General features: G+C 43.3%; 7 protein-coding genes and 3 non-coding genes across 14 annotated transcripts; 7 read left to right on the top strand and 3 right to left on the bottom strand.

Annotated features, from left to right (window-relative positions):
* The first annotated feature begins 6824 nt into the window (after positions 1-6824).
* On the top strand, positions 6825-38960 carry SPDYA (speedy/RINGO cell cycle regulator family member A). 2 transcript variants are annotated; one of them, XM_003262678.3, is made up of 8 exons: positions 6825-6938; positions 10633-10706; positions 12003-12252; positions 14985-15043; positions 18199-18284; positions 24523-24694; positions 33588-33885; positions 38213-38960. In XM_003262678.3, the coding sequence occupies exons 3-8, from the start codon at positions 12021-12023 to the stop codon at positions 38245-38247; spliced, it is 882 nt and encodes a 293-aa protein (XP_003262726.1). In that variant the 5' UTR covers positions 6825-6938; positions 10633-10706; positions 12003-12020; the 3' UTR covers positions 38248-38960. The 2 variants fall into 2 exon arrangements, with proteins under 2 accessions (XP_003262726.1, XP_012356931.1); XM_012501477.2 differs by lacking the exon at positions 10633-10706.
* On the bottom strand, positions 38184-58838 carry TRMT61B (tRNA methyltransferase 61B). The gene is made up of 7 exons (XM_003262674.4): positions 58113-58838; positions 53296-53398; positions 49436-49626; positions 41044-41135; positions 39724-39950; positions 38680-38757; positions 38184-38594 (listed from the first exon to the last, which is right to left on the bottom strand). Exons 1-7 carry the CDS (start codon positions 58803-58805, stop codon positions 38551-38553), a joined length of 1428 nt encoding a protein of 475 aa, XP_003262722.2. The 5' UTR covers positions 58806-58838; the 3' UTR covers positions 38184-38550.
* A 24858-nt stretch (positions 58839-83696) lies between these two features.
* Positions 83697-138175, top strand: WDR43 (WD repeat domain 43). Its single transcript, XM_003262679.3, has 18 exons — positions 83697-83971; positions 91259-91396; positions 95702-95823; positions 102171-102291; positions 103647-103786; positions 107466-107568; positions 112875-112939; positions 114935-115106; positions 116410-116496; positions 117518-117649; positions 119516-119647; positions 125725-125811; positions 127116-127147; positions 128142-128205; positions 131421-131534; positions 132269-132338; positions 136399-136448; positions 136549-138175. Exons 1-18 carry the CDS (start codon positions 83747-83749, stop codon positions 136729-136731), a joined length of 2037 nt encoding a protein of 678 aa, XP_003262727.1. The 5' UTR covers positions 83697-83746; the 3' UTR covers positions 136732-138175.
* LOC115831627 lies at positions 103239-103323 on the top strand. Its single transcript, XR_004027151.1, has one exon. It is a non-coding gene; the product is annotated as a small nucleolar RNA SNORD53/SNORD92 (small nucleolar RNA).
* LOC115831625 lies at positions 117016-117093 on the top strand. Its single transcript, XR_004027149.1, has one exon. It is a non-coding gene; the product is annotated as a small nucleolar RNA SNORD53/SNORD92 (small nucleolar RNA).
* On the top strand, positions 117932-118009 carry LOC115831626. The gene has a single exon (XR_004027150.1). It is a non-coding gene; the product is annotated as a small nucleolar RNA SNORD53/SNORD92 (small nucleolar RNA).
* A 33506-nt stretch (positions 138176-171681) lies between the features above and the next one.
* TOGARAM2 (TOG array regulator of axonemal microtubules 2) lies at positions 171682-242744 on the top strand. 3 transcript variants are annotated; one of them, XM_030799900.1, is made up of 19 exons: positions 171682-171922; positions 185067-185204; positions 188448-188558; positions 189561-189848; positions 192943-193154; positions 193900-194090; positions 201908-201954; positions 204853-205019; positions 207603-207753; positions 212594-212744; positions 213551-213656; positions 214605-214840; positions 217321-217479; positions 223368-223485; positions 223902-223996; positions 225891-226083; positions 226975-227191; positions 235847-235933; positions 242278-242744. In XM_030799900.1, the coding sequence occupies exons 2-19, from the start codon at positions 185177-185179 to the stop codon at positions 242607-242609; spliced, it is 2889 nt and encodes a 962-aa protein (XP_030655760.1). In that variant the 5' UTR covers positions 171682-171922; positions 185067-185176; the 3' UTR covers positions 242610-242744. The 3 variants fall into 3 exon arrangements, with proteins under 3 accessions (XP_030655760.1, XP_030655759.1, XP_030655761.1); XM_030799899.1 differs by lacking the exon at positions 171682-171922 and adding an exon at positions 208241-208405 and having other exon boundaries at positions 185177-185204; positions 242278-242622; XM_030799901.1 differs by lacking the exons at positions 171682-171922; positions 207603-207753; positions 212594-212744; positions 213551-213656 and having other exon boundaries at positions 185177-185204; positions 242278-242622.
* Positions 242745-252329: 9585 nt separating this feature from the next.
* Positions 252330-264881, bottom strand: PCARE (photoreceptor cilium actin regulator). Its single transcript, XM_030800081.1, has 2 exons — positions 261190-264881; positions 252330-255715 (listed from the first exon to the last, which is right to left on the bottom strand). Exons 1-2 carry the CDS (start codon positions 264879-264881, stop codon positions 255517-255519), a joined length of 3891 nt encoding a protein of 1296 aa, XP_030655941.1. The 3' UTR covers positions 252330-255516.
* A 41807-nt stretch (positions 264882-306688) lies between these two features.
* Positions 306689-375361, top strand: CLIP4 (CAP-Gly domain containing linker protein family member 4). 2 transcript variants are annotated; one of them, XM_003262681.3, is made up of 16 exons: positions 306689-306939; positions 312664-312811; positions 323447-323586; positions 324341-324434; positions 325835-325996; positions 327740-327858; positions 335740-335976; positions 337346-337481; positions 344668-344811; positions 348369-348458; positions 349227-349370; positions 351920-352054; positions 355410-355533; positions 359040-359104; positions 365854-365926; positions 373111-375361. In XM_003262681.3, exons 2-16 carry the CDS (start codon positions 312679-312681, stop codon positions 373430-373432), a joined length of 2118 nt encoding a protein of 705 aa, XP_003262729.2. In that variant the 5' UTR covers positions 306689-306939; positions 312664-312678; the 3' UTR covers positions 373433-375361. The 2 variants fall into 2 exon arrangements, with proteins under 2 accessions (XP_003262729.2, XP_030655579.1); XM_030799719.1 differs by lacking the exon at positions 348369-348458 and having other exon boundaries at positions 306700-306939.
* A 12855-nt stretch (positions 375362-388216) lies between these two features.
* On the bottom strand, positions 388217-913643 carry ALK (ALK receptor tyrosine kinase). The gene is made up of 29 exons (XM_030799790.1): positions 913574-913643; positions 912068-912184; positions 889163-889327; positions 733329-733530; positions 585502-585629; positions 528353-528484; positions 520420-520551; positions 517985-518085; positions 496031-496200; positions 474900-474994; positions 474597-474725; positions 449292-449454; positions 438088-438238; positions 431965-432096; positions 430712-430856; positions 427292-427474; positions 425977-426075; positions 425329-425481; positions 423871-423975; positions 421749-421935; positions 420920-421010; positions 420747-420811; positions 419081-419210; positions 411014-411111; positions 406794-406886; positions 404156-404257; positions 394721-394855; positions 393954-394044; positions 388217-391120 (listed from the first exon to the last, which is right to left on the bottom strand). The coding sequence occupies exons 1-29, from the start codon at positions 913641-913643 to the stop codon at positions 390440-390442; spliced, it is 4245 nt and encodes a 1414-aa protein (XP_030655650.1). The 3' UTR covers positions 388217-390439.
* Positions 913644-1091968: the final 178325 nt, after the last annotated feature.

Genomic DNA, 1091968 nt, shown 5'->3' with positions numbered 1-1091968 from the left:
ACCTCATGATCTGCCTGCCTCGGCCTCCCAAAGTGCTGGGATTACAGGCGTGAGCCACCTCACCCGGCCAGGAGTGTTTTCTTAATGTAACAAGTTTAATCTGAAGTAAGTCTTAAATCTCCTAGTATATTTTTTCGGAAAAAAAAAAGCCAAGGAAACAAAACCAGAGTGTTGAAATGCTACCTCCAATATATGTATAACTCAAACTGATAACTGGCATAGTTTCTGACAGTGCTGCTGCTTACCAGCAGGTTATTGACAGACTGACACCTGTTCCATTCTTGAATAAATATACACTTTGTCTCTCTAGCTTAGTTTAATAAAAATCCCTGAGAAGGAGGATGTGCAGGGTGGAGTTGCTGGAGAAAACTTATGTCTTGTAGAACTCATAACTACTCAATTTACCAACTTAAAAATTAAGCTACATATTAGGAAATGTAGCTTATCACATGTAATAAGGAATTGAGATTATCAGGAAATCTTGTGTGAGGCTCAGGATCCAACATATAACTGGGCCCAGCACATACAACTGTTACCTGACTTCAATAAGAAATTTTAGAAACACAGGTCTCTGCCTCCCAGTGTAATTGCCTCAGGTTTTGTAGCACATCTCTTAACTGGAGCTTGATAATTCCACTGAAATTAATTCTATTGGTCGTATTAAAGAACTAGGTTAAAAAGTCTTTATTGCTGTACTGTAAAGCCTGTTTTGAGTGGAAGACCCTAATCTTTTAGTGAATTCCCCAAACTTTGGGTATGCTCACTGACAACACAAGTTGTAGTCTTTTTTTTTTTTTTTTTTTTTTTTTTTTTTTTTTTTTTTTGGGAGACAGGGTCTCACAGGCTGGAGTGCAGTAGCCTGATCACAGCTCACTGAAGCCTCAGCCTCCCAGGCTCAAGTGATCCTGCCCCCTTGGCCTCCCAAAGTGCTGGGAGAATTATAGGCATGAGCCACCATGCCCAGCCCATTTTAATTTTAATATATCATCAGTTGTTTCTTATACAGATCCATTAGGATGTTGAATGCCCCTTTAAAACTTTGTTGTATTTGTCGGCCAGGCACGGTGGCTCACGCCTGTGATCACAGCATTTTGGGAGGCCAAGGCAGGCCGATCACGAGGTTAAGGGATCAAGACCATTCTGGCCAACATGGTGAAGCCCCGTCTCTACTAAAAAAAAAAAATACAAAAATTAGTGGACGTGGTGGTGCGCACCTGTAGTCCCAGCTCCTCGGAGGGCTGAGGCAGGAGAATCACTTGAACCTGGGAGGTGGAGATTGCAGTGATTCAAGATGGCACCACTGCACTCCAGCCTGGGCAACAAGAGGGAAACTCCGTCTCAAAAAAAAAAAAAAAACTTCATTACATTTGTCTTTAAAAGACATAAGGCCTAGATCAGTCTTGTATGTGACTAGAATGTAGCTCTTATGGGCAGGGTTTTTTGTTTTTTGTGGTTTTTTTTTGAGACAGGGTCTTGCTGTGGTCCCCAGGCTGGAGCACAGTGGCACAATCTCAGCTCACTGCAACCTCCGGGGCTCAAGCCATCCTTCCACCTTAGCTTGCATAGTAGGTGGGACTACAGGCATGCGCCACCACACCTGTTAATTTTTGTAGAGTGGGGGGTTTTACCATGTTGCTTGGGCTAGTCTCCAACTCCTGAACTCAAGTGATCCGCCTACCTCAGCCTCGCAAGGTGTTGGGATTACAGGCATGAGCCATTGCGCCCATGCAGGTATTTTTTTTTCTCTTTTGTTCACTGATTTGTATCTCCTCATCGTAGAGTGGCGCCTGCCACATAGGAGGCATGCAGATATTTGCTTAATGAATGGCAAGTGGGTGTCAAAAATCTCTACTTGTATTACTGTTTTGACACCTTGACCTGAAGAAGTTAACCACAAATAATAAAATTCCAGTTTTTCTTTATCCTCATGTAACTGCTTTTGTCTCATAACAAGAATGCTGAAGTCTCAAGGAGAAAATTGAGTCTGTACTGCCAAAATAAATGGTTTGTCAAAATTCCGGCCCCTACTTTGTGAAACATTGGTAAGTATAAGAAGTCGGCCAGGCACGGTGGCTCACACCTGTAATCCCAGCACTTTGGGAGGCCAAGGCAGGCAGATCACTTGAGATCAGGAGTTTGAGACCAGCCTGGCCAACATGGGGAAACCCTGTCTCTACTAAAAGTACTAAAATTAGCCAGGTGTGGTGGCACACACCTGTAATCCCAGCTACTCGGAGGCTGAGTTTCTTGAAGGAGCATTTTGCAGCTAGCACCTGAAAGGCATAGTGGAGAAGTTGCCTGTTAGAACAAACATCGCAAGATCCTTAGGATTACTTTCTTGCCTCCCATTTCTGTAGTCTCTATTCTGTTTTCTTGATCTTAATGTCACCTTTGTAGTGAGCCACCTCACATATTTTAGGAAAGTTGTATAATTTGTGTAATATTTTGTCTTTCAGAATTCACCCAGTAAGTATGAGCACTTAAAACTAGGAATCAAACTTGGAGAGGCTGTTGCCTCATCTAGCACAAGTATTATGTCATAGGCAGTATGGAGAAAGATCAACTATCTTTTCTGTAAGGAACAAAAAAGTCTGATACAGTGGAGAAAACTATTCTAGACAGAAATTTAATAGTTATCTTGTTAGAATGATTGTTCTATTTCTTTTGTTGTTGCTTTTGTTTTGTTTTCTGAGATGGGGTCTCACTCTGTCACCCAGGCTGGAGTGCAGTGGTGCCATCTTGGCTCACTGCAGCCTCCGCCTCCTGGGTCCAAGCAGGTCTCCCACCTCAGCCTCCTGAGTAGCTGGGATAACAGGAGCACGCCACTGCGCCTGGCTAATTTTTGCATTTTTAGTAGAGACGGGGTTTCACCTGATCTCAGGTGATCCACCCACTTCGGCCTCCCAAAGTGTGCTGAGATTACAGGCATGAACCACCATGCCCGGCCAATTGTTCTATTTTTGATACTTCTCAGAGCTTTTAATCTCTTTAACTTAAAAGAACAGTCACCCAGGCTGAATACATGGTCTCACTGCAGAATTACACAAAAGAAATTTGGCCCAGTTTGTCTCAAAGACCCTTACAACTCCATCAGGTAAGAGAGGGAAGGGATATTGCATGAACATAGCAACTATCCCTGCTTTCAAGTGGTTTAGCAGGTTGGGTAGAACCATTTACTAGAAAAGGGTGCTGAAAAGAAAATCCGGAGCTGTCTTCTGTGTTACACTTTAAAAGATCATCTAGTCAGCCAGGCACGGTGGCTCACGCCTGTAATCCCAACACTTTGGGAGGCCAAGGCGAGCGGATCACAAGGTCAGGGGATGGAGACCATCCTAACAACAGTGAAACCCCGTTTCTACTAAAAATACAAAAAATTAGCCAGGCGTGGTGGCGGGCGCCTGTAGTCCCAGCTACTCGGAAGGCTGAGGCAGGAGAATGGCGTGAACCCGGGAGGCGGAGCTTGCAGTGAGCCGAGATCGCACCACTGCACTCCAGCCTGGGCGACAGAGCGAGACTCCGTCTGAAAAAAAAGATCATCTAGTCACAGAAAGCCTGAAAATAAGTTGGCAAGATGTAAACTAATGGGAACTCTTAAAATTGGTAACACTGCTTGGAAAATGAATTTAGCATTTATAACCTTTTAAAGTTGAACATGTGCATGCCGTACAACCCATCAATTTCACTTTAAAGCATTTATAGAAAAAGTGCACCATGGTGCATAAACAAGCAAAGTAGTCAGAATATTTGATTTTAAGTCATAGACATTCACCAATCAGACCACCAGTTAATCAGAACTTGAACCAGCTGTAAACAATATGGCCTTGCAGAGGCGTTGCTCATGGCATTCACAGTAGCAAAAGGATCCAAATGCCCAAAAAAATGACCCAAATGCCCATTGACAGGAGCATTGGTATATTATGGTATATTTCTAGAACAGAAAGCAACAATGAAAATGATTCGCAGTGTTATGCATTAGCATGGCTAAATCTATGGGGAATACTGAGGTTGAATAGTTCACAAATAAAACTTGTGTTTTAGGATACGCAAAGAAAAGAGAATGGGAAACAGTCGCCTCCTGGGGATCATAATGGGAGGAGGAGGAGCATACAGAATCTCAACAGTATTGTTGATATCCTGTCTCTTGGATGTTAGGTTCATGTGTTTTGGTAGGTGGTGGCTTCACAAGTTTTTATTATGTCTCAGCCTCCACATATGCTACATGTATTGTTTTGTACATTTTTAAAGTGTGTATACTATCCGATTTATATATAATTGTATACACAAACATTTTTATTTTAAAAAGCTGGTTAATAAGATTACATAAATGAGATTTTCAGAAAATGCTACAGGAATTCAAGCGTGGCACACAGCCTGCACCTACTAAGCACTCAAATGATGATGGGCTGATTAATTTAAGCTGGGTCTCAAAGGATGGATACCAGACAGAAATTTTAAATGAGAGTGATGGAGAGAGCACACTACAGTATATGCAAGGTCAAAGAAGTGGGAAAGATCAAAACAAGTGTGAGTGTTTCTCTCATTCTTACTGGATAATAGGAGATACATTTAGGAAAGGAGAGTTAGGAAATTAGAATGGGGACAGCCTGGAGGCACTGCAGGACACAGTGCAGGAGATGATCAAGTTATGGACAATCAATGCTTTTTTAGTGGGGGAAAAGCCATGCTTAGAGACAAAGAAATAAATAGTTCAGTTAAATGTTCTGAGTTCTCATCCAATCCCAGGTCAAATGAAAAGAGGCAAGAAGGAAGCTAACAACACCTACTGTGGACCAGTGCACTGCTAGTTTGCTCACTATCAAATTTGCCCCAAACGCTTTTACAGAGTAGGTGGTATCACCCTACTTTTATATTTAATGAGAGGTGCCGGGGTTAAATGATTTGACCACGTTCATACAGCTAGTAAAATGGTAGTACCTGAATTCAAGCCAAGTGTATATGACTCTAAAGTATATTCACTTTTCTCCACACACCAACATAGTTTAAAAAAACAAAACAAAACAAAAAAAAAAAAACTCAGGAATGAGAACACTCAAGAAGGCTTAGTTGGTAGTAACCCTTTACTTGAAGTCAAAACTTAAGCAATAAGCTGCTTCCCTGATAGCTTAATGAACATTTATGTGTATTTGCTGTTGGCTTTTATATGCAATTTTTACATGTTTCCTTTGTGAAGATTTTGGGATCCTAAAGAACCTTCTCATAACTGTACTTTGTGCATTATACAGCCACATGCATTTCCCTCATGACACAACTCACTGTGCCTTGTATTTTAGTTGTGTCCATATCTGTCTAGCTTGGAAGCTCTGGAAAGGTAAGGCCATGTTGTCTTCATCATTGTGGTACTTGCCATGCCTCTTTGTGTTTTTCATGTAGTGGACATTCATTGTTCAGTAAATATTTTATAATCGAGGCTGGAAATTAATTATCACAGCACCGGTACCTTGCAAAAACAAGGGGAAGAGCAGGGAGAAGTCAGGAAGGATTCTTAGGGAAAAGCCAGAGGAATGAAGCTTGAAGCAGCCATTTTCCTCAAGATTTTTACAACCAGTTGATGCTTCTTGGCCCATTCTCCCATTTATAGGTCAGGGAGAAAGAGTCAAGGGCATGTGTAAGGAAAAAGTTCCCAGCTGGCCCCCTCCTCGTACTTGGAGGTGAATTTGTCATTATTGTGCTGTGTGTGGAAGCGCAAGAAGGAAGGAATTAACGCGTTCTTCAGAACTGCTGATTGAGGAGCTATTTGCTGGAAGTACCACAAGTAGGCAGAGCCAGGTTGCCTTTTAAGAGTAATCGTTGTATTAGCCCAAAAATCTGGAAGCAATCCAAATATTGAAATGACTTAAATGGTCCATCCACTCTGGAATATTATGCAGTCTTTGAAAACGTTTAGAAACACTAGCAACATGAAAAAAGCCGTGATAAGGAGACAAAAAAAAAAAAAAAGTTACACTGGGTGTGGTGGTTTAGGATTGTAATCCCAGTGGGAGGATCGCCTGAGTCCAGGAGTTCAAGGCCAGCCTGGGCCACGTAGGACTCTACAAGGCATGTTTAAAAATTAGGCGGGCGTGGCGGCACCTGTGGTCCCAGCTACGCAAGAGGCTGAGGCGGGAGAACTGCTTGAACCCGGGAAGCAGAGGTTGCAGTGAGCCGAGATCGTGCCACTGCTCCAGCCTGGGCGACAGAGCGAGACTCCGTCTCAAAAATAAAGAAAAAGCCGGTTATACCTTAGGAGGGACATAAGGATGGGGGGATCAAAAAGCTGTGAAGAATTATTTTTATTCATTCAACATGCATGTATTAAGCACCCACGTAATCAAAGGCTAGGACAAAGCCAAAAAGATTCCTGCTGCAGATTCACAGTTACAATAGAATGGCCCCTTCTCACAAGAGCCACCGTATTCACACGTTGTGCTTTTCTCAGTTCAAGCGGCCTCTTCCTTTTGAGTAACCAGGGTAACCACGCTGTGCCCGCGTATGCCAGGCGGGGAGGGGAGGCCGCAGCCCCAGCCCCGCGGGGCCTGGTTGTCTAATCGAAGGGAAGTAAACGGCCCCAACGCATGCCTGACTGAGAGACGTGCCCAAGGGAGGTAGGTCGAATGAAGAGGGTTGTGTGAGTTTTGCGTGGGCAGGCGGGGTAACGGAGGAGGGAGGCCCGAGCCCCAGGCTCGGGCGGGCTGGGGGCAGGGAGGGGCGGGGTTCGCCGGCGCGCACTCCCAGGTAGGCCCCGCCCCCTCGGCCGGCTCTGCGCGCTGATTGGCCCCTGCCAGCCTCGCGCTCCCTCGCTCCGGGTTGGCGGGAGACCTTCGAGCGGGTACTGCTGCTGGCGAGCGACCGGCGAGCAACCGTCTGAGGCCAGGAGCGCTGCGGCGGAGGCTTGACCGCCGCTGCCCGGCCCTCTCCCGCGCAGCCCCGGGCTTCCGCAGGTACCTGTGCTCGCCCCCGGGAAGGGCCTCAAAGGCGAATCTCCAGTTTCGAGTGTGCCTGGTCCCTGCGTTCGCTCGCCGGCGACCCCACCGCCCGCCTTAGATGAGAAGGCAGTGCTCCAGCCTCGTCCTCACGCCGCCTCCCGTGGGCGCCCTCAGCTGCCTTCGCGGCGACGACGACACACGCGCTCCCCGCAGCGGGCTCTGGGCTGAGGGGCCTGGCGAGGGAGGCAGTGGCCGCGCAGGTTGGGGCGTTGGCCGCCCTCCGTCCGGCGGCGTAGCGGGTGAAGGTTCTCGGGGGAGGACGGGCAGGGCCGAGACCGGAGGCTGCTCCGGAAGCTCGGCCGTCTGCTCGGAGGGAGGGCCCTGGGCAGGCGCTCCCGTCTCCACGTGTGCCCGCCGCCTTTATTGTGGGGGGGAATGGAGATTTGGGGGGTCTTTTTAATAAATCCTACCTCCTTATGTCCCATTAAACACCTCTTTTTGACCCCGAGATCGTCTGCCCCAGAATTTTGAGATCTGAGCTGCTGTGTCTCAGTACCAGGCCCTTAGCCCATTTCTCAGAATTCACCAAGATTCTCTTACATGACATCCAGTAGGACTGGAGGCCCCCTAGCCTCAACCTTTTAAAAAGCCTTATGCCGAGTTGGGCGAATCCTTGAGGCCAGGATTCGAGAGCAGCCCACAGCAAAAACCCCGTTTCTACAAAAAAAAAAAAAAAAGGAAAAAAAAATTAATCGAGCATGGTGGTGCGCACCTGTAATCCCAGCTACTTGGGAGGCTGAGGCGGGAGAATCGCTTGAACCCGGGAGGCGGAGGTTGCAGTGAGCTAAAACCCGTCTCTACAAAAAATAATTTAAAAAAAAATTATCCTGGCATGGTGGCGGGCGCCTGTAATCCCAGCTCCTCGGGAGGCTGAGGCGGGAACATCGCTTGAGCCCGGGGCGGGGGGGGGGCGGGGCGCGGGCGCAGAGGTGGCAGTGAGCCGAGATCGCCTTATAGCTGGGGTCAGCTGGTTTCGTTTTCTTGGCAAGGTGATAATAAGTAATACTGGAGTGCTTACTATATGTCAAGTGTTTTACACATGATTTTATTTAATATTTTAAACAGTGATTTACTGGTTAAAGAATGTGGGACTTTGATGTCAGTTCTGCATTCAAATTCTAGCTTTATCACTTACTATGAGCCTTTGGGAAATTTCTTAACTTCTTTAAGCCTCAAATTTCTTATCTAGAAAATAAGGATAAAATAATACCTACCACATAGAGATGTTTTGAGAATTAAATGAGATAATGCATGTAACACATTCATCAGTGTCTGGCACATACTCTCTGTGTGTGACTGCACTCATAAGGAAGTTAAGGCTTACTTGCCTGTCCTGACTGAGTTGCCAATGGATATTGCTATTAGGTTTTTCATATAGGCAAATGAATCCCCAAACAACTTCCGCTTGTTTCATATTATGGCTATGAACCACCACCCTTTATATTACTCCCCAGAGAAGAGGTTATTTCAGATGCCTCTAGAATTTTTGTGATTTACTTACCAAAAAAAAAAAAAAAAAAAGAAAGAAAGAAAATCCCAGACATCCTATTCAAGTATGAATTCTGGCATGATTTTTTAATGTTCATGGAGGCCATATAAAAATTCATTGAAGGAGACCGAGCATGGTGGCTCACGCCTGTAATCCCAGCGCTTTGGGAGGCCGACGCGGGCCGATCACCTCAGGTCAGGAGTTGGAGACCAGCCTGGCCAACATGGCGAAACCCCATCTCTACTAAAAATACGAAAATCAGCGGCGCGTGGTGGCAGGCGCCTGTAATCCCAACTACTCAGGAGGCTGAGGCTGGAGAATCGCTTGAACCCAGGAGGCGGAGGTTGCAGTGAGCCGAGATCGAGCCATTGCACTCCAGCCTGGGCGACGAGCGAAACTCCGTCTCAAAAAAAAAAAAAATCATTAAAGGATTTTACCTGATGAGCATAGTTTCTCCTACTTCTCCTTCTTTCCCTATCTCTTGACCTTACTAAAATGGCTCATATTTTTAATTTGGTTTTCGTTCTTTTCCTCTGGCTTGCTCTATCAGAACTCTCATTCTCTTAGTATATCTAAATGAAGATCAAAATTAAAAGATACCCTTAGGTAGAAATTGACCAAGACTAGCATTGATAGCTTCTCTCTTTCAGCTTGTTGTATGTACCTTTCCTGCCAGTGTTTGCTTATTAAAGACAATGAAGCTCCACTTGGGGAATTTCAGACATTTTCTTCTCATTCAGTTTTCTGAAATTGTATATGAAATATCCCAACACATACATAAGGGTTTAGAGGAATAGTGTAAAGACGCCTACTGTGGACATATTTTACCTTTTTGATTGATAGAAAATTTGCATTATATTTTATGATATATCCATGATTGTTTTAATATAAAAGCACTATTTTAGGTTACGTAGCATGGAGTAAAACTTATCTTCTGGAATATGTGCCACAGTTATTTTATGTTCTGGTACATTCCACCCAAGTCTAGCCCCAACACTCAAATTTGAAGCAGAATTCTTAGCCATGGTACTATACCACTGATAACGCCATACTAGAATTTGAGAAGCCTGACTACTCTTTAGTTTCTTCTATCTAGATTTTTTTTTTTTTTTTGAGACGGAGTCTTGCTCTGTCACCCAGGCTGGAGTGCAGTGGCATGATCTTGGCTCACCGCAACCTCCGCCTCCCGGGTTCAAGCAATTCTCCTGTCTCAGCCTCCCCAGTAGCTGGGACTACAGGCACCTGCCACCATGCCCGGCTAATTTTTGTATTTTTAGTAGAGACGGGGTTTCACCAGATCGGTCAGGCTGGTCTCAAACTCCTGACCTCAGGTGATCCGCCCACCTCAGCCTCCCAAAGTGCTGGGATTACAGGCGTGAGCCACCGCGCCCAGCTTTTCTATCTAGATTTAAGGCTGCTCTTACTTTGAAAAAAATATGCAGACGAGGCCTCCAGCTGTCTCCCAGATGAGGTGGGCAGGAAAGAGCAGAAAGTTCTTACTCAAGTCTCAAGGCTCAATTTTATCACCTATTCCTCTTTCTATGGAGTTTATAACCCGTACCCCAAGTACATAATTGCCTTCAATTTGGCAGGACTTTAGGATCTAGGAAGAAAGATGGCATGAGAGGAGCAATTAGATAAGTATAATTTCCTCTGCCTAGTTCTTCAAAATGTAGCCCTGTACTATCTAATGTGGTAGCCACTGGCCACTTGTGGCTGTTAAACACTTGAAAGTGAATAATTTAATTTTTACTTTAAAAACTGAAAGAGCATATTTTTCTCTTACAAATTACTTCATTTTTAAAAATAGGACTGCATTTCACTTTCACTGTTGAAAAATTAGTATCAGAACAAATTTGTATGTAAGCATATTCATCTAAAGTCACAAAAAAAAGAAAAAAAGAATTGAGATATGCTGTAAGAGGAAAATACGCAGCAGATTTCAAAGACTTAGAATGTGAACTATCTCACTGATTTTTATATTGATTACATGTTAAAATGGTATTTTGGACATATTGGGTTACATAAACTTTATTATTAAAAGTGATTTTATCTGTTTTGTTTTGTAAGGTGGCTCTAAAAATACAAAATTACATATGTGGCTTACATTATATTTTTCAGTGCTGCTCTAACCTCACTAAATCCAATCTTATTTTCCAGTCCTTCCTTCAAAAGGGAAATTTCTGAGGGTCAGGAAGGGGAATCTGTACCTCACTCCTTGAACACCAAGGAAGGTATGGCTGCCTGAGTCACTGTGAGGTTGCATTCAGAGGTTCTCAGTAGGGTCCTAGAGTAGTTTCCTGTGTTGCCTATTCATACCTCCATTTCCCATTACCCTAGAAGTATTTGACCACAAAAATAATACTAAGTGTAGTAATTATGTGAACTAATCACCACCAAAGAAGGTGATGATTATGTATATTGTTAAACATTGATAGATTAACTTTGTCTTAGATTTTATTAGATTATAACAACATATATTCATATACACTTATAATCAGTCACTCAAATAGCTTTGTCATACACTTACAACTTTAAAAATTAGAACAGGCCAGGCATGGTGGCTCAAGCCCGTAATTCCCACACTTTGGGAGGCTGAGGCGAGAGGATGGCTTGAGCTCAGCAGTTTGAGACCAGCCTGGGCAACATAGTGAGACCTCATCTCTACAAAAATTTAAAGAACTAGCCAGATGTGGTGGCATACCCCTGTGGTCCCAGCTACAAAGCTAAGGAGGAAGGATCACTTGAGTCCAGGAGGTCGAGGCTGCAGTGAGCCGTAATCATGCCAACGTACTCCAGTCTGGGTGACAGAGCAAGACCCTGTCTCAAACACACACACACACACACACACACACACACGAGAAAAAAAAGGAAAACAGAAAAGTAAGTAAAATAAAAATTAGACCAATTTATGAAAAGCCTTCAAAGCACATCTACATTTTTTGCTAGAATTGCTTTCAACTTTTCAATAAATACCAATAAATGTTTATTGAATAAGTGAATTTTATAATATATCAAGGAATTTACCAATAAAGAGATATGGGGTTTTGTGGCGGGGGGGGGTGCTTTGTAATATAATACTTGATAATAAGTTCTGGAAATAGTTGTCCTTGTTTATAAAAAATTTGAGGTGGCATATAACAACAATATAATAAAATTATGTCAATTCAAGCAGAATAGAAAAAATTAGAAAATTAGCAGGAAAAAAGAAGACTACAAATAAATTATGAAGTCAGCATCATTTCTATAATTAACTTTCAAATTTGGTCGAGTTCTGCAGCCAAAGCAAAATGGCATACAGTATCTTATTATTTGGGAAGAGGATGTCTATTTGTTACCCAAAAGAAGCATAGCTTTTCCTAGCACTGAATTTCAGAAGCAATTTTTAATGGGAGTCACTGTCACAAATAACATTTTAATGGCAAGTTTAGTAACATTTTATATGACTGCATATGGTAGTATCATCCAGTTAGTTGTTTGTATATGAAATGAATGTGTGTGATGAATAATTGTATGTTTTATTTTTACAGGAATATTGGGAAACCAAAATGCACAATCAGATGTGTTGTGAGACACCACCTACTGTCACTGTTTATGTAAAATCAGGGTCAAATAGATCACATCAGCCTAAAAAGCCCATTACTCTGAAGTGTCCTATTTTTAAAGATAATTGGCAAGCATTTGAAAAAAATACACATAATAACAACAAATCTAAACGCCCCAAAGGACCTTGTCTGGTTATACAGCGTCAGGATATGACTGCTTTCTTTAAATTATTTGGTAGGTTTAAAATATTGTAATAGTGGTAATTATGAAGTACTAAAAACCTAGAATGTAAACATCTAATTGTTTTCATTCTGAACAAAGAGGATATCATTATTTTTGTATTAAATTTCTCATCTCCAACCAAATTTGTTTTTGTTTTACTTAGTCTTTTTTTTTTTTAATGTTGGGTTTTTGTTTGTTTTGTTTCCTTATGGATTAAAAATTCATACTCATCTAGCTTCTAGACTACTTAAGATGTCAAATTTAAATTCTGGGCAATTCAACTTCATAGTCCATGGCATGAGTTTTATTTGACCTAAAGTAAAATACTACATAAAGACTCAGGTGAGCTAACTGACCCAGTTTGACTGGGCCTAAGGGGTTTCCCAGGACTTTCTCTGCTAAACCCAAGAAAACTAGGAAGCTTGGTCACACTAGAGAAGTTTCAGGATAACAGTTTGGGAACATTGTTAAAAATTAACCATGCTTTATCATGTCCATATAATGAAACTGAGTTTGAATTTGTTTAGGTTATGAGACAGTGCTACTTTGCTGATAACATTTCTTAACATTGGCAAAAAGAAACTTCTTTGTAGTACTGTACTCCTAACCAGGAAAGAGAGGGAACTTTTTTTTTTTTGAGGTAGGGTAATAAGGTAAACAGATTAGAAAAAGGGGTGGGATAGATGAGTTCTGAAAAATATTTAGAGTAATGAATCAAGTCAAGTAGATGCTACAGTCTGGTAGATTGTAGCTTCCTTGTTTCTAGAGGAAGGTCAGGCGCATTAAAGCAAGCTAGTTACGATTTAAAGAAAAGCAAAATGAAAAGATGAAAAAGGAAAAAAATGTAAGGAATATAAGTAGAAAAAGATATAAAGATGCTTCCCCATCAGATTTAGAATATTAATAAAAGTTCCCCTTCTTTTCATTAAGAGCAGAACAAAATTATTACCTGCAAACTTTTTTAGTACCCAAAACTCATCATGAGAAACGAGGGAAAATACCTGGCTGTACCATTTTAGTAACTTAAGAAATATAAATAGAGGCTGGGTGCGGTGGCTCACGCCTGTAATCCCAGCACTTTGAGAGGCCGAGGCAGGCAGATCAGCTGAGGTCAGGAGTTCAAGACCAGCCTGACCAACATGGAGAAACCCTGTCTCTACTAAAAATATAAAATTAGCCGGGTGTGGTGGCACATGCCTGTAATCCCAGCTATTTGAGAGGCTGAGGCAGGAGAATCGCTTGAACCCGGGAGGCGGAGGTTGCGGTGAGCCGAGATCGCACCATTGCACTCCAGCCTGGGCAACAAGAGTGAAACCGTCTCAAAAAAAAAAAAAAAAAGAAATATAAATAGAATTAATGGGCCAGGCACAGTGGCTCATGCCTGTAATCCCAGCACTTTAGGCGGCTGAAGGGGGCGGATCACTTGAGGCCAGGAGTTCGAGACCAGCCTGGCCAACATGGTGAAACCCCATCGGGCATGGTGGCACATGCCTGTAATCCCAGTTACTTGGGAGGCGGAGGCAGGAGAATCACTTGAACCTGGGAGGTGGAGGCTACAGTTGAGCCGCGATCATGCCACTGCACTCCAGCCTGGGTGACAGAGCAAGACTCTGTCTCAAAAAAAAAAAAAAAAAAAAAAGCTGGATATGGTGGCTCATGCCTGTAATCCTAGCACTTTGGGAGGCCAAGGCAAGTGGATCGCTTGAGCTCAAGAGTTCAAGACCAGCCTGGGGCAACGTGGTGAAACCCCCTCTCTACAATACAAAAAAAAAAAAGTTACCGGGGCATGGTGGTGCATACCTGTAGTCCCAGCTATTTGGGGGGCTGAGGTGGGAGGATCTCAAACCCAGGAGGTTGAGGCTACAGTTGAGCCAAGATCATGCCACTGCACTCCAGCCTGGGTGACAAAGTGAGACCCTGTTTAAAAAAGGAAGAAAAATTAGCAAGGCAGAAATTATTATTCTCAGGAAATCAGTAGTTATTCTTGGAACTTTCCATGTGACTACATTGATGATATTTTAGTATACACAAATGAATATAAAGAAGTTATGCCTTTTTACTTAAAATGAAGAAGAGGAGCCTGGTGTGGTGGCATGCACCTGTAGTTCCAGCTACTCAGGAGTCTGAAGCCAGAGGATCACTTGAGCCCAGGAGTTCAAGGCCCACCTGGGCAACATAGTGAGACCCTGTCTCTTTAAAAAAAAAAAGCGGGGGAATGGAAAAAAAGTAGATTTTTCTAGATTACATTCTGACAACTATTAATGTATTTTAAGATTATATATTTTAGCCCTTTAGAATTGAAATATTTTACCTACTTTCTAGATGTTATTTTTAACAATGTGTTTGTTTGTTGATCTTTCTATCCTAATAGTTTTTTCAAAATGTTAATTATAAATGAATTATGAATCCTTTTTATATAGACATTTTCATATGTATTTGAGTAATAGAAAGTGGAATAGAGATAGAGAAGAATGCAAAACTAAAAATACTATTGGATATTCAGTAAACCAAACACTTCTACCATTCTCCAATCTGAGCCATATATTAAGGCAAATCAGATGGGATGATGAAGGATAAAGCTGTACAGTCTTTGCAATGGTAGATACACCAAAGAACTGAAAACTCCACCTTAGGCAACACTGGTTCATTCATCTTTGTTTTATTTCTAAGCACCATGTATAATCTCTTGACATAGAAATTAATTATGTTTTTAAAAGACAAGTTATAGCTATCTTTTGTTGTAGATGATGATTTAATTCAAGATTTCTTGTGGATGGACTGCTGCTGTAAAATTGCAGACAAGGTAAATTTGGTAACAGTATAACCATTAACCAGCATTATAATGTAACTGAACCATTAGAGCTTTAATAAGACCTTATAAGAATTTTCTATCTTATTAGTTATGATTAAGAAAAGAGCTAGTGGCCTGGTGCAGTGGCTCACACCTGTAATACCAAAACTTTGGGAGGCTGAGGTGGGTGGATCACCTGAAGCCAGGAGTTGGAGACCAGCCTGGGCAACATAGTGAGACCCCCATCTCTAAAAAATTTAAAAATTAGCCAGGTGTGGTGGCATGCACCTGTAGTTCCAGCCACCCAGCTGAGGTGGGAGGATCACTTGAACCCAGAAGTTGGAGGATACAGTCTATAATCAATTGTGCCACTGCATTCCAGCCTGGACAATAGAGCAAGACTCTGTCTCTAAATAAATCAATTAAATTTAAAAATTAAAAAAATAAGAGCTAGCCTGCACTGCTCCTTCAAAGCAGAAGCTTTACACGTTAATTTCTGGAATTAGCATATAGCATAGATTCAGTCTATACTTGAGGAATTGTAGAATATTATTGATTACATTTAAATGACCTTAAATTTGTATTTGATTGAAAACAAATCAAAACAGGTGTGGCAGTTCATGCCTGTAATCCCAACACTGTGGAAGGCCAAGGCGAGAGGATCACTTAAGCCCAGGAGTTCCAAGACCAGCCTTGGCAACATAGGGAGATCTGGTCTCTAAAAAAAAATAATATATATATATATATATTATCTGGACATGGTGACTCATACCTGTTGTCATAGCTACTTAGAAGGCTGAGGCAGGAGGATTGCTTGAGCCAGGGAGGTCAAGGCTGCAGTGAGCTGTGATACCACCACTGCACTCCAGCCTGGGTGACAGAGCAAGACCCTGTCTCAAAAACGAACAAAAACCAAAAAACCACAAACAGAAAATCAGTATAGACTTAATACATTTTGATCAGTTATTACCTTTTATCAGGCTGTGGAGAAAAAGTATTCTGAGATTTACTTTACTAAGGTAGTCTGCATTTTAGTATTTTGTAAGTCAGAGAAAACAAATCTCAGTGATTTGTAGGGTAAAATTAGTTTAACATGTTTAGGAATCAGTGTTTCATAAAAGAATGTCTAACTTACACACTGGGAGCAGCGATGTTTCTATGTTCTTTAGATTTTGTTGAATGGTTAAAATTTCAGCTTTGTCGCTCATACCTGTGATCCTAGCGCTTTGGGATGCTGAGGCAGGCAGATCACCTGAGGTCAGGAGTTCAAGACCAGCCTGGCCAACATAGAGAAACCCCGTCTCTACTAAAAATACAAAAATTAGCCGGGTGTGGTGGTGCCCACCCATAGTCCCAGCTACTCGGGAGGCTGAGACAGGAGAATTGTTTGATCCCAGGAGGCAGAGGTTGCAGTGAGCCGAGACCGAGCCACTGCACTCCAGCCTGGGTGACAGATCGAGACTCTGTCTCAAAAAAATAATAATAAAATAAAATTTCAGCTTTGTATTTTTCAATTTTTTCTTTTAGAAAAAAATTTCTCATGCTAAGAATTTTCAGCTTTGTAAATGCCATTTTGTACCAAGCAGTCATATTTGAAAATTAAGCGTGACTTTACATCACTACTAGCCAACAGTAAAGGGAATGAATGGAAGGTTAGCTTGTGATTAAATACAAAGTACTGGGGTGAAGATTTTTATTTAAGCTTAAGATGACAAGGATACACTAGAAGAAGGTTTATAAAATTTTTTAAATTTCATTTTGGAAAATTTAAAACATACACAATTTGAAGTAAATAGAATAGAACAAAGAGCCTCCATATGCATCTCATCTAGCTACAATAGATCAACTGTGGCCGTTCTTGTTTCTTCTAATGCCTCCCACCAAAAACGATTATTTTGAAGCTGATCCCAGACATCCTAACATTTTATCCATAAATATTTCACAGTATATCACTAAAAGTTAAGGGCTGTTTTAAAACAATTACAATGTCATAGTACTTTTAAAAATTAACAGTAATGCTGTAATATCAAATATACAATTCATGTGGAGTTATGATGTGGTTTTCTTTTTTTTTTTTTTTTGCGATGGAGTCTCACTCTGTCATCCAGGCTGGAGTGCAGTGGCGCGATCTCAGCTCACTGCAACCTCTGCCTCCCGGGTTCAAGCAATTCTCCTGCCTCAGCCTCCCGAATACCTGGGATTACAGGCATGTGCCACCACGCCTGGCTAATTTTTCTGTATTTTTAGTAGAGATAGGGTTTCACCATATTGGCCAGGCTGGTCTCGAACTCCTGACCTTGTGATCCACCCGACTCGACCTCCCGAAGTGCTGGGATTACAGGCATGAGCCACTGCGCCCGTCAGGAAGTTTTAAACTTTATGGTTTTAAGGTGCAGTAAAGTTGTTGCGCAGAAGGGGGCAGTGTTTGGAAAGTAACTACCTGGAGTACTGTCTTAACACTCTCAAGAGTACTTTACTGGAAGTTACCGTGAAAACTTGGTATCACCTTTGTGGCAAATCCTGTTACAATAGGATGAATAAATGTCTTATGAGAGATAATCTGATACATTATTATAACTTGTTTTTAATTTGAACAGACAGAACCTGGCATATGTGCTAATAATCAGGCTAGAGATGTATCTTTCTAATAATATATTTAAAACACATTCTCCCCATGAAAATAGAGCCATGTTATTCTAATTTCTGCAGTCATTTGGAAATCATTTTAAAAAGTTATTTTAAAAAGTGAGTATGGATTTCTGCAACTAAAAGGGTTTAGAAAAATTATATATACACATACATACACACAAATAGAGATAGCAAACATGGCAAATTTGGTGCATCTAAGTGAGGATGCATGGCTGTTCATTTTGCTGCTACTTCAATTTCTGTATAGGTTTGAAATTTGAATTAGATAAAAGTGGGATTTTAGCTCAAACTATTGAGTCCATTCTAGTTTATAATGATATAATAAATAGTCAAGAATTACTTTTCACTGTTCACATGGTGGATTACAGGAAGCCAAAAATTAAGTACACAATTATATAATAAGTAACACTTTATTGTTTTAGCTTATTCATCAGAAAATTTTAAAGTTAACTATTTTAAAGCAGTTTTATTTATGAAAGCAAAACATTAATATTAATTTTTAACTTTTTTCCTTATAGTATCTTTTGGCTATGACCTTTGTTTATTTCAAGAGGGCTAAATTTACTATAAGTGAGCATACCAGGATAAATTTCTTTATTGCTCTGTAAGTATACTTTCTACTAAGTGATTTTTGTGTTATCTATTATATATATTACACCTTATTTAAAACAGAGGCTGTTTAAAACCTTATGTATATCTTTGAATAGGCCTTCCTGTATAAATGCTATACATTTTTTACTTTAATAGGATATTTTTATGTTTTTTTCCACATCATGCTATATGCCTACGATTTCCTTTTTTTTTAAAACTTATTTATTTTTGAGAAGGAATCTTGCTCTATTGCCAGGCTGTAGTGCGGTGGCACGATCCTGACTCACTGCAACCTCTGACTCCCTGGTTCAAGTGATTATCCTGCCTCAGCCTCCCAAGTAGCTGAGATTACAGGCACGTGCCACCACGCTCAGCTAATTTTTGTATTTTTAGTAAGAGACGGGGTTTCACCATGTTGGCCAGGATGGTCTTGATCTCCTGACCTCGTGATCTGCCCGCCTCGGCCTTCCAAAGTGCTGGGATTACAGGTGTGAGCCACTGCGCCTGGCCAAGATTTCTTGGAGTATTCCACTTCAGTTTGTATTGCATGTTTTACATTTTTCAGAATGCTTCCATATAAATTATTCCAAATTCTCCTCTTTGTGACTTAGATATTTTTTAAAACCAGAATATTCTCTGAAATTTTCAATTAATATATAGTAAAAATCACCATAATCGTTGCCCTTTTACATTGAACAACCTGTGGAAAATGTTCTAAACATAGTCTTTGTGGACCTATATCTATAACATAGGCATTATTCATATTTGATCCCATTGGTATTCACTGGCTCTTTTACTAAACACACCGAGCTGTGACAAAGGAATACAGTCTATCTTCCAATTCTTCCATTGACTTTATATTAGTTTATATTCATTGCAATCTGTGAAATGGTTTTCCAATCTATAGGTCAGAATTCATTTAGAATTTGTATTATTTAAGAATATGTTTCTGGCCAGGCACGGTGGCTCACGCCTGTAATCCCAACACTTTGGGAGGCCGAGGCGGGTGGATCATCTGAGGTCAGGAGTTCGATACCAGCCTGGCCAACATGGTTGAAACCCTGTCTCTACTAAAAATACAAAAGTTAGCTGGGCGTGGTGGCAGGCACCTATAATCCCAGCTACTCGGTAGGCTGGGGCAGGAGAATCGCCTGAACCCGGGAGGTGGAGGTTGCAGTGAGCCGAAATCACACCACTGCACTCCAGCCTGGGAGACAGAGCAAGACTCCGTCTCAGGAAACAAACCAAAAAAAGAATATATTTCCTTTTCTACCCTATAGCTGCATATAATGCTGCAGTTGGGAATGCATGAATATATATATGAATATATATATATACATGAATATATATATATGCATTCTTTTCCTTTACATACAGTCTTATAATGTTTAGAATGCATATATATATGCATTCTTTTCCTTTCTATACAGTCTTATAATGTTTCCTTTCTGTGTATTCTTATAAGACTCTGAACTTCTATTATCATTCTTCCACATTACCTTTCACAATTATTTGTTTCATACTTACTTGCCTTCTCTACTTAATTGTAGGCTCCTTATGGGCAAGGAACATATAACATTTTATTTCATCTTCCAATTACTAACATATAGGAGGTTCTTAATTTTTTTTTTTTTTTTGAGACAGGGTCTCACTCTGTCACCCAGGCTGGAGTGCAGCAGCATGATCTTGGCTCACTGCAACCTCTACCTCTAGGATTAAAGTGATCTTCTTGCCTCAGCCTCCTGAGTAGCTGGGACCACAGGCACATAGCACCACACCTGGCTAATTTTTTATTTTTTATTTTTTTTAAAGATGGAGTTTTGCCATGTTGCCCAGGTTGGTCTCAAACTCCTGACTTCAAGCCATCCTTCCCAAAGTGCTGGAATTACAGGCGTGAGCCACACACCTGGCCTTCTGGCTGCTTTTAAGACCTCTTTTTCTTTGGTGTTTGGCACTGGTTTCTGTTTAATAACTTACTTGGGATTTGGTAAGCTTTCTGGATTTGAAAATTAAGGATTCATGTTTTTTGTTTTTGTTTTTTTGTTTTTTGAGATGGAGTCTTGCTCTGTCACCCAGGCTGGAGTGCACTGGCACAATCTTGGCTCACTGCAATCTCCGCCACCCAGGTTTAAGTGATCCTTCCACCTCAATCTCCCAAGTAGCTGGGACTACAGGCACAGACCACCATGCCTGGTTAACTTTTGTATTTTTAGTAGAGACAGGGTTCCACCTTATTGGCCAAGCTGGCCTCACACTCCTGTCCTCAGGTAATCCACCTGCCTCAGCCTCCCAAAGTACTGGGATTACAGACGTGAGCCACTGAGCCTGGCCTGAAGATTGATGCCTTTCAACAGACAATTCAGAAAATTCTATCCACTGTCTCTTCAAATATTCCTCTTCCTCTGCTATCTCCTTTTTCTCCTTTTGAAACCAATTAAACTTGTTATGGCTCCCTCGGTCTTCCACATCACTTATCTTTGAAATTTCCTTTTTCTTTCTCTCTCTCTCTCTTTTTTTTTTTTTTTTTTTTTTTTTTGAGACAGTCTCACTGTTGCCCAGGCTGGAGTGCAGTGGTGCGATCTCAGCTCATTGCGATCTCCACCTCCCTGGATCAAGGGATCCTCCCACCTCAATCTTCCGAATAGCTGGGACCACAGGCATTCACCACAACACCCAGCTAAATTTTGGATTTTTTTGTAGAGACGGGGTTTCTCCATGTTGCCCAGGCTGGGCTTCGAACTCCTCAGCTCAAGCAATCCACCTGCCTCAGCCTTCTAAAGTGTTGAGATTACAGGCGTGAGCCACTGGACCCATCCCCATCTTTGCTATTTTCTTTTTTTCTTTTTTTGAGACGGAGTCTCGCTCTGTCGCCTAAGCTGGAGTGCTCAGCTCACTGCAAGCTCCGCCTCCGGGTTCACGCCATTCTCCTGCCTCAGCCTCCTGAGTAGCTGGGACTACTGGCGCCCTCCACGACGCCTGGCTAATTTTTTTGTATTTTTTAGTAGAGACGGGGTTTCACCGTGTTAGCCAGGATGGTCTCAATCTCCTGACCTCGTGATCCACCTGCCTCGGCCTCCCAAAGTGCTGGGATTACAGGCGTGAGCCACCCAGCTGGGCCAATCTTTGCTGTTTTCTATGTATGTTTCTTTGGGCTGCATTTTAGATCATTTATTTAGATTTATCTCTCAGTTCACTGATTTTATCTTCAGCTTATGTCTAATATGCTAATTAATTTCATTATAAAATTTTCCATTTATAAAAGTTGTATTTTCTTATTTTTCAAATATACTTTTGCATTTGTTGTATTATCAAGGTACTTTTAATTTTACTGGAAATAGTTATTCTTACGTTTTGTGTCTATTCCATTACTTTCAGATTTCAGGGTCTGTTTCTGTTCTTGGTACCTTGTTCCCTTATGTGTTTTGTAATATTTTTATTGTAAGTTGCCTGTTTTTCTTGGAAAGTCATCTGTGAGACTTGTATTATTTCCAATGAGAAATCTACCCCATCCTAATCATGGTGCCTGTGTTATCTAATGTTTTTTTTTTCTCTGAGTACTTTTTTTTTTTTTTTTTTTGAGATGGAGTCTTGCTCTGTCGCCCAGGCCGGACTGCAGTGGCGCTATCTTGGCTCACTGCAAGCTCTGCCTCCCGGGTTCACGCCACTCTCCTGCCTCAGCCTCCTGAGTAGCTGGGACTACAGGCACCCGCTACCGTGTCCAGCTAATTTTTTTGTATTATTAGTAGAGACAGGGTTTCACCGCGTTAGGCAGGATGGTCTCGATCTCCTGACCTCGTGATCCGCCCGCCTCGGCCTCCCAAAGTGCTGGGATTATAGGCGTGAGCCACCGCGCTCAGCCTCTCTGAGTACTTTTAAGATTTACTCTTTTTTTTTTTTTTTTTTTTTAAATTCATAATTCTTCTTTATTTATTTTTTTTTTCTTTTCTTTTTTTTTTTTATTATACTTTAGGGTTTTAGGGTACATGTGCACAATGTGCAGGTTTGTTACATATGTATCCATGTGCCATGTTGATTTCCTGCACCCATTAACTCGTCATTTAGCATTAGGTGTATCTCCTAATGCTGTCCCTCCCCCCTCCCCCCACCGCACAACAGTCCCCGGAGTGTGATGTTCCCCTTCCTGTGTCCATGAGTTCTCATTGTTCAATTCCCACCTATGAGTGAGAACATGCGGTGTTTGGTTTTTTGTCCTTGCGATAGTTTACTGAGAATGATGTTTTCCAGTTTCATCCATGTCCCTACAAAGGACACGAACTCATCATTTTTTATGGCTGCATAGTATTCCATGGTGTATATGTGCCACATTTTCTTAATCCAGTCTATCGTTGTTGGACATTTGGGTTGGTTCCAACTCTTTGCTATTGTGAATAGTGCGGCCATAAACATACGTGTGCATGTGTCTTTATAGCAGCATGATTTATAGTCCTTTGGGTATATACCCAGTAATGGGATGGCTGAGTCAAATGGTATTTCTAGTTCGAGATCCCTGAGGAATCGCCACACTGACTTCCACAATGGTTGAACTAGTTTACAGTCCCACCAACAGTGTAAAAGTGTTCCTATTTCTCCACATCCTCTCCAGCACCTGTTGTTTCCTGATTTTTTAATGATGGCCATTCTAACTGGTGTGAGATGGTATCTCACTGTGGTTTTGATTTGCATTTCTCTGATGGCCAGTGATGATGAGCATTTCTTCATGTGTTTTCTGGCTGCATAAATGTCTTCTTTTGAGAAGTGTCTGTTCATTATCACTGGTTTTGAGCAATTTGATTATGGTGTTCACTGGTTTAATTTTATTCATGTTTCATGTGCTTTGAGGTTCGTTGAACTTCTTTGTAGGTTTATAGTTTTTATTAAATTTCAAAAACTTTCAGCTGTTACTCCTTCAAATGTCTTCTGTCCACCTGATTTTCTGTCTGCCCTATTCAGATTACAGGGCATTGAAGGAATCCTTCATTGTTATTGATACTGGCCTTCAGAGTCTCCAATTCCGCCTATTTCTTGAAGTCCCATATCAAACTGATGCTCTGTTTATTTTTTCTTAATTTCTTTTCTTTTTTTTTTTTTTTTTTTTTTTTGAGATAGAGTCTCCCCTTGTCACCCAGGCTGGAGTGCAGTGTTGCAATCTCAGTGGCTCACTGTAACCTCTGCCTTCCGGGTTCAAACGATTCTCCTGCCTCAGCCTCCCAAGTAGCTGGGATTACAGGCGCAGGCCACCACGCCCAGCTAATGTTTGTGTTTTTAGTAGAGATGGGGTTTCACTGTGTTGGCCAGGCAGGTCTTGAACTTCTGGGCTCAAGCAGTCCGCCTACCTTGGCCTCCCAAAGTTCTGAGATTACAGGCGTGAGCCACCACGCCCGGCCCTCATCCTGTGTTTATGATTTTTGTTTCTTTTTTCTCTGTGTATTTCATCTTGAATACTTTCTATTGTGTCTTCAATTCGCAGATGTTTTCTTTGTGGTATTTAATCTGCCATTAATCCCAATCAGTGTATTTTTCATTGTACACATTGTAGTTTTCATCTCTAAAAGCATATTTTCAATATGTCTACTTGACTTTTTGAACATACAGAATAGTTATAACTGTTTCAGTGTCCTTATCTTTTATGTCAACCATGGGTATCAGTTTGGGGTTGATTTTGATTGATTATTCTCCTTATGATGAGTCATGTTTTCCTGCTTCTGTGCATGCCTGGTCCCCGTCAAGTATTTAGCAGAATGCTGAGTTTCATATATGTATAAGAAAATTACCTGAATCTGGGGAAAGATGTTAAGAAAAGATTAGGAGGAATACTGCCTAACATTCACATAGGGCTGCAAATAGTGGCTGTTCCCACCAGCCAGGCTGAAAAGATTCCTTAATTCATGGAGCATTGAGAAGAGTACTCAGGAAGGTCTTGCCTCAGTAGTGAGGAATAACTAGCCCCAGACTGAACATTGTTCCAGATCCACCTAAAAAATCATAAAAGCAACATCTGAAAGAATCAGACTATTTCAAAGTAACTAACTGCATCCCAGAACAAAGCTCAAGATTTGTAGGAATAAGAAATACCTAGAACCCAACAAGGTAAAATTAACTACATGTATCTCTATTTTTGAACTGCATTTCTTTAAGTAACGTTGAACACCTTTCATGTGTTTATAAACCACTTTTATGTCTTTTGGTGTGTGTGAACTACCTGTTTCTGTCCTTTACCCATTTCTTTTTTGGGTTGTGATCTTCTTTGTTAGGTATCTGGCTAACACAGTTGAAGAAGATGAAGAAGAAACCAAGTATGAAATTTTTCCATGGGCTTTAGGGAAAAACTGGAGAAAATTGTTCCCTAATTTCTTAAAGTTAAGGGACCAGCTCTGGGATAGAATTGACTATAGGGCTATTGTAAGCAGGCGATGTTGTGAGGAGGTAAGAATTTTAAAATGCTTTATATATGTAATCTTTGTTTTCTGTTTATCTAATTATCCTTGTTTTTTAACGTGCTTCTAATGTTTTGGTATTCTGGGTTTTTTTTCTTTTAATATGTAGAGTAGACCATTGATCATTACCATGAATACAACTTGTGTATTACAATGTTGCTGTCTTATTATCACCATAACTAAAAACTGTCAGCCGGGCAAGCCCTGCTCACGCCTGTAATCCCAGCACTTTGGGAGGCTGAGGTGGGTGGATCTCCTGAGGTCAGGAGTTCGAGACCAGCCTGGCCAACACGGTGAAACCCCATCTCTACTAAAAATACAAAAATTAGGCTGGGTGCAGTGGCTCACACCTGTAACCCCAGCACTTTGGGAGGCCGAGGTGGGCAGATCACATGGTCAGGAGATCAAGACCATCCTGGCTAACATGGTGAAACTCATCTCTACTAAAAATACAAAAAAATTAGCTGGGCGTGGTGGCAGTCGCCTGTAGTCCCAGCTACTCGGGAGGCTGAGGCAGGAGAATGGTGTGAACCCAGGAGGCGGAGCTTGCAGTGAGCAGAGATCGCGCCACTGCACTCCAGCCTGTGTGACAGAGCGAGACTCCATCTCAAAAAAAAAAAAAAAAAGAAAAAGAAAAATACAAAAATTAGCCAAATGTGGTGGCTAGTGCCTGTAATCCCAGCTACTTGGGAGGCTGAGGCAGGAGAATCACTTAAACCCAGGTGGCGGAGGTTGCGGTGAACTGAGATGGTGTCACTGTACTCCAGCCTGGGCAACATAGCGAGACTCCATCTCAAAAACAAACAAACAAAAAAATTGTCATTTCTATTTTTCAGAGCAGCCTACTTCTATAGTAAGTACTTTTTTTGAGACAGAGTCTTGCTCTGTCACCCAGGCTGGAGTGCAGTGGCATGATCTCTGCTCACTACAAGCTCCGCCTCCTGGGTCCACGCCATTCTCTTGCCTCAGCCTCCCAATTAGCTGGGAATACAGGCGCCCGCCACCATGCCTGGCTAACGTTTTGTATTTTTAGTAGAGACGGGGTTTCGCCGTGTTAGCCAGTATGGTCTCAATCTCCTGACCTCATGATCCGCCTGCCTCAGCCTCCCAAAGTGCTGGGATTACAGGCGTGAGCCACTGCACCCGGCTTATAGTAAGTACTTTTATTTTAGTGTATTTCTTCTGTCTAAAGGATCATCAATATATTGAAAAAGGGTGATATAGCCAGGTGCGGTGGCTCATGCCTGTAATCCCAGCACTTTGGGAGGCTAAAGCGGGCGGATCACCTGAGGTCAGGAGTTCGAGACCAGCCTGAACAACATGGGGAAACCCCGTCTCTACTAAAAATACAGAATTAGCCAGGCGTGGCGGCACATGCCTGTAATCCCAGCTACTAGGGAGGCTGAGGCAGGAGAATCGCTTGAACCTGGGAGGCAGAGGTTGCGGTGAGCCGAGATCGTGCCATTGCACCCCAGCCTGGGCAACAAGAGTGAAACTCCTTCTCAAAAAAAAAAAAAAAAAAAAAAAGAAAGAAAAAGGGTGATATGAACAAACCAAAATATCTTATTTAGGATTACAATAACACTGGAGTTGAATAATAATTTCTGCTCAGTAAAGTATGTGAAATTTCAGGTTCCCAAAATTGAAACACTATTTAACACATATATTAAATGGTGTACAATTTAAATATTCTTTAAAATCATAACGCTTTTCACATAGAATATATTGTTTCCTTGATGCCAAACCTTATTAGGATAACTCAGCAAGACACTAAAAATTTAATAATCAGTTATTTTACCAAATGTTCTGGTTTTTAATAAAGTCAGTATTTCAAACTACAGAAAAATTCTAGAGTAGAAAATTAAATGGAAAGCAGTGGTCACTGTAAGCTCTAGTATTAGTTCAGAAAAATTTGATAAATGTTGATATACTTACAAATCTTAAGATTTGATAGAATTAACTTATTCATTAATATACATTGATTTAGTGAGCACTTAGTAAATATCTACCAGAAACTATATTATTTCTTTTAATTTAAAAGGGCAGGCAGGCATGGTAGCTTACAGGTGTAATCCCAGCACTTTTGGAGGCTAAGGTGGCCTGGATAGCTTGAGTCCAAGAGTTCAAGACTAGCCTGGGTAACATGGCAAAACACTGTCTCCACAAAAAATACAAAAAATTAGGTAGGTGTGGTGGTGCACACCTGTAGTCCCAGCTACTTGAGAGGCTGTGGTGTGAGAATCACCTGAGCCCAGGAGATTCAGGCTGCAGTGAGCCATGATTATGCCACTGCCCTCCAGCCTCAGCAACAGAGCAAGACCCTGTCCCAAAAAATAAAAATAAAAAAGGCTTGAAGCAAAAAAAGCAGTATTACATCTATTAATTCTAGGCAGTAGGGATATGGATGTTTGTTATATTATTCCTAATGCTTTTTCATAATTTTAAAATTTAGCAACATGAAAAAAAATTAATGGAACTTGTTTTTCCTTTTCAAAAAGGTCACCTTATTTAAATGAATTTAATTCCATTATCCTTATCACAATACTTTGTTTTCTTCTGTAGCACTGAATACAATTTGTAATTATTTATTTGCTTATCTATTGTCTAAACAATAAACTGTAAATGTAATGAAGTAAAAAATCTAGTACACTTCTAATATCTCCCATCTCTGTCCACACACTTCAGTTACAACAATCATGCATTACTCTCTTTTACTGAGAAAACAGAAGCAGTAGAACAGACTGTCCACATGCTCACATCTTATCGTCCATCCTACCTACAGCCTTAACCTCCTAGACTCAAGCGATCTCCTGCCTTAGCCTCCCAAGTAGCTGGGACTACAGGCGTGTGCCACCATGCCCAACTAATTTATTTTCTGTAGAGATAGGGTCTCGCTATGTTGCCTAGGCTGGTCTCAAACTCCTGTGCCCAAGCAATCCTCCCACCTTGGCCTCCCAAAGTGCTGGGATTGCAGGTGTGAGCCACCATACGCAGCTATAATCTATTCTTCATACAGCTGCCAGAGTAATTTTTTTTTTAGGTAAGTCAGATCATGACTTCTCTACTCAAAAGCCTCCAGTGTCTTCCAGCCTTACATAGGGTAAAAGAGAAAGTCCCTGTCATGGTCCTACATGGTCTATCAGCCCTCCTCCCTTATCTCTTTGATTTCATCTCATATCTTTGCTCTTCCACTCAAGCCACACTGGCCTCCTTACCTCAAAGATACCAGTTACACTCCCATCTCATGGTCTTTGCACTTACTATTCCCATAACCTGGAATGTTGTTCCCCAAATATCAGTATGCTTCACTTCCTAACTATGTTCAAGATTCTGTTTAAACGTCACCTCAGAGGGACCTTTCCTTATCACCTTATATAGAGTAGTATCTCCCTCCATGGAATAGAAGTATCCAGAAATATACTATCACAATTATGTTCAATTGAATTTTGACAAGGGTACCAAGAAAATTCAATGGGGAAAGTGTAGTCTTTTCAACAAATGGTGCTGGGACAACTAGATATAAACCAGCCGAACCTCTGGTTTATACCATATATAAAAATTAACTCAAAATGGATCAAAGACCTAAATGTAAAACCTAAAGCCATAAAACTCTTAGAAGAAAACATAGGGGTAAGTCTTCATGACCTTGAATTATGTTTCTTAGATATGATACCAAAAGTAACAAGTAACAAAACAAAATATAAAATAGACATCATCAAAATTAAAATCTTTTGTCCTTCAAAGGATACCAAGTGAAGAGATGACCTACAAAATGAAAAAAATTTTTTTGCAAGTCATCTATTTGATAAGGGTCTTGTATCTAGAAATATAAAGAGCTTTACAACTTAATAATAAAAAGACAATTTAAAAAATTGGCAAAGAATCCAAATAGACATTTCTCCAAAGAAGGTATGCAAATTGCTAAAACACACACACACACACACACACACTTGAAAAGATGTTCAACATCATTAGCTGTCAGGGATTGCAAATCAAAAGCACGATGAGATATTACTTCACACCCACTATGATGGCTATAAACAAAAATAAAAGTATTGGAGAGGATGTGGAGATATTGGAACCTTCACACACTGCTTCCAGAAATGTAAAATGGGGAAGTTGCTTTGCATAACAGTCTGGCAATTCCTCACAAGGTTAACAGAGTTACCATATGACCCGGCAAGTCTAGTCCTAGCTATGTATGCCAAAGGATAAAAACAAAACTATGTCCACACAAAAAACTTTAACATGAATGTTCATAGCATTATTCATAATAGCCAAAGTAGAAACAACCTAAATGTCCATCAGCTGATAGAATGGATAAACAAAATAAGGTATATCCCTACAATGAAATATTACTTGGCAATTAAAAGGAAAGAAGTACCTGGTTCAAGCTACAACGCAGATAACCTTGAAAAGATTATGCTACATAAAAGAAGCCTGTCACAAAGGATGACATATTGTATGATTCCATTTATATGAAAGGTCCAGAATAGACAAATTCAAAGACAGAAAGTAGATTAGTATTTACCATGGGCTGAGAGAAGGGAGAAAATGGAGTGTGATTGCTTTATTTATAGAGTGATGAAAATGTTTCAAAATTGACCGTGGTTAGGGTTGCTCAACTCTGAATATATTGAATATCATTGAATTGTACATTTCAATTGGGTGATTGTAAGGTATTTTAATTACATTTCAAAGCTGTTAAAATTAAAAGTAGTTCCTCCCACTATTACTCTGTATTCCCTTTCTCAGTTCCAATTTTCCTCATAGCACTCAACCATCATGTAACAGACTCCTTTTTACTTATTTATCTTGTTAATAAATTTCCTCCCACTAAAATACAGATTCCAAGAGAGCAGGGTCTTTATTTTGGATTTGTTTGTTTTGTTTTGTTTTTGTTTTTGAGACAGGGTCTCATTCCGTTACCCAGGCTGCTGGCTGCAGTGTGCAATCATAGCTCACTGCAACCTTGAACTCCTGGGCTCAAGCAATCCTCCCACCTTGGCCTCCCAAAGTTCTGGGATTACAGATGTGAGCGATAGTGCCTGACCCTATTTTTTTTTTTTTTAAGACAGAGTTTCATTCTGTTGTCCAGGCTGGAGTGCAGTGGCTTGATCTCGGCTCACTGCAACCTCCACCTCCTGGGTTCAAGCGATTCTCCTGCCTCAGCCTCCCAAGTAGCTAGGATTATAGCTGGGATTACAGGCATGCGCCACCATGCCCGGCTATTTTGTATTTTTAGTAGAGACAGGGTTTTCACCATGGTGGCCAGGCTGGTCTCAAACTCCTGATCTCAAGTGATCCACCTGCCTCAGCCTCCCAAAGTGCTGGGATTACAGGCGTGAGCACCCAGCCTTATTTTGTTCTTAGTCTAGCTCCAGAGCCTAGAATAGTGCCTGGCACATAGTGGGTAGTCAATAAATATTTGTTGACTGATCAAATGAATGGAACTTCCAATTCTTTTTCATACCTTCTTATCCATTAAATAGGGAAACAATAAACTATAAAATAATTATTCACTGAGCTCACTTTGCACTGCTGCTTACTCCAGTGGCAGATAGAGAAGCTGTTTTTTGGCTGTTCCAACAAGGTATGTTTGAATCATGTTGGCGTATAGAAAAGGTAACTGCCTAGTAGATTTTATCCTGTTCTGTTAAGTGTTCACTGGACAACTACTTTATGAATAACACACCAAGTTCAGTGCCCTGGGAGTTTATTGTAAAGAAGTATTATATCACCCCATTCTCATTCCTGAAGTAGCAAGACATACTGTTGAAAATTTAACTGTTCTATACATTTGTTACTGAAAGCCTGGCATACTGCCAAATGAAACATTTCTTTAGTCCCATATCCTAAAATAACCTCAAGTTAAGATAGTAGCTACAAACTAGCTTACAATAATAATACTTTACATTTGCACAGTGCTTTACAAATTATGACTTTTACAGAAATTATCACACAAATAGCTGTGAGGGTGGTGGCATCCTCATTTCACAGCTAATGAAACTGAGCACCAAGGAGGCTGGCATTTACTCAAAATCATAGAAGTGGCAGAGCCAGAACATCTAATGACTTCCTAGTGTTCCCTTTTTTCTGTGACATCTAGCCTCCATATAAACCTCTCATATTGGTTAGTTTAGAAAATGCATTTATTTCTTGTCTTGGGAATTAAATAGCCGCAGTATTCTCTCCATTTCACAGATGCAAAAACTGTGGCTTAGTAAGATTGTGATTTGTCCATGGCCATGAAGTTAATAAGTAGCAGACACTAATAACTTAGTGCAGTTTGCATTATACACCACTGACATAAGAAAGAACATGTGCTGTCTTTTCAAATAATGAGTTTTTTAATTGTCTCTTTTTTTAATCTTGGCTGCAAAGAAGCTAAGAGCCAGGTATTATCCTTGACCACAACGACTCTATTACATTTTATTACTGGCATGTCTGCTTTCCCCTTTTAGTCGAGATTTCCCTTTTGGGTCTAAGCTCAATGAAATTTTTTTCCCCTTTTTTCTCAGCTGCATCATTCTTTTTTGGAAAGAGATGGGGTGTGATTAAATTGGAAAATATATGTAGGGCTTCTCCAAAAAAGAGTGGACCATTTCTTTGTTTATTCTGATTTTATCTTCTTACCTGATGATCTTATCAACAACTCCTTTAAGGTGGTATTTATTTACATTCGTGATGGTTTAATTTCTAAACTGGTTCACACATTAGGGAGGATGCCTATCTAATGAGAGAGTTAGACTACACTTCCAGCCCCTTTCATGCATCATGGAGGGTAGCAATTTAATCAAGAAGTTTTTCTCTATTCCAGTTAATACTCTGGCGAAGATGCCACAATATCATCATAGCTGAGTTCTTCACTATCTATTACTTGATTCCAGATGAGGAATTTAGAAAGCAATGAGATAAGTAGTGTGTTTTGACAGAATAATCCAATGACAGTATGCAAAAGAGATCCAATATAGGGAATGTATTGGAAACTGCTAAACTTGCTATAACTGGAAACAAGGGTGTGAAGAAAATTGATAGCAGTGCTAAAGAAAATGAAACAGATGTCAGAAATGTTAAAAAATTGTAATTATCATTACCTGGTAACCAGATGGATATAGGGTACATGGGAGAGGGAACTGTCAGTTTCAAATCTATATAACAGGAAGAGTAATGGGCTCCATAATGGAAACAGGGAAGGCTAGAGAAGCAAACTGGATTCTTTGGGGAGATAAGGAATTTGGTATATAGATATGAATGTAACAGAATTAAGATGAAAATCTAGCTCTCTTGACTCTGGTACAGTTTTATTTTTAATTCACTTATCACAGTGAAATTCTAATTATATGATTATGTGTGTATAAAATATATGTAGACATATTTAAAAATAAGCATGATTGTGTATTTTTCTAGGTGGGTTAGTATGTGGAGAGACTATGATGAACTTATTGCAAAAATAACAGTTTTTGGCCAAGCAAGGTGGCTCACGCCTGTAATCCCAGCACTTTGGGAGGGCGAGGAGGGTGGATCACTTGAGGTCAGGCATTCAAGACCAGCCTGGCCAACATGGTGAAACCCCGTCTCTACTAAAAATACAAAAATTAGCTGGGCATGCTGGCAATTACAGGAGTGGGCCATTGCACCCGGACTTTCTAAATGTTTTGAAAATCACTGCTCTAGGCAATTAATAAGGCTCTGTCTAGCTCTCAAATGTTACAGTTCTCATTTACTTTGAGTCGTTGATGACTGTAACTAAAGACTTTTGCTTAGAATGCTTAGAAGTTTTAGATTTCATGAGGTTAGCACATATGTACAGTTCCCCAGCTTGACTTGTTAAATAATTGTCATTTGCCAGATCCTCACTATGTGATGATTTTACACATCATTAAGTCCTCAGAATAATCCTGTGAAGTAGATGATATGCCCATTTTAGAGATGAAGAAATTGAGTCCCAGGAAAGTTAAATAACTTGCCCAGTATTATACAGCTAGCATGTGGCAGTGCCAGGGTAAGAAACTAAGTGTACCCTGACTCTAAAGCCCATGTTTTATTTAACAAACCTTATAGAACAATGCCTGGCAGATAGTGAGGCTTTATAAATAATGCCTCATCTGATCTTCCCAGCAACCCTCTAAAATAGACATTTATTATCTCCATGCTGACAAAACTGAGGAACAGCGAGGTTAAATAACTTACCTATGTTCTTATTCACCATATATCTTGTCATAATTGCAGACATTTTAAGATTAGCATAACACACATAGCTGGGAAACTTAATTATTTTTATTTTTACTTTTATTTTTTGAGACGGAGTCTCGCTCTGTGGCCCAGGCTGGAGTGCAGTGCAGTAGGACTACAGGCGCCCACAACCATGCCCGGCTAATTTTTTTGTATTTTTAGTAGAGATGGAGTTTCACCGTTTTAGACAGGATGGTCTTGATCTCCTGAGTTTGTGATCCACCCGCATCGGCCTCCCAAAATGCTGGGATTACAGGGGTGAGCCACCGCGCCCAGCCAATTAACTTTTTTTAAACCAATACATTCCAAAGTTAAGAATTACATATTGTTTTGGAGTAACTGTATTCTCTTCCCAAATTTAGAATATTCAGAATTAAAAAATAAATACCCTGACAACCTGGAAGGTTGCTTCAGCCCTATTTCCTGTTTAAAATAATTTACTTTGTCAATTATTGTCTTAAAGATCCAAGCAATGAGTCACTTTTTAGTAATATTGCCTTATCTGGAAGTGTTTTGTTTTTTAAATCAGCAATCTGGATTTTTATCTTCACTTTAGAGACAGTTGTTCTTGAGTTATACGTTTTGAACTCAATTTTAGTAAATTTTGAAATATTACTAACATTCTAAAAGTTAGCTTTCTATTATAGGTTATGGCCATTGCACCAACCCATTATATCTGGCAAAGAGAACGTTCTGTTCATCACAGTGGAGCTGTCAGAAACTACAAGAGAGATGAAGTTCAGCTGCCCCGGGGACCTAGTGCCACACCAGTAGATTGTTCACTCTGTGGTAAAAAAAGAAGATATGTTAGACTGGGATTGTCTTCATCATCATCTTTATCCAGTCATACAGCAGGGGTGACAGAAAAACATTCTCAGGACTCATACAACTCACTGTCAATGGACATAATAGGTGATCCTTCTCAAGCTTATACCTGTTCTGAAGGTATGATTTAGCAATATGCCGGAATTAGATTTATGCATGTTGTTTACTGAGCTCTAGTCAGTCCTTGCTGGCAGGGATACATAATAATTTATATACTCCAACAATATGAGTTAAATTAATCTTGAAACTTTCTCCCCTTTCAGTTACTTTTTGTCTTGTGTCCATATCTGTTTTGTGGTGACCCACCTAAACAGATTTTTAATGTGACCTATGTTAAGTTGAAAACTAATGCACCATAAGCCTCAGTATTTTAAGAGCCTGAATCATTTTTTTGAAATGTTTATTTTATTCAAAAGGGTTTCAAGAAGAAAATATACTTGTAATCTCACCTTCCAACTATTGGTTTCCTTCTGTATGCTTTTCTAACAAAATTAGAACCATACTATATATCTAGGCCTGCTTTTTTCATTTATCACAAAGTATTTTCCCATGTCATTATTGAGTCCTCCAAAACCAGTTTTTTTTTTTTTTTTTGAAACAGAGTCTCACTTTGTCGCCCAGGCTGGAGTGCAGCGGGACAATCTCGGCTTACTGCAGCCTCCGCCTCCCAGGTTCAGGTGATTCTTATGCCTCAGCCTCCTAAGTATCTGGGATTACAGACATGTGCCACCATGGCCAGATAGTTTTTGTGTTTTTAGTAGTGAGGGATTTCACCACGTTGGCCAGGCTGGTCTGGAACTCCTGGCCTCAGCTGTAATCCCAGCACTTTGGGAGGCTGAAGCGGGCAGATCACTTGAGGTCAGGAGCTCGAAACCAGCCTGGCCAACATGGTGAAACCCCGTATCTACTAAAAATAGAAAAATTAGCCAGGCATGGTGGTGGTGCATGCCTGTAATTCCAGTTACTCCAGAGGCTGAGGCAGGAGAATTGCTTGAACCTGGGAAGTGGAGGTTGCAGTGAGCTGAGACTGCACCACTGCACTCCAGCCTGGGTGACAGAGCTAGATGCCGTCTCAAAAAACAAAAACAAAAACATGATCCAGTGTAGGTTTAAAGATAGGAGGAAAGTTTTAGTGACTATTTACTGGGTATAAAGGTAGGGCCTCTGGAAGGCATTGGGATGACAGTTTTCAGTCAGTCTCAAATCCTTAGTTTACAGGACAGCCAGACATAGAAAGCTAACATTAGAAGGTATCTGTCCCATAAACCAGACTGTAATACTTATTGTTTGGAGGAGGGCTGAAGAAAGGGCTTAAGCTGGGCCTTGATTGACTAGAATGGACAACTACCAAAGAAAAAGAAGAGAAATAGAAGAAAACTACACACACACACACACACACAAAAGGGAAGTGAGGGGAAATGAATGGATACTGTTAAAAAGGTCTTGTTCAATTCAACATCTACTGAGCACCATGTGCCAAACAGAAACTAAGTATTCTCCGTGAAACAGGAGTGAAGGGCAGAACTTTTCTTGGCTCTTATGCCAGCCCCTTCTCAAAGTAGACAATTGGGGATTGACACATAATAGGCATTCAAAGCATTAAATGAATGACATAATTTCATTACTAGCTAAATAGAAGGGTAGAAGGAAAGGGAGTATTCCATGATGGAATTAAAGAATGGACTTCAGGCCAGGTGCGGTGGCTCATTGCTGTCATCCCAGCAGTTTAGGTGGCTGAGTCGGGCGGATCACCTGAGGTCAGGAGTTTGAGATCAGCCTGGCCAACATGGTGAAACCCTATCTCTACTAAAAATACAAGAATTAGCCAGGTGTGGGAGCGTGTGCCTGTAATCCCAGCTACTTGGGAGGCAAAGGCAGGAGAATTGCTTGAACCTAGGAGGCGGAGGTTGCAGTGAGCCAAGACCATGCCATTGCACTCCAGTCTGGGCAACAGAGTGAGACTCTGTCTCAAAAAACAAAAACAAAAACAAAAACACTTCAGAACTTCTATATAGTCATGCACCACATAATGACATTTCACTCAAGGTGGGACTGCATACAGAATGGTGTTCACCTAAGATTATAATGGCTGGGCATGGTGGCTCACACCTGTAATCCTAGAACTGTGGGAGGCCAAGGCAGGTGGATGGATCACTTAAGGTCAGGAGTTTGAGACCAGCCTGGCTAACATGGTGAAACCCTGTCTCCTAAAAAAAATACAAAAATTAGCTGGGCATGATGGCACATACCTGTAGTCCCAGATACTCGGGAGGCTGAGACAGGATAATTGCTTGAACCCGGGAGTCGGAGGTTAGAGTGAGCCAAGATCGTGTCACTGCACTCCAGCCTGGGCAACAGAGCAAGACTCTGTCTCAAAAAAAAAAAAGGAAGGATTATAATGGAGCTGAAAAATTCCTATCACCTACTGACATCATAGCCCTGTAGTGCAACACAATACCTTTTCTATGTTTAGATACACACATACTTACCATTGTCTTATAAATGCCTATGGTACTTAGTCCAGTAACATGCTATCCAGGTTTGCAGTCTAGGAGCAGTAGGCTATACCATATAACCTAGGTGTGTAGTAGGCTATACCACCTAGGTTTGTGTAAGTACACTATGTAATGTTCACACAATGATGAAACTGCCCAACTACGTGTTTATCAGAATGTACTGCCACTGTTAAGCAATGTATAACTGTATCTGGAAATGTTATAAAAGCTATAAAGGCATCATTATTGTATAAATGTTCAGCTAGTTATCATACAGAAATATAACACCAGAATACTCTGCTCCTGATTCAATCACTTGTCTAAATGCAGCCAGAGTGATTTTCAAAACACAGATCTAAACATGTCACCCCTTACTTAAATTCTTCAGTAGCATCCCATTTTTCTTAGGATAGACCAATTCCTTCATGGGCATATAAGAACTTGCATGGCCTCATCCCCATCTATCCAGTCTTTTCCACTCTGCCCCAGCATCACTTTTTATTCCCATTCTCCCTGCTGTAGTTAATTCCTACATTCAGGTCTCAGCTCAGTTGTCACTTGCTAGGGCAAAGTCCCCCATTATGGTTACTCATAGTACCTTGTACTTCTTTGGGGGGAATTTATAACAGTTTTAGTTTTACATCTGTGTGATTAATGTCAAGCTCTATCATAGACTGTAAACTCTAAAAAGGCAGAGATTTTACTTTAAAATGTTCTACGTTCTGTAATATGTTATTTAATAAAAAATTTACACACATGTATAATTTTAAATACTTCTAGCCTAAGAGATAAATCTAGGAATGGTAGCATTTACCCTCCAAGGCATTACTATTTTACAGCCCATAAAACAGGCCAGGCATGGTGGCTCCACACCTATAATCCCAGCACTTTGGGAGGTCAAGGCAGAAGGATTGCTTGAGCCTAGGAGTTTGAGACCAGCCTGGGCAACATGACAAAACCCCGTCTCTACCAAAAAACCCACAAAAATTAGCTGGACGTGGTGCCATGTGCCTGTAGTCCAACTACATGGGAAGCTGAGGTGGGAGGCTTGTTTGATCCTGGGAGATTGAGGCTGCAATGAGCCATGATCACGCCACTCCACTCCAGCCTGGATGACAGAATGAGAACCTGTCTCAAAAAAAAAAAAAACAAAACACACACACGACTAAAAACCTATAAAACATCTATATTTAAACAGCGACCTAATCACTCTAAGTCACTGTTTATCTGTAAAATATGGATAACCTGAAAGATAAGTTGTCCATAGTAAGTGAAAAACATATATAAAGTTTTCAAAACAATGTATGGTATGTGGTAAATGCTAAATAACTGGTGCCTATGAATAATAAGTCCCATTTGTAATTAATTCATGTTTCCAAAATGTATTCCCCAAACATTTTTTTTTTTTTTTTGAGATGGAGTCTCGCCCTGTCACCCAGGCTGGAGTGCAGTGGCACAATCCTAGCTCACTGCAACCTTTGCCTCCCAGGTTCAAGTGATTCTTCTGCCTCAGCTTCCCAAGTAGCTGGGATTACAGGTGCCCGCCACCACAACTGGCTAATTTTCGTATTTTTAGTAGAGACAGGGTTTTGCCATGTTGGCCAGGCTAGTCTCGAACTCCTGACCTCAGATAATCTGCCTGCCTTGGCCTCCCAAAGGCGTGAACCACTGTGCCTGGCCCCCAAACATTTAATTTGTGTAGTAACACCGAAGAATTCTAATGTTATTTCAAGCTGGTTAAAAAGATTCTGAGGGGGATAAAAGAGATTCAACAGCTGTTACATCTTTTGTTACAATTTTTAAGGTGATTATATCATCCTTAAGTTTCCCCCCATTATTTACTATAACCCAGATTTTCTTATTATTTTTTAAGACATATACAAGCCATTATAAGATGTATTTAAAATGGACAGATACATAAAATTTATCTTAAAATGCATATTTTATTTCAGTAGTCAATGACCATCAATCAAATAAAGGAAACTAATTTCTTGAAGAAAGACAATTCTATGGAGTGGTTTACAGGAAGTGAAGAATGAGATGGCCAAACTAAACCAATTTGGAATCATTAACTACAAAATGTCAAACTAACTGCAAGACAAGTGTCAAAATGGGATGTTTAAGCAGTTTTGCCATGTTATACATCTTTTAGTTGTTATTTTCAAAATTATAAGTTATATAAGTCATAGTAATAGCTAAAAATGCCAATCTATGAAAGTAGCAATTTTCAATATAAAGTTCTATTTTGATATTTCTCCATCTTCAAGTCAGTTGCTGTCGTCTGGAGTACTCAGTTAAGTTGTGGTTTGACCTTTCTCAACTTGACAAGAAAAGCTAATTTAAGAGAAGAAAAACATAAAGTCATTATATTAATTAAAAGAAAAAACACCATTTAATATGTTCTGAAAACATTACTCACCTGTATGACCAGGTTGCCAGTGTACTGGTCTAGCAACATAGGGAAATGATCCATATGGAAAATCAGAATGTGATTCTTCTGTTGTAAAAAATATATGTACTATAAGCTACATAAAATATTTTCTATTTTTTTCACAAAACTGTTAAAATATGAGTTACTCTCTTTATTGTAAGTTTTTTCTCTTTTTATTCCTTGCATTTGTTTTAGAGCTACTCTGCCAGTTATTATACAGAATCGATTTGTCAATGATTATACAATAAACATATGATTTTATAACCAAATGGATAAGCCCATATCATAAATCAACGGATACTTGAAAACTTGTTCATGGCCTAAATAATATGTATATACAACAAAGACCTAAACTCAGTTCTTTCAAGAATTCCAGCAGCATCTTAGAAGTTGCTTTTTGGAATATTAGCTATTTGCCTATCAGGTCCCATTAATAATCAGTGACCTAAACATAAAACATCCTTGGCCGGGCGCGGTGGCTCATGCCTGTAATCCCAGCACTTTGGAAGGCTGAGGCGGGTGGATCACGAGGTCAGGAGATCGAGACCATCCTGGCTAACATGGTGAAACCCCGCCTCTACTAAAAATATAAAAAATTAGCCGGGCATGGTGGCGGGTGCCTGTAGTCCCAGCAACTCAGGAGGCTAAGGCAGGAGAATGGCGTGAACCCGGGAGGCGGAGCTTGCAGTGAGCCGAGATTGTGCCACTACACTCCAGCCTGGGTGACAGAGCAAGACTCCAGTCTCAAAAAAAAAAATCCTTAATATATTTAAATTATTTCACAAACCAAGCTCCTTGTGACAAGTAAAATATGAATATTATAAAAAGCTCAATTCTTCAAAGGTATCAGAGTTTTATGTAAAAGGCAGGAAAAGTCATTATTCTGTGCCTTATACATCTTAGCAGAATAAATATCACACTTCAATTTCTATAGAAAATTGCTGAGGAATATTTTTATAATCTATTGGTCGGTATGCTCAGGAACTCATTCTCCATTCATTACTGCATGCATAAAGTAAAACTGAAGCTCACCATGGTCATCCTCTTGAAACAGCTCACCTTTAACTCCAATTTCCTCTTGAGAATCTAGTTGTACATCTGTGTTGATTTTAGGTTCTACTTTTTGAGCTAAAATTCCATTTTTCTGTTTTGCAAGGCAAACCAACCAATCTCTGACAATGACCTCACTTATCTTTTCACATGAAAGAGCAAGTTCACAGATGCGAATTCCATCTAAAAGTTCAATAACCTGTGTGATGCTTTCAGAAAAGTGAAAAATTTACATTTCTACTAAAATAATAAGATTATATTTATTTAAGTTCCCTACACCTCTTGCCCACATTTAAATACTATAGTTAAATTAAGGCAGGAGAGGGTTTAAATATGCAAGTTAGGAGGCATAAAAAGTACTTTCACAAAATTCTAAGTAAACAAACACAGAGACCATAATTTAACATTACTGTTCACATTATACTTTTAAAACGTTTCTTCCAGATTGTCAGAAGAAAATATGCATCTTATATTACTATTTATGTAAAAAATGATTTCAACAGTAATATAGGGTTGGGCATGGGTCATGCCTGTAATCCCAGCACTTTGGGAGGCTAAGGCAGGCGGATCACTTGAGGTCAGGAGTTCCAGACCAGCGTGACCAACATGGTGAAATCCTGTCTCTACTAAAAATACAAAAATTAGCCGGGTGTGGTGGCGCATACCTGTAATCCCAGCTACTCAGGAGGCTGACGCAGGAGAATCACTTGAACCCAGGAGCCGGAGGTTACAGTGAGCCAAGATCATGACACTGCACCCCAGCCTGGGTGACAAAGTGAGACTGTCTCAAAAAAAAAAAAAAAACCGAGAAAAGGTTTAAAAGAAAAAACTAAATAAATATACAGTAATATAAATGAACTTGGGACTTGTCATTTTAAAACAGTTGTATAAGATGCCGTATACACTTTATTCAGTTACAAAATGAGTACTTTGGCTGGGCGTGGTGGCTCAAGCCTATAATCCCAGCACTTTGGGAGACCAGGCGAGCAGATCACCTGAGGTCAGGAATTCAAGACCAGGCCTGGCCAACATGGTGAAACCCCTTCTCTACTAAAAATAGAAAAAATTGGCTGGGCATGGTGGCGGGCGCCTGTAATCCCAGCTACTTGGGAGGCTGAGGCAGGATAACTGCTTGAACAGGGGAGGTGGAGGTTGCAGTGAGCTGAGATCATACCACTGCACTCTAACCTGGGTGACAGAGTGAGACTCTGTCTCAAAAAAAAAAAAAAAAAATTAGTTTGGTACTTAAGCAAAAGTGCACTTAAAAGTCACATTACAAAGAAAAACAGTTCTATTACTCACTTTACTATATATACAGCACATACACCACCATGCTTAAGATGTGGGTAAAAAACAGGCAAAGTAACATGAGGATTTAACATATCCAAAGCTACCTGTGTGGGGGAAAAAGAGAACTGGATCAGTCTGATTCTATTTAAATAAAGCATAAGTTTTATTATTGTGGCGAAATGACACACTTTTGGACAGCAATCAAAGTATTTCATTTTTTAGAAGGCAGTATTATTAACTATCATTTTACCACTCCCAAAAGGGTATGTTAATTATTATACAGTTGGGCAAGGTGGCTCCTGCCTGTAATCCCAACACTTTGGGAGGCTGAGGCAAGAGGATCCATTTGAGGCCGAGTTTGAGAACAGCCCAGGCAACATAGCGAGACTCTGACTCTATTGAAAAAAAAAAAAAAAGTAGCTGGATGCAGTGGCACAAGCCCGTAGTACCAGCTACTCAGGAAGCTGAGGTGGGAGGGTCATTGGAGCCTAGGAGTTCGAGGCTGTAGTGACCTATGACTGTGCCATCATACTCCACCCTGGGCAAGAGTGAGATCCTGTCTCAGGAAGAAAAAACAATTTGTCATAGTACTTGATGATACTGAAAAATCATAATGATATGTCTTGTACTTTGCATATTAATATGGAAATATTGATTTGATTTGGCTATGTATGTATATATGAATATAACCAAAGAAAGATTCCTGGATGCCTGTATTATCAATATTGCCAAGTGTAAAACACGCCATTACAACATAAAAAATTTAAACATTTGAGACAATGTGAATTTCTTTTTTTTTTTTTGAGACAGGGTCTTGCTGTGTTGACCAGGCTGGAGTACAGTGGCACGATGTTACCTCGCTGCAACTTCCACCTCCTGAACTCAAGCAACCCTCCCACCTCAGCCTCCCAAGTAGCTGAGACTACAGGCAGGCGCCACCATTCTCAGCTAATTTTTTTGTACATTATGTAGATACAGGTTTTGCCATGTTGCCCAGGCTGGTCTTGAACTCCTGGATTCAAGAGATCTGCCCGCCTTGGCCTCCCAAAATGCTGGGATTACAGATGTGAACCACTGTACCTGGCTGACAATGTGAATTTCTATTGCCAAAACTTATAAATTTAGATGCTTTATTTCAGCTTTGGCAACAGAAATTCACGTTGTTGGTCAGAGGCAGTGGCTCATGCCTATAATCCCAGCACTTTGGGAGGCCGAGGCGGGGGGGATCACCTGAGGTCAGGAGTTTGAGACCAGCCTGGCCAACATGGCGAAACCCTGTCTCTACTAAAAATACAAAAATTAGCCAGGTGTGGTGGTGCACACCTATAGTCCCAGCTACTGGGAAGGCTGAGGCAGGACAATTACTTGAACCCCGGAGGCGGACGTTGCAGTGAGCCAAGATTAAACCACTGCACTCCAGCCTGGGTGACAGAGTGAGATTCTGTCTCAAAAAAAAAAAAGAATCATATCCCTTATTTCCTCTTTATTCTTGTTTCAATTGCAGTATACATGGCTATAGTCACAGAAGATGCCAATAAGTACAAAGATAAGTGAAAATTTTTCAAATTAAAAATTAATTGAAAACAAAAAATAAATCTGGTCAAAATTGAAAATAAACTAACATTTACTGTTGTATTAACTCCAGAAAGCTTAGAGATATGCTGGCATATCTATTTACTAAATGATAAAATATTAGATTATGTGCTTTTTAAAAACAGTACTAATCGGTCAAGGGACATCTTATTAATTTATTCACCAAATATTTATTAAGCACTCTTTACATGGCAAATATTTTTCTAAGTGATAAGGACATAGTTGGAGCTTATAGTCTGTTTCATGGGATCTAATGAAGGGGTAGATATTAAACAAAAATAAAAAACTATATAAATAAATAGGACAGAGGGTCGTGAGTGACATGAAGAAAAACAGTTATAAAGCAGAATAGGCATGGCAACTCATGCCTGTAATGCCAGCACTTTGGGAAGCCAAGGCAGAAGGATTGCTTGAGCCCAGGAGTTCCAGACCAGCGTGGGCAACACAGTGAGACCCCGCATTTATAAAAATTAAAAAAATGCAGGGTGCAGTGGCTCACGCCTGTAATCCCAGCACTTTGGGAGGCCGAGGTGGGTGGATCACCTGAGGTCAAGAGTTCAAGACCAGCCTGGCCAACATGGCGAAACCCTATTTCTACTAAAAATACAAAAATTAGCCGGGTACAATGGCACACACCTGTAATCCCAACTACTCAGGAGGCTGAGGCAGGAGAATAGCTTGAACCCGGGAGGCGGAGTTGCAGTGAGCAGAGATCAGGCCACTGCACTCCAGCCTGGGCAACCGAGTGAGACTCCGTCTCAAGAAAAAAAACTGCCAGGCATGGTGGCGTGCTCCTGTGGTTCCAGCCCCTTGGGAGGCTGAGGAGGGAGGATCACTTGGGCTTGGGAAATCAAGGCTGCAGAGCTATGACTGTGTCACTGCACTGCAGCCTGGGTGACAGGATGAGACCCTATCTCAAAACAAACAAAATAAGCAGAGAAAGAGGGAAAGAAAGTGACAGGTCAGGGAAAGGAGGTGTCATTTTATATACAGGCTGGTCAGTGAAGAGACCTGAATAAAATTAAGTTTAACCCATGGAAATGTAGGGGAGAAGTGAGCTCCTGGTGGAGGGAACAGCAAATATTTAATACAAACACTCTGAGGTAGTAGGCTACTTGGGGAGTCTGTTGAGGCCACTGTCACTGCAGTGGAGATAAAAGGGGGGAAGTGGTAAGAGACGACATCGAAGGTGGTAGACACAGATTACATAGAATCATGCACGCTTTAGCTTTACTCAATTGAGAAGCCACTGAAGAATTTTAAAGAATGACATGATCTGAACTTTTTTAAAAAACTATTTTTGTGTGTGGTAAAATATACATTGCCATTTTAAGTGTACAATTCACTGTCATTAAGTATACTCTGACTCATTTTGAAATCTACATGCAAAAAACACTGAGAATGCAAGGAAGGATGACAGTGGCTTATAATACCAAAGAGCAGTGGGTGTGGTAAGAAGTGGTATATATTTTGAAGACAGAGCCAATTAGAATTAGGATTGGCTGTAGGATGTGAGAAAAAGAAGACTGAATCCAAAGTTTTTAGCCTAAGCCACTGAAAGAATGGAGATGTCATTTACTAATGAGGAAAATGATGAAGATTATGGGAGGAGCAAGCTTGGGGGAAATAAGAGTTCAGGTTTGGACATGTATTTAAGATGCCTATTAAATATCCAAGTCAAAGCCAGGCATGGTGGCTCACACCTGTAATCCAAGCAGTTTGGGAGGCCGAGGTGGGTGGATCACCTGAGGTGAGGAGTTCGAAGCCAACCTGGCCTGTTAACATGGTGAAACCGTCTCTACTAAAGATACAAAAAAATTAGCTGGGATTACTACAGGCGGGTGCCTGTAGTCCCAGCTACAAGGGAGGCTGAGACACGAGAAATGCTTGAACCTGGGAGGCAGAGATTGTAGTGAGCCGAGATCGCACCATTGCACTCCAGCCTGGGCAACAGAGTGAGACTCCATCTCAAATAAATAAATAAATATCCAAGTCAAGATTTCAGTGACAATCCAGGGTCAACATTTATGATGACATAAATGGGTTCTCAGAATGTAGTTTTACTCTATTATTGACAAGGACCAAAGTCAGATAACCCAAAAAACTGCAAATCCTCTTGAATGCTCAATTCTCAGTTAACAGCATTTATCCAGTTACTCAAACCAGAAACTTAAGAGTCATCATTTTCTTTTTTCAAAGCCTAATCAAGAAGCCATCATTTTCTTTACCTTGAATTCTCTTTTGAGACTCTGAATTAAAGTCTCACAAATCTACCTCCAGTGTTTCTCAAATTAATCCCACCGACACTGACTTAGGTCAACACCTCACCGTATCTTGTTGAAATATTATAATACCTTTCTGCATAGACTCCCAGCCTCCATTCTTTCTCCAGAATTATTCTAAAACAGAAATCTAGACAGTCTACTCTCCTACTTACAAGATAATGTCCTTACTATCCAGCTTGATACATACACAACTTTCTTTATTATCTAGCCCCTCATGACTGCATTTACAGCCTCTACTCCTCATACCGAGTTCTATAGCCATGGTGTTTTATACTTCTGAGTCTTTTTAGTAATTGCTTATATGTCTATTTCATTTTATCTTAATTAATTTTTTTTTTTTTTTGAGATGGAGTCTTGTCCTGTCGCCCAGGTTGGAGTGCAATGGTGCAATCTTAGCTCACTGCAACCTCCGCCTCCCGGTTTCCAGAGATTCTCTTGCCTCAGCCTCCCGAGTAGCTGGGATTACAGGCATGTGCCACCACACCCAGCTATTTTTTTTTATCTTTAGTAGAGACAGGGTTTCACCATGTTGGCTAGGCTGGTCTCGAACTCCTGACCTCATGATCTGCCCTCCTCGGCCTCCCAAAGTAGTGGGATTACAGGCGTGAACCACTGCGCCCGGCCAATTTAATTTAATTTTTGAGACACAGTCTTGCTCTGTCACCCAGGCTAGAGTGCAGTGGCGCAATCTCAGCTCACTGCAGCCTCTGCCTCCTGGGTTCCAGCGATCCTCCCACCTCAGCCTCCCAAGTAGCTGGGATTACTGGCTTGCACCACCACACCCAGCTAATTTTTATACTTTTAGTAGAGACAGAGTTTCACCATGTTAGCCAGGCTGGTCTCAAACTCCTGACCTCAAGTGATTCAACCATCTCAGCCTCCCAAAGTGCTGGGATTATGGCCATGAGCCATCATACCTGGCCAACAGCTAATTTTTAAAAATTTTTTAATATTTCTTATCCATTTTTTGTTTTTGAAAGCTCTTTTGAATGTGTAATTTTTGTCTTAGCACAGCACATGGCACATGGCAGGTTCTTAATAAATGCTTGTTGACTTCAGAAACAAAGTGGGTCAGAAATTCAGAGGAAGGTAACAATCCTCTGGCTAGATGATGAAGGGATATTTCACACAGGAGATGACCTTTAAGCTTTGAAGGGAGAATAGAGTTTAAACAGGCAGAGAAAAGGGGAAAGGAAGAAAATCAAAATGATGAAAATCGTAACTAACATTTATTCAGTGCTTACTATGTACCAGGTACTTTACATGAATTCTCTTATTTAATTCTCAACAACTCTATGAAATAGGTACTATTATCATTCCTGTTTAATACATGAGGTGACTGAGGCATGGAAAGATTAAGTGACTTACCCAAGGTTACACTGGTTATTATGGAGCCTGGCGGTGGACCAATCTGAATGGACCCCAAACTTATTTCCCTCTATTCCTTTCCCTTCCTTTTCTCTCCTCAGAAACAGTCATTGTCCTGAAGTTGGTAACATTCCCAAATTTTATACTTCCACAACATATGTATATAGCTACAAACAATACAAGTTGTGTAGTTTTAAATTTTACATGTAGGTGGTCACTTCACATATTCTCTTATAATGCTTTTTCCACCAAACACCAAGTCTTTCAGATTTATTGATGTAGCTAGAGTACATTTATTGTTAGTATTCCATTGTGTCTATTCTCTTTTGATGGTTAAGCTGTTTCCAAAATTTGTCTTTTATTAGTCATGCTCTCTCTTTTTTCTATTTTTTTAATGGTTTAACACCTTTTTGATTCATTTAGCATCATTTTGGTTGGCATGTATGGAGTCAGGTTACATAAAGGACTAGAGAAAGGAAGGTTTAGATCAGATTCTGGACACCAGAAGTCTTTGAATGAAAAGCTCCGGGCCAGGTGCAGTGGCTCATGCCTGTAATCCCAGCACTTTGGGAGGCCAAAGCGGGTGGATCGCTTGAGCCCTGGAGTTCCAGACCAGCCTGGGCAACATGATGAAACCCCATCTCTACTAAAAACACAAAAACTAGCCAGCCGTGGTGGCGGGCACCTGTAATCCCAGCTACTCAGGAGGCTGAGGCAGGAGAATCGCTTGAACCCGGGAGGCGGAGGTTGCAGTGAGCCGAGATCATACCACTGTACTCCAGCCTGGGCGAAAAAGCAAGACTCCATCTCAAAAAAAAAAAAAAAAAAGAAAGAAAAGCTCCAGATTGTTTTTTCAGCAGGAGAATGACAGTATCAGAAATACATACATACATATATATATATATATATATATATATATATACACACACATACATATTTATTTCTTTTTTGCTTTTTTAAGATAGAGTCTTGCTCTGTCTCCCAGGCTGGAGTGCAGTGGCGCAAATCTTGGCTCACTGGAACCTCCACCTCCCAGGTTCAAGTGATTCTCCTGACTCGGCCTCCCAAGTAGCTGGGATTGTAGGCGTCCACCACCATGCCTGGCTCATTTTTGTATTTTTCTTTCTTTCTTTCTTTTTTTTTTTTTTTTTTTTTGAGATGGAGTCTCGCTCTGTCACCTAGGCTGGAGTGCAGTGGCGCGATCTCGGCTCACTGCAAGCTCCGCCTCCCGGGTTCACGCCATTCTCCTGCCTCAGCCTCCTGAGTAGCTGAGACCACAGGCGCCCACCACCACGCTCGGCTAATTTTTTGTATTTTTAGTAGAGACGGGGTTTCACCGTGTTAGCCAGGATGGTCTCGAACTCCTGACCTCAGGAGATCCACCTGCCTCGGCCTCCCAAAATGCTGGGATTACAGGCATGAGCCACTGCGCCCAGCCAGAAATTTATGTTTAACATATGCCTTTTGATCTTTGATCAAACACCAACCCTCAAGCAGTACTCTTACCAATGTACAATTTTTAGAAACGTTCTTAAGAAAGGGAAATTATTCATGATCTAGCTTCTACTTAACAGTTCTGTATTATAATTATTTATGAACACCAACTATAATTCTTTGGCCCTAATGGTATATAACTCTCCCCCAGCAGCTGACACCCCCCCTTCTCTATTCCCTCATATTGAGTAATCATCTGGCACTATTATTCAAGAGAGATTCAGCTGAATAAATCTAAAAAAGAGTATTCTTTTTAGATCAGGAATGGTTCAGCAGGTTTCTACAAAGCTTCAATGATATCATTAAAATCCTTTGTTGTGTTTCATGCTCATCAGGCAAAATTCTGATGACGAATTTAATCTCCCAGGTATTTTTGACATTCCTATGGATGACCTAAACAGAGCCCTTTCCCCCTTATTGAGCTGTAACATGCAAGCCATAGATGAGAAAAAATAACTGAGGTCTTTCTGTACAGGAAGCTGTGCCACTAAAACTATAGGCTTTAGTTATATCAGTGCTAGAAGCCAGTGCTGATAAAAATCATTTTCATGGCCGGGCACGGTGGCTCATGCCTGTAATCCCAGCACTTTGGGAGACTGAGGTGGGCAGATCACCTAAGGGTAGGAGTTCCAGACCAGCCTGGTCAACATGGTGAAACCCCATCTCTACTAAAAATACAAAAATTGGCTGGGCATGGTGGCATATGCCTGTAATCCCAGGTACTTACGAGGCTGAGGCAGGAAAATCACTTGAACCCAGGAGGCAGAGGTTGCAGTGAGCTGAGACTGTGCCACTGCACTCCACCCTAAGCAACAGAATGAGACTCTGTCTCCAAAAAAAAAAAAAAAAAAAAGATTTTCTCTCCTCTTTGAACTTTGCTTCATTTCTCACCAAAATAGTCCATCCTTCCAGCAGCCACTTAAGGAAAGGAAGGAAGACTCCTAACCAAGGCCTCAGTCCATAGTGTGAAGCTACGAACTGTGAAGTGGCATCACCAAGGAATTCTGAAACTCTTCAGCCAGCAAATACTTCCATGTCCCAGATCTCCACCATGTTTGATCACAGCTTAATGTATCCTCTCTTGTCATCTATCTTTTTACTTTCATCTTCTCTGCTTCTTTTCCCTAAGTCAACCTCCCATTGTTTCTCTTCCTCACAATGTCTCTGCTCCACTTTCTGGAGCTTTGTTCATGATAAACACCTCTGTCCTCGATATCTTCAATGAACACACTCCTCTTGATATCCTGACTTTAACTGTCTAAAGATGCCTTCTGCCTATTTCCTGTCAAATGGAAGCTACTTATTCCCCCAAATCTCACAGTTCAGGTTAGGTGCTGGGTTCAATATGCTTCCAATGCTGCTTCCAAAGTACGATTTATCCTGGAAATACTGAGGTTCATGATGCTCAACTAGTCTTTGGTCCTAGCTTTCAGTCATTATCCCACATTCAATGACAACTTCAGCACCCAACTCGGTAACTCAGTATGTCTCTCTGTCCCAAATCCCACCATGAGATTAAAAGGCATGAAACGAAAATATTCTTTCAATGCCTAGAGATAGACATGAAGCAAATGAAGGAAGACCCTTGCCCATACAAAAGAAGCCTGACCCCTATCTTCTTTGTAGTCAAAGTAATAACACAGGACCCACATTAGAAAACTTACTGCGTCAAATGTTAAAGATTTTATGTCTTCGGTTGCTCCTGAAATGTCCTTATGAATAAAATCCACATTGTCTGGCCACTCTTCTACATGGCTTAATTTCCATGAATCACGCCAGTGTTTGTAATTCTTCTTAGCCAGATCATGGTGGTCTTTTCGTACCTCAAAACTTATGACTCGTCCTTGTGATCCAACTTAAGTAAAAAATAATTTGATATTTCATAATATTAATCAGTTTATTAAAAAGTGTCAAAAACATATTTTGCAAAGGTACTACATGTATGTGAAAAAAATAATTCAAATAGTTCAATGTTACAAGTCTTCCTCCCATCCCTGATCTCCAATTAATCTCCCTCCCTCTTCAGAGGCAACTACATTACCAGCTATTTACCTTTCCCATGATAGTCACTGCCTATACAAGCATGCCAAGTATCTCTCTCTGTTTTTAATACACATTGTGGTGTATTACACACACTGTCCTCTACCTTCCTTATTTACCAATGTCATTTCAGTGATTCTAGATGTACTGCATTCCTTTTAACAGGCATTATATTCCAGTCATGTATGGCTACGATGAACATTTAGCTTGTTTCTAGTCATATGCTAATATAAACAATACTGCAATGAAAATTCTTATACCTAAGTCTTTGTATCAAGCCAGTATATCTCTACAGGATAAAGTCCTAAAAATGGAATTGCTGGCTCAAGGGGTATGTGAATTTATTCACATAATATTACATTGTCCTCCACATAAGTGGTGTCAACTTATATGCCAACAAGCAATGCATTAGAATACCTATATCTCAGGCCAGGCGCAGTGGCTCCCACCTGTAATCCCAGCACTTTGGGAGGCAGAGGTGGGCAGATCATGAGGTCAAGTGATCGAGACCATCCTGGCTAACATGGTGAAACCCCATCTCTACTAAAAAAAAATACAAAAAATTAGCCGGGCGTGGTGGCACATGCCTGTAGTCCCAGCTACTCGGGAGACTGAGGCAGGAGAATGGCATGAACCCAGGAGGGAGAGCTTGCAGTGAGCCAGGATGCGCCACTGCACTCCAGCCTGGGCGACAGTGCAAGACTCTGGCTCAAAAAAAAAATACCTGTATCTCCATACTCTCTCTAAGTTATTGAACTTTTTATCTGTGTCAATCTAAAAAGTGAATAAAGTTTATCATTTTTAATGTAGATTTTTTAGTTTTTTTTTTTTTTTTTGAGACAGGCTCTCACTCTGTCATACAGGTTGGAGTGTGGTGGTGCAATCACAGCTCACTGCAACCCCCACCTCCCAGGCTCAAGCGATCTTCCCACCTCAGCCTCCTGAACAGCTGGGACGACAGGTGTGCACCACCACACCCAGCTAATTTTTTGTATTTTTGGTAGAGACAGGGTTTCGCCACGTTGCCCGGGCTGGTCTCAAACTCGTGAGCTCAAGCAATCTGCCTGCCTTGGCCTCCCAAAGTGCTGGGATTACAGATGTGAGCCACCATGCTCAGCCTTTTAATGTAATTTTAACGTGCATTTCTTTTATTATGGATGAGGTTGAGTCTTTCATATATTTAAAAGGTATTTGTGGCCAGATACAGTGGCTCGCCACGGTAATCCCAGCACTTTGGGAGGGCAAGGCACACAGATCACTTGAGGTCAGGAGTTCAAGACCAGCCTGGCCAACATGGTGAAATCCTGTCTCTACCAAAAAATACAAAAAAAAGTATTTGTATTTGTGTGTGTGTTTGTGTGTGTGTGTGTGTGTGTGTGAAGAACTTTTAAACTAATTAGCACAGTAATACTGCAATTCCAGAGAGGAGTACTACATTTTAACTTAAGGCAATTAACTTTCCACCCACCTCTATCTGAAGTGATTTGATACCATTTGGAGATTATCCCAGATCAATCAGTTTACAGTTTACTAATGAAGTTTAAATTCCAAGGTATCTTTTGAAATGTAACTCCAACTGCAAGTTATCAGGTTCTCAGGAGATAAAAATTAATGTTAATAGTAACATAAGCTGGGTGTGGTGCCCCATGCCTGTAATCCCAGCACTTTGGGAGGCAAGATTGCTTGAGGCCAGGAGTTCAAGACCAACCTGGGCAACGGTGAGACCCAGTCTCTACAAAAAACTTTAAAAATCAGCCAGCTTTGGTGGTATGTGCCTATTGTCCCAGCTACTTGGGAGGCTGGGATAGGAGGATCACTTGAGTTCCGAGGGTCAAGGCTGTAGTGAGCCACGATCATACCACTGCATTCCAGCCTGGGGAACAGAGTGAGACCCTGCCTCAAAAAAAAAAAAAAAAAAAAAGTAACGTAAACAACTGGAAAAGAAAATATGGAGAAAAATATCCATCACATAGGTAAATAGCAATAATTTCTTGCACATTTATAGTTTAGGATTATTCAAGCCATGACACTCCTCTGATACTACATACTTTAGAAATATAGGCACTTATCTGTTCTCACCAATTTTTATAAATCCACTTTGTCAAATGAAACCATGCAGTTAGGAATTTGTCATAGATTATGAGAAAATGACTGCCTTTAACTATGTACAGAAAAGTCAAACAAAAGATTGAGGAGCCCAGAATGAATTTGCTGGCTTAGTATAATCTAGATAATATTCATATGTGAAGACATTAGGTCAAAGAACAAAAGGTGTGAGTTTAATTTCAGTATATTTCTATCTGTAATCTTTATAAAATCTACTCAAAGAAAGTACTGTGACTATTCAGCAGTCTAGTATTACATAGGGAAGAGAACACTGCACAGACAGACCACCCAAAGCAACCCTGACACTCAGAGAAATTAGGTAGGCAAAGGGGTACTAATCAACTAGCATAAAAGTAACCAGAAATTAAGTGGTAGGAACATGAAAAAATATATATGTTTAATATACACCTCTTGATTTTTGATCAGACACCCACCTTCAAGCAGTACTTTTACCAACTGACAATTTTTAGAGACTTTCTGGAAAAAAAAGATAATTCTTCATGATCTAGCTTTTTACTTAATATCTCTGTACTATGATTAATTTCTTTATGAACACCTACGATAATTCTTTGGCCCTAACGATATATAACTCTCCCCCCAACAGCTGACAACCTCCTTCCATATTCCCTCAGGCTAAGTATTCATCTGGCACTAGCATTCAACAATAACATGACAAGTACACAAGGAGGTTCCGAGCAGCACTATTTGTAATATCCAACTCAAATGTCTATCAACAGTAAAATGGGTAAATTGTGATTTAAATAGAGTACTACACAGCAACTAAAATGAAAGAACTACTGCTGTATGCAATGAGTGAATCTCACAAACATAATGATGAATGAGAGTGGCCAGATACAAAGGAGCACATACTGTATGATTCCATTTTATATAAGTTCGAAGGAGGCAAAACTAATCAGTGGTGATAAAAGTCACAATAGTGGTTTCCTTTGGTGATGATAAGGACTGGGAGGGGACATGAGGAGGCATCTGTGGGGCAGGGACACTCCCTACCTTGATCTCAGTCATAAGTACATGAGTGGTCACTATACAAAGATTCATTGAGGTATCCACTTATGATCTGCACGCTTTTCTGTAGTCATATTGTATTCCAATAAAAAGTATACTTAAGAAAAAAGAAGCAGCATTAGAGAGCATGGAGAAAGTAAGACAAAGCAAAGAAAATGGAGGGAGGATTAGAAAGAGACTGACTGGAATAAGTGTACAAAATGGAAAGAAAAATAGTTGCTTACATTCAGATTCTAGGAGAATGCTACCTCAATGTTAGGTATTTTCCCAAATATCTTTATAACTTTCTGTTACTATGAACAAATTGAATGTTTTCTTTGTTACTGAGATGTAGCTTAGTCCAATCTCTTACCTGCTTTGGATAAAAATAAGCTCATTCCACCAGAGCCTGAGCCAGCTTCCAAAACAGTATCACCTGGGTTGATATCCATCATTGAGAGAATCATATTAATATCCTATGATTGAAAACAGTATGGGTGACTCAGTGACCAATAAATATGTACTAAGCACCTAGTCTTATCTTACATTGTTGGGTGTGGAGAAGGGAGTGAAAAAATGAATCAGACTCTGGACCTGCCTACAGAGTTTATATTTCACTTGATGAAATAAGAGAGATCCAAGAATCAATTAACAAATAAGGCAAGACTTCAGAATAATACCAAAATTATAGACAATAAGTTCATAGAGCAGCAGGATGGCCTAGTTTAAAGACAAAGAGTAGACAATTTATGGGAACAATCACAAGGTAAAAACAGCTTTAAACAAAGCAGAGGTAGAATAAATCCAGTTTATCTCAGGAGAGACAGGCAGAGAATTAAATGCCAGTATGAGGCATTAGAACTCAGCCTGATAAGCAACTAGGGTGTGTCACTGAGGTGATATAAATGGCATTTTATGAGAATTAATCTGGCAGAAGAATACAGGATCTATTGGAGAAAAATCAAGAGGCAGGAAGACCAGTTAGGAATTTACTATATAATCTCTGCATAAAATGATGAATTTCCTTTTTTTTTTTTTTGGGAGACGAAGTCTCGCTCTTGTCCCCCAGGCTGGAGTGCGATGGCACAATCTTGGCTCACTGCAACCTCTGCCTCCCGGGTTCAAGTGATTATCTTGCCTCAGCCTCCCGAATAGCTGGGATTACAGGTGACTGCCACCACGCCCGGCTAATTTTTGTATTTTTAGTAGAGATGGGGTTTCACCATGTTGGCCAGGCTGGTCTCAAACTCCTGACCTCAGGTGATCCGCTCGCCTCGGCCTCCCAAAGTGCTGGGATTACAAGTGTGAGCCAGTTCCCAGCCCAAAATTATGAACTTCTTATTTATTTTTGGGGGGATAGAGTCTCGCTCTGTCACCCAGGCTGGAGTGCAGTGGTACAATCTTGGCTCACTGCAAGCTCCGCCTCCTGGGTTCAAACGATTCTCCTTCCTCAGCCTCCCAAGTAGCTGGGATTACAGGCACCCGCCACCATGGCCTGCTAATTTTTTGTATTTTTCGTAGAGATGAGGTTTCACCATGTTGACCAGGCTGGTCTCACCTCGGCCTCCTAAAGTGCTGGGATTACAGGCATGAGCCAACGTGCCTGGCCAAATGATGAACTTCTAATTTAGAATTAAGAGACTATATAACAGCGGTCCCCAACCTTTTGGGCACCAGGGACCTGTTTTGTGGAAGACAATTTTTCCACAGATTGGGGAGAGGGGGATGGTTTTGGGATGAAATTGTTCCACCTCAGATCATCAGGCATTAGTTAGTTTCTTATAAGGAGCATGCAACCTAGATCCGGCGCATGCGCAGTTCGCTAGAGTTTGCACTCCTATGAGAATCTAATGCCATGGCTGATCTGACAAGAGGTGGAGCTCAGGCAGTAATGCTCACTACCCACTGCTAACCTGCTGTGTGGCCCAGTTCCCTGTTACAGGCCACACACTGGTACCCGTCCTCAGCCTGGGGGTAGAGGAGCCCTGTTATATAAGAAAAAAAATAGACTATGCTATTACTAGATTGGAGGACCCACTTGCCAAACATATAATTGGAATTGTTTTTGTTAACACAACACAAATATTATGGATGACATTAATAAAAAACTTTTTTTAAATTTATTAAACAAATTTTCTTGGTGACAGGGTCTCTTTTGCTCAGACTGGAGTGTAGCAGTGCAATAGTAGCTCACTGCAGCCTCCAACTTCTGGGCTCAAGCAATCCTCCCACCTCAGCCTCCAAAGTAGCTGGGACCACAGGCATGTACTACCATGCCAACTAATTTTTTTTAAATTTTTTATAAAGATGGGGGTCCTGCTATGTTGGCCAGGTTAGTCTTGAACTCCTAGCCTCCAGCAATCCTCCTGCCTCGGCCTCACAAAGCACTGAGATTACAGGTGTGAGTGATTGCACTTGCCCCCTCACCTTTTTTTTTTTTTTTTTTTTGAGACAGAGTCTAGCTCTGTCGCCCAGGCTGGAGTGCAGTGGCGCAATCTCGGCTCACTGCAAGCTCCTCCTCCCGGGTTCACGCCATTCTCCTGCCTCAGCTTCTTCGAGTAGCTGGGACTACAGGCGCCACCACGCCCGGCTAATTTTTTTGTATTTTTAGTAGAGACAGGGTTTCACCGTGGTCTCGATCTCCTGACCTCGTGATCCGCCCACCTCGGCCTCCCAAAGTGCTGGGATTACAAGCGTGAGCCACTGCGCCCGGCCCCTCACTCAGCTGGAGTGCAGTGGCAAGATCATGGCTCACTGCAGCCTCAAACTCCTGGGCTCAAACAATCCTCCCATCTCAGCCTCCTGTGTAGTTGGGACCACAAGTGTGTGCCACCATACCTGGCTAATTTTTTATTTTTTGTAAAGACAAGGTCTCCGTATGTTGCCACGGCTGGTCTCAAACTTCTGAGCTCAAATGATCCTCCTGCCTCAGCCTCCCAAAATATTGAGATTACAAGTGTGAACCACTGCACTCAGCCTCTGGTCATATTTTTAATACTAAGATGGAATTATGTAATTCTAACAGGGAGACCAGTTTTTAAACATCAGTGGAGGTATTCCCTCAAGCATTTCAAAGTTGTAGAAGTTGAAGTTAAACTATCTCCAGCCACTACTTGGAAGCTATAAAGAGAAGTCAACACCTAACAAATTTAGTACTTAAATTCCTCCTTAGAGTGGAACAATGTAACTTTTATCTGTAACAAATGGAAAGGCAGAAAGTACACTAAAGATGCATATGTATAACTTCATGAAGTGTAACTAATCTCTCTTGATTTTGTCTAATGGGGAGAAAGCAGACATGGGGAAGCAAGATAAAATTACAAGTCTTTTAGTTTTCTTCAAGAGCTTATGAAACCATGGCCAGGAGCGGTTGTTCTGTAATCCCAGCACCCTCAAGGGAGGATCCCTTGAGCCTAGAGAAGTTTGAGACCAGTCTGGGCAAGTTAGGGTGACCCCAACTCTACAAAAAAAATTTTTTTGATTAGCTAGGCATAGTGGCATGCACCTGTGGTCCCAGCTACTCAGGAGGTTGAGGTTCGAGGATTGTTGGAGCCTGGGAGGTTGAGGCTACAGTAAGAAGTGATTGAGCCACTGCACTCTAGCCTGGGTGACACAGCAATACCCTGTCTTTAAAAAAAAAAAAAAGCTTATTAGACCTCAGTAGCCTAAGCTTCTGAGGAAAGTTTTCTTAGTCCCTGGGTAGACCGTTTAAAATACAGACTGGATTCCTACTCAGAACCTTCTAATGGTCCTTCACTACAAATGGAATAAAATACTCAAACCACACCTCATACGGGGTCCCTCATCTGACCCACTGAGGCCACAACAGAAACTCTGCAGTATTCCTCCCTTTGCAAGAACAATTATCTTCCTAGATCTGTTTACAAGGCAAGCTCTTCCTTATTTAGGTTTCTTATCAAGTGTACCTCCTTGGAGACCATCTCTACTCACCTGACATACAGTATGCTCATACCCCAGGTCACCCAAAACAATGTCATTGTTAATATATTTGTCTTCATGACACTTAATACTACTGGAAATGACCTTATTCTTTCATTTACTTGTTTGTTCTTTGTCACCCCTTCTAGAATGTAAGGTCTGTGTTGAGAGTGAGGACTGCAGTTCAACACTATACTTCCCTAAATAGTGCCTTGAGTATGGAAGGCAGTCAATTTGCTGAATAAATAACGAATGAATCCTGATCTGGAGAAAGGAGGAGGAGTTGTGTTACACAGGAACATTCTACTCAAGGACTGTGACTGTGACTAAGGATTGAAATAATCTGCTACCAATAGATGATTAGCATAAACTTCAAACTAGGGCTGGGCGCGGTGGCTCCCGCCTGTAATCCCAGCACCGGGAGGCCGAGGTGGGCGGATCACTTGAGGCCAGGAGTTGAAGACCAGCCTAAGCAACAAGACGAAACCCCGTCTCTACAAAAATTAGCCCGGGGTGGTGGTGCATGCCTGTAGTCCCAGGTACTCAGGAGGCTGTGGTGGGAGAATCGCTTGAACCTGGGAGGCAAAGGTTGCAGTGAGCCAAGATCGCAACACTGTACTCCAGCCTGGATGGCAGAGTGAGAACCTGTCTCAAAAAAAAAAAAAAAAAAAAAAAAGACTGAAACTAGGCTTTAGGCAGTTAACTTTTTAATAAAGAATAGTCATTTTATGTTTGGTGTTGAATGTTAGCTATTTTAATATAAAACTCTATTTCTTCCCTAAAAAGGGAAAAGCACCGTAATGTATCTATTGCTGATAAAAAATACTCTTGTAACATGATTATTAAATATTATTAAAATATCATCATAGTAGTACTAAAAAATTGTTGCCTAGGAGTTCAACATTCTCTTGACTCCTGAAGTTGTAAACTTAAGAGTAATGGGGAACAAAATTAGTACTTATTATGTACGTAGTGAGTTCACATCACCCTAACAAAAGTTGAGCTATTATCCACATTTTACGAATAAGGGAATCGAGACTCCCAAGTTAAAATTAAAATCTAGCCGTTTCCTAATGCTAATTTTCATCAAGATATGTAAAAGTTATAGCCATTGGTTTATTTTAAAAGCCTGAGTAAAATAAAAAATCCAAACGTTCTGAGATGTGCTTTGAGTACATTAATCAGGACTGAGTACTACATCTGTCTTTGCTCCTCCTGGAACCAATACACACCTTATCTCCATCGCATTACCTTTGGGAATGTTATGGCAGTCCCTCTTTTCATTAATACTACATAGTCTTCCAATGCTGGCCTCCTCAGTATGTACTGCTTACCGAAGGAACTCCTCAGTATCTGGCCGGGGAACTTCCCCACGATCTTGCCGAACGGGACTGCCCCCCAGTTACTATTTAAGAGTCCAACGTTGTGCAACCTAAATAATTTCTTAAATTTTGTTTCTCCCTCCCCAGTCTCAGCTAAGATCAGTTCCCCAGCCTGAAAGGGTCTCTCTCTGGAAGTTGAACAAGAAGGGGGGACGTGACGCTCTTCGACCTCGGTAGCGGACTGGGCCTGCGAGAGCATCGAAGGATCCTCGGATCCCTGGTGTGTGGGACAGCACCGGCCCTGGTCTCCGCTCGAGTCCTCGCGCTCTCGAAGGGATGACTCTTCCCGCGGCAGTCTGAGGTTTTCCAGTGACGAAAGACATCCAGTCCCAATGTCAGAGATGCTCAGAGGGAGAGATGGGCAAGACTCTGCTCCTGGGGCTTTCCTTTGTGCCGCCTCGTGCTGTCTTCCTCCATCTCGCAGGTCTCTAGGCGAGGACCTGCAACACAGTGACCGAGGTCCCTCGTAGGGCTCCTGCCCCAGGCCGCTCAGGAATGAATTGGTTCCGAGCCCCTGCCGCAGGCACAGCAAGATAGGACCGCGGCACCCTGCCGTCAGCATGGTGTTTCACGCAGGCGCCGTCGCAGACGAGTGACGCAAGCATAGCGCGACCCCTTCTTTCCCCGTCGCGCGCAAGGCGCAGCAGCCCGGTGGCTCTGCAGCTGCGTGGGGCTCTACAGTTCCGCGACTGCGCCTGCGTCGGGGAGGGGGCGGTGCGCTAGGTCAAGCGGGGGCTCGGGAGCGGTGGAGTCCTGGTTGAGTGACCATCCAAGGAATATGTCCTCGCGCGCGGCCGCCCATTTTCCTTTTCGGAATGTGGGTAAAGAATTTACCGCTAACAGACATCCTCCAGGTTCGCTAGTGGACAGCAAGATTGAGAGACAAAACTTAACAAAGCGCTGTGCAAACTGAAATCCCAGGCTTAGCTCGCTAGTGTCTTGAACACGGAAGTCACCTAGTCACTCCCAAGATGTATGAGTACAGCTAACCCCCAGATGCATTTGACAGACGGCGTGGGACGCGCCACTTGCTGACTGGCTCTCCTTTCCCAGTTGACCGCGACATCCCCCAGCCCCAAGTCCCTTTTGATGGGGCTGTGACCACCTGCCGGTCCCCTCACCCACCCCTCACTCCCGGAGAGTCCGAGGTTGATTTGAGTACTCACTAGGTGCTTATGTAACACATGTTTTCATTATTAAAATATAACTAGTTTACCCTCCCAAAACGAAATAGAAGTGTCTTAAAATGGAAACAGGTATATTTGGAGGCCAAAGTTATTTAACGTTAAATATCACTAACCTCCCAGCATTTTGGGAAGCCGAGGCGAGCGGCCCATTTGAGGTCAGGAGTTTGGGACCAGCCTGGCCAACGTGGTGAAACCCCGTCTCTACTAAAAGTACAAACATTAGCTGGGCGTGGAGGCACGCACCTGTAATCCCAGCTACTCGGGAGGCTGAGGCAAGAGAAGCGCTTGAACCGGGGAGGCAGAGGTTGCAGTGAGCTGAGATCTCGGCAATGCACTCCAGCCTGGGCGACTGAGCAAAACTCCTCTCGGGAGAAAAAAATTAGTCGGGCGTGATGGTGCACGCCTGTAATACCAGCTACAAGGGAGGCTGAGGCATGAGAATATCTTGAACCCGGGAGGCGGAGGTTGCAGTGGGCCAAGATCGAGCTACCACTGCACTCCAGCCTGCGCGACACAGTAAAACTCTGTCTCAAAAAAAAAAAAAAAAAAAAAAAAGAAAAGAAAAATCACTAGCCTCTTTGCTGGACATTAGTTGACTGGGCAAAAGTTTATTGAGAGTCTGGCAATACGAGGCACGTTACACACTCATATAAGTTTACAACAATTCTGTGTTAGAAACAAATCCGTTTTATGAGTAAAAGAACTGGCCCAGGGAGATTAAATAATTTGGGGAAACCAGGAGTGGTGGCTCACACCTGTAACCCCAACACTTTGGGAGACCGAGGCCAGAGGATTGCTTGGTCAAGATGCATAGCTGACAAGTGGCATGGCAGAGTTTCCTATTTGGTCAGTCTGGTTCAGCAGCCCATGCTCTGTACTGTAACACCATTTGGAAAGACTGGTCAACAGTACAGTTGAACTTAAAGTCCAAGTATATTCAAAGGGCTGTGAAGTCAATGTGAATTCTGTTTAAATTTGATGAAATCAATCTTGCTATTCTTTTTTTTTTTTTTTTTTTTTTGAGACAGAGTCTTGTTCTTGTTGCCCAGGCTGGAGTGCAATGACACGATCTTGGCTCACTGCAACCTCTGCCTCCCGGGTTCAAGCGATTCTCCTGCCTCAGCCTCCCGAGTAGATGGGGTTACAGGCACCTGCCACCATGCCAGGCTAATTTTTGTATTTTTAGTAGAGACTCGGTTTCACCATGTTGGCCGGGCTGGTCTTGAACTCCTGACCTCATGATCCACCCGCCTTGGCCTCCCAAAATACTGGGATTACAGGCATGAGCCACTGCACCTGGCTGTTATTACTTTCTAAGACATAAATTGATACTTTCTAACCAGTACTTTCTAGGACATCAGCCATCATAAACTCCATCAACAGGATTTCTCCCTTCTTTTTTTCCTTTTTTTTTTTCTTTTTGAGACAGAGTCTCACTCTTGCCCAGGCTGGAGTGCAGTTGCATGATCTTGGCTCACTGCAATGTCTGCCTCCTAGGTTCAAGCAATTCTCCTGCCTCAGCCTCCCAGATAGCTGGGATTACAGGCGTGCACCACCATACCCAGCTAATTTTTGTATTTTTAGTAGAGACGGGGTTTCACCATGTTGGCCAGGCTGGTCTCGAACTCTTGACCTCAGGTGATCCACCCACCTCAGCCTCCCAAAGAGCTGGAATTACAGCCATGAGCCACTGCACCCGGCCAAATTTCTCCCTTCTAATTCTAAAAATGAATAAAGAAACTGCTGTCTCCACACCCCAACTGCCTGTCTCACTTTGTGTAGTTTGCTTTTTAGGAAAAGTTCTTATGACCAATAGTTTCTGGAGTCGTAGGCTTTTCTCACTACTTTTTCTTGTGATAGGCTTTCTAAGACAAAAACTCATTTTTGGTTATAAAATTCTTGAAATTAAGGAGATTATCATTGCCAAACATAGGTCTGAGCCGGAACCTCCTGAACTCTAAGCCCTATGGTGGTTTTAAAAGTTATCATACCTACTTTATTATTTCTTGAGTATTGTCAAATGATACTTGGCTGTTATTTCAGAATGAGCAGGAATTGGAAAAAAAGAAAATACACTAACAAAATATGGGAAGTAAATTTACATATCTTTGATTTTTAAAACAAATTGTAAATGGAAAATGGCATCACTTTCCTTCCATTGTTTGAATAACAGCCACAATGTTATATGTATTTTGTCTTATACACATCTAATGAAATACATTAGTACATTTTGGAAAATAATATTATTTATTCATGATCTTTCAGAGCATTGAAATTCTCAAAAAAGAAGTCACTATGTGTGCCTTTCTATTTCTGGCTATCCTTTACTTCTGTTTTCCCTATGAAGTTGTCAACCTGCACTCTGAAACTATTATCTTGATGATGAATTTGTGATACATCATCAACTTATCATGTTTACTTACTTTATTTATTTACTGAGACGGAGCTTTGCTCTTGTCACCGAGTCTGGGTACAATAGTGCGATCTCAGCTCACTACAACCTCTGCCTCCTGGGTTCAGGCAATTCTCCTGCCTCAGCCTCCCGAGTAGCTAGGATCACAGGCCTGTGCCACCACGCCTGGCTAATTTTTTTATTTTTAGTAGGGACTGTGTTTCACCATGTTGGCCAGGCTGGTCTTGAACTCTTGACCTCAGGTGATCTGCCCACCTCAGCCTCCCAAAATGCTGGGATTACAGGCGTAATCTACTGCGCCCAGCCCATGTTTACATTATAAGGCTAAGGAAAATACTGTTTCCTAGTGACATTTAGTCAAGCAATTACTTTAAAATCTGAATAGCTCTCAATAAATACCATGGCTGATGGCTGGGTTTTAAAATCTCCAAACAGGCCACCAGTTCTAGTTCCACAGGTGATCTCCTCTAGCTCTTTGCACATGCTTCTTCCCTCTATTTTGTGTAGTTTTCCCTTGTCCTCCAGCTATCAACCTCACATTACCACTGGAATGGTGGCTTTGTACCAATCCCAAAAGACCTAGAGTAATGCCTTTCACTTGTGCTCCCAGTGAGTCCTGCCTGTTTTTGTTTTTATTTTAGAAATAGGGTCTTGCTCTGTCACCCAGGGTGGAGTGCAGTGGTGCCATCATAGCTTACTGCAGCCTCGAACTCCTGGGCTCAAGCAATTGTCCTGCTTCAGCTTCCAGCGTAGCTGGGACTACAGGCGTGTGCCACGAATGCCTGGCTAATTTTCTTTTCTTTTTTTTTTTTTTAAAGACAGAGTCTCGCTCTTGTCGCCCAGGCTGGAGTGCAATGGCGCAGTCTCAGCTCACTGCAACCTCCCCATCCTGGGTTCAAGTGATTCTCCTGCCTCAGCCTCCCAAGTAGATGGGATTATAGGCACCCACCACCATGCCCAGCTAATTTTTGTATTTTTAGTAGAGATGGGGTTTCACCATGTTGGCCAGGCTGGTCTCGAACTCCTGACTTCAGGTGATCCACCTGCCTCAGCCTCCCAAAGTGCTGGGAATACATGTGTGAGGCAATGTTTTTTGTTTTTGTTTTTATTTTTGTTTGTTTGTTTTGTTTTGTTTTGTTTACAGGGTTTCACTCCCATCACCCAGGCTGGAGTGCAGTAGCATTCTCGTGACTCACTAGAAGATCTGCCTCCCGAGCTCAAGTGATCCTCCTGCCTCAGCCTCCCGAGTAACTGGGATTACAGGCTCATGCCACCACCCCCGGCTAATTTTTGTATTTTTAGTAGAGACGGGGTTTCACCATGTTGGCAGGCTGGTCTTAAACTCCTGACCTGAAGTGATCCACCTGCCTTGGCCTCCCAAAGTGCTGGGATTACAGGTGTGAGCCACCGCGGTTGGCCATAATTTAAAAAAATTTTTTTTAGATGCAGTGTCTTACTATGTTGACCAGGGCAGTCTCAATTCCTGGCCTCAAGCAATCCTCCCTCCTCAGCCTCCCAAAGTGCTGGAATTATGGCAAGAGTCACCACATCCAGCCAGAGTCCTGTCTTTAGATCTATCATGGTACATGTCATACTATATGGAAATTGCTATTTATCATTTCCCAGGATAGAGGATATAATTGTTGGGGAGAAGACTGTGTCCTGTTCATCATTACAATTCTAGTGCCTGGCACAAAACATCCCTCAATAAACATTTATTGGATAAATGAATGAAGAAAGTAGAAAATGAGAAAATTAACCGCACTGATACCTAGACTACTATACTAAATAACTCAATGTATAAACATGGGGCAATTATATTTAATAGTTATCATGTATTTTGTTCTGTGACTGTACATTCAGTTTTTATTAGAACTGTTGAAGTTCACAGATTTTTTTCTTACTGTATTTTAGCAAAATAGAAAATACCTATGTCTAAGACTATACCTGCTTTTCTCCTGCTTTTTAACTTTATCCCCAGTTGCTGCTAAACTTGAATCTGGATCCTGTAGAACTTCTCCTCTAGGATTTACTGTTGTGTTACTAGAAACTGCAAATCCAAATTCAGAGAAGTTTAAAACCTTCTCAAGCATGTGTGCAGGCATCAAAGAAAAATTGATGGTATTGAGAATTGGAGGGTCTTCTTACTTATCACCACCCACCACCACCACTCACTAAACCCCTTTTCTGTTCCTAAATTAGAGGATATTATACAGGATGAACCAAAACCAGTTTGTTAGCACATTGTAAGCCATCAGTTTAGAGTTTCAAGAATTGATCCTTCCTCCTCCTGGAGAAGATATTAGATCCTCTTTCTTTCTCATCAGGGTCCTTCTTTTGGAGAATGGACTGACTCCTCACCTCCATCCACCCCACCCCTACCTAGTCAGGGTCCTGCTTCTGTCTGGGCTTCAGAGAACCTCCACACTGAGTTTCTCCTTTCCACCCTCCATCTCTTTCTCAGGTGCACCAACTTACCCTCAATAAGTCCTCTGGATTTTAAAGTTAGTTGTGAGACATTTAAGCTTTGTGTTTATGTTCGCTCTCTTTGTTTACCAAGCTTGTAATGAATGCACATAAAATAATCAACTCCACTGCCAGTTGTGGTGGCTCACACCTGTAATCCCAGCACTTTGGGAGGCCAAGGCGGGCAAATCACGAGGTCAATAGATCGAGCCCATCCTGGCCAACATGATGAAACGCTATCTCTACTGAAAATACAAAAATTAGCTGGGCGTGGTGGCGTGCACCTTTAGTCCCAGCTACTCGGGAGGCTGAGGCAGGAGAATTGCTTGAACCTGGGAGGTGCAGCTTGCAGTGAGCCGAGATTGCACCACTGCACTCAAGCCTGGCGACAGAGTGAGACTCCAACAACAACAACAAAAAAAATCAACTCATCTAAACTTTAAGTCTTAAAACCTTGGCAGATTCATTCTTCATTCATTCACTCACTTTGCATAATTGACTCCTAATCATGCATATCTTACGACCAGAGGACTTATCTGGACACCCAGGAAAATTCTGTTCTAATCTTCCTTCTGTGTATTGCTGTTTTTTGTTTTGTTTAGTTTTGCAAAATTGTAGTCATGCCCTTTTTCTCTTCTTCTCATTCTTTACTCTTTTCTTGTTCTCATTCTTTGTATTATAGATTATGAATGAGCATAAACAACAGTACATGCTTTGGCTCACACCTTAGCAAGACCATGTACAAGTGTCACCATGATGAGCTCTCCTACTACGAGAAGTCTTGCCTAAATAAGTGGCTCTTGTTTGTGCTCTGTAAAGTCAAGCAGTTTGGTAAGATTGTGTATTAGTTAAGATATAGTTTAGCTGTAAGTGAAGTAGGAAATTCTGGGCTAAAGCGACACTCTGAAGTATCATTCTACACTTTATCCTATGCTATGGTCATTCTGTAGTGATCCTATACTCATGCTATACTACTTCCCAGTCAGTAAGAAGGGGAAAAGGAATAAAGTCATACTGCCTTTAAAAATGTCTCTAAAAATGCTCATATTATTTCTGCTTACATTTCATTGACCAGAACTTAATCACATGGCCACATCCAGCTGCAAGGGAAGCTGAGAAATTTTATTACAGCTGGACATAAGCCAGCTAAAACTGAAATTCTATTATTATTGAAGAAGGGGGGAATGGATTTGGGGCAATTCACATTTTATCTTATGGGTGCATGCTAGCTAGTTTAGGTAATCCCCCATTGAACAAATATGTTGTATTCCTAAAACTTAGTTATAAATAGGATCTTTGCAATCTGGTGTAAATAGTGGTTACATTCCCAGGTCTGTTCAAAAACCTATTTAGGGATAAAGTAGCTGAAACAGTGTTCATTTTTGAAAAAGCCAATAGGAAACTATTAAAAAGACACTTGAATCTCTTAAGCAAAAATTAAATATAAAATCCATATTTTCGAGTCTGGGCACAATGGCTCACGCTTGTAATTCCAGCCCTTTGGGAGGCCGAGGTGGGAGGATTACTTGAGGCCAGGCATCCAAGACTAGCCTAAGCAACATACCAAGACCTCATCTCTATAAGAAATAAAAAAATTCCATTTTTTCAACTGTCTGATAAACACAACCACCACCATCATTCAGCATGGGTCAAACTGGACTAACTCATCATTTTTACCACTCCTTCGTTTTTCCCTTCTTCCAGTTCTCTGGAACCGTTGTCCCCAGATAGCCCCTATATCAGTAAAAATCATATGATTTTCTATCATTTCCAGGCTAAAAAGTTTCAAATCACCTGTGATTCTTTTCTTTCCACCTCTCTTCCAACCCAGACAGATGGACATACACTCATACCCTCTGATCGGTGGCCAGCTCCTGTGGATTTCCTTCCCAGGTCCTCTGTAGGCACAATCATCTTCCTCATAGACTACAAAGTTTGACTACCTTGGAACATGTGCTGAGAATCTACTGTGTACTATGCATTGTGCAAGGCTGGGGATACAGAGATTGGAGAGAGGGGCAGGGATTAGGTCTTTCCCTCAAAGAACTCACAATCTGTTAGGGAAGATACAATGGTATACCAAGGTCAGAGTGGTGGGAGCTGCCTGCCCAGCATTCAGGCCATAAAGACGTTCACTGTCTGTGAAGAATTCGAAAACAACACTATAGGCAACTACAAGTCAGTCTGCTTCTTATAATCACTGTGTGCCACCAGTTGTCAACAATGTCAATGGTAAAATACTCTCCTCCAAAACTTTTAGTATTGGCTTAAGTTCTAAACACTGCACTTTGCTTACTACTATAGAGTTTGAAGTACGTATGTATGTATGTGCATATGTAACCTATGCTTCAAATGAGCACATCTTAATTACCTATCCTTTGGTAAATATTGTATTCTATAAGAAAGTTAATTCCGGCTGGGCGCAGTGGCTCACACCTGTAATCCCGGCACTTTGGGAGGCCGAGGCAGGCGGATCACAAGGTCAGGGGATTGAGACCATCCAGGCCAACATGGTCCAACTAAAACACAAAAAATTAGCCTGGCGTGGTGGCACGTGCCTATAGTCCCAGCTACTCGGTAGGCTGAGGCAGAGGAATCGCTTGAACCCAAGAGGCGGAGGTTGCAGTGAGCCAAGATCGCGCCACTGCACTCCAGCCTGGTGACAGAGCAAGACTTCAGAAAAAAAAAAAAAAAGAAAGAAAAGAAAGTTAATTCCAAGAATTTTTAATTATATAATTGGCCCTGACACTGTGGATGCAGTTCCAAGAGTTCTTTTTAAGTTCTTAAAGTTTCAGAATCATTTGAGCTTGCTACGGGCATACTTCATAGTACCCCCGTGGTACTATATATGCCTGTGTTACAAAAGGCGATTTCAAATAAGCAATAACAACACATCAATTATAAAGAAGAAGCAGCAGAATCTGAAGTACTTTCATCTTGTCATACTGTGACAGTTTGATGTTTTTATTTGTGTTTAAAATATTTTAACCATAGAGACATCTGAAAGTTACCTAGACATCTGAAAGTTACTCAAAGAAACAAAGGCGTGGACAGTATTACAATTACTAAAATTTATTGAGAAATGGGATTTGTATGACTCTGACAAATTTATCTTTAAAACTTTTCTTAACTATTTGTATATATGTTGTTTAATGTAAAAGAAATTGTTGGCCGGGCGCGGTGGTCCATGCCTGTAATCCCAGCACTTCAGGAGGCTGAGGCAGGCAGATCACCTGAGGTCGGGAGTTCAAGGTCAGCCTAACCAACATGGAGAAATTTCTTCCCTACTAAAAATACAAAATTAGCTGGATGTGGTGGTACATGCGTGTAATCCCAGCTACTCAGGAGGCTGAGGCAGGAGAATTTCTTGAATCCAGGAGGCAGAGGTTGCAGTGAGCCAAGATTGCGCCATTGCACTCCAGCCTGGGCAACAAGAGTGAAATTCCGTCTCAAAAAAAAAGAAAAAAGAAAAAAGAAAAAAAAAGAATAAGAAATTGTTCAAAAATGCCAGGTGCAATGGCTCACGCCAGTAATCACAGCACTTTGGGAAGCCGAGGCATGCAGATCACTTGAGGCCAGGAGTTCATGGCCAGCCTGGCCAATATGGTAAAACCCATCTTTACTAAAAAAAAAAAAAATTACAAAAATAGCCGGGCATGGTAGTGGGCGCCTGTAATCCCAGTTACTCGGGAGGCCAAGGCAGGAGAATCGCTTGAACCCGGGAGGCAGAGATTGCAGTGAGCCAAGATCGGGCCACTGCACTCCAGCCTGGGTGACAGAGTGAGACTCTCTCTCAACAAATAAAACAAAACAAAACGAAATTAAAGTGAATAAAATGAATACAAAGTGCTGTCTATCAACTGTGAGAAAATACAGATTAAGAAATCTAGCAGCACTGACTATTGAATGGGAATATGTGAAGATCAATTTTGCTGAAATCACAAATCTGCAGAAGTTAGAGGTTTGAAAACAAAACTAACGTTATTATTCATCACTGCAACAGACCAAATATGTAGATACAATCTCTCCCTCTTTTAAAAAAATTTGTTTTTAATTTTATGATTTAAACTCTGTGTCTCCCTCCATTGCCCAGGCTGAATTGTAGAGAGGTGATCCTAGCTCACTGTAGCCTCGAACTCTTGGACTCGAGCAATTCTCCCACCTCAGCCTCACCAGTAGCTGGGACTACAGGTACACACCACTATGCCCAGCAAATTAAAAAAATTATTATTATTATTATTATTATTTTTCCTGAGACAGAGTTTCACTGTGTCACCCAGGCTGGAGTGCAATGGCACGACCTCGGCACACTCCAACCTCTGCCTCTCAGGTTCAAGCGATTCTCCAGCCTTGGCCACCCGAATAGCTGGGATTACAGGCACCCACCATCACACCCAGTTAATTTTTGTATTTTCAGTGGAGATGGGATTTCACTATGTTGGCCAGGCTAGTCTCGAACTCCTGACCTCAAGTGATCCACCCGCCTCCGCCTCCCAAAGTGCTGGGATTACAGGTGTGAGCCACCAAGCCTGGCCTAAAAAAATTTTTTTTTTAGAGATGGGGTCTCACTATGTCACTCAGACTGGTCCTGAACTCCTGGGATCAAGTGATTCTCTTGCCTCCGTCTCCCAAAGTGCTGGGATTACTCCCATAAGCCACCGCACCTAGCCCTGGCTAACTTTATTTATTTTTCTTGTAGAGACAAGGTCTTACTATGTTGTAAAAATGTTTTAATGTAATTAACAATATTAACCCACTTTTTTTTCCTTTTTTTGTGCTATGGTATCTATTATTAATTTATTTATCTATTTTAACTGGCAGGGCTTCATATGTGAAATTCAACAACAGAAAATCACCAGCGTATTTTTTTCATGATCTTTATTATTATTTGTTTCATGTTATGATTATTACTAAAATATTTTTATTTTATAGAGAAGGAGGTGTTGGGTGTGCTAGCTACCACTGGAATGATGGGCTCTGGAACAGGCTCTTTTAATGCAGTGTGGGGAATGAAATGACAGCAGTCTACATAGTGCAGACTCAGACAAGGATTCCCTAAGCAGGTGGGGCTTGAGTGGGGGATCAAGAAAGACTTTCTTGTAATTTTTATGTTGATATAATTTCTAAAGGTGCACAAAGGTCTCCCATACCTGTTTTCCACATTCACCAACTTTTTACATTTTCATCCCTTTGCTCTTTCTTTCCTTTTCCTTTTTCTTTTCTTTTCTTTTTCCTTTCCTTTCCTTTCCTTCCTTTCTTTCTTTCCCTTTCTCCCTCCCTCCCTCCCTCCTTGCTTCCTTCCTTCCTTCCTTCCTTCCTTCCTTCCTTCCTTCCTTCCTCATTCCCTCACTCCCTTTCTTCCTTTCTTTCTTTTTTTTTTTTGACAGAGTTTCGCTCTTGTTGCCCAGGCTGGAGTGCAATGGCGCGATCTTGACTCACCACAACCTCCGCCTCCCGGGTTCAAGAGATTCTCCTGCCTCAGCCTCCTGAGTAGCTGGGATTACAGGCATGCGGCACCACACCTGGCTAATTTTTTGTATTTTTAGTAGAGATGGGGTTTCTCTATGTTGATCAGGCTGATCTTGAACTCTCGATCTCAGGTGACCCACCCACCTCAGCCTCCCAAAGTGCTGGGATTACAGGTGTGAGCCACCGCACCTGACCCCGTTTGCTTTTTCATGCTTTCTTTCTCCCTCTCCCTCTCCCACTCTGTCCTCCTTTCCTCCCCATCTTTCTCTATGCACACAACACACGCATGAACATTTTCTTTTTCTGAACCATTTGAAAGTAGATTAGAGATATGGCATCCCTTTATCCCTAAATACTTCAGTGGGTATATCCTAAGAACAAGAACATGTTCCCACCTAACCACAGTACAGATTATCACATTAAGGACATTTAACGTTGTTATCATACTATTATCTGATGCAGACCACATTCAAATTTTGTCATTTTGCCCAATAATATCTTCCACAGTTTTTTCCAGCCCAGAATCCAATCCAGATTCACACATTTCATTTAGTTGTCATGTCTCTTTAGTCTTCTTTTATCTGGAAAAAAAAACAGCTCCTCAGCCTTGCTTTATTTCCTGACCTTGACAGTTTTGAAGAGTACAGGTCAGTTGTTCCATAGAATTCTCCTTGCTTTGGGTTGACTGATGTTTCTTCCTGATTAGATGTGGATTACACATTTTTAGTAGAAATATCACTGCAGCCTCTGTGTGGTGGCTCACGCCTATAATCCCAGGACTTTGGGAGGCTAAGGTGGGTGGATCACTTGAGCTCAGGAGTTTGAGACCAGCCTGAGCAACATGGTGAAACCCTGTCTCTACTAGAAATACAAAAATTAGCCAGGTTTGGTGGTGCGTGCCTATAGTTCCAGCTACTTGGGGAGCTGAAGTGGGAGGACCACTTGAGCCCGGGAGTTTGAGGCTACGCTCCAGCCTGGGTGACAGAGTGAGACCCTGTCTTAATAAACAAATAAATAAACAAAAAATTACTACTGAATTGAAGTTTTCCTTCATAAGACATCGTATCAGGAGTCATATGTTGCCGGTTTGTACCAATATAGGTGATGTTAACTTTGATTGCTTAGTTAAGTCAGATTAATTATAATATCTCCACTGTAAAGTTACTATTTTAACTTTGTAAATTAATAAATAATTTATGGGAAGCTACATTGAGACTAGTTTTATAGTCACTGATCACTTTTTCTGTATTTATTATTAGCACTCCACTATTAAAAAAACTATCTTAGGAAAGGTTTTCCTTTTTTTGGTAAACTTCATTGAGGTTAATTTACGTACAATAAAATTTAACAATTGTAAGCTAAATTTTAATAAAATTTGGAAATAGCAAACAATCCAGTGATTTTTAGTAATTTAATAAAATTGTGCAGTCATTACCACAAACCAACTTTATGTTACTATTTTTAATTTTTTTGGGGACAGAGTCTCTCTCTGTCCCCCAGGCTGCAGTGCATGGCATGATCATAACTCGCTGCAGCCTTCAGCTCCTGGGCTCAAGGGATCCTTCTGCCTCAGCCCCTTGAGCAGCTTGGACTACAGGAGTGTGCCACCACACATGGCTAATTTTTTATTTTTTGTAGAGATAGGGTCTCACTACATTACCCAGGCTGGTCTCAAATTCCTGGCCTCAAGTGATCCTCCTGCCTTGGCCTCTTAAAGTATTGGGATTACAGGCCTGAGCCACCCCAGCTGGCCACAGTCCAGTTTTAGAACATTTCTATCGGCTGCGCACAGTGGCTTAGGCCTGTAATCCCGGCACTTTGGGAGGCCGAGGCGGGTGGATCACCTGAGGTCAAGAGTTCAAGACCAGCCTGGACAACACAGTGAAACCCTGTCTCTACTAAAAATACAAAAATTCGCCAGGTGTGGTGGTGGGCGCCTGTAATCCCAGCTACTCAGGAGGCTGAGGCAGGCGAATCGCTTAAACCTGGGAGGCGGAGGTTGCAGTGAGCCGAGATCACTGCACTCCAGCCTGGGCGACAGAGCAAGACTCCGTCTCAAACCAACCAACCAAACAAACAAACAAACACCTTTCTATCATCCTAAAAAGCGCCCTCATGCCTGTTTACACTTCATCTCCATTCCCACCCAGCCCCAGGCAATTACTCACCTGTTTTCTACCTCTAGAAATATGCCCTTTCTGAACACTTCATATAAATAGCATTGTACAATATGTAGTTGTTTTGTATCTAACTTCTTTTACTTAGCATAAGATTCTTGAGCTATATCCATGTTGTAGCATATATCAATACTTCATTTTTATTGCTGAATAATTTTTTTTTGAGACAGTCTTGCTCTGTTGCCTAGGCTGGAGTGCAGTGGCACCATCTCGGCTCAGTGTAGCCTCCGCCTCTTGGGTTCAAGCTTTTCACATGCCTCAGTCTCCCTAGCAGCTGGGATTACAGGCGTGCACCACCACACCCAGCTAATTTTTATATTTTTAGTAGAAATGGGTTTTCACCATGTTGGCCAGGCTGGTCTTGAACCCCGAACTCAGGTGATCTGCACGCCTTGGCTTCCCAAAGTGCTGGGATTACAGGCTTGAGCCACTGCGCCTGGCCTATTGCTGAATAATATTTTATTGTTTGGATATATCATATTTTGTTTATCCATTCACTAGTTGATAGACATTTGGTTTGTTGACGGTTTTTTACTACAAAAATAATCCTCCTGGGAACATTTATATACAAGTTTTTGTATGGACATATGTTTTCATTTCCCTCGGGTAGATACTTAGAAGCAGAATTGCTGGGTTGTATGGGAAGTTCATGTTACATTTTTAAAAAGAAACTACCAAAGTATTCTCCAAAGAGGCTGTACCTTTTCACATTTCCCCAAGCAATAGACAATGGTTCCAGTTTCTTTACATCCTCAACAACACTTGTTGTTGTCATTTGTCTTTTTTATAGCCATATTAGTGGGCATGAAATTGTATCTCATTAATGTTTTCACTTGCATTTCCTCAATGGCTAATTATGTTGAGCATTTTTTCATGTGCTTATTAACTATTCATATATCTTTGGTGAAATGTCTATTCGAGTCTTTTGCTGATTTTTTTTTTTTTTTGAGACGGAGTCTCGCTTTGTCGCCCAGGCTGGAGTGCAGTGGCGCGATCTCGGCTCACTGCAAGCTCCACCTCCCGGGTTCACGCCATTCTCCTGCCTCAGCCTCTCCGAGTAGCTGGGACTACAGGCGCCCGCCACCACGCCCGGCTAATTTTTTGTATTTTTAGTAGAGACGGGGTTTCACCGTGGTCTCGATCTCCTGACCTCGTGATCCGCCCGCCTCGGCCTCCCAAAGTGCTGGGATTACAAGCGTGAGCCACCGCGCCCAGCATACTGATTTTTAAACTGGTTGTTTACTTTCTTGTTTATTTATATATTCTTTGCATGTGGATATCAATTAGCCCAGTACCATTTATTAAAAAGACTATTCTTGGCTGGGCGTGGTGGCTCACGCCCGTAATCCCAGCACTTTGGGAGGCCGAGGCGGGTGGATCACCTGAAGTCAGGAGTTCGAGACCAGCCTGGCCAACATGGTGAAACCCCATCTCTACTAAAAATACAAAAATTTAGCTGGATGTGGTGGGGCATGCCTGTAATCCCAGCTGCTTGGGAGGCTGAGGCAGGAGAATCACTTGAACCCAGGAGGCAGAGGTTGCAGTGAGCTGAGATTGCACTCCAGCCTGGGTGACTGAGACTCTGTTAAAAAAAAAAAAAAAAAAAAAAAGCAGGTCAGGATCTGGAATATGATGTTTGAGGCAATCCATAATGAGTGATGCTGGGGAGGTTGGCAGGGACCAGATTATAGTTTTATAATCTGTATGTATTAAGCGGTGTAGATTTTTTCCTGTACATGCCAGCAAGGTTGGGAAGGAAGGGCTCAAAGTAGAGAGAGATGGTATGGTTACATTTATGATTTTCAAAGATCATACCTAGGTACCAGCCTGGAGGAAGAGAGTCCAATTAAAAGCAGTAGTGGCAGCTTAGGTTTGAGATGTAAAGGCTCAAATAAGAACAGAGGTGATAGAATTGGATGGAGGTAAGGAGATTGTATGAGGAATTATTTAAAAGATAAAATAGAATCTGATGATTTATCCAATGTGTGTATGTGTTTGGGTAGAAGTGAGATGTGGGGCTGGGGAATAAACAGGACTGACTCCTGGCTTTCTACATTGCTAACTGGACAGATGGTGGTAGCACCAACTGACTCAAAGAATACAAAAGAATGAGCAGAATTAGGTTCAGCTGTACAACCTAATCTATCGTACTTGGAGAAGAAAGTTCATTTTCTCTCATCTAAAAGAAGTGCAGGCACGGTGGCTCACACCTGTAATTCCAGCATGTTGGGAGGCCGAAGCAGAGGATTGCTTGAGCCCAGGATTTCGAGACCAGCCTGGGCATAATAGTGAGACCCACCCCCAACACACACACACACAACATCCCTACAAAAAATAAAATATTAGCCAGGTGTGGTGGTACACACCTGTAGTTTCAGCTACTCAGAAGGTTGAGGTGGGTGGATTGCTTGAGTCAAGAAGGTTGAGAATGCAGTGAGCCATGATCACGCCACTACACTACAGCCTGGGCAACAGAGTGAGACCCTATCTCAAAAAACAAAAAACAAAAACAAAAACAAAAAAGTCCACAAGGACTTGGTCCAGGGCACATGTAATGCTTCTGGGTTTCTAGGTCCTTCAGTCTTGTGGCTCTGCCATTCTCAGCGTGTTATTTTCTCCTCAAAGCCCAATATGGATGTTCCAGTCCTGGCTATCACATTTGAGTTCCAGGGATTAATAATGAAAAAGCAGTGAAGAAAAGCATACGGTCTCATTTTAAGAATATCGTTCTACAGGCCCATCTCACATGGGCTCACCTTATTTCAAAGAAGGCTGGACAGGCTGGGTGCGGTAGCTCACACCTGCAAACCCAGCACATTCGGAGGCCGAGGAGGGCAGATGACTTGAGGTCAGGAGTTCGAGACCAGCCTGGCCAACATGGTGAAACCCCATCTATACAAAAAATACAAACATTAGCTGGGCGTGGTGGCACGCACCTGTAATTCCAGCTACTTGGGAGGCTGAGGCAGGAGAATTGCTTGAACCCAGGAAGCAGAGGTTGCAGTGAGCCGAGATTGCGCCATTGCACTCCAGCCTGGGCAACAAGAGCAAAACTCTGTCTCAGAAAAAAAGAAAGAAAAAAGAATGCTGGACAATGTAGTCTTTGTTATGGAAAGGTTTATGTCCAGGTAAAAATGGAAGGTTCCTTAATGTAGTAGAGAAATTTAGGGATAAATGGAATTTAGGGTACAATTAGTAGCCTCTGCAACAAGATATTTTAGAGGGAATTATGGGGACTTCCATTGGGACTTGAGCTTAAGCTGCTCATGGTGAATTGTCCATGTGCAAATGCCTTGCAGATAGTTGGATATGTGACTCCTTTTCCTAAAGTGCAATTCTCATAAATTCACTTGTCTGCCCCAAACTTTCAATGACTTTTTACTCCTTACACTGGCATTGAGCACCAGGTTACACTTCCTTTCAAGGTACTAGCTGACAAAACCACCCCCTATTCTTTGAATGTGCCCCATACTTTTCTGTTTGCATGCCTTTGCTCTTCTAGTTATCTTCTGCCTGGAATGCCCTTTCGAGAACTCTTGTTCATACCTTATAAGTCTATCTCATTGGATCCTCAAAAACTGAATCAGTTGTTACCATCTTCTAAATTCCTCTAAAAATTTGCATACACTTCTGTGCTTATCATCTTCTGCTTTGTACCTAAAAAGCACTCAACAGGGCCTGGTGCAGTGGCTCACACCTGTAATCCTAGTGCTTTGGGAGGCTGAGGCAGGTGGATCACCTGAGGTCAGGAATTCAAGACCAGCCTGGCCAACATGGTGAAAAGCCCCATCTATCCTAAAAATACAAAAATTAGCCAGGAGTGGTGGTGCACGTCTTGTAGCCCTAGTTACTCAGGAGGCTGAGGCAGGAGAATTGCTTGAACCAGGAGGCGGAGGTTGCAGTGAGCTAAGATCGCACCACTGTACACAGTCTGGGTGATAGAGTGAGACGCTGTCTCAAAATAAATACATAAATAAATAAAATAAAAGCACTCAACAAACATTGGTGAATTGCATTGCCTTTGGCTTTGTTATTTGTCCTTGAAAGTGGCTGAAAGATCTATACGAGATTTTCTATGTGAGGCAACAATGCGCTTTGGACAAGGGTGAAATACTGCCTTTCTAAATGTCTTCCATGTGTTTCCTTAGAGAGCTCTTCCCTGACCCCGTCCCTCCATGCCAGCCTACTTTCTCTTATACCTTGTACTTTCCTTTGTTAGCACTTACCACAATTACTCTTTTTTCTGAGACAGAGTCTCGCTCTGTTGCCCAGGCTGGAGTGCAGTGGCACCATCTTGGCTCACTGCAACCTCTGCTTCCTGGGTTCAAGCAATTCTCCTGCCTCAGCCTCCCAAATAGCTGGGATTGTAGGTGCCTACCACCACGCCCAGCTAATGTTTGTATTTTTAGTAGAGATGGGGGTTTCACCATGTTGGTCAGGCTAGTCTTGAACTCTTGACCTCAGGTGATATTCCCGCCTTGGTGTCCCAAAGTGCTGGGATTACAGGCATGAGCCACCGTGCCTGGCCTCAGTTTCATTTTAACGGAAAGATTGGGACAGTAACTGGAGGGGGAAGTGGAGTCAAAGGATTTTTTTTTTTTTTTAGAAAGGATAAATAATAGCATGTTGATATCTTGTTAAGAAAGATGAAGTTGAGAAGTAAAAATGGATGCTAGCATCCATCAGCAGAGAGGGAAGGCTTTTTTTTTTTTTTTTTTTTTTTTTTTTGGAGACGGAGTCTCGCTCTGTCGCCCAGGCTGGAGTGCAGTGGCGCAATCTCGGCTCACTGCAAGCTCCGCCTCCCGGGTTCACGCCATTCTCCTGCCTCAGCCTCTCCGAGTAGCTGGGACTACAGGCGCCCGCCACCACGCCCGGCTAATTTTTTGTATTTTTAGTAGAGACGGGGTTTCACCGTGGTCTCGATCTCCTGACCTCGTGATCCGCCCGCCTCGGCCTCCCAAAGTGCTGGGATTACAAGCGTGAGCCACCGCGCCCGGCGGGAAGGCTTTTTAGAGTCACATTCTTGACTAGGCAAGAGGGGATGGAACCTAGAACTGAAGTGGGGGACAGCCTTTGCCAGGAGCTTAGGCTGTTCACCCAGAGTAGCAGGAGAGATGGGGCACAGGTGGGTGGAGTCTGAAGGACTGGGAGCTTGTCGAAGTTCTCTTGTGATTGCCTCTATTTTCTCAGGAAATAAGAAGCAAAGTCATTTGCTGGGAGTGAGGACAGAGGAGTAGGTTTGAATGATAGATGATATGAACTAGTGGAAATGAATGGACTAGAGTAACAGTTGTTTGATACCTTGGCAGCATTGACTTCCCACGGGAATTTCAAGTGGATAAGAGTCAGAATTCCAGCACTTTGGGAGGCCAAGATGGGAGCTCAGGAGTTTGAAACCAGCTCAGGCAACATGGCAAAACCCTGTCTTTTTAAAAAAAAAAAAAAAAACAAAAAATGTAGCCGGGTGCGGTGGTGCGTGCCTGTAGTCCCAACACTTGGGAGGCCAAGGCAGAAGAGTAGCTTGAGCCTGGGAGGCAGAGGTTGCAGTGAGCCAAGGTCACACCATTTGCACTCCAGCATGGGTGACAGAGCAAGACCCTATATCAAAACAGAAACAAGCCGGGCGCGGTGGCTCACGCCTGTAATCCCAGCACTTTGGGAGGCCAAGGCGGGCAGATCATCTGAGGTCAGGAGATCGAGACCATCCTGGCTAACACGGTGAAACCCCATCTCTACTAAAAATACACACACACAAAAAACTTAGCCAGGTGTGGTGGCATGCGCCTGCAGTCCCAGCTACTCAGGAGGCTGAGGCAGGAGAATCGCTTGAACCTGAGAGGCGGAGGTCTGGCGGGCCGAGATCGTGCCCCACTGAACTCCAGCCTGGGTGACAGAGAGAGACTCTGTCTCAGAAAAAACAACAACAAAACAGAAACAAAAGAAAACAAAACGAGTCATAATAGAGTGGCTATGGCTTCTCTTTAGTGACCTTCAGGTGTCTGCAGTTGGAGAGTTATACTTTCCCAGGCTTGTGGTTTTACCAGGGCAGGAACATGATATGAGAAAGAGGCGGCCGGGCGCGGTGGCTCACGCTTGTAATCCCAGCACTTTGGGAGGCCGAGGCGGGCGGATCACGAGGTCAGGAGATCGAGACCACGGTGAAACCCCGTCTCTACTAAAAATACAAAAAATTAGCCGGGCGTGGTGGCGAGCGCCTGTAGTCCCAGCTACTCAGAGAGGCTGAGGCAGGAGAATGGCGTGAACCCGGGAGGTGGAGCTTGCAGTGAGCCGAGATTGCGCCACTGCACTCCAGCCTGGGTGAAAAAGCGAGACTCCGTCTCAGAAAAAAAAAAAAAAAAAAAAAAAAAAGAGAAAGAGGCAGGGGGATTGAGGGTTATAATTATATAGTTTAAGTTACATAGAGAGGGAAGTGCAGCCATCAGAGAGAAGAAATGAAAGATGGTGAAAAGAATGTGGACTCAATGGTAGAAAGATGGGCTGGAGACTGAGAACTAGAGGGAGCGAGCTGGAAAGAGAAGAGTTGGTGGTAAGAGAGGGGGTGTGGAAATTGAAATTATGGAGTAGGTGCCGTTATTATAATGACAAGGTATGGGACATGACCATGGGAGGGAGTGGCTGATGTAGGATAGAGGCCAAGATTATTGAAGAGGAGCAAGTCAAGGAATTGATATGCTTGGGTATGGGAGGGTCATATATGTGAACCCTACATGTACTCACTGGGTAAAGTTGTCAGAACCCAAAGATAATTTGGGTTAGAAATCTAGCTCCTCTTCTACTTCCCATTTTCTTATGTGAAAAATGAAGATATTAATAGTTTCTACATTGCAGGGCTATTGTGAGGATTAAATGAATTAATACACATAAAACACTTAGAATAGAGAGTGACATAGAGTGAATGCACAATAAGCTTTTATTTTTGTTTGCATATTTATGACTAACAAATCTGATAATTTTAGCTCAGAACTTTCTTCATGCAAACTCTTATCTGCTCTTTTATAACAAAAATCCTTGAAATAGTTGTCTACACTTGTCTTCACTTTTTCACCTCCCCTTTTCTCCTCCACCCTTCACAATAAAAACTTCCCCCTACCTCTCTACTAAGAATGTTTTGTTGTTGTTGTTGTTTTGAGACAAGACCTCGCTTGGTTGCCCAGGCTGGAGTGCAGTAGCAAGATCACTGCGGACTGCAGCCGTTTACCTCTCTGGCTCAGGCGATCCTCCCACCTCAGCCTCCCAAGCAGCTGGGACCACAGGCACACTCCATCACACCTGGCTAATTTTTAATTTTTTTGTAGAGATGGGGTTTCTCCATGTTGCTTGGGCTGGTCTCAAACTCCTGGGCTTAAGTGATCCTCTTGCCTTGGCCTCCCAGAGTGCTAGGATTACAGGAGTGAGCTGCTGGGCCTGGCCTAAAAATGCTTTTGAAGGCACCAACGACCCTGATCTTCCCAAGTCTACTAGTTAATTCTTAGTTTTCATCTTTGCTGCATTTGACATGGCTTTATCATGTCTTGCTTCTGAAATTATAAAAATTTGGTTTCTGGGTCACCTTCTTCTCCTGGGTTTTCATCCTGCCTTGCTGTTACCTCTTCTCAATCTCCTCTGCAAGATCCTCTTCCTCTCCCTGACCTCTAAAGATTGGCACAGCTTGGGACTAAATTCTTTTCTATCTATACTAACACGCAACATGATCTTTCCAGCCCCGTGGTTTCATATAGCAGCCTTATGCTAATGCATCCCAAATTCATATCTCTAACTGTGATGTTTTCTCCAAGTCCCAACTCATATATCTAACTTCTTATTGAACAACCCTACTTGAATGTATAGTAGGTATCTCAAACTTAACTGTCCAAAACTGATTACATTCTAGTCAGGTAAGTAGATAATAAACACATTTAAAAATGAATCTCTAGGCTGGGTGCAGTGGCTCACGCCTGTAATCGTAGCACTTTGGGAGGCTGAGGCAGGCGGATCACCTGAGGTCAGGAGTTCGAGAACAGCCTGGCCAACACGGTGAAACGCTGTCTCTACTAAAATGCAAAAATTAGCTGGGCATGATGGCGGGTGCCTGTAATCCCAGCTACTCGGGAGACTGAGACGGGAGAATCACTTGAACCCAGGAGACGGTGGTTGCAGTGAGCAGAGATCGCTCACTGCCTGGGTGGCTGAGTGAGACTCCATCTCAGAAAAAGAAAAAAAAAAATCTTTATTTCAGCTAGTGCAAACTGCTACAAGGAAAAACAAAGCCAGAGAAGGGAAATGAGAGCTTAAGTATTCGAAGGAATTAGGCAAAGCCTCACTCTGGCCCTGCAAGGTCAGAAGGAAGGGCAGTCAGTGGGCAGAGAACAGCAAGTGCAAAGATTGATCTCCATTCCACCCAAAACTCTTTCCCCAATTTAGCTAATGGTGTCACTATTCACTTATTTGCCCAGGCATTGGAGTCACTCTTCATTCATCTGTTTTCCTCACCCTTCACAATCAATTCATTTAGCAATTCCTGTTGGCTCTAAATTCAGATTATATCTGGAATCTAATCTTTTTTCGCTACCTTCATTGCTTTCTTCAGAGTCCTACCAATCATTGTCCTTGTCCCGACTACTACTTCACAGCCTTCTACCTTGTCTTTCTGCTTTCATTCTTGCCTACAGACTTCATCTAGCAGCCAGGAGGTCTTTCAATATTATAAATCAGATCATGTTATTTCATTGCTCAAAACTGCAGGGGGCCGGATGAGGTGGCTCACACCTGTAATCCCAGCACTTTGGGAGGCCAAGGCAGGAGGATTCCTTGAGCGCAGGAGTTCGAGATCAGCCTGGGCAACATAGAAAGACCCCATCTCTTAAAAAAAATTAAAACTCTCCAGTGGCTTATTTCTATCATACCTATAATAAAATCCAAATACTTTGCTCTGATTTACAAGGTACTAAATAATCTGGCTCCCTCTGAACTCAGCTACTACCTTTGATTTTTCTAGTTGTCACTATCTACCCTAAGTTTCTCCAAAGCTTTTTCTTTCAATTAGTCAAGCTCTTTGTCGCCTCAGTCTTTGCACTTGCTATTCTCTCCACATTGACTGCTCTTCCTTCTGATATTGCATGGTCTGAGTGAGGCTGTCCCTAATTCCTTCCAATACTTAAACTCCTTTCCCTCCTCCAGCTTTATTTCTCTTTATAGCAGCTCGCACTAGCTGAAATAGAGTTTTCTTTGTTTGTTTATTATGTGCTTCCCTGATTACAATGTAAGCTTCATGAAAGCAGGAATCTTGTCTCTCATAATCACTGGTGGATTCCTGGTACCCTAAAACAGTGCCTGGCACATAGCAGGCATTCAGTTTGTTTGAGTGACTGAATGAATCCAAGTGCCAAATTAGATGTCTCAAATTTAGCATTCCCAGACTAACGACACTATCATCTTCTTGCACAAAAATCTTCCAGGATTCACTATCCTAAGTGAATTGGGTCACCAACCAGTCTCTCCCTGTAAAAGCTCAACGAGTAATCCTTGGCCCTTTCTCTATCTCTCCCTTGGCCACTTGAAATCCGGCTCATTGTACATAATAAACATCTCTTGAAACTTCCTTGCATCATCGCCATTGCTCCAAGCCACTCACCATCATCTCCACCTGGGGTTTCGAGCCTCCAACCTAGCTTCCTTCTAATACATTCATTACACTGTCTCCATGTAATCTTTCTAAAATGCAAATCTTGGCCAGGCACAGTGGCTCACGCCTATAATCCCAGAACTTTGGGAAGCTGAGGCGGGCGGATTACTTGAGGTCAGGAGTTCGAGACCAGCCTGGCCAACATGGTGAAACCCTGTCTCTAATAAAAATACAAAAACTAGCCAGGCGTGATGGCACATGCCTGTAATCCCAGCTACTCAGGAGGATGAGGCAGGAGGATCACTTGAACCAGAAGGTGCAGGTTGCAGTGAGCTGAGATTGTGCCACTGCACTCCAGTCTGGGCAGAGTGAGACTCTGTCTCAAAACACAAAAACAAACAAGAAAACAATAAAATGCAAATCTTACCATGCTGTTCCATAGCTGTAAAAGCTTGAGCCTTCCCATGGCCATGAGAGTGGTTTTTATCTTTCCTGGCAGGCAATAAGCTCTGTGTGGGCTGAACAGTACCTGGCATTCCTTGAATTAGAATGCATTGATTTGGTGAAATATTTAGGAGAAATATAAAAATCTACCCTTTTTTTTGGATACAGGATCTCACTATGTCACCCAGGGTAGAGTGCAGTGGAGCAGTCATAACTCACTGTAGCCTCGACCTCCTGGGCTCAAGCCATCCTCCTCCCTCAGCCTCCAGACTATGGGCATGTGCCTAAAAATGTCTATTTGATGTAGCAACATGAGATAAATCTGGAGAAACAGGAGGGAATAGCCGTTCCGATCATTACTTTTACATTATTATACTTGAATAAATTGTTATGTTGTAAATGATTACAGCCTGGAATTGAATAGGGGGGAACGGAAACAGTTGTTACAATCATAATCAATTTGAAAGTGAAGACTACTTTTCTCTCTCTTTTTTTTTTTGAGACAGAGTCTTGCTCTGTCACCTAGACTGGAGTGCAGTGGCGTGGCGATTTTGGCTCACTGCAACCTCCACCTCCCGGGTTCAAGGATTCTCCTGCCTCAGTCTCCCGAGTAGCTGGGACTACAGGCACGCACCATCACACCCGGCTAATTTTTGTATTTTTAGTAGAGACAACGTTTCGCCACTTCGCCTAGCTTGGTCTCTAACTCTGACCTCGGGCAATCTGCCTGCCTCGGCCTCCCAAAGTGCTGGGATTATAGGTGTAAGCCACCGTGCTCGGCTGAAGATTTCCTTTAAACCTTTCGTTCTACCTTATCATTTTCTTTAAAGTTTTAAAAAATTATTATTTATTTATTATTTTAAGACGGAGTTTCGCTCTTGTTGCCCAGAGCTGGAGTGCAATGGCGCGATCTCGGCTCACAGCAACCTCCATCTCCCGAGTTCAAGCGATTCTCCTGCCTCAGCCTCTCGAGTAGCTGGGATTACAGGCATGCGCCACCACGCCTGGCTAATTTTTTTCTTTTTTTGGAGACGAGTCTCGCTCGGTCGCCCAGGCTGGAGTGCAGTGGCGCGATCTCAGCTCACTGCAACCTCTGCCTCCCGGGTTCAAGCAATTCTCTGCCTCAGCCTCCGGAGTGGCTGGGATTACAGGGGCCCACCACCAAGCCCGGCTTATTTTTTTGCATTTTTAGTAGAGACGAGGTTTCACCATTTTGGCCAGGCTGGTCTTGAACTCCTGACCTTGTGATCCACCCGCCTCAGCCTCCCAAAGTGCTGGGATTACAGGCGTGAGCCACCGCACCCAGCCCACGGCTAATTTTTTTATTTTTAGTAGAGACGGGGGTTTCTCCATGTTGGTCAGGCTGGTCTCCAACTCCTGACCTCAGGGGATCCGCCCGCCTCGGCCTCCCAAAGTGCTGTGATTACAGGCGTGAGCCACCGCGCCCGGCCCCCCCTTTTTTTTTTTTTTAAAGGAACGGGACTTGATATTGATTCTGCAATTACTTTCTCCCACACTCCCACTCCCGCCCCAGAACAAGATAGCGGCAGGCCCTAGCGGGCCACCGTCCACAGGGTGGATCCGCCAGAAGCTTCCCTGCGACGCAAAGATCCACCCCCTGAGCCCCCGGCGCTCCCTCCGCCTCACTTCCTCCTCCAGGCTCCGCCCCGCGCCGGTGCGCCTGCGCACGGGCGAACACGTGGCTGCAGCGGGGCCAGAGCAGCAATGGCGGCGGGCGGCGGCGGTAGCTGCGACCCCCTGGCGTCGGCTGGGGTCCCTTGCGCCTTCTCCCCGCACAGCCAAGCCTACTTCGCTTTGGCCTCTACCGACGGTCACCTACGAGTATGGGAGACGGCCAACAACCGGTTGCACCAGGAGTACGTGCCTTCCGCACACCTCAGTGGTACCTGCACCTGTCTGGCCTGGGCGCCAGCGCGGCTGCAGGCCAAGGTAAAGCGAGCGGGACTGCGCGGGGCGGGCGCCTTCCCGGGCTCGGCTTCGGGCCTCTGGGCCGGGTGGCGCGTGGCCCGGCATCGCGCGTGGCTCTCGGCGGCCCGGGGCGAAAAGGCACGGAGCGCGGCGTCGGCGCGCACAGGGCCCAAGCCGCCAGCCCCGCGTGCGGCCTGCCGCGAGGGCAGTGAGGGAGGGCGCAGCTCGACCCTGCCGGCCGCGTATCCGAGCCCTGCCGGCTGGCCCCATGAGGCCTGGGCCCCACTCTTGACGGGCAGCCATGTTCCCTAAGTCCCCCGGTCCCCCTGGGGCGGCTTCCTTCTCCCGGGCCTTGCTCTTCAGAGTCCTGGTTTTTGACAGAGTCCCATCTTGGAACTATCTAACTTTCCTCTGTCTCTGATCCGGCTCATCGGTTTTGCCCCGGTCGGTTGGTATGGACTAGTCTGTACTTGCTTCCGGACCTTCCCCCTCCGGCCCCCCCTTTGGGTGCCGGCTCACCACGTGTTCTCGTCCACGTCCAGGTCGTGGGACTCTCAACTCTTAACTTTTGCCTTACCCAGGCACCTCTGCATTCTTAGCTTTTTGAACTCACTGCTTTTTGATTTTAACATCTGCTCGCCCCTCCCGCCCCGCTTTCAAGCCCATCACACCACTCCCCACCCACCATTAGGATGTGGAGGTAAAGTGAAGTAGTAGCTTGATTTAGTGAATGTTTTATGAGTCTAGATGAAGTTACCCTTAGATGGAAAACTGCCGAGTTAGGCAAAGCTTTTCATTGTTAGGGACCCGTGTCAGGTAAATGCCATTCACTGTTGAGTCACTCAGCTATATCTAACTCAGCATGCACGTGGTTATTGCATTTATAGAGTAGCCAAACCGAATCACTGCAAAGTGATTTGGAAGCATCAGGTATCCTGAGGTGTGTGATGTGAGCTGTTTCAGTATGGAGAACTGTAAAAGCTCCTATTTAGCATAGATCTTACTCTCTCTGACGACCTGGGAAACCTGCTAAATTTTTGGGTTGGGAGAAGGAATACATCTAAGTTGCTATATTTTGGGTATGTTTAGCTATTTTTCAAATTTTAAGCTACATTTTCATAGTTTATCCTGTTGATTCATAAAATAAACCTATCAGGGCTTATAAGTCAGACATAAAACAAAAAAAAAATCAGTTTTTATTGTTAAAATTACAGCGCTCTGCTTATCTTTTATTTTCAAAGTTTTTTATGATTGTATTTTAACAGTCTTATAAAGTGATAGTAATACTAATGCTGAGACAAATACGGAGCAGTGGTTAGGTAGGTGCGTGGACCCAAGGTGGCTATATTGTCTACATTTGATTCTAGCCTCTGTTTCATAGTGGTAATTGCCCCTCTGGTTCCTCATTTATAAAATGAGGATAATAATACCTTCTTCATAGAGTGGTTGTGAAGATTAATATGTTTAATAATGCAGAGAACACTTAGAATAGTTCTTGACAGGTAAGTGCTTTAAGTGTTAAGTATTATTAATATCTGATATTTGTGTGGTTAGTCCTGAAATGTCGATAAGGAACTTTCTGCCTTGTTTGGGGGGAAGAAACAGAAACTGGGAAACTAAGCAACTTGAATAAAGTAAAAAATGGAACCAGGATTAGAACTCAGGTCCTTAAGAGCTCAGTTCTTGGTTATCTGCAACAGATAGTTAATACTAGGTTGGAAAAAATGTCACCCACTTTGCTTTTCTGTTTACTTTCAATTGCATTGTATGCCCAAGAGAAATTTCCTAATCTCATATTAAAAGTCATAGTTTTGGATTATGTGCAACACTATGGTAAACTAGAAAAATAACTGGATTTGGTTTCATAGCCAAGACTCAAAACTTGCTTTGTCATATTGAGCAAGTTGTTTTAATTTTGAGGACCTCGTTGATAAACGAGAGTTGAGCTACATTAAACAAAAATTTTTTTTCTAGGTTTCAGCATCGTTTTACCTGCACTCTCTCCTTTTAACCACATACTGTGGAATCTCCTGAAATTAATTGCATTTTAAAAAAACTGATTGAAAATCAGAGCTAAGAAAGTTTAGTAAATGACTTGACCCAAGCCTTAATAACCAATAAAGGAGTGTGGCCTCTAGAGTCAGGGTGCCCCGAACTCCTGGTCCAGTGCCCCGATTTTGTTACTCTCAATCTTGAGTCACAGAACTGAGAGAGCTGGAAGGAATGTAGAGACATCCCCTACTTTGAGGGTGTGTCCTCTTGGAACATCAGTTTGACTTAAAAACTAGGGAGAGACAGTTTTCTTGTATTAAAACACGCTTGCACATATATTATGGTATAAAATTAAAAAGTCATATGTGCTGTAGCAAGATATCTTAGAAAAAAAGGCACATGTTAAGGTGCTCTCATCTTATTAAACCCTTCCTTTTATTTTACATCTTTGAGGCTTAGTGTATGAGGCATGAAAAGGATGTTACTCTGAACCCACTTTCTGGCATTTTGCTAAGGTCCTGGTATATGATAACATATAGTGCTCTCAAATTTGAAATAGCAGTAACATCACCCACCTTTTAGGATCCTCAGGATCAAATTAGGCAATGTGTGTGACTGGTGTAGCGTGGCCTAGTATGTAATAAGTGGCTAAATAAATGTTATTATTGAGTGACTCTGGACTCATTTTACCATTTAATATGGCATTTAATATGGTAAATCAGTTTGTAAGAAAAGGATTCTACATTTGGTTTAGTAATTGTCAGTTTGCTACCCAAGGACAAAGTGTGGTGATGATAACTCATCAATTGAGAAAGATTAGTTAGTGCTGGGTTTCTTGGGTAACGGGTTAAGTTTGTGGTTCACAAGTGTTTAGAAAAATTAGATTGTCGCCTCTTGTTGGTCACAGAATGATTACAATACTTTGCATTCATGCCACAATAGTTTTTGGAGGGTTTTTGTATGTTATGTAGCTGAGCATTCCATTTGGTCTTTGGAGCCTGGGGGAAGAGGACCTTTAATGAGGACAAGAAAATAGGAAAGTGCAAAAATACAAATGGATGGACTCTATCTAGATGGATGCTGTTTTTTTTTTTTTTTTTTTTTTTGGAGACGGAGTCTCACTCAGTCGCCCAGGCTGGAGTGCAGTGGCGCAATCTCGGCTCACTGCAAGCTCCGCCTCCCGGGTTCACGCCATTCTCCTGCCTCAGCCTCTCCGAGCAGCTGGGACTACAGGCGCCCGCCACCACGCCCGGCTAATTTTTTGTATTTTTAGTAGAGACGGGGTTTCACAGTGGTCTCGATCTCCTGGGATGCTGTTTTTAAGAGTTCCTCAAGTTTATGTGTGTAAACTGAGGCAGAAATATTAATTATATTTTCTACCAAAGCCACATAGTAAAGTGGCTGAGCCACCTAGGAACTGATGCTGCTATTTGATTGTCTTCCAACTTTTGAAAGTCTTCCAACTTTTCTGCTTTTCCTTCTCTAACAAACCTTGTCTGCTATTGGCTGTCACAGTAAATGTGTTTATACTGCTTTGCTGTCACTGCAATTAAGATTACCCTATACAGCTTAGTACTTGTTGAATGAAGCACATGGCTTTCAGACATTGGACAGGGTGTCTGAGTTGGGTATCTGCATTACCATCCCTTAGAGATGTAGGGCAATTCACATGTGCTGTGCAATGGTCTGTCTTGAGGTCTTGGTAACAGTTAAACTTCCTAAGAAGTAAAGGTTGCAGATAGATCTGATTGGCAGAAATAGAAGTTTCTGTGTATTAGGACTTAATTGATTTGTTATAAATACTGTATGTGATTTTTTGCAAAATGAATACATTTTGTTCACTGTTACCTGTGAAACTTAAACACATGCAGTGGCAGTGAGATAGACGAAGAAATGGAATAGGAGACTAATTGCAGAATGAAACTTGAAACTTGGCATACTTTTTGGTGTCTAGAGTTCAGTGTTTTTCAGAGCAGATTTTGATCCGTTAGTGGATTATGTAATAAACTTAGTGGATTGTAACACTAAAAAAAAAAACAAAATAGAATGGAAAGTATCAGAGTACTACTAGCCGTGGGAAGTTTTCTCTGTGAAGCTTGTTTCTGTACATGTATTTTTATGAGAGTGTAGTGACTGCATGTAAAACTCCTCTTTCTCTGGGATCTCAGTCTAAAAAGTCATTACTTTAATTGCTGTACAAATTCAGACTTCTCATCACCTGAATGTGCTTTTTTCTGTCTTCATCCCATCTGTACAACTCCTTGCTTTTATAAATCATGCACATGTGCCATTCAGATTCTTCCTCAGCCTTCTGATTGTTTCTGGATCAAATGCTGATAATGGATCAAATGCTGATAAGCTTTTCTTATAAGACAGGTTTCAGTATTCCTTGCTTAACTCAGTCTGCCCTTCATAGTGGAAAAGACTCCTTAGTCCGAGAAATCACCTCCTTGGGGTATTCACTTCTGATGCCTTCAGGAATTGAGATTTTCCAGTTACAAATATATGAACTAAATTTTTTAGCCTACCTTTTTATTACTTAATATATTTATCTGTATAATCTGTGCTGGGCACTTAAGAGGAAACACAACTGACTGTGACTAAGGTGTAAAAGAAGAAAGACATTTCATATTTGCCGTATCTAATGCACGGTATGCCATGTGTCTTAAGGGAAAGAAGTTTCCGTGGAGGAGGTGGTATTTGAGGTGGGCCTTAAAGCATGGGTAGGATTTTTAACCAATGAAAATTGAGGTGAGTAGGAAAGGTCCCCTTCCAAGTGAAAGAAAAGCAAAAGCAAAATAGGAAAATGTGTGTATAGGAAGTGTTAACGTAAGGATGGAATTGGAGATAAGACTGGAGAAAGTGGGTTGAAGGCAAATTGTAGATGCTTTTAAATGCCATAGAACTGTTTATATTGATTTATTCTCTGGAGAGTCACTGAAGTTTTTTGATCACAGAAATAACATGTTTAGATAGTAAATGCCAACAGAAGTTTGTCATCTATAATCAGTAGCACTAAACTCTTGGTTTCAAAAATATTTAGTATGGGTAATACTTGGAATATTAGTTTTCATTAAAATGTGCATTGGTTATATACACTTCTGGTCTGATGTGTTACCTTTTTAAATATGCTCATCCTGCTGAATAAAGACCATCCAACCTGAAAAATAAATGAGTCATGAGTTCTTTGAGTTTAATAAATTGGAGTATTATTTAGGTTTAGACCAGTGATCCTTAAAGTTGGTCATAAATCCTGTAGATATTCCTTCCGCCTGCCCCTGCTTGCTTCTACCAAAAAACACAGAGATTTGCAGCTGCAGAAATTAAGGCTTTGACTATGTTATGCTTGACATAGGCTATGTAAATTTCTAAAATTTCTTTGTGCTTTTTAATGGAAATTCAAATTGGCAATAAAGCATATGCATATTTGGATCTGTCTTTGTTTCACACATCGAGAAACTTCCATTTAGATAGTTTTGATCTGGGAAAACCAAGAGTAGAAGAAAGATTTCCTGGAATCTTTTTTTGTTTTGTTTTGTTTGAGACGAGTCTCTGTCGCCCAGGCTGGAGTGCAGTGGCAGGATCTCGGCTTGCTGTAACCTCTGCCTCCCGGGTTCAAGCAATTCTCTGCCACCTGAGTAGTTGGGATTACTGGTGCCTACCACCAGGCCCGGCTAATTTTTTTTGTATCTTTAGTAGAGACGGGGTTTCACCATGTTGGCCAGGCTGGTCTTGAACTCCTGACCTCGTGATCCACCTGCCTCAGCCTCCCAAAGTGCTGGGATTGCAGGCGTGAGCCACCGCACTCAGCCTTCTTGGAATCTTTTTAAAAAGATGAATCTTTTCCTGCTGAGATGGTACTAGGTTAATGTACTTCCCCGCACTCTCCTTGCCTGAAATAGGTGTTTGTATTTATAACCTTATACAGAAATTATTTTTGCCCCTGGAATCATTCAGAGGTAGCTTTAGAAATTCATGTAACTGAAACGGGGACCTAGAACACTCCTAACGTTGAGTTTTCAATGTTTCAACAAATTAAATGAGACCATCAGACTTTGTACTTTGGCTTTTAATTGTAACTTCTCTTTTGTGTTTATTAATACATTTCTAAGGACTTGCAAGATATATTTCTAAGGACTTGCAAGATGTGTATTATTTTTTTCTGTAAGTAGGTTACCTTTTTTTGTTAGGCTGCATTTTGTTCATCTGTGTCCAATGAATCAAATTCTTTAAATGTAGCATCCCCCTAGGATAACTAAAAGAAAAAAATGGAAAGTGCTTTTTAAGTCTACTCCCTGATACTCTTTATGCACTGGTAACGTTATGGTTGTCATTGGTTTTTCTTGAATTAAGACAGATTTTTGGGTGTCTTGGGCTGTGTGCGTGCCCATGAGCGCTGTAGAGCTAAGATCCTGCACTATTAAGAAGATATTCTCTTTTCTATGGTATTGGCTTGTTTTATAGTGAAACAATGGATTTCTCAGAACTTTATGCTAAAAACATATAGGCTGGTGAGCCGTAATTAAAAAAACACGGAAGAGAAGTTCTGAAATCATAATAAATATTCAGCATTATAAACTGATGTAGCGCTTTTAAGTTAGGGTCATTGTCTTTTTGTTGGATAGACATGATCTGTTAGCATCACTTTTGAAATGAAAGAAGTCTTGTGGCATTTGCCACTTGAATGAGACTTGTCTCTGAAGTCACTGAATCACGGAGCCAGCCCTTGACCAGTCATTGGGGCAACTTCTTTCTTGTGTGCTCTGAGCTGCTCTACTAGTTAAAGCTATTTGTTGACTCAGATTGAAGTTAATGCATGTTTATAAAGGTAAAAACTTTTGAGTCTCTTTTCTTGACAACTAAGCTAGAATTTGAGGAAAAACTAGGAGAGGAAAAGGAGAGTTGGCTGCTTAGATATGGACTTATGGATTCATAGATTTTTGGGTATGCATCTCTTTGGTTGGGGAGTGAAGGCTTCACTTAGGTTGGACCTGTCAGGAGGGGCGGTCTGTTTCTGAGAAGTGGAAGCAGCATTGAGGCTTCTTGGACCTGTTAGGAGAGTACCAAGAACATACCAGCTTTTCCTATTTGCTGCCTTTTTTCCGTAGGGGTGGGAGACGGGACATAGAATTAGGAGTTTCTCTTCCCATTGGAGGGATTTCTTTTTAAAGTAGTGAGAAGTAAATCACCCAATAGCTTGTATCTTCACCCCTTTTAAAATGTCTTTTGTGGGCTGGTGGGCATTTGTATTTGTTCATTAACGATGTTTTAGTATTTGCAGTACTAAATAAAAACATTGTTTTTCTTTTTTTCCAGGAAAGTCCCCAGAGGAAAAAAAGGAAATCAGAAGCTGTAGGAACGAGTAACCAGACTGACTTATTGGCTCTTGGCACAGCAGTTGGTAGCATATTATTATACAGCACAGTAAAAGGAGAATTACACAGTAAATTAATAGTAAGTGTGTGTGTATTTTGTTTAAAAGTGATGTGACAGGGAAGCTGATTATTAGAGATTATTAAAAAAACACTTCAAGGTATGTGATGGGATCTGTGCTGTAGGGACAGTTTTCAGTCTCATCTACGTTTAAATAACTGAATAGTAATATTTGATAAAAGCTATAATAGTTAACAGCAGTCCTTATTATGGGTCAGAGTATGAAGACTTATTGACTAGGTTTAAAATAAGGAAGGGTTACAGGAACTCTAAGGAATCATAGATAGCAGCTGTGGGAAGCAGCTCCCCACCTCTTGACCTAGGGGAATAAAGGAGGCAGTTGGAGTTACTGCTAACACTGAGATCTTTTAGGGGCTAGTGTTGTGCTGCTGCTGCTGTCTCTTGAGGAGTGGTTCCATGGGCATGGGATCGAGACCTCAAACTGAGAAGGAGGCTCCAGCTGCCTGGTGCTAGTGTCTCTGACGGAGATAATGAGACTTGTTCTCCTAGGATTGGAAAAATTGGATATTGGGTTCAGCTGCTGCTGTTGGGCATTACCACTGTTGGGGTGATGCAAATAAAGAGACAGGGAGGAACAAGTCCCTTCTCTCTCCATCCTTGTCTCCCTCTAGCAATTCCTATTGGCAGAACCTATGGATCGAGCTGGGAAATCAGAAATCAGGTTTGCCGAGTCCCAGCATCACAGCAGAATATAAAGGGCGGGTTTGGCATTGGAAGACAGTAACCGAACTGACCTAGTTGGTTCAGACAATATCTATTGCAGTGTGTTTTTGTTCGCTGGACTTCTGTATATAGGAGTGTTTTAAGTTTTTTGTTTTAAATAACATTTGTCTATAGGAAATTTGTAACTACATAAAGTTGAAAAGGAAAAAAATTTATACCTAAGTCTGTTGCTGAGAGATCCTCTTAATAATTTGTATATTTCTTTGCTTTACACATACATTAAAAAAGTGTAGTTGGCTTTCTGTTCATCTGGTTTGTATCCTGATTTTTTTTCATTAGATTACAACATAACTATCTTATATTTGTCAAGAACTGGTTATAGAGATTTTTAATGACTGCTTAAAATCCCAACAAGTGGAATAGTCCATTATGTTACTTGTTGACCATTTAGGGATTTCCAGATTTTTAAATTGTTGTAAAACAATTTCTTTTTCTTACATGGATTCACAGAATTACTAACGTAAAATTAGTGAGCCAAAGGGTTGCTATATATGTAGTATAAAAATACTTTCCGGAATAATTTTTACTAATTTATGCTTAATATCACTGATAGGAGATAAGTACTTTATCTCAGCAGTATCATTACCACTGCTGAATAGCCCATTAAAACAGCAACAACGACAACAAAGAAACAGATAATTTGTTAGAGGAACATTTTAATCTGATTTTAAGTTTGCATTTAGGAATGTATTACTTGTTTTTATATTAAAGATTACAAAAATAATACTCAACTATGAATTTTAAAATGAATTTTAAAGCATTCAGAGGTCCATCTCAAGAAAGCATTCTTCCCTATATTCTTCCCCCCTCCTCCAAGTCGAATGTGGTCCTCAGGTGAGCTCTTACACCTGCTATAGGTAGGAGCCTATCGTTTAATTGGATAGGTTTTTTGTGGTCAGCAGGTACCTAGCATCTTGTGCAGTGTGATAGCTGCTCAGCTGCTGTGTCTGCTGGAGCCTAGAAGACTTATTTTTTTTTAAAGACAGAGTCTCACTCTGTCGCCCAGGCTAGAGTGCAGTGGCGCGGTCTCAGCTCACTGCAACCTCTGCCTCCTGGGTTCAAGCAATTTTCTTGCCTCAGCCTCCTGAGTAGCTGGGATTACAGACATGCACCACCATAGCTGGCTAATTTTTGTATTTTTAGTAGAGATGGGGTTTTGTCATGTTGGCCATGCTGGTGTCGAACTCCTGGCCTCGTGTGATCTGCCTGCTTGGCCTCCCAAAGTGCTGGGGTTACAGGCATGAGCCACCGTACCCAGCCTAGAACTCCTTTTTATATCCTTACAAGATTGTAAATACATCTTCGACAGGGATGAATTTATCAAAAAGGAGTCAAGAGGGTCAGGGTGAGGAGTACTGGGATGGTTTGGTAAGGTGGAAAAGGACCAGGCTTTGGAGCTAGTCTGTCCTGAGGTTGAATCCTACTAGTTGTATGATCGTGTGTGAATAATTTAAGTTCTCATCCCTTAAGTGGGTATTAACAACCTACCTTGCATGATTTTATTAAGATTTAGATGTAATAATGTATGGAAAGTGCCTTGCTTGTAAGTGGTATTTAGTAAATATTTGTTGAATGAGTAAGTGAACAAGTGAGTGAACACATTGCTAAATTGCTTTCCAAAAGGGTATGCTAGTTTACACTGCCGCTGGCAATAGTATTATGTAACCTCACCAGCATGGGTTTCATAAGGCTAAACACATTGCTACAGGAACAGACTAAAAATGCCACTTTGTTTTGGTTTGTATTTCTTTGATTACTAACAAGGTTGAATATTTTGGTATATTTTCTAACTGAATTCTTTCTATGGAATGTATCTGTTCATATCCTTTAGTTACTTGCGTGTATATAAGACTTAGTTCTTTGAGTACACAACTGATAGGAAGGAAGGAAAGTAACTGAATGTAACATTTTAAAATATTTTTCTTTTGAAGTGGTAACAAGGTTATTTCGAAGTAGCTTTAGTAATTTCGAGTAATCACTTTTATTCTTAGCTTAGGTATGTACATAGTGGTGTTTCATTGTATATGTATTTACTTTATTCCTGCAAGATTTTAATACATAAAGCTAAAAATGGTACAAAAGTAAAGTAACTGTAGGAGAGATATCACAAGATAGCATGTGACTAGTTGTCAGACGAGTTACAGCAGTGTTGGGAAGGCCTGGAGGAGGAGAAGTGATTTCATTTGGACCTTCTGGGATAGGTAAGATTTGGATAGAGGAGGGTGGAGAATCCTTTCAAGGGTGGAGAGAGGAAGTTGGGGAGATGGCAAGAGCAAATGCGGAGAGACAGGAATGTAAAAGATTGACTTGGCACTGAGCAAACTAATTCAGAGGAGGGGCATACTAGGGGATAATGGATAATGGATAAATGTGACTTCAAGTAGAAAGAATGAAATGCTTGCGAAGTGGGTGATTTAGCACCTCATCCTGCTAAGTGAGTTAGTCCTGGAATGTTTGTGAGATGGGAAACATGAATGAGCTCTTCTGTTTCTGTTCCTACGTGCCTCTTAGTGAGTGAGCATCTTGCTATGCTGTAAATGTGTAAGTATTGTGTATATGCTATGGCCCTATAGTACAAGGAAGCATTTAGTGTTTACCTGAAGTAACAGTGATTTTTATTTTGAGACATGGCTTTGGTACTTTTTTTATAAGAGATTTTTCGAGGATATTTTTGACTACACTTGATTTTTACCTTAAATGTTGACTTGGGATGTGGAAGTAGTTTATTTATTTATTTTTAAACAGGAGAAAGAAAGTTATCATTTTGAAGTTCTAGCTGTTTATCTCTCTTTTTTTTTTTTTTTGGGGATATGGAGTTTCACTGTTGTTGCCCAGGCTGGAGGCAATGTCGCGATCTTGGCTCACTGCAACCTCTGCCTCCCAGGTTCACATGATTCTCCTGCCTCAGCCTCTCAGATAGCTGGGATTACAGGCATGTGCTACCACGCCCAGCTAATTTTGTATTTTTTTAGTAGAGATGGGAGTTTCGCCATGTTGGTCAGGCTGGTCCTGACCTCAGGTGATCCGCCTGCCGCAGCCTCCCAAAGTGCTGGGATTACAGGCGTGAGCCACCACGCCTGCCCTGTTTATCTCATTTTTGATGTTGGAAAACTAAAATGGATAGGTAAAGGTTAAAGCTTTTAGTTAGGTTAAGGCCTAACATTTTAGTTAATTATTTGGTAATGACTCTAGGGTTCATATTATCATAATATATAAGACAAGTTTTATTTTCTTCTTAAATTTTTTTTTTGTACACCGTAAATGTATTCCTTTTCATTTGTCATTGTTAAAAAAAAGAAGAGTTGACTCCTACCTCTACAGATTATTAACTACATCTCTAACACGGTCACCTCTATTTGCCTTTCACTTCCTCTGCCAATGACTGGCCTCAGATCACCAGTGGAACCTTTTCAAAAAATACACCGTTGGCTCTATCTAGTTCTACTGATCTAAAATATCCACGTGTGGGCCAGGAGCACTGGCTCATGCCTGTAATCCCAGCATCTTGGGAGAGCGAGGAAGGAGGATCAGTTGAGCCCAGGAGTTTCAGACCAGCCTTAAATTTTTTTTTTTAATCTACAGAGTGGTGGACATGACAACAGAGTCAACTGCATACAGTGGCATCAAGACAGTGGCTGTTTATATAGTTGTTCAGATGATAAACATATTGTGGAATGGAACGTACAGACATGCAAAGTAAAGTGGTGAGTAACATTCATGATATCAGGAAATGCAGTAGACGTGGATAAATGCTGGACTTGTGGGGAATGCAGACATTAATAAGGTTATAGGTTCCATTTTCAAAGAACTTTTAATCAAATTGAGCATGCAAGATTTTAACACATAAAATACTAAAGCACATAAAATACATAAAATTACATAAAAGCTAAAAATGGTAAAAAATAAAGCAACTGTATGAGAGATGTCACAAGGTAGCATGTGACTATTTGTCAGCTGAGTACAGTAGTGTTGGGAAGGCCTGGAGGAGGAGAAGGGATTTCAGTTGGATCTTCTAGGATAGGTAAGATTTGGATAGAGGAGGGTGGGAGAATCCTTTCAAGGGTGGAGAAAAGAAGTTGGGGAGCTGGCAGGAGCAAATGCAGGGAGACAGGAATGTAAAAGATTGACTTGGCACAGAGCAAACTAATTCAGAGGAGGGACATACTAGGGGATAATGGATGGCAGATGATACGGGTCAAAGGATCCTAAGAGCCTGGCCTTGTGTCATAGATAAAGATCATAGACCATTGATTATAGTTCAACCACCTGATCCTGAGGTTGGCCGTATAGGAGATGCTTAGTAAATGTGGGCTGTTGAATATAGTTCCACCTGCTGTGTAGTTGAGGACCCTCATGAGGAAAATGATGCCCATGGTCCTGCAGCTGCCAGAGAAGGGATTCTAATCCTGCTCTTTTGAGTTCTGGAACAGTTGGGATTTTAGATTCTGTCTGGTATGCAAGAGAGAGCCATTGGCCAAGTGCAGTGGCTCACACCTGTAATCCCAGCACTTTGGGAGGCCAAGGTGGGAGGATTGCTTGAGACCAGACTGAACAACATAGTGAGAACCACCTCTCTACAAAAAAAAAAAAGTGGGTGTGGTGGCATGCATGGCCTGTGGCCCCAGATACGAGTCTGAAGTGGGAGGATTGCTTGAGCCTGGGAGGTTGAGGCTGTAGTGAGCAATGATTGTGCCACTGCACTTCAGCCTGGGTGATAGAGCAAGACGCAGTCTCAAAAAAAAAAAAAAAAAAAAAAAGTCTGGGCTCAGTGGCTCACGCCTGTAATCCCAGCACTTTGGGAGACCAAGGCGGGAGGATCACGAGGTCAGGAGATAGAGACCATCCTGGCTAACACGGGGTACCGTCTCTACTAAAAAGACAAAAATTAGCCGGGTGTGGCGGCGGGCGTCTGTAGTCCCAGCTACTCGGGAGGCTGAGGCAGGAGAATGGCGTGAACCCAGGAGGTGGAGCTTGTAGTGAGCCGAGATCACGCCACTGCACTCCAGCCTGGGCGACAGAGTGAGACTCCGTCTCAAAAAAAAAAGCCACTGCAGGTCAGTGTCTCTGGGATAGAGTATTCAGAGTAATGCTTTAGGAAAAAGTAATCTGTCAGCAATGTGTAGAATTTAGGGGAAGGAGCTAGTTAAAGGCAGAGAAGGCAGATAGATTGTTACTGTAATCTGGTTGTAGGATGGTAAGTGTGGGAAGTTAAAATGGGAGTGATCGCAATCATTGAGTTGGAATATTGAGTTTAGTTTTCAGCTTTGCTAACTAGGCGAGTAAACCAATTTAGAGGGAGGACATACTAGAGGGATAATGCATGGTAGAGGATAGAAATTATGGTCAGAAGAGATACATGGTTTTGGGGTTTTTAGACAAGTTGGCTTTGAAATAACATTATGTGAAAGATAAGACCCAGCAGACAGGGTGGTGCTAGAGGCTTAGAATTTTTTTTTTTTTTTTTTTTTTTTTTTTTGAGACAGAGTCTCGCTCTGTCGCCCAGGCTGGAGTGCAGTGGCGCAATCTCGGCTCACTGCAAGCTCTGCCTCCCGGGTTCACGCCATTCTCCTGCCTCAGCCTCTCCCAGTAGCTGGGACTACAGGCGCCCGCCACCACGCCCGGCTAATTTTTTGTATTTTTAGTAGAGACGGGGTTTCAACGTGGTCTCGATCTCCTGACCTTGTGATCTGCCCGCCTCGGCCTCCCTAAGTGCTGGGATTACAAGCGTGAGCCACCGCGCCCGGCCGAGGCTTAGAATTTAAGTGGGGGTTTGGGGTTGGAGATGCAGGTAAGTAAATCATCTCTCTCATGGCTCAGTGAGTATCTGTGCTCCATTTACTTGTAGCAGACATATTAGTTTCTATGTTAGTAACCTGTTAGAAATGGCTGCAGAGATTCTGATCCAGTAGGTCTGGGGTAGGGCCTGTGTTACTGTATTCTGGATGAGAGGTCACAAAGATAGGTCCTTCACATAGGGACTAGTAATGTTCAAAGAGCCATTCAACACATTGTGCGCTTTACTGTATGTAATCATAAGCCTGTGAGGTGAACTTTAGCCCCACTTTGCTGTTTTGAAGTAGATTAAACAAGAGCCTGACCTCTCATACACTAAACTGTTGTCTCATAACTTCATTATGTTTCCAGCTTCATTGTTAGCATTCTTATGCTGCCGTTACTTGATTTTGTTTTCTGTTCTAGACGCTATGTATTGATTTTCTGTTGTGGAAGATGAGGATTTAGCTCTTACCTTCTTTTCCCCCTTCCAGTTCTCTCAATATTGTTGTATCAGTGTTTGATAAGCAGTATTTGTTTACATTATGACTAGTTAATTATTGTTACAGCTGAGCCTTAGACTTTCCTATGTTTAATATATTTTTTTGTACAAAATTTTGCTTTCTTGGGCTTTATAATTGCTTTGGTTTTTATTTCATTTTATTAGTTACTAGGTCATTCTCTATTAGTGGTATAAATCTTCTCAGTTGTTTCTGGACACATCAGTCAGTCAATTTTATTCATTTCTTGGAAAACTTGTCTGTCTTGTAAGTTCTGCTGAATGATGATTATCCCGAGATTTTCTTTTTTCTTTTCTTTCTTTTTCTTGAGACGGAGTTTCGCTCTTGTTGCCCAGCCTGGATTGCAATGGCACGATCTCAGCTCACTGCAACCTCTGCCTCCCAGACTCAAGCGATTCTTCTGCCTCAGCCTCCCGAGTAGCTGGGATTACAGGCACCTGCCACCACGCCTGGCTAATTTTTTATTTTTAGTACAGACGAGGTTTCAGCATATTGGTCAGGCTGGTCTCGAACTCCTGACCTCAGATGATCCACCCGCCTCGGCCTCCCAAAGTGCTGGGATTACAGGTGTGAGCTACCATGCCTGGCCATGAATTATCTTCTTTTGTTCCTTACATCCTGTCTATTGTGGGTGTGTTTTCATTTGTTTGATTTGGCCTCTTTTATGTTTAAGGCATCCTTCAAATCACTGGAGATCCTGGGCTGCCTGTTGCTATTTGGAAACAAAGCATTAGAAACCTGATTGGTGGCTGGGCATGGTGGCTTATGCCTAAAATCTCAGCACTTTGGAAGGCTGAAGTGGAAGGATTGCTTGAGCTTAGGAGTTCGAGACTGTCCTGGGAAACAGTGAGAACCCCCTCTCTACAAAAATGAAAAAAATTAGCCAGGCATGGTGGTGTGTACCTGTAGTCCTAGCCACCTAAGAGGCTGGGGCAGGAGGGTCACTTGAGCTCAGGAGATCAAGGCTGCAGCGAGCTCTTATCTTGCTACTGCACTCTTCCTGGGCAACACAGTGAGACCCTGTTTGGGGGAAAAAATATTGGAAGCCTTAGTTGTAAGTGTGTGACTTTTCAATTGTTGTGCTTCATTTATAGAGTGACTGGGAAGCCGTCAAATATCAATATGTGTAGGTCATTCCACTGGAACCAGTTACATTTCCCAGACAGGAATTTTTTCATCTAGTGCTTCTTAAGACTTAAATGTACATAACATCTTACTTGTGCATACAGATCTGATTTAGTAGGTGTAGCTAGGTTAGAGCTTGAGAGTGCATAATTCTCACAAGTTCCCAGATCATGCTGATTTATGCTTTGAGTTGCAAATCTCCTGAGGGATTAGGGTGTGGGGAGGATAGAAGGTATTATTAGCCTAACTAGCATTTTCAATACTGAGTGGGGAGGTAGATTAAGGAAGCTTATCAGCCTTGTCTAGGCAGGATGGCAACTGTGTCTTTTATATATGTATCAACATAGTGAATATATGTTGAATATTGAATGTAAATGAGAATTGAAGCTGTAGGAATCGATGATAAATTGGCAAAAATTTTAGAAGCCGATAAGGGTAAGGGAAAAGTTCTCTTGTACATTATAGCTGCATTTGTTTGATTATCAGTGAGGTTGAATGTTTCGTGTTTATCAACAATTTGTATTTTTCCTATGAATTGCCTGTTTGCCTGTTTATATCCTTTGTCTATTTTTATTTTGAGCTCTTTTTCTTATTGATATGAAGGAGCTATTTGTGTATTGTGAGTATTAATCCTTTGTAATATATATTTTTGATACTTTTTTCTAGCTTTTTACATATATATACACATACTTGTGTGTGTATGTATATATATATTATTATAATTTTTTATTTTTTTATTTTTTTTGAGACAGGGTCTCACTCTGTCATCCAGGTGGAGTACAGCAGTGGTGTCTCAGCTCACTGTAAACTCTGCCTCCGGGGTTCAAGCGATCCTCCCGTCTCAGCCTCTGGAGTACCTGGGATTGCAAGTGTTTGCCACCAGCCCTGGCTAATTTTTGTATTTTTAGTAGAGACAAGGTTTCACCATGTTGTTCAGGCTGGTCTTGAACTCTTGGCCTCAAGTGATGCACCTGCCTTGGCCTCCCAAAGTGCTGGGATTACAGATGTGAGCCACTGCGCCTGGCCACTTTTTACTTATATTTTAATTTTATGACTTACTTGTGGAGCAGAAGTTTTATGTAATTAAATCAGGTCTTTTTTTTTTTTCTTTATAATTTCTGCTTTGTAATTGCTGTGGAAGACCTTTCTTAACCCCAGGATTATAAAAACATTCTCATACCCTGTTTAAACACTTTTAAATTTAATCAGTTAATTTTTTGCATGTGTGGCATAATGTAGGAATCTAATTTTGTTTTTCTAATGACTGATTTGACTTCCTCCATTGTTGACTGGCAGAACCATACATTTTCTTCCACTTAATAACCTCTTTTTTTTTTTTCTTTGAGACGGAGTCTTGCTCTGTTGCCCAGGCTGGTGTGCAGTGGCGCAATCTCGAGCTCCGCCTCCCGGGTTCATGCCATTCTCCTGCCTCAGCCTCCTGAGTAGCTGGGACTATAGGTGTCCTCCACCACGCTTGGCTAATTTTATTGTATTTTTAGTAGAGACAGGGTTTCACCATGTTAGCCAGGATGGTCTCGATCTCCTGACATTGTGATCTGCCCACCTCGGCCTCCCAAAGTGCTGGGATTACAGGCGTGAGCCACCGTGCCCAGCCTCTTAATAACCTCTTTTGTTATTAAGGTTCCTGCTGTTACTTCCTTTTTTTTTTTTTTTTTTTTTTTTGGAGACAGAGTCTTGCTCTGTCACCCAGGCTGGAGTGCAGTGGTGTGATCTCGGCCCATTGCAGTCTCTGCCTCCCGGGCTCAAGCGATCCTACCATCTCAGCCTCCTGAGTAGCTAGGACTACTACACCATGCCTGGCTAATTTTTGTAGTTTTTATAGAGTCAGGGTCACGCTATATTGCCCAGGCTGGTCTCGAACTCCTGGACTCAGGCGATCTGCCCACCTCGATCTCCCAAAGTGCTGGGATTACAGGCATGAGCCACCATGCCCAGCCCCTGCTGTTAACTTCTTGATTTTATAAGTGAATAGCCAAGTTCCCTGTTGCCTATGACAGCATTAATATGTGTAACAAACAGCAAAGACTCAAGCTTCTAATCATATTTGAGGTAATGAAAAGGAATCATTTGTACCTAATTAATTTTTACCTGTCAGATTGGGGTGCATTCATGTGGATTTGGGGTAGAAATAACCTTTTTGGGTTGCAACTTTTGAGAAATCATTTGTGTTATTAAGGGAATTAATTAAAGGCCAGCCTTCCAGAGAAAGCAAGAGTTGAGGTAGGGTTAGGATGGGCTTGGGGAGGTCTAGCCAATATGGAACTTTCCTGGACATGCACAAAGTTCATCTCCTGGGTCACAGGATGTACAGCTACCCATTTTACATTCTTATCACTCTCACTCACCCATTTTCTGATACTTGTTGAGAATCTTTATCCCATGCCTGCCAAAGGGAGATTGTGCTGTGTTAAGGAACCCAATCAGTGAAGCTTTTACCACACTGGTATGTCCAGGGTTAGTTACCTGACACAAGCTTTTAGGGAATGTAATTGTCATAGGACCTGAGGCAATATTTTTAATGGTTGTTCAGTTTGTTTTTTTTGTTATTTTCTGCTCTGAGTAAAGTTTTCTGTCATATATTGAGATGCTTTTTTTTTCTCTTCACAATATAGCAAATGGAAAGGCGACAATAGCAGTGTCAGTTCCCTATGTATCAGCCCAGATGGAAAGATGTTGCTTTCAGCTGGTCGAACAATCAAACTATGGGTTTTGGAGACCAAAGAAGTCTACAGGGTGAGCGAATCAAATTATTTGTAAGCATAAAAATTATAGAGTAAACACAGAGAAAGGCAGAAGTTTGAACCGGAAGATATTATTTTAAGAATACAAATTCTTCATTGTCAGGTACATCAAATAGTTTAGTGGATAAAAGTTAGCCTCCTAATCTGATTAGTTGATGTTAAAAAGAGTAGACATGTCTACTTCAAATGTGTTGGAAAAATGAATAGAACCAATATTCAAGAAACAAGATTTTTTTTTTTTTTTTTGAGATGGAGTCTCGCTCTGTCACCCAGGCTGGAGTGCAGTGGCGCGATCTCGGCTCACTGCAGGCTCCGCTTCCCGGGTTCATGCCATTCTCCTGCCTCAGCCTCCCGAGTAGCTGGGACTACAGGTGCCCGCCACCACACCTGGCTAATTTTTTGTATTTTTTAGTAGAGACAGGGTTTCACCATGTTAGCCAGGATGGTCTCGATCTCCTGGCCTTGTGATCTGCCTGCCTCAGCCTCCCAAAGTGTTGGGATTACAGGCGTGAGCCACCGCGCCCAGCCGAAACAAGATTTTTTTAAAATTTAAATTTTATTATATACACCAATTATGTATCCACAAAAAAGAAAAAGTTACCTTATAAAAAACAAAACATTTTGAGACAGGGTCTCTCTCTGTCGCCCAGGCTGGAGTGCAGTGACGCCATCATAGCTCACTGCAGCTTTGACCTCCCAGGCTCAAGCGATCATCTCACCTCAGCCTCCTGAGTAGCTGGGAATATAGGCGCTCACCACCAGGCCTAGCTCAAAAAAGATTTTCTTAATAAAAAAGTTTTTACTATGTGATGATTATGGTAATTTTGATTTCTAGCCTACATCCAGCATTTAGTCCACTTACTGTATTTGACTGTGGAGATTTAGTATTATATTTTTGGAAGAGGAAAAAGCTTTCACTCAGGGCTTACTGAACATTTGGTGCTGTGATGATGCCTTAATATTGTGGTTTCGACTCACTGAGAGTAAAATGAGGACCTACAATTCCTTGGCTGTGTCTGAGCACCCAAGAGTATGCCTTTTAAAATGGATAGAATTAAGTGAATCTTTAATTCAAGAATGTAAGAAATAAAGGTGCAGAGTGGTAGGGTCATAGGAGTTAAAAGGAACATCTAAATTTTCAGTATTTTCAGATGGATTTTTTTAGAAAGTGGGAGAATTATAGCACAAATAACCTTATTTGCTTTAGAATTGAATTGAACAGTTACTTCATCGTGGAGCTGTCCTTTCCGATATGTATCACATATGGCTTGTTTTGATACATATATACTATTAATTTTTGTCCCTGCTTTGAATCGGCTCTCCTAACTGAGATTTAACTTTCTCTAGCATTTCACAGGACATGCAACGCCAGTTTCGTCACTGATGTTCACTACCATCAGACCTCCTAATGAGAGCCAACCCTTTGATGGAATTACAGGTCTTTATTTCTTATCTGGAGCAGTACATGACCGGTTACTTAATGTCTGGTATGTAGTTCTTTTGGATTTGGGAGGTAGCATTGAAAGAATCTGTCAGAGCTTATGTAGTTAATGTAAATTATGAATATGGGACTTTATTTGTTGTATGTAATGTTGGATTTACATTGAGTCATAATAAAGAATTGAGCCTGCCTACAAAACAGATCTTTCTGAGAAAAAATTAAGTGCATTATGTAATAAAGCCTCCTGTGCTTGTTTAGTGATACAGTGGACTGAATATTTTTGTGGTTGGGCAATTTAGAAATAACTTAAAAAGTTTAGAAAGACCTTTGATTTTGGAATGTATGGCACCACTGGGTTAATGCACTAATGCCTGTTTATGGAGGGCATAAAATTGCTTGGCTGTCTCAGAATTTCCAGTAACTCCTTTTTGCAGTAGCTGCTATTAACTAGTTCCCTTTGAAACCTCTTTTAAAAGTGAAAATCAGGCTGGGCGCCGTGGCTCATGCCTGTCATCCCAGCACTTTGGGAGGCTGAGGCAGGTGGATCACGAGGTCGAGATCGAGATCATCCTGGCCAACATGGTGAAACCCTGTTACTACTAAAAATACAAAAATTAGCTGGGTGTGGTGGCGCGGGCCTGTAGTCCCAGCTACTCGGGAGGCTGAGGCAGGAGAATTGCTTGGACTCGGGAGGCGGAGGTTGCAGTGAGCCGAGATTGTGTCACTGAACTCTAGCCTGGCGACAGAGCGAGACTCCGTCTCAAAAAAAAAAAAAAAAATTGTTGATACAAAGTCATCAAAAAGTTTTTAAATAAATTTCCTGGATTTGATTGCAGCATCTGATGGTGAAGTTGGCTTGAAAAAAAAAAAAAAACCACCCTGCTGTTCATGGTCAATTCTCATCTTAGTAATAATCAGTTGAGCATGCTCTTCACCATATAAAGTTACTGTGAATTTATATAAGATAATACTCATTTAGAAGTGGTACTCATCCAATATGTATTCCTCAAAGAGGTAGTTGTGTGGGGGTCATAAGTCAAAATGTGGGCCCCTGTTTACCTTCAAAACCACCAGCAAAACCATAATTCCTAATTATGACTCTTGTAATTAAACAGATTTGGTTTTGTTTCGTGTTTGATTTTTGAGAAGAGCCAATGGAGATAAATTCTTTTAGTTTTAGATGGTCTAACAATTACATAAGAAATTAGTAGTGCTAAAAAATTAAAATCTACTACCAGGGTCCCCTGGCATAACTGAGTTGCTTCAACCTCAAATGTTTTACCACTTAGGCTCCCTTGTACCTAGGAGTCTCCAGCTACAAAATTTCATAAGATAAAATAAAAGTTGCTTTATGTTAATCTTAAGAACCTGAATAGTGTCTATTATATGTGGGGGCTTCCTGGAATAAAGGAAGTAAACTTAAAATTAACACACACAAAAGAAAAATATTAAAACCCATATTGAAAAGCTGCCCAATGAGCTCTGTAAATTTGCATGGGGATAGGTAGAGCAGGCCTAAAGTTCCCTGATAATTTCCTTTGAAAGACACATTTCTGAGAGGATATAACATATGAAGGCTTCTTGCTGAATGAAGATTAAAAGATAAACCCCAGTACTATCTTCTGTTGATTAGTTAAGATACTGTGCATAGTGGTCTGATGGCACAGATTTTGAACATACATGAATGACTTCATGTTAGAATGAATCTTACTAAGAATTTTTGCATGAAAACATTTAGAATTTATCAAATCAACTCTTAATTTTCTTCTGAACTCCAAAGAAGCTGATTTGAATCATGTTTGTAAATCGTATTTGTTATATATTATTTTTTAAAATTTGTACCTAAATTTTGAAAACAGCTATATTGAAGTATAGTTGACATGTAATGAACTGCACATACCAGAGTGTACAAACTGATGAGTTGTAACTTACATATACATTGTGAAACCCTCACCACAAATAAGATAATGAATGTGTTTCCTCATGTCTTCTTGTAATCTCTCAGAGACTTGTTGACAGGTTTTGGGCCATTACAAATAAAATTGCTATGGACATTTTTTGTGTACAAGTCTTTATATGGACATGTGATTTCATTTCTTTTGGGTAAATACCTAGGAGTGTAATGGCTGGATCATATGATAGGTGTACATTTAGCTTTTCAAGACATTGCCAGATTTTTTTTTCAAAGTGGTTGTGGCATTTTGCATTTTTACCAGCAGCGTATGAAAATGGGAATTCCTTCACATTCTCATCAACACTTGGTATAGCATTTAATTTTAGCCATTTTAATAGGTGGGTAGTGGTATTTTGTGGTGTTAAATTGGCTTTCTCTAATGGCTGGGATGTTAAGATTCATGTTTTTGCATTATGGATATCCAGGGATCCCAGTATCATTTGTTGAAAAGATTATCTCTGCTGACTTGGTTTTGCATATACCCCTCCCCCTATAACCCCGAACACCTACACACACCCACACATCCCTGCACCCACACGCTTATCCCTATATCGGTTCTCATTATTTATAGTTGTTAAGTCATATAAAGTCCCCATGAACACTGATTTAGTCAATAACATTACTCCTTGGAGAAATAGATTAGGTTCCCATGAGCCTCCAGTTGTAACATTTTTGTCATCTATTTATTTTTTTGTTTATATTATTTATATTGTAAAGGTAGCCAGCTTGTAACATTTTTGTCATTAATATATAAAACCTTGTTTTACGTTTGTTTCTAAAGATATTTAATGCATATGTTTTTGATTAACTTTGAATTCAGAGCACTACAACTCATGTCTGAGTGACGCTTATTTAACACACATTTTCACTGTAAGGCACATCCCAGCCTTCTTGTGCTTAGGAACACCATAGAGCACTTCAGAATTATGCTTGGGGGCCGTTTTAATTAGTGAAATCTCCAAGAAAGCACAAAAATGCAAAAAACATGGTACTAGGTGAACTACTTGTTGATAGTATGAGAACCGCAGTGGGAAGGCAGAATATAGCTACCTTAGCTGAAGACGTTGAATGTGTTAGGCAACTCAGATTTTTCACTAGTCTGCATGACTGAAGGAGCATAAAATTGTTACAGTGATTTTGAGGTTACAAATAAAATTTTGCAAAAGATGACTTTGCAATAAGGAATCCATGAATAATGACAATCAACTGCATATGTGTGTGTATATATAGGTCTGTTTCTGTGCTCTTTACTCAATACCGTTATAATGTTAATTCTCCCCAAATTGACCTACAGATTCAATGCAGACCCAATCAAAATCTTAGCAGGCTTTTTTTGAGAAATTGACAAACTGATTCTGAAATTCAAATGGAAATACAAATGACAATAGGCAAAATCATTTTGAAAAAGAAGAAAAACGTTGGAGGACTAAGATTGATTTCAAGACCTATCATCAAGCGGCACTAATCATGACAGTGTGGTATTAGTATCAAGGTTGACAAACAGATCAATAGAAAAAAACAGAGAATGTTACTCATTGTTTAAATCTGCCACAAATGCATTATTGCTTTCTCTTTTCTCAAGCAACCATGTTATATGGTAGTGACATGGATGCTTCTGTTGTTTTGATCTTTAGTCACTTTACTAGTTTTCAAAAGATGACAAAGCTATTGGGAATCTCATGTACTGATCTCCGTGCCTCCTTAGGTGTTTGCCTTTTTAGGAAATAAATTAAATCTGTCTTGCTATCTAATTGCTGGTTTTGTTATCTAGGCAGGTCCGATCAGAAAACAAAGAAAAGAGTGCAGTGATGTCATTTACAGTTACCGATGAACCTGTCTATATTGACTTAACTTTGTCAGAAAACAAAGAAGAGGTAAATGGCTCGATTTTTGAGAATTTGTTTTTGGGTTTCACAGATGTTATTTTTACAGTCAAGGTTTGGATGATTTAATGACTCGAGAAGTAGAGAGGACCTGAGGGAGTAACAACAAACTGTAACAAATTTTAGACTGTTCAAAAGAACTTAAATCACCGTAATAATCTCTTATGAGGGAAGGGAAAAGTTTGTACAGGACGGTAGTAAATTCAGGAATTCATTATGTGAATTAAGAAAAGTTGTTCAGATGGATTTTGTTACTAGGAGTATGTATATATGATTCTTTAATCAGATGAAATTGTTGGCGATAGCTCCTAACTAAGGTGTGTGTGTGTGTGTGTGTGTGTGTGTGTATATATATATATATATTTTAATCTCTTTGAGATGGAGTTTTGCTCTTGTTGCCCAGGCTGGAGTGCAATGGCGCGGTCGTGGCTAACCACGACCTCCGCCTCCCGGGTTCAAGCAACTCTCCTGCCTCAGCCTCCCGAGTAGCTGGGATTACAGGCGTGTGCCACCATGCCCAGCTAATTTTGTATTTTTTAGTAGACATGGGGTTTCTCCATGTTGGTCAGGCTGGTCTCGAACTCCAACCTCAGGTGATCTGCCTGCCTCAGCCTCCCAAAGTGCTGGGATTACAGGTGTGAGCCACCATGCCCAGCCTATATATGTATATATTTTATAAGAGTGACGTCCTCTTGTTTGCTGCCTATAAAAAAAGAATTTTTCATGTAAAAATTAAAAGGATTAAACCTGTTGTCATTGAAGTACTTGCTGTTTCTGTTTGACTAAAGCTTTGCAGGATTTTGATTTGCACAGAATCCCATGTTTCTAATGCAAGTTAAGGATATTTCACTTTTAACTCAATTTAGTTTTGAAATGCATATTTTGCATTAACCTCTAGGATTTAGAGATGATCATCATGTTTTAATACTTTAAAAAAGTGTTTCAGGGGAAAAAGCATTGGTTTAAAACTAAAAAAATTTTGGTTTAATGTTTCTGGCTGGGTGTGGTGGATAACTTGAGCCCAGGAGTTCAGGACCAGCCTGGGCAACATTGCGAGACCCTGTCTCTACAAAAAATAAAAAAATTAGCTGGGCATGGTGACATGCACCGGTGGTCCCACATACTTGGGAGGCTGTGGTGGGAAGATTAACTGAGCCTGGGAGGTTGAAGCTGTAGTGAGCTATGATCCTTCCACTGCATTCCAGCCTGGGTGACAGTGAGACCCCGTCTCAGTAAATAAGTAAATAAATACATATAGCTTCTGTTGCTAATAAACTTGGCTTTCTAATATGAAGTGGGGGCCCTTGATGATCAGATCAGTGATTCCCTATAAAGATTTTTGTCTTTAAGAAAACTAGTAGTTGGGCGCTGTGGCTCACGCCTGTAATCCCAGCACTTTGGGAGGCCGAGGTGGGTGGATCACGAGGTCAGGAGATCGAGACCACGGTGAAACCCTGTCTCTACTAAAAACACAAAAAATTAGCCGGGCCTGGTGGTGGGCGCCTGTAGTCCCAGCTACTTGGGAGGCTGAGGCAGGAGAATGCCGTGAACCTGGGAGGCGGAGCTTGCAGTGAGCTGAGATTGCAACACTGCGCTCCAGCCTGGGCGACAGAGCAAGACTCCGTCTAAAAAAAAAAAAAAAAAAAAAAAAAGAAAACTAGTAGGAATCCTACACTTAATTACAATAATGATTTAATGTTATTATAAAGTTGGACACGCTTGTGTACATTCAGTGTGATCAGTGCCCTCACTATTCTGATGATTGGACATTCTGATCATAGGGAACTGATGAGAAACATTTATTTTGGTATTTTCCCCTATAACTTTTTTTTTTTTTTTTTTTTTTTGAGACAGAGTCTCTCTCTGTCGCCCAGGCTGGAGTGCAGCGGTGCAGTCTTGGCTCACTGCAACTTCCGCCCCCTGGGTTCAAGCAGTTCTCTTGCCTCAGCCTCCCTAGTAGCTGAAATTGTAGACTGCACTACCACGCCTGGCTAATTTTTGTACTTTAGTAGAGACAGGGTTTTGCCACGTTGGCCAGCCTGGTTTTGAACTCCTGGCCTTGAGTCTTGAGTGATCCGCCTGTCTCGGCCTCCCAAAGTGCTGTAATTACAGGTGTGAGTCACCGTGCCTGGCCCCCTATGACTATAAAATAAAGAGGTTGATTTAACTTGAAATGACTTTCTAAAAAAAAAAAAAAAATTTTTTTTCCTTTTTTTTTTTTTTTTTTTTGGAGACAGGGTCTTTCTCTGTCACCCAGCCTGGAGTGTAGTGGTGTGATCTTGGCTCACTGCAACCTCTGCTTCCCAGGTTCAAGTGATCCTTCTGCCTCCGTATCCCAAGTAGCTGGGACTACAGGTGCATATCACCACGCCTGGCTAATTTTTATATTTTTCTAGTAGAGATGGGGTTTTGCCACGTTGGGAAGGCTGGTTTTGAACTCCTGACCTCAAGCGATCTGCCCACCTTGGCCTCCCAAAGTGCTAGGATTACAGGCATAAGCCACCCCACTCGACTAAAAGTTTTAAACCTTTATTTGTGTGTGTGTGATTTTTAGAGGTAGGTTCTTTAAGTCTAAATACGAGTAATTTATGGAAGAAAGATCACTTTGCTTGGAGTAGCAAAACTTGCCACTAGTCTATGTAGAGAATAGACTGAGGGATTTTGTTTGTTTGTTTGTTTTTTGTTTTTGAGACAGAGTCTCCCTCTGTCAGCCAGGCTGGAGTGTAGTGGTATGATCTCAGCTCACTGCACCCTCTGCCTCACAGGTTCGAACAGTTGTCCTGCCTCAGCCTCCTGGGTAGCTGGTACTACAGGTGCGCACCATCACGCCCGGCTAATTTTTGTATTTTTAGCAGAGATGGGGTTTCACCATGTTGGCCAGGCTGGTCTTGAACTGACCTCAGGTGTTCTGCCCGCCTTGGCCTCACAAAGTGCTGGGATTACAGGTGTGAGCCATTGCACCCGGGCAAGACTGAGTTTTTACTTTCTCTTTTTCTGACTGAATTCTGTTGCTACTTTTAGATTTAACTTTAGGTTTGATTCAGAGTTTATCTTGGAATACTATTGGCATTATATTTAAAATTATCAATAATAAAGGAGGGAGCAGAACTTTAAAAAAAATTTTTTTTTTTTCCCCCGAGACGGAGTCTTGCTTTGTCACCAGGCTGGAGTGCAGTGGCACAATCTCAGCTCACTGCAACCTCTGCCTCCCGGGTTCAAGCGATTGTCCTGCCTCAGCCTCCTGAGTAGCTGGGACTACAGGTGCATGCCACCATGCCCAGCTAATTTTTGTATTTTTAGTAGAGATGGGGTTTCACCATGTTGGCCAGGATGGTCTTGATCTCTTGACCTTGTGATTAGCCTGCCTCGGCCTCCCAAAGTGCTGGGTTTACAGGCGTGAGCCACTGTGCCCAGCCTTTTAAATGATTTTTTTAAGATATTAAACTAGGAATGATGGATCAGGAAGCCAAGTTCTTTTTTTTTTTTTTTTTTTTTTTTGAGACGGAGTCTCGCTTTGTCACCCAGGCTGGAGTGCAGTGGCGCAATCTCGGCTCTCTGCAAGCTCCACCTCCCGGGTTCACGCCATTCTCCTGCCTCAGCCTCTCCGAGTAGCTGGGACTACAGGCGCCCGCCACCACGCCCGGCTAATTTTTTTTTGTATTTTTAGTAGAGACGGGGTTTCACCCCAAGTTCTAATTCTGGCACTTCATATAAGATTGTACTTAACAGCAGTAAGTTAGAATTAAAATTCCAAAACAAAACTTTGATTATGATATTGCAGAATAATCTGCTTATTTTATCTTCAAAAGTTACCAACCTCGCTATAGACAGTTAGAGATTAGATTTGGATGCCTGTCAGTTGGAGTTGCAGAACGGGGAATAGAAAATTTGATGGCAGGGAAATGATCTCTTCCCCTAAACTTTGTTTTTCTTTTTCTTTTTTGAGATGGGGTTTCACCCTGTTGCCCAGGCTGGAGTGCAGTGGTGCCATCAAGGCTCACTCTTGCCTTGATCTCCCTGGGCTCAAGTGATCCCACCCCAGTCTTGTGAGTAGCTGGGACCACAGGCATGTGCCCACCATACCCTGCTAATTTTTATTGTATTTTTTGTGCAAATGCGGTTTCACTATATTTCCTAGTCTGGTCTCGAACTTCTAGGCTCGAACTTCTAGGCTTCTATCTCCTGCCTCGGCCAAAGTGCTGGGATTACGGGCCTGAGCCATTGTGTCTGGCCCTCCCCTGACAACTGCCATGTACACTAAACCTCAGAAAGAATGAAATTTTCTTTAATAAAATCTCTCCTTTCTGAGACTTCTTACTTTTAAATACACCAGTAAAGAATTTTAAACATTTTCAAAGTTGTTTTCACAATGAAAGTTAGTCTCTTTTTTCTAGTTTTTAATTGATATATTACAGTTGTGCAAAGTTAGTCTTAAAACACTTCATATATTTCATTTTCTCTCAATGTATTGGCTACTCCCTGAATTCTCTCATTACCTTTATAGCTAGAGTAGGAATAGCAGTGTTTTGGAAGTGCTTTCATTTAAGCTTTCTTTAAGAAAGTTCCAGAACTTTAAAAAATGAGCTTTAGAGAGGCTGACAGCAAGAGTCTGGTAGGTAGGAGCATGCAGAGAGCCTAGGCCACTCACATTGATAGTGGATGGAGGGAGAGAGGCGGTGAGGACTTACAACATCCCTTTCTAGGTGGATAGGGGCGTCTCCAGACAGCTTAGGCCACTTACATTGACAGGGGATGGAGGAAGAGAGGTGATGAGGTCTTACAACACCCCGTCCTAGCCATACAGGCAAATTGGCTTTTTCTCTATTCCCGGCATGAGGGGCATGTCAGCTCCATGTTGCCAGCCTTTGCACTTGGTAGTAACTTTGTTCATCTAACTTCGAGGGCTCATTCTCCTTGACTGTTATCTTCTTGGCTGAAACATTTATCTAGAATCTTTTTTTTTTTTATACTTTAAGCTTTAGGGTACATGTGCACAATGTGCAGGTTTGTTACCTATATATACATGTGCCATGTTGGAGTGCTGCACCCATTAACTCGTCATTTAGCATTAGGTATATCTCCTAATGCTATCCCTCCCCCCTCCCCCCTATCTAGAATCTTGACACCACCACCACTAATGGTTATTTTGACAGAGGTAATTATTTTTAAATGGATTCTTGCTTTTTTTTTTTCCTGGTTATGTGATGGGGTGGGAAGTAGAGCTGAGTTTTCGTAAGTTAGATTGGGGACTGGAGTATGTTATCCATTGTAATACGTTGGTTACATTTTTCTTTTAGCCTGTCAAGTTGGCTGTTGTTTGCAGAGATGGTCAAGTTCATCTTTTTGAACACATATTAAATGGGTAAGTAAGAAATTTTCCAAGTAAGAAATTTGTTTCTTTCTCTGACTTGTTACTTGGTCATACTCCTACCTGGTTATTCTTTGCATCATATTACTATTCAGCTAGATTATTTTGAAAGCATTTTTCTTTATCCACATGACTATATACATTGCCAGTTAAAACTGGGTGTCAAATTTATATATTTGTGATTAGGAGAGTGGCTTTTTATGATGTATCCTTAGTACATGTTGGATAATTCTAATGATATATTTCAGAAGAAAGTGGCTCAGTTGGAGAGATTCACTTGTGAACCTTGATGATGTTTTATTTATCTTTGAGCGTGCTTTACTTCCCCTTGCCAGTGCTGCTGTTTTGATAGACAGAGGGGAGTATTGTTGTTAGGTTGTGTAGCAGTCATAGACCAGGAGTCAGCAAACTGGCTTGCAGGCCACATTCAATGGAGACCATTTGTGGTCTGGAGAACCTGAAATTTTTATTATTTTGCCCTTTTCAGAAAACTTGCCAAACCTTGTCGTTACACTGTAAACATGGTCTGAGACTCAGTTTTGCACACAAATTTTGTTAAGCTTTAAAATGGTTTTAACCTGTTGTTGTCAGTTGGCACCCTTTTTTAAAAATACCAGTATAGGAATTTTTTTAAATATAAACAGATTATGAAAAAAGTGTATGCTCATTTCAAAACACCCAGGATGCCCAAACACTTGATTTTAAAACCTGAGTCTCCCTCCATTGAGTTCTGCTCCTATAGGTAACTATTAACATTTTTGTGTAACTCTTGAAGCTTTTATTTATAGAAGGATGTGTGTACCTGGAATGTATAATTGAGACTTAGAAGAAGTGGGACCCAAAGGTAGCTGGCCACAGTGAGGACTCCCTGGGCAGTGGCAAGCCATTGAAGGATTTCAAGCAGAGGATTCAATGAGCTTTGGCCTGAGTTTTAAGACAGTCGTTCATTGAGAGTAGACTATAGAGAGCGAAAGGCTAAAGCAGAGACCCCAAATCCTGGGTCTAGACATAATTGTGGAGTCAGGATGATAGGAGGAGTAAGTTGGAAAGATAGGGATCATGAGATGCTTACACCTGGGATATTATGCAGGGTGTACACTTGTGGAGAATAAGTGGTAATATGTGTAGGGTGTGAGGAGTTTGTGGCTGAAATACAGTGAGGGGCATGTTCATTTGAGAAAGGAGTTGACAGATCAGAGTGTCTGAAGTGTCCACCAATCTGGACACTGGGTGTGGAAACCACTAAGAAAGGAATTCATTTAGAGTAATGTTAGAAGTAATGACCTCAAGCCACTGAAATCTTTAAGAAATGTGGATAGTGGCAGAGATCATTGAATGACGGCAGGAGGGAGCAGTAGCTGGTATCTGGTGACAACAATTGAAAAGATTTTAGGGATGAAAAAGGGATAGACTGTTGTCTTGAAATGTCAGTGAAGAACAGGGAACTCATTTATATCATGTCCAAGGCCCCTGACACAAATGATATGGGAGAGAAAACAGGTACAAGTTGGGAGTGCTGCAGGGACAAGCCAGGGTAGAGGAAGAATGTGAAGAGAGCCCCTAGAGAAGCCATTGAGGACATAATTTTGCTGCTGGAACTACACTCCAGAGGCTTGCTGAGGCTTTTGGGGGTTGGGAGAAACTGGAGACGGGACTGACTGGAACAGGGCATGGACAGAACCATACAGGACCTGAAGTACAGGGTGGCAAGAGAACGTTTGGCAGCTTGGGGCTTCTTGGCGGGGCCTGAGAAAATGGGACAGAGGGGGAAGTAGGTCTCCAGGCTGATTTTGGTGGTGAGGTTTTGAGCATAGGTAGAGGTAGGTGAGGTCTTGAAAGGAGCACTCATGCTCCAGAGATCCAGGTGACTCTTGATGGCAGTATAGAGGCTAGAGGAGGGTCACATTTCATGACTTGACGTCAGTTCCAGAGAGTTAGTATGAGACGTTTTTTCAAATTCTTTAATCTCATTTCCCCCTCCATTTCTAGGTACTGCAAAAAGCCTTTGACTTCAAACTGCACAATTCAGATAGCAACACCTGGGAAAGGCAAGAAATCAACACCAAAACCCATCCCTATTCTAGCTGCTGGTTTTTGCTCAGACAAAATGTCATTGTTGCTTGTATATGGCAGTTGGTTTCAGCCTACTATTGAGCGAGTGGTACGTAGCTGCTACTCTGGAGTAAAGCAATATAGCATCCCTATGTCCATGGAAGAGAGTGATTTTAAAAATAACAACATTGGTCTTTAGGATAAATAATATATTCTTTTTTAATTAAAGGATTTCTTCATGGAGTGGTTTATTTTAATTTTGAGAGCTCTATATCCAACATAATTTAACACCTGGTCAGTTATTGTTTGAGTTATTTATATCAGCCCTCTCCCTTGGTACTATGTTTTAAAAATCTGGTGTGTATTTTGCACTTCTAGCACATCTCATTTTGGACATTTCAAGTGCTCAGTGCCACATGTTCCTAGTGTCTTACTAGTTGGTCAGTACAGGTATGACTTATGTTGAATTTTGCCTAGTTACGAAGATACAGATCTTAATAATAGGATCTCTTAGTATTAGCACTCATTGGATTTTCTAAGTGGAAATGTAATGGGCAGTGCAATGATTTAATATTGTTTACTACAGACATTTCTGTGAAGACTTGTGAGTTATCGTAAGCATGTACAATAGGTTATTTCTTAAGCTTGCATTTAAAATACTTTTACTTAGTATGATCCTCAGCAAGACTATGAGTGGAATATTACATGCCCACACAAGCATACATGCATATGGTTTAATAAAAAAAAAAAATAAAGGAGAAAAGTGTTAAGCTGTAAACATGGCTCCTTGCCATATGTGAATTCCATCCCTCTCTGGTTGCAGCCATTGTTGACTATTTTTTTGCATCTTTCCCAATATTGATTAATTACATGGGGATATAGAATTATGTATCACTTTAAATCTTTATTGGTTTGCTGCATCTGACTCCCCTGATCCTACTTAATAGCGTGTCAGGAGATACAGATGCATTTTGCTAATCATCAGTGCTACCTTTGACTTGCTTATGGAAAGGACAATAGGAGAGTTAAGAGTAGAACCATTTACTATTTTGAGCACAGACTCTTTCTTAAAAGGATGATGAACTGATATGTTTTCTTTAAAACCTGTTACGTTTAAAAATTCTGTTGACCTTTAAAAAATAAATGTGAAAAATTCAAGCAGTTCATAGCTGAGGGAAGTAAACCTTGGTACCCAATGTCTTCAGAGTTATACCATTTTTCTTAACTGCCATCAGTCTGAGTGGTGATTGTGGTTAACAATTGAGTGTGGAAGCCTTCCATACTTTTTAATATTTTATAAAAATGCACAAGTAGTCATTTATTTTTCATTTTGTTCTTATTCCCAGTTGCTTTGTTTGACACTGTCTTTTTTTTTCTTTCATCTTCCCCTTTAAAAAAAATAACATTTTCAGGCTTTAAACTCCAGAGAACCTCATATGTGTTTAGTAAGAGATATTTCAAACTGCTGGGCCCCCAAAGTAGAAACAGCTATAACAAAGGTGAGTACATTACACATTTGAAGTTTTAAGAAAAAGGATATATCTTTGGGTGAATTTGGGTGAATGGAACTGTTACTTAGTATTATGGTTAAACTGAGTATCTTTTTATTCTTTAATATCTTTATTCTCTTATAAATTTTGTAGGATTATGGTTTTAGATGTCAAGATTGTACTCTTGATTTGTTGAGTGAGTGAGTGAATAGAAGACTAGCAGTTGAAGACCTTGGATGTGGTTCTTCCCTGCCCACCATGCATGATCATGTGGGCCAGGAAGAATGTAGGGATAAATATCAATGTCATATTTATCAATAGATAGTTTTTATCAATCTCAGTACTTAAAGGAGCATTACTTTGCTGAGAGGAATGCTGTATTTCAGGGTGTCATAAAACTGTCATGGGGCTAGAATTTAATACCACAAAAGCATAGGAGCATCATCATGGTGCTCCATTTTGCACCATTTTGGTCTCTACATGTAGGGGACGTGTTTCGTGGTTTAGTGAGAAAGGGAAAGCCAAGACATGCTATGATGACATCCATATGGTTTCGCTGCTGGCTGAGTTTCAGAGATGACACCTTTCTCTTGGCTGTCTGAGCATTTCTGGCAGAGATTGAATTCTGGAGGTAGTTGTAAAATGTGTAACTTCACTTTTTAAATTTTTAAAAATCATTGTGTCCTTATGTAATCTGTAGTTTTTTAAAGCCAGTTGAATTTAGTAGTGGGGGCTTGCATACCAACGTTAGTGACACTAAATATTTAATAAGTTCTGATAACCAACTACTGTCAGGCCAGTCGGATTTTACTCTTATGTGGTATTGTAAGCTTTAAATTCACAGTCTTTCTGATTGTCACTTAAAAAGTTTGTCAACATTCAATTTAAAATATATTTTAAATTGATGTCAAATTAATTATATTGCATTTTTCCAATAGAGGAGTCCTTTAAAAGCTGTTTTCTCATTGAGGATACATAAGGACTAAGGTATGATTTCCTTTTTCACACTTTGGCTATTCCTGTTGAACAGGTGAGGACACCAGTGATGAATTCTGAAGCAAAAGTTCTGGTGCCTGGGATTCCTGGTCATCATGCAGCTATCAAACCCGCTCCTCCACAAACCGAGCAAGTAGAGAGCAAGAGGAAATCAGGGGGAAATGAGGTAATGCAACCACTTTGACCATATATTTGAGTTTGTGATTTAAAATTACTGGGAAATTCTAACAAGTGTGTTGGATAGAGCCAAAGTTAAATCTTTAGAAATTTACTGAGATTTCTCCTGTTATGCTCTCTTTTATCTTCACCATCATAGGTTTCATAATTCTAGATTGTCATCTTTGTTTAACAGAGAAGATGGAACCTTCAGTAACTAAAGAGGGTGCTGTTTTGGCCATTAGTTAGTAGTTAGCTGGGTAACATAAAATGGAGTAAGTCAAGCCAGGACTTGCTGTGATGACTATCGTTGGGTTTCGCATGTTGCTGAGTTCCAGTGATGCCTCTTTTCTCTTGGCTGTCTGAGCAGTCCTGGCTAACTAAGTGCCAGTTGGTCTCTAAAAGTGATAGTCATTATAACTGTGTAAGTGTTTATGATTTTCATTTTTTTCTCAGTTCCCAAAATCCTTTGTGGTTACTGTACATGTCTGTGCAGAGTTGTTTTTTATCTTCCATTCACATTCTTCCCTCTTACATAAGGAATCTGGAATTTTAACTGTTTCATTCTTACAGAAATACTATGTTTCTTTAGCTGATTTTACTTTAATTTGTATTCTTTTTTTTTCTTTGTCCAATTTTTGAAGGATAATTTAGCTGATTTTAAATGTGTTTATTGGGTGGTGGGCTGGGGATAACATAGCTTCATAAAACATGCTCATAACATGTTCATAAAAATTATTCCTCCGTTACATGATAGCTGACTTTAAAAATAAAGTGCCAACTTTCTTTGGCCTGGTTTCAACTTTTTAATTTCCCCATGTCCTTTTTAATCTTTTTTTGTGTTAGGATAAACCAAGCACATCTGTTTGCTATGTTAGTCATAGAACAAATTTCTTTTTGATAACCAAGAGGCTGACAGAACATGTTAGACTTGATTTAATCAGGAATCAGTTCTATACAATTGAGGGTGTTTGTTGTTGTTGTTTTTGTTCGTTTGTTTTTTTGGAGATAGGGTCTCATTCTGTCACCCAGACTGGGGTGCAGTGGTTTGATCTCGGCTCACTGCAACCTCCACCTCCTGGGCTCAAGTGATCCTCCCACCTCAGCCTCTCGAGTAGCTGGGACCATAGATGCATGCCACTATGCCCGGCTAATTTTTTTGTAGAGACAGGGTTTTGCCATGTTGCCCAGGCTGGTCTCGAACACCTAGGCTCAAGTGATCTGCCTGCCTCAGCCTCCCAGAGTGCTGGGATTACAGGTGAGAGCCACCACACCCAGACCACAGTTGAGTTTTTGTATAGCAAATTGCATCATGTTTATTTACACATAAATGTGAAGTATTTATCAAGGAAGGACAGTTGGTTATAGTGTAGCATATTCTAGTTAATAAATCATTTGGCGCTCACTGTTAAAAATAGGAAGACTTTTTTTACAAATTGTTTTGGGAACATAACATTTCTTTATGCCCTTTTAATAATATTTTGTTTCCTCCTGCAGATCTGAGAGTGACACCAAGGGATAGTTATAGTGGGGCAAGCTTCTGTGAGAATAGGTCTTACGTCTTGTGTTTTAGAATCAGATGCCAGGTCCTTGCCTTTTCTGAATCTTCATTTAGAAGGATTTTTATGAATGAACGTTTTCAAACCTTGTGCTTCTTGGGCAGTTGTTATTTTCACTAGAATCTGGAAGCTTGGATTGCAGATGTTTGTCTCCAACATCGGCATTATGGTAATGAGGTTCTCTTGGAATAAGAATGAGCATATTAGTGTTTTCCAGGGTTGAGGTGTAAATCCTATTTTATTTTATTTTATTTTATTTTTTGTCTCCAAACTACTTTAAGTCTTGTAACACATTAACAATCCTTTCTGTTCTGTAGGTTAGCATTGAAGAACGTCTGGGAGCAATGGATATAGACACTCACAAAAAAGGAAAGGAAGACCTCCAGACGAATAGCTTTCCAGTTCTTCTTACCCAGGGCTTAGAAAGTAACGATTTTGAAATGCTAAATGTAAGTATATAGCAATTTTTAACTAAATTAACATGGTTAATATTTCTTAGAAAATGATTGACATAGCACATTCACAGCTGTGAGCCATCATGTTACAGAGCCATTTGGAATGTAATGTTTTATGAGTTTAGTCAGACATGTATCACTTGGTGGCATTATACAGACAGTCACCAACCTATACGGGATTGCATTGAGTTATTTTGAACCTGGAATGCATTTTCTCATAGAAATACTGTTCTGAATTATTAGGTTATTAGGCTTTAGTTCATAAAAGCCTTTATAAACATAGTGTAGCTGAATGATAATACTCAGCATTCTAGATCACAATTTATATTTTTTTCTGTAGGAAAATGCGTTCCTGAGTTTTTACTCTGGATTCCAGAAACTTATTTCCCCCTGGCCGTGAGAGGGGGCAGTGAGGTGGAACCTTGGCAATGGGTAGGAGGTTTGGGGGAAAATTCACGAGGGTTGGGGGTTATGTTGTAAAATATGTAGAGGTAAAAGTACTAGAAACTTTGTATAAAGGGAGGCATTTATGATTTCTGTGTAAGTTGGTGACTGCTTGTATGAAGTTACTCGGTTTGATTCTCTTGAATTCTACAGATTGACAGCATTCTATCTAGAACATTTAAGTGAAAAACAGTTCGATTCAAGTACTGCCTGATCAGATTAAAGCAGTTTACATTTGCTAATGCATTTATTTGTAATGACTCATAGCAGTGTTGTGATTTCAGTGAGTGTCAATGTGACTTTAATCCATAACCTATGAATAGTGTGTCTCATTTTATTTGATCCATTTTTTTAGGGTACATTGATCCTAAAATTACTTTTAAAATAGTTTGTGAATGTGTGTATTGTGGAGGTAGATTTTAGTTTACCATGGCTTGGAAACCTGGGTGAAGATTTGGTGAAAAATCTGTAGAAAACAATTAACAGTGTTTTTGAAATGGAATATAACTTAACTGCCCTCATTGCCTACTAATTATGGTTTGAAACCTTCCTCAGTAGGTACAAATGAATCAAGTACAGATTTTTTCTTTTTCTTAATTAAGAAACAGTTCAAAACATTTAGAATAGTACAGTGGACCATCACAAACTCATTACCTAGTTTAAAAAATTATCAATACTAGCCAATCAACTGTTGATTTGTTGATAGTCTCACTTGTCTCCCCAAGTTATGGTGAAGCAAATCTCAGATGATCACATATAATTTTATCCATAAATGTGCCCCATTCAACTTAAAACATCCTTTAAAGAAATAACCATAATCCATTGTTGTACCTCAAAAAAGTAATTCTTTAAAAATTATCAAATATCGTTAGTGTTTATGTTTCCCTGATTGTCTCAAACTTTTTTTTATTTCTGCTTTTTTTTTTTTTTTTTTTTTGAGACAGAGTCTTGCTTTGTAGCTCAGGCTGGAGTGCAGTGGCGCAATCTCGGCTCACTATCTCTGCCTCCCAGGTCCTGGTTCAAACAATTCTCCTGCCTCAGCCTCCCGAGTTGCTGGGATTACAGGCGCGTGCCAACATGCCCAGCTAAGTTTTGTATTTTTAGTAGAGACGGGGTTTCACCATGTTGGCCAGGCTGGTCTTGAACTCCTGAGCTTGTGATCCACCTGCCTTGGCCTCCCAAGGTCCTGGGATTACAGGCATGAGCCACTGTGCCGGCCTATTTTTGCTTTCTTTAAAACAAGATTCCAACAGAGTCTACACTGTATTTAGTTGGTATGCCCCTTCTGTCTGTTGCAATTTAGTTTTTTGGAGAAGTTAGGTTATTTGCTCAGTAGAGAGTTCCATGTTCAAGATTTTGCATACTGCATCACTGTGGTATCATTTAACATATTGCTCTGTTTATCTTGTTCTTTATATAGGTTAGATCTAGAAGCTTGAAGATCTAGATCTAGATCTGGTTAGATCTATAAGCTAGAAGAGATTCAGTTTAAAATCTTTTTTTTTGCGAGAACATTTCAAAGATGTTAATATGTAACTTTCATCAAGTGTCATAGGTTGTTGAAAGGGAAAATAAAATGCTGTTTATGAAAACACTTCTTAAATTGTGTAGGTTACTTAGAAATAATAGAGAAGTGGTTGAATGATGAAAAATTGTGTGCTTGAAAAGTTAGTAAAGAGCATAAAATACACATGCCCTTCCCCCCGCCTTTTTTTTTTTTTTTAAATGAGACAGGGTCTCACTTTGTCACCCAGGCTGGAAGGGCAATGTTGCAATTGTAGCTCACTACATGAACTCCTAGGCTCAAGTGATCCTCCCACCTCAGCCTCCTGAGTATCACCATAGCCAGCTAATTTTTAAAATATTTTTGGTAGGGACAGGGTCTGCTGTGTTGCTCAGATTGGTTTCAAAGTCTTGTTCTCAAGTAATCCTCCTGCCTCAGCCTCACAAAGTGCTGGCATAGAATAACCCTTTCAGAAAATTTTTATTCTATTGATTGATTGATTGTCGCCCAGGCTGGAGTGCAGTGGCACGGTCTCAGCTCACTGCAACCTCTGCCTCCCAGGTTCAAGCGATTCTCCTGCCTCAGCCTCCTAAGTAGCTGAGATTATGGGTGTGCACCACCACATAATATTGTATTTTTAGTAGAGACAGGGCCTCACTGAGTTTGCCAGGATGGTCTCAGACTCCTGATCTCCGGTCACCTGCCCCTCTTGGCCTCCCAGAATGCTGGGATTATAGGCGTGAGCCACCACTCTCAGCCAAATAAACCCTTTTTTAAAAAAGAAAAGAATGGATGTTCTTATAATGTATTACCTAGGAGATTATGCATTTATATATTCTGTACTCTAAAAAGAAAGAGGTTAGTAACATTTTTCCTTCTAAAAACGTTTTCCCCCGTCCCAAAAGCTGCCTTATGAGGACACATGGTTATGAGGATATTAAAAATAGGAACAAAAGAAGAATGTTAGCAGTGACAGGGATACAACATGGGAGCTTCCAAGAGGTTAATACTCTCTTTCATGGAAAACCTGACATTAAGATTAATGGCATTTGGAAGGTGGAAATGTAACTCAATGAATTAGTGTGTAGCTTATGCAAAAAGAGAAGCGTATTTGTGTAATTCATGGCACCCATAGGAGATACTTTTAAATATTTTAAAAACCATTTAAGTTAAATATTTTTAACAGTTCCATTTATAGTAGTACCGAAAAATACCTAGGGCATATCTAAAACAGATAACTGTCTCTACACTGAAAATTGTGACAGTTGAGAGAGGTTAACGAAGACCTAAGTAAATAGAGATCTAAGCCCTGTTCGTGGGTTAGAATATTCTGTATTTTGGGGTGAAGAATTCTCCCCAAATAATCTATATATTTAATCCATTCTCAATTAAAATTCCAGCAGTCCTTGTCAGCCACCTTCGTAGAAACTGACAAACCTATCCTAAAATTTATGTGGAAATGCAAAGGACGTGGAATAACCAAAGAAATGGTAAAATAAAGAGCAAGTTGGAGGAATCACCCAGTTGATTTCAAAATAAAGCTATAGTAGTCAAGATAGTTTGATATTGGTGAAAAAATAAATATAGATTAAGGGGCCAAAACAGAGTCCAGAAATAGACCACATGCAATTGGAAAAAAATGGATCTCAGTTTTATCTCACCTTACACAAAAATCAATGCAAAATAGACCATAGACTTGACTGTAAAACCTAAAACTACAAAACTTCTAGGAAAAAACAGGAGAACATCTATGTGAACAAGAGTGGGGAAAGATTTCTTAGATATAGCACAAAATGCACGAAATGTTAAAGAAAAAATTGGTCATTTGAACCTTATCAAAATTACAAACTTTTGTTCTTGGAAGAACAGTGTTAGGAGTATAACAAAACAAGGTGAGGGCTGGGAACAAAATATTAGCAACTCACGTTGGACAAAGGATTTGTATCTGGACTCAAAAGCAATTGGTAAAGGTTTGAACAGACACTTCACAATAGAATTCAAATGGCCAGTAAGCACATGTAAAGGTATTATGCATTATTAATTATCACAGAAAGGCAAATTAAAACCACAATGAAATAAAGCTTGCATACACCCCTTATAGGTTGATAAAAATGAGAAAGACACACAATAATATCATCTGTTGGTGAGGATGTAGAACAGCTGAAATTCAAGTATGTTGCTGGTGGGAATGTAAATGGTATAACTACTTTGGAAAACAATTAGTTTATTAAAAATTGAGGATGTATCCACCATATGATGGAGCCATTCTGCTGCTAGATATTTACCAGGAGAATAACACACATACGTTCATACAAAGACTTGCTCATGAATGTTCTTTGTAATGGCCCCAAACTGGAAAGAACACATATGTCCTTTAACAGGTGAATGGGGAAACAAATTGTTTATCTAGCAATATAAGTAATGTGTTATTAATAGACCAATAGTATTCACGAATCTCAAACTAAGGCTGTGAGAAAGAAGCCATGCAAAAAGTAATATAAATTCCTGTTTATATAAAAATTCTGGAAAAGCAGACCAATATATAGTTCAGTAGCTGCCTGGGAATTGGGGTGGCAGGAGGGATACATTTAAAGGGAACCAAGGAGACCCGAGGGTGATACAGTGTTTATTTTTGTCATATCATAGTATTTGTTTCATGGGTAAAGAGTATGTCAAACTGATCAAGCAGTACACTTTAAATATATGGTGTTTATTATGCTTCATTTGTACTGCAGTAAAGTTGTAAAAGAAAAATCTTGTCTTCAACACCACCTTCTTAGTAGTTATAACTATGGCTTATAGGTTTGTTTCTTTACATACATGCTTGACAGAAATTAATGAGGCTGACTCCTCTGTTTATTATCATTTCACTTAGCTTGGGATAACGTATTTTTATTTGCTTATTTTAAATTAGAAAATCATTACTAATTACTGAGACCGGGAGGGCAAAGCTGCAGTGAGCTGTGATCATGGCACTGCACTCCAGCCCAGGCAGCAGAATGAGGCCCCCGTTTCAAATAAATACATTAATAGGTTGGAAACTAACTTTCTCTGTTTTTGCCTTTTGGTGCCACTGCTGTTTCTATTCTGAGCATATTTATAGCAACAACCATCACCAAAAAATACATACACCATTAGGAAGACTCTCTGGGACTAAACCCTTTCAAAAGGACCCTAATTTTCACCTTCTACTTCTGTAAAACATGTGGGGCTTGAAGAAGTTGAACAACCTGTCCCAGAAGATGTGCTTCTAAGGGGCAGGACCAGAACTGATCTGCTCTGTGTCCTTTGCTGTAACCCAGTGTGGAGACTGGGTCTTTACCATAGATGTGCCCTTAAAGAGTTTTGATTCAAGCTCTCATTATGTCATCTTTTGATTGGCGTAAAATTTTACCAAAATGTTGACACCTAATTTAAAAGGATTTCTTGCTAAGTAATTTTACTGTTTTGCTCACTCTAGGGTGGATACAGCCCAAATTTCATAAAATGGAGGTTTGGGAACATCTCTAAAGTGGCATATGTCTGTATTCAAATGTCTAGAGATGTTTTAATAAAACACAAAGAAGTAAAATTACTTCAGTAATGAAGTAAATTTACTGATACCCAAAGACTGTGCTTGTCTGTTAAGCACAAAACGTAATATAACATACTCCATTCAGTCCCTCCAACCTTTTTTTTTTTTTTTTTTTTTTGAGACGGAGTCTTGCTCTGTCCCCCAGGCTAGAGTGCAGTGGCGCAATCTCGGCTCACTGCAAGCTCCGCCTCCCGGGTTCACGCCCTTCTCCTGCCTCAGCCTCTCCGAGTAGCTGGGACTACAGGCGCCCGCCAACACGCCCGGCTAATTTTTTTGTATTTTTAGTAGAGACGGGGTTCCACCGTGTTAGCCAGGATGGTCTCGATCTCCTGACCTCGTGATCTGCCCGCCTCGGCCTCCCAAAGTGCTGGGATTACAGGCTTGAGCCACTGCGCCCGGCCTTCCAACCTTTATTTTTGCTAAGTTCAGTTTGTAGTTTATTGCCTTGGTCTTAAATGATTTAAAGAATTCATTTTTACAGACTTTTTTTTTTCTGTGATGTCCTTGGTTTGTGAGTATGCTCATCTTAATCTTTTTATTTTCTCACAGAAAGTACTTCAAACTAGGAATGTAAACCTTATAAAGAAGACTGTATTAAGGATGCCCCTGCATACTGTTATTCCGTTGTTACAAGAGGTAACTGACTGCTTTTTTCATTTTAGCGTCCTAATGCCATGAGTTAAATGGAAAATTCAGTAGTTAGAGAAATGGATTTGTAATACGTGAGGACACATGGCATTTAGAGTGAGTAATGGATGGAGGAAAGTACTTTAGACAAAAAAAAAAAAAAAGTGAAATTAATTCCTGGGGCAATGAAAGGAAATGTCATTGGCAGTTTTACCTTTATTCTGCTAATGGCTATTGTGTGTCTGTTTACCTGGAGGCACTTGGAACTTGTGGCACAGAATGCTGTATGCACAGGATGTCATCTACATGGGAATAATTGTTGTAAACACCTCAACATAAAGCTCCCAAATTCTCATTTTCGTTTTTCCCATTATGTCCTGTGAGGTACCTTAACCTAACACTGAAACCATTTTTATATGTATTGATTTTCTTAATCACAGATTGGTTGTTAATCTCTGTGACTGGCAATGTGGAATTGGAGGTGGGAGGACTGCTTGAGCCCAGGAGTTAAGACTGTAATGCGCTATGATTGTACCTTTAAATAGCCACTACACTCTAGCCTGGGCAACATAGCAAGACCCCATCTTAAAAAAACAAGTATACGTAATTTCACTGAAACTTGCCCTACAAGAGTGGGTATAAATTTTTAAAAATTAGGCCTAAAAATAGACTGTATTCTTTGTAATTAGAAATTATACCTGGATTCCATTTGTCTAACATGCTGCTGAAGTATTTTGCAAGTATAGTTACGGTATTAACAGTGTGGGCTGGTGTACCGTTATTGGTAAGGGAAAACTCTGTACTTAAAAAAGCAGTGTCTTATATAGAAAAGGGTGGTCATATGTTTTTGTAATACTGCCTACTATAAAAATTTGCCTAACCTTGATTTTTTTCTTTGTATTTTAAAAATTGAGATACAGTTCACATAGCATAAAATTTAACTCTTTTAAAGTATACATTTTAGTGTTTTTCAGTATGTTTGCAAGTTGTGCAATTGTCACCCCAAAAAGAAATCCTGTATCTGTTAGCAGTCACTCTCCATTCTTCCTTCTCCCTAGTTGCTGGCAATCACTAAGCTATTTTCTGTCTATGGATTTGCCAGTTCTGGACATTCCTTCATATAAGTCCTATCCTAGACTTTTATCAGCTGATTACTCTGATTATGGGAATATATTCATAGACTGTATGATGCTGGTTTAAAATGGACTACTTATTAGAATAATAATTTCTCAATATTGTCATCGTATCATAGGAATTGCCAGCATTGGTTGCCTCTGAAGTGCTGTTGTTAATTGTGTGTTTCTCTCCCTTAGCTTACAAAGAGGTTACAAGGACATCCTAATAGGTAAGATTAAACAGGTAACTTAAAAACAGTGTTGTCTGACAGCATGAAATTAAATATTAGGTGGTTCTGATTTCTAACTAATAGAACTCTTTAAGTGTCAAATATTAGCCCCTCGCCACCTCCCTTATTTTAAGTTGAATGATTCTTATTCTTAGCGTTTTTTTGTAGTTTTCTTTTGGAAAACTCCTAAATTGGTACTTTAGCTTTATTAGCAGGTCATTTAAATTATTAGTCTTATTTTATTTAATAACTTAGTGTTGATATCATAGAATTGCTGCTTATAGTACCTGCCGAACCTCTGATAGGTGCTTAAGACTCTGTAAAAATAATGTTTTAGCTAAAAGACTAAAATATGTCTTTTTTCTTGATAATCTGATCAAACATTTAAATAAGATGACATATTAAAGATCCCAAGCTTATAGTATATTATCATCAGTATCTAGATAGTAAAATACGTAGTTTTTCTTTAAAAAATTTTTTTTCTCTTGGGGTGCATTAGCCTTCTGAGCTCACAAAAGAGGAAAGCTAAATAATTCATTAATTATGACTGTTTTTTGCACATTTTTGGTCTATATTTGCCTTTTAATGTTAATGGAGGACTTTGCTATTCTTGACAGAATAGGTTTTTATGTTTATCGTTAACATAAAATGCAAAACCAGTCGAACTCAATTTGGATGAAGATTACGGCCCTCGTATCAGTTAATTATGAAGTAAAGCATGGGTTTTATTCTTGAACTGTTTTAGAGGAAGGGGTTTTTGTCCTGTTTTCTGATGTGGCCCCCAATCCCTGCCCAAGATCTATGACACAGATCTCAGATAATCTGAAAGAAAAAACGGAAAGTGATATATACACAGTGATATATTTATTATAGTCATTTTCACAGAGCAACATTTATAGATCTTCACTTGTCTGTCTGGGTTTTTCTCATAGCTCAGTTGAATTTACTTTTGAGTTTGTGAACATTAGTTTACTTGGATTTTTTTTTTTTCCAGTGCTGTGCTAATGGTTCAGTGGCTAAAATGTGTGTTAACAGTTCATGCATCATACCTGTCCACGGTGAGTCTTTTCAGCTTCTGTTGCCGAGTATGAATAGTTTGGCTTTGATAAGGATTGTAAACTTGACAAGTATGGCTGAACAAAACCATCTTTTCCCCATCTATCCTTCAGCTGTTAGATGCTTCCTTTAGAGATTTTGTGTTACCCCAGATGCAATGACATGAGCCCTTTCATGATGTCACTGCTGTGGCTTTTTATAAATTGGCCTTTCCCACTCCGTCCGCCAGATGTAAGAATTAACATGTATTCTATAGAGATCTTTACAAATACAGAAAGGAGAAAAGTTATATAATGAGATACTAGGATTTAGATGTTATACACACACACACACACACACACACACACACACACACACGCACACGGCAGGTTTTAAATGTTTTTACATACGCTAATGCGTCTGTCCTGCCTTGCCGCAGGAGGATAAAATGTAGTTAATGGTAACAGTAACATAAATAAATATTTACTACCTGACAATTTGCTGGTGCTGCTGTCAGCTCTGGATTAGCTATGCAAATAGGAGAGGGAAAGCAACACCAGAAAAAAAAATTGTATTCATAATATGAGTTGGGTTCTTTGCCACATCATTACATCCATTATATTTTAAGCTGGAAATAAAAGTATTCAATTTTTTTTCTTTATCTAGTGCTTTACATTAAGTTTTAAGTTTTTAGTGCACAGTTGAAAAAAATCCTGAATTGTTCTTTAAACTGTAGCTCTTCTTAACACAGTCTCACCCAACTCCTGCCTTGTCACAGTCCCTTGTTCTCTGTCACTGACTCCTTTGCCTTTAGTGGCTTGAATTAGGGAAAACTTGGTTAATCTGCTTTGAGGTCAGCAGTTTGTTCTTTGTGTGTTTGGGGATAACTCGCTAAGATGCTGGAATGGGGTCAAGACAAACAACAGTAGGGATGGATCCTGGGTGTCCCAGCCTGCAGGAGGCTTGGGAGGTGGCCTGGGATCACTGGTGAGAGGGTGGCTGAGGGGCATTGCAATTGCATGAATGATCCCAGCAGATGTCAGATCTTAGGAATCTGGATGGCAAATGGGGCAACACTAATGTGGCCTCAGTTACTTGCTTAGAAGTGAGGAGAGACCCAGGAGACCTTGTAGTGAAATCTTTTCTGGAATCAACTCCTGAGGTATAACCAGAATAGTCGTGGTGTAACATTCAAGGTCATGGCAGAACAGACCAAAGAATGGTATAGGGAGGGCCCCTCAGCCCGTAGCAGTTATCGAGGAAACCATGGTTTTCCTCGCTTTTCTTTCATTTCTTCCTTCCTTTGCAGATATTTTTAAGTGCCTTCTCTAAGCCAAGGGCTATGCCAGGCATGGGGATTCAGCAATGTACAAAACACTCTGGTCCCCATCTTCTTGGAGCTCATAGTCTGAACAGGGACACAAAAGGGAGGTGATAAATTGGAATGCAGTGACCTTAAACCTTGCTTTACTAATTTTTGTGTCTGTCCGCTGTTTAAAGTTAACATTTGAATGAAACACTTTTTTACTAAAGTATCAGAAATAGGAGTGCAGGTAAAGGCTAATCAGAGGTAAAGAGTGGAGTCCCGGCAGGGCGTGGTGGCTCACGCCTGTAATCCCAGCACTTCGGAAGGCCGAGGTGGGTGGATCACGAGGTCAGGAGATCGAGACCATCCTGGCCAACATGGTGAAACCCCGTCTGTACTAAAAATACAAAAAATTAGCCGGGTGTGGTGGCAGGTGCCTGTAGTCCCAGCTACTCAGGAGGCTGAGGTAGGAGAATGGCGTGAACCCGGGGGACGGAGCTTGCAGTGAGCAGAGTTCGTGGCACTGCACTCCAGCCTGGGGGATGGAGCGAGACTCCGACTCAAAAAAAAAAAAAAAAAGTGGAGTCCCTTTTTCTGTAGTGCTACAGGGACACATAGAATATCCTGGGGGTTGGGGGTGAAGTGGGGAAGCCAGTGTTGTTCTTTTTTTTTTTTTTTTTTTTTTTCTTGAGACGGAGTTTCGCTCTTGTTGCCCAGGCTGGAGTGCAATGGCATGATCTTGGCTCACTGCAACCTCCGCCTCCTGGGTTCAAATGATTCTCCTGCCTCAGCCTCCCGAGTAGCTGGGATTACAGGCATGTGCCACCATGCCTGGCTAATTTTTGTATTTTTAGTAGAGATGGGGTTTCTCCATGTTGGTCAGGCTGGTCTCGAACCCCCGACCTCAGGTGATCTGCCCGCCTCAGCCTCCCAAAGTGCTGGGATTACAGGCATGAGCCACCGTGCCCAGCTGCCAGCATTGTTCTTAGAGCCCAGAGATGGGAGGAAAATTAACCAGAGGCAGGTATTTGAAGGCAGTGGGACAGGTCTTCTAGAGCCTTGTTCTGGACTTCCAAATGGCTTCCTTTAAAAAGAGGCATTTAAATTTTTCCAGTTGCTTTTTATAGGTGATCTAGGATAGAAGAATTATGGCCATCATGGTTTCCTTTCATAATGTTAAAAATGATCATCTATGTGAAAGCAGAGAGAGCAAGGGGACTTTAAGATTTTATGAGAAAGGCAAATTACCATTGTTTTATTCCTTAACGAACCTGGAGGAGCCGGACCTTTATCAGTCGTGTTGTGTTCCAGATATAACAGCTATATTCTCAATACAAAGACTCCAATGAGAGCAACATGGGAGCAAAAAAGAGAATGTCCTACTTTCATTTTTTAAATATGCTTCAGAGGACTTATTAACAGGAAGTATATTTAAAATGCAAAAGGTCAACTTTGTACTTTGTTCTACTGGTCTCTGGGAGCTGGGAAAAGGCTTCTCTACCTCTTTGGGGCCTTACAGTAAGGGTAGATAATATGCTAGCATCAGAGGATAAGATTCAGAGGAAAGCCTCTTTAGCCTGGAGATAATGTGGTAGAGGCATTTTTAATTTCCTGTCTACTTTATATTGGATATTGGCCTTATCTGAAATAATTTGATCAATACAGAAAAGTGCCACCTTGCAGTTTCACTCTGTTGCCCTTGTATCATTTTTTTTTTAATAAGTATTATTTTTTCCTCTTAGGACATTGAGGGTCTTCTGTGAAAATTCATGATGTTGTTAGCCTGTGTTGCAAGTAGCCAGTGCCACTGGAAGTACTTGTAAGCAGATGTGTGTGGTGCAGTGGCTAAATACTGAGGCATAGCTGAGCATGATTTGCATGTTTGTCATCTCTAATATGTTAATAGTGCCAAATGATAATTTTTTTCTCTAGCTGCCTGACCTGGTACCCCAGCTGGGGACACTCTACCAGTTAATGGAAAGCAGAGTCAAAACTTTTCAGAAACTTTCACACCTTCATGGAAAGCTTATTCTTCTAATTACACAAGTGAGTAAATCATATTGTTCTGGGCTAAAACTTTTGGATATGGTAGGAATGGAGAGAGGAATAAGGATCATTTTGAGACAGGGTCTTGCTCTGTCGCTCAGGCTGCACTGTGGTAGTGTGATCATAGCTCACTGCAGCCTCGCTCAAGTGCCTCCTGAGTAGCTGGGACTACATGGATGCACCACCATGCCTGGCTAATTTTTAAAATTTTTGTAGAGATGGCATTGCCCAGGCTGGTTTTGAACTCCTAGGCTCAAGGGATCCTACCACCTTGACCTCCCAAAATGCTGGAATTACAGGCGTGACCCACCACGCCTGGCTGAGAGCTCCGTATTCCAGTAAGAAATTAATCAGGATCTAGTCTTTAACTTGGAAAGCTTATCAATTTGACAGTAAGAAAGTTTAGTTGTGCCTATTTCAACTTTTACCCAAATCTTTTTCTCACCATTGTGTTTGAATTGTTATACAGTTAGTAAGTTATAGGATATTTATACAGTTAAAATTTTGGCACAGAAAGATATTCTAATCACCTCAGAGTTTTTCAGCTTTACAGAGTAATTCTTTCCCTCTTGTATTTGATGGATTTTTTTGCTCTGTATTGTATGAAGGTCCTCCATTATGGTGGTGGAGGGTGAGTTAGCAGCAAGCAGTGGGGAAGGTTGGGTATGCTGGTGGTTGTGATACTTGGGATATGTGTACACTCTACTTCAGAACAGTACTTTATCTTCTTCCAGGTAACAGCATCAGAGAAAACAATGGGAGCAACTTCCCCTGGACAGAAGGCAAAGTTGGTGTATGAAGAAGGTAAAGACTGGGGGCATGGGATGGAGTCTAGAGTTATAACATTCAGTTTTCAGTGACTGAGTTCTGTTATCTTTTTGAAAACATCAGCGTAAGATCTTCTTTGGCAAGCTTCTTCTAATTAAAATAGGCAAGTCTGTGGCAAAAATCTGTGATTCATCAGATAAGAAAAGAAAAGGCACAAGTATAATACAGTGACAAAGGGCATTAGTTATGGAAGACATTTTTTTCTTTTCTTTCTTTTTTTTTTTTTTTAAGACAGTCTCAGTCTGTCGCCTAGTTGTAGTGCAGTGCCGTGATCGCAGCTTGCTGCATCCTCGACCTCCTGGGCTCAATGCAATCTTCCTGTCTCAGCCTCCTGAGTAGCTGGGACTACAGGCGTGCACCACCATGCCCGGCCAACTTTGGTATTTTTTTTGTAAAGACAGAGCTTCACTATGTTGCCCAGGACGGTCTCAAACTCCTGGGCTCAAGTGATCCCAACATGCTTGGATTACAGGTGTGAGCCACCATGCCTGGCCAGCTATGGAAAAGATTTAAATAGAAGAACATTATATGAACAAACTTAGTGTAAATACATTAAACAATCTAGGTGGTATAGTTAATTTTTAAGGAAACATTAATGACCAAAATTGACTTTAAAAGAAATAAAAAGTTTGAAAAAGCCAGTAGCTCTAAAATTGACTTTATAAAACTTCTCACAAGATATGCCCAGATATTTTGAAGGTTATTTGATCAGGGCTTCAAATAACAAATCTTTTCTTTTTTTTTTTTTTTTTTGCAGAGTCTCTCTGTTGCTCAGGCTGGAGTGCAGTGGCTCGAGGTCGATCATAGCTCACTGCAGCCTCAAACTCTTACACTCAAGCAAGCCTCCTGCTTCAGCCTCTAGAGTAGCTGGGACTGTTGAGCCACCATGCCTGGCTAATTTTTTTTTTTAAAGGTAGAGATGAGGTCTCTTTGTTGCCCAAGCTGATCTGTGGCCTCAAAAACGGTCTTCTCGCGTCAGCTTCCCAAAGTGCTGGGAATAGAAGCATGACCCACAACACTGGGCTGTCCTTTTTGTCATGTACTAGCAATTTAGTCATTTTATGAGCCAAGTATAATCTTGATAACAAAACCTGGAAATGTCAAAAAGGGAACATTTTAGATCATCCTCAAATATCCTGAGTAGCAAATTGATTATAGAAGTGTAGGGTTACAGAGTTAATGTGCAATAATAGACAGCCAGACCAGTAGATTGGCATAGCTACCGGTGAAAAACCCGTAGCTCTGTGGACTCTTGGTGTGTTTATTGATGGTATGTATTGTATCATTGTGGAGAAGATAGCCTGCTCAGTAAGTTGTTAGAAACACTGATAATTTATATGGAACAAAAAATTTTACCATTATCACATCACACATCACATTGCATATTGTGAGAAATGGATAAATTTGAAAGAGTGAAAATGGTCAGGTGTTGGTCATGATTTGGGAAATGGGAACTCATGCTGTGGTGGGAGTATGTGTGCATTCTTTTTAGAGAGCAACTTTATAATCTCAAAGTTGACAATTTGCATATCCTTCCATTCATCAAGGGCAGTCCCAAAGTGATGCCAGAGTGCTTGTGTGTATCCCAATGACCAATACTTCTCCAAGTATGAACAGAGGACCTGTGGGGATGCCCAGAACTCTTTGAGTGGCTCATGATGTCCTCAACTTTTCAGTCAGTCATCTGTGGGAGGCTAGATTTCCTTCATATAGTTCAAGTAAAACAACATATCCAAAAAATAGAATGGAGAAGCAAATATGAGAAGTTTATAACAGTGCCACTCTACTTAGAATTTGTTATTGTTTTGGAAATTCCATTTTTCAATTTTAGTGTATGTGCTGCCGAAGAGAGCACAGAAATACCATTTTTCATTAAAACATGATTTGTGTTAACATGTAATGGATGGGCATTTGTAAACAGATTAAATATTCTTAAATTTAAAAATTGAATTTGAATGTGATAAATATAGGTAGACTTTTCCCACATAAAAACTTTTTGGAGCCCTCAGTTTTTTAAGAATATGAAAGCATTTTAAGGCTAAAAGGCTTGACAACATAGTTTTAAAACATATATGTAAAGAGATTATGTAAGTGTGTTCATTGCAGCCTTTATAATTAAGAAAAAGACTTGTAAACAACATAATTCTTCATTAGTGGGAGCATGTTTAAAATGATTTATTCCTTTAGCATACCACTACATTAGTGAGAGTGCCTGGAGTTGAGGTCGAGTTAACATGCATAAGTTTGATTACGAAACCAAGTCAAAAAATGATACCTTCTGTGTAGCATCGTGTAATTGTATTAGTAAGCAAAATAAGGGTGGCCTGAACATAATCTCCGCGATACTGCAACATTCGATTTGGTAACTGAGGTGGCTACTAAACGACTAACGGGTGGTTAGTGTAGACAGCGAAGCTGGACAAAGGGATGGTTTACCTCTCCGGCCAGGCGGAGCCAGATAGCACGGCACTTCATCACGCTGCACGTAACAAGGCGCAATTTAAAACTTAGGGATCCTTGATTTGTTACGTTTTCCATTTAATATTTTTGGACCGCAGTTGCCAGGGGAAACTGAAACTGGGGAAAAGGAACGCATATTGGGGGAGCTGCTGCATATGTCTTTCGTGAATATGTACCTGTGTAATTCATGGGTAGTATGATGTATATGTTATAACAACATACTGGGGGATGAGAAGCTCACAGTGGTGATTTCTTTTGGGGAATGGGCTTAGGGAGATGGGCATGTAAGGGAACATCTGGAGATAATGACTTATTTTCTTAAGAAAAAGTAGATAGAAGAAGAAGAATGTTAGAGTATCTTAAAAAAATAGGAATCTCATTCTGTATTATTGGATAACATTAGCACACCTAATGAAATCAATTCCTTAGTTTTATCCAATGCCCACTTTATCTTCGTCTTTCTCCAGTTATCCATAAAATATCCTTTAAAGCTGTTTTTCCCAAACTAGACTCGAGTTTTGCATCATGGGGTTGAATCTGGCTACTGTGTTGCTGAAGTCTCTTTTTAGTCTTTAAGAACTCCCTTTTTCATGACATGGCCTTGGTGAAGAGACTGGGAAGTGTATTTCACAGAATGCCCCACCTTATGGTTGTGGATTTGCTTCCTTTGGTTTCTTTTAATTTGCTCCTCTAAGCTACAGTTCCTTTAAACTGGATGTGAGGTCTAAAGGTTTGATTAGATTTTATTTTTGGAGGGGTTGCATCAATGCTGATCATTCATACTGCGTCACACCAAGAACCACATTGTGCATGTTCACAGTTTTTTCCTCTCCATTGTGAGATGTCTTCCTTAGTGCTTAGAAAATAATCTAGCTGTGTTAATTTTTGTTTTAACGTTTGCGTGTTTTCCCCCCACCAATCATACATCTAATATATCAGTTGCTAATATTTCATCATTAATACTTTATGGGTTAAAAAATAATGCTAATTCTTCCATTTCATTTATAAGCCAGCTTTTCTGTGTTGAATTTTTCCTCATCCACTGGGGCTATTTGGTGGCCCTGATATGGCTTAGTATTTAAAGATGAGATTTTTGTAAGGCTTTGGCTAGTTGGTTTGGACTGGTGAGATCTTGAAGGAACAATATAGTGAATATACTTTTATACATGTAAGAATAAATTAGCCAGGTGTGGTGGCTCATGTCTGTAATCCCAGCACTTTGGGAGGCAGACATGAGTGGATCCTTTGAGTCCAGGAGTTCGAGATCAGCCTGGGCAACATGGCGAAACCCCGTCTCTACCAAAAATTAGCTGGGTGTGGTGGCTATTCAGGAGGCTGAGGCAGGAGCCTGAGGCTTGAACCCGGGAGGCAGAGGCTGCAGTGAGCCAAGGTTGCTCCACTGCACTCCAGCCTGCAAAAAAAAAAAAAAAAAATTAATGTTATTTCTTAGTTGTATGATTGCTAAATATAAATAATATTTCTAAAAGTAAATTCAGGAATCTGGTTCTGTTTAATTTCCAGGCTATACCCTCTGTTTTGTTCTAAAATTAAGGCTGGGTTCTTTCTCCCCTTACAGAATCTTCTGAAGAGGAGTCTGACGATGAAATAGCAGATAAGGATTCTGAAGTGAGTGATTTCTTCCCTGTATATACATCGGCCTTTATATCCTCATACTCTGTAAGAATGAGGCCTTCATGAATGCTTTCCTTGTTGGTATTTCGACTAGGATAATTGGGATGAAGATGAGGAGGAGAGTGAAAGTGAAAAAGATGAGGATGTTGATGAAGAGGAAGATGAGGATGCCGAAGGAAAAGATGAAGAAAATGGTGAGGACAGAGATACAGCAAGTGAAAAAGAATTAAATGGAGATTCTGACTTAGATCCTGAAAATGAAAGTGAAGAAGAATGAAGACAGCAAAGCAAGCCGGTCAAACTATATAAACTGGCTCACCTTGCCCAGTGGTGAGGGCTGCCTCTGTGCCAGGATGCCAAGGACCGCTGCACATTTCCAAATTCACAGCAGTGGATCCCATGCCACTTTGCTGTCCTGAGCACACCAGACTTGACTGTGTAAATAAGAGTGTTTCATTCAAATGTTAATAAACTTTACACAGTATATAGACACATTTTCTGCAATGTACTGACATCAGTGTCCAATATATGGTATATTTTTATAATATAATATCCTAGTATGATTGGTTATATCAAGAATTGACAAGTGCAGATAAAGACCTTTCCCATAGGAGTTCAAGAACTGGACTGTTGTGAAGAAGTCAGCTCTTATCTCAGGTTGGTATCTTTCATCAAATCCAGATGCAAAGCAGCACTAGTGAAAAATTTTTTAATTTAGTACATTTAATTTGGTACATTTTCATAAAATATGAAGGGATAACTACAAACTGGAGTAAAAATGATGGTAATTAAAAAAAATTATCAGTATCCCTAGCTTGTCTATTAGCTGTGATAATCTGACTTGAGTCAGATTGAATATTTGGAGTGCTTCCCCAGAATAACCACTTATTTTTTAAGCTGTCATGTGAAGTATTTTTTTAAAACAAAACAAAAATTATGATCATTAAAAATCATGTTAAGGATTAGCCATGTTAAGGATTTTTCTTGACTGCAAATTACTTGTAAAGAATCATCAGTATATAGGTTAGAAGTGCTCATTACCTGAAACTTTTAAAAAAATTCAGTTATAGCTGCTTTTGAAGAGGTTTCCATTTTTATTTAAATTACTAATGGATGAAAGAACAATTGTTTATTTTTTCTCTTTGGTTTTAGATATTAATGATAACCTTGTTGGAATTTTTTTCCAAAGAAAATATTTTTATAATTAAATAATTTAATGTTTTTCTTCCTTTTCATTACCTACTCTTGGCAGTGTTAGGGTATCTGTTTACCTTTAAAATGGTAAATCTCACTCAAGATTTTTTATGTATGTATAAATATTTTGGTGTGCTACAAAAGCCTTTGCAAATTATCAGTAGTTTTTTTTTTTTTTTTTTTTTTTTTTTTTTTAAAGAATGAGCCGATATTGGCTTAGTGCTCACTAGGGGACATGCAGATGGAAGCTCACCTCTTAAGAAAGGGCTGGGCAGATGGATTTATTTTTTCCCACCTGTGAATATGTAAAACAAAACCATTATCTTTGAGGGACTTTTTAATACCAGTGACAGAACAGAGATTCGTGTGCTCAACTTAAGAGCCAGAGCCATATAAGCATCTTGGGAAAGCAAGTTTGAACCAGCTGCTGGTGTAATGTACAGTTATATTTGTCTATAAATGGAGCTGTTTATGGCAATTTAATACCATTCTCTTTGTAAAGTGAATAAATATTCATCTTTACCCAGTGCTTGTCTTGTGGTATATGTAGAGGAATACAGCCACATGTTTGGGCTTGTGGTGTGAAGGTTTTTAAAAAGCAATTTTGCTCCCCTGGCATTAAATAGGTAAATGCTTTCAAAGCTTGTGGATAACCTAGAATTTGCAACGAAGTGAAAGAACCAAGACATTTGTGTTAGTCTAGTGTCAGCTATAGCTGGTTGATTCTTCATGCATTCCCACTTGGCTGGGTTGTGACTTCACAACCCAGGGCTGTAGTGACAATAAAGAAAGAGGCCTGTGCTGATAAATTCATTCCTTTATTGGTAACCAACACTTGGCTTATGAGTCCGATTTCCCTTATACCTGACTCTGCCTAAAGAAGTAAATGATGACAACCATATGGTAATTTCTAATTATTTTTTTGGTTTAGAAAAATCCAGAGTTAAATTAGTGTCGTTACAAAAAGAATCTTCTATTTTTAGAGTATTTCATTGTCTTTTTCCACTCCTAAACCAGGCAACAAAGTTTGTGTGTGTGTTTTCTTTTTTGAGAATAATTTTTCTTCCCAACTTTTTATTCTGAAAAATTTCAGCCCTCCAATCACTATCAAGTTAGTAATCATATATTGTAATTACTTGTCATATTGCTCTAATAATTCAGAATAGTCACCCTCATGCTGTGCGTGTGTGGATTTTAATATTTAAATGAGTTCACATAAATTAAGTCATGTTGTAGAATGTCCTACATTGTGGATTTGTCCAGTTGTTTCCTTATGATTAGATTCTGGTTTAAATACTCTATGGCAGCAATCCTAAAAAGGTGGTGGTATTTGAGATGAATTTTTAAAAGTGAATTATTTGGGTATAAATGAATATGAGTATGTTTTAATGTGAGTAGATGTCAGGGCCTCAGGTTTGGGGCTTTTGAAGCCATAGTGCGATGGTTAATGCTTCAAGTGAGGCTCAGAAATTGGAACTTCATAATGGAAACATCAGGTGCATTGATATATCTGGGGTTGTTATAATTCCATTGGAGGTTAATGCCCAAAATGCTACATTCATTGATTCAGCAAGTGCTTCTTGATTGCCTACTCTGTGTCAGGGATTATTTAGTAGCTTGATACATAACCATTGAACAGCAGCAATGGAGGATATCTGCCTTTGAGAAGCTGACATTCTACCAGGGAGACGATGGCCATAAACAATGTATGAATGAGTAAATGCCAACCTTTTTGGCATCAGGGACTGGTTTGGTGGAAGGTAGTTTTTCCATGGACCGGGTAGGGGAGGGGATGGTTTCAGGATGATTCAAGCACATTACATTTATTGTGTACTTTATTTCTATTATTATATTGTAATATATAATGAAGTAATTATACAGCTTACCGTAATGTAGAATCAGTGGGAGCCCTGAGCTTGTTTTCCTGCAACTGCACATTTCCATCTGGGGGTGATAGAAGACAGTGACACGTCATCAGGCATTAGATTTTCAGAAGGAGCATGCAACCTAGATCCCTCACAGTAGGGTCCTCCTATGAGAATCAAATGCCGCTGCTGATCTGACAGGAGGTGGAGCTCTGGCAGTGATGTGAGTGATGGGGAGTGGCTGTAAATACAGATGAAGATTTGCTGGCTGACCATCCACTCACCTGTTGTGCAACCCAGCTCCTAACAGGCCATGGACCTATGTTAGAAGGTGGCAACCTACAGGTGGAATAGATTAAGGAGGCTGGGAGTTAGGGTGGGGGAGTGCTGGTTGCAGAATTAAATATGTCATCAGGATAGGGCTTATTGAGAGGGAGAGATTTGAATATAGACTGGGAAGAGGTGAGACTCAGCGAAGTGGGTATCTGGGGAAGAGAAGAGAGCTTGAGTCTAGTCTAAGGTCCGCTTGAGCCTGATGTATGAAAGAGGCGGTCCATGTGGTGCATAGTGAGAAAAGGAGATTAAGCAGAAGGTAGTGAGCAGTCAGGTTGCGCAGGGCCTTGAGGCCATTGTAGGGACATGCTGACTGACAAGAGAGTTTGAGCGGAAGAGTGACACGGTCTGCCTTCTGTGTTAAGAATTCAGTATCACCCTTGAGAAAGCACTGAAGGGCAGTTTCTTGTAAGGCAGAAACCGGTAGGGTGCTTTTAGAGCAATTCAGGGAAGAGATATGGTAACTTGGGTCAGGGTGGTATTACTGGAGTTGGAAAGAATTGGTTGGCTTCTGATATTTGGAAGTTAGAGCTGATGGGATTTCTTATGAGATGTGCAAGGAAGCCAGAAGGCAGGTATGATTCACAGGTGCTTTTTGCTAGCACCTGGATGCTGCTGTGGGTAGAGTGGGTTTGTGAGGGGAGATCAGGAACTGAGTTCTGGACATGTTGAGTTATAGATACTTATTACGCATGCAGGTACATACCCACGTAATTTGGGGGAGAGGTTGGGATGGAGGTAGTAATTTGGTGTTGGCATGGATGTGACATTAAAGCCATCCAAGACCGGGTGAGCTTCCCAAGGGCATGGTCTGAATAGAGAAAGAGCCCCCAGGCCTGGCCCTGGGCAGGAGCAGGGACCCCAGGGATCCCAAGAAAGAGTGACAGTGAAGTAGGAGGAACTGCTGTTTGTTCTATTCTCTTCAAATTTGAATTATCTCTCTTTTTTTTTTTTTTTTTTTTTTGTGGAGACAGGGTCTCGTTCTCACCCAGGCTGGAGTGCAGTGACATGATCATGCTTCCCAGGCTCAAGTGATCCTTCCGCCTCTCATCCTCTTGAGTAGCTGGAACTAGAGGTGCACACCACCTGCCTGGATAATTTTGATACTTATTTTGTAGAGATTGGGTTTCACCGTGTTGGTGGTCCTAAACTCCTAGGCTCAAGTGATCCTCCTGCCTTGGCCTCCCAGAGTGCTGGCTGGGCGTGGTGCTTAGGTGCAAGCCACCACGCCTGACCAGATTTGAATTCTTGCCATCCCTTAGCTGTAGTTTCTTTCAGTTGTAATTGGTAAGATAACTGGTGAACCTACCCAAGCGGCAGTGGCTTTTCCAGTGTTCCTCCTGTGACCATTTGTGATCATGTCTTTGAAGACAACTCAGGCATAAAATTAGATTTTCTTTTAATCAAATGTAGTTAGCCTTTGACTTTTGTGGCACCTCAGCACTGTCCTTATGCTGACAAAATTGCGCGGTGGATCACAAAGCAGTGGCAGAATGAGAAGCTGTAGCAGTGTAACAGGATTAGCAGGCGTCATTCAGACTGAGGACGCCTGGTGTGGACAAAGTATGGGGTGGGTAGTGCTTCGTCTTTGCATGGTGCCGGCTGACTCTGTGTGAGAACACTGGGTTGGCTGTACCCATCCATACTATAACTTGTGTTCATATGTGTGTGGGTAATTTTTAATATGAAAATATTTCTGAGAAAAATAAATAGCTGGGCATGGTGGCACACGCCTGTTGTCCCAGAACAATTACAAGTCATTGTGTAGAAAGCAGTGCAAAATGAAGTTTGCTTGGATGTCATATGAAAAATCCAAAGGTTGAAAATTACCACTTTAAAATGGCCTGGCATATCCTAGGTAATAATGGCTCAAAGGGAGAGGAAATACATCTTTCGGGTGCTAAAGTTAGAAAGGGCTTTTAAAGGGAAATAAAAACGAGGTAATGAAGACATTTTGCCCCAGGCTTGCCCATGGCCCTGTTGTAGTTTAATTTGTTAGAGATTCCTCCCTGACCTGGAGCTGTCCAGAAAGTTCACAGAGAGACTGGAAGCAGCACTGAAGTCGAGCGAGGACTCAGCAGCTCCCTTAGTTGGTCCTGTGTGGTCATGATGTTCCAAAGCTGGGCCAAAGCTTTGCAGGTTCAGAAACTTCAAATTTTGTTCTTGTCTCTAGATTTGATGCAATTTCACAGAGTCGAATCGCTAACCAGGCTTCCAAGAGAAATTGTGTTTGCATGTTGTATTTGTTTGCGACAAGTAACATTCCTCTCAGTGGAGCAGGATGTTCTCGTTGGGTGGTGACCCTTTTTTGTACTCAGGGGAGTTGCATAATAAACCAGTTTCATCATTGAAAGATTGTGTTTGGACCAGAGTGTGGAACTCTGGGGTAAGAGAAATGAACCGGATGGCCTTCGTAGCTGGTGGTGTGGACAAAGCCTGGCCTGTCTGTACTGATGGGGTTGGAGTTCTTGGCTCTGTTGTGTGCTGTGCTAGGTCCTCTTACTGCCTGCTGACCACTCTCCTTTTGTTAACAGGAATTGTTAACAAACAGTTGACTGGCTGGAATTTGGATGTTTTGAGTCTCCTCAGGCACCCACTTAGAGTTGCTGGTCAGGGTGCCTTCTCATAGTTTAGGGATAGCTTGCTGGTGAGCATGGGTTCCCTAGGAATATGGTTATACCTAAAAAACAAGCTGGATAGATTCAGCCAGACTTTGACCTTGTTAATTCATGACTCAACCTCGACAAAGCCCTCTCCCCTTTTTTTTTTTGTGGCAAAATATACATAACATTTACCATGTTAATCATTTTTAAGTGTACAGTTCTGTCATGAAGTATAGTCACATTGTTGTGCAACTAGCAGTCTTTCAGTTGGGGACTTTTGTGGTTTGATGAGGTACAAGAAATAAAAGGAGGGCAGACAGGAAAGCAAGTCGGTCTGTTGTGAGAAGAGACTACATTGGGGTCCAGAAGCCGACTGCTAGTTCTGGGTCCACACTACAGCGTGGCAGTTATAACTCGACTTCTTTTTTCTGGAGTGTGACGGAAGAGTAACAGCAGTGCCACCTGTCTCGTGGATGCTGTAAGAACCTCATGGAGCAGCGTCTGTGGGTACACGTTGAACATCAGAGTGCAGCGTCTGGCTAAGGGATTATTTTCAGAGCACTTAATTGTTAACATGATGGGGGAATAAGTTCTAACGGAAATTCTTTTTTGTCTTTGGCGTTATCAAGAAATCCAGACACAGCCTTAAGGGTGGACACAGTTCCCCTTTCCAAAGGTGAAAAAGGGAACTTAATACAATGTTTTTTAAAAATAAGATTGTAACAATCTATTGTTTTGAAAGCCAGTGACATGTTCATTCAGCAAATTTGGCAAATAAGGAAAATAAAATCATATAACAGAGATAACTATAATGTTTTGGTGTATCTCCTTTTAATTTTTCTCTCTGCATGAATACACATGCTTTTCTTAGGAAACTGGAATCAATATATATTCATTTTATCATCTTTCACACAATATCATTGTCAATTATCCTTTGAAATCATGTCTGTGGTTCTCACTATTCCACCCATGTTATACTTTCACTGTTCTCATGTTTTAATTTGCTGTAGGTAATGCTAGAGGGAACATTCTCAGACACATTCTGTATTTTTCTTAAAATGTATCCTTATGAGATATTTCTAGGAGTAGTGTTACTGAGAAAAACGACATACATACTCCCTTAAGACTTAAGAAATATACCAAAATCCCTTTCCAGAAACGTTCCATCAATTTTAGGCTCCTATCATAAGCAGTGTTTTTATTTCCATTTCATCATGACTCAGTTTAACTAGTTTTTTTAATGTTCATTGCCATTTGTGTTTCTTTATTGTGGGTTTAGATCTTTGTCCATGTTTAAAAAGGCATTGTCTTTTTTATCTATAAAATCTTTTTATAAAAGGGAATCATTCCTTTCCAAACATGTGCCGCAAATATTTTCCACGGTTTGCCTTTTCGTTTTTTTGACACTACTTTTCTTTTTCTTTGAGACAGAGTCTCACTATGTCACCCAGGCTGGAGTGTAGTGGCGTGATCCCGGCTCACTGCAGCCTCTGCCTCCCGAATTGCAAGCAATTCTCCTGCCTCAGTTTCCCGAGTAGTTGGGATTATAGTTGCGTGCCACCATGCCTGGCTAATGTTTGTATTTTTAGTAGAGATGGGTTTTCACTGTATTGGTTAGGCTGGTCTCAAACTCCTGACCTCAAGTGATCTGCCTGCCTCAGCCTCCCAAAGTGCTGGGATTACATGTGTGAACCACTGCACCCGGCCGATACTATTTTTCTTTAAACTTTATTTTTAAGCTTAAAAAAAAGTTCATTTTCTGAAACCAGGCAGGTATTTCTTGCATTTTGTTCTCGTCTCTCTCGTCTCTGTGTGTGTGTGTTTATATTTTTTACACTTTAGTAAATTGTGACTTTTCAGTGCATTATGAAATAATTAAAGTGGGTTGCAGCCACCACTTTTTAAAGAAGAAAATGTAATTAAAATAGAACATACCAGTGCATTGCATGTACTTAAGAGTAACTTGTTTTAGGGGGTATGCAACATAAAATGTATTCTTGTGCTAAAGCAGCTGAAAGCTGCCTCTCTGATCTATATGGAGTTCTTGGTGGTGTGTCTTGTGAGATGAGGCTCTAACTTGGGATTCCCACACACACAGCCCGTTTTCCGCACACTGTGGATTATTCTTTCCATCCTATACACTTGTGCTTGCTTTATTACGGTAGGATCCTAGTCTGTTTCAGCACTATCCATTCTATGCCATTGCTGTCTCTCGACAGTACATTATTTTTAACTTTGGGGGCTTTTAGAATTCATTTTTATTGTTGTTGTCTTTATACCTCTTTGAAATATTTTCCTAAATATCTTTTGCCTTTTCATTCTCCCACTTTGCTAAGTAAAGATTATTTGGTTGTAAGAAACAAAAATTGGGGCAGTTTAAGCAAAACAAGTGTAATTACAATTTCAAAGAATTGTCAGGGTACACAGACAGCTTGTCTGCAGGGAGGGATTACAGGAGACAGAATCATTAGGGCTTTTGTGTAGTCCCTTTTTTCTTGAGTCTTGCACTGTTGCCCAGGCTGGAGTGCAATGGCACGATCTCGGCTCACTGCAACCTCCACCTCCCAGGTTCAAGCGATTCTCCTGCCTCAGCCTCCTGAGTAGCTGGGATTACAGGCGCCCACCACCACACTGGGCTAATTGTTTGTATTTTTAGTAGAGACGGGGTTTCACTATGTTGGCTAGGCTGGTCTCGAACTCTTGACCTTGTGATCCATCGCATCTGCCTCCCAAAGTGCTGTGTGGTCTCTTAACCTTAGAGTTCGTGCTGTTGTTTGGCTGCCTGACTGTTCCTGAGGTTATGATGTTATCATCCAGCCACTTGCTGATTCTTAGGAGAGCTGGGCATTCTCTGCTCCCTTAGATCCAGCCCTCTCCCCACACCTTTCTCCATCTGCTCTATGCCCTTGGAGTCTGAGTTCCACCGATGGCATCATCTCAACTCCCTTGCTGGAGATTGGAGGGTGGGAGGCCACGCGGTCAGAGTCTATATTCCCCTGCTGAGCTCTGCAGGGCTGTGGTTTGGTGGGGACCGCCCTGGTCCTCTGGCTGTGCCCTTCAGTCTGGCTGGAAGTCCAGTGACAATTTCCTCCTGTTGGTCACTTTCTGCCTGTCCCAGAATGCCTCACTCTTACTTGTAGGCTCCCTTAACTCCACTCACACCGTTTTAAGTACTGTAGTCCCTTTATAAAAAATCTCTTAGCCCTGCTGGGAACCTGAGCCAGTCCATACTCCCACTTGCTGGGAGGAACATCTGACTGGCTGCATTTTGGTTCAGGTGTTCATCCTAGCCCAATCACCCCTGCCCGGGCTGGAGTCACACTGCCAGGAGCCTTGTGAAGAGGGCAGTTTTTATGCTAGAAGTCTGGTTCATTGGGAACTGAGCCGGACAGATAGCTGTTAACATTTAAAAAGCACATTTATTTTTATTTTTTAAAGTTGTAGAATATAAAATCTACCATTTTAACCATTTAAAAAAAGTGGCAGTGGCAGTGAGCACATTCACGCTGTGTTATCACCACCATCCATTTCCAGAACTTTCTCATCCTGCCACACTGAAACTCCATATCCATTAAACAAACTCTCCCTCCAGCCCCTGGTAACCACCATTCTTCTTTCTTGCTCTACGACTTATTATTCTAGGAAGCTTATTTAAAAATGCATATTAATTAGACAAGTAATATAGAAATACATTCTTGTAAAAAAGATGTAAATGTGACACCTAAGGATAGGCTAAATTTGCCCATCACCCAGGCTCCTTCTGGCTTAGTGATTACGTGCAGAGGCTACAGAGTTTTGGACTCCAAATCGTTTCTGTGAATCTGTATACATACAGATGTGCTCTTAGAAAATAAGTGATTTCTTTTCCCCCACATAAATGGTATACTGTATGTAGCATTCTGCAACTTGAGCTTGCTTTTTTTTTTTTTTTAGACCCAATATATTTTGGAGGACTTTCCAAATTAATAACATAGGACTATGTTCATTTTAACTGCAGCAGGATCAGCGGGAGGGCTGGTTAAAACAGACTGCTTTGCCCTACCCTGGAGTTTCTCATTCAGCCGGATGGGGGCCAAAGAATGTGTCCCACGTGATGCTGCTGCTGCTGTGTTATGGCTGCACTTCGGAGAACCACTGCCACAGCTTAGGCTGTTGAACCATTCCCTGATTGATAAATGCTTGGGGTGCTTCCAGTTTCTCAGTAAAGTGAAGTTGCGGCGACCTCGTGCCTGCCTTCTGTGCACCTGTGCCAGCATCTTTCTCAGGTGGGTAAGGGGAGGTGGAATTCTGGTCACAGGCTACATGTACCTTAAATTTCAATAGATTCCGTCAAATTGCCTCTCAGTATGGCTGTAACAATTTATAGACGAGCTTTCACACAATATTTTACCCAAGTTAAAAATAAATCCTGGCCGGGTGCGGTGGCTCATGCCTGTAATCCAACACTTTGGGAGGCCGAGGCGGGCGGATCACCTGAGGTCAGGAGTGAGACCAGCCTAGCCAACATGGTGAACCCCTGTCTCTACTAAAAGTACAAAAATTGGCCGGGAATGGTGGTGGGCATCTGTAATCCCAGCTACTGGGGAGGCTGAGGCAGGAGAATTGCTTGAATCCGGGAGAAGGTTGCAGTGAGCCGAGATCGCGCTACTACACTCCAGCCTGGGCCACAAGAGGGAGACTTTGTCTCAAAAAAAAAAAAGAAACCAAAAAAACAAAAAAATAAAAACCCTATGGGAATTTTGATTGGGCTTGTGATAAGCCAATAGGTTAATTTACAATTGATTTCTTTTTGTTTGTTTGTTTGAGATGGAGTTTTGCTCTTGTCGCCCAGTCTGGAGTGTAGTGTCACGATCTCGGCTCACTGCAACCTTCTCCCGGATTCAAGCAATTCTCCTGTAGCTGGGATTACAGGCGCCCGCCACCACGCCTGGCTCATTTTTGTATTTTTAGTAGAGACGGGGTTTCGCCATGTTGGCCAGGCTGGTCTCGAACTCTTGACCTCACGTGATCCGCCTGCCTAGACCTCCCAAAGTGCTGGGATTACAGGCATGAGCCACCGCACCCGGCCAAGAATTGATTTCATCACGGAATATTATAACATTAAAATTTACTTTTCTCATATGATAGTAATACGACGATGATGATTTTTTAAAATTGGGAAATTGTGGCTCTTCTGCTTCCGGCTGGAGTCATGACACTGGAAGAAATGATCTTATTGCTCCTTTAGGAGTGTGTATATCTGAACATTCCAGTTTGGGCAACGTTGATAAGGTTTGTTCACATGATACTTACCACACTCTTACCTCATGAATGAATGATTTTGTGTGTTTATTTCGAACTTGAGTTTCATAGGATAGGGAAGAAGTGGGTGGGGAGGGTATCTTCAATAGGAGAGGTGTTTTTGTTTTTTTGTTTTTTGTTTTTGCCACTCTCACAGCTGGGTGCTCAGGGCCCTGCATTTGACACAGGGTTGAATGTCCCTAGGAGGGGGATTATGGCATAGGGAAGAGTAGGGAGACACAGTTGAGCAACTAATTAGGATGTGAGGTAAAATGAGTCATTAACTTTCACCAGTGAAGCCGTTATAGTCGTGACAAAAAAGAAATTGATCTATTAAGAGCCAGGGATCTAAATGATTTTGGGATTTGAGGGAGGGCCTTCTAGGAAGCAAGAGTGATGAAAGTGAAAGACAAATAGGTCCGTTCTAGAAATTTGCAACTCGAGCATTTTAGAACTGAGGTCCTTGATTTGGCTGGAAATCAGGTGTAAGAGATTATCTAGTGGTAAGCAACCAAAATGAGTTTTAATGAGCGCCTATGGCAAATTCTTTTCAGGTGTCTCCAAGTGTTCCTTTCTCCCTCACTAGACCTTGTTTTTTTTTTTTTCCTTTTCTTTTGAGACAGGGTCTCGCCCTGTTTTCCAGGCCGGAGTGCAGTGGCATGATCATGGCTCACTGCAGCCTCGGACTCCCAGGCTCAAGTGATCTTCCTGCTTCAGCCTCCCGAGTAGCTGGGACTATGGGCATGCACCACCATGCCTGGCTAGTTTTTAAATTTTTTGTAGAGATGAGGTCTTGCTAAGTTGCCCAGATTTTGAACTCCTGGGCTTAAGCGATCCTCCCTCCTTGGCCTCCCCAAATGCTGGGATTACAGGCGTGAGCCACTACACCGGGCTGACATTCCATTTTTGGATTTTGGAGTGCACACGTGTGTATTGGCTTTTTGCTGTTCCTTGGATTTGGTGAATTTAAGGGAAACACGACCAGGTCGCTACAATTGTATTTTTTCTCATCTTCTCCAGGCCTGTTGGGATTGTCCAGGTTACTTTCTCTGGTTAGAAGTATCATACAAACGTCAATATAAAAAGCATCCACTAGGTGCCAGTCTTGCTTCGTGCAGATTTCTTTTTATCCCAGCCTTCTGGGAGAGCAGTTGGTTCCGGCCTCCTCCTGTCTAAACTCCCATGGAGGGTGGGGATGTGAGCTTTCTGCGCACCAGCCCTCTGGGATTGGCTGAGAGAATCCCCAAAGTGCTTCCAGCTCTTTTCCGGTGTCCAAGTCCTGAAGCGGAACCTGAATGACTGTAGCCCAGCAGCAGGCATGATGAGAGGGACCTAGAGGGAATCCTGATGGGAGGAGATCGAGTCTTCAGGTGGTGGCTGCACCTCCAGTTTCCCTGGCCTGGCTGTACCCTCCCTGGACCTGACCAAACTCCCCACCGGGCTAGAGATGTTAACCCGAAAGAGTGCCCAGCTGTCAAGAGAAGCTGCAGCAGCTATTTAGTCTGACACAGTTGCTGAGCATAGGAAGCTTGAATTGATGTTCCCCCTCCTTATGTCCTTAAAAAGTGAAGTAATAGTAAGCCAAAATAAGAAAGAAATTAACCACATCATACACCAACTGCATCAATTTCCCCATAGACTTTGTCCATGAAATCCAGGAGTTTACATATGTCAATGATAGTAGGGGAGAGGGAGAAGAATATGGTTTTTCACTTCTTTTCCCAACTTAGGAAAATTTCAAATAAGCAGAAAAGTTAAAAGAATATTATAGGCCGGGCGCGGTGGCTCACGCCTGTAATCCCAGCACTTTGGAAGGCCAAGGGGGGCGGATCACAAGATCAGGAAATCATGACCATCCTGGCTAACATGGTGAAACCCCATCTCTACTAAAAATACAAAAAATTAGCCAGGCGTGGTGGCGGGCGCCTGTAGTCCCAGCTACTCAGGAGGCTGAGGCAGGAGAATCCCTTTAACCCGGGGGGCGGAGCTTGCAGTGAGCTGAGATAGCTTCACTGCACTCCAGCCTGGACGAGAGTGCGAGACTCCGTCTCAAAAAAAAAAAAAAAAAAAGTATAATGATCTGTATACACACCACTTAAAGTAAAACACTGTTGATATAGTCATACGACCCTTAACAACGGGGATATGTTCTGAATGATACTGTTAGGTGAAATTGTGTCATGGTGAGAACATCATAGAGTGTACTGACATAAACCTGGACGGCACAGCCCGCCACACTTGTGGGCTATATTGTGTAGCCTACATTGTTTCTAGGCTACAAACCTGGACGGCATGTTCCTGTGCTGAGTGCTGCAGGCAGTTGGAACACAGAGAGATGTGTGTACCTAAACACAGAAAAAGCCAAGTAATACGCTATTGTATTATATTCTTATGGGACCACTGTCGTATATGTGGTCCAACCTTGACCAAAATGTCATTATGCAGTCCATGACTATATTTTGCTGTATTTTTCTTCATCTATATTTGTGTGCATATATTTATTTTTGCTGATCTACTAGAAAGTAAACTGAAGGCATCATAACACTTTACTCTTAACTACTTCAGGGTGATGTGCCTAAAAATTATGACTCCTGCATAACTACAATACCATTCTTATATCTCCGAAGCTCCACACCGTAATTCCCTAATACCATCCTCCTGTCTAATTATTTAATATCATTTAATTTTTAATTTTTTTTGAGGCAGAATCTTGCTCACTCTGTCACCCAGGCTGGAGTGTAGTAGCGTGTTTATATTCAGTTTCTTTTCAAATCAGGATCCAGTCCACACTCACTCACTGGATTTGTTTGTCAAGTCTCCTTTAGTTACGTTTGCTCTAAAACAGTCTCTTACCCTCTTGCCCCCTTAGTTTTATCTGCAACAATGACACACTGAGGAGACCAGGCCAGTTGTCTTGCAGAATGAGCCACATGCTGGATTAGATCATTTCCCTAAGTGAGTTTAACTCATGCCTGTACCCTCTGTATTTTCTATAATCTGGACGTTGTACCACGGAACTACCCAGTACAACTTTCTGTGATGACAGAAATGTTCTCTGTGCTGTCCAAAATGGAAGTCATTCACCACAGGTGGCCAGTGAGCACCTAAAATGTATCTAGTGTGGCTGAGTGACAGAATTTTTAATTTTATGTCCTTTTCACTAATTTACATTTAAATAGCCACATGTAGCTAGTGGCTATGGTCTGAAACAGCACAGGTCTTAAGCTTGATTAGATTTGACAAGATATCAAAGGTGATGCTGTATTTACTTCATACCGGAACACAGCAAGAGGCAAGATAATGACAAAGTCTTTCTTTTTTTTTTTTTTTTGTTTGTTTGAGTATGATGTTTAGTATAAATAGAGTGGCTTGGCAGAATTGGTGCAAAACTAAAGAGTACCAGATTCAGTTCTAGTCAGTGAGTTAGCAGCCTAGGGTCAAAAAAATTGACTCTGCTGTCCCGAGTCCTCTGAGGCCCTCTGCACATCACCAGCTAGGAGCTCCGAGACTGATATGCCACTACTTGGAGGCTCGGGTAGAATCCAAGTGTCCTCAGTTTCCAGAGTGACAAGAGACTGGCCCCAGCCATCAGAGCAGTAGACAAAGGCTTTTTTTTTTTTTTTTTTTAAAGCTTTGAGGTATAATTTATTATTTAATTTTTAATTTTTTTTGAGGCAGAATCTTTCTCACTCTGTCACCTAGGCTGGAGTGTAGTAGAGCGATCTCAGCCCACAGCAACCTCTGCCTCCTAGGTTCAAGTGATTCTCCCACCTCAGCCTCCCAAGTAGATGGGATTATAGGCGCCCGCCACCACGCCTGGCTAATTTTTGTATTTTAGTAGAGATGGGGTTTCACCATGTTGGCCAGGCTGGTCTCGAACTCCTGATCTCAAGTGATCTGCCCACCTTGGCCTCCCAAAGTGCTGGGATTACAGGCATGAGCCACTGCACCCGGCATGAGGTATAATTTATAATCAATAAAAATATTTTAAGTGTAAAGGTCAATGAGTTTCAACAAATGTCTACACCTGTATAGTCACAACACAATCCAGATACAGAAAATTCCTATTATCCCAAAGAGTTCCCTTGTGCACCTTCCCAGTTAATCCCAAATGTCCCTCTTTTCCACAAGTCTGAGGAAACCAATGGTATACTTTCTATCACGATGGAATAAGTGTCTTTGCTCGAGCTTCATGTAAATAACATTGTACAAAGAAACTCTTTGTTTTTCCTCCAACTACAATTATTTTAAGTCTCTGAAACAGTATTTCCTTACAACTTAAGTAGTTTTTACAGTAGTGACCTTTATCATTGATGGGATCTGCTTGTTTAATATGACTATAGTCAGAAGGGAAGTTGGGCCTATTATTCTTCCAGAAATTAAAAAAAATCATCATTAAGGAAGAGAAGGATTTCTATCATGTTTTTGGGACCTGTAAGTCTCACAGTTGGAGAATTTATGGATATTGCTATATATACTACATATACATACATAGTTTTTTTTTTTTTGAGACAGAGTCTCGCTCTGTCACCCAGGCTAGAGTGCACTGCCATGATCTCGGCTCACTGTAACCTCCATCTCCCAGGTTCAAGCAATTCTCCTGCCTCAGCCTCCCAAGTAGCTCGGATTACAGGCATGTGCCACGCCCAGCTAATTTTTGTATGTTTAGTAGAGACGGGGTTTCGGCATGTTGGCCAGGCTGGTCTCGAACTCCTGCCCTCATGATGCACCCACTTCAGCCTCCCAAAGTTCTGGGATTACAGGCGTGAACCACTGTGCCCAGCCTACGTGTGTACTCTTGATTCTGGTTTTCCAATGACGGATCCTCCATGTTTTTGAGATTGACTGATGTTGCATGTATCTGTAGTTTGTTCTTATTGCCAAGTGGTATGTCTTGGTATGGATATGCCACAAGTTTATCCCTTCTGCTGGTGGAGATCTGCATTGTTTCCAGTTTAGCACTGAAAGGTAGACTTTCCCTCAATGCACCACTTTAGTTGCACCCCATAAATTTTGATTCCTTCTCCCTGTCCCTCTCCGTCTCCGTCTCCGTCTCCCTTTCCCTTTCCTTCCCTCCCCTTTCCTCCCCTTCCCTTTCCTTCCCTCCCCTTCCCTTTCCTTCCCTCCCCTTCCCTCTCCTTCTGTCTCCTTCCCTCTGCTTCCCTCCTTCCCTCCTTTCCTCCCTCCCATCCTCCCTCCCTTCCTTTTCTGTCTCTCCAGGGTCTCACTCCATTGCCCAGGCAGCTTTCTGCAGCCCTGACCTCCTGGGCTCAAGTGATCCTCCCACCTCAGCCTCCTGAGTAGCTGTGACTACAGGTGTAAGCCATCACGCCTGGCTAATTTTTAAATTTTGTTTTTCGTAAAGTTGGGGTCTCCCTATGTTGCCCAGGCTAGTCTTGAACTCCTGGGCTCAAGTGATCTTCCCACCTCAGCCTCCGAAAATGCTGAGTTACGGGCACGAGCCCCTGTGCCCAGCCTGTGGTGTTTTCATTTTAAGAATTCAGTTCTTAGTATTGTCTAATTTTTCCTTCTCTTGTTTTTCTCCTTTGACTCCTGGATTATTTCAAAGTGTGATTTTAAATTTCCAAATATATGAGGATTTTCCAAAGATCTTTTTGACATTTCTGATTAATTTTGTTATAAGAGGACATATTTTATAGGATTTAATCCTTTATATTTATTGAGATTTGTTTTATGACTCAGTGTATGATCTATCTTGGCAAATGTTTCTTTTTTTTTTTTTTCTTTTGTTTTAGAGATGAGGTCTTGCTCTGTCACCCAGGCTAGAGTGCAGTGGTGCCATCAAAGTTCACTGCAGCCTCCAACTTCTAGCCTCAAGTGATCCTCCTGCCTCAGCTTCCCAAGTAGCTAGGACTACAGGCATATGACACCACACCTGGCTAACTTTTAATGTTTTTTTTGTAGAGATGAGGTCTTGCTTATTTGCCCAGGCTGGTCTTGAACTACCGGCCTCAAGTGATCCTCCTGTCCTCCTGCCTTGGCTTCCCAACGTCCTGGGATGACAGCCAAGGCATGCAGTGCACCCAGCTGGTGAAGGTTTCTTATGTACTTGAAAAGAATGTGTATCTGGCTGAATGCAGTGGCTCATGCCTGTAATCCCAGCCCTTTGGGAGGCCAAGATGGGCGGATCACCTGAGGTCAAGAGTTCAAGACCAGCCTGGCCAAAATGGTGAAAACTTGTCTCTACTAAAAATACAAAAATTAGCTGGGCATGGTAGTGTGCGCCTGTAGTCCCAGCTGCTTGGAGGTTGAGAAAGGAGAATCGCTTGAACCCAGGAGGTGGAGGTTGCAGTAAGCCAAGATCCTGCCACTGCACTCCAGCCTGGGTGACAGAGCAAAAACTCCGTCTAAAAAGAGAAGAATGTGTATCTGCTATTGTTGGGTGGAATGGTCTGTAAATATTAATGGAATCAAATTGCTTGATAGTGTTGTGTAGGTTTTCTACTTTTTGTGTCTACTTCTCCCATTAATTATTGAAATAGGTCTATTAAAGTATTCAAATATCAATGTACATTTGTCTGTTTTTCCTTCAATCTGTCAGTTCTTGCTGCATGTATATTATGCTTTGTTATTGGGTATATTCACATTTAAGACTGTTACATCTTCTTGATGAATTGACCCTTTTGACATTATGAAATGTCCATCTTTATACCAGGGAGCACTTCTTGTTCTAATGTCTACTTTGTCTAATGTAGCCACTCTGGTTTTTCGAGTGGCTTCTTATTTGTATGATGTATCTCTTTTTTTCCCTCTTTATCTGTGTTTTTAATTTCAAAGTGTTTTTCTTGTAAACAGCACCTAATTGGGTCTTGGTTTTTTTAATTTTAATTTTAATTTTTAGTTCTGGGTTACATCTGGAGGATGTGTAGGTTTGTTACATAGGTAAATGTGTGCCACGGTGGTTTGCTGCACAGATCAACCCATCACCTAGGTATTAAGCCCAGAATGCATTAGCTATTTTTCCTAATGCTCTCCCTCTCCCCACCCAACCCCCCAGCAGGCCCCTTCCATGTGTTGTTCCCTTCCCTGTGTCCATGCGTTCTCATTGTTCAGCTCCCGCTTATAAGTGAGAACATGTGATGGTTGGTTTTCTGTTCCTGCATTGGTTTGCTGAGGATAATGGCTTCTGGCTTCATCCATTTCCCTGCAAAGAACATTATCTCATTCCTTTTAATGGCTGCATAGTATTCCATGGTGTATGTGTACCACCTTTTCTTTATCCAGTCTGTCACGGATGGGCGTTTGGGTTGATTCCACGTCTTTGCTATTGTGAATAGTGCTGCAGTGAACATACGTGTGTATGTATCTTTATAATAGAATGATTTATATTCCTTTGGGTATATACCCAGTAATGGGATTGCTGGGTCAAATGGTATTTCTGGTTCTAGATCTTTGAGGAATCCCCACACCCTCTATGGTTGAACTAATTTACATTCCCACCAACAGTGTAAAAGCATTCCTATTTCTCCACAACCTCACCAGCGTCTGTTGTTTCTTGACTTTTTAATAATTGCTGTTCTGACTGGTGGGTTTTTTTTTTTTTTTATCCAATTGAACTCTTCCTTTTAATTGGAAGGTTTAGACTATTTTCATTTAGTTTAGTTACCGGTTTGATTGGGATTAAGTGTGCCACTTTGCTATTTCTTTTCTATTCGTCTCATCTGTTTTTATTGCCCTTTCCCCCCTTCTTCTCATGACATTTGGATTGAATAATTTTAAAATTTCACTGCATCTCCACTGTTGGCGTGTTAGCCCTGCTCGTTTGTGTTGCTGTTTTAGTGATGGCTCTGGGGTTTATCATGTGCGTTGCAATATGCATGGCCTCTCCCGTTCCCTAGTGAAGGCCCCAAGTTATCAACAGGGATCCCTCTTTCTGAATAGTTGGAACTCAGATGCCATGTAAGCCCTGGGAACCCTTCAGCTCACTGTTTCTCAGCAGCTCTTTGCCTGGCTTCCTGGAATTGCACCCTCTTGTGTACACCTTAGTGTGGAGTAAAGACTCAAGCGGACTCCCACGCAGACTTTCGGTGTTTTTTTGGAAAAGGCTTTCTGCCTACCTCCCTCTTCTCTAAGAGCTCTGCCATATGACTTCCAGCTGCCTCAACTGTTCTGGATTCCAATTTCTGTCTCCTCAGTACCACTAGATTGGGATGCCTCTTCCTTGCTTCATGGTCTAGAATGCCTGATTCCTGGAGGCCTCGCTTCCTCTGTTATCCTTCTCTCAGGAATCGCAGGGCTGCCTGTAGTCCAGTGTCTAAAAATAATTGTTTCACACTTTATCCAGTTTTCTCATTGTTTCTTCTGAGAGGGTATTTGGTCTATGTTATTCCATCATGTCAGAAACAGACAGCTCACTTAGCCTTTTTTTTTTGAGACAGAGTCTCCCTCTGCCTCCCATGCTGGAGTGCAGTGGCACGATTTTTGGCTCGATGCAACCTCTGCCTTGCAGGTTCAAGCAATTCTCCTGCCTCAGCCTCCCGAGTAGCTGGGATTACAGGCGTGCGCCACCACACCTGGCTAGTTTTTGTATTTTTATTAGAGACGGGGTTTCACCATGTTGGCCAGGCTGGTCTCAAACTCCTGACCTCAGGTGATCCACCTGCCTTGGCGTCCCAAAGTGCTGGGATTACAGGCATGAGCTTACTTAATTTTTTTCTTTTTATTTATTTATTTTTTTGAGATGGAGTCTCGCTCTGTCACCAGGCTGGAGTGCAGTGGCGTAATCTCAGCTCACTGCAATCTCCACCTCTGGGGTTTAAGTGATTCTCCTGCCTCAGCCTCCTGAGTAGCTGGGACTGCAGGCATGCACCACCACGGCCAGCTAATTTTTGTATTTTTAGTAGAGATGGGGTTTCACCATGTTGGCCAGGATGGTCTCGATCTCCTGACCTCATGATCCACCCACCTCAGCCTCCCAAAGTGCTGGGATTACAGGTGCGAGCCACCGTGCCTGGCCAAATTATTGTAATAATTTAAGAATGTATATAAATAATCCATGTTTACAGTAGAAAATCTTGAAATAACAATTGCAGCAAGAATTACCCACAATCCCCTGCGTCCTGATGTAGGCAAAATTAGTGTTTTAGCATATATCCTTCCAGACCTTTTTGTGTGTATATGTATCTGTAAATATAAAAATAAGACCGTATCATCCGCACCACATGATGGTTTATAATGGCTGCCTACTCCCCAAGAGCACAGGAGAAATGGCACCCATTTTTCATGTGTATTATGACAGCTCATGAGTTTCACAGGATAGCCTACTGCATTTATTTCAGAGAGGTTTGTAAGACTCTGGACTTGAGAAATTTCATGTGTAAATGAAAGCCATATATGTTTTATTTTTTAAAGTCTGCAAGTCTGCAAATGTAAAAAGTTTCAAGAGGAAGAATTTTATTTCATTAAAAAAAAAGGAAAGTGGCAGCTTTTACATTACATTTTTAGGCTCCCAAGGTGCCCAACATCAAATGCATTGTTCAAGTGAATGGGCATAAACAGATAACATTTCCAAAATAGATGATCAGATTTCAAGAAATTTGCCAAAGTCTAGACTTTATTAATTTGGATCTTGTAAAAATTAAAAAACCCCTGCACTTTGGGAGGCCAAAACAGGAGGATTTCTTGAGCCCAGGAGTTTGAGACCAACCTGGGCAACATAGTGAGACCTTGTCTCTACGAATAATAAAAAAAATAGCCAGGCATGGTGGAGTGCACCTGTGGTCCCAGCTACTCAGGAAGATGAGGTGGAAGGATCCCTTGAGCCCAGGCACTTGAGGCTGTAGTGAGCTGTGATGGCACCACTGCACTCCTGCCTAGGCGACAGAGTGAGATCCTGTCTCAAAAAAACAAAACAATAACAAGAACAAAACAAAATCAAACAGGCCACTCTGCTTAAAAAATGTAGAAATTAAAGCTCTGGAACTCTTATCATGAAATGTCCTCCACTGGCCCTAGCTGAGGTGGCCATGGGCTGACCTAGCGTGCCTTTTCCTATAAAGAAATTAAGTATTGAAAAAGCACTGATTAGAGGGGTGAGGATCCAGTCTCCAGCGCTTACTCCGTGAGCTTTGGCAAATTGCTTACCTTCCACGAGTGTCAATTTCCTCATCTACAAAGCAAAGATAAGAGCAATTCAAAGGGTGAACGTGAAGATGAAATAAGATGGTTTTTTGTTGTTGTTGTTGTTGTTTTTTTTTTTTTAAGATGGAGTCTTGCTCTGTCGCTCTGTTGCCCAGGCTGGAGTGCAGTGGCTCAATCTCGGCTCACTGACACTGCAACCTCCCCCTCCTGAATTCAAGCGATTCTCCTGTCTCAGCCTGCTGAGTAGCTGGGATTACAGGCATATGCCACCACACCCGGCTACTTTTTGTGTTTTTAGTAGAGACAGGGTTTTGTCATGTTGGCCAGGCTGGTCTTGAACTCCTGACGTCAGGTGATCCGCCCGCCTTGGCCTCCCAAAGTGTTGGGATTATAGGCATGAGCCACCATGCTGGGCCAGTAAGATGGTCTTTAATGTGTCTGGGGACAAGGACCCTCAGGTGTTCAGTAAAAAATCTCAGCAATGTTACAAAACTAGCTTAAATAGAGTCAATAGAGCAATAGGTATAAAATCACATTTTATAGAGCAATCGGTATAAAGTCCATTTGTTTCCATTATCTTCATCTCTTTTCCAGCTAGGTCTTCTCTTTTTAATGGTTAAATTATTACTGTTTTTATAACACAGCAAATTCTACATTTGGCTACCTTGGTTTCTAGACTCATGGGTATGTTCTGCTCTCATATTCTCTCTCTCCCGTCTTCCCTCCTCTCTCCCTCTCTCCCTGCCCTTCCCCACTCTCCCCAGTGGAGGTTATCCATTTCCTCAGTGTGTCTGTTGGTTGCAATGAGGCCATCTTGGTCCTTTACACCTTTGGCCTTTTCCTCACACCCATATGCACCCTAGGAAAAGTGTGCATGACTTTGGGAGGCCAAGGTGGGTGGATTGCATGAGTCCAGGAGATCGAGACCAGCCTGGGCAACATGGCAAAACTCCATCTCTACTGAAAATACAAAAAATACAAAAAATATTAGCTGAGCATGGTGGCGTGTGCCTGTAGTCCCAGCTACTTAGGAGGCTGAGGTAGGAGGATCACTGAGCCCAGCGGGTGGAGGTTACAGTGATTGGAGATTGTGTCACTGCACTCCAGCCAGGGTGACAGAGTGAGACTCTCTCTCAAAAAAAAAAAAAAAAAGGAAAAAGAAAAAAGTGCACGCTGAACGTGCTTCTGAGTGAAGTACTCCCCTGTATTACCCTTAAAGGCTCCTTAAAGAGCCATTGCCTCTGCTGTGATCGCTGTTAGTATTTCGGAAGCTGGCTCTCTCTGCATCTAGGATGAATGAGGCCATTGGTGCAGGCAGTCTGAGTGCCAGGAAGATCAGCATGAGAGGAAGACAGGATATTTCTCTTTGGTCTCACCAGAAGAATATACCATCCATTATTCACAGAGAGAAGGACAAAGGTCCACATGTATTTTAGGATGGAGCACTGTGATAGGCCGTGCAGGGAGGTTTCGGGAGGATTCTAGCTGGGCGTCAGGAGATTTGCAAGGTTTGCACTGCCAGCCATCTCTAGGGGACTGAAATTTGCCGTGGAGGTTTTCAGTTCTGGTTTTAGCTCCATTGAAATGTGAGATTATTAGGATCTGAGAGGTCAAGGGCTTTGCCCAAGGCCACACAGCATCTGTAGTTGCGTGGCAGAATGTGGGGCAGCAGTCGTGAGTGCTACAGTGGCGTCAGAGGCAGGGGGCTTTGGTCCTGGGTGGGCACCTTTCCCAAATGGAGAAGTTGGAAGCTACATTGGCAGAACAAATGAGGATTCCAGAAGACAGGAGGCCCAACGGGGCTTGGGTCATTCACACCAATGGGTCATTAACTTTTGTACCTATGACATCTCGGAGTACAAAAAGAAAAACAAAAACATCCAAACAAAAGTTTGCCACCAGACAGACCTCTGTTGGAATCGATACTCCAGCTTCCTGACTACAAGGCCTCTGACAAGGTCTTTGACCTTGGAATGAGAGAGAAGTTTCAGAAAGCCACCTTGGAATGAGATAACTCTTATAAGTAACAATGTAACTGCTCTGACACACAATAGATGCCTAATGAATGTTAATTTTCTTTCTTTTTATCTTCCCTTCCCTAAATTTCGGTTGTCTTCTATGCAATTCTTACAAAAGTCCCAGGACATAGGCAAGGAACAATATTTTTCCCCTAGTTTTGAGATGAGAAAATGGGGTTCAGAGAAGTTTAATGATTTGCATGAGGCCCCAGGGACAGAGCTGGGTCTGGATCCCAGAAGTCTTGACAATGCAGTAGAGCTGCTACAGAATTAGATAAGCTGGGTTTTAATCCTTTTGTGACCACTGCTAGTTGAGTGACCTCTCTGAGCCTCAGTTTCCTCATCTATAAAGTGGGGATAATAAGAGTACCTATCCAAAGGGTTGTTTTGAAGATAAATGAGCTAATATGTAAAGCGCTTAGACTGGCAAATGATAAGTGGTAGCTCTGATTGTTAAACGAGCCATTAGGACCCTGGCCCGCTCTCTGGGGCTTGTTTTTGAACATTTTCGTTGGGCATTCTAGGGAATGTCTCTCAGAGCTGTGGGTGTCCTGCCTATTAATGTGGGGAAATCACTATCCACCTATATCAAGTTGCTTCTCCCTGGTGGTGGGTGCCATGGGGCCGCGTGTGCACCCTGTTAGAAGCCCAGGGTGGACTCCCAGGAGCCATGCACCCACCTGCGCCCACTCTATTGGCTGACCTGAGCTTGCTGTCAAACTCTGTCCCCATGCATGTCTCTGTCTGACTGTGGCTCTGAGAGAGTGCACTCTTTCTATTCATTTGGCTACTGACAGATGCTAAAAATTGATTTATATCCATGGTAACTGTCACCCAGGGGAACTGTGAAAAACAAGAATCTTTTCTTCCATTCACATCAAACAGAGCCAGGGCCCAGATACCTCTGGGCCTGGCTGTCACTCTGGCCGGCCCTGGCCCATCTCCTGGAGGAGGAAGGGTGTGTCCTCTCCCGCTCGCCTCTCCCTCCTGGGGGGCCCTGGCTCACAGCTCGAGCCGGCAGGCCTGGAGGCTGCAGACCCCGGACTGGGACTTCTTGCTTTTGAGAGCTCCCCTGAAGCCTGGCTCCTCAGGTACGGAATGGGAATTCTGGAAAGTATTTGTCAATCACATTCCAGAGGGGGGTTGAAATTGCTCACAAAGGCTTGTGTTTGGTGGGAGTTTAGTTTCTTTTCTTTTTTTTTGTGAGTCAGGGTCTTGCTCTGTTGCCCAGGCTGGAGTGCAGTGGTATGATCACAGCTCACTGCAGCCTCAACCTCCCAGGCTCAAGCCATCCTCCCACCTCAGCTTTCCGAGTAGCTGGGTCTACAGGTGTGTGCCATCATGCCTGACTAATTTTTAGATTTTTTGTAGAGATGGGGTCTCCCTATGTTGCCCAGGCTGTTCTCGAACTCCCCAGCTCAAGCAATCCTCCTGCCTCGGCCTCCCGAAGTGCTGGGATTATGGGCGTGGGTCACCACGCCTGGCCGGCAGTGTATAGTCTCTAGAGAAAGGACTGGTGGGGGTGTGGGGGGGATCCTCAATCAGGTTTTTTGAGGTGGGAAGACACGTTCTCTTGCTTCTGACCCCTGAGGCTGGTTTTGTGTCTTCTCTGAGGTATTTTTTCCTGACTGGTTTTTCTTCCTTTTTTGTTCCGATGGCTTTTCTGAAGGGCAGTGATGAGGATGTGCCTGTGCCAGCTGGGGAGAGAGATCTACACCTTACCTGGCTTGGACACCTTTCTTGAGGTCTGATTTTTCTTGATGGTTCTAAGGAGTAAAATATTATTTGAATTGAATTGAATGATAAATTTGTTATTTGACTGTGCTGAAGTTCTGGGCTAGTTGCTTTGGAAACTTTGAAACAGATTAGAGCAGAGTTTTGCAATGTCTGTTCTTGAAAACTCTGATCTTAAGAGATATTTTATGAACAAACAGGTCTATATGGTCATATAGATTTGGAAATTGCTTCATACTCTATCCCTTATTGGAACGTCATCATACACAGTGTATATTAAAGGCCCTGAGATGTGGGATAGGTAAGAAATGAGTTCAGTATTATTTATTTATTTATTCACATTTTCTTTTTTGAGACAGGGTCTTGCTCTGTCGCCCAAGCTGGAGTGCAGTGGTGCAATCTCAGCTCACTGCAACCTCTGCCTCCTGGGCTCAAGTGATTCTCCTGCCTCAGCCTCCCGAGTAACTGGGATTACAGGCACATGCCAGCATGCCCGGCTAATTTTTTTGTATTTTAGTAGAGATGGGGTTTCACCATGTTGCCTAGGGTGGTTTTGCTCTTTTGTCACTGAACTCCTGAGCTCAGGCAATCTGCCCACCTCGGCCTCCCAAAGTGCTGGGATTACAGGTGTGAGCCACTGCCCCTGGTCAGTATTATTTATTTAGACTAGTCAAGTGGAGTAGTGAGAAGAGGGGAAAGAGGAGAACGAGTTTTATGTGTAACTGACTCTGTTATAACAGAGATAACTCATCACCTTCAGATGCAGCCTCAGCATTATTTAAGTTCATGTTTCCCAAACTTCCCTTACCATAGAACATTTTTTTCTTCTTTGTCCTGTATTTCTTTCCACAATCTTCATTTGTTCCACAAAACACACTTGGAGAATGGCTGGGCTGGAGATTCCCACTGGCCCTGGGGCAGGTCTGGCCAAAGGCATGATTCCAGACCATAGCTGGAATAGAACATAGGCTCCACCTGGCATGCAGGGGAATGTGTCTTACATGTCCTCCATATTCCAGGGTCCCTGAGCTAGAAAGGTTCTTGGTAGGGCTGGGGGCTGGGAGATTGGGGTGGAAAGAACCTGCTTCCTATGAAACATCCTGGAAGGTTGCTGTCTGGCTTTTTGAACACCTCTAAGAATGGAAAGCCTTTTGTTAGAGCCATTTGTTAAGAAGTCTGTCCTCCTACACTCCTATTAATTAGTGTCCGAGCCACATGGCCAAGCCCAATCCCTCGTGGCTGGTTATCCCACCACTGGCAGAATGGAGCCCTCTTGTTTGCCTCCGAGTCCTCTTTATGTCTTCGCTGTTGCTCATGTGATGTGGTCTAGAGTCCTGCACCTTCACATCCTCTTTCCTCTGCGTGGGGTGTGATTGGCTGACATCCTTCCCACAGGGTGATGAGGAGAAGCAGATTTCAACACAGATTTGGCATTTCCCTGCCAGGCCTGGAGCAGCACCTCCCCCAAGCTCTGATCCAGATGGCTCAAGCCTGTCCTCACCTGCTTGCCTTCTTCCTTGGACAGCAACTCTATGGTTCCCTTCCTTTATGATTGCCCCCTTTCTGTTTGAAGAACTTCCCTTAGCCCCTCCCATCCTTCCCTTCTTTCCCTTCCTTCCTTCTTTTCTTTTTTTTTTTTTTGAGATGGAGTCTCGCTCTGTCGCCCAGGCTGGAGTGCAGTGGTGCAATCTCGGCTCACTGCAAGCTCCGCCTCCCGGGTTCACGCCATTATCCTGCCTCAGCCTCTCCGAGTAGCTGGGACTACAGGCGCCCGCCACCACGCCCGGCTAATTTTTTGTATTTTTTAGTAGAGACGGGGTTTCGCTGTGGTCTCGATCTCCTGACCTCGTGATCCACCTGCCTCGGCCTCCCAAAGTGCTGGGATTACAAGCGTGAGCCACCACGCCCAGCCCCCTTCCTTCCTTCTTTCCTCCCTTCCTTCCCTTCCTCCCTTCCTCATTTCCTCCCTTCCTCCCTTCCTTCCCTTCCTTCCCTTCCTTCCTTCCTCCCTTCCTTCCTTCCTTCCTCCCTCCCTCCTTTTTTCCTCTCCCTCTCTCTTCTCCTCCTTCCCTCCCTCCTTCCTGCCTTCCTGCCTTCTTTCCTTTGTCACAGTCTTACTTTGTTACCCAGGCTGGAGTGCAGTGGTGTGATCATGGCTCATTGAAGCCTCAAACTCCTGGGCTCAAGCAATCCTCCTACCTCAGCCTCCCAAGTAGCTGGGACCAAAGGCATGCATCACCACATCCAGCTAATTAAAAAAAAAATGTTTTTTGTAGAGCTCAGGGTCTTGCTGTGTTGCCCAGGCTGGTCTCAAACTCCTGGCCTCAAGATATCATCCTGCCTCAGCCTCCCTAAGTGCTAGGATTACAGGAATGAACCACTTTGAATGACCTGCCCTCAGCCATTCTTTTCGGGTAGGTCTGATTGTGACAAATTGTCTTAGTTTTCTTTAACAATGTCTTGATTTCATCTTTATTTTTGAAAAATGTAGAATCCTAGGTTAATAGATTTTTTCTTTCAATATTTGAAAAATCTGCCATTCTCTTGGTTGTCCATGCTTTCTGATGAGAAATCCACTCTCATTTGTATTGTGTTTCTCTATAGACAATGGGACGTTTATCTCTAGCTGCTTTCAAGACTTTGTCTTTAGTTTTCTAAACTTTGATTATAATATACCTTTTTTTTTTTTCTGTGACAAAGTCTCTCTCTGTCACCCAGGCTGGAGTGCAGTGGCACAGTCTCAGCTCACTGCAACCTCTACCTCCTGAGTTCAAGCGATTCTCCTGCCTCAGCTTCCTGAGTAGCTGGGATTATAGGCGTGCACCACCACGCCCAGCTAATTTTTTTATTTTCAGTAGAAACAGGGTTTCACCATGTTGGCCAGGCTGGTCTCGAACCCCTGACCTCAAGTGATCCACATGCCTCAGCCTCTTAATGATGTGTCTTGATGTGGATTTCTTTGGATTCATCCTATGTGGGGGTTGCTCGGCCTCTTGGATCTGTAGATTAGTATCTTTTACCATATTTGAAGAGTTTCCAGCCATTATTTCTTTGAATTCTTTTTCAGACCCACACCTTTCTTCTCTCCTTGAACTCCAATAATACAAATGTTAGATATTTTGTAGTAGTCCCACGGTCCCTGGGGCTCTGTTAATTTCTTTTTTATTTTTAGTTTTTGAGACAGGGTCTTGCTGTGTCACCTAGGCTGGGGTGCAGTGGCGTGATCTTGGCTCACTAAAGCCTCTGCCTCCCTGGTTCAAGTGATTCTCCTGCCTCAGCCTCTTGAGTAGGTGGGATTATAGGCATGCACCACTATGCTTGGCTAACTTTGTATTATTATTATTATTTTTAATAGAGACAAAGTTTCACTATATTGGCCAGTCTTGTCTTGAGTTTCTGACCTCAAGTGATCTGCCTACCTCGGCCTCCCAAATTGTTGGGATTACAGCCATGAGCCACTGCGCCCAGCCTTGTTCATTTCTTTTCAGTCTATATTTTTTCTGTTGTTCCTATCGAGTAATTTCTATGGTTTTATGTTCAAGTTCACTGATTTTTTTCCTCTATCATTGTCATATTCATGCTGTTATTTATATTGTATTTTTCTTTCTTAAATTTTTTTCTTTTCTCCCTACACTCCTGTGACAGATTATGTATTTTTTAGTTCTAAAACTTCCAGTTGTTTTTCTTTTTGTCTTGTGTTTCTTTGCTGAGATGTTTTATTTTATTTTTTTAATTTTTATTATTATTATTTTTTTGAGACAGAGTCTCAGTCTGTCACCCAGGCTGGAGTGCAGTGGTGCAATCTCGGCTCACTGCAAGCTCTGCCTCCTGGGTTCATGCCATTCTCCTGCCTCAGCCTCCCAAGTAGCTGGGACTACAGGTGCCTGTCACCACGCCCAGCTATGTTTTTGTATTTTTAGTAGAGATGGGGTTTCACTGTGTTAGCCAGGACGGTCTCGATCTCCTGACCTCGTGATCTGCCCACCTCAGCCTCCCAAAGTGCTGGGATTACAGGCGTGAGCCACTGCACCAGGCCCAGACGCTTTATTTTTTAATGTGTTTTAAGCACGTTCATAATTGCAAATTGAAGCATTTTTATGATGACTGTTTAAAAATCCTTGTTAGAGAATCCTCAAATCTGTGTCATCTGGGTGTTGCATCATTGATTGCCTCTTCTCATTCAAGTTATTTTACCTGTTCTTGGTATGATGAGTGGTTTTCAGTTGTCTCCTAGACATCTTGGGTATTGTGTTGGAGATTCTAGGTCCTCTTCTGTCTTCTTTTTTTTGCAGGGCATTTATCCTGTTTAGGTCTAGCACACAGATCTAGGTGGGACTGGATGTTCAGTTCACCATTGGGCCTTGCTGATACCATCTCAGCAAAAGCAGGATACAGCCTCACACCCCTATGCCTTTCCTCATTGCTGATGATGGGATGGAATTTCAGGTCTCCACTGGGCCCTGCTGGTGGAGGCTTTTTAAAAAAAATTATAATATACATACCGGAATATGTACATATTGTAAGTATGTGAAACATATGCTTAATTTTTACAAACTGGAAGTTTAGGAGCATTTTACACATTTTCCTATTTCTTTGCATGTTCTTATAAAAACATATAAAATTCTGGGCTGGACGCGGTGGCTCATGCCTGTAATCCCAACACTTTGGGAGGCCGAGGTGGACGGATCACGAGGTCAAGAGATTGAGACCATCCTGGCTAACACGGTGAAACCCTGTCTCTATTAAAAATACAAAATAATTAGCCAGATGTGGTGGCGGGCACCTGTAGTCCCAGCTACTCAGGAGGCTGAGGCAGGAGAATGGCGTGAACCCGGGAGGCAGAGCTTGCAGTGAGTGGAGATCATACCACTGCACTCCAGCCTGGGCAACAGAGCGAGACTCCGCCTCAAAAAAAAAAAAAAACAAAAAAACCACCAAATTCTTTTTTGCCATTAGCTTCTGGAGTTACTCACTCACCTGTTAACTCCTCCCCTCCCCCTGCCCTCCATCTCTCGAGCTTTCCTGTGACTGTGGGGCAGGGAGCTGCTCTTCTCTGACACGTCCTTTTGTGGAATGGGGAGAAAGGAGGGAGAGGCACACCGCATGTGAGGTGAGGGGTTGGCTTCTGTTGGGAGAAGCCCTGAAGGGCAGCTGGGGCCAGAAGCAGCATAACCAGAAGGCCTTAGTCCCCATCCTGTCATTACCACTGAATTCCCGTGTGACTCCATCATCTGTGATAGGAGGGGCTTGGCCTAGTCCTCTCTCTGATCCTGTGCTTAGGTTGCATACATTATTCTAGAGTTTCCCAGGAACTTCCCAGGGAACACGTCAGCCCAGTGGCAGGTGCTGGTGGGGAGGGGCCTGTTCTGTGTCCTTGGCAGTGTCTGAGCACCCCCACCCAGCCTGTGGTACCGACAGGGCCTTCCAGGCTCTCCGGGCTGGGGCTGGCCTTGGAGGGGCTGGGGCAGTGGTATTTTGGGAGATAAGCCAGTGCAGTGTCAGTCTGGAGGCAGTGCCAGCTTGTCTCCATTGTCCGCTTTCCTACCTGGGGGCATGTGGCCTGTGAAGGGAGGGGGGCTTCCAGGCCTTCTCCTCAGCCTGGGCCAGGGCCCAGGACACAGGGCCTCAGGGCTCTAAGGGACCAGGAGGTCACCCAGTGTCTGATCACAAATGACAGTTTGGAAGCCCAAGGAGGGCAGGGACTTGTTGGAGGGCACGCAGTAATGGTGACAAAGTCAGGACTGGAACCAACCCTCTGTCCACTTGCCTGGAACCCTTGGCCATGCCATATGCTAGCCATCTTTAGCCTGGGGGCACCTTATCCTGAGGGATGGGTACCTGAGACAGAGATGGGGGAGGCGCCTGAGCATTCTACCTCCTAGGGTCCCTACCAGGAGCCCTCGCTCCCCATGCTCCCTGGGATCTGACCTCCAGCTGGGCCTGGGATGGTCCTGGTTTATAAGGGGGCAACGACAGCCCAGGGGGTCAGAACTCCCCCTACCTGTTCCCTGCCATACAATGTATGGGGCTGAGACTCTGGTCTGCAGCTTGGATCTCAGGTCTGGTCCTGGAAGAAGCGGTGAATGTTGCAGGGGCAGAGGGTTCTCATGCCGCCAGCCACCTCCTCTTCCCACGTGCAGTCAGGTTGGTGTCGCTGCATGTGGAATGTCTATTGCGGGCCGTGGCTGGCACTGGTTCTAGAGATATAAGGCATGAATCCTGCCCCCAAGGAACTCACAGTTTAGGTCTGTGTGGCTGGCTGGTGGGCCAGGATAGGGGCGGGGAGTTACAGTCAGCGGATGAGTGGTGCTGTGGTGGGGAAGTGCTGGCCCTAGAAAGGCAGATGAGAGGCACCTCTTTTCTTTTTTTTTTTTTTTTTTTGAGACGGAGTCTCGCTCTGTCGCCCAGGCTGGAGTGCAGTGGCGCAATCTCGGCTCACTGCAAGCTCCGCCTCCCGGGTTCACGCCATTCTCCTGCCTCAGCCTCTCCGAGTAGCTGGGACTACAGGTGCCCGCCACCACGCCCGGCTAATTTTTTTTTTTTTGTATTTTTAGTAGAGACGGGGTTTCACCGTGGTCTCGATCTCCTGACCTCGTGATCCGCCCGCCTCGGCCTCCCAAAGTGCTGGGATTACAAGCGTGAGCCACCGAGGCACCTCTTTTCTAGAGAGTCAGTAAGTGTTCCCCTTGGGAGCAAGCGGATGGGAACTGGCCAAGGGAGATAGGTGTAAGGTTTTTTTTTTTTGGTTGTTTTTGTTTTGAAATGGAGTCTCATTTTGTCATCCAGGCTGGAGTGCAGTGGCACAATCTCGACTCACTGCAACTTCTGCCTCCTGGGCTCAAGCAATTCTCCTGTCTCAGCCTCCTGAGTAGCTGAGATTACAGGCATGCACCACCATGCCCAGCTAATTTTTGTATTTTTGGTAGAGATGGGGTTTTACCATGTTGGCCAGGCTGGTCTCGAACCCCTGTCCTCAGGTGATCTGCCTGCCTTGGCCTCCCAAAGTGCTGGGATGACGGGCATGAGCCACCGTGCCCGGCTGGAGATAGGTATAAGTAAGGGGCAGGAAGGGATATGGGAAAGGCTTTTGGGGTGGAGGGAACAGCATGAGCAAAGGCCAGGAGAGGAGAGGAGCATGACAGCTACATCCCAGAGCAGGGAGAGGAGAAGACCCCTCAGTGAAGCCCCTGCTAATAGCCCAGCTACGTGTTCAGGAGACTATTTGGATATAGGATGTTCAGGTCATTTGCAACGGGAAGTGTGTTCAGGGTATCTAGTCCTTCTTGTTGCTAGACATAGAAACGGCTTTGTTCACTTTACAAATCAACAAGGGCCAAGAGGACTCTTGGTGACATTTTTACTGAGGGAGCAGGATCAGAATTTAGTAGTCTTCCACTGACCAAATCCATCAGCACGGAAAGTTATAGAATGTTAGTTCCTGAAATCTTGAGTGGCTTTCTGGGGTAGATGGGGGCTATCCCCTGTGGATGTTGGTGCTTTCAAGAGCCCTCTTCCCAGCTTGTGATTCTGTATCGTGAGTCAGTTTAATTCATTCACATCAAGTATTTGTTCATCGGTTCTGGGGGTGGGAGCAGGCCAGTGTGAGCACACCCAGGAGAGTCGGGGCGATGACTGGGAACACTGGGCACTGGAGGAGACAGGTGACATCTGGCTTCCTTCGTAGCTGTTGAACCTCTTCCAAGGGTCTGGCCGCCCTTCCACCAGGGGTCGATACAGGTTTTGCGAGCCTCGAGGCTCAAACAATTTGGGGGCTTCTTTAAGAAAGAAAACAAAATTAAGTATGAAATTTTTTTTTAGAATGAGAAAAGAAGTCACAACAAATGACTGAGGGCTGGATTCGTGTCCCTTTCTTTCTGAGATCTCTTCAGGGGAGTTCCAGAGGGCTTCCAGGTGGCAGCCTGGCTGCCCTCCCCACCTGGAGTGCCCCAATCCTTCCGGGCAGCTCCTGGCTCCCCCAGAGGCCCGGGGCTCAGGTTGTGTTTGCCTCAGCGGTTTCCACCCACGCTCCTCGCCTGACCTGCTCCTTACCTTGGGGATTTCATGTGGATGTCACACCTCACTGCCCCTGGGATTCACTCTCTGTCCATGGTCACAGTGGTGAGTGCGTGCTCCGTGCCTGGCGGGCACACTGAGGGTCACTGGAGCCACCCCAGGGAGGGAGGATCTGCAGCCTCCCTGCTAGGCATGTGAAAGAACCAAGACTCAGAGAGTTTGTTTCTTGCCTAAGATGTCATTGCTGGGATCAGAATCCAGTCTGGAATCCAGGGGCTTCAGAGCCCTGGTTCTTAAGGGCTGTGCTGTGCTATCGATCCTCCCTTATTGCAGGTAACACAGGAACGAGCAGGGGGTTACCTGCTGGGGCCTCTCTCCATCACTCAGCTCCTGAGGGCAGGCTGTGCTGCCTCTTGTGTCTCTAGCACTTGGCACAGAGCGTGGCCAGCCCACCTTGGGAACACATAATGCTCGGCCATCCAGTGGAGGCAGAGTGTGGAGAGCCCGGGAGCCGAAGGAGGATGCAGTGGGGACTGATTAGAGGGGCTTGCCAGCCATGGTGCTAAGTCTGGCCCTTACCCCAAGGACAGCAGGGGCCACGAGGGGTGTCCAGCAGGGCACGGCCATCGGATCTGTGTTCTAGAAGCTCCGACTCAAGCAGCGGGCTTTGGGGGAGCTACACATACACGGTCTCCCTGCCAGAGCTGAGGGACACCAAAACCTGCCTTGTCACATCCTTGCCCTGGGTTCCCATGGTTGACTCGCCCTCACAAGCTGTGTGGCTTGGGGCAAGGGCTTAACTTGCCAGGCCTCTCTTTCCCCACCTGGGCATCTTCATACCTGTCTCCCAAGGGGAATCGGCATAGCCACTGTTCCTAGTTTGGAGGAAGTGCCTCCTTTCTGGGCCTCTGCCAGAGGGAGTTCGGGAGTTCCGTTAGCCTTGTCAGCTGTGACCTCTGGCTTGAGGCCAGCACCTGCCCCAGGGGGACCTTGTTCTCAGTCATAATTGGCTGGCCCTCCTTGCTCCCTCCTGGATCTTGGTAAATGACAGCAGCTACTCCCAAGGCCTGCCCTTCCTGGCCATCTCAGGGAAGAGGAGAGAGTCCCAGGAAGGAGCTACCCATGTGCAAGGATTTCAGCGGCCCAGGCCTTGTGGGGTGTAGTTGGCCTCCCACCAGCCCTCCCTGTGTGTTCCACACACCTGCTGATTCCTTTGTACAGAATATGGGGAGGAGCTGCCTGGGAAACTTCATAGTATCTTTGGGCGAGTGGCTGTTTGCAAGCCTGCATACAAATTGAGTCCTTGGCTTCCACCGTGTGTCCCCTGGATAGTGAGGGCTAGAAGGGGGTAGCATGAGGAATGGGATTGGCTGTCATTCCAGGGAGAGGATGCTAGCCTGGGATTTCTGCCCAAGAGCCTGGGTTCAGTGAAGAAGCACACATGGGCTGCTAGGATTCACATTTTCCAAAAGTTAAGGTGGAGAAATCTGGTTGGGACGAAGGCCACAGGCTTCCTGCTCTGCAAGGATTTCTGGGGAAGTGATGGAGAGCCTACCAAGTGCTAGACAAAATTACAAGCTGTTACATGCACCTTTGAAATCCTTACAGCAACCCTATCAAGTCAGTACTATTGTTGTACCCATTTTATAGATGAGGAAACTGAGGTCAAGAAAGGTAAAGTTCTGACCAGAGGGCACACAGCTGGAAGTAGCAGGATCAGGATTCAAACCTAGCTGCTTGCTGCCAAGGCCTGGATGCTCACTCTGTCTTTCTGCCTCTAGAAGAGTTAGTAAGCAGAAGCAGATTGAGCCCAGAGGCCATGTGAGCAAAACCAAGGGTTCTACCAACAACATCCCTGCACCAAGCCAGCTATGCACTTCCTGGCTGCAGTCACCAGGCAGGGGGGCCCAGTGCTCTCTCTTTCTGTGGTGTCCATGACCCCAGAGGACAGGTCGGCCACTTGGGAGTGCCTGTGCTCCGGTGAGCCACAGAGGCAATGAGACCAAGGGGAAAAGTCTCTCGGCTTGGTCTCTCCCCGCCGCAGGGAGCTATGGGCTCCTTCAGCGAGTGGTTGCTATGCAGCCTTGTTTATTCAAGGAGAGCTTTGCTGAGAGCTGGAGCACGCCAGCAGTGGGGCTCGTGGCCACCCAGCACCTGCTCAGACAGGAGGCTGCGGCCCAGGACTGCGTGGCTGGTGGGGGCCAGGGTGGGCCAGGCCTGGGGCTGCCCCGTCCTTGCCTCCCTGGGCCCATGAGCATCAACGTCTCTATAGAGGCCAAGGACCCTGGATTCCTCCAGTGACAGGGGTTTGGCCTCTGGACAGAGAGGTGAGAGGCGATAGGTCCACCAAGCCGTCTGTTGTAGGGAGGTGAATGGGAGGGTGGGTCAGGACCCCTGAAGTCCTTGGAGGGAGGGATAAGGACCCGAACTGGAGCAAGCACAAATGCACAGTGAAAGAAAAAGCATCCTGCCGTGACATGGAGGCTGTGTGACCGTGGGGATGTCCCTGACCCTCTCTGGGCCTTCATGTGGCAGCTCTGGGGGAGGAGGTTGGACTCACTGCTCTCTGAGCACTGCAAGCCAAGGAAGGAGGGGCTGGCCTGGGCTGGCCCCTTCCCCGAGTCATGGCCTCTGTGGGCAGTGCTCTCTGCCTCAGGGTGAACCCTTCACAGGGCAATGGCTCCCTGGGGTGCTGTGGGCAATGGTGCCAGGAGGGGTGGGGGCATGCTGTGGGGATGGCACCTGTGCTTAGGGGTGCTGGGGCACCCCGTGAGAGCATAGGTCTTGGAGGGGCTCTGCTCTGGGTTTGAATTCTAACCCCACCTCTTTCTGGCTGTGTGGACTTGAGCTCTTTGCTTCTCTGAGCCTCAGGTCTCTCATCTGTGAAGAAGGGTTTTAAAAAAGCCTCTCTTGGTGCTGTCTGTGAGCATGGAGACAGTCAGGAGGGCAGCTGGCACGTTAGCCCATGTGCAGAACGGAAGTTACTGTTGTTGATGCTGTTTTCACGGTGGAGATTGGCGTGTTCCTTTCTGGAGCACATTTCAGTCTCCTGAAACTAAGATTATACCAGTCACTTCTCCAGGACAAGGGCTGGTGCTGGCGGGGGACCTCAGAAGGCTGCCATTTCCTCAGGAGTGCTGGGAGGGGAGGGACTGAGGCCCGTGCTCTGTTGGAGCATCACTGAGGCAGGCCACAGGGCACTGGTGCCTGGCCCCAGGAAGTGGTATGTGGGGCCCATAATCGCTTCTATCCTGAACTGGGCAGTCCCTCGCCCTTCTCACCAATGCCCTGCAAGAGACGGCCCTGCAGCCTTCTAGCCACAGGCTGGCTCCCAGGACTGGCTCAGTTTCAGCCCATGGAGCCTGAGACTAACAGATTTGAAGAAAGGGGGAGGTAGTTGGGGGCAAGGGATAGAGAGATGTCAACCTGAGCTCTGGAGAGACCTGCCTCTGAGGGCAGCGCATCCTCCCATTGACCCCACGGCCACCTCAGAGGCACCAGACTCTGCTCACCAGCACAGAGGCTGGAAGTTTATTATTGCAGACAGAAGAATGCATAAAATGCATGCACAGTGTGAGGAATAATTATAAAGTGAATGTCCATGTAGCCACCTCCCAGGCCAAGAAATAGAAAAACTGGCTGCCTCCCAGAACGCACCCCCATGGGCCCTGTCCTTATCACAGCTGCCTCCCTTCCCCTTAGGGTTAATCATGCTACTAATTTTTCCTTGATTTTCTATCAAGTTTTCCATCTATGTCTGCATTTTTATTTTAATTTAATTTCGCTTCATTTTTTGAGACAAGGTTTCACTCTGTCCCCCAGGTGGGAGTGCAGTGGCGTGATCTCAGTTCACTGCAACCTCCGCCTCCTAGGCTCAAGTGTTCCTCCCACCTCAGCTTCCCAAGTAGCTGGGTGTACAGGTGCACACCACCATGCCCGGCTAATCTTTGTGTGTGTGTGTGTGTGTATATATATATATATATATATATATATATTTGTTTTGTTTTTGGTTTGTTTTTGTAGAGATGGGTTTTTTCCATGTTGCTCAGCCTGGTCTCGAATTCCTGGCTCAGGTGATCTGCCTGCCTTGGCCTCCCAAAGTGCTGGGATCACAGGTGTGAGCCACCACGCCAGGCCTATGTATGAATTTCTAAACACTCGATGTAATTTTGTCTTCCTTTGAACTTTACAGAAGTAGGGTCATACCCTGTGTAGTCTTTTGGGTCTGGCTGCTTTCACTAAACATTACGCTGTGGCATCATCCATAGTGTTGAGTGGGGCAGTCGTTTGTTTCATTGCCCTGTCATATTCTGTGTTGTGAGTGCACCATGATTTATTCGTTCATTTTCCTGTTGGACATTTAGATTTTTTCCAGATTTTGGCCATTATCCATGGCACTGCTCTGGACACTCTTGAGCTCCTTTCCTGGATCACCTGTGCAAGATTTTCTCAAGGGTGGGTTCCTAGGAGTGGAATTGCTGAACATTAGGTTTGTGCATTTTTAGCTTTATCAGGTAAAGCCAGACCACTTTCCCAAGGGGTTGTGCCCATTTGCATCTCACCTGCCAGCTGTTGTGAGTGCTCCCATTGCTCTGTGCTCTCACTAGCACGTGGCATTGCTGCCCATCTCAATTTTTGCCCATCTTTGTGGGATGGTGGTAGCATCTCGTGTGTATTTTCTTGATTACCAGGGGGTTGGGCATCTGCCCCCAGCCCTTCTTCCTCACCTCTTTCCTCCTCTGTTGGGTGCCTCCCTTCCTCCGCTCTCTGTGATCTCAGCCCCTCATGGTGCTCAGGCTTTTGAGCCCCATTTTTCTCTCTGCCCTCCCATTCCTCCATCTTTCTTCTTGGAGGACCAATCACTCTTCCACGTACTTCTTAGCGTTTGAGTTACAGACCCAGGCTCCAGAGCCACTGTCTGGAAGTCTGAGTTTCCCATTTTGTGTTTTAAAACCTCTGGTTCTTGGCCCAACTCACATCCCTTCCTGGGTCTTGGATTTCTCTTCAATAAAACAAAGACAGAAAAAAAAAATGTCCCTCCACAGAAGCCATTTACATTTCCCAGGCAAAACCTGGTGTATGTCCTGAAGAGGCACATGCAAAACTCTGGCTCCTATTCAAGAAAGTCGACTTTCTCCTGGGCCATTGGGAAGGGACAGGGCCGGGGATCTGAAGTCTTCTGAGCTTCCTGCAGGGAGGCCTTTGCCAAGAGCCCTTTCCTGGGGTGTGACAGACATTCAGATGCTAGAGTCATGCCAATACATCTTTGCTGAGACTTTGGACAAGATGCTTTCTTGCTTCCTAGTCCCTTCTGATCCTCCGAGTACATGTGTTTTTTCACAGTCTATAGTTTGAAGATTCAAGCTCCCACTATTGGGCAGGAATCCTCAACTGATCAGCCAAACCCTGCAGAAGGCATTCCTGGGGCAGTGGACCAAGCCATTTTTCATTCGAGACTCCAGGACTATGATCAAGTGCTAGGATAACTCTTACCTCGATGGTGGAAATCTCATGGCCAGCAGAAGACTTCCAAGCCCCAGCCAATGGCTGTGTGATTTCGGGCAGGATTGATGCAGTGGTATCCAACCCCTCCAAAAACCTTAATCCTTGGGAGCACACTACACGGGCTCTGACCAGGCACTGCAGTGGCAAGGTGACCATTTTGGGGAGGCCTTGATGGGAAGCTGGAAAAGGAAGCTTTCCTTCCAGTCCTGCTGAAGGCCTTGCCAGCTGGCAGCCAGTGTGATGCCTATAGGGGTATGGGCCATGGAATGGGTATTGGCTCCTGATGGCCTTATGTAGGTGTTGTAGACTGAATGCATGTATCCCACAAATGCAGATGTTAAAGCCTAACCCCCCATGTGTTGGTATTAGGAGGTGGAGCCTTTGGGAGGTAATTAGATTCAGATGAGATTGTGAGGGTGTTTCTCTCATGATGGGTTAGTGTCCTTAGAAGAAGAGACCAGAGAGCTTGCTCTCTCTCTCTCTCTCTCTGCCATATGAGGACAAAGGGAAGACAGCTACCTGCAATCCAGGAAGTGAGTCCTCACCAGGAGCCGAATCAGCTGGCACCTTGATCTTGGACTTCCCAGCCTCCAGAACTAAATTGCTGGGGTTTTTTTTTTGTTTTGTTTTTCATTTTTTTGTTTTGAGTTGGAGTTTTGCTCTTGTTGCCCAGGCTGGAGTGCAATGGTGTGATCTTGGCTCATTAACTCCTCATTTACAAGGGAGGAAACTAGCTGACCTCCAAGTCCCCTTATAGCTTGAAATTTAGTGACCAGAGAAAGGCACGGGAAATTCTGTTAAATTACTAGACCAAGTTCTGATTAATCTCTAATTTATATCTGCACCAACACGATACACAAAGGTGGGGGCAGGTTCAGAAGATTTTGAATTTTGTAAATTTGTGTATAAGTTACATATGCTTTGTTACTAGGACCACAGCCCACTCATATGGTTCCTTTGTAAATTAGAAAAAGATGTCTCTTTCTCAAGACACTTTTCTTCTATTCATCAGAAAAAGACTGAAATGAATGTACAAATATGTACAGTCATTGTCTAAAACAACATTGCCAGGACTTTGGAGAAGATGTAGTGTGAGGCTTATGCCTGTAATCCCAGCATTTTGGGAGGCTGAGGTGGGTGGATCACTTGAGGTCAGGAGTTCGAGACCAGCCTGGCCAACATGGCAAAACTCCGTCACTACTAATAATACACACAAAAAAATAACTAGCTGGGAGTGGTGGCACATGCCTGTAATCCCAGCTACTTGCGAGGCTGAGGCAGGAGAACTGCTTGAACCTGGGAGGTGGAGGATGCAGTGAGCTGAGATCATGGCACTGCCCTCCAGCCTGGCCGACAGAGTGAAACTGTGTCTCCAAAAAAAAAAAATGTAGTGTGAGAGATGTCTCCTTAATTAGGATGCCCTTGTGCAGTGCCCAACCTAGACAATCAAACATGGCAGCCCTGCTTGTCACCTATCTCATTGTTTTTCAAAAACAGCCTAAATAAAACTTTCTGTCACCCTAGGCTTTCCTATATCTTTTAGACCATTAATTCTCACATCAGAATTTCCTGGGGTTGGTGGGGGGCTGTTTTAAATGCTGTGGCCCATCTATCCCCAACCCGAGACACCCACACTGAGCTGCTGTTATAAATGGATGGCCACATTCCTCAGCTGCATTGGGCATAAAACAATTGGGAAGTGCTGCTTTGGGTTTCTGACCACTTCCTCTGCCCTCTCCTGGGAGGTCATTAGATTCATGTGTGAACTGCCTCCTGAACAGACTGTTCTGTTAAGAAAGGTTCTTCCCAGCAACGTGGTACTTGACCCCTGTTGGAAGTGTCCCGCCCCAGCCTGCCCACTGCTTCCTGCTCACCCTCGACAGCTCAGGAAGTGGAAGGACCTCCTGCTGCACAAGGTGGCACCTCGGTGTTGCTGTCCAGCCTCAGCCAGGCCTCTGTCGCTTCTTGGCCCAAAGACTTTCAAAAGGGACATTTCCCCTCTTCCTGAACATCTGAACACAGCAAAACAGTTACTAAACAACCAATACTATTAATAGCCACTGTAGATTGAGCTCTTGGGCCCAATCGGCCTATTAAATGTTTCTCATATTTTTTGGAATATTCTCAATAACCTTGGAGTTAGATATTATTATTTCCATCTCACAGTTAAATGCAGACTCAGAGAACTTTAATCATGTGCCTGAAGTCACCCAGCTAGTAGGTGATGGAATTTAACCCTGTTGACTCCTGAATGAATGCCCTGAAATACTGCCACCTCCATGAGCAGAAACCATCAGCCCTGACTCTTCTACTTAGTAGCTCTGTGGCCTCAACCTAGTTACTTAACCTCTCTGAGCCTCAATCGTCTTGTCTATAAAATGAAGATGAAAATATATACTTTCTTTCTCTATTTCCAAAGCTCAGTGGCATAGTATTTGGAAGCACATTGTAGTACATTGCCCCGGGCACAAAGCAAAATGGAACTAAGAAATGTTAATTCCTTCACTTAGCTTCTTCTCAGTAAGACTGTCTGGAAGATGTGCTTTAGTGTTTTTTTTTGAGATGGAGTCTTGCTCTGTCACCCAGGCTGGAGTGCAGTGGCGTGATCTCGGCTCACTGCAAACTCTGCCTCCCAGATTCACGCCATTCTCCTGCCTCAGCCTCCCAAGTAGCTGAGACTGCAGTCTTCTGCCACCATGCCCAGCTAATTTTTTGTATTTTTAGTAGACTTGGGGTTTCACCATGTTAGCCAGGACAGTCTCGAGATCAGCCCGCCTCGGCCTCCCAAAGTGCTGGGATTACAGGCGTGAGCCACCACACCCGGCCAATGTGCTTTAGTTTTGAATTCATTCATTCAGTCACACTACAGTTACTGCATTATTGCCATGAGCCTGGCACTGTTTGTCCCTTTGTCTGCATTCTGTGGAATTGCTGGCTGGCTGCACCTCATATTGTCTGAGAACAGAGTGGTTGCAGGAGTATTAACCCCACCTGATCTCACGATGGGAGGGGAGACGCCATCTGCAGCAGTGGTGGTAGCCCCAGAGCTGGTAAAGGGGCCCAGTTGTGGTGGGGGGCTTCTCATCTGTGAACGGCCTTCCTGCTGGCCCCCACATGCCAGTCACAGCTGGAGTCAGGGGCCTGAGTGGCAGGGGGCTTGGATGCCCCCACAGGGGGTCTGGTGGTTGTGGACATCAGTCTCCTAGTTGGGGGTGAAGTGGCTCTTGGGACTGCCAGCTCTAGGAGTGGCCGAGTTGAGGGTCAGTGTGGAAACCAGCCCTGCCCCAAACTAATAAAGATGGACATGCAGGTGGAGCCATCCAGGCCTCCTCGCAGCTTGTCTGCAGCTCGCAGCTTGTCTGCAGCTCCAGAGAGAGAGGTCTGGGCTCCACTGTAGCCTTGGAAGTCCCGATAATCAGATGGCAATTGAAATCACAAGGGTAGGTGCTGCCTGTAAGAAGCCCTCCTAATAAAGATGGAAGCATCTGGGAGAGGAAAGGAAAGGAATGGTTTGGTTCTTCTAAAGCCAGAATATGTCCCTGCGACTGTTCAGAACTTCACACTCTCGAGTTCAGTTCTCACGTGCAGCAGACTCACCTCCCTCTTCACCGCCAATATCAAGGCCGTTCTACATGCCCTTTCTCTCTTCCTGACCTCTCCCTCTGTAGGACCCTTGGCTCTTCCTCCAGGGTCCAAGGACTGGCGCTCCCATCTGGCCCAGCCTGTGCCCTTCTCCCTCAGCTGTTAACACTGGGCTCCTGCTCCATCAGCTCCCTTCCTTCCCCTTGTCTTCAGCCTTTTCCATCTGACTCTTTCTCCTCCTCCTGTGAACACGCTCTAGAATCTCCTACCCTGAAAAATACAGAGAACAAACAAGCAAACAACACAGCTTCATTCACCCTTCATTCCCCTCCAGCTACTCTCCAATCTCTCTCCTGCCTTTCTCATCCAAATTCTCCAGCATTGTTTGGTCTCACTGTCTCTATTTAACCTTCCACTCAAGCCTGAGACCTCAGCGATTTTCTGCAACCCCCATGCCTCCACAGGCACAGACATTGCTCTCACTAAGCTCCCAGTCATTCCATAATGGTCACATCCAATTGGCTGAGCTGACACCTCTAACCACTCTCTGCTCATCTGGCTCTCCTGGTGCCAACTCCCCTGGCCTCCCTGGCTGTCCTTGCTCACACTCCCTTAGGGCCTCCCCTTCTCTACCCATCTCTGCTCGGTGCTGCTGCTCCCTGGGATATTCCTTAGCTCTGGGCACTCTCTTGTGGCCAGATTTTTTTTTTTTTTTTTTTGAGATAGAGTCTTGCTCTGTTGTCCAGGCTGGAGTGCAGTGGTGTGATCTCAGCTCACTGCAACCTCTGCCTCCCAGGTTCAAGTGATTCTCCTGCCTCAGCCTCTTGAGTGGGTAGGATTATAGACCTGTGCTACTACACCTAGCTAATTTTTGTATTTTTTGGTACAGACGGAGTTTTGCCATGTTGGTCAGGCTGGTCTCTAACTCCTGACCTCAAGTGATCTGCCCACCTCAGCCTCCCAAAGTGCTGGGATTACAGGCATGAGCCGCCATACCGGGCCCAATTTTCATATTTTATTGAATGCAATATTGAAGTGAGATAAGCATTATCTCCTTTTTTTTTTTTCTTTTTTGAGACAGGGTCTCTGTCGCCCAGACTGGAGTACAGTGGCACAATCTTGGCTCACTGCAGCCTCAACCTCCTGCGCTCAAGTGATCCTCCTGCCTCAGCACCCCCAAGTAACTGAGGCTACAGGCACAAGCCACCACGCTCGGCTAATTTTTGTATTTTTGTAGAGACGAGGTTTTGCTGTGTTGCCCAGGCTGGTCTCGAACTCAAGCGATCTGCCAGCCTTGGCCTCCCAAAGTGCTGGGATTACAGGCGTGAGCCACCGTGCCCAGCCAATTTTTGTATTTTTTAGAGACGAGGTTTTACTATGTTGGCCAGGCTGGTCTTGAACTCAAGCGATCCGCTAGCCTTGGCCTCCCAAAGTGCCAGGATTACAGCATTATTTCCACTTTGCAGTTAAAAGAGCTGTGGCCCAGAGAAGTTTAGCAACGTGCCTTCAGTCACACAGCTTGCAGGTGCTGGATTTTAGTCTTATTCCCTTTCATATCTTAGTACCTATGGCATGTTTGAATGAGTGAGTGAATCTCACATTTTCAGTGGCAGGCCGAACTCTGGAGGTCAGAGTCCCATAAATTGGTCACCTGACAACATCCAGGGTCCTCCCTGCAGGGCTACGGCCTGGGCTGCCTTCCACGAGGGGAGCAGAGGTGGGTGGAGGGGTGACATGTATGTGTATGGTGATTGGAGGCATGGGTAGCTGTTTCTTATCCTCAGGGAGACAGCATGAGATACAGGAAGGCATGTTCTGTCCGGTCTAAACCCTGCGTATAATCAGTGTCGAATCCTGGTTAAGTTGTTTATTTTCTGTGCCTGGTCCAGAGGCTGGGCTAACATCTCTACATTTCAGTACTGTAATTCTGTCAGAGGCTCCCCTTCCTTAGGAAGTCCTTCCAAGGCCCCCCTCGAGGGGTCTGCATGAAACTGCAGGTCAGATAATGCCCTTCCTCTCCTTGAACAGTCTTCAGAGTTCCCCTGGGCTGCAGAGCAAGCCCCGACCCTCTCACAGAGCATTCTGGGTCTCCCCCGATGGCCCTCATCCCGCTCCCCAGGCCTGGGTCCTCTTGCCAGACCCCAGACTCACAGGCGCATCTCCTCCACGCTTTCCTCAGGCTGCCTCCTCAGCCTGGACCGCCATTCCTCCTTCCTACCCATTTAGACCCCATTTCCTACCCATTTTGATCCCACTTCCAGGCCCAGCACGGATGCTGCTTTTCCATGGAGCCTCTCCGGTGCCCTAGTCAGACAGTATGGAGGGTATCCCTGAGTGCTCATGTCTGCAGCAGGGTTACTTCGTCCTGTCGGGCATGACAGTGAACGTCCACCTTCTCTGCTTGGCATTAGAGAGAGCATTCGCTTAGAAGTGTGGGCTCATGGGTGAGAGCTGGAGGGGGTCAAAGGCAACATCTAGTTTGAGCCTCTTATTTTATAGACACATCTGTCTCCTCCGCATGAGAGGGTCTCTGTCACCTGGTTCTGTCTTATAGGAATGGAGGGCTGGCCTGTCATAACTTTAAAGACAGTGTGGGTATATGGACATGCGAGTGTGTGTGTGTGTGTGTGTGTGTGTGTATGTGTGTGTGTGTGTGTGTGTATGTGTGTGTGTGAAGGGTGGGGGTGGGGGGGGTGGTGTGTTGCTTTTCCCCAGGGAAGGAGAAGGAAGATTCACACCTGACGTTATTGAGCAATTACTATGTGCCGGCAATAGGCCAGTTATTTCTAACATTACTTCATTTATTCCTAACCAAACCCCTTGTTAGGACTTTTTTTTCAGATGAAGAAACTGAAGCTCAGAGGAATTAAATCAGCTTCCCAAGTTTATACAAGAGGGCCCGGGGCAGGATTCCAGCCCCACTGTGTCTGAGCCCACAGCTGGCGTTCTGGGAGTTCTGAGTTGGGCACTCGGGTGCATACTGGCTCGTGGGGTGTGAGACGGGAGGGGAGCCTAGATCTGAGGCCTGTCTTCCTAGAGTGTGTCAGTGGGGGCCATGTTTTTGGTTCCAGAATGAGGGTTTGTAAACACCGCCACCTTTCCCCTCCGCCTGGCTCACCCCTCCTTCCTTTCCCTGTCACCTTGGCGTGGGCTCTACTGTTCCCACGAGCTTTGTCTGAGGAGATGAGAACTCTGGCTGGAGATGTCACAGAGGTCTCTGAAAGTCGGAGCGGGTGGTGTCATGACAGCAAGAGAAGCTGTGGGAGCGGCAGCCCCAGGGCTGTGGTGGGTGGGAATTGTCTGCCCAGCTCCTTGGGAGCAGGGTGGGCGTGGAGCTGCGCGCTCCCTGCGGGCTGTGCGAGGCCTGGGCGGTTGGGGTTTTGTGTTTGGGACTGAACTTCTTTACTGGGCCAGCCCTAGCTAGCTTTTGTTCCCTTTCCACTTGACACTTGGGTCCCCTCTGTCACCTTTCTTCATTCCTGTGGCGCCGGTCACTATGGAACCTCTGTAGCCATAGCGTTAATGGGAGGAGGGGACAACGGTCACTTACCTTGGGTCGCCCCATTCCCTGGGCTGAGAAACGGAGCCTGAGAGGGGAGGAGCCAGCCAGGCAGAGCAATTCAGAGCATCAGAAAGTGAGGACAAGATCCTGGTCACCACAATCCACCGGCTCATTTAGCCCTTTGGTCAGGGGCTGGCTGTTCTAACAGGGGAGAGTAGCGCCTTAGCATCTAGAGCAGTGCCGGGTGCGATGGGGCCTCGGTGAATTGCACCTTGGGGGTCAGGTGCTCAGTGGTGTCTGTGCCCTGTCCACATGTGTGCTGGACTTCCTGATTCTGACTTTTATAGTTTGGATATGGATCATTTAGTTCCCACAGGCCCCTGGGCCAAAGTGATTTTCTGGGGTGGTGCCTCTCACTGCACTCACGTTAGTCAGGCCTGTTTGTCCATAGTAGCTTTGGCCACCTCCTCTTGGGCGGGCACCTAGGAGATCCTGCACTAGACCCTGGGGCCTGAAGGGTGGAAGGTGTAGACCCTGAGAGGGTCTCAAAGGGGCTCTGCTAGAGGGGATGCTTTGGCGAGCCATGGAATGGCTCCCAGTTTCCTTTCCGTACTGCTGGTGTCCTGGGGCCAGGGGGAACCTGGGCTGCCTTGGCCTGTTGACCTCTGACCACTGAGGAGGCTACGGTAGGAAAGCTGTCTTGTTCAGAAGGCCCATTGCAGTAGGGGTGGCTGTTGAAACTTAAGCATCCTGTACCCTCAGGCAGCTTGAGTCTTCTTTTTAGCCTCCTAGAGAGTGATCACTTTGGGGAAACTGAAGCGGCAATGACCACTCTGACAGTCTAGGGTAAGAAATAGGGCCGAGATCTTATTATAAAGTGAATCTGAACTACAGGCCAGTGATTTTTTGATCCTGTTTGAACATCAAAATCAGAAGTTAAGGCCGGGTGTGGTGGCTCAGGCCTATAATCCCAGCACTTTGGGAGGCCAAGGCAGGCAGATTACTTGAGGTCAGAAGTTTGAGACCAGCCTGGCCAACATGGTGAAACCCCATCTCTGCTAAAAATACAAAAATTAGCTGGCCATGGTGATACATGCCTGTAATCCCAGCTTCTTGGGAGGCTGAGGCAGAAGAATGGCTTGAACCTGGGAGGTGGAGGTTGCAGTGAGCCAAGATCATGCCACTGCACTCCAGCCTGGGTGGCAGATAGAGATTCTCTCTCAAAAAAAAAAAAAAAAAAAAAAAATCAGAAGTTAAAGAAAAAAAAATCCCTGTGGTCTATTTCCTAGACCTAATTCAGCAGGGGCTGGAGGTGGGGCCTGGAAATCTGTAATTTTAATTGGTTTCCAGGCTATTCCAATCTGCAGTTAAGGAGAACAAGGACTGTAGTTAAATATTGCTTTTCTGCGTATAATTTTCATAGAAAGTATATCCTCTGGTTAGAGATAAGGGGAACAGGTGGGGCTTGCAACTGTCACAGCCCCCAAATCCCAGGACCCCAGCTTGTTTGCTATTAATTCAGCCATGGAAGATCTGTGCCAGTCTGCCACATTCCTGCTGTGCTTTGTCTGGAAACCAGCTGCCTGGCCAAGCTCTTGAGCCTCTTCCCTACCTCAGGGGGTGAAGTTTGGAGTGTTGGTGCCTGTGGAATAGAATCTTCCCTCGCCTTGTCTAGGAGAGGCGCCGTGTCTCACAGGGGTTCAGGACTGCTTTTCACCACCATGTGGCCACATCCTTACCCCAGTAGATATTAAACAGAGAGTTCCCCTCTCCCTGGTTGTGAGGAAAATTCTCCTTAGACAGGGAACTCATGTCTTGAGGTTCCAAGCAGTGAGACCAGGCTGGGGCCAAGCTGGGCTGGGTGCTGCGCTGGGCCGGGCGCTGGGCTGGACACCTGTGTTTGGGTTGAGGGTTGCTAGGAGCTACTCTGCCTTCTGGGGCCTGGGTGGGGCAGTGGCTGGCTGGCTTCCAGACAGAAGGCAAGTTTCTCAGTTCCTGAGTTGGGATTTGTTGCTCAGAAAAGAGAGTTGGCACAGGTTCCTGCCCTGTCCCCAGATGCTTTGTGGATGAGAGCTCCTCTCTGGGGTAGAAATTGGGTGCTGTGGGCTTCACCCCTGGTCTTACCACAGATCAGCTCTGGAGGCACCTCCATTACCTGTCAGTGGAAAACGGGTCACCATGATCTCAGCAAAGGATTCACAGAATTGTGTGAAGCTGCAGAGTGTGCAGTGAGACCCTGTCACATGGAAAGAAAATGAAGTTAGGTCAAGGGCAAGGGCTGAGGGCTGACCCAGAGGCTGAAGGGAGGGCTGGAGGCATCAAGGCGTGCGCAATGCAGTGGCTGGCTGAGGGGGTCACAGGTGTGGCTTGTTCGGTCAGGTGAGAAGGAGCACCAAGGACGTCATGGAGGTCGTGACCGCGCATCCTGAGAGAGACTGGAGAGCGGCTGTCCGAGAGGCCCCGCCAACACCTGTGTGATGAGTGGTCGCAGAGGCCAACACTGCCTGGGCTTTCAGGGCAGCTGGCGGACTGAGGGGCATCTGAAGCAAATAGAAACTGAGGAGAAACAAAGTGTCAGACACTACCTTGAAAAAAATCATCTTTCCCTGCGACCCTAAAGGTGTCCATGTCTCAGTGACAAGGGATGGCAGGTTGATGGGTGTCGTTGACACTCTTCATAAGGAACTCTTCCCAAAACCATGTGGCCTCGCACTTGGGAACTGAAACATTTGTGAGTCCAGTGTCAGAAAAATGGCATCCTTCGGTTTAGTGGCCGATTTCTTCGTGACAATAATGCCTCAGCCCTTGACGGGCTTTCTGTGAAGTAGTTTAAAACTGTTAATTTGCTTTTACTGACTTCTCCTTTCTCCTCTCACCCTTAGGTCCCAGATGTTACAGGTCGGAGCCCTCCAGACCCCCAAGGACTGTACTCACTGCCCGGAAATAGCTGCTGCCTCTGGGCAACCTTGCAGGCACCTTCTCCACCCAGGACATGGGCACCCGTGACGATGTCCCCGAAGGTAAGGGGCACCATGGGAGGCCTGCTGCTGGTGTTTTCCAGGCTAGGGAACCTGCCTCAGACACTCCCAGGGGCCAGAAAAAGGGAGATGTGGGGATAAAGGGCTGCTGGGAGATGCAGCCAGGTGGCCGTGCCTTTCCAGCCCTGCCCAGCTCCCCACATGCTGCTGCTCAGGTGGCTGTCTGGGTGGCTCCCTGGCCTAAGGAGGTGCTTGGTGTTCTAGGGCCTTTGCCTCCACTCTCTGCAGCAGGGTGGCTGGTTCCTTAAGGGGCTAATTCTGTTCTGTGGTCAAGGGTATGTGGATGGGCAGGGGATGTGGGCTGGGGCCTCAGGGAGGGTGAACAACTCTATTTCCTTAGCCAACCGGGTGGGGTAGTAGGAGCAGTGTGTGGCCAGTTAGCATCAGGAGATGGGCCTTGAGGCCTGGCTCTGCTTTTGGGAGCCAGCTGGGTGAGCCTCAGCTTCCCCTGGAAAGTGAGAGGATTGGTCCTGCCCCAGATGAAATGGGTGCTAGCAAGGTGCAGAGCTGCTTCATCCTGCAGGGGCTGGAGCAGGGGCCAGATGGCATTTGGAAGGAAGGCAGAGAAGCAGGATGGCCAGAGCAGCAGTTCAGGAGACAGCGCATGATGCACCCGGCAGAACTCCCAGGGGCTTCGACATATGAATCAGAAAACACCTGCTTACTTTAGTGCTAAAGCAGATCCCACTTGAAGGTAGATTCCAGTGGGGAAGTGGGAGGTGCTGAGGTCTTAGAAAGAACAATCTACAAATCTAGAAATAGGATAAATATGTTGTATGAACCATTAGTGCTGTCGACTCCTTTGCTTTACTGATGTGGGAGCTGAGACTCAGAGAAGTTAGCTTATTTCCTCAAGGTCACACAGGTGGAAAACGTGGGAGCCCAGGCTCCTGAGTCCCAGACTAGGAGTCTTTCAGCCTGGGGGTGGATGAGCTGGGTTTCCACCTGCATGGTGGCTTCTCCAGGTGGTGGGTTAGGACCTCATGGGTGGTCCTGAGGTGGGCTCAGGAAGGGCTGAGCCAGGAGGGTGTGGGACCCACGTTTGTGAAGTGCCTACTTAGCGGCAGGTACAGTACTAGAGAGATGAGTAAGACACAGTGCCTGTTCCTAGGGACGCTGCAGGGCAGGAGCAGAGAGAGGCATGGGGAAGAGAGAGTAACACGGGGCTGTGCCTGGCGCTGTGGGAACACAGGAGAGGGAGGGCTTCTCTCTCTCTTTTAAAAATATTGACACATAATAGTTGTACATATTTTCTGGGTGTACATGTGATATTTGGATACAGGCATTCAATGTGTAATGATCAAATTAGGGTAATTGGGATTTGCATCACCTCAACCACTGGCCATTTCTTGAGGTTGGGAACATTCCAATTCTAGCTATTTTGAATTATACAATACATTATTATGAGCTATAGTCACCCTACTGTACTATCAAACAATAGCTCTCATTCCTTCTATCTAACTGTATTTTTGTACCCATTAACCAACCTCTCTTCATTCCACCCCCTTCTCTTCCCAGTCTGTGGTAACCACCATTCTCTTCTTTGCCTCTGTGAGATTGACTTTTTTAGCTGCCATGTATGAGTGAAAACAAGTAGAATTTGTCTCTCTGTGCCTGGCCTACTTCACTTAAGATAATGACCGCCAGGCTGGGTGTGGTGGCTCACATCTGTAATCTAGCACTTTGGGAGGCAGAAGTGGGCAGACTGCAGGAGCTCAGGAGTTCGAGACCAGCCTGGGCAACATGGTGAAACCCTGTCTCTACAAAAATACAAAAAAATTAGCCAGGCGTGGTGGCAGGCACCTGTAATCCCAGTTACTTGGGGGAGCTGAGGTAGGAGAATCACTTGAACCCAGGAGGTGGAGGTTGTGGTGAGCCGAGATGGCACCACTGAGACTCCATCTCAAAAAAAAAAAGATAATGACCTCCAGTTCCATCCATGTTGCGCAAGTGACAGGATTTTATTCTTTTTTATGGCCTAATAGTATCCCATTGTATATATGTGCCACATTTTCTTTATCCATTCATCTGTTGATGGACACTTAGGCTGATTCCATATCTTGGCTATTGTGAATAATGCTGCAATAAACATGAGAGTGCAGATAGCTCTTCAATGTACTGATTTACTTTCTGTTGGATATTTACCCAGAAGTGACCTCAAAAGCACAGGCAACAAAAGCAAAAATAGATAAACGGGATTCCATCAAGCTAAAAAGCTTCTGTACATCCAAGGAAACAGTCAATAGAGTGAAGAATAGGAGAAAATATTTGCAAACTATCCATCCGACAAAGGATTAATAACCAGAATATATAAGGAACTCAAACAACTCAGTAACAAAAACAGAGAATCTGCTTTAAAAACTGGCAAAAGATGGAAGGCCTCTTAAAGGAGCGCATGCCTTAGCTGAGCTTCCCCTCCTCTTTCCTGACTCCTGCTCCCTGTATGCTCTCAGCTCAGTGGTCCCTCCCTCTGGGAAGCTTTTTCTGTCCCCATCTCTGGCCGGGCTGCCAGGCCCCACACTGTCATTGCTTGTTAATCATTGTCTTCTTTGCCAGACTTCAAGTCTCACTGACGACTGAGTCGGCCTTGCCCACTACTGTCTCACTGCACAGAGAGCGTTCACAAATCCCTGCGTTGGGGATAGAGGGTGCCTTTTGCTGAGCTGAGGGAGGTTAGGAGGGAAGAGGGAAGATCAGTGTAGGACATGCTGATGAGGTGCCTGGGGACTTCCAAAAAGGGATTGTCAAGGTCATTGGATGCTCTGCAACGGGTGGGATTGGTCAGGGCGGAAGATGTAGGGTAGGGGATTATCTGCAGGGTGCGGCAGTGAGGAAGTGTCCTGGGGAGAGCAGCTGGTGGACAGAAGTTGGGGATGGGCACTCCATGGGTCAGTGATGTTGGGTGATGGAAGAGGGGTGCCCATGAAGGAGATGAAAAGGCATGGAGGGGAGTTTGGAGCAAAGCCAGGATGCGAGGAGGGAGGAGGCAGCCAGCCTGAGAGGCTGGGGCAAGCGGGCTTGGAGGCATTTGGTGGAGATCACAGGGACGTTGCCTGACCCTGCCAGGCTCTGGTGTTGGGGGTGGGGCCACGACATGCCTTGGTTTTTTGGGCAGGAACGCTGAGGGGTGGAGTGCTCAGGGTTACGGCCGGGTGTTCTTGGTTTGCTCCCAGTCTTGGCCTTGGAGGACCCTCAGGTGCTGCTCTCCTGTGCTTCTGTCTCCAGCCAAGGTCCTGGTCCCCGTGGCCGTGTACTGTGGGAGCATCCCTCGGACCAGTGCTGGGCCCCGGGTGCTCCCGCCTGGAAGCATCAACTCCAGTCTGCCTCATGGAGAAGGTGAGATGGGAAGACCCCACCTGGTCAGGACCCCTGGCCTCATCCTGGAGCGGGGAGTGAGTGTGGTAGATGCTGGCTGTGTTCTCAAGCTACCAGCAGGTGTCATTTTTCCTGTGGCTCCTGCTGAAAATGCCCTTTGATTCTTTCAAAGGCAGGTTCTTTTAACCCTGTGCCTCAGAGGTTGGAGGTATGCAGAGGGGGACCCACAGGAATAGGGAGCAGGGCTCTCTGCATGCGCCTGGACCTGGGAGTGCACTCAGCACCCAGGGTGGCAATGGGGAGGGGGCCCCTCTCAAGATGTCCACTCAGCGTCTCTGCCACTTGTCCAGCATCTGTGGCCTGGGTCTCTGGAGGAGCTGGGATGTGGCCAAGCTTCCCAGAGCCTGCCTGTCTCAATGCTTTCCTTGCCCCTTTCTACACCAGGGCTCTCCCAGGACCCAGGTGAAGAGCACCACTTCCCGAAGGTCTTCTAGAGCCTCTTTCCTCCTCTAAATGTGCAGAGTGTTTTGTTTCTCTCCCATCTGGTGTGTCTGCTGGGGGTGGGGGTGATTTGCTCTGAGACGCCTGAGCTCCTCCTTGCAGTCTGTGCTTGGCATAGGTCAGTGCTCGGGGATCTGATGACCTTGTTAGACCCTGGAGATTGGTGGATGGTGGTCCCTGGAGATTGGTGGATGGTGGACCCTGGAGATTGGTGGATGGTGGTCCCTGGGCAGATGACCTTCCCTATGATTCATGGCCTCTTGTCTGTGCTGCGATAGGACTGTATGTGGATTCCCCATTTTGTCCTGAGCACCTCGTGGCACGGGTCTTGTGAAAATTAGGTGCTTCAGAGACACTGTCGAATGAATGACTCGCCCCCAAGAGTGACTGAAACATTAAATGACTGGGTCTCACCAGGCAAGTGGCTGCCTGTTCGAAGGAAGCAATGTCAAGGAGCTTGCTGGTGCCTGGTGCCACCTTGGGTACTGCGTGCCAAGCCATTCACACCTCTGTCCCCCTCAGGTTCCCTCCAGCCTGAGCCAAGAGCCCTGCTGAGCAATGAGGAAACGTCACAGCTCCTGAGTGGACTTGGACAGCTGGGTGGCCTCAAGCTGGACACCCCTTCCAAGGGCTGGCAGGCAAGGAATGGTCACCCCAGGAACCTCAGAGCCTTGTCTTTGGGGGCCCAGCCTCTGGTGCTCCTCCCTTCTCCGGAGTCAGGGGCCAACAGCGTGGCCAGGGACACCACCCAGATTAAGGACAAACTCAAGAAAAGGAGGCTCTCAGAGGGCTTGGCAGCGTCTTCCCGAGGTGAGCACTGGCCCCTGCTCACCCCTCACCCACCCACTTCCAGGTCAAGGGCCCCAGGCCACCAGGGCTGTGAGGGTCAGCAGGCTTCCAGGTGGCATGCTGGGATCCCCTGGGGGTGATTGGTGGACACACGCCAGGTACCTTCTCTATGGCTTCAGCAACCTCCTTGGAGCTGAGCCTCCCTCCCGGGCTCTGCAGTGCTTCCCGACTGGCCTCTTCATTCCCACCCTTGTGCCTTCTAGTCTTGCTCCAGAAGGATCCTTTTAAACAAATGTTCTTCCCATTTCCACCAACTATGCTCAAAACCAGCCAGTGGGTTTTGGATGTGCTTAGACTAAGACCCCAAACGTTCCCTTATGCACAAGACCTTCTGGCCCTGGCCTCACCACAACTGTGTCACTCTCTGTCTTTGGTCTCTGCTGTCCGGGGCCGGGGGCTTGTTGGCTCTTTCCTGCCTGAGGTTTAGAGCCACTGCTCCTCCCCCACCCCTCCTCCGTTTCCCACTTTGAAAATCCCCACCCAGCCTCCCTTCTTGGCTTCAAAGCCCTCCTCAGAGAGCCTCCTTGACTCCCCAACATGAATTTGCCCCTTAGGATGCTCTCCAATAATGCCCTATCATTTTTTTCCTTCAGTTCTTTTCATGGTTTGCATTTATATCTTTACTTTTGTGACTATTTAAAACCTGAATCTTGCATGTAATTGTCAGCTCCAAGAGGGCAGTGACTGAGATCTCGGTGTGAGGCACAGTCGCTTGGCACCTAGGAGGCTCTCAAGAAACGTTTGTTGAGCAGATGAACAAGGGATTCAACAGCAGGCACTTTATACTGTCTCTCATTTGTGTGGTGGACAAGCCAAGGTCAAATCTTAGCCCCGATACTCACTGGCTCTGGGGCCTTGGGCAAGTTTGTAACCTTTCAGGCCTCAATTTCCTCCTCTGTGGAACGGAGACACTATTAATAATACTTCTGTGTTACTGTGGGGGTTTAATGAAAACTTGTACAAAGAATTCTCAACACCTGGCAGATGGGAAGAACTTAATAAATTGTTACTATTTTCCTTCTTTCTCTCCTCTTCTGGGCGAATCATATGGGCTCTTTTTAGCGGAATGAACTCTTGGGTAACAAGAGCAATACGAAGTCTTGAGGTCTTAGGAAGAAGGCGGAAGTGCTCTCAAGAGGCACGTGGTTGCTGCCGTCAAGCCTGGGGTTGTGGTTGGCTGTTCTTTCCCTCCCCTGTGCAGACTGCTCCCCGTGCTGAGCCTCTCCCTGGAGCCGTGGGGTGTCTCCAGCTCCCGGGGAGCCCAGGAGGATGCCAGGGAACCCCTGGGAGGAATCGTCCTGGCTGCACATTATAGAGGCAGAAGGTGGGGTTGGAATGCCAGAGAAGCTTCCTTAGAACTTCCAGGAGGTACAACTTCTAGAGCTACCAGACCAACAACTCTCTCCCTTAGGGGTTTGAAGCCTTTTTCTCGACATTTCATTTCTTTTTTACAAAGTTCCAGCATAGAGAAAAAAAGAATGGAGTTGTTCTACCTAATGTTCTGATGGGCAGGGACCTGTAGACTTATCAGGCCCCTCAGCAAGCATGGAGGGCCGGGGATCTCTGGCCCCCGGGCAGGGCTGGGGCTGCTCTGGCCCCTGCATTGAGGCTGAGTTGACTCCTCTATGCCCTGACCTAGCTGGGGCCCAAGGTGGCCCGGCAAGTGGCACAGTCGCCACTTGACCACACCCCTTCTTCTCCATCCTTTCAGCACCCCACAGGCTAACCACAACACAACAGTGCTCCAAGACAGAACAGAACCAGCACCGGAAGCCAGGAGGGGAGTGGGTGTGCAGGAACAGAGATGATATTTTGACTTGGCTGGTTTATTTATTTTTATTTTTTTTTCTGGGACAGAGTCTTGCTCTGTCGCCCAGGCTGGAGTGCAGTGGTGTGATTTTGGCTCACTGCAACCTCTGGGTTCAAGCGATTCTCCTGCCTCAGTCTCCTGAGTTGCTGGGATTACAGACAACCACCACCAGGCCCAGCTAATCTTTTTTTTTTTTTGAGACTGAGTCTCACTCTGTTGCCCAGTCTGGAGTGCAGTGGTGCGATCTTGGCTCGCTGCAACCTCCACCTCCCAGGTTCAAGCGATTCTCCTGCCTCAGCCTTCCAAGTAGCTGGGACTACAGGCATGTGCCACCATGCCCGGCTAATTTTTATATTTTTAGTAGAGACGGGGTTTCATCATGTTGGCCAGGTTGGTCTTGAACTTCTGACCTCAAGTCATCCTCCCGTCTTCGGCCTCCCAAAGTGTGTGGGATTACAGGCATGAGCCACTGTGCCTGGCCTGACTTGGCTATTTTGATGCAGTGGTTTTGATGAGGTCAGAAAGAAAGTTAAAATGCTAGTCTTTTTTTTTTTATTCCTCATCACCAATATTTGCAAAGATAACCCTGAGCTCTTGGCCCATCCCAGTGCTTCTTGCCCTGTGCCTTTGCCTGAGGCATGGCTGCTGGGTGAGGTGGGGTGGGGCACAGGGCGCTGAAGATGTCTTTTGCGCACCTGAAGCATTCAGAAGGGAGCTGGAAGTGTGGCGGTCTGTCTTAGACTACGTTAGCTGTGTCAAAACAGCTATGCCCCCACATCACTAGCCGAAAAGGAAGGGGGAACAGAAGTAATTTATCAGCCCCTGTCATGTGCCAGGTACTTGCCTGGCATCTTATACAAGTGATGTCATTGAATCACCCCATTTCACAGAAGCGTAATGGGGTTCAGTGAGACAGTGGCTTGCCCGAGGTCACATAGCTTCTACCCACGGCCAGGACCTGCCATGCTTCCTCCTGATCTGGCACTGCTTTTATTTCCCTTCCTTCCCATGCTGCCTCTGAATTCTAAACAGGTAGCTTGGATTGGCACTTTCTGGAATGGCACAGACACTCAGAAGCGGCTGCTTGCTCAGTCTACCAGTGGTGGGGTTGGGGGCAGATCTGATCTCTCTCCTCGCCATCCCAGTCCTTCCCAGGGCAGAAGGCCCCATTGCTGGGGTCTGAATCCCCCTTCCACTCCCTGTTCTTCTGGGACTAACTGATTTCCCATCCCCATCCCTGTACAGCCTCTCTGGATCCAGGGGGAGGCCCCCAAGGAGCTCCCCTGCGCAGCACCATCCCCCGAACCACCTCTCAGAGGCTGCTGAAGGTGCCCAGGCCGATGCCTCCCATCCAGAGCATCCCTACCACCCCCGAGGCCAGTGGAGTCAAAGAGAAGGGCCTGGACCCACCGGGGAGCATTCTGGGTCCTCATGAGTTGAGACCCCGTGCTCAGGAGGTAAGGCGGTTCAACTGTTGTGAGTCTGGTCCTCAGCTTCTTACCCTCCCTTCCTCCTGCCTTTCCTTCTAGCCTCCACCAACCCCTGACTCCATGCCCTGAGCATCCCTGGAGGTGTCTCAAGGTCTGCAGTGAGGATAGGGACAGCACTGGGAGAGGCTGAAGGCGCTCATTTCACCACCTCCCCCAGCGTCCCAAACCTCCATAGCTGGCCTGGGTGCTCTGGGTGGCTGTGCCAGAGGATGCATGACCTTTGTCCTAGAACTGGTGGTCCCCTAGGCCTTCTCTGGTCTAAATGTTCTAGAATTCCTCCTGCTTTCTGGCCCTCTCCATTTTAAGCAAGAGTGTGGCAAAGAATGCTGAGCTAGGACTCAGATTTGGGCCTTGGTTTCTGCTTGCCCCTCACTGGCTGTGTGACCTTGGGCAAGTCACACCCCTCTTTGGGCCCCAGTTTGCACATCTATGAAAATAGAGGTTTGGACCAGATGTGTTTGAAGGTCCTTCCAGCTCTGATGTTCTAGGATTTTTCTGAAATGAGAACAGAAAAACAAATAATAATAGTCATAAAAGGGCTTGCCAGTGTCCTCACCAGGAGTGGTAAGGAAGCAGTCAGCCTTCTGGGGGTCCCAGGGTGGTGTGGCTGAAAAGAGACAGCAGGCCCCACACTGTGTGAGGTGCCTGGGAGATGAGCGTTCACCGTGGGATGTTTCCATAGGCCAGACCCCTGTCCCGCCTCTGCTCTCAGGCGCAGATCTCCCGGCAATACCTGCACTGCAATGATGAGAAGATGCGGAAGTCCCTGGGCGCCATCATGATCCCACCCATCCCAAAGGCCAGGACGGTTGCAGCGACCCCCTCCCGTGTGCCTGGCTCCCTTCCCAGCCCATTACCTCCAGGCCAGGGAGTCCTCACAGGCCTGAGAGCTCCACGCATGCGGTAAGAGCTCTAAGTCAAACCTTCCTGGCTGACTTCTCTCCCTCTGTCCCCCTGAGATCCAATGGGGCTCCTCGTGGCCAACCCTCCATGCTGGGGCAGAGTTCTTGGGACACCAGGCAGGGAAAGGGCCAGGGGCTCCACCCACGAGCCACAGACCTAGGGAGGTCCCAGCATGGTTGCCAGGGCTTCTCTGCCTCTTGGCTCCGGCAGGCTGGGTCAATGGCATCACGAACAATGTCTCCAGCCTCTGTCTTCTCCCAGTGCCTTAGTGGACGAGGTTGCTGGAGTAATGAATAAAACACTAATTATTTTAGCTCGTATATATAATTTTGAGATGGAGTCTCACTCTGTCGCCCAGGCTGGAGTGCAGTGGCGTGATCTCAGCTCACTGCAACCTCCGCCTCCCGGGTTCAAGCGATTCTCCTGAGTAACTGGGATTACAGGCACCCACAACCATGCCCTGCTAATTTTTGTATTTTTAGTAGAGACAGATTTCAGCATGTTGGCCAGGCTGGTCTCAAAACACCTGACCTCAGGTGATCTGCCCTCCTTGGCCTCCCAAAGTGCTGGGATTACAGGTGTGAGCCACCGCGCCCGGCCTATGAATAAAACACTATTTTAAAGCATGATTTAGTTCATGGCAGCTCTTTGTAATTAAATATTTTCTTAATTGATGGATACTAAAAATACAACCAGTATCATGTGTATGGGGGACAGTCCACAAACTTTTGGACTTGAAGAGGGGTCTTCATATCCCACAAACAAGTGGGGAAGAGGGTCTTTGTGTTGGCATAAATCGGGTTATGGCTTATAAGGAAGACAGTGCTCTCAATGGCCAGCAACATCCCTGTGGTCAGTCCAGAGTGATGTCAGAGCACGTGTGTGTGAGAGTGAGAGTGTGTGTCTGAGTGTGTCTTCGTGTGTGCACACATGTATGAGTGCTTGCATGTATGTATGTGTGAGTGTATGTGTATGAGTGTGTATGTGTGCATGTATGTGTGAGTGCATGCATGTATGTGAGTACAAGAGTATGTGTGTGTGTCTGAGTATGTGTGTATGTGTGTGAGTGCATGCATGTGTGTGAGTGTACGTGTCTGAGGGTGTTTGTGTGTGCATGAGTGCAAGAGTATGTGTCTGTGTCTGAGTGCATGTGTGGAGTATGTGTGTGCATGTATGTGCATGTGTGTGAGTGCATCTGTGTGGAGTGTGTGTGCATGTGTGTGGAGTGTATGTGTGCGTGTGAGTGCATGTGTGAGTGCATGTGTGTGCGAGTGCATGTGAGTGCATGTTGTGCGTGTATGTGTGTGAGTGCATGTTGTGAGTGCATGTGTGTGCATGTGTATGGGTGTGTGTGCATGTGTATGTGTGTGAGTGCATGTTGTGTGTGTACATGTGTGTGAGTGCATGTGTAAGGGCATGTGTGTGGAGCGTGTGTGCATGTGTGTGGGGTATGTGTGCATGTGTGTATATGTGTGAGACCATGTGAGTGCATGTGTGTGGTGTGTGTGCATATGTGTGTGTGCATGTGTGTGTGGGGTGTGTATGTGTGCATGTGTGTGAGACCGTGTGAGTGTGTGGGGTGTGTGTGCATGTGTGTGTATGAGACTGTGCATGTGTGCACACATGTGTGTATGTGTGTGAGAGCATGCATGCGCATGAGTGCATGTGTGTGAGAGCATGTATGTGTGTGACTGCATGCGTGTGCATGTGTGTGAGTGTATGTGTTTGTGTGTGGCTGCGTGTGAAGCCGTGTGGAGTGTGTGTGTGCATGTGTGCAGTGTATGTGCATGTGTGTGTATGTGTGTGAGAGCATGCGTGCGTGTGCATGTTGTGAGTGCATGTGTGTGTGAGTGCATCTGTGGAGTGTGTGCATGTGTGTGTATGTGTGAGTGCATGTGCGTGAGTGCATGTGTGTGCATATGTATGTGTGAGTGCACGTGTGTGCATGTGTATGTGTCAGTGCATGTTGTGAGTGCATGTGTGCATGTGTATGTGTGTGAGTGCATGTGTGTGTAAGTGCATGTGTGTGGAGTATGTGTGCGTACATGTGTGCATGTGTGTGGGGTATGTGTGCATGTGTGTATATGTGTGTGAGACCGTGTGAGTACGTGTGTGGTGTGTGGCATATGTGTGTGCATGTGTGGGGTGTGCATGTGTGCGTGTGTTTGAGACCATATGTGATGCGTGTGTGGAGTCTGTGTATGTGTGAGAGCATGTGTGTGTGTGTGTGGGGGGTGCATGTGTGTGGAGTGCATATGTGTGTGCATGTGTGTGAGAGCATGCATGTGCGAGTATGTGTGTGTGACTGCACACCACGTGTGCATGTGTGTGAGTGCATGTGTTTGTGTGTGTGACTACGTGTGTGAAGCCATATGTGGTGTGTGTGCATGTGTGTGGAGTGTGTGTGTGCATGTGTGTGCATGTATGTATGTGTGAGTGCATATGTGTGTGGAGTGCCTGTGTGTGCATGTGTGTGAGTGCATGTGTGTGGAGTGTGTGTGCATGTGTGTATGTGTGAGTGCATGCATGTGAGTGCATGTGTGTGCGTGTATGTGTGTGAGTGCATGTGTGTGCATGTGTATGTGTGTGAATGCATGTGTGAGTGCATGTGTGTGCATGTGTGTGAATGCACGTGTGTGAGTGCTGTGTGTGAGTGCATGTGTTGCCTGTGTATCTGTGTGTGAGTGCGTGTGTGCATGTGTATCTGTGTGTGAGTGCATGTGTGTGCATGTGTATCTGTGTGCGAGTGCATGTGTATGTGTGAGTGCATGTGTGTGGAGTGTGTGTGCATGTGCTTGGGGCCTATGGGCCTGGCTCCTTCAGTACAGTCACAATCCAGTTCCTGCTGTGACTGCTTCCCTCCTGTTTCTTGGGGCCTGATGACTTGGATTCTTCCATTTTTCTCACACTTCCTCATTCCCTCCATCTCCCTTGTGCTTTCCCTCTGTGCACACACATGTTCATGTCTTTCTCTGACCCTGTGGGGTATGGAGACCCGTCCATGTACTTGCTCCTGGATTCGAGTTCTCTATTCAGTTTTCACCGTCGGCCTCCTCAGACAGCGGCTTGCTCCGCTGACCTCCGCCTCCTCACCCTTGGACATGTCCTCCCCTTTCCCACTCAGACGCTGGCCTCTTCCTCCCCTCGGAGCAGCCTTATCTGTGCCTCTCATGTGTCGCTGGCCCCACACCTATGGCCTTTCCTCTTATCTCCTTACTCTTGAACTTTTTGCATCATTTGAACCATGGACAGCACTTAAATTTTTCTTTTTCTGCATCCTGACTTTATACCTGCTTCTCGACCTTCCAGGCAGCTTCCTGTGTGCCCTCTTCCATTTCTAAGTTCTGCCATTCCCACAATTGTTCCAGGGCTCTTTGCCCCATCTCCTGTTTTCTCCTGGGGCCCTTATGTGTGCCCAAGTCTTCCAGATGGTGGAATGTGGGTAAGTTCACATCTCCTGCTCTAGCCCTGGAACCATCCACAGGGCAGGCTCCGTGTTTCCATCTTTCTGTTGGGCATCTCCAGTTTCTCCTGGCTGATGTGATCCAGCACCAGAGGGAGAGACAGGGAGGCTGTGCTGCCATCATGGCAACAAGGACCACCTCGTGTTTTCCCAAACCACCGCCTCCCAAGACCTTCGCATTGCTGTCAAGGTGCAGACCTTCTCCTTGGCCTTCAAGTCTCAGTGTCATCTTTGACCCTTGCTCCTAGTGCCTCCTGCTTCAACACATTTCCATAGCCCCCCAAGTCTTTCTTAACAGCCATGAAAGCTCCACCCCTTTCTAGCCCCTGACTTTCCCTCTTGGCTTGCACTTCCGCTTCCTTCTTGACCTCCCCTAATATTGCCTAGCCAGTCTCCTTGCAACCCTGTGCGCTCAATCCCCATCTTTCATTTTCCTGCTTCCCCCACCACCTTGCACACCTCTTGCATGCACTTTGCCTGTATTGACATTCCTGATTGAATGAATGGAGGGTCCTTTGTGTCAAGGACCCAGGCGCATAATGCTGAGCCTCCTTGGCCTGACATTCAGGGTCCATCCAGCCCATGACCCCACAGTTCCTCCCCGCTGTCCCCCAGTGCTGCTCTGCAGGGCCTTCTTACCCCTCCAGACCCTGAGAACCTATTACCATTTCACTCATCCATCCGTCCATTTACGAGGGGACATGGTGCTTCCCCTCGTCCATCTCTGCAACCCCAACAGCCTCTCACCCCTTTCCCCACCCATTCATTCCATCTCCACTGTTCCACGTCTACGTACTCTCCCTTTAAAGGGTGGCAAGGACAGGAAGTGGCCTTCTCTGCATTGTCCACAGGCATCCAGCCCAGGGACTGCCTCAGCCCCTCCCTTCCATTAAACAAAATAAGCAAATCTTGATTATTTAAATTTATTTTGTTTATTTATTTTGTTTTATTTATTTGTTTTTTATTTTTTATTATTATTATGTTTTGAGATGGAGTCTCACCTGTCGCCCAGGCTGAAGTGCAGGCACGATCTTGGCTCACTGTAACCTCCGCCTCCTGGGTTCAGGCAATTCTTCTGTCTCAGCCTCCCAAGTAGCTGAGACTACAGCAGCATGCCACCATGCCCAGCTAAATTTTGTTATTTTAGTAGAGATGTGGTTTCATCATATTGGCCAGGCTAGTCTTAAACTCCTGACCTTAGGTGATCTGCCCACCTTGGCTTCCCAAAGTGCTGGGATTACAGTTGTGAGCCACTGCACCCAGCTAATTAAAAAAAAGAAATTTTTTTTTGAGATGGAGTCTTGCTCTGTTACCCAGGCTGGAGTGCAGTGGCATGATCTCTGCTCATTGTAACCTCCACCTCCCTGGTTCTAGTGATTCTTCTGCCTCAGCCTCCCTAGTAGCTGGGATTACAGGCATGCACCACCAGGCCCAGCTAATTTTTGTATTTTTAGTAGAGATGGGGTTTCACCATGTTGGCTAGGCTCATCCTGAACTCAGGTGATCTGCCCACCTCGGCCTCCCAAAGTGCTGGGATTACAGGTATAAGCCACTGCACCTGGCCCAGACTGTTTTATTTAAACCTCATTCTGTTGTTTAACTTGGAGCACCACAGGGCAGGGGCCATATGTCAAAAACCTCTGTGGCTTCCGTGGGGCCAGGATTGGTACCTGGCATGGATTAGTTCCATAATAAATATCTGTCCTTTCCTGTCTGGTTGTGACATGGATTTCTCCTTGCTGACAATGTGGGGTTCTCCAGCCAATGGAGGGGATGGAGGCTCTGTTACCATTTCACTCATCCATCTGTCCGTTTACTCACCTAAAAACTGTTAAGCACCTGCTATGGGCCAGGTGCATAGGTCACAATCTGTGTGCTCCAGGAGCTCACGAGAGATACCTCCCAGGAAGTCATCAAGGTGAAGTTCAGAGAGGTGGGCACATAGGCGAAGGCTGCCTGTCATGTTGGTGACCCAGGAGAAAGAGATCTGAATCACGCCAGGCAGACTTCTCAGGGAAGGGTGAGGGCACACTTGCGAGATGGAGATGGAGGTGGAAGAGGGAGAGACGGAAGGAGGAGTGAGCCCCTGCATCCTTGCATGACAGCCTGTGGGGTGGGGGTGAAGGGCCCATGTGCCAACTGAGAAGTGGGAGCTTCATCCTCCTGTGAGGAGGTGCCACCAAAGGCTTTCGGGTGTGAAAGGGGCATCTGCTGTGACTTAGAAAGGCCACGCTGGCAACCTCAGAGAGGCATGGACCGTGTAGATGGAGGTGGGGCTGCTGCAGGAATCCGGGGAGAAGGCAAAGGGTGCCTGAACAGGGCAGAGGCAGGGAGTCTGCGGGCTGAGGATGCAGAGGTGGGGGTAGGGCGGGATGAATGGCAGGGCTAAGCCACGGGCTGGATGTGGGCTGAAGATGGGGGAGCTGAGACCATGCTTGGGTTCCTGGCTTCAGCCACTGGACAGATACTGGCACCCTTCCTGGAGACAGGGCATAGGAGAAGAGGCAGGTGCTGGGGACATTGCTGAGGCCACTCTTGGACACGCTTAGGCGTTTGGGTTGGAGCAGGGAGGGGCTTTTGCTGGAAACAAGGCTTTGCTGCCCCTGCTCCACCCACCGCCTTGGGGCCTGGGGAGGAGCCTGAGCGCTGGTGGGTTTTCTGTGAGGTTCGCAGAGGGTGGGCCGGGGCTGCCACGTGCAGGAAGGCAGGGGCCCTGATCAGCGTGGCCTGCCTTGGCCTCAGTCCTTTCTGCTGTGGGGTCTCTAGAGAAGGGGAGGGCAAGAGGCTTCCCAAGGTCCACAGCTTAAGAGAAGCTGAGCCAAGTCCTCTGAGGCCAAATCCCTTGCTCAGAGCGGGTGTGTGTGTGTGTGTGTGTGTGTGTTGGGGGGGTGGGGGGGGAGGCTGCAGCTCAGGGCCCCAGAAGCAGAGCCGAGGCATGAGCAGGATGAGGCCGGGCCTTGGAGAAGGGGGCAGCATCGGGGTTTTTGGCATCCTGTGCTCACCTCAGGCAGCCTGGGACCTCCATGAGCTCGTAGAAGCCAAGGGCAACTGTGTGGACTTTGATACTCCACTTCCCTTCCCTGCCCACCTCCAATCCTGTTAGTGCCGTTGGGCAGAGGTTGGGCAGTGGTAGGTTACAATGGCAAAGGCCTAGGGGGCGAGCTCCCCAGGTCAGGGGTGTCCTGGGGCATTCGCTTACTGTCTCCAGCCCACACAATCCCTCCCTGTGGGTCCAGACCCAGGAGGCTGGGCCTGGCCCTGGGAGCAATGGCGAATCCCGGCTGATCTAGGCCCAGGTTGAAGATCCGCTCCTCCCGTGGACCCCGGGTCCCCTGACCTACACAGTCCCCAAGGATCAGGGTTCCCCTGGATCCAGGCAGGCACTGAGGTGGGCTGTCCTACCGCTCCTCCTCCAGCCCGGCCTGGACTGTGATCCTCTGAGGCCAGAGCATGGGATATTGTGTTCCTGTCCTGTTGCTGTGGCTTGTTACTCTGTCAGCCCCCACAGTGGGTGATGTCAGCCCCCCAGTGGTCCTGATGTCCACCAAGAAGGGAAAGCCATGTGGGACACTGCAGGGCTGGTCTCCATGGGAACCTGAGCTCCTGGAAGGCAGGGAGTGTCATGTCTTATTGATGCCCCATTCCCAGTGTCTAGAATAGTGCTTGACACATAGTAAGTCTTCAGTAAATATCTGTTGAATAAGTAAATGGTGCTTCCAACTTAAGAAATTACAATTAAAACCAGTGCCAGGGATGCCACTGTCTTCCCTTCCTGTGGGTAATTGGGATTGAGCTTCTGGTATAAAACAGTGGTGACTTCCTGTCACAGCAAAGGGGATCAACCCCGCCCCCCAGGCCCTGGGGGATGGGAGATGGGGGGATGAGGATTACAATCATGAGGAGTGGGACTATTTAGGGGTCACTGAGCTCTCACGGGGTTGGCTCAGCTTGGAGAACTTGAGCTTGGTGCTGTCTGAGCTGGGAGGCAGTTTACCCTTGTCTGCTGCAGCTGCTCTCAGCTCCACAGGCCCAAGCAGTGCAGCGGGAGGGTGGGGGCTTCCTTTAAGCCAGCAGTTTCTGTGTGGGTGTCGGCCTCTTGGGAAATGGGTGAGCTGCACTGCCAGGAAATGGGGCTGAACCTGGCCTGGTGGTCAGCCTGCCCTTGTGTTTGCAGAGGGAGCTGTGTCTCTTGCAGCTTGAATCCTGGGCCAAGAGCCTCTGCAGGGATAACAGTGCCCTCCTCTTTGTCCCCCATCTCGGCCATTGCCCCATCCTGGAGCCACCCTGGGTTCCCCCAGCAGTGTCTCTGGCTGGCCGTCCCTCGTGATGCTTTTCTCTCTCCCATTCTTTTAAGATTGGCTCGGGAGAGTGGGCCTCAGGAGAAGACCCCTGCATCTCTGGGTACGTATCTTCCATGCACACCTCCCTTTGTTATTTGACTCTCTGCATTCCTGGGCTGGGTCATGGAAACAGAATTAGGGCCAGAGGAGATCTGAGAGCTCTTGTGTCTGGGCCCTTCATTTCACAGCAGGAAGCTGAAGTCACCGGAGGTCTAACTGGAGGGTGGCAGCGGGCCCGGGCAAGGTGTGGAAGAGAAGTGACATTTATTGGCACCTGCTCTGGTACGTCAGGTGTGTTAACGTACACCAGCTTGTGCGGCTTGCCACGGCCTGGATAAGAGAGACGAGGCTGGCCCCGTGTGACGGACGAGCTGGCACATGAAGGCTCTGTGAGCAGGATGTTCTCCCTGGTCGCTGAGCCCAGTCAGGCTTGCACTCAAGTTTCCATGGCTCCAAAGCTGGGGTCTTGACGCATCAAGCAGCTGCCCCTTGCAATGTGTTAAGCAAGTAGAGAGAGTATTCCTCATCTAGAGAATGAGAGGGTAAACCAGAGCCCACAAACCTCAGCCAGCCGGCCCCAGGAGCTTTAGCTATCAGGGAATAGGGCCAGCAGAGGATTGAGGTGAGGAGAGGGGACAGGGCAGGGTAGGAGGCCTTTAAAGAGGGAGGAGGGATCACTCCTGGATTGAACTCTATGGGGAGGTGGGACAGGTGGATGGAAGCTGAGCCTCTGCTGCAGGGCTGGGGAGCAGAACACCCGGAGCCCAGGCCATGGTGGGGAGGAGTTGGAGGCAGCCGCTCTGCTGCCCGGCAGGAGGGATGGCCTCCCCAGGACCAGCTTCGTGGCAGGTCACTCTGCTAATCAGCTCAGCTGGTGGGGCAGTTGGCGAAGGGGGGGCGGCTGTTGCCCAAGAGGCCCTGGGATCAAGACACAAAGCTGGGCCTGGCACAGAAACCTCTGTGGCAGCTGCTTCTCCCCTGCTCCTGGGCCAGGCTACAGCAGGGTGAGCCCAGGCAGTCTGTGGCGAAATGCACTGGCACCCTGAGTGACCTTAAGAGCTAACCTGGAGGATGCTGGTGTGGGGGTTGGGCCAGGAGACCCCAGTCAGTAACCACTTCCTCCCCTGGCTCTCCAGCTTGCTGCTTGAGAACCAGGTCACCAGGGGCCTGTGGCAGGGGCAGGCTGCTCAGACAAGGCTTTCCAGGGCATCCCTTTGGGGTGCAGGTGAAGAAGTGACATACAAAATAGTTAAGTCCTCAAAGGGCTCTCTGCCCTCCAGCTGGCAGCTGGCCTGACACTGCCCTCTGTGTGCAACATGCCTAGCACGTGGTAGGGGCTCAGGGGGTCTTGTCTGAAGCTGGGGGCTTCCCCGCATCTGTGGCATTCCTGCAGTCCTTGCCCTGGCCAGGTGGTGCCTACCACATGTGCCCTCTGCCCTGCCTCTTACCTCTGGGCAGATGAGGCTTCAAAGCCCCTCTTCCCCCTTGGCTCTTGATCCTTCTCCCTGCACCAAGCAGAGGAATCCTTTGCAGAAGACATGGGCTGGGCAGAGGACCTGGATGACCTGGGAGCTCTGCATGGGCCCCAGACGTAAGATGCCTTTTCCAGCCTCAGGCAGCCTCAGCTGGTGGCCCCATCTCAGCAGACCCCTGACTTGCAGGTTCACCCAAGGACGGTGAGCTCCAAACCCTGTGGGTGGCAGAAAATGAATGAACCTGTTTGAGCCCTGCCTTCATAATGAGAAATATACCTTTAAAATCTGCTGATGGAGAAAATACGAATGACAAAGCAATACTGTGGATTTGATGCCATCAAGTGGAAGTGAATGGGTATTTTATCCATCCCAAGATCATTCGAAGGTTACTGGCTGTATTAGTCAGGGTTCTCCAGAGGGACGGAACTAGTAGGATATATGTCTGTATATAAAGGAGTTTATTAGGGAGAATTGGCTCACACGATTACAAGGTGAAGCCCCACGAGAGGCAATCTGCAAGCTGGGGGAGAGAGAGGCTGGTAGTGGCTCAGTCCAAGTTCGAAAGCCTCAAACCAGGGATGCCGACAGTGCAGCCTTCAGTCTGTGACCAAAAGTCTGAGAGCCCCTGGCGAGCCACTGGTGCAAGTCCCAGAGTCCAAAGGCCAAAGAACCTGGAGTCTGATGTTCAAGGGCAGGAGGAGTAGCAGGAAGCATCTAGCAGGGGAGAAAGCAGGCAGCCAGAAGACCCGGCAAGCATAGTGACCCCACCTTCTTCCACGTGCTTTGTTCTAGCTGTGATGGCAGCTAGCAGCTGATTTGATGGTGCCCACCCACACTGAGGGTGGGTCTTCCTCTCCCGGTCCACTGACTCAAAGGTCAATCTCCTCTGGCAACACCTTCACAGACACACCCAGAAACAATACTTGACCAGCTATGTAGGCATCCAATCCAGATGGCACCTAATATTAACCATCACACTGGCTCTCAGCTTTTCCATCTGTGAAATGAGACTGGACTAGTGTTAGATCTCTGGTCCTGGCAACTCTGTCCTTTCCTGCTGCGTCATGCTTTCAGGCAAGCCCATGGTCATATGAAAGCATGGGTGGGCCTATTCTGCTTTTTCTTTTCCTGCCGTACATACCTCCCAGGACAGATACACTTACTTATATTCTCAGGAAATGTCTTACATCTCCTGGATAACACATCTGACCTTGTTTCCCGCCCAGCCTCCCCACTCCCGCACCTATCTTGGAATAAAGTGTGCAGTGAATGAACGAATGAAGGGTGATGCTGGTCCACAGGTAGTCATGCCTGCCTCATGCCTGCCAGTGCTGCCCTGTACAGTAAACCTAACTCAGGTCTTGCTCCATTGAGGAAGAATTGAGGGTGTGGGGCTTAGCAGTAGAGTTGAGCCAGCCGCAGGGTCAGTGAGCTCAGGAGTGACCTGGGTGTCTTCAGCTCCACCCCTGTTCTCAACCCCTCAGAGCCAAAACCTTTGGCCTCACCCATCAGAGACAGGCCTGCCACTGCCAAGAAGCCTACCCTGCCTTTTTCTCAGTCTGCTCCCACGCTGACAGCCTTCTCCTTCGACCATGCCAAAGAAGCCTGCCCTCCGCTGAAAGAAGAGGACCAGAAGGAGATCGGCACCAAGGTACCTGGGGAGCGGGAGGAGGAGGAAGTGGGGCTGGAGTGGACCGCAGGCTGCATGAAGGCCAGCAAGCATCTGAAGTATTCAAGAGTGGGACCAGCCACAGAGCAGAGCAAGGAGAGCCCGAGGCAGCCACCCAAGTACTAAAGGCCAGAACCTGCAGACGGGGTTGGGGTGAGGGCTGAAGAAAGGAAGAGAAAGGATGGGGGTCAGAAGTGGGGTGGGGAACTAGGCGCAGGGAAGACTACAGAGGGTTGCTGAGGGGTAGGAGAGAGGAAGGAAGGAGGACGGGGAGGTTGCACAGGGCTCAGGAGGAAGCTGGATGTGGGGGAGAGAGCAGGAAGCCTTAGGTGAACTGGGCTGCGTGGTTTGAACTAACACCCAAGATAGCAAATGAGAGGCAGCTGACTTAGGGCTGATCAGCCACGGGCTGTGCTCCACGGACTGGCGAATACCTCACGCTTCTCAGGTGATCTTGGAAGGTGGTCTCTTCCCTGGTTGGAAGGAATTTAGTGAAGCTTGGGGAGTCACTGTAGTGAGGAGCCTGTGCTCATTCTTTGAAACAGAACATTCCAGGTCAAGAAGCATATCTTGAAGGCCTCCCGGGTGCATATTCTCTGTTAGAGACTGGGTGACCGTATTAAATCAGCACCACAGCCCTCCCATTGTAGAGAGGGCCACAGAACGTGAAACACAAACAATGATTCAATGCAGCGAAACAAGCTCATCCTCCACCCCACTTCTGCGCTCCCTCCCGTGGCCACATCGTAGGCCTTGGCATTCTAAAGTGTGTCCCCCCACCATGGTCTCAATTTCAAGCATCCCATTGGCTCACCACCCTCTCCTGCTGTTCTGCTCAATCCAGCTAATCCTTCAGTCCCCACACTTGTTCCCTCTCTGGCATCAACAATATTCTCCTTGAAACGGGATCATTGCTATCAGCATGTTAGCTCTCTGTTACCGCTTTCATTTTAAGAAAGCAGAACAAAACCAAGACCAAGTGATTGCTGCGTCTCTCTTCTCTCCTGAGTCCACTCCTGACAGGCGTTAGTCCACACTCCCCACTGAAACTGCCCACATTGGAGTCGCCAATGACCTTCATCTTCCCAAATGCAGCCACGGTTAGTCCTCGTCTACCTTGACCCCATCCGTCATAGCTTTTGACACGACTTGTGTCTCATCCTTGAATTCTCCAGCCAGGGATAAGGGCGAGGGGTGGCTCTTTTTTGGTCCTGCCTACGTGAAAGGCAGCTCCTTCCCAGCCCTTCTTGGCTGCCTCCTCCTCATCTCCCCTGCCTCTGGATGCTGGAACTCCCCCAGCGCTCAGCCCTCTGGCCTCTCGTCTATTTATACTGACCTGCTAGGTCCTCATCCAGTCCAGACATTAAGTACCATCTCTATGCTGAGGATTCCCACACCTCCCTCGCCAGCCTAGACCTTCCCTTGACCTCCAGACTAACATATTTAGCTGCTACTCAATATCTCTGCTTAAGTGCCTAATTATACTTCCAACTGACTGTGTCTAAAACTCAACCCTTGAACACTCACCTCACAAAACCTCCTCTCTCCCCAGGGACCCACTCAGCTCCAGCCTTCCAGTGGCTCAGGTCAACCACCTCGGGCATCCTTAGCTCCTCTCTTCGTCTCTCGCCCTGCACCTCATGTATCAGTGAAGAGAGTGAGCTCCAACTTAGAAGCATGTCCAGAATCTGCCCACCCCACCATCCCCATCGCCGTCCAAGCCCCACCACCTCTTGATTGGATGTTCAGCTGCCTCCAAAACACTTCCTGCTTCCAGTGTGAGGCTAGCTCCAGACCCTTCCCGTGCAGCAGCTGGCATGAGCCTTAGAGAAATGGAAGTTAGAATGTTCTGTGGATGTGGAGGATATTATCATTGGGGAAGGGTGAAGGGAACACAGGAAGTCTTGGTTCTATTTTGACAACTTACGAGTTGTTCTTGCGTCTTAAACTATTTCAAAATAAAAAGTTATAAAAAACAACACTTAGAGACAGCCCCCACCAGTGGAAGTCAGATCATGTCACTCCTCTGCTCAAAACCTTAAACGGCTTCCTGTGTCCTTCAGAGAAGCCCAGTCCTTTCCTTGGCCCACGTGATGTGGATCCTGCCCCCTGCCTGATCTTGTGTCCTGTCACTTCTCTGACTCAGAGAGCTCAGCCAGTGTCCACCCCCTGACTGTCCCCAACCAGCCAAGCACACCCGGCCTCAGAGCTTTTGCACTCCCTCCCTCTGCTTCAAACACTTCTCTCCTAGAAATCTGTGGGGCTGGTCTCCTTCCTTTATTTCTGTCTCCACTTAAGCTTCACCTCCTCAGGGACCTTCTAGGCTAAAAGCCACTATCATCTCTCTCTCCTTACTGTTTTTTTTTAGCACATACTGCCTGATATCAGCATTCGGTCTGTTTATTGTCTCTCCCCCACACCTCGAAGCTCTTAAGGTGCAAGGAGTTTGTCTTTTTTGTTCACTTCCAGGACAGCAATTGGCACACAGGAGAAACATTTCTGATGATTGAATGTTGATGATTGAATGAATGGAGGTTAATAGAGTTTGCCTTGACCTTGTGCCAGATCCAAGTCACCATCTCCAAGTCTGCCCGGGAGAAGATGCGGCTGAAGCAGATGAAGGAGATGGAGCTGCTCCGGAGGCCGGAGGAGCCCAGGACAGGGCAGGAGCTCACTCCCCAGGGCCTGGGCTCCCGGAGAGCCTTCATGAAGGAAGGTACTAGGTGCCTGGTGTGGGATTTGCTCAGGCTTGGGGAGCGGAGTCCACTCTCTCATAGCCTGCTGATGAGCCCATTTTCTTTTTTAAAGTTTTTATTATTATTTATGTATTTATTTAGAGATGGGGCCTTGCTCTGTGGCCCAGGCTAAAGGGCAGTGACACAGTCACAGCTCACCCCAGCCTCAAACTCTTGGGCTCAAGGGATCCTCCTGCCTCAGCCTGCCAAGTAGTGGGAAATACAGACGTGTGCTACCATGCCTGGCTAATTTCTTTTAAATTTTCTGTAGAGATGGGCGTCTCTCTATGTTGCCCAGGCTGGTCTTGAACTCCTGTCCTCAAGCCATCCTCCTACCTCGGCCTCCCAATATGTTGGGGGTACTGGCATGGGATACTGTGGCCAGCCATGGGCCCATTTTCAAAGGAGGACGTTGAGGCCAGGGGAAAACAGGCCTGCCTAGTCCTAGGACTTTCTCTGTGTCCACAGGCCTCCTTCCCCTCCGGGGCAGCAGGACCCTGTCTGTTCCCACTAGGCTGAGCGGCCCACGCAGAAACGATGTCGGCGTCATCCTGAGGAAGTGGGCCAGCCGGGCCTCCCTGCCCAGCATCCCCGTCAGCCAGCAGGAGACCCGCTTTGCTCGCCACGCCTCGGGTAGGCAGGCCCGACTGGCAGGCACACGTGTCCCTCTGCCCATGCTGCCTCGGGATGCCCTGAGGCATGGCAAAGATGACCTCGGTGGCTTTGCTTCCGCCCCTCGTCCATGTTAGACCAGGAGGCAGCCTGGGGTGGTGGTTGCCTTGCCAGAGAGAGAAACAGTGTCAGGGACTCATCATTGTCTACGGGCTGGGCTTGGGACCTAGGATGTCACAACTGGAGTTGTGATGTGCCCAGCCTGTGTGACATGTCCTAGAGGAGTGACCAGTGCACCAGGGCCAAAGACACTAGACAACAGCACCCAAGCAAGCAGCTGCGAACAGCAGAAAGAGGATGAGAGAATTGGGGAAGACCTCGCTTTCTTTCCTGTTGCTTCATAAAATGTCAGGGCTGGACAGCACTGACTACAGACGGGAATCAGAGGGTCCAGAGCTTCTACCAGGGCACCTCAGGAATCGTGCCTGGGACATAGGGACGCTCTGTCCCCATTCTACCAGAGGGGCCTCTATTTTGCCTCTTTTTTTTGTATACTGGGCATTCATGTGAGATTTCATTTGGAAAGATTTTGCTACTGAAAAAAACTTAAAAACAGTCAGCTTGGTTCAGAGTTTCTTTATGTGTGGGATGTGATGGTAAATGATCATAGACTAGAGCATAATTTCCATGCTATAAATAATGCCAACTCATCTCCCTTTGCAATTCTCTTTCTATCCTTTCAATTGTCTTGAGCAGAAAGTCTGAATTTGGTGCTAGTCTTGAGCATCTCTCTTTTTATTTTTATTTTATTATTTTTTATAAAGAAAAGAGGTTTAATTGGTTCATAGTTCCACAGGCTGTACAGGAACCATAGTTGCTTCTGCTGCTGGGGAGGCCTCAGGAAACTTACAATCATGGTGGTACCTCTCTTTTTAAACAAGGAGATCCTCTTTCAGGCTCAAAGACAGAAGCTGCCTACAAATTTTTTAGCTAGAGTTTTTAACGTTGTTTTACTTTCATTGTAAATATTTATCATATTCTATGACAAACAATGTTAGTTTATGGTAGTGACAGAAAGTTCCCTTTAAAGTTAAATTCTTTAGGATTTGAAATTCTTTTGTGATTTGAAGAAAAGTACAATGAAAATGAGAGGACAGGCTATTGAGAGATATGGCAAAAATCATGAAAGTGGTAATTGAATGATGTGATTGATACTGAGAACTGTTGATGTATATAACCCAACCCACTCTTTTTTTTTTTTTTTTTTTTTTTTTTTTTTTTTTTTAAGGCAGAGTCTCACTCTGTTGCCCAGGCTGGAGTGCAGTAGTGCGATTTCTGCTCACTGCAACCTCTGCCTCCTGGGTTCAAGTGATCTTGCCTCAGCCTCCTGAGTAGCTGGGTGCATGCCACCGTGGCCCGATTAATTTTTGTATTTTAGTAGAGATGGGGTTTCACCATATTGGCCAGGCTGGTCTCGAACTCTCGACCTCAAGTGATTCGCCCACCTCAGCCTCCCAAAGTGCTGGGATTACAGGTGTGAGCCACCATGCCTGGCCAACCCACTCATTTTATAGCAGCAGAACTGAGACCTAGTGATGTAAAGGCCACCCAAGGTCACTCAAGGTCATGGTGCCCCATAGTACCACCATCTAAAGATCGCTAGACTGAGACTGGCTAGTGATGCTTGACCCAGGATAGTCTGTTGTCCCTCTTTATTTGAACTGTTTATGTTTGGCGGGTGAGCGGGTAGGTAGAAATAAAATCAAGTAGGTTAGGTTGTTGGAGTTAGGAAAAAAAGCCAACATTCTACTCTTACAACCATCCTGGAAGCTGCATTTGAATGCTCCTCTTCTTCCTCTCTCCTCACCGTGAACAAAGAATCCCTTAATTTGCTTTATAGTTTGGGTTTTTAGTCTGGCTGGAAATGATAGTATTTCAGGATTATAAACCTGCTTGTCCTCCTGATTCTCCTAATATGTCCTGTGAGGGTGTTGGAAATAAGAGCTAGGAGTCACAAAGAGAGTGAGCACTCAAATAAAGGAGTTCTCAGTGAGGCAAATTTACTTCTGCAGAAGGCTGCTGCTCATTCTTCTGGTCACTGTGAGAGCATACCCAACAAAGGAGGGAAGGGGTTTTTATCCCTAACGCAGTCAGGCCCTACTACTGTGTCCGGTCCCCATTGCCTGGGGTTGGACAGCACAATCTAAGCTGATCCGACTGGCTACTTCAAATGGAGCAGGGGTAGGGGCTCCAGCAGCGGGAAGAGCAGTTTTGGAACTAAGGGCGTCAAATAAGGAACAGATGTGGGTTGTTACAGATTGGGAACTGATGTGAGTTACAGATTGGGAGCAGCTGGGAAGTTGTTTACTGTAACTAGGGGCAAGGAGGCAAGGAAGTTAAGCTTTGAAAATAGAGGACAAGCGGGACCTTTGAAGAGGAACTCACTGTTCCCAACAAGGAGCTGGCCTTTCTTGGGAGACTGGGTTGGTTTAGGTGAGCTCAGCTCAGGATCTGTTCAACTTCTTCTGTTGTGTGTGTGAAAAATAGAAATGACTGAACCAGAAGGCACAAATATGAACATGACTGGAAAGCTGTCAGAGGTAGGGCAAAGGGGGAGGCCACACAAGCCCTCAAGACACTGGAGGCTGGAATCCCCCTGCCAGTGCCTTTTGTGGGTTTGTTTTTAAATCCAGTGGATGCTAAATGCCCCTGCAGGGTGCGGTGAAGGCGAGGAAGGGGGGCAGCAGGGCAGGAGGCTGTATTGCTCACTCCAGAAGACTGAGCCTCTTTTTGAGAGCGTTGCAGACGGCATGTCATTCACGTCCGTGCTGCCCAGGGAAGGACGGAGAGGTTGGATGTTACCTCCTGCCTTTCAGAGAGTGACTGAAATAACTGATTAAGAGACTGTTCCACATGCCAAGGGCAGTGCTGAAAAGAGAGTCCAAGAGTGGGGGCTTTGTGTCTCTGCTTTTTTTTTTTTTTTTTTTAAATCCCCGAGACTGAGTCTCACTCTGTCGCCCAGGCTGGAGTGCAGTGACATGATCTCGGCTCACTGCAACCTACACTTCCCGAGTTCAAGCGATTATCCTGCCTCAGCCTCCCGAGTATCTGGGATTACAGGCATGTACCACTATGTCCAGCTAATTTTTTTATTTTTAGTAGAGACAGGGTTTCACCATGTTGGGCAGGTGAACTTGAACTCCTGACCTCAGGTGATCCGCCCGCCTTGGCATCCCAAAGTGCTGGGATTACAGGTGTGAGCCACTATGCCCGACTGTGCCTCCACTTTCAGTAAAGGGCTTCCTCTCCACTCAGACTTGCCTAGGACCTCCAGATGTACTGTGATGAAAATCATCCCGGTGGAGGTGAAGCTTGGGAGAAAACTCGCCAGGAAGGAAGATATGGTAGTGAGAGCTCTGGACTGGGAGGGGGACCTTCTTGTCCTGGCTGTGCTGACAGAGGAGCTGAGGGGCTGTGGAGGGTCCCCCACCCTCTCTGGGCCTCTGAGACCTCAACCGTGTGATCAGGGCATTTGGCTAGACAGAGGCCCTGTAAGATTCCTTCCTGTCCTAGGAGTTTATGATTTCAGCATCTGTCACCTGGGAAAGAGAGCCTAGAAAAACACGACAACCTGTTTGTTGTGGGTCCCTGCGTGTGTGGCTGTGTCTAGACCGTGTGGGTGCCAGTTAGCTACATTGCCTTCCTCCAGCCATCTGCTCTTGGAGCCTTCCCTGCTCGTGGGCAACCTCACAAAAGGCTGGATAGCAGGAGGGAAGGAGGAGGCACTGACCACATGGGCCTCTGGTTGGGAATGAGGTTAGACCGCCACCAAAGTGAGTAGGTTGATGACTCAGGGGGCCCCACCCCACCACAGATGGGGCAGGTTTGGAGGTGTCCCCCTGACTGGGGGTTTTGTCCCATGACATCATGTGGCTTATCACAAGTCTGTTTATAAGAATCGCATTGGCAAGGGCAGGAAGGGGAAAAGTCAACCAAAGGCAGAGTTAGGAGGTCTTCATGGCTCCTGGGGAGGGAGGCCCAGGCGCTGGGTTCTTAGCCTCACCAGGCACTTCCCCTTGTACACCCTCCCTGTTAGGTGGGCTCAGGGTGGTGGCACGGCCTCCCATGGTGAGCGGTGGCAGGAGCGGCCACTTGGGCTCTTGCCTGTCCTGCTGCGTGAAGCCTGCTGTTTCCTTCTTGTGAATGCAGCTAACTCATTACCTGCGGTGCTCACGGTGGGGTCTCCTGAATGGGAAGAAGAGGAGGAGATGGATCTTAGAGCCTGTAAGGAGTTGAGGCCTTTCTCGAATCCGGAGCTGGGGCTGAGGGATGCACTCCAGTGCCTCAACAGCAGTGACTGGTGAGGAGATGCCTCCCCCATGTGCTGTGTTCTGGCCAGAAGCAGGGGCTGTTGCAGAATAGCTTCTGCCCCTCAACTTCCCTCCTCTCCCACTCTGGGGTTCCAGCACCATGGAGCGTAAAAGCCAGTTTGGAGGGAGGACTGTGTGCGTGCATATAGATATGTGTGTGTGTTTATGTGCATGTGTGCATGAGTGTGTAGTGTTCCTGGCTTTATGTGTGTGCCCTGGGACCCTCCAAGCAGCCTATGCATGGCTCTATGGTGTACCAAAGCCAGGCATGGCAAGGATGCATTTGATTCCACACCATGGGGCCCAGGAAAGGCCGCAGCCCTTTATTTCTCTGAATGAAATTGAATCTGCTCCGAGTGCTCTGCTCCTCCCACTGTGGGGACGCAGGACCGTGCAGGACCGTGGTCATGAGCAAAGCAATGCCTCGGGCTCTAGAACATTTGTGAGAAGCCCTCCCTGCCTTCAGTCCTCCCTGTTCAAGTGCCTTTTATTGAAGGTGTTGGCTTTGTGTCAAGGACCCAGACAGGTCCTGGGGTGGGGGTGGGGGGTGGGCTTCCATACAGCACTGTCAGAGCTGAGGGCCAGCCAGAGGCCACATAAAACTGGACTTACTGAGTGGTTAGGATTCCAGGCCAGGGTGTTACCCCAGGAAACCCTGCTCTGAGGCCATGGAATGGCACCCTGCTGTGGGTGAGGGTGGACCGTGATGGTGTGTGATGTGGGGCCCCTAGTCTGCAGAGGGGTGGGGCTCCTCCCTCTCCACCCGCCTGCAACAGGGCCTGGCCTTGCTTCTCAGGCAGATGAAGGAGAAGGGTCTGGTGAGCATCCAGCGCTTGGCAGCCTGTCACTCGGAGGTCCTTACTGGGAGGCTGCACGACGTGTGCTTGGCGGTGACTGGGGAGGTGAGGCCCCCCAGCCTGTGTGCTGTGCATTTGGCCCCACTTCGGCTGCTCAATGCATCCGCTAGCAGCTGTGGAGGGGCCGTGGCTGCAGGAACATGGGGATCCCTGCTTATTTCTCAGCCTTCAGCCACTGAGGTAGGAGGTAGCCACCCATTTCTCAGATTGGAAAACTGAGGTCTAGGGTTTCCTTATTTGTAATCTTTGGGAATGGAAACAATTAGAATCCCACGTGCCCATGTGTTGGCCTGCATGGTCCTCTGTACTCAAAATGCCTAAGGAGGGATGGAGCGTCCAGGGCCAGATCCCCACCTCCAGGGCAGTGGTAATATTTCCCAAAGCGTTTCTTTCATGGCTCTGGGGCTTGGTCTAGCTGGGTCCAGAGAGGCAGGAGGCTGCATTTGGTCTCATGCGGAGGCTGTGCCCTGCCCTTGGGAGTGGGCGGCTCCAGTGTGGGTGGGGTGGGGATGAATACGGAGGACGCTGTTTTGTTAACACACAGGGGCCTGGGTTGTGTTGGGAACACCTGCCTTCCTGCATGTGGCCTGGGGTCTCTGTTTCCTCTGCAAAGTGAGGCATCCAGAAAAAATACAGTTACATTCTCCCAGGTTAATTAGAGCCTCAGTCAGCACTACTGTGCTTCTCATGGTACCTACTTCCCACTTGGTAGTTGCAAAGATCAAATCAGACATTCTTTGTAAAAGTGCTTTGAAGACAGAGTGTACACATTTCCTATGGTCATGATAATGATGGGATTAATAATTGAGATGATAACGAAATGCGACAGTTTTGCTCATAGTGGCTGCAGGGTTTTCGTTTCCAGCGTGGCAAGGCCTAGGTCAGGGGAAGGGTGGGGGTGGAGGAAGAGGGTGGTGCAGGGCCCATTCTCCATGCGTCCCAGAGCCCTTGGCAGGGTCCAGCACCCTGGAGGGCCCCTCTCCTCTCTCCAAGGTCACCAACCTGCGGTCCAAGGTGTCTCGCCTGGCCATCAGCACCTTGGGAGACCTCTTCCAGGCCTTGAAGAAGAATATGGACCAGGAGGCTGAGGAGATTGCCCGCTGCTTGCTGCAGAAGATGGGGGACACCAGCGACTTCATCCAGAGAGCAGCCGGCCAGTCTCTGAGGGCTATGGTGGAGAATGTGACCCTTGCCCGCTCCCTGGTGGTCCTCACCTCGGCGGGTGTCTAGTATGTGGCTGCCTGTTGTCTGAGGGGCAGGGGAGATCAGGGAGGGTAAGGCAAGGGGAGAGGCTCTGGGATGTGAAAGAAGGAGGGAAGGGTGCAGGGAGGGAGGGAAGCAGGCAAGTGAGGCTGCAGGGGGTCCCTCGGGATACTAGAGGCCAGTGTGATGGGTCAGAGGTTCAGAGTGAAGAAGGGGCCCACCTCAGACTTCACAGCAGGTGCCTCCCACTTAGCCGGGGGAGGAAGACCCCTTCTTCCCTGTGCCAGGCACCGGGCTTCTCTCCCACCTTTCATTGGCCAGGCCGGGGTAATGCAGGGAGCTCTGGCTGAAAGAGGAGGGGGCTGTTGCACTCCAAGGCTGGGGAGCACACTGTGGCTGTGGGAGCGCCCCGGGAGACAGGGCTGCAGAGGCAACCTGAGCGTGGGCCCTGCAGCTCCTGCCACCCCCAGGAGCAGTGTTGCTTTCTGATGAAATGTGGGCCAGTGAGAAGAGAAAGTCGCAAAATTTCATTCTCCAGCTTGCCCCACTGGACCTGCTCCTGGGGAGGGGAAGGTATTGGGCTCCTGTTGGAGCCTTTCTGCAGATTTGTTTTCCCTGTCATTAAAAACCCACACTAAAAGCAAAACCAAAAGCATTTCCCAAGCCACTTCTCCCACAGAGCAAAAGGCCTCTCCACCCCATAAGTGGATCATTACACTGATGCGTGAGGTTTCTCAGTAGCCCCAGGGGCCTGTTGGACCAGCTGGGAGACCTTTAGTAATTGCACCATAGCATACTGCAAAGGGTGAGATCCTGCCCAGCCACATCGCCTGGGTTCACATCCTGATTGTCACTTCACTTCTCTGTGTCTCAGTTGACTCATCTGTAAAATGGGGATAATAATGGTGTCTATCTCATGAGGTTGTTATAAGAGGTAATTGAATTGACTCATGAAAGCGCACTTAGAACGGTGCCTGCCCGTTCCTGACATTCACTGAGTGTTTACTGTGTCTGTAATTAACTTAGGAGAAATGAATTGTATTTTTTTTTTCTGGATGCCTCCCTTTGGCTCAGCTTCCTCACCTACAGAATGATGATGATAATAGTAGCTAATGAGGTAGATGTGAGGTAATGGATAAAAGGTGCTGGCATGGAGGGACAGGCAATTGATCACTGTCAACAAGAACCAGGGTCATGGCTTGTGCATCTGAGTCTGCTGGGATCTTGCTGAAATGCAGATTCTGGTTCAGATGCCAGTGCTGCTGGTCCATGGACCATGCTGAGTAGGGAGAGTTCTGATGTCCCCCACTGTGTTCCACTGGGGTGGGACTCTAGGGGACAAAAGGGTCAGTGTTTTCTGATGGAGTGTGGACACAGAGGCCCTTTGAAAGAGGTGCCATTCTGACAGGTTTCTCTTATAGAGCTCAGGTTCCACTTGTTATGGTCACCAACTCACCCATGAATCCCTCTTCTCCCTCCTATCTCAGTTCAGTTCAGCAAACACGCGTTAAGCTCCTGCTAAGCACCAGGGATATGTCAGGCACCAGCAGGGCAGTGGGGTTGCCACAGAGGGGGAATCAGGACTCCAGCCAGGACACTAGGTGGGGAAGCACCAGGGGCCTGGGGGCAGAGAAGGCAACCAGCCAGCCCTAAGGGGCCTGGAGCACGCAGCTCAGCTTCCGTGGGATCCTGCAAAGGGACAGGCAGGTGGATGGAAGCTATGTCCTTCAGCTCTTGTCTCATCCCGTCCATCAAGCTAAGCCCGTTCAGCAAGGAGTCCTTACTCCTTGCCTCCACTTTCTTGCCTTCCATTTCCCCTCTGCCCATCGAGTGTTGCTCTTGTTTCTGCCTCACCCCAGTACTGTTCTCTGTAAGACCATTCAGGCCTTTTTTTTCTGGAGATACTTAATGATCACTCTTTTCGTCATTATGGATACAGCAGTGAAAAAGAAAAATGAAGCCCCTGTTGTTTTGGAGTTACTTCCTAGTCAAGGGAGACAGATAACCTGGTCCCCGCCCACAGGGAGCTGGCAGCCTGATGGGGGCCCTAAGGGTGCAACTGTACTTCCCCAGGGACAAAGACAGCGCTACCTTGGGCGGTGGGTGGGACGTCTAATTCTGCCTGTGGGGCTGGGGAAGGAAGGAAGAGGAGACATTGGTTAGGTGGGACTTTTCTAGGTGGAGGGAAGATGGAGAAGAGTATTTAGACAAAAGGAAGGATATGTGTGCAGGAAGCTTCCAAGAACGGTATGCATACGGTGTATTGGGGAATGTCGCGTAGCTTCATGTCACTTTCCTTCCCTCTCCCATTGTTGCTGTCACCCTATTAGTAGAAAGTGAGTGCTCTTTCCTCAAAGACTCCCCTCGGCTCACATGGGTACAGGTATTTTTGGAGCCCCTGGCTGGCATGAAGCACGGGTCTGCAATGGTAGATCCATGTTTGCCAGCCTGGGGCCTCCCACACCACTATCCTGAGACTGACCCCTGGGCCATGATTTCCTTTCAGCCACCGGAACCCCTTGGTCCGGAGATACGCGGCTGAGCACCTCTCAGCCGTACTGGAGCAGATCGGCGCTGAGAAGCTTCTCTCGGGCACCAGAGACAGCACAGACACGTTGGTGCACAACCTGGTGAGGCTGGCCCAGGACTCCAACAAAGACACCAGGTAGGGCAGGGCCAGGGGCCTGGGGGCAGAGAAGGCAACCAACCAGCCAGCCCTGAGGGGCCTGGAGCACACAGCTCAGCTTCCCTGGGATCCTGCAGAGGGACAGGCAGGTGGGCGGAAGCTATGTCCTTTCCTTTCAACTCTTGTCCCATCCCTTCCATCAAGCCAAGCCCATTCAGGGAGGGGGTCCTTACTCCCTGCCTCCACTTTCTGGTCTTCCATTTCCCCTTTACCCATTGAGTGTTGCTCTTGTTTCTACCTCACCCCAGCACCGTTCTCTGTAAGACCATTCAGGCCTTTTTTTCTGGAGATATTTAATGATCACTCTTTTGTTATTATGAACACAGCAGTGAATAAGAAAAATGAAGCCCCTGTTGTCTTGGAGCTTACTTCCTAGTCGAGGGAGACAGATAATAAATAATTATGGTAATTTTAGATACATATCAGGGATATAAAGAAAAAATAGGCCAGATGTGGTTGTTCATACCTGTAATCCCAGCACTTTGGGAGGCCAAGGCAGGAGGATTGCTTGAGGCCAGGAGTTTGAGACCAGTCTGGGCAACATAGTGAGATCCTGTCTCTACTTAAAAAAAAAAAGTGCTAGGGGTGGTGTTGCACACTTGTCGTCCCAGCTACTGAGGGGCTGAGATGGGAGGATCTCTTGAGCCCAGGAGGTAGAGGCTGCAATGCAATGGAGTTAGGGTGGGGGCTGCTTTAGATTGAGGGTTCAGAGAGCCTTTTGTAAGAGTGACATCTGAGTTGAGAGCTGAACGGCTACACGGAGCCAGCTCTTTGAGGATCAGGCAAAGGAAATGTCACAGAGGCCACTGGATGGGAACAAGCTTGGTGTCTAAGGCTGGGAACGCCAGCCTGGTGGAGCACAGTGAGTGAGGGGTGGGGGTGAGGGTGGGCAGCAGGCCCAGGTCAGGGACGTTCTCTTAGGTCAAGGTCAGGAGCTGGGATTTTGGGTGGTGTGTGATTAGAAGTCATTGGAGGGTTTTCTTAGTAGGAGTATGAGAGGTGTCAGAGGATTTTAAGCAGGAGAGTGAGAGGATCTGGTTGACTGTCTTCAAAAGCTAGGCCTGGGGCCCAGTTCCTTACACCCCTCAGTTCAGGGCTTGTTACTACCACATCCGTTTGGATGAGTGTGTAGGTCTCCACCCCTCACTCCATCCTCGCCCCAACTGGAGACCGTGTGGCACCTGTCAGGGCTCCAGAGGCCATGCCCACCCTGGATGGGTGAGCTCCAGGCCAGTCATTCTCGTAGGGTACCCACGTCTGAGGGTGCTCCCTGAGGGAGGTAGTGCCTGCGGTTCCTCCCGTTCTCCCCTGCTGCAAACCGTGCTGCATGGCTCCTCCTTGGAGGTGCCCAGGAGCAGGACCGTGGGTCAGATGCATGTGTGCGCTCCAGCAGCCCCGCCCTGCCTGGCATCCGCATCTGCCTCCCTCCTGCCCAGCCTCTCAACATGTGGCAATTTCTGGATTTCTAATTTTTATCCATCTAATGGGTAAAAATGATAGCTCATCATTGTTTTACAGTGCTTTGACCCCCTGCTTGTTAATAATGAGTTTGAGTGTTTCTTTACACGCGTGTTAGCCTTTATAATTAAAAACAAAGCCTCTCTGGCTGCCGCAGGACTGGTAGTGAGAGAGAAAGGCAGGAGGAACAGCAGATGATGGCTGCCCCACAGTCCAGGCAAGAGGGGCTGGAGGCTCAGACTGGAGAGTGGTGGGTGGCTTCGGGTGTGTTTTGAAGTCAGAGCCAACAGGATGCAGGTGGTAAGGGTTTCAAAGGCGAACTGAAGATGCTCTTAAGTTTTTACCCTGAACAATGGCGAATAATAGTGCCATTTGCTGAAATGAGGAATATCAGTGGAGAAGTGGAAGGTTTTGCTTACTCCTGCAAGAATGGCCATAATCAAAAAACCAAAAAATAATAGATGTTGGCATGGATGTGGTGAAAGGGAACACTTCTACACTGCTGGTGGGAATGCAAACTAGCACAGCCACTATGGAAAACAGTGTGGAGATTCCTTAAAGAAGTGAAGGTAGAACTACCATTCGATCGTGCAGTCCCACTACTGGGTATCTATTGGGTATCATCATACGAAAAAGATACTTGTACACGCATGTTTATAGCAGCACAATTCTCAGTTGCAAAAATGCAAAAACAGCCCAAATGCTGCATCATCAATCAACGAGTGGATAAAGAAACTGTGATATGTATGTATGTATGTGTGTATACACACACACACACACACACACACACACAATGGAATACTACTCAGCCATAAATAGGAATGAATTAATGACATTTGCAGTGACCTGGATGAGATTGGAGACTATTACTCTAAGTGAAATAACTCGGGAATGGAAAACCAAACATCGTATATTGTCACTCATAAGTGGGAGCTGAGCTATGAGGATGCAAAGGCATAAGAATGACATAATGGGCCGGGCGCGGTGGCTCACACCTGTAATCCCAGCACTTCGGGAGGCCGAGGCGGGTGGATCATGAGGTCAGGAGATCGAGACCATCCTGGCTAACACAGTGAAACTCCGTCTCTACTAAAAATACAAAAAATTAGCCGGGCGTGGTGGCGGGTGCCTGTAGTCCCAGCTACTTGGGAGGCTGAGACAGGAGAATGGCGTGAACCCAGCAAACCGAGATCATGCCACTGCACTCCAGCCTGGGCGACAGAGCAAGACTCTTAAAAAAAAAAAAAAAGAATGACATAATGGACTTTAGGGACTCAGGAGGAACTAGCGGGAAGGGGGTGAGGGATGAAAGACTGCAAATAGGGTTCAGTATATACTGCTCGGGTGATGGGTGCACCAAAATCTCACAAATCACCACTAAAGAACTTACTCATGGAACCAACCACCATCTGTTCCCCAATAACCTATGGAAATAAAAAATTAAAACAAAAACAAGCAAACAAAACATTGCCTGGCTGGGTGCAGTGGCTCACATCTGTAATTCCAGCACTTTGGGAACCCAAGGCAGGTGGACCTCTCTTAAGCCCAAGAGTTTGAGATCAGCCTGGGCAACACAGTGAAATCCTGTCTCTACAAAAAATACCAAAATATTAGCCGGGCATGGTAGCCTGTGCCTGTGGTCCCAGCTACTTGAGAGGCTGAGATAAGAGGATCACTTGAGGCCAGGAGGCACTGGTTGCGGTGAGCTGAAATACGGCCATTACATTCCCGCCTGGGCAACAGAGTGAGACCCTGTCTGAAAAAAAAAAAATCACAAATCACATTGCCATTAAACTTGGGGCAAATACTTTGAAGAGTGAGTTTAGGGGGACTGGAGGAATGGGATGAAATGTCTATAAACAGCTATTCTTTGTGTGGCATCTACTAGAGCATCTAGTATATAATAAAGTGTTGTGTAACTCTGCCATGCAACAACAACAAAAAAAGGATGTAGAAGGTTTTGGTTTGTTTGTTGGTTTTAAATGGTTGTTAGAGGGATGGAAATCAAGGTCTAAAGTCTCTCCAGATCTGCTACTCCTCTCTATTCTGACCCGTCCCTTACGCTAGATGATGGTGACTATATTTCCTTTTCCTTCCTAGAACTCTCCTTCCTGGTTTCCATGGCACTGTACTCCAGGGATTCTCCTTGTCCCTCTCTGACCATTCTGCTCCTGACTGCCACCTGAGTGTAGGTGCTGCCAATGTGTCTTTAGTCCTCATCTCCCTCTCCTGGCTTTTACTTCTGGTGGCTCCAGCCACCAGCAAAGTTGGAGGCGTCTCAATTCTTGCCCTCCAGTCCAGACCCTTCTTCGAGCATCAGTCCCCTACTTCTAAAGCCTCCATGGGACCCATCATCTGATGTCCTACTGCCATCTGCAGTGCTGAGAGTCCCTAAATGAACTCATTGCCTCCTTTCCAAGTCTGTCTCTCTGTGTTCTATCATTAAAAGTGACTGTTATTTACTGAGCCACCCAAGAGGCACAATGGGGACTCCCATACTTCATTGATTTCAAGACACACATCCTTCCCTGGTTTTAATATCTTTAAAATTGACATGTATCTTACAATGACAGGCATTTCACAGTTGCTGTTGGGTTTCAGTTGGGCTAGGCAGTGATTATGACATAGGTATTTTTGTTGTTTTAAGAGATGGGGTCTTGCTTTGTTGCCACACCACACTATGGAGTGTGGTGGCTATTCACAGGTGTGATCATTGCACACTACAGCCTTGAACTCCTGGGCTCATGTAATCCTCCTGACTCAGCCTCCCGAGTAGCTGAGACAACCATTGTGCACCACTGTGCCCAGTTTATGATGTAGTTATACTATCTGCACCTTCACAAACTTAGTCATTGTCGCTCAGAGTATTATTTTCTGAATTAAATTTTCCATTGTAGGAACTACATTATGAGCCTTTCTTTGTAAACTTTTAGATTTATTTTCAGAAGAGATTTTTGGATGCTCTCTGGAGAATCATTGAGTTTAATCTGTTTAAAGTTTCTTAGAAATATTACACTATTATTTGCAATTGAAATGAATCATTATTGTGTATGAGAAAGGGCATGGCAACATCAGTGGATATCCATTAGATGTCAATGAAGCAAACTCTCACTGTGGAAGGAATGACCAAGTCCCATATTTTTTGCAAAGCAATCACTAAGAACTTTATCTGACCTAAGGAAGAAAAATACCGACAAGCAATGCTATCTTCTGTTTCTGAGACAGCACATAGAAAGATTGCCTTCACACATGGGGCAGTGTCATTGGAGGCTATGGAAATCACCAGTTTTTATTTTTCTGATTTTCCTTAGTGGAAAATAAAGTAAGGGCACCTTTTACAATTAATGGAGTCTTAGGTTTGAATGAAATATGATTTAAGATTTTAGATGCTTCCTGCTTCACTTCCAACCAGCTACTAAATCCTGTGGTTTCCATCTTCTCAGCAGCTCTTGGATCTGACTGTGCTTCCTTATCCTCACTGTACTGCCTGATTTCAGGCCTGCACCATCTTTTTCCTGGACTATTATGGTGGCCTCCTAATAAGTCTCCTGGCCCCTAGCCTTGTCTCCACCGATCCATCCTCTGCACTGCTGTTAGAGACGTTTTGACTAATGTACAAATTGAATCATTCTTCAGCTTCCTATTGCCTGCAAACTGAAGTCTAACTCCTTCATGTCTCCCTAAACAGGGTCCTGTGTTCTCCTTTGGCCTGTCTGCTTCCTGTGTCCAACCCCTGCTCACTATTCTCCAACATATCCCCCTGCTGACATGTCACACTGTGTTATAGACCTAAATAACTCTTTTCCTCCGACGTATCCCAAATCCCACCCCACTTGTGAACTCCTACTTATCTGTTGAGCCCCAACACAAAGGTCACCTCTTCCATGAAGCCCTCCTTGATTCCCTCACCTGCCACCACTGTTCATCAGGTAGATTGACTACACCCTCCTATACTGTCCCGCTTTACCCTTTCTTGGACTTTTAAATGTTCCATATTAGAACAAAATTGGGTACACTTTGGTATAGCCATTCAACGGAATATTTTGTAGCCATTAAAAAGGATGTTTATGGAGAGTTTTAAGGGACTTGGGAAGATGATTAATGAATGATAAAGTGAAAAAGCTGAATACAACTTGTATATACATTCTGATATCAACTAGAAAGTAAATGCCACAGAAAAAAGACTATAGGAAAATATGTAAAAATTTAATAGGGATTTTCTCTTGGTAATGGGATTATGGATTATGTTTATTTTATTAATCTATTTTTTAACTGGGTAGGGATTGCTTTTGTAATTAGAAAAAGTATTAAAAACTCACTTTAATTAGGAAGATTATGTAAAGCTGTAAAGCAAATTTATTTTGCATTTTGGAGGCTGTTTCTTTATCTTGCTCTCTCTCCTGTGGCAGATTTTATGGCCGGAAGATGGTGAATATCTTGATGGCGAACACTAAGTTTGATGCATTTCTGAAGCAATCTCTCCCATCTTACGACTTGCAGAAGGTCATGGCGGTCATTAAACAGCAGGTGAGTTGTGGGGCATGAGTGGGTCATGGCCTTTTGGGGGTGGGGGTGACAGTGCTGAGCCTGGCAGCCTTCAAGTGGGTCAGGGGAGTGGGGAGTGGATTCCAGAGGTGTTGATTTCATCCACTACTCCTGATAGGTGAGATAGATGTGATTTCTGTCCTCTGTACTCACACCTGGTTCTGCCCCCACACTACCTATGTTCCTTGAGCCTCCCTGGGCCTCCACGCCTTCATCTGTTAACTGGGGATCTTGATCTCTGCCCCAGCTACTTTCAGGGCTCTGGAAGGCTCAACTGTGGCATCTGAAGCTCTCATAGGTGGAAGAGATTATTGCCATTGTTATGTCTCCACTGGAATGTCTGGCAGTTCCCTGGAGGGCCATTCCTTTTGGCTCATTCTCTGTGTGTATTTTTGAAGGGAATAGAAGATAATGATGAACTTCCCTCTGCCAAAGGCCGCAAGGTGTTGAAGAGTCTGGTGGTGTGTGAGAACGGGCTGCCCATCAAGGAGGGGTATGGCTGCTCCTGTATCTCTGGGCTCCACATCTAAGACTTCTGACAGAGGCATCCTGCTTGTGCATGGCCGGGGTGGCTCTGGGGTGGACATATGGATCTAGGGTACCGCTGAGACCTAGCTGGGGCTGCAATACTAATAGATGAATTTGCAGGATGTGTTCTCCCCAACCCAAATCCCAGGGAGACAAATCCTGGGCTTGGGAGCATCTGCCAGTAGAAGTTGGCCCCTGCAGTCCCAGCTGAATGGGTGGGGTTCCACTAGCATCGGTGGTTGGGCTCTCTGTGTGTGAGCTCAGTGTTTCCTCGCTCGCTTAGACCAGCAGATCCTTTAACCACCAGAGTGGCCAGCCTGGGACTAGTTCAGAGGCCCAGCCTGAACTAAGGCAGATGAGAAGACATGGACTGAGAGACTAGGAAGAGGGGGTGTGGGGGTGCTGGGAGCAGTTAGAAACCAAGCAGGAGTCCGATGGTCATGCCTGTACATAAAACTGAAGCCCTTCTGCAATGTCCTGGGCTGATCCCATCTGAACTCCTTAGCAGGGCACCAGGGAAGCCCCATGCCCACTTCTTCAAAGGTAACTTCCTGCCTCCTCTCCCACTCTTCCTCTCTCAGCCTGACCAGAGCAGCACCTGGGATAAGCAAAACATGAGAGCAGCTGGTATTCATGCCCCTCCACATCCTCTCTCCCTGCTGTGACTTTGCTTATCCTAGGCGCCATCTACACCTAGAACATGTCTATTGGTTCTGCAAGATTCAGCTCACCTGTCACTTTCTCCAGGAAGCTCTACCACTCTGTGTCCTCATGTCCTCAGGGTGACAGGCTGGCCTGTTTGTCATACCTCTGTCAGCCCCGTTGATGTATCTATCTTCCATTGGTCTGTGAGCTCCTAACGGCAAAGGCTGTGCTCTCATCTCATGGTTCTCAGTGCCCAGCACAGCTCTTGGCTCTCAGTAGACAGTGAGTGTGGAATGCAGGAGTGAATCACAGAATGAGGGACAGTGGGCTCCGCTGGATGGGACCTGGGTGTAGGGCATGAGCCAATGACCCAGGCTTGGAGCTGAAGGTGGGAGACAGTAGTTCTGCACAGAGCTGTTCTCATGCTGGCTGGAAGGGGCTAGGGGGCTGTGATGGACATGTGATCCCAGCGTAAGAAAATGGGGCTTTTTATAATGTCCCCAGTCGCTGGGGGAGTGTGAGCAGAGCCTAGCCAGCCAGGGCTCAGGATATAGGAGCCAGGCAGAAGGTTGGCCGTGATGACCTCCAAGGTCTTTCCCCACTCTTACATTAAATGTGCACCAGTTGGCCAGGTGCAGTGGCTCACACTTGTAATTCCAGCACTTTGGGAGGCCAAGGTGGGTGGATCATGAGGTCAAGAGTTTGAGACCAGCCTGGCCAACATACTGAAACCTTGTCTCTACTAAACATACAAAAATTAGCCGGGCATGGTGACACATGCCTGTAATCTGAGCTACTTGGGAGGCTGAGGCAGGAGAATCATTTGAACCCAGGAGGTGGAGGTTGCAGTGAGCTGAGGTTGTGCCATTAAACTCTAGTCTGGGCAACAAGAGTGAGACACTGTCTCAAAAAAAAAAAAAAAAAAGTGTACCAGTCATTCTTTTGTGGATAGCCACTCCCTCACTCTGACTTCCCCCATTGCTTACATATTTTCTGAAAAGAGAAAAAGGCAGGAACAGAGAGCCCTGACCCCTGACAAGGGGATGGGGCCCTGGGCAACAAACTGTAGGTGGAGGGGAAGCTCGGGGTGGACTAAGCTGCAGGTGACACTCTTGTCTCTGCCCCACCTGCCTGTAGGAGGTGGCATGGGACCAGAAGTGGGTTCTTTCCCCGGGGCTCTTCCCTGGGGGTCAGATGCCATGCTCCTTATCTAGGCTCAGCTGCAATGGTCCAAGGCTGGTGGGGCTGCGCTCCACACTGCAGGGCCACCGGGAGATGGTGGAGCAGCTACGGGAGGTGACGCGGCTGCTGGAGGCCAAGGACTTCCGGTCCCGGATGGAAGGTGTGGGGCGGCTCCTAGAGATCTGCAAGGCCAAGCCAGAGCTCGTCGCTGCCCACCTGGTCCAGGTGAGCACCGCTTGCTTTTATTCTCCCACCTGTCTCTCCTCTGGGGGGTACAACTTGAAGTTTGAAAACTCTGAATGGCGTTGGACATTGTGTCAGACCCCTTGCTATGCAATTGGCCTTTGTAACATGGAGACTACCTGGAAATGGCTGAGTGGGCAAGGGCACCGCCTCCTGCTGGCAGCTTGGAAATATTCATAGATGTCTCTTGTCCTTCTAGCAGATTTACAGTGAGGAGGGTAGGAGGTAGAGGTGGAGGATACTGTGGTGAGGCCTTGGGTTGCTTCTGGGGAGCTAGGTGCATCATGTTTGGGGGCAGAGCATGTGGCTGGACAGGTGACTTGGCTGTGATGGCTGGACAGGTGTGTTAGGAGTAGGTACAAGCCCTTCACAGGCTGAACACTTGGGTAGGTGCCTGCTTCTTGGTGGAGTGAGGCTGCTGACAGTCAGTTACACAGCTGAGCAAAGACACAGCTCAGAGTCAGCAGACCTGGGTTTCCATCCAAGTTTCTTACTAGCTGTGTGATCTCAGGCAAATCATTGAACCTCTTGGAGCCCCAGTTGTTGTTGTTTATGGGAAAGTGGGAGTGAAAATGTGCTCCATGGGTTGTTAAGATCATTCAGTAAAAAGGAGATTGCAGAGCAACTAACAAGACGCCCTGGATGCTTGGCATGCAATGAGTGCTCAATACCTGTTGGTTCCTCCCCTCTCGCTCACCCTTTTGAGGAGGTGAGCTCTTCGTTTTTGAGAGTGCTGTGGCTTAGGTCAGGGATGCATGAGGAGTCTCTGCTGAGGTCGCTCAGTTGGGCCGGGTGAGCTCCAAGCTGCCTGCACTGTGGGAGTGCCGCCCAGCCTGGGTTCCCATGGGCTCTTGGTTTCTGTTTCTTCAATAGGTCTTTGATGCTTTCACCCCAAGGCTTCACGATTCCAACAAGAAAGTGAACCAGTGGGCGCTGGAGTCCCTCGCCAAGATGATTCCCCTCCTCAAAGAGAGCTTACACCCCATGCTGCTCTCCATCATCATTGCTGTTGCAGACAACCTCAACTCCAAGAACGTGGGGATTTACGCTGCTGCCATGGCTGTGCTGGATGTGATGGTTGAGAGCCTGGGTGAGTGTCCCACCTGGGCCTGTGTGGCTCTGGTCAGCATGTCCACCTTCCTGCTTGGAAATCTGCAAGGTGGATAAGGCCTTGGTTGGTTCCCAGGCCAGGTGTTTCACCAGAGGCTGTGTAGGGCAGAGGTGGAGCCCAGGGCCTCCAAGGCTCTTGGCCGGTGGGCTTTTCCATGTCACAGCCACCCACACCTCTGGATGGCTGGAAGTGGAGGTGATGTGGAGATGATCCAGTCCAGCCTCCTCATAGACACACGAGGGAAATGAACCCCCAGGGTCACAAGGCACCACAGTGGGTGAGTCAGGAGTGCTGGGAAGGCTTAAGCTGGGCCGGGGCTTGGGGTGGGGTTTGTGGTGATGGGCAGGGAGGGAAAGTGGAGGGAGGGGAAAAAGGATAGAAGAAAAAAAGGTGGGAGCTATGGAAGAGATATCAGGAAAGGTAAGAGCTTCTCGGTATGACACCTTGCTTCTGGAACATTAGGGGAAATGTTGGTGCATCTGCTTGTGTTTTCTTATTCCTTTCATGGATGATAGAAAGTGATGTTTGGTGTACCCAGTACATGGATCAAAGTGTAAATTCCAAACTTTAGGTGTGTGGAGAAAGTAGCACATGAGTAGCCTTATGGCCAGCCCAGTACAAGGACAAGCTTTCCCAAACAAGCCTTGCTTCAGAGCGAGGAAGCCATGGTCTGAAAACTGCCTCTGTTTGCCTTGTTGCTGTGTGTCCTGATGAGCATAGAGCAACGTCTTGCCTTTAGCATCCAAAGACCATCCTTTAGAGAGGCTGGACACACCTCCTGACACACTTGCTGTCCCCCTCCCCCCGACCCCACCCCGCTACCTGGCCTGAGCCCAGCTCCCTGGGGCTGGGACAGGCACCGTGTCCTTGGCTGGAGGCTCCAGGAAAAGTTTCAGTTACAAATCAAAGGCCTGGTCAGGTCCCTCTCTGCCTCTTGAGTTCATAAATATTGTCAATTTCCGCTCTTCATCTCAGAGGGAATTTATGATTTGCTGAGTTTGTTGCTATAGAACAAACAATATAAATCCAGCTCTAAATTACGGCTTGTTCTCAGCGTTGCTCTGGGTAAGTGAGATTGCTCTTGCCAATAACCAAGGCTCTTGGTAAATCGCCATGGGCCTTGGATTTATTGGGAAAACCTGAACCAAGCAAAATAAGCTTTAGCTGTTTGAAGAGGATAAGCATCCTTGTCTAGGGAGAGGAATTTTTAACTCTTCCCCCTCCAGGTGTTTTAGTTTCCACTTTTTGCCATCAGGCCAGCCTCCTTGAGCTCTGGAATTGTGGCGCTTTGGGCAAAAAATCTAGTGTCTCATACTGTCACAAGATTCAGGTCCCTTTTGTTTGGGGCCCTGTTGTACCCCTATTAGACTGGGCATCCTGGAAAGGAGAGCCTAGGGGTGGCCTGCTTTTGTGATCTGAACTCACCTGGTAGCAGGACTGTAGCTACTAGGAAGATGCCTATGTTCTCCCTTCTGGGACAGGGCCTCCTTGGGTACGGCTGATGATGTACCCTCTGGTTCATCATCCAGAGGCTTTGGTGCAATGGAAAGGGTTGGCTCTCTTCCTCTCTAATCCATAGGTCAGTGCTTAGGCTGGAATGGAATGGTGTGGCCCTCAAAGGGATGAATGGGGTCCAGTAAATCCCTGGCAAAAGGCTCTGGTGGAGCCCAAAGGGTAAAATATACTGTTTGTTTTTTTGAGATGGAATTTTTGCTGTTGTTACCCAGGGTGGAATGCAATGGCATGATCTCAGCTCGTTGCAACCTCTGCCTCCTGAGTAGCTGGGATTACAGGTGTGTGCCACCACGCCTGGCTAATTTTTTGTATTTTTAGTAGAGATGGGGTTTCAGTATGTTGGCCAGGCTGGTCTTGAACTCCTGACCTCAGGCGATCCACCCGCCTCGGCCTCCCAAAGTGCTGGATTACAGGTGTGAGCCACCGTGTCAGGCCAAATATGCTGTTTTGGGTCCAGGTAATTTTTGAGCAGGTGAGGCATGGGCTATCTGGGCCTGATGGCTTTGCTGTAAGCCATACCCTCTCAGCCCAGCCAGCAAAACGGGTTTTGAAAGTGTTCCTAACTTTGAAGTGACCAGCTGATTTCCACATCCATGTAGGTCAGAACTGGAGGGAGTAGGTTACCAACAAGGGGAACTCATTGCCAGGTAGTACCTAGGGTAGAATCTATCTCTGGGAATGGTTCTTATCTGCCTGTCATGGTCTGAGCCTGGCCTGCAGATGGAAGTAACTAAATTTCCCTCTGTCCCAGGGGATTGGATGATAGCGGCAGAGAGTGCATCAAATCGGATGGAAGAGAAGGGGTATGAAGTCCTCCCAAATCACCCAAGCTGAGCCTGGTGGTTCTAGTGGTTTCTTGGGGGACCTTTAACACCTGAGGCCCCTCTTGGAAGTGGCTTGGATTAGATATGATCCAGTTTCTTTGATGGGAAGGAGCTTTTCCCCAAACCTCCTTCTTCATGCTGCATAACAGATTCTGGGCTCCAGGCTGGAGATGACTGTTGAATGCTGTGAAATATTTAAATATGGAAAGTCACAAAGCAATAGCTCAGCAGGTTACTGTTTATTTCCTGCTAAACTGGAGGTCAAGGGGATCAAGAATAATGCCAAGCTAGGATGCCTTCTGGCATAAAGTCCAGATGGCACAGCCAAGCTGGGAGGATGGCCTTCTTGGGGGACCTTCCAGAACTCACTAATTCTAGAATTCAGTGATAAAGAAGCCAGCGTCATCGCTTCTGCTCCCTTGGTTTTCCAGGCTGGGTGGGGTTGAATGGAGTATGGGGATCTTCTAGAACTCACTAATTCTAGAAGTCAGTGATAAAGAAGCCAACATCATCTGTTCTAATCCCTTGGTTTCTCAGGCTGGGTGGGGTTGAATGGAGTATTGGTTGGCAGAGCAGGTGGGGATTTCTGCCCATGTCCTTTTCATGGGAGGTAGTAAGGAATGAGACATGTTGGCAGCTTGCTCCCTGACCTCTGCCATCTCTCACTGCCAGCCTTGAGGCCTCTCTGGGATAGGGGCTCAAGTGGCATTCTTCCTACTCAGCACCAAGACCTTCTGATTTCAGGGGAATTATTCTGGGATCAAGGAAGTTCCTGAGTAGAACTGGTTGGCTCTGTTTTTGGGCTTTTACTGGGTTAGTTACAGAAGAAACTTTGCTAATGAAAACATCAGGCTGCTGACAGCTCATCTTCTCCTGATCAGACTTCAGCATTCAGACTTCTCTGTGCCAAAAGGAACTTTCTTAATTTACTCCAGCCCCTGGTCAGTACTGGAGAGAGCAGATAAGCTTGGAATGCGGGTGGCTTCAGGTCTACTTTTGCTATTTTGCTCTCTGACTTTAAATTTATTACCTTATATAAATCATATGAACATTATAATGTTAATGGAATTTAAAAATGCATCCACGATGTTCCTCCAATATACCAACTGCTTAAAAACATCTCTTCTATTTTTGTCTATTTGTTAAAAATCATAATGTAAATATAGTTTTGGTTTTGCTTCTTTCATTTAACACTACCCAGTTTCCCATGCTACTGGGCAGTCTTTCTAGTTAATTAAAAAACCGAAAGTTCACTTCTACCACTGTAAAGAAGTCATATTTATTTTGAGAAAATGAAGATACAAAGCATTTGAAAGGGGAAAAAAATCCCTCACTCATAGTTCCAACTCTTAAGAGAAACGATTATTAACATTTGGCACTTTTTTGAGTTTTTTCCTGTGCACATTTGTGTACATGGTTGTTGTAGGGTAAATCCACCTGATAGCAATAACTTTAGCATCCCCTTAGAATGACCCTGAATGGCAGACACAATGAGTGTGTGTTCTGAGCTAGGGAATCTGGGAGTGGCCAACTTGGAGATTCGTTCCTTGTTTATGAGGCACATCTGAGCCCCCTGCCTGTCCCTTGGAACATGAGCCATACAGGGGATTGAGGCCCTGAGTTTTGGGGTAAATGAAGGTTGCCAGGTGGAGGGGGTTAAGTGAAAGTGCTATGTAAATTGCATGCTGTTTGCAGGCGGTTGCGATTTTCCTGTCCAGCCACTGGGCCATGAGGCTCTCCCATTCGGCCTGCCGCCACTAGACTATCTCCCCTGTACTTAAGCCCCTAATAAAACCCCATGTCTTGTTTGTTGGCTCTGGGTCTCTTCTTTGGCCTCTTGAACTGGATGCCCTTCCTATTGATAGGGGTTAATAGGGGTTCAGCACAGCAGTTGTGGTGTCATACATCTGGATTTCCATCCTGCTTTTAAAAAAATCAAAGCATAAGCATTTGCAGATGATTATACTCTTGAGTCACTTTTTTTTTTTGAGATGGAGTCTGGCTCTGTCACCCAGGCTGGAGTGCAGTGGCGCAATCTGGGCGCACTGCAACCTCCGCCTCCTGGGCTCAAGCTATGCTTCTGCCTCAGCCTCCCGAGTAGCTGGGATTACAGGTGCACGTCACCATCCCCGGCTAATTTTTGTCTTTTAGTAGAGATGGGGTTTCACCATGTTGGCCAGGCCAGTCTCAACTCCTGACCTCAGGTGATCTGCCCACCTCGGCCTCCCAAAGTGCTGGGATTACAGGTGTGAGCCATTGCGCCCAGCCTTGAGTCACTTTTAACAGCTCCATCACATGGCTGCACCATAGCTTGCATGTTTCTGTGCAAGTCAATCAGTCCCAGTTTTTTCTTTAGATAAACACACCTAGTGTTGGCAGCCATGGTGAATCCGGTAAAACCAGCACATCATAACTTACCAAGTCTTGTGCTTATCTGGGGGACTCCAGTCTAACTCCAGTTTCCTTGCTGCCACTGTCCTTGCTACCATGTTTTCTACACTTTCTTAAAAGCTCTTATCTGGCTTCCCAGTAGCTGGAGGATGATGTGGCCTGGTAGCCTCAGGGCTTGGCTGAATGGGACAGGTGTATGGCCCCTTAGACCTCCACCCCATTGTAGACAGGGGAGTCTGAGCCCTGGAAGGACAGTCTCTGGGCTGCGGCTAGTGGCTGTTTTCTCTCCATTGTAAGGCCAGTCTTTGCTTCCTTGTGATGCAGAAGAGGAGCCTAGGAAAGCCCCAGGTTAGGCTAATGGAGTGTAGATTTTCAGCTTTTAAAAATTAGATTCTAGCCTCTTCATTGGTCTCTCTACCATGGTGGTTGCTGGGCTCTCAGAGTTTTAAGGTAATAATAGGAACAATAATAGCTGATACTTGCATAGTAATTATATGCTGTAGGCACTATCCTAAGCACTGTTTGTTCATTGAACCCTTACAGCAGCTTTATGAGAAAGCTATTAGTATCATCCCCATTTTATAGATGGGTAAACTGAGTCATAGAGCAGATAAGTGGCTTGTCCAGTGTTCCACAGTAAACTATGGAAGAACACAGGATTCAAACCCAGGCAATCTGTATTCAGAGCTCTTATAACTGCTGTGCTTTAGTGTGTCTTATTGAACCTGGAGGTAACTTGAAAGGTGAGCCTTCACTTTAAAAGTGGCCAGTGGAAAGACAGGCCAATTGCCTGGGCATAGTGCTCTGGGGTTCATAAACCAGCCTAGGCACACTGTGTCCTGTTTCGACATTGCCCTGCACGCTACAAGCATTTATTCAGCACCTGCAGTGTGCTGTGCCCCGTGGGAGCATGGTCTGGCACGGGTCTCTGCTGGATATGCATTTTTAAGTGTTCCCTAAGTTCACTTATTTCTGGCTCTGGGGAGAGGGGATGTTTGGGGCCAGAAGTGGGAGCCCCTGCTGTGTCTAGATGTCAGGTCTAGATGTGTCTAGGGGCAGGTTCCAGCTCACGGTGAGGTCTGAAGGGAATGGTTGGATGAGCAGAAAGAACACTCGGGGGGGGGGGCTACAGGCAGGTGAGAGATGATTTTATTCAGCAGCACCTCTCAGCAGCAGCTTACTCTCACACCATCTGCCCTGTCTCAGCTGCTTAGTCTGTTGGCTCCCACACACAGCTGTGCTGGCTCTCCCTTGCCTTCAGGGTCAGCAGCTTAACTCTTTCCCTCTGGGCACAAGCCGCTTCCTGGCTCCATGTCCGTCTGCCAGACGGGCATTCTCTCTTACAGGGGGCAGTAGCTTCACTCTCTCTTTGGGCACACACAAGCCTGCACAGTGTCAGCAAGGCAATTATGCCTTTTACAGACCATAGTGGCACAGGGCCAAGGCATGGCCTTCCCATGTTACGACTCTGATAACAAGTGGAGTTATATGTCTGTGCTCTAAACTTGCTGAGTCACTCTGGATGTTTACCTTGGCCTGTCCTTGACCAAAGCACAGCCATGTTCCTTACATTACAGAATGTTCTAGGCTGAGCATTGTGGGAAGTGACCACGGAGGAAGAAATCCTTGTCTTCAAATCTGAGCCCAGGTAAATGATGGGGTGGGACAAATAGAAACACCTGGAAACAAACAGGTGCCATTCATATGAAAACCTATTCTTACTCAATTGACAGCTTTACCAATGCAGCCCGAGACCTTATCTTGCTAATTACAATATTCTAGAAGCTGGCATCTCATTTACCTCCCAGGACAAATTATTTTAAAGCCTCTTGATTTGTGGATGGAGCTTTTGCAAAGAGATGTACCTGGGTACATTTTCTCCTCTGTGTCCCTCAGGACAGCAAGGGAAGCAGGGATAAGCTCTTAGATAAACTTGTGCCTCATGAGAAAAACAAAGCACTGAGTGCCCCTCTCCAGGAATGCAGGGGCTCTGTGCTGAGGTATTGAAGGAACTTGGAAAAGGTGAGACTGGAAAGACTTCCTCGTGCAGAGCTCTAAAATCTCTGTCCCCTGTAAAGAGAAGTCTGGCCTGGAGATGGTCAGCTCCTGGGTCCCAGGATACACATGCTGGGGCTGCTGTGGTAACACCACATAGGCCACCCGCCTTCACCTGCCTGACAGGTGCAGGCAAGCCACAAAGCCACATCTCTGACAAGTGCATTTTGTTACTTGCCCCACCTCCTACTGAATTAAGCTGTGACTAGTGTGGTTGCAAAATGCTGGGAGCTTGGCATGCTGGTTTCTCTGCAGTCCACAAGGAGAAGGTTCTGAGGATGGTGTGTATTTCTCAGCTTAGCACACCTTACTAGGACAGGCCCATTTTTCTCACACTGTGTGTCTTTGTGAGAAGTGCAGCTCTTCAAGTTTAATAGTTTGAGAAACCAGGAGGTGTCAGCTAGAATGGAGAGGAATAAGCAGCTTCTAAATTCCGTAGATATGGGGTCCTGCTGCAGTCGACTTCAGGAATATGAAGGAGCCAGAGAGCCTCTTTATTCCAGGAATGTCCCCACCCATTTGCTTGTGTTTTCACCGCTAGTGGCTCATCTCTGTAATAAACACTCATACTATTTCAGTTCTTTCAAGATACAGATGAGGTGGTGCTCAGTCCCCAGAGCTTTACCCATGGGCATGGCTGGGCAGCCAGGGAGCTGCACCTCGCAGCTGGGTGTGGCTGGATGGTTGGTGGAGCTGGGATTGGGGGCGGCGGCACTGGGACAATTTTTTCAAAAAGGTTTAAAATATCTCTTTTTCAAACCCCCTGAAAGGCATATTGGGGCATATAGACGATAAACTTACCCATCTTTGCAAGTACATTCATGCTGGGTCTGAGACTCAGACCACCTGGAGTTTACAAGTAAGGAGAAAATCAGGCCTGGGCAGTGAGGTCATATATAAACCATTGATGATAATATGTGCTCCTTAACCCACAAACTCCCTCCTCTGACCCTGCTAGAGCCAACCAGGTGCTTCTGCTCTGGATAGGATGAGCAAGTATCCTGGGTTTCCAGGACTCGGGACTGACAGTGCTGAAATGGGGAGAGCCTGGGCCCACCAGGACCAGTCGGTCACCCTGGCTTCAGACCCCCAGGCTCTCGGTTACAAGAGCACAGTGCCTCCCACCTGGTGTCAGGGTTCATGTCTAAGCGTCTGTCTGCTCGTCAGAGGAGCCTCTTGAGGGGGATGGGAGTACTGGGTTTTACCTGGCTCCTAGCTCCATGCCTATTACATAGATGATATCAGTATGTGTTCAGTGTAGAAATGAACATCTTTTGTGGGTACAAGATGTGGGTGCATCTTGGTGGGTAGAGCACAAATTCAGGCTTTGAGAAGAGCTATACTTTCTGAATTTCAATCTTAACCCTTTACTGACCTTTGTGTAATCATGGCTCAGTGATTCTGTTTCCCCTAAAACATATCTGTATATCCATCCATCCATCTCTATTATCTATCTTCTATCTATCCATCCTCCAACATCTTCTCTCCATCATCCATCCATCCATCCATCTTCTATCATCTATCTACCTACCTACCTACCTACCTATCTACTTTGTTTTGCCCCAAAACTCATGTCAATTTTGAGACGCGCAGGCAACATGAAGTAGGTCTGTGGGAATAAATGAGGCCTGTTTGGGAGCCAGTTTAACTATTTCAGGCCACCGATTCTTTCCCAAACACGCTACATATGTTCACTTTAAGTGGCCCCTTTGTGACCTGGAAAAATTAATTCAGCTCCCCCAGAGGCCTCATCCCCTTGCGGGCACTGTGGGTATGTGGCCCTGCAAACCCCTAGTGCTGTCAGCCAGCCCCCAGAAGTGTGGCCACTGACATCCCCCTTCTCTTTCAGACAACCTTTGCCTTCTACCAGCGTTTGCTGGGCGAGTGTGTTTCCTGAGTGGCCGTGCGGTGCTGGATGTCACAGATCGCCTGGCAGGTGAGTACCCCCAGCCCCACCCCACCCCACCCTGCCTCCCGGTAGATTTCTGTTCTCTCCTGGTCTGTGGTTGAACCATTCACCCAGTTATCTTAGACCTGAAATAATCCCCCCCCATCATTTAAAATTTTGATAATCTGCTTTTTTTGTATGTGACAATCTCTATATTGCCAGAAGACAATCTTTGTTTTTGATCAAAATGAAGTAGGTTTGTACAAAAGCAAAAGTGTTTTTAAAAAACTGTTACAGGTTGAATCTCCCTAATCAGAAAATTAGAAATGCTCCAAAATCTGAAAGTTTTTGAGTGCTGACATGACATTAAAAGAAAATGTACACTGGGGCATTTCCGATTTCAGATTTTTGGATTAGGGATGCAGAACTGGTAAGTATCATGAAAATATTCCAAAATCAGAAAAAAAGCCGAAATACTTCTGGTACCAAACATTTTAGATAAGGGACACTCAACCTGTGTGCGTTTCTTCCTCCTTGCAAACAAGGCTGCTTCTAGCCTATAGAGTCCCTTTGTGTGAGTCAGAAAAAGCCTCCCTTTTCAGATAGACACTGCCTAGTGGGTGCATATGGCTTGGTCAGTTGACAGCACTGTCAAGAGAATTAGAAAAAGTTGCCATGTACAGCTTTAGCATGTGCAGCCTGGCAAGCAGGCACCAGCTGGGTTTCAACCCCTCAGGACCCCTTGGCCGGTGCTGGGACTGTATTATGTGGAGATGGGGCCTTGGCCTGAATCTACTCAGCCTTGCTCAAGCTTCAGCTGGCGAAGGCTTGCTCCAATCCTGTTTCTGCTTTCAGTCTGCAGGAGAAGTCCAAGTGACTTCATTCCAGGGCTGAAATCTGTTCTTGTGGTCCTTGAGGTGGCAACACAGAAAGGACACAGGCTTTGGTGTCCACACACCCATCTGCCACCACCAGCCCTGACCTTGGGCAGGTTACTTATCTTGGTTTCATGATCATTTTTGCTTGCACAAAGCCTCCTCCCTTGCCTTGGGAAGGTCCCATCTAGGGAGAGGGGCAGAGGGACTCTGTTCCCTGAACTCCTGATAGTCCCTCTGAAACGCAGACAGATCATGCACCAGCCCTGCTTTAATCTTTGTGAGACTCCTGAGCTGTCTTCAGGATAGTGTCCAGGCCCCCTGGAGTGGCCCACAGCTGTCATTGCTGCTCTAGGATGTGCCCCCTTCCTCCCACCCCCAGCTCTATGCACTGGATCATTGAATCCTCATGACCACCCCACAGGAGGATGTAGATTCCACTTGGTGGAGAAAAGGAGAATGGAGCTCAGAAAACTGAAATGCACAAGGTCCCTTGGTGAGGAACCCAGGATGTGTCCTGGGAGCCTGGCTGCAGAGCCAAGCCCCAACCCTGTGCTGCGCTGCTTCCCCCTGACACTCTGCCTCCTGGGTGCCTGCATGTACCCTCCATGCAGTGGCTGGTCTCTCAACCTCTTGCTCTGCCTACATGTGGCTGCCTTGCCCGGAAAGCCTTCTCCATTCTTCTTCCTCTACCTGGGGTATACCTGCTTGGCTCTGGCGTTACCTTCTTCCTGTGTACTTCTCAAGACTGCATCCCACATGGTATCACTGGTCTGTCTACTGCCCTCCCCTCCTAGCCCAGCTGTGAGCATTCAGAGAGGGGCCCGGCACATGCTGCATGGCTGAGGACCTCGACACCAGCTGCCCTTTCAGCTTCTCCCCTGCTCCATCTCTTGCTCCTGGCCTTGCCTCTGTGCAGGGTCTGTCCTTCCAGCATTCCTGGAGTGGCCTCTTACCTTACGGGAAGGCAGGTGCGAATGAGGCAGGGCTGGCTGCAGGTGAGCTGGGGGAGAACAGGGTATGTAAGTAAGATGGTCCTAGACACCAGACAAGGAGCCCTTTGCCATTGCTCAAAATCAGCATTTTCTGCATGAAAGGTTTACCTGTCCTTGTCTGGGTAATTTATGGGGCCCAGAGGTGGGCAAGTATCTTCACCTTATCCACTTACTGTAATTTTTTCTTGTCTATTTCCAAGAGACCTCAAAAGCAGGAGCTTCTCCATAGGTCTTCTGTTAACTCCGTGTCCACCAGGAACAGAGAAGAATATTTTTATTGACACAGGCGAGGACTAATAATAGCACAGCTTAATAAGAGTAAATCTTCTGCTAATTACTTCAGCTGCTTCTAAGCTTGAGTTTAATGGGGTTTGCCCCCTCATGCTGGCCCCCAGAAGGGCCTCGCCATCTTTGCCAGCTTAAGAGTCAACACCTGGCAGCCAGGTGACTGCCACATCCTTGCACCTGGGGAATGTGGCTCTGAAGCAGCCTGAGTTCCATTAGCCAAGACATGAGCGGAGAGGGTGGTGTGGGCTGTGGAACTGAGTTTGGGTGGGGACTGCTACTCTTCCTGTGGAACGAGCTTCCTGGGGGCTGAAGTGTAAACATGCCTCACTCTATGGAAGAGAATTCAAGAAGCAAGAGTGGATAAAATGTAGCAGGATGGGGAAGGGGGCTCTGTTGGGGGCATGTGGAGCCTCCCAGCCTTTGGTGGGGGTGGGGGTAGAGGGTGCGTGCCTGGGTTTGGTTCTTGAGATAGTTCTCACTTTTCCCTGCTGTATTAGCCTGTTCTCATGCTGCTGATAAAGACATACCCAAGACTGGGTAATTTATAAAGAAAAAGAGGTTTAATGGACGAACAGTTCCATGTTGCTGGGGAGGCCTCACCATCATGCCACTCATCTTACATGGTAGCAAGGAAGACAGAATTTGTGCAGGAAAATTCCCCCTTATGACCTTATAAAACCATCAGATCTCATGAGACTTACTATCACGAGAACTGCACTGGAAAGACCTGCCCCCATGATTCAATTACTTCCTACCAGCTCCCTCCCATGACATGTAGGCATTGTGGGAGCTACAAGTCAAGATGAGATTTGGGTGGGGACACAGCCAAACTACATCACCTCTCATTAAAAGAATTGTGTTAAAATACACAACATAAAATGTACCACCTTAACCATTTTTAGGTGTACAGTTCAGTGGTAGTGTCCATGATTTTTGCAGTCATCTTCAGAACTCTCACCTTGCAAAACAGAAACTACGTCCCTGTTAGGCACTAGCTCCCCATTCCTCCCTTCCCCAGTCCCTGGCAACCACCATCTACTTTCTGTCTCTATGATTTTGGCTATTCTAGGTATGTCATATAAATGGAATTATACAGTTTGTCTTTTTGTGCCTGGCTTAATTCACACAGCAGAATGTCCTCAAGATTTATCCGTGTTGTAGCGGGTGTCAGAATTTCCTTCCTTTTTTTTTTGAGAGAGATTCTCGTTCTGTCACCCAGGCTGGAGTGCAGTGACGAGATCTCATCTCATTGCAACCTCTGTCTTCCAGGTTCAAGCCATTCTCATGCTTCAGGCTCCCGAGTAGCTGGGATTACAGGTGCCCACCACAACACCTAGCTAATTTTTTTTTTTTTTTTTAGACAGAGTCTTGCTCTGTTGCCCAGGCTGGAGTGCAGTGGCATGATCTTGGCTCACTGCTACCCCTGCCTCCTGGGTCCCGGTTCAAGCAATTCTCCTTCCTCAGCCTCCCAAGTAGCTGGGATTACAGGCACGCACCACCATGCCCAGCTAATTTTTGTATTTTTTTTTTTTTTTTTTTTTTTTTAGTAGAGATGGGGTTTCTCCATGTTGGCCAGGCTGCTCTTGAACTCCTGACCTCATGATCCACCCGCCTTGGCTTCCCAAAGTGTTGGGATTACAGGCGTGAGCCACCACACCCGGCCCAATTTTTGTATTTTTCTTAGAGACAGGATTTTGCCATGTTGGCCAGGCTGGTCTTGAACTCTTGGCCTCAAGTGATCCACCCACCTAGGCCCCCCAAAGTGCTGGGATTATAATCATGAGCCACAGCACCTGGCCAGAATTCCCTTCCTTTTGAAGGCTGAATAACATTCCATTAAATGTACATACCACATTTTGTTTATCCATTCCTCAATGGCACTGGGCTACTTCTGTCTTTTGGCGATTGTGAAAAAGGTTGGTATAAACACGAGCAACAAATCTCTGTGTTCTCACCTATTTTTGCATTCCACAGGGATTCGGGACACTTTTGAGTTATCGTTATTCAGTGTAGGTGGCTACTCAGGGTCATTCGTTTTCTTTTGATTCCCTCTCACTGTCCCCCTTCTAGTTTCCCTTCAGCTCCCACCCTGGGGCTGACAGGAACTGCTTTCCTGTCACCTGTTCTCTTCCTACTCAGCCTGTTTCAAGCACAGGGAACAGAACTCTCAACTCTTTCCAACCAGTCTACCTCTTCGCTCCACTTGATAAAGCTCCTCCAAGCTCTTTCCTCCAGGATCCTTTCCTGGGGAATGCTGGGGTGACCCACAGGGTGCAGTCCTGCCCTTCCAGTTATCAGGACCACCTTCACTTCTGAGGGTCCTGCAAGAGCACCGAGGGTGCAGCCTCAAAGCCAACATTCCTTGAGAAATGTCACCAAGAGAGTGTCAGGCTGACCAGAGGGTGGCCCAGGGCATCTTCCCTGGTTCCTCCTTATTCCAGGCTGGCTTTGAAATCAGAGGGACCCGTGGGGCTCTCAGGGGAGGATATCCTAGGGGATTAGATGATGTGGTCCTGATGAGGGAAGGACAAATTGCAGTTTCATGAAAAATAAAACATGGTGGTTAACACCTATAATCCCAGCACTTTGGGAGGTCAAGATGGGCAGATTGAGACCAGGAGTTCAAGACCAGCCTGGGTAACATAATGAGACCCCATCTCTTCAAAAACATATTTTAAAAAATTAACTGAGCGTGGAGGCGCATGCCTGTGGTCCCAGCTACTGGGGAGGCTGAGGCAGGAGAATCACTTGAGCCCAGGAGGTCGAGGCTGCAGTGAACCGTGATCGTGCCACTCTACTCCAGCCTGGGTGACAGAGCGAGACACTGTCTCAATAAATAAATGAAACAAAAAATAAAGCTCCAGATCAGCCTCTGAAATACGGAATCCCTAGAGATTTGGGGACAGCGTGCGGTAGAAAGAGTGTGGACTTTGGAGTCCAGGCAGATTTGGCCTTTGTCCTCTGCTTTGCCCTTTGCCTTGGTTTGAGTCTTGCTTTCCTCCTCTGGAAAACGGACAAGCATCCTGCCTCTCGGGGGTGCTGTGAGCATGAAATGGAGCTGTGATGTGACGCTCTGAGCCCTGGGCTCAGGCAGTTTCCAGGATATGGAAACTGTTTTCCACAGAATTCCCGGCCCACAGAATCAATAAAGCACTGCTGTTAGTGTTGTTTGCCTGCCCCAGCACTTATCCTTCGGCAGGATGACAGGCAGAGCATGTGAATCGCAAAGCCTTCTTGGTTAGTGCTAATGCGCTTAGGATAATGCGGCCACAGCTGAAGGCCTGAGCAGCCCCTCTGGGGACCCAGGAGAGCCCTTGACGTGGTTTTGATGTGGCCACAGCCCTGGCATTTACTCAGGTGATGAAGAGCTGGTTGGCAGATTCAGCTGGCTTCTGGGTTTTCCGGGGTTTAGAGAGGGTTGGGGGCCTTGGGAAACCAGATCTGGGGGCTCATCACTGGAATGGCCTGTGCAGGGCTTGCTGGTTCACAAGCATGTTCATGCCTCTGCTGCTGGTCTTGCCCCGAGGTTTGGCATCTGGGCACCGGGGAGGCTGTGCTAGGCTTCTCCCCTGCCAGCTGTCTTGTCTGCCAGCATGCTTCATGTGAGAGGGTCTTGATTTCCCTCCCCAGTAGTTTTTCTCTGTATTTGTGTGGACTTCCATAGGTGGTGATGTGGATAAATGCACTATTACTATAGTTACTATTTGTCACCTGCCTGCCTACAGGTAGGCACTTTATGTATATTTATTATCGAATTTCTAACAATCTTGAGAGGTTGGTTCAGCATTTTTATCCTTACTTTATGGGTTTGGAAAAGGTTCAGAAAGGTGGGGTGGCTTCCTCAGGCTGACACAGTTGATGGGGGCAGGATTGTAACCAGGTGTGCCTGCCTCTTTCCTGTTCCCTGGGCTGGAGGAACCATTATGATTGTCAGAGATTCTGCATATTTCTGCCTTTGCGTGCCCCTTTCTCCATAAAAAAAATTTAAAAATTATAGTTTCTGACTGGTTGGTATAAGCACAGATATAAACCAGGTTGGAGATATTCATATATTTTCTACTAATGTTAAAAGACGCTAACACATTTTCATAGGCTCCTAAATATGTCATGATCCTTAGATACTGCATCTGCTGGGCTGCCAGCCCTTTGGGGGACAAAGTCGGTGCCCTAAGAGAGGGAAGTGGGAGAGGGAGAGAGTGCCTGGCTCAAGTGACTCTCCTTTTCTGCCTGACAGTGCTGGTGGCCTCAGTTTACCCCCGGAAGCCTCAAGCTGTAGAGCGGCATGTCCTTCCCATCCTCTGGCACTTCCTGAACACCACTACCGGGAATGGCACCCTGCCTGGACCCAGCGGGAGCATCCGCGGGGTGGTGTGCCGGCTGTCCAGGAGCCTCCAGGAGCACATGGGCTCCCGCCTGCTGGACTTTGCCGCCAGCCAGCCAAAGCACGTCCTCAAGACGCTCCAGGAACTCTTAGAGTCCTTGGCAGGCAGCCGCAAGGCCACTGACAGAGGGGTGGCCCCTGACAGCAAGACAACTGGCAGCTCACACCCTTTTCAGCTGGATTAAAGATGGATCTGAAATGGGCAATTATTATTTATCTTATTTTTATGATGGAATATTCTCCTGGTTACTTTCCCCCTTAGAGTTCCAGATGTACATGGTATATATTGAAGTAGAAATAAAAGAATTACTTATTTTTCTAAGGTTTTACTATCTTGTACCTTTTTAATCACAGAGAATTTTCCAGTAACTAGGTTTGTGATGAATGAAATGAAATGTGACAGTAGCAAAACCAGTTGCAGACAATGTTGAGACAAAGAGTTAGGAAGAAAAAGGGTAGCACAGCCCTGCAAGCTGCAGCCCGCTCGAGACGATAGTCACCCATCTGTGAGCTGCTGGGCAAGCCCTCCCGAAACCCACAGCCCGAGTTGGTCATTGAATCCAGTCCATTTGTTATGGGCCTGATTGGAGGTGAGTGTAACAAACGTGTTCAGGGACATCGTGCTTCCGCCCTGCAAAAGCTACAGCGCGCGTCTGTTGGTCCTGTGGGAACCTTCTGATGGGATCTGCCCAGCTTATCAAAAGACAAGGGGAATTTGAGATTTGCATCACTAAAAGCCTTCTCTAGAAGTTGGAGTTCTGGCTCATTCTGGAGAGGACTAGACAATGCTTTGCCATTGAAACACCCTAAATGGAGATGCATGCGGAGCGTAAAGTGCTGCCAGTGTGCAGATGCTGCCGAGTCTCTGAAACTGCACAGGCTGCGATTGTGGGCCACATCACAAGGCTGGAGGGGCGTGTGGGCACAGCACAGGCCAGGACTTGTGGAAGCAGGGAAGGTGTTGGCCCCTGGGGGAGCAGCCAGTGAAATGAGGTCCCGGCAGTGGAGAGGGAAGTCTAGGGCTCAGGCTCTGGACACTTTAGGTAGGAGTGGCTCTGCCTTGGCTGGGGACAGTGGCAGGTTAACAACTGTGTGACCGGAAAGAGTTAGAGCTAAGGCCATGACCTCAAATGCACAGGCAAGGCAGGCCTGGTAAGGCAAAGGCTGAAGGGGCAGCACCCCAGCTCTCGCAGGGGAGCCCAGCCTGCAGCCACGTGCTGGGGCGGATCCAGATGACTGAGGCCCTGAGGGCCCAGGCTCATGCCAGCAAGTTTTCTGGCAGACACCCCTCTCCCCTGCCCTTCCTCAGTGGAACCTCTTTCCACTGTCATCTGCCCCCCAGGCCCAACATCCATTCCACATCCCTGTTCTGAGCCTCTCCTGGGGAGTCTGGCTCTGAAAAGCCCCGAATCTACTCACTTACGTATTTCCAGACCCTGCCAGGCTGGAAAGAGGAAGCCACCTTCCCATCTTGCCTGTGTGGCAGGTGTAGTTAGGCCGGCCCCTCCTTATGCCCTGGGGTGAGGTTGGGCCTGCAAGTCATCCCGGGCCTTGGGCTTGTCATAGGCGGCTTAAGAGTGACTTTGGGTAATTCTAGCCCAGTGAGCTGCTTCTCACCTGATTGTGACCCCAGCAGGGGCTTCCCTGTGACCATCTAGCTCTTTGTTGATTCTGATCGAACCGGGTTAAAGGCCTGCTAGACAGGCAGCCATCCACAAATGCCCAAGAGGCTGACAGTAAATGTTTTAAGTGTTGAACAATTTAATGAATTGCATTTGCCTGTCATCTGAGCAAATGTTTTTGGTTTGGTGAGGAGACTTGCATTTTCTGCTTTTATCCTAGAATGTGTCAGAACATTTCAGGGTTTTTTAGATCCCTAGGAGGCCAAGGATGTAGAGTTTGGCAAGGATTTTGACGGCAGAAATGAAGCTCAGCAGCACTGTCCTGTCTTCCTGCCTTCCACGTCTGTTCTCACACAGGAAGCTTCCCATCCCATGGGCCTCCACCCACTCTCAGGGGTGGAGGCGTTGAAAACAGCTGAAAACAGTGGAAAAGTGCAGAATACATCTTTGCACTGTTCTCTTTTTCCCTCATTATTTCAGGTTTTATTAACCACACCTGTGGCGTGACACTGCTGGGAGGCACTGGGTGGCTCTGGTGTACCTTGAGAAATTTCTGTCTCCAAAGATTTCCTTACCTCATTACTTTTAAAATGAAGGGAAGACAGCATGTTGGTAACCTGGCCCTGGGCCTGTTGGGAATACCTGTGGGAATCTAATGGGACGACCTGTCATGGGAAATGAAGATTGTCCTAAGAGCTGAGGCTGGAGCTGAGCCCACACATCCTTTGCTTGGCTCTGTGTGTGGCCAGGAACTCCACTTACATGCGATGCTCTTGGGGGTGGGAATACAGCCTCTAATGATGGAAGATTCTCTCTCTCTCTCAATCTCTCTCTCCATGTAACAAAAATGCAAGTTCAGTCACTCACTGCTTGCAGACTCCAGTGAACAAAAGGGAGGCCTGGTATAAAGAAACTGACTTTTTTTTCCAAAGCTAGTTTAGGGGAAGAAGTTGCCTTGAAGGGTACTGCGTCGTTTTTGGAGCAGAAAGCAGGCACTTTTAAAGGGGCGGTGGGGCGTGCTGGCACAAATGGCATGCAGGAGAGGAAGCGGGCAGGTGGGGGAGTCCACATACTCGCTTTGATGACTTATGTAACGTGTGGTCAAGTTGGCATCCTTGTGGGCAGAATTAGGTTGTAAAGTGGCTGAAGCTCTCCGGGTGGGAGGGAGTTTCATAGTGGGCATATTTTGGGTTATTAATTGACTGTTGTGTCTCCAGGCAGTTTCCTGGTGGGTGCAAGTTCTGCTCTGGAGCTTCTAAGCACACAGTTAGATGAGCCTGCCCTGTAGGGAGTGTCTGGTGAAGGGGAGGTAAAAGGTTATAGTTGCATTTCTTTTTTTTTATATATATATTTATTATATTTTAAGTTCTGGGGTACATGTGCACAACGTGCAGGTTTGTTACATATGTATACATGTGCCATGTTGGTGTGCTGCACCCATTAACTCGTCATTTACATTAGGTATATCTTCTAATGCTGTCCCTCCCCCCTCCCCCCACCCCATGACAGGCCCCGGTGTGTGATGTTCCCCTTCCTGTGTCCAAGTGTTCTCATTGTTCAATTCCCACCTATGAGTGAGAACATGAGATGTTTAGTTTTTTGTCCTTGCGATAGTTTGCTGAGAATGATGGTTTCCAGCTTCATCCATGTCCCTACAAAGGACATGAACTCATCATTTTTTATGGCTGCATAGTATTCCATGGTGTATATGTGCCACATTTTCTTAATCCAGTCTATCATTGTTGGACATTTGGGTTGGTTCCAAGTCTTTGCTATTGTGAGTAGTGCCGTATAGTTGCATTTCTAAAGAGCTAAGTAGGAAGTGGGGAACAAGGGGAAATGGGGAAAAGAGAAGAGAAATAATTTTAAAAACTCGTTTTCTTAGAAAAATGGGTGTACTCGGTTCAGAGTGAGACTCATAGACAGAAGACTTGTCTGAGAGCTGTAACTGCCAGGACTCCCTTCTACATCAAGGAGAATTTTTTTGAGATTTTAGGAAACTTTTCCTATAGGTCCTATTGTGGCAGGCCAGGTATCACTAATGCAGGCATCCACAACAACTGTTTCAATACTGACTGAGTGGTTAAGTTAAACATTGAAAGCTGAGAGAGCTGGTGGCCTTGTACAAAGGCTGGAATGTAACAAAAGCCCACCAAGAGTTTGCCTAGGCCTTTCCTGGGCCTTGAAGGATGACGAGATAATGAAGGAATTCTTAGTGGGACCTGTTTAAGATTAAATAAGCTTTACTGGGTGTCTGAAGAAACTCCTCAGGCCTCCACAAACAAGTTTATTGGGGGGCTGAAGGAACTCCCCAAACCTTCAGGATTTAGCAGGAGACAAGATAAGGGTAATCACCCCAGCACCTGGACCCATTTAGATTAAGTAAATCTATTGAGGCTCCAGAGGAAGGTCTTCAGGACTTAGATGTAAGCTACAGATTAAAAGAAATGAATCACTTATGTCTTTAGATGAATGCACACTTACACATAGACATGTAGCTTAGAAGGTATGTGAGCTCTGGAAAACTTTGTAATTTGAGTTGGTCTGGCTATATTTTCCAGGCCTTCTCCCTGTAACCGGTTGTGGAAATAAAAAACGCTCTTCCTCCCCAGTTCATCTGCATCTTGTTATCGGGCCACGAGAAATAGCAACCTGACCCTCAGTTTGGTCCAGGAACAAAATCTCTCATCTTGTTTTCTCCTCCCTTTATTATCTCCTACCTTCTGAGATAAATGTTTCTACCCTCTCACTGTGCTTCAGAATCATCTGGCAAGACTTAAAAAATACTGAGGTCTACCCCCACCCCACAGGGATTTTGATTCACTTGGTCTGAGGTGAAGCCTAGGCAGCTGTATTTTTTTTTTCTTTTAACTCCAGGTGATTCTAATGGCTGGGCGAATTCAAAAACCACAGTAAAAAATCCGATAAAAAAGGAAACTGGCCATGGCTTAGGCCCTGTGGGCTCCTGGTCTGCCAGCTCCCCTTACCTCACAGCCCTAGAGTATTCTGGGGTTGATGGCAGAAACTGAGTCCAGGCCCTTGAGTCAGGCCTGTGGCCTGCTGGCCTGTGGCTTGGGACCCATCTGTCAACCTCTCTGATCTTTCCATATCAATCTAGTGTGTGGATGACATCAATGGCCACCTACACCTGGCTGTGGTGAAGATGACTGAGAACATTCTCATAAGGTACTTAGCATAAGGCCACGAAAACAGGGAGCTGGTCTCTGTTTGGGGCCTGCCATTTCTCCAGCTGTCTTACCCTTTCTCCAGATGCCCTCACAACCATCCCTCCCCCCAGAGAAGAAAACCCAGAAGCTCTTCTCTCCTTGTGGCTGTTCCCTCCCCTCCACTCTTCTGACTCTTGAGACTGGAGAGGGTATGATTTGCAGGGGAGCAGAGCGCTTTCTTGCCTAAAGCATTTTCCTTTTATTATAACTTAGTTCTGCCATTAGGAAACGAGAGGCGGAAATGACCATAAGTCTTCTGTTCTCCTTGTGATGGAGGGAGGAAGATGGGGGCCCAGAAAGGGAAGCTGAGAAGAGCCAACCTCCTCATTAAATTCTGCAGTGTTCCAGGTCTGCCATTCTTGACATCTTATAAGGAAGATATTATTTCTTCCATTTCCTGATGAGGAAACTGGGCCTCAGCGATGCTTAATGAATAACCTCAGCCAGTGCACAGGAATCACCTGGGAATCTTGGTAAAGTTCAGATTCTGCTTCAGCAGGTCTGGGTGGGGCCTGAGATTCTTTATTGTTCAATTTCCAGGTGATGTCAATCCTGTGAGTCTGGCAGGGACCACACTTTGCGGGGTCAGGCCCTAAGACAGCAAGAAAGTGGCTGAAACTTGGGTATGTGTCCGGGCCTGTTTGACTCCAAAGCCCCTGACTTTCTGTTCCAGGATGTTTTATGGCTCCAAGACATTTACCTCCCCTTGGGTCAGTTTGAGCCCTTTGAAATAAGCCACTGAAACCCCATGGATTTCTGGAGTTAGTCTGGTCCTAGAGTTTTGCTCCCAAAAGCTTCAGAGCAGAGAGGGTCTACTTGGTCAGCTCTGATCAGGTCTACTTGGACATGCTGTGAACACTTGGCCTCTGGTGGGGATAGGATTCGTGGACACAAATGAAGCCTACATGAGAAAAGTGTAGCCTATTCAGAGCTTGCTATAGCAAGGGAGTCTGCCATGACAACCTGAGTTTTGGCAGAGACTCATATGCAAGCAGAGGTAATGCCGCAGCTTCCTAGTGGAAAAAGGGGAGACTTCAGGTATGCCCTGATTGGAAGCTGTTGGCCTGGGGATGCTGCAGGCACCAAGTGTGGACTGTGGCTTACTTGTTACAGTATCACCCACAGCGCTTGTTAAAGTACAGATCCCTGGGTTGTACTTCAGACCTACTGAATCAGAGCCTCGATCACTCACTCTCAAGGTTGAGAACCTCTGTCACAATCTCAAAGCTTTCAGTGGTTATTAGGTTCCCGGGCTAGCCCACACCTGGGAGTCAGCATCCCTAAATCAGTCTTTACCAAATGTGGTTGATGAAAAGAATTGCTTGGGGGACGAGAACGGGGAGAGAGAGAGACAGGAACAAGTGCTTTTTAAAAACTCAGACTCTTAGTCTCAGCTGTAGAGCTGTTACTAGGGGGAAGGCCTGGGAATCTGCAAATTATCAAGCAGCTGATTCTGAGGATCAGGAAGCCTGGGAAGCAGCGTCCTAACTGCCTGCTCCCAGCCGGGTTCCAGACAGCACGGCAGCATCACTGTGTACACTGGTGCTCCCTGGTGGGTGTTTCTGAGTCAGGGACCTCTTGGGGGCTCAAGTTTGGTCCTTATCATTACTGGGGTTTATTCAGGGGGCGTGCTGGTTTCACCATATCCCGTCCCCTGGTGTTTCAGTGAAGCTGGCTGTAACATTTGAAGGCTTTGCTTTGTTTTAATCACATCTTTATAATTACCTCTCTGTGGGTTGACAGCTGTTATTAGCATCACCTTGGGTTCTCCTTGAGAATTTTTACATCCTTAAAGTGATCCGGCACTTCTGCAGCTGATGTCAGAAGCCGTTAACTAAATAATCACTTTAAAATGTCACCAGGTTTTGTAAACATAGCCAATCCTGTCCCCTTCCAAAGGAGGAAAAAAAATAGCTAGATAAATAATTTTCATGAAGGCAATTTGTTTCCCAGGGTCTATATTCTTTTCTGTCTCATCCACTGGTTTTTACCGCTGTAGGGCACTGGCAATAAAGAGCTATCTCCAGAAGGAGGCCACGTCTGCTCCTGCCAATTTTCATCTGGAAGCCCACTTCAGGGTTCATGGCGATGAGAAGCAAAGATTTTTGGAAAATACTTTTCTTTTTTTCTTAATACTAGCAGCAGTTGTGTGTGTGTGTGTGTGTGTGTGTGTGTGTGTGTGGTGGTTGGAAAATGATGGGAGTGGTTGAGATTTATAGAGGGAATTATTTTAAAAACTCTTGGGAATGGCAGGAACCCGGGAGGCGGAGCTTGCAGTGAGCTGAGATCGTGCCACTGCACTCCAGCCTGGGCGACAGAGCGAGACTCCGTCTCAAAAACAAACAAACAAACAAACAAACAAAAAAACTCTTGGAAACTTTGTTTTGAGTTTTCATCCAAGCTAGTTTGAGGAATGGCTAGAATTTCAGCTGAACTTTGGTTAGATATGAAAAGTAATGTCCTGGGCTAGGTGTGGCAGCTCACACCTGTAATCCCAGCACTTTGGGAGGCTGAGGTGGGAGGATTACTTGAGTCTAGGAGTTTGAGACCAGCCTGGGCAACAGAGCAAGACCCCATCTCTACAAAAAATAAAAAATCGTAGCTGGGAATGGTGATGCATACCTGTAGTCCCAGTTAATCAGGAGGCTGAGGTGGGAGGATCACTTGAGCTTAGGAGTTCGAGGCTGCAGTGAGCTACAGTGAGCTATGATTGTGTCACTTCACTCCAGCCTGGGCAACATTGAGTGAGACCCTATATCTTTAAAAAGAAAAATGATTTCTTATTTGTAAGTGTTGGAGAAAATGGAGAATTTCTTCCATAGAAAGGTATGCTGTCTCCTTCCAGTACTGCCTCTATGGAATAATCTAGATCCTGCTTTTGGCAGGTATCAGGAGGAAGGCTGGCCAGGGTAAGAGGCCTGCTCTGCACTCACTGGCAATGTATCTTTGGAGTGAGATGTTTTTTTCATGTGTAAAAGGTATTGAAAGAACACTTGCTTTGTCCATCTCATAGAGTCTTTTTTCCTCTAAAGATTTAATGAAACAATGTACATAATTGCATCTTGAAAAAGTAGAGTGTTACATACAAAGAAAGGTAGAATTATTAACTGGAGCCTCATCCCACACTGTGTGCAAAGCCTGCTGTTTAGCAGTGTTCAGAGTAATTGCCAGTCATCTATCTGACTGACAGCCTCATGACTCAACATGGGAAAGACGAGAGATTCAGAGGCTTAATTTGTTTTTTTTTCCATGTGGTATATTTGACATATGTACTTGCAATTGCAAGCAAATGTCGTAAAGTCTTTTTTCTTCACTTTGAAAGACATGAAAACCTTCAAAGAAGGAAGTCAATGCTTGCTGAGTTTGACAGCTGTTTTTAAGTTTCCCCAAAGATCAAAGCGCAGCCCAGGAATGAGGGGAAATGATATTGGCTTCTTTTCTCAATCGGGCTCTTATAGTGCGGAGGCAGCAGAGATGAACATTAAGGACCAAAATGGCCAGGATTATGAGTTCCGTTCCCCAAGATGGCTCAAAAAGATGCCTTAGAAAAGACAGGTTTGCCCCTGTCATGCTGATGGCGGGATAAGTAGGCTGACATTATTATCACTGCTTTGCAGATGAAGACATGGGCCCAGAGATGCCAGGTCACAGAGCCAGGGAATGGAGGTGTCATGACTCAGGCTCTGGTGTTCTAATTCCAACCCTCAGGAGCGTGATACCCTGTGGCTCCTGAGAATGCATGGCCCATTTACCATACCCCTTGTTTCTTTCCCCTCCTGCTCTCTTCCTCCTCTTTTTCTTTTTCCTCCAATTTAGGCCAATCAGCTTTATCTATGGGCATTAACTGAGCCCTGCCAGTGCTATCACTCCAGCTAAAACCGATTGCTGCCTCGTGTGCTAGACTTCAAGGGTGTATGGAATGACAGCGTTCAGAAGCGGGTGACTAGATCGGTGGAATCCTAGAGCCACCTGATGCAGGGCCCACCGACCATTCACAAAGTTACTTTCTGAAGTCCAAGAGTGCAATCAAGCCTGCAGTGTCCAGGGTCCTCCATAAAATTGAATTAGAGTGCTGAGTGAGTTAACTGTTTGCTCCTCTTCTTGTGCGATGCATTTTTAATTACAATTTCATAAAAACGTCTGGATGGATTGATGGAGCTTTATTTAAACTTCAGGTAGGCACGGGGAGTAGACGATGGTGCAGTATAACATGTTCTGTTAATACAGGCTCAGAACACATGTACTTTATGGCAGTTCAACTGAATCTTTGATGTGGGGCTACTTAAAAATATATTACCTTTGAAAAGATTTCCTTTGAAAGATAGAGTGGGTGCTTTAACAGCCTGTAAGCCATCAACCAGATGATCAATTGACAAACACATCAGCACTTACAATTCACCGCAGCGGCTCCCCTGATACATGCAAAACACTGGTTTATTTCAGAAAAAGAATATATTTCTCAAAATCCCTTTCATTCATATTGTAAGGTTTATGAGGCAAGTCTTGTCAATCCTAGGCCCTTCACAATGAAAGAAAATCTCTTTGGTCTGTCTGCCCTGTGTTTCCTATCAACATGGATTATTTTAGGCTCTGAACTGGGCATACGATGTGAGGAAGGAAAATAGATATTGCTTAGAGTAAACGACAGCTCAGACTCCAGCCGTGGAGGGAGGTTATATTTCATCTTGAAGACTGTATTTATACTTGCAAAAAGCTATCACTGTTCTGCCAGAATATGATGCTTTCTTTTTTTTTTCTCCATGAATCCTTTTGATGGGAGCCGAAGATTGTGTTTTTTCCCTGGGGTGGAACTGTTTATAGTGTCACTCAAGTGTTGGGTAAAGGGCTGGGCTCAGTACCTCCCTCTCCACAGTTCTGGGGCCTCCATGGTCGGGAATATGAAAGCTGTGCTCCTCCAGAGTGGAGCTGGCCCGAGTAAGAAGATGGGTATGACATGTACCCCTTAAATTGATCTGTGGTGGGTTCCTCCTTCTCTGCATCCCGGACAGTCCTTGGTTTCTAACTCCATGAAGAAGTATAAACTCATGGGTCTTCAATGAGTTGGGTTCATTGGCTTAATAATTTTTATTAAAACAAAAAGCAGAACAAAGAAAAACTGTCCTCCCTTCTCCCTTGGGCAAAGGAAGTGGATTTGGTGCAGCAAGGATACCATTCTTGGGTGGAAGGGAGATGGTGGGCGTGAGCAGCCCTTGTCTGAGAAGCTGTACAGCTGGGTTTGCCCCTCCTGCCACCAGCAATGCGTGCTCCAAGGCAGACTCCAGTTTGTGGAAGACCTGGTCTCTAGTGGGGCAAAACTGAGCAGATGCCACAAAACTGTTCCATTGTGGATTTAATTCGTTTTGTACAAAGTCTAATGCACATGTAATTTGAGCTAAGTCTGGTAGTTGGTATAGTAGCCAAAAACACATCTTTGACCCGCCTGCTCCTATGTCGGCTCAGCACTGCTTCACCTTTGACCTAATTGACCCCCAGCCCCCAGCCCCTTGGCAACGCCTCCCCATCTTCCCTGGAGTGGGGGAAGCTGACTTGGAATTCCAAAGCTAGTTGGGGGAAGTAGCCTTGGGTTACTGGGCAACACAATGGCGTCACCAGCTCACTGTCCCTGCTGCCTGGGTCTGGTGGCAGCTGGGGGCTCTTATGACATCGCATGTGGGGACCTATGGCAGGAGCCTTGCCCTGTCCTGGCACATGTTGGCACCGGGCAAATGTGGAGGTCCTCCAGAGGGACAAGGAGGCATCATGGGCATCTCCTCAGCTGGTGGCAGGAACCCAGGCACCCCGTACCCTTCGTCTGCCTGCAACATGGTGGGTGGGCACTTCCTGCTGCTTACCAGCCTAGCCTGGCGAGGGGCAACCTCTAGTCTCAGACAGCCTCCTGCCATGCACGCTCACGGAAAGCACAGTTGTTCATTCTGGACCCTTCCTGCGTGTTCTCCATGACACTGACCCCTTCTGTGGTGGAATACTCTGCCTGGCTCCCTGCTGCTGCCACTAGCTTGCATGGCCACAGCAGGGGGCACTCAGCCACTCTTTCCACTTTCTACCCAGCCCTGGACTTTTAAGATGATGCCCTTTATGGAAGGAGGCCTGGGCTGGAGACTCAGCTTTGCTTCCCCTCACTGCTGGTGTGGCTCCACTTCATATCCTGGTTCCAGTAACTAAAATGTTTATAATTCCTGTGGTTACACCCCCTCATTGTACCCCAGTTTCACCCGCTGTGTCCCACTCCAGTCTCCCTGCAGCTGGGGAACAGCTTTGTTTCCTTGGACCTCCAGGAATCCTGCCCCTAAATCCTAGCCCAGCAGGGCCCACTTTCTGAGCTGTCCCACCTGAAGCCACTTACTTGTGAGCTAGACCTCAAAGGCCGCCCACCCTGTGTGTCTCCTGCTCACTCAGTGCCCAGCTTACCTAAGGCTCACCCCATGGTGACCCGATGGTTGGTCTGCCCAACCATTTAGGGAGAATGCCCAGATCTCTGTTGGGCAAGTTTGCTGAACCTGGTCCATTCTCACGTGCTTACCTCGGCCCCTGCCCTGCCTGGGCGGCTGGACTTCCCTGCGTTGCCTGCAGCCCGGGCAGCAACTAAGTGTCCACCCAGCAGTGGGTGTGGCTTGGCTCTAGAATCAGCTGGCCTGGGCACTGCCTGAGCACTTCTCTGAGATGAGGGCGGCAACAGGAGCAAACGTGAGCAGACGGCTTGGGTGTGTCCTTTTCCAGCGGAGGGCTGGGTTGTGGCCGCTCTTGGTAGTTTAATCAGCTGTTCTTTGGGTGCCTTTGAATAATAACTGGACAAGTCGAGGTAGGATTCATTTACTCAGAGTCATAGCCTCTCTCTGGGGGAGGTAGCTGTAGTCCCTAGGGACCCAGTTTAACAAGTTTTTGAGCCCACAATCTCAGCAAGAATGGGTTTGAGGTCTATAATTACCCCAAACTTTAAAAATCAGCTTTGCAGCAGATCTGGAGGATGGTCCCTTAGCTGTACCCCGGTGGGAAAGAATTCTTGTCTTTTGCCAACCCATTGAGCCGGCATTGAATTACTCAATTACTGCAAAATCTTTTCTAAATAGAACGCACACCACAGCCTCCAATGGAAACATTCCAAGATCTGCAGCAAATATCTAGCTCATTGGCAGCAGCAGGTTTTTGGCATGAACGACTGTTTTTCACTTTGATTTCGACTCCAGCAGAAGTTCTGCAAGATGACCTGGGAATAAAGTTGGCTAAGAAGCCTCCGAGGGGAGATCGGCGTGTGAGTACGTATGCCTTACCCACACTATCTTCTGAGCTCTAGCGCCCACGGCATGTGGAGAATGGGCTGCCTTGTTTGGGAGGCTTGGTTTACCCTACTCACTTGAGAAGCATGTAATGCGTAGGGCAGTGAGAGCATTTGCTACACGCTTAGGCCGAGAAGCAGCGTGGCTGGTATTGTGAGCTGTCAGCTTTAAGTTTACAGCATTGAAACTGAGCTTGGGAAGGAGGAGAGGACAGAGGACGGGTGGGGCTGTGTGTTTTAATCCCAGCTCACTCAGCCTTCTCATTTTGGGAGCCATGTGCTTCTAAACAAAGCTCTCAATAGGGACTTCAATGCTGTGCCACTACTTAACCTTACAACAAAGAAGCTTTGCGACCATTTGCGCACCCATGTCTGCTTTAGGCAGGTGGAGTGACGCAATATTTATGGACAATGGAATGTAATAAGAAGAGCAGAGAGATTCTAGCACCAGACGCATCTGTGCAAAATTTTGCTCTATTCTCTTCTTAGCTGTATGACCTTCAGCCAGACACTTGAGGGGGCCTCTCCCCACACCTTCAGTTTTCATATGCGCAAAACCAGAGAATGCTATCTGCTTCATTCACTGTTGTGAGGCTTAAGTGATCTCAAGGAACGAACCCAGTTAAAACCCTATCAAGCATGCAACAAATACATTCTCCACCCTCTACCCCACCCCAAATAAGGCCATCACTTGAAGCATTAAATACTGTCATTGTGGGGTCTAAAGTTCTGGTTAACCTTTGAACCCCAAGGCAGAGCAGGATCTGGGACTGAAAATGGCGATTGTTTAAAATTCAGCAGACCCGCTGGGCAGTGCACCTTCCAGGCCTTTCCGGGACACCTCAGTAGGAGTTTGGTTTGCCCACCATCTCTGGGTCAGGCTGGACACTTGGCTGTCACACTTGACCTTCTGGGGTGACTGCGTGAGTGTGGTCCCCTCGTCAGCCTGTCAGGACACCTCCTCTTGCTGGGGCTGCGCCTCTGGCTGGGATTTGTCCTGGATGTGGCCGGTGCGAGGCTCCGGTTGCAGCCCGTGGCCCAGCACACAGAACTCTGGGGGAGATGCACGCCTGGTGCCGCCCTGCAGTTCAGGGGAGCAGGGGCTGCTCCCCGGCTCTGTGTCCTTCTTAGGGCTCTCCTCGCTGCTGCTGCCGAGAGAAAGGACAAGTGCAGGTCAGACACTCCTACTCTGCTGCTCCTTCCTGCCCCACCCCTGTCCTCCATTCTCCCTTTCTGTCCCTCCCCAGCCCTCTCCCACAAGCCCGTTCACCCTGGGTGCCAGGCCTCCGCCCTCTGTACCAGGCTTGCCAGGCTGGTGCCGCCCTTGCCGTGTGCCTGCAGGGGTGGGCGCTGCGGGAGCTGGGGTGACAGGCTGAGTCCTTTTCTTTCCCTTGAAGCCCTGGATCCTGCTGCTGTGAACAAAGCAACTCCCTCAGAAGCTCTGGGAGCTGGGCCTTTATTTTGTTTTTGTTTTTAAAGCACTTCTTGTTTAATAAGGGTTAGGCTTAGCCAGTTGAATTAAAGACAACAACAACAAGGAAAAAACTGGCTTCGTGCAGCTGCCACCCTTTTCCTAAATAGAGAAAAATGCAAACAGCTTGGCCTAGCCCAGGCCCCGCATTTGGCTGGAACAGAGATTCCCAGCTGCCAAGTGACACAGCTAAGAGGGGCTTTGCATGGCGAGGGGACCCCCACAGGAGCCTGAGTGGGATTTGGCATGCCTTGGGAGTGCAGAATGGAGGGTGGCCCTGAGCATGGAGCAAGCTTTGGCTAGCAGGGGACCCGCCCAGGAAACCACACTGGCCGTCTGCTGGCAGGACAGCCTGAGGCTCCCCAGGGTGGGAATTAGAGGCTGGCTGCCTGGTTTCAAGTTCTGACTCTCCTGCTTATTAGTTCACCCCTCTGAATCTTTGTTTCCTTCCTTATAAAATGGAAGTAATAGGCCGGGCGTGTTGGCTCACACCTGTAATCCTAGCACTTTGGGAGGCCAAGGAGGGCGGATCACCTGGGGTCAGGAGTTCGAGACCAGCCTGGCTAACATGGTGAAACCCCCATCTCTACTAAAAATACCAAAAATTAGCCGAGCATAGTGGCGGATACCTGTAATCCCAGCTACTCAGGAGGCTGAGACAGGAGAATCGCTTGAACCCAGGAGGTTGCAGTGAGCCAAGATTGCGCCATAGCACTCCGGTCTGGGCAACAAGAATAAAATTCCATCTTAAAATAAAAAAAAAAAAAGGAAGCAATAATAGTACCCAGCTCATCAGGCACTCATAGGTATCAATACTGGGTGAAGCATGGAAGACCCTTGGCGTACTATTGTATTAATAGCATAAGTGCCCCATAGGTGGGTAGTGACACTATGGAGCTGCATCGTTGAATGAATAGGAAGTTACACTAGGAAAGGACTCCAGGGACCACACTATCCCACCACAGGGACTACGAGGCCTTGGTCAGAGCTCTCAATCAGTTGCCTCAGGGCCAGGACAGGACCCTAGTTCCCCACATGCACAGGCAAGAAGGCCCTTCTCTCTGCCTGCGACAGCACATTCTTGCCTGATCTGTGAGCTTTATTGCACAATGTGCTCAGCTCTGCGAGGTTAGGCTTACATGAGATGCCAAACCAGTGGAGAATATGTTTGCATTTGGATCTGAACAAGATCAAGGTGGGTGGTAGGAGTCGTGGGTAAGTGGGGTGGGCGCTAAGATCAGCACACAGCTATGGTTGTCAGACAGGAAGAAACCCAACTCACTGTGCCATGGAGCCAATCTCATCTGTGTTGGCCTCTGGCCCCATCACAGGTCCCTACAGGAGTTCAGAGCCCAGGGCCCACTGGATATCTGATCCAGGAGACTGAGTAAAGGCGGCAGAGCGTGCATGCTTGGGCAGGCCAGGACAGGCAAACACTGAAAACACCACATTGAGGGGAGAAAGTCTGGAGCCTTCTCGAATGCACACAGTGCCCCAGCATCCTGAGACCTAGAGGCTGTTACCCCCGCTAGGGGATTTGGCACAGAAATAACAGTTGAAGCTCAGTAATTGAGCTTCCGGGGTAAGCCTCCAATGGCTGTTCCCAATCCCCAGGGTAAATAAACATCATCCATTTTTCAAAAAAGGGGGCTCATGCCTCACACGGAGTGACTGGAAGGGCAGGCTGGTTCAGCTTGCAGGCCTGCCTCAGCTGCAAGACATCATGGGTGTGGTCGTGTCCCTGCGTGTCCCTGCTTGGGGAAACAGCCCGTTCTGAGCAGCCTCTGGCTCCCTGGCACTGGCTTGTTGCATGATCTTGGGGAAATCTTGCCTAGTCCTTGGTGGTGTTTCCCCATATGCAGGATGGCAGAAAAAAAATGCTTGCCATTCACAGGGTGGCAAAGGCTTGATGTGCTTACAGCAGGTGCACTTCTGCTCCCAGATGCCAACTTTATACCTGGGGGCAGGGGTGCTGGGGAATGAGCACTTTCCCATCACATGCTCACAGTGTGGGAAGGCTTAGAGCTGTGTGGTGTCATAAGAGGTGGGGGAATGGTTGCGAGTCATTATACAACCTTCCACGTGACCTAGGGAAGCGTCCTGTTTATGAACCCTCCTCTCTCTCTCTTTTTTAAAATTTTTCTCTAGATGAGGTCTCACTCTGTCACTCAAGCTGGAGTGCAATGGCACGATCTTGGCTCACTGTAACTGCCACTTCCCAGGTTCAAGCAATTCTTGTGCCTCAGCCTCCCAAGTAGCTGGGACTACAGGTGTGTGCCACCATGCCCTGCTAATTTTTGTATTTTTAGTAGAGACGGGGTTTTACCATGGTGGCCAGGCTGGTCTCAAACTCCTGACCTCAGGTGATCCACCCACCTCAGCCTCCCAAAGTGCTGAGATTACAGGCATGAGCCACTGCACCCGACCGTCCTCTCTCTTTTAAGCCACTGTTACCTCCCTGCCGCCCCTGCCCCAAGTATTGAGATTCAGGACATAAAACAACCTTTTAGGCTGCCCTATTCTGAGGAGAAGGCTGAGAGAAGGGCATTATTTTCTTCTTGAACAATTTTATGTTACTTTATTATTGCTCCTGCTGTTTTAAAATATTAGTGTTTTTAATTAATGCCATTTTATTGTCCCTGTTCTCTCAAGCTCTTCTGCTGAAGGGCACAGTTTTAGAAATCTAATAACTGAATAAGTGGCTGGAGTGAGGAATAATGCATTAACATTTATAGAGGTTCTTAGATGAAAACCACTGTACTGTAGGAAGCTCATTTTAGATTTAAGAAAAGAGCAATGTTACATTAAGATTCTCGCAAAAATAATCAATATTTCATTTCTTTCAAGTGGCTGGGGAAGTTTATCTAACTGTAATAATGCACAACTTTCCCAAGATAATATCTTTATTTTAAATTGACGGCCGAGTACTTTGTAAAAAATTACCATTTGTGCCTGGACAGACTGTGAAGTCTGCAAAACGTATCACTCTGGCAGAAATTAACTGCTGATTTACACAATCGTGGGCTATGCAAAGATAGCAAGGGCCGATGTTAGTTGAGCTTTGTCTGATCTTGATAGACACATTAATAAGAGTTCTTCTCTAATAGACCTCAGACATTTTTTTTGTTTGTTTCTATGCCAGGGTGGGAAAAGGCACATTTCCCCGTGTATTCTGTAAAATAACCACTTGAGCATATGAGTTCTTCTTTCAGTGTCCAGCAATGGCTACACTTTGACTCATGCCCCATTGCAGCTGCATGCCTGGGCCTGTCTGCACAGCTGGGCCAATGACATGCACGTCTGTTGCCCTGATGAGAAAGGCACACTTGGAACTCAGCCTGCCCCGGGGAGAGGTAGCAGCCCCACCCCTGGATTCTGGCGCTCAGCACTCATGAAGAGACTCTTGTTCTCACTCTACAAACTTTTGAAGTTAGAGGAGAAGTGAATCTAGGTCCTTCGGGATATGGGAAGCCACACATTTATATTCTATGCCTCCAGGACTGGCCATTCTCAAAGTGTAGTCTGGGGGCCCCTGGTTATTCCCGAGACACTTTATAGGGGCCCATGACATCAAAACTATTTTCATCATAATACCAAGATGTCACTTCTCCTTTTCACTCATTCTTTTGTGAATGCAGGGTGGAGATCCCAGCGTCTACAGGAGGTGTGAGATCCCAACAGGTTGACAATGGAAGCAGAGCTGAGAATCCAATCATCTTATATTAAGCCAGATGCTAAAAAGATTCTAAAAAATGTAAGACAGTGCTACTCTTTTCCCTAATTTTTTTGTTGTTGTAGAAGATACTCTTTTCATAAAGACACATGCATGCACATGTTCACAATAGCAAAAACATGGAATCAACCCAAATGCCCATCAATGACAGATTGGATAAAGAAAATGTAATACATATATATACCATGGAGTACTATGCAGCCATAACAAAGAACAAGATGGAGCGAGAGGCCATTAATTATCCTTAGCAAACTAACCAAATACTGCATGTTCTTACTTATAAGTGGAAGCTGAATTATGAGAACTCATGGGCACAAAGAGGGGAACAATAGACACTGGGGCCTACTTGAGGGTGGAAGGTGGGAGGAGGGAAAGGAGCAGAAAAAATAACTATTGGGTATTAGTAGCTGGGTGATGAAATTATCTGTACAATAAACCCCTTGTGACACAAGTTAGCCTACATCACAAACCTGCACATGTACCCATGAACCTAAAATAAAAGCTTTAAAAAAATAGACACAAGAAAATACACACTTTTTCTAAGAGTATATTATTTGTGTTATATAATTTTTTAAAAAAATAATAAATATTTTACATATTTCTCAGTTTTAACTTCCAATATACAGTAAACATTGGTAGATATAGCCTCCACACACAAAGGCTCTTTTGGGCTCTTAAAAACTTTAAAGGGTTAAAAGGTGTCCTGGGACCAAATAGTTTGAGAACCTCCCAACTAGATGCTAGTCTCCTGCAGGGAACCAGAAACATGGGGAGCCAGGCTGCTGGTTTGAGACATAGTGCCAGTGAGCCAGCCACAGGGCAAGCCTTTTCATCTCAGTTTCCCCAGCTGTAAAATACGGGGTGTGTGGGGTTGAACTAACTTGAGTGTTTTGAACTTTATTATTTTATTTTATTTTTTGATATTTTATTTATGTTTTTTTTTTAAGTTCTGGGATACACGTGCAGAACGTGCAGGTTTGTTACATAGATATACATGTTTCATGGTGGTTTGCTGCACCTATCAACCCATCATCTAGGTTTTAAGCCCCACAGGTGTTAGATATTTGTCCTAAGGCTCTCCCTCCCCTTGCTCCCTACCCTCCTGACAGGCCCCGGTGTGTGTGCCCTTCCTGTGTCCATGTGTTCTCATTTGAACTTGATTTTTTTTAAATACAGCAGGGCCTCTTTTCAATTAAAATCTTTCTTAGGCAGCTGGAATGTGTAACAGATAAGAGCACAGTAACTCGAGGTTGGAGAGTTGGGGAGCTGGAACTGCCCCCTACACCTTTTTCCCAACTGCCTCTTCTCTTGGAGCACAGTTTGAAAACTACTGAGACCCAGAAGATCCTGAGGCCCATTCGCTCTGTTCCTCTCTAGTCCAAGCCGCTGAAGGTCAGTGACCCCAGGACACTCCTTACCTGCTTTGGCCGAGCTGGGATTCACAAGAGGTGCCGGTGGGGTCCAAGGCGGGAGGCTGCGGTCGGCCACCCGGCTGGCGGTCAGAAGCTGTCCTCCTGAGGAAAGGCAGAGGGTTGAGGGCACACAGAGCTGCTCTCCGCTGTGAGTCTGCTCTCAGCCAAGGCCCTGAGCTGTTCCTCCAGCATCCTGCTGCGTTCCCGAGAGGGCCCCCAGCCTCTGGCGGCAGCGATGGTGCGGTCAGTGAGTGGGCTGTTGAGAGTGGCGGTTTAGCTTCAAACAGAGAGGAGGTAACTGGGCAGAATATGGAATGTGTGTTCCCAGACACTTTGGCTATGACTGCTTGGCTGTCTTCAGAGTCTCTTGTTGCCTTGTGCCCCTGAGAAGGGGACATTGGGGGTGATGGGGAGGGAGTCGAGGAAGCGGGGCTTGCTTCTGGGTACTGGGTCGGAGGGCTGGGGACCTTGCACTGAGTGGGTGCACTCTCGGGGGGAGGGCTGGGCAACTTAGGCTGGTGCGGTGGGGAAGTTCGCCGCTTTGTGGTGGGTGGGCTTAGCACCCTGGGGCTCACAGGTGGGCTGGGAGCTCCAGGGCTGAGTGGTGGGCTGGGGGGCGTCTGCACAGCAGAGGGGCTTGGCTGGGCAGGTCTGTAAGAGGAGGGCAGGCTCCGGCGCCTCTTGTCTGCTTGAGGCACCCAGTGTATCCTCGTGGGAGAGGCCTTTCTGCCCACAGGGGGGCTTCTCTCTCGGCTCTGCCTCGGTCTGGCCAGGCTGGACTCTGAGGTCCTGTTTTGCCCAGATGGAGGGCCGGAGTGGTGCCAGGCGATGGCCTTCCGGGGCTGCCTGTAGAGGCTGGTGGCCTTCTCTCCCTGACTCCAAGCCCCACCCTTCACCTCGGGGCTTTGGCTGGTGGCTGGTGGGCGGCTCAGGTCGAGGGCTGGCTTCCTGGGCTGGCAGCTGCTCCTGCCACTCCCTGGCCCTGTGCTGTGAGGCTTGGTCGGGCTGGCGGTGCTCTTGCTGGGCAGCAAGTCCAGGGGGCTCACAGAGGCCCTCAGCTTTGGGGAAGCCCATGTTCTCCTGGTGGGGCCAGCCTCTTCCGGCCCTGGATCCTGGGTTTCCTTGGGGGAGCTCTCTGTGGACTTGCTGCTTTCTGGGGACTCCAGAGAAGCGAATGATTTGTCCATCAGAACTTCCAGGGGCGGTGGAGGGAGGTGCTCGAGGTTCCCCTCCATTTCACAGCTGAGCTCCTCACTCTTGGCTGCTTCTGCTTTAGTCAGAGGGGGAAAGATAGGTGCTAAGGGCTTCCAGCCTATGCCCATTTTGAGAGATTCTCTGCCTGATGCTGGAGAAATCTGGGGCTTCGGATACAAAGGGGCTAGCCCCCTGTACATGGGAAATCTGGGGGGCATGATGCAATTCCTGAGGCAGGGACTTGCCCCTGAGTCCTTAGAGTCCCTCAGCGTCCTCAGACTCTCCGTGGGACTGAAAGTTTCAATAAGCTTCTTGACGGATGTTCTGGTGGGACAGCCCCTGACATTCCAGTCCGTGGCCTTGGCAGCCTCACTGACCTCTCCTGATGGGATGGCATTTGGAAGCTTCTCAGCTTTGCCTTGTTCGTCCTCAGGATGGGGATTGCATTTCTGCAAGATGCTCTTGTCCTGACTAGGCAAAATACTGAAGTTCTTGGTGAGGGATGCCTTGAGCCTGCTGGTGGTGTTGCTTGGACTGACCCTGCAGGTGCCATTGGGCCACACGGCTGCTGCTCTGGGCTGCAGATTCTGCTCCTGGCTCTGCCCCTGCCCTTTGGCACCCAGGGCATAAAATGCCTCCAGCTTCTGACTGAGGTCCCTCTGGGCCCTTCGCAGCTCCTGAAAGGTGGCGTCCTCCACGTGACTCTGGAGACATGACTCTGACTGGGATCTTCTCTGCCTCTCAGGGGCCCTCCTGCTGCCACTCACCGTGCTGGGTCTCGGGGGGACCACTGTCCTCCCCTCCTCCTCCTCAGACCAGTCCTGGTGCCCACAGGGCACAGGGACAAACTTGATCCTTTCGCTGATTGCCTCCTTCATCTTCAGAATCATTTCCTGGGCTTGGAGGCTCCTAAGCCTCCTGGTGCGGGCCTGAAATGGGCTTTCCCGATCAGCAGGTGAAGATCGTGGCCTTGAATGTGGAGCTTTTTCTTGCCAGGCGCACAGACTCGTCCTGCTCATTTCGTCTTCCTCCTCCTCTGGGCTGCTGTCCTCGCTGTCACTGAGAGATGAAGCGTCCATCAGCCTGGAGGTTTTGGAAAGGTGTGGTTCCACAGAGACCCCAATCCCAAAGGAATCACATGGGGTGCTTGTCCCCAGCTTCAAAGGTGGGGAGGTGATATTTTCTGGGGTTGTACTGGAGAGGCATGGGCCCCTTGCTTCATCCTGTGCTCGTGGCTGAACCTTTGCCATAGGAGCCCCTGAGAGCAGGCAGTCCTGGGGTCTGTCTGACTCCATACAGAATGGACTTTGCTGCCAGGCGTGTCCTGACTGCCTGGCCTCTGTGTGGGGTGAAGTCACCGACTTCCATTCTTCGGGCTCTGGTGCAAGGTCCCAGCTGGTTTGCTTGCCCAGCTTGTCCACTGACTGCACAGACTCATTGTCAGCACCAATGCCACTGTCCTCAGAGCATAAGGGGAGACCCTGCACCCCAGGGTCACCACAGCCACTCGCCAGGCTCTCTAGCTGCCCCAGAGCCCTCAGGAGGCGTTCATCCACATTCCTTTTTGCACTCAGCTTATTTTCCAAGTGGGTTGCAGTGGAGTGGAGGTAGCTGCTGGAGCCCTCCAGGAAGCTGCCGGTGAGCGAGGCCACCGTGCCATTGAGCACCTGCAGCTTGCTGACTGTGTACTGCAGCAGCTGTTGCAGGAGATCTGGCTGCTCCTGGGGCTCTCTTTTCTTCAAAGGCCAAGCCAGATCCTCCCTGACTTCCTGCAGGAGCACTTCTCCATCCTTGGAGATCTCGCCCAGCAGCTGGCTGATCTCCTCAAAGCACAGCAGCAGGAAGCTGACCGTGGGCTGCAGCAGCTCCCGGGTCTGGGTGGCCTGATGGATGATGCACAGAATTGCTTCATATTTGGAGAGGCTGGAGTGTAGATAGGCATAAGCGTGCTGGTGGGCCTTTACCAGGGGCTCCGGGAAGTCCACTTTGCCTTCAGACTCATGAGCAGGGTGGATGGTTTGGTAGCAGTGGCTCTGTGTGCTTGACGTGTGACATTTTGGTGTCCTTTTCCATTTGGAAGTATCTTGGGTACTACTTTCCTCACTCTCATCTCCAGAAAAGTCTGCCCCTTGTGATCCATGGGAACCCTGTGTCTTGAACGGAATATCCTTAGCCATGTGGCTTTGTGATTTGTTCAGCTGGGATGAAGAGGTTTTGGTTCCTGGGATCAGTCCTTCCATATCTTTCCTTTTGCCTGAAGCAGGATCTCCCATGAGCTGACAAAAACCTTTAGCTGTGGTTTGGTTCCTCCTGGAATTTGGCTGCTCCTCTGCCAGGCCCTCCCCAGCGTCATAGCAGGTGGAGTTTTTAACCAGCAAAGGGATGGAACCCCTTTCACTTCCGCCCTGACATCCTGGCCGAATTGCTTTGGGCTTTTTCAAGAACTGAATGCCACTCTTTGCAACGCTGTTTACAATGTCACTGTGTGAAGGTGTACACCCCATGATTTCAGCTTGTAGTCATCTTCCACCCACAACCTTCACAATTTTCCAAGAATCATATTTGAAATAGGAACAAAAGGCAATCTTACTAGTCCATCCAGGCAATTTTCAGGCCAGAATCCTTTGAAGTCCATGGTACAATATCCTAAACTTGGAACTAGCTTTCTTTATTTTCTTGGTCCCAATGTGAAGACGGAGTGGTGCCTGTCGTCCTGTTGTTGTTGTGAGTTTGGAAGCCTCTGCTGTTAGTGAGCAGTAGGACAATTCTGAAGGCCCCCAGCATGGTGGATTACGGGCCTGTGTTTTGCTCGCGTCCTGACAGATGTGGATAGCAAGTGCAGCTTAAGCCTATTAGGTTAATCATGCCCTAGCCAGTCAGCACTCACAGTGTGTTCTAATATAGAACTTCTCAGCATTTACTATCTTGGGAAGCGGATTATTTTTGCACGTGCTCATGCTTTTAATTCTGTTCAGACGCCTGCCATATGAAACCTAGAGAAATGAGCCATAATTGCAAAGGCTCTGGAAGAGATGCATTTGTGGAAGAGAAGAGGGGGCTCGTTGATTACAGGCTCTGGAAGAGAAGTGACCTTCATGGTTTAATAAGGGCAAACTAGCCAAGTGTGCTCCAATCTGCTGTTATCAAGAAGCCCCCAAAACACACAATAGATAATAATTGAAGTAATGCATTATTGTTTGTGTGGCTTATAAAAACCCCGGGACTCTAGTGATAGAGAATGTCTCTAAATAAGATAGTGAATGAAGAAGAGGCAGGTTGCTTTCCTTTGCTTTAGAAAATTGAGTTAGGTAGCAGGAAAGCTATCCCCCCAGTTTGGATGGGGACAGCAGGAAAAGTCACTGCCACGTAAAGCTCAAGGCTGGTCACTACGCTCAGGAGGGCAATGCTTTCATGAGAAGAGGCTTTTTATTCAACCTTCTTCATAGGAAAACAAGCTAAAACTGGGCGGTGGAGAGCCATTTCGTTATTAAGAGGAGAACTCAAGGGGAAGCCCATTTCTCTGCTCAAACTGAGCATGGGGCTCCTGCCTGTGGCTAAGGGTAGCAGCTGCCCATTTAAAACCTCCTTTTAAACTTTATTTGCTGTCAGTAAAATCTAGAACAACGGCTTGGCCTAGAAAGACTGGAGTTTGAATCCTGACTCTTTCTCCTGTTAGTTGAGGAAACTTCTGAAAGTTTTTAAACTTCCCTGAGGCAGAGCTCATCTTTGAAATGAGGACCACGGTACTTACTTCACAGAGCCATTGTGGAGCTTGTCAATTACTACTTGCTAAGTGCTTGACCCAAGGTAGGTACTCAAAAACATGCAGTTTCAACCAGGTGTGGTGACTCAATGCCTATAAATCTCAGCACTTTGGAAGGTTGAGGCAGGCTGATCATTTGAGCTCAGGAGTTTGAGACCAGCCTAGCAACATGGTGAGACTGTCTCTACTAAAAATACAAAAATTTAGCTGGGGATGTTGGCATGCACCTGTAATCCCAGCTACTCGGGAGGCTGAGGTGGAGAATCACCTGAGCCCAGGAAGTTGAGGCTGCAGTGAGCTGTAATAGTGCCACTGCAAGCCGGCCCGGACTTTGGAAGTGAGACCCTGTCTTCTAAAAAAAAAAAAAAAAAAAAAAGTTTCTTATTCATTTCCCCCTGGAAGCTAGGGTGCTTATAATAATGAAAGTCATAAGAATTTCATTGGTTTGCATTGGTTTATTCCTGAATGGTCTGGAAATAATTGCCTATGATGCGTTTACAGCCCTCTGAATCTGGTGTTCTTTCTGCCCCCCACCCCCACCCTGTGCTCAATCTACTGCTGCCTCAGGATTTTTCTAAGGCCTCATTGTTTAATTTCTCTGCTCTCAAACACAATGATTCCCACTGTCTGCCAGAGGAAGAGGGGCTTTTATTTAACCATTTCCTATTTTTGGGCATCTAGGTTGTTGCCAATTTTGAAATTTTCCAAATAGAAAAACATTGCATTGAGCATCTCTGAGCATCCCCCTGAAGTTGCTGAGATTGGAGTTGCTATTCTGACTTTCCAGTCTTCATTTTTTCCCCACTTCATACAATCAATGAAAACAACACCGTGGGTGTCAGGATGTCTCCAAAACAGGCAGGACTTAGAGCTGCCTCTTGTGCTAACTGGAGACTGGCCACTGGGGCTGTGTGCAGCGCCTGCTGCCTATCACAGCCCGATGCCCCAGAGTGCATCGTTAATAAACTTCCCTGAACTGTTTATTTGAAGCAGAACTCAGGGGAAATACAAAGCTGAATCAGTGCCTGCAGGCGAGCTGCGTTAGGCATCAAGATGTTGCTTCATTTGTCACGGTGCTGGGCTGGCCCAGTAAACAAGGGTGCCACCTGGGAAGGCTTTCTTTTCCCTTCGGGTCATCCATTTAACAGAGTGAAAAGCTCATCTGAAGGACGCTTTATGTAAATTCTTCTTCTCTTGGGATTTGGGCCCCTGCTTGACTCATCTTTGTGAAAAACTTTGATCTAAGTGACTAAAATGATTTCCAAACCAATGATCAAAATCAAAGTGTTTGCCTGGAGGATTTGCTGTCAGATAGCTCCGTACCTTACACATGAGTTTCCTTGACTATTCCAAATAATTTAGGAAGCTCTTTATTCATTGCCATTCATTTTTCATTAAGACCAACTTTTGTTTTGCTTTATTTTAAGTTGGATTTGCTTCAAACGAAAAAAGTTATTTTGAGTGGGCGTATAAAAGTACAACTATTTTGGAAAACTGATATTTAAAAATATACCCGGTGACCCGTCAATTCCACTCCTAAGAATTTACCTAAGAATATTGAACATAAAGATCTGCAGAGACTAGTATAAAATTTATAGTTCTGCTCATAATCGCCTCAAATTGGAAACAACCCAAATGTTTATCAACAGGGAAATAGATAAATTTGATATAATTGTACATGGAATACTACCTAGCAATGAAATGAACAAACTAATGAAACATGTAACAATAGGATAAATTTTAAAATCATTATGATGAGTGAAAGAAGCTAGGCATTAAAGAGTGCAGGGTGAAACATTCCATTATTATGGAGTTCGGGAACAGGCAAGTAATCCATAGTTATATTAAATAATTAGAAAAGTGGTGATCTCTGAGAAGAGCTATCAACTGGTTGTGGACATGAAGGAATTTTTTTAGGGTATTGGAAATGTTCCACATCCTGACCTAGGTGGTAGTTATATGGGTGTATACTGTATAGGCAAAAATTCCTTGAGTTGTACAATGAAGTTGCACACTCTACGTATGTTGCACTTGCGGGTACACACACACACACACATACACACACACACACCTCTAACTAAAATGTGGTATTGCATGCTTTGCTTGGTGCCTAAGAGGGTCCTAGCTATAATGCTCTTGGTCTTGGAAAAGGGTCCCTCTATTAGTTGTCTGTTTTTGTATAACTACTCCAAAAATTAGCAGCTTGAGATAACAAACATCTCACAGTTTGTGTGGGTCAGGAATTTGGGGGCAATTCAAAAGGATCTCTCATGAGTTTGCAGTCAAGATGTCAGCCAGGATTGCAGTCATCTGAAGGCTTGACTGGGGTTGGATGATTCTCTTCAAGATAGCTCATCTACATGGCTGCGATAGCTCACTCACATGAAGGCCTTCATTCCTTGCTGGCTGTTTGCAGGAGGCCTCAGTTACATGTCATATGGACTCCTCTGTAGGGCTGCTTGAGTGTTCTTACAACAGAGCAGCTGGCTTCCCCCACAGCAAGTCCTAATCTCAAAGGTCACCTTCACTTCCTCCATATTCTATTCTGTAGAAGCTGGTCACTGTGTAGAGTCTACATTCAAGGAGAGAAAAATTAGGCTCCACCTTCAAAAGGTCACTTGAAAAAAAAAAAAAAAGATCAGGCCATATCATAGCTCAGACCAATGCATCTAAAGTATAACTATACTAAACATTAGTTTACAAGGTACTAGTCTTTCCCCTTTAGCATGTTAAATAAACTCCATGCCATTTTGTTTGATGTGGCCCTGAACTAATTGATCAGCAAAAGATGGTTCTAGTGTGACATCAATTTTGAGCCAAGACTGAAAGTCATTTAAACAATCTAAGAAATGTTTTACCTCTCAAATTCTATCAGTCTCACCAAAGGGGCTCTCCTGTACCTTAAAAGCCAAAAAAATTTCCCACTAGCCAAGGCCTACCTAGGACATACCTGGTCCTCCCTATCCGAAGGAGTGCTTTTTGCAACACAGTTCCCTGGTCTAGGTGTGAGATGAACAGGTAACAGAGAGATAAGCACGCATCTATTGTGGTGAGCTGGTGGGGAAGGAGGTCATGTTTGTGTTCCAGGCACTTCATTAGGCACTCACTTTACATTTATCTTTTCAGAAGCTGGCCTGGCTTGCTTTGCTTTGGAGGATCTTTAAAAGAACCAGTCTGGCTACTGTTATATACCTTAGAGCAATCCATCCAGAGCTGCTCGTGGGATACACAATTCTGTCAGAAACCAACATGTGATATCCAGGTGTCTGCCCTAAGTAGCTTTTGATTCGGTGATCATAGTAGAAACATCTGCCTGTTTTTCTTGAATCTTAGTGTGCATGGTTTATGGTCTGGATCAGTCATCACATAGCTACATTGTACCTCTGGAGGTTGACTGCTCAACCCTTTAAGGTGCCTCTAAAGATCCTCCAAAGCAAATTTCATGTACACAAGGTAGTGTATATTTAGAATCAAAATATCCTAAATGTACCACAAGCTTGAAAAACATTTGTCTAGTTTTTTTGTATAATAAGAGAAAGTGTGTTATTGAAATAGGTTCAATTCTTACATATAAATTAGGGTTTTTTTTTTAAAGGGTACGCTAACTTTTGTAACTAACAATCCCCAAATTTCAGTGACTTAGCACAGTAAGAGTTATTGTTTATACAATGCCAGTGGAGACGTTGGGACATTCTCTTTTTTTTTTTTTTTTTTTTTTGAGACAGAGTCTTGCTCTGTCACCCAGGCTAGAGTGCAGTGGTGCGATTTTGGCTCACTGCAAACTCCGCCTCCTGGGTTCATGCCATTCTCCTGCCTCAGCCTCCCAATTAGCTGGGACTACAGGCACCCACCACCACGCCTGGCTAATTTTTTGTATTTTTAGTAGAAGCGGGGTTGCACCGTGTTAGCCAGGATTGTCTCGATCTCCTGACCTTGTGATCTGCCTGCCTCGGCCTCCCAAAGTGCTGGGATTACAGGTGTGAGCCACCGCGCCTGGCCGGGACATTCTCTTAAACAGCCCTACTCCACATGGTGACTCAGGGATTTAAGCCCTTCCATCTTGCAACATGAACATCTTCAATACATGACTTATAGGGTGGAAAGGGAAGTGAGTATGGGGAAGGTAGGCCAGATCCTCGACTGTCTTTGCCCAGAGTTGACACCCATCATTTGTGCTTACATTCTGATTGCCAGGACTTATCACATGGCCCTACTTAGATGCAAAAAGGGCTGGGAAATGTAGTCAAGAAGAAAGCTGTTTACCAGCAACATTTCTATACCATGGAACAAGAGTCCCAGTTTAGGGGGTCAAGTAGTCTCCTCTGTCATACCCATGTTTCCAGATGTGGCTGAAAAAGTTTAGATAATTTTCTCAAGTCATATAACTTGCGTGTAGTGGATCTGGAATTTGAACCCTGGTCTATCTGATTCCTAAGTCTGTGTTATTCCTACCGCATTTTAAAAATGAGATCTCTACATTTTAAACTTTACTTGGGCTTGGAAGTTCAACCACATTGAGCTTTTCAGATTCTGAAAGTCTCATCAGATTCTGGCCTCGACAGGAGGAAGGCTACAGGAGTCTATGGCAAGCAACTTCAGTTTTGCCCTACAGCCCAAAGAAGTCTTCCAGGTTGTCCTTCCAAACCTTCTTTGTCTCTGACAAATCACTTTCGATTGATGGCTTTGCTGGATGGTCACTGGTTTTAATTTTGTTTCTGGATGGGGACTTTCAGATACCCTTAGCTCTGAGTTCTAGATCCCAGAAGGAGTCCCATGCCCAGCCATCTCTGACCTCAGCCCAGTCTCCTAGTCTCTGGTCCTCAGCCAGCCCACCTCCCAGCATGCTACCTTGCCAGAGAGGTAGTGGGGCCAGAGAATTGGACTTGTAAAGTGGCTTCCTGTTAACTACTGATTAAAGTCTCTATTACAAGAAAACAATAAATGTTTTTCTATTCCCAGAGACATTTTAAAGTAAGAAATGTTGATTTTAGCAAAGATGTTTATGTTTCATTAAAATATTTGAATTTTACAAGCATTATCATTTTTAGTTTTGCTTATTAACTTCCACTCTTTTCTTCTACTTGTATATGTAGCACATAGTTGCTAGTCATAATTTACATACCATTGTATTATTATTGTTCATTTAACACATCGTAAACATTTTCCAAATTAAATTGTTTTATAGTACTTAAGAAAACACGATGTGTATAATAAAGGCAATGATCTCTTACTTTATCAAAAAGATTAATAGCAAAGAGTTTATAGGTGCAAATTGAAGTGCAGTACATGAGTTTGCTAACTCTTTTTCCCCATGCAGATATTTCTCAGGAAGAAGTCATTCACGGAATTGCATATGGACATCACCATACACACCTACCCGGTGACATCAGCGAATGGAGGAGGGGATGACCAAACATTAAGGTCACATTGAAAAGCCAATGTCTGTGGCATAGACCAACATTTTGAAAGTGGTTGAACTAGAAATGAAACCTCAGGTGTGGCTAACTCCAAGGATCTAGCACCTTCTGCTGTATCTGGCTGTCTACCACGACAACTTCAAAATGAGGAAGTTGAAATATGTTAATGATTTTCAGACTCTGCTCTAAGGAGTTCTAGGTAAGTCCATGACCAATCACCTCTACCTTTTTTTTTTTTTTTTTTTTTTTTTTTTTGAGTCAGGGGTCTGCCTCTGTTACACAGGCTGGTGTGCAGCAGTGCCATGATCCACCCTCAGAATCCTGGGATCGAGCAATCCTCTGACCTTAGCCTCCCAAATAGCTGGGACTACAGGCATGTGCCACCATGTCCGGCTAATTTTTATTTTTATTTTTTTGTAGAGAATGGGGTCTTGCTATGTTGTCCAGGCTGGTCTCAAACTCCTGGCTCAAGCAATCCTCCTGCCTGAATCTCCAAAAGTGCTGGAATTACAGAAATAAGCCACTGCTCCTGGCCCTCCACTTTTATCTGTTTCATATATTGGGCTTTCCTGTAAAATATATCTTCCAAGAGATTTAGCAGGTATCTATTGGGGCCTACTCAGGGCTTTCACAATCCCTGTGGCTGTTAATTGATGACTCCCAAGGTCCCTTCTGACACTAACATTCTCATCGTTAAAAATATGGTTCTGCAATAGTTTGGCCTTTCAGAGCAGCAGAGAAAAAGTGTGGTGTCCTAAGGTCTGATTGCCATCTCTACTTTGCTAGTGATTTTTAGAGGAACCCAAATCCTCAAACCCTGTAACAAATGTAGAATTCTTTTTTCTCCCTCCTTGTTGGTCCAGATTTATTGATCTGGTTTCAAATAAAATAATATAGATGCTAATCAGAGGAAACAATACCTTTGTGCTCTTCCAACTTTCTTAATGCAGCTTAATGCAGCTTTTCATCAGAATATTTTTAAAATTTAAAAACATGTTTACCATCTTTCTTCAATGTAAAGATCATTCATGCACATATGAAGGTCAGAACATTTTTAAAAATAAAATGTGAATAATCTCATTGACTCAGAGTTGATGATGATGATATTCACATTTATTGAATGTGCCAGGTTGTGCTGTGACTACTTTATATGTCTTATTTAATTACACTATATGTAGCCCATTGCTGCATGATGAGCAGGCTGTGAAATCAAATGCCCATAAATGGAATTTAGCATTATTAGACAAGATCCCACACTAGGAGGAAAGGAAAGGTGAAACTCAGCTGAGTTTTCCTGGGAGCTGGTTGCTGAGGTGGTTGTAAGGAAGACTCTGGCCTGAAAAGCTTGAGTCCACAGGTCGAGTGCGGGCCCTTTCTTCATTCCTGCCGTTTGTTCTACTCCCCAAGCCTATGAAATATCCTCAGATCTTTGCCTTTGTCCCCTAGGTATGAGTCTCTCCACCTGTAACAGAGGATTGTCCCCGTCCTCTGGAACTTAGCTCTGGTGTGAAGACAAGATAGCTTGGGGAAAGAAATGCTGGGCTTTGAGTCAGAACACAGCGCACAGGGAAGGAATTAATTGAGAATTCTTCCCAAACTGTAGGACCACTGCTCAGCCATGTTATCAGGAGAACCTATGGGAAAACTGTGTCAATGTCCTTATGAACTGTGGGATGGTTTGCTAATTCCCTGTAGGGAAATAACAGCAGACTCGAATTTCTTGACTTTTGACTGGTTGTTTATTTGTGTATTTACTTTTACATGTACGTACTGTCATGGGATTCTTAGGGTGTTGCTTTGCCAGCTGGAAACCTCTGTGGCTAGCAGTGCCTCTGCTTTGGTTTTGCTCACACCCTCTGGGCTCCTTCTGCTCACTTGGCCCATCAGGCTGCGCTTGGCTCCTGCTTCCAGCCCAGATCCCACACCTGCCAGGGTGTGTGAATGAGCAAGTACAGGGTCCAGCCACTGCACATAGCCAGGTGTGCCGGCTGTGGTGGGGCAGGCAGCTCCAGGCACCGGCACAGGCGCCAGCTCTGTGCAAGGCTGCAGCTGCACCAGACGTACTGCAAGCAGCTTCCGCTGTGGGCACCAGCATGTGGACAAGGGGAAAGCAATAACACCAGAAAGCTCAGAGACACCAGGAACCACAAAGCCCCAAAGAGGGAGTTACAGCATGTCACAGCCGTGACTCGGGGAGCCCTGAGGTCTGGGATCCCAGAAGGGCTGCAGCTCTTCTCTCCTTCTTGTCACCCACAATGTGGTGAGTGGGGGGCAAGTTTCAGTCCTGTTTGTGTTACAGCTCTTTCAGTGCCACCATTCAGTGGGTCCTGTGTTCTTGTCCCATGTCCAGGAAGAATGAGGCACGTGGATAACTGGAGAGTGAGCAAGATGGAAAGGAGCTTCACTGAATGACAGAATAACTCTGAGGAGACCCAAAGTGAGTAGTTCGTTTCCACAGGCAGGCCATGCTGATGAGTGTCCAGCTCTCAGTGGAGAGGAGAACTATAGTGGGTAGCTCCTTTCCACAGGCAGGTCATCCTGACCAGTATGCAAGTGTGGCTGAATCAGGGATTTTATGGGCTCAGAAAAGAGGAACTGCGTGATGATTGGTCCATGGGTGGCCATGGGCGTGCCTGGAAAAAACACCAGAAATTTTCACTCTGGGTCATGGACACCACCTGGGATTGGCAGCCTGGCCCCCAGGCTTCAGGCTGTCCCTGGTTTGAAAGTGGGGCTTCACTGGGGACCCGCCCCTTCCCTCCTAGGAACCTGTCTGCCTCCTGCCACCATCAACATGCCCTCCACGGCACCCAGGCTGTTCACACCAAGGGGCACCTGCAGGCCTGTGTTAAGCCTCCCTCAGCCCTCCTGGCCTCCCTTCCTGAGCTCGTTGGTGCTCAAAATTTCAGAAGGTGCTAAGGCAGCGGGGGATGTCTGGCATGTCAGTGCTGCCCTGAGTGTGTACACACCTAGCCGGGCCATGACAGCACCCAGGCTCAGGCTCTGAAATTGGAGCAGGTGCCAGGATTTGGGAGAGGCCAGGGAGTGGGAGCAGGCACTTCCAAGCCTGTGGGGGCAGGGGGCTTCCCATGCCCCTGAGAGTACAGGGATGCCCGGGTTTGGAACTGCGTTGATGTGGCTGCTGCTGTACTGGGGAGTGAGGTGCTCTTGACCAGACAACTCAGTAGGGGGTGGGACTCCCACCTATTCCCGCCCTGCTCTGGCTCCATGAAACACACAGCCCCAGCTGCACCTTCCTCACTGCAGCTGGCATCCTCACAGCGGCTGCTCCAAATAGGCCACCACCACCATCAGTACCCTGGGCTTTGGAAAGATAATGGCTGCTAGTTGTACAAACTTCTCAAAATAGACTCTTCACTCTAGTTATTGTTTATGAATTTGTGAGTATGCATTTGTGCGTGTGGCAAATTTGGGGAAAGACATTGGGTCATATGAATTCATCATAGGGGAACGTAAGTCAGAACTGAGTTTCACAATTTCCCAGGGTTATGCAACAAGAGTCAGACTAGCTCAGAGCCTTTGAAATATTGTAGACAACTCAAATATTGTGTGCATTTTTCTCAGAAAAAGTTACAGTATTTAAATTGTTATTTAATTGTATTGTAACTTCGTCTAAAGTCTGCTCTTAGACTGAAGAGCAGATATCAGATTCAGTTCCCCTTTACATTTATCCATAAGGATGGTTTGTCTGTGCTGAATGGGGGAAGGGGACATCAACCACCGCTTATAACCCTGCTTATAACTTTTTAATGTTTTTGCTGGGAAATTTCATTCCTGCTTGCTCATGACTTAAAAAAAAAAATCGTATTTATACATTTAGAATTACCATGACAAAAATAGGCCCCCTCCCCTAAAAAAAAAGAACCATAAGTATTCGTAATATTTAAAGGAGATAAATTACCCAACACTAACTCTGAAGAATAACCCAGGGAGGTGATGATTAAAATACTTCGGCCTTATGAAAGGAGCATATCTTTGGACCAGATTAATATACTTTTGGCATTTATGCAGAACAGGGAGTTGATCTCTGTAGATTCTAATTTACAACAATGTCAACATTTAAAATAGACTACTAATAAAGACACCAAGAACAAACATGCCTCTAACCTGAGGTACATCAAATAACCCTTCCCTTGTTTGTTGTTTTGACATTAAATGCGAATAAATAGTAAAAGGGGACCAATATTAGGAACACATTTAAACTGTTTAATAATAATTGTATGAGCAGCTCACATCATTAGTTTTTTTTTCTTTGTGCTGTTAGGTGTAACTGACATATGTATTTAAAATATACAGTTTGATGAGTTTACACACATACATGCATCCATGAAACTTTTGCAGGAGTTTTCCTTAGTTCAGTTAAAGACAGGGTTCTTTGTCCTAGGGCCTTGAAAATTCAGGCTTGCAGACCATTGAGTAAGATGGGGTTTTATTGGGTAAAAAGAGAGAAAGGGGGGAAGCAGAGACTCTCGCTAGGCCAGAGTCCCTGCTAGAGCAGTTCCCGCCCACCATTCGAATCCCAGGTTCCATACAGGAAGAGGAGGGACTGGGCTCCTCCCCGCTGCAAAGGGCATGAACTTCCCGAGGCTCCACCTCAGCGGGTAGGCTGGTTGGAGTTTCTCCAGGGACCGCCACCCACCTGGCTGTCTCAAAACCATCACCAGAATCAAGATAATAAACATATCCATCAGTCCCAGAAGTTTCCTCATGGCCCTTTGTAATTCTTCCCTATATACCCCTTCTCATCCATCTAGGCAATTGTTGATCTTCTTTCTGTCACTATGGACTAGTTGGCATTGTTTGAGATTTAAAAATTTTATTTTATTTTTGTAGAGAAAGGGTTTCACTTTGTCACCCAAGCTGGAGTGCAGTGGTGCCATCACAACTCACTGCAGTGTTGACTTCCTGGGCTCAAGTGACCCTCCCGCCTCAGCTCCTTGAGTAGCTGGGACCACAGGCATGCACCACCATGCCTGGCTAATTTTTAAAGAGACAGGGTCTTGCTATGTTGTTCAGGCTAGTCTCAAACTCCTGGCCTCTAGTGATCCTCCCACCTTGGCCTCCCAAATTGTTGGGAATATAGACATGAGCCACTGTGCCCAGCCTTGAATTTCATACAGATTTATTTTTTTGGTTTAGTTTCTTTTTCTCAGCATAGTTATACTGAGGGTCATTCATGTTACTGTATGCATCATTAGTTCAGACCTTTTCATTGCTGAGAGGATTCATTCACACATGGTTAGCTTTTTTTTTTTTTTTTTTTTTTTTTTTTTGGAGACAGGGCCTCACTCTCACCCAGCCTGGAGTGCAGTTGCCCAATCTTGGCTCACCACAACCTCTGCCTGCTAGGCTCAAGCAATTCTCCTGCCTTAGCCTCCCGAGTAGCTGGGATTACAGGTGTGCACCACTACCGCCCAGCTAATTTTTGCATTTTTAGTAGAGGTAGGGTTTCACCATGTTGGCCAGGCTGGTCTTGAACTCCTGACCTCAAATGATCCACTTGCCTTGGCCTCCCAAAGTGTTGGGATTACAGGCGTGAGCCTCCATGCCCCCCGCCCCCCCGACATGATTAACTTTTGACAGCTTGAAACTTCTAGGAGAATTTGCCCAGCTCCAGGCAATCAAAAGTAATGAACCAGTCTACCTCTAGTGTTGACCATCAACTTGGACATAGTGCACCGTTAACATGTTAACATGAGACTTAAATGCAAATTGTTTTCCTTATTGTTCATTGCCTCTAGGATGCAAAATATTAACTAGAATTACAGGAATAATGTAAAAATGGTAAAAATCACCTTTGCCTTCCAAACTAGCCAAAGGGAAATGAAAACACGAGCTAATCTCAAATATTATATCAATTCTTACAAAATCCTATTTAATTCAATTTGTGTGTTGCGAATTGAAAAGATTCTTGAGAAAAATATTGTTCAACTTTTAAAGGATAATTTGGGGCCAGGCACGGGTGGCTCATGCCTGTAATCCCAGCACTTTGGGAGGCCGAGGTGGGTGGATCTCGAGATCAGGAAATTGAGACCATCCTGGCTAACATGGTGAAACCCCATCTCCACTAAAAATACAAAATATCAGCGGGGTGTGGTGGTAGGCGCCTGTAGTTCCAGCCACTGGGGAGGTTGAGGCAGGAGAATGGCGTGAACCCCGGAGGCGGAGCTTGTAGTGAGCCGAGATCGTGCCACTGCACTCCAGCCTGGGCGACAGAGTGAGACTCTGTCTCAAAAAACAAAAACAACAAAACAAAAGATAATTTGGGGCTAGAGACTTCACAAATGTAATGAAAGGAAGATTGGATCCTTGTACACAAGTAAACTTAGGAAATTTCTTAGGGAATCAGCACTGATACAGACTGGGGGATTTGGTGAGTATAATTTATTTAGATGTTACCTTTTAAGAACAGCATTTTTACATTATGGAAGCAATAATGTTCAAACAGAAACTTAAATATGAATGTTCATAGCAGCACTATTTACAATAGATATAAATGGAAACAGCCCATATGTTCACCAGCTGATAAATGGATAAAATTTTTATACCCATACAATGTACTATTATTCAATCATAAAAAGGAATGAAGTATTGGCCAGATGCTACAACATGAGTGAACCTTGAAAACGTTATGCTAAGTGAGAAGCTGGACACAACAGGTCACATGTTATTTCATTTATACAAAATACCCAGAATAGGCAAATCCATAGAGACAGAAACCAAATTAGTGGTTGCCAGGGACTGGATAGGATAATGGGAGTGACTGTTTGATGGATACAGGGTTCCCTTTTGTTGCAATGAAAATGTTGTGGAACTAGATGGTTGTGATGATGGCACATTGTGAATGTACTAAATGCCATGAAATTTTACACTTTAAAATGCTGAAAATGGTAAATTTTATGTTATGTGTACTTTACCACAATAAAAAGCAATCTATACCATGTAAAAATTTAGAAGGTATAGATAAGCTCAAAGGAAAATAAATGTGCCTATCTATCAATCATCTGTCCTATATCTAGTTATGTCTCAGTAAAGAGAATGTTGCTGTATGTATAATCTGTAGCCTAGTTTTTCTCTTAATATATCATAAATTCACATCATCTAATATTCTTTACAGTATTTTTAATGACGACAATATGCCATTGAATTAAGGAAAAATAATTTCTTAGGCCAGTCTCCTATTATTGAGCATTTAGTTTATATATGTTATGAATAATAGTAAAATATTCTTGTAGGTAAGTATTTGCCCAGATTTGTGATTATTTTCTCAGAACAAACTCTGGGATGTTGAATTGCCCAGATAAAGAATGTAAACATTTAAAAAATTGATAGATTCTTTAAAAATAGTTCTAGATTTACAGAAGAATTGAATAGAAGGTTTCTGTATACCATCCCCACCTTCAGTTGCCCCTATTATTAACACCTTACATTACTATGGTACATTTGTTACCATATGTAACAAATTAATAAATTGATATTGATTCATAATTTTTAACTAAAGTTCACACTTATTCAAATTACCTTATGTATTAGGGTTCTCTAGAGGAACAGAATTAATGGAATATATATATGAAATATATATTATATATAAATGTATATTATATATATATATATAAAATATATATTAAATAACTTGGAGTCCAATATTTGAGGGCAGGAAGCATCCAGCATGGGAGAAAGATGTAGGCTGGGAGGCTAGGTCAGTTTCTCTTGTCACATTTTTCTGCCTGCTTATATTCTAGCCAGGATGGCAGCTGATTAGGTGGTGCCCACTCAGATTAAGGGTAGGTCTACCTTTCCCAGCTCAGGGACTCAAAGTTAATCTCCTTGGCAACATCCTCACAGACACACCCAGGATTAATAATTTGTGCACTTCAATCCAGTCAAGTTGACACTCAGTATTAACCATCACAACTTAGTTTTTATCTAATGTCCATTTTTTGTAGTTGTTCAAGGATCCCATCGAGGATACCACATTATATATATATATAGATGAAGTAATGGATACATTAGCTAACATGTATATACTTTAGCTAATTATAATATATATAATTAGTAATTATATATTATACATACATGCATATATATAATACAATATACACATATACATATCTATCTATATTTTTTGAGACAGGGTCTCACTCTGTCGCCCAGGCTGGAGTGCAGTGGTGCCATCTCGGCTCACTACAGCCTCCACCTCCTGGGCTCAGATAATCCTCCTGCCTCAGCCTTTTAAATAGCTGGGACTACAGGTGTGCACCACCATGCCTGGTTAATTTTTGTACTTTTTGTAGAGACAGGGTTTTGCCATGTTTCCCAGGCTGGTCTCAAACTCCTGGGCTCAGGCCATCCTCCTGCCTCAGCCTCCCAAAGTACTGGGACTATAGGCATGCACCACCATGCCTGGCCCCACATTATATTTAGCTGTCATGTCTCAGCCTCCCCTTGGCTGTGACAGTTTGTAGAATTTCTTTGTTTTTGGTACCTTGACAGTTTTGAGGAATACTGGTTTAGATATTTCATAGAATGTTCTTCAGTTAGAATTTGTCTGATATCTCATGACTAGATTGGGATTCTGGGTTTTAGGGGAAGATCACAGAGGTAGTATGCCATTTTCATCACATCATATCAAGGGTACATACCATCAATGTGATCTGTGACTGTTGATGTTGACCTTGATCCCTGGCTGTGCAGCATTTGTCCCGGTGCTCCCCTGTGAACTTCCTCCTCCCTCCCTCCATACTGTACCCTTTGGAAATAAGTAGCTACTTCTGATACGTGCATAATTGTGAAATGGTTAAATCAAGCTAATTAACATATTCATTACTTCACATATTTCTTGTGGTGAGAACATTTAAGATCTACCCTCTTAGCAATTTTGAACTATACAGTACATTATTATTAACTATAGTCAGCAGATTGTACAATAGATCTACTGAACTTATTCATCCTAAGTGAAACTTTGGACCCTTTGACCAATATCTCCCCCTGGCAACCACCATTCTACTCCCTGTTTCTAGGAGTTTGACTTTTTTTTTTTTTTTTTTTTTTTGAGATGGAGTTTCACTCTAGCTCTGTCGCCTAGGCTGGAGTGCAGCAATGTGATCTTGGCTGACTGCAACCTCCACCTCACAGGTTCAAGTGATTCTTCTGCCTCAGCCTCCCGAGTCTGGGATTACAGGCATGCACCACTGTGATCAGCTAATTTTTGTATTTTTAGTAGAGGCAGGGTTTCACCGTGTTGGCCAGGCTGGTCTCGAACTCCTGACCTTAGGTGATCCACCGGCCTCAGCCTCCCAGAGAGATCGGATTACAGGAGTGAGCCACCACACCTGGTCTATGAGTTTGAGACACTTTAGATTCCACATATAAGTGAGATCACTCAGTATGTGTCTTTCTGTGCCTGGCTTGTTTTACTTAGGTTGATGTCTTCCAGTTTCATCCATGTTGTCGTAAATTACAGGATTTCCTTTTTTTTTTTAAAGGTGAAAATAATATTTCAGTGTGCATATTTACCACATTTTCTATTCATCTATTGTTGGACAGTTAGGTTGATTCTGTATCTTGGCTATTGTGAAGAATTCTGCAATGAATAGGCATACTGATTTCTTTCTTTCTTTTTTTTTTTCTTTTAGCGATGGGCTCAGCCTGGTCTCCAACTCCTGACCTTAAGTGATCCGCAGCAGCCTCCCAAAGTTCTTGGATAACAGGTGTGAGCCACCGCACCTGGCCAGGCAGGCTGATTTCAATTCTTTTGGATATATACCCAGTAGAGAGATGGCGGGATCACATGGTAGTCCTCTTTTTAATTTTTTTGAGAAAACTTCATACTGTTTTCTATAATGGCTGTACTAATTTACATTTCCATTAGCAGTGTGCCAGGGTTCCCCTTTCTCCACATCCTCACCAACACTTGTTATCTTTTGTCTTAATAATAGCCATTCTGACAGGTGGGCGGTGATACCTCATTGTGGTTTTGATTTGCAGTTCCTTGATGATTAGTGATATTGAACATCTTTTCATTTACCTGCTGGCCATTTGTCTGTCTTCCTTTGAGAAATGTCTATTCCTGAATAGACTTTTGCCCATTTTTTAACAGAGTCTTTTAAAATATTGAGTTGTTTTAGGTCCTTATATATTTTAGGTATTCCTTATCAGACGTATGGTTTGCAAATACAGTATTTCCTCTCATTCTGTAGGTTGTCTTTTTACTCTGTTAATTTTTCCCTTTGCTGGACAAAAGCTTAGTTTGGTGCAACCCATTTGTCTATTTTTGCTTTGGTCACTTGTGGTTTTTGAGTCATATTTAAGAAATCATTGCCCAGGCCAATGTTATGAAGCTTTCTCCTATTTCCTTCTACTAGTTTTACAGCTTCAGGCCTTATGTTTAAGTCTTTAATCCATTTTGAGTTGATTTTTATCTATGATGTGAGATAAAGGTCCAATTTCATCCTTCTGCATGTGGACATCCGGCTTTCCCAATATCATCTATCGAAGAAACTGTCTTTTCCACAAGTATGTTCTTAGCCCCTCTGCTGAAAATCAATTGATGTTAATTAATAAATTCAGTCAAATTGCAGGATGCAAAATCAACATACAAAAATGAATAGGATTTCTTTTTTGTTTGTTTTTTTTTTTTTTTTTCGAGATGGAGTCTCGCCACGTCGGCGCAATCTCAGCTCACTGCAAGCTCCGCCTCCCGGGTTCACGCCATTCTCCTGCCTCAGCCTCTCTGAGTAGCTGGGACTACAGGTGCCCGCCACCATGCCTGGCTAATTTCTTTTTTTGTATTTTTAGTAGAGACGGGGTTTCACCGTGGTCTCGATCTCCTGACCTTGTGATCCACCCGCCTCGGCCTCCCAAAGTGCTGGGATTACAAGTGTGAGCCACCGCGCCCGGGCCAATGAATAGGATTTCTATATACTAACAATGAGCTATCAGAAAAAGAAATAAAACAATTCTACTTACAATGGCTTCAAAAAAAGTAAAATACTTTGGAATAAATTTAACCAAGGAGATGAAAGATCTGTACACTGAAAACTATAAAACATGGATGAAAGAAATTGAAGACACAAATAAATGGAAAGATATTCTGTGTTCATGGATTGGAACAATTAATATTGTTAAAATGTCCATACTACCCAAAGTCATCTACAGATTCAATGCAGTATCTATCAAAATTCTAATGTTATTCTGCACAGAAATAGAAAAAATAGTCCTAAAATTCATATGGATCCACCAAAAGCCCTGAATACCTAAGGCAATTGAGTAAAAGGAGCAAAGCTGGAGGTATCACACACTATCTGATTTCAAAATGTACTGTAAAGCTAAAGTAATTAAAACAGCAAGGTCCTGGCATAAAAATACACAGACTAATGGAACAGAATAGAGAGCTCAGAAATAAATACCCTGATAAATTTATCTTCAGAAAGTTATTTTCTAAAGTTGAGTACCCATAATATGAGAGAACATAACTTGACTAGATTGAGTTTTATCTCTGAACCAGGAAACAGTGGACACATTTCAAGATGGGTAGCTGTAAATTATGGCCTCTCTTAAGGATTTCTGGAGCTGGTTTTAATGTTTCAAAGAATCTCAAAATGGGCTGAGAGCAGAGGGTAAAGTGTGTAATCCCAGCCTTTTGGGAGGCTGAGGTGGGAGGATCACCTGAGCCCAGGAGTTCGAGACCAGCCTGGGCAACATGGCAAGAGCCCATCTCTACAAAAATTTAAAAAATTAGCTGAATGTGGTGGTGCCCACCTGTAGACCCAGCTACTTAAAAGGCTGAGGTGGGAGGGAGGATCATGTGAGGCTGGGAAGTTGAGGCTGCAGTGAGTCATGATTACACCACTGTACTTCAGCCTTGGTGACATAGTGAGACCCTGTCTCAAAAATAAAACAAAAGGTGTGATTGTTAAGTAAAAAGACTAATTTTCTCACAATCTGTGTTAGTGTACTAGGGATGCCATAACAAAGTACTACAAACTGGGTAGCGTATGCAACAGAAATTTATTTCTTCCCAGTTCTGGAAGCTGGAAGTCCAAGGTGTCAGCAGAGTTGATTTCTTCTGAGGGCCTTTTTCCTTCCTTCCTTCCTTCCTTTTTCCCTCCCTTCCTCCCTTCCTTCCTTCCTTCCTTGACAGAGTCTCACTTTGTCACCCAGACTGGAGTACAATGGTGCAATCTTGGCTCACTGCAACCTCTGCCTCCCAAGTTCAAGGAATTCTCCAGCCTCAACCTCCCGAGTGGCTGGGATTACAGGTGCCCGCCACCACGCCAGGCTAATTTTTTGTATTTTTAGTAGAGATGAGGATTCACCATATTGGCCAGGCTGGTCTCTAACTCCTGACCTCAAGTGATCCGTCCACCACGGTCTCCCAAAGTGCTGGGATTACAGGCAAGAGTCACCACATCTGGCCTCATGTCATCTTGATATAGCAAAGGAGGACTGGTGTTCAGATGCAAGAGGACTAGAGCCTGCTGACTGCTGCCCATAGGTCTGAGTGGCACAGGAGGGCACCCACGGTGTCCCAAAGCCTTCCTTGTGGAACGCGATTTAGCACAGAAAGAAAGAGAGCCACTGGGAACCCAGGATAAGATGAGAACTGGGCCGGGACTGAGCTGCACTCTCAATGGAGAGAACAAATGAGAGCCCCTTTTTGTTCTGTGGACCACCCAGGTCCTCTTTCAAGGGAGCGCCTAACCTCTGTGATGCCCAGAGGCACACAGGACACATTAAGACCAAGAAGTGGACTTTTTGGATAAGCCATTGAGAGCTTAAATTCAATTCCAGAGTGGAGAGAGGGAGGGGGGAAGAAAAGGGAGAGAAAGAGTTTTAAACTGAACTGTGACTGCATTATAAACTGGAATTGACTAAGAAATGACTGAATTTGAATGAGTTTATCTGAAAGTGACTAGATTAAATTTTCTCTGAGGCAGAATGGAGGCTGAAGGCAGAAATTACACTCAATTATAAAAGAATAGAGAAAATTATATTTTTACACACTCAAGTCAGTGACTGTGAAATTTGTACTGGCTCCAATAATTACAGGCGGCCAGGTGTAAGTCAAATCTCAAGAACAGACCAAGGGATCATTATGTGCTGTTCTTCCAAGTTATTACCTGATCTGTGGCTGTACCTCAAAAGGTCAACACAATGTCTTATCATCAGAAATCATGATGAAACCCATTCACATTTTTCTTTGCAATGTTCTCTTGCTGTCAGAAAGCAGAACCAAGCCTTGTGAGGTGGAAAAGATACATTTTTCAGAGTTTTAAGGAGGCCTAGGCCAGGTTATAAACCTATGACCAAAAGAGGGAAGAAATTGCAAGTAGTGCTGGATATCTTCTGCCTGCCCCTGCAGACCACTGTCCCCACCTCTCCACACTTCTTCTGGGAGGCATATCCCTGTTCATGGCATCGCTGGGGCTCCTGCCCTTGAGAGGCATTGGCAAGAAATCAGAGGAAGAGAGAGAGTGAGTTTGTTGGCAGTAGAAGGTATCCAAGTTACCGGTGGTGAATCTGTATGGGTCTGCAGCAACCTTAGTTCTTGCCTCCTTGGAAAAAAGAATTTGACTGAGGGGCATAAGGTAGAAAAAGACACCAAAGCAAGTTTTAGGGCAGAGTGCAAGTTTATTAAAAAGCTTTAGAGCGGGCCGGGTGTGGTGGCTCACACCTGTAATCCCAGCCATTTGGGAGGCTGAGGCGGGAAGATCACGAGGTCAGGAGATCAAAACCATCCTGGCTAACATGGTGAAACTTCGTCTCTACTAAAACTACAAAAAATTAGCCGGGCGTGGTGGTAGGCGCCTATTCCCAGCTACTTGGGAGGCTGAGGCAGGAGAATCGCTTAAACCTGGGAGGTGGAGGCTGCAGTGAGCTGAGATCGCGCCACTGCACTCCAGCTTGGGCGACAGAGTGAGACTCCATCTCAAAAACAAAAAGCTTTAGAGCAGGAATGAGAAGAAAGTATTCTTGGAAGAGGGCCAAGTGGGCATCTTGGAGGACAGTGTCTCCTTTGACCTTGGACTAAGGGTTTTGTATGTTGGCATACTTCCAGCATCTTGCATCCCTTTTCCCTTGACTCTTCCCTTGGGGTAAGCTGCCTGTATGCGTGGTGTCCTGCTAGCACTTGGGAGGTGAGCATGTGCAGTGTTTACCGGAGTTGTATGCATGCTCACTTGAGGCATTCTTCCCTCTACCTGTGGGATGTCCCTGGAAAGTCTTATATCAGTTAAACGCTGCCCTTTTGCCTCTTATTGCATGTGCTGGAGCCCACTCGCCCATCTCCTGAGATCTTATCAGGAAGCAGCTGATCACCAGTTTCAGGTTTTCTCTATCTGTAGGGAGACTTCCCTTCCCTGGTGCTGGCTGCAGCTAATTATTATTTTAGACAGTTAACAACTGCCTGACCATCACCTGATGGTTGCCTGACATTCTTGGTCAGGTGGAGGCCTCTTCTGCCCTGCTCATGCCTGACCAGCTACCTGCTGTAACAAGCCAGGATACTGATTCCTCTGTCCTCCCTGCCAGTCCCCACAGGCTGGCTGCAGCCCTCTCCAGAGGACCACAGCCCTATCAGGCAACCCCATTCCATCCAGTCACCCTCTCTGGGCTCCAAAAAATCACTCTCTCTCCTTGCTTTCAGGCTAGGGTAGTAACATACTTTTAATACTGCCCCAAAGTACTGCCCTTTTTCTGAGGGTTTCCCTAAATTTTGCCCATAGCCTTGAAAATCATACTTTCATTAAACACTTTACTAATAAACTGCTGCATCTCCTACAGTGTTCTTGGCTGATGCTTTGGAGATGGTTACATGCTGTATAGCAAAGCTCTATGCCATCTGCATGAACACAGGGAGTGGGTCATGTGAACATGTGTGCTCCAAACAGCACGTTTTCTTCACACAGCTGAGTCAAGAGCCCTGAGTGAGCAAGACTAATGATTTCTCAGGTGACATGCCTGCTTACTGCAGTACAGGTTCCAGAGTCTTTTGTACATGATTCTGGTTGTACTTTGAGATCTTTCAGCTCTTTAGGATCTTCAGTATAAACAGTAATTATTGCTATAGATGTGAAAAAAAAAATGATAGCCTGTAGAAAATTCTGGGTACTAAGGGGTTGGCTATTCCTTTTAAAGCCAGGAGTGAACACTTCTAGGTTAAGGATTTCTATTAGGAAGACAATGACTGAGAATTCACATTCATATTGAAAGAGGGCAGGGAGAAGTCACTCATCATAGGCAGCTTCTATTCTGTCAGCAGTGGTCTTTCAATAGAGACTGTGATCTCCCCAGCTCCTAGCCAATGGTTTCCTGTTTGAAGAAAGTCCCAGAGACTCCAAGGCTCCCCTCGCCTGGATATGCTCCACAGAGTGATACCTCCTCAATTTCTTAAATGTTCTTTATGCCATTAATACAATACTTTTTATTTTTAAATAGATATATGACCCTGTCAGGAGTTCAAGACCAGCCTGGCCAACATGGTGAAACCCCATCTCTACTAAAAATACAAAAAATTAGCCAGGCATGGTGGTGCATGCCTGTAGTCCCAGCTACTCAGGAGGCTGAGGCAGGAGAATTGCTTTAACCAGGCAGGTGGAGGTTGCAGTGAGCTGAGATCATGCCACTGCATTCCAGCCTGGGTAACTGAGCAAGACTCCGTCTCAAAAAAAAAAAAAAAAAGAGAGAGAAACAAAAAACAGATCTATGACCCTAATACCTAATAACTGGAATTTTCTTTCTTTCTTTCTTTTTTTTTTTTTTTAGTGGGAGCAGCTTCCTCCTAGAAATTACATAGTAATGGTTTGGTCAAAAGGGCTTGGAATTTATTAAGAGCTAGAGCCATGCACCATGTTTTGTGTGTCATGCTCACATTTTTAGTAGGGAGACCAGAAAAATGCCACCACGGGGTATTTTCAGCTAAAATGAATGAAGTTAGATTTTATCTTTCCAAAGACTTGCCACAAACCAAGAAGCTCTGGGCCTGGCATCGGACAGCAGTTCTTTCCTTGGGTGTGAAGCGATGGCTGATGTGTTTGCAGAAGAGAAAATCAACGAAGACCAGCAATTTGTACTGACCTCCTCTGTTCCTTAGAGTACGTTAGAGAGCACAATTTCAAAACACACTGGGGCCGCAGGTCTCTCATTAGTCAAAGAAACCCCTGCAGCCTTGTCCTGGGTGATGTGGCAGTTTGGGCAAAGATGGGAAGTGTTTTGCCCTCCTAAGCTGAGCCTCTGGTAGTGACCACTCCCAGCACCCAAAGATGCTTTGTGACCTCCGATGGGCTGCTTGCTCCCTCCCTCTGTTCCTACCATTCCGGATTCCACCATACGAGATAAAGTTTGTGTCTCATAGACTCCACGACATCAGTGAAGCTTGTGTTTTAGAGATGCAATATCCAATTCTGGAAACAGCCTTTTCTCGGCCCACTTCAAGAAGTTGGACTAAGCTTCAGAAAAACTGACATAAAAGGAGCCCCAGATGGGGATGCAGGGTGACCCAGGTCCTTAATGACTTGATAGTGACTCTGAGAGAGTCTCCTCAAACTTCCTGGGCTACTTTGCTGTGAAGTGAAAGTCCAGGCCCCATTTATGTTTCTTCTTCCTCTGCTATTGCTGCTGGCAGCCTATGAGGTAGGTGAAGGGGCATAATTAATAGCGTCCGGCCCTTTAAATCTGGTCTCCATAGCACCTCCACAATGCCATTATTGTGTATGTGCTGCCTGTGGGGACGCTGGCTGGTGCTCTCAAAGGAGGACTCTAAGGGAGGCCTGCTGAAGCCTGCCACCACCACCAGGCTTTCTGTAATTGGATCTGCATAGGGGCCTCAGGAAGTGCAGTATAAAAACACCCATTTCCATGCACTCCCAACCAACACGCTGAACAATCTGTACTCTCACTGAGAAAGACCCATAAGGGACTGAAAATTCTTTTTCTACGTGACACTGAGAAGACAGTTACATGGTTTGGGTAAGTCTCAGTAGAAAACCAATCTCCTGTCCACCCAGCCCTCTGATGAAACTAATTTCTGCTAAGGCAGAGGTGAGTATCCTGAACACAGTGTAGCATTATTTTAGACAGATGAGTGTGGGTTTCAGTAACCGGATATATAATGAGGCAACTTTGACATATTTTACAGGAATGCAACCTTTTTTACATAATAGAATGATCAGAAAGTCAGTTCAGCACTCCAAACCTAAAAGGAGTATTAAAAATGCTTCATAATTGACTTTTTTTTTCTTCTTACAATCAATGAATAGCTATTGCTACATTATTATGAACAAAAGCCATGGTTTACATTAGGATTCACTTTTGTGTTTTACATTCGATGAGTTTTGACGAATGCATAATGTCATGCCCACCCTTACAGTATCATACAGAATAGTTTCACTGCCCTTAAAAGTCTCTTGTGCTCCATCTGGTCATCCTTCCTGCTCTCTTTCCCAGCCCTGACAACCACTGATCATTTTACGGTCTCCATAGTTTCACGCAGCTTTTTCAGACTAGCTTCTTCACTTAACAATATGCGCTTAAGTTTTCTCCGTTTGTTCGTGGCCTGATAGCTCATTACTTTTTATCGCTGAATAATATTCCCTTGTATAGAGGTACTATGGTTTGTTTATCCATTCACCTATTGAAGAATGTCTTGGTTGTTTCCAATTTTGGCAATTATGAAAAAAGCTCCGACTAACATTCATGTATAGGTTCTCATGTGGACATAAGTTTTCATATCACTTGGGTAAATGCCTAGGAGCATGATTGTTAGATCATATGGTAAGACTATGTTTAGCTTTGTAAGAACTGCCAAGTGATGTTCCGAAGTGGCCTTATAATTTTGCATTCCCACCAGCAATGAATGAAAGTTCCTGTGCTCCACATCCTCACCAGCATTTGGTGGTGTTGGTGTTTAGGATTTTAGCCATTCTAATAGGTGTGTAGTGGCATCTCATGGTTGTTTTAATCTGCAGCTCCCTAATGACATATGATGTTAGCATCTTTTCACATGCTTATTTGCTATCTGTATATCTTTGGTGAGGTGTCTGTTCAGATCTTTTGCCCATTTAAAAAATCGAATTTTCTTTTTATTAAATTTTAAGCCTTGTATATTTTGGATAACAGTCTTTACCAGATATGTGTTATGCAAAGATTTTCTCCTAGTCTGTGGCTTGTCTTTTCATTGTCTTAACAGGATTTTTCACAGAACAGAATTGAAAAAATATAATGAAGTTCAACTTGTCAATTTTTTCTTTCATGAATTATGCCTTTGGTATTATATCTAAAAAGTCATCAGCAAACCCAAGGTCACTTAGATTTTCTCCTACGTTATCTTCTAGATGTTTTATAGTTTTGAATTTTATGTTTATGTTCATGATCCATTTTGAGTTAATTTTTGTAAAAGGTGTAAGATCTGTGTCTGGATTCATTTATTCGTATGTGGTTGTCCAGTTGTTCTAGGGCCGTTTATTTAAAAGACTATCCTTTTTTCCCATTGAATTGTCTTTGCTCCTGTGTTATCAGTGGACTATATTTGAGTGAGTATATTTCTGAGCCCTCTATTAGATTCCATTGATTTATTTGTGTATTCTTCTGCCAATTCCACAGTCTTGATGGCTGTAGCTTTGTAGTATATTTTTAAGCCTGTAGTGTCAATCCTCTGACTTTGTTCTTTAAGATTGTGTTAGCTACTTGGGGTCTTTTGCCTTTCCACAGAAACTTCAGAATCAGTTTGTCAACATGTATAAAATAATTTGCTGGAATTTTGACTGGGATTGTGCTGAATCTACAGATCACGCTGGGAAGAACTGTCATTTTAACATTATTGAGTCTTCTGATCCACAAACATGAAATATCTCTCCATTTATTTAGATTTTTTTATGTATTTTATCAGAATTTTATTTTCCTTATATACATTTTGTACATATTTTGTTAGATTTATACATAACTCTTTCTCTCTCTCTTTTTGATGCTAATGTAAATGGTATTGTGTTTTAAATTTCAAATTCCCATTGTTAACTGCTGGCATATAGGAAAGCAATTGACTTAAAATTTTATTTTATTTTATTTCAAATTTTAATCTATTTATTTATTTATTTTGAGACAAGTTATGATACTGGCTAATTTTTCTATTTTTTGTAGAGACAGGGTTTTTGCCTTGTTGCCCAGGCTGGTCTTGAACTCCTGAGCTCAAGTGATCCGCCCACCCTGGCCTCCCAGAATTCTGGGATTATAGGCATGAGCCACCATGCCTGGCCACAACTGACTTTTGTATGTCAGCCTACCTTTTAAATCCCCTCTTTGCCTTTTTCTTTCATTGATTTCTTCTGTCTCTTGAAGGAGAAAATACTCAGGGTTTGGAAAAAAATATGAAATTAAATATTTTAAAAATTAATAGACTTTATTTTTAAGTTTATAGAAAATCGAGCCGACAGTATGGAGAATCCCTATGTGCCCCCCAACAGTTTCCTCTACTGTTAATATCTTCCATTAGTGTGATACATTTGTTGCAAATTTAAAATTTAAGTTTAATGCAGTAAGTAGGTATTGAGTGCTTTTAGACATGAACAAGAAATGTTCCCTACCCCCATGAAGTTCACAATCCCACTGAGAAGGCAGGAAAAAAATACTGTCATATGAGCCATTACTACAAAATAGTGCACAATTTGGTTTTAAGGTGTGTCCTCCTGAGAAGGAGGAAGGATCTGGAAGAGAGGTAAGAATGGGATAGGTGCAGGTAGATTACAGGCAAAGTCCAAGCAGAAGGAAAGGCCTATGCAAGGTTACAGAGGCAGGAATGTTAGAGGGAGGGGCTTTAGCACATATCACATTGGGCAGAGGTGGGAAGTGAGTTTGAAAAGCAAACAGGACAGGGTCATTGTATTAGGGTGCTTTAGAGGGACAGAACTAATAGGGTAGATGTATAAATGAAGGGGAGTTTATTAGGAGAGTTGACTCACATGATCACAATAGACAGTCTGCATGCTGAGGAGCAAGGAAGCCAGTCTGAGTCCCAAAACCTCAAAAGTAGGGAAGCCGCCCAGGTGCAGTGGTTCACACCTGTAATTCCAGCACTTTGGGAGGCTGAGGCAGGCGGATCACCTGAAGTAGGAGTTTGAGACCAGCATGGCCAACATGGTGAAACCCTGTCTCTACTAAAAATACAAAAATTAGCCAGGCGTGGCGGTGCGTGCCTGTAATCCCAGCTACCTGGGAGGCTGAGGCAAGAGAATCGCTTGAACCTGAGAGGCAGAGGTTGCAGTGAGCCGAGATTGTGCCACTGCACTCCAGCCTGGGCAACAGGCGTTTTCTCTTTCCCAAAAAAAGAAAAGAAAAAAAAAGTAGGGAAGCCGATAGTACAGTCTTCAGTCTGTAGCTGAAGGCCCAAGAGCCCCTGGCAAATCACTGCTGTAAGTCCGAGAATCCAAAAGCTGAAGAACCTGGAGTCTAATGTTCAAGGGCAGGAAGCATCCAGCATGGGGGGAATGATGGAGCCCAGAAAACTTAGCCAGTCTAGTCTTTCCATGTTCTTCTGCCTGCTTTTATCCTGGCCATGCTGGCAGGTGATTTGATGGTGCCCACCTGGATTGAGGGTGGGTCTGCCTCTCCCAGCCCACGGACTCAAATGTTAATCTCCTTTGACAACACCCTCACCGACACACCCAGGAACAATACTTTGCATCCTTTAATCCAATCAAGTTGACACTCAGTATTAACCATCGCAGTCCTTCATGTTGCTGTGAGGAATCAAAACTTGATAAGGGGCTTAGAGTTGAGTTTCTGAGCAGATCTTTAGGATCTGGTTTTCCCAGGACCATTGGTTTTTGGCTTCACATATATCTCAAGGCAGATACTCTGCACCATTTGCTTCTTTGAATCAAAATTAAAGGCTCATGCCAAGGAGACGCGCTGCTTCTGGGGGAGATCTACCAAATGGGACCACGGCTTTTTCATTTGCCACAAGGGTAGAATTTTGTGTGTGCACATAGGAGGAAAGCAAACAGCTTAGGAGGTCACAAATAGCAATACGGACCCTATAGGGAAATTGCCCTGAGTTCTCCAGGCCCCTTACCTGGGTTGAACTCACTCTCCTTGAAGGCCTTTGTCATTTCTGGTGGTCAGGAAAACCCTGTGGGGTCTCTAAGAAGGGAGGAAAGCAATGAGGGAACTGAATGAACCCTGTTGCTTTAATCTCTTCTCACTACTAGGGGAAGAGCAAGGAGGGCATAAAATACCCTATTTTTCTTTCTTGGTCTTAGTTAACTTATCTCAACAGGCCTCTCTAGATTTACATGGAATTGCTTATTCAGGTCATCAATGAGACTGCAGGGACACAAGAAAGTTTTGTTAGTGAAAGGACATATACACAATTTTGGTCACACCTGCCCCACAAACATCACCTGCCTTCACAATCTCTCTAGGCATCCGCCCCTTCTCTGTTGTGTTTTTGCCACCACTCCTACTGTTGCCACCTGAGTTCAGGTTGCCCACTTGACTGCAAGAGCACAAGAGCAGCCACAAACTCCCTGGCTCTCATCCCTCTCACAGTCACTGCGTTCAAAACATCAGAGGCAGCTTAGATCCATTCTTTTCCCACACAAAGTGTCTCATCCCTTCTCTGAAGCACCGCGCCACTTCCTTTTCTTTTTTTTTGAGATAGAGTCTCACTTTGTCGCCCAGGCTGGAGTGCAGTGGTGCCATCTCGGCTTACTGCAACCTCCGCCTCCCAGGTTCAAGTGATTCTCCTGCCTTAGCCTCCTGAGTAGCTGGGATTACAGGTGCCCACCACCACGCCCAGCTAATTTTTGTATTTTTAGTAGAGACAGGGTTTCGCCATGTTGGCCAGGCTGGTCATGAGCTCAAGTGATCTGCCCACGGCCTCCCAAAGTGCTGGGATTACAGGTGTGAGCCACTGCGCCCGGTGCACCACTTCCTTTTGGTTCCCACCCTGCCCCAGGACCTCAGCACCTTCCCTAAAACTCCCCCATATATTCTGCATCAAGTCTGGACTCTTGGGCCTGGATTTCAAGATGTTCCCTCTCAAAACCTACCAGCCTGTCCCATGCCTTAGTCCACTGTTGCTCATTTTACCCCTGGGCCTGACATTTTTTTCCTCCTTCTCCCTCCAAAGAACAATTTAAGTTCTACCTTCTCTATACAGGGTTGCCACTTCGAGCATATAAAATATCAGATAGTTGGTTAAATTTTAATTTCAGATAGATAAAAAATGTTTAAAAATATGGGACATATACTAAAAATTTCTTATTATTTATATAAAATTTAAACTTAATTAGACAACCTATATTTTACCTGTCAACCTTATGGCTACAAAGCCTGTTCTTAATGACCCAATTTTCTCTGATCTCCTTTTTTTAGTTTCTAAAACACCCAATTTAGTCTTTAATTCAGTATTTCATTCTATGCTATCTTATACTTATTAATTATATGTACAATATTAACACTTATTGAGCAATTATTCAACATCAGGCACTGGGCTAAATTCTTTTCATACCATAACTTACATTCTTATAAGATTCATGACAAAGTAGGTACTACTATAATACCCATTTCATAAATGAGGGATCTGAGTCTTTGAGAGGTTATTTTATTTATTTAAGGTTCCAAAGCTAATTAAGGACTTGAATGTTGATCTGTCTGTAGGGTGACCAACTTGTTTCAATTTTCGTGGCACTGCTCTGTTATTTTTTTGTTGTTGTTGTTCTTGTTTTTGTTTATTTTTTGAGAAGGAGTTTTGCTCCTGTCGCCCAGGCTGGAGTGCAATGGCATGGTCTCAGCTCACTGCAACCTCTGCCTCCTGGGTTCAAGCTATTCTCCTGCGTCAGACTCCAGAGTAGCTGAGATTACAGGTGCCTGCCACCATGCCCAGCTAATTTTTTTTTTTTTATTTTTAGTAGACACAGGGTTTCACTATGTTGGCCAGGCTGGTCTCAAACTCCTGATCCACCCGCCTCGGCCTCCCAAAGTGCTGGGATTACAGGTGTGAGCCACCACACACCGCCAGCACTGCTCTGTTTTTAAACTGAGGCCCACATCCCAGGAACCTCCTCAGTCCTGGGCAAGCCCTAAACATCTGACTTTAATATTGGGATTCTATCTTACTTCTCATTTTTCATGGGTTTTAATTGTGTTCTCTTAGCTAGACTATGGACTCCCTAAGGAAAGGGACACGTCTTATGGTATTTACTCATACTAAGAATTACTTAGTAAGTGCTTGACAAGTCAGGAGTAGGAAGTTCCTTCACAGACCAAATCTCTTTTCTAGGGTCTCTTTGTTTTTGTTTGTTTGTTTTTGCTTTTGTTTTGAGACAGTGTCTCTGTCACCTAGGCTGGAGTGCAGTGGTGAGATACTGCCTTACAGCAACCTCCACCTCCTGGGCTCAAGTGATCTTCCAGCCTCAACCTCCTGAGTAGCTGGGACTACAGACACATGCCACCATGCCCAGCTAATTTTTTTTTTTTTGTATTTTTTGTAGCAACAGCGTTTTGCTATGTGGCCCAGGCTGGTCTCGAACTCCTGTGCTCAAGTGATCCACCTGCCTTGGCCTCCCAAAGTGCTGGTATTACAGGCGTGAGCCACTGTGCCCAGCCTCTGGGGTCTCTTTGGATTGTAGCTGCTGAGGACTGTGTGGAGCTCATGCTTGGGAGTGGCCAGTCTCAGATTCAGCTGAGACCTGAGTACGACTGGAAGCTTTTGCAATAGAGGCACACATGTTTTCATGATGCCATTGGATTCTGCTTGCAAAGATGCTAGGTGATTGCTATGAGCAACAATGCCTCTAAATTGCTGAAAATGCAGCTCACTGGTAGGTAGGTGTGTGGTGTATCACTTGACAAGCTGAGCCTTGAGAGGCATCCTGCTGTGAAGTCTGAGTTAGGGTATGGGTGAGGCTGGAGAAACAGAAGCCAGGGTGCTAAGAGGAGGGGGGTGCAAGTGGGCGGCAAGCCAGTCAGCACCTTGCTGGGATGGGACAGCACCCTAGGAAGCTGTGTGGCTGTTGTTTCTTTGCTGGGATTCTGCTTTTGTCCAATGGGCACATATCCAAAAGATTATATATTATTACATTATTATATAATAACCAAGTGGTTAAAATGATGATTTGTGGGTGTTATTGTTAGGCTGCAATGTGTTTAATGAGGTGTGATAGGAAAGGCAGAAATGACAGATTTCCATCCTCCAAGGGTGTGTGGCTAACTTGTCTCAACTTCATTTTAAATGCAGGTTGGTATTGAGCACACATTAAATATAAGAACTAAGCTGTATGTGCAGAAGTCATCTGTAAACAATCATTTGCTATTTTAAAGAAATCTAAGTTGAATTGGTAAAAGAATCTCAAGGTAACTGTCTTTTCTGTTGCTACATATTACTTGAAAGTGCTTGAAGTTTTTTATATGCCTTTAATGTTCAGGTTTTTTCTTTAAGAGAATGTAACAGACATGGGTTACAAAGGTTAGGCAGGAGTTTCCATTTTGAACCATGCTGACAGACTCCTCAGTCTTTCTCTCTTTAGAAACTCATGCTGGCTTTTCCTTGTCTCCAGAGGACAGCCTCTCCACCTCAGTGTAACATTCAAGGCCATTCCTGGCCTAATCTGGCTCCAACCTGCCTTTGCAACTCATCTCCTACCAGCATCTTACCACGGGTCTGCTCCAGCTAGACTGCCAGGGACTAAATGTTTGTGTACCCCCAAATCATGTTGAAACCTAGTCCCCATTGTGAGGGGTTTTTGGAGGTGAGGCCTTTGGAATTAACTGTCTTTATAAAAGAGACCTCAGAGAGCTCCTTTTTCCTTCCCCTATGTGAGGCTACACTGAAAAACGGCTGTCTATGAACCAGGCAGAGGGCCCCTGCCAGCCGCTGAATCTGCCAGTGCCTTGATCTTGGGCTTCCCAGAGTCTAGAACCATGAGAAATAAATCTCTGTTGTTTATAAACCACTTTGTCTATGGTATTCCATGACAGCAGCCTGAAAGGACTGACACAGGCTCTTCGATTACCATCATCTAAATACACACTGAACTTTTCTGCCTCTTAAGACTTTTCTCTTGCAAGGTATCATGGTTTAGCATTTAATCTTTTTTGAGACAGAGCATTTAATCTTTGGATCTAGACTGCATGGGCTGAAATTTTGGTTCTTCTATTTACTATGTGATCTTGGATAAGTCACTTAAAACTGCTCTATGACCTGATTTCTCCAACTGGAAAAAAATGAAACCAAAATGATATTTATCTTATAGGAGTCAAAGAATGAAAGTACTTAGAACAACGCACATCACATAGTAAGTACTCAGTAAATGCTAGCTCTTTATTTCCATAACTAGATCTCATTACCCTCCTCACTTAGCTCAAAATATGTCTCTCTCTTGAAGACTTCCCTGACCACCCCATCCTGCAATGTGCTTTCCGTCTTGAGAAATCCCAAGTTCTGGCACTGTTCTTTGATGGGTGGGTGGTTTCTGTTCTCATGCTTGTGTCTTATGATCACGGCTTATTCATTGAGAACTCACTTTGAGTCAGGCTTGTATGACACTTGGAGGCAGGTATTCTTTATCTCATTTTACAGAGGAACCAACTGAGGCTCAGGGAGGTTAAGTGACTTGCTAGCGTTGCAGAGAGAGGTGATTCTGGGGTTCCAATTCAGGTTCCCCACACTTGCAACCATGACACTCTCTATTTTACTAGGAAACAGGGAGTGAATCTTGCACTTGATTCCAGCTTCCATACTGCTTTTCAAGTAGAAGGCACTTAACATATTGCTGATGATTTGATGGGTCATTATGCAAACTGTTGCCCTTGTAAGTGCCACCCAGTGCCTTCTGGTTGTGATGATCTTGATGATGATAAAGATATTGCATGATATATTTTGATGGGCCTTAAAAAGTTAGACAATAGCTTATTCTTGTGTTGAACTCTATGTGAATTAAAAAAGCAATTCTCATTTATTTTTTACCTTAACTATCCCCTGCTGTTTCAAATATGGTTAGGTGGGGAATGTCAGGAACAATCTTATTATGAATGCTGCTTTTGTCACAAAGGAGACTTTCTCATGACTCAGTACCAGCTAATTAGTCTGTCAGTGGCTTTCTTTGGCGAGGAGTGTCATTTGATCCATTGTTGACAAGGTGCAAGCTGCTTTCTACCTACTCTGTGGCAGCTCCACTGGGTCTCGCATTTTCTCAACCCCTAATCAAGATGTTATTAAAGCTTCTGATGGTTTAAAGCCAACTGGGATGAGAGTGGATTGGTTTTGTAAACAGCTGCCGGAAAGACAACTCAGTGGTACTTTAGTAATATGTAAACGCCTCAGATATTCCTGTGTGTGTGTGCATGTGATACAAAGGCAGCTTCTGTGATTTCTAAATTCCTGGGACATGATAGTCTCCTTTTTTTTTTTTTTTTTTTTTTTTTGAGACAGAGTCTCACTCTGTCGCCCAGGCTGGAGTGCAGTGGCGTGATCTTGGCTCACTGCAAGCTCCTCCTCCCGAGTTCATGTCATTTTCCTGCCTCAGCCTCCCAAGTAGCTGGGGCTACAGGTGCCCACTACCACGCCTGGCTAATTTTTTTGATTTTTTAGTAGAGACGGGGTTTCATCATGTTGGTCAGGCTGGTCTCAAACTCCTGACCTCGTGATCCACCTGCCTCAGCCTCCCAAAGTGCTGGGATTATAGGCATGAGCCACCACGCCTGGCTGAGACTGAAATTGTTTTTTAGAGATGGGGTCTCACTGTGCTGCCCAGGCTGGAGTGCAGTTGCTATTCACAGGCACAGTCACAGCTCACTGCATCCTCTATCTCCTGGGCTCAAGCGAGCCTCCTGTCTCAGCCTCCCAAGTAGCTGAGACTATAAGCACATGCTGCTGCACCTGACTCTGAGACTGAAATCTTGAAAAACCCTGGCCCATTTAATCAACACACATTTATTGAATTAGTACTATGTGCCAGATACTATTCTAGGTACTTAGGATATAGCAGTGATAGAAATAGACTACAACTCCTGCCCTCTTGGAGTTTTTTTTTTTTTAAAGCTTTATATTATGGAAAACATTTCAAATTGCTATAAAAGAAGAAAGAATAATATACAGTAGTCCCCCACCTCTTTATCCACAGGGGATATGTTCTAAGATTCCCAGCGGATGCCTGAATGAAATCCTATATGTACTGTGTATTTTCCTAAACTTGCATACCTATGATAAAGTTTAATTTGTAAATTAGGCACAGAAAGAGATTAACAATAACAACTAATGATGAAATATAACAATTATACCAGCATCACTACTTTTGTGCTTTGTGGCCATCATTAAGCGAAACAGGGGTTACTTGAACACAAGCACTGGATGGCTTGACAGTCGATCTGATCACTGGGCTGGCTACTAAGTGACTAATGGATAAGGAGCATGTACAGTGTGGAGGCCCTGGACAAAGGGATGATTCAGATCCCAGGCGGGATGGGGCAGGATGGCGTGAGATTTCGTCATGCTACTCAGAATGGTGTGCAATTTAAAACTTATGAATTGTTTACTTCTGGAATTTTCCACTTAATATTTTCAGACCATGGTTGATGGCAGCTAACTAAAACCACAGAAAGTGAAACTGCCCATAAGAGAAGACTACCGTACCCACCATTCAGCTTTAATAATTGTCAATATTTTATTCTTTTTACATCTATCCCTCCACCACACACTTATTTTTAAGGGAGCACTTTAAAGCAAATCCCAGACCTCAAACATTTTTCATACATACTTCAGTATAGATGTCTAACAGGCAAGAATTTTTAATAGAAACATGACCATCATGTCATGATCATCATACCTCCCAAAATTAACACAATTGTAAAATATAATTTAATATCCTGTCCAGGCTAAATTTCCCCCATTTGTCTCAGGAATATTTTCACATTTGTTTGTCTGAATCCAGATCCAAAGAAAGTCTGGACGTTGCAGGCTGTGGATGGAGCTCTTATGTCTCTTCCGGTCTATAACCATTCCCCTCAGCCATTTTTTGATTGTCAGAATTGGGTTATTTGTTCTGCAGAAATTCCCACATTTTGGCGTTGGATGATTGCATCCTCGTGGTGTTTTTAAAAAATGATTTTTATTATGCCTTACATTTTCTATAAAATAATAGTTATTTCTAGAGGCTTGGTCAGAGTCAGTTTCAGTGGCATGTGCTGGGGAGATTGTTGGACTGACATCCTTATGGAAACTGGCTTGTGCTATTTTTGTGTGCCAAAGATGCTTCTGGAGGTGTCTTACTGGCCAAAAATTTGGGGGGTGGCTGGTATCCAAAACTTAGCTCTTGTGCCGCAGTTGCAGTTTTCATCCTAATGCCATGTAACATTCCTTTTGTTCCATCTTCCTTTATGTAGGCTTTAAGAAGACTTAAATTAAAAATAAAAATAAAAATACATAATAATTGCATATATTCATGAGGTACACAGTGATGTTGCAACACATATAATGTATAGTGATCAGATCACAGTCATCAGCATATCCGTCGTCTCAAACATTTGTTTCTTTGTGTTGAGAACATTCAACATCCTCTTTCTAGCTATTTGAAACCATATAATATATTATTGTTAACTATAGTTATCCTACAGAGTTATAGAGCACTAGAACATATGCCTCCAATCTAGCTGTAATTATAAAGAAGACTTTGCATCATGTGGTGTCTGACAGTGGCAGCAACTGAAGGGTCTGGGGAGCAGTGCCCCATGTAGGAACATGCAAATTCCTTTGTTAGTGTCTTCTCAGGAACTAGGGCTAAGAAAAGGGAAAATAAATTTATAGTATAGGGCCAAGTATGATAGCTCATGCCTGTAATCCAGCACTTTGGGAGGCCGAGGTGGGCGGATCACTTGGGGTCAGGAGTTCAAGACTAGCCTGGCCATCATGGCGAAACCCCGTCTCTACTAAAAATACAAAAATTAGCCAGCCATGGTGGTGTGCATCTGTAATCCCAGCTACTCAGGAGGCTGAGGCAGGAGAATCCCTTGAACCGAGGAGGGAGAGGTTGCAGTGAGCTGAGATCAAGCCACTGCATTCTAGCCTGGGTGACAAAATAAGATTCTGTCTCAAAAAAATATATATATATAGCATGAAACTAAACTAGATCAATTGAATTGGAATATCTGAGGGGGGTCTTTAGGGTTTATTTTGCAAAAGATATCTCAGTGATTCTAATGTACAACCAGGAATGAGAAGCCCCATTCAGATAATAAGGCTCGTGTGGCTCAATGGAATCCTCTTCAGTTTGTGGTCTACTTCAGCAGGCAGTCCCCACCTGCAATCTTGACAAAGGAGACGGATTGGAGGAGGGCAAGTACAGGTAGAAGCAGTAGGAGGTTCCTGGGGTCTCCAGTGGCTACTGATTTGTAAGGATTTCTATGGTACGTGAATTTACTCAATAAATGATATCATAAACTTTTTGAAGAATGAAGACAGGGAGTTTGGTTTGGAGAATCCAGAAATATGATAGGAAGAAAGGATGACTCCAGTGAGCAAAAAGAAGAATAGAGTTGCCATTTACTGACACAGGGAAGGTTATGGGGAAGTGTTCCATTTTGAACATGTTCTATTTGTGATATATAATATATGCTGTAGAATGGATGTTGAGTAGGCAGTTGGATATACATCTGAGGTTCAGGGCTGGAGATAGAAATTTGGGAATCATGAAAACAGAGATGATATTTGTTTGTTTATTATTATTGAGATGGAGTCTCACTCTGTCCCCTAGGCTGGAGTGCAGTGGCATGATCTTAGCTCACTGCAACCCCCACCTCCCGGGTTCCAGCAATTCTCCTGCCTCAGCCTCCCAAGTAGCTGGGACCACAGGTGCATGCCACCATGCCTGGCTAATTTTTGTATTTTTAGTAGAGACAGAGTTTCACCATGTTGGCCAGGTTGGTCTTGAACCCCTGGCCTCAAGTGATCCTGACTCGGCCACTGAAAGTGCTGGGATTACAGGCATGAGCCACCATGCCCGGCCAATATTTAAAGCCATAGACTGAATAAGGTCACCTAGTGAAGGAGAAATTGACTTTCTGGAAACCGAATGAAGAAGGTGCTTATAGAACCATTGTAAGGGTTTCTCAGAGGCATATCCAGGAGGGTGATTGCTGAGTCATAAAGCATACTGCTAATTTTTTTCACTAAACACTGCCAGGTTGATCTGCAGAATATATTTACCAGTTTAAATTTCCATCAGCAGTGCATGATTACTATTTTCCCACATCTTTGCCAATATTTGGGATTATCTTTCTGATTTTTGCCATGCTGGTGGGTAAAGCAGTGGTGTGTTTAAAACAGTTCATGAGAGCTGATAAAGCACATTTCTTCCCAACTTCTTGTTCAGTGACCTCAAGCTACACTGGTAGCTGGAAACTGGCAGTGCCCAGAGTATTTGTACCATGGAAATTGGCAAACACTGTATATTAGGATTCTTCCTTCCCTGGGGAGCTGGTTTTAAAACATAGACCAGCATATTGGTGGCTATGGGGTGTGTCACACTCTTTATATTCCCACTCTCTGATTATGAGTGGGGTTGAGCATCTCTTTAATGCTTCCTTGTCATTCTGGCTTTTCCTTCTGTGAATTGCCTATTCTTATACTTTTCTCATTTTTATATTGGCCTTTAAAAATATTTTATATTGACTTCTTTTTGATTTGTGAAAAGTTCCTCATGCATTTCAGATATTAATCTCTAGTTGCTTTTGAACATACCACATGTCTTCTTCCAATTCGTCAACCATCTGTTAATTTTTTCTATGGTATTCTTAACTGAACAGAACCCTTAATTGTGATGCAGTCAAGTCATACAATTTTTTTTTTGATTCAAGGATTGTGCTTTTGCAAACCTGTTTTGTGAAGTAAATTCCTAACCCACATTATAGAGATAGTAGTCTCCTGCATTTTCTTATCATATGTAGGTCTGCCATTTATCTGGAGTTCACCTTTGTACATGGTAGAACATGGGGCTCCCAACTTTATTTTTTCTTGACAAATTAAAGCCAGTTTCCCCAATGCCGTCTTCTAAATAATTTATATTTTTCTCATTGATCTGTGGTACCACCTTTGTGTAAATGGAGGTCCCATTTATACATGGGTCTGCTCCTGAGTTCTTCATTCTGTTTCCTATTTGCTCTATGTGTTCCTTTACCAGTACCATAATATTTTTATTACTATGTGGCAATGACATAATATCTGGCATGGCAGGTCTCCTCTGGTTTTTCAAAATTGACTTAACTGTTTAAAATTTATTTCTCCTTATATATTTTATAAGTTTGTTGAGTTCCCTAAAAATTTAGTTTCTGCTGGAATTTTGGTTGTGATAACATTTACTTTGGAGACTAAATGGATATTTTTACAATGTAAAGTCATCCTATCCATGCTATATCTCTTCACTTACTCAATTTTTTATGTCCTTAAATAGAGTTTTAAAATTTTCTCCTTAAAGTTCTTGCAAGTTGTTGGGTTAATTCCTGGATATTATGCTTTAGAGTTGGTTAAACTTTATTGTTATTGTGAATGGTTTCTTATTGTCTGTTACATTTCCCTGTTGCTTACTGCTGATGTAGACAAAACAATTGATTTTTAGAAACTGATCTTGTACTTGGCAACTTTGCTGAGCTAACATTACTTCTAATACTTTGTTGATTCTGTTGGGCTTTTGATGCTGATGATCATATCTGTAAACATCGCAGACAGGAAGACTTTAGGGGCTTTGCCCAGTGCTCTGATCTTTTGCATTTAAGGACTTCTGCTAGTTGAACTCCAATCTGGTGCCCCAATTCTGACAGTTGGGTATCTCTCATGGTCCTAAGGGCCTAGGCCCCCTATACACTCACAAATTAGAAACTGATGATATTCCATCCCATATCCAGTCCATGTAAAATCAGTGACCTTGTCTTCTTTTGCTATTTCCTCTAACCGTTTTATCATGGTCGAGGTCCTGAGAGCTGCTGACAGATCTTCCTGCTGCTGAGTGTCTGAACTTCTGAATGCTGCTCTACGCAGCCATTCTAGGTCTTTAATGCCCCCAAAGACAGCCTGTGTAGGTTAGCAAAGTAGTGAGTTAACATAGGCCTTCAGATCAGACAGACTTAGGTTTGAATCTTATTTCTGCCCCTGGCTACATGGAGCAAGTCACGCAGCCTCCCAGAGTCTGTTTCTTCATTTGTAAAGTGAAGACAAGATCTCCATAGGTCAAGTGCCTTACAGTGGTCAGTGAGTAATGCCCCTTCTCCATACTGTGATGTTGACCAGTAAGTCGATCACCTCCTGACACTGTGGATTATTGCTATACTTTTCAGGAACTTTGTGTCTCCAGATAGAATTGAATCTCAGCAGCTACAGTTGGTCCACATCCCCATGTGCCTTCCCACCCCAGTGAATAGTTCAAGTTCCAAGTTCTGGCCACATATCATTGTCCAGTCTCACTCTGGTTAACTAGGCAATACCTGGTTCTAAAGCTTGTATGTCACGAGGTATTCTAGGAAGCATGACTCCAACGAGCACTTGCATTCTTGATGGTGTAAGGGAGTAACGTCAGATTTTTGAACAAAGGCAACTAAGTAAGTAGGAGACTCTGGTGGCTTGGTATCCTGGGAATTTGCCTATGTATCATACAGTGTTTGGGTGTAGCAGATAAAGCCAGTGGCCTGGCTGGTTCTAACAGAGATCTTTATTATAGCTAAGAACAACTCAGCTAGCCATGCCTTGTCACCTACTAATAGTGGTATTTCAGAGGGATAATTTAAATCAGCAATAAAAGTGAACTGTATACGTTTGGAAACTTCACCAATAGCTCCTCTGTTACACACAGATCTTTATGACTTTCTGTGGTTCAATGACAATTGGCCTCATTTATAGGTGCTTGAAGCCAACCAAGGGCAGATTACCTTCCTTCTTTTAACCAGCTAGAGATGGGTGGGTCAGACAAGAAGAGGGTATGATGAAAGCAGGGAAAGGGAGGTGGACTCTTCAGAGGGAGGAGGAAGTATCCGTGTCACATTATCTCTGAGAGCACTCGCAGATGCTGAGCCTGCAGAGACAGAGAAACTGGCAGCTAACCAGGGTCAGGGATGGTCATGTATTCAAATATTGTGGGTTTTAGTCAACAGTGTGCTCCACCCGATTCAACAATGTGATGTGACTGCTCCTAGCAACTATTTTGATGTGGTGAATTTTGTTAACACAAGTATAGGACCTAAGAACAGGTGGCAATCTCTTTCCTGTCCGCACTTGGCAGGCCACCCACTCATTCCTGATAATCACATTTAAGAGAGCTCTGGACAAGCTGGAATGCATCCAAGAGATTCCCTCAACATGCTGGTGAGTGGGATTGTGACCAGGTCATATCAGGAGTAGCCTAAGGGACAGGTAATGCGTGTCTTGGATGAACTGGAGTGAGACTTAAGAGTCCCCAGGGCAGAAACAAAATCCAGTGAGGGGGAGATGCAGGGAGCTGGATTTTAGCTCCTAAGGTGTAGAAAGAAATTTTCCAAAAGGCTGATCAAAGATTAAATGGCTGCCTTAAAAGGTAATGAGTTCCTTGTTACTGCAGGTATTCAACTACAGCTTGGTGGGAAGACACTGTAAGGAGGATTCAGGCAAGTGGGAAGGGGACTTTTCCCAGTCCCTGAAATCAATGATTCTAACAGGAAAAGATGCTCTGGGGTGCGGTGAGCGCTTACCTCTGCTCTTGCAGAGACACTGACAGACGTTCATTCAACATCTCTTCCTGCCAGGCACTGTGCGCGCTGAACACAGAAGTATAGCCTCTATGGAGCAGCCGCTGTAGGCCTCAGAGACAGCTGATAGATGTAACACTGTTGTCTCCATGTTTCAAACCTCGGTCATGGTCTTACTAGGTCTCCTCATTAAGGGGACTCACTATGTGTCCAGTAACGCTTTCTTTTTTTTTTTTTTTTTTTTTTTTTTTTTTTATTATTATTATTTTTTTATTATACTTTAGGGTTTTAGGGTACATGTGCACAATGTGCAGGTTTGTTACATATGTATCCATGTGCCATGTTGATTTCCTGCACCCATTAACTCGTCATTTAGCATTAGGTGTATCTCCTAATGCTGTCCCGCCCCCCTCCCCCCACCACACAACAGTCCCCGGAGTGTGATGTTCCCCTTCCTGTGTCCATGAGTTCTCATTGTTCAATTCCCACCTATGAGAGAGAACATGCGGTGTTTGGTTTTTTGTCCTTGCGATAGTTTACTGAGAATAATGTTTTCCAGTTTCATCCATGTCCCTACAAAGGACACGAACTCATCATTTTTTATGGCTGCATAGTATTCCATGGTGTATATGTGCCACATTTTCTTAATCCAGTCTATCGTTGTTGGACATTTGGGTTGGTTCCAACTCTTTGCTATTGTGAATAGTGCCGCAATAAACATACGTGTGCATGTGTCTTTATAGCAGCATGATTTACTGCCTCGTCACCCACCTTTTCTCCTGACCCCCTTTTCCGTCTCGCAAGGACCAGATAGGGTGAAACTGTGCACCTAAAGTCGTGAACTCTGACAGCCTGACTCTCTGTCATCTGGTAACAACAAGAAAGCTCTTGTTACCAGATGACAGAGAGTCAGGCTGTCAGAGTTCACGACTTTAGGTGCACAGTTTCACCCTATCTGGTCCTTGCGAGACGGAAAAGGGGGTCAGGAGAAAAGGTGGGTGACGAGGCAGCAAAGCCGTAGGAGATATGAACTAATTGCTCAACGTGGTTGTAGCATGGATTAGGCCTTTTACAGCAAGCCCTGCCAGCAGGGAACTGGGGGATATACCCTTGGCCACGCTCAGCTGGACTCTGGGGAGCCCAAGACGGGTAAGACGAGGTCCCCGGCCCGAGCAGCTGGTGGGGGCGCCGCAGGCTAGAGACGTGAGGCCGCAAGGCTGAGGGCTGTGAAGGCGGTGGGCATGCACGGCGTGCCGGGGCTGCCTGGCCTCGCGGCAGGGGAGGTAACACTGCGACACCCCGCAGACGCTGTCAGCCGGGGTCGCGGCCCCGCGTGCGCCGGATCTTCTGACTGTTGGGGAGTGCGGGGGCGTGGGAGCAAGGCGAGCTAGCGCAGGCGCACGCTGCCTCCTCCGTCCCCACCGAGTCCCCGGCGCGTGCGCGGGGCCGTGGCTGAGGCCTGCGCGCCGCCCGGCCGCCCGCACTGCGCGCGCGCCCACCGCGCGTGGGAGGCAGCGGGAGGGGCCAGAAGAGGTCCGGAGCGGCGCGGCGGGAGGCTCCGTGGGCGGCCACGGGAGACAGCGCCGGCGGGAGCGCGCCTCTCAGCCTTTCCTCCGCGCCCCCGCGTCCCCAGCCGGCCGCTCCGAGAGGACCCGGAGGAGGCAGGTGGGCCGGGGGCGCGCGGGGCCCCCAGGGCCGCGGGCTGGCCGGCGGCGGGGTCGGGGCCAGGGTGGGCGGCCCTGGGGGCCCGCGGGGAGGTCGGTGGCCCCGGGAGGGTCGCACAGAGGCACTGGGGGCTGTGGAAGCCCCGCGGCCGCCTCCGTGGGCACCGGTGTCGCCGGCTGCGGGGAGGCCTTCTTGGGGCGGTGCGGCCCACACGGCGGGGATGAGGACTCCTCGTGGCAGCCGCTGACCGACGGCCCAACTTTAGGTTGAGGGGCGCGGGGTGTGCGGCACCCGGCGGCGGAGCTGGGCTCTGGCCCATGACCGACCGCCGCGGCTGCCCGGAGAGTCCCCGCACGCGCAGTGGCTTTCCAACGCGGCCTCTTCCCATTTCTCACTTGACTCCCCTTGCGCATTAAATTGTCGAGAAACCTTTGGCCAGTGGGTCTTCAAAGCTAAACCAAATGGCTGTCCTTGCAGTCCTTGGCTACCTGAGATCCCTTAATTCTGAACCATCCGCACCTGGGAGGGGAAGTTTGGAAGGAGCGCTGGAGCTGAGCCCGCATCCTTAAGGATTCCATTCACTGCTTATGATGGTAGCGCTTTGAATTAGATGTCAGGCTGTTCACGTCATCCAGACACTGGTTTTCAGCTCTGTTCTGAGACAGTGTTTTGATACGTATCAGGATGATGTTCCTATGGGACAATAACTTGCTGTATGTTCTGAGATACTAGACTGTTCGTATTGTGGCACCATCATCGTATAAAACGGCGCCTTTGAAAGATTTCAGTAAACACCTTCCTCCTTAGGAACATCCGCCAGCACTTGAGTTGTACTTCACTTTCACTTTGACGTTTGTTGTTTGTGAATCTTGTGCACAGTTTAAAGTGAGTTGTCTAAACAGCACCGGATCGGGTGGTGCGGGGCATGGAGCAACTAGGGAGGAAAGCAGAGACTTGAACCTGCTGGAGTCTAGTTGGTCTGCATTTTTATGTTGGAGAACCGTCCTGGTTCCAGCTTATTGTGCTATCTTAAATGTGATGCATTTTTTAAATGCTTTCATTTGATACGGACTATCTGGACTGTAAGATTGAGTCTTGCCATGCATGGAATGTGTTTACTTCTGTTTTGTAGAAGATTTAGCCCATGGTATACTATTTGTAGGATTCATTGCAGACATTTTGTGTTTACCACATACAGTCCCACCAGCAAGGGCTTTTAAAAAAGTGACCTATGTTGTCTTTTATTGCTTATGACAACTCCAATTTTGACACATGTGTTTGAAACTAGTGATCTTTAGATTATATAAAATCAACTTCATTCTTTCTCCCTGTTCAAACCTACAAACTCTGGTTACTTTTAGGCGTACTGCTCCCTTGTTAATTATTTATAATGAACTGTGGGACTATAGGCTTGCTTTAGTGTGTTAACCTTTATTTGTGTCTTGTTTCAGGCATTTGTATGTTGTTTTCTCATCTGGAGAGTGAGCTGCACTGTTTTCCTTCAGTGCTGTTTAGAAGAACTTTTGGAGACCAGAAACATGTTCTTTTTGCATTACCCAATATGGTAGCACTAGCCACATATAGCTTTTGAGCACTTGAATGGGGCTAGAGCAGTGGAAGAACTGAAATTTTAATCTTTTTTTTCTTTTATTTTCCTTTTCTCTCTCTCTCTCTCTCTCTTTTTTTTTTTTTTTTTTTTTTTTTTGAGACGGAGTCTCACTCTGCTCTGTCACCCAGGCTGCAGTGCAGTGGCCTGATCTCTGCTCATTGCAACCTCTGCCTCCCAGGTTCAAGCGATTCTCCTGCCTGAGCCTCCCGAGCAGCTGGGATTATAGGTGCCTGCCACCACACCCTGTTAATTTTTGCTGTGGGCTTTCACCATATTGGCCAGGGTGGTCTCGAAGTCCTGACCTGAAGTGATCTGCCCATCTCAGCCTCCCGAAGTGTTGGGATTACAGGCGTGAGCTACTGCACCTGGCCAATTTTTAAATTAATTTAAATAGTCACATGTGGCTAGTAGTTATCTGGTCAGACGCCACAGTTTTAACTTACTAGTCTCCACGAAGCCTTCATTGACCCTCTTGAATCTGTGCTTTCATAGGACTCAGCTCTCCTTGGTCATAGCACTTACTACTTTCAGCTTTCTGGTAGGAATCAACACTAGGCTGTAATCTACATGAGGGCAAGGACAGATCTGGTTTCTTTACCTTTGCATAGCTTAGAACTTAGTAAGAAAAACTGAATAAATATTTGTTAAATGCATAAATAGCTTTTTCAGGGCAGGTATTTCAATTTTGAGTTCTCTCTAGGGCCAACTAAGTGTCCAATACTGTAAATACCTGTTTAGTAGATTGTACAGATGTTATGTAGGTAGCAAATAAAAGGATCATTGTGGAGTTATGCTTTAAATACTTACGTGGTGAGATTGGAATCTCAGGGGAGTGATGACTCATAACAAAGTATTACAGGAAATTGAATGAAAGGGCCTCATGATTCCAGCTAATGTAGACACAGCTTCGGTCTCCTATTAGTTGAATAACTCAAGGATGTTCTTGAACCATCTCTCAAATCTGAAGTCTCCTGGCTTCAGTAAGGCTCTTTTATGGGGTCCAGACAGTCCCGAACCAGCCTGAAGATGCTAGTGGACATCCCCATTTATTACTGCTCTGTGTTAAAGCATGGACCAAGGAGTCTCGGGAAAAAAATCACAAGGTATTTGAGCCATGTTATATAAGATGCTTTTGCTAACAGCTAACTTGGAGTGATGAGTAGGATGAAATTCCTATAGAAATCAGAGTTTGGGGAATTTGATTCTAGATATTGTTAGTATCAGAGGAACCTGTTCTGTAGACAGTTGATTAGGGCCAATTTTTTTTTTTTTTTTTTTTTTGAGACGGAGTTTTGATCTTCTTGCCCAGGCTGGACTGCAGTGGTGCTATCTCGGCTTACTGCAATCTCTGCCTCCCAGGTTCAAGCAATTCTTCTGCCTCAGCCTCCTGAGTAGCTGGGATTACAGGTGCCCACCACCATGCCTGGCTAATTTTTTGTATCTTTAGTAGAGATGGGGTTTTGCCATGTTGGTCAGGCTGGTCTCGAACTCTTGACCTTGGGTGATCCACCTGCCCTGGCCTCCCAAAGTGCTGGGATTACAGGTGTGAGCCGCCGTGCCTGGCAGGGCCAATTTTTTTTTTTTTTAAACCTTAGGCTTACTTTATAATCAGTTGTCACCAGTTAACCATAGTCGGATTTGGAATGAAAGTGTGTACTCTTTCCAGATCAGTATACTTAGACATTTGACCAAGAGTCCAGGTGTCATAAGTCTTCAGATCCAGGAATTGCTTTTAGAAAATGAATCAGACTATAAGGAAGTTTATAGGGGTACATAGTTTCCTTTGATAAGACAAAAGGTAGAATGTTAAGTTTTTAATGAAGATAAGGAAATGTAACTAGAGAAAAACGCAACAAAGACAAAATACAAAGAATGTTCACTGCATTGGTCAGGTAATATTGTAGCTTCTCTGGACTTGAAGTATCTAATATGTAAAAGAATGAAGCTGGTTACATCTGATTGCGTGAATCCTCTTTCCACTTTGAATCTAAGCTTTGAATATTAGTTAAATATGTGTAACACACTGTTCTAGCTCCTGTGGTAACTGATAGTTGTGTAAGATACAGTTCATATCTTTGAGGATCCCAACAGTTTACAAGGAAATGAAAGGTGCTCTGGGGATCGCTTAAAAAAATTTTTTTTGAATGAGAAACTCCACCCTTTGAAAGGGAAGTCATGTGGTGACTCCTCTTCACCGACTCAGACAGATATCCACTGAATCACTTTGCTGAAGAATTAAGAGTATAAAAACATGTCTGAGTCCCAAACCGTGATTATAGTCAGATTAATTTTCCTAAAACAGCTTTAATCATGCTACTCTCTTTAAAAAAATCGGTAGTTTCCCAGTGCTCATGAAAGTAAGTGGTTTGGTCTTTGATCAGGTATTTGCTCCTCAGTACAGCCCTAAAAAGCCCTTACAGCCTCACCTCTGACTGTTTTTCCTAGCCATATCCCAAGTTCCAGCCTACTGTTCCTTTAATGGGATCCCCTTTTACATTTATACCTATTCATCATTCAAGACTCATCGCAGATGATACCTTCCTCACCATTTATGATTCTTAGAAGCTCCCACTGCAAATGTTCCTGGTACTTATGTGATGGAGCGGATCCCATTCTGCCTCATAATCTATGGTTATTAGTGGTATTTTGTTCACCTTAATAGATTGTAAACTACCTAACAAGCATAGACCATCTGTTAACTCATTTTTGTATTCGCTGAAACATCTAGAATAGTGTCTTGTATGTAGCGGTTCCTTAATAAATACTCAGTACTGTTTGGAATTGATAGTATTTGAGGAAGATCACCACTGCTCTATAACACTAAGTCCATGAACTTGTCATTTTCCTATTTATGTGGCAAGGTTAATGTCAAAATGCTTCTAAGTATTTGGTGGTAAGTAATTTTAGCATCCAAGAAAATACGAATACCTTAAAATAGTAACAACTGGATTAGGTTACCCAATATATAACATCTATATCCATATAAGCATTCAATTTTTGAGGAAAAAGAAAGCCTCCTCCTTTTTACCAGTTCCTGCCAGTATTAAGAAAACATGAATCAAGTTGGGAAGACAACAGTGAGCTCAATGAAATGACCGTTTTATTGTAGTGGGGCACTGATGGTAAGGATAATTAAGTTAGATATAGGGTTGGTTAAGTAGAACAGAGCACACATTAAGTAATAGCTAGTATGGTGTTATCTACTACCAGATCAAGCCATCGATCACCTATTTTTATTCTATGCTTTCTACTGAAATAATCTAAACTCATTTTTCATTTAGTTTTGTAATGTTTTGCTTACATTTTAAAAACAGGAATTCATGATACTTCAGATTGTAAAGATCTGATACAAAAGAAACTGGTGGAAGGCTTTTAGCTTCACAAGTTTGGTTTTATTAGCAGTTTCTCTGCTTTCTACATCATTTCTGAGATGTAGGCTAGGGTGTAGTACAAAGTCTCATTTAGAGCAAATTTATTCTAAGCACTCATGTTTTCTGGGAAAAAGAGGTAATATAAGCCACGTGCTTTAAAAGGCATGGCTTCCGTCTTCGGCCAGGATAGAACTCACAGACCCTTGGACCTTGTTAAGTTGAACAATCTTAGTAAACTCTTAGATTTTTAAGAGTGACATGATTAATTTTCAGTAAAGTTTTCTGGGATAGAAAATAATGGAAACATTTTAAGGTAGATTATCTTCATGTGATGAGCACATTGCATGTCATTTGGATGACAAATGATGTAACTTGTGCCAGCGTTATGGGAAGTTAAAGATCCATCTACAAGGGTTAATGTGCCCTGTTTGCTACATGAGTAGGAGGATTTCACCCATTTAGATTAGCTCAGCATTTAAAAAGTGTTTTCACCTATTATATATTCTTCTTGAGCTTTGTCTAGAAAGATTACATGTGCCACCGACTGTGTAAGAGGTGGTGTGAAGCAATTTTTGCCTTTTAACAACAGTTTTGCCAAAAGGAATTTTTTCCCTTTCATAAAAGATCCTTGCTGAAAATGTCAGCAGATTTGACATCAAATAACTTTTAGGCAGTGATTGAAGGCAGTCATTCTAAGTTGCATACAAATAAAGCAGAAACACTTTTTTTTCTTTCTTATTATAGGTGGCTTTCTAGAAGATGACCATAGAGGACCTTCCAGATTTTCCATTAGAAGGAAATCCTTTGTTTGGAAGATACCCATTTATATTTTCTGCTTCTGATACCCCAGTTATCTTTTCCATTTCTGCAGCACCAATGCCTTCAGACTGTGGTATGTGAAGTAGCTGTGCTTATTTTCTGTGAACTGGTAACTTGACTTCTCTGTTATGCCTTTTTTGCACTCATAGTTTTTCTTAGAACCATTTTTATGGTTTTCATAAAATTGCTAAAGTTTTCCTTTTTCAAAAATACAATTGCTTATTGCTTTTTCTGCTTCTTAAGCTAAATGCTTTATTTCTGCTGTCAGCATTTATATTATGTTAAAATGTTCATTTTAAGCATCATGATGGATTTAGAGGACTTTATTTTTAGAAAGCAATGGTGCTTAGACATCTAGCATTCTTCTGCTATTGATGTATTTATTTTGGTTAAATATACTGACTTGCTAAAAAAGCCATGTAGTTAGGCAAAGAGGGTAGGAGACCCTTCCCTGGAATGTGAAATGAGATTGGTTAATGTTTAAATTGGTCCATTTACATCTCCTCTGTAAAATGTTAATTTAGAAGCATTCCATTTCTCATCTATCTAGGCTTATTTCTCTAGAACCATAATAAAAGAGAACCAGGAGATAAATTTGATAGAATTGTTATATTTCCAATTTAGAGTTTTTCAAGTAAAATGTTGGTTCACCATTTCAAATTGTCTTTGGAGGTAGAGGTCATACAGTTTTTAAATATTAGTAGATATGAAGTTATTGGATTGAGAATTTGTCTTTTTAGTCATATTCATTGTAGTATAGTAATTCCTCATCTCCAAGTATCTTTTTTTTTTAATATTCAGATTCTGTAGTGGCTTACCTAGATCAGTCATCAGAAGTATTATATAAAACCTGTACCTTGATCTTGGGAGTTATCTGCAGGTTTTGCAATAATCGACTGGGCTTATTTTCGGATATAACAGAATCACTTATGCAGGGGAAACCTTGAACCTTGTGCATTGTACCTTATGTATGATACTTGTCTCACTCCATCTCGACTTCTAATTGTCATATTTTCTTTCCTATATTGTAGCGCTTTGGGATGGAGAACAATCATATTTTATTTTTGTTTATCCCAAAAAGGCTAATATAGTCATTTGTTATTAGTTGCTCAATGATTGTTGAATAAATACATTGAATAAAAGGTGATAATGGATATTGACATTTTGTGTAACTGGAATTAAACGTTGAAACCCCATCTCTACTAAAAATACAAAAATTAGCCAGGCATGGTGGTGCGCGCCTATATTTATTGTCAGCTACTCAGGAGGCTGAGGCAGGAGAATTGCTTGAACCAGGAGGCAGAGGTTGCAGTGAGCTGAGATCGCACCTGAGATCCAGCCTGGGCCACAGAGTGAGACTTTGTCTCAAAAAAAAAAAAAGCGTTGTAGTCTTAGAATTATAGATTTGTAGATTCTTAAGAACCTTTCCCCACTCACCTCCCTGTGTAGAAATCATATTTTCAGGATCTCTGTCAGATAACCATTTAACCTCTTGCATGTCTTCAATAGTGGGAAACTAACAAAATAGTTAATTTTACTGTTAAAAAGCTTTAGTTGTAATAAAATTGTTTTTGTATGTTGACTCAAAATTGGTCTCCCTGAAATTTTGGCCAAGTGATTCTAGTTTGATACATGGCACAAATTCCTTTATAGGATAGCCTTTAAGTATCTGCAGATAATTTGAACATTTTAACTTAGTCTGAACCTCCTTAGGCTACACATTTCTGGTTCCTTCACCAGTTTCTCATTGTCAGGACTTTTAGACCCTTTTAATCGTAGTTACTTTCTTGGTACATTGTGGTCAGTGTCCCCTTGAAAAGTGGCGTATATAATTGCATTTATTGAGCAAGTATTTATTGAGGGCCTCTTGTGTGCTAGGGACTCTCCTGGATACTGGAGATATCAGTGACCAAGACACGTCTTCTATAGGGAAGACCAGTAAACAAACAAATGAATAGACAAAGCAAAAATAGGTCGTAATGAATTCTGTGGAAGAAAGAAACAGGGTGCTGTGATAGAGAACAATGGGGGCAAGGCAGCTGCTTTAGATGGGGTGGTCATTCGGAGAATCAGAAGAGGTTGGCTGTGAGAAGAGCCTGGGAAGAAGTGTTCCAGGAAGAAAAACAGAAAACTAAAGGCACAGTGTTGAGGGAAGACCTTGGTATATGCTAAGAATTGAAGGAAGGCCTTTGTGGCTGAGAAGCAAAGTGATTGATATCAGAGTGGGAGGAGATGGAATTGGAGAGTAAGACACTGGCCAGGTCATGCGGGGTTATGCAGGCCCCCATAGGGAATTTTTATGTAATGCCACCTAATGAGTGTAAAACCAAGAAACAAAAATAAACCAGTCCACAGAAACCAGAGTTGAGGCATGTGACTCAGTGTTGACTCTCAAGGTGATTACCCTGTAAAACTATGTACTGTTCTTGCATAACAATTTTTGGAATCTTTTGCTTTGAAATGCCTTCAGAATCAGTTTACACAGAATACACATTATATACATTATAAATACCAAGATACCTTATTATATATTTTGCTTAAACATTGAATTATCTGTTAAATTTAAAAAATATAAAAAAATCTCATTTACCCATGTAGTTACCATTTCTAGTGCTCTTCATTCCTTTGTGAGTGTAGGTCCAGATTTCCATCTGATACCATTTCCTTCTGCCCAAAGCACTTCCTGTAATGTTTCTTATGGTACTGGTCTGCCAGTGATGAATTCTTTCAGCTGTTTTATGTCTGAAAACATCTTTACCTTATTTTTTTGAAAAATGTGTTTGCTGGGTTTAGAATTATAGGTTGGTAGTTTTCTTTCAGTACTTGAAAGATCTTGTTCTGCTGTCTTCCCATTTGCATTGTTTCTGCTGTCATTTTTGTTTCTCTAGATGTAACGTCTTTTTTTGGTTGCTTTAAAGAGTTTCTCTTTATTTTGAGCAATTTTACTATTATGTGCTTAGGTATTGTTTTCTGTATGTTCTTGTGCTTGGGTTTGGTTGAACTGCTTGGATCTGTGGGTTTCAGTTTTCATTAAGTTTGGGAAATCATTTAAAATTTTTTTTCTGCTTCTCCCCATTTTCAGATACTGTAATTGCATGTGTGTTATAGACTGCTTGAAGTTGTCCCACAACTCACTGATTTATATTTAAACATTTTTTTCTCTTTATTTTGGATAGTTTCTATTACTGCATCAAGTTCATTAATCTTTCCTTCTGCAGTGTCTAATTAATTAGCTGCTGATTTTATCCAGTGCAGGTTTTCATTTCAGATGAAGTTTTCATCTCTAAAGTTTGCTTTGTCTCTTTTTTATGCCCAGGTCTCTTCTCCACCTTTGAACATTTGGAATAGAGTTATAATGACTGTTTTAATGTCCTTCTCTATTAATTATAATATCCATATCAACTCTAGGTCTGTTATTCCCCTGATGATGGGTCATGTTTTCCTCTTTCTTTGCATGCCTGATAATCTTTAATTTGGATGCCAGACATTGTGAATTTTACCTTGTTGGATGCTGGATATTTTTGTATTCCTGTAAGTATTCTTGAACTTTGTTCCAGGATATAGTTTAGTTACTTGGAAATAGTTGGACCCTTTGAGGTCCTGCTTTTCTGATTTGTTAGGTGGGTCTGGAGCCATTCTTGGCCTGGGGCTAATTATTCCCTACTACTGAGAATTCTACTCCAGGGGCCCCCAACCCCCTGGCTACAGACTGGTACTGGTCCCCGTACCCCGGGGTGCCCCTGATCCCAGAAAGATTGGGGATTGCTGTTCTACTCAATGCTGTGTGAATTATGAGGATTCTTTTTCAGTCTTCTGGTGAGAATAGGCACTAATCCCTGTAGTCCTTATGGATGGTTCTTTCCCTAACCTCAAGTATTTCCTCACAAGCATATGAGGAATAGTTGAGGAGGACCCTCCACAGGTCTCTGGGTTTCTCTTGCAGTGTGTGCATCTGTCTCTGCTGTATTCTGCCCTATGACCTCTGGCCACCTCAAGTTCCCCAGACTCTTAGCTCTGTCTCCTCAACTCAGCGAGTCTGCTGGGCTTTTTCTTGGTCCCCCCTGCCCCACCCCTGAACTATGCTCCTGGAGACTCCCTCAAGGCAGTTAACTGGGGCATGTGTGGGACTTTGCTCGTTTGTATTCCATTCCTCAGGGATCACTGTCTTTCCTTGTCTAACGTCCAGTGTCTTGAAAACCATTGTTCTTTCCCTTTGGTGTTGTGGTTGTTTCAGATGGAAGGGCGAATTTGGCCCTCATTATTCCATCTTGACTTAAAGTAGACATCACCTCCATTTTCTCCCCTCACCCCACTTTCTTTTGATTAAAAGATATTTTTTAGGCTGTTCGTGGTGGCTCACACCTGTAATCCCAGCACTTTGGGAGGCTGAGGTGGGTGGATCACCTGAAGTTAGGAGTTCAAGACCAGCCTGACCAACATGGTGAAACCCCGTCTCTACTAAAAATACAAAAATTAGCCATGTGTGGTGGCGTGCACCTGTGGCCCCAGCTACTTGGGAGGCTGAGGCAGGAGAATCGCTTGAGGGAGGCAGAGGTTGCAGTGAGCTGAGATCACTGAGATCGGCCACTGCACTCCAGCCTGGGTGAGAGAGTGAGACTCTGTCCCCCCAAAAAATAAAAAAAAAAACAAACTATTTTTCTTTTAATCTCAAAAGCTTGCAACAGCATAAAAATACTTTATTTTCCTTTATGGAAGTTGAAATTTTTTTTTTTTTTTTTTTTTTTTTTTTTTTTTTTTTTTTTTTTTTTTTTTTTTTTTATTTTTTTTTTTTTTTTTTTTTTACATGTGATTTTTAATATTTCATGTCATTTTTTCTACCATTAATCTCATTTAGCATTGTTATCTCTAATGCTGTCCCCCCCCCCCCCCCACAACAGTCCAGTTATTTTCCTTGTCGTATTCTATTGTTCAATTCCACTATGAAGAAATGCGGTTTGTTTTTTCCTTGCGATAGTTTACTGAGAATGATGTTTTCCAGTTTCATCCATGTCCCTACAAAGGACACGAACTCATCATTTTTTATGGCTGCATAGTATTCCATGGTGTATATGTGCCACATTTTCTTAATCCAGTCTATCGTTGTTGGACATTTGGGTTGGTTCCAACTCTTTGCTATTGTGAATAGTGCCGCAATAAACATACGTGTGCATGTGTCTTTATAGCAGCATGATTTATAGTCCTTCGGGTATATACCCAGTAATGGGATGGCTGGGTCAAATGGTATTTCTAGTTTGAGATCCCTGAGGAATCGCCACACTGACTTCCACAATGGTTGAACTAGTTTACAGTCCCACCAACAGTGTAAAAGTGTTCCTATTTCTCCACATCCTCTCCAGCACCTGTTGTTTCCTGATTTTTTAATGATGGCCATTCTAACTGGTGTGAGATGGTATCTCACTGTGGTTTTGATTTGCATTTCTCTGATGGCCAGTGATGATGAGCATTTCTTAATGTGTTTTCTGGCTGCATAAATGTGGAAGTTGAAAATTCAAATGTAGTTAGATATGTTAACATATTATTGCATTGTAGCTTAGAGGTTATGTTCTCATTCTGGGTTATTCTGGCATTAATCCTGACTCATTCACTTTCCAGTTGTGTGATTTTGGGCAAATTGTTTATATTCTCTATCCCTTTGTTTCTTCTTCTATAAAATGAGAATAACAATAGTGTCTACCTCATATGGTAGTTATGAGGATTAAATAAATTAATATACACAAAGTTCATAGAGAACAGTCCCTGGTATCTATAAGGTACTTAATAAGTCTAACTTATTGTTATTTAAATGAGCCCTCTGGAAGGCAGTGCATTAACAAGGTTTCCAGATTTGCTCTTGGAGCATCTTGAGATGCTGAAATGAGGATGGCAGTTTCTACCGATGGACTTTCTTGGTTTGCAGTTTGAATGTCTTGGTTGATGTCATCAGATGTTTCGGTGAATTCAGGCACAAAGCTTCCTTACATGAGCCATGGTGGCGATTTGTCTAAAGTTTACATCAAATCATCCAGTAGGGGTTGGGGAAAAGGACAGTTTTAAGAAATTGGAGGCCGGGCGCAGTGGCTCACGCCTGTAATCCCAGCACTTTGGGAGGCCGACGCGGGCGGATCACGAGGTCAGGAGATTGAGACCATTCTGGCTAACACGGTGAAACCCCGTCTCTACTAAAAATACAAAAAATTAGCCGGGCGAGGTGGTGGGTGCCTGTAGTCCCAGCTACTCAGGAGGCTGAGGCAGGAGAATGGCGTGAACCTCAGGGGCGGAGCCTGCAGTGAGCTGAGATCACGCCACTGCACTCCAGCCTGGGTGACAGAGCGAGACTCTGTCTCAAAAAAAAAAAAAAAAAAAAAAAAAGAAATTGGAAACATTAGTTTGGAGGGTTGTAACCAGATATTGGAGAAAACTAGAGGAATTCAGGATCCAGTGCAGTTTATAGGTGGACAATGCCCCAAAGACAATAAACAGGACTAGAATCTGATAATGGACGTACTTAGAGTTTTCCATGGAAACACAATGTTTCTCTCTACAGTTCCCCATTTCTACCAAAGATAATCACAGGCTAATTTGTTTGCAAAATAAGTTTTGTCTCATTAAGCTGGCCTGATTATATACGTAAGTGCAGCAAGAATAGTGAATATGTGCACATTCTCAAGTATGCCATTCCAGTCAGAGGTTTGATAATATCTAAGGGGCTTTATTGGTTTTGTAAAGTCAATCTGAATTCCTTAAAACTGTCTGGTAATAAGGAATCTGAAATTAGACTTTAAAAAGCCTCTTCAGTCTAAGAAGCCAAGCAGAAGATTTGCCCAATTCTGTCCTGTTACAGGGAAAACAAACTTTCATTTCACTTATGTAAATACTTATATTGTGATGAAAATAAAGAATACTCAATAAGAGTTTCTGAATTTTGGAGGGGTTGGGGTAGGGAGAAAAGAAAATGTGTTTCATTTTTGTTTACAAAGTATTCTTCACCAAATTGCTGTAAGTTGTAGGTCTTAAGGGAAAAGAGAAAAGGCATTCTTTAAATCTAGAAAACAAACATGAAAGAACACTCAATATTTCAAAGACATAAAAATTATAATCACCCTCATCAGTTCATTCAGTCCCCTGTAATTCTTGTTCTGCTTGATTTTGGGTTATCAGCCCCCTGAATCCATTGGTTTTCCATTAGAGTTCTGGAAATTCTTACACAGTCCAATGCTGTGATCTTAAAGTTATCAGAAACCCGTACTTGTCAGAGTCTTTTCCATAAATCTTCCTGCAATTTTGTATCACAGATGCTTGCAAAAGCTTTCAGGAAAATATCAGAGTAAAAAATCACTGTCTGTAGATGGCAAAAGATTTAAAATGTTCATAGTTACAGATTTGATGAGAGTTCATTTTAATGCAATTGACAAGGAAATTTGGTTATTTTATAACATTTGAAGATAATAACTGGAATTATGACTGATAAAATTATACCAGAACATATCCAATTTCTAGGAATTTCATACAGTTTCTGGAACACTTAATTAGTAATATAGTCATACAAAAATAACATAAGGAAGGTTAAGCATCACCTTTGACAGTGCTTCTCATGCAATGTAATATATCAAATAAGCCTAGTTTCACATTTATTTGACAAAGCTTCCTATGCAAAGATGCTTAATTAGTTTAATGTCTGTGTTTTTTTTTTTAATAAGGAAATAGAACAAGATTTTCTAGGGGCTGCTGAAAAATCCCAGAGTTAGTCTAAGGTCAGAAAAGACTTCATTCGGAATTTGATTTTTGGGAAGTTTATGAAAAGAATACCCAAAAGATTAAAAACACTTGATTAAATAGGGTTACAGGTTATCCATTTAACCAAAGTGACAAAGATTTCAAAGGCAAATACAGAAAGCCATGTAGTTGTTAAAAAAAAAAAAAAAAAAAAGACCAAAACCCCTTGACTTTTTGAGAGAGAAACTTAAATAATCAAAGACAACATGAAGCACAGGAAATTATCTTGACAAAATACAGAATCTTTGTTTTCTAGGCAGACCATTCAAAAGTTGAAGAAAAACCTTTCACAGTCTCCCATCAAGAGCAGGCCCATACTCCAAGAAAGTTTAGTCATTTTAACAGGAGCTCAAATGCTAGTTCTGTATTATTTTGATATGAATGATAATAGATTCATTCAATTTTAGCCAGCTTAATCACACAAGATTCTCTCTCTCCCTCTTCTCAACTTCCTATAGCCATTTTGTTTTTTTCCTTCATTTTCTTTTTTGACAAAAAACGTATCTTCCTACCTCACATCTTTTCTTGACTGTCACGCTAGCATTCTGTAGATTGAGAAATCTATGAATACACCATCATTTCTAGAAGCACGTGTTTCCTTATAATTTTTCAGTGTAGCACAGGAGATGTTTACTAACATACCGAGGTATCGTTAGTTTCTCTGTCTAAAAGTAGATAAACTTATGTTCAGCAATTAATGTTTCAGTATTTATCGTATGTGGACTTAAATTGATTTAATTCACTTGTTTTGAACAATTATGCTTGGAGTACTTACGAAAATTTCATGAGACATTAAATAGCTAAGCATCATCTTGTTTTTCTTGCTGAGAAATTTTGTAACATAGAGATAGCAGAAGCTTATTTGTAATTCACTTGTCTAACATGAGCTTATTTGACTAGTAGACCTACATAGAATCAAAGTTGTACGTCTGCCTTATGTCTAATGCTGGCAACTCTCAAGGCATATTGGTTTTTTAAACTAAACCACCAATGTTTTTGTTTATTGAAAATTACCCAAGTCACATGAGCTTGAAAAGCATTTGGATTAGTTCCTATTTTTCTGAGAGTTTTCAGGAATACTTAATTTATATAAGCACTTGTTTTTACTTATGTCTATTGAACATACATAGCTATAAGATCTCTGTGTCTGTATGTTTATGTATACAGACAGACACAGAGATCTTATAGGTTTCATTTCCAAATTTTAGCCATGTGTCAATTAAAATAATACAAAGCTTATTAGTTTATAAAAGAAGCTGGATCCAAATTGTACCTCTGAGAGATGGAACAAGTCAAGGTTACCTGCTCAGGTGGCTACAGCTTTTTACTGAAGATTTTTTTTTTATTTGAATGCTGTAGGGATGCGTTTAGAGAAGCTATTTTTGAGTCATTTTGTGTTCAGAAGCTTCTGCATACAAATCAAAGAATGCATTCCATTGTCTCTGAAAGGTTTAGGGCACTCCCAAAGCCAGACTGAATATCTTATCTAAATTAAAGGTTCTCCGAAGTGGTCACTGAAATTCCAAATTATTCTTTGTAAAGTTCACCCATTTTTCCAAAAAGGTACAAGATTCTGATTCACAGTTGTTTTTGGATCCCATCTTTGCATTAGATTCTCTGAAAGGTCTTAACTATTAAGGATTCCTTTTTCAGCAGCTGCTCTGGAACGCAGGGAATCATGTGTTTCCCCCTGCCCCCTTTTGAACAGAATAGGGTGGCTTCCTGAGAAGTTTCAGCAAAGGTTGCTCAGCATAATTGGAGAGTTCTACACAGAAGGAGGAGGGGTCAGATTCAAAGGAGACTTACTCTAGAACTGCATGGCTGGGTGAGAGAGCAGCCAGTGCCGCGGCCCTGGGTACCAGCACCTAGTTACTCACTGGCCTTGGGACTTCACAGGGGTCTTCTTCTGATCCTGCTTCTGACACCAAAAACTGTCAAAAGAAAATTCAGGGCGCTTTTCTTAATATAAATATTAAGTGAGTAAAAAAACTGCAGACTTCCAAACCAAAAGTGGTAAAAAGCTTGTCTCACGAAGGTCATAGTAAGGTTTAGAAAGCCTAGAAAAGGAAATTTATATAGCTTAATTCTCACTGGTTAGAATGAGTAGGTTAGTTTAGTCATTACTGATTTGCTGCAACATGCTGAGTCATGCTGACCAAGAAGTGAAGCTCAAGCTTCACGTGCAGTTTAAGTAGGTCTTTTGGAGAATAGGTCCTCATAGGTTTTCCTGAGCTGGATGTGGGACTTTGGCTCAGAGGCCAAGGTTTGTCTTGGCTTCTATTTTGATTTTTGCCTAACAGGACCATTTTGTTGTCTAAGATTATGAATGTTATCTCATTTCGGTTCAATCTTTCTGATTCTCTTCTGATGGACTGCTGCTCTGCTTGTATACGTGTCTTTAGTTTGGTGCCTCTCATCTTTTAGTTATGCTGACTCTAGAAGTAAGAACTATGTGTATGTAGTATAATTTTGGAAAATATATAAATGCAAAGAAGAAAGGAAAAACAAAAAAACCCCATGAGTCCCACTACTTATGCAAGCTGTTACGATCCAAGCTCAATGGTGAGTTACCTCAGCAAGTAGAATAATAGAGGAAAGAAGATAGACTTTGGAGACAAACCTGGTTTTCTACCCCAGATTTGCCACTTACTAGCTGTGCGACGTTGAGCTGGTATTATTTAATCTGAGCTTCGCTTTCCTCATGTGCAAAATGAGAATAATACCTGCCAGGTAAGGTGTTGGTGAGGATTTTTAAAGTGTTTAGTAAGTGCTCAGCAAATGTTCATAATATTTTCCTTATTTAGATACTTCTGCTTTTTTTTAAGCATCTAAAATATTTGTATCATTTGAACCTTGGTTTTATTGTTTATTATTTTCAATATATTTATTTGAAACTTTTAGTAAATTTAATTTACATCTTTTTTTTTAATTTCAGAATTTTCTTTCTTTGATCCCAATGATGCATCATGCCAGGAAATTCTTTTTGATCCCAAAACTTCAGTTTCAGAATTATTTGCCATTTTGAGACAGTGGGTTCCTCAGGTCCAACAAAACATTGACGTTATTGGAAATGAGGTAAGGAATTCTTACATTTCAAGTTTTGCATTGTTAGGATTGTTAATGGTATAGATTTTTTCCCCATCTGAAAGGAAGACGGTAATAAAGGAGAAACCCTTTAAAAGTTCTGATATTTATTTGTATTTCCAGGATTTTCATGGGGCAGTGAGTTAATACTATATATTCTTCTGATTATTTCTTCATGCTCTGTACTTCTGACATTTGTAGACTCCCGGTGGGTGCAGGGAGGGGCATTTTTCATATTTCCTTCTTTGTAAAAATTGATTTTGCAAACTTTTTATGCATTTCATGAAGGGATTTGATTACCATCATGTTCTATTTACACTTTTGGGTGGTTTGGTAAAGATACAGCCTTGAATGTAGTCTTTAAGAATAGTAGACTTTTTGAGGGAGGATTCCTTGACCAGTATGTTGCTGTGTTGTAGGAAGAGAGTGCTTATACTTTTTTCAAATATCATTACACCCATAGAAATAAAATTTTGCTCATTTTTGAGAGGAACATATTTGGAGTGCCAGATTACCTTTGGAATAATCTTCAAGAATTTCCTTCAGCCTGCTGACAAGTTCAGTTTTCATTATTGTTGTTGAGTGCAGATTTAAAATTTACCCTTAAGAGATGCCCATACTGTCTATACATTTTACTGAGAAGTAATTCAGATATGATGGACTAACTTGGTTCCTCAGCATTGGTTTGAAAGCAATAGGTACCTCAGTAGTTAGGTTGTAACCTTATTTTCCTTGACTGCTTCAGATTCTTAAGAGAGGTTGCAATGTGAATGATAGAGATGGATTGACAGATATGACTCTTTTACATTATACCTGCAAATCTGGAGCTCATGGTATTGGTAAGTGTGTGATAAATCTATCAATTGCTTATATCATCTGCATTTGTGCTTAGATAATTTATATTTATGCCCATATATTGTCTGGGGGAAGGCACCCAGCTGATGATGATAATATTGCCTGAAGAGTTGAGGATTCAGTTAGGTCCTTCCAAAAACCATATTCCCTTTTCTCAAGGAGGTCTTTATACCCTCCTGATACCTTTTTCTGGATCAGGCCTCATGCCTGATTGCGTATTAGATGAGAGTAACTACTAACACTCTAAAATCTTTCTGAGGGTTTATAACAAGGTTTGACAGTCCAAGGTCAGTCTTTGCATACTGATCCCAAATCTCAAGACCCCAGTCTTGAGACCTAAGGTCTGTTCTTACATATGTAACATATGTGCATATTTTCCAAAATTGTTTTTCTCTTGTGCTTTGTCATTTTATAAACCTGCATCTCTTACTTAACTATATATTGTGATTGTCTCTCCTTGTTTCAGTAGTCTGATGTGGTGGTGCTGAAACTACTGGTGATGATGGACTCCTTTTTCCTCTCACAACCCATCCTGAACTGATACTTTCACAAAATAAAAATGAATTTTATAATACAAAATAAAATAAAGCCATAAAATATAAGCCCAAATACTTTTCAAATGGCATAAAACTGGCCAGGCATGATGATTTACACCTGTAATCCCAACACTTTGGGAGGCCAAGGCAGGAGGATTGCTTGAGGCCAAGAGTTCGAGACCAGCCTGGTGGTCTCAACATAGTGAGATCTTGTCTCTACAAAAAAAATGAAAAAATTAGCCAACCATGGTGGTGCATGCCTAGAGTTTCAGCTACTTGCGAGGCCGAGGCAGGAGGATCGTGTGAGCCCAGTAGGTTAGGGTTGGCATGAGCTGTGATTACATCACTATGCTCCAATCTGGGTGACAGAGCCAGACTCTGTCTTTAAAAAAGAAGAAAGAATAAAAGGCGTAAGACTACATTTTAGTTAACGTAATGAGAAGACATATTAAATGGGGAAAAGCTGTAAAAAGTACACACACATTGCAATTTGGGACTACCAGTGGTCCACAGAACACGTTTGGAGTAGCACTGATCATCAGTGTTGTTGTTGATGGCTTCATAGCATTCTATGTGTGTCTCAATTTAACCAATTTCTTACACTTTTTGGATTTTTTAGAATTATATTAATAATAACAGTGCAGTGATGAGCATCTTTGCAGCCAAGTGTTTATCTGCAATCCCTGAGTATGATTATTTTCTTAGGATCAATTCTTGCAAGTGAAATTTTCGAAGTGTGTCTATACAGTGCACTGTTTGCTTTGGCTTTTTAAATGGGGCAATTGGTAGCCATCCGTTGGAACTTAAAATTTGTACTAAAGGAAAGTAATTTAGAAAATCTTCTTTAGGTGATGTGGAAACAGCTGTAAAATTTGCAACTCAGCTTATTGACCTGGGAGCAGACATTAGTTTGCGGAGTCGCTGGACAAACATGAATGCTTTGCATTATGCTGCTTATTTTGATGTCCCAGAACTTATAAGAGTGATTTTGAAAACATCGAAACCAAAAGGCAAGTATTATAAGATCACCTTTAGATATTATTAACTGAACACTTCAGTGGTGGCATAAAAATTATAATTCAAGGATATTTTTTACTTCTAATCCATCTTGTTTCATGTGCCTTTCTAATTCATTTTATTTCCGAGATAGTGTAAAATTTCTTTATTGAGTATTAATTACTATCTTTTCTACAAAAGGATTAGTACAGAGAGATACAAAATGAAAGAGTGTTCTCTGGGTTTTCATATCTCTATAAGTTCTCCAGTATAACACGGATGTTTTATATAATTGATTCTACATGCTTTATGATTCTTTTGCCTTGCTTGGGTAGCCAGAAATAGAACAATAAGGTCTTCAGAGATTGGCATTGGAATAATAAATAATATTTATTTTAGATGGCATTTGGTTCTGAAATTATATAATTCAACTTAAGGGATAATATTTCATTTTTTTTCCCCTGTTTTGATGGTGATATCCTGAAATTGAAGATCTGAATGTCTAAGTCACAGTCCTGGTATTTTGATTTTTCTGCCTGGTTCTCTTGGGGGCCAATTTTCTTTTCTTTCTTTTTTAGAAAAATGTGAGAGTAAGCGAATAGTATTAACATTAAGTTAAAGAAAGTGTACAATATTTTCCCCATTGTGGGAACGTACTTTAGAGATTCAATAGATAAATTTCCCAGAATGTTCATTTCTAACCTCCAATCTGCATAATTGTCCATTTTCTCTTTAAAATTCTACCTTTTTAATTGCTAAATGATGTTGGGAAGAAAGCCTCTGTCGACACTACTGTGTCTTTAATAATTCAAGAGAGTTTGTCTTGAGTATATCTGGGTAGTTTGCAGTTGTAGGAAGGGTATGTGGGTGCGGTGTTGTTTAGTTGAGGGTAGGATTTGCAGAACCAGAGGTATATTTAAACGCTTGTTATCGAAAATACTCAAGATGGGATTCCCAAATCTGGAGGATTTCCTGTATTTAAGTATAACATATGATGCTATGTTAAAAGTTATTAAAATGTCCTTAGAGTTGCAAGATTACTTTTCTCATTATGAAATTCAAATTCATTTGTTCAGTAGAGTATTATGAATCAATTTATAGGTAAGCATTTCTATGCTTAATTAGACTTTAACTACTTTGAAAATTCTGCTTTGTTTTACCTACCAGTTATTGGCCATTTTTTTTCTGTAAAGGGCCAGCTAGTAAATACTTTAGACTTTTTGGACCATATGGTCTCTGATGAAACTACTCAGTTCCATAGTTGTAGCATGGAAGTAGCCACAGAGGATATGTAAATGAATGAGTGTGCCTGTGTTCTAATAAAACTTTATAAAAACAGGTGGGCTGGATTTGGCCTCTGAGTCATAGGTTGCTGACCCCTGACCTAAACTCTACTACTCTACCTCACTGTAGTTGTCGTGCCAAATATGCAACAGACTTAATGGGAGATTGTGATAAGCTGTTACTTTTACAAATATGAATTATTGCCATTAATTGTTTTAAAATATGTTTTAGTTCGAAAATCCAGGATAATATCACTCCATCTTATAATGAATTTTATTGTACTAATAATCAACTGCTTATTTTAACTAGATTGTAATATAAAGATTTTGTTCTATTGTGAAATCATGCCTCTAGTGGGTTGATTTAAGTCTTATAAGTGATAAAAGTCCCTCCTCCCAAAGCCTTGTCTTCTTTTAAATTATGATAGCTAAGTTTAAACTTTTAGTTAATATACTTGTGATGTTTAATTGCAGATGTGGATGCCACTTGCAGTGATTTTAATTTTGGAACAGCTTTGCATATTGCAGCATACAACTTGTGTGCAGGTGCTGTGAAGTGCCTCTTGGAGCAGGGAGCAAATCCTGCATTTAGGGTAAGAGGTTAAATTAAAAGTGAAAAATATTAAAAGAATTAAGAAGTCTTATCCTGCTTTCTGGTAAAGTGTTGAATCTGAATGTTGTTATTAATAGAAGAACTCTTACATGAGCAAGTAATTTATATCTTTGTGCCACATGTAAAGAGTGATGATGATCTTTATTGTAAATAAATTTAAGGCATAATGATAAATTTCCTTTTATATTGATAAGTCTCATTCAGGAAAGTAAAGTCTTCCTTTAAGTGTCATAATCTTTAAGTATCTTTCATTTAGGAGTTTGATGCATTTATGAAAATTCAGCTGTTAAGTACAAATACATGTATTACAGTTATATTTTTCTGTTAAATCATTCTAAATTTTTTTGGAAAGAAAATTCATTTCAGAAATTTAAATACCCATTTAAGGATGAAGTAAGCCTTTGAAAATGAAATGTTTAAAGGAAAAGTGTATTTTTTAATAGTAAAATGTCACTAATTTACAGAGTTACACAGGATTGAATTTCATAGTCTTCAGATCATTTGTTGTTTTTTTTTCTTTTTTCAGAAAGTGTTCTGTTTTCACTTTCTTTATATTAATAACAATAACTCACTCTGGCAGGTATTCTTAATCATGTTATAGTTTCCCTTGAAGGGGTGTGTGTGAGCGGCAGATAGTGTGCAGTATTCGAAAACACCTGTCTTCCCTTCCCTTTCCTATTTTTCCCATTTTCCCTACTACTTTGCCAATTTTCTTTCTGTTTAACTCCCTTGATTACTCCCCAACTTTTAATTTCTTCTCTTCCTCCTTCCCTCCCTTCTGACTATATTTGTTATTGGGCACTGGGAGAATACTACAATAATGTAGATGAAGCCCTTGCCCTCAAAAAGAATGTCTTGCAGAGGGGAGGTGGGACAGGGAAGCAGTCAGTTTTACTGTAGTGTGCTAATTCAGTGTGACACGATGGGGCGGGGGTGGCAGAGGGCCATGGGGTCATCTTCCCAAGGCTTCAACAGGGGATGACATCTAAATCAAGTGCTTACAAAGGCAGAAATTAACCAGATACTGAAGGGAGGTGAGGAAAGCATTTTAGGCAGAGAGAGTGGCATGCAAGAAGCCTAGGAGATGATCATTCAGTCCAGCTGGAATGTGAAGAGGATGCGTTTGCTTTTGTTGGTACAGCTGTTGACAAAGCGCCATTAGTGGGGACAATGTTCTGAATTTGTTAGGATGTCATGAGATATGTTATTGAGCTAAATTACCAATTTAGGCCAGAAACAGATTAATAGGTTGCCATATTTTGAAAATAACTACTTAAAAAAAAAGTAAACGTGGGTCAGCAGTAGCTCTCAGACCGTACTTTGACAGCCACCATCTTGTTTTTTAATTTTTATTTTAAATATTAGATTCAGGGAATATATGTACAGGTTTGTGAAATAGGTTGTATTGCCTGGTGCTGAGGTTTGGGCTTCTGTTGATGCCGTCACCCAAACAGTGAACATAGTACCCAATAGGTAGTTTTTCAACCCTTGCCCTGGCCCTTCCCCACCTCCTTCTCTCCCACACTCCCTCCCGTCTTTAGGGATCCCAGTGTCTGTTGTTCCCATCTTTATGTCTGTGTGTACCCAGTGTTCAGCTCCCACTAATAAGTGAGAACATGCATTATTTGGTTTTCTGTTTCTGCATTAATTTTCTTAGGATAGTGGCCTCTAGTTGCATCCATGTTGTTGCAAAGGGCACGATTTCATTTTTTAAATGACTGTAGTATGCTGTATATGTACTGCATTTTCTTTATCCAGTCCACTATTGATGAGCACCTAGGTTGATTCCACGTCTTTGCTATTATGAATCATGCTGTGAAAAACATGAGTGCAGTGTTTTTTTGGTAAAATAATTTATTTTCCTTTGGGTGTGTACAGTAATGAGATTGCTAGGTCAAATGGTAATTCTGTTTTTAGTTTTTTGAGAAATCTCCACATTGCTTTCCACAGGGGCTGAACCAATTTACATTCCCACTAATAGTGTATAAATGTTCCTTTTCTCCACAACCTCACCAACATGCTATTTTTTGACTTTTTAATAATGGCCATTCTGACTGGTGTGAGGTAGTCTCTCATTGTGGTGTTGATTAGCATTTCTCTGATGATTAGTGATGTTGAGCATTTTTTATATTTGTTGGTTGCTTGTATGTCTTCTTTTGAGAAGTGCCTGTTCATGTTCTTTGCCACTTTTTAATGGGATTTTTTTCTTGTTGATTTGTTTACATTCCTTATAGATTCTGCATATTAGTCCTTTGTTGGATGCATAGTTTGTATTTTTACCCATTCTGTAGGTTGTCTGTTTACTCTGTTGATAGTTTCTTTTGCTGTGCAGAAGCTCTTTAGTTTAATGAGGTCCTGTTTGACAATTTTTGGTTTTGTTGCCTTTGCTTTTGAGGACTTAGTCGCAAATTCTTTGCCTAAGCCAATGCCTTAGAAGAGTATTTCCTAGATTTTCGTCTAGGATTTTTGTAGTTCGAGGTCTTACATTTAAGTTTTAAATCCATCTTGAGTTAATTTTTGTATATAGTGAGTAGTGGGGGTCCAGTTTCATTGTTCTGCATCTGGTTAGCCAGTTTTCCCAGCACCATTTATCAGTAGAGTGTCCTTTCCCTACTGTTTATTTTTGTCAGCTTTGTCAAAGATCAGTTGGTTGTGTGTGGCTTTATTTCAGGGGTCTCTATTCTGTTTCATTGGTCTATATGTCTATTTTTGTAGCAATATCATGCTGTTTTGATTACTGTAGTCTTGTAGTATAATTTTAAGTCAGGTAATGTGATGCCTCTGGCTTTTGTTCTTTCTGCTCAGGATTGCTTTGGCTATTTGGGCTCTTTTTTTTTTTGGCTCCATATGAATTTTAGAACAGTTTTTTCTAATCCTGTGAAAAACGATGTTGGAAATTTGATAGGAAGAGTGTTGAAACTGTCAATTGCTTTGGGCAATGTGGACATTTTAATGATACTGATTCCTCCAGTCCATGAGCATGGAGTGTTTTTCCATTTGTTTGTGTTCTCTCAGCAGTGTTTCATAGTTATTGTAGAGATCTTCCATCTCCTTGGTTAGAGTTATTCCTTGGTATTTTTATTATTATTTTGTGGCTATTGTAAATGGAATTATGTTCTTGATTTTGTTCTCAGCCTGAGTGTTATTGGTGTATAGAAATGCTACTGACTTTTGTATATTGATTTTGTGTCCTGAAACTTTACTGAAGTTGTTTATCAGGTCTAGGAGATTTTTTTTGGCAGAACCTTTAGAATTTTCTACATATAGAACCATATTGTTGGTGAAGAGAGATAATTTGACTTCCTCTTTTCCTATTTGGATGCTTTATATTTCTTTTTCTTGCCTGATTACTCTGGCTAGGACTTCCAGTACTATGTTGAACAGGCGTAGTGAGAGTGGACATTCTTGTTTTGTTCCAATTCTCAGGAGGAATGTTTCCAACTTGCCCATTCAGTATGATGTTGGCTGTGGGTTTTTCATAGATGGCTCTTATTATTTTGAGATACGTTCCTTCAATCCCTAATTTCTTGAAGGTTTTTTTTATCATGAAGGGGTATTGGAATTTGCTGAATGCTTTTTCTATGTGTATTGAGATGATCATACAGTTTTTAATTTTGTTTATGTGGTGAATCACGTTTATTGACTTGCATATGTTGAACCTCCTTGCATGACTTGATCATGGTGAATTATCTTTTTGGTATGCTGCTGAATTTGGTTTGCTAGTAACTTGAGGATTTCCATGTCTGTGTTTATCAGGGATATTGGCCTGTAGTTTTCTTTTTTGTTGTGTCTTTGCCAGATTTTGGTATCAAGATGATACTGCTTTCATAGAATTAATTAGGAAGAAATCCCTCCTCCTTGGTTTTTTCATATCATTTTGGTAGGATTGTTATCAGCTCCTCCTCGTACATTTGGTAGAATTTGGCTGTGAATCCATTTGGTCCAGGGCTTTTTCTGGATGGTAGGTTTTTTATTACTGATTCAATTTTTTAACTAATTATTGGTATGTTCAGGATTTCACTTTCTTCCTGGTTCTTGGAAGGTTGTGTGTTTCTAGGAGTTTAGATTCCTAGATTTTCTAGATTTCCTCTAGATTTTCTAGTTTGTGTGAATAGAGGTATTCACAGTAGTTGCTGAGGATCTTTTGCATTTCTGTGGGATTGTTGTAATGTCATATTTATCATTTCCAGTTGTGCTTATTTGGATCTTCTCTTTTTTCTTTGTTAATCTAGCTAGCAGTCTTGTCAATCTTATTGTTTCAAAGAACCACCTTTTCATTTTGCTGATCCTTTGAATGCCTTTTTTGGTTTCAGTTTCATTTAGTTGTACTCCAATTTTAGTCATTTCTTCAACTAGCTTTGGGTTTAGTTTGTTCTTATTTTTCTAGTTCCCTTAGGTGCAGTGTTAGGTTGTTGAGACCTCCCTGTCTTCTTGATACAGGCATTTTGTACTTTCCTCTTAACACTGCTTTTGCTACATCCCAGAGGTTTTGGTATATTGTGTCTCTATTTTCATTTGTTTCAAAGAATTTTTTTTGAATTCTGCCTTAATTTCATTCTTTGCCCAAAAGTCATTCTGGAGCAAGTTTTCTAGTTTGCATGTATTTGTGTGGTTTTGAGAGCTCTTCTTGGTATTGATTTCTATTTTTATTCCACTGTGGTCCAAGAGATTCTTGGTGTGATTTTGATTTTTTGAATTTGTTGAGACTTGCTTTATGACCATGGTCCATCTTTGAGTATGTTCCATGTGCAAATGAGAATAGCATTTATATTCTGTGGTTGTTGGGTGGAGTATTCTTTAGATGCCTATTAAGTCTAATTGGTCAAGTGCTGTATTAAGTCCAAAATTTCTTTGTTAGTTTTCTGCCTTGATGATCTATCTAATGCTTTCAGTGGGGTGTTGAAGTCACCCACTATTATTGTGTGACTATCTACATCTTTTTGTAAGTCTAGTAGTAATTGTTTTATAAATTTGGGTGCTCCAATGTTGGGTGTGTGTATATTTAGGATAGTTAAGTCTTCTTGTTGAATTGAACCCTTTATCATTACGTAATGCCCTACTTTGTCCTTCTTGACTGTTGTTGGCTTAAAGTATGTTTAATAGTGATCATCTGCTCCTTTTTTTCCATTTGCATGATAGGTCTTTCTCCAGCCTTTTACTTTGAGCCTATGGATGTCATTACATGTGCAATAGGCATGTTGAAGACAGCAGAAGGACGAGTCTTTTTTTTTTTTTTTAATCCAATTTGCCACTCTATGTCTTTTGAGTGCTGTGTTTAGGCTGTTTATGTTCAGGGTTAATATTGATATGTGAAGTTGAGCTCCTGTTGTCGTGTTGTTAGCTAGTTGCTTTGTAGTCTTGATTGCGTGGTTGCTTTTATGGAGTCTATAGACTATGTGCTTATGTATTGTTTTGTGACAGCAAGTATTATTTTTTTGTTTCCATGTTTAGAACTCTCTTAATCATCTTCTATTAACCTTTTCTCAGGGTTAATATTGATATGTGAAGTTTTGTTCCTGTTGTGTTGTTAGCTAGTTGCTTCCTAGTCTCAATCGTATAGTTGCTTTATGAAGAACATAGACTATGTGCTTATGTATGCTTTTGTGGTAGCAAGTTTTATTCCTTTGTTTCCATGTGTAGAACTCCCTTAATCATCTTTTATAGGCCCAGTCTGGTGGTATGCCACCACTTTAGAAGAAAGTGGAATTCCACAATTGATCATGAATAAGCCTTCTTGGGTTAGGAAGATATCATCATTGTTATTTTATTATTCTTACTATTATTTAGTTTTTTTTTTTTTTTTTTTACAGAAGTTTTGATTGTTGAATTGTATGGGAATTAACAGAAGTGTGTGACAGGCTCCAAAAAGAGAGGATATAACAAAAGTCCAAAGTAAAATATTCACTGTAAGCATAGCTTACAACTTATCAGCCTGGGTGTATTTTTAAAATTTTTATGTTTCCCTATTTTTCTCTCTCTGTTTTTAGAGTATACATTAGTGTAACACATATCTTTATTGTATTTTGTGTGTTTTCTTGAAATTTGGGGTTAAAAGAGTCCATTACCATCCCAGAAATCTAATAACATATCTTCTTGCCATGCTTTTACTAAGGACCAACCTGACTTGAATTTTAAAGCAAAAAAATGCGAAGCAATTGCAAACTAAGTGTGTTCTAAAAGCCTCATTAATTTTTCTGTGTGGATCATTTGAAGAAGATTGTATCAATGAAGAAAGGGAAAAAAGTTTCTCAGTTAACAAAAGTATCTTTATTCTTTATATTAAAAGAAGATTACAATCTAGATTATTTCTCATGAAGTTTAAGGTTTTTGGTTAGGGAATGTAAGATGACAGATAATTCATATGATAGGGCTTTGATGATACATACACCGTGCAAATGACTGTGGGGTTGTCACTGGCCATTTTATCTTGTCACAGGATAAATCCCAGGTTACAGTCTTTCCGTCGTAGTGAAAACAGAGCTTTTTTCTTGATTATAGCCCAGGTTTTAGAAGTATCAAAACCATAGTTTCTAGTTTTGAAATCTGAGTTACCCCATGAATGGGCAGGGGGCTGAGGTCACAGAGCCAAGAAGGCAGCTCTGGAACCATGGATCTGGGGCTGGGAAGCCAGTCAGTCCTGTGACTTTTGTTTTCAACCTTGCTTTCTCATGCCTGTATGGGCAGGATGCTCTCTCCGCTTAGGACCTGAGCACCACTCCCTACATGGATGCAAGTGCTTTTCCCTGCCAGAGAACCTGCACAGCTCCTCCCTGGTCTGCTTTGGATCTCTGTGGAGATGCATCTCATTAGTGAGGTCTCCCTGACCACTTAATCTGAAGAGTTTCCCCTACAACCATCTCTGTCTCCACATTTCCTATTCCCCTTCCCTGCTTTTTTTTTTTTCTCCTCTGGGCCACTTATGACTGTCTATTATGCTACATATAATTTACTTGTTTAATGTTGTGCGGTCTGTCTCTCCCACCAGAATGTAATGTTCCTTGAGGGCAGGGCTTGTGTTTTTTTCACTGCAGGATCTTTAGCACCTAGAATGGTGCCTGCATATTGTAGGTGCTCAGGAAATGTTTTTGAATAAACAAATGATGAATGAATTTAACGTAAAATTCCTCCAACAGAATTTTTTTTTTTTTTTTTTTTTTTTTTTTTTTTTTTTTTTTTTTTTTTGCTTTAAGTATTTCTTTGCGGGAGAGGACACCACACTTCTACTCAATGAAGAGAAACTTTCACAGCCCAGAGGTCTTTTATTTATTTATTTATTTTTTAACACCTATTATGCCATGAATTCGTAGGGAATAGGTTCCAGCAGCTCAGGCTCCTTCCCATTGGTTCTCACAAAGTGTGCTTCTCTGGGTGGAGCAGGCTGGTGCTTCAGTTGAACCCAGGTACCTTTCTCTTTGGCTTCTTTCTTTTTCTGGTCATTTTCCTTCATACGTTTCAAGAAGCTATCTCGGCTCTTAGAGTGCTTAATGTGCCCAGTATGCACATTAATTCTCTTGGCAAGAATCTTGCCCTTAACTTGTTTGTTTACAACAATGCCAACAGCATGCTGGGGAACACTTGTGGGGCATTCCTTTTTGAACAGTACCCATTCCCTTGATGTCTACAATATCACCTTTCTTATAGATTCGTGTATACGTGGCCAAAGGAACAACTCCATGTTTTCTAAAAGGCCTAGAGAACATATATCGGGTGCCTCTCCTCTTTCCCTTTGTGATCGTCATTTTGGCGAATTACTGGAAGATGGTGGTTCCGGCCAAGAGGCCCTCCAACAGAAATTTTATATGACTTTCTAGTACTTTAAGTAAATAAGAGTTGAACATTTTTCTCTTATCTTTATTTGTAGAATGACAAAGGGCAGATCCCTGCTGATGTTGTTCCAGACCCAGTAGATATGCCATTAGAGATGGCTGATGCTGCAGCCACTGCTAAGGAAATCAAGCAGATGCTTCTAGATGCGGTGCCTCTGTCCTGTAACATCTCAAAGGCCATGCTCCCAAATTATGATCATGTCACTGGCAAGGCAATGCTTACGTCACTTGGCCTGAAGTTGGGGGATCGTGTTGTTATTGCAGGACAGAAGGTACAGTAAGTAACTGCAGTCTCTGAAGCCAAGGTCGTTATGTCCATGACCTGTGTTCAAGGACACAGACAGTATGGTCAGAGTTTTGAGTTTTTAAAAAAGGTTCAACATGTAGGTAGAAAGATGCTTAATGGAAAATGTAAAACTTAGATACGAATTTACTGTTAAGTTATGCTTTAAGAATATAAACTACTTGAACTTAATAAAGAAGACATCTTTATTTGAATAAAGAGTGGAGTGGAGTAGAACTCTTGAGTGAATGTAGAGGCATGAGCTGAGGGATGATGTAGGGTGGAGGATTTTCTTTGCAGTCCCCTCTTTCCCCAGTGGTGCTTCTGTGATTGCTGCTTCTCCATAGAAATGGAGCACAGGAGACCCTTGCTGTTCGTAGGTGTTTGTCCCCCGTGGTACATCTCCGACCGCTGCTCCTCCATAGAAATGGAGCACAGGAAACCCTTGCTGTTCGTGGGTGTTTGTCTTTGGGTTCCCACAAATAGGGCAGTCTGAGATATGATGTAACCTGGTGATAAGGATTTATGCGGAAAAGAGGACTCCTCCTACTCCCATCATCCAGACACCTTTTTTCCTCCCAAGCTTTTGTTTCCATATTGCATTCATTTATTGCCAGTTGCTTTTTAAAAATATATGGGAGGTTTTCTTGTTTTTTTCTTTTTTAAACAAATTAATTGTTTTATTATACTTTTAAGTTCTGGGATACCTATGCAGAACATGCAGGTTTATTACATAGGCATACACGTGCCATGCTGGTTTGCTGCACCCATCAACCCATTGTCTACATTAGGTATTTCTCCTAGTGCTATCCCTCCCCTAGCCCCCCACCCCCAGTTTTTTCTTAATATTGAGGTTAATAGGGAGCTTGGTATAGAGAATGGAACAGGAATTCCTGCTTGGGTATTGAATTTCCCAACATAGTTACATCCCAATTTTTTTATTTTTTTATTTTTTTTTGAGAAGAGTCTCACTTTGCTGCCCAGGCTGGAGTGCAGTGGCACAGTCATAGGTCACTGTAGCCCCAAACTCCTGGGCTCAAGCGACCCTCCTGCCTCAGCCCCTGGAGTAGCTGGAACTACAGGCATGTGCTACTATACAGCTAATTAGGATTCTTACGTCTTCTTGGAAATTGACTCCCTTATTATTATCTAATGTTCCTTTTTATCCTTGGTAATGTTCCTTGCTGCAAGGAACATTACCAAGGATAAAAACATAATGTTGAGAGAGCGAATTTTTTAAAATTCACTTTGAGAGAGTGAATTTTTAAAAACTTCCATGGTGAAGTAAAGTTGCAAGAGTAGGACCCTTGGAATTACTAATAATTCCCCAAAGTTATTCTGATTTATATTTTCTTTAGGTTGGTACATTAAGATTTTGTGGAACAACTGAATTTGCAAGTGGACAGTGGGCTGGCATTGAACTGGATGAACCAGAAGGAAAAAATAATGGAAGTGTTGGAAAAGTCCAGTACTTTAAATGTGCCCCCAAGTATGGTAAGGTTGATATTATTTAACTCAGTAAGAATTAATTAAAAATAATCAAGTTTTACTCTTTGACAGTTGTTAAATAAAACTTTTTCTCCTGATTATGTGATAAATGAGGGGCATGTGGATGTAGGGAGGACTTTTTAAAGATAGGAGATAGTTATATGTATTTACACTGATGAGAGGTGATGTCACGTGAGAGGGAGAAATGGTGGTTGCAGGAGAGAAAGGGGACACTTACAGGAGGAAAGTCCTGAAAAACTTGAAAGGGAAATGGATTTCAGTATGAGTTAGCCTTGCATTAGATCAGGCGTAGCTTTCCACTATGTTATTTTATTTATTTTTTTGAGACGGCGTCTCGCTCTGTTGCCCAGGCTAGAGTGCAGTGGCTCGATCTTGGCTCACTGCAACCTCTGCCTCCCAGGTTCAAGCAATTCTCCTGCCTCAGCCTCATGAGTAGCTGGGATTATAGGCATTTGCCACCATGCTGGATAATTGTTGTATTTTCAGTAGAGACGGGGTTTCACCATGTTGGCCAGGCTGGTCTCGACCTCCTGACCTCAGGTGATCTGCCCACCTTGGCCTCCCAAAGTGCTGGGATTACAGGCATGAGCCACCGTGCCTGGCCAACCATGAATTTCAGAGGCCATGATGGAAAGGTTTAGGAGGGTGTCTGGTAGTGACTGGTGAAGAGGGCGTCTGATGGGATTGTCTCAATGATGTTTTTGGGAAAGTGTCTTTCTTGGGACTGGTCTCTTGGGTGGCTTTTAGTGGGGAGACGGTGATGAGAGGGGTATTTTCATTAGTAGGCTGTGAGCTGTTGGGCTGCCCTTGATTCTTGCTGCCAGCAGTATACTGATTGGGAGAAGGCCTCTGACCAGGGGCATGCCCAAGACCTCCCTCAAATCCTGACCCAGTAGTGTCGTGGCCAAGGGAGGGAGTTGGTTATCAAGGAAGTACAGAGCTCTGGAGGTCATGAAGAACTTGGAAAACTGGAAAAATCAAGCAAGGCCAACTTTATGACCGCATTCCTGAGGTTTCTTTGAATCTCTGCGAGGTTTCTTTCCGACAAATGTTTAAGTAAATTCTGACAAATGTTTAAGTAAATTCTTTCTGACATGTTTAGGTAAATTTATTCTTTCTCTCACACACACCTATCCTGTCTATTGATTTCAATTTGATTTTGTAGTCACTTGCTATGTTGTGAATATTTTTCCTTGAAATGAAATATTCTTCTAAAACATTATTTTCCACGATTGTGTATATTCATCTTGTGGCCTGATGGTGAGGTGATGTGGTATGATGATGATGAAGGAGATGGACTTTGGAGTCTGACTGCTTGTGTGTGAATCGATTTCTTTACTTACCAGCTATGTGACTCTCTTTCTCTTCTTGTACCTCAGTTTGTCTTCTGTGAAATAGGGATGACACTATCATAAGGACTAGTGCAAGAATTAAATGTGTTGGTAAAAGTATAAAGCACCTAGAACAGTGCGTGATTCCCTGTAAGCACTCAACAGATGAGAGCTGCTGGCTATCATGCATTTATCAAAATTACTAGTTTCCTTTCATCACACACTTAGGATGGAATCTCATTTTTTTGGTCTATTAAAACTTTTTTTGTTTGTTTATAAAAATGCTCATTGTATAAGATTTGAAAATGAGGAAAATAAAAATTCTGCATTTTTATTTAATATCCTAGTATAATTTCTCCAAATCTTTACATGTTGTTTGAAAATGTGATTTTGAATAGCTCCATTTCCTTTAATTTTTCCAATTTGATGGATGAAAATTTCTATATTTTAATTGGTATTTCTCTTATTGCGGTGAAATAGAACACTTGTTAAAGTGTTTTGTTGTAGTGTAGGTATTTTTTATGTTTCTTGGCAATTGCCTGTTTGTATTATTTTCCCAGTAAAAATTGGGATATTAGTGTGTCTTTTTTAAAAAAAAGGATGAGTTTTAAAATACATACTTACGATATTAAGCTTTATTTATTATGGATATTTTGTCCAGCTTGTCATTTGCCTTTGAACCTCATTTGCAATGCTTTTTGGACATGTAGTTTTATGGCTTTAAGACTTTTCTTTTATAAATTCTTATATTGCTTTTATGCTTTGATAATTCTTCTTAATCTAAGGATTAGTTATACATTTTATATTTCTTTAAATATTTATATTTTTCCTTTTATTTTTAGTTGACACGTAATAATTGTACCTATTTATGGGGTACAGAGTGGTATTTCTGTGTAATGTAAGCTGTAATGATTAAATCAGGTTAATTAGGATATCCATCACCTCAAATATTTATCATTTGTGTTGAGAACATTGAAAATCCTCTCTTTTAGCTTTCTGAACATATACAATAAATTGTTGTTAACCATCTTCACCCCGCAGTGCTGCAGAACACTAGAACTTATTCCTCCTGTCTAGCTGTAATGTAAATGTTTTAATTTTTATACTTAATTATGTAATCCATTTGGAATTTATTTGGCTAGTAGTTTGAGGTTAAGAATTTAATTTTAATTTTCCTCCGATAGATTACTTTGCCACCTGTCAAGCAGACTAAGGGCAGGATCAGAAGCCTTTAGCAATACATAGGGCAGAGGTAAATCAGAATTATGGGAATCATTTAGATTGCCAGAAGAACGCATGGGGACTCTCAAACTCCCATTGTCCCAAGGAGAGGCGTGCTTGATTGGCACAAGGCTGGATACCCCCAGGACCCTGCCTCTGTCCCCTTATATGTGCTTAAAGGCAAGTTGTGGGGCAGGGGTCATGTGTTGGATTGTGTGAAAATGGGCATAGCCCTTGACAGTCCTGGGAGCCCCAGGTCATGGCTAAGCTACATAAGGTGGAGGGGAGGGGAGTTGGGGAATCCCCTGGCTAATCGGAAGCCAAGGAATTTCTCAACGATGGTTTTCTCTCTTTCTAAATCTATCATCTTTTCCCTTTGGCTTGTTGTGCTGCTTTTATTATAGATTAAGTTCTTATCAATGCTATGGTATATTTCAGGCTTGTTTTGTTCTATTGATCTGTTAATTCTCATACATATTCGATTTTTTAACTGTAGAAAATGATAAGTTTTAATACTTGGTGGTATTACTGTTTTTATGTCTTTTAATAATTACCAAAGTGAATACATATACTTAGTTTACTAAAGTCAGATTGTATGGTTAGGCTTATTACAAAACTCGCTCTTAGCTTGTTTTTCTCTGCCCTCGAATCCTGCTCCTTAGAAGGAAGAACTTTTTCAACTCTTTTAGCTGTACCATCTGATATTAATGTCTGTATTCATAACTAATATATTTACGTGAATCTCCCTTGATTTTTCCAGTTCGAGACATCTAGTGAGTTCGTACCATGAAGAGAAAGATTTAGTGCTCTTCGTGAGACAATAGAGTATTACCTTAAATATACTGAGAGAATATGAAACCCAATGTAGCAGTTTCTTGGTTGACTTGTTTTTGGTATAGGCTGTCCTTCAGTAGCTTTCTGACAAAGGACTCATGAGAAGTAAACGTGTTGAGACCTTCTATTCTAAATACATGTTGATTTGTCCCCTCAGACTTTATGTGATAATTTGGGATAAGGAATGTTAGGTTGAATTTCATATTCTCTCGGTATATTTAAGGAGATACTCTATTGTCTCAGGTAGAGTTGGACAGACTTTTTCTGTAAGGGGCCACATGGTAAATGTTTTAGGCTTTGTGGGCTATGCATTCTCTGTTGTACCTGCTACTCAGCTTTGCTGTTGTAGTAAACAGGCAGCCACAGGCAATGTGTAAGCAAATGGATGTGGCTACGTTTCAATAAAACTTGACCAATAAACAGGCAGTAGCCAGGATATGGCTGTTGGGCCACAGTTTACCAACTACCATCCTGAGTTCCAGTGTTGCTGTTCAGAAGTTTCGAAGTATTGTTGTACAGATTATTTAGTATAAAATGAAAAACGAAAAACAAAAAGTAGGTAGAGGTTTTTCCATCTTCTGTTTTTGACCCTTTCCTCCTTCTTGGAAGTGTTTAGTATTTTTTCTCCTTTTTTTTTTTTCTTTAGAGTTCATACCATGTTTTTTCCTTACCGATATTTTAGTGGGGGTTGGGGAAGAAGAATTAGAGTTAAACTTATGTTCAGTGGGCCATGTTTATCTGGAAATTTGTTATTTTTGTCTTTCCAAATAATTCTTCATCATGTGTTTATTTTTAGTTAAGCCTTACAGTTACATGTCGAGATTTGAGAAAAATCCTATCAGTACTTCGATTAGCCTGAGTAACTGAGTAATAGAGGCCACCCATATTCTATGCATCCAGTCATTGCTTTACATTTCGTTTTGGTTCTCTGAAATGCTTTGGTTAATAAAAAAAAAAATAAGAAGAATGAAAACTATATGGATAAGGTTTTATATACTATGGAAATCTTTTCAAGCCATAGAATTAAATATTTAATTTAATACACAAATATACTTTAGCTTACAGAAATTTCCTGGTGAGATTTTTTTGATAGAAAATATATTTATTATTTATAGTGAAGTAAAGGTGTCAGTAGTCATGATAGAGGTTATATCAGCCAGGGTTGCCTTCATATTGATAAAAATACCTTATTCACTTGTACTCATAAACATTATTCCAGTAAAAGAGGTACATTTTCTCTCATTTTTGTCTTTTTGCCTGTGTGATCACTGTAATAAGTTGAAATAGCTCTTATATAATCAAAGGAGAAAAGAAAGAAAGAGAAAGCCAACATGCCACAGCCTAGGCAATTCCACCCAGCACTGCTGCCTCCAGTGGTCTCTCCTCTCCCCACTCCAGTGAATTTAGCCTTCTACCCCATCCCGCTTTGTTGGGGGGAGGTTCACCAAATGATGGGGCTTACTCAGAAGAGAAACATTTTATGGCCAGTGGAAGAGAAAGTACAAAAAGGTGGAGAGGGCTGCCCTTCTCTTTTAATCATCGTAAGGGGGTTTACTAACACTGAGAAGTGTCCTTCAATGACTGATCCCTGATCTAGGTTTTGGCCCTGCCACTTTCTGCTGTTCAGAAAACCACACGTTTTCCCCGAGATGAAGAAAAACATAATTTATTGAACATTATTATGACATTAATTATACAAATCAAATTAGAAAAATACTGCATAGCTTGACTTCTCTTATAAATGTTTATTTTAGGTTTCTTCCAATCCTTCTTGTTGCCTGTATTCACACATATAATTTTTCACAAATGTTATACTGTGATCAAATATATAACTTAATTTATTTATTTATTTATTTTTTTTGAGACAGTCTCTTACTCTGTCGCCCAGGCTGGAGTTCAGTGGCCTCCCAGGTTCAAGTGATTCTCCTGCCTCAGTCTCCTGATTGGGATTACAGGCATGCACCACTGTGCCTGGCTAAGTTTTGTATTTTTAGTAGAGATGGGGTTTCACCATGTTGGCCAGGCTGGTCTTGAACTCCTGATCTCAGGTGATCCGCTTGCCTCTGCCTCCTAAAGGCCTGGGATTACAGGTGTGAGCCACAGCGCCTGGCCTGATTTACTTTTCATATTTTTCTATATTTCTACATTATCTTTATTGTCTTATAATGTTATAATGATATAGTGGTTTATGGATATAGTGAATTCATTCATCATATTGGCAGGCAATTATGTTTTCTCCTACTTATGAATAATATTACAGTGATGACATATTCAGATATACAACCTTTTCCTCCTATTTAGAGTATTTTCTCATGATTCATTTCCAGAAGTGTGATTGGGTCATTGTAGTAAACTAGAAATTGTGTCAGCTCTTGAAATGTATTTTTTTTCTTTTGGTATACAGATAAAACCTTGTAACCTTTGTCATACCGTTACATGTAATTATTTCTTTAAAATTAATTCTATAAAGTGGATTAGGTCAAGATTTTTGTTTTCTAAAAAGATCATACAAATTTACAATCCCAGAGTATAAAATAATTTCTTTCGTCAAACCCTTGCCAACGCTGGTTGTAATCATCATCATCATCATCATTATCACCAAGCTTGAGAGAGAGAGAGTGTGCGTGTGTGTGTGTGTGTGTGTGTGTGTGTGTTAGGGAAGGAAAATAATTCAGAGAAAGAATAGAAAGTCATGGAAAATCTCATAGGTAGGAGACAGAAGAGAGAACATTGTAAATAAGTTTTAAAAAAGATAGGAAAATCAGGATAAAGTAGTACGGACTCTGAGGTGGGAGATAATTTTAAGATTAGTAGAAAAGTAGTGTAGTTGGTACTTTTTAGTTATTAATAAAGCACTCACTTCTTATAGAGTCTCGAGCATTTCTACCCTGCTTTAAAACAAGTTGCTTTTAATATATTCCATTTTAGTCATAATGTATATTTGCTAGATTGTAAACACTCAATGAAAGAGTGTAATATACATATTATGGCTTTATTTTCACTTTTTAAATATCTTAGCCAGATTATTTTGGTATTTATAGTCTATATTCACTATCTCTAATGTCGGTGCATACTTCTTATACTGGTTATTTTATTGTGTGGATAAACTCCTTTTTGGTGGAATTTTGTACTCCCAGCAGCTGCAGATAGGCAACCCCCCTGCCCCTGCCGCTCCCCTCCCCAAAGCACACTGTATTGTTTCTGATTGTCAGGACCTGAGGGCCAGGCCTTTTAGGAAGATTATATTTTATGGCCAGAAAGATTTATTTTATCCCTGCTATGTGTAACACACTGTAATTAGGTACAGTGGGGGAATGCAGTGTTAAGTAACATTTACATTTTGTCTTTAAAAGGTGTTAGTCTGGAAGAGAGATAAGACAGGGACATAAAAAGCTACAATGTGGGATAAATATAACTTTCAAAGGAGATGCAAGTTGGCATGGAAGAACAGATTTTTATGCTATGTGGCTCACTATTATTTGCCAGTTGCTTAGAAATGATAGAAAACTATTAATATTACCTTTACTCATTTCTCTTTCTCCTGAATTTCACTTAACACCTGAAATGTGGTTCTTACATTATTGATGTGTTGTTAGTCTTGAAAACTAGATTGTAAGCTCTTTGAGGGTAAGTACTGTGTCTTACATTTTTTTTCCTCTCATCATAGGACATACAGTGGGCACTAAAGGTTTATATTAAAGATTTATGTTACTAATTAGTTGTACTTGTTCCTTTATTTGAAATGTTTTAATTGTTTAACACTAAAATTCTGCATTCTCCTTTAGGTATTTTTGCACCTCTTTCAAAGATAAGTAAAGCAAAAGGTCGAAGGAAGAATATAGCACACACTCCTTCTACAAAAGCTGCTGTACCTCTCATCAGGTCCCAGAAAATTGACGTAGCTCATGTAACGTCAAAAGTAAATACTGGTAGGTCAAACCAGAAAGCTAACCATCTGCTTCAGTATTTTAATTTTATTTGTAGAATTTCTAATATTTAGATGGCTTTACTTTTTTTTTGTTAGCCAACTCTGAAACCTGAATTTAATAAAACCTGCATCTTATGTGTTTTTAAACCTCAATTTTAATGACTTGAGTTCCTAACAAATGTATTTCAGATTTGTTCCTTCCTTTTTTCCCCTTACTGTCTCCATACCTTTATCACACATAATCTGTCCCCAAAGCTAGATTTCATACTTTCATCAAATTTTTATGGAACAAAACTAGCTTTAGGCTCCTCGTCTATTGAAGGATGTTTAGTGACTTCTTTTTTTACCAGGAAAAAGTCCTGACTCCTGAAACTAGCAGTTGCGACTCTCTTTCTTTATTGATAGAGTCTCGCACGGCTTCCATAGGTGAACTGTGGAAGTTCTGTGGAAGAACTAGGGAAGAGTTCTATGGAAGAGAATGGTTTATCATATCTCTTCCCTGTCTTTTACGTACATTTTCTCACTCCTCCCTTCATACTTGTCTCATGCTATTTATCTGTGTGCAGTGATTTGACTTCTGCCTTTTGAGGTCCTCACCATTTTTTCGACTTCTTTTTCATATCCTGTTTCTAGTTCACTTTAATCTCCTTATTCCCTAACTTTGTATGTACATTTTTTTTATCCATACCACCCAATTGTTATATGTTATCTTGGGTTTTGTCCTCTGATTGCTTTATTTGTGCAAGTGTCCTATTCTCTCATCAAAATTTTAAACTTTAACTGAACCATGAGAGTAAATTGTAGTGTTGTTTTCACTGTAGCAATGCACAAAATAGGTGCTCAATAAACACTTGCTAATTTGTAAATAGTTGAGGTAGAAAGCTCTCTACCAGGGTGAAAGGAATTTGTCCAAGAATTCGGCTGGCCTTTATATTCTGTTCCACTGGGCTATTTGAATATCCCTGTGTCAATACTGCACTCCATAATAAGTAGTTTTTAAAAATAAATCTTGATGCCCAGTAGTGGAAAACCTCCTATCTCATTCTTGATCATTGTCTTGCCAATTTGGGGCTTTTATAAATCGCCCTTCCGTATACATTTTACAATAAACTGTTAAGTTTCCTTTTAAAAATTCTGTTGAGGTTTCAACTGATGTTTTAGTTAAAGCTTAAATCAATGGGAAAGAACTGACATCTTTACAGTAGTCAGTTTTTAAATTATGAGTTTAGAATATCTATTTAATTAGGCCCTTTGAAAATATCCCAACAAAATTATGTAATTTTTTTCTACAGATATTTTATATCTGCCTTGTTAGGTCTATTGGTAGGTACTCCATACTTTTTGATGTTGTTATAAGTAGCATCCTTTTAACCTGAAGCCCGGAAGTATACAGTAAATATAGACAGAAAGCTCCAAGAGAAGCCCCCACTATTTCTGGTCTGACGAGCAGAAAAGGGGTCTCCTATTAGATAGAATGTGGATGAAATCGCCTGTTATCTTTCTTGCTTGCCTTTTCTTTCCCTTGTTTCTCTCCCATCCAGTCCCCAGGCAGTCCTACATGGTATGGATGGGCAGCTGTAGATGGGCAGGCACCTGAAACCCCAAGGAAGGGAAATCCATGTCTCTGACCAGAGAAACTTTGGTCCAAGGACATAGATGGAATCCCCATTGGTTTTTCTTCTGTTTTCTCACTGCTTGGCCCCAGAGGCACAATCTGTCTCAGGATTGTGTGACAGAGCAAGGAAACTAAAGCTTAGACATTCTACTCAGAATACCAGGAAGGGGGATGCCCAGGAGCAGGAAGTGTCAGGGAAATCATGGAGAGGAGGGGGTTCAAGAGAGAGGCCTCACAATTTTGGCTGTGAACTCCTAGGTCTTCTTGCAAGTGGTGTATGCATGGATCTGACCGAAGCCTTTGATCTCCTTGGTAGACCACTGCTTGGGTCCCAGCCTGACTACTGGGCTGCCCAGCACATGAGACAAATTCAAACAGCACTGCAGAGGCTGCAGAAACAGAACCCACATCAGAACCACAGTGCACAGAGGGTGGTCAGGAACTTCTGCCCGGAGCCTACATGGGTCGACTGCCTGCTAAAACGAAACAGTCAACATCCTCCATAGGATTTAAACAAGACCTATTCCAGTGTCCATACATAATATTCAAAAGACACAAGATACAATTTAAAATTACCCAAAATATGAAAAACCAGGGAAGTCAACATCTCTTGCAAGGAAAAAGATAGTCCAAGCATAGGAGCTTTGAGATGACACGGACATTGCAATGAACACATAAAGATTTTAGGTAATGTAACCACACTCCAAGAATTAAGGGTGTAGTTGGGCATTGTGGTGCACACCTGTAGTCCCAGCTACTCCAGAGGCTGAGGCAGGAGGATCACTTGAGTCCAGGAGTTTAGGCTGAAATGGGCTATGATTGTGCCACTGCACTACAGCCTGGCTAACAGAACAAGACCCTGTTTCTTTAAAAAAAAAAAAAAATCAAATGTGAACACTCTTGAAACAAATGAAAAGAAAGTTTCAGCCAAGAAATAGAAGATATGAAAAAGAACCAAATGATACACCCAGGTGTACACACACACACACACACACACACACACACACACACACACAAATGAGTGCAATCAGAACTGTGGAAATCTAAGACTGGTGAACTGTATCACTGCCAACATCCTGGTTGACATATTATACCATAATTTTGCAAAATATTACCTCTGGAAGAAACCTAGTCAAAGTGTACAAGGAATCTCCTTGTATTATTTTTTATAAAAACTTTAAAGAAAATATTTTATAACTGAAAAATATAATGGAAAAATAAAAATTTACTCTTCGGTTGCCTTCATAAAATGTCTCCTCTCCACCCTCTTCATTCAGTTTCTGCTGTTGGAGTTCAGGCTCTCATGCTTGGACTATGCTAATAACGTCTGACTGGTCCCTGCTTCCAACCTCTCCTGCTGTGGTTTCGTTGCAACCCTGCTGTCAGGAGAGTGTTTTATTTAACTAGACTCTGTTCATGCCAGTGTTCCTTTTCAAAGCCCAGCAGAGGCTCCTTCTTTACAGCAGAGTTCTCAGTCCTTAGCTGGGTACTGGCATCCCTGTCTGAGGAGTTACTGTGACCTGTCTGTCCAGTCTTGCTTTTCCTACATTTCATAAGTACTCTATTCCAGCCAAGCTACTCACCATTTTCTGTGTCTTTCCTTAAGATTTTCTTTTTGTCCATCCAGAATGCCTGCCCTCAGCTCTTTCTGACCATATGGCCAGTATTCTCAGGAAGAAATATGACCTGTCCCCTCAGGACCCATCTCAGAATGTGATCATCTTGATGAGACATTAATTTATCTTTGTAGCCACTGTTACTGTCTCCTTCTTGTATGCTAGTGCTTATACCAACACATGTCCTCATATGTCTGTGCAGTTGTTATCCAATGTGTTTTTCAGAAGTGAGTAAGATTTCGATAATGAGGGATGCGTGTACTTTAAAAAATACATTTTATGTTTAATGTTAAAATTCTTGCTGAAAGTTTTATTTTTGCATCCAAGGATTAATGACATCAAAAAAAGATAGTGCTTCTGAGTCAACACTTTCATTGCCTCCTGGTGAAGAACTGAAAACAGTGACAGAGAAAGATGGTAATATACCTTGTAACCTCTGTTTCTCAAAATTTAACTTTTGATGGAACTTTAAAATAATAGTAGGAAAATAGTTTATATGGAGGTTAAGTTTTAATTGGTAAGGGAAAAATTATAGTAAAAATTAAACTTGGAAATCACTGAAGCAGCTCATACCAAGCTATATACATTATATTTTTTGTGTGTAAAGTACTGCATTATGATTCTTTTACTTAAATTAGATAACTACTGGACTAGATGTAAGACAATAAAAGGAAATTCCATAATATAGATCACTCTACACAAATGTTTCATTTGCCTTTAGCTATCAAATCATTAGATGAACTGAGCATGAGTATTCCTGCTTGCCTTCTGGTTTAACTCAAAATGTCTTAATATTAAACTTTTGTTGACTTAAAACATATTAATATCATGTTTAATTTTTGTATAAATAAGATGGGACTCTACTATGTCATCTAAGGTGAGAGGTGAGTGATGGTCTTTAGATTAGATAGTCAGTTTACATCAATTGATCTGTGACACCTCTTATATAAGATTGTGATCTTACCGTGGGAATCCTTAAAATACTATTGCTTGTGTTATAAAATCTTTTATATATAAACTACAGTTGCTATTTGGATGAAATCAGGCATTTAATTTGACACTAGATAATCCATAATTGAGGACTTTAAATGAAGAGTTTCAGAAAGATTTGCCTTGATGAGCTGCTTCGTGGTCCACATCTTATTTTCCACGGTTTGACACGTTCTTTTTCTTTATCCGTTACAGTTGCCCTGCTTGGATCTGTCAGCAGCTGCTCCTCTACATCTTCTTTGGAACACAGACAGAGCTACCCCAAGAAACAGAATGCAATCAGCAGTAACAAGAAGACAATGAGCAAAAGCCCTTCCCTTTCATCCAGAGCCAGTGCTGGTATCTATGGCTTTTTCAACCAGGCTTTCTTGGTGTTTTTTATCTTGGTTTGTTTGTAAGTAGATTTGCTCTTTTTAAATGTGTAGAAGGAACCCTTTACTTCAATCAGATTGAACTACTTTTACTCTTCCCCGCCTCCCCCTGAGCCTTAAGCCTTAAGGTCTCTTCGTCTTGCTGTCAGATATAAGACTTTGCATTTATTTTCATGTAATTCATTCTTAGTGGTTTCACCTCATCTGAATTTAGCTTCTTCACAGGACTTTGTGTCATCTTCATATTTAAAAAGCATGCTTTCTCTGTTTTTATTCAAGTGATTGTTTTAAAACTATGTTTGCTTAAAACCTAGGAGAAGGTCAGAGGGTCCTCTCCCAGCTGGCAATACCAGCCAGTTTTGATACGGCTTTTTAACTAGCCGTGAACCTGCATAATCTCACTCAGTCCACATTTCTTCAGTTATTTGTAAAGATACATAAGACACTTTATCAGACTTCTTTTTGAAATGACATAGATTTTGTCTGTTGCAATTCACTTATTTGTCTATACAGTGAACTTGCCCAGAAAGGCAAAAGCCATCTTGGCAAAATACGTTTTTCATGAACCTCTTTATTACTAGATTCTTTTTTTAGTACTTCTATTAATAGTTCTTGTACTGAACCAACATTTTATTATGGAAAATGTTCATGACAGATTTTTTTAAAAAATACTTGATGGGAAAAAACCTCCAAAACTCTCAACAGTAACATTGACATGATAAGCCTAAAAATTGGGACCTAAAAGTAGAGAACCTGAAAGTTTTCCCTGAAATTGTTTGCCTGGAATATTTATTCTCTGAGTGGCTTCCTCTCTCCATACCCCAACCAGTTTTTCTTTATATTGTGAGGAGCAGAGGTGAGAAGGTACAGTGCTGACACAGCCATCCTGTTTGTCCAAATTTTATTCACATTTTAAGGCCCCCTTCATTTGGTATTTGCACTTTTGACATTTACTTGATTTTAAAATATATATGTGGGTATGGAATTACTTTTTTTTAACCTTTTAAACAAAGTAGTCTAGTATATCTATATATTTACCTTTTAAAAAATAAATTTGAGGGTTATGTCGACTTAAACAACAGTGAAGATGAAGAGAGTTACCAGAGTGAGAAAGAGGACCTTTCAAAGAGGGAGATGGGCAGAGAATGGGAGATATGGGAAAGTCTGTGTTGGGAACCCCAGAGACATTTACTTAAAACATATTTCTCTAGTGAGTAGCTATTCCACTTTTTCTATAGATTTGCATTTGAGGGAGATGTAGACTGCAGAGAATGAACAATAATGGAAAGTTAGGTTAAAAAATTAGAGAAAGAAGAATGGAAATAAAGGATTCGGCAAATGGGAAAGGTAGGGACCTCGGCCTCATCATATCCCATTGTTATTTACTTTTATTTTATTTTATTAAAGACAAGGTCTTGCTGTGTCTCCCAGGCTGGAGTGCAGTGTTGTAAACATAGCTACTGCAGCCTTCAACTCCTGGACCCAAGTGATCCTCCCACCTTGGCCTCCCAAAGTGCTGGGTTTTACAGGCGTGAGCCATCATGCCCAGCCCGTGTCCCACTGTTGAACTTGCCATCTTTGGTTTATTGTCTACAGGCAACAAGGGGACGGGCCTGAGGATTTCTGATCACAGAGTCTTGGTTTTAATCTAGGTGTACCACTTACTGGCTGTTAACAGAGTGTCTTACTTAATTCCTGAATTTGTATCTTATTTTTCAGTATAGTTTTTAGGAAAAGCACTTTGTAAACTATGAAGTGCTATAGAATATTGGTTATGATGAGGGCCTTACTGGTATAATCCAGACCTTCTCCATGGGTTTATTTTCCTTGTTTAGTTGCTGTGTTTTTGGTTTCTTCTTTTTTCACAGTATGACTTATCCTCCATCCCATGCCCTCCTCCAGAGTTCCCTACTCCCTCTTAGATGGCAGCTCTTCAAATCTTTGTTTATGTATGGATGGGCAAGGCTCAAGCACCCACCTCTTCTCTTGGCCCACCCATGGGCCAAATCTGACCTACCACTTGTTTTTGTAAATAAAGTTCTTTGGAATGCAGCCATGCACATTTAAAAAAATACATTGTCTGTATCTACTGTCATGCTGCAATGGCAGAGTTCAATAGTTGTGGCAGAGGTGGTATAGCTACCAAATCCTAACATATTTACCGTCCAGCTCTTTGCAGAAACAGTTTGCTGTGACCCCTGTTCTAGTAGAGATGCTGCAGGCAATCTTGGAAGAGTTGGTACTTTACCAGGGATCAGGTTTTGTGAATTTCCCATGGCAATAATTTTCCCAGGAAACTCTTCACATTTCCTTTGAGTAACTTGACCTCACATGTGAGAAACACAACTGTAGATGACTTATGTGATGAAAGGCATCAGATATCAAAATCACCAGCTAACTAGACTAGTTAGAATACCTAGTGTGATTTTTTGGCTAATGTGCTTTTTGAGTTTTTCTCCCTTTGTTTTTTCTCCTCTTTTCCTGCCCTGCCCCCGTATCCCTCCCCGACTTTAACAGGTTTGAATTCCTCAGCAACATCTACAGCAAATAATAGCCGTTGCGAGGGGGAACTCCGCCTCGGAGAGAGAGTGTTAGTGGTAGGACAGAGACTGGGCACCATTAGGTTCTTTGGGACAACAAACTTCGCTCCAGGTAACTCATCTGCATATTTTCTTAACTTGAATTCTTTAGAATACAAAAAGTTTAAAATTTTACATGTAAATAGAATGTAATTGTAGAGAAATCTTGATGAACAGTTTTTGTGGATGGCAGCTATAGTACAGAAAATGTGAAACGATGATGAAAACTCAGACTCTGTTTACTCAGGTGGATGGTTACCCATACATTTTTTTTCTTGCCATTTGTGTTTTAAATGGTCAGTGTTAAAAATTAGTTGTCATTCTCCAATTTTACTACTACTGATTGCTGGTGTGCTGAGTGACAGACAAACATTTTAGGATTAGATTTTTGCTACGGATAATCTTTAAAATAAGTAGTAAATAATGAGTTAACTATACCTTTTTTAAAGAGTGGCTTGCAGAGAAAAGCACACAAAAGAGCTCAAAATACATGTTTTTGGGGCCCTTAAAAATATGTGTTTGTGTATTTATATGTTCATTCCAATCTATACTTAACATTGTTTCCAAAAGGAAAGATTACTTTCTTTTTTTTTTTTTTTGAGATGGAGCTTAGCTCTTGTTGCCCAGGCTGGAGTGCAATGGCATGATCTCAGCTCACCGCAACCTCTGCCTCCTGGGTTCAAGCGATTCTCCTGCCTCAGCCCCCTGAGTAGGTGGCATTACATGCATGCACCACCACACCCAGCTAATTTTGTGTTTTTAGTAGAGACAGTATTTCTCCATGTGGGCCAGGCTGGTCTCAAACTCCCAAACTCAGGCGATCTGCCCGTCTCGGCCTCCCAAAGTGCTGGGATTACAGGTGTGAGCCACCGTGCCCAGCCAGATTGTTTTCTTTTATATTGTCAATGATTATAATTTTAAGCAGAAGTCAGTTGAACGAAACCAAGTTTGTATGTTTTAAATAGCAATATGCTATTTTAACACATGGTGGCATTGCAGCATTTTAGGAAAAGGTTATCTAGAACATTGATTTAAAAGAAAAAAGTTTGTAGCATTTAGCCAAGAACTATGAGGGATCTGGTATTTTACCCTATTTGCAAGCTAACAAATTCGCCTGCCACAGTTTTGTAGATGTTGGTGGAAGATATTTTGAGTACTAGAGTCATCACAAGTTTGAAACAAAGCACCCTAGTACTCACAGTCATAGCAGTAGCCAGAGTATCAGCATTTTCTTGAACTATTAGTCCCTTAGTGCCAATTTCCACAGGGTGAGAGCGAGCGAGCCGGGTGTCACCTGCATAGCCAGTGTTTTTTGTTCCAGGAGAGGACCCCAGGGCTTAGGGAATCTGAATCTTTAAAGTGAATTTATTGTACACATGCCTGCCATTTGCTCTGGTGGGAGATGCTATCTCTATCCTCCAAGGCTGTCCCCTGTACAGACATTTATGAAAAGGTAGTCTAGAACAAAAGTAGTCCCATAAGACATGCGGAAACATGACAGGACCATAGGCCACTGTCTCCCAACACAGTCTTGTTTCACTAATACCACTTATAATTGCAAGCCAACTGCTTGATTTGAGTTAGGTGTTTTATAATTCATGAGTTTCTTAGGTCTCCAGGTAGTAATTGAGATTAGTTAGGATATACTTAATATAGGATTCAAATAAAAAAATCCCACAGGTAGGTTATTTTTTTTACAATTACCATTTGTCTTTTGAGTTCCCTTTCTCTGATGATATTAAACCAAGATAGAATGGTTTGATTCTTTGGATATAATTCTTCATTTTAGGTTGATTTCAGTTTTTAAATTCCTAATGTAAAGCATTTAGAAATTCGGGAAGTAGTAAGCAAATATAATAAAAAGTGGAAACTTTTTTGTTAAAAACATTCTGTCCTGTAAGGAAGTAGTAGCATCAAAAATTAATCACTGCTACAGAACAGTGGTAATATCTTAAGTATTTGGAGGTTATAAGATCTAGATTTGAGAGAGGTCATATTTAGTCTCATCAGCATTTTTTATCAGTGCCACCTTGGAAAGAAAATTAATATTTAAATGGGAAGATATCCATACCACACCACTGCCAATGTGTAGTCTTTATTGTTAACACTTGTCATATGTATTTCTGCTGTATGCTACATGTTTCCAAGAGTTATATGGTTAACATTAGCAATTATATGGTAAATTAAAATGGGAAAATGCAAAAATGATGTAGGAAAGCATAAAAGGCAGAAGCAAGTAAAACTTGGAAAATTGTGACTGTAGCACTGAGAAATAACAGTGGCAACCAGACTAACCTGGTTTAGGACATTTGGAAATGTGACGACCTATTTTTAGAGCGTTAGTGCAGCTTAACAATAGTTTTGTAGACATTACTTGTATTACATAGTAGGAAATGGACTCAGGTATCATCTTTTATACATAGAGGAAAAAAAATTAAGAACTTGTGAGTTGGTTTTTTAGAAGGCATATAATTAACTCTTTGAACTAGTAATCTGGAAAAAACACTATTTTTGTAATTTGTAGTAAGTTTCGTGATATCTATGTCCTATTTTTTACTTGATACTGACTATAAGAGACCAAATACAATTACTACTGTACACTCCTTTTAAATCACAAATAAATGGACTATTAGATACTTCTAACTGGTCTTGAGGCACCCTCAATTCGAAAATCCTTATTTTAGGATTATGTGTCCATTTACCTTATATTGGGTAAAACCACATTTAAAGCAACCTTGCTACTTTAATTTTAGGCTCTCTAGAAAAGGAAATCCTGTTATTTCCTTCAGAGTAGGTCCTTTTAAATACAAAAAGTCTTAAAATAATTCTCCCTATTAGTTAACCTAAACCTTTTCCTTTAGGTAAAAAAAGATTTTTCTTTTTACCTTGGGTGGAAAAAAGAAAAGAAAAAGCACTCATCATGATGTCTAGTGGTATTTTCTATAATATTTTTGTCCTTCTTTAATTATTTGAGCGCTGTTTGTGGTGTTCTAATGTTAGGTGAGTAAGATGAAAAGATTGCATGTTCATTTTATGATCTTTAAATCTCAATATTATGTTTCACTTCTTTCACTGAAACACACTATATTACCGAGTCAAGAACAGTTTTTCTTTGCAGCTTTTAGATATATTTTGGTCATGTACTGTTTGCACAATTGCCAATTCTTGCCAAATTTGTGTTTGTGCATTTTATTTTCCTCTTTTAATGTACCACTCTGCAATTATACTTGTAAAATGTTTTTCCTGTTCACTTTTTGAATTTTCAAAGTTTACAATTTTATCATTTGAAATCTTAATGAGTATCATGATCTTCCCTCATTTTGGTCATTTATGGAAATGTTAAAACACCTAGACTTTGGTTTTGTATAGTAGCATAACAGTTTTGGATAAAGTACAGATGCTTTTAAAATGCAATATTCATGTTCTAGGATATTGGTATGGTATAGAGCTTGAAAAACCCCATGGCAAGAATGATGGTTCAGTTGGAGGTGTGCAGTATTTTAGTTGTTCTCCAAGATATGGCATATTTGCTCCCCCATCCAGGGTGCAAAGGTGAGAGAATGAAATTTATGTTTATTTACAGAAACTTTTTGTAATTTGCAGTGGTTAATAGGGACATTAATTTTATATTAAAGATACGCTCTGATTGTAGCTCATGTCTTCTTTCAAGGGGTTAACCAACCACCTTCTTCAGAGAGAAGGCTCATGGAAAGCTAAATTTGCTTTGCTGAGGATTTGCAATTTTAAAAACCTCCTTTATTCCTCATTTGCAAACCCTATGAGTATGTTTAGGCTATTAGAAGTGGCGTTTGCAGCTAAGAACAGTGAGAGCAGCAAGCTTAATCTGTCATGCAAACAAAAGTAAAAATGCTCTCTGATTGCTTCAGTCACATCCTAACTACATTAAATTTCCTGCCAGCAGGCACCCCATTCATTCTCCTACAAACCTAATGGAACCAAAATGGCTTTTTCCTCTGATTTCTTTAGTTTTCAAAAATAGATAGGCAGTAGATCTTTGGGGGAAGTGAAGCTTCAAGGATTTTTATATAATATACCTCCTTGGTGTTTCTTCTTAAGATAGTATCTTTCATACCACCTCGTCTGGTTTTAAAAAATAAGTTGAGCAGAAACAAAGTCCTCATAAAATTCCAGGTATCATTATGTGAAATGGCTTCTCTTATGCGCTGGAAGAAGTTGCTTGGTGTGCCTTTTAGTGGATGGGAAATGGGATACTAATCTTTAAATGAGAGATAACATATATGGCATAATCACATCCATGAGACTAGAACTACGATCGCAATCTGGGAGTCTTGTCTAGTTTTCCCTTACAACTAGACTGTTGTGACTATCTCCTGGCAAATTGAAGTTTTTACATCCATTTCTCCCTCAGTTTCTTTTTCTTAGTGAGTCATTTATTTGTTTAGTATTAATTTCCTTCTGTGATATACTTAACATAATTTTCTTCGTATTTATGGTGATACAGAATTTAACATACAATACTTTGTAGATTATAAAGTATCTTCACTTAAGTGTTGTTTCATTTGATCCTAATAAATATTGATCAGGTAAGCTGGAAAATAACAACTATTACAAACATTTTTTGAGCATTTAGTAAGTGGGTAGGCTCTGTACAGTGTACTTTAGATGCATACCTCATTAATTCCCCCAGACCTTGTGAGCTGTGAGTTATTAGGATCATTCCCATTTTGCAGATGAAGAAACAGGTTTCGAAGAGATAAGTGATTTAGCTAAAGTCATACAGCTAATTAGCCAAGGAGCTGGACTCAGCCCAGGTGTGTTATTTTGTAATTTTTTTTTTGTAAGCCCTTGCTTTTAGGTGGTTTGTTCTTTTTTTTTTTTGTATTTATTTTATAAATGAAGAAAAGGAAGTAGTAACTACGAATAGTGCTTATACATGCTGGGGTCTGTTTGCAGGGCTCTTCATGTATTAACCTGTTTACTGCTCTCCAGTAACCCTGTGGTGCAGGCACCATGTCCCATAGATGAGGAAAGTCAGTCACAAGGGGTGACATGTGCTGTGCTCCCAGCTGGGGATTTGAACCCAGGTAGTCTAGTATCAGCATGCGTGCCCTTAACCATAACCCTATAATGGTTAGAAGAGCTTCAGGGACCTTCTTCAGGACATATATCTTGTAAATAATTGGTTTGGGAGTAAAATGCATGCTGAGTCACCAGTCAGTCTTCTGTGTTCTCATGTTACTTTGGGCATATCTTCATCAAAACATTGCAGCAGTCTCTTATAAGTTTTGTTTGTTTCCTAGTCATGAGGACTGGGATTCTGCTTTTCATGTTTGATTACCCAGAGTACATAGTTTGGCATATTTTAGGCACAGTAAATATTGATCCAATCTGATTCCTAGTTCAGTGGTTTTATGCTGTAACAGCTTTTTCCTCCTCCTTTACGTTGTAAAGCCACTTTCTCAGGGTTTCATCTTTTCTTTCTTGCTTTGTTTCTGGAGCACACGTTTTTTACTTTTTTTTTTTTTGATTGCCTTCTATTTGGTTTTCTTTAAGGTGGTGCATTTAAAAAGCAGCCCCCTCTTCTTAAAAAAAAATAGGGCTGTGTCTAAATGAACTGCTATCTCAATCCAGCTGTCTTCCTGTCATCTTCTGATTGTCTCATTCATCATCATCAAATACTATTAAGTGTCTTTTAGCACTTATGCTGTGCTAGGCATTCTATAAGCAAATAAAACAGACATGGTCCCTGATTTTGAGGAGTTTCTAATCTGAACCAGCTTTGAAACTCTTGAAAGATACCACTGATCTTCAAGATGGAAGAATTTTAAACTAGGGACTGCTTGAAGACAGTCTTAATAAGGTAGTGGCCAGTCACAATCACACCTTACATCTTCTTCCTTCTCAGGACTATAGCTGGCTTTTCCCCCCACCCCTTTCTGTTTGTAAAATGTGCTTTCTATCCCAGAATCTTTGCACGTTATTTTTTCTGCTTGGATGGCTTTCTACACCCACCTACTATTGCCTAACTTTCACTTAGTTAATACCTTTTCTTCTACTAATATATGAATCAGTCAAAACTTCTTTAGAGAAACTCTAAGAAAACTCACTGACTAGGTTAATCACATACACACACACACATACACACACACACATACACATTGCTCAAGTGATCTTCATTAGCGTAGTATTCACTTTCTTAGTTCTTACTATTATTAGGCACTTACTACTAATGAACTGGTTACTTCTCGAATTCACTCCCTCTCAACTGTCTGTTACTGCTTCATTCAGATATCCGTTCTCTTCATAAAATCATATTCTTTGTGTCCATCAGTCTCTCATTGCAGTATGTTGTATGTCATGTAAAAATGATGCCTATGAATTGTAATGTGAAATTGCAAATATTGCAAGAGTTGAAGGATTTCTTGATGGTAATAAGATATGCTGGAGGAAGTGATTGACAAATGAAGGCTTTCCAGATTTAGGTCACTAAACAGTTGAAAGAAAATGAGCCTGTCAGGATTGACTTTTTAAAAATAAAGAATGATTTGAATATCAAAAAATGCAGGAAAATCCATTGGGAAAGTGACCTTTATGATTGTGGCTTAGAGTCAAATATAAAGTAAAAGATGTTGAATTGTATTAGCCATATAGTTTTACCAGAAAAATCACTCACACAAACTCAGCCAATATCTTTTTCTTTCAACTTAAGAATTGGTGCCTTTTTCACAATATTAATCTAACATTTGTTAAGTTTAATATAAAATAAACTTATTTTCATATTTTTTAGTTTCACCTTTGAAGATGAAGTTACGAAGAAATAAATTCAGGTCCATATTTTAGGTGAATTCACTTGAATTTTTTCTACACTAATTATCTTTAGATAGTGAGAACCTCTTCTATTTAGTTATTGTTTTTCTTCCATGCCAGGTGGAAGCTCATTCCTGGCTTATAATGAACCCTCAATAAATATTTGTCTAATGAATGGCTACAATTGGTATGAAAAACTTAGTTGATAACCAGTCTTAAACCCTGAAGACCAGCTACTTCTAACGAGATGTCCTTTGTTTTATTCATAGAGTAACAGATTCCCTGGATACCCTTTCAGAAATTTCTTCAAATAAACAGAACCATTCTTATCCTGGTAAGACTACACAGTTTTGTGTTCCTAATCATTATTTCTTTGCTTTCATTTATTGAAAAATTTTTATTGTGAGGTATCTATGTATACAAAAGGGTCTATAAACTGTATAGTTTGTGTAATAATAGAGCAAGCATCTGTTACCTGTCCCCTGGCTGAAGAAGATGATGCCCTGACCTGTAGAAACCCCTGAGTACCCCATCCCATCTCATCTGCCTTCCTCTTCATATACCCCATCCTCAGGTGGAGGAGTCTTGAATTGTACGTTAATTATTCCCTTGATTCTCTTTATTTTTATCACCCATATATAGATATATCAGTAATATGTGTTCAGTTTTGATTGTTTGCTGTTTTGTTATTTAGCATTCCATTGAAATATTCATTCCATAATTGATGGTTATTTGGGTTATATCCTGTGTCTTTTCTATTACAAACTATGTTCTTGTGCACACTTGAAGTTTCTCTAGGATTGCCAGGTGTGGGATACCTGTGTCCTCCACCTTCCTAGGTAATGCCTGTCTGTCTGTATTGCATACTCTATCTGCGATGGACCAGAGCCTCTGCTTCTCCTCACCTCATTAGTACTTACCTTGTTTGATTTAGAAGTCTTTGCTTATCTGAAGGGCTTAAATGGTATTTCATTATGGTTTTAATTTGCATTTTCTAGATTACAAATGAGGATGAGCCTGTTTTCATGCTTATGGGCCATATGCATTTCCTCTATTATGAAGTACCTGTTCAAGTTTCTTGCCCATTTTCAGGGGGTAGTTTGTCTTTATCTTATTAATTTGTAGGCTTCTTTATGTATTTTGGGGACAAACATTTTGTAAATTTCGTGTGTGGCAAATATCTTGCCCAGGTCGTTACTTGTCTTTTAATCTTTTAATGTATTATTTTTGGTGTCTTTAGATTAGCAGAACTCCTTAATTTTTTTGTAGTCAAAATAGCAAAACATGTTATGGTTTGCACTTTTTTTTTTGAGATGGAGTCTTGCTCTGTTGCCCAGGCTGGAGTGCAGTGGCGCGATCTCGTCTCACTGCAAGCTCCGCCTTCCGGGTTCACACCATTCTGCCTCAGCCTCCCGAGTAGCTGGGACTACAGGCGCCTGCCACCGTGCCTGGCTAAGTTTTTGTATTTTTAGTAGAGACGGGGTTTCACCATGTTAGCCAGGATGGTCTCGATCTCCTGACCTCATGATCTGCCCTCCTCGGCCTCCCAAAGTGCTGGGATTACAGGTGTGAGCCACTGCGCCCAGCCTGCACTTTTTATTTTAAGAAATCTTTTCTTAAAATTGAAATTATGAAGATATTTTCTTATATTGTTTTCTAAAAGATTTATATTTTTGTGTTTCCCATTTGTCAGTTTACTCAGAATTGATTTTGTGTATGGTAAAGATCTAATTTCTTTTTTTTTTTTTTGCATGGATAACCATCTATGAAAGAATGATGTGTATGATACCAATCCTTAAATTGTTGAGATTAATTTTATGGCCCACTCTAATAGGTATGTTGTTTTAATTTGAAATTCCCTAGTGTTTTAATTTGGAATTTTCTAAAGATGTTTGATGATGTATTAGTTGCTAGGGATGCTGTGACAAAGTACCACAGACTGGGTGGTTGAAACACAGAAATTTATTTTCTCACAATTCCGAAGGCTCCAGAAGTCTGAGATCAAGGTGTTGGCAGGTTTGGTTTATTCTAAGGCCTTTCTCTATGGCTTGTAGATGGCCTTCTATCTCTGGTGTCTTCATGTGGTCTTTTTCATTGTGTGTGTGTGTGTGTGTGTCCCACTCTCCTCATAAAGACACTAGTCATGTTGGATTAGAGCCCATCCATATGACCCCATTTAACTTAATTACTTCCAACTACATATGACCTCATTTTACCGTAATTATCTCCAAATATAGTCACATTCTGAAATGCCAGGAGGTTAGCACTTCAGCATATGAGTTTTTGGGGGACACAATTCAGCCTGTAACAGATGCTGACTATCTTTTCATCTGTTTATTTGCCATCTCTTTTTTGTATTTTTTATTGACATATCATAGTTGTACATATTTTTGGGGTACATGTGATAATTTGATGCACGTATACAGTATATAATCATTAAGTCAGGGTAATTGGGATAGCTATCACCTCAAACATCGATCTTTTCTTTGTGTTGGGAATGTTATAATTCTTCTCTCCTAGCTATTTTAAAATATACAATAAGTTATTAACTATAATTTTCCCCCTGTGCTATTGAATACTAGAACTTATCCCTTCTTTTTAACTGCATGTTTGTGCCCATTAGCCAACCTCTCTTTATCCGCCTTCCCACCCACACACCCCTCCCAGCCTTTGAGGTTAAACATTCTACTCTCTACCTTCACAAGATCCACTGTTTTAGCTCCTGCACGTGAGTGAGAACATGTGATATTTGTCTTTCTGTGCCTGGCTTATTTCACTTAACCTCCAGTTCCATCCATGTTGCTGCAAACAGGATTTCCTTCTTTTTATGGTGGAATAATATTCCACTGTGTATATATACCATATTTTCTTTCTCCATTCTGCCATTGGTGGACACTTAGGTTGATTCCATATCTTGGCTGTTGGGAATCATGCTGCAGTAAACATGAGAGTGCAGCTATCTCTTCAATGTACTGATTTCCTTTCTTTTGGATATAGACCAGCAGTGGAATTGCTGGATTATATGATAGTTTTATTTTTAGTTTTTTGAAGAACCTCCATCCTGTTTTTCCATGATGGATGTAACTGCTGCCTATTTCCAACAGCATACAACAATGTCCCAATAACAGTGTGCTATATCTTCTTTGATGATGTGCCTGTTCACATCTTTTGCTCATTTTTAAATTCTGTTTGCTATTTTCTTGTTGTTCTTTGTATATTTTGAATACCAAACATGTATCAGACATGTGTTTTGCAAATATTTTCCCCCAGTCTGTGGCTTGTCTTTTCATTCTCTTAACAGTGTATTTCACAGAGCAGAAGCTTTTAGTTTTAATGAAGTCCGAGTTATCAGTTTTTTATCTCATGAACTGTGCTTTGGTGTTTTATCTAAAAGTCATCATCAAACCCAAGATCACCCTGATTTTTGTCCTGTGTTATCTTCTAGGAGTTTTATAGTTTTGTGTCTTATACTTAGATCTATGATCCATTTTGAGTTAATTTTTGGGTAAGATGTGAGGTCTGTATCTAGATTTTTTTTTTCACATGTGTGTCCAGTTGTTCGAGTATTATGTGTTGAAAAGATGGTCTTTTTTCCATTGAATTGCCTTTGCTCCCTTTTCAAAGATCAGTTGACTAATTTATATGGGGCTATTTCTGGGCTGTCTCTTCTGTTTCATTGATCTATTTGTCTAATCTTTTGCCAGTACCACACTGTTTTGATTACTGTAGCTTTATAGTAATTCTTCAGGTTGAGTAGTGTCAGTCCTCTGGTTTTGATCTGCTTCTTCAGTGTTGTGTTGGGTATTCTGGGCCTTTCACCTGTGTATATAAACTTCATAATCAGTTTGTTAATATCCATAAAATAACTTGCTGGGATTTTAATTGGGATTGCATTGACCATATAGATCAAGTTGGGAAGAACTGACAAGTTAATATTTGGTCTTTTTACCTATGAACATGGACTATCTCTCCATTTATTTATATCTTCTTTGATTTCTTCCATCAGAGTTTTCTAGTTTTCCTCATATACACTTTGTACATGTTTTGTTAGATTTATACCTATGTATTTAATTGTTTGGCATTAATGTAAATGGTGTTGCTTTCATAATAATATATTTTTTTACCTTATACCATCTTTCTTTTGGTTAAGTATTTGCCTAATAGATCTTTTTCTGTCCATTGACTTGTAACGTTTCTATGTTCTAATGTCTTTAGAATATTTCTAAATGGCATATAGTTAGGTTTTACTTTTTAAAAAATCTGACAATCTTTTATTGCATTTACTGTAATTACTGATATACACTGATATTTTTGTTATTTGTTTTCTGTACACTTTTTTGTACTTAATAAGTGATTTTTATTTCTTGACTTTATTCTGGCTATATTCCCACCCCGTTTTTTTTTTTTTCATTCTGTTTACTGTCTCTACTTGTGTAGAAGTTATAGTCTATGAATATGCTTCATAGTAATCACTGTAGATAATTTAACATTGATACTTGGCAAAGTCTAAAGTTAATGATTTTTATCCTTTCTCAAATAATAGAAAATAATTAGAAACTGAGTTGTCCAGTTTACATTTTATTTCTCCTATAAATTTGACATTATTGTAATAGTTTTACATTGTAATGCTACTCTCATATTTCCCAGTATTTTTACTCATTAACCCTCAGAACTTCTACTTGGGATCACTTTTTAAATTTCACGTATACAAAATTTCTTTGAGGAAGGGTCTGTTGGGTGATAAACTCTTGGTTTTTGTCTTTTCCAATGATAATTTTACTGGGTGTAGAATTTTAGGTTGAAAGATATTTTCCCCCTGCCTATTGACAGTATTGTTGTGCTGTTTTTGGCTTCTGTCATTGTTAATGAGACGTCGTCTTTGAGTCTAATTCATATTGTTGTTTCACTATGATATGTCTAGGTAGAGATTTCTTTATCCTGTTTATCCTGTTTGTTTGGCATTACGGATTTTTCTGTATCTGGGAGTTGATCAATTCTTTACAATTCTTATATGTTTTAATTAAAATAGTTTCTCCTGTATTATCTTTCTTAGCTCCTTCTGAAACTCTGTTTAGTAGCATGTTGGACCTTCTCGTTTTCTTTCCCATGCTCTCTCCTATTTCTCACAACTTGTCACTCTAGACTATATTTTGGATATCTTCAGACCCATCATTCTGTTTCTTGATTCTCTCTTCAGCTATGTTTATTCTGCTGCTTAATCCCGCCATAAAGTTTTAAAATTATAAAAGTTGTCTTTTTTTTCTTTTTTCAAATCTGCTTGCGACTTACCATTGCAATTCTTTCCCCATATTTTCAAATTTTTCTTTTATGTCTTTAAATATTTAAAGTATTATCTTTTATTTTGTGTTAAATAATTCAGTATATAAAGTCTTTGTGAGTCTGATTCTGCCATCTGTTTCTGTTGAGACTAACTTATGGTTTGCCTTCTTTCCTTGTGAGTTTTGTAATTTATTCTTGTGAGATGCTTATTTTACTCAGAATTTTATATATAAAAATTCTTTGAGGCCTGGGTTGATGCTTCCAGAGAAGATTGTATCTACCTGTGCCAGTTGCCTGGAGGCACTGCCAACCTGGGACACTTTAATTTATAGTCTCTGCAGCATTTTTTTGTATTACAAGATAACATGAATTTCATTCATGGTAACAAATTCTGAGGGGAGAAAATTTTGTCTCCTGCTGAGGATTAAGGTTGACATAAGTGACTTTCCTTCTGAACCTTCCATCTGAATGGTGTTTCTTTTTTTTTTTTTTTTTGAAACGGAGTCTCGCTCTGTCACCCAGGCTGGAGTGCAGTGGCGCCATCTCGGCTCACTGCAAGCTCCGCCTCCCGGGTTCATGCCATTCTCCTGCCTCAACCTCCCGCATAGCTGGGACTACAGGCACCCGCCATCATGCCTGGCTAATTTTTTTGTATTTTTAGTAGAGACGGGGTTTCACCGTGTTAGCCAGGATGGTCTCGATCTCCTGACCTCGTGATCCGCCCACCTAGGCCTCCCAAAGTGCTGGGATTACAGGCGTGGGCCACCGCGCCCGGCCTGGTGTTTCGTTTTATTTCCCATTTCACCTTGCACTGAGAGTGAGCTGTTTGGGATCCTCACTTTAACCAAGAATCTTTTGTGAGAACCTCCATTTGGAGGCCCTGGGCTTTATTTTCTTCCCTGTCTCCTGTGCAGCCAGTAAGGTGAAAGCCCAGGTTCTCTGGAATTCAGTGGAAAGCCTGCTGTTATAAGATGGCCAATTACTTTGGTGCTTGGGGGCCTCTGATGGTTTCCCTTTCTTGTTTTTAGCCTCTTTGAAATTGTGTGTTTTGTGTCAGCTCAATAGTATTTTTTAAAAAGTATAGTTTTAAACTAAAATTGTGTCAATCAAAAGATTCATTCTGCACATCTGGTCTGCCATAACTGGCCAGCCTGGAAATCTTGTTTCTTTTTAAAAACATCTTTTTAAAAATTTACCTCTTGTGAAGTGTTTTTGTTATTTGTTATTTGGAGAGGCCAACAATCAAAAGCTCTGAAGTTAATTGTTCAATGTTTTATAAATGATTGTATCTTTAAACCATTTTATCTTTTTCTTTTTTATATGATTATCAAGATTATCCTATTTGGTAGTAAAAATAATCAGCTTTATAAATGTGTAATTCAATTTGATTTGATTTTTAAGAAATCTTATAATGAAATTCTCCAAAAGTAATGTCATGCTCTTCACTTATTCATCTATGTGTATAGTTTGATCATGAAAGTAAAGATGAAAATTTGTTAAGAAATCTAAACTACCATTATATTCTGTATACTTACCTTCTCTGCTTTCTTTTCTTTTTTTAATGAGATAGGATCTCACTCTATTGCCCAGGCTGGTCTTGAACTCCTAAGTTCAAGCAGTCTTCCCACTTGGCCTCCCAAAGTGCTGAGATTACAGGTGTGAGCCACCATGCCGGCCTGCTTTCTGTTTTGAAAGAAACATTTAATATAATAGAACATCTATAGAAGAAGTGATAAAATATCATTTTAAATAAGAACTGAAAGCTTTTATTTTTCCTCTTCTAACCCCGACTTTCATATTTAGGTTTTAGGAGAAGTTTTAGCACAACTTCTGCTTCTTCCCAAAAGGAGATTAACAGAAGAAATGCTTTTGCCAAGTGAGTATTAAGAAGATTTAGAAAAACACCTTTCAAGATGAACATGATGGGATTCTGTGAAGAAAGAAAAGTGGAGTGCTGTATCTTTTGCATTGCTTGGTAGAGTTTTAACACGTAGGAGAAAAGGTGTGATAAATGTATTGAGAAGAGTTCTTCCTCCCTCCTTTGCAAGCACAAATAAAAATGTCACCAGTGACTAAAACTAGTGCACTGCATATATTTTATCTTCATAGAGGTTAGAACTGTTAATAAAAGTTAGAGGAATTTACATACTGTCTTTTCATTAAGTAGGGTGGATTGCTTTTAAACTCTCCTTAAGTAATCAGAGATTTGACTGAATATTGTCAGTGATACATGAAAGAAATGTAAGGCATAATCTTACAGTTGTTTTGAAAAATGCTCCCAATTCCTTTTAAGAGTATAATGCTCAAAAAAGCCTTTTTTTTGTTTTGTTGTAGAGAGAATGCCCTTTTCTCTTTTTCATTTTTGTTTATCTCCCCGAGACCCACTTCACTACCCCCCAGTGGTTTTCTGAAGCTTTTTCACTTTAGAGCAATATGAGGCTCTTCCAGACTGATTGAGTTTAGAGGTTCTTTTTTAAAAAATGCTGCCAATTAATCTATGAATAATACCCTGGGGGAAAAGGCTTAGCTGCTTAGGGAAGTACACATGCTTGCTTAAGTACTGGGACCCTAGGAGACACCAGAAATTAGAGCCCAGAGGCTAGAACTTGATGTCCCACTGGGGATAGGCAGGTCATTTGTTTACCTTCTGGCATGAAGGTATTGGCAAGCTTCACAGAGATCTGAAATTTCATGGGAGAAACCTGGCTCATCCTGAGGACTGTTAGGTACTATTGAGAGGGTTTGGTGGGGCTATATTTCTCCCTTCCTCATAAACCATCACCAATTTTGAGAATTTTGAAGGTCTTCTTGCTTGAGTAGCTTGAAGGAGTTTAAGGGCAGTCAGTTTATGCTCCAGTTTATTGAAGATATTCAAGAGTTCTTAGGCAGAATGGAAGAAGCTGCTAAGAAGAAATACCCAGGAAATAAAGGATTCTGAAGGGGGAGAGGTATCCAAATCAGTATCGAGATGTTGGTGAGTGGAAGAACATGATACAGAGGAGCAAGGGAAGGAGAAAACAATCTGAGCCCTGGGAATTATACAGCAGGTACGGTTATACACAAGACGCTCTGCAGACGTGAGGTGGAAATATCAGTACTTCCCTGTTTTCTCTAAAAATAAAAAAGCTTTAGTAATATTTATACAGGTTAACACTAGTCCCTTAAACATATACTTTTATTGAGGATAGAGAATAAACTTTTTTTTCTTTTTTTTTTTTCTCTTTTTGAGACGGAGTCTCGCTCTGTCACCCAGGCTGGAGTGCAGTGGCATGATCTCGGCTCACTGCAAGCTCCGCCTCCTGGGTTCACACCATTCTCCTGCCTCAGCCTCCCGAGCAGCTGGGACTACAGGTGCCCACCACCACACCTGGCTAATTTTTTGTATTTTTAGTAGAGACGGGGTTTCACCGTGTTAGCCAGGATGGTCTCGATCTCCTTACCTCGTGATCCGCCCACCTTGGCCTCCCAAAGTGTTGGGATTACAGGCGTGAGCCACCACGCCCGGCCGAGAATAAACTTTTTAAATTATTTATCTGTTTTTACTCGTAAAGTGTGTGACCAGAATGTTTGGTGATCATTGTTCTCAGAAACAAAAGAAAGGGTTTCAGGTCCTGGCAGGCACTAGGACATTTGTCCCTGCTCTTAGGGGTGAGGGAGACAGGGCAGTGCTCGATGGCCTTCTGCCAAGGGGCCAGAGTTGATTGCATGTTGTGCTGTTGCTAACCTGGAGACGTGGTGTGTTCTGAGGCACATGTGTTGAGAAAGTGTGTTTCTTGAGATTCATCAAACTCTGCTCCATGTCTTTGCTTATTCGTATGGAAATAAATGATACTTTGAGAAGAAATGTGGATAATCTAGTCAGAGATGATGGACATTCTTGGGTAGAAACTTGAAGGCCTTGGAGGACACGTTTGGCCCCTGTGAGTGAAAGCGAGCTGGGAGAGGAGAAGGAACAGATTTTTCTAGATCACGTATAGAAATGGTAGTGAGGAATGCATTTCATCCCGAGGAAGACATGGCAGAAAGGGGGAGGGAAGCAGCTCTGTCTTCAGAACACTGTATGTCCAGTGCCAAGAATGAGCTTGAGGTTTTACCATGGTCGTCACAGGGACCTGATAGGCATGAGGCGTCGATTCTCCTTCACTCTGCGGATGTCTACATCCTGCCTGGGATCTGTCTCCTGTCCTGTTGTTACCAACTCACTTCAGCTCTTCTCCACGTTATCACCAGGGCCTGCTAAAAAATCCTCACTGGGTCCTGTCTGTGAACCTGGCTCATTGGCATGGTTTGGTCAGCCCAAATTTGATTGTCTTTAGGCAGAACTGATACCATCCAGTTGGCCACAGGTCTGTCCTCTCACATCATGTGCTTGGGTTTGTTTTCTGCCTGTCCCTTAAAGCTTTCGAATTCTCAAACACAGAATGAAGTCCAGATTCATTGGCCCAGCATATGAAGACGTACGCGATTGGCTCCTGTGTTTCCCTGACTTTTTTTTTCATGGTAATATCCTCATAGGTGATTGCAGTTCTCTAAAGTGTATGCTTTTCAGGAATATAAAAAGTAATACATAGTTTGGCCAGGCACAGTGGCTCATGCCTATAATCTCAACACTTTGGGAGGCTGAGGCAGGAGGATCACTTGAGGTCAGGAGATCGAGATCATCTTGGCCAACATGGTGAAAGCCCGTGTCTATTAAACTACAAAAAATTAGCCAGGTGTGGTGGCTTGCACCTGTAGTCCCAGCTACTCAGGAGGCTGAGGCAGGGGAATCACTTGAACCTGGGAGGCAGGGTTTTCACTGAGCCAAGATCATGCCACTGCACTCTATCCTGGCAATAGAGCAAGACTCTGTCTCAAAAAAGAAAAGAAAAATACAAAAATTAGCTGGGCATGGTGGCAGGCACTTGTAATCCCAGCTACTTGGGATGCTGAGGCAGGAAGATCACTTGAACCTGAGGGGCAGAGGTTGCAGTGAGCCTAGATTGCTCCACTGCACTCTCCAGCCTGGGTGACAGAGCAAGACTCTGTTTCAAAAAAAAAAAAAGTAATATATGTATTTTTCTCAGACGACTATCTCTGCATTTCCTTTTCTGTATGCTAATCTTTCAAGCTGGCAGGAATATCACTTCCCCACTAACGTGTCTTTCCTGAGGCTTTAAGGGAGAAGAGACATCTTCCTCTTCTGTGCTCATTCTGCACTGTATACAGTCTTTATTAATGTATTTATAACATTTTACTGATTATTATGTACAAATACCTAGAACGTAGCCCCATGCCTGCCATTTCATAGGTGGCCAATAAATATTTTTGAATGAGTAAACAGAGCTCTCAAACATACCATAATTCTAAGTGTCTCAATTCTCTCGCTTTTGAGCTTTGACATACCTTGAATCAAATCATTCTTATTAGAATGTTAAGTGTTTATCCAAGCCATTAATTTTTGGTTTAGATGTTGAATCCATTATTTGTTTCTTTAAAAGCTTTTTTGATTATGAAAGTTGTACAATATTTGAAAAATGAAGAAAAACTAAATGTAAAAAGTCATCTGTAATTTTGTTACGTAGATGAGATTATCACTGTTAGCATTTGGTATATACTTTTCCAGTTGTTTTCCTAATGCATGTGTCTGAATTTTTTTTTTTTTTTTTTTTTTTGAGACAGAGTTTCGCTCCTGTTGCCCAAGCTGGAGTGCAATGGTGTGATCTTGGTCACTGCAAACTCTGCCTCCTGGGTTCAAGTGATTCTCCTGCCTCAGCCTCCTGAGTAGCTGGGATTACAGGCCCGTGCCACCATGCCCAGCTAATTTTTTGTATTTTTAGTGGAAACGGGGTTTCACCATGTTAGCCAGGCTGGTCTCGAATTCCTGACCTCAGGTGATCCACCTGCGTCAGCCTCCCAAAATTCAAGGATTACAGGTGTGCACCACTGTGCCTGGCCATGTGTCTGAATTTTTAAGCAAAGGGAGATGAATCATATTCCATATACCCATTTCAAAGCTTTCCCCCGTATATCGTCGTCATATTCCCATACTCTTTAATAGCTTCCTTCAGCGTGACTTTTGCAATGTTTTTAAAGACTGTGCTGTGATATGAAAACATTTTTATGGCACAATAATAAAAAAAAATCAGAATTTAACTAGTAATAGATGCCAGACTTCTAAAACATGTATTGAACTCTCCCCTTCCTTACTCCCTTCCCAATACTTCCTATCTCTTTCTCTACATATATGTGTGTGTGTGAGTGTTTTTCAATATTTATTTATTTATTTGAAGAGTCTTGCTCTGTCGCCCAGGCTGGAAAGCAGTGGCACTATCTCAACTCACTTAAACCTCCACCTCCTGAGTTCAAGCGATTCTCGTGCCTCAGCCTCTTGAGTAGCTGGGATTACAGGCACCTGCCACTGTGCCCTTCTAAGTTTTGTGTTTTTTGTACAGCCAGGGTTTCACCATGCTGGCCAGGCTGGTCTGAAACTCCTGGCCTTAAGTGATCTGCCTGCCTCAGCCTCCCAAAGTGCTGGGATTATAGGCATGAGCCACTGCACCCAGCCTCTTTTTTTCAGTTTATGCATTAAAGGTCTTTATTTGCAGTTTATTTTAATATAGAGGAGTGGTGAGAATCATATCCTTTATCTCAGCTAATTTTTACAGCACTCCTAATTCAATGTTCACTCCTTTTTCACTGCTTTGAAGTTTTACTTTTTAATCACATGTAAAATAATTATGTGTATTTTTCATTTTTCTAAAATATGTTTTCTGTGTCATTTAAAACTACATTCTTATGCCAGAGCCACGTTGTTTTAACTATTTTAACTTAATAATTTAACCTAATGGCAGCGTAAACCTTGCCTCATTATTTTTCGAGCTTTTCTTAATTACCAGTGCCCATTCTGTCTGTGAAGAGAGCCTGCCCTTTGTGCTTTACAGCCATGGATCTGGGCCTTGTCGTTGCTCTTTTCACCTCTCTGACCCCAGGCACATAGCTTAGTTTTTCTGAGTCTCACATTCTTCTTCCATTATAAGGAGGTAATAATCCCATCTTCACTGGTTTGGGTGAGATCGAAGGAGATAACGTATGTGAAGCGTTAGGTACCTAGTAAGTGTTCAGGAAATGATAGCTATTGTCATTATTCATGTGAAAATTACAGTAGTTTTGTCAGGTTACAAAAAACATCAATTTGGGGAGAATTAAGCTATATACATTTCTATTTAGTAACAGAGCTCTTCCATGTATGTTCTTCAGTAAAGATGTATGCTTTTTCTTATAGGTATTACATGTTTCTTTATTAAATTTATTATTGTACTTGTGCATTTGACATGTAAATAATTTAAGACTATTTTCTAATTAGAATTCTATCACTTACTGGCAGATGTGGCTTAGAATAAATCTCTGAGCCTCAGTTTTCCTATCCATTAAAATTAGTCATCTTCCTTTCTTACAGGGTGGTTAATAGGAGCAAATGAGACATTGTGCATGATAGTGTATTAAAAATATAGAAAGTGAAATGAAATATGAAATAAGTAAGACCCAGATTCTGTTCACAACAAGATCCTGGGTAGTATTAGTAACAGGTTCTGTGTTGAATCTCCTGTGTGGTAGGGAGAGGGGTTTCTTTTGGAGGAGAGGTGGCATGGGATAGAGGATGGAAGGTTCCAGGTAGTTTTGATGGTTCTTTCTGGCCGTTTTGGAAGGTCTCAGCTCAGGGAGCAACAAGACCCTGGTCATGTTTCTATTGTGGGTGAATATCAGGGTCAGCTACTTCCAGTGGACAGTGCAGGCAGCTCTGGGTCAGTATAGCCTTGAGGCCTTGAATGAATGCACTGGGGAGTCCCATGCCTCATTATCAGGTTGTGGTGGTGGTGAGTGCTAGGAGACGTTCTAGCACATTGTAAGGAATGTTATGTTGTAGGGAGAAGGAGAGGCAGCTGCTCAAGGCACCTCAGACCCTCGTTAGTGTTAGTGGCTGGGAGGGTACAAAACTTTTAACCGTAACTGGAGTTCACACATAGAACATATATACATATATGTGTAGATATTTCCGAAGTCGTAGATTTATAGTTTTTTAAAATTCATTTGCATATGAAAAAAATATTTTTTAAAGTGAACAAAAAATAATTTAAATTTACTACACTGTCAAAATACTAGATTCTTTTCTTTTTGCTTTATTTGATAATATTGATAGCAATTAAAACAGCCAAAATACTAGATTCTTTCTTTTTGCTTTATTTGATGATACTGGTAGAAATTAATTAGGTATAAGTGTATTTTTTCCAATTGCTATTTTACTGAAAGCATATATATGTATAGGTGTGTGTGTACATACACATATATATGTGTACACACACCATATATATATATATATATATATATATGGCAAATGAAATCTTAAATCCAGAATAGGGTAGTCTTAAAATAGCACAAAAGACAAAAACTGTTAAAATGTTAAACAGAAGTACAGTTGAACTTTGAGTAATCAGTGTGGGGGTTAGGAGTGCCATCCCCTGCTTGCCTGCAACAGTTGAAAATCAGTGTATAACTTTGGACTCCCCCAAAACTTAACTACTGATAGCCTACTGTTGACTGGAAGCCTTACCTATAACATAAACAGCTGATTAATACATATTTTGTATGTTACATATAGTATGTACTGTATTTTTACTATAAAGAAAGAGAAAAAAATGTTAAAGTCATAAGGAAAATATATTTACTATTCCTTAAGTAGAAGCGGATCATCATAAAGATCTTCATCTTCATTGTCCTCACTTTGTGCAGGCTGAGGAGAAGGAGGAAGAGAAGGGGTTGGTCTTGCTGTCCCGGGTGGCAGGGGCGGAAGAAACTCCGTGTGTATGTGGACCCACATACTTCAAACCTGTGTAGTTCATGGGTCAACTGTATATTCTAAAACTGCTATTTAAAATTTAAGAATCAAGTTGTGACCTTAAAGTATTCTGTTTTGGGAACTGAATGAATGAATTCTGAATCTGGCAGTGGAAATGAATATGATACATTGCATTACGTGGCTTCAGCACTAAAGAATTTTTCCCACTTTTCCCTTCTGCACAGATCAAAAGCTGCTTTGCGTCGCAGCTGGAGCAGCACCCCCACTGCAGGTGGCATTGAAGGGAGCGTGAAGCTGCACGAGGGGTCTCAGGTGCTGCTCACGAGCTCCAATGAGATGGGTACTGTTAGGTACGTGGGCCCCACTGACTTTGCTTCAGGTATCTGGCTTGGACTTGAGCTCCGAAGCGCCAAGGGAAAAAATGATGGGTCAGTGGGTGACAAGCGCTATTTCACCTGTAAGCCGAACCATGGAGTCTTAGTTCGACCAAGCAGAGTGACCTATCGGGGAATTAATGGGTCAAAACTTGTGGATGAGAATTGTTGAGTTAAGCTTCTAAAATATTAAATAAGCTCGAATATATATATTTGGTGTAAATAAAGAGTCCATGGTAAATGGTTTACTTTATTTAGCCATATTAAAATTTTGAAAATATAGTTATCTTCTTGAAAACCATTATAACAATTTAGAGAGAGTTCTTTACAAAGCCATGAATATGAGCTCTGGGGAATCATGGTTCTTTTAAAGCAATTTTCAAAATAAGTACCGATTAAAGCTTTAGGTCCCAAGAAAATTCTGGGACTCAGGAAGAAAAAGTGACATCAGGTGACCAGCTGTTGCATTTCTTGCTTATTCTGTTTTGTTCTTGCACATCATATTGGATTTTTCTTAGTGCCCTAATTGTGAAGGGTTTCTCTAGCTTTGGTTATGTATAATGTTCACGTGACCTTTTTTTGTCAAGCATTTTTGGAATTTTTCTTTCTGTGCTTTATTACAAATAAGTCCAATGAATGAATAGCAGCTAGATGACTAGTATGTATTTTTATATTTTGGTAAAATTATTTGCCCTTTCAGAAATGCCTCATCTAAAGATACATGATAATTTTGGAGTTGGAAGGGGCCTTAGAGGCTCTCCAGCTCTGCTTCTTGCCCATTGCCAAATACTGAAATGGAAGCCCGTCTTACCTGGGGTCACTAACTGGTTGGTTGACTGAGCTAAGAATAGACTGTGGGTCTCCTCACTTGTGGCCCAGTGCTCTTTCTGCTATACAAAATGTCTAATCTCAGATTTTTCTTCTGCTGCTTGACTGCTTCATCTGGATGAACTACAAAAAACCCACGATTAAGGTTTATGAATTCAAGTGATTATTAGATTTTTTTTTGCACAGACTTACTTAAAACTTCCTTATTGGATATGTTTGTAACTCATAAACACGAAGCACTTTTAAAACATGATGCACTTTTATCTTTGTGAAGAATTTACTGTCCTTTCCTCCTGGGGTATGAGAAACATTTTAAAAAACGTATTTAACAGAAGAGAGCAAATAAAGATATATTAGGAAGGATGTATTAGTTATTTACTTAAATGTTTATAATATCTGGATTTTTTTGTTTTATTACTCATAGAACTGGTGTTGTGTTTGCTGTTTTTATTTCTCTAATTGTTGCAGAGTTCAGCCTGTTACAAAGCTACAGAACTGTATTGTTTTTATTTTCCTTCTTGAGCACGTTAATCTTCATATTAGACTAAGCTTCATATTAGAGTGATGTCATAATGTAAAGTGTTTGCATTGTGGTTACGTATTGAAGTTTATGTCCTGTCTGTGTAAAGATTCATCTTTTATTGTAAATATTTAGACTTTACCCCGGAAATATTGGAAGAGTTTGCTTTATAAGATTAAAAAGTATCCTTCAGAATGGAGCTCGCCTTGTGCTTAGAAATAATATGTTGAACTATTTTGCAATATACTATTTTAGATCTAAATTCTGTCACTTCGCTGCCTTTTTAAAATAGTATGGTGTTTCAAATATTGCTAGAGCTATTTTCCTGAAATACGTTTGCAAAATAAGGCTGCTTTGTAATCAAGGAATATTTTTATTGATAGAAGGAAATGACTGTACTGTGATTCAAAAGTAAACTTATTTTATTATATACAGATTATTTCTTAAAAACTCTATTTATACCTTAACATGAAATCCATGACCACACCAAACTTGGTTATTCATAGTTTTTCCTGTTAAATATAAAACACTGTAAGTTAAAAACAATAATGCCAACATTGAATTTATTTTTGAGGTCAAAGAACCGGTTGTTCTCTTTATATTTAAATGAGGATTATTAAGTCCATATAACATGTATGTTTGCATATGCTATACATGCAAATTAGGTGTTTTCATTTGTGTTTTGCTTATGAAATGTCATTTAAAGTTCACTTCTTGAGCATCAATAAAAAGGGAAGCTGTGTGGTTTTGGAATGGTATCTTGTTATTTACCCTATTTGCAACTCTCCTTTTCTCAGTAACTCAGGGTACATATGCTTTGAACTTTTTCCTCATGGTAATGGCTTGGATTTGTCTTATCCCTATAAAAGAGTATTAAAAAGTATCATACTTCCTACTCAACAATGTATGTTCATAGCCACCATCCTATTAGTATTGTTTTGGTGAATAGTGAGTCATTTAAGAAAAGAATGTATTTCTACAGTTGGGATTTCACTTGTTTGTTTAGGGTAGGATGGAACACTTCGAATTTAGATTAAAAAAGAAATAATTAACTGCCTTTTACTAAAAAACTTTGTTTTTATATTTAGGGTGATTTGGGGGGAATATTTTTAAGTATGTAAGAATGTTGAGTACTGCTGTTTGCTAACTGTGAACCGTGGTGTTGTAATCTTGGTGTGAGTCTCTGGCACCTCCTCCCAAGAGCTCCTTGTTCCCCTCTCATGTTTTATTTTTCTCTTTAGCATTTGGTCATGCTTATTAGTGATTACAACTTCTTGCTTATTATTTCTTTTTTCCTTCACTAGATTGAGGAGTGGATTTTTGACTGTTTTGTTCACCACTTTATCCCCAATACCTAGAATAATACTTGGCACCTAGTAGATGCTCGGTTTTGTTGAGTGAACAAAGACAGTAAAGGCCATTGATTGTTGGAAATAGAGATACTATCTAGCTAGCTTCAGACAAGGGGCCTTGTGAGACTAGGCCACAGAACAGGTAACTTTTCTTAGACACGGAAGGAAGGAGGACAAGAAAAGTTTGAATCCAGGAGCCCAACTTAACCCTGAAGAGTGCCGTGTAAGAGACAACAGATGCTGAGTGGCGCAGCAGCGGGGAATGGGGAGGAAAGACGCAGCAGGACCACCTGGAGCAGCTCCCTTTCCCTTCTGCCTGGGGCTAACTTTGAATTCCTATTTTAATATGATGATAATTTAGAGAACATGGTAATACATGTGGTCTAATATGGAGAGAATGAACTGGATCATACTCAAGTGGGGATAACGTTGATCTCCAGTGTTAAATATATATCTATATCTATAATTTTTTTTTTTTTTTTGAGACAGGGCCTCGCACTGTCACCCAGGCTGGAATGCAATAGTGCAATCTCGGCTTACCACAGCCTCTGCCTCTGCCTCCCGGGTTCAAGTGATTCTCCTGCCTCAGCCTCCCGAGTAGCTGGGATTACAGGCACCTACCACGATGCCCAGCTAATTTTTTGTATTTTTAGTAGAGACGGGGTTTCACCATGTTGGCCAGGCTGGTCAGGAACTCCAGACCTCAGGTGATCCACCTGCCTTGGCCTCCCAAAGTGCTGGGATTACAGGCGTGATCCACCGTGCCTGGCTGTGTTAGATATTTTTATTTCAGAGTTTTATTTTGAGGCTACCTATTTAGAATGTGTGATAATGTTATTTAAACCACATCAACCAATGGCTAGAAGCCTATTGTGTTAAAATCATTCTTAATTGAGAAACAGTTCTAGTAATTTTAACTACTTACCAGATGGATATTTGTTAGCTAAATAACAAATGACTAAATGACTCAGAGACATATAATATCCATTGCCACATTGCAAGCCGATAGAAGGATTAATTTTTTATTTTTTTCATGCCCTTTGCTTCACTACACTTATTTATAATACAAATACAGTGGTTAATACAAAACTCACGTTATCATGTATATTTTTAGTAATTGTTTAGTATCCTTTGGTACACAGGCCTTTTTTACAAACGGTGTCACATATACTGTTTGAATATAAAATGAACATTCCTAATGAAATTTGTGTATAGGCTGAACAAGTTAAGCCTGCAGGACATGTTAATATTGTATTATAAGCAGAATATGATACCTTTGCATAGGCAAAAAGATTTTGTTCTACCATTTTTTTTTGCTAATTCTCCTTTTTTTAAATTATTATTATACTTTAAGTTTTAGGGTACATGTGCACAATGTGCAGGTTTGTTACATATGTATCCATGTGCCATGTTGGTGTGCTGCACCCATTAACTCGTCATTTACATTAGGTATATCTCCTAATGCTGTCCCTCCTCCCACCCCCCACCCCACAACAGTCCCCGGACTGTGATGTTCCCCTTCCTGTGTCCGTGTGTTCTCATTGTTCAATTCCCACCTATGAGTGAGAACATGCGGTGTTTGGTTTTTTGTCCTTGTGATAGTTTACTGAGAATGATGGTTTCTAGTTTCATCCATGTCTCTACAAAGGACATGAACTCATCCTTTTTTATGGCTGCATAGTATTCCATGGTGTATATGTGCCACATTTTCTTAATCCAGTCTATCGTTGTTGGACATTTGGGTTGGTTCCAACTCTTTGCTATTGTGAATAGTGCCGCAATAAACATGCGTGTGCATGTGTCTTTATAGCAGCATGATTTATAATCCTTTGGGTATATACCCAGTAATGGGATGGCTGGGTCAAATGGTATTTCTAGTTCTAGATCCCTGAGAAATTGCCACACTGACTTCCACAATGGTTGAACTAGTTTACAGTCTCACCAACAGTGTAAAAGTGTTCCTATTTCTCCACATCCTCTCCAGCACCTGTTGTTTCCTGACTTTTTAATGATAGCCATTCTAACTGGTGTGAGATGGTATCTCATTGTGGTTTTGATTTGCATTTCTCTGATGGCCAGTGATGGTGAGAATTTTTTCATGTGTTTTTTGGCTGCATAAATGTCTTCTTTTGAGAAGTGTCTGTTCATGTCCTTCGCCCACTTTTTGATGGGGTTGTTTGTTTTTTTCTTGTAAATTTGTTTGAGTTCATTGTAGATTCTGGATATTAGCCCTTTGTCAGATGAGTAGGTTGCAAAAATTTTCTCCCATTTTGTAGGTTGCCTGTTCACTCTGATGGTAGTTTCTTTTGTTGTGCAGAGGCTCTTTAGTTTAATTAGATCCCATTTGTCAATTTTGGCTTTTGTTGCCATTGCTTTTGGTGTTTTAGACATGAATTCCTTGCCCACGCCTATGTCCTGAATGGTATTGCCTAGGTTTTCTTCTAGGGTTTTTATGATTTTAGGTCTAACATGTAAGTCTTAAATCCATCTTGAATTAATTTTTGTATAAGGTGTAAGGAAGGGATCCAGTTTCAGCTTTCTACATATGGCTAGCCAGTTTTCCCAGCACCATTTATTAAATAGGGAATCCTTTTCCCATTGCTTGTTTTTGTCAGGTTTGTCAAAGATCAGATAGTTGTAGATATGCAGCATTATTTCTGAGGGCTCTGTTCTGTTCCATTGATCTATGTCTCTGTTGTGGTACCAGTACCATGCTGTTTTGGTTTTTTAAAAGAGAATTTCAGACCAATATCCTTGATGAACATTGATGCAAAAATCCTCAATAAAATACTGGCAAACCAAATCCAGCAGCACATCAAAAAGCTTATACACCAAGTGTATAAGTGGGCTTCATCCCTGGGATGCAAGGCTGGTTCAACATACAAAAATCAATAAATGTAATCCAGCATGTAAACAGAACCAAAGACAAAAACCAGATGATTATCTCAATAGATGCAGAAAAGGCCTTTGACAAAATTCAGCCCTTCATGCTAAAAACTCTCAATAAATTAGGTATTGATGGGACATATCTCAAAATAATAAGAGCTATCTATGACAAACCCACAGCCAATATCATACTGAATGGGCAAAAACTGGAAGCATTCCCTTTGAAAACTGGCACAAGACAGGGATGCCCTCTCACACCACTCCTATTCAACATAGTGCTGGAAGTTCTGGCCAGGGCAATCAGGCAGGAGAAGGAAATAAAGGGTATTCAATTAGGAAAAGAGGAAGCCAATTTGTCCCTGTTTGCAGATGACATGATTGCATATCTAGAAAACCCCATTGTCTCAGCCCCAAATCTTCTTAAGCTGATAAGCAACTTCAGCAAAGTCTCAGGATACAAAATCAATGTACAAATATCACAAGCATTCTTGTACACCAGTCACAGACAAACAGAGCCAAATCATGAGTGAACTCCCATTCACAATTGCTTCAAAGAGAATAAAATACCTAGGAATCCAACTTACAAGGGATGTGAAGGACCTCTTCAAGGAGAACTACAAACCACTGCTCAATGAAATAAAAGAGGATACAAACAAATGGAAGAACATTCCATGCTCATGGGTTGGAAGAATCAGTATCGTGAAAATGGCCATACTGCCCAAGGTAATTTATAGATTCAATGCCATCCCCATCAAGCTACCAGTGACTTTCTTCACAGAATTGGAAAAAACTACTTTAAAGTTCATATGGAACCGAAAAAGAGCCCACATCGCCAAGTCAATCCTAAGCCAAAAGAACAAAGCTGGAGGCATCACGCTACCTGACTTCAAACTATACTACAAGGCTACAGTAGCTAATTCTCCTTTTTATGAGAGGAAAAGAAGTATACGTGGTGGAATTTGAGTAGACGGGCACATATTACTGAGATTAATATCATTTCATTATGTGTGGTCAGATGAAACCTTTTGTTTTATAGCTGTCCTTTGAGAGCAGCATCAAGGTGTAGGAGAAGCTTTTTCCGTTTATCTTTTTAGAATGTCTTCCAGTGAATAGAATGTTCATGACAATAAATCAGCAGCAAATTTCATAATTTACTATACCTTTCAAATAGGGCAAGCGTAGTGGTCATGGTGGTGCTGAGAAAGGGGCAGGGCATTCTGAATTATTAAAGATATTTCAGGTGTTTAAATTGAGGCTGTTAGCTGAAAACATAATCTGTTCCCAAGGATCACTGGTGTCATTTTTTAAATGCTCATAAATCTGGTTTAAGTTCGGCTCTGAAATCCCAGATGAACCCAGATATGTGAGTTTGTTGCTACCGTAGCCCCAATAGACTCCTGTGTCAGGAGGAATTTGGTCTCAGGATTAGATACTTAGTCAGAGTTGTTTCAACTGGCTACATAAAATCCAATTGGGATCAATTGAACTGTGCAAGCTAACTATCCTGTACTGAATTTGAATTTTAGGCATTTCTAAAGCATGGAAAGTTTAACCATCCAAGTGCTTTGATCTTGGCCTGTGTCCGTCTGGTGGAGGTTAAGTTCTTTCAGTTCCAGCCCTTCATGACTTTATTCCATGTAGACAGACTTACCTTCTTGAAGACTGAACTAATTATTATTTGTCACATAAATCAGACTGACATGGAGATGAATCAGGTTAAGATTATATGCACAGCTTCAAGCCATGTGTTTTGTTCTTTTCTCTAGTATGACTTCTGAGATGCAGCTTGAAACTCAGTCAACGGTGTTAATGACATTGGCTGCCCCTGACAGTTCTTGTCGTGAAGGGTGGGTGTTACTATCCAGTATCTTTGGGGGGAAAAAAACCGTATAATGGATTTTTAAATGAATTTTAATAGTCATAAAAAGTCTCGTATTGATGGCAAGGGGAAGTGGATTTTGCATTACAGACAATATGGAGCATTACAGAGCAGAAGAATAAAGTGAAAAATTATAGTCACCTTTGTTGAACCTGCTAATACAAATGGATTTCTAATAAGAATTCCAATACATTACACATATTAGCGAAAATACTGTAATTTTTCAGATGATATTTTCTCTTTCTTGAAGGGAATAGAGCTTAGGGAATTAAGAAAATAGCATGAGATTCTTGAGGCCTCACTTTACACCCCCTGGTGTGTGACAAAGGAAAATCCAATGTAATTTTCTGCTTTAGTTTCTTATCCTTTATAAAGCATCACCAGCTGTTTCCTGGTACATACTTGAGGAAAAAGGATTTCTATCTTGAAAATTACTTTATTTCTTCTGAGAACTGTAAAATACTATATAAATATTACTTTGAGAATAATGCAAAAGGATTTAAATTGTTTCTTTTCTCAACTGTTAGATGCAGTAAAATATAGGAAGTTTGCCCACAGTCTTCACAATCTTGGTGGGATGTTTGAATTGGCTATCTTTTTGGATTCCCTCTTTCTAGGGATCCATTATAAAGCCATATGGTTCACAACAGATTTCCAAAATTTGCCATCCAGTGGCAGTGAATATCTCTATAAACCTGAAAAGAGGGGTTCTATCCAATTCTATGGTGATGGTGAGAGAGGACTCCTGTTCTTAATGAATTGCCCATCATAATGGCACTTGGATGCGCTTGTTGAGGAGCGTCAGAATCCACAGGCACCTCCTGCTCCCAAACACCTGGCTTGCTCTAGGCTTTGCCACCTCCCTTTGGGAATGGGCACCAAACCATTTTGGCTGTGTCCCCACCCAAATCTCATCTTGAATTGTAGCTTCTATCATCCCTGTGTGTCATGGGAGGGACCTGGTGGGAGGTAACTGAATCATGGGGGTGGGTTTTCCCATGGTGTTCTCATGATAGTAAGTCTCATGAGATCTCATAGTTTCATAAAGGGCAGTTCCCCTGCGCATACACTCTTGCCTGCCGCCATGTAAGACGTGCCTTTGCTCCTCCTTTGCCTTCCACCATGATTGTGAGGCCTCCCCAACCATGTGGAACTGTGAGTCCATTAAACCTCTTTTTCTTTATAAATTACCCAGTCTCAGGTATGTCTTTATCAGCAGTGTGAGAACAGACTAATACAGGCACTAAGAGGTGCAAATTGTCAACTGACAAAAAGAAAGTACATCAGATATGCCATCAAATATTAGGTGTGATAAAAGATAAGTTTTATGGTTTTACTTTGCTAATAAGGTTCCCATTATAGCAAATGTAATGAAAGAGAAATAAGTGATGTGGCACTGAAAGCATGAAAGTCATTAAAGGAACATGACTCATAGTTCTGCCGGCTTTTCTACTTTCTGGAAATCATCCCTGATTAATCTCGTTTTGCTATGGTAAGGATTTGATGATTTGTTAAAGAGATCTTTGAATAGAAAGATCTTTGAATAAACAGAGGACTGATACTAAACTCTGTGGTCTACTTCTACATAAAGATTCCATACAATTTGTTTCACTGGGATAAGAGTCAAGGTCGAGGACACATGCACACACCAGTGATGCTCCACTGATAATGACTGGGTGTTGGAATTTGCCTTACACAGGTGAAGTCCTACAGAATCATGACCTCACAGTTAGAAGGGGCCTTTGAGACCAAAGCCTTCTACATAGGTCTCAAAGCCTATATAATATATATAATATTTGAATAAACAGAGGAATGATAATAAACTCTGTGGTCTACTTCTACATAAAGATTCCACATGATTTGTTTTACTGGGATAAGACTCAAGGTTTTATATTTATATTATTTATTATATAATATATATAATATATTATATAATATATAATATTATAATTATAATATTAATATAATAACAGTGGTTTAGTTCTCACAAGGAGGCAATAAGTCTTAGGAAATTGATGGGATGGGGAGACAGCCTGAGGATGTCAAGAAGAGGGATATAAGAAATGGACATGTGAAGGCACTAAAGACTAATCCTGGTACTTGTGCTTTTTCTGAGGTTAGACTTGTAGTGCCATCTTTCCATGTGAAGGGTAACATACCTGTTTTACACTTACTGCATGCTGAAGAGAGGAAGGTGGTTCCTGTAGTTTTGTGGTCATAGTTCATGTATATATAATATATAATCTATAATGTATTATAAAATATGTATAATATATAATATATGTTATGTGTTATATAATATATATAATATATAATATATATTATGGGATATATAATATATATTATGTGTTATATAACATATCTAATATATAATATATATTATGTGTTATATATATTATATAATATATATTTTGTGTTATATATATAATTTATAATATATATTATGTGTTATATAACATATATAATATATAATATATTTTATGTGTTATATAACATATATAATATATAATATATTTTATGTGTTATATAACATATATAATATATATTGTGTTATATAATATATGTAATATATAATATGTATAATATATAATACATATTATATATGTATAATAATGATTGAGTCTCGCACTGTCACCCAGGCTGGAGTGCAGTGGGGTGATCTCCGCTCACTGCAACCTCCGCCTCCTGGGTTCACGCGATTCTCCTGTGTCACCCTCCCGAGTAGGTGGGATTACAGGCGCCTGCCACCATGCCTGCCTAATTTTTTGTATTTTTAGTACAGACGGGGTTTCACTGTGTTGGCCAGGCTGGTCTTCAACTCCTTACCTCATTTTTTAAATGAGAGTTTCAGTAACTGGTTTGAGTCAGGGAGGTAGGTAATTGTAGTCTAGTAGTGGTAGGTCTCTTTAACTCCTGCCTGGTCTGCTTGCTGTTTTCTCAAGTAATTGATGAAGGCTAAACCATCCAAGATGATATAATCATCTGAAGTTTTATCAGTTTGATATTCATCTATGTTAGCAAATAACATCTTCTAATATGTAAATATTCTAGGGAGAAATACTACCGTAGCTGCTAACGTTTCAATGTGAGTTCATTTAATAAGACTTTCACCTAACACCAGCTGAAATGAACATTGAGTGATGGAGGAAAAATAACTGTGGGTTAGTTCTCACAAGGAGGCAATAAGTCTGAGGAAATTGATGGGATGGGGAGACAGCCTGAGGATGTCAAGGAGAGGGATATAAGTAATGGTTATGTGAAGGCACTGAAGACTAATCCTGGTACTTGTGCTTTTTCTGAGGTTAGACTTTTAGTGCCATCTTTCCATGTGAAGGGTAACACACCTGTTTTACAATTACTGCATGCTGAAGAGAGGAAGGTGGTTCCTGTAGTTTTGTGGTCATAGTTCATGTATATATAATATATAATATATAATGTATTATATAATACATAATATATAATATATAATATATAATATATAATATATATAATGCATTATATAATATATATAATATATAATGTATTATATAATATATATAATATATAATGTATTATATAATACATATAATATATATTATGTATTATATAATATATAATATATAATGTATTATAGAATATATATAATATATAATATAGAATGTATTATATAATACATATAACACATAATATATATTATGTGTTATATAATATATAACACATAATATGTATTATGAGTTATATAATATATAATACATAATATATATTATGTGTTATATATTATATATTATGTGTTATATAATATATAATATATAATATATAATATATAATATATAATATATAATATATAATGTGTTATATAATATATATACTATATAATATACATTATGTGTTATATAATATATAGTATATAAGATATAATGTGTTATATATACTATATAATGTATATTATGTGTTATATATACTATATAGTATATATTTTGTGTTATATTATATATACTATATAATATATTATGTGTTATATAATATATATACTATATAATATATAATGTTTATATAATATATATACTATAGAATATATAATGTTTATATAATATATATACTATAGAATATATATTATGTGTTATATATATACCATAGAATATATATTATGTGTTATATAATATATATACCATAGAATATATATTATGTGTTATATAATATATATACCATAGAATATATATTGTGTGTTATATAATATATATACTATAGAATATATATTATGTGTTATATAATATATATACTATAGAATATATAGTGTTATATAATATATATTATAGAATATATATTATGTGTTATATAATATATATTATAGAATATATGTTATGTGTTATATATATTATAGAATATATGTTATGTGTTATATAATATATACTACAGAATATATATTATGTGTTATATAATATATAATATGTAATGTATATAATATATAATTTTATATATATTATATATTATATATATAATAATGATGGAGTCTCGCACTGTCACCCAGGCTGGAGTGCAGTGGCGTGATCTCCGCTCACTGCAACCTCCGCCTCCTGGGTTCACGCGATTCTCCTGTGTCACCCTCCCGAGTAGCTGGGATTACAGGCGCCTACCACCATGCCTGCCTAATTTTTTGTATTTTTAGTACAGACGGGGTTTCACTGTGTTGGCCAGGCTGGTCTTGAACTCCTGACCTCATTATTTAAATGAGAGTTTCAGTAACTTGTTTGAGTCAAGGAGGTAGGTAATTGCAGTCTAGTAGTGGTAGGTCTCTTAACTCCTGCCTGGTCTGCTTGCTGTTTTCTCAAGTAATTGATGAATGCTAAACCATCGAAGATGATATAATCATCTGAAGTTTTATCAGTTTGATATTCATCTATGTTAGCAAATAACGTCTTCTAATATGTAAATATTCTAGGTAGAAATACTACCGTAGCTGCCAAGGTTTCAATGTGAGTTCGTTTAATAAGACTTTCACCTAATACCAGCTGAAATGAACATTGAGTGATGGAGGGAAAATAACTGTGGATTCGTTTTCACAAGGAGGCAATAAGTCTTAGGAAATTGATGGGATGGGGAGGCAGCCCGAGGATGTCAAGAAGAGCGACATAAGAAATGGACATGTGAAGGCACTAAAGACTAATCCTGGTACTTGTGCTTTTTCTGAGGTTAGACTTGTAATGCCGTCTTTCCATGTGAATGGTAACACACCTGTTTTACACTTACTGCATGCTGAAGAGAGGAAAATGATTCCTGTAGTTTTGTGGTCATAGTTCATGTAACTTCCCATCCCCCACACACCCCATATAATAGTTTGTTCTTACCAAGTTTTTCAAATGTTTTACAGTTGTTGAGCTACAGCTAAAAAATATTTTGCACCTGAGTAGTGCATCAATATGTAAATATTCTAGGGAGAAATACTACCCTAGCTGCTAAGGTTTCAATGTAAGTTCGGTTAATAAGACTTTCACCTAACGCCAGCTGAAATGAACATTGAGTGATGGAGGAAAAATAACTGTGGGTTAGTTCTCACAAGGAGTCAATAAGTCTTAGGAAATTGATGGGATGGGGAGACAGCCCAAGTATGTCAAGAAGAGGGATATAAGAAATGGACATGTGAAGGCACTAAAGACTAATCCTGGTACTTGTGCTTTTTCTGAGGTTAGACTTGTAGTGCCATCTTTCCATGTGAAGGGTAACACACCTGTTTTACACTTACTGCATGCTGAAGAGAGGAAGGTGGTTCCTGTAGTTTTGTGGTCATAGTTCATGTAACTTCCCATCCCCCACACCCCCCATATAATAGTTTGTTCTTACCAAGTTTTTCAAATGTGTTACTGTTGTTAGGCTACAGCTTAAAAATGTTTTGCACCTGAGTAGTGCATCAAAAATTAAACCCCCGCACTCAGGACACCAAATGAAAGTAGAATCTTAATAGAAGCCTTACTATTTGTTCTCAGTAATGATCTTGTATTTTACAGCAGCATGTTTAGGATTACGGGAATGCTGGTTTTGCTTTTCATGTTCACGCAACAACACAGCCATCTGCTGCAATGAAATTAGCAAAGTCAAATTGTGTGTTCTTTAGGGACTCATTTTAAAAACCATTAAAGACAGATTGACAACACATTTCATACAATTTTGTGAATCTTGTCATGGGTAGTCTGTTATTTAGAGTAACCTGAATTCAAAAGCATCTCCTTTTAGGTCTGTAAAGCTCATATGGATTTTAGTCCTGCTATTACTACTGAAAACCTATTAAAATGGCTTGATCATTAGAATTTCTTAGTGGTGTGCCATGGGAATTTGGATATAAAGGCCCATGTTTTACAGAATAAACTTAACTGTAGTTACATAATAACTTACAGCTATAGGGTTTACTAAGTACTATGTGGAGATGCTAATTTTTTTTTTTTAAAGAATTACTGAAATTGTGGTAAAAACTTTACGTTCTTCTTTTGAGCTGAAAAGGAGTTGGGTTCTGGCAGGGTTCCTGCTGCTGTCATTAGAGTTAGGAGGAGGAATAAGTGCTGGTGTTCAATTGCACAGTAGGGCGACTGTGGTTAACAATAGTGTATATTTCCAAATAGCTAGAAGAGAGGATTTTGAATGTTCTTACTACAAAGAAATGATAACTGTGGGAGGTGATGGATATGCTAAATGCATTGATTTGATTTTTATAGTATATGCTGTATTGAAGCATCACATGATACCCCATAAATATGCATGATTATTATATGTCAGTTAAAACAACAAAACCAAATGACAGATGAAGAAAACATGGCACAAATGGGAAAGCCAAGAGGGCTGGATGTGAGTGGGGACAGGAACCACTGCTGAGCATGAGGGCAGGGAGGCATAGACATCCCTGCCCCCACCCCCAGCCCCACCTCACCTGGGGGGCTGCTAAGGTGTAAGAGGGGGTGCTTGTGCTTTCACACAGTGTATGATCTCCCTGAGGAGCTGTGAGGAAGGGAGGTGATTGTCCTCCTTTTATGTATGGAGACATTGAGGTACCAACGGGCCAGATAACCCAAGGGGAGTCAGAACTCAGACCCTAACTGGTGGAAAGAGAATCCAGCCTTTTAACTACTGAGTAGAGCATACTCTTTTTAAAAAGTTTATTCCTGCCAGTCTGAATTGCTATAATCCTGAGGTACAACATATTAACAAACTGGTCATTGCTCACAAATTGCCGGTTTCCCAGTGGAACAGTTGTGAACTTCCGATGGGCTTTATAGACATAGGATATAAATAATTATGCTAGATTACAGTTTAATTAGCATAGCTTCTGCAAACTTTAACTGTGCCCGTTCATATTCTGGGTGGAACTTTCTATCATGGTTAATAACCTTATTAAAGCCCTTAGTGTCTGTATGAATTGTAGCCATATGGCTGGAGCAATATTCGAGTGGACAATAGTCCAGATTAATATCATGCTGATACCCATGGGTTACACCAAGTTAAATGAAACATCTTGAGGTCATCGCATCTCAGTGTGGAGTTGTTTATTTACTTGTCCATGTATATAAGCTTTTAAGACTTGACTATTATTTACATGAAAGTTGATACCAATAAGGACGATTAGAGAGATCAACAAATCAATCTTAGTGGTAGAAAGGCACAACCTTAAAATGTAATGGATTTGTAGTTCTTAAAAGTGGAAAGAAGTAATATTTTCCCCATGAATAACAATAAAGAGATGGCTATTTAACCAGATAGCTTACTCCCAGCTTAATTGGTAACTGATGTTACACATCTAAAACGGAGGTGTTTTTCTCAGTTATTGACAACTCCTCTTTCAGTATCCTTTAGGAAGTGTTTCTCAAAGTGATATTCTTGAGCCCCTTCAGGTGGTCTGTGAGTTAAATAATGTGTATATGATTAGGCTACTTTTGTGCCTGGCATGAACCAGAATTTTACTGATACATTTATTTAGAGATGAGTTCATTGATGTTTCATCTTCGTGCATCTCTGATGAAAATATTTTTGGCAGTTAAGCAGATAAGGAAAGTAGCCTCTAGCCCATCATCAGATGTACACTCCTAACTCCAGGGAAAGGCAACTGCCTTCAGAGAAAGGAAGAGTTGTCTGGTTGTTGGCTTTCAACATAATGGCTTTCCCATGCTGAAAGTGATGCTTTTGATGCAGGTGAAACTGAGAGAGTCGGAAAAAGGTATGTATATATATACCTTTTATAATACACACACACGTAGTCCTTTTGTTTGGTAATGTTTAGTAACTAGCAAGTAATAAGAGAATGCTTCCCTCTTGAATGCTTTGGCGTAGCTACCAACAGGAAAGAAAGCGGGCATGAGGATAGAGGAGAAGCAGAAAGAGGATGAGATGAGGACTTACTGATAAAGCATTCTAAGCATTACACACATAAGTATGTGTGTAAAATTGAACAGATTCCCAATGCGTTTTCATGGAAGTAAAATTCATCTGTGAAAACCAAGTTCAGAACTCCCACTCTAACATGTCAATGTCAACCTCAACTCTCCAAGGGTTCCACAATTCCTTTCCTCATTGACTCCTAGGGAAAAAAATTCTTTGTTTTAATCTGCCTTTGACAGCTATACAAATTATGCTATGTGTATTTCAGCACATTTGCGTTCCCAGTGTACTTGGATCACATGATGAAGGGAGAGAAAACGCAAGTTAACCGTGGAAGGAAAGAGACTGGATCAGTGCCCCTCCTTAGGACCACCAGCGGCCTGTTCCTCCTGGGGCCCTGTCCATCTCTACAGGTAGAAACTTGAGTTTGGTAGTCATTCCATGACTGAAACGAATAGAAGGTTTTGGCCTAAAATGTATTGACACTTATGCCCACAAATGGATATGTTTCTATGCTTCCATGTATCACTGCTGCTTAAAATTTTTGCTTTTAAGTGGAAAAATTTAATTAGTGGAAATTTTTTAAATAAGTAGTTTAAATCTTGAGTTTTAAATCCAGTAGGAAACCTCACACTCAGTTTTTTACTTCTAGTAGGAGGATTTTCTTAAGGCATGAGGTATATTAATAGGATGTTTGAATCTCTGGATCTGTACTGGTGCTTTATCCTACTGAAAGCACTTGGAATGTATGCATTTCATTTAGATGAGTATATACACACTTCTGCTATACTACTGGAACTACTCACGACATTTTTTACAATTGGTGATGAATCAGCACAATTAAAAGCATCTAACCGTCACCTAAAGTGACATTTCAGTTGTCTTACGATTTTTTCTTTTTCAAGTAAAGAACATCTTTCCCCATGCTGAGTCATTACAAGTAACTCCTTTATTTCTGTTCCCTCTCCCCTCAAATGGCTCATGTCTACATCAACAAGGCAAGGAAACATCTATGACCCCGACTATGAAACATAGAAGCAGCTAATTCTGACTACATTGAAGCAGAGCACACACAATTTAAAAGAAGCATAAGGAAGTATACAACAAACATGCATAAAAACCTTATGCAACCACATCTGGGCCTTGTATTTATCACTCATTTTTATGACATTTTCTTCTTTCGAAAGAATAGGATGAATCCATGCTCAAAACCTTTCTAAAGCATTTTGAAAATACAGCTTTTTTGGTGGTACTTCAAAATAGGTTGGCACAAAACAAAAAGTGACATTTGGTCTCTGGTTTGTGAAGGAGCCATTGCCTCTCTCTCCTCCACGGTCTTAGGGATCCCAAGGAAGAGAAGTGAGTGTGCGACCGAGCTCAGGGCCCAGGCTGGTTCATGCTATTCTTGCTTTTCAGAATGGTGTCCTCGTAATGACCAGCTCCAGGGGCAGTAGCGGCTTCTAAGGGCAAGCCCTGTTGCTGGTAGCCGTAATTGACATTCCCACAAGGGAAGTGACGTAGCCTGAACAGAGGTACCTCCTTCATATTGGCAGTCAGCGAAGAGGGCTCTAGGAGCAGTGAGGCTCCCGGAAGTCTCCCAGTTGCAACATTAGGTGGGACAGTACAGCTTCCCTCCAGCCCCAGGTTACCCCTCTCATGTGGCTCCTTCTTTTTGGTGGGTTTCTCTGTAAACCAGGAGCCGTACGTTGGGTTCCACAAGCTGGTGGGCTTGTTTCTGGATCCCTGGACCTTGGGCAACTCCGAAGGGGGGTTGGACTGAGAGAATGCCATATTCACGTGTCCCCCTTCCATGGCCGGCCCTCTAGGGACTCGAACAGAGACCCCTGCAGCTGTGGGTTTCTTTGCAGCCTTGCCAGAGGAGGTGGTAGGCAGAGGTGGTGGGGCTGCTGGGCTGCGCTCCTCCTCCCGTTTCGCCTGTTGAGAGACCAGGAGAGGAGGAACCCCCTCAGGGTCCTTGGGCCTCACAGGCACTTTCTCTTCCTCTTCCACAAGTGGACCGTATTCTATCGGCAAAGCAGTGTTGATTACATCTGGGTCCTGCCGTAGGAGAAATTATTAAAACTTTGAATCAGAGACAAAAATATTGGATCTAGAAGATACCTTAGAGATGATGTTATTTAAACATATTCTACAGATGTGGAAACCAGTATTTATTGAGAATATAGGACCTTATAGGCACTGGGGCATACGAAATGAATGGGAAGTCACCTTATCCTAAAGACCTTAGAGGATAAGCGCTATAATGGAAGTGTGTATGGGTGCCTGGGACAGAGTGGAGCAGGAAAAGCTTTGCAGAGGAGGAGATCTTTGGCCAATTTTTAAAGATTAGTGGATTTTTTTTTTTAAAAAATTAAGATTATTATTTGTATTATTCCAGTCTAGTTCCACTAAAATCGTTCCAACTGAAAAAAAAAAAAAGCCTATGTGTTTGACTTCAAGAGTGATGGTGGGGGGCTGGGGGGAGGAGGAGAGGAGACACGTGCCATGTTGGCCTACAGGGTTTATTTTTTGATCTCTTCCCAGCTGCTTTCCATTTCCATTTGGGTACTTTACACTTGATTATAAGTTTTCCTGTGCCACATATCACACGTGCAGGTACCACAATGCGTGTTTTTGTGTTCTGTTTGTTTTGTTTTTTAGAGACAGTCTTGCTCAGTCGCCCAGGCTGGGGTGCCATGGCTCAATCTTGGCTCACTGCAACCTCTGCCTTGTGGGTTCAAGCCATTCTCCTGCCTCAGCCTCCTGAGTAGCTGGGATTACAGGCATGCATCCCACCCCCTGGCTAATTTTTGTATTTTTAGTAGAGACAAGGTTTCATTCACCATGTTGGCCAGGCTGGTGTCAAACTCCTGACCTCAGGTGAAGCACCTGCCTCGGCCTCCCAGAGTGCTGGGATTACAGGCATTCTTTAACTAGTCTGGATGTGAGGGACCCTTTGCACAACCCAGGAAATGCTGAAGTGCTGTGAGGAAAACCATTTACAAAAACAACTGTGTGCTAGATCATTTTCACAGTAATAGATTGTAACATAGAAGAACAGAAGCAGCTGCCAGAAGTTTAGGGAAAATTTGTGGAAGAAAAATTAAATTTGGAGAAATTAATATTTTATGCAAATTGAGAAAAGACCCTCATTACCTGAGTAACAGAAAAACACGAGTGTTCATCATTGAGTTTAAAAAATAACTACCTTTGACTCATTAAAACATTCTTTAGTTCCTTCTGTTTTTTAGTAATTTCTATAGTGAATCATTTTAAATATGCTTGTGTAAAACTGCCTGCTTTTAAGAGGGATATTACAGACTATTGAGAAAAATACTCCTAAGAAGGTATATATGTTTAAGTGGGTGTATTCCATTCAGATTACAACAAAATAACCTAATGTCATTAAACAAAGTTCTCTGAAAGAACCTCCAATAACGTGATATAGGAAGTCTGTATAGATAAAAATGTCAGTTCACTTACCTGAGCTGAAAGGAATAAGAGGATGGAGTAGTGAGGCTGGAAAATGACTACAGTTTGAAAAATGTGTCTGTCTTTAGTCACAATGAAGAGGAGGGGATTTAAAGAAATAGTAGGTAGGCCAGGCGCGGCAGCACTTTGGGAGGCCGAGGCGGGTGGATCACTTGAGGTCAGGAGTTCGAGATCAGCCTGCCAACATGGTGAAACACCATCTCTACTAAAAATACAAAAAAATTTAGCCGGATGTGGTGACACATGCCTGTAATCCTGGTTACTCAGGAGGCTGAGGCAGGAGAATTGCTTGAACCTGGGAGGTGGAGGCTGCAGTGAGCCAAGATGGCGCCACTGCGCTCCAGCCCGGGCAACAGAGCGAGACTGCCCCCAAAATTAAATAAATCAATAGTGGTTTATTGACTCTTCTAAAATATTCTCAGAATTAGATATCCTGGCAGAATGAGAACCAAGAGAGAGGGAAAGAAAGTGAATACAGGGAAGAGGAGATCATCGGACAGAACAAAGCCCTGAGCAGGCGATTGGTGATACTGGCAGCAAGGCTGGCCTTGACGGGGAGCAGAGACGGGAAGGCAGGTGATGAGAAATGGTGGCAGAGGCAGAGAAGTTTGTATCAGAGACAGGGAGGAAATGAGGGCATTCTCTTCTGATAATCTGCACCCTCTTGATGAGGGAGGAAGCATAGCTGTCTGCTGAAAATGAGGGAGAGAAGCAAAAATTTCGAGTCATTAATGAAGGAATGGGAGAGGGATCTGTAGAGGAACTCACAGGATTGCTAGAAAAATGTCTGACTTGGACAGACTCTTCAGGCCTTAACTCCTCATTTATAAGGTAGGGATATTTTACATTCCTCACTAAGGATAAAATGAAATACGCAAAAAGTGATTTGTGCAGTATGAATGATATGCAGGTATTATTGATGATGTTAAAATTTCTCCAGATTACTTTGAAATTTCATTCCCTTAATCCTCCTGACATATAGTTGGATATATAATCTATCAATTATATGCAGTTAATTATTTCACATGTTGTTATTTCTCCAGCCAGGCTCTAAACTATTTGAGAGCAGATGTGTTCCATACGTCTGTGAAACTTCAGTTTTGGCTACTAAAACATTAGGTCCCCAGTAGGGACTTGGTAAATTCTTGTGGACTGGATTGATTCCCCAGTCTTACTGTGCGTCTGGCACTGTGCTGTGTGCTGGTGAATTTACTAGTATTTAATTTACAAAATGGGCAAATGGAGACACCAGTCATTTCATTTTAGAGAAAATTAATTTTCACTATTGTGATCATAAATCTTGTACTCTGACTTGACCTATTTCATATTTCAGTATTTGCCATCTTTAAGACTTTTTCGTATAGAGTAAATGTTGATCAAGGGGAGAAAATGTTTCTACCTGGGTGCAGTATTCAATCCTCTCCAAAATGATGGCAAAGTTGGGCCTGTCTTCAGGCTGATGTTGCCAGCACTGAGTCATTATCCGGTATCTAAAAGAAGCACATTAATTAAAATAAGGAGAAGCACAATGATGAAAAATATCTTTTCTTCCAGCCCCAGGGTTGCAACGAATATGTTGAGGGTGGGGACTCGTCTAGGCCCCGTGTACTTGGCCTATGCTGCCCCCTGCTGATTGGTCAAGGAAGAGTGCGCAGGTGTAAAGGTATCTAACACAGACATCCTGATGTTTATGTTAACTATGGCTGCTGTCATTCCATTCCTGAATTAAAGCCACTTCGGGGACAGAATATTCCAATTATATTTCCCATCCACGTTGCTTGTGGGAAGGAAGCGAGGGGTGCCAGGCAGGGCAGCAGACATTGCAGGGAATGGAAATCTTTAAAGTAGACACAGACATACGGAGTAGGGCAGCAGGGACTGGGCCTGGGACACGCATTCCCAGCAGGAGCTTGCGGAATGTAGACCTGGTGAGTCCACAGCCTGTAGCCAGAAAATGGCTACTTTTTCTGGGATGGCGTCATTGTTTTGAGGGCCTGGGAGACCCACCCATCTCATTGAAGTCTCAGTCACTTCACATCTTGGGCCATATTAAAGGGAGGGCAGCCATCTGCCCCTTCATCTTAAAGAAGCATGTGTGGCTCTGGATATTTTTTGAAAAGAAAAACTGCTTAGTAACTAGTAGAAATGTTCCTAAAAGAGTCATACACAGGCCCAGGGCAGTTCTTGGGTGGGTCCATCCGGCCTCCACTGGTGACGAACTCCAGAACTTCCTGGTTGCTTTTGCTGGGGTATGGCATATATCCAAGAGAAAAGATTTCCCACAGCAGCACTCCAAAGGACCTGGGCATGGGACAGAGGACATGGAGATGGATATAGACACACCTGCCCACATTCACACACACACTCACACAGGCACACAGACATACAATTTCAACCTTTTTTTTTCATTATACCCTTTTCCGTAACATAGAACTCTTAACATGTAGAAAAATTTTAAAAATAAGAAAATACTACACGTGATGCTCCCTTAAAAGACAACCACTGTTGGTTTTTAAGTCGTTTCTGTGCTGAGATTTTTTTTCACTTAGTTACAGTTATATTCAATATGCAATTTTGAACCTTGATTTTTCTGCACATTTCATTATAGCGTAAACATTTTCCATGCCAGTGCATTTTATAAATACCATTTGGAATGGCTAATGGCTGTAAAACATTCCATTGAGTAGTTGGTTTGCCTTATCATTTCCACATTGTTTTCAGTTTACAAAATATTTAAAATACTATGATGAACATCTTTGTGCATTTTTTAAAAGGAAAATTTCCTTAAGATAAAGTCTCTGAATTACTAGATTAGGATATCCAGCCAGCTGATTCCATAGTCTCTTGCAGTTCTCTGAGCTTCAGTTTCATCTATCAGATGCCCACTCATCAACTTCACTGGCCTGTTTTAATAGGCAACTCATATTTAACATGCCCAAGTGGAACTCTTTCTGTACAAACACCATCTCCTCCTTTATTTTCCAACTCAGCAGCACCTCTGGTTATACGTTTGTTCAAGCCCAAAACCTAGGAGTCGTCCTTGATTCCATTCTCCCACACCCCTCCACTTCCCATCCAACAGTCAGCAGTCATATAACTTTCAAGATAGATCTCGAATCCAGATAGGATAATCTAGTAATTCAGGGTAATTACTGAATTAAAATGTAGGATGATTCTAGTAAAATAACTAGATCAAAAGAATATGAATATTGACAAATTCTTGGTACATACTATTTGGTTTCCAAATGTGTTACTCTATTCATCTACCAGCACCATGTAAAAGCGTGGTAGACACACTCACCAGCATTGAGTATTATTAATAATAATGACAACGTTTGCTGATTTTAAGGCAAAAAATGGTAGAATATTTTAAATTATGTTTACTGACTTGATAATTCACATGGATGTTTTCCCAAGTGTTTATTAATTCATTTCACTTTTTATTCCTATGAATTGCCCATTTTTATCTGCTGGGACAAATTGGTATCTATCAATTTTCTTTTTGATTTGTAGGCACTCTATATGTCAGAGATGTTAATCTTTTATAAAAAATTCAAATACTTTTATTAGTTTTCTTTTTTTTTGTGTGTAGTCTTGCTCTGTTACTCAGGCTGGAGTGCAGTGGTGCCATCTCGGCTCACTGCAACCTCCACCTTCCAGGTTCAAGTGATTCGCCTGCCTCAGCCTCCCAAGTAGCTGGGATTACAGGCGCCCACCACAACGCCTGGCTAATTTTTGTATTTTTAGTAGAGACAGGGTTTCGTCATGTTGGCCAGGCTGGTCTCGAACTCCTGATCTCAGGTGGTCCACCCACCTCGGCCTCCCAAAGTGCTGGGATTACAGGTGTAAAACACTGCACCTGGCCTTAGTGGCTTTCTAATGCTAGTTTTTAGCATACCAAAGATTTTTATTTTTAGATAGTCAAACCTATTTTTTTAATGTCATGATTTCCTTTATTTTATTTTATAGTTATACAATCTTCCCTTCACCAAAGATTAGATAAATATTTGCTATCTTCTTCTAGTTGTGTTTGTTTTTGCTCTCTTCTTAAATCTAGTTGGAATTTAATTTGGTGTCTAGTGTGAGGTAAGGACCTAAATTGATTTGCTTTTCAAATAACTACTCTTCCAACACTATGCATAAGATAATTTCCTCCTTACCCACTGACTCACGATTAAAAACAGGTCTGTTTGTTTCTGGCTATATTTTCACTTCATCTATTTGTCTGCTTCTTGGATTGATACCATTCTGTTTTACTTTTTGTATATTTGTCTTAAATCTGATAAGGCATTTTTCTCTATTTCTCTTTAAAAAATATTTGATTTCTCATTTGTTTTTTTAAAAGCTTTATGAGATGAATTCTTCGTGTTCTAAAAGAATCACCATTGATATTCTGATTAAAACTTTAAACCACTACCTAATGATCAGCTTTTTGACAATGACTATCTTTTAGTGTCTGACTGTAGTTTTCTGAGGTTAGCAAATATTACCGCAAAAATTGTAGAGAACAATAGTTCTTCCATCTTCTAAGAAACATGGGGTGCTTTTATTGTTATCATCTGTGTGAAATTTCAAAGACTCTTGTGAGAAGGATTGGGTAAAGATATTTTCCCTATTTTTCAGGTGAGAAGGTTGAAGCAGAGGTTATTATACAACTAGTCCGAGACAGACTGGAATACATTATTAGATCTCTTGATTTTGCTACTTACAAATTGCCTGGCACATATATTATTCCTTTCTGTTTGGTGATCTTACTTCCCTTCAAGGCAAAACTAACTAGGCAAAATCAAATGAACAAGAAACTGGCAATAAGGCCTAAAGAATTACAGCTATATGTTTTCTGCTTTTCTAGATAGATATAGGTTATAGCATCCTTTGAGAGCACTAATAGAACTGCACATGGATATTTATTAGTTTAGAGTTCAAGGGAGCAAGAAGTAGTTTTGGTCATAGAACTTTGATAATTTTGAATAAGTAGGATTTTCATATTTGCAAATAACAATGCCAGATACCTAGCTAAATTTGAGTTCCAGATAAGCAACACATAGTTTTCTTAGTATATGTGTGCTGCAGTATTTATACTGAAAAACTATTTGCTGTGCATCTGAAATTCAATTTCACTGACCATTTTGTATTTTATCTAGAAACCCTACAGATAAGGCAAATCTATATTTTGTATGCCAGATGATTCTTTCATCACCTATAAGCCTGCCCTAAATAGGAGCAACAAAAGCCCAAAGCTTTGCACCAGAGCATTTAAAATCAAATAAAGATATATATATATAATTATTATATATTTATTTATAAATATATATTTAATATATATATATATTAAACTTCACTTTCTTTTGGTATTAAACTTGCTCTGCCTGGAATGACAAAAATAGCAAACATTATTGCTGATTAAACTGTTAAACATTTGAATCAATGAAGATAATCTGATAAAAGATTTTAAAATACCAAGCTGCTCTATATCAGCTTTTAAAAGCTACATTTTTCTCCTTAATCATAACCTGAAAGGAGGTTATGATTAAAGAAAAAAAAACATTGTGGAAGATGGTCTCCAGGTGTGATAGAGGGTATGCTCTTAAGAAAAATGAGAGCCAAAAGTTAATATCTTTAAATTATCCATCCAGTGGATTCCAAGATCTCATACAGTTCTCTGATCTTTAGTTTCATCTATCAGATGCCCACTCATTAGCTTCACTGGCCTATTTTAATAGGCAACTCAAATTTAACATGCCCAAACATAACTCCTTCTGAACCCACACCATCTCCTCCTCCATTCTTTCCCAACTCAGCAGCACCTCTGGTTATGCATTTGTTCAAGCCCAAAACCCAGGAGTCATCCTTGACTCCATTATCCCATACTCCTCCACTTCCCATCCAACAGTCAGCAGTCCTATTAACTCTACATTCAGGATAGATCTTGAGGCTGGGCGCTGTGGCTCATGCCTGTAATCTCAGCATTTTGGGGGGCTGAGGTGGGCGGATCACTTGAGGTCAGGAGTTCGAGACCAGCCTGGCCAACATGGTGAAATCCCATCTCTACTAAAAATACAAAAATTAGCTGAGTGTGGTAGCACGCATCTGTAATCCCAGCTACTTGGGAGGCTGAAGCGAGAGGATTGTTTGTTTCAACCCAGGAGGCAGAGGTTGCAGTGAGCTGAGATGGCGCCACTGTACTCCATCCTGGGCGATAGAATGACAGTCTGTCTAAAAAAAAAAAAAAAAAAATCTTGAATGTGACTACTTTGCACTACCTCCACTGCCACCACCAAGCCACACCGTTCTCCTGTTTCTCTCAGCTAGCAATGTGCAGGATTTTCTTAACTGGTTTCCTTCTTCACTTACCCACCTCTAGTATAAATTCAATGGCAGAGAGATTTTTTTTTTAAAAAGCAAAGATCATATTACACTCCTGCTTACAACCCTTCAACTGGCATCCTATGGTGTTTAAAATAAAATCCACATCCCCTCATCTGAGTTCCAAGGCTGTCTGTGTTCTGACCCATCCCTTCCACCCCTACTGGCCCTGGGCTCCCTTAGCTCCGACCATCAGGACTTGATTTCATTCCCCAGCAAGCAAGCTAGGCTCCTTCCTGCCTCTGGCTGTTCACACTGGCTTTTCCTGCAGTCTGGAAAGCCTTTCTCTCAGATCTTTCCAAGGCCTGCCCTTTCTGTCTTTCGGGTATTGAAGTTACCTCTTGTAAGGCGCTTCCCCCCGCCCACCTTTGCCGAAAAAAACCCAGCTCCTCCTCTTTCTGCCTGATTGTCTTAGAGCACTTCCTAATCCTTGCAGCTATATAATTTGTTTAAGCATTCCAATTGTGAAGCAGTCAAAACTTTAAAAAGGAACAGAGTTATCTATATATCTAGATGTTAATCTTTTGCCTTATAGGTGTCAGCTCTCCCTTTCTTTATGAAGACTTAGAGACAGGAAGACCCCACCTCCCTCTCTCCACTCCCCTGAAGTTAGACTGTATCCTACACTTGCATGTTTCACATTTTTAAACACTGCGTGAAAGCGCAAACAATAAAGACTCTGTGTTATAGACATTTTTTATATCGTAAAGTTATAAATGATATCCTACTCCTTTTTGTAATTTGCTTTTTCCCCACTGAACACTGTTTCTGAGATCTATGTTGCTATATGTAGGTGTAGTGTCTTCTTTTATACTGCGGAATAGTTTTCCATGATGTAAGTAAACCACAGTTAATTTTTCCATCTCTTAGTTGAGGGGTAGTTGGGTTGGGTTTTGTTTTTATTTTTGTTTTTGTTTTGCTTTTTCTCTATTGTAAACAATGTTGCAAGTGAACATCCAGCACCCAAGTCTATTTGTGTCATCTTCTCTCTAATGTATTTACTTAAAAATAGGAGTGTTCGGTCACAGGATGTGCGTGTGTTCGGGACAATTACTTAATTGCTTAAGTTATTCTCTGTCTCTGGATCCCTTGGGTTGCTGGTGCTCTAACTTCCCTGCATATCAGAATCATCTGTTAAAACACAGATTGCAGAGTCCCACCCCTAGAGTTTCTGTTGTATTAGGCCTGAGGTGGGGGCTGAGGATTCGCAGTTCCCAGGTGGTGCTGATATACCACACTTAGAGATCCACTGGGTTAGGTTAAAACCAAATCTCACTGGTGTAAAAACAACAAAGGCTCTTGCTCTCCTTATCTAATGCTGGTCAGAAAGGCAGCTCTGGCCATTCGTGGCCGCACCATCTTATGACATGATCTCAGTGTCAGGCTTTCAAAATGTGGAGGTTGTTCATTCATGCATTGTCTTCTTACGTTTCCTGTGGTGCTGTTAAGTGATTTGATGCCATTTGGATTCCTTATCTTTTATCTCTATTATTTTTTACTATTAATTTTTAAATTTGTCTTCGTGGAAGTTTGCAGGATCTTCATCACCATTGGCCTGAGGATGTGCCTTTTTTTTTTTTTTTTTTTTTTTTTTTTGAGACAGAGTCTTGCTCGGTCGCCCAGGCTAAGGTAATCTCGACTCACTGCAACCTCCGCCTCCCAGGTTCAAGCAATTCTCCTGCCTCAGCCTTCCAAGTAGCTGGAATTACAGGCACCTGCCACCACGCCCAGCTAATTTTTGTATTTTTAGTAGAGACGGGTTTCACCATCTTGGCCAGGCTGGTCTCGAACTCCTGACCTCATGATCCACCTGCCTTGGTCTCCCAAAGTGCTGGGATTTCAGGCGTGAGCCACTGTGCCTGGCCGAGGATGTGCCCTTTTTATCCATGGTGATTGGCACTTGGTGAATTCTTTCATTCTGGAAATTTATGTCCTGTGCTGGGAAATCTTGAATGATTTCTCTGCTGTCTGTCTTTATTCTCTTCATTTCCTCTGTTCCTTCTCTCTGGGACTCCTATTTTGTCAGCTAATTGGACCTTTTGCTCTACACCCCTTAATTTTTTGAATAAAAAATTATTATATTTTGCTGTATTTCCCATCTCTTTTTAGGTTTATTTTCTGGAAGGTTTATTCAGCTTCACATTCCATCCTTTTCATTACATTTCTGTCATCAAATTTTTAAAAAGTTTTTCTTAGAACAGTTCAAACTTGGAAGAAACTGTGAATACAGAGAGTTCTCCTATACTTCACACTTGATTCCTGCTACTTTTAGCACCACATTAGTACGATACACTTGTTATTTACAATTAATGAACCACAATTAAGGCATTATTGACTAAAGCCCATACTTCAGATTTCCTTATTTTTCACTGAATCTCCTTTTTCTATTCCAGAATCCCACTAGAATATCGCATTACATTTAATTGTCCTGTTTCTTTGGGCTTCTCTTGACTATGACAACACCTCTGACTTTCCTTGTTTTTTATGACCTTGACAGGTTTGAGGATCTGGTCAGGGATTTTGTAGAATATTCCTCAATTGGGATCTGTCTGTTTTTCTCATGATTAGACTGCAGTTATGGGATGTGGGGAGGAAGAAGACCACAGAGGTAAAGTACCATTTTCATCACATCAGGGGTACATACCGGCAACATGACCCAGCCATGTTGTTAGTATTATTATTATTCGAGATGGAGTTTCGCTTGTGTTGCCCAGGCTGGAGCACAGTTGCACAATCTCAGCTCACTACAACCTCCACCTCCCAGGTTCAAGCATTTCTCCTGCCTCAGCCTCCTGAGTAGCTGAGTTTACAGGGGCCCACCACCATGCACAGCTAATTTTTTTTTGTATTTTTAATAGAGATGGGTTTCACCATGTTGGCAAGGCTGGTCTCAAACTCCTGACCTCAGGCGATCTGCCCACCTTGGCCTCCCAAAGAGCTGGTATTATAGGCATGCGCCACCGTGCTTGGCCCCTAGACTTATCACTGTTGAGGATGACCTTGAGCACCTGGCTGAGGTCGTTATTTGTCAGGTCTCTCCACTGTGAAGTTTCTCTTTTCCCCTCTGCCCCAGCCCTGTACTCTTTGGAAGACAGTGAGAACACACAGCCCACACAGGCTTCAGGGTAGCCATGCCCATCTCCTAGACGCCACCTCTTTATCACACTTGGATTCCTTATCCTCCTGAAAGTATTGTTTAAAATAACCTTTTGTCTTCCATTTATTTATGGTTGCAATAGTTTTTCTGATCTTTTGGAGGATATTATAGTTTTAAAAAAAGTTTTCCTAAACTTTCTACATGTTTCTTCTTTCAAGTTCCTTTTTATATGTTTGTTTTCTTCAGATTAGAATATTTTCTCAAATGTTTGTTTCTTGATTCTTGGCTGTCTGTTCATATTTTAAGACTAGGACATTAAGAAGCCAGTGGAAAGTTCTGTGTAAGACATTGGCTGGTGGGCAGCTTGCTTGTTTCACTGGGTGTAATTTTCTGTGACTGCTGTGAAAAACAAAACCAACTAACCAACCAAACATAAAACCACATGCTTGGTGGCTTAAAATAACATAAGTTCATTCTCTGACAGTTCTGAAGGCTGGACATCTGAAACTGGTATCACAGGACTGAAATCAAGGCATCAGCAGGGCTGTGTCCCCTCTGGAGGCTCTAGGGGATAATCTGTTCCCTGCTGCTTCTGGTGGCTGCGTGACCTCCTTGACTTGGGGCCGCATCTCCAGTCTCAGCCTCTGTGCTCACACTGCCTCTTCTTTTGTGTGTGTGAAATCTCCTGGTCCTTCTCTCTTGTAAGGATACTTGCGATGGCATTTAGGGCCCACCTAGATAATCCAGGACGGCTGCCCCACTCTAGGATCCTCAACTTCATCACATCAGCAAAGACCCATTTTTCTTATAAGGCAACAATTCTGGGCTTCTGGGATTAGGACCTGATACCTTCGGGTGGCCATTATTCAGCCCAGTGCACCTGTGCCCCACTTGGCAGTACTGTATCTGTAATTTTCTCTTCATCAGTCCTCCAAAGAGAAATTCTCTGATCTCCTGCCCAGTTGCCAGTGTTCTTGGTGCTGAGGGGCCAGCAGGGGCTGGGACCAGGGAGACTTCAGTTCAGTCTCTTCAGAGAGAGAGAGCCCCTGTCTTGTGCTGATGGTAGATAAGGGACAGCCAGCAAGCTTCAGGGGTGAGGGGCTCAGCCACAGGATTTAGTTATTCCTTAAACAGACCTTTCATGAATTTTCCTGTTTGCTGTACCTACCCTTCTTTTCTTCCTCCCTCCCTCCCTTTCTTCTGTCTCCTCTCCCCGTCCCTTCTACCTCCTCTCCCCACCCCACCTCTCTCTCTCTCTCTCTTTCCCTCCCTCTCTCTCTCCCTCTCTTGCTTGCCCAGGCTGGAGTGCAGTGGCATGATCATAGCTCACTGCAGCCTTGACTTCCTGGGCTCAAGTGAACCTCCCATCCAAGCTTCCAGAGTAGCTGGGACCACATGGGTGCACCACCACACCTGGCTAATTTTTAAATTTATGGTAGAGATGGGACCTTGCTATGCTACCCAGGCTGGTCTTGAACTCCTGGGCTCGAGCAGTCCTCCAGCTTCAGCCTCCCAAAGTATTGGGATTACAGGCATGAGCAACTGTGCCTGGCCTATACCCCTACTTTCAATTTCGGACCTTTCTGGGGCTCTCAGGCAGAGGGAACCAGCCCTGTTTCTGGATCTGGACTGTTGGTTTAGAGATCCATTTTCTAGTCTTCTCAGTAAGGTACCACTTGTTCATGACTTCCCAGTTTCTAAAATTTTGTCATTGTTGTGTCCTTGCAGGGTTTAATGCAATGAAAAGACTCCCTTTATTGGCGTGTGTGTATGCGTACTTTGTGAGGGGCATGCGTTCAATCTGCCATTTAAAATTACATGTGGCTGTTAACGTGTGGTCCTCCAGGCAGCAATGGCAGCATCACTCCGGGACTTGTTAGAAATGCAAATTCTCAGCTAGATCCCAGACCTTCTGAATCATAAATTCCCAGGGTAGGGTCCAATAATCTGAATTTTAACAAGTCTTTATGAATTCTGATACATGCTCGCATTTGAGAACCACTGTTGTCGGGTGTATTGATTCTTCTCTTTTCCCTCTCTACTAACACAGGGGCTCCTGGCTTAGAGTATAGAATCATTTGGCCCAGGAGCACCACCTTATGGCTACAGGGATACCTGGAGGATGATAGCAGACTTACCATGTGTCTGTTTTAGAAGTGAATATTCCTTCCATGAAGGCCTCTGGGGGCATCCACTTAACTGGCAGCATAGCACAGCCTCCCTTTCTATAGTAGCTCGCCCTGTGGGGAAGGAGAGGAAAACCACACTAAACTAGAATCTGGAGATGGCACTAAGCATTTGCCCTGCCGGAAAGTTGAGAAAGTGGCAACAATATAGTCTACCCATTAAAGGTCTGAAATTAACCAAGAGTCCTTGGTGGTTCAAGAGGAGAGCAGGGGCACACAGATCATTTAGTTAAGAACTTTGGTATCATTTAATAGAAGACAAAACAACCCATGAGAGGCATGAGAGGAATGATCCATGCAATGACTAAGATACCTGCTAGCAGATGTTTAGCTTTCTCTGTTGGGTTTTGTTTATTATAGCTCACAATGAATAACATTACTCCAACCTTATAAGTATAGTGTGTTTCTGATGATCTGCAGTAATGCAAGATCCAAAATGGGAGAACTGAGAGCAGGGCTTGTGTCTTAATCATTTTGGATCCTTTGACACTCACACAGCATTTAGTTCAGTATAGGCAATCAACCAATAATCTAGACAGCTGTGTGGACGCTGCCTCCCATGACACACCCAGACAAAAGAACACAGGGCTAGGCTGGAGTTGGCTTACAAGGTAGATGAGTTAATTTATTAGTTTTCATCAGTAATGTCATTAATGCAACTCACTGATAAAAACCAATAAATTAACTCATCTGCCTGTTAGGCCAACTGCATGTCTAGCCTGGTGTTTTCCTGTGTGTGTGAGTGTGTTACAGGAGGCAGCTTCCTGCCAGCTGTTGACATTAATTAATTACCTCAATAAATATGTACTGAATATTTAGTATGTATCAGATACTCTGCCATGTGCTGAGGACATAAATAGGTCAGTCTCTCTCTCCCAAGGATATTGTTTAGTGGAAGAAATGGATATATATGCATTGCAATATAGAAAACACATACAGTAATGCAGGTATGTGCAAGGCTCAGTGACACAAATGAAGAATTGATTCATTCTACTTGAGGCAGGGGTCAGGGACAGGGAAAGCTTCACAGAAGGGCACTGATGGAGCTGAGTAGAAAAGACGCTCTCCCAGAAGACCATTCCTGACCCGTGCCATTGCACAAAGTACAGAGTAGGTGGGGTATGAAGGACTGTAGGCAACTCAGGGTGGTTGAAACCTCGAGCTGGGAGCTGTCAGAGCTGAGCCTGGGAAGGAAAAGTCAGATAACAGAGGGCTCGAGGAGTCATGCTGCAACATTTGTATTTGAAATGAGAGGCAGTCCCAGGGTATTCTGAGGAAGAAGAGGAAGGAACGCTGAGCTTGTGGGTAGTGTTTGTTAGAAGGTGAAGTGGAGCAGAGGGGAGGAGTGCGATGGATAGCAGTGGTAGATGCTCCAGAGATGTCCTTACTACATCTTCCACGTGCTGCTGCCTCGTGGTAACGTGATGGCCTCAGCATGCTCACCCCTGTGGGGAATGTTACCATGTTTGATGGAGGCCTTCAGGGGTGGTGTCTAGATCAGTCTCACTTATTCCCCAAAGAGTTAAAGCTCCATATAACGATTGCTCCTCTCTCTACCCCTGTGAGTTAGGGAAGGGGTCATCCCATGCAAGGAGGGGCTCAGCTCACATAGCAAGTGTTGTAAATAATCAGGGAAAACAAGGAACTAGAGGCTGGGAAGAGAAGAGTGAGAAAAAGTACAATTAAAGTAGTATTAGCTTTTAAAATTGAAAAAAAAATAATTTTTAAAATGTAGCCTTGAAAATGTGACAGGGAAAAAAAAAATAAGGCTGCACTAAGTACTGATGGGTTCTGCACTATACTCCATATCTCCTGGGGTGGCTAAAGCTGAGCAATGAGCCAGGCCCCGCATCCTGCCTGATCTGAGATACAGGTGCCTGCAGTGACAGAAGCCATAGCCACTTAGAATTCCTGAGTACTGAGAAGAGGAGTTGAGAAAGTTCAGTAAAGCTCACTTTGAAGGTCTTTCCACATCAAGTATCCAAGTTATCCCATGTCTCAGAGCATGGCCAGATTAGAGTTGGAACCGATGGACAACCTAATTAAGAACTTGGTGTTGGCTGGGCATGGTGGCTCACACCTGTAATCCCAGCACTTTGGGAAGCTGAGGTGGGCAGATCACCTGAGGTTGGGAGTTTGAGACCAGCCTGACCAACATGGAGAAACCTCATCTCTACTAAAAATACAAAAAATTAGCCAGGCATGGTGGTGCATGCCTGTAATCCCAGCTACTTGGGAGGCTGAGGCAGAAAATCGCTTGAACCCGGGAGGCAGAGGTTGCGGTGAGCCGAGATCGCGCCATGGCACTCCAGCCTAGGCAACAAGAGCGAAACTCCGTCTCAAAAAAAAAAAAAAAAAAAAACAAAACTTGGTGTCAATTATTGCAGTAAGTGTGATCCTAGATTTAAGCCTTTGGGCTTGGTCACTAACTAAGGTTTCCCATATCCTGAAAAGGAACTTAGTGAAATTTTAGGTGGAAAGTTGACAGGGTACCAGGAGATGATATAAGGGACAAGCAGCCACACCCCATTAGCTTGAGGGGCTGAGGTGGAAGAAACAGGCCTCGAGGGGTGAGGCAGTCTTTACTCACCTGTAGATGTCTCGGGCCATCCCGAAGTCTCCAATCTTGGCCACTCTTCCAGGGCCTGGACAGGTCAAGAGGCAGTTTCTGGCAGCAATGTCTCTGGGAAGAAAGGAAATGCATTTCCTAATTTTATCCCTAGGAAGATGCGTGTACAATGGCCATCACTAGGATTTTATCTCCAAGCTGAAGTTTAAATAGTTCCTTCCCTTCCCTATATTTCCTTTAGTATAGTATACTTCAGTGTGAGAGAAACAGCCTTAACAATTCTAGGCCTCACAACTAAGAGAGAAATGGAAAAGGATTAGGGGAAATGATTAAAAATGTTTAATGGGGCAATCATAATGAAATGCATCACACTAGGAACTAGGATTTATTGGCCTTTTACTATGTGCTAAGTGTTGTTGTAAGTGCTTCATGTCTAACTCTCACAACAACCCTATAAGACACAAGGTGCTATTACTGTCCTCATTTTATTTTTTAAAAAGTAAGCTAAAAGTAGATAACATAGGGCCATAAGGAATGCTATCTGGCCTTAGGCAGATTTGGTACAAACCACGGGTTGGTTTCTGCCAGTTGTTTGAAAAAGTGTTTTGGAACAGCATGACTTCCCTGAAATCAAATTCAAGTAGATTAAGATATTCACAAACATTTCTAGTTTTTTTGTTTTGTTTTGAGATGGAGTCTTGCTTTGTCGCCCAGGCTGGAGTGCAGTGGTGCGATTTTGGCTCACTGCAACCTCTGCCTCCCGGGTTCAAGCAATTCTCCTACTTCAGCCTCCCAAGTAGCTGGGGTTACAGGCATGCAGCACCACACCTGGCTAAATTTTTGTATTTTTAGTAGAGACAGGGTTTCACCAAGTTGGCCAGGCTGGTCTTGAACTCCTGACCCCAGGTGATCCACCTGCCTCGGCCTCCCAAAGTTATTATTATTATATATTTTTTTAAAAATAAGCCATTACGGTTCTCTTGTCCCTGATTTGATCTAAAGCCCTTGCTAAGCTACATGGCTGAAGAATTGCTTCTTTCAGGTGATAAAGTTGTCATCTCTGCTGTTGACTCTAGATGACCTGCTTTCCTGTAGCCTGCCTCTGAGGCATGGTCAACTGCTCTCCAAGACTCATCAGCTTCTACTCTCTGACTGCTTACATTCTGGTCATGCATGTAGGAATGAAGGAGACAGCCAGAAGAAGTCTAGGATGGGTCTCTAATAATATTAAGGTCCTGTGCAGAAAAAAACAAGATGTACTTAGGGAGCACAGCTGCTGTTTTCATGTTCAACTGGTTTCATGATGGTTCTGATCCTAGGTTGAGAAAGGACTTAGAAAATCAACTGGCTACTAGGATAGTATTTAAAAAATAGGATCTTGATTGGGGATCATGGCTGAGGGTACAAGAATAATGGGTTCAGGTAGGAGATTCATGTTGTTAATGCTGCTGACCTGATCCAGAAGGTTTAAGTTGAATTTTGAGGTGGTGTATAAAATGCTCCCATAAAACCATAAAAGCATAACACATATGACATCAAAAAGGAAGAAAAATAGTTGGCTGTATAGCCATTAATTCTCAAGAGAAATACAGCAAGGTAGACCAGGAACAATATTTATGGCTCCAGAAAAGTCTTTACACTGATGTGTATGGAATGGTTGTTTTAAAAAGTGATCGTGAATTTAATGGCAAGAAGGTAAATGCAATATACAGAACACACCAAGAGCTGGGAGAATGACACATCATTTATGAATGGCAATAAACCATGTTCAAGGGAAAAAGATCTAATTTTTTTTTTTTTTAAATGGAAGCATGTGGATCTGGTGAGGAAGTTCCACTCTGAATTCCAAAAGCGTAAAAGTATACATGTGTGGAAGTCCATGAATCTTAAGAGCAGATAAAGGGTGGAGGGAGAGAGAGTTCGAGGCAACTCTGTTGTGGGTATGTACCATAGATCGCTTAGCTAGTTAGAACACGTAAAAGACGTTTTTTCCATACAAATGACCAAATTATCCCAGAAGAAAAGATTTGATTGAGATGGACAATTTCTGCCAGAAGTTTTCTTTTGCGTAAAACAGATCATCTGATACCTTCTTGATTTGGTGTTTGACAATTTAATTTCTTAAAAAGGAGAAAAGAGCAATAAATGATTACTCTGGGATCTAATTCTAACCTTCAGTAACTATTTCCAGATATGGAAGTGACAGGAGTCTTGAGGGAATGTAATCCTGTTAACATCATAACAACAGCATTGGGTATCATCAAAATGTCTTGTGGCTGTAGGAAAAGAGATGTCAAAAGGTCAGAGGACAAATGGAAATGATCCCTCAGCCAGAGAATTTGTATGCTATTGTGACCAACGTGGGCAGAGATAAAAAACAAAAAACAAGTAGAAAAGATCCCAATGCTAAGTGAAGGAAAACATCTGGCCACCAAGATGACACAGGTTGCTCTCGCAGGAGTCCAGACTTAAAGCACATGGACAAAGATGGAAAGATGACTCTAACCAAGGACGACTTCAAAAAGAGCACAGCTTTGTCTTGACTGAGCAACGGAATGGCAAAGCCCAGAGCTGAGATTTATGGAAAGTTCTGGGTACAACGCAAAGGACAAGAACAGGACTGGGTAGCGGGGTAAAGGGCTGAAAAACTACCTTAAAAAAAGAACAGAACTGATAGACTCTTAGAAGGAGCAGATGGTGAAGCTAGGCCCGGCTCCTTTTTGGCTTCCATTATTTCTGTGAAGCAGCACGACCTGCAAGTTGGAAAGGGTTAGAAGCTAGAGGGAGAACTGAAGGCCAAAAGGATGAAGTGACAGTAAGAGGATAAGCTCTTCTGAGAGTTGATTGCCTTGTGTTAGGAGTGACTTTGGAACTTAGGCAAGTGTACCTCCTGACCTCTCGTTTCCCTATTTTTATTAGGGAGAAAGCATAACTTGTTATGTATTTGCATGATTTTCTATTTCTTTCTTTCTTTCTTTTTTCTTTGAGATGCAGTTTCGCTCTTGTTGTCCAGGCTGGAGTGCAATGGCATGATCTCAGCTTACTGCAACCTCCGCCTCCTGGGTTCAAGTGATTCTCCTGCCTCAGCCTCCCGAGTAGCTGGGATTATAGGCGTCCCCCACCACGCCTGGCTAATTTTGTATTTTTAGTAGAGTTGGGGTTGCTCCATGTTGGTCAGGCTGGTCTCGAACTCCCAACCTCACGTGATTCTCCCGCCTCAGCCTCCCAAAGTGCTGGGATTACAGGCATGATAATTTTCTATCTCTAAGCTCTTACAACATCTCTCATCTCCTATTTTGTACTTACATATTTTAATTATTATGAACATGCTTTAAACTCTTTGAAGACATGTGTTAATAAATTATTGTGAGTTCACTAGGTTATTATTTACTACTTTAGAGGCAAATCATTAAGAGCTTTGCAAAGAGCCTGATGATCTGTTTTACTTTTCTGATTTCAAGCTGTCAGCTGAGAAAGTCATCAGCTTTCACAAGGAAAGACATACATGATATATGATGTTCATAGCATGATATCCCAGTCTATACAGCTTTTAAACACAAGAATGATTATAATAGAAGAAACGAAGTATAGAAGTAATGAAAATCATCATTATGCTTCATTTCAGAGTATTTTAGAAAAAATTAATGTATCCAACAAACATTGTGTCCATGCCAGGTATACAAAGATGAATAAAACAGCATCCTTGCCAATAAGCCACCCACTGTCAAAAATGCAATTCCTTAACTTCCCCATAAGGAGCCCAGTTTTCTATGGGTGGGGGGAAGCCTTAAAGTGATAAAGGACTTGAACATTCAAGATACAGGCAGGGGTCCTCACAGGAGGTTAAGAATAACTTATAGGTCTCCAGCCCTGGCAAGGATATTTTATGACACTTGTTTTATGTAAGGGGCAAGTGAAACCCTGATAGAATAAGTTACCATCTCAAAGACAAAGCTGAAGGGGCCAGGAGCCATGGCTCATGCCTGAAATCCTAGCACTTCAGGAGGCCGAGGTGGGAGGATTACTTGAGCCCAGAAATTCGAGACCAGCCTGGGCAACAAAGTGAGACCCTGTCTCTCACAAAAAACAACAAAACAAAGCCGAATCATCCTACATCCAAACGGCTCTGGAGGGAGACCTAGTATTCTGCTCTGAAGGGGGAGATGCGAGCCCTTGAGATCTGCAGGGAAGCACACAGACAGCGACAGGATGACAGGAAGAGCACAGTCACTTTGACTCACCGGTGGATGAAGTGGTTTTCCTCCAAATACTGACAGCCACAGGCAATGTCCCGAGCCACGTGCAGAAGGTCCAGCATGGCCAGGGAGGAGGGCTGGCTCTGTGGGGAGACAGAAGTGGGCCACTGACGAGGAGCTTGTCAGTGAGAGGAGGGAAATCTGAAATGCTGGCTTCCAGTGCTCACAGGGAGGCAGACCGTGAACATGCAGCTACACCAGGGGCATCGGCCCTGGCTGCACATTAGAAGTCACCTGGAGGCATTTGAAAGAATTTGGATGCCTGGGCCCCAACCCAGACCTCTCTGGGTGGGCATAGCATTTGTACATTTGAAGTCTTCCCAGGTAATATGATGCCAGCGTGCAGCGAAGGCTCGGAACACCCAGACTCCGGGAAGCTAGGTTGGAGCAGGTGTTCTTTCCCTTTAAATTTATTGTGCACATTCTCTCACCCCCATCTTCATAAGCATTTGAATACCCCCAATTTATAAACAAGTTTGTGAGGAAACCACAGGGGAGTAGGGGAGTTTTAAAAATCCTCGATTTAAATGTCTTAAAATATTTCTTAAAACTAATTTTCTTCAAGCAGATCCAGTGCTAAAACTGATTGAAAAATAAAGTTTTGGGAAATGCTGGGGAATTATGAGCTATTTCAAGCTTTTCTGCATGAGGTCTCTTTCATTCAAAAGGAGATGTCACCTCCCTACCCCTCTGGGGACCTCCCATCTTGGCTTCCCAGACAGCCTTGCTGAGCACAATGAAGCCTTTTCAGAAGGCGACATCCTATCTTGGTCTCTCTTTTAATTCCTAAATCCCTGACGTGTGCAGCAGTTCAGCCTCATGCAGTGTCTGAGTCACTGTGTTGTTCCATGTTGATTTCACCATTTCCCCAAGTCACGTTGTTGAAGTTCCAGAGACAGGGATCTCACCCTCCCACAGCACCCAGCACAATGCTGGACACACTCTGGGGGTTCAGTGAGTGTTGGGTGGCTGATTGATTGGTTGATTGGTTGATTATAGCCGCAGGCCAGGATTTACCTGGAGGAGTATGATTCACATACCTCCCCAAGAAAGTGCATGCAGGTAGGGTGTCAAATCCATCCGCTTTCGGGCTGCCCCAAGAAAGGTGTTTAAGCTCGTGACTCTTGAGCACCTGGGCAAACTCCCTGCAGGAAATTCATGCTTGTAGCTCTCCTATTTTGCTCTTCTTTCGAAGGGTGGGCTGAGGACTGGGCTCTTTAGTCCTGAGGTGCCCACAGGGAAGTTACCCAGCCAGGCGGCAGCGGTGGAACCAGGTGGGGTCTGGGTGCAGGCTTAGCCTGCTGGGGGTTTTCTCTGCCATAGATCGGGGCCTCCCCAGGACTCCTTGGAGCAATGGCCTGGGTCTGGAGGAGGCAGAACAGAATCTTGCTTCTCTAGGCCATGCTTCAGTTCTGGGGGAAGACAACTGAGAGTGGATAGTTCCCCTACCAGTGCCTTACATTCCCTAGAGCACACACATGATCTGCTGTGTGGTAGGTAGGGAAAAGAAGGTGATCTCCATATTAAAGATGAGAAGGCTGAGGGCTCAGAGAGGCTAAATGACTCACCCCAGGTCACATAGCTAGTAAGGGTGGAGCCAAAGCTGCCCTGAGATGGGCTTTAAGGATCTAGGTTGGAGAGGCATCCTCCCTCTTCCTTGGGAGAGGATCCAAGGAGTTAAAATGGAAGAGAGAGTGCCTGAAGGGGGTTGGAGTATATGTGACTACGGTGCCCAACGCACACCAAATGCGGAATACAGCACCCACAAATGGCAAACACCACACTTCAGTGGCCCATCGAGCTGACCCGGGCTCCACCCTGCTGGCCCCTTCCAGGCCATGTGGTCTGGGGCTGGCTGTTCAGCCTCTCAGAGCCACAGTTTCATCTGTGACAGTGGCATGGGACTGTCGGCCTCCCTGGGTTGTCAGGAGCACCCACACCAGCAGCCTCGGGCAGTGCCTCATCAGGGGACCTGAGGTATTGAGGGGTTGCCACATGGGAGGCCAGGGGGACTCAGAAAACGGTTTCTTGTGTTTGGCTTATCCAGAGGGGGTACCTCTGCCCTAACGAGAAATAAATAAATACCTTTTCGCTCTTCAGGAACATGCCCTCTGTCCCTACCAGAGGAGGCCCTGGTCCTAGCTGCGCTAGAGCCTTGAGGAAGATACTCTTCCTGCCAGTCTCTTTGTGTCTTAGCACCCATCACTCAGGATGTGAGGGCCATAGATGTCTCGGAAGCCCCAGGAGCCTGGAGCGCTGTGGGGACTAAATCTCTCTGGGCATTAATTCACGGGCCAGGCTGATACGGCCCCATGTCCTTGGCTGCTCAGAGCAGATTAACTGCTCCACTAATCAGTGTGCACAGGGCAAACGGTCAGCAAGCGTGAGTTATGGGGGGTGTGTGGTGTGTACGTGGCTGTGGTGTGCGTGTGTATGCATGTGGTGTGTGCTGTGTATATGTGCGTGTAGTGTGTGTTTTATGTATGGGGTGTGTGGTGTGTACGTGTGTGGTATGTATATGTGTCTGCGTTTTGTGTATGTGTGGTATGTGTAGGGTGTGTGAGGTGTGTATGTGTGTGTGGGGTGTGTGTGTGTGTGTGGGGGTGTGTGTGTGTGGCATATATGTGTGTGGTGTGTCTGTGTGTGTAGTGTGTGTGGTGTGTATATGTCTGTGCAGTGTGTATGGTGTGTGTTGTATATGTGTGCGTGGTGTGCGCATGGCATGTGTGATTGTGTGGTGTGTGCGTGTGTGAGTATATGTATGTGGCATATGTCTGTGGGGGGCGGTGTGTGGTGTGTGTTGTGTATATGTGTGCGCATGGCATGTGTGATTGTGTGCTGTGTGCATGTGTGAGTATATGTATGTGGCATATGTCTGTGTGGTGTGTCTCGGGGGGGCATGTGTGTGGTGTGTTGTGTGTGTGTGTGAGGTGTGTGTATGTATGTAGTATATGTCTATGTGGTATGTCTGTGTGTGGGGTGTGTGTGTTGTGTGTTATGTCTGTACATGTTGTGTACGTGTGTGGTGTGTTTTGTGTGTGTGTTGTGTAGATGTGTGTATATGTTTTGTGTGTGTAGTGTGTGTGTTATGTACGTGTGTGGTGTGTTTTTGTGTGTTGTGCATGTCTGTGGTGCGTGTGATGTGTGTTGTATATATGCATGTGGTGTGTATGTGTGTGTTTTTTTTGTGTGTAGCATGTGTTGTGTGTGTATATGCACTGGTGTTCCCTTCAGGGACGCCCTTTAGGTCAACATCCTATTTTTACTGGTGAGAAAACAGGAATGATTTGTTTGGTGTCACAGCTCCTGAGGGGCTATTCCCAAAGGATAATATATTCTACAAACAGAATAATGTTGAGATTGCTGCCTTTCTTAATAGCTTCTCCGTAACTATTCAGAGCTGAACCATCACAGGACAATGGGTAGGAACCCTTTCGCCAAGTGAAAAACAGAATAGGATGTTTTTGTTTTGTTTTTCGTTTTTGTTTTTTTTTTTGAGATGGAGTCTCGCTCTGTTGCCCGGGCTGGAGTGCAGTGGTGTGGCTCAGTGCAACCTCCGCGTCTCAGGTTCAAGCGATTCTCCTGCCTCAGCCCCCCGAGTAGCTGGGATTACAGGCGCCTGCTACCAGGCCTGGCTAATGTTTGTATTTTTTAAGTAGAGATGGGGTTTCACCACGTTGGCCAGGCGGGTCTCGAACTCCTGACCTCAGGTGATCCGCCCACCTCGGCCTCCCAAAGTGCTGGGATTACAGGTGTGAGACACTGTGCCCAGCAGAGGTTTTAAAATTGATGCATATAAAAATGAGAGGGAACGATGAAAAAGAGGCAAAGAATGCAGATGAGGAACATAAAAAACGCAGCAGAAGCCCACTTTGAAAAGCGGTGAGGAATGTGTGTGGTGTGTGTTGTGTATATGTGTTGTGTAGGGTGTGTGAGGTGTGTGTGGTGTGTATGTGTGTGTGGGGTATGTGTATGTGGCATACATGTCTGTGTGTGGTGTGTCTGTGTGTGTAGTGTGTGTGGTGTAATGGTTCATGTCTGTAATCCCAGCACTTTAGGAGCGATGGTTCATGTCTGTAATCCCAGTACTTTAGGAGGCCAAGGCGGGCAGATCACCTGCAGTCAGGCATGTGAGACCAGCCTTGCCAATATGGTGAAACCCTATCTTTACTAAAGATACAAAAATTAGCTGGGCATGGTGACACATGCCTGTAATCCCAGCCACTCAGGAGGCCGAGGCGGGAGAATCACTTGAACCAGGGAGGCGGAGGTTGCAGTGAAGCGAGATTGGGCCACAGCCTGGGCAACAGAGCCAGACTCCGTCTCAAAAAAAAAAAAAAAAAAAAAGTGGCGAGAAGGCCCCACTTTTCCTTGGTGCCAGATGCCCCTTATGCGTTTGGAGCCAGCATTGTCATCGTTGGTCTCTCGCCTGTGGACTGTGGACCTCTGGAATCCAAGAAGCCAACTGTATTCTGAATGTCTTCCATACAGCCCCTACCCGCAGGCACTACCATGTCCCAAATAGTCATAGACACTGTTGTGATTAATGACCTACACCTTTTAAAGAGATTACTGACTTCTCAATGGCTTTTGTCATTATTGACTGAATTCATGGATACTAAAGTACAGCTCTTACCTATCCCTGGCATATAGGAAGCCCTGCATAAATATTTACTGAATAAATATTGGGTCTGTAGAATTTTTTTGACATTAAAAAGGGATCTTCATTCTTGAAGAGGTGGAGTCCTGGGACCAAGTGATGTTTTCATCTGTACCCATGCATTTCATTTCCATGACAGGCACGGCTGACCTGGGCATCCACTCTGTCTACCGAGTCTGCACATCTGTTCTGTCATTTCATGTTTGCACAGATGTTTTCTGAGGCCAGAGCCTTTTATCCCATCTCAAAGGGCCTTTGATCCTGATTTAAGGTCTGTGGAGCCACTGAGCTCCAGAGCTGGCAGAAAGTGAGGACACAGACCTTGTCTGATTCTGCGCCCCAAGCCTGGTTCCTGTACACAGTAGGTCATCAGGGAACCCCTGGGAGTATCAGGGTGATTCCAACAAGTGAATCAGGTGGAATTCAGGCCTCTGAAGTCTGAGTTTCAGAATCTAGAGGCACACATCTGCCCACTTTCTCTTCACGGCACATGTTTCTCCATCCCTCATGTCCCTTGGCCGATTCACCCTCCTTCATCCTGTGTAGGATTTACTGATATTAGTCCCATCTGTCTGCTGGAAATCACATTCCTTTCTCACAGTCCACTGAATCCTCATCTTACAAAGTTGGATTTTGTGGCCCTGAGAATCCATGCAGGAAGCCCACCTAAGCCCCAGGGAAGCTGCTGCCACAGACACATCTGCATTGGTGGCTCTGGAGGGCCACAACTGGACATTTGAAATCAGCCAAGGATCCCAGGAAGGACAGCTCACCTGGGCCTGGTGGGTGTATGGGAGGGGGGGAGGACTATGACTGGGGTGCTGCCTGGGTGTGCCTGGTTGGCAACGAGAGCCACAAAGAGGAAAAGCGGGGCCAGGGGTTGAAAGAGCAGATTGGGTGAGGGTGGGACTCTGGCCCTGAGAAGTGGCTCTTCCAAGGACAGGCCCCCTCCCCGTTGTGGGGGTCCCTCAGGTAGTGCCTGCTGTTAGAGGGTAGAACTTGGGGACAGGCTCCTGTTCTGACTCTCCGAGGGTGGCACTCTGGGGTGGGGGTGGTGAGAGAGAGAATGATCTGTCTTTCCTTGCTGGACTTTGTTCTTTGTAATAATATTGGAATCATCTTTCATCATGAAAGGAGAGAGATGCCTTTGTCTTTGAGAGAGGGAGAGAGAAAGGGGGAGAGAGAGAGGGAGAAAGGGGGAGAGGGAGAGAGAGAGAGAGAGAAAGGGGGAGAGAGAGAGAGAAAGGGGGAGAAATGGGGGAGAGAGAGAGAGAGAGACACCACTCCTCACTCCTGCCCTCTCCTGCCCCTGAAGTCCTTGAACTTGCCAAGTGCTGGGCTCCGAGACTCCCTTTGCAAAGTCCCTCTCCTTTGCATGCATACGACTTTCTCTCCTTAAGCCTCAGGAAGGTCCAGTGGGAGAACCAGGGCTGTGCCTCTTCCCAAAGTGTGATGCCACATGTCCCCCACTGACAGCAGCACTGCTGAGAATCTCAGGGCATGAGGGTCAAAGGCTCTGCCCTTCTAGGTGGTGGTGGGAAAGCCAGTGAATCTGATGCCTGTACCATTGCGGAGATGCCTGGATGCCTGGCAGTGTTGGCTTTAAGGACCCAACTTCATCTTGATAGTTTACAGCTTCCCAGAGGGGACCACTGGATAAGCAGTAAGTTGGAGAGAGCACTGAATCAGGAGTCACAAGGCCTGAGTTCTAGTCTCAGCTCTTCCACTTCCTGTGAGGCCATGGCAAGTCCCATAATCTCTCTGGGCCACCGTTTTCTCATCCATAGAACTGGGGAGAGATCTGCATTGTCTGTTCCTAGGGCGGTGTTGAGAAATGTGAAAGGTCTAAGGAGGATGCCAGCTGATGAGGGCTCTTATGAGAGAGGCGTAGTCTTTATCTCCCTACTCCCTGCCCAGTCCTCCTTCCAGGTATGCTCAGGTGCACACACATCCCTCTTCTCAAGGGGTAAGACAGTATTCTTCTTAGAAACCGAGAAGGGTCACCCAGTGGCTAAGGTGAAGGTATTTTACATGGATCCTGACTGAAGGTGGAAATCAGAATAGCCATGACCTTGCAGGGCTTCCATCACCACTTTGCGTCCCTGTGAGCAGTGTGGTCAGGTTGGGCTTTCTGGAACCACTGGCTGTCAGTCCTTCCCTGCTTTCCTGGGGGCAGCGGGGAGGGTGGCCGCTGCTTTTACTGTGCAAGTCTTCCTTGTGATCCCCATAGTACAGTGGCTTCTTGAGGAAGCCTAGATCCTAACCCTGGGGCCTGCTCAGCTCCAGTTCCTGGCACCCGGGGCCTGCTGAAGACCTGCAGACCCAAGCATGGGCAGCTGGGCTCTGGGTCTGCCCAGGGTGCTATGTTTAATAATTTGGAACCACCTTTGAGATGTTCTAGTCCGATCCTCAGATCTCACCTGTGAGGATACCCAGGTTAAAGGTTTAAGACTGCCCTAAACCACATGGGTGTCTAATGGCCAAGTTGGAGCTGGAGCTTCGGATTCTTGGGTCCACCCTGGGTATCTTCACTTCCCTAGCTCTGTTAACCATCAGATGTGTGTAGCACCTTCCTAAATACAAGGTTGGAATGTCCAGGTATTATTATCCCTACTTGAGACATGAGGACTGCGGGCTCTGAATGAGTAGCTGCAGAGTGACCTGCCCAGGTCAGTTGCTTGAGTAGCGACATGGCTAGCATGAAAGTTCCCCTCTGTGTTTGTCTCTAGTTTGGTTTTCCAGAGTCAGCAGGCCATGAGAATGGATCCAGGCTATAGAATGTGGATATGGTTTGGATCTGTGTCCCTGCCCAAATCTTACACTGAATTGTAATCCCTAGTGTTGGAGGAGGGGCCTGGTGGGAGGTGACTGGATCATGGGTGGATTTCCCCCTTGCTATTCTCATGATAGTGAGTGAGTTCTCATGAGACCTGGTTGTTTAAAAGTGTATAGCACTTCCCCCTTCATTGCCTTCTTTCTGCTCCAGCCATGTAAGACATGCCTCCTTCCCCTTCGCCTTCTGCCATGATTGTAAGTTTCCTGAGGCCTCCCCAGCCATACTTCCTGTACAGCCTGCAGAACTATGAGCCACTTAAACCTCTTTTCTTTATAAATTACTCAGTGTCAGGTAGTTCTTATATAAATGCAAGAATGGACTAATACAAATGCATTGCTAGAGCCTTGCACAAGCTCCTTGGGGCTGGGGCTCAGCCATCATCTACCTCGGTCTTCTGTCCAGTCTCTTCCAGCCAGTCACCCCCACTATCCAAGCCTAAAGTTGACTCCCTGGGTTCCACCGAGGAACTTGCTACCCAGGCTGCCCACTCTTGCTCCTTCCATCCTTGCTCCTGTCCTTGGCACAATAACTGCAGCAAAGACTGGTTCTCACTCACCGGGCGAGGGCGGGTCTCTCGGAGGAAGGACTTGAGGTCTCCTCCGGCCATGAGCTCCAGCAGGATGAACCGGGGCAGGGCTTGCAGGCTCACCCCGATGCAGCGAACGATGTTCTGGTGGTTGAATTTGCTGCAGAGCAGAGAGGGATGTAACCAAAATTAACTGAGCTGAGTCTGGGCAAATCTTAAACTGGGAGGAACAGGATACAAAGTTACATTTTCAGCAGCTGCAATGTATAAAGGCATTCTCTAAACACGGGCCGCAGGGGTCCCGGGCTGAGCCTGAACCCAGAATCTTGCTGGTGAGCAGGTGGCAAGAACCACAGCAGGCTCCACGGGAGTTCTGTTTGCAGGAGAGTGGCTGGAGCTGTAAGGATGTTGCTCAGGCACTTGGGTGAGAAAGTGTCTCGGGGGCAGGAGAGTGTCTTTCTCAGATACTGGTGCATGGACTGGGTGCTAGAATTCATGGTTGATTTCTCCCAGGTAGGCCTCAGGCAGAAGGTGAAGCAAAACAACTGCTTCTAAGAGAGACTGGGTGAGACTTGCCAAGTGACAGCGTGTGAAATAGAGCCAGCAAAAGGGGATGGCCTCACGAGTCCATCAGTTTCCTGTGGATTCCTCATGGGAGGGACCAAGACTTGGGTTTTCTTGTTAACATGATCCCTTTAGGACACACAGGGCAGTGGGGCCTAGGAATTCCACATGGGCCAACATGTGCATGCATGTGTGTACATACACACATGTACACATGCACACATGCACACCCCCCCCCCCCCCCCCCCCCCCCCGCCAAGTGTTGAAAGACTGGTGGTTAGACACCAACATATAATGGTTAGTTACCACCAAGTAGTGAGATTGATTTGGGTCTTCTTCAATATAATCTCATACTTGCCAAGTTTTATTCATAATCAGGAATTACATGTATCAACAGAAAATAAATGTTATTTTGTGTGTCCTCCTGTGGCTCCAGACCTCACAGCCGTATCACTCACACTGCCTGGCCTTGTTACCCCTGCCACTTCCACCAAGGGGACATCCCAGTCTGCCCCCACCTGTCAGGACGTTCAGAGTCTTCCCAGTGTGACAGGGGGCCATGAGCCCCCACCTGATCTTGAGTTCAGACATCTGCCCCCTCCTTGAGGGGATCTGCTGTCACAGTGGATGCCCTCAGGAGCCGCAGGCACTGAGACTCTCAGCTTAAATCCAGATCTTGGAGCCTCAAGTCGAAAGGTGCAGCCAGCTGAGACAGCCCCGCTGATGGGAGCCTACGATGGGGTGGCCTCCCATCATATTAGCAGCACATTTACTGGGATTGGTGAAGGGTCTTGGAGGGAGATTATATCTTGTACTGTCAAAGTCTAGCATGCTCCATTTCTTAAGAAAAAGTGAGGGAAGAAGAACCAGTGGATAACAGCAGGGATACTGGTTGCAGACAGTGACATTGGTGGGGTTATTAGGCCACACAGACTTTGTTTCTGAAACAACCATCGGGGTTGTTCCAGTCTGGTAAGAAGTGTCTAGAATGTTTGGGAGTCTCCTACTGGAGAAAACGGGACATGCTGGCGACAACACCATTTCCCTTGGAGACATCGATCTGTTAGAAACCTCTCCAGGTTCTCTGGGGGCAGTGGGGAGTTGGGGTGAGGGTGTCTCTCTGTGGCTTTACCTGATGATCAGGGCTTCCATGAGGAAATCCAGTTCGTCCTGTTCTGAGCATACTTCAGGCAGCGTCTGGGCAGAGAAGGGGAGGGTGGGGAGGAGGAGGAGGCTGTGAGCTGAGAACTGCAGCCTACAGAGTCAGCAAGCCAAGGGCAGGCTCAAGAGCGAGCCACTTCTTACCTTCACAGCCACTTGCAGGGGGCTTGGGTCGTTGGGCATTCCGGACACCTGGCCTTCATACACCTCCCCAAAGGCGCCATGGCCCAGACCCCTGTGCAAAGGAGAAGACAAGAGGAGACAGAGTCAAACAGGCCACAATAATGCGGCAGCTGGGGGTCCTGAGCCCGGGCGTCACATTTAGTGCACAAACATGAGAGGCATGGGGTAACATACACACTCAGGAGTAACACCCTCAACATAGCTTTGCTATGCAATCTCGGGCTTCCAGTTCTTCATCTGAAAACTGGTAAGAAGGATTCCAACCAGGGACTCATGACAATGGTCAAATGTTTATTCATTCAATCAGTAGGTATTGAGTCTTTGATATTTGCCAGGGACACAGGGGTGCATAAGCCATGGCTTTTCCCCGGGGGAGGCTCATGCTCCTTGGGGAGAGACAGATCACTGGTGGGTACTGGCTGGAGAGTGTTGCCAGTAAGTGACAGAAGAAGGCACAGTTGCTCTCGATGCTCAGAGGAGGGGCCCTTTGCTCCCCTGCTCCCCTGGAGGGAAGGGGGGCCAGGAAGGCTTGGAGAGGGCACACCTGAATGAATTTTGAGGAAAGCCCTGGTTCTCCTCTCATTGTATAAACTCCATAAACATATGGGAGTTAATGTAAGCCAACATACATGGCCCTGAATGTCAAGGCTTGTCCTCCTAGGAGGGCTGGGGGTGCCCATAGGGAGGGCTCCGCTGGCCTTTTGTGGCTAGAGGAGTCTGTGGTGCTGTGATAACATGCAGCCCCTAGACTGCACCCCCTCTCCTCCCAGGACGGCAGCAGGGCACTCACCGAATGAGGGTGATGTTTTTCCGCGGTACCTCCTTCAGGTCACTGATGGAGGAGGTCTTGCCAGCAAAGCAGTAGTTGGGGTTGTAGTCGGTCATGATGGTCGAGGTGCGGAGCTTGCTCAGCTTGTACTCAGGGCTCTGCAGCTCCATCTGCATGGCTTGCAGCTCCTGGTGCTTCCGGCGGTACACTGCAGATGGGTGGTCAGCTGCAACATGGCCTGGCAGCCTGGCCCTTGAAGCACTACACAGGCCACTTCCTACAGGAAGCCTCCCTGGATCGCCATATCCTCCCCGAGCTCTGAACCTTTCCATACTTACAAATACTAACAAAATGATTGTAGATGTGAAGGTGTGTCTTTAATTGAAGCATGATTTAAAGTAAATGTAAAGCTAAAAATCACAGATATGGAAAAGAATTATTTGTATTATACAGGGCACAGTCATGTTAGTCTGGGTCCTCCAAGAAGCAGACTGGAGATGGGATTAGACCCAGGATGGTCTGCAGATTTTATTAGAAGAAATGCCCATGAGAGGAAATGGGGAGGGAGCCAGGGCAGCCTGGGTGAACCAGCAGACTGTGTTGCAAGTCTGACCCCATGTGAACGAGGGAGGGAGGGAAGGTTGGGTGGAAGCACCCTGGGTGCCATGCAGCCTAAGAAAGTTTCAGCAAGGCCCTAAGGGGTTCTGGAGCCAAAGTCAGTTATCAGAGGAGTCCCATGACTCCCAGGAATTGGCCTGCCGTAGTATTTCTGCTGAGCTCAGCCATCGGGTAGGGCAGCTTCAGTGCAATCACAGCAGTGGATTTGAGGGTGCAGCTGGGATCTTGGTGAATTGTGTTTCCTACAGTTGGAGAACTGCCAAGCCACAGAGCTGGAGAAGAGCCACATCATGAAAAGATCTCTAAATTGGTGTCTGGGGATCTGTGCTCTAATTCCACCTCTTGTTACTTACAAGCTGAGCCATGAGGACCAGGTCACAGGACCTCTTTGGACTGCAGTTTCCCTCTCTGTAAGCAGGGATGGTAACTCCTGCCCTCCTGTTTCCCTAACCACTCCCACTCGCCCCCCTCCAGGGTTGTCAATGAAATGAATTCACCAACATAAAATGGTTTGGAAAAATTCTAAAGAGCTCTACCAATGTGAGTGACCATTATCACTCCTACATGTGAGGATGTTCTGGAAGGCAAACTCCATGGACGCCAGAACAAAATTGCGACTCAGTGGGTAGATTCTGCGTGTAAAGCCCAGCCCCCCCAAAACGGGCCAGGGCAAATGAGTCACCCGTTATGTGCTCAGTTCACTCCTCTATGCAATGAACCGACCATGATCAGGTTAGGGTTACCTGAGGATCGAATGAATTGAAATGTGTAAATTGCTGAACACGTAGTAACCATGCAACAAGTATTAGCTCCTATTATCCTGTCCCTTTGAGGGATGGCACCATATGGGGACACAGTGTATGCTGCCATCTCCCTTCTACCGGCAGATCCCTTCGCCTGCAGGGGCCTGGCCTGCGAGGGCTCCCAGGAGCCTTTCCCTCTTCCCTTTTCAAGCCTCTGCCTATCTGTCCTGGGCATGTCTCTACCAGCAGTAAGAGCCGGTTGGGACCACACTGAGCTCTCTGTGACCTGTAGGTCAGCTCACCTTGGCTCACAGGCTGAACAGAAATATACTCAGAAACCGATTTTCCCATCTCTCTGCCTGGAGGGTGGTGGAGGGCTGGTTTGGAGAATAGTGGGCTAGTGCATTACATAGGGTGGGAGCCAAACAGGAGCTGCGCCCATGGAAGCACATGGGAGCTAGAAGTGACGTCTGGGGGTGGGGGCGAGCTTTTGCCATCGTGATGGACACTGAAGAGAGCTCCCCACCCCCGATCAGCCAGGAGGATACACATGGGGCTGAGGTGCAGAATCAGGGGCTCCTCAGGGAACTGCAGCTGCTCTGGTTGGGGGAAGGTTGGGAGCTTCCGTTTTGGCTTGGCCTGGGCTGCCCTAATCACCACCCCACCCAATTCCAGGGACTAGCATGACGAAGTGTCACCTTGACACCTGTGGCACAGCCTGAGACACTATTCAGTCCTGCCTTCCCGCCCCCTTGGGAGTCCCTGGGGCTCTGTGCACTCACCAATCATGATGCCAGAGAAAGCCAGGACCAGGGCGGCCACGAGGGCAGAGGTCACCACAGAGAGGATCAGCGAGAGTGGCAGGTGTGGCTCCGGGGTGGGTGACACTGGAAGACAGGTCCCAGTGGGGTATTGACAACCACACCAGGTCTCCTTTGAGTTGGTCCCAAGTCAGAAATAACCTCCCCCACTGCGACAAAAACTACTTGCTCCTTTCCATCGCTGGCGACCTTGTCACACTTTTCTTTTCAGGGGACCATGAGCAGGACCAGACTCATCCTGATTTTACAGGCTTTTAGCAGTAGCTTTTGGGTGGAGGGAAATTTAACAGGAATGAATATCAGTGGCGGGACGTTGGTTCAAAACATGAGCTGCACAACTATAGGGTGAGGATGGAAGGTGAAACGAAAGTGGATCTGGAAGAGATGTGGGGGCCACAGGTGACCAAACAACAGGGTGCGCTGTAAGTAACACCCTCTGAGGCTAGGTTACTTCCCTGTGGCCCTGAGGCCCTGGGCTCAGAGTGGGGAGGGGTCCTGTGCCCTCTGCTGGCCAGACCACACGGAGGTATCGTGCTTGGTACTGGACACTACATTTCGAAAGGGACATCGACAGTGGAACACATGCAGAAGAGGGACACCGGTGGGGCAGGGAGAGGAGACATAAAACTGCATCTTGTATGAACTGCTGCAAACAAATGGGTTATTTAATCTGAAGAAGAGTTAAAGGAGGAGGATGGGGCCGGGTGCAGTGGCTCACACCTGTAATCCCAGCACTTTGGGAGGCCGAGGCGGGTAAATCACCTGAGGTCAGGAGTTCGAGACCAGCCTGGCCAAAAGGTGAAACCCTGTCTCTACTGAAAATATGAAAATTAGCCTGGCATGGTGGTGGGCGCCTGTAGTCCCAGCTACTCAGGAGGCTGAGGCAGAAGAATTGTTTGACCTGGGAAGTGGAGGTTGCAGTGAGCCGAGACCATGCCATTGCACTCCAGCCTGGGCAAAAAGAGTGAAACTCCGCACAGCCCCCCCCCCCCCAAAAAAAAAGGAAGAGAATGGGAGCACTGTCTTCAAACACTGCACGTGCAAAGCTGCTGCTGTAAGGAAACCTAGGAAAGGAAGGTTAAGGCAACAGGTCCCCAGCTCTGAAACTGCCCAAGGGAACAGAGCACCTTAGGAGCAGTGAGATCCCTGTCACCGGGCATGTTGAAGTGGAGGCAGGATGGCCCCTCAGTGGGGATGGTAGAGGGCTTATTCTATAGTAGAGGACTTTTAAGACTCCTTTAGGAGCCATGACCCACCTTTCACACAGTGGTCAGAGCACTCGAGCTGTGGCAGGTATGGGAGGGACAGAAAGTTTACAAAACCCAATACAGGGTGTCCTGGAACCCAGAAACCATTTGTGGTCATGGGCCAAATCTCAGGCTGTGGGCCCCTCTGCCTCCCCTGGCCCTGTCCCCTTACCAATGCAGGAGACGCCATCCTCAGCCAGCACCGTCCCGTGGTCACAGAAGCAGATGACCTGGTGGCTTTCAGGGTCCATGTGACATTCGTCTACCTCACAGTGACTGCAGTTTAGATAATGCTTAATATTCACTTCCCCGTGGCCTTCCATCACTAGTGACAAGGAGGGAGGGTCAGTCTTGGGCCGAGCCTGCCTCCCCACTCCCAGCCTCAGTACTATGTCTCCAGGTGGTCACTGTGGGTGCTCTGGTCCCTGTTCCTAGGTCCCATAGCCACTGGAAGCACAACTGTGTAGAAGAGTCTTCCTGTGCATATGGAGAGTGCAGCGGAGGCAGCGGGCATGGGTGCCTTTGGATGTTTGCATTTGTGTTGGTGGTGGGGGGAAGCCCACACATGTGATCTTTAGGTTGACTGATGCAGGTATTGGGCTATTATTGTTACATTTCCTAGGATTCTGCCTCTGCATTCATATTAAAGCACACATCCTGATTTCTGGAAACGTGGTGACCTGCGCCATAGGAAGCTTGCCTGCCAGGGACCCATAATTGTGCCTCTGTATCCTGGATACAGGTCAGAGACTCTGAGGTTTTAGCTTGGTGGGAGGACTGACCTAAGCAAGTTTGTTCTGCTGCCTGGCAGAGAGGCTACCTTTTAAAGCTGGGGTGTACAGGATGCCCAGTGGACTGATGAAGGAAACCCCATCTTCCCCATCCATTTCGGGGTCATTGTTTGAGGCTGCATTGCCGCCTGAGTAGCAAACCAGAGCAGAGTTTAACATGGGGGGTGGGTGCCAAAATCTTAACACACATACATGTCAGTGGGGCATGCAGCTCTGGCCAAAGTTAGGGGGTCACTGGGGACCTCAGGGGCAGGGATGCCGGGAGGGAAGGGAGGCTCAGGGCATAGAGGCTGCACGTGGGATTTGGCTCAGTAGATGCTGGGTGTGTGGTTACTTTCCCCTCAGGTCCAGGCCAGCTCCCACTCTGCCGGGGGCCCACTAAGAAGTGGTTAATGTGAGCAAGAGTCCAAAAAGTTCTAGTCTTTCCGGGCTGGGATATGCCCGTGGTGCCTCTCCCAGGACTGGTCAGGATGGTAGCACTGAAGAGTTGCTCTCCAGCCCCACTGGGTCAGGGTTGGGGTGTGGCGGGGCGTGCGGATTGCAGGAGATGAGCCCCTGTGCCCTGAGGCTCCCGTCCCTCCTTTCACCTGGGGCTGGGCTATCTTTGGGCTCCCCCCTCGGGCTCCTCCCACCCATCCAGCTTGGAAAAGAAGAGCATGTGGTTAACACAAGCATCTTACACACAGCGTCAAAGCAAAACACAGACACGAACACCACAGAGCATGCATGCATTCGTCCTAATCTGTGGGGAGCGGGGAGCCATAGTCTCCCAGCCTCTCAGCTTCAGAAGGCTCTGCTGACTGTGCTCTGAAGCCCAGATGAGGCAGCTGGGGTCAATGGCCGGCTGCTTGCTGAAGGGCTGGGCTAAGCCTGCCTGCAGTTGCCCTCGGGAATAGCTCCCATCAGCAGGCACGGCGGCGCCTTTCAGGAAGCTGGTGGGCTGGGGTAGGGAGCAGGAGTGAGGAGTCCATGAAACCACAAACCAGCCCCTTCAGGAGCTGGCTTGGCCAGGCCGTCCAAGGGAGGCTGGAGGAGTCCTTATGGGTGACTCACAGACTAGTCTGGAAAGCCAAAGCCTCTTTATCATTGACTTCGGGGGAGATCAAGAATCACATGGGATCTTGATGCTGTTGCTGAGGAAGCCTGGAGGCAGGATGCTGGCTCGAAAGCCAACACCCTGCCTCTGGCTGGTCCAGCCAGGTCGAGAGGGAGGCGTGCAGTCACATCACAGTCCACACTTGGGCAGGCCAGGGGAGAGCAGGGGAGGGTGGGGCAGGGCAGAGAGGTGAGGAGCCTAGGACTAAGCGGGGAGGGAGTGACACCTTGAACACGAATCATCTTTACCTATATATCCTCCGCCTCCTCCACCTGAGGAGCACCCCCCTCCACCCCCTCCGAAACCCCCTCTTGTCTCCCACCCCCACTTCTTCATGGCCTGGGGGCAGGAATGTCCTCCGGTGGCACCCTCCTGCAAAGATTTTCCGGCCCAGAGCAAGGAAGTGTTATCATTCCAGCCACCTCCACCACCTGCGGGAAGAGATAGGGAACCTGCGTGAGGATGCTGGCAAGGTTCGATTAGCCATGCTGGCCAGAGAAGCAGGATGCAGGACGCCTTGGAGGGCGCCCGCACCAGCTCCAGCTCCTGGGGCCCATCTTCAGTGGGGCCTGGGGGCTTCAGATCCACACTAGGAAAACCAGGAGGCTGCTTGCCCTAGGAGACCTGTTTGGCCACAGCTGAGTACACCCGAATGAGAGCGTGGCTTGTACCCCTGCTTCCTGCCAGTACTCTCTGGCTCAAAAGCAGGGGCTGTGCTTGGTTAAGGATTGGGGGAGGTGGGCAGACAGGCAGCATGGCGACTAAACTCGTTCCTCTATCTTCTCTTCATGTCAGCCAAGCCCCGTAGCGCTGGACCTTCATTTCATTAACTGCCTCCCGTCCTAACAAGAAAAGGGACTCACCAGTCTTTGAGCAGCCACATGTCAAAACCTTGCACTAAAGTTCCTTGCAGGAATCCTGGACTAGGCTGACCAGAGAGCCCACTGCTGTCTGTGAAACCCTGGATAAGAACGCCCCATTCTGAGCCTGTTTCCTCACCTGTAGCTTGTGGATAATAAGACCCACCTGATGGGGTTGATGTTAAGATCAAAGGAGACAGTGAGTGTATGAAATGCTCCACAAACTGCCAGGGGTGGGGAGTGTCAGGGGCTGAAGAGGCCGAACACACGCGTTCAGACAGCCTCACACCTCGGCTCAGCCTGCTTAGAGCTTCTCCAGGGCCAGGCGCTCAGGAACCGCTCCAAGGTCAGGAGCAGAAGCCCTGGTCAGTGGATGATACCCTGGCAACAAAGGCAGCCTCAGGGCTGTGCTTCCCAATGCCTGGGGCTGCTTTGGGCTTTTGCAAAGGAAGCTATCTACAGAGCCGAGGTTGAATGTAGCCACAGGTTGACCACAAGAAATCTCTTCTGCTAACCTTTGAGATTCCAGGATATCCCCTATGCCTACTGTTCCATAGGACACTTGAACAGACATCTACAGTTGTCCCTCAGTATCTGTGGAGGTTCCAGGATCCCTCCATCACACCAAAATAAATGTCCCCTTATATAAAGTGGCATAGTATTTGCACATTCTCCTGTAAAAAAATCATCTCTAGATTACATATAATACCCAATACAGGGTAAATCCTATGTAATAGTTATTGTATCGTTTAGGGAATAAGTCTGTACATGTTCAGTAAAGACACAATCATCTTTTTTTTTTTTGAGTATTTTTGATCTGTGGTTGGTTGAATCCCACGAACGCAGAACTGATGAGTAGGAAAGGGTTGGCTGTATTCTAAAAACCCTAAAACCCTTTCTGCTGCAGATGATGCATGGTGGGGACCTGGAAATTGATGGTGGAAGGCAGAAACAGCAGTGTGTGTCTGCCGGAACCCTACGGGTGAACCGGCCTGGCAGGGTTTCTGGAAGCACTTGTGGCCGAGATTCCTTGGGACCCAGAGGGACCTGTAGGTGGGATGACTGTCTTGCTAGAAAGAGGAAGCCAGGTTTTGAAAATGAAGCTGAGGTCAGGAACAAGCTTGAATCTAGAATGGGAAAAAGCAGAGCTGAGGCGAGGCCATCAGGCAAGCTGGGGGGACTTTGTCAGCCATGAAACCTGCAGGGGTGGGGGTTGAGCTTGGGTTTGTTTCGCTGTCTTCCCTTCTGCTCTCAGGGGAGGGTGTGGGCCTGTCAGGGCTGTTGTCATGTGGCAGAGAGAGGCCCCTTAGGCGCATTAGGGGCCAGAAGTTGGCGCTGGTGTTTGTGCACAGCTGTGAGCAAGTGCGTAATAAATAAATCAGAACGAGATGGGCGGAGACCACGCGCTGTGCTTTCATCCTGCTCAGCCCCCAGCTGAGGAGGTTTCTCACCCCATACCCATTCTGCAGCCTTCGAGCAAATGTGTGGATAGGAAAATAACCCATATCAAAATCAGAACAACGGTGTTTTAAAAATACGAATTGAGTCTGGCTGGGCGCAGTGGCTCACGCCTGTAATCCCAGCACTTTGGGAGGCTGAGGCAGTGGATCACCTGAGGTCAGGAGATTGAGACCAGCCTGGCCAACATGGAGAAACCCTGTCTCTACTAACAATACAAAAATTAGCTGGGTGTGGTGGCGTGTGCCTGTAATCCCAGCTACTTAGGAGGCTGAGGCAGGAGAATGGCTTGAACCTGTGAGTCAGAGGTGGCAGTGAGCCGAGACCGTGCCACTGTACTCCAGCCTGGCGACACAGCGAGACTCCGTCTCAAAAAAAAAAAAAAAAAAAAAATGTCTCCGTCACTAAACAGCTCAGCCATGTTGAGAAAAAAAAAGTCATCAGGCCTTGGTGAGCCCATTGGCTCTCCTGTAAAACAGGAACGGTATCTGCCTGGAAACCTGCAGGTTGTTTTGACAGCACATACGCAACAGAGGCGGAGGTGCTTCAGGGTTTCTCAGGTGCTGGGCCTCGGTGCTGCAAACGTCCCTGGAGAACCTCATGGTGGACCCATGACTGTTTTTTCTCTTCTATTTCTAGCCGTCTCTCAATTGAGAGACAGTTTGCACATTTGTTTTAATTAATCCCAAATCTTAAATGCCTTCTAAGATCCTCCCACAGTCTGATTGTGTGGAAAAGAAAATACAAAAATGAATTGCATTTTCTGTCTTTGGGGGTGGCTGACTTTAGAGGAATCAGGGAATTGACGCTTCTTCCCTGCCTGTCTCGCATTTCTGTGCTTCTGGCTCCCACTAATGAGGGAAGAGAGCTCAGCCGTGGAGAGTCAAGAAGGAGATTTGCCAGTGGGGATATGCTTGGGTCTGGCAGCCCAGGGCCTGGAGGTCTGTATCATAGGGGTCTAGGAGGCCTGACATTGCCCAGATTTTTTTCATCTGCTCACATCCTAACTGGTGGGCCCATCTGCCCCTGGAGGAAGAAGGAATCTCAGGGGGAGGCTCTAACAATTGCACGTTGGTAAAACCCAGGGAGGGCCAGCTGGCTGATTGATGGCTACTCCCTGCCTCACTTTCTCAGTGACCTTCTACAAGTCCAAGCTCCAGGTCAGCAAGACGGCCTGCAGGGCCCCCAGGGTGCTGTCTGCCCCCGCTCCCTGGATATCGGTACCAATATTCAGAGCTCCTAGCATCCCAGGTGCCAGTGACTAAGATGCCCTCAGGCATGCAATGGTATCAGGGCCCAGCTGAAGGCCTGGGAGAGGTTCTGGGAGAGGGCACACTTGCGGCGCTTTACCTGCGGCTCCGGAATTGCCATTTAGCCCTAGAACCGAGGAGTTATTCTCCAGTCTCTCTGGGTGGAACGTGTCTGTCTTGGCCCCGTAGGCCCTGCCGCCACCTCCGGCTGCAATGATCAGGGGCACCGGCACTCCATCCTTCATCTGACCAGGGGAGACATTCAGACATTGAGAAACCGAGCTGTGCTTCCCCCCGGAGCCCCCAAGCTCTGGTAAATTCAACCTGACTGAAGGTTTGCTGGGCAGTGGGGTGACCTGGACCTCTCAGTGGTCTGAGGTGGTTTGTGGGCTCTCAACCCTTGTTACAATAGCCCATCGGCTCCACCAGCTTCTCTATCAGTCAGGGTTCAACCAGAGAAGCAAAACCTATATACCAAGAGCAATATATATATACCAGGAGGTGGGGGTTGATCTTAGAGGCTGCTTCTTCTACTTCCTCCAGCCCCGTTCCTGAAGCTCCTCAGAATGGCCTCAGAGGTCTGGATGCTGGTGATTAGAAGCAGGTCTCTCTATGCTCTCTCTCCCTCATTCTTAGGGGTCTCTGACTCTGACCCCCAAAGATTCAAGCCCTCAGCATCACAGTCCTGTGGGAGGACCTAGCAGGTGGCCTCTGTCTTCAGTTTCTGGCCTGGCTGTGATGATGTCAGAAAAGTCCACCTTAGGACAGAAAGCTGGTCCAGGAGGGCAGAGTGGGACCCTCTGAAAGTAGGATGGCAAAGGCTGTGCATGGTGAAATTGGGCTGCTGTATCAGTAAGAGAAGAGTCTACCCTTTCTGGACAGACAGACTCTATATCTCTCTGGATCTCAGTCTGCTCATTTTTATTTTTTAATTCTTTTATTGGTTTTAGAGACAGGGTCTTGCTCTGTTGCTCAGGCTGGAGTACAATGGCGTGATCACAGCTCATTGTAGCCTTGAACTCCTGGGCTCAAGCGATCCTCCTGCTTCAGCCTCCCAAGTAGCTAGGACTACAGGTGCAAGCCACCACAAGTGGCTAATTTAAAAAATTTTTTTGGTAGACACAAGGTTTTGCTATGTTGCCCAAGCTGATCGCGAATTCCTGACCTCAAGCGATCCTCCTGCCTTGGCCTCCCAAAATGCTAGGATTACAGGGATGAGCCACTGCACCTGGCCCTGCTCATCTTTAGATGGGGATAAGAGCATCTGAGGTTTTTCTATCCCAGGGCTGTCATGAGGCTCTAACATCGCAGATGCACAGGAACCTGGTGGAAATCTGGCAGCACAGACCATACCTTAAATACGTAGGTGGCTCCACCCCCTCCTCCTCCTCCTCCTGCCCACTCATGCACACTTCTGTTCACACGGATTTCTTCTTCTATCACATTGTTCTCTCCAATGCAGACTTTCTGGATTAACTGGTTTGTCTGTAGAAACAAAAAGCACGTTAGGTTTGTGGCCAAACCAGAGTTCTCCACTTTGCAGCAGACAGAACTTCTATGCTTAAAAACAGGATCTGACTGTCTCTCAAAAAACTTACAGTTGAGTTGAGGAGGCAGAAAAATACACGAATAACTGTCACTCTGGGCAGTGTTAGGGAAGGACTACAAGGATAGCTTAGACAGAAAATGCTAGGAGAAACTGGGAGAGAGAGAGCAAGGTTTTATTGCTATGAGGACTGCCTGTAGGAGGCAGCTTTTAGTTGAGCCTTGAAGGATAGGGAGTTTTTTTTTTTCTTTTTTTCTTTTTTTCACAGAGAGTGGGGCAAAGTTATGTCATTCCAAGAGCAGAGAGCGGCATGAGCCTGGAGGGAAGTGGGTGAGTTGGGTGCGTGGGGGAAAAGCACAAGGGTCTCTTTGGCCCAGAAGTCTATCAGGACAGAGAGATTGTCCAGGACAACCTGTTTCGATCCTGTGGGATGAAGAGATCCAAGAAAGAATGGGAAAGGTCCTATGTGGTGAGATGGGGCTGGAGGGAGCGTAAATTAGGTGGATAGAGAGAATTAAACTGAACAGTCTGATCATGGCTAGAGGCCTTGAAGGCACTGCGAGGAGTGGACTTCATTCTCTATGAGAGCCATTCTCTCCCTGAGAGCCATCGAGGTTTTCTGAGAAGTCACAGTTCTGAAGCATCAGGAGGAGAGAGAAAAACCAGCAAGAGGCCAGACTCAAGTTTTATTCCCAGTTCTTCTCTGGGAAAATCAGTTCTCCCTTTTGGACATCTCATTCCTCCTAGCTAATGTTCCACTTCTTCCCTCCAGAATCCCTGGCACAGCCCTCTGCTTGCCTTGTAGAGTGAGCCCTGCAATCAGGTAGTCTGGATTCTCCACCCACCCCGGGAAACTGTGGCAGGGGCCCTCGATGTCTGATCCTCCAGTGTGGCTGGGAGTAAAGACAACACAGGTCATTGTGGCATTTACTGAGGGTAGTACAAGTAAGGCATCTAGTGGAGCGCCACACGCATGGTGGGAACTGAGTAAATGGCTGCTGTTCTTATCTGTTTGTTTTTTTTGAGACAGAGTCTTACTCCGTGCAATGGCACGATCTTGGCCCACTGCAACTTCCGCCTCCTGGGTTCAAACAATTCTGGTGTCTCAGCCTCCCGAGCAGCTGGGACTACAGGTGCACACCACCATGCCCCGCTAATTTTTGTATTTTTAGTAGAGGAGGGGTTTTGCCATGTTGGCCAGGCTGGTCTTGAATGCCTGACCTCAGGTGATCCGCCCGCCTCGGCCTCCCAAAGTGCTGGGTTTACAGGCGTGAGCCACTGTGCCCAGCCAGCTGCTGTTCTAATTTAGATTCACTTCTGGGCCCACATATGCTCCTGGTTGGGGCTCAGGTATTAGGGAGCCCCCAGGATTGTGCTGGAGATTTCTGTAACAGAATCCTGGAATCCCTGAAGAAGGAGGATGGTGCTTCAAAAACAGCCACGCCTGCTTGTCGGCCACCACAGCTCAGACGAATTCTTCAAACATCAGCCTGACCTCGGAGGAAAGTGACTTTTCTTTCACTTAATAGAAAAAAAGCCAGTAAAACATCACATTTCCATCGATGCTGCTTCGTAACCAGCCGGTGGATGCAGCCATTCTTCTTGAGCCACTTCTTATGCTAAAGCACTCAGGGGTGCCGGCAATGAGTACTACAGAAATTTCCAGATAAATAGCCGAGATGCAATTTGTTTAATGGCATTTTGGATTTAATGATGGAAATAATTTGATATTTCTTAGAGTGGATTTAGTGTGGGTGGAAGGCTCTGAATTGCTATTGTTGAGAGCTGGCATTTCCCATATGTACGTGCAGCTATGTCCTGGCCTGGGGGGAGACTCCTGGGAGGAGACCCTGCTCACTGCCACCTGGCACAGGCATGAGTTGCAAGGAATGTGCCCTGAGGGTTGGCCCTGGGGATGGGTCTGGGGGATGTGAGCTGTCAGCTGGGCAGAGCACAGGATTCAAGGTCCAGTCTGGGTTCTTTGTTTTTGAGACAGGGTCTCACTCTGTCACTCAGGCTGGAGTGCAGTGGCATGATCATAGCTCACTGGGCTCAAGTAATCATCCTGCCTTAGTCTCCGGAGTAGCTGGGACTACGGGCACAAGCTACCAGGCTCGACTTTTTTTGTTTTGTTTTGTTTTTGAGACAGGGTCTTGCTATGTTGCCCAGACTGGTCTCTGACCCCTGGCTTTAAGTAGTTCTCTTGCCTCAGCCTCCTGAGTAGCTGGGAGTACAGGTACGAAATACCACGCTCGACTAATTTTTGTATTTTTTTTTTTTTTTTTTAGAGACAGGGTCTTGCTATGTTGCCCAGGCTAGTCACTAACTAAGCGATTCTCCTGACTCAGCCTTCTCAAAGTGCTGGGATTACAGGCGTGAGCCATCATACCCTGCTCAGTCTGGGTTCTTGACGGCTCTGCCAGAGATTTGCTGGGCTATACTTGGTGAGGCACCCCGCCTCCCTGGACTTGCCTCTTCATCTGGAGATGGAGGGGCTGCTCAGTCTGAACCAGTGGTGCTGAGAAGGTCCACCCCCTCGGCCTCTGCTCCATCTCCCCTCTTGGCTTGTGGGCAGCAGTGGGACCTCCACCCCTAGGGAATGCCCTCCCCTCGTGAACAGATCTGGAGATTGCTGGGATGGGGAGGAGATAGCAGTGGGGCTTGAGGATGGGCTTTCCTGTAGTTGGAGCCAATTTATTTAACCAATATTTATTGAGTACCTACTTTGTGCCATCCCTGTTACAGGAACTTGGGAGATATTGGTGAACAAAAGAAAGATCTTTTGTGACCCACGCTCATACCCCGCACCCCTGCTTCTGGTGTCTCCTTTAGATCAGGTGGGGGTGGGGAGCGGTCAAGGCTCTTGCTGGACCAGTAGCAGCATTCGGAGGAGCTGCTGCCCTTTCCTCACCTGACTTCCAGGACTCCCCATCCTCTTGCATCCTCTCCTACCTCCCTGGTTCCTCTTTTTCGTCCCCCTTTTCTGGTTCCTCTTCTTTTCCTGACCTCTAAATGTTGAGGTCCCTTAAGCTTGGTCTTCGGTTTCTTCTCTATCTGTATTGCATCCTAGGCAATCTCATCCTGTCTCAACTTTATGCTGATTTCTCCCATATTTATATCCCCAGCCTGGACCTCTCTCCTGAACTCCAGCGGCCTGTCTCCGATCATCCACCTGTCTGCCTGTGGCTGTCTACCAGGCCTCTGCAACTCAGCATGTCTGATATTGAACTCCTGATCTTGCCCCCAAATTTGCTCCTTCTACAGCGTTCCCTAACTCAGGTGATGGCAGCTCCCTTCTTCCAGTGGCTCAGGCACAATTTTTGGAGTCATCCTTGACTCTTTTCTTTCTCTTAATTTCTCATTCATTCTGGCAGAAAATCCTTTTGGATTTGACTTTCAAATTATGCCCAGGATTCAACCACTTTTCATCCCCTCCACTGTTACAATCCTAGTATAAGCCATCATCATCTCTTGCCAGGATTAATGCCATAGTCCTTGAATTCGTTGTCTTGACCCTTCCCTTGTGTCCATAGATTCTTCTATGGTAGATTCTTCACATTGCAGCCCTAGTGAGATTTTTAATACACATACCACATTATGTCACCATTTGCCTCAAAACCCTCCTATGGCTCCAACATGCCTTAAAGTGGCCTGATCCAGCCCTATTACCTCTGCCTTATCTCTTACCTACCCTTCCTTTTGCTCCTTCTCCTCCAGCCTGAGTGTTCCTTGAGCATCGACGAACCTCTGGGACATGGCCTTTGCTGGGATCAGTTTCCCCAGATATTTCCCCCTCCCTCTCCTCAGATGTAAGTTCCTTGAGAGCAAAGAGCTTTCTTTTGTTCACCAATATATCCCAAGTTCCTGTAACAGGGATGGCATTAAGTAGGTACTCAATAAATATTGGTTAACTAAATTTGAATGAATTGAGTGCTGTCTGGATTGTGAGCTGGCTCTTCACAATATTTGCCTTGCAGGGGATGGTAATGGTGTGATTTAACATTTAGAACAGACTTGGCTGCCTAGGGGACATTTGGAAATGTCTGGAGGCTTTTGTGATTGTCATTTCTGGGGGTTGTTACTGGCACCAAGTGAGTAGAGGATAAGGATGCTGCTAAACATCCTGTAATACACAGGACAGACCCCCGCCCCTAGCCACGAAGAATTACCTGCTCCAAAATGCCAATAATGCCACTGTTGCGAAAGCCTGATTTAGACTCATGCCACCAGGCGAGGTTTGGAAGGCACTGGAGAAACAAAGGCTGAGGGCTGTGTGTGTGCGCGCATGTGTTGCGGTTGGGCGTGGGGAGGATTCTAGCAGCTGGAGCCCATTTCCAGCACAGGAGCTCCAGTGTGGCCAGGTACATAGAAGGGCAACTCCCCGCCGCCCCCATAGATGTGCAGTTGAACCAGCAAAGCTGCCACATCCGGCAGTTTAATTATTTTTTATTTTTATTTATTTATTTTTTTGCGACAGAGTGTTGCTGTGTTGCCCAGGCTGGAGTGCAGTGGTGCGATCTTGGCTCACTGCAAACTCTGCCTCCCGGGTTCAAGTGATTCTTGTGCCTCAGCCTCCCGAGTAGCTGGGACTACAGGTGTGTGCCACCACGCCCGGCTAATTTTTGTATTTTTAGTATATACATGGTTTCACTGTGTTGGCCAGGCTGGTCTCAAACTGCTGACCTCAAGTGATCCTCTGGCTTTGGCCTTCCAAAGTGCTGGGATTACAGGCATGAGCCACCGCACCTGGACCCTGCAGTTTAATTCTTAGAGTCCACTTCATTCTCTTGAGAATTGTGTCTAGACACCATTTTTTTCTGCCTAGTGAGAACTGGAGATGGAGGTAGTGCCTGGCAACGGCCATTTTTCCCCCTTTCCAAATGCCTCCTCAGGGGTGGAGGTGTGAAGCCACAGGGAAGACCAGTTACTCTCCCCACATGCCCCTGCTATGCCTCGCCCGACCAGCAGAGGGAGCTGCCCTCTGTCCCTGGCCCAGAATCGCCTCCTCCCGCCTGCTTGGGAACTTCCTGTGCGCCCACAAAATTTGAGAGCTAGTAGGTTGATTAATAAAAATGATAAAGTGCAGCAACCCCGAGGAACAACTAGGTTTCAATTGAATTTTAAAAAAAGACGCGGTCCTGTGAAAAGTCATAACTGATTACAGTCCAATCAAGTGAAAGTCCCTTGCAGAAGATAATGCAATCTTTCTGCTTAGATGAAGGAATTACATTAGCACTCAATAAATTCCTGTGAAAATTACAGCAGCCTGTAATTTAATGGCTTAATATATTAGGTTGGAAAGTACTGATTATAGTTGCTAAATAAAAGTTGGAGTTGAGACATTTTTTATGCAAAAGGTTGCACTTGCTAAGCTTACTCCTGTCGTTTCACCTTAACCCCGAAGGAGCAGAAGGGAAAACCTGAACTTTACTTTTCATGCTTCCTCAGCTCCTAGCCCAGGGCCTGGCTCTTAGGAGCCCTGAATTTATTTTGTGGAAGTAAACTGCTTTCTCGGTAGCCCCTCTTTCCATATCTCTCTGCCAAGGATGCTCTCAAGTAAGTTTCTGGAGAAGGAGCCAGGGGTCCTGGGTGCTAGAACAAAGCTGCTTGCTTTGGCCCCTTTTCCCGAGCAAAAGCTGTGCTTCAGGTGAGGGAGGGTGGGGCCTGGCCCAACCAGGAGATTCACCCTGCAGGGTGCTGAGTTCCCGCTAGGATGGCCAACCCTGCCAGGTCCTGCCTCCCCCCAGCACAGGCAAGAGGTGAACCACTGGGTTGCTGGGAGTTTGCACGGCTGCTGTTTAATTACTCTTTGCTGTCTCATTCCCCTGGTATGAACTTCCAGGAGGAGGGTGTTGAGTGCTGGTGCCTCCAAGAGGCCTCCCCGGGGCCTGAGAGAGTGCAGACGAGAAACCCCTGCTCTGGGCACTTACACTGGGGCAGGCGTCCTCTCCCTGCTGCCCGACCAGGATGTACAGTGTGTCGTCCTTCTCCAGGTTGAAGATGCCCAGCACAGACACGCCGTGGGACCGCATCATGGTGTTCTTCCCGCCTTTCCCGCCAGCAGCTCCGTAGCCTGAGATGCTGCAATGGGACAAAGAACATTGGCTCCCGCTGTGGTATGAAGACTGTCCCACTTCCTGCCAACCCAGCAGCTTCCAGTGGGCTGAGCACATCGCCGTCGTGGTCTGAGGGTTCTCCCCCATATCAGTCCCTGCAGAAAGGGATTCTTCTCCCCCACTTCAGGAGAGGATGGTCAAGTTTAGAGAGGGACAGGCAGTTGCCTCAGTCAGAGAACTAGGAAGGTGAAAGACTAGTAAAGGGTGCAAGAAAGAAAGAGAGGAAAAGGGCAGGGAGGAGGGAGGGAAGAAGGGAGAGAGGGAGGGGAGAGAGAGGGAAACAGCAGAGAGAGAGAGAGAGAGGAGACCATATGAATGTGGCATATTGGGGTGATGGCTTTCTGAATACCTAGGATTACCTCATTATGGTTTTCTCTCCTTGTCCTAGATCAATGGACTCACGTGACCTAGACAAGTAACTTCCCGATTCCTCATCTATGCTATGGGGATAATAAGTGAACTTGCCTCCTAGCCTACATGTGTTATGAGGATTAAAGAAATTATGACATGTGGTCTTAGAATTGTGGCTGACATGTAATAAGCACTCAATAAGTATTAGTTAATTATTATTATTATTATTATTAATGATGGTAGTAGCCATAATCGACTTGGTACAAAGTTGTAAAGTCTCCCCATGGGGTCTGGAAACAAGGAGGTTCCTCACAGAATGGCTGAGGAGAGCAGTGTGTATGAGCCGACTGTCTATTCCCACCCCACCGGTAACTCCTTCTGGAGCAATACATGTACAGACAACAAACAACCCATCATTATGAAAATAAAAACAGAATGTGGGGATGGGAGATGATTTCTGCTGCCTCTTAGGTTGCTGCAATGAAGTCAAGCAGGGATGGGGAAAAAAGAACTCTCTTCTGAACCATATCAGAAGAGCGGCATGTCTTGAAGACAGCTAGTGTACCAGCTAACAAATGTGTCCAAAGAGACCAGCTGCCAGGGTACAGGACTCGGCAGACTTTCACATCCGTGTGTATTCAGATCCAAGGTCTTTTATGAAAAACCAGGAAGAGATGCCAGGCAGTTTTGCCCATGTGCACATAGTAGCTCCTTTATCTACAGTTCCGGGAACTGTCCCTTCTTCCCAGTGTGTGAGGGGCCTCCCGGAGCTCTCAGAAGGCAGAGCCCACGGCCCTTCTGCAGAGGCTGTTTGCAAACATGGCAGGCAAGGAACTGAGGTCTTCATGAAATGCAAATGGAGAATCTAGTGCCCACTGCCCTGGTGAGTGCCTGGGCATTGATGGGAGTTTATCGAATGTTGGGAGGAGTGTAAGGCTTTGTGGACCTGAGACAGCTCCAGGCTCTTAACAGCTCACAAAGAAACTGGGGAGATGATCTTCCTGATGAAAAGAGAAGTCTCACCATAGGGTGGCTACATTGAGGAGGCAAAGTGGAGTGCTCCCGGGCTCCCTGATCAGGTGGGGCCATTTCCTGCCCCTGTGCCCTCTCTGAGCCCCAGCCCCTTCCCTAGTAAGAGAAGAATCATTTTCATTCCAAAAAAATACGATAGTCCAACAAAAGGAGCTCATGGGTGAAAGCCCTGGGGAAGCTGCAAATCTCTGGCCAAAATAAGGGTTGTCAGGTGCTTAGGGCCAGGAGGGAGATGGGGGACTGTGACAGGTGGTTGTGGGGTGTGGGGATGGGGTGAGGAAGGCTAATGTTGGCTTCACGTGGAGCTTGCAGATAGGTAGGGCTCTGAGACAAACAGAAAGAGGTAGTGGGAATTGGGGCTTGTGTGAACGGAAGTGAAGAAGCAGGGAGCCTCTGGTATGTCCGGCTGCAGCAGGTGGATGGAGTGGGAAGCTGAGGGCTCTAGGTTTGGAGAGGGCTGTGGGCTGATTACCAGCATCCTCCAATGTGCCAAGCATGATGCATGCTCACAGGCACACGGCATCACCCAATAGCCATAAACAGCAAATGTTATTAATCTCATTTGACAAATGAGGAAACTGAGGCTCAGAGGGACTAAGTAACTCATCTGAGGCCACACAGCCAGTCAGTGGCTGGCTATGGTCCAAACCCTCGCACATCCTCTCTTAGAGGTCATTTCCTCCCCAATATGCTGCTGGGATGCACAAAGAGAGGGGTCTGAGAAGCCATTTGCCCGTTCTAATTCCCAGACACTCAGCCACACACTCCCTCCTGATCCATGAGAAATGGACAAGGTGATAACAATAATTAAAAGGCTGAGAAAAAGGAAGGCTTATTGGTGAAAGGTAAGAGGAAGCAGCATTATTTAGCTCAGTGAACCTGGGCAGGGGACGACGTGGTGGCTTCCTGTAGTCTAGGGACGGCAGTGTGGATGGGCCCCAAATCTGTCCTGCTCACTGCCCCAGGTTTCTGGGGCCTGGTCAGGCTGCATAAAAAAGTCATCTCCACCTGAAGATGTGGTTTGCTTGGAAAACTTCAGCCCAAAACAAAGTGCTCATCCTACCCACTCCTGCTGTGGTTGAGAGGTAATCGTCACGCTGCCCATTCCTTTTGGCATCATTTGCATAGTCATTTGCATCAACCATGCATTATGAATCAGTCTGAACTCTTTCGTATGTTTAAATTTAGCCAAATTATTATATTTTAGACGTTGTTTGTTCCTGACTCCTTTTACCCTTCCTAAGCCTTCTTTGCTATTTTTCCCACCCCGTTCTCCTCAACCACATCTGAAAGCCAGCCCCATCTACGTCTTGACCTAGTTCTTGATGGTGAGGTGGGATGGAAAAAGCCCCGGGCTCCAAGTCATTTGCTGGTTCTTGTCTCCGTTCTTCTGGCTGTGTGACCTGAGGCAACATGGTCAATGTCTCAGAGCCTCAACTTCCACTACTGAGGAAGAAAATGAAGACAAGAACCCCTGCTCTCATGGGCATACAAAGCGAATTTGAGAAGACTGCAAACCCATGCAAAGCACAAGGCGAGACCCGGGGCTGGGGTCAGCTCTCTAGATTCCAAAGTAGACAGTAGAGCTTGGCGAGCAGGTGTCTGTGGCTGGGTTGTACTTTCCTGGGTGGTGGCCTCAGCCCTACATTTCCAACCCAGATGAGGGGCTGGCTTAAAGTCACAGGGAGCAGGCAGCTGCCTGCCTGAATTAATTGCGGGGGTCCTAGAAGGAGTAGCTCCCTCATCAGTCCCCTGAAGCCTGAAATTCCACCATTAGAGCTTCACTCCTCTGGAAGCTTCTAGTTGCTACTACAGGGCTGATTGCCTTCGGAGTGGGATGTGCCACAGGTGGAAAAGCAAGGGCTTGAATGCAGACAGACCTGGATCCAAATCCCAGCTCTGCCACTCAGGGCCAGGAGTAGGTTGAGCCCGGCGAGGTGCCTCCCTCCCAGGGAGGACCTTGCACTCGACTGACCCCAAGAAGAAGCACCTCCTTAAATTTTCTGTCCAAGGTGCTTTGCTTACCTCTCCCCGGTCCTGGCCCTGCCAGCATTACTCACTAGCTGTGAGACCTTGGGTAGATTATTTCCCCCCACTCTGAGCCCAGATTCCTCATGTATAAAAGGGATAATAATACCTACCTTGTAAGGCTGTTATGATAATTAAATGAGATGATGCTTATAAGGGACCTACTTCAGAGCCCAGAGGGCAGCCAGTGAGTGACAAATGGCAGCTGCTGTCATCATATGCCCCCATGGGTGAGCCTGTCCACTCCTTTTCTGGGGGTGACTTCTGGGAGGCAGAAGGGGACCAAGTAGGTGAACCAGGGCATGGCCAAGAGGGCTTGGGGTCAAGGCTGTTCAGTTTCACCCAGGGCCCACCTCTGTGTAAAGCACAGGGCAGCCTTAGCTCTTCTGAAGACCCCTGCACCCTGTGAATCACGTTACACAAACTCATGCTACGATAATAGCCTCAGCCTGCCTCTCCGAAGCTTTCTCCCTATCCCTTGTAAACAATTTATTTCTGATGGTTGAGAAACAACAAGAAATTAATGTACCTGCCACTCAAGTGGGGAAAATGACTCACAGTGATTCCAATTTACTGGAAATTACAAGATATTGCTTTGAACGAGCTGATGCTGTAATTTTTTGGTTTTTCCTCATCTAAATCCATGTCCCCTGGTCAGAAGAGATGTTTATTGGGTTTGTGTTTTGTATTATAAACTGTGAACCATTGTTACCTGATGTAATCGAGTTGTGAATCTTTTTTAAATAAAGAATTAGCAGCAAATCAAAGTGGCTGCCTGCCGGATCCTGAAATGAGAGCACAGCTGGTGTGTAGCACATCCACAGTGTCCACACACACATTGGGGGATCTTGGGGGAGAGAGCGGACCCCCACTCAGAAAAACAGAAGCACCCCATTCCTTTCTGGCACACCTTCCGGAGGAGCGGGAGGGCGGCATCCTGCTCTGGGCTCTGCCTTTAACTCCTCGTGGGATCCTGGGCAAGGCCCTTTTCTCCCCTGTTTCTCAGCTTCCTCATCTGTGAAATCAGGTTGGTGAGGTCTGTCCTACCCACCCTGCAGGGTTATTGTGATGACACACGACGCGTGTGAGTGTGGATGGAGCTTGGTCAGCGGGAGATTTCTGATCAGGTATATAGTTGCATTATCCAGATAGGGGTCAGGGTTGAAGGGCCCAATTGTGGAGGCAGGTGCTTCTCAGTGGGGCCGGCCCAGGTTCCACTCCTGTTGCGTCAGTGAGCAAGGTTCATGGTCTGTTTCTCCCTCAGCACCTTCCTGGCCAGTGTAGCCCTAAGTGCCTCAAAACACCTGAGCTTGCAGGGACCTCAGTGACCTCTCTCTACAGCCCCTCGCTCTGCAGATGGAGCCTCTGGAGAGGAGGGAGAACAACTTTCTAAGTCACATGGAGCATTGGTGGTGGAGGTTGAACTCAAACTTAATTCTGCCTGCAGCTCATCCATCTTTTCCTAATTCCTCCATCTCTGACATTCCCTGGTCTGTGCCCTTTATAGCGATGGCTATCCATACAATTACTTTGGCAATGAATCATGCCTGTGATATCTCTCCTACTATTGTCTAGAACTTGATTGGCTTTGTGGACTGTTATTAAACTTTTCTGTCCTATGGTCTTTCTAGAGACTGTGAGGTTCCAGAGTCTCAGGCCTTTCTACCAGTCTAGTCAGTGCCTGGAACACAGTAGGGCTCCATGGCTCACTGCCTGGCACACAGTAGGAGTGTTATGGCTCAGTGCCTGACACATGGTAGGACTCCATGGCACAGTGCCCTGCACACAGTTGGGGCTGTATGGCTCACTGCCCTACACACAGTAGGGGCGCCATGGCTCAGTGCCCTGCACACAGTGGGGCTATGGCTCGTGCCCTGCACACAGTAGGGGCTATGGCTCGTGCCCTGCACACAGCAGGGCTCCATGGCTCAGTGCCCTACACACAGTAGGGGCTTTATGGCTCGTGCCCTGCACACAGAGGGCTCCATGGCTCAGTGCCCTGCACACAGTAGGGCTTTATGGCTCAGTGCCCTGCACACAGTTGGGCTTTATGGCTCTGCTACACATGGCTCCATGCAGTGCCCTGCACACAGTAGGGGCTCCATGGCTCAGTGCCCTGCACACAGTGGGCGTATGGCTCAGTGCCCTGCACACAGTAGGGGCTTTATGGCTCAGTGCCCTGCACACAGTAGGGCTTTATGGCTCAGTGCCCTGCACACAGTAGGGGCTCCATGGCTCGGTGCCCTGCACACAGTAGGGGCTTTATGGCTCGTGCCTGCACACAGTAGGGCTTATGGCTCGTGCCCTGCACACAGTAGGGGCTTTATGGCTCGGTGCCCTGCACACAGTAGGAGCTCCATGGCTCAGTGCCCTGCACACAGTAGGAGCTTTATGGCTCATGCCTGCACACAGCAGGGCTCCATGGCTCAGTGCCCTGCACACAGTGGGCTCCATGGCTATTTGTGGAGTTGAACGATGGTGTTGTCTGGCTGCACACGCTGGTGCCCCAGGTGAGGAAATGAGTGTCATTGATAGAGACCATCAGGAACGGCTGTGGCCCAGGTCAGCTGGCTCCAGCTGGGACCTGGGGCCTCTTGTCCATTATGTTTGAAGAGCAGGTGAGCTGTGCGAGGACTGCCATTGGGAGCTATGGGCCATGCTTGACAAATGGTGTTATATAGGATCTGTGTGTGTATAGTAGTGGGTGGGGAGGAGGTGGGGGCAGGACTGTGGGCTGAGAAGGATGCTGGTCCTAGACAGGTAGGAAGGCAGGCAGGCTGGAGGGGGAGAGAGGGATGAAAGAGGAAAGAAGTCAGGGAGAGAGAGGGGGCAGGCTGGGCTGAGTGCTGGCGCCTCTGCCTGTGGCAGGCCACCCGTGGGCTCTCACCGAATCCCCCAACAGCCCTCTCAGAGCTGGGCTGTGCCATCATCTGTCTCCATTTTATGACAACACGAGGATGCTGTCCCCCTCCCCAGCACAAACCCCATAATCCACGTTCTTCTCATGGCACTGCAGTGGCCTCCCACTCTCCCATCAGCTCCAGCCACCCACCCTCTAGACACTATGGTCACTCAGCACCACAGCCCAGAGGCCTCCCGATCAGGGCCTCTCTTGCTGCTGCCCTGGCCTTGCCTGTTCTCAGCCAAGCTCGTGGGAGAGTGGCTGCGCCCCTTGTCCTCGCTTCCTCAGTCCATGCCAGAGTGTGGATGTAGTCCCGGCGTTGCCCCCGACCCCACATTCACTCAGTCCTCAATGCTGATTCCACCTCCTGAACACCTCTGGGCCTGTCTCCTGCACCTGACCCTCCCCTGCCATCTTTCCCCTGTCCTGGCTTAGTCCTTTTGACCCTGGCCTGAGTGACAGTGACTCTCTTCCATCTGCTCTCCCCACCTCCAGGCCGTTTTTCTCACTTCCACCCTCATGCTGTCACCAGGGGGAGCGAGAGGCATTTGGGGGTAACACTGCAGCCCCAGGACCTGGCCCTGCTGCCTCCAGCCTCGGCTCCCCGAGGCCAGCCTTGCCCAACTTCTCATCAGCAGTACTGACTTCTTGTGCTCACCGCAGGCTGTGGCCACCCGCTTCTTTGTAGACAATGCTTAGGGCCTTTGAACTTAACCCAGGTGCCCATCTGCTGGCAGGAGCCATTCACAAGCTGAGCTGAGTGCAGCGCCTTTCCCCTGGCCTCCGCAGCAGCGCCTTGCGTAAACCTCCACTGTAGTTCTCTCTACACCTCACGGAGATGCCTCTGCACACAACACCACCACCATTGGCAGCAGCGCCTCTGGGGCAGGGCTGGATCTTAATCACCTTTGCACACTTGGTGTCAGGCACAGCATCCTAATTGGTGCTTCCTATGGGTCACTGAGATCTGCAGAGCAGGGGGAAAATGAAGCCCAGGAACCTGGGACACACAGACTGCATCACCTGTCAGAGGAAGTGGTAAGTCCAGGGCAGGGAAAGCAGGACATGGTGGGTGGAGGAGATGGGGGTTCCAGGGTTGCACCCAAGCCCCCATGCCAGCCTGCTGTCTCCTCCTGCCTGCCCCGCACCCCCTTCCTCTCCCTCTTTCTGGGCCTCTTCCTTTGTGGAAGTGGGCAAAGCTGTAGAGGGTGGGGGGTGGGAGGTGGGCCCAGGATAAGTTACCAGCTAAGAGTGGGGGTGTTTCCAACTGTGTACATCCTGGAGGAGGCCCCAGGCGATGGTGGCCCCCCCTTGGCATGAAGTTGGGGCTTGGTAGCATTCGCTGCCTTCCCTTCACCTCCCCAGCAGCGGGCAGAGAAGTCAGTGGAGCCGTCCCAGTGCCAGGCCTCGGTGGCAGCCACGCCTCCAGGATGGGTGGGTTCGTTAGGGTTCTGCTCCCACCTTTCTGTTTCCAAGCACCTTTTTCTCACGTCCTCTGGTGCATCTTGTGTTTTTTTCAACAGATGAACTGCACTTATTAAATAGTAATAATTACTATGGAGAAAAAGTCTTTCAGAGAAAGGGTGCTGACTTCTCAGTCATATTCTGACTTGGGGACATTTTGAAGTGGTCTAAAAATCAAATCATTAACTGCCTGCTTCTCAGATTACTAAGTTATGTGACCAATAGACTCAGGTCATCTAAGACCTGAGTCTTTTCCAAGGCCCAAGAGGAGGTGAGGGTCAGGAATATCTGTTAGAGCCTTTGTTTGGTTAAAATACAAGTATTCAAAAACAACAATGACTGGCCGGGTGTGGTGGCTCACATCTATAATCCCAGCACTTTGGGAGGTCAAGGCGGGAGGATCAGTTTAGGCCAAGAGTTCGAGACCAGCCTGGCCAACACGGTGAAACCCCGTCTCTACTAAAAATACAAAAATTAGCTCATGCCTGTAATTGCAGCTACTCGAGAGGCTGAGGCAGGAGAATTGCTTGAACCTGGGAGGCGGAAGTTGCAGTGAGCTGAGGTGGCACCACTGCACTCCAGCCTGGGCAACAGAGCGCGACTCTGTCTCAAAAACAGCAGTGACGAAAACCCCAACTGAGTGGCTTTTGGTTTTGGTTCTTCCATTTTGATATGGTCCTATCTTAGGCCAGACCAAAATGTCTCCTTTACTAATTTGGACACTTCGAAATGTCCTGCTTCAACAGAGGCAAAATCGCCAGACAGTGCTGGGGCCCAGAGCTGGCCTCAGTCTCAATATTTCAAAGAGATGAGTGGAGACAGCTTTCTGATTTTGGCTGGGATTCTATCAATGCACTGTGGAAATAATGTGGCATTTCATGCAGCTCAGAAACCTGACTCGACTTAGATATGGCTGTGATTAATAATAAATGGGAAAATGAATCAATGATTATTTAATAAGTGTAGTTCATCTGGCAGTCCAAAGTTTTCAGAACACAGGGCTCATCTGAGGAAGTCAGAGAAATGTCTTTGGAGACAGGAAAAGTCAGAAACTACCGCGTATGGGGTCGGTGTGTCCTTGGAAACACTGCCTGCCTGCTGCCTGCTGCTGCATAGCAGCGTTGCTTCAGCTGATTTCTCCGCCCATCGGCCAGGGAGCACCCACCACGTGTAAGCATTGTGCCAGGCACTATATGTCACCTTTACAGCCCCTGCCGCTTACAGATGGGAAAACGGAGTCTCAAGAAATTAGCTGACCTGTGCAAGTTTGGAAGTGAGCTTGATTCACACTGTCTCGGGGGAGCACAGCCCAAGAGAATCTCCACGCAAGGGATCTCCTGACAGTTTGTCCCCCTCTGTGGGACAGGGAGCAGGGGAATTCTGGCCAAGCTGGCATTGGAGTTGCCCTGGGCAGGGGTAGGACAATGGGCTCTGCTGGGGGCTTACTGTTAGGGTTCCTGTGCGCCTCCCAGCGCCTCTGCTTTCTCCTTCATATTGCTTTTTGTATATGGGGTGTGTTACCCAATATCCCTTCAGGAGTCTGGGCCCCTCTCATAGCCTCTCATTTCCAGAGGCTTCCAGGGGGTGGGTGCTGGGTGATTCCTATGCCCTCTTTCCTTTCCTGTCCCTTCTGCCGTCTGCATGCCTCCCAGAGTCCAGGCGTGAGCTTCAGTGGAAACAACACAGACTTTGAGCCAGAGCACCCTGGGTTCGAATCCCAGCTCCATCACTGATGGTGCAGCCTTACACGTGTTGCTAAGCTCCTCCGACCCCATGGAAACATGGGAACACCAATAATAATGCCACCCACCCTATGCTAACACAGGGGCAATGCCTGTGGGTCCTTAGCAAGCTTTCCTCTCCTCCTCTCCAGGAGTCCTTTCATCCCTGCCCTGGGCCCCACGGAGGCTTGGTTCAGCAGGAAGGGGAGGTCTGGCTTGCTTGGTGTAGCAGGGCCAGGGGTGGTCCCGTGTCTTCCGGGATATTTACTGGGGGTGTGTGGGCAGTGTAGCAGCTAATCTGATTATAGCCAAATCTTGTTATAGCATTTCTGCCCGGAGTGCCATTTAAAAAGCACTTAGGGCTGTCCCCGTAACACATTTACCCTGAGGCCCCAGGGATGGGGCTGCCACAGGAAATGTTAACCTGGAGAGAGAAAACAGGGCAACTTGAGAAGCCCCTCTCCTTCCCAGGAGGCCCAGGATGTGGTGGATTTTGGAGGCTGCGGGAAGGGGAGGCGAGCTCATTTCCTATTGTTTCAGCCCTAGGGGACGTTGCTCCCACAAGGCAGAGTGGTTTTGTTTCCTTTTAACCTGCCCTGCCATGCTCCGTGGAGGAGCCGCATGAGGCCCTGCCCCAGAACTCTGGAGGTGGAGGCTGTTTCTGGATGTGCAACTGTGCGGAGGCTCCTGACTCTCTGAGCCTCAGTGTCCTCATTTGTAAAACGAGGATGGCAGCACTGGCCTTGCCTAGTCATAGAGCTCGTTTGGGGGCCACCCAGGTTTATTTAAGTCCAAGACTTGATCAAGCTCAGAGGTTCTAAAAGGCTGCATTGACATCACCTGAGAACTTGTTAGAAATGTCAGTTCTCAGCCCCCACTCCAGAGCTGCAGAACCAGATGCTCCAGGAGGGGGTCTTGCAGTCAGGGTCTCCACCAGCCCTCCAATCTTACCATTAGCTTCATTCAATGCCATGGCCTCAAAGTGGCCGAGTGGAGCTGGATCTCCTTCCAGCCTGGCTCTGCTCTAAGGGAATACTGGGGGCTGGGGTAGGGTTGGGGCTGGGAGGAGCGTTCCAGAACAGTTTGCTTCTCCTACCAACAGTGAAGGCCCAGGAAAGGAGGGGCAAGGATAAGAGCATCAGCTTTCAGGTGCATTGTGCTTCTGTTTCCCAAACATTTTACATGCATGCCTCATTTGAAGAGCATTAAGCAATATTCAATGAACAGGCCACCATAATTATCCTTATTAGCAATAATTCTGAAACTAGCTCACGCATGCATATCACCTCCACAAACAGCCTGTGAGTTTCTTGAGGACAAAGGACACATCTTCTTTTGTTGCTATATTTCACATCCCAAATCTCCCCATCTCCAACCTTTATACCCCACTATGGGCCTGAGTCTGTGGCCTTTGAACCTTGGCATGCCTGGGCACCCCAGGAGCATGCACCCATAGGCGAGACTCCAGGCTTCTTCAGGAGGGGTGGTCTACCCCTCCCCTCCCCCTCTTCCATACGCACCTGTAGGTGTCAGTGGCTGGCACCTTCCAGATCTGGATGCCCTTCAGGGGGCCCTCGCTCCCCACCTCCACGCTCAGGTTGGAGTTCTGGTAGGCGTTGTTGCACTGCGCCTGGGTGGGGCCATGGGGCCCACTGGCCCCACATGTGGTGAACAGCCAATGAACTGTGGCACAAGAGGAGATAAGAGGAGAGGCAGTCACTCGTGTGGCCAGGCCCTCCCTCCTCCAGGGGCCTCCCTGGGTGGCCTCTGAGATATCTGCTCCATGGCCCCAAACCCTCCATCCAAGATGGCACCAAGGTCAGGGCAAGAAACACCAATCAGCCATCAAACTGAAAACTTCCGTAGAAAGCCTACTATGTGCCAGACCCTGAGTCAGAGACAAAGATGGGGCAGACTTAAGATGGACCCTGGCCTTAAGAAGCTTACAGGCTACTATGAAAGACCCAAAGGGATGTCAGGACAGCAAGAATAGCAAGCTACAGGAGGGCCCAGCCAACACTGCGCTAGGGGAGTTCCAGGAAGGGGAGAAGGCCCCTGCAGGTGGGACAGGCGTGGGCAGTAGCTGGGTCTTCTCCCAGTCTCTCACTGAGCCTAGCATAGTGCTGGGCAAACAACAGGTGCTCAATCTGTGCTATTGTTGACTGCAACTAACCTGCTCCCAAAGGCTTAGCATTACATATAGGAGCCTCTTAGCTTGGAGACAATTGAAAAAGAGAATTGAAAGCTCTGTGATGCTACATTGGCCCAGGGACCCAGGCCGGTGGTGGGAGCAGGAAGCCCTGCACTCCCTGGCCATGGCTTGGCCTGCCTGTCGGGTGCTCCCTAACAGACCTGCAGCATGGCGGGGCTCAGCCTCCTTATTAAAACCAGCTTGCATTTGCAAATGCAACGAAAGCAGCTTTCAGGCTCTCTATGCAACAGAGTATAAAAAATGGAAAAACAGGTCAAATTTGTCTTTGGTGCATGCTCCTCCTTTTCCCAGCCCCCCTCCCCCACTTCCTGGTGTTCTGTGTCCCATGCAATGTCCCTGGGTGGCCTTCTGGGGGCAACACAGGGACACTCAGCACAAACTGCCCCCCCACCCCCCGTGGGCCATTTCCTTTCAGACTTTCTGTCTTTGAGCCAGATCAAACCTTGGGGAGTTGTCAGATCTCATGTTGGCCAGAATTCTAACATTTTTACAACCTATAAAAACTTTTAAAAAGGTGTTGTTGATAAACTACTTTTACTTAAAATACAAAAATCTCATAAGATTGCAGAAATTCCCTTAAAAGAGAGATTAAGTTCAAGTCTAAGGAAAATGATAGAAACATTAATTTGGGCATGCATAATTTTGCTAAGACATTAAAGTGAAAACATTTTGAAGACTGCACTAATTTAATTATGTAAATGTGAAAGGTTAACTTGGGTTGCCGATGATAAGCAATAGATTGAGACTGCCGTGGGCAGAGTTGCTAATCTGAAAACTGGGCCAGTTTTGGTGGGTGTTTGTCATGCTGCCCTGGTCCAGAGGCTGGGAGATGGAAGTTCTGGGTGGGGTTCTAATGCATATGCTACTCAACACGGAGTCCTCAACACTTTTCTGGGCTTCATTGTTTGTTTTTTGGGTTTTTTTTTTTTGCAAAGGAAGATGTTTATTTCTATTTGGTTTCTGAATGGTCATTTCAAGGGCTAGAAGGTAATGGAGCCATTCACTTTGGGTGTGAATGGCTGTTAGTTTTCTGATTTTTTTTTTTTTTTTTTTTTTTTAGACACAGGGTCTCATTGTAGTGGTGCAATCATGGCTCCCTGCAGCCTCAAATTTCTGGGCTGAAACAATCTTCCTGCCTCAGCCTCCTGAGTAGCTGGGACTACAGACCTACCCCACCAAGCCCAGCTAATTTTTAAAACTTTTTGTTGAGATGGGGGTCTCACTCTGTCACCCAGGCTGGAGTGCAGAGACACAATCAAAGCTCACTGCAGCCTTGAAATCCTGGGCTCAAGCGATCCTCCTGCCTCGGCCTCCCAAAATACTGGGATTATGGGCATGAATCACCATGCCCATCCTCTATTTTTATTATAAAGAGGGCAAACCTGCTAATTCAGACTCTTTATAGAATGCATTTTTGGCAGAGCTAGTTTGACCAGTTGCCCTTTTACCCACTCCTGTGCCCAAAATATATATGTGGGCTGTGCTACATCACCACGTGAGGGGTGATGTGGAAAGAACACAGGCTTTGAAATCAGCATGAACACCAGGGTTTGGGGGCAGCTTCATCATTTATTGATTAGGGGATCTTGATCTAGTTCCTTTGTCTGTAAAAGAGGCTGGATTGGCATATTAAAAGAAGGGGGCAGGAAATTTTGCTGCTAAGTCCCAAACTCTAAACATGTGAGTGTGTCCTTGACTCGTTTCTGTGAATATGGATCCTGTGCCAACAGCACCTGGGAATTTAAAGTCAGTGGGTTGGGGAGGAGGGATGGGGGCAGGGAGAAAAATAAAACCTCAGAAAAGAAGTTGTGAAATCCACTCCTCTCCTTATCTATAGTTCCTTGAAACCTGTTCTGCAGACCCAGGCTTTCCTTACAGCAAGCAGCCTGGGTGTGGGGGTGGCCTTATCAATCACAGGGCAGAAGCGTGGCAGCCTATTTAGTTAATTCAACCCTGAAAATGAAAGAATACATATATCTATATTAGATAGATAGATAGATAGATAGATAGATAGATAGATAGATAGATAGATAGATGGATAGATAGATAGATAGATAGAAAATAGAAAATAGATAGAAGATAGATAGATAGATGGATAGATAGATAGATAGATAGATAGATAGATAGATATGATAGATAGATAGATGGATAGATAGATAGATAGATAGATAGATAAGATAGATAGATAGATAGATAGATAGATAGAAATAGATAGATAGATGATAGATAGATGGATAATAAAAAAAAAAAAAAAAAAAAAAAAAAAAAAAAAAAAAAAAAAAAAAAAAAAAAAAAAAAAAAAAAAAAAAAAAAAAAATAGATGATAGATAGATAGATGGATAGATAGATAATAGATAGGATAGATAGATAGATAGATAGATAGATAGATAGATAGATAGATAGATGGATAGATAGATAGGATAGATAGATAGATAGATAGATAGATAGATAGATAGATAGATGGATAGATAGATGGATAGATAGATAGATAGATAGATAGATAGATAGATAGAAAAAAAAAAAAAAAAAAAAAAAAAAAAAAAAAAAAAAAAAAAAAAAAAAAAAAAAAAAAAAAAAAGATAGATAGATAGATAGATAGAGATAGATAGATAGATGGATAGATAGATGGATAGATAGATAGATAGATAGATAGATAGATAGATAGATAGATAAAGATAGATAGATAGATAAAAAAAAAAAAAAATAGATAGATAGATAGGATGGATAGATAGATAGATAGATAGATAGATAGATAGATAGTAGATGGAATGGATAGATAGATAGATGGATGGATAGATAGATAGATAGGTAGATAGATAGATAGATAGATAGATAGATAGATGGATAGATAGATGGATAGATAGATAGATAGATAGATAGATAGATAGATGGATAGATAGATAGATGGATAGATAGATGATAGATAGATAGATGGATGGATAGATAGATAGATAGATAGATAGATAGATAGATGGATAGATAGATAGATAGATGATGATGGATAGATAGATAGATAGATAGATAGATAGATAGATGGATAGATAGATAGATAGGTAGATGGATAGATAGATAGATAGATGGATGGATAGATAGATAGATAGATAGATAGATAGATAGATAGATAGATAGATGGATACATAGATAGATGGATAGATAGATAGATAGATAGATAGATAGATAGATAGATAGATAGATAGATAGATAGATAGCTATGGTTTGGCTGTGTCCCCACCGAAATCTCATCTTGAACTGTAGTTCCCATAATTCCCATGTGTCATGGGAGAGACCAGATGGAGATAATTGAATCATGGGGAAGTTTTCTCCATCCTGTTCTCATGATAGTGAGTTAGTTCTCACAAGATCTGATGGCTTTATAAGGGGCTTCCCCCTTCACTGGGCACTCATTCTTCTCTTTCCTGCCATCATGTGAAGAACACATTTGCTTCCCCTTCTGCCATAATTGTCAGTTTCCTGAGGCCTCTCCAGCCATGCTGAACTGTGAGTCAATTAAACCTCTTTCCTTTATAAATTAGCCAGTCTCAGGCATGTCTTTATTAGAAGCATGAGAATGGACTAATACATATATGAATACATATTCTATATATATATACATGAATACGTATATATATATGTGTGTGTGTGTGTATAGATATATTTTTTTTCTTCTCAATAGAGTGCTAGGGAAGAGATCTAAAGGTATGGGCTTGGCACACTACCTGAGCATCTCACCTTCAGTGGGAACCACTTCAGCCTAGGTTAGATTATTCCGAGGGTTCTGAAATATTCCCAGAGATGCTGGGCTTCTACTTCTGGCAAGGTGAGACATCTGGTGAGGGAGGAAGAAGGGCTTAGGCTTTGGATTCAGATAGGCTGTGTTCTCGTTCTGGATTTTGCTGCTGGCCAGCTGTGAGACATAAGGTAGATTGTACAACCTCTCTAAGTCTCAGTTTTTTAAATCTGAACAATTGGAGACTGTAAGATATACCACCTAGACTTTCTGTGAGAATTAGATGATGACCTAGGCAAAGTGCTTAGCACAATATTCAGCATTAGAGATGCACGATGACTACAGTTTAAAACGTGTGTAACTTTGCATTCACGTTTTCACTGTGGGAAGGAGATATCCAATCTCAAAATTAATGTCCTCCATTTCATAAAGGAGGGACTCCAGGGTCATTTCTCAATAAAAGGGACCTGTACTTTCCCAATTCAGTGGACATACATTAGTCTCCAGTGGTTTCCATACACAAAATTTTGTTTTGATTTTCAGTGATTTCAGATGGATGGGCCTAGAGAGGAAACGCTTTCTAAAGTGGATTCCGTAGGAAGAGAGGATTTGCCATCCTGTGTCAGACCCATGATTTATCTTGCCAGAATTCTATTGCTCCCAGTAGCCTTCAAGGCATGGTGGTCCTCCCTGCCTCGGATGGCTCTGATCCTCATAAATCTGCCCAGAGTTGCTTGGGATCAATTTATGATTCCTACCAGCACCGCCTCTGGGGGTGCGGAGTTTCTGAGTGTATTGCTCATTGTGTGAGGGCTGTCCTGCTTCTCATGTGTAGGCTGCTCCAGCTTCATTCTGCTGGTTCCCTTTGTTCATACTGTCTGCAATCCTGTAGTCATCAGAGAATGTCACAGCACAGTGGGACCTTGGTGATCTCTGAATTCAGTGTTTTCCAAACCACCGGAGGACCTTTCACATACAGATTCTAGGGACCTGGAGATTCAAATTCAGTAGATCCTGGGTGGGGATGAGAAGGCAATACTTGAAATATGTAAAAAGCATTCTCCAGAGAATCTAATACTCGATGAGACTGGTACATTAGTCTTCTGTACCTCATTGTCCAGGTGGAGAAACAGCATTTTAGGGAGAAGTGACTTTTCTGAGCCTATCAGTATTGGAGAAGGAACCAAAATTGAGGGTTCCTCCTTCTTGGACCAAGGGTCCTTTGGGGGTGATTAAACCCTTCCAAGATTTCTGCCTTGAAGACTTCCAAGCCTTGTCAGATTGTCCCCACATGAGTCCCTGATCCACCTTGTCTTTCTCAGAACCTTACTTAACACCAGAATCTGATTTTCATGATTGACCCACCAGAGCTGTGGGTACCTGTGACTTTGCATAAGGGGACTCTTTTTATTCTGTTTTATCTATAGTGTCTCTCTGAAGCTGCTCCATACACTATTGACCTCTCTTAGCTGTGCACTGGACTGAGGCTTGCTGGGGACAGACTCTAATTATTTCCACATCCTTGCCCAAGGGGTAGGCTCTTGCTTCAAGCAGGAAGAATCTGGCAGGTACTTCAGGTAGGGTAGACATGAGATCAGCTCTACGCTAAGACAGGTTGAGTCAGAACCATGAGAAGACAGGCAGATGCTAGGCTGATTTTCAAAAGTGTTGCTGAAGTGGAAGGCAATGGGCACAACTCTGTGGATCAAAGTGAGCAGGTCTAAAACCAGAGAGGCAAGAGAGTTAGCAAGAGTGGTTCCAGGGGACAGGAGGAGTCAAGGTGAGCCTTGATCCCCAGGTAGAAGCTGTGTGCTTCCTGACTTGTTTTGTCCTTCTTCCTGGGTAAGGAGTTGGGGTGGGAGGCTGCACCTCAGGCACCTGAGAGGTAATCTCCACTCACGAAAGGAGTGAAAACCTCTCAGTGTTTACTGTGCACCTAATATAGGCCAGTCACTGCGCTTTCACACATGCATGAAATGCCGTTATGCCTGCTGCAACTTTGTAGTGCTGCAAGTGGAGTTACAGTGTTCCCTCTAAAAATCAGGAAATTAAGTTCAGAGGAATTGGGTGGCTGGTCTGCAGCATACGAAGTAGATAACTGGTCTAGCCAGGAACTAAATGTAGATCTTCTGAGTCCAAGTTCAAGGCTTGAAAAGGGGTTCAGCTCCCCAGGAAATCCCTAGGGAACACTTTTGAGTGTTTTTTTTTTTTTTTTTCCTTTTGAAATCCCTGAGCCTGGGGCTCAGTTCTAGCCAGGACAGACCATATGAAGGTTGCTCAGGCCCAGAGAGTAGGCAGGCCACTATGAGGGGACAGGTGAGAGTGTGGTCAGTGTAGTGAGGTGAGTGGACCCTCCATCCCAGAAAGTCCCGCAATGGCCCCTGCAGTCGCTTAGCCTAGCAGAGTGTGGGCTGTGCAGGGTCAAAGGCGTCAGCCAAGGAGAGAAGGTGCTCAGGGTGAGGCTCTGGTCCCAGAGAGGACATGGGAGCAAGACAGTGTCATAAGGGAAACCTAGTAACTGGAGTGTTTACAAGGTCAGGAAGCAGAGACATTAGAGAGAGAGACTGTGTCATAAGCAACAGGACAAAAATCCCAGTTTTTGGAGAGAAGATCAAGGTCATAGTGAGACTAGCAGTGAGGCTGGCTTGATGCCGAGCAGACAATCTAAGGGTCCCCATATCTCCCCTGCTGAGGGTCTGCCTTGGTCCCTGAAGCCCTATGGAGCTGTAGGAGGATCAAATGGTCCCCAGGGAGGATCTGGGATGGGGGGCAGAGGAGGGAGGTCACCTGCCTCTTTCCTCTTCTCTCAAACAAACAAACCTATTTTATTAATACTCATTTATGAAAGAAAAAAAAAAGAACTGCCTTATCTCATTCTTACACATACCACATACTGGAAACATAGTTTAATACTCATTCATATCTAGACTGTATAAAGAACCCACACATATCAAAATACCGATTGGTTATAGACAGTTGAGTACAGAAAAGTCTATTAAGCACTGGGTTTCATTTTAAGTACATTGCAGCACCCTCCAAGAAGAAACAAATCAATTAGTAATAAACAGTACATCGCTAAAAAAATAGGCTAGACAGTGATTGTCCTGGTTTTACTACTGTTGCTAAGCCATCTCATCTGTTCAATTCAATGCAAAGAAATAAAGCATAATACAAAGGAAAGTAAGTTCTCGATCATCACTATTAATCACAACAGCAAGGATCTGCCTCAGTTTGGAGGCCTGTGTGTATTGTACCACGGAAGAGCACTCAATGCTTCATATGGATCATTTGTACAAGTTTTGTTCAGATCCATGGCATTGAATTTCATCCACATCCATTGACTGAACTAAATGCCATGGATGCTGTGGATACAGAGCCATTTTGATGGGCACCCTAGGTCCCAGTAAATAAAAATCATGACCAAAATCCAGGCAAATATAATAATTCACCCATTTCTTTTTTTGAGATGAAGTCTTGCTCTATCACCGAGGCTGGAGTACAGTAGCACGATCTTGGCTCACTGCAACCTCCACCTCCTGGGCTCAAGCGATCCTACCACCTCAGACTCCAGGGTAGCTGGGACCACAGGCACATGCCACCATGCTCAGCTAAATTTTAAATTTTCTGTACAGATGAGGTTTCACTATATTACCTAGGCTGGTCTTGAACTCATGGGCTCAAGTGATCCGTGGCCTCCCAAAGTGCTGGCATTACAGGCATGAGCCACCATGCCTGGCCTCCATATTTTCTCTTTTTGAAGAAACTGGGCTATTTGACCTGCAGCATTTCCATGAGTCTGAATTTTGCTGATTCCTTCTCCATGGTCCAGTTCAACATGTTCTCTGTCCTGCAAATTGCCAACTAGATCCTTTTGCAAGACTACAGGTCATGTTCTTTCATCAGGAGATACTTTGTGTCTGATTATTGCTCTCTTTTTTCATGTTAGCACTTATCAAACAAAGCTCAATGCTTAGAACCATTTATTTATTGCAAGTTGCAAAATAATGTTATTCTACTTATTTACCTCTTTCCTCATACATTAGTTGGAATATATTTATAAAAAGATGCTCCCCCTAATCTACTATTTGGGTTACTGAGTAATATGGTTCATGTAGAAAATGCAGAATAAATGCTGAATTATTTCTCCTTATGTATACATTTCAAGATACTGAATTGGTCCTCTATCATCCTCTGAAGCTGGCCAATTAACTGTTTGTACATCATTATGAATCCATGAATTTAAACATATTTTTGAATTTTAATTAATCACAATTACTATCCTCTGAAAGCTCAAATGATCACATCTTCGGTCAGTGGTTGCCTCCCGGGTCCTTTTGACATGACCCTAGTAGACTTTCAAGGCTTCTTTGCTATATGGTATGACAAAATATTTCTTCTCCAGACCTGGAATCAACCATTTCCTCAAAAGCCCTGATTTCTTTTAGTGGGAAAAAGTATTTTAAGTACATATTCTGGGTGCTATGGAAGCTTTTTGCTACTGGGTTGGTGATTGTCTATTTTTTTGAGTGAACAGAGCCAGGAAATACATATGTGCATGCATATATGTATATCAGTATAAACATACATCTATATGAAATACACATACATATGTATATGACAAGGTACATCATGAGTTCATATTGATATTTCCAACTCAAATTCAGATGACAAGACTTTTTATTTAACCTCGTCTATATCATATCTGCATTTCTTTTTTCACACTGAGAACCATGTCTCTCAGGAACACATGTGATAGTTGAATTAGAATATATTGTAATTATTCACTTACTTTACCTCTCCTTACACACAGTATTAGAGTCACAATGCTTTACTACTACCACCATTATTAATATAAAAATCGAGAGCATTCAACTTTTTTTTTTATATGTTCTTTCCATTCTCCTGTGATTTTGTGTGGCATACTATACACAGCTGCCCTGGGCAGATAGCCATTACATATGGTGCTCTTTCCTCTTTATCCCTTACTTAGTCATAGTTCTGTAAGTATTTATATTTATTGCTCACATCAGCTGTTATGTTGCTATTTCTGTAGTCATTTTTGTTGTCCGAAGCTTGTTTTAAAGTAAATTCCTTAGAAAGGGGTCACTGGAGAAATATTCCTTGAATTATTTGAGTGTTGATAATATATTTTTCCCTAGAGTATATTAAAGATGCTATTCATTTTCTTGTTATATAAGGTGTTGCTGTCAAAAACTGATAATTTTAAATTTCCTTCTCTAATAAGTCACTTGCTATTTTGCTTAGGTGTCCAAAGTATTTTTTTTCTTTCTCTTTAAAGTCCAGCATTTTACTAGAATACACATTGGTACTGCTCATTCTGGGTCAATATTCTTAAGTATACAGTGTGCTCTTTTAATAAGTAGCTTCAATAAGGATATTTTCCTGGAGTTATACTTTTAAGTATTTTGTTTTGTTCTAGTTATTCGGTTTTCTTCTTCAGGTCTATTATTTGTATGTTGGATCTTCATGTATATTCTAGTAAAATTGCTGGACTTTAAATAAAAAGAAAAAAAATACTTTGGGCACCTAAACAAAATAGCAAGTGACTTATTAGAGAAGGAAATTTAAAATTATCAGAGTTTTTGACAGCAACACTTTATATAACAAGAAAATAGAGTCTTTGATGTGTGTCATCTTTTTCGTTTTTAAAAATTTCCTCTTTTTAACTTCTATTTCTTTCTTATAAGGCATAAACTGTTGTGTTTATTGGCTTTTTGTTCCTTCCCTTAATAGGTTAGCCTTCATTTTTGAAAATAGTTTTTCTTTTATTGCAAATTCTTTGCTGAACTCTAGCACCACATTTCTGAGTTCTTCTTACACTGACTTACGTTATTTTTCATGTCTTGTATTATTGTTTTAGTGTCTTTTAGCTCATTTTAAAACAAAGTTAGATTCTGACTCATTCAATAAGCACGTCTTTCTGGCATGATTTTATTTTCTGTAGGTGTGTTATTCTGCCCTCTGTGTCCTGTTTTCGTTTTCTTATTTTAATTTTGAATGATATTTGATCTTGATGCTCTTCTGTTATGTATTTTTATGTGAGATTAGTTTTCCTGGATTTTTAGGGTTCAGGAGCTTTTTTATTTCACAGAACTCCCTCTACTCCTTTTTTTAATACAGTGTTCAAAAATATGGCAGTTTGGCCAGGTGTGGTGACTCATGCCTGTAATCCCAGCACTTTGGGAGTCTGAGGCAGGTGGATCACCTTAGGTCAGGAGTTCGAGACCAGACTGGCCAACATAGTAAAACCGTCTCTACTAAAAAATACAAATATTAGCCAGGTGTGGTGGTGGGTGCCTATATCCCAGCTACTCGGGAGGCCGAGGCAGGTGAATCACCTGAAGCCAGGAGGCTGAGGTTGCAGCGAGCTCAGATCATGCCACTGCACTCCAGCTTGGGTGACAGAGGGGGACTCTGCCTAAAAAAAAAAAAAAAAAAAGGCAGTTTGCTTTCTGAGGTTTCTGACTGTTTCTTTCCTTCACTTTTATCTGCACATTCTCCTATTTATTTATTCTCTATTATCCCTTTCCTACCCAATATTGATTTTACCCCCAGAACTTTCTTCTGCAAGTGGGCCCTTTCCTGGAATGAGGTTTGCTGGCCAGGCTGCTCCAGCCCCTTCAGATCTGACTGTGGTACTCATGGTCCCCTGCACTGGGCAAAGCTGCTCCCACTTTTGGAAGCTGCTCTCAGACTGGCTTTCTGTAATTTCTAGCAACTAGCTCTTGGCTATTTGGGGGTTCTCCTGTTCTCAGGCCTGTTTCTTTCCTGTCTTATATCTTGTATAGATGCTGATACCATGCAGGTCTTATGGTTGTTGGTGCTTTGACCTATCTCACTTGCATTTTGAAGTTTTAGAGAAGTGCCTTATCTTCAAATTTTGCTGTCAGTGTTGTTCATGGGTTTTCAGTTTTGATATATGGTTGTTCTGTGTTTATGTAGGGATTCGGAAAGATTAAAAAAAATACTATGCTGTTACCACGATCACTGCCCTCTTCCCAGAATCCTTGAAACATTTTTTAAATGTAGAAATCCTTTGAGCTCATTTGCTATGGTGAGCCCCTGTATGCCATCTATCTGGTCAGAGCCCTCACCTGCGTTTCTATTCCTGGGCTGCAGGTTTGTTTTTTCAGATTTCACCTCAGGGACATCTCCAATGACCATGGTCTAGAACCTGCCATTACTATGCTCTGCCTATTTTCGATACAGCTCACTAAGTATAATTTAACCTTTTCTTGATAGTGCTACCCAGACTTAATGAGTTGTTTAGGGCTATTTGACTCTTCACTAAATGGCTTCAGGCATAAATATAGTGACTCTGTCTCTGCTGGCAGGTGTCTCTTGGTACTGCAGTGTGTCCACCCATGTTTAATCTTACTTTACCTCCAAGATCAGGTGAGGGCATGAGAGTGGCCCTACCCCTCTTCATGTATCCGGCTAAGGGGCAGTTAACTGCAGGAAATCTTTATGTCACAGTTTTGCAACATATTTATATTTTGGCATTTATATTTGGTGGATGGTGGAAGGTACTGGAAGTCTAACTTCAGACAAAAGGATGTTATCATGATTCTGAATGAACAGGGTTGAGAATGTTGAGGCCTTCAATTTCAATGGACACTTTATGGTACATTTCTCCTCCAGTAAGCCTAGCTCCTTACAACCACGATAGGTCAGTAGATAAGGAAGGGGGAAGAACTGTGACTTTTGTCTCATAAGTCATGCAATCATATACAAAAGTTAAGCAATTGGCCAGTGATTGCAAAGTAAACCTGGGGCTAGGTGAGGAGGGGCACATCACCTTTCCTCTTCCTACAACACAAACTGTTTTCAGTTGATGAATTTTCCATGCTGTTCTTCCAGCTTGTTTCTCAGACTGAATTAATTAATTAATTAATTAATTTATTTATTTTTTTGAGACGGAGTCTCGCTGTGTCACCCAGGCTGGAGTGCAGTGGCGCGATCTCTGCTCACTGCAAGCTCCGCCTCCCGGGTTCACGCCATTCTCCTGCCTCAGCCTCTCCGAGTAGCTGGGACTACAGGCGCCCGCCACCACGCCCGGCTAATTTTTTGTATTTTTAGTAGAGACGAGGTTTCACCATGGTCTTGATCTCCTGACCTCGTGATCCGCCCGCCTCGGCCTCCCACAGTGCTGGGATTACAAGCGTGAGCCACCGCGCCCGGCCTCTCAGACTGAATTTATTTGCGTGTATGTGCATGCACATGTACACACACGTGTGTGCTTGTACACATACTCGTACGTATGCTTGCATGTGCATCTGTGAGCGCCTGCCCATGTGTGCCTGTGTATACACACCCACCCCGTTCATTCAGGCAAAGCTTTCTCTCTGGTTCTTTGTGGATGATGAGAAGTCAGGGGTGGTAACAACAACAAGGATCACACCAGCCCTGTCTTTTACTGGAAATGCTCACTCACATGATCTCATTTTTACTTTTATATTATTGTTTCCTTTGCTCCAGACCCAGTTCCTCTAGACAGGCGGAGTGCCTGATGATGCTGAAGTATCTCATGGAACAATGACCAGAGGCCCGTCTCCCTCCCTACTGGCAGGCAGACACCCCTTCTTGGAGAGGGACTTCCCAGTGAGCTTGACCCCATCAATAGGGCAGCAAGCTGGGGTTGTCTAGATAAAAGCTGCTTTCAGGGCTGAATTGCCCTAAGCAGCTCTGACACCCAGCGATCTGCAGGAGATTTTAATGGCTTCTGTGATGGCTGCTGTATTGTGTTCGCAGCCACCCCCTGCTCCCCAAGGGAAAGTCAGGAACACAAGGGAGAAGAGAAAGGTCACGGGAAAAACACTACCCTGAAAGCAGAGCTGTAAAAATTAAGTTAAGGGAGGCCTCAGGGCTAATTTGGTTATTTCTAACTTGGCTTCAGGCCAGAGTGGGGCCAATAAAGTGTTTGATATCAGATGGGTGCTGTGGACTCAGCCATCTGCAGGTTACACATAATGGATTTGGTTTTGAGGCTTAAGTGGGAAGTGGTTGGTGGTTTAAATATCAGCTCTGCCACACTCAAGCCCAAAGGGTCATGGACTTCTGCCTTGTCCATTCCTGTCTGCAGATGGGAGGGATTTAATCTAGTGCACCACCATAGGGGTTATGTGATTAGGACTTGAGGCCTCCTGCTGTAAGGTTCACTAGCACCTAAGAGAGAGGCAAACGTGTGGGAAGCCCCAGCTCCTCACTCTATTCTAAGTCATTCCTGCTCATTGTTTGGTTCTAACTCATGATGATTGAAATCTCTACAAGGCCCTTGGGATTGTAACACTTCTGACAGATGAGCAGACGGAGGTGCAGGCAGCCCAACTGGCTAGGGGATTTGGAGCTAGAAAGATGTCCCGACTTCTGGGTCTAGGTACCAGATCCTCTAAAATGAATTGGAGGACTGAGACGCATATGAGAAGATATGAGATCCAAATTTCAAGAGTAGAAAAGAAAGCAGTGGGGAAGCATTAGGACCAAATACTAGACCAAGAAGAGAAGGCAAAGTGTGTAAGACTAGAGGACTAGAGAAAAGAAGGGAAGAGATGCTTCCCTCCTATTTTTGTCTGTAATGCAGTCATGGTGGCTGGAGTTGCAGCAGCCATTTTGTAACCATGAGGCAACAAGCATGAGGAAAAGGCCAAGAGGATCTCAGAGATGTGAGTCTTGACATTATCAGGCACTGGATAATGACAGTAGTCACTTCTAGGGCCACTGAATTAACATCAGCAGTCATCTATAAAATAATTTTTGTTGTAGGACTGGACTAATCCTTGGGCTCCCAGCCATTGGCTGGATCCTACTTCAACCTCAATGGAGCCTCCTAGAATCAAGATCTCCCAGCTACTTGCAATGAAACACCACTGACCAGAGAATCCTGCTGCTGTCTCTCAAAGAGCAGTGCCAACCTGGATTGGAACCAACTTTCTCGTGCTTCTTCTGACACTGCATGTGGCCTTCTGCCTGACTTCTTTGGTGAACAGCCAGGCACCCTGGTCATTTCCCCGGCCCAGTCTGGTCAGCCAAGGCATGCTCCCCTACTCCACCCACCCTCTGCTGTGTCTCAGTGCACTTCACCGTCAAGGCCTTCAGAGCTCTGGGTGTTGCACGGATGTTGCGGAAGGCCTGGAAGATTTCCGTAGGCCACACCAGTCTAGAGTAAGAAGTAGCATCTTAATATTAGTAGCCAGTAGCATTTTCCTGATTCTGCTCCTACGTCCTTGAAGGAAGCTGAAGTTTTTTTCCCTCGATACTTCATTGTTAGGGCCCACATTCACACACATGTGTGCTCGGCCACCGCCACCCCTGTCCCCTTGACCTGCTTTATTATTTTCACGGCACATCACTTTGAAATGATGCCGTCTATACACTAGTTTGCTTTCTGCACTAGCACATATACTCCATAAGAGTAGGGCTTGTCTGTTTTGTTCACTGCTTTGTGTCCAGGGCCTAAAGCAGTGCTAGTCACAGAGAGGGTGGTTAATAAATCTTTGTTACATGAAAAACAAAACCAAAGCAAAATGAAATAGAAAGAACAGAGTAGCCCAAATGCCATCTCCAAACCCACCTGAGTGGTCAGAAGGAGGTGGTCATGCATGCCGGGGGTACAGTGAGTGGGTGCTGGGACACTTTTGGCCCTTTGGGGCCCCTGTTTTCGTGTTAGAATGTTTAAGATGGACAAACCAGAGTGGTTTTGTTAGTGTAAGCGGACGTTTGCTGAAAGGCCTTTTGTCTCTTACGCATGATTGGATGGGGGTGGGCTTCTGAGGAGCTGGTGCACACTCTCATACTCACTCGAACACACACAATTGTGCACACCAGCCCACACCCATACATGCATGCATACACATATCCAAAATGCAGGGTGCCCTGTTTTTCTTTTTTGTTGTTGTTGTTGTTTCTTTTTTGAGACAGAGTCTTGCCCTGTCACCCAGGCTGGAGTACAGTGGTGAGATCTTAGCTCACTGCAACCTCTGCTTCCTGGGTTCAAGTGATTCTTATGCCTCGGCCTCTCAAGTAGCTGAGATTACAGGCACATACCACCACATCGGCTAATTTTTGTATTTTCTGTAGAGACAGGGTTTCACCATGTTGACCAGGCTGGTCTTGAACTCCCGACCTCAAGTGATCTGCCCACCTTGGCTTCCCAAAGTGCTGGGATTACAGGCATGAACCACTGTGCCTGGCCGAGCTCTGTGTTTTTAAGACAACACGTGAGTCCTACTCCTTAGCAGCGTGGCCACTCCCCTAATCCCATGTCTGATGAAACAGATTGGCTGATAGACTGAATGGTCTAGTTAGTAGGATCACAATCATAAAGCCAGTTGAAGGGAAAGAAATAGTCTTCTTTTCCAGGAAACTGTTTTGAGGCCCAGAAAGTTTTTCTGATTCTCAGTTAGGTTGCTGGACAACCACACACTAAGCCTTGTTTTCTTACTTTTTAACATTTTTCCTAGAATATGATCATTGTTAGATCTGCCAATCACTTACTAAAAAAAAATAAAAATTAGAGGACTACAATTTGCTCTTATCTTATTATGAAGACACTGTTAATATTCACCATAAAAACAAATCAGGGCTGGGCGTGGCGGCTCATGCCTGTAATCTCAGCACTTTGGGAGGCCTAGGCGAGTGGATCACCTGAGGTCAGAAGTTCAAGACCAGCCTGGCCAACATGGTGAAACCCCGTCTCTACTAAAAATGCAAAGATTAGCTGGGTGTGGTGGTGGGCACCTGTAATCCCAGCTACTCGGGAGGCCGAGGCAGGAGAATTGCTTGAACCCAGGAGGTGGAGGTTGCAGCGAGCCAAGATCGCAGCATTGCACTCCAGCCTGGGTGACAAGAGCGAAACTCCATCTCAAAAAACAAAACAAGACAAAAACCCCCAAACAAACAAAAAAACGAAGCATCTCCAATTCAGTCACTTCAAATTTGTTTAAAAGAATTTTCGTGAACAAGGTTTTGACGCATCCATTATTTTCAAGATCTTGATAAGCTTTAGAAGACTAAAGATCCTCTTTTAAATTATATGGATGAGAGGATTTTTGGGGCAATCCTCTATACCCCACAGAAATCATTTATTTCCCCCAAGGGGAGATTGAGGGCTTTACCTGAAAACTGATGAGCAATTGGGTTGGAGGAATTGACTGAATGAGAGGACACAAAATTCAAAATATTAACCTCCCCCCAGATACATATTTATGTGTATACATAAGAGTGTGCAGCTCATAGAATTTCGTGTATACACAAAAATGGGCACAACTCATCGAAGGAGGTGGATTGTAAATGCACTGAATATTTATAGAAGGCAACACATGAGGGGTGAGTGAATTGGCCCAATCTTTTTGCTTACATATATATTTAATAATAATGTTAATTACAATGTCACAACAGCATTTTATATTAGCATATTGTTTTGTACCTTTGAAAGCCTGATAGAAATGATCTTATTTGCTCAGTACAATAGCCAGCTCTGAGAAAGAACTGTGGCAGGTAATTAATATCCCTACTTGATGGATGAGGAAACGGGGCCCAGAATCTTTGACTCTCCTGAAGTTGCATGGCCAGAACCTTGGTCTCTGGGATTCTTTGCCAATTCACTTACTGTCTTGCTATTGCCTGGCACTCAGTAGGTGCTTCATGACTATTTAAGCATCTGTAGAATATTGAATACATAGTCTTGAGATTGATCCTAGGAATTCTGCCCATCAGAATCCCTACTGGGCTCCCAGAGCTTCCTGGAGAATTTTGGTCTCCAGCATGGAGAAGCCACTACAGGCAGGCTCTAAAATGGCCTCAGTGGTCTCCAACTTCCGATAATCACACCCTTGTGTAACCCCCTCCCTTTGAGTATAGGTGAGATCCGTGAATTGCTTCTAACCAACAGAACATGGCACAGATGGTGAGATGTCGTTTTCTTGCTTATGTTATAAAATTATAATTTCTGTATTACTAGAAGACTCTCTTTCTCTCTCTCTCTCTCTCCCCACCCCACTCCCCTGCCCCCACACTAGCTTTAAAAAAGTAAGCTGCCATACTGGGGAGAAACCGAGGTTGGCCTCCAGCCAGTTAGGAACTGAGGCCCTCAGTCCAGTAACCTCCGAGAACTGCCAACGACCATATGAACTTGGCAGTGAACCCTTCCCCAGTAGAGCTTTCAGATGAGACCCCAGCCCTGGGTGACACCCTAACTGCAACCTTATGAGAGACTATGAAGTGGAGGACCCAGTTGAGCTGTGTCTGATTTCCTGACCTGCAGAAACTCATACAGTAAATGTGTGCTGTTATAGCCACTGCATTTATGGCCATTTGTTACAACACAATAGATAACTATCCAGGCACCCCAAAGCCCCTGCTGCACAGCTGGTACATTCTTTGGCCTCCTCATCTTTTGTGTAAGCACCCAGCAGGGAGGGCACTGGCTGGGCTGAGTTCTGCCCTGTGCCCTCTCTCTCCTCCCTGACTCCATGATAGCTAAGGCAATTCCACCTCTTGTTTCTTTTCCTCTCCATAGGAGAGGGGCAAGCTGGGAAGACCACCTTTTGTGATCAAGAGTTAGCATTTTAACCTTTTTACTCCTAGATTCACTGTCCACCTCCAGGCCCAGACGAATTAAAAAAATTTTTTTTCTTTGTCCAAAACCACTGAAGCTTTGCTGCAACAAGCAGAGAGCTGAATAGGCTCTGAGAAGATGCAGAGCTGTTTTACAGGCAGAAGCAGCAAGTCCGAGAGAAGAATGATAAAAAAGCGGTCTTCCCAAACAAGTACTTAATGCACTTGCCCTGATGGAGGGGCCTTTGTGTTCTGCTAGTCTTCAAGCTAAATGATCTTAGTCAAGGCATACTGAGCCCAGAGTTCCTGGATCATTTATTGTCTCCCACTTATGTAACCTTTCGCTGAAACAAATGAGAAAAAACAACATGTTTTCTCAGGCCAGCCAGGAGAGAGAAAGGCAATGGTTCCTGTCTGCTGCTTAGAAGGGCAACAGTATCGACTTTATGTTGAAGCATTTTGTCAGCAGCTTTGCCATAATTCCAACCCCCATCTAGCATTAGACTGGAGGTTCATGAGGCGTCGTTGAGTCTGTCAGAGCTGGGTGAGTCTGTGCTATTTCTTAAGGAAGGCCTGAGTTTGGGAACTTCTGAAGTAATAGTGTTGATGGCTTTCTATCTCACAGGACACATTTTGAAAATGATGATTAGTTCAGAATAATTTGCAATGCACCATCTAGGGCAGGGTCAAGTGAGGGCATCTGTCCTGGTTCTAGATGTGATCAGAATCAGAAGTCTCTCTTGTGCTGGGATAATAGTGGCTTCATACTGGGCTTATGCAGACGAAGCTTTGGGTGATCATTTTTCGAGAGAACGCTTTGGCTCGTTCATAGCCTCAGAGCCCCAGGCCCCTGCATAGGGTGTGGCACACAGTAGGCACCCAGTACATGCTTGTTAAATTGAACTATATGAGTTGTTATTCCCTAGGCTTGGGTTCAGGGAAAGCAATGATGTTGTCTGCATTGGGCGCTGAGTTGAATCTCCTGAGTGGAAAGAAAATAGCTGATTTGGATGCATCAAGAGCTTCTCCCTTATGCCAGTCAGCAATTGGGCAGTATTTAGTATTGTTCGTAACAGGCATGTGCTTAGAGTTGGAAAGACTTTGGAGTGAGCCAGCTTGACTTTGAATCCTGGCTCTGCATTTGATTAGTAGGTCAAGTCACATAATCTTTCTGATCCTCTGTTTCCTCAATTGTAAAATGGGAAGAAAATGACAGCTCAGGTAGCTCCTTATGTGTCAGGCACCTCTCTAAGCCCTGGATACATATTAACATATGTGATCCTTGCATCAAACCTAAGTGATATAAGCATTGATAATCTAAGCACCATTTTTTGATGCAAGGAAACAAAGGCACAGACAGCAGAAGGGAGGTGCTTAGAGTGAGTGGCGTAGCTGGGGTTTGGACACCGGTAGTCTGTGCTCTTAAAAAAGATGCTATATTGCTTCCTCATAGTGATGTCTCCCTCAGGGAGTCTGTGAGAATCAAATGAAAGGGACACTGAATGAGCTTAGTGACTGTCACCCCGTGGACAGACGGAAGGAGGTGGCTGACAAACGGCAGAACACACGCTGGGAAGCTCTATTGCTGATGGGCGCTTGGCCTTCAGCCCAGCCTCCAGTTCCACCCTGTCACCGTCACCAGGTCCCTGGAGAAGTGCTTTCTCACCATCAAGCTAACCCTGGTGTTCACTGATGTCCACCTCTTGGGGATGCTGACTGGCTCTCCAGCATGAAAGCCTCTTCCACTGGAAGAGACTCATTAGCATTGGTAATGGGATCATGAATCACAAATTAGTTCTTTGCCACCTCTCTTCCTGGAGCAGAGCCGTGCTTGCTCCGGGGAAGGGAGACACACCCAAATGAATAGTGACATTCTAATTGGGAGGGCGCCGAACGTGCTGTGATGACTGGGGTCCCAAGAGCCTTGTTAAGGCTAGTACTTCTTGCATCATCACTAGTGTGCTTGCTATAAATAGGTGATAATCTAAAATTAGCGAGATAATCTAAAATAAGCCAGAACACAGAGCATGAGGTTAATCAGCAGGGCAGCTGAGCAGGGAAATGACCAGTGTCTGAAGGGGCTCCAAGGGTTCTAACTACGGTCCCATGCCTGCCACCCCTTAATGAACGGTCCCCCCCTAGCTGAATGGGTGCTAACAGAAGTGCCTTCCAAGTGCACCAGTGAAGGCTGGGGTGCACGGAGGAATGCCAATTAGCTGCAATTATCAGCTTTCTTACATGTGCGTGGGAACACTGCCTGCCTAGGGCACCGTCTTGAATGTTAGTGAAGATGCAGATGTGCTCTGTTTAAATGAAAACTGACGTAAGAAGCCAGATCCCTCTGGAAGACCTATTCAATAATGAAAGAGAGATCCCTCTCGAAGACCTATTCAATAATGGGATTCCTAAAAGATTTCTTTATCACAACTTTGACCTTCTAAATGTTATCTGGCCTAGAAATTTTCACTTTCTGTATGATTTTTAAGAAACATGATCATTTGCCTTTTACACAGGTTGTCTAACTTAGTGCAAGTTAGTTCACCTCTCTGGACCTCATCTGTTAAAGGCGGATACTATGATAGCACCAAGAGCTCAGCACAGTCCTGGCACACAGCAGTGCTTGGTGAGTTGCAGTTATGATTGCTGCGTGAAGAGGGAACATGACGCAAAGCCTTTGCTTTGGGCCAGGCTCCTTGTCTGTAGGTCAGGATGCATTCCTGGGTTCCTAAACTTTTTTGCTAACCAAACTTTCCTTGAGGGATGGTTAAAGATGTGGATTTTGACTTCCTGCTCCCAGACATTCAGATTCCACAGGTTGACAGGGGCCCAAGAATCTGCATTTTTAACAAGCAGCACTTGCAGACACCAGGGGACCCAGAAGCTGATGATTTGAGGACACACTTGGAGAAACCTGGGGCTGAATCTAGTTCCTTGGCTGGCCAGCTCACTGCTGCACTTGTGAGTCCTGGATTGTGTCCGTAACTGGGGATTTCTGGGGAAAGCTGTTAATGATGCCATTAATGCAAGAGTCTGAGTTCCCTCCAGAGGGAACTTCCTGCTTCCTGCTCTGACTTGTGTCTGGACTTGTCACATCTTGGACCTCCCACCTTCAAGGCTGGGATGCAATGATGAGCTGTGACTAAAGAGAGGGACTTGGCTTCCTCCCTGTCCCCAGCATGGGATTATCTGCAAGGCTAGCAAGGAAGAGGCCAGGATTTTTTGGAACTGGATTAGAATACATTATTAATTCAGGAACGGAGTGACTCCGAAGGGAAAAGGCCCCCTCTATTGGGGTGTGCTACTAAAGTAGGCTTGGCCGGACCTGCTGGGCCTGAGTGCAGCAGGCTCTGAGGGGAACAAAGACCCCCATCGAGTGGAAAGACAGGGTCTGAGGGAGGATGCAGGCCTGCGGAGCCTGCCTTCCAATGATGCCGTCATCCCCAGAAGGACATACTTGGAACATAATGGCTCTAGCTACAAATTCTATTAACTCTAATAGTTGTTCTGTGGTGAATGGATAATGCATTTAGCAGAAATAGACCCAATCAATTTATATGAAACACATAAAACTTTCTCATTGGAATTGGCATCTGTTCTTGAATCAGGAGCGTGTGTGGAAGTGGACAGCCTGTCACCCTCACTTCTGGGCACATTAGCAGTGCCATGGGTTAATTGGAGATATGGGCCAAATAAAGCCATGGCTCCCTGATGGTATCGCCCTTCAACCCTTGGAATCTTGGAGCTGGGAACGGGAAGGGACTTGGACACTGTCTACTTCTAACCTTGATTTTTTAAAAAATTGCAGTCTCTCTGCCCCTGTCTGTGTTCACATTAACCCCCCTCATCTGCTGACTTGCCCCGATGGGAGGCCCTGCAGAGGCAGAATGGCCCCAGGCCCACGGCTTGCTAGTTCAACCAGCCAGGGCCCAGCGGGGGTGTTCTCTCTTTTAGTCCAGCGCTCTTCCCATGACTCTATATAGTTTTAATTGCTTTTATCCCCCCTTTGGCGAGAGATGTATACTCAGAAAATGGCAGATCAACCTGTCACCAAATAGCTAGAGGCAAGGCTGTGGTTTTGATGCCAAGGCTCCACAGTTAGGGTTGTGGAGTTGGGCCCAAAGTTTGGGCGGGTTCTCCTGTCAGCTGAGCTGATTCCCTTAGACTCGCCCTACACAGACAGCCTCTGAGCTCCAAGGAGAAGGATGGAGGGGTAGGGAGGTTGAGGAAGGGTCCTTGGGCCCTGGGGGGCTGCTTGTCCCCATCTGGGCTTTTTAGGGAAAGAGTGTGGTAGAGCCTGCCCGTTCCTCCTCACTGCTAACATTCATTACTGCCAGAGAGAGACAGTCACAGGGAGGGGAAAGAGAAAGAGAGAGAGAGAGAGAAGGAGGGAGCGGGGTGAGGGAGAGAGAGAGAGAGAGAGAAGAATCTGGCTCTGCAGCCCCGTGATCACATTACCCCAATCATTTGGTTAGTGTAATTGTATGTGCAAAGCTGACAAATGTAATTTCCCTGGACTTAATACTTGCCCCATTTTCTCTTTCAGCATCTTCATCTGATTAGCTAAAGTGACTCAGAGTCTTCCGAGAATGCCGCATGAAGCACCTGGACAGGATTTTCCCAGCCTGGAAACTTGAGTGGCTCAGCTCTGCTCCATGGGCCTGGAGGTGAAGAACCTCCCAGATCCAGGGAGTCAGGCTGAGTCCCTCATCAGAAAGGAGGGCTGCTGTGGGGAGTGAGGAATGTTTAGGGAAGCTTAGAAGTGTTGTCAGTAACTGTTTCAAAAGACCCCAAAGGGCCTTTGCATTTCTAGTTCTCTAACGCCTGCCTGGAGGAGAGTTGAAATGCCACCAGCCATCTTGTTCCAGCCCAGCAGAAACTGACAGCTTTGAACTTTGGAAAGAAAAATCTTATTATCTTGTCTCCTCGATTGTTTTTCAGAAGGTTGGGGGCTGATTTGTTTACTGTTCATGCAGGGCCTCTTGGCTGGAACTCTTCCCTGCTCTTTTCCATTTTTAGTATTTATCTCCGATTGGAGACTTTGATACCTAGAAGTAGCTTAGTTGGGTGAAAAAATGTGGACTCCAGGTTGACTTCCTGGCCCCACTCCCTTCCAGCCTTGGGGCCCTTAAATTCTTCCATACCATTTTCCTCATCCCTACAATGTTTTTAAAAACAGCAACTGGCCCGGGGCCCGTGTGAGGACAAGCTGTTGTGTGAAATAACCTAGGCTATGGGACCATGCTCAGTGATCTTTCCTTTCCTTTCCTTCCCCTTCCGGCCTATCTGTCTGTTCTTTTTCAGGGGGCCTCCCAGGTAGAAGCTGTGAGCTTGGGCTTTGCAAACATGCCCTGCTACCTCATAGGCCACTGTCCTCCCGTGGCCCAGAAGCTCCAGAACGGCGAGTACTGGCTCAGCCTGTCCCTGTTGTAACCATGCACCATGCTGGGCACGTGTCTGCTGGGTGATTATTACTGAGTGGGTGTGGCCTTCGCCTCTGCTTCCATGAGTCTGCCTGAACCCGTAGGTACTACCTCGGTATTGCTCTGAGACTGGGGTTGAGAATAAGGGGTCAGGTTTCTCAGTGGGGAGACTTGTGTTCCAGCTGCTATCTCCTCCAGCCTTTAATTTTATTTAGAGGTGGTGGGGGAGTCATCACCATGTGTGAGCCATTGGTGATTTCATTAGTCTGAGTGGCCATTGGGCAGGCCCTTATCCATTAACCTTTTAGGGACAGTGGGAGTTATGTGGCAATAAACTCAGGAGTTGAGCAGGGTGGATGGCTGTTTCCTAAATGCTGGCTGCAGGGGGCTGGCTGCTGACACCTGAGATCCAAGCTCAGTCATCCAGCCACCCACTAGTCAATAGATGTTTCTGGAGTCTCTGCTGTGTAATCAGTGCTGTTGATTAGGCTGGGCAGGAGGCTATGGCTATGTTTACTTAGCACACTAAAAGAGGAAGTCTGGCTTCTTCCCTCAATTTATAAATTTATACATTTCCTGAATTTATCACAGGGAGGTGGTAGTTGACCAAGAGCCAAGGAGTGAGTGGAGGTGAATCACTGGGGCTGGGGGGTAGGGCACTGAATGGAGAAGTTAGAAGGCTGCCTCCATCAGGTGAGATGTTGGCATGAACTGGGAGGCGAGGGGGAAATTGGAGAGAGCTGCAGTTTTGTGGGACGGGCTCCCCTCTGTAGGAATATGCAAAAGTCTTTTGTGGTTCTAGTTAAAGGGGAAGGGAGGGATGATGGGAAAAGTAACTAACCCTTTCTCCTGGGTCTGGCAGCTGGATTAGATCAGGCAGGAATCAGGAAGGGGTGACAGTTAGCCCTGGGGCAGCTTTTCATGGGACAGAAAGGAAAGGACTCCTTCAAAGACAAAGCCATGCTAACGTCTAGTTCACATGTTGAGAGCTGATGTGGCAAAGGTATGAACCTCATTTTTTGTACTTTGTGCCAAAAAAGGATTTCACATTATAAGTTGAAATTAGAGATTTATCATTGATCTGTTATTATTTTGATAAAGACTTACCTTTTATAGGAAAAAGAGTGTGGGTAGACTGTGTGTTGTACACTTGTTTCTCCAGGCTATACACAGCAGAAGAAACCTCACAGGCCCAGGCACCAGTGCCTGCCTGAGAAAATCCCTTGGCTGGCTGGCATGGGGCTGGGGCAGCCTTAGTCAGCTTCTGCGGGGCTAGGCTCACAGCCTCTGGTCTAATAGAAGAGTGGCGGAGAAGTCACACCTGTGGTTTATAACCAGAGGCTGAAGAGTTCTGCTGAAGTGGCAAGGGGCCATGAGAAGTCTTGGCTTGGGGTATGCCGAATAGAACAGCTTTGGAGAGGATCGAGCTCTGGGGGAACTGTGTTGAAAGGAAGCTTTGCGGGCTTTACCCATGATGGGGTAGCCCACCTTTGTGCAACAGATAACCTTGGCCAGGCCCAGCCCTCTTTATAAGGAGGAGAAATCTGACAGTAAGGTTTGCTTTGTTCAGTAAGGCGGCAGTGAATTCAAAGCAGAGTTGGGGAAAAAAATGCCACCTTGTTTCTCTCCTTTGGGTGGGGCCTAGGTATTCCCTAGGCATAGGGGAAGCTGCTCCTTTGTACAACTTCCAGAGGTTTCCTTTGCTCAGGCAATATGAGAACCAGACAGCTTCCTCTTGGACCCCATAGTCAGAGTGTAGGTGATGCTCCTTCTAAAGACTGACTGTTTCATTCTTTCAGCACAGCTTCCCACCCTAAAGACAGCACCAATCTTTCTTCTGCCTTTTGCAACAAGAAGTTACTGTGCTCACATTTGTGAGCTGAGCCCTTACCTGTAGGGTCAAAGATGGGGGTCTGTCTTGGTGAAGTTTCCCCGGGTTTCAGCTCCTTGTTTGGGTTTCTCTCAAACAGGTTTCTTGATTTGGGTGCTGTATTCTGCAGGATCTTGTCCTCTCCACTAACTGGAATACAGAAGAGCCCATGGGCTGAGTTAGGTGAGGGTCGATTTCAGGGTGAGAGATGATTTCACACTGAGGGAGGTGGGAAAGACAGTCAGGCTTAGGCTGAGGAGGGGACAGTGAGGCCATGGGCCATCGGGGTTGGGGGACAGAGTCCTGGGGTCAGAGTGAACTCACTGGTGAGGTAGCAGTCCAGGCTGATGGAGATATTGTCAAAAGCCACGATAGCTCTGGATCCTTGTCCCCACCATGCGACCATCTGCAGCCAGAACCTGTACACATCAAGAGGAATGTGTGTGAGGAGCAAACTGGGGTCCTTGTCTTAGGATTCAGCATCCAGCAGGTGTGTGCTGATCACCTGGCTCAGAATGTGAGTCTGAAAAAGGATTACTAATCCCAGAGCAGTGGCGAGAGAAGAGCAGTCAGCTCCCCCTACTTCTGCAATGCAGAGCACTTACCCTTCCGAACTCTCGCACCATAATGTTAATAGCTGACACACTGGTCCTTAAATCCAGCCTGGAGTTTGGGGCCTGGGACCAGGATTCCCTGATAATCTGAGGAGAAATCTTTTACTTTCTGGGTGTGCAGGATGCTTGGAAATGGGAAGAAATCTGACAGTAACTGCTTTGTTCAGTAAATGGGGAGTGATTTCAAGGCACTGAGTTGGGGAAAAAAATACCAGCTCGGGTCTCCTGTTTGGGTGAACTAAACAGGAGAAATAGGTAGGTCTGACATTCAGCCAGTGGGGCTGAAGTCATGATTAAAATATTAAAATGCTTCTGTACCAGCCAATGAAGAACCACATTTCCACGAGTGCCCCTTGCTTATTACTTCAGGCAACTGGCTCCTTCCCTGGTGCCCCTGCCCGCTGAATTTCCCAATTAACCAGCACCCATAGGGTTTATCCATCGGTTAGCCCAGCAGGGGTCTCAAGCATCCTGGGTTTCATCCAGCATCACTGGAGGTTGCCTGCCAGGTGGTTAAATATTAAGCGACTTGACTATTACCCCTGGAAGTGTTTATAACCAACGCAGAGGGGTCATAAAAGTGTTAACAATAAACCCATTAAGATATTGTTTCTTTCCCCCACCCTTTCATATCCTTGGAGGGCCAGGTTCTCAGACTGTGGCCAGGGAAGGCCTTACAGTGACCTAAACAGGAAAGTACCTTTGGTTTGTTTGTTTCCTGAGAAGTCATTCCCTGGAAGGCTAGCAGAGTCAGCCAGCCCTTTCCTGCTCTAAGTGAAGGTTTCCTGAGAACCTTAAAATCCTTTCCCACCCTCCAGAACGTCAATCCAGAATGACCTGCAGAACAGGGTGCGGTCTCTGGCTTGGGTAGGAAAACACCAAGAGAAGGAAGTCATACCCATCCACTGGTGACACTGGGCACACTCCATACAGTACAGCCATATGATGGGATGCCAGTCTACGGTCAAGAACGGACCTGGAGACGTGCTATAAAATGGATGGACCTCAAAGACGTAATGCTAAGTTAAAGAAGCCAGACAGTAGGTGAAAGACCTCCTATTGAATGATTCCGTTGATAGAAAACGTCTAGAAAAGGTAAACCTATGGGGCCAGAAAGCAGATTAGTGGTTGCCTGGGGCTGGGAGTGGGCACAGGATTGACCGCAGACTAGCACATAGGCTTTTTTGGGGTGATGAAAATGCTCAGAAACGGGATTGTGGTGCTCTCTCCACAGCTCTATAACTGTTGGAAGTCACTGACTTGTACACTTAAAGTGGGTGCATTTTATGATATATAAATTACAGTTTGATAAAGCTGTTAGAAAAAAAGAAGAGAGAGGAAGAGAGAGGGAACCCAGGCTACAGGGCATTGGCCACATAGGGCGTCAAGAGCAGAAAACCGGAGCAGGGCAGCACTGGCAACATGGAGAGAACAGGGCCTGCAGGGTACAACAAGGACAAGAAATGGGATGTCAACAGTGGGAGGAAAGACGCAGAGGAAGAGATATGGAGAGAAACGGCATTTGCTCATATGGATTTGCAGTGAGGCAGCAAAGCTTTAGCCAGTGGGTAAACTACAGCAGGGGTTGGAAGCTCCTGTTGTGCCTGTGTGCAGATGATCTCTGATCAACATGTAGAAGATGCTGGCTTGGTTATTCCTGGCCAGAGAACAATTACTGTTTCCGTGGAGCAAAGCCTTGAATCCCAAAACTTTTATCTGAATAACTGTGATCGATTATGCTTAACTGAACTACCCCATATATTTGTCTGTGCTTTCAACCATCTTGTGGGATCTGGTCATCCAGAAACAATCCTTTCTGTCTGAAAGTCACAATTATAGGACCCAAATCTGGTTTGATTCTAAAGAAGAAATGCCCAAATCTCTTGTAGCCATGGCCAACACCACTGGGGTTGGCCCTTCAGGCCATATTCCCCATGAAGAAGTCTCCATGCTACCCTCAGTCAGGATAGTGTGTGCTGGTGGTTGGGTGTGGAAGGAGAAGTGCCTGACGGAGAACCTTCAAATCCTGTTCTGGGCGGCTTGGGCATGCCAGATGAGTGTGCAAGAGGGGATGGACAGCACAAGGACCCTCGGCCCCTGCCACCCCGGCACTGGGGTGTATGCCTCTGAGAGGCATCTCTCATTCCAACCTTGATACACACCGATTTTTGTTTCCTGTATAGCTATTACATATAGGTCTATGGGCATTCTAAGAGAAATCAGACATGAACGCCGCATTCAAGTTACTTATTGTCCAGTGTGAAGATGAAGTGTGTGTACCTCGGTGTGGAATAAAGTAGAAGGAGGTCAATGCTTCATGGAGGTGCAGATACAGCACTGTGCGAGCTCAGAGGAAGGGGGAATTACACCAGGGTGGGGAGATCAGTAGGGCTTCACAGAGAAGGCAGTATTTAAGTTGGTTTTGAATGCAGGGAAGGGCTTGAGGATGTGTGTGTGGGAGTGCAGTGCAGGGAGGAGAAGATGTCTGGAGCAGAGGAACTGGTGTGAGGCCATGTGGGCAGGGATAGGACCTGTCCTGCTGGGGAGCAAGGAGTGAGGAAGGAGGTAAAGATGGTGTGGACCTCTGAACAGAGATCAGGCAAGGAGGTTCTGCCATTATTTCAGGGAAAATGGAGAGCCACTGAAGGTTTCTAACAGGACAGTGGCAAGATCAAAGACCTCTTAGAGGATAATTGTGATGGGATTAGTAAGCAGGATGGGGACTAGGAGAAGAGGCGGGGGAAGGGGAGACAGCGTGAGAGGCATTTCTGCCAGCATCTCACAGCCTTCATCATGTTTCTCTATGAATCTTGGCAAGGTTATAGCCACGATTTCCGTGGGGTCCCCCCGTGGGAAACAGTCCATAGATGAGTTTCTGGCTTGAGCCTCTGTAACCCCGGACAAAGCCCAGGCCTGGGATCTCAACTGGAAAACCAGGGCCCTAATACTGCTGTCTTGTTAAAGCAGGTGCAACCCTTAGGAAAATGCTGCTTCCAGGTAGCAAGAAAACAGGCACTTAGAGTGAAAGAGAGGGTGAATAGAAGGACTCAGTTTCCCTGTGGGAGCATCAGGAAGGCACAGCTGCCTGGCTCGCCTGCACATCAGGGGGTGAGTCCCCCCACAGGGCACATTTCTCCACCAGGTCATCTCTAACCTGTCATTCACAGGACCAGGGGCCAAGCCAGGCCCTGATTTCAATGCTGAGCTATATGAGCGGTGTACCTTCCAGGAGGCCAGAGGGGCTTGAGCGAGTAAATGACATGTGTGTGCCTGGGGAGGGGGGACAGAATCGCGACTGTCCTCTAAATGGGTGCTCCCTGGGAAGCTGCATGTCTCCCCACCCCTATCTCTGCCTTCCTTCCTTATTACTAAGAGATTAGATCTGCGAAGTCTCTCACAGCCACTGGGCCTCTTAGCATGGATGGGATGATGCCGGCTGAGGCTGGAATGGTTTCTAAATAGAAGAGTTTCTAAAGTGCTCTGTGCGGCGACAGCAGTGGCAGCTGCTGCTTAAAAGAGTTTGATTGACACTGGGAATTGCACATATTTTGAGTCAGGAACACGCACAACCATCAGGAAGATTCAATCAGATGGCAATATGGAACAAGGCAGTGCTGCCTCTGTCCACCGGGGGCCACCCACACATGGGTGCCTCTGTCCACCCATGGGCCAACCCTCCCCCATGGCTCCAGCCCCCAGAGGCTGCAGGGAAGGGACAGTGGGACAAAGCTGGGACAAAGGTGAGCCGCTGAAGGATGGGTGGAGGGTGGGGCAGAAGCAAAGGCCGTCTAGGAATGGGGTCTGTGGGTGGTAGGTGATGGGCAGTCAGGGGGTAGAGCAACACCAATCTAGGAGGCTCTTTTCTGTGGATGTGCTGGCCCAGAGACAGAGTGGGCATCAGGACCACCCAGATTCAGGTTTCCCTACTTTGGAAGGTGCCTGGTTGTGTGTCTTTACCTGATAGGTGAAGAAGAGGTTGCTTCTGGCACCGCTCACTGTCTCCTTGCTGGAGATGGGAAAGGCTTCCTCAAGGCTCTCGCAGTCTGCTGGTTCTACCCACTCCTTCCTGTGAGTCCCCCAGAAGTACAGCTACCATGTCACTCTCCAGAGTCAGCTATGGCCTCAGGTCTGGAGTTCTGCCACTTACTAGCTTGGCCACTTTGGGATCGAGGGAAAGTTCTGGCATGTACCAGGTGGACCACCATGGGACTGAGGGAAACTTCTGGTATGTGCCAGGTAGACTACCAAGGGACTGAGGGAAAATTCTGTTATATACCAGGTAGACCTGACACTTAGGTGGGACCTGACACACTCTGGGACTGAGGGAGAGTCCTGGCATGTACCAGGTGGACTGCTGTGGGGCTGTGGGAAAGTTCTATCATGTATGAGGTGGCCCACTCTGGGACTGAGGGAAAGTTCTAGTATGTACCAGGTAGACCACTCTGGGACTGAGGGGAGGTTGTGATATATACAGATGGACTACTCTGGGACTGAGGGAACGTTCTAGTATCTACCAGGTGGTCCATTCTGGGATTGAGTGAAAGTTTTAGTATGTACCATGTAGACCACTCTGGGACTGAGGGGAGGTTATGGTATATGCCAGGTAGACCACTCTGGGACTGAGGGAAGGTTCTGGTATGTCCCAGGTGGACCACTCTGGGACAGGAGGAAAGTTCTAGAACGTACCAGCTGGACCACTCTGGGACCGGGGGTTAGTTCTAGTATGTACCAGGTGGTCCATTCTGGGACTGAGGGAAAGTTCTAGTATGTACCAGGTAGACCACTGTGGGACTGAGGGGAGGTTGTGGTATATACAGATGGACCACTCTGGGATTCAGGGAAAGTTCTAGTATGTACCAGGTAGACCACTCTGGGACTGAGGGAAGGTTCTAGTATGTACCAGGTGGACCACTCTGGGGCTGAGGGAAAGTTCTAGAATGTACCAGGTGGACCACTCTGGGACTGAGGGAAAGTTCTAGAATGTACCAGGTGGCCCATTCTGGGACCAAGGGAAAGTTCTAATATGTACCAGGTGGTCCATTCTGGGATTGAGGGAAAGTTCTGGCATGTACCAGGTGGACCCTCTGGGACTGAGGGAGAAAATTCTAGTGTTTACCAAGTAGACCACTCTGGGACTGAGGGGACGTTATGGTATATGCCAGGTATACCACTCTGGGACGGAGGGAAGGTTCTGGTATGTACCAGGTGGACCACTCTTGGACCGAGGGAAAGTTCTAGTATGTACCAGGTGGTCCATTCTGGGATTGAAGGAAAGCTCTGGCATGTACCAGGTAGACCACTGTGGGACTGAGGAAAAGTTCCAGTATGTACCAGGTGGTCCATTCTGGGACTGAAGGAAAGTTCTGTCATGTAGACCACTCTGGGACTGTGGGAAGGTTCTGACATGTAACAGGTGAGCCACCCTGGGTTTGGCTGAAAGAAAGCAAGGACCCTGACACATCACTGCCAAGACTGCGAGGGACAGGCCGTCCTAGTGAACATACAAGTACTCCTCTGCCCCACTTTGAAACCTCAGCTCTGGATGGGGAAAGGAGTCTGGGTTCCCCAGGATAGAAGAGCCTTCCCCTTCCTCTCTGTGGGCAGCCTGGTCAAGGAGAAGGGAAGCGTTAGCCCTTTGGGGTTCCTTCCACTCTCTCACCAATCTGTGTTGCCTAAGAACGTGGCAGGGGAGCCTCCTCTCTTTCCCAGTGCTTAGCAGCAGAGATTTTATTCCTGACCCTCCATAGTTCATACCTGCTCAGCTCTTTCTGTTTCTTCAAACAGGACACTTTCGATTGCATGGGTTGTTGTTGCTTTTTCTTTTCTTTTTTCCAGCCGGTGGAGTTTGGAACTTGTTATTAAAACAGACTTGGCTAGAGATCTTGGTTGGAGGCTGGCTTTGCATAAAGAATGCATTCGCCCTGACTCTTCTCGTTCAGCTCTACAGAGACGCCTTTTGAAAACAGACTCAGGGGGGATCTGGGAGGTGGCCATCTGGGCAGTGGGCCAAGTCTGGAAGGGCAGCTTCAGAATTGGGCGCCTCAGAGACTCATCGGGCAGATCTCTGCCTGAGAAATGCCGATGCTGCTCACGTACGGCTCAGAAAATGTACCATCTCATTCAGGCAACAGACTGTTAATGGACAGCGAATATAATGCCTTATTTGCCACCCTGACAGCCTTAGGGATTGACAAACCTAATTAAGTTCACTTAATGATTTTAAGTAGCTGACAGAAAGGTTTGTGTCTGATGTGGATGGAGGGAATGGCAATGCTTTGGAGGGCAGAGCAGGATGGAGTGGCTGGACTGGGTAGAAGGCATTTGCCAGCTGGGCACCATGTCTCAGATTCCTCCCTCGGCCATTTAGTGGGCTCGGAAGGAGGGAGTGTTCTGCATCCCTTTTTGCTGCTGGGGCTTGTCTGGGCCCTGGCTGCTTAGGATAGAGCTGGCAGGTACTGTAGAGGAAAAACACTTTCTCCAATTTCTCACTGCGCAGTTAATTTGCTCTGCAAAAGTCTTCTAAAATGGGCTGTCAGGAAGCTTGGGTCGCAGTAGGCATATCTATTAGAATAATATATGTGAAGAAAAAGCCCTGCCACATCCCTCCTATTATCTGTGTAATGGACTTCAGCTCTAAGATGAAGATGGGAGCTGATGGACCGCTTTGGATTCCTGGGACAATCCTTGGCCATGTCAAACGCAATCATGGCTGGGAATGTGTGTCTTGGCTCTAGGAGTCTTTAACTTCTGCACAGTAAACTGGAGATGAGCTGGACATTCAAGGCCACACTCAGGAGTTGGGAAAATACCCCTCCTGGCTCCATCCCACTCTCAGAAGTAATTTACCACCTCTTGCCTTGGTTTCCCCTCTAGGCATAATGACACCAGGAGCACGAGTAAAAGTCAACACAGAGCTTCCAGGGCTTTCAAGGGCCATAGAGATCTTTCACAATGAGTCTGGCTTGGTGAGGAAGCCCTTCTAGAAATAAGAGAGAAAATGAATTTTCAGCCAGGCTGAGCAAGCATGGAGAATCACTCAGACCCTTCTATATTCTCAGTTCGAGGCTTCCAGGCATTCTGTGCTCACTTTCGGGGGCTCAGCCTAAAGGCTCCTGGCTCCCTCCTGTGCTCTGGTGTGTCACCAATTGGAAAGGCCTGCTGCAAGATGTTCCACCACAGCAGATGGAGGCCCATCTCTGGCAAGTTCCTGTTTTGCTTTCGTTCTCAAAATCTGTGTGGTGTATGTTGAATCCTGCTGGGCCCTGGGCTTTGATGGGGAAAGACATTGCTTCCTGGAGCCATGGCCCAGCAAGGGAGGTGCCTGTGCACAAAAATACTTGACCTACAGTCAAATGCCAAGTGCCCTGGGGAAGGAGTCAAGTGCCTCTTGGGCCCCTGCCATTCTTTTGACTTGCGTGGTCACGTATGGAGACAGTAACGGATGTGGGATGAGAGCTCAGGCCTCTTGCTTCCTTGGCCACTTTTCCCATCGTCTCTTGCAGAACCATCCAACTTCTTGAATCTCATTTAGTCTCATATGTACTCCGTACCATCGGAAAAGTAGAGCAAGCTCCTTGGGATGACTGGGGGCATGAGGGCTGTCTGGAGGTAGAAAGGCCCGCCATCCATTCTTCTTGGAGGGACAGGGATGTCTGCTCCCTGTTTCTCGGAACACACAAACATTTCCTCTGTCCTCTGTTGCTGTGTTGGCTTGTGGCTTGGGGAGCTGACATGGTACCAGAGACGGCAGCACTGCCAATGGTGAGAAGACCCAGAAAAAGGGTGGTTTCTACCTTTCTTCTCGCCTGACCAAAAACATCTTTATGAGAGTAAATTAGCAGTCTTTTCTGCTTGGTGAGGACTAGTTTCAAAAAGTAGAGTGGAGTGAAGACTGGGTTATATAGTTGGTGGGGCCCTGGGCAAGTTGCCAAAACTTTTAAGGTGCCATCTTGGTTTTTAAAAGAATCTATGTAAGATGTGTTTTTCTTTTCCCCCAACAGTGGAACCCTTTGTTTAGCATGAGATGCTAATTTTTTGCTCCTGTTTTATATTACACATTTACTAGTAACATGTGCTTCCTCAGGCAGTGTCACAAATGACATATCTCCCCCTCTTTCTTTGAGCAGAGATTATTTGAGCATGTACTGTAAATCAGACACTTGTGCCTATAGCTAGGAGTGTAGAGATGTGTAAGGTGTTGACCTTGCTCCCAAGGATTTCAGTCAGTGATGTGATTCACATTATTTACTGACCAGGGAATTGCTGAAATCTCTTTTAGTTGTGCCCCCTATAGAGCTAGAAGCTACTCAAGCTGGAAAAATATTGCATCTGGACAATGAGAGAGAAGTCAAGAAAGACTTAAAATAACGAAAAGTCTTGGAGAATGGTAGAACTATGGGTGAAACTCTCACTAGGCAGTGGGGTGTGCTGGTGGGAGCAATGTGGAAGGTGTGGGTGGGACACCAGTCAGGCAGCTGGAAACCCACGTGTGGAACCCAGGTGGACATAAAGATATTTGAGTCATCTGCATAGAGGTAAGAGTGGAAGTTATGAGCATTGATGAGGTTCCTGGCGTGGGGGTGGGGGCAGCATATATAGAACTGGATTCTTTGCTTCAAATATTGGAAGCTCAATTATCTCCTAAATTGCAGGCTTTGTGTTTAGGGAAAGAAGGGGCTGAAAACACAGGGCTACATTTTCCGAGACATTAAGTATTATGAAAAACATATGCATCTGTTGACTTGTAAGCCAAGCTGTGGATGTTACCAAGAAAATCTTGAGCAGATTCGAACATCCTGTTATTTTAGAGAGGTTCACTTAGTGCCATTTTGAGCAACTGCCTCCTAAACCAAGCTCATGGGCCGGATCTGTCTCACTGCTTTGCACTCCTGATTGTGGAAACTTAGCAATCAAAAGCAACAACTTGTCCCAAACGTCACAGTAAATCAGTGTTAGAAATAAGATTTAAAGCTCAGAATTGCTAATCTACTCCTTGCTCCAATGATCTGGGATATTTTCTGAGAAAGAAACAGGGCCAGATCCTTCCAGAATTATGAATGTTTGATTTGTATATATCAATGCCTGGTTGCACATTGCATGCTGAGCCACTGGCCGCATCTCTTCTCCTCTTCTTGAAGGGCTGAGGCTGCTCACATACAGCTCAGAAAATGCACAGTCTCGTTCAGGAAACAGGCTGTCGATGGACAGTGAATATATTGCCTTATTTGCCACCCTGCCAGCCTTAGGGTTTGACAAACCTAATTAAGCTCACTTAATAATTTTAAGTAGCCCATGTCTACTTAAGTTCGCCCGAGGCTGTCCTGAGCCAGTGGTGCCATTTGGAAGACAGCAGAGGAAGAAGGTTCTTCTCCTTCAGCTTCTTTCTTCACGCTTTCTGAGCTTCACACTGAGGCTCCAATCACTTCCCATTGGGCCCCTCACGAGACCTTCCAATATCCCCCATGCTCTGTGCTTCCCACCCTCCAGCCTATCTCTGTGCTCAGAGGCTCTTTTATTTTTTCTTCTTTTTTGAGACAGAGTCTAGCTGTGCCACCCAGGCTGGAGTGCAGTGGTGTGATCTTGGCTTACTGCAACCTCCACTTTTCAGGTTCAATTCTTGTGCCTCAGCTTCCCAAGTAGCTGGGATTACAGGTGCGCCACCTTGCCCAGCTAATTTTTTATATTTTTAGTAGAGATGGGGTTTCACTATATTGGCCAGGCTGGTCTTGAGCTTCTGGCCTCAAGTGAGCTGCCCACTTTGGCCTCCCAAAGTGCTGGGATTACAGTTACGAGCCACCGCGCCTGGTCTTCAGTGGCTGTTTATTACCTGTCTTCCTAAATCCAAAACACCTGGCCTAATATTCACACTCACTCTCTCCCAAAAAGATTTCTCAGGATTCTCTGACACAACCAGGTTGGCTGTTCTTGAACCCACAGAAAACATTTCTGCATCTCCAAGCCTCTGCTTTCCCTGAAGGCCTTCTCTGGAATGCCTTGTCCCTTTACCATTTCTCTAAGACCTAAAATTTCCTCAAGCACCAGTTTATAAAAAGCTCATTTTCTCCGTGATGGTTCATCTGACTGCTCTTGTATCTGGAGGTCACTGCACCTGCTGAACCCTGGTCATGATCTGTTGGAACCTGCAGGGTGCCTGTGTGCTACTGTTTGCCTGTGGAGGTCCTGTGATCTGGCAAGAGCTGATCAAACATCCTTTTCCATCCTCTGTGCTTGATGGAGGCTTAATATATGTTTGCCGACAACGTGTTAGCCAATGACACTTCTCCAGTCACTTCTTGATTCCCTGTCTTGCCCAGATCCAGACACCTGGATCTGCCATTATATACCAGTGACTTCCAAATGTGGTTACACATGAAAGTCAACTGGGGAATTTTAAAAAATACAGATTCCTGGTCCCAATATGTCATCTATGAATCAGAATCTTTGTGTATGAGATCTGGGGCTCTGAAAGAAAAAAATAAGTTTTCCAGGTGATCATAATGTTCATCCAAGTTTGGAAACCATCGTCCTACACTGTCCTGCTAGTTTTAAGCCTTTCCAAAAGTACTTTCTCCTGTTTATTTATTTTTTTGTTTTTAAAAATGAAAAATTCAGGGAGGGAAATTCTGAGGTGGTTTCTGCTAGAAAGTAAGATTTTGCTGCATCATAAAAATTTGGGAATGAAACATTCATACCTTAGAATAGACCCTGGAATTGATTTCAGCCTTGAATTATTATGCTTTGTGGAGAAGAAGCGTGATCAATGCTCAGCGTAGCTAAATGAGGAAGAGACATTCTCAAGTGACACTCTGATAGATGGCCAGATATGAGAGCTATATTCCTTGGCTTATTTTGTGACACACCATCTCAATTTTTTTTTTTTTTTTTCAAATCTAACTCACTTCTCTTATTTGGGCATGCAGCTAGACTACATTCCCCAGCACCCTTTGCAGTAGGTGTGGCCATGTGACTTTTTTTGCATTATAAAATGTTTTATTAATGAAAACAAGCTTTGAGAAACATGGTGCATTGCAAAAGCTAAGAAACTCATCCACAGAACCTTGAACACTTCTTGTGTGCACCATGTATTCTAGACTTTTTCCAAGTCACATTTAATGTTACCAGTTTTGAGCTACTAAATTCAGAGGAGTCTTATCTCTCACTGCTTGAATTTTTAAGAAATATGACGAAAGCACATTGTAAAACGCTAATATTTACAATAGTCAAAAATGAGCTCATAATAAAATACATTTAGGCCATGTTTCAAAGAATACTTAATAGGTCAACATCATTCTGCATTACTGTTGGCCTTGTGTCTTACGCACAACAGATGCCTAACATCTAATGACCAAGACCTTCAACTGAATTATGTAACCATTTTCTTTGATTCTTACATGTGCCAATTTTAGACATAAACCTTAAATGATGATACAGAAGCCACAGTATGATATTACAGGTAGTGTGGTAATTCTAACCCTGAAAAAAATCCCAATGACTGAAAATTTTTGTTTTCTAGGTACGAAGCATAAAAACCAGCCCAGATAAGGCAAAAAGTCAGTAAGGAAATCCAAAGAGAGCAGATGGGAAAGGAGGCAATGTGAGGGGAGCAGAAGTGATGATTCATAAAAATCTTCCTGTTCAAGGCTTCCTAAGCTCTTTGCCCACTGACTGGCTGAATGGAAAGGATTCCAAAGCCAGAGGAAAGGCCCACCCTTTTCTCTGGCTTTGGAATCCTTTCCATTCAGGGAAGGAAAAGGGTAGAAGGGGCCTGGATCCCTGAATGATGAGGTGGAAGGCCACCCACCAACCAGCATGCTTATTTTTTATTTCATACGAGCAGGAAATAACATTTCTTTTGTGTACAGCCCCTGGCGTGGAGATGTAATGTTACTTCAGCTAGTGTCACCCCCTCTCACATACATGTGGCACATACCTAGGTACTCAGGTGTGTTCAGTGCACTTGGCATTGTTGGGTTGATGACTAACACACTCATGGGGGTGGGAGGGATGGGTGAACTTGGTCCTTGACTGGCTGCAGGAATCTGCAGTATTCTTCCTTCACAGCTATAGCCTTCCCCCCGCAGCACACTCCTGCACTACTCCAGGACTAGGGACAGGTCTGAGTAAGGCAGGGGGCATAAAGGAGCTTGGCCCAGGGCTCGGGATGCAGATGCAGCTTTCTTGTGCTGATGTGCTATTTGTATAGGCTTTAGGCTCATTGACCCGGTTTCTGTCATGTTCTGGAGGCCTGGGGCCTCGTCTTGTCCTGGTTTTTCACCTGGGTCCTGACCACATATCCCTCTCTGGATGACTGATCTGGCACTCTAGTCTGTGCCTGGTGTGCTCCTACAGGTCAGAGTCCTTTCTTTGGCTCTTAACTGCATGGCTGGACCCTGCAGGTACAGGCTGACCTCCTCATGGCTGACAGGGTCTTCAGGTGGCTGAGGCCTAGGCACCATCGCACCATTCTTTCATATCAGCTGCTGATGTGTGATAACACCTGCTGCCTGTTGTCACTGAGATTCATGGAAAAAATTTTTTGACCATGACAGCATGGTGTTTGGAAAAGGGTGAGAGTCTGAGCTAGAAAATTGTGCCTTGAACCGGGTGCGGTGGCCCATGCCTGTAATCCCAGCACTTTGGGAGGCTGAGGCGGGCAGATCACTTGAGCTCAGGAGTTCAAGACAAGCCTGGCCAACTTGGTGAAATCCCGTCTCTACTAAAAAATACAAAAATTAGCCAAGTGTGATGGTGGAAGCCTGTAAGCCCGGCTACTCGGGAGGCCGAGACAGGAGAATCGCTTGAACCCGGGAGGTGGAGGTTGCAATGAGCTGAGATGGTGCCACTGCACTCCAGCCTGGGTGACAGAGGGAGACTCCCTCTCAAAAAATAAATAAATAAATAAATAAAAATAAATCAAAGAAAATTGTGTTTTGAATCCTGACTCTTCTGCTTCTTAGTTGTGTGCCTCTGGACAGATTATTAAACTACTCTGAGTCATAGTTTCTCACTGATAAACTGAGGACATTAAAATCTGACTTACAATGATGAAGACAAACGGGCACAGATGCTTGGTTCAGTGAGAACGCCATCCCTCTTCTCTTGTCCTCGATCATTATGGCCCCAAGAGGCACAGGCCATGGGCTCCAGGTGGGACCCCAGCCCTGCCAAAGTCCCCTCAGCCTTGCAGGCTGCTGATGAAGCCAGGGACTCTGTTCCCACCTCCCTTTTCATCAAGGTAAGGAGAATAAAGCATAGTGTGCACTTGAAGTGTTTTGAACCCCCTGGGGAAAGACTTGATGGGTTTAGTCAATGTAATTTACCCTGCATGGCTTATAATTGCCTCTGAGACCACCATTTTCTCCCAGTTCAAAGAACTGACTCAGCCTAATGCCAATAAGCATGTCAATGTCCCTAGCCCCTGCAGCTCCAGGAAGGGACACTTGTGCTGCCACAGCAGGTCATGAGTGGAGAGCACCATTTGTTTTCTTCATTCACCATGTGAACGAATTGGTTTTGCCTGAGTGTATATATATATGGCATCAGGACAATTCAACTCCCCTCGTGAGAGGCAGTTGAGACATTCCTCTCCCTTCTGCCCCATTTCCAACTTTGGAGCCTGCAGGTCTACTCTGGGGTAAGTTCCTGGCATGTGTCTGCTGAGAGTGGATGAACAAATGCACGTCTACCTGGGGTGGTAGTCATTACTCTCTGCTTCTGTTCGTGTGGGAATGCCCAGAAGAGGGAGGACTCACCACTGGCAACCAGACAGGTGCCTGTTGGGAAGCAAGGAGCTCCAACAGCTGGGGCTTTACTGGGCTCCTTCTGCTCCAGCTCCCAGGACTCGTGTTCTGTGATGCCTTGGTCTTGTCTTCCCGCCAGCCTCCCTAATTAGATGGAGATTGAGAGCTGGGGCTGTATTGCTTGTCTGGGTGTGCCCATCGCCTGGCACCCAACACTGCAGTAAATGTTGGTTGACATAATGCCTCAGGGGATTTTGGAGGTTTGTACATTTCATGCTTGGAAACCTTCACAGGATGCTGTCTGGTGAAGTGAAACGAGGGGAGGAAGGACCTCCACAGAGGGGCCTCTATGTTTGATGGCAAGTTCTTAAACCCCTCTGGGCCTCTGTCTTTTCAGCTGAAAATAGGGAATGACATCTACCCTAGCTGCTCAGATGTGGGCCTGAGTGAGAACCTCGTGTTGTGAAGGAGCCAAGCACCCTGGAAGGGGGCACAGGGCTGCCGTGGATGGGGAGACGTGGGCAGAGTGAGGAGGCGCAGGAGCTGCTGGGACTGTCAGCCAGTTTGTTCAGCAGAGGGTCAGTAGGCAAGTGATGTCTTCTCCTCCTCATAGGCATCCCTTTTTCCTGAGGTGGAGTTAGAGGCAGAGCAGTTACAGATGAAAATGCTCCTAGGAGGGGCAGACAGGCAGGAGGACAAGAGCAGACGTGGGGGGCACCCCTGGGCCATGTGCTCCTAAAGATGAAGCAGGGCTCTATTTAGCGCAGTGTACCAACCTTGTGGCTAGTGTCTCCTGTTGATCCTTACAGCAGTGAACTTTATTCTTAATGAAAGGGTGATTTGTTAAATGTACAGTATAACTGAAGGTTATTTTTATGCCTTGGTTAGACTTGGTACATGAATAGATTTGCAAATTAAAAATGCCTATCAGAGACTGTGCTCTAGTGTTGGGGAGGAAACACATGGTGTGGGGATAGTCAAAGGCATGCCGGAGTGGGAGGCACCTGGAGAGGGGACACAATGGCCTGGAAGGATAAGGGGAGACTCCAGCTGTGAGCCTGAGAGGAGAGGCAGGCAGGGAGGGGCTGTGCGGGGAATGGTCTGCAGTAGGAGGTGGTGGTGGGAATTGCTATGATGAATTTCAGGAGCTGGTTGAAGCAAAGGGAAAGCAGTAAGCTAACGTGAAATGAATAAGAGATGTGGCCTAAAAATAACTGAGAACCTAAATATTTTGTTAATAACAATGGCTATCGACCAGGTGCGATGGCTCCTGCCTGTTATCCCAGCAGTTTGGGAGGCCCAGGCAAGAGGATCACTTGAGGCCAGGAGTTTAAGATCAGCCTAGGCAACATAGCAAGACCCTGTCTCTACAATTTTGTTTTTTTTAAATTAGCTGGACATGGTGGTGCAAGCCTGTAGTTCTAGCTACCAGGGAGGCTGTGGCAGGAGGATTGCTTGAGCTCAGGAGTTTGACGCTGCAGTGAGCTGTGATCATGCCACTCCACTCCAGCCTGGGTGAGAGAGTGAGGCCTTGTCTCTAAAAATTAAATTAAAAAACTAAAAACAACAACAATGGTTACTGTTTTTCAAGTTTCTGCTACATGCCAAGCCCCATGCATCATTTCCTCAGGCAGTATATAGGAGGCAGACCAACCTAAGGGTTAAGGGAAAATTATTTAACCTCCATAGCCCTCAGATTTCTCATATTAAAAAGGAGATTAATTATAATATCTACCCCAAGGGGTTGTTTTAAGGATGAAATTAGATAATGCATGTTAAGTACTTGTTACATGACTGGCAGGCAGTAAGCACTCAATAAATGCTAGCTCTAATCATCATTTATAACTCTTGAATGGCTTTATCAGGATGCTGTGATTCAATTTACAGAAATGTGAATTAAACAGAACTTTTTTAGGGGTGTGTCTAGACCTGCAAACTGAGGCTTACTGGAAATCTCTGGATTTCCACTTACTGAAATCTACTACTTCTCTACACAGATAAGAACAAGTAATAAAAAATACTCTTCTAATGCCTTTCTCATCACAGACAGATGCCACACAAAGGGAGAGTGTTGTTATTGACAGCATCCCATATAAAATGAGAATTCTGTCAGTGATAAAAATTGAATAGGAAAAAAATCTTGGTTCTATGGAGTTTCTGGTCTAAATGCATGAAGACATAACTCTCAGTTTAACCCATCTCATTTGAAAGATGCATTGGTGAAACACACCACTTGTTGTTTAGGACAAAGGATGCAAAGGGAACAGGAAATCTAAATATCTCCAGAAGGAACAATTTTTCTTGTTAGACTATGTATATAGTGTACGGCTAAAAGCCTTTATAATGATAGTGCTGAGGAATGGAGCCTGCATAGGTGTGATAAGTTATGTACTTTATATTTGACTGTACTGTACAATTGCAGTGATTTGTGGGACATGATTTGAACCATGGTGTTTCCAAATCCATCTCATAATGATTTGAACTTAGCATGGCTTCTGCTCTGTAAGTGTGTCAAAGCTTAGGATGGCGTGGGAACATTGTGTTTAATTTAGTAAGATATATATAGAGAGGAAAAACTAGGGGAATATCTCTGCAAGAGATTGACAATTAGAATCAGGAGAGGGAACTTGCCTTTATTCTATTTTGAGAAAAGGTAGAATTAATTCCAGCAGAAAGAGCAGCAATTGAATGAGGGAGGTGGGGCTGATAAAGTGGGGAGAGGATGAGGAAAAGTAGCTATGTGAGGTGGATGTAAAGTAATGAGATAACTTTTAAGCACACATCAAGCCGATATTTGAATTGGTGTTGTCCTTCAAAATTACCCTGAGAGCATTTATCTGTATTCGGAGGACGTTGCCACTGCTCAAAACATCTTAGGCATTGCTCTTAGAGATTTTTCTTGTTACTCGTTATACTATGGTTGTACAGTTAACATAATTCTGTAATGATGACAGACTATTACATTCCTTCTATCACTTTACATGTTTGCAAGTGGACAGAAGAAATATCATTCCATGGATCAATGCTTCCCTGTCACCAGGCTTTATGTACCTATGACATATTCACCGAGCCTTCCCGAGGGCTACTGTGTGGTGGGGGCAATCTGACTAGAGCTCTTTTCTCTCAAGTGCACAACTCTAGTTCTCTCTATCACAAGGACCAGGGCACCCAATTAGGATCAAAGTCTTTCTTATGAAGTGATTCCAACAGGAATGTGACCAGAGACAAAGAAAGCACAGGTACCAGGCAAGTCCCTAAAGATAATTCCTTGTCACAGAGTAACAAACGCTGTTTTGGTTCATCTGATGGGACACAGGTGTTGCTCTGATATACAGAACACTTTGCAGTAGTATTTATTATAAAGCAATCATATCTGTTTTGTCGGACACAGATTGAAGAGAGGAGGAATGTTAGATAGATTCCATCAAGTGAAATTCTCAGTTTATTCAACTGGAATTTGAAAGTATATGCAATTTCCCTCAATACATCATTCTGTCAATGCATATTTATTGGGCATACTACGTGTTAAGTATGGTGCTAAAGATTCAGGAAGCAGTGACTTATAAGACACACACAATCCCTGCCTTGTTAGTTTGTATATTCAGAAATAAAGAAGATAGTAAAGAGTGATAAATTATTATAGGGATGTTTCAAGAGCCATGAGAATATATTGTGGGTACATATAGAGTATAGGTGCCTGGGGATAATTTTTTTTAAGTGAAGGAAGAGTAGTATTTAGAGAGATGGAAGGTAAAGGCAGAACATTAAGGTCTTCCTTTAACTTTAACACGCCTTTAACATGGCAACTACAAAAGCCTAGAAGTAAGAATGTATCATGGTACAACAGAGTGGAAGGAAGGGGAGACTGAGAGAGAAAGAATGGTTTAAGAAGCAGCTGGTGAAATTAGAGCTGCACAGATCACACATGGGCTTAACAAAGGTCTTATTAGGGAGTTTGAAAGGTATCCCGAAAGCCACAGGAAGCCACAGAAGGATTACCAAAATAGGAAAATGGTCAGTTTTATATTTCATGTAACAGCCAGGGACAATACCAGTGACTACAGCCCAGAGTCTCTTAAGTGCTAACCTCTAAGCCCTAATAAAGTTGCTTTAAAAATTTTGTAATGTATGAAGGTTGAGGAACCTGGGAGCAGAGGTGATTTGGGACAGCATAGGGAATAAAATTATTGCCGCTTCCAAGGGTCAGGGTTGGGGAGCTGTCCACAAGGCAGGTGCTGAATAGCTGAAGCCAGGAGCTGCCTAAGGAAGCTTCATGGGATGTGGGGCGGGTGGCGCCAGGTGTTACTGCCTACCTCAGAGGTGGGAGGAAGAGAGTTGGTTTTTCTTTGTCTTTTATCCATTCTATTTTTCTATTTTTCTTGCTTATGTCTTCCTCTACCTTCTCCTTTCTCCCATTTTCATCTTCTAGCAATCTGGGCAGCTATAGCTGACTCTCCCTGAAGGAAGAGGGAAGAGTATGCTTCTTGCTCCTCCATCAGTGACTTCTCCTTATAAAGAGTCAACAGAGCATTGTGAAAACAAATTCATAAGAAGCCCACCTTTATCTAAGGGTTGGATGACTGGTTATATTGCTAAATTGGCCATCCCAGACCCTTCTGAGGCATTAGGTGGGGAGATATTGTCATTATTATATTATAGTTATTAGTAGTTGAGCATTTAGTGTGGATCAGGCCTTTAACCAAGCACTTTACTTCTTCAACACTAAGAGGAGACTGTGTTGTCTGTTTTATAGAACATGGCTTGACCTGGAAGATCAGTGGTTGTGATTTGTGCTATGTGTTTAATAAATTATTACTGAGGCCAAATAACTGAAAGATGCAGAAAATAAAATCTATTAATGCTTACTCTGTGTAGACTCTTTCAATAGTCATTTCATTTAGTCTCATAACAATCTTGTGAAATTATACTGTTATTATCCTCATTTTACTGATGAGGACACTGAGGCTCAGCGAGCTTAAGTAATTGGCTGAGGTCACACAACTAGTAAGTGACCATGTCAGTTTTCAAACTTGGCACTATTTGATTCCAAAGCCTCTGCCCTTTCATCCAGAGTGCTTCTTTAGTTTTTTGGGGGCCAGTCACATCTACAGTCTAGTTTGATTTTAGCGAATGAAAACTGCTGCACCTCATTTTCCTTCAGTACCTTTTGCCTCTGGGTCTTGATGCTTCCCATATCATCTGTACCTCTGGGAGGGCATCTTCCAACCTCAGAGCATGTCAGTGGTATGCAGGCTCCCAGCGAATGGAAGCACTCTTGTTTTCTGTAACTGTACACTTATTAGGTCACAAGGCATCATCAAACCAAGCTGTCTTTTGTCTGAATCCCCACTGGACAGTTTGGTCTCAGTATCAACATTGGAAATGTCAGTCTGGTAAACAGCCTTTAACAGGGAAGAAGGAGGCTGAGAATAAAGTCTCTTTCAAATGAAACTCTAGAGGATGAGAGTGAACAGAGTCAACATCTTACTTGCTTTAAATCCCCTGGAGTAGTTATGAAAGAGAGAAGACTTGCTGGATTGAGGAGAAAAAAGATTCTTTGATTCATCTGAATTAATTTCACCTCTCCCAGGAGGGAGGAATCTTTCACCACCCTCCTGTTCTCCACCAACTGCATGCAGCTCCACAATCCCCAAAGACAAAAGACTAAACTATAGTGGGCAGAGCTCACACTTCCTCTTTTCTCCACTTAAACCCATTTGTCCTGGGGTCACTGATCCTTGGAATGTCCTTGGGCTTTGATCTTTAACCCACACACTTCTGAAGGAGTGGGTAGCTAGTGCTCAGAGTGAGGACAACGCCTTCATCCTTTGACAGCACTGATGCAGTTATGAGCTCTTGGACATAGCAGACTGTGGGGTTTGGGCAAAAAATGTGAAACCAGCTTTACACTTACAAAGCTGCATGCCAACCAGCATCACCCTCCACCTTGCCTTGAGCCCTCTGCCCTCATTTTTTGAAGGAGGATCCATGAGGATGGTAATTTGAATGTGTTTTAGGAGTCTCAGGCAGAGGCTGCTCTGGGTTGTAAGGGTTGACTTTTAGCCCATAAAAGATCGCTCTCCCCCATCCAGATCCATTTATCTGTCCCCTTTATAGAAATGGCCCCTCACCCCTCTTTTGTCTGGAACAGATCAGCACCCACCATGAGGGTTCAGGATGATATGGCAGGGTCATATGAGTGCTGCCATGCAGGGCCATCTTTATTCAAGTACGGCTTGCTCCAGGCTGACTGCAGGTGGCAGAATAGTGCCATCCTGGGAGACACGTGGCAATGAACACTCCATGGTTCCTGCTCCATTGCAGAGCCACGTGGAGTTAATGATTTTCTAGTTCAAATCTCTCAGCTTAAAGGTGAGAAAACTGAGGCCCAAAGAAGTCAAGGATGTTGCTCAAAGTCACAGAGGCCATTAGTGATAGAGCCCAAATAGGAACCAAGACCCCAAGTAGAAGCATTCCTCTGTTTACTGAAGAATTTGCCATCCTCCTTATCAATCTGCCTCAGGACCTGACTCAACAGAGAGCACTGGACTCGGAGTCGGGCCTGGGCACAAGTCCCAATTCTGATTCCAAATTGCTGGCACTTCACCATTTTGATTCTGTTTCTCCCCTTATAACAGGACAGGAGTGGTAAATGATGATAAGGCCTGTCCTACCTACCTTGCAGGTTTTCTTGTTAATAAGGATAAAATAAAAGTTAAATGGGAAAGTAAGGCAAAGTCCATCATATAAGAGAACATGCTATATACATGTAAAACCAAGCTGTTATTTGGGAGTAATGTGAGTTGTTCAATTTTATTTTTCCTACAGACACTGGGGGTAGCCAACCAGGCCATACCAGTGGTCCTGAGACAAGTGTTCAGTAGCTTCTTCATCCCTTGGAGAAGCTTGTAAACTGCAGAAAGTGTGTAACCTGCAGAGAGAGTGTGTGTGTTGTGTGTGTGAGCATGTGCACACATATCAGTGCATGGGCACATCTGCATGTGCGTCTTTGGTAAAAGGCACGGGGAAAGAGAAGGCATGATTTCCTTTGCATTTTAGCTGATAGAGGAGAAGGGTATTGGGGGAGATGCATAGAGCCTACCTCTCAGACACATCGAGGAGAGGTAACACCGTCCACTGCCACAGGTTCAAGCCTTCATATGCGGCGACATGCCAGACCATCCTGCCTTGCTCCTTCCCGGTTTTGTTCTCCACTAGCACCAAGGACACGTTTCCCCTCAAGACTCCACGAATGAGCCAGGACATTCGGAGCTGTGAGGACAAGAAGAGTCAGAGGACAAGGTATGATTGCTGAAAGGTCCCCTTTCTGGAATTCTCCACTGAAGCTTCAAGGACCTTGTCAGAGACTCAGCTGAGTTCAGCCTGGTGAGAAGAGCTGGATGCCCACCACCTGTCTCACCAAGAGGCTTTCAATGAAGTTCAAGTATCCTATTTCCTAGGATAACTGAATGAATCTGTTAATTTTTTTCTTAGGCAGGGACAACTGATGGGCAGTTTTGGAACTTTGTTCAGGTTGATGTTATCATCCTACCTTTCACAAGTTTCTACCCGTGAGGTGATATCAAGATCAATGGGGTAGTAAATGAACTTCCTAAAGAGTAGCCAAAGATTCTTGCCTGTGGCCCCAATTTATTTTGTGACCTTGGACAAATGATTTTGTGACTCAGTTTCTTTTAGTGATTTAGGTATCATAGATTTTTATCTCTTCCCCAAAGACTCTAACAATCTCATTTGAATGGTGTCATGTCACATGTCAGCTAACTAAAGACCCAATGACTTGATACCTGTGGCCATTGGCAGGCAAAGGCCAGACAAAAATCTACATACCAAGATCTTTTAATATGGGCGTCTTTCAAAGAGGATGCCCACTTTGCCAAAAGGAAGTTACAATTGTCTGTTTTTCATTGTGTCTTTATTAAAAGTTTCTGTGCGGTGGCTCACACCTGAAATCCCAGCACTTTGGGAGGCCGAGGCGGGTGGATCATGAGGTCAAGAGATTGAGACCACGGTGAAACCCCGTCTCTACTAAAAATTAGCCGGGCGCAGTGGCGGGCGCCTATAGTTCCAGCTACTCGGGAGGCTGAGGCAGGAGAATGGCGTGAACCCGGGAGGTGGAGCTTGCAGTGAGCTGAGATCGACCCACTGCACTCCAGCCTGGGTGACAGAGAGACTCAGTCTCAAAAAAAAAAAAAAAGAAAAAAAAAGAAAAAAAAAGTTTCTGTGGCATTGTTCCTAAACATTTGAAAGGGAATTGTAACTAATAGCCTTTCTAAGAAGGTTTAAGTACAGTCATATTCAGAGGTAGGATATACTATAAACAAGGTTTCTGGTCTTTGTGTTTAAAATGTCTTTGTGTTTAAAAACCTAGGACAACTACATCATATCATTGCCCAAAATAATCCTGTGAGAAAAAATGGTGGCTATTGTAGAAAGAAAGGTAAAATATGTCTTATGGCAAACTGGCAGTTTCATCAGAGTAAAGGTACCCCCTTTTCACTGATTCTCTCTGAATACCTGCTTCTTTGTAAATTACCACTCCTTTGTCTTCCAGTCCTTGATACATGGTTGCCTCACAATTTGATTGAAGAGGTTAAGAACCATGACTCACCGCAGCCCCAAACTTCCCACTTTCTTGCATACAAACCCTTCACTAATAAGGTCACACCAGGGCACTGGGGCCCCCAGGTACTGATCTACTTCTGAGACCCTGGACCTCGTAAGCCTGGTCTATAACCACAGACTCTTCACTTATACCTTTCCCATTTCTCCATATCCTGGGTAGCGAATATGCATCTCCACTGAGACCTCCTAGGATAAATGAATGAATCTGTTAATTTTTTTTCTGGCCTCACTTAGCTTTGTTGTACAAGCTGGATGCCATGATTGGAAATTTCAGCTCCACCCCTGCTAACTGTAAACCCTTTTGGCTCTCACCCCATGCCATGCAATGCCTAGCTTGGGATCATGCTTGACACATGCTTTCTCCTTTTGATCCTTGGCTGCAGAATATTGCTAATTTGAACTTCCATGAATTCAGACTGTTGAGTCTCAATGCCCTGGATGTGAGGTGGTACTTGTTCATTCTCTCTTGATTTCCACAGTTGATTTCTGGACACACATACTACAATGGGTGTTTCAAACTCTCCCTCTCATACTGACATTCTCACCCCCTGGTGCCCACCTCCTAATCCACTGATTTGATTTCTACTTTACTGAGAAAGATCTGCTATGTCAGGTACAATCTCCTTCAGCCTCCTTCTCACTTTTTTTGTGGGCCAAGTGTTTATTTATCCCCCTTTCTTTTCCTTTTCTCTCTTAGAGGAAGCTGCATCCTTCACTATCTTCCACGTTAGCCCTGCTCATTTTCTCTCCCCCAGTCCTTGCTTTTAGTTACTGCCCTCCTTTCCCTCCTTTCCCCAGCATCTCAGAGTCAATCTTTTGGCTCCTTTGTCTACAAATAAGATCAAGATTCACCCATTCTGGAGAAATATCCATTATTTGATCCTCGGGGCTCCTCTGGCTTGTAACCATTTCTTTGCCCCATTCAGATGCTTCCATCTTGAACGGCTGGGATGTAACTGCTGCCTCTAGTTCCTTGTTGCTCATTCTCTCTTTAAATTCTTTCAACCTGGTTGCTAGATAATTTCCTCATTACTCTAGCAAAATAGAGTGCCCATGTCCTTTATAACTCTTTGAACTCTTCAGAGTCTCCAAAAGTGCCTCTCCCTCTCCACTCTTTCTCTCTTCCGAATTCTCTTGTATATTTCTATCACATTCTCCTGTTGATCGTGCTCATCTGTGACTTGGGCTCAACAACTGTCAATGGTTTCTCGTGCCCTATCAAAAATTATGGCATTTACATTCCTCTATTATCTGAGGAAATTAACTTTTTCATCATTCAACAAATATTTGTTAAGCACTTATGCTGGGTCACATGAATTCTCCATTTCAGAATGGTCTAAGACCTCTAGAATCAGAGAGCTCTGAATTCACAACGTGTTTTTGCCACGTTGGCCTAGTTATTTAATCATTTTGAAGCTCAGTTTCCTATTCTCTGAGATGAGAATAGTTTTATCTCTTATAGGGTTATAGGGACTGTTAACTGAAATAATAATTGATGTAACAAAGTATTAAAAAGGCATTTTGGCTGAAGCATGGAGGAAGTGGGTGCCGCATTTCAAAGGGAAGTGTAAGAACACAAGGTTGCAGAACTTTCAAGAGAGGTGGATAAAAATGAATGACATAATTCTTAACCCCTCACTCATACTTTGCATATTACAAAATGCTAGAGGTTGACTATTAGGAGAGAGTTTTTGGAAGGTGCTTTTGGCATACCACGAGTTCCACTTCACTCTCCTGCTAAGAAGAAGGTGGGAAGGGGGTTCCATCTTTATCTCAAGTCAAGAGAGAATGGTTTTATGATACCACATCAAGGACTTGATACTTATCCCCTGCAGTTTTGGAAACACAGTGGATTAGTGTCTGTCTCCTACCTGGAAGGTCTAAAGTTTGAACCTAGGGGCTGGCTAGCTGTTCTGATGGCAGAACAAGGCAAGGTGGCAGCACTGGGTGGCCTGCACTCCCAGAGTTTCCTGGGGCAGAAATGCATGAGCGTTGCATATGGGTGGGAGGAGAACCATGTGTAGGGGAGCCCATGCAGGGTCACTGTAGATCTTGCCTAAGAGGAAGGTAAATAGACAATAGTAGGAAGAAGCTGCCGATATCTTGAGATGCCTAAGAGTGGGGGAAGGTGGAAGTGACCACCTATAATAGAAATGCACATACCTGGCCGGGCATGGTGGCTCACGCCTGCAATCCCACCACTTTGGGAGGCCGAGGCGGGTCGATCACTTGAGGTCAGGAGTTTGAGACCAGCCTGGCAAACATGGTGAAACCCCGTCTCTACTAAAAATACAAAAATTAGCCAGGCATGGTGGTGGGCGCCTGTAGTCCCAGCTACTCAGGAGGCTGAGGCAGGAGAACCCCTTGAACCCGGGAGCCAGAGGTTGCAGTGAGCCGAGATTTTGCCATTGCACTCCAGCCTGGGTGACAGAGCAAGACTCTATCTCAAAAACAAAAAACAAAAAAACAAAAAAACAAAAGAAACCATGCATGTGCCCTAAGTCAAGGTGAAAAATTCTAAGCCATGGTGGAGGGGATGAGAAGAAAGGTGGATCTACAAGGGAACCCCAAAAGCCCCTGTGTGAGAAATAGTAACCCTTGCACATTTGTCACATCCAGAGAACACCAATGCAAGATTACCCAACAGTCTCCAATAAGAACTTTCTTGCTCCTGTGAAATCCTCTCTCTGTCTATGCTTACAACCCCAACAAGTCAGAAGTCAACAAAATGACAGAAGAGGAGGAGAGATTGGGTGGAGAACTAGAGAGGCCACTGACCACACCCTTTCTCTCATTTCAGGCTTTCCATCTGCAATAGGACCAAGTGTGGAGGTGGCAGGAGAGGGCAAGAAGTGATGACTTTAAAGCGAGATTGAAGTTGTGATTGGATGAGCATGCTGATTACTAAAAAGCCTGTGTTTTGCATTTTTAAGTGACTGAAGAACTGTCTGCATTACCTTCGAGTGACCAGAGAAGTAGTCTGTCAGTTTTCACCTAGCAACCCATACAGGGAAGCTGAATGAATGTGGGTTCCAGACTCCCCTACAGCAGTCTACTTGCCAGATTTGCACCTGCCTTGCATTGCTCTGCTTCTGTACTTTTTATTCTTTCATTTTCTCTACCTGTTTTTTCCTTCTGTCCCCTTAAAAAATGAGATCTCTTTCCTTTTCAGGAAGCCTTTTTCTTTTCATCCATCTCAGAAATGACTTCTTCCTCCTCTTAAGTCTTCTAACTAAGGTTATTGTGACCTGCTGCCTTGTCTTCTCTCTCTACCCTTGGTCATGAATTCCTTCAAGGCAGGGACTATCTTATTCATCTTATGTTCACAATGGCTGTCAAGCAAGGGAACATGGCAGGAACCAACCAATGTCAGCATGAATAAAACTGCATATCTATACAGGGAGACACTCTCATCTTTGCCAGGCTTTCCTCTTACGGGTAGTCAATCAACTTTCCATCCTAGGAAGCTCCTTGGCACTTTCTTACATTCTGTGGGCCAGGGACCAGGGAAAGGGAGAGGTTCCTCACTTTCCAGCCACTTGGCTATATTCTAAACTGCCCCCTCCTCAGCTGCCCCCTGGAACTTTTCAGTTTAAAGTAGAGTCTGCTGATGGTATGAGCATGTCAGCAAGATGCAGCCCTGTCTTGTCTGTGCTGGGACCAGGGGTCAGCCAGCAGCTGAGCTCTCTCCATCTTCCTGTTCTGTGTTTTAGGCCAACCAGGCTGGGCAAAAGAGAGAGAATTGGACTGGCCACCCAGGGATGGTGTGAAGGCTATGGCATCCTTAGCCTTCTGAGGCAATCCACCAGGATCCTTCCTCGGATTAGTTTTTAAGGGAGATCATCATCTGCTCACTCACAGATAGTTACTGCACTTCTACTCTGTGCTGCATACTCTGCTCTTGAAGATGAGCTCCTGCCCTCATGGAGCTTACCATCTAGCCAGGAAGACAGAATTTAAATGAATGATTACAAATGTTCTGATTGTAGCAAAAGGTGAAGTAATTGGAGCCACTTGACAGTCAGGACATACAACACAAGATAATCGAGGCAAGACACACGACATCACACAGTAAAGACTTAGGTCCAGACAGGCACTGGACCCAACTGTTTAGAGCTAGGAACAAATAGGAGAATTAAAGAATTAACTTCCGGCCGGGTGCGGTGGCTCACGCCTGTAATCCCAGCACTTTGGGACGCTGAGGCAGGTGGATCACCTGAGGTCAGTAGTTCAAGACCAGCCTGGCCAATATGGTGAAACCTGCCTCTACTGAAAATATGAAAATTAGCTGGGGGTGGTGGCAGGCACCTGTAATCCCAGCTATCTGGGAGGCCGAGGCAGGAGAATTGCTTGAACTCGGGAGGCGGAGGTTGCAGTGAGCTGAGATTGCACCATTGCACTCCAACCTGGGGGACAAGAGCAAGACTTCGTCTCAAAGAGAAAAAAAAAGAAAAGAATTAACCTTCTTTCATCTTATAATAATACCTCCTATGTTTATAGCAGAAGACACTCAACTACAGCCACAACTCAAGCCAAGGCATGCACTGTCTGAGTTTCAACAATGTCTCATTCTAGAAATAGATGCAAAAGGCCTAGAATAAGATTGCAAACTGGCAGCCAGTGAATGGCTAGCAAATGTGTATTTTTTGGCCATTTTTTTCATCCACTGAGTGTTCAGTAAGGGAGTATATCCAGGCAGATGTTCTTCCTCAGGATATAAGCAGTCCACTGGCTAGCCTTAGGCAGAAGAATGAAACTGGATCCCACCTCTCACCATATACAAAAATTAACTCCAGATGTATTAAAGACTGAAATGTAAGACATCAAACTATAAAAATCCTAGAAGAAAACCTAGGAATAACTCTTTTGGACATTGGCCTGGGCAAAGAATTTATGACTAAGACCATAAAAGCAAATGCAACAAAAACAAAAATTGACAATTGGGACCTAACTAAACAGCTTCTGCACAACAAAAGAAACTATAAACAGAATAAACGGACAGCCTACAGAATGGGAGACAATATTTGCAAACTATGCATCCAAGAAGGGATTAATATCCAGAACCTATAAGGAACTTAAACAAGTAAAGAAAAAACCAAATAACTTCATTAAAAATAACACCTTTGCCCTTTGTCTGTGCAAAGGACATTAATAGACACTTCTCAAAAGAAGACATACAAGCGGCCAATACACATAAGAAAAACTGCTCAACAACACTAACCATCAGAGAAATGCAAATCAAAACCAATGAGATACCATCTCACACCAGTCAGAATGGCTATTATTAAAAGGTAAAAAAAGAAAAGATATTGGTGAAGATGCATAGAAAAGGGAATGCTTATATACTGTTGGTTGCAATGTAAATTAGTTCAGTTGCTGTGGAAAATAGTATGGAGATTTCTCAAAGAACTAAAAACAGAACTACCATTCAACTCAGAAATCTCACCACTGGGTATATACCCAAAGGAAAATAAATCATTTTACCATAAAGACACCTGCAGTCACATGTTTACTGCAGCACTATTCACAATAGCAAAGTCATAGAATCAACCTAAGTGTCCCTCAATGGTGCATCGGATAAAGAAAATGTGGTACATATATATCATGGAATACTACACAGCCATAAAAAAGAATGAAGTCACGTTCTTTGCAGCAACATGGATGCAGCTGGAGGCCATTATCTTAAGTGAGTTAATGTAGAAACAGAAAATTGAATACTGTATGTGCTCACTTATGAGTGGGGGCTAAAGAATGAGTCCACATGGACTTAAAGAAGAAAACAATAGATACTGGGGACTCCAAAAGGTGGGAGAGAAGAAGGGGGAAAAGGATTGAAAAACTACCTACCGGGTAGTAAACTCACTATTTGGGTGATGGGTGCAATAGATGCCCAAACCCCAGCATTATGCTATTGCATAATGTAACAAACCTGCGTGTGTACCCCCTGAATCTAGGAAAAAATATGATACAAGCAGTCCAGAGCCTATGTCTTTCCCTTGGCCTACTTCTCACCTGTAGTCATAATCCTAGTTTCTTCCACATTGTGCCTCTAAGAGCCAGTCAGTGGTTTCCTGCTTAGAGTGTGGTCCTCAGACTGGTAGCATCAGTGTTACCTGGGACCTTGTTAGAAATGCAGAATCTGGCCAGGCGCAGTGGCTCGCACCTGTAATTCCATCACTTTGGGAGGCTGAGGTGGGCGGATCACAAGGTCAGGAGTTTGAGACCAGGCTGGCCAATATGGTGAAACCCTGTTTCTACTAAAAATATAAAAATTAGCTGGGTGTGGTGGCAGGTGCCTGTAGTCCCAGCTACTCAGGAGGCTGAGGCAGGAAATCACTTGAACCTGGGAGGCGGAGGTTGCAGTGAGCTGAGATGGTGCCACTGCACTCCAGCCTGGGCAATAGAGCGAGATTGCGTCTAAAAAGAAAAAGAAAAAGAAAAAAGAAATGCAGAATCTCTGGCCTGATGTCAAATCCCTGTCCCTGTGCTCCTGTGACTCATCCCATGACCTTTCCAGAATGCACTGGAACCACCTGCCCTTTGCATCAACATTCATTCTTCAGTGGCTTGTCAAACCATCCTCTTTTCTTGTCTGCTGACTATGGCATAACTTGGAGTCTGTGCTTCAAGGCCAATGTGTATTAACTGTGTGACCTTAAGCCAACCACTTACCTCCTCTGAACCTGTATTTTGTTATAGACAAACTTGTGATAATAACCACCACACCTTCCCTGCCTGCCTCAAAAGGGGATTATGAAGTATGAGATGAAGAACGTGGAAGTAGAGCTCCTGTGATATTGTGAATGACATGGTGAAACCAGTGGTTTTCAACCTGGGGTGCAAATTAGAATCAGCTTTCCAGACAACCAATGTCTGGGCACCACTCCGGCGACTCTGATTTAAGTAGATGTGGGTAGGTCCTGGGCATCGGCAGATTTTAAAATTTCTCCGCATGATTCTAAAGTGCAGCCTGGGTAGAGATTTCTGGGGAGCTGGGCTACTTAGTGCAGGAAGTGCCTGGCCCTCTCAGTGAGGGGTCCATTTTCATCTTGGACTCTGAGTAAGAGGCAATTCTTAATAACTTACAAATGGCTTAAAAGGTGCCCACCATCACCAAGGTGTAGAGGGGGCTATTTTCCTGCAGCCAGGAGTCTGCTGCCATCAGCTAAGGGCCTTCTTGGGGCTGTAACATCGCCTGCAGAAAAAGACTGAGAATAACCGAGAGAGAGAGAGACAGAGAGAGAGAGACAGAGAGAGAGAGAGAGAGAGACCCCTTGAGCAGGAATCACCCGAGGATATATATGGGGCTAGAAGTACCCTCTTGGATCTGCAAGATAAGGTTTTTACCAGTTTCTTAATTAGAAGACCCGGAGGCCTGGTATCAGTTTTTACTGAGTATTCCTTGTTGATCACATGTGGCTAATATTAGACAGCACTCACTGTATGTGGTTCCTAGAGCAGACTGCAGGCTCAAGTCCCTCTCAAAGACCTTCATTTCCCTTACGCAGTCCTTCGTTAAAGAGGTCCCTTGATATCATTTTATGTAAATACCCATGCCAAGTATACCCAGCTTGATCTTGGCAGTCGAAATTCCGGTCCAAAAACACCCTTAGAATTCCATCTTAAGACCTATTTCTATCTGGGTGGCCTATAGCAGAGGTCCTCAACCTTTTTGACACCAGAGACCAGTTTCGTGGAAGAGGACTTTTCCACAGACCAGGGACTGGGGTTGGGGAGTGGTTTCAGGATGATTCAAGCACATTACATTTATCGTGCACTTTATTTCTATTATTATCACATTGTAATATATAATGGAATAATTATACAACTCACCATAATGTCAGATCAGTGGGAGCCTTGAGCTTATTTCCTGCAGCTAGACAGTCCCATCTGAGGGTGATGGGAGACAGCGACAGATCATCAGGCATTAGATTCTCATAAGGAGCACAAAACCTCGATCCCTCGCATGCACAGTTCACAATAGGGCTCGCACTCCTATGAGAATCTAGTGCCGCCGCTGATCTGACAGGAGGCAGAGCTCAGGCAGTAATGCGAGGGAGGGATGGGGAGTGGGTGTAAATACAGATGAAGTTTTGCTCACTTGCCTGCCACTCACCTCCTGCTGTGTGGCCTGGTTCCTAACAGGCCACAGAGCAGTACTGGTCCGTGGCCTGGGGGTTGGGGACCCCTGGCCTACAGGATATGAAGTCATTGGTTAATTGACTCTTTACTGAATGCCAGGAAGCTGAACTAGGCACTTGCACGTAGGCTTATCTCACTGTATACTGACAACATCTGTTCATGTAGATATTATTCCATCCATTTTTCAGATGCAGAATTGAAGGCTTAGAGAGGTTAAGTCAGTCACCCCTGAGCACTAAGCCCACAGGCTGCAGACCCGGAGTCCACAATATGCTCTGTGTTCTTTCTACCATACATGGAGTGCAATGCCCGTGTGATATATTATGGTACTCCTTAAAGCTTTGGGGACATATTGCGGAGATTTTCCAGATCTTTGTTGCTCAACGTGTGGTCTTTGGATCAGCAACGTGGGCGCTACCTGGGAGCTTATTAGAAATTCAGGGTCTCAGGGCCTGCCCCAGCTCTTCTGAATCAGAATTTATATTTTAACAAGATCTTATCCTAGAAATACTTTCGTGCTGGAGAAATTAGGGAGCTAGTGAATTTGAGTGCATTTACAACCATTGTCCTTACCAGACAATTAACAGTCGTGTGTGTGTGTGTGTGTGTGTGTGTGTGTGTATTCACACAAATATGGGAAATCTGATACAAATCCTAAATTATATTTATGGGAAATAACACTTGCTGATGCCAGTAACAATAAAATGTTTGATCCTTCTAGACACATCCTAGTAGATATAGGTTATAAATGGCAGTGTTTGACTAATAAACTCTTTTATATGCAGACAGCAAATGAGACAAGTGAGTAGAGACAACACCAGGAGCACGCCACCAGCAATTATATCTTCTGGTTCCAGCCAGCGCTTTCACAAGGGCCATTTTTTCCTGCCTCTCGGAAGGGACTGATAGACTTTCCAATTATGTGGTACCAGTGTTTGTCATTTGATTAATTAAAGTCCTGTATGTAAAGCCGTAACGGCATTGTGGCTAGGCCTAATGCTATTATTTCTCTCATGGCCCATTCCTCCACCAGAGGTAATTATTGCAATTTTATGTCTTGAATATGCCCCATGTTTGCTATGCATACCTCGTGGCAGCTTCAGGACAATCCCTTCAACCCATAGAAAATACTGTAATGATACTTAGCCTGCAGTGTTCAAAAGAGACTCAGTGACATCAAATAATATCTATTCTGCATGCAACACCCCTAAATGTAGGAAATGCTCTGAGGGGGGAGGTGCTATCTTTCTTCAAATTTCTGAAGACCTGCATGAATTCCAATAGTAGAGACAAAACCAAGGCTAGATGCTGTAGTATGTATTTCACTTCAAGAGAAGGAAACACGTTTTTAACAGAGATGCTCAAAGATGAGCTTGCATGGTGGGGGTACTCCCTGGGTATTCCCCATCCAGTCTCTGTTGAGTGACTGGGATTGGAATTGTCATCAGGAACATCTCTGTATGGGGGTTAAGGCTCTCCCTCAATATAGGGTGCCAGAGGGTTGTAATTCTCAGTGTGAACTGGTAATTCTGACTTCCCTGGTTTCAATGTGGTATCTTCTTAACTTCAGCTGAGAATACTGACTCACTGCAAAATCCAGTGTTTTTGTTCACCATCTTCTAGTTCACCTGGAAAAATGAAACGCCAACTCTCTAGCTATAAATAGCCTAATGACAAATCAACCCAGCACAGCAAGAAGCTGGCCAGATGCAGATTTTTGATAACAAGCAAATAAAACATGTTTCTGGCAAATGCTTGCATCTATGGAGGCTTAAGAAATGCTGGATTTCTGGTCTTGCAGGATACTTAAAAGATCAGGATCCTTCTTGAAAATACCCCTTAATGTCACCTTTCTGAGGGATTATGTAGAAGCCAGGGAACACCAGGGGACATCCATATGCCCTCTTTCTAAAAACATGAAGGCTACATACAAAAATAATCACCTTGGGATCTCTGGCTGGTGAGGTTATAAAGTTACAAGTTTTTGTTTTTCTTCTGTGGTCTTTTCTTTCTTTTCCAATTTTTTTTACAATGAATATCTGACTTTTGATAACTAGAACAAAAAGAATAAAATTAATTTAGAGTATGCAGCTTTTAAAAGCATGTTTATGAAGACTAATATTGATATGGGAAAATGTAATGTTAAATAAGAAATAAGACACAGAATGTTTATATTATATAAACCCTTTCTCTATAGCAAAGCTCAAGTCTAAATCTATCTGTCTAGAAGGAAATGTACCAATATCTTTGGGGGGTAAGATTTTGGGCAATTTCAATTTTCTTCTTCATACTTTCCTGCATTTTCCCAATGTTCTACAATGAACATAAAGTTCTTTTATAATCAGAGAAAATAATAAATGCTATATTAAAAAGTGGTGAGAGAGGATTCTGATGTTGGAAAATAGTAAAAGCTAGGACTACGTTTTTACCCACTTCAGGGAGAATCAAGTTATTGTGCCTGTACTCTAGGCTTTGTAAGGGAGATCAAGGGAAGGTGGGAGCTTCTGTGGAATGCGGTGGGACCGTGCTGTGAACGGAACGCAAGCTTTGGTATCAGACAGAATGGTCTATTTTTTTTATGTATCACGTAATATCTCAGAGCTTCAGCATCTTCTTCCATAAAGTGGGGTCAACACTACCCTGCTTAGATATTTATTATGAGGCTTTAATAAGATTATATGAGACCAGTGCCCAGCTTAGCGAAGACATTTGATAAATGTTAGTTCCTTTCTCCTGCATGGGAAAGAGCAGGCAGGGGACACTTTGTTAGAGATAAACAGTTCACAAAAAACAGAATAGGACAGGGTGAAAATGCTGTGTTAAAGTTTCTGTCTGGTTTTTGTCTATTGTTGTTTTTTAAACTTCTGGGTTCCCTAGAGAATTATCTTTCCAGGCATATGGGAAGAAAAAGACGGTATTTTCTTCAGTCACGCTGTCATGGTGTGATCCTGGGCAAATGGCCTCCTCTGTGCCTCAGTTTCTCTGTATGTGATGGAGATGACATGGAGGAGTAGCTTTGTAAACTGACTGCTGGGGAACAGGATGATTCTGGCAATGAAATTCCCACAGCCTTCATGGACACCACTGGAAAAAGTAGATGTGGGGCACAGGAGCATCTGCAGGGGGCCCAGAGCCCTCTGGGGAGTATTTTTCCCTGATAGCTGGAGAGAGGGTGTGCTCTCAATGGGGTGTTCCCCCGTACATGGGCGACATGAATGTGTTGCAATGACCACTAGTGGGAGCCAGAGAGGTCTGTGATTAACATACAGCTTTTGAATGGGAACCAAGTCTGTGCCAAGTGCCAAGGAAGATCGTATTCACACCCTGGGGCTGAGACAGTGATTCTTCCTAGACCTCAGCTTCATCATGCAATGGGAGAGGTATTAGTTGTGAATGGCTCAAAGGTATTACATTAATTATGTCTGACTGCATTTACAATTGCTGTTGATTACTGTAGCCATTAGCAAGTGCTCCGGCAGAGTGGACAACTTAACAGGCAGTGGTGATAGAATGCCGGGCTCCAGTGGCTTCCTAGCTCTAGGTGCTGGGGTAAGAATGACTCTGGCTCAGAAAGCTCAGGAAGATGTCATTCGTTGGGTCCTCGAGACTCACTGAGGAGTCTTCTTGTTCGCTCTCATCCTGGACGAGGGTTATGCTTGCAACCACGGGGGGTGGGGGTGGGGCTGCACAATTAATTAATTAATTATCAACGAAGTGGGTTTATTGGGCATGTCCTGCTGGTGCTAATATGGACACTGTGTGAAATAACGCTGCCGACCTGCCCACGGGTTGCTGATCGACTGAGAGGAGAAATCAGAACACAAGTAGTGGCTGAATTTATGCAGCAGCAACTTCCTCATGCCTGAGTAACGAGGAACATAAGATGAGGGATCATAATAATAATAATTGCTGCCATTCATCAAGCTTTGCACAGAAGACAAAGGCTTTTCACATTTTCCTCTGATCCTGGTAACAACCTTATGCAGCAACTAAAAAGGTTTTTTGTTGTTGTTGTTGTTTTCTCAAATTAAAGGAAATCACTTGCTTGAGGTCATAGGGCTCCTCAGTGGGGCAGAGCTGGGATCTAAACTCAGGCCATCTAAGTCAAATCCAGTATTTACAGATTCGGTTGGGGAGTTGGGCAGACTTGGTTTGAATCATGACTCTGCCTCTAGCAGGGTGACCTTGGGCAAGTCACTTAAACTCTTTAAGCTCCAGTTTCTGTATCAGTAAATGGGGATAACAATTTATTATAATGAGATAATGTAGGTGAAATGCTTAGCACAGTGCCAGCCTTATACTAGGGAATCAATATTTGAAAACTACATCCTTAGTTGGCTTTACCGATACTAAGGGTCCATTTCTCCAGCTCTGGACTAAGTGAAGGCTTCTTTCTACTAGGGTGCAAAGAGCTAGGGCGTTTGAGGACCCTCATTAAGAATAATGGCTTGCTTTTTAGCATAATACAGCCAAGTGATTTGTAAGTGACCTGAAGACCAGAAGTTTTCACACTCAATGTAAGTGTTCTTAACTTTTCTGTAGAATAAACACCCCAAAGAGATCCCAGATTCCCGTGGGCTGTCTCCCCACATGGCTGGCCACACGGCAGGTTTGAAATCAATACTTGCTAGTTTACCACCTGACTGTGGACCCTCAGTGCCCCTCCCTCGCTCATCCCTCCTGCTTGGGGTCTGTGTGTGCATCCAGCCAGTCAAGTGCCTTGTTGCCATGGCTCAGGGGCTCATCAGAACAGGGAAGATTTTATCTACTCACAGGGTAGCCATGGGAGGTGGAGAGGCGCTGTAAGCTTTGACACACAGGGGATTCTCATTACAGTGATGTTACTACAGGTGTCTGGATGGTTGTCATTAGAGACTGGAAGTGGGGCCCAAATCTCTTACTCACGTAGAGAGCCTTTGGAAAAAGCCATTTGGAAAATGCCTCAAGAACCACTGCAGCTTCCTCCTTTGTATTAGAGGTCCTTGTCCTCTAATAACAAAGCTGCGGATGCCTAGACCCCAGCTAAAGGCTTTCTGAGGTTACTGTCTCTATCACTGGCAGTGTTAGCAGCTGCCAGGGCTCAGCCCTCCTGAGGTTTCAACACCAGGGTCAGGGTGACTAATGGGGTAGATGAGGGGCAACCAGAGTTGAAGCTGACTTCAGGGCCAACCAAGGCAGAGCAGGTGCTGTTCAAAATGCACCATCTATGAGCCTAATTGCGACCTAGGGGATGGAATGAGATCATAAAGGTGGGGAGGCCTTGGGGCTTCCGAAAAAGGCAGTGAAGGTGGGAGCTCTTCCTCTGTGCTTCTTAGAGTGGGGGCACATATGTTGCTCAGCTCTTCCTGGGGGTACCCAAAGCCACAGGGCAAACAGGGTGTACCTTCCTGGAGCATTAGCCACTCAATAGTAAATAATGAGGCAAGTTTGTGTGTCCAAACAAATAGGTATGTTAAGGAATAAAATACAGAATTGACATTTATTTTTAAGTTAAAAAAAGGGGTTTGTAAAAGAAAAGTCAGGCTTATGATGTTCTGCTCTGGGCCGTGTCACCAGACTTCCTCCCTGCCTTGGGTGACCTTGTTGACGGCAGCTGTCCCACTCTCAGGAGCTCCCCTGGGGAAAGTGGTGATGCTCTTGCCTCTGGAGGACACTGTGGGCCTTGCTGGCCAGCTGCGTGTGGCCTAGGGTCCTTTCCTGAGACTTCTCTCCCCATTTGTAAAAGGGTGACAGTATCATCTTCCCTGGGGGATGGGGACGATGTGGGGGAAGGCCCCTGTGTAAATATGTTGGGACTATATCAAGGTATGGGGTTAGTGTTCTGTGTAGGTGTCTGCTGGTGGGGCAGTGGAGCAAAGGGACTTTTGGCAGATCGGAGGAGGGAGCTCCCACTGGCTGGGGAGAGGAGCTGGTGGAGATGGCGGACGGGGCGGCAGGGGCCCCTTTGCTGCTGTTAAAGCATAAACTTCCTCTGAATCCAGCCACTGAACTGGGCAACACCCCTCTCCGCTGGCAATAGTGGGGAGAGGGGTGTTGCCATATTGCCAGGCTACCCAGGGCAGGGCAGAGGCCAAACCCTCCAGATTCAGGCTCCTTGGAGAAGGCAGGCTCCAGCCTTGGTCTCAGAATCATCACTAAAGTCAGATAAGAAAATAATAATAGTAATGGCTACAACAGAGTAGCAGAAACCACATGTTCCATTTTTAAGCACATAATTTTGTCTAGATTCAGGCTAGGCATTTTTCATATCTCCCCTCACTTGTTTCTTCTGACAGCCCTGGAGAGGATACCGAAGCTGAGAAGAGTGGGGTGCTGTGCTCAAGGTCTCCAGGCTAGAAAGTGGGGGGCTTCCTCTAAGGGCTAAGGGACTTCAAGCCCCGTCCTTCCCACTGCACCACACTGCCTTGGTGATGCTCCTTTTGCACTGGCCCCACATAGCCAGCTGGATTCTTCTGGTCACAGGAGATGGTGTGGCTGTTGGGCTATGGGGCAGGAGGGAGGCAGCTCTACCTGGAGCCACCACCCTGCTCCGACTTGCTCTAGGTATCAGTGTTACCCTGTGGGAGCCAGAGGAGACCTGTGCTTTCTGCTGGGCCCAACATTATGTCCTCCTGGGCAGAGAGTGGACAACTTAGAGGGATCATATGCTAGCTTGGGGTCCTGACCGTGGTGTCCAATGCAGGAAGAGGAGTGTGCAGAGAACAGCATGTGTGAAAACAATCCCCAGCCAGACTAGCTGGATTTGCTCTCAATTTAGGCAAGCACTGACACCTAGAGCTGGACTTGCCTTCTCCCAATTCAGGCACATTCTGTCACTGCAGAGATGTCGCAGCATCAGATGAGTTGGGGGCTGGACATCCACAGCAACTCTGCCTGACGAGTATCTTGGTCCCCAAATACCTGACCAAAGGGACTTGGGCTTAGTGAGGGCAGTAGAGATAACATTACCCTGGAATCCTCTCTAGCTTGGTACTGGTCCCCAACTATTTACGAAAAGGGTTTTACAAACACCGCAAAGTGTAGCATTGCTTGGCCATGCACGGGCAGAGAGGCTGGTCCCAGGTGGGCTCTGATAGGGGCTTGCTTGTTCTTCCACCAGTCAGCCCAGAGAGGGGAAGCATGCAACATTCTTCTCCCTAGATGGTCATCCGTTCTATGCAGAAGGTAAACTGGCTCCAGGAAATAACAACTTTATTTGCAATCAAGCCCATGAGGCCTCCTGGAATGGCTTCTCCTTCCTGATTTGCTAAAGTAAGTTGGATCACATGGGGCCGAGAATGAGGCCCACCCAATGAACAAACTCCATTTGAGTCCTGTAGGTGAGTGGCAGTGTCCCCTTGGTGGCTCAGGAGTTAGACCCAGTGACTACTCCCAGCCTGTGGAGAGACAAAGTGGAGAACTCTTTGTTTACACAATGGAGTGGGATTCTGCCTCTGCCTGCAGAGACGAGGTGGTGGGGCTCTGAGTTAGGTGAGAGTAATGCCAGTTCTGATGCTTTTGAGGCTCTCATCAACTCTCCCCAAGCTGAGAAGGTTATATCTGTCCCCAGCAGGGCAGTGTGACAGGAAGAGCATGAAGCTCAGAATCCTAAGATCTGGGTTTGTGTTTATTAATCCTAAGATTTGTGTTTATTAGCTGTGGGTCTTGGGGTAAATTTCATGATCTGGATGGGGAGCCCTTGATGCCTAGGATCGGCTCTGGGAAATGAGCTGAATTCAATAGTTCTGCTCATCCTCCTTGACTCCTGTCGAGAGTTTGGTGGGGGCTGATAAAGGAAGGTCCCCTTCTGCTTTTGTTTTTCCTCGATCTCATGCCATCTGATACTAAGTTTTCTTACTCTTATCCTCCTTTTCTTGACTTTCCACAGAAGATTTTGTCACTGAGTTTAATAAACTTTAAAAACACAGCAGTCAGAAAAGTTCCTCTCTTTTTCCCATCTTGAGAGTCCTATTTGCCTGCTGCTGAGGTCAGGGGCAAGCTTCAGTAAGCCCAATCAACACAGCCTGCCTCTTGGCTTCCCTGCTTCTGCATCACACTGAGAGGCTGGAGGGAAGGATGAGCCCGTTTCCAGGGATGATCACCAGCACCCTGAAAAGTCTTACAAAATCAACCAGAGAGCAATTTACAGAAAAATTCCCTGCCTTCAGGTGCCTTCCTTTGAGAAAGGCTTCAGGGACGGATGGCCAAGGGCAACTCCAGGGGCCATGGCGTCTTCTCCCTCACATCCCTCTGGGCTACATTTGCTGGTTTTAATGACACAAAGGATGGGTCCCCTTTTCTCCAGGCCCATGTAGATGTGGAAGGGGCCCGCTGGTCACCTTCTGCCTAGATCACAGCAGCTCCCCACAGCTAATCCAACCTGATTCTTTTTATTGCTAGAGGTGATGTCAGAGGTGGAAAGGTTCGGCTGTGTCCCAAGATCCCAAAGGGTGTGTGCACGCATGTGCGTATGTGTGTGTGTGTTTGCATGTACATATGTATGTGTGAGAAGAGGGGAAAGGCAACTGCAGCTCTGGCCAGGTAGGAAAACCATCATTGAGGAACTGACCACCACAAATTGGGGGGATCCCATCTCACTTTTGGATCAAATTGCACTTCTGCAGCTCACACAAGAAAAACTGCTTCCATGCCTTGGAGGGGGAGGAAAATGAGGAAAGTCCACTTTTTCTCCCTGTAAGCCCAGAAGGCCTGAGAACATGGTTTAAATTATTCTAGTCACAGGCAGGCTATTCAAATAAAATAGAATTTCAAACCACACGGGGCTTGTTGAGACATTCAGGCTGCTCGGGTGTGAGAAAGGCAGGGGGCTGGGGTGGTGTCAGCCGCCACTCTGCCGTGCTCTTTATTACCAGTGGCTGCAATGCCAGACACATCCGCGGGTGTCTCAAAGCCGAGGCGGATTCGAGCAGGTCTGACAGCAAGTGAGCACATGAAAGCCACTGCAAGCCTTCCCTCCCCGGTGGCAACTTTAATTATTTGAACTGGAGCTCAGAAAAATAAAAATAAAAATAAAATCAGAATATATTGTAAGTGGCTCCCCAGTCTCCTGCAGAGAAGAGCTTGTGGTGGAGAGGAGGAACACAAAAAGAAAACCAAAACCACAACGTTCTCTCTTGTTTGTGGCTGGGCGAGGCAGAGGTCTTTAAGTATTCATGCCCCATGTGTAACTGTGCAGAGAGATAGGAGGCAGCCGTGGTAGTCAGCAAGAGCAGGCTGCAGGAGCCTGGAGGGAGGAGGTGGGAGTGGAGCAGGCTTCTGGAATGCCCTGGAAGTTAGATTGGCACAAAGGCACACTGTGGCTATGACTCCATTATGGGGGGCTCCTGACCTGGTTTCATATGCTCTCCCACCCGCTTCTCTTCGCCCCCACCTCCATCATTTCTCATCCCTTTTCTGACTCATCCTTCTAAAAGACAAGTGATATCACGCTATTTGGGGCCACAGACAGGGGAGGAAAACTCTCTGCATGGGCTCAGAATGAATTTCAGTCACAAGTGGCAAGCACACCTACGGCCAATAGCTCTGAAGTTTCAGTGCACCTCCAAATCACCAAGGACAGGGTTTAAAAATGCAGAGCCCTGGGCCCCACTCTTAGCGATGGCATTCAGCAGGTCCAGGGTGGGGCATTTGTTACATTTTCCAGGTGAATGTGATTGGTGAAACACAGAACTATTGGTTAACTCACTTCTAGATTTTGCAGGAAATTCTCAAAGATGACACCAGTTCTTCTCTGGGAATCCATTGATGATTGTGGTTTCTTGAGATAGTGTACAGTGACTTTAACTTCCCGGAGACCAGGACTGAGCTGGGTTTGGAGAAGGTCCTTTGTGATAGGCATCAGCCTCAGGGATCAGCTGGACCAGTCGCCATTCCCTGTGGGCCTGATGCTCATCAGAGTCCTGTCCCCAAAACTCTATCTAGTGTCCACCTTTCTGCACTTGGGCCCCATAGGCAACAGAGACCCCTGTAGGGTTGGTGGGGTTTGAAAGCCCTGAGTGAACCTCACATAGTCCCCCAGAGAAATGCAATATCCATTTTTTCTGGCACTGGGGTTTATCCTGCCTGGGAGGAAGAAATGAACTTCCTGCATTCTGCATTTAGGATTCACATAAAATAAATGGTAGGGCTTACAAATCTAGAAATGCATATTTCTATTTTGGTTATTTATTTTCCTGATAAAAACATTTCTCCCAACATTGGGAATTCAAAGACCCATCAGCATTAGACAAATGGTCTGAAAACATGAATGTGAAATCATATGAATATATATATAAATATAAATAATGTGAGTGTGGAATGGACTTATTCTCTTCCCTTCATTATGCCTGCTGAGCCAAGTTCTGGAAAAGGGCAGGAAATAGCAGAAACAGCCCAGAGCAAATTAGACTGCAGGAAAAATAAAACAGGCCAGTAAAACAAAACACCTGTTTAAGCTATTGATCAACTCAAAGGTTATTAGAGAAATGATGAAGTACTAGAATAATATCATTTGTACCTTGACATTTCTTTTTCTGAAATTTGGCTCTTATTAAACCCAGCGAAGAGTAAATTTAAAGACCAAATGCTCTTAAGGATCCTCCTGTCCTCTCCGGTGGGCCAACCATCTGTCCTCATTTATATGTTCTCTTAAAAAGCATTCCTTTCTAGGTACCTGCTTTCAGACACCTGAGAAATATCAGCAACGACTGTGTAATTCCACCATCTGCACGAGATAGCATGGTTTCTCAAATACAATTTAATTTAATGAATCTATTTATTTGTGCTCAGAATTCTTCCAAAAAGGATTTAAGGTGGTTCACAGAGATACATAAAATCTAGCAGGATAGCATAGCCTAGAAGAGGGTGAGAAGGAAGTGGAGAATGTTGAGTTGTAAAATCAAACCAGGAGTAAGCTGCTACAAATTGCATATCATGAAGTCCCATTTGCTTGCCAAGTGGAGCCTTGGTTTTAATTTAACCACTCCTCGGATTAAAAAATCATTTCTACATCTTTTCCATTCTTATTTGTTTTCTGTCTGTGAGTTTTTATTTTATGAGAAACTCGAGGGGCTTGAATCTGCCTGCGTCCCCTAGCAGGGGCAATCCTGTTGTCTGTCCCTCTGCTGGCCACAGAACCACCTCCCTGGGATTTCTGTTAGCCACAGAAGGAGAAGTGAATCTGGTCAGTTTCACAGTGTCCACAACTTGACAGGAAACAAATTGCTCAGAGGGTACATAGCTGTTCCTGAAACTGAGCCAGACAGGAATTTCTCCTGTGAGTGTCCAGAACGAGATGACTGGCCAAATCTAAACTACATGTAGATTTTCTACTACGTGCAAGATGTTGATGCAGGTGCAGTGAGGGAGTACGAAGAAGTACAAGACATGGCCTGCTGTCTTGGAGCTTACAGTCTGATTTCTGGCTCAAGTTCTCTTCCTCTTCCCCCAGTGTCCTTCTGAATGTTTATACAGGGTGCCAGGCACCCTGTGGGCTAAATACTGCAGTGCTTACTTTGTGCCTGATGCTCTCTTCCAAGCCCTTTGGACATTATCTATTTAATCTTCACTCTTCGGGGTAGGCACTATGAGTGTGTTCACTTACCCAGTGAGGAAACTGAAGCCCCAAGAGGTTAATTAACTGCCCAAAGAAACTGTACAATCAATCAGTGGTGGAACCTGACTTGCACTCAGAAACCTGATTCTAGAGTCCGTGAGCTTAATTACTGTACCATGTTGGGGTCTTAAGTACATTTCTTGGCCCCTTAAGAATATGACTGTATGCTAAGGAACAGGGCGCCAGTGCCTCCACCCACACACCAATGAGATAACAGCATCAGGAACCATTTGAGACAGTGGCTTTGGAGGTACCTCACTGAATGCCATTGATGTCTTAGTGAAATTTATGTAAATCAAATTTTTGAGGATGTATAGTATTTACAATGTATTACAAGAGCTCAATATTTTTAAAAAGGATTCTGTAGAAAGTCTTTGGTAATCCTTGTCACTCTCCCTTATGCTGCGGAAAATCTCTTCTGGGTTTGATTAAATCATGGTTCTACTGCAAATAGTTCAGTGCAGCTGGGTATGGCTGTTTAAGGCATGATTCTCTGTAGATAGGGCTTTACCATGTTGATGGACATGCTCTACCTTGAAGATGGCAGAGGTGGCCCTCTTGTTCTCTCCCCAGGAGAATGACCAGCCCAGCCAGCTATGCTACTTTCTTAATCTGGGTTCCGGAAGTGACAAGAGGTAGGAGGAGAAATTAGAGAACTAGAGAAACATTGAGACTTGCCTCACATGGAGAGCTCTTGATCGGTGCGGGAAATGTAGCACTGGTCACTGTAGCACTTTCAGAAGTGGGGACATCAGTGGTACTGAGCAATAGAGCATGGTCTAGGAGAGAGGAAAAGAATCACAAGCACACCATTATCAGGAAATGGGGGACCAGGGGTGCAGGGTTAATGGACTGGGCACAGTTCTTATCTAGCCTAGGGATATCTTTGAGGAAACAGATTTCTGGCCTACAATGGAGAAGAAAGCCCACCTGTCAATAATTTCTTTTTTTTTTTTTTGAGACAGAGTCTCGCTCTGTCGCCCAGGCTGGAGTGCAGTGGCATGATCTCGGCTCACTGCAAGCTCCACCTCCAGGGTTCACACCATTCTCCTGCCTCAGCCTCCCAAGTAGCGGACTACAGGCACCCGCCACCATGCCCGGCTAATTTTTTGTATTTTTAGTAGAGATGGGGTTTCACTGTGTTAGCCAGGATAGTCTCGATCTCCTGACCTTGTGATCCGCCTGTCTTGGCCTCCCAAAGTGCTGAGATTATAGGCATGAGCCACCGCACCTGGCTAACAATTTCATTCTAAACTACCTGTGAGGTCCCAGCACCATCATCTGGGCTACCACATCCCTGATCTTCCAAGGTTACCAGCTTTAGCCCATGGCCCAGGACTAGCCTGAAGCACACTGGCCTCCCCAGCTCCACCCTCCCCATTTTCAGTCATGCGTGGCCTTCCAGTGGTTTCTGCGACCTTCACTCTCTTCTCCCCTGTCCAGAACCCAGGTCATCCTGTGCCCCTGCCCATGAAGATTCACTTCTTGTATTTTCTAAGCACGGCTCTGCCTGAAAATCCGGGAGGACAGGGGCTCCCAACCCCACGTGGTGGTGGGAAGAAGCATCTGCAAACTTCCAGGGTCTGCAGAGCATTTTGTAGGTGGTCAGTGCTGTGGTATGAGTGCCATTGTGAGGTCACAACATTTTAGGGGGCCACAGAACCCCAAGCATTACTTTAGTCTTTCCTTTCTACCTTTCTGCCTCTCTCAGTAAAGGCTGTTATTAAGTAACAAATTCAGGTGGGTCAAGGGCAGAGTAACCAAGAGATCTCAGCAAGCATGAGGTGAGATTCAAGGAGCTGGCATTGTGTGACTGGGGACAGAAAAGCCCTCATGCAGGCAGGCGGATCACAATTGTTGCCTTGAGATTTCTGAAGGGCTGCCTTGGTGGGAGAGGGGATAGTTCATTTCTGTGGGGCTCCAGGGGGCAAAAGTCATGATAGATGAGTAGAAGTCACAGAGAGGTGGAGCTTGCAAGCTAATCTGTGACTGAGAACAACAGCATGGGCTGCTCTAGGAGGCAGTGGGAGCCCTGTCACTGGAGGTATTCCGCAGGGCTGGATGTTTGTTTGCTATGGGTGCTGTAGTGGAAATTATCAAACTGGGAACAGAGACATTAAGGGCACATCCAGCTTGGAACTCCATTTCTCTCCTCTGTGTCTTTTACAGACAGAATGCTAAGAATGATGCCGCTGCACGGTAAGGACTGAGCCAACTCTTACTTTGTTCAACAAATAAGCATTGGAGGGTCTCTATTTCCACAGAAAGAAGGCAAATGAAGAGGACAGAAGAAGGAGAGAGACCTTCCTACCCCATCAGCCCTATGCTGCAGAGAGGTGGGCACCAGGGCCTGCCCGGGCCCCACCACTAGGGACAGCCCCCAAAGCTGGCTAGCCTGGCCTCTCCAGCAGCCTAATGTTGGGAGCTGTGCTGGCCTTATAGACCCTCTGTGATGCCACATCCTGCCCAGCCTGGTGTCTCTGAGTCTGGAGTCAGCTTACCCAGGAGCGGCTGGCTATCTCTTGGCTGCACGGAGGCCCTTTGCTTTCTGCCAGACATGCAGGGTTTGTGGGGAGGATGGGCCCCGGAGAGGGGGGGACAGGTATTACTAGCTTAAATCAGGGTTGAGGTGGGAGGATGGCTGGAGGGGCTGTGCTGCAGGGAATGGACCATGGACCAGGTGTAGGGTGAGGTTCCCTGGGCACAACCCCGGGGCAAATGACACAAGGCCTTGCTGTGCCTCAGTCTCCCCAGTCATAAAGAGGGCTATGGCTTTCCCTACCTCTCAATGAATTATGTGCCTGACACATAGGACACCCTCAACACATACTTGTTGATGGAAAGGATTATTATCGTTGTTGCTGTTATCTTTTTGTTAATCCCTCCTCATGGTTCTTATTTTAAGTAACCAAAGGTGACATCTATCTTGGCCAGATTTAATCACTCGAAAGCCCAAGGTGTGAAGAGGGAATTGTGTGTGAGCGCTCTAGGCAAGCTTTGGTCAGACACCCGAGCTTGCCCTGCAGGTGGGGTGAAGCCCAGCCCTGAGTCTCCCATCTGTCTATGTGGGCATGAAGATGGGCACCAGGGAGAAGGGAGGAGAGCAGAAGTACCTCGGTGGTCCTGGAACCGGGCATCCTTCAGGGTCCTGACCTGCCACTGAGGAGTGTGGGGTGAGAGTGTGCCTTGGGTCCAGCCACAGAAACCATCTTCAAAGTTGCAGTAAAAACCCACAGGGAGTTTCCCTATGGAGAGAGCAGAGAGGCACAGTCATTTCCAGGACCACTAAAGGCAAAATATGCCAACGCCAAGTCAAATTAGCCAGGCATGACCAAATTATCTTCATTAGTAATATAGCTCCCCAGCCAGAATGCTGGATGACTAATGACACCGATTATAATGCAAAGAAGCCCCCAAGCCCTAACTGATGCCCGTGCTGGTTTACAGTTTTCTTATCTTCAGAAAACAAAATAGGAAAAATAACTCCTCAGCATGGGTGTTAGTCCAGTTGTATATCTGACAAAGCAGAGGCTCAGAAATGTGAAGCAACCTGACCAAGGTCACACAGCTAGCATGTAACCCAGTTAGGCTCGAACCCAGGTCTTCTGCTTCTAAATTCTGCACTCTTGATACTGATCACCATGATTGGACCCCAGGAGAAGCCGCTGTAGAGCTCACTACATTTCTAATGGTTGACACAGTGTCCAGACTGTGGTGGTGGTTGTGGCAGTGTTGGCTGGGGGTTTGTCTGGGTCCATCAAATTACCTGTCTGCAGAGACACATATTGCTCAAAACTTTCCATTTGCTTTCCCTTATCTCCCAGCCCCCTTGCAGTTAAATGAAGACATATGATGTGCTCTGGCCAATGAAACATGAGTGGAAGTGATGTGTCTCCTCTGAATTAAGGCTGTGAAAAGCCCTTTTGTAAATCTTTGGTCTCTCTCTTCCTTTGCTGAAACAACCAATGAGAGTTCTTGTTCCTAAGGGTGACACTATATTGATGGAGGGGCCTCTGCCAGCCTGGGTCCCTGAGTGATCCTGTGGAGCAGAGGCCCCTCCCACCCACACCCTCATTGGACGGGTACTGTAAATGTTATCCCAAGTCACTGAGATATGGGGTTTATTACTGCAGCATAATCTAGCCTGTCCTGATCAAACAATCCCAGTCATTGGGGCCTCTTTATATCATCAGTGGGCTCAGCACAAAGGGCACGTCATCTTTTTCTCTACATCAGACTGATCTCAGGTCCCATTGAAGAGGCGACAGTCAGCTTTCTAGACTGTGTATTTCCCAATATACAGTCCACAGAAGGAAGAGGAAAGGATAAGAGGGTGAGAGAGAGAGAGCTCACTTTCTCCAGCTCACTCTGAGCATGGCTCCAGGAAAGGCACTCAGCCCTGAGGAGCTAGTGGGCTATTCCAGGCAATTTTGATGGCTCCCAACACCTCCCAGCCTAGCTGCGGAGAAGCCTGTGTCTCCACGTGGGAGGAAAGAAGCTCTCTAGCTGAGACCCACAGCACTGCATGTCCTTCCTCTGTCTCAGCCTTCTTGGCAGCAGCAGGCTGACAAAGAGGGCCCTAACGCTTCCTGGCTGTGACAGCACCTTAGTGAATTATTATTCATTTCCCCCCGATTCTCTGTGCATTTCACACAGAGGCAGAATTATAAATTAAAACAGGCTGTCACTGACTTTGAACATCTCTTCCCATTTACACCCCCCTGAAGAAATCATTTCCCCCTAAGCCCCACATGTTTCTCTGATTAAAAATCCCAAAGCTAAGAAGAACTTTCTGTTTTATCTTTTATTCCCCCCTCAAGGGATCCCGCATCTACTTCTTTTGCAGAAACCAACTGGTGGAAGTGACCTTCTCATGGAATGTCCTTCACAAGTGAGTTTTAAAAACCAAGGCCCGACAGGGTGCGGTGGCTCATGCCTGTAATCCCAGCACTTTGGGAGGCTGAGGCAGGCGGATCACCTGAGGTCAGGAGTTCGAGAACAGCCTGGCCAACATGGGGAAACCCCATCTCGACTAAAAATACAGAAATTAGCCGGGCCTGGGGGTGGGCGCCTGTAATTCCAGCTACTCGGTAGGCTGAGGCAGGAGAATCACTTGAACCCAGGAGGTGGAGGTTGGCAGTGAGCCAAGATTGCGCCACTGCACTCTAGCCTGGGCGACAAGAGCAAAACTCCGTCTCAAACAAATAAGCAAAAACAAACAAACAAAATACCCCAAGGCCCATGATGGAAGATTCCAGTGGGTGATGGATTCCTGGAGGAAGGAGGAGACCGGCCTGAGGTGGGAGACGCACAGTACGTCACTCCCTCCTTACCCTTTTAGGAGGCAGAGGGAGAGAACTGAGCCTGGATCATGGGTATTGGTACCACAACAGCACTGGAATCCAGACATATGGGCTCTAGTTCTAGCCTCACCACTTCCTGCTTTGTGATCTTACAAAAGTCACTTCTTCCTCAGAGCCTCAGGTTCCTTATCTGTAAAATGGGGCAATATTAATGTCTAAATTTTACCGAGCTGGTTTGAGGATAAAGTAGGGGAGAGAGTGTGGAAACACTTTGTAAACAGCCAGAGAGGTACAAATGTAAAGTGGTGGTAGTGTTATTAATTGCCATTCATACCTAACTTGGAGCTAGCTCGTCAGAGGATGGCTGAAACTGACAGCAAGTCCCTGCCTGGCTCTCTGGAAATGCCTGTTGGAGGCTGCATATGTGATAGCTCTGCCTATGCCTTTCGGCCGGACAGGATTGAAGAAAGCCATCAGCATTCTCTGTCTTTGGAATCCCATTCTTGTTTCAGCTTGGCATAGAATCCAGGGTGAGCTGGGAGCGGAAACCCCTTTTCTTTCTGGCTGATTCAATAAAGGGAGAGGAGGTAGGCAAAAGAGCAAGACAGGCCAGTGGACAATTGATGTGGCAATTAAAACCCCTAAGGGAGGAAGGAGAGCTGAGGATTTCCATGATTGTAAACTCATCAGGGCAGCGTACTCAGCCAGAAGCCACTCCTGAGGAAGCTGGTGGGGTTAAGGTTAAGAGTCAGAACAGGCCGGGCGTAGTGGCTCACGCCTGTAATCCCACCACTTTGGGAGGCCGAGGCAGGCAGATCACGAGGTCAGGAGATTGAGACCATCCTGGCTAACACAGTGAAACCCCATCTGTACTAAAAATACAAAAAAATTAGCTGGCCATGGTGGTGGGTGCCTGTAGTCCCAGCTACCCAGGAGCCTGAGGCAGGAGAATGGTGTGAACCTGGGAGGCAGAGCTTGTAGTGAGCTGAGATCGCACCACTGCACTCCAGCCTGGGTGATAAAGCGAGACAGTGTCTCAAAAAAAAAAAAAAAAAAAAAAAAAAAATGTAGAGTCAGAACAAAGACCCCTGTGGATTAGTCTGCAACTGGGAAATCACCACTAAGGCCAATTACTGAGCAAAAGGTTGGTCTGTAGGGTTGGGTCTAATGGTATCAACTCATCCTCTGAGCATCCTTTTCTCTTCTCATTTGCCCCAAGCTCCTACTCAGTCAGCACACTGGAGGACTTCAAAACTTATTTGCTGAACAAAATGGGAGTGGGCTCAATCCTCTAACTCTTTACCACTCAAAATGTGGTCCAGGGACCAGCTGCAGCCTCATCACCTATGAATCTGTAAAATGTATGGAATCTCAGGCCTTGCCCCAACACACTGAATCAGAATCTGCGTTTTTAAGAGGCTCCCCTAGAGACTCCTGTGCACCTTAAATTTGGAGAAGCACTGTTCTAACCAACCCCCTTCTTGGGCTGTAGCCAGTTATTTCATTGGCTGGATGGCCAAATCGCGCTGTGGGTAGGTCAATCAATCCTGCAACATTTGGCAATTATGACACCTGATTCCACTCTAAGAGAGACAAATTGGTAGAGTCATGGAGCTGTGACCTCAGCAGCAGCTGTGGGAGCTGCCAAGTATAAACTCCAGGCCAAATGACACTACTTCTTTTCCTTCTTGCGTGACAACTCTGTTAACATTTTTGATAAATATGTGCTATACATTTTCTTGAAAATACAGAGTCATGGGAAAAAATGCTAGAAGAAATACATCAAAATATTATAGTTATCTCTGAATGTTTGAGAGGGAGGATTATGGGTGATAGTTATTTTCTCTTGTGTACATTTCCAGATTTTTTGTATTTTACAACCAGTATGTTTTATCTTACAATAAAGAAATACACTTTTAAAACACTGTTTTTGCCTGGCAGGAAGAGTATCCCCAGCACATAGATGAGATTATCGAGTCCATGGGGGAAAAGTGATCTGTCTGCAATACCCAGTGATTCATAGACCCATCCAGCGAATGAAGTGGGGACATCTGGCCCCTTTCTAGGGAGCCACATGCCATCGAGGCCATTGGTCAGAACGCACAGAGAGTCATGAAGACCCCCTTCAGTGCATTACAGCATCCGGGATGTCTCACTTGGATTTGGCAATGTTTAATTAGAAATGCAGGAGTGGCTGTATTGGAAAGGGGACCGAGAGTAGTGTGTTGGGTTGTGGGTTTGGAGGAGAGAGTATGATGGACAGATGAGTATCATGATTGGCTAGAAAAGGGCAGGGGAATGTCACCTCCATCTCAGGCCCTCCACTCACCCTGGACAACTCTTAGAATTTTTAAGGGCTCCAAACAGATCCAGTTACGTTGCCCAGAGTGAGTCTGATAATCTGTTTGCAGCCCCGGTGTGTGCAGGGAACTCCCTCTGGGAAGGTGTGGGGAGTTGAGGCTGGCCCGTTGGTAGGGGGAGTTGATTAAATGCAGCCTACTTTCCCCTTCCAAATTCCAACCATGGCAGGGTTTGGTCAACTACCCTGGCCCAAGATGAAAGACCCTCAGTAAGGTTCTTCAGAGGACCTGGCCATTCCTAACAGAGCTGCAGTGTGAACACCTGCTCAGAGGAAACATTTTAACAGGTTCCAGACCACCTGGGAAAGAGCTGGTATAGTCAAGAGTATTTTCCTATGATATTGGTGTTGATTCTGGAAACCATCCCCATGAAGAAAACAATAACATGAATAATACTGGCTAACATTTGCTGAGCACTTACTTGGTGCCAGGAGCTGCTCCAAACACTTCCTGCTTGTTTCTCAGACATCAGAGTGTCAGTAGGCATCACATTACAGATGAGGAACCCGAGACCCAGAGGGGGAAGCCCAAGATCTGAATCCTCCTACCCCCAGAGAAAGGAAGTAGCAGAGCCCTGGACCTCCCTGTCTCTTCCTGGCCCCTTCATCCTGGGTGTGTCTGTGGCTAGGTTCAGTGCTTAGCATAGCTAAGTGCTGGAAGCTCGTGAAACAGAGTTTACCCTGCAGTGGTTCGAGTGTGGCTCTGAAGTCAGACTGAGCCTGAATCACTGCTCAGCTGCTGGCTATCAGTTTGATCATGGACGACCACTTAAATTCCACGAGCTTCAGCTTCCTTGTCTCTAACAAAGATGGGTACAATAGCATCACACAGGATGTTGTGAGGATGAGGCAAGTTCATACATGAAAAGCGTTGAGAACAGCTCCTGACTCATAAAGGCTCAACAGCTAAGCTGGTGTTGTTGCTGTTGTTACCTTCATGGGAATGGTTTTCAGTCACCATTGGTGTGACGGGGAACACAGCAAAAATGCCGGAGAGGATTAGGCACACAAATAAGAAAAAGGATATTTTCTAAGAGTTCTGCCAAGATCTGAGTGGGAATAACTCTCCTGAATTGAACTTCCCTCCCAGCAACTGCTTTCTGTAGCCAGGAACACAGTGGGGGTGTTCTCCAGGGTGGAGGGGTTACTCTGACAGCTTGTCAGAGCCGCTTTTCAAATGTGGCTGAAAAAGCCTCTGGGCCCCAGGTTCTTGTCCTCAGTGCCTGAAGTAGACTGCCCTGAAGCTTGGAGCTGGCCAGGAAACCAATAGTGGTAAGCTTTGGAGTGGTGGGAAATGCCCTGAGCCCATAGTAATGGGTTGGATCCTGAAGGCTCAGGGCTCTAATCTGTCCCTGACATGCTGTGTGACCCTGAACAAGTCAATTGCCTTATCTGTGCCTTGATTTTCCCAATTGTCAGTCAGGTCGTGGCCTGCCCGACCTGTGTCCCAGCTGGGAAGTGGGTATCAAAAAACTTGAAAAAGCCAATCGTGAAATCACACAGTTCAAAGGCACTGCTGGAAACACTGCAGACACAAATAAATAGAGACACACACAGGCCCCTGAACAGGGCATTGTGGGCAAGACTGGCTTCACTTTGGGCCATGTGTGTAATGAGAACTGTATGAGAAAGGCCAGGAGTGGAACAGAACAGGGCAAGCAAAGCCCTTCCCTGTAACTCTTTGCTGAGTTTTATCTAAAAACATACAACTATTCCATTATCATTGAAAAACTTCACTTGAAAGTTTCGTATAGAAATGAAGTTTTAAAAATGGGAAAATGGATGTCTTTATTGCTTAAATTAGAATAAATGAAACCTTCTCCACCCCCCACAAAGGGTCCAGATGACTGGGGGGCAGAGGGCCCTGTTTGGAAACGTATTTTGGAAACTTTCTTGCAGGCCAGTGGGGTCTGCATATCTGGGAGGTGAGGCATTTGCTCCGGGTCTGGGCCGCACCCCAGTTACCATTGTGCCTCATCCTTCCCCAGTCCAGGCTCCATTTCACTCCCGCCCCTGTGTGGAGCTTTCAGTGCTTTGAGGGAAGATGCCAAGTTATTCATCTCTGCTCCAGGATCTGGCACGTTTTCCAGCTGCCTGTAGGTATTCTGGAAGCGTTGGTGGTTTCCGTGGCAAAAACATCAAGGGCTCTGGAGTGATTACTTCTGGAGAGGCAGCTGCAGGGAGCACCATGTTCAAGTGCAGGAGCACCAGCTGGGAGTCTACTCCGCCCCGACTGTCAGTGGGTCCTCGGCAATTTGTTTTCCCCTATGGAGCCCAAGTTTCCCAACTCATTCTTTCCTCTCATAAACGAAGAGTCAGTAAGCATAGATGCTGTGCCAGGAATCATGAGAGGTATTGCTATGGGAAAGATGACCAGACTCAAACCACCCACAGAGAGGAAGAGAGACATGGAAATCACCTCCATTAAACATAATGGATGCATGCCCACTAGGATGGCTAAAATTAAAAAGACAGATAATATGACGTGTTGGCAAAGATATGGAGAAAGTGGGCCCCTCATAGGGTGCTAAATGCCCAGAATAGGCAAATCTATAGAAACAAAGATTAGTGATTGGTTCAGGCTAATGGCAGGGGTTTGGAGCAAACTGGGGAGAGATACTACAGGTTCCTTTTTGGGGTGATAAAAATGTTCTAAAATAAAATTGTGATGATGGTTGAACAACCCTGTAACTATATGGAAAACAGGGAATTATACACTTGAAGTGGGTGAATTGTATATGAATTGTATCTCAAAGCTATTCATAAAAAGTAATGGCAATGATGATATTTGGATGGATCCACTGGATTGTGGGGGAAGGATCCAGAGGGAGAAGAACCAGTGGTACTTGTGGGGGACAGTCAGGGTGGCTTTCTGAAAGAATCGACTCAGGGCGAGTCTTGAAGTAGATGTGACTCGAGAAAGGAAAGGGGAGACCATGTGAGCAAAGCCATGGAGGCATGAAGGATCTGTAAGGTGGTTCCATACGGCCGGAGCTGGGGTGCATGGAGGAGGGAGACGATGAGGGGCAGGTGGGGAATGAGACTTGGAAGGCGAGGGAAGTCTGGGCATGGAGGACTTCCAATGTCACATTAGAGCTGGGCTTTTACCCTGCACATTTTCTCTGTGCCTTGAGGATGCTGACAGCATAACTTATAAGATCTTGTTTGGTTCTTGACTTATATGACTACGGACCAGGCTATTTCTAGACCACAAATCTTAGCTCTGCCTCTTGAAGACTGTGTGGCTTTGCCATGAGAGGAGTCACAATTGTCATTGGATATCGGGAAGGCTGTCCATGCTCTCATGCCTGGGATAATGGGGACAACAGGGGGTTATGAGCATGGGCTGGGCTCTGGCAGGGTGGGGTAGCCCCATCTACTCACGGCACATCTGGCTCTCATCTTCTCCCTGGGCGCAGTCCTGGTGGAAGTCACAGGCCTGCCCAAGCTGGAGGACTGTCCCATTCCAACAAGTGAAGGAGCTCTGCAGGGCCATCTTGGAGCCTGGGGATGTTCCTGGAAAGCACACAGACACACAACCATGGTGAGTTTGCATGGCCCCAGGCACCAGCTGGCCTGATGGGTTGATCCCATGGGCAGGCTGCAGGGACAGCATTATCCCCCCTGCCATTCACATCCCAAGGCCTGACTGAGACATCTGCATCTCCATCTGGCCACACCCAGGGCCAACACCAGCAGGTGAGAGGGGTCAAAACCCCTCACGCTCATCCATGGCCTGCTAGGGTATCTCACTTTCTAGGAAGGTGAGCAGCAGAGTGGTCCATGTTCCCTCCACGACATTCCTCCTCGGGGGTCCTCAAACCCATGACTTTAGTGTGCCAAGTGGATGGCCTCCAGGTGGAGTCTCACCTGCACAGACAGCTCCACCCTCAAGGTCAAATTTGGGGTACCAAGAGGTGGATCTGGTCTAGTGCATATCCCCCATGTTCTTGACCCCAGGTTCTACCACTGGAGTGACTTATTGAGAAGATATTAGAAAGATGCAGCACTTTCTGTTCTGGAATGCAAAGAACACCATCGTGCAAGCCTGGGCCTCAGATCTGGACTTGGATCCTCCTGCCTGGCTGTATGAGGCTGACCATGTCCCTTCTCTGTGTGGCCCCTGTCCCCTCCTCTATCAAAGGAGGGATTTCTATTAGATTGCTAAGGTTTGCTCTAGTCTGAAATTCTTAGATAATTAATTTTATCCAGAGGGGGAAGGGATGGGGCAGTTTATAATGGACATACACAGTTATCAGTTTCTGGATTAAGAACAATGCATTTTGATAATGAATTAACCTGTGACTACTCACATCTTTGCAGGCCCCAGAGATTCAGACCACAGGAAGGAGAAGGCTGGTCTGGCTTAGCCTCCCTGACCAAATGGAGGGCTTTGCCTGGGGACCACCTCACAAGGCCTGGCTGGTGCCTCCTGCTACTCAGCTCTTGCCTGGTGTCAGATGGGGAGCCTCTGGCCCCTGTGGAGATGAGCAGGTAGGGCTCACCTGGGTCAATACCCCAAGTGAGCCTGCCTTACCCTCTGCCTTGTTTTCTAGCTCTATCCTGGTCATAGCTGGTGCTAAACCCATCTCATTGCTCAGGGCAGTGGGGGAAGATGAACTAGGACCCCACTTGGCTAAGTCCCCCAGCCTCTCTGAGCCTCACATGGGGGTGGGGCTTTTCCAACTCTGGCTGCAAATCAAACTCAACTGATTCTGATGCAGTACTCTCCAGGTTAGGTGATCTTTAATATCTAAAATTCCATGATTTCCTGGTTCAAAGGACTCTTCCCAATAGCACTGAAACTAACATGAAGCCCAGCTTGTTTACTTCTGGAATTCCTCCATCTACTTTAGCACGTCCGGCCCTGTGAGGAAACTAGACAGGTCTTAATGATGTCCATTTCCTAAGTGGGAAAACTGAGGTCAGAGAGGTTCAGTGACTTAGGTCACACAGCTGGTATGTGGGATTCACACCCAGCCTCTCTAACTGTAAAGGTGCCCTCTCCATCTCACAGAAGGAGATGCCGGGGGTGGCCTTGTGCCCTCTTTTCTAGGGTAGTCCAGATAAGGCAAAGTTTGTCAGATGACAGCAGATGGCCACCCAGCATTATCCACCCTGCCTCCTGCAGGGCATTCTCTGCAAATACTAGTCATGGAAAAACAGATCCCACCTCCTTCCAGGGAATCATATCTGAGCCCTTTCACCTGCTCTTCAAGGTCCCTGTGATCTGGGCCTAACTTGCCTTTGCCTCTCCCACTGCCTCTCCTCATGGACTCTGTGCTGCAGGCTCCCAGGGGGTGATGAACGTGGTAGTGTGATGGTTGTGTGATGATGCACCCCATACTCTGCTGATTGAAATCCTACTGTCCGTCCAGGTCCAGCTCACAGACACTGCCTGCAACAATCCTCACACCTTCCTCCCCATCTCCATTTGGGAGCTGCTGGTTCCATGCAACCTGCCTCCAGAATGCTTGTGCATGATCCCATCATCTCCATCAAGTTGTTTGAGCTTGGCGTTCCCCCAGCCTTAGCAAGTGCCTGGCCCCTAGGAGGGTTCATGAATAGCCTGCATGTTAGGTTACCTATCTTAAGTAGGCTGAATAGCAGACCTCCAAATAGACACATCTGAATCCCTGGGGCCTGTGAAAATGTTACCTGTGTGGTAAAAGAAGCTTTGCTGGTGTGATTAAGAATCTCTAGCTGGAGATATTAACCTGGAATATCTAGGGTTGGGGGGCATGGGCAATGTGATCACCAGACAAGAGAGTCAAAGTAAGAAGTAGGGACTGTGAGGGTGGAAGCAAGCGTTTGGAGTAGTGGGAGGAAGGGGCCACAAGCCAAAGGGTGCTGGCAGCCTCTGAAAGCTGGAAAAGTCAAGGAAGCGATTCTCTTAAAGCCTCTAGGAGGAACCCGGCCTGCCTGACATGACTTTAGTCCAGTGAAACTAATTTCATACTTCTGCCCTCCAGAACTGTAAAAGAACAAATTCATGTTGCTTTATTACATTTGTGGTAGTTTTTACAGCAGCAATAGAGAATGAACACTCCATCGAAACCTGACTCCCGCTGAAATCCCAGATAGCTGAGGCTCCCATCATCGGGATCCCAGAGTAGATTTAGATCCACTTCTCAGTGCTCTAACTTGTTTTTGTGACTAGATCTTTGCGGTCCCCTGAACTGTTCACCTCTACCTTTTTCTTACTCACACAGAAGGAAAAACACCACCCCATTCATCCCTGGGCCTCAAGATAGCCTAAGCAAGGTTACCCCAAATAACTTATAGATTCTAAGTGCAGGAAAATGCACAACAAAAAATTACCCTTGAACAATACAGGTTTGGACCCACTTGTACATGGATCTCACCCAACGCGGATGGAAAATACAGTATTTTTGGGTTTGGCAGGGCTGACTGAGCCTGTGCAGATTTGGGGGTCCTGGAACCAATCCCCCACTGTATGGAGGCCATATTCTCAGACAAACACACAGGATCAAAGTACAGAGGGAACAGCAGAATGAGACACAATGCTCATTTTAGGATGTAAAATGTCAAATTCATTTTGCAGCTTTAATTTTGGGCATCAATTCTTCACCGGTCATTCATGTCCTCTTGGAAGCTGGAAGGTAAAATGCTTTCTGCACACACTGGTGCTGGTCCCACGGAAGGTGTGTTCTCCCTAAAACAGTGGGAGGAGATGCCCCCTTGCCTGGGGAGCTGACGGGGCTGTGTCCCAGGAGTCGAGAGCACCCCAGAAGCAGCACCTGCTTGCCTGCTAAACTTGTAACAACCAGGACAGGGCAGTTCTATTCTTTCTACTTAGTAGGAGAAAATGGGGAAGGCCAGTGTCCTCTCTGCCCCTCTTTCAAGGCACAGGTATTTAGGATAACAAGAAAAGTTCTCACATTTGCTTGGTGATTTTGTTTCCAAATCACTCTTACCACAGGAGACCATTAAATATAGTTAAGACCTTATTACCCTTGCTCCCAGCCCTGCCACAGAAAACATAAGTGAACTTAAAAATCAGCCAGGCACAGTAGCTCACACCTGTAATCCCAGCACTTTGGGAGGCCAAGGTGGGCAGGTCACGAGGTCAGGAGATCAAGACCATCCAGGCTAACATGGTGAAACCCTGTCTCTACTAAAAATACAAAAAATTAGCCGGGTGTGGTGGTACGTGCCTGTAGTCCCAGCTACTTGGGAGGCTGAGGCAGGAGAACCACTTGAACCAGGGAGCCAAGACCGTGCCATTGTACTCCAGCCTAGGAGACAGAGTGAGACTCCATCTCAAAAAAAAAAAAAAAAAAAAAAAAAAAAAAAAAAAAAAAAATCTATGAGGTCTCCTTCAACCTCCGGGACAAATCTAGGCTGTGTCTGTTTCATCCACACCTTATGTCCCAATGTGCATGAGTGTTTCACACACCAATCACCTGTCATTCCTCAAAGAGGTCTTACAGCTTCTTTTACTTTCCTTCATTCTAAAAACGGAATCCAATTATCTGAAGTTCAAAAGCAGTGTCAAAAGAAACAAAGAAAATGCCCAGAATCCCACCACCCAGGGGCCACCATTTTTAACATCTTGGTAGATTTCTCTTTGGTTTAGTTTCTTCTGCCCATGCTTTATAAGTATGTATAGTTGTGTCATACATATAGGCCTTAAAATAATTTAGGTTGTATCACAAACTTTTCCAAAGGTTTTAAAATTTTCCCATAAAAATCCTTTTTAATCGCTACAATATTGTGCAATATGTCCCATCATTTATTTAAACATTATTCAATGATTGGGCTGCTAGTCTGTTTATGATAACGCTTTGAAGAATATCTTTGAGCGTAAACCTTTGCCTGCACTGCAGATTATTTTCATAGGATAGATTCCCAGAAGTGGAATTACTGAATCAAAAGGTATAAACATTTTAAAGGCTCTTAATACAGATTGCCAAATTGCCTTCTAGAAGTTAATCCAAAATTTACACTCTTCACCAGCTGTGTTCATACATGCATATCCCTCATACTACATCCTGGCCAACCCTGAGTTTTACCAGAATTTTTATTTTTAACTAAAGGTATCCCTCTGCTGTTTTATTTTGGATTTCTTTGATAGCCAGTGAAGTTAGATTTTTTTTTTTTTTTTTTTTTTTTTTTTTTTTTTTTTTAGGCAGAGTCTCACTCTGTGGCCTAGGCTGGAGTGCCGTGGCGCAATCTCAGCTCACTGCAACTTCTGCCTCCTGGGTTGAAGTGATTCTCCTGCCTCAGCCTCCCAAGCAGCTGGGATTACAGATGTCTGTCACCATGCCTGGCTAATTTTTGTATTTTTAGTAGAGATGGGGTTTCGCCGTGTTGGCTAGGCTGGTCTTGCACTCCTGGCCTCAAGTGATCCGCCCACCTTGGCCTCCCAAAGTGCTGGGATTACAGGCATGAGCCATTGTGCCCAGCCTTGAGGTTGAATTTTTTCTCACATTACTAGCCTTTTTTTTCCTTTCCAAATTCATTTTTTAGGGAATTGCCAATGTATTGATTAGGTTCTTCCTGTTTTCATACTGAGTTGTATGAGGTCATTAATAAGGATGTGAAACTATTTATTATATGCGTGACAATTTTTCCCAGTATTTTATGTATATTTTCATTCTGTTTATAATGTATTTTGATAAATAGGCATTTTAAATTTTCTGAGACAGGGTCTCTGTCACCTAGGTTGGAGTGTCATGGCGCAACCTTGGCTCATCCTAGCCTTGACCTTCCCGACCTCGGGTGATTCTTCCACCTCAGCCTTTTAAATAGCTGGGAATAGAGGTGTGCAGCACCATATCTGGCTACTTTTTTTTTTTGTAGAGATGGGGTTTCACCATGTTGCTCAGGCTGGTCTCGAATTCCTGATCTCAAGCGATCCTCCTGCCTCAGCCTCCTGAAGTGCTGGGATTACAGGTGTGAGCCACTGCACCCAGCCTGAAATTTTCATACGATGCCACCCTATTCATATTTTCCTTGGTGACTTCCTCTTCGATATGGATGCTTACAGAGTTTGTTCCATGTGGGATCAGTAGGTCATATGTGGTTTACCCTTTGGAATCTTTGGCTTCCCCTCTCCTCTGGGGACACCTTCCACCAACTCTTCCTTTTTCGGCACTGGGGATCTAGATCTCACCACCTCATCTGTGCCATTCTCATGGATTCTCCCCTCCATGAATGGCCCTTTTCCTCGGGTACATTACTTCTTCTTACAATTAATGTGGTAGACACTCCGCTGCATATCATTACTATGGCTTGTATGCCTGACTTCCTCATCCACTGCAAGTGACTTGAAGGGAGGTGTCAAGTCTCACCTTCAAGAGCCTCAGACAGTGTCTGGTATAAAGATCTAAATTCTCCCTATTTGGGAATTGAACTGATCCTGTGTATTAGCTGGGGAAGGTCTCATTATGCCCATTTGATAGTTGAGAATACCAAAACTCTGAGTGGTTACTGGCTGGCTGAGGGATTGGTGGAAACCCATGGATTTGGATCCCTTGTTCTCTATTCTTTATGCTGCCTCCAAGGAGTGGTAATGGTGGGCATGGAAGGTCAGGCTGTCAGCATCTCTGCCCTTCACCCACACACCTCGACAAAAGAGGAGGCCCAGGAGCAGAAGCCAGTGTGGCTTCCACTCTCTGGGGCCTTGGATTTTGTCCCCTGGACCTGTCTTCCTGGGTGGAAGCACAGCAGCAGCCCAGAGGTGCCTACGTTTTCAGCACTGCTACCAACTCTGCCCAGTCTCCCTCCCCGAATGGAGACTTCCAGGCTCCCTGGCACAGCCTCCTCCATCCCACAGGGAGCTTTACACTTGCGGGAGAGTCAATTAGATGGATGCCTGGTACTGTGATCTCTACTGCCAGCCCAAACCCCAAACTAATGAGGCACAACAAAAAACAATGCTCTGTCTTCTCAAGTTCTGTTTTTTTATGGGGCCCATAAATTCCAAGAAGGAATGTATCCTTGGTGAATGATTTTAATCAAGGGCCTGAGTTCCCAAACAGCATCTTCTCTGTGGTTATAAAATGATTGTTCTGGCCTGCGGTGTAGAGTACCCTGAGGCCCTGGCTGGCCACAGCCTGCAGAGCAGCGAGGAAGGGCAGTGGCTTGGACACGAAAAGCCAGCTCCTGTTTCCCGTCGACACTTCTGATGCCTTCTGCCCATGTGGTTCCTGGTAACCACTGAAACACCTAAATGCCCTAACAGGCAAAAGTAAGGGAGATCTGAGATCAAGCCACTCTGGGAAGAGTCGGTGTTTGGGGATCTTTTATTAGTAAGGGTCCTTTCTATGGGAATTTACATACTAGCCTTTGAAATGGCACTTACCCCAGATTAACAATGTAAATCACAGGGGGTTACCTTTATATAGCATTTTAATAGCTTTCAATGTATTTTCTTTACCCTTCGTTTGAATCTCATAAAAAACTGGAAGGACTGTTAGTAATATGCTCATTTGATTAATCAGAAGACTGAGGATGTGAGAGCCTACACAATGCACAGAGAAATGATTTTTAGACAATAAAGCACTACAAAAGGTAGCCAGCGACTTACTGGGTACTTTGCAAGTGGTCTCACAGCTAGTAAGCCACAGATAGGGGCCCAAGGCCTGGTCAGATGATCCCAGCTCGAGTTCCTCTCCCATGACTCAGATTAAATTGTCTTCTAGGAGAGGCTCCCTGACTGCCCATGGGAGTCACTTGGGAAGTGAGGAATATTTTTGATGTTCAGGCCAATGAAATCAGTATCTCTGGAGGACAGATGCTTGGCACTGGTGGTTTTAAAAGTTCAGGGTGCCGTGGCTTACACCTGTAATCCTAGCACTTTGGTGGGCTGAGGCAGGGGGATTGCTTGTGGTCAGGAGTTCAAGACCAGCCTGACCAACATAGTGAAACCCCATCTCTACTAAAAATACAAAAATTAGCCAGGCGTGGTGGTGGGCACCTGTAATCACAGCTACTTGGGAGGCTGAGGCAGGAGATCCCTTGAACCTGGGGGGCAGAGGTTGCAGTGAGCCGAGATCATGCCACTGCACTCAAGTCTGGTGACAAAGTGAGACTGTCTCAAAAAACAAACAAACAACAACAAACTGTTCCTCGGGCGATTCTCAGGGGCATATGGTTGAATATTATCTCCTTGGAGGCCTGGAGATCTTGGGCTGAGATGCCTCTGTATCAGGGATGGGTTCTTCACCTTTACTATCTTCACTGTTGATCTCAAATCCTGTCTCCAAGGCCCCTTCCATCTCTGATGTCCTGTTCTGGGCAGTAGCTGTTGGTGGCTACATGTCTGTGAGGTTGATTGGATTAGTGTCGACTTTATTAATGCTGGGTGTTGTTAATGACCCTCCCCTGAAGCCTTCTCCCCTCCAGGGCATCTTTCCAAAGCCACACACCCAGCAAACTTGCCTCTCGATGGGATTTCCTGTCTGAGTCATCTGTCACTTGCATCCTGGAACATCTCTCCTGGAGCAGCATGCCACATTTGTTTGCCCATTTATCTCCTCTCTGGTTATAGTAGAAATTAGTTCAGATTTGCACTGGAGACACAAGTGGCCCAGGTCAGGTTACGTGAATTGCTGTTCTACACCACAGGTGATTTATTGGGTTCACTCACTGAGAATGATGCCTCTTCCCTAATTGTGCATTCAAAACAGAAACCCACGCATCCTCTGCTCCTTCAATCGTGTTTTAGAGATTTGATGCTACAAAACCTACACAACTCTCCTAACTCAAATTTCTTTTTTTAAATGAATGTCAAATTTTCGGGTGCTTAATTTTTAATTAGGGTGATTTATGTGTCATTTTAAAAAGGCACATTTCTATCAGCTTTCTGGCCATCTCCCACCTGCTTGCTCTTGCCTAACTAATGACACTCGTTAAAGGAGGAAATTTGAGTGCTGCTTCAGTGAGAAGGGGGTCTTGCTCTTCAATTAAATGAGGGGAGATGACACGCGGGGGAACCTGGTGTCTAGGGCACTCAGGTCAAACCTGGGGCTGGAGCTGGAGTCCAGGGAACTGGATCATGATCTGGACTAGGAAAATCAGGCTCTCAACAGCCTCAAGACATGAAAATGGATGGTGACATGATGAGAATGTAGTCGAGTGCACAGACTAACAGCTACAGATCCCTTTCTGACGTTAATGGGAGTATTGGAAGGCCTGAGAACTGTGTAAATTAAGCCTGGCAGAGACCAGTCCTGCTGAGGGCTTTGAGCCTCATCAATTGTAGTGTGGACAACCTCATTAAAGAGCTGGCATCTTGGGTTTCTATGACTCAAAATGTAAATCAGCGAGGAGCAGGTCTTACTGTGGATGGCTGCTGGTGGGCTGGGTAAGAAATCACGATTCTGGGAAGTGAGAGAGTTAGCTTGAGGCCTAGCCTTGCCATCAGCCCTCTGGGACCATGAGCAAGTCTCTTTCTTTCTGGGCCTCAGTTTCCTTGTTTGTAAACCCTCTAAAGCCAGCCATTCATAGTTGCCATGGGCTCAGGCTGTTGCGTTAATGGTGTGTCCACACACACCTATATGAGAACCATGCAGGAGCTTCCTGGGCCTGACTTCAGTCCTATAGAATCAGAGGATCTGGGTGGGGGGCCTGGAAAAAGCAGGTGCCACAGGCTCTCTGGGTGATAATTGAATACAGCCAAGTCTGAGAACCTCTGGTGCCTGAGAAATGGATCCTTAGTCCCTTCTCCTCGCAGAGGAATTCCAAGAGCTCCAGCACCTCTCACCGCCCCCACCGTCTCGTTGCAAGGATTTCCTCCTTGGTCCAGGATTCTCAACAGCACCTTTCACCCCTAGTTTCCATGTCTGTGAATACTCTTGCAGGCCCAAGGACCCACTTTGTTCAGTTTGTGTTGATGAGCCCCCTAAGGTGTAGAGAAAATAATACTAGGCTCCAGCCCCCATCTTCTACTAGCTAGTGGGGTGAATGCTGACATAGCTTGCAGTTTTCTATAAATTGGGGATGCTGCCTAATTTACAAGATTTATGTGAGGATGAAATGAAATCATGTGTACATAAAAGAATACATGGGTTCTTATTATGGGCTCATTTCAGAGACTATCCTAAGGACTTTGAGAGGACCAGCTATGGAGGGTGGATGGGAAGGGGGTCAGTGAGGGGGTTACAGAGGCCAGATTTTGGGACAGAGAGAACCTTTGGGTGTCCTCATGTCACATAGTAGAGATGAGGCTCTGCCAGATCCTTTCAGCAAAACAGTAACTGAAACAAATGCAAGAGTCATTTCCAACATAAATAATAGCTATGAAAAATTATACTTGCAATGATGGGTTTTCAGCATTAGTTGTCTCTGGAGTCACCTCACCACCGGAGTCAGCTTTCTGAGGTCAGCTCCTTTTTGGTCCTAATCCTACCACAAACCTTTGCTGGTTTCTGCAGCATTCAGTCCAAATCCCAGCTCTGCCATGTCCCTTCACATCTTTAGCTAAACATCGGGACGTGCAGTTCCTTACAGCCTTTGTGTAACTTTGTTCCGTTGTCTAGAATCATCTTGATCTCAACAATTCCTGCTAATTCGGATGCCACTTTCCCCAACTGCTTGCTCTTCTCTTTTGAAGAAAGACACGCATCTCCCTCTGGGGTGCTGATGCATACCTTTGGCTGTGCCCTGCCTCACTTTATTGTGTGTTTATATCTGCATTGCCAGCTTCTCCCACTAAATTCTAAATTCCTTGAGGCAGGGAGTCCATGTCACTTATTCAATCTCCTCAAGAGTGCCTGTCACATAGCAAGTGCTAATGTATGTAGTCAAATAATACAAACCAGATCACCGAGTTTAAGTAGAAGAATGTCGCAAGGTGGGGTTTCCTTGCATTCTGCTAGGAATTACTAATTCCTTTGGGTTGCACTGCAGAAATCGCACCCATCTTCCCCAGTCTCCATTTCAATCTTTGAGCTTCTACAATGTGCCCAGCACTGGGGTGACAGTAGTGAAGAAAGAGCAACATGGCAGGTGCGGTGGCTCATGCCTGTAATCCCAGCACTTTGGGAGGCTGAGGTGGGCGGATCACCTGAGGTGGGGAGTTCAAGACCAGCCTGGCCAACATGGCAAAACCCCGTCTCTACTAAAAATACAATAATTAGCCAGGTGTGGTGGCATGTACCTGTAGTCCTAGCTACTTGTGAGGCTGAGGCAGGAGAATAGCTTGATCCCAGGAGGTGGAGTTTGCAGTGAACTCAGATCTCGCCACTGCACTCCAGCCTGGGTGACACAGCGAGACTCTATCTCAAAAAAAAAAAAAAAAAAATGATGTGCCATCTCTGTGGAGGTGATATGTGAGCTGATAGTGAAGGATGAGAGAGAATCAGCCATGAAAAAGGCTGTGGAGGAGAAGAAACTGCAAGGCTGGGGGTGTGAAAAGATGTTCCTGATCTAGAAGCAGAGCTGAGGCCAGTACGGCTCAAGAGGGTCACAGATGGTCACAGAGGGTTATGAGAGGTGGCTGCGCAGGGAGGCCAAGGCCCAACCAGGCAGGACCCTGTGGGCTGTGGCAAGGAGCATGGACCTTATTTAAGAAGTTTAGACAAGAAACTGAAAAAAATCTAAGTCTTTAGAAAGATCATTCTGAGTGATTCGGGAAGAATGGATGGAGAGAAAATGGAAGTGGGCAAACCACTTGGGAGGCTGCTGTTGTAACTGACCAAGAAAGTCACAAAGGCAGCTTGAATGAGGCTGGTGACATGGAGATGGAGGGAGGTGAGTGGATACGAAGGCGACCCTGATAGGACTGGCCGAGGGCGCAAGGTGATGGTGAGAGAGGACAACATAAAGGATGGCACTAGGGTGGGACCAGGGCTGCCCGACATGACAGAGCCTGTGAGGGCTGGTTTCCAACTTCCAATTCCTAGGACAAAGTCAGTCTCCGTATAGATTTACTGAGAACCGCCAAGATTCCTGTAGGCCACCCGCAGGAAGGCAGAGTGCGTTTCATTTTTGTGGTCGAGTTCTCCAAAGGAATTAAAAATTTTCTTATTCTTTTGTAGTCTCCATAGCCCCTTTATTTTGTTGTGTGATCCTTTCCTAAGGTTTTCCTATTCAACATTTATCTTCATTGCTTTGTTGAAAACACACACCAATAATTTCATTTGTAATATTATAAATGACCTCTGTGTACATTTTGCCATTAATCTCCCTGCAAAGTGGTTGCATTTAACCATTCTGCACCATACCTCCCCGTAAAATATGTCATTTTCTCCTCTTGTTTGTTCAGTAAACAATGCAATTTCAACTGTACCTTGGAGAATTAGTACTAATCACAAACAAATTATAGCTACTACTGAGACTACTGCAGGGACCAGGCTTTAGATTCTGCAGCAGAGAAAGCTGCTTGGAATGAGAGCAAAGGCAAGGAGGGCTCATTCAGGCTGGAGGAATAAAGACAGGAGCACCTGATCATGGGTAGTGGCCCCTTGAGGCACCTCCAATTAAGGAAGCCAGGTGGATTCAGCCCTCTTAAAGATACACAGGAGGTCATCCTGCCCCCATTAGATCCACGGTAGCCACAGTAGAAGGGCTGGCTAGTTGCTAAAGAGACAAGACAGCCACCGGGTGCTGATGCCACTGTCAATGATCATAGCAATAGCTTCCACCCTCACCATTGATTGAGTGCTTACAATGTTCTAGGTCCTGTACTCAAGGCTTTATCAGCATTATTTTATTTGGCTCTTACAGTAACTCTATAAAGTAATTGCTCCCTCATTTTACTGAGAAGGAAACTGGAATCCAAATATTTGTAAGATCATTCCTGAGGTCATAAGCATTGGCAGAGCCAGAGTTTTATGTCTGTCTGGCTCCCTGAAGCCCACGCTCTTAATCAATATGCTAGCCCCACCAGGGTGGAAAAGGCCATTTTAGAAGCCCCAGAAATGAGCAAGAGGGAGGATTGTGGAGTGCAAGCCAGTGGAGCGCCAGAGAAGAATGTGTACAACAGGCAGGAGGCAGGGCCTGAGCAAGCAAGCCTGTGTCTTGGGGACCCATGGAGGGTGGCTAGGATTTGGGAATAGGATTCCAGTCTCTCAAAAGGCTAGAACATTCAGTGTTTTCAGAGGAATAATGGACCAAGTAGGCACTAAGATAAGGTCCAGGAACCTGAATATCGGCATTCGGGGTTTGTCCCCATGAGCCAGGCAAAAATGCCTCCTCCATCGGGGTTGTTGGGGCCAAATGAGATAATTATGGAAAGCACTTTGTAAACCACCTAGTGCTAGAAAATGATGAAGATTTTATTTTTAATATCAACCATCTGACATTTACACACGATATCACTAAACCCATAAGAGGCTTCCACACCTCCATCTTTACTGAAATGTTACCTTCTCAGCAAGGCCTTCCCTGGTGGCTTTATCTAAAATCTCTCCCGTGGCCTCTAATCCAAATCACAGATACTTCGTCTCTCCTTTCCTTGCTACCTGTATAACTGAGCAATATACGCCTTCCTTATTAGTGTTGTTGGTAGTCTGTCTCCCTGACTAGCACTCGGGATGGAGAACTTAGTGTGTGTTTCACTGCTGAATCCCCACTGCCTAGAACAACGCCTAGCACCTGGGAATCTCAATAAAAGTTTCTTGAAAGAATAAGTGAATAATGCTTTTTAATAAATAGTTTTGGGTAATGGATTCAGAAGCAGGGTTTATGCTTGTTCATAATATAAAATTGGTATTTCAGAGGACTTCCACATAGCCCCAACTCCTGTGGCTATGTGTGTACAAGGCTGGCATTTGTTCATATAAAAAGCAAATCATGTAGAAGGCTCCTTGTAGTGATGGTGGCCTTCTCTGTATCTAAAGACCTTGCTCAGTGCTGCCAACTCCATTCAGGACGATGGCTGCCCACTCATACCTGCAATGGGGCATGGACTGGGAAGCTGATGAAATCGCAACTGGCGAGCATTACTCGCCACCATACATGGAGAAGAGTAATGGCTGATTCACAGTGAGTAGCGAGAGGCTGGGAGACAGTCAGCAAGGGCTTCCCAGCTGGGCCCAGTGGCATGTGCCTGTAGTATTAGCTACTTGGAAGGCTAAGGAGGGAGGATCGCTTTAGCCCAGGAGGTTGAGTCTGCAGTGAGCTATGATTGTGCTTTTGCGTTCCAGCCTGTACAACAGAGCAAGACTCCATCTCTTAAAAAAAAGTGCTTCCCATTCTAGGCACAAAGCCAAGTGCAAAACAGACTCCAAGCTAGCAGTGTGCAGTGGATGGGCCATTCTTCCAGCTAGGGGTGAGAGGAAGCAGGGTTTCCTTGGAGGAAATGTAAGAAGCTTTGGTGTTATCAAATTTGACAGGCACAGTTCAGGCAAAGAAACCTGGAAATGGGTAGAGTCCCCTATGAAAAGATCAAGATCGCTTTCTATGGCTAGGAGTCAAGAACCTCTTTGTATTTTTTAGTTTTTAGTTCTTTTCTAAGCCTCTCATGTGAGGGTCTGAACTTCTCAGAACCACAAGATTGGGAGAAACCTAATGAAGAAGGAAAACTGGATGATAGGCAGTCAGGAAGGATAAAAAACAACAACGAAAATAATATTCAGCATACTATGTATGGGGCATTTTTTGTATGTGTTATCTTTCACTTGATTCCTTCAACGAATATGACTGAAATATACAAGAAGATGACGGATTTAGTATGGTTACTATCAAAAAAATAGAAAATAACAAGTGTTGGCAAAGATATAGAGAAATTTGAACCCTTGTGTGTTGTTGGTGGGAATGTAAAATGGTGTGGCTACTATGGAAAACAATCTAGTGGTTCCTCAATATAGCTTTGAAAAGGAAATAAATTCTGACACATGCTTCGACATGGATGAACTTTGAAGACACTATGCTAAGTGAAATAAGCCAGTTTCAAAAAGACAAATATGCCATTTCACTTATATGAGGTACCCTTTGTAGTGAAATCCATAGAGACAGCAGGTAGAATGGTGGTTACAGCGGCTGGGGAGAGGGAGGAATAGGGAGCTGTTTAATGGGTATGAAATTTCAGTTTAGGAAGTTGAAAAAGTTCTGAAAATTGGTTGCACAGCAGTGTTGAATATACTTAAACATTACTGAACTGTACACATAGATATGGTTAAGATGGTAAATTTTATGTTATATTTTAGAGCAATTTGAAAGACGACTGATTACCCTGGCCTTGAAAATAAGCCCTAATGAAGACTGCAGGACGGGGGAAGTCAGTGTGGCCTACTGAGAAAAGCCTGTGGCTGAGGCCCCATGCGGAGTTCAGGCTCTTCTCTTTCTTCTTTTAAATCCCCCTTCTGTTTAGTTTCCAGTGGAATCTACCGGTGTGTGAGACACTGGATATAGCTGGAACTACAGTGGCCTGGCAGTGACGAAGCCTCTGAGCTAAGCTGACACTGCTGTGTGCTGAGTGATCTTTTTTTTTTTTTTTGAGACTGAGTCTCACTCTGTCGTCCAGGCTAGAGTGCAGTGGCGGGATCTCGGCCCACTGCAAGCTCCGCCTCCTGGGTTCATGCCATTCTCCTGCCTCAGCCTCCCAAGTATCTGGGACTATAGGCTCCCACCACCACGCCCAGCTAATTTTTGTTATTTTTTTTTTAGTAGAGACGGGGTTTCACCGTGTTAGCCAGGATGGTCTCAATCTCATGACCTCGTGATCCACCCACCTTGGCCTCCCAAAGGGCTGAGATTACAGGCATGAGCCACTGTGCCCGGCCGATCTTTTTTCTTTAATTTTTAAATTTTTTTTTTTTTTTTTGAGACAGGGTCTCATTCTGTTATCCAGGCTGGAGTGCAGTGGCACGATCATGGCTCACAGCAGCTTCAACCTCCTGGGCTCAAGGTATCCTCCCATCTCAGTCTCCCAAGTAGCCTGGATCACAGGTGTGTGCCACTGCATCTGGCTAAGTAAAAAAAAAAAAAAAAAATTGTAGAGATACGGTTTCCCTATTTTGCCCAGTCTGGTCTTGAACTCCTGGGCTCAAGCAATCCTCCTGCTTTAGCCTCCCAAAGTGTTGAGATGATAGGCATGAGCCACTGCACCAGGCCACCTGAGTGATCTTAAACCTGGCATTAGCCTCTCTCGGCCTCAGTCTGCTTATTTGTGAAATGATGGGGTTGAACCGGGTGAGCTCTGAGGGCTGCTTCTCCCTGCGCTGTGGTTCAAGATCTCAGCCAGCAGCAGGGAACGATGGAGATGAGTTTCCATGTGGAGGAAGAAGGTGTTGGGGGAGGGTCTGGCAATGGTGATACATGTGGATGACGATTCGGAAAGCATATGGGGAGACTCCCAGCTCAGCTAGAATCCTCTCAGCCCTCAATCTTGCTACGAAGTATAGGCAGATGGCACAAAGCGCTGCTTCAGACTGGGCAGGTCCCAGGGAGCACAGGACTCCGTTTCCACTTTTACAAGTCTTTCTCAAACACCCAGGGGGGTTCTGCCAGGTACTATATTCTCTAGAGTGAAGAGCTACTGAACAGAGTCTACAATTTCATTTAGGGAAAATAGGTGAGAAAACAGACAAGACTTGATGGGAAAAATCTCAGAGGACACCTAGGGGAAATATTCATGCCCACAGGTCTTGGAATGCTGGCCAAGTGACAGGGGCACAGACACAGGTGTCCTCTCTCAGTTCACAAAGGGTCCAGAGATGGAAGCAGTTTTGCTATGGAACCCCTGGTAGTATAAGGAAGATGCATTTTCAATGGACCTGATATAAAGTTTTAAAATTGTGTGCTGTCCTGAATTTCCACTGATCTTCAATTTACTGAGCATGTACTACAGGTGAGGAAAACAAGATTGGATTTGGAGACCGTTTTGGACCAAATTTGAATGCTGACTCAACCGTGCTTGGTCTTGTACAAGGCACTCAATTGCCTTGAATGTCAGCATCTATCTCACAAGGTTGTCTTGAGGTTTAGAAAAACTGCAGGTGAGCCTCAGTGTCTGGTACATAGTAGGTATTCAATAAATAGTAGACAATGAAGAAAACATGGTTTACAATCTTGAGGCCACCCTGTATACTAGGACAGCTATTTTGGCAATTAATAGTAAAAATACAATAAGTGCTAAAATAGGTGTGTGTTTTGGCTGTTTCAAAACTTATCTGCAAATTCTTTAAAAATCCTCTTGAGAGGATTACTGAGAAATGGAGATTTTGGTATCTTTCTCATGAGTCCTACAGGCTCATGACTGCTTGGACTAACAGCATATGATGGAAGCCACCATGTAACTTTTGAGGCTATATCATAAAAACTGTGCAGCACCCTCCTTGGTCATGGATACATTTGGCCTTGGAGCCTGGAGCATGCATGTAAGAAGTTTGACTCCCTCAAGGCTATCATGCTAGAGAGGTCAGGTGTAGGCACTCTGGTGATAGTCCCAGTTGATCTCAGCCCTCCTGCCATCTTTTTCAAGGCAGCAGACATGCAAGCAAAGCCATCCTGGAGCCCACACACCATTTGATCTGCCAGCTGAATCCAATACATGACTTGTCAATGCCATGTGGTGTGAAGAAGTTACTATCTGCTCAAATTCTTGTCCCACACAATTGTGAAAAATGATAAAATGGTAGTTGTTTTAAGCTACTATGCTCTGGAGTATTTGTTGCTCAGAAATAGATAACTGGGATGTCTGAATGATAGGCACACAGAGAAGGAGTGTCCAGCCAGGGGGCAAAAGAAGGCTCTAGGAAAGAGACAACACTTGAGTTATCCTCAAAGACTGGGTAAGAATTCTCAGCAAAAGAGAAAAGATAAGGGAGCTCCAGGGACAGAGGATGGCATGCTCAGGGAATAGTGACTTGTCTGTGTGACTTTAGTATGAGCTGTATCAAGTGATGTTCAGATTCAAACATTTTATTAGGTTGGTGCAAAAGCTGTTTTGGTTTTTGCCATTATTTTTACTTTTAATGGCAGAAACTGAAATAGCTTTTGCACAAAATACCTTCATCAAATTAGCAAAGATTTGAAAATAATACCCAGGCTGGGCGCAGTGGCTCACACCTGTAATCCCAGCACTTTGGAAGTCCTAGGTGGGCAGATCGCTTGTGCCTAGGAGTTTGAGACCAACCTGGGCAACATGGTAAAACCTTGTCTCTATTAAAAATACAAAAAAATTAGCTGGGCATGGTGGCACACGCCTGTAGTCCCAGCTACCTGGGAGGCTGAGGTGGGAGGATCACCTGAGCCTGGGAGGTCTCCTCAGAAGGTCGAGGCTGTAGTGAGTTGTGATCTCAGCACTGCAATCCAGCCTGGGTGACTGAGTGTGAGACCCTGTGTTACTTTAAATAAATAAATAAATAAATAAATAAATAAATAAATAAATAAAATATTACTCAGTCCTAGCAAGGACGTAGTGAGTTAGGGACTCTTACATACTGCTGGTGAGGTGAACTGGGAGAACTTTTCTAGAAAAGCTTGGCAGTATGCTTTAAGAACCTTAAAAACTTTGTATTTAAGACCTTTGAACCCCAAAGTTCCACTTTTAGGAAACTTCCTTGAGGAAATAGAGTTATCAGACACTTAGATCTAAAAAAACTCATAGTAGATTATAATACCATGAAAGTGAAAACAAGGAAACAAGATCCTTACAGACAGGGAAATAGTAATAAAAGCTTGTACCCCTGTATCACACAAGGTGAAGAACTTTTATTAACATGAGAAAATTTTCATAATAAATTAACTAAAAAGAAAAGCAACCAACCAACCAAACAAAAACGCCCAATGCACCTGTATCTAAGACTGTTGGAACCGCATAGCAAAATCCATTTATACACACAGAAAGGAAAACGAGAAGGAATATATGTCAAATTGTTAACCATAGTTACCTCTAAGGGAGAGGATTATGAATGCTTTGAGCTCTCTTTTCTAAACCTTTTTGAATTTCTGTGTCCTATAATGGACATACATAACTTTTACAATCAAAAAAAGGAAGTAAATTTCTCTAAAAGAAGCATGAGTGAGTCAGTCCTTCTCTTTCCTTCCTAGGCTGATGCTTACATTCTGAGGACCCCAATTCACCCTGTTTCTATTCCAATACATGACCTGTATTTCTCGTCACAAAACTCTTTCAAGCCCTTTCATGTCCACTATCTCATTAGTTTCTTTCAATCAATCCAGGAGGCAGGCAGGGTGAGGATTGCATCTATTTTCAGAGGGGGAAAAAAAGATCCACAGGAAGGTACCGATTGAATGCAGTCTGCTTTATTTTCAGGGATCCACAGCTCATTCACACCCCTGACCCACTCCCTAGAGCATCCTGCAGAATCAGGGCTGGTCCAAGTGTGGACAGCCATGGGGATGGGGAGACGGACCTTACCCAGGCCTGGGCCACCAAGTTGTTGGCATCTCTCAGGGCCACCAGCATCCCCGAAATGCCCACCGTGTTGGGGCGAGGTTTCTGAATCACTGTAGACCCGTATTTCTGACAGAGGCACAAATTGCTACTTCATTTCACAGAGAATCTCAACATCTGATTTCCATTGACAGTTACATTAGCAAATCAACTAAACACCGATATGTTTTATGTCCCATCTTATGCCAGATTTATTGTGATCCCGGCACGACACAATGCAGAAGAGTTTGGATTTACTGGCTCAGGGGTAAACTGTAGACTATTCACTGTGTCCATTTCACTGGCTGAACCAGGAAGCAATTCCTGGGTCCATCTGTCAGAGGCTCTGAACTGCGAGGAGGAGACGAATGAAGCACAGACAGCTGACCAGCCAGGCAGTCCCCAGAGCTGCCATGTACTCTGCAGCACGCTTCCTGGGTCTTCATTCCAATCAGTGGGACAGTTTCACTCATAAATCCTTACCCGATGGTCAGATGTGGTCTCCATCTGCTTTCCTGACCTCATTTGTCTTCTTTAAAGAGCACCGACTCAGAATAATAAAGATCTTTATTTGCATAGCAGTCTCCATTTTTTGAAGTTCAAGGTACATGATTTCAGTTAATCCTGAAAACAACTCTATGACATGGAACTGTCACCCCCATTTACAGATGAGGAAACTGGCTCAAGATCACATGGGTGGTAAGAGGTAGAGAGGAATTGGAACCATGGTCTCATGGCTGCCAGTCCAGGGCTCCTCCTAGAACATTCTAAGAGTGGGGTCTCTGGCCCTGCCTGAGGAGAGAGATCCTGGCCATTCCTCTGAAACTCTAACACCCTCTTTCTGCCTAGAATCTGGTTTTCCAGGTGGGCTACTGGGCTGATGGAGGAGGTCAACCAACTCATTTGCATGAGCACTTGGAGGAACAATGCACAGGACCACTAAATGCTGTCCTTTGGTTTGGATGGGGTGGGGTGTGAATGGTCAGGGAGTGGCAGGGCTCTTGCTCTGAGCTGCTGGGGGCAGTCTGCAGTTGAGACCTTGGTCTCTTTCATAGAGGACATAGGGGAGATTTAGCTCCAACTTTATGTCCTCAAGCAAAGAATTTGGGAAGTCTGTCTCCTTTCACTTCTTTTTAATTATAAAATAACTGGCCGTATAGTCCCATCCACTCCTAAGATGCAGGGGCTACTTGGGCAGTAAAATGAAATGATAGAGACATATTAGGTGGGGACTCTCCAGCCTGGGAATAATGACTGCTCAGTAAATAAGCAGCTGCCGATCTAGCTCTTTCCATCTGAAGAAAGTGCCTTTCAGGAGGCACAGATAACCTTTGCAACTATAACAGGGATTCACTCTAAGGAAGTAGTTCTCAAACTTTAGCATGCATCAAAGTCATGCTTCTTAACACCCCCGGAGTTTCCGATTCAGTAGATCTAGGATAGAGCTTGATAATTTGCATTTTTAATTATGCAAATTACATTGGTGCTGGTTCTGGGACTGCACCTTAAGAATCTCTGCCATAAGGGTTTTGCTGCAAGGGACAGCTGTAAGGGTTTGCTGTGTCTTATTAAACCCTTTCCCATCAACTTGATATAGGCTGCGAACTGGTCTTCAAGGACGACAGGGCTGAAAGAGTTGCTTCTTCTCAGAGACAACATGATCTGTGTCAGGCTGGGCAGGGGTGGAATGCATGAGTAGAAGGATTCTGACCCCACCCCAGTGAGCCCAAGTTGCCCCATCTCTCCTAGGCTGACTTGGCACCCTCAGCCCAGCCAGATGGTCCCCCAGGGTGGTCCATCTGGGTCCGCTTATGAGAATGAATGAACTGTGTCTGTAAAGTGCTGGCAGCTCTCTGGAGAGGGTATCTTAGCACAATTACCATAATAATAAATGCTTTCTGTTCATTTGGTATGTGTGCATCCTCGGGGCACCCAGGGGCTCAGCTCATTAAGGCTCTACAACTTGGACAATCAGGTTGGTAGGAAGCAAGGTGAGAAGCTGGCCTTGTATAAATAGTGTCATTCCATGTTTAAAAAGCCAAAGGTTAGAAATACCAATTCACAAGGTCAGTTGGGCCATTTCAGTTAGCTAGTGAGTAGCAGGACCAGGGCAGGACACTGATTCTTTATAGGAAAGCAACAAACGCTCACAGCTCATATGGTAAGCATCATAGTTTATGAAACACTTTGACACATGTTATGAAATTCAATCTTTGTAATAGTCCTGTGTGTGAGGTAGAGATGAAGTCAGTTGGGTTCTTGTGCAGATCACATAGAAGGAATGAGGCAGAACTGAAGGCAGCTCACATTCTGCTATTTACAGCTCCTATTGTAAGGATGGACTCCTAATTCAATGCTCTATTATGTTATCAGTGTTCACTGAGTACTCTCCATTAAAAGGACCCAGATTCAATCAGGACCTTTCAGTGGCTCTGAAGACAGGCTGTCTGAGTTTAACTCTTGGCTCCATCACCTACTTGCTCTGTAAGATTGGGAAGTGATTTATCCTAAGACTCAGTTTCTCGAATGTACAATGGGGATAATAAGAGTACCTTCTTCATGTGGCCTTTGTGAAGAGCAAATGAATTAGTGTCCATCAAGTTCTTAGTGGTGCCTAACACAGAGTAAGGCTTGATGAATGTTGGCTGCATTACTATCTCAGTCCCCACTCCAGCTGAAAGGGGTTGCAGGGCTGCCCTCTCCATCAGCTCAGGGAAGACAGTAGAGTCTGCCTTATTCTATGGGCTCACTGGGTCCTAATTACCGGGAAGCAGTGGTTTCCCTGGACTATATTGCAGCCTGCCACTTTGTTCTTGACCCTGCTCTGGCTGGTATTCTTGACAATAGGCCACAGGCTGGGTTTTGGCCTCTGTTTGTAGCCTCATCAGGGGAAAGTCATTTCAAACTGCTTGTTTGTGACTGCCGCCTCATAGGCTGAGATTCATGGGGCAACACTGGCTTAATAGTCCATTACTAGTCACAGTAGGGAAATCAGAGTGCATTATGCTAAGGCAGTTGGCATGGCGTCTACCAGGGTAGGGGGCAATGGCTGAAGAGAGACGTTCATCTAGACACAAAACAACTCTGCTTCCAGGAAGCAGGGATCCTCTGCACCTGGGCTATTTTAAATACTCTAGTGCAAAAATCAGGGCAACCTGGTCTGGCCAAAGGCCTCCCCTTTCATTATTTCCAGCTCTGGAGGAGCACCCTGCAGGTGGTATGAAGGATGCGCAGAGTGCTCAAGTGACAGCTCATAGGAAGGAGCTATGTCTGTCAGCTGGAAGAAGGATGGAGATGTGGTTTACACATGAAAGCTAGGATGTGCCCTGCTCAGGGAAGAGCAGCCTGCAATGTACAGTGCGACTGTGGGGAATACTCCAAGCTGGATGAGTAGAACCAGCACCTGCTGGGTCCTGTCACCATGGCTACAGTGAGGGCTGGTCAGAAGACACCTGGCTGGGAAGTTCAGCCTGTGCAAGGCAGGAATCACCGAAACAGGAATGTAACCCACCTAAGATAGAGGGAGGCAGCTCAGAGCCGGGAGAGCAATGGATAATCAGCAAGAACCATCTCTAGCAAGCAGGGCTGATAAACTGCTGCTCTCAGGGTGAAGGTTTGGGCAACTGGCTTAGTCTTTCCAAATCTTACTTTTTGTATCTGTAAAATGGGCATAAATAATCCCTGTCCTGTCTATCCTACAGGGTTTCTGGGATTAGAACTATTCTGATACATAACTCCAGAGCATTCTAGGTGAGGTCTATTGGGCCTGGTTGAAGTGATAAGATGGAATCCACAAAGAAAGTCTTGTGGATGTGAAGGAACTGGGCAATTGCAAGTGACTGTATTATTTTATTCTGCATGCTGGCTGAGAATGGCCTTGGGCCACCAGACATTTGTTGTGGCCAGTGAAAGGCTAGTGGCCCCTTGGTGATCCCTATGGCCATTGGTTCTGGAGAGGGGACTGGCAGATGTGGAGATCCTGGGAAGATCTTTCCATTGACCTGAGCACCTGAGTCAGCCTGCCCCACCTCTGTGGGACAGAGACAGCTGCCACTGGCTCTGGTCTTGCTCAGTTTCTGTTGGCTCTCAGGGACCTTCTAGGCTTCTCAGTGGTGCTGTGCTTCTGAACCAGAACCTCCTGAGTACCTGCTGCAGAGTAGACTCAGTAATGACAGAGTCCCAAGAAACCAGCAGCGACCATTTATGGAGCACCTGCTCACAGGCAGTCACTGAGCAAGTCACACTGGACCCACTGTATGTCATTTTATCCTCCTACCAACCCTGCGAGTAGGTATTATCATCTTTGTTTAACAGATAAAGAAATTCAGGCCCAGAGAGGTTAACTGACTTGTCCAAGGTTGCAGAGCCAAATTTGAACTATAGCTTGCCCGCACCAGAGTCTAAGGAATTTCTGCTACATGTGTATCTCCCAAACTGTTTTCTGCAAAAACACTGGTTCTGGGAACTGTTTTTGATGCTTCATTGAAAAGATTATTTTGTGGGAATAAGTTCGGGAAGGCTGCATATTCTGTTTTACTCTTGGAGATTCATATTGTACATTAGCAAATTAAAGGCTCTGAGAAACCCTGGGCTGGAGAAATTTGGGCAACATTTAAAAACCCAACATTCATTGCTCATGTTTGAACATGGGACACGTTTTCACCACAACAGTGTTGGGAAATACTGAATTATATTTTGGCTTCTATTTTGAACTAACATAGAGAGTTATTAAAGATACATGAAAAATACTTCTGTTGTTTTGGGATCTTATATTTTTGTGGGGGTGAAGACATATGTGAAACTGAGGAGAGACGTATGGAAGCTTAGAGAGAGGACTGGCTCATTCTCCCTGAAGGCTTCACAAAGCAGTGAAGCCTTTGTGCTTCACTTGGGCTGGGCCATGACAGGTCAGGGATCACCCGATAATGACACACGGGAGGCATCCCAGACAAAAGCGTTAACCGCATGCTCAGTCCTCCTCCCTTCACCCTCCAAGGACCAGTCCTCTGCTCAGAGTTCCTGCATCCTGGGGGCCACTTCTGAACCAGACCATGCCCACTCCAGCCACCACAGATCGAGCCATGGGCAACCAGTTACTAGACTAGCCACACCTGTGACTTGTGTGGTTCTGCCTTAAGAGATAGACTGGAGCAATCAGATTCTCAGCTTGAGAAATCTGATCAAACACATGGAAAGACTTGCTGATTTATGCTGATGATTGCAGCTGCAAAGTCTTGGAGTAAGGCTGGAGAGGCTAATGTGGGCCAGGTGTAATTCCGTTAACCCCGTGGGAGGCTGGTGGTAGGGTGGGAGAGGCAGACCCAGACTCCTAAGCAGAGTACCCTAGTTGGAAGAGAAGCACCAGAGAGAAGTGGCACTCAACTGGGGCTGAGCCGGGTGAAGAGCAGAATGTTGGCTTTAAGATCCCAGGACTCTCCTGTTTGGGGGTCCCTGCAGCTCCAGGTATGCAGAACCTTCTCAGCTCTGGCCACAGTGACGCCAATCCTATCATCAGCCCTAGCCCTGGCAGCCACTCTCTCTTCTTCCAGCTGCCCCATCATAAGGAGTAGGAGATGATGACCATCTTGGAGGAGGGAGATGCTGTATCCTGGAGAGGCCACTGGGGTAGGAATCGGCCATCTGGGCTCTGCTTCAAGTTGTGCTACCGATTAGTCACATCACTTCGCATCTGTGCTGCACCCTCACCCTCACTGCTAAACTGGTGACAATAAAGATTGTGGGGAAGAGCACATGAGATGTATGCGTGAAAGCCCTTTGCAAACTGTCAGGAGTGGCATCGATTTATTACTGTTACTGGTTGTGGAAATGTATGTAGAGACGACAGGCAGAGACGGCTTTAAAAGCTGTGTGGGGCTTGTAATACTTGCGGGAGCCAAGCAGGCTGGTCTCCAGCTACTAGGGCCACGTGGTCACGAAAGAAGTGCCCTGTGTAGGCCATGGCTTGAGGCCCTCCCCAACCTTGCTCTCCTACATCACGCCCAGAATGTTCCATGCCTGCATGGTGGCCGTGGTGAGTATGCTAAAACAAAGATACAGAGGACAGAATCTCAGGGCTCAGAGGACTTTTAGACAGGCAACATCCAATTATCTGGGAAAATAGAGGTCCAGAGAGGGTTATGTGATATTGTGATGTTGATTGATTAATCAGTGGTCAGTGAGCAGGCACTTCCAGATCGATCTGCAGAGGAGTTGTCCCAAGACACCTAGGCTGTAGTGGGAGAGAGGCAGGAGAGGCCAGAAGATAGAGGCTGTGGGGTAGTGAGGAATAAGAGGGTTTGTGGGAAGTGGGCAGAGTCCAGAAAGGGTTGGGGGACAGGAGTGAAACTGCCTTTGCAAAAATCATAATTGATAAAATTATGACAGTGAAAGAGATCTGACCTAACTGACTCCATTTTGCTTCTAACCTACAAGCTGTCATCGTTCATTCCTGGGTGCAGGAGGAACTAACTTCAGGAAGAACTCGGTTTGTAGTTTAACTTTGAAACAAAGACGGTAACAGCCCTTTCCCAAAACAAACCTCCTTCTTGCCTGGGGACCAGACTGCCTTTGTAGGACTAACAGACTAGCCACAGGATTAGAAATTATTGTTTAGGAGTCACGCAGCTGGAGGCTGCAAGATTCTGAACCTGCTCAAATTGCTCCTGGGGATAACATCACTATTGTAAAACCTAAAATCAATGCTTGAGATACTTGCAGACCCTCTACTCAATGGATCATCTGGCACCACCCAGATCAGTAAACTGGCCCATCTGTTCTTGTGGCCCCCATTCAGGAACTTACTCAGCACAAGAGGACAGCTTTGATTCCGTATATGATTTCATCTCCTACCCAGCCAATCAGCACTCCCAACTCACTGGCCCCTACTCACCAAATTATCCTTAAAAACTCCAGTCCCTGAATTCTTGGGGAGACTGATTTGTGTAATAATAAAACTTGGGTTTTACACACAGCTGGCTCTGCATGAATTAAACTCTCTATTGCAATTCTCCTGTCTTGATAAATTGGCTCTGTCTAGGCAGCGGTCAAGGAGAACTCGTTGGGTGGTTACAGGAGTGAATGGGCAGGGACCTCTCATTTGCCATCCCGGTTGGCTTGGGTCTCACCCTTGCTTCCTGATATGGTATGGCTGTGTCCCCACCCAAATCTCATCTTGAATTGTAGGTCCCATAATCCCCACATGTCGTGGGAGGGACCCTGCGGGAGGTAACTGAATCACGTGGTTACCCCCATGCTGTTCTTGTAATAGTGAGTTCTCACAAGACCTGATGGTTTTATAGGGGATTTTCCCCCTTTTCTCTGCAATTCTCTCTCCTGCCGCCGTGTGAAGGACATGTTTGCTTCACCTTCCGCCATGATTGTAAGTTTCCTGAGGCCTCTCCAGCTATGCAGAAATGTGAGTCAATTAAACCTCTTTACTTTATAAATTACCCAGTCTTGGGCAGTTCTTTATAGTATTCTGAGAACAGACTAATACACTGCCCCTTTCATGCTAAGGTTATCTGGAGTACTGTGTACACTCCTGTCTCAGAGGCTGTGGATGCTAAGTGGGAATGAACCTGACCCATTCTTCATTTTGTAGATGAAGAATCTGAGGTCCAGTGAGAAAACGGGACCAGTCCAGAGTCCCCTGATGCTAGTGGCTGCCTTGGCCCTCAGGCCAATGTCCTCTGAGTTCTACCTGGCTCATTCCCTTTCTTCCATCCCCATGTCCTCCATCAGGCCCTGCCTGTGCTTAGAAGAGCTTCAGGTCTGGCTGTGTGCTACTCCAAGGGAAGATAATGAGCTTGAGGCATTATTCCTTCCTATCAATCAATCACCAATATTTTTCACTTTTTGTTTATTTACATTTGCAATTACTCCAATTTTCAGGGAAGAGAGCAAAAAAATGACATGATTAAACAGAAGACTCATCTCTGGAATTTTCCAACTTGAGAACACAGAGCGTTCATTGCTTTGCCGAGTCTGGGTCTGGCTCCATGCACAGCAAACCTCCATCTCTAGAGGGCAGAGGGCAGGGAATTTACAAGGTGGTGTTGGAGCTAAAGCCTGCTCCTGTCCATACACCAGGGAGAGGTGTTTTGTTCATTACACACTTGTATTGAACTGTAAATGACCCGAAGGCAGTGTGTTGAGGTTTCAATATTTTCTGGTGGAGAAGGTCATGACAAAGTGAGGATCTAAAAAAAAAGCATTTATTGAAGGCTTCCTATTAGGTTGAACCAGATGAAACTGGTGATGTTGTACTGTTCTGGGCACATAAAAATGGCAATTTCACATGATTCAACCTAATGCATTCAGACTCTGCTGAATTCCTCATGGACATCCCATAAGGAAAACCTTGGTACTTCGTTTAGCCTGATTAGGACGTTGAGACTCAAAGGTAGGAAGATAAATGGACGCAGCTGACACTTTTAACAAAGGACAGCCTTTGGTCCCTATGCACAAGACAGCCTGAGGCTGGGGCATTTCTATCACTTGGCAGCTCAAACACCCCAGACCAGCCTTTCACTGACCTTTATAGCTTTTGTATGACCTTCAGTGTAGTCTCATGTGCTGGCCATAAGGTCCTTCAGAATTTCATTTGTCTTTAAGGGGCTACAAAAAGACTGTAGACGTGTCTGAGGAACACAGGGTGTTCCAGAGAGGCCAACTGTGGCTGTTTCCTGTCCTGACTTCTCACAGAGTCTTCCCTGTCTTAGGTGGCCCTGTGGTCTCTGTGCTGCGTGACTCCTTCCTGGCTATGATAGAAGGGAAGCCCTTTCACAAGCTGGCCAACAACCCAAGACACATGTGGCCTCATTCAAAAGCCAGATCTGGGCCCATCAGATTCCTTTCTTCAGAATTCAAGACTGGGATAGTGCTGGGTGTCTGTGAGGGTTGAGCTGAATGGTCTCAGGGTGGATTTGGGGCCAAGGCATCCCTTCTGGGCCATGCTCATCAGAGAAGGCAGGAGAGCAGAGCAGCACCCAATGGGAGCCATGGCATCGTGCACCGGAGACCATCCTTCTTCATCCTTCTTTTCAATGTCCCAGTTTTAGAGAGAGAGAGAGAAGCTAAAACCCAGAGGCTCTGGTATGATACCTAAGAGATGCTCTCACCTCTTTTGAGGAGTAAGATGAAGAGCTGCTTTCCTGGTACATGTAGCTTTCTGGTTTCAGTTCCAGGCCATGACTACTCTTACCACATGCCCACTTTTCTTTTTCTTTCTTTTTTTTTTTGAGATGGAGTCTCACTCTGTCACCCAGGCTGGAGTGCAGTGGCGCAATCTTGGCTCACTGCAAGCTCCGCCTCCCAGGTTCACGCCATTCTCCTGCCTCAGCCTCCTGAGTAGCTAGGACTACAGGTGCCTGCCACCACGCCCGGCTAATTTTTTTGTATTTGTTTTAGTAGAGATGGGGTTTCACTGTGTTAGCCAGGATGGTCTCAATCTCCTGACCTTGTGATCCACCTGTTTCAGCCTCCCAAAGTGCTGGGATTATAGGCGTGAGCCACCGTGCCCGGCCAGCCCACTTTTCTTTGTGACAAGAATGGATACCTGATACCTTCCCTAGCAACTGATTGGTTTCCAAGGTGTTTGGCCGACTCATGAGCATTTAGCTACTTCACAGCTGAGTAGAGATTAACCTCTTCCATTTGTATGGTGCATTCACAGATGAGATGTCTCTTGATTGTACAACACCCCTGTGAAGAAGGCATGGTGGGCATCCTGATTCTCCTATTTTCAGCTGGGAAAACAAAGTCATGCAGCACTGGGCCTAAAACCCAGGTCCCCACATTCCCACTCCAGTGCTGTTTTTATGTAATTTCTCTGGTTTTCAGGTCACTTTCTACTAGGGTAATTCCTGAGTTTCTAAGCCCAAGACTTTCAGTCCATCCTGGCCTGTGCTCCCTGCTAACACACCACATACACACCCACCACACACAGACACACACAAACACCCCACTTGTCCTTGAAGGTCTCTGCAATGCATGTCCTTATGCCACTATCCCATCCCTCGGCTGAGGCGTGTTGCCCAATGGGCCCTGGCAGTAATTGAATGGCTGCACTGGAAGGGAAAGACTTTTAGCTACAGGAAGCAGTTCTGCTGATTCAGTCTCATCTAATTAAAAGTCACTGAACTGTCAGATGTGCTGCCTTTTAGATCAAGCATTAAAACCTAACACCCTGAACTCTCCAGACTCTTTTCTGCTTGCTCCATACTCTGTCTATTTCCTAACATTTGCCAAACATTGGTGGGGAGATTAACTCCAATGTTTAGGCTACCCTGAGTTAGGATATACAAAGCCAGAGCTGACAGGGACACCTAAGACTCTCTGGCTTCCACCTAGGCTCCCAGAGTAGCACGTTGGAGCCAATTGTGTGCATCTCTTCCCAATTCCACATCTGGAGACCTCACAGTGGTATCTTGTAATCAGCCATCATGGGAATATTTACACTACAGAAATTAGCAAACGGTAAAATAAAGGCTCCCTCCTGAAGAGGCACTTGTTAGACACCTGCCCAAGGCCCCTGGAGGTCCAAGGAGCCTGCATGGGAGTGTGGGTGGAATCTGAAGGCTCCTCTGTCCTGATGCAGCCTGGGCCCTTCTGATTGTGTCTGTTCTGCAGAGCAATAACAGCTGACCTTTCCTGAGGACTATGTATGTGCCAGGTTGTGTACTGACATTTTGCAAGTATTAACTTGTTTTATGTCCTTAAAATCCTATTATCCTATTTAAAATCCTTAAATAGTATTATTAACTTCTTTTTTTGTAGATCAGGAAAATGAGGCTCAGAGAGGTTACATAACTTACCCTATAGCTTACACAGCTAGTGAGGGTGGTACCTGGATTTGAATTCAGGCTGTCTGACTCTTAACCCACATTCTTAACCTCTATGCTATACTCCTTCTCCACATCAGATTTAATTTGGAAAAAAAAAATCCCAGGGAAGAAACTGTTAGAAAATTAAGTAATATTCTCACTACACTACAATGGAGTGCCCTGAGTGTACCCTTTTCCGCACTTTGCTGCCTCTGGTTCTAGATTTTAGTAGAAGCTGCTTAGTCAGAGTCAGGCCAATTAATAAATAAGTATCTTTCAGAAACCTCAAACTTGTTCCACTCCTGCTTGAGTTTGGATGGGAGACTGAGCAGACCCACTGGGGTGGTGGAATCACTCAATCACACTGAAAATGACATCCAAATAAATAAAGAAAATCAAGTGTGCCATCTGGGCCCTGCACACAGCAGGGCTCTCACGCAGCTGCGGGGTGCTGTTTATTCCGAGCTGTCTTGGACAGAGAAGGAGACACCTGAGTTCAGCCAGGGTTAAAGAATTCTCCAGGCTCCTGGGCATGAGCTAAACCACCAGCAAATGAAGCTTCCCCATCCAGCCCGGGACTGCTCCACATCTTCAAAGACCCACAAGTCCCACCCTCTGGAGCTTCAGCCACAACAAACTACTCACAGGTAGTTTGTGGGTAAACCACAGGCTTTTTCCCATCAAATTGAGTGCGAAGATTCAACCAGGCCATGATACTCACTTCTGCTCTTATATATCAGCTATAATGAACACCTCTGAGTTTTGGGTTCTCTGCCTCCAAAATTGGGATGAGCAACCACATGGGTTATAGTGAGGAATATGAGCTAACCCATTTAAATGCTCAGTGCAAAGCTTGGTCCTTCACTAGGACTAAATATGAGTCAGCAATGATTAGTGGTGACAATGCAGACACTAGTTAGTTCTTTGCCCTCATCTCCTTCTCATGACCACTATCACTGTCCCTGGCATCTGGAGTACCCTGCACGTCTCTCTGTCCCAATTTTCTCCCCCGCTGGCAGGGCCCAGCTCACGCTGTTCTTTGAAAACATCTGTGACTCTTCCAGGGAGAAGTGTGCTCTTTATTCCTTGACACGGCACATCACACTACTTCCTCTGGCTTCTAGAAAGGCCAGTTATATTATTCCTGAAATCTCAGCAGTCATGGCAAACTTTCACGGCAGATGCCTTTGTTATTTAGGGTGAAACCACAGCCAGAGTTAACTCTCGTTCTGTCCTCCTGGTCATAGTGGGGGTGCTGTGGCAAACCAGAAGTCCCATCTCCCCCACCAGTCTGTCCATTGGAATATCCCTGGTCTCCCATGTCAAATGCCAAGCTCCAGGTGGGATTTGAGCTAGCATCTCTTTCATGTCAGTTCTCCCCCTGAAGAATCTGCAGGCTGACTTTGCAGGAGGTAGGGGCGCTGAACTAAGCTATGATCTTCCTGGAGGGGTAGGAGGAAAGGGTTATTTCCTTGCATATGGTAGATGAGGGTGTATCTCAGAAACTATACTCTCAATTTCAGAGATTCTTAATCATATCTCACTGGCTTGGCCCTTTCCTGGGTCAAAAGTAAAATCTCCCTGTGTACTAATCACTGTGATAAACAGAATATGCAATATCCCATTTGGTCCACTATTTTACAGATTAACAAGAGGCTAAGAGAAGAAGCAAAAGACTTAACCAAGTTTTCACAGCTGGTAAACAGCAGAAAGGAGACTTGAGCCCAGAACGTCAGCTTGCAGAGCCAGAGTCCATAATCAATATGGTACTGAGTTTGTCAGGAGTACCTATAAAGTTGCTTTGTGTGTCATGCACATTTCATGCAAGAAAATCTGCAAATGTATTAAAACAATAACTGAACCAAGACAGGACTTCCATTCTTTGGAAAAGGCAATGCTGTCCTCGTAAGATATTTTATCTTCTTTATTTGGAAATTTAAATCTCTGAAAGATGACTGAAAAAGGTGATCAAATTGTGTAATTTTTAATAAATGTTCTGGCCTTAGCTGAAAAGTAAAGATGGAGAAAACATCAGGTAGAAGTAAATAAGGAGAAAATCTCACATAAATATTTAAGCCTCACACAGAGTGTTAGTGATTGGGCTTATGGTTCAGTCTAAGGCTCTCCATCTTGTTTGTCTCCAAATAAGAACAAAAGTTTCCCAGCATGTGGCCCCCAGGAAGCAGACTGATTGACGCAAGTTCTCCCAAGTGCTGTAGAGGAGACTTGTCAATCTTAAGTTTGCTCCAGTGTCAGGGAATTTGATTGTTTGCCAGTTCTACTTGGACATGGATTTACTCTGCCTGCAGATGCTCACCTTTCTGTATAGCGTCTCATCTGCACCTCCAGAAAATAAACTGTGGTCTCAGTGAGGGGCAGGCACTGGTATACTTTCTCCCATTTGGAATCACATGCTCACTTCTCTGCTTCCACAGCTTCCCCCATTGTACTTAATTTCCTTATAATGAGTTGTCATAGATCCTTCCTCCTTACTACCTTACCAGCTCTGTGAGGACCAACAATTTCCTATTATGTACATTTGTAAATGATTAATAAATGTTTAGGGGATTAGTAAATGGTTCAGCACAGGAGTTTTCAACTAAGAGGTGCACAATTAAGAATATTCTAGGTATATCTAGAGATCAGCTGTACAACATTATGCTTATAGTTAACAATACTGTGTTGTGCATTACAAAAATTGTTAAGAAGGTAGATCTCATGTTAAGTGTTCTTGCTACAGTAATAAAAAAAAAACTAAAAAAGAGAATATTCTAGGTATATCTAAAAGGATGACCCAAACCAGAATGTAAAGGAGCCTTTAGAAAAAACTAACACTGCAGCATCCGCACACAAACCAGCTGGGACTAGTGTCGTTCCTGGATGGAGTCAAGGTTTGCATTGCGGCCAGTGCCCCTCCCTTGAAGAGGGGTTATTCAGGGTGGCCCAGGTCTCCTCCACATTCTTGGGTCCACACCTCCACCCACTTTAAGTTCCGTCAGATCTGTGTGATTTGGCTTCCAGATTGTCTCCCACACAGAGGAGGGCTCCTGGCAGGGTTGGTGTCCAGGACTTCTCAGTGAGGACTTGAGTCAATTAGCTCAGAAATCCTGTTCCTTCTTCACTGGGTGCTTTCTTGAGACTGGGCCAAGTCATGGTATTTCATTAGGATAATAAAAAAGGAGAAAGTCAAGCTTAGAATTTGAAAGTCTCTCAATAATAAAAGCTGACTGGTAATTTATGGCTGTTCCACTTGAAGGTGACTTTGGGATCAATAGACACACTGTAGCTGGACTTCCAGAGATTCGATTCATAAAGGCTCCCAAAGCCTTTGAATGGGCTGCTTCAGCCACTCATCTCCCAGAAGGCGGCCAGCACCATGCAGCTTGTTCCCGGGCTGGCAGTCTTGTTAGCTGGTTTGCTGGTCTGCTGCCTGCTTCCCTCCTGTCTCTGTCTTGAAGATAATTCTACCTAACACAGTTAAGCAGCATGGCCCTTTGGTGGTGTCTAAGACTTTTTAGGCTTTGTCCAGATGCTTCCTCATCACTGAGAAGAAGAAGACCTGACCTGCATTCCAATTTCCTTCTCACATCCAGACCATGACGTTTCCATGGTCTGAAAGCGGTTCCTCTCTCCAGGGGTCCTCAGTAGAAGTAGGCAGGCCTCAGTTTCCCTCTCACAATGGCTATCTAGAACCTTTTTCTAAGAATGTGGGTCTCAGGGATCTCTCTTCTTCTCAGGCAGAGCCTGAGGTGTGCACTAAAATAAATCAGTGGCTCTGGGAATGTCTCTTCTCTGGGACCACAGAACCCACTTTGGTTTCCTTCTTCCTAAGGACCAAGATTGCAAGCCATGATTCATGGATTTTTTGGCATAGTTGGCCTTCCTGGTCCTGGCCCTTCCCTCTCTGGGCAGAGTCTTCACAGCCATGAGTGAGGCTTCTGGGTCCCAGGTCTTATTTAGTCTGAGTGGGCTCCATTTCCTTTCTTTTTGGATAATGCACTGCTGTCCTGCCCCTGGTCAGCTAATCCTCTCCTGTCCCTGATCTAGCCTCTGTGTAGCCTTTTGGCCTCTGGAGACAGGAAGTGCAGACAGAGCACGTTGCCCAGAGCTCCTGACACAAGGCTCGTCCTGCCCACGATGGATTCCTTCCTCTGAAGCCATGTGTTTGTCAATGACTTCATGTTGAGGTTTGATTTACTGGGCATCTTTCCCATGTACAGCTCTGTGGTAGGTGTTAGGTGCTGTGAGAATACAGAAATGATTCATGGACTCTTATCCTCAAAGAGTTGCAGTCTTAGGGCACATATGACAGGAGCACAAATAACTAGGAATTGTGGTGAAGCATAAGTACCATAATGGTGGTAAAAAATAAAAGCCCACAGACATTTAGAAGAGAAGTTATTTCTAGGTTGACGAGATGAATTAATTATACTTAATTTATGTGCTTTCTAGTTGATATTTATCTGTGTGGTTTGTGCAAAGATGAGTGGTCAGAAGCTCACTTGTTCTGGGTTCTCCTAAGAATGGGGTATTTCTCTAAATCATCACTTTGGCTTGGACTCTCCCACCACCCCGGTCACGGGCCTGAAACCACATAAACTGCTAGGGCTCAGCGAGAGATGCAGAGATGCAGAGAAGCATGGCCATATTTGAGGGAAGCCCCGAGGCCATGCTGTCAGAAGCCCAGCAGCAAAGTCCCCCTGGATCTTCCTTTTTGGGGAGTCTCTCTCAGGAAGCTGATGAATCCATGAGCAGATCTCCGTCACAGTCTCAAATCAATACCCCTGATTGGTAGGACAGGTCCCTGTGCTATTAGGAGTGGTGACAGCTTTCAGATGGGGGCATAAACCAATTGTTAAAGACCCTCTGCATTATTCACCAGGGTGGGAGAATTCATTTTGGTATCCGGGAAAAACAGCCGTTTGGGTAATTACATTCTGTTTCCCCTTGTCTCTGCTAATGCATTAATGGGAGATAATATTCCACATTCCAAGTCCAGAACCATCCCACAGAGCTGCTATTAAACAGCTGTCACCTTCCTCCCCATAACTGGATGCATTTCTCAGCAGGAAGAATGACTCCCTGTATGCTGGCTGCATCAATCCTGGCACGTAGGAAATGCATTTGCTGGAGCTAGAGGCAATGCGTTATAGTGGGAAAACACTGGGCCAGGAGTGGAGAAGCTGGGCTGTGGTTCTGACTCAGCCGTGACTTGCTATGTAACCTTGGGTAAGTCACTTAATCTCTCTGGTGCTAGGGCTTCCCATGTTGTAAGGCTGGGACAGGCGATCCCTGTGAGGTCTGCAATTTGGGGTCATCATGTAGGGTCTTTTTCAGCGGGGCACAGGCTCTCCCAGGACTTCTGCTTTGGGCTGGAAACGCTCAAAACTGGTTGGCCACATGATCCTTGTATATTGTGACCTATGCCTGCAACCACTATCTGGTTGGAGGTCCTGGTTCTTTGTTTATTGACTGAAGGCCTACCTTGGTTTATGCCCCGTTTGAAAGCTGTCACCATTCCTTCAATTGACTGTCTTTGAAACAAATAATCTTTAGCCCATCCTTTTTCATCACTTCATTGTTCCTTACGAGCCATAGCAGACCTCTGACCCTGCCCTAAGTAATGGGAAATTAGGGAGAGAAGGATGGAGAAAGGACACAAAGGCTTAGGGGGTCAGACAGGAAGTGGAAAAAGGGAAGAACCTGGAGGAGAAACAGAGAAAGGAAGACAAAGGATGGAAGGTGAAAGGGAGGGCTCAGGAATGGATTGGTGGGTGGTGGGGAAGAAGAATTGAAGAGAACAGGGGGAAAGAAGGAGTTACTGGAGGGAATAAAAAGGGAGCCAAATACAGGAGAAGGATGGGAGGTAATGGGAAGAAGTTCTGGAAGTTGGAGAAATTCATTTCCTTCCTTCTCTTGTTCCTTCCTTCTTTCTTTCCTGCCAACAAACACTAGCAACTCACAATCTGGCACATAGTATTCGGCTTCAATATTCTAGGTGCTAAAGAGGCAAACATGAAGAAAACATGGTTCTTTCACACAAGAAGCTGACAGTATATTAGAAGGAGGCAGAGTGTTAAATGTGTGACAAGGTGTGGAAAGACCCTCCTAAGAGGGGTGTGTCTACAGTTAAGGGAATGGATCAGTGCTCCTGGGAAGAGGGAAGGAGAGTTTGGAGAGGCTTCATGGAGCTGGATGGATCCCAGGAGATGAGTAGAATGTCTGTGCTCTTCTGTGCTGCATTCACTCTGTGGCTTTGTTGTATTATCATCCTTCACACAGTCACTGCATCCTCCCCCATTTCCACAACACTGTGTCTCATTCACCTCACTATATTGTAGTCCCTTCTTTATCGTCTTATCCACTGCACTGAGCTCTTTAAGGCCAGAAAACTTGGTTTAATTGCCTTCATATTTATATTGCCCGGGACCTAGTTTGATGCCAGCAAATAGCAGGTACAATCCCCACCCGGAAACAAACAAACAAACAGAAAAAACATTGAATGAAGTGCAAGGCATATATAATTTCTCTTCCATTGGTTCCCATTTACATGGGTTGCTACAACAGTAACTCCTCATCTAGTATTTCCATCACATCACCACCATTGTGTGTGGAAAGAAGGGAAAGATGTTTCTGGGAATGCTTTCATCAACATCCATGCCTTGCCTGGCTGCTTTTCCCTTTCCATTTTCCTTCCCTTCCCTTCCCTTTGTACTTGCCTCTTCCTCTCTCCAGGAGTCCTCAGTAAAAGTGGGCAAGCCCCAGTTTCCCTCTCATAATGGCTATCTAGAACCTTTTTCTAAGAATGTGGGTCTCAGGGATCTCTTCTCAGGCAGAGCCTGGGGTGTGCACTAACATAAATCAATGGCTCTGGGGATGTCTCTTCTCTGGAACCACAGAACCCACTTTGGCTTCCTTCTTCCTAGAAGGAAGGGGCCTTCACCGATGACAGCTGTGCTATTTCTTGGATAACAGCATATCTAGGGAACTGGAGGCATAGCCTTCCCCATGGAGTGGTGCCTTTCTGAGCTCACATACCTCAGCCCCAGAAAGGTCTGTCTCCTGACTTGAAAGTGTAGGTAGAAATCACCTGGCCTCATCTCTCACACCCTCATGAGAGCTCTGCTTCTACTGAGACATGTCTTCTAGCTGGGTGAGCTTGCTGGAGTACCACTTCTGGATCTGTAGGGCAGGACTGCATGGCTACCTAGACTGTAGTTGTCTTGGCCTGTATACAGGTTATTAAGTCTATTTTCCTGGGGGAATAGTACCTTTTAATCTTTGTACACAAGCCCAGGGGCCTCAGTGATGGACACATTTTAAAAATCCAAGTAAATAACTCTTTAATTCATCATTCTCACCTCTGAAAGCAAGATTCTTGGAAAGCTGATACAATTTGAGTCAACGATTCAGACTCGGCCATCTCTTCAGAAAAGTTATTGAAAATACATCGAGGAACCCAGATTTCATTCTGTTTGAGAGCATTGAGAGAATATATAATAATACTGTAGCTGGAAACTGAAGTAACATGGGCATGAGGTGGCATCCCCCTTTCTAGGAGACTTCTTTCTTCTTCCCGTTTGGGAGTGAGATCACAAAACCCTTCAATGCTCTCACCAAACAAAATCTAAGTCCTTAAAATGTCACCCAACCTCACAGTTCCTTATTATTATGGGCTATAAACACAGATTCAAAATGGGAAAAATCTGAATATTACTGTACTGATATTCTACATTGAATTAGAGTCCTTCATGGTTAGAGATTAACAAAAGGGAGGCTATTCAGATACATGTGTCTAAGACAGCCACCCAAGCTCTATGGCAGATACCTGGTGTTTTCACACCCAGAAAAGAAATGCCCAGCTTAGGTCATGATAACACCTGGAATGGCTGAGAGGCTTTGGTTGCTGTTGTTTACCTGTCCCCTCCTGGAAGGGGAAATGGAGTATGATGAGTTGCTACGGTGATTTCTCTCCATCATGGGTTGGAGGTGGAGCTGGGGAAGGACCAGCTAACCAAGTCAGCTCACCATGGACTTCATGTCACTGCTTAGAAAGGCCAGAAGCCCCTGGCACACTTGCAGCAGAAGGGAATGGGGTTCTGATAGAAATCCTGCCAGTTCCTTCTGAAGGACACACAATCCTTGAGCATGGAGCCAACTATCATTCCTTACATACATCCTGGATTTCACTATCAAGAAAACTGAAGCCCAGTGCAAGGTCCTTGCTAAGCATTTCTTAGCAAAATGGCCAAAGAAGAGTCAGGGCTCCAGACAGTAGTCAGGAGGCTTCCCAAGGGTGGGTGAGGCCATCCTTATAGAGACCAAATGTGGAACAGGGAGCAGGCGTGGGTGATGGAGCAATCCTTACATTACATTTAGTCTTATTAATTAGTTCATCCATTCATCATCCAACATTGAGCCCATCTTTATGAGGCATATATTATTTTGAGCATTGTACCATCATGTGAGTTAGCAGGACCCATTTTGGCGAATGAAGGCTGAGAAGAGGAAGAGGAGGAAATAGAGAACTTGATGAGAAAGAAGGAAGATAATTGGCTTGTTTTGAACATTTCTTGTACCAGTGTGTTATATAGGTTGTCTCACTGAGTCTAAACCCATCCCTATAAGGTTGGCGTTATAATGATTCCTATTTTACAATGAGAAATACCAGTGCTCAGAGAGGTTGAGTTCGGTGGATGCTGTTTGTGGCTCCAAAATTTTTTTCACTGAGGTGTGCTGTCCTCAGGGAATTTACCATCTAGATTAGCAGGAACACATTCTCATGTGTGTTGGCTGAAGCAAGAGTTGCTAGACTCCGCCCAAAACATAGACTTTTACTTAAAACAGAATTGTTTTACATGAGAAGTCATGAGCAGCAGGTAATTTAAGGCCAGTTAGTGCCAAATGTGCAGTTTAAACATAGGAAGCACTCACAGATGCCTCAGGGAGATGAAATGAGATTTGTGATGGTCCTTGATGAACAGATGGGATTAGGGCAGGGTGGTGGCCATCTCTGGCCCATTTAGAGGACAGATGGTAGATCTGGTTGAGCCCAGTGGTTGGACTTAGAGGCTGGGCAGGCAGGTTGGGGCCAGAGAAAGAGCGTCCAGCTCCAAGGTCTCCAAACTTTATTCTACAGACGATGGGCCCTTGTGCAGGAAAAAGACGCAAGTGGTGCTTTCCAAAAATGAATCAGAACACACCCTGCACCCTGTCTTCAGTCATCATCTTTTGCCAGGAGATAATTTGGTGTAAACCAAAGGGTTTACCTAGAGTTCTACAAGCTCTAAATCTGACTCAGGACTACAATCGATACCAAAAAGGGTTGGGTATTTAATGGAACATCAGAATTTTAAAATATTTTGAGTGCTTTATCTCCCATCATAACTGTCATGGAAACTTTCTCCATAAAGACCTTTATAAAAGGGTACTGATACCTCTCTCTGGTGATTATTTTAGCTAGAGACCGCTGGACAACTAGAGTCTGGGGATGTGGCACTACAATGAGGTCATGATTATGACAATTACGATTCAAAATATGGTGATGCTTTGAAACATCGCCTGAGGTTTCTTTTTCCTGAGCTTTGCAGACCCATTCCTTCATTTCCCTCCATTTAGAGAGCTGCTTTTGCTTTCTCTGCACACTACTTTGGGTTGGGGAGGGCAGATACACTTGAAAATACAGATTTTTAGCAGTAAGATATGGACTATTTGAGAGTGAAATTACATCCTTGAGTCTGAAAAGCTAAACTTTGAATATCTGGAACCAAGAATTGATAGGTTCCAAAACCTAGATTTGTAGTCAAAAGTCACAGAGTGGGGCAGAATGTGCAGTGATGTGGAACAGACCCTGTGGGCTGGGAGCAGAGAGAAATAGACAAGGAGAGCATGAGAGGGGCCCTGCAGGAGCAATAAGGTGGGTGCATTCCCTACCTAAGACTTTACCAGAAAGGTTGAGGGAGCTTGGGAACCAGACGACCTGTGTGCCCCAAGTTAGCACTGGACTGCTTTGGTAGTCAGGGGAGTTGAGTAGGGCTGTGGGAAGCCCTTGGCAGATAGGGCCTGGGAACCCAGAGCAGCATAGGAGAGCTTTGAGGGTCTCAGTGTCTCCCTGAGAGGGGCCCAGAGGTGGTCGAGAGGGTGTGGGCAGACCTGGAGGTCCTGTGGATGGAGACAGAGTGATCTGTGTGGACCTAATGACCTGCCAGCAAGGACTCCTTCAGTCAAGAACTGACCAACTGGAAAGGACCTTCAGGAGCATATAGAGAATATAACTCAGGCTGGGCCCGTGACCAAAGACCAGCATGGAGTGAGTCTCTCAGTGGAGAAGGGAGTAGATGGCTCTTCCAATACTAGGATGATACAGAAGCCTTCCCATGTTTACTTACACTTCAGAGGAATGATATGGAGAATAAAAAGAGCACAATTCTGAATTATCTGATTATCTATCCAAAAGGGAGGAAAAAATTCCCAAGTGTCAGAGTTTACTCTAAATTAGATTAAGCTGTTTGCCATTGATGGAAATGGGTTTTCCAAAGAGCTAAGTTTAATTTTTAATTTTTGCATATAGAATGTAAGATTTATATTCTCTATATGCTCCTGAAGGTCCTTTCCAGTTGGTCAGTTCTTTCATATTCCAGCTGGTCTGGCTTTTCTTCCTCCCGTCATTACTCTCTTTTCAAACACGCCCCTTCTCTGGGCTGGGCTGTCCTCTTTTTGAAAATACAAGCCGAGATATAAGGTTCTAGTGTGCTTATTATGCATTTAATAATTTATCTGGATGCTGTGTATTCCATTTATTTCAGTGTGTGCATCCAGTGTGTGCCAGGCTCTGTGCTGGAAGGTGACTGAGCATCCAGTGTGTGCCAGGCTCCGTGCTGGAGGGTGAGGATTTGGAACAAAGGTTCCAGTGTATTGGGGAACATAAACTCAGAGACTTTAAAGTCATTTTCTAATATTTTCAAGATTAAGAAGGGGCAGGGATCAGTCAAAGAAACAATAGAATAGGAGGTTAAAAACTCATGACTTGGCCACTTGGTAGCTATAGAATCATAATGTCTTTGGGATTCAATCTGCTAATCTGTAAAATGAGGGAGGAAGGAAGACAAAGAAATCCTTTAGATCCTTTCCAGATGTTAAATTATATGACTCTTGTGAGTTTCAACAGTACAAAATTGTATAGTCAACTGAAACCCCAGGGGGCAAGAGAGGTGACAAGATACAGCAAATTCTTCTGTTCCATTGTAAGATCCTCAGAGCAGTGGCAAAGCTACACCTTAAGCAATTTACGCTGGGGTGTGTACATAATTGATCAGCTCCCTGAGTAATGCTGGCAGTGCTTGGGACCTAGGGAGGGAGTTTCTAGATGTTGTGTATTGAAGGGCCCATTCTTGCAATTTATTATTATTGTTATTATTGTCATTGTTGTTATTATATTGGCAGGGGAGAATCTAGAATCTTAGCTTATGCTACTTGGCTTGTTTGTCTTTGCCTATAATTACAAAGTTGAATGCCCATGTAGTGATTAAAGGAATCTCTGAAATCATCTGAAATATTAATATATTTGCCTTATTTACATTTTCTAGCTACTGATCTCAATCTCCTACTCTGCTTTGTGTTTATAGTATCCCATGCCACACCATTTTGACTCATTTTTTCATTCTTTCAACATTTTACAAAAATTCATGGCGCCTCCATTTTGTCCCAGGCTTGGAGCCAAACACTGGGGATGTGGAGATAAAGGGGATGGCTTACTGTTTAGCAGGAGGAAAAAATAACAGACGCTAAAGTCAAATAGGCTGTGGCACTTGGATGACCCACCTGGGTAATGGGAAGCCCTGCTTGAGCTTGCCAGAGCTTTGCAGACAGAACACTGGGCTACTCCTCATACTGTATGGAATGAGATTGTCTGTGTGCTGGAACCAAGGTCTGGGATGGGGATACAGTGGGAGGAATTCTACACCCCACAAAAGAACTTGTCAAATGGTGGCTGTGTGACTTCCTTTCTAATTTTTTTCATCTCTGAAAAGCAACACCCAGTGATGAGAGACAGTGGCCCCTCATATGTCAGTGGAATTTCTGGTGAAGTTGCACCAGGTAATATAATAACATGAGTATGCAAATAAAATTTTCAAAAATCCAAAGAATTTGAATTCTCTAGTAAAGTCTCCTGCCTTGGTTCTCAAAGTAGGGCTTCTTGTTGTAAAATCAAATTACCAGGTGGTGGGGAAATGGACAGACCAGTTTATATGTCTGGTAGGGAATATATCAGGTAGGGAAATTTTACTTTCCTTAATACAAGCTCAGAACTTCCAGGTTGGGCACAAAAGGAGAACTTCATAGAGTGGGAAGTGGTAAGACCTCATAGCCTTTTTCTCCCTTTCTCCCTCTTTTCTTCCCTCTCTTCCTCCTCCTTTTTCTGAGTCTTGGCATTTGTTTGGAATATCCCATGGATCACTACTGCCATCATCCATCTGTTCTCAGGGGTGATATTTAAACCCTTTAAAACCCTGGCAAAAGTCTAGTCAAAACTCTGGGAGTACAACCAAGATAAGCTGGAATGTTCAATATGATTTTACTAAAGACTAGGAACAGACAAGGGCAAAACAAACAAACAAACAAACAAACAAGAAACCTCCAACACTCACCATGAATTTAAGGCTCTGTGCTTTGCTGACCCCAGAAGAGAAAAGACTCTTCTCAAGACCCTGCTTTCCAGTGTCTTCCCATGCAGAGACTGCAATCTTAGCTCCAATTTAATTTCTTGACACTCACAGGAAAATGCTGGACCTTCTTATCTACCTAGAGCCTTGCTTCTGCCATGTGACTGGCACTAGGGAAGACCTCAGCCTTGGATAAGACCTCAATCTCTGATTAAAGACCTCAGCCTTGCCCCTGAGGTCCTCTTTAGGATCACCACGTTCAAATGCCTCCTCGCTGGTTGTGTGTGTGTGCACACGTGCATATTTGTGTGTGTGTGTGTGTGTGTTGGTCTCCTAATGAGAAAATGACAGGTACTTGAAGGAAAAGGAGGAGAAATAGCAGAAGGGGAAAGGGAGGAGAGATCATCAGAGGATCTTTGCTTAGAGTAAGGATGAAAAGAGAAGAATATTCCATCAGTGTATGCCCTGGAGCTGGGGCCCAGTGTAGCCAATCCAACCATTTCAGCCACCTTGTGGATATACAGCCTCAGGCCTGTGCCTGGAGCAAGAGCACAGCAGGTTTCACTGATAATGGAGCTGGGCACAGGGATCAGACGGGCAATTCCACGGCCCAGATTTCTTCCCTTCACAAAAGGAAAGGAAGAAAGTTGAGAAGTGAGAATGAATTAATAGACAAGCAAAAAGACAAAGATATCTGGAGTGTGGAGAGGCACACAGAAGAGGCTGAGGCTGCGGAGATGCAGGGAAAGGCTGTCCATGAGATGCCAAACAGTTGAGATGGAAAATGATCTGTCTGCATTTATTTATTTATGATCACACGGAATAAATAAATGATGTGATTCTGAATTGAGCACCTGCTTTTGCATTACATACAGCCACAGAATAAGGAACAGGAAGAAAGGAATGGAGAAAAAGGCCACATCAGTGGAAGAATGGCAGGGGGTGGACAAGAGGACAGCCCTCGTGCATTAGTTGACACACGTGCACAGTGGATCTCTTGGGGAGAGAGAGTGTGCAGGGAGCAAGCATGAGTCTGTGTTTGTGCTCTAACAAGAAAGAAAGACATCGATCCTGTGATGGTAAGACAAGGAGGAAAACAGAGACCACCTCTTCCTGTCACTTTCTGCTTTCTCTTCTAATTCAAATCACGTAGTTCAAGAAATTTTGCACCCCGCCTTCATACACTCATAAGCCCAAGTCCTCAGGACAGAGGCTTTGAGCTATTCACTTGTTCTCCTGGATCTCTGGGTAGTGGTGTGCAGAGGGCTTGTTCCCTGTCTAGTCCTCCCCGAGACAAACTGGCCCCCTCCAAGGGAGAGTTCTGTGGTTGGTCCCAGCCATGGCAGCTTATTTACACACCTGTGGTGTGTTTCTGAATCATAAATCTATAGACAGCCTAGGATGGGAAGAAGACAGGCTGCCTTCCTGACCTTACACTTGGGCTGCCCGTCCCTGTAGCAAGGGGGAGATAATCAGGGCCCTTGTCCGGAGCCAATGTTTTCATTATATTTAAATTTCACAAACAATTGAAAGGATCAGCTCATAAAAGCAAAAGAGAGTTGAGGCATTCAATCTCTCTGGGCCTTTTAAGACCACAGACTTATGACCATGTAAGTTTCCAGGAAGAAGCTTCTAATTAAAGCTTATTGCCTCTTAGCTACCATTGGCCGGCCATGTGGCTGGCCCTTCCTGTTAATTAGAGCAGAAAGGCATCCTAGTGGGGTTGTAGCCTCATAGAGTCAGTGCCCACCTTCCGGCCCACTTCCCCCGTGAACTCAGGAGGATGCAAGGCTGCCATGTTGGCCCATCATCCCCTAGACGTGAGACTTGGGATCCAGACAGGATATTGCACCTGTGTTCTTGAAGGAAATGATAAGACCCTGAGCTACCAGTGGTATAAATGATTAATGGGGGGTAATTAGTTAATGTTTGTTAATCGTTTTGTAGATACGAAATGCTGGCTAAGAGCTAAAGGAAGAAGCAGAAGCAGCAGAAGCTGAAAGACTTTATATCCACCCAAATGCTGATCATAGAACTCCATAATGTTGGAGCTGAGGGAAGGAGGCATCTCCGAGACCGTTTGCTCTATGGTTTGCAAATTGTGCATTGAGGGGCCTTCTGGGCCGCTGTCCAGCAACTGTCTGCCAACGTTTCCTCCCCAAACAAATCTCAATGAGAAGGGCAAAATAAAGTTCCATGAAAACCATGCTCTCAGCATAACTTGAAGACAGAAAATGCCAGAACTTTAAAATAACCAGAATAAAAAGAGAACCATCATCAAATCCCAGCAGTGCACTTTCTGATACTCCTAGGCTATGCCCCTTGGCTAGCAAAAGGCTCCCTCACTCCCTGCACAAAGCCCTTCACTCTGGAAGACTTCAGCGTGAGGTTCCCACAGATCCTGGTGTGAGGAGCTCTGTCCAGGGGTCTGGGTAGGGAGGAAGTGAAATGTCTCCAGGATCTTCAGCTAAAGGTTCAGTCCTTGCTTACCTCTCCCCACCTCACCCTACCCCACCCTACCCCACCAAACAAACAAAACAAATCAACAAGATCAATTCTGTCCTTGGGGACATTTATGAAACTTTAGGCCAATGCACAAGAGACTTTTACATCTAATGTTTGGTGGGTTTGGTTCTGACATGGTATGTCAGTTTAGAAACTGAGCCCTTCTCTGCCTGATTTGGGAGATTGGACCCCCTGCTAGTCTCTGGTGTTACCTCAGGATCCTGCCCACTGTTGCACCTGCCAATGGCTTGCACTGAGAAGACACACTACCCCCTGGCTCTCCTCTCCAGCTGGTGATCCCAGGCCTGGCTGCACCTCCTCCTCATGTTCCTCTGTCCCCCCTGGAGTGATGACTTACCATTGTCCCCTCTGATGTGTCCCAAATGGCAGAGAAGAGTAAAGCAACCACTCAGAGTATGGGGAATCACTATGAGCAGGGAAGGTCTTCGATGTTTTATCTTAACATTTGCGTGCAGTTTGCTTTGGAACTCAATACATAGCCATGCTAGTTTAAATTAAGAAATATTCCTCCACTCCAATCTTTTGGTAAAACTGAAGCTCTTGAAAGATGAGCCACGCTGATTCTTTGGGTTTGCATGCTTTGGGAGCATTGCTACACATCTTGCAGGTGCAAACATATAAGTGTGAGTGCTGGCCCCAGTTTACCCCAACCCACCTGTTGGTACCTCTCAACCTGTCCATAGCCAAATGCCTTCAGTCTCCTGTATGGAGAGGCTCTGGAAGTACTACAGTGAGCTGAATCTCAGACCTACAGGGTAAGGTGCTGCGAGCTGAGTCATCTAGTCCCTCTTCCAGAGGATACCATTTCACTTCACTGATCCTGAATTGTACTAATTCACTGTTGGTCCAGTTTTTCTTGATGACTCATATCAACTGTTTGTATCAATTGTTAGTTAATGAAGAGCTGCCAAGGCCATTGGGACAATAATACCATGATCTGCAATTTGGACACACGGAATGGTAGAGCTAACCCAGTTTGATTTTCCACTAGGTTCCAGGCACTGTGTCAGGTGAGGCACACAGTATCCTATTTAATCCTCACATGGACCCAGGGATAGGTGTCACTGTCTTCCTTTCACACATGAATTATCTGGTACCACAGGATGTAATGGACACGTAGCACCCAAGTGACTCAGGATTCAAGTCCACGTTTTTCTTCTCCAAGTCCTGTATCTTCTTTCCACTGTCCATGCTCCTGTATCCCTTGCTTTTCTTTCTGTTGCATCTTTTTGGCCATTCTACTCCTTATGGCCTCTAATGTTGGAGAATAAAACAGAGAGAGGAGGTGAAGTTGGAAAGTTTGAATCCTGCTGCCACTTGTTTCAGGAAAGCAGAGACAGTGTGGGAGAGGTGGTGGACTGGAACCAATGTCTAAAGTGACATTTCTCTGATCACATCTGGAATTAATTTATCTGGGTCCACCCTGTTTGCTTCACAGCCACATTTTTTTTTAAGGAACGATTCCAGAGAGCTCTTAGCGACCTAAAGAGAAAACATCTTCCCAAGCCCCTTCCCCATCACCAGCTGGAGCATCCGTCTCGTTAATAACTGGAGCCTAATCCTTCACATTCAAAGGGAGTCCCATTACCCAAAACAATAATATTTTTAATTACCCAGGCAGAGTGGCAATTGCACATTGAATACCAAGGATGATGTAAAACTAATAAATACTTCTGGAAATTCGCTGAACATTTTAATGAATTAAAAATTATGAAATATTTATAAGCAGTAACAACACCATTTATTACCATTAATAAAATAAATACATTAGTCAGAGAATGAAATTCATTACTATTTTACTACTAGACATTGATGTCAATGACTGAGTATTGCTCCAAATTACTTGTAAAACAGACCAATTATTTTAGTGTGATTAATCTTTTCAATTACTTCCTTTATGTAGTTGTAATTTGAAAGCAATTTTCTTCTGGGAGTACAATGACCTCGGCACACTCATTCTTTATTTATTTATATTTAAAAACCTTTGTGTCTGCCCCCATTCCTGGGCAAGTTCCAATGATCGAATATTTAAAATAGTTGCCCAAGTAGGCATTGTTTCTAAGCACTTTATGGGGCATTTTAAAATTGGCTTTATTAATAATTATGGATAAGCCATTCCAAAGTAAGAACTTCTTTGCCAACAGTAGCTAGGCACTGGTAGAGAAAGGAAAGACCGGCGAATTTCCTTCCTGGTTCCACCTGCTTTGGCCTGACTGTTTTGGATTCCAGTCTTCCTCAAGGGAGGCAGTGTGACAGGCATTTGAAAAGACCTCTCTCCTGCCTCCAACTACCTCTACAGAATTAAGCAGGATTACTCCTTTGTGTGGCACAAAGGACTCTGTGCACCCAGTCACCAAGGTAAAAAAAATGACTTTATCAGGCATAAGAGCATAGGTCTTAGGAGGCAAGAGAAGCAGCTGCCTTTGCAGTCAGAAAGCAAGTCTGGGCTATCAGAATCTCTGCTGCAAAAGAGATAAATTTTCCCTTTGCATAATGGCTCAGGCAAGGCGCAGATGGAAAGGCAAAAGGCGGATGTGAACCTGTAAACATACCCCAGGATAGTTGTGCAGAATTATTCAGCTCTGGTTCCAGAATTAGGAGATTCAGCTTAGTCAAGGGATGCCAGAGAGAGGATGAGAACATGTATTGTGCCAAGCATTGTGCTAGGAGCGCTGCACGCAACATCTGTTTTAATTTCCCAAAAAACCTATAATTATGTATTTCCTGATGAGAAAATGAAAACTCATAGATTTAGGAAACTTTTCCAAGCTCAAAAAGGTGGTGAGTGATGGAGCTGGCATTCTAAATTCATTCAGTCTGATTCTAAAGCCTCTAATCTTTCTCCCACATTGGAATAAGCAAACTTTTATTGAGTGATTGCCATGAAAAAAAAAGCACTTCACTGCTAATTGGGATAGAGAGATTTTTAAAAAAGACAGTCTTTGATTTTAGGAACTTAGCATCTATTGAGTGAGACACATAAATAACTGTGGAGAGAAGTAGACGGTTCTAAAATAGATATACATGGAAACAATTCTGAGTGGAGACTTAAAGGAAATACTAATTGAGCTGGGATTTGAAAGATGTGCAGGTCTTTGAAAGATGGAGAGTGCACTGCAGGGGGCACAGATGGAACCAAAGCTTGAGCTGGGGAGGGACATTTGAGAAATGCAGGCAGATCTCAGTGGCTGATGAAATCATAATTTTCATGCTTATCTTTTAAATGGTTCAGTCCACAGTAAGTTAAGGGCAAGAGATTTTGGAAATAGGGAGTTAAGAAGGAGAGCGTTTTGAAAATGGAGTTGAACATTCACCTGGAGTTAGGCACAAGAACTAAGTGAGGATACTAAGGTCGTGACTGCGATTTCTCCCTGGCGATCACTTCCAAGCAATAGAGCCCACCATTGCATGGCTGATTGAGTGCCCTGAAGTGACTGATCCAGGTGGTGGCACCTCCCCAGTTTGGCAGTGTGTGGCTCTCATCACCCTCTTGGCATTAGGTCCATAATTAACATCACAAAGCTCTGCAGGAGGCCTCAGAGGAGCCAGTTTGTTTCTGTGAATGGTAATTTCTTCATGAGAAACATCAGCAGCAACGAAGCAGGTTAGTTCTCAAACGCTTCAGGTGAGGTGAGGCCCAGAGAGGTTAAGTAGCTCATGGCATCATTTACAAGGCACCTCCACAGCCACCTTATCACCGACCCTCAGCATGAGGTCAATTTTGAGACAACTACTGACATGTTGTTATCCTCATTTTATTTTATTTTTATTTTTATTTATTTATTTTTTTGAGACGGAGTCTCGCTGTCTCCCAGGCTGGAGTGCAGTGGCACCATCTCAGCTCACTGCAAGCTCCGCCTCCCGGGTTCACGCCATTCTCCTGCCTCAGCCCCCCAAGTAGCTGGGACTACAGGCGCCCGCCACCACGCTTAGCTAATTTTTTGTATTTCAGTAGAGATGGGGTTTCACCATGTTGGTCAGGATGGTCTTGATCTCTTGACCTCATGATCTGCCTGCCTCAGCCTCCCAAGGTGCTGGGATTACAGGTGTGAGCCACCGCACCTGGCCTATCTCTATTTTAAATGACAACAAAACAAAACAAAACAAAAAAAACCCAACCTATGTTCCAGTTATGAGGGAAATCTTTAATGATCTGAAGTGTGATGGCCAGTCTATGGCAAGTAAGAGGTAGGAAGGAGACTTAAATCTAGGTTTTCTGATTCTGGTTCAGTGCTCATTCTGTGGTCTTTCTGAGAAAGGAATGTTGGAACTACTTTGGAGGAAGACATCTCCAGGAATGGAACACCTATTCAATACTGACAGAGGAGGAGCACTGCCATCTTGGACAAGCACCTCATCCTGAAGTTCACCTTAATCAAAAACCACCTAAATCCAAAGGACATCAGCCTAATGGCCAAGGTCAGCATGACCATAAACCACAAATAACATCTCTGACCAGAAACATTCCAAACTCCTCCCCAACCAGACGCATGCTAGCCCCGAGATAGTCTCCCTCTGGCTGGAAAGATGTCAGCCCCAAGATAACCTCCCCTCCATCCAGAGAAATTCCAACCCCCCATAAACTTCTCCCCCACACAGAAACATTCCAAGCTTGTGATAGGCCCACTCACCCTAAAACCAATATATACTCTTAGTCTGTAAGAGAAAGCTCTCCTGACCAAAATCGGCCAGAAGCCCCTCTCAGGTTTATTTTCTTTAAAATAAATCTGTTTTTAACCATTGAGCCGCATTTTGTGCTTCTTTCCTCTTTCTTTAACTCTTACAAACTCTTTGTAAGATTTGCACTTACTTTGCACAAACTCTTACAACTCTTAGGGTTAGGGTGCAAATTAAATATAACTCAAAGATGCCCTTTAAGAAATAGTTCTATGCAAAGTAGAATGGAAATGTTAAAGCAACCACACCAAAATTCAGTCCTAAGACAGAAACAACTATTTTATATTAATGTCAGCATGCACCCAGTTTAGTACTTGCTCAGAAAATGTCTGTGGCATGGATGAGTGGATGCATGGATGGATGGATAGCTGAGCCCGCTACATACAGAGTTTTCTGCTGGCAGCCCCAAGACAGGGTGCCACTGTGATCCACATTTTACAAGCACAGACTGAGGATCCTGCTGAGGCATTGCTTGCTGTTGGAAGAGAAAATGCCCAGTTTGGGCCAGGCTGCTAGGAGCCCATGAAGTAATCCCTCATTTACCCAGCTGGATTTTGGAGCCTACTCTAGATGTTGATTGGTTCCACATGGCTGGCCAAAGATTTGAATCTATTTGTTCAGCTTCTCTCGTTTCCTCTTGTCCCCTTTCAGGCTAAGAAAGATATCCTCCATTGCCCAACATTGTCTTTGGTGGAGAAGAAGGAGAGAGAGGGGGACAAGGTTACAGGATGCTACCCATTTTTTCCTGGAAATATTTATACTAGCTACATACCCAGTACCTCAAAGCCAGAACCCACCTGGACAAGAACTTGCCTTGTGAAAATGGCCCGTATTCAAAGTCTAATAGCCTTGTGCTAAGCCCTAATTTTTTAAAGAAGATACTGTTAATATACCTATTTTTGCTTTTCATATTTTAAATAAGTGTAACATCTAGGACTAGACCATAAAAACTGGAGTTAATAGGAGAGCTGAGGCTGGGCACGGTGGCTTACACCTGTAATCCCAGCACTTTGGGAGGCCAAGGCGGGCGGATCACGAGGTCAGGAGTTCGAGACTAGCCTGACCAACATGGTGAAACCCCGTCTCTACTAAAAATACAAAAATTAGCCAGGCATGGTGGCACGCGCCTGTAATCCCAGCTACTCAGGAGGTTGAGGTAGGAGAATTCCTTGAACCCAGGAGGCGCAGGTTGCAGTGAGCTGAGATGGCGTCACTGTACTCCAGCCTGGGTGACAGAGTGACACTAAATCTCAAAAAAAAAAAAAAGAGAGAGAGAGCTTGGAATCAGACCGTCCAGTGGTTCTTAAAATGTATTTCATGAAGCCCCAATGAGGGGGAATGTCAAGGATTGTGGAACAGGTGGGTTCTGGGTGCCCCCCAAAGACAGCTATACTTGTATCATTTTATATACTGGGCTTCCATATAAGACTTTGTTTTAATTAAGGCTTCAGGCTCTAGAAAAGGTTTGAAGACCACGGGTCGAGTTCAAACACCTCATTTTAGCCCCAGAGAAGTTAAAAAACGGTATTTGTGCATCTCAGACTCTTTGGGGACATGTGCTTCAAGGTATCCATAATAACGGGACTGCATTTGACACTTTGGATTCCTTCACCTTCCTGAGCCAGAGAAGTTAGAGAAATAACTTCTCACGGGTAAGGTGAAGGTTATGACATCCTCTCTAATGAATGAATCAGAAGCAATGTGTATGAAATTATCTCAGTAGAGTAAGGAATCAAGAAGATTACTTCTTTTGAGAAATTTGTTAGTGAGCTGAATGTGGCTGTAGCCTGGGAAACCTCAGATGTGTTTCTTGTAGGTTCATGAAAGAGAAGAGGAGTTATAGTGGCCTGCTCTAAAATGTATGTAGGCTCACACAGGAGCTATCTACATCTCCTTGTTTTTCACGGGGGGAGCTCCTTTGCAGCTCTTTGTCTTGGTGTTGACTAGTGGCAGTGGTCCATCTCAACTGCCTCTGACCAATCTGAGCTGGGAAAGGGACATACTGAATTGATTTCTTAGAAAAATTGAGAACTTGACAACCCTAAGGAGGAGGCAGAAAGCACCTTGGGCTGGTCAGTAATTTAGTGTATCACATTTCAAGGAAAATCATTGGGTCTTTGTTCATTCAATTTCCACATGGCAAGGGAGACAGATTAGATGTTTCTGGTGTCCCTTCCAGCAGAGATCTTCTGTGCACACAGCAAGGTGTGGTAGCTAAGAACATGGATTTTGGAGCCAGACGGCCTCCATTTCAATACTAGCTGTGTGACTTTGAGGAAATTACTTAGGTCTCTGTGACTTGATTTCTCTATCCATATAATGGGAATAATAATGATAAGAATAATATTACATACTTCATAGCATTGTTGTAAGGATTGAACGAGTTAATATATGTACCATGCTTAGAACAGGGCCTAGTGCGTGGAAGAGCTAGAGGAGGGTTTGCAATGCTGTGCATTTTTAGGAGCTGTTCAGGGCCACGCTGATCCTCCCCTCCCCTCCCCTCCCTCCCTCTCTTTCTTTTCTTTCTTTCTTTTTCTTTTTTTTTTTTTGACAGAGTCTTACTCTGTCGCCCAGGCTGGAGTGCAGTGGTGCCATCTCAACTCACTGCAACCTCTGCCTCCTTGGTTCAAGCTTCTGCCTCAGCCTCCCGAGTAGCTGAGACCACAGGTGTGTGCCACCATGCCTGGCTACTTTTTTTGTATTTTTAGTAAAGATGGGGTTTCACCATGTTGGCCAGGCTGGTCTCGAACTCCTGACCTCAGGTGATCCACCCACCTTGGCCTCCCAAAGTGCTGGAATTACAGGCATGAGCCACCATGCCTGGCACACTGGTCCTTTTCAAATCCCTTTCAAGAAGCTAGTCTTTCCCATTCTGATGTATGTGTTTCTGTAGGCACCTCTGAACCTGAGGGGTCCTGGTGTGTGTCCTGCGTGATCCTATTGCTCTGGGTTGTCTGCTCGAGGAAGGTTTTTGTGAATGGGCTAAGGGTTCCCTGGGAGCCCAGGCATGGGTGTCTCTGGGGGCTAATGTCTCTCTTGTCTGTGCTGATTGTGTAAGCTGCTCTTTCACTGGCCTTTCAGTGAAAAATCTCTTCCAAGCCATTTCTACTCACAGCTACTTTCTTTTGGAAGTAGTAGGGTAATAGCCCAAAGCTATAAAAGAAGGTGCAGCATTTATCAATTGATTGATTAACCAATCAGTCAACGTGTATTTGTGTGGTGTTTTCTATGTGTTTAACACCATGCTAACTGCTCCCTGGAGAAATAAAAGAAATGTAAGACAAGGTCTTGAACTTCAAGTTAGGATCCCAAAATGATTAAATGGGAAATGATTATAAAACACCTACTAAATTTAGATGTAGAGAATAAAGTCTTCCAAGGAGAATTTCTGTAGCTGCAAATGACATTTCCTGGCCCCAGGAAATGAGTGAGGTGGTCCAGTCTAGGCCCCTTATTCTATTATTTTCTGATGTGGGAGGCAATAAGAAATGACCTATGTCACATGAAAGTGCCACAAGGGAAGGAGTAATATTGAGGAGATTTATCTGGCAACGTGTGTGGAAGATGGAATGGTATCAGGGAGACCAGTTGGCTGCTGCCAAAGTTCAAGTCTGCATATATGAAGAATATAGAAAGAAAAAGACACACAGCTGTGAATATGAAGTCAGAAGGGTATATCCAAGAGACAGCAACAGCAGTATTGTATTAGTCCATTCTCACACTGCTGTAAAGAAATACCTGAGACCGGGTAATTTATAAAGAAAAGAGGATTAATTGGCTCATGGTTCCACAGGCTGTACAGGAAGCATGGCTGGGGAGGCCTTAGGAAACTTGCAATCATGGTGGAAGGCAAAAGGGAAGCAGGCACATCCTACACGGCTAAAGCAGGAGGAAAAGAGCAATGAAGAAGGTGCTGCACACTTTTTTTTTTTTAAGACAGAGTCTCGCTCTGTCACCAGGCTGGAGTGCAGTGGCAAGATCTCGGCTTACTGTAATCTCTGCCTCCTGGGTTCAAGTGATTCTCCTGCCTCAGCCTCCTGGGGAGCTGGGACTACAGGCGCCCACAACCATGCCCAGCTAATTTTTGTATTTTTAGTAGAGACAGGGTTTCACCATGTTGGCTAGGATGGTCTCGATCTCTTGACCTCGTGATCCACCTGCCTCAGCCTCCCAAAGTGCTGGGATTACAGGCGTGAGCCACCTCGCCTGGCTGCTGCACACTTTTGTTTTTGTTTTTGTCTTTTGAGACCGAGTTTCACTCTTGTTGCCCAGGCTGGAAGGCAATGGCGCCATCTCGGCTCACCACAACCTCTGCCTCCCAGATTCAAGTGATTCTCCTGCCTCAGCCTCCTGAGTAGCTGGGATTACAGGTATGTGCCACCACGCCTGGCGAATTTTTGTTTGTTTGTTTGTTTGTTTTTTGTTTTTTCAGTAGAGATGGAGTTTCTCCACGTTGGTCAGGCTGGTCTCGAACTCCCGACCTCAGGTAACCCACCCACCTCAGGCTCACAAAGTGTTGGGATTACAGGCATGAGTCACTGTGCCCAGCCCACTGCACACTTTTAAACATCCAGATCTCATGAGAACTCACTCACTATCACGAGAGTAGCAAGGGGGAGATCCTCCTCCATGGTCCAATTACTCACCAGCCCCCTCCTCCAACACTGAGGATTATAATTCAACATGAAATTTGGTGGGGAGGGGAGGACACAAATCCAAACCATATCAAGTAGCTAGACAGAGACAGATAGAATACAGGCAAAAGCAAGTCTAGAGGTGAAGGTTCTGGCAGTTTGGGTGTAGTGGTAAGAGGAACAGGAAGAGTCAAAGATGATGCTAAGGTTTTCAGGAAATAAATGAAACCTCAGCCTCTTCCACAAAGACAGTAGAGTGTAGTGGACAGAGACACTGGCTTTGTCATCCGATCAACTTGGGATTGAGTTTGACTCTACCTTTGACTAACTGAATGACCTTGTCAAGTTTTGAAACTTCTGTGAGCTTCAGTTTCCCCATCTGTAAAATGAGGATACTAGTCCCTGCTTTACAGCATTATTGTAAAGCTAGAATGAGGTAACACATAAAGGCATTGACACTAGCCTTTGCGCATGGCGAGTGCTCTGTCAATGTTAGCTTTTTTATTAGTCCATATCAACTGAGATGAACTGAGCCCCTACCTAGTGTCACACACTATGATAAGTGTAAGGATTTAGAGAGGATACAGGAAGGGGCTCTGTCTTGATGACACCCACAGATAGATATTATGTCCTATGCAGGGAGAATTGTCCCATGTCTCCTTGAGGCTTCTCCAGATGAACTAAAATGGCATGTCTCTGCAGTGGGCCAAGGAAGAGCTGTGGAGTTATACATTTGTGTTTCCCCTTGTGCTCTATTTGTGCCTCATCATGAAGGGACCAAGTTCTTATCAGAAATATAGACCAGGCATCCTGCAGACCTACCTACAGTCCTGGCCAGTAATGTCGCCAGCCCTATTCACCGCCTTCAAAGACACCATTTTTCTCCTTTTATCCCCTCTTCTTCCGGCTTAACCAAAGCAATGACCCCAGAAACAATAGACATTTGTCTACATTGAATAGACATTGAGTATGCCTTTAAAGTAACCCCTTCCCTTTAAATATGAGTGTAATTTTAGGATGATTCTTATGTCTGCAATTTGTCTATGCCTACTGATGTGCACCTGAATTTGTCTTCTATGGGAAGGAAATTTAGAAGTTCTAAGCAAACACTGAGATCACCTTGTTCTTCACTATTCTCTGCCTTACACATCCATATCAATCCCTCCACATCCCTTGTTGATCACAGGTGGTCTGACCCAGAGAAGAAACACAGAGAACATTTGCTTCCTCATGGAGACCATCTGTTCTTGGACCTAGAGCCACTGAAAGAAGGAAGCTGGACCATGAGAACTTCCCCAGGTATCTGGGCCAAGCCACTTTCTCTAGGGAATCAGAGGAAGACTCACCTTCTCCCTCCTCTAAGAGGGTGCCCTGCCAGCGGAAATTTTCTGGATCATTAGAGAGATTTTAGGTAGGTCAACTCTATTGGTTTTGTAAAGATAGAAAAGCAGACAAGGAATGGGTCTCTGGAACAGACTCACCGCGAATGCAACACAGGCTATGGGGAATGAATGTTTTTAGGTGACAGGGAGTTGCAGGGCAAGGGAGAAAACATCTATAGGTTGAGATCCTTGATTTTAACATGCAAAGAATTTTTTTCAGGTCAAGAAATTGTTGCAGGAGTATTTGTAGTGGGCCTAATATCTGGACTTTGGTAGTTTCTTATTCCTTTTTCCTAATGATGATCAAATGAGAACATTCTGGGAATTGATACTTTCTCCCCATCACATTCTTGTTAATTGGTTCCATTTCAACTGATAGCCTCTTTTGTATGGTACATAGATCCTTGACATCTGTGAGGACTGATGATGTCCAGAGACATTCACAAGTCTTCAAGTTCATGAGTGCAGAAACATTTGTACAAGTTCCTGGCTTGCTCCCAAACCACATGTTTCTTATACATTGCCTCATACCATAGGTTACCCACCTTTTCAACTTGAACTGTGGTTCAATCTATCACATTATGGTGATTTTTCTTTTCCCCACACATAAACCAGTTTTGATTAAACAACGAAAACAAAATACGCTATAAAAGTTCCTGCAAAGCCAGCAATAAATGAAGAGCCACAGCGGCAAAAGAAGCTGGGTTGGTGCGGGGTCAGTAGGGCTTCCTCCCTAAGAGAATCTCTTTCACACACCACTTCCCAGAGGCGCAAAGTTCAAATCCAGGCCTGTACATGGGACAGATGACTGTGGGACATGGGCCTTCAAAGTTATTCAGGAATAGCCTAAATTGTGAATTTAGGTCTGGGAGTGCCTCAGGCTTCCTCTGGGTCCAAACTTCATTCTTGGGCCCCTGATCCTCTCCCTCCTCCCACCCTTCCCTCTCCACCCTCTGTTAGGCCCCAATGTCTGCTGTTCCCTTCTATGTGCCTATGTGTTCTCAAGGTAGATATAATTTTATACTAGCTCTTTGAAATTGATTATCTGGGATATGGATCACCTGGCATCATTCAGAACTAGCCCCTAAAACACTCTAGACTGTTTTTTTTTTTTTTTGAGACAGGGTTTCACTCTGTTGCCCAGGCTGGAGTGCAATGGCACAATCTTGGCTCACTGCAACCTGTATCTCCCGGGTTCAAGCAATTCTCCTGCCTCAGCCTCCCAAGTAGTTGGGATTACAGGTGCACATCACCACGCCAGGCTAATTTTTGTAATTTTAGTAGAGACAGGGTTTTGCCATGTTGGCCAGGCTGGTCTTGAACTCCTGACCTCAAGTGATCCGCCCGCCTCGGCCTCCCAAAGCGCTGGGATTACAGGTGTGAGCCACAGCACCTAGCCCACTCTAGACTTTTCTTCCTAAGTGTGCACATTCCCAGCTAAACGTGATTGCAGGTTATTGACACATCTAACACAATAGGCTACCAAGGAGTGTGGGAAAGCCAGATTCAGATACCTTCACTGCAGTTCTTCAGGGCAAAGAAGTCCACTGCAGACAAGCTGCGGTTTCCACTGGAGATGTATTCCAGGGCCACTCGAAATGGGTTGTCTGGGCGCCCGATTCTTCCCTGTAGCACTGTCCAACTGGTTGCATTGGAAAGCAGGGGAGAAAAGCATAGAGAAACAGTTATGAAAATTAGGCCTAACATGTGGACAGGGTCGTGTCCTTGCAGGGACTTCAGGGCTCACATTCTTCATGGGCACCAAGAGATGGGACTCTAAGTGGCACTGAGGACAGTGATTCTGACAGCAACATGCAAATACTTATTTTCTTTTAGTCCAGCAAACTTAAGAGATCCAATTCGCAAACCCAGTCTCACCACTGGCATTTCTTTTGTCATATTCTGTTTAAGGCAAATGCAGCTCTTTGGACTATTTCAGTAGCGAGTATCACAAGAAAGAATACATATACTTGAGAAAACCTGCCAGCAGACTCAAGGAAATGTCTTCAAAACACGTATCACTCTATTCAAAATTATCTCTAGAAAGAATGATTGGTTTTCAGAATTTTATCTGATAGAAAGTTTCGGAACCCTCAGGTTTGTTCTACAGTTGCTTAAGATGGAAGCTAGTAAGAGCTGTTTATTTACTGCAGGAAAATTAAAGTGCACCGAAGCATGTATTTTGGGGTAAAAGGTACCTAAGATTGACGGGGACTTTGCAAAAGGTGCAAACAGAAAAAGACGGAAGCAGGTGAAATGGTGAGCTCCGCACCCACCTATAATCAAGGATACTGACACTGTCAGAGAATAGAGAATAAATTAAATGAACACTTTTACACCTTGCTCATGCTAGTAACCTCTTGAAATAGCCTCCTGTCACTGATTGGACCATCAAATTTACTTTCCAGCATTGATTCATAAATGTCTGCGAGTGTGTGTGTGTGTGTGTGTGTGTGTGTGTGTGTGTATTTATTTACCTACTTATTTTGAGTGGTTTGTGTGGAAAATAAAAATTACCTAGATTATTTCATATTTTCTTTCCTTAAAAACAATTTTATTGAGGTATAATTGATGTATAATAAATTACACGTACAAAAACTGTCACTTTGGGAGGCCAAGGTGGGCGGATCACGAGGTCAAGAGATTGAGACCATCCTGCCCAACATGGTGAAACCCTGTTTCTACTAAAAATACAAAAATTAGCTGGGTGTGGTGGCGCGCACCTGCAGTCCCAGCTACTAGGGAGGCTGAGGCAGGAGAATCACTTGAACCAGGGAGGTGGAAGTTGCAGTGAGCAGGGATCGCCACTGCATTCTAGCCTGGCGATACAGACTCTGTCTCAAAAAAAAAAAAAAAAAAGTGTATGATTTGATGGTGGGTTTTGGCTTATTTATACATCTATGAAATCATCACAATATTTCACATTTTTTTTTTACCAGTAGGTTGGGCTTTGGTATGGCAGTACAAATGGTAAAGGATTAAGGGAAAAACTAGCTTTCCAATAAATAAATTTTTTAAACATTTCCACCCCCTAAATATAAAGTGATGCTCACTGTAAAAAATAAAAAGCATTGAAAATCCAACGATTCAGAAAGGCTGATAATGGAAAGTAAAAGTCACCTAGAATACCATTGTCCAGCAATAACCATAGTCACCACCTAAGGGAACAACATATCAGGTTTTTTTTTTTGTCTGTCTTGAGACAGGGTCTTGCCGTATTGTCCAGGCTGGAGTGCAGTGGTGTGATCACAGCTCACTGTAGGCTTGACCTCCCCAGGCTTAGGTGATCCTCCTACCTCAGCCTCCTGAGTAGTTGGGACTACAGCTGTGAGCCACCACACCTGGATAATTTTTGTATTTTTTTTGTAGAGACAGGGTCTCACTGTGTTACCCAGGCTGGTCTCCAATTCCTGGATTCAAGCCATCCACCTGCCTCAGCCTCCCAAAGTGCTGAGATTGCAGGTGTGAGCCACTGCATCAAGCCCAACCTGTCCATTTTAATCCATTTTAATTTTTCATGAATGAGACCATAGTACATGTACTCTGTGATTGCACTTGCTCACTTGATGGTATGTCACAAGACAATATAGATTACATTATCATTTTAATGATTGCATTTTTAATGACTTGTGCATTGCTTCTGATTTTTTCTTGATCACGATTATGCCAAAGCTAACTCTGTGTACTTATCTAAATACGGCCTAAGGACAAATTCCTAGAATCAGAGTCGAAGTGTGTGCACATTTAGGCATATTGTCAATCCTCCCACAGTGAATCAGGGGCCCATTTCTGCACGCGCTTGCTAACACTAATTCCCACCAAATCTTTTCTGCCTTTGCTAACTTTTGGTGATGAAGGCATTGCCTAAGACAATCCACCATCTCTTTCAGTGCAGTGCTCCTGGCTGGTAGCTTTATGTCTCTGGTCTCTGGCATGCAGTGGGTGTCTGCTGAATGAAAGAGGTAGTCTTCTTCCCTATCTTTGCTCTCTGTGGTTAATTCAGATCACTGAAGCCAATTCTTCAACCGTTTAATAAAAGTGTATTGAGTTTCCCCACAATAGATGCTGTAGAAGGGATTATTGCTACTGTAAAGTTTGTTCTCTGTTACTGTACCCAGCAGGATTTCTATCCACAATAAAACTGGTGTAATTGAAGGAAAAGGAGGCCTTTCGGTTTAAATGAGGGACTGTCAAAGAAAGCAATATTTGAAAAGAACATGTAAACAAGGGGTTCTTAAGGAGACAAACAAAAAGACAAAAAGAGCAGAATTTGTCTTGTTCTTCTGAAAAATAAAGGACCTATTTTTGAGGAAAGATAGTGGTGAAAGGCAGGAGTATTCATATTCTGCCAAAATCATAGCTCTCTGCTCTGAGGAATGATGGATTTTAATTCCAGGTACACAGTGGCCCTTGACAACGATTTCCATTTCTATATTGGCACTAGCCCTCTGGATAAATGTGTCAAGAGTTTTAGGAATTAGTTTCTGAGTTACCGATGTAATAACTTTTGTCTGAAATTCTCTGGCCTCCCATAGTTTACTGCTGCAACTTTAATAACTTTCAGAGCAGTTGCAAAACATGTATTTTATATCCAGGGAAGTTGGGACTAGAAAAGGGCAAGCTTATACCTAGGGTCAGATTTGTTTAAGAGACCGCCAAAAACCCAGTGAAAAACAAATCTAAACTCTCTTCTTGGTCTACCTCCATTTTCTTTGCTTACACCCAAGTGGTCACAGATGAGCCTATTAGGGTCTTGCTTTTGTCCCTTCGGCTGGTGGCAATTCTACTTAGGCTTGCAGAAGGGAAGGTTATGTTCTGATCTAGAGCCTCCTGGAGACAAACGTACAGCTGATTCCATGTGTTGGGGATTTGTGACTGTCTTATCACTGGTGCTTCCATCAATCAATGTGACAGTGTGGGGTGTCCATCTGGACTTTAGGAAGCCAGAGGACTGTATGGACAGCTTGTCACAATCCATTATCTTCCCCGTGTCTCTCTGGAGCTCTCCGGTTCCAGTTCTGGCTCTGCCCCTCATTTGCCTGATGACTTTGAATAAGGAACTTCTCTCCAAAAATGCCTGAAATGTTGGATGTTTTCTGATCAATTGTATTCTGCCTCCAACTTTGCATGAATTTTTTCAGAAAAACATGGACCACCCATTTTTGCAGAGTGCCTATATTATAATGAGTACGTTAGAGTCCATCAAAAAAGGCAGGAGGGTTGGCTTGTGAATATCAAGGTCCATTTCTGACCTACAGGCTAGAAGGGATATACAGAAAGGCCACTGAATTGGGAGCTGAGTCCTGGATTCCGGTCGTGGATTTGCGTGGGCTTGGGCAAGTTCCTGCACCTCTTTGGATTTTAGTTTCCTCATTAGCAAAATGCAGGCATTGAATTAAAAGTTCCCTAAGGGCCCTTATTGATCTGATGTCTGTACTTCCCTAGCTGATTGCAGAAGTCCTAGTAACAAAACATTTTATGAAAGCCCTGGAATCTCCAATGGACAAATAATATCCCACAGAGGTGGTAGGAAAATGATTAATCACAGAATCACAGATTTATTTCTGCAGAAAGACTCAGTTTCACCCTCCTTGGAGAAGTGAAGACTTGCTCAAGGTCACACATTGAGTTACCTGCAGACTTAAGATTAAAATAAAGCATATTATTGCTCCAAGACTGCAAGCACAAGAGACAATGCAACCTATAGATCAGTCTATACAATCAATTGCATTTCATTTCCCTAAAATCTCAGAGACAGAGAAGAATATTTCTACTTGGCATTGCTGGAGGGATCATCAATTTGGGTTTTCAGGATAGACACACCAGCCAGATAGTGAAATACATTGTCAGAAAAATCTACAAAAAAACCATAAGAAGCTCTGACATGGAAACAAAAAGAATTTCTAAGGCTCCCACGGCTCCTTACCAGCTTAGCTCTATATGTTTAAAGAAAACTGTCTGGCACATCTGATACAAGGCAAGCCGCTGATGAGATTGAAAGGTTGGCAGCTGTGACTCAAGAGGGCAAAGGCACCAAGTTATTTTAAGCCCAGAATGAAGGGACACTTTATGACAACATGTGAGGACCATTAGTGGCAGTTGACAAGACAGGGAACATGTCATACTTTGCTTCTGTGCAATATCCCGATGGGCATCATGTTGACATAGGGCTGGCTCCCTTAAGTGAGCCCTCAAACCCTCCACACTTTTCAAAGGAATGCCTTTCTGAGATGGTTTTAGCTGCTGCAGTGTAGCAAGGCAAGGCCTAGATTCAGCTCTCAGCTCCACCATCCACCACCCTAAGCCACGACCTTAGGCAAATGATTTAACTCCTCTGAGCTCCAGTTTCCCTATTTTTAAGATGGAGGTCATAATGCCTAACTTGCTGGATTGTTGTAAGGATTTTTGAGAAGGATGTATGCAGAGTAATAATTCTTAGCACACAGTAGGAGCTCCATAAGTGGAGCTATTCCTATGGAAACCACTGCTTTCTTCATAGGATGACACTGGTCCTTGCAAATATCTGCATCTCAATTCATTTATGAGAGTCAAAGGAGAAAGGAATATAGTAAAAGAGGGTGAGAAAGGTATTGCAATTTATGAATAGCAGCCATCACATTTGTTTAAATAAAGAAAAACTTGGTTAAATGCATCTTTATATGTTAAATACAACCCCAAGAAGTTATGTTAGAACATCCCTGCAACAAGATGTATTAGGATTTGACTATGATAGCAGATCACCACTCCTCTCAGAATCCTCCAAAGGCCTCCACCTCACTTAGAGTAAAACCTTCTTCTTTACCTTTGCATCTTCCTGTAGGACATGAAAAGATGTTTTGTGTGTAGTTCTTGGTTAGCATTTGTTGAGTCGCATTCCATTTCTCAGATATTTACTGGTGCATTGTTGCACACCAGCTAAAGTATTGGATGCTCTAGGGATGCGAAGTGTTTAGGATTTAGCCTTGTTCTCAAGGAGCTTACAGACTGGTGAGAAAGAATAAACATATGTACCAAGATTTTTAGTGAATGGTAGCATACAAGAGGCGAGTGAGAGGTATAGGCACCGTATGCTATTGAAGCAGAGGCCAAAGTGATGTCTCCAAATGGGTGGTCAGGATAGGAGTATCTTGAGGATGGGTTGTGAAGAGGGGTCAGGAATTAGGAAAAGGGCAACGCAGAAATGCAGCAAGAGAGACTGGCATGAGCACATGAGCAGAGGCCACATAGACAGTGTGTGTTTGGAGAACAGGTGGTCCAATCTTGAGGGTGCCAATGTTTTTCACTGGCCTCTACAGGAAGGATGACTTCTGTGTCTTGCCTTCCCACCTCCTTAATGCCAGAATGGTGGATCATTCATCACATGTCTCCAATGCCTTATACATCGTAGACACTCAAAAAATATTTGTTGGCTGAGAGGACAAATGAACATATTTCTGTTAAATCAGACAAGTTTCTGACACTCTTGGTCAAAATTTATATTGCAGTGGAGCTGAGTTAATCCAAACATTCGTGTCAATTCATGAACACTAGCTGTCATCTATTCACATGATAATGATGCCTTCCCTGTTAGGAGAAATGCAAAGACCGGGGAACTTTGGTGGTTGCATTATTACTGCATAGCTCATCACATAACTCTTGGCCTCCATTTGCCAAGAGTGAATCAGAAGGAACCAGAGAATTATGTAATTGAGACCTGGAGGATACCTGAGTTCTCAACTATGACAGTTACCATCTGTTGCATAAATGTTCTCTCTAATGCAGGTCGGGCTTGGACCAAGTCAATATGAATACTACCTACAGCAGCATTAATAATATGACCGACAAGAGTTAAAACTTATTAAAGGCCTACTATATGCACTGCTTATAACTGAGTTTTAAATGCAGGTTGGCATGCCTCTATAATCTTTAGAACACCATTTTTTTCTGCCATTTAAGCTCCTTGAGGTTAGAAACTGTTTTTCCGAGGCTTTATTTCTTTTTCTGGCTCTGATGAACATGGCTGGGGACCAGAAGCTATAAGATGTGGCCATCCTCATGTCCTGTGCTGGTCATGAGCGCCAAGTCATTCAGATGGTGACTGAGCTCCTAGCTGGGATGGCCAAACTCACGGGTGAGATCAACAATGACAAAAGCCACATAAATTAGATAACCAGCCAAGTTCCTGTCACATAGAACACAGCCACGTGATGATGATTATTATCAAGCATAACCCTGTCAAGACTCAGGCCACACTGCTGGCATTCCTCCACATGTGTCTTTGCTAAGAATCTCTCTTGACAAGTGTCTGGACAAGGTGTGAAGGTGTGAAGATTTGTTAGAAACAAAGAACTGAGCCTGTGGGAGTTTGTCTGGATCAATACAGAAAGAAAGGAAAAAAAAAAATAATTGAACCTCTTTCTCTAATCTTATCCTACAGGAAAAAAAACACATAACTTTCAAGTTTTTCTTAAAATATACTTTGTAGTAACTCTGTAGCAAATATAAACCATTCAGCACAATTTTTTACTGTTTCCATTAAATCAGGCTGCATTTAAAGCATTTTTATGGGAGAGAGCAGGGAAAAAATGCTAGATCAATGTAAATTTTAGTGTGAAGTCCTTTGCTGCTTATTAATTTTCTGTAATAATAATTACACATGGCGTATGGCATGGAGTCTTTTATCCAAGTAGCCTTGGCTTTGTTATTCACTTGCCCTTCATACTTTCCCACAAGTTAGATGAATGTGCTCTGAAGAGGATCAGCTGTGATAGGAAGAGGTTTCAGGTTGAGAGAGGATCTGGCTCCCAGTGGCACAGCGTGGAGAAGAGCTGCTCTGAGGCTAAGGGGGCTCAAGGCTCTGTAGGAGGGGCCAAGGCAGGGATGGGTTCCCTGGGGCTGCAGGTCTGCTTGTTGAGACCTTAACATTGTAAGCTGTAAAGCAGTTTTCATTTCATCAGAGATGTTATGTGGGTGACTGGGGTAGAGGCATAGAAGATGTTCCAAATTGCATTTCCTTAATTATTTTCTCATGTTTTGGAACAAAGACAACATAAATGGTCCTGAGCTCCTTTTCCTAGCCTCTTTTTTTTTGGGGGGGGGTGGGGCAGGGTGTGGAATGTCACTCTATCACCCAGGCTGGAGTGCAGTGGCACCATCTTGGCTCACTGCAACCTCTGCCTCCTGGCTCAAGGGATTCTCATGCCTCAACCTCCCAAGTAGCTGAGATTACAGGTGTGCGCCATCATGCCCAGCTAATTTTTGTATTTTTAGTCAAGATGGGGTTTCCCCATGTTGGCCAGGTTGGTCTTGAACTTCTGACCTCAGGTGATCCGCCCACCTTGGCCTCCCAAAGTGCCTCCTTTGGGGTTACAAGCATGAGCCACCGCACTCGGCCTCCTAGCTTCTTTTGAGGTTCTTCTAACTTCCCCTTTTTTTCTCTCCTCCCTCGTTCCCTCCCTCCCTGTCTCCCTCCTCTCTTTCTTGCTTCTATTCCTCCCTCCCTTTTCCTTTCCTTCTTTCAAGAGAAATATAATAATTAAGCAGCCAGACTTTTATTGGCTGTGTGACCTCAGGCCCCTGGACCTCCTGCTCTCATCACTTGAGTTCCACGGCTACTGAGAGTTTTATAGTCTCAATTCTGCCTTTTATTGGCTGTGTGACCTTGGGCCAGCTACCTAACCTAAACTCTCTGTGCCTGAATTTTGTGATTAAGAAGTGGGAATAATAATTGACTCATAAAGGGGTGTTGTGAAGATCACATGGGTTGAGACATGTGGGCATGTAGTTAGCACTCAATAAGCATTAGCGGATACTGTTGTTATTATTATGCTAGTGTTTCCTTTCTTTCCTAAATCCAGTGTGGCTGATGATCTTATAAGAAGGTGAAATAAGAGATTGACTGTGTGGTGGGATTTGGGGGTTTTGGAGAAGAGCCTCCCATTCCAGACGTAAAGGTTTCAGGACTCCTTCCATTAAATATGAAAATCTTACTTAATTTTCCTAACAAATGCATGAAACATATCATCATCCCGATTTTATAAGAGAGAAAATGGAGGCTCAGAGAGCTGACACAGCTGGTTCATGTAGTAAGTACCAGGAGGCAATGTGAACCCAAGGCTATCTTCAAAACTCTGGCACTTCCTACTATAATGCACATAGGTTTAGATGTATGCCAAATGCAAGTAACTCATTTTTTAGAAGAGCTTTTGGTGGGTCAGAGGTGGGTTGTGCTTGAAGAACAGCATACTAGTAAACGGTGCATCCTGCAGATATTTTGGACCCTTTCAGTGTTGCCTCAGGCTACCCTATTCCTTATCTACTCGACCTCTGCATCTTCAGAATATGGATTGGAATATGCAGGCTTGTGGGGGGCTGATGTCCACCCTGGCCCTGGCTGAGCATTTTTTCTCATTCTGTATACCAGGCGAGAAAGTAGGAGATGAAGAGTCTACCTCTACAGACTTAGCCTTGAAATCACTGCAATCGGGATGGGGAGGAGTAGACTGATCATAGCCACAGTTGTAAGAAAAACATAGTAGTAGAAGTGTTCTTAACTGGCCTTCGTGTGACTAATTTGCTTGCTAGATTAGCACAAGCTCTACATTTTACATGCTGTGAAATACGCTGTGCCCTCTGAATGTTCAAGGTTGCTGAGTGGTCAAGGTTACTGAGTGTTAAAGGTCACTGAATGTTCAAAGTTACTGAGGTTCAATGTTCAAGGTTACTGAGTATTTAAGGTTACTGTGCTTAAAGTCACTCAAAGTTCAAGGTTACTGAATGTTCAAGGTCACTGAATGCTCAAGGTCACTGAGTGTCCAAGATTACTGAATGTTCAGGGTCATTGCATGCTCAAGGTCACTGGTGTTCAAGGTCACTGAATGTTCAAGGTCACTGAATGCCTAAGGTTACTGAGTGTTCAAGGTTATTCTTTAGTAACCCCTAGACCCCCTACTCCCATCATTTGATTTCCGTACCCACTGAGAGTCAGTTATGCTTATTCTATCAGACTCAGAACATAATACCCAAAAGTATGGCCCCTTGGCATGCTAAGTCCTTTGAAATGAAGGACATTGAAAGGGCCTCAGAAGCAAGTTCTCTCTGACCTTCTCCTCTCCTGTCTCTCGCCCCTCTTTCTCCCTTGAAGTGAGTTGTAGAAACCAGAATTCCTCTTCCCCAAAATCAGTCAGAGGAACTAGCACCCCTTTCCCCTGGAGCAAGCCATAAAACTAGTATGGTTATTCTCTCCCTGCTACTTTGAAGACCTTCATTCCATAGGGATCCTGTTCCACACCCAGGAGGAAGAAATGCTAGACAAGAGGCCAAGGAGAATCTGGACCCACAGGCTTGCTAGGTTTCCCCCTCAGTCTGTCACCACTAGATCATCCCCTATCTGTCCCATCCGCTTCTGCAATGGCTCACTCTTCATCAAACCAAACAAAGACATTCGGTCTTCATTTCTGAAGGCTCTCAAGCAATGTAAAACTTTGATTAAACAAATTTGTTTTGCTTTCCTCTTGCCTTCCTGTCTTTTGTCCTAGGATTGTCCAGAGTGACCCTTGTGATGGGTAAGGAAAAGTGACACACCTTTGTGCCCCTACAGTTTCTAAAACTGTTTATGCCAGCTGTACTCATCAAGTAGATGAAAGAGGCAGGAGAACATCTGAATACTTTGGAAAGACTGGTAGCTGGTGAGTCACTAGAAATAATTACTGTTGAATTAGGTATGAATGGGGCAACAGAAAGATCAGGAAACAAATTTTAAAAATCCGGAAAGCCTCCAGAGAGCTTTCAGATTACTTCAGGAGTATTTTAAAATTATTTTCATTTTAAGGAAACAGAGACTGAACATCATGGATGAGGTGTTATGAATGTGATTTATGAGAAAGACAATGAGGAACTCTAATCAATGGACCACACCACACTAATTTGGCCCTACATCAAGCATTGGTGAATTAACATGCATTTAGAAGGTGCAAATTAAAATAAAACGTTTAAGGATCTAAGTTGATTCCCAAACAACAATTGGTCCCAGTAGTATTGTCTAAGATTGCTCTGGTTTGTATAAAAAATACCTATAAGATGCATCAGTGGTTTTTTCTTCTTTTCAAAGGAAAAAACACTGATTATCCAGACCACAAAAAAAAAAAAAAGAAAGAAAGAAAAAATCAAGTGAGAGAAAACTTCTAATCAAGAGTAGCGACCCTGAGAATCCTGAATTTCCTCTTTCTGTTTCTCTGAATTTTGGATTAGGTCCCATGCAAGCCACCTCCTCCTCTAGCATCTGCTGAGCATCCCTCACCAGGGAGCTGTGCGGAGGGACCCAGCTGAATTCTGAGCAGGGGAAGTGAGAGGAGAGAGAGTGTGGTTGGTGCCGGCATTCCAGGAATCACTTAGAATTAGAGAAGAGACCACAGGAGGGGATCCCAGTGGGGTTTTTCCACTCCACAAACTTGCCAGACAATCTTTCTGGCAGGGTGGGTGGTGAATTTTCTGTGATTAGAGTCCCAGGTGATCATTTTGCCTTGCTAACTCTTTCTGTAAGGAGATGTGGGCACATCACCCACCAGCAGCCAGTGGGAACCTGGAATTTGGTTTCCTAACTCTCTCTTCCTTCCAATAACTTTTTAGCACCATCTGTTCTTTTCAAATACAATCTTTTCTTTCAAGCCAAGTCAATGCAGTAAGTTTTTTTTTTTTTCTTCAATACATCATCCCCGTGGAGAAGGATAAAGACAACATTGAAACTTAAATATGGCCGTTTCTGTGGGATCCCTCCTTCAGTATAGTCTGCCTCCAGCTTGAGGCCTGAGTCTTGAGCGGGGCTGGAGTTGGGGCATTGATCCAGGGCCCTCACTTCAGAGCTCCTGGGATTTCCCAGTCCTAGAAGCATCCTCCCTGCTCATGCTCAAATGATTCCAGCAGCCTGTCCTGTTCCCTAGAGAGGCAGCCTAAATACCACTTAATGCCTGCATGTATTGATTGGTTCAAATGCGAATGCAAGCCTCTGAGCCAAGCAAAATGCTGACACCCAAGCCCAGAGGCTTCATTTCAGCCATAAATCTCTGGCCAAGTCAAGCCACTGTGCTGAAACTTGAAATAAACTGTGGTCCTGTAAGCAAATTCTGGGGCTGGGATAAGTAGTCAGCCAGAAAAGGCTGGAGGGGCCTGGTGAGGTGGGGTAAGAATAGCTCACAGACTTGTATCTGCTGAAGAGGGTCCCCCACCCACACCTTGCTATGCCCTGCCCCTTCACTGGGGTGGTCATGGTTGGGACTCAGAACATGACCCCAAGGTATGGCACCTTAGCATGATGGGGACTTTAAACTGAAGGACACTGGAGGGGCTTCAGAAGCAAGTTCTCTCTGACCCTCTCCTGCCTTTCTATCCCCTGCTCCCCTTTCTCCCCCAAGGCAAGCCATAGAAATGAGAATTGTTGCTCCAACCTTCACCCTGCCTTTCTATATAGAGCTGTCCATAAAGGAATTCTCTGAACTACCTTGTTGGATAGCAGGTCTTAAGACCCTAGTTCCAGAGGGTCCTGCCCTGTACCAGGGAGGAGTGAGGAAGGAGTGCTACACAAGAGACCAAGAAGAATCCAACAGCCAGGCCTTTTTGGGGTCCCTCCTCAGTCTATTAGCCTTAGCTCATACCCTTTTGCACAATCATATTTCTATACAGCTATCTGTTCTTCATTGAACCTAAGCATAAAAACATAAAATTTCCCCTGGGTCTTTGGGTTTTCATTTCTGAAGGCTCCCATGTCATGGAAAACTTTGATTAAATATGTTTGTTTTGCTTTTTCTCTTGTTAACCTGTCTTTTGTTACAGGTGTGTCAGCTGTGGTTGTTGTGATGAGTGAGGAGAGGGATCACACCTTTCCACCTCCACGCTAGAAATGGGAAGGTAATTGTCAGAGGCTTTGATGGATGGTGCTCTGAGCCCTCTTGGTACAAAAAAGGCTCACAAGCCCTCCCACGCTGCTTATACTCCATGGTGGCAAGTATCCTGGATAATAATGTTGTTGCAGACTTGATAGATGTTAAGACTGGTATGAACCTTGGAAATCACTGTGTCTAATCCTCTAATGTGGCAGAAAAGAACTGAGACCCAAGGACACATCCACCTTCAGCCAGAGGAGGGGTCCATTCTACACCCCGTGTCAGGAATAATCTCTTTAAAACTCAGACATGGCTGGGTGCGGTGACTCACGCCTGTAATCCCAGCACTTTAGGAGGCCGAGATAGGTGGATCACGAGGTCAGGAGTTCGAGACCAGCCTGACCAACATGGTGAAACCCTGTCTCTACTAAAAATACAAAAATCAGCTGGACGTGGTGGTGCGTGCCTGTAATCCCAGCTACTCAGGAGGTTGAGGCAGGAGGATCACTTGAACCGGGGAGGCTGAGAGTTACAGTGAGCTGAGATTGTGCCACTGCACTCTAGCCTAGGTGACAGAGCGAGACTCCATCTCAAAAACAAAAACAAAAACAAAAAACAAAAACCTCAAACAATGACCACAGTTCTCCAATAGCCTCAGGACCTGCTTCTGGCTCCCTGCACCTACCAGGGCTCCTTCATCCTCCACATTTTGCTCATGATGTTCCCTGTACCCAGAGGCCCTTTGTTACTATTTTTTTTTTTTTTTTGCTAGTTGGCTACTCCTCATTGATCAAGGCTCATCTTGATGTTTTTCAGGAATACACCTCCCAGGTTGGACCAGGCAACTGGTATAGGGGACAAGGACAATGAGTGCTAAACCCTGTGTGAGAAGTTTTTGCAAAAGCTTTTTGGAGAAGGTAGCATGTGCTACTATTGGCTGGCTTCCTTTGGTCCTAGTAGGGTGGGCAGGAAAGGCAGTATCATTGTTTGAATTGTGACTCACTCAAAAAGATATGTTTAATTCTTAACCCCCCATGCCTCAGAATGTGACTTTTTGTGATAACAGGATCTTTATAAAGGTAATCAAGTTACAATTAGATCATTAGGGTGGGCACTCATCCAATATGACTATATTCTTATAAAACAGAGGGAATTTGGACACAGAGACAGATACACACACAGGGAGAATGCCGTGTGAATATGAAGGCAGGGATTAGGGTGATGTATACCAAGGAATGCCAAAGATTGCCAGAAAACCACTAGAAGCACAGTGGCATGGAAGAGATTCTTCCTCACAGGCCTCAGAAGCAACCAACCCTGCTGACACCTTGATCTTGGACTTCTAGCCTCCAGAACTGTGAGACAATGAAGTTCTGTTATTTAAGCCACCAGTTTCTAGTACTTTGTTATGGCAGTCCTTGCAAACTAATACAGGTCGATCATTCAAAACCATCCCCACTAACTGGAGAAACAAACTTTAAAAGTATTTTTGCAGATTGGGGATGAATGATATCATTTTTCTATGTGATGACCAGCCTGGTGGACAGACGGTCCACAGGCTGCTGAGAAAACAACTAATTTTTTGCAAAGCAGCCCTATTTTCCTTGCGGCCAGAAATTGCACAGAACATTTTTCTACACGTTTACCTCTGCCTCCCAGATGAATACCATCACCATACCCTTCAGGGAGGCCCCTCTGTAGAACGATACTAGGAAGTGCTTGCTAATAATGCAGGAATCAAGGGCCCATTCGATTTGCCCAGGATCGTGCTCACACCTTTAAGCCATGCTTGAAGAAACTAATGGAATTTGGAATTCGGAATTCAGGCCTCTACTGTATCAGCCATATGGGAGCTTTCCAGAACATAGCAAACAGAACTGCTTGAGAGGCCCTGAGATTGTGCCAATGATATGTTCACTTGGGAGTCAATTTCTGGGCTGGGACTGCCACTGCCAATTTTCATGACTTTCGAGGGTCAGCTCAAAATTTTGACCTGGAACTTTTAAGGGATGCTGAGCCTGCATGAGAGGCAGGGGCACATGGAGGAGCCAGAAAGATGGGGGCTAGGGCTAGAGGGGGCAGGAATCCCTGGGCACAGGCTAGCGTTTCCTCCTGTCTTCTCATTTCTCTCAGACTTTGAATCAATACAGTAAGAAAAGCCCCAAACCCTCAGGATCATTTGACATGGTCCCTGGCCTATACATTGGAAGCTGTAATTTTCTGGAAAGGACAGGCTGCTCCCAGTTTGGGGCTGGTTCAGTCCTTCGGTGATATATTTAATTGAAAAGGGCTTGGCCATCTCCAAAACAGGAATAGCCCACTTCCTTTACCTGTCTCCCAAGAGATGTATGCAAAGTGTCTTAATACAGAGCTTCCTGGACACCCACTGTTTTATAAGTGTCACTATAGCCACTGGTGAGCTTGCAATGCAGTTTTCTTAAAAGCAAACCAAGCAGAAACCTCCAAAGAGTCCATAAAAACTGGCTTCTGGGGATGAGGCTGTAAAACCCATGTCTTCACCCAGGCCTTTTTGTGATAGGTCACAGAAGCTGGCATCTTTTCAGTTGCTCGGCATGTTTCTTATGGAGCTGGGCAGGAGAGCAGGACCCCCCTCCTCCTTCCCAGTTTCCAGCATCCTCTGAGGTCAGAGGACTCTGGAATAGACCGTGACAAAGGCTGGAAAGATGGAATCTGGCATGTGAGCTCCCACCTCCTGTGAATTCTGTGGGTGGTTGCAAAGCTCTGCTGACAGCTCAGAGCAGGTTCAGAGACAGCATTCGAAACAGCTCTGAGCCTCTGATTCAAAGGGCTGGTGGCCTCTGCTCCAAGGCAGGTAATGGACACTCAGGCTCTTCATGGCTACAGGGTGGGGCTTGTGTGGCAGGAGCTGCTGCAGGGGTATCTGAAAGCGGTCGAGACTGTGGTCTGCAAGAGTCTCTGGCTTTGGAAACCTGCCAATGATGTCATCCAAGTAGTGATGGTGGTGAATGTTACACTGATATTAGATAATAGTTACATTAGCGCCTGCCATCCTTGGACACTAACTCTGTTGTCAGACGCTGGGCAGGAATTCTGCACAGTTATCTCATTTAATCTCTTAGGAGCTCTAAGAGGTAGGAATTGTTGTTCCCATTGTACAGATTAAAAAACTGAGATTCTAGCAAGTGAATTATCTTGTTCTAGGTTTGGTAAATAACAGAGATGAGATTCCAACCTAGATTTGTCAAATTCCAAGTCCACAGCAGGGTGAGTCCTTGGGACAGCCAGGGGACCCTCAGCTCAGTACTCTCTCTCCCATCTAAGAGGGCTCCATGTTTCCACACATACACCGCCCCCCACCGCCCAACTAATCTGATTCTTACGGCCACCCTGGGCAAAAGGCACGAGGGTGCCCGTGTCCCCTTTGTCACATAGCCAGGCACCGTGGAATGAAGGGTTACAGGGCGTGCTCAGAAGATGAGCTAGTGTGTGCCTGAGCTGGGGCTTGGGATTGGGATTTCTAGGCTGGCACTCTCTTATCCACCCCTTGAAGACTCCTGCAAGCGGGAAGTGCCACAGAGCATGGGGCTTGGCCACCATGGTGTCTGCCTGCTGTGTGTGCCTGTGGAGCCTGACCGGTGATGTCTCTTCTGTTTATGAAGCCTTCCTTTGGTAGGGGCATGAGAGGGGCTTATATGTGTGGAGGAGCCTGGGACAAACTGGACCTGGGAGTCTCCTTCTTCCTTGCATTTTCACATGGGTGAAAATGAACGTTGGTTCTTGTGGGACTGGGATAATGCTAGACTCTTCCCATTTTACAGATGAGAAAACAGGCATGGAAAGCAGAAGGAAATAAAAGCCCATTTTTTCGATAGGAAAAGACACAGACACTAGGATCCTAGAGCAAGTGTCTGGTACTGATCCTCACGGCATCTTACGAACTGAGTTAGGATAACTGGGACCTTGAGGCCTCGTCCATGATGACTTGGCTCCGTGTATGTTTGTGGGCATGGGCTTGGTGACAGGCCAGGGGCGGGAGCCCCATGTTGAGTTAAATCATATGCCACTGAGTCTTCTGGTGTCAAGTACATCATCTCATTTAAAAGATTTTTTTCGTTCATTTTCCTGTATTATAAAAATCTTTTGAGCTTGCACATATACTCCTGTCACTCTGATATTAAATATTAGTAAAATTCAGTATCTTATTTTAAAATTAGTGATAAATATAAGAAGCCATGTTACTAGTACCCTAGGTAATCATTTTGAAGATCCTGGGGTGACAGCACTCTGTTTTTGGACACAATAGCTTAGCCCATTGCTGTACTGGGAGATCCATGCTCTTGAGTGACCCTTCTCGCTTTGGTCCAACCCATTAACAGCCTCCAGTGCAGACATCCCTTATGTTACTGTGCAAGGCTGCTGACCGAGGTCCCAGGGGACCCCTCCTTACCAAGGCTGTGGAGTCTCATTCCCTCTTGGCTGCCGCCACCCAAGAACAAGACTTTGATCACAATGTGTGAGACCCTGAATCCTAGATTTTCTTTGTCTCCCTTGCCTCATTTATGAAGTCCCCTTTTCCCAGCCTGAGTGCTGCCTCTCATTCAGCCCACTATCTCCCAATAAAAGCAGATGTTCGCTGGGTGTGGTGGCTCATGCCTGTGGTCCCGGTACCTTGGGAGGCTGAGATGGGCAGATCATCTGAGGTTGGGAGTTCAAGACCAGCCTGACCAACATGGAGAAACCCTGTCTCTACTAAAAATACAAAGATTAGTCGGGCATGGTGGCACATTGCCTGTAGTCCCAGCCACTTGGGAGGCTAAGGCAGGAGAATCACTTAAACCTGGGAGGCGGAGGTTGCGGTGAGCTGAAGTCACACCATTGCACTCCAGCCTGGGCAACGAGAGTGAGACTCTGTCTCAAAAAAAACAAAAGCAGATGTTTTTGGCCCACAATGAAACCTTCTTTCAGCACTTAGTGGCTCTGGATACACAGTTATGCATTTATCCCTTACAAATTGCTGTCATCAGATACAAAGCACTAAATGGCATCCTGGAGGTGGCTCCTTTAGCTACTCCCACCCTCAGCTCCTGTCTCAGCCCCCTTCACTACACCTGATCAAGTTGGGTCTTTGAGGAGCAAGCTGCTCTTCTCATCTCTCCTGACATGGCTGCCCTTTGCAGGCTGTGGCTGATCCTGTGTCCTCTTTCTGTCCTTGGTGGAGGTGGTGGTGAGGGTCTCTTTCTAGTACTCCACAACCCCCTCAGGTAGTATCTGCTCTTACTTTCCCAAAAGCACCACAGGACTCTCGAGAGCTCAGCTGAAGGATCTCTATCTGCCTTGACCCTCCCAGCCAACCCCCTGTATCATATTCCTTTAAGCAATTTCCCATGGAAGGATTCCCAGTATATGCATTTGCCTGTTCATAGAATTGCACAGCTTTCAGAACAAGCCTCAGTGAGCATATACATCCTAACACATCTGGTTCTTGCTTCCAGTTGGGGAGGGGAAGAACAGAGGTGGGTAGGGTATGATCCCTGAACTCACGACTCCTGGAGAGAGGAGACTCCTTTCCCAAAAATCCCAAGGCCCCCTGGGACAGCACATCAGACCTAGTACCTTCAGACCAGGTTCCTGTCTAGCACCTCCTAAGCAGGCCTCCATAATAAGGAGGTGACATGGGTTGGGTATTCAAATTGGCTGCCTCATGGGCCACAGTGTGGAAATAATTGAAGTCTTTTAACAGAGGTGTCTAAGAGGGCGATTAAAAGGGAATTGCAATTATCGAGCCCAGAGGTAAAATTTCAGAACTGGCCTATAAATCCTGGTCTGACACGAAATTTAAAACTCCCCAATGGTCTTCAATGCCATATTAAAAGGATTTTAATACTAAGAAGTAGAAATAATGAATGATAATCAGGGTATTGTTTCTGGGAGCAGGGGAAGCTCTGAGGGCTGGGCTGGCGGGAACCGCAGGTTAGAGTTGGGCTGTGTTTTACATCCCTCCCTTCACAAGAGATCAGTGGAGGAAGGGAAGGCAGACTTGGCAGCAAGTGTTGAGTAAAAGGCTGGCAGAGCCATTCCCAGGTGAACTCCAGCCCAAGCTCTGCTGAAAGCCAGAGGCATGAACAGCCCGTGCCTGTTACACAGCTGCTCTGGGTCAGACTGTGTGGGGGGCCGGGGGCTGGCTAAGGGCTGGGAGTTTATGGGCTGTGGGAACCTCTGGCCTCCCGTGAGCCTTGCAGAACAACTTCCCCACAGGCCTGTGCCTACTCGGCGTCTGGCCCAGTGTGAGCAGATGCTTGTGCATAGAGACACAGCATCGTCCAGAGAAAGAACACCCAAGTGATGGTCCGGAGATCCTGACTCAAGAGCCAGACTCTTCACTGGCTGGCTGTGGGCGAGCCACTCCACTTCTTTCCTTGTGGTTCCTTTATTTTATTAACCCTTTCACAGGACTGTTGAAGGATTAAACGGTAGAATGAATAGAAGAGTGCTTTGAAGATACACCATATAACAGGTTTCTATTGTATTGGTTTCTAGTGCCCATTTTGATATGGTCATTCTCTTCTGGATTTAAGTCTGTTCCCTTCAAATCTGATGACCAAAATACAGCTAGATGACTCTTGAAGCTTCATTCAGCTACAGAATTCTAGGACAATGGTGGTACCTTGTACTGGTCTGGCGGGTGCAGGGAATCCTAGGGCCAGTTCTCCCTGAGGTCTAGGCTATGCATCTGCAGCCTCTTGGAGGGTTCTCTCACCAAGCAGCTCCAGCACACCATCGCTTTCTGTTCACATGTGATCACCGCAAATCCCTCCTCCTCCCCACTCCCTCTTTGTTACCCCCAGTTCTTTTCCCACAAATGATTACCAAACCAGATCTCCTAGATTCTTAGGTGTGGCTCAAAGTAGCTGGTTGTTGTGAACCTGAGTGTGGGGGCATGGTGCTTTCAGCAGCAAATTTAACTACTTAGTTGCCAGAATTTAGTCTGTCATCTGTGAAGTTGGCTTTGCTCCTGAGCTTTGAATCATCAGCAGACCAGGCCACTCATGAAATGAGATGATGACCACACAGCTTCTAGCACCGTACCTAGAAGGTGGTAGGTGCTGAACAAATGTTAAATTCTGTTTCTGCCAACCTCTCAATCATGCATCAAAAACACAGAAAAGCCAAAGGCCAAAGCAGAATCCTTTGGCATTTTTATCTGAGATGCCTTCCAGATGGGCAGGACTTACTCACTATGCCTCTTTGGATAAAAGTGTTCAATTTGCCACAGATTCACCTACCAGAATATCGGGAAAGCATTGTCCAGTGGGTTGCCTAGATCAAGTTATTCTGTGTCTGTTCCATTCCTCTACCCTACTAAGCTCATGACGCTCCTGAAGAGGGTCTTTTTATTCTAAGTGAGCCTGTGTTGACTCTTGGAATTACCGTATTCTCCTCCAAAGGTTCCAAAATCACTTCTTCAGCAACTGTTTAGAATATTACTGGCGTTAATCTTTTTAAATTAAAACAATTTGCGGGGGGCGCTGGCATGGTGTTCACACCTATAATCCCAGCACTTTGGGAGGCTGAGTCAGGAGGATCGTTTGAACCCAGGAGTTTGAGACAAACCCAGGCAACAGTGAGACAGGTCTCTACAAAAAAAAAAGGAAGAAAAGAAAAGGAAAGAAAATTAGCCAGGCATGGTGGTGTATGCTTGTAATACCAGCTACTGGGGAGGCTGAGGTAGGAGGATCATTTGAGCCAGGGAAGTTGAGGCTGTAGTGAGCAATCATCATGCCACTGCACCCCAACTTGGGCAACAGGGAGAGACCCTGTCTCAAAAAAATCTTTTTTATTGACTCCTGAAGTAAACACAATCTTAAAAATACAGCACTGACATCCTTGCATTTAAATCTAACATGAAAATTGTCTATAAAAGGAGCTCTAGGCCGGGCATGGTAGCTCATGCCTATAATCCCAGCACTTTGGGAGGCCGAGGTGGGTGGATCATCTGAGGTCAAGAGTTTGAGACCAGCCTGGCCAACATGGTGAAACCCCATCTCTACTAAAAATACAAAAATCAGCCAGGCGTGGTGGCACATGCCTGAAATCCCAGCTACTTGGGAGGTGGAAGTGGGAGAATCACTTGAATCCAGGAGGCAGAGGTTACAGTGAGCCCAGATCATGCCACTGAACTCCAGCCTGGGTGACCCACAGAGCAAGACTCCATCTCAAAAAAAAAAAAAAAAAAAAAAAAAGAGCTCTAATCAAACTTGCCTAGTTTCCTCTTAAATAAATAACATACAAATATTTACTCAAACAGAACACCTTACAGTGCATGCAGAGTTGATATACAAGATGACTTTAAACAACAATTAACAAGGCCATCCAGCATGTGGAGAACCTGTTACATCAATGTGTAGCAACTGTTCTAGAGGTAGGGCAAAAAAAGAATAAGACAAGAATTCTACCTTCAAGGAATCTTTAGTGGTGAAAACTGCAGAGTAGTATGAAATAAAAAGCAAATAAGCCCAAGGCACCTATAAGCAATTTCATTGAATTCAACAAACATTTATTGAGTATAGTGTGTGCCAGGCATTGTAGTAAGTACTGGACAGAGATGATGAGACAGTCTCTGCCCTGGAGGAACCTGTAATCAAAAGTTTCCATACTAAAACTGTCTAAATGCTGAGAAAATTCAAAGACAGAGCCCAGTACAGCATGGGACAGGATGAATGAATTAACTGGGGAAAGAGAAAACTGAAGAAAGACGTTCCAGGTAGGTATCATGCCGTGAGGAAAAGCAGCACTCAAGTCTTCCCACCCAGCCCCAAGGAGGAGGACTGAAAATTTCTTGTAGGGGACGATTATGGGATTCTATCACCTGATTGCTCTAGACTTTTAAAGCTCAAATGCCCTAGACAGAGACAATAAAAAAAATGTTGAGAGAAAAGTTGTTCAAGTTTAAAAGAATAGATAATGCTGCAGGTCAGGGAAGCCATTTCAAAATAAGACTCTCTTTTTGACAATGTCTCTTTAAATGACATGACTCTGGGGACTTTTCCTCGGTAAGCATCTGCCGCCCTACACAATAATTAGCCAGCTACACATTTTCTTTGTTGTTCATTAAAGATTAATGAGAGGCAGAGCTTAAGGCCTAGTTAGATGGAGAAACCCTGAAGGGGTCATTTGAACCTTTCATATCTGTTCCTTTCGAAACTCTGATGAGCAGGTTTTCAATACAACAGCAGCTGTCTGTGTCTTCTAACCTACAATATGTCTTTGGTGGAAACTCAGACGTTTCTGGCATGCTGTCTCCCACCATCAGCTAAAAAGCACATGCATGAAAGGAGGCAGAACAGCTGTTTGGAGCTCTGCAGTGGGTGGAACATGTTTCGTGCTGGGGTGACGGGGCATTTTCAGCAAAGCGTGTCTCCCCACTTTGTGTTGAGTTCCTACGGCACCATCAAAGAGAAATGCCAGGTATCCAGGTGCCACTGTGCAAACACAGCAAGGTCTGGCCAATCTGGAAGCCAGCCCTCCTTTACCTATTTATTTTGTTCTAACTGTTAGAGTTTTTCTAATTCTGCACTCTGCAGACAGCCACCACACTGGGAGAGGCAGAGAGGTGATAAAGAGAGGGTTTACTTAACAAAAGGGATAAAAGGAAAACTAATGGAAATTTAAATACTTCTAGTTAAAAATAGGCAGCTGAAATAATGAAGATAGGAATGATAGAAGACCATGGAATAATTAATGCCCTTCTGGTACTTAGCAGGCCCTGGCCCTTTAAGATTAGCTCACATGAATGGATTTAGAAGGGTTTAGATCTTTCTACTCAGAATGATGCCTGGGTTGGTCCACTTTCTGCTCTTTTTCCTCTTTCAGTTTCTGAGTCTGTATTTGGCATCTTTTAGCATCTTGAACAATGCCATGTACCCAGAGGAGCTCAAAGGCCATTAATAGATGATGTTGATGATGCCATAATCAGAGCTAGGAGCTGTGATTGTATTATAAGCAAAGCATTTGAATAATTGCAGAGCCAACAAGGCCCAGAGTGACATTTCTCCACCACTATCACTGATGAGCATGACCTTGGGACAAGTCAACACCTATGTTTCCCCAGGATGGAATGCAGGGAAGTCTGGGGTGGCCTCTATAGCAAAGGCTGAAGGAATGCGTCATTCCACCAAATCAGCCTCCCTGGATCATCTCTAGTCCTCCCTGGGAACTCTGATCTCCCAAATCCCTCCCTCACCTCTCGTTTCCATTTCTTCCTCAAGGATCCCTTTTGCATAAGGACTTGTTAGGATTTGAGGTGGAATGAGAATCTATGAGCCTATGAGCTGAGATATTCCCAGCCTGTCTCCAAGTTTGCCTTCAGTAAACAGGTTCCTCTTAGGCTCAGAAGCCTCATTCTGAGATGCCTCACAGAAATGAATAGAAGCTGACCGATTGCTGATTGTACCTGTATTCCTTTGCAGAGCCTGCATGGAGCTGGGAGGGTGCCCAATTCAAGGATTTTCTGTATTAGAAAGTTAAAACAAGGCCAGGCGCAGTGGATCACACCTGTAATCCCAGCACTTTGGGAGGCCGAGGTGGGCCAATCATGACATCAGGAGATCGAGACCATCCTGGCCAACATGGTGAAACCTCATCTCTACTGAAAATACAAAAATCAGCCAGGTGTGGTGGTGCACTCCTGTAATCCCAGCTACTCTGGAGGTTGAGGCAGGAGAATGGCTTGAACCCGGGAGGTGGAGGTTGCAATGAGCCAAGATCACACCACTGCACTCCAGCCTGTGAGACAGAGCGAGACTCCATCTCAAAGAAAGAAAGAAAAAAAGTTACAACAGAATTTTCATGAAAGATCTGGCCTGTATAATGATCCTGCTTCCCATCCTGGCACAGTCTGTTTTTCTTTTCTTCTTCTGCACATTCTGGTTTTGTCCATGTATCAGCTGTCCTGATTAGCAGCACATCTTATTTTGTGCATGAAGTCCGCATGCATCACTTGTGTTTCATCCTCCGTCCTGGACAGGTAAAACTGTCCTTCAACTCCCCAGCAAACGTGTCTAACTACCTATGATTCAACCTTCTGATCTGAAGCAGCTCTTTATCTTCTTAGAAGCGCATGTTTTCTGCCAGGTTCAACCATAAATAAACCTATGAATCAAATTTGTCTGCTTTGGCTAAGATACACAATATCCAGATGAAGGATCCAGAGGACCTGACTTTCTAATTCTACCTTTGTCATTATTCACAGTTAACATTTACTGAACTCTTATTAAGTGGCAGACATTGTGTTAAGCACTTCTAAGCCATTATCTCATTTAACATTCACCCCTACCATATGAAGTAGGTCTATTATGATGAGGAAACAGAAATTCAGGGAAGTCAGATGACTTGCTCAAGATCACACAGCTCGTAACAGAGGCTGAGTTTAACTTCAGGACCCAGGCCTGTCCAACTTCAAAACCACTGCTCTTGACTGCTACCTTTTATGGTCTCCTAACCCACAAGGAACCAAGCAAGCTTCTTTGGATCTCTGGGACTGTCTTTATGTGCAAAGTAAGGGAGTAGGTCTAGGGCTTTCCTTGGTCCATTCAGTTCTCACATGCTGTGGATCAATTCCCTACAAACACTTTGACCCCTGCAGCCTTTTCTACCCTACCTTCCATTCAGAGCTTCCCAGGGCTATGCCCTCTTCCTATGGACCCCTAACATTTCACCCATATGTCATGACATGGTGGACTAGCTGCTCATCGCATCACCTGGTAGACTCCTCCACCTTTTTCTATCTCATCTCTGGGTGAGTGTGGAGCTGAAAAAGGAATTAAGCCAAATAAAGACCAATTTCTAGGAGAGTAGCTTTGGAAACCAAGAAGTCCCAGAGACTGTATAACTAGAGGCAGATCCTGCCATGATCAAAGGAGAAAGAGTGAGTAGGCTACAGGTGGGCCTGGGAAGATTCCTGTAGGCAAAGGTGCTCAGGGAAAGTTTTTTTTTTTTTTTTTTTTTTGAGACAGAGTCTTGCTCTGTCACCCAGGCTGAAGTGCAATGGTGCCATCTTGGCTCACTGCAAACTCTGCCTCCTAGGTTCAAGCGATTCTCCTGCCTCAGCCTCTCGAGTACCTGGGACTCCACACCCGGCTATTTTTTTGTATTTTTAGTAGAGACAGGGTTTCACCATGTTAGCCAGGATAGTCTCGATCTCCTGACCTCATGATCTGCCTGCCTCGGCCTCCCCACAAAGTGCTGGGATCACAGGTGTGAGCCACCGCACCTGGTCGGAAAGCTCTTTTTATAGGGCCTGCCAGGAGCTCAGGATGGAGTGAACCATGAGGGGCAACAAGCCCGATGGAGCTCAGGATATGAGTCAGTGGGCGGGGAGCACATGACACATCTCAGCCACCCTGAACCAATCTGCGGATTGTTAACCTGAAGTCAGAGTTCAATCGAGGTATATGCATATATTACAGGGACTTATAAAATATTTTTATTTTTCTTTTAAAAGAGGCTTATGTAGTACTCTGATTTGAGAAATACTATCTAATCCATGATATGCACTGATGATGATCTTGATCAAAATATTTTTTCTCTCTGGACTTATTCTTTACATTTTTAGAAAAGTGGGAAATGGGCAGATGAGAATTTTTAGTTCTATGAGTTTCAGGCTGAGAAGGGAGGCATTCTGGAGGCGGGCAGACCTTTCTGAGATTGCTGCCCCAGCTGACAGCCTCAAGGTCACCAGGCTTGAAAATGCTCAGATAGAAAACCAGATCAAGAAAAGAACAGAACTTGCTGATTTTTCCTTGGAATGCAATTTCCCAGGGAGAAAGGAACATACAAGCTTTGTTTCTAGGGGCTGATTTATTTCCGTGGCTTTCATATCTCAATCCACACCTATCTCTGAAGGCAAAGAACACCAGGGACTTGTTTTGTTGTAGTTTGCATTCTGGAGACAATGGAGATGCCATCTTATCAGTGAACAATAATGTAAGCAAAGGAGAGACACAGATGGGCGAATCTGATAACATGCAACCCAAGGAGTGAGCCATATTTATTCTTGTCACCTCTAAAATGCCACTCGTCTTGTTTCCCACCTGTCCTCAATATATGCTTCACTACTAGCCTCTAGTAAGGGAAGAGAATAGGTCACTTTTTAGTGTATTTACCCAGCCAGAAGAGAGTGTTCTCTAAGATCATCTTTGACCTTCCTTTTTCTCCTTCTACTGTCTCTGCAGAGAGCTTGTTCATTCTCACAGTCTCAAAGCTGCTTTCTGTGGGGAGGACTCTCAAATCTTCAGCTCCTGCTCTGGTCAGGCTCATGGGGGCGATTGGCACTGTTTCCTGCCACTCGGAACCATTTTCACAAGATGCCAACCATTACAGGGAGCCCCCTTCAATCCATCAGCCCATCCCTCTATCCATTATTCTTTCCTCCAGAGGAGAGGACACAATTCACAAGCCCAGAGCTTTCTTAATCTCCTTTAATCAGAGAAGATGCCATTGGACCTCCAGCCTTATAATGATCACCACTGGCTGAGCCAGTGGCTCCTGTCAAGCCTCATCCTCTTCCTCAATGAACTGGGACTGTGGTGCAATATTTTTGCTGAGTTTTGCTTTTCTTTGCTAAGACTCTTATCTGTGTCCTTGATTCCTAGTGGGCTTCCCACCTGCCTTCTTGCTCCCTTGGTGACCCCAGACTTATTCTGCTCCCTGAGCTCAGGGTTCAAGGGTTCATTTCTCTATCCCATTACCCATTTCTGTCTTCTCTGATTGCCTGCACTCTGTGTGCCCGGTTGGCTGTTCATCTTTTCTCTGCTTGGACCTTGAGCTGGGTCAAGTACTTCCAGTTTCTCTCTTTCTTGAGCCTTTATCTTAATCATATACCTCATTAAACATATGTTCAACCTTCATAATTTATAGCTTATGAACCCTTAGAGGGTTCAGTCACGCATTGCTTAACAACAAGGATACATCCAAGAGCTGCATCTTTAGGTGATTTTGTCATCATGGGAATCTCATAGAGTGTACTTACACAGACCTAGATGGTGTGAAAGGAGGACCCCCAAATCACTAAGGAAAGCACAAGCTGGAAGCTGCTTAGGACAACCCTGCCTCCCATTCTATTCAAAGTCACTCCTCTGCTCGCTGAGATAGATGCATATGTGATTTGCCTCCTTTGGAAAGGCTAATCAGAAACTCAAAAGAATATAACCCTTAGTGTATCACCTAATTGTGACCTGGAAGCTCCTGCCCACCTTCTGCCTTTGCTTCAAGTTGTTCCGCCTTTCTAGACTGAACCTATGTACTTTTTACATATATTGATTGATGTGTCATGTCTCCCTAAATGTATAAAATGGAGCTGTGCCCTGACCACCTTGGACATATGTCATCAGGACTTCCTGAGGCTGTGTCATGGGCACGTCCTCAACCTTGGCAAAATAAACTTTCTACTACACACCTAGGCTATAGTGTGGCCTATTGCTCCTAGGTGGCAAACATGTACAGCATGTTACTATACTGAATACTGTAGGCAATGGCAACACATGGTATTTGTGTATCTAAACATATCTAAACATAGAAAAAGTATGGTAAAAATATAGCTTAAAAGATTTAAAATGGTACACCTATGTAAGGCACTTGCCATGAATGAACCTTGGAGGAGTGGAAGTTGGTGAGTGAGTGAGGAGTGGTGAGTGAGGGTGAAGGCCTAGGACATCACTGTACGCTCCTGTAGACTTTTGCAACATTGGACACTTAGGCTACGCTGAATTAATAAAAAATATTTTTCTTCAATAATAAATTAGCCTTAGCTTACTGTAACTTTGTTACTTTATAAACTTTTAATTTTTTGACTTTTTGACTCTTGTAGTAACACTTAGCTTAAAACACAAATACGCTGTTCAGGTGTACAGAAATATTTTCTTCTTTATATCCTCATTCTGTATGCTTTTTTCTATTTTTTATAAATTTTAATTATTTTTTATTACTTTTTAAACTTTTTTGTTAAAAACTAAGACACGAACATGCACATTAGCCTAGGCCTACACATGGTCAGGGTCATCAATATCACGGTTTTCCACCTCCACATCTTGTCCCACTGGAAGGTCTTCAGGGGCAATAACATGAATGGAACTGTCATCTCCTGTGATAACAATGCCTTCTTCTGGATATCTCCTGAGGGCCCCGCCTGAGGCTGTTCTAGAGGAGCTGTCACTCTTTTTAGAAATATGTCGAGGGTGGATTTCTTGCTTTGTTTCCTCTCTTCATCACACAGTTGCTTGTAAGCAGATAATGCACGATGAACATTCCTCTCTATTAAAAAAAAAACAAAAACCTTTTGGTATCGGAATCCATGTTTTCAAACCTTTTTCTTTTTTAAGAAAAAAAGAGATGGGGGTCTTGCTATGTTGCTCAGGCTGGCCTCTAACTCCTAGCCTCAAGTGATCCTCCTGCCTCAGTCTCCCAAGTAGCTGGGAGATGTCTTCAAACTTTTTGAGGACTTTGTTGAGGTCTGGAAAAGCTTCTGCTAAACACTTCACTGTGAATTTTCTTGGGAGTTCTTCTTTTCCTTCTCATGCAGTTTCCTTTTCTCTTGCCTCTTCTTCAGCTATGCATTCCTGTTCCAGTTCCAACAACTCATTAGTCAATTCCTCAGGAACCACCTCTAGGAGCTCCTCAATGTCATTCTCATCCACACCCACATTAAACTTATTTGCCATCTCAGCTACAGCCTCGTTGATTTGTGCAACCTCCTCATCCTTGGCAAATCCTTTGAAGTAATGGATGAGCCTCTTGAGTGTCTTTTAGATGTCACTCATACACTCTTTGGTGACACCAGCCCAAGCACAAGCAAGGTTCTTGATGCAGTCATACATGTTGTAATCCTTCCAGAATTGCAACAGTGTCATCTCCGTGTCTTCCTCAGCTTCAGCAATAGCCTGTCCAGGTAGTAGATACAAATGTTCTGTCCAGGCAGTAGGCCTTAAGAGCTGCTATAACTCTTTGACCCATTTGTTGGACCAAAAAGGTGCTATTTGAAGGGAGAGACACCACTTTGATATTGGGATGAAAATCACCAATAAAAGGAGGATGTGTGGGAGCATTATCAATAGTGAACAAAATCTTGAAAGGTATGTTACTCTCCAAATAGCACTTCTCCATTTCACTGAGACAGCAATTCAGGAGGGCATCTTGGAGGAGAAGCTGGGTCATCCATGACTTCTAATTGCTCCCGTAGTACACTGGCACTGTGTGCTTACAGATATGCCTGAAAGCCCTGGGGTTTTCACTGTGCCAGATCACGAAGGGTTTCCAGCTCTAGCCTGCACCATTGCTTCCAAGCAAAACTGTTGTTCTGTCCTTAAAAACCTTGAAACCCAACATTGACTTAGTCACCTTATGGATGGAGGTCCTTTCAGGCATCCATTTCCAGAATAGGGAGGTTTCAACCATACTGAAGATTTTCTCTGGCAAGTAATTTTTCCCCACAATCAGCTTATCTAGTTTGAAAATTTTTTTCAGCTGCCTTCACATCAGCATATGCAGACTCACCACTCACTTTCACATTATGTGATGAATAATGATTCTTGAATAATTTAAACCATCTAGAGCTAGCAGTAAATTCAACATCACAGTCAGGTCCAGCCTTGTTTCTTCAACATTGCAAATAAGCTTTTTGCCTTGGCCATGGTTGCCATGCTGCTGAGAGGGATACACTTCTGTATCTGGTCTTTAATCCAAGTTGTGAGGTTTCTCCATAACTGCTGTAGACCCTTCTAGAATTTTTGTTTGTCTCCTTGTCTTCAATGAAGCAGATCCTTTAATAGCTTCCATCACTTTGTTCTTGTTCTTCAAGATCGTAGCTATGGTGGCATGTGACATGCTTGACGGGCAAGCAATAACCATCACTGATCTCTACCTTCGTAGTCCTTAATCACTTTTAATTTTGTTTCCAGGTCAATCACTTGATGTGGCCTGTTACTGGCAACATCAGCAGTGGATTCTGTATGCTTAGGGGCCATGATGAACAAAACAACATGAGACTAAATCAAGCACAAGAGAAAACGACACTGTCAAGAGACATGGTAAACACAAGATGGATGAGGCTGCTGTTGGGGTAACATGGCTTACATTTTACAGTAAACTCTTTTCTTTATAAGTAGAAAGAGCACAATCTAAAATAATAATAAAAGTATAGTATAGTAAATACATAGTTGTTATCTTTTTTTGTTTTTTTTTTTTGAGATGGAGCCTCACTCTGTTGCCCAGGCTGAAGTGCAGTGGCACGATCTTGACTCACTGCAACCTCCACCTCCCAGGTTCAATTGATTCTCCTTCCTCAGCTTCCCAAGTAACTGGGACTACAGGTGCACACCACCACATCTGGCTGATTTTTATTTATTTATTATTTATTTTTTTATTTTTTTTAAGACAGAGCCTCGCTCTTTCGCCCAGGCTAGAGTGCAGTGGTGCAATCTCGGCTCACTGCAACCTCCGCCTCCCAGGTTCAAGCAATTCTCCTGCCTCAGCCTCCCAAGTAGCTGGGGCTACAGGCACCCTCCACCATGCCCGGCTAATTTTTTGTATATTTAGTAGAGACAGGGTTTCACCATGTTGGCCAGGCTGGTCTTGAACTCCTGACCTCAGGTGACCCACCTGCCTCAGCCTCCTATAGTGCTAGGATTACAAGCTTGAGGCACCGCACCCGGCCTAATTTTTATATTTTAGTCTAGACGGGGTTTCGCCATGTTGGCCACTCTGCCGAACTCCTGACCTCAGGTGACCCACCCACTTCGACCTCCCAAAGTGCTGGGATTACAGGTGTGAGCCATTGTGCCCAGGCCTGTTTATTATCATTATCAAGTATTATGTACTGAACATAATTGTATATGCTATACTTTTATCCAACTGGCAGTGAAATAGGTTTATTTACACCAGCATTATCACATACACATGAGCAATGCATTGAATTATGAGGTTAGGATGGCTACACGGCACTAGGTGATTGATAGTAAATTTTTAGTTTCATTATATTCTTATGGGACAATGGTTGATATGTGGTCTGTTGTTGACCAAAATTTTATGTGGCACATGACTATATTGGAAGAACCCTTTACTATCTTCACATTTTAATGAAAGGAGTTAAATTGGATGATCTCTAGGATCTCTTACAGTTCCGAAATACCGTAACTTAAAAACACTAGAAGACCACTTAGCTAAACTCTTTCATTTACAGGCAAAACAGACCCAGAAATTGAACATAACCTGACAGCCTGGAGACTGAACCGGGATTAGAACTTTGGTCTTTTGAGTCCCGATTCTTGCCAAAACCCTCTGCTTTGCCTTCATTGTTCCTTCTCTCCCTGCGAGTAGGTCATAGTAGGCCCCTGGCCATCTGTCAGATGGTTGTGTTATTTGGAAATAAGAAAGAAAATAAAAGACCCCTTGGCTCCCAGCCCATTCCTTGCATTAGCGGCTTCAAGATGACATTGGGAATGTGCAACCAACTTACGAGAACAAACTATTTTTAAGTACTTGAGCACATTGATTGTTTGTGTGTGAGTGGCACCACTAATTACAAGTAAGTCCTGTCTATTTATTAAAGCAGGTCCCTGTCAGACAGTTTCCGCATGCAAACGATCCTTCCCCACAATTAGGATAAATTAGCAAGGTTTTACTGAACTAATGAGACAATGTTTGTGAGACTTCTCTTTATGTCTTCCAGGCTGTTTTGAGACAAGAGTCTATAATTGGGATCCTCAAACTGCCATATTTAAGGAAGCCTGCACAAGAAGGGAGGTTATCAAATCTAGTCATTCCAGAGGATGTCACATGGAGGTGTGGTTCCAGGCCCAGGAGCACGCAAATGCATGCACGGATACATAGGACATGCGTGCGCACACATGCACAGATATGCTGACACCCCACACACATATACACACACATCAAATATAGTCACAGGGTCTAGTTTGCAATTAAGCTTCTTCTTCCCTCACATAAGTGACCATCCAGAATGCCATGGTCTGAAATCTTACATGATTCATGAGGGATAATATATTAATAAATAAAGCAAAAATAACAGCAGGTACTCATTATTGCAAAACAGGTTTTTGCTTTGTGTTAGCAACTATCTTCACGATCTTCCAAAAGAATTATTATTATCCGCATTCAATAGAGGAAGATACTGATGCTAGAGTCCCAGGTACACAGCTAGTAGGCTGGGTTGGCATTCAAACTCATTATTTTTCTACTGTACCCCCAAAGCACATTCTTTATCTCTAATCCACTGTCTTCTGCTGAAGCTCTATTTGGTCACCTAGCCTGGTATGCTCTCCTTAAGAACACTTTCTATCCTTCTAGCATAAGATGGAGACAGTGAGCAAGGAGTTACCTTAGGATCATACAGTGCTGCTTCAATCCATTAGGTTTGGGAAACACAGGCTCCCCAATCAGAACTACCCAGTTAAAGGCTATGATGATTAATTTTATGTGCCAACATGACTGGGCTAAGGGACACCCAGATAGCTGGTATAAATATTATTTCTGGATATGTCTATGAGGGTGTTTCACAAGAGATTAGCATTTGAATCAGTAGACAGAGTGAAGAAGTCCTGCTCTCACCAATGTGGGCGGGCATCTCCTAATGGTTGAGTGCCTGAATAAAACAAAAAGGTGGAGGAAGGTCACATTCTCCTTCTTTCTTCTTGTACTAAAACATCCACCTTTTCTTGCCATTAGACATCAGAGCTTTTGGTTTTCGGGCCTTTTGGGTTCTGAGACTTACACCAGCAGCAACTCCCACCCCTACCCCAGCTGTATTTCTCAGGCCTTCGGCCTTGCACTGGGAGTCACCAACAGCTCCCCTGGATCTCTGGCCTTCAGACCCCGACTACATTAAACCACCAGCCTTCCTGCTTCTCCAGTTTTCAGGCAACATACTGTGGGACTTATCAGCCTCTATAATCATGTGAGCCAATTTCCATAATAGATATGCTTTCTTATGTCTATATATACCCTACTGGTTCTGTTTCTCTGGAGAACCCTGAGTGAATACAAGGACACAGGCCCGAAGGCTGCATGTCGGGAGTGGCTGGAGGGTTGGATGGGCACAGAGTCACCTCTCTGGGTCTTCCCAGACTCTGCAAGGTCTATGAATACTTGTATGCAAATCCAACAAGAAGCCAGGGGCCTTGGGGAACAAGATTAGGGAAAGAAACTCCAATTTGCAGGAGAACCATCTTTTAGCTATTTCTTCAAGTACCTCATTCATGATTTCAGATATCATGAAGCCCCCTTCTTGTTTCTAGAAATATCAAATGTGGCATCCAAGGGCCAGGCTTCAGGGATCTAGTTCTGAGGTTTTCAAAGGCAGTTCTCTAAGAGTTTAGCATGATTAACAGAAGATGTTTCCATAAAAATCATTAAGGAAAGCGAGAATTTTCAGATACCATCAGACTTTGGGGATAGTGTCAGGAAGCACAAAAATCTCATTTTGTTGGCTCTTGTAGAAAGAATACCCAGGATATTAGATCAAGGCTCGGGCCCCAGACACTACTCCTTTTGGCTCTGTAGACTCATTTCGTAGGATGCAACATGAGGTACTACAGTAGTCAGAGGGATATGGGTTCAAATCCAGACTCCCTAATCAATAGCTACATGACCTTGTGCTGATTCCTTAACCAAGCTCTTTGAACTTCAACTTTTCCATCTGTAAAATGGGATTAGACAAAAGCTTCTTATTGTATCTCCAGCATCTGGCTCAATGCCTGCCTCATATATGGCATGTAGTCAATAAATATTTGCTCATTAAAAAAAATGAGTGAACTTTTGTTTTATAGATGTTTGATGCTTTTTTTTTTTTTTTTTTTTTTTTTTTTTGAGATGGAATCTTGCTCTGTCAGCCAGGCTGGAGTGCAGTGGTGGGATCTCAGCTCACTGCAAGCTCTGCCTCCCGGGTTCACGCCATTCTCCTGCCTCAGCCTCCTGGGTAGCTGGGACTACAGGTGCCCACCACCATGCCTGGCTAATTTTTTTGTAGTTTTAGTAGAAACGGGATTTCACCATGTCAGCCAGGATGGTCTCGATCTCCTGACCTTGTGATCCACCCGCCTCAGCCTCCCGAAGTGCTGGGATTACAGGCATGAGCATTTGAAGCATTTTAAACATTCAAGCAGGTCAAAAAATGTGAGTATCCTTTCTTTGCTTTGCTAATCAACTTTTGAAACATTTTCTCCTTCTTTTCCTCAACATGAACGAATCTGTTCTTGAACTATCCTGAGAACCAAACTTGTATTGTAAAATTAGTTCTGTAGAAGCTACAAAGAACAAAGATTCATAGACCCACAGAATTTCATCCATAAGAGAAAGCCCTAGTGTGGAAAGGAGACCCAGAGATCCTCTGTTCTAATCACTTAGTTCACCAGATAAAGAGACTGGTGGAGAGGAAAATGACTTGCTCAAGATCACATGGCTAGTGAGTGAAAGGATATGTTTATTCCAAGGCAAGCCTATTTTTACTGATAAAATAGCTTCTAACCTACATCCTGTGATCACCAAGTGAACGATTTCCTACCGAAATAAAAAACCCAGATATGACATCAGGAAGAGAGACTTCCTCAGGGCTATCCCATCCTTTGTGCCTTACGTACATAAGGAGGAGTGGACTAGCTGTGCTCTATTCTTGCATCTGCTAGGTATAATATGACTGTCCCAAGTACTGTATTGTAGCATAACAGCATGCTTTAGACCCAAACGTATTTACCCTACTGGCTGAGCTTGTAAATTGTATGCTACAGGACATGTTTATTATCATAGTTATTTTTTTGCGAAGACAGTTATAATTCTATTTGTGCAAATTGACATAAGAGGCCTCTAAGCTTCACACCCCTGGGACATGGCACCCCTTTAAGTTCATGCTTCCTGGCTTGCTTCCCTTATGCTTTACTTACAGCCCATAAGAAGTTTGCTTTTACTGATTGGATTCGATTAGTCCTTTAACATTTTGATTTGAGTAAAACCAACAAGAGCTAGATTTCCCAGTCCATGACCTTTGAGGGCTAACTCTGCAGTTAAAACATATTCACCCAGACCAGAAAGCAGTCAACCTCTTACATGCCCTGTCTGGTCTAACTTCTGATGTTTTCCCATCCCTGCTCCCCAGCACTCCTTGGGGATCCTGGGACTAGAAAACCTAGCCCTGAGGTCCAAGTTTTTATGCTCTCTACTCTCTTGTTTTTACAATTAAAGAGTCCAGAGGAAAACACAGACTTTATAATGGATATGTATAATCTTTCTTTTTCTCCTATATATTTATTTTTTAAACATTTTTAAAGATGTAGGGGGTACCAGTGCAGATTTCTTACATGCATATATATTAAGACTGTACCCACGATGTAATTTTTCAGTCCTTACCCCTCTCTTACCCTCCCACCTTTTGGGGTCTCCAATGTTTATTATTCTACTCTGTGTATCTATGTGTACCCACTGTTTAGCTCCCACATATAAGTGACAACATGTGGTATGTGACTTTCTGTTTCTGAGTTATTTCACTTAGCATAATGGCCTCCAGTTCCATCCATCTTGCCACAAAAGACATGATTTCATTTTTCTTATGGCTGAATAGTAGATATTTTATAGTCTTTCTTTTTAAATTATGCTATTAAGAGGTGAGTTTCTTTGCATTGGGTGGTATAGGAAAATAGAGATAAAGGCTAAGAAAATGTACATCTAGAATTAATACATTTATTTGTTGATCACTCATTCACTTATATGTTCATTCATCATTGAAAAATTATTTTTAAAGTGTGCATAATATACAAAGCAGTGGGCTTTATAGGTGAGAGGGTACGGTAGAAATATTAAAAATACATAGTCTGTGCTCTCCATAACCCTACATTCTTGTGCAGAAGACAAGGTATTTTATTTTATTTTTTATTTTATTTTATTTTGAGATGGGGTCTCACTCTGTCACCCAGGCTGGGGTGCAATAGTGCAATCTCAGCTCACTGCAACCTCCACCTCCTGGGTTCAAGTGATTCTCCTGACTCAGCCTCCCAAGTAGCTGGGATTACAGGTGCATGCCACCACGCCCGGCTAATTTTTGTATTTTTAGTAGAGACAGGGTTTCACCATGTTGGCCAGTCTGGTCTCGAAATCCTGACCTCAAGTAACCACACACCTCGGCCTCCCAAAGTGCTGGGATTACAGGCATGAGCCACTGCAACTGGCCAAGATGTTTATTTCCCCATGTGCTTATAATACAAGGAGTTCCCAAACAAGAGTTATCAGTAAAGCCTTCATGACCTTGCAGCATGACGTGGAACGTGTTAAACAGAGATGGGAGGTGAGGGCCTTCCGGGTGGAGGAACAAGCATATAGAAAGGTTACAGAATTGGGGAGGCCTGAAGATTGGCTAAAAATGTGGAGTGAACCTGCCTGGCTGGAATGGAGATTGGAGGTAGAGGATTAGTATGATACAAAGTGAGAATGGTCATTTGTAAGGACCTTAACTGCTCTATGAAGAAGTTTGGTTTTCATAAGGGAATGAATGAGAAGCTTATAAGGTTTATCATCGGGAAAGTTATATAAACAAAATTGTCCACAGGAAAAATATTTTGGCATTAGAATATTTAGGGGTGAGAGGACTGTGAAGAATGGAGACACCTTGGGAAGCTACTGCAAGAATCAAACTTTGAGAGGAGAAAGTTTGAACCAACATGCATGCTGACAGTTTCTCTAGAAAGGCAGGGGCTGGCTGGGTGAGGTGGCTCATGCCTGCAAACCTAGCACTTTGGGAGGCCAAGGTAGGCAAATCACTTGAGCTCAGGAGTTTGAGACCAGCCTGGGCAACATGGCAAAACCCTGTCTCTACTAAAAATACAAAAATTAGCTGGGCATGATGGCCCACCTGTAGTCCCAGCTACTCAGGAGGCTGAGGCAGGAGGATTGCTTGAACTTGGGAGGTTGAGGCTGCTGTGATTTGGGGTGGTGCCACTGCACTCCAGCCTGGGTGACAAAGTGAGACCCTGTCTCAAAAAAAAAAAAAAAAATAGGGACCACAACTGCAAGCTCCAATGCATCATACAAATCCAACTTTTGATTTTTAACGAACAATTAGGTTCAGATCTTCTCCAACTCCTGTAATGTAGGGACTAAAGCTAGTCAGTAGACAGAAGTGAAGCTGTCTTAAATAGAACAAACTTTTACAGATATTTGAAGGTTTTAAATGCTACTTAGAATTGGTCGGAGAAATACCTGAGCACCCTGAGGCATCAGTTTCACGCTGAGGAGCCTCTTCCAAGTTTATTACCATCTTTATTCAGTGGTTATTCACATTTGAGGAATGCATTCTGGCTGAGGACTGATTTTTCCTTCCAGCCTCCCCCACACTGAGTTTGTGAAACTGGAGCCTCCTAACATAGCTGGTCCAAAGGAGGGAAAAATCCTTTCCTGCTTAACATTCTGCAAACGGCATGGGCAAATCTCCAAAGTCAATCATCACGAATGAAGCCATTTAAGAGTGGGGCCTGCGACTCCCGTGCGGATGAATAAGCAGGCGGAGTGGATCCTAGGCAGAGGAGACTGCAGGCAACTCTCTTTCTGCTTTGTCACCCTTTATGACCTGCCTTGCAGTCCCAGCGCCCTTCACGGAATGTCTCGCTTTGCAAAAAGAAACAGATAATAACCACAGGGAGGAGAAATGCTAGCCCTGCAGCCTGTTATTTAAAAAGTCAGGAGAAAGAGAATGCTAGCCAGACCTTACTTTTGCTCGACATAGCTTGCTCTCTCCGCTTTGTGATTACATGCTTGGGGAGGTCACATGCTCTCCCCATCACAGAACTTGTCAGGAAAAGCAATGGCCAGGAGCTACCGGTGGCTCTCGACCTCTCTGTCTCCATGCCATCATTCGATGTTCATCCCAGGGCAGCTGTGGCGAAACAGCGTCATTGGTTCTATACGTCCTAGCTTCCAAAGGGCAGATTGGCTCCAATCTGTTCTCTAAGACAATGGACATCCTCTACTGGTACTGGAAGCTGCAGCCCCTTCAATCCACAAGGCCAACATAGCAGTGGGTGGCAAGTCTGTCCAGATTGAGTGCAGGCAGGAGGCCACCTTTGGTGAACCTCAGTTTAGCTCCAAGTGCCAATGCTTGACTGTGCAGAGAAAGTAATACTGAGTATTGACTTGAGCAATAGGGGTAGAAAAGAGAGTCTTGGTACTCATTTCAGCTCCGTTATTGAGTCACCAGCACAATGCATACTCATTCATTCCACATTTTTTGAGCACCTACCATGTGTCAGGAAGCATGCTGACAGCTGAGAACATTGAGAGGAATGAGACTCCTGAAGGACGTGCTAGTAGAGGAAGCATTTGGAAAGCCATTTGATCTCTCTGAGCCTGTTTCCTTTAAAAGCACAGGCACGGACAATATTTCTAAGGCCTCTTTCCACTCTAACAGTCTGCAATTGCAATTCTATGATTGACCTCTGACTCCCTACTCCCACCAGATAAACACCAGATTAGAGATGTGACTCCCAGCTCACTGTTTCACGTTCAGCCTGTCTGCATCCTGTATCTCAGAGAGACCAGAGTGTCTGCTTCAGGCATGAGACTCCTAGTGTCAGCCACTGGTCAGGCATCCTGTGTACCTCTGCCCAGATCACAGCCGCAGTGGAGATAAAGAAGAACCCTTGAATTTAAACCTTCCTCCAGAGCCGCATTCTGCAAATCAGAAACTCTACAGAACACCCCACTGTAATGTCTTGAGGAAGAACTTTTGTTTGCTAGAAATTCTAGAAAAGCAATTCATTTTACAGCTAACCTCGCTTTTTCTTAACCTCCAAGAGTGCTTGGAAGTAGCAGTTAGGTTGTTTCCATTCTGGAATTCGCCCAGACAACTCCATTTTGATAAAGCCTCTCCAGTGAGGCTCCCTGGGCCTTTTCCATGAGGAGAGGCGAAGAAATCAGAGTCTGAAGACCAAAGCCAGGTAGTCTTTTTGGAGCTTGTAGGTAAGGTAGGTGTGACTCCACCTTTCTAAGTCAGAATGACAGAATTAAAAGTCTTCAAAGAACTTTAATGATATCGAAGTCATTTTTGGAAGAACCTAATAGTTCCCAGCAAAATCAAGTGAGTTCTAGGAGGGTTTCTTTGGTCTCCTGACTTTCTTACTAGTAGAAAAGACAGTCTCCTTGGCCAGGGAAAGAGCCTTGTGAATGACTGACTACATGCACCCAATTGGTGGGGTTCTACTCACTCAGAGGAAACCTCATCCCTGATCCTATGGGGGAGCATCTCTAGTCCAGGCTTCTTTAATTAGGTTGGTGCAAAATAATGGCAAAAACCACAATTACTTTTGCACCAACCTAATACCAACAATGAGGACTGCCTTGGCCTTAGTAAGTTGGGTGCTTCCTGAGGTGCTAGTCTGACTCTCTATTTTCTGTCTTCTCTAACACTTTCTGAAGAAATGCTTAAGAATTTTTGTTTAGTTTTTTTTTTCTTTTTGAGACTAGTTAGGCACCTTTACACTAAGCTTATCATATGGAAATGAGAAATGCCGGTGACATCTCTTGCCAGCTGCTATTTCTTCATGAGAGTCCTCATCTAAAGAAAGGAAGCATTTGGCATGGCTTAGGGTTATTGTTCCTTAAGGGGTCCAGGTTTTACTCTTCCTACAGATATTAGAAATCTTTCATCTTAAAAGCTTTTTCAGGAACTGCTTGAGGAACAGTGCCTGAGTCTATGAAAACTTCAATCCTCAATCCTAATAACATTTGATATGTTTTTTTATTTTTCCAGCATCAATTCTTTGTTCAGCCTAAGAGATCTTACCACGAAATGTCATCAACAATGCCAGGGGAGATGAGCATGGGTAAGGACTGCTCTCCATAGCTTTAAGAAAGAGAAATAGAGGGCATATTCATGCCAGAAGAAGGAGAAAGAATTATTTTTTTCTCTCTTAGCAGAAAGAAAGAAAAGTGGCAGTCAATCATAAAACACCTCTTATGTGCCTCAGCTATAATGGAACTAGGTTCTTTCATATCTTCCATATGTCATTTCATTTAATTCTAAAAGAAAAAGGAGGAAGAGAAGGAGAAACAAGGGGGAGGAGGAGGAACCTGAGACTTGAAAGAAACTGGAACTTGCCTGTGAGCCCTTTGACTGGCAAGAGATAAAACTAGAATTTGCACCAAGATTGAAACCCCAAAGCCCTTGCTCTTTCCACCACATTGCACTGACCTAGCCAACAATGTGGGCCCTTCGGTGACTAATCCCATTGCAGCAGACAGTGTCCAGTGGGGGGCTGGTCAGCCGAGTGAAGGCTTAGATCATGCCACAGGTGGCCTTAGCTTGAATCACTAATTGAGGAGGCAACTTGCTATTGGCAACAGGATGTGTCTTTAGAATTACCTCTTCAATCTTCTCTGCTTCTTCATGATCAAGCTGGTGTTTACTGGGCAAATAATCTGAGCAATAAAGCTGCCATAAACTGCAGCAGCACAAGCTAATAGAAAAATGTACATTGCAGAGGAAAAAGGCACAGGCAAGAATAATGATACCCCTTTTCTCCTACTCAAGAGAGGAAAATTAGGAAGGGGTGAACGACTCCTTAGGACACTGGGGGACCCTCCTAGGAGGAGGTTTTGGCTGCATTTACCTTATATACATGGGCATATAAACACATTCTCATATGTTTGCACTAAGAATGACAAGCAAACAAAGGGAACACAGAAAGGAGGAGGCTATGTTCTCCTTATAAAATATTAAAACAATACAGATAAGCCTAGCATTTTCTTTGACCAGCAGACTCCCTCCTTTCCCTTTCCCTTTCTATCCCTAGAGGTAGCCATAGTATAAAGTTTGGAATACATCTTTTCAGGCCTTTTTCTCATGTATCACACATAAATATGTACTCACAGAAATGTTCACAAGGAGAATAAATTCACGTGTTACATGGGTAATGAAAAAGTAATTCTAAGCAAGAAAGAGAAAGAGAGAAAGGTAAAGTGGAACTTAAAAGACAAAGCTCAGTTTTGGAATGAAGTTATTGATTCCAAACTTTTAGGGTGTCCAATACATCAATGTATGTGTCAAAAACAGACTCAGATACAATCATGCTATGAATGGCTTATCTAACCTGACTTTCTTAACAATACAATATCAAAGATGACCAACCTGAAAATAGCCAAACTGACAAATTATGCAAAAATCAAGTAGCACAGAAGAATACTACTATAAGCTGGCACTAAAATAAACTCAAAGGGAAGACTTTTTGCAAATTCCAGAGACCTTAGCACTACCCTTTCTGAATATTGTGGTTACATAATAGCCACTGATCTAATTTAATGAATTTAGGATTAAAGTTGTTCTTGTATATTATGATTATCATTAAGGCAGAAGAACTAATGAGCAAAATCAAGAAGGTTGCCATGAAGGTACATCAATCAGCCTGAAAGCAAAATGCAAAAGGGGTGAGAGTAGCAGTATGCTTATATTCTTAAGCTTCTGATCCCTAAGAGCTTAATTATTTGTACATTCCATTATAATTCATTCATTCAGCCAGAACCTGTATCCTAAGCACTATGCTAGGTGCTAGAGACAAAACGGCAGCATGATGGAGTGGGAAGACCATGGACTTGAAAGAAAGACTCTTGGTTTGTGTTCTTGGAACCAACATTTACTAATGATAAGATTTTAGGCAAATCACTTAACCTCGTAAGCCTTGGTTTTCTCACCAGTGGAATGGTGATAATAATTAACTTTCTATTGAGGGCACCATAAATAAAATTCACAGATCTCCAGGCATAGAGTAAATGTAGGCAGAAATTATTATTTGAATACAGACCCTATTCTAAAGGCATTCACTGTCTGGTATGGGAGAGAGAAAAATAAAGAATTGCAGAGGGATTCTACTTTTGAATGATGGAATGAGGAGCCCTGCAGATCTGCTCTCCAGTGAAACAAGCATAACTGGTAAAAATTATTTTTTAGAAACACAATCACTTAAAGTCTTTGGAAATTGTCCTAAGGGAATATAGCAAATGAAAAAAAAATTAAGAGAAGCTACTAAAACTCATTAAGAACAGTGAGAATTTGTAACATTGGGACCATGACCTGCTCTCTCTTTTCCCCTCCCGGCTCAATATAACGGAAATTCCATTCCAGGAAGGTTTAGCCAAGAGAGGCTTTCTCCCTGGCCCGCAATTCCCTTTCTAGTGTCTGGTACCTCCTGGTACCCAGGAGGGATAGGCTATGAGCATTTCCAATTTTCCCCAGCTACACATGGCAGAGGCTAAACTCCAGTTAAGTGTGGCCAAGAAGTTGGGGATCCCTTACTCTATCCAGTTCTCCCTCATAGAGTGGAGTCTCTACCTCAGGCATGTCATGCTGATAATGCTGGGGCTCCAGTTGCCCTCACCACAGCTCATGTGTAGGATGGATGTTCTAAGCTGCAAGAGACATGTTGAGAAGAAGAGAGGCTAATTACCCTGCTCAGCACCCTGACCATAATGTAGGGTGTCACTCTAAGAAAAGTGGGCCACAATCTCTTGCTTCCTCACTCTGACCTGTAGCTCAGAGATTTTGCCCAGGGAGGGAAGAAGGCCATAGGAATAGAGATCTTCAAAGTTCTCCCCAAAGCAACAGAATTTATTTATATCAGAGCGTGAGGGAGTTCAAGCCTAAGAATGCTCTTACAAACAATTGTGATTTTGGTGGCAAACAACTGAGAGGAAACTGGCAGTTTCATGACTATCTACAACAAGCTAAACAGTTGGTTAGCTATTTCTCCTGAGAGAACCATGGAAATAGATAGCTAAGAAGAACCTGCTGGAGTGAGAAAAAACCTTCAAAGAGTGGCCTCAAAAATTATGTCTGTAAAGGGACTCATATTTAATTGGATCAGACTGTGGTGCAACATTTACCCCAGAGCTTCGCCAAAAACAATAGAATAATCAGCTGACAATTAGTGAGTGCCAACAGCTGGATGTGATGCCAGCAGAAGCAGTTGGTTTAACAGAGATCAGGGAAATAAACAGTCAAAGAGAAACTTGTTAAAAGCAGTGTCATCCTAGGATGATCACACACACCATGCCCTCTGGAGAATGACATGAAAGACTTCCCACTGCAGGGAAACAGACTACACTAAAGCCAAATAAGGCCACATTTACAGGTAGGAGGGGGTCAGGAATTCAACGTCTTTTTGGGAGACAAAATTCAACCCATACATCCACACATAGACTCATGGTAAAAAAGCTGAAAGACAAAGAGAAAATCTTGAAAGCAGCAAGAGAAAAATGACTTATCACTTACAAAGCAACCTCAAAAAGATTAATAGCTGTCTTCTTATCAGAAACAATGGAGGTCAGAAGGCAGTGGGGTGGCATGTTCAAAGTGCTGAAAGAAAAAACTCTGTCAATATAAAAAATTCCCAGATCAGCAAAAACTGAGATTTGTTACTGACAGGACACACTAAAGGAATTTCTTCAGGCTGAAAGTAACACCAGACAATAATTGGACACCCCCTACCCACACACACACCAAAGAACATCAAGAAAGGTAACTATGTAATTATAAAAGACATTTTTAATACATAGTTCTTGTCCTTCTTTCTCTTAACGGATTTAAAAAGCAGTTATAGGCTGGGCGCAGTGGCTCACGTCTGTAATCCCAGCACTTTGGGAGGCTGAGGTGGGTAGATCACAAGTTCAAGAGATCGAGACCATCCTGGCCAACATGGTAAAACCCATCTCTATTAAAAAAAAATACAAAACTTAGCTGAGCATAGTGGTGTGCACCTGTAGTCCCAGCTACTCAGAAGGCTGAGGCAGGAGAATCGCTTAAACTCGGGGAGCCAGAGGTTTCAGTGAGCCAAGATCATGCCACTGCACTCCAGCCTGGCAAAAGAGCAAGACTCCATCTCAAAAAAAACAAAAAGCTGTTACATAAAAAATAGATATATAATTGTATTGTTGGGCCTAAAATAATTAGAAATGTATTATATAATATATTTGATAATAACAGCACAAAGGATTGGTGGGGGCAGAAAAGACATACTTGAGTAAGGAAAGGACACCGGATAGTAATTTTAACATACAAAAAAATTTAAGGGAAATGGTAAATACGAAGGTTAGTATCACTAACACTATAAATACATACTTGCTCTCCTTTTTTTCCTGCAAGCTTATTTAAAGGACATAAAATTATATAAAGTAGCAATTATAACAATGTATTTGTTGTAAAGTTTATAACATGTATAGTTGTAATACGTATGAGAATAAACGCATTAAAAAGTGGAGGAGAATAGAGCTATATGAGAGTAATGTTTTTGTATCTCACTGGAATTAAGTTAATATAAATCTAAAATCAATTCTAATAAGTTAAGATGTATATGGTAAGCCCTAGAGAAACTACTAAGAAAATAACTCAATAGAATGTAGAGAAAAAAATCATTAAGCAAATTAAAATGTTACTCTAGAAGATATTCACTTAATAAAAAAGAAAACAGCATGAGATAAAAAGAAGAACAAAAGACATGGGACATATACAAAAAATGAGATAAAATGGCAGATAAAAATCCATGCATGTCAATAATAATATTAAATGCAAATGGACTAAACAATCCAATAAAAAGGTAGAGATTGTCATAATGGGGGAAAGAGAAACCCAAAATCTGTCTATATGCTTTCTACGGCAGGTGTGAATACAAAATCTTCTCAAATGCGTATGAAACTTTCTCTGGGATAGACCATATGCTAGGTCACAAAACAAGGCTTGATACATTTAAAAGAATTAAAATCATACAAATTATTTTCTCTGACCATAACAGAATAAAATTAGAAATCAATGCAGAAAGGCATTTGGGAAATTCACAAATAAGTGAAAATTAAACAACACTCTTCTAAATAACCAATGGGTCGAAGGAGAAATGATAAGAAAACTTAGAGCATACTTTGAGATAAGTGAAAATAAAGATGCAACATACCAAAACATATGGTAAGCAGCTAAAATACTGCTTAAAGGGAAATTTATAGCTGTAAATGTCTATGTTAGAAAAGAAGATAGTTGTCAAGTGAATAACCTCACCACCCACCTTAAGATACCAGAAAAAGAAGAGCAAACTAAAACATGCAAAGACTGCAAATAACAAAGAGCAGAAATTAATAAAACAGAGAATAGAAAAAATAGAGAAAAATCAATAAAACTTAAATTTGTTCTTTGAAAAATCAACAAAACTCATAAATCTTCACCTAGGGTGACCAAGAATAAAAGAGAAAATACTTGAATCATTAATATCAGAAATGGAAGAGGGGACATTACTATCAAACTTACAAAAATAAAAAGGACTATAAAGGAATACTGTTTAAAAAAAGCTATGTGCCAATAAAGTAGATGACTTAGATGAAATAGATACATTCCTAGATAGACACAAACTACTGAAACTGACTCAAGAAGAAACAGAAAATCCAAATTGATACATAACAAGTAAAAAGATTAAATTAGTAATTAAAGAAATTACCTACAAAGAAAATCCTAGGCCCAGATATCTTCACTGCTGAATTATGTCATTTAAAAAATAATACCAATCATTACAAACTCTTTCAAACAATAGAAGAGGAGGAAACACTTCCCAACTCATTCTATGATGTCAATATTATTCTGATACCAGAACCAGACAAAGTTATTACAGGAAAAGAAATCTACAGACCAATATGTCTCTTATGGATATAAACACACATATCCTCAACAAAATACTAGCAAACTCAATCCAGCAATGTATAAAGACTTGTACTCCATGACCAATTGGGCTTTATTACAAGATTGACTTAATATGCAAAAATCAATGAATGTAATAAACCACATCAGTAGAGTAGAAAACAAAACCACAGCATCATTTCAACAGACGCAGAAAGAAGATTCGACAAAATTGAACACGGTATCGTGACAGAACAGTCAACAAGCAAGTAATAGTAAGAAACGTTCCTAAGCTAATAAAAGGCATCTACAAAAAATCCCACAGCTAACTTTATACTTTAATTATTAAAGACTGAATGCTTTCCTTTAAGATCAGGAATAAGACAAGAATATCAGCTCATGCCACTTCTGTTGAACATTATACTGGAGATTGCCAGGGAAATTAGGCAAAAATATAAATAAATAAAAAGCAACCAGATTGAAAAGAAAGAAGGATAACTATCTCTATTTGCAAATGACAATCTTCTGTATAGAAAATTCTAAGAAATCACTAAAAAAAAATTAGAACTAATAAGTTCAGCAAGGTTGCACTATACAAAAAATCAATTATAATGTGGCATTGTACAATTCAAAAATGATATTACAAATTCTTTTTAGAATAGTAGCATAAAGAATAAAATGGAAATAAATTTTACAAAAGAAGTACAAAACTTACACTCTGAAAAACTACAAAACATTGCTGAAAGAAATCAAATAAGATTTAAATAAATGAAAAAACATCCCAGATTCATGGAGCAGAAGACTTAATATTGTTAGGACGATGATAATCCCTAAATAGATCAATACATTAAATGTAATCCCTATCAGAATCCCAGGTAACTTTCTGGTAGAAATTGACAAACTGATCCTAAAATTCATATAAAATTTTCAAGGGACCCCAAATTGCCAAAATAGTTTTTAATAGGAAGAACCAAGTAGGAGATTTTCTGATTTCAAAACTTACTGCAGTGTAATTGCATCCACAGCAATGTTATACTGGCATAATGATAGACACACAGATTCATGAAATAGAATTGAAATAAACCCTCAAATTTGCGGTTAATTGAGTTTTGAGCGGCTACCAAGACAATTTGATGGGAGAAGAATAGTCTTTAAAAAAATTTTTCTGGGAAATTGGATATCCAATGCAAAATGAAGTTGAACCCCTACCTCATACAAGATATAAAACTTAAAGTAGTCAAAGACTTCAATATAAAGGCTAAACCTATAAAACTCTTAGAAGGAAACATAGGAGTAAATCTTTACGACCTCAAATTTGGCAATGGATTCTTAGATATAACACAAAAAAGCATAAGCAGCAACAAACAAATAGAAAAATTGGAATTTATCAAAATTTTAAACTTTGTTGCTTCAAAGCATACCATCAGGAAACTGAAAAGATAATTCACAGATGAGGAGAAAATATTTGCAAGTCATATATCTGATGAGACTTTCATCTAGAATATATAAATAATTCTTATAACTCAATAATAAAAAAGACAACCAATTAAAAATATACAAAGGATGCTGTAAACCAATGATTGGGAAACTTTTTCTGTAAAAGGCCACATAGTAAATGTTTTAGGCTTGAGGGCCATACAGTCTTTAATACAACTACTCAACTTTGCCATGGTAGCATAAAAACCACCATAGAAAATATGTAACAACAGATAAGCATGGCTGTGCTCCAATAAAATTTTATTTACAAAACCAGGTGGCTGGCCTGAGAGTCAGTTTGCCCACTCATGCCCTAGAGCAACTGTTAAAAAATAGAACAATGAGATATAGCTAATAAGTCAATTCTGGAGATAAAATGGAATCTATGGGCATACCCAGACTGTGATAGGTGCTTATTGCCTGGTATAAAGATAGCAATTAATGAATACTGTTTAATGAATGAACAAAGAAATGAATGGGGCAGGCAGAGGCCACATACTGTGTATGCTTTCCTATGTACTCACTTTGATTTGAACAAATTTCCTAACACCCTGTGTTTTTGGACACCTTGATCGGGAACTTCAGAAGGAAAACAGCCCAGCCAGAGCAATCCTGGTACAGTATGTCAGCATTCCAGATTGACTGCAGCTGGGCTGAAATGCAAGGTGAGGACAAGGAGGCTGCACTAGAAGGCAAGGTGAGGCTTTTTTTTTTTTCTTCTGTATCTCAGGGATAAGAGTAAGAGTTCTTAGAAACATAATCACTTCCACCAAAGACAGACCTGGAGATGCCAGACACAAGAGAATCAGTATAAACTAAGAGCTACAAAGGACAACAGTAAGCTAGCTGAAAGTAAAGGAAAATTGATTTAGGTGATTCAATCAAATGATTTCTGATATAAGATACAAAGGGACCTAGGAGGTTGGAAAATCTAACCAAATGATAAATATGGGAAGATAACATGCTCTCAGGTTGTATCTCCCAAGTCATTAATGTTAATGTGTATTTAAGGCTGTGTCTACAAGACAGAGGACCACTGTGCAAGACAGAACATTCAAGCTAATGGGTTAAGGAGGAGATGGGAATCAATCCTCTTGACTCCTGTAGCCAACTGATTCTGAATTTTAGCTAAAATTAAGTCCCAAATAAAAATCACTGAAGTGATTTATTTTTTTCCATTTATAATGACTTATTCTAGGCACATAGAGACTGACAAATCAATGTAGTCAAACCTTTCTTTTTGCCCAGGCTTCTGTGCAAACCACCTGCTTGTCCCTTGACTCAGCAGAGGTCAGGATATGAAATATGTATACCATTGCCACTGCAAGCAAGAACAGCAACAGGGACTGTGTAAGTGTTCATGTAGGTCTGTCTATAACCTCAGATTTGTATGATAACCAGGTCATGGTGATGGTGCTGGCAGATATGGGGTTCCACAAAGCTCCTGCAGTCATTGTGATGGAAGCTGAGTCAATCTGTGAACTGTGAAAGCTTCTCCCAAAAGGTTCCACAAAACAAATAGGATTGAGGGCCTACTAGGTACTAGGCATTTCGGAGACCCAGATACAAGTCAGATGTGTACTCTATCTTTAGGAGCTCCCAGGCCAGTAGAGGAGAGAATATTCCATCCCATCCCGTCCCATCCCATTCCAGTATTTCAGCTGACCCTTGAAGGATAGGGCTTGAGGAAGTGTATCCTAGCACAGAAGAAACTTTGAGGAGAATGCCCCTGCCCTGCTACCACCTCAACCCCCGAAGCCTAGGTTACAGGTAGGCCTCTGTCTGATACCTATTTCTTGGATATCAGAAAAGATTAAACTTTGGATGTTTTGTCCCCTCCAAATGTCATGTTGAAATGTGGCCTCCAATGTTGGAGGTGGTCGTAGTGGAAGGTGTTTGGGTCATGAGGGTAGATCCCTTATGAATGGTTTTGTGCTGTCCTTGTGATAATAACTGAGTTCTCACTTTATTAGCTCCCATGAGATCTGGTTGTTTAAAAGAGCCTGTCACCATCTTCCCATTGCTCTCTCCCTTGCCATGTGATATGCCTGCTCCCCCGCCCCTTCTCCTATGACTGTGAGCTTCCTGACGCCTCATCAGAAGCCGAACAAATGCTGGTTCCATGTTCGTACAGCCTGCGGACCCTTAAGCCAAATAAAGCCCTTTATAAATTACCCAGTCTTAGGTATCATTTATAGCAATGCAAATGGACAATCAACCTCAGATTTGTATGATAACAAGGTCATTTACTTAATGATTAAATTTGGTCAGTCTCCACATTGTCCCTGACTCATGCTATGGCACTAATTGTGGTACAAACTGGCCATATTCTTATAATTCCATTTTCTCCCCTTGACAACTTGACTGTAAGCAATGGATAACCCAACGGTAAACTAGAGGTAGCCTTTTTTTTTTTTTAAACCAACAGATCCATTGCACATCAATTGATCTGGAGTGATTCATCTAAACATGTGTCTAAACATGTGCTTCACCCCCTGTCTTCACTGCTCAGTGAAGTAGAGGTGAGTAAACACTACATAATACATTCAGAAACCTTAGTTCTAGCTCCAGCTCTCATACTTACTAGCTATGAGCCATTGATCATTTCCCTGCTCTGGGTTTGCTTATCTGTATGAGCAGGAAATAGATAGTCAATAAGATCCTTCCCAGCTGTATCATCTATGATTTCAAACAATTAACAAAAAAGTCCTCTTTATAGGACCCTTAGAGATAATCCCTATTTATTTCCAAAGTGACCAGGCAATGTTTAACAACCACTAGGGGCTGTTATGACACGATTGAACCCATAGTCGGGACTTCAGGATGCCCCCTGTGAAGGCTCTTTGATCAGCCAAGTGATTGCTTCTCACGGCCTTTTGGTCTGCAGCAGTGCTTCTCAAACTTTAGCATGCATAGGAGTGGACAGGAGAATTTTGTTAAAATGCAGATTCTGATTCAGTCAGTGTAGGGTGGGGCTGGAGAGTCTGTATTTCTAACAAGCTCCCAGACAGGACGGATGTTGACCACACTTTGGGTGGCAAGTTTCTAGAGGGTTTTGAGGAGGAAACATGAGGCCATTAGGAGGCTTGATACTATATCTGAGAGAATACCAAATTGCTCCCCCCAAGTGCTTACCTCGAGGCCTTGCTCAAGTGCCTCATAAGCGTTTGCTCACTGATTGATAAACTTTGCTCTTTTGCTAAAGGCTGGAAGAAAATGTATCTCTTTCCTCTTTAACCACTGAGGGCAATATAGACCAAATAGCATCCCTTACTAGACTTTGCCATTGCAGCATGAAAATAACTAGAAAATATGTAACAGGTAAGCACGGCTGTGTTCCAATAAAATTTTATTTACAAAACCAGGTGGCTGGCCTGGGAGCCATAGTTTGTCAACTTAAAAAAAAAATAAAATGATGAGGTACAGCTAATAAGTCAATTCTGGAAGGAAAATGGAATCTATGGGTATACCCAGACTATAATAGGTACTTATTTCCTGGCATAAAAAGGCAATTAATGGATACTGTTTAATGAATGAACAAATAAATGAAAAAAGAAATATCACATCCATCCTGTCTGCAATTAAGACTTTCTGGATCTCTTAGGCCCGGCTAAATAGAATATCTACAAGATATTTTAAAACTCAGAGCTTTTTTTGCACCCAACCTCCCAAGAATTGGAACAAGTCAATGTGCTTTGTAAAGTGCTGAAAAGGCAAAGCATGGAGAAGGGGATGCTTGCTTGTGCCTGGAGTTTTATACGGGATGCTTTCCATATCACTTCACCACTTGCACCTGTACAAGAATACTTACGGTATTATCCTTGGTTGGAAAGGGAATGCATAAAATTTTTAACTGAATATTTTCAGAAACTAACTCCTAATCTTATATGTCTATATGATACACTCCAAGTGAACACATTGTCCTTTGGATGGAAGAGCATAATGACGTAATGCAAATGAGATGGAGGCTAGGGTAGCATGTTGAGGATAGCTCATTCCTTTTCTGAAAGATGCGAAAGTAGAATTAGTCCTGGGACCCACTCCCATGCCTGCTTTGTCTCCTGGGAATATCAAATTCATATTGATTGTTCTCTGGTGCATAATTTGCATGGCTAAAATGGAAACACGTTCATCAATTTAAGCCCTGGCTTGCCATAATGTGTTCCTTTTTGAATACAGTGTACATTACTTGGAAGCAACACTAGTTGCATCATAAATATTTCAGCTGCCAATGTTTGGGACTTGTTTCTTTGACCTGGCTGTAAGTCAGTCAATAAGTAATAACAATGGTTTGGTCTTTAGAGTTTGAGGAGTGCTGACAACCTACATGATTAAAATTCATAAGATGAGTTTTTATCAAAATAACACTTCACCCCAAAGGAAAGGCATTGATCAGCCCCCGACATGTATAATAACTACTTTCAATGGAGGCTTGCCTTCCAATTCTAATGGACATTGCTGAGCTCAGGGTTGAATGATGAGGCCATTGTGCCTTTTTCCATTAGGTCCATGGGGAATCCATTTGCAAGAGAATAGTCAATTTTGGATCACAGATCATTAGAACTGGAAGGAATAATAGAAATCTTCTAGCTCAAAGCTGTCATTTCATAGATAAGGAAACTGAAATTCAGAGAATTGAACTGATTTGCCCAAGGTTGCACAATTATTTAAAGCACTCAGATCTCCTGGTTGTTAGGTCAGGGCCGTTCATGAATGCAGCTGACCCATATCAAGCAAAGCCCTTGGGACCTCTCAGTTTAGCAGTCCATTACCCCTCCTATCAGTATATTTTTGGGTCTTTACCCAAAACACAGTGGAAATGAGCTAACCAAATGAAGGAAGCAAAGAGTCTCTACTACTTGTCATTCATTCATTAAACAAAATAGATATTGAGCCTACTATGTGGCAAGTATTTAAATAATTAAATTCCCCAGGAACCATGAACCCTCCTACTGGAACTTCAAAACTCATCTCTCAACAGACTCCTAGGAGTCTTCAGCACCATCCAGGTGTTCTCTGCTGAGTCTACCTCAAGAGTAATGCCTATATGCCTCTGTCAGGGGCAGCCCTGCCAGATGCCACCAATAAAAGGATAAAACTGAGCACTTTGTAAGATTAAAAAAAAAGTTTGAACATGCAGGTGCAATGCCAGGTGCTTTCATATCCAAGTTCTCATCTAGTTTTGGCATCAACACAGTCAAATATTACCCCCTCTCCCAATCTTTTTCCTGAAAACATAAAAATACAGAAGTCTGAAAAAGTTTTATGGAGTCAGTTCAAGGTCACAGTGGTTAAAAAAAAAAAAAAGCTAGAGCTAAGATTTGAATACAGGTACATTTAACACCAAAGGCAACACAAGCTTCTCCCTTATGCCAATATGACTGAGGAATTGTTTTGAGAGCAGCCAGCTAGACAGACCTGGGTAACTCTGACCCTGAAAGAAGTAAAAGTGGAGTCCATTTGGCCACCTTACCTCCCACTTGTTAACTATGCAATTTTCCACCTTTGTCTTAAGGATTTTTATTTTTCTGTATAAGACATGGCTTTCATAATGCTAAGATTTGGTTTGAGTGTAACTTTTGTCCAAAGAATGATAGGAAGAAGCAAAGAAGGCCTCGTAAGCACATCTGGAGAACTTTTCCTAGAAATGAAAGAAAAAGGCAAGATACAAATATTATAAAACCATTGGGAAGACTGGAACTTCTTAGAAATTCCAGTATCAAGCAAATGATACTGGAATTTAAGTATCATTCCAGTATCATTTTAAGATTTGGGTCTTCACCCAAAACACAGTAGAAATGAGCTAACCAATAAAGGAAACAAAGAGTCTCTACTACTTGGCATTCATTCATTAAATAAAATAGATATTGAGCCTACCGTGTGCCATGTATTCAAATACTTAAATTCCCCAGGAAACTTACTGATAAAATCCTTACTGATAAATGTCAGCTGATGTTGCCACACGCTCCTGTCTGAGAAAGGCACTGTGGACTGGCCCAGGGGAGGCAAGAACCCTTGAGAGCGGGAACCCCCTGCTTCCTAATCACTTCCCAGTGCTCTCTGCCTATTCCCCAGGGGACTGGTTTTATAATGTCATCATCTTTAAGCCAATACCTTGGCATCAAATTATTACCTCCAAACTCTTCTCCTACATCATTTTCATTAGCCCCTTTAAATTAATCTGATTCAACTGAAGCTATTAATGGAGAGATGGCAGGTATCAAGAGTTCATCTTCTACTGGGTATCATGAGGCCTTTGAGAAAAGCCCCTTTCAACAGAGGCCAATTTTTTTGCTATCATATTGATGTTCCCTCATCAGCTGATAACTCACTCTTAGCCCATCAAGTTTGGCTTTTAATGGCCCAACCATATCTGTGACCGCAATTCAATTTCCACTCTGCACTTGTGGTTCCTTGATACCTTGGAATTCTTTAAATCTGCTTGATTAGCCACCTGAGGTAAATGGCTTAGTCATTTTAAAGTTTTATGAAACATCTGTGCACTGTGATCACAGACCAGCCAGAGGAGAAAATGGCTCTGGAATCCTTCCCCTCAAACCACTTAGAGAGCACAGACCTGAAGATCTGTATGACATGGAACTCAGTAGGAGTGACAGAGGTAGTGAGGGGTGCCAAAAAAGGTCAAATCTACAACCAGTCCCAGGATTTGATTCAAGTGGTGCCCTTTAAGGGAATCAAATGGTGTTGGTGTTTTCTTGGCCAACCATGTGATGCTGCCTCCTAACGGTGGCCTCTTAGGAAGTGGAAATCACTCGATCCATTTTAGTTCTTCCAGGGCTCTTGGGGAGTCTTGGAGGACATGTGAACACTCTACAGCTCCCAACTTCTTTCCCCCTTTAATGTTTCTTCTTCCTTCCTCATTTTTCTCCCTCCCTTCTTTCTTCTGTCTCTTAGATATGCTGAGTACATCTATTTTTGAACCCCCATGCAGGCCCATGGTTCTCCAGAGAATCTGTTGGTTTGAACATGCGTAATGTGAGAAATAAAAGAGCAGCTTCTGACATTCAAAAGCTGGCCTGACTCACAGGTAGGCCATGTGATTCTCCCATTAGGCACAGAATGCAGAATACCAAGTTCAGACAACGCTATTCTGAGAGCTTGATAAAATGAGACAAAGCGAGGCCACTTCTAAGTACAGACAAAGATAAGATCACTGTGTTACCTCCAAAATGCCAAACACCTTCTCTTGACCAAAATGAGTTACTCCTGCTTTTTTACCAAATACAGCTTTATGCTCATTCTAGTCTTTCTTCTCAATGGAGGTTTATTGAGATACCCAATTATAGAATTGCTGCCACCTAATGACAGCATCCAATTTAGAGCAAAGTCCTGCTTCCCTAAGCCCCACCTCAAATTACCCAATAAAGCCCAAATTCTATAATAGGTTCCTTCTAACACCCTCTTACTGAGACACTCTACATGTTTATTCTTCATGCTACAATTAGTAATAAACCAAATTTGTTTAACTATAGGTTATCTTTGGTGGTCTCTGGCTGAAGGGCATAGGCAAGCGGCAAAAATAACTCAGATTCAAACAGTCATTTACGTTTTGAAAAGCTTTTATACCCATTATTTAATTCAATCTTCATAACACCACCAATGAAGAAGACCTGCAGGTATTATTATATTAATACTCATTTTCCAGATTAGGAAACTGAGGCTCAGTGTGGTTAGATGTAAGTTCAAAGTTCAAACATCTCAAAAGTATTAGAATCAGAGTTTGAACCAGGTCATCTTGTTCCATATACAGTGTTTTGTTCACATGAGCTGGTCATAGAAGAAAGATGTCTCATAGCTATTTGTTACTTAGTGCTGCACTAACTGGAGATTGCAGGTGAGAAGGGAATAAGACTGGTTGTAGGCACCATGACATATGAAAAACCTGGAATATCTTTCAGAAGCATTAATTTTAATCAAATTATTTTGAGAAAACAAGTTTAATATTTTTTTAAAGCATGAGATTCAAACATTTTAAAATTGAAACAAAACTCAAAGGAATGTTAAAATAGAAAGCAAAGAGATTTGCAGTAATTTGCTGCAAATGGTTGAAGTCTACTCTCCCAGATCCCACCTGACCTTCAGAGGGCTGCCTTTAGGAATACGCAGGTGGAGCTAAGAAGTTCCACTAGTGTCCCTCCATCCATTTCTGATCAAAGAACGCAAAGCAAACACCTTAGACTGACATTGTGGCTTTCTTGCTGGGGTGCTGAGGGCAAACCTGTCCTCAGGGCCATGAGGGTCAATGGAGTAGGTTACAATGTCCCCTACGGCTCCCATTGATTTGGGGAGGAGAGAACTGTGGGCTTGTTCTATTATAGATGCCAGTTCTTCCCTAGGGTTCCAGGGGCCACCCAGCTTTCTGGAGCTTGGCTATCTCCAGAATAGGCTTGGCTATCAGCCCTGCCTGTGGGACTCCAAGCCAGAATCTGACCCCTCTCTGGCCCAGATATTGTTGCTGAGAAAACTGGTGTTGGCTCCAGGTCATTTCAAAACTCAACATTTACCTCGAGGATATTTGCAAATCCTGAGAGTACACAGGTCCTTAGGAACTTGAAATCTGACCACCTATCAAGCTTAGAAAAGGCACAATCTCCTCTCACATCTGGAATTCATCTGGACTCCAGGGTTTCTAGTACTGAAACAACATGCAGCTGCTTTAAATAGAACAGGTGACAATTGTCAAGACTGCCTGAACTGACAAATTATGTATTCTAATATTATTTTAAAATGTAAAGCACAAACGTGGGTATAAACTCCTTATGCTTATAGCTCTTACCTGACTATTAAAACGAAACAAAAATAATTCAATAATTAATAAAAAATAAATATAAATGTATAAAACCATACTGTTTAAATTAACACATCAATTCAATGCGATGGAAGGTGCTATTTGCTGAAACAATATCACTGCTCACAGGACAGACAGAGCATAGACGGCTCCTACTCAGGTTCTGTAATGGATTATATTATGTCCTCCAAAAAGATGTGTTGAAATCCTAACTCCTGGCACCTGTGAATGTGACCACATATAGGGTCTCTGCGGATGTAATTAAGTTAAGGTGAGGTCACTAGGGTGGGCCCTGATCCAACATGACTGGTGTTCTTGTAAAAAAATAAAAAATAAAAAAAGGGTGGGAGAGACGTGCAGAGAGAAGGCCATGTGAGGCCAGAGGCAGAAGTGGGAGGGACGTGGCTGCAAGGAATGCCAAAGACTGACAGCTACCACCAGAAGCTAGGAAGTGGTAAGGATTCTACCCAGAGTCTCAGAGAGAGCATGGCCTGGCTGACACCTTGATTTTGAATGTCTGGCCTCCAGAACTTTGAGTGAATAAGCCATCCATTCTAGCAATCATGGAAAACTAATACACATCTTTGGCCGGGCATGGTGGCTCATGCCTGTAATCCCAGCACTTTGGGAGGCCGAGGCAGGAGGATCACCTGAGGTCAGGAGTTCGAGACCAGCCTGGCCAAAATGGTGAAACCCTGTCTCTACTAAAAAAACAAAAACAAAAAAAACAAAAATTAGCCTGACGTGGTGGTGGGTGCCTGTAATCCCAGCTACTCAGGAGGCTGAGGCAGGAGAATCACTGGAACCTGGGAGGCAGAGGTTTCAGTGAGCCAAGATCGTGCCATTGCACTCCAGCCTGGGTGACTGATCAAGACTCTGTCTCAAAAACAAAAACAAAAAAAAACACTAATACACATCCTTTCAGATGACTGATATGCCCATGTTACATAGGTTACGTGATGAATCAATTCCTTTTCTTTTTTTTTGAGACGGAGTCTGTGTCGCCAAGTGGCTGGAGTGTAGTGGTGTGATCTCCGCTCACCATAATCTCTGCCTCCCGGGTTCAAGCAATTCTCCTGCCTCAGCCTCCTGAGTAGCTGGGATTACAGGCGTCTGCCACCACACCCAGCTAATTTTTGTATTTTTAGTAGAGACAGGGTTTCACCATGTTGGCCAGGCTGGTCTCAAATACCCAACCTCAGGTGATCCGCCTGCCTCGGCCTCCCAAAGTGCTGGGATTACAGGCGTAAGCCACAGTGCCTGGCCAATGAATCAGTTCTTCTAAGAGTTTTTGGTATGCAACTGCTGCAAACCCTTCTCTTGTCAGGGTCCCCTGCAATCATTTGGCCTTCAAGGACGTGAACCCTCGACAAGTCTACCTTGCTTCTGTCTTCAAGTCTGATAACTATTAAAGCACCACTCTTTGATGCCAAAGTGATCCAGAACACAAGCCCAAAGGTAGAGGCAAAAATGACTTTCTTTTAGATTATCATCAACATGAGAACATATCAATTAAATTATCATACAGAACCCACAGATCCTTGTGTATGAACTCTGATTTGAGGGGCAAAAACATCAGATTTCGTCCATTTCTTGCTCCCTCTGCCTTTCCTGACTCCTGTGTGGCTCCAGGCTCTGTCTGGTCAACAGTCTCTGGCTTCAATAGCCGACTTGGACTTGGATTTCCCATCACACTCAACCCAGGTTGGCCCTGTAGGCAGGGTCTGGCCATCAGGCTCCAGCATCGCTCACCTGAATACTTTAAGAGGTAGTGCTGGCATGCCCTGCTCAGGGGCAGAGCCTACTCTGGATCTGTCTATGTCAACTTCAGAGCCAACAAGAGTACAGTACGTCTGCTTGGGCCCCTAAGAAGAGCACAGAGCAGGGGTCTCCCTGTGTACCTCACAAAGGAACTCAAAGGCAGAGTGCCATTAAAACCATTTGGTAATCAATCACTTTAGGTGCCTCTGGGGGAATCACAGAGTGGGCATTAGCCTACTGGGGCTTGGTGTCACTGTAAGGGATGCTGTCTCCCTTAGCAGGGCAGGGCCTGCCCCGGCTGGGGGACATGTAGGAATGGGGCAGGCATGCAGGGGCCCTGGAGGCCTGACTGGAAGGTTGGTGGGTGCCTGGGTACCAGGGAAGCTCCTGATCAGTGCTCATCTGGGATCCCTAAGTCTGGGGAAGCTGAAGAGGTGATGGAGCACTTGTATGACTTGGAGAAATGGTTATTTTTCAATTGATCTGGAAATATGTCAATGTTTTAATAACCAGCATGATTGTAGCTGTGTGTACCACCTTAACATCCACCCTGGGGTAACCACCATAAAAGGGCCAATTACCTACTTCCAAGAAGTGCCTTGGAAGGGGCTGGACATTTCTCAAGACCTTGATTTGGGCATTACAGTTGCATTGAGACAAAGGAGCAACAATGTCTTTCAAAATTGGCAGGAACAGGACTATCCATCATTCCTCTGCAGCCCAGGAATGTTCCTCTGCAGCCCAGGAATGTTCCTCTGCAGCCCAGTAATGCCCCTCTGCTGCATTCATCTGGCCCATTGTGAGAAGAGTAAAAAGTTATGATCATAGGAGAGAAAACAACTTTCAGTTATGTTGTCTTGTAGAGGCACAAATCATTTCCAAACAAGCTAAATTAACACTAATTGAGAAGCAGATGTCCAACTCCTTCTCTAGAGCTCACCGGTTTCATCATTAAAATCTTCACAGGAAGCAGGCTCATAGGTGCACTGAAGTGCACCCAAGACCACTAATGACAAACCCATATCCCGCCTACCCTCTGGTCTCTTCTGGCAGCCATTCTCTTACACTCCATTATAATCGTCGTGATAATGACACTTGACCAGTAAAAAGAGCATCTGTTGGGAGAATGCACTGAATCCAAAAACCTTATAGTACTAGGAGCTTTGGGGTGTTAATTACACAAATTGCCCATCAACTGTATTGTTACTTTCTTTCCTCTGATAAATAAAAAAAAAATGTTGAGACTTCTAAGCATGAATGCAGTTGGGCCAGAAGTTTTCCTATAAATATGGATGGGAATCCTTGCTCCTTCACAATATCCATGACCACAGAGCTCTGGATAGTCGGCTTTCAGGCAGTGTGGGATGGAGGGAAGTGCACTGTCTGAGAGTATTGGTCAGTGAGACTGGGTTTGATTCCAGCTCTGCCACAATGACCTGGCGATCTTCAATATTCTCCCTTGAGTCTTGGGTACTCTCCCTTAGCCTCTCTGAGCCTCTGCTTTTTCACTGGTAAAAATGGGGATACAGTACATGTTTTCCAGGCCTGGTTGGTGTCAGGATGCATAACAGTAAAAGCACACCTAGATCCTAAGCATGTGGGAAGGGTACGCACCTAAAAACCTTATGCATAACAGTGAAATGAACTTTGGACTGGGCACTAGAAGATCTGGGATTTTAGTCCTGATTTCTTTGTTGTGAGAACTTGGACAAGCCCCTTAAGTTTCTGGGTTTCAATTTTTTAATTTGTAAAAATACAGTGTTAGACAAATGATTCTCAATGTCCCTTCCAGGTCGAAGATCTGATTCTAACTTGAAACCTGAAAGGGACAAAGCATGACTCTGCCACTGGGTAAGGTGAATTGCCACATGGTGGCTACAGTGTGATGAAGTTGCAGCGGGTCTGGGAGCACGTCCTGTGTGTCCTCCTCAAAGGATGACTGTGGAACAGAGAATGAAGGCATCAGCCTTGGGTGACACTAGACATTTGAGGGCGTCCTTTCCCATCCCTGTGGCATTTTTAACCATCTTTTCGCTTCTTGCACTTCTCCTCTTTCTCCTTGTTTGCCTCTGTAGTGTGACAGGTTACTTAAGGGTGTATGCATGCTGCCTGAACCCTGAAGGCCAGGCTGTGAGCCAAGGCCATGGTGCCTGCCAGGGAGCAGGTGTCCCTGAGAATGCAAACCTCCCAGAGAGTATCTGAGAACCAATGAGGAAAACAGTTCCATTGCATACATACAGTAGGCAAGAGCCAGAAAATTAGCTTAAAAGCAGCTTAGAGATGGGAGGCGGGCTGGATCTTTAGAGCTGTCCTGCTGCCGCCCAGGAGTGCCCCATATGTAAGGCCAGATAAACTCATCTACTTGCCACGGAGTCTTTCTTTGGTCTCTTGGCTCCCTTCCAGTTTGGGGGAAGGGTTTGTTTGTTTAATACAATTCTGGGTTTTTCTCTCAAAGGAGAGCCTCTGCCCTCCTTTGACCGCTGGCTTTGCTTCTTGCTCCCAGTTTCTCACCCCTTAGGGTGCAGACCTCCTGGGAGACTGACTGAGGCCCTCAGGATGGTTGGAAAGGGGCTAGTCTCTGGAAATTAACCCACCACTGGCTCACTCACCCTTTCGCAGGTTGTGGGCATAAACTGAGAATAACTGGAGCTCAGGGCCCATTTAGTAGTGGTGAAAGCAATTGATGGTGAATCAGGAAGGAAGAGAAGGCGGACGTGTAGCCTTATAAATACAGGAAGTCCTTATGCCCCGGGCACTCTGAGAGGCTTGAGCTCATTGATAGTCATGCTAATAATAACTTCAAACGTACCTAGGATGTTTCTTCTGAAGGGCATTCTGCATTCTCCCAGTGTAATTTTATTTCTTTTCCTATTGCTTCTACCACATTGCTCTTGTTATGCCCAATTTGCAAAAGGAGAAACTGAGTCACAGAAAGTCATATCATGAATTGGCATTGGTTCTACTGGTTTCTCAAGTGTTCACATAAAATAAACTACAGTAGAGAGCAATGAGATTGCCATTGGAATGTTTCCTTAGTCTGCCAGAACAGTCCTACGTGGGGAGGCTCTTGGGGGTAGGACAGAGAGTGAATCGGGAGCTCCATTTATGAACTCTCCCCTCCTCTCTTTTATTGCTTGGCTTGAGGTGATTGAGGGTTATAGGCAGGAACATGAAGGGAACTGAAGAATGTGGAATGATACTGGCTGGTGCAAGATGCAGGGCAGGCAGGTGGCCAAGTCTGGGCAAACCAAAGGTCACCTTGATGTAAAGGACTTGCCCTGTGGGTGCTCACTGGGCATCATGAAATGTTGGGAGCTAGGTCAGCCCAAGGCTGCCTGATTTGGAAGCTCTTCTGTAAATGAGCAGATGAAGATTGAACAAAGGAGAAGTGGGTGCCCAGGAGACAATAGAGGACTGGGCAAGAACTCCCAGGGCTGCGTTATGACTTTTGGGGGCCCTGGATGCTTTTGCCATTATGGGATCCTTTATACAAAAACAATTAAAAATTCTGTTTTACAATTGCATTAGTAATTGAGATAAATACATTAATAGCATATATTAATGTATATAAGTTATATTAATATCATATATTTAAATCATTTTATTAAACTCAAAAGTTCATTTTTTCTTCTGATTTTTCAAGAAATTAAAAAGTTTCCTTGGGCTCCTAAAAGTACTGTGGCCTCAGGCACTGTGCATTCCTCTTTCCCATGAATAAGTTGGCCCTAGAAGTCTCCTCTGCATCCTAGGGCTACCGGCTGTAGTAGCTGACTCCTTGGTCCTGCCCATGCCTGTCCACATACAGGCTGACCCAAATTTACAGGATTAGTCTTAGAGCATCAGTTTGGGCATCTAGGAGTTACAGGTGCATGACTGAAGACACTGAATATCAGAGAGGCCAAGGCCAAGTTATCAAAGATACAGGAGCCAGGATTTGAACTCAGCTCTGACTGCCTCCAAAGCCCATTTGGATTTGACTCCTACTTCCCACTGTGTGTCTCCCCTGAGCCTCTGCTGAAAAGGTCCTTGGTCCTTGGTCCAAAATCTGGCCTGACCTGCACTAGAACCCTTTCTATATACCTTAGCAAATATGGAAATTAATAATTAGGCAGAGGTGGGCCAGTGATAGTAGATCACAGGGAGAAAAGTCTAAAAATAAATTTCACACAATGCAATGAAAAAGGTCCCTTGGAGATGCACAGAGGAGAAAAGAAATCATCCCCAGAGGATTAATGTTCTAGTAAACCATAAGCTGCTTATATTTTCACCCCATTACCATAACTTTCAAATAACTGTCTCAAACTATAAAAAGACAATTACTTAGGGCCAGATGCATCACAGGCTGGGTAACGCTGTTCCAGAGCCAATAGGTGGTTCCCTCACATCGCTTCCCAGTGGCAGTGTGGTGTCTAAAGAGGAGATGCTGGATTAATAGTAAATAAGGGCTGGGCATGGTGTCTCACGCTTATAATCCCAGCACTTTGGAGGGCTGGGGTGGGTGGATCACCTGAGGACCTGAGGTCAGGAGTTTGAGACCAGCCTGACCAACACGGTGAAACTCTGTCTCTACTAAAAATACAAAAAATTAGCTGGGTGTGGTGGCAGATGCCTGTAATCCCAGTTATTTGGGAGGCTGAGGCAGGAGAATCGCTTGAGACTGGGAGGTGGAAGTTGCAGTGAGCAGAGACTGCACCATTGCACTCTAGCCTGGGCAACAAGAGTGAAGCGCTGTCTCAAAAAAACAAACAACAAAATAAAACAAAACAAACAACAAAAAATGAACAAAACACAACAACCAGTAAATAGGGACATTTCACCTCTTCTCAAGGCAACTCTGGATTAATTCTCAGAGCAACAAGGCTCTGAGGCCCATGATGCCTGGATTTGGAATTGTCTTAGGTTTGCATGTTGGCATGACCATTTACCAGGATATAACCTCGCAATCCACTTGACCCCTCCGATCCCCTTGCAGAAAAGTTCTTAACAATCCTAGCCCTACCAAGTACACAGGTTTCTGTGAGACTTAAATAAGAGGTATAACTGGGATTTGTCAACTACTAGCACTATCCAGACACTTGAAACTTGACCCTGCCCCCAAAGAGTTCCCTGTTCTCAGACTTTACTGTATCTGTTGACCCCTGGATACACTAAATCTGGGTTGTTGGAGCTTCTTAAAAACTGGTTCTGGGCTCTTCCAGCCACCACTGCCAAGATCTCCAAGCTGAGCTGCTATACAATGGCAGTAGATTACACTAATTTGTTTTATTTTATTTGACATACTTAGAATTAAGGCTTTTTGAAAGCACTATGCAAATGTATGTAAATGACCACATTTCATGAAAAATAATGTGCAAATAGTGTCCCTGTGTTGGCTTAGAAAAATCTGGTGGCCAAAGGCTGTCTGTTTCTTCACAAGAATCAGGAAGAAGAGTTTAAACTTTAGTTACCCTTCCAGCTGTTTTATAAAATACGGATGCTGGGGAAGCTAGAGTTTAGTGTGTGGTTTATAAGCTGTGTGCTTAATATTCTTTTCCAGTCATCATCAGGGCATTTGATATCATTTAAGCAAAGTCTTTCATTCATTAATCACTTAAAAATGATGGTGCCAGGCACTTACTCACTGGAAGAGGAGTAAGGAACCAACCCTCCCCTAAGGACCTCCTTGGCAATGTGGCCACCAGAGTCAGCTGTAAACGCAGCTGGGGCCTCGTCTCCTGGCAAACACGTGGGTGGAGCTGGATGCCATTTTGAATTAAGTCCAGATACCTGATGGAGGCACTCAAGACCCTCCACAATCTACCCCCAGCTGACCTTCCGGCCAGAGTCTCTTCCCCTACCCCTCTCCATTATTCATTAGCACTGCCCATTATGATTTCTTGCAGAAATCTCTCTGGCAGGTACGACAGCACCTGGGCAGGGAGCGTTGAGACTAAACCATCACAGTATCTGGGTAAGACGGGGACAGAGAGTACACGCAGAACAGGCCTACTGGCATGTGGTGCTTTTGTCAGATGGGGAAATTATTTTGAGCAGCACAGCAAGGAGTGGCTTTAGGAGGGAAAAAAAATCTCGTGTTTATTATAACGCAGTCCAAGATGATTGCCCCAAATGTGCAAAATCGAATAGAAGTGGTCCTGGACTTCTGAGCACGCATAAAAGATAAGAACATGGAGTCAGGCCCCATCCTTCTCTCCACAGTCTGCTTCTATTAGGAGATGACATGATTCAATAGCACCTTTCGTAGAAAGAGAGTGGCTGGGGGAGAGGTGGAGCGGTTTCACCTTGAGCTCAGATGGCCGCTTCACATCTCAGGTTCAATGGCACAGGCCCTCCAGGTAGCTCCTGGCTTTGTTTCCTAACCAGAAACCCACCCACACATCTTGTCTTTGGCATGGGGTGGGGTCCTTACTACTCTCAACTTTTCCCAATCTCTTTGCTGCTCAAATATGTGTGAGTTTTTCGGCAAAATTTATTGCTTAATGGGGGTGTGGTGGTGAGAAAGGGATGTTGTTTTTGTTGCAGTTTCACTATTGGTGTATGAAAGGGTGAGCAAAAACTGATGAGAAGTCGAAACTATCTTTTTAAATGACAAAGGAGAGTAACATTTTTGGTTTTTTGCATTATTGTTTTCTTCCTAAATTTAAGGCCAGATGCAGCAATTTATGGTCTATTATTCTTTCCTGTGGCGCTTGCTAAAATATTTCAAAGCTATACCATACTGACTTTTTTTCCTTTAGTATTTCACTGCTAATGGACACAGTTTGAATCAAATCTCTAACAAAGAGAGAAGTCTCAGAGCCTGCTTGTGTGCTGAAACTGCTGGAAACCTTTTTGATTTTCCAGGGAGCCACAGACGGTGCAGGAGTTTCTGTAGCCCACAGACTTAATATACGCAGTAATTTAGGAGGGAGGCTGGCTTGGTTTGGCCAGTAATGTGAGTTCATTTGCAATTCTCTTCTCTTCTCTTCTTAATAGACTTGAACCTGAGTGTTGAAATTCAGGAAAGGGGGTGTGTGCCTCATGGGCGTGTTAAACCAGAGGGTGTGTGCTCTCTCTCTACACTCTGGGGAAGGGAAGCCTGGCCATGCAACATTTTTTACAGCTGTATTTGCACAGGTGGGGAAATAAGTGTCATCCTGGAACAGCAGACACAATGATATATGTGTTTGGGGGCATCTATAGAGCACAGTGAATCATGCAACATACGAGTCAGCCCCACTATAAGTCAATCCACGGTTCCCACCAAAAGCTCCGTGGGTAAATGGAGAGGCTGCCTTCAGATTACTTTGGAAGATGAAAAATATCCCCATATATATTCAGACCAATAAAGCAGCCATGCAGGTGAATAAAAACAAATCTTGAAAGTAGAGAGTCTCAAGGTTGGAAGAAACCTTAAAAGTGTCCAGACCGGTCACCCCTCCAAATGTCTGCACCTGAATCCTCTTAGAAAATCTTTATTTATTCTCCTCCAGTTTCTGGTTTAAACCCTGTCCATGAAGGGGATCTCACTGCTTCCCCCAAGGCAGCTGACTCTTCTCAACCTCTCAGTGACTGTGCTGCTAAAACAAAAACAAAACCCCTCTACTTTACGTTATTAAAATCATGACATCCACTGCTTGATTCTCATTTTATCCAGTATTGCACAAAGGGCATAAACAATCTTTTTTTGCATGACAATCTTCCAATAGCTGCAGATAGCTGTCTTGCCATGCCATATCACGATTCATTTATTTGTTCATTCATTAGGTGAACATATATTAAGCAGCTACTAAGTCTCAGAAACCAGAGACTAGGGATATAAGATGGATAAGATATGGAAGGTGCTTTCACAATATAGTGTGGTACGGGACACAAGTCAACTAATCTGAATTTTCTATGGTGAGTGAAAGCCTAAACAATGTCCTCTGGGGGTCTACAGGAAAGCATGTTCATTGCCTAGTGGGTGGGTAAGTGAGTAGAAGCAGAGAAGGCTTCCCAAGGTGGTGGCATTGATCTTGGACCTTGAGGGCTGCATATTTCCTAACTTGTCTTCAAACTGCTTGGCAAATTCATCACTAGGAGACTTGCATGTTGGTGTCTGCCCAGCTGCTGTGTTGGGGCCTCCATTAATGTGGGCTCTGACAGTCACAACAGTTTGGTGCATTTCCATTCACAGTTCAGATCCATCTTACTTCACCTGGGCATGCAACTTGCAGCAGGAACGCCCCTGGGAGGGGCCAGGGCCCCCAAGGGTCTGGCTGTAGAAGCTGAGGGCTTACGGACGTTCGTTCCATCCCCCAGCACTTCCCTATAGGAACTGTGCAGAGGAGGCTCTTATCTCACAACCCCCATCTGTTCTGTAGAGGCATGGATTGCCAAAGGAAATGTTGAGGCTCAAGCATTTTGTCTGAAATGTGACATAATGGGAGAAAGGGGCTGTGTTAAATTGTAAAAGCTCCTTACTTATGTGAAATTGGAGGAAAGGTCTGTAATTATCACTCTCTGGACTCCCCAGTTACCTGTGAATTGGGAACGCTGGTCTTGAAGATTGGCTAATGGAATGGCTGCCTGTTCGTGCTGATCACGTGTGGGCACATGACATTAGAGGAATAGGAAGAGAAAGTGCCAAAGTTGGAAGTAGATAATAGCAAGCAAAACACAAAGGGCAAAGGGGAAAATGCTGTCCCCCTCCTACTCCCTCCTTGACAGTAGGGCTCCTGTGACCGCAGGGAAAGAACATCAGTATCACCAAACCTTCCTTCACCTACCTTTACCTACCTTCTCTGAGCCCATGCAGTGAACAATAAAAACACATGGGATGCCAGGTTCAGAGACCAAGATTCAAAAGCGCTCAGATATTCACTGCATGCTTCTGAGGATTCCACATAAATACTCTGAGACTTGCTCATCTCGTCTGTCAAGTGGCTTTGGTAATGATGCCAATTCAGAGGGTTTTTAGAACATTTGTGGTCCCAATTGGGCCAGAGCTCTAATTGTACCAGGGCTAAATAGGACAATTCCAGGGCACAGGGCTGAGCCCTGTAGGGTTCAGGGAAGTGACTACAACAAGGTCTTTGCCCTCAGAGTTTTTGGTTGTGTGGGGCAGACAGGGCAAAGAAAAACAGATGCCAATATAAGGGATACATAGACAGAGGGTAGATAGATTAAGCTCTGGAAATCAGCACTTGGGGAAAAAGAAAAAATGAAGGGATAATTCTTTAAGCCTATTTTAAGTGGATAAAATAAAAAATTATAAATGGAAAAAATATGTTACACTTCTCTTAAGTCTACTAATTCATGGAGGTGAGAGAAAAAAGCATAATGAGAGAGGAACAATTTTCATATTTGCAGGACTATGGTCTATAAATAATGAGACGAGGAACCTGTTAGCTTGAGGTTAGAAAGCTTAAAAGGAAAAAAGGTTGGGCAGTGTTTCTCAGGCATCTTTCCTCAGATCACTGACTGCCCTAATCATAGTGCATTCCTTTTAAAAAACAGATTCCTAGGCCCCATCTCTGACATATGAAGTAAGAGTCCGTGGGGGCGGGGCTCAGGACTCCACATTTTAATAAGCTGCTTGAGGTGACTTTTATGAGCCCTAAAGTTTACAAAACCCTGATTTGTGTAAACAAACACGTACAAAGAGTGCCTGTGTTTCAACGAGCTTAATTACATCCTGTGGGTCTGATGTTTGCTTGCTGTAAAGAGTAAGTGGTGTGTTTTCTAATCTCAGGTTTATTTCTGAATGTTATATTTCAAGCAGCCTGTCTTCTTGTGCTTGAGAATGCTTTTAGGTTTCAGAAAAATAGACGCTGGAACAGGAATGACCTCACACCTGCTCTACTGCAAATAGATTTCCCACCCTCTCTCTGCAGTCCATCTCCCCAGCCATCGTCCACTTCATATGCTGCACACTGACCAATCTTTCTTAAGCACAACTTCAATAATGTTACTTCTTTGGTAAGAGCCATCCACAGCTCCCCCACTGCCTCTGGGATAAAGATAAAACTCTTTAGCTTGGCTCCAAGGCCCTTCACACTCTATCGCCCTCCTTCCTGCTAATCTCCCTTTCACATTCTCCTACACACCCACAACCAAACTGCAGCCAACCTACACTACTTGCTATCCTCATCTTATACTTGCTGTCTTCAAAAACCTCAGCTAATATCAAACTTCCATTGGACATAACTTCCTCCTCTCAACCCAAAAGAATCTTACCTAGACATTTAACTGCTGCTTCTCCAGGAAGCCTCTTTTGATCTCCTGTCAGTGCTGCATCCAAATCTGACAGCAATTTTTCTGTGCCTGCCCATGATTCTTAATACGAGCTATCTGGTACTATGTTTATTTGCATATTTGTCTCCTAAACTTGAAGTTCCTGGAGAATAAGGGCCATAACTCATTCAACTTTGCGTATCCCCTAGAAACTAACATAATGAATGACCTCCAGAAAACACGTGCAGCCGTGCTGTCCAGTGGACGTTATTGCCATGATGAATTTGTTCTATAGCTGTGTTGTCGAATAGGGCAGCCACTAACCTCAGAGTGACTACTGGACCCTCACAGTGTGGCTACTGTGACTGAGGAACTGAATTTTAAAATGTTTATTTGATTTCAATCAATAACAATTTAAATATAAGTAGGTGACGTGGCTAGTGACTACCCTATTGGACAGCACAGATGAGAATATATTTAACGAAGGAGGTTGCACTGTGCTTAGAAAACACTCTCTACCCCACTTACAGACGTCACTTGATTTGGTTCTTCCTATTTCCACCTCCTTGTCTTCTACACTTGGCCCCTTACTCCCTGCGCTCCAGCCATGCCTGGCTGACTTCCTTTTCTCCAACAGGCCTGGCTTGTTCTGGCTTCAAGGCTTTTGCTGTTGCATGCTTTGCCTAGAGTGTTTTTCTCTTAGATCTCACTCAAGTTTGTTTTTTTTTTTTTCTTCATTCAGGACTCAGCTTAAATGTCCCATCTTTAGAGAGGACTTCCCTGATGTGCCCTCTAAAGTAGACCTCTTTGCTCTCACTCTACCCTCTTCCACTTTCTTTATAACACTTTCACTAAAGTCATCTCATTTATTTCATTACTTCTTCATTGTCTAACTCCTAATAAAAGGTAAGCTTCTTGAGTAAGGAAGTGCTCAAAAACAATGCATAACAAAATCAATGGAGGAAAGCATGATGAGAAACAGGATATTTATATAGTCTCGAAGTATCTTCCCATAAGATACTAATTAATTATAATGGAGAAAACAGAAACTTTAGTACAGAAGAGAAAACCATCAGGTGCCACCTCCCCACATGTTAACTTCAAGTGTAACCCAGGACTAACATCACCAGTTACAAGATATTTTGACATGAGATGCCCACTTGATATGATGCACTGAGAAGGATCCATCACTTCTGGGGTCTCCTATCCATAATGTAGAACCTCAGTCTACTCAGAAGAAAACGTTAGACAAATCCAGATTGAGCGACGTTGTACCACATACCCGGCAATTCTGTTCAGAAGTGTCAAGGTCATGAAAGACGCATTCAGATTGAAGAACTGTCAAACATGGGAGGAAAATAAGCAGATATGATAATTAAATGCAATGCAGGAAACTGGATTGGTTCCTGAACTGGAAAAATGAGTAGGAAAACTGGCAACAATCTAATAAGATCTGTAGGATAGCTAAGAGAATCGTATCAATGTTGATTTTCTGTTTTCAGTAATTACGTTTTAGTTAGGTAAGATGTTGGCATAAGGTAAAGTTAGGTGATGGGTTTATAGAAACTCTCTGTACTATTTTTGCAACTTTTATTTAAATATCAAACTATCTCAAAACAATTTTTTTTTTCTGAGACAGAGTCTCAGTCTGTTGCCCAGGTTAGAGTGCAATGGCATGATCATAGGTCACTGCAGCCTCAACCTCCCAGGCTCAAGCCATCCTCCCACTTCACCTTCTGAGTAGCTGGGACTACAAGTGTGCACCAACATGCCTGGCTATTTATTTTTTTTAATTTTTGGTAGAAACGAGGTCTCACTATGTTGCTCAGGCTGGTCTTGAACTCCTAAACTCAAGCAATCCTCCTGTCTTGGCCTCCTAAAGTGCTGGAATTTTAGGCATGAGCCACCGGACCTGGCCTAAAATAAAAAGTTTCTTTTTTTAAAAAAAAAATACAAGTTTCTTGAGGACAAGGGCTTATCTGTCTTGTGCTAGAACAGTACCTACTACATAGTAGGTATTAAACATTTATTTGTGAATGAGAGGAAGACTGAGAATGAAGAAGGAAAGATGGAATAGGAGAAAAGAGGAGCTGATAAAGGAAAAGAGAAAGAAAAAGAGGAAGGGAAGAAGATATGGAGCAAGTGTGAGGAGAAGGACTGCACAGTTTTGGGAAAATTTGAGGTATCCCTTGAAGATGATGTGAAACAGAACAGGCCTGTTAAGGACCTCAGAGAAAAGGCTCACTCACAGCATCCAGCACACCCCAGGGACACACAAAAGCATGGAGATCTCACATTCTAGATGTTTGATTCAGTTCAATTTGACTCAAATAGTTAATAACTTGGATTAAATGCAATAGTTGGATTAACACATGCAACGCTCTCCCAAAAGAGTTCTCCAGCTTTTGGTGGGCAGGTTAATAACTTTGGCTACTGGATGGAACTGTCATAGTCTAAGGCCTGGGTCCTGAGGGCTTGCATACGTAAGTCTCTAAAGACTGCTAGAAATTGGAGCAAGACTAATTAAGTAAAACAGGGCCCATTCTTGGATGACCTATAGAACTGAGTTTATTTTCAACTGTGGGATATAGAAAATTATACACATCCCTCAGTACTTGTGGGGGATTGGTTCCAGGACCCCCCTGTGGATACCAAAATTCAAGAATGCTCAAGGCTTTTATATGAAGTAGTATAATATTTGCATATAACCTATGCATATCTTTCCATATACTTTAAATCATCTCTAGATTACTTACAATACCTAATACAATGTAAGTGCTAGGTAAATAGCTGTGATACTATATTTTAATTTGCATTATTTTCTATGTTGCATTGTTACTTTTTATTTTTTTCCTAATAGTTTTGATCCTCAGTTGGTTGAATCTACAAATGCAGAACCCACAGACACAAAGATCTGATTGTATATGCTGTGCTGTCTTCCAAATCTAAGGAGACAAGAAGGGCTCAAAATTTGGGGTGTCTTTCCAGTAGAAAGAATGAAATTGCATTGATGAATATTATTTTAATTCTATATATAAATTGCTAATCATATGCCTATATAATAGACACAAACCAAAACAAAAAACCAAAAAACCTTAATTTTGAGATAGTTTTATATTTAAATAAAACCTGCAAAAATAGTACAGAGAGTTCCTATAAACCCATCACCTAGTACATAAGTGCCTATATACTGGGCACATAATTGGCAATTGATACATATAATTAAAATTATATACTATTAAAGTTATATACTATTAAAATTAAAGTTCTATACTCCCTTAGTTGTTCAAATAAAAGTCCTATGCGGTTAGTTTAATGTACCTGCTTCACAGATGAGGAAACGGGCTCAGAGAAGAAAATCACTGGCCCTAATTTACACAATAGGGCCATGAAGCCAGAAACTCAAACCTAGCTCTCTCTCATTCCGAGCTCTTGAAAAGGGCCCTAGACGTCATCTAATCCAACTCTTCACTTCTTTGCCCCATCTTTCATATCTATTTCATAATAGACATTTGCAGATGAGAGAGACAAGACTTTAAGAGGAAGGGGTCCTGGTCCTGGTCTCTTTCACAAGGTGTGGCAGCAGGAGGTGGCGGGAACAGTGTGAAGAGAGCCCAGAGGGACTGTCAGCAGACTGGAGTCCTGCCTTTGTCTCATATTATTTCAGTGGAATCAGTGAAGGCATTTGCCTTTTCTGAGCCTTAGCTGTGTCATCTGTCAGATGACGAAGACATGAAAACCCTCTCCGACCCTGGGAGAGCAGCAAGGTGGGGCCTCTGGTCTGATCCGCTTGGAGACTTCTGCTGTCCTGTGTGCGGGGGGACAGAAATGGATGTTGTTTAACTGACTGAAACGCTGTGCCATGCTAATTACATCAGCCTCACAATCCTCTCTTTTTTCCCTCCGTCTTCTTTTCACTGCTTCTATTTCTGTCTCTTTTTCTCTCTTTCACTGTCAGTTTTCAAATAAGGACTGTTTTGTTAGCTCCACAATCAAAATGATCTAATTGGCTGCAGAAGGGAACAAGCACAATATCCCCAGGGGGAACCTTCGTCCGGATGCAAGAAAGAAAAGGTCAAAAACCACTTGATTGACTAAGAGAAGTAAGAGAAATGGGAATTCAAAAGCTTCTATTTATAACTGCACAGGCTGAAGTTCTGGGCTGTGCTCTTGACTGGGCAATTATGTTGCAGAGACTGCCTTTCCATCTTTGGGTGGCTCTTGAAAAAGAGAACTGACACAACCAGGCTCTTCTCTTACACAGATTCTCTACTCTGTGGTTTTCCCGAGGTCCCTGCACTCCTAGCATTGTGCTGGTGCAAGGAACACAGCCATAAGTTTGAGGTCAAAGAGCTCTAGATTAAAACTGAGCCTGGTGGGAATACCACTTTATATCCATTAGGATGCCTATTATCAATAACCAACAACAACAATGTCCAGAAAGTAATGAGAGTAGTGGGTAAGGTGGAAGAGAAATTGGAACCCTCGTTCATTGCTGGTGGGAATGTAAAATGGTGCAGGGGCTCTGGAAAACAGTTTGATGGTTCCTCAAAAAGTTAAACATAGAATTGTCGTATGCTCCAGCAATTCTACTCCTGGGCATATACTGGAGAGAATTGAAAGCAGGCAGTCAAATAGATATTTGTACACCCATGCGCATGGCAGCCAAAGTAGCCAAAAGGTAGAAACAACTTGTGTCCACTGACAGATGAATGATTACACAAAATGTGGTGCGCACACACACAATGTAATATTATTCAGCCTTAAAGAGGAAAAAAAAATTTGACACACACTCCAAGATGGATAAACCTTGAAGACATGAGAAGTGAAATAAGCCAGTCACAAAAAGATAAATACTGTATGATACCACTTATATGAGGTATGTAGAGTAGTCAGATTCATAGAGATAGAAAGTAGAATGCTGGTTGCTGGGGGCTAGAGGGAGAATGAGGACTTATTGCTCAACTGGTACAGAGTTTTAGTTTTCAAGATGAAAAACGTTCTGGAGATGGATGGCAGTAATGATTGCACAATAGTATGAATATACTTAATGCCCTTGAACTGTATCCTTAAAATCGTTAAATGGTAAATTTTATGTTATATGTATTTTACCATAATAAAAAATGGGAATATTGCCACCTAGATTGTGGGGTTATTTTGAGGATTAAATTAGATGTCACATGTGAAATATCTAGAATAATGCTCCATCTCCTAATAGTTGCTCAACAGGTACTGGTTTCTTTCTTTACAGAGAATATACAATTTATACAGAGTGTGCCCTTGCCTTCTCAGGGGAGAATAACTGAAAAGTGGCCACGCACATAAAGACAAAATAGAATGACATTTCTACTGCAAGATGACCACACTCAAAGAAGAAAGAAAGTAATCACGAGCCAGTCTGGAGACCCTGCTTTCTCCATTGTATGCCTTAAAAACAAACAGCTTCTTGCAGCACACTGAAAGCAGAAAGACACTGTGGTAACTCTCTCTTGAGTTTAAAACAGAAGGGGAGATGTACCTCTCTGGGTCTGAAAAGTGAAGGGAGTATCCTTCCTTACCTACTTAGTCCACTAGGCCAGCTAACACTTCAGCACTGGCTCGACTGAAATGTAGGAACTGGAATCTTACCCACCTGGCTGAATGGTGTTTCTGGGTGGTGAGTCACTGCATCTGCCCATCTATGCTCAGGTGAACTTCAGAAATAAGGTGAAGAAGTAAACCAGAAGGGGTGAGCCTCGGTTAGGAGGAGGGAGAGTTTCAGCTGCTGCTGGGAAATGGGCTTTCAGGGGATAATTCCAAACAGTACTTCTCTAAGGCTTCTTCCAGATCATTTTCAGTGCATCTATGGCCTCTGTGTATGGACAGGTTTCCACCTGCAGGTCTCAGGGGAACTCTTCCTGCAGGAACCCAGGCGAGGCCCTGAACCCTGTTGCATACTTGTCTAAGGTCTGGGCATGACTCTTTGTCTTCTTACATTGCTCCTTCTCAGATGGTGCCTTCAAACAACACTATGAATCAGGGAGCTTGGGTTCAGATCACGTTTTCAAACCTGTCACATCTACATATAGAGATAAATAAAACCAATAACAGTGGTTTATCAAGAGTCTACTATTTGTCAGACTGTACTGGGTGCTTTATGTACATTATTTCATTCACTCCCCACAATAATCCTTTGATGTCGGTATTATGATTTCCTTCTCATGGATGAGGAAGCTGATGTTTAGAGAGGTTAGGTGCCTTGTACAAGGTACTAAAACAAAAAAAATCCTTCACATACTTTTCTCCTGTCCAGTCACAATCTTTCAGCATCTTGAAAGTACTATTATCAATACTTTAGGAAGTTTAGGAAGGTCTCAGATGCTACCCTCACCAATAGCCTTTGTGAAAGCTTACTGGTGTGCTTAGCTTATAGGAAAAAAAAACTCTAAGAATGACAAATGGAGACATGTAATCTACTTTTTAAACCTATAATCATGTTTAACATGTGACTCCCACAGTGTTCTACAATGTGTATACATATACATACATGCACACATACATGTACACACATATCTATGTAAACTTAAATGTATATGCTTGGGTATACATTTGTTTACATTTGAGAATCATTTCAGGTCCAGTTATGTAACTTGGGACACACAGCCTGGAATAATCATCCATAACTTGATTAATTTGCTTCAAAATCAACCAGGAAAACATCTGCTCAGTCACACCCAGGGACTTAGCTTCAGAGACGCTATGTTGTAATGTTACACAGAACTTTGAAGCATTCTGTTAAGCGTTTATAGTAATTTATCATCTGCACTTTCCAATGCTCTGGGCTAAGGCGATGTCGCTAATCATTACACCTTGATTGGGCTGTCTTTCATTTGAGGGACTCTATACCCTTTATAGATAGTGCATCAATCTCGCAAACGTCTTCAACACAATCTTGAGGCTTAACATTTCTTATTGACCTACAGAATGCATTGGGAATTTCCTATTGTTCCCTGTGGATCAAATTAGGAGTTTCAATGGTGTCTATCACAAGCAGACCTGGGTGATAGTGGCTTCATTTCACAGACAGTGACTGAACAACTGAACCATAGCTGAAGCCTCCATTAAAATTGAATTCTCCTGGTGCTGGAGAAAATTGTCAATAAGAATAAAAGTTGCCGCCATGATTGAGTGCTTACACTGTGGAGGGGCTGTGCTAAACAGAAGGTACAGCTACCAGTCAGCAACCTGCTCTTTTGTTTGGTGTTCCCCTTTCTGATACTCCCAGATGCCCATTGTATGTGCACATCTACCCAAGAACACCTGCTTTTGCCTCACTGAGTGGTTCCCAGTCATACAGGACCACAGTTTTCCATTTTAATAGGCATACAGGTCACTTGGGAAATGTTTCAAAATATAAGTTCCTGGGACTCACCTAGAGGTCCACCTTCAGTAGGACTGAATTTATATTTTAAATTAACAATCCTTCTGATGCCATCTAACATAGGCATTATGGGGTTATACTTTGATAATTGCTGACTTAGGACATTCAAGGTCATTCTTATTCTCCACTGAAATTTTCCCCTTTGTTCACTCCTTAAATATTCACTGAGAGGTTAACATAATGAACGATCTCATTTCATTGGTGCTTTTATAGGTTGAAAGTCACTTTCTCCAACATCCACATTTGAAGCGCACGGCAGCCATCTAAACTTCAGGCAGGAATAGGGACAGACATGGCAGACACCATAGGACACTCCTCTGCTGCTCCCTCTCTTCTGTCAGCAGGACCCTGATGTGTTCAGAGGTTGGGCTGGAGATTCCTTAAAACTTGGGAACATAAGTCCCTATCTAATCCTCAGGGAGAGATCTTTGATTGGTGCAAACTCATTATTTTTGGCAACTGATTGGCTAAGGATGGGCATGTTCTAGCTAATGATTTTTTGTTTTTTTAAGTGTGCTGGGGGAGAATTTTTCTTCCTGAATTTAAAACAAACAACTTCCAGAGGTGGAGGACTTTGCTCCTTCTTTCTTTCTGGAACTTATAAATGAATAGCCATCTTGTGACATTGAAGTAACAAGCATACAAATAAAAGCCAAAATGCTAAGTATGATGGGACAGAAAGATAAAAACAGCTGAGGTCTCCAACAATATCACTGAATGTCTAAAAAACACTTAGTAACTGCATACCTCTGAACTTATTTTTAAGTAAGAAAAGCGAATCTCTGTTTAGATCACCATAAACTGAATTTTATGTTACTTTCAGCTAAAAGCATTCCTGACTGATATAGAAGTATTATAATGATTAAAATCCATGTTTTGTAAAAAGCAGCCTCAGAAAGGTTATGTGACTCGCTCAAAATCTCTAAGCAAGTACACAGTGGATCCTCAGCGGGAACTCAGCTTGACTGATGGCAAATCTTGACCCATCCACCCTGGAGCCTTGCTCCACAGTGAAGGGGTTTTAGTGACTACCTTGCAGTAGGAGTGGAAGGAACACAGCAAGCTGTGGGGGCTGGGCTCCTGATCTCACTTCAGCCAGAAGAATTCTTGTTAATATATTTTCTAAATTGGGCTTCCATGTAAAATACAATTTAAAGAAAGAGTTTTGATGAATAAAAAAATAGTTTGAAATACAATAGCATTATGCCATGCTGCGTTCTTCTTAAATGTAAGGCATTGTAGGTACAAAGAATGCAATACTTGATCATTGTTCTCAGCACATTTGTTACCCAGTGGAGGACATAAGTCATATACACATGCAGGGACACCTTGTTTTATTGCATTTTCACAGATATTACATTTTTTACAAACTGAAGATTTGTGGCAGCCCTGCATAGAGTAAGTCTATTGGCACCACTTTTTCCAACAGTGTGTGCTCACCTGTCTCTGTGCCACATTTTGATACTTCTTATAATATTTCAAATTTTTTCATTGTTATTATATCTGTTCCAGTGATCTGGGACCAGTGATCTTTGATGTTAATATTGTAATTGGTTTGGGATGCCACAAACCATGCCAAAATAAAACAGTGAACTTAATCAATAAATGTTGTCTGACTGCTCCAGCGACATGCCATTCTCCATTTTTCTCCCTATCTTCAGGCCTTTCTATTCCTTGAGACACACCATATTTAAATGAGGCCAATTAGTAGCCCTACAATGGCCTCTAAGTGTTCAAGTGAAAGGAAGTGTCATATGTCTTTAACTTTAAATCAAAAGCTGGAAATGATTAAGCTTGGTAAGGAAGGCATGTCGAAAGCCGAGACAGGCCAAAAGCTAGGCCTCTTGCACCAAACAGCCAAGTTGTGAATGCAAAGGAAAAGTTCTTGGAGGACTTTTAATAAAAAGTGTTACTCGAGGGAGCACACAAATGATAAGAAAAGTGAAACAGACTTATTGCTGCTATGGAGAAAACTTTCAGTGTTCTGAATAGGAGATCAAATCAGCCAAAATATTCTCTTCGGGCAAAGCCTAACCAAGAACAAGGCTCTAACTCTCTTCAGTTCCAGGAAGGCTGAGAGAGGTGAGGAAGCTGCAGAAGAAAAGTTTGAAGCTAGCAGAGGTTGGTTTATGAGGTTTAAGGAAACAAGCCATGTCCATAACATAAAAGTACAAAGTGAAGTAGCAAGTGCTGATGGAGAAGCTGCAGCAAGTTATCTAGAGATCTAGGTAAGATCATTGATGAAAGTGGCTACACTACACAACAGATTTTCAATATAGATTAAAACTTCCTTCTATTGAAAGATACCATCTAGGACTTTCATAGCTAGAGAAGTCAATACCTGGCTTCAAAACTTAAAAGGACAGTCTGACTCTTTTGTTAAGGGCAAATGCAGCTGGTGACTTGTAAGTTACAAACAATATTCATTTACCATTCTGAAAATTGTGGGGCCCTAAAGAATTATGCTAAATCTACTCTGCCTGTGCCCTGTAAATGTAACAACAAAGCCTGGATCACAATACATGGTTTACTGAATATTTTAAGTCCACTGTTCAGATCTATTGCTTGGAGAAAAAGATTCCTTTAAAAATATGCTTGTTGACAATGTACCTGGTTACACAAGGGCTCTGATGGAGATGTATAAGGAAGTCAATGTTGTATTCATTCCTGCTAACACAACATCCATTTTGCAGCCCATTGATCACGAAGTAATTTCAACTTTCAGTCTTATTATTTAATAAATGCATTTGTTAGGCTATAAGTGCCATAGATAGTGATTCCTCTGATGGATCTGGGCAAAGTAAATGGAAACTCTTCTGGAAAAAAAAATGACCATTCTAGGTGTCATTAAGAATATTTTTGATTTGTAGAATAGGTCAAAATATCAACATGAACAAGAGTTTGGAAGAAGTTGATTCCATCCCTCATGGATGACTCTGAGGGGTTTAAGACTTCATTGGAGAAAGCAACTGCAGGTGTGGTAGAAACAGCAAGAGAAGTAGAATTAGAAGGAGACTCCAAAGATGTGTCTGAATTGCTGCAATCTCATGATAAAATTTGAATGGAAGAGGAGTTGCTTCTTGTGGAAGAACAAAGAAAGTAGTATCTTGAAATAGAACCTATTCTTGGTGAAGATATTGTTAATATTGTTGATATGACAAAAAGGATTTAAAATATTTCATAAACTTAGTTGATAAAGCAGTAGCAGGGTTTGAGAGGATTAACTCTAAATTTGAAAGAAGTTCTACTGTGGGTAAAACGCTATCAAACAACAGCACATGCTACAGAGAACTCTTTCATAAAAGGAAGAGTTTGTTGGTGCAGCAAACTTCACTGCTGTCATTTTTAAAATTGCCACAGCCATCCCACCCTTCAGCACCCTCTACCCTGATTAGTCAACAGCCACCAACATTGAGGTCAGACCTGCCACGAGCTAAGAGATTCTGACTCACTGAAGGCTCAAATGATTTTTTTTTTTTTTTTTTTTTGAGACGGAGTCTCGCTCTGTCTCCCAGGCTGGAGTGCAGTGGCGCAATCTCGGCTCACTGCAAGCTCCGCCTCCCGGGTTCACGCCATTCTCCTGCCTCAGCCTCTCCGAGTAGCTGGGACTACAGGCACCCGCCACCACGCCCGGCTAATTTTTTTGTATTTTTAGTAGAGACGGGGTTTCACCGTGGTCTCGATCTCCTGACCTCATGATCCGCCTGCCTCGGCCTCCCAAAGTGCTGGGATTACAAGTGTGAGCCACCACGCCCGGCCGGCTCAAATGATTGTTAGCATATTTTAGCAATAAAACATTTTCATATTAAGGTATGTACATTTTTTAGACATAATGCTATTGCACACTTAGTAAACAAAACTCATACGCACTGGAAAAGCCAAACAACTTGTGTTTCTTGCTTTACTGAGATACTTGCTTTACTGTGGTGGTCTGGAATACCTTATTGAGGTGTGCCTGTACCATATTGAGAAGAAATGCGAGAGTTAAACTAGAGTCCTTTTAAAGTAATGGCTTCTTTTTTGCTACATTGTGTCCTTGAAAACAGTGTTATAAAGCAAATCATTATGAAATGATTCCTATCTTCCCCATAGGAATTATGTCATATAAAGGGTTATGCTGTTAACCAACGACTTAGGATCCAATTAATTATAAATATAGCCAATAACAAGGCACAAGAGCAAAATGTAACATCATTTGAAATAATAAAATGATGATCCAAATCCTATAAAATGGGAATAAATATATAGAACATATTACAGCACATTTGGGCTGACTGTATAATCAAAGTAGTCATATAACATATAATTATAAAAACCTACACCATATATCTGACCTAAGACTAACATGCTGACAATAATAAACCAAAAACATGTGATGAAGGATAATTTTATTTCCTTCTTTTAGACTTTAGATGGATTTTTACAGGATGGTTTAGATGCCCACTTCTCTTAATATGTGAAATACCCAAGGAAATTAGTGCTTATGCACTCCCTTGTTTTGGATTGACTGTTGCAGCAAGAAGAAGGATTCCAGACATTCCATTCACTTGAAATACCACAGAAAATGATGACTGCTGTTCAGAATAGATATGATATGTTTCACACTGAAAATATGTTTTAATATGAAAGTCTGCTCTTTGGTTTATTCAAAGCTCCTCAAACATTTCTACTTTGGCTCATGAGGATTAACTGCTACAGGGATTGCTCTCATGTTATAAAGAAATAGAAAGCTGGAAATCTAGAAAAAATGGTGGGTTTCAGCCACTGAACAGCAGACAGCACAAGACTTGAGAGAAGGGAAACAAGTGATCCTTGAGAGAAAGGAAACAAATGAAGTGACACTTATAATTTTTCCAGATTATTGCCTGGAGGCAGTTTCCAGGTTGCCATGCAGAGAGAATAAAACCAAACACAGCTTGGTGACTAAGTCAAGTTTGGGATGGGAGATGTAGGGGAGAGAGAGAATATGAGTGTTCTGGAAATCTGTAAAGGCATCCCCCTTGAGTCTTTGGCTGAGTACTAATTCATGCATGCATGAAGGAAAACTACCCCCGGACAAGGAAAGCAGTACCAGAAAGCATCAGGCTGAACAATTCCTAGATCCAAGGCTATGAATAATCTGTGTCCCAACCAGCCAAAGTAGGTAGATCTAGTTATTCATGAGTCATTCAGTAGAGCCCTCAGAAAAGTTACACTTTCCCAGTATTAGGATTAAATTAGTCCCAGAATAAAGGCTACTCTGAGTCTGACACAGCAAAACTTAACAGCAATCTTTGAAACTATCAAACTGATTTACAAATTACTTAACTGCATGCCAGATCAAAATCCAACACTCTTTAAAGGAATATTAGCAAAATTCAACCTTGATAATATAAAATCACAATGTCTAGTATCTAACCAAAAGTGACCAGGCATTCAAAAAAGAAGAAAATTGGACCTATAATTAAGAAGATAATCAGTGAGTGGAAACAGAGATAGAAGTCAAAGCAATAATAGAATTTGATGATCTTAGAACAGCTTATTATAAACCTTATAAATATACTCACTAATATAAAGCAGGGGGCCAAAAACCTTTTCCATAAAGAACTGGAGTATAAATATGTACATATTTTAGGCTTTGCAGGTCATCAACTATTCAACTCTCCTGTTGAGTCATGAAAACAGCCATCATAATATATTGGCAAATGGGCATTATTGTGTTCAAATACAAATTTATTTATAAAAGCAAGTGGTAGAACAGAAGCCTGTGTGTGCCTTCATGTAAAGGAGACATGGGCAAATCAGGGGAAAAATGAAAGACTGAAACAGTCCCAGATGGAAATTTTTGAGATAAAAAATATACTAGATGGGACTAAAAGCAGATTAGAGAGTGTAGGGCAGTGGTTCTCAACAGGGGCCCATTTTTTACTAGGGAATATTTGGTAATGTGAGGACATGATTTTCGTTGTCAGAAATGAGGGGAGGGTGCTATTGGCATCCAGTGGGTACAGACAAAGGATATTGCTAAGCATCCTATAATTCACAGGACAGCACCCCCAACAAAGTATTAACTAGCCCCAAGTGTTAATAGTGACAAAGTTGAGAAACCTTGTTGTAGAGGAAAAGATCACTAGACTTGAAGACAAAGCAATAGAAACCATCCAAAATGAAGCTCAGAAAAAAAGACTGGAAAAAATTAACAGAACATCAGTGACAATGTCAGTCAAATATATGTATAACTGGAATCCCAGAAGGGAGGATAACTGTTTGAAGAAATAATAGCACAAAGATTTCCAAATGTGTTGAAAACTTTAAGTTCACAGATCCAAGATGCTTAACAAACCCCAATCTGAAGAAATGTAAAGAAAATTACTTCAAGATCCATCATAATCTAAATGCTTAATATGAGTGATAAAAAGAAAATCTTAAGGTACCTAAACAAAAAGAGATACAATATATGCAGAGACCAAATATAAGAATGGCAGCAGACTCATTGTCAGAAATCACACAGGCCAAAAGACAACAGAGCAATATCTTTAAAGTGTTAAAAGAAAAAAAAATTGTCAACTTAGAATTCTATATTCAACAGAAACATCCTTTCAAAATGAAGAAAAATAGTTTTTTAGACAAAATTCTATAGGGACTTTCACTATAAGAAATGTTAAAAGTAGGCCAGGTGCAGTGGTTCACGCTTATAATCCCAACACTTTGGGAGGCTGAGACAGGTGGATCACTTGAGGTCAGGAGTTCGAGACCAGCCTGGCCAACATGGTGAAACTCTGTCTCTAATAAAAATACGAAAATTAGCTGGGCGTGGTGGTGTGTGCCTGTAATCCCAGCTGCTCAGGAAGCTGAGGCATGAAAATCACTTGAACCTGGGAGGTGGAGGTTGCAGTGAGCTGAGATTGTGCCACTACACTCCAGCCTGGGCGACGGAGCAAGGCTTCATCTCAAAAAAAAAAAAACACAAAAGTTAAAAGTAGTTCTTCAGGCAGAAGGCAAATGATATCAGATGAAAAATTGGATCTACATAAAGAAATGAAGAATGTCAGAAATGGCAAATATTTAGGCAAATTAAAAAACATTTTGTCTCACTTTTAATCCCTTTAAAAGATTTGAATGCTTAATGAAAAAATAATGGCAATATATTATGAGTTTATAACATATGTAGAATTAAAATGTATTACAATAATAGCACAAAGGCTGGGGGCGGAGATTGGAAATATAAGAATGTAAAAATCTTATACTATACATACAGTCATATTATTTGAAGGCAGCTTGTGAGAAGTTTAAGATGAACATGAAAAACCCTAGAACACCCACCAAAATATATATTAAAAAAGAAAGATATAGTTAATAAACCATAGGTAAACTAAAATGGAATCACAAACAAATACTTGAGTAAACTGAAGCTCTTCATGGTTCCAGGGCTTCTGGACACCATGTGGCCCGTTTTCTTCCTTCTTTAAAAAGCCATGAAAACACTAGTACAGACCTCAGAAAAGAATCTCCCAAGCCTCTGTGTTGACATCTTAGTTCCCGTCATCTATTGTTTCTATGTCCAGGGTCATGGAAACCACACACACACACACACACACACACACACACACACACACACACTAACTCACACACATAGACACACACACACCCTCACACACTCACACTCACCAAGCTTTATCTGGAGAATACATTTCAAATATGCCTCATAAATATATGCACAATAATTTTCAAACACATATGGGTGCTATCACATGGAAATCTATATTCTAAAGTGTCATTATGTTTTTTAATCAATCAATATTTACGACTAACAATTAGGTTCTAATTCATGGAAGTCATTAAAAAGGGCTCCTCAATTTTAAGAGGCTGGGAACAATGGAACCATTGTGATGAATTAAAGGGCTTGGCCTTGAGGGTTTGAGACTGTTTCTTATAAGTAACAGGCAATTGCTGATGGCTTCTCAACGGTGTGTCATATGATAGCAGTGCTCTCACAAGTTTTACATTTGATGAAAATGAGGTAGAAAAAAGCTGAAGAGTTTGTTTCAAGGCTGACTAAAACTAATAAAATAATCATAAATCAATCACTCAGTTGTTAACTCGTCTGGAAGACGGTTCTCTGGATCATTGAAGTGATTAGAGCACATATTTTACATCTGATAATTTGTGTTTACACTTGATTGGATAAGCCACTTGTTGATGGGTTATTATGATATCTTTAGTGGACATCTGTAATTTTGTGTGACGTGTGATCAGTATTTCTTCTCTTTTGGGAACTGCCGCATCTCCAGTTGTTTCTGGTAAGGCTGTTAATAATTTCACCCTCCTCCCCTTCTAAGCTGGCAATACCCATTCACCTCACATGCAACAGTTGATACGGCTTGGACACATGACCCAAGAAGGGCTGATACTGATATGCTGTGTGAAGGAAGGGATGACTTTTGTTTTGGGATCATGAGGACCAACAGCCTTGTTTGACCAGGGCTTCCAAGGAGCAATCTTAAGGAAGAGTCTTATTGATAACAGAAAAAAAAAAACAAATGGCAAGCCAAGTTGAGGATAAAGAGTCCTGATAACAGTAACTAATTTATTGTTTAATTAATTAAAAGATACATATTGAATATTTGCTATGTTTTTAGTACTGTTGTTGGCCTTGGGAATATGGCAGTGAACAAGCCCTCAGAGCCTGAAGCCTAGTTTCACTATTTTAGATTTTTCAGTTACATAAGCCAATTAGTCTTCCTTTTTCACTTAGTTTATCATTTTCTGCCATCTGATGGAGTCCAAGTACATTCTCTATTAATTCTGGTTTTAAAAGGTACAAGGATGATTTTAAGAAATGAGCCTGCTCTAAGACCAGAGCTTGGAATCTGCTCATTCTTTCTGGTATAAAAGCCTATCCACTAGACCAGTTCCTCTCAAAGTGTGGCTCGGGGCCCTGAGATCTTTTCAGGGAACCCTCAAGATTAAAGCTCTTTTCATAATAATACTAAAATATCATTTTTCTTTTCTACACATACTCTCTCATGAGTATATCACGGAGTTTTCCAGAGGCTACGTGACTTCTATTAAGTTAGACATTAGAGAGATTTGCAAAAATGTACAACAACTCTTCTCACTAAATTTATTTTAGTTTTGGTAAATATGGTTACTGTTTATTAAAAGTATACCAATATTGTTATGTAACATATTTATTATTTGTAAATGAATTAATAGGTAAATATTTTTTAAATTTCTCTGTTTAATATCCAACATGATAAGAATCAATATATATAACCCACATGAACAAAATTCTTTGGGGTCCTCAATAATTTTTTTTTTTTTGAGATAGAGTCTTCCTCTGTTGCCCAGGCTGGAGTGCAGTGGCGCGATCTCAGCTCACTGCAACCTGCGCCTACCGGGTTCAAGTGATTCTCCTGCTTCAGCCTTCCAAGTAGCTGGGACTACAAGCGTGTGCCACCACACCCAGCTAATTTTTGTATTTTCAGTAGAGACGGGGTTTCACCATGTTGGTCAGGCTGGTCTTGAACTCCTGACATAGTGATCCACCCACCTCGGCCTCCCAAAGTGCTGGGATTACAGGCGTGAGCCAATGCACCTGGCCAATAATTTTTAATAGTGTAAAGGAGTCCTGAGATAAAAATTATGAGAACTACTGACTTAGACCAATGCTGAGCACTTGGGAGATCAATAAATATATTTTAGGGTGAAGTTGAGGAGCCATGGAGATACAGATTTGAAGAATATTGGTTGCTAGCAATGTGAGCCCATAATAAGTTCATGAACATACATTTCTCTTTTCACTCCTTCTAAATGAAAAGTTCATGGTTCAGAATGAATATCCAGCTCAGCTCAGTGGCTCATGCCTGTAATCCCAGCACTCTGGGAGGCCAATAATGGTGTATTGTTTGAGCCCAGGGGTTCAGGACCAGCCTGGGCAAAATAGTGAGACCCTTCCTCTACAAAAAATTTGAAAAAAAATGTGGCTGGGTATGGCGGCATGTGCCTGTGGTCCCAGCCACTCAGGAGGCTGAAGTGGGAAGTTTGCTTGAGCCTGGGAGGTTGAGGCTGCAGTAAGCCATGATCACACCACTGCACTCCAGCCTGGGCAGTAGAGTGAGACCCTGTCTCAAAAAAAAAAAAAAAGAACTAGCACACAAAAGAACTACAGTAACTGCCTTACCAATAACCCATTTATGCCTGAGGTTGCAATTTTTTGAACTTTTGCAATCAGACTTTGGCAATGACCTTCAGCAGTAAGATATAAATAACTCTCACACTCTCACATGCTTGGTGTTCCAATAATGGAACACTAGGCATAAATGAGCTAATGGCACAGGCTGAAGGCTGATATGTCTTGGAAACAGCCAGCCCTAATGAGGTCTGAGAGGGTAAAGATCATGCTATGAAGCTTTCCTAAAGGAAGCTGCTCTTACTTGCTGTCTGAGTGGAGGAGTAGGCACCTGGTCAATGAGATAATGAAAAGATGAGTTTCCAGATCCATTCCACATCTGTGGACATGTTGGGCCAATGTAAGGAATTAGCCAAATCAGTGATCACCAGCCACTATCTTGTGCCAAATTGCCTTCTCAATACCCAGAGCCCCTGATTTGACGATTGCTGAGAACCAGTGACATCAACAGTAATATCTAATAGGAAAGTGGCAGGTGGTCTTCAGATATTAGTTTTGATAAGGGCCCACTTGCATTTATTTTTAGGTCCATCTTTCAATGTGTTCTCTCTCAGAAAGATAAAAATCCCATTCACTCCCAGCATCTTTTCACAGGCATGCTGCACCTCTGTGGTCATGAAATCTCTCCTTACTCTTTCCTAACTTCGGCCCTTTCTGCAGCTCTCTTAATGGCACCATCCCCCTCCCTGACATTGAAGCTCCCAGCCACAAAGGGTTTGACTTCTTCTTTCTTGAAAATTCCCACTCATCATCCCCCAGCCTCCCAACGAGTTTTTAATAAGTTGTGGATTTCTGCCAATTCTATGCAGTCATTTAGTCATTCATTGAGACTTCACAGCCCTAAATCATCAAATCCTGATTGGATCAAGGTATCTGCCTGCCAAAAGAAAATGAAACTTCTCTGAAGAACAACATCATTTAGAGCTTCTGGAATTCAATAAAATATTACCAGAAACGACAAGAAACAGAGCCAAATGACCCAAAGCCAATATAAAAAGCAATGGAAAAAAATAAAAACAGACCTTGAAGTCTGGTATTGGAGTTATCAAATATAGACTTTAGAATAATTATATGTTCAAGAAAACAGATGAGCAATAAAGAACTTCATTAGAAAACAGGAATTTATAAGAATCAAATGGAAATTCTAGAAGTGAAAAATACAATAATGAATTAATAATTCAATAGATGAGTTTAACAGTAGATTAGATACAAGAGAACAGAAAATTAGGATACTGGAAGAGAGACTCACAGAAAATGCCCTGATTGAACAATAGGAAGAAGAAAAAAAAGATGGAATATACAGAAAAGAATTCAAGAGACACATGAGTCACAATGAAAAGGTCTAAAATACATATAACTTGAAGTCCCAGACAAGAGGAAAGAGGGAAAGGACAGAGGCAATATTTGAAGAAATACTGGCTGAGAATTTTTCAAAATTGACAAAACTTCAAACTTCTCTGTGAGTCCCACATAGAATAAATGTAAAGAAAACTATGCCTACTCACATCATAATACAGCTGCTGAAAATCAAAGACAAAAAGGAAATCTTTAAAATAGCCAGAGGGGAAAAAACACATTACCTCCAAAGAAGCATCGATAAAACTGACAACTGACTTCAACAGAGGCAAGGAAGGCCGAAAGAGAACAGAGTGATGTCTTTAAAGTGCTAGAAGAAAATGACTACCAGCCAAGAATTATTTACCCAGTGAAAATATTCTTCAAAAATCAAAGTGAAATAAGACATTTCAGACAAAACAGCTGAAATTTTTTTTGCCAGCAGACCCTTACTAAAAGAAATATTAAAGCAAGCTCTTGAAGCAAGAGGAAATTTTTCCCAAATGGAGGCACAGTCATAGAAGAAGGAATAAAGAGCAATGGCAAGGGAAAACATGTGGAAATATTTAAATGAATTTTGGGTAATTAATATAAAAATGTCTTCAGATATGTAAAATATATGTAGCTGTAAAATACATGACAACAAAAGGATAAAAGAAAGGATGGTGGCTAATGGAGTTTAATCAGGTTCTTGCCTTGTTCAGGAGTGGCAAGCATACTAATTTAAGATATACTCTAATGGTCTCTAGGGTAACCATGAACAGCATAGCAAAATAATATGTAACTATATTTTAATGGAATACATAATTAAGTAGGATACACAGTTAATAGGATGCAAAATTAAATACTTTTAATTATGTGAATAGGATATATAATTAAATACTTTTCTACAGAGAATATTCCAGGCCAAGTTGGCTTTATCAATGAGTTCTTCCAAATTTTTAAAGATGCAGTAAAACCAATTTCACACAAACTCTTAGCAGAAGATAGAAAAACAAAGATTTTCTGTTTTGTTTTATAAAGTTAGCATAACTTTGATAACAAAATCTAAGAAGGCTACAAGAAGGAAAAATTACAGGTCAATCTCTCTCAGTAGCATAGATGCAAAAGTTCTAAACAAAGTATTAACAGATTAGTATGAATTATATATCAAATAGATAATACATCACAAAAAGTTGAGCTTATTCCAGTATATAAGGTTGGTTTAATTCCCAAAATTCAATCCGTATAACCCACTATATTAATAGAAAAAAGAATAAGCAGTATACTGTTGTCTTGATAAATACAGAAAAAGCATTTGATATAATTGATTACCTATTCATGATTAAAAACCTTAGCACACTAGGAATAGCAGTTGTGGCAGACTGTATTTTCCAAATACGGTCACAGCAATATTTCCATTCCCACATGCTCTCACAGAACTTGCAGAGTAGAATGCAGTGGCAATGATGCTAAATAACTTTCTTTTCTTTTCTTTTTTTTTTTTGAGACAGAGTTTCACTCTTGTTGCCCAGACTGAAGTGGAATGGCACAATCTTGGCTCACTGCAACCTCCACCTCCTGGGTTTAAGTGATTCTCCTGCCTCAGCTTCCTGAGTAGCTGGGATTACAGGTGGTCCTCACCACATCCAGGTAATTTTTTGTATTTTTAGTAGAGATGGGGTTTTACCATGTTGGCCAGGCTGGCCTCAAACTCCTGACCTCAGGTGATCCACCCACCGTGGCCTCCCAAAGTGCAGAGATTACAGGTGATCCACCCACCGTGGACTCCCAAAGTAATTACATTACTGCACCCGGCTGATGTTGATGACTTTCAAGGCTAGATCACAGGTGGCACCTGGCTGTCTTGCAGGACGGTCACCCTGGGAACCCACTCACCATGGTATGAGAAAGCCTGAATTAGCCTCTATGGAGAGACTATATGAGAGGCCCAAGTAGTGACGCCACCAGTCTACTGTTGGCATCAACCACCAGAAGTGTGAGTAAACAAGCTTTCAAATGATTCCATGTCCTCAACTTCAAGTCTTCCAGCTCCCCAGTCATTGTGAAGCAGGGACAAGCCTTGCTTACTGTACCCTGTCTAAATTCCCAATCCACAAAATCTGTGAGTGTAGCAAATGGTTGTTCTTTGCCACTGAGTTTTGGGATAATTTTTTATGCCACTGTAGGAACTGGAACGGAAGGAAACTTCCTCAATCTGACAAATGGTATCTCTGAATATCCTACAGCTAACTTCATACTTAATGATGAAATATTGAAAGCTTTCCCCTTTGAATTAAAGAAGAAGACAATGAGGCTCCCTGTTACCACTTCTAATATACATTTTACTAGTTCTCTTAGCCAATACAATAAAGCAAGAAAAAGAAATAAAAGGCACATTTGGAAAAAAAAATAAAATTATCAACTAGAATCAATAGGTGAATTTAACATGGTTTTTGAATACACAGTCAATACTGTATACAACAAAAATTACATTTTTAAATACTAGTCACAAAAGAAAAAAATGAATCTTTAAAAATAACTTTTATAAAAACACTTAAAAGTCACATAAGAGTAAGTTTAAAGAAATATTGGCAAGAACACTAAGAAAACTAAAAACAATTACCTGGAGAAATTAAAGAAGATCTGAATAAATGAAAGACTACAATGTGTTAAGGACTGGAAGACTCACTATAGTGAGAATGTCAGGTCTCCTCAAATCTGTAGATTAAACTTAACCCCAATCAAAATGTCAGCAGAATTGTGTGTATTTGTACTGTGTGACAATTTATGAGATGATTCTAAAATACACGTAGAAATGCAAAAGGCAAAGCATGGCAAAGATGATCTTGAAGAACAAAGTTGGAGCACTTACAGTACCAGATATCAAGACGTATTATAAAGCTCCTGTATTTAAAACAGTGTGGTACTTGTGCAAATATAGACAAACAGAGATGCACTGAATGAAGTCCAGGAACAAACCTATTCTTAAAACCACCTGATTCACAGCAAAGATGCCATTGCAATGCAGTGGAGAAAGGAGAATCTTTTCAACATAAATGAGCCTATACCTCTACTTAATGCTAAATGAATTACAGACCTAAATGTGAAAGGAAAAACAATAAAGTTTCTAGAAGATGACATAGAAGAATATATTTATGATATCAAGGTAAGTAAAGATTTCTTGAATAGGATATAAAAAGTAGTAATGATAAAAACAAAAATTGGTAAGTTGGAGAAACTTCTCATCAAAAGCCAAAAAACAAAAACCAAAAAACAAAAAATGAAAGGCAAGCCACAGATTTGGAGAAAATATCTGCAATATTCATGATGTATACATCTTAAGGACTGTTGTCTATAATATATAAAGTCCTAAAATCATTAAGAAAAATACAAACTATACAACAAAAAGGGTAAAAGGACTTGCACAGGACCTTCACAAAAGAAATATTCAATAAGCATATGAAAGGTGTTCAAAATCATTACTCATCAGGGAAATGCAGGAGTTCGAGACCAGCCTGGCCAACATGGCAAAGCCCCATCCCTACTGAAAAAAATACAAAAGTTAGCCTGTAATCTCAGCTACTCAGGAGGCTGAGGCAGGAGAATCGCTTGAATCTGGGAGGCAGAAGTTGCAGTGATCCGAAATTGCACCATTGCACTCCAGCCTGGGGGACAGAGTGAGACTTTGTCAAAACAAAAACAAAAACAAAAACAACACTTCCCATCCACCAGAATGGCTAAAAACAAATAAAAAATGGACCATACCAAGTTGTTGAGACTATGGAGCACATTCTCAATACATTGCTGGGAGGAGTTAAGTTGGTACAATTACTTTGGCAAACTGTTCCAGAATATCTTCTAAAGCTGAATAGACACACATTTTTACCGTCCTAAGTAAACATCCAAAAGAAATGTATATATATGCTCCAAAAGACAAGTATAAGGATAACCTAATTCACTGGATATATTGTGGTATGTTTATACAATGAAATAGTCTACAACAAAATTGAATTACTGCTACATACAACTAAACATGAATATCTCACAGACACAAAATAGTTAATACTATCAAATAAAGTTACACAAAATTTAAAAACAGGACAATCTAATCTATAGTGAAAGAAGTCAAATAGTAATGATCTCTAAGGGACTGTAATGACTGGGAGGGGGCATAAGGTGGCTTCTTACCTGCTGGTAATTGTTTCACATCTTGGTCTGAGTGGTAATTCCATGAATGATTTTCTTTTGTAAAAATGCATCCACTGATGTGTGGTTTTAGTGTATGTATGCTCTATAACATAAAGATAGCTTAAAAAAAGGAAAAATAGCAATGACAGCTGGTTGTGCTGATGGTGACAAGGATGACTTCCTAATTCTGAGGTTTGATTTTTTTCCAAACGCCAAAGTTGTATGCTCTATTTAAAATCAAGTGTAGATTTCCAGTTACCTTGCATAACTAACTCTACAGAAATAATATCTGAATTTTTTGCCTCTAGGAAAAAATTGTGGATTCAGGAATATGCTGTGTTTCACCAGACAGAACTGCAACACAGAAACTTATTCGTGAATTCATTTTTCATTCTGTTGGATTTGGGGAGGTTTAGTTCAGGCTGATTTTCTAGTGCGATATAAGTGGGGGAGAGGTGGAGCAAGGGGTGGTTCATCAGATCACGCTGAAAAGCCAAGATAGAAGCACAAAAGCCTGAACAAATTATCTACTGCAAGGTCTTTGCTGGTCGGGGCCTGGCTGCCACACCTGCTGCTGGTCAGGGCCCAGGCTCTGATATTCACTTTGAAGAGAGGCGTTAGGGAACCCCTTGAAGTTTCTGCAGAAGAAACAGCCTGGCTCCTCTGTCCCCTCTGCTCCTGCATTCCCTCCTCTTATCTCCTCCACTCACTCATCTTCCCTATGAGTCTCTGAGCCCTTCTGCTGACTTCCTGCAGAAGCATCAGACAACCCGAGAGGGCGGAAAATGGAGAAGACAGGCCAGGCAAGGCAGTGGGCGAGGTCAGAGACCCTGCAACCTGTCCTGGAGAAACCCCTTCCTTGCTGAACCAGAGCCACATCTCTGGAAGACCTCAGGCCTCAGGGAGCTCAAGGGGGCAGCAAAAGAGGAAGACTGCCCTTTACTCAATGTCTCCTCCCAACTCCACATCCCCTCAGGTAACATAGTTATCACCTGACTGTGGAAGAAATAGGCCCCAAGAGGTGAACACTCCTGCCCAAGGCCACACAGTGTAGGTGGCAGAATCCGCCTCTCCCCCGATCTTTTCCCAGAGTCCCTCCCTCCATGAAAGGAATCCTTCAATCTCCAAGTCCACACACTGGAGAACATTCCTGAACAGTCTCGGGCCGGCTGGAAGAGGCTGCATCTCCAGGCCCTCCCAGACCACACTAGATAAAGGGAGGCAGCTGTTGCCATCCTCATTGTTCCCCTAAAGCGAGTGGCTAAGCCCCTGCCAGCTCTATGTAGAGATCGGCAACCCGCTGGGTCCAATCTCCCTTTGGTCCCGGCCTCTCGGTCAAAGGTTTGGAAAATGTGGCTGGAAATTTAAGACAGCCTAGAGCACAGCTGGCTCCCACTGAGTGAAGAGCGCAGAGGCCCCGATAAAGGTTCATTCATCTCTGGGAGCTTCATGCTTGGAAGACTCTGAGTGCCTGAAGAGGAATTGTGCAAACTGCCATCACAATAAACAGAGAGAGAGAGAGAGCGTGTCTATAAAATCCCAGACAGGCGGCAAATGAGAACGGTGACATAGAGTCTCACAACTGCAATGAAGTGAAAGTCTCTTGGTCCTCCCGTGGGGCTGCTTCAGACAGATTGGGCAGGGACAGCGGGGCAGAGACTCAGGCCAGGGAGCAGTGTGCTCCTCCAGCGCTGCCTACAGGCGGAAGTGGTCAGGAGACTCTCTCCAGAACAACTTAGGATGCTGCGACCACCAGGGTTTGTTGCTCACTTTACAGATGAGGAGACACAAGCTGCGGCTCAGACCCAGCCTTTAGCTGCCAACCCAAATGCTGCCTTCTGCCCATGCCTGCAGGCATGCATCTAGTCCTTCATGCATCTGACATACAATGAACGCATTCCAGGTTCTAGGCACCGCACTAAGCTCTGAAGATCAAACCAAGGCCTAGTTTCTGGCCTGGATGATCCGACAGTACAGTAGGGACATAAAATTACCGCAATCATTTTAAACACCAACATTCTTTCCACTTGTAAATTGTAGGAAAGGCACATTATAGAAAAATATAGAAAATGAATCAAAATATCAAAAAGGAAATAAAAAACACACAGAATCCCACTCTCCAGAGACAATCATGGTATGTGTTTAGGTATATGGAAAAAAACTCCGTGTACCCACAGGCCCGTGCCTGGAAGAGACAGGGTGTGGGCGGCAGAAGCACAGAAGAGGGAGTGAGTGGCCCTGAGACGTGGAGGAGTTTCCCGGTGGAGAAAGAGGGCTGTACTTACCCGAGAAGTCACAGGAGGCTGCGGGGAAGTGTGCTGCATGGGCTGAGACTCAGAGCATGTGAGGCTGCCCGGGGAAGACAGGGAGAAGAGACCAGGGAGACAGATTAGGTGTGTAAAAGAGCCCTGGGCTTTGTGAAAAGCTCGATTCCATCCTGGAGCATTTCTTGCTGTGATGTCACACTGCAGAAATTAGTTGTGAGGTGTATAGCTAGTAATTTGTTACTAATGACTCTCTGGGTATTGATCACCTTGCCTTTTTATCGTTGGTTGACACTGGAGCAGATTCAAGGAGATCACCATGCACCTCGCCTCACCCTCATTCATGTATGTCCTGATAGACTACACAGAGTTGATGCGAAGGGGTGGAGCAGCAGGGTCTAGGTGGAGATGTAGGCTAGGGACACCCAGACTAGAAAGGCTGTGGTGTGCACAGGAAGCAGTGAACCATGAGGGAGAGTTGAGCTGAGTAGTGCAGGCTGGGTAAGACTTGGGTATGTGAATCGGAGCCAAGAGATACTTCCTGGGGTGGAAGCTCTGAGTGGGTCCTAGAGCCTGGAAAGGACGTCATCATCACTAACATGGCCAGTACCCCCTCATCCCACTACCCAGAGGCAGCATCATGCTAAAGAGAAAGGGGCTATGCTACATACCAGCTGTGTGGTCTGGGGCACATTTACTTAAGCTTTCTGAGATTCCACATTACAAAATAAATGGCAACACTTGGCTCTCTAGTTGTGGTGAGGATTTACTGAGATTGAAACCATGAAATTGCTTAGTGGAGTTCTTGGCACACATGTGTATTCAAGTGATGTTGATTTCCTTTCCTTCCCAGCTAAGCAAGTCAGGAAGTCCCCACCCTCAGGTTCAGACTGTTTTATCAGAGGTGCTATATGATTCTTTATAACCCAGAGTTGGTCCCAGATTTTAAAGGGCATGGACTAAACAGATGGCTTCTCAGTGGTCCCAGATCTTCTTGTCCTGGGACACAGTGGTTCCCAAGCTGATAGATCCTAACCAGCTGCTGGTTTCAGAGGTACAGTGACAGCAGGCAGAGGGATGGAGAGGGATGCGAGGGAACTGGAGGCTCTGTGTGGGCAGGGGCAACAAGAAATGTGGGGACTTCAGATATGGCTAAAAGACTTAGGGGAAATTGCTTCCCTGGCCAGCGCCAGGTGGCAGTCAGGAAATCAGAGCTGAATGTGAATGTGATTTAGAATCCGAAATCTTGGATTCTAGCTCGAGGTGCTGTGTGGGAGCATATAGGCGAAGCAAGGAAGGCAGTTCTGCCAGCAGATAACACATTGATTTTAAGCAAAAAAGAAAAAGACTATTTTCCTGAGTCTGAGTTCAGTATTGATAAGCTGTGCAAAGCACTGTCCTTCTTGATGTATGCTCCTCCATCCATAAAAAATGAAGAGACTGTCTCACTCTCAGCTTCTCAAAGCTCCCCAGGTTTGCTGCCTGTGGCTCCAGACCCAACAGATAGAAATATGAGGATTGATATAAACACACATATGAACAGGAATACAAACACACATGTGAATGGAAACATACATATGAACATGGCCCATGTTGCCCTCCTCTCATCTCTAGGGGGAGGACAACTCTCACTCCATGTTCCAGTTAGAGTCAATCAGCAAACCATGTTTTACCATACACAGCACTGTAATGATCCTGCTTTCATATAAAGGGCTTTGTGGCCCCAGAACAGCCTTCACATCTATTGTCTGCCATGAGCCACACAAGCCCCTTCCAGGAAAGGTAGGGTGAGTGCTCCCATCACTGGGTGTATATGGAAAGAGAGCCTTGGACAGGTGGAGGACTTGCCTCCCTGGTGGCCTTCTTTCCATGACTCCTCCTTCTTTCCATGACTCCCTTACCCTGTACTTAACTTGAGAAGAGCTTTGAAGTAATGAGCTCATGCTGTGCTCTCAAGGCTCCTACAGACTGACGAGGAATGAGTCATACGCATACGCAAGTCAGTTTACACTGCCAGGGGATTGAGGATTGATGCCTGATCTGTATCAACGATGAACATGGACATATTCAAAGAAAGGAGTCACTCAAAGGCCGGGTGGCCTGAGAAGAGGCTTCAAAGAGGACCTCAGTGTTTAAGCTGTGCTTTGAAGGGCAGGCAGGATGTGGAAAGGTCAGGGAGAACAAGTGTGTCCCAGCTTGTGGGAATGGTAGGGGCAGGTGCAGAGGGTGGGAGCATACCTGGCTTGTGAATTCAGTTACTGTTAAGACATGTCCCCAGAGACTGACTAGGTTCAGGAACACAGAAATAAATCTAGTTTCCGGCCCTGCAAAGAACAGGACCCTAGACTTAAGTGAATGCCATCTAATGAAGCCTTGCCATGACATCCTATGTCCTCGTAAAAGGGTCCTAGACTGGTATGAAAGAAAGGATGGCTTGGCTATTGTGAGACTGGGCAGCCTGATCATCTTGGAGAGAAAGGGGGTGTGTTAGAGAGAGCTCTAGAGCCTGGGACCACCCAGGGGTCCCTGAATATCTCCCATCTCCTGTGATGTCCCCAAAATGATGGCTCACTCTGAAGCAGGCAGATCTACACTGTCCTGGGGAAAGACCCTATCCTGAGCTTTCTGGGATGGCAGCAGGAGATAGTAGCAGGTTCTGAGACCTCAACCACAAGTAGTAGGTTCTGAGACCTCAACCACAGCCTCAGTCTTTCTTCATACACAGATCTGTTGCCAAGACCTAGGAGGTAGCTAACAAGCAGGCCCAGGGGACGCTTGAACACACAGGCCTGAAACTCATTCTTCACCCACTTGGTGATTTTGGAATTAATTAAATATCCTATCTTACCAAAGCTTTAGGGTGTTTTGCTCTAGAAAGCTCCTTTTCTCTTAACTAAATTGAAGCCCATAAATGAGAAATACAGTGCATGAAATCTCTGGATGTCACACCATAAATCTCAGGCATGCAGCTTTGCAAATCTCCTTTAGGATAAATTGTAGCAATAAAGTGTTTGCATTTTCTTCGTGTATTGCTGGGTTCAGGGAGTTGAGCCTTCTCTAGTCATAGGCAATTTGACTGAAGACCACAGGGTCACACAGGGGCACATGGGACAGCTTGGCTGTGGGTCTGGGGATGGCTGGTCCTTTGCCCTCCTACCACCCCCCCTAGATGAGTGGGTGCCCTCTGCTCTGGCAATGACCTTGGGAAAAGTTAGGAAGATCTGGAAGATAACATTCATCTCAGGGGTGGAAAGGATAGGTTCAGACCAGGAAAAGGACATGAGAGTCTTGAAATCTGGCACAGGAAATCTTTGACCTAAAATATACCAGACACATAACTCAAAGTTGTTTGTTTTTCCTAAATAGCCCTTCTCACTCCCTTCAACTAACCATCCCTGGGCGTTTTGTTCTTTCAGCTAAATACTAAACAGCAGCTTTAAAAATACGTGTGACTTCGTATATTTCAGCACAGAAAAATCCCCAAAACATAATGTGGAGTGAAAAACACAAGTTGCAAAAGAGACACACAGTGCGATAAAAACAGGAATATGCACTGACTATGGTATATACAGGAAAAGTACAAAGTCTCATGTGGAATAACACCAGCAACCTCGGCAGAGTGACGTGAGGCTGACGGAGGATGAGGTGAGGCTTTAGATTTATTTATTTAAAAAAAGGACAGAAAAACAAAGCAAATAGGGTGAAATATTAATATCTGCTAATTCTAAGTGGTGGGGATGGAGCTGTTTGTAATATTTGTGATATTATTTTCTATGTGTCTAAAATATTTCATAACTGAAAGTAAAATATTACTTTAAAAACAATGAAAATTATAATTTCTTCTGGCATTTGGAGAGGTGTGAATCTTTTCGGAGTTTGCTGAGTTAAATGGGACTGTTTATCTCTAAGCTGTATGGTCCTAGGTGATTGTCTGTTATATTTCTTGTCTCTGCTTTTTATTGCCCCGTTGCCCCAGGGATAAGTTGACATTTCTTGCTGTTGTCAGTCAACCTACCCACTCACTTCACACAGCAGTTAAGAGGGGAGGCCAGTCAGATGCAGGGAGGAAAGCAGAAGTGGGACTGGCTGGCTCAGGCCGGGGGCTACAGGCACTCTCCAGCAACACGCAGGCAGATGCAAAAATGGGAACTCAGAAAGCTCAGGGAACAGACATCTTAAAAAAAAAAAAGCCATCATTTAAGCCAGCACTTCTCAATGCTTAAATGTGCGCAGGAATCTCCTAGAGACCTTGCAGATTCTGATTCAGCAGGTCTGGGCAAGGCCAAAGATTCTGCATTTCCAGTGAGCTCCCAGGCAATGCCGAGGTTGCTGGTCCAGGGACCACGCTTTCAGGAGCAAAGTCCCTAACAAGGAAAAGAGATCCGGCATGATTCTTTGAACCATCTCATATATCACGTGGGTGCATTCCTGTCATGGGTGCCCATGCTCCTGTGTTTGAGGACCAGCTTCAGGTTTAGTGAATGGGAGACCTGAGCGATTATTCTCGAATAGCAACAGAAGAAGCAGATGCCCATGGAGTTTCAATCATTCACCCAAGCCATGCAGCTGGTAATGGCAGATCTGTACTAGCACTTGGAATCCTGGTTTGTAGTTCAGTGCTTTAACTATTTTATCATTTCATCATTTTCCTCTTAGTAAGAAAACAAACTTGACGGTAAGAATTCATTAAATTGCCAATATATTTGGCTTTAAGCAAGTCCCCTGTAGACAAACTTAGATTTAAAAGAGAAGAGCAATGTGGAAGGGAAGATGATTATTTTTCAGTCTTTATCATAGGATTCCTGGAAACTACAAGCTCCCATAAAACACTTCGCATTTGATTTTACCAAAACTCAATTTATACGTATTATTTTTTCAGCACACATTGCATAAATAAAGGCCTACCTTAACTGATTAATGTGCTTCTGTCAGACTCTACATCTCTGTCTTCCTTGAGGTTTCTAGAATCTCTGACTTTGGCAAAGCTTCTTCTCTAGGCCTCAAGTTTTTCATCTACAAACTGGTGTTGAACACATCATCACTAAGGTCTTTTCAGTTTTAATAGTTTTTGAGTTTAAAGTTTTCCTCTTTGTATACCTTAAATATGGCTTTCTGGGACTTCTCTCTCCAGCTGTCATTTTTCTCTTTGCATGGTTCACAGCTTTCCTGCTCAGAAAAGTGATAAGTGACAGGAAGGACTATTGATACAGTGGTTACTTTACATTCAGGAAAGAGGGTCAAGGTACTATTTAAAACTCAGCAACAGAATGACTTTCTGTTGATTTTCAAAGGCTCTTAAGCCTCAATTCTTCCCACAAAGAAAGAAGATGATTAATTGGCTGATGTCCTGCCTTCCTTAAAAGAAAGAATATGGTCAGTGCAGTGGACCTACGAGGAAACCTAATAAAACCAATTGTGGCTGTCTCTTCTTGCCTTGTGACCACAGATCTCAAATGGGAAAAGTGCAAGCCTGTAGTACATCCCTCTGGATAAATTCTGCCTCTTCCCTCAAGAAAGGCCTGGTTTGAGACCAGTACTGGGAATGAAAACCCTAGTAGCATTGGAGCCATCAAGGCTCTCTCTGGGCTTGCAGAGATACTGCTAGGGGTAGGATCCAGCTGGTCAGGATGGGATACACCAGTGGACAGTATACCATGAGCAGGGAAGTTATTTTACTGTTTAGAGCCATAATTTCATAAAATAGAGGGTTGGCCTGCAAGAATTTCTGATGTCTAGTTCTAGGATTCTGTGTATGAAAGTGGACTTGGAGTGAGGGCATAAATCCCACTTCTTCAAGGTGAAGGAGAACTAAGGGGGAAAGACGCCTGTGCCTACATCTGAGGGAGGAGGTATCAAATTAGGTGGCTTAGTATGCAAGAACAGAGGTTGAGGTTAGCAGAGAAGTGTGACAGCTGGCACCACCTGGGAAAAGTGACCTGATGCTTTAAATAGGCACCAAGCTAATGGTGTGAGGTGAGGTCAGGTAGGTAGGCTTTCCTCAGTTATTTACGGCATGCACCGTATGGGTCCTCTGCACAGAAGTGAGTATTGTTGGTACAATGGAATGAACTATAAGTGTCTTGTATTTTAGCTGATGACAGAGCAGGAGAGTGCTGTAGGAGAGCAAAAACAACAACAATAACAACAACAACAAAAACTGAGAAACTCTGAGACCTAGTCTTTGGATAAGAAAGTTCTTTAGTCTTCCACGACGACTACATGGATTATTAAAATCCACAGTAGGAAGCTCCCCAAGAGATTGTGTGCATGAAGGGGCAATGGGAGGCAAGGAGATAATGGAGAGTGCCAATGGCAGCATGCTTTGATTTACAGCCCTGCCTTGGATCTGCCTGCTTTTCTTCTACTAGGCTATGCCTACACAGTTATTGGGCTGAGAAGAGTGAATGAGCAACATGTGTTCTAGAATAGGAAACCCAAAGGGCAGGAACTTGGAAAAGACTGTGGTAAATATTTGCACTTGAAAAGAGAGCAGGAATAGGAGTTACAAGATTAGGTTCTGGTCCCCAGCAAGCTGTATGACCTGGGTAAGCATCTCCCTCTCCCAGAGACTTAGTTCTCTTAGGTACGAAATGAGAAAATATATTATCTCAATGGTGTGAAACCCTGTCTGTCTACTGGTATTGCTTGAGGAGCTTTCAAAAAACACCAATGTCTAGGCACTGCCTCAGGTCAATTGAACCAGAATCTCTGGGGATAGGACACAGGCATCAGGGCCTTTTTAAAGCCCTGCCAGCTAATTCCAGTGTATGTCTAAGTTTGAGAACCACTCTTGCTATTCAAAGTGTAGTCTGTGCACCAGTAGGCGGTATCTCCTGGGAGCTTTTTAGAAATGCAGAATCTCTAGCTTAAGCTTAGAGAATCCACATTTTAACAGGATTCTCAAATGATTCATGTGCACATCCAAGTTTGAAAAGCCCCAAGACAGTTCATCTCTAAATAACATTTTACTTTTAATTGTGAATTATTTTTAACATACAGAAATGCATAGAGAATAATTTAATTAGTACCCACATACACAACCTGGCTTTATCAAGTCATTAGGTTTTACTATTTTTCATTTAGGTTTTGTTTAATGTAATGACACATATTTTAAGTTGAAACCTCCCTGTGTATTCCTCTTGGATCTTATGCCTATTGCTTTCTTCATAGATAGAGTCACTATCCTGACTTTGGTGATTCTCCATCTCATTAATGTTTTCATATGGTATTAGTCCGTTCTCAAACTGCTAATAAAGACATACCCAAGACTGGCTAATTTATAAAGAAAAACAGGTTTAATGGATTCACAGTTCCACATGGCTGGGGAGGCCTCACAATCATGGCGGAAGGCGAAGGAGGAGCAAAGGCATGTCTTACATGGTGGCAGGAAAGAGAGCATGTGCAGGGGGAACTGCACTTTACAAAACCATCAGATCTCGTGAGACTTATTCACTATCACGAGAACAGCATGAAAAAACCCACCCCCATGATTCAATTACCTCCCACTGGATGCTTCCCACGGGATTGTGGGAGCTGCAATTCAAGATGAGATTTGGGTGGGGACACAGCCAAACCATATCACATACTATTATTATATAAGTAGGTAATTAGATTGATTGATTGATTGATTGAATGACTTTGCCTTCTTAACATGTTTTCTGTTGATCCATTCTTGCATTCCTGAGACAAATCCTAATGGGTCATTACACACACACACACACACACACACACACACGTTTTTATATGTGTGTGTATATCTATAGACACAAGCACACACACATATATATGTGTGTTTTTATATGTGTGTGTATATCTAGATACACAAGCACATACACTGCTGGATCTGGGTCCTAGCATTTTATTTAGAGACTTATGGTATTAAATCAGATCAGTTTAAAGTGTTCCTCTATTGTCAGGTTTTTGGTATAAAGATTATACTGGCATATTAAATGAGTTAGGTGGTTTTACCCTTTTTAAATTTAATTTAATTTAATTTTTTTTGAGATGAAGTCTTGCTCTGTTTCCCAGGCTGGAGTGCAGTGGCACGATCTCGGCTCACTGTAACCTCCACCTCCTGGGTTCAAGTGATTCTCCTGCCTCAGCCTCCCAAGTAGCTGGGATTACAGTCACCTGCCACCATGCCTGGCTAATTTTTGTATTTTTAGTAGAGACGAGGTTTCACCATGTTGGCCAGGCTGGTCTCAAACTCCTGACCCCAGGTGATTCACTTGCCTCGGCCTCCCAAAGTGCTGGGATTACAGGTGTGAGCCACCACCCCCAGCCATTTTTCCCTTTTTGTTTTTTTTTCCTATTCTTTGAATTAGTTTGCAAATATGATTGGTATGTTTCTTGGAGGGATGGAAAAAGTTGCTTATAAAAGCATCTGTGTCTTGTCTCTTGTGGATTATTGTAGGGGGCTCATTATTGATTCCTTTTCATTAATGGCTATCAGCTTATTCTGAGTTTTTATTTCTTTTAGAGTCAGTGTTGGCAACTTATCTCTTTTTCTTTTCTTTTCTTTTTTTTGAGATGGAGTTTCACTCTTGTTGCCCAGGCTGGAGTGCAATGGCCCAATTTCGGCTCACTGCAACCTCTGCCTCCCAGGTTCAAGCGATTCTTCTGCCTCAGCCTCCCAAGTGGCTGGGATTACAGGCGCCTGCCACCACTCCTGGCTAATTTTGTATTTTTAGTAGAGATGGGATTTCTCCATGTTGGTCAAGCTGGCCTCAAACTCCTGACCTCAGGTGATTCACCTGCCTCCACCTCCCAAAGGGCTAGAATTACAGGTGTGAGCCACCGTGCCCAGCCTCTTTCTAGAAATTTATGTATTTCATCTAAGTTTTCAAATTTATTGACATAAAAATTCTTTATTTAACTTAGTAACTTAAAAGTATTCTACTGTATCTGTAGTTATTGTCTGATTTTCCTTTTGTCTCATTTATTGTTTTGTTTTCAAAGAGCCAGTTTTGTAAACCACTCTTTATTACTTTTCCCTTTTAGTTAGATTTTACATTTGTAGCTTGCTGAACTGAATCTTATAATTTAAAAAAAGTACATAAAGCTTATAAACTTTACCTCAAAATTCACTATAGCTGCATACTGTAAATTTTGATTAGTGCCTTTATTGTCTCTCTGTTTTAAATATCTGGTAATTTCCATTGTGATTGTCTCTTTAATCCATTAGTTATTCAGGGGGACATTTTTATGTTTCCAAACATATGTTGTTATTGTTTTTAACGCTCTTTTGTTACTCTTATTACTTTTAATTTAATGGCACTGTGGACAGAGAACATGATTTCTATGGCATCAACTCTGTGAAGTATGACTTCCTTTGGATATAGAATGTGACCCATTTTTAGAATTTTTTCATGTGTCTATGGATTTACTGGGTTTATAATAAGATGTTGCATGTTAATTTTGTTGTTCAAATCTTCTCTATGTTTACTAAGTATTTTTCTGTTTGATCTTCAAATTTTGAGAGAGTAGCCTTGTCAGCAACTCTTTATTCTCTGTCAGCTTTTAGTTTACATATAACAAGGCCATATCATTAAGCACATCAAAGTTTGCTATTGCTAGATCTTCTTGCCAGATTATTTTCTTATGATTTTGTTAGCCTTTTCATGAATTTTTTGCTGCTAAGTTCTATTTTGATAACAATCATTTCTTTTAGTCAAATGGTAAATCTTTTTCCATCTCCTTATTTTCAACTTTGCTGAATGGTTTCATTTTAGATATGCTTTTTAATTCAGTATGATAATTTATCTTTTTCATAGGTGAATTTAGTCAATTTACCTTTTTGTGTTATTACTAATCTATTTGACTGATTTCTACCAACTGCCATAATAATTTATTTTTTACATTTTTCCTTCTTTTACTTTTCCCCTTTGCCTTCTATTAGATCAACATGTTTTTATATCCTGTTTCCTCAGCTAGTTTGAAAGTTATAGATTATCTCTCTATTCTCTGAAACAATCTTAAATTTTACATATATACTTAACTATAGTTAGTTTCTAAGAAAAGCTAAATTTACTTTTTTAAAAAAGTATTTCTATTCTTCTTCCCCTCAAAACATGGAACTTAGCAAGCTTTAAGTACAGACTGAACACCACTTCCAATTTTGTTTTTTTTCTAGCGTTTTAGTTTCATAATTTTTAGATACCCTAAATCATTTCTTGTAATTAATGCTTAATTGTAATGTTTAAACATTTACCAACCAAATTTATTCATTTTAGTGCTACCTATTGTAACTTGTTTTATATACCTTCCCTTTAAATTTGTTTTCTTTCTTCAAGAAATACATCTTGAATAGTCTTTTCATGAGATCTATAAATTTTAAACTCTCTTAGTCCTGATAAGTCTGAAAACATCTTTATTTGTACGTTATTCCTTAACGCTACTTTAAGTGACTGCAAAATTCTATGTTGACAACGCCTCTTTGTCAGCACTTTGAAAGTACTGATCTACTGTTTTCTGTTGTTTTTGTTGTTGCTAATGACAGGTTGGATGTCTTTCTGATTATAGGTAATCCCTTTAAAAAGTATTCTACTAGCTTTTAGTGTTTTTTTTCTTTACTTTTGATAATGTAAAGTTTCACGATAATTTGTCTAAGAGTAGATGTATCTTAATCCTGCTGCCTACTTGGAGTGAACCTTTTATCTAAATAATTCTGTCCTTCTTCAGTTCTAGAAAATACTCAAATTATTTTCCCGAGTATTGATTCTCCTCCATCTCTTCCAATCTCCTCTTCTGATGCCCTGTTAGACTATATCTAAGCACCTATCTTCCATGTCTCTAAACCACTTTTTCAAATATTTAGACAATCTCTCTGCTGCATTCTGAGTAACCACCAATGGATATTCTAATCCTCTAATTTTTCATTTGAACAAGACCATCCCAGAGTTCATCTTACCTGCTGAGCTGACACTTTAAGACTTATTTTTAATTCATTTTGATTTTATTTTTAGTGACCATCTTTTGTATTTCTAATATGTATAATTGGTTCTTTTCCATATCTACCCGTTCTCATTTCATTTCAGCCTGATTCTGTTTCATAACTTCTGGCTCTTTTAAACAAAAGATTTCCTTCCTGTATCTATTCAAGTATATCTTAAATGTATTCATTTGAAAGTTTATTCAGGCTGGTATAAAAATTTCTATTAATCTGAAGAGGATTCATATGTGAATGATTGGTTTTTGGCTTGCTTTCTTGGCCGAGTTTTACATTTTAGAATTTTGTACTTGAAGGCTAGGCTCCTTTTGCTTGATGGGTGTTTGTTTACAGGTCCTCCCCTTCCCCAGCCAGGCTCACCCCTTCCTGTCTGGCTGTTTATGTTGCCTCTGTTTGGTCCCCCCTCAAGGTCAGAACCAGATTCAATCTCTGGGCAGTTTGGCTCAGGTCCGAGTCATAAGACATTGCTCCTAGGACTGCAGCTTGCGAAAAACAGTGGCCTCAGTGGCATTTTTTTAGGATCCTTTTTTATGGTTGTGGGAGCTGATCTCATGTGAACCCTGGCTGCAAGCACTGATCCTGGCCCTGGTCTTTCAGCTTGGCTGGTCATCCTTAGAAGTATGTACCACACAGAGGCCAAATTCCTGGCTCTATGGACTGCTTCCTGCCGCAGAGCTCAGCTGGCCTGCAGCTTGATCTGCTTACTAGTTTCCATTTCTGTTCTGGGTCTGAGAGATGGAAACACAGTGTCTCTATTGTTCAGGACAGTTATGTCATTCCCATGTTACCTCTCCTTGTGCTGTATTTAGAGCAGAGTAGTGCAAAATACACCATCTTCCTCAAAGTCTAGATTTGCAAAATAATGGCCTAGGTACAGTCACCAAATTAATAATGGAGAATCTTGTTTTCTTGGTGGATGAGGAAAGGTATATAGTATATTATCTCTTACCCTTTAGAATACAAGCAGCAGAAGGATGGAGACTGTAGTTCTCTATCATTCCTGCATTTCCAGTACCCCAGAGACTGTTTGGTATGAAATGAGTGCTTCATAAATGTTAAAGAGAAAACGAAATAAGCTTCTCTGGGCATTTCTCTGAACCTTTCTGATAATGTTCTTAGACTTAAATTCAAACACCTATCCCCTGGACCATAACTTCAGTGTTGCACATAAAGTCAGCACATTTTTAAGATCAATGACGTCTTGAAGTCAGCCATTAACTGCGAAAGTCAGAGCTGCTTAAGAGAGATACGGGCATGCCTTGTTTTATAACAAAGGAGCAACATGGAAAAATATTCACTGATAAATATCCTACCAGTAAATTAAAAACAAGAAGCAAATACCTTCAAATTGCTTTCACAGTGTGTTTTGTCTTTCTCTTTGAATATTATTTATGAGGGATAATTTACTGATATTGTGGTTACCCCAAATTATATACCAAAGAAAATTAAAAGCACTACAGAGGAGGAAATAATGAATAGTAGCATTTAATTAAAACCAAAGTGGGCACAATCAATGCTTGTCTAATACAATAATGAGCTTAATTTAATTTTCATTTAATGGAAAAAAATAAAGCTTAAGTCAACTGCCTATGTAATTAAATGATAGCAATTTTAAAAAATGTAAGCTTTTCTAAAGTGGAGTCCTAAAAGGGTAACAATGGCGAATACAATGCCAACTAACTGACCTATATCAATGTTTCCAGAAGAGTTAGAGGGGATCGTTTTCTTCAGGACGCAGGACTATGCATTTTGAGCTTCTGGAAAGTAGAATTAATTAAAAAGCAATACTCTAACTTTCTGCACTTTAGAGTCATCAAAAAAGTAGACAAAATTGGATTTCTAAGAATTGCCAGTTTGGGAGCATGGTCCAAAAGGGACTGAAATAAACAGATGACCATGTAGGGGAGCTTGAATGGATGCTTCCTACGAGAGCTGGGCTGCAGAGAGGACAGCGATTGAGCCTGTGGTGGGAGAGCAGTGTGAAAGGGAACCCCCACACCCCCAGACAGCTGTCTGTGGCCACAGAGCTGAGGAGATAGGATTCACTTTAGACAATAAGGAGGGACTGTTTTTCCAAGTGCTAGCTTAGAGTTTGTGGAAAGGTGGTCCAACTTTGATATCAAAAAAGGATTCTTTTTGAGTTGGTTAATCTGTCAAAATGTGAAATGAGAAGCAACGTGGGGTAGTACACAAAGCATCAGATTCAAGGTTGAAGTCCTATCTCTGTAGCTTAACAACTGTGTGACTTTGAGCAACTCAGCTGCTTTAAGGCTGTTTCCTAACAGAAATATAGGGTTACTTGTATCCATCTTGCCCTAGCTCACATGATTTTTAGATGATGGGGAGAAGACATTTATTCAATGCCTGCTATCTATCAGTCACCTTACTAAGTATTAAACATTATTTCATTTAATTTACCACCGATTTACTGAGCTAGTTGTCATTTTACCAAGACAGAACCAAGGCCATAGATGGCACCAGATTGAGAACTCACAGCTTATGCATCTCCCTCTCTCCAAAGCCTGCCTGCTATCTTGTGCTTGTTCCTGGAGCTCAGCTCAAACCCAAAGAAAGAGGGGCCCAGTGTGTGGTTGGAGTTACTTTGGGTTTCTCTGCTCAGTTTATTTTCTTGGGTTGTTATTTTTTTTTTCTGTTGGACTCTTTTATACTAGTTATACACATATGTATGTGTACACAGAAAAGCACTAACATCCCTTTACATTCTGTCTGCCTTATCTGACTTAACTTCATAGCAGCTGGGTTCATCTCATATGCAGTTCCAGGTAACCCCAGAACAGTTCTCTGGACAAAGCATGTGCTATTTATATATGCCTATGTGGATGATTAAATTATTTGCATTCATTTAGTTTCACAGCCTGCTTTTCAGGCAACTGACAAGTTCTTGCTATTTACTTCTTAATAATCTGTCACCATGTTCCACCAGGTGCTTACTTCTTATTACATAAGCAGTGTTTCATCACACTGTTGTATGCAGCAGAATGGTGGGGTCATTCCCTAACCCCCAAACTGAGACTCAAACACCGGTGACTCACCAGCTCTCCTAAACGTCTAATTAATTACAGCAGCACTGGAGTAGAACAGCGCTAGTTCAGGGTATATCAAGCAGTTTCCCAGGCATGACTGATGGTATTGGAGTGTTAGGATTGACATGGACCAGATAATATTGGTAAGAATCCAGATAGCTTTCATGGTCATATTTCATAAATTTCACTGAAGTTGGTTGAAAAAAATCAAAGAATGGAAAAATGATGTGTAACATTATTTTCCTTCACCATGTACTCATGATCTTCATCTCTTATTTAGTATGGGGAGAACTTCAAATTACTCAGTCCTAGTGGAACTCCATAACCACGGTGTATGTTCAACGGGAGATGAGGGGATGGGAAGTGGGAATACCAGGTAGGCTTAGCAGAAAATAAAGTTAGTCAAACACTTGTGATCACAGCCTGGTCTTCCTCCACCTAGGAAGGCTGTTGTCTTTGTCTAAGTTTGTTACTTTGGTTTTGTAGAGCAAAGAAGTGGTTTATCACTTTATTAGCCAACTCAGCACCAGTAATCACTGGGGGAGTGAATGGGGCCACAAGCTCTGAAAAGAAAGCAAAAGAACTAAAAGATTCTGCCAAAGGAGAACCCCAAACTGATCATTGTCAGGCTCTAAAAATAATCCACTTAAATCAGAATTAGTGATGAATGACTAACTAGAGCAGAACTATGCAAATGAATACACAGAGGAGATGAAAAGAACCCTCACTTACTTATATGTTACGTCTCATATTAGCCTATGCATTTCTTAAAACAAGGTCTGTATCTTAGTTTTCTGACTTTCTATCCCTAAGGCATGGCATTATGCTTAGTACTTAATAGATGCTCAATAAATGATTAATCGAATTCAATATACTACAAGTATAAGCTCATCCTAGGATGTTATATTATTATTATTACCATTATTTTAGAGACAAGGTCTTGCTCTGTTGCCCAGGCTGGAGTTCAGTGATGTGATCACAGTGAGCCTCGACTTCCTGGGCTCAAGCGATCTGCCCACCTCAAACTTCTGAGTAGCTGGGACTACAGGTGCACACCACCTTGCTCAACTAAGTTTTAATTTTTTTGTAGAGCCAGCATCTCCCAATGTTGCCCAGGCTGGTCTCAAACTCCTGGGCTCAAGTGATTCTCCCATCTTGGCCTCCCAAAGTATTGGGATTACAGGTGTGAACCACTGTGCCTGGCCCTCCAAAGATGTTCTATTAATCTGATGCTCAATACTGCCCCAAATAGCAAAGCATGAAAAATGTGTTATTTAAGGCATGAAGCAGTGTTTTACAGTGAATTCCATGAGGATGAGACATCCTGGAGCCTGGACCCAAGAAGCCTATTCTAGGGATGAAGAGCTGTCTCAGGTGCTGAGCCCTGGAAAGGCCTAGGATCTGGTGTCTGAAGGACATGGCCCTAGACAGCTGGTTAGGCAGGTGTTATGAAGGGAAAGTGGCCCTGCAAAAGAAAGAAGCATGTCAACAAGAAAGCCAACAGCAGGCAATGCTCACAAATGCAGGAAGGTGGAAAATCTTTAGGTAGCAGAAACATGGTTGTTGCACCACATGCTGGCAGGGACTCCAAACCTGGAACATGGGGACAGGCTCTTGACTTATAGGAACTAGGGCATGGGCCAGGGATTCATGTGCCGTGGAATAAAGCAGAAGCTAGGTATCATCCCTGGGGACAAGGGACAAAGGGTTAGAGCTGGCTAGGCAATGAGTATGCCTTGATGCTAAATCCCAGAATATTCAGTACTTCTGAAATTGTCCGTGCCAAGTCAGAGCTGGAGCTAGAGATAGGGAAGAGCTGAGGCTGCAAGCAGCCCAGCAGGGTCATATGACCTTGGCCTTGGGCGGAGGAGGGGCTAACACTCAGTGTGGCCTGGCTAGCAGAGTCAGATGGTGTGTTAATATGCTGTACTGGATCATTTAGTGGCATTCCAATAATCGGAAAGTGTTCATGTGCCAGGTCAATGTTGGGGAAAAATGGGTTTAAATACTTGTTATATACTTAGGCCACTGGTTCTCAAAGTGTGGTCCCTAGATCAGCGGCATCAGCATCATTTGGGGACTTGTTAGAAATGCAAATTATTAGGTCTCGTTCTAGCCTAGAGTCAGAGACTTGGGAGGTGATGGTGGGTGTGGGGAGGGGGAAATGCAATTTATGTTTTAACAGACCCCTCAGGGGATTCCAACACATACTCAACTTTGAGAACCACTGTGTTCGACAACATCTAAATCAGGCCCTTGGATTTTATGGATGCCACGGGCCTTTTTGGCAGACTGGTGAAGCACATAGATTCCCCAGAGTAATGTTTTCAAACATGTAAAACTACAAAGGAAACCAGTTATACTGAAATATAGTTATTAAAAAGTTATGCTGCAATAATGTATGTGTTTGTTTATAAACACATGAAATAACCATCTCATGGCAGGTCTAATAACATCTGTAATTTTGATGTAGTGATGAGCTTCAGCAGTATTTCAAGATGTCTGCAACAGCTGTCATGCGATCTCTATTACTAACAAAATCACATAGACTCCTATTACTATAGTAGTAGTAAATTTTTACCTGCATTTACAATGGAAGAAATGCTACATTTCAGTTAGAAGTAATCAAAATAAAACTGTCATTATTTCCATCCACGTTCACAGGCCCCTCAATTCTTTCCAGGGTCCTCTAAGGATCCATGGTCCCCAAATTAAGAACTATGCTATAAGTCCTTAATAAGCATAATCTTATTTTATTCTTTTAAAAGTTTTACTCCTTGTATTCCCATTTTATGGATCAGGAAACTGAGGCTCAGAGAACTGAAGAAACATGTCTAATGTCTTATGTGGTTAGTCAGATATGGAGTGTGGGCTCAAAGCCCCTGTAGAGTCAGGTTTCCGTGGCTGATCTATTAGTGTCTCTCAGAGTGCCTAGAACAGGACCGAGTTCATAATATGTACTCAGTAAGTATGTGTTGATTGCATGAATGAATGAATTGAATTGAAAGTCAAGCCTGTGTACCTCAAAATTCCATGCTGTCTCTACTCTCCATCTATCCCATGCAACTATGTATGAAAAGGAGACTTTTCTCCTTATTCATCCAGCAGGCAGGGAAGGGTAAGTTCAGTTCCCTGATCTACTAGACCTGACAACTGAGCTTTGATTCTAAAATTGATGTTGAATACACATACCACGAGCAACATTATTCGGACAAAACTGGAAAACAATTCAACAAATTGAGGAGAGGAGTGTCTCAGCAAGGAATGCCAGTCCCTCTGGCTTCTCTTGGAAGCAGCTGAAGTTGTTAATGAAACAGGTTGTTACTTTCACTCAATGTGTGTCCTTCTTTAACTGACAAATTAGTTAGTGCCAGCAGGAGAGGCAAGAAGGCAGTGACTAAAGGGGCAGGGAGTGCTGAGAACCCAGGCTCAGAGAGAAGCACAAAATAAGAGAAGAGAAACCTACCAGGCCTTCTCCTCTTCTAAGCAAAACAAATTTTTCTCAGGCACTTTTCACAGATATCTAATGTTCTTAACTAACCACACTTAATTTAATTACCTTAAAGGTGAATTGGATGCTGAAAATTCATTTACATAACAGCAATTCTAATACTTACAAATTGCACAATCAATTAAATCCTTAAGAACAAATGTATAGACTGTAAATGAAGTATCTATCTAGTAGGATTAATCAAAAGCTAATCATGAAAAATATCACCCTGGGCCTGGTTCAAAGAATATGCCATGGTTACCATTACCAATTACAGTACTCTAGGGCCTGCTTTAATACGTAATCATATTAATTGACAACACTATATTTAATGTGTTTCCATAACCCTTTCTTTCTGAATCAGAGATTCATTTATCTTTAGGCTGTGTCTTGCTGCAACCCATCATCAACATTGTCATCATTGTTACAAGTGTGTATTTGAGTGTGTTTTCCATGGAAGACATGGAGCTAGCCACTGGGGATGCACTGAGAAATAAAATATAGTGCCTGACCTTATAAGAAGAGAGACAAGGATGAAGGCCCTTGATGGCTTGGGTGAGGATTGCTTAAAAAGAGTGAGAGAAAGTCATTAGGACTGGGAAGAGGGAATCAGGGCCTAAAGCGTAGACTCCATATTGTCCCGCATTGGACCGTATTCAGTGTTGGATATCTCCAGGGCCTAGCTGTTTCTGCACACAGTCAGTAGGTGCTTAGTCCAAGTTTGATGACTTCAGTTTGGTCCAGTAGTTCTGCCTGATAAGAAAAAAGCCAAGAATATGGATGAGGAACTTCCTCCTGCTGTTCGTAAGGATTCTTAAAGATGATTTTTGAGAGCAGATGTAAATAACATCAAGGGTTTGGTTGTCTAAGCTAGGGATGGAACCCATGGCTTTCCAGCTATGCAGATGCTGGTTGCAGATTAGATGTAGGTAACTGTTCTGATTCAAAAAATCAACTTCATAGTGGTAATATTGGCATAGATCCTCGAACAAATTTAAAAACAGATTTCTAACCAGATGGTATGGGAGTATTTAGAAAAGAATGCAGGAATCATTGAAAAGCCACTGTGGGTAAACTCAGAATCAAGCAGACAAACCAATCTCGTTTTCTCTTCTGATAGGCTTGGCACTTGGCAGGTCGAGGAATGCAGTGGAGAGCATGCATCTCATTTCAGCTTTTGATGAAATCTCTCCTGCTGTCCTTTTGAGTAATATGATAGATGTGGATTAGTTGATAACAGTATTAAGTGGATTTACAGTTACTTGAGCATCAATAGCAAGGAGTGTGGATTGGTGTCTCTCTGTCCTCTGCCCTGTCCTGTCTCACATTTTTTTCCGACACTGGGATGAAGACTGGATGGCTATAGCCCATTGGATTTTCAAATGGCTCCACCTGGGTAACTCATTCTTGTGATTTGGGCATCTCCAGTTGCCTTAACTACTCTGCTGTTTCGGGTCCTAATTTCGCCTCATCCCCAAACTCTGCCCCACAACTCAGCCAAGGCCAAAGGCGTATACATCAGAGAGTCATGTATTGTGTTTTCTCCAGATGTCCCATAACAGAATGAGCTGTCTGTTCCATAACAAAACGAGTCCTTGTTAGGATGTTTCTAGGAGGTCCCTGCATCACTGAGAGGTTGACTAGGATGCTCTGTCTAGCCTTCCTGTTTTCTCTTTTATTCTCTGAGGGAGTGGCATGCAGTGAAAAGAACATTAGCTTTCAAAACAAAACTGACTTCACTCTTTACTCTTTGGGTAGGTCTCAGTTTCCTCATCTGTATAATGGGGATAATAATTCCTACTTCCAGAGGTTGTGGGAGGATTAAGTGATGAGGCCTGTCTAGTGCAGCAAGCACACAGGTGTGCCCTCGGTCAATGTTAGTTCCTTTCTGTCTTCTAGAGAGCACTTTGGAAGCAGGTGAATAGGCTCCCTGGGAGGTCCCATGCGAAGCCCTTAGGTCTTGGTTGGTGAGGCAGCCCAGTGAGGCCTTCTTTGCAAGGCCAGGACTGTCAGGATGAAATGGCCCCAAGCACGATGAAGGAGAAGGCTCTTTCACCCTTCCATGTCTAATTCTGACAGAGAGGAGGAGACACAGTGGGGTGGATGCAGAAAGATATACTGGCTCTCCACTAACTTGTCTTGGGCCCTCAGGCAGTTTGCTCAGTGTCTGAGGACCTGTCTAAGGGTCCTCCTACATGCAATAAGAAGCAGAATCCACCAATGTGATGGGAGGCTTAGATGTGTGGCTTAGATCCACCAATGTGATTGGGAGGCTTAGATGAGATTAGGTATTTGGATTTCCTGGCTCAGAGCCTGGCACCCAGAAGGTGCAGTATATAAATGGTAGTTTTGTTTCTATTATGATTTGTGATAATAATAGTATCAAGAGAACAGCCTCAAGCTTTGAGGCCTCCAGACCTGGTACTGGTCTGCTCTGGGTCTCTGTTCATGGTGAGGGAGAGCAGAATTTTTAAAAATGAGACAGGAGACGCGGGAGAAATCTGGGATGACAGGCAGATGCTAACACTACAGAGAGCTTGGTGAATGAGGGTCTTTAGAAAGCCCACTCAGTTTGGGGCTCTGAGATCTTTAAAACAGCAAACTTTCCCACACTCATGAGGGCCATGATCCTATGAGTGAGACAGTGAGTCTTAAGGGGTGGGTGGGGGAGTGACAGCTGTAGACGGCTTCAACATAGGTGCTGCCCCCTCTGCGTGGGTGCCTGGCAGGTCCAGCCCCTCTGCAGTTTGAGGTAACCCAGCCTGGAACATAAAGGGGTGCATTGTGCTAGCTGCTCCCTCAAGTCGTTCCCAGGCCTAGTATCCTTGGATTCCAGGTCTGCCTGGCCTTTGAGGTGGCATTACAATAGGACACTTTCGATGCCTTGATGTGTTTTGTCTCAAGGCTGGAGTCCCAGGATTGACTTCCTGCCTAGTAAATTCCATGCTATTGTGAGAAGCTCAAAGCTCTTTAGAGACTCGTGTGTGTGTGTGTGTGTGTGTGTGTGTGTGTGTGTGTGTATGCATGCATCTGTATGTTGCACATAGAGTCTCTTAGTTCCTCACTATTAGACCTCAGAAGAGACTATTTTGTTTGTTTCATGTCTTTATTCATTCAAAACATAGATATCGCTCACCTGCGATAGCAGACTGTGCTTTATGATGCTTTGACCCAAGATGCTAGCATGTTCTCTACTCAAAAAAAAAATAATAATAATAATTCTTCTAAGACATCTAACATTTGGCATCTTGAAGAGAACAGGATGCTTAATGTGCATGAAGTATGTTCACAGAGCTGGGGTGGACTTAGGAAGTGTGCCAGCTCCCTCCTGCCTACCCCAGCTCTGCTCCCTGCTCCTTCCCTGCCTGCTTCGTGTTGTGGGAGGCTGAAGGGGATGAGGTGCATCCTGCCTCCCTGGCCCTCTGGCTTCTGGTTGTGTTTGGCCAGTGGGAACACCATAGGAGATCAGAGCAAGAGTGGAGGGTGGCATTGGAGTGTTTATCTCTCTAGTTCCTTTCCTGTGGCGCTGCACAGTATGTTCCCGAGTCAAGGTCTCTTCCCCTCTCAAGACAACCTTCTCTACAAAACTCTTCTCCCTTTGGATTCTAGCAATCACACCTTCCCCACTCAGGACTGGGCTAGTGATGGTTACTAGCCCTGGCATACTAGTGCTAGTTACTAGCCCTGGTGGTTTTCTTACCCTACCCACACCTTTGTAAAGAATCTCCCTGATTAGACTCACCTCAAATTATCCAATTTGAATGTGCCATCTCTTTCTTCCTGGGACCTTGAGTGATAAAGATAATCTATTCCTTATTTTGACAGAGGAGGAAACGCAGGAAGTGACTTACCTAAAGTTACTCAATTAGAGAGAAAGCCAGGACTCAAGCTGACTAAGACTATCATGAATATGTAGAACATTGACCCAGATTTTTCTCTTTTCTTCTTGGTCCCTGGAAGATGCTGTCAGGAGGTTTCAGTGTAATTAATTATTGCTGGCACATCCAATGAATGGAGCTATGATTTAGCAAGTCTACTCGAGATGCTGATAAATTAAATAATGAAATGCACATTTCAGTTTTAGTTAAGAGAATCCTAACCTAGTTGAGGAAAAGAGCACAACCTCACATTTTTTCTAAAAGAGGAATGTTTTATAGAACTCCTATGCTGAGATCCCCCTCCCTTTGTGGCCCCCCTTTTCCCATGTCAGTTCTCTGCTCAGGAATAGACTATAGCCATGTAGGGATCAAATGAAATAACTTATCTGAAGTATTTTTAAACACTGTAATGTTCTTTACAAAATGCAAAAGATTATAGCTATTCAGTCTATAAATATCCGAACATAGGATAGCATATGCTTATAAACAGCCTTTTTGCTCATTGCTTATTACATCAGATCCAAGCTTATTTGTCAAAATGTTAAAGTCTTATAAAAATGTACTGCCTTTCCTCCACAACTCACTCACTTTTTCATTAGGCAGTGTGGGCTCATGGAACTAATACAGACAAACTAGATTCACACTTGGTTCAGGGTAACTGCATATGACGGTGCAGGCTGTGTCCTGCACAGGATGCCACATCTAAGGTATTTGCATCATCAATGCTATAGATCTTTATGTTTTTTAATGACAGTTTTCCAGAGGATAGTAGTAGAGTGGCTGGCTTTGTTAAACTTAGTATATTATGACAATTTTACAACAAATTTAAAAAAATGCCTTGAGGAAGAGATAACTTTTTCTAATATGATCTTCTCCTAGCTTCATAATAAAGCAATTATATATAAGTTTATGAAAATCACTTACTTCAGGTTTTATAATCTAATCAAGGGAAATCTCTTAGAATAGAGATGACAAGTATTTGCCATGTATACCATCACACTTTGCCCACGGAAGACCCCAGTAGCCACCATGGCTCCCTTCCTCATCAAGTCTGGATGCAACCTACACCATGTGCCAAGCAACCACTGCCAACCAAATGGGGTTGGCATACTGGCTGGTATCCATTTGCTGTCACTGATCAAGAAGGTTGTTGTAAGGATTTCAGGATAGTGAATCCACAGCACCTGGAACAATGACCACAATCATCATCACATTCCGGGCACTATAGATTCACCATCTTAAAATCCTGATGAGGCCGGGCATGGTGGCTTACGCCTGTAATCCCAGCACTTTGGGTGACTGAGGCGGGTGGATCACCTGAGGTCAGGAGTTTGAGACCAGCCTGACCAACATGGTGAAACCCCGTCTCTACTAAAAAATATGAAAATTATCCGGGCATGGTGGTGGGCGCCTGTAATGCCAGCTACTAGGGAGGATGAGGCAGCAGAATCGCTTGAACATGGGAGACGGGGGTTGCAGTGAGCCGAAATAGTGCCACTGCACTCCCCACTGGGCAACAAGAGTGAAACTCTGTCTCAAAAAGAAAAAAAAAAAAGTCTGATGATCGTGGTCATCACAGGCTCTTCCACCAGAGCCCTGTGAATGTTCTCCAGGTCTGCGTACCACTCCCTTGGTTGGCAATACCTGGCTCCCTCCCTACCACCAGCCTATGCTCAGCCTCATTTCATTGCTCAAATATGAACAGAACCTTGGTCTAGGTCAGCATGGTGCTTGCTACCGAGTGCACCAGGGCTCCCAGCAGCACACACATCCCCACTGACCTCAGCTCACTCTCCTTCCTCCTCTCCTCTCTAAACTCCACACAGACCCATGCTCTGTTGCTCTTTGCTAATCAGCACTCAATGGTAATTTGTAAATCTTTGCAAAACTCATTATAATTCTTTTGTGTGTCCAGGCGCTGCATTCCTATCAAGAGGGCAAATCCCTTGAAGACAGAATCTTTTTCTTCCTTTTAGGTTCAATATTCTGCTCACATGGGAACTCAACAAATCATATTGTTTCGGTCATGTAGGGTGCCTTGAAAAATAAGGCATGATCATTTGTTATAACTAGTCCCTGGTCACCTTTTTCATATGAGGCTAAGAAAATGAATATAGTCATAAAATGATTATTGCTCTCCTGGTCCAAAAAGTAAATTTAAATTCTTTTCTTTCTTCTTAAGTCCAAAAGATACAAAACTAATTGAGAACTCCTGATATTGTTATAATACTATTACTTATAATAAGTAATAATAGTATAAGTCAAAATACAATTTCTAATGCCACTACTACTAACTTCGTTAGGATTCATTTCTTCCTCTCCCCCCCTCTCATTTGGCCAAATGCATTTCAGTAGGTGCATATGGGAGCTGAGAGTATGATAAAGAATTATGAGTCTCAGTATTTATTCTATGCTCTCCCAATATTGCAGCTCTATTCCTTCCAGATGAGATGGCATTTTGACTGTGGGTGATATGATTAATGCCCAAATATGACCTAAAAAATTGAAAGGGAGGCATAGTGACTGGGTTGGCGGGAAGAGGTTGGGAGATATCCTTCATTATTTGTCAGGCTACTTAGGCAAGGAAATACACTTATTGATGATAAATATGCAAAAATGAAACAATAAAATTTTGAAATGTGATTTTGTTTTCGAAATCTAAAGCCCGTAGGGTCTTGGTATGTGGGTGGAGGGCCTATGAGATATACAGGAAATTACTGATGCTTTCTCTGTCTCCACTTCATCCGTAAAATGGGAGTACTGGAGACACCATCAGTGCCACGTCTATTGTCTTGAGGGTTGAAGTCAGGGTATTGGGTGCAGTTGTACAGGTTGGGCCTGCTCTGGAACACTCTGCTGAGGGGAGCAGAGGGGCCCCAATGGAGCCAGGCTCCACTTGCCAAGCCATGGCCTTTTGCTCGTGCGTCTTTGCTCATTTGCTCATTTGTCTGCCCAGAGCAGAGGGGCTTTTTCTAATTTACAAGAAGGAGCTGTTTGTGCTCACAGCCGCCCTGACTGAGGTAAGTGTGAAATGACATTATTATTCAACCAAGGGCTTTCACTTTTTCCTAATGAGTGTCTATTCGTCCCACCAGTGGGGAGAGTGTGGAGTTGGATCATCACTATAATTGAGCACAGTCAGAGACGGTGGCATGGAAAAGCCAAGGACACAGATTCACAGGAGTACAGCATTTGGAAGCTAGATCACCTACTCCAAACACTCCCATTTTGCAGAAAAGGAGTCCAAGACTCAGAGTAAACTTCTCCTCCCCATCAAAAAGAAACGGCTTGTTAGTTAAGTTCATGAAGCTGGCTGGTGGTAGTTGGAATGAGACCCGTGGTGGCCTGCCTGGCAGTCCTACAAATTAGAAGCAGGAGTTCTCCATTCCCAAGATACACGTTCCTCACCCTGGTTTTGTGGCATTTGAGAATCCAACATCTGAGTATTTCTCGAGGGTCCTTCTCCAGGGTTGTTTTTTTTTTTTTTTTTTTTTGAGACAGGGTCCTGCTGTTGCCCAGGCTGGAGTGCAGTGGTATGGTCTTGGCTCACTGCAACTTCTGCCTCCTGGGTTCAAGTGATTCTCCTGCCTCAGCCTCCCAAGTAGCTGGAATTACAGGTGTGCACCACCATGCCCAGTTAATTTTTTGTATTTTTAGTAAACAAGGTTTCACCATTTTGGCCAGGCTGGTTTTGAACTCCTGGCCTCAAGTGATCCCCCTGCCTTGGCCTCCCAAAGTGTTGGGATTACAGGCATGAGCCACTGCACCCAGCTCCTAGGGTCTTCTAAGTTCAGGTTGAGGGCTGACTAGTTTTACAAATACTTGAAGTTCAGATACTTTTCTCCCACACGTCTCCCTGGTTCCACTCTCTGGACCCTCTCACCTCCCTCCAGCCAATCTCTTTATCAGATTGTTCATCGTTATTGCTCAGGCTGAAAATCCAAATCCCAGCTCTCCTCTTCCAACCCTCATTTCTCCCCAGGTGGACTCATTTTCACCCACCATGAACCATCTTGCACGGAGTTCCCTCTGCTGCCAGCCCACGTCTTCCTGACTGAGTGAGTCTTGCAGTGCCTCCAGGTGTCTTCCTAGCCATAGATGTGACTCCAGCTTCAGCAGGCCCTTCCTCTTGTCACCCTTGCCAGCCAAGTACACCTTCCCCTCTCCTTCCCCTGCTCTTTCCTCCCCAGTGGTTGCTTTTCTTATTCATGGAACACTTGTCCCCATCTCATCACCCAGTCACCAACACTGGGGACATTATGACACCCCCACACACTTGGGTCTCACCATTCCTGGACTCAAGCTTGGATGGTGCCCACTCCTCCTCAACACAGCTCCTCGACATGGCTCCTTCCCCACAGTGGCTCCTTGGCCATGATTTCCAACCCCCGAGTTCCTTGATGGCTGATATGGTTTGGATCAGTGTCCCCCACCCAAGTCTCATGTGGAATTGTAATCCCCAGTGTTGGAGGTGGGACCTGGTGGGAGACAACTGGATCATGGGGGTGGAATCCTCATGAAAGGTTTGGCACCATCCCCTCGGTACTGTTCTTGTGATAGTGAGTGACTGAGTTATCATGACGTTTGGTTGTTTAAAAGTGTGTGGCACCTCCCTGCTACCTCTCTTGCTCTTGCTCCACCATGCAAGATGCCTGCTCTCCCTTTGCCTTCAGCCATGATTCTAAGTTTCCTCAGGCCTCCTGAGAAGCCAAGTGGAAGCTGCTATACTTCCTGAGCAGCCTGCAGAACCATGACCTAATTAAACCTCTTTCCTTTATAAATTACCTAATCTCAGAACTAATACAATGGCCACCTATTCTGTTTCTTCTACCTGGTCTAGACTTTTTTTTCAGGAACCATCCCTTTACCCTCATCATGTGCTCTAGTCCCTGACTTCACCTCCTCCCTGCTCCCTGCTTTCCTTGTCATCCAGGAACTTCATGGATATCAGTGCCATTCACGGTCTTGCCTACCCTAGAGAAGCGTGTCCCTCTGGCCTGTGCTGACCCTGTCTCATCCATCCCCACCTGGTTAAATCTTCCCTTCGCTCTTCTCCTTCAGGCTACCAGGAGCCCAATGCTGCCATGTCTCCAGGCCTGCTGGGATCCTTGCATACACAGGGGCTCTGGTCTCAGCTGGATCTAATGCTTTGCTCATCTCTGATTTGCTCCCTACCACATCCACACAACCCCAGTCCCAAACTCCCCACCTCCTTTCTGGCATATTCTTGTCTTCCCACTATCAGCACTTGATCTTGCTTCCTGCATTGCTGAATAGGGAGACTGGGCTGTCCCCTAGGAGCCCTTCAATGCCCTCTTCTTCCCTTTGCTTTTTTCTGACACCTCTCTTCTCTCATCTTCTTATACTGACCTCTGATTCATGGGGAGAAGAACTCCCCCAGTTCATCCTTCCAAGCCCTCTGGATCCTTCTAGAACATCTCTTCTTTCAATCCCTCTGTCCCTTGCTAAGTCTTCCTTCTCTCCTCTCCACTGATTCTTTCAAGTCCCCACCATCATTCCCCTTCCTTCACTACTGAATGTCAATGTCTTATTCCCCATTTACTTGGCATTCATCCTGTGAGCCTCACTTCCATGCCGACAATTCTCTGGAGATGCTCTACCAGAGGTCATCTGTTACCTCTTACTTATCAAAGCCAAAGGCCTTTGCACACTGCTGTCATCCTTGAAAGAACCATCCTTGAAACTCTCTGATGCTTCGTTTCCATGTCCTTACTGGTTTGCTGCTCCTGCAAATTCTCACCACTCTTCCCGTGGCCTCCTTTCCTTGGAGGATGCCCAGGGGGTGTCCTTAGCACTGCTCCATGCCCTCTTCTTCCTCCTTCCCAGGGAAAGTACAGGTTCCCCTCAATGGCCTCATCTCTGTGGAAAGCTCCATTTCATCCATTGCCTCAAGCTCTCTCTGGACTTCTTGCTAGCCCTTTCGAAAACATTTTTTTTAATTGTGGTAAAATATCCATAACATAAAATATACCACCTCAACCATTTAAAGTGTATAGTTTAGTGGCACGAAGTTCATTTGCACTGTGGTGCAATGATCACAGCCATCCATCTCTAGAACATTTTTCATTTTGCAAAATTGAAACTTCGTACCAGTTAAGCAGTCACTCCCCATTCCCTCCTACTCCAAGCCCTGGGTAGCTACCATTCTACTTTCTGTCCATATGGTGCCTCACATGAGTGGAATCGTATAGTATTTGTCTTTATGTGTCTGGTTAGCATAATGTCTTCATGGTTCACACACATTGTAGCAGGTGTCAGAACTTCCTTCCTTTCCAAGGCTGAATAATATTCCATTGTACCACATTTTGTTTATCTATTTACCTCTTGATGGACACTTATCATTTAACAAATTTTTAATGAGCTCCTCTTTGCCAGGTCCTGTAACAGGCACAGGTACGTGCTGGAGAATAAAACAGGCATCATCCCTGCCCTTGCAAAGCATACAGTCCATGCAGCACCCTTAGTACTGAATTTGAGTCACAACTTCCCTAATGCGAGTCCCTTGAGGGTACAGACCATTGCCGGCTTCTTTGGTGGTCCCCAAACCCCTAATAGAGCTCTGTACAGAGTTAATGCCTAGTTAAGATTTGCTGAATGAATGGATGAATGAATGAACCCAATAAGCACTTGTAAAAGATCAGTTTTGTAAATGCATAACTTCTCTTGAAATCCTTCTCTTGAAGTTTCATCCCCAGAGAGTGTTTGCAGTAGAAGTGACTTCCAAACACAGCATGGATCACTCAAGGTTTTATTACTCAGAGGTTCTTGTTACTTCATAAATCTTAAGCTCCCCCAATGTAAAGTGCCATCAAACAAGCAGGACAATGACACAGGCATTCTTTTTATCAAGGGCTTGGTATTAAGACAGATTAACTTGGAGGAACAGCACCAGCCTGGGTATCTGCCCCATCCCTCATTCTTATTGTGATTAATGAGATGGGGCACATATTTTTTTTTTTACTCTGCCTGAAAGCATATTGAGTTTATGCCTCATCCCACAATGTTAAATATTGTCTTAGAATTACATTATCTCTTTACACAGATGGATGGACTGGGTGCTGTGTGCACTGCTGACAGTGTTCCTGAAGTGGAACCAGGATTGGTGAGGGAATCATTCAGCCGTGATTACAGCTGGAATGCACGCAGAGACCTCCAGTAAAACTAGAGTAAACAGGTATGCAGTGAATCCAAAAGCAAAAGATTAATGCAAAGATGCTGCAGCCCAAGAACAAAGACGGTTCAGGGTAGATTGTCTTTATGCAGGGTGGGCAACTAACTAGTAATCATATGCCGGTATGAAGATGTGGAACTCTTCAAGGGATGATGTCTTCGCAGTTGTAACTCAAGTGCCTCAGCACTGAGTAAGGACTTAATAAATATTGTTTAAATGAATGAATTTATAGTTTTGAAACTATTTTGGTATTTGCTATTTTATTTTCATCTTAAACTGACTTATGGTATAGGTAATGAATTATGATTCCCATTTTACAGGTGAAGAAACTGAGACACAAGTGGCATTATGGGTCACTCAGGTTACCAGGGAGCTGGGATTAGGGAACTGGTCTATTGGATTTATATCCAGGGACTGCTCTTCCACTTAATTCATTCATCATTTCAACAAATGTTTGTTGGACAACTGATATGCTCCAGGTTCTGTATTTGATTATGAGTGAAGGTTGGTGGAGATGGAAAAGCCGTGGTATCTTTCATCAGGGAAATTAGATCTCACAGAGGATACAGATATGAAAAAGCATCATTACAACCAAGTTTCCAAGAGAAAAAACAATGCATGGGCACCTTACCATGGCACATAGAGATCTGGGGAATTGACTTTGTTTGGGGAAGCTGGAAATGCTTTAGAGAGGAGGTAACATTTCCATCAGTGGAGTTTTCTGGCTTAAGAATCCCAGCCCGGGGGCATGAGTGAAGGCAGAGACCTAAAACAGCTGCATCTTCAGGAATCCCAGGCAACATGGCTGGGATGTGGGGTGAGGCATGGCAGAAGGAACACTGGAGAAGAAGCAGGGGCTGGATTTATTTGGCATTAAATTAACAAAATTTATCGAGCTTCTACTAAGTGCTATGAATGGTGTTTAGTGCTGTGTTGCTGTGGATATAACGAGATCCATAAAGTTCTTGCCCTCATGGAGCTTTCTTTCTATAGGTTGGTGCAAAAGTAGTTGTGGTTTTTACCATTACTTTCAGTGGCAAAAACTGCAATTACTTTTGCACCAACCTAATAGTGAGGTGATTTGGACAATAAACAAGGAACCAAATATATTAATTAATTACCAGTTGTTAGTCGTGCTAAAAAGAGCTAAACACAACACTGAGACAGAGGAAAACACAGATCACAGTGGGAATTCCTGAGGTGGTGGTTTTCCAGCTGAGCTCCAAAGGATGAGTGGGAGGTGACAGTATAGAGCCAAGGGAAGGTGTTGCGTGCTAGGGAGCAGTGAGTACAAAGGGCCAGTGGCCAGGAGAAACAGATGGGCAACCAGTGTGGGGACAGTGTGTGAGAGAAGGTCAGAGGTGGGCAGAGCCAGGTCACACAGAGCTTTAGGCCGAGATTTTATTCTGAGACCAATGGGAAGCCATGCAAAAGTTTTATAGTGAGGTGGCTTGCTGGCATAACTTGATCTATATTTTTGATGTTTATTATGCTGGCTGCTGTGCAGAGAAAGAAGGGAGCAAAAGTGGAGGCAGAAAGGCCAGTCAGGAGGTACTGCTGTATCAGTTGACCAGGTGAGAGATTATGGTGGCCTGGACTAGGATGGTGGGAGGGAGGGGCAAGTGGGTAAGTGTATATTTTGGAGATGGAATTGACAGAGTTTGCTCTCATGGGGGACATGGGGTAAAGAGTGAAGAGGAGATGAGGAAGAATCGCAGCCTTGGGTAATGCTTGAACAATGAGAGAGGCAGTGAGGGGTGGAGTAAAAGGGAGAAACGAGAGAGACCTCGAGGCTCATCGGCAAGGCTGAACTTGACCCCATAGCAGATAGGGAGCCAGTGACTGATGCTAAGCAGAAGAATAACATAGTCAAGCTGGCATTTTATTAGGTTGGTCCAAATGTTATTGAGGTTTTTGCCATTACTTCCAATGGGAAAAACCACAATTACCTTTGCGCCATCCTAATAGAAGGCCACTTTGACAGCTGGGTAGAGGGGGGGAGGCAAGGAGCCTGGAGGCATGGGTTGAGTCCAGGGTGACTGTGACAGTGAGCAAGCAGGGATGAGGGCTGGAGGTGGGACAGAGACCACAGGCTATTTATGGCCTGTGGCCACTCCAGGGTCCAGTGTGGTTAGGATTGTGAAGGAAAATGCAGTTATTGCCTGGGAGGTAGTAATTGGACCAGGGTGAGGGAGGCAAGATGGGCTGAGAGTAAATTGATAGCCTTCGGGCCTCTCAGTGGAGCAGGTGGCCTGCTCTGGGTTCTCAGGTGAGAAGGCTGTGAATTCTCTACTGGATGGAACATGCTGATGGGTTGCCTGGGAGCCACACAGCCCCCAGCATGCCTCTGGGGGAGGGGAAGGGACCTGCTGTTGTGTAGACTCTTGGGTCATCAATGGTGCCTGAGTGAATGTGCTATCTCAAGATGATTGAACTATCTTTGGGGGTGGTAAGCTTCCTGTCACAAGAGAAGTTCAAGTGGACTGATAAGTACTTGGCAGGGGCTTCAAATGCCAGGTGGAAGTTGTACTAGATGTCCTGAATATCTCCTTCTGCCAGCACTCCTGGTTCTGTCAGTTTCTGGTGAGCTTGCGGGGAGCTCTATGTTAGGCCAGGCCCTTCTGAGATGACTGACACCTCGTCGTGGGTGGAAGAGGTTGAAAAGACCCTGAAACTGGGCTCCTGGTTGTCCCAGGCCCTGTTTATGGTGGCTGTAGGCTTCAGGCAGTTGCTTCATACCAATAAATGGGTGCAGGGCAGCCCAGGAACTGTAGTGGCCACCTCACACATCAGATAATTGATGGAATGGCAGAGAAATCACCATTCTAAGAGGCCAACGCCAGCACCATTCAGCTCTTTCCATAATCTAGAGCAGCTACACTAATTGAAAAAAAAAAAAAAGTAAGTTTGGTTTGGTTCAGCAGCCAGCAACACCCATTCATGGGGTGAATGAATACTCAGGCCTGACATAATGTAAGTGGCTGCATATATTGTAATAAAACCCACATGGACTCCTACAGCAATCCCCTGAACTAATGAGTTCAGGTTTGCTACAGATTTGTGGCTAGCTCTTCCAGAGCCAGTTTTTTTCTGAGAGGCATCTCGCCTTACCCGATGATCTTTAGGGCCAGTGATCCCCTAGGTAACTGTGGCCAGGAAGGAATGGCTGACTAGGTGGGTGCAGAGGCTCTAAGTAAGTCTCTGCCAGAGACAGTTTTCTGGGGGCAAGAAGACTTGATTTCCTTTTCCCTTGTACAAGAGTTCTCAGATCAGGGATCAAACTTTGGGCATTTAATCCCTTTTTCCAATTCTGCATGGTTGTTACTTTTCTTTATATTATTCTATCAAACAAGCTACAACAAATACCAATTGCTTTTACTGCTAGATCAAGCCAAGGAGCATAGAATATGATCTCTAGTGGGGTAATAGAAGGCGATTAGAGAATGAGACATTCATGATCAGGTACAGACAGGGTGAGCTCATCAGGGGATCATGCTTTGGACTTTTTAGAAAATATGAGACTTAGCTTTAGAAGTTGAGCAGGATTGGCTCATGCCTGTAATCCCAGCACTTTGGGAGGTCGAGGCGGGTGGATCACGCGGTCAGGAGATTGAGACCATCCTGGCTAACACGGTGAAACCCTGTCTTTACTAAAAATACAAAAAATTAGCCGGGCGTGGTGGCGGGCGCCTGTAGTCCCAGCTACTCAGGAGGCTGAGGCAGGAGAATGGCATGAACCCGGGAGGCGGAGCTTGCAGTGAGCCAAGATCGTGCCACTGCACTCCAGCCTGGGCGATAGAGCAAGACTTCATCTCAAAATAATAATTTAAAAAAAAAAAAAGTTGAGCAGGATTTGGAGGGGGTAAAGAAGACTGAAACAGTGTTTTGGGTGGGACACTGGGGAATGACCCAGCTTATAACTGACAAAGACGCTTAAAGTAAGAGATGAAAATATTGGTGAGGATGTAGAGACACTGGAATCCTTGTGCACTGCTGGTGGGAATGTAAAATAATGCAGCCACTATGGAGACATCATGGTAACTCCTTAGAAAATTAAAAGCCAAATTACCATAGGATCCAGAAATTCCACTTCTAGGTATATATCCAAGAAAAGGGAAAGCAGGGTCTTGAAGAAGTATTTGCATAACCATGATTATAGCAGCATTTTTCACAATAGTCAAATGTTGAAAGCAACTCAAGTCTCCATTGACAGATGAGTGAATAAACCAAATGTGGTATATACATACAATGGAATATTATTCAGCATTAAAAAAGGAAGAAAACTCTGACACATGTTACAATATGAATGAACCTTGAGCACATTATGCTAACTGAAATGTCAATCACAAAAGGACAAATACCATCAAATTCTACTTTTATGAGGCACCTAGAGTAGTCAAATTCATACAGATGGAAAGTATAATGGTGGTTGCCTGGGGTTGGAGGTAGGGGGGAAGTGGGGAACTATTGTTTATTGGGTACAGAGTTTCAGTTTGGGATGATGAAAAGTTTCTAGAGATAGATGGTGGTGATTGTTGCAAAGCAATGTGAATGTACTTTAACACTATTGAACTGTACATTTAAAGATGATTAAGATGGTAAATTTTATATGTATTTTACCACTGTTAAATAATTAAAAATGGAAAAAACTAAGAGGCAGAAATGACTTCCAGGCTCAAATCAGGGAGAGCAGGGCTTGACTAAAATTAACATTTCTGTGGCCTCTGTGCTCAAGATAGCACCTGGGGATTAGGAGGGATTAGGATGTAGTAATGAGTTGAACACAAACACATCTAGAGAAGCAAGAACTTCCTAGAATAGGAGCAGGAAAGGCAGGACAAGCTGACTGAGTCCTGGCTTAAGATGTCCCTCATGGTACAGAGAGGGGCCATGAAGTCAATCAGCTGATGCATCCAAAGGCCTGTTCACCAAACCACCTGCTGATCATATTCAGTTATCTTGGCCCCCAACGTGGCTCTGCCTGCAGTCAGAGAATGCACTGATTGGCCAAGGAGTGAATTCACACTAATCACTGTATGTTTTATTGGACATTTCAAAATCCTACTCGTGACTTACACGTCTTGCGCGAATGTGGTTAGCTTGAGTCCTGAGCATGTTTGGTCCCACCAAACTGAGGGTCTGATCTAGAACCTGGGGAGTGCACTGAGAAACTGCCACCCTACAGGGTCTGGCTGGCTTTCTTGAGAGGCTTTTCCACTGTCACTGATCTGATATTCAAGGAAAGAAGAAAGTACACGTGGTCCCTCTGAAACTGTTCTGGCCTCTAGCTTCAGTTAACATCTGCATGTGGACACCCAACGCATTTCCTTTCCAACTCCTGCTACTGAAAGTGGTCTGTTCAGAACAGCATAGGCATCAGCTTGTTAGAAATGCAGAAAATGTGGCACATATACACCATGGAATACTATGCAGCCATAAAAAATGATGAGTTCACGTCCTTTGTAGGGATATGGATAAAGCTGGAAACCATCATTCTCAGCAAATTATCGCAAGGACAAAAAACCAAACACCGTGTGTTCTCACTCATAGGTGGGAATTGAACAATGAGAACACATGGACACAGGAAGGTGAACATCACACACCGGGGCCTGTCACAAGGTGGGGGGAGGGGGGAGGGATAGCATTAGGAGATATACCTAATGTTAAATGATGAGTTAATGGGTGCAGCACACCAACATGGCACATGTATACATATGTAACTAACCTGCACATTGTACACATGTACCCTAAAACTTAAACTATAATAATAACCCCCCCCCCAAAAAAATCCCATATCTGCAACTCAAATAAATAAAAAAAAGAAATCCAGACTTCCAGCCCATCCCTGACCTACTGAATCAGAACCTGCATTTTACTAGATCCCCAGGTGATTCACAGGCACAACGAATGCTGAGAAGCTCTGCTTAAGCCATCTAATTCAGTGTCTCCCAAGCGTGCCCAGTCATGGAGATCATCTGGGTGTGCATTATTAAAGAGATGCCCAGGCTCCTTTCTTGGTGATTCTAATTCAGTGTGTATTTTTATTTTAATAGAAAGGGAAAAAGAAATGGATGTGAGTAGCGTGTGCAGGTATGCCCATCCGTGGACAGAGGGGAACAGGGATAGGTAAGCCCTGCTATGAGAAGACCAGGTGCCCATGGTCATGTGTGGAGGCTTTTGTCATGGAAACTTCTGGAGGGAAAAGGAAGTCATTTTTGTGAATGTTTATAAGCAACTTGTAGTAAATTTGGGGACACTCAACATTTAAATAACAATTCTAGCTTTGACTTTTTTCAGCATTACTGATTTTGGCTTCATCTTTCACGGAAGCATCTTCAACACATCCCTGGTTTCCCCTGATAGATTAAAAGAAGCTTATTTTTCAAAAATGTAGCTGAGATAGAAAGGCTCAAGGAGAACAGGGGTTCCTTCAACCATGGAGAAGGCTGTTTTAAGAGTAAATTAGATCAGCGAAAGCTTTCTGTACTTGCTTGTACAATCCCTTTCAGTCCTTCCTTCTCTCATGCTTTTCAGTGAATATTAAGTCTGAAATCTGGAAGAAAAGAGCCTTTCTACCTTCCCGGCAACTATCTCACTCTGAGTCCTCGTGAATCCTAGGAACTTTTATACTTTTATTCATGAATGAATCCTTACCTCCTCCGCCAACTGATTCATCAAAGAACCATGACTCATCCTGAATTATGCAAAAATCAAAGACACATAGTTTGAATCTACATTTCTTAACATGTCTCTCTTTTTTTGTTCCAATTTATTTCTAATAGAATGCCTTTTACAACAACTAAAATAATCTTTTAGATATGCAGTTATAGTGCAGACTTTGGGGACATTGGAGAACCAGAAAGAATAAAGGTAGGGTTGGGGAGAAGCATTTAAAAAGAGAAAGAGAGTTAGAGAAGGGGGCTTTATTTACAACGCAATCAAAAGGTAGTTTTTAGGTTTAGCAATTGCGATCTGTTTGTGGTTCAGGTTTGGGACTTGGCACTTTGTAACCAGAAGAATGACCACCCAGTGGCTTTAGATACCACTCCCTAGTCCAGGATTGCCTATGGGGTCATGGGTGTAAAGGAAGCTTCGACACTGGGTTTGGGCCAAGGTGGCCAGTGGAGGTAGCCACAATCCCTGACATTCTTGTGGGAAGGAGAAGAAATCCTAGAAGAAGTAGAAAGGCTGCTGGGTAAGCAGAGAGGAGGAAGCTGACTCCATTTCTCTCCTCCCACCCAGGCAGTGACACAAAACCTGTGGCTCCTTTAATTTCTTCATCTGCTCTGGCAAGTATGAAATGTCCCTAGCAACTGGCATTCTTAAGGCCCCTTAAGAGTCCCTGATGGCAGGTGGTTGCTATTTTAAATCATAAAAATAATAGTTGAAGGAATTAATCAATGGATAAACCAATATTTGTTTAGCATCTTGCAATGGTGGGCCAACTAAGCATAAAACGTGGCCCCAAAATAGAAGAAGCTTGTTTCTACAATGATTATGAATAGGCTCAGTTCATCTTTTTTGGGAAGTTGCTTAATTTCTTTGAGCCTTAGTTTTGTTTGCTGTAAATGGAAATTAATAGTATTTACTTCATAAGCTGCTATAAGTATTTATTGTGTACAATAATTGTAATACGTTTGCAGCAAAAAAAAAAAATCAATAACTAATAGTGAAACAACAGTCCCTTTGGGGAAACCAGAAACACCTATACAAAAGAATTTGCAAACAAAGAGTATTGGATGTTTACAGACTGAGGAAACAGAGTATGGTTTAACAACTTCCAGGCATTACCTGATCAGGTGGGACACTGGAGTTTTATTTTGTGGTCTAGACAGTTTTACAGAGTTGAAAGAGGAAGAGAGCAGAGTGGGCTGATGTTTTCTGAGAAGCCTTCATGAGGGAGGTGATTCATGAATCAGGGGCCCGGGAATACCACTCATGTTGTCTAGCTGTGTCTGCACTGTGCAAGGCAGACTGAAGGGTAGATAAGGCCAAATAAGTGGGCTCTGATCCTCTGCCTCTCTGCTCTGCCACCATCTCTCTCACTAGCCCTTCACCCATACACTCAATGCACTTGTCTGTACATGCATCTATCACTTCCTCATCTCCTTTTCACTAATTTTACTCTCAGCTCTTTTTTCTAGGTATTTTTACAAAATGTCAGCTTTATTGAGGCATAACGTATGTGCAATAAATGGTATCCATTTAAAGTGTACAAGTTGATGAGTTTTAATAGTTGTTACACCGAGAAACCACAACTACATTTCAAATATAGAACATTTCCATCATCTCCAACCCTCTCTCTCCCTTTCAAACAGTTGTCTTGTCCCTTTGCAGTCAATCCTGTCCTGATTCCTGGGCAACCACTGCCCTGCTCTCTGTCATTAGAGATTAGTAGATTAGTTTGCATTTTCTGGAATTATATATAAATGGAAGCACAAACTATGTGGTCTTTGTGGCTGGCTTCTTTCTCTCAGCATAATGAATTTGAGATTCATCCATGTTATCACATGTATCAGTATTTTATTTATTTTTATTGTTGGATAGTGTTCCATAGTATAGATAAACCACAATTTGTTTATCTATTCACCTGTTGATACACATTTGGGTCCAGTTTTAAACTATTGTGAATAACGCTGCTCTTAATTTTAATGCATAAAGTTTTGTGAGGACATATGTTTTCATTCTCTTGAGTAAATGTCCAGACAGGGAGTAGAATGGCTGGGTTGTATGGTAGGCATATGCCTAGTTTTTAAAGAAATGTTCCAATTGTTTTTCCAAAGTGATTATACCATGTTGTATTTTCACCAGTAGTATATGAAAGTTCTAGTTCCTTTATATCCTTAACAACACTTGGTATGGTTAGTCTTTCTAATTTTAGCAATTGTAATTTTACTAATGACTAGCGATGTTGAGCATCTTTTCATATGTTTTCATGGCCATTTGTATATCTTCTTTAGTGTAATGTCTATTAAAATATTTTGCCCACTTAATTGGGTGGGTATAAGTTCTTTTCAGATATAAGTATATCTAATATTTTCTCCCACACTGTGGCTTGTATTTTGATTTTTCAAATGGAATCTTTTGAGGAGAAAAAGTTTTAAATTTTGATAAATTCCTACTGATCAATATTTTGTTTTATAGTTTATGCTTTTTGTATGCTATCTAAGAAGTTTTTTCTTACCCAAGTCTGCAATAATTTTCTGTTGTGTTTTATTCCAGAAATGTTATAATAGCTTTAGATTTTGTTTAGGTCTATGGTTTATTATCAGTTAATTTCCTAGACCTTTTAATACACTCCCAGGGCTTGAAGACCACTCCAGCATGCCAACAACTCCTGGTTTTTGGAGTTTGGAAAGACGGTCCACATCTTTCCTCCAAACTCCAGACCCTTGTGTCCGCATGCATTTCCCCTTGGATGTCTATAAGTTTCAAAAAACTCAACATCTCAGAACTGAAGTTTGTACTTTTCTCTTCACACCTGTGCCTCCATCATTTTTGCCTGTTTTGGTGAATGGCTCTGTCTACCCAATTGGTCAAGCTAAAAATATGTTCTCCTCTTTCCCACCTGTATCCAACCCACCACTAATCCTGCCCATTGTCTCTTGTACATATCTGCAAGTCATTCACTTTTCTCTATGCCTCACTCTCTATTCAGGAAGACCCTCCCTTTCCTTGTGGTGCTGCAAAGGTCTGGGGTTCCCATACCCATCCCTACCCTACCTCCAACTGACTTGCAGTCCCATCCTTAAACTCTACTTCAGCTTGGCTTTGAAGATAAGGATTATGATCCTAAATGTTCCTGATCAGTCCTCTGCCTGTCCTTTCCCCTGGCCTTCTCTCCAACCAGTCTCCTCTTTTCTTTCAGGCTCAGATGCATGTTTTCCCTTATTTCCTAAAAAATGTCCTACTGCTTTCCCTTCAGGTCCTTCATATGCTGTTCCCACTCCCAGAAAGGGTCTTGCTACTTGTCACTTCTACTCATCTTTCACACTTGAGTTCAAATGCCATCTCCTGGGGGAAGGCTCCCATGAGCCCCTGGCCTGGCTCAGGTCCCTCCTTGCAAGAGCTCCTGCAAGCCTGTACCCCTCTGTCATGTATCACTATGGCAATGACATAATTATACATATAATTGTAATGTAGTATATATTTCACTCTCTAGCATGTGAGCTTCTTGAGGATAGTGACTGTTTCTGCTTGTCCTCTGTTCTATTTTCACCATCTAATTTCCCTGCACATAATAGAGGAATTCGTATTGAAATAAGTATTTAATGAATGAATGGATGAATGAGTGAATGAAGGCAAAGAGATGGGCAATCCTGGATGGGATGAAAGGGTAGGGGTGATCCATGGGGTAAGACCTCACCAAGATGGTGGGGGTGGGGATAGGGCGAGGCATAATGGGATCATGTGGTTGTGGGAAACACTTCTGTAGATTTCCTTTTTGAATTGGGAATCAATAAACAATTTTCTTTCCCCAGTCATGTAGCAGACTATCAATTATAGCAAAACTGGTGGGACTTACATTACTCTCATCAAAATCAACCTGTAACCAACTTTAGAAGCATACGGTAAAATAGTTTCAGCACGGAAAATGCAGATGTAACTAAATTCTTATCACACTAGCTTCGTGTTTAGAAACAATTAAGTATAGGCATCAAAAGGCACAGGGAAGAGGGAAAAGTTCAATTAGAGGAAGATGTTTTCATAAGCCAATTAGAAAACAGGGAGATATTTTCACTCTTCCTCTGGAGGTTTTGGAAATCCTACTTACACAGCTGTGAAAGGCCAGCTCAAGCTTGGCCGAGTGGGCTAAGGTGAGTTCTGGGTCCAGTGACCCGGGTGAGGGCTCTGACAGTGACAGTACTGGGGTCAGGTCTGCGCTCAGAGTGAGCTCCTGCAGGGCAGCAGAATGCATGCAGACTTAGTCACCCTCATCTTGCCTCAGTTTAAATAAGAATACATTATGTACATGTCCCTCCTCTTAGTGGTTCATTACCCAATTTCACCTATGAATAGAATGAAACAACTCCTTTGCTAAGTGCACTGCTGGGGTTTTGGTGGGGATATAGATCAGACACTGCCTCCTAGTCCCCACACCTGTCCTGAAACACGGCAGGGCAGGAAACATCTCTCCAGCTTGCAATGGTTCTGCTCTCAGTTTTCCCGTACAGATACCATATGTGGTGAGGCTTTGCCTAGGATCCTCCCTCCCAGGTCCTAGTGGTAGCTGAACGAAGGGGGTCCACTGGGTAGGTGGTGGAGATGCTGTTCCATGTGGTACATGTCGGGGAGATGGTCTCTTCTCACTGGTACTTGTCCCTGTGCATCTGGCACGTCACCTGCCAGGGCCACTGTGAAGTCCCCTGCTGGCGGGGGGGGAGGAAAAGTGGGGAGCCACCTCTCTACATCTCTTCTGGAGGGGTCACATCATATAGTGCAGTGGTCTCTGTGGGATCAAATCCCAACTCTGTTCATTACTAGCTGTGTGACTGAGCAAGTTCAGTCTCTTCATTTGTGAAATGGGGATAATATGTTACCTCACAGGCCCACTGTGAAAATTAAATGGGTAAAGATAGGTAAAGGCATTTAGAACAATGTCCAGCATATAGTAAGTGCTATAAACGTGGTAGCTGTTGTTATTTGACAGCAATGAGCTGGGTTAGCAGTGAGTATGTCTTGTTTTCTATCTCTGGTCAGGGATGCTACTGTTTCAGGCCTGCCTGGCACAAAATACATCAGATATCCTTATCATCATCTACTTTCACTCACACATCAGCATGACACTAATTTTGAGTTTTAATTTGGAAATACTGCCCAGTCAACAAAAATTTATAGAATAACTCTTCTGTGTCAGGCACTGTTTTGGACTTTGGGGACCCCACAATGAAAGTTCAGTGTATGTTTTGATGAAGTTGAGGCTGTAGTGGAAAAAAATGGATAGAAATACACACAACCAGTGAGTTTCCATGGGACTGGGGCTGTTACATACAGAGAGGTTTAGGGGCAGCACAGAGAGAAGTGACCCTCAGGAACGGGGGGTCCAGGTTAATCTCCCCCAGAAGGTGCCATCCTTACGTTGCTGATAATCGTACATCTCAGAGCTTCAAGATCTTCATTATACAACTGTCATTTTATTTCTCTTGTGTATCTAGTGGGTCATTATATCTCTGAACATATATTAAAATAGACTGAATAGATTCAAGCAGCTTTTACTGAGGCACTGTGCTAAGAGCTTTCATCCACATTAAATCATTTACCAATCCTCTATGAGGACGTCCAGATTTCTTCAGAAACCACGATGCCAGATAGAATAATTTTTTGATGGATGGAGTCCATTACCAGTTTAGGCCATGAGCCCAGGTGATTGAAGAAGCATTAATCAGGCTATTGTCCTGGTGTTACCACTCTCTCCAATTTTTAAACCTCCTGCTACTAATGGAGATATTATCTGACTCTCCTGGTAATAAAAGAATTATCTCATCAAATCACCACATGATTATCAGGATTGCAGCCTTGCTTCTTCACCAGTTCCAGAACATCACTTAATTTTTAAACTAGAGCGTTGGCTGGTGTCCTTTGTGTTTTTGTGTATGCTTTGTTTTACTTCCAAAGACTTCTGGCTGTATGATTTGTATTTAAAGCTAGATGTCATGTGTGTGCATGGTGTGTGACAGACAGAGAAGGAGTACCTCGCCTCTCCTTCATCTCCTCCTTCAACTGTCTTTATTTCACTCTGAGATCACCAAGTCAAACTCCGTTTGTAAATTTACTTCCCAAATCTGAGCTCTTAGAAGTTCTCACCTAGTTCAAGCCCTCCCTGGAGATATGGAGAATAGAACAGGGTTGGTGGTGGGCTGCAGGGCTCCCCAGTTCCCTTCTGTGCAGTCCAATAGCAGAGAATGAGTCAGAATAGGCATGAGGCGGTCTCTCTGGCATGAACTCCAGGCCCATTTTAAATAACGCATCTAAATGTTAATGCACACTTAAGACAACAGTGCAGCTCATACTCTTCCCAAATTGATTCATTTTGCAGTGGGCCTGATGCAATTTACTCAGTATAAAAATGTCTCTGGCAATTAGGGGAACAAAGGGGCAAAGCTGGCAGGCTACAGGGATGACAAACAAAGCAAGATGATGTGAAAGCTGGGGCCAGAATTAAATTTCTTTCCGAATCAGACATTTTTGGGAATGTCAGTAGTGAACAAGAAAGGCCTTCTTTGCCTGCAAGAAAAACTTGAGGATTCTCCATTCAGAAAAAAAAAAAAATCAAATAATCTAAGAAATGGTTTTAGTGAAATGCTACAGCAGCTTTCATTGTTCCCAATGGTATCAACTTCAGGTGGCTGAGGTTCAAACGCAGAATAAAACTAGCGAAAGCGTGAGCCAGGCTTAAGCCACATCAGCAGATGGAGGTTCCAGATCACTGAAGAACAAGTCCCCTGACCCCTTTGCTGGTAAGAATCCCTCTGAACAATATGGCTGTGGCAAATATGCTGTAGAAGAGACTAAAATCACTTAGCCTGGGAAAACAAGAAGAGATATAAAAACTATCCTCAAAGGGAAGACAGACTGCCTTGTTAGGAGAAAGTAAGCTTTCTCTGTATGACTCTAGAGGACAAATAGAGGATCAACCAGATCATATTGAAATAGGAGAAGGAACTATCATGTGTTGGGTACTCATATGATTCTAGGTGCTTTGTATGAATTATCATAACACTACTTCATAGGGAAATTGTAGTATTAAATGAAATCATAAGTCTTTGTATTAAGAGCATGGTAAATAATCTATACACATTGGCTATCATTGTTAAAAGCATTATTTTCACAAACAGCCTACAAGGTAAGCAGGTGTCACTATTGCCATTTTGTGTATAAAACACAAGAGTTTTGGAGATATCGAATAACTTTTTAGAAACAGTCATTACCTTTCCAAGGTTATAAAGCCAAGGGGCCATCAGCAAGTTCTACCTGGGAGCTAAAGCTGCTCTACAATGGGGTGATCTGTTTTGCAAGGTGGTGAGCATTCTACTGCTGGCATCAGGCAAGTCAAAGCCAGATGAGCTTTGGAAGAGCCTCTTGCATTGGTTTGGGGTAGGGGATAAAGAATCTGAATTCAATTACTTTTAAGGTTCATTTCTGGTTCATGATTCTATGATTGAAATATTTTTCAAGTTCTGCTAGCTAGATTATGCCTTTAACCCATAAACAGTCATGTAGGAATGTGAAATTGGAGAGGCAGTCATGGGTGAAGGCCAAGGACTAAGGACCTTGGATATATGATGAAATACAGGAGTTTTTATTTCCATTTGATTTCTGGCTTTGCCAACAACCACACTTTCTGGCTCACATCCTACACACAATGTACCTGCTGCCACCAGCTCCTGGAACCCTGGAGACTGTCCGTAAGTTAGACAAGGTGGCAGAGGTTAAACAAGAAATTTGTTAGACAAGTGAGGCTTTTTAGAAATGGAAGTCATCTGGGTCTACTGAGAGGATGAGCCAATGGTCACTAGGAAGCTTCCAGGGCAGGTGACCAGGCCACTGCGAGAAAGGCTGGAAGACTCCAGACAGGGAAATCACTCTGAGGCCTGCAGGTGAACATCCAACAGAATGCCGATTAGAATTTCATGCAGTCATAGAGAAATTTTAGTCCTAAGACAGAGAAACAAAATCATGGAGGGAATCTTTAGGAAACAGTTGGACAGAATGTAATTGGAATTCATCTTAGATTATTTGAGAAGATAAAACACTCAACAGAAGTCAGTGTGGTTAAGTGGTGATGTAAAGACTAGTAAACTAAGGAGAAGGAGGAATTGGGGGAAAATTACTAAGTAGAAGTCCTGACTGGAAGAACAGGAAATATGCAGGAAATAGCTCAGGAAATTGGAGGAACTAAAAGGCACACACAGACAAGGCAATCACCAAGCATGGCAACGATCTCATTTCCGAGACTAAAATAGGCCAGCATTTGCTCGGCAGTGTAGGATGGTTAGGGCCACAAATGGAGATAACCCAGGCTGAAGACAGTCCTTCTATTGGAGGTTGGGTAGAAGGAAGTGAAATCGTTATGAAGAACAGAGATGGAATTTTGGTCAAGAGCATTACAGATGCATTCTTAAAACCATGTCGCAAGTTTTCAAAGAGTTTCTGGTCCAATTAATTTGGGAATTTGTTCATTTCATAAGCATTTATTGACTGTGAGTCAAGTACTGTGCTAGGCATTGCAGATACAGTGATAAATAATGCCCATCCCTATTCTTGGGGTACCTGGTTGGTGAGGAAGACATGTGAAAGAACAAACGTGGCCCAGTGCTGTGAGAACACTCATAGAGATGTGGAACAGGCAGCAAATGGTGGTGCAATCAGCTCTGCTCACAGAAGGTCTGGGGTCTCAAGAAAGGCTTTGTGGAAAAGGAGCTAGGAGATTCCTTCTTGGAGGAGAAGACTGATTGTTCTTGATGGTCGGGAAGGTGAGGGAAGACAAGAGGGCTTGAACTGGCTTGCTTCACTGGGGGGCAACTGTGGGTAGTTTGATACAAATGAATCATGGGTCCAGAGAAATGGGGTGAGCCAGGCTCAAGAGGGGTGAGGCTTGATCAGTGGCTTTGAGTGCCATGCTAATAAACAGCTCAGATTGATCCTGGGTTTCACAGGGACCCCCTAAAGGATTTGAGGCTGAAGATTAACAGCCCGTGATATTCACTTGTCAGTTCTCTCATCCAGGTCTTCATTTGTTCCAATATGGGGCTTCCTGATGGCCAGGAGAAGTCACTGAGATGATCATTCTAGGACTGCAAGGAACGTTCCACAGAATGAACAGCACAATGCAAAATACCAATTTGACTGTGGGTTCTCCTTCACACTCCTTTGGGCGAATTGAAAGCCTGGATCACAGAGTGGGGCTAAGAAAAAAGCAGCATGGCCCACAGGTCTTTCCTTAGACTCCCATTATGTGTGCGTCATTTGAGCTAAGTTGCCCTGTAGGGTGGAGCAAGGTCCCAGATCCTCAGGTAACCTGGTGCCTTCTGGTGAGTGATCTGAAGAAACATCTTCAGCTTCTGGCAATGGTAGGTCTCATGCCCTGGGCTCAGCCTGCTCTCAGTGGCCTCCCCTAGGGACCCTCCCTTTTCTCACCCTCACAAGACTTCCCCACTGGCAGGGGGAACACAATCAGTCATTGGAAAGGAGTGGGAACACTCATTCACTGAGCTTACTGATGTAAGATTCTCCCAGGAATAGACATTGCACCAAATCTGTGTGTAGACTTTGTGAAGCCCTTTAAATTCAAAATCCCAAGTCTGCTTTGGCTCTTAACTAAGGCTCTGAACCATAAGAGAATGCATTTCTGTAAAAGCCAGGAGTTTAGCCAGGCATATGTGTGTGGTTCCCTAAATAAAACAAAGAGGAAAAGGCAAACTTAGAAACAGGCCAAGTAACTAGAAAGAAGGAGGTTTGCTTTGAGGCTGGGCATGAATGCAGAGGGGAACAGGGCTACTAAGCAGGTCATGGTGTTTCCTCACTCTTGGGCCATCAGCTCCAGTTGCCTGGTCAGTTTCCTTATGGCTCAAAGAGCTGGCAATTCCATCACCCGATTCCATCTCCTCAATGCAGACTTGGTTTTTGAAGGTGAAAGCAACTGGGTTGGAATGGAGCTTCAGGAGACAGGAAAGCTGAGGCCAGGCTTCTGGATAGACTCTCTATGACCTTCGGCAGTGCCGGACGTAAGTCTCAGGACTGCCTGCTCTCTAAAACAGGCTTCTTCTGTGCATCAAAGCCTTATAACTTTGCCATTTATTGTGGACAGGAAGGATTGTATACACACCATAGAAAAATGCAGCTGAGATTTATCAACAATAAATAATGGTTAATAATGATAAATAAATAAGACTGCATCCTTAATTATCAGCTGGTAATAGGGTAGTTATCATCCATAGAGTGGTGATTGGGAGCAGGGACAGTGGAGCTGGATTAGCTGGGCTCAGATCAAGTCTACTCCTTATAAGCTGTGCAACTCTAGGCAGGTTACTTAACCTCACTGAGCCTCAGCTTCCCCACTGTAAAAGTGGTAGTGCTAGGGCCTCCCTCACCAAGTGGTGGTACACATAATATTAGATGAGCTGACACATGCAAAGCACTTAGAACAATGCTGACACCAGAGAGTAAGCATCAAGTGATTCTTCCTCTTTCTCTTCTTCATTATCATACAAATAATGGTGAATGAAGGAAGGGAGGTGAATTCCTACCTGGGATGCCAGGTCCTGTCCTGTCCCCAGCCAGCAGCGTCATTCTCTCCCTATCTTTCATGTGTTGGGACTTATGAGCCAACAGGGAGAGGACCCTGGGTCCCTGTTGACTGTGGGGAGAGACAAGCTGGTAACTGAATGGTCACAAGGCTGCATGGTCAATGCTATTTGAGAAACCCTAAAAGGGCTTCTCAGAGGAGGGGACATTGCCTGTGTAGGGGTTTCTGTAGTGGAAAGGGGGTTAAGGGCAGTCCACGAAGAACCCCCACCCCCTCTCCATGGCTATTCTTCTTGCAAAGTGGGGACTGAAGGGGCAACAGGCCAATCCTGAAGTCCTGGCTTATCCACTGAAACCCACTCATGCTGGGGTAAAAAATAGTTGCATGCACAGATTGTCCATGTAGGTACTTGGAGTTTTCGTTAGGGAAGAAGATACCACCAGAGAGAAAGTGAAAGCGAGGGGAGTGCCTGCACTCAGAGGGAGGTCTTCTGGGCATTTGCAGCAGGACATTTGCTACAAGAAGAGGTAATGGTGATTGTGGGGCCTAGGGATGAGGCTTTGCTGTTTGAGGACTGCTTTTGTGGAGAGGGATGGGTTTTCTTGCCACATAAGCCAGTGGTCACAAACACATGAAAGTGAGCACTCAGAGAGCCAGGATAAGGAACTCCGGGCAGGAGGGGGAGGAAGAAACCAAGGGAATCATATGGCCACAGCTCATCATCTGTGTCCTCAGGCAGTCCTTTGCACACGTGCACTCTCTGTGTGGAATGTCTTCCTCTCATCATCCACCTGACACCCCTTGCCCCCGTAGAGCCAGCTCATGTCCTTCTCAGGGCCAGCTTGCCTGACAGCCACAAGCATTCCCATAGCACCCAATGCACAGCCCCCATTACACCCCTTTCCTTATGGCCTCATAACTTGTCTTGTCGTCCAACTCCAAACCTTGTTCTGAGCCCCTTGAAGGCTGAATGAGCTTCCAGAGTCCAACCAGTGCCTGGGACTGAGCATGACTCATAGACATTTGTTGACAGAATGCATACATGAACTATGAGTGAATTTCTTGACACCAGTGTTCTATCACTAAAATTCCTGCACCTATTTTTACCATCTCCCTTCCCACTGGGAAACAGTGAGGCTCAGTAAACACTTCTGAGATGAGAAGTGTCTGTTTCTATGCATTTTGACTTCTCTTTGTATACAATATATATTTATCATTATGGGATTGGCCAAGATGCCATTCTGACAAGCACAGGGTTACAGGTATTCACAGTTCTCTCATCGTCCTGGTGTTTAATCCATCAAATATCCAGGGCAGAGTGAGAAAGCAAAAGCAGCAGCTCAAAAGAGCCTCACTACAAGCCTTCAGCTGTCAAATTTCGAAGGTCAGAACTGGCAGAAGCCGATGATCTTTTTTTTTTTTTTTTTTTTTTTTGATGCCCATCAATGAAAGCAATCGTGAGTAAAAGTTGTACCTGCCAGGAAAGGAATTGTCCTTTGTACTTCATGGCAACCTTCACAGTTGAGGTGCATTTTGACAGCTGCTTCCTGAGCCCCAGGGAGGGTTACACATTTACTCCTGGGTGTGGGTAGAGGGCAGGGAGAAAATACTTTTCATCTTTCCATCGATTGGAGACTCTTCTGTGATCTTGAACGGGGCTTTAATTTTTAGACCCAGAGCTTAGGCTTTAGAAGAGGTGCATCCTAGAACTAGCTTCAATTGATATGTTATCCACCCACCTAACATAGAACCCCTACTGTGTGCTAGGCAGTGTGCCAGACATTGCTAGCATAAAAAGGTATGCAGCCCAAAGTCTCCATCTTCAAGACTTGTGGGCCAGAATTAGATGACCAAATACCAGAGGAGTCTTCCTGAGAAGAGCTTTTCCTGATTGGATAAGAACAGCTCTTAGTTTCCTCGGAGCCAGGTGTGATGCCAGCGTTCAACTGCAAGGCTCTCTTGGGAAAACAACATGAGAAAAGAAATGGACCCAGAAGATCTGTTTCCTTGTGTTACCCATGACTATAAGCAAGTTATGGAAGCTCTCTGAGATTTGGTTTACTCTTCTGTAAAGCAGGTGAATAATATGTATGGTACAGATCATAGTAAAGATGAAATGAGTTGATAGAGGTTGACTCACTTGGCAAACTGAATAGGCACTGCACAGATATTTACCATAAATATTAACCACGTAGTATCTGCTTCTTGAGAACAAAAAGGAGGGCTGTGGCTCTGTTGTTAACTGGGGACCTAGATGAGAGTCCATACGTGAAGTACAAAGAAAATGGATGGATGGGTGGATGGATGTATCAATGGATGATGGATGGATTAATGGATGAATGGATGGATGGATGGGGATGGGTGGTAGATGGATGATGGATGGATGGATGGGTAGATGGATGGATGGATAGGTGGGTGGATGGGATGGATGGATGGATGGATGATGGATAGATGGATGGATGGATGATGGATAGATGGATGGTGGATGAATGGATGAATGGATGGATAGTTAAATCGAAGAATGGGATGGAGCTTCCTTCTGGCTTTAAGAAGTTTGGCTTCTCTAGTCCATCTGTATTCTTCTCATTCCCCTGTGGCTTTGGAAGCCATAGTCCTTCTAGAGAGAGGACAACAGAAGTGTCGAGAATATAGCCACCTGTGGAGACCAGCGACATTCATGACCGTGGATACCCTCCAGCTATCCCAGCTCAGGGACTGTGTAGGCAGGATTAGGCCAGGGGTGGAAACCTTGTCACTAGCCTGTCCACCCATGAGTGGGAGAAAAATGGCTCTCCACCTTAAACACAAGTCACTCCCAAGTCTTTAAGCTTTCTTTTTTACTTTTCTTCTTAGTGCTTAGTAAATGGTTATACAAAGCTACCCGCTTATGTGATCAACCAATTCAAGCTAAGATGTTAGAGCCATGATTCTTAACTTTTGGTGCACACCCAGAATCCCTGCAGAGCTTTCTAAAAATACATATGCTCATGGCCCACTCCAAGATGAGAAAAATCAGAATGGCTTAAGATGAGACTTGGGCCAGGTGCAGTGGCTCTTGCCTTTAATCCCAGGACTTTGGGAGGCCAAGGTGGGTGGATCATAAGTCAGGAGTTTGAGACCAGCCTGGCCAAGATGGTAAAACCCCATCTGTGCTAAAAATACAAAAATTAGCCAGCTGTGGTGGTGGGGGCCTGTAATCCCAGCTGCTCAGGAGGCTGAGGCAGGAGAATCACTTGAACCCGGGAGGCGGAGGTTGGCAGTGAGCTGAGATCACGCCACTATACTCTAGCCTGGGTGACAAGAGCAAGACTCCATCTCAGAAAAAAAAACAAAACAAAAAGATGAGACTCAATTATATGAAGTTTGTAAAATGTGTGGTTCTCACTTGTATTACTAAAGCTTGAGACCTACTATGTTAATGGCTGAAGGTCCAGTTCCTCTAAAGAGGACTAGCATTTTAGTAGTTGCTTCAATATTACTACTTAAAGTGGGGAGAAATATGGTAAATCCAGGTATACTCGATGGGACTGGTACTTTGGGATCCATCTTGGAGAACACAAGTGGTTACTCTGAGAAGGAGGGGTTTAAGTGAAATCTGTAACCCTGGCTCTCTTCCTGCCCTCTCCCATGACCCTGAGCAGCCTGAGAGAAGAGTGTCCCTTAGACAGACAGCCTGGGAGGCAGGAGGTAGGCACTATCAGCACCTGCTCTTCTTGTTAATCCAATTTAAACGCACGACAACCCCATGAGTGGCACAATTACTACCATTTGACAAAGATGAGGCTTGTAGAGATTCTGAGACTTGTCCAAGCTCATATTGTGTGTGAAGAATTTCCTCCAAGAACACTTAGACCTCAAGTCTCCTGCCCACTGTGTGCTCAGAGAACTTCGAGCTACATGATTGTTCCTATAACAAGGTGTCTGAGAAATATCCCCCTAACAAGCTTGGGTGTGATTTTTAAGGCTTTTAAAAATTATCTTTAGAGCCTTTGAATGGCTCTCTCTTTTTAGTGTAAATCACCTAGGCATTAAAGGCCTTATTGTATATTTATTAGGGTGTTATTCAGACCATGGGGGAAAAGAGAGAAGCTGACTCTATGAACGACTTTGAAAGTGAGAAAAAGCTGGGCCTGAAATTAAATCATTGTGACACTGCCACTTGAGGGCATCAGTTTCAATAAATGATCACCTTTTTTATTTCTGATCTCGTTTATCATGCAGGCAAGATTCGAAGAGAACTTTTGACCATGGAGGCTGAATGCCACAGGCTCTGATTTCCCCAGCTGTCAAGACTTGCCACATTGCCCTGGGCTGACTGAAGTTCAACCCAAAGCAGCCTGGGAAAAGCAATCAGCTCCCTTTTCAGAAGCAAATACCTGGTGGCATCTTTCCACAGGTGCCCCGCCCTGAGACCATCTCTCACTCGGCCTGTCTACTGACAGGAACCGCCAGGGTTCTGTGCATTAGTGGTGAAGGTATCAGTGGGCCAGTAGGGAGGTTCCTCTTTGTCCAGGAGCAGGAGTCTAGGGTGGGGAGAATTACTTCCTGCTGCCCTAGTCCTGGATGGCATCTGAGGATAGGTTGCTGGCATTGCCAGGACAGAAGAGGGGAGCAGAGGGCAGCCAGAGCCACCACTTTAGAAGGTAAGAAGCTACGGCTGGGCAATGCTGTGGTTGTCCATAACCATGCTGCAAATTAGCGGCGGAATCAGGATTGAAACCATACCTCCTGATGGCCACAAATCAATATCTTTTTGAGTTAAATTACCTTGGCACATTTCCTATTAGGATTGTTACTGGTTTTAAAGCTGGGATCTTTGGTCAGAACTGACTGCCTTAAGTAAGTGCGGTAGCTGTGTGGGTACCCAGCATGAACGCAAATTTTTCTTCACTTGGGGAGGGTGGCTGCAGATTTTAATCTAAGGGCAGTGAGTTTGAGGGTTTCCTGATGCAGCTGGGCAGCTGGGAAACAGACCTTTCCAGGGTGCCACTGTGGAAACGAGTCCTGGCTTTGCCACAAGCAGGCAGTTTTGTTTGTTAGTTTGTTTTTTTGAGACAGGGTCTTGCTCTGTCACCCAGGTTGGAGTGCAGTGGCATGATCACAGTTTACTGCAGCCTCAATCTCTTGGGCTCAAGCAAGCCTCCTGCCTCAGCCTCATGAATAGCTGGGATTACAGGCATATACCACCATGCCTGGCTAACTAAAAATATATATTTTTTGTAGAGGTTGGGGGTCTCACTATGTTGCCCAGGCTGGTCTTGAACTCCTGGCCCCAAGTGATCCTCCCACCTTGGCCTCCCAAAGTGCTGGGATTACAGGTGTGAGCCACTATGCCAGGTCTGAGCCTGCAGTTTGACCTTCATCACATCACATTACATCACATCACCCGCCTGGGCTTCATGTTCCCCATCAGGAAACCAACATGGAAAGGGGAGGAGATTAGACTCAAGTATCTTCCTGGTCTAGGGGTTGAGGTCCTGCAGAAAGGCAAGGCTTTGTGCTGAGAATTTCAATTCACCACTACCCTCTGGACTGAGGCTTATTTGTGCTTTAAAATGCCCTGACAGCTTATCTTGGCTCAAGCCTGAGTTTCCCCAACGACTTTCGGTTTAAAGTATCTTTTCAAGTATTAGTAATTCAAATGATTGGCAACTTCTATCCCCTCGGGGCCCAGTTCTTCCCTCCACACACTGTGTAGTTCTGGTCATACATAATAAAGTCCCCAGATACCTGCTGCTGTGGGAGAAAGTCATGTGCTTCGAGAGGAAACAAGACTCGAGGTGGCCTTCTGGGTAGGAGCCCTGGAGAGTGTCTCCTATAGCCCAACACGCCACCCACCCTCAAGCTTGCGTTCCTGCATCCAGGAGAAGACCAATTTTACACAGACAATTGCTGCTGGATCGATCTTTCTAAGACACATCAGAATGGCAGTGTGGTCCAGTGGGTGGCTCCCTAGCTGGCTGCTTCTGCTGGATCTGCCACTAGCGATCTTAGCTCAGCCTCTTAATAATATGAGCCTCAATTTTAAAACATTCACACAAGCGTGTGCTGTTGCTATTCTGTTTGTGTCTTACTGGACTAGATGTTCCTTGAAAGCTGTGACCTTGTTGTCTTCGGCTGTGTCGTCTTTGGCACCTGCTACACAAGAGGCACTCAACCCATGATGGTGAGATGAATGTTTGAACCCAAAAGGACCTAGCACTTATTAGTGCCAACGACAGCCAGGCACTGTACGAGCCATTTTCCATATGCCATTTCACAGCTCACCATTTTACATAAGTATTATCATATTCATTCTGTTCATGGGGACTTTATGGCCACTAATTTCTAGCTAAGATGTCCTATGCCTATGTGACTCTGTGACCAGCCGGGCCTAGGCTGTTTGATAGCCCCTATTTCTCTGCTTCCTTGCTTCTCTGGTCATTCTGGCCAGGCAGATGAGCAGGCTGGGCACTCATCTGTCTGTCCCCTGCGAGACTCTGGCCAAAGCCTGGCAGCCTTGGCCAATGTGGCCACTCATGCTCTGTGATTCATTAGACCTCATATACTCTGCTGCTTTCCAGGCAACTAGGAAGGGAGCAGCTGCTGTCCTTCTCCAACTGCCTTTCCCCTGCCTTCTGCCTCCGAGTGCTTCCAACCAGCCTGCTGCTCCTGTCCCGCCGGTGCATGACAGCCGGCACCGCCTGCTCACGACACAGTGGTTTCCGGGGAACTTGGTGGCATCTGACTTGTCATTCCTCAGCCCACTCCTCTGAGTCAGGCTCTCCCCAGCCGACTTTATTATTACAACTTCCTGCCTCATTACTACAAACACGGAATGTTGTTTTCCAAATAGTGGTCCCCAAACCACCATCTCCTGTTATGAGAGGAAGCCAGCCCCATTTGTAATCATCACATTCGACATCACCAGGATATCATTGTGTCCCCCTCGCTGCTCTGAGTGCTATGCTAGTGAGGTCATCTCTGACATTAAATGGAGTGAGCTTTCGGCAAGGCAAACTGCTGAGTATTGCAAATCTAAAGATTCTTGAGACTAGCAGCGACCCCATAATCAGAGAGCAGGCAAATCTCCATCCTTTGTGATCCCAAACTCTGAACAGTGCAAAGCTGGGCAAGTTTTGATTTGCTAGGCAAATGCCCTGTTCCTTGCAGCTGGCTAAGGCACCCACGAGAGTAGCTCTGCACTGCAGTGGACGGTCTATTGATTGTCCTTTCTGCTGCCACCTTCTACCCTCACCACACTGATCTCATGGGAGGTGAGAAGGCTGGCCCAGGCATCTTTAATTTAAATCTGGAATCACTCCTGCTCATCACTAAACTCTGCCCCAGACAAAGCCATCAAGTCACTGAATTTGCCTCAGCTCAGTCCCAATTCCTCTCTCCTGCTCAACTCACGCCCTCCAGAGGACAGAGCAGCTCCTCTGGTGATGGAGGCATTGCCTTGGGAAGAGGATAAGTTGGGTGGCCAGGTGGACCTTGAGGCAGGTGGCCATGGCATCATGTGGAGGGAAGGCTGCCCCTGAAGGCACTGACGTGGCAAGTCCCAGGGCTTATTTGTCTTGAAGGATCAAATAATCAAAATAATCGCTCTTTTTTTTTTTTTTGCAAGATTCTTTCATATTTCCCTTTCTCTTTCCCAACTCCACCCTTTCTCCCTCAGAGGCTTTAGGTTTCCTGGAAAGAGTCCAGTTTGACCACGTCACTTCCTATTTCCTCTCTCTGCCTCAGTTTTCTCCTCTTTTAAATGAGAATTGACTTTCTATATAAGCATAGAAAGGGTAAAGAGGGAAAAACTATTTGCAAGGCCCTATGGCCAGTCATACCCGAGGAGTTATTTTCCTGACTATGCTATACAGGGAAACAGGCCAGGCCACATAAGAAGTGCTGAAACCCCTCTGGCACCTTTTCTCACACTCATGGGTATTCTCAGACTCCAACTCCACCTCTCCCAGCCACATCAGTGAATCCTCCCACCCCCCACCAGCACCACAATGGACTGATGCCTGAGGGCTCAGCAGCCTCAAGCAGCACTCCCTGGTCTCTGCCAGGCCTGGTAGGGAAGGAAGGAATGTTGAGAGCGATAAGTCAGCATATGCAGCTCTCAGAATATGAGGATGGGCAAATACCTATAGGATGGCACATAGCCCTGCCCTCAGATAAGAAGCCTTCCCATCCAGGCTTCTTACTGGAAACAGAAGCCGTGCTGGAGGGAGGCTTGGTGCCAGAAGACAGCTGGTCCCAAACAGGGGGCAGCCCAGACACCTGCTATGCCACACTGATATCTGGTGAATAGAGCAAGAGTCCTTGGTAGCTGGAACCTTCTCAGCCAGCCCAGAGAGGCATTTCAGAGGCAAGAAGATGGATATGAGTTTAGGAATGGGGAGAGCATTCTTTTTGATGTCAAGATTTCATTCCTGATGAGACTGCAGCAGCTTGTAGTCCTTCTAAGTGCAACTAAATACAGATGGGTTAATGGCGGGGAGTGGGGAGAAGACTTTCAAGCAATTACGAAGAAGGCCATTCAGCCTTATTGCCAAAGCAACAGGCAGGGTCTCTCTCCTGCACACCATGGGGTTGGAGGATGGATAATAGTCATCGTTCAGGTGGGACCCTTCTGAAAAGGTATTCTCTTAGAAGGAAGCCAAGTCTAAGCATAGCTAGACATTTGTGCTTTTTCTCCTGCAAACAAGTTACAAAGAAGGATCCTTGTTGCTAAAGTAATCAGATCTGGGGTCCCTCAACGCTGAGGTCATAGGATGGTATTTATACTTATGGAATGGAAAAACAAAAGCCAGGCACAGAGGTGCTTTCCAATGTCACTACTGTAGAGGCCTGATGGATCACTGAGTAAGCAAGTAAGTATCTCCAGAAAGCTTAGACGATTCCACGGTCATATGTCTTGGTGGTTGTAGCGCAAAGCTCTGTTCCAATCTCTACTGAATTACACTGGTATAGTATCCATGACTAATCCTGCTCTGGGGTACCAAACTCCCATAGAACCTGCTTGGATGGCCAAAATACTTTGTCCTTTCCCTTCCTGCCCAACTTCTGCTGGTAAAACCGTTTCTACCATATTAAATTACTTTCATTCTGGCCTTTTAACATTTCTTTGGCTGTTTTATTCTTGGCTGTATCTGAACTTTGGGAAATGAACATCTTTAACACCCACTTATGAAATCCCCACTCTGGCAGCTAGTCCTCTGGCCTCTGGAAGGGCCACTAGCCAGGGCAGTCAGAGGGACCTACAAATCATTACCCAAGACACTACCCAAGGGATATTAGTAGTAATTGCTCAACCTGGACCTACTGATTAAAGGACAATCATGAGTTTGTAAGTAGATGTCACAGACTCTGGAAATGTGTAACCAAAAGCCAAATCACCTGGTATAAAATCAGTTTTGGACATGGAGAAGCACTTACCCATGCTTCCCTGGAGTGGGCATCAGAAGGATCTCTCTTGCAGCCTCGTTGTGGGGCAGCAGCTGGGCGATGTACCTTCCAGAGGGCTGCAGGTGTCTGTGCACCGAGACAGCCAGTGTGCAGTGCTCACTGCTGCTCCTCATCCACGGACTCAGGATGGTGTGCTTGGAGTCGGCTGAGGTGTTGAGGAGGAGAAAGGAGCCTGGAAAGAGACAGGGAAAATGAATCTGCAGACGTGTTCAGGTAAGACCAGCAGTAGCTCTGTGGCAAGACTTAGAGACAAATGGCATCAAAATCAGAGATACTGGAGGCCATTATCTCCTTCTCTGCATGCACCCAGCCTTTTTCCTCCGTTCTTAGATTTTCTTTGTAAATAGTATAGCCTGATGCAGGTGGACAGTGGCTGGAGACATGGGCCTTATAATCAGGCAGACCAAGGTTCTAACCTTAGCTCCCCTACTTTCTACTTCTGTGTCCTGGAGCCTTTGATTTTTCATCTGCAAAACAGGAATAAAAACATCTACTTCAAAAGACTCTAGTTCCTTCCCTTGCTAGTTGAATGATCTTGGGAAAAGCATTAACTTTCTTAGGTTTCAGTTTCCTCTCTTATAAAATGGGGTGAGAGGGTTGGCTGAACTCAATAATCTCTTAAGGTTCATTTCAGCTCTTGAGCCTATGAGTCATGTGAACTTGCAACTGGTCTCCACAGAAAAAGCCCTACAAATCCCCCCTGGTGTTGTGCCCATGGCAGAGTTTCCCTCTAGAACAAGCCAATCCTGATTCCAGTAGCACAGGCCAAATGACCTGCAAGAAACCTACATTCATGGGGATTACTGTCAGTGTAAAAGCACACCACCATTATATTGTTCCAGGCATTCCTTCTGATACATTAATTTTACTTGCTCACTTCTGCATTGAAGTTTTGGGCCATTAGATGCTGCTCCTTTTGCAGAAGAAATTTATTTCAACAAGATCCCTGACTTCCACAGTGGGAAGCAGCTAATGAGTACTCAGTCTTCTTAAACTACTCCTGGCACTTCCAAGGTCTCCTTCTGCAGATAACCCAATTTCCCAAATAGGCAAATAAACTAGCAGCCTGCAATAAACAATGGTGCAGATAAAAGAGGGGGATTCCTACCAAGGTAAAGCATTATTCAAAAGGAAGGTGTTGTTCCAGGAATTGGAGGTTTCCAACTTTCTTAAAGTAAGTAAAAGCGACTTCTGGTTAAAATCGGGATGAAGCACAAGACTGTGTCTGAGCTGGATTGAGAATGTGAACCCTCTGTACTTGTTGGGAAGCTTCAGCATGGCATATGAGAAAAGTGCTCTACAACTGTCATAAATAATCGACATTATTACAGTATTTTGCAGTGGAGGAAATATTCTTGTCATGGGCACAGAGGAAAAGAAAAGGGATTAGAACCAAAGACAAAGATTTGGGAAGATCATCTGATTCAGTCCCTTTGCTTTCCTAGGGAAGCAGACTGGAGATCCAGATAGGGAAATGACTTGTCCAAAGTCTTAGTTTGAAAGTTAAGACCAGACTCCAGATTTCTGGACTCCGAAGCAGTACTCTTCTCCTTGTATCTTTTTCACTGGCCCGCTGTGTACTTCAGCCTAAAACATGGCCAAGGTACATTGTGTCCAGGATGTATACCTTTGGAAGTCAGAGGGACAGGAAGGGGAATGAGGGGCACATGGGCACCAGACCAAATCCATTTATTCAGTCCCTTCCTTACTCCTTTCTGCCCTCAGATTCCATTTAATGGATGCCTGTTTTGAGCAAACATCCAAGCAGTGGCTTTGCCCTGAGGACACACATGTGACAGACACAGTTGTGGCCTTCAAGGAACTCCAGGTCTGGCAGGGGGCAGAGATGTCTGCAAGAACTATCAGCACAAATAGAGGCCATAAAGTCAGACACACATCCAGGCAAAACATGTTGGGAGCCTTCAGGAAGGAGGAGACAGGAGGTCCAGGTGGGACGATCTTTAAAGAGGAAGACCCTTGAGCCAGGTCTTAAAGGCAGAGAAAAACAAAGATACTGGCAGAATGGACTGTGCAGAAGTTGAAGGGAAGAGGAGCCAGGACAAAGGTAGATGATGTTTGGATGCAGAGTAGGACGCTGGAGAGAAGACTGAGAAATAAGGAGGGCCAAGGTGATAGGAGGTGTAACCAGACCATAGAGAGCATTGCTTCTTGGCTGAAGACTTCCAGCTTCATTTTGTGGATAATAGCCAGATATTTTGAGCAGGAGAATGGCACCATCAGAGTGGTGCTGCAAGAGAACTGATCTGTTATGGTGGGGGCAAGAGGGAATTAATATTGACCCAAACTCATCTTGCACCACAAGTCCACACAAGGGCAAGAATGTGACTAAATGCAAATTTGAAGTGTTTGCTATGTTACTGTTGTAAGCAAAGGCAATGTGTTGAGGGTGGATGACTGGGGTTTCCAGTACTAGGGTAGTGTGTATCTGTGCAGAGCACGTGAGGACCCTGGAAGTATCTCTGGGGACAGAGTCTTGCTCCAGACTCTTTGGGGGTATGGCCTGGGGTTAGGATGAAGCTAGTCTCATGTCCGATAATAATTTACACATAAGGGAGCAGCAGCAACTGTGTCCTGGTCTGAGACCATTCTCTGATGTTCTCAATGTTGAGTAGAAACCAGGATTTTTTTGAGCTACTGAAGGGAAGAATGGGGGCAAAATAAAGAAAGTATCTCCATTCTTCTTAGGAAGATTACTGCTATGCACATGTGCACATGCATGAGAAGCTCAAAAATCCAGCTGAAGATGTTGAGGTATTGGGACTAGGGGCTCTTTCTGTGTCACTGCTCCTCTCCACCCTTGGGTGTGGCCATGCATGTAAATTCTGTCCCCGAAATTTGGCACCTCAATAATGGAACTCTTTCAAAGCTGACTGGAAGATAGATTATTTTTCCAGTTCTAATATGTGAGATGATGTTTATATGAATCTTATTTTCTGCAACTGGACTATCAATAAGCGACTGAGCTTAAAGTATTTTCCCTCTCAATGGAACTCTATAGTTGAGAGCTATCTCTTCATCAGCAGCTTTCCTCTACCAAAAATAAGGGAAAAAATACATTTCATAAGCTCCTTGGGATATTGTCAGTATAAATCTTTTAAAGTCAGTAAGAATTTATCTCTCCTCTCTCTCTTTTCCATTTCTATTTATTTTGCTCAGGATAGCCTGGGGCTAGGCGAAGTCTCCTGGGGTCCTTTCTAATTAAGAAGGATGGTCTAGCAGCACACAGACCTTCACCCAGTGTGGCCATGGGAGAGTGGAGAGGCAGATCAAAGAGCTCTGCTCATACAGCGCCATGACCATGTTTCTTTTATTATGCATCGTGTTGTTATGTTTAATGATTAAATATGAAATGGTTATTATTTTTACCTCTGGTCACCAGTGTAGGAATGTGCTGCTCTCATCTCAACCAGCAGGGCTCAAATTATGGGCCAAAACCCAAGGGTCATGAACTTAGAGGTCAAACTCTTTTATATCTGTTCAGTTATTGACCTTAGACAAATTATTTAAACACTTTAAATATTAATTTGCTCAAATTTAATATGGGCAGAGCCTACCTCATAGGGCTGTTGTGAAGATTAAATTAAATAACACGTATCAAGTAGGCAGTACTGTGCCTGCTCAAGGTAGGTATGTAATAAAAATCAGTTCCCTGTGTTGACAGGTGTCTTAGTCTGGAATTCCTTTGATCTAGGACTAAACCTGGAATCAGAAGGACTAAATTGGAGTAGCTCTGCTACTACCAACCTTCCTTTGTAAAATGAAAGGGTTGGATACAGTCTCTCTACGGATTCTTACAGCCCCAAACTGTCAGTAATTCTATCTGCCTGCCTAGAATATTACTAATCTAAAGAAATTGAGTCAAGTCTCCAAGTCCTAAACTCTTCTTCTCATAATTCACCTCTCTGAGGGTTATATACCAACAGTTTTAATCAATTGGCCGAATGCTCCATGAACTTTCCTGCTGAGATGTAAGGAAGTAAGCTGTGGTTCCCTGCCCTGCCTTCCTCTCTCCCGATTTACACACATACATCCCTAGGAAGGGCTCCTGTGCTAGCATCATTTGTTTCTTAGATGCTTCTGCTATAAGGCTGCTGCCTCCTCTAAGTATCTGGTATGCAACACAATGCTTGCCACATGGTAGGTACTCAATCATCCTAAAAATCAAATTGATATGGTGGTAACATGGTGATGTAGTTTGGTTGTGTTTGTTTCTCCAAATCTCATGTTCAAATATGATTCCCAGTGTTGGAGGTGGGGCCTGGTGGGAGGTGACTGGATCACGGGGGCAGATCCCTCATGAATGGTTTAGCTCCATCTCCTTGGTACATGTGAGTTATTACTCAGTTATGTGAGATCTGGTTATTTAAAAGAGTCTGGGACCTCCCCTCCTTTCTCTCTTGCTCTCACTCTCACCATGTGGCATGCTGGTTCCTTGTTGCCTTCTGCCATGATTGCAAGCTTCCTGAGGCCCTCACTAGAAACAGATGCCATTGCCATGCTTCCAGTACAGCCTGCAGCACCATGAGCCAATTAAATCTCTTTTCTTTATAAATTACCCAGCCTTAGATATTCCTTTACAGGGACACAAGCATGGACTAATACAGAAAATTGGCACCAATGAGTGGTGTTTTGCTATAAACATACCTGAAAATATAGAAGTAACTTTGGAACTGAGTAATGGGCAGGGGTTGGAAGAATTTGGGCGGGGGGAGCTCAGAAGACAGGAAGATGAGGGAAAGTTTGGAACTTCTTAGCGACTAATTAAATAGTTTTGACCAAAATGCTGATAGAAATATGGATAGTGAAGACTAGGCTAAGGAGGTATCAAATGGAAATAAAAAAGTTATTGAAAACTGGAGTAAAGGTAACTTGTGTTACACCTCAGCAAATAATTTGGCTGCATTCATATTCATGCGTTAGGGATCTGTGGAAGGTTGAACTTAAGAGTGATAACTTAGGGTATGTGGCAGAAGAAATTTCTAAGTGGCAGAGTGTTCATGAGTGGTCTAGCTGCTTCTAACAGTCTATGATCAGATATGGGAGCAAAGAAATGACAACTTGAAACTTTATTTAAAAGGAAAGCAGAGCATAAGGGTTTGGAAAATTTGCAGACTACTCATGTTGTAGAAAGGAAAAGAACATTTTCAGGGAAGGAATTCAAGTGGCCTGTGGAGCAACTTGCTAAAGTGAATAGCATGACTAAAAGGGAGCCAAGTGCTAATATCCAAGACAATAAAAAAAAGATCTCAAGGGCATTTCAAGACTATTTGGGACAGCCCCTCTGATCACAGGCTCAGAGGCCTAAGAGACTAAGAGGAAAGAATGGTTTCAGGGGCCAGGCCCAGGGTGCTGTTGTTCTGCTCAGCCTCATGACACTGCTCCTTACATTCTGGTTGTACCAGCTCTAGCCATGGCTCAAAAGGGCCCAGGTATGGCTCCAGACGCCACTTTGGATTACATAAGCCATGCTTCCATGTGGTGTTAAGCCTACAAGACACACAGAATGCAAGAGTGAAGAAGGCTTGGCAGCTCCCATCTAAATTCCATAGGAGGCATGGGCAGAAGTCTACCACTGGGGCAGAGCCCCGACAAAGAAACTCTACTAGGTCAATATCAAGGGAAAATGTGGGGTTGGAGCCTCTACAAAGAGTTCCCACTGGGGCACTTCCTGGTGGAGCTGTGGGAAGGGGGCTGCTGCCTTCTATATCCAAGAATGGTAGAGACACTGGCAGCTTGAAATCTCAGCATAGAAAAGCTGCAGACAGTCAACTCCAACCTGTGGGAGCAGCCATGGAGGATGCACACTGCAAAGCCATAGGGGTGGAGCTGCCTAAGGCCCTGGGAGCCTACCCCTTGCAGCAGTGTGCTCTGGATGTGGGACATGGTGTCAAAGAAGATTATTTTGAAGCTTTAAGATTTAATGACTGCCCTACTGTGTTCCACACTTGTGTGATGCCTACTACCCCTTTGTTTTGGTCAGTTTCTCCACTTTGGAACAAGAATGTTTACCCAATGCCTGTACCACCATCGTATCTTAGAAGTAAATTACTTATTCTGATTTTATAGGCGCATAGGTGAGTCCCACATGAGGCTTTGGACTGTAGACATGGAACATTTGTGTTAATATTGGAACGAGTTAATACTTTTGAGGGACTATTGTGAAGGCATAACCATATTTTGAAATGTAAGGACATGATATTTGGGGGGGGGCAGGGGTGAAATAATATGGTTTGGATGTGTTTGTCCCTCCAAATCTCATGTTGAAATGTGATTCCCAATGTTGGAGGTGGAGTCTGGTGGGAGGTGATTGGATCATGAGGGCAAATCCCTCATGAATGGGTTAATACCACCCCCTTGGTGGTAAGTGAGTTCTTGCTCAGTTAGTTATGTGAGATCTGGTTGTTTAAGAGTCTGGGACCTCTTCATTCTCTTTCACTTGCTCTTGCTGTCACTATGTGACATGCTGGCTCCTTGTTGCCTTCTGTCATGATTGTAAGTTTCCTGAGGCCCTCACTCAGGAAACAGATGCCATTGCCTTGCTTCCAGTACAGCCTGCAGAACCATGAGCCAATTACATCTCTTTTCTTTATAAGTTACCCAGACTCAGGTGTTCCTTTACAGTGACACAAGCATGAACTAATACACATGACAAGGAATCAAATAGTACAGAACTGCTTATAATTTTTTTAAAACAGTCTCTGACCTCGGCTCCACCTGACCACATTCCACACACTGGAAAATTTTTTTTTAAGGATTTCTAATTTCTTTAGGTGGCTGCCTTCATAATTCTAAATATTATAGTCATAGTTTTACTTGCAGGTGTGACAGCTTTAGACATGGATAGGACAATAAGAAAAATAACAATATCTAGCCCTTTTATAATTCTTGATTTTTAAAATGTTCTTGATTTTAAAAATTATCTTCTACACCTTAAAAAAAAGTTTTTAACTTTATGTGATATATTTATGACTTCTTCTTTCAGCTCCAGGCAGTATCACTTGACTCTCCTCACTATAAAGATGAGGCTATTTAGTCTTCCTGCCCTTTCCTGTACTTTTTCTCTTCCACAACCCCCTCCCAAATCAGCTGTACTTTTCCTTTACCTTGTCAAGATTGTGTAACAATGATTAAGTATTTTGTGTTTTGTTTATAAGTTGATGCTAAGTGTGGAAAATCAATAAACAGACCTTTTATACTGATGGCTATATATTTCTCACTGCAGTGAATAAGGGTTATATTTATAATCTTCTCTATAGATCCAAGAATGCATTCTACTCCAAGCAGGATACATTTCCAGCATCAGGATCAAATGAATTCTCTCTCTTGCATTGTTACTTGTCAAAATTGTGGCAGATTTTAATTTGTCTCATATTTGAAATAAGTCTTGGTATATGTTATCAGCAATAATTAAGAATATTATGTTAAATTGTTGTGTGCCACAAAAATAACCAAATTTCATTGCCAGTTGTGTCTTTAACTATAGCTATTTCTGTCTTTTTTTAATCTACAGACAATTATTGTTTTACTTTGATTATTCTCAAAAAAAAGTTTGTAATCAGCTACTGTCCAAAATTTGCTTCCTCTTTAAGGTAATTAATTGAAAGGACTCTGACAGGTTCTCTTGAGCACAGGTATTATAACTTTGGAGATCATATCATTCAACTAGGTAAAAAAAGTTCAAGACTCTAATTTTAATAATCTGACGTGTTTATGAAAATTGCCAACACAACATCAAGTGGGACAAGAATTAATTACATGAGACTGAACTAATAGAGGACTGAAATAATTTTTAATGACTTCTTTTTGTTTGAAACATTGTTGATTCTTTTTATGCTTTATTGTCTAAAGTTAAGAAAACTTTTTCTTCTGAGCTACTTAAAGCTTACAACAACTGGGTAAAGTATAGTTTTGTGAGCAAAATTAAAACATTTAGTTTTTTCTTTACCTGATTTCTCCAGAATTTTGAAAAGTTGTGAGTATTCTTAATTTATGGCAATATATTTACGTAAGTTCAATTAGAATCTGTTTTCTTTTGTAGGACAAAATAGTGGATATAGTGGATATAGTAGTTAATAGTGGATATAGTGGTTATTGGATATAGTGGTTATTTTACTAAGGCCTTGACTGAAATGGCATATTTTCAAATATGATCAGACTGCTTCAAGGAATTTAGATTGACTTTATTGAGCTGATAAGAAGCTCTTTAAAAAGTCTGACCTGATACCTTTTCTACACAGTTTCTTTATAGGGTTCCTGACCTGTGGTAAGTAAAAGATGTCACTTTCTGACAGGCCCAGAAACCTCAAGATATTTTAAGACCTTGAGAAGGGAAAAATTCACCCAATTTGTACAGGTATTACAGATATAGATAAGTGGCACTTCCTTGGCTTGGCTTTCTAGCCTTGAGGTTTTAAAAAGTCTAATCTTAGATTCCTTGTAAAAAAATTCCAACAAAGCTAACTTATAAGAGCCTCTATGACCAATCACTGTTCTTGCTACACTTTATATGAATAATCAGGCCAAATATTATCAAACTAATACTTATTTTGCAAATAAGTTTGTCATACCATTATTTGTCTTTGGCAGAAATAAAGGACTAAAGAAAAAAATTATGTTGTTTTTTTTTTTTAAAAAACCCTATAGGTTTTTCTCCTCATAACTCTGTTATGAGATTCCAACCTTGTCCATTATTTTTGAGTTTTTATTATTTTCTCACAATGTAGACTGAATCCTAAATTCTTTTTTGGCTACAAGTCTCCAAAATAACATTTTCAAATTTTCTTCCATTTTTCTAACTTGAAATTATTAGAAATTATTAGAAATTAAAACTGTGCTTTTCTTAAAGCCCTGCAAACTAAAGATAGGCCACTTAAATAAACTTCAAGAAAAATTACCACAGCAAATTATATATAAACAGCCAGTAATATACGAACTCACAAAGTTCATTTAAACACCCAATTCAAACTACAATCCAGAAATATGTGTCAGATTGTCACTGAAATCTGAAGATGCTTCAGAGACTCTTAAAAAACGTAGTTCATAGACTATTCCAGACATTAGCCTTTTTTTCCTGTTTCCACAGAAATACCTTTTATTTATGATCTGTTTGCCTGCATCATATATAGAGCCTAGCCTACCTGCAATGCCTCCTCCTGGAATGGGACACAACGGTTTAACCAAACTGATCTATTCTCAGGACTAAAAGACTGATTTAAAGAGAGATGGGATGGTGTATTTAAATTTACTCTTTTCTGCATATCCCAATTTGTTTTCCACTCTTTTGTCTATCTCTAACGATCTCTAACCCAAACCTCTCCAAAGCTATCAACTTGGCTTTTAATATGTGAAACATTTTTTGTTTGTTTGAGACAGAGTCTTGCTCTGGAGTGCAGTGGCACCATCTCAGTTCACTGTAACCTCTGCCACCGAGGTTCAAGCAATTCTCCTGCCTCAGCCTCCTGAGTAGCTGGGATTACAGGCTCACTACCACGCCCAGCTAATTTTTGTATTTTTACTAGAGATGGGGTTTCACCATGTTGACCAGGCTGGTCTTGAACTCCTGATCTCAAGTGATCCTCCTGCCTTAGCCTCCCAAAGTGCTGGGATTACAGGCGTGAGCCACCACACATGGCCAAATATGTGAAACTTATTAAGGCTTCAAAGTGGGGACTGAAGGAAATAAAACTTTTTTACCCCAAAGTATATTTCTTTGACATATTTTCAAATGGCTGCTTGGAGAGTCAGAAAACAAAAGTATTCCTGCAAAGCTGTCTTTGGTGGGGCAGATTTGCATCTGTAGAAAATCTGCACTGATGCAAGCAGCTCTTCCCTTGTCCAGAGCTAGGAAAAATTAACTGAGAAGTCGATACCTTTAAAAGTCTGAAGAATACATTTATTATTTATTCTATTTGAAAGCTGCTACCGTGAGATTTCATCTACATAACAAGACCACCATTGCTAGCCAAGCTTCCTCTTCTCTTCCTCCCATAACCTGTCTTGCAACCATAACCTGTTTTGGCCATACTCCAAGTCCCCATTCTTTTTGTAACTCCAAGACAGTAAATAAGCTTCTGCATCCCACTGAGGGGTGGGTTAATCACTCTGTGACTTTCCTTTGTGTGCACATTAATAAACTGGTGTGCTTTTTCTCCAATTAATCTGCCCTTTGTGGGTTAATTTTTCCATGAACCTTCAGAGGGAGGGCAAAGGGGAAGTTTTCCCTTGGTCCCTACAGAATCAGTTTTTTTGTTTTGTTTTGTTCTGTTTTTTTCAGTTTGTCTTTCCAGGAATTTCTAGCTGATTTTTTTTCTGTTTATTTTATATCTGCCTTCTTTACCATATCACTGACACATCCATATACTCCTTGAAAAAATGACTCCCTTCTTCTTGAAGACACTGATTTCCTCTTTTGATTTGTATCAGTTGCTTTCTGGGCCTATGGTACAGCTATTATTCTGAAATTTCTTTTCACTGAGACTTTTATGTTAGTCCCACCATCCTCAGAAAACTTCTTCAGGGGGAAATTTCTTAATGAATCATTGAATATTTGAAATGCTTATTTCATCTTTACATTTGGTTGGTAGCTTTTCTGGTTATGGTTTGCAGATTAGAAACTTTGCCTCAAAAAGTTGAAGACCTAGCTTCAGTGTTTTCTAGTGTCAGTGTTACTAAGAAGAAGTCTAACGCTGGTTTTATTTGTAATTTCTTTGTAATTGATCTGTTTTTCCTCTTTGGAAGCTTTTGGGATCTTTCTCTAACTTTAAAGTTCTAAAATTTCAATACATTGTATCTAGGTAGGGATCTATATAAAAATTCATCCATGGCATTTTGCAATGCATCTAGCTATAGATCTGTACAAAAATTTATCCGTGGCATTTGCTGGCCTCTGTCAATCAGAAAACACATGCCTCTTTCATCTCTAGCAAATCTTGTTTTATTATTTCTCTGATAATTTAATTACCTCATGCTTAATCTTGAATCTTTCTTAAGAGATTTATCTTTCAAGTTAGCTTCTGTTAGTTATCTGATTTATCTTTGTTTTCTCTGGGGTCAGCTTTTTTTTTTACATTGATCTTTCTTTTTCTCTTTTCTTCTTCTTTTAACAGAAGAAAAAGCATATAAATTTATTTATGTGCAAATGCATGGGAACGACACAAAATATGAGACTTGAAGGACCAGAGGACAGAAGTTTTTATACTGTGCAGAAATGAACAGAGGCTTAGAGCTCCTGGGGAGAGGCGGCAGCAGATTATGTAAGGGTGAGGGGAGGAAACATATGGCAAGAAAAGGCTGTCTTGCTATGCATGATCTTTCTTTTTCATGCTGCTGGATTATTCACATGTTGAGTGATCATTGATCAGCCCCTCACATTTAAACAGGGGAGACTAGGGAGGCTAACAGGAGCTATACGTGTACAGATGGTGTTTGTCCTTTATGCGCAATTTGCCTGATGGACAGTGTCAGGAACAAGCCATTTTGCAGGTGACTGCTTCCCAATGCCAGCCCAAAGGGCACGTCACCCTGGGTATGAACACTCCCACTAGCAACAATAAGTCTATCACTCCACTTGAAGTTTTAGAGGCTTTTTCCTAGCCCTATGGTTAAGCATCCTGCTACCTTTTGCTTTGGGAAAATGATACTGAAAAAGGAATGAAGGCCATCTAGGTTAACCATAGAGAAATTTCCATTCTTCTTCTTTACCCTCATCCTTTCTTTCAGGTGATCTTTTACCGGCACTCTCAGCAGATAGGACACCTCCTCTGTTCTAAACCTCTTTGGCACATTCTGGGCTCTGGCCACTTTATTTTTCCATGGACAGCTTCTGTCTCCTCTGTGTGCTCTAGAAATTGCTCATGCCTCCCCTCCTGCTCTGTTTGCTATTCAGAATTTGTTCCTCCATTGATAGTTCTCTATTTAATATAACTTTAGTGGGATCTCAAAAGAGGAGACAAATGTTCAATCCACCTTTCTGAACCAGAGGCCTCTTAATCATATTCTCTGAGTGAGAACATAAATACACACATTCATGGATGGATGGATTTCCATCTAAATCAATCAAACAGGATCCAGGCATCATTGGCTAATTGTCCTTAGTACAATAAACTATTAAATCGTTATTATAAGCTATTACTCATTCAGTTGATCACGATGCCACTCATGTTAGGTGGGAAGTAAGGAACAGCAGAGGTTTAATGGGTTGGAATCTGGACAGAAGGAGTGCAGTGTAATGCATGCAGGCCTCACCCAGATGCATGCCCCGAGATATCAGTGTTGGGGAATAATGCTGTGCCAACTCCAGAGTACCTTCCGCAGAATACCAGCCCCATGGATGTCCACAGGTATTATGAGGAGGCTCTGTGGGCAAATGAGTCTGAGGACTCCTGGGTACAACAAGAAGTAAACAGGCTCTTTCACTGAAGACTTCTCAGAGCCTTGATATGCCAATAAGAGTTGTGGCTCTTCAAGAGTGGACTATAAAATGAAACATTTCCCAAACTCCTTTGTGCACAGAACCCTTTTGTTATTGTGTATAATTTTCTATGGAACACACTTTGGATATCCTCCTCTAATCTATTTCTGCTGCAAAGACCATTTGCAGAAAATAAGAAAGGAAAAAATCATGGAAAAAAAGGAGAAACAATATATCCTTATCCATATCTATCTATATCGATATCTATGTGTATGGCTAATCTGTATCTACATCTGTATCATCTCTTAAGTCTTTTCTGCTTGTCTGACTTTCAAACTGTCCTTTCATAAGACCTCAGCTCCTTCTGGCAGAATCATGCTCCTGGAAAGCCTCCTCTGAGTTACTGCACTGGTCTCGCTACCTGAGGAGACTTAAAAATGCTACATTCCATATCTGACTTTGAGAATGTCATAGCTAGACATAAACATGATTGTCACGTAGCTTAATCGCTTGTTGTACTGGGGAGAAAAACCAAGAAGCAAAGAAGTTCAGGACTTGCCCAAGGTCACACAGCATATTAGTGGTGGATCTGCAATTAGAAGCAAGGTTTCCAGACTTCTGTCCAGTAGAACACTCACTGGGTATATGCCTGTCCATGATAGAAATCTACGAAGGTGTTTCAGTCAAATGCCCTGTGGTTTGGTTCTCAGCTGCCTGCAGATGTTCCTTTCACTTTTCAGCACTCTCACCACTCTGTGGATCAGGCCCAGCAGCTGGTCTCAAGCTCTTCTTTCTGACTGTCCCCAGAGATCACAGACTAACACATGGGCAGGTGGGACCCAGACAGTGGGTACTCCTTTTGAAATCACTCACAGGGCTTAGATGGCCTCACCATGGCTGAGCAGTATTTGAGGGTTTCCTTTGTTCATGTGGTCTTATGAACTGTTCAAAGAAAACTGGGGCCACTGAAAGAGACTCCTTATTGTTTATTGTTCAAACTTGAATTCTACTATCCTGTGTAGCCTCAACTCATATTTTAGGTTTTAGAGCAGAATTTTGACATTTAGAATAAAGAGTAGGTGGGACTGTGCTCATTGGCATGCTTTGCCTAATATTGAGATAATGGAAAGACAGAACTTCAAAGCTCTAGAGGCTCTTGGAAATCATTTGGTCCAACCTGTTCACCTTGCAGCTGAGGAAACAGTCCAGTGGGTGAAGGACTATGCCTGGCTTCCATAGCAGAGCTGAGCTATGTGGGCACTCATTCCCTGTGCACTTTTACTGTCTCCCTCTGTCTTGATGTAAAATATTTGGAATTAGCTCTGTTACTCTCCACCACCAGGACTTACATGTATTGCTGTTCTGCATCTTCATTTGGAAGCACTTTGAAGAGAAATGGTATTTGTTTTTGAGATTGAATCATTAGAAAAACCAAGTGTGTTCATTAAGAGAGAGAAAGGGAGTAGAGGGAGTTGATTTTTCTTGATAGTATTATTAATCTTAAGATAATGAGTTAGTTGTAGCCTAGAAGTAGTAGTACAATTTGCACAATTAGTGAGCCTCTGCAAACTGAAAAGGCAAAACAACACTTCAGGTCCAACTTAACTGAGGCAGAAGTTCCCCAGAAATAATATATATTTATGCTCTTGTGTGTGTAGTAAAATATGCGTACGTGTGTGTGTGTATATACGTGTACATCAATAGATGGATACACATAAACATACGCATATGTATGAATGTATATATATGTCTATGTGTGGGGTAGTATGTTTTTATATATTCCCTTTTAGATCTCTGACCCTGTTAAAAAATAAACCATTTTTAGGTGAGACACAAAGGTGGTTTTTTTTTTTTTTTTACATCAATGGATTTCATTTAGAAAAAAGGGGCAGAGCCAATAATCTCTACATACTGCATGCGTGTCCTGGGGTGTCAGCAAAAAAAGATAATAAAAGGCAAAGCAAATAAATAGAAAGAAACAGAAGACAAAGTGCTGAGAAATCCTTTTTGCCTAAGAGCTCATTCTGGTAATCCTCAAGGAAAATAGAAAAGCACTTGATCTGACTAGAAGGAGAAAGGGGAACCAAATGAAAACTAAAGAATTGATTTAATTCAATGAGAAACAGGAGGAAGGAGAGATAAAAGCACCTGCTGGAGGAGGAGGACGGAAGGGAGGGAGCTGGGCGACCAGGGTGCCTTCAGTGGAACAAAACCCACTAGAGAGAGAGAGAAGCACAAAGTCAGGTTTTCCCTTTCCCATGTGGGTTTTTCAGCTCTGGAATCGGATTGTTCAATTTTGCTTTAAGTCCCAGATGTCAAGGGATAAACATCTATGTTACTTTTAAAATTTTTGCTAAGAGGCAGCAGCTTTTATTGCTTTTTCTGGGCATTCCATTGATTTTTTTAATTAAATATTTTAAAAAGCAATTTTTTGCCCATTTCCTTGCAGGAGTCTCATAAAATCTCAACCTTATTATAATAAGTTCTGATGTTCCATCTACTGCGGCTCTCAGACACCCCTGCTGAAGAAGGAGCATGGAACGTGGGTGGATGTTAATAACCAAGCCACGCAGCTGGGAAGCAAAGGGAAGCTGAGAATGCATCACTGTTTATCACCTGCTGCCACTCTGGGAGAGCTGCATGGGGCACCCAGGGGCCTCTCATCCATTCCTCTTCATTTTTCGGAAGAGTCAATGCACATGCAGGAAGCTGAGGTATCTGCATGGCAAGATGGCCAGGCTGAGTTCTCAAAGGCTCTAGAATGTTCTGGGCTTCTAACAGATCTTTTCACTTCAGGCCTAAACTTCCTCCTCATACATTCTACACACAGAAGTCAGAACCATCTTCTTACATTTAATTTAGGTTATCCTTCCCTTCTTTTAAACTCTTCAATTCCTTCTCACTGAGTACAGATTAAAATAGAAATTCCATAATACGGGGCCAGGCGAGGTGGCTCACGCCTGTAATCCCAGCACTTTGGGAGGCGGAGGCGGGCAGATTGCCTCAGCTCAGGAGTTCGAGACCAGCCTGGGCAACATGGTGAAACCCCGTCTCTACTAAAATACAAAAAAAATAGCTGGGCGTGATGGCGTGCGCCTGTAGTCCTAGGTACTCAGGAGGCTGAGGCAGGAGAATCTCTTGAACCAGGGAGGCGGAGGTTGCAGTGAGCAGAGATCGCACCACTGCACTCTAGCCTGGGTGACAGAGTGAGACTCCGTCTCAAACAAAAACAAAAACAAATTCCATAATATGATCTATAAGAAAGGCCAGAGGGGAACTGAACTGAGGTGGATTTCATAGGTTGGCTCACTCAGGTCCCCAACCAACTTCCTTCTCTCTTGCTTCCTTCTTTTATTGAGACTGGAAGTTTAAAAAAAATGACTTGATTTAACCAGGCTTCCTTGCAGATAGGAACAGCCACGTGACACAGTTCTGGCTGTGAAATGTAAGCAGAATTATGTTCGTATGGTTGCCAGATTCAGCAAATAAAAATATAGGACACCCAGTTCAATGTGCATTTCAGATTAATAACGAACAATTTTATTAGTGAAAATATATCTTAAATATCGCATGAGACATGCTTATGCTAAAAAACAATTTTGTTGTTCATCTGAAACTCACATTTAACTGGGCATCCTGTGTTTTATCTGGCAGCCCTCTGGCGCTGGGAATTGTGGGGAAATTTTCCCCTTTCTGCTTCTTTCTTCTTTTTCTTGCCTAGAATATGAACATAATGCCTGGAGGTGTGGCAGCTGTCTTGTAACCAGGGATTGACAACATGGGATGTGGACTTGTAAAGTAATAAGAGTTAAGTCATAGCTGGGCGCGGTGGCTCACGCCTGTAATCCCAGCACTTTGGGAGGCCAAGGCCGACGGATCACGAGGTCAGGAGACTGAGACCGTCCTGGCTAACACGGTGAAACCCTGTCTGTACTAAAAATACAAAAAATTAGCCGGGCGTGGTGGCGCACACCTGTAATCCCAGCTACTCCGGAGGTTGAGGCAGGAGAATCACTTGAACCCGGAAGGTGGAGGTTTCAGTGAGCCAAGATCGTGCCACTGCACTCCAGCATGGGCGACAGAGCAAGACTCAGTCTCAAAAAAAAAAAAAAGAGTTAAGTCACTAATGGTGTCATTGGATATCTATGCCAGTGCTGAACTGCCTGTCTCCGCTCTTCTTGTTGTGGGAAACACAAAGCAAAACACCCAAGATCCTTATCTGGCTAAGTCATTGCAGCGAAGGCTTCTGTTGTTTTGGAGCTGAACTTCCATGAGCACAGGGATCCTGTCTGTCTTGGGCTGGGGCTCACTAGTACCTGGTGCAATCCAAGTACAGTGTTTCTTCAATAAACATTTGCTGAATGAATAAATTAATAATATTTCACAAAAAAGTGGGCAACTCACTTATTTTCTTATATCTTATCTAAAGCAGTGTCATATTTCTTATTTACCTTGGGGGGGACGTTTTTCCTTTTTGAACATTATGACTAGTGGCTACAGAGGCTTATTCTTTGCAACATAAAACAAATCAATTTTTAAAATGCCTTGAAGTTTGGACTCTTAAGATCAGTGCTTCTCAACTTGTGGTTTGTAACCCATTAATGGGCCATGAAATCAATTTAGTGGGTCATGACCAGCATTAAACAAAGAGGAGGAGAAGGAGGAGGAGGAGAAGACCAGCAGGAGGAAGAAGCAGAATGAATTTATAAAATATCCTCATTGTAACTCTCCTTTGGGAAATAACAGTGGCTGCTGATCTACAGGTACACACACACGTACACACACACACACACACACACACACACACGCGTATGTGTCTTGCATTGGGATGTGAAATATATTTCTTACTGTGAATCACAGTTTTAAAAAAATTGAAAGCCAGGCTCAAGATGAGTAGTGTTCAAATTTCAAATGTCCATATGTGGAAATCACATCGGCCTGGTTCTTGTTCCTGAACCACCTCTCATTAGTTGGGTGACCTTGGAGGAGAAGTAATTTATTTGGACAGCATTTTATGATTTGTAAAACTCTCTCATTCAATCTTACAACAACCCAGTGAAATAGATGCTATCCCCAGTTGTAGTTGTGTGTCTAATAATGGCAGCCAATAGCTACATGTGGTTTTTGAGTATTTGAAATGTGGCTGATGTGACTGAAGAATTGAATTTACTTTATTTAATTTTAATTAATTTAAGAAGTACTGAAACTTAATTCAGTTATTGGAAAAATATGTTTGGAACAACTTGGGTATGTGAATATCATTTTCCAAGAATAAATTTTATAAAATACATATCAAGTATTTCAGATGAAAATTTAGTCTCTACATTGAAATTGGCTATCAGTATAAAATGCATACTGGATTTCAAAGATTTAGTACAGAAATCATACAATGTTTTATTAATAATTTTTATATGGAGTACAAGTCAAAATGAAAATATTGGATCTATTGGGTTAAATATGATGTTTATTAAAATGAAGTTCTTTTTACTTCTTATGATGTGGTTTCTAGAAAATCCAAAAGGACATTTTTGGCTCATATTGTATTTCTATTAGCACTACTTTAAGGATTAAGTATCTCGCCCTAAGCCCCTGGATAAGTAAGTGCTTCAATTACTATTACGATTCAGGTCCCTTTACAAATCTATGGCTCTTCCCACTAAACTAGGACAAGTCACATCTCCCTAGGCCTTGCTGTTCTTATCTTTAACAACAGCAAGTAAACTAGTGTATGATGATAATAATAATAATGGCTAATGCTTATCCAGTGCCTATTAGTCCCAGGCAATATGTTAACATTTTACAAGGTTTACTGCATTTTAATTTGCAACAACCCTGTAAGGTAGTTATATGATTATTATACCTACTTTTTAGTTGAGAAAACTGAGACTCAAAGATATCAATTAACTTGCCTATCAGCTCAAGATGGTGTAGACTGAGGGCCCCAGAGCCCAGGAGCTCCATGAAGATGACTGGACAGCTAGAGCCTTTCCCTGGACCTTGGCCTTTATGAAAGCAGCTGGACTCTGCTTGAGAGATGATATATTGCTGTTATTTCTAGAGTCTTTTTAGATTCATTTCCTTTGAGAAATAATGGCTGTCTGATCTTGTTGCTGATTCCAACACTATATGGCAGAAATCTCCAATCTCTACAGTTTTTGAATATATAGATAAGGCTGAAGAAGGTGACTTTGTATCTGAAAATTTTCAACCAGAAAATTGAAATTTGGGCTTTGTTATCATGGGTGCTTATTTAAAGTTCTACTTGCAATGTCAGACTACATTTCAATAACAGCCTTCAAATATAGGGACAAATCATACTTTCCCAAGAAAATTATTTTTCCTTTGTTATCAATCTTGTTATCAATCTTGTTTATCTGCATTAAATATAATTTAGAAAAGAAATGATAAGAAAAAATTCATCTGTAGTCCTACTACTTAACCATTCCATTTTGGTTTTTTATTTCACCACCTGCATAGGATTTAAAAAATTTAAAATATTTTTTTCTCTTGTTCTTAACGTTGTCATAAGCATTCTCTATGCTTTTATGTAGGATTTGTAAACATATTTATAAATATTTGTGTAATAGTCCAATAACTGGACATCACATTTAATCTATTGCTTTAGCTTAAACAATTAGCTTGTTTACAGTTTCTTGCTATTGTTGATAAAGTTGTTCTCCTGCTTCTGTGAATATCATACCCTTTCTGGAAGATAGTCCACCAAAATATGCACAGTTTAAAAACCTTAAACTGTGCATATTCTTTTACCCAATAATTTCCTTTCTAGGAATTGCTTTAAAGAAATGGAGTTATTTCTAAAGACTTGTTTGCAAAGTTTTCCAGCATTATTTATGGGGGTAAATATTTAGAAATGGTAAAGTTTCAATACATAAGATTAGTTATGTAAAGTATGGTGTATCCACATAACAAAGTACTTCATGGAGTCATTAAAATTATTCTCTGGAAGAATAGGTGAGGATTTTTAAATAATAACAATAGCTTTCTTTTACTGAGTACCAGACACTGTGCTTATATATATTTAGGATATAATTTAATCCTGAACAATCCATGTGCTTGGTATTATTATTACTGTCTCTTTCACACAGATGAAGAAACAAATTTAGAGGGTTAGGTGACCTCCCATAGCCACAAAGCTGATAACTGAGTAAGCAATAGAACTAAGACAAAAAAACCCTGGTGGTTTGTCTCCAGGACTTACATCCTTAACCACCATGCTGTATAAACAACTAGGAAGTTCACCATCTCTCATTAGAAGAGAGAGGCAGTTATAAAACAGCATGGATAGTGTGACCTCAGTCTAGCAAAATCTAATAAATATATGACTCTACACACAGAACAACTTGAGGAAATTCACCAAAATGTTAAATGGGTAACTCTGGAGATTAGAATATTTTTCTTTATACTTTCTTGAATTTTCCAAACACCTGCTACTTAAAAAAAATACTTTTTACAGTGATAAGATATACACAGCATAAAATGTACCATTTTAACCATTTTTAAGTATACCATTCAGTGGCACTATGTACATTCCTAATGTTGTGCAACTATCATCACAATCCAATTTTACATATTTTCACCATCCCAAACAAAACCTCTGTACTCATTTAACAATAACTCGCTATTAATCCCTCCCCTCAGCACCTGGTAACCTCTATTCTACTTTCTGTCTCTATGAATTGGCCTATTCTAGAAACCTTGTAAAATTGGAGTCAAACGATGTTTGCCCTTTCGGGTCTGGTTTATTTCATTTAACACAATGTTTTCAAGTTCATCTATTTTACAGCATGTATCTGAATTTCCTTCCTTTTTAAGGTCATGGTATGTGTATACCACATTTTGTTTATCCACCCATCTGCTCATGGACATTTGGGTTATTTCTATCTTTTGACTAATGTAAATGATATTGCCATGAATGTTGGTGTACAGTATGTTTGAGTCTCTGTTTTCAATTTTCGGGGGTATATATGCAGGAATGGAATTGCTGGGTCATGTGGTACTTCTATGCCTAACCCTGTGAGGAGCCACCAGACTGTTTTCCACGGCAACTACAGCACTTTACATTCCCATGAGCAATACACAAAGATTCTAATTTTTCTCCATACATCCTCACCAATATTTGTTGTATTACTTTAAAAAATAATAGACAAACTAATGGATGTGAAGTGGTATCTCATTGTGGTTTTGATACGCATTTCCCTAATGACTAATGATGTTGAGCATATGTTTATGTGCTTATTGGTCATTTGCATATCTTCCCTGGAGAAATGTCTACTCAAGTTCTTTGCCCATTTTTTAGTTGGGTTGTTTGCTTTTATCTGTTACTTCTTGAATTAGAAAAACAAACCACAGTGACTTTTGTGCAGAATTTTAAAAAGTACACATTGGATTATATCCATTCCCTGTTTTCATATCTCAATCTGCCTCTGGGATAAAAAGTTCACACTACCAGAGCATGGGCTGCCTGGGCTCCCTCTCCATCCTCCCATCCTGTCTCTCCGCTTCACACTTGCTGCTGAAGCAGTTCTCAATGCTCCCACAGTTCTTGTAGACACCATGCCTTCATCCATGCTGTGCCATATGCTGAGAAAGCCTCCTCATCTTCTCTTCCTCTTGTTTCCCTTCTTTATTCAGCTGAATTCTAATCATCCTTCCAGATTCAGCTCAGGATCATTTCAAATAAAACTCCTGCTATGGTGTGAATGTGTCTCTTCCAAAACTCATGTTGAAACTTAATTTCCATTGTGGTGGTATTAAGAGGGGCCATTTTGAGAAGTGATTTCGTCATGAGGGCTCCACCCTCATGAATGAATTAGTGCCTTGTAAAAAGGCTGGAGGGAACTAGCTTAGCCTCCTTTTTCCCTTAGCCCCTTCTGACATCTGAAGACACAACAGCAAGGCACCATCTTGAAGCAGAGAGCAGCCCTCACCAGACACTAACGGTCTCAGTGCCTTGATGTTGAACTTTGCAGCTTCCAGAACTGTGAGAAATAAATTTCAATTGTTTATAAACCATTCAGTCTCAGGTATTTTGTTGTAGCAGCACAAATCGACTGAGATATCTTCCAAACTCTTTGGCTTTACTCCTGCATTTGCCACATGTGTGAATGCTTCTGACATTTACCTCCTAATAATGGAGTTACCTGTGTCTGTCTCTCTCATGAAACATGCTCACTCCTTGACAGCAGGGGTGGGCTTTTGTCATTTGCATACACTCAATGCCTAGCACATAGAAAAAGCTCAATATTGCCTAATAGAACTGAACTCTTGATTTATATTAGCTAATTGCTTACCAATGAGGCTTTATATTTTGTCTGTCTGTAATGCATGGCAGTACCTGTTTCATTGCACCCTTGTCTGAACTGGGAATTATATTTGTTGTTTCAATTTGCATGTCTTTAATTACTAGTGAGGTTGAGTCATTTCTCCATATGTTCTTTAATTAGTTGTTTCTCATCTTTTGTGAATTGTCTGTTTTTTTTGTTCAGCCATCTATTGGAGGCTTAGTGTTTTCCTTGTTGATTTGTAAGAACTTCTTAAAACTAGGCTCTTAACCCTTTATCTATTATATTTGCTAAAAGAAATTATTCCATTTGTCCTTTGCCATTTAGTTTTGTTTTTAATGTAAACAATTTGGACAATTTTATGCTATCAAATCTTATATATAAAGTTTACTGATTTGCCTTTTTATATTTATGAACTTGAGTGTCTGTCAATGGCTTTCCATAGTATTACTTTCATTAATATGTGACAAAAATAATCACTGTAAAGGTATACCTTGCTTTATGGATCTTTGGCTGGAAATTTTAAGCATAATTATATTCATAGATATCATTAAGTGGGGGGAAAAAGGGAAAACTTTTGTAAAGAGTCACTAAATTTGTATTGTAAATTGAGCTTTCTTTAGGACTTCCTTAGCTATTAGAGCTAGAGAGAGAAAAAAGCCCTAAATTTTAAGTGAGATCTAAATTGCAAAACAATAACAAGGCTAGGAGAAGAAGATTTAGAAAAGAGCTTGCAAATTGTCAGCCTTTTGGAGCACATTGATTGTTCTTGGATGGGTTTTCATTTGGCCCATGGCTGGGTCTGCACTGACTTTTAGATTTGGATTGGTCTTCAATGCTTAAAAGTCAGGAAACAGTAATCACTTGAATATCTGGAACTGTTCTGGATTTGGAAAAGGGAAGGAAGATCTGGCAATGTTGGGCCTATTTTTTTTTTTTTTTTGGTGGCAATAAGTGGCTGGATTTGAATATCTGCTACTGTCAGAGGCGTTTGAACCAGAGCAACTCCATCTTGAAGAGGGTCTGGGTAAAATGAGGCCGAGACCTACTGGGCTGCATTCCCAGACAGTTCAGGCATTCCATGCCACAGGATGAGATAGGAGGTCAGTACAAGATACAGGTCATAAAGACCTTGCTGATAAAACAGGTTTCATTTCAGTAAAGAAGCCAGGCCAACCCCAACAAAACCAGGATGGCGACAAGAGTTGCCTCTGGCCATCCTCACTGCTATACTCCCACCAGCACCATGACAGTTTACGAATGCCAGGGCAACATCAGGAAGTTACCCTATATTGTCTAAAAAGGGGAAGTGTGAATAATCTACCCCTTGTTTAGCATATCGTCAAGAAATAACCATAAGGAAGGGCAACATCAGCCCTCAGGGCTGCTCTGTCTATGGAGTAACCATTCTTTTATTCTTCTACTTTCTTAATAAACTTGCTTTCACTTTACTCTATGGACTCACCCTGAATTCTTCTTGTATGAGATCTGAAAACCCTCTCTTCGGTTCTGGATGGGGACCCCTTTCCTGTAACATTACCGCCTCAGATGGCCATGTCTCTCCAGTTGCCCACAGTCTCCACCATTTCCTAATGTCCCCATCACTGAGGCTGAGGGTCAGCGGCCATTTATCATCTTACCATTGGCCCACTTCACTCTTTTACTTTACCTGCTAGGCTGCTGTGGGCATTTGAGTTTTGTTTGAGAACATCAGGGTGGGCTGCTGAAATTTGCTGGGTAATCTCCCCAATCATGGAAATATGGGGATTAAATTTAAATCTAGTTCTGACTGTTTAATTGGGAACAGTCAGTCTGTGAGTATTTGCTCTGTCCATTTCTGTAAGTGGATATTGATGTCTGTTCTCTCCATCCCTGCCCTCCACCTTTCTCTCCTTCCCCTTCCCTTGGTTTGGATTTAATGAATATGATTTATATTGACTTCAATTCATAAATTCTGTAACAAAAGCCCAATTGAAGAAGCAGATAGTGAAATGACCTCAATTGAATGAGCCTGAAGATACAGCTGGTATCTTGCATCTTACATCCTAATGGCTGCAGGTAGTGATGGTAAATAAATAGGGGCAGACTCCCAATTTCTTTGGAAAACAGAAATGCTTGAACTTTGAAAATCAGAAGAGAAAACAGAGGAAAAAAATAGTTGTTTAGGACTAAAGAAAAGGAAAAAGATAACTGTTAAATATTTATAAATATGACTTAGACAAAAATTTTGGTTGTGGTAGAAAAAACAGCTTTCAGGCTGTTAAAAGTATAATCTTGTGTAGAAAGAAACAATCTAAAATGCCAGTCTCAAGGATCCCAACATTCAAGAGGCTGGATTTGAAATCCTGAGCATCTGTATCCCCCCTCAGTGAGGCGATGGTCAAAATGGACCCCACACAAAACCTGGCATCAGGGATTTGTACCTGTGATGGCCCAACTAGTACCTGCAGAGCCTGTCTGGGAGATGCTGCAGCCTAGAGGGTTATTTCCCCACTTCTCAGAGCTCTGACCACCTGTGCCAAGTCCTGGCTCTGCCATTACTTGCTGTGTGATCTTACTGTAGGACAAGGTAGCGTTTCTAAAGTGTCTATGAAATAGAGACAGCGACAGGACTCTCTTGTAGAACTATGGAGAAGTCTCACGGAGGAAACCCATGTAAAATGCTTGCAAACTGTGTGGCATTCAGCAAGGGTTCAAGAACTGTTCACTCCTGTTATTATTGTCATCACAGTCCTTACTATTGCAAACAAGACTGTCTTGAGGATTTGTATTACTGTCAAGACAACTTTCAATGACGAGGGATACAAGAAATGTAGCAGGAATCAATTCTCAAGGTTGTAGTCTCTATATAAGGACTTGAATGGTGGCAGGTAAGTCAGGACAAATAGAAAGGTGGCCACTGTGATTTCATGAATTCACTCTCATATAAATACAGAAGCTATTATCAAGAAGTCTTAAGGTTTTGCTATTGATTTTAGTGGGGCCTATGAGAACCATCCAGGTTTCATTTAAATGTGGAAGCGACATTTAGCTTAGGGTTTTCTGATCAATATTCTACCTGCACGGGTATACACTGATGACATTTTCTAGGTTTCTCAAGGCTTATTACCAGCCCTCAAGGGCCATGAGGTAGCCTCCATTTGGTGTTTATAAGCTTACACTATTCAGTCTATGTCATAAGCTGTAAATATTTCTCCTCCAGACAATTTGTAGTAAATTACATTTCCAAATTTTGATTTTTCTCCTTTTATTAATAATACTTGTGAAATCAAAAATATCTCTACAAATACTTTAGTTTCATTATCAGACTCTTTTCTACAATGTTTCTTAAAGCATGTGGTCTATGTATGCATAGAAACATTCGTCACACAAATGTGTAATAAAATCATGTATATTTTGTTCTCCAGTACTGTGTAGGTCCTGAACAGGTAGATGTTCACTGACTAACTGATGGATGAAAAAAGCAAATGCAACAATTTTTATTGGAAAAAATACAAGAATAAGGGAACTAAGCATCACCCTGAAATTAAGATCTTGCTCTAAATTCTGTTCTTAAGTAGCCTGGAGCAGATCATCAAGTAGCATATTTAGAAACACTAAGGCATATTGAAAGTGCTTGATTCTCAGGAACCAAATGGTCATGAGAAACGTATTTCCAACCTAGCCAAGAATGCTGATACTCTCTTAGAGAACGATTTCTGAAATAATTCCAGCCAGATTCTCAGGGCTGAGGGCTCAGAGCTCACTGATCTCAGATCCTGGGTCTTTTGGCAAGAGATATGAAGGTTGCTATACTGGGCATAAATAGCAGAGGTAGGTCAGTATCCTTTATTTTGACCTTTTAACAAACAAATGGGCATGAGACAAAACTTCACACCAAGGGTCCTGCATGAATGCATTCTCTTTCATTGGAAACACCCGTTGATAGGTCAAGAAATAGATTGTAAGTACCTCCAAGATATAGCAATATATTAGTGGGGTGGGGGATGTACAAAGCGGTATATATACCCTCCTAGTCCTCAGGGAATATATAATATAGTAGGAAAACAAGCAAGAACAAAAGGTATAGATAGGTTCTAAGTGCCACATAATAGTAATAATGGAGATTGAGATTGTAGGGTGTGGGTTGGGGTAGACATTTGCATGTATTTAGTCTCCTGTCCTCTTCCCTCCAAGTTGGCTCCAGAGAGTCTAAGCTTATACTTATGTATAAGTTCGAAGCCCTGGCAAAGGAGTCCTCCAGACTGAGAGCCCTTAAATCCTCTATTGAGATGAAAGGCTGTCTCTTTCCTCCTCCAGGTCTGGCCAGTGATGTCTACACTGCATTCCTTGTTTGATTCCTTTTGCTTTAAAAACTCTTCTGGTTTCTGGAAGACTGACACCAACTAAATCTTCTGTAAAAAGTCCTCCCTTCTTTCTGGCATCTCTACATACTACAGGATTGTCCTCAATCAAGAGCCAATCTTTCCTTCATTTACAAACATACTTGTTTGTTTATGGCATGTGCTATAACACTTGAGATTACTCACAGAGACAGAAAACTTTAGACCTGGGCAGTACTGTTAGAATTGGATTAGGCTTTCTGGTTTCATGCTGATATATTCCTGCTTATCTCAGGGTTAGGCCTTGGCCCAGTGACTTCATTGCCTCTCCTTGGAGCTTTGTGGCTTTTTGTTTTGCCTATAGAATGAAGTCCAAACTTTTTAGCCTGGCCCAACATTATCTTTACAGCTCCCTGCTTTCTGACCCTTTGGTTTACTCTGTGGCCCACCTCCCAACCCACAAGACTGGTCACTGCTAGCTGAGCACGACATTCTTCTTAAGGCCACCAAGCCTTTGCACACACCCCTCCATACCCTTTCTGCCCTTCTTCCCCTTCTCTACCTTGGAATCTGCTCACCCTTCAAGGTCCATTTAAGGGTCACCTCCTCTGGGATGACTTTTCCAACTTCCTCAAGCAGAGTTGGCCTTATTCTCCTTTCCTGTAGCCAAATCTTTGGGTATAATATCTTCTAAAACTTAGTGAGTTATTATGACCATATGCCTGTGTTTCCAGCTATCCATGTTCTCCCCAAGGCATTTATTCATTCAGCATTCATTCATTCTCTGCATCATTTATTCCAGTCCTGGCATATGGTGGATACCCATAAATGACTCCTGAATTGAACTGAAAGGGACTATAGGGGTTTAGAAATGTGAAATAATCTATCAATTATTTTAATAAGTCAAATATAAAAATTTAAGAGGGTGGCCTATAATTTTCTGTCCATATACACTCCTATAAACATGCACAGGTGGGCAAGTTATCTTTCTAGCCAATATGCATCCAGTACCTAACATACCTTGAAGGGTTCAGACAGAAGAACCTTGAAGCGTTCAGACAAGTCTACCCAGATCTGAGGGCAAAAAGAGTTTCTTGAAGAGTTGGATGGACTTTTGCTTATCTGCCTGAAATGGTACAGATAGCCCCCAACTGAGCTTTAATGGCCTTTCCAAGAATCTGTATATTGAAGGGAATCCATCTGATGGCCTTGGGACCCTCACTCTGTAGGTGGTTTTGGGGACTCAGAATTACATCCAATCCTGTTTATTAGAAATTTACAGAGCCAAGAGACCAAGCATCTTGGGATCTGAGGAGGACTGATAAAGTAGGTAGGAGAAGCAGCCCCAGACGTCTGCCCAGCAGTGGCGTATAGGTTGAATTCTGCATCGCTGACAAATAATAGAGAACTTCAGAATTATGACACAGTTTTTAATATGTTCAGCTTTCTAATCTTCCTTGTCTCTCCACATTCTTAATATTTGCCATCAACTCTTAATGAGGTTCTATATCTTCATTTTGGGGGGTATATTTCTGTTAATTTATCACCTTCAATCCCATGAGAAATGTGTTTCAGGAAGACATGGATGAATTATTGTAAAGCATATTTATTTAGCACAATCTAATTATTACAACATTCTGTAAAGGAAAATGAATAAATCATAAATGAAGAGTAATGAGGGTGGAGCTGCTATGCCTGTGTTTGTGATGTGTGTGGGTCAGAGGGGAGCATGTACGTGTGTGTGTGTGTGTGTGTGTGTGTGTGTGTTAGTTCACACATTATCCTGACTTGGCTTGGGATTCTAGATAAGATATCTGGGCAGAAACACTTTCACTTGCTCTGTGCAATACAGTGACTTCAGCCCCACATGGCTATTGAACATTTAAAATGTGGCTAGGCTTAATATGAATGTATTAGAAGTATAATATACACACCAGATTTTGAAGCCTTGGGTTTTTTAAAAATATATAAAATATTTCATTATTTGGAAAGCAGTTTTGAAGTTTCCTAAAATATTAAGCATGTGGTTAACATATACCTAGCAATTCCATTCCTAGACAGCTACACAAGTGCAATGAAAACATATGTCTACATAAAGATTTGTACATGACTGTCCGTAGTAGCTTTATCAGTATGTAATAGCCAAAGAGTAGAAATAAATGTTCGGTAACTGGTGAATGGATAAACAACGGCGGTATATCCATGCAATGGAATATTATTCAACAATCTAAAGGAACCAAGGACTGATACATGCTACAATATATATGAAGGCCAAAAACATTAGGCTAAATGAAAGAAGCTGGACACAAAAGACCACATATTTTATTATTGTCTTTACAGCTGTAGAGACAAGAAATAGATTAAGGGTTGCGTGGGGCTTGTGATGGGAATTGAGAATGACTGCAAATGAGCTGAAGGCCTTTTTTGGGGTGATAAAAAATGTTTTAAAATTAGATTGTGGTGATGGTTGCACAACTCTGTAATTTTCTTTCTTTTCTCTCTCCTTTCCTTCCTTCCTTCCTTCCCTCCTTCCTTCCTTTTTTTTTTTTTTTTGGCAGGATCTTGCTCTGTTGCCCAGGCTGGACTGCAGTGGCATAATTTCAGCTCACTGCAGCCTTGACCTTCCAGGTTCAAACTATCCTCCCACCTCAGCCCATTGAGTAGCTGGGACTACAGGTGCGTACTACCATGCCTGGCTAATTTTTGTATTTTTTGTAGAGACTGGATTTTGCCATGTTGCCCAGGCTGGTCTTGAACTCCTGGACTCATGTGATCCATCTACCTTGGCCTCCCAAAATGCTGGGATTACAGGCATGAGCCACGGCACCCAGCCCAACTCTGTAAATTTACTAAAAATTATGGATTTTTTTTTTTTTACCTAAAACAAGTAAATTTTATAGTATATAAATTGTACCCGATATGTCATTAATATGTAATAAATTTAAATGTGATTTTAGTCTAATATTATTCTCATTAATATGTAATAATTCTTAATGAAATTTTAATGTAGTAAGTTTTAAATTGTTTACATGTTAAAATAATATTTTGGCTATATTGAGTTAAATAAAATGTATTATTAAAATTAATTTTACTTATTTACTTTTACTTTTTTATGTGGCTACTAGAAAATTTTGAATTAAGTATGTAGCTCGCATTATATTTCTATTGGGCAGCACAGCTTTAGACGATCCCACGATAGCTGTTAAACAATCCCCACGCCTCCATCCCATTTCAGAGACTGTGCTTCCTCTCTTCTCGGTTCACAACCAGCCCCATATGGAAACTGAGTCCTTGCATCATCCAGAAGATGCTAAAAAGGGGGGAAATTGCCCAAATTGTAGCTGTTTAGGCCCCTGGCTATACAACAGTATCCCAGTGATTGGAGGCGGGGTGTTGGGCTGGGCGTGGAGGAAGCTGCTGGCCTTTTGCAAGCTGAGGCACAGGAGCATAAGAGAATACCAAGTTCAATGTCAATGGCACATCCATCACGTCTGAAAATGGAGCATGGTCACTGTCCACCGAAATGTTTATACACCCTTCATATGTGTTCATAAATGTTCATATACCCTTCAAAGCCAGTGATCTGTGCTAAAATAATGTAAGCATAGAAGCTACTAAAACCATCTAGGAGGATCTAAGCTTAAACGCTACTGATTTGAGACAAAACTCTTTTATTTTTAAAAATATCATACGATATGTTTAGAGGAGCAAGGTTATTATCACATTCTCTTTTTGTCTGAAGCAGTTGTTCCCAACCCTGGCTCCCCATGAAAATGACCGGGGCCGGGGATGGGGGGTAGTGGTGGTGGTTAAAGCACGTGGATGCCTCGGTCCCACCCCTAGATATATTGATTTAACTATTCTGGGGTGGGGTCTAAGTAGTGATGTTTCAAAAGGTTTTCAACAGACACTACTGAGAATCACTGACCCAGGGCCTTGCTCAGCAAGGACTTCTAGTGGACTTTGGATTAATAGAGAGAGGAGGATGGACAAGGATGAGCCACCAAATCCAGCAGGCCAAGCAAAGTTTATAATCAATCCCCTTCCCAACCAGGGCCAGCATTCCCTTTGCTCTTCTAGGCAGTCAGCCAGTTTCTGCTGGACAACCATGGGTGGGTGCCGTCTGTGGCTTATGAGACAGCTTCTCTGTGTTGGATGAGCTTTAATTGTTAGACGTGTCTTTCCCAGTCTAAACTTAACCCTTCTGCTCTCTAATGTCCATTTATGGGTCCTAGTCCTGCCATCTGGACAAAGACTGATTCAGCCTAGCCTCTTTTCACATGAGAGTCCTTCCACTATTTGAACACAATTACCAGGACTTCTCTACTCTTTTCTACACTGTACATCCCATTTCCTTGATCTGTTCACTGCATGGCCTCCTTTCCAGGCCTGTAACCATCTCTCAGCTCTAGTTTATCAGTTTTCTCTCTAAGCTGGGAAACCTCCAAATGCTCACCCTCCAGATGGTGTCTGCCTAGGGCCAGTACAGCAGGACAATTACACTCCTTGATAAGGCCATTACACTCCTAGTAATGAACAACCACACTGCATTGGCTCAACAGCAGAAAAATTGGAAAGAAGAGATGAAGAAGGGGGAAAAAAAGGGAAAGCTAGATTTCGGAAATTTCTCATCTGTAAACTTCTTACATTTGAGTATGACACTTCACAAAATACTCATCCAGTGAATGTGGACCCAATTTACTGGAATGGAAAGACTGTCTACAGAGAAGGAATTCTCATTATTCCAACTTATTTCTTAACTATTAGCCTGCTATCAAGTACTCCAGTGACCAAAGTTTGGGGATGTTACTGAATACTCAACAGAGGGCTTAACAGATTGGAAAGGATTGGGTCTATCTTAAGTAGGGCACCTTCTATTTGGGGAAATGACTTGTTTCCCAAAGGTAAGCTAAGATCAAATGCAAATCACATCCCCTGCATGGAGAGGCCATTTAAACTCCAGGCTGTGAATTGAAGCTGCTCCTTATGTGGCTTTACTCACAAAAACATGGTCTCCCAAAGAGGAGGGGCTGTGCTGGACTCCTCTCTGCTGGCGCAGAGCCCAGACTGTGGTAGGACATATTTGCTTCTTAGGCAGCCTAACTATCCACATCTCTGTCCAAAGATAATTCATTTCAAATTCAATGTAGGTATATTGAATACTCACAATCTGTGCTAGATACCTGGGTAGGGTGCCTTTACATATGGTTTTGTTTTAAATTTGTTGCAACAGGGTTTACTTGGATTACAGAATGGGAACACCTAGTGCTATTCAGAAAGGATCACTAGATTCCAGGGGGTGGAGAGTCTATATAGGAATTGGGAGAGGATCAGGGAAGTACCAGAAAAACTCAGGAATATCTTTCTGCCTGATTTTGAGAATATTAATAAAAAAGGATCATTTTCAAAACCTAGTGTATGCCCTTCCACAGTGACCTTGCTCATGTGGGTCATGGCCTTCACCTGAAATCAGCCAAATTCTATAGACAGACATGGCAGAGGCTGAAAGAGATATCAAAGTGATGGAGAGAAATTTATGGTTTTGTAACATACAAACCAAGAGCCTCTTTCTGATGTGGGTATAACAGTGAAAAGGAGGCCTAACATGGCTAACTCCATGTTGCTCCTGACCCCCAACTCTCACCATCTGCGATGATATCTTTCAGGTTAACTGTTCTTGCTTATCTCTGCACATAGGCCAAATGAACTATGGGGGGAGTTAAGTTTATAGTTTAAGACAGGGATGAGAATAGTCCCTTCCTAAAACTAGCCCTCAAAGAGATAAGGAGCATACACACAAGTAATAATGTTTTTCTAATGATTTACAGAAGCACTGTGGCCTGACCAAGGGCAAAGAAGTTATGCAACCCTTTTAGATTCCCGCTGATGCCCAAACAACTGTGGTCACCTGCCACCTCCTAACCTCAGCTGCCTCCTTTTTTCCCCTTCCCAATATAAAAAGAAGCTTGAGATTTATGCCCTTTAAGGTGGTTCTTTAGGACATTAGTCCACCATCTTCTCAGATTGCTGGCTCCCTGAAATATTATTGGGACATCTTCCATAACGGGGCATCTTCCTTGCCCCAACACCTTGTCTCTTGACTTACTGGCTGTCGTGCAGTGAGTGGTGCGAGCTTTGGACTCAGCTACATGGGAAGATACCTTCTCCCAACTCCCTGGGATAGTACTTTGCACCCCATGAACAAACAATTCCAACTTGGACCCTCAAAGGCCAGTCTCAAGGGGTGACAGGTGCTTTTTCTTACCCAACTATCCTAACTATCAAAATCAAAACATAATCAAATAATCAGAAAAACAGACACTGTCAAATGGGTCTTCCAATAAAAATGAGTGAACATAGAATATTCAACCCTGTGCCTGGCATAGAGGATCCCTACCACCATCACCCCACCCTTGTAAGAGAACAGACTCTCTTCCTAGCTATTTTGAGACCTTGTGGCAAAACGCCATCTCCTAGAAGATTTCCTGTCGCTCCTGTTGTCATTCTGAGGAGCTGCCTCACACTGGGCTGGTCAATCTGCCCTCTCATCCACTCCTCTTCTTTCTCCATTTCCCTCTTAAAAAATAGAAATGATAAAAGGCACTCATATTTGCAGAGTCTTGGAATAGCATAACTCAGAGAAACCACTGGGGTCATTATGCGTGAGGAATTGCAGGCCTCAGGAAGGGAGGAGGTATCTCAGGTTCCACTCAGAGGTGGAGGGAGGCTGAGCCACTCTTGTCATCTCTCCGATGTTGCTTTATTTTTAGTGCGTTTGTGTGGCCACAACTTGGTTCCTGCATGGTTATTTTCCAGGGTTCAATCTGAGAGGACCCCTGTGTTCTCTTGCTTTATTACAGAGAGACTGGGAACCCAGGCTTGTAGGCCAGTTATAACCAGGGCATTCACTAGAATACCCTTAGGGGTAACAGCACAGCCAGTGACTTGAGGTAGCTTTCAGAAAAAAGCAGAAAAAGAAATAATATCAACAATAACCACAGCTTCCATTTGCCAATCGCCTACTCTGTACAGACACAGAGCTGGAGAAGGGACTAATGTACAACTCTAGGTGATAACATGATATGGTGCCCTCTGGGGTCATGAAGTGACATTGCCCTGTGTGGCAGAAGATTTACTATGTTCTCACTTAATCCTTCCATAAATGCTAGGAAAGATTACTATGCCAAGTTTTGCAAATGACAAAACTGAAGCAAAGAAGATCCAAGAGCAAGGACATAAAGACCCTAACTGGTGGAACTGAGATTTGAACCCGGGTCTTCTGGCGTTAGCTTCCTACTGGTGAGCATGGAAGGGCAGAAAGATAGATAAATATACATCCCAAGACCCTGCTTAGTGTTTAGCAAGCCCAAGGGGAGCTCACAGGTAGTGAGGGGAGGCTGGTGGAAAGGGGAACAGAGGAGTGCTAGAAACCAGGCATCAAGCAGGTGGATTATGGAAAAGCAATCTCAGCCACAACAGCAGAGAATAACAACAGCAGAGCCTAAACAAACAAGAAGAGCCCTTGGGATCCACTTCTTCATAAGGTTCTTCAGTGGAGCACTCCTGAGGTAGTGGCCAAGCTCTCTTAATCACCAGCCACCAAGTTGCCCTGGGCAAGGCTTGTCACAAAGAAGAGCAGGGCCACAGACAAAGGCAGCCAGCCTCACCTCGCCTCAGCACACTGCACAGCAGCCATTTAATAGCACCCTGCAAAACTGACAGATTGTTCCTCTCAACATAAACTCTGCTTTACTCCTAAAAGGATTTTATTACCTCTTGCATAGGAGTTTGATATTGGCCAGATTAAATTAACACAGTTAAAGAAGGGAGGAAGGAAAAAGAAGAGAAAAGAAAGAGAAACCCTACGGGCAGGTGAGGGGACCGCTATTAGCACTCAGAGCTTTGTGGGACTGCACCTGTCAGCTCTTACTGCTTCGAGTGACTCTCCCAGTGTGTCAAGCTGTGGAAGGTCTCCTGGAGATGCTCCGTATGAGAGGTTAAGGTTGGTTGAGTGACAAACTTACAGGAAGGAAAGCCGGGCCAGGAAACCATGTGAAGTTTGAAGCCAGGGCCATCCACCCAGGGTCACCCTGCCTGGATCACTTTATGAGCTGTCCAGTTTATTTCTGCATGTTCACGAGGGTCACTCACCATGGCCGAATCCTAGTCATTAAAGAGGTCCACATGATTTGATTGGCCACATCAGGCTTGGTCTAGGCATCTTGGGTTTACACCAAGATTGCCAGAACTTCCAGGAGGGGCTGCTAGCCTGCCTCATTTTATTTAAGATGCTAACAAGAGTAGCAACATCAATTTGCTGTACCCCAAAACAAGAAATAAGAGGCTCTGCATATACTGATTCGGGTCTGCATGGAACTTTGATGATAGTTGGGAATAGGGTATCCCAAGTACACTCACGTGTTGTTAAGAAGTGAATTCCTGACACTCAAAGGAACCAAGGCAAGAATGTGGGAAAACAAATTGTCACATACATGGCCGGTAGGAACATACATTGGTTGGAGATTTCTGGAGGAAAATTTGGCAAAAACCTTGAGATTTGGCAAAAATCCTAGCCTCAGCAATTTAAAACCCAAATTTAATGGGAATGATTATGGAAGTGAATAAAAACGTAGTTTCCAAAATATTATAAGAAATATTGATTGTAATGGCAAAAGATAATTGGAAACAGCTTAAAAAGAGAATAGTTAAATGAACTAATTCATGCATATAATGAGAATGGGAGATAAGGTTGAAGGAAAGTAATTAACGACCTGGGAGATAATCATCATATATTTCTACATAATAAATAAAGCCACAAAACAGAATGCAATATGATATATAAACCATGTATGTAAATATATACAAAGAAAAAAAACGGAAAGGATAAGCATCAAAACATTAAATGTAGAAATCTTTAAGTCATAAGCTATGAGTAACTTTCTGCTTATCTTTATTTTCTTAATTTTCTACAATGAATATGTTAGTTTTGTCAACTTAAATTATATAATTGATTTTTTATTTCATTTTATTTTTTTTAAGATTCAAAGAACTCTGGGGTGGTGCTGCATGTAAATGAACAAGTCACAGTGCAGGAGGGATCTTTAAGAAAAGCCAGCTGTTCTCAATGACCAAAGGCAACACAGACCAGGTAACACCTTTTAGTTGTCTTACTGGGCATCAGCATTCTTGCAGCATTTAGGATTTGATAGATAACTCCATCCTTGTTGACAGATTAGTGATGTCTTCTAGAAGGTCATGTAACTAGGCCCCGGAAATACTGGCCTTTCCAAGAGCCAAGAAGCAGCTTCTGCCAATGTTTTCCATCTCATTCCAGTCACTCACAAATGGGCAGGGGTCAAGTCCACGTTCTCCACATCCCCAGACCTGTCCTGTGCTTGGCACTTAGTATGTATTCAAGTATTCTCTTGAATCGACAGCTTTTGTCTACTCTCTGTTTCTAGCAGGGGTGATATTTGGGAAACTCTTGCCTTCAGACAGGAGGTTCACAATCACACAATATCATTAACTTATTGCTTCACCTGAAAAAGTTTTATAAACCTTGCATGCTTGTTCCTTTTGGGGTATCATTGCACAGACTCCCTGCAACCATTCCCAAGGTGCGTCTAGCCACGTTTCCACTTTCCAAGAGAAGAAAAAAAATAAAGCAATTATCTGGACAGTTCAGGTAAAATGTAAGCCTTCTTCTGAACTCCCTTCGTAGTCTAAATCCCATTCCGTTTCTAAGAAAGCATTTTCCCAATTCATTCTACTACATTTTCTCAATTCCAAGTTTAGTTTCAGAGAAAGCTCAGCCTATTAGTGTTAAATACTAGGCTTGGGGATGTGTGTACCTTGTGCCATCTCTTGGAGGAATATTTTACCATGAAAAATGGGCTTTAATAACAGAACATTGAGAGAAATGACACAGAGATGATTTACCCACGTATATACTGAGATATATTAAATTGCAGACAGTTTGGGTGAGACTCTGAGCCTTAAATGAAACATCCAATATCTGTACCAGCACACAGCAAAAGTGACTGCAGAAAAGCAAAAACACAGAGACATCCATATGTCACTGGGAGCAGCAGGGCCCCCGCCCTCTTCAGAAATGGCTCTGCCGTGGGTTTCTGCCTGGCTGCGGAGCACTGAACTGAAAAAGTGGTTAATTAATGAAAAACTTAAAATTCAGCAATGAAATTACCTTTCGCAGTGACTGACAAAGGCAATATAAATAATTCAATCTCTCTCACAGTTGACTGAACAGAGTGCCTTTCCTCTTTTGACAACAGCATAGTGACACTTTTTCTCTCCATTGCCACATTCTGTAGTGGCTACAACAAGTGTCACTGCCGAAGTCTAGCTAGAGAACCGACAAGGGGCAGTGAAAACCTAATTGAGAGGTGGTTGCAGTCAGGAATTCAAATGTCTAGTGTGCTTTCAGGTGGGTGACTCAAAGTGTAGGAAGGGCAGGCTCTTTAAGTCGAGAGTTCTTCAGGGGTCCCTGGAACTCCACACCCACTCCAGGAGGGGAAAAACCTGGGTGCCAGGTTGTCTCCCTTCCCTCCCCTGCTCTGTAAGCTCACTAATTGCAGAACCTTCAAAGTGCAAGAAGGAAGAGAAAGTGTGGGTGTGGGTTCGGTTAGCAGAGGTGGTCAAAGAAGGGGAAAGAACTAACTTGAATTGAGAGAAGCTCTTCTTCCCTTTGGGGTCCTGTTTTGTCATCTGTAAAGCTGCTGTGTATTGCCCGTGTTTTCTCAGTGGGACTAGGTGGAAAAACAATCGCTTGGCAGTGGTGTCGCCATGGGCAATGACAGCTCTTCGAACTGACCCTTGTGTGTGGTCTGTAGGAGGGACTGACAGTGCACTTCCTAAAGTTATGCTGGGTCTCTCCACTTCTTACCTTGGGTTGGGGCAGGGTGGGGGATGAGTCTTTCTTTTCAGACTTTAGCCTTGGCTCTCTGCAGTACCCCCGTTTCCATCCAAAGAGGAAGGCCAGAGACTGAGCACCCAGAGGGCTTCCAATCACATGCCACACTGCCCCACCAGCAAGCCCTTTGGGCACTGTTAATTTGAACCTGCCTATGGCTTAAACTGCTTGAATTTATCCAACCTGTGAGGCTCATCATCCTGCCTGTCTCAAGGAATTTTGCAAGTTTCCTTTCATTCACCCTTAGAGCACGGGGTTGGAAATCAAATAGCCTGACTTTCTACAATTACAGCAGCAGCAGGAGCAGCAGCAGCAGCAGCAGCAGCAGCAATGATTAACACCTAGTGAGCCCTTCCAGTGCCATTCTGCATCCTTACATAGCCAAGTAATCCCTTCTCTATCCCTAACAACGCATTACTTGGGTAAATCACTTAATCTTAGTTTCCTTGTCTATAGAATGGGTTGGATACTTACATGTACCTTGTAGGTGGGTAATAATGAATGGGAAAGTACCTAACACAGGATATGACTCATAGAACTTGCCCAATAAATGTGACTTTCTTTCCCTTTTCTTCAACCCCAGTGAGGTCCAGAGACAGTGTCTCCTTTTACAGATGAGGACACGGCAGCACACGAAAACTGATAGGGTTTCTTGGCCATCACTCAAACAATCAAAGGGCACCAGAGGGCTCTGGTGGGGTGGTGCTGATTCCACCATCAACTGACTAACATGATTATTCTACTAGGGTATTCCCTTCAGTCTCTAGCACAGATCCTGGGCAAGCAGGGATCCCTGCTTTCCAGTTGAAAGTTCTTCAGGGGTCCCTGGAACCCCACATCCACTCCAGGAAGGGAAAACCTGGGTTCCAGGTTGTCCCCCTTCCCTCCTCTGCACTATAAGCTTGCTGATCACAGAGCCTCCAGCTCAGGTCCTGCTTGCCCAGGCTCAGAGCTCCAGAGGAAAGGGAATACTGTAGTAGGATAAGAAATGATAAGAAACGACCCCAGGCCTGAAGGAACCACCTGCTTAATTGGGGAGTAGCCTAACACTGTGGAAACAATTATCAAAGTCTCCTTAACAACAGAGCCTCTGGGTAGAGTTTATCCTTCATTCCTAAGGGAGGCTACTTAGGATTATTTATTTCTCATTAGACTCTTTAGGGCATGCTAAGAGCTGCACAATTAAACTCCTTATATCAAGGAAACAACTATTAAAACCTAGGATTCTAATGGATTTCTAAAAAGAAAGAGAAGATAAAGAAATAGGAGTGATCGATGCTCTGGATGTCACAAAGACACTGGACTTGGAAGATGATGTTTTAGGAAAAGAGTTGATAAGTGTGTATGTAGTCATCTGTGCCTATAAAATTGGCTTAATTTTTAGGGCTTGTTTTCCAAGGAAGCTTGGCAGGTGTGCCCAGGTAGGACTGACAGTGCTCAAGAATGTAAAAATTCTGGGAGTGTTGCACGGGAAGAGGGAAACATTAGAACAGAAAGTGTTCAGAGATTCTGGATTGTGAAGGATTGTAAGGGTCAAACAGCCTGAGACGCAGGGTCTCACGCTAAGATAGAAACAGGGTCTGCAGGAGCAGTCTCTGAGGCTGAGTCCTGGGAGACATTTCTCTCTCTTAGAACTTGGTAAATGCCAGCTCTAGGGCAAGGATCCTCAAAGCCTCTGATGGGCATAGCTTATCTCTTTTAGACATTTTTCTCTCTCGACAGTAAAGCTGGCTGGTCAGGAGTGATTTTGATGAAAGCAGGGTTCCCTGGCAGAGGGCTTCCTTGTGCAGAGTGCAGATGGCGAACATTTTATCCAACTAGGGCTCATCAGCAAAGCAAAACTTTTATTTACCTGTTTCTGAGAGAGGAATTAGACACTGTTCTCTCAGCAGTCTTTTAAACTAGAAGCAGGAAACACAAAATCTTTTCAAATACTTATAACAAATAATAAAATCTGTTTATATTATGGATAATTACAGAGCAGAGACTCAGGGAGAAAGGAAGGAGGAAAAGGAGGAGGAAGAAAGAGTTGGAGGAGAGAAAACTAGACATAAAGAAACATAGGAAGAGCCCACAGTCCTGGAGGGAGATAGTGGAGGGGGCACCTTACCATGTGTTCTCTCTCCCTGTTTGTGAAAGATGAAAATGAACAGCTTTGCAGAGAGAGCTAAGGAGACCTAAGGGGCCACGCAGAAGTCAGAGATAAACTCTCAGGAGCACCCAGAGACCTACAGAGAGGAGCTCAGCCACACACAGAGGTAGTTTATAGACTAGTGATATGGTTTGGTTCTGTGTCCCCACCCAAATCTCATCTCCAATTGTAATCCCCACATGTTGAGGGAGGGACCTGCAATCCCCACGTGTCAAGGGAGGAGGTGATTGGATCGTGGGTGAAGTTTCCCCCATGCTGTTCTTGTGATAGTGAGTTCTCAAGAGATCTGATGGTTTTATAAGAATCTGGAATTTCCCCTGCTATTGTGAAGAACGTCCTTGTTTCCCCTTTGCTTTCTGCCATGATTGTAAATTTCCTGAGGCCTCCCCAGCCATGTGTAACTGTGAGTCAATTAAACCTCTTTCCTTTATAAATTACCTAGTCTTGGCTTGTATCTTTTTTTTTCCTTTTCTCACTTTTTTTTTTTTTTTTTTGTTTTTTGAGATGGAGTCTCGTTTTGTCGCCCAGGCTAGAGTGCAGTGGCACGATCTCGGCTCACTGCAACCTCCGTCTCCTGGGTTCAAGCGATTCTTCTGCCTCAGCCTCCCGAGTAGCTGGGACCACAGTTGTGCACCACCATGCCTGGCTCATTTTTGTATTTTTAGTAGAGACGGATTTCACCATATTGGCCAGGCTGGTCTCGAACTCCTGACCTCGTGATCCACCTGCCTCAGCCTCCCAAAGTGCTGGGATTACAGGTGTGAACTATAGCACCCAGATGGCGGGTACCTTTATAGCAATGTGAGAACAGACTAATACAATGAGAATATCTGCAAACACAAAGAAAGCCCAGCTGAAGAATGGGCTGAGCCTTGCTAGACTGAGGGATTAAAAGACTAAGAACCAATGTTAGGGAAAGCAGCTCAGCTCCCTGGAGGCAACACTTAACTTTGTATCCTGCAAGTTGGGAAGTCAAGTCACATTTTCAAGAATCTAAGGCCTGTGTTGAGTATCATTTCCAAATTGTGGCACTTAAGGATATCTCTGCTGATGTCACTTAAAGCCATTTTGGATTTGTTTATCCTGAAGTAGTTACGAAGATTTCTTTTCTTGGAAATTGCCATGTAAGGCAGATTTGTGGAGAGGTCTTGAGCCTTGGAGGGAGAACTCAGGGTTGTGGGCCATTCAGAAAGGTGGTTGGCCACCATTTAAATGAAAAGTTTTAGACTTCAGGATCGAACTCAAACTCCTCAGCATAGCATGCAAGGTCCTAGGGAAGCAGCACACTTCTTGCAGTCTGGTCATACTGATGGCTCAGTTCCTGAGCACACCTGGTTCTCTTGTGCCATGGCGACTTGTCACTTGCCCTGCATGTCTGGCACGCCCCCCCCCCGACCTTGTGTGCCAGGCAAATCCATCCCCTTTGTGGTGCCTATCTGGGTGGTTATTATATTCTCATAGCACCCTCTATTTCTTCACCAGAGCACCTGCCACAAATTTAACAAAATAACGTTTAGCATCTATGATCCCCTTTCTACTGTCATCTCTTAAAGGTGAGGACCATGCCTGCCTGTTCTTCAGCTCCAATCCCTGTGCCTCTCAAAACATGGGAGTTGAACAGATGAATGAAGATTTCTCTCAAATATTTTGCCTCGGGAAAATGCCTCTCATCCACCCATTCCTTCACTCTGTAGGAGGGGCCTCTTCCTCCCCTCCCCACTATGCCCAGTGCATTCCTTCACACAGCCCTAGACAGCGGGACTGTGGTGGTCCACGCATCTCTCTGGCAAGCATTCTGTGGTGCCTCTCTGGAGCACCAGGCCCCCAAGACAACACTGTCCTCCTCAGGCCCTGGCTTCTGAGCTGACCATCCTGTCTCTAGTTCCAAAGCAGTTTTTACCAAGGGAACGCAATTTCTGGGTAAGCTGCAGGGAAACTGGGATATCTGCCTGGCTTCTCTTCTCCTGATGAACTTCTACAGCTCCCTCCTTGCTCTCCCTCCCCTTACATGTAAAACAAGACGTGGCTCCCTGAGGACTGGGCTGGATCTGACTTCTAGAGCATCCCTTAGAGCACCCAGCTGCTCCATAAACACCTGATGGCTGATTACCTGTTGCTTGATGCAATTTCATGATATAGTTATGCATTGGTTTGGTCACTCCTTCAACAATTATTTACTAGGCACCTGCTCTGTGCCAGCCACTGATTTGGGTCAGAGGTCCGTCTGCAAAGTATGGCATCAAGGCCAAATCCAGTCTAACACCTGTTTTTGTACAGCCCATGGGTAAGAACGTTATATGCTTATCTTTCACATTTGTAAATGGGTTTAAAAGCAAACAAAAGAAGACTATTTCATAACATGTAAAAAAAATTTTTTTGAGACAGGATCTCTATTGCCCAGGTGACATGTAAAAATTATATGAAATTCAAATTTCAGTGTCCATCAAAATTTTACTGGAACACAGTCAGGCCCATTCATACACGTCTCATTCATGTATTATTCGTACTACTATGGCAGAGTTGAACAGCTGCAACAGAGAGCGTGCGGCCCACAAAACCTAAAATATTTACTATCAGGCCTTTTACAAAAACAGCCAACTCCTAACCTCGACACTGGGAATAGAACAATGAACACGCCAAAGTCTCAGTGCTCACGACTACGCTCACAGGAAGGAAACTGACAGTATACAAACACTGATTCATGCAATGAGGGAAAATGGAATGTGATGGGCGTGGGTGGGTGGTAAGAAAAGATCTCTCTCACTGATGAGCTGACATTTGAGCAGAGGCCTGCACAATAAAAATGAGAGAGAGATGGATATATAGCGGGTAGAATTTCAGGTAGTGGGAATACCAAGAGCAAAGACCTCGAGGGAGGAGAGTCCTTGGCCAGAACCCCCTGTCTGAAAAAAAAAAAAAAAAAAAAAATGTCCTTGCAGCACTTACTGATGCCGGAGCAGAGCAAGTAAGCCCCACTGCATGCAAGCTGGTATGGTGAGGGACTATGGTGCAGTGGTTAGAGCATGGCTCTGGTGTCAGCAGATCTGTGTTTGGATCCCAGCTGTGCAAAACAGATTTGCTCTTACCACTGCATCTCCCTAAAGCCTCGGCTTCTTGCCAGTTGAGCAGGGCCATGACACCACTTCTCCATCCACCTTCCAGGACGGCGAGTGAGATCCTGAATAAGAAGGCTCTTTCTAAACTGAAACGTACATGAAGGGGTTAAGTATCACCAACACGGGCCTCTTCCCACCTGTCTGTGCTGGTGTTCTCTGCTTTTGATTTTAAGCCCCCATGGGTTGGCTACCATTTAGCTTGAATTTTCTGGGACAGCCTTGATTTTATATGTTTGGCCCTGCTGGCCCTATAAACCATTGAAATGTCTTAGAAAGACTCATATTTCAGCTTCCAAACTGCATCTCTCTGACTGCTTCTGGTATGAAGTGCCTCTTGGCAAGACCTTGTTAATGAAGATTTGGTGAGAAAAGCTTGACCTCTGGGCATGCAGGCAGGAATGGGTACAAGCTCCCTAGACTTGCTTTGAGGCAGGGCCTCCTGCGGGTGGGTGTTGCTAACTTTTGCTGATGAGGAGGGGAGGCTGTGCTGAACTCTTCTCTCAGCTACTGCTTAGGTACTTGGGGAGGTTCTTCTAAGCCTGCATTTTCTGCTCTGGAAAATGGGACGCAGCACAGTCCCACACACACCCTTTCCAAAAAGGATGAACATGAGCCTGCTGAAGTGCCCTTTGATGCCGGGGAGATGTCTGCCAGAAAAGCACATGTGAACCAGGTGTTACATTATTAATACCTGCATGGCAACTTCAGAGAATTAAGGCAGGCACAAGCAGCGGCACTCCAGCTGCAAACACAGCCCCGTTTCCTCCTGCAAGTCCCTGTGAGAGCCTCTCTAAATCAGACTCTATTTCTGATTGCCTGAACTTTGTGTGCTGATGAACTTTGATTCATGAAGTGGCCTCTCTAGGTGAAAATGTTCATAGAACTCAATTAAACCAAATTGATTGTGGTTGGTTATAAGGGTGAACGGTGTTGGGGGGGAGGTGGAAATCCAAGACAGGACACCAGCAATGTAAAAATTACCCTGAAGAAAACTGCCAAAATAATACGTTTTGCTTCTTGCAAGATTCCATCGACACGGCCTTCTGCAGACTTATTTTATGGCAAGCTGCGAATGTTTTCACCAGGTTTCATCCGTTTTTATTCTCCTTAGTTATCTAAGTTGCAGCTGAGGCAGGAGACCAATTGATAGGCTCCCCACCCGCAATGCAACCTCCCTCATCCCCACCTGACCCGGTCTCCTAAAGGATGGCTATAGCTCTGTGACATTTTAATTTGCTAGAATGAGACAGAATGTAAGCAGGAAGGCTCGGGTCTGTGCATTTATCTTGCTTGGGGGAAATTAGTGCTGGCTCTAGCACACACCCACTATATACACCAATGAAAAAATACAATTCAATTTGTGCTGGCAGCTTTAGGAGAGCAGGGCAACCATTTGTTAAGTGCAGGGTAATTCAGCGCCTGATTTTGCAGAGAAGCAGTGCTGAATTCCCAAGCTGGCAATTTTGCCGGCAGATAAGTGAGTTCCCAGTCCTTCGGAAAGTTTCTAAGCAGAAGATTGCTCTTCTGCAGTGCTGTGGCCCCAGCATGGTGTTTCTCTTGGTCAAGTCTGCTGGGGTTGACAAATGCTCCAACAGAGTGGAGTCCAGGGGGCTTTGCAGTAGGGGTGTGGCTGATGTGCTCACGAAAGGCATACTCTGAACATCGGAGGTTGATGCAGAGGAAATGTGTTTATTTGAGAGCATACTGTGCACCTCCTGAGCCTCCCAGTTAAGATGTGCCTATGTGCTCCCGAAGCTGGAATGAGGAAGAACCTGTAAGAGCCTGCAGTTATCCCATTTCATGATTAGCCAGTGGGTGCATGGGGTGCAGTCAGGAACTGGGGCTGACTGATTCGCTGCTCTAGGTCATTTGAAGTGAAACAGAGGCACATTTTTGAGACTAAGAAATGAATGAAAGAGAGCTATGATGTGCTGAAAAGCAAATCCCTAAATAATCACAAGGCATTAAGAAATAGTCTGACTTACAAGTGTGCTTGTCAACAACTCCACTGCCCATTAAGCTCCCAGAGATCAGGAGCAGAACCATGAGCCTCTCCCTCCTGCCTCCTCTAGGGCCATGCTGCCAGCCCGTCTGGGTGTTGCTCTACATTTTCCTTCCTAACACCATGCACACTGCCTTCCAACTGCAGGCTAACTTGGCAAATGCCCTCAACTGTCAATGCCAACTTGGTAAGGGCAGGGCCTGTGTCCTCAGCAGCTGCTCTGTTGACATTTGTCCCTCCCTGTTCAGCTCGGTTCTCTGCTTGCTGACTGCTCCCAGCGAAGCCCCATGCTGATTGCAGATGCCTCTGACAGCCATGCTAGCAGGTCCTCTGGAGCACAGGTCCCCAACCTCCAGGGCCACAGACCATCCAGGAGGAGGTGAGCGGTGGGTGAGTGAGCGAAGCTACATCTGTATTTACAGCCACTCCCCATGGCTCACATCACCACCTGAGCTCCACCTCCTGTCAGATCAGTGGCCACATTAGATTCTCACAGGAGTGCAAACCCTACAGTAAACTGCAGATTCGGGGGATCCAGGTTGCATGCTCCTTATGAGAATCTAATGCCTAATGATCCGTCACTGTCTCCCACCACCCCCAGATGGGACCATCTAGTTGCAGGAAAACAAGCTCAGGGCTTCCACTGATTCTGCATTATGGTCATTATGGTGAATTGTATAATTATTTCATTACATATTATGATATAATGATAATAGAAATAAAATGCACAATAATTGGAATGTGCACGAATCATCCTGAAACCACTCTGCACTCCTGGTCTGTGGAAAAATTGTCTTCCACGAAACCAGTCCCCAGTGCCAAAAAGGCTGGAGACCGCTGCTCTGGAGAACTTCTTAGATGCCTGCCAGCCCATGCATGGCACCCTCCTAGGGAGCCCAAGGCTTCACCCACATTCTCGCAGGAAGTGGCACTGGATGTTTGTAAAATAAACTCTGGGGTGTTTGGATTCAGATCTTTGGCCTGCCCTTCGCTCTCTTTGAGTCATTTTACCTCTCTCAGCCTCAGTTTCTTCATATGGAAGTAAATAAAGATGCCTACTTCAGATACGCTTAAAGCAGATGACATCTGTCATGGTCCTTGTATGCTCTGCTCTGGCACCCAGCAGTCACTTCCTTCCCTCCCTCAGGTGTGACAAAAGGCAAAAAGAAATTTAACGAGCAGTATGAATGGTAGGAAGGTGGTAGGAATGTGTCTAATTTGCCTTAAATAACAGATAATAACATATGCATGGGAAGGGGTGGGACCGGTAAGTCTACACAGAGGAGATCTGGGGCCATGACGATAAAGGATTAGTAAAGGTAGAAAAAGGAGATGAGGGCCCTGCCCCAGGGGATGCTACAGCTCTACGCATCACTGCCCATCACGGGACCATCCTTCTAGCAAGTGAAACCTCCCCCAGCTCTGGAAACACAGGAGTGACTGGCTCCTCACAACAGCTTTGTCTCCCAGATGGCCTAAAACACTGATCTGAGAGAAAAGCATGTGCTTGGTGAATCTCTGCTCTAGTTCTCACATGAGCTGACAGTTGATGAATCTTTTCTGGCAACCTAAATGGACAGTATAAGCCAATTCTTAAGACACCCAAGACCTGTCATTTTGCAGGATGTGGTCTTCAGTCCTCGAAGCCAGACTGTTTCTTAGGTCAGGGGAAAGTTGAGGGGTGGCGGCACTGGCAGGCCTAGAGTGGCACCTCCTAGTTGCATTGAGCTCTTTAGGTAAAGAGGAAGATGAGTGAATCTTGATCTACACTAACTGATATGGTTTTGCTGTGTCCCCACCCAAATCGCATCTTGAATTCCCACGTGTTATGGGAGGGACCCAGTGGGAGATAATTGAATCATGGGGGCGGGCCTTTCCCGTGCTGTTCTCATGGTAGTGAATAAGTCTCATGAGATGTGATGGTTTTAAAAACGAGAGTTTCCCTACACAAGCTCTCTTTTTGCCTACTGCTGTCCATGTAAGACATGACTTGCCCCTCCTTGCCTTTCACCATAATTGTGAGGCCTCCCCAGCCATCTGGAGCTGTAAGTCCATTAAACCTCTTTCTTTTGTACATTGCCCAGTCTCAGGTATGTCTTTATCAGCAGCATGAGAACAGACGAATACTGTAGCTAAGGGAGAAGTTGCAGGGTATGGTGCCCTAATTTACACAGTCTCTGTTTGGACACCTGACTCCAGGCTGTTAATAGAATCATGAAGTGCTGCTGCCAAAAGGGTCTTTGATGATGGTTATTCCAGTGTTTTCCTAACTCTGTGGAGTCCTAAGCTTGAGGAGGGGCCTCAGGGCCTGTTTGGGGGTAGGGGGTCTCACATGTGAAGGCATTCTCTGGCTTTCTTCCTTATCTTCAACTAGAACCACCATACTCTGTCTCTTTCTTTCTTGCAGGGGTATGTGATGATGAAGGGGTCACCCGGAATAAAGGGTTCCACTGCAGCAAAACAAAGACTGCCTCAAAAGCCACAGAGATGGTTGATTTCATGTCCACGTTCCAGAGTCAAAGGAGTCTGAGGGCCAGAGCAATGAAGAGACTTGCCCAAGGTCACCCGCTGGTTAGTGCAGATCCTAGCCTGGGACTGCATCTACCCTGGAGTCCAGCTCTTCTCCCCACCCCTGGCCCTGCCCTTCAGACAATCTGAGCACTGTCTCTGTGCTTTCCTGGCTGGTGATGCCAGGAAGCCTAGGCATGGACTGCTGAATGGGGAGGGAGAAAGTCTAACAAGCAATGTCAGCAGGAGAATGCACACTCTTGAAGAAGTACTAGCTATCTGCACTTTGATGTTCTGGAGAGCACCTGGTTTGCCAGGCCCTTCCTTCAGCATCTCTAGGTAGCCCTGCTGAACGGGTCTGGAAATCCACAGGGCACCAAGTAACACCACACAAAATGCCCAAAGCCCAGGGCTGTAGCCTTGACACTGTGGCCAATTTGCCGTGTGACCTTGTGTTAGCAATTTTTTCTTTGACTTGCCTCACCTATGGATGGTTTATGCCTAAGTTCCGTTCCAGCTTTAGCGTTCCAGGCTCTTTCTGATCTTTAAAGATGACCTTATTCCTGCACCAATAGCTGTCCTTTTATCAACTTGCCATGAAAAATAGTATCTGCTCTTCCTTTGTATCCCACAAGCTTCAGAGGCCTTAAAGATCCCCATGGCTTATTTAATTTGAACTTCAACAAGATGAATTCTTATCCACATGGGAATGACGTGATAGCAAATGTTCAGCTAGACTTTGATTTTTACGTGCATTGTTATATGCAAAGAAATCCCTGACAGCCTCCCAGAAGATGTCCTCAGCGATGTCCTCTGTATACTTTGGTGATATTTTGCTCTTTTCCTCTATGCTCTGGGAACTAACGCAGCATATATGAGCCATCCTGAGGCTTCTCCAAGAGCACCCACTACGTGCCAGGTTTGAAAAACTGTCAACTCATCAGATTGAGAGCTGTTTCATTTGCTTCAGATGCCGGATATGTAGAGGGAAGGTTGAAAGACCCCCTCAGCAAAAGACTTCAGTCTTAACAAAGCTAGGCACACCGATACACAGCCCCCAAAGAGGGCATAATTCTAGGAGTCAACAGCTTAAGGTTCTGCACCCCCCAGAACCCAGACTCATTGTAGGAAAAGCAATGATTCACTCTGAGGCTTCAGAACAGTATTAAATTACTTGTCCATTATTATGTGATTTATTCTCGGGTTGGGCTGAGAGGTCCCTGCATTGCTTTCTCCTCCTCAACCCACTCGCCCCAGTTTCAACCACTGCCCAAACAGCCACAGAATTTATAACGCAGAAATTGGTTCTGAGACCCAGCGCAGTGGCATTTTCTTTCTGCCAGGGATTTTTGCTACTGTGTCGGTTTTATGCATATGTCCACATGATTCTTATATTAAGCCACAGGAAAAAAAATCCAATTTGTTTTTTATTAAAGTCCAACCGCTGCTCTGCCAGTCAAACCCATTTATCTCACCGAGCATGGATTGCCCGTGTCAACCCGTGATTACCGTGCGCTACCTTGATAACAGCCTGCTGATTATCCCAACATCTGAAAAGCTGCCTTTTGTAAATTACATTGCCACTAATGAAGCCCAGATGCACTCGCTTCGGTGTCCTCTCCCACTCCCCCTTTCTCTGTAATGCACAGGAGCCAAACCGCAAGGCCACCACTGGCATCTGAGCATACTTATAACCAGAGCCTAGGATTTCAGGCCCAGCCACAGCACACGTCTCAGGTTGGCATAACCCCCATTTGATTCAATCTGGGTGTCAGATTAGAGCCCCGTTATTACAGTCCATGCAGAAAACCCAGATACCAGGCAACACTTTAATTTGGAATAATGAGGAAGATGAGCAACATGTGGCTCCGATCGTGTAGGTGCAAGGGCTGTGATTTCTAAATTATGCTAAACAGATGTGGAGGGGAAAGCTGCCATCCAGATGACAGTTTGGTTCAGCTTGAACAAAAACAGGCCCTGGCATGGTTTGGGGCTATTTATGCCACCCTGCTGCCCAATGGCGGGGAGTCAGAGGGGTTGACGCTTATGCCACAGGTCCAGCAGTGGTCAGCTCTATGGGGTTTTGCTGAGGGATGGCTCCTATGCCCTTCCTGTCATAGTTTCCTTATGTCTCAGGAAGGGAGAAAGAAGTGTTGAGGGCCAGGAAGCAAGGATGGGTCAGTGTGGGTGGACATGGGGTGCCTCTTTCCACAAGGTCCGGATCTTCTGCCCATCTCTACGGCCATACCATGTGGTTCTGCCAAAGCCTGGCATCAAGATTCCTTTCCAAGAAGTTGTCACACGTTTCATAGACAGAAATAGAGACAAACTGGCCAGGCATGGTGGCTCATGCCTATAATCCCAGCACTTTGGGAGGCCAAGGTGGGCGGATCACGAGATCAAGAGATTGAGACCATCCTGGCTAACATGGTGAAACCCCATCTCTAATAAAAATACAAAAATTAGCTTGGTGTGGTGACACGTGCCTATAGTCCCAGCTGCTCAGGAGGCTGAGGCAGGAGAATCGCTTGAACCCAGGAGGTGGAGGTTGCAGTGAGCAGAGATCACACCACTGCACTCCAGCCTGGGCGACAGAGTGAGGCTCCATCTCAAATAAAATAAAATAAAATGAAATATAAAATAGTCAAACCGTGAGCAGAGCCTGTGCAGAGCAGCTGCTCAAAGGGAGGGCCACACCTGGTGGAACCCGCCCCTAGCCCCAGAGCCAGGGGAACACCTCCTAGGACCACTTCGTCATATCCACTTCCCACTAGCTCTGCTCACCAATCCCTGCTGTCAGTGCACTGGAGGGAAGAGGCTGGGAAGGTGAAGTGTGGCCCGGGCGCCTTGAGGCCTGTATTGCAGGTCTTGGCTAAAGAAGTGGGAGTTGCTTGCACCAAGACCCAGAGCTGCAGGAGATGGTGACCATCCTAGATGACCAGGGCAGTGAGTGAGGGACCTCAGCCCTCTGGATCCCCAAAACAGAAAGGAGTCCCTTTCTTCTCTCTTCTTACTTCTTTCTTTCCAAATTGGAAAGACTGGGCATTTGGCTCTGCTGAGTTTTTGCTCAGTGGTGGCTTAAATGTCCATCCTGCCTTGTTTCCTTACCTCTTAGGCAGAGAGAAACGTATAGAAAGGATGAGACTAAGGGAAGAGTGGGCGTGGGTGGTGCCTCTGCAGAGTAGGCTGCAGGAGGTGGCCATGGCACAATCCTGCCTCCACCCCATCCTTGCATGCAGACTCAAGTTGAGTATTCATTCAACAAGCATTTATTGGGCCTTCACTGTACAAAGCATGGTGCCAGTGTATGAAGACATAGAAATATCTCCCACTTAAGCCCTGACCTTGAGTTGCTCAGTCTTCATGAGAGGGGAGATCTGCCTAGATAGAGCCACTTCTGGAGGGGAGAAGAGGATGAGTGCCTACGAGTGACAGAAACAGAGCACCATGCAGGTGCAGCAGAGGGAAATGGCCTTGCTCAGGCAGTCATAGAGGAGGGAGATATTTGAGTAGTACTAAGAAACCCCACCCAAAATCCTACAAGAATGGGCATCTCACTTCCTTCTAACTGCTTCTAAAGGCACAATCTCATTTTGTTCAGTATCTCAGTAAGATGGCCTGGGAGGGAGTTCAAGCCAGGAGCTCATAGGACTAGTCGATAATTTAGAACCTAAAACTGGGGTCTCGGGATTGGGTGAGTGCCATGGATGTGACAGATTGTTCAGATACCCTGTCCTGGACATTCTTACCTGTCTTATGCCTGCTAGGCTTCTGCGGGGCATTTGCAGATTAAAGGGACACTGTGATGTGACTTCATTTTGTTAGTTTCTGTGTTGATGCTCTAAAGAACATTTACCTGCACAGTCATTCTGAGGAACAGGATTTTCCAAAGCCTGGCATCAAGATTCCAAGAAGTTGTCACACGTGTTTCGTAGACAGAGACCAAGTGTGAGAGAGATAGAGTATAAAATATAGATGCAGAGAAAGAGACAGACTGAACCAGAGAGAACTAGAATTTTTTTCCAATGTCATCTTCACACAAGGACAAGAGCAAAAGTCAGAATTCGAACCCAGCACTCCTTTTTTTTTTTTTTTTTTTCTCTCTTGAGATAGAGTCTTGCTTTTTTACCCACTCTGGAGTGTGGTGGTACGATCTCAGCTCACTCCAACCTCCACCTCCTGGGTTCAAGCAATTAGCCTGCCTCAGCCTCCCAAGTAGCTGGGACTACAGGCATGCGCCACCATGCCTGGCTAACTTTTGTATTTTTTTTTTTTTTTAGTAAAGATGGGATTTTGCCATGTTGGCCAGGCTGGTCTCAAACTCCTAACCTCAGGTGATCCACCTGCCTCAGCCTCCCAGAGTGCTGGGACTACAGGCGTGAGTCAATATGCCCAGCCCAAACCCAGCACTCTTAATCCAGAGAAACTGTTCCTTCCACTACACTTTGCTTCTGCTGTTATTTACATAGTATTACTGTAAAACTAAACATTGCATCATGCTTTATAATTTGCAAGGTATTTCAAGCCTCATAACTGACAATCCTTTCATCATTATTAGTCTCTGTTAGTCATACAGATACCAGATCATTTGCCCAAGACCACACCACTGGTCAATGGGGAATTTTGCAGCCTGTCTCTGTTAATTCAAGAGAGCTTCCCCAAGGCAACCAAACTCCTGGCTAGACCCCTAACTCAAAGCAAAACCCTTCACAAAGAACACAATAGATGCATCTTGATTCTAATTCCAACCTCTCTTGATCTCAGTTTCTGGACTTTTAATATCAAGATAAACATGCTCCATCTGTTCCCCTTTCCTGTTCCAGTTACCATGGGATCCCTGCTTCTTCCCTCCGTAAGAGAACTATCTAGAAGGACAGTCCCCTGTACCAGTGACCCCTCTTCCTTGCTGTTTGTAATTTGTCCCATCTCTTGCAGTCACACTCACCTGATGAACCAGATAAGCTATTCTACACAAAACCTGGGATGTTAACAGGGTAAGTAGCTGGCATATGCCTCTGGGGCAATGACCAGTCTTCAGTGGAAATCTCATTATCTACCTAAATTTGTTTACTAAATAAATGAGACAACCTATTTACGTATCATGTAAATTTAATTAGAGGCCTGATTTATTTACTCTGTGTCTATCAACAGTCACCACTTTCTCCAGCTCTGCATCCTGAACACTCTTTCCCTGGCATAAAACAAAAACAATTAGCTTCTGTCTTTCTTGGATCTTAGCCCTGGAGCATAAGGGAGCAGAAGGCTAAAGGCAAAAGCCAAATGGGGTAGGGTAAGTCAGGGGGTGTTCAAGAGAGCCCCCCGCAAAACCCAGGCTGCTAAAAAAAATTACCAGAACTGAGTGGGGGCTGTATGAGAAAGAGTCCTTAGGAAACACCTTTGAGTCAAACCTAGCAAGATTTACTGAAGGGCAAGAATGCATTCCATGATAGGAGCCTTCCTCATTTATTACTTGTTAAACGATGTTCCCCTAATTTTAAAGGTAATGAATGTTCCTTGGACATTTTTCCCAAATAAAATCTGAGAAAAGTTAATGGTTGGTTCATCTGGATCTTAACAGGAATTTTGCAATGAAATTAGTCAAATAAATTGGAGCAGGCCTGTATTGAACACTGTCTGATTTGGTAACATGCCCTGTGACTCTCAGACAGGCACACAGAGTATGCAGGCATCTGCACATCCATGTGACCATGGAAACACTTGCTTGAATACCGAAAAAGATATTCAAAAAATAGGACTATTCAAGGCCCTGCCCTTCACTTCTCCCTCCCTCATCATCGGGAGTCCCACACTCACAGGAATACCTTTTCTTCACAGAGAAACTCCAGGACCTGCAGAACTCCTTCTATAGAATGGCTGGTTTGGTATTCTGGAGTCTAGCCCTGGATTTTGCCAAGTGATCAGAATGCCTTTCTGGTTTGCACTTGAGCATGGTGACATCAGTTGTATTTGAAAAGTCATTGTAAGCAATGCCACATAAATGCATTGTTATAATGACTGTTCAGATGCTGTTGAGTATTGGCATCTCTTTAAGGATCCATATAAAAGATTTCTCTCTGGTCATAGTTTCAGACCACACACATTTTTGTTAAGCAGCTGGTTTGTTTTGCTTTAGCTAAACTGTGAATTTTATAATGGAAAGCACTTCGTGTGCTTTGCTTCATGTGTGCTGCTTAGGAGGCCCACAGCCAAACGTGTGGCTTCCTCTGTCAGGTAAATTGCATGGCATGGTTTTTTGTATTAAGGACATTCTGAGGTTCGTAGTAACTTGCTTATCTATGTTTTCTCCTCCATCTTTCTTAATTATTTTGAATTTATTTTATGTTGTTCAATTATTCATCGTTTTAAACCCTACATTGTTTTTTAGAATAAGGCAAAGTATAAATGTATAATTAAAAAATTTTTAACATTTACTTTAGGTGATGATGCAAAGAAGAAAGTAAAAGTCAACTGTAATTCAAACACCAGAGAAGGTTATGCAGTTAATATTTTGATGTATTTTCTGTCAACTATTTTTTTTTTTTTTGAGACTGAGTCTTGTTCTGTCACCCAAGATGGAGTGCAATGGCACAATTTCGGCTCTCCACAACCTCCACCTCCTGGGTTCAAGTGATTCCCATGCCTCAGCTTCCCAAGTAGCTGGGAAAACAGGTGCGCGCCACCACACCTGGCTATTTTTTTACATTTTTAGTAGAGATGGTGTTTCGCCATGTTGGTCAGACTGGTCTTGAATTCCTGACCTCAGGTGATCCATCTGCCTCGGCCTCCCAAAGTGCTGAGATTACCCACGTGAGCCACTGTGCCCACCCTGTCAATTATTTTTACAAAATTAAAATAATATACCATATACAAATTTGTATCTTGATTTTTCCACAAAATATCCTGAGCATTTTTCTACAATATTAAATATTCTCTATATTTACCACTTTCTCATTTGGGGGCTTTTAGCATGTTCTCATGGTTTTGCTTTGGTATTTTTTTCTATTATAAATAATGTTGTATTAAAAAATCTTTCTAGAAATTTTTTTGTTCAAGTTTTTAATTATTATCCTAAGATACATAACTACTACGAGAATTAGTAGTTTAAAATACATAACATTTTTAATACTTTTGATGAATATTGTACAACTGCTTTAGAGTTGTACAATATATTTATGTTCTTGCTAGCAGCATAAAAAGCGTGCCTATTTCATCACAACCTCATTGGCATTATTGTGTTATTACAGTTAACACCTTTGCCATTTTGTAGTAGAGAATGGTTTGTTTTTTAATTTGCATCTTTGAATACTAGCAATTGCAATCATTTTTCATCCTTTTATTAATATTTTTTATGTATTCTTTGAATTGTTGCTTCATATCGGTTGCCCTTTTTTTGGGGGGGATATTAACATTTTTCTTTTTTTTAATGTGAGGCTTTCATACATATATTAAATACAATGACTATTTTCTTATGTATTTATGGAAAATATGCTTGTGTTTCCATTTTGTTAAATTTTTTAATTATAGGATTTTAATTCTTATGCAATCATCTCAACAGATTTGTTCAATTTAATTCATATCTACATTTGAGAATGAAATAACTATCCACATATGTTTTCTTTTAGGTCTCAAAAAATGCTTTGATCTTTTAAATTTAACTACATTTAGTTAAAATCTAGAATTAATCTTGGTGTATTTTGGGCTTCTGTTGCAGGCTCAAGGCCTGGGCCCATGACAATATATTAATATTAGTTATCTCCAAGCTCCTCTGGGATAGTGGTCCTGTGATCTACCTGGGAAATAGGAACACTTCCAACACTCATTTAGGCTGGACTCTAGAGAAAGTAAAGTAGGCGACAACTTGTACAGTGTGATTGGAAGTGAATCAGAAAGCCCCATCTCCCCATTGCTACCTACCAAAATATATAAAACACTTTCAACATCTAGGAACAGGACTCAAATTTCACCTTTATAGATGTATCCCTTTTCTTTCTACCAGATTCCAATTAATAAAAAACTAAAGCCTGAGCAGTTAAGTCCTCTAGTCAGTTCCCACAATTAAGGGTGATTATTTTTGAAGACGTTTAGCTGAGATTCCCAGACTCCTGGGACCAGTTCCAGGATGGAGGAGCACTGAGATGGGGGCATCTAGGAGGATGAGGTGGGTGTACCCTTACCTGTTCCTCAATGCAAATGAAGCCTGAATCACTGATTTCCATCAACACCTCCCTACTCCTGTCCCTCCTTGCCTGAAAGTTAGCCTAGGGCCTTTCTCTTGGGTGACCAGTTAGGCTATTCCCCAGGGCAACTGGAGGGATGCTAATATATTTCCCCTGTACTTGGAGGAGGGGTAGGGTATTTCCATGTTTTAGACTTGGGCACAGACACCAAGTCCCTGGTCTTCTGGTACAGCAGATCTGAGATTCTTGGCTATTGCCTGATGTCTTTCAAGCAGCTTCACTTCTTCCTTTGACTTCTTTCAATCCTGATCTCCCATACAAAGAACATCTGTCTTTCATGACTGGCATAGGCTGTGAGCTTATTATTAAGCACAACTCAAAGCATTGATTTCACAAAGAAGTATAAAGCTCAAGGTGAAACAGCCTTTGCTTTTCTGAGAGATCACTTCTTCTTCTGCCCCTACAAGAGTAAATCAGAATTTTTGTTTTCCCCCGCTGAGGTGAACTAGTCGGAGGATCCAAAGGTCCAGGCCCTTAAAAAACACTTCTCTTTTTAATTTAAGTCACATGCTAATGTATCAACTCGCTGGCCTGGAGCTAATACTTAGCATTTTGCATTTGGTTTTATAGAAAATGCCTGTCAGTAGCTTCACTTCTTCCTTTGACTTCTTTCGATCCTGATCTCCTATACAAATATCAACAGCCCGGGTGAGGGCAAAGTTTTAGTAAATTTCCAAAAACGAATAAAGATGAGAGATTGTGTTTATGTTGTATTCAATATTTTATGTGCTAAAAATAAAAATTAAAAAAAATGTAGCTTATCCCTCTAAAAGCAATAACATATAGAAATATCAAAATATTGATTTACCAGTGAAGGCCTGGTTCAGGGGAAAGAGGTGGGCAGAGTAGAGCTCTGTAGCACCTGGAAGGCCAACTTCCCCTGCATCTAACCCTCCTCTTGGTTCTTGGGCCAAGACATGCCTCTTCTAGTTCAGGAAGCCAGAGAATGCATCGTCAGAGTTTGGGCCAACAGGAATTTCTGTCCCCATCCTGGACAGATTTACTTAGCTTTGCTATCACTAAGGATTTTAAGTAGATTGATGGTGCATCCCAGCTTTTCTGGGACTGTGTCAGTTTATGCAGTGACCCCTTTCACTCTCAAGAATGTCTCCACTGAGACCATAAATTATACATTATCCTAGCTATTCATGGAAAAAGAGACGAGAGAAAAATTTTTTATTTTTATTTTTATTTTTGAGATAGAGTCTTACTCTGTCATCCAGACTGGAGTGAAGTGGCACATCTCAGCTCATTGCAACCCCCACCCTCAAGGTTCAAGCGATTCTTGCGTCTCAGCCTCCCGAGTAGCTGGGATTACAGGCACCCACCACCATGCCTGGCTAATTTTTGTATTTTTAGTAGAGATGGGGTTTTGCCATGTTGGCCAGGCTGGTTTCAAACTCCTGACCTCAAGTGATCCGCCTGCCTCGGTCTCCCAAAGTGTTGAGATTACAGACATGAGCCACCACACCTGGCCGAGAAAGAAATTAAGCTCTCTTTTTGTCTCTAAATTTGGGGATTGCGGTAAGGTGAGTCACATGCTATCCCAGAGGTTAGCAAACTTTTTCTGTAAAGGACCAGATAGTAAATATTTTATGCTTTGTGGGACAGCCAGGCTTTGTTGCAACTACTTAACTTTGCTATTGTAGGGAAGGTGGCCACAGACAATATGTAAGCAAATGAGTTTGGCTATTTCCCAACTAAACTTCATTTACAGTCACAAACACTTGAATTTCATATAATGTTCACATGTCACAAAATAGTTTTCTTCTTTTGATTGTTTTTCCATTTAAAATGTAAAAACCATTCTTAACTTGTGGGCCAGACAAGGCCTGCAAGTTGTAGCTGCCTTGTGCTGTTTTGGCAACTTACTGAATGCATTGGATACTGGTGAACAAGCCCCTCGCTCCCCTCCAGGGGCTGGTACTCTGCATACATTGGGTATCATCATCATCAACAACATTTACATTTATATAGCCTGAACACACACATGAGGTCTGAGAGCTTTAGAGGTGGGAGAAACCTTATCATCTCTGCAGTGTTCAACCACCGAGCAAGCGATGATAGGTGAGATGTATCATAAGTAATTTGCTGCTGATAATAAACTACCAAAGCTTGCAGGTGATTTATGCCTATTTATAAGTTAGAGCAGATTTGACGCTGTTGCTATGATAATGCTGTTCTCCCTCACCCGCATCTGCCTTTTCCAGGTAGGAGATGGGGTCTGCTGCAAGATGACTAACAGGTGAGGGTCACCGGCAGGACAAACTGCCATGAATATACCAGAGCTATGTGACCCGTAACAGGAGAAGTTGGAGGATCTCTGACCTAGTCCTACTTCATGGAGAAAGATCTTCACAACAACCCTGCAAGGACAGGTTCAGGAAAAGTGTGGTGGTCCTGAGTTTGTACAGTGATGAAATCAAGCGCAGAGAGACCAACAAGCTTCCTCAAGGTTGCACAGCTTATGAACAGCAGAGCTAGAACCATAAGGCAGGTTTTTGGGTCCTGAAATTTGTGGGGTTTGCTATGACACACTCAGAGAAACCTCAAACACTCACAGCCTGCTGTCTTTAGGCTCTGACTAGACAACAATATCCAAAATCATTGGCTAACTCCACTGCTATTGTATAGAGTTGGGGCCTTCTCGTTCATGGTTACGGCTCTCGAAGTTACACTATCCCCATTTTGTGGATGAGTAACTGTATTTTCAGAATACTATTACCTAGATCAAAAGAATCTAATGAATATTTAGAGACCTGGCATAAAGTACTTTCATAAGTCAGAATCAGCTGCAAAGGGAGTGGGTATCCCTGTGCCAGGTGGAAGCACTTTGGCAGAATGGAAAGTAAACAGTGAAGTCCCCTCTAGCATGCTTGTCAAATTGCCATTCTAAAAGGGCTTTGGAGGTCATTGTGTCAAGCTCTCTGTGTGCCAGGGAATAAGATATTATTGAGCATATTACGGGAAAGTCACCCCTGGGACACTGTCCACCCACAGCCAAAGCTAGTTTGTCTTGCTTGTCATCAAATGAACTTCTCCACCAGCCAACACTTGAATACATCTCCAGGGCCATGGGAACGGATGTGCATAATTCTTCCAGAGGTACACTAAGAAGAACAAATATATTCTTAGTCATGAAACTATTTAATTCTTCTGAACATTCTTCTGAACATAGTGTTATTGGTAGCTTTATTATATTTTAATTGATTGAAAATGGGTCACTAATTTGTATTGCATTAATTACTCTACAACAGTCTACCCAAATCATGCATGGTTCTGTCGCTTGTTTTCAGTTGACCATTTTTAAAGGTTAAAAAATTTTGTTTTTTACCTTCAAACTCATGTTCACGTTCAGTTGACAAAGATTTTTTGCCAGACTAAACTTTAGTGAGGTTCCTGAACCTTCTCCTAGGCACATCTGTGTACTCCCTTATAAAACCCAGTGTTATTAAGAACCTTGCTAAGTCAGTTTAGCAAAAACCCTCCACCCTAGATATCTGATAAGGTTTCTCATCCTCCACCAGGCCCCAGGTAATATCTGATCATCTTGGCCTGTCTTCAGCAAGAATCCAGTGAGGTCACTTTAGCCAGAATCCCCCCCTTACCTGTGATGTTTCCTCCTTGGAATTTTCCATCCTCTTACCCCCATCCTGCTTCTTGGCTATGTATTCCCACTTGCTCGTGCTATATTGGGAGTTGAGCCTCATCTCTCTCCCTCCCTGCAAAAATCCCACTGCAGTGGTCCCTTTCCCTATCATGATGGTCCTGAATGAAGTCTGTCTTACCATGCTTTAGCAAGAATCATGGAATAATTTTTTTTTTCTTCAGCACAGTACCCCCGTATTAAAACAAAACACCAGTGCTGTCTAAACCAATTTCATTTATCAGGTCCTTCAGACTTCCTCATTCTGATGAGTTAAATTCTTCATTCTTTCCTTTTAGTCCCTGGAAAGAAGTTCAAAGATTTAAAGCTGCTCTTGAATTTGGGATCTTAAAGACTGCTTGGCTTTTGGAAGCATCCGGGCAGCCACAGCCAGGACGGTAAATAAGGGACGTACCGAAAGCAAGACAGAGGGCTGGACGTAGGCAACTGGGAATGGCCGCCTCCCCAGTCACACCCCAGGGCCATGAAACATTAAGGCTGATGACTAAAAAGAGGGAAGAATATAAAACCTCAGAGGAGCCCAGGTGAAGGCTGGGCCCTGCCAGAATTTAAAGAGATGGAAATAAACATAGAGCTCTAAGATGGCGTTTTGAATTTTTCTCACTAAAGGTCAGAGAGAAGAGGGAGGCAAGGAGTGAGAGCAGGGCTAACAATGAGAGAGAAGTGAAAGGAGAGAGGGGGCCTGGTAAGACAAGGAAGGAAAAAGAAAGTTTTTACAAAAATAATCAACGTACGAAGCCCCGGTCACGTAGATTACATCATCTTCCCTGAGTGGCAGAGGTGCCCTCTAATTCTCAGTGTTGTCAGAGCTGAGACAGACCTTCTGGGCCATCGCTGGCATCTGTCAGCACCTGAGTTCATTCTGAGTTTTACTCTTTCTGTCGTCTTTCTCATGAGTCCGTCTTTATCCTTTTCGACTTGAGATCCCTTGTTGCCAATCTTAAGATCACTCTCTATCTCAGGTACAAAGTCAAGGCTACCCACATTGAAGGCTGGGGGTATTGTCACTGGAGAACCAGCTCCCCCAAATCCAGATGACAATGCTTCCGGAGGGGCCTGGGGGATGGAGTGAGAGTTGGGCAGAGGCAGGACCCTGAGTCGCCAGCAACTGATGGCTTCCGGGGTACTCAGCGGGTCCCAGAGCACCTTTCTGCTCCCTGTGGGTCTGACTCTCATATTCCTCTTAATCCCCATCCTTTGTTCCTGGAATACCACCAGGCCCACCCTAGCCTGAGACCCAGCCACATCACCTGACTAATTGCCACTCCGAGGAGCTGGTCACAAAGCCCTGTGTGCTCTGGGGTCCAGCTCTCTGCTTCTGTCAGATCAGGCCTGAGCTGACCACACCAGCCCTCTCTGCTCCTCAGTCCATCCCGGCTCAAGCAGGCTGCTTGGAGTTGCAAAGTATCCCTCTTGCCTGAGCTCTCGGGGAACAAACTTGGTGGGAGAAGGGAGTGAAAGAGTTGCTTATTCCTTCCCTTTACCTGGGAAGAGGGATGCTGGAGGCCACAAAGCCTCCTTCTCCACACTTCCTGGCTAGTTTTCATGTTGGGAGGTCAGACAAGTTGAATAATTTCTGAAGCAGGAGAAATAACCCTTCTCCTAATATCCCTATAGTGCATTAAACAGTGTCCCTCAGAAAGATATGTACTAGTCCTAACTGCTGGTACCTGCGAGGGTGACCTTATTTGGTAACAGCGTCTTTGCAGATGTAATTAAGCTTAGATGGACTCTAAATCCAAAGAGAGGCAGGTGAAGAGATTTGAGACCCAGGGAAGACAGACATACGAAGAAGGAGCTTGGAGTCCTTCTGCAAGTCAAGGAGCTCCAGGAACCACCAGAACTGTAAGAGGCGAGAATGAATTCTCCCCTGGAGTTTTGGGAGGGAGCACGGCCCCGCTGCAACTTGACGCTGCCCTCCAGAACTGTGAGATAATACATTTCTGCTGTTTTAAGCCACCCAGTTTATGGTCATTTGTTGTGGCAGCCCTAAGAAACTAGCACACGGCCCGAGGCAAACACCACCAATAACAGAATATTTTCTGTTGACATACATTGGACAGAGGGGTACGGACTGGGCCTCACGAGTTCAGACAAATGAGTCCATAGGTTATGTTACGCCAGTGCCTGGCTGGCATGTGGGGCGAGAGCTTTCGATGAAGCCAAAGGTAACATTGGTCTGTGAAGGGGCCTTGGGGTTTTGTGGGAACAAAGGATGAGGATGTCAGGAGGTCAGAAAAGTCCCAGAGTGGGGATGGCTGGAGATGATTTCCAGTATCTGTAAAGGCTCGACCATTGCCAGTGGAGAGACAGGGAGTGAAGAGATGGGGGCAGGCTAGGATTTCTTACCCTAGGACATAGTTTCCCTGAGAATGAGGGAATTGACCCTTCTTCACCGGGATCACTACCTGACACTGCCTTAGAGACCCTGTCCCCTTTCATTCTCTACCCTGTATTTCCCACTGCAAAACTTGTTTCCAGAAAACTCCTAAGGACCTACAGGAGGTCCCTAACTCTGACAGAGCAGAAAATCACATTCACCTTAGAGGGAATTCTAGGGCTATGCACCTGAGAAGAATATTGGCCATTAGCCAAGCATTCTTTAATTCAAAGAAAACCAAAACACAATGAAACAAAGATGAATCTTGCTCTTTTTGCTTCCTCTGATATCCTATGTGACTATGGTAAACCAGTGTATTCTTAGGACAAGCTTCTCTAGTCAATGCTGTGAGTGTTGAGCTGAAGCTGACAGTACCAGCTTTTAAAGTTGATTGTGACATTTTCAGGAACTTTGAAAGAAGATTGTTAAATACAGCCATTATTAAAATATACGAACAATTAAATCAGTGCTTCTCACTGGGGGTGATTTTGTACTCCACGGGACATTTGGCAATATCTGGAGAGGTTTTCTTGGTTTTTACAACTGAGGATTTTACTAGTATCTAGTGGGTAGAGGCCAGAGATGCTGCTAAACATCCTATAATCACAAGGCAGACCCCCCAAAACAAAGAATTATCCTGCCCAAAATGTCAACAGTACTAACGTTGAAGAATTCTGAATTAACTACATTATATTTTTATAAAGGTAATAAATCACCCAAAACTCATCACTTTCCAATTATTTACTAGTATCTATGTTTTTGAGGTTAGGTGTTTACATGCTTATCGTGTCTGTATGGTGGAAATACTATATAAGGGTGTGAACTGTGTATCTCTTCCCAACTCCACATTCAGTAAAATCATGTCAGTAGCTTAAAGTGGCCATGGTGGCAAAATTTACACTATGAGTATAGACAAACAGTACAAATAAGGTCTCCTCACTTTTTTTTTTTTTTTTTTTTTTTTGAGATGGAGTTTTGCTCTGTCACCCAGGCTGGAGTGTAGTGGCACGATCTCGGCTCACTGCAATCTCCACCTCCCGGGTTCAAGCGATTCTCCTGCCTCCACCTCCTGAGCAGCTGGGATTACAGGTGTGCGCTACCATGCCTGGCTAATTTTTGTGTTTTTAGTAGACACGGGGTTTCACCATGTTGGTCAGGCTGGTCTCGAATTCCTGACCTCATGATCCACCCACCTTGGCCTCCGAAAGTGCTGGGATTACAGGTATGAGGCACTGGGCCCAGCCAAGTCTCCTCACTTTTTTGAACAGCCAGTTGTTAAACACGCCCTAGCTCACTACTGGAGAAATGGGTATAGTGTGGCTATAGGGGTGTGTGGGGGGGTTCTCTTCTCTTACTTCTTTCAAAAGAATGCAGTGAAGCTGAGACCTCTATTTTTCTAAACAAAAACGGGGGGTGGGGGGCAAAGAAGGTTGAAAAAAATGAAGTATCTGATAAAAATGCAAAAGGAAGGAACAGAAGGAATAAGTTATTTACAAGAAATAATTTTAAATGGAAAGGAAGTCATGCGTCTAAATATCTTTTTACACAATTAAAACATCTGAATGAAAAGTGAAAATCTATCCTCCTCCCAGATGTCTTTTCATGGTGATGCCAAGTAGATGAATATTTGAATATTTGCATTACACAAAGCCTAATATCTCAATATTAGGAAATATTAAGATGATTTTCTACTTTTTTTCTTCTTCTTCAGATATTTGAAAACAAACTCACTTGTGCTAAAGTCACACTTGGTTTCAGAGTGATCCCAGGTGGAAGCAAAGACACAGACAGTGGTTTCTTCACTGGGATCTGCTGTCTTACTGGATTTGTTTTTTTTTCTGAGACAGAGTCTCGCTGTCACCCAGGCTGGAGTCCAGTGGCACGATCTCGGCTCACTGCAAGCTCCACCTCCCGGGTTCACGCCATTCTCCTGCCTCAGCCTCCCGAGTAGCTGGGACTACAGGCGCCCGCCACCACGCCCGGCTAACTTTTTGTATTTTTAGTAGAGGCAGGGTTTCACCGTGTTAGGCGGGATGGTCTAGATTTCCTGACGTCATGATCCGCCCGCCTCGGCCTCCTAAAGTGCTAGAATTACAGGCGTGAGCCGCCGCGCCCAGTGTCTTATTGGAGTTTGAGATTGCTCTGTGATGTGGTCACGTTCTTAAAGAGCTCCTCTCAATAAAAACACACGGGAGTAGGGGGAACAGAGAGGAAGACAGAGAGAGAAAACAAAACATTTTCAATGAAAGGAAGAATTTTACAAATTTTAAAACTAAGCCAATGAAACAAGTCTGTTGGGACAAAGTGGTATCTCAGAAGGGGAGGCACAGGGAAAAAGTTTTCTGAAGCTGAGAGAATTCTAGGACTGAAGGGGAAAAGCAGAAGAACCCTGGACACTGATAGGAATGAACTCTGGATGAAGATAAGGTATCTTGTGCTCCAGCAGTGGCAAGCTGGCTTGACAATGAGAAAATGAGGCTAGGGCCATGTTTAAGAAGTGAGAGTAAACGAGTGTCCACTTAGATCCCAGGAGCCCAGACCACATGTACATACATCACCTAATACAGGGCTGGTGCCTACTCTACACTCAACAAATGTTAGCTCCTCTCCCTAACTTTCAATTGCACACGATTGTGACTTATCTCTCAACTCTGATCTCCTTCAGTTAAACCTGCCTCTACCATATCCTTTGGCCAGATTTTTCTTTCCCTAACCCAAATAGAAGCTCTGTTTTTAGGACCTGCACACTTCTCCCTATAGTCCTATTGACAGCTTCAATTGCCCTGTCTGTGAAAATGACTCTGGGGTTCACAGCTTAAGTCCCAATATCTTGTTTCTCCCATATCCTATCTTTTAAGTAGTATACAGACATCCTAAATGTTTTGCTGCCACCTTCACTCAACATGTCCAAAACAAATCACCCTCTCTTTCCCCAAACCATCTTTCCTTCCCTGAAAGTGTTCCCTGAAGAGAGAGTGATTTGTCAGAAGACTAGGAGGTGAGGAGAGTAAAGACACCTTAAGAAACAATAGAGTTTCAGAATGGCTGCAAGGGGCAGGTAGGGGTGTGTGGAGAGGGGAAAGGGGAAGCTGGAGAGGTGAGCAGGGCCAGATTCTGAGGGCCTTGAGTGGCACTGAGGATTTATGACTTGATCATAAAACCCAGTGGAGAGCCCTAACTGAAAGGGACTGGAAGCAAAATAGCCTTTGATGAAATAGACTCTACAAGAGCGTTGGCATGGTGGCAAGGGCTCTGGCCACTTGAGAATTCCCCTGGCAGGCCAGGGCAGGCTCCTACTTCTATAAAAAGAACTGAGACCACGTGGGGAGACTCCTGGTAAGTCTGTGGACTGCAGACTTCTTGCTATGTCTTGAATGAGGTCAGCCCTCTTAAAGTGGTCCATGAAGTCTTTCATCATTGCCCTTTGTGGAAGGGTCCAACCAAACTTTGCCTGATACTGAATTCTTCCCCAGAGGGGACATTCTAGTCTCAGCTGCTGGGTCTTTAGGTGGTGTGACTATGGGCCAGTCAATACCTAGATCTCTTAGCATCCCCCACTTTGAAACAGACACAAAAAATAGCACTCCCTCAGAGACTGAGAATAAGACAAAGGCGACCGCATTCTTTAAGGCCACAGGAAAGTACCTGGGAAACATGAGCCTATTATTAAAAGTTGGGTGGAGGAGATTAGAAGGAAAGGGAAAGTCTGTTGGAAATCCAATCCCCTGACGGGCAGTGACAGAAGTGGGCAGCAGGCCTGGCCAGCCTCACAAATCAGGCTTCTCTTAAGTAGCTACTGTCAACAGAGTAGCGAGGGAGTGGAGATTTAGTGCTCACTCTCAGATCCATCGTATCTGTTGTGCTTCAAAGCATGGAAAAGATGATAAATCAAAGGAGAATATGAACCAATGCCACTAATTTGGTGCCGAGTTGTTCCATTTGCCGTGGAGTCCTCAGAAATTCCTCCACAAAGCCCAGTGCCCTTTTCTTAAAATCACATAACCAATCAAATGTTAATAAACGTATTAATTCCTAAGAGGAAAGGTGACTCATATGGATTTTGCATTAGGGAAGAAAAAACCTGACAACTAAGAGGTCTCAACTGGTTTTGGTGATCTAACCAGCAATTTTGTCCATTAAGGAAAGATGTGGCTTCCTGATTAATGTGGAACCTTAGCCGTAATTTTAATAAAAGTTTTAATATGTACAGCTGCTCAGCTGGAGTCATGTTTAATTAAAGCCTTGAAGACTCCTGGAGCGTTCTCTCTTCTTCTCTTCACCAAGGGAGGAGACACAGAATGGCCCCAGGGTAATAGGGAGATAGCGGGGCAGGTGGAGGGATATGGGGGTGTGGTGCAGGGCTGCAGAGGGGTACAGAGGGGAGGAGCAGAGCACCCATGTGCCTGAGGAGAGTGTGGGCCACTGCCAGCATCTGCCAAGGGAGGCTGGCCAATGTGGCTGGTCTTCATCTGGGTTTTGTCACCTGCTCTAGCTTCTCATTTTGTTGAGGGGAAAACAGAGGTTCAGAGAGTACTGTTATTTTTTGGAGTCAGAGTCTCACTCGGTCACCCAGACTGGAGTGCCATGGTGCGATCTTGGCTCACTGCAACCTCTGCCTCCTCGGTTCAAACGATTCTCCTGCCTCAGCCTCCTGTGTAGCTGGGATTACAGGTGTGCACCACCATGCCCAGCTACTTTTTGTATTTTTAGTAGAGACGAGGTTTCACCATGTTGGCCAGGCTGCTCTCGAACTCCTGACCTCAGGTGACCCACCTGCCTCGGCCTCCCAAAGTGCTGGGATTACAGGCGTGAGCCTGTAATTTGTAATGTATTTCTGGAAATAGGCAGCTTAGCTTGGAGGACCATGAAAGGGCTCAGTATTTCTACTGGGGGTTAGCAACAAATTTCTTAACAGCCCAGCTCAGAGGGACACCCACCTAGGTGGAAAGGTGAGGACTGCTGGGTCACCAACTATATTGAGTTAAAGGTTTCAGAATTGGGTTTGTAGTCTATTTTATAATTCCTTTCTGGAAGTCCAAATAACCAGAATTGCATTTGCACACAGCCCTGCTTATATGCAGAGAAATTTGCTCTCTGATTCCCATTCTAAAAGAAGTTTCAAACTAGCCAATTCACAGCTTGGCAAATGGCCTCTGAAAGCAATACAGAAATATCAGGGAGTGAAGGGGAAGAGAGTAGGAGCCTGGTGTTGCAGCAAGCCCCCAGACAGGTTCCAATACTTTACAAATATTAATTTAATACCTATCAAGACGTTGGGCACCAGTTCTAGCTCCAGTCCTATTTAATGACTTGATTCTGGTGCCTCAGTTTCCCCATGTGTCATAGGGGATAATCATGTGTCCTCTGCCTATCCTAAAGTATTAGGGTTATCTTGAGTATCAAATGCAAGGATATGAATGGAAGACTTTGTGAGCTGTGGCATGATTCCAGGGGAGGGGCCGGGGGTGTAACAAAGGGAAGCAGGTGCACACTGTGGCCTGGATACTAACGGCTCCATTAATCTTGGTGGAAGCATCAAGAGTACCAGTGGATTTTTTTCTCAGTGTCATGGCCACCCAGAGAGGACAGGGCAGAGTTATGGTGCTCACTCAGCTTCTCTGAGCGTTCTATAGAGTGAAGTGAGCTGTGGGAAGAGTTCTCTGAAAAAACAAAAGCAGGCAGGAAAGTCATGCAAATGGGTACAGGGTGTATCCAGAGCAGTGATGCTGGGTTCAAGCAACTCAGAAACAGAACCTGGGCAGGTTCAGCAGAGGGTCCAGACCTCGTCCTGGCATTCATTGTCAGGATGCCCCTTACCAGACTCAGAGGCCGAAGCTCATTGGCCTATCTGGATTAGGGGAGATAGAAGCTCTGAGAGAAGCATGTTCAAGCTGGACAGAGATAGAAAGCCCAAGGGATGCCTCTGAGGACACCTGAAGGTAGGGGCGGGGGACAGGAACTCTACCAGCTCAGTGTCCTGAGGGTGTGAGTGCCTCAAGGGTTGGATGCAGATTTACTGGGAGGTTAAAGGGCTAATACCTAGTTTATGTTACTAATTGCCTGTGGCACTACTGAGGCAACGGAAAGCTGAGAAACTCGATATGAATCATATATTTTTGTTTTTTTCTTGATATTTTGCCAGCAGGATGGGATTTATCATTTTCCTGGAGAAAATGGCTTGACTTGTCCTTATTCTCACAGAACAAGCTTGGATGGTCACTCTCACAGCTCATTTGCCCCAAGGAGGCCCCAGAATTATCCAGGATCCAACATGGACAGGCTTGGAGAAGAGATTCTGCTCATAGAATCCCAGGAGGGTCAGGCCTGGGGAGGACCCAAAGATCATCAAGTCCAATGAGCTTTTTATGAAATCCTATTCTGAATGAACTCTTTAATATATAAGACAGACATGAGTGGGGCTGATCTGGTTAAAGGGGCTTGGATTCCCACCAGGCCACCTGCTTGGAGACTCCTGATATATAAAATCTCTTTATTTTCCAGTTTAGCAAGGATTAAGTGATGTGTCTAGCATTACCTAACAAGGTGGTGGTAGAAAAGGATCTGGAAACCAGGATGCCTGACTCCCAGACATAGAGGGTCCTGTTTGCTTGATAACGTCACTACCCCTCACCTGCCTCCCAGGGGAGGTACAATGACAAAGATCAGGTTAAAGAGTCCTGAACCTCTGCAAAAATACATAATGATGCTAAAGAAGGTGGAGGGACTATAGCTGGACAACAGAGGCTACCACATTTGGAGGTGAGTTTGTTGATGAAAAAGCCAAGTTTTGTAAAAATATTTGAAACTGTATTCCAAGCCAGATGTGAAGACCATGACCTGTGACACAGTCTCAGGGGATCCTGAGAACATGTGCCCAAGGTGGTTGGCTACAGCTTAGTTGGCATACATATTAAGGGGACATAAGACATCAATCAATACACGTAAGATATACATTGATTCTGTCTGGAAAGGCAGGACAACTTGAAGTGGGGGCTTGCAGGTCAGAGGTAGATTCAAAGATTTTCTGATGGGCAATTTGTCAAAAGAGTTAAGTTATTTATTATCCAAAGACTTGGAATCAATAGAAAGGCATGTCTGGGTTAAGATAAGGGGTTACAGAGACCAAGGTTCTTATTATGAAGATGAAGTCTCATAGGTGGCCACTCATAGAAGCAACAGATCGCAAATGTTTCCTATTCAGACCTTTAAAAGGTACCTGAGTTTCAGCTAATCTTGTCAGGATCAGAAAAATACCTAGACAGGGAAGGGGATTCTCTACCAAATGTAAATTTCCCCCACAAGAGACAGCTCTGCAGGTCCATTTCAAAATATGTCAGAGAAATGTATTTTGGGGTAAAATACTTAGATTTCTTTCAGGGCCTGCTATCTGTCATGTGATACTACACTAGAATCAGATTGGAAGTTAGTATCTTATTACTACAAAGAGTCTGTTTTGTCAGCCTTCAGATCTCTGTTTTCTTGTTAATGCCAGTTAGTTGTGCCTGAATTCCAAAGGAAAGGAGAGTATCCTGAGGCATGTCTGACCCCCTCCTTCCCATCATGGTCTGAACTAGTTTTTTTTAGGCTTCCTTGGAAGCCTGCTTGGCCAAGAGGAGGGGTCCATTCAGTCGGTTGGGTGGATCAGAATTTTGTTTTTGGTTTACCAGTTCATCCCTCACACTTGGCCCAGCAAGCTCAGCACCATTCAGTCTCTCTGGAAACATCCTGAAGCACTGGTAGGTCAGTGATGAAGGATAGAAACCATCCCTCAGTTTATCAGTTTGAGCTTATGATTCCCCCTATGCCTGGGATACTTCCTTTTTTATCCACTCTTTCCTGGCTAAATCCTTAAATCTTTGCACCCATTTGACTTGCCAATTTAAACGATGTTTCCCTGTTATAATTCCTAATGAGACCCTTTATTTTCCTTCCTATGCAATTGGTGATTACATGAAAAACTCTTCAAATTATTTAATATCCACTTCTCCCATAAGTAAGCAACACGAGGCTAGGATCAAGTTAAATGTGGTCACCTCTGTATACTCAGGGTCTAGCACAGGGTTGGCAAATTGCAATCTGTGGATCAAATCTGTCCCACTACCTATTTTTGTATAACTCAAGAGCTGAGAATAGAGAAGTTTTTTTTGGTTTTTTGTTTTTTGTTTTTTGTTTTTTACAATTTTTAACTGTTGGAAAGAAATCAAAAAGAATATTTTATGACGTGAGGATTACGTGAAATTCAAATTTCAGTGTTCATAAGTAAAGGTTTGTTGGATGACAGGCATGTTCATTCATTTACATATTGTCTCTGGCCCTTTCGTCTTACAATGGCAGAGTTGAGTAGTTACAACAGAAAAAAGAAGCAGAGAAGGGCCATGCTGAAGTTCATACATGTGTCAGAGATTACACTCAGATCTTTCAAACTCCTGCAGAGTTTTTGCTTATTGAATTTCTCCAAACTGGCAACAAAGACAGCAAAACTCATGGCCCAGAATCTAACCTGGCCCTCTCAGCAGGTTTTCTAGGTATCTGGGATAGGTAAATATCCTGAGGACATGGGATAAAAAGTGCTTTGTTAAAAGCCACTTTGAACACCTCCCTGAGAAAAGACATTTAAAAAGATAAAAGCGAAAAGAGGTCTGATGTGTCCTGTTTGTGCCAAAGTTGAGTTTGGTTTCCATTCCATTATAAAATGCAACAACCCTAGGAGTTTCATGTTCTGGCACCACATTGCTCTTCTTTCAGATCTTGCTTTGTTCTGCTCACATCTCTGACATAGGAACAAAGCCACAATCCTGTGCAGACAGTTATCTCTGGATTAGAGTGCCTTGTTTCAGCTCACCCTGCTCAAACCAGAGCTATACAAAGGTAGCAGCATTGGTGTTAACTCATGTCTCTTAAAAGTTGGTGAATCCTCTCTTCAGTCATTCCTGTTGGGATATTCTGACATATTTCACTCCAGCCAATAAATATAGGTGATGTTTAATGACAATGGGGGCCAGGGCAATAGTAGGACACTATGTGGAAGCAATAATCTACAGTCTAAAGAAAACCATGCTTGAGTGGATTACTTCAGTTTCAAAAGTCAGTAGTCCCCTACCTTTTTGGCATCAGGAACTGGTTTCGTGGAAGACAGTTTTTCCACGGACAGGGGGGTGGGTGGCGATTACGTTCTAATAAGGAGTGCGCAACTAAATCCCTTGAATGTGCGGTGCACGATAGGGTTCACGCTTCTTTGAGAATTTAATGCCACCAATGATCTGACAGGAGGTGGAGCTCAGGTGGTAATGCTTCCTTGCTCGCTACTCACCTCCTGCTGCTATGGCCCGATTCCTAACAGGAACCAGTACCAGTCCATGGCCCTGGGGTTGTGGATGCCTGTCATAAATGACCAGGATTGAAAGGGGCCTTAAAAAGTTATCCCACTGCTATAGACTAAATGTTCAAAATTCATAGGTTGAAATTCTAACCCCAGTGTGATAGCATTTGGAGGCAGGGCCTTTGGGAGATAGATGACTTAGATGAAGTCACGAAGGGTGGGGCCCTCATAATGGGATTAGTGTTTTTATAAGAAGACGAAGGGAGACCAGAGCTTTGTCTCTTTCTTCCACGTGAGCACCTGGCAAGAAGGTGGCCGTCTGGGAGCCAGGAAGAAGGCCCTCACCAGAAACCGGCCATGTGGGCACCCTGATCTTGGATGTCTTTGCCTCCAGAACTGTGAGAAATCAATGTATGTTATTTAAGCCACCCAGTATATGATACTTGGTTGGAGCAGCCCCAGCGAAGGCACCAGCTTACTGGCACATCTGAATTGTGAGTGTTCCTTCTGTAGCCTCTACCTGAAGGCTCACATGGAATGCTGCCTCCCCAGCCTTCTGACAATATCAAAGTGACTCCTGCTTGTCAGCTGGAACTTGCTCCCTGTAAGTTCAGCCTGATGGTCTTGGTTCCATCCCTTGGGTCCCAAAGAAAAAGTCTTAATTTCCTTTCCATGAAACAGCCCCACAACCATCCCTCCACCTCCCATCCCCACTGCCACTTCCCCATAACCTCACAAGTGTTCTTTTATTCAGATCCAATAAGCGAATATTTTCTAATCACTCTTCATGTGCTATGGTTCCAAGACTCATTTTTTCACAAAAGCTTTCCACAGGGACAATAAGCAGCCAACATGGCAGGCATTCACTTGATTTCCCCTCCCCTGTCTCCCTCACAGAAATGAAGAAATGAGGAGGTACACTTGAGCAAAAGGCCTACTGGATAAGCCACAATCTGGATGATTCAGAGTTATTTTCAGTTTGGACCCAGTTTTATAAAAATGGCAAAGAAGCTGGATACCTCTGGTGTTAATCATGAGGAAAAGGGCAGGGGCCCAGAAAGGAAGTGGGAATCTACATGGGCCATTCTAGGTCTCAGACCTTTGTGCTAAATTGCAAAGAATTTAAGTGTATTTGAGAGTGCTCCTAAGTGAAAGGTAAAGAAAAAATAGCCCCTGCCAAAGAGAGGTAACTAGGAACTTGGCATCCCTGTGGACAGACCTGGGTGTCTCTGCAGGAAAATGAGCTCATCTCTTCAGGCATATTATCTGGTTCAATGGTTGGCAAACTACTATGGCTTTCAGGACAAATCTGGCCCATTTCCTGTTTTTGTAAATAAAGTTTTATTGAAACAAAACCATGCCCATCTGTTTACCTATTGTCTGTGGTTGTTTTTGTGCTAGAATGGCAGGCTTCAGTAGTTGCAACAGAGACAAAGGCTCACAAAATCTAAGATATTTGTATCTGGCTCTTTACAGAAAAGTCTGCCAACTCCTGATCTTGTTTACTCTTTCCTGTATTGTATGCCTTGCAACACTAGTCCCCTGTCATACTTCCCCAAATGTGGTGGGAAAAATCCTCACACTAGATGCCCCTCTTAGAAATACACAGTGCTCACCAGCCTTTAAAGCCTCCAAGAAGTCTTGCAGCCATGCATCTGCTTTCCTTTGTTTAACTCAGCAGTCCTTAAACTCACCTGACCTATCAGCATTCCACAGAGCATGGGGAGCACATGCAGTGAAACACCAATCTTGTTGCTTATTACTGTTCTTTGAATTGATTTTCTATTGTTTTTTTCTAAGCCTGTAGACGGGACTTACTTAGATTTTCAAGTTTAGTGACAGTTTTGCTGATGATATCTGAGGGAGGGCTGTGGTTTCCCCTTAAGCCAGGGGAGTAGAGGCGAGTAGTGCTTTCCTCCCTGACAGGGGTGGTAATAACAGAAGTGGGGAGAAATGCAGAGGATTTTCCTTCCAATGTCATCATACTTTCTCTCCTTACTGGATCGTCTCTCTAAGCATAGAAATAGAGCATCTTTTACCTTAAGAAAATCACATTCCTATCCAGCTACCTCCTACCCATTTCTGCTAACATTTGCAATAGACCTCCTCTAAAGCACTGTCAATACACATTTCCTCCAATCCCTTTCCCATCCTCTCTTGAATCCACTCTAGTCAGGTTTTCTCCCTCACCACTCCCCTGAAATGGCTCTTGTCAAGGTCATTATGACCTCCAGATAGCTAAAACCAATGGTCAAGGCTCAGCTTCTGCTGTAGTCAAAATATCTGCAGCATTCTATACAGATAATGACCTTCCTCTTCCAAGCATCTCTTCTCTTGGCTTCTGGGACCCCACTCTCTCAGTTCTCCTTCTACCTCCCTCTCAGCCACTGTACGGGTCCCTCTCACGTCCTTGACCTATAACTGTTGGATGCCTCAAAGCCTTCTTGGAATGATTTTTTCTTACCTACACTTTCTCTGGTCATCTCATCCTGTCTCGTGGCTTTAACACCAAGTACCCGCTAGCAACTCCCACATTTCTTTTTTTTTTTTTTTAAATCTCAGTAGACCTTCACCTGTAGTAAGTCTTATAAAAATAATTATAGCAATTTGCCAACATAATCGTGATTGCCTCTCTTTTTTACAAAGGCTTTTATTTTAAGTTTAGGGGTATGTGTGCAAGTTTGTTACACAGGTAAACCACATTTCTATTGCTGTCTTTTGTCTGGAATGCTCTCTCCCCAGAAATCCATGTGGCTTACTTCTTTCATGTTTCTGCTCAAATATCACATTATCAGTGAGGTCCTCTCTGACAACTCTCTATAAATATATGTATAAAGGACAGCCGCACCCCACACCTGCCTCCCAGTCCTCCCTTGCCATGCTTTCTTTTCTTCCTACCACCTATTACCGTTTGATATATTCTCTACATCTGCTTATATTTGTTAGCTGTCTGTCTGTCTTCCCTCACTCAAACATATGCTTCATGAAGGCAGGGAATATTTTGTTCTTGGATGTAATTCCAGGGCCTACAATCCTGCAAGACACATAGCAGACACTCAGCAAATATTTTAGGATGGATGAACAGAGGTGTGAGTTGTCTGACATAGGGTTCTAGAGTTCGTCATGATTTCATAGCTGATGGATCTAAGATTGTGTCTTCTTGTCCTAAATCACATGGCTTGTTAGTGGCAGAGCTGACAGCAGACACCTGGTCATTTGTTGAGTCTCTCCTAAGTTCCAGGCACTGTAATGAACCGTGTGGACATAGGCGCCATTTCTGCTCTCATGGAGATTTTCAGTGAAGACTGACTTTGAATGGACAATGCTTGCTCCTTGACCTCTAGACCAGGCTCTTTCCATCATAATGTTTCCACCATCCTAATGACCAGTTGTGACCAAGAAGATGTTTGTCCTTAAATAGCCACCATTTCCTCCTGAGGCATAAATCTTAGACAGAGGACTTCTGCAGCAGGAAAGAAATTTACCCTTCGCATTTAAGGCAACTTTCTCATCTGTCCACAGTATGACTGTTAAGAGCTGGGTATCTTGGTGGTTTGTGAGGTGTCCCAGTATCTACTAGCTGGTCTCTCATAATTCCATTTCCAGTTTTGTTTTGTTTTGTTTGGAGACAGAGTCTTGCTCTGTCATCCAGGCTGGGTGCAGTGGCATGATCTCGGCTCACTGCAACCTCCACCTGCTGGGTTCAAGTGATTCTTGTGCCTCAGCCTCTCAAGTAGCCGAGATTACAGGCACACACCACCATGCTTGGCTAAGTTTTGTATTTTTAGTAGAGACAGGGTTTCACCATATTGGCCAGCCTGGTCTTGAACTCCTGGCCTCAAACAATCTGCCTGCCTCAGCCTCCCAAAGTGCTGGGATTACAGATGTGAGCCACCATGCCCAGCCTATTTCCAGTTTTTAATGCCTGTGCCTTATCTGGGTGAATAGTTTTTTTTTTTTTTTCCTTTTGTCCACTCTCGCTGGTGCCCATTCCAAAGCGTTGCAAGCCTGCCCTTCCATGCTGAGAAGATTTCATTACATGATGGCAAGTCGGGAGAGGCAGGGGCTCTGTGACAACTCTACCCGATCCTGGTGGCCCACAGAAGAGAAATATTAAAAGCTTTTGTTTAGAGGTCTTCTCTCACTCATCTATGCATCCAAAATTAATAAAATTTTAGAATCCAGAATCTTGATTTGGATGGGATCTCAAATGGCATATTGTCTCACCATGTTGCACCAATGCAGTGAGCCCTGAAACCTCTGTGACATGTGAGTCACCTTTGCTTGGGGCTTTTTATCAACAGAACATATTTACTTTTTTTTTTTTTTTTTTTTTCAGATATAGGGTCTTGCTCTGTCACCCAGGTTGAAGTGCAGTAGCACAATAACAGCTCACTATAGCTTTGAACTTCTGGGCTCAAGCAATTCTCCCACCTCTGCCTCCTGAGTAGCTGGGACTACAGGCACATGCCACCACACTCGGCTAGTTTTAATCTTTTGTAGGGATGAGATCTCACTGTGTTGCCCAGGCTGGTCTTGAACTCCTGGCCTCAAGTGACCTGCCCAATGCAGTCCCGCCAAGTGCTGGGATTATGAGCATGAGCCACTGCACCTGGCCTAGATTTACTCTCATACAATTTTCCTAGGTTGAGATAAAACCAGCCTCCCTAAAGCTTCCACACATTGGCCCTGGTTTTGTCCTTGACACCTATTTTGAGTAAATCTCATCGTTCACTTAATTATCAGGTCTTCAAGTAGGCCTGTGAACCCAGAAAAGAGCATTTAGTCCATTCATGTTGGATATAAGTACCGGCATAACTTTGTTGGCTATTAAAGCAAACATATGTTCGTAAATCTTTGTTATTTTTTCACATGCTGCAACAGGAGTACAAAGTGACAGTTGCCATTACCAGCGTATGGATGGGGAAACCAAGGCATATGGATGGCTGATGACTTGCTGTTGGCTCAGTGGACAAACGATTCCCGGCTGCTTGTCCTTTGCTCTGACTTGGACTCCTTAATGTATTGCATACTCTAGAGAAAGCTATTATAATAATGACTCCAAGAACATTAGAATTTCTATTATTGAGAAAGATGCACTTTCATTTAAAGGGTTTCACTCTTCTTAAATGAGTTCTACTTTCTGCTTTCCTTTCATTCGAATCCCATGTTTATTATTTCTGCTCCACGGCTGGCCTGATAAATCTGAAATTCCACTCACACCAGCCAGCAAACTCGATTCCAAGCAACGGCAGATAGGAGCACTTGGTCTATTGGAGACAAAGGTTTCTTTCCAGTTTGGTCAGCGAGTTGGATTTAAACTGACAAAATCATAGCTCTACAAAAATAAGATCTATTAATTGTCCTGTGAAAGGAAAAGGTCACTGGACAAATGTTACTCTGTATCTCATTTTGCAGCTAGAGTCTGGGCATCCGCATCAAATCATTTCTCTGTAACTAGATTCTGCTTCTCAACAATAATTAAACAAATGACTCCGGATAAGATCATGTCCTAGTTCTGCTTGTGAGTTTTGTCACTTGAATACATTTCACTTATGCTGAAATCAGCCTGGAGTTGCTGACACTGTACTTCCTCTAGGACCCCACTGAAAAATGTATGAGAGGTGTCTGGGATCATTAATTGATTCTCCCAGATCCCCTTTGTTTTCTACTTCTCAGACTTTGGCTCCAAAGGTAGAACAGAAGTTTCTTTAATGTGACCTAGGTCACTAACACCAAAAGAGTGTGGGAGAGGGACAGGCATGGGAATGTTGCCCATCAGACCAAATGTGATACCCCTGGGAATCAAATGTGATTTTGGGGTTCCATGCTGAAGTCACCAGGGATGGCTGGGCTGCAGGGGAACAGCCACAGACAGCATCGTGGCCAGAGTGATAGGCATTATTTGGGTGGATGATGTGGGACAGCACAAAAGGAAAGGAGGCTACAGACAAGAACTTTCTCCGGCTCTCCTTAAGATATGTGGGCAGAACCGACAGTGCATCAGCTCCTTAGGCTGGTAGGAGCATATTTTCAGACTCAGCAAACGTTTACTATCTACTATGTGCCCATCAAAAAGTAAACACTTTCATAAACAGTACATATAATTCTCACTACAACCCTGTGAGATAGGTAGAGTTTTAAATCCCTGGCTTTCCGTGTGCTTGTTTGTTTGCTGTTAACAGTTACATGAAATGGTTATGTCAACCATCTGAACTCTTACCTTGAGGAAAGAGGAGGTTATATAAATAAATGATATGGCTTGGCTCTGTGTCCCCACCCAAATCTCATCTTGAATTGTAATCCCCACATTTAGGGGGAGGGGCCTGGTGGGAGGTGATTGGATCGTGGGCATGGGCTTCCTTCCCCCTTGCTGTTCTTGTGATAGTGAGTGAGCTCTCAGGAGATCTGGTTGTTTGAAGGTGTGTGGCACGTCCCCCTTCACTCTATCTCTCTGTCTCCTGCCACAGGTGTTTGCTTCCCCTTTGCTACCCACCATGATTGTCAGTTTCCTGAGGTCTGGCAGTCATGCTTCCTGTGAAGCCTGCAGAGCTGTGAGTCAATTATACCCTTTTTCTTCATAAATTGCCTAGTCTCAGGTAGTTCTTTAAAGCAGTGTGAAAAGAGACTAATACAATAAATAAACAAAGAGACAGACAAACAGGTTCTTTCTCTACAGTATCAATGCCAGGAACACCTTATAGGAACAGATCCAGACAGGGTGACTCGCTCACCAGGCCAGGGCCTGGAAGTGGCCAACTTGGGACTTGACACCAGGGTGTGCAACAGAATCCATGCTTCCTCCCTTCCCTCTCCCACTGCCTTCAATGTTAATGGCCTGTTCAATGCCTTTGTGCTTATGAGACAGACACTTTTGCAGTTGCCATCTCAGTAGTGTGCTAATAGCATCTCTGATTTTGAAAATGAAAAAGTTTTAAAAATTAAGCCTTTCTAAATATAATTGGCACGTCTCCCCCTCCTGTCTTTGTAACTGTGTGTGTTGTTTTTAAAATCTTTATCTGGGTGATTATTAAAGTACCTGGTAGGTTGCATTTTACTCTGCTTCCTTGCTTTCAATCATCCCTGGAGTTATTTCTACATTTCAGGGTTCTATGATAAAGACAAATGTAGAAATTCTACTTCAAACATGGACAATTTCTCTCTGTTTCCAAAGTGATCATGAGGTCAACTAATGCTCAGCTAAGGAGGAACCGTCCCACCCAGAAGAGAGTTCTCCCTTGAGGTCGTTCACTTTCCAATCAATGCTCCTGAATTCCCCCAAAACTTACTGAAACTTCTCTTTCTTTTCACCTGACCCCTAGCCCTGAAGGATCACCCTCCTGTCGAGGAGTCTATGATGGCAACATCTCCAGGTAGTTTAGCTCATGAAGGGGGTGCTGGGAGTGGGGATGAGCAAATGGGAGCTTCAGGATGTTTATTAAGTGCTGGACTGTTAATGTCAGTGAAGAGTTGACAGAAAGAGGCAGCTGTGCCCATCTGGCAGGGAGGCAGTGGTGCTGTCTTCCCTCCTGTCTTGCTCTAGTACCTTCGGAATTTTAGAGCTCCAGACTACATATCACCTTCAGAACAACTCCAGATCAGTTTAGGAAGAAAGGAATCAAAACAACAAAAAAAGTAGGAACCATGACCTCCTCTCACTCCAGGCACACACACACCACGGGTGGTCTGAGTACAAAAGCAAAGGTACAATATCAAACATGAGTTTTGTCAGAGAGGAAAAATGTTGAGAACAAATTCTTGAATTCTAGTCCTATTTACATTTCAATCCCCAAACTAATTGTTTAGTCATAAGTGTTCTGTCATGATTGTGGTCACTGGTAGCTTTCTGTAAATAAACCTAAAAAACTTTATTATCCCAAATTATTTTTTGAACGCCTGAGCCACAAAGAAGCCGAGAGCTAAATTTAGTGCTCAACTGCAATAATCAATTTATCCCAGAATGCCTGGCATTTCTTATTCTCTTCTCCTTTTAATTAGTCTTGGCTTTCCTTCCATTTTTAATTGTCCAGGTTTATTTGAGATTTAACATAATAAACTACCTCAATCCCTTTTGCATTTCTCTTCGGGAAATTAAATTAGCTAACATTTTCAGATGTTGACTCTTCCTTCCAAGGCATAAGCTCTTCCTTTAAAAAATCAGCTTTGGAAACACAAGTATCAATAGAAACACAGTTCAATGGCTTGGGCACTGTTCTTCCTTGTTGCGGACATCAGCTGACACGCAGTCTTTAGCCACAGCATATGTCGCACAGGTACACAAGCACTTCACACATCTATATCTCTTCCATGAAGAAAGGAAAAGCTTGTTCTTCATGGAGTGGAAATCTTAAACACTAGGAAGAGCACTGATGAGTTCAGTGTTTCTCCACAATAAATAAGCAGCATTTTATACCATAAAATGTATTTGTACTGTCCGAATAAAATGGCTTTACATACTGCCAGATGTGATTATCAAGACTGATTTACTCCTGCCCTGTGGTAACCAGGTTACTTAGCTTTGCAGATTCAGCTGGACTTGCTTTTCCCTCTGGCTAAGTAGAGACAGATCCACTTCCAGCAAGTCAGGAAAAGGGGGGGTTCTACAGCTCAGGGATTAGTGGGCAATGAAACAGGAGCCAGTGTTTCCTATGGAAGCCCATCGTCTTTCATCCTGCTTCCAATCAGCACTGATCCTGCCCAGGCAGCCTTGTGTGACAGGAGACTCACCAGGAGCATCAGGACTCAGAGAACGTGAGGAGGAGCTGGGGCAGAGTTCACTTCCCCCTACTGTTCCCAGGCTCCTTTCCCTAGACCATGACCCTGCTTCTCTTGGGTCCTCGGACGCCTGCTGACGAGGGCTGCCTGCCTCCCAAACCCTTAGCATCAACCCCTACAGCTAGTTCCAGTGGCGCTGGCATCAGTGGGACCTGGCTTCCAATCCCAGCTCTGCCACTTGACAGCTCTGCATCATTTCACCTCTCGAAAGTCCAGTTTGCTCAACAGGTAGAATAATCCTCACATCACTACTAAAAGTTTCACCCATTTTCAGTGCCTAGAACCGTGGTAGGCCCTGTGAAAGGCTCTGTGGTTAGTTCCTTTCACTCCACTCTCCAGCCCCTGCCCTCCCAGGCTTCCTGAGCCCAGCTCCTTTCTCTAAGATTCCCCTCTCTGTAGACTGACAGCATGTTCCATCCACTCCAAATGATCTGGAGACCGACAAGAATTCTCTCTGTGACCAAACATTAATCAGGCTCATCTGAGCCCCACTAGGCCCCATTCTTGGGCAGGGTCTCCACGAGCCCAATTTCAGCAAGAATCCTGTCACGTCAATTTAACCAGAATCCCCCACTCTTCATATCTGACTGAATTTCCCATCCTTCACCATCCCCCAGGCCATGTCTGATTACCCTGGCCTGCATGGCTCCTGTTGGGTCAGTTTGGCCAGAATTCCTCCATGTTTCTTTTTAGTAATTTTCTATCCACAGACAACTTCTCCCTTCCCTGGTTTTTGGCTATCAATTCCCACTTTTCTTGTTGGATTCTGAGTTCAGCACATTCTCCAGCCCATATGGTGAAACCCCTGTTGCAATCATCTGGAATAAACTCTGCCTTACAGTTCTTTAATAAGTATCATGGATAATTTTTTTAAGTTTTATTTATTCATTTTTTAAGAGACAGAGTCTTGCTATGTTGCCCAGGCTGGTCTTGAACTCCTGAACTCAAGCAATCCACCTGCCCCAACCTTCCAAAGTACTGGGCTTGCAGGCTTGAGCCACTGCACCCAGCCAATGTTTTTCTTTAACAAGACCTGGAGTATCTATGCTCTTGCTTGTGACTTTAAGGATGCTGTTGCCTCTTCTCCTCCTTCCTACTTGGTTACATGATATTTACTCTTCCAGATATCATGCCACCTCCTTTGTGAAATTTTCACTGGACAGCCCCCCGACGCCTGACTCTTGTCCTAGGGTAACGCTAACTCCTCTTTCTTCTGTTCTTCTAGTGCAAAGCTCTGGCACCAGACTGTCTGGGGTCACATTCCAGCTCCACCTTTCTCTAATTGTTTACTTTGGGCAAATGGTTTAACCTGTCTGTGCTGTGTTTCCCTTGTTAAAAAATGAGGATAGCAATAATACCTAGCTCATTGGGTTATGGCACTAATGCATTTATGCTGTTAAGTGCTTGGAGATAGTGTCGGACTCATAGTAAGTGCTTCAATACATTTAGTGTTATTATCAGAGCTCTTCTTACAGTTTATAGTTACTGTTGTTATCAATACTATTTGCCCTGTGCCCACTACCGACCCCACAATCCTCGACTGGGAGGATCCTTCATAGCAGGGATTGGGTCTTATTCATCTTTGCACTTTTCTTCTAATCTCACGTCACCATGGCACACAGTAGGTACTTGGTACTTTTGCTGATATCAGTAGGTCTAATGGAGGATTCCCTGCAGGTTTGATGTGCTCTCCAAGGCAGTTTATTTTAACAGGAGCCTTCAAATAGTGCTTGAGCTGCAAGGAATACCTTTTGCATTTCAGAATAACTTCTCTAACAGTACATGCATGTGACTATTGCCATCATCTTTCCTGTCTCCCAGGGATCAACAGACAGTGAAATTTTCTACCTAGTTCCTGGTTGGGAAGGCAGCACACCCACAGTCCTGTGATGACTCTTCTAGCACCACCGTTGGGCTGGGAGACCTGCCCTTGCATGATGACTCCAGGCAGGTGCTTTGGGTTCTGCTTAGCACAGGGTCTGCCTGGCACATCCCTCCATAGCTTTCCTTAGGGTCAATGTGTTGAGCTGCCAAGGAGGGGTCAAGCCAGCCCTTTAGAAGCTGCTCTTAGGTGCTGACCAACATTCACTCCAGTTCCAAGCAATCAAACCAGCCTTTTGTCAGGGAGAGGCCTCATCTTAGGAAACCAATGTTTCTGATCAAAGGCCAACCTCCAAATCCAATCCAGAAGCAATTATAGTTGTGATTTAAGTATTAGAGTTGAGTTTCAAAGTCCAACTTTTTTTCCTGAAACAACTGACCTCTGCTTTGTGACAAAAATGGTTGAGTCTCAGATGACTGTAATACAATTTTAATTTAAGATCTAAAACTCTGTGCTACCTTCAAGTTGTCATCAGTTTGTCAATTTTTTTTGTTGACAAATTAAGGTGAGTGGGCAGGAGTGCTGTCATCTTCTTTCACCTCCATTTCAATGTCACTCTGTCCCTGAACCTACTTGCCCTTACATTGGTGGGGAGAGGGTCCCTTCCCTGTGCTCCCAACATGTCCACACCCCCATTTTCAGGATTCTAAGCCACTGTCCCTGACTCTGATTCTCTCCTCCCTAACCCCTGGTGCAAAGCTGCCTACGCTACAGACTAGGTGGCTACTACCCGTGATATGCAAAACCACTAAAAAATAAAAACACTTGGTTGGGTGCGGTGGCTCACACCTGTAATCCTAGCACTTTGGGAGGCCAAGGTGGGTGGATCACCAGGTCAGGAGTTCAAGACCAGCCTGGCCAATATGGTGAAACCCCATCTCTACTAAAAATACAAAAATTAGCTGGGGATGGTGACGTGTGCCTGTAATCCAAGCTACTTGGGAGGCTGAGGCAAAAGAATCCCTTGAACCCAGGAAGCGGAGGTTGCAGTGAGCTGAGATTGCACCACTGCACTCCAACCTGGGTGACAAAGCTAGACTCCATCTCAAAAAATAAATAAAAAATAAATGAAAAGCACTTGAAAAATCGTTGTGCATATATTTAATTAAATAAGTATTAAGAAAATGATTATATAACACAAGAAACACTTAATTTTGTGGATGTTATTGCTTTAGATGAGGTTAAATATTTAAGTTTAGCTAGCTGACTTGCAATAGTACCAAGTAACTGATCACAGGGTGATCTGTGACATTGGAAACCATGGGTGGAAGTTGGGATGATCTTTGCACAGTGGAGAGCCCTGGGCTGGCAAGGAAGAGTCTTTGCTCTATTTCTCACTTCCAGTATGGCCTTGGGATGTGCCTTAACCTCTCTACGCCTCCTTGGGCATCATTGGTGCTTTCATGGGGCTGGCTTCTTTCCTGATTTTCAAATGTCCTCAAGTTTCTCCAGTGTGGAAAATAAACCTCCAATACCTGTTCTTTGAGTGTGTGAGCCCTCAGATCGAGCTCTCCTCTCCCTTCTCCCCTTTTCTGTGGGTGCCAGAGCTGAGGGTATTGCCTTCCTTCTCTCTGCTCTCCCTGACAACACCATTGAAAGGGCCTCTTCAGTGTCACTGATGACTTCCCAAATAGCAAGCAGCACTGCCGGCCCTCAGCTTCTGAAACACCCTGACTTACACGGGCTTTGTAGACAGGACTGAGAACTTAGCCCCAATGGATCGAATGCTGTATCCCAGGAAAATGGATTCTGCATATCCAATGCCTCCTTGACAAAGAGACTCTCAGAACCTATCTCCACCCATTTGCATTTAAAACCCCTCCTGGGTTGTCAAACAATACATGACAAGGGTCCCTGTCTGCTACCCGCACTCAGCCCTGCTGCTGCCTTCTGACAATGGGAAGGATGGAGGAGTGCCAGAAGAAGGCAGCCCCTGGGGCACCGGGATGTCATTATGGGCTGCATCAGGTGCCCATACCCACAGTGATGGGCATCGAGCTAGGGCTGCCCAACTCTAGCAGCCCCGAGGGATGCCTAGGGAAAGTGAAGAAAAGGAGCTCAGGTTTCTGGGTTCATTACTTGGCTCTCCAGTAGATGTTCCAGCCTTGGACCAATGACCCCTTTCTTAATGCCTCAATCTCTTAATCTGCTAAGTGGCAATAATTAGTATTAAAAGTAGGAAAAACTGTATGAGTTTGTTAGGGCTACTGTAAGGAAATCCCATTCACTGGGTGGCTTAAACAACACAGCTGTGTTGCCTGGCATTTCTGGATGCTGGAAGTCCAAAATCAAGGTGTTGGTTCCTTCAGAGGGCTGTGAGGGAAGGATCCCTTCCAGGCCCCTCTCGCTGGTTTACAGATGGCTTCCTTCACGTTCACATGGTGTTCTCTCTGTGTGTGCCTGTGTCCAAATTTCCACCTCTTATAAGGATCTACCCGCCTCCAGTAGGACCACATCTTAAGTAATTTCATTGGCAACAACGCTATTTCCAAATAAGAGCACATTCTGAGGTACTGGGGGTGAGGACTTCAACATATATTTTTCTCTTTGTTTTGCGGGTGGGCACAATTTAACCTATAACGGAGCTGAAGGTGTGAACACAGAGTCGGGGCCCTGGATTCTAGACCCAGCTCTGCCATTCAGCAGCTGCATGGCACTAGGTAAATCAGCCCTGTACTCCAGGCGGCAGATTCTCTTCGCCTCCTCAATTTGAGGGTAGGACCCCTTCCAGCTCTAATAGCCAATGGCTTCACCATCTAACTTAAACTGTTCTAAATGTTAGCAGAGTATTTAAAACTTCTTACATGGGCGATACAGTATAAACACTAAGAAATAATAACCCCGCGCCTCGGGAGAAAGAACGCATACAAATTCAAAGTGGTTTTCAAACATTATTTCATTAATCTTTACAAATCCCCTGTGAAGTAGTATTATTAAAGAGCAAACTGACAATTGTGCTATAATCTGGTCAAGTAAAAGAACAACATCTCAGACAAGATAATAGCAGACTTATCTGCCTCCAGGGAGGGTTGAATACGCAAAGGGTGAGCGAGTTGGAAACAAATAGGAAATTTCATCTCAGGTGGCTTTGAAATAGGGTTTGGAAATGAGGCTTTGGCTGCCATCCTGGGACTTTCCAAAGGAGGGGGAGAGATTTACAGGCAGACTTTCCAGAATACATGCATCATTCATGGCCTCTAATTTTTCATGCATAAATGTTTGAGCTGATATTTAAGATCTAGGAAATCTGCTGAGAAGGAATTACAATGTTTTTCCGAGGTGAGAAAAAAAAAAAAAAACACTGTCCTAGATGAATTGTTTATCGTTTTTTTGTTGTTGTGGTTTTGCTATTGCAAAGGTAGAAAAGATACCTTTTTTTTTTTCCTTCCTAAATCAGGTCTAAAAAGGTAGGCTACCTTGAAATGATGGAATTGTGGCTACTTCACTGAAGCCCTCATCCTCCCAGCCTCTGGCCATTGTCCTGAGTCTGACCAGCTTTTAGGAAAAGCTGATGATCAGGCACAGTTTATCCCAGGACACTGATTTCACACTCCATGTAGAAGGCAAGATGAAGGAGGCAATCCTAGGGCTGAAGCTGACCCTGGACAGTGGGACAAAAGGTGACTTTCAGATCTGGGCTTGCACAAAGATGTCTCATCATGTGGGACCCTGGAAGGGGCCAAGAAGGCACTGCTGCCCACCTTGATCTTAAATAGCTTCTTTACTTGCTGGCCTTCTGATCTGAAATTCCACTATTGGATGCTCTTTGGGTTGAAAGAATATCTATCCTCCAGGTGACCCCCTCAAGAATTCAATTGCTTCTGGAGAGGTGAGGGCTGGACCTCTTAACCAATCACCAGCATCATTGTGTGAATGAGTTTGTCTCAACCATCCTTCTCCAGGGTGTTGAGAGGTTATTTAGAGAGGGACTGGGAAGGGCAGGGCAGGTCTCCAAGTCTCTGGTGGGAATACGAAGAAGCAGAAAAACAAAAAAGGGATGAGGTGGGGTGGGTGGGAGACTTTGAAGACCATTTTTGCCCACCTCACTATGCTGCCAGATGAGCCACAGTACAGGCTAACCTCATTTAGTGAAGCACCAATGCTACTAGTTTATAGGTTAGCTTGGTTTAGGGAACACCCATACCGCTAAATTACTTTAACAGTTAATACTGTGAGCCAGTTGGTAAATCTGATCGTATGTCATCAGAAATTCTCTTGCAGGGTCCTTCTGAGGCTGCTTTTATTATTAAAACTTACCAGTCAACCAACCAACAAATAAAAAGCAGTGTATTAGCCTGTTTTCACGCTGCTAATAAAGACATACCCGAGACTGGGAAGAAAAAGAGGTTTAATTGGACTTACAGTTGCACATGGCTGGGGAGGCCTCAGAATCATAATGGGAGGCAAAAGGCACCTCTTACATGGCAGTGGCAAGAGAAAATGAGAAAGAAGCAAAAGTGGAAAGCCCTGATAAATCCATCAGATCTCCTGAGACTTATTCACTATCACTAGAATAGCAGGGGAAAGACCAGCCCCCATGATTCATTTACCTCCCTCTGGGTCCCTCCCACAATATGTGGGAATTCTGGGAGATACAATTCAAGTTGAGATTTGGGTGGGGACACAGCCAAACCATATTAAGCAGCTTTGAAAAATCATAACTTTACACAGAACCCAGCTTCTCTGTATGACCTGGTGCCAGCTGCATCTCTCGATCCTCCTTCCAACACACCAATACCCAGTTGCTTGAAGTTCCCCAGATGGGCCAGCTCCTTCACCCCTCCTCTGCACATACTCTTCCCTTGGTATGTAACAACCCTCCATCCCTTTTCTACCTGGTTAACTACAATTCTTCATTCAATACTAAACTCAAGTCTGCCCCTTCCAGGAAGCCTCCCTGACTTCCCAAAGTAGGTGAGGGTCCCCTGCACCTCATTGTTCTAATCACACTGATTAGAATTGCTCATTTGGTTTCCAGTTTCTTCCTCTAGAACGTGGCAGAACCACTGACCTCCATCTTGGCAACCCCAGTGTGAGACGCCATCCCTGGCACCTAGGAGGTTCCTAACAATGTTTATTGTGAATGAACAATTTTTTAACCATTAAATTTGCTGATTAAAAAGCAATAGGACTCAGTTGAAGCACCCATCTACTTTGTGGTGGAAATATAAATTGATTCAAGGTTCTTGGAAAGCATTGGCAAGGTGTATCATGGGCAATATTATCAACTTTGACCCTGGCACTCCACTTCTGGGAATCTAGCCTAAGGAAATAATGTAAACTATGAAAAAATGATCTTCATGATGGTATTTATAGCAGTGTTATTTAAAATAGAAATGCCTAGAAAAAACATAAATGTCCAATAATAGAGGAACAGTTAAATTATAATCTGATGTAATGTTTTGCAACCATGAAAGATCACCACTAGAAGAAACTGTGTCAAATGTGGAAAAGAATTATAATAAAACATTAAACAAAAATGACATAAAACACATGGATAGGACAATGATTAAGTAAAATAAAATGATAGCTAACACATATATGGTAGCTCACTTTAATACTTTACATGAACTCTTAATTCTTACAACAATCCTGTGTGGTAGGTACTATTTACATCTCCATTTTGTAGATGATGGGGGCAGAAGCACAGAGAGAGTAAGTGACTTTCCTTAAACTGCACAGCTAGTAAGTAATAGAGTCTGAATTTAAACCCAAGACAGCCTGTGTTTAGACACTGTGTTCTTAACCGTAATTATATAAAATTCATCTAGAGTTTAGAAGAAAATAAAACCAAATGCTATTGCTTTTTTAAGGTTGTGAAAAGGAATTTCTTAGTCTATATTTAAACATTTCTATAATGGGCTTATACTACCTTTACAACAGAACAATATTTAAAATAAAAATTTTAGACATTTTATAATATAGAAATCTTTCTTCAAACGTCTATTTGTAAAGCATGTTTACAATGGTTGGTGACTTAAATATTCCAGAATTGTCTTGAATGAAAATGTTTAAATACTAAGTTACCTGATGCGTACACAGACACATGAAGCTGAAACTGTATTTCTGCTCATGTATTTATTTCCTTTGTAATGTGTAACATGTGGGATTTGATGTTTATACCCTAGCAAGACTCTTCGTAGAAAGATATCAATTCACAAGTCGAGGAAAAAAATCATTGTCAGACTATGTGTTTATAAACCATGGTCACTGCAGGGCAGGAGGGTTGAGGTGGGAGGGTGTGTGACAGGAAAGGAAGATGCCTTTCCTTTGCTCGAACACCAGCCCTGCTCTCAGTGGTGATAGAAACTCCAAACCAAGTCCTGGGAGACCTCTTGGGTGGAGATGTGTGAGGGAGACCAGTGTTGCGCCTATTTCTGGGGCACAAGAAAAGGTACCCTTAAGTTTTTACCAAGTTAATCTGATTTAGATCTTTTATAAAAGCAAAACTGACCATCCAGGATTCCTTGAGCTCTCACACAGAGTATTTCTGTTACAAAGGGAGGTTTCATGTCTGTATATGAGTGAGAAACCCTCTATGGGAAATGAGAGGACACAGCTGGGGAGGGCTCCTCCTACACCTCCCCGTTCAGGTTTGCAGAGGAGCGGGTGGAGCTTGGTTTGGAGGAGCTGTTCCAGTGGAGCAAGGTGAGGAGGAACTGCAGCGAAGCTACCACTGTTGCCTAAAACTTAAGACTCACCAAGGCCTGCTGGAGCAGGGGGTGGGGGGAGGGAGAGCATCAGGAAGAATAGCTAATAGATGCTGGGCTCAATACCTGGGTGATGGGATGATCCATGCAGCAAACCACTACGGCACACGTTTACCTATGTAATAAACCTGCACATACTGCGCATGCACCCCTGAACTTAAAATAAAAGTTAAAGCGAAAACAAAATCAAACACATAAAATTAGGACTCGTTTCTTCTGTAATTAGTCCCAAATCCCACTCCAAGGCACTACAAATAAGAGTGTTCCTCTAACTAATACTTACAGGAGGGTGTTCACCGTGGGCAGAGCCTGGTGCTGGGTGAGAATGGGGTTTGCCTCAGCTCTGGAAACCTACATACTAGGTGGAGAGATAAGACTGACAGCTAGGGAAAAGGTAATTGATAATCTCAAACTATGCATGTGGTTCACATTTGCCCACATGAGTGGTATGGACATGAGTGTGTCAGGTCAGTGTGGGGAGGCAGTCAGAGGGGTACTGTGTCCACACTGGTGGCCGTGGAATGTGAGTGGGGTTCAAGGAAGAGCATCTGTAGCTATCCATTATGTTCTAGGTGCTGTGCTAGGCAATTTCACTATGTTGTTATTTCATCCTCACCAACAATCCTATATTTATTTTATTGATCTTACAAATGAGAAAATTAATGAGTAAAGATTACATAGCTAAGGAAGAGACTGCAGTTCAACTTCCAAATTAATTCCGTTTGACTTCAAGACCCATAAGTAGAAGGAAGGAGGAGTGCACACATGCATAGCATGTATGTATATGTGTGCATTTTCCCAAAAGCTTTCCGATAGATTTGAATCAAATGTTACCATTTGCAAAGTTCTTCTCCCCCAGAAGTTTAAGTGGATTCTTTCAATAGCTCTGCAAAGTAACAATTATAACTACCTAAATTTCACAAATCAGAAAACTGATAACTAGAATATGACAGAGAACCAAGCAGTAAGTAGTGTAGACATGTGTCCCTTGATGAAGGGGATGCGTTTGGAGAAATGTGTCATTAGGCATTTTCATCACTGTGTCAGCATCATACAATGTTCTTATACAAGCCTAGGTGATATGGCCTTCTATACTCCAGGTGTTTGGCTGCAAATACGTGAATCCACTTTTTCCAGCTGTTAATCCCATGCTTGCTGCCCTCACTTACTTATCCAGCTAACCTCTGCCTGCTGCTGGAGGGCCAGGCTCTGGAGATACTGAGAGGAGGTTGACATTACTTGCCTGATGGAGCAGAGGCACCTGAGCTTTCTGTGCCATCACCAAGAGGGTGGTGTGTGCCAAGGCAGACATCCACTGAGGCCTTTGTGCTTCACCTGGGGAGCCAAGATTGGAAAGGGCTTTGAAGATTCCTAAAGCTGAATCTTAAAACATAGGTTTACCAGGAGAACAAGATAGATGACGACATTTTCAGCTCAGGAAACAACCCATGCAAAGACAAAAAAGTGAGAAGCCACACAGGGCTCTAAGAACTGCTGATGGTGTGTGTATGCTACGGACTGAAGGACTGTGTCCCTCAAATTCAAAGAGTGAGAAACGTCTTTGAATTTTACTTGTGGTTTGGTTAGCCCTACACCCTATGTGATGGTATTTGGAGGTGGGACCCTTGGGAGGTAATTAGATTGAGATGTGGTCATGAGGTAGGGCCTTTGATATGACTTGGCTGTGTCCCCACCCAAATGTCATCTTGAATTGTAATAATCCCCACATGTCAAGGGTGGGGCCAGGTGGAGACAATTGAGTCATGAGGGCGGTTTCCCCCATATTGTTCTCATGGTAGTGAATAAGTCTCATGAGATCTGATGGTTTTATAAATGGGAGCTCCCCTGCACAAGCTCTCTTGCCTGCTGCCATGTAAGACATCCCTTTGCTCCCCTTTGCTCTTCCATCATCTTCTGCCATGATTGTGAGGCTTCCCCAGCCATGTGGAACTGTGAGTCCATTAAACCTCTTTCCTTTATAAATTACCCAGTCTTGGGTATGTTTTTATTAGCAGCATGAGAACAGACTAAAACAGTCTCCATGATGGGATTTGCGTCCTGTAATAAGAGGAAGTGGCCGGGCGCGGTGGCTCACACCTGTAAGCCCAGCACTTTGGGAGGCCGAGGCAGGCGGATCATGAGGTCAGGAGATCGAGACCATCCTGGCTAACACAGTGAAACCCCGTCTCTACTAAAAATACAAAAAGAAATTAGCCAGGTGAGGTGGCGGGCACCTGTATTCCCAGCTACTCGGGAGGCTGAGGCAGGAGAATGGCGTGAACCCCAGGGGGCGGAGCCTGCAGTGAGCCCAGATAGCACCACTGCACTCCAGCCTGGGCGACAGCGAGACTCCGTCTCAAAAAAAAAAAAAAGAAAAAATAAGAGGAAGTGATCAGAACTGGCACTCTCCCCTCCCCATGTAAGGACACAGTGACAAGGTGGCCATCTGCAAGACAGGAAGAGACCCCTTACCAGGAACCAAATCTGCCAGCACCTTGATCTTGGAGTTCCCAGCTTCTAGAACTGTGAGAAATTAATGTCTGTTGTTAAGCTACCAACCTATGGTATTTTGTCATAGCAGCCCGAGCAGACTGAGACAGTGTGCTTTCTCCACTCTAGCTGGATGCAGGCCTCTACCTTTGCAGAGATAATGCCTGGAGCTCCAGAGGCTTGCAGTGAAAAGAAAGCCCCTCTTGTTCCTTCCCCAGCTGCCAAACATCCTATAGCCGGGGCTCCTCTAAACCACTTGAAACCTGCCCACTAGTTATTAGACTTGCTTCTAGAAGCCTGGCTGCAGTTTCCAAAAGAGAAAGATGCCAGTGTTAGGTAATCATGCCCATCATCTCCTAATGCCAGGCACTGCCCTGGCTCTAAAGCCAGGCTGACTGATGCAAAGAGGCTCTGCTGGGCAAGATACTCTCCGGAAGGCAGACAGCTACATTTTCTAGACCACCACGGTTCTGTTTTGTAAAAGATTTCTCTCTTGTCCAATTAAAACAGAAAATTCTCCTCTGTTCTCCAGCCCCAGCTGCCCTCTACACAGTACCCAGAGAGGACTACACAATCATTCCATGCATTCAAAAGGCAGGGCTTTTTGCAAGGAAGAGTATTTGCCTGCTCACCACTCCCTCTCCCCAACATAAGGCTCACTGTTGATGCCGCAAATTTCTGCATTAGATGGCTGGTAGCCCATTTCCACTCCCTAATTTAGCAGATGAAGATGATTACTGTATTTATGTTGTGTGAACAGCAGTGGGCCAGGGAATTGAGAAGCATTTGATCCATCCAACTTAAGTCTTATTTCTCACACACGTGTCTCTGGCTGCCTAACTGCTGAGACCCCGGCAGGAGACAGGAATGAGGAGGCGTGAGTCATGTCTTGTTTGTTACAACAGGAAGATGTCCCAGGACGTTTCTGAAGGTGAGATGGGGGTGGCATGATGAATACTTCAAGTTCTATGAATCAAATATGAATTGAACTGTAATCTGGGCTTTAAGTAGATGCCTGCATAATAAGTGTTAAACAATTCATCTTTCTGTCAGGCGGCAGAAAGTAATTTATTCATTACCATTTAAGCAAGAAGAGATCTTGTGTGTTTAAAGAGAGAAAAGTTTAGCATGCTCCATTTTCGATGGCACTGCAAAGGGCCCAAACTGAAAGAAAATGCTGAAAGGGGAAAGGAATGAAGGAAGCTTCGGAGCATCAAACCTTGATTTGGCTTGGGAAATAACATTAATTCTCTTTCAGCATCCAGTTGAGAAATCAAACAGGCTTAATTTAAGGAGTCTTCAGATGAAGAATTGGTAAATTCAGTAAAGATTGATCTTACTTTATGCATCACAAGCAATCCCCAGCTATGTGTAAAAAGTACGCATTAAGCTACAATCTTTTCCTTTTGACTTCCATTATGATTTCAGATATGTTTCCTTAAAACCCTGAAATACAATAAAAGCACCATTTAGGCCTTTTATGATTCACTGCAAGCATTTTACATTTGTCAACGTGCAATCTATGAGCCTTACATCCTCCCACAAAACCACAAGTAAAATTTACAAATTTTCTATATAATCTTAACACATTCAGGATGAATCACATGTGCTCTCTATTAAAACATGCTATATAGCTAATTTTCACTCTACTGCATTTTTTTCTTAACTTCATGGGACTTAAGCGTATAAGCAGCCATAGTAACCAGGAGAATGCTTCAGGGTTGCAGCCAAACTTATGAGCTGGAGGGACCATATGGAGGAGTTTTCTTGGACAGAATTCAGTTGTACCACTTCACAAGTATTATACTCTACTCATTTGTTATTGCGTAGCAAACACTCGTGTTATGAAGAGATGGTGTACAGTTCTGTTTTAAAACTTAGTGGAATTCTCTTTAAAATGCTTGAGTCAGAAAATATGTCTGGCTACCTTAACAATTAAAACCAAATCTTTGGCAGAGATCAGATTGCAAAAACTGTTTGCTAAACTAGTTCATGTGTGATCCCAAGCAATTCAATGCAAATGACTTTTAAACTAAGCACTAAATGAGAAACTATTCAAAGATAGACAACTCTGTAAGAAAAAAAAAGAGAGAGCCTAATAAAATATTGACATAATACAGATTTAGCATGTTCAAGACTCAGCGCTCTCGCCACAGAAAACGGAGCACACTCAAAACCGAGAATGACCCCATATATAGGAGTGAGTCATTCTTTCTAATATAGAGAAGATGCAGGGAACCAAATTAAAAATGAAACCTAAGACTGCCATGGGAGTGTTGGCAGGCAAAGCTATCTGCTTTCTATGATTAGTCGCAAGTGCTTATTTGAAGAAGAAACATGGCGCTCTGCCTAGTTCTGCGTACACAAAGGCAATGGGGTCATATTTAGACCTGAACACCATTGGAGACTCGCCTCCCTCACACATGTAAGCACATCTGAGTCTTAAGAATCCTGCACACAAACCCAGCTGACAGGAACACTGCCTATTAACCAGGGTGAAAATAATTTGTCATAATAAATATTTAATCCTTTATTGTATTTTTACAAACTCCGTATATAAATGCTAGAAAACCTGAGACCCTAAGGAAAGAATGGCATAAATGGAAAACTGTTTTCTAACTACAGGTGTCTTCAAGCAGACAAATATGACAGTGAAGACATACAATGGCCCACAACAGGAGTTTTATTTGTTTGAATCTTTCTTGAGATGGAATATAGAACTTTCCTACATACTGGTCAGAGTTTTCCTCTAGGATTCTTAAAGCTAAATTTTAGAGGAGAATCTTGAATAATCTAAATTGCTCTCATAATTCTTTCTGTTACACCTCGCACAGATTCTAAGAAATCATAATCCAAGGCATTTTCTGTCCACTTATTAAGCACTGTCTTTCAACCACAACAATGTTAATACTATCTAACATTACTGAGTAATGTTACTCAGTAATGGGTTGCCAGGCACACTCCAATAAGCCCTTTATATACATGATCTCGGCTAATCCTGACAGCAACCCTCTGAAGTACAGACAGTTATTAGTCTCATTTTACAAGTCAAAGCAGTATGTCACACTGGGGCGGGTGATAGATCTTTGAGGATTTGAATGCAGGTCGGCCTGACTTCACATTCACAGTTTTAACCATGAAGCCAGTTGGAAGTAATACATTCCTAGATCTACAAAATGATGAACATATTCTCCAGGCAGTAGTCTACCCGACAAACAAATTCCATTTTGCTCCCCACCCCTGCCCATAAAAGCAGTATAATAATAAATAGGAAGACATTATGCTTTAAAGATATTTCATGTCAGTTGCATATCTTCGACACACAATGCAATTAGAGTCCGGGTGGAAATTTGATTGACTGTTTGGCCACATGTGCCTTAAAGCACTGGGAATAAGTATGGAGGAGGTGAGGTAGAAGGACACTTGATTGGAGAACAACAGTCATGGATGCATAGGAAGGTGCCCAAAGTGGATCGTGGATATTTCTCCTAGCTTCTGCCAAGCACATTGTGGAGAAAATAAAAGTTCCTCCTCCTTGCAAAGAAAGAGGAGAGTATCATCTGACAAAGGGCTAATATCCAGAATCTACAATGAACTCAAATTTACAAGAAAAAAAACAAACAACCCTATCAAAAAGTGGGCGAAGGACATGAACTTTTGAGAAGACACTTCTCAAAAGAAGACATTTATGCAGCCAAAAGACACATGAAAAAATGCTCATCATCACTGGCCATCAGAGAAATGCAAATCAAAACCACAGTGAGATACCATCTCACACCAGTTAGAATGGCCATCATTAAAAAGTCAGGAAACAACAGGTGCTGGAGAGGATGTGGAGAAATAGGAACACTTTTACACTGTTGGTGGGACTGTAAACTAGTTCAACCATTGTGGAAGTCAGTGTGGCGATTCCTCAGGGATCTAGAACGAGAAATACCATTTGACCCAGCCATCCCATTACTGGGTATATACCCAAAGGACTATAAATCATGCTGCTATAAAGACACATGCACACGTATGTTTATTGTGGCACTATTCACAATAGCAAAGACTTGGAACCAACCCAAATGTCCAACAACGATAGACTGGATTAAGAAAATGTGGCACATATACACCATGGAATACTATGCAGCCATAAAAATGAGTTCATGTCCTTTGTAGGGACATGGATGAAACTGGAGAACATCATTCTCAGTAAACTATCACAAGGACAAAAAAACCAAACACCACATGTTCTCAGTCATAGGTGGGAATTGAACAATAAGAACTCATGGACACAGGAAGGGGAACATCACACTCCGGGGACTGTTGTGGGGTGGGGGGAGGGGGGAGGGACAGCATTAGGAGATATACCTAATGCTAAATGACGAGTTAATGGGTGCAGCAAAACAACATGGCACATGGATACATATGTAACAAACCTGCACATTGTGCACATGTACCCTAAAACCTAAAGTATAAAAAAAAAAAAAAGAAATAGCTAAAAGGTGACCTTAGTGATTCTCTGGTATTAACAGAGCCATCATAGATAAGAAATTTTATTTATTATTTTTTTTTCTTGCAGGTGATATTAAGCCTAATTACAGGGTCTCTAATTCTAAGCACCCGGGAGCTTTATGGTAGCCTAGGGACTTTTGACACCCAAACTACCATAAATGAGAAGAAAATGTTAAGCTTTTATGGAAAGCAGAGAAGGAAAAGAGAAATGAAATTAAGGTTGGCAATTATTAAGTACCTGAGTGTATTAGGTATTTATAATTTTAAAATAATTTTTAAAATATTGTTCTTAAGGGTATCACTAAAATGTTACATAAACCATCAGGCATTAGGAATCTTTCTAGATTAATGCTTTGCTTTCTTAATGAAGAGTTATATTTTCAAAGGAAATATATACTAGATTATCCAAGGCTATATTTTGAAATTTTGTTGTCTATGTCTTTGAAGAACTTTGGTATTTACACTGCAAGACTCTCAGCCTAGTTACTTCCTGATATCTATTTTTCTCTTGTGGACAAACCTTATAAACTCCAGCATCACATAAGCCATTGTTCATGAAGATCCATTACTCATCCCTCTCTATATAGATGCATTTAGCTGCGATTTGTATAGCACATGGTGCTTAGGGTTCTTCAAGAAAGGTAGCAATTTAGAAATATATATGTGCAACATATTCAAATAAAAAAGCAAACTCACAGATCTGTAGATAAGATGACCAAGGTGAGACTGTACTAACTGAATCTGCACAAACTAAATAAAAATGTAAGCGAATAACACATGTTTATAGTTATATATGCAGCTTTAAGATTTGGGAAAAACTTGGGCATTCATTGTGTCATAGATGTTGCTCATTTTCATTTAGGAAAATTCCCCATTAATATGCATTATTGAACAAGTAATGATTTGGGCCCCTAGGCTGTATGTCATGATGAGGGTGATGCAGATGAAGTAAAACTTTGACAAATGAAAGGAAATTCAGATTTTATCATCACATCAGATGAGAGCTGTAAGCTGTTTCTAAACTCAAAACAGTTCAGATCAATCAGGGTAATCTTGCTGACATGGAGGAGCCTCTGCTTCTGGCTCTACTAATATGTGTGGAACAGTGAGCACAGAAATGGGCTCTAATTCTAGATCCCACCCTGGGACGGGTTGTGTATTCCAACAGCAGCTGGCAGGGCTGCTGACAAAGGACTGGAACAGGAGTTGGAAATCCCAGCTTTGCCAGTTACTAGCTGTAGGATCTTAGTGAATTAGTTAACCTCTTTGATTTCATTGTTTAAAATCTCTAAAACTGAAAAAACAGTACCTGCCCTGTGCAATTCAAAAGGCTGTTCATACATCAAATGAAAATGAATGTGAAGGTTTTCTGAAAGCTGTAAATCAGATTTGCACTGAACTTACAGTTAACCTGGCTTGAGAATAAAGATTAGGTATCATAACACGGCCCTCAAGGCCCCACACCATTTATCCCATTCCATGTGTCCTACCTCAGTTTCCTTGCTACCTAGCCACATATCCACAGCTCTAGTGACCTGAATCAAGTTACCATTTTCTACCATATGACAGCTATGTATTGTGTGTTATTGTATTTCACGTGCACATCCCACACATGTATCATTCGACCACTGTAACTCTTGGAGACAGAATAGGGATTGCTTCTAAGTAGCACTGAAGGGGAGAAATAAGAAAACTGCACAAATCCCATGCACATAGTAACTGGTAGAGACAGGATGTGGGTCCAGATTCATCTCTTAGGGTTGTGTCATATAGAAAGTTTCTTCATGTCTCTCCCCCAGGATAGGTGGTAACTCCCAGAGGGCATGCCTACATGCTGTCTGGTGCAGAGCTTTGCACAAAGTATGAGTCAATAAAAATGAGTGATATAGAAATAAACTGTGAGACCTGAGTAACAGGCAGGTTTTCCTTATAGAGTGCAGGACTAGTGGGAATGCAAGTATTATGGAGTGAATTGTGTCCCTCACCTGCCAAATTCATAAGTTGAAGCCCTAGCCCCCAGTATGATTGTATTTTGCGATAGGGATCTTCAGAGGTAATTAAGGTTACATTTAGTAATCTAGAAGATAAATAAGGTTAAATTTGAGAGATAAGATTAAAGTTATAGTAAATAATATTAAATTTAAATAAATAAGGTTATAAAAGGTAATTATGGCTGAAGCCCTAATCTGATAGAATTGGTGGCCTTACATGAAGGAGAAGAGAAAAATCTTTCTCTCTCCCCATTCCCCACCATGTGAAGATGCAGTGAGAAGGCAGCCATCTGCAAGCCAGGAAGAGAGCCCTCAGCAGAAACCCACTGTATTAGTCCATTTTCATGCTGCCAATAAAGACATACCTGAGACTGAGCAATTTACAAAGGAAAGGGGTTTAATGGAGAACTCACTGTTCCACATGGCTGGGGACACCTCAAAATCATGGTGGAAGGCAAGGAGGAGCAAGTCATATCTTATGTGGATGGTGGCAGGCGAAGAGAGGATGAGAAAGATGCAAAAGCAGAACCCCCTGACAAAACCATCAGATCTCATGAGACTTATTCACTACCACGAGAACAGTATGGGGGAAACTGCCCCCACGATTCAATTAGCTCCCACTGTGCCCCTCCCACAACACCTGGGAATTATGGGAGTACAATTCAAGATGAGATTTGGGTGGGGACACAGGACCAAACCATATCATCCACCATGCTGACACTCTGAACTTGAACTTCTAACCTCTAGAACAGAAATCTCTCTTGTTTACACAACCTCATCTATGGTTGTTATGGAAGCCTGAGCAGACATCTTACATTTCAGGCTGGTGGTGGACTAAGTCCATGATGATCCACCTCATAGGCTGAATGACCTGATTTCTCATTCCTGGAAATATTTTCTTCATCATAGTCATAACAGTGATCATGTCAAAATAATCTTTATAACATGCTGAAAAGGCTGCACTCTTGGTCTGAGCTCAGGAGGTGTGGGAGAGATTTACCCATGTCAGCTATTACACATAGATCCCAAAGGAAGTCTCAAGTAAATTTTAAAAACACATTGAACAAGATTAAAATTAAAATGCAATGTATCAAAATTTGTGGGACACAGTTAAGGCAGTGAAGAAAACGAAATTAATAACACCAAATGCTTACATTAGAAAAGAATGCAATTCCCGAATCAACAATCTATGCTCCCAATTCAAAAAACTAGAAAAAGAAGAGCACGATAAACTAATAGCAAGCAGAATATATAATAAATATAGAGAAAAAAATCAATGAAATTGAAAACATAAAGACAATACACTAATTTAATTAAAACAAAGAACTAGCTCTTTGAAAAGATGAATACAATTAATATACCTCTAGCTAGAATGACAAAGGAAAAAAAGAGAAAATGCAAATTACCAATACGAGGAAGGAAACAACGGTTGCTATGGAGCATTCAACCATCAAAAGCATAATAAGGGAATACTACAAACAATTCTACACGTATACATTTAACAATGTAGATAAAATGGGCCAATTCCTTGAAAAACACAAACTACCACAAGTCAACCAATATGAAATAGGTAATTTGAACAGCCCTGTAACTATTAAGACAATAACTTTGCCATTAAAAACTCCCCCAAAAGAAATCTCCAGGCCCAGATGGCTTTATTGAAAAATTCCAAACATATAAAGAATTAATACCAATTCTATACAAATAGAAGAGGTACAATTTCCATTTCACTTATATATATTTTAGAGAAAGAGTCTCACTATGTTTTCCTGGTGTCTTGGCTATTCATGAAAGGATGACTGGTGCACTTTTTTTTTTTTTTTTTTTTCACTCTGTCAACCAGGCTGGAGTGCAGTGGTGCAATCTCAGCTGACTGCACCCTCTGCCTCTGGGTTCAAGCGATTCTCCTGCCTCACCCTCTCGAATAGCTAGGATTAGTGACACACTGCAGTGCTGGTTTCCAATTCATTTTATGAAGCTAATATTACTCCGAAACCAAAACCAAACAGAGACAGTACAAAACAAAAGCAAAACACCAAATCAATATCCCTACTGAATATAGATGCAAACATCTTTAACAAAATATTGCCCAACAGAATTGAGCAATATAAAAAGAATTATATACCATGATTAACTGGGAGCTATTTCAGGGATGCAAGGCTGGTTCAATATTAAAAAAATCAATCAATATAATGTGCCATATTGACAAGCTAAAGAAGATAAATCACATGATAATATCAATTCATGAAGAAAAAGCAATAGATAAATTCATCACTCATTCATGACTAAAACTCAGAAAAGTAGATAGGGAGAGAGGAACTTCTTCAACTCAATAAATCTACAAATAAAACTCTATAGCTAACATTGTATATAATAGTAAAAGACCGACTACTTTCCTTCTGAGATTTAAAGCAAGATGTCCGCACTAACGACTGCTATTCAATATAGTACTGGAAGTTATAGTCAGGGCAATAGGGCAAAAATACATAAATAACAAACAAAGAAACAGAAATAAAAGATATATATAACAGAAAAGGATAAATAAAACTGTCCCTATTTTCAGAGGGCATAGTTGCCTGTATAGAAAATATATGATTAATCAAAATACTCCTACAACTAATAAGTGAGTTCAGCAAAGCTGCAGGATTCAAGGTCAGTATACAAAAATCAATTGTATTTCCCTATACTAGCAATGAACACCAAGGCATCAAAATTTGGAATACAATAACATTTGTAATTACTCAAAAAATAACACTTAGGCATAAATCTAACAAAACTGGTACAGAATTTGTGTGCTGAAAACTACAAAATGCTGATGACACAAATCAAAGAAGATCTAAATAAATGGAAAGAACACCAAGTTCATGGATTGGAAGTCTTCATACAGTAGAGTTGTCAATTTCCCCAAAATCGATATATAGGTTTGTAACAGGATGAATAACCACCCAAAGATAACAGGTTCTAATCTAAATATTGCCTTACAAGGAAAACAGGTCTTCACAGATACGGTTAAATTAAAGATGTTGACAAGAGGGTATTAATCTAGATGATCCAGGTGAGCCCTACATTCAATCACAAGTGTCCTTACAAGAGAGAGGCAGTTGGCAATTGTACAGATATTATGCAGAGATTATGATGTAAAGACAGGCAGAGATTGGAGTGATGTGGCCAAGGGATGTCAGCAGCTACCAGAAGCTGGAAGAGGCAAGGAAAGAATTCTCCCCAAGAGCCTCTTGAGGGAGAATGGCTCTGCCGACACTTTAATTTCTAATTTCTGGCCTTTAGAATTCTGGACAATATATTTCTATTGTTTTATTTTATTTTATTTTTTGAGACAGAGTCTCACTTTGTCCCCCAGGCGTGATCTCGGCTCACTGCAACCTCCGCCTCCCAGGTTCAAGTGATTCTCCTGCCTCAGACTCCCGAGTAGCTGGGATTACAAATATGCACCACCATGCCTGACTAATTTTTGTATTTTTTTTAAAATTGTACTTTAAGTTCTAGGGTACATGTGAGGGTCTTACCATGTTGGCCAGGCTGGTCATGAACTCCTGACCTCAAGTGATCCACCCACCTCGACCTCTGAAAGTTCTGGGATTACAGGCGTGAGCCACTGCGTCCAGCCACATTTCTATTGTTTTAAATGACCAAGCTTGTGGTCATTTGTTACAGTGGCCACAAGAAACTAATACAAGGTTTAACACAATTCCTATCAGAATCCCAGGAAGATTCTTGTGAAAAGGAACTAGAATAGCTAAAACACTTCTGAAAAAGAAGAATAAAGTGGGAAGAATTGCTTTACCTGAATTTAAGATACTATATAGCTATAGTAATCAAGACATGTGGTGGTGGGGGAGGGATATACACATAGATCAACGGAATGAAATGAGAACACAGAAACAGACACATACAAATACGCCCATATTCTTGATAAAGGTACAAATAGAGGAAGGACAGGCTTGCAACAAATAATCAATGGTCTTGGAGCAATTGGACATCCAGAGGCCATAAATAAATAAATAAATAAAAGAAAAGAAAAGAAAGATAAAGAAAAATGGAGAAGAAACAAATGACCTCAGGTCAGAATTTTTAGTTAATAAAAGTTAACTCAAAATGAATCATGGACTTAAATGTAAGATGTAAAATTATAACACTTTAAAAAATATAGGATAAAATTTTGAGGAAGTAGGGCAATGTAAAGAGTTCTTAGACTTGACACCAAAAAACACTATCTATAAAAGAAAAATTCGGTAAATTAGATTTCATCAAAATTAAAAACTTTTGCTCTGCAAAAAGATCCTGTTGATAGGATGAAAAGATAAGCTGCAGACTGAGAGAAAATATTTACAAACCACACTTCTGAGAAAAGTCTAGTATCTAGAATATTTAAAAACCTCAAAATTCAACAATTTAAAAAATTCAAATTAGAAAACAGGTAAAAGATTTAAAGGGACATTGTATCAAAAAGGATAAACAGCTGGAAAATAAGCATATGAAAGATGTTAAATATCATTAACTATTAGGGAAACACAAATTACCACCACACTGAGCTATCACCTCACATCTATCAGAATGGCTACAATAAAAAATGATGACACCAAATACTGATAAGGATTCGGAGAAACTACATCACTCCTACATCGCTGATGAGAGTAACGTGGTACAGCCACTCTGGAAAACAGTTTGGCAGTTTCTTATAAAAGTAAACATGCCATTACCACAGGACTCAGCGGTTGCTCTCCTGAAAATGTATTCCAGAGAAATGAAGACATGTTCACACAAAAATCTGTACACAAATATTTAGAGCAATTTTATTCATAATGGTCTCAAACTGGAAACCAAGGTGTTCTTCCATGGATGAATGGTTAAACAAACTGTGATATCTCCATACCACAGAATATCACTCAGCAATAAAAGGAATAAATTATTGATATGTGTGAAAACTTAGATACATCTCCAGAAAATGTATGTTGAGTAAGAAAAGCCAAGTTCAACAGGTTTTATGCCTTATGACTCCATTTGTATAGCATGTTTGAAATCGCAAAAGTGTAGAAATGGAGAAGAGATTAGTAGTTTCCAGGGGTTAAGGAAGTGATAAGAGAGGAGGGAAGAGGATGAGAATATAAAAAAGCAACAGGCAGGTGGATCATTTGAGGTCGGGAGTTCGAGACCAGCCTGGCCAACATGGTGAAATCCCGCCTCTACTAAAAAATACAAAATTAGCCAGGTGTGGTGGTACAGGCCTGTAATCCCAACTACTTGGGAGGCTGAGGTAGGATAACTGCTTGAACCCATGAGGTGGAGATTGCAGTGAGCCGACATTGCGCCACTGCACTCCAGCCTGGGTGACAGAGTGAGACTCCGTCTCGAAAAAAAAAAAGAGGAACCTTTGTGGTGCTGGGAATGCTCTGTACCTTAACTCTGTCAATGTCAATATCGTGGTTGTGATATTACACTTATGTCTGCAAGATATTACCATTAGTGGAAACTGTGTAAAAAGGGAAATGAAATCTATATTATTTTATAACTGCATATGAATCCATAATTCTTTCAACATAAGTTTAATTAAAAAGTATATAGTTGCTATTAAAACTCAAGCTGGTAATTAAACCCAATACAAAATTTTGAAATAAACTTGAAAAAAAATCAATGTATATGTCAATGAAATAAGCAGAGAGCTCTAGTGTTCAGATCAGAGCTTTTCAGAGGGCTGTGGAATATGTTCTTCTCTATTGACTCCGTTTTCCCTAAAGCACACCTTAAACTTGATACTTGGAGGGCTCTGATAGTCATTTCTGGCATCTCAACAATGATGGAAAGTGGAGGCAGGAAGCTGGGACACCAGCACCTACTAACTGCATGACCATGGGGACCTGCAATATAGAAAGGTAATGGTGTCTACCATGCCGAGTTATTGTGAAGTTTGTGCCTAGGGGCACAGAGCATGACTGTACATCAACACATAGTAACTTTTCACCAATATCAACCTTCATTAACTAGTATACACCTTCCAAGAGCTCCTCCTACCCTAACGATGCTGTGGATGAAAGCTCTCCACTCAAGCAATCTTCATTTTGTTTGGGGAGACAAGAATGATGAGAGCCAGGACAGCCTCGAGTGTCAGGGAACTTGTTTGTGGCCATGACCACAGGGCAAGGATGATGGAGTAGGGTGGGGGTGGGGGGAGATGGATGCGGATAATGCTGGGGCAGGGGCATGTATACCAAGGATGTGGCTGAATCCTTGCAAGGGTCTCGTCCTTTCTCTTCTGCCTGCCTGTTAGTCCTCTCCCAGCTTCACATGGAACAGCTCCTTATCTCACCCATGGAGTGGCCTGTTTCTTGCCCTACAGTTTCTCTGCTCTAACACCATCTGAAATGGGCTGTAGAGGATCTGCGTATTTGGGATCAGAAGACTGGGACTGAACCACAGCACCCCCTCTCATTAGCTAGTGACCTCTGACAAATCCGTCTCCCTGAGCCATGTACATGTTTATACATGTTTTACCCATATATAAAATGCAGAGAATGAGGCTCCTTCACAAATCAGCCTGTGTGAGGGACATACATGGCATCCTGTGTTCAATACATGTGGACCACATGTTGTGGTCAGGTTGTTCCTGTTCTCTTAGACAAGAAATAAATGCCAGCTTTATTGAAAACAAATAGGGCTTCCACAGCAATACTGGGCACGTAAGGAGAATTAGAAAGTAGCTGAAATTATAGTCTTAACTAAGAAAACACTCTAATTCTGACCTTATAGTAGAAGACCTCACGCCAGCAGAAATCTAGCTTTCACACAGAATTTCAGGACAGGTTACAGGGCTCATATTTAGCCACTCCCCAGAAAAGGATTCGGATCTTGAATGGAGGTCAGCATCACTCACACTTCTGGGTCACTTGAGGGTAGCTTCGGCAAGAGATCAGGAACAAAACCACCTCCGTTAAGCTGTTCCAGAGGGTTCCTCTTCCAGAAACCCTGCTGTGTCCTTGTGTGGTGCACAGACACCCGTGTCAGCAGGGCTCCTTCTGTGCATTGCCCCTGCCAGGACCACCCACAGATAGGAACCCTCTGTAAGTTAAACGGAATGTATCTCAGAGCCTCATGCATTTCTTTCTTTCATATATCTCCTTGCCCCATTCCACTAAGGATTTGAGCAAACTTACAAGACTTTGCACTCTAAAATAAAAAGCTACAAATAATTTAATAAATTGAGACCGGGGAGAATAGAACAGGAAATCAAGACCAGGGCAAAGTTATACTGCCAGGTGTGTGAGCTATAGGCTTCTACAGTTACAAAAATTGAGCAGAGATTGTGACTCTGTGCTTTCTGGCAGCCAAAGCTAAGAGAGAAAAACATGGTTCACAAATTCAGTGAACATAAGGCAAACACTCACCAGTTTCTCAAGGAAGCAAAGGGCTTCCTGACATTTAAATCTACAAGAGACATTTCTTAGGTGTGTCTTTACATAGGGAACAGGGAGTGCTGTCGTGAACAGCATCTTCAACGTCCTATGAAAGTTCAGGTCCAGGGTTTGCACGGTTTCATCCACGTATCCTCCCAGAGTAACAATGCCACCACAGTTCTAGCAAACCTAGATCAAATGTGCTGGGTCTTGACGTTCAACTTAGAGATGAAACATATTTTACTCACTTAAGCATTTTTAAACACATGGTGGAGGGGCAGGGGAGATGCAACTACAGAAGAAGAAGCTCAGCACCTAATGCTGCAAATTAGACAGAGGGAGGCCCAGTGCCTCCAGTTCCCCCTTCTGTCTCCATGATTCTGTATTGCAATTTCAGTACCTGGTGGATTCTCAAACATTCATCTCCTCAGTAAATAACTATTAAGCATTTACTATGTGCCGGGTGATATAGTTTGTATACTTGTCCCCAATTAAATCTCACATTGAAGAGTAATCACCAATGTTGGAGGTGGGGCTTGGTGGGGAAGGGACTGTATCATGGGGGTGGAATTCTCGCGAGTGGTTTAGCACCAGCCCCTTGGCACTGTTCGCATGAGGGTGAGTGAGTTCTTATGAGCTCTGGTTGTTTAAAAGCGTGTGACACCTACTTCCTATGATCTGTCTCTTGCTTCTGCTCTGGCCAAGTGATGTGCCTGCTTCCCCTCTGCCTTCTGCCATGATTGTAAGTTTCCTGAGGAAAGAAGCTGAGCAGGTGCCACATTCTGTACGTGCCTGTACATGAGAAGCTGTACAGGCCACATTCCTGTACAGCCTGCAGAACCGTGAGCCATTAAATCTCTTTTCTTATAAATTATCCAGTCTTAGGTATTTCTTTAGAGCAATGTGAAAATGGCCTAATATACCAGGTATGTGTTGAACAATATGGAGTTAGTTTTGAAAGGACAGTTATGTCCTTTTGGGGCTATTAGTGGGGGAAGAAATATATTAAGCAAGTAATTACTGGTGTAGACACTGCTACCAATGGTGAAGTGCCAGGATTATGGAAGGGGTCCATATGGGGTGCTGAATTAGTCAGGTAGTGAAGGAGAAATAGACATTTAAGCTGAGATCTTAAGGATAAGAACTAAACAGCTAGGGAAAGAGTATTATGAATAGAAAGAAGAGCATGTACAAATCCCCTAAGTGAGAGAGGTGTTAGAACATTCCAGAAACTGGAGATGTCGGGACATTCCAGAAGCTGAAAACAGTATAGTGCTTGGCGGGGGCAGTGATGGTGAGGGGAAGAGGAGGAACGGCTCCCAATGGGGCTGCTGAAGGAAGTGGCACACTTCATTAAGGGCCTGGAAAGCTTTGCCAAGGATTTGTGTTTTATCCTAAAATAAATAGGCAGATATTGGCAGGTTTCAAGCAAGGGAATTTTAATGCCAGTTCACAGTTCTGATGATCAGTAGCTGCTGTGTGAAAAAAAGGATAGGAAGATGACAAGAGTGGAGTCAGGGAGGCCACAGGCTTTCTAGGATTAGGTTATCTGAGCAGGAGGTGGGGGCGGCAAGAGTCTTGAATGAACAATAAGTCAGTACCAGAAAAGAAAAGATGACCACAGCGGATGATTCTGAAAAACAATCCAATTGTCTGCAAGTGAACCACCGCAAGTCCAGTACATTGTGAGTCAGATCTGCTGAACGCAACAGCCCCTGGGAAAAACAGGGGCCCTGAGACAGACACTAATAACAATGCAAAGTCATTCATGCTTTTATTGTTCAATTATAATGAGTCCACTCATCTTGGTAATAATAATAATGATGTGTTTGAATAACATAATTGCTTAATAGCCATTCCTTACCACACCACCACTACCCCCTGCTATTAGCACAAAACTAAAATAACTTAGAGTATTTGGCATTCTAAAAGAGGCAGAAAAAATTGCTTTTCTCTGCTAGTAGCTTTTAAGAAATAAATTATATACAGGATCCAGTTATTTCTGTGGCTTTAAAGGGGAACCTTCACTTAGGGCAGCAAAATGTATAAGGGTTATCCTTTCAGGAAAGCCCCTTTCATATAAACAGAAACTTTTCTTCATGGAATTCAATTAGTCTCTGGGCCTCAGTTTTGCTATCCCTAATGGGGGATCAGATTAATTTGTGGTTTCCAAACCCAGGTATACATAAGAAAGAGCTAGGAAGCTTTTCAAAAATTCACCTGTTTGGGCTCCATCCATGATTCTCTGTATGTGGAACCTGAGAATTTGTATTCTGAACCACTTGCTTGGATGATCTCTCAAGTTCCTTCTGTCTTCAAAAGTCTAGGACACCGCTTTGCAGTGTGGTCCACCTGGGAGCTTGTCAGACATCTAGAGTCTCAGCCCCACCCCAGACCTGCTGAAGTAGAATTTACTCTTTCAACAGGAGTCCTGGAAGATTTGGAGGAACATTAAAATTTGAGAAGTTCTAGTCTAGGACTCTATCTTTCAAATATGCACCTTATTTCCTATAGTTCAGGAAAACTTGGAAGTTGGAGAAGAAACCAACTTTCCAGCAGAAGCAGAGCAACTCAGTGGCTGAGCTTTGAATGCAATTCGGTTGTCTTTATCAGCAAGGACAGAATGCCTCTCTCACAGCCATAAATAAGCTTAGAGAAAAGAAGCTGAATCAGCAAAGGTAAATCAAGTCCTGAGTTGTGCTGGCTCATGCATATATTGAGGGACAAACAAAAAAGGAAGCACTAAAATCTCCTGCATATTTCTTTAAAATATATAAATAGTAGATAATCAGAGGTTGACTTCAAATCTGGGTCTGCATAAATTTCTTCTCAGGGGTATTAAATATCCTCCTCCCTTTCAGCTTCCTTTTTCACTGGGTCCTTCTCATCCTGAGCTGTGTTCTGCAGTTTCTGTCCTGTCTCAGAATCAACTCTCACCTATTCAGGTCTTCTTTAAAAAAAGAAAAACAGGCAAATCAAAATAAGCAACAACAACAAAAAACCTGTTGTAATTTCTTCCATTAGTACTACATGGATAAATCCCGAATCTCTTTCTATATTTACCTCTCTACTTGAATTTAAACTCAGTTTGCCTACTGTCTTCAGGAATTGTTTCAGTAACTGTCATTTAGTCATTCATTCCACCAACATTTATTGAGCATCTACTTAGTTTGGTACCCCAAGTATCATACTGTGTGAGATTAAATCCAACCTGCCTCTTTCCTCTGGGAGCTCAGAGTTTATTAGAGATTTAAACTTCAGGAATAATAATAACACCTAATAGAAAGTGAGAAGTGAAGATTTAAAAGAGACAGAGATAAAATGGTATGGGGGAATGCTAAAGAAGATAATCTTTTCAGCTGCGGAAAAATAATAATGGTTTCTTGGGGGTCATGGTGGGTTTGAAACATGCGTTGAAAAGTTAAAATGATATGGGCAGGTGTTAAAGTTTCCAGGGCTGGTACTGGGAAGCAAGATACATCACCAGGAAAGGGAATAGCATCTGCAAAGGCAGAGTGGTTACCATATATAGCGTGCGGACATCTGAACATAACAAAGTTGACTTGAGTGGCCCCTGCATGAAGATAAGTAATTCAAAAAATATGTTGGAAAGATTGTGGAGGGTTTTTAATTTTAGTCTAAGAAATTTGAGCTTTATTCTAAAGCAATAGGAGCAACCAATAACCTTCTCAATAGAGGAGTGACACAGCCAAGCCTGAGCCTTTGGAGGAAAATGCTGGCTAACAGAATTGGACACTGAAAACCTAGAGGAAGGGCATGGCAAAAGGCTTGGTGGAGGGCAATGAGGACCTGAGCCAGGAGTGGGTGAACAGTGGGGAGGCCATTTATAACTGTAGCTCTGCCTTATAACTTAGACCTTCTTCCCTGAGCTGGCTCAGATCAATCAGGTTAGGGAGGGGAGGAAATGGGCGTACTATAACAATCAAAATCTACTAGTTTCCTGCTATCCTTCAGTATTTTTCACCTAGAGCTTCTTCTAGCTTTCCCTGTGGTTTCAGAAACACAGAGAGATTATAGTCATGTTGGTGTGTCTTTGCAAGAGCAGAATAAATCCTATATATCTTTTCAAATTAAGGTTTTTTTCCCCCCACTCTCCAGGGAAAGCAGCAACTTCTCCATTCATGTAGGAATCAAATTGCTAGCCATTATGTTTGGTGATAATTTACAGAAGTTTATACCCCTAGCAACCAGATATGCTCAGTTTGTCTCCGACACAGATGGAAGACCTTAAAAAAACAAAAAGCTCAACCTTTACTAGAAACAAATTTCTAAAAGCACATATTAAAAAGGTAAGTTTTAAAAACAATTCATGCATGGATCATTCCTTAAATAGAAATTTCAAGTAGTTTCAGAAAATCAGAATTAATTATAATGATCCTGACTTGCTTGGTTCATTCCCCTAGGAATATCTCATAAATATTCAGTGTGTTTAGATTTCACTGGCTCTGGGTACAAGAACTCCAGGCCAAGCACCCAATGTCAATTCTCCATAGGGTCTCCAGGTCCCACAGTCTTGGAGGTCTTAGAGATGTCCCAAAGCCAAGACTGCCCAGAAAGACCCAGGTCCAATCCTTGAGAGTAGTAAACTAAAAATAAGAGCCTTTACTTTTTCCTCTTTTCTTCTATTTTGTAATATTTTTGCTACCACCAGGTGGTAGTAGGTAAGTGCATCTATGAGAAAGATGGAGTTATCAAAACGTAAAGGCTCAGTTTCAGAAAATTACCAAAATAAACTCTGTTTAATGAGAGTCTGGAAATCTTAATTAAATAGGATCAATATTACACACGGAACAAAATCAAAAATACAAATATAAATGAGGTGTCTTTCCTTGTGGGAAAAGTCAGAAAGTGTGTATTCAGTTGTTTCCAACAAGAAACAAACTTGGCTTCTTTCATATATGACCCAATGGTCAGCTTGAGGAATGTCCCGCATTTTCACCCACATTTTTCTCAGATTCCAAATACTCGCATGGTATCATTTTCATGAAAAGAATAAAGCATACTCCATTAGAATCATCATAAAATCTTAGAATTTTAGAGCTAGTAGGAGCTTTTTCACTTTACAAATGAGGAGATTGGCCCTAGAGAAGTTGCGTGGTGACTTGGTGGAATGGACCAGGGCCCAGCAATTCCTCCTCCAGCCAGGCTTTTTCCCCCATCCTGTGCCACCACTGTTCCTATCGAGGAATGTGTTGTTCCATCCAGTGGTCAACCCTTAGCCCTCAGATGCTCTTCCTTGGCCATAGACAGCATTTACCTACAGCTGGTCACTCCCACACCCACACTTCCTTCACCTGACTTCCGGGACACAGGGCTCTCTTGGTTTTCCTCCCACCTCATCATCCTTTCTTTAATCACATTTACTGGTTCCTTCTCATCTCCCCAAGATGCTCATATTGGAGTTCCATGGGGCCCTGCCTTTGGCCTTCTACTCTTTCTTAGCTACAGTCATTCATTCCCTTGGGAAATCTCCTTTAGTCTCATCTCCCTAGTGAACAACTCCCTAGTGAAGACCCTGGATTTGTATCTTCAGCCGAGACCACTGCCCTGAGATCCAGGGCCCTTTATCTCTCTTCCTTCTTAAGATCTCCACTTGGGCATTGTTATGGATGAACGATTCCAGTTTCCCACATTAGAACCTAAATTCATGAGTCACTGACACAAACTTGATCTACCTGTAGTCATTTCTAACCCCAATTAATTGCAACTTTATCCCCCCAGGCCAAAACCATTGGAGTCACTCTTGTTTCCTCTCTTTCTCTCACATTCTATGTCCAAGTCATTGGCTCTGCCTCAAAAACACCACTCCTAACCATCTGCCCTTCCAGCATCTGATACAAGTTATCTTTCTCTTGCTTAGTTTCTTGAAAATATTTCTACACCTCTACATGCTTCAGCCCTTGTTTGACTATAGTCTCAACTCAACTGCTAAAGGGGTCCTTTTAAAACTTGCATTAGGGCACGTTTCCCCTTTGCTCCAAACCCTCCAAAACCTTCCATTTCTCCAAGAGTATAAGCCAAAGTCCTTATGATGTTTCCAAGACCCTTACAACCTGCCCCGAAGACTCTCTGACCTCATCTCCTGCCACTCTCCTTCTGGCTTACTCTTTTCTAGCTACATGGTCATCTTGCCATTCCTGAATATTCCAGGCATTCTCCTGCTTCAGGGCCCTTGTGGTCATTACTCTCTCTGCCTGGTCAGCCCTCACAAGATGGCTGTGTGGCTCATTATGTGACCTCCTTCAATTCTTTGTTCAAATGTCTCTGTCACGCAAAGCTTTCCTGACCACCCTTTCAAAAATTGCACCCCACCACTCCTGCCTTCCTTGCTTTATTGTCCTTTATAGCACTTATTTACTTTCAACATATTGTATATTTTGCTTATTTTTTCTGTTTCTTCCTATGAGTATATAAGCATCAAGAAAGCAAGGATTGATGTTGGTTGTGTTCACTGATGGGTCTCTGTGTATAAACCAGTTCCTTGCACTGTTGTATTGAATCAACGTGTGCTGAACAAATAATTGTGGTGTGAATGAATGGATGAATCCAAATCTAATTTCCTTGTAATATAATATATGGCTCTTCTTCCAGTTTCACATTCTTCTGGGCTTGGCAAAATCAGTTTCAAATACAACTGCTCCTAGTAATGAAAGTTACGTTAGAAAATTCAATACGTCAATGAACTACTGCCATCACTTCTGTATTGTGGCATGTAAGGCTTGTTCTCTGAGAGTTGTGTATATCTCCTTAAGTGCTATACTTATAGTTCAGATGAGCTGCCACTAGGTAGAACTCTGGGCGTCCAGTTAGGAGCTCTGCATCTCTGTCTCTTCTTCTCCCTACATACTGTCCTGGGCCAGGCCCACATAGTCTCCTGTTAGGTCACTTGCATCAGCTTCTCAGTTGATTTCCCCATTCTTAGTCTTTCTCCCTTAATTCCCACCTAACCAGAATGATCTATCTCAGTGGCCTGCAATTTTTCATTTTTAGTGGCCACCCCTTTGTAATTATAGGTAGACTCATATATAGAACAGAGCATCTCTATTTGAAGCTCTTTCACCGCACCTCAAGGCAGCCTGTGAAGAAGCCTCCAGAACTCAGGGAGCTGTAGGATGAAGTTCATATTCCCCTGATCAAGCCAGTCCATACAATTAGCTTGAACGCCCCTTTTCACACAAACCATCAAGGGCTCCCTATTGCTCAGAGAAGTGTTTCGTCTACCATAGTAATCTATGCACCACCTTCATGATTTTTTTTTTTTTTTGCCGCAGTCATATGCCTCTCTTACTATTATTCACCTAATGTTTTTCTTAAAACCAACTCATATTTATAAACTTAAATTCAGTTTAGGGAATCTAAATCATTATTGTCACCACCATAAACTAAAACCCGATGTGTCATTCATTATGAATAGAAGAGAATATTAAAATTAAATCTATAGGGATTCGGATGACAAAGTTATCATGTTCATCTGTAAGTGTGCACCACACTGTAGGGAAACACTGCCTAGAGAATAAAGCTGCAGCTCCTTTACCCAGTTTGTTCAACCCTCTCCACGAAGAGGAAAATTCTTAAAGTTCTCTGCACGCTGTTTCGCACCTCACTGACTTTGCTCATGCAGTTCCCTTGGCCTGGAATGCCTACCCCAATTAATTTAGTTTTAGGTTTAAACATTTTTTAATTTTTATTAAAGTATTACACATAAATAGTTTGAAAAATCAATTAGTACTCTAGGCTTATAACAAAACACAGCTGCCCCTCCCTCCTAATTCTCCCTTCCTAGAGCATACACTTTCTTTTTTTAAAAAATTGTGATGAAATATACATAACATAAAATTTACCATTTTACTCATTTTTAAGTATATAGTTTGGTGGTATTAAGTACATTCACAGTCCTGTGCAACCATGACCACCACCCATCTTCAGAACTCTTTTCACCTTGTAAACCTGAAACTCTGTGCTCATTAAACACCAACCCACTCCCCACTCCCTCATTCCCCTAGTCTCTGGCAATCACCATTCTACTGTCTGTCTCTATGAATTTGACTACTCTAGGTACCTCATATAAGTGGAATCATACAGTATTTGTCCTTTTGTGACTGGCTGATTTCATTTAGCATCATTATTTCAAGCCTCACTCATGTGGTAGCATGTAACACTTTCAATTCACTCCACTACTTTCTTTTGTCATTATGCTAGGAATTCTCTTTTCCTCTCTTCTGAAATGGATTCTCTGTCTTCTGGATCCCATGTTTTCCTGTTCTTTGTTTTATTCTCTTATTTTGATGTGGCATATCCTTCAGTAACTTTTTAAGAAAGGATGCACAACAAGCACATATTTTGAGACTTTGCATGTGTAAAAAAAAATCTTTAACTTCACATTTAATGATAGTTTGGCTGGGTGTGGAATTCTAAATTGGAAATTATTTTCCATTCACATTTTGAACACATTTATCAACTGACTTCTAGGTCCCTAAATTGCAGATGTTAATGCAGACGCTATTCTGATTCCCTATCATTTGTATACGATCTATATTTTTTCGTCTGCAAGATATACAATCTTTATTTTCTAGTATTCTAAAGTTTTATAATTATATGGTATTGTGTATGACTTTTATAGTGTGGGATTCATCTTTCTGAGGTTACAATATGTGTGTGTGAGAAAGTGTGTGTATGTGAGAGAGACAGAGAGAAACTGTGTGTGTGTGTGTGTGACAGAGTGTGTGTGTGTGTGTTTCATGTTTATTCCTCCTCCCCGTATTGACTCTGAGACTCTCACCCCACCTCACCACTGGCCTTTGTTTTAATTTGCTTTTTGGTTTCAGTCACTGTGCTTTCTGTTAGAACTGCTACCATCAAATATCTGTTGATCCTTGGTTGTTCTTTATGAACAATTCAAAGCCAACTGGAATTTCTATGCACATGAATGAGGGCTGTTGCCTTGTAAACTTCATAGGAGAGTGATTGGGCCAGGACTGAACCATTGAATGGAGGATTCCCCATGGCAATAACAGATTTTTCTCTTGGGCATGCCAGTCTCCTTGAGGAATAACCCCCTATTTTTCCTTAGTAGGGGGGCATACGACTAACTACACTGTTCTGAAGTCTGAAAGAGGAGCAGGCTAGGACATCTCACTGTTCAAGATGCAGACTCTTCCTTGACCTCCTGGTGGTTAGTATGGTGCCCACCCATGCTCTCACCTCTGCCTGGCTTGTGGACTCTGTCCTTATATTCCATTTGGGGTCCCTCTATTCTCTCCCTCAGTGGACTCACCTCTGCCCTCCAGCCCTTACTTTGGCCCCCCATGGCCTGCTTTCCTCCCTGGCTAGCCCTCAGCTCAGGTCTGATAACCCTAATATCTTTTCATGAACTCATGATTTTTATCTTTCACATAAGAAAGACAGCATATGTATAGACCCCAAAATTTATGCAGAGGACAGAGACCCTTTGGGAATCAAACTCCACATCCTTAGAACCACAAGGAAGGGAAGGAAGGACAAGTGTCCAACCCATGCCTTCCAGAGTTTCAGACCCCTGACTCTAAGACCCTGAGTAACAAGAGTTTGAAGATGAATATTAGGGAGTATTTTACACTGAAGCAAGCCTTCAAATGGTTATATACAAAATAGATGCTGTAACGAAACATATCAAGATGAATGAACGTATGGATAGGTTAGCAGGTATAAAAGTCCTAATCTTCTAATCTTGCATTGGTCTTTCCAGTGACCAGAAGCTGGTCCATCCTGAAGTTACGTAGGGGCTGCCAGTCATCAGTCAATCATTAGCATGCAAAAATGCATCACTTTGGAATTTCTAAGGATTTTAGGATTTGAAAGCCAAGAAATGGAATTAAAAAAAACTAAACATATTTCATAATATCACACCAACAAACTTTCATTATGGAAAAGGGTAACTCTCTTTAAGGTGGCTTATTACTAGAAGTAAGATTTGGGGTGTTAAGATGTCTTGGGGCTTCCTTAACAATCGACTTCCTAGTACTTTTTGATGAAGCACTGTCTCTCCTTTAACACTGCCTTTAGTTTCTAACCTAATCTTATTTGGCATGATTCTCTAAGACATGCCAAACAGAGCTTTCAGGTTTCTCTGTTTTCTGGTATCTGTATATGTCTGACTCACTTAAGAAGTTTCATCCAGTGACAGTAACCATACCCGATGAGGTCTCCGTGTTAACAGAGCTTAAATGTTTGCTACCCCCTCAGGCTCTTTGGGTGATGATTCAACCAAAGGGAAAATGGCAAGTGAAAGTTTCTGCCCCCTCCCCTCTGACATCAGAGCATTGCAATAGGGCTACTTTTAGTGTGCTTGGCAACAATTAGCTCTTGAAGCTGCAACAGCTGCACAATGCTGATGCTCTCCAGATGCACCAAACGAATTAAATCATGCGATAATTCAATTGGAAAATTGGGTGTAATTATGGAGAATGCAGAGTCTGCTAGTCGCCGCACGGTGACTTGGAGTTCTTGAAACAACAGTGGTGTGGGCTGTTCAGGGAGTGTGTGGCAGACACAGAAGCTGATATGGGTGTTTGCAGAAATCTCAGCCCCCTCTATGACAATGATGGAATTACCCAACCCTGTACTCAGTTAAGAGCTATCTGAGTGCCACCAAAAAGATCTCCTCTGTAACTTCAAAGCTTCTAACATCCAGACCACTCTTCCTGACATGATAGTGGGGGCTGCACTTCAAGCTGTTTGGGAACATGTAAAACAAGCAAAGGCTGGAATCCCTAAGGACTAGTGATACAAATGTTAATTTAAAGAGCTAGTTAAGTCAGAGAACCATAAATTATGATACCTTAAACATTCTGTTTTAACTAACACACACACACATATTCATACACCAATCTCTTGATGTAGGGTCATGTCCAAGGTCAGTGTCTTCTGTGTATCATCTTTCTCACATTTATCACACCCTTAATGTATTGGTTATAATTTTCAGTTTGGGTTTATGTGATGAGGAATAAGAACCTAAAAAGATTTGAGGATCATTTTCAATAGCATCTTCTCAGAGATATTTATGTTTTTCTTTCCAAACTCTGAGAGTCACCCAATTCAAAGGCTTCTGTGTGCTGTTTTGCAGTTATGCCCTGCACAACTCGAGGAGGCGTCAGCCACAGGGTATCCCTTGGAGTCATGCAGTGACAACTTGAGAGTCGTTCTCAGGGGCCCTGCCTCATCCAGCAGCAACTTCTTTTGTAGTGGCTTGCCTTTATTGAATCTTTCTGCAGCATTCAACTGAGTTTTCATAGAAACAATAGCTCTCTCCTTGCATTGCAATTGAATCTTGTAATTACCATAAATATCTTTTAGAACAAATACAACAGCCTCTTGGGAAGTGAGCATCTTAACTGGTGAGCAGAAGTGTGCATGTATGCAAGGGAATAGCCTATAGGCCTTGAGTGTACAGGATGCTATGGGCATCAATCAAGATACTTTACAGAGTGTTCTGCTCAGTTCTGGGAATTTTTTAAAAAATGATGCTTTACAGAGGGAAAGCTAATACAGAGAGCTGGTAAAGGGAAGGTTAATTAAGAGAGCTTCTACTGTCCTGTGAATTTAGTGACGCTCTTAAACAAATTTGTATTTTATTATTCACTATTGCAGCTATATATTTTTTAAAAATAGCACCTAGAGATGTCAGCCATTTTATCTTTTTAGTCCACAGATAAATTTCTGGATTCCTTATCATAACTCCCCAGGCATTATAGTCTTCAGATTGGGAACCCCTGGCTTAGGGTCTGCTGCCCATAGTGAAATAAAAAATGATTGAGATTGGTTAATGAAGGAGTAATGAGTTCTCTTTGCATGATGTGATTTAAACTCAAAGGGAAGAATGTTGAAGCATCCATTAAGAGCCATCCTTTTCCATAATGAAAGTTTCTTGGTGTGATATTGTGAAATATGTTTCATTTTTGATCCCATTTCTTGGCATTCAATTCCTAAAATCCTTAAAAATTTCAAAGTGATGCATTTTTGTATGCTAATGATTGACTGATGACTGGCAGCCCCTAGGTAGCTTCAGGATAGGATTTGGTCACTGGAAAGACCAAGGCGGGATTAGAAGATAGGGACTTTCAGTCCCATCCCCCAACCTCAGGGAAGGAGAGAGTAGCTGAAGGTTAAGTTGATCACCAATGGGCAATAATGTAATCAATCAGGCTTAGGTAATGAGGTTTCCATAAAAACTCCAAAGAACAGGGTTCAGAGAGCTTGCGGGTAGCTGAACATCTGCAGTTTCCTGTAGGTGTCACACCCAGAGAGGGCATGGGAGCACCACACCCCTTCCCCATACCTTGCCCTACACATCTTGTTGTCTATATTCTTTGTAATATCCTTTATGATAAATCGGTAGACATAAGTAAGTTTCTCTGAGTTCTGTGAGCTGCTCTAGCAAATTAATCAAACCCAAAGTGGCAATGGTGAGAACCGCAACTTGAAGCTGGTCAGGCAGAGGTTCCTAAGGCTTGAACTTAAGACTGGTAGGAAGCAGGGGCATTTTGGGGACTGATCCCTCAACCAGTGGAGTCTGACGATGTCTCCAGGTAGATACTGTCAGAATAGAACTGAATTGGAGGATACCCAGCTGGTGTTTGCTGCAGAACTTCCTGCTTGCTTGGTGTGTGGGGAAAATCTCCACACATGTGGTCACAGATGTCTTCTATCTGTGTTGACTTTTGGCGTGAGAGCTGAGAAACCCAGTTTGTGTTTTTTTCCACCCTCACCTGGATAGTTTAAAAACCACAAGAAATATTGATGCTAAAGAGGGAAAAAGCCACCAGTTTATCCACTTGGGACTTTCCCCAACTCCTACCCCCTTCACCCCATCTTTAGGTGCATCACATCTTGTCTTTTAATTTGACCAGGCCAAGAATTAGACTCAAGAAGCATCTCACTGAGAAACTGTGACCTAGGGTTGGATCGTCTTCCGTTGAAATCATGACTTTGCCTCTTGCTTACCCAACTTAATTTGAACATTAGTTTATTTGTCTGTAAAAGGGTCATGGCAATAAGTACTCTACCAAGTTACTGTAAAGATTAAATGTCCTAACATATCCCAAAGGACCAGATATGGATGGATGCTCAATAAATGTCAGGCAGGAGCAAAGGGTGGCTAAAGTTTTATCAGAAGGTAAAGGAATGTGGGACGATACAAGGTATGAGGAACAGGTGATTCAAAATAGGGAGATAGAGAAGATGAGAAAAAGTAGTAAAAATCACATACAGGGCTGGGCACAGTGGCTCATGCCTGTAATTCCAGCACTTTGGGAGGCCAAGGCAGGAGGATCACTTGAGATCAGGAGTTCAAGACCAGCCTGTCCAACATGGCAAAACCCGATCTCTACTAAAAATACAAAAATCAGCTGGGCAGGGCCCATGCCTGTAATCCCAGCTACTCAGGAGGCTGAGGCATGAGAATCATTTGAACCCAGGAGGGGAGGTTGCGGTGAGCTGAGATAGCACCACTGCACTCCAGCCTGGGTGACAGAGCAAGACTCTGTTTCAATATCAACAATAATAATAATATACAGAATTGTGTAGTTAAAAAGTGAATTTATACACATTATATCACTAGCATAGTCCAACAGCCCTGTGAGATAGGATGGGATTTAGTATTCATTTTTCAGACGAGAAAACTGAGGTCTAAAAGATTAAAAGAGTTGACTGGCCAAGATGATGAAGCAGAGTTGGCACGTGGACCCAAGTTTTCCTTATTCCCAGCCCAGTGGTTTGCTCATAAGGCTATATGATCTTCAGCTTTCTGTCTTTACCACCCCATCTTGGGAACTCCGTGATGGCTGTCATGCTCAAGATGACCTACTTTCGTTCTAGGGAGAGTTATACAAACAGTCAGTGCTCCAGGAAGCTGCTTTGGGTCTTCCACGTCTAGCATGGCTTCTAGTAATTATTTTGAGAGAAACGATGATGGAAAGAATCCATGAAAAAGGAAGCTTGGGTCATACAGTTTGTGGGTAGGGGAACACTGAATATGAAAATCGCAACTGGAGATCATCCTTTGAGGTTAGGACCCAGAGAAAAGTGATGTTATGAGTCCTGAGTTATTTTATTAGTGGATAGAAGATTATAGGAAGTGATATGTTTTGAACATGGAAATTTTAGAGGTCTAATGTAACTCTCCAGGCATATTAAAAGATGTTATTTCCATATTCTTCTTGGGTAATCAATCATGCCATAGCAAATTAAGAGTTCTTATTTTTAGCCTTATTAGCTACACAATGATAATGAAAATTGATTACGGCCACATTCCCCTCCTTAAGACACTGTCAGTAAATGAACTGAGATGCCCCAGAATCAATCCATTTAAAAAATATACTAAAGGTTGAAAAAAAAAGCCCTCATCAATTACTTTGACATCTGTTAATAAAGAAAAGATGATGAACTGGCTGCTTCTGTCATTGTTCACTTACTGTAGGCCAAGAAAACAAGCTCTTTTGTTCTACCAACTGAAGACATCTTCAAAAGCTGAAAGTATCTGAGCTGCTGAAGACCAGATATTGGTTTCCAGGAATATAAATCAGAGAAACGTCCAAAAATACTAATAGGAAAGTGAAAAAACAAGAATCAGCCATGTTTGTCTCTGATTTATCAACCTTCAAAGTCTAAGAAGGTTCTTCAGATTAGACTCAGGAAGTTCCTGTAGGTGGAAACTTGGCAATACTGGGGTATTATAAAAATACTGGTAGGGGCTGAATATGATGACATTAACAAACTAAGGATCTAGAGAAACAGGGAAGTGCACTTTTGTGAACCTAATTAATGGTTTTGTGCTTTATAATTTTGGGAAGATGTCAAGATGTCCAAATAAATAGTAAATAATAATATACCAATTCTGTATGTTACCTTTTCCAAGCCATTTTTGGGGGGTAAAAGAAAAAAATGCTGAAGATAGTATCTTAGGGGGTCCCACACTAACAGTGAGGTTTCACTAACAACAGAGTCCATGAGGAACGCATTCAGTCCTCCCTCAGATTATTCTGAGCTGAGTCCAGGGAGGCCTGGAAAAGCTCACTCATAACAACACAGGGCAAGAAGACAGTCCTCTGGGGCTTAGGCCCATGATCTCCAGACTCTAACACTCATCACCTTGGAGTTGTAAGGTCTCAGCTCATTTCAGAGATCAGGCTCATTAAAAAAATCAGCTCACAAACATGGATTGCCTTTGAACAATTATAAAAGTTCTAGATACTCTTCATAGAAATAAAATTGAAAATAAAGTATAAAGATGTATTTCTCTTTTCTGAAGGAGTGTGTTTAAGCAACTTGGAAAGAATCCAGGTCAAATATCAAGTGTCTTAATACTTCATGCATTTCTCTCCTGATTGACATATGGTCGTGCTAGCTGGAGACTGTGTCATAGGAGTAGAGCCGCTGTGCTACTAAATGCCTGTGTCCATATTTATATCCATAAACATCTTTCTCTAAGAAGGTATCGTTCTGTCTGAGGGTCACAAGTATATGTATATATACAAATTTAAATAAACAGAGGAGACACTAGAAAATTTTTTTGGTGATGGAATTTTTTTTCCTTGATTGCAGGGCTGTGTGTGTTTATCAAAATTCATGGGACTGTACACTATAAAGGGTGAATTTTAAAAATGTAAATTTTTACATTAAATACTTCATTAACCCCACCCCCAACACACATACTAAGTTCTTAAAGACAAAAGTCTATGATAAAGCCCAGCTTTCATGGCCTTATTGGAACGGTAGAGGGATTGACTGAATGATATGTAAGATCCCTCCTAACTCTAATATTCTATGAATAATTTTAAAGCATCTCAACTGAAGCACTTTACATTTCTATCCTGCAGGACACTAATGACTGAGACTGTAAACATGTATTTAAACCTGGCCAACTAATGTATACACATTTCTTCCCACATGCAGGGGAACATATTAAAAGCAAATATTAATATCTCAATTCCTAGCTAAGGTAATAGTGCTAGCTAATATTCATTGAAGAGTTACTATGCACAGGCATTTCTATGTGACATACATGTATTAGTTTATTTGATATAACAACTCTATGAAACTGAAACTATTATTGTCTCCATTTTACACACAAGGAACCTGAAACACAAAAAAGTTAGATGTCCTGTTCACAGTCAAACAGCAAGTGAGTGGTAAAGCCAGGACTTAAAGCCAGGTAGTGCACTCTTTGTGGAAAGACTCAGAATCCAATGAGCAAGGAGGGATCAAACCTTATATACTCCACAGAGAGGTAGACACGGCGTTTGAAGCTCCCATCACAGACTTCTTTATCCTTGCTCCACATTCTCCATCCTACTACTCCTTCCCTTTTTGCAGGATAAAAAACTGTTCAAAGAACAAAACTCAGAACCTTTTTTCCTGCTTATATAAAGGGCATGTTGTCTCCCTATTCTGCTTCCTCGCTTTTTCCTCCTAGAAAGCACCCACGCAAAATATTTAACATAGACAATAGCATCAGTTCAGGTAAGCTGCTAGCTTGAAGTAAGATTGGTGAAGTTGCAAGGAGGATGAACCAACGGGTGGATCTTTTGTGATCCAGTGCCCTTGCCCTGCCACCCACTTCTTGGTGGCTTTAAGCTAATTAGTTGGACACAAAAGTCTTAAAGGAAGAACAAGGCTAAGGTGAACAAGAGTGACAAGGGAAGCAAAACCTGGACTGTAAAGATAACATTGGAAAAGAAGGGACTGAGAGGCAGCTGCGGTGGATTAGAAAGACCACTTGACTCAGAGTCAGAAGTCCTGATCTTAATACCATTTGTGTCTTTCAGTAGAAGAATGACTCCGAATATGCTACTTCTCTGAACCTCCATGAGCTCATCTGTAAAATGGGGATAGCATAGAGGGGTCCTTGTTAAGACCAAAGATATGTCTCTGAAACTGATGTACACATTGTAAAGCACCGTGCAATATGAATTAAAATGGCAGAGCACCAACCAAAGGTGCCTGGGTGAAGAAGCTAGGGAATTGGGGAATATGGACATAGAGTGATCATGTTTATTCTCTTTCCAACAAAGGCCTGAATTAACAAACACAAAATGGCTCTGCTGTCAAGAAAAACACAGTGGGTAGATACACTTGAAAGTCACTTCTGAAAGAGACCTTGAAGAAGGGATGGAGAATGTTTGGGGTCGAGAGAAACTCCTCCAAGAAAGACAATGAAAGATGCAAGTTAGGTCACGGTGGCTAAAGAGGAGACAATGATTTGTTGTCTGACTCTCCAGCCACGATGGGGCTGTAACTAATGAGGTTATTCTGGTTACAAAGGAAGCATTCAGCCCCTTAATGAAAAACTCTTTGGCAACTGGTGTTAGGGAAAGAAAAAACAAACCAGCAGCTTATTATTAGTTCCACAGCAAGTTAATTAATTTTTGCCAGTCACTTTGGGTCACTTGCTGGACTGAGCATCTGTCTCACTCAACTGAACAGCTGGAGGGATGGCGGGTGTCTCTGCAGGCCATGCATGTGTCCTGTTCTGGGAGGAGAAGGGAGAGCTAACTACAAGGCTGAAAAAACGTGAGCTTCCGGTGTTCATCTGCTCCTCTCCTCTCCACTATCCACTCAAGCCAGGCCAAAGGATTGTAATTCCATGGGAAACAAAGGAAATGAAAATGATTAAAATGAGGTTTTTTCTGCCTTTCTGTAGCACTCAAATGAGAGCAGTGTAATATGGTACAATGAGCACTATGTCAGCCTGCAGAAGTCCTAGCCCAGGCTCTAGGGCCTCCTCTCTCACTGATCAGCTTGGAGCTATGGTAAGGTGCCTTAATCTCTCTGGGCTTCTCTTACCTCACCTGAACTAACTACCTGCATGGAAAGAGGTTCATTTGGTATCCTTTCTAGCACTATGAAATTTGAGTTAATAAATATATCTTTTCTAGGAGACATGTCAACTATTTGCCAAATACCACCAAACAACACTTCCAGGAAGACAGCAGTGGCTAGGTATAACCCTTATTCAGGGATGGGAGAGCAAGGGCTGAAAAAGTGCTCAAATAAAACACCCACACAGAGTTGACCTGGCTTCAGAAAATACTAGCATGATTTCTAAAGATGTGTAATATGCAAGTGTGACGAGTGCCATTTTATTTAGCATGCATATTAATGCTAGTATATTTACTTTCTAGAGTGGATTAAGTGATACAAATTTTCTTAATTATGTGTGCTGCATAATATATAATACACATATATAATATTTATTACATACTCACCCCTAGAATAGACCAAGATAAAGAGGCTCATAAACTACACTGAAGCAGGGACCATAAGTTTAATTCCCTCTTTGAGCCAGTTTAAGCTACTGTTTGGGTGCTGTGATTTTTAAATCACTTGTGTTTAACTCAAAATTATGAAGTTTTCAGCAAAATGAAAAAATCAAATTGGGAGAGAGCTCATTATCTCAAGCAAACCCATGTATCTCACTGGGCTTTCAGAATTGTCCTCCCTCCCCTCCCCTTAAAAAGAGATGATGATGTTAAAGTCCTAGATTTAATGCTTAGCCAGCACTCTAGAATTGTGGGTTTCCTCTCCTCCTGCCTCTCCCAGAACTAATATTCACTGTCAAGCCTGCTGCAGGTAGTTAAAAGGAGTGATAGGGATCCTCTAAACCCACTCAAACAAAAGCATTAGTGACTGATAGGGAGATTGGCAGTTTCACTGGGAACAATGCTACTTAATGAAATTAGCATTGCATTTGTAGACAGTATTTAGGATCCCACGGTGAATCAGTAGGTGAGGTTTCCAGGAAGGCAAGTGCATACCACTGACATCACTATACTCAGGAGTGGGCTGTTCTGTCTGGGGAAGGTGAGCTGGGGAGATGGGATAGGGTCTCCATGGTGAACTATTTATTGTGACAGCACTGTCTAGGTTCTCAACTGGTCACAAAACCTGGTCACACACTTTCTGTGAGCAGCCCCTTAAGAAGGGTAGGGCATTCTAAGCACTACATTATACAACAGGGACTGACATCTGGGGAGGCAAAGTGAATCATCCATTCTCTCAGGGCTGGGGCTGGACCCAAGTTATTAAACAAACAGTTCTACCAGCCTACCACATAAACCAACCCATCTTTACTTTTACAACATCTGTTCCCAGGGACCAGGCATTTCTGAGGGTCTACTTCAACACAACAGATCGTCTTATTCTGTCTTGTATTGCTATAACATAATACTACAGACTGGATAATTTTTAAAGAAAAGAGATTTATTACCATCAGTCTCTTAGAGGAGCCCTCCCTCCCTGCCTCCTTCTCTTCTTGTCTGCTGCACTTTATCTTCTTTTCAACTTTCTCCTTTGCTCTCTTCTCTCCCCTCCCAGCTCTGTTCTTTCTTCCTTTACCTTACCCTAAAATGCCCCTTCTTATATATCCAGTTTTTAAATATTATTAGCCAGACTCCATCTTTTAAAAAGTGATACCCCACTTTTGGGACATGAAATAAAATAGCCCTTTAATGTATACAAGTTTGGAAGGAAGCCTTGTCCTTTCCAAATAAGCCATGGATGTGCTATGGACAATGGGGGCACCGAGAGTCTGTCTGGTACGGTCCTTCTGTCCAGCACGGTCCCTCTGTCCAGCATGCCCAGTCAGGCTCTGCACCCACAGACACGCTTCCTGACTGGTCATGTTAAATCCTAGTCCAGAAAATGCAGTAGTAACAGCTGTACCGTGGACTGACTGTGAACACAAACCAGATAACATTTTAAAGCCTGAGTGATCTGTGCCCAATTTGTTCAGAGGAACTGGAAACAAGAAGAGTTGCCAAGATAGGTGGGCAAATATGCTGAGGTTCAGCGACTCCCTCTCGAGGCCCCTCTTGAGGAAATCACTGGTGGGGACAAGGCCACCCCCTGGATGCCAGTCACTCAACTCCATCAATCCCCAGGCCAATGCTTCACACAATTCCCTCTTTTTAAAGAAGGGGAGTGGTGGAGATGGGGTGTGATAAGAAAGAAAAGAAGGAAAGACATATACGAGGAAGTCAGGGTGAAAAGGGGATGAGGGAAACCAGGAGAAGATGGGGAGAGGAAAAGAGGAGAGAAAGGGCCCAGGAAGAGGGGAGAAAAGGGGAAAAAAGGGGTGGTCAGAAGAGTGAGTAGAGGCAAGCAGACAGGCAGGGGGCCATGGAAAGCTGGAATGTGCACAGCTGTTCCAAAGCTCACAGCTTTCTTTCCTTTGGGGTCTTCCTAGTTTCCTTGCGTTTTCATAACTTATGTCTCTTCCTGAATGTGATTAAACGGCCTCCCCAATTCTACCTTGCAGTACTGCATTAGCCATAAAGGCATAGAAGAAGGAGACCACACAATGCCCTCATGGAAACCGTAGTGCTACCTCAACTTCTCATTTGGTTGACTTCTCCCATGAAGTACACACACCGGACATCTTCCTGGGCAGTTAAAAGCACTTACTCTGCTCCTCTCTGGCTCTTTGCAACATAGTTATGGAAAGAGACCGAAGACACTAATATTTATTGAGTGTTATGCATTCTTCTAGGGATTTTATATATGTTGACTCATTTAAATCTCATCACAACCCTGAAACAAGATATTATTATTCTTATTTTATAGGTGATAAAGCCAAGATTCAGAGAAATTAAGCATCTCAATGGAAGTCATGCAGCTACAGGAAGCAGAGTCAGACGGGTCTGACTTCACTGTCTCCAGTGCATCATGCTAACCCTCCTGCTTCTCCTCTCTACCTAGTTAGGGGCTCTCTAACAGGCCAGAAGATTAGATGAGAAAGGCATTGCCATTTTGCACTGATGTTATCTATGATTGTCAACTCCAGGACTCACCACCCTTTCTGGCTCATTGCATTTTCATTGAATGATATTTTCACTTCTGTGATTCGGATAAGAATAGTTTATGTCAATGTTGAGAGGACACATAAGTGTGAAATCACTTTGAACTTTAACAAGTAAAACAACATGATTGTTTAGGTCTTAACAGGTGATGTTCTAAGACCTGTCATATATTAATCACATCATTCTCATAAAAATCCTATAAGGTATGACTCTCTATTTGCATGGCACAAGTGAGAGATAAAGTCACTTTCTGAAGATCATACAGTGAATAAATATGGAGCCAAGATTTGTACTCGAGCAGTCTGACTCTGGTCCTTGTGTTCACTCTATCCTCCACTTACACACTTACTGAAATGGCCAATCTGTGTCATTTAGAGCTGGCATAGCAGAAAACTGAGGCCCAACAGAGGCCAGTGTAAGAAATGCCCTATCTGTTGAACTCTCATGTTTATGGAGTACCATACTGTGTCTTTTATGAATATCTGTTTTGTTTTTTTTTGAGATGGAATCTCACTCTGTCACTGGAATGCAGTGCAGTGGTGTCATCTCAGCTCACTGCAACCCCTACCTCCCAGGTTCAAGCAATTCTCCTGCCTCAGCCTCCCGAGTAGCTGGTACTACAGGTGTACACTGCCATGCCCAGCTAATTTGTTTCTATTTTTAGCAGGGACGGGGTTTCACCATGTTGCCCAGACTGGTTTCGAACTCCTGAGCTCAGGCAACCCGCCTCGGCCTCCCAAAGTGCTAAGATTACAGGCATGAGCCACCGCGCCCAGCCTATCAGTATCTTTTAATACATATGTAACTAAAAGTTGACTGGGGCCAGCCTGCCTGCCCTTTGAGGTCTAAGGAAGTTGAGTTTGAACCTCCAATTCTATACCTTGTGAAAGTCTAAAATTCTCATGAAGATTTCCCAAACTCCCAGGTGCTCATGGCCACCTCTGACTTCAGATTCATGAATTGTCTCATTTGTCCCAATTTCCTGTAGGTTTTATAATAAGTTGTCCCAAAAGTGAAATTTGGCCCCTTTCTTAAATTTCATCCAAAAGGTTACTTATTGCAAGGCCATTTGTGTGTTCACTATAAGATTTGAGTAGGAGAGGTGCAATAAATACAGAGAAAGAATTTACATCGACGAATATCAACAACTTCAAGGTGATCATTAGGCGTGCTGGCTCCTTATGGTTATGCCAGCTCCTACAGTTACAACTACCCTCTAGTAAGAAACTGTCAAAATTGACTTCACTGGTCCTATCTTTTCCTTCTCTTCTTTCCAGAAATGTCCTCTCATTGTTTTCATGCACAAATATGGACATCTGTGTCCTTCACATGAAGGCATTTTTCCAAATAAAGACAGCTTCCTCCCAAGATAAGTTAGTGTGCCTGCTTTTATAATATGTTTAATCCTTGCTACATGTTTGTGCTTTATCTTTTTGACAAAAATATGAGCTCCTTAGAATAAGTACCATATCTTTCACTGCTATGTATTACTCTCTAGGCCTAGAAGAATGTCCAGTAGATAGTAGGTACTCAAGAGCTATTTGATGATTGACAATAAATCAGACTGAGTCACAAATTGACCCATAGCTAAGTTTGACTATTAGGCTAATACTCCTTCCACTGAACAAGCTTCCTAAACAACATGGTCTTCCCATAAGCCTATATTCAACGACCACTGTATTTCCTTAAAGGGCAATTCATAAATCAGAGCAGACTAAACTGCGGGCCTAATTTCCCCATTGAAACTCCTCATATTCATCTTCCTGAGCAACCATAAAACATGATTTCAAAATGACCTAGTAATTATGTCTTAGGGACATTGAAAAAAGTTTAAGTAAAAATGTCTTGATTACACAGACCCAAAATTCTTTTATGGAGCCACACTCTTATTAATCACTTCAGGTGAGTCAAAGTAAACATAATCAGTCAAAGCTTTACAGGAAGAGATTGAAAGAAAATTCTTGGTCCAGAATGATTTCTCTCCCTCTCTTCCTCCGTCCCATCATCCTCCTTCTCTCCCTCCCTGATTCTTCCACCAACTTTTACCCAAGAAAGAGTACAACCAGTGATGGCATCAGTGAGATCCTTAAGCAATTTCCCTCTGTAGAGTTTAATCTCATGGGGATCATTTCAAGAGAACAGGACTGTATTTTGGGTGACTCACAGTTGTATTGTGTATCTAAGACATATTTGAATATCTTCTCATTACAGATAACGAATCAGGCAATATTTTCAACTAGTTTACATTCTCCTTTGTTCAATGTTTAAAATAAAATATAGGACAAAATCTAACTGGGCATCAGTAGTTGTGAAAGTTTAAATTTTGTTCCATGTAACAATGCAGGAGAATCATAACTAATAGGTCTAATCTGTAACCTATTACGTTTAAGGTCAGTATATGTATAATGCTTCTCTCTAGTGTTTGTCTATATGTCAAGTAGCAAAACAAAGAAACATTTTGCTCCATGATGAAACCACCCTGAAGGGGACTTAGAAAAACCTTTCCTTGTTATGTTGAAACAACACAAGGAGAGGGCAAAAAGAGGGGAAAGTACTACCTCTAGGAACCCCCTTGGTTTCTGGGTTCCTCGTGTACCTCTTTCTGATTAGTACAGCTTTCCCAGTTCTTCCCAGGTAAAACCTTCTGAAACATTTCTCCTATAAACAGCTCTGCTCCGATTGCCAATGTCTCTGAGAGCCAGGAGAGATGATCTTAGCCCACTAAGATCTCACTTCTACAACAAAGGTGGCAATGATGAAAATGGCATTCCAACCATGGTTCAGAGGCTTGATTTGCATAAGTCTGCTTAAGAAATTTTTCATGGGATTATGAAAAACCAAACTTGAAATTTGTTGTTTCTGAGCTCTGTTTTAAAAATAATGACGTTACTAAATACTCAGTTGTCCAAACTATACAATTAAGTTAATACTGGTTCTCTTTTCTTTAGTTACCAAAACAGACCTCAGACTCAGAGCCTTTTTTCTACTCCCACTTCCATTTGGGAGTAGGTTTGGGTCTTTATCTGTCACTTGAGTAGCCCCTTACCTGGTCTTCTTGTGGCTACCCCTTTCTCATACTCTTCCTCCATCACTATCAGAGCAATCTTGGCAAAAGAAGCGCTGGTCAAGTTACCCCCCTATTTATGTCCTTCTATTGTCTGCCCAATAAAGTCTGGGTTTCTTAATATGACTTTTACGGTCCTCTTCAAAAGCTGGCTCTAAACCTATCTTTCCATCCTCATGCTGCACCCCAGCTCCACCCCACCTTGCCCCAGGTCCTACCATCAGCAGTGACAGCATAATGGCTTCCAACTATTGAACCTTTACTCTGTGCTCAGCATGGTGCTATGTTCTATATAGACAACCTTTCACTTCATCCTCACAACTTAGGGCTGACATGATTACTATAATAGTCTTCCAGATCACTTATGGAGGTTCAGAACTTGTCCAAGGCTGCCCACCAGTCTATCCTCTGGCTACATTGCCCTTTCCTTTCCCATCCTATATAAAAATCTAGCCTTCCATTGAGAACCTGGTAAAATATATCCCCCCCCTTTTTTTTTGAGACCTGGTCTCACTGTGCCACCCGGATTGGAGTGCAGTGGCACCATTACAGCTCACTGCAGCCTTGATCTCCTGGGCTCAAGTGATCCTCCTGCCTCCACCCCCCGAGTAGCTGGTACTACAGGCATGTGACATTATACCTGGCTAATTTTTGTATTTTTTGTAGAGACAGGGTTTTCCATGTTTCCCAGGTTGATCTCAAACTCCTGGACTCAAGCAATCCACCCACCTCAGCCTCCCAAAGTGTTGGGATTACAGGCGTGAACCACTGCGCCTGGCCTCTGCTTCTCTTTGAGGCTGGCTTCCACAACCCCTGACGCTCCTAACCTCCTGCTTTTCCCTATCTGATGTTACTCTGGGCCTACTGTATTTTTTCCATGGAATATTGTTTAAACTTGATTACAGCAATAATCACTGCAAGTTTAATGTGTCTGCCACCTACTCCAAACCATGAACTATCCTATGTCTTATATATTTATGGCATCCTTTATCCTTTATGCCTACCATGGCCTGGAACATAGTAGGTACTAAACAACTTATTATAGCATTAAGTACTAGGCTCTGAGTGCTTGGTGGGCTCCCAGGTGTTGAGGTTGAAAGGGGGCCTATGCAGGATAGGGCACGGTGACAAGGTCATGGTGACAGGAATAGGCAGAGCTCTTGGCTAAGAACATTACACCCACCTCATCATTCAGAATTAGAGTTGAAGTTAATTATTGGCCTACTTGATATTGTCTGCATCAGCAGGGCTTCTCCTGGGACCCAGAATGAGTTTAAGCCTGGGATTGGAACCTATGTAGACTTGTTAGCTTTCAAATGATTTTTTTTTCATTAAAGCACCCAGATAAGATATACTATGAATTTCACTTACGTAAGATCAGCCTCCTCTTCTTCCTGAGAAGTAATGAAATAATTAAATAGAACTAACCCCTGACCTGAAATTCCCTGCCTCATGTCTCCCCACTCTGATGCATGGGTGTTTCTCATTCCCTTCTTCTGTCCTGCCACCGTGCCGAAGTTCACGCAACAGTGCTCATCTCTAGGCCATTTTCAATTAATTTCCTGAGTAAAATTTCATGAGACACTATCAAATCTTTTGCTGAAATCAAGATATATTACATCTACTCTATTCCCTTAGTCTACTAATCAAAAAAGCAATCAACTTTGTCTGGCATGATTTGTTCTTTTAAAACCCATAATGCTTATTGCTCATAATTCCATTATCCTAGATAGTATTTTTTTCCTCTTAATATTTGTTCCACTATATTAACAGGGATTGAATTACTAGATGGCCGTTTCCAGGGTCCCTTTTTTTTTCTCCCCACTGCTTTGAAAATGTGCTACCTAATTTGAAACTATCAAAAAAATGGTATTTTCTTACTCTGTTGAATCATAGAATAAGAAAGGAGCTCCCAGAAGTCACTTGATCAATGCCCTTTTATCTCCTCAAGGCTCTCATCTCCTTTCTAAGCCATTCTAGACCAGTACTCATTGTCTCCCAGACAGGAGATTCTGAGACCTCTTTTGATAATTGAATCAATTATTCATGTATGACCTTATGCTCCAGAAGAACTTCCTAATTTCTCATCCAGGACTATTCTGAAAGAGGATGGTGTGCTGAAGACACAGATCTGAGCTCCAGTCTTGAGCATGCCATTAACTAGCCATGTGACTTTAAGCAAGTAACTTATTCTTTTTAAAAAAAAATTTTAAGGTAAAACATACACATAAAATTTACCATCTTTACTATTTTAAGTATACAGTTAAGTGGTAATAACTGTCTATATAATATAGTTTCTATATATGTATATATTCTTCCCCTTCACACCCCTTCTCCTACCTTTCCCAGCCTCTGGTAACCATCATTCTACTCTCTGTCTTCATGAGATCCACTTTTTAAGCTCCCACATAGAAATGAGAACATGCAATATTTGTCTTTCTGTGCCCGGCTTATTTCACTCAACATAACGGTCTTCATTTCCATCCATGTTGCTGCAAATGGCAGGATTTTATTCTTTCTTATGGCTAAATAGTATTCCAAAGTAACACATTTTCTTTATCCATTGATGGGCACTTAGGTTGAGTCCATATTTTGACTATTGTGAATAGTGTTGCAATAAACATGAGAGTGCAGATGTCTTTTAGATATATGCATTTCCTTTCTTTTGGATATACACCCAGTAGTTGAATTGCTGAAACATATAGCAGTTCTATTTTCAGTTTTTTGAGGAAACTTCATACTGTTCTCCATAGCAGCTATACTAATTCGAATTTTGGTGCCCTTTATTTCTTTCTCTGAATAAATTACTCTGGCCAGGACCTCCACTGTTATGTTAAATAAAACTGGTGAAACTGGGCATCCTTACCTTGTTCCATTCCTTAGAGGAAAGGCTTTTAATTTTTCCCTATTCAGTACAATGTTAGCTGTGGGTTTCTCATGTATGGCATTTGTAATTTTGCAGTATGTTCCTTCTATCTCCACTTTGCTGAGGATTTCTGTCATAAAGAGACATTAAATTTTATCAAATGCTTTCTTCGTGGAGTCCTCAGATTTTTCTAGGTGTAAGATAGGTTATTGATTTGTGTATGTTGAACCATCCTTGCATCCCTGGGATAAATCCCACTTGGTCATGGTGAATAATCTTTTTAATGTGTTGTTGAATTAGACTTGCCTATATTTTGTTGAGGATTTTTACATCTATGTTCATCAGGGATATTTGCCTGTAGTTCTCTTTTCTTGTGTCCTTGTCTGGTTTTGCTATCAGGGTAATGCTAACCTCACAGAATAAATGTGGAAGTATTCCTTCCTCTTCAATTTTTTGGAAGAGTTTGAGTAAAATTGGTATTAATTCTTCTCTAAATGTTTGTTACATGACAGCAGGGAAACCGTCAGGTCCTGGGCTTTTCTTTGAAAGGAGAGTTTTTGTTATTGCTTCAATCTCATTACTCATTATTGTTTGTTGAAGTTTTTTATTTCTGCATGTTTCCCTCTTGGTAGATGGTACGTGTCCAAGAATGTTTCCATTTATTTCAGATTTTCCAATTTGCTGGCATATAGTTGTTCATAATAGTCTCTAATAATTCTTTGTATTTCTGAGGTATCAGTTGTTATGTCCCCCTTTTCATTTCTGATTTTATTATTTGAGTATTATTTTTTTTCTTAGTCTAGCTAAATGTCAATTTTGTTTATCTTTTAAAAAAAAACTTTTTGTTTTGCTGATCTTCTGTATTTTTTTAGTCTCAGTTTCATTTATTTCTGCTCTGGTGTTTATTATTTTTTTCAGTTTGGGGGCTTGATTTATTCTTGCTTTTCCTTGGGGTTCATTAGTCTACTTGAGGTCTTTTTACTTTTTTAAAACATAGGTATTTATTGCTATAAACTCCTTGTTAGCACTGTTTTGTCATATCCCATAGATTTTGATATGTTGTATTTCCATTTTAATGTGTTTCAAAATATTCAAAATTTCCTTATTTTCTTCACTGACCCATTGGTTGTTCAGGAGCATGTTGTTTAATTTCTGTGTCTGTATATTTTCCAAGGTTACTCTTCTTATTAGAGTTTTATCCCATTGTGGGCAGCAAAGATGCTTGATATGATTTCGAATTCTTTGAACTTGTTCAGACTTGTTTTGTGGCCTAATATATGATCTATTCTGGAGAATATTCCATGTGTTGATTAAAATAATGTTTATTCTGCACATGTATTAGTCTGTTCTCATGATGCTAATAAAGACATACCCAAAACTGGGTAATTTATAAAGAAAAAGAGGTTTAATGGACTCACAGTTTCACATGGCTGGGGAGACCTCACAATCATGGTGGAAGGCAAAGGAAGAGCAAAAGCACATCTTACATGGTGGCAGGCAAGAGAGAGCATGTACAGGGGAACTCCCCTTTACACTATGTAAGACTTATTCACTATCACAAGAACAGCAGGAAAGACCTGCCCCCATGATTCAATTACTTCCCACTGGGTCCTTCCCATGACACATGGGAATTGTGGGAGCTACAATTCAAGATAAGATTTTGGTGGGGACGCAGCCAAACCGTATCAGCAAAGTTGGGTGAAATGTTCTGTAAATATCAGTTAGGCATATTAGATCCAGTGTGTAAGTTAACATTGTTATTTCTGCATTGATTTTCTGTCTGGATGATCCGCCCATTACTAAAAGTGGGGTGTTAAAGTCTCTTACTATTATTGGATTGTAGTCTATCTCTCCCTTTAGATCTATTAGTGTTTGCTTTATATACTTGGGAGCTCTGATATTAGGTGCATAGATATTTATAAATGTTATATCCTCTTCTTGAATTTGACCCCTTTATTTTATATAGTAACTTATTTGTCTCTTTTTACAGTCTTAGATATATAGTCTATTTTACCTAATATAAATATAGCTGCTCCTGTCCTTTTTTGGATTCCAGTTGTATGGAATATCTTTTTTCACCCCTTCACTTTCAGTCTATGTGTGTCTTTTGTAGGTGAAGTGGGGCTCTTGAAGGCAGTATATAGTTGAATCTTGTTTCTTTATCCATTCAGCCACTCTATGCCTTTTAATTAGAGAATTGAAACCATTTACATTTAGTGTTATTATTGATAATAAGAACTCAGTACTGCCATTTTATTTTCTGCTTTCTGGCTGTTTTAAGATCCTCCTCCCTTTCTTACCATTTCCCTTTGTGGTTAAGTGATTTTCTCTGGTAGTATGTTTTAATTTGTTGCTTTTTATTTTTAGTGATTCTACTATAGGTTTTTACATTGTGATTACCATACGCTTACAAAAACATCTTATAGATAATAATAAGTTGTTTTAAAGAGATAACTCATCTTAGATCACAAATAGAAGAATAAAAACAAAGGCAAAAAAACTAAAAAAAAAATTCTATACTTTAACTCCATATCCCCCACATGTTGACTTTCAGTTGTCTCAATTTACAAATTTTTATATTACCTATCTCTCAACAGGTTGCTGTAGCTATTATCGTTTTTGACAGATTTGTCTTTTGGACTTCATATTAGAGTTAAAAGTGAATTGCATGCCATAATTACAATAGAGTATTATGGGTTTATTTGTGTACTTAATTTTACCAGTGGGTTTTTCACTTTGAAATGTTTTTCTTTTGCATGTTAGTGTTTATTTTTATTTCAGATTGAAGAACTACCTTTAGCATTTCTTTTAAGAAGAGTATGGTGGTCATGAAGTTTCTCAGCTTTTATTTGTCTGGGAAGGACTAGCTTTCCTTCATAGTTGAAGAATAATTTTGCTGAGCACAGTATTCTTGGAAGGCAGAATTTTTTTCCTTTGGGCACTTTGAAAACGTCATTCCACTCCCTCCTGGCCTACTTAGAAGTCTATTGAGAAGTCTGTTACCAGATGAATTGGAGTTCCTTTATATGTTATTTCAGTTTTTTTTTTTTCTTGATTCCTGTAGCATCCTCTCTTTGTTTCTGAACTTTGACAGTTTGGTTATTATATACCTTGGTGTGGTCTTATTTGGGTTGATTCTGGTGTTCTTAGACCTTCTTGGACTTGTATATTTCCCAAGTTTGAGGAAGTTTTCTGCTATTATTTCTTCGAATAAGCTGTATACCCCTTGCTCTCCCTTGGCTCCTTCTTGAACACCAATAATTCTTAGATTTGGTCTTTGGAGATAATTTTCTATATCTTACAGGCAATCTTCATTCCTTTTTGTTCTTTTTTCTTTGACTGTGTATTTTCATATAGCCAGTCTTTGAGCTCACTGATTTTTCCTCTGCTTGGCTGATTTTTCTGCTGAGAGCCTCTAATGAGTTATTCACTTCAGCAAATGTATTTCTCAGTTTTAAGATTTCTGTTTTATTTTTAAAAACTATTTCAATCTTTTTGTTAAATTTCTCTGATAAACTTTTGATTTGCTTTTCTGTGTTATCTTGGAGATCACTAAGTTTCCTTTAAAATGCTATTTTTAATTATTGGTTAGGGAGCTCACAAATGGCCACTTTGTTAGGGTCAGTCACTGGATTGTTGCTTTGTCCTTTTGGGAGGTCATGGTTCCGTTAGCTGTTATTTCTTGTTAGTATGTGTTTATATCTTTGCATTGAAAGATTAGTTATTTATTCTAGTTTTCTCTCTCTGGCTTGTTTTGTTTTTTATTGGATTTATTTGCTTAGCAAATTTTTACCTCTAGGTTGCTGCCTCCTTTTTGGTTCCAGGTAGCACGTGAAGCCCAGGTTCACCTCTACGCTAATAAATAGTCAAAGTGCTGCCTGTTCCAAATGGGGGAGGTCTCAAAGAGATTACCCAGTAGTGTGGGAAGGCTGGCTAGTGGTTTGTGCCCAGGGAACCTGTGAAATGTGCCTCCTAAGCATGATGCTGCTGAAGAGCCACATTGATTTGGCATCTCCTTTGGCTGAGTTACAGAGCAGAGTTTCCATGGCTGGAGATGGCAGTCCTACCTTTGCCTATGCCCATCCTCAGGGATATTCTTCCCTTTAGGCAATCACAATGCTTCCTGTGCATTAAGGGAAGGACATATCTCCTGCCAAAGAGCCCCTAAGAAGGTGGAAAAGCTGGTTGACCACCTCAATTTCAGTTTTTCCAGTGTAGAATTTGTGAATGAGGAAAGATTTTCTGTGAACTTGTTGCCAGGAAGATTGTGGGGTAGGGGTGTGACAGATGTGAAAGTCGGATTCTCCTACCACTTGCTTAGAATATTTTCACTTCTCTGTGGTCCTGGGACCTGTCTGATCCTCATGTTTGAATTTCAAGTGTTGCTAGTGAAAATCTCAGTGTTTTGGTTTGATTTTCTACAGGGTGTGGGGAGTAAAACAAGCTTGCTTCTACACCACCATTTTAAAACTGAAAGTCTCCTTTTCTTAATAGAAAGTAAATAGCATTTTTAGATATAAATATTTAAAATTTTTTTTTTAGTTTTTAATTACAAAATAAATATGTGAAAAATTCTAATGATACAAAAATGTATTCTCCTCCTAATTCCCCAACCAAAATTCTACTCTACAAAAGTAACTGGCAATAATAGTTTGGTATATATGCTTCCAGGACATTTTCTATGCCTAAATTACATATATGAACCAAAATGAGGCTATAATATGCATACTGTTTAACAACCTACATTTTCATTTAACTATATCAATATTTTTCCGTGTTAGCGTATATATTTATTTAACATTTTAAAAAATATACATTGCTTTTGTAATTAAATTTGTTATGGATCCATCCTAATTAATTTGGCCAGTTCGCTGTTGATGCACATTTAAAGCAGATTCTATTTTTTTCTCTATTCCACATAATTCTGACAATGAACTATAATAATATTTAAACAGTTACTGAAAATCAAGTGAAGGAAAGAGTGACAACTTTGAGATCCTGAGAGTTTCCTCTTAAAGGCAGCCTGCTTCTCACTTTTCCTTTGCCCCCAACCTTCGCTATGAGCAAAACCTGATGGGACACAGACCAGGGGGAGGTCCCAGCCCTCATTACCTTGAAGGATGGGATGGCCCAGGGGAACATCTTTCCCTCATCCAGTGTGAAAATCACCTGTGAACTTTTTTTTTTCTTAGATACTGAAAGTTACAGCTGGATCCATGCTGCTGCTTACATGCTGTATGTCTTCGGACAATTCTTTACCTTCTTTGCAGCTCAGTTTGTTTATTTACAAAATAATGAGTATATCTTTCTGAATATACCTCTTGCTGCTGTTTATTGATTAGTTCCTGTGTAGCAAACATTGTGCCAATGTGAGCTTTAGTGTATTATTTTGTTTAATTCTTATTAAATCCCCTTGAAGTAAGTTTTATAAATCTTATTTTTTCTTTTTTTTTTTTTTTTTTTTTTGAGACAGAGTCTCGCTCTGTCGCCCAGGCTGGAGTGCAGTGGCGCGATCTCGGCTCACTGCAAGCTCCGCCTCCTGGGTTCATGCCATTCTCCTGCCTCAGCCTCTGGAGTAGCTGGGACTACAGGTGCCCGCCACTGCGCCCGGCTAATTTTTTGTATTTTTAGTAGAGACGGGGTTTCACCATGGTCTCGATCTCCTGACCTTGTGATCCGCCCGCCTTGGCCTCCCAAAGTGCTGGGATTACAGGCGTGAGCCACCGCACCCGGCCTATAAATCTTATTTTTTAAAATTTTTGTTGTAGAGATGGTGTCCGTCTATACTGACCAGACTGGTCTTGAACTTCTAGCATGAAGCAATCCTCCTGCATTGGCCTCCCAAAGTGTTGGGATTACAGGTGTGGGCAATGGCACCTGGCCTGAATCTTATTTTTTAATTCAGCTTTTAGTCTTATTATTGATTTGTAAGAGTTGTTTATATATTATGGATATACTTTTTTATGCAATGTATGATTCACAAATTTTTCTCCCAGTCTTGTGGCTTGATTTTTCATTTTCCTAATGGTGTCTTTTAGAACACAAAAGTTTCAAATTTTGATGAAGCACAATTTATCCATGTCTTGCATTGATTGTGATTTTAGTGTCACAGCTACAAACGTTTTTCCCCACCCAAGGTCACAAAGATGTTCTGCCATTTTCATTTTCTTGGGTAGAAACTGTATACTTTTGGCTCTTAAATTTTGAGTTAATTTTTGTGTATGGTATGAGGTCATATTCTAAGTTCATTTTTTTGTATATGAATATCCAATTATTCCAGCACTATTTCTTTTACCTCAGGCACCTTTGTCAAAAATCAGTTGATTATAAATTAAACATGTATTTCTGAACTCTCAGTTCTGTTCCATTGATATATAAGCCTCTCCTTTCTTTTTTTTTTTTTTTTTTTTTGAGATGGAGTCTCGCTCTGTCACCCAGGCTGGAGTGCAGTGGCACGATCTCGGCTCACTGCAAGCTCTGCCTCCTGGGTTCACGCCATTCTCCTGCCTCAGCCTCTCCGAGTAGCTGGGACTACAGGCGCCCGCCACCACGTCTGGCTAATTTTTTGTGTTTTTAGTAGAGACGGGGTTTCATCGTGGTCTCGATCTCCTGACCTTGTGATCCACCCGCCTCGGGCTCCCAAAGTGCTGGGATTACAAGCGTGGGCCACCGCGCCCAGCCTCTCCTTTCTTTAATATCACACTGTCTTCATTACTTTGGCTTTATAGTAAGTTTTGAAATCAGGTAGTAGAAGTTCTCCAAATTTGTTCCTTGAAAAAATATTGTGTCTATTCCAGGTCTTTTCCATGTAAATTTTAAGTTACAAAATTAAAAAGCCTGCTGGAATTTTGATAGGAATTACATTAAGCTTATTGATCAATGTGGGGAGAAATACCATCTTGAAGCTACTGATATTTTCAATTCCAAAAATGTAATGTCTCTTTTTTAATTTATATTATCTTTAATTTCAGCAATCTGCAATTTTTAATGTATACAGCTTGCACTTGTTAAATTTTTTTCTAATTATTTTCTCTTTTTGATGATCTTGTCAGTGGAATTGCTTTCTTAATTCCCTTTTGGAAATTGTTGTTAGAACATAGAAATACAGTTAATTTTTTAATATTGATTTTGTATCTGTGGCCTTGGTAAATTCATTTGTTTGTTAAATTAGTTTTCATTTCTTGTGAATTCTTTTGGGATTTTCTACCTAAAAATCATCTTATCTGCTAATAAAGGCAATTTTATTTTACCCTTTCCAATCTGTGTATCTGTATGTTTTTGGTTCCCTCCCTCCCTATTTATCCTTTCCAATCTGTGTATCTGCATGTTTTTGGTTCTCTCCCACCTTCCCTCCTTCCTTCCTTCCTCCCTCCCTCCCTTCCTCCTTCCTTCCTTCTCCCCTCCCCTCCCCTCCCATCTCCTCCCCTTCCCTTCCCTTCCTTTGTATTGGCTAGGTTCAATCACTACAAGTGATGAAAACAAATATTTTTCCCTTAATCTTGGAGAAAAGCTTTTAGTCTTTCATTATTAAGTATGTTGTTTGTTAGGTATGGGTTTTTCACAGGTGCTCTTTATTAGGTTAAGGAAATTACCTTCTATTCCTAGTACATAGAGAAATTTGATCATGAGTGGATGTTGGATTCTATCAACTGCCTTTTCTGTGTTTATTGAGATAGCCAAATGGCTTATGTACTTTATCCTATTAACATGGTGTATTACGTTAACTGATTTTGGGATATTAAACCAATCTTGCAATCCTAAATAAATTCCACTTGGTTATAGTGTATCATCCTTTTCATACGTTGCTAAATATGGTTTGTAATATTTTGTTAAGAATTTTTGCACCCAGCTTTTATGAAGGATATCGATCAGGGGTTTTCTTTCCTTGTCCCATCTATTTTCCTAGATTTAGGATCAGGGGAATAGTGAGTGGCCTCATAGAATGAGTTGGGAAGTATTCATTCCTTTATTTCTAAAAGAATATGTCAAGAATTGGCATAATTTATTCTGCAAATATTTGGTAGAATTCCCCAATGAAGGCATTTGGGTCTGGACTTTTCTTTTGGGGTAGATTTTCAATTACTAATTCAAGTCTTTACTTGTTATAAGTCTATTCAGATTTTAATATTTCTTCCTGAATTGGTTTTGGTAATTTGTGTATCTCTAGAAATTTGTCCATTTTATCTAAGTTGTCATATATTGTCATATCTAAGTTGTCATATATTGGCAATAGGATGTTTAGTTTCTTTTACAATCTTTTAAATTCTTTAAGGTCAAGAGTGATGGTCCCTCATTTATTCCTGAATTAGTAATTTGTGCCTTCTCTCTCTTTTACTTGATTAATCTGATAAAAGGTTTATCAATTTTGTTATTCTTTTCAAATAATCAATTTTTGGTTTCAGTGATTCTTACTATTGCTTTTTTATTTCATGGATTTCTACTCAATCTTTATTTCCTTTCTTCTGCATGCTTTTACATCGCATGTTTTCATTGATTTTTCTAATTTCTTAAAATAAAAACTTAGGTTATAGATTTGAGACTTTACTTTTTTCTAATATAGGCATTCAAAGCTATACTTTTTTTTCTCTGGGCACTTTTAAATTTCATCTCATAAGTTTTAATATGTTTTATTTTAATTTTCATTCAGGTGAAATATTTTCTATTTCCCATGCAATTGATTTTTTCTTTGATGTTTATTTAGAAGTTCATTAGTTCATTTCCTAATATTCAGGGATTTCTGAGATTTCTTTCAGTGGTCAACTTTTAGTTTGTTTTATTGTGATTGAAGGATATACTTTTTAAATTTTACTTGCATAATTTTAATTTTAATTAAATTTAAATTTAATTAATTTTCATTTTACTTATGTAATACTGATTTTTTACTTGTATAATTTTATATAAATTAATGACTTGCTTTATGGCCTAGCATATGGTCTATATTGAAGAAAGTTCTCTGTTTACTTAAAAGGTTTGTATTAGGTAGTCATTAGGTGGAAAGATGTCTATTTTTCAGTTAGGTTGAGTTGGTTGATGTTATTGCTCAAGGATTCTATATCCTTCTTTATCCAGTTGTTCTACTATTGGGAGTTATTGAAATCTCCAACTATAATTGTTGAATTGTCTTGTTTCCCCTTTCAGTTCTAACAGTTTTGCTTCATGTGTTTTGAGGCCCTGTTGTATGATGCACATACATTTATAATTGTTATCTCTTCCTGGTGAATTGACATTTTTATCATTATAAAATATATTGTTTAATATATTTTTGTCTTAATTTTATCTGATATTAATATAACCACTCCAGCTTTCTTTTGTTTAATTGTTTGCATGATATCTCTTTTCCAATCCTTTTACTTTCAATCTATTTGAGTATTTGAGACTAAAGTGTCCCTCTTCTAGAAAACATATATTTCATCTTCCTTTTTATGTAGTCTGACAATCTCTGATCTCCTGTGTTTTTTAGTTCCTCTGTATCTTTCTTCCTTTCTTTCAACACTGAATACTTTTCATTGTACCATTTGAATCGTTTATTTTTTTCTTTCATTTTTTCCTTTGTTTCTTCCTTGCTTTTTCTTTCTTTCTTTTCTCTCTGTTTCTTTTTCCTGCATTTTGGAGTTATTTTCCTAGTGATTGCTCTAAAAATTACAACATGCATCTTAGTTTATCACAGTCTACTTAAGATTAATATTACCTAATTTTACTAAAATATAGAAATTTTGCTCCAATCTAATTCTATTCTCCATTTTTGTACTGTTATTGTCCTATATACATCTATATATGTTATCAACCCAATAATATAGTTTTATAATTGTGGATTTATATAATTCTGTCTTTTAAGATGTTAAGAGAAGAATAAGAAAAAGGTTGTTTGAGCCTTTTATATTAACCCGTATGTTTACCATTTCTGGTACTCTTCATTTCTCCCTGTGGATTCAAGTTAGCTCCTAGTATGATTCATTTCAGCCTGAAACACTTCCTTTAGTATTTATTGTAAAGCAGGTCTGCTGGCAACAAATTCTTTGTCTTTGTTTTCCTGGGAATTGTTGGTTTCTTTTTATTTTTATAGGTTAGTTTTGCTTGACATCAAAATCTTGTTGACATTTTTCTTTTCTTCCAACATGTTGGAATATGTATTCCACTGTCTTTTAGTCTTTAGTGTTTCAAATAAGAAGTCAGCCATTAATCATTTCAATATTCCCTGTACATGATAAGCTATTGTTCTCTTGCTGCTTTAAGATCTTTGGTGGCATTTAACAATATGATGATGATAGGTCTAGATGTAGATCTCATTGTATTTATTCTAGTTGGGATTTTCTGAGGCACTTGGATGTGCCTCAGAAATTGATTTTTTTCACCATATTTGGCAAGTTTTAGGCCATTATTTCTTCAAAAAAATTTTGCCCCCCTTTTCTTTTCTCTCTTATAGGACTTCTATTAAACACATATTATAACACTTGATGTTGTCCCAGAGGTTTCTTAGCATCTGAACATTTTTCTTAAGATATTTTTCTCTCTGTTCTTTAGGTTGAAAAATGTATACTGGCTTGTCTTCATATTTTAAAATTTCTTCTGCCTTCTTAAATCTGCTGCTGAGCTGCTCTAGTGAATTCTTCATTTTTGTTACTGCACTTTCCAACCCAAGATTTTCCGTTTTGGTTTCTTTTTAAAAGATTTTTATCTGTCCAGTCAAATTCTCAATTTTTCGGTTATTATTGCTCATTGTTGTCATGCTGTTCTTTATTTCTTTAAACTTTTTTGTTGTTTTTAATTGAATATATTCACAATAGCTACTTTTAAGGTTTTGTTTTCTAAATCCAATATTTGAGGACATTCAGAAAGTTTTATTAGCTTTTTGTTTTCTTGAGTATGAGTCATATTGTATTATTTCTTTGTATATATTCTCATTTTTGTTAAAACTGAACATTTTAGAAATATATTACAGCAATTCTGGATTCTGATAGTTCCCCCTGAAGACTGCCATAGGTTCTTTTCTTGTTCTTATAGTTGTTTTATTTTGTTATCTTTGTTAGTTTTGTTTCTTCATTTAGTAACTTGGCTGGGTTCTATCTGTGAAGTCTGTCTTCCTTGCAGTGTGTAGAGTCTGATGTCTCTGTTGATTGTTTTTCAGGTGCTTATTTTTATTTTTACTTTTTAATAGAAAAGAGATGGGGTCTTGCTATGTTGCCCAGGCTGGAGTGCAGTGGCTATTTATAGGCGTGATCCCACTACTGATCAGCAAAGTAGTTTTGACCTGCTTTGTTTATGACCTGTCCAGTTCATCCTTCTTTAGGCAACCTGGTAGTCCCCTGCTCCTGCGAGGTCACCGTACTGATGCCAAACTTAGTGCAGACACTTATCAGCATAGCACACTACAGCTCAGAACTCCTGGGTTTAAGCATTCTTTCTGCCTCAGCCACTGGAGTAGCTGGGACTACAGGCATGTGCCACCATACCCAGCTGTTTTGATTTTTAAGCCTGGATTTCTATGGGTAATTCCTATGTTCCTTAGTGATTGGCAAATGTTTTTACAGATGATGTGCTTATACTCCTTAAGTCAGTAAGACTTCTGTCATCTGTCAATAGATCTGTGTATAGGTAAGATAATGCGTTTCTTTTCTTGTTTTGTGTATGTCAGGTCTTAAAAATCTGGAGGAAGAATGCACTTTAATGTTCAGGCCATTTAGTTCTTGCGTGTCTGCTCTGCATGTATACAACCTTAGGACTGGCTAAAAGGCCGTGGCTACCTCAGACTCTGTCCCATCTCCATTGGGAATATATGCAGCCATAAATGAAGCCTCAGGCTAGTAGAGTAGTTCTTTCCCTATCCCAGCCCCATCCCACTTCCCTCTGAGATTATCACTTTCACCTACAACCCCACTGGGCATGCACATTACCCCCTTCCCCCCCTCAACCTCATCTTTATTTCACTCCATCTAGACATCTGATTTCCTTCTGAAGGACATTGAGTTTTCATCCTGTCTTTGACCTCAGGAGCACAGAACCCAGTTGATCCAGCGTACTTTAAAAATATTATTCCATTTAATTATTTCCTCATTCCCACCGGCTTCTGGAATTCACCTCTCTTATCAATTTAGGCAACTAAGCTTGTTTCTCTAGCAATCAATGTTTCTTAAATATGTCCTTATAAATGTGGCACACAAAAGACCAACAGGTGTCTGAATTTGTTTTTATTAGTAGGGCCAGCCCATTTAGTCTGTATGTCAGCCAATCTTGCTGGTTCTGCCTATTGTGTTTCCAGAGTTGTTGATGGGAAGAATACTTTAGGCTTTTGACGGCAAAGAGATTGAGGAGGGAAGAGGAAGAGAGAACACAGGGATAGAAGAGAAATGGAAAAGTAACAGACAGCAAAAGTGACAGAAATGAATGAAGCACTCATTTGAGGGCTGGGCAATTATGGATGCTCTCTAGAGAACTGCCTAGCCAAAAGCACTGAGACTCCTGTCTTCTCTCAAATCCTCATTTTGAAAGCATTGATTATTTTGATGACTCTATTTTTTTATATTCCCAGTGCTCTGACCTATTTTATTGTTAAAGGCTCCAAATAGGACATAATCTGTGTTTAGAGCTTGGACATGGGAGAGATAGCAGTGACTGCTGTGAGTTCTCCCACACTGCACTGCCTGGGTACATACCACTATAGAATGAATTCCTTTTGGGTATCAACGTATTGTCTTAATAAATGAAGAAAAATAATTCTTAGGAGAGGAAGATTATTTAATCTACATAATGATATTTTAATAATACTTTATGTTTGCTTAGCTGAAGCAATATTGGATATAAGGGGATTAAACAGGGGCATCCCAAGCTGTTGTTGCAGAAGTAAATTTAATGTCTATCTACTTTACTGTCATGGCAATATATAACCGAAAGACTATTCTCATTGTAGGCACCTTGCCTAAGAATAATTCATCATTCTTAGCAAAATATTTTAAATACCTCTTTCATTGCCTCTAGATGCAACAAATGCTGATCACAAAAGAAAGAAGGAGATTACCAAATATAACACAAATACAAGTCATGGTGCTCCAGAAAAGAGACACAGGGAGCTGCCACACTATGTATGCTATCAGTTTCATTAACAAGTAAACACAACATCTCGCATATTTCCAAATACTAACAGCTTCCATAAGAATCGACTAGGAAAGGAGTAATACTCAACACATGTACTTAAGAGTAATACTCAACACATGTACTTTGATCAAGCATGAAGGCTGGGCATGGTGGCTCACACCTGTAATCTCAGCACTTTGGGAGACTGAGGCAGGAGGATCACTTGAGGTCAGGAGTTCGAGACCAACCTGGTCAACATGATGAAACCCTATCTCTAATAAAAATACAAAAATTAGCTGGGTGTGGTGGTGCACACCTGTAGTCCCAGCTACTTGGGAAGCTGAGGCAGGAGAGTCGCTTGAACCCAGGAGGCAGAGGTTACAGTGAGCTGAGATGGCGTCACTGCACTCCAGCCTGGGCAACAGAGTAAGACTCTGTCTCAAGAAAGAAAAAAAACTAAAAACAAAAACAAAAACAAAATAACATGACTAGCAATCAGTAGTAAGGATCCCAAAGCAAGATGTAGAAAATTCAAAGTGGACCATAATGCATTAGATAAGAATAACCTGACCATGACCTTTGCTACACAGGTTAAAGGTCCTCACCAATCACTTAGTAGAAAGAGCTGGACAATGAGATCTGAAGCCCTGTGTATTCTTTCAAGCTTGTTGCACTTCCATTTGTAAATGTGCGTGATTACTGCCTCAGGTGAGGGCTCCTCATTCTCAGCAAATCCTTTGTCATGTCCAAAATTCCTGATTTTAACCCACCCCCCTTTCCCAGATATGATGTTATATGTGAATGCCTGGGCCCAGTAAGCCTGCTTTGTAGGGTCAAGATCCTTAAATCAAGACAGAGCAGCACCACTTGCTTCAGGCTGCTGTGGCTGGATGGCTGCTGTCAAGCAGGGCTGTGTGTTACTCTACTATGTCATTTTCCTGTTTACAGAATGGTCTCTCGTGCATTATTTCTATTGATTTTTATAACAAGTCAGGAAAGGGAGCCACAGAGGTAAAATGACCCCCAGATCCCTCTTCAACTTACATTGAACCAGTCTTTCTCTATCTTGAATGAGTAAAGATTATATTTCCACTCTAGGTAGAATAATTCTGTAGTTATCCCCATTCAAGAGAATTTTATTTTATTTTTTTTGCAAGGTCCTGGCTTTCTTTCAAATCCCTTCAAGCATAAATTCAGAGTGGTTTATGGCTTTTCTTAAGCAGAGCCCATTTTTCTTTAGGATGTGTCTTATCTGTATTATTTGATATATAGAAATCAGTAAGGCTAAAAAACTCAGATAACATTAATAAAACCTTTTTAATACGAGGAAGTAAGGAAAGCAAAAAGACAGCTCCACATACTTTTATAGATGATCTAGTCCAACCCACTCAATTCACCAATTAAGAGACTGAGGTCTGATGTCACGTGTCAGCCAATGCCAACCCAGCACGCAACTCTCAGCACAGTGCTCCTTCCATTTCTAAAAGGGCAGGGAAACTATAAACAGCTTAGCTGGTGGCAGTAACCGATTCCACTTCCTCACATGGACTGCATCTCTGTGTGGCCAGGATGGATGGCAAGTTTTGGGCTGTGGCTGCCTTGGGCAGCACCCCTCAACCTGGCCATCTGCAAAGAAGACACAGGTGACAGTGGGCTTCCCAAGACTCCTCTGAAGGCACGGCACTTCCAGACACCCCAATTGATGTAATTTGGTTGTGTCATAGAACAAAGCAGACACCCCAGTATCACTGGTATCTGGGTAATGCCCCTAACTTCTGAAGGTACTGCCAGATATCTAAGACACAGGCCTGGGAAGCACTGTGCTTTAAGAAGAGTTTGTCATAATGGTAAGAACATAAGATTGGGTATTCAAAAACTGGAATTGAATATCTGACTCTGCAATATACTGGCTTTGGAGATTTGAACCTCTTACTTCATCTCTCCAAGCTTCTAACTATAGGTCAAGAAATATTTAATGAATGCCTATTTTATATGGAGGCTTAGGCTAGGCTCTTGGAACACTGCAATGAATGAGAAAGACTCAGTTTCCTCTCTTTGAAACTTACTAGTTCATCTTTGGTTATCATCTACAAATTAGAAATACTGATAATACCTATCTTGCTATGTTATAGGGATCAGTTGTGACTGTGGCTGGAGAAGCACTTTACAGTCTGCAACTCTTGCCAGTTTCATTTGGAACAGGAAACAGGGCTCATTTCTGAGCCAGCTGGCAGCTCACCCCAGCCCCTGTGTGTGTAGTTTCACTGCCTCCTCCAACCACCCCAGACAGGAGCTTCATAGAAACCGAGCCCTTGGCAGCTGTTACAGCTCCTTCAGGCTCTTTCTACAGGTAAAGTAGTAGCCTTATCCCAGGTGCCCCATTTCTAACAACGTGCCTTCTCCAGGACCCTCCCTGGAGGTGCTTTAGGTCCTTCTTGCCCTACAAGAGCCAAACTCCCAGACGCATCTCCTTATTTCTGGCCTCAACTCCTTGTCCTCTTGGGTATTTCTTTCACATTTCTTGTCCATAGAGAAGTTTATTCTGTTTACAGTGGAGGAGACAGTTTAAGGACTGCATTTCCAGCCAGAATTCATTAGATACCTTTAATATATCTAAGTCAGTTTGTCTTGAAGGCCCCATCAGTCCTCTGAGCCCTGTTCCTTCTAGAATCGTGCCCCAGGTAAGCCCTGGCCCTGGCCCCAAGAGCATGCCAATTTTCCTGCCGACTTGGTCAAGACCAGCTGTGTTAGTATCCTATTGCTGCAGTAACAAATTACCAGAAAGTGGGGGGCTGAAAATGACACAACTATATTATCTTTTGGTTCTGCAGGTAAGAAGTCTAAAATGGGTTGGTGGAACTGTGTTCCTTCCAGATGAGCTTCCGGGTAGAATCCATGTCCTCTTCTTTTCCAGCCCTTAGAGGCCACCTCCATTCTTCCTCTCATGGCTTCTTCCTCCATCTTCAAAGCCCGCAATGTAACCTCCTTAAATCGCCAACTGTCTCTGACCTTTGCTTCCTTCTTCACATTCCTTCTCTGACACTGACTCTCTTGCCTCCCTCCTTCCCTTTTAAGGACCCCTGTGATTCCACTGGGTCAACCCAGATCATCCAAGACAATCTCATCTGCAAAGTCCCTTTTGCCCTATAAAGTAATATCTTCACAGGTTCTAGGGATTGGGACATCTTGTTGGGGGCTGGAGGAAGCATTAATTTGCCAATACTAGTTTTTAGCTCTATGTGTAATCCCTCTTCAGGCTCCTGAACCTCTAGAATCTAATCTGACAAGTTCAGCTGCTGTGATGGGCCAGGAGTTCCTCTTTCCTTCCTCCAGAGAAAACACTAGGGCTTCTGGAGGCAATGATCCTATCTTGGCTCTGTGGTACAAAGGGTGACCTGAATCACTGGGCTGTTTAGATTCCAGAAACCATGGCCAAACCTTAGGAGGTGGGTCTCTCTCCCTGGGCTGGTAGAGATTTCTGTGCCTCACAGGTTTTATGCCAGGTATTTGGCCATCATTTGTATTGGATATGCCTAACCCTTGCCTTAGAGCAGGAAATGGCCTTATTGACCATCTACTCTAAGATCTTGCCTAACAGATGAGGAACCCAAGACCCAGAGAGGCAAAGTGATGCTCCTAATGGCAGAGCTGGGACCAGAGACAGGCCTCTGCTTCCCCAGCCAGTCCTTCTTTCCTTGCTCCACATGCCTAGCTCCCTATCTCCCTGTGGGCAGACCCATGAGGTTCAGTTAGGAGGGGTTCCATGTTCACTGGACATCTATAATCCATCCCAACACCCCAGGAGAGGCCTGTCCTGATGAGGAAGTGAACAATACTTCCCTGGAAGGTCCACCCCTGAGGCAAGCATGCCACTCATTAAGGCAACCCTTCTCAGGAGTCCAAGCTCCAGCTGCTAGTTGTATCAGAATCGCATTAGACAGAAAGAATCACACATCACAACTTGTTGATGTGATTGCTCAAGGGTCCAGATCTAAGGGCCAGGGACCATATTGCTTGAGAGACAAGTGACATGTTTCTACAAACAGAACCAGAGAACTAATGTGGGCTTTCCTGGTGAATTCCAAAAGACAGGCAGAGATAAAAGGCCACACATCCACCCAGTGACCTTAGTATGATGAGAAATCATGCTCAAATGAAAAGCATGAGCACCCAGAGCCCTCTTGGTGAGTCTGCAGGGGCAAAAATTGAACTGAAGTGGGTGTGTTTCTGTACTCTTACTTAGATGCTGGATTTGGCCCCTGGGTATATTCCTGAGCCTGCTGCATACTTATTTTCCACATTTCCCTCTTCCTACCCTTCAAGGATAAGCCAAGCAGAAAGAGGTAGGGGGTGGGGTGCTCTGGACTTGGGAGCCCGTGCCAGCTGCCAATGTGCTGTCCCTAGGCAGGCAGGCAGGAAAATAACCTGCTTGTCTGTCTGCTTGCCTACCGCATCCTAGCCAGGATTTTTGGCTGGGCTTTTTTGCCTGTGTATGTGGCACAAAATAGTTAACACTTTTCCTCCAAAGTCTAAGATAACTCAATAGAATACACTCTCAAATGAGAATTTTTTATCCCTTTGTATTAAAAAAAAGAATAGCGTGTTTTATATTATAAAAAATAATACATGTTAATGAACTCAAATTTGGAAAATAGCAAAAGCAACAGAAGGAAATGAAAATCACTAATAATTAATTTACCTAGAAATAACTTCTGCTAGTATGTTGGTATATTTCCTTATGGACTTTTTCCTTATGTACATAGTTTTTTTTTCTTTTACAAACAATTTCTACTACACACATTCTTTAACTTGCTTTTTGAAACCTAATAATAGGTTCCAAATATTTCCCCATTTTATTCAATATTTTTACAATGTATATGTGTAATTGTGGTATAATATTTTAGGTATACTATATTTTATTTAACTAATTCCTTATTTTAGGCATTTAAGTTATTTCTAGTTTTTCACCATCATAAACAGCACCAAGATAGTTTTTTAGATAAGCCAGTAGGAAATATTGGTTGCAGCCTGTATCTTAGGTATGTCAGTTGAAATGGAAACAAGAATTTCTATAACGATATCTCTTGACTTTGGAGAGTTAGTGTTGTCAGTAGCATTCAACCAAGAAGTTATTTCTTTCCTCTCCAAACGATGTAGATTCTAAGAAAAGAGGATAAAGGTCGTTGAAACTTAAGAGGGAACACAGGGGCTAGAGCTGTCTGTGAGGACTTCCTGGTGAAGGAGTCCCTGGCCAGCACAGCCCATGTAATGGGAAGAGAGTGGACAGGGAGAACCCTGCCCCAAAAATGCTCCTTAAAGGACTGGAAAAGGGACAGAGACATCAGGAACCTTGGGGCCAGGGTAAGATGACTTGGCAAGCAAGGAAGTCTGTTTCCATTTATAGAGGACAGATGTGTGGCTATATTTATTTTACCTAAAAAGAAAAGAAAAACCTTTGCTAATAAGTAGTAGTATACAATTAGGCACACAAAAGTGCATATAATTGAGGAATATAACATGGTAGGAGTACAGGCTCAAAAATATTTTACCAATGGGGCATACAACAGAATAAAGTTTAGAAACCGTTAACTTAAAGTAGAAACTTGGCCATGAACAGAGCAGCACAGGAATGGAGCTCTGGGGAGCTGCAGCCTGTGAATACCAGGCAAGGGTAGTCCCAGTTTAGATCATCCGGTTAGAAACAAGTGAAAAGAAAGGAACATTGTTCTGCCCATGAGTGTGTGTCTGTGTCTGTGTGTGTGTGATCAGCAGTCACTCCAATTACATTTTTCTTCTATTCCAGTTTTCTTACCTCTCCTGTTTCCCCAACTTCAACAGTCTTCTAAAATAAGAGGTTTCTAAAGGTTGTTCCTACAGACACAGTGAAGTGTGTAATTATTGACTCCCATTAACCAGATGAACTTCAGGGTGGCCACTGAACCCTGTGGGCCATAAATGCTGGACTTGAAGCCTGCACTAGCACATTCCACTCTGCAGCGGTGCAGATCAGGGACAATGGCAGCACTCTCGGGAGAAAGATCAGTGATTCTCCAGCTCTGAAGGTCATCTATCTCCATCTTACCGAGAGCCTGTCCTCATCTATGAGGACACCTCCTACCCTTCCTCACCTATGGAACTTGCTCTCCAGGAAGAGTGGCAAACCCATTCACATGTAGGTATCAGAAGTCCCCATCAATCAGCAAATGAAGCCTGAAGGCAGAAATGGGTGGCTAATGATGAGTTTCATTGATGAAGGAGGAAATGCTGGGCAGCCCTTTATCATTCGTAGCCTATCAATACCTCAAAAGATCAAGAGTCAGAGGTGAGACTCAGAGTCAACTCAGCCACTTATTTGCAGCCTGCAGTGACTGTGGGTGCAAAGGAAGCTATATCCTGAGAGAATTTTCCCGCAAAGTCTGCACTTGCAGCTCAAAAGGTGACTCAGGTCCCTGCTACTCCTGGGATACAGTTCACTTGAGAGGTGTTCAGGGACCCTTTTAAAAACATGGCAAACTTTTTGGGTGGGGGAAGAAATTGAAGAAAGGATGAGAAATGCTGGTATGAATCTGGGCTCCTCTGAACCTGTCTAATCAGACTTCCTGAAGGGTCTAAGAATTCACAGTCCACAGATGCATGGGATCCACATGCCAACCCAGACGCAGGGGGAGAAAAAACAAGGCATAGTGGGCTGAAGAGTGGCCCCCAGGGCATACGTCCAAATCCTTACCCCTGAGTACCTGTGAAGATAAACTTAATCGAAAGTAGAGTATTTGCAGATGTTATCAAGCATTCCAGAATGAGATCACGCTGGACTTAAGGTGGGCCTTCAATCCGATAACACATGTCCCTTTCAGACAGATTTCAGACAGAGACACAGGAGGCATGCCATGTGATGACAGAGGAAGAGTTTGGAGTGAGACATCTACAAGCTAAGGAATGCCAAGGATTCCCTGCAACGCCAGAAGCTGGAGTGTGGCATGGAAAGGGTTTCCCTTCAGAGCCTCCAGAAGGTACTAACCCTGCAGACATCTTGATTTCATACTCTTGGGTTCTAGAATGAGGAGAGAATGAATTTCTGTTGTTTAAGCCATCTGGTTTGTAAGAATTTGTTACAACAGCCACAGGAAACTAATACACAAGGGTACAACAGGAGTGCATTAAAAATTTGAATGACCCCATTCTGGTGTTGCAATACCCTAGTGATGTGTGAAAGCATCCTTAGCCATTCCAGGGCTCCAGGACAGCGTTTCACTACCTTTTGAAAATGAAGCCATCTTGATGAACAGAAGAACCTCAGTAGCAGTGCTGAATCCAGACCCTCCACCAAAAGCAGAACAAAACAAAGCAAAAACCTGAGAGTTGGAGCACAGGGAGAGAGTTGAGCTGTTCAGGAAGAATAGGAGCCTCCTCACTGTGGAGTCTGCTTCCATCTTTTCTGTGTGTGCCCGTGAGTGAGGCCCTGGGGAGGGGGCTCTGCAGATGGGCTGAGAGTATGTTTTCCATTTTTAAGCCAGGATTCATGCTACAGAGTAAAATTTTGCCTTGCTGGAGAAGAAAAATACCTTTGACTACATTCCAAAACACCGGAAGCAGTTAGACATCAACATGGCCCTTGGCACTTCTCAAAAAGTCACAGAATGCCTCCATCTGATGGTTCTTCAAGATTTTATTAATTTATAATATTATGTTCCATCAAAATGATCACTTTTTATTATCTTGCTGCTCTGAATTGTATCTTCCTTATTATTCTCAGCTACAGGGGCCATAAATTAAAACCATTCAGGATTTATACACTTATAGTTCATTATCTTTGATTGGTATCATCTTGCTGCCTTTTTCTGGCCCTTCTATACCTGACAAGAAATATTGCAATAGCATCTAAATACTATCTGACCCATGAATATTGAGTTAGAAAACAAAATAGTGACTACATCATACTAAAGGCAACCCATCCCCACTTCTCATCTTCACCACCAGCACCCTTTCTGCCAGAATGACCGAGAAACTGAAACTCTAAAGCTCTGGGATTAGGATTGGAATATAGGACACTGCTTGGCCATCGTGCAGAATAGACAGGTTGTTTTCTCTTTCTGAACCTTCACTTCTTTCCCTGAAGGTCAAGGGAGTTTATTACAATAGGCTGCTTCATGAGGAACAACGCTACTTCAGGGAAAGGTAGTGTTGTAAATAACTGACTAGAAAAGTGATGAGAGACCCACTCCTGAAAGCTCCAAACACCTCTCAGTGCCATTACTGAAGCAGTGGAGTTTCTGGGAGGGCTGGGAGGCTGATCTCCTTGTTTCCATGACTGATCCATGCTGTGTGAGTACAGACCACTCCATTAGACCCCAGACAAATTAGCAGAAGTTTCTGACAGTGGTGAGCCTCTCTTAAGTTATGTTTGGATGTGCCCATTCATGAAAGAGCTTGGTAAAGGAGACTGGTGTATCCACAGCAGCTTTTGCTGTGGTTGTTCACACCACCATCCTTCGTATTGCTAACTAGTACCTGATGCTAACAGTGATTACTTTTCAGAGCAATGGAAGTTGACAACATTTACTTTTAAAAAATGGATATTCCAATCCTGATGCATCTAACGGGAAAGTTTCACATTCAGTGTGTGCACTGACCCTTGGGATCCAGCTTCATAAAAACATAAAGGCATTGATATGTTTCCATGCTAAAGAATGCTGAGAAGTAAAAATGTATTTATTTTCTTCCTTCCCTCCTCTCCCCCTTCTTTTTTGTTTCATCATAGCACTCAGTGTAATGTGCGCATGTCAGCGATCACAGGTGGAGGAGGAGAAACAGGTCACCAAGTGAAATGCACAATTTATTGGCACTGTTTAAAAACATTTTTTTAAACCACAAACTTTCAAAGTTATAATGTGTGACTCAGTAACATCTGTGGAATTTACAAAGAACACAATTTCCACTTGTCCCTCTCTCTTGATCTCACTGAACTGTAATCACAGTTCCACTCTTGGAATATAAATTTTTAAAAATCTGTAACGACCAAAAAAAATGTTTCTAGAGGTTAAGTGTTGGAATCTGGAGATAGTCCTGGGGTGGCTGAATGGGAGTAAGTCTGAATGGGAGTAAGTCAACAGTATTACAAGCCCAGCTATGCCTCAGAATCATCCAAGAAACTTACGAAAAATGAAATAAAACAGATTTCCATGAAAATTGAAGCTGCAATGGGATACTGTATTTAATTTACCAGACAGATAAAAAAATACAGCCTGACAATAGCGATATTGATGAGGATGTAAAGCCATGGGAAGGAATACCAATATATCACTAGTGGGAGTACAAATTGGTGTAACCATTTTGGAAAATAGATTGGCATTACCCAGTGAAATGGAACATGTTCTGACCCTCCCACCCAGCAATTCCACTCTTAGTTACATGCTCTAGAGCAATGGTCCCCGACCTTTTTGGCATCAAGGACTAGCTTCTTTGAAGACAATTTTTCCATGGATGGTTTTGGGATGAAAGTGTTCCACCTCAGATCATCAGGCATTAGATTCTCATAAGAAGCACTCAACCTAGATCCCTTGCATTCACAGTCTGTGTGTGTGCACAGTGCACAATAGGATTCACGTTCCTATAAGCACAATAGGATTCATGTTCCTATAAGAATCTAATGTGGCAGCTGATCTGACAGGAGGTGGAGCTCAGGCAGTAATGCTGGCTTGCTTGCTACTCATCTCCAGCTATGCGTCCCATTCCTAACAGGCCATGGACAGGTACCAGTCTGCAGCCTGGGTGTTAGGGATCCCTGTTCTAGAGAAACTCTTGAACATGTGCACCAAGAGAGATGTACAAAAATGTTTACAATAGTGTTGATGGCAATAGCAAGAACCTGGAAATAATTCAAATGTTCAATGACAGTTGAAGAGATCAATTGTGATATTTTTATGCAAAGGATTAATATAGTACCAAAAGCAAATGAATCACAGCTACATGTATCAAAGTGAACAGATCAAAAACAGTATAATCCCATTTATATAGAAAGCTGAAAACATGCAAACCTAGTCAATATGTTGTTTGGAGCTATATACATAGGTGGTATAGCCATGAAAAAGAGCAAATAAGTGATTCACACAAAATATAGGAGAGTGATTACCTTGGAGGGTGGGGAAAAGTTTGTGATCTAAGTGGGAGAGAGGAAACTCCAAAAAGACTGATAATGTTCAGATTCTTCAGCTTTTTGGTGGTGAGAATGCAAGTGTTGTTGGTTTTGTTGTAATCTCTAATTTACGCATGTATATTATATCCACTTTTTGCTAAATTTCCTAGTAAAAATGTAAAATACACAGACACATAGTCTCCATCTCAGATCTATTGACTCAGAATCTCAGGTTAAAGGATCTAGGCAGTCTTTTCTATAAGTTCTCCAGAAGAATTCTGATGCACTGTCAGGTTAAGAGCACTCACCTACACACACACACACCCTACAATACCTATCACCATCCAGATAAAAGCAGCTTAAAATATAAGTCAAGGTCAACCAATTCCAAAAGAGTTATAAAAACAGAAAGCCCAGGAAAGTGTATAGAAAGGAAAGTCTTTTTTGGTTCTTTGATGACAAGGTAGAGGCTGAGGTATAAGCCTGAGAGCATTAGTTGTTTTTGCGCCACCTCCAATCTCCCTCATCAGCTTACCCAAGACCTGACCTGTTAGGCTCCCTAGTAGCATGAGCCTGAGATGATCTCTCTCAAGAATCTGGCCACAGAGCAGGCTCTGGTCCTGATCTTTCTACAAAGACAGAAGCATGATGTGGCAGAAAGTGCCCTTGTCTAGGACTCATCACAGCAGATATTTAGACCTGGACCCACAGGTACATGCTGTGTGATCTTGGGGCAGTCACTCCCCTGCTCTGAGCGCTAGTTTTCTTATCTGCCCTGCCTCTGTCATTGAAATCCAATGAGATAGTGTAGGTGGGAGTGCTTTGCAAACTGAAAAAACTACCCTGAATGTCTAATAAGCCCACTGCCATTTCAGTTATTCCTTCTTCCAAAAAGCCAGGAACATAGGCTTTCAATTCTGAGTCAGTAGAGTTTTCTGGGTCCAAGACATTGGGAGTCCTAAGATTTGGCTTGGTGAGACCTCAAACTAGACTAGGGCTTAGTGCCTTCATGTCTCTCTCTAAGAAACTCAGCACAATTTAACAACTGCCCACTACTTTCCTCTGAGCCTACCTTTCCTAGGCCCTGATAATAAAGAAGGGGACATTCATAAACAGCTCTAGACCACGGGAAGCATCACACCAAGGAAACATGGCGCCTGAGTATGAACGGCTTTGAAACAAACATTTAAGCCAGTTCTACAATACCTTCCAAATTAAGATTGCCAGATTTGGCAGTAAAAATAAAAATGCAGGACACTCAATTACATTTGAATTGTTTTGTAAAATTGGAATAGTTCTTAGTTTAAGTGTGTTCCAACTATTGCATGAGACATGCTTATACTAAAAAATCATTTGCTGTTCATCTGAAATTCAAATTCAATGAGGCATCTTGTATTTTATCTGGCAATCCCATTTCAAATACCGATCAGCACTTTCTCCTACAGGGAAATCTGCATGGAAGAGAGTTATGAAACCCTACTTTTATTACTTATTAAAGAATAAAGTGTCGGGCTGATCTTGAGATGGGACTTGTCTTCCTCCCTTCCTTGCATGGCCCAAGAAGCCATGGAAAGGCACAGATATTAAAAGCAGGTTTCAAAGTAAACAGAGCAGAACAGGAGTGAAGTCTCATCACTTCAAACAGAAATAGGCATTCCAGCCTGGCCCTGACCCACCCAGGACATAACCAGCAGCCTCTCCCTTACCTCTGGGCATCTCCTTAGAATGCTCTGCCTCAGGCCCATCCAGCAAATCCATCTGGGAGGCCTCCTCGGAGGGGACACGGCGCCAGGACCAGCTCTGGTTCCTGAGGTCATGCAGTGGAGGGGAATATTCCAGCTCACAGGGGAAGTCAAAGCTGCACTCCAGACCTACAATAATAGCCAAGGGTCAGTGGAACAAACCATTTCCCAAACGTGACTTTTTCAGCCCCCTCCACTCCACACTAGGAGGTTGGCCTTCATTTCCTCCACACCCTTTGCCCTGTCCAGGGGAGATCAGTTGTCAATACCACAGGGCTCTGTATTGGTGAAAAGGGGCCTAAGAGAATAAAATGTGCCCTTTCTGTAACTCATATTACGGGAGATGTTCTCAGAGAAGGCAGGTAAAAAAAAAAGCTAACTAAAAGGTTGAATGGTGAGAAGCTCTGCATCTTGTGAAGTTACCTGAAGACAGAGAGGGCCTGAGGGTGAGTGGGCAGAGCCTGCCCAAGCAACCCACGAGGGCTGAGTCCAAGTCTGGCTCTGCTTTTACCAGCCTGGTGACTCTAAGCAAGAAAACTCACCTCTCTGACCCTTAATTCCCTCACCTGTACATTAGGCTGATAATTACCACTCCAGTTTGCTGTAAGAACTGGTGGTAAAACATACTGCCTACAAATATGTAATGTATGTGGGGCTTACAATCTAGATGATGGGTCAGGGTGAACAGGCAACCTATAGAATGGGAGAAAATTTTTGCAATCTATCCACCTGATAAGGGGCTAATAACTAGAATCTACAAAAAGCTTAAACAAATTTACCAGAAAAAAAACAAACGACCCCATCAAAAAGTGGGCAAAGGATATGAACAGACATTTCTCAAAAGAAGACAGTTAATGTGGCCAACAAACATATGAAAAAAAGCTCATCATCACTGGTCATTAGAGAAATGCAAATCAAAACCACAATGAGATACCATCACACACCAGTTAGAATGGTGATCATTAAAAAGGAGACAACAGATGCTGGAGAGGATGTGGAGAAATAGAAATACAAACGCTTTTACACTGTTGGTGGGAGTGTAAACTAGTTCAACCATTGTGGAAGATAGGGTGGCGATTCCTCAAGGATCTAGAACCAGAAATACCATTTGACCCAGCAATCCCATTTCTGGGTATATAGCCAAAGGTTTATAAATTATTCTACTATAAAGACACATGCCTACATACGTTTATTGCAGCACTGTTCACAATAGCAAAGACTTGGAACCAACCCAAATGCCCGTCAATGATAGACTGGATAAAGAAAATGTGGCACATGTACACCACGGAATATTAAGCAGCCATAAAAAAGGATGAGTTCATGTCCTTTGCAGGGACATGGATGAAGCTGGAAACCATCATTCTCAGCAAACTAACATGGGAAAAGAAAACCAAATATGGCATGTTCTCACTCATAAGTGGGAGTTGAACAATGAGAACACATGGACACAGGGAGAGAAACATTACACACCAGGGCCTGTAGGGGGGTGGGGGGCTAGGGGAGGGATAGCATTAGGAGAAATACCTAATGTAGATGAAGGCTTGATGGGTGCAGCAAACCACCATGGCACGTGTATACCTATTTAACAAACCTGCATGTTATGCACATGTATCCCAGAACTTAAAGGATTTAAAAAAAAAAAAAGAAAAAAAGAATTCCAGATGGCCTAGGAACTTCAGGATGCTTTGCAGAGGAATATAAGGCCTGCATAAAACCAGAGCAAACCAGAACCAGTGGCCCCTGTTACCTATAGATCATTAGCATATCATTATAATGCGAAAGTCCCCACCCATAGAAGAGAATCACTGCCACTTTCTGCACACGTGTCGTATGAAGAGCATGTCCCTGATCTGCACCTGCGTGTCTGAAGTTCTTCTCCACACCAGCTTACATAGCCCCTGACCCACGTCTAACCCTGTAACATTCCCCAGCTTCCAACTGCTCTGGGAGAAGCTGTCTTTAGAGGAAGTGCTCTCTCCTTCTCCATGCCTAGCCAGAAATAAAACCTGCTTGCCCTTTTCTCTAAAATAAATAAATAAATAAATAGATAAATAAATAAATAAATAAATAAAATAGAAAACCCCAGGTGATGGGTTGATAGGTGCAGCAAACCACCACGGCACACATATACCTATGTAACAAATCTACATGTTCTGCGCTTATATCCCAGAACTTACAGTAAAATAAAAAATAAAAACAATAAATAATAAAAAAATGTACTGCCTATAAAAAATGGACCTGGTCCATGTTTGATGTTCTGAAAAATGCTAGCCAGGCCCTGTCCTTTCTGATTGATAACAGAAAGGCCATAGGGAACTGGAATTTCCTCACAGCCTGCTTTGCCAGCCCTATAATCTACCCTTCGATCTCCTCCCCAGAGAAGAGGGCCAAGGCTATGACAGTGAATCAGGGTTTATTTTCTCTTGGGGAGTGATTGGGGAGGGTCACTGGGTAAGGAGAGAGAGAAAAGAGAGGCAGGAAGGACCCATGCCCTGGGATGTTTTGTACTTTGTTGAGCTTCCCTGGGCAGACTCTTTCTGTCCAATGATTCCACGTTTGCCCCACTTTTAGGGTACATGGACCACTCAGCTTTTCTTCCCCTTCCTTGCTCATTGTCTACTCCCCAAAGTGGCTGAAGAACTTCGCACATGGTGGGCTCTCAAAGCTGGCTTATGGATTAACGTTAGATGCCAAGACACAAAACGTTCAACCACCTCTTACTTCATCCTCTCCCCGAAGCCATGGGAATAAGAAAAAAATGGGATAATGTGATAGATATTGGACAGACAACATGAGGAATTCAGTTTGAGTCCAGGCTTGACTAGTTACCTCTCATGTGTGAACTTTGGTTTTCTCATCGGCAAAACAAAGGGCTTACAGACTAGACGATTCCAGGAACAAGCACCGGGTGAAACCTGGGCTGCAGCTCCATCTCTGCCACTGATTTGCTGGTGACCTTGAATAAGTCACTTAACCTCTCTGAGCCTCAAGTTCCTCAAATATAAAATCTACAACAGATATTTTCTAAAGTTCCCTCTTGATTTGGCTTTTTAAAGATTCCAAAGTCCTTGGCCTCAGAAGAGTTATAATAGCTAATTTGATAATTCAATCTTTGTGGCAGTGCTAATGGGTGCTATGTCCCAATTAGCATTTGTGCATTTTAACAGCTGCTTCTGAGGCTACTACTACCCCAATCTCCAAGACAAGTCTGGTGTTGGAAATTTCAGAATACAGTGGGGGCAGATTCTAAGGCAGGCAGCCGGTCACTGGATTGTCTTCCAAGGGGTGTCCACATCCATAGACAACTGGCCCTGCTGCAGAGTGGGAGCAAAATATTCCCGTTAACACTAACCAAACTATTTAAATGTAGGAGAAAAGAAAAAAAATCTTTCAATTACACTTCTATTGAGCGTCTTTCTGCTCCTCAGCTGCTTTCCAGGAGCTGCAATCCTTCTGGCCCTAAGGTTAATACTCCTTGCCCTTTCACGATTCAGACCACTTGCCTTCATAGTGGCAAGCTGAAATGGGTAGCTCTCACTTTGTTTGAGTTGATAAGCCACTTGCTCTACAGTTGGTGTCCAGGAACCACAGGCTGCCTTAATCTTCAAGATGTACTTGAAGACACCTGGTTTTCCGAGCAGACTACAAAGAGAAAACTGGTCCAACATTTTGTACTTTGCAAGGATTAGCCATAAAACGTGACTAATAAGGAGAGGCATAGCCATGAAACATAACTCCTTTAGGGAGGTTCAAAAAGACACATCCACATTGGTGGATGTTCACGTCGGAGAGAAAGCTACCAGCCACTACCATCCCACATAAAATTATCAATGCCTTTCCCAAAGCTTCGACTTCTGTGGCCATCCTCTATCTTGATTTTTCTCCTCCAATGAAAGATGACCTGTTTCTATTCAAGACAGAGGTGAGGCATGCCAACTGTCTAAGTTGTGTCCTGCCTGGCAAATATGCCCTTCATGTGTATTCAACAAACAGACAGTGGAATATACAATCCCAGCACCGAGCATATTAATTCTGGGATCTTTGAACTCTGGAGAGTTTAAGTGTGATAATTGGCTGTGTTTGGGCCAGATCCTGCCTAGTAAAACAGGCTATGCAAACATACTGATTATCAAATGAGTTCCTTCTGTAATTCTTGGTCCGCAGCAACCTCCTTTTAGCTGTTAAAGCTGTACTTTCTAGCTTTAAATAGGAATGGAGTTAATATTACTACTCATTTGGTTGAAACTGAATTAGGCTTTTCTACATTCTGATTTAATTTCTTACAAAACATGGAGACACAGGTTTTTCTCTCTCAAACTAGCCTTAGTGCCTCTTGGGCAATAATACCTTGGGACTTGTCTTGTCTAAAACACCAGGTTAAGTCTTATTTTCCTTGGGCCTTTTCCAAGGTTCTAGACCTAGTGTGTTTATTGAATCTCTCTCCTTCACCCTCTTCCAACTCAGTGCCTATGAGGTAGAGACTGTAGAATCTATTTTACAGGAGGGATTCGGAGGGGTCTAGGGCTTCAGTATAGTGTTCAGCCTTAAGCAATCCAACCGCAGAGGCAGGTCCACACCCACCGAGGGGCAGAGGTGGGAAACTACATTCCCTCAGCCCCTCCTGGCGGTCTTCCAGGTACTGTACTGGGTGTTTTCCTTCCATCACTGTACCTCATCTGCAGAACAACACTGAGAAGTGGATGGTTTCTTCTTCTCTCTATAGGTGAGGAAGCTGAGGCTTAAAAAGTTTTCTTGCCCCCAAATGAAAGGACTACCCCAAGGCAGACCCAGAGAGTGACCTAGAACTGGATAATGCAGAATATCCAGTGTTGTTCATCTCTCTCCTGCAGCTTCAGAATCTCGATTTAGGGCTGAAGATTAAATTACACAAGAGATGAGAAACCTATGAATTGTTTTATCTTGGTTATTCTTAGACCCAAAACCTGTAAACTTTTCATATCTGAAAAGGCTTCTCCATGATAGGGGACAGATCTATATTTTCTCAATGTCAGGCCCATTTTGCAGAATGACTATGACCTTCAGGAGGATCCAGAGATCCTGACCTTTTTTGTTTTGACCCAAGAGAATCTGACCATTGAAAAAGAGCATTGAGAAAAAGACACACTTTCCAGGACCTGCCGATCACATATGTGAAATCATTGTCACCTACTTTTTTGTCATTTCCATCATGGAAGAAAGGTAAGGTAATGGAACCTTCCGGAAAAGATCTGCCAGCTGAGAGGAGCGTCAAGAGCTATGAATGGAAAGGGCTCTAGCAAAGCAGTGAGGATTGTTCTGGGCTTGGTCCTGCACAGAGCAGCTGAGACCCCAGCAGGTCCATTTCTGTCTCTAGGCCTGTTTCTTTGCATTTGGAAGATGAAAGAAATGGAGCATGTACCCTCCATGGTGCCCTTCATCTCTGAAGGTCAGTGATTCTATAGGCTTACCCTGGGCCGACACAACCAAACCTACAGACCACTCAGCCTGCCTCTGCTCAGGAGCTGCTGCCCCTAAACAAGGATTTGTTGTCATCCCAAGAGGCAGATTTCCTATGGAAGGAGGTTGAATGTACATCACACTCAATGGGGGACTTGGTTTGCCTCCAGATTCTCAAAGAATTAAAAACGAAAGCTTGGCTGGGTGCAGTGGCTCACACCTGTAATCCCAGCATTTTGGGAGGCCCAGGCTGGCGGATCGCCTGAGGTCGGGAGTTGGAGATCAGCCTGACCAAAATGGAGAAACCCTGTCTCTATTAAAAATACAAAATTAGCCAGGTGTGGTGGCGCATGCCTGTAATCACAGCTACTTGGGAGGCTGAGGCAGGAGAATGGCTTGAACCCAGGAGGCGGAGGTTGCGGTGAGCCGAGACCCCACCATTGCACTCCAGCCTGGGCAACAAGAGCAAAACTCCATCTCAAAAAAAACAAAAAGGAAAGCTTATGTGAGTTTTGCACATAATGGTTGCAGGATGAACGAGTGAGTGTGTGTGTGTGTGTGTGTGTTCATGCATTTTTATCATTTGATACTCACTTCCTGAAATCTCCCAGTATGTGAATCACATTTTTAAAGACTGAATTCATTAACAGTTAGCTTCTAGACATTGTTTTAGCATGAAGCACAGCCATTCAGAAAAATGTTGTGGTAAGTATCAGAAAACCACGGTGGTGAGCTTGCCCAAAGACATACCCAGTCTCCCTTATCAAAACCCCCTGGCTGTAGAAGAGTTGTCAATGACCACCCACCTTGAACACTCTGAACCCGAGGGTGGAAATATAGCCTCTAGGAATGTGTGAGACTCCCAAAGCAGTCAAGCCCAAGGCCTGTGCCTAGGAAGCCCAGCATTGGTTACTCAGGCAGAGATGGAGGCCTTCCAACTGGGGCCATGTGCCAGGCCAAGACACTCAAGGAGATTGCATGTAGGTTCTAGCTATTCTCTGTAACACTACAAAAGGGGAGTAGGGAGCTGGGTGCATTTTGGACACTTGGGTCTCCTCTTGAGTGGGCTCAGAATATTCAACAATCCTCCTTTGTATCCAGACTGACCTCAGATTTCCCCAGAATCCCTTGGATCAAAGCCCTTTATGCCGCCTTAACCCTAAGCCTGTTAACCCAGAGACTAGTTTCCTAAATCCTACTGGTTTTCTAAATCACCTTGGGTCAGTTTCAAGGTAGAGGACCAGCAGCTCCCCTTAGTTTTAAAGACATCCCCTCCAACATTGCCCAGTTTCCAGGTGAATGTACAGTGGCAGGGCCTTAAAGGGCAGCCCCCCGGGGCAGGTCCACATCAGCCCCTCGGATGAGGCCTCGCAGCCTCAGGCCACCGTGAGCTTTGGAAACAAGTACTGCAGAATGAAAAAGAAGAGTCATAAAAAAGAGAAGAATGCCATGCCCATCAATTCCATAACACTTCATCCTTCTTGATTTTGTCTCTTATTATGAAGTAAAGCTGGAGGTCTGACTTACTTTCTTGTTCCTGGCAATGCATGCTGTAGTGTGTATAGAAAAGCCCTGACCCCCATGGAGAGGACTTCTGTGAAGGTGTGTGGGAAGTGTATTCATAAGTAATAACACTCGCCACGGGCTCACTGGGGCTGGTCACCAAGCCAGGCACCTTACATGATCATCTTATTTAATCCCTATGAATTAGTCAGGATTCTTATCTCCATTCAACAGATGAAGGCATTGGAGCTCAGAGAAGTGAAGTCACATCTGATGTTACTCAGATAGGAAGGGACTATGTGGTCTTTTACTGATGTGCTTCCTTCCTGTGAGTCCTGAGGCCCTGATTTCAGTAGGTCACAAACGGGATCACCAATAGAAAAGGCAGCAGACATAGCTCCCCTCATGTAGAGCCACAGACATGGACATGTCTGTGGCTGCAGTGAGGCAGGAAACAGTGTACGAGCTCCACAAGTGAGGCAGAGCTGACAGCCACTGACTGCAAGTATCACCTAAAGGCAAAGCCAACCTTACTGTGGTACAACAAAATACTAAAGAAATGGTCGTGGTCATGTGCCATCAACTCCTTCAAAATGACAATTGAAATACTACTTCTCAGGATGGACAGGAGGCTGTGCTGAAAAAAAGGCATGGTATGCAAATTCTGAATCAGCCAATGTGCTGATTTAGAATCCCAACATTCTTCTGAATGGCCGCACTTCATACTAGAACAATGTACAAGCTCTGCAAGTGAGGCAGGAAAGGACCTGGGCCCAGAGAGGGACAGGCAGGGCAAAGCTGGGGGCAGGACAGGAGCCAGAGTGTCTTCGCTATCTTGAAGGCTCTGATATGACCTATAAAGTTGGGCCTGGGATGCCCTAGGCGAGGACTGAGTCCGAGGACACATCACCAAGATCTCAGTCTGAATCTCAGTGGATATATGGCTCAGGAAGCCAAAGCCACAAGTGTAATAAAGCCCAGGGCTTAAAGTTCCCTTCTGGGTTTCTTGATTGTATTAGTCTGTTCTCATGCTGCTGATAAAGACATACCAAGACTGGGTAATTTATAAAGAAAAAGAGGCTTAACGGACTCACAGTTCCACATGGCTGGCGAAGCCTCACAATCATGGCAGAAAGCGAAAGAGGAGAAATGCACATCTTACATGGCAGCAGGCAAGAGTGTGTGTGCAGGGGAACTGTCCTTTATAAAACCATCAGATCTCATGAGACTTACTATCATGAGAACAGCACAGGAAAAAGCTGCCCCCATGATTCAATTACGTCCCACCGGGTCCGTCCCATGACATGTAGGGATTATGGGAGCTACAATTCAAGATGTGATTTGTGGGAGAACACAGCCAAGTCATATCACTGATGTCTTCCAGAATATGTGCTGTATTTCTTGGGTCTGCTTGGGATCCCAGTTTAGAAAACTGAGGGTGGGTGGGCAAAGTTTCTGTGGCCATCAGGATGTATCTGTTTTCAGAAGGGGCCTGTAAGAGTTCATTTAACTGAATACTTGGTCAATGGGATCTGCATCTGAAAACAGAATTATCAGGCTTGCCACTCACTTAAAATATGACAATATGATTGTGATTTTGTGTTGGGGTTATTTTCCTGTTAAAAATGCTTCCCTGTCTCCAGTTATCTTGACTTGATGTCTAACTACTGGGATACAGAGCCCGACACTGGGCCTGACTGTCCTCACTTGTTGAATGGTGATGTCTGTGATACCAATCAGTTGTACAATCTTTTCCCATATGTCTATGGCCATATGTCTTATTCATCAAGTGACCTTAATATCATCATGATTGATTCACAGGAATACAGCACAAGACTTGAGATTTGACTCTAATTCTGCCATTTGTCAGCTCTGTGATATGGGACACTGCTTTGTGCTAAGCCTCAGTCAGGTCATCTCAGTGAGAAGCCTCACTTCCCAGAACTGCTGAAAGGGCTTAAGATGATGAGGCATGTGCTTAGAATGGAGAAATTCCCAAAGCACATTGGCTGATTCTGAATTTGCATAACCATGCCTTTTGTGAGCACAGCTTCCTGTTAATCCTGAGAAATAGTATTCCAATTGTCAATCTGAAGGAGGTGATGGCACATGACCATGACCATTTCTTTAGGATTTTGTTGTACCAAAGTAAGGTTGGCATTGCCTTTTGGTGATATTTGCAGTCAGAGGCTGTTAGAACTTTAAGCAACATTTGAGGTCAACCATTTCCTCATTGGAGAAGTGAAAAAAAAAACAAGACCCAGGCAAGGGAAAATACTGACTTAGGGCCGTGCCACTGATAAATGAGTCCTTCACACACAGTGTGGAGGGCATTTTTCCTGGCTGCAGAAGTCTTTCTGAATGTCACCTCTTCAGGGAGCACCAGACGGGGGCTGGTCAGAGGTACTGAACCACCAGCTGTCATGCATCCTCAGGCTTCACTTACTGGCCCCTCCAGCTGCAACTGGTTTTCTTCATGGCATAGGAAAATGCCAGTGTATTCCTGACAAGCCTGGTTAAGTGTCTTCAATAAAGAACCATATGAAACATCATGCATACATGGCAATTCTCTCACAGCTGGCCCTTAGAGAGATCTACACGTAAAGCTACATTTCATTAAATGGAAACCCAGAAATTAGCATTCTTAAAACACTGTCAATCCTTAAAGATTGTACCCAGCTCAAGGGAACTCTCTCAGTGGCCACTAATCCTGAGGCACAGGGAGGATCCTCTTTGCTCAAGGGATTCATCAGAATGTCCCAACTGTAGGCTTTCAGAATCATGAGGAACCTTGGAGACCTCTGAGAGGAAGGAAAAGGCTGGAGAATGATGGGGATCACCAAAGAATGCACAGTGGCTGGTTGCAAGGCTGGTACTAAAATTCTGCTTCTAGTCCTGTGATTGTTATTGTTATAATTATTCAAAGCTGTGCATGACAAATAAAACAATATCTTAAACAAGTAGAAAAATTCTGAAAAATTCTATTTTTTTCTGGAATAAATTGGCAAAAACATATATGGCTAGGTTTCAAATATCTCCCAATGATCAGATGGCTCAACTCACCTCCAATAAAGCTTTTTGGGTTGTCTCCTCCTGCATGTATTCTTCTGCCAACAAACTGCTTTTTGATGGTTGCTGGAAGCTCCCTGCTGGTGAGCAGGTCTGTTCTCAGGCCAGGAGCCACAGTGAGAACAGGGTGAGGGAAAGCATGGGGCCAGAAGCAAAGGGGAAAGTTCACTAGAGAATTCTTAGGAAGCCTCCCAGCTCCAGGCCTATCAGCCTTGTGCTTGGGGCAATTCATTTAACCACTTGAGTCTTGGTTTTCTCATGGATAAACCAGGGAGAATTATCACACTAATGATTTTGATAAAAATAATATAAATACCTGTAATCCCAGCACTTTGGGAGGCCAAGGTGGATGGATCACTTGAGGTCAGGAGTTCGAGACCAGCCTACCCAACATAGTGAAACCCCGTCTCCACTAAAAACACAGAAATTAGCCAAGCGTGGTGGCTGGTGCCTGTAATCCCAGCTACTCGGGAGGCTGAGGCAGGAGAATCGCTTGAACTCGGGAGGCAGAGGTTGCAGTGAGCCGAGATTGTGCCACTACACTCCAGCCTGGGTGACAGAGTGAGACTCCATCTCAAGAAAAAGAAAAAAAGAAAAAGAAATATATATATATATATATCTGCTGTGATGATTGCATAAGGTAATGAATGTCGCCATGCTTTCGAAACCCTGAGATACCATATATTAATAGATGGATGTTCTTACCACCTTGGCCCTGTGATGCAGACATAGCACTGTGTCTTCCTGTGCCTCAGATTTATCACCAGGAACCTGGGGATGAACTGACCTGACTTGACCTTGGAGGACCCAGGGAGAAGCAGGCTAGAACAGACATCCTTCTAGCCTTGCCCTATTTTATATCAACCTCTTGGGGGGCTGGGAGAGGCACCAGGGTGTCTGGAGAGGCACTGCAGGGAGTAACTATAAGCACAGATCCTGCATGAGGTCAGGCTCCCAAGTTGGAAATTTGGCTGTGCCATTACTAGCTCCACATGTCGGGGAAAATTAATCCCTTTGTGCCTCAATTTTTTCAACTGTAAAATAAAAATTAAAGCAGGGACCACCTCCTGGAATTGTGAGGAGGGTGAAATGCAATAGTGTATGTTGAGCGCCCTGCATGGTGACTTGCACACAGTTTGGCCTTATTTAATGATGGGCGTCATTGCCGTTACTCTTTAAGTGTCTCCAGGAGTCAGCAATGGCAGAGAGGACATAAGAAGGAGTATATCCAGCACAGCAAGAAGAAAACTTTGTTTCAAGCCCTGTTTCAGCTGGAAACGTAAAAGGAAAAGGGGTGGAGAAACGTGTGCTCCTCTCTCAATCTTTCCTTTGTGACGGCTGATTGAGCTTGCCTTTGGAAGACCTCCAGCAAGATGATCTGGGTTCTAGCTCTGGCTCTGTGATATAACTTCACACAAGTCACTTAACCTTTCCAGACCTCAGTGTCCTCATCTCTAAAATGGAGTGGGGGAATAAAATGATTCTCAGGTCTCTTCCATCTCTACCATGCTAAGAATAATTGCCCCTTTGGGCAGGTGACCAAAATAAACTCTCTAACTTCACTCTAGCCAGCTGGTCAGGAGGAACCCAGGGGGCCTGACTTCCAGCCCAGGCTCAGATGATTAGGGACTGTGGCTCCCCCTTTCTGGATTATCTCCTTAAGGGGTACTTGGCTCACCAGTCACCTTTGTTATTAATCCACCAGCTGCCATCAACATCTTGTCACTTGCTTCATAACACTAAGTATCCAACCTGGCCCCTACCCCCTTTGCCCACAACCACTGTTCATTTGTCATAGAGCCCCAGAACTTGAAATCATTCACTTCCTTCCCACCAGCCTGCTCCCTGGAACGCATCTGGGAACCAATCACCCAATTCAAGACATCTGTTTAGCTCACTTATAATCAAGCTGAAGAGAAGAAGGGCCAAGTCTCCTTCCATCAATCAATTACATGAACACAGCCTCAGAGGGCAGTGTGTGTGCACACGTGCACACATGCACACTGCAATGGGAGATACACGTGGAAAGCTGAATTCTTATTTCTCTTATCTGTGACCATTACTATGTTACAGATAGAAAAACAGGACTCTGCTCTTAATCACAGAACAGAAAATTGAAAATAATTAATTCTGAGGTTAACTAGCTCAGCGTCTTCATTTTATAGATGGGAAAATTAAGGCTCAGAAGAGTGAAGGGACTTGGCCAAGGTGGCATGGCCTAGGGCTTGGAGCAGTAAGAGAGTTGAGACAAGAACCCAGATTGGACTTCCAGTTTAATTCTCTGCTTGCAATTTCCAGGAAACACTCATGCAGAATATGTCTGTGTGTGTGTGTGTGTGTGTGTTGGGTAAGGAAGTCTCTAACAGAATGAAGCAGGCTCCAGAGGGCATGGTGAAATCCTTAGCAGTTTGTATCACTGCTCAATACGACATCTATCTAAATGGGTTTATACCTGAAACCAGAAGGTTGGAGATGAACTCTGAGCAATGTGGCATCCATGACAACAAGAGAAGCCTCGTGGTTAAGGGAGACCTCAGAATATGCAGATGGACCTCCCCACTTACTCTTCTGTCTCTAAAGAGACAGGACCTGCTGGGTGTTAATGTAAACATGGGGTTTCATTCTTGTTTTAAAACACAGGACGCTACCAGGCTGCCCGAACACAGACCTTCTACCCTTCAGGGACTCCCAGTCCAGTTGGGGGATGAACTCGCCCATACCTAACTCTAAGAGGCCTTGGGGAAAACAGAACAAGGGAGGCTCTTTGCCTGGGAGGACCAAAGGTCCACAGAAAAAGCAGCTGCTGGGCTGCATCTTGAAGGATGAAACAATTTGAACAGATAGTAAGGGTTTGACTAGGAAGTTTGCTAAGAACAGAGGAGGACATAAGGTTATTCTAGGCAGGTGAAGAACTGATATTGCTTAATTCAGTATAGTTGTATAAATTTTGAAGCTGAACTGCATGAATTAAATCCCAGCTCAAATACTAGTGTGATTAAAGGCAAAATGCTTTCAAGTTCCAGAGGGCAAAACTAGGGACTTAAAAGAATTTTTAAGCAAGAGCCTTAGAGCAAATGGAGCCATGCCACCAAAACCCACCTTTCGCTGTGCCCTGGGCACATTCAGATCTGTCGTCATGTCCTCACAATAATGCTGTCAGTTGGTAATCCTGATCACTTCCACTTTAAAGATGACATAGAGAACCAAAAGGAGTAGGTAGTGGCTGAAGGTAATACAACTCACAAGAATCAGAGCTGGGAATTCATTCCACGTCTCAGATCCCCGAGATGAGTTTTCCCCGCTATGGTTCTATGTGTTGCTTTCAGGCAGAGGCTGGAAGACCTTTTGTTGGGATGTTACAGAGGAGATTGTTTGACTGATTGATTTAATTTTTGAGATAGAGTTTCGCTCTGTCACCCAGGCTGGAGTGCAATGGTGCAGTCTCAGCTCATGGCAACCTCCACCTCCTGGGTTCAAGCAATTATCCTGCCTCAGCCTCCCAAGTAGCTGGGATTACAGGCGGCTGCCACCATGCCCAGCTAATTTTTTGTAGTTTTAATAGAGATGGGGTTTCGCCATCTTTGCCAGGCTGGTCTGGAACTCCTGACCTCAGGTGATCCACCTGCCTTGGCCTCCCAAAGTGCTGGGATTACAGGCATGAATCACCATGCCTGGCCCAGAGAAGATTTAAATAGGCAATGCAGAGGTGAGTTAAAGCCCTAGGATTACCAGACCTAGTTCTCCAGTCCAGCGAACACCCTCACCAGAATCCTGTTTTTAAGGTGCTCTCCAAGTGACTATGAGGCAACTAGACTGAGTGTGGCCATGTGTTCATCCACACCAGGAAGGCACTGACCCCACACTGAGGCAATCCGTGGGGCAGCAAAACTCTGCTGGGCTGGAAACCCAAGGTATTCAAGGGATGAGGTGTGTAAAGCAACAGATGGGACTGAAATGTGAGAAAATACTTTGTGAGCCCCCTTGTTGAGAAGAAAATGAACACTTGCCTCTACAGTAGAGAGGTTAGGCATGGGCTCTGCCAAGCAGATGGCCTGGGTTTGAATCTCTGCTTTGCTGCTAGTCCTGGGGAGATCACTAACCTCTCTAGGCCTGTTTCCTCATCCTACAGATGTGGCTATTTGATCAGACCACAGAAGGCCCTGACAGCTCACAATTTCTATGAGCTTCTTGTAGACCAAATTATTCTAGTCATCTACCCAAATGGGCTGGTTCAAGTCCTGTGAATTAGAGGTCTCTTCTGACACAAAGTTTTGCACCTGAGGTTGCTCTCGACAAAACATTTTAAGAGGATTTTCTCTCATTTTTCTCACTCTTGATCAGTCCTCTTCCTGAACATGTTTTGGACACATGTCTTTCTAGGTTGGTTAGAAGTGCTCTGTATACGGTATCTCAGATGTCCCAAAGCTGTCAAAAGAGAAATTCCTCAGCTCACTCATGTCTGCTGAATATTTTTTTTAGGTTAAGAAAAGAAAAAAAAAACAAGCCTGCTCAAAGTAGTTAAAATCACAGCTTTGAATCCTCAACCAAAATAAGTCCAGCTCAGGAACTGTTCTCCCCTTAGACACATTTCTTTCCTGAAACTGATTAACATGACTAGAAATGAGAGGGCTCGTGGGAATGTCCCTGTCCTTTAATAAAATAGAGAACTTTGGGGGCTGGAAACCTGTAGTTTGGGAATTGGGAGACCTCAGTTTTCTCCTCATTTGTCCCTGAACTGCTGAGCAGACATTGCAATTACCTCTAGTGAGTACACAATGAGTACAAAACATGAGAGAAGTATTAGGTATGCAAAAGGAAACAAGATGTGAATTCCTTGACGTTTAAATGCTTAAAGTCTAGGAAGAGTGATAATGCAGGACCACAAATAACTAAGACAAAAGGAAAAGTGTGACACAGAGGCACCAAGTAGCAGGGAGACACATAAAAATTTTCTCCATGAGAATATGGGGATAAAGTGAGGTCCACAACCTCACTTCTAATTTGGGGTTATAGTGCGGTTCTAATTTGGGGTTATAGTGCGGTCACCAGCTGCTGGTTGTGAATACTTGCTATATGGTATCCAAGAGGAAGCTCTATTAAATCCAAGAGCCATGTCATGTCTGCTAAAACTGAGCAAACCTTCCTATTAGGTACTGTTGGTTCATTAGACCCAGAGAGAGATTCTATCTCCACAGAACTGATTGGAATGTTGGGGGTACCACACATACATACAACATTCCTTCATCTAAAAATTCATCACTTCCTTGGCTTTGGTGTTGATATGATTTGGTTGTGTCCCCACCCAAATCTCATCTTGAACTGTAGCTCTCATAATTCCCACATGCCATGGGAGAGACCCTGTGCAAGGTAATTGAATCATGGGGACAGGTCTTCCCTATGTTGTTCTCATGATCGTGAATAGTCTCATGAGATCTGATAGTTTTATAATGTGGAGTTCCCCTGCACACGCTCTCTTTGCCTGCCACCATGTAAGATGTGGCAAGAGGTAAGCACATCTTACTTACCACAAAATGCTCCTACTTGCCTTCTGACATGATTGTGAGGTCTCCCCAGCCACGTGGAACTGTGAGTCAATTAAACCTCTTTCCTTTATAAATTACCCAGTCTCGGGTTTGTCTTTATTAGCAGCATGAGCACAGACTAACACAGGTGACTATACCATCTCCTGGTTCTCCTCCTGTCTCCCATTTCTTCATCTCTCTCTGTTTCATGCTCCTCTTCCTCTGCTTACCTCTCAAATGAAACATCCTGGATCTCCTCTGGGTCTTCAACCTCCAATCACCAGCTTCAACCTCAGTCTGTGTGCATCTGTGTGTGTGTGTGTGTGTGGTGTGTGTGTGTGTGTGTATGATGGAGTCTCGTTCTGTCACCCAGGCTGGAATGCAGTCACACTCTCGCCTCACTGCAACCTCTGCCTCCTGGGTTCAAGCGATTCTCCTACCTCAGCCTTCCAAGTAGCTGAGGCTAGAGACACATGTGCACCCAGCTAATTTTTGTATTTTTAGTAGAGACAGGGTTTCACCATGTTAGCCAGGCTGGTCTTGAACTCCTGACCTCAGGTGATCCACCTGCATGGCCTTCCAAATTGCTGGGATTACAGGCGTGAGCAACTGTGCCTGGCCTCAACCTCAGTTTTGCTGTTAATAACTCTCCATCCACTTCTCTCCTCAAAGGCAAGGCCTGGGTTTACAGCTCTCTACTGGCCATCTTCACCTGGCTGTCTTGAAGGCATTTCAAATGTAACTTGATTATGGTGGATCTCACCACATTTCCTCCTCCCTGTAGATGTCTTGGTCAACATCTTTCCTTGCCAAACGTTTCTCTCCTCTGTTCCAGTCAATGACATCTTCAATTACTCAAGTAATCTCAATTACTCAAGGTGGATTCTCCTGAATAGGAAACCAAGTGGTGCTCACCTTACATCCAGAATCTCTTCCAGATTCTCCTCTTTCCCTTTCTTTTCCATCCTATGCCTCATGTGTAGGAACATGCCCAACTCCTGAGCATTCCCAGAGTAACTGTCTCTCCAGCCTCACCCCAGGTCCTCTACAACCTTTGCCACAGAGCTTGACCTGTTCCCAAACACCTTTGCACATGCATCCCTTTTGTCCAGAACACTCTTCTCACGACTCTCTGTGTTCCCTAGAGTCCAAGGTCCAGTTCAGCTGCCACAGTCTCCAAAACGTCTCTCTTCTTGAGTCCTCTACAGACCTGTTCCTCCGTCCTCTGTGTTCCTGGGCCTCTGTTTCTGCATATGTCAAAGAGCAGGCATGCTTACCTCTTCCCCCAGAGCTCCTTGAGGGAAGCAAATGTGTCCTATTTGTCTTTATCACTGACATGCCTAGAGCACAACCAAGCATACACTCAGCACTCCACGACTGTTGACATCCCTTCTCCCATTCTGTGTTGGTGGAGACATGCTAAGGGGGAAATGATGCAGGCAGGGTGGAGGGTGCGGGAGGGCCTCTGCAGGGGGAAGTCAAGACTGAAGCAAGCACTAGGAAGCCACCTGCCCAAGGGTGAGAGCTGAACCCATGTGAACAGGAAAAAGAATAAATGAAAAGGCAGTCAGAGAGCCAAGGAAGACCCCTACTTTTGTGTCTTTCTCTTTCCCTGTGTGTCTCTCTCTGTTTCTGTCCCCTCATCATGTTTCCCTTTTCATGAAAAGTGTTTTGAATGGATCTTTTCTGACTTGTTTTTCTCACCTTTGTGTCACATGGTCATTCATTCTCTTATATTTTATTCTGACGTTTTTTCTTTCTGCATTTCCTTACTCAGCTTGCCACCAACATAGAGATAATTGTTCATATTTGTGAATGGCTCTATGTGTCTTTGTTTTAAAGGGATATGACCAAGAGGAGCATTTTAAACATGTCTCTCCTTGACACACCTAAGCCAACTCCTTTAGATTGAATTTCCATGGATTGAGTACATTGGCTCCCAGCAGGTCAGGGCCCCCAAGGTGATAGCCTGGTCCCTGATCCTTGGTCTTGTGTGACTGCCAGCATTACTGTCCCCTTTGGGACTCAGCCTTTGTGGTGAATGCATGCAGAGATCTTTTGCTTACCAAGCTTGTAGATGAAAATACAGAGGCATGAGCTAGGAAAGAGCTTGACCCCCTAGCTCAGTGGAGCAAGGCTAGGAAAAGAACACAAAAAGACCTGGCCTGGAAGGGGCAGAGGAGTTGGTAAGGAAGCTTTCAACCCTGACAACAGTCCACAAGGGAGCTGCTTTTCACTGACACCAGTGCTCCTGAGGACCAGAATGGCTGATCACGGCCAGCCACATTAAATACGTAATTTCAGAAATGCGATCAAACTGTCTTCCTGCCAGAGCTATGAAGCAAATCCCATACAGAGCTGGAGGTCCTTTGTGTTTTCCATTTTTGATTCTGTGTTAGGCTGATTTTTTTTTTTTGAGAGAGAGATATTTAATTTACATAGTCTTTTCAATCAAAGAAATTGATACATTAACAGGATGGGTGGTGATGGTGGCAGTGGCAGGGAAAGTAATTAAAGAGTCTAATTTTTCTTTCTAAAAGCACCAGCCCCTGAATTGGATAGGTCTCCTTGGACTGGAAAGCAGACAAAGTTTGAATAGAACTTTTATTCAAATCTAACAATTATTTTGTTGTGCTTAGATGTTGGGATGTTGGGAAGAATATTTTCTTTTCCAGGAGCCAATGTTCTGGACATTAGGGGGCTGGATCAGTTTCTTAGGGCAGTGATAACAACGTACCATCAACTGAGTGGCTTAAAATAACAGAAATTTATTTTCTCACAGTTTTGGAGGCCAAAAATTCATAGTTAACATGTAGGCAGGGCCATGCTCTCTCTGAAGCACTAAAGAAGGATTTGTTCCAGGCCTTCCTCTTAGCTCCCAATGCCGCCCGCAATCCTTGGTGTTCCTTGGCTTATAGACACATCACTCTAATTTCTGACTCCATAGTTACATGGTGTGCACCCTATATGTGCCTGTGTTTTATCTTCTTATAAGGACACCAATCATGTTGGATTAAGGCCTATCCTAATCCAGTATGGTCTCATTTTTATTTGATTGCAAAGACTCTATTTCCAAATAAGGTCACATTCACAGGTACTAGGGCACTAGAACTTTAACAAAATTTTGTGGGGAGAGGCAAGTCAATCCCCAGGGACCATAGTCTGGGATGGGGAGGGAGGGCAGAGAAGACAAGACTACCTACAGTGCCAAGGGGATTCCACTCATGGTTAGAGAGGGTTCAATTACTTGGCCTGCCTGGGATAGTCTCCATTTGGTGATATCAAGTCTTGGTCCTATGGCTACCCAAGGTCTTAGACATCAGATTGATCATTTAGCTAAACACCAGGTCATCCAGGAAGTGGGCATGCTCTCCAGGCAGGGAAAGCTCATCTTTGAAATAACTTTGTGATATGATAGAAAGAGCACTCAGAGAGTCAGAAAGTCCAGGTTCATTCTTTTCTAATGGCTCACCTAACCCTGTAAATTGAAAGCACATTAATAAACTCCTTTGACCCTCGATTTGTATTTCCATAAAAATAAAATATAAAATAATTTTCATCTACTGCAATTTTATAATACAACTTAAATGAGAAAAGTGGGTGAAAGAGTTTTGCAATGTATAATGTTTTGTTTTTTTAAATAAATTAAAAGTCCCTTTCTCCTGCTCATATGGGTAGAACTTTTCATCGTTCTGTTTAAAAAGTTGATGTCCTAAACTCAGAGTGGGCAAATATGATTTAAAGCTGGAAAGGATACCATCTGTCTCTGTGGCTCTAAAACTGAAGGTGATCAAAACTGCCTTTCAAAACCCCCAGTGGCCTCAATCTTTTAGCATCTGGTGCTACCTGATGGAACAGATTTTTATCTGGGTAGGTAGTTAGAGCCTAATCCTTTAGCCAAGCCTATAAATAAGTCTAAAGGCATTAGAGCTGATGATAAAAAGAAAAATAAAGTCTTTCTTTAGACGTCCTCCCTCTCAAAGCCTTAGGGGAGGAATGTGCAGCCCTTTGCTCGCTGATGATGAAATTAGTGGGCACTCGTCATTCAACACAAAGGCGAGAAAGGACTGGAATCTGATGTCAAAAGCCACGGAAGAGAATATATTTTACACAGCATATCAGGCCCCAACACAAATCAGAAGAAATATGGGGAGCCTTCAAAAAGGTAGGTCAAACTTTTTCCTCAAGCAGATAATTACATACTAGGGGTGAGTAAATCTTATTAGCCTCTTTCCACCTCGTCTCTTCTGATAAAACACTGGAAAGAAGAAAGCCATTCCAATTCAGAACTGGACAGCTCACCCAAGAGAGGCCTAGCCTAGTGGTCATCAGGACACCTGCGGTCAGGTTGTTGATGCTCACTCTCATTCCCCCACCCTGACATCCCCCCACCAGAATGCAGGTGAAGACAGCCAGCCAAGCATGAAGTTCCATGATGGACTTGCAGAGACTTGGTGAATTCTCACTGTCTGAAGAACGATCCCTTCAGGCAGCAATTTTCCAGTCAAATTTATCTGCCCAAGTTTGAGGCCTTAAAATTAATGAAGTTGTTAACATTTCTTAAAATGTCTTTCACGGCAGTTGAAAAGTATGGATTTATCACCCAACTTGGCTGGCCTCTTTGATTCAGACATGTGGGCTGAGCTCTGGCCAACATCCTTAAGGGGACCAGACTCTTGGCCTTAGCTCTGCCTTTAGCTTGTTCTGCAGTGGGTTTGGGGCAAGTCTTTGTCTGTGCTCTGAGGTCAGCCCACCGGGGACACTATGGCAATGGGCTTAGCTGCCTATGGAATGATTTCTCTGGCCTATGAGCGCTGAAAGGGAAGGGCCAACCCTTACCTGTCTTTATGTTTGCATCACTTCCCACATCAGGCACAGGGCCAAGCACACAGAGATGGTGATGGTGGTGGTAATGTCTTTATAAGTCTCAGCTGAATTAAATATGGCAGAAAGATGTAAAGCCTCTGGAATGCCCACCATGATCAGTTAAGGAACCACCAATGAAGAATCAGCTCCTCCTTCCCCATAAATCAATAGCAACAATGGTGGTGACTTGGGTACTCTTACCCAGCACTTGGGCAGTAACTGCCAATGGTTTGGGTCCTCTCCTCTGCCAAGAAGGGAAATCATGAGGATTCCAGGCCATAAGGAGAGTTTGAAAGAGATCTTGAAAAACCTCCAGATCAATTCCTTTACCCTAAGGTGGCATGCCATTTCACCCTCATTTTACAGATAAGGAGGATGAAGCTCAGGGAGCAACAAATGGGTTTATCAGGGCCAAGCTGTGGGTAGGAGGCAGCTTAATAAGCTTTCATGATTTTCTCCTTTTGACCTGCAACCTCTTACAAGATGCTCTGCAGGGAACAAATATGTTACCCTCTGCAGCATGGAGGGGGTAGATTTGCCCCTTTGGGCGTTCTGCATTTTATAAAAATTGTCCTTCTGTAGAGATACTGAATGACTTTGGGAGCAAAATCAAAAATGTTACCTGAAGACCAGTTGTATCGCAAATCTGGTCACAAAGCATTAACAATGCAAAGATCCAGATATCAATTATTTATAGGTACTTGCCCTTATCATAAGGTGACACTCAGTGTCTGGCTTAAATAAAATCAGGAAGTAATTCGTTTCTGGAATCTCCTGACAACCACTGATCTTTCTCTCCTGCGAGGGCTGCTTAAGAGTCGCAGGAAACATTCCAGCACAGAACATAATTCTAAACTGCCCTAGGGTTTTTGATGGATTTTTTTTTTAAGTTCAAAATATGGTACAGAAAGGTACAATTAATATGAACCAAGAGCGTTATAGATGAGAGACAGCAGGCTTTGGACTGGAAGCTTTTCTACAGTGAGTGGAACATCTCTGTTAGGTGCATTTTAAATAGCTTAGGCCCAAGGGTATAGACTGCATAGAGGAATAGGTAAATATGCCCAGAAGGGACTCTAGAACTCAGTGCCACACCAGGTTTATAGATACTTAATTGAATCAGGCCTGATGAATGAGTTTCATCTCTGGAGGCCTTTTGCATTCATTCATCATAAATATGAGGCTGGTGCAAAAGTAATTGTGGTTATTGCTATTGAAAGTAGCCATTGAAAAACTAGTAAGTCTTTATGCATAACTTCCATGCGATAGAATAAAGTGGAAAGCAAGCTTAGTGCCTGTCCTTATGGGGTTCACCCTAGAGGAGTTCAAGAGAATTAAAATGTTCATTTGGAAATGCCTCTTCTCTCCTCTAAATCTTCTCACTGCAGAGACCCAGCTACTATCAACTGTTAGAATGAGCACAGAGAAGGAGGAATCTTATACCATGTAAAGGCAGCCTCCTGAGGGCTCCTAGGACAGGACCTACCAGGCTGGGTAGGTGGCACCTGGGAGAAAAAATGAAAGTAGGGGAAGAACTCTGGCTTGGTAGCTGGAGAAACCACTCTGTGTGATCTTATTAAACTTATTTTCCGCATCTGTAAAAATGTAATTGGACCTGGTCTCTTCATGTCGGATGCTGTTGCAGAATCAAATGAACCAAAATAATATCAAAGAACATGTTTGGGAAACTTTAAGGAGCTTCTTAACTGTAAGGGGCCCTGGAAGACCTGTGACGCTCACAATAATAATCCCATCTTAAGAGATTGTGATTGTTGGCCGGGCACGGTGGCTCACTCCTGTAATCCCAGCACTTTAGAAGGCTGAGGCAGGCGGATCATGAGGTCAGGAGATCAAGACCATCCTGGCTAACACAGTCAAACCCCGTGTCTACTAAAAATACCAAAAAAAAAAAAAAAAAAAAAAAAAAATTAGCCAAGCGTGGTGGTGGGCACCTGTAGTCCCAGCTACACGGGAGGCTGAGGCAGGACAATAGTGTGAACCCGGGAGGTGGAGCTTGCAGTGAGCCGAGATCGTGCCACTGCACTCCAGCCTGGGCGACAGAGCAAGACTCCGTCTCAAAAAAAAAAAGAGAGCGAGAGATTGTGATTGTTAGAAACACTGTGGGTTAGAACCAGAAAGCAAGCCACAGGCAAGATGCAAATGAGCATCTCCCCTAATGATTGATAAGGGGATGGCTGGAATACTATACACCATAAAGGCTAAGTGGTAGGGATATGGCAGCCACAAAGCCGTTGGCTCCCAGCAGGATACAGAATGCAGCTGGAATGGCCTGGCTGGAATGGTCCACGGGGTTGAGCGTCACTGGGAGACAGAGGGTTCAGAAAGACTTCTTTTGCATGTAGGGAGCTGAGGGAATCCCCTGGAGCACTATGAATCCCAAACTGAAACTCACAAAGTCCTTATTACGAGATGGTGACGGTGCATCTCAAGTAACTATTAAACATGTACTTACCATATCGGCTGCGATGAGACAGGAAAGGGAAGGAGTCTTTCATTATCCAGGTGAGATTCCATGTAAAATAATCAGGAGGAGAAGGCATGTTTGTTGGTGATTCCAAGAAGCTATGACCTGGACATAAAAACAAAGAAAACACTGATCCATGTGCTTGGGGTGTGTCTTTTAGCTGTCACTCAATATCAGTCAAAAATGAAGTTTATAAGGGGCTTTCATGACATCCATCAGAAAGATGAGGGGGAAAAAATTGAGCCACCAGTAGACTGAGTTGACCTCAGGTCCCCGATGTACATTTTCTACCAAGGGCAGACAGATCTAAGGGGTCTGAATGTTCTTACCAAGGCCATGCTGAGGATCTCTGGGAGACGAACTAGAAGCCAGGGCACTTAACGGCTTGGTCTAAGAGTTCTACCCAAAGTCTATTCTGCCTATAATAATTTGTGCAGCTTTACAGAGATCTCCAATTCATCTCGTCCAGATAATGCCTCCATCCCTACTTTATGTTCAGACTTGTAACTTCATCTAATATTGTTTGCTTGAGTTATTGCCTTATCAATGAGAGGGCTGAAATTGCACTCTGAAGTTATGAGTTCTTAACAATTATGTTATTTTCAGGGTTGTGGGGGAAGCTAGGGGACTGGAGTTTTCCCAAAGCCAAGAGGCCAGAAAGCCAAAAGGATTAATGTTTCTGATTTACATGACAGAAAGAAGGCTTGAAAGAAAAGCAGCAGGGAAGCATTATTCCTGTCCTTAGCAGCACCTCAAGTGGATTTTGTGTGTCGAAAAGTCATTACAATATATCTACAAATCAAGTGATCACACACTGCCTGCTCTAACACAGTGCTTTCCAGAAAATCCCAAGCTCAGTCACTATTTGCTAATGTTTTATGGCAGACAAAAAGCCTTTTTTGTTAAAGAAGGAAGGATTTGAGAATTAGTTCTCTTTCATAGATAGATGTGTCACAAGACTGAGTGCAGGGAGGAGGGAAGGAAGGAAACTAGCATTTCTTCTGTAGTTTCTCTGGTACAGGTGCCATGCTGGAATCTTTACCTACATAATGTCACATGATATTCACCATGGCTCTCTGAGGTAGAAATGATCATCTCCATTTTACAGCATCAACTGAGACCCAGAGAGGCAAGTGATGGAAGCAGGAACTGAGCCCAGGTTTGCCTCATATCAACAGGCCATGTTCTACGGTGAATGGGCAGATCTGCTACTCTGGTGGTAACTGTTAATCCACTTGGAGGGACTTTGTGAAGAGGAAAAGGAGGAGAAGAAGAGAAAGAAGAAAAGGCAGGCAGTAGCAGTAGCAGAGGCATTTTCCCAGTCTGCCTGCTCTGCAGTTTCTTCCGCATTACCCCCTGCACCAGCTCTTGCAGGTTCTGGTCTCCCACCTCTAACTCCCTTTTAGGATCAACCCCACTTCACACACTTGAAGGAAATCTCTGGCCTGATTACACATGGCAGTCTCTTGTTTCCAGACCCCTCCACTATTTTACCTGCAGGTGCTGCCCTTAGGCAATGCTTATTAAAGGCCCTTGTGCCCTGCAACTGGGACAGGATGGGCATTCCACGGTCTACTTCCTAAAAAAACATTTTAATCTCTGCTTTCCATAGCTCTGAGTTGGAAGTGCTGGCTCCTGGGTATCTAGGAGAGAATTTTTACTTTTCTCTTATATTTGGTCTACAGAGATTAGAACGGAATTGATTGGTGCCCCGTACATCTTTCTGCAGCATTTCTGCAAAACAGCTCGGAGGAAATGCACTGAAAGGGGTGAGAGTCTGTGCTCGTGAGTTGCAGAGAGAAGCCATCTCATTTCACCTGCACATCACCTCTGTTTCATAGATAGGCAATGGGGCTCAGAGAAGCGAATGCAAAGCCACGTAGGGTTACTTTGGGTGGAGTTAAGTTTATTAGCCTTTTAAAAAATTAGTATGTATTGAGCACATATGGACCGGGTATGATGCTAAGTGCTTTAAATGTGTGATTTTGTTTACTTCTTACAGTAACCTTGTGAGTAAGTTTATTTGTCCTCATTTTGAGGAATGCTGAGGAAATTGAGGCATAAAGAGGTTAGTTACCTTGACTACAGCCACACAGCCAGCAGGAGACAGGAAATCAGGGTCAAAAGACTAGATCAACTGACACTGAAGTCCAAGCTCCTTTCACCACTCTGCACAGGCCACAGACTGGTGCAGGTGGTCCTCGGCTCTCCACAGGGCCTGGCAGGGCCCCCACGGCACAATGGCTGAGGTCAGACGCCACCACTGAGCACGCTTCAGAACAGGGCAAGTGGGAAGGATCTGGGAAGACTCGGACAATCAATCCCCTGCAATGACTCCCATGTGAATAAAAATTCACTTAGACCCTAGGTCTGAGTCATCGGCTAATCTCAAATTTTTTGTAGCTTTGAAGTGACAGGAAGACTAACCCTAGGTTATACTTTCCTGTTTCTAAGTGATGTCATTTTTCTGAACCATTCAGTTTGGGAATGATATTAACTTCTTCCTGGATGTGAAGAACCAAGCAGATGGGGCTAGACTTCAGGAAGCACTTATGAATCTGTGAATGGGTACAGAATGGCAGATAACTTTGATATGAATGGGGGCCAGATAATATATTCAGGGGTTAAAAAAAAAGAAAGCTTTCAAAAGGAAGGGCTCTGAGGGCTGGGTCATGACCCAGCAAGGTAGTATGGACATCACTGTGGGCCATCCCTTCAGAAGCATGAGCTTAAAGCCTTTTATATCACAAAACACCAATAACTTGCCAGGCATCCACAGGGTTGAATATTGCAGGGTTGAAAAAAAGCAGAAAGTCTTATCTTGCCCTTAAAGGAACTCCTAGAATTTCTTCCAGCCAGTGGGTTCACAGGGTGTCCAATCTTACCCCTGAGAGTAGGGAGTGCAAGTGATAAGCGGATGAGGCTAGGGAGCTAATGTGGGGGTCAGCCAAAAGGCTGAGCCTCCCCACCTGAAAAGTCAAGGATCAAGGAAAGCAAAGCCCACATGAATGCAGTTGTTTGCCAAAATCAGAAGCATTGGAAAAGAAATGAGTGCTAGTCAAAATTCATAGAATACACATCAATGTAGACTATAAAGAACAAAATACTTCTGCATTTAACAAGTACAGGGTCAAGACCCTGTCTGTTCCCATCATGCTCTTTACCCTTGCCCTACCCAACCACTGCAGGGAAGGATTTTCTAGCAGAAAGAGAAGCCATGCCATCAGAAGCAATCCATTTAAGCTAGAGAAAGCCTTGTCTTTTCAGAGTTCCACTCTGAAAATACGAGGATCCAGAGTGAAATGGGCCTCATCAATGCAGATATGTGGGTGAAGGTATGAATGCAGACCAACTGGCTCAAGTAGAGTGACTCTTGGACCTTGGAAGATGAAGCGTAGAGGATAAAGGAGTGGGGAGATAGGAGCAGGAGCTTCTAGGTGCCCAAGTGAGGCAGACAAGTGAAGGCCTGAAGAGAAATGAGGAAGAAATATACCTGGACTGAGGGCATTATTGATTTGCTAGCAATACAATTGTTGTTTTTCTGATGATTTCTTAAGCCCTTTCTAGGCACTGCAGGGTATCAAGGCAGAGTGAAAACCTCAAGCTCTTGACACTCTGCATTTTTCACTGTGTATCATCCCCCTAATGTCCTCAGCTTCAGCTCCAGGGCTCATCTCTATCATAATTCCATTGCATACAATCTCAATTCCTTTGCCTCTTTCTTTACAATTATCCTGGAGCAGGTGGATGTGGTAGTGGGAGAAGAGGGGTGGAGGAACACAACAACAGTGCTGACAGGCCTCGTTTTAAATTCATCACCAGAAACCTCAAGGCCCTCAGGATGGCCCAGGAATCCCATTGCCTTCCCTGACTAACTCAGTTTACTCTCTCTCTTTCCAATACAACTAGTTCAAACTTCCTCTTAAGTTCTCAAACCTCCAATTCTCCATATGCTTCCACATTCTCAGTGAATGAATTTGTTTCTTAGCTTATTGAGAAAAGAGAAGTGATCTACCCACTTACAGGTATCAGTGCCTTCTCTTCTGTTGTAAAGGATAAGAGTCTACACTCTTAAACAGCGCCAGCCTCTTCACTTAGGTGCTAGTCTTGTCTCCTCTCAAGGGATCTGCTATTACAATGGTCCTGCATCAACAATTTTCCCTCTCTACCAAGTCAGTCACACAAACATGCACCATCTTATAAAGAAAGAAAAAGCTTCTTTGACTGCCACACTCTTCTCCAGCCACTGTCCCTTTACTCTGCTCTTCTTTACAGCTAAATCTATTAAAGGATTTGTCTTTGCTCCTGTCTCCACCTTCTTCTTCCCATGTTCTCTTAAATCCAACAAAATCTAGATTGGCTTCACTACTCCAACTCAAGGTCGCCGACGACCCTAGGCTGCAGATACATTGAACAACTCTCGGTCTTTGTTTTACTGGACCCCTCAGCAGCATTTGCCCCTGCAATCACTCCCTGCTTCTTAGATTTTTCACAACCTGGTCACCACATAGTCTTTGGTTGCCTCCTGCTTCAGTGGGAAGATCCTCTTTATTCTTCTTTGCCAGGTCTTCCTTATTTTCCAAACTGTAGAAGAGGAAACATCTCCTTTTCTGGCAGCACTTTCTTAGGAACTGTCATGGCTGAGTATTGTATTTTATCCCACTGGTTCTAACCAGCTGATGATCAATAAATTTCAAGTGACTGCGGGACACCAGACCCTTCCTGTACATAACTGAAGACTCTTTGCTGACCAATGAAGAGAACTTGTTTATCCACGCTCACACAAACCTGTGCATTCATTCATTCTCTTCAGTTCAAAGGACCGATTTTCAATTCCAAATAACCAGAACCACATTGTAGCCCTCTTCGTAAGATTTTAAAAACTCTGACTTTTCTTACTTGGAAAACCATACAGTGAATTTCTCCTTGCCTGACATGTAAGTAAGCTTGTTGTAAAAGAACAACAACTCTGTGGGATCTTTATTTTATTATTTGACAGCTGTTAAAAGTTGAAGAACTTGGGAATTTTCTGCATCTAAACTCTCTCTCAAAGTGATTTTACCCAGTTCCATGCCTCTAAATATCATCCACATACTACTGTTACCAAATTTGTGTCTTCAGCCCAATCTCTCCCCTGAACAACAGAATACACAGAATATACATCCAACTGCCTGCTCAAAATCTCCACTTTATTGCCCAATAAGCATCTGAAATTTATCATGAGCAAGCCAAAAACCTGACCTCCCTTCCCCTAGGTATTCCCCATTTCAGAAAGTGTTACCAATACTCGCCTGGTTGCTTGGGCCAAAAACCAATGAGGAATCCTTAACTTCTTCCTTTTATTCACACCCCACATCAATTCATCAGCAAATCTTGATGGCTCTACCTAAATTTTATCCCTTCTCATCTTTTCCCATCTTGCATCTCTCCATTATTGCTATGAGCTCCCAGAGGGCCCCCCTTCAGTCTGTTCTCTATGTGGCAGTTAGATTGACACTGCAGCCCCTGAAATAGCTTTCAAATTTCTTGCCATAGCCTAGCCCCTAAAGGCCCCACAGGATCTGGCTCCTGATTCTGTCTCTAACCTCAATTGCAACCATTTTCCCTCATTGCTGGAGCTCAGTCCCACAGGTCTTCTTGTTCTTTCCCAAACTCACCAAGCACATTCCCACCCCAGGGCCTTTGCACTGGCAGTTCTCTGAGCCGAGGAAGCTCCTCCTACTCAGAGGTACACGGCCACTCCCTCTCTCTGTCCAGGTCCCTGTCCATAGGTCACCTTCCCAGAAAGAACTTCCCTGGTCATCCCGTTGAGAGACAACTCATTATAAGCCACTCCCATCCCTTTGCCCTATTTCTTACACATATATGTGTTCTGTATATTGGTTTATTCATTGTGTACCTCATGCACTAGTCACCGCTACGTCTCCATGCCTGGCACACAGCAGGCACTCAATAAATATTTGTCAAATAAATGAAATCAGCACCTTGGAGGAAGGTATTATCTCTGGCACTTATTAGCTGTTAACTTCAGGCTAAGCACACACTCTGCTAAACCTCAATTTTCTGAAAATGGTGATGAGAATAAGAATAGGGCATATTCTAAAATTTCTCAGGGTTTTGTAAGGGCCACACAAGATAATATGTGCATGACATAGTCTTTCAATATCAGTCATATAATTCTTAAAATTGTATGCTCCTATCTCTGTTTTAGAATCCAAAATGAGTGGGAGTCTTGGTCTCTTTTCTATATTTAGATCATCTTGTGTCAATAATTACAATGTCCAGAAATCAAAAGTGCTCCAGAGAGCTGCTTCTCTGTTATTCACTAGTTAATCATTAACTTTGCCAACTGTACATGATCACAACTACCCAAATTGCAGCCAGTTGGCAGTGTGTATTTCCAATCTTTATTTTTATATGTCTCACTGCATGTCTATTTATTCCTAAGCCAATGAACATAATATAGTAAATATATCATACTTGTGTCAGTATAAATAATGAAGAGCTATGCATGTGTGATGGTTATTTACATGAATGCCCCAGGCTCACTAGCAAGCATGTTTTACAAACCTACATCAATAAAATGTAACAAATGCTTCTATTCTAAATGCTATTTGGAACAGTTCCTACCTTGCCTGTACACGTTTTACTTATTTATTTTCCTTCCAACAATAAAACAATCAGTGACAGTCTGCTTGTTTTTCCCCGTTATTTGAAAACACACTTAATAATGCATTCTTTTACAATGATTTTGTGTCACACAAAGCAAAGCTTAATGTGGCCAAATAAATAGTGGTCTGGATGTCAAATCAGGCACAGCTCTCAGAGAGTACAGGGCAGGCCTGTTTTTGGGACTGGCAGCCCAGGGGAAATGGTTTGGGTATTCACTAGGCTGAGCCTGCACCTGTTCAGCAAAAGAAACCTCAGTAAATTTACATGACTCCCAGAGTTAGCGGTGATGGGCGATGTTGTTAATTTAGTCTGAAAAACAGAGATGTAATTTCAGAGAAAGGAGAGTTTGCAGATGTACCATTTGTCCTAAACATATAGCCCTCCCCATACCTTCTCTAGGCCTGGAAAATGAGCAGGTTGAACTCACTGCTCGCTAAGGTCCTCTCTGGTTCATACATATTTGGTTCTCTATGGTTTGCTTTCACATTTTCTTCCAGCTGGCTCATTCAGAAGGGAGCTATTAGTGTCAAGGGTGGAATTTGGATGGAATTAAACAGCTCCCACTCCGCCTCACCTTTCTCTAAGCCCCATCCCATCCTGCCAGAGAAGTTTGTGTTCTTTCTTGGTAGCTCAAATATTGAAGCAAAAATTACTCTCCCATAATATTCTCTTGTACTGTCAAAAGTTATAGTTTCAGCATGCATTTCCTGCCTCCCCAAGAGGACCCATGTATAACTTCTGTGTTCACTCAATGGTGAAGGACCTCTGCCAGCCAATGAAAGCATGTACCCCTTCCCAAGGCACAACAGTGAGGAATATTAATAAAGGAAATTGTTAGCATGGTGCCTGCCATTAGGGATTTGGTTACCTGCAGGGTATCCTATACCAAAAAAAAAAAAAAAAAAAAAAAAAAGAATGACAAAGAGGTTGCTCCAGAAATGGCTAAAGCGTGTAAATTTGGAGCTCAAACACCCTGGCCACTGTTTGCCTTTTCAGCCTTATTTCCCATTCAGAATCCTTCCTTTCACATTCTATCCCATTACTCCTTAGTCTCCAAACTTACACCCAAGCTAATCTCTGCCTAGAACATCCTTCTCCAGCCCCTGCTTTCCTAAATCCTACCCCTTCTTAAAGGGCCAGCTCAAATCCCTCCTCCTCAAGGTCCCCGTCTTCCCTGAGCTGGACACCAAAGCAGCTGAGCTGGGATTCAGGTTGTGCCAGAACAAAACTTGAACCTGGGCCCTGACCTCCTTAACCACTTAGGATAGTGGTGTTGAGGTCATTCAACAAACATGTTAATGATGATGGATTGTAATTGCATATTAATTTCACTCACACAACTTAAGCTTCAGGTCTGTTGTTTAGGTTGATTTCTTTTCTTTTTTTGCTCATTGATTTAGAAAAAATTAGGAAAAGCATTTCACAGAGGCTGTTTTTGGTTTGGTGTCATGTAGGACATGCTTTGCAGGGGCAGGGGCAGATCAAGACATGGACCTATTTCATCAGTTGAGATACCATGTCTATGCAGGTACTAGTGACTCATAATTCATGGCCAAAGTCCAATAACAAAGGCCATGTGACAGCTGATGCCTCCTCTTCAGAATCTGTATCTCTCAGAATTTGATAGTTCCAAGTCACTCATTGCATTTTCACCTTTCCAGAGATGATTTCAGCATCCCAAGCAAGCAGCTCCTGACTCACCCATGAGCCTCACAATGTCTCCTTTGGCCCTGAACCCCTGCTGCAGGTGTGCTTGGTCACTGGCCCTACCTAACTAGCCAAGGTGGACTCACACTGGCTTTTTGCAGCTGTGGAAGACTAATGGGCATTTTTATTTTACTAATCCGAGACAACAAATATCACTCTCCAGGTGGCCTGATTCTTAACACACCCGCACTCCCCACCCCAGTAAGACCTGAGTGCTTCCATTAGCAGGGCAACATGACTATCTGTTTGGGTCCATTTCTGTGGTTTGCTTGTACTCTACTCCTTATGAAATTTACTCCACTGTGATCTTAAGCCTATTTTCTCCCCCCCAAAATATGTTGACTAGAATAATAATCAAAAGGAAGGCTTTGAACTGCCACCAGGCCTTTCATCTTGTGATCTCAGAGAGCTTTACCAAGCACTAAATAATTAATGTACTGAAAGCGATTCAAAGACACAAAGACACAAAGACAGGCTAGCCTGGAAAACCAAGTCCATCAACAAAAGACCTTTTTCTTTTGGAGTGAGAGAGTCCTGGTAGGGATAATCACCCACCAGCAGGCCCAGGAGTCTCTGGACATGTTAGACAAGAGGTTACAAACTATCCAAGAACAACTGGCTCTTCTCTTGACCTGATGTTTCAAGCTGAGAAGTAACGGTTACCAGGATGACTCCTGAAATCATGCATTGAGTGCCCTGGGGAGAGTGTGACCCATTTTCACAGGAAGAAGGAAGCTCCAGCGTGGAAGAGTGGACTGCAACTGTGTGCACATTCACCATGACTTAGGGCTCCCTGATGCCCTTCAGGGGCATCTGCTTTTGTGATCCTTACAACAACCTTGGTAGTTAACCTCTTTTACAGATGAAAAGATTGAGGCTCAGAAAGCACAAATGCCCAAGGTCACATGCCAGTAAGTACTAGGATAGGATGTATGACTGCAGACCTCTGATGTGTGGACCAGCTAGGAATGCCACTCTACAGTACATATCCCTTGCAGGTGATGATTGTCCTGGGAAACAGGGGTTGGGAATTAAATACAGAAGAAAGAAACTGACCAGGTCAGAGATGCTTGCTGCATTCTCCTAACTGAGGACAATAGATCCCTTTGGGTCAACCAGGAAGTCGACCTAGAAACACACACCTTCCATCAGGGCAGCTGGCTCTGTGGGGCCTCTGGCTCAGCCACGACTGTTTCCATGGCAACAACCACAAAGCCTGATGCCTGGATCCTTGAAATTGGTCCTTGGCTTGTCCAAGGTAAGATGCTTAGGGTGAGGGGAAGAAGAGGGACAGAACACTTTCTCCTAACTTCCAGACCTTTCAATCTCTCTTTATCTACTTGTCACCCCTGTCATTTCAGGATAGAGTCTATCCTCTAAGAAGTGCCAGCTCCAGATACCACATTACTCAGCACAAAGGCCCCTCACCATGACTGAACTCATTTCCAGAGATAGGCTGATGTGCTAGAGGACTGTGTTCTCAGGTACAGGAGTGTTACTGCATGACTTTGGGTAAGCTGCATAACTTTTTCAAGCTTTGTTTCTCTGCATGTAAAACAGAACTCATCATGCTTTCCCAGCCAACTTTTGGGATGCTCAGAGAATTAATGAGACAGTATCTACAAAGCCCTCAGGTTCTTTTGAAGAAAGGTACACTAGAAATCCTTGTGCTTTTACTAAGGGGTATTGGCATGATGCTATATTTTAAATCACTCTTCACCTGTATTACTAAAATAAACTCAGCTTGTATTAAAATAGATAGGGCAACAGCCTGATTGGCTTCATCCTAGTCTGGCGCTATGTGACCTTTGTTGCTTCCATTCATCTTGCACTGTTAACAATGGTGATCAATGTTACCCTTGGCCTCATGCAGAGACTCAGAGTGGGAGAGCTGGGAGGGGCCATGAAGACTATTTATCTGTGTCTTCCTATCACACATGTGAGGAAGCTGAAACACAGGAAGGAACGATGCTTCACCCAAAGTCATCTGGTTAGTGAAAAAAATCACAAAATCTGATCTTCTGTGCCCCCATTCTATGCCTCACCCACCACAGCAGAAGGTAGCAAAGAAAGGAGGAGGGAGAAGAAATAGGGAGACATGTTTTTGTTCTTTAAACCTTTAAACTGCAATAATCTGGGATGTTTAAAAAAAAAAAAAACTCACTAAGAAAGAAACCAATACTTCCTGTGTGTCTATTACACATGGTGCCCGGCACCATACTGGGGGCTTTATAATCATTGCCCCGCAAATCCCACAATTTTCTGAGTGGGGATTATTTTTTTATTTATTTATTTATTTATTTTTTTATTTATTTATTTATTTTTTTTTTATTATACTTTAGGGTTTTAGGGTACATGTGCACAATGTGCAGGTTTGTTACATATGTATCCATGTGCCATGTTGATTTCCTGCACCCATTAACTCGTCATTTAGCATTAGGTGTATCTCCTAATGCTGTCCCTCCCACCTCCCCCACCCCACAACAGTCCCCGGAGTGTGATGTTCACCTTCCTGTGTCCATGAGTTCTCATTGTTCAATTCCCACCTATGAGTGAGAACATGTGGTGTTTGGTTTTTTGTCCTTGCGATAGTTTACTGAGAATGATGTTTTCCAGTTTCATCCATGTCCCTACAAAGGACACGAACTCATCATTTTTTATGGCTGCATAGTATTCCATGGTGTATATGTGCCACATTTTCTTAATCCAGTCTATCGTTGTTGGACATTTGGGTTGGTTCCAAGTCTTTGCTATTGTGAATAGTGCCGCAATAAACATACGTGTGCATGTGTCTTTATAGCAGCATGATTTATAGTCCTTTGGGTATATACCCAGTAATGGGATGGCTGGGTCAAATGGTATTTCTAGTTCGAGATCCCTGAGGAATCGCCACACTGACTTCCACAATGGTTGAACTAGTTTACAGTCCCACCAACAGTGTAAAAGTGTTCCTATTTCTCCACATCCTCTCCAGCACCTGTTGTTTCCTGCTTTTTTAATGATGGCCATTCTAACTGGTGTGAGATGGTATCTCACTGTGGTTTTGATTTGCATTTCTCTGATGGCCAGTGATGATGAGCATTTCTTCATGTGTTTTCTGGCTGCATAAATGTCTTCTTTTGAGAAGTGTCTGTTCATGTCCTCTGCCCACTTTTTGATGGGGTTGTTTGTTTTTTTCTTGTAAATTTGTTTGAGTTCATTATAGATTCTGGATATTAGCCCTTTGTCAGATGAATAGGTTGCAAAAATTTTCTCCCATTCTGTAGGTTGCCTGTTCACTCTGATGGTAGTTTCTTTTGCTGTGCAGAAGCTCTTTAGTTTAATTAGATCCCATTTGTCAATTTTGGCTTTTGTTGCCATTGTTTTTGGTGTTTTAGACATGAAGTCCTTGCCCACGCCTATGTCCTGAATGGTATTGCCTAGGTTTTCTTGTAGGATTTTAATGGTTTTAGGTCTAACATATAAGTCTTTAATCCATCTTGAATTAATTTTTGTATAAGGTGTAAGGAAGGGATCCAGTTGCAGCTTTCTACATATGGCTAGCCAGTTTTCCCAGCACCATTTATTAAATAGGGAATCCTTTCCCCATTTCTTGTTTTTGTCAGGTTTGTCAAAGATCAGATAGTTGTAGCTATGCGGCATCATTTCTGAGGGCTCTGTTCTGTTCCATTGATCTATGTCTCTGTTGTGGTACCAGTACCATGCTGTTTTGGTTACTGTAGCCTTGTAGTATAGTTTAAAGTCAGGTAGCGTGATGCCTCCAGCTTTGTTCTTTTGGCTTAGGATTGACTTGGCGATGCGGGCTCTTTTTTGGTTCCATATGAACTTTAAAGTAGTTTTTTCCAATTCTGTGAAGAAAGTCATTGGTAGCTTGATGGGGATGGCATTGAATCTATAAATTACCTTGGGCAGTATGGCCATTTTCACGATATTGATTCTTCCAACCCATGAGCATGGAATGTTCTTCCATTTGTTTGTATCCTCTTTTATTTCATTGAGCAGTGGTTTGTAGTTCTCCTTGAAGAGGTCCTTCACATCCCTTGTAAGTTGGATTCCTAGGTATTTTATTCTCTTTGAAGCAATTGTGAATGGGAGTTCACTCATGATTTGGCTCTCTGTTTGTCTGTTATTGGTGTACAAGAATGCTTGTGATTTTTGTACATTAATTTTGTATCCTGAGACTTCGCTGAAGTTGCTAATCAGCTTAAGGAGATTTTGGGCTGAGACAATGGGGTTTTCTAGATACACAATCATGTCATCTGCAAACAGGGACAATTTGACTTCCTCTTTTCCTAATTGAATACCTTTTATTTCCTTCTCCTGCCTGATTGCTCTGGCCAGAACTTCCAGCACTATGTTGAACAGGAGCGGTGAGAGAGGGCATCCCTGTCTTGTGCCAGTTTTCAGAGGGAATGCTTCCAGTTTTTGCCCATTCAGTATGATATTGGCTGTGGGTTTGTCATAGATAGCTCTTATTATTTTGAGATACGTCCCATCAATACCTAATTTATTGAGAGTTTTTAGCATGAAGGGTTGTTGAATTTTGTCAAAGGCCTTTTCTGCATCTATTGAGATAATCATGTGGTTTTTGTCTTTGGTTCTGTTTATATGTTGGATTACATTTATTGATTTGCGTATGTTGAACCAGCCTTGCATCCCAGGGATGAAGCCCACTTGATCATGGTGTATAAGCTTTTTGATGTGCTGCTGGATTCGGTTTGCCAGTATTTTATTGAGGATTTTTGCATCAATGTTCATCAAGGATATTGGTCTGAAATTCTCTTTTTTGGTTATGTCTCTGCCAGGTTTTGGTATCAGGACGATGCTGGCTTCATAAAATGTGTTAGGGAGGATTCCCTCTTTTTCTATCGATTGGAATAGTTTCAGAAGGAATGGTACCAGTTCCTCCTTGTACCTCTGGTAGAATTCGGCTGTGAATCCATCAGGTCCTGGACTCTTTTTGGTTGGTAAGCTATTGATTATTGCCACAATTTCAGAACCTGTTATTGGTCTATTCAGAGATTCAATTTCTTCCTGGTTTAGTCTTGGGAGGGTGTATTTGTCGAGGAATTTATCCATTTCTTCTAGATTTTCTAGTTTATTTGCATAGAGGTGTTTGTAGTATTCTCTGATGGTAGATTGTATTTCTGTGGGATCGGTGGTGATATCCCCTTTTTCGTTTTTTATTGCGTCTATTTGATTCTTCTCTCTTTTCTTCTTTATTAGTCTTGCTAGCGGTCCATCAATTTTGTTGATCTTTTCAAAAAAACCAGCTCCTGGATTCATTAATTTTTGAAGGGTTTTTTGTGTCTCTATTTCCTTCAGTTCTGCTCTGATTTTAGTTATTTCTAGCCTTCTGCTAGCTTTTGAATGTGTTTGCTCTTGCTTTTCTAGTTCTTTTAATTGTGATGTTAGGGAGTCAATTTTGGATCTTTCCTGCTTTCTCTTGTGGGCATTTAGTGCTATAAATTTCCCTCTACACACTGCTTTGAATGTGTCCCAGAGATTCTGGTATGTTGTGTCTTTGTTCTCGTTGGTTTCAAAGAACATCTTTATTTCTGCCTTCATTTCATTATGTACCCAATAGTCATTCAGGAGCAGGTTGTTCAGTTTCCATGTAGTAGAGCGGTTTTGAGTGAGTTTCTTAATCCTGAGTTCTAGTTTGATCGCACTGTGGTCTGAGAGACAGTTTGTCATAATTTCTGTTCTTTTACATTTGCTGAGGAGAGCTTTACTTCCAACTATGTGGTCAATTTTGGAATAGGTGTGGTGTGGTGCTGAAAAAAATGTATATTCTGTTGACTTGGGGTGGAGAGTTCTGTAGATGTCTATTAGGTCCACTTTATGTAGAGCTGAGTTCAATTCCTGGATATCCTTGTTAACTTTCTGTCTCATTGATCTGTCTAATGCTGACAGTGGGGTGTTAAAATCTCCCATTATTATTGTGTGGGAGTTTAAGTCCCTTAGTAGGTCACTCAGGACTTGCTTTATGAATCTGGGTGCTCCTGTGTTGGGTGCATATATATTTAGGATAGTTAGCTCTTCTTGATGAATTGATCCCTTTACCATTATGTAATGGCCTTCTTTGTCTCTTTTGATCTTTGTTGGTTTAAAGTCTATTTTATCAGAGACTAGGATTGCAACCCCTGCCTTTTTTTGTTTTCCAGTTGCTTGATAGATCTTCCTCCATCCCTTTATTTTGAGTCTATGTGTGTCTCTGCATGTGAGATGGGTTTCCTGAATACAGCACACTGATGGGTCCTGACTCCTTATCCAGTTTGCCAGTCTGTGTCTTTTGAATGGAGCATTTAGCCCATTTACATTTAACGTTAATATTGTTATGTGTGAATCTGATCCTGTCATTATGATGTTAGTTGGTTATTTTGCTCGTTAGTTGCTATAGTTTCTTCCTAGTCTCGATGGTCTTTACAATTTGGCATGTTTTTGCAGTGGCTGGTACCGGTTGTTCCTTTCCATGTTTAGTGCTTCCTTCAGGAGCTCTTTTAGGGCAGGCCTGGTGGTGACAAAATCACTCAGCGTTTGCTTGTCTGTAAAGTGTTTTATTTCTCCTTCACTTATGAAGCTTAGTTTGGCGGGATAGGAGATTCTGGGTTGAAAATTCTTTTCTTTAAGAATGTTGAATATCGGCCCCCACTCTCTTCTGGCTTGTAGAGTTTCTGCTGAGAGATCAGCTGTTAGTCTGATGGGCTTCCCTTTGTGGGTAACCCGACCTTTCTCTCTGGCTGCCCTTAACATTTTTTCTTTCATTTCAACTTTGGTGAATCTGACAATAATGTGTCTTGGAGTTGCCCTTCTCGAGGAGTATCTTTGTGGCGTTCTCTGTATTTCCTGAATCTGAATGCTGGCCTGCCTTGCTAGATTGGGGAAGTTCTCCTGGATAATATCTTGCAGAGTGTTTTCCAACTTGGTTCCATTCTCCCCATCATTTTCAGGTACACCAATCAGACGTAGGTTTGGTCTTTTCACATAGTCCCAAATTTCTTGGAGGCTTTGTTCATTTCTTTTTATCCTTTTTTCTCTAAACTTCCCTTCTCTTTTCATTTCATTCATTTCATCTTCCATCAGCGATACCCTTTCTTCCAGTTGATCGCATCTGCTACTGAGGCTTCTGCAATCTTCGCGTAGTTCTCGAAACTTGGCTTTCAGCTCCATCGGCTCCTTGAAGCCCTTCTCTCCATTGGTTATTCTAGTTATCCATTCTTCTAATTTTTTTTTCAAAGTTTTTAACTTCTTTGCTGTTGTTTTGAATTTCCTCTCGTAGCTCAGAGTAGTTTGATCGTCTGAAGCCTTCTTCTCTCAACTCATCAAAGTCATCCTCCATCCAGCTTTGTTCCGTTGCTGGTGAGGAACTGCGTTCCTTTGGAGGAGGAGAGGTGCTCTGTTTTTTAGAGTTTCCAGTTTTTTTGGTCTGTTTTTTCCCCATCTTTGTGGTTTTATCTACTTTTTGTCTTTGATGATGGTGATGTACAGATGGGTTTTTGGTGTGGATGTCCTTTCTGTTTGTTAGTTTTCCTTCTACCAGACAGGACCCTCAGCTGCAGGTCTGTTGGAGTTTACTAGAGGTGCACTCCAGACCCTGTTTGGCTGGGTGTCAGTAGCGGTGGCTCAAGCAGAAATGCAGAAATCACCCGTCTTCTGTGTCGCTGGGGCTGGGAGCTGGAGACCGGAGCTGTTCCTATTCGGCCATCTTGGCTCCACCCCAGTTCCACATGGCTGGGGAGGCCTCACAACCATGGCAGAAGGCAAGGAAGTGCAAGACACAACCTCTGCAGATGGCAGCAAGTAAACAGAGCTCTGAGTGGGGATTATTATTACCATTTTCAAACGCGGGAACTGAGGCTCAGAGAGGTTGAGTAACTTGTCCAAGGTTCTGGAGCCAAAAGGGATGGAGCTAAGATTAATTCATTAATTCCATTCATACTTCCTGAGTATCTCCTATGTGCCGAGCTCTGCCCTTGGCAGTTGGGCTGCATTCATGAGCAGAACTCCACACTACCCTCTTAAAGCTTCCAGGCTGAGGAGCTTAGAGCGTGGAAGGCAGCAGACAGCCGTCCAACAATCTCTCAAGTCCTTTTGACATCTTGATGTTGTTATCCATTGTGAAGGAGATAGACACAACCCTATGAGAACGTATGATGAGGGATCTGACTTCATTATGAGAGCCAGGGGAAGATTACCCAAGAAGCTGATGCCTGAGCTGAGGCCCTTAACCAGAGGAGTAGAGTTAACTAGTTAAAGGGAGTGGGGTAGGATGGGAGGCTGGAGAAGGCAGGGGTCTATTCAAACTCAAGTCTCTCAGAACGGAGCACCAGCTCCTTATTTGCCACCAACAAAGGTGAGGCATTATAGAGGAACCTTGATAGATGGCCCAATCACACTGCCACTGTCCAGCAAAGAACCCCTTGGAGATGACATTGATTGCAATCAAAAACAAGGACAGGGAACTAAACACAGCAGAAGGAGTGACCAGATCATAGATGCCTGCTGCGTTTTCCCGACTAAGGATGACAGATCCCTCTAGATCAACCTAGAAGGCCATCTAAAACTGCTACCTAAAATGGCTCTGCCCTATAACAGGACTGACCTGACTTGCCAGGGAACCTCCTGCCTTTTCTCGGATGCTCAGTCTGTTGGCCAACTTTCCTGCAGGGAAGGGGCCTAGAATCCAGCCACTACCTCAGCCTCCCCTTGCTCTGAAACCTGAATTACCCTCTGGAAAAGTGAAGGGTTGAATCCGCCCCAGGAACTATTCTTGCAGCCATCTGGGTCATGGATAAGCCCTGGCTTGCTCTCCCTGCCCTCTCCCATGGCCAGGGCCAGCAAGGTCAGAGCCTCTTTCTTTATTTTGCTTTAAAAATGAGGTGAAGAGAGGCAAAGAGGGAGGGGAGAGCAGAGAGAGAGAGAAAAGAAGAGGGAGGAAGGAGAAGGAAGAGATGGCAAGGAGACGCCTATTAAGCAGTGGAGCTGCAACAAAGAAGGGAAGAAACGTGGTGGGGGAAAGAGAAATCATCTGATATTTTTTCACTATCTGGAAGTTACTGAGAGAAAGTTATTCAAAGTACCACTGTAAAAAGGCCATAAAACACCTTGGGGAAAACATGAAAGTCACGCTGCCACCATACAGATGAGCACCCTGGAATTAGCTGCCAGAGTGATGTCTAAAAAGAGGAAATTCAATGGCCCACATTGCAGCCTCCTCCCCACTCCCTCCCAGCTCCCACCCTCTCCAAATCGCCTGGCTCTAAAGGCAGAGGCAGTAATTTAGAGCTAGCAAGTGTGAAGGAATGTTGAAGCTGTTATTTGCCTTCATGCAGCACATCTTGAGTGCATCTTTTAGAATATAATTTAAAATACACTTTGGATAGTTCAAAGTTATTTAAATTATTCTAAAATCACTCAATGTTGCATAAGGCAAAACTATCGAAAAAAAAACAAACCGCAGTCTCACTCATAGGGGAATGAACAATGAAATCATGACACAGAAGGAACATCAATCCGGGACTGTGGGGGGGGAGGGGAGGAAGCATAGAATAACTAATAAATAGATAATGGAAAATAACATGAAAAAAAAAAAAAAAAAAAAAAAAAAAAAAAAAAAAAAAAAAAAAAAAAATTTTTTTACTATAGAAAATCTGAAAAAAAATCAAGAAGGTCTAAAGGAGAAAATAAATATCACCCATACCTCCAGCATCCAGAGAAGCCAGCATTAACATTTTATTGTATATTGGTTTGTGACTTGGTTTTCACTCACTCAACAAGATAGCACTTGGCTGAAAAGTATATTGAGGAGAAGGGAAGGAGAGAGTTCCTCTGCACCCATGAGATTTGTCTGCAGGGCAGAGAAGGTAAGTCATCCTATTAAATCACCAAAGCAGCTTGCACCCTGGCATACAGATGCTGAAATCATGGCAACTCGGGATCCCCTCCCCCCTGCGCAAGGACCTGCCATTAAATGTAGCACAAGCTCCGAGAAAGCAAAGGCTGTCCTTAGGAAGAGCAGGCCTGTGGGGATTTGGGAGCTGCTGGGATGTGAGTGCAGCATAGACCAGGAGGAGGCAGATACACTAGTGTGTGTCCTCAGCACAAGTAGACAGAGGGGTAAGCAGATTCTGCTCTGGTAGGTGCCTTGCAGAAGTCATAAAAAGCAAAGACTATACAGAATTATAGGGTTATGTAAGTGCTTGAACCTAAATAGTAGGTACAGTACATTGATTTTATGACCTGGAAAAGCTAAAAAAAAAAGTGGAATTCCACCTCATTTTCAAAGGAACAGCCAATGGAAGTAAACTAGAGATAGAGGGATAGAGTTCTATCTCTGTGGCCAATGACACACCCCACAAATACATGGGCTCCCAAAGCCCTTTCATTTAAGCCTTTGATCCTCATAAAGGTTTAATAAGATAAGAAAAACAAATCCCAGCTTACACAGGAGGAAAACAAAAAATCAGAGAGGCTAAGCCAGTGCTTCCTCACCTTTTTTCATATCATGATACACACAGAAAATAATATATCATCCACTGGAGTAAACAGTTAAGGTTGCTTGCAGTGAAAGGCAACTGGCCCGAGGGCTTCTGCCACTCCTAGCCTGGGTCTCCTGCCACTCCTAGGCCAGGTCTGGCCTAGCCTCCCAGTGTGCTGACAGGCTACAGGTGTACAGTGTCTCTGCACACCTGTTGGCCAGCACACATGGGACCACAGCTCACTGCTGGAGAAGGAAGCTCTGGGTCAGGAGATGTGGCCACAATCACACAATGAGAAGAGCAGGATGCACTGTCACCCTGCCTCTTGCCCCAGGGACATTTCTACACAGCAATAGAGATGTTGGCCTCTGAAAGTTCCCGGTGCTTGTTGCCACACTATGTCATCACTCAAACAAAGCAGGTGGTATGGGTGAGTAAGGGCTTTGAATGTTGATCTGAGATCACCTCAGAAAGTTGCCTTAAAGCATTTGTAACTGTCAAGAGGCTTCTCTAAAGAAAAGGGGTAAAACTTGGCTCCTTTCTATATTCTGGGAAATTCAGAAAATAATTTCACAGGATGGTTAGTGAATGGCTGAAAAGTAATGATTACAAATGACTGAGTTAAACTGCTGTGCGTAGCCTCATCTGTCATCATATGAGCGTCTTATCAGAAGTCCCATCAGGATTAGGGGCTCATCATGACTGGTGACATTTGCTGGCCAAGATGGCTTGGCTCCTTCCATGTCCCCTTCAATCATGGTGGCAGGAGAAGCCTTCCAAGGTTTGAGCATAAACTCAGAGAAATTGCTTTTGGCAATGACTCCAGGAGCGGCTCTCAAGATAATGGACTCTTTTTCTGCAAGTGGCACTCTATCTTCCCAAGACTTCCTGGGTCTTGCTGTCACGGGAGATTCTGGGCAGCATCAGGACAGGATGAGCTGCTGGCAACAGGTATAACAGAAACTAAACCTTCTGGCCTGCTGAATTAATGATTTTATTAGATACAGGTAGGTCACACTCAGGCAGCATTATACAACATTAAACCTCTGGATGGAAAATGAATATATTTCCTCAAATCCTCTAATATCTCCAAATGTAAACCAAAGATATATATTTTCATTAGGACAATAGCAATTTGGCCCAAGAGAAGCAGTCAGGACTAAACATTAAAGATATTTGGAGGAGGTGAATGAACCATGGGCTAATTGGATGATACTACATCTATCTCTTATAATTGTGCACCAAGAGCACCCCTGACTTCTTGGGAGGTTCTGTCAGTGACCTGTAAAGGTGTTGTAGGAAGGTGAGGTCAATTCCCTATTAATTTCTCATACTCAGCAGTGGGAGGGGAAGAGAAGAGAGTCCTCACTTTGCCCTGGGCCTTGCACACTGGGTAAACCCTGGTCATTTGTACAGCATACATCCAGAGACTTCTGGAATCCTCATCTTCAAGAATATTGCTGTAACATATCATTACCTCCATAAAATGCATTGCTACAATAGGGAGAAAACAATAAATCATTCACTAAGTGACTCATAACCAAACCCAGCCTCATAGCATGAGATTTTCCAAATTCTTATCTCAGCAAAATGACAATTTATTACATATCATATAATTTGGGGTCGCTTGCAAATAGTAGAAAGTGTGACGATTAAATCTGACACTACCAAGAAATTGCTGCAGTCAGAATATGAGAGAGAAATAAAACAAGATGCAAAAGTGACTTTTCCACCTACTCTGGGGTCCCAGACTCTGAAATGGGCAGTGGGGAGCCAAAAACTATTGTCACAAACTCCAGAAGTTCCAGCCATGGCTTCCTCACTGCCCACACTTGCAGAACTGTGCAGTTTTCCTGCCTGAGGTAAGTAGCAATTACATCTATACTAGGTTTAACTCACCCTTGGGGTGAAAAGACTTGAGGAAGACATGTTTATGGGTTGCTGACTGTTAGGGAGCACTGTGGACTGAATGTTTATGGTTCCCCCAAAATTCACATGTTGAAACCCACTCCCCAGTGTGATGGTATTAGGAGGTGAGGCCTTTGAGAGGTAGGGGTTTTGGCAGAGCTCTCATAAATGGGATTAGTGCCCATAGAAAAGGGGCTCAAAAGAGAACCCTCACCCTCACCCCTTTCACCATGTGAGGACACAGCAAGAAGGCATTGCTCGTGAATCAGGAAATAGGCCTTCACCAAATACTCAATCTCCTGGCACCTTGATCTTGCACTTCCCAATCTCTAGGACTGTGAACAATAAACTTCTGTTGTTTTTAAGCTACCTAATCTATAGGTTTTTTTTTTTAAGCAGCCTGAATAGACTAAGGGAGACCCCAAAGATAAAGACTTTGAGTTCCTGACCTTCATGAATTGATATAAGTGGAGTGAATATAAGACCAACAGAGAGAAGTACTAGAATATGAAGCAGCCTTCCAGGGGGTTGGAAGGAGGCTAGGAAGTAAGTAGAAGGAAATCCACTCTGAGCAAATAGAAAACATGACACCCAAGAGGAAGATACACAATTGGCTGCTGAGGCACTCTCCCTGAAAGCGGGGCACTGAACAAGAGTAACCTAGCCATTCTCCCTGGAAGTCATACATGAAGTATAGCAGGATCAGGATCTGCTGGTATCACCCAGCAGAATGAAATGGCAGCCAGGTCTTCCTATAGCTTTGAAATGTCCTTGTTTAATAGAGATCTGTGGCAAGAGATATGGAATTTATAAAAGGGGCTGCAAACTAGATTAAGGGAAAAGGAGGCCAGATGGGGAATCCCAGATGGTAACATGTTGTCTTGGAGTTGAGATCATGGGTTTAGATGTCAGGCTGGCCTGAACTCAACTCACAGTTCCAATACTTACTAGCACCTATGTGACCTCAGGCAAACTATTTAACTTCTTCACACTTTGCTTTCCTGTTCTGTGACATGGGAACAATAGAAGCAACCTTACATGCTTGCCTTGAAGATGCCATAAGAGTGCTTATGAAGCACTTAGCACAATGCCTAGCTAGAGTAAGCATTCAGTCAATGTGATTTATATTATTATTATAGAAAATAAAATGCTGGGCAAAATGTGGGCCCAGCCATTGAGAGTTCTGAGTTTTAAAACTTCAGGGAAGAGTCATGTGATCCCTATGAGGGAAACATACACTTTGTAGACAGGAGGGGAAGATCTGCAATCCAGACACACCCACGGGGATCCGGCAGGTCTTCAGGGCTGTGCAGGCAGTGACAGAGAGGGTTGGAGGGGCTGTCTTGGAAAAAAAGTGGCCATGGGAGATTGGACTTGCTGAGCTTGTGGACTGTAGATCCTGGCAGACCACTGATCAACATCAGAGGGGCCAACAGTAGGTGGCCTGAACTTGGAGTTGCTTGTAATGCTTACAAAAGCTGTCAGTCTGGGAGCCAGCAAAACATACATCAGTTTCCCATGGTGAGAACTGAGGCATGGAAAAACGAGTTAGGGGCCCAATGAGAGGACTTGGAGAACAAGCAGCGGGACAGGGCAGAGATCCAACACTGGGCCCAGGACTCAGCCTCCTTCTAGCCATGTGTCCAAGATTCACTGACTTGGCAGTTGTGCAATCTGTGCTGTTTATATTAGTTATCCCTCAACCATGTTCAAGTTCCAAGAAAAGGTGTTGCAGACTGTCTCCATTCCCATCTGCTCTGAGTAATCATGAAGATTTCATGTTGTCCTAAAGAGAAGAGATGTTTTCAGATTTTTTTAACATGAAAAAAAGATAAAGTTCAGGGACCACAGGCCTATAAGTTTAAGAGTGCTCTTGGACAAAACTCTAAAATAGATCATTAATCGGATGGCATGGAAGCCTTTAGAAATACACATCGACCAGAGGGAGACGAAACTAGTTCAGTAGGAATAAGACAAGGTCAGTCTAGGGATAGTATCTTTACTATCAAAATGAGCAACCTCTTCCCCCATGCTCAAAAAGAAAAATAATTACAAAATAAAGACACCTGTAAAAATAAACATAGATCCTGATCTCTCTTTCTCTCTCTCTCTTTCTGAAACACACACAAATACACACACAAATATCCAAATATCAATGGCTAATACTTGAAAAAAATCTCAATTCCAACAGTAATCAAATAAAAGAAAATTAAAATACTGGACTACTACTTTTCACTTATTGAATTAGAAAATATTTAAAATCACTTTAATAATTTAAATAAATTTAATAGCTATTTTAGTAATTTAAATACAATTTAAAATACATTTTAAAATAATTATGCTCAGCATTGCCGAGGGCAATGAGATAGATAATCTTATACATTCCTGGTAGAAGTATGAATTGTAAATTTAATGTTTTTTTAATAATAATGTAATAATTGACTAACAATGAGTATGTGTACCTCTGCAGGCTTAAATGCCCCTGTCTGACTGACAGCTTTGAAGAGAGTAGTGGTTCTCCCAGCATGCAGCTGGAGATCTGAGAACGGACAGACTGCCTCCTAAAGTGGGTCCCTCACCCCTGAGCAGCCTAACTGGGAGGCATCCCCCAGTAGGGACAGACTGACACCTCACTCGGCCGGGTACTCCTCTGAGACAAAACTTCCAGAGGAACTATCAGACAACTGAATTTGCGGTCTCATGAAAATCTGCTGTTCTGCAGCCACCGCTGCTGACACCCAGCCAAACAGGGTCTGGAGTGGACCTCTAGCAAACTCCAAAAGACCTGCAGCTGAGGGTCCTGTCTGGTAGAAGGAAAACTAACAAACAGAAAAGACATCCACACCAAAAACCCATCTGTACATCACCATCATCAAAGACCAAAAGTAGATAAAACCACAAAGATGGGGAAAAAACAGAGCAGAAAAACTGGAAACTCTAAAAAACAGAGCACCTCTCCTCCTCCAAAGGAACGCAGTTCCTCACCAGCAATGGAACAAAGCTGGACGGAGGATGCCTTTGACGAGTTGAGAGAAGAAGGCTTCAGATGATCAAACTACTCCGAGCTACGGGAGGAAATTCAAAACAATAGCAAAGAAGTTAAAAACTTTGAAAAAAAATTAGAAGAATGGATAACTAGAATAACCTATGGAGAGAAGGGCTTAAAGGAGCTGATGGAGCTGAAAGCCAAGTATCGAGAACTACGCGAAGATTGCAGAAGCCTCGGTAGCAGATGCGATCAACTGAAAGAAAGGGTATTGCTGATGGAAGATGAAATGAATGAAATGAAGCGAGAAGGGAAGTCTAGAGAAAAAAGAATAAAAAGAAATGAACGAAGCCTCCAAGAAATTTGGGACTATGTGAAAAGACCAAACCTACGTCTGATTGGTGTACCTGAAAATGACGGGGAGAATGGAACCAAGTTGGAAAACACTCTGCAAGATATTATCCAGGAGAACTTCCCCAATCTAGGAAGGCAGGCCAACATTCAGATTCAGGAAATACAGAGAACGCCACAAAGATACTCCTCGAGAAGAGCAACTCCAAGACACATAATTGTCAGATTCACCAAAGTTGAAATGAAGGAAAAACCGTTAAGGGCAGCCAGAGAGAAAGGTCGGGTTACCCACAAAGGGAAGCCCATCAGACTAACAGCTGATCTCTTGCAGAAACTCTACAAGCCAGAAGAGAGTGGGGGCCGATATTCAACATTCTTAAAGAAACGAATTTTCAACCCAGAATTTCATATCCAGCCAAACAAAGCTTCATAAGTGAAGGAGAAATAAAATACTTTACAGACAAGCAAATGCTGAGTGATTGTGTCACCACCAGGCCTGCCCTAAAAGAGCTCCTGAAGGAAGCACTAAACATGGAAAGGAACAACTGGTACCAGCCACTGCAAAAACATGCCAAATTGTAAAGACCATCGAGGCTAGGAAGAAACTGCATCAACTAACGAGCAAAATAACCAACTAACATCATAATGACAGGATCAAATTCACACATAACAATATTAACTTTAAATGTAAATGGGCTAAATGCTCCAATTAAAAGACACAGACTGGCAAACTGGATAAGGAGTCAGGACCCATCAATGTGCTGTATTCAGGAAACCCATCTCATGTGCAGAGACACACACAGACTCAAAATAAAGGGATGGAGGATGATCTATCAAGCAAATGGAAAACAAAAAAAGGCAGGGGTTGCAATCCTAGTCTCTGATAAAATAGACTTTAAACCAACAAAGATCAAAAGAGACAAAGAAGGCCATTACATAATGGTAAAGGGATCAATTCAACAAGAAGAGCTAACTACCCTAAATATATATGCACCCAACACAGGAGCACCCAGATTCATAAAGCAAGTCCTGAGTGACCTACAAAGGGACTTAAATTCCCACACAATAATAATGGGAGATTTTAACACCCCACTGTCAACATTAGATCAACGAGACAGAAAGTTAACAAGGATATCCAGGAATTGACCTCAGCTCTGCACAAAGTCGACCTAATAGACATCTACTGAACTCTCCACCCCAAATCAACAGAATATACATTTTTTTCAGCACCACACCACACCTATTCCAAAATTGACCACATAGTTGGAAGTAAACCTCTCCTCAGCAAATGTAAAAGAACAGAAATTATGACAAACTGTCTCTCAGACCACAGTGCGATCAAACTAGAACTCAGGATTAAGAAACTCACTCAAAACCGCTCAACTACATGGAAACTGAACAACCTGCTCCTGAATGACTATTGGGTACATAATGAAATGAAGGCAGAAATAAAGATGTTCTTTGAAACCAGCGAGAACAAAGACACAACATACCAGAATCTCCGGGACACATTCAAAGCAGTGTGTAGAGGGAAATTAATAGCACTAAATGCCCACAAGAGAAAGCAGGAAAGATCCAAAGCTGACACCCTAATATCACAATTAAAAGAACTAGAAAAGCAAGAGCAAACACATTCAAAAGCTAGCAGAAGGCTAGAAATAACTAAAATCAGAGCAGAACTGAAGGAAATAGAGACACAAAAAACCCTTCAAAAAATTAATGAATCCAGGAGCTGGTTTTTTGAAAAGATCAACAAAATTGATAGACTGCTAGCAAGACTAATAAAGAAGAAAAGAGAGAAGAATCAAATAGATGCAAAAAAAAATGATAAAGGGGATATCACCACCGATCCCACAGAAATACAATCTACCATCAGAGAATACTACAAACACCTCTATGCAAATAAACTAGAAAATCTAGAAGAAATGGATAAATTCCTCGACAAATACACCCTCCCAAGACTAAACCAGGAAGAAGTTGAATCTCTGAATAGACCAATAACAGGTTCTGAAATTTTGGCAATAATCAATAGCTTACCAACCAAAAAGAGTCCAGGACCTGATGGATTCACAGCTGAATTCTACCAGAGGTACAAGGAGGAACTGGTACCATTCCTTCTGAAACTATTCCAATCGATAGAAAAAGAGGGAATCCTCCCTAACACATTTTATGAAGCCAGCATCGTCCTGATACCGAAGCCTGGCAGAGACACAACCAAAAAAGAGAATTTCAGACCAATATCCTTGATGAACATTGATGCAAAAATCCTCAATAAAATACTGGCAAACCGAATCCAGCAGCACATCAAAAAGCTTATACACCATGATCAAGTGGGCCTCATCCCTGGGATGCAAGGCTGGTTCAACATACGCAAATCAATAAATGTAACCCAGCATATAAACAGAACCAAAGACAAAAACCACATGATTATCTCAATAGATGCAGAAAAGGCCTTTGACAAAATTCAACAACCCTTCATGCTAAAAACTCTCAATAAATTAGGTATTGATGGGACATATCTCAAAATAATAAGAGCTATCTATGACAAACCCACAGCCAATATCATACTGAATGGGCAAAAACTGGAAGCATTCCCTCTGAAAACTGGCACAAGACAGGGATGCCCTCTCTCACCGCTCCTATTCAACATAGTGCTGGAAGTTCTGGCCAGAGCAATCAGGCAGGAGAAGGAAATAAAGGGCATTCAATTAGGAAAAGAGGAAGTCAAACTGTCCCTGTTTGCAGATGACATGATTGTGTATCTAGAAAACCCCACTGTCTCAGCCCAAAATCTCCTTAAGCTGATTAGCAACTTCAGCAAAGTCTCAGGATACAAAATCAATGTACAAAAATCACAAGCATTCTTGTACACCAATCACAGACAAACAGAGAGCCAAATCATGAGTGAACTCCCATTCACAATTGCTTCAAAGAGAATAAAATACCTAGGAATCCAACTTACAAGGGATGTGAAGGACCTCTTCAAGGAGAACTACAAACCACTGCTCAATGAAATAAAAGAGGATACAAACAAATGGAAGAACATTCCATGCTCATGCGTTGGAAGAATCAATATCGTGAAAATGGCCATACTGCCCAAGGTAATTTATAGATTCAATGCCATCCCCATCAAGCTACCAATGGCTTTCTTCACAGAATTGGAAAAAACTACTTTAAAGTTCATATGGAAGCAAAAAAGAGCCCGCATCGCCAAGTCAATTCTAAGCCAAAAGAACAAAGCTGGAGGCATCACACTACCTGACTTCAAACTATACTACAAGGCTACAGTAACCAAAACAGCATGATACTGGTACCACAACAGAGACATAGATCAATGGAACAGAACAGAGCCCTCAGAAATGATGCTGCATATCTACAACTATCTGATCTTTGACAAACCTGACAAAAACAAGAAATGGGGAAAGGATTCCCTATTTAATAAATGGTGCTGGGAAAACTGGCTAGCCATATGTAGAAAGCTGAAACTGGATCCCTTCCTTACACCTTATACAAAAATTAATTCAAGATGGATTAAAGACTTAAATGTTAGACCTAAAACCATTAAAATCCTACAAGAAAACCTACGCAATACCATTCAGGACATAGGCGTGGGCGAGGACTTCATGTCTAAAACACCAAAAGCAATGGCAACAAAAGCCAAAATTGACAAATGGGATCTAATTAAACTAAAGAGCTTCTGCACAGCAAAAGAAACTACCATCAGAGTGAACAGGCAACCTACAGAATGGGAGAAAATTTTTGCAACACACTCATCTGACAAAGGGCTAATATCCAGAATCTACAATGAACTCCAACAAATTTACAAGAAAAAACAAACAACCCCATCAAAAAGTGGGCAAAGGACATGAACAGATACTTCTCAAAAGAAGACATTTATGCAGCCAAAAAACACATGAAAAAATGCTCATCATCACTGGCCATCAGAGAAATGCAAATCAAAACCACAGTGAGATACCATCTCACACCAGTTAGAATGGCCATCATTAAAAAAGCAGGAAACAACAGGTGCTGGAGAGGATGTGGAGAAATAGGAACACTTTTACACTGTTGGTGGGACTGTAAACTAGTTCAACCATTGTGGAAGTCAGTGTGGCGATTCCTCAGGGATCTAGAACGAGAAATACCATTTGACCCAGCCATCCCATTACTGGGTATATACCCAAAGGACTATAAATCATGCTGCTATAAAGACACATGCACACGTATGTTTATTGCGGCACTATTCACAATAGCAAAGACTTGGAACCAACCCAAATGTCCAACAACGATAGACTGGATTAAGAAAATGTGGCACATATACACCATGGAATACTATGCAGCCATAAAAAATGATGAGTTCATGTCCTTTGTAGGGACATGGATGAAACTGGAAACCATCATTCTCAGTAAACTATTGCAAGGACAAAAAACCAAACACCGCATGTTCTCAGTCATAGGTGGGAATTGAACAATGAGAACTCATGGACACAGGAAGGGGAATATCACACTCTGGGGACTGTTGTGGGGTGGGGGGAGGTGGGAGGGACAGCATTAGGAGATACACCTAATGCTAAATGACGAGTTAATGGGTGCAGGAAAACAACATGGCACATGGATACATATGTAACAAACCTGCACATTGTGCACATGTACCCTAAAACCTAAAGTATAATAATAAAAAAATAAAAATAAATAAAAAAAATGAGTATGTGTAAATTACTATGCACATGGATCATTTTATTTTTTTATTACAACAACCCTATGAAACAGGTATTGGTATTCTCGTTTTGCATATGAAGAAATTAAAAGGGTAAGAGTTTCAAATGCCCCGGAGATTCTGATTCTCACATGTCATCTAAGGGTTGCAGGGAGAATGGAAATGGGTAAGGAGAGGATGAGGCAAGAGAAAGCCCCACAGGGGGTTCTGATTTGGATATACCATTGCCCTGTTTAGAATAACAACGATGCATCATCCTGTACATAAGGACAGATAACTAATTTAGGCAATATTTAAGAGTGTTGATACTTTTGACTTTGATTCTCTCCTAAGAAAATATTTGACAGTTATAAAAGTGTTTGTGAACAATCACAGCCTTCAGTGATTTTACAATAATAAATGCTCTCTTAGTTGGAAACAACTTAAATATCTAGCAATAGGTTAAATGATTTAGAAAATAATAGTAATAGTAGTAGTAAGAGTAGTAGTAATAATAATTGTTATTGCATTCTCATTATGTACCAGGTGCTAGTTTAAGCTTTACTTGAATTATCTCACGTATTCTTTATTGATATGGTTTGACCGTGTCCCCATCCAAATCTCATCTTGAATTGTAGTTCCCATAATCTCCACACGTCATGGGAGGGGCCCAGTGGGAGGTAATTGAATCACGGGGCAGTTACCCCCATGCTGCTGTTCTCATGATAGCGAGTGAGTTCTCGTGAGAGCTGATGGTTTTATAAGGAGCTTTTCCCCCTTTGCTCGGCATTTCTTTCTTCAGCTGCCATGTGAATAAAGACATATTTGCTTCCCCTTCCGCCACGATTGTAAATTTCCTGAGCCCTCCTCAGCCATGCAGAACTGTGAGTCAGTTAAAACTCTTTATGAATTACCCGGTCTGGGGCAGTTCTTTATAGCAGTGTGAGAATGGACTAATACACTTACAAAAACCTTGTAAGTTAGAGATTATAATTATCCCTATTTTGCATATAAGAAAACTGAGCCGTCGACAAGTAACTTGCTCCAGACCCCAATCCAGCCCATGACAGCATCAGAATTAGAGCCCAGGAAGTCTTACTCCAGAGCTTTTACTATTAATGATCAAACCCTATATATGTAGTTCATTTCCATGATGGAATATTATAGAGCCATTAGAGATAATGTTTTCAAAGGGTTTTTGATAACATAGGGAAATATTTACATTATATGCTTGGAAAATTACATATATTGTATGATCTAGCTATGTGAAAAATATACAAAGAAAATGCCTGGAAGGAAATACACCAATTAACAGTAATTGCCTTTCAATGGTCTGGTTATGAGTCATTTATTTTCTTCTTTATACTTTTCTGAATTTTTCTAATGGACTAAAATAACCATGTGTCATTTTTTTAAAAATGCAGGCTGGAAATAAAGCAAGCCATGTTCATGCCAAATTACCCTTATTTCCATTTTGACAGTGTATTTTAAAATTTGACAAAGTAACTTATATTTTAGTACATTAAAAAATGGAAACAAGGGAACAAGTTTAATAAAAATAATGCTTAGAATTATTTATTAATGAAGCAATGTTTCCTGTACTAAGTAAATAGAAGAGGACCAAGATTAAGGCTTATACACTCTTGAGTTTCTACTCCCCTTACCCCAGTATCTAGCAGAGTATCTTATGTAGTGTGGACTTTTGGCAAATATTTATAGAATGAGTGATTTTTATCTTGCTGAACACTTTTAAAAATCAATGACAAGACATAGAAAAAAATGCTTATTGAATTTGTAGCGATAACTGATATCACAGAAAATAGAGTTAACATTTATAATTATCTAAGCCGTATACAGGATGAAATTTAATACTTGTTAAAATTTATGTATCAGAAGTCTTAAAATATTTTTTATTAATTGAATTGCTAATGTTGACTATCCCAGGGAAGTAACAGAGAATGGGCACAAATACTTAGACCCAGTGATGTTCCTTGTTCCAGTACTTGGTAGCACCTAAAGATTAGAAAGAATTAGATGTTTAACAGTATGTGATAGGTTGCATATACTTTGGGCATCCTTAAAATAAAATCTTATCCAGTAAAAGGGTTTGTAGAAATTTATGTGTTGATGTAGAAGTATTTTTTACAAATATGTTAATTTTAAAAGGCAGGTCATAAAACAATATAAAAATGTGATCTAATGTTGTGAAAATATATAGGTGCTAGCTGGAGATAAATTTATGAAACAGATTGGGAGGCTATACCTGAAAATGTTAGGGATAGATATCTTTGCATGATTTAATTATAGGTAGCTTAGTTATATTTGTATTTTTTCATTATGTTTTGATGAATGTGAATTACTTTTGAAAAACAAATGTAAAACTATTCTCTATACAACTACAGAATGTGTTCTGGAAAACTGCAGTTGGTGCTGATTTTACATTTCATATATATTTTAAAAAATGGGTCTGGATGTATGATTGCCCCAAGTTCTGTACAGCTAGCAGTGCAGCATGGCAGCTAAGAAGACGTTAATTCCAATCTTAAGTGACACAACGAGAAGCAAAATCTCTTGGCTATGGGCAGCAGTGACTCCTCTGGGCTCCACAGTGGGCAAGCACAGTGATAATTTTGCATTCGTTTCTTGCATTATTTTAGAAAAGAACTGACAAACTAGGGAATCCAGAATACAACAAGCAGGTGGTAGGCATCTGCCATGAACATGGCTTGCCCAGAAAAGGAGAGTCTATTGGAAAGCGTTACCTCCACCATCCTTCCTGGTGTCTGTTTTCTTTTACATAATCCTCCCTGAGTCTCCACCACTAGGAAACGTTTTGGGATGGTTCCTCAGAATAACCCATGTGCCTGCATGGAGGGTGGAAAATGGTTTGAGTTGTAGTTGAAGTTAGACCTTGGAAGAATAGTCAGGCCATCATGAGGATAGCTGAGCCAAGGTGAGAGGGAGAACAATAGGCACAAGAGAGAGTAAGAACAAAAACGCAAGCCTGGTGGGACTAATCTGAGCCCTGAAACCCAGATCCTGGTATGTGAGGAGTGAAAAAGGGTAGAGATCATCAGCAACAGCAAGCTAGGAAGATGGCTTTGGCAGTAGCTTTTCATGTGCCTCAGGTCAGGGAGATCATGTTATATTACACTCATTCAATTATTCATCAAATACTACCTGAGCCCTTGTTCTGTTCTTGAACTGTAACTAGGTGCTGCACCTAGTTACACAAAACTGAGCATCACACCAAGTAGTCCCAGCCCCCATGGACCTTGGAGTCCATATCGAAGGACAGAGAAGGACCAAACGGACGCTTGAAAAGTAAACGACATATTATAACTTTGCATGCTCTTTTTGCAGAAGAATCATGCTCATGTTGTATGTATCATTACTTTTTATCATAAAATAGCCTTCCACATTTATGTCTTGATAGCATAATTTAGCTTATGAGCCTGCTGGGAAAATTCTATAACTTATGTGGCCATCTACTACTTTGTTGTCACTCCAGAACCACTGGGTGGTGATAACACAGCCCATGAATCCATCTCTGGTCATATTTAGAGAAGATTGCCCAGGTTTTTAGGACCAAGAGAAATATGAAACGTGTTTTGAATATGTGGACCTTAGGGTTTTTCAATGTGGGAAAAGAGAATCAAATGAAGAACTGAAATTTCAAACAAGGACTATTGAAAGGAGAATTGTTTACCCTCTATAGAGATTGAATCAATTAAAGAGTGGCCTCAACTTAAGGCTGAAGCATGATAAGAACACCATGCCATGAGCCATTTGCTCTACTTGGTGATTTAAAGTTTTATGCTTAGAGCTTCATGAAACTCAGAATGAAACCATAGTCAGAACACACAAGGATATTTGCTATTGACAATCCAATTCCAAAAATAGCAAAACAATAATTTCTAGGATATCAGATTTCAAAGATGTGCAGAAAAGGGAGAAAAGAACATTATTATATTGGCCAGGCACAGTGGCTCATGCCTGTGATCCCAGTGCTTTGGGAAGACAAGGTAGGAGGATCACTTGAGACCAGGAGTCTAAGACCAGTCTGGGCAACATAGTGAGACCCTGTCTCTTCAAAAATTTTTTTAAAATAGCCAGGCATAGTGGCACCCATCTGTAGTTCTAGCTTCTCAGGAGGCTGAAGCAGGGAGATCACTGGAGCCGAGGAGTTTGAGGCTGCAGTGAGATGTGATCATGTCACTGTACTACAGCCTAGGCAACAGGGCAAGACAGTCTCTCTTAAAAAAAAAAAAAAAAAGAACATAGGCCAGGCGCCAGTGGCTCACACCTGTAAGCCCAGCACTTTGGGAGCCCAAGGCGGGTAGATCATAAGGCCAAGAAACTGAGACCATCCTGGCCAACTTTGTGAAACCCTGTCTCTACTAAAAATACAAAAATTAGCTGGACGTGGTGGCATGTGCCTGTAGTCTCAGCTACTCGGGAGGCTGAGGCAAGAGAATTGCTTGAGCCCGGGAGGCAGAGATTGCAGTGAGCTGAGATTGTGCCACTGCACTCCAGCCTGGGCGACAGTGCATGAATCTGTCTCAAAAAAAAAAAAAAAAAGAACGTAGTTACATGGTTTGTGAAATTTGATAAACTTGGGTCTACATTTCCATTCTACCACTTACAAGGCATATGATTGAGGCAGATTCATATATTTGAGCCTCCTTTTTCTCATCTGTTACAAAATTTAATGAAGATGACAATTCTGCCTTGTATTATTGTTAAAAGATTTTATGAGATGTGTATTGTGAATACCAAGTGCATATCAATGACTGTTTCAATGTGAATTCACTCCCCAAACCCCCATTACAATCAAATAATTAGAGGCAAGCATGGGTTTTGACTCTACAGCCAGTGATACATACCACGGCAGTACAAGGAACTCTATCATGTGTGCTAGGCATAAGGATGCAACTAGAAATGTGGATAAAATGCCAAAAACACCTTCCAGTACATGTAATGAAGACTTCAAAAATGCACTTGTAATGTTACTTTTATCATTTGTATTGCATTCAATTCAACAAATATTGATTGAATGCCTACACCATACATACTCATTCCCTAGTTTAGTAGAACTTCAGAGAGCTACTACATTCTGATGTGAGGTCAGAGGCTGTTGTTTCAAGTCTCTACTTCTGACATTGAGAAGTTTTCAGTCCCTAACTATGCAGGGCCAGTTTACTTGACTATTATGCTCCACAAAGGTAAAACAGAGCTCTATCAGCTTTGTGAATTAACAAAAATAATGCTTTCCATATAGTAGGAGAGCGGATATTTATTCAATGAAAAAAAGGAAGAAAGAAGGAAGGGATGAAAGAAGGGAAGACAGACAAAGAGGGAGAGAGAGATGGACAGTCAGTCACCGAGACAGAGGACAGTCAGAAAGACAGACACGAGGTCAGAGGGACGGTTAGACAAAGGGACAGAGAGACAGAAAAACATTGTTATTTGTCCTTGTGTTCTCTTATCTTTGGACCAAGACAATTCCTACCTGCTTCACAGGACTATTGAAAGGAACATATTAAAAACGAGAGAAGCATTAGATTCTGAATGGTTATTAATAGTGCCAATATTAGGTGTCAAGTAAAACAGACAAATCACACTAACATAGAGTATTTGATTTTTTAAAATTTATTTAATTGTGGAACATCCTGATAATGAGATATCATTTAGCTCTCAAAAGAAATGTGCTATCAGGCTGGGCGTGGTGGCTCATACCTGTAATCCCAGCACTTTGGGAGGCCGAGGCGGGCAGATCACTTAAGGCCAGGAGTTCGAGACCAGCCTGGCCAGCATAGTGAAACCCTGTCTCTGCTAAAAACACAAAAATTAGCCAGGCGTGGTGGTGGATGCCTGTAATCTCAGCTACTCAGGAGGCTAAGGCGGGAGAATCACCTGAACCCAGGAGGCAGAGATTGCAGTGAGCAGTGATCGTGCCACTGCATGCCAACCTGGGCGACAGAGCAAGGCTCTGTCTCAGGAAAAAATAAAGTAAAATAAAAAAAAGAAATGTATCAAGCCATGAAAGACATGGAAGATACTTAAATGCATATTACTAAGTGAAAGATGCCAATCTGAAAGGACTATAGACTATATAATTCCAACTGTATGACCTTCTAGAAATGGAAAACTATGGAGGAAAAAGATGAGTGGTTGCTAGGGGTTAGGAGTAGGGGTGGGGCAGATAAATAGGTGGACCACAGAGGATTTGGGGGGCAATGAAACTACTCTCTATGATACTATAACGGTGAGTGCCCAACATCAAAAGTGAACCCTAATGTAAACTGTAGACTTTGGGTGATAATGATGTGTCAGCATAGGTCTGTCAATTGTTACAAATTACACCACACTGGTGTGGATGTTGACAGTGGGGGAGCTATGCATTGTGGGAGCAGGGAATATATGAGAAATGTTGGTACCTTCCACTTAATTTTGCTGTGAACCTAAAACTGCTCTAAAACATAATATGTATTAAAATAAAATGAATTTATATAATCTGCATACTAAAGCTAATCAATCTTCACAAAAACAATCTGGAAAAAGAGGTCAGATCCATTTGGAGCTTTTAAGTTGAGCTGCTTGGTTATTGAAGTGAACCAGCCCATGTCTCCCCTGGTGACATCACCTAGTCAATGAGAAGCTGACAGCAACCAAGCTCAACCCCTTTCTTAGAAGTAGAGTGTCATTTGTGATGGTTCTTCCAAGACAAAAGCCTCTTTGGCCTCCATCCCCTTACAAAAGTCTCTGGGGCAAGTTGAAGGTGCCACATAGATAGACTCTGACATGGGATCCAAGCTGCAGCTTCAGAGGGACCCTAGTGGGTAAAGGCTGGCAGTTATATGACTGGGGTCCAAATGGGGTCAAGAAGAGGAGGTGGGGAGAGAGAATTACTCACCCAAACTGCTGGGACTGAGAAGGTTTCGATCACCCATGAAGAAATCTGAACATTTCAATAATGAAACCTGCTCTGCCTCCCACATCAGTGAGCATCTGGCCTCCATCACACCAACAACTTTACTGCTCACAGGGCTTCCCTGGGAATGGGGGCCATTTCCAACTCATGACAGCCTTCACTTCTATTCAGCCTCGCCTCAGGCAGGGCCTGTGTGACTGCGAGTGAACAGGGCAGGGAGGTGCATCTTGTCCAAGGCCCTCTTTCTGGAGGGAAAACGCAGGGACAGGTCCATTATGTGAGATGCCGTCTTAACTCTAAGGCAGCCTTGCTGATAAACATCGGCAGGGCAAGCACTCTACATTGCTTTTCCCACAGTAGGTATGGGCGAATGGTGCTAAGCCCTCTTCTGAACACCCTCGTGACCAAGGGCCTGAGTTCACAGGTTGCTTGACCTGGACTGAGACCTGAGCTGGAGTTGAGAGAAGAGATGGGCGGCCTTGCCTCTGTTACAGGCTGTGGGGAAAGAACTCCATGGCTGTGGGCCTAGTTTCTGCATTCATAATAGAAAGGGGCTAGGCCAATTGATTGCCAAGGTCCTTCCTGCCTCTGATTTCCCCTACAGGCTTTATATCTGTATGTTAGATTCTCCACCTAGCCAGGGATCCAAAACTAGGCACTGACACATTAGTCCAGTGATCTAACCAACAGAAGCCAGTAACCATAGCTCAGGGTCAGGGAACCCCTGGCAGGAGACTCTGGCATGCCAAACCTCACTTATTCTCCCATTCTAGTCAGGTGAGCAAGGATGCCTTAGGTTGCAATCCAAACTGGAACTACAACCTGAAGAGCTTATTCCCTCCTTTTTGTTTGCTCTAAGACACCTAGAGCAGCCCAGAGCAAGAGCCTTCCCTACACAAAGCTGCAGCCCCTACCAAAATGACAGCTGCAACAGCCAGCAATGAATAGGGCCCTTCATGTGTCAGCCACCTTTCAGTGAAGGACTCATAATGACAAACACTTTTTGTACTTTGGCAACATCTCAGCCAAATATCACAATAATGGCCAGGCTCTAGGCAATAGACAAAAAAAACTCCAATATCCTAGGGATACAATTCAATCTCAGCAGCCTTAAACAGACCAAGAAAAACAAGTTGTGCTCTTTCTGGGCTCTTGATATTTACTTTTCCTGATGTTGAGTTTCATGATTTCCCTATCCATGGGTAGGAGTGGGGATGGAAAAATCAACAATCCATTTTTCCATATTGATAATGCATAAGCTAGCTGAGATCTCTAAAACTTCTACAATTTTTCATTTCTTCTTCCCGCCAAAGCTTACCCAGAAGTTTCCCTTAATGAGAATTTCCTATGTTTCATTTAGAGTATGATGTTCGACTTGGAAACCTGGAAGCCAACCCTTTTCAGACTGGCCTTTGCTCATTAGGGAAGTCTCCCATACCACAGTCAGTTACGTACATAAGACAGAGCAGTACTCACCTTGGTGGTATAAAATTAAAGACTAAATGAAGGAAGCAACAGACTTCAAAAGAAAAGCTATCCCCTCCACAAAGGAAGGAGATGAGAACAAGAATCCACGGAACAGCCGGGATCACTTTCCTTTTGTCATTAGTGAGCCCCTGAGGACGGATTCCTGTTTGACGTGGAGCCTGTACTTTTGACAAAGTCCCTGAACATGACCCCTAAATTGATTTTAAATCCCTCTTCAGAAGAAACTGAAATGATAAAACACACAGCATCTTTAAAGACCATCTGCCAGAAACCACCCAACAGATGGGGGCTTAAAACTCTGTTAGCCTGAGGCCTGCCAGTCTTTGTTTAAACTTTAAGAGAACTGCAGGTGTTAAATGGGCCCCAGGTTTGCAGGCTTCTTAAGGGCATAGGTTCTAATGAGGATTCTATGAGAATTGCTAGACAATTGGATCAGGACAGGCCTGCAAGGCTCCAACCAAGCCCATTTTATGGTTCACGTGGCGGTCTCGAGATACATAAAATCTCCCTCTGAAATAAAAAAAAAAAAATGCTTAGACCATGTTTTCTTTAATTGAAAAGTTGCAAAGAAGGCTCTCAGAGAACATTGTGTTTCTATGCCACTGCATGCAAAACTTAGGCCTACAATGCAAAATACCTAAATCTTGCAACTTTTCCTTTTTTCATATCAGTTTCCTACATGACCTTGGGACTAGCAGATGCCTTAGGGAGTATTTAATCCAAACTCACCACACACAGGAGGAAACTGAGGCCCCACAGGAGGAGCTACTTGCTTAAGACTTTGCAGGATGTTAGTAGAAGAAATAAGATCCCACTATAGTACAGTGTCCTTCCTAATATCTCTGCTACTCTGGGTCTACAGTGTTGGGAGAGACCCTATGGCAGGGGGTGGGTTGGACAAAGACAAAGAAGTGAGAAGTGTGCTATTCTAGGTATCTGTTGCTGTGTAGCAAACAACCCCAATACTTAGGGCTTAAAACAATGACAGCATTTATTTTGTTCACAAATCTTCAGCTTGGGCAAGGCTTGGTTGGGACAGCTTGTCTCTGGTCAACTCTAGCTCACTTGGGTCATTCAAAGGCTGGGGGCTGGAATCATCTGAAGGCTCATTCACTCACGTATCTGGTGGGTGATGCTGACTTTTTTATTAACTGAGTTTTCTGGGAAATTATTTGATTGATTGATTGATTGAGACAGAGTCTCTCTCTGTCACCCAGGCCAGAGTTCAGTGTTTCAATCACAGCTCATGGCAGCCTCGACCTCCTGAGCTGATGCTGACTCTTGGCTGGGATCTCACCTGGGGCTGTAGCTGGAACATCATCTGTAAGAGGCCTTTCCATGTGGCCACTTGGCTTTTTTACAACATGATTTCAAGATGGGGGGTACCGAGAGGGAGAGCAGTTGGAAGCTATATTAACTTTTCCAACACAACTTCAGAACTCATCCAGCGTCACTTCCACTGCATTCTACTCATCAGGCGTGGGTGACCCAGGCAAGCCCATTTTCAAGAAGAAGGGAATTCAACTCTATCTGTGGATGGAAGGCGTGTCAAAGAATTTGTGGACCTGTTTTAAAGCCACCACGTATGCCAAAGATGTCTTTTTCTACCACATGGGTTAGAAAGTGAGGAATCGATTTTCACTGTTTTAAATACACAGCCCCACAGGAAAGTGTGCTTTACTCTGTGCCTACCATATACTAGGCACTAGACTGAATGGTTTGTATGGCTATTTCATTTCAGTTTCAATCCTGACAACAGCAGTCACACTCACATTTTACCGAAGAGGAAACTGAGACGCAGAGATCGTTTAATTTGCCTAAACTCACTGAATTAGGAAGTGGCTGTGGCAGATTTTATCCCAGATCTGGACTGAAGGCTCTCTCTCTTTTCATAAGATAACTTCCTGCAACTTCCTGCCAGCTTCCACTGAGGTGGGAAACTGTATCCCTGGTGGCACAACACCCCTGAAAATGCTAGACCCTAGAGAAGTTTGATATAATTGAACCCTCCACCATATACAATAAAATGAGCAAAACCTTCCCTCCCAGTTGCTGGCAAGGTCTACTTCTTGTACAGATGAGAAGAAAGCTGGGGCTCTCCATTTGTTTGGAGTACTCCTGGCAAAATCGTGTCTACCTTATGCACTAATGAAAAGATCAGTGGTTCTTTGCCTAACAAGATCTTTTTCATCGTTTGGACCCAGCTTAAATGTCACCTGCTCAAAAAGTTCTTCTTGGATTACCCCATCAAAGTAGGTCCCTCCTTAGCAGCATGTCCCATCACTGCTCATGGTTTGCCTCCTTCCTGGCGTGTATCCCAACCAATAATTACACATGGGCTTAGTCACTTGTTTATTGCCTGACTGCTACCATAGTGCCTGGCAGAGAGTAGGTGCTAAATAAATATTTGTTAGATGGACAAATAACTGTATGAGGGAATGATCCTAGACCGTAAAAACCTTGAGATGCATAGAGCTTCTACTTTTGACCTCAGAATGCTAGGACCACAGGTCCACACTCTCAAGTCCCACTATGGAAAAATCAGGTGTAATAATAGCAATCTTAATGAGGCACTTAACTATAAATCAGGTACTCTTCCATCACTTTATGATTATTATCTCACTATTCCTTACAACAACCCTGTGACATAGGTATTACAATTATTCCCACTTTCCAGATGAGGAAACTGAGGTTCAGAGAAGATATGTAACTTGCCCTAAGCTAACACCACTAGAAAGAAGCAAAACTAAAGGTTCTTACTGAGATCTGTTTGACTCCACAGCCTGCTCTCTCGGCTATTGGGCAATACTGCCAACTATGGGTTTCTTTAAAGTTTTGATTAAAAAAAATTAAAATGCAGCTAGAGATCAATTTTAAACAATTAATTTTTATGGAAAATGACAATTGCTTACTTGACTCTCTGACAACACATTACTAACACCAAGTAGTGTTTGGACTAGGTCCATGCATGTTGGTGACAGGTACCCAAATTATAGGATCAGCATTTGGGGCCTCTTGAATCTTCAGAATACAAATAGGGAATGGTGCAACAAAGTTTGGCTTTGCTTGAACTCTTTAAATAAGAGGGTGACTTGATGTAAATTATTCTAAGCTCTCAGTTTTCTACCCAGGCATAGGGTTTAATGTGGCTTTCATGCCACCTCCAGCATCTCCCTTAGTTGTGGGTTGTGATATGGTTTAGGTAACTTAGAGAAAGGTTAATGAGAAACCTGATATTTTCTGGGATTCACTGAAACTCTAGGTCCTTAGTCCAGTTTAGGGGGGAAAGTGCCTGTAATTTTTCTTAGGTGCTATCTTTCAGATATCTGTTACCTTCTAACTTTCATGTTTTCTATCAGTCCATTATGTTTGAACCATAAGCCCAGTGTCTTTTCACCTGGGAGAGAAAATTAGAAAAGCAAATGCAAGCCCTTCTACTCATAATGTTTGTGCAGAAACATGATGAAATAAGCCATGAAGATGTTATGCTAAAAGAAACCATAGTCCCTGAGATGAATCTCACGCAGCCCTCTAATTCCTCACAGAATCTCAAGGTTGGAAAGTACTGTAGGAAGCCACCAAGTCCAGGTCCCTTCTCAAAGCCCTTGGCAATGGCATCTGACCTTTCCTTCACTAGTTCCAAGTGTGTGTGTTTGTTGAGTGCGGGAGGTCACTCTATTTCACGAGTGGCCAGTGCTGACTGAGGGAAAAGTCCTTCTCAATTAAAACTTCAGCTTGACCTCTCTCAAACTGTCCTATGGAAAACTAGAGGGAAAATAGTCCATTTCTTCTCCTCTAATCAGTGCTTTATTCATAGAAATATGTTCCAACTAGTCTGAAAGTTTACAAACTTATCTTTGAAACAGGTGCTCTTAAGAAAGTTCAGTTTAATATTCAAATCTAAAAACAAATTTCAGAAACAGTTGTCTACAGGTAGGAGACATTAAAAAATAATTGTTGAATGAATGAGTTTACTCACACCAATAAAAATGGAAGTTTCCTTTACTATTGAGTTACCATCAGGATACATCAGTTTTGGAGTGACAGGAGGAGAGTATCTCTTGGACCTCATAGAGGGGCTGATGTCTCTGTCTCCCTTCCCACCCCATCCCGGGAGACAGGTAGAAGCATCAGTTTACATTTTTATCCCCTCAATGTCCAGCACAGGACCTAGCACAGAGTGAATGCTCAACAAACACTCCAAAGAATTTCCAGTAACGGAAAAAGCCCCAGAAAACATTTGGCTCAATCATTTTCCTCCCAGAAATATAAAAGAGAAACAAGTCAGTAATTTCTTGTGGGTTCCTAGAAAGCTCCTCCCCTGCCACCAAATCCAATACATTTTCATCTGCTTTTGATGCCTAAAGTTGCTTTGATGGAAGTCTGGAGCCCGTCATAGCACACACTGTCAAGCTTTCCCTTCTAAAGTGGCAAGGTCCAAAGGAAAGATAAACCACCCTCAACTCAACTAAGGTATAAAGGACAGTTGGCAGACCTTTCTGGAAAGCTACATAAAACTAACTAGCAACAAAAGAATGAGTCATGTGAATCCTAAATCTCTGCTTCTCTGAGCTAGATGTCATCTAAACTGATGAGATTGCCTACCTGTCTCCTCTGGGAAAACAAGCAGTTTGGAAGGGCGGTCAAGTAGACTTCCCTTCTTAAAGGGGTTGCAAGACCCACAACAAGAGATCCACATGGTGCCTTCGATCTGGCACTCGTTAGGTGTGGATCAGCTCTCCAGTGGTTTGCAAAGACATCTGTTACCCTGTTAATCACATCCTGGACAAGCTCCAGGATGTCTGAGTCAGGACCCATGGGACACTAGTACTTTTTTAAGAGCCCTTGGTCTACCCTAGAATGACACTTTCTACTCAAGGATGTGTTGACTAAACTATGAATCAGCAGCCCACACATAGCAAGTGCTCTAAGCATATGGCCCTTGGCAATGCTACTCAAATGTTAATGTGTGTATGAATCACCTGGCGATCATATTGGAAATGCAGGTTCTGATTAACTATCTGGGGTGGAGCCTAAAATTCTGCATCTCTAACAAGCTCCCAGGTGATGAACATGCTGCTGCTCCAAACACCATACATTGAATAGGAAAGTTATTTCTAAAATTTACTGGGTGAAAGAAGCCTGTGGGAAGCATGTTGAACAGGCACAATCCCAGGTCACCAACCTCAAAGGTTTTGATTCAGAAAAACTGAAATGGGACCACTGTATATACATATTTAATAGGTATCCTTCAGTGATTCAGTGGAAGGCGCTTAGTCGATGGTACTTTAAGAGATACTAACATATCACATTTTTTTTTTTTAATCACAGTCTCACTCTCTCGCCCAGGCTGGAATGCAGTGGCACGATCATGGCTCACTGCAACCTCTGCCTCCTGGGTTCAAGCGATTCTTGTGCCTCAGCCTCCCAAGTAGCTGGGATTACAGTCATGAGCCATCACTCCTGGCTAATTTTTGTATTTTTAGTAGAGACGGGGTTTTGCCATGTTGGCCAGGCTGGTCTTGAACCCCTGACCTCAAGTGATCCACCTGCCTTGGCCTCCCAAAGTAAGAGATACTAACATATCTCTTGAATGATAATATTGAAGGTGTGTCCTCTGGCCTGTTACAGAAGAGAAATACCTGACATCCACACCTCCTGACCACTTAGGACAGTGACTGTCAAACTCCAAGGCACAACAAAATCACCTGGAGGGCTTGTTAAAGCTCAAAGAGCTGCCCCCAGTCCCCAGGGTTTCTGATTCAGTAGGTCTGCGGGGGAGCCCAAGAATTCACATTGCTAACCAGTTTTCCAGGAAATGCAGATATTGGTGGTTTGGAGGTCACGCTCTGAGAACCCATAATATAGATGAAAGGCAACCTTTTAAAAATCACCAGAGGAGCTTTTCAACCCACACTCATTATGAAATGCTTGGGGACACCAACCTATGTCTTTTACAAACAGCACTTCAGGTGCTCAGAGAACCCACTCAGAGAACAAATACTCCAAAGGAAAGGCCCCTTAATCCTGAATAGATAATAGTTTTAAATAAATATTCTTAGGACCCCAGAGAGACACATGCGACTGCTGACCAACTAGACCCAGGGGTCTCAGACAGGGAAGTCCTCAGGCCCAAACCCAAGGAAAGGCCTAACAGTTGCTGAGCAGGAGGGAAGCTGCTCCATAGGGTGGTAGGCCCATCCTTCTCAGTCCCCAAAGTAAAGGAGGTCATGGCTCCCCCACAGCCCAGAGCATCTCCAACCCTGTGAGCCCAGCCATTTATTAGCCCACATAAAGCAGCTTCAGTTTAGCAGAACAGCTTATCTATAATATATGGAAACTAGAGTGACACTTGTTCATTGAGATCTTCCCCAAACTTATCAAGACAGAGAGAGAAGAAATGAATTGAGTCTTCTTGTTTCACGGAATAGGAACACATTCTACCTGAACCTATGGTAATCAGAAGTGTAGTGCTCCTCCCCTAAAACACTCCAGACCCTTGAAAGCAGGTTCATGTCAATATCTCAAGGGCAGCATTAGCCAGGAAGGAACAGCCTAGAGACGCATTTCAGGAAAGAGGCAGCAGGCAGAGAACAGCTGCCCCAGAGAGACAGCACATCCGCCAAGGGTGTGATTACATGGGACTCGAGAAGTACAGTCATGCATTGCTTAACGATGGGGATTTGTTCTAAGAAATGCATCATTAGATGATTTCATCACTGTGTGAACATCACAGAGTGCATTTACACAAACCTAGATGGTAGCCTACTACACACCTAGGCTATATGGTATAGCCTATTGCTCCCAGGCCACAAACCAGGCCACAGTACAGCATGTTACTGTACTGAATACTGTAGACAACTGTATAACAATGGTATTTGTGACCTAAACGTATTAAAATATAGAAAAGGTACTGAGCTGGGCACAGTGGCTCATGCCTATAATTCTAGCACCTTTGGAGGCCAAGGTGGGAGGACTGCTTGAGCCCAGGAGTTTGAGACCAGCCTGGGCAACATAGTGAGACCCCATCTCTACAACAAATTAAAAAATTAGCTGGGCATGGTGGCACATGCCTGTAGTCCCAGCTACCTGGGAGGCTGAAGTGGGAAGACTGCTTGAGATCAGGTTGATTGTTTGAGTGGAGTGTAACGGAACAGAATGGAAAGGAAGGAAGGAAGGAAGGAAGGAAGGGAGGGAGGGAGGGAGGGAGGGAAAGAGAAAGAGAAAAAGAGAGAGATAGAAAGACAGAGGCCAGGTGCGGTGGCTCGTGGCTCATGCCTGTAATCCCAGCATTTTGGGAGGCCAAGGTGGGTGGATCATGAGGTCAGGAGTTCGACACCAGCCTGGCCAGCATGGTGAAACCCCATCTCTACTAAAAATACAAAAATTAGCAGGGCATGGTGGCCTGTGCCAGTAGTCCCAGCTACTCCAGAGGCTGAGGCAGGAGAATCGCTTGAAGCCAGGAGGTGGAGGTTGCAGTAAGCCGACATTAAGCCACTGCACCCCAGCCTGGGCAACAGAGCAAGACTCCGTCTCAAAAGGAAGGGGAGGGGAGGGGAGGGAAAAGAAAAGAAAGAAAGGTTACAGTAAATATAAAAGCTAATAAATGGTACACCTGTATAGGGCATTTACCATGAATGAAGTTTGCCTGGACTGAAAGTTGCTTTGGGTGAGTCAGTAAGGAGTGGTGAGTGAGGGCGGCCTACGACACTAGTGTACACTCCTGTACACTTTAGAAACACTGTACACTTAAACTACACTAAACTTATTTTTAAAAAATTAATTGTGCTAGGACATTATGATGGCTATGACTTCAGCATGCGATAGGAATTTTTCAGATTCCCCATAAAGCTTATGGGACCACTGATGTATGTGCGGTCCTTCATTGCCTGAAATGTTGTTATATGGCCCATGACTAGTTTGATTTGGGTTCTGCCTGCCCCATGGTCTCGGGGATGAGTTGTGTGTTTATGGAGTGTGAGCATCTCAGCTTCTTGTAATCTCAAGTAATAATTGCACTTTCTGTTCTTCTTGCCTTCTGCTACTCTGAGTTAATGAATAACACCAGATAACTGGTTTCTGAGGCAGCCTAGGATCCCAATTCTCAGGCTCCTACTTGTATGAAGCACCATTTTACCAAAACTTAGGGACAATTCTGAGGCAGTGACCACCTTTCATGAGGTGACATGTTGCCAGTCACAGTAGAAGCATAGCAAGTGTCCACCACGTCTTCATGTTCTAGATTTTTAGGGACAGTTCTCCAGCTCAAGCATTCTGTCCTCTTGTTCAACCAACAAGTAGTAATTAGTGGTGATGAAAATATACATAAACCCTAGAGATACTGGTTAAGGATAACTATAAAACAACAATGATGATAATTGTAGCTAACATTTTTGAGACCAGAGTGGTAGAGGTATTATCCCCATTTTAGAGGTAAGGAAATAGAGGCTCAGGAAGCTAAGATAATAGCACAAAGCTAACATCATCTAACCTGAGTCTGTCTGTCATCAAAGACCTTACCTGTACTCTACAAAGATATTCTGAACTTATGATGGCATAACTTAATGATCTTTTGACTTTATGATGGTGCAAAAGCTATGTGTGTTCAGTGGAAACCATATTTTAAATTTTGACCTTTTTTGTTATAAATTGTTTATTTTTATTATTATAAAATAGGCATTGTGTTAGATGAGTTTGCCCAACTATAAACTTGTGTAAGTGTTCTGAGCATGTTTAAGGTAGGCTAGGCTAGGCTATGATGTTTGGTAGCTTACGTGTACTCAATACATTTGTGACTTCTGCTACTGTCAGCTTATGATGGGTTCATCAAGATGTAACCTCATGCTAGCTCGAGGAGCTTCTATACCCTGTTGTTTCTGCTCTCACGTCCTGTACTGACACTACAGAATAGCCCTGAAGGTAGGAAGAAGGAGAAACAGTCTTGTCATCTGAGCCAGCTCTGCCAAAACCGCTTTTCAAGGAGTGAAAGGACTCACCCAAGACTGAAACACACAAGATTTGGGACTGGTACGAGGGAAGGGGCTTTCCCGGATTGATGCCTACACTTTAGCAGCAGCAAGCACCCAATCTTCGTACTCAGACCCAGCCCAGGGTCACAGGTTTATCTCCTTCACTAGGACCATTCAGGCTCATGTCTTCCTTGTCTCCACCCTGCTAATTGTCTACAAACTCAGAAAAGGCCTTTGAATCTAACACAGTTCTGCCCATGGCAGAAACACACAGAAGGAGAAGAAAACAGGTCGGGAACTTCAGAATGTGCCATAAAATAGAAACCCCTCCAATGTTCCCAGCACTGAAGCATTAAAATAAAATCATTGGACAATTATTTGCCTGAATCAAGAAAGTAACGTCATTTTAGGAGCTGCCACTAATCTTAAAAAATAACAAGTGTGATTTGATCAGTGCAAGGAACCAGAGTGCTTGAAGATTTCTCTGCCGGAGGCTCCGCACTTTCGTGAGGTATCGACAAAGACCCAAGGGTAAGTTACGGGGGGAGCACGACCACTGTGAGCTTTTGCAGAAGTAGTAGGAACTGGCTAAGTTAAGATCAATGATTTCCTTGATTGCCCTGGCTTCCCCCTCTCTTAAGCCTGGTCTCTGTCTCAATTTCTACTCCTATCGGCCAGAAAAATAAAGATTGTTTACAGAGCTGAAATAACACCTGCTTGGTTTATCTTATTTTAGAAACAATAAAAGCTAGGGAGTTGGAGGGATTAAGGAGGAAAGAAATCAATTGTGTTCTTTCATGTTGGAAACATTAAAACATAAGTCACCCTGCTACCTGCTCTAAGGTCCAATTTGGCTCTCCATTATCCAGGGCAATTTCCAATTTCATCCTGCAACTTCCCAAGGTTTAAACTCGGCTGAACCATAACTGAATGCCCTTAACAGACTCCAAGAAACTTTTTCTGGTCAGTTTTTGACAATTCCAGGCCATGAATCTGATGCTAAACATGCCAAAAGAAATGGAAATGTTTGCTTTGGCATTAGCACCAAAACACAGTCAGCAGCCCGAGTCTGGCTGAATCATTCTGAATGTTTTTAAAATGTTTTACATCTTGTTATTTCACAGCATCTTTTAAGAAAGGTAAAGCAGATTTGCTCCCTCTCCCACCAACGCCGCATTATACAGATGTGGATGTTGAAAAAAAAATCCAAACAACAAAAAGAGAGGAATTTGCTGGCCCCAAGCCACAAGGATAATAGATGGTTAAACTAGGTTAGAATCCAGGTTTTCTAACTCCTAAGGCAGTGCTCATTCTGTTCTGCTCTAGACCATGCAGCTTTGCAGGATGCTGCCAGCCCAAACGCAGGAGTGATTGGGCTTATCAGATAAGAAAGCCAGGTCCTCAAATCCAGGCCATCCAAGGGTGGCCAGAGCAAGTTCAGCAGGATGCAGAATATAGCAGCCTTTCTCTCTGCCTGCATCTCCCCGCAGAAGGATCTTTGAAGGAGGACAGGGCAGTTTGAAGTGTGACCCCATCACACACTTCACGAACTAGCATACCATAGCCCCTGCTTGCCCTCACTGACTTTAAGCATGATACCAGTCACTCCCTGACTCAGTCTCTTCATTTGTGATGAGGAATACCAAATATTCTACAGCAGTGTTCAACACAGGGGGACTCCATCTCTACAAGAAATTAAAAAATTAATCAGATGTGGTGGCGCATGCCTGTGGTCCCAGCTACACAGGAGGCTGAAGTGGGAGGATCGCTTGAGCTTGGGAGCTTGCAGCTGCCGTAAGCCATGATCACACCACCACACTCCAGCCTGGGTGACAGAGCAAGGCCCTGTCTCAAAATAATAATAATAATAATAATAATAATAATAATAATAAAGTAGAGCTCCAAACTTGTCTGGGAATAAGGACTGTTTTTAGGCTAACAATATTTGCCAATCCATACGTGTTGGTATTTATACCTTAGTGGCCACTAATATTATTTCTCAGAAAAAAGTTCTGAATGAGTTTCTATTTTTCTACCTACAACAGCTTCTACATCCATTTGACAAATAGTAGTATAGAAGTGTTCAGGACAAAAATGTCTCTTGGTCTCAGGGGACGCCGGACGCCAGCATGGATGTGCAGATGGGAAGCCTCTTCTGGAAGACCCCTGCCCCAGAGTGGCAGGAAGCACCATGATTCTGAGCTTGGTTGACTGTGAAGGAATGCTTATGAAGTTTTTCCAACAGCAGCTTCTCTAAGAGTACCAACTCCGGGAGTGGGAGGCTAAAGTGACAGTGGGGTGTCAGTGAGGAACCCTCTGGGTTTTCTACAATGAGGCGATTTCACGCAGAAGCTGGTGACCAGCACTGCAGCCAGGGGACCAGCCCTCTTTAGTCAGAAACACCTCAACCCTGCACTCAAAGGGACTCATGGACTTGGAGTCCCTGCCGGTGAATGGCCCTGTGTGAGGACCCGTGCTGCATCACAAAATGACTTTGCCAGGAAGCTCCAGAGTGTCAAACATCCACACATCCTTGGCTCTGGGCTGAGGAAAATCCCCTGTTTGGTGCTTTAAGAAGGAACCTTGCGGTTTTGGGGGAAGAATTCTCCATGGACCGATTTTACCACAGCACCTATTTCTGCAGACGATCTCAGGTAACCGGAATTTCAAAGGGCCCAGGACAGAAAACGCTAGCTTCAAGTCTTCCTTCTCTGAATGGATTCTGCCTAGTAGAAGAAGGCTAGGTTTGAAGAGGGAGGAATGAGAGACAGGCTTACCATTCCTGGGTCCCCTGCATGTGCCAGGCAACAGACTGAACACATTATATCCCTTCTCATTTAATTCTCTTGTTTTTTACGAGGCACATATTAGTACCCACCTCCCCATTTTGTTAGTGGGGCTCATAGAGCTTGCCGATGGGAGGACACCCAGTGCTGACTCAAGGCTGTGCTGTTCCTACGGGGCTGTCACTGCCAAACAGGGAGTGGCAAAAAAGAGTCACAGCAGCTCAAGCACCTGAGCCGCATCACCCATCCATCCATCTTCAGACCTGTCAGCTCAGCCCTTTCTGCCAGTGCTTAAATGAATTGAAAAGAATAATAAACCCAAGTTTTAATAAGTACATGCAAGGAGGCTGCTGTTGGCCCAGATGCACCTCAGTTGTGCTGATGTAAGCATCAAGCCAGAATACAAAAAGCCTGAGCACTGAGCGGGACTAATAGGTTTCTACACACAGTGGCAAGGAGCCCACATCTTTGGGCTCCGTGCACTCCGTTATGCTCCTTGAACATTCTGGGCCTACCCCGCCTCCAGGCCTTTGCACATGCAGTTCCCTTGGATTACAATTCTCTTCTTCCCCCTTTTCACTTGGCTAAATTGGTCTTGCTTCATGGCTCAGCTCAAAAGTCCATTTCCCGGGAGGACCTTTTGGACCTTTTAAATGCTGTCAAGGCCCCCAGGACTTTTGTTAACAACTCTTTTCAGATTTTATACTTTGTCAGTCCCAAGTATCTGTGTCATATCTGCCTTCCCAGCTAGGTTGTAAACTCAGAAGGGGACAAGGACCCTATCTGTTTATTCACTACCCTGTCTCAGCATGTAGTCAATCCTCTGTACACTGTGTCGATGTCTTTATAACTATTTCCATGACTCTGAAGCAAGCCCCTTAGCAAAGTACAGTAGATCATTTACTCATTGATTTTTTTTTTTTTTTTGAGATAGAGTCTCACTCACTCTGTTGCCCAGGCTGACATGCAGTGCGCGATCTCGGCTCACTGCAATCTCTGCCTCCCAGGTTCAAGTGATTCTCCTGCCTCAGCCTCCCGAGTAGTTGGGATTACAGGCACGCACCACCATGACTGGCTAATTTTTGTATTTTTAGTAGAGACAGGGTTTCACCATGTTAGCCAGGCTTGTCTTGAACTCCTGGCCTCAAGTGATCCACCCACCTCAGCCTTTCAAAGTGCTGGGATTACAGGCGTGAGCCACTGCACCTGGCCCATTTATTCTTCAAATACATGCCAGTCACTGTGCTAGGGATTAGGAACATTACAGAGAACAAGATCACTAAGACTCTCACTCCAGGAAGCTGGCATTGCCTTGGGAGAGCAGATCATGAGCAAATAACACAGATAAACAGTATCAAGGAGAGGTAAATGCTGTGATGACAGAGGAAAGCAGAAAGGGGGCTAGAGAGAGAGCAGGAAAGGCCTTTCCAAGAGTTACAGTTGAGCAGGATCCTTTGTGCATTGAGGCAGTGAGCTCTGTAGGATAATAGGAAGAAAAGTGTTCCAGGCAGAGGGTGCCATGGGTGCAAAGCCTTTAAGGCAGGGTCCAGGAATGGCCAGAAGACCACAATAGCTATAGTGAAATGTGGAAACTGGGGAGCAGCGGGAGGGAAAGCCAGAGGGGTATCTTGGAGCAGGTGATGTAGTAACAGCTGGTACTCCTGATCTCTTACTACATGCCACATACTGTTCCAGGTGCCCTAGAAGACACCATCACCCCCATTTTGCAGCTGACAAAGCTGAGGCATGGAAAGGTTAACCACTCACCCAGTTATATAAGTGGCAGAGCTGAGCTATGAACCCAGGCAGTCTGATCCACAGCTTATACTCCTGCTATACCACCCTTTCATGTCCTGTAGGGAAGACTGCCAAGTAAAATACAAAATGTCTAGTTTTCTTTGAATTTCAGATAAACAACAAGTCATTTTTTCATATAAGTATATCCTAAATATTGTGCAAACATCTTGTTTTTGTTGTTACGTGTGTGTGTGTGTGTGTGTGTGTGTGTGTGTGTGTAACCTGCCAATGCCACTATTAAGCCATAATAAACTTTGGATTTTGTCTAAATGTAGTGGGAATCCACTAGAGCATAGGTCAGCAAACATTTTTCTGTAAAGGGCAAGATAGTAAATATTTTATGCCATATAAGAATATGGCATATACAGCCTCTGTGGCATATTCTGGTTTGGTTTTGGTTGCTGTTGTTTGTTTATAACAGCCTTTTGAAAATGTAAGAATCATTCTTAGCTCACACATCACACCAGCTGCAGTTTCTGACCCCTAATCTAAAGGATTTTGAGCAGTAGACAGACATGATCTCACTTAGGCCTTGATTCTTTTCATGAGGGAAAACACACCCATTCCCAAGAGATGATATTCATACCTTACCTGCATCCTCTTTTTTTTTTTTTTGAGACAGAGTCTCACTCTGTCATTGAGGCTGGAGTGTAGTGGCCTGATCTTGGCTCACTGCAACCTCTGCCTCTTGGGCTCAAGTGATTCTCCTGCCTCAGCCTCCGGAGTAGCTAGGACCACAGGCATGTGTCACCATACCTGGCTAATTTTTTGTCTTTTTAGTAGAGACAGGGTTTTGCTATGCTGGCCAGGCTGGTCTCAAACTCCTCCTCAAGTGATCTGCCTGCCTCAGCCTCTCAAGGTGCTGTGCCCAGCCCCACATACTCTTATTTGGGGAGCATTGGGGGTGCTTGTGACTTTCCCATCAGGTAGAGGAACAGCTGCCTGCTGGCCTTGGAGTTAGGACTCACTTTAGCATTAAGGTTCAACCATGGCACCTCATTGACAAGCCACTGGTTAAACCTTTTCTGAGTGCCAGGCTTGGCCTACTTGTGTCTGGGATGGTGATTTGACTCCAGGGTTTCACTGCCCATGGGATGTATCAGAGATGAACAGGATTTGTACCTTGTAGACCAAGGTCCCTTGGCCTACTTTCTGGATCTCATCCATTTCTGCATTGAATACAAGCACCTGGCCCTCTCCTTGGCTCCCTCCTCCCTCCCCAGGCACTGCTCAGGCCTTATTCATCATTTGTCTCCATGGGTGACCTCCTTTCTGGCCTCTTCCTGCTTTTTTCTCTCATTCTTCTTCTCCCAATTAAAAAGGCTTTAGCCAAAATGAATTCCTACCTCTGTCAGGCCTTCAAATTCCTGTTTTCTGGACATTTCAGATTTGCCTTGAAGAATGTCTAAGACAAAGACTGTTCTCTTTTCATTCTCACCATGTCCTACTGGGGCCCTTTATACACAGCCACCTCTCACTGCCTCTTTATAGGCTCAGTGTTTGCTGTCCAACAATTTGACTTCTCTGGGAATACAGGCTAAGTCTTGCTTTTTTTTTTTCTGCAATCCACAATCCACACTCACTTTGGACATTATGAAGACACAACAATATAAGAATATTTACTAAACGCAGTTCTTCCATTTCCCATGTCTTTTCTCTGTGTGTAAGCTGTCTCCTCCCTGCTTGTCAGTCTCTCCTCTTGTCTGAAGTTAACCAGTAGGAATGCAAGTCTGCAAGATGGTCTCACAAGACCTTTTTCTTCATTATTGTACCTTCCTACTCCTTGAGAATATTCATCATCTTTCACCTAACTGAGGTTTTCTGTCTGCCTTTCCATTTAGTCAACTTAGTGGGTAAGTTAGCTAACTGTATGTTGCCTTGTATACAGGAAATGGTAAGTAATAATAAAACAGTCAAGCAATGCTACTGACTGAGACCTCCATGAGGTACTTAGGAAGTTTGAGAGAAATCAAAGATCCCTGGGCATGCATGTGCATGTGTGTGCATGTGTGCGTGTGTGCAAATGTGAGTGGAGAAAGAGGAATGTCACTTTGATTTAGCCTTCTAGGGGCAGGATACAGTGCAGGAATCTTTCCCTTGACATGCTTTCTGGGAAATTTCCAATGTCTGGCTTTGACCACTCTGGCTGTTTTAAATCAGAAACACTCTTTGGCCTTTGAATAGGTTTCAAAATCATCACAAGAGAGATGTCCATGATTTCTCTCTTTTTGTCTATATTCCAGTCCTTTGGGTTGCATGATCTTGTGAAATTTGTAGCCAGCGAAACCCAGTAGTGATAGGCACCATGATGAACAGGTCTGAGTATTTATTTAACACCGCAGATTAATAGGTCACTGCTTCCAACATCGAAAGCCATTGTCACATTAATTCATTTGTGCATACACGATGTCCACTGCTCCTAAGGGTACAAATAATAGCTTTGCCAATATGAAAGCAAAACATAATTACTCAACAATAAATACTCTGTACACTGGGAACAGCTGTTATCAACAGCACTTTTGAAGCCAAAACAAAGGAAGTATTACAGGATTTTTTTTAAACCTCTGCCTACCATTCTCACGGAGGTAAAGTTAGTTTTGTTTGTTTGGTTTTGTCACAGCAAGTGCAACTAAGCTACAAGTACTTTACTCAGACAATATTCTGCCCTTGCTTTCAGGCCAGACAAGATGCTTGGCAACATTTTTGTCTAGCCAGTACCCCCCTACACACAAAAGTACCCCTACACACCCACACACCCCTAAACACACACACACATCCCTATACACACACTTACTTTTCCTGATGCTCAGCCTATCTGTAGAGTCTGTTGGACTGACTGGGTGGGACTTTTGGTGCCAACACTTAACTAACTGGACAACTTCAGGCAAGCTATTTAACCCTCTCAGCCACAGCTTCTTCATTTGTAATATGGGTGATAATAATAGTACTTAACATTCTTACAGAGTGATAATGAAGTGAGAAAATGCATTTAAGAGTCCTAGTTACTATTCCAGGTATATAGTAAGTGCTTGGTAAGTGCAAATATCATTGGCTAAGCTCCTCCAGTGTGGAACCTCACTAAGGTCCACCCTTCCTGGGGATGTCTCCAGTGAATTTCAATGTCAAAATGGACCCGTCAGACTCCATTAAGCCCCAATCTTTGCTAAGTAGTTGATCAATGACCTGGTCCAGGTGAGTACCAGGAAATTCACAGGTTATGCTGTCCGACTGGCAGGGTCTTTTGACTCTTTTGCAAAGGGCTTACAGACATTATTGTTGGGATTACTGCTAATTTTTGTTTGGGGTAGAGGGAGTACTTGAAATTCTGGAACGCAACCATGCAGAGAACTTTGCAGACAACTCAAAAACCTATAGTAAAACCAGGTCAGCTGTCCTCAACACACCTCAGCGTGCTCTGCCTCCATCCAAGAACTCTGAAAGAGCTTTTGGCTGTTTGCACACCTACAATCATCCAGAGTCTCATGGTTCTCCCCTATCCCTGCCCCTTCTGTCCCAAGGAAAGAAACAACTGCCTGGGGCTGCAGACTTCCCAGGAAGCTCTGATGAATCACCTCTGCAGTTCTGTTCAAGCCTGCCTGGGGATATAGAGCCCCCTGCCCAGGGAGAACACAGCCCTTCTCTTGGAACCATGTTGTAGCAATGCAGAATCCAGCAGCTGCAGGGTTGACGTGGTCTTAGTAGCCCCCTATCCACTAACAGAGAATGAACTTAGGGAGTAGACGGGGGCTTTGTTGCTGAAGAACCAAGCAGCCCTCACGATGATGAGGTCCCATTTATAAATCTGGGATGTAGTAAAGTAGATAGGAAGAGTGAATAGGCTTTGAAGGCAGATAGATGTGGGCCCAGTTGCCGGTTTTTCCTGCCGCTCTGTGATGTGGGACATATTCCTTGATCTTTGGAGCTTTGGCCTTCCTGTGTTAAATGGGAGCAATAGGATGATGAATATGCTCTGGCTGGAGGAGCAAACTCTCCTGAAGATTAGCTCTGCCCCTTCTCGGCTGAATCTTGAGGGCAGCATGACCTCAGGGAGTGTCAGAGTTCTGTTCTTCTTGGAGATGTAAATCCTTTAAAAGCACAAAAGAAGAGTCCGCACTGGAAAGCAAAGCAAAATAGATTGGGAATGTTCAGTGGAATTTAAGCGAAGAATGCAGAGCTGCTCTCCTCTTCTGCTGTCTGCTGGGAACTCACTGGGGAGTCCCTCAGTGTCCACCCATTAAAGAGGTTGCTGAGCTTGTCTGTGGGCTCCACATAGCCATAAGTAGATGACCCCATCTGTGAAATGGCTTGTCTTCTGTGAATGAGAGGCACCTCCTAGACAAAGACAGACTTCTGGATGGGGTGAGCAATCTCTCCCTTTGGGTTCCAGTAACGAGTCCAGAAGTTTAGAAGGACTCCGAGCAGGAGGCAAGGAGAATACAATGTATATTTGGTATCTAATTGAGATGGTTTATTTAAAAATCAGAAAGCATTCACCTCTATTCAAAAATGGCCCATTCTAGGTTAAATTCTTAATTATTCTGGAAAATGCAAATGAGAAACTATAAATATAGAGTAGGGGAATAATCACAATCTGCACAATGTAAATTCAAGTCAATCGGTAAAGGGGGAAAGAAAATCATTTGCCTTTGACATTAAATCCAGCTGTTCTTTAAAGTTGGTTTTCCCCAGCCGAGGATTTTTATTCTCTATGACCAAACAACGTCCGAAACCCTCTGAGTTTAGACAATACTTAATCTGAACATCTAATAGTTCATTCTTCTCTAACACCACTGAACGCTTCCATTAAACCAAAGTTATTATTATCAACATTATGAGGCCTGTCAGAAGCAGGCACATTGTTCAAATGAATTGACCTCCACTACAATTGACCTTAACATTGTTCAACTGTTTGACAGTCAATTATCTCATGATCTCCCTTCAAATGGGTCTCATTGCTGAAATAACTAATCCATTACAGAGGGAAGGTTATTTTAATAGCTGCACAGAGGGTTGCGTTTTGCAGTCTCCCCATGAGTATATATTGTGGAACAACTTGTAGCCCTTGGTCCATCCGACAAGAGGAAATCATTATACCAGATCCATGTCTCAGCAGAGGAAAAATATGATAATAAGGGGTTGGCAGGATTCAGTTATGGCTGAAGTGAAGTTAGCTCTTAAAATATAGCAGGTCTTAGAGACATAGACGTATGTGGCTCTGAACTACAGAATAGAAGAGGAAATAAGGATAAGGGAAGCTTAAGCAACCAGCTAAGATGTTGCAGCCATGCAAGGAGGTTAGGGGAGAGACTTTAAGTCTCTTTCTAGTTCCAAGCATCTATGGCAGGGCCTCTTTAAAAGAAAGAGATTGGCTGGGCGCAGTGGCTCATGACTGTAATGCCAGCACTTTGAGAGGCCGAGGCGGGTGGATCACGAGGTCAAGAGATAGAGACCATCCTGGCCAACATGGTGAAACCCCATCTCTACTAAAAATACAAAAATTAGCTGGGCGTAGTGGTGCGTGCCTATAGTCCTAGCTACTCAGGAGGCTGAGGCAGGAGAATCGCTTGAATCCGGGAGGCAGAGGTTGCAATGAGCCGAGATCGTGCCACTGCACTCGAGCCTAGGTGACAGAGTGAGACTCCATCTCAAAAAAAAAAAAAAAAAAAAAAAAGACTCTGAAGTCAGATGACCTGGGTATGGGTCTTGTGCCACCACTTTCTAGCTGTGTGACATTGGTCGAGTTGTATACCTTTGCTAGACCTCAATTTCTTCATCTGTACAATGGGAATAATAGTATCTATCATGTAGGGTTGCTTTGAGGAGTACATGAAACGTGTGTTATCAGTGTAGAATCAGGCCCGTAGGTAGGCACTAAATAGCATTATTATAATCATTATAAATGCCAACATTCTCCTTCTAGTCACTTTGAGAGCTAGCTTTTTACCAGATATGCAACCTCTAAGGATCTTTCTGCTTGGATGGAGATCTTGGCATTTAGAACCATAAGAATAAGGATTTTCCCAGTCCATGAATGAGGCCTAATAAAATAGGACAGTTAATAAAAATAACGAGTGCCTCATAAATCAGGAAATTAAGTGTTTCCCCATTAAACCAGGCTCAACCCCCACATTTATGGGCCACTGGAGACCCAGCTGCCTCTTGAGGAGCTCATGCACCTCTGCTGAAGGGAAACTAGAGTGCCCGCCTGGCAGGTCACAGGCTATAGCGAGGATTGAGGGTACTGTCCTGCTTCCCCTTTCCTATCAGCTTTGAGGGCAGTGCTCCACACTTATTTATGATTTGTCTGAGGCCCCTGAGATTCCTAAAACCTTAACTCATGTCCCCTAACCCTAGGGCACTGAAAGGTGACTTGGTTCCTGTTCACACACAATAGAGCCCAGGCCAATAGAGGGAAATGCAGAGGGGAGGAGAAAGAAAGGGGTAGAGAAAGAAACAGCCTTCTTCAGTGCCCCACACCAACTTTCAGGGATCCTTGAAACTCCCTCTAGTAACACCCTATTTATTCTACTCTCACAGCCACCTGGGGAGGTGGAGATCACTATCTCCAAGAGACAGGCAAGAGGACAAACCCTCAGAGACATCCTGTGGCCTCCTGTGGTCACCCAGAACCAGAATCCAGATTTCCTTCAACCCTAACTCAGGGTTTCCAGTGGAGTCCCTATTTGGGGTCAATCCCCTCATGTTACCAGGATGCAGTTCAAGGACCATGGCATTCATTACATGTGTCCAAGGGTCAGGCTGAGGCCCTGTGTTGACTGCAGGACTGTCTGAGTAGAGCTCTCCAAGTGATTGTGGGGAGGGTGGGTCCAGCCAGAGAGGTGCCTAGGGGTAGGCCCTGAGTACCAAGTGGTCTAGTTGTATGTAGCCTCCTAGAGGCTCCCAAGACCACATTGTCCTCACCTCATCCCAAGTTTGGTGATCACACTTACAGCTTAAAATTGGCCATGGTAGGAGTATTTACACCACAAATATCAGTGAACATCCCAAATCAGGAAAATAGTTCTTCAACATTTATCAGCACACCATTGAGGAAGCCTCACCTTTTATTTCTTCATTCATCAAACATTCTTAGAGCACACACTTGGGGCCAGGCACTGTGAGAGTCACTACATATATGAAAATAATGGCTCTTGCCTGCTTATGTTGTTCTGTCACTGGCTTAATATATCCCATTAGGGTGGGCAGGGACTCCCAAAAGCAAAGACATTCAAGTCCAGTCATTTTGGTTGATGTCATCCTTCAATAACAATAAGGTTGCAAGAGGATTTAAAATTCTTGGTTAAAATGAAGGTTGGTGTATCATGTTAAAATCCTTAGATGCTCCATTTTCATGAAATCTGTTTCTGGTTGTCCTTGTGTTGGTTATTGATATGACTTGGATTTGTGTCCCTACCCAAATCTCATATCAAACTGTAATTCCAAATGTTGGAGGTGGGACCTAGTGGGAGGTGATTGGATCTCCTGATGGTGCTGTTCTCATGATAGTGAGTGAGTTCTAGTGAGATCTGGTGGTTTAGAAAGGTGGGTGGCACCACCTCCTTCTCTCTCTCTCTTGCTCCTACTCTGGCCACATATGATGTGCCTGCTTCCCCTTTGCTTTCTGCCATGATTATAAGTTTCCTGAGGCCTCCCCAGAAGCAGAAGCCAATATGCTTCTTGTATATCCTGTAGAACTATGATCCAATTAAACCTATTTTATTTATAAATTACCCGCCTTCAGGTCTTTCTTCAAAGCAATGTGAGAATGGACTAATACAGTTCTGTGAAAGTATTGCCCAAGTATTCATTCTCCATGACTTTCTCACCTGAAAATGACTGAAAGTTTTGAAGTATATAGAGTGGCCTCTTATGGTAATTCTCCCCTTCCTTCACTTTCTCACTGCCCTATCTCAGCCTCTCATGAGCTCTCTCCAGGACTGTTGGATTAAGTGATCTCCTAATTGATCCCTCTGCTCCCGTCCCTCATCATGATGCTGCTATCAGAGTGAGCTTGCTTTTATTTTTCTTTTTATTTATTTTATTTTTTATTTTGTAGAAACAGAGTCCCACTATGTTGCCCAGGCTGGTCTCAAACTCCTGGGCTCAAGTGATCCTTCGGCCCCGACCTCCCAAAATGCTGGGATTACAGGCATGAGCCACCATGCCTGGCACTTTTAGAATAAAAAAAAGTGCCTTAGTTGTGCATGTCAATTTTAAAAACTTGGAAAATACAGATGAGCAAAGAAATCACTTCTAATCTCATCAACCAGTAGTGTTCAGGTTTTTCTCTCAATATTTATATATACACAGTGGTGGGCTGGGAGATGTTTAACAAGCTCTCTGTTTTTTTTAAGCCCTTATTTGTAGTATTTGCCAATTTCCATAATAAATACTTCCACTTGGCTTATTTCATGCTACCAACATGATGTCACTGAACATGGACTTGGAAAGAGATGCTAGCAAATCAGATCTTGTGAGCTTATGTGAGCTGGCTGCAGCGCACCACTGTAAAACTCATATATAATTTGAAGTGAAATGTGGAAATGCTTTGTCTTGCTTTGTAATACACTCTTTAAAGTCTTTTCATGCCAATGAATATATATCACTAATATAATTTTAATTAGCTGTACAGTATTTTGTTGTATCAATGCATAATCGACTCAACAGAATCCATATAAACACTATGATTTTTGCTGGTACAAACAATGCTATTATGAACATAATTACAAACAGATCTGTGTGGACAGAGCAATAGTTCCAAATTCAGAAATCTGGTTCTTGTTTCCTTCTTAAACATCTGGTATGGATCCTTTTGTACCACCACAAATCCCAACTCCTTCACGGCGTTGTTCAGAACCCTTCAGGCTGCTTACGATCCTTTAGTCCTACAAGCCTGGCATTTATTCTTACACAGCATAGCTCCTTTCTCTCCCCCAGCCACCATGAATCACCCCATGTTCTCAATACAAACATATTTGCCTCACATATTTGAGTATTGTCTCCCCAGTCTCTGAAACCTCCTCTTCCCCACCACCTCCTGCTCATTCATCAAGACATACACTGGGCAGTGAATATTTCCCCTGGGTCTCCCAGCATTGCACAGACACCTGTGTTATGGCATCTAAACAAATGTCTATGATCTAAATCTACGTTGATCTGTCTACTCAGCAGACCATAACCCTTTGAGGATATGGTAAGAAATGAGTCTTCCTCATCTTCATATGCATAGTAACTAGTATCAGACCTGGAGCAAAGCTGAAGCTTAATAACTGATTGTTGAATACAATCCTTTATGTACTTTTCCACCTGCCATCCTCTGCATGATTTACTTTCTGACAGGAAGCATGGAAGTGTCCCTGACAGACCTGAAACTCATGTCCAGGAGAAAAGGAGGAAACCAGCGCTGCCAGCTTCTGAGTGTAGCTCCTCACTTTCCCAGAGCCTGGCCTCCAAAAGGCTCTTGTAGAAGCTGTGGAACACCTCGGCCTTCTGAGGCTCCACCTGGCCCCTCTCTGGATAAAGAGCAATCCAACCCAAAGAGGGCAGAGTTGACTTTCTTAACTCCAAAATCTCTTACAGTAACAATGACATCTAGTTTTGGCAATGTACTAAATAATAGGAACCACAGCTATTAATAACTTTTAATAGGGCCTACTATGCACCAGGCACTGTGATCAGGAGTTTACATATAATTTTTACTTTTCATTTGATTCTCACCACAATCTGATGAAGTGTTCATTAGTAAGAAGTAAGACCAAGCTTAAACAGGCTAAGTTACTTGATCAAAGTCACACAACTTTTAACTCTGTCTCCCAATACCTTCATGAGGTTTACTGCAACTTTTTAAAGGCACAGCAGGGATAAATGGCAAGAGATGGGGGCTTAGCAGGATAAATGACACAGTTAAGGTCAAATAGCTAGAAAAGGAGATCATTCCAGTTTTCCCAGGACCATTGTGATTTTAAAAGTGAAAAATCTCATGTCCCAGGAAACTCATCAGTCCCTGGAAAACCAGGATGGCTGGTCATCCGATGAAGGCATAGAACTCAGGGCCTCTGGCTCCCGGCATGGTGCTCTTTCCATCACAAACATACGTCCTACTTTCTTGCTTCATGGAGGGCCTAATGGAAGATGCAGTCATTAGGATGCATGTATTCATTTTCCCGGGCCCTTACTGAAATAGGCATTTTGGAATCTGTTTGGAACATCAGTCACTCAGGCTCTCAAGAAGAGACAGACCCCAGCTGGACCTGTTGTTTATAGTACACTCCAGTGATGAAATGCCCAGTTTCTCCCCTGCCTCCTCCCCCTGCCTGGCACACCTGGACTGCTGCCACTCATCTGTATAATGTGCCTGGCGCCATCTGGCCTGGCATCTTGTGTCCTGTCAACAGGGATGTCAAACAGGCAAGATGAAAGGACATAACTCCAAGGAACACTATTTGTCTTCTAGCCCCAGTCTGGGGAAGTCGTGATGATTACTCATTAGGTAGCTACAAGGGAAGAAAAATGACTTGTTACTGTCCGGGTGACAGTTGGTGCCCTGAGCAGTCTTTGCTATTTCTTGTCTTAGTGAGTCTTCTGGGGAGGATCCTAGGACTTTCAAATAAAGGTGGATATCAGCTGGAGTATCCCAAGAGGCTCCCAGGAATTTTCATGGCTTAGAGATCTGATGACAGCTGTGGCCACGTTGCTGGCTCTGCTTGCAGCGAGCATGCCCATCCTCTTTGTGAAAGTGGCAAACGGGACAATGAACAGATTTAGCAGAGAGTTGGAGCTCTAAAAACCCCAATCCACATCTATCTGAGCCACCCATGGAATTCCAGGTAAACGGGGGCCCAGTAAATGGTAATTAAACAACTTCAGGGAGAGCTGATGGCTTTTTGAGAAATAAACCTCCCCAGGAAATCCACCTCAAGAAATCTACTCAGTCTACTTTCTTGGTATAAAGCAAGAAGATATTGCAAAGAAAGATGGATAGCCTTGATTGCATAAAAATCTGATACTAATTTCTATATGTCAGAAGATGTCAGAATACAAGTAAAAAAGGAAAATAATACACTGATGGAAAAGATACAACAAAGTTCCATTATATTGGTATATAAGGTTCTTAATTAAAAATGATGAATCTCAAAATATTAAAATGGACAAAATTTGACCAAGTAATAAATTAAAATCAATAAAAAATAATTACTTGATATCTAAACTATAAGAGGAGGTATAGTTTAACCAAATTACAATTTTATTAAATTATATATGTCTATGTGTGTATATATATATATGTATATGTGCCTATAAACAAATATTTATAATAAAATGTTAAAAGCGGTCTGGTTAACAGTAACTTTAAGTTTTTTCTTTATCCTTTTTATCTTTTTTTTTTTAAGACAGTGTCTTGCTCTGTCACCCAGGCTGGAGTGCAGTAGCACGATCACGGCTCACTGCAGCCTTGACTTCCTGGGCTCAAGTGATCCTCCCGCCTCAGCTTCCCAAGTAGCTGTGACTACAGGTGCACACCACCATGCCCCGCTAATTTTTGCATTTTTTATAGAGATAGGGTTTTATCATGATGCCTAGGCTGGTCTTGAACTCCTAGGCTCAAGCGATCCACCCACCTCATCCTCCCAAAGTGCTGGGATTACAGGTATGAGCCACAGCATCTGGCTAAATTTTTTCTTCATAGTTCTCTTTATCTCTCAAATTTCCCACATTGAGCTGGTATTACTTTTGAAATTATGAAGCAGTCTTTCCTATTAAAGAGGGCAAAGAAGTATATGGAAAGGGATTGGAGTCTCTTGACTTCCATCCTTCCCCAGCCTTGTTTTTCCTATCAGTCTGTAGAATGACATGTCTCTTCATTTCTAGGCTTTCACTTTTTTCTATGTCTTTTTTCCTGATAAATAGAGAGTAAGGAAAGCTCACGATTACAGCCATTACTTCTTTCTTTAGCCACCGAGATGTCAACAGGCAGAAGTTGGCTCCCTGCGATTGGACAGGAGAAAACAGAACCCACCTATAAGCTCCTTGAGGGCACAGACGAGTCCACCAGTATCTGAGCCTCAGCACCTAGCCCCAGGCCTGGCTCGGCTACTGAACAGACCTCAGGGTAGTCAGACTTCAGCACATAGTGATCTTCCCCTGCTGAGTACTGAGAACTATTAAGTATGTGGATGCATCTCTTCCTTCAGAGGTGTTCCCTCTTTAGAGGGGTGATCAGACAGTTTTATAATGAATGATAACATGAAAAAGGTGACATGAAATAAATGTGCATTGAGATGCTACAGGAGGAAAGGGGGCATTGATGTGCAAGGGCAAAGAAAATAAGTAAGCAAACAACAGCAACAGCAGTTTAGATACTGGGCAGCAAATGGATGACTAGACTGATAGCCAGTTAATTGAACAGTGATCAGAAAGCTGCATCCTCAATTGATAGTGTGGAGGCCTAGCAGCAGCCCTATTTTCCCAGAACTCCTAAAAAGGATTAGGCATTGATTGTGCTACCTCTAGGAGTGTTGGTGGGAGGGAAGAAAAACTAAGCAAAGAAGCCTTGATGAAAGTTCATTCAAGAAGCAGCTGGATCCACAAATCCCCTTCCTATATCCAGCAAGAGACCAGATGCTTCTTTACTATCTGGAATTGGAGAAATGGAGACTCCCAGTCCAGGAACACCAGGCACAGTTAGAGGAAGAGGGTAAACTACCAAGTGTAGGAAGAAGGAGTGAGTTCTTGTATCCTAAATGCCGAGATCTCCAAACTCTTTCCCCACTGGGTTGCCAGAATCATGGCCACTAGGCCTATACCTCTAAGCAGGTAACTGGGAGAGCTTTTCCAAGGGGATTTGAACAGCTCAAAAGGAAAGACCTAAAGGTACTGACTACAAGATTCTCTAACAAAGTCGTCCAGTCACACTCTACACTGAAGCCCATAGATGACACGTCCCAACAACAAGCTCAGGGCTTCCAAACAGCATTCCAGTGTCCTCCTCTTACTAAGAGCAGAAACTAGTGTTGACAGAAATCTGAGGAAAACCTTTGAGTTGAAATATGGCAATCAAACCAAGCAAACAGGATAAAAGCAACCAAATAGGAATTATGTAAGAAAAACATTTTATATTCAGAATATATTTAATATCCTGAGAGATTTAAAAGAAGATAAATTACACTTATGAAAACAAGAGCTGGATAATATAAAAAAATTATGATAGCAAAACAAGACTGGTGAAATTAAAAACATTATAGTAGAAATGAAAAAAGTCAACAGAGGGTTATAAGATAAAGAGATAGAAAATAGGACAGGAAATATAAGAAAAGCAAATGACCAGTCCAGGATGCCCAGCATGTAAATAATGAGAGTGCCAGAAAGAGAACACACACAGACACACAGTCACACACACAGTCTCAGTTACACACATGCACACAGCCACACACACAGTCTCACACAGTCACACACACACACACACACACATACAGACAAATACACACACATAGACACAGAAACACACACATACACAAATACACACACATAGACATACACAGAAACACACACACGCACAGACACAGACACATAGACATACACAGACACATACACAAACACAAACACATAAATGCACACATACACCGACAAGCATTAACATACACAGACATGCACATGTACACAGAAAAATACACACGTACACATACATGCACATATACATAGGCAAATACACACGCAGACATGCACACATAGACACACACACAGATGCATACATACACAAATACACACATACATGCGCACATACACAAATACACACACACACAAAGGAGGAAAGAAAATTAACCACAAAGCAATTCAAAAAAATGTCCCTAAACCAAAAGACTTGAATTGCTAGATTAAAGGAGTTCATACTGCAAGACAAATGAAATAAACTCAAACCATAACACAGTGTCATGAAATTTTAGAGTACATAGGGCAAGTTCTAATCAAACAAGCTTCTAGACAGAGAAAGACAAAACATATCCCTTCCAAAGATTATGAGTCTGAATGGCTTTGAACTTCTCAATAGTAATACCAGAGGCCAGAAAACAATGGAGTGATGTCTTCCAAAATCTGAAGGGCTATGACTTGCACCCTGGAGTTCTTTTTTTTTTTTTTTTTTTTTTTTTTTTGAGACTGAGTCTCACTCTGTTGCCCAGGCTGGAGTGCAGTGGCACGATCTTGGCTCACTGTAAGCTCCACCTCCCGGGTTCACGTCATTCTCCTGCCTCAGCCTCCTGAGTAGCTGGGACTACAGGCGCCCACCACCGCGCCCAGCTAATTTTTTGTATTTTTAGTAGAGACGGGGTTTCACCATGTTAGCTAGGATGGTCTTGATCACCTGACCTCGTGATCCGCCTGCTTCGACCTCCCAAAGTGCTGGGATTACAGGCGTGAGCCACCGCGCCCAGCCTGCACCCTGGAATTCTATACCCAGAGAAACTACCAATCAAATGTGAAGGCAAAATAATGGCTTTGTCAGATAAGCAGGGCCTCAAATATCTTATCTCCTGTTCACTCTTTCTCAGGAAGCTGACTGAGGAGAGGCTCCTTCGGTACCAGCCAGTACCATCCGGACACTGGAAGACAGAGGTCTAACCCACACGGCAACCAGGTAAAGAGAATTCCTGAGATGAGGCAGATGGCAGGGCCCAGGATGCCAGAGGACAACCCACCCGGATGGGAGCAGGGAAGAGGACTCCAGGAGAGATTTCTTGAAGATGAGATTGGTGGGACGGCAGAAGCTTCTGATACTTGGATTAGAAATATAGACAACTGGCAGAGTCTAAGGTTGACACAGTGATACATTCAGAGGAAACTAAGCTGATATAAAAGGATATAATGTAATCTAAATGTAAATATCAAACAAAGCAAAACAAAAACAAAGCAAAACCTCTAGGGAAAATAAAAGATGGTTCATGAAAGGAAAAATAAAGGCTTAGTCATGAATATCATTTGCATTGCTATATAATATAAACACTGAATATTGATTTGAATGAAATTAAAATTTATTTCTATTGGAAGAGTGAAAAGAAATTAAAGGCATGTCTTGGCACATATGCAGATGCAGGGGTGGGGTGGAGAATGCGAGTGGAGTGAACCAATTCCCCGCCTCCCACACTTCCTCACCATAGTGGGAAGTCAATAGAAAGGGTTTAAAATGACAAATCAAGAAACAGCAACACAAGTGTGTTATTTACAGAGGTCTAGCTGTATGCCCCCCTAAAACAGCTAAAAGAGTTAAAGCACGTCTCTCTGCTGAGAGTAGATGGAAGGTAAGGGGTAGAGGAGTACTGTTTTTCACGACAAGCCTTATACACTATTTGCTTTTTTAAACAATGGGCACGTATAAAATTTGATAACATGTTAGAACTTAAAGAACGAATGAATCTCAGTTCTTAAGTGCCCCAGCCTCTTACAGGTCTTGATAATATTTTCCTACCTGGTCTCATGATCAAAGCAGAGGACTGGCTTACCATGCAACGCGAGGACTTCTCTGTAGAGGGAATGACTTCTTTCTCCTCAGAACTCTAGGAAAATGGGATTCGTGGAATGACGTGCTAGAGTTCCCACATTTACCTTTGTTGTTTCACTGTTTTCATTGCTTGTCAATGTAAACAAAAACACCAACCAACATTGATGTTGGAACTATACTCATTTGTTAATTACAACCATATGTTGACTATTAATACAAATTTTGGCAAAATCAACAAAAGCATTCTGTGAGAATCAATTGGAGTTTTCAAAAAAGAATATTTTATTATTTGTAAATTGTACACTACACATCTTTTCTATCAGTAAAATACACAGTAAATGTACACACACACACACACACATGTTTTTTCTTTTTAGAGAACTAGTTATTCAACCCTTACCAGCACACCAGTGTACCTATAGCAATTGCTCAGGAATGAGGGATGAGAAATCCTACGTAGAAACAGAGAATTGGCCAAAACAATCTTTCAGGGGCCATCTGTTCTAGGAAGTGACCTCTATCTTCACCTCTTTACTTTTTGCTACTGGGATAGAGGAAGCCTCTGCTTTTAGGTCTTTAAGTCTCAGTTCTCACTTGACTGACTTCAGTTTTGGTGAGTTTCCCCCAAGGACACTGGCAGTGATGACCACAAAGGGCAAAACTCACTAGATAATGATGAGTTTCTTTAGCATAAAGTTAAAGATTATTGATAACTGACAGAATCATTATTTTTCAGAGAAATATAAGTAAAACATCCATCCATTGGGATGGATGATGGGAAAGACGACTGAAATATTTATGGCATTAAGCGCTAAATGCATTTTGGCTGAATTTTGTTTCATCAATTTCCCTATGAGATTCTATTCTTTTTAAAACCCATCACAAAAAATAAGACTTCAAAGAGGAAGAGATTAATTTAGAATCTTGAAGGGAACAAGGAGAAGGAAGAGGATCTCTGAAGACGTCTTTAATGTGAAGGCTTCTTTCAAGAGAAGGTCTTAGAACTGGGATGGTGCCAGATTTATCAAAATCTTGAGAAAAACATAATTTGATAAGATAATATTCAATGGAGAGCTAGTCTGCTGTGGAAAAGTTCTAAAAGATATAAATAAGACCCTTGCCCATCGATGCTCAGAGCTGTTGCAGGCAAGGCACAGTGCTAACCGGAGCAGCTTGCCTGTGCCTAATGCCACTTCCCAAAAACGGTCTAGGTGAGCATTTATATAATGCTATCTTTGGTGCTATTTACAAACAGGATGCTTAATTAGTGCTCATTAAATTTTTACAAATGACTGTCAGCTCATTCTCTCCCCCCTGTTGCTTTGAAACTCCCTGACTGACACATTTCTGACTGACAGGAACATTCATCTCTGAGGCAACTTAATTCCAACCACCCTCCCCTGCCAAGACATCTGCAGACACTCACTCTAGAAGGACAAGAATCCACTGTGGGGTTGAAGCTGTGGGGCTCTCTTGTTCTCTGGTTCCCACGTACCCACATCATAATCATTCTGGGAACCCGGTGCTTTGATCTCCTATTGCCATACCATGTTACAGTTTACTAAGTGCTCTGACATACATCTCTGTTTTGAGCCTCTGAACAACCTTATGACAAGGGCAGAGCTGGTAGAGTGGCTATTTTCTCAAGGAGAAACCAGGATTCCTAAAGGTGAATGCCTTGACTAAGGTCCTAGGGCAGAATCCAACCTGGGACTCACTCAGTTGTTTTGGCTTTGAGCCCAGTTCTCTTTCCACAAAGTGCTGGCATTTGGACTGTGAGGTGGGCCTAGGAGGTAAAAATAGAATGCCATGTGCCTGAGTAATTTCTTCCAGTAGAATGCAAAAGGTACTTTAGACCAGACAAAGATGGATACTGACACCCGTAATTAAACAGTTTCTGTTGAGTACATATGACTTCTCTTTGAATATGGATGACCTAACTACTTCCAAGAAAAAAAATTAGTAGCTGAAACAAACTTCGCCAAAGAGTTACCAGAAGGGATGATTCTAAAATTCTGAATTGGGGATGGGTTAATTTAAATTTATATAGTTATTCATTCTATAACTAAAAGAACAGATTTCTTTGTGGATATAGTTAACCCAGATGCTCATGTTAAGCAGACAAATAGGGCCTAAGGGGAGAAAAGATGGAGACAAGAAATCCAGGTTAAAGATTCAGAATAAGACCAAATAAAAAGAATTCTTATTTTAATCATTGAAAGTGTCAACAAGCACAAGGTCCCCTTTGACTGACTAAAAAATAAACCAAAATACAACATTATGCTCAGTGGAAGGTTATTAAGGGAGCCATGAATTAGATGGGGATTTGAACAAAAGGGCCTTTAAATTCCCTTCCAACTCTCAGGTCTTGGTTAACTCTGAGCAAACCATTCTTCAACTGGAAAGTCAGAGAAATGTTTCACTGAAGCCCATAATTTCTGTTACCAAAACACCTGACAGTCTTGTTATTTTGCTAACCAAAGGAATTGGAGATTGTCACGCCACCAGGGGAGAAGGAAATTCCTCCTAAATAACTGTGTACCACATGATGGAAGCCTTAGATGTTACACCCCAAAGCTTTTCCTCATAGTCAGAAACCTGTTCTACCATATAGGATTGGAATAGACTCCCTCCCCCTACAAAAAAAAAACAAAAGCAGAAATCAAAAGAGAGAATGGCTCTCTCTGTTTATACCTTTAGGGCAGGGCTTAGTTAATCACTTGGACTCTTCTAGACAGACTTCTTTGGGTAAAAATCCCTGCTTCCCCACTTACTAGCTGGGTGACCTTGGGAAAGTTACTTAATTTGTAAAATGGGGATAATAATTGTACCTGTCCATAGGCTATTGTGAGGATTAATATAAGTAAAGTGGTTAGCACAGGGCTGGCAACGGATAGTAACCACCCAGTGGATAGTAGAATGATCAATGACTGTAGTTTAAAGTTTTAGTAAGTATTGCAGTGAAGGAGAATCATAAAGGTCAGGGCACCATGGGGTATTTTACACATTCTTGAGCATTTTGAAAAAGTCACATGACATAACCCAGGAAACTCCCAGGTATACTCAGGTAACATCTGGAAGGCAGTGATGGAGAAAGACTTTTCTGATTGCCAATTTTGAAGCAGTAAACCATGTTATTGATGTTACTACAAGCCTTTTGCTGAATCAGACATAATGTTGATCACCTTCTCCTTGCAAGGCATGATGTGAGGCACAGCACAAGGCTTAATTACATTCAGATCTTCCTGGAAGAAGCATGACATATGTAACCCTAATATGGAACTGTAACTACGCTAAGAAAATACAATGGAATTTTGTAAAACAAACAAACAAAAAAAAAACTTCTTACTCCCACAAGACATTGTGATGATTAAATTGGCTCTTTAGGCATAAGAGAGAAGGGTGTTCATCAAAAATCAATTTAAAAGTCAAAAACAGCAACGGTAAACCCCCTCCTCATTCCTTCCAATCCTAACCTTGATTCAGTGTTGAGCAAGAAACAGTGGCAGACTATAGTTTGAAAACAGCCTTTGGGTGGGCAGCTTCTCTGTGATCCACTCTGAGCCCCTGCACCACCTTGGTCAGAGGGCCAATTTATCCCTCTCACTCATGGCAAATGGGAGTGAAATGATGGTGGTTGAATGTATAGTTGACTTATTTCAAATCTGAGTCAGATCTGTTTCTCATTAGCTCCCAGAGGCTAAGATATGGATAAACTCAAAACAAGTCCTGATTTTGCTGGGCATGGTGGCTCATGCCTGCAATCCCAACTACTCAGGAGGCTGAGGCAGGAAGACTGCTTGAGCCTGGGAGGTCAAGTCTGCAGTAAGCTATGATTGCACCACTGCACTTCAGCCTGCGCAATAGAGCAAGACCCTGTCTCAAAAAAACAAAAGAAAGAAAAAAGAAAAAGAAAAAGACAAGCCCAAACCCCAAGTCTCAGTTCACGTCAAGTCCTAGAAGCTAAGAAAATTTCATGATTCCTTCAGAATACCACCTTGCCCAGGCGAACCAGGACTACTTGTGACCTAAGTATCCAGGTGGAACCCCAGAAACAAGGGTTCTGACCCCCAGTCTACCAGCAACTGGCTCTGTAATTGGTAGGCGGCCATGGAGTCGAGATTTTCCTCATCTAGTCTCAAGAATGTGTCTCCTCAGACTACAGCAAGGGCAGGGCCTGGCACCCAGTGGGAAGCTGAGTATGTGCTTGGGGAGGGCATCAGGGGCTCATATACTAAACTAACATTTGCTATTTTAAAGCAAGAAGCAAAATATTCATCCAGGAGAAAATCAGAGTTCTATTAGATTTTTAATAACCTATTTTACAATGTACTATTATTTTATTTTTAATTCCACGGTAGGAGTAGGAAAAAGGGCACATCATGACCTTCTCAGAGACCAGGGTCTCTTGAAATCATCACCCAGCCTACGAGTCACTGGCTGAGGTCACCTGACAGTGAGTCACTGGCAGCTAGTTTGTAGGGAAGAAGAAGAGAAGTGAATGTCAGAGAAGGTTAAGTTTGTGCAGACCTTCTCTCTAAATCCCCTCTTGCTGTCTATTTTGCTTATTGCTAGGTGCCTAGGGTCTTCTACCATCCAGAAACCTGAGTCAGAAATTCATGCAGCAACTTCCCGCTGGCTGGCTGGCTTTCTCTTCCCCATGTGGGCATGTTCTTGGTGCAATGTATCTCAGAGGGACAGGTAAAAGAATATCTCATAAGATGAGGGACAGGCTGACTGGCTGTTTACTGGAACATACCTACAGATCACCTGGGAATCTTGTTCAAATGCAGATTTGAACTCAGTATGTCTAGGATGGGGTCTAAGGGGCTGTGTTCTGCCAAGCTCCAAGATGATGCTATTTCTGGTCCTCATGCCACACTTTAAGTAAGGAGGCACCAGAAACCTTTCTAGCTCTGACTGCCCAAGCCTGTGAGCTCACCCCAGAATGATCTCAGCCAGAAGTTCCCAGATCAATAGTCTCAGGGATTATTCCTGCAGGCCCTTGCTTTCTAAGCCATCCCAATACACCAGTCCAGCCTTCTACCTGGCAAAAACAGTGATGCTCAGATGCAAAAGTACTCCAGGTAGCAGGGGGACACCTCAGCTCCAGGTAGGGAAGTATTGCTGAGGAAGCTTACAAACACACCAGAATTACTACAGCGGGTCTTCAATAGCTCCAGTTATCCTCCCCAGGAGAGTCCTCAGGACAGGACCACAAGTCTAGGAGAAACCCCCTAAAATCATTTGCATTCACAGCACAGGAAACACAAAGGCACTAGGATGTGCTCTGCAGTCCTTGGTGGCAGGTGGCAGAGTTAATCACCTCACAGGGAATCCAATTCAGTTGATGGCAGTGATTTAACCTCCCTTCAGCATCACTCTGAACTCATATGTGAGGATAAAAGACTGAAAACACTCTCAAATAAATAAAGAATGCCTATGTGGTTGGACCAGTCTCCCAGGAAGGGTCATGGTCACAGACTAAATTTTGGCTCAAATGCTAAATTTGAAGAAGATGACTTCCCAACAGAGCAGGAGGTGGAGTTCTGTGTGCATTCCAAGATGGTTCAGGTTGGCCGCCATCATGCATGGGTGCAGGCCTCATGTGTGCATACATACACGTGCATGCATGTGTGCGAGTGTGTGTGCAGCAGGAGTGAGGTGGGGAGGAAGTATTGAGCACACTGATGCTTTTTCTGTGCAGTGGCTGCTATCTGCTTCGCACCCTCATTCCTATGGCAGCTGAAATGTTCCTATGGCCTAGAAAAGGCAACACTACAACTCTGTACATCAAAAATTGAACAAACCTGAATAGGAAATAGGATCCACTCTTATAAGGAAAGGGGAGGGGCTATATTTCAATGTCTGTGCCTGCTGAACCCCTCATGCATCCTGCCACGGGTTTTCCTGTCTGAGAGACAATGGAATAAAGAAAACCTTGAGGCCGGGTGCAGTGGCTCACGCCTGTAATCCCAGCACTTTGGGAGGCCGAGGCGGGCAGATCACGAGGTCAGGAGATCGAGACCATCCTGGCTAACATGGTGAAACCCCGTCTCTACTAAAAAATACAAAAAATTAGCTGGGCGTGGTGGTGGGCACCTGTAGTCCCAGCTACTTGGGAGGCTGAGGCAGGAGAGTGGCGTGAACCCGGGAGGCGGAGCTTGCAGTGAGCCAAGATCATGCCACTGCACTCCAGCCTGAGCGACAGAGCAAGACTCTGTCTCAAAAAAAAAAAAAAAAAAAGAAAGAAAGAAAACCTTGAGGTGGTTTGACTAGGCCTCTAGGAAAGGTTAAGTCGAAATAATTTGCTCCTGGTGTATCAGACAGCTTTATTTGGAAGTGCTCTGCGCCCCGAGAGCCTCTAGCACCCCACCCGGGGCCTGGGCTGAGTGGGCTAAACTGCTGTTATGGTGGGTGCAGGCTGGCTTCTCCAAGGACACCCTTCATGCTTCCTTGGTTATAATGAACAGACACAGATAAAAAGGGTGGGGGGCACTTTCAAATACCTCGAGGGGGCTCTAGAAAAGTAGCTTCATTTGGGGATTAAATGGGGTCTCCTGAGTTCGAATTCAAGCCAAGGCTCTCTCTTCACCAGCAATATGGGCTCCTGAATAGAGTCTGCATCATTCTGTCTGCAGAATGCTCGGTGGATGTTTAAAGAAGTCACCGGACATCAAATTCTGCAAAAGAAGCTCCCCAAGGAAGCCAGTCTTTGGTTCTGCAGATAATATATCATGTGCTAAATCAATCAGGGAAATGTCACACAGTTGTTAGAATAAAGAAGGTTTAATTGCCAAATATTGGGCTTTAAAAACCAATCAAGTGTAGAAGGTAACTTTAATTAGAGAGAAGAATCAGATAAACAGAGTGTAAAAAGCTCAGTGCTTGAACAGCCTGTATCTCATTGTGCCTTTATTCCCCAAGGACATCGAGTAAAAACAGAGATTAGACCTCTGCTAGCCACTTTGGGACAATTATAGGCAAAAGGAACAAATGTATTACTTCACTGACACCAGGAGACTGTCTTACATTTATGGGGCTTTGGGACAAGATTCCTTGATCTTGGGAATGCTGAGAACCAAATAACCAGCATCATTGTGGACAAAGCATCCCAGCCCCAAAGACAATGAGTATTGATTCTGGATCTCTACAGGTGCTCTCAAAAATGCAGACTGAAGATTATCAATCGACCTGCAGTCAATAGTGTCTACACACTGCATTCATCTTGAAAACAAAATTTTTGGGGGCCATTTTCAACTCAGGCTCCAGCAACCCTCAGGGTCTTGGTGCCTGCCTCATCTTCCGAGCACAGAGCCCTCCTGTCAATGGACCTGAGATTGCCAGGGGACAGAATGCTCACTTTCCTATTCTGTCTCTAAGAGAGCCCATTTCTGGAAAGTGTGAAGGTGATAAATTCACCCAAGTGAGCTCATTGCCAAGCCCTGAAGACCCTCACCCACTGGAGCAGCTTTGAACTGCATGGCGTGGGCCTCCCACCTCTCTAGGGTATTTTTAGAACTGAGCATGGAATAAAACTGAACTTTTCAAACAGAAAGGAATGCAAAGTGCTTAGGGCTAGTTTTCAAAGGGCAAAGCTTATTTTAAAAGATTATTGATCGGGCCTAACTGCAACATGAGAGGGTCAAATGGAGTCAGGAATGCACAGGAGGAATCCAGGTTGGGAGAGCTAAGTCCCGAACACCTTAGGGAGATCTGAGCAGCGCCCTCCACTGAAGTTGACGGGCTATGTTAGCACAACCCATGGTGTGTCGGGGTAACAGATGCCACAGCAAAAAGCCCATGCTGGTTAAGGAAGATGATACTGGCGAGAGTGTCTCCAAATCTTTCTAGCATCTTTTCCGTTGATGAAGCTCTGACTTTATCATTATATGGAAACCTAAGCTCTAATTTTTTAAGATCAGTGCCTCAGCTCTTCAGCAAAATGTTCTTTGATGACTTTCTAGAGGCTTAAGTATAGTTTAAAGAAAAGGTCCGGTAGGAAGGGATTAAAATATGCCAAGGCATTCAAACATCATCTTCAGAAAAGATAGAACTCCCCTGGGCTTTGCTCTCTCCTTTCATTGATTCTGATAACAAGGATTTTCTGTGCACTTTCTATGTGTCTGGAAGCTGCCAGGAATAAACAGAACAAAGATGATTCAGACATCGCTCCCAGGGAGTTCAAGGGGTAGTGAGAGAGAAACTTACACACAAATATTTAAAAGACACCCACTTACTATCCAGACAGAGCATGAAGGCTGCTCAACATCTGTCAGGGCTGTGGAGGCAGCAGTTTGTTCCAGAGAACACCATCTTTGTTTTCCTTCCCACACTCTACCTTGGCAGGGCAATTCCCTCAAAGAACTGTACCCCAGCCTTTAAGCTTTTGCACAAATCTCTGTATTCGAGGCCAATGGAAACCACTCACTGGGCTTCTCCCAGGCTTACTGATAGGTCTAGTATGCCAGTTTCCCCATCCTCCTTGCATGGGCCTTGGATGTCACCAAAAAGCTCCCCACCTCCAGGAAGGAGAGAGAACACGCCTGCAATCACACAGCCAATGCAATAGGGACACTTTTTAAGAAACAGATGATCTGCAAAGTGACATCAAATCATTACAATGTGCGAAGCAAACAAAGAATCTGTCTCACCCGTATAAAAATGACACTGCATGCCTATGATGGGTGATGAACTGTACTGAGGTTTTTCTCATCAACTAAACCTGTGTCCAAACAGTTGTAAGCCATGAAGTAGTAGCTCATCATTGAGTGCAACACCCTCATACCTCCTGTTTTGCAAGAGAAAAAGCTGGGGAATCAGGAGAGAATTTCCCTAGCCAAGTTCTCCATGGGCTCTCCTCTTTGTCTCCTGTCCTCTGCTAACCTGTCCTACGACACAAAATAAACCTTCTCATAGCTTTTGGGTGTGTGAACTGCCCACAGGGAGTTTCCTCTAGACAGAAAGAACAGAGCCCACAGTGGTCCCCCAGACAGTCTGGGTGCAGGCTTCAAAAGCCCAGGAGTCAAGTTAGTGTCAAAAGAAAAACAAATAGGGAAGTATAGCAGGATTGACAGTTGGAGATATTAACTGAGGTGCTTTTTATTCCATAGATTTCCCCTTATCTGGTTACCCTATCTCTTCCTCATGTCGTTGCCTCAGGGGAGGGGGGACAATAATAGAAACACAAAAAAGTTGTTTAATTCTAAGAGCTAAATTGCTTTGCAAGAGTCTTAAGTAAGAGATTTGGAATACAGCCCATCAATCAGTCTTGCCTGTCCTGAGATTAGACAAGGACTCTCTGGAGTCAGGGAGCCAGAGGTAGATCAGAGAGAGGTAGGGTGAAGAGACCTGTGGGTTTGTAAGGAGGACTGTGCCCTCCAGAGCCAGGCATGAGTTTCTTCATGGGACTCCATTCAGCTTGCTGTCTATGGTCCCCAAGCTGGTCAGCCCACTGGCAGCCCCAGGATTCCTGCAGCCCTCACACTTCCAGGGGCTGCAGGAATAAACATTTTCTTCTTTGGTGCCCCCCACCCATCCACCACCATCACCGCCCCTCGCGGCCTTCCCTCTCCTGCACCTGGCCAGCGTTAACCCCGCCCCACTCCAGCAAGATCCCCTCTGGCATCAGAACAGTTATGTACCTGTTGCCTTTCCCAACCTTTGTCAGTCTTCCAGGAAGGGACACCAATTCCCACGGAATACTTTTAGGAGGCAGATTGAAAGCCAGGACCTAATTTCCCATCAGCCATCAAGCAGTAACAATTTCGAGCAGTTAGGCTTTGAACTGAGCCAGTGACCTACACAGAAGTGAAAAGCTTCAAATGCCATTATCACTCCCCAGAGCCAGCCTTCTGTGTGCCTCTGCCTCTCACCTCACCTTTCAAGAGTACAGACAAATGAGCCTTCCTGACATGTTTATGCCAGTTCCTCTTCCCCAGCCCTCATTCTCAGGCCCTTTTGCAGAATGCCCTCTGACCACATTCTAGAAGGATGTCTGTTGTGTGAGCCATTTTGCTGTTCATGAACATTACTCAAAACATCTTTCTTTAACGTAACTCCTGCCTGCGATGGTAGCAGTGTTGTGCTCCATTTCTAGGCTGTTCAAAGAAATCTGAGCCAGTGCAAGGCGTTTGTCATTCCTCAAGGGCAGTGACTTAAAGACAACTGGTTACATTACGGGCTCTTCGCTTTTTCCTACTTTTGTCTCTGGGATGTGTTTTTCTCTTATCTGCATCATAATCAATAGTTCTTCCCCCCTTTGTGATGGATCATATCAGTCACAACTATGCTAAATTGTCACCTGACATTTAGCTTAGATGCTATTCTCTTGGATGGAACACAGTTTTCTCTCTTTTCAAATGCCTGGAATATTGAAAGGGCCTAGGCAACAATGTTCAATTATGTGTCAAGTCACAGTTTTGCTGTAGGACCAAGAAAAGAGAACACATCCACAGCTGGCTCCCAACTCACTACAGACCCATAAAGAGCAAACTCAGTAAGTGTCAACCTGTCTCCTAACAAAAGCCCATTTATTATTGAGAAATCAGACACATAAAAATTAGATCAAAGACCCACGACTGCCCATTCATGATGTACTATCCATGCTGAGCGACTAAATTTTTTTGATTGCAAGAAAAAAAGCAAAAATATCCTCAGTCTAGTCCAACAATAAGAGAATTTCGTGAGAAATCTCTACTGAGTTTTGCTGTCCCAGGAGATGAGTTGGTTTAGCTGTTTTATCAAAAAGCTTTTAAATATAAAGTGCTCCCGAGGAGTTCGAAAGGACACAGGAAAAACACTACCCTTTAGGGAGACAAAGAACTGTAACATCCCTGTCCACACTGGGTTCCCTGGGGATAGAGGACCCTCCCATGGTCACCCCCAGGGACAAAGTGTTGTTACGGAGCAGGTGGCCTGAGCACCCGTCCCAGTCCTCCAAGATTCCACCAAGTGGCAGCCATGTGTAAGATGTTAATTTCCTTGGGCATCAGTTGTCTCATCTCACACATAGGAGCTAGATCTGAGAATCTCCAAGGGGTATTTCAGCTTTGAAATATTGTAATTCTTATATAGAAGAAAGAACAGGAATGCCATAATATTAGATATGAGAGAGCGAGACAACAAGAGAGTGAGACAGAGAGACAGCGAGACAGAGAGAGAGAGGAGAGAGAGAGACAGAAGAAGAAAGGAAGAAATGAGGGAGCAAGGAGATAGAACCAAGAAAATGTCTTTAGGAAACCACGAGAGAAGTATAACAGAAAATGAAAGTGTAGACAAAGTAGAGAACAAGACAAAGATGGGATGAAAGGAATTTTAGTGCTAATAAACACGAATGACAATGAGAGTTTCTCTTTATCTAGCACCTACCATGCTGCATATACATTTTCTCTAATATTCACAGTTTTCTGAGGCTGGTATGAACACATCTGTCTCATAGGTGAAGAAATTGAGGTTGAGTGGAGTTAAAGAACTGGTCCAGGCTGGGCACAGTGGCTCACGCCTGTAATCCCAGCACTTTGGAAGGCCGAGGCGGGCAGATCACTTGAGGTCAGGAGTTCAAGACCAGCCTGGCCAATGTGGCAAAACCCTGTCTCTACTAAAAGTACAAAAATTAGCCAGGTGTGGTGGCAGGCACCTGTAATCCCAGCTACTTGGGAGACTGAGGCAGAAGAATCGCTTGAACCCAGGAGGCAGAGGTTGCAGTGAACCAAGATCATACCATTGCATTCCAGCCTGGGTGACAGAGCAAGACCTCTGTCTCAACAACAACAAGAAAAAACAACAACAACAAAAATGAACTGGTCCAAGTTCAGACTGCTACTTATTTAAAACTACGATTGAACCCAGGAATCCAACCTAGCCTTTGCACTATGTTATTACGTTATAGTGCCTCCTAAACCATTCTCCCAGTTGTTTAGCAAGAGATGCAGTGCTGTCTTCTGCTTTAGTTGATAAAGCATGGCTCAACTAGAGGAGCTGTGAGAAATCCACAAAGGCAGTATCTCCTTCCACCACCAGCAGTTTTGAATGTACCTCTGACACAGAAGGGGAGGATCAAGTTGAACTGCCCTGAACCGTTGACAAGAAGTATCCCTTTTCAGGATGGATCCTGCTGTGAGGGACAGCATAGCAAAAAGAGGGACAAGTACTGGCTTAGACATCAGGAGAGCTGGGCCTACACTCTGGCCACAGATTTCTCACAGGACTCTGCCCTCTCTCCCCTAACTGCCTCTAAGCACCGCTGATATCCTGGTGCACATAAGCTCGTGGGTATAAGGACTTAGACACAAGCAGACGACAGTTCTGTCCCAGGTACTTCCTGGTATATATGAGGGGAGTGGGGAGGTGGGAGCCATTTCAGCAGAACATACCAATATCCTGCAAATGGCAGGCACCTAGTTGTTGCTTCAGGAAAACCAGACTCAGCTTTAAGAAAACTGCCGATAAAAACACAAAATTACCTTTCGGAAGAAACAAACTGGAATGTGAGTGAGATTGCTAAAGTCTTTTTCATTTTGCCCAAGACTCAAGCCTACCTTCTGTTAAATAGAAAGCTCCTAAATACATCTGAAAGATGATTCAATTTACAAAAGTTCCATTTGTCCACAACCTTTCACACAACCTTGCATTAACAGAGGTGAGTTACATGGGCATAAGTCCACGTGACTTGCGAAAATGTGTAAAACAAGAAGCAAAGCATACAAATGTGTGCAGGCTGCAAGGCTGAGACAAAGAAAGAAAGTAGATGGGGTTGAAAATGAATCCTGCAGTGGGAAAATGAATTTAGTACGAGCCCCGAAGCCACAGACCACTATCGCACTACTGACCCCTCACCACCCGCCACCCCCGGCCTCCTGTCAGCAACCTCCTCTGTTACTTCTGACTGCTTTCCTATCTTTCATTTCCTTGATATCAGGAAGCATAGGAGAGATTCAGGGGGAGTATCATCTACGTAGGGGGAAGTGTTTTTGAGTAACACACACACACACACACACACACACACACTACCCTCTCTGCAAGGTTGGAACTAAATATCTTTCTTATTCACTGTTCCTGGATAAAGTGGCTTTTAAAAGTTTTTGCCGTTGTCATTTCCACTTTCGCCTTCACTCAGGCACACAATCAAGATAAAATGAGACTAAGAATGATTGATGTTCCCCTTTTAATGACGAATGCTACTGATTTTCACGTCCCTTGGAGTTTTCTCGTATTCATTTTCTTTGCCTAGGTTAGTTTTTTTTCTCCTTTTCCCATCCAGTCTTTCATTTCTTTCCCTTATATTATCTGAAATGTCTACAGAACCCGAGAAGGATAGGAGATCCTCCCCTAACTCTAACCAGCACTCATCAGCCAACATGAGTGGCACTCTCTAACAATACGAAAATGGAAACTATCTTATTCCACTTAACTAAAGCATCTGCACAGCCATCAGGGATTCTTTTCAGAGGACAATACAAAGGCCAGCAAGTTGCACTTGAACAAATAACTTCTCCTAGAAAGGAAATGGCATCCGCAGCGATCAATGTTATACCTAGATGTGTGTTAAGAGCGACGGTGCTGGAGGGCTTCCAGGAGTGGTGTAGAGATCACCACATGGCCACTCCCTCAGTAAACATTTATAAAGCACCAGTTGTGTACTGTGCTGGGTGAGGCAAGGAAAAGGTGAATAAGGTAGTCTCTGACTGTAGGAGGTCAGAGTCTCAGTTGTGGGAGCCCAAAATCCAGGTGGAAAATAAATGCTAATGAAAAGTTCCCTTGTATTCACTCTGCTTATTAAGTTTACATAGAGGATTTCCTCTGGGAGTTTTGTTTGTTTGTTTATTTTGTGTGTTTTGAGATGGAGTGTTGCTCTGTCACCCAGGCTGGAGTGCAACGGCATGATCTTGATTCATTGCAACCTCTACCTCCTAGGTTCAAGCGATTCTCCTGCCTCAGCCTCCCGAGTAGCTGGGACTACAGGTGACCACCACCACGCCTGGCTAATTTTTTGGATTTTTAGTAGAGACAGGGTTTCACCGTGTGAGCCAGGATGGTCTCGATCTCCTGACCTCATGATCCACCCGCCTCGGCCTCCCAAAGTGCTGGAATTACAGGCGTGAGCCACCTTGCCTGGCCTTCCCTGGGAGTTTTTGAAAGGGAATGGAAGCCCCCTCAACAGAAAGAAGCCTCTTGAAGTCCAATTTCATACATGTTTCACATCAGGTTAGATCTAACCCAAGCAAATACCATTTTTAGGCAAGGCATATTAGCACTGCAATAATCTATCTAGTGATTGTTTATTCATCTAGAATACATGTACTTACTATGTCCGAGACACAGTGCTGGGTGCTGGGTAGGGGATACAAAGATGAATTAATTAGGGCTTTATTCCTTAAGCTACTTAATGTTTTTCTATGACTGAGCCAAAAGCCACAGAGGGCAATCCAAGGCCACTGTTTATTAATTTGCAGTTAAATGTATACACTGGCACCAAAGCACTTACTGGACTCATACTGTGCACATCATGTATGTGAAGATAAACAATGTGCAGGCTTTTCCTTGGAGCTCACAGAAATATGACAAGCGGTCCATGGGACGTATGCATAAGGAAAGAGAGTAGCCCAGGGAGGCTTTACAAGGGAGCTGACATATGTGTGGGTCAGATTTCAGAAAATGAGTCAGAGTTAGCCAGGAAGAGAATGAGAGAAAGACAGTCTGTAGAGAGGAAGCAGTAAGTATGCAGATAAGAGGCTGCAAGACAGTAGGGCGGGTTAAGTAAGGGAGAATATTTAAGTGGTCCTCCGAGAAAGAAGCAGAAATAATGTTGAAAATGTGGGTGGGACCAAATGACCTACATCCCAACCAAATGTCCCAACCAAAGAAGAATGGAATCAAAATCACCAATGATCTTTGCTATTCTTCGGTGAACATGAATTCCATTCAAGTGAGATTAGACTCTACAACTTAATTCAGTGTTAGTATATGGAAATGTTGGTTAGGTGTGGCACATAGGCATAGTCATGGAAATGAAAACACATCATCCTTTGCAGCAGACACCAGGGATTTGTATAAAGGCAAAAAAAGTTTCTTGAAACAAGCAGTGATCACAATTGCTAAGAGACATACCTCGCAGCCTCTGTCTGCTCTTTAGCCTATGACCTGTCTATAAGGACAACAAACGAACTTGTCTTAGCTTATCCGGCCATCTGGCTATAGTACAGCTGGTTAGATTAAGGAGCCTAGTGATAACTCGCTGAGTGCTTCGTGAGGTGGGTCGAGGCCTGACCACATAGCCACAGCACCTGTCATCACAGGAAGGGCTACAGTGTCATGGGAGGCAGGCAGTGAGGGATATTCCAGTGGACAGATTAACATGACATTCCTTGTCAGAGAAGGAGCGAGTGTCTAGCTGCCAAAACCAGAGAGGTCTAGACAGATCCCAACAGCCTGCTATGGAGACCAGGAGCAACAGTTGCTTTCTTTCCCTTTCCATTTCTGTTGCTTGCATGATGGACCCCCGGGTCTGGGAGAAATTCGAAGTTATATAGGGACTTGGGTATTCATGAGAAAGAGAAAGGGAGGGAACTAGACAAGGACCCAGCTCTTGAACAAGAGACTAGGAGAAGTTCACAGGCAATGGATGCAGACTGAATTTCTGGGAACATAGCAAAGAGTCTCAAAGAACCTCAGTAAGACTGACTGACTGTCATAATAGAACAGAAAGGGACAGGAAGAGCTTCTGGAGCTGCAGAACAGGGTAATCCCGGATTCCAGGGTCAAAGGACTTCAGCTTTACAACCTGGAGGGCTAAGGAACAAGAGCCAAGAGACCCATTATAGCTGCACCTCAAATACAGCCTAAGAAGTAACCTTGTTTTCTTATTCAGACACAGCTTTATGTTTTTTTTTTTTTCCAGTTCCCTAACCAATGTCACTTTCTATATTGACACTTCTTTCTGAAGGTAAAAGAGTTAGTAGACTGGTTGTTTCTTCCTTCCACCATCAACTTTAGCTAAGTTTTGCAAATGGCCGAGTCTAAAAACATGCTCCATCCTGGTACACTGTGTGTGTGTGTGTGTGTGTGTGTGTGTGTCTGTATGAACATGCCTGTGCGTGGCTGCCTGGGTCTGAGTCTAGGTCACTGCAATATCCCAAGGCAATATGAACACCATAATTACTACCATTTATTGAGCACCTCCTATAGGCACTGTGATGAACTGTTGAATCTCTAATTCTTATAATGCTAGAGGATATCTTTTCATTTATTTTTTTACAGAGCAAATGCTGAGAATCTCCAGCGCTCCCTAGCACTGAGCTTATGATGGAAAATAAATATCATCACACTTCCTTGTAAAAGACAAGGTCTAGAAGAGTAATGACCACACTTAGCCAACCAGGCAGGCTATTCTATCTGGAATGGCTGAATCCGCCAACCAACAAATTTGACTGATTCTGTCCAGTGAGCTAGGTGACCAGCTGATTGACTGGCTTGGCAGAGTCACACAGTTACTTCTGCACCATGTTGCCACAGCTTTACAATGTGCCTCTGCTGGTGAAATGAAGTGAAAAGCTAAGAAATTACCCCGATTATTTCCTGTATGAAAGATGCCAGCCTGGATTAAAACCTCAAGAACTTCTGTCATAAACCAAACTGTATGGTGGAAAATGACAAAGTGAAGCCATGGGCAGACCCCTAGACTGGGGTGAATGAATGGGGCTTCTCCTGGGTCTGCTGTTGTCCAGCTAAATCTCAATCATGATTATTCATTAGAATCACCTAAGGAGCATTTAAAATCATTGATGTGCGGAGGTCCCAGAGACTGCAATTACATCGATCTGGAGTGGAACCTGGATAATATTATTTTTAAGCTTCCCAGGTGATAATAACATTTGGCCATGGAGAACCTTGGAGTTTAGTAGCATGGCCCCTCCAGGCCTCATTTTCCTGTTTATTTGTTGAGGATGTCAGACCAGGTAATATCTAGGGCCCTGTAAAGTTCTAAGATTTTACGTTCATCCTGATCCCATCCCCAGCTGGCAGGCAGCTCTGAAGAGACCACTTTCTCTTCGTATAATTCAATTCCCGAATGCCGTCAAGACGGCCGACCTACCACAGAGGGTAGGCATGTGGGTTAATGAGATCACATTTGCAAAGTGTTTGGGGCTCTAGGGAAGAAATCTCTAATGTATGCAGCTAAAGAATGATTACAGCAATGTTAATGTCATTTTTTTTAAGAAGAGTAAACCACAGTTCACAACCCTGCATCTGCCATAATTAGACTATCTTGTCAGGATGGAGGGTGGCGGAGTGGAAAGTAAATTAAAGCAGGGCTGCTCATGTTAAGACCAGATGCCAGGTTAAGCCTCCAAGAGCCATGTCTATGCAATCACAAGTGACATAGACTGGGCTTGAAAAAATGTTAATCTATGCAAAATCCTCTTGTTTTCAGTATACACCAGAAGATTCCTCCATGGCACACATCCTTGTGGACCTACTTCCACATAACAGAGAAAAAAGATGAATCTTGTGGTTCTTTTCCAAGGGTAAATAATCTTATCAGTGGGACTTTATTTCTAAAATGTTACTACCCATTGCTTTTCCTGACATTGACATTGGAACACACAAAAAAATAATCTTTCTTTGAGATAAGAGTCTTGCTCTGTCGCCCAGGCTGGAATGCAATGGCACGATCTCAGCTCACTGCAACCTCTGCCTCCCAGGTTCAAGCAATTCTCCTGTCTCAGCCTTCCAAGTAGCTGGGATTACAGGTGCCCACCACTACACCTGGCTAATTTTTGTATTTTTAGCGGAGATGAGGTTTCACCATGTTGGCCGGGATGGTCTCAAACTCCTGACCTCAGGTGATCCGCCCACCTGGTCCTCCCAGAGTGCTGAGATTAGAGGTGTGAGTCACCGTGCCTGGCCAAAAACTAATCCTTCTTTAAGATCCTGTACATTAGACCTACCCACGCACAGGCTGTTGAAACTGGAGTGACAGCAAAGGCTCTGGAGCCCAAGAGATAGGAATCTGTATCTGGGTACACCTCTTATAGTCTCTGTGACCTCTTGGCAAGTCTCTTCCTTTCCTTTATCTTATTTTTCTTCTATTAGATAACATGTGAAAAACACCTAACAAAATGCCCAGCGTAACTCAATAAACATTTGGTTTTCTATCTCTGTACCATATGTAATTGATGTTGTCAGACAATATTTCCACACATGCACACATATGTTTATTGCAGCACTGTTCACAATAGCAAAGACTTGGAACCAACCAAAATGCCCATCAGTGATAGACTGGATAAAGAAAATGTGGCACATATACACCATGGAATACTATGCAGCCATAAAAATGATGAGTTCATGCCCTTTGTAGGGACATGGATGAAGCTGGAAACCATCATTCTCAGCAAACTAACACAAGAACAGAAAACCAAACACCGCATGTTCTCACTCATAAGTGGGAGGTGATCAATGAGAACACATGGACAGAGGGAGGGGAACATCACATACCAGGGCCTGTCGGGGGGTAGGGGGTAGGGGAGAGATAGCATTAGGATAAATACCTAATGTAGATGACGAGTCGATGGGTGCAACAAACCACCATGGCATGTGTATACCTATGTAACAAACCTGCACATTCTGCACATGTATCCCAGAACTTAAAGTATAATTAAAAAAAAAAAAAAAAGATTTCCAAACAATAGTCGCCACTGCCCAGATGATACTGAAGGCCTCTGGTAGACCAGATCTCTTGTTTTTCATAACGCTTTTGTAATCTCATTCATTCATCCATCTATTTATTTATTGGCTTACTTTCAACTAGTTTATATGGTTTGTGCAATATAGACCAAAAGACAGCCTTTGTCATTTATCATCGATTAATAATTATAATTTGAGGGAATTTGAAACATCGCATTTCAGGATTTTTTCTAAACAATCAGGGTGATTCAGATGCGCTAAGTTATCTGAAAATGAGTATTTTGTGTTTTCCATAGATGTTTAGGAATCAGCAATTCCGATCATAACATGAGCTTATGAAATAAGAGTTGTAACCTTGAAGACATTTGTGTGCATGTATAGGTTTAAACAATTCTAACCAAAACATGAATATAATTTCTTTGGAACTTGAAAAATGATTCTAAAACTCCTCTGTTGTAACAAATAGCTAAAAATAGTTTTAACCTTTTTTGTTAGAGAAAACAAATGGAGGGATGGGGAATTCTCTAACTATACATTAGGTATTTTATAAAGCTTTAATTCTTAAAATGAGTGGTGCTAACACAAAAATAGATGGAACAGTGGAACAGATGCAGAAGGTAGATAGATGGAATAATGGAACATTCCAGTGGAGACTCCAGAAACAGACTCAGGTCTGTATAAGAATTTAATATGTCATAAATGGGACATCTCAGTTTCAGGGAGAGGGTAGCACTAGATAATAATTACTGCTGGGGGCGCTAGTTAACTTTTGGGGGAAAAAGTCATTTGAAACCTCAATTCAAATCATCTACCACAATAAAAGGCAGATAAAGTAAGTGTAAGAAAAATAATCCATAACAAAACTCAATGGAAACACAAAATGGTATTTCACACATCTTTAGATAAGACAGGATTTTCTAAGATTAAAATCAGTAAAAAGGATTAAAAGAAAATGAGGAAAATGTGACCATTTGAAATGCCTCAATGATATTGAGGGTTTATTTCCAGACCACTGCAATAAAGCCAGTATTGCAATAAAGCAAGTCACACAACTTTTATTGGTTTTGGTGCATATAAAAGTTATGCTTACTCTACACTTAGACTATTAAGTATGCAATAGCATAATCTCTAAAAAACAATATACACATCTTAATTCAAAAATACTTTATTGCTAAAATGGCTGACAATCATCTGGGTCTTTGGTGAGTCATAATCTTTTTGCTGATGGAGGGTCTTGCCTCAATGTTGATGTTGGGGTGTCTGTGGCAATTGCTTAAAATAAGACAATAATGAAGTTTGTTGCATCCATTGACTCTTCCTTTCATGAAAGATTTCTCTGTAGCATATGATGCTGTTTGATAGCATTTTGCCCACAGTAAATCTTTCAAAATTGAAGTCAATCCTCTCAAACCCTGCCACTGCTTTATCAACTAAGTTTATGTAATATTTTAAATCCTTTGCTGTTATTTCAACAATGTTCACAGCATCTTTACCAGGAGGAGATTCCATCTCAAAACACCACTTTCTTTGCTCATCCACAAGTAGCAACATCTCATCTGTTCAAGTTTGATCATGAGGTTGCAGCAATTCAGTCACATCTTTGGGCTCCACTTCTAATTCTAGTTCTCTTGCTATATCCATCACATCTCCAATTGCTTCCTCCAGTGAAGACTCTACTGAAGTCTTGAACCCCTCAAAGTAATCCATGAGGGTTGGAATCAACTTCTTCCAAACCCCTGTTCATGTTGATATTTTGACCTCCTCCCACGAATTAAAAATGTTCTAAATGGCATCTAGAATAGTGAATCCTTTCCAGGACGTTTTCAGCTTACTTTGCCCAGATCCATCAGAGGAATCACTATCTATGGCAGCTACGGCCTTACAAGATGTATTTCTTAAACAATAAGGCTTGAAAGTCAAAATTAGTGTACTATCCACGGATTGCAGAAAGGATGCTGTGTTAGTAAGCATAAAAACATTAATTTTCTTGTACATCTCCATCAGAGCTCTCCGATGATGAGGAGCACGGTCCATGGGCAGTAACATTCTAAAAGGAATCATTTTTTCTCAGCAGTAGGTATTAAAAGTGAGCTTAAAATATTCCGTTTATTGAATATTCAGTTTACATGATTTACCACGTTGTAAACACTTGTGTTGTCATTCAGCCCTTGTTGTCACATTTATAGAACTCAGCCAGAGTAGATTTAGCATAATTTTAAGAGCCCTGGGATTGTCAGAATGGTATATAAGACTGACTTGAACTTAGTCATCACCTGCATTCACCCCTAACAAGAGAGTCAGCCTGTCCCTTGAAGTTTTTGAAGCCAGCCATTGACTTCTCTTTTGTAGCTATGAAAGTCCTAAGTGTCATCTTCTTCTAATATAAGGTTGTTTTGCCTACCTTGATGGTTTAGTGTAGCCACCTTCATCCATTATCTTAGCTAAATCTTCTGGATAACTTTCTACAGTTTCTCCATCAGCACTTGCTGCTTCACCTCACACTTTTATGTTATAAAGATGGCTTTTTTCCTTCAACCTCATGAACCAACCTCTGCTAGCTTCCAATTTTTCTCCTGCAGATTCTCCACCTCTTTTGGCCTTCATAGAATTGAAGAGAATTGAACTTTGCACTAGATTAAGCTTTGGCTTAAGGAAATATTGTGGCTGGTTTGATCTTCTATCCAAAACATTCAAACTTTCTCCATACCAGCAATAAGGCTGTTTCGCTTTAAAAAAAAATCATTTGTGTGTTCACTGGAGTAGCACTTTTAATTTTCAATAATTTTCCTTTCCATCACACTTGATTAACTGGCACAAGAGGCCTAGCTTTCGATCTGTCTCAGCTTTTGACATGCCTACTCACCAAACTTAATCATTTCTAGTTTTTTACTGGAAGTGAGAGACATACTACTCTTCCTTTCATGTGAACACTTAGAGGCCACTGTAGGGTTATTAATAGGCCTAATTTCAATATTTTTGTATCTCAGGGAACAGGGATGCCCAAGGAGACAGAGAGAGTTAGGAAAATGGCAGGTTGGTAGAACAATCAGAGCACACATTTATTGAATAACTTCGCCACCTTATAGGGGCATGGTTTGTGGCATCCCAATGCAATTAGAAGAGTAACATCAATGATCACCAATCACATATCACCATAACAGGTATAATAATGAAGTTTGAGATATTGCGAGAATTACCAAAATGTGACACACAGACATGAAGGGAACACATGCTGTTGGGAACATGGTGCTGACAAACTCTCTCCATGCAGAGTCGCCACAAACCTTCAATTTGTGAAAGTTGCAATATCTGTGAAGTGAAATAAAGCAAAGCACGAAAAATGGAAGTATGTCTGTGTTACAACTGCATACAAATATTGCAAAAGACTTTCAAATTGGGAAAAATTTACAACAAATGTAGTAGATGGAGGGTTAGTCCTGATATCATCCAAATAATTTAGAAAAACACTAAGACAGGCAGGTGAAAAGGCTATGAACATCAACAGAAAATTCAGACACATACACACACACACACACACACACACACACACACACACAAAGAGCTAATAAATATGGAAAGTTGTTTGGCCTTGCTGGTAAGCAAAGAATTGTAATTTAAGGTGGTAGTTTTTCTTTGCCCATCTAATTAAAAAATATTTTTAAATAATATGCAGTTCTGGCAAGTGTCGAGTGAGATAAGCATTCTTATACACTTCTAGTGGGCGTATAAATTGTTCTGGAAGAGCATTTTAAAAAACTCTCTAAAGGCAAATATAGATCGCCTTTACAATATGCCTATTTTTTGACCCAGTAATTTAACTCATCGAAATCCATCCCAAGAAAATTACCTGTTATACACATAAAAGCTTTTTTGCATAAGAATATTCACTGCTGCAATCGTTATAGGATAAACAAAACAGAACAAAACTAGGAAGCAAAGTAGCTACTTGAAATAAAAAGTGATAAAGTAAATATGGCATATCCAAAAGATAAGTTATTATGTAACTTCCAACAAAGATGACTAAGACTTTATGTAATATTAAATGAAAAGATCATCTTAAAAATTTTATATGAATCAACTCTAGGCTTTAAACTCACAAAGATTGATTTAAAAAATACTAAATTGTTAACAGTAGTTATCTTCGGTGGGTAGTATTATGAACAATTAATTTCTTCTTTTTCAATTATTTGAAAAATAATTACTATGCATTATTTTTATAATTAGCATAACATATTTTTATAAAAAGGACATAACTGCATATTCCAGTTATTACTTTGCAACAGGAGAAAGATAAGATGAGGTTGACAACTGCCTTCGAACTGCCTTTCCTCCTGCCTTTCTTTTCCTTCCTAATCTCTCTCTGTGAGGTCCACACACACAGCCTTGAAGGAGAAATAAAAGAATCATTTGTAGGCTGAGTTTTCTCTTTTATCCTTACGGTCAAATGAGAAGACTTCTAAACAGAAGATCTAGGTATTATGGCAGAAAAATAGATAAATAGATAAATGCTTCACAAAGGCTCTCTCTGCTGGGGAAGAGCTCCTGGAACCATCAGGGATCTGTAATAAAGCGTCCAGTCTCTGTGGCTGTCTTCTTAATAAGCCAGAAGCACATTTACTGTAGCCTGGTGAGTGACGATCAGCAAAACTTACGAAAAATACTGCACGGATTTCCTCCAAACGTTAGCAGCCAATTTCACTCTGGGAGGTAAAATTACTGGAACTGATAAGCCAATATTAGAAGACCAAAAAAGCTCCTTAAATATTACAAAGACCAATTTGAGACATCAGACCTGCATCTGAACAAATGGGAAGATGGCAATCTGAAAATTATAATAAGAATGAATTGATTTTGTACCTGTTCTCTAGTTTCATTATGATCGCTGACAGCAGAATGGATTCATTTTATGTCATTTTCTCCTAAGCCTCATAGAATATTTTCATTCAGGTCCTGAGATATGAACAGAAAGCACAGATGGCCCTGTCTGCTTCAACCCAGCAAAGACTACGAATAACTTTGGAGTTGTTTAAACTCGTTTCTTTTCTCTAAGCAACCTAGCTATTCAGCAGCTGTTCATTTCAAAGCTCAGAAAGATGCCAGCGGAGCTGGAACTACATTAAAAGAAGCGCCGGTGCGGGGTGGGGCACCGGGTATGACAATGGGAAGAGGAGGTGAGCTACCTTTCATGAGTTTTTTTAAATGTAGAAGAATAAGCACAAATAAAATTCTATTAGTGTAATTTTAGGAGGCACAAGGTCATAATGTTCACAACTTACTATCAAATGGCTCAATGACAACAATAACAAAAATTACATACATACATACACATACATGCATGCACACCCACACACACACACACACACACACACACACACATATATATATGGAGAGAGAATATGGCAAAATGTAAATAATTAGATTATAAAATCTAACAGAAATGTGTATGGAAATCAACAATACTATCCTAGCAACCTTTCTTTAGATTGCAATAATTTTAAAAAAATTAAAAATAAATGAAGTTTAGCAGCTCTCTGCTCATAACTTCCTTTAACTGTCCCATCCTGTATATTCTAAACAGTCCACATAACTCTGTTTCTTGAGCTCACTTTGTTCTCCCACTTCATCGCCTTTTGCTCATGCTATTTCCTCCACCAGAAATGCTCACCTCCTGCTCCTATTCATAAGTCTTTCAAAGATTTTTTTTCAAATGCTTCTCCTTGAAGCATCCTCTAATCTTTGCCCCTGCACCCCAGTTATATTTGATTTCTTGCCTGTAAATCTCTCTTAAGATCCAGTTTATCAGACACTCTCTCCTTCTCCCATGGAAGGACAGCAAGGGGTAATATCCCCACTATCATTGCTTGTTGATGTGTCTCTCTCCCTTTTGGAACTCTAGGATCCCTGAAGGCAGGGACCATGTCTGTCTCATTCACCAGTATAGCCCAAGTGCCAGGGACATTGCTTAGTGTAGAAGGACTCACTAAATGTTTGCTGATTGAAGGAACTAATGTTCTGACTAGTTACTGGAGTAGTGTTAGATTTTTAAATCTCCTTAAATCAGGGACTCTTTCTTACTCATTTCCATATCCATGCACAAAGTAGGTGCTAAATAAATATTTGTTGATTTTTTTTTTCCAAAAAGCAGATAAATAGGATTTTTTTTCACTTTCACCAAAGCACTAGACCTGTTTATTCATGTACTCATTGACCCAAGAATTTGGGTCAAGTAAAGCTTTAGCTGTGGCCATCCAAAGGGTACCAGAAAAGACGAAAAGGAGTAAGTAGAGCCACCTGTGGAAGGCCATGGGGTGGTAAGCTCCAGATCTTCCTGGTCAGTAAGCAAGTCTTAAAGCTGCTTGCAGGCTTGTGACCAGGTATCTTAAGGGTGAGCACTATTTGGTGTTGCCATCAACTACTGATCCCAGAGGGCAAAGCCTAGCAGCCAGATTCCTCATACCTGCCAGTGTCCTTCATTATATCAGCTAATAAAGAAACAAGCACAGAAGGCTAAATCCAAAAGGAAATAACGATCACCATGTTGGGACTTACGTGGCCAAAGCCTCTCTTTGTGTGTGAGACAGGGAGTCTTTTGGATGCTTTATTATTAAATCGGTATCATCACCAGCTCCTTTCCATTTTGGGAAAGCCAAGTACACTCAGCCCTAGGTTCAATCACAGGGACAAAATTAACCATAGAAATCCCGTCAAAGGGAAATCTAAGGAATTAGAATTCTATTGCATTTGGAAACTGGTGATTTCAAATATTGCTGGAATGTGAGTTGTTGTTTAAAATTTAGAAACCACATATGATTTGAAGAGATTTTGTGCTGGACAGAAAATATATAGAATTTGGTCTTCTCATCACAAAGTACAAAAACCCCCGCTCCTCGCATCCAGGTCTTTTTAGCAAATGTACCTTCAAAGGCAGTTAAAGAATGGTGAAGCTCTTGAGAGGTATGACAGTCTTTAGCCACATTCTATATTTGCCACCATATCTAGAACCCACTATGTCTCCATGGACATCCAAAGGTAGGATGATAATAACCCAGAGAACTTTTCTCTTCCTTTAAGCCACACTTAGGTAAGGACGGCTTTGACCCCACCCCAGGGAGAATAATACACAGAAACCTCAATCCTAGAGAGAGAAGGACTCTGACCTTTCTGGAGAATTTTCCTGGGGAAAAAAAAAGAAAGGGAGAAAGAGGGAAAGAATGGAGAGGTCATCGGTGTGATGGTGAGGACACTGCATTTAGTCAGGGGTCTTGGCTCTATTCCTCCTTCTGTGCTCACCACCAGTGAGAACTTGGATATTGAGCCATTGAGCTTTTCCGAGTTTCCATTCTCTCGTCCATAAAACAGAAATTTTAAAAAATTTGCTCCACCTACCTCACAGAGCTATTGTGAGAAATCAATGAGATGAGGGGATTTGAAATTGTCTGAAATTGGAAACCACAGCTGCATCAGCTAGATATTGTTCATATGGGCTTTTTCACCAGCCAGGTTACTATAAAAACCAACATTTCCATAGTTGCTTCTCTATCATTTGTTTCTACTTCTCTTTTGACTGAAAAAGAAACATTTTCAGAAACTTCTGAAGTCTGAATTAGCCCTTGAGATCTAGCCAGGGAACCAACTTGGACGCTGAATTGGTTCAGAATGGGGTCACAGAAGAGATGGGTTGGAAAGAATGACCATGTATCACTTTAAAAACACTAATAAAGTAATAGCAGCTGGGTGTGGTGGCTCACGCCTATAATCTCAGTGCTTTAGGAGGCCAAGGCAGGAGGATAGCTTGAGGCCAGGAGTTTGAGACCAGCCTGGGAAACATAGTGGGATCCTGTCTCAAAACAAAACAAACAAACAAACAAACAAAAACAAGCACGGTGGCACACAACTATAGTCCTAGCTACTAGATTGAAGTGAAAGGATCGCTTGAGCCAGGAGTTCAAGGCTCAGTGAGCTATGATTGCACCACTGCACTCCATCCTGGGTCACAAAGCAAGCCCTGTCTCAGAAATAAAGTAAAATAAATAAAAATGTAAAACAATATTTTAAGAGAGACAAGAGTTGACAAAAATAATAGAAAAATGCATTAAAATCATCCTAAAGACCTCAAAACGAGAAAAAGCCATACTATAATATTGTATTGTCATCAGTAAACCACATTTGGCTGATCAAGAAATGCAAAACTAGACCAAAAAGTACAATGACAACAACTGTGGCCGAGCCAGCATCCTTGCATTCATCTATTCATTCAGCACACCTGTGTTCAGAACTTTCTCTGTGCCAGGCACTGTGCTGCATTAGGGTGCAGAATAGGACAAAGCTCCTGACTCCAAGTAGGGGAGGTGAACATGCAAAGTAACAACCATAATTCACTGTGGTGCGTGCCGTGCTCTAAGAATGATGACAGCCCGGAATGAGGACACTCATTGGAGATGAAAGTGAGGGGTGGAGAGGAATGTGAAAGCCAGGGAGGACCCCTCAGAGGAGGCAATGCCTGAGAGGAGGCTAAAGAGTGACAGGTGGGGCACAGCTCTCATGGCTGAGAGACAGCAGGATTAACTTCTCAGAGGACTTCAGGGAAGTCCAGCCACCAGCATGCTGGGCAAAGGCAAGGAACCACTTAGTCCTTAGCATCTGAGCAAAGAAACAAATCCTTGCATGTTTCTTCATCATTCCCAGCATTTCCTGAAGCTCAGGCAAGGAACGTGAACCATTACTTGGTTTTATTGCATTCAAAGGCAATCTAAGATAATCACATAAAAGTGAGTTGGAAGAAGGTGTTGGAACTACGCAGAGGATAATTCCTTATGGACCAGGAATCTTGGTAGAAATGGCTGGTCAACAGGGACAGATAACTCCTTACAACCCCCTGCAGCTACCAACCCCAGCCCTGAAATCATTAGGATTAGGGTACCCAGGAATTTCCATTGAAGTGTGGCAACAGGGAGGTGGCTGAGAAGGACCAGAGCCCTGGAGGCACTCAGGTTTCCTACACCTCAGACTTAACAACAAGCTCTTCTCTTTGAGATGCAAGGAGAGCCCTTTGGGCTCAAATCTACCCCACACCCATCCAACCACCAAGGTAAAACAAGCAGAGAGGAAGAGCCACAACATTCCCAACGCATGGGGCTTCTGGGTCCTAAATAAGGCAATTTGGGGAGCTGAGTAATTTACAGTATAGTCATTTGGCATCTGTGATGTGTGGTGACAGATCACAGCCATGCTGCCAAGTGTGCCCTCTCTCCTCTCTCCCTCCTGTGGGCTCCCATGGGCACTGGCCTCCCCTCTGTCACCCAAATCGGGGTGGGGGGGGTCCTACTCACAGTGAGGGGCAGAGCAACCTCAGGGAGGAACAGGTCCTGAAGCAGCTCCCCCAACCTCCCAAGAACCCATAGATGGCAAGAGAGACACAACCTTCAACCCATGGAAGACCGTGAGGCCCAGGAATATGCCCCCCTACCTAGCTGATGGAGGAAAAAGAAAAGTTATGCATAATAACTAGCAGATACTGTGAGAAATGTCTTCCACCAAGAGTAGGCGAAGAAAACAAGAAACATGGAAAACAATAACCCATTTGCTTTCCCAATTTCCAGTTCCTCTTCATTGCACCTAATTTGAAAAACACATAGAATTTTTAAGCTCAATGACTAGTCATCTATCACTCAGTCCCAGAGACTGTTTTGTTAAAAAAAAAAAAAAAGATGAGTATTCTAGCTGCTACCTATACTGAGCAACACTTCGGTTTTCTCATTTGCTTTTAACGATTCTAAGTTCGGCTCCTAGACATATAGGTTTTGCCTGCATCGTGCATTGTGTATGCTACTGCTGCACGACTTTCATCCTTCAAGGAACAGGGATGACACACAACCACTTTAGTAGAAATTGGCCTCTATTCCTTGGTTTTGCCTTCTGTTTTTCACTTAACTTTTTTCATTTTCTGTTTTCCTTCCTGCCTCCCTGCCTGACTTCTTTCTTTTTCCAGGAGGAAAGAAATACAGCTCTCCATTTGCTAGTGCAAACCGTAAAAGTTAAAAGGGCTCCTAGAAATTATCCAGTAACACATCATTTCAATATTGAGGAAATGGAGGCTGAGAAATCACAGCCTAAAACCACAGTTATTTATTGAAGAATCAGCTTTAGGATCCTGAAGGTCACTTGACTCTTATGTCAGTATTCTTTCTACTGCAGAGCTGCAATACCATTACAGGGCAAATCAGTTTGGGAAATGATAGAGTAAACAACTTCTTAACCCCTAGGTCTGGGGGACACAAATAATAATGATGATAATAATGATGAACTCCAAATCAAAATCTACCTCTTGTTCTGTAAGGAAAACTGTACAATCAAAGAAAATAGTTCTGTTTAAATGTTGACTTGGTTTAAATGTCAAAACAAAATCTCCCAAAACTAATCAAGATTAAATATATTTGGCTCAGTCACATAAGAAACCCATGCATGTCTCCCAAAGTAGTTACCTACTTAAGCTCAGTGAAGTATGGAGATTCAATGAGAAAAGAAGAAAGCTTAGAGGTTGATTGCACTGGGCAACTTCCATGGTCTTGCTTATCAAGAGAAAGAGGAGAGTAGAGCAGAGAAGAGGAGGGGAGGGGAGGGGAGGGGAGGGGAGGGGAGGGAGGGGAGGGAGGGGAGGGGAGGGAGGGGAGGGGGAGGGGAGGGGAGGGGAGGGGAGGGGAGGGGAGAGGAGGGGAGGGGAGAGGAGGGGAGGGGAGAGGAGAGGAGAGGAGGGGAGAGGAGGGGAGAAAACCCTCCAGAGCCAAATCCCAAATCTATATTCAGGGTATGATTATCAAGTTGGTAGATTATTCAGGATTTTTTCTCTACCCATCTCCTTCTGCCAATATGATTTTTAGATCATTGTTCTATACCTTTGTACCTACACTGAAAAGGGGAAAAGAAACAAAAGACTGGAACTCTTATTTTTTTCTTTTTTTGGTTATCAGTTGTGGTTTATAATAATGAGGAGAAGGAGGAAAATGTTGAAAAACCAAACAGAAGGCCCAAGACATATTTTAGACAGTGACAGCCATCCCCTTGACACTGACTCCCAAACCATGCATTCTGGCTTAGGTAGAGTTCTCTGTTTCTTGGAAAAATGCAAATAACCTAAATGGGATTTTAAAAATATAACAGAACTTTTAAAAAGTAGTTACAATGTATTCAAAGGAATTCTTTCTTAATTATCTAAAATGGCTTGAACTGTTATGCAAGTAAGGAGTTGCTTTTATTAAATGCCAAATCTTTTTTTAAAGCAACCTCAGGGAGTTACTCATTCTCAATGAGCTGTGTCTATGCCAGCAAAACAAAAAGTGGCAATTTGGGCAACAGTCCACGTAATTCAGACCAAAGAAATCTGTCATTGCTGCAACTCCATCAACATGAGCTTCTGAACAACTTAGCCCATTAGGCAGCAGATGTGGGCAGAGAATGGGCCAGAAGAGATGAAACTCCCACAAAGTATTATTGTAGAGCTGAATAGAGTCAGACTCTTATTTGCCTGAATTCCACTGATTCCTTAATAATAACTAAATGGCCAGCAACTGGTGATTAACTTTGTAAAACAGTAATTGGTTGTTTACACGAGTCCACTGTCATGCTTGTGGTATTCTTCACAGTCAAGGTGTGGAAACTGAATAGAGGGGTTTAGCCATATCCACCTCTGTTTAGAGAGAAAAATAACATCGGGCTGTCAGGGTGCTGGTCTTTACCTTCTTCACCATTATTTCCGATTGCTGTATGTTTCATCCAATCCATCACATGGCAATTGTCTTTTTATCCTACTAAGGAGAAATAAATTGACTGCACCAGGGTTGATTCATTCATGTAGAATAAACATTGTCTCGGGCTTGTCTACATAGTGAAATGTAGATTTAAGAAGTAATGCAGATAAATAATGAGATGCCAAGCTTAGAGGCTGGAGGTGGGGGAAGGAGGCCCAAACCTTTTGGTGCGTCATGCCTCATAAACGACACAGTTCTCCATTTCCTTACACATGTATATGGGCTCTGCCTCAATGTCCCTTACAGGAGGCATTTTTAGGGAACAAACGATGTAGGCCGAGAAGAAATTAACCTCCTCCAAGCAACAGTGGTAAATAGATAAGTAAGCTGGGAGACATAATATATATATGTTTAGTATTAGAAGCTGAATGAGAAAGACCACGTCAATTGTTTTTCAAGACAATTAGGCAATACTCAGGGGCAGACCAGGAAAACTAAATCTCTTTTTCTTTTTTCTCATTACTGCATTGCAAAATATAAAAGCCTGCCTATCTGTGAAGCCCGAAGTTAGAACATTTTCAGAACAGTAATCTCATCTTCTAAGAACTAACAGCTGAATGTAAAGATATATTTCCAAGTGAAAGTTAAAAGTGGCTGCCTGTTGCCACTGGCCCCACAGACAGGTGGGGTACAAGGCAGGGCAGCCCATGCTCTGTGTCCCTTGATGCCATCTCATTCCACTCCCAACTAATGAGACTTCCAAGATCTAGAATGGGCCTGGATACAAGGTATGGATTCGTCCCTGAAGCCTAACACGGACTAATGCCCAGCATTGTTTGGGTCACAATGGACTTTGAAACCCTCACCTCATATGCAGCTTAAGACTGTAACCATTTAAAAGTAAGGCAGGCCAGGAAGACTGTGTGCCTTCAGCAGATATGGCAACGCAGGTTCAGAGAGGTTATTGAGCCATCATAGCTCACTTACCTGGCGGCCGTGGAGGCCTGTGACTCCCACTCTACCTCCATTGCCTTCCATTGTCTGAAGGAATACCAGCGTTGGGTTTAAGGGGCTACCAGGGCTGGCATCGCACCCTATTAGTCCTACTTCTGACTTTCCATGTTGGAAAGTGTGCCCATCCTCTCTGTTTCTTAGACCCATGTGGGGGGCTAAAGCAACTCCATCTTGAATGCTAATCTGTCATGTTGACTTTCGAGTAACCCTAGTTCTGGGAAGTCCTGTAAGATTTCCAGTTTATCTATTGTTCCTGCGTAAGAGCACTGTATTTACTATAAGTTCTGCCCCTAGATGTCAAAACAACCTTGATGTTATGGTGCGTTGATTGTCCTACACATCACTTCTCAATCACATATCCCCCTTTCCTGGGCCTGGGAAGTAATGGTGCAGAGATCTACTATCTTGTCTGGCTTCTGTTTGGAAGCCTCTATTAAATGTTTCTGAGAAACTGGATCTGTCAGCCTCTTTTTCAGCCTTTCAGCTTCCTTGAACTTTGGGGGCTAAGTTTGCATAGACCTACCCACTGTGAAACAACTCATCACCTATTAAATTAAATGAGAACAGTCACAGTGCCCACCTCCCCAGCCTCACAGAGTGACTGTGAGGGCAGCTAACATAACAGACAAGGAGTCCTTACACATTAAGGGCCACAGGACAGAAGCACTATACAAATAGGCTCGAGCTCCTGGGAGCACTATTTTAAAAAATATTAATTTAATTTAAAATTCTTGGATACATGTGCAGGATATGCAGATTTGTTACATAGGTAAATGTGTGCCATAGTAGTTTGCTGCATGTATCAACCCATCACCTAGGTATTAAGCCTCACATGCATTAGCTATTTATGCTGATGCTGTCCTTCCCCCTGCCCCCAGACAGGCCCCAGTGTGTGTGGTTCCCCTCCCTGTGTCTATGTATTCTCATTATTCAGCTTCCACTTATAGGTGAGACCGTGTGGTATTTGGTTTCCTGTTCCTGTGTTAGTTTGCTGAGGATAATGGCTTCCAGTTCTATCCATGTCCCTGCAAAGGACATGATCTTGTTCTTTTTTATGGCTGCATAGTATTCCATGGTGTATATGTACCACATTTTCTTTATCCAGTCTATCATTGTTGGGCATTTAGGTTGAGTTCACATCTTAGCTATTGTGAATAATGGGGAGCACTTTTTAATCATCACTGTTTATGTGTTCAGGCTTCTGGTTTCTCCCACCTCTCCATCCCTGACTCTTCATCTCTGTTTCACTCCTGTATCTGAGCACCATCTTCATATTGCTGGGCTAGGTAGCAGAGATACCAGCTGAGGATTACAGAACCCAAACCATAAGGAACTCAGCACATTTGACAAGCCATGTACATGTGAGTGAGGAGGTGAAATGGAGGGGTGTCTCTGTGTGTCTATACATCCCCAGGCTTCAGTAGGCAACTTCCAGAAGCCTTCAAATATCCAGATGTTTAAATAAAAATCAATGCATTGTTATCTTTTTTTCATAGTCTTCTAACTGTGATACCATATGGAAAGGCCTGAATCCCTTAGGATGGTCTTAAGACCAAGGTAAAAGGTCAGAGTTGAATGCAAAGCCTAAATCACATGGTGTGCGTATGTGCATTGGGTCTGTAATTGTTGTTGTCAGCGGGGAGAGGTGTGGGATGGTGAAGCTTCTTAATAGCATGGGAGAAAGACTAACAGTGTTTTAAATCAGAAGAAAAGGGTTCCATGTGATAACAGCAGAGGGAAGAAATCATTTAGAAAACAGATGAGATCGAAATCTAGGAACACCCCCCAAAGTGAAAGATAGCTTAGAAGCTACCGTTAAACAATTAAAGTTGGGAGAGAAGGAGCCGCCAGCTGATGTGGGCAAACACAAAGGTAACTAAAATTGCAGTGGTTGAAAACTTTGAGCTGTGCTGAAGTCCAATTGAGACTACCTGCCCATGTCCTCACCTGGCAGGATTTTCTACCTGAGCAGTGTCAATATTTGCAGATGTTGTCCAGAATGCTGGGGCTTGTCAAAAAAAGATTGGTGAGGACTTAAAGCCTTCAGGGGGAAGGTAGAGGAGTTGGTGACACCATGAGGAAGTCAGTTGGGGAAATGGCTGATTCATCACAACTCTCCCCACTGCATAGGGTATGTACAGGCACGCATGGGGGCCATTTCTGGGTGGCAAAGACACAAGAAGCAAAACAAATGAGTTGCAGAAGAAGGTCTTAAGTTAGATGGTGGTAAGAAGAACAAACAGGGTTCTTGGAGGAAAAGACCACAGGTCTGTGTTAGACAATTGTAAGGAAAAACATAGATGTGTGCGCACATGCAGGCGTGCACGCACACACACACACACCATAATTAAAGAGATCTTAGACAACCCAACCACCTAAAGTACTTTCAAATTTCACTTGGGAGCAATCCTTAGCAAGGATTACAATCTGTGCAGATTGAAGTGACAATTAAAACTTTAATTTTCTTAAAGCCCACAAATAGTGCTTTGGGTCTTTACGGCAAGTTGTCAGGTGCTACAAAGAGCTCGCCTTTCCTATCTCTCCCTTGACAACCTAGAAATATCTGTCATTCTCGCCCCTGTGGCTACAACAGTGACAAAATAAGAAACAAGGGAGGAGACGAATCTCTCCCCAGACTCTCATCTAGGGAAGCCAAGGGAGGGTGAATGAAAAAGAATAGAAGATAACCAGAGCGGTGTGAGTCTTTTGCTATCGATTTTGCATCTGTCTGAAAACATTACTAATTGGAATGGTGGCAGCCCTCAGGAAGAGGCTGAGGAGGCGTCCTTCTGCCAGGGAGGGCTTTGTGCTCAGGGGCCCAACACATGCCAGGAGCTTTGGGCAGAGGGAGTCTCGGGGCTTGTTCCTTGGCCTGCCTCCAGGCTCCAACGATTTTCTGAGTGAAAGCGACAATGGTTTTAGCACCTAGAAGTTTTTCGTAGGTACAAGTGTTGGGTGGGAGTTCAAATAAATGCCAGCTTCATACAAGCCAGTAAGCAAGTAGTATGAGTGAAAATGGAAATATAAATGGTTAGTAAGGTGATCATTATGGATAATAGATGAAGTAATAAAAATGTGGAGTTAAGAGGGAATTGAAGTTTCCTTGTAGAATTTTCCCCACAGTATAGAATCCATACTATTGTTGTTATGGCATCTCATTGTAGATGGTTTGGGAAATGCTTTCCATGACACAGGCATGGATTATTAAATAATATTAAATCACATTGTGAGAAGGTGATGTCTGTTTTTAATTCTCTTTTAACTCTTCTGAGTATCTCAAAGAGAGAGAGTTTCATTTAGGTGCTGCTTCTCTGACACTTGCCAAGCTCCTTTTTTTAACAAAGAGAGAGCAAACTTCAGGCTTAGACTTTGATTTGGCCAAAGCATCTATCAAGGATCTAATCTCATTGTTTGTTTTTCATTTTATCTCTTTTTTCATGTATTTTCTATATGCAATTACTAAACCATATAAGGTTTCTTCCTTAAAAATTAATGCACTGAAATTAAGAACAGTCTATGGGAAAAGATACTAAGTACAGGTTACACAAAGAAGACATGGATAATGGAGGTGGCACAAATGTGACTGGAGTTTGGAGAACAAGGATGTTGGTCCCAGTGCAGCAAATGACTTGCCCATAGTGTCACATTTGTCTGGTGTCTCCTATGAAGGTGGAGAGAAGATGAAAAGCGGCCTCGTCTGAAAAGCATCTGGCACTCAGAGAAGCCACGTGACTTCTCGGAAGCTCTGGATCCCAAGAGTCTCAGTCCCTCCTTTTCAGCCCAAGAAACCTGAAACCCAGAGCCAACTGATCCCTAACCCCGAGGTGCATCACATGGTAGTGACAGAACTAGTCACTTTGCCTCATTTTTCTTCCATCAATTTCCTAGATCCCTGGGAGATAGAGTGAGCTGAGACCCAGGATACCTATCAGATGGAAAAACAGACAAGCCATTACCCTCTTCTCGCTGGCCCATGCTCCAAACCCCTGCTGCTCTGAATGCTCCCGCATAGGAGGCAGTGGCTACGAAGAGTGGTGTCAGCACAGGGTTTTGGGCCTTCTGGTGGCTGATCACTGTCTTTCCACATGGCAGCCCCGCATGACCAGCATACAAAGCAGAAAGCAAAAGTCCATCCTCCACTGCCTGCCATGCATCACGTCCATACACAATTGCATCTTGATGGATGCGGCAAACACAACTTTATATGTCTGCCCCGGCCCCAGTGACCTTTCAGATCCCTGAGTTAAAGGGACCATTATTCATCTTTATGTACAGCTTCCTATGACAGGCCTGCATGATAAAGCCCAGAGATACTTTGATGAAGTAAATAATTTAGCCCCATCCATAATCACCTGCCATTCCCAAATCCTAATGCCTTTCCAGGGATTGCTTCACCAAACCAGTGGAATAATGAGTCCCTTATTGATGATGCCAGGTCAGTGTAAACTTTATGCAGAAGCTAAACTACATCGGAGAGCATATGAGTTTTAAAGAAGAATATGGATGAAGAGCATTTACTTGAGCAAGGTTCTGGAAACACAAGCTTATCACACAAGTACATTTCCGTTTTAAAATAATGAATATTATGTGTTGGGTACCTACTATGTGCCACATGTTGTACTTGGACCTTCCATACATGGTTTCATTTAATCCTCAAAACAGCCTTCCTTGCAAGGTAGCTGTTAGTATCTCCATAATACTGAGAGTTTGAAATCAAGATGGCTTTCTGAATGTCTTCCTAATAGCAAGTAATAAGGCAGAAAGCCATTTAAAAATTTTACTGGAACAAAGGAGGATGTGAAAAAATAAATGACTCCATGGCAGAGTTGGATGTGAACTACTGTTGGTCTGACTCCATTCATATTCATTCTACTGGACCTTACTATTTTTATCTCCATGAGGGAGTTTGGTTTAAGGATAGGAGGGGGGCTGCCTGGCACCTTGCTTCCTAACAGCCCTTTATCCTGGTTTGGGGGTGTAGGACATTAGGAAGAGTGTGTGAGATCCCCATGATCCCTACTTCCAATCTTCAGATGCCGTCACAGCATAGGTTTGGTGGGATCTTGATGTGTCTTCTGCTGCTGTGTCCTGAATTCAAATGATTACTTTCCAGAGACATATACAAGGCCAGGGAATTCCAAAGAGCAACTAGTATTGGCCAGCAGGTTTGTGAAGAGCACAGGGAAGTGGCTGCTGGATAGTCCAGCTTCACTGAGAAAGGACTTGTCTATCTGCAACCAGTTTGTACTTTGTGGTCTGTATTTGCCTCTGGCTTTAGAATCTTCCCAAGTCAGACTTGGAGAGTTTGACAAGTCCATGGATTTCTCATTCCAACTTCCCATTGACAACTGAGTCTAATGACTGTATATGGGTTAAAAAGGTAACACAGACAAAGAATAGTGATGGTGTCAAGATGGCGGTGTTTTGGGTAAAATTTTCTCCTTCACAACTTAATTAAATTGAGATACCATAATTTCTGAAAATGGACAGAGAGTCAGCCGGGCGTGGTGGCTTATGTCTGTAATCCCAGCACTTTGGGAGGCCAAGGCGGGTGAATCACCTGAGGTCAGGTGCTTGAGACCAGCCTGGCCAACATGGTGATACCCCATCTCTACTAAAAATACAAATATTAGCCGGGTGTGGTGGTGGATGCCTGTAATTCCAGCTACTTGGGAGACTGAGGCAGGAGAATTGCTTGAACCCGGGAGGCAGATATTGCAGTGAGCTGAGACTGCACCATTTCACTCCAGCCTGCGTGACAAGAGCAAAACTCCATCTCAAAAAAAAAAAAAAAAAAGAGGGATAGTCATACTATCAAATGTTATCAATGAGATAATGGCTGAGAAAAGACTATTGCATTTTTAGTTGGGTATGACTTGTATGACTTGTGTTGGAGGGCCTGGGAGAACAATGTGAAGAGATCAGGGGCAGAGTCAGAAAATGCAGATTCTCCTCCCAGTTTCAATGTTGACTGGCCTGACAACCTTGTGCAAGTCACTTGAACTTTCTGAGCTATGCTTTCCTGTGCTGATAAACAGGCAATCACAGGGCCTTTTCTGGCTGTCTCTTAGGCTTTATATTAAGAATATATACATTATGGATTGAATTGTGTACCTTCCAAATTTATACCTTGAAGCCCTAATTCCCAATGCAACTATATTTAAAGATAGAGTCTTTAGGAGGGCATTTAAGGTTAAATGAAGTTATGAAGATAGGGCTCTACCAGGGACACCAGGGAGCTTTCTCTCTGCACACTCTCAGAAGAAAAGCCATGTGAGGACACAGTGAGAAGGCTGCTGTCTGCAAGCCAGGAAGAGAGACCTCACCAGAAGCCAACTCTGATGGCACCTTGATATTGGACTTCTAGTTTCTAGAACTGTGAAATCATGAATTTTGGTTAAGTCATCCAGTCCATGGTATGTTGTTATGGCAACCCAAGCAGACTACTGCAGAGTCCAAAGAGATGAGGTAAGAAAAAAGGTGTCAAGTGTCACACAGATAAGGAGCTTTCACACAGTGCTGAGGTCGAAGGCCAGGCTGGAGGGGAGCAGGGGAGGTGAAGTGGGGGAGCAGGCACATTCTGACTCCCGCTTTGAAACTGAAGAGCACAAGAAAGGAGACATGAAGTAGCTTGAGGAGGTAGCACAACAGAAAGAAGTTTGGTAGGATGGAAAGCCAGGGTCTCTCCCATGAATACTTACAAAAGAAGCAGAGATAACCAGCCCATGAGATATTTACAAATAGTATTTACATTGGGTCATTGTAATGTCAAGCTTATCTCCATGTCTCAAGAGAAGAGGATTAGATCAAATGCAATAGTCCTTAAAAAATGGATGTTCCCTGATTCTAAAAGCTGTGCATGGATGGAGCTTTCATGTATTCAGGTTTGTGACTCACTGACAGGTGTGAGATGGACCTAACTCATTGCTTCACACAGGAAATATTCCCGTGCTCCTAACACAAACTGATTTCATGCCAAGGACATGACTCTAAAGTGCAAACACAATAAGGCATGTAGCTAAACTGGCCAAACAGAGGATGGCAGATTGCACTGTAGGATCTGTAATCTTTCTGCTTCTCCATTCCTGGCTCTGATCTGGATTTCAAGTTCATGTTACTGATGCCTTTCTCTTCTCTTGATACTGTGTATCTCATTGCATAAATGATGTCCAGAGTAATGCATTGGTATCTGTCTACGCCCCTTCCAGTTCAAATGTCCCCCCAGGCTCTATAATGCTAAGGTGGCAAAGCTATGGCACAATTAGAGTAAAGGCTTGGAAAAGGTGGCAAAGAAGGTGCAAGAGGCAGAAAAACTGAAGGGGTAAAACACACATAGCAAAGATGACAAGGTAAATCCCTGTTTTAAAAAGGCAGTAATTCAGGTTCTTCATGCCTCCTCATGCCTATCAAGTGTTACCTAGGGAGGAGGTTCCTGAAGGAAGGACAGGTATGAGACACAAAAGGCACACAGTTCTACAGCCTGGTGCATACTCACCCAGTTCTCCTTCACATATCTCAGGTGTTGTGCCCATCACAGCTACACACAACAAAGCCAAGCACATAGCATCTAAGCCTGCCAGGGTGGGGGATGGGAGCAGCCAGTGGTAAATGTTTAACAACCAGCTTCGGGTAAGAGGGTAAGAGAGGAGGGAAGCTCTGCTCTGTAGTATTTGCTGGTTTCTATAGCATAAATACCCCCGCCATCATCAATTTCTAGCTACCAACAAAAACTCAATCCACAGAGTCAGAAAGAGTTGCGTACAATTAGCTCTCAGGGGCACTTGGTGAGCTGACTCCAACACACCCCTGCGAGGAGGGAAGCAAGGCTACTAAGGCTACAACTGCTGAGTGTCTTCTACGCACCATTCATCCTAAGAATTTACATTATTATTTCATACATATAAAAAATTCCCTTCCTGTTTTTAAATGATGGGGTTTCAGATTAAACTCCATTTGCCTTTTCCCAAGCACCTGTGAGTGTACTGGTATAACCAAAGTGGTGCCTGGCTCCAGTGAGACATAAGAACCCCTGATCTGGCTGATGGTGCCATATTGAGGGGAGAAGGCCACCTGTCCAGAGACCTCCACTTCTGAGGGCCCACCATCCAGGGCTGCATTTCCTCTACAACATTTCCCACCTGGGCTTCACGTAGTCATGCTCATGGATCACTTATCATGTGTGAGGACTGAGCTGGACACTGGGGCTGTACATCCCTCCAACACACACACAATCTAGAATGTGCTGTTCAAGTTCACACACACATACACATCTCGCTAATGGACTCCATGCTAGGGGCTGTATACGGAATAAAGATGGTGCCAACTTGGTCCTTATCTGAAGACGTGTACAGTCCTTCCAGGAAACCAGGACCTGGGTATGACACATTGTGAAGCATGATGCTCCATTAAGAGATAAACTTCATGGGATTTCAGACTGGAAGACATTATTTCTAGATGAAGACACCATCCGGAAAAGCTTCATGGAGGAGGTTGAAGAATATCCCAGTAAATACGGCTGACTCCGACAGAGTACAGCACATTCATGCCTTTGTCCAGCCAGTATTTCCTGAGCACATCTACTAGAGGTTCTGCACTGTGCCAGACATCAAAGAAGATTCAAAAATGTCTTTTCCAGGTGTCCCCACCTCATATTTAGGTAAAGACCAAACATCCATTCCAGTCTGGGCAGTGAGCGCCCAAGAAGGACGCAGCAGAGATGTCACAAGCTAGAATCTCTTAGCACTAAGAATGGGGGTGTGAGGGGAATTAGGGAGTGGATGGAGGAGGAGGAGGAGGGAAAGCAGGCTAAGGAAATAACTGTGTTGAGGGCTCAAGGTTGCATATTCTTGTTACACCAGAAGCAAGGAGTCACTGTCTCCCCCAAGACAGCCTGCTAAATTCATTACTTAGATTAAAAAAGAAGAGGCTTAAAAATACATTTCCTAGAACTTACAGGGATATGGGTGTCTGTTTCCTTATAAAATGAGAGGCCCTGCCCTTGCACAAATAATGGCCCATTGTAGTAATATCAGCTTGTAACCTGGACCCAATGCTGAACTCTACGGCATCCATATCTGCCGACTCCAAGTGTCTCATCTAAACTCAGTCTGTTCTCCTTGTGGAACCCTGTAACTCACAACTGTGTGGCAAATAGCATCTATACTGTCAGTCCCATAAGCGGCTTCCTGGGAAAGCTCCTTCTATAATTCATATCCAAAACGAATAGAATTTTAGTGAATTGAATTCTATTAAGTCCATGGCTGTCATGGCTGGAAGAAACTTAAGGAGAGAAAGAAAGGATAAGTTCATGTTTCAGTAACATCTGAGAGGCTATCTCTTTAAACCTCTCTTCCGAAGTCTGGGGCCTGATTTCTCCCACAGTGGTACAAGGAATGAAGAAACTTGGGGCTGACCTCCCCTGGGGCACAACAGCCCAGACTCAGTTACCTGGAAGAAGAAAATAACAAAAACAGCTAACACTTTGAGCACTCTGCAAATGTTAACAGCAACCCTAGGAGGCAGGCATACTATTCTGTTTCATAGAAGAGGCACTGAGGCCCAGCGGCTAACTGACTTGTCTGTGTCATGCTGCACTGTAAGTGGTGGAGCTGTGAGTTTAATCGAGGCAGCCCAGTGGTGATCTTCCCAGTTCCCTTCATGATGGTATATACGTCCTTCCTCCAGTCAAGCACCTCACCTCTGCTTGGGAGTTAAGAGTCAGGCATGCCTGAGGCCGGGCACCGTGGCTCACGCCTGTAATCCCAGCACTTCGGGAGGCCGAGTTGGGCGGATCACGAGGTCAGGAGATCGAGACCATCCTAGCTAACACGGTGAAACCCCGTCTCTACTAAAAATACAAAAAATTAGCTGGGCAAGGTGGTGGGCACCTGTAGTCCCAGCTACTCAGGAGGCTGAGACAGGAGAATGGCATGAACCCAGGAGGTGGAGCTTGCAGTGAGCCAAGATAGCACCACTGCACTCCAGCCTGGGCGACAGAGCGAGACTCCCTCTCCAAAAAAGAAAAAAAAGACTGTCTCTAAAAAAGAGTTAGGCATGCTTAAGCCTGAATCTTGGGTCTGCCTTATTAGTTGCATGAATTTGACCATGTTATTTAACTTCTCTGAGTTTCAGTTTCCTCCTATGTGAAATGGGACTAATCCCTATTCACAGGATTGGTGTGAGAATTACATGCAATTTAAATGTACTTGCAGTGCCTAGCAACCAGTAAACTGTCAATGCAGGGAATGTTAGTGGCAGTAGTCGTGGTGGTTGCGCTTCAGAATCACAGAATGTCAGGTTTTACAAACCCTCTAATTTAATCTGAAATGAATGAATGAATGAATGAATGAATGAATGAATGTATGAGTGGATGGACTTGGCCTCAGTGTAACATCTAGCATCTAGTATGGTGCGGGCCATTAGTGGAAAATCACAGAAATCTAGAGTGTTTTGCAAGGTATGTCTGGAACCTCAGATATTCCTGGTGAAACTGTCTAAACCGAGTTTAAATCCCACTTCTATCACTTAATAATTGTTCAACATTGGATAAATTCTTAAGCTTTCTTAGGCTTTGTCTTCTTGTCTGTTAAACAGGATAACAGTAACTTGCAAGTTGTGAGGACAGGAGTCAAAGTTTGGAAAAGATTTAGCATAGTACCTGGAAAGTCTTTATAGAGTCACTACTAACCTTCTTAATTTACTTAAAAATAGAGGGGAAGGGGTAGCAGGGGCTATTCATTAAAGTCTCTGAGTGACCCCGCTATTTCTGGCCTACCACATGTTTAATATAAAGAGTTCTGTTTAAAATCTGGTTGTTGCAAAGAAGGTGAGGGAGGCACTGGGACTCTGCGCCGGGCCCCCTCTTCTACCAGTCCCTCTCTGAGGAAGGAGAAGTTCTTGTTTGGAACCCTCCTGCTGTTGGGTTGTAGAAAGGTCTCTCGTGTGGGATTCACATTCAACCTTGCAGGGTTGCCTGGAATCAACTGTTTTAATGAATAATATTAAGGTAGTAGTGACATTATTAATGACATAAGAATGTAATGAAAGATCAAGGAAACAAGGACCAGGAATGGGTTGGTCAGATGCCTCCTCCTACCTCCTGTCCACTGTCCTCCAACTTCTACTACCTGATGTGCCCCTGAGACACTGACCCAAAACTGAGGCTCTGGAAATTCCATATACCCTCTTTCTCCTGGCTTTGTGTTTACAGTCCCTTTGTGTAAAGAGTCCATGAATGTTTCGTTACCAGCCTGTTCTCAAAGAATTTGAAAGGAGGCAAATAGCTTTAATCACATTTTACAGGGAAGAATGAGAAACACAAGACCGGGAAGCAAGTGAATTAGGGCCACATGGCCAATGGCATTTGTGTGTCTGGACAGACCCTGTCTCCTCGGGGTTGGAGGCGCTGGTAGAAAACTGACTAATTTCTTCCACAAGTATACATTATGAATCTGCTGTGATTACTGTAGATTATTCGAGAAGATAAAGTATTTTTAACACACAGCTCAAGCTTTCCAGTTAAGGAAACAAAACAAATCCACATGAAACATTAAGTAATAGATTCATTCATTCAGGCAAGCAGGAATAACAGGGACATTTGCAGACAGAGGTTCACCTGGGTGAGGGCTGGGTGGTTCTGAGCAAGCTCTTCTTTTCTCTAAACCTGTTTCCTTTTCTCTAGAGGAGATAAAAATAATCTCTGCCTCACGGGTTGTTGCATCGATGAGATACTTACATACATATATGAAAGTGCTTTGTAAACAGTGGCCTCCTAATCCAATAGACCTTATTATTATTATTATCAGTGAATGCCTACTTTGTACAAAGTAACATGCCCAGCAGGCAGGGGATGGAAGATTCATCAAGAAAGGCGATTCTAAAAGTGTTTACTAATTATACGCTAATAAAAAAGCCTTCCCAAGAGAGCAAGCACCAGAGGAAAGATGCCGACAATAACAGCTCTGAGTTCCAAAGAGGGAGGCTGCCCAGTGTTGGAAGGAAAGGCTGGGCCACAAGGTCGGTCCCCCTTGGTTTCTAGCCAGCTCCACACCACCTGGCTCTGCGACCTTGAGCAATTGGCTGTGCCTCTCTGTGCCTCTGACTTCTCATCTGTAAAATTAGGGGGTTGGATTTAATTATCTGCACAGCTCCTCCCAGCTTGTCGGGATGTGATGTATGGTCTATCAGGGGCTGGGCCTTGAAAGCTGAATCAGATTTCAATAGAGGAGTGGGAGCTCATGAATAAAGGCACAGAGGCTGAGACAGGAATATGCAAGAGAGAGGGAACAATAAAAAGAGCTGACATTTATTGAGTACCTAACTTTGGGTCCTGTTTTAAGTGCTTTGTGCGTATGAACTCATTACATCCTCACAACAACCCCAGGAGGTAGAAAAATGTCCATTCCTCTTTTACAGAGGACACGATGGAAGCACGGGGAGCTTAAGTAGTAACCTGCCCAAGGTCACGCAGCTTCAACACTGCCACTTATTGCTCCAGCCTGAGACCAATCAGGTGGGAGTTCAAGGTTTACATACAAGAGGAGGTGGGTGTGTCACACTAAGGGGTGGGGGGTGGGTGGGTGTGACCTGAATTCTGATCTTAGTCCTAGTCCTTTCCTTGATTTCCCTGTGACAACTGGATAGCTCAGCTTTCATGGATATCAGCTTTAACTAGGACAAACTATAAATCATACTGCGTGGTTGGAGTCGGGGACAAGCTGAGAGGTGAATAAACAACGTGACTGCAAGATGGCATCTTTTCTATTGGCCTTATCTGTGCCTGCGAGCAACATGGCTGGGCCATGTCTTCTGCCACTTGTGTGTCCAGCCAACCACTCTGTCCCAGTGGAGGGGACTTGCAGGTTGGAAAAATTGAAAGCTTCACAATGGAAAGTCAGAACAGAAAGGGTGCTTAGGGGTCATCTGCCCAAATTCTTCTCCACTACCATTATACTGACTTAGAAACAGAAGCTCATGGAATTTAAATGGCTTGCCCAAGGACCTGCCCTCTCTCCCTTGCTCTCTTCCTCCCTTCCTCCCTCCCTTGCTCTCTTCCTCCCTTCCTCCCTCCCTTGCTCTCTTCCTCCCTTCCTCCCTCCCTTGCTCTCTTCCTCCCTTCCTCCCTCCCTTGCTGTCTTCCTCCCTTCCTCCCTTTATACATACATACTAAGCACTACCTATGTTTTGTCCAAGGCCATATAGATGTAGGGCTGAGCTAAACACACACAGATTAAACAAAAGTAATGAAGAGAAAAGAGTCCCCTGATGGGGAAATGGAAGGAATTCTCGGAACTTAGAGCTGGAGGACTTAACTTGGGCCAGGGAACTAGAGGATGCCTTCTATAGAAATTGTTTAAGCTGAGCTCTTAAGGCTGGATTATCTAATTTTAGAGAAAGCAAGAAATGAAGCCAAAAACCAAGCGCTTATGGCCAGTCCTCATCAGGCCTGTGCTAGAATACTAACGCTGTATTTCCTCTCGCCATCCAGTGTTTCTCCACAGAGAACAAAGTGCATTATAGATACCCTCTTGGCTCGCCAAACTCCACCGTGCGAGAGGCAGGGAGTCAGACTTATTATTCCTCTTATTATCTCCTATTACTGTTTGCTTCCATTTTTCCCAGGGTTGTGAATTTATAAAACTGACAGGAGTTTTGATGTGACCTGGATTATACAAACACCTGCATGGATGTCGCTGCTGTTTTCTCTCTCTCTCGAAAAGAAATGACTGCAAGTGTGTGTGTTTGAAGCAATTTGGTCATTATACCATTTGAGTTTTTCCCTTTTCCCTGGCCTATTTTTAGATTTCTTCTTTCATTTCCCGAGCTCTATTAGAATAAGGTTTTCATTTTAATCACGCTCTCTGGGCAGGCCAAATTTAGGCATAATGAAAACAAAAAGTGTTATGCAAAATGAGACGTTAGAGGAAGCCCAGCCCGGCGCGTGCCTTGCATACCCAACACACTGGCTGGGAGCAGCGAGCAGGTTTTCCACACTGGCCCAGCTCTGGAGCCTCAATCTGCAGCGCCTGCTGTTTGCCCCCAAAGCAAGGCAGCCCGTTAGTGCTCCAAGAATATTCCATTGCATAAGAAATATAGCATCAAACTTTTCTGTCCCCCGTGCCTCTAGCAGCTCAGTAGCAGATATAGGGTTTGATTGTGGCTGGCACAGCGTGAGGCGGCCCTGGCCACAGTTTCTGCAAAGGGAAATGAGACTGGTCAGGTTCTGGATTGGGTGGGGCTGCAGAGATATTCTTAGTAATATGCAGATTGACGCCTAGGGTCTTGGTTCTATACTCTAGCTGCATGTAAGAATCATCTGGGATGCTTTTCAAACCTACTTCCTTTGGAAGGCACCCCAGACCAAGTGAATCAGAACTTCTAAGGGTGGAACACAGGCAGAAGGTTTGCTTTTTCTATAATATCCACATCCTCCACTCTACCACCACACCTGTGATCCTAAGTCCAGCCAGAGTGGAGAATTATTGCCCCCAGGAAAAGAAACATGGGGGAAGAGAAGAGACATCTTGTTGCTGAAAGTGTAGTTCCTGCCTCTCTCGTCCCTCCAGTCAGGATCATCAGGGAGCCTGTTATAAATGAAGAATCTCAGCCTCCAACCAGAACCTATTGAATCCAAATTTGCATTTTTAACAGGATTCCCCGGACTCTGGGAGATTCATGTTCACATTACAAACTGAGAAACATGGTTTTATTCCTGTTTTTTTCATCCAGGGCTATGTGTAAAGCACTAAGAATGCCTAAGAGCCCAGATTCTGCAGTCACTACTGCCTGGGTTCGCTCTGCCGCTCAATTCACATGAGATACGTTACACAGCTTCTTCATATCTCAGTCTCCTCATCTGCAGGATGAGTTATAGCACTTACTTCACAGGATTCTTGTGTGAAGCAGATTAGCTAATACTGCTTGAAACACTGCGGGCTTGTGCATGTTCTCTGAGTGTTATTATTACCATGAGAGGGATGACTGGGCGATGTCCTGGACTCCTGCTCACCCAGGGCTTTTCATCCCTGAGTGCATTCTCCCACGGTGTAGAGAAAAATTCATTGCCATAAAAAGTTTCTTACCAAATTGATCTTACCAATTGAATGAAAATAAATTTATGTTGGAGCATTAGGAAATGGTTAAAACAAGTAAACTCAGAGCTGTTGCATGTGTTTTTTGTTTGTTTTTGTTCTTATTTGCTAAAAGGACTTTGTTCTGAAAGTTTCAGCTCCTGTGCTAGACTCCCCATGGTCAGCAGTTCACTAAAAGGTGTTACTGGAAGTGACTGCTTGCCTTCCACCATCCACATTCCCCAATCCATGATCCTACAGCAGTAGAACAGAATGAAATGTGTCTTTCTTGGGTTTGGGCCCCAATGCAGGTGAGGAACAGGCAATTCCCATATTCATTTGGCACAAGAGAGGAAAACAAAACATCTGTCCCTAAGACTGGGGTGCCTTGGGTAACAGAGCATGATGGTTTTCAAATACATCCACAAATTCTTTGCTATTCCTCTCTGCAAGAGATGGAGCATAATTCCTTCCTTTGTGAAAGCGAACCAGCCTTAGCGACTATCTTCTAATGAATAGAATATGGTGTCAGTGACAGTATGTGACTTACAGGATTAGGTTACAGAAGGCATTGCAGCTTCCTCCTTGCCCTCTCTTGGACCACTTGCTCAGGGAGAAACCAGCTGCCATGCCATGAGCTCAGTTGGGCAGCCTTATGGAGAAGTCCACATAGGGAGGAAGTGAGGACATGCCAATGAGCCATTATGGAAGCAGATTCTCCAGCTCCATTGAAGCCCTCAGATGACTGCAGCCTTGACCAACAGCTTGACTGCAACCTCAGAAAAGACCCTGAGCCAGAACCATCTAGCTAAGGTGTTCCTAGACGCCTAACCTACCCAAACTATAATGTCACAGATGTTGCTGTATTTTTAAGCCACTAAGTTTTGGGGGAATTTGTTATGCTGCAGTAGATAACCAATACATTGGTCTTGAAAACATCAGATATTTTCTGAAAGCCTGAGCAATGTACAAAACTGAAAGAAGATAGGGATCCAGCTGAAAAAGAAGGAGGTCCCAAGCCATGAGAGAAGATGAAGATTCATGAGATTCTTGTCTTCTTACTACACTTACAAGACATAGACTTTGGAGCCTGGAAGTGTTGGGTCTGACCCTGGCTTTGCCACTGACTGGTTTTGTGACCTGAGTCCCTTAACTAATCTTCCTCTTAGAAGAACAGAAGTGATGTGATGTTGGAGAACTAACCCAGCACTTGCCAAATGGGACTCGGAGAGCTGGAGCCACTGCTCCTACAGTGTTCTCTTTTCCCTTCTCCTTCTTCTGTTCCTGACTCTCAGAGCCCTGCAGCCTTTGACCTCAGCACACTTGTTTTGGGGATACGTGTTGTTCTCAGGGGTTGGGGGTAGAGCAGAGTGATGCTGTGTGGAGAAGAAGGAGCTAGTGGATAGCATGCTTATTCTATCTGGAGCTTGCCTGGGTGAGGGCGGGTGTCTGGCTGAAGCCTCCACTAGAGGAGGGGATCGAGACTACTGCCAAATCAAGTGTCACAGTGGCACTAGGGGAAGGTGGCATCACATGGAACCCACCTTCTGTTTTCCCACCCACTGTTGCCAGAGGAAGAAGAGGAAGGTTGTGAGAATAATAGTGGGTGCTCTCCCCACCAACCATCCATCTTCTTCTACCCTCGGTGTTATAGTTTCTAGGGAGGTGGCCCTCTGAGTCACTGGGGGTGACCGCTTCTCTCTCAATGCTCTAGCTTGGTTTTACTCTCCTCTGCCCTCTCTGAACCCACACTTATCTCCCCTTCCCTCAAGGATCTACCACTTGGGAAGACTTTTTCAGGGAAGGGCACAAGCACCAATTTTGATAAATTTCTCTTGCATAGATCGAAGTAAAGAGCACCTGAATTTGAGGGCCAAGAGGCTCTCATATACTGGTGAGAAGGTACAATCCCTGAAATTCAGTCCTGCTGCCCTGAAAGGTCCAAGACCAATCCCCACAAATGAGACTGAAAAGAAAGCTGGTGCCATCCCCAGTCCTGGCCACTTACCCCTGATGAAGGGCATCTGTAGGGGTTCTGGGACACTGGATTGCTCCAGACCACTCTGCTCCTGACATCCTCCTGGCATTAAGAGGAAGACCTCTGGAATGCATTTCACAAATTGAATTGTCCTGGCCTCCCTCAGCTGTTCCCATTCCTCAGGCCTGGGGGAAGAGAAGGGAAACTCAATCTCCTACCTGCCAGCCAGGATTAAGTGGAAAATCAATCTTGTCTGAACTGCCCTTCCCACTGTCGCCTTTCTGAAGATGAACACAGACTGGGGATTCAGGGGCTGAAGGGCCACTCTGAGGTGGCTATTGCACACATTGTCTCGACATTCCTTCCGACCTATTAGAAAGGAAAGGGACCTCAAGAAGCTCTCTCAGGCCCTGCATGCTTAGCTTCTAAACCTGAAATCAGGCCTTCTTCTGCAGAGTGAGATAAGAAGGATGTCTGAAACTTCTATTGTCCTTTTCCCTAAAGAGTCCAAAGGATTTTATGCACATTTCTCCAATAATCCAGTAAAATCAGCTCCCAAGACTCAATGCCACCTGATTCAGCAGAGGGAGGAGTCAAAGGACTGAAAGGTGAATAATCCAAGGCCTCATCCCTGCCCCCTACCTAAGGGGGAGATCTGAAATTCAAAGGCCTTGGCTCCCAACCTGGTTGGTCATATCACTACCTAGCACCTGCTGGCAGTTTACAGGACCAGCCTAGAGAACTAAAGTCCCAGGGTACTTAGGCAGAGGGGAGACAAAGGCAGAACCAGTTTTCAGGTGGGAGGAGGACAGAGGAAATGGGAAACTCATGTGGCCAAGTCTGAATTCTGCCCATTTGCTCCGGGAGCATCACTGTAGCTCCGTGTATAGTCAAAGTCACATGCTTCTTGGCTCCTGGGCTGCCTCATTTCAGCCAGCAGTGGCTATGATCAGTGGCTAATGCCCATCCCTGTTCTCTAGGACTTGAGTGGTGTGTAAAAACTGACCTGGGGCAAGGCCCTTGGCCTCTCTGAGCCTCAGTGAGGTTCCTCACGTATAAATTGACAAAAAGATTCCTTCCATCCCCCGAAGGTCTACAAGTCACAAACGTGAACTCCTTGGGGATGCAGCAAAGGAACCCGAAGAGTTATCGCAATAGGCATTAGGAGAGCTGGATTCTAGTCCTAGCCCATTAGCTGGCTGTGTGAGGTGCAATGAATCACTGGACTTCTCACAACCTTGGTTTCCTCACCTATCAAGTGAGGCTGTTGGTTATATTCTCCCTAAGGACTCTCTCAGTTCTGGCTTTTATTTCCGAATTCAATGATTCTACATGGAGGGAGACATAATAGAAAGATACTGTTCCAGACATTGACTCCCTTCTCTGCTGATACGGTTTGACTGTGTCCCCACCCAAACCTCATCTTGAATTTCCACATGTTGTGGGAGGGATCCCATGGGAGGTAACTGAATCATGGGGGCAAATCTTTCCCATGCTGTTCTCCTGATAGTGAGTAAGTCTCATGAGATCTGATAGTTTTATAAAGACGAGTTCCCTTGCACAAGTTCTCTTTTTTTGCCTGCTGCCACCCATGTAAGACATGATTTGCTCCTGCTTGCCTTCTGCCATGATTGTGAGGCCTCCCCAGCCACATGGAACTGTAAGTCCATTAAATTTCTTTATTTTGTAAATTGCCCAGTCTCAGATATATCTTTATCAGCAGCATGAAAATAGGCTAATAAAGCAAATTGGTACCAGTAGAGTGGGGTGCTGCTGAAAAGATACACAAAAATGTGGAAGTGACTTTGGAACTGGGTAACAGGCAGAGGCTGGAACAGTTTGGGGGGCTCAGAATAAGACAGGAAAATGTGGGAAAGTTTGGAACTCCCTAAAGACTTGTTGAATGGCTTTGACCAAAATGCTGATAATGATATGGACAATGAAATCCAGCTGAGGGGGTCTCAGATGGAGATGAGGAACTTGTTGAGAACTGCAGCAAAGGTGACTCTTGTTATGTTTTAGCAAAGAGATTGGTGGCATTTTGTTTTGCCCCTGGCCCAGAAATTTGTGAAACTTTGAACTTGAGAGAGATGATTTAGGGTATCTGGTGGATGAAATTTCTAACCAGCAAAGCATTCAAAAGGTGACTCTGGTGCTGTTAAAAACCACTCAGTTTTATAAGGAAGCAAAGCATAAAAGTTCAGAAAATTTGCAGCCTGACAATGTGATAGAAAAGAAAATCCCATTTTCTGAGGGGAAATTCAAGCCAGCTGCAGAAATTTGCATAAGTAACAAGGAGTTGCATGTTAATCCCCAAGACAACAGGGAAAACGTCTCCAGGGCATGTCAGAGGTCTTCACAGCAGCCCCTCCTCCCCCCCATCACAGGCCCAGAGGCCTAGGAGGAAAACATGGTTTGGTGGGCTGGGCCCAGGGTCCCATGCTGTGTGCAGTCTAGGGACTTGGTGCCCTGCATCTCAGCCACTCCAGTCATGACTAACAGGAGCCAAGATATAGCTTGGGCCATGACTTCAGAGGGTGGAAACCCCAAACCTTAGCAGCTTTCATGAGTGTTGAGCCTGCAGGTACACAGAAGTCAAGAATTGAAGTTTGGGAACCTCTGCCTAGATTTCAGAAGATGCATGGAAATGCCTGGATGTCCAGGCAGAAGTTTGCTGCAGGGGAAGGTCCATCATGGAGAACCTCTGCTAGGGGAGAGCAGAAGAGAAATGTGGGGTTGGAGCCCCCACACAGAATCCCTACTGGGACACCACCTAGTGGAGCTGTGAGAAAATGGCCACTGTCCTCCAGGCTCCAGAATGGTAGACCCACTGACAGCTTGCACCATGTGCCTGGAAAAGCCACAGACACTCAATGCCAGCTCATGAAAGCAGCTGGGAGGGGGCCTGTACCCTGCAAAGCCACTGAGGCGGAGCTGTCCAAGGCTGTGGGAGCCCACCTCTTGCAAGTGTGACCTGGATGTGAGACACGGAGTCAAGGGAGATCATTTTGGAGATTTAAGATTTGACTGCCTGGCTGGATTTCAAACTTGCACAGGGCCTGTAGCCCCTTTGTTTTGGTCAATTTCTCCCATTTGGAATGGTTGTATTTACCCAATGCCTGTACTCCCATTGTATCTAGGAAGTAACTAACTTGCTTTTGATTTTACAGGCTCATAGGCAGAAGGGACTTGCCTTGTCTCAGACGAGATGTTGAACTGTGGACTTTTGAGTTAATGCTGAAATGAATTAAGATTTTGGGGGATGGTTGGGAATGCATGATTCATTTTGAAATGTGAGAACATGAAATTTGGGAGGGGCCAGAGCTGGAATGATATGGTTTGGCTATGTTCCCACCGAAATCTCATCTTGAATTTCCATGTGTAGTGGGAAGGACCTGGTGGGAGGTAATTGAATCATGGGAGCAAGTCTTTCCTGTGCTGTTGTCATGATAGTGAGTAAGGCTCATGAGATCTGATGGTTTTATAAAGAGGAGTTCCCCTGCACAAGTTCTCTTTCTTTGCCTGCTGTCATCCGTGTAACAAATGACTTTCTCCTCCTTGCCTTCCACCACGATCGTGAGGCCTCCCCAGCCATGTGGAAGTTTACATCCATTAAACTTCTTTGTTTTGTAAATTGCCCAGTCTCAGGTATGTCTTTATCAGCAGCATGAAAATAGACTAATGCATCTGCTTCATCTCTTCATCTGTCCATCCATTCATTCACCATATATGTATTAAGTGCCTATTATGTGGTCAGATTCCCTGTTAGGTCCTGGGCCATAACAACAAGCAAGATGAGTATGGTTTGGCCCATGTCTTAATGAATTTACAATCAAGGAGGAGAGGCTGAGAAGTAAATATATATCACAGTGTATGTAAAGAGCCAGAAGAATGAGAGACCTTGGTATGTTCAAGGAACGGAAAGAAAGACAACAGGGTTAGGCCATGGCATGCAAGGCAGGGAATACTGGCAGGTGAAGCTGGAGAGTAGGTTGGAAGCAGATCTGGAGGGCTTCATACTCCAGATTAAGGATGAAGGCTTCTAAAGGAATCCTAGAGAAAATCACTGAGTGACTTTATGCATGACTGTGATAGAATTAAGTTTTTGTCTTGAAAACATCATTTTGTGTGTGTGTTTTTTTAAATCATTGTGTACCAAAGATTGGACAGATAAAGGTAAAAGAAACAAAGAGGCCAGGGCAGTGGTCCAGGCAGAGATGATCTGAACTTGGACTGGGATTGAGATGAAGAAAGCATCAGATGAAGCATCTGAGAAACACTGAGAAGTTAGAATCAAAACAACAAAAAGGGCAATTGGATGTTTAGGTGGTACGGGTTAGAACAGAGTGACTATGGAAAGATGTTATAGATGCTCTGGTAGCATGACTGACAGTGCCTGGTGACCCATGACTTGGTCTTATGACTCTCTGAATGCTAAACCAAACAAGTTAAGTTTTCCCTACACAAATGCTCTCCTGGGGCTCTTTCAGGTGGCAGGCGCCCACCTGCAACTGTCCTTCCCTGCAGTGCCCCTCCCCACCCCCTAGCATCTCTGCCATGGCCTGCAATTCTGTAGGAAGGACACATAGACCTGAGTTCTGAAATCTCTTTAAAGCCAGCCTCTCCATATGGGGTAGTAGAAATCCAACCGCAAAACCCAAACTATTACAGAAAAAGAAAGACAGAGCACGCCTGTGATTTTACGACTTTTTGTGTGTGAAAAATCAAGCAAAAACAGGAAATATGTCTGTAGTTTTTGGCGTTTGGGCTTGATCGATCATGGGCTTTGATATATCACAATGACAAAGTTCTCCAATGAGAATCATCAAAATATTCTGAGTTACTATAGACAGCATCACCAGTTGATTTAAAAAAAAAAAAAAAAGACAATCTTAGGTCTTTACCAGTCTCTCTCTCTCTCTGTCTCTTTATGTGTCAGGGTTTAGCATTCACATACTCAGTCAGTCTTATACAAGCCTCATGCAATATTAAAATGTTTATGCAACCCTTTCTGTGCTTGAAGCAGCAGCAAATGTTCTTGGTGTGCAAGGAATGAGGAGAATAATGTTCTTACACTTCCCAGGAGAAAGTCTAACATCAGAGCAATGCCTGCCTGCCCTCCATGATTAATCAGAGCAATAAATCAGATCTCCCTTCCCTCAGTTATCTTCCACACCTCCTTGGGGCCCCCAGGCATTGGCTGGGTACTAAAAAGAGAGCATCATGTGGTTTATTTGCCATAAGGAACAAAAATTGGAGAGGCACTCAAAATGTTTTTACCCAAGCTCATGGCTGTAATTCTCCAGGCATATGCCATATCGGTATTAGTCAGATGTCAAACTTTAAACCCATTAAAGGGGCATGTTAATGGTGCAGCATTTCAGAAAGGTTTGCCTTCAGCTGCTGTACCCTTACAGGAGATTGATTTCCACATATATGAACCCAAATCCAAGTGTTAGAGACTAACAGAGAAATCGGTCTCAATCCAGTATCTTTCAACCAATGATCATAAGACATTTGATGGGTAACTATTGCTAGAGGGAAAAGAGAGGCTTAAAGACATCAAGCAATGGTCTCAGAACAGCACATAGATCAGAGGCAGCTCTGGGAGCATGGCTTTCCAAGCCCAGAAAAATTAGAATATCAGAGCTGGAAGTGAAGGCCTTTAAGATTATTTTATAGATGAGAAATCAAGGTCCAGAGAGACTAAGGAATTTGCTCAAGATCCCTAATTTACGGCCCACTGTCTAATGCAAAACCCAATTGACCTTCAAAGAGGTCAGACATTTCCAACAACACTTGCTTCCTGTGGCTCACTGTCATGATGTGATGTCCTCTAAATGCACAGGTCTTCTCTGCTTCTGAGCTTCTACCAAATGATGAACTGTTTGTAGATGTTACATAGTAGAGATGTTGTTTTCTGGTTACTATTTATCCTACTTAGTCCAATCTGTTTAGTGAGCTTTGTTGGCAAAGGCAGGGTCAGGGTATTAATTGGTAGGCTCAAACCCTATGTGAGGTGATTTACTACTCCTACTAAGAAACTGATTCCACAGCCCAAGACTACTACTGGCTTTGCAAGGAGACTTAGAATGAAAGATGAAGATGGAACATTCCATGCTCATGGGTAGGAAGAATCAATATCGTGAAAATGGCCATACTGCCCAAGGTAATTTATAGATTCAATGCCATCCCCATCAAGCTACCAATGACTTTCTTCCCAGAATTGGAAAAAACTACTTTAAAGTTCATATGGAACCAAAAAAGAGCCTGCATCGCCAAGTCAATCCTAAGCCAAAAGAACAAAGCTGGAGGCATCACGCTACCTGACTTCAAACTATACTACAAGGCTACAGTAACCAAAACAGCATGGTACTGGTACCAAAACCGAGATATAGACCAATGGAACAGAACACAGCCATCAGAAATAATGCTGCATATCTACAACTATCTGATCTTTGACAAACCTGACAAAAACAAGCAATGGGGAAAGGATTCCCTATTTAATAAATGGTGCTGGGAAAACTGGCTAGCCATATGTAGGAAGCTGAAACTGGATCCCTTCCCTACACCTTATACAAAAATTAATTCAAGATGGATTAAAGAGTTAAATGTTAGACCTAAAACCATAAAAACCCTAGAAGAAAACCTAGGCAATACCATTCAGGACATAGGCATGGGCAAGGACTTCATGTCTAAAACACCAAAAGCAATGGCAACAAAAGCCAAAATTGACAAATGGGATCTAATTAAACTAAAGAGCTTCTGCACAGCAAAAGAAACTACCATCAGAGTGAACAGGCAACCTACAGAATGGGAGAAAATTTTTGCATCTACTCATCTGACAAAGGGCTAATATCCAGAATCTACAATGAGCTCAAACAAATTTACAAGAAGAAAACAAACACCCCATCAAAAAGTGGGTGAAGGATATGAACAGACACTTCTCAAAAGAAGACATTTATGCAGCCAAAAGACACATGAAAAAATGCTCATCATCACTGGCCATCAGAGAAATGCAAATCAAAACCATAATGAGATACCATCTCACACCAGTTAGAATGGTGACCATTAAAAGGTGTTAGGAAACAGCAGGTGCTGGAGAGGATGTGGAGAAATAGGAACGCTTTTACACTGTTGGTCGGACAGTAATCTAGTTCAACCATTGTGGAAGTCAGTGTGGTGATTCCCCTGGGATCTGGAACTAGAAATACCATTTGACCCAGCCATCCCATTACTGGGTATATACCCAAAGGATTATAAATCATCCTGCTATAAAGACACATGCACACGTATGTTTATTGCGGCACTATTCACAATAGCAAAGACTTGGAACCAAGCCAAATGTTCAACAATGATAGACTGGATTAAGAAAATGTGGCACATATACACCATGGAATACTATGCAGCCATAAAAAATGATGAGTTCATGTCCTTTGTAGGGACATGGATGAAGCTGGAAACCATCTTTCTCAGCAAACTATTGCAAGTACAAAAAACCAAACACCACATGTTCTCACTCATAGGTGGGAAATGAACAATAAGAACACATGGACACAGGAAGGGGAACATCACACACCAGGGCCTGTTGAGGGGTGGGGGGAGTGGGGAAGGACAGCATTAGGAGATATACCTGTTAAATGACGAGTTAATGGGTGCAGCACACCAACATAGCACATGGATACGTATGTAACTAACCTGCTCGTTGTGCACATGTCCCCTAAAACTTAAAGTATAATAAAAAAAAAGAAAGAAAGATGAAGATGGTTAAACTGCATCAGTTTAACCATATTCTTTGTACCTTCTAGGACTGAGTCTGTAGATTGTAGGGTCTCTTTCAAGGCTGGGGAGTTGGATGAGATGCAGTCTCCAGATGGTTGTTTGTAAGAGCAGAGAATGAGACTTCCTTTACTCTCGGTCCTACTGCATGGTGCCCAAGACTATTACCAAGCAAGTTTGAGTATACTTTAGGCTTATCACAGGAGATGTTCAGAGGACCAATTATTTAGAATCAGACTATAGGTCTGCATTTGTATGAATGAGGTGGGTCCACTACTAAGAACATTTTCACCTAAAGGGGGTAAATTATTCATCAGATTAATTCTTGGTGAACAGTGAACCTATCCTAATACTATTGAGTTCTGCTGTTAGAAAAATCCAAGGTCACCAGTGCAAGACTGTCTCTGATTCTCTGAAGCACAGTGCCCCAAGCTATGGATGTACGTATCTATTTCTCAGCCTGCATGGCCCGAACCTGTGAAGCTCTCTCCCTACTGGACTTTGATTTCTCTTTTTAGTAGCTACACAGCAAACCCTATGGGCTGATGGGAGCTCAGAAGCTGTCAGCCTCTGGGTGAACATTTGAGATTTCCATTAAGTTGATGCCATAATTTGCTGTCTCTCTGCAAGGTTTTGCTCTCCAATCTGGGCATCCTTCATCACTCCCTTGGCAAACTGAAGTGGCATGGAGCCACTGGCTGCCGAGAAGTTTAACGTTGACTTGGCTCTGGCTTGCTGAAGACAGAGTGTTTTTGTAGTGGATGTTTTAGTGAGGCTCTTGGCTGTAAATACTTTTAGGAAAACTTGTTTTCAATTATTTATTTCAACTCTGTGAACAAATACATGCTTTGTCCTTCACAAAGAGACCAACGGCAAAGAGTTCTTTTCCCTTCCAATTGAATTAATCATTGCAGGGGAAAAATTATTCCCAAACTTCAAAAAGTAGGGCTGTTGCTAATGTAATCTAGGAGAAAAATCACTGGTCAATTTCCAGGACCTGGGCATAGCCTAGCATTCCCCACTGACCACCATCACCTTTCCAGCCCTAGAATGTAGGAATACCCTGCTGAGGCAGTAGATATGGGGCTTTCAAAAGAGACTTCAGGTAAGAGGAGCCCTATTGATGCAAGGTCTTCTTTAATCCCATCCAGGGCTCCTAAGACCCTTGCTAGTCACAGTGATCCAGTGCCAATAGCACCGGCACCACATGGAAACTTGTTAGAAATGCAGAGTACATTGGGCATGGTAGTTCATACCTGTAATCCCAGTGACTCGGGAGGCTGAGGGAGGAGGATTGCTTGAGGTCAGGAGTTGAAGACCAGCCTGGAAAGCACAGCAAGACCCTGTCTCTAAAAAAGTTAAAACAAAACAACAACAAAAAAACAAAACTTAGCCAGGCATGGTGGCATGTGCCTATAGTCCCAGCTACTTGGGAGGCTGAGGTGGGAGGATCACTTGAGCCCAGGAGTACAAGGCTGCAGTGAGCCATGATTGTGCCACTGCACTCTAGCCTGGGCAACAGAGTGAGACCCTAACTCTAAAGAAATAAAAGAAGAAGAAGAAGAAGAAATGTAGAGTTCCAGGACTTATCTCTGACCTCCCAAATCAGAATCTGGGTTTTCATTAGATTCCTAGGAGTTCTGGATATATATTACACTTTGAGAAGCATGCTTTAGAGCTTCTCTCTTTATGCCCTGAGGCACAATGACTCCTCTATAGGCTAAATTCTTAGTTCCTGATCAGCTCCTCTCCTGTTTTTACTGTATATGCTGTGTCCCCTCCTGACCTAGCCCCAACTCTGTTGACCCACATCAGTGTATATATTTTGGCTTCTTATTCTATCATCACTATAATTTACAACTTTTACAACTCAAGTCTGGCCAGTGCAATGCCTTCTCAAGGTTCAACACCTAATAGTTAGCCTTGGGAATTGATAGAAATCACTTAACCTGTCTAGGCTATAGTTTCTCCAGATGCTAAATGACCATATACATATGTGTCACTCTCTATGGGACACACATGCCAGGAGGACAAATGAGGTCATTCATATTTAATAGCACTCATTATTATACAGTGAGTGCAAGACATTATTTGTGAGCATCTGTCTGGGTTAATGGCCAATATCTCCTGAATAGGTGAACCATTTTCACTGCATGCTTAATTCTGAAAATGTTAGAAAAGTAGGGATTTCACAATGTTCTCCAACTGGGTATGGTCTTATCATTCAAAGATCTCAGTATACTGAATACGATTTATGAAGAACCTCTAGCAACAGGAAAGGAATCTTGAGTATGGGTGAGTCTTCACCATGACACTGGGAGATGAGGGTCCCTGTATGCATTGTAATCTCGTGGAAATGGACAAACAAGAAACAGTAATAAAGGGCATCTCAACATCATGGAGAAACTGGGTTTAAATTCAGGATGTCCAGACACCAATTCCACATGACTTTGGACTAATGAGAAGAAAAGCAGAGGGTGGAGAGCCCAGAAAGCAGATATATGGAGCAAGCAGGTGGCAATTTCCAAAAGCGGGGTGTGGGGTCCCATCACATAGGTCCCTGGCAGGAAGTCTCATAAGCAGAGAAGCAGAGGCAGAGCCTGATGTGTCAGAACTAGGGAACTGAGGTGAAGTGAAGAGGAAGGGGTAGATCTTTCAAAGGGGCAAACCGATGCACAACAACCAAGAAGCCCAAAATTTGTTATCTTTGGGGGAAGAGGGATATGTACGGTGCACATGAGAGTGAGTGCGTGTGCACAGTAGGGCTACACGAATGCCCTACATTTCTGTCATGCCTCTTCTCACTATGTATGTGGTTATTTTGCCCAGAGATCTAAAGCTTCTGAACACAGCTACTTCGAGGCAATAGGGAAGCTAAAACCCTTGCTTCTTCAGCACATTGGGCAAACCACGGACCATTGTACCTGCTTCTGAATACTCACCCATCCACCCATTTATCCATCCAGCCTACAAATACTTAGGGAACACCTACCATGTGCCAGGCTCTGAGTGAGGCACTGCCCATCTTCATGGGTCTCAAAGTCTAGTAAGCATGAATCAAGTAAGAATAGAAATAAACGTTCAATTTTCACTTCACCATGAGAGCATGTAAAGAAACTGGAGGTAGTTGGGAAATCAGGAGAAGCTTGCTTCCTGAGAAGGTGGCAGTTGAGCTGGGCTTTAAAGTATGTGTAGGGATTGACAGGGCAAAGAGAAGTAGGGAGAGGGCTTTCAACAGAGGCGGGGGCATGGAAAGAAAGAGAGCCCAGTGTGGGTGGGTGCACAGCCCGGAGAGCACTTGAGGTAGGGAAGTGGAGTCACACTACGGAATACAGAGAGGGCTGTCAGGGGACAAGACCTCCGGACTCCAGCCACACAGAGCCCTCATGCCTGGAAGGAAAGTGAGCATCAGGCCCTTCTTCTCGTCTCCTCTGTTGGAATCTCTCCAGGTATCAGATTGAAAGAATGATGAAAAGGCATCTCTGCTCTGCATCCCTGTGTCTCTGTTTTCCTCCACCACCCCTCACGGCACCTGTGCAAGGAGCAAGTCCACATCAATAATGCAGCAGCCTCCGGGCTTGGCCCTGAACCTGTAAGACACTGAACAAAATAGGAAATCTGCCTGTTTTCAGATCCATCTTTGGACACGATCATCTCTCATGCTCTACAATGTGAATTTTCATTAGTTGGGTTGAAGCATTCATTTATTTTCCATATCCTGAGCTTTCTAAAAAAGATGGAAGCAAACATTAGGAAGAAATCCAACAGCAAGAATCCTCCAGTGCCCAGAATAATCATTGCCTTTTATGGAGCACTTACCAGGTGCCAGGCACTGGGCACATGCTTCACAGGCATTGTTTCGTTTCATCTTCACAATATTGCATGTTTCAGGCATTTTAGCTCCCATTTTACAAATGAGGAAACTGAGGCTCACAGATGTAGAATTTACCCAAGGTGACACCGTTCATAGGTGGTAGATTCAGGATTGGAGCCCAGGTCTACCCTGTATCTCCTTGAAAGCATCTCAAGCATGCAGCATCTCCTTTCTTGAAAAATTACAAACATATCTCACCACATCCAGCTCTAGACAGTTTTGATGCCATCGTCCTTGGAAGCTTAATTACATGATTACTCGAGATCTCTTATAGACTTTGACATTACCAATACCAACTGCACTCCTCAGCCCAACCCAGCCCTCATTATCTCAAGCCAGGGAGCACAGTTTAATCCTGCAAGATCAATAGGATGCACGGTTGGGCAGAAAAAATGGGGTATATGAAAGCACTTTGTAAACTGCAAAGGTATATAAAATATTATTAAACTCATCCTAAGACATAAGTCAGGAGTATGAGACTCTAAAATGTTAGTTAAATTAATATGACCAGCAAGGCCACACATCTGGTAAGGTCAAAACCACTGACTTCTCAGCCAATGACGTTTGGGGAAAATATGAGACTGCTTCTTTCTGCCCGAGAGCTCTAATCACACAGTATGTTTATTGTCTACATGGTACTCGCCCAGTTAGAAAAAAAGTGAAAAATTCAGCTGATTTTGCCGGGTTTTGTGGGCTTGACACAATGCCAAGTAGCCAGTCTCATCAATTTTCTCAACTGATTTGACACGTTATTTTGGTATATGGGTTGACAGAGCTGGAGGCAGAAAATTCTAGGGGAAGTACCAACTCTAAACAATTAGGACAATGTCAGTATGTGGAAAGTAAGTAGGGTGGGAGTGAACAGTAAAGATTTTTCAAAGTTCTTAGTGAAGTTTTCTTAGACATCAGCTATAATGCCAATATAATAGACATTTTATCAACTTAAAAATCAAGATGAAAAACTGAGATTGCAATAGGAAATACTTTGTCTGGAAATGGCAACAAGCAAAAAGGGTGTGAGTATAGAGAGGGGAGATCACAAAAATAGGAGGAAAAGAAAATGAGGGTTATGATTCTGTACTCCCCTAATTGGCAGTTGGTCCCAAACCACTTTACTGCAGCGACCTGAGAAGTCTTTCCACATTAGTCACACCAAAACACAGAAAGACCAGAGTTTCCTGATCTGCCTTCAGCACTAATGGTACCATCAATTGCAGCAAAAGAATCACACACCTTCACTTCAAATCATGGCAGGCAAAATTCCATTTGCTTTACCTTTCAAAAGAGCACAAAAGAAGTGTAACTCATTCAGAGCTCATGGTAAAGAAAACTGCCCCATTAGACAAGCTCGCAGAGCCTTGCAATCTAAGCCAAACAAAAAGGCAGCAGTCACTCAGGCTGGGCTGGTGAGTGGGTAAATCAAGTGGTGACAAAGAAACAAGCAATTTTGACCCATGTCTTTATGTGCAGCAAAAGGTCTGAGTACCCTGCTAGCAGCTAGCAAATAATAAGTAGCAAGAGTTGAAGGCAAATTTTGATGCTCTTTTTTTCGTTCTAAGCTGATTTAGAGGCTGAGAAAGTAGCAGAGAATGTAAATGTTTTGGGGTAAAATTCAGTGGCCATATTACAGAGATATATTGACAGTTAAGACCTAATGACATAAGGGGGGAAGGTATTTCCATCTGAGAGTACTGCAACCACCAGAATTTCTACCCTCAAATAACATTGCCGTGCATTTCTTCCATGCCATTCTTACAAGAAACAAGAAACGATGTTGCTTCCCATTGTACAGAACTGAAAATGAAGGTATGGAGTGTTTTCTTTCTCCCCTGGGATCATGGTAGTATACTATGCTGATGCTTCATCTAGATGTTCGTGTATCTCCTTCTATAGATTCCCCATGCACCACTCTCCCCTCCCCAATCCAGACTGTATGTGGATATAAGAAAGTCCATGATATGGTTTGCCTGTGTCCCCACTCAAATCTCATCTTGAATGGTAGCTCGTATAATTCCCATGAGTTATGGGAGGGACCTGATGGGACATAATTGAATCATGTGGGTGGTATCCCCCATATTGTTCTCGTGGTAGTCAATAAGTCTCACAAGATCTGATGGTTTTATAGGGGGAAACCCCCTTTGCTTGGCTCTCATTCTCTCTTGCCTGCCTCTGCGTAAGACAAGCCTCACCTTCCACCATGATTGTGAGGCCTCCCCAGCCATGTGGAACTGTGAGTCCATTAAACCTCTTTTTCTTTACAAATTACCCAGTCTTGGGTATGTCTTTATTGGCAGTGTGAAAATGGACTAATATAGTCCAACTCACTTGCCTTGAGTTGAGACATCACCGAGGCACAACTTCCATTCCATAGCTTCCCTGCAGATCATGCTGCAGCACGACAAATGAGGGGGTTTTGCCTGAGATCATTCCATAACTTAGCTTCTTCCCTTCCCCATCCTGCTTCCTGCACTCCCTTAGCAGTGTTCCCAGGGAGCACTTCTTTTAATAAGTCCCTTGCATACTAATTCTCATTTCAGGGTCTGCTTCTGGGGAACCAACCTAGACAATTAAAATAGCAAATTTTTATCAAAGTTATCTGTATCACTCAGGTTAGGCTAAATTACATTATGAAAATATACAACCCTCAAAAATTGCAGTGGTTGGACATAACAGAGAACTACCTCTTGCTCATACTACCCAGCTATTGAAAGTAGAGAGGGGCTGTCTGCTAACATTAGTCACTCAGAGACCCAGGCTGACCGAGTCACCATTTTGAACATTGATAGTCACCATAGAGATTGGAATGCTTGTGTCAGCAATAAGTGTTCACTCAGAATTGACATATACCACTTCTGCTCACAACTCCCTGGCCAGAGCTAATTTTGTGGCCCCATCCGACTAGAAGAGAGCTTGCCCTGCTAACTATAAGTGTAATATCACCTTAAGCCAGAATAAGGAAGAACTTCACTAATGGCTACTACAGTAAATCAGAGCTTAGATCCCTAATCTGTTACCTCCTTGTGAAACATGCTTTGGTTTTCATGAATATCAATTTAGCTCCAAAATCTATTTACTTTCTACTAGAGATTATATGGTTGGTTGGAGAAACCAGGAGCTGAAAAATGTCACTGTTATTCCAGCTTAATATGGAGCTCTTAGGTAATCCATGGTCAATGCTACAGTTCCTCCATATGCAAAATGAACTGACAGCATTACTTTATGTGTTCTTTCACTTTGGTCAAGATAAAATAACTGGTACAGAGCTATGTGTCCTAGTGCAAACATTTTTGAAACTAAAAAAAAATTCATATTAAATAACTGTTTTCAAACACTGGACAGCAGGCAGTAAAGGACTGTAATCCCTGATCCCACTGTGAATAGAGACATCCCCCTCAACTTTTGATAGAGAGGTATTATGAACTAGAAGTAGTCCTCTGTTGTTTTAAACCACCGATATTTTGAGAGTTGTATGTTTCACAGTGTAACTTAGCCTATCCTGAATTATACAGATAATTTTCTGTAGGGAAACGGATAAGGTAAGGCATGGAATTGACCTCATTTTCTATCTGGAGGCACTTGTTGGAGAGTGACATCACAAAAGAAGGCCAAAACATGGTCTTGCTGAGGCCAGGGGAGAGATATTGGGATTTGGAGATACTGAGGTGCCTGAAATTTGTAGGATATGGCACCAGAAAGAAGGGAGCAGTGCAAACAACGAGATCTACAAATGTGCATAGGTATTCCCTTGAGTCTTTGGCTGAATACTGTGCTGCACATGTGCAGTATAAGACTTCACAGAGCCAGGAAAATATCTACTAGAGAAAGAAAAATTACCGAAGATAATTGCTCCCATAACTGCAAGATATTGTACCCCAATCTACTGGAGATGGCACAAGACTGTGGAGAATCCTCAATAAATTCACAGAAGCCCCAGAAAGTCCATGCTTAGGAGTAGACCTAAACTAGCCCTAGGTTAAACACTACTTTAGATCATCTCTTTAAAAGCTTAAAAGCAAGCTTCAAAAGGACTAAACTGATTCACAAGTAAATTGCCTGCCAGAACAAAATTCAACTATTTATTAAGGAAGACAATACAACCAAGGCAGTCAATAATGTAACACCAATAATGTCTAGCATACAATCAAAAATTACCAGATAGGCAAAGAAGAAAGAAAATGTGACTCATTTCCAGAAGAACAGCCAATCAATAGAAACAAATCAGAAATGATAGAGAAGAATTGATTAGCATTCATTTAAATGACTTTAAAGTAGGTATTGTAAGTTGTTCATATATTTAAGGGAAAATATGAATTTAATAAAGAAACAGAAACAATTGCAATGGAGAAATGGTAAGCAAAAAAAATTTTAAAAAGAATCCATCTGCAATTCTAGAACAGAGAAATACAGTATCTAAAATGAAAAGTTCACTGGATGGGCTTAACAACAGAGGACACTGCAGAAGAAAAGATTAGTGAACTTGAAAGAGCAGTCAGAGGAATTATCAAAACTAAAGAGTAAAAAAATGTTGAAAAGGAAAAAAAGGAGCAGAGCCACAGTGATCTATGGGAAAATATTAAGCAGTGTAACATACATGTAATTGGCCTAAATAAAAGTGAGACAAAAAGTCGGGTCAGAAAAAATATTTTTGAAAATAGTGTTGATTATTTTCCCCAAATTTGATGAAAAATACAAATCTACAGATCTAAGCTCAATGAAACCCACACATGATAAATACAATGACGGCTCTACCAGGGCACATCATAATCAAATTGTTAAAAACTAATGATAGAAAGATAAAAGATTTGTATAAAAATGTTTATAGCAACTCTATTCATAATAACTACAAACTGGAAATAATCCAGATGTCCATCAACAGGAGAATGCACAAACTAATGGAATAACCATACAATAGAATACTATAAATAAAAAGGAACAAGCCACTGATCGAGTCAACAATGTGTATGAATCTTTCAGATATTATGATAAGTGAAAGAAGCCAGACACGCAAAAGTACATCTGTGCCGTTTCACATATATGAAGTTCTAGAACAGAAAAAAAGGATCCTGTGGGTGAAATGAATAACAGTGCTTGCCTCTGTAGAGGAGATTACTGGGAAGGGGCATGAGGGATCTTTCTGTGATGATAGAAATATTATATATCTCAATAGGGAAGAGGATTATGCAGGTGCACGCAGTTGTCAAAACTCATCCTACTGGACACAAAAGATAAGTGTTTTTCACGGTATATAAATTATTTTTAAATAAAAATGTTTAGAAGTTATTTAAAAGGCACAACCCAACAGCTTATGTATAATATACTTTTATGTTTTAAGTAGATACTGGCACCACTTTTACCACCCAAAATGACTTCCCTATATGCTTTCTGATGCCTAAAGTTACACTGATAATTATTTATATATTCTGAAGTTCTAGGCCTGGTAGTCTGCAAAGGGCTCTTAAATTGGTCCCATTGAAAACCATTTCCACCTAAGTGCAAATTAGTTTATCTGTTTCTTTTCTAAGAATGTGTTTTTGAGGAGATGGCTGGGTCAAATTCCATGGGGGTCACAGGAGATAGATTTTCTTGCATGTTCTAATTTCTCTTCAATAAACACATATTATTTATATAATAAGAAAAATGAGTAAGTTTTTTTAAGTACCTAGAGATGCTGGATGACTGGCAGAGGGGAGGACCCAGTGAGAGAGAAAACTGGTAGAAGAATGAGTGGCTGAGAATTCCAGGAAACAAATCTCATCATCTTCAAGATTTCACATAACTGCCTTCCAATTCAGACCAGCAAAGCATTAGGATAATTGCGGCAATTTTCTACACAGGGAGACATGGCAAGGTATCTTTATGGAAATTTCAGAGTCAGGATGAATACATTAAGTAGATCACAACACAAGCTTTTTGTTCATGGCAACATGGTTGTCTCGCCATTCCCAACCCTTGGCACATTCTCTCTTGCTTCCCTCCTTTGTTTGTGTCCCTTCTTCTGCGTTCTCTGGAATGACCTTTTCTTTATCTCTGCCAATAGAAAATTCTCTTATCCTTAAATGGTCCAGGGTCATTCCCCACAAAACCTTTGCTGAGTGCTCCCTTCTCTGGATTTCTGTGGCTTTTGGTGTCTCTTCTGTGAGATATATTATGACTTGGTGTTGTGTCACTCTGTAATAATGATAATGATATAATAATAATCGTGAGTTTACTACACACTACTCGTAGTGCTGAGCAGTTCACACACATCAGCTCATTTAATCCTTACAGTCATGCTCCAAGGTAGGCAGCATTAACACAATTCACAGAGGAGGAAACTCAGGTTTAGAGAAGCCAAATTATTTGCTCAAGACAAAGCTAGTCTACTTAGCAAATCTGAGATTACAGTCCAAAGCTGTCTAAATCTATAGCTTTTATTTTTAACTGCTACGTTATACCACCTCCTTGATATATATGTCTCATATATCTTAAAACAAACAAAAACAAACCCAGAAATCTATCTCTTTCTTTTAAGTCACTTACTATGTGACAGGCAAAGTGTTCAGTGTGCCTTGAGGGAAGGGGCAATATCTTGTACATCTTTGTATTGCCTCCTGCATTTAATGTGGTATCTGGCAAATAGGTACATGTCCTACAAATGCTTGGAGAGATAAAGAGATAGACAATCCCACTGCAAGACTCTAGTTCTTTCCACAGTTACAAAATGTGGATTCCTAGAACTTTAAGCAACTGAAATGAAAGAATAAATGGATAAAGACAAAGCTTAGTTCCCACTTCAAACAGTCTAGCCATAGTTACTAATTCAAACATATTCTCAATATTGCCTATAAATCACCTGGTTTTGCTTAGTCTCTTGAATTCCTTTCTGTTCTAAAATCTATGAATCTAATTCCTTTCCCTCTGCATCTCGGAAATCTTTCCATATCTCTTTTCAAATGTGTTTTCTGTTGAAAGATTACAAAGAAAAACCATGGCTGCAATATGGCTATATGAGATCTTAAGTTCAGGGAAGAAAGAATTTAAGACATTCACACATACTATGTCACTAAAACTTGAAACATTAAGTTATTGCATCTATTAATAGCTGAACATTTACGTGGCATATTGTAGTATGCAAAACACTTCTATTGCATTATCTTATCTGACCTTCACACTTTGGAGTAGACAAGGCAATTTGGATTATCCCAATTTTACAGATTAAAAAAAACTGAGACTTGGTGAAGTGATTTGCTATTAAATAAAGTCAAGATTTCAATCTAAGTCTTTTAGATACAGTTACTGTTATTTTTTCACCCTCACTATACTGTCTTAACTCATTGGCCATCAAACACTGCAGTCACCACTCCAAGTATTACTCTAAGAATCATTTTGTTAGCCTTGTGTTAGGGGATTGGATTAACTCTTCTCCCTTTGAATAAGTCATGTTCAGCCAGATTTTTCTGAATGTGGTTTCTATCAGTTGTAGTAACAGAAGATTTTACCTTAAAAGGTCTTAAAAAGCCAAACTCCCACTACCCTAATATTACCCCCATCATTTAAAAAAAATAGACAAAATAATGCCTAGAGATATTAAGCAATTTCTTCCAAGACAACATAGTGAACAGAATCAAGGCTTTAACATATCCTACATGCAAATGTTTTATAAAGTTCTATCATCAGCTAATTCCAGAAGAGATACTTCTGGTCAAGACACTGGCTTGTGTTCAGAAAGAAACTTAAAGCTAATCTAACCCAAGCTTCCTTAATGCAGCAACTGCTTCTGTTGCATTCATGGCAGGTGCTCTTCCATTTGCACCTTTACGATATGAATACAGTCTTCTCAGTTTGTATGTTAGAGAAGGATAATAACCACTACTGCCATTGCAGTTGAACATCTTGGTGTCTTCCACCAAATTTTGCTCAGTGTTCTTGGGTGCCCTCTATTGGCCTTCTGGGTAATAGCAGGCAGCCTCTGCTGGGGGCTGTGCTCCGTAAGTCCTGGGGAGCTGCAACAAACAACAGCCTTAGTGCTGTCTGAAACACAAAGGGGAGTGAAGAAATCTGTTTGCCAAATTGAAATGGGCAGAATTGACAATGAAATAAACTTCCATTTCTTCATCTTCCAAAAATACCCATCAAAACTAGTTTATCCAAAAACAAAACTCTCTGTTCTGAATCAAGGCCTTATCTGACCCTTCTTCATGGAAAACTTAGCCAATAACTGCTCCTTGACCCTTATGCCTTTGACCTACCTCATCCCCCACTCTTACCCCAGCCATGGTACACAGTGTAATGACGTGTAGGCTATGCAGGTCCCTCCTGAAAACTAACGTTCCCTTCTCCTTTCCTTCCTCCATCCTCCTCTTCACTCCTCTTTTCTGCCTTCTTCCTCTCCTTCCTTCTCTCCTACCTCTTTTTCTCCATCCTCCCCCCTCCTCCCTTCCCTCCTTCTCTTTTTTCAAACCAATTTTCATCAGAAGCTAGGAAGTTGACTTTGAAGGAGAGCCTGACTTAAGAAGTCTGTAGTTTGATAGGTTAAATATGACAGATACATCTATGACCATCCTAAGAAAGAAAAAATATATATTGTATCTATGAAAGACTCTAGGAGAGGTTCTAGCTAGATTCTCGCAGTTGCAACAAACAGATATTTGTTTGAGTGACTTCAAGTAACAAGGGATTTATTGGAAGGAACTCAAGAAGAGCCCCACCATCACACTTCAGAAAAAGCAAGAACTGGACGAAGAATCTGAATCTGGGGGTGTTCTCGGGCTGTACTGACCATCATTCTCATGCTTTACCAGGGCACACAGCTACATCCCACATGTCTGTTCTTCTTCCCACTTGACAATGAACTTTCTCACCAACTACCCCACACAGTTACCACTTCACTCTCCAAGGATAAACACTCAAGTTCTCAGGTTAGTTGTGGTTAAGGGGCAGTGAAGACTCTGGACATTTCTCAATTAAGTGGCAGCTGATTACCTCCAGGACCCACAGCATGGACCACATGCTGGGACTGGACCACATGGAGAAGGAGGATAGTAAGAAAGGACTAAGCAGGCAGGGCTCATTTCTATCAGAGCAGCTTTGTCATGTGCCTGCACTGGACTGTGTAGACCTAACAACAGTGGTGTGTGCTGAGCTCCTGGGGCTGTGCAAACATCCCTTCCAGCACCTGGTTCCACCAACATTCCTCTCTTGCAGGTGGGGAAATGAGTTGTAGGTGGGAAACTATAGGCTTCCCATCTTCCTCGGATGTTTCTGTGGCAGGATACTGAGAGGAAGTGGAGATTGGAGCAAATGCTCTAGCACAAAGGACAGAGGAAATGAGAACAGGGAATGCCCACAGCTTCTCATCCTTGTGAGGTGAGGTTCTCCCCACTGTTATGAAGTCCCCACAACGCAGCTGGACCAAATGGCAGGGGCAGAGTGAGCAGGTGAGGGTGACTGGGTAAGAAAAATATTGGGGCTTGAGACTTGAGTAATACCAATATTAGGTTGTGTTCATGGAGTGGAAGGGAATATCAATGGGGATGAGGGGAAAAGACCCACCAGCTAGAAGGGGTCTCGGTGCCCCACCACCATGCAGTCGATTTCAACTATGAATCGGAATTATTGGTAGTGAAATTTTGCCCTACTTTACACCTACTCCCGCATACCGGGCACACATATACACATAAAATTTCCTCCAAGAGTTGTGTCTGTGGTGTGTGTGTATGGTGTGCGTGTGTGTCACATTCTCTACTTAGGTTGCAAGGGTACCTATGCAACTGCTGGGAGAAAAGAGGGAAGGAGGAAGAAAAGAAGGAAGGAAGGGAGGCAGGAATGATGAAAGGACAGAAATGTAAATGTGATCATATGGATGGCTGCTGATGGATATGGTTATCATATACTCCTGCAGCCTGAGGGTGGGCGGAGTGATGTCCAAGTGCTGCCTGAAGATGAATTCATTGAAGGGGATTTCTATTGTAGAGCCCTGGCCAACAGTTTTGCAAAGACCAAAGTGGTCACTGATTTACTTAAAGGACAAAACCTCTCATAATTTGTCAGTAAAATGGACGCAAGCAAAAAATTGTCACTTTTCAAAACCAGAAGGTAACAGAACAAAATCTCTGGGACCATGGAATGGGTTGCTTTGATATATAGGGAGCATTCATAATCAATGATCATCCTCTCACCCTACACGAAGTTACTACTGAGCACCTCCTGTGTGCTGAGCACATTATTAGGCACCAAAGATCCAGCACCTGCCCTCATGAAACTTGCTGTCTAGTGGGAGAAGCCAGGCCTTAATTAATTAATCTCAAAAATAGAGGTAAATTTCAACTGTGACATACGCTTTTGAAAGAAACGTCTACAGTGCTATGAGAATACAGGATGGATAAGCTGACATATAGGACTTGGTAAAGGGCATAGAATGGATGATCTGTTGTATAAGATCTAGAAAAGGAGGTGAAGGAAATTTCCTTGAGGAAGTAACCCCTGAACTGCTATCTGAAGGATAAGAAGGAGTTGTCTGGGCAACAAAGGAAAAAAGACATTTTAGGGAAAGAAAACAATGTACGCATAGGCCTTGTGGAAAGCAGGGGCAGGTAAGAGCAAGAACTCTCAGAGGTGCTGTAGCGTGGCTAGACCAGCAGGAGATGCGGGCAGAGAGACTGAGCAGTGACCCCCGAGGCCAGTGGGGAGCAGGTGCAGATCATGTACCTCGTGTGCCATTTTAGGGGATATTTTACCTTATCCTAAGAGCAAAGTGAGACAATGAACAACAGGATTTAAATAGGTATTCAAGGAACAGTTATTAACCATATCACACACAGGGGGTACCAAGACATAAAAAGGCCTTTAAACCTCTGATATAGTAGGTGAAATGTTACTTGAATCTCCATTTGTGCTTTTTCTCTGGGGTTAGGTCCATAGCTGTTATTAGATTCCCAAAGGAATTCACAATCCTCTGAAGGTTAGAACTATTGTCCTGGTTCTTAGGGGAGGAGACTGGAGACTGGATGATTTCTCACTACAGTCACTTCCATTTCTAAGATTCATGAGCCAAAAACCAACCCAGATCCATCTAACTGATTGACAAACTAAGGTTTACTGTCATCAGCAGGGAAATGAGAGCCAAAAGTTTAAAAGTATGTGTTTGATGTTGCTAGCAGCAGAGACGAGCTGAGAATGCAATCACCTTAACCCTGATAACCCCCCTGCACACACACACACACACACACACACACACACACACACACACACCAGTACCCACACTGCCCATCCTACCGAAAGGCTCCTCACAGGCTGTGGACCTCAACTCTTTAAGAAGCTCATCACTGGGGATTCCAGGGCTGTCGTCTAAGGCCCAAGAGCATTTTCATAACCAACGCAGTCTCAGCCCAGTCCTGGGGGGGTTATGGATGTAAATCTACTCACTTCCTGTCTCCAGGCACTCCCTTGTCCTGCTAGCAAAATGAAAATAAAGCAAGTGGATCAGGGCTAACATAGGCACAGTTGACACTCAATGATCTGAGTCACTGGAGGGGATCACCAGCATGAACCGTCACGGGCACAGGTGCTGAATCACAGATGCTACTGATCCCTCAGGCTCACACAAACCCTGGCTTCTTCTTCAACAGTGATTCCCAAATGGTGTTCCCTGGCACTTTAATTCTGGGGGATGTTAATAGGAACTCTGTAAATAAATAAGGTTTCACGGTTAAGTAAGCTTGGGATATGTTGGATTACAAAAGGTGAGACAGGTGTCTTTGCTGCAAGGCTTCTTCAACCTTTAATGACTTTTTTTTTTTTTTTTTTGAGACAGAGTTTCACTCTTGTTGCCCATGCTGGAGTGCAATGGCACTATCTCAGCTCACTGCAGCCTCCACCCCCCAGGTTCAAGCAATTCTCCTGCCTCAGCCTCCCAAGTAGCTGGGAGTATTGGCATGTGCCATCATGACTGGCCAATTTTGTATTTTTAGTAGAGACAGGATTTCACCATGTTGGCCAGGCTGGTTTCAAACTCCTGACCTCAGGTGATCCACCTGCCTCAGCCTCCAAAAGTACTAGGATTACAGGCGTGAGCCACTGTGCCCAGACACATTTTTTAACCTTGGAGAATAAAATCTAGTTTACCATGTCCCCAAACTTTTGGAAGACTCCCAGAAATCTTTGGCTGAGGAGCACCTCTTGGTGTTGGTGCTCCAAGACAGATTTTGGGAACTGTGACTCTCCACAGCACTCTTAAAAAGTGTCTGTGCTCCAGTTCATGCCAGGGTTCTCTGTAGCACAATGCACAACTTTATTTCCCATCCAAGGTTCATACTAAATCCTGCCTCATGAAGGAAGCCTTCTCCAGTGGTCTGGTCTAGATCATATAGTGCTATAGTGTGGCCCATACATCTGGCCCATGATTATAAAAAAGAACTCTGGTTTTGGGCTTGGGAATGTGATGTCCTGTGATCAGCAGGCTCTCATAATCTGGCCCTGCCAATCTCTCTGATCTCACCTGGAATTGGCCTCTCCCAGGCCAGTTACCCTGAACTCCTGTCTATTTCTTGAACACACCACGCTGGTTCTAGGATCTGGCCCTTGGCACTTGCCCCTCGACCCGACCGCACAGCCAGTTCACGCTGACTGGCTCCTTTATTAACCACTGGAACTCAACAGCGCCCCTCCCCAAATTTCCTACTGTCCTAGAACCCCATTTTATTTTCTTCACAGTACTCATCACTACATAAAATTTCCTTGTCCATTTATTTACACACTTATTATCTGTCTTCCTCTCAAGAATATTAGCTCCATGAGAACAAGACCTTGTCTAGGGTGATCCTTGTCTAGAGCCTGGCACGCAGCAGGCATGTAAACATTTGTTGAGTGAATGAATGCTCTCAGTGAGTTCTTGCTTATAACTTTTATAAAGCAGAGGAGTCTACTTGGTGGCGGAGACTCTGGTCAGTGCTGTATGTACCAAAGTCCACCTCCTCCCCTGGGCATTGAAAGATTTTTGACACTGCAAGAAAGCAATACCATCCTCCTCCAGAGATTGTCAAAAGTCTGGCAGCTTCCTTACTGGACAATTGCTAAGTAGCACTACTATTATCATATTAGCCACACTTGTTGAGTGTTTACCATGTGCCAGGATCTATGTGAAGCCTTTTACATGTATCTTTTGATGCTCACAAGGATTCTATGAGATAGGTTCTATTATTATTCCCATTTTACAGCAGAGAAAACAAAGCTCAGAACAGTCAGGTTATTTGGCCCAGCACCTACAAGCAGATCTGTCTAACTACAGAACTAGAATCTTGCTGAGCTGTAGAATTTGTAAACACACGTAAAAAGGAGCTTGTAAAGTAAAAAACAGCCCTGCCACAGTTGCCATCACCCCTGCAGGGAAACGTGAGAGGAGGTCCAGGTGGTCTCCACCAGCAAAAACACAGGGAGGAATCTCACTGTGGGTTGGATGTGGTTTAGGGATTGCCAAGAGAAGCCGTGTTCCCAGGGGCTCCTCCCTTCCTTCCATGACACCTCGGTATTCTCATCTATGAATAGGCAGCCCCTTCTTCTAAAGGTGACCATAATGAGCTGCTCACCACACAGTTGGCAAAAGTACTATCAGGAAAGCTGGGGAATGGGGTGGTGGTAGGGACGTGTTGACCCAGGACCTCTGGACCTGGGCTCCTATCCCCACCGGAGCTGAAACTGCCTGAGGCCCAAGGAGTTGAACAAATGCCCCAAGAGCTATGAGATACCTAGAAACCAACAGAGGATTTTAATTAAAAGCAACTTGCTGATCATGTACATACTTAATGTTATAATTACCCAGTGATGACAGCGTTGTGAAGTACAGGCGAGCAGGAAGTACTGACCAAGCAATTTTAAAAGGTTGGTCTAATGCTCTTCATTTTTCACTAAAGCCTAAATTGAGTTTGTGCTTTCAGGGAATAATGAAAAAGACAGAAAGGTGAACATGACAATCTAGTTCCAAGAGCCCTAGATTGAAAAAAGACAGGAAAAAAATAGATGGATTCTCCTCTGAAGCCAAAGAATGGCATTCATTCATTCGTTTATAAATTTTATAGAATGGTGTTCCATGCCAGGCACTGTGCTCGATGATGAAAACATTGACAGGGAAAGGGGTAGAAAAAGCGAGAAAGGAGAAGAGAAATGGGAGAGGGTAGGAAGAGGACAAGAAGGAGAGGGAAGATGAAGTAAAGGAGGAAGGAGAGGAGGATGAGGGTGGAGAGAGGGGTAAGAAGGAGAAGCAGAGATGGGAAATAGCCTCGGCTTTGATACGCTCATTGTCTAGTGGCGAGACAAACTTCTGGCTCCAAAAAAATAGGCCCAGCTCGGGAGCCAACTGGACTTAAATCCCCCCATAAGTGGCAGGGATTTCCAAGTCTCCAAAAAGTGCTCTCTTGGCTGCTGGTGAGGCTCGGTACACAGCTGCCAGGGTCCCTGGGGGATCAGGGGCAGTGGGTGTGAGTAGACCTTAGTGCCTCTGGGAGGAGGAAGTGGGGAGGCTTTTATTCCCAACCACCTAAGCAGTACAGTGGGACTTTAATTCTGATGTCAGTGCAAAAGACAAAAATTGATATTTTGAATTGCATAGATTCAAAACTATCCCTGAAAATCCCTTAAATTCCCCAGAACATGCAGCCTGCATGTTTCTTGCTGACCACCTTGTTCAGGAAGGCTTTTTTTTTTTTTTTAACTAGCAAGTTTGAGAACCACTGAGCTAGACTTAAAGGAAGGAAGGAAATGAACATGTGTATGCAGATATGTGCTTTCTAACCATACCACCTTCAAGGTAATTATCAAACTGCTGGATGAGTAGAGAATTCTGAAGTGTTTCTGCTAGCCTGAAGGGCTTTTCGCATAGTGTTTTAATACCTAGCCTGTAAAACCTTAATAAATGTTAATGAATTTGTGTATTGTCGAGGGTTACCCAGGATGGAAAGTGAGGGGTAGGCTCTCTGGTTTGTGGAAAGGGAGAGGTTTCCAGCAGGTCTCAGTGCTGAGCTTCCTGTGGCTAAATTCTGGAATGGGTGCCAGGAGGGCGAGGTGGGGGCTATGTCGCTCTGAAGGCTAGATGAAGGTCTCGAGCACGTATCCTGCGGGCTGTTGGCAGAAGCTGACTTAGGAGACTGGCTGGGGAGGAAAGTTGAGCTCACATAAAATGCACAAGTCAGGACTGCAGAGATGCAGCCACCAGGGACCCCAACAGCAGCAAAGCTGCAGATTCTAGAGTGCGAAATATTGATTCGGGCAGCTCTAGGTGGACTGATTGGCCACAATATACTCCTAGGGTTTGTGTTCCCAGGACAGCCCGGAGACACCTCTCCCCTCCCCATAGTCTCACCTGCCCTTGGCAGCATCCCTGACCTGACTTACACATCCCCATGCACACCAGGAGGGTCCTCGAGCTGCCCCCCATCTCACAGGACCCGCCTGCTCTTCCCACCTGTCTAAGCATCACCTTCCTGAGGGCTCCACTCAGACCCCACCTCCTCAGAAAAGCTGGGCTTCCCCACTAGCTGCTCTGGAGACTGCTCACTGTCTGCTGTCCCTTCCAGTTAGCTATGCTTACTTGATAGTAGTCAAATGTCACAGTGGCAGAGCACAAATTCAAGCTCACCCCTGGCTTTGAATGTCCCCTCACTAACTGTATGAACCCAGGACACCACTCAGGCAGCTGTGCCTCAACTTCCCTACCTGTGCATGGGGTAAGAAGAGGGCCTACCCACAGAGCTGTGGCAGAATCACAGGAGGCAGGAGGCGGAATGTGCTGAGATGGTGCCTGATGTTGGCCTAAGTGCTTGGCCAAATGTGTTTCAGAAGATCCTCAAGGGAAAGATGTCACACCCCACTGTATTCTCAGGGCCTACATGGCACATCATAGATTCACAGGCAACATAGACACTTTATTATATCAGAAACTCATTCATTCAAGAAACATTTACCAAGTGTCCACACCAAGCCATTTATAAAAATGAACAAGATACATTTCCTGCCCTTCACAGGCTCTGGAGGGCAATCTACCTTGGCCAGTTTTGCTGGTACCTGGCTGTCAGCACCTGGTTGCAGTGGTGTCCCTTCGCTTAGGCCCTCTGAGGAAGAAGAGGAGTGGGGAGGAAGCAGGGGGAGAAGGGGAGAGGAGAGGGGAGGAGGGAGGAGAGAGGTGGCTCTCTGGTAGTGCCCTCCCCCCTCATCCTTCCAATCTCGTGGTGCCAATCTTTTATTTAGGTTTCTTTTTTTATTTGTTTCCATTGCCAAACACACATACAACAGAGTAGAACAGTTTTAGAGGAGAGGAAATTAGTGACAATAAGGGGAATCTGAGAAAACTGAAAAGGAAGACCCAGGTCAAAGTTTAAAATGCAACAAAATGATAGTCCCAAACTGGAAACTACCAAAATGCCCATTGACAGTATAACAAGACAAATCAATGGTAGTGTATACACCTCACCTGCTGGAATATCACACAGCAATGAGGAGGAATCAATCTGCAACTACAGGCAACACTGTGGACATAGCTCACAAACATCACGCTGGGAAGCTAGAAACCAAAGAGCCCACAGAAGACAAAAAGCAGCAAGTTAGAAGTGGGGACTGGTTCCCTGCAGGGAGGGCAGCGCCAGACGAGGAATGGCGGAGGCGGGGGCGCTTCTGGGTGCTGGGAATGTCCTGTTTCTTGATCATGATGTGGGGGGGCGGGGGGAACATAGGTGTGTTCATTTGAAAAAAATTCTTTGTGCTCTGCACTTAAGGTTTATGTAATTTTTTCTATGATTGTTATACTTCTATAAAAAGGTTGAAAAACAAGGGCAAAGCCAGCAACTCTCAGGGATGCCCCAGAGCCTGAGAAAGAGACTGAACAGGGAATTCTCACTGGCAACTGCAGAAAAAGGCCTCAATCCCTTGCATCAGCCCTCCCAGAAGGGCCCTTGGCCACAACCCCAAGGATAGCTTCATTTGGGATCAAGATAATCTGGGGTCTATGCAGCCAGGCTGGGGAGGGGGTTCCTCTCCCTAGACTTGGTTGTACCATCTGGTCTCAGCTGTGCCTCCCAGTGTATTTTGTAGTACTTCCCAAGGGAACTGTTCCCCGGGAATACAGAGAAATCCCTTGCTCATCTCTGCCCCTGTGCTTTCTCCCAAGCCCTTTCCTTGTCCAGGAAGCCTGGTCTGGCTGCCCCAACACTTCTTTAGCTACCCACCCTCTGAGCCACTGCCACAGCCAGCCCTGCCCCCGGGGGATTTAACGTGGAGATGCCTGGCGCCCTTCACCGGTGCTGGTGTGTGTGCCTTTGTCTTGTCCTCTCACCCAGCTTCTCAATCCCCTGAAAGGAGCTGCGTAACTTTCTGCCTCCGTCATAGTGCCTAGCACAGTGCCAAACACAAAATTTGTGTTTAATATGTATATTCAAAGACTGCCCCAATAGTTACATTGTGCCTTCTCCCGAATTAGAGTGCAAGCTCTAATTAAGACAATTAACTGCCTTTATTGGATTGTAAGGAAATGTTTTAAAATTACAATAGCATGTTATTGACAGAAAAGGCCTTTCTCTGCTCCAAACCCCTTAATGGCTTTCAATTGACCTGAGTATAAACTGCAAAATCTTCTCCCTGGTTTACAAGGCCCCTCACACCTGGCTGCTTCCTTTCATTGCCTTCTACACTTGCTCTTCCTTGACTCCTACCACACTGGACTCATTTCAATTTCTCAAAAAGATGAAGCTGTCTCTTGTTCCAAGACCTTCCTCTGGGATGGTGTTCTGAATCTCACATTCCCTTCCTCTCGGTCTGGCTAAGTGCTGATTATTTCTCAGGTTTTATTAAAATCATTTTCTCAGGAAGTGCTTTCCTGAATGCCTAGACCAGTGGTTCTCAAGCTTAGGTGGGAATCAGGCACTCCTGGAGGGCTTTTGGGCTCAGTAAGTCTAGGGTGGGGCCTGGAAGTCTGTGTTTCTGTCCAGCTCCCAGGTATTGCTGCTGCTGGTCTGGGAACCACACTTTAAGGACCACTGTCTAGACCAAGCAGCTCGCCTTATTCATCTTCCTCACCAGACACACTTCCATGAGAACAGGGGCCTGGCTGAATACATGCAAACAAATCCCCATTTCTACGGCTCTGTAGTTACCAAAGCACCTTCACACCTGTTGTCTCTTTTGCTGCTTAAAACAGCTCTGGGAGAGGGTAGAGCAGGCATAGACTGCTCCTTCTTTACAGATAGACCAGCCAAGATGCAGAATGTTCAAGGGACTGGCCAGAAAAAGGTCAGCAGCAATAAGTAGTAGAATGAGAGGTAGAACCTGTATTTTCTTATGTGCAGCCAAAGAGAAGTTTCTTCATATTGTTACTCTGTTCTGGCCATATCTGCCTGCAGGGGAAGATAGAGAACGGAACAAAAACTCATCGATTTTTCTCTTCTGTTCCCTTACATGCCAGCACAGGAATAAGAAATGAAGCCCCTATGTAGCGTTTATCCAATGACCTGTGGCACAGAGTTTATTTCCTTGGAAGAGGCTATGCTAAGGTAGGTAAGGTGGTGATGGACTAATAAAGCTTGCAACCTCTTACATTTTCATGGCATGGCAGCCTTCCCCCAGGTGACAATCAGACAGCAGACAATGGGAGGTGTAAGTGCAGAGGCTGTGAGCCATCTGTTCTGCAGTGAAATCTGTGTGGCCCTCCTCAACCCCTTTAGACTCAAAAAGCCAGACTAGCAGCCCCACTCACCATTACCTACAAAGACGGGCCACACCAGCCAGACCTACAAGTATGACAGTTGCTGATGATACTTTCAGAGGTGTGGGGAAGAGCCCTTCCATGCCATGAGACAGATCTCTCAATCCCAACTGTAGTGGTTGGAATTGGATGAGCAGCCTGCCCAGCAGAGAATTCCAACAGTTCTGGAACCTTCCTCCGCACCTATTCCCCCTCTCCTAGGTCACTTAGTTATAACTACTCCTGATGGTTTACAATCTAATGGGTATGCCTGACAAATCTTACGGACCAAATGTTTGTGTCCCCCCAAAATGTATATGCTGAAGCCTAAATCCGCAGTGTGATGGTATTTGGAAGTGGGACCTTTGGGAGGTGATTAGGTCATCAGGGTGGAGCCCTCATGAATGGGATTAGTGCCCTTAGAAAGGGATGAAGAGACCAGAGCTTGCTCTCTCTCCCTCTCTCTCTGCTGTCTACCATGTGAAGATACAACCACAAGACAGCCATCTGCTAAGTAGGAAGCAGCCATCACCGTTGGACACTGTATCAGTCTACACCTTGGTTTTGGACTTCTCAGTATCCAGGACTGTGAGAAACAGATGTGGTTGTTTAGGGTACATAGACTATGGTATTTTGTTATAGCAACCCAAACTGACTAAGATAACAGCTATAACCAAAGAATAAGACAGAGAAAACTCATAAACTAGCAATTGCTGTTATTATTATTATATGGGAATAGAAAGCAGCCTTATTGATTTAGGCTTTAAACACCATCAATATGGTTGACAACTTTTATTTTTATCTCTCCACCCCCCCAACTTCCGCACAGCCTGTTTGATCTTGCCATTTGGATATTTCACAGACATCTCAAATCCAACATGCCCAAAGCCTAACCCTGTGTTTCTCTCCACACACCAGTCTTCCCCATTTTAGTAAATGACACCTTGATTTTCCCAGTTACTCAAACCAAAATCCAGGCTTTGCATCCTTAGCTCTTCACCTTCTCTCACCTGGATAGATTAGATATCCAATCTCTCGGCAAGTCTGTGGATGCCACCTCCAGACAAGATCCCAGGCCCCCCACACCTTGCTCTCCCCACTTCTACAACCCAGTTCCGCCACCTTCATTGCTCACCTGGACTTCTACGGCAGCCTCTCAACCAGCCTCCTTCCTGCCTCCCACCTCTGCTCTCCCTACCTACCACTCTCCATGCAGTCTTCTTAATACTTAATTCAGATCATGCCATCTGCCAACTCAAACCTCATCAAAGACTTTCTGTTGCACTTGCAATAAAATCTAACATCACTCAGATGGCCTAGGAGACTTTGCAGGGTCAGCCCGTGCTGGGCTCCCCATCCTCCCGTACCTCTCCCTCCTCTCCTCTCCCTCCCTCCTCTTCTCTCTTCACTTGCGGGTTCATCCTTCATTCAGATTTGCCATGCCCCTCCCCATCTCCTGGCTTTGGGGTTTACTGTTCCCTCTGACCAGAAAGTTTTCTTTGTTTACTTTCTTTTTTTTTCTTTTCTGAGACAGAGTCTCACTCGGTCAACCAGGCTGGAGTGCAGTGGAATGATCTGGGCTTGCTGCAACCTTCACCTCCTGGATTCAAGTGATTCTCCTGCCTCAGCCTCCCGAGTAGCTGGGATTATGGGTGTGAGCCACCGCGCCCGGCCGGAATGTTCTTTCTTATCCTGTCCTCCTCCACCCTGCACAGGATGGGTCTTTCTTGCACTTCATTGATCACGTTGTCACCTCCTCAAGGAGGCCTTTGCTATGACACTAGCTACGTTAACGTTCCCTCTATTCTCTTTTATTTGTATATGGATTAATATAATTTACTTAGGCAATGATATCATTTGGATGTTTGTCCCCTCCAAATCTCAGGTTGAAATGTGATCCCCAGTGTTGGAGATGGGGCCTGCTGGGAAGTGTTTTGGTTATGAAGGTGAATCCCTTGTGTCTCACTGTTAGTTCACACAAGAGTTGGTTGTTTAAAGGAGCCTGGCACCTCCTCCTCTCTCTCTCTTAAGAGCTCCCTCTTTTACCACATGATATGCTGGCTCCCCCTTTGCCTTCTATCATGATTGTAGGCTGAGGCTTCCTGAGGCCTCACCAGAGGCAGACGCTGGCACCCTGCTTCCTGTACAGTCTGCAAAACTATAAGCCAAAATAAACTTTTATTTACCAGTTACCCAGCCTTGGGTCTTTCTTTGCAGCAACACAAAATGCACTAATGTAGTTCATCATCCACTGTTGGACTTTAAGGTTGTTTCCAACTTTCTATTAACCATCCTGGGCTGAAGCATCTTTGCAATTAAATCTTTCCACATCCCATAATTATGGCCTTATAATAAAGCCCTAATGTTTGAATATATTTTTTATTAAACATATACTTCCATAGCACTTCCTCTGCAACCAGCAATGTTCTAAATACTTTACCAACATAAATTCATTGAAGTGCGTGCATACTTTCTTTTGTAGTTAAATATACTAGCTTATTTATTTATGTCTTTATTTTATTGTGGTAAGAGTACTTAACATGAGATCTACCCTCTCTTTCTTTTTCTTGAAATTTACCCTCTTGACAAATTTTAAGTGCACAATACAGAATTGTATCTGTGACTTTTTTCTGGTCTGCCTTTTCCATTAGACTGTGTGCTACATGAGGGCAGGGACGATGTCTGTCTTACAATGTAACCAACTGTAATTCTGGTGCATGGCATGGACCTGGCATTCAGAGGGACTCAGTCAATATTTATTGAATGAAGCCATAAAGGAACAAGCTAGCACCTTGGCTTTTCACATACATTATCTCATTTAATCTTCACAGCCTCCCTATGGCAATATTATTATTATTTCCTTTCTATAGTTGGATACACCAAGGCTCTTAGGTTAAGAGACTTACATCTGAGTCAGAATGAATCTTGGGCCCATGCTATTCCCACTGTACAGAGCTGCCACCCTGATGCACAAGTAACTCATCTCTTTATGCAGTGCCATGTTCATTTCTTGGGAGTGACACAGGAACAGTTAGCCCCTTCCTCCTTCTACCAAGAGATCACTACCTCATACCCCTGGGGATATGAAACTGTAAAGAAGAGAACCTTGATTAATAGGCCTATACATAACCTTTAATTAATTGGTCAACATTCAAGGAATATACCCTTGAACTTTGGGAAAAATTAACGGAAGTGTTCCTAAAAATTAATTAATAGGAATCAACACACTGACAAAAGTCTCTGTGCCTCCCTCAAAGAAGTGAACACAGGAATTTATACATCCCGGTTCTTGTGTTAGAGCCACAAGGTCAGAGAAGGTTGGACAGATGGATACCTTGCCTATTTTGTCTCCATAAGCCCACGGCTTTCAGGTTCTGAAAATCTTGGTCAAAACCAGCCACTGTGTAGTCTTCCCATTTCTTCAATTATTTAGTTGTTTATTTCCCTATAATTTGCTATGTCTATAGAATCATCAAATTTTAAAGCCAGAAGTATCCTAAAGATCATGTTTTGTTTCTTTAATGTGTGACCTCATTAATTCAGATGACATTAATTTAAAATTCATGATAATTACATAAACATAGAGCGAGCAGTACTATGATGACTTGCAGATGAAATATGCATATTCTCTATACTGATAAGTTGTCTCTTCTTAAGAAAGATGTGAAGTGACTGCCTGATTAATGTATTGAGGTTCTCTGAGGGAGGAAGTAAAAAAAATGACACAGAGTTGTCAGAGGACTCATAACTCTTAAGTTTCAGAAAAAACTTGGGGTTTAATTTTAGCTCTCTTGCTTTACAGTTTTGTGGCCTTGGACAAATGACTTAACCAGGCCCTAGCTCTCTTGTCTGTAAAGTGAGAAATAATAACAGCACCTTTATTTAAGAGTCATTGTGAAGAATAAAAATGATTATTGCATGGGAAGTGCCTGATGTAGTATCAGCACAAAGTAAGTGTTCAGTAAAACTACCTGAACTACTACCTGTAATATAAGCTATCATAGTGAAAGCAGCTAGTGCGTACCAGGTATTTTACAAACACGACCTCAGTCACTTCTCACTTCAACCTTTGAGACAAGTTTTACATATGAGGAAAATAAGTCTGAGGCTGAGTTAGTAGTTTGCTCGAGGTTGTGCAGTTAGGAGGTGCAGGAATAGATATTGGAACCCAGGTCTATGTAACTCCACCAACAAGCTGCTTTCACCAAATCCTACCTCCTCTTAAACACACACAGAAGTGGGTCAAGTGGTGCCATCCTCTGTCTGCCTACGATGTGCACAAAATGACTGAAGGGACGAGTGGGTGCATCACCCAGGAAACAGAGTTTCAATTAGTGGAGAAGCGTCACGGGTGAAGGAGAAAAGAAACGGATCCTGTGTCCCTCCAGAGGACAAACAGCTGTGGACTCATGCTAAGAAGGAATCCCTAACAAATGAAGTTCCTGAGTTAGATCGGGCGCTGAATTGGATGACCTCGCAGTTTCTCCCGCCTCTAGGATTCTGTAATAGTACCGTTCTCAGTTGTACCTTTTAGCCAAATGTCCTTAGTTGTCTGTGTGTAAGTGTGTGTGTCGGGTACAGGACCATGGGGGTGGGATTTAGCAAATATAGGACTCTAGCCTAAAGGCAGAAAACATCCAGAAGGGGCAAATGTGCATGTCTGTGGAGTTAGAACTGGGCTCGAATTTATGCACCTTGTTTATAAATAACCTAGAGTATGAAATGTGCAGTACAATTTCAGATTTGGCAGGTGACACTAAGTTTTTTAAATATAAAATTGGGAGGTTGATGGGAAGGAACCTTAAGATCCTACAAGACTATGTGAATGGGCAGAGAAAGGTAGAAAAGTAGAGGACAGTTCTGCAACTTAAAGGATTCAGAGAGCTGAGTTCTCAATTAAGACTCAGGGAATTCATCTGGGAGTCTTTCCCAGAGTGGACCCCAGGGGATTCCAGTTAATATGTTTCGGTGGCCAAAAATGTTGGAAAGAAAAAAAGGGAAAATACAAACCAATGAGATGATCCAATTTTGACTGTGGCATATAATAGTGCAGTCACCCTCGGCTAAGGCTGAATGTGGCTCTGATCCCATGGGCACAGCTGACGGGCAGGAGGAGAGCAGTTTAAACAATCAAAGGAGCATTGAGGCTGGACTAAAGTTAGTGGGATTCTCTAGTCCGTAGGCAAGAGCACCAACGGTGGTATGACTGATGTCAACAAAATTATGCATATAAGAATAAAGAGGAAGCTGGAGAAGCTGAAGCTAGCAGTACATTCTGGAGAGTGAGTAGAAACATACTCTCGTTAAATGAACAAAAGTCCCATGAAATCTATTATTCCCAAGAGACAGAATTGGCTGAAAGAATGAACAGTTCCGTTCAACAAATACCACTAAGCAAGTGTTAGAGCTAGAAATGCTAGTTCTTTTGTTAAACTTTTTATCTTGAGGCAAGTGTAGATTCACATGCAGTTGTGAGAAATAGAGTGATCCTGTGGTGTCCCTTTTACTCAGTTTCCGCCAATGGTAACATCTTCGTAAGTTTCGTGCAATAGCATAACCAGGATACTGACATTGATACAATCCAACAACCTTATTCAGATTCCCCTAGTTTTACTTGCATTGGTGTGTATGTGTGTGTGCATGTGCATGCAGGTGGTATGCTTAGTTCTATGCAATTTTATCACATGCATTAGTTTCTGTATCCATCACCGCAATCAGGATTCAGAACAGTTCTGTCACCACAAGAATCCCTCCTGTTGCCCCCGTATAACCACACCTACCTTCTTCCTTCCTTAATCCCTAACACCCAGTAACCACTAATCTTCACTTCTATAATCTTGTCATTTTAATAATGTTACATAAATGGAACCATAGGCACTCTAACATTATATGAATAATAGCACATAATTAAGCGTGAGAAACATCCCTTGGGGTGATAACTGAGACACAAAAGTGGAACCACCCCCCTCTCACACAGCATCTCCTATGCTCTGACAGGAGGTTACATGGACAAAAGGTCTGAGGCCGGGTGCGGTGGCTCATGTCTGTAATCCCAGCACTTTGGGAGGTCAAATCAAGTGGATCATCTGAGGTCAGGAGTTCAAGATCAGACTGACCAACGTGGCGAAACTCCGTCTCTACTAAAAATACAAAAAAAAAATTAGCCAGTCGTGGTGGTGCACACCTGTAGTCCCAGCTATGCCAGAAGCTGAGGCAGGAGACTTGCTTGAACCCGAAAGGTGGAGGATGCAGTGAGCCGAGATTGCGCCACTGCACTCCAGCCTGGGCGACATCTCAAAAACAAAAACAAGGCTGGGTGCTGTGGTTCATGCCTGTAATCCCAGCACTTTGGGAGGCTGAGGCGGGCAGATAACCTGAGGTCAGGAATTCGAGACCAGCCTGGCCAACATGGTGAAACCTTGTCTCTACTAAAAATACAAAAATTAGTCAGGCGCACATGCCTGACTACTCAGGAGACTGAGGCAGGAGAATTGCTTGAACCGAGGAGGTGGAGGTTGCAGTGCGCCAGGATTGCATCACTGCACTCCAGCCTGGGCAACAGAGCAAGACTCTGTCTCAAAAAACAAACAAACAAACAAAAGGTCTGACCCGGTTGATCTTCCAGACATTCTCAGGAAACGGCCACTTTGATTTAACAACTTGAGTGGGTGAGGCAAGATAAAATAGGAGGGGTTGGGGCTAGGAATTGGATTTGTCCCACTGGAAGGGTTATGTACTGGGGATAGGAACCCTTTCTAGGTGACAGTAGTGGCAAGAAGTTGCTGTGTCTGCAAGGTAAGGCTTAGGCAGCAGTTGTTCAGCAGGAGATCAGGTCTGGGATGGGAGTCAGGCCAGGCCTGAAAGAGAGGCTTACAGCTGAAGCTGTCCTCCGCTCTCCCTTGAAGCCAGACTTAGGCACAAGTGGCACGTGTAAAGAAAACTATGGGATGCCAAAACTGCTGAGAACAAACCATGCTCAAGAACTTTCAAAATCACTTTGACTTCACCCATATGTATTAAATATTCAACAGACAGTTCCAAAAAATGGAGGGATCAGGGGAGGCAATGAGAAGTATAGTGAGTGGGCCACGGTAAAACCGCAGGTGGAAGAAGAAAACCTGAGTGAAGGTAATGGCAGAGAAAGGGGGTCGCTTGTGAAAAAAATAAATAGAAAAAATCAGGAATGATTGGAATTGGAGGGGAAAGAGGGAAAACATCACACATGTATCATAGATTTCCAGCCTGCGTGAACAGGAAACCCAGAGGAAGGATGTCAGGGGAGGAGAAGACGGTTTGGTCACATAGGGACTGAGTTACTGGAAAGACTTCTTCTGGGAGGAAATGACCAAAGGAAAGTTGAGAGATGTGCTATGAGGCTCAGAAGATGTGAAAATTTGACATATTGATTGACAATCATGTTCCTGGTTGAAGTCATAGTAGATTTATAAGGGAAAGGGTGTTAGTAGAGCCTTGGGGTTCCCAAAGGATGGGAGAAAGGAGTCAGCAAAGAATATAGATATGGACAAAAGGAAAGGGAGGAAGGTTGAAACAAGAATCAGAACAGCAGTGGCCCATGAGAGGGAAGGGGAGAATTTCAAGAGGGTAGGGTTAAGCAACATTGAGTGCTTCCAAATAAGACACACAAAGACCTACACGGCTAGGGCCTTAAAATGTTCCCCTTGGAAGGTGTGGTCTGAGGCTTACCCCAGGGGAAGAAATTCTTAACAATGGAACTTCTGGTAGTATCACAGGTATGGGATGATTGGTTTGTTTGTTTAAGAAAGGGCAATTTTTGTGGTACCTCTCACATCCTACCATATGGCAACTGCCTACGTTAGCTCTTGTTAGGAAGTCTCTTGCTCAACTATAAGGATGGGTAATGTCCTGAGGTTCTATAGATAACTGAGGATTAGTTAAGGCAAGGGAGAAAAAAAAAAAAACAGAAAAGAAATTAGGAAAACAAAAACAAGATACCAATAGCAATTATCAAGATTTCTTGGATTACACAGACAGAAAATCAATAAGGAAACACTGGACACAACTAAGACTTTAGACCAAATGGATCTAACAGACATATACAGAATATTCCACCCTACAGCAGCAGAATACACATTCTTCTCAAGTGCACACAAAACATTCTCTAGGATAGATCATATGTTATGCCACAAAACATGTCTTAACAAACTTAAGAAGACTGAAATCATATCAAGTATCTTTTTTGCCCACAATGGTATGAAACTAGAAATCAATAATAGGAGAGATTTCAGAAAACTCATAAATATGCACAACATGCTCCTGAACAACCAATGATCAAAGAGAAATCAAAAGGGAAATTTAAAAATATCTTGAGACAAAATTTAAAACACAACATACCAAAACTTATGAGATGCAGCAAAGGCAATTATAAGAGGTAAGTTTATAGCAATACATATCTACATTAAAAAAGAAGAAAGTAATTTGGGAGGCCAAGGCAGGTGGACTGCTTGAGCCCAGGAGTTCGAGACCAGCCTGGGCAACATAGTAAGACCCTGTCTCTACAAAAAAATAAAAAAAGTGGTTGGGTATTGTGGCACAGGCCTGTAGTCCCAGCTACTCAGGGAGCTGTGGTGGGATGATCACTTGAGCCCATGAGGTCAAGGCTGCAGTGAGTTGTAATTGTACCACTGCACTCCAGCCTGAGCAACAGCACAAGAACTTGCCTCAAAAAGGAGGAGGAGGAGGAGGAGGGTAAGGAGAAGGAGGAAGCGCTCAAATAAACTAACATCAGACCTCAAGGAACTAAAAATAGAAGAACAAACTAAGCCCAAAGTTAGCAGAAGGAAGAAAATAACAAATATCAGAACAGAAATAAATGAAACAGATACTTGAAAAACAATAGAAAAGATCAATGAAACTAAGAGTTGGTATTTTAAAAAGGTAAACAAAATCAACAGATCTTTACTATGAAAAAAGAGAAGACTCAAATAAAATAAAAAATGAAAGAGGAGACATTACAATTAATACCACAGAAATACAAAGGATTATAACAGATTACTATCAACAATCACACAGCAACAAATTGAATAATCTAGGAAAAATGGATAAATTCCTAGGAATATACAACCTACCAAGATTGAATGATAAAGAAATTGAAAATCTTAACAGACTAATAATGAGTAAAAAGATTGAATCAGTAATCAAAAATCTCCCATTAAAGAAAAGCCCAGGAGTTGAGGGTTTCATGGTTGAATTCTACCAAGCATTTAAAGAAGAGCTTATGCTAATCCTTTTCAAACTCTTCCAAATAAATTGAAGAGGAAGGAATACTTCCAAGCTCACTGTATGAGGCAAAATTACCCTGATACTGAAGCCAGACAAGGATACTACAAGAAAAGAAAATTGCAAGTCAATATCCTTGAACACAGATGCAAAAATTCTCAACAAAATACTAGCAAAATGAATTCAATGGCATATTAAAAGATCATTCACCATGATCAAGTGGGATTAATTCCTCGGATGCAAGGATGGCTCAAAATACACAAATCAATCAATATGATACACCACATTAACAGAATAAAGGACAAAAATCATATGATTATATCAATAAATGCAAAATCCACAATTCACAAAATTCAACACCCTTTAATGATAAAAATCCTCAGCAAGTTAGTTATAGAAGGAATGTACCTCAACACAATAAAAGCTATTTATAACAAGCCCATAGCCAATATCACACTCAATGGTAAAAAGTTGAACGTTTTTCCTTTAAGATCAGGAACAAGACAAGATGCCTACTCTGACCGTTTCTATTCAATGTAGTACTGGAAGTCCTAGCCAGAGCATTTAGGCAAAAACAGAAAGGCAAGGGAAGTGAAAGAAAGGGAAGGGAAAGGGTCTGAACAGGAAAAAAAGAAGTTAAATTGACACTGTTGCAGATGACATCATCTGACATATGAAAATCCTAAAGATTCCACCAACAAACTGTTAGAAATAATAAACAAATTCAATAAAGTTTCATAATATAAAATCATCATATAAAATTCAGTAGCATTTCTACATACTAATAATGAACCATCTGAAAAAGTCCCTTTTATGATAGCATAAAAACCTACAAATAAATTTAACCAAAAATGTGAAAGATCTGAACACTAAAATTATAAAACGTTGATGAAAGAAATTAAATAAGACACAAATAAATTTTAAAATATCCTGTATTCATGGATTAGAATGTCTTGTTAAAATGTCTGTACTACCCAAAGTGATCTACAGATTCGGTGCAACCCCTATCAAAATTCCAATGACATTTTTTCATTGAGACATAGAGAAAGCAATCCTAAAATTCACACAGAACCAGAAAAGACCCAGAATGGCCAAAGCAATCTTGAGAAAAAAAAAAACTGGGGGCATCACACTACCTGATTTTAAAATGTACTACTAAGCTTTAGTAATCAAAACATAATGATACTGGCACAAAAACAGATGTATAGAGCAATGGAACAGCAAGAGAGCCCAGAAATAAATCCACACATTTCCAGTTAATTGATCTTTGACAAAGGTACCAAGAACATACAATGAGGAAAAGGATAGTCTGTCTAAGAAAGAGCACTGGGAAAACTGGGTATCTACATGCAGAAGAATAAATTGGATCTTTATCTCGCCCCATATACAAAAATCAACTTGAAATGGATTAATGACTTAAATGTAAGACCTGAAACTGTAAAACTACAAGAAGAAAACATAGAGGAAGAGCTTTTTGACATTCATTTGGGCAACGTTTTCTTGGATATAACTTCTAAAGCATGGGCAACAAAAGCAAAAACAGACAAAAGAGATGGCATCAAATAAAAAGTTAAGCTTCTTCTGAACAGTGAAAGGAACAATCAACACAGTGAAGAGACAGCCTGTGGGTTGCGAGAAAATACTTGCAAACCATACGTGTATAAAGTGGTTAATATCCAAAACATATAAAGTACTCAAACAACTTAATAGCAAGAAAACGACCCAATTTAAAAATGAGCAAATGACCTGAAAAGGTATTTCTCAAAAGAAGACATACAAATGGCCAATATTTTTTTTTAAATGCTCATATCCACTAACCGTCAGGGAAATGCAAACTAAAACCACAATGAGATATTACCCCATGCCTGTTTGAATGGCTATTATAAAAAAAAAAAAAAAAGAGATAACAAGTGTTCCTGAGGATGTGGAGGAAAGGAAACCCTTATACTGTTGGTGAGAATATAGATTAGTACAGCCATTATGGAAATTAGTATGGAGGTTCCTCAAAAAAATAAAAATAGATCTACCATATGATCCAGCAATCCTACTACTGGGCATTTACTCAAAGGAAATGAAATCAGTATGTCAAAGAGATATCTGCACTCCCATGTTGATTGCAGTATTATTAACCTTCCCCTTCTCTTTCATAAGTCAGACCTGCATTGAGGTCTGAAGGCTTTCCCACATTTTCTGGCTTCTCCTCTTTTATCCCTCAAGACATTTCTCCCAACAGCCTGTTGTGCATCTAATCCTGTCTTGACCTCTGCTTCTCAGAAGATTTGGACTAACATAATGCTTTATCTCATTTCATAATTATGATAACCCAAAATATAAGTACTATTGTCCGCATTTTTCAGACTAGAAAACTGAGGCACAGAGTGGTTACCTGCTTTTCTGAGATCATCCAGCTAGTACCTGGGCAGAGCTGGGATTCAATCCAGAACTGTCTGACTCCAGGGTGTGTGCTCTTGCCCCTGGCTACCTACACATGCCCCTCCCTTTACTTGCCACAAGGCAGTAACAGCGGTCTATTCCCTGTCTTGAACACAGCCAGTTTATCCTGCCTCGGGTCTTTGCCAAAACCACTTCTCATGTCTGAAATACTCTTCTCTTGAAGGGTCAGCTTCTTCCTCTCTTTTGAGTCTTGGCAGAGCAGTACTCCTGGCCTCCCTAAGTAGGCCCTTTCTCTTTCTCTCTGTCACTTGCTTATTTCCTTTATAGCACTCACCACAACATACAATTTTTGCTTTTACTTTTCTACTTACTGTTTTTGTCTCCTTCTACCCTTTGAATGCATGCCCCATGATACCAGGAATCACATCTTTCTCTTTTACAACTGTGTTGATAAATCCTAATACAGTGTCTGGCATATAGTCAGCAAACATTTGTCAAATAAACAAATGATGGGTAAGTTAATGTATTTGCATAGTATTTCTTCACACATATTGTCTCATTTAATCATGGGGAAAGAGAATACAAAGGAAAGAAAAGAGAAGAGTTAAATCTATTGAATGGGAGAAAAAGATTGCTCCACACATGCCCAAAAGAACCTCCAGTGCCAGGGTGCCTCTAATGATGGGAGAGTCTGCAGTCTGCAAAGACACATCCCGTGTTTGGAGAACTGGGAGTGTTTTTCCTAGATGAGACATGTATAGAACTAGCAGTTAGACATGCAAGTCACATCGAGATGACAAACACCTCCCATTGTCTCCCCTGAAGGACACTGGAGATCAAGCAGGGCTGATATCCATCAAAGGTGTCAGAGATGTCAGCCAAGACCTCTCAGCCACTTTCTGGCCTGATGCTACTGAGTTCAACGGGCTTTTGCTCCTATCAGCCTAAAGCAGAACTCTGCTGCCAACAATTAAATTAGCAGAGCTTATGGTTGGGGTGTTCTGGTTCAACAAAGTCTTCCCAACCTTGCCATGATCTTCTTGCCACCTCAGGTGACCTGCTCTGGGCATGTGTCCTCCATGGGACGGCTATTGTGCAACTTCCCCACTTTTCACAAAAGAAATGTATTTAGGATTTTTATCACAGTGACTAGAAACCTAATTCCTACTAGCTCCGGCTAAGGAGGAAAGATTTTGCTAGGACATAGGCTGTCCCACAGAGCCCAAGAACAGGCAAGGAACTGGGTCCCCAGAGCACACTGAAGCCTGAGCCTGAGGAGCCCTCAGGACCCTGAACCCTTCTTTTGTCTTCACCATTCTGCCAATCAGCTTTATTTGTTTCTCCTATGTGGACTGGCTACCTTTGCTTTTCAGCTGCTCCTGAGTTTTATATGTAACAATCTGTACATCCAAACACTCACGGATACACATTCTCCTTCTCTCTCTCCCAATACAACTCAGTCCTGCCCCCAAAGTCTAGGGTGAAGAACTATTGGTCCACCTTTGCTCAGACATCCATTCTTAGATCAATGGACCATGTCCACAGGGGTGTGGGGTTGGGGACTGACTGTGTTGGAGGAAGAGCTGGGCTGACAATGTCTGTTTAGTACAAGGAAACTGAAAGTTGAAAAGATAAATTTACTCAAATAGGTAATGTGGGAAGTCACCTAACATTCTGCCTGACACATAGTTAGTACTCCAAAACAGAAGTACTTATTATTGTTATTGATATGGTTTTTATTGTCCAAAATCATATTGCCGGTAAGACAGGAGTCAGAACTTGAAACCAGGTCTCCAGATGCCCAAGGCCTCTCTCCCAGGCCCCAAGGGTCGCTGGGAGCAAGGGTCTCTGGGGATAGGGGCAGTATGTTATCTTCAGCATCTAGCCCATGCTTGAAGGGAGTTGATTCTTCAGTGTTTTTTGTTTTTGTTTTTAACTAACCTAACAGTTGTCTCCACTGTTCCTAGAACAACAGCAACATCAGTGTCTTTCTCTACATGGGAGAGAAAGACAAGGACATGGGAGAAAGCAAGGAAAATCTGCAGACTGACCCCAACCAGCCCAGAGGCTGCAGACGGGGCACTCTCTGACTCTCAGGAGGTGAAATGAGGCCACTTCATCCCTCAAGAGATAGGTACTTCTTCTGCCACATCCTTTCTCATCTCCAGCACATCTCAGGAACTGAACTCACTCCCACTGAATTTATTAACTGAATTGAAAGGAAGGGCAGTCAGCCCATCCATGTTTGCACAGCAGCATGGTGCAACTCGACACACAATGCTCAGAGAAGAGGGAGTTGGTAGCATCTGATGCGCTTCAGAGCATGGTTCCAGCTCAGCATGGGGCAAGCACAAAGCCTCCACAGCCCACTAAGAGTTGGCAGGTTTAGTGGACCCTGTCTAAGAACCCAAACTACACATGAATGGAAGAGTTTTTTAATTTCTATGGTAATAAGGAGCCTAAACTCCAGTTCCATTTACAGGCTATACTTAGGAGCTATAGCAGCCCCAGGCTGATCTCCGTGATATGCAGATTTACCAGAGACTGGCAGTGACTGATGAGAACATACATAAGGAAGAATTAAAGTTAAAGATGAAAAGAACTTCATAATTAAAGGAGTTGAAAGATACTGAAACAGAGAAGAGTCTGAAAGAAAAGTCTTAAAGGCCTATTGAAAATGAGCCACATGGAGTACAAGTCACCTGTTGGAAACTCCACAATTCTACATCAGCCTTGTGGGCAAGGCTCCTGGGCCTCTCAGTTCCCTCCCTATAATCTGTGGTTCACAGACAGTGGTGTGCACCAGAATCAGAACTGTGTATTATGGCTGGTCCTTTTCGCCACTTACAAACAAGCCAGTTTTAACCTTTTGGCTGAAATACATACACTGGTTCAATAATTGAAGGGCGTAATTTATTATCTAGCTGGCCCTGGATGCCAGCTTCTGGGGTGGGTGGAAGGATTAATATATTTACGTAAAGAAAGCCTCCAGCCCCATCCAGATTCTGCAAGACACTTGACTGCACAACAGTAGAATGTTAGATTTAAAAGAAACCTTCTAGAAAATAGTCCCCATTTTATCAAGGCCCAGAGCTCAAGTGAGCATGTCAAAGATGGCAAAATAAAGTTATTTTTGTGTCCTCATGTCCCTTTAAGGAAGGTTAGTCCTTACAAAAACAAAAAACAAAAAACATTAAGAGATTGTCTAAATGTTCTCCAGGGCAAAGGTAGCGAGAGTAGAAGAACCATAACCAAAACAGTCATTTGCTCAATATGTTGCTTCTGTATTAAAGATAGTCAAAATGGTATTTCTGGGAGGCAATTTGATCAAACGATCAATATTCACTTGTCCCAAAAGGATATTCAGCCATTTTGTTGCTATGTTCATGGTATTCAACAGATCCATGAGTTGCAACAAGACTGTTTTGTCTCTGACAATTTAAGATCTTACAATTGCCTCATAACTTGGGATGTGTTTTAAATTCCTTTTTGAGGAAATGGAAGCCCAAAGACACTGAGAAGGTGCCCAGAGCCACAAGGTAATACAGCTACCACTTTCAGAAGGGGACTGTGACATTTCAGTGGAGATTCATGGATTCCAAGCTTGAGCACCCTTGTTCCAGCAGCCATTCTTTATGACCTCAGCAAGCTATGTGGTTCTTCAGTTTCCTCATCTGCAAATGGGATCCCCTATATTTGACCTTCATGCTTCTCAGGGTTGTTCTGAGGATCAAGTCTCCTTGCTTTGCTTGAGTGAGGGGTGTGCTGCAGCAAGATGACTACAGACACAGTTGGGGATAGGAGGAGTGGGCAGCTGCGCAGACAGCAATGACCTCATTTCCATTGGAAGGTTACATGCAGAAGACATGGACCCTGCATAATTGGGTGGGGAGCAAGGTGGCAGGAACAGGTGTGTGTAATCTGGGAAGCTCAAAGCCTCGAGATCATGCCCTACTTTGGCTAGAGCAGAGCAAATGCTGGCCACGAAAGAGATAGTGATAAGCAGAAAGGCTGTAGAGTTGGAGCTGGAAGGCAAGGAGGTAGGAAAAGGAAAAGGAAGGAGAGAGGATGGTCTTGTTTTCTCTCTGGGCTTCCACAGGAGCCTCAAGATGGGAGGTGGCCAAGAGAAGAAGTGGAATAAGGGGCTCCTGCCCTTCATTCAGCCATTTATTTGTCCAATTATTTTGAGCACCTACTATGTATTAGTCACTGTTGTAGGCACTTGGGAGACATCCATGAACAGAACAGACAAAGATTCTGCACTTGTGAAGATAATATTCTACAGGGGAAAGACAGGCAGTAAATAATACCATAATAAACTGGACAACTATATTGCATGTGAGATGATAAGTGTAACTGAAGAAAAAAAGCAAGGAAGAGCAATAGAGAGTTCCAGAGTGTGTGTAAGGACAAATTTAAATAGAGTGGTCAGGAGAGACCTCACTGAGAAGGTGGTTAGTGAGGCAGTGAGCTATATGGATATCTAGGGGAAGAGAACATCAAGCAGGACAAGGAGTCTAAGCCTTATGCTCTAATCCAGCTTGCCAAATTTCCTCTCCCTAACAAATCATACCTTCCTCCAAAGATGGCTACAAAAATGTCTCCCATCCCACACACTTTCCTTGTAATGGGACTTTGACATTCCTTCCATCAGGAGGTGGGGTTGGTGTTCCGTTATCTTAAATCTGGACAGACTTGTGACTGTGGCAGAGTTATTCTACATAGCTACCGAGGGTAACCTATAAAGGGTAGTAAACCTTCTACCTGGTTCTCCTGGCACACTTAGTCTTGGAATCCTGCCACCATGTTGTGATGAAGCCCAAGCAGCCACATGCAGAGACCTCATACAGGTATTCTGGCTGACAGCCTCAGCTGAGGTCCCAGCTGACAGCTACTGCTGACCAGTAGACAAGGTTTGAACAGTCTTTCAGATGATTCCATCCCCCAGCCATTAAGTCACCCCCAGCCATTGAGTCTTCCTCAGACACTGTGGAACAGAAACAAGACATCTTCACTGCACGCTTTTCAAATTCCTGACCCATATAATCCGTGGGCATAATAAGATGGCTGTTTTATACCTCTAAGTTCAAGTGGTTTGCTATGCAACCATATAACAAGAGACAATTGGAACAGCCACATAAAAGTATAGAGCCCTACCTCAGCTAAATAATAAAATTATCTTGGTTTTCATATCCCTTGAATATATACCTTCCTTAGGCATCTTGGGAGGAAAGGAGATAGTTAGGCTAAGGTAAGATCAATGTGTTTTTATATCCCTTGACCTAATAACTATCGAATTGTCTCAATATTACCCCTAACAGAGATCAGCAGAAAAGAATAAATAGCCTAGAAGCAAACCTTAACAGAAGTTAAAGGAAGCATCACAAATCAGTAAGGAAGGAAAGAATTATTTTAAAATCGACACTGGAACAATTGGTTAACTATTTGGAAGAAAATCAATTTAGATCCTACACTTAAATCAACTTGATATAATCAAAAAACTTTATATTGAAAAATCAAATAATGAAGAAGAAGAAAGTATGGATAAAGGCATCTTTTATTTCTTGCAGGGAAAGGCTTTCCAAATGTAAAAGCAAAGGAATTGCAAAGGAAAATATTGATGGATTGAATTGCATGCCAAAAAATTATATGCAGTATTAAAAGAAAATAAACTAAAAACTGTATCTGCCACAAAGGTTATAAGCAAAGAACAAATACCAAAAACAAACAAATATGCAAAACAAAAACATTAAGATACTAATTGATTAATGGGCAAATGACACAAACAGAACAATTCTAAATGAGAAAATACAAATGGTAAATATCTAACCTGATGGTTATCAAGAATTTCAAATTAAAATAATAATGAGGTAATAATGATCTTCTTCTACGATAGCAAAATGATAATAATGGTGTATTGTGAGCTGAGTAGTCTCATACATTGCTGGTAGAAGTATACATTTTTTACAAGTTGGTGAGTTAATTTGACAACACACATCATAATGAATAAAACAAAAGAAAAATACTTGAAACAATTTAGGGTAAATTATCCCTGTATAATTTTGTTCTCACGCTGCTATAAAGACATACCTGAGACTGGGTAATTTATAAAGAAAAGAAGTTTAATAAGCTCATAGTTTTGCAGGCTGTACAGGCTTATGCTCCTGGGGAGGCCTCAGGAAACTTACAATCATGGCAGAAAGTGAAGGGGAAGCAGGCAAAAATTCACATGGCTGGCAGGAGAGACAGTGTGAACGGGAGAGTGTTACATACTTTTAAAAAACCAGATCTCATGAGAACTCACACACTATCATGAGAACAGCAAGGGGGAAGTCTGCTCCATGATCCAATCACCTCCCACTAGGCCCCTTCTCCAACATTTAGGATTGCAATTCGATGTGAGATTGGGGTGGGGACACAGAGCCAAACCATATCAACCACCATTAAAGAAATAGTTAAGCAAATTATGATTTATCTATTTTAGAAAATATTATGTATTTATTAAAATCATGCTTACAAAGACTTTTTAATGATGTGGAACATGTAATACAATTTTGAATAAATAAAAATATGCAAAAATACATATGCTTCTACAAAGAAAAAAGTCTAAGAAGATGTACCTTAAACTAATGGTGCTGGTTATCTTAGGGATTACCTGTGAATGTTCTTATCTACTTCATACATTTTTGTTTTGGTCATTTTTTCAGGCAATAAGAAAAAGAAATCAGGGCAAAACTGATCAAGATTTGGATCTCAGTATTCCAGTAGGAGCAATTAAGTGTTTTAGGTCTTTGATAAAGAGCATTGCCCACAGGAACCACAAAGTCCTGCAGGATCACAGGGCAGCTTAGCTAATCTCTTTTGGAGGAAAATAAGGAATCCAGGACTGTTTTACACATCAGCCCTCAGTTTGTGCATGAGTGTGTTTTATGTTCCTTTTTCAGTTCTTTGTGGGGACAGAAATGTCTGGCTGGTCAATATGCATGAACCTTGGTATAAAACCCATTGGCTTTAGGAAAATTGACAGATGCCAAGTGTTAAGGGTTAAGATGCCTGACTGCAGAGGAGAGATCCCTGGTGACATTAAGCCTACAGCCAACCACCAGTAAAGGCATCCTTTCACCTAGAGGAAGTTTGTATCTAAACTAATTCAGGCTCTCCTGGGTTATCTCCAAGGGCAACTATTATCTAGGCCATAATAGAACCATGCAATCATCCTGCACCCTTGAATCCTACTGGATGGAATGTCCTGGAAAGGCTTCATTGGATCGACAACTACACTCCCTGTATAGTTCTTCCCACTATTACTCCACTCATCATTCATAGATGGGAGTCCAAGGCTGGTCCTTCACTGAGCAGTGGGGAGCTTAGGGCCATTAGGCACAAGCAGCATGGAAAAGGAAAAATCAAATCAGAGCATGCCCAACATCTAAGAGCAACAGAACCTCTGATTCTAGAATCCACTCTCAACCAATGGCCCTAATTCTACTCCTGACCGTAAGAAACCTGCCTTGACTACATATGTGCTTAAAAAGAGCTTTGGACACTCTACAGTGGTTGCTACTAATATCACATGAGTCTCCTCCCCCACAAAAATACATTAGACATCAGCAGCTCTATTTATTTTACATAGGAGAAAAGCTGAAGTCCAGAGAGAGAAAGTGACTCACCCAAGGTCACACAGATGGTTCACAGCATATCCTAGACCAATTCTGATAAAAGCCTGGCATTAGCTTTGAAGAAGCAATCACAAATTGAGGGCAATTATATTACCTGCCCAATCAGGTTAGAGAGACACCACTCATATCTGACAGAGGTGTGGGTCTTCTAACATGTCTTCCTGGCCAAAGAAGACATGCAGCCCATTGTCCTTCAAGCCCTAGACGGGATATCAGTAAGTACGTGGTTGACACAGATCTCATGGCATGCTGGACACACTGACCCACAGATCCAAGCTTCAGGAAACCTCACACTCTCCACTTGCTTCTCTTTTTGATTAAGCTCAGAGGTTTTCAGAGAGGAGATCCCAGAATATTTGAACAACGACAGGGAGTTGACTGAACTGGTCTCTGAAACACTCTTAACTCAGAAGAACTGAGGGTGTTGGAAGTCAAGGAATTTAAGTACAGAGCCGGGGAGGGAATGCAGCTGATCTGCAGAGAGCATGATATTAAGGACAACCTGAAATCCTTCCAAGCCTCAATTTCCTCATTTGGTGAGCAGACAAAACAGGTAGTTAAACTAGATACAGACGTTCCTCAGCTTACAGTGGGGTTATGTCCTGATAAACCCAGAGTAATTGAAAATATTGTAAGTCAAAAATGCATTTAATACAACATCATAGGTTAGCCTAGGCTACCTTAAATGTGCTCAGAACACTTACATTAGCCCACAGTTGGGCAAAATCACCTGGCAGCACAGTATACCATAGACTGTTTTTTATCCTCATGGTTGTGTGGCTGACTGGAAGCCTTTGTTTGCTGCTGCTGCCCAGCATTGCAAAAGGGTATCATACTGCATATCACTGGCCCAGGAAAATTTCAGAATTCGAATTTTGAAGTACAGTTTCTACTGACTACGTGTCACTTTTGCATTATTATAAAGTCAAAAAATCACAAGTCAACCTACTGTAAGTCAGTGACCCTCTATAATCACTAAGGTCTCTTATAACTATGTTTCTTTAAATTTCATTTTTCTAATCTCTGCCATAGATCTGCCCAAAAGTAGCTCTCTTCACTTTCAAGTTGTGGAAAGGAATGTAGAGACAAATCCTCTGTCCCACTGCCCAAAGATGTGTGCATTCAGAAGAACTTGTTGGACTGGAACATTTGCAAGTCAAAAAGCAAGCGGTTTAAGAGACACACAACATCTCTCCTTGGAAGAGTTCCAGAGAATTCCCAAAGGCTTCTTTGAAAGTGTCTTAGACAGTGTGAGCTCCTCAGCTGACTGTATCTCCAGCCACACTCCCTCCAGGAATCAGGGGCACTGGTGGTATCCACCCTGGGCTGTGGCTCCAACCACTGACAGATGTTTTATCAAAGTGACAGCTCAGTGCTATGGGCTCCCATCTCAAACAGGCAAGAGATCCAAGTGTCATTTCTCATGATTAATGATAAAAAGTCTAGAATTTGGTGGCTTGATTTCAGATGCCTCTTCTCCTCAATACTCCCAAATACCATATCCAGAGCCAGAATGACATTTGTAGGGGGTGGAGGAAGCGGCTGCAGAAAAGATGTGTGCTGGGACCCAGAGAGCTTCTGAAGCCAGGTCAGCACATGCCACTGGAGCAACAGAAGCTGGGGCAGAACCAGAGTGCTGGCATTTGTCAGGTGCAGGCACTGAGAATGGGAAACCTGGAATGGTGATGGGGGACAGTGATGAGGACTGTGCTCAAGGGTTTGTTCCAGGTCAGAGATGGGAAGTATAAGGGACAACTAAAATCAGTGGAGCAAACCAAGATGCTAGAAATATGCCCAGAGACAGAATCCAGAAGGTGCCTAAAGCCAAATTCTAGGAAGAGAATTGAGCAGCTGGAGTCAAAGTCAGTCTTAAACGAAGCTAGACAGGAAGAAGCAGATGCCTCATCGTGGCCTCTTCCTGGGCAAAGCAGGGGCCCATGGAGCTGGACTCACCCTTCCTGAGTTCCTGTGATATGAAAATGCCACCAAGACAAGTAGAACATCATTACCCAGGATAGTAGTGATAATGACTGGGTAGCAATAACCATCTGATAATCACCTCCACTCTGGGCATCCAAATCCCCTTTAATGTCCCCAACAAAGCAGCAGCCTCTGGACAATAAAGCAGATTCCATGAGAACCTAGTTTGTACTGGAAGCACCTTCTTTCAGCAGAACCCAAATTTAGCAGTGGAAGAAATACCGGTTCCGTAAAGGATCCTCCTTACAATGACCTCCCCAACCCTAAGTAGGAATTGCTCCACCATCAAAGCACCCATTAACTACTGACCAAATATAGCAATGCACTGGAATGTATGGACAAATTCTCTTGTACCATTGCTCAAGGATTTATGCATACAGAAGCACTTGTTGGTATGACTGTTTTTGTGACCTCAAAAAATGGTGAGATTATTCCCTTCTCTATGGCTTTCTTCTCTGGTCCCCACCCCGCCCCCGCCACCCAGGACCAAGCAATGTTTGATGACTGTCAATTCAAGCCCAGTATGAAAAGTGCTGTGTTGGTGTGACAAAGGCTGACATAGTTGAAATAAACCTTGGCAATGACAAGCTAAACCCAAAGGCACTTAGTGAAATATCAGATAAGTCAGATCAGATGTTTTCCTCTCTTTTGAGAAGAACTCAGACAACATGAAAATTTGGACAATTTAAGTCAGGGCTAGTGCTGGAACCCTTACCTAAAGCAGTTACTATGCCTTGGACAGGACCTCCCAGCCCACATGCATCTAGAGGAAATACTATTGATGTTGTTCAAGCTTTTTGGGGATTTTGTCTCCAAATTACCAATGTCATTTCTCAACACGCCAGGAAGAGAGAAGGGAAGAAGGCATGAGACAAGTTTGCATAGAAATATACACAGGAAAATCATTTTCAGAAAATCCCACAAGAAAGCAACAGGGGAGACAAGAGTGGATTCTTGATTCAAAGGGTAGTAATTCCCGTATCAGAGGGGCCTTTGTAAATGACATTGGAGGCACAGATGCAAACACCTTGGACTTCACACCAAGATATGTCTTTATTCCTAGTGCCCACCTTCCCCCTGCTCATCAAGTGAACTTCCTTAGCAGTCCCTACCTGCAGTCAGCTCTTCTGGCCTGACTGCACATTAGAATCACCTAAAGAGCTTTAAAAAACATTCCTGTATTTGGCAGGCCCTCAGGAAGTTAAATATAGAATTAGCATGTGATCCAGCAATTCCACTCCTAGGTACACACTCAAAAGAATTGAAAGCGAAGGCTCAGATACCTATAAACCAATGTTCATAGAAATATTCACAATAGTCAAAAGGTAGAAATAACCCAAATGACCATCAATAGATGAAAGAATAAACAAAATGTGGTATATACATACAATGGAATATCATTCAAGCCTCAAAAAAGAATGAAATTCTGATACATGCAAATAGAGACAGAAAGTAGACTAGAGGTTACTAGGGTGGGGGAATGGGGAGTCATTGTTTAACGAGTACAGAGTTTCTATTTAGGATGATGAACAAGTTCTAGAAATGGATAATGGTGAGGGTGGCACAACATTGTAAATGGACTTAATGTCACTCAATTGTACACTTACCACAATAAAATATTTCTTTTTTTTTACCATTACTATTTTTTTAAATTTTACTTTAAGTTCTGGGATACATGTGCTGAATGTGCAGGTCTGTTATATAGGTATACATGTGCCAAGGTGGTTTGCTGCACCTATCAACCCATCATCTAGGTTTTAAGCCCTGCATGCATTAGGTATTTCTCCTAATGCTCTCCCTCTCCTTGTCGCCTACCCCTCGACAGGCCCCGGTGTGTGATGTTCCTCCCACTGTGTCCATGTGTTCTCATTGTTCAATTCCCACTTATGAGTGAGAACATGTGGTGTTTGGTTTTCTGTTGCTGTGTTAGTTTGCTGAGAATGATGGTTTCCAGCTTTATCCATGTCCCTGCAAAAGACATGAACTCATTCTTTTTTATGGCTGCATAGTATTCCATGGTGTGTATGTGCCACATTTTCTTTATCCAGTCTATCACTGATGGGCATTTTTATTGGTTCCAAGTCTTTACTATTGTAAATAGTGCTGCAAGAAACATACATTTGCATGTGCCTTTAGAGTAGAATGATTTATAATCCTTTGAGTATATACCCAGTAATGGGATTGCTGAATCAAATGGTATTTCTGGTTTCTCGGGCCCTCCCCACCCTTGTCTGTTTTTCTCTGCTTCATCCTCACTCTGGACTATGGGTTCTGCCTAGCAATGTGTGTTTGTTGAGATTATATTCTGTTATCTACCCTGCCTTTGCCGGTTCTATGGCCATGGGCAGCTTACTTTACGTTTCTGATTCTCAGTTTTCTCATACGTAAAATGGGGATAATACTCTCAACTGCATACTATTGTTGTCAGGATTAAAGGAGATAATACAAAAGATGCTTAGTCCAATGTCTGGCACATGATAAACTCATTAAATGTTAGCAGTGATGGTAATGATGACAGTGGTGGTGATAATGATGGTGATGACAGTGGTGGTGATGATGGTGATGGTGGTGGTGGTTGTGGTGATGATGATGGTAGTAGTAATGGTGGTGATGGTGATAATGATGGTGATGATGTGATGGTGATGGTAGTGGTGATGATGATGGTGATGGCAATGGTGGTGATGATGGTGATGGTAGTGGTAATGGTGGTAATGGTGGTGATGGTAATGATGATGGTGATGGTGGTGGTGATGGTGGTAATGGTAATGGTAATAATGCTGATGGTGGTGATGGCAGTGATGGTGATGATGGTGATGGCGATGGTGGTGATGATGATGGTGACGATGGTGATAGCAATGGTGGTGATGGTAATGATGGTGATATGGTGATGTTGGTGATGGTGATGGTGGTGATAATGATGATGGTGGCGATAATGATGATGGTGGTGTTGGGGATGATAATGAAGGTGAAGATGACAATACTGATCCTTTCTCCCTTTAGAATGCTCTGTGTTTGTAGATCCCACCTTTGCCTTGAACCAGCTCTCAGGCCCTGTCCCACCAGTTTTTTCTTGTCCATCCTTCCATCTTTCTTAGCTTCCTTCGTTCTGACTTCTCCCTGAAATATCTAACCTCCCAGGACTCATAGTAAAAATCAGACCCTCCAAATTGGAAGAGAGCTTAGAGCTAATCCAATCCAACATATTTACATTACCAGAAGTTCAATGAAGTAATTTTCTTAAGGATCAGTGTCTCCTGTGACTCTTGTGGTATCACATTTGCATATCAAAAATAAACATAAATATCTAACTTATTTTGCCTGTTTATAAGTTAAGTTGGAGGCTGATGTGGGCCAAAATACATTCCCATCTCAGACTTTTTGTACTTGCTGTTTCCTCTGCCTTAAGCTCTCTTCCTCCAGATATCCTCATGGCTCTGTCTCTCATGCCATTCCCATTCTTGGTCTAACACCAGCTTGTCACAGAGGCCTTCCCTGTCCATCCTATGTAAATGAGCACCACCATCCTATCACTCTCTGTCCCTTCCCAGGCTTTATTTTCTCCCTGACCCTTACCAGTATGTATTTTTTGGCTTATTGTCTGTTCTCTCCTCTGGAATATAAACACCATGACAGCAGAAACTTTTTTGTTTGGTTCACTGCTGTATCCCTAGTGCCTAGACAATGCCTATCACATAGTAGGTATTAAGTAATCATTCATTCATTCATTCATTCAGTGGGTAAGTCAGTTCATTGTTTAATTGAATGAATTCATGAGGCCTCAGTCCACCAACTATCTCATTGGCTCAGAATTTCACAGACATAGCAGCATATTATGGGTGACGACCCCACTCCCACACCCCTCCCACACACTGGCTCTGCTCTGCCTATCTGTACTTTCGGAGTCAGGTCTTCAAGGCAAAAGAGCTGCTCCTTGTGGTTGCCTCCTGGCTCCTAGGGGAGAATCCAGGAGGCTGCTTTTCCCCATGGAATGAATGGCTGCCATATGTTTCCCAGTAAAGCAAAGGCAGGAAACCTCCTATTCCCTCTGCCCAACCCTGGGATTCTGGCTTCCTTCCCAGACCCAGAAGAGAGACATGACTACCAGATTATAGGGTAGTGGACCCACCTGTTTACCATAATCTGTAGAGGGCATTATCCCATCCACCCCAACTTGGGAGAAAAGCTGAGTAGAACATTGTTTGATAAGAATGGCTTTTCATCCATTGTACAAGATAAAAAGCTACCTCTTTCATTTTGTTGGATTGCAGGATCAATCAAGTACACAGCTTTTTGTTTAGCAAGAAGCCACCTGTTTACCATTTGTAAAGGGATTTGATTGCCTCCGAGAAATATTAGTGTGGAGCTGCAGTATTCTACCCACTGAGGAAGGGCAAGAGGCACAGAAAACGAGAGAAAAAGTTATGAGCCTTTGGGAAATTAGGTCTCTAGAAGGTTGATTGAAAATAATGAAAACTATTATAAGCCAAGCCTGTGTTAAGTACACTGTTCACTGCCTCTATTACTCTCACAACATTCCTGCAGTCATTTGTATTTTATAGATTGAGAAACTGAGGCTCACATGACTTGCCTGAGATCTAACAACTGGTAAATTGTAAAGTCCATATTTAATCCCAAGCCTAAGTTTTGTTCTTTTCGCCATCATTCCTAGGCAAATATGCTGAAAGGTCCTGTTGAGGCATTTTAAAACAACTTCCCCTAGCTCAGACCTGGATGTTACTAGTAGGTCGAGGTCACTATTGGGGCTTAGAAATTTCCAGTCTTCCTTAGAGGATGAACAAGTTACCAATCACTATGATAAAGGAACTGTCATCTCATGAGATTATGGGGCAAGGAGGACTCTAAGGTATGGAGGTTCGGCCAGTGCAGTGACAGTAGACACAGCAGAGAGCTGGGTGGGGAGCTGGAAAGCATTGTAGTTGACAGGTATGTGGGGTACAGGGTTACTAGGTCTAAGAGGAAAGTAAAATCAGGGGACAGTGCTGGCCAGGAACCCAGAGTTGAGAAGGTGAGGCTGGTAGATGGAGCAGGGAGAGAATCCAGGGCAAAATGCTGCAGAGAAACATAGTAGTCTAGTTGGCTAAAGTCCAAGCAGAGATGCCACATAGTATGCAGGCAAGAAACAGGACAGATGCCAGGGAGGGTCAGTCAGGAGAAGTCAATTCTACCCAGCATTCTTTGACTCCAAAGACACAAGATCCTTTGAACTCAGTGAACCAGGATATATGACCCTCCCCTGCGTGGTACTAAAGGGCTACTGTCCACACATAGCCTATACCTGCATGGCAGCCCAGGACACACAATCCTGACCCAGAGAATGAGAATCCCTCCTCCAAGCAGTTTTCTTGGATTCTAAAAGAATTTGGCTTGGAAAACTTCCAAACTTTAGACAAAACAGCTTACAAGGAAATACTCTTATTTTAAACCAAAGTGCTGGTGGTTGATCAGGAAAGCAGTGTGCAACTATGCATGCAGCAACACACTGCTTCCTCCATCAAAAAGGTCTTGCAAGGAAAAAAAGTGTCAACTGAACTAACTTGTAAACTTAGTGATGAAGGTGATTTACATCCTTGTGCAAGCTCCTTATCTCATCAATGACTATCTATGGCAACCTGTTTTAAACTATTCTGCTCCAGCTCTTTAGGCATTAGACGCCTCCCAAACAAATCCCACTGTCCACTCATGTCCTAGGAGACTGACAGCATGGGAAAGTAGGGTCTGCAGGACTCACCTTCTAGATAATGGTTCATTCAGCTTGACTCAAACAATGGGGTACTTATTCTATCCTTTTCTCCCCAAAGCGACAGAGTGATTGTTCCTAAGAAACAAAGAGGATGTGCCCACTTATCAAAGGGAAGAGAAACGATGAATGCTAGGTCATTCACCCCAAAAGAATGCTTTTCTTTTAGGGAAAAACTTCTCTTCCCTTTGGTAAGAAGCAGTCAGACGCAAAAAATTAGCCGGGCGTGGTGGCGGGCGCCTGTAGTCCCAGCTACTCGGAGAGGCTGAGGCAGGAGAATGGCGTGACCCCGGGAGGCGGAGCTTGCAGTGAGCCGAGATTGCGCCACTGCACTCCAGCCTGGGTGCCTGGGTGACAGAGCGAGACTCTGTCTCAAAAAAAAAAAAAAAAGAAGCAGTCAGTAGGTTTCCTGTAAATCTGATAACTAACAAGGCCGAAACTTCATGGGCCTGAATCTGTCAAAGAGAAGAAAGGCCGCCTGAATTATTTCAAAGGGACAAATTATTACTTCACAGTCATCTGATGCTAATCCAACTCTTTATCACCTGAGATGATTTTCTCCAACTGCCAATGTCCCATGGCAGATTTAAAGCAGATCCAAGAAGCTCTGTACTACAGATTTCCTCTTCATCTGTTAGAGGCTGCTGTCTTGTTAGAAAGGGGATTGGGGAAATGCCATCTTTTCTGCAGACCCATCCTTGGAAAGATGTCTGCCTCGTTAATGACAAGGCCACTTTATCATCTCTCAGAGAAAATCTTCCCCTGGCTGCCTTGGGAGGCAGCCTGCTCTCCATCCTGCTCCAAACCTTTGTCGCCTATCAGCTTTTATGTTGATTGGGTTCTGGTCATTTCAGTATTAGCTGTGAAGTAGGAAAAACCAGCTGGCCAGGCAGATGTGCCCCAGGGCAGGAGTAGGGTGATGGTCTAACCTCAGAAGGAAGCAGGAAGTCAGGGTGTGTCAGAGCCCTTGGCTGAGTTGCTGAGTAACCTCAGGGCAGTGGTTTTAAATGTTGGGGGGTCACAGATCCTGCTGAAAAGCTGATGAAAGCTATGGACTCTCCACTTTGGACCAAACTAAAAGCCACTGACTTAGTGGCTGTCTCCCACCCCCACTTAAGCTCCTACTTTATAAGTCCCCAGGGATCTATGGCTAGGTATATTTGGATTTTCAGTGCTGAAAAAATAGCCCAAGTGGGATATCATAAACACATATGCCTGGGAGGAAAGGGGAGATCTGGGTTTTAATTCTCACAATATCTATTTGCTTGGTTATGGGAAAGCCATATTTCTTCTGGTACCCACGCCATAAAAAAATGAGGCTGAAAAATTGCTTCTTTAAGGAATCCTAAGGGTTTCATGGAGCAACCATGGGGCTATAGCCATTGGCAAGATGGAGGCTGGAAGCAAGGTTCTGTGGCCACTTTCTCATTCTTCCTCTTCAATTAGAGCAGCTTTTCTGGCCTTAAAAATTTTGAAGCTCTCTGGATTAGAGGATCTCTAAATTTCCTTCCAGAGTTAACTTTCTTGTAGTCTAGGTCTGGCCCCGGACAGAGAAAGGAGCCAAGGATGGACAGTTCAACTTAAGGTGCCTCACTGTAATATGCATATCTGAGCTCTTGCCTCTACTCCAACAGAATGTAGGTCCATCTTCAACTGTGTAGTCTCATGGACAACCAGCTCATGCTAGATGCACCTGCAAATTGTATGGAACAGAGAAAGGTAGAAATCTCTTACTGGAGAAGGAGGAATGCAGGCTGCTTTGCCCTCGTTTCCAATCCCTCCATTTCCAAAGAGCTGAGCCTTGCAAAGTTCCAGGACCACTATGTGAATGCTGAAGGAAGCAGCAGGCTGCTCCCGACCCATTCAGTGTAGAGCTGTTTTACTGGTATTGTTCTGCTAACTTGCTAAATAGCTATAATTAAAACCAGGCTATTATCATTAATTATGATCTTCCCTCTTCTGATTGGCAGGTTGGTGCTTTTATCAAATTTCAAAGAGGAGCATTTCTGTGTCTTCCAGGAAGCAAGAAAGATAGATGGGGCTGAATTGTTCTGACTTTGGAGCAAAGGGCATGGTGGCATTGTCAAGCATGGCAAACTTTTGTACTTGTGGGGCGGGCCCTCCTGCCAGCCTGCCCAGACACAACAGGCTGCTGGCTGTCTCCCTGCCTCCTGCGTGGGCTGTTAAACTCTTTACAAAGTAATGAGGTAGAACTGGGAGGGGAAAGGAAATCTCACAGGCAAGAATGGGGCAAAAGTTCTATCCAACTGTTTTAAGGCTCAGCTGAAATGCCACTTCCTCCATGAAACTTTTCCCAATCCCCCACCCTCTTCATCTTTTCCAAGTCAAAATGATCCTCTTCACCTTTTCCAAGTCAAAATGAATTATTCTCTCATTATTACTTTCATTGTATGTACTCCCCCACTTTCCCTCATTTTAAACCTCAAATTTTCTGTAGTTTCTACTCCCAGCAGATTGGAGGGAGAAACAACTAGAGCTTCCTCAGTTCAGAAGGCCAAAGGAGCCTGCAGAATGCGGTGTGACTTTTTTGGCTCTTCCGTTCTGATCTGACCCTCAGCCCTTCAGCAGCTCAGTGAGGACCTACACACACACATCACAGTCCCCCCACTCAATTCCTCCATCTGCAAACGGGACTCTGTTTGAGGTTGCCTCAATAAACTTAATCATTTCTAAGCTGGCCATGAAAAGGTTGTGAAGGACTGTAGGTGTGAGAGCATCGATGTCCCCTCAAAAAAATCTCGAGGGATTTGAAGCAGAACAACTTCTAGAACTCAACTGTCAGACAGGAAAGTGTTAAAATCAAGAGAATAAAGCCAGACAAGAAGAAACCAAGCCACAAACTGCAAACAGGTCATTTTTCTAAAAAATGGAAACAATAAGTATGAAGCAAAACATAATGTCTCAACATAAACTATTACAGTGGGTTAAATCGAAACTTCATTTGTTTATAAAAACTAGATAATACCAGGCTGGGCACAGTGGCTCATTCCTCAGCACTTTGGGAGGCTGAGGCAGGTGCATCACAAGGTCAAGAGATCAAGACCAGCCTGGCCAACATGGTGAAACCCCGTCTCTAATAAAAATACAAAAATTAGCCGGGTGTGGTGGCGCTCACCTGTAGTCCCAGTTACTGAGGAGGCTGAGGCAGGAGAATTGCTTGAACCTGGGAGGCGGGGGTTGCAGTAAGCCGAGATCATGCCACTGCACTCCAGCCTGGTGACAGACAGGCAACAACAACAACAACGAACTAGATAATACCAAGGAGGCATCACTTCACCTGGCTTGAGAAGTCAAAAGGGCTGTTTATGTTTACCTAATGCTAAAGTTGCCAGATAAAATCCAGGACACCCAGTTAAATTTTGACTTTCAGATAAACAACAAATACAACTTTTAGTGATGTATATCCCAAATATTGTAAACATCAGATGTGATTATCTGAAGTTCAAACTTAACTGATCATCATGTATTTTTATTTGCGAAAGCTGGTCACTCTACCTATTACTCGAATGTTTTTCCTTGGTCATAAACAGAAGCGCAAGTAAGCTTAATGTTTATACTGATAGAGAATTTTTTCATGAAGGAAGGAAGGGAGCAGAGGGTGAGAGAGAGAGAGAAGGAGAGAGGAAGGGAGAGAGGAAGGAGGAAGGAAGAAAGGAAGGGAAGGGAAAAGAAACGAAAAAGAAAAAGAAAAGAAAAGAGGAAAGGAAAGGAAAAGAAAAGAAGTACAGCATTAAAGAATCCCTTACTTACCTGTTAGGCAGGTCAAAACAACGGTTATCCAGCAACCAAGCCTGTGCTAACTCCAGCTCCTGAGGTCTGCCAGCCATTCCCCAACCTGGTCTTTTCCTTATTCTAGGTCTTTCCTTTAAGTATCCTACTGCCTTAATGCTGTTAAGTTCATTTACTTTCAGTGAACTCCTTCAAGGCCCAGGTTTAGGCCATCTTCACCAGAAAACCTTCCCAGACTCTCCATCCTCTGGCCTCTGCCCTGTGATATTCATTGGTGCATGATGATGAATTTCTGAGGATGGGTGCTGTGACTTGTCTACCACTGTATCTCCCCAACTATGCCTAGCATCACACCAGGCGCACAGGGGCCCTCAGTAAAGAATGCTGAATTGAAATGTGTTCTTTTCCCAAGAGATGAATACAGAGAAGCCAACTAACTCAGATTCAATGGGGTAAAAGCTAAGCTCAGACCTACTCACTCCTTGAAGAGTAAGATGGAATTTTCTCATATGTCAATTAAATATGGATAACATTTGAACAACATGAGTTTGGACTGCACGGGTCCACTTATATGTGAATTTTTTTCAATAAATATATTGGAAAATTTTTTGGAGATTTGTAATAGTTTGAGGAAACTCATAGATATACTACACAGCCTGGAAATATCAAAAAATAAGAAAAAGTTGTGTATGTTATGAATCATAAAATATATGTAGATACTAGTCTATTTTATCATTTACTACCATAAAATATACACAAATCTATAAGTTAAAATGTATTAAAACTTATTGTGCACACAAACACAGACTGTACATGGCATCATTCATAATTGAGAGAAATGTGAACAAATGTAAAGATGCAGCATTAAATCATAACTATGAAATTAATTTTAGTTAATACTGTACTACTGTAATAGTTTCATAACCACCTGTTACTATTGCAAGAGGTCAAGTGTTGTATCTGTTTAAAATCTTCTCTACATGAGTAGTTTTCTCTCCAGTAAATTTCATATCATAGTAAAATGTGATCTCTCATGGTTCTCACATATTATTCACCATGTTTAGTGCAATACTGTAAACCTTTAATAACACCATGGGACCCATACAAAGTGACATTAGTGATGCTGGAAGTGCTCCCAAGAAGCAGAGAAAAGTCATGACATTACAAGAAAAAAGATGAATTGCTTGATATGTGCCATAGATTGAGGTCTGCAGCTGCCAGCCATTTCAAGATAAATGAATCCAGCATAAAGACCATTGTAAAAGAAAAAAAAAATGTGAAGCCATTGCTGTGGCTACACCTGCAGGCATAAAAACCTTGCACTTTGGGGGAAATATCTTTTTATGTCAGATTGAAAACAAAGCTTTTATATGAATGCAGGATTGTTATAAGAAAGCTGTACCTATAGACTCTAATGTGATTTGAGAAAAAGCCAAGCCATTATGTAACAACTTTGAGCAAAAGTAAGGTGAAAGATCTAAAACTAGAGAAGGTAATGTCAGCAAAGGATGGTTTGATAATTTTAAGGAAAAGTTTGGTTTATAAAAATGTCAAGATAACAGGGAAGCAGCTTCTGCTGACAAAGAGACAACAGAAGAGTTTCTAGATGCCATGAAGAAAATTAACTAGGAAAAAGGATATCTGCTTGAATAGATTTTTAATGCAGATTAAAGTGCACTATTCAGAAAAGAAATGGCCACAAAGGACATTTATCAGTAAGGAAGAGAAGTGAGCACCATGATTCAAGGGAGGAAGGGATAGGCTAACTCTACCATTTTGTGCAAATGCAGATGGGTTTATGATCAGGACTTATCAATACAGCTGCTAACCCCTAAACCTTGAAGAGAAAAGAGACAGGTTTGGAGCTTTACAACAAGAAGGCCTGGATGCTGAGACTCTTTTTCTGGATTGGTGCCCTTGATGCTTTGTCCCTGAAATCAGGAAGTACCTTGCTAGTAAGGGACTGCCCTTTAAAGTTCTTTTGATATTGGATAATGCCCCTTGTTACCCAGAAACCCGTAAGTTCAACAATGAAGGCACTGAAGTATTCTACTTGCCTCCAAACACAATGTCTATAGTTCAGCCTCTAGATCAGCAGGTCACAAGGACCTTTAAGGCTTATTACACATGATACTCAATGGAAAGGAATGTCAATGCTATGGAAGAGAACCCCAACAGACAGAACATCATGAAAGTCTGAAACGATTACACCATTGAAGATGCCACTGTTGTTATAGAAAAAGTTGTGAAAGTCACCAAGCCCAAAACAATCAATTCCTGCTAGAGAAAACCATGCCCAGGTTTTGTACATGACTTTGCAGGATTTATCACAATCAAGGAAATCATGGAAGAGATTATGGATATGGCAAAAAATGGTGGAGAATGAATGCTTTCAAGATATGGGTCTTAGAGAAGTTCAAAAGCTAATAGAAACCACATCAAAGGAATTAACAGAAGATGACTTGTGGAGATGAGTGCCTCCGAACCAGTGCCAGATGATGAGGAGGAAGACACAGAAGAAGCAGTGCGAGAAAACAAATTGACAGTAGACAATCCAGAAAAAGGGTTCTAATTACTCAAAACTACTTTTTACTTCTTTTGCAACATGTGTCCTTCTATGAGGGCGCTGAAACTAAAGCACATTGTGGAAGAAGAATTGATATTGTATAGAAACATTTTTAGAGAAATGAGAAAGCAAAAAAGTCAGACAGAAATTACTAGGTATTTCCATAAAGTTACACCACATATGCCTGCCTCTCCTGCCTTCTCTTCCACCTCCTCCACCTCTTCTGCTCCTGCCACCTCTGCAATAGCAAGACCAACCCACCCTTTTCCTCCTCCTCAGCCTACTCAACTTGAAGATAAGGAAGACCTTTGTAATGATCCACTTCCACTTAATAAATAGTAAATGTATTTTGTCTTTTTTATAATTGTCTTAACATTTCCTTTCCTCTGGCTTATTTTATTGTAAGAACAAGGTATAAAATAGACATAATATGCAAAGTATGTATTAACTGACTGTTTATGTTATCAGTAAGGCTTTCAGTCAACAGTATGCTATTAGTGGTTAATCATAATAGTAGTTATGTTTTTGGGAAGTCAAATGTTCTACTTGGATTTTTGACTGTGTAAAGGGTCAACTGTGCAGGGGTTGTTCAAAAGTCAAGTGTACATTTGAGCCAGTTAACTAAGAATAATCCAGCATGCATGTGTAGTACCCTAGCCCTGTACCTGTCTATTTGCCTGTACCTTCATCTTTGTTAGCCCTTTTATAAGAGACTAAACAGAAAAAGAGATATAACTCAAAACTCAGGCCTGTGGCCCCAGCCATGTCCATTTCCTCCCACAAGGGAAGAGAAGGAAGGAAGATTGCCCTTAGCTAACAGTACCTTGTCAGGACTGTGGTGCATCTCAGCCTCATGCCATCAAAACCCGGGTGAAAGAGACACTCAAGTAAGACAGACCTACATTTAACTTCCAGCAGTTCACTTTGCACAAGTTATATCATCCCTTTTGGCCTCAGTTCCATCATTTACAACATGGAATAATTATACCTAGCTCAAAAGGTTTTTATGAAGATTAGCTGATATAACACAATGCAGCACTTAGCTCAACACCTGGCAAATTGGATATTTATTAAATGCCAATTTTCAAATTCTTATCAGAAGGTTTCCCATGGTTTACACAGTAAAGAAGGGAAGAGAAAGACTGAATGAGGAACATTCTCACTTGAAATCAGGAATATTTTAACCCATTCAAGCATTTTGACTACTCTGTGGACTTTTCTCAATGCCTCCCTGAATGATTGATTATTGCTGTTTTATCCAGTGCTTTCACATTTTACTGGGCCTACAGTTAGCTTGCTGCCTAACAAACTACCTCCAAAATTTAGTGGTTTAAAGCAACAACCACTGTATTATATCTCATAAATGCCATAGTTCCAAAATTCAGGCATGGTTTTAACAAG

Source organism: Nomascus leucogenys, chromosome 19, assembly GCF_006542625.1.
Source record: "Nomascus leucogenys isolate Asia chromosome 19, Asia_NLE_v1, whole genome shotgun sequence".
Lineage (NCBI taxonomy): Eukaryota > Metazoa > Chordata > Mammalia > Primates > Hylobatidae > Nomascus > Nomascus leucogenys.
This window is presented reverse-complemented; position numbering and strand designations above follow the sequence as displayed.

Excerpts from the sequence above, each read along its gene's own strand:
- WDR43 (XM_003262679.3), top strand. The coding sequence starts at position 83,747 with ATGGCGGCGGGCGGCGGCGGTAGCTGCGACCCCCTGGCGTCGGCTGGG. Across the intron at positions 119,648-125,724 it reads ACGATTTTGAAATGCTAAAT|AAAGTACTTCAAACTAGGAA; the intron begins GTAAGTATATAG and ends ATTTTCTCACAG. Across the intron at positions 127,148-128,141 it reads TTACAAGGACATCCTAATAG|TGCTGTGCTAATGGTTCAGT; the intron begins GTAAGATTAAAC and ends TTTTTTTTCCAG.
- SPDYA (XM_012501477.2), top strand. The coding sequence starts at position 12,021 with ATGCACAATCAGATGTGTTGTGAGACACCACCTACTGTCACTGTTTAT. Across the intron at positions 18,285-24,522 it reads ATAAATTTCTTTATTGCTCT|GTATCTGGCTAACACAGTTG; the intron begins GTAAGTATACTT and ends CTTCTTTGTTAG. Across the intron at positions 33,886-38,212 it reads AGCTTATACCTGTTCTGAAG|TAGTCAATGACCATCAATCA; the intron begins GTATGATTTAGC and ends ATTTTATTTCAG.
- TOGARAM2 (XM_030799899.1), top strand. The coding sequence starts at position 185,177 with ATGGGCACCCGTGACGATGTCCCCGAAG. Across the intron at positions 193,155-193,899 it reads TGAGACCCCGTGCTCAGGAG|GCGCAGATCTCCCGGCAATA; the intron begins GTAAGGCGGTTC and ends CTCTGCTCTCAG. Across the intron at positions 207,754-208,240 it reads GAGAGCCTTCATGAAGGAAG|GCCTCCTTCCCCTCCGGGGC; the intron begins GTACTAGGTGCC and ends CTGTGTCCACAG.
- TRMT61B (XM_003262674.4), bottom strand. The coding sequence starts at position 58,805 with ATGCTGACGGCAGGGTGCCGCGGTCCTATCTTGCTGTGCCTGCGGCAG. Across the intron at positions 41,136-49,435 it reads AATCTTTAACATTTGACGCA|GTAGCTTTGGATATGTTAAA; the intron begins GTAAGTTTTCTA and ends TCCCCCACACAG. Across the intron at positions 38,595-38,679 it reads CTGGCAACCTGGTCATACAG|CTTTTCTTGTCAAGTTGAGA; the intron begins GTGAGTAATGTT and ends CTCTTAAATTAG.
- PCARE (XM_030800081.1), bottom strand. The coding sequence starts at position 264,881 with ATGGGGTGTACACCTTCACACAGTGACATTGTAAACAGCGTTGCAAAG. Across the intron at positions 255,716-261,189 it reads TCCCAGCTCGGCCAAAGCAG|CAGCAGCGAGGAGAGCCCTA; the intron begins GTAAGGAGTGTC and ends TTCTCTCGGCAG.
- ALK (XM_030799790.1), bottom strand. The coding sequence starts at position 913,643 with ATGCCCATCCTGTCCCAGTTGCAGGGCACAAGGGCCTTTAATAAGCAT. Across the intron at positions 421,011-421,748 it reads AAAAACATCACCCTCATTCG|GGGTCTGGGCCATGGCGCCT; the intron begins GTGAGTGCCCTG and ends TCCTTTGCACAG. Across the intron at positions 419,211-420,746 it reads ATGGAAGCCCTGATCATCAG|CAAATTCAACCACCAGAACA; the intron begins GTAAAGCCACAG and ends TCTGCTCTGCAG.
- CLIP4 (XM_003262681.3), top strand. The coding sequence starts at position 312,679 with ATGACCATAGAGGACCTTCCAGATTTTCCATTAGAAGGAAATCCTTTG. Across the intron at positions 324,435-325,834 it reads ATCTGGAGCTCATGGTATTG|GTGATGTGGAAACAGCTGTA; the intron begins GTAAGTGTGTGA and ends AATCTTCTTTAG. Across the intron at positions 355,534-359,039 it reads CCCCCATCCAGGGTGCAAAG|AGTAACAGATTCCCTGGATA; the intron begins GTGAGAGAATGA and ends TTTTATTCATAG.